The following is a 952,433-nucleotide window of genomic DNA, read 5'->3' as shown; positions in this document are numbered from 1 at the left end:
AGGAGGAAAATAAGGCCTGTAAAAGTTGAAGTCCCCACCTCAAGCAGTTCTCAAGTGTTACTAAAGATGGGAATCACCTGGGAGAGCTTTTAGACGGCCGCCGCCAAGACCACGCCCCATACCTGAGAATCTCGGGACGGGGGTGAGATGCGGCATCAATAATGTTATTTAAAATCCGCAGGTGATTCCAGTGTCCAATCATGTTAGGAAACCCGTGACTTACGGGTGGCTCTCAAACCTAATCACTTGCTTGTTAAAACACTGCAGAGTGGCAGGCCTCCCCACAGTGTTTCGGATTCAGTAGATCCTTGTGGGGGGAGAGAACTTGCATTTTATTTCTGCCAAGTTCCCAGATAATACTAGTGGCTAGAAATCACACTTGGAGCCTTTTCCATTCGAATGTGTGGTCCAGGGTAGGCACAGGCTGTGAGCTCAATGGAAATGCAGAAGCTCAGGCCCTGCCCCAGACCTAATGAATCAAGATCTCCAATTTAACGGAAACCACAGGTGATTCCTATGCACATGAAACGTAGAGAAGAGTGATTTAGAGGATTACATGTAAACGTGCACAGAAAAGTGCCGATAAGCCTGAGCATAGTGGTTCACACCTGTAGTCCCAGCATTTTGGAAGGTCGAGGCGGGAAGATCGCTTAAGCCAAGGAGGTCCAGGCTGCAGAGAGCGGTGATTGCGCCACTGCCCGTCAACCTAGGCGATAGAGGGAAACCCTATCTCAAAAAAATAAAATAAATAAAATAAATAAAAAGCCCAATAAGTGATTGGTGTTTTGTCAGAGTAAAATACATGGTAAAATAGTTTATGGGACTCCCGGATTCATCGCTTTTTTTTCTCTCCTGTTACTCCTTTGCCCTGTAGGGAAAGTAGATCTCTTGAAGTTGCAGAAACATAGTCATTCCCTTTTTTCGTTTCATTTGCTTAGTCAGTACCCTTCATTAGAAGACCCTATTCCACTAAGCAATTCTACGAATTTCCAGAATAATTTCTCACTTCCAAAGTTTAGCCTTCATTTCCTGATTTATCCTACTTGGTATGATCTATCCTTCCTTTACATTTCCACTTTATTGTAACTGCCTTATAGTACTTAAGTTCTCACTTTAATACTTGAGTACAGTACTTAATTTATTTCTCCTGTGAGGGATGGTATATTCCCTCAGAACTCATGCCTTGTTCATCTTTGGCATCCCTTGCAGTACCTAGCACAATACTTCACACGTTGTTGGGGACTCCATGAAGATTGAATAATCCTTGCTTTACGGAAAGAAGGTAGAAAGCTGAGGCAAATGCGCTTCATTTCTATCCGTACTGTGTACGAGAAAAATACATTACGAATCTTTCACAATTATTTGCTTTAATTAACTCCCCATTTCCACTAATATTTAGACCGAAATTTTTATTGAGATTGTGGGATTAAGGAAATAAAATATTGACAGTGAATGTCTTAAATGTCAGCATATCCAATGGGCTGCAAATCTTTAAGAAATAATTGGTCATATAAAAGACACATTAAATAGACTATTAAAGGACACTAATAAAATGTATATTAGTAAAAATTTCAGTATATGTGAATTCAGAATAGTGAGAATGCTCATTTCTCTTTTAAAGAGAATAAAATTAATCCAGGCCATTTATGTATATATTTGTTATACATTTTATCTTACATGGTGTTCTAGAAATTTTAATTTGGAACATTCCTCAGAATGATGATCCTCAAGCTTGTTTCCCCATCTACAGAGCAAAAGGATAAGACAATGTGATATTTAAGGTTCCTTCTATATGTGCTTCCTATGTGCAGATTAAAAAAAAAAACTGAAATGCAAAAATTGAGTAAATTAGCAAAGTCCACTCAAGTCAGTGGAGTAGCAAAGAATTTTAAAATCCACTATCAATAACCCTTTGGCACAGATTGGCTTTGAACTAGGGACATAACTGTACTCAAGTCTTTTTAGCAAAATACAATACAAAAGTTATTCACTTCACGATAAAAGGAATGAAAATTGATGAAGGCAGCAGTTTCCATCATATGTGGAAGAAGTGATTAATGAGTGCTTTATAACAAGAATCTTGTGTTTAACAGAATAAATCATCTTGAATTTAATGACCTGTATTTAATGATGCTAATGGCATGACGTGAGCATAAAGTTACTGCCAAATTATTGCATTATATAATAATATTTTAATGTTCTAAGCCTACATAAAATCCAATGGGTGAAATCACTTTTAAAAGTATTAGTCTGTAGGTTTTCCAGATTTCCCTTATAAGAAAGACCCTATTCTCCTATTCTCATTTTATTATTAAAAGATCTTTTGTCCTGATGTGGTGGCTGATGCTTGTAATCCCAGCTCTTTGGGAGGCCGAGGCAGGTGGATCACTTGAGATCAGGAGTTTGAGACCATCCTGGCCAACATGGTGAAACCTCATCTCCACTAAAAATACGAAAATTAGCTGGGCGTGATGACAGGTGCCTGTAGTCCCAGCTACTCGGGAGGCTGAGGCAGGAGAATCGCCTGAGCCCAGGACGCAAAGGTTGCAGTGAGCCGAGATTGCGCCACTGCACTCCAGCCTGGGCAACAGAGCAGGACTCCATCTCAAAAATAAATAAATCAAATTAAAGATCTTTTTCTTTTCTTCTCTTTCTTTTCTTTTTTCTTTTTTTTTTTTTTTTCGTTTTTGATATAGAGTCTCTCTCTGTCGCCCAGGGTGGAGTGCGATGGTTCTCTTGAGTAGCTGGGACCACAGGCACATGCCACCACGCCTGGCTAATTTTTTGTATTTTCTGTAGATGTGGAGTTTCACCATGTTGCCCAGGTTGGTCTTGAACTCCTGGGCTCAAGCAATCTGCGCACCCCTGCCTTTCAAAGTGCTGGGATGACAGACATGAGTCATCGTGCGTGGATATTATTTAAATACCTTAAATACACAAAAGTTTTCTATTCATTCTAGTTGGGAAAAATTTAGAGACTTATGTAATTTGTTATATCACTATTCCCTAGACAAGATTATACCAAAATCATAATCAAATGAATATGGTTTAGGTTTTTTCCATTTAATTTTAAGCTTTACTCTTTATAGCTTTTTTTAAAATGTAAGGGTCTGCAAGTTTGATATTTACAGGTTTGCATATTTTATTTAAGATAAATAATAAATGCCTCACAAATGTCTAATCCCAGTATGTTTGATGAATTTTTTTAGTGGAGATTTTTACTACGGTGGCTTTCAAATAGCAAATAAAGGATGTGAAATATATAATTTTTAAAGTAATCATTTTGGATGATATAAGAACTTGAGATTTACTATTTAACAACAACCATCTATACTTATATGGTTAGATCGAAGTATTTTTAATGGTGGTAAAATACACATAAAACTTACCATTTTAACCATTTTTAAGTGTACATACATACAGCTCAGTAGTATGAAGTATATTCACATGGTTGTGCAACCAGTTTCCAGAACTTTTTCATTTTGCAAAACTGAAACTCTGCACCCACTAAACAAAAATGCTCCATTCTCTCTCCAGTCCCTGGCAACCACCATTCTACTTTCCATTTTTATGAATTTGACTACTGTAGATACTCATATAAGGAGAATCATACAGTATTTGTCCTTTTGCGGCCATCTTATTTCACTTGGCATTATGTCCTTAAGGTTTATCTGTGTTTGTACTGTGTGTGAGAATTTCCTTCCCTTTTAAGACTGAATAATATTCCACTCTCTGTATATCCAACATATTGCTTATCCATTCATCCGGCCGTGGACACTTGGGTTGCTTCCACATTTTAACTGTTGTAAATATTGTTGCTATGAACATAGGTGTACAAATACCTCCTCGGGACCTCACTTTCAATTCTTTTGGATAATCTACCCAAAAGTAGAATTACTGGATCACATGGTAATTCTATTTTTAATTTTTTGAGGAGCCACCATACTGTTTTCTGAAGTTTACATTCCTACCAACAGGGCACAAGCGTTCCAATTTTTTCATATCCTCCCCAACACTTATTTTCTGTGTGTGTGTGTGTGTGTGTGTGTGTGTGTGTGTGTGTGTGTTTAATAGCAGCTATCCTAATGGGGGTAAGGTGACATCTCATTGTGGTTTTGATTTGCATTTTCCTAATTGGTGAAAGTATTTTGGAAACACAAGTTTTGGAACTCATTTCAGAGCCCATTTCTGAGCTGCTCAAGAGAATAATTTCCATAATTGTATAAATGCAAGATAATTTCCTTTGTTCTCTGTCTATGTTTCACTGAATATACTGCTTAAAAGATTGACTTGGGCCAACAGTATCAGTACCTCTAAAAGAGTAGCTTAAACTAGTAAGAGACTCCATTTTCTTTCTCATAAACCTGGAAATAAGCAGTCCAGAGCTTCTATGGCAGCTAATGGTGTCCAATCGTTTGTGTCTTATCTGCCATCTTTGATGTGTGGGTTTTAATTCATCATCACAGATGGCTTCTGTGTCTCCAGGTATCATTTACATATTCCCAGCAAGCGGAAGGTGAAAGCGCAAGGGCGAAAGACAAAACTTGGGTGTCAATTGAATTGGTTATATTTGGTAAACTTTCCCAGAAGCCCTATCAAATAACTGCCCCTGATGGCCTATTAATTAGTTCTCAACCAGGTCTCTGCCCTATGGTCATTCTTTGCACAACGAGAGGCTGAGAAATGTAATTTTATAGCTGGGCATACTTTCTTCCTCAAGAAAATTAGAGTTCTGTTACTATGGAATTGGGGAGTGAAGTGTGTTATGTAGACCCCTGGCTGTGTTTGCTAAACTCATGTATCCTTTCTACTTTCCACATCTCATTTTGAGGCAATGAGTTGGCCTGGAAACCAGGAATAGTGAAATTCTAGAAGTCAGAGGACAATTTGTAGGACAATATTAGGAAATGGATTGTCTACCATTAGGAAGTATCTTCTAGCCTAATGTAAGTACAATAATATGGGTTTCATTGACTGAAGAAAACAAATGCTAATCATTTGAAAGTCAAATTGCAATAAAAGTGCCTTTATTTCAAAAATACTATAATTCAAATGTAACAAAATATAAAATTTAGGGTTGAATTATTATCTTGAATCTCATATTTGCAGCTGGAAGTGCTAAAAATCACTTTGTCTAAAATTAGTTGTATCAAGTATCATGAGCCAAGAAAATTTACGTCATTTGTGTAATTTTGGTTTAAAAATCCTCTTGACCTAGCAACTGATCTTAATATAATCAAATAACAACTTGTTTCATTTCAAAAGTCAAAATTTGATTATTCTTGCCTAGCTGAAGAAAGACCAGAGAAATTCATTCTTCCCATTTACTTATTCATCTGCTTCCGAGTGCATATTTCAGCTCTAGAATTAAGAAGGGAAGATTCTGGAAAAGAGAGAAAGAAACATGGAAGCACCATATCAAATGGGGAATTTATTTTTTTATTTTATATATTATGTCAGATGGAGATATTGAGGTATAGGCAGAGAAATGGAGAGAAACTGCAACCAAATTTTACAATGTTAGCCGACTTGGTAAACCTTTTTATTTATTTTCATTTTTGTCTCCATTCCACTTTAGACTCAGTATAGTTCTTTATTCTCTTTTTTTCTTCTCATTTCCTTTCTATGAGTCATCTGATATCATTTATTTTTAATTTAGTGTGAATGCATTTCAGAACCTAAACTGGAGTTGCCAGAGTACTATTTGAAAGAGCTGTGTGTTCTCTTCGAAGGTCATTCAGTACTCCCACTTGCAGCTACACTGGAAGAAAGAGGGACCTGGAGCATGACCTAAGAGAGCACAGGTTACTCTGCTTAACAACAGAATCCCGTTTTATCTGTCCTTGTCTTCTACACTCTTTTACTCATAGTTCAAACTTCTTTCCTCACATCAACATCGTTAGCTCAGCGGCCTGGCTTTCTCCTCCCAAGCTGAAGCATCACCCATTACACTAGCCTTTTGGTCTCACACCCCAGATTTTTTTTTTTATTTTCTATTATTTGGCATCTAGAACATCTGGGACTGAACCTTCTAAGGAGACGTGGGCTGCATATGGATGCACTTCTCAGAAACATCCCAGAGGAAGCTACGAAATAGGCAAATAGGAATCAGAGGCTACATATGACTGGGTAAAGAACAAAATGTCCTGAAATTTGACTACTGGGAGCTGGGTTCAGGGCTTAGGTATTTTGGTGCATCATATTAGTATCTTAACATCTGTGAATCTAATAAAGATTAAACTGCAAATGTGGGCACTTCACAGATACTAAAAATCAAACAAAGAGAGGATAAAAACTAAGAACAATTGCACTGATTGAGATGAACTTCTCACTATTTTTTTAATTCCTTGTAAATGCATCACAGTAAGTATATGCAAAACTATATTAAATAAAATAATATATATAAAATGCCTTGTACATGCCAAGTGTATGAAAGGCACTCAAAACTACAAATACAGGACGGGTGTGGTGGCTGTCTGAGAGCACTTTGGGAGGCCAAGGCGAGAGGATTGCTTGAGCCCAGGAGTTCAAGACCAGCCTGGGCAACATAGTGAGACCCCCCCACCTCTACACATAATAATAATAGCAATAATTGGTTGGATGTGGTTGCAAGCACCTGTAGTTCCAGCAACTTGTGAGGCTGAGGTAGGAGAATGGGGTTTATGACCTCACTGAGCTTATGAGGTCAATGCTTGAGTGAGCCGTGATTGCACCACTGAACTTCAGCCTGGGTGACAGAGTGAGACGCTGTTCAAAAAAAAAAGTGCAAATATATAATTAATTGTATATTTTCATACAATTATAGTTATATATGCATTGTATAATAAGCATTTGATGAGATAATAGGTATTTTATATGATTATCTTTAAGGTTCATATTGTTATAACTTTAGTGTCCATGTAGCAGAGTTTTCTATCCATAAATTTTCCAAACTGGTGGGAACACGTTGTTGTGGTTTTTTAAATTAAATCCTACTGATAATTATAAACCATATCTTCATCTAAAATTTATGTTCCAAGTTCCTATAATTCAAAATGTCAGAATAATTTCTGCCATTGATTCTGAAGATGTCTCTTTCCTACCAGTTTCTCGGCTGTTTTGTCTGGATTCATATTTAAGCATTTGGCTTTCATTTTTATCTCTAATTCATCCAGGCTGGAAGAGTTGAACAGTAATACCAGCTGGCATAGAGTTGAGCCTGTATCAGCATATTGATGTTCCTGCATCAGCATATTGATGCTAGTGACACCAAAATGTTTCTCTGTCTCACTAAACTGCCTCACATAGGCATTAAACAAGTGTGGTGACAAAAGAGAGCTGACAGTAATCATCCCCAGAATGGATGAACCATTGCCCATTAGAAGAGAAAATGTTTCACAGTGAGTTGGTGCATTATCACAATGATATGAAACAAATCAATATATCCCAAGTATCAATAATAAATAAAAGTATGTGACATTCTACTAGTAGTTGATGATTAACTGTTGAGACTGTGACACTTTTGGTTCTGAACGTAATTAAAAACAAAAGTCACCATGATAAAGGTGCTCAGAAAAAACTGCAGCTGCTGCTCAATCCTGATGTGAAGAACAACTAGCTAATCTATTATTTTTTAAATTTAATTAACATTTTAGTGAAAGACAAATATATATGCAGAAAAGTTTCCACATCATACCTGTACAGCTCAATGAGTTTTTTACACAGTTATAACATTCGTGTAACCTCTACCAAGCTAAATGAATAGTACATATTGGTAGCACTTCTCTTGCCTCCTAACAGTCGTTACTCACATCTTTCTCCCCAAAGCTAATTCATTAGCTTTCATTCATTCATTCACTAACCAGAGTCCTCACATAATCAATTAATTTGATCCATACTGTGAATCATAATTCTGTGCTACTTTTGAGAGTGGTTTAAAGTGGGGAGTGCACTTCCAGACACATGTGACAGATTATTCTACAGCAATATGAAGAAGCTTGAGTCCCAAAGACCAGCTAAGAGATGATTAAAATAGTGTGGGTAAGACAGGATGAGGAACCAAAAAAGAAACAGCAATAGGATTTGTAAAGAAGAAACAAAAAAGAGCCTGAATAGCCAAAGGAATCCTGAGCAAAAAGAACAAAGCTAGAGGCATCATATTACCTGACTTTAAAATTACCTGATATTACAACGCTGTAGAAACCAAATCAGCATGGCACTGATACAAAAATGGACACTTAGACCAATGGAACAGAACAGAGAACCACGATATAAAGCCACATATGTACAGCCAATTAATCTTTGACAAAGCCAACACAAACTTACATTGGGGAAAGGACACCCACCTTAATAAATGGTGCTGGAAAAACTGGATAGCCACATACAGAAGAATAAAACCGGACCCCTATATCTTACCACATACAAAAATCAACTCAAAATAGATTAAAGACTTAAATGTAAGACCCAAAACTATAAAAATATTAAAAGAAAATAAGCCAGGCAAAATAGGCAAATATCACATGTTCTCACTTATATGTGGGAACTAAAAATTGCAACACGTGGAGACAGAGAGTGAAAAAATAGACAACAGAGACTGGGAAGGGTGAGCAGGGGAAGCAGAAAGGATGAAGAGAAGCAGGTTAAAGGCTACAACATAGTAAGACAAAAGGAATAAATTAAATGTCTGATAGCAGAGTAGGGTGCCTATAATTAACAAAACTGTAAAATCTATTGCACTTGGGTGATGGATACCCTGAATTTCCTAAACTTGATCACTATATGTTATATACATGTAACATATTTTCTCATGTACCCCATAAACTTGCACAAATAAAAAAAATAAAATACATAAAAAGAAGAAACAAACATGCATGTCTGATTTGTGTAGAGCATGAGGGATCCAGGTTGACTTATAGGTTTCTAGCTGTGACAACTACATGGATGTAGTTCCATTCACTGAAAGAATGGAGCAGGTTTTAGGGGTAAAATTGTGAGTTCAGCATTGAACATACTGAGTTTGAGGCACAAGGTGGCATGGAGATGTGTTATTTAAGATATTAGGAAGTCAGAATATAAAATATTTGTTGATTGAATATCTGGGGGAAGAGCTCAGTAAATAAATAAAGGTGTGAGTGGTGGTCCTCAGGACTCTGGCTTGGGCAAGTTGGTGAAGGATGCAGGCATTCACTGAGCTAGGGGAACCAATGAGTTTTGGGCCTAATAAGTTTGAGGCTTCTGTTGGGAGCCATCCAAATAGGAGTAAGTTACAGATAATTGGATATATGAGTCTGGGCTCAAAACATGGATTTTTTGGAGAATATAAAGTAAAATGAGATATTTAAAGGCACTCTGGAAAGCATGGCCTGCTCCAATTATTATTTGCTATTCTTTTTGTTGACTCAGTTTGAAAAAGCCCTGATAGTGATATCCAACTAGTCCATTATTAATTGCTGGAAAAGAAACATCATTTGTGGTTTTGTGGAGGTAAAAGGAGACATCAACACTTTGTCACTGATGACAATGGCATCATGCCAGTCTTAGAAGTCATTTCAGGTAGTGTTCATCAGAAACTATTCACCTAAATTTTAACTGTGAGGCAATTCACTTCTGTAAGAAAGGAATGTTAATTTATTCTTTAAAATTGGTTACTATCAATTGTGGCACTAAAAAATGCTTTTAATTGCATAAATAATTGGTGAGAACTGAGGTATGGAACCAAGGCAAGATAGGAGCGGCACAAACTGAATGATAAACTGGACAAGAGATATCAATGATTCATTCAATCAGTTGTAATGCATATTCATTAGGCACTATGCTAAGTATTGGGGATGCCAAATATAAATATATCTCTTCTTTTGGGGTCCTTATAGATGAATATGGGGACAAATATATGATAAATATCATGAAAAAATATTAATTTTGATAATGAAGATATAAGAAACACCCGATAGCAAAATAGGGGAAAGGAGTACTTAATACTCTCAGTAAGGAATGCTTCACAGATAAAATGTCATGAAATAGGAATTGAGGGATGAGATGAAAATCAACTGGCAGGAAAATTGATGAGACTTCCACTAGCCAAATTTATGATAATTTGAAATAAAAGATGATGGTACTTAATTATAACACATTGAATTAAAAATATGCACAGATCCATAGTAATATTTAAGAAAGAAATAAAGAAAGAAGAGGTAGGGTGCAGTGGTTCATGCCTATAATCTCAGCACTTTGGGAGGCTGAGGTGAGAGGATCTTCTCAGTTTAGAAGTTTTGAGACCAGACTGGGCAACGTGGGAAGACCCTGTCTCTATAAAAAAATTTTGAAATTAGCCAGGCATGGTGGCATGTACATGCAGCCTGAGCTACTCAAGAATCTGAGATAAAAGGAGTCCAGGAGTTTGAGGTGGTAGTGAGCCACTGTACTCCAGCCTGAGTAATAGGGCAAGACCTTGTCTCAAAAAAAAAAAAAAAAAGAAAGAAAGAAAAGAAAGGAAAGAAAGATGCATTTACATAGTGAGTGTGGTTGTATTTAGCTTTTTGTTTATTTGGCACTGCTGTCACACCTGCCCTGTCACATTGTCTAGGTCCTGGATCACTCTATATTTGGGTATAATATGGAGCCACCTCCACTGTGTGCTTGTAGCAGTAGGATATATGATATAGAAAAAGGAATTTATTATGGAAATTGGCTTATGTAACTATGGAGACTGAGAAGTCCTGCAATCTGTAAACTGGAGAACTAGGAAAGACAGTGGTCTAACTCTTAATCTGAAGCAAAGGCTTGATCTACTGGTATAAGTTCTTGTGTGTGAAGGGCTCAGAGAGGGGAGCTCCAGTATCCAAGGCAGAAGAAGGTTGGTGTCTCCACCCAAGAAGAGAGTGTTTTCATCCTTCCTCTGCCTTTTTGTAGTAGCTGGGCGGGCCTTCATGGTATTGGATGATGCCTGCCCACATTGGAGAGAGTGATCTTCCTTACTCAGTCTGTTCATTCAAATGCCAATCTCCTCCAGAAACACCTCCACAAACATACTCAGAAAAAATGTCTTACCAGATACTGTGGCATCCCTTAAACCCCTCAAGTTGATGCATAAAATAAACTATCACAGTGATCTTAAAGGGATACTATCTCAGGAATAAGATAGGGTCCTAGGCAGTCCTTTTCATGCTCATGCTTCCTGTTTTACCAGTCCAGACTCTTGATGCCTCCCTGCTCTCCCTGTCCTGACATCAGAACCTCTTGGACCTTAGACCAGTGTCAATGTTGGCATGTGTGATTATGACAAGGTCATTTTAAGGCCCTCTGAGTTACCTTATATTGTTAGAGAGCATGCCGGACTCCAAATCTGTGTTCATTGTGCTACCATAACGTGCTTAACATATTACCAGAGAGTAATCTCTCTTAACAAACACCTTCAGACTTTCTCTTCTTACTGTAGGAGACAGTTCTTTCCTTAACTTTCTGTAGATGGCTCTCTCATGCCATGTATGAATGGAACCTACATCAGAGTCAAGCAAAAACAAACAGTAACATCATTCTCCACTTGCTGCTATTAAATGCACCACTGAAATTTCTGGGTATAGAATTTTCAGGGAGCTTAGGAAAGATGTTGCTTAAGTTCTAGTATTATATTCAGCTTTAACCAAATTGGGAATGAAGCTCGTACCCCTATTAAAGTCAAATCCTTATGTATTTCCAATGCAGTAAAACAAAACACAAAAACTCACTAATAGCTAAAACCAAACATTATCAGGCAATCAGCATATTTGATTCAGGCTTTTGGAAATACAATAAATCACGCTCTGATTATAGCATTTCAAATTGGTAGACTAAAGAGTCCCTAATGAATTAAATACTTCCTTCTAAAAAACATTGACTCTGTATACAACTTACCATTTTCATGATTTTAGAGAAATTAAGTGACAGTCATTTAATCACTGAATTCATGCGATCACTTATATTGAGCAGAACTACGGTGAACATGTAAAACTTACTTTTCAACAATGCAAATGAACATCTTATATATTTTTTTCCATTAGTTTGAATATGTAAAATTTTCTACTGAGGTGATTTACATGGAGTCATAATTATAAAACGTGGAAGAAACAGCTTTAGAATCAATGCAAAGCATAAAAGGCACACATGAATGGATATGTTTAAAAATCTGCAGCCATAGCTATCACACATATAATTAAAATGGATTTATTGCTTTTGGCTTTGATTTTTTTCTCCCCATTATTAAATAATTATAGGGATCCCTTGAGTTCAATTATAATTACACATATACACATTATAATGTTTCACATATATATACTACATATATAGTCTTTAAAGCTGAACTAACATAATAATATATATGCAAATTTTAATGTATAAAATTCAGGTAATTAAAAATTATTATTCCCTAAACAACATTAACTTACAGATAGTTATGAATCATGGCATTATATGTTAGATATAGATCACAATATATATCTCTGGTAATGTGGATTTATGGTGTATGTGTGAGTTTTTAAAATTTGTTGGCCGGACATGGTGGCTCACATCTCTACTCCCAGCACTTTGGAAGGCTGAGGTGAGTGGATCATGAGGTCAAGAGATGGAGACCATCCCGGCCAACATGGTGAAACCCTGTCTCTACTAAAAATACAAAAATTAGCTGGGCATGGTGGTGCATGCCTATAGTCCCAGCTACTCAGGAGGAGGCTGAAGCAGGAGAATCACTTGAACCCGGGAGGTAGAGGTTGCAGTGAGCTGAGATCATGCTACTGCACTCCAGCCTGAGCGACAAGACTCTGTCTCAAAAAAAAAAAAACAGTTGTTGTGGATCAGCTGATCGTTCTCTGCCCAAGGTCTCCTGCTAAGCAAAATAGCCCTAGATGATTGCATAAGTGTAAGTGGCTACTGTAATATCTCATGACCCTGTTCCCTTGGCCATAGCAGAGACAAGGAATGGGTAGACACCCTGCCCAAGTTTCCCTAATGTATAGACTTGTCAAGGGCCTGAATGGTGATTAGGGTTGAGAGCCTTGCATGAGAGAAGACTTGGCAACTCTTCAGAACAATTATATTCTTGTGGTGATTTTGAATGTGAGACTCAGAAAAAGCTGACCAGTCCATAGTTATAATTATTTTTTAAATATGAAAAGAAAGAAGCTGTAGCATGTTAATAGGGGAATGTTACAACAGAGATTCATAAAATCTTGTTCTCTGAGGTGGTAGCTAGGTAAGCCAATCGCCAGAACTGGTTCTAAACACTTCCAGGTCAATCTCCATTATGGATAAAACTGTATTCACCAAAAAGATATGCTGAAGTTCTAAGCTCTGGTACCTGGTATCATGACCTTATTGGGAAATAGGGCCTTTGCAGATGTAATCAAGTTAAAATGAGGTCATTAGGATAGGCTCTTACCTAGTATGACTGGTGCCCACAATTATAAGGGAGAAGAACACTGTATGAGCCTGTTTTCATGCTGCTGATAAAGACATACCTGAGACTGGGCAATTTACAAAAGAAAGAGGTTTAGCCAGGCGCGGTGGCTCAAGCCTGTAATCTCAGCACTTTGGGAGGCCGAGACGGGTGGATCACGAACTCAGGAGATCGAGACCATCCTGGCTAACACGGTGAAACCCCGTCTCTACTAAAAAATAAAAAATAAAAAAAACTAGCCAGGCCAGGTGGTGGGCGCCTATAGTCCCAGCTACTCGGGAGGCTGAGGCAGGAGAATGGCGTAAACCTGGGAGGCGTAGCTTGCAGTGAGCTGAGATCGCACCACTGCACTCCAGCCTGGGTGACAGAGTGAGACTCCGTCTCAAAAAAAAAAAAAAAAAAAAAAAAAAGAGATTTAATTAGATTTATAGTTCCACATGGCTGGGGAAGCCTCACAATCTTGGTGGAAGGCAAGGAGGAGCAAGTCACATCTTACGTGGTGGCGGTAGGCAAAAAGAGAGCTTGTGCAGGAAAACTCCCCCTTGTAATGACCATTAGATCGCATGAGACTGACTCACTATCATGAAAACAGCATGGGAAAGACCTGCCCCCATGATTCAGTTACCTCCCACCAGGTCCCTCCCACAACACATGGGAATTCAAGATGAGATTTGGGTGGGGACACAGCCAAACCATATCAAACATCATGTGAAAACACAGACCCACCAGAGGAGGATGCCGCATGTCAATGGAGGCAGTGATTGAAGTACTCCAGCTGCAAGCCAAGGAACATCAAGAATTGCCAAAAGCTAGGAAGAGGCAAGGAAGGATTCCTCTCTACAGGTCTCAGGGAGGATGGCCCTACTGACTCCTCGATTCCTGACATCCAGCCTCCAGACCCAGGAGACAAATTTCTGTTGTTTTAGGCCATTCAGTGTTGGTATTTTGTTATGGTGGCCCTCAGGAACAAATATACTTTCGAAGAGTCGGCTCTGCCAAGTTTCCTGTTCTCCCAAGAAGACTGGTTGCCTGACTTCTGGATTCCCATGTGCCTGAGCTTCACATTCTTCTCATTTCTGTGTGCCAGGAAATGAACTGACCCCATGTTCCTTGCAACCAAAATATCAGTATAAATTGGAACCAGGAGTGGGGCTATACACGCCAGAAGCTCACAGGAAATGAAGGACACGTGGAACTGGTTTTGGTGATGAGGCAGAGAAATGGGCAGGGGAATTGCCTTCATGCTTGCAACAAAGTGCTGGTAGCCTGTATTTTGTGGTAATGGAAGAATTAATTAAGCCATAGCCTGTTGTCTGTAGATCCTGAGACAATATACCGACCGAAGCAAGAGTTTCAGGGCTTTTGTATCTCTAAAGATTAGGTCCAAAAGGCCTGTAGGATTGTAGGGTCAGCTAAATTCCTGACAAGTCCATATCTCCATGTTAATTTAGGGCCTAATTGTCAGAGTTTGGAATTGTAATAATAAGAAAACCTGAGAAACAGCAGAGGTTAAGTGAATTGCTCAAGGTCGCACCAATTTTATATATATTTTGCCACAATTAAAACTACTAAAAATTTTAATAAAAGCATTCAGCTATGAGTCAGGCAAAAAAGTTAATTATTTCAACTATAAGAGGATGTATTGAGGATTATACATGTGACTGTTGAAGGTTCAAATTGGAACAAGATTGGTACCAAAGGCCTCATATTCTTTTTCTTTCTTTCTCTCTCTTTTTATTTTTTTTAAACATGGAGACAGGGTCTCACTCTGTTGCCCAGACTGGAGTGCAGTGGTGCAGTCTCAGCTCACTGCATCCTTGACCTCCCAGGCTCAAGCCATCCTCCTGCCTCAGTCTCCTGAGTAGCTGGGACTACAGGAGCACACCTGTAGTCCCAGCTAATTTTTGTATTTTTTGTAGATATGAGGTTTTGCCATGTTCCCCATGCTGTTCTCAAATTCATGAGCTCAAGTGATCCACCTGCCTCAGCCTCCCAAAGTGTTGAGATTACAGGCATGAGCCACCACGCCCAACCTCATATTCTTCACTATTATCTGTTGGACCAGTGAAGGACTTGTCTTTATAGAAGTTTTGCTATTTTATTTTATTTTATTTTATTTTATTTTATTTATTTATTTATTTTTGAGACGGAGTCTCGCTCTGTCGCCCAGGCTGGAGTGCAGTGGCCGGATCTCAGCTCACTGCAAGCTCCGCCTCCCGGGTTCACGCCATTCTCCTGCCTCAGCCTCCCGGGCAGCTGGGACTACAGGCGCCCACCACCACGCCCGGCTAGTTTTTTGTATTTTTTAGTAGAGACGGGGTTTCACCGTGTTAGCCAGGATGGTCTCGATCTCCTGACCTCGTGATCCACCCGTCTCGGCCTCCCAAAGTGCTGGGATTACAGGCTTGAGCCACCGCGCCCGGCCAGTTTTGCTATTTTAATGTGAGTGTTTTGCTAAAATGTCCCACTAGGGAATGGGGCAAAAATTTAGGATAATGTAATCTTTATGATCCTTACAGAATGGTTCAAATGTGGAGAGTGCCTTACTGAATCTAAAACTCTGGAAATATTCATGGCACATGGAGGGGAAATACAGTTATAAAAGATGTAATGGGGTTGGGCGTGGTGGCTTATGCCTATATTCCAGTGCTTTGGGAGGCCAAGGCAGGAGGATCTCTTGAGTCAAATAGTTTGAGGCCAGCCTTAGCAACATGCCAAAACCAGTCTCTACCAAAAAAAAAAAAAAAAAAAATTAGCCAGACGTGGTGGCATATGCCTGTAGTCCCAGCTAAGACTGGAGGACCACTTGAGTTCAGGAGTTCGAAGTTGCGGTGAACTATGATGGTTCCATTACACTCCAGCCCAGGTGACACAGTGAGACCCTGTCTCTAAAAAAATAAGGGGACAGCGATCAAGTACTTGTTTGCTTTTTAAGACTTTGCTGGCAAGAACGCACACAATTCAGCTCTGTAGTATTTACCTCAAATATGCAGTCTCAGGAGAATCTAACTTTTCTAGCGTATATATCCTTGATTCCAGTCCTAATTTTTCAATGGAAACTTCAAAACAAGAGTGGAAATCTTCAGTGTTATCCCATTGTGTTTCTGAATGGTTAAATAAAATTGAACATTAAACCTAAGCCTGCTTCCTGAATGAGGAAAAGGGAAGATAAAGGGTCCTCTGGTCTTCTTTTGGCAGGTTAAAAATTACACCAATCTTTAACCACCCTCTTTTCTCCTTCACACCAAACAAGCCAACAAGCAAGCAAACACAAGTACTTGCCCCAAAAGTTCCTGTGCTGCTTTGAGCATCTTCCAACATTATGCAGAAATTAATTCCACTCCAAATACAAGTTTTTCACATTCACCAAGAAAATGCAAATGTTGGGAGTATGGTAACTGATCAAGGACTGGCAGGAGAGGGGAAGGCAGAGTAGACATTTTCATACATCAACTCTCCTTATCATCTCAACCCGCACTGTGATATAGAGAGGGCTTTCTCCATTTTACAGAGGTGGATGTTTATTCACTCAGTCAAGATTACTCAGCTAGTGCCAGAGACTAGTTTTGTCTGACTCCAAGCTAGGTGTTTTCCCTAGCATATGACCTAGACTCTTATTCTAAGAGACTGTTTGTTCATGCATTAAGTGATTTTTGCTTAAAATTTTCCAGAGCAATCTTATTTTCTTCAGACCTTGCCACAGCTAAGATCGCTTTTCTTAGGTTAGTACATGCACACACTCACATCATAAAGGTGATAAAAGTCAGCTAATTGGTGATTCCCAAGTTTCCTAGGTACCTTTGATATGCTTAATAAGTCAACTTCTGCCAAAGAATGCTTTTTTAGGCATAGCAACTGGATGAGAAATATTTTAAAACAAAGTTGATAACCAACAATGATAAGGCTTCCATTGAAGCTATCTAAATGTTAATATTATATATATACATGTATATAATGCACATTCTTTGAATTTGGAAAACCATATTTCCAAGTGGATGTGTAGATTCTTTAATAAGCTGGTCTTAGAAAAAAAGAATAGACCATTATTTAATTCACAAATATAGTTTAAACTTTACTATTTTAGTTTTACAATTTCCAATTTCTCTTTTGCTTATTAATCAAAAACTGTTCTTTTTCTTGGCTTGGAGGAGATGATGCTAACAAAATGTAATGTAATTGTTTAGAAGTAATTTTCTCCAGAGATCTAGGAAGCTTAAGTAGTTGAGCTTCCTATTACTTTTTGCCCCCTGGGTTTTACATTAGTTCTTCACTGACTTGTCTGTATATTTGTAAGAGTAAACGATTAGGTAGGAGAGGCTCCAGGGGACTGTTCTTGGCAGTAGCAGGTTGCATTTAACTACCTTCTACTTGCATGCACCTGATGATGTTGGTTATTAACAGAGTTTTTAGGAATCAATGACTACAATATCTCTTTGCTTAATAGGTGTATGCAAAGGAAAAAAAAAAAGATGTAATAACACTTACCTGCAGGTGCATTTTATGGTCTTAATCCAAGAAACAGAATTTTGTAGTGTTGTTGACAGCTGTTTTACTTGTTCCATGTTTTCATTGCACAGGTTGAGCCATGAATATTCAAAATATAGTCTGCCTGACTGTGCTACCCATGGGAAAAATCAACAAGAAACGATGTACGTGGTAGAAAGTAATGTCCTGCGAAGGCTATTGGAAATGAAGTGGTAGGAATAAAGCGTAAACAAACCAGAATGACGGTTGATATCATTAGTGGAGGATTTTTGAAAATGAAAACATGTTGAAATGTTGAAGTCATCATATGAATGAATGATGCTTGATACTTTGAGGAACCTGATGACCTCCAGTTCCTCTACATTGTCTTACTGCTCCAGCTGGTATGGCTGAAGATTAAATAAAGTTTTGTGACTAGTTCAGAGAAAAGTGTAAAGCATAAGGTTTTGTATCCTTGCACTACTATCTTTCTAGGAAAGGAGTTTCTTATTTTTCTTACCCTCTCTTTTCCTTATCTTTCTTTCCTTCCTTCCTTCTTTTTCTTTCCCTTCTCTACTTCTTCCTCCTCTCTCTTCTCCTTGTCTTCCTCCTCTTCTTTGTTTGGAAGCAGTGAACTCTTCCTTGCTGCTGGGTGGGGAGAAAAACTGGAGAAATGGAAAGTCAGGTGGCTGTTCATGATAAACAGAAAGGAGACATTCAGAAGGAAAAATCTAGTAGAGGTGTCGGAGGCTAGAGAGGCAATGGCCAGCAGGGGGATAGGAGAGGGAAGAGGAAGGTAGGTTCATGTTGAGGGGTCTGCAGAGGTGTGGAGCTAAATGGTACATGGAACTTCCGAAGGAAAATGGTGGTATAATAAGGATTTTAAGGAAGGGTTGCTATGGGATGCATGGTGTCATTCCTTTATCTGTAATTCCAACCAAATTATTGAGAAGGTCAGATTGTGTATGTGTGTGTGTATGTGTGTGTGTGTGTTACATCAACACGTGGCTGGGCACTAGGTAAGAGAGAGCTGACCCACTGAGACACCCAAAAAAGAAACAGTGTGAAAAAAATATTTTAAAACCGGATTTACTCCCTTTATTGTCTTCTGTAGTCGAATGAGACCACTCACTGCTTCCTGAACCTTGTTGGTCCCTTCTCACCTCCACATCCTTGTGCTTGTACACTCTCAATCTTAGTATCTGCCATCACCTCTGTTCCACTCTGCTGTCAAAATCCTACTAATCTTTCAAAGCTGAAATGCCACCTTTCCCTTAAAGCCTTCTCTGACTTCCTGTCTGGAATTTATTTTCTTTTAATTCCTATTCCTACACTTTGCTTCAACCGCTACCTTGTCTTACAGCCACATGGGTTAGTCTCCCTCTGCTAGAGTGTGGGAGCCCTTCCTAAGCAGGAATCCTGTTCTACTCATTAATGTGTCCCACCCAGACCCTTAGCAGAGGCTGAGTAAACATTAATGGAACATTAATGAAATAATGTGTGCTTGGATCATCAAATACAGTTTTTTAACCTGCATTTTCTCTTATAATTCATGAGTTATTTTTTATAAAACTCTTTTGTAGGTAATATTTACTTTCCATAGTACAACATTGAAAGGCAAACTTGGCAATACATTGTAACAGCCAATATTGTTCTAAAACAAGCAAGATGAAGAAGTAATATAGAATTCCTTTAGAGAATACTATTTACTCATTTATTTATTTTTGAGAGACGGGGTCTCACTCCATCACCCACGGTGAAGTCCAGTGGCATGATCATAGCTCGCCTTGAACTTCTGGGCTCAAGTGATCCTTCCCCCTCAGCCTCCAAAGTAGCAAGGACCATAGGCATGCACCATCAAACCCAGCTAATATTTTTTTTTAAGTTTTTTTAGAGACAGGCTTTTGCTGTGTTGCCCAGACTGGTCACAAACTCCTGCCCTCAAGTGATCCTCCTGCCTTGGCCTCCCAAAGCACTGGGATTACAGTTGAGAATGCTATTTATGATTTCAGTTACTAAATTACAATAGGTACTCTTCTATTTGGAAATGTATTTATAAAATAGAATTGTGTGGAAGTGAAAGACAGCAAAACTGACAATCTGAAGGTGTTTTTTGTTTGTTTGTTTGTTTGTTTGTTTTTGTTTTTTTAATGAATGGAATGGGTCTATTCTGTTTTCTTTGTCTAAAATTTAAAAAAAATTGTCCAATGCTAATTATTCAAGAATCAGTAAATGTAAGTAACCTGAGGTGGTAATTAGAGGTAGTTTACACACTTCCCTTATGAAAAGGATAGATACTTATACCTGTACACATTTCTGTTTTCATATGGTCCCTTTGTCTCCTGGCAAGAGGTAAGAAGAGAAATTCAGATATGAGACACTGCTTGGAGGAAATAATAGGATCCCAAAGAAAATGAATGAACAGCAGCTACATATACTCACATAGTTAATCTCAAAAACATATTGATTAGTGAAAAAGCAAATCACAGAAGAATATATACAGGATAAGTCCCCTTATGTAAAGTTAAAAAGCAGATAAAGCAATATATTGTTGAGAGATGTATGCATAGTGTTAAAACCATAGAGAAATCAGAGAATGTTAACAAAAAGTTCAAGAGGTGAACTTTACACTTCCGGAATGTAGAAGAAAGTATGAAAGGGAAGGGAAATATAGGAGGACATAACAGGGTCCTTCAAAGGTACAGATAACATTTTATTTATTTATTTATTTTTAATTTATTATTATGATGATGATGATTATTTTTTGAGAAGGAGTCTCACTCTGTTGCCCAGACTGGAGTACAGTGCCGTGATCTTGGCTCACTGCAACCTCCGCCTCCTGGGTTCAAACAATTCTCCTGCCTCAGCCTCCCTAGTAGCTGGAACTATAGGTGCGTGCCACCACACCCAGCTAACTTTTTTATTTTTAGTAGAGACAGAGTTTCACCATGTTGGCCAGGCTGGTCTCGAACTCTCGACCTCAGATGATCCGCCTGCCTTGGCCTCTCAAAGTGCTGGGATTATAGGCATGAGTCACTGCACTTGGCCATAATATTTTATTTCTTGAACTGAACTTTGACTTTACATTGGAATCACATGGAGAGTTTTAAAAATTCTGATGCCTGGATCCCAGATTCTGATTTAATTGATCTGCAATGTTGCCTTGATATTAGGAATTTTTAGAGTTCCCAAGATGATTCCATTGCTCATCCAAGGTTGAGAATCTCTGGTTTAGAACAATAAACACCCAAAGACTCACCCTTCCCCATCCATACCAGCTTTTTCCTTGTATGCTTACCTGGAGCAAGCCTTTGATTGTCAGTCAAATCTGAGCCTAGCTCACCTACCTATCTTGAGTCCTATTAATCACATTTTTACCTGTCTGATTCTATCATAAGTCTTTATTCTTAGGAAAGCCTATAGTTACAGTCTAAGTCTCACCTCAAATAAAATTAATAGCAATTACACTCTTGTCCTTGGTCTTAATTCAAACCTAAATACTTTATGCATTCTGCAGTTTACTCAGGGAATTTCTACCCCTCTTACCACTTGGGAACAGGGACCAGGACAGAGCCCAAGCAATGTTTATGCACTTGGGTTTTGAGGGCTCAGGAGTTGGAAAGGAGCAAGGAAAACAGAATATGGACAGTGACTCATGATGAGATTAGCAGCAATCCTGACTCCATCCAGAGTCACCACTGTGATAGTCAATTGTCACTTTCCTGGGGTCACTATTGGGCTGTGGAAACCAGCTCCCAAGAGGTGGCATTTGTAGGTAAGTATGAAGATTTGTGCAAACTTTTAGATTCAGCTATTTTTACTTTGACATACCCCAACAATGAGTCATGAAACACTCATGACATTGCATCCAAGAGGTGTCTAGCCTAGATATCCTCACCTCTGTGGAGGCCCACGAAGCCAGAGGAGACCTCCAGGAAAATACCTTTAGTCAAGCAAAGATGAGTCTATTGCTTGCTGCAGTTAAGAAGATCACACACCATGAGGAACCATAAATTGTCTTGAAAAGAGGGAGTTAGGAGGAGCTTATTTTAAGAATTGTGCTTGTGTTAAATGATTTGGGGGAGGATTCAAAGAAGTAGGGGTCCGGATTGGAATCTGTCAGAACGCAGGCCAATTAGGTGAATGGGTATCTTTTTTTTTTTTTTTTTTTTTTGAGACGGAGTCTCACTCTGTCACCCAGGCTGGAGTGCTGTGGCCGGATCTCAGCTCACTGCAAGCTCTGCCTCCCGGGTTCATGCCATTCTCCTGCCTCAGCCTCCTGGGTAGCTGGGACTACAGGCGCCGCCACCTCGCCCGGCTAGTTTTTTGTAGTTTTTAGTAGAGACGGGGTTTCACCGTGTTAGCCAGGGTGGTCTCGATCTCCTGTCCTTGTGATCCGCCCGTCTCGGCCTCCCAAAGTGCTGGGATTACAGGCTTGAGCCACCATGCCCGGCTGAATGGGTATCTTAATATTTTTTATTTAAGGGGCAGGAGGAATAGAGCAGAGCTAGAGTTGACATTGGAAAGGAAGCAGTTGTCATTCATATTCTTTGGAAGATGTTTGATTGTTTTGTGGTTGCACAGTCTCTTTGTTTTGAACTCTGTTCAAGCAAGTTTATGGAGTGGTCTTTTTTGTTTACTTTGTAATTATGGTGAGTTCTCACCTGATGCTTAAATAATGTGAAGCTGTTTATATTCAACAGGAAAACACTGTGGCATAGCTGGTAGCAACTAGGCCAGCTACTAGCTGACAGTTGTCAGGGCTATGTTCTTCTTTTGAACCAGACAATTTGGAGTCAGGGTAAGGATGACAACAGGGTCAAGGAATGATTACGGATGAGGGATGGGACGGAAGTTAGGAAACATGAGCAGAAAAAGCTAATCTAAACAGGCATAATAGGTCTGCCACATTTCTTCAGCTAGAAAGCCCAATCAATCATTCCAAGAAAGTGTCTGCTCATTCTCTGAAAATTCATTTGTAGGAATGGGCCAAAATACAAACTTTTGTTCTGTATAGCACATTTCTTTCATCCTCCTCTCTTTCTTTTTACTCTGTCCTTCCTTCCATACTCTCATTCATTAATTCAAATCAACCAAGCAACAACTGATCAACCAATATTTTATTATGTACCAGGCACTGTACTAGTGTGTAGTTTCTATTGCAACATAATGAACTACCACAAATGTAATTGCTTAGAAAAACAATCATTTATTAGTTCACAGTTCTGCAGGGCACAAGCCCAGGCATGCCATGGCTGGGCTTTCTGCTTAGGGTCTCACAATGCTAAAATCAAGGTGTCAGCTGGGCTGATTTTCTGTCTGGAGATGCTGAGGAAGAACCTGATTCCAAGTTCATTCAGCTTTTGGCAGAATTCAGTTCCTTGAGGCAGCGTGATTGACGTTCCTGTTTTCTTACCGAATATTGGTCAAGGACTGCTTGCTCTCAGCTCCTAGAGGCTACCGGCAGTCTGCTACCTGGCCCCCACAGACAGTTCACAATATGATTATTGATCTTCTTCCAGGTCAGCATAAGTGTGTCTTTCTCCCATCCAAGTACTGACCAGGCTCAACTCTGCTTAGCTGACAAGATCAGACGGGACTGGTTGCATTCAGGGTGGTACGGCTATACACAGGAGTGTGTCTTTCTAATGTCTTCCCTGCAACCAACTGAAGACAATTTTCTACTTTTAAAGGTCTCATGTGATTCGGTCATGTCTAACCCGGATAATATCCCTTTTGCCCTATAACATAACATAATCACAGTTTCTGTCCATACTCAACAGGATAGGATTATACAAGGGTAAGAGTCATTGGGACTCATCTTGGAATTCTGCCTACCTCAGATCAATACAGATATCAATAATCAATAGTGCTTCCCCACAAAGAGCTCACAGACTTTCATATGAGTCAGCCACTTAAGCATAATTTAAATACACAGTATGGTAATAGAGCTACATAATTGTAGCAAGGTCAAATAAATGGAGGCAATAATTAACTTTACTGGAATGGAGGGATTATGGAAATCTCTATACAGAAGAGAAGCTATTTCAGTTGAGTGGAAGGGCAAGCTGAATCATCAGATGGAGAGGATGGAGAAGAATTTTCCTTATGGAAGGCCGCCAGGAATAGAAAGAGAGTGTGTGTGTGTGTGTGTGTGCGTGAGTGTGTGTGTGTGTTTGGTATGTGGTGGGAAGGTAAGGTGGGAGGCAGGGCCTTTGCCATTGGAGCACAGTAGAGTGAGAAGAGGGAGCTGATAATGTAGACAGATAACATTCAGAGGTAAAGTGGTAGAGCAAGAGCTAGTAAAATAGTCCCAGGGAAGAGTAGTAGTCACAGACCTGGTAGTACTTGTTTTCATTCTCTGCAAGCAAACACTCCTCCATGGGTGGTATGCTTGATTTGGTTAAGTAACCATCATGGGAGGCACATGATCATTTTATCTTGCTCTGCCATTTTGCGCTTTTAGCAAATAGAACTCACAACAAAGACCCAGAAAGACAGATGTTTCAATTTCCTTTCTTCGGGGGAATGAGATGTTTTTGCATTTGCTACATTAGGACAACACCTTAGAGTAAGACACTTAAATGATGTATTATTGCCTTATAAAATCACAAGAACAACATTTAACTAACAATAATTGGGGAGAATTAGCATTAAATGAGCAATTCATGGGAAAGAGTGATAGGTAGACATCTACAGTGCATGGAAGGAAGAAAAATGAAAGAGCAACTGTTTCAAAATGACTTTTTGTGCATAAAGTATACGGAATTTGAGTGTCTGGAGTACAATTAAGAATTAATTAGATAAAAAGCCATGAGCCTCACAATGTGATTTTAAAAACAAATACTAATATTAATTAATTGAATAACAATGAATACGCACTGCTGATGTTATATGTAAGACCTTGACTTGGGTTTGGGTATGAAGATTTGTGGCTACATTAAACTGTGGACTTTAAAAATATTCAGAATATGCTTCTTGATAAAACAGAAAACTAGAGCAATTGTAAGCAGAACTCAAAACTTTGCGAAAATGCTCTCAGGACAATAAGTGTTTACTGCCTGATCCCTTAGAGGAAAAAAAAGAAAAGTAATTATACAGGTTTGGAAGATAAAAAGATTCTGTTTAATAATCATTATAAGGTAGCAAAAAATAATTTTGTTGGGTAGCTAATATGCTTCCATGGCAAGGTGACCAGTCTTTTTGATAAACGAATATGTATATTCACATATATATATATATGTAATGAAATTTTGCTTTCGTGTGGTATAATTCAACAGACATTTCACTAGGAACATTGGTTTAAATGATAGTAAAAGGTCATACTAAAAAGGTTGTTATCAGTAGTAGGAACACATTGAACGATTTGCCAAGCGAGTCAAAGCTCACTTCACCTTAGATAAAATGTAAGCAAGAAGTGTCAAGGTTTTGCAGCTAGGGATATGTTAGCAAGGGAGTTTGTGAAAACTCTTCTGGCAATTTAAAAGGAGGATATATTTACTTCTTTCCATGTTCAAAGAACATTTATGCAGGTGCCTACTAAGTGCAAAGCACTGTGGTAAGTTCCTAAAAAACTGAGGGTCCTATTTAAAGCCTGCTCTTAGAAGGTTCTGGACCATCTGTCTTTCTGTGCTGTTGAAAAGGGCCATCCTAATGGAGCAAAGAACAATTACCTTAAATATCTCTTACAGCCTGCTTTAGACATTTCATTTCTTATGATTAAAAAAATGTATCCACATATATGAAGAGAGAGAGAAAAAACTAAAATTCATGGCCAATGTAGAAAAGAGGAGGATTACATCCTGATTTGTGATATAAAATATTAGGAAAGCAAAAATAGTTTTTACCAAATGTGTTTCTACCTAGGATTTTTTTTCCAAAGGTAATAATTAAACTAAAGTTATCTGTCTTGCTGTAGACAAATTAAAGTGTATTTTTAAAGCTTGCTTTCTTAAAATGCAAGCAAACATTTTGAAGCTCAAAGCCATTTGAAAAACACAAACATTTTACCTTGTTAAGAGAAAGAATAGTCATCTACACTGATTTTCATGCCCAATCCCATATCTGTTTTGCCTCCCACATTAATGACCTTATCATTCACTTAGCTTTCCAAGCTAGCACACTTTGAGTCATTCTCAATTTCTTCCTCTCTCACCCCTTCCTACTTAGTCACTGAATCCTATTGATTCTACCTTTGGAATATTTCTCAAATGTGTACACTTCTGTTCCATTGCTATTCCTTTTGTTTGAGGTCTCATTTCTCTCTTGGACCATGGTAATTGCTTACTTAGTCTTTCACAGATTCTGTCAACAAATATTTATTGAGCACTCATTGCTATTATGTTACCGGTGTTATTAAAACCATCACATTTTAATCTCCTGTCCAGAAATATTAGCATGAGCTCTAGATCCTATATCCAGCTATTTATTTGATATCTCCATTTAGCTGTCTCATTAGCAGTCTAAACCTAGCTCACCTAAAGCAGAACTCAAAATTCACCCTTCCTGCTCCCCACCCTCAACACCTCCTAACATTTTCTCTCTCTTTTTCCCCGTTTTAGTAAATGGAACTGTCAGGCTTCCAGGAACTCAAGAGACACCCCGAGAATCATCTTTGATTCATCCATTGTTCAATCCCTCTTATCCAATCTTTCAGCAAATCCTGTTGATTTGACTTCCAACATCCATCTTGGATCTAATCACTTCTTTCCACCTCTAGATTCAGACTACCTGGTTCATATCTGAGTACTATCACTTACTATGTTACCTTGATTTCAAATGGTTTCAAAATCAGACTTTTCAAAGGGGGGAAAAAATGGCATCATTAAAAAATTCTAAAATGTGCCTTTACTATCAAGAGCCAAAGTATAAGCACAGTGAGGAAAAGTGTGTTCTGACTTAGTCTTTTTACATCTTCCAAACTAGCTTTTTTTTTTGATGGAGGAAAGACAGGAGGATTTCTAGATTCTCAATAGGAGTGGAATTAATGGCTAGGAAAGAGTTTATAGCCTGCAGTTTGGTGTTTGGTCAGCATCTCATAATGATTTATTTATTACTGGCATTTATTTGGTGGGGGCAATGATAGAATTGTCTTGCATTCATGTGACTTGCAAATATTTCCCTACATTCAGAAACTGGATTATCCTTTGATGTATAGTAGGATTTCAAGATAGAAGTTATGTTTTTTGAGATATTTTATGTTATAGGGAAGTATTTTGACCTGACATTTTTTTAAAAGCCTAGCTAATTGGGGAACATTATACTTCCCCAATTTCTTCACTCTAAAAGTCTATATTTTTGTCTGAGTATGTGATTGCTTCAATTAAGGTTTTTCTCTTCTTTTTCTTATATGTCTATTTTTTTTTTGAGACAGAGTCTCACTCTGTGGTCCAAGCTGGAGTACAGTGGTGCAATCTCGGTTCACTGCAAGCTCTGCCTCCCAGGTTCACGCCATTCTCCTGCCTCAGCCTCTCAAGTAGCTGGGACTACAGGCACCCGCCACCACGCCCGGCTAATTTTTTGTATTTTTAGTAGAGATGGGGTTTCATCATGGTCTCAATCTCCTGACCTCATGATCCACCCACCTCGGCCTCCCAAAGTGCTGGGATTACAGGCGTAAGCCACCACTCCCGGCCTTATATGTCTATTTTTAAGTCAGATTTATTCTCACTTATCCTATCACTAAGTTTAATTCTGGTGTCCACAAACACCTCTGCTCTTTTATTTTCTTCTTGAAAGGAATGTCTTCTGCTCTTACTTTTCTTACGTCCAAACTTGAGATAGTTAAAAGACATAAGCATCTGAGAACTTCTTTATGTTGTCTACTGTAGTCAGGTCTCAGCATTTACATGTTGCAATACACAGTGTTTTATTGATTACTTTCTTTTCATGTTTCATTTACATTAGAATTAGAGTATTATGTTAATTTCTGAGAAATTGTGTGTAGGTAGATTCTATTATCTGTGATGCTTAACTTGAGATCATTAAAGGGATTACTTCAAAACATTTGTTCAATAAAAATGAGTGCTCCATCTGATGGGGTTAAACATCATTGGCTTCCATGCTAACAGGCCCTTGGGAAAAGGCCACAGAAGAGCTGAGGTGGCAGACAGAGGTGGCCTCGCAGTTCAGTGAAGGAAGATGTAGAGCATGTGGACATGACAGCCTAGATTCTAACAAGAGAGCAGAAGACCCAGCAGAAATCCAGGCTTGCACCTGGGACCAGGTAGGAATAACTGCACATGGAGGGGGTGAGAGGGACCAGTAGGAAAAGGAAACTCCCCTGCAGACCACAATTCCCTTAGCCAGTATGAAAGTGCTTAGCTCACTGTAGGAGAAGGCAAAGAGGAAGGGGAGGGGAGAAACACAAATTTGACTATTTATTCCAAAGATACAGAGGTTAACTCAGAAGTGGCTGAATTGATGTAAGTTGAATGCTTCTCATTTCTGTCTGTCTCAGGCAATAGAATCTTAAAGGCAAAGTCTCATTTTGTTATTTGAAAATGAAAGAAGTGAAATCTTTCCATATCAGGCTTGCGGACTCACTTCTGTAAATTATTTTCCCCACCATTGCCAGCCTAGCCTAAGTCCCCATCATCTCTTGCCTGGAGAACAACAGTCACTTCCTAACTGATTTCCCTGCTTTCTCTTTTGTCTTTCCTAATCCATTCTTCACGGAACCCAGTGGGCTTTTAGTATGGATCAGTCCTGTCATGTCCTCAATGACTACTTTGCACCCACTATCATAGCTCTGACTCCAAACCTCCCTCTCTGTTGTTTCTCTATCATTTGTCTGTCTGAAGCCCCCTAAACTCTTTTCTGTTCCAGACCTTTGTGCTTATTGTTCTGCTTAGAAAGCTCTTCTCCAGGATGTCTGGCATGGCTGTACCATTCTAATCTTTCAGGACTTAGCCCCTTTGCCTCTATGTAACAACAGTCTTTTCTGACTCTCCAGTGGAAAGGCCTGCCCCATTCCCTCCACCCTGCCATGAATTCTTTGTCATATTGCCCTGCTGTGTCCCCTCGTAGCACTTGTAATTATCTCAGTTGACATTCCTTTTGATGACAACTCTGTCCTTCCAGTTGTTTAGGCCCCAAACTTTGGCATCATCCTTGACTCCTCTCTTCTTCTTTTACCCCACATTCAATCTGTCTGGAAACTCTGACGGCTCTGTCTTGAAAATGCAGGCAATCTGATCTCTTCCGACCACCTCTGCAACTACCCTGTCTTGGTCTGGGCCACCATCAATCTCACCTGATTACTGGAATAGCCATTTAATCAGTTTTCCTGCTTCTGTGTTTTTCCTTTTACAGTTGACTCTCAATAAAACACTCAAAAGGATCCCTTTAAAACTGTCCAAATCTTCCAGTGGCTCCTCATTTCTCAGAGTCAAATTCTCACAATGGCTCACAAGGCCTGACATAACCTTCCTCCCATTGTCTCTCTGACTTCTTCCCTACTGTTTTACCCTGCCGGAATTCAAATTTTTAAGGGTAAAAATTATTGTCTTTATTGTTCATCAGTTTATCCCAAATACCTAAAACTACATGGCATACAGCAAGGGCTCAATATATGTCTTTGAATCGAATGAATGAATCTTGCTTACTTCTTTATAATGTATTTTTCCACTGTTAGACTATAAGCTACATGAGGACGGGATCCTTATTTTTGTTTAATAGCATATCTAAAGCATTCAGAAGAGTATACAGTACATAGTAAATGCTCAACAAGTCCTTTTCAAAGAAATAAAAGAATATCTATTGGGAAAAGGTTAGTGCATCTACTTACCCTATGCTGAGTTAATGAATATATTATACATACAGATGGTTTCCATTCATCCTTATAGGCAACTATCTATGGTGGATGTTATACAATAAGGCAAAGAATGAACTGTTCAGATAAACAGAAGTTTATGGAAAGTGGTATGTAGGGTCATGGTTGCCCCAGTTACAATAATGTAGTGAACCGGAATATATCACAACCAGTATATATCCCAATTCTCTCTGCCATTGGTTCTAAGTATGTGGGCTCTGTCTGCTTAACTTCCTGAGGAAAAAGAAAGCTGTCACTTTGCTGGTTATTTGCAAAACTGCTTACCCCAGAGGCTTTTGTGGGGAGAAAGATTGTTTACAAAACTGAAAAACAGAAGTCATTTCAGTATATAAGAGCACTTTCTATTCTTGTAGGAGAGAGTCATGCTGCCAATGACTTACATTATCTGTTTTATTTTCATCTCTACTGAGGGGCATTCATAGCTCTCTTCCTCTGCACAAACGTACGGGATCCAAAACTATTCTCTGTGATCGTTTGGATTATTAATCTCTCCAGGGTTTCTTCAACATTCTCAAGGCAGTTTCCGGCACCAAAGGGAAAATGGAGAAGTTGAGATGCAATTTTATTTCCCAATTGAACTTGATTAAATGGAGACTGTTCTAATCAAAAGTTTGAATCCTGGGGGAGTGCGATGTTGGTAACAGGTTTGAGAATATTGCAGAAGAACAGGCAGGAAGGATACTAAAGTCAAGGCAGAGAAAGAATCAGGCAAGAAAATAATTGTAGTAAAGCTTATTAAGGCATAAAATTAGGTGAACAAATTGTTTCACAGATAGTGTTAAGCTCATTGCTAGACTGGCAAAGGAAGTGGAAGAAAGCTCTTTGAAAACATTATTTTTATTATTTTAATAATTTGTGTAGGAATCATAGTAGCTGCAATCTGTTAGGGAGAAACAATTGCCAGCTGGTGTCATCGTGGAGTAACTATAGTAGGCTGAATGCAAGTATGTTTTGCCTTTTTACCCAGAGAGCATTCAATTTTAGAAAGTTTCTATTCATTTTTGCCTGAATGTGAGGGCTGCCCTTATAGATAAGGAAGCCTGTTTATTGTGTGATTTAAGAGCTTTGATTAGGTTCACACCAAGTTCCACAACTGTAATAGGGAGACCACACCTGGGACAGACTGTATTTACATGACCAAAGTTACCTATTATTAAAAAATGAATTTTTGAGTACATGCCTGAATTGTCTGTGTAATTGCCTTGATTCTATGCATTGTTTTCCTTGTGGTTACCTCAAGGAAATGGTGTCACTTCAATAGCTATTTTACTGAAAACAAAACGAGATTTTCGGGGATAATGTTCTTTGGAAAGTGTTAAAGGTACACTTATTTATGGAAATACACATTTTCTTAGCAATGTAGCTGCTGTATGTTTGTTGTACATTTTATTTTTACAATTCTCCTAAGTGATTTATTTTAACAATTATACAATCATTTTACGATTGTTATTGTTATTTTTCCCTCTTTCTTGAAACTAATAGACTAAGTGACAAAATACTGCAGGATGTAGAATTGCTCAGCTTTGCCTATAAAGTCAGGAGGAGAGGGAACATAATTTAATTATTCTATTGCAATTCTGTTGTCTCTTCCTGCCTCTTGACTCAAATGGTCTCAAGAGGGGACAGAAGAAATTATGGGCTCTGTTGTTGATGTTTGTTGAACTTCTTCAGTGAATGTATTTTAGGGATGTTAGCGGTTTCTAATTTGGCTTTGCTTTCACCTAAGCTTTCCTTGCTTCAGTTTCCTCATCTCTGAAATGGGATATTATACTTCTCTTATCTCCTTAGAGTGTTGTTCTGAGAAGCAAATGAAATAATGGCTAGGAGAGTGATTTCCACTATACAAATTACCACTAGTATTATGGTTATCCATTTTGGTAGCTAATAAGGTGATGTTTATCCATGTGATATCAAGCAATTTTATAGGAAATGAGAAGCTTCTTCGATAGGGTGATATAAAAAGGTATAATGATGTTTTACTTAGCCAAAGCAGAGGTATGTGTATATGAACCAGACACATTCAGAAAATAATTGTTGGGTTTTATTGGTGTTTGTTTTATCACAATTTCTTGCTGTGGAGTGAGGTGTGATGCCATTAATAGGATTTCAAACTTAGGTGAGAGAAAAAGAAAATATAATCAAAAAAGCTTTAAAGAAGCTGATTCATCTCACCCAACACCTTTTCTGCTAATATAAGCTCCTACATATTAGGAAAGGCACGGGTTGGAGTTGTTTATAGAGTTGAAAACAGGAAAGAAAGCAGAGTAGGGAAGTTTTGTTGAGAAGAATTTCACCTGTCTAAACAATGAAAATAGTATCCTATGGGCAAGCTTTAGCTTCCTTGAAAGAGCTCTGGATCTTCACTGATGGCTGCAGAGGGGACACCCTGATAAATAGATGACATCGGCAGGGTGTCTCGGGAAGAAACAAATGCATGGGTTCACAAAGAGGCCAGATGGCAAGGTGGGCTGCTATGAAATATTATAGCACATCTGTGGAATACCAGGTGGAGCAGACTGCAGCTGGTAGTGTAGCTGGGAGGGACACATTGGCCTGGGCCAGGGAATCACACTGCATCCTCCTCAACTTTAACACATTGCTACTGTCCACTCGGAAAATAGGTCGAGCAGGTCTAGGGAATGTGGTAGGGCAGTTACAACAATTTTAAGGTATATCTTTTCACTATCTGAAAAACAGAAGTTGTTATCGAGCAAAGATTTAGTTCTGGGGTAACACTAAATGCAGTATCTAGATGTTTGAAAAATAAAGTTTCCAAAAACATCTGTATACAAATTAGGGCTTATGAAATATAGGCAAGCATAAGTCTTATCTCCCACCATTGTTGGGAAGGAATAAATCTTGAACATTTAGGAGTTCAACGTCTATTAGTAGAATGATTTTTTTAGGAGGTGACCCCTAAACTTTTTATGTTCTAAGTACTGCATGGTTGAAGGCTGGACTGTCTAGTGCTGAAAGAAAGTGTGTGTTGAATATAGAGCCTGATACACAGTAGGTGCTTAATGGTTAATTGATGCTGGTTGAATACAGTTGTATAGTTGGACGCACCAAGTTTGTTGTTCAGGGAGGACCAGCATAAAACTCGAGCACCAGTTAGAATGTCTTGGGTAGAAATTCACAGCAGTCTGGAGCCACGTTCCCCTGCCGAGAAGGGAGCTGCCAACCCGTGGGAAGTCTGGTCTAGGTGAGTCTTCCCGGGAGTGTGCAGGTGTTATTCCTGCAAATAAGGCCGGCCACTACCAGACGGAGAAGCTGCCCATTTTAAGGTCTGAGATCAGCGCCAGCGACGCTTACCTCGGGGCCTCTTCACGCCCCACCTTTGCCTTTCTGCCAAATCTCTCCTCGCTCCAAGCCGAAGGGATTCCCACCCCCAGCTGCCTCATCCGAGCCCCGCGGAGCAGCGGACTCCTCCCCTGGAAACTCCTCCGGGGCTGGGGAAGGATTCGGCGCATGCTCCGTACCTAGGGCAGGTTTTTGCTGCGGGTAGCAGGGCTCCTGTCACACCGGCTGGCGGGTTGTGGCGGTGCCAGCCTGTGTGTGCGAGTGTGTCTGCGTGCCTGCGCCTGGGCGGACAGCCCGGAGCGGCAGTGCGACTCGCCGGGAGAGGCGTCTCAGCAGAGGCGCCTCGCCCGCTGCCGCTGCGCTGCGGGGGCCGCTCTGCAAACTTGCGGCGAGCGCCGTCAGCCCTCGCGGCTCCAGAGCCCGGCGACCTGCCGGCAAAGGCGCCGGCCGGGGCGGCGGGACCGGGCCGCGCCTTCGCCCTTGGCCGGCGCCCTGGCGAGCCTCATGCAGCTCCAGCGCTCGCGGCCGCAGCTACCCGGCTCCCCGACTGCGCGCTGCAGGTCCAGGACCCGAACCGCGCTCCCCAGCGCCTGAGCGCCCGCAAGCCGCCGGCGGGATGCCGCGCGTCGCCTGAGAGCGCCGCGCCGGGGCGGGAGCAGGGAGCGGGCTGGCCCGGGCGCCCCCGGGAGCGCAGGGCGCCCCACGCCGCAGCCGCAGCCGAGCGCGCCGGCGCCCGCCTCCCCCGCCCTGCTCGCAGGCCCCGGCTCCGCCAGCCCCAAGGGCCGCGGGGCCGCCAGCCAGCCGCACGCCTCGGCGTCAGGGGCATGGAGGAACGGCGGGCTCCGAGCCGCGCCCCGGAGTCCCCGAAACTTCCGAGCGGGCGCCCGTCCGCCCTGCCGCCGCCGCCGCCGCTTCGCCTGACGGCCTGAGAGCGGGACCATGGATGAAAGGTTCAACAAGTGGCTGCTGACGCCGGTGCTCACTCTCCTCTTCGTGGTCATCATGTACCAGTACGTGTCCCCCTCCTGCACCAGCTCCTGCACCAACTTCGGGGAGCAGCCCCGCGCGGGGGAGGCCGGCCCGCCCGCCGTCCTGGGTCCCGCCCGCCGGGCTCAAGCGCCGCCCGAGGAGTGGGAGCGGCGGCCCCAGCTGCCCCCGCCGCCCCGGGGGCCCCCCGAGGGGCGTCGGGGGGCGGCGGCGCCAGAGGAGGAGGACGAGGAGCCCGGAGACCCCGGGGGGGAGGAGGAGGAGGAGGAGGAAGACGAGCCGGACCCCGAGGCCCCAGAGAACGGCTCGCTGCCCCGGTTCGTACCGCGCTTCAACTTCACCCTGAAGGACCTGACCCGCTTTGTGGATTTCAACATCAAAGGGCGCGACGTGATCGTGTTCCTCCACATTCAGAAGACCGGGGGCACCACTTTCGGACGGCACCTGGTGAAGAACATCCGGCTGGAGCAGCCTTGTAGCTGCAAAGCCGGCCAGAAGAAGTGCACCTGCCACCGGCCTGGCAAGAAGGAGACGTGGCTCTTCTCCCGCTTCTCCACCGGCTGGAGCTGCGGGCTGCACGCCGACTGGACGGAGCTCACTAACTGCGTGCCAGCCATCATGGAGAAGAAGGACTGTCCCCGCAACCACAGCCACACCAGGTACTGTCCCCTGGCCCGTCTCTGTTCTTCCCCTCCCACCTCCCATCCCGTCCCCCTTCTTCAGGCCTGACCCAGAGCGACCCCGCGCTCCCTGCCCCTGCCGATGGTTTCCTGGCGTCTTGGGCGGTTGGCGCCGTGGCTTTGGGGAGGGATGAGAGACGTCTGGATAGTGCCCAGGTCCTGAACTCATTCTTCCCCCAGTCCCCACCGCTTCCCGCCACCCCTCTGCCTTCACCCTCTAAGGTGTGCGGAGCCACCGTGTGGATCCTGCCTGGTGCCTATAGCACAGCCTGGCCTCCCTCCCAGTGGACGCTGGAAAAACGCCCTGAAATGGGGAGGGGATCGCAGTCTGGGTTAGACCAGCCTTGCAAAATTGTGAACTTAAGCTTTGGGAGTGCAAACCCAAACCCAGGAAAAGGAAGGGGGAGTAGAGAGGCAGGGCAGAAGTTTTCCAGGTATGGTGAAGCTGGAGACGAATATAATCCCTCTATAAGTGGCTTTTGGGTGGCAGGTCAGGAAACAGTCAATCCTCTTGGTGACACTTTGAAGATACACGTGCAAATTTCTGCTTTACCTCGATAGATAACTCTAATTCTGGAGATGGTCTTTGTTGCCCAGCAGTGCCAGGATTTGGACTCACCTGTCCTCAGAAAGATTTCCATGCTCTTCCTAGGCCATTGCATCAACTTATTCCAAAAGTACCTGTTAAATGCCTACAGGGTGCCTGACAGTGTGCTAGGTGCTAAGTGAGTATAAAGATAAAATAACATCCCTTGTTTTCAGGATGGAATGACATTCTTGATCCCCTGCCTCCTAGCCTTAAAAAACAGTAATACAGTGGAGAATTAGGAAAGTTAAAAATCTTAGTAGCCAATGAAACTGCTTACATTATTAGCATGCTTTGAGAGAGACATGGGCTTAAGAATTTGGTTGAAGGTTCTTTCTGGCCGTTGCAATTTGAAGATTAATCTGACATGCTTGCTCAAGGATGAAAATATTAAAAGCTTGGAACACTAGTTCATTGAAGTTTTTATCTTAAAGGTTTCAAACAATTTGGTATGAGGAAATAGGAATTTAAAAGCTCAAGCTCATTATGTTGATAGCACCGATAGCTTTTGCATTTGACGTTATAGAAAAGCTTCATTTACTGGAAGCTACCCAGATTCTGGAATTCACCACTACTGAAGCGTCTAATTCTACTTCATTTCTCCAAGAATGAGTGAAATTTCATTACGGGATTTTTTACTCTGGCAATTTTTCAAATACTTTCCCTCCTCCCTGCTCCTTTTCCTGTTTCATGCGCATTGGTTAGAATAAGAAACTGGATTTGGAATGAGGGCATTAGGCTCTTCCCTTAGTATATTTTACAGATCCTTTGCTTTTAAATATTTTTAATAGTGTATTACTTTAGATCCTGCCACTCTCTTTTTTTTTTTTTTTTGAGATGGAGTCTTGCTCTGTCACCCAGGCTGGAGTGCTGTGGCCAGATCTCAGCTCACTGCAAGCTCTGCCTCCCGGGTTCCCGCCATTCTCCTGCCTCAGCCTCCCGGGTAGCTGGGACTACAGGCGCCCGCCACCTCGCCCGGCTAGTTTTTGTAGTTTTTAGTAGAGACGGGGTTTCACCGTGTTAGCCAGGATGGTCTCGATCTCCTGACCTCGTGATCCGCCCGTCTCGGCCTCCCAAAGTGCTGGGATTACAGGCTTGAGCCACCGCGCCCGGCCGATCCTGCCACTCTCTTTTAGCTTAAAACAGTTTTTCAGTTAAGTATTACTTCCAAACCTCCTAACACATAACATGATTACTTCAGTGAGACACAATTTCTGCTACATTTCATCCAACCTTGTACTCCGTTTAGATTAATTCCTGATTGACCCCAAAGAGTTTGCTAGACTGCTTCCCAGCTTCCATTTCACTAAAACTGGAGTCTTACTGATTATCACATAGAAAACTCTTCAGTAGGGGCTGGCATTATTTTTGTCCCATGTACTTAAAAGTCTTAGTAAATAGATGAAGATTTTAGAGGACTTAGAGGAGGATGTGGAATCTAAAAATAATTTTTGCTTAGTGATGAATAATGCTACTACAGACCCTGAATAGGTGACAAGCAGTAAGGTCTCACTTCTATAGGAAATACTTAATATCTCTTTATTCTGTGACATAGGAAAACTCCACCGTGACTGTTTAAACATATGATTTCTAGTGTATGATCAAATTATTTTCTTTGTTTAGTAATGGAGCATAAACATGCATTTCTCCCTGAATCACAAGTTAGCAGACAATTAGTCACCCTGTTCTGGTTTCCTTTTCTTTCTTAGAAAAAACATTTTTGGTAGTATCTTGTTTTTACCTCATTTTATAATCCTTCTTTCTTTTCCTTCCCACCCTCTCTGTCTTCCCAGTAATTCTCAATTACTTCCTTGCTCTAGATACTGTAGGAGGGAATAGTTGTGGCATATGTGAAGTGCCCTGCATCACAAGCTATAGGGAAAAAGTTGAAAGGATGTTAACAGTAGCATCTCTCTAGCAGAGAAGATTGAATTAGTTGTCTGTCATTGTAATGTCTGTGTACAGCATTCTACAGTCAACTAGATTAGCCTGGATAATGGAGGGTACATTTTCACAATGCAAAATGGCAGATAATCTATTGGTACATAATGGAAACAAGGTTCTACTTCAAATAGGGCTGACTCTAAGCAAAATTCTTAAGCAGATCTTGTTGATTTCGGTTCCCTAGTCTTTCTGCTTTTGGTCCCCGCCAAGCATCTCCTCCCAATTTCACTCAGAGATCAATGCCCTTATGGATCACATAATGGGTAAGAGTAAGGATTCTGGAATCAGATAAATATGGCTCTTGTACTTACTAGCTGTGTACCCAGGAGTAAGTTACTCTTTCTGAGTCTCAGTTTCTTCACTTTTAAAGTGTAGATAATAATTAGTATGGCCATTATATTATAGGGGTGTTGTGAGAACTAGATGAATCAATGTGTGCAAAATGCTTAGCATAGTATATATGCATCGTATAATATGCTGGCATATCATACTTACTATGTGGATATATAGTAATAGTGCAATATCAGTTGTTAATTGCAATAATAGGTTCCCTATTCAAGGCTTTCTTCCTAAAAAACCATGAGGTCAGTTTGTTAGAGACGCTTTGTATAAATGAGTCACCTTACAGAGATACCATTTTATGATTACTTGTACTAAGCATCCTAGGTTGCAAACTTAAACAATAAGTTGAAAATTATGGACATTTGGTCATCAGTCTTTGTAGGGGAGAAGGTGGGAACAAAGTTGGGGGCACAATATAATTGGATATACATTCCTTTGGTAACACAAAAAACTATCTGGAATGGTGAGAGAGGAGGTGAGAACGTCTAGGACTGAAGGCAGAAGAAGGAAGCCAACTCTGAAGAGAAATACATGGCAAACCTGAAGGGGCCATCATATGGATTATGTGGGCCATGAAGTGGCAGGACCTTGGGCTGCTGGTTTGAATCCAGCACAGAGGTAACTTCTGACCACAGAAACTGGTTGGAATAGGATGATGGCATATCGGAATGACCTCTTTTATCATATCACTGATGGTTTTTTCCCATTATTTTTGTGTTGCTTTTCCCACCATTTACTTTTTTTTTTTTTGGCAGGTTATTCTTTCTCACTCTCTTTATGTTTCCTTCTTTATTACTGTATACCCATTTATCTGCATGTCCAAAGCCTTAAAAGACTCCTTTTTAGCGTTCTTGAGTATGTATAGAATCATAGCACTTTATGGCTAAAAAGGACTGAAGAGAGAATCTAGTCCCACATTTTTCACGGGGGATGTAACCATAAAAAGGTGAAATGACATACCTAACGTTTCTTGAAGGAATTCATGTCTTCATTTTCATAATTTGTATTCAATGTTTTGCTTACTATATATCTTCTGTTTACTATGGAAAGTGTAGTGGAGTGTGCCTTAAGCACCTGCTTACTATGTGCTGGACACTACGATAGTTCTGGGAATTGCGTTTTAAACATTGGCAGCCCTGTGTAGCCTAGGCTTCATTTTTGGTAAGTGAGTATCACTCCCATTCTTAAATAATGATGGAAAGATATTCTATCTGCATCATTTGGTAAGATAGGATGGCAATTTTTCTCTTTTATGACCTGTATTCCATTAGTTTTGTTAGAATAGTTTGAACCCTGTGGACGTTATATTAAACAAGACCTTCTGTGTTGCAGGTTATACAAACCTAACTCAAAACTTATTTCAGCCAGAGGGGAATTATTGGCTAACCCAGTCACACCACAGGAAGGTGGGGGAGAGGTGGTTTCAGGAATGACTGGAATCGGAGATTTGGGATCTTTCTTCCCATACTCCTTTGCATATTGATCTCATTCTGTCAAATTGGCCAATTCCACAAGGTGGGCAAATACTCTTCTTATCTAATAGCTCCACAAGCCGAGAGGGAAGCAGGCCTTCTCTGAGTTTGAGTTTGAAATATTTGGGAATGACTCTGATTAGCCTAGCTTGGAACTTGTGACTATTCTTTCAGTCAGTCATTGTGGCCAGGGAGAGAGATAAGGTTATCTGACTTACCTTGTATCACAGAACCATTTATATGACTGGTGTGTATGTGTGTATGTGTGTTATTAGGAAGAAGAGGAGCTACCATAGATACAGCTCCTGGATGGACCACTGGATTCTGGACAACCCCTCCAACTGTGTAAACTGTAGATGCAAATACATGAGAAATAAATGAACCTTCAGATCTCTCTTTTTTTTTGTATTCCACTTAGGAAAAATTTTAAGTCAAACTGCAACTTGAATTTATTTGCAGCATCTGGAAACCATGTCATATGAGAATTAATTGAAAGAATGTGTAATATTTAATATGGAAATGAGAAAAATAAGGAGAGACATAAAAGCTGCCTTCAAATAGTAAAAGGAATAAGACGTGGAAGGTGAGGGAGACTTGTTCTGTGTTGCTCCAAGGGGTAGAACTAGGATAAGAAGTGATAGGATTTCAACTCAGAGTAAGAAAGAACTTAATAAAATTTATAACTGCCTAAAAAGAGCATGAACTCTTTGGTGCTCACTCTCAGTAAAAACTCTATGAATGTCTGGTTAACTACTGATGTTGTAAAAGGAATTTCTTCTTGGGGAAAGGCTTAGCCTGGATGACCTTTTAAGTTTTGTTAGTTCTAATCTAAGCTGAGTGGAGGGTATCTCCTCTTTCCTACCCTATGCATAGAAAAAAAAAAAAAAGGATTATAAATGAACTAGTCCTCTAGCATTTGTAAATATTTCTACCAAGGAAACTTTTTGTAAAGTCTGATGGTATAGACTGTTTTACACATTCAGGGCCAAAAGCAATAAATGGGTCCTGTGTATTAGGTCGTCTGCTTCTTAATAATAAGTATAAAAAGATAAGATGAGAAAATATAACACAACTTGCCACAAAAACCAGAACCACTTTGAAACATTATCTGGTTATTGCTTTTCCTTTAGACAGCAGGCTAAAATATATAAGGAGGTTACAGAGCTCTGTTTCAGAGACTAGACTATCATGGCCTGAACTGCTTTCTAAAGCATAAGCTGTTTGATGTCTCTTCTAATTAGAATTGTTGAACTGCCAAGAAGGTTAATTTTTACCATAAGGTTTTTGTAGTGAAACTAAAGAGCAGTGTAAAACTAAAGAGATATGAGATTGTTCTGTCTGTAGGCCATATCTACTAATTTGTTCATTATAGGGTCTCCTAAAGTATTGCTCTGCTTCAAACCAACAATATTTGCTATAAATCAATAAGAGGTTAAATTAAACCCTTTCAGTTTTTTAAGTAGTGAAGACATGAATTGGAAGTAGTAAATGGTAATAGATGATTTATGCTTCTGCTTTCTTCTTGATGGTTTTTGGTTGGGTTGATTTTAGAGAAATTGAAATGTTCTCATAATAGAAGTGAGGCCAATTTAGCTGCCAACAATGTAGATTTGCTTAATCTTAGACTGTTATATTATTATTCCCCAAAGCTAATTATTATCATCTCATTTTGACTAAAGACAATCAGAAGCTTATGGCATTTGAAAGTTATTTATGCTTGATAATGAGCTAAACAGTTTAATTGAGACTGGCAAATACTAATGTTATTTTAAGAGTCATGAAGTAAATTATTGGGCCAAGAAATAGGTTCAGTATGAAAACAATTAAATGGAAAATCCAAATTAATATTTTGTAGTAATCACTTATCTTGTTTTTGAGTTCGTTAGATTGTGGATATCATTTATAAATTCCCTGTTGATTTTAATTGGCCAAATTAATATTTTGTAGTAATCACCTATCTTGTTTTTGAGTTTGTTAGATTGTAGATATCATTTATGAATTCCCTGTTGATTTTAATTAGCTAATACAACTTTGTTTAAATTATAGCTGAGCATTCATGTATTGGGAAGAATAGTAAACATTTTCTAACTTGGACAGTGTTATTTGTTTTTATCTTCCTCTGGCAAATACAGTTGCTCAGTAAGACACATGTAAAGTGCCCAGCACAGAGATTAATTTATAGAAGATTCTTAATAAATGTCAGCTTTTAGATTACCTTGAAAAGATATCAGCATAACTTGACAAGATTGTGTTATTTAAAAGATGGAATTATCAAAAGTTTTGTATCATGACTTTGTTATTTCAGGTGCAAATTCTAATTATTAGTGGTTGCCTTCCATAATTAGCAAGATGCCCACTCCCCAGATTCTCTAGAACAGAAGTAAAAGTAAATATGGAGACCAGAGCTTATTGGACTTATTGGACTATTTGAGGAGGTTTATCCTATTAGACTGTATGCCACACATCAGAAATTCATTTGTTTACTGACAGATGTATTTGACTCTTGAAAAGGTTAATGTAATCATTCATTTGTACTTTAGAAAAAAAATCAGCCTAAACTGAGATGTGAACTCTGATGTCGGGTGAGAGGATGAGAGAGGTATTTATTAATATAACCTCTGGTTCATATAGATGCTAGGTTACTACTGGTCAAAGCCAGGTCGCTGAAGGTGATGGTGGTTGGAGATTGTAATATTGGAGAACAATAGAAAGAGATGATGAATTAGGAAAAAGACTTCAAGAGAGATTGGAGGAAAACAATGACAAATTTATCAGCCACTGAAAATCATGTGAGTGCTTGATTTGTGAATGTAATTGGGGTAATGTTTAAAGACATGGGCCCTGGCCAGGCATGGTAGCTCACACCTGTAATCCCAGCACTTTGGGAGGTCAGAAGTAGGTGGGTCTCTTGAGCCCAGGAGTTCGAGACCAGCTTGGGCAACAAAGTGAAACCCAATCTCTAAAAATAAGTTAATTAAAATAAAATAAAATAAAATAAAAGCATGGACTCTGAAGTCAAACTTCCTGGCATCTTAATCTGATTCAGTCACGTTCTCTCATGTGGCCCTGGGTTAAGTCAGTTATCTGCTCTGCACTTCAGTTTCCTTCTCTGGAAACTGTCGGTAAGAAGAGCACTATCTCATGGTGAGCTTAGGACAAAGCCTGACTCATAGTAAGGAAATCATGAAAGAGTTAGCTATTATTGTTTTCTCCTGAGACTCATCACATGCATGTATGTTTGTTGTTATTGTTGTTGTTTTTGAGACCGAGTCTTGCTCTGTCACCCAGGCTGGAGTGCAGTGGCAAGATCTCGGCTCACTGCAACCTCCACCTCCCAGGTTCGAGCAATTCTCCTGCCTCAGCCTCCCCAGTAGCTGGGATTAAAGGCACCCACCACCACGCCCGGCTAGTTTTCATATTTTTAGTGGAGACGGGTTTTCACCATGTTGGCCAGGCTGGTCTTGACCTCCTGACCTCAGGTGATCTGCCCGTCTTGGCCTCCCAAAGTGCTGGGATTACAGGTGTGAGCCACCACACCCCACCACATATATGTTGTTTTTGTGTAAAAATAAAATGATAATTAAACCTGTACCATCTTTTTTGAATTTGGAACTTCTCCTCCTGAATAGTGTAAAAATGAATTTTCAAGCTGTGATGCAAAAACGAAGCCATAAATTATAAAGTCAATGTTAATTCTTAGGATGCTGTGGATATTCACTGGGCACTCAGTCCAAGAATGGAAACTTGCAGTCTTTTCTCCCCCCAGCATATAGTTTTATTTTTTATGGGAAATTAATGAAACAGCAATAAAAATGTTTAAACATATACAATTAAATTCATACATGAAGCAATCCTGCAGTGAAACTGAATTAGTTGCCCGTGGGCACATAAATATTTGTAGTTCATTCCTATTATTAATATCTTGCCATGCTTTTATTGGTAAGTACTATGTCATTTGTTTTCAGAACCTTACATTTGACATTGTGTATTTATGTTTGCTCCTGCTTTCTAGTTTCTTTATAAACATCAAAGGGTATAAATGCTAATCACCTCGATGTCCTTGGTATTTATTTATTAGATTTACAGAGTATTTCTTCCAAATAATTAAAGGCTCTGGATATTTAAGTGTAAACCTGAGAGATGGCATCTGTATTTTGTGGACTCTAGGAACATGGAGATTTTATTTTACTTCAAATGTGAAAACATAGACCTAGAAAGAAGAGCAAATGTGGTTTTAAAGACAGACATGTGTAACTTAATGTGTGTCTGTAAATCTGAAGGTGAGAGCCCCATGATATAGTAAAGAACAAGGTGACATGCCAAGAAAGAGATAACAGACAGTGATCATGTAAAGTGTGAATTGGAAGAATTATAGAAAGGAGGGAGAGAAGAAGAACAAAAACAGTCAGGGTAAACAATGAAATCCTAAAATATCTGAATCAGAAAGAAGGTAATATTGAACATAGAAGACAGAAATTTAACTGGTATGCAATGGTTTGTCTCATTAGTGCAGTTATGGGAAGTAATCCACTATCCAGAAGGCTATCTGATTTGGAGGGTGAGTGTATTTAAGTGCTACTAATGTATATTTATCTACTTATACATTCTTTTTCTGAATCATGCTGCTGTTTTAAAGTATTGGTAGCTTTACAGGTCCTGACAGCAAGCAGAGGCACACTTCAGGATTTCAAAGGAACTAGTTTGAGAGGTAGGAACAGGGATAGGGAAACCAATATTGGACCTCAAGGTACCTTGCAACCAGTAACAAGAGGAAACTGTTAACCCCATTGGATGTGAAGAGGCAAAAGGAGAGAAATGTGTTATCAGTATTCTTTGCCTGCTGGAGGCTGATAGGAGCCCCAGTTTCAGTAGTAGGAGAGAGCAGAAGGAGAAACTTCTGGAGAGGAGGAGTTTGCAGAAAGCAGCCACTGCTAGAGCTATAGAGCAGAGGCCAAGAGAAAGGAGTGGCAGCGCTTTCTCCTCCCACCTGTCCATTTCCTCCTATTGTCTTCCACAGAGTGAATCCACTTAGAAGCTAAAGGGCAAGAGAGCTTGCTGATGCATCCGTGGCCTTCAGCAAGTCAGAGAAAGATGGAAAATGGATTTGGGGTCCGGTGATGGGAGGGATGAAAATAGAGACTAACTTGCACAGTGTCTAAAAAGAGTTGGAAATTTCTTCTAATTCAGTTTATGGATGCCCTGGTTGTGTTCTACAAATGAGACCAAGAACAGATACCCCATATTTTAGTACCTGTACTGCATGTCTTCTGCATGGACCATTAGTCTCCACCTAAAGAATGATGAGTGCAGCAAAGGGCCGCTCTCCAAAGGAACAGTTACCACAGACAAAGTGACTTTTCGCTGAGTATTAAAAATAATGCTAATTTGGGTGTTTGTCATCTTAGTACCCCAGAATCATCTGATAATTGTGACAGATTTCGCCAGTTGTATCTATATTATGATGCACAGTAGACAACACATATTTTATGAATTTGAAGTTATATAACAATATTAGTTAAGGCATGACAAGTAGTTTGCAAAACTGACTGTAGTTTGCAAAAACCTTTTTGAGATGAGACCCTTTCTGCCGCTTAGATTTTCTTCTAAGAGCATTAAAATTCTCTAGAGTAATATTTGCGAGCTTTAAGTCTCTGAAGGTAATAGGTGAGGGAAGAAATACATTGTGTCATGTTTGAAACTATCCTCATATTTTTAGTTTTAATTTTAAAGGACTTTTGAAGCAGTATTTCCGTATTTATTTTTGGAGAATGTGATATGTTGAAAGTACACATGCATGTACCTTTTGGTGCAAAATATTATGAAGAGCTTCTATATTAGATCCTAAAATTATTTACATAAAATTGGTATCTGACAAAACTTGACGCAAGAACCCTCAATTCACTGCTTGAATTCTGAGAGTCAAAGTGCCATCAGCAAAACACTATTCAACATAGATATTTATAGATGACGAAATCCATATCCAATATCCTGTCTGTAGGTAGTATATCTATTGAGATTGGTACATATATGTCACGTTCATGTCTCCCTTCCAGAGGAGGGAATTTTGAGTTGCCGGGAACAATGTCATCCATGGAGAATATACCAACCTGAATCCTCTCTGTCATTGTACCTCCTTACACATAACTGTCTTTTCTCTCCTCTCTCTCTTTCTCTCTTTCTTGTGCACATACACCATGTTATGACATAGCTAGAGTCATCGATGGCCTGTCAACAAAAGGATCATTTTCAGGTCTTTGTCTCTGAGGCCACAAAAAAATTGCGTGAGGAATTGTTTTCTACTGGCTATGAAAGTTATTAGTTCTAAGGAACGTGCACTCTGTTGGTCCGAATTTAAGTCCAGTGAATTTAAAAATCCGGGAGAGGTATCAGAGAAGGTATTTTTTTTCCCCACACAGCTTCCTTGAGTTCCTTATTGTGCCTTCTGTATATTCGACAAAAGAGGTGGACTAATGGATATTTCTATTTGTAATATTTCTATGAATAAACATTTCTGTCACTACTTTTATTGATAAATGTCAAAAGTACTTGTGTCTAAAAACTTCTCACAACATGAAGGAACATATGTACATTGGAAGTGTCCAATTTATTATCAGGTGCATTCTTAATTTAAAAATATTTGCTAGCTGGGCGTGGTGGTGGGGGCCTGTAGTCCCAGTTACTTGAGAGGCTGGGGCAGGAGAATCGCTTGAACCCAGGAGGCAGAGGTTGCAGTGAGCCAATATTGGGCCACTGCACTCCAGCCTGGGTGACAGAATGAGACTGTCTCAAAAAAAAAAAAAAAAAAAGAAAAGAAAAAAAAATTGTGAACTCTCATGGACCATTCTTTGTCTTTTAAATTCAGACTTAGGCCTAAAATACCACTGCAGATAATTTCTTTGCTTTGAAGGTTTTATTCTCCAAGTTCCTTATGTGTGCTATAAAGAATAATTAATGTAATGAAAAAATCAATATTGTGTATAAATTATTTAGGCTTTACTATCATTGTAATTTTCTCTTCAACACCTATTGATTGGCGACAATTCATTGGTTAATTTCTTCCTAATAAGATATTCATTGTATTAGGTCTGTAGTAGTGCTGTCCCTGCACTTTCGCACGCAAGTCATGAATTACTAATGATACATGGAACAAGTTAACTTACTAGTGAGCGGTATGAGATGGAAAACAGGCAAAGGGAGTAATTTGAAGTGCAGTCCTATAGAAACACTGTGTAGGCGGACAACTGCTAATAATTCAGTGAGTGTACTCTTGCAGGATATTAATTTGTACTTTAACATTTTATCGGTATGTGTTTTTTTCTTGGCATATATGTGTTTTCTTTTTAAAACTAATTTTAAAATCCATGATTCTCTTTTTTGAGAAGCGGGGTGGAGGGGCTGGTTTTCCCTAACCGTTTACGGTAGTGCCCCGAAAATGATGGTTATTAAATAATGTTTTGACAGTTGATAACAGAGTTACTTCAGAGTTTAGGAAAAATCTGAGACCTTTATGAAACCTAAAGAGAGATGAGTCCAAGAAGAAATCAAACTACCAAATTCATGGCAAAGAGAACTTGTGCACTGGATAATTAGGCAGAGTGGTATCCAAAAAAGAGCTCTAAATTTGTAATCAGGCAACCAGGGTTTGAATCTGGGCTTCCTCCCTTACTTGTTCACTTATTTATTATATCACTTCCTGCCAACGTATCAGTTTCCTGAGCATGGTGAGTTTGTGGTCTCCTCTGTATCATCAGTGCCTAAAGCAGTGCCTGGTGCATAATGGCTGTCAAACAGATGTTGACTGAATAAATGGAAGAATGAAGCAAGCATAAATAAAGTTATTAATTTATTAGACAATTTGGATAAGAATGTGTGCCCTGTATCCTGTGTTTTGGAGTTGTGGGGTGAGAAAATGACTATGAAGGCACTTCGTAAATTTTACAGTACTGTGCTATACAAATTTAAATTTATATTGACGTAAGGAATGAAAGTTGGATTTTGAAAATGCAATGAATATGTAATTCAGCTTTTATAGAGCATTTCAAAACACTGAAATGACAAAGATGAAGTTGAAAATATTCAAAATACACATTTAGCTCAACAACTTGTTAGAGTAATGAGCAGTTCCTTTTAAAACAGGACATTCTATAAGATAAATGACTTATCTAAGTGCATCAATCTTTCCCTTAGACCATCAGGAAACCTTTTTTCCTCCTAGGGATTTGGCATAGATCAAGGTTTGAAAGTTGTTGTTGTTGTTTTCCATTGCTTTGCGCTTTTGAGAAAATTTAAATTTTGTGTTCATGACGTATATAATAGAGGTAAATTATAGCTACAGGTTAATATGTCCTGAAAGTGACCTGAGATTGTAATTTTTCTTCATTCAAGAAAATGAAAATTTCTGATTTAACTGTTGAATTGTTCTATATGTACTTGGTTTTGCAGTTAATTACAAAGAAAGCAAGAAGTTACTTTAGAATAGAAAATAAAATCTTCCAGAATCTAAAGTTTGCATTGCAATAAGATCTACTGGCAGAATAATATTTGTTTCTTAATGAGCTGGTTTTCATATGTGAAGCCTCGTAGCGATCAACTCCAGGATATGACAGATTTCCATGGCTGGAGATCTAGAATATATGGAACTCCTGGGCTGGGGTAAGTCTTGGAGGAATGTCAGTAAGCTGATAGAAAACCCTAAGATTCACGTTGTGATTTTCACACTTTGACATTTGGGGCCTTGCTGACTCTGAAGGGATTGCCTTTCCTAGGGTTAACTAATTACTTGAGTTAGTAAATGACTCACCTTCCAGCATACTTTTCATATGCAAACCAACCAATCAAGAGCCCACACCAGACAACTGCCTCAGGGCCTGCTGAAATGATTCAAACTGGCCAGTCCTAAACCTGCTTACCCTGTCTCACTGGTTTCTTTCCATGGAAACCACAATAAAGGCTCTTGGCCGTGTTTTCCCCTCTCCCTCTGCTTCCTGACTGACCCCGTGCTTCCCTTTGTGTCCTGGTGTGGTGTGGCTTGCCTCTCATTTCCAGGGATCTCCCAGGGAGCATGAAATCCTTCTTCCTTCATGATGGTTGTTTCTTTGTCTGCTTGTCTTACTGTACCAGACTAAAACAAATCCTGGGTATCCTTAAAACAGTTATCAAGATTGGAAAGAACATAATAATGTACAGGCCAAATAATGTAATTATTTGCCCAGGACAAATAATGTAATTAACCAAAGTCGCAAAGGTGGGGGGAAAAAAGAGAGAAGAAAAAAAAAAAAAAACAAAAAAAAGAAAAGTGCAGAAGCCGGTGATCAGAGTACAGGTGCAAAGTCGAACTGAGACTAGACACAGGATCAGAGTAATTTGTGCTCTCACACCCATGATGAGGATCGTGGATTGGTTTGAGAGATTGGAGTGGGATCAAGTCTCCAAGTCAAATGGTTTTAAGCTGTGGAAGGACATGGAAGGAGGAGGAGGGAGGGAGAGAAGGGAAGGGTTTACAGCTGTGAAACCCAGCAAAACCTGACACAGACAATTCCTTACAATTTAAGTAATGTTATAGACCAGGCACGGTGGCTTACACTTGTAATGCCAGTACTTTGGGAGGCTGAGGTGGGCAGATCACTTGAGGTCAGGAGTTTGAGACCAGCCTGGCCAACATGGTGAAACCCTGTCTCTACTAAAAGTACAAAAATTATCCAGGCATTGTGGTGGGAGCCTGTAGTCCCAGCTAGGTGGAGGCTGAGCCAGGATAATCACTTGAGCCTGGGAGGCGGAAGTTACAGTGAGCTGAAATTGCGCCACTGCACTCCAGCCCTGGTGACAGAGTGAGAATCTGTCTCAAAAATGAAATAAAAATAAGTAATGTTATAAAACATTGAATGGTTGGCAAGAGAGATATAATACTGTTTAATTTTGAAATTATTTTCTTTCTGTTGCTAACTAGATTGATTGGTTCATTCATGCTTATATATAGCCCAATACCAGGCCCTGTGAAGAATACAAATTGAGTAGAGACTTGGTCCTGGCTCGCAAAGAATGAAATCATAGTTATGTACGTCATGGACAAAATGACTTGGAAATATTTACATCACAACATTTAAGTTAATTCCTGGTATTGTAATCAGATTTAAAAAAGTGCTGAAGAAGGCGTTTGCATGAATGAACAAGGCAGGCAATAAAGGGTTCGTATTGACTGAAGTGATGGGGTGATATTGGGTTGGTTGTAGAGCTGTATATAGAGGGCTCTGAAAATATGCTAGACTGAGGAAATTATTTTTGATTCAATATGAAATTTGGAATTACTTTAAACTCTTAAATAGTAGTAGTTGTTAAAGTATTAATACATCCAGTAAATTCTTTGATACTCTTTCCTTCAAGAGGTGAAGCGTCATGCATCCCTTCATGCCCAGTATTGGCTTTAATGACTTGATTCTAATGAATAGAGCACAACCAAAGAGGAGATGAGATGCCCCTTCCGAGTTTAGGTTATAAAAGGACTGTGGCTTTTGTTTCGGTGTACATGTTCTCTGTCTCTTGCTCTCTCGCTCTCCACTTACTCTGGGGAAAACTGTGTTCTCAGCAGCACTATAGAGAAACCTACTTGGCAAGAAGTTGAAACCTCCTTCCAACAGCAGTGTGAGTGAGCTTGGAAAAGGATCCTTCGGCCCCAGTCAGCTCTTTATAGACAGCAGCCTTGTGAGAGACCCTGAGCCAGATATGAACACTAACAAAAATGAAAAAACAAAGTAGGGTGATATTTTTAAGAAGATAAGAGACAGTCTGATCACAGAGCACAGGAAGTATCTCATCTATCTTCTTCCCTTTTTAACCAAAATGAAGGCAGTGTATTTGAGTACAGATACAGGATGGTTGGTGGAATTGATAGTTGAAAGATGAGATCGTTCTAATCTGATTACATCTCTTTTCTCTGTGAAGTACAAAGCAAGGTCATTAGCTGAGAGTCCTGAGGAAAGGGAAGAAATGTCGGAAATTTGAGAAGAGCAGAGATGTGAATAATTATCTTAGAAGTTGGGAAAACACATTTCCTAGGGAAGTAAGTTGTCTGGCAGTACTGAGTTCTGTTTTGAGATCTGTGATTATACATTTGAAATCAGTCCAGTTAGAATGGTTCTGTAATTTTCTTCAGTAACATTTAACTGTTTGGGTAGAGGAAAAATTACACAATTGGGTTTAACCAGCACTGGCGTTTTACCCAGTGAGTAGCAAGGGAGTTATGGATATTTGCAAGGGAGCATTTTAGTGCCAGATCATGTCATTTAGGCTGATTGGGAGATAAGCGAGGATATGAGGGTAGGTGATAGATAATAAGAAAAGTGGTAGGGTCAATATTATATATTAAGGTTGATGATAGTATGGAGGTTGTAGGAGTAGGAGTGCTGGAGAGTTGATATAAGTGTGCTGGACTATAGGAGATAATGGTCAAAGAAAAGGGTGTTTGAAATTGAGATGCTGGAGTGGAGACTATTCCTTGTATGGTCTCTATAAATGGCTGCCTGAGATGGGGCAGTGAGTGATCGTTGGAGCTAAGAAACTGGGAGAATGGTCGGGACAAGGTGTTGGATGGGTTATCCATGAGAATATTCATGTCAAAAATGATGATAAAAGTAGAGTTGGAGAGGAATGTAGAGTTGGACCTCCTGGTGCTGTAGATCAGGAGGTCCACAGTGCTAGCTCCAGGAGTGAAGGGTGACAGTGATATGACATGTGCTCCAGAAGACTGTGGGAATATAATTTTTCTTTCTTCCACGAGTCAGACTTCTAAGCTGTTCAGTATTACAGGACTGTGGGAAGGAAAGGAATAAAGGGCAGAGAAGAGAGCAGAAAATACAAAATAAGAAAGATAGAAAAGAAGTAGCCACAGGAAGTTAAAGAAAGTATTAGAAGAACCTGAATCCTGCTCTGTAGAGAAGGGTAAAAAGCTTCTCATCCTTCAGTATCCCATCAGGTGCATGGGAACTCCAGGAGAGTAAGGAGGTCACAGGGCAACATTCCATGAAAGGTTAAATCTGTGACATCTACTCCTATCTCTATCTCTATCTCTATCTCTATCTCTATCTCTATCTCTATCTCTATCTCTATCTCTATATCTATCTATCTCTGTATCATCTGGATCTTTATCTATATTATATCTATGTTTATATTTAACTCTATCATAGTCAACAAGAAATGGTTAAATTTTGTTCAGCATTCATTCTTTATCGGGGAGAAAGCAGAAGCATGGACAGTATTTGTAAAGTTGGCTATCTAAAGGCATTTTTAAATTTTAATCTTTGGTGAAGGACAGTTTTGTCACAAGCATTGTCAGATACATGAGATTTTCCAGTAGACAGATGACCTCACAGCGAATAGAGCCTGACTATTGGATGTGAGCTGGGCCCTAGTGTCTGGAAACCAACTATGACTCAGCAGATCATATGTCAGTGTGTGAGTGGATAGGTTTCTGGGAAATAGAGGTTTCTTGAGGAGGCAACTCACATTCATAAAAATGGGTTAGACTATTTGAAACCACTTGTGGTTTTGATGAGATGGGCTGGAAGAAGGATACATTAGAGGATAATTATTACAGTTTCCAAAAGGTTATGCATTCCTTATGTGTGCAAGGGAACTCATTCACAGATTGGCCTGTGTGTTGTCTAAAGCTTGATTCTCCACATTTAGAAAGCTACTTACATGTATCAGAATCTGATATCCATTTGTTCTGTTCTGGAGAAGTGTTAGAGAAAGTACAACAAGTTGCAGTGGTGTTAGTGACTTTGAGGTATCAGGGAAGTCAAAGGGGATGAAGGAAAGGCCTAGAAATGAAGATCCAAAAGTGGCCCAAGATAGCTGGGATACAAAGGTGCAGATGGTGAGCTGTGCACCTCCATCAATTGTTTATTAAGTCCTGACATCTAGTGTTCAGTAATATGGCATATCCTGGGCAATGTGAACCACTATCTAAGCTATGATGTGAGCAGGTTGGAAGTGCTGGGTACTGGACTGGGTATTGGAAATAAAAAGGTGAATCAGCTATTGTCTTTTTTCTCAATGAACTTGTAATGGGCAGCCTCCAGTATGCAGTGAGGGATGTGCCGTGGTGTGGGCACAGAGCTGCAAAGCACAGAGGCAGAGCATAGCTGGAGTGGGAGAGGCTTCTGAATTAGTCCATTTTGTGTTGCTGTAAAGGAGTATGTGAGGCTGAATAATTTTAAAGAAGAGACGTTTATTTGGCTCACAGTTCTTTCTGCTGGCTGTATAAGCATGGCACTAGCTTCTGCTTGGCTTCTGGTGAGACCTCAGGAAGCTTACAATTGTGGCAGAAGGCAAAGGGGGAGCAGGCACATCACATGGCAAGAGAGGGAGCAAGAGAAAGAGGAGGAGGTGCCAAGTTCCTTTAAACAACTAGCTCTCTTGTAAACTAACAGAGAGAGACTCACTCGTGACCATGCGGAGGACACCAAGCCATTCATGAGGGACTCATTCCCGTGACCCAGACACCTCCCTCCAGGCCCCACCTTGAACACAGGGGATCACATTTCAACATGAGATTTGGAGGGGACAGATATCCAAACTGTATCAACCTTTTTGGAGGAAATGGTTTAATTATAAAGGGCCATCAGAATTCAGAATAAGGAGTGGTTAATTTTCCTTGAGGGGTATGGTGAAGACTTTAGAAGCAGTAATTCAGGCACTGTGCACAACTTTACCTTTTCAAGGAACTTTTCCCAGATCATTTGCTCACTGTTCTTCCCTCATTTATGTCCTGGTGTGTCTTGATGACATGCTGTTTGCTACACATTGACTAGTCTAAAGATGTAAGTGATTTATTATTAAAAATATTAGAAGTACCATGGTTTATGAAAAATGCTTATTTTAAAAAATAAATTAAAATTCAAGGCCGGGTGCGGTGGCTCAAGCCTGTAATCCCAGCACTTTGGGAGGCCGAGACGGGCGGATCACGAGGTCAGGAGATCGAGACCATCCTGGCTAACCCGGTGAAACCCCGTCTCTACTAAAAAATAAAAAAAAAAAAAATAAGCCGGGTGAGGTGGCGGGCGCCTGTAGTCCCAGCTACTCGGGAAGCTGAGGCAGGAGAATGGCGTGGACCCGGGAGGCGGAGCTTGCAGTGAGCTGAGGTCTGGCCACTGCACTCCAGCCTGGGTGACAGAGCGAGACTCCGTCTCAAAAAAAAAAAAAAAAAAAAAAATTCAAGTTGACCATGCAGGATCACTCCCATGTTCTATAATGCTTTCTTGAGTGAGATACAAAGGGGGTAGATTTACAATGTGTCCTGAAGGAAAAAGGTTGATTACTCCTTTTTAAGCATATATAATTAAGAACAGATGAACAATACTATTCAATTATCATATAACTTAATTACTTCTGAATGTGCATATTAAGGCACATAACCTTCTAAGGCTAACTGCCTACTTCCAAAGACAATTTGAGGAGGACTGCAGAATTAAAATAAGACGGTTAAAAATATGAGTAAAACCAAAACCAATGAAAAGGAACAGAAAAATATGTGTGCCAGATATCTAGGTATAATTCCTTTTGGCAGTTAAAGAGGAACTTAAGCTTTTAATATCTTGGCTGCTAAGGCAAATAACTAAACAGAGAACCCTTGTCACTGGGTTAAATTTGTCTCAGAAAAAAAACATTCCTTTTTTTCTGACCTCTGGAAGGAATTTTTTGCTTAAAGAGACATGCGATGACATCCTGAACAGTGTTTCCACAATAGTTTTGCAGAAGACACAGGAGTATTCTCCAAAGGACTTTTTCACATCCACTGTATGAAACAGAGATTTTGGTATATCAGCAGTAAGCAACTAGAGAATATAATGAAAAGATCTCATTCACTATAGTGACAAAGATATAAAATATGTGGGAATAAGCTTCATTAGGGATGACTGTGACCTACATAAAGAGAACAACAGATTTCATTGGAGATAAACTGAGGCTCGAATGAATAGACAAATGTTTTCTGAATGGAAGAAACCACATTGTAAAAATTTACAATTTATAAATTTAAGAAAAAATTACTAGTCCTTTTTTGACAAAATCATTCTAAAATGTTTTGGAAAAAAATAGGATACCCTCAGTATTCCTGAAGAAGAAAAGTGATGAGGTAGAGTTGGTCCCAGATATAAATCATGTTGGAAACAAAATTAAAACTACATCTCTGGATGCATAGCTCGAAGTATACATAAATAGGACAGAAAGCCCCAGAAATAGATACAATTACATTTATGAATTGAATGTGTGATATAGTAGTCCTTACAGAATGTTAGGGAAAGGAATGCTCATTTAATAACCAGTTTCCCACAGTGTTTAGAAACACAGCAAACTCTTTTAGATCTGTATCACGTAATTCTGTTAACAACCTGTGTCCCACATGAATTCAATAGTTAAAAAAAATAATATAAGCTTTGGGATAATGTAAAATTGGGCATACTTGCGTTCCTTGGAAAAAATGAATGTTTCTAGTGTGTTAAGGGATAAAAGGAAGTACAAGGGAAAACATGAAAGATTTATCTATATTTAAATGGTGAAACAGGCCAGATGCAGTGGCTCACACCTATAGTCCCAGTACTTTGGGAGACTGAGGCGGGCGGAATGCTCTAATCCAGGAGTTTGAGACCAGCTTGGGCAACATGATAAAAACCCATCTCTAAAATATATATATACATATATATATATGTATTTTAGCCCAGCTGGTGGTGTGCACTTGTGGTCCCAGCTACTCAGGAGGCTGAGGTAGGAGAATCTCTTGAGCCCAGGAGTTGGAGGTTGCAGTGAGCTGAGATCACACCACTGCACCGCAGCCTGGGGGACAGAACAAGACTCTGTTTCACCAAACAAACAAATTGTAATGTAATGGGGAGCCCAGCAAGAAGACAGGAGGCAGATGAGAACAGAGGTAGGCTTTATTGGGCTCGCACGTGAGGTTCACTGGTCCTCTAGAAAGAGGGCCCAGGAAGTCGTGCGCGGGGCAGGCATCAGGGGCCTTTTATAGGGTGAGGTAGGTGGAGTCTGTAGGTTTCGGTTTCCTGAGTTAGGTTTCGATATCTGAGGAATGACGTGTCCAGGAGTTTGCGCAGAGCGGGGTGTTTTTGGCGGGCGCGGGCTTTTTTCGCGTGCTAAAAGTCTTAGCAGGAAGTGAAGGGTGGGAAGTCCTAACAAAGGACCTGCCATATCGGGTGATACCACCATGTTGGGTCTAGGTTCCTGCCTCACACAAATAAATAGTGAAACATGTATAGTGAAGACAACATAAATAAAATGAAGAAGAGGAGGATGGGGTGGGGGGTGTCTGTGGGTTTGTGTTGGCAGGAATACCACAGACACACATTCCATGGTAGGATTAGTTGATGTTCCTAGTTTATTTAGTCAGGGATGCAGGGTTTTATTGGAGTGGGGAGGTCACATAGAGCAGGAGCAGATGTGGATTCCAACGGCTCTCTTCTGTCTTGGGGACTTCCGGTTTGGTAAGGGTGTCGGGCTGCTGCAGTGGGCACTGCCCTCATGGTGTTCCTCCAGATCCGAGGAGATCAGGTGATGCTAGACCTCAAGCCTGTTTATGCTCAGGGCTTAAATCACCATCCAAAGATGAGTCACACAAACACGGATTCACTTAAATTTAAGGAGATATTTACAATCATCAAGCTCTCCTGTTCTTGAGCCGAACTCAGCCTCCTCAAGGTCACAGGCTCATCTATGGGGAGAAGCCAGACTCAGAGCCGAGGCCAGGTGTCTCTGAGCAGGAGCTCAGTGGCTTGTTTTCTAGAACTTTGGAAAGCACCCCCCGACCCCACCCACCAAAAACAGATTGAGGAAATGCACACCGAGTATGACAGGAAAGGATTATTGACTTTCTTAAAGGCATTCAAACTGGTAGAAAACACGACATTCTCAATAGATAATTGGGCAAAACTTATGTACAATTTTTTCATTAAGAACCTTAGTAAATAACTAGAAAAATATTAACCTTATCTGTAAGCAATACAAGTAAAATATAAATTAAGAAAATAAGATAGCTTACACTTACTAAATGAATAAACATTAAAAAGCATAGATAGGCCAGGTGTGGTGGCTCACGCCTGTAACCCAGCACTTTGGGAGGCTGAGGCGGGCAGATCACCTGAGGTCCGGAGTTCGAGACCAGCCTGACCAACATGGAGAAACCCCATCTCTACTAAAAAGACAAAATTAGCTGAGTGTGGTGGCGCATGCCTGTAATCCCATCTACTCCAGAGGCTGAGGCAGGAGAATGGCTTGAACCCAGGAGGCAGAGGTTGCTGTGAGCCGAGATTGCGCCATTGCACTCCAGCCTGGGCAACAAGAGTGAAACTGCATCTCAGAAAAAAAAAAAAAAAAAAAAAGCATAGATATAATACTCACTTCTCATAAAATTGTGGTGAAATGGGTTCATTTATAAATTTGGAATCTTCCATTGCTGGTTTTTGGAAAGGAGTCTGACTATACATTGGGAATCAAAAACTTGCCCATGGATGTTTGTACCAGGAATCTCACCTCTGGGAATTTATCCTAAGGAAATAATTCAACAGAAGAAAAGAAAGAAGGTATATGCACTAATATATTCATTTCACCATTATTTATAATGGCCAAAAATTGGAAAAGTGGAACAACTAGGAATTTGGATGGTAGGGGAATGGTTGAACTATGGTACAACAAACTGATGTAATATTATGCCCCCATTAAAATGATGATTATGAAGAGCAGCATATTAGGATATGTTTTAGGCACTGTTAAAGAAGACACAAAATAGTATCATTTAGTGATCAATTTTCTATACTTACGGTCAAGTTCTACAAAGAAACATAATAACATGAAAAAAGTATGAAAATGTGTGTACTTTTAATTTCTTTTCTATTTTCTTTATTAATGTAATAGTTCTTTTTTTTCTTTTCTAGTGATAGGTTTGGTCTATGTCATCCAGGCTGGAGTGCAATTATGTGATCATTGCTCACTGCTGCCTCAAACTCCTGGGCTCAAGTGATCCTTCTGCCTCAGTCACCTGAGTAGCTTGGGCTATAAGGTTGCCACCATGCCTGACTAATTTTTTCATTTTTTGAGGCGATGGGGTATTACTGTGCTGCCCAGGCTGGTCTCGAACTCCTGGCCTCAAGTAATCCTCCTCCCTTGGCCTCCTAAAGCACTGTGATTACAGGGATGAGCCACCGTTCCTGGCCCTTTCTTTTCTTTATTACTATTAAAAGCAGCATGAAGTAGTGGCTAAGATTGTGGATCTTTAGATTTCTGGGTTTGTATCCCAGTTCTGCTACTTACCAGCTGTGTGACTGGGGAAAGTAACTTACCAGTTTTTTGTGTCTCAGTTTGCTCATCTGTGAAACAGGGATAATAATAAGGCGTACCTTATAGAGTTTTGAGGATTACATGAGCTAGTGTTTGTAAAGTGCTTACAAAAGTGTCTGGCATATGTAAAGCACTATGTCAGTATTAGCTATTAGTATAATCTTTTCATGAGATATAGATGGGTGTAAAAACCCCGAAATAAATAAAACGCTGCTCTTGTCACAAAACACCATGCCCCCAGGCCTGGTAAATAGATGTTGACTTCTCATAAATAAGTCTTTGTGTTGGGAGCAAAGCTATTGACACTGGACTGTGACTTCTTTAGTGCAAGGACTCTACCCATTTGTATTAACATGCTGGTTCATGATAGGCAATCAGTTTTTGACTGAATTTCTAGATATGTGACTTTTTGATTATTAGGTTTAATAGTTAGTCTGAGTTTAGGTAACCATTGGTATTGTTCCTCCTTGACCTTGTGCTGACCTTTGGCCCCATGTTCCCGCCTCCATTTCTGTGTGCTTGCTAGTAGATTTATAGGACATGGTTAAGGAGTCATTCTATTGAAGGGGTCAGGAGTTTTTTTCTTGGCACTGACATGGAACCCTGTTGATAGTCTGTTGTCACATTATATTACATTTTTGCATTAGTTGGAGCTCGTATACTTCCAAGTGGCAGAAATCAATCTAACTAGGCCATATTAAAAGTGGTGTTTTTGTTTGTTTGTTTTACTTTAGGTTTCGGGATACATGTGCGGAATGTGCAAGTTTGTTACATAGGTATACGTATACCATGATGGTTTGCTGCACCTATTGACCCATTCTGTAAGTTTCCTCCCCTCACCCCTCTTTCCCCCGAAAGGCCCTGGTATGTGTTGTTCCCCACCCTGTGTCCACGGTTTTCATTGTTCAACTCCCACTTCTGAGGGAGAACATGCGGTGTTTGGTTTTCTGTTCCTGTGTTGATTTGCTGAGGATGATGGCTTCCAGCTTCATCTGTGTACCTGCAAAGGGCATGATCTCATTCCTTTTTGTGATTGCATAGTATTCCATGGTGTGTATGTGTCACATTTTCTTTATCCAGTCTATCATTGGGCATTCGGGTTGATTCCACGACTTTGCTATTGTAAACAGTGCTGCAGTGAACATACACATGCATGTATCTTTATAGTAGAATGATTTATATTCCTTTGGGTGTATACCCAGTAATGAGATTGCTTGGTCAAATGGTATTTTTTTACTATCACCATACTGTCTTCCACAACGGTTGAACTAATTTACATTCCCACCAATAGTGTAAAAGTGTTCCTATTTCTCCACATCCTCATGAGCATCTATTGTTTCTTGACTTTTTAATCATCATTCTGACTGACATGAGATGCTATCTCATTGTGGTTTTGATGTGCATTTCTCTGATGATCAGTGATGTTGAGCTTTTATTCATACATTTGTTGGTCGCATAAATGTCTTCTTTTAAAGTGGTGTTTATTTTTAAGGATGCTGGGGCAACACAGCAGCATCTCTAGAAAACAGACAGTAGAACAACAGGTGACAGGAAGAGTTGTAAGAACCTGGTCAACTTTCGGGAACTCGGCAGCAGGAATTAGCTCTCCTTCAATGACTTGAGTGGATAGTCTCTTCACTTACTGGCTTCTTTTACATGCTATTACCTGAATTGCTTCTCATAGGCCTGATTATATATTTTTGGCAGAGAAATCTGACTGGCCCACCTCACCTTTTTCTGAGGTCCCATGGATTGCCAATCAGCTATAGTCAGGTGTCTGCCCTGACCCAACTGTGGGGTGGGAGTGACGGGAGGGAATATGGTGGTGATGATGTACACATGTGGTCTCCCCAATCAGTAGAGATTTGCCCTGAGGCAGGCTCTTTGAGAAAGAAACAACAGCATGACAGACACCCCCAAAATGTGTTTAATGTGCAGTGCAATCTCCCCTCCCTACTCCATTCCCAACCCATGAGGTTTTCAACAGCAGATAAGCATATTATTCATCCATGAATTCTAAGCAATCAGTGTGGTGTCGGGCATGCAGAAAGTGCTCAATATGCGCTATTGAACTGAACTTTCAGATACCTGATAGTTCACTCATTACAGCAAGTGATAAATTGCAGTAAATTTCCAATGAATGCCTGAACACTGCTATTTTAAACTGTTGATGAGAGAGGAGGGCTAGAGAGAGAGGTGCATGCTATTTTAAACTGTTGATGAGAGAGGAGGGCTATAGAGAGAGGAAGGCTAGAGAGAGAGGTGCACAACAAAACCACTGTTTTGTTGTGATTATGTTGGCACCTGACTTGTGTTCTTACCATTCCATTTATTCAGAGAGGCTCAGGGAAACTCAAGGTAGGTAAAAATATACTTAAGGAGAGATGAGCATTTATATGAAGTGAGGGGAAAAGCCAGGGTTTTGGGTGATACACATTAATTTTGATGTTGAGCTTTATCATTGACTACATATATAAACTTCAGAAAGTCACTAAGCCCTGTGATCTCCAGTTTACTCATCTGTAAAACGAGATAAATAATTTAGCCTAGTTTGTAGGATTGCACATTTAAGATTATGAAATAAAGTTTCTAGCGTGTAGTAGGTATAAGTAATTTAATTCTTTTCCCTTTCACTCTCCTTGCTTTGTACTTCATTAAATGGTTTGAGAGTTATTTTGAATGGAGTCCTAGGAGTCCTTATTTCTGTAGCATGAAAGAGACTATTTTGGTCTGAATATTTCATAAGAGAAGAACTTTCAGGAAAACGCGAACAAGATTAACATTGTAAGATGCCCCCTGTGGTCTAAACACATCAAAATAAGGCAGAAGAATAACAAAAAACATAATAAGTATCACAAAAGGAAAATAACCTTTAAAAACAATAATTGCAAATTTAAAATAAAGAAAGCCAGTTGTAATTGTGAAAGTATTTTAACGCCAAAGAGGAAGAACACATTTTTAGGACCAGGCATTTACATTGGAGGAGGTGGAAAACAAATATCAAGAATGAGAAAGAGATAAGATTGAATGATGATATTCTCTGGAGAAGATAGAAAAGAAAACATAATATCTATAAAAATATGCAGTGATGATGAATGACTGCAGCACATGGAGATGCTGCAGAAATGCCAAAAAATAAGGCAGGCAAGGAGGGGTAGGCTTAGAGCACTGAAGTGAAGCTTTATATTAGTTGTAAACTATAATGTTAAGTGATTGAATTAAAAACATGTAATAGACTGCATGAATCTACAAAATGGATTGTGATAAATCTGTGCATAACAGGGACGTTGTTATGGGTTGAATCATGTCCCCTGCCCCCAAATTTATGTATTGAAGTCCTCACTCATGTGTACCTTAGAATGTGACTTTTTTTTTTTTTTGAGATGGAGTCTTGCTCTGTCACCCAGGCTGGAGTGCAGTGGCTTGATCTTGGCTCACTGTAGCCTCCGCGTCCTGGGTTCACACAATCCTACTGCCTCAGCCTCCTGAGTAGCTGGGATTACAGGTGTGCACCACCATGCCCAGCTAATTTTTGTATTTTTTTTTTTTTTTAGTAGAGATGGGGTTTTACTCTGTTGGCCAGGTTGTTCTTGAACTCCTGACCTCAAGTGATCCTCCCACCTTGGCCTCCTAAAACACTGGAATTACAGGTATAAACCACCACACCCAGCCAGAATGTGACTTTATATGGAGGTAGAACCTTTGAAAAAATAAGTAAGGCTAAATGAGGTCATTGGAGTGGGTCCTAATTCGATATGACTGGTGTCCTTATAAGAAGTAGAGATTAGGATACAGACATACGCAGAAGGAAGATCATGTGAAGACAGAGATAAGGTTGCCATCTACAAGCCAAAAAGGAAGGCTACAGCATGAAACCAGTCATGCCAACATTTTGATCTTGGACTTCTAGCCTCTAGGACTATGAGAGATTAAATTTCTGTTGCTTAAGCTACCAAGTCTGTAGTGCTTTATAATGGCAACCCTAGCAAACTCATACAGATGTCAAAAGAAAATGATGGACACTTTCCATGGAAACCATATGAAGGGAGTAGAAACTTCCTCTGATTTGGAAAATAAGAACTTTTGAAAGGAGAGATAGGAAAAATGTTGAAATGCGTTCTATCAATACTCCTAATTAAGAACATTAAAGATATTTGATGGAGAATTATGAGTGGAAAAAATATAAAGGACAAGATGAATAACTTATGTTACTAAATGCATACAAATGACTGTGTGTTTAGAAAGCCTAAGAAATCAACTTATAGCAATGAGAGTTGAGCACAATTACAGCATATAGGTTAAATCTGTAGTCTTTAGTGCTTCATATACATATAAAATATAAAAATTAATCTCTTATAAATAGTATAAATAGCATTAACTAATTTCAATTAATTTAATGCAGAGTATGAAAGCCATTTAAGGGAATTTAAAATAATAGGAGATGATTTCTTAAAATTGGAAAAAACAGAGTAATGTTTTACTTGAGTGATCTTTCTAAGTATACTGATTATAGTATCTCTTTATTAAGTATAATTTAATATAGATATTGATTTATTTTGTAAATTATAAAGTAAGATTTGATGCTAGATATTGTTTTATTATTAGAGTTCAGGATAGCAAAATTGAGACTCAGGACAAATTTGGGAGGAAAATAGATTTTAAGATGGTCTGAACTACTTAAGGATCGAGATAAATAAAAAATGCCTGATTGTTCAGTGATCAATCATTTTGACCTCCTGATTAAGTGAAATTTGCATTAGATCTATCCCACTTCCTACTATAGAATGTGATCAATCTTGAAGACTGTGAGCCAGAGGGCCTGGAGGCTCCTCTGTCTATTATCTGAGTGTCCTTGGGCAGTTATTTAATACATTTCTGCTCCTCCAGTTTTCACTCTGTACAGTGGAGATGGGGTTGTTGTGTGAGGAATAATGAGTCCTAAAATATTGCCTTACGATTAAAATTACTTTCACAGACTATTTGCATCGTTAAATATAATAGGAAAAAAGAAAAAAAAAAGAAGAAAGGAAACTGTGCTGTACCATAGGGGATTATTCAGGGTGGAACTGTGTCCCCTCTTCCAGAAAATAAGTTGAAGTTCTAACCCCTAGTAATTCAGAATGTGACCTTATTTGGAAATAAGATGGTTGCAGATGTAATTTAGTTAAGCATAGATCATATTAGATTAGGGCAGGCCCCTAATTCAATATAACTGGTGTCCTTCTAAGAAGAGAGAGACACAGGAAGAATGCCCTGTGAGAGGGAAGGCAGAGGTTGGAGTTATGCAGCTGTAAGCCAAGAAATGCTGAAGATTCCCAGCAGCCCTGGAAGCTAGGAAGAGACAAGGAAGGGTTCCCTGCAGGTTGCAGAGGGTCTGGGGCCCTGCTGACACCTTGATTTCAGATTCCTGGTTTCTAGAACTGGGAGACTATATATTTCTGTGGTTTTAAGCTACCCAGTTTGTATTAATAGTACTAGGCAATCCTAGGACACTAATAGAGGGACTGTGCAGCTTTTGCAATAATTTAAAGCATGCTCTTGAATATTTTAAGGCTGTGAAAAACTGCTTACAATATGTTAATAACTGAAAAGCAGATTATGAGACATTCTGTATGCTCTGTCCTATTATCTAAAAAATACCTAAATGTATATATGTATAGTCCTTCAATTTGTATTCTATACATCATAGAGTTAAAACGAGTTTTTTTTCTGATTAGTAGTATTTTGAATTTTATTTCCTTTATTATATTTTTCTGAATTATTCAAATTTTATAAGCAGATACAAATTTATGAAGTTTTTTTGAAGAACAATGTATTTTTCTTGGTTTTGTCTGCTGTGATTTAGGCGTCTATGTCACCTAATAAAAAAACCACAATTATAAACATTTGTTTTTTAATTTAAATTTCTGTGTATGGAGCTTGGCAGAACCATTATCAGCTCTGGCATACAAGAGGCCGAACAGTAACAAATCAGTTAAAATGTATAAAATTGAGGAGGCTGACATATCTAAACGACATGTATTACAAAAGCAGTGGAACGTTATATATTAGGTCTTCACAGGTCAGTCTCATCTGGAGACTGGATAAAGTTTGGGATGAATATAGCAGGTTCTGAAGTGATGGATAGCCATAGGGCCTGGCCTGGGCTGGATAGCAAAAGTGCCTAATTAAACTTGGGCACAAAGGCTTCATTTTCCAAGTCTGAGGCCTAAAGCAGAAACTGTTGGAATGGGTCACAGAGGACTTAAGTTTATTTGCATACCTACCTGAAGAATATTTTAAGTTATTTATAAGTATATTTCCATCCATCCTAAGGTTTTAGAAATGCCTTCCTTTCCCTTTGAGGTTTTAAAAGTATGTAATTTCTGAGTTACTGATTTACTAATACTTCGAATTAAGATATATTTAATTTAGCTGAATTGAGCTATATCTAAGCAAATAGGTTTTCTGGGTTTCTTGGTGCAGTTTATTAGAGGCTCATTAAGGAGCCAAGCAAAGGTAGAGTAAGGCTAGAATGATTGGAGATGCAGGTTACCCTGAGAGGTGCGGAGTAGGGGTATCTGCTGAAAACACCTAGACTTATTGGTATTACTCATTTACAACATATGTTGACATCTTGTGGCCACCCTCCTTCCCTTTGGGCAGGTGGAACTTCTTTGATGCTATCAAACAGTGGAGAAAACAAATGAAGCAGTAGATGGCCACAATTGCTAATATCCCAAACCAGTTCATAACAGCAACCCTAGGAGTGAGCTCAACTCTCCAGTCCAAGGTTTCTTCCTGGTAGCAGTGGTTATAAGTGGGACATTACAGATCATGAAATCTTGGTTTATTTTTATTGGCTATGGTGACTCCATTTGGAGGAGCAGCTGGTCCTGGGCTCCCAGGGTTTTCCAGCTGCTGGACTCCCTGAATCATTTCTCATTTACCACCCGGTGACTCCCGGAAATTCATCCCAATCACGAAGAGAAACTCCCAAGATTACATGTTACTCCATATTGATTACAAATTATTGCTTTATATTCTGTAATTTTTACCCATATACTGGCATTAGCATGAGAAAAGGGTCTCATTACCATGGCAAGGAGCAGTAATGTTTGTGAAACCCATTGCCACAAAAGACTTTATTCCCTTTAGTCATACTCATTTACTGTTTCTTTTGCAATAGCTAAAAAATTTAGAAGCAATTCCTCTGAGCTGGTTAGTGCAAGAAATTTACATGCTAGTACTTCCTTTAATCATCAAAATAACCCTTTCATGTATTATTATTATTATTGCTCTTTTACAGCTGAGGAAATCGAGACACAGAGAAGTAATTTGCCCAAAGTCACAAAGATAGAAAGTAGTGGAACAAGGATTTGATATCAGGAGTTCTGACTCAAAAGCCTGCATGCTTACCTGTATATATTTACTTCTTTCCAACAAAGCTTTGATTCTGTTATCTTCAGTTGTCACAAGACAATATAAAAAGACATGTTCTTCTGGCTGGGCGCGGTGGCTCAAGCCTGTAATCCCAGCACTTTGGGAGGCCGAGACGGGCGGATCACGAGGTCAGGAGATCGAGACCATCCTGGCTAATACGGTGAAACCCCATCTCTACTAAAAAATACAAAAAAAAAAAAAACTAGCCGGGCGAGGTGGCGGGCGCCTGTAGTCCCAGCTACTCGGGAGGCTGAGGCAGGAGAATGGCGTAAACCCGGGAAGCAGAGCTTGCAGTGAGCTGAGATCCGGCCACTGCACTCCAGCCTGGGCTACAGAGTGAGACTCTGCCTCAAAAAAAAAAAAAAAAAAAAAAAAAAAAAAGTTCTTCTAAATCTATTATTATAGAATATTATGCTCATATTTTAATTAACATAATCTTATGATTATACTTTTGCAAACCCCCAACTAAATATATGTATTTTCTGCTTAGCCTAATATATTTCTCTGCTCACATTGTTCTATAGGAGATTACACTGATGCAATGTTAGCTTTCAAATACACTACCAGAAATCACTGAACAGAAAGACACACACAAAATTACGACACTCTAATCACATGCTTGATTAAGTCAATTTAAAACATATAATGAAAATCAAGGGGGAGAAGATACAGTAGGTTAATGCACTTAGGATAGTATACAAGTAGGGGTGACTACACAACCCAAATGCTGGGTTATACAATGCTCATATATCCGTCTCTTTGCTACATCAGCCTTTCAAACTGGGGCTGTGGTTATGAGGATGAGAATGGGGCTTGAGGAAAGGGGCCCTAACAGACAGATGAAAGGCTTCTGGGGGACACACCTGCTCTATCAGAGAAATACAAAGACAAGCACACCTACTAACAACTTTAGTGTGCCAGTTAGATTGCCAAATGGCTTTGGGGTTTATCTGTATTTTTTTTTTTTTTTGCCAGAGAGCATGTAGGGGCAGAACTGAACTGTGTTAGAAAGCTGATTTAAGGATAACAATAGTTGTCAGCCCAGACTGGCATAGTTTTACCTTAGGACTTGGCCTTTTCAAACCTTCCAGTCATCGAGCAATGCTCTTGTTTGTTGCATTATATACCCCATCTATTCTGTCTTCAACATGCCTTATAGGTTGAACTTACTATTCATATTTAACACATTGTGATGTCCCCATGTCTCATAAGCTACTTGTTATGTCTACTTAATAATCCCTATGAATTTTTCCTCTTCTCTTAAGCTGTTAGCTTACTTATTACAAATGCTTAACAATCCTTGAGTTCCATCCATGCCATTTGTTTTGCTTATCTTTTTTTTTTTTTTTTAGAAGAATGCAGTGTTCTTAAATAATGGAGTAAATACATATTATTCAAGTGCAATAGATTTCCTTTCTTATCATCAGCTGATGAGTAAAAAGTATCCAGATTAGGTAGAATTTTAAATTCGCTACTCAAGTGAGGATTGGACAAATGGTATGAATGGGTGGGTTTTTTTTGGTTGAGGTATCAGAAAAGCTTTTGGAAAGGGCAAGTTGGAGCCATTGCTCAGGTTCTTTATACTGGTTAGTTTGATTTCCTTTGTCTTATGTCAACTCATGAGACCCTTCTGTCACTCTTAGAGAGCAACACAAATGTTAAGAATTTTCTCAACTGGTTTCCATTACTGAGGAAAACCATTCCTAGAAGTCTAGTGTCAAATACGACCAGAGTAGACATAAATTCTCTTCCCTTGAAGCAGCCTCTTATAAACTAGGGTTTATTCTCAGAGGAGTTTTAGCTTGATAACTTTTGTGAAAAGGGTAAACCTGTTCCAGCTATGATTGCCTTTATAACTCATCTATACCTTAATTTTCACAATGAGTGGAGGATGCAGGTAAGGGATTTACAGGATGCAAAAATCCTTTTGAAACTTCTTCCAGAAAAGCTACTTTGTTGAGGGTTTGAAATAGTACAGTTAAGAATCCTCTTAGAAATATTATAAAAAAGGACCACCCAGTTGTTACAGAAAATTAAAAATGCAGCGCTTATTGGATTGTTAGTTGTATGCATGGGCAGATTAGGTTTGACCAATAGCATCAGGGTTAAGCCTGTTGATGATCATGCATTTTAGCTCTCATATTTTTTCATATAGGGACTGAATTATCCCAGATATTAAAAAGAAGAGAAAGTAAAATGTTCAGGAGCTTTCCTTAATAGTTTTTAGAATTGGGGCTTATTACTCTCTTGATGGCAATTTCTAGCCTGTTGTTCTACTGAATTGCCAGGAACAGCGATGTTCGATGTGAAGTTATTAACCATCTCAGGAGGGTTATCCTTTAGGACAAGGAGACCACCAGGGACTTGAATGAGAGAACTCATTCCAGGCATTAAAGGTTCTTGTGGACAAAATCATTTAGCCATGCTTCTTCAGTGGATGGGCACCCCCAGTATGCTTCCTTACTCTGGCACTTCTCATTTCTTATTTAATGGAATAGATGTAAAATAAATAACTAAAATAAGAGAAATGAAGGAAAAAATTAAGTAGATATTGTTTTATTCCCATTCAGTAATGGAATGTGTAAACGACTTTGACTTGAAAAGCCCTCTAAACATGTAACAGCAGTGAGGTTGGATGATTCTTTGGTATGGTGTTTGGGGTTAGTGTTGGATTTCTGCTTTTGAGCCCGACACATCTGGGTTACATGCAGAGGGCATAACCAGGTAAAGAATATTTTACTGATCTAATGAGTCATCCACTTTAAGACCTGGTTTAACTAAACAGTTTTCTGACCTCACTACATGTGGCTTGCTACCTGCTATTAAAGATTCTTGCTTTTGATGATACATGTAGACAGTGCAGGTAAGATCGAGTACTGATAAGCAACACAACTTATTAGATGTTTAATGTACGGTATGCTACCAGTGATATGCCACCCCTGAATATAGATTGATAGCTGTAGAGATATGCCATACTCTTGGAGGATATTTTACTATGTGACATTCTGCCATATCTAGAAAAGTAAGAAAAAAGATATTAGAGTAGGATAACTTGAGAAATGATTTTTAGATGTTGAAATATAGTGTGCAGCCAGTGATTTAAAGTAAAGCATTGGCTATTTGGATTGCAATGAAGAATGAGATTTTTGAATATTTATTTCTAATTTATGTTATGCCTACTGCAAGGGTATCTGAGGTGGCATGAAATTAAAACCACCAAATCACCATTAAATCAAAGATGAAGAGTGAGATATAAATAATGAAGCAGGGAGGTGGTTTAAATAGAATATGTAAGGTAGTAATTACAACTGGTGGAAATATTTACTTCCAAGAGTCCTGGAGTCAAGATCCAAATGGAAATGGAATAAGTTAAATAACTTTCCTGGTTTAATAATGAAAAATATACTGGTGTGTGAGGAGAAAACTTTTAACTGGCACAAAATTCTAAGAAGAATTTATTGCATTGATCTTAACTTAAGGCACATTAAGCTTCATAAACCAACCTCATTTCCAGTTCTATCTTACTTATTTAACTTTATTAACCTTATCTCTCTCACTTATTTTAAATTTGTTCTATCATATTATATTTTCATATCTTTGTAAGCCACCAAAATCCTACATAGCATAAGGCACAGTATAAACAAAATATAAATAAGTACCATGATGAGTATGGTCTTCAATTACAGTTTTTATACAATATGCAGAATCATTTAATGGGGTCATTTATAATTGACTCTTGAAAAAGTTTTACAAGTAAAGACAGGTTATTAGAACATTTTAGCCAGTGACCATGGCTATTTAATTTTAATTCCATGAATGCATGTGCTTCCTTTTCTCCTGATGTCTCATAATTACACTTCTCCCAGACCTGTTTGCTGACTTCATATAGACCATTAATCTGTTAGTCCTCTCCTTTTTCCACATCTGCTAGTCAGTCCCTTCTTGACTTCTATTCCTTTCCAACCTAGTAGGGGCCATGTGGTTTATCATCCCAACTACTCTTTCACCAGCATTTCAAACTGTGCTACACTTAGTCTTCCTCCAGCACCCTACTCTGCAAAGTATGGAATCAAGATTGATGCTACAGTTTGCTGCTTCCTCTCCGCATGACCTTAGTCGTTGAACCCTTGTCACAGATGCAGCTAGCTGGGGCTGGCGTCAAGGGTGGTAAAGGAATTTACTAAGACAGTTGTAGGTAAAGAAAGGCAGAGTTATTGGAGAAAGTAAGAAGATACATTGCAAGGGTGCAGCGGGCAGCAGAGCAGAGAAGGGGCTGTCTGCAAAGAGGCAGGGGCTGGAGGGAAGTCTTATAGGGTCATGCTACTGGGGCTCCATGCAGATAAGGTGTGCAGATAGGGTTTTGCTGCTGGGGTTATGTACAGTATTTGGGATCAGGATGTTGGGCCAGCGGGTTGTTTGTGACTGGCTGTCTCTTGGAACAATTGTACTCCCCAATCTGTGATCCCTTCCTCATTGCTGTTTATTTGTCTTATTAGTGCCTCACAACCGTGTTGGAGGAAACCAGGCAAATGTTCAGCCTGTCGCCATGACATCATTGAGGGGTCCTGGCTCATCTGGGCCTCTGTGCCTTCAGTTTTCACCTCTCTTTAGTCTTCTCCTTCACCTCCTTTCCTCTACCCCCCACCTCTCATTCTCAGTAGATGGCCTTTGTTTGTTACTGCATCAAGAAAACTGGGCCTATCAAGGTGATCCCTACTTCTTCTGACTTCTACCTGAAAGTTTAGCTACCGTTTCAGCCATCTTTATTCTGTTTTTTGCAATCAAAGACAATGAAATGTTTGGCACTCGATTTCACACCTGTAAGGGACTGAATGTTTATGTCCCCACAAAATTCCTATGTTGAAGCCCTACCAAACAATGTGATAGTATTAGGAGATGAGGTCATGGGGGTGGAGCCTTATATGCTAATGTTGCCTACTATGCTAATTCCAGTGGATACTTGCCATTCTTCTGTCAGTGGTTCCCAACATTTTTGATACTAGGGATGGGTTTTGTTTTGTTTCCATGGACCAGGAGTGGTTGGAGGTGGGGGGATGGTTTTGGGATGAAACCGCCCCACCTCAAATCATCAGGCATTAGATTCTCATAATGAGCATGTAACCTTGATTTCTTGCATGTGCAGTTCACAATAGGGTTTGTGTTCCTATGAGAACCTAATGCTGCTGCTGATCTGGCAGGAGGCAGCGCTCAGGTAGTATTGCTCGCTTGCCTGCCACTTACCTCCTGCTGTGCTGCCTGGTTCCTAACAGGCCATGGACTGGTACTGGTCTGTGGCCTTGGGGTTGGGGACCCCTGCTCTATGTGATCAATTTCTGGTTGAAGCTGTCTGTTATCAGACTTTCTTGATTCTCCTTTTATCTCTCTCACTGTCGCCTTTTTGGTCTTTCTAAAGTTCTCTTTTGTCCTACCAATGCCCTTTAAATGATGGTGGTTTTTAGATAAACGTCCTTAGTTCTATTCCTACTCTAGGTACTGTCCTTGCAGGATCTCACACATTTTTGTCATTTCATCTGCCCCTTGTGTGCTCATTGGTTGCTTAGGAATCAGAGTGAAGTCATCTAGAGCTGTAACATTCTGGTTATTTGAACTGCTTAAATATTAGAATGTAGAGAAGTAGGAAGAGGTAACAGCTCACATATTCCCAGAGGTTTTGAAATAAGATCCCCAAACCCACTGCAACAGAATCACTTAAATATACATACCCAATCGTATCCCTGAATTTCTGAGTCAGTGTGATTGGGATGGGGCTTGGGAATCTGTATTGTCAAAGGCTTCGCGAATTGCTTCTGTTGCACACTTATCGAGTACTTACTGTATGTTAAGTCCTGTGCTAAGTTAGAAAGCCAATATTTTGTCTTGGAAATTGAAAACCCTTATCTGTTTTCTCTAGTTAATGAGTAAGATTCCTGACTGCAGGATGACCTACAGGGGGGATCAAAACTTTCTTCTAAAAGCAGCTCTGAATGTGCTTATACCTAATAGAGTTGACCTAGTGTTTGGTTCTGTCCTGTGAGGCATAGCAGTGTGGTGGTCCAGAATATTTAGAAGGTAGGGATTTGCCGATTGTTTATCCCATGGATGTCCTCTCATGGACAGTTGCTGACATTGAGCTGTGCTATGTCAGGATGGGCCCAGCGTGGGTTGACTTTAAAGTGCATTCCAAGGTAACTAAGTGGAAGAAGTTGCAAGCTGGGTGTCAGCTGAGGCTCTCCTCCTTAGTTGGCTCCTCAGGAAGGTGCTGAATGGTTTTGCCCCACTTTGGTGCAAAGCTCATCTCTCTTCAAGTTCCCGGGGCCTCCGTTTTCATTTGTTAGTTTACTGGAGATTATGGGGTTCATGCAGGAATTGCATTTGATATCTGCAGCCTCTCTGCATCTCCCAGTTCACCCCTTTCCTGGCTTTTCTGTCTTCTTTCTCTTCCCCCACCATTCACATTCCCTCTCTTCTAAGAGCTAGACACCTTCCCCTCTTTGTTTGATGCAGAGAGCTTGATAATCACCATTTAAAAATGTGAATGTGCCTAGGAGAGCTTTCCCTTCATCCCACGAGGTTAATCAAAGTAGTTTTTTTTCCCCTGTGCTTTTTTTTTTTGAGACGGAGTTTTGCTCTTGTTGTCCAGGCTGGAGTGCAATGGGGCGATCTCAGCTCACTGCAACCTCTGCCTCCTTGGTTCAAGTGATTCTCCTGCTTCAGCCTCCCAAGTAGCTGGGATTACAAGTGCTCACCACACCTGGCTAATTTTTTGTGTTTTTGGTAGAGACGGGGTTTCGCCATGTTGGCCAGGCCCATTTCCCACTCCTGACTTTAGGTGATCCATCTGCTTCAGCCTCTCTCCCAAAGTGCTGGGATTACCGGTGTGAGCCACTGTGCCCAGCTCCCCTTAAGAGCAATTCTGGCAATAAAATTTTCTCTGTCTCATTTTCAAAAATGTCTCCATCAAAGCTGTTTCTTAAACATGAAAATGTTGGTGGTGATATAGGCAACAGTGTGAGTGGTTTATTCTGGCCACGGCTCTGCAGTAAGATCATTTTGTGCTTCTGAGGAAGGGTGCCATGGCAGGTAAACATGCATCCAGGTAACCTGATAACTGTATTAAGGCATAGGAATAAGTTACAGAGGGTGGAACCTGCAGCATAGTTTTGGTTTAGGTAATTTGGGATTGGAGTTTGATTTATTGAAACATCTTCTATTCTGGTTTTTATGGTTCTGGTACAATAAAGTCATTTCATGTCCCTGGGATCTCTGTCTGTTAGTTTGTATGAAACCAAGAATAAGTGGGAACCAAGAATCATAGTGAATTTGGAGCTTATCTTATCTTAAAAAATTAATCTGACTTATCTTGAGTAATAGTAACAGGCTTTTGTGTGATTATTTGAATTGTGTTTCTCCAGATTGATATATTGTCATCCTAATCCCCAGTACCTCAGAGTGTGGCCTTATTTGAAGACAGAGTCTTTTCCAAGTTAAAATGAGGTTATTTTGGGCTGGACCTGAATCCGGTATGACAGGTGACCTTACAAAAAGGGGAAATTTGAGGACAGACTCACACAGAGGGAGATGGGCCTGGAATAAATCATTCCCTCATACCCCTCAGAAGCACCAACTCTGTAGATTGCTTGATTTTGGACTTCTTACCTCCAGAACTGTGAGGTAATAACATATTTCTGTTGACGAAGCCACCTAGTTAGTACTTTGTTATGCCAGCCGTAGGAAACGAATTAGCAAACTAGTACAGTGTACCTCCTTCCTGGTGCAGAATTAGACTAAATAATCCAGCTCTGTATTTAGATAGGGGAAAATAATTGCAAAGAGTTTGAAAGATATCCCCATCAAAAAATGAGAATATGTACTTTGGGGAGAAGGATGCTAACTTTTTGGTATATATATTAATTTATCCTAGGGTTTTCAAACTTTACTTGGTAGGGAATCTTTTTTTGTTTTTTTTTTAAAAGAGTGGTAAGGACACACTAGCAGAATGGCTTTACTTTGGTTGAAAGGGCGTGTGTGTGGTGCTGGGAGGGCATTGGTGGCTGCCACCCTCCCCTGAGGTGTCCTGGAACCTTAACCCTTTAAGAGACAGTGGGAATATTGCTGGCAACTGTTCTGAGTTCACCTAGAAGGAACTGTGCCTGAAGGGTTAATTAGACTCTGCAGGGATCAGGATTTGTTACCATTAAAATGAGTAATATTATCCTATAGGCAAAACGTGATTTCTGGAAAAGAGATTAATTACGTCTGTCATTTGAGATGGTTGACCAGATCCTGTCTGAGGAAGCTTTTAGGATCTAAAAACATGGGGTGAATACCATGGGGAAAAAATAACATACCTAACCAATCATTGTGAATTTGTCTTTCCTTAATTCCCTTTTCTTGAGGTAATGCCAGGAGCACCTATATCCCCAAATCTGCATTCATTATTGGCCCTATTGGTTAAGCCTTGGGCTTTTCAGTCAGCTCTGTAGTACTGCATTAAAAACTGCTTATAAAAGGATTTACATTTAATGAATTTCTGTGCAGCTTTCTCTGAGCTCTTTATCCTATCCTACCTAGTCTGGAACTTCCTCCTTCAATTATTGCTGCATTCAGATTTCAACCTCTTCTTCTCTGATGGTTCATTCCTTGTAAGTTATTAGAAATATCCAAGCCTTACCCATTTTGCCAAACCCTCTGCTGACCCTGCAGCCCTGCTCAGCTACCTGCATTTTCAACGCTATTCCCTCCCACTACCAAGCAGAGTATTTGAGGGCCAGGGAGTGTCAGGGACTGCGTGAGTGTCTGCCGTGGCAAGTGTACTGTTTCTGATCTTTCTAGGCTTTCCTCAGCTCACTGCCCTCAGCTTTCCATTAAAGCTGCCTTGAGATCCTTTGCCAGAAGCTCTAAGTCTTGGAAGGTCAAATCTTCACATCTGCTGCCTTTGTACTGAACTCAAAACGAGTCATTAACTGCATCTAAGAGAACAGTGTATTTTACTTTACTAAAGAACCTCTTCTATTCATTGAATGCTTCCATTTATTCTTTAGAATGTTTTTGTTTATTAGTCTACTTAATGCTTAGGATATTTTTTCTTTTAAAAAAACTAACAAAAATCTTACTGGTTTAAGTTAAAACATCTTATTGAGGTTTACTTTTTAAAAAAAACCTTTTAATTGTATGTATGGTGTACTCATGATGTTTTGAAATAGGTATATTGTGGAATGACTAAATAAATCTAATTAACGTTATGTATTACCATACATGCTTATCTACTTTTCTAGCAATTTTCAAGTATATAATACCTTGTTATTAACTATAGTCACTAAGGTAAGTTTCTTGACCTTATTCCTCCCATCTAACTGAAATTTTGTATCTTTTTTTTTTTTTTTTTTTTTTTTTTTTTAGACGGAGTCTTGCTCTGTCGCCGGGCTGGAGTGCAGTGGCCGGATCTCAGCTCACTGCGAGCTCCGCCGCCCGGGTTTACGCCATTCTCCTGCCTTAGCCTCCCGAGTAGCTGGGACTACAGGCGCCCGTCACCTCGCCCAGCTAGTTTTTTGTATTTTTAGTAGAGACGGGGTTTCACCGTGTTAGCCAGGATGGTCTCGATCTCCTGACCTCGTGATCCGCCCGTCTCGGCCTCCCAAAGTGCTGGGATTACAGGCTTGAGCCACCGCGCCCGGCCATTTTGTATCCTTTGATCAGATCAACATCTCCCTAGTCTCTTCTCCCTCTCCTAACTCCTGCTAACCACCATTCTACTCTTTACTCCGAGTTCAATTTTTTTAGATTCCACATATAAATGAGATCATGTGGTACTTGTCTTTGTGTGCCTGGCTTATTTTATATAACATAATGTCCTCTAGGTTCATCCATGTTTTTGCAAATGACAAGATTTGTTTCCATTTTTCAGACTGAATAGTATTCCAGTATACACACACACACACACACACACACACACACACACACCAAATTTTCTTTTTCCATTCATCTGTTCATCTGTTTATAGACATGTAGGTTAATTCTGTATCTTAGCTATTGTGAATAATTCCGCAATGAACATGAGAGTGCAGATATCTTTTCAATATATTGATTTCCTTTCTTTTGGATATAGACCCAGTAATGGGATTGTGAGATCATATGGTAGTTCTATTTTTTTTTTTTTTTTTTTTTTTTTTTGAGACGGAGTCTCGCTCTGTCACCCGGGCTGGAGTACAGTAGCCGGATCTCAGTTCACTGCAAGCTCCACCTCCCAGGTTTACGCCATTCTCCTGCCTCAGCCTCCCGAGTAGCTGGGACTACAGGCGCCCGCCACCTCGCCCGGCTAGTTTTTTTGTATTTTTTGGTAGAGACGGGGTTTCACCGTGTTCGCCAGGATGGTCTCAATCTCCTGACCTCTTGATCCGCTCGTCTCGGCCTCCCAAAGTGCTGGGATTACAGGCTTGAGCCACCGCGCCCGGCCAGTAGTTCTGTTTTTAATTTTTTCTAAAGTGGCTGAATGTTTGATTTTTCATTTTTTTTTAAGACAGGTCTTGCTCTCTCACCCAGGCTGGAGTGCAGTGGCACACAATCACAGCTCACTACAGTCTCGACCTTACAGGCCCAAGCAGTCTTTCAACTCAGCCTCTTGAGTGGCCGGGACCACAGGCGTATGCCACTACGCCTGTCTAATTTTTGAGTTTTTTTGTAGAGATGAGGTCCCACTATGTTGCTCAGGCTGGTCTCGAATTCCTGGCCTCAAGTGATCCTCCCATCTCAGCCTCCCAAAGTGCTGGGATTACAGGTATGAGCCACTGCACCCCCCAGCTAATGGCTGTTATTAATTTACACTCCCCATCAATAGTGTACAGGCGTCCCTTTTTCTCCACGTTCTCACTAACCCTTGTTATCTTTTGTCTTTTTGTTAATAGCCATTATAACAGGTGTGAGGTAATACCTCATTGTGGCTTTAATTTGCACTTCCCTGATTAGTAGTGTGGACCGTTATTTTATATACATGTTGGCTACTTGTATTTTTTTGAGAAATATCTCTTCAGACATGTTTATTTGCTCATTCTTTTTTTTTTTTTTAATCGGGTTGTTTTCTTGCTATTGCATCTTTTGAGTGCCTTTTATATTTTGGATATTAACTCATTATATCCATGGTTCACAAAATATTTTCTCCCATTCTGTGGATTGTCTCTTCACTTTATTATTTCCTTTGCTGTGAAGCTTTTTAATTAATTAATTAATTAATTAATTATTATTATTTTTTGAGACGGAGTTTCTCTCTTTCGCCCAGGTTGGAGTGCAGTGACCTGATCTCAGCTCACTGCAACCTCTGCCTTCCCGTTTCAAGTGATTCTTCTGCCTCAGCCTCCTAGTAGCTGGGATTACAGGCATGTGCCACCATGCCCAGCTAATTTTTGTGTTTTTTTGCAGAGACGAGGTTTCGCTATATTGGCCAGGCTGGTCTTGAACTCCTGACCTTGTGATCTGCCTGCCTCGGCCTCCCAAAGTGCTAGAATTACAGGCGTGAGCCGCTGTGCCCAGCCTATTATCTTTTTTTTGAGACGGAGTCTCACTCTGTTGTCCAGGCAGGAGTGCAGTGGTGCAATCTCGGCTCACTGGAACCTCTGCCTTCTGGATTCAGACGATTCTCCTGCCATAGCCTCCTGAGTAGCTGGGACTACAGGTGTGCGCCACTGTGACTGGCTGATTTTTGTGTTTTTAGTAGAGTTGGGGTTTCACAATTTTGGCCAGGCTGAACTTGAACTCCTGACCTCAGGTGATTCACCCACCTCAGACTTCCAAAGTGCTGGGATTACAGATATGAGCCACTCTGGCCCTGTGCAGAAGCTTTTTAGTTTGGAGTAATCTCATTTGTCTATTTTTACTTTTGTTGCCTATGCTTTTGTGATCGTGGACCAAAAAAATCATTGTTCAGAGCAACTCTTGGAGCTTTTCTTTTATGTTTTCTTTTAGCAGTTTTACAGTTCCATGTCTTACATTTAAGTCTTTAATCCATTTTGAGTTGATTAAATGGATTAAAACATTTAATCCATTTTGAGTTGATTTTTGTATGATGTGAGGCAAAGGTCCAATTTCATTCTTCTGCATACAGATATCCTGTTTTCCCAGCATCATTTAATGAAGAGACTGTCCTTTCCCCATTGTTTATTTTTGGCATCTTTGTTGAAATCCAGTTGACTGTAAGCACATGGATTTATTTCTGAGCTCTCTGTTCTGTTCCATTGGTCTATGTGTCTGTTTTTATGCCAGCCCCTTGCTGTTTTTATTGCCATTTACTTTTGTTATTCTTTTATTTCTTTATCTTATGAATTTTTAAAAAGTTGAAACTTTTAAATATTTGTCTTATTATAGTTATACTCTTAAATGTGTCAGCTTATGCCTTGATGCATTTTAATGTCTTTTTCTAACACTTTTAATACTTTTTATAGTAATTTTTCACTTGTATTTTTTTTTACCCCCTCTTTTTTGGTGTCATGGTTTTACCTTTATCTTCTTTTCATTTTCTGTATTTAATTATTTTTTATTTTGCTCTTTTTCTGATTTTTATTTTTTACCTATTTCTATTTTAACAGTGTCATAATTTTTTCTTTTTATTTCTAAGTTTTTGGTATCTATTGTATAGGCTTTACTCTTACTAGTTATTTGCATTGTAATATTCAAAACCCTTTCATGTTTATTTGTCTATTTCTTGTCTTCCTGATATATTCCATTTATTATTTCTTAAAATTACAGACACACAGGCATTTTGTTGGTGATGAAAATTGCAAGGACATTCTTGCCTCTGTAGTCTTGGATGTTTTTGTCCTGACCGTCTCTCACAGTTTGCTCTTTTGGATTTGCAGAATCTCTCTCCATATCCCTAGTGTGAATTCCCCAGGTAAAATGAAATAATCATGGATAACCCTAGAATTGCATTATGACACATTTTTGATCCAAGAATGATAATGGTTTTCTTTATGGAAGGGGCATATTTGATATTAGAATTAGAGTTTTTCTTTTCTTGCATCCCATATTGGTCAATTGTGTATTAGACTCTGGACAGTCTCACACCCATTCTGTCTGACACAATCATTGGGACCTGCAGATTTCTCAACACTGTGCCACATTACTGAAAGAACAGGTTGGAGGGGAAGGCTGCCCCTGAGACCTGGCATTGCTGAAGAAAATTCTAAAAGACCATTCTGGAAGGAGGCTGTGTAGTGAGACCACAGCCATACTCCTGAAATCTGTTCTACCTCAGCTTGCTTTGCATGTTGCGTTTGACCTGCCACCCTTCTTAGCAGGTTTATGGGAGACTCCTGGCTGTATTGATCTTCTTCCTTCATTCCCACATTACAAGGGGCACGTGGGTTGCAGTTATCACTATGGACTTTCCTTTCTTTTTCAAAGAAAATACAAGCTTGGACTAATAAAAGTAGAACTCTACTGCTTTCCATTTTGGTAAGACCACACAGGGAATTGTAAGTCTGGTCTGGGACATATACTTTAAAAATAGAATGGTGAGGTAACTTAAAAATCATGCCATATGAGGAACAGTTGAAGGAATATTTAGTCTTATTATAAGAGGAGTTTAAAGAAAATGTGCTTGCTATTGGCGGTATCCCTAGGGCTGTCATGGAAGAGGAGTTTGCTAACTAGGGCAGAACAAGATGTAATGGGTGGAATTTACAGGAATCCAGGTTTGGCTGTGTTTATGGAGAAAAACAATTCAAATGTGAAAACCGTTAAACCGCACAGCCTCCTGCTTCAGAGTGGACCAAGATAGGCTAATACGGCCATTGTTAGGGAGGCATTGTGCTTATGAACTTCAGTAGGGATGGTGCCGGGTTCAAGAGCCAGAGACCCACAGCCAGTGAACTAGGCATAGGGTTTTATTGATGACTTACAGGGATGCTTCAGCGGTAGCAGGACAGAAGAACCACCACCACTTATAAAAAGCATGGAGTTTATATAGCATTTTCACTTAGCACCTCCACCCCCACCAACAACCTACACCTGGCAACCTTCACGTAACCCAAAAGAAAGGGTCTCTCTCCCCCGTGCAGCCTGCAGTCCACTGGTGGGCTCAGATGTTTCTCATAGATAAGGAATGACTCTCCTGGTTGGCCACAATTGGAACTCCCAACACACATTCAGGTGCGTCTGCCATATAGGGTCATTCTGAGGGTGTGCTTAAGGTTAAGTTATCACTGTCAGGTGCATCTACAGTACACAGGTGTGTTTACCCTATAGGAGATTAGAAGGTTCTGTGATTCTTTGAGCTTGTGTTCATTTTACCTCTGGCCTTAAATTGGAATTTTTTAAAACAAAAATTTTATTGTGCATTGTATTACTTTATTCTTGCACTTCTATAAAACAATACTTGAGACTGGGTAATTTATAAAGAAAAGAGGTTTAATTGGCTCATTGGCTTTCACAGGCTGTACGAAAGTGTGGCAGCGTCTGCTTCTGGGGAGGCCTCAGGGAGCTTTTACTCTTTGTGGAAGGCAGAGCAGGAGCAGGCGTCTTACATGGTAGGAGCAGAACCAAGAGAGAGAAGGGGGAGGTGCTGCATGCTTTTAAACAACCAGGTCTTGTGAGAACTCTATCACTATACAGTACCAAGGATGGGGGGATGGTGCTAAACCCTTTATGAGAACACCCCCATGATCCAGTCCCCTCCCACCAGGCCCCACCTCCAACAGTGGGGATTACCGTTTGAGATTTGTTGGGGACAAAAATCCAAACTATATCATGTATATTTAAGGTATACAACATGATGTTATGAGACATATATATATATGTAGTTAAATGGTTGCTATGGTGAAACAACATATACAAATGATTTAATTAGCTTATTTCAAAATAGGGTATTTCCTTTTGCAATGAGCTTCTTCATCTACTTTTATTTATTTTGATAGAGGAAATCCTTTCTCCTCAGCATCATCCTTGGTTATATGCCATCTAGGTGTTGATGGTTTTCCTCATATCCTGTAGACTTTGTGGAGTGAAAGGGTCATGCTAGACAAAAGGTCTGAGCATTGAATTGGAATCATTTTAGAGCTAAACCCTTAGCTTCCTAGAGACTTATTTTATCCTAGTTTTCTTTAATGAAATATAACTAATATATGATGAAATGCACAGTCTCAAATGTATAGCATGTTTTGGCAGTTGTATATACCTTGCAGCTACTTCCTGGATGTTCTTTCATGCCCCCTTTTAATTAATTTCTTCCTCCACCCCCACCCCCATTGAATAACCACTTTCTGACTTCTGTAACCATTGATGAGTTTTGCCTATCCTTAGGCTTCATATGCATGGAATCATACCACATGTACTAATTTGTGTCTGACTTTCTTTAGCCAGCATAATGTTTTAGAGGCTCATCATCTATATTATTTCAGGTATCAATAGTTAGTTTATTTTTATTGCATTTCATGGTATGAATACATCGTTTTTCCATTCTACGCTCTGGAGATTTTGTTTCTTGCTACCTAGAGGAACAATCCTGGACTTATTTTGTTTTTGAGACAGAGTCTCACTCTGTCACCCAGGCTGGAGTGCAGTGGTGCCATCTTAGCTCGCTGCAACCTTTGCCTCCCAGGTTCAAGCAGTTCTTCTGCATCAGCCTCCCGAGTAGCTGGGACTACAGGCATGTGCCACCACGCCCAGCTAATTTTTGTATTTTTAGTAGAGACGGGGTTTCACCATGTTGGCCACACTGATCTTGAATTCCTGACCCGTGATCCACCCACGTTGGCCTCCCAAAGTACTGGGATTACAGGCCTGGCCTTTCTGCAGCTGTGGGCCACCATGTCAGCATTTGACCCTACAAGGCCCATCCCTGCTTCAGGGCTGCCCAGGGGAGCAGGAAAGGAAGTTGCAGGGACAATCCTGAACATTTTTAAAGAACTTTGAATTCTTCAGGCAAGCTTCTTTCTGATCTCATTACTTAATATTGTCATGTTTTTGCATCACTGTGCTTATTTTTATTGAAAGAAACAAGTAAGAAGGTAATTGATGTGCAGTGTAAAATGCTGATAAGTAAGTGTCTAGCTCCTGGAAAGTCTTCAATGAATGTGCGAGCTTTAATGATAGCAATTAATAGTTTACCTGATTTTGCCCCCAAGACTTTTAGACCAGTAGGGTAAAGTGGAATGCTCTGGAAATCTGTGGAAGTTTAGTGAGAGTTTTAGTAAAATGAGTTTCAGCAAATTTAAAAGTAATTTACAAAATCTCTTATGAATTGCACAGGAATTGAAATGTCACTGCCTCAAATTTATGAATAGCTTTACATGTTCAAAGTTATATTCTTTTTGAAATAAAGTAGTGAATTTTATTTGTTACCACTTTATACTAGCTAAAGATTGAAACTAACCTACTATGCAATAATAAGAAAATTGAAAAAACTTCTTTTATCAGCTTTATTGAGGTATGGTTGATATATAATAACAAAGAATATTTACAGTTCATAAAATTTGATACATTTTCACATGTTTCTACCATAAAACCATCACCACAACCAAGATGATGAAGACATCCATCATTTCTAAAAGTTACCTGGTGTCCCTTTAAAATTTTTCTCTCCTGTCCTTTCACCCAATCCCATCAACCACAGATCAGATTTCTGCCAATATGTATTAATTTGCATTTGTAGAGCGTGGTTAAGTGGATATTAAAATAAATTATGGCCTATCTATATTGTGTTAAAATTAAAATAATGCATTTGAAAAATAATTACATGGGAAGTACTTATGTGAGATACAATGTTATGTGGAAAAAATGATATAAAATTATTAATACAGACTGAGTTTAAATTGGCACACACAAAATGCCATTAACATATATAGAACAAAATGAGGGAAACATATTAAAATATGGTTATTTCTGGGTATGCATGATTATAGGTGATTATTTAATTTATACTATTTTATATTTTCTACATTTAGTAAAATCAGAATACATTATTTTATAATCAGAAAAATAGTAAAGCAAGCCTTGAATTAGGTGATCTAAGTATTCAGCAAACATTTTATAATGCATTTCCACTTGGCTGAGGAATTTTCACTTGAAGATTTGAATTGTAAGTAGTCAAGAATGTATTCTCTAAGTGAAAGGAAAAGTTGTGATAAAGAAGCACTGTTTTTTTCTGAAAGTGCTAGAATACTTGGGATATTAATATAAGTGTTCTGAGTAATCATATTATAACTATGATATGTGAAATAATTCCTGCAGTAGCTGACTGCTTAGCCTCCTGGAACTGAACTGAACGCATTATGTGAGCTCTCTTGGTAATGAAGGTCGCAAATCAAAGGAAAGAATACATGAAAAAAGGATTAGAACAAAAAGAGCTAAAGCCATAACTCTACATCCCTGTTATAATGAATCCTATAATTTGATGAATGTAAGCGGGTAAAAAATGACATTTAATGAATTAAGGATGAGCTGATCTTCCCTGTTGTCAGTTGGGAATGAAACCCTTTTCCTGAAATACTGTAAGATTCAGAAAAAAAAAAAAATCCATGTATAAAGTAATTTGTTATATATAAGGAAATTATACTTGTTATGAAATTATAATTCATGGTGAAGTATACATCATGAAGAGGTGAAGAGTAATTTTTCTTCATGAGTTTTGCATAGGACTACAGTATATGAAACATGAACAATGATAACAAAGTTTACATATTTATTTTTACTGACTTCAACAAAATAATATTTGCCCATCTCGTGTTAGCAGGCCTCTAGGAAAAATTTTTTTAAAAAGCAAAGAGTGGTATCTCTGTTCTCAAGACACATAAAGTTTAGTGGATTGTTTGGGTGCAGTACTTGGGCCTAAAACCAAGTATCCACAGTCGACCCTTAAACAACATGGGTTTGAACTGCTTCGTTCTCATTATATGCAGATTGTTTTCAATAAATATATCAGAAAGTTTTTTTGAGATATGGGACAATTTGAAAAAACTCGCAGATGAATCATATAGCCTAGAAATTTCAAAAAATTAAGAAAAAGTTAGATAGGTGATGAATATATAAAATATGCATAGATACCAGTCTATTTTATTATACGCTACCATAAAATATACACAAATTTATTATAAAAAGTTAAAATATATCAAAACATATGCAAACAAACACATACCATACGTGGTGCCACAAATGTAAACAAACATAAAGATGCAGTATTAAATCATAACTGCATGAAATTAACTGTAGTATATATTACTGTAATAACTTTGTAACCACCTTCTTTGACTGTTGCAATGAGCTCAAGTGTTGTGTATGCTTAAAACGCCATGTGACACTAATTCAGTTTACTAGAGAGCTGTTCATCTCTCCGGTAAGTTGCTTGTTGCAGTAAAAAGGGATCTCTCTTGGTTCTGATATATTTTTCATAATATATAGTGCAACACTGTAAACCTTGACTAACACCATGGGACCCAAATGTAATGGCACTAGTGATGCTGGAAGTGGTCTCAAGAAGCAGAGAGATGTCATGACATTACAAGAAAAAGTTTAATTGCTTGATATGTACCATTGACGGAGGTCTGCAGATATGGTTTCCTGCCATTTCAAGATAAATGAATTTTGCTTAAGGACCATTGTAAAAAAAAAAAAAAAGGGGGGGGGGAAATCTGTGAAGCCATTGTTGCAGTTACACCAGAAGGTGAGAAAACCTTGTACTTTTTACAAAATCCTTTTTATCTCATACCAAAAATGCAGCTTTTATGTGGTGCAGGATTACTATAAGAAAGGCATACCTACAGACTCTACTATGATTGAAGAAAAATTGAGATCACTACATAACAACTTAAAGAAAAAGGAAAGTGAAGGATCAAAGCTGGAGAATTTACTATCAGCAAAGGATGGTTTAATAATTTTAGAAAGAGATTTGTCTTAAAAAATGTCAACAGGAGAAGCAAGCTTTTCCTGACAGGTTCCCAGATGCCAGCAAGAAAATCAACAAGGAGAAAGGTTATCTGCCAGAACAGGTTTTTAATGAAGACAAAAGTATCCTATTCTGGACAAAAGAATGTCACAAAAGATATGTATTAGGAAGAGAAGGGATTTAAGACAGGAAAAGACTGGCTGACTCTACTGTTCTGTGCAAATGCAGTTGGGTTTATGATGAGGACTGAATTTATGAAGCTGCTAAGCTCGAAGCCTTGAAGGGAAAAGTTAACACCAGATGGCAGTCTTTTAGTTGTACAACAAGAATGCCTGGACAATAAGAACTTTATTTCAGGATTGGTTCCAAAGATGCTTTATTCCTAAAGTCAGAAAGTATCTTGCCAGTAAAAGACTTTTTTTTTTCTTTTAAGAAACAGGGTCTTGCTCTGTTACCCTGTTGCCCAGGCTGGAGTGCAGTGGCATGATCCTGGCTCACTGCATCCTCAAACTCCTGTGCTCAAGTGATCCTCCCACCTCAGCCTCCCAAGTAGCTGAGACTACAGGTGTGCGCCATCATGCCCACCTAATTTTTGTAAGTTTTTGTAGTAGGTGGTCTTGAACTCCTGGCCTCAAGTGATCCACCTGCCTCAGCCTCTCAAAGTGTTGGGATTAAGATGTGAGCTACCATGCCTGGCCTAGTGACTGTCTTTCAAATTTCTTTTGATATTGGGCGGTACTCCTGGCTACCCAAAATGCATGAGTTCAACACTGAAGGTTCCAAAGTGGTTGACTTGCTCCCATACTCAGTGTCTCTAATTCAGCCTTTAGATCGGGGGTCATAAGGGCCTTTAAGGCTCATTACGCACAGTACTGTATGGAAAGAATTGTCAACACTGTGGAAGAGAACCCTGAGAGAGAGATCATCATGGGAGTCTAGAAAGGTGACATCTTTGAAAATGCCATCATTGTTATAGAATAAAGTTGTAAATGCCATCAAGCCTGAAATCACTAAATTCCTGCTGAAGAAAACTGTGTCCAGATATGCATGACTTTACCAGATTTATGACAGAGCCAATCCAGGAATCATGAAAGTGATTGTGGTCATGGCAAAAAAAAAAAAAAAAAAAAAAAAGTGGCCGGGGGTGGGGTGAATGGTTTCAAGATAGGCGTCATGGAGAAATTCAAGAGCTAATCAAGGGTCAACTGTATTTTGAGCCGGAAGAAATGAATATTTTCAATACTTATTTTCATCCATTAGTATGCTAAAAGGAAATGAAAGTGACAGCATCAATCGATACAGTCATCAATTTCCATTAAAATTAGAGTTGGGGTAATTAACAAAACAAAGCATTCTCTAAAAATATTTGAAGGTAATTATACATTTTTTTCTCACTTATTTTTAGTAGCATTTTCCTTTTGTATTTTTTGGATAGGTCATTCTCCTGGAAAACACTTTTCCCAAAGAACTAACAATTAATTATCTTGCATCTAAGATCCAATATTAGTGAAGTTGAAATGAGACTGGAAAAAGCAGCAGCCTTCCGCGTCGCTGTCGCTGTTGCCTCCGCCACTTCCTCCGCTGTCGTGCGCCCTTCGGAGTCCCGCGCCCCACCATGCCCAACATCGTGCTGTTCAGCGGCAGCTCACATCAGGACCAGTCCCAGCGCGTGGCCGACCGCCTGGGCCTGGAGCTGGGCAAGGTGGTCACCAAGAAGTTCAGCAACCAGGAGACCAGCGTGGAGATGGGTGAAAGTGTGAGAGGGGAAGATGTCTACAACATCCAGAGCGGCTGCAGGGAAATTAACGACAACCTGATGGATGGAGCTCCTCATCATGATCAATGCCTGCAAGATCGCATCATCATCCAGAGTGACTGCCGTGATCCCGTGTTTCCCATATGCCTGACAAGATAAAAAGGACAAGAGTCGTGCCCCAATTTCTGTAAAACTTGTGGCCAATATGCTGTCGGTGGCTGGGGCGGATCACATCGTCACCATGGACCTGTATGCCTCTCGGATACAGGGATTCTTTGATATTCCTGTGGATAATTTGTATGCGGAGCCGGCAGTCCTGCAGTGGATTCGGGAAAACATTGCCGAATGGAAGAACTGTATCATTGTTTCACCTGACGCAGGGGGAGCCAAAAGGGTCACGTCGATCGCAGACAGGCTGAATGTGGAATTTGCTTTGATCCACAAAGAGAGGAAGAAGGTGAATGAAGTGGACCAGATGGTCCTGGTGGGCGACGTGAAGGACCACGTGGGCATCCTCGTGGATGACATGGCTGACACATGCAGCACCGTCTGCCATGCCGCGGACGAACTGCCGTCAGCTGGAGCCACCAAAGTGTATGTTGTCCTTACCCATGGGATCTTCTCTGGACCAGCTGTTTCCGGAGTAAATAATGCTGCCTTTGAGGCTGTTGTCGTCACAAACACAATTCCGCAAGAGGACAAAATGAAACACTGCACCAAGATTCAGGTCACTGACATTTCCATGATCTTGGCTGAAGCAATCCGAAGGGCACACAGTGGGGAATCTGTGTCTTACCTGTTCAGCCATGCCCCGCTATAAATCCGGAATGGGAAGTGTCCAGCAAGCCTACTCTGACTTCTGACTTGTGTTTGTTTTCTGGATTTTTAGCTGTGGGTACTCAGCAATGATAGCATCACTGGCAAAAGCATCAGATCTTTGTATATGCTGAGATTTATTGTTTCTCCTTCTAAAGCTCAAGATCATTTTCTTTCCAGTTTTTGGGGAAATGGTGGTGGTTATTTGGTCTTTAAGTGAACTGTCTTAAATGAGGAACGTTTTTGTCATTTTGACTTTTAACGGGTACATGTGATCTCTTCCTTTGTTCTTTCAGTACTTTGAGGCAACAACTTTCAAGTATATAATTTCATTGTGGAAGTCATAGTTTATATATTTCGAGGTTGCCAAAGGTGACTTCAGATTGAAGCCTTCTGTGTAAATATATATGATAATGCCTATGGACATTTGGGTAAAACCCTGTATAGAATTAATTAGCCTTTTACTTTGGAGTGAACCTTGGAAAATTTATAATTATCATACCATGGATTTTGAATTTTTCTTTTTTTTTGATAACAGTTTCAGATAAACCATCTTGGTTATTGTGCTTAATTTGGACCAAATTTTATTTAGCTTAATATGGACACTGACACATTTTTGGGGGTATACATCAGACATATCAGAGCAGTGTAGTTCTGGATCATTTTTAAAATTACCTCTTCTAAAACATAACTGTCACTTACCTGAAATGCTGCATCCTAAAATTTCAGAATTATATTGAGCAATCGCCAAGGCCTAAAGCCAATTGACTTAAAGGTAATCATTTCAGCTAACATTAAATTTAAAGTCTAAGAAGGTATAGAGCTAGTTTTAAAATAATGATCTCAGATTTTTCAAAAGGATATAGGAAACTGCATTGTCATTCTCTGAATTAAGAATTGATGTTTTTCTATCGTTATTTAGCCCCACCATTGTATTTTAAAGTCCTTCAGAATACTTTTATGAACCAATGAGACTGGACTTAGCCACACACAATGGAAATTCAGACCTTGACTATTTGGTGTTTCCAGTTCACAAAGGTGATGAAGACTGTCTTGGAGCAACTTAATCCCAGAAGTTGTACATTTCTTGCTGCTCCTGGTGTGGAAACTTAAGTGAGACCACCAAATACATTGGCCCTGTCCAATTCTACTGAATGGGGGTGGACTTGGCATTTATCTGGCCAAAAACAGGAGCCAGAGAAATATGAATATACCAAAGTTGTTTAGCCTCCAACTTAAATTACATTAGTCAACTTATAGATATTCATATGATTGCTTTTCTTTTTGGATACTACATCAACTAGATTCCGGCATATATCATTTGCAGTGCTTGTATTGGTTTAAAATATAAAATTTTAAGATCCTCTAACATTGTACTAAAAAATTTCAATAAGATCATTCTGACTGCTTTAAAAAAAAAAAAAAAAGACTGAAAAGAATCTGGTACTGAGTCAGTGACTCCTAAGGCAGATGTCTCAGCTCTCAACCAAAGTATAAATGGATGCTATTATATTCAATACAGTATTAATATGATGTTCACAAGTACATGCATTTTACTTTGTATGATTGGAAGGGAATATATTGTCCTCTAATTTTCCTGTGGCAAAAAGATGTGTGAACTGTGGCTATGGGTAGTTACGATACATGTGAACATCTCTTACCACAGTATTATTATAGAAGCTTAGAAATGTGGTAAACATATATGTCAGAAACAATGGTGTATCATGAAAGTATAATTAGTGCAATTAAATATTTTATCCTTCTTGTGTGCTTATAGCCTATTTTGCTTCATAAATCCTTCCACTTACTAAAGTGAACTCATTTTCAGGGATGTATTAGAAAATAAAAGTACAGTAATAATGATATTTCAGTAATGTCTTTAAAAGAGATATTTCAGAGTTCAAGTGCTGATGCTTTCTGAGAGCTTAATTGTATTTAAAAATAAATGAAATTCTGATGACTTACATCTTTTACCTCCCCCAAACTTTCCCCTAATGTAAATGCTATTTCATATAAAACTCATTAAGCAGAACTTGACATCTTTTAAAATCATTCACTATCATAACATAATGTAATCAGCAAATGTTTTTCACTTCATTTGAAGTGTCTCTGTGGATGAACACAGATCCTATTGATAGCAGCCATCTAATGCCTCACTATCATAGTAAAATGAAGCTAATATCACTAGGAAATAAGATAATGTGCTCTGAAAATCCACAGAGCTCCCCAAAACTTTTTGACAGATCAAAACAAAAACTTTGAGTAAAAATAGTGACACAGAAATGTCTCTTTACCATTTTGTATTTAGGCTGATTATCTGATATATATTCTTGAAGCTACCTTGTCTGTTAAAAAATATATAAACATAATATACTAATACATAAATATAATTTTCTTAAGCAGACAAACATATAAATATATGTTTATATAAATATATAATATATATTTTAAGCAGACAAGGTAGTTTCAAGAAGAACCTTAAGTATTTTTAAGTGGTTTATTGCAAATGATTATAATTGAATTTCTAAATTATTTAAAGTGAGGAGATGTCTAAAAATAATACTGTGATTTAAGTACTTTACCATTTACCAAAAAAAAAAGACTGTCCTAATTAAAAATGAATTATTTTCCCTTTTTAGACACACTTTAAACAAACCATTTAGTTAAGTTCACTCCTGATGGTTTGGGAGCTGGTTACACAGTTTGTAGATAATTCAGGCCCTCTGTTTCTTCCCTTGCTCTGGCTACTGTCTACCTTCTGTTCCTATCAGAGCTTATCAGCATCCTAATGGGGTTGGATGATAGAGGGGGGGCAATGGAAGAAGCAAGTTAGATGAGTGAATGTTTTTCATATTAACATTAGGAAAGTGTTTAGCCCAAGAGCTGTTAGTCAAAATCAGGCTTTCAATGTACTGTTGATTTTAATTTATAGTATGTGTGTTTCTCATTAACTTGGGGGAATCCTAAACTTAATTGAAAATAAAGGCAGCATGATATAGTGAAAAGCTTTGGCATCAGACACAGCGGGGTGCAAAATCTACCTCTGCTGTTGCTTAACCATATGGCTTTGGTAAGAGCTATTTCTTCATCAGTTCAAGGAGGATAAAATATCTGTTTGGCAGAGTTATGAGAATTAATCATTTATGTTAAAAATCTAGTATAGGGCCGGGTGCGGTGGCTCAAGCCTGTAATCCCAGCACTTTGGGAGGCCGAGACGGGCGGATCACGAGGTCGGGAGATCAAGACCATCCTGGCTAACATGGTGAAACCCCGTCTCTACTAAAAATACAAAAAACTAGCCGGGCGACCTGGCGGGCGCCTGTAGTCCCAGCTACTCGGGAGGCTGAGGCAGGAGAATGGCGTGAACCCGGGAGGCGGAGCTTGCAGTGAGCTGGGATCCGGCCACTGCACTCCAGCCTGGGTGACAGAGCGAGACTCCGTCTCAAAAAAAAAAAAAAAAAAAAAAAAAAAAAAAAAAAAAATCTAGTATAGAACATATTTGTAATTTTCACCTGAGTGTGTTTTATAATTTAGTAGAACATAGTTAATATCAGAGGCCAATTCTTTGATTATATTAAGATTACTAAGTATACTGTAAAAAAGTTATTAGAAAAGTCAGCTTCCAAACTTTTGATGCGTAAATGTAATAACTCATTGCTAACATAATTCTATGAAGCTAGCTTCCCAGCACATAGAATAACACTCACCACTTTTATTCAATACATAGGAGATTTCCATCAGAATTAGGAGATAAACCTTAATCCTGAGAGGGTTGAAAGTGGAAATGCTAGAGATCCAAGTTCTTTTTCAGGTTGTGTTCACTATCAAATAGTCATGTATAAAAACACCTCATCTCATGTAGTTTATAGACTAGATGCAATCTTGAAATTGCGTATAAATAAAATTATTTTAAAAAAGAATATTTAAATATATTAGAAAACCCTGATGTTCAAATAAATTAAGAGAAACTTCTGATAGATGCTCCCTAATATGTATTTGGATTTATTCAAGATACAGTTATCAATCATGATATACAGATGATGTCTCTTCTTCTCATTCCTGCCTGACCCTGTTTCCTAGGACTCTTATGTCAGCTTGAAAGAAAAGCAGTTTTATAAATGAATTCATACACAGGTATAATCACTTTGAGAATACATTTCTTGGAAAAATTATTTATTGAGTACTTTATGGTTTCTTTAAAGTTATTTAAAGAAATTCAGAGAACACAGGGGTTAGTACATTTAATAAGGAAACAATTGTATTAGCTAGTGTTGAACTGTCAAATGGAGTTGAACCATGAATCAGGCAGAAGGTGGTATTGACTTGGAGAATTCAGCTGCAAAAGAAGATTGTTATACCATCTATCATCAGCAACACAGGAAAGTTTATTGTACTTTCCAGATAAGGAACTGAGATGCAGAAAGATGAATAAAAGTCAGCAAAGTGATTAAGTATGGTTGAAGGACCTTGTAAAAGTCAAACTTTTCTCAAATTTCTGTAATTCCACACATTTTAATTGAAAACAGAGCAAATATGTATTTTCATTCTTGATGGTGATCAGCAGAGCACATAATAAAGGATTAGCTTAATTAATCATTGTAGTGAGTGTCATTCATAATAAATCCACTTTCATTAATACATTAAGGCTGTGTATCTTTCCTATTTTATCCTGTATTTTTCAGGTTGCCCCAAATCACTCAAATCACAGCTAACTTGCCCTTTGACCAACTTAACTGTCTCTTACAGAGGTTCCCAGGTTTTAGTTGTCACGATAAGAAGTCATAATGACATTGAAGAGTCACTAACCATCTTTCCACAGTAGGTCCTGCATTAAGTTGTTTTGTTCCATATTGTTTCATTATAACATTGTTGAGAAAAAATAAATTGATTCCTGGCTGGGGCCACTGTCTTCTGGGAGTTTGCACGTTTGCATGTTCCCCAACCCCTGGCTGCATGGGTTTTCTCCAAGCACTCTGGTTTCCCTCCACAGCTCAAAGGTGTGCCCACTGGGTGAATTGGCATGTCTGCACAGTCCCAATCTGAGTGAGTGTGAGTGCACACGGTGATGGGATGAGATGGTGTCCTGTCCAGGGCTGGTTCCCAGCTTGCACCCTGAGCTGCAGGGAGAGACTCTGGCCATTTGTCATCCTTAACTGGAATAAACAGTTTGGAGAATGAATGAATGAATGAGTACAAATGATTGCAAAACAAAAATTTGTAACATATACAATAATCATACAAATGCATAACAATAAACAATGCGGTATGAAAGCACTCAGCAAGCCTATGATATGTGTTATTGCTTGTTTTTGAACTGTGTGGTGGTAGGAGGTGCTCCAGACAATTTTCAAGTTGCAAACATTTATTCACTATTTCATCACCACCACTGTGACTGTTGTCACTCACTGATGACCCAAAAATTGTATAATTATCTTCCTTGTCTGTGTTAATCTTTCCTAAATGTATGTATAGCTCACATTTATTTCAGTGTTTAATATTAGAAGTGTTTTGGTTCTTTATTTAGAAGTTTGGTGGTGTTTCTGTGACCATAAACATACCATAGCAACTTAACTCTTGTTTATACAGTAACTAGCCTATGGTAAAATTGGTTTTGTTACACATTGTTTTGCTTAAAGTCACAGTTTACAAGAACCTACTGATCATATTGAGGACTTACTGTTAAGTGCATATTGGACAAAACTATATATTCAATGAGAGATTAAATATATCTCACAGTCAATTAATTCAATGGTGGGAGAGTATATCCTGAACATGGTCAGGCAGAAATACCTGTGAGTAGGGTCTGTGGAGAGAGACAAAAATAGAGACAGAGCAAAAAGGGAGGTGAGATTGTGCTAGTATTTAGCTATTTCTGACTTTTGACCTGTAAACTAGAGCTATTTCTTAAGTGAACACTTCAGTTATTTAAGAAAATGCACTTAAAGATTGATGTTTACACAAAGACTATCAAAGAAGTGGAAACAACAACCTAAAGGTAATGAATTTCAGGAAAGTCAACTTTAGTGATTTAAATATAAGAAAATGACCTGTAAGTGGAAGGACCCATGAAAATTAGGTTATTTCTTAAAGCAACAATACTTACAAGGATGGCAAGAGGATGAAGAGAAAAGGATGAAACCCAGGTAGCTACACAAAGCTTCACATTGGAATTAGAGTAAAGATTAGGAATTAGAGTAAAGATTAGGAATTAGAGTAAGCATTAAACCAGAAATAAGGCATATCAATGATGGCATGAAAAGATAAAACCAGGAAACATATGGTGACTGCAAGGTGAAATATACTAAGGGACAATATATTCTTTATGTATGAGAGGAAAACAAGACTGAGAAAACACATCCTCTTTATTAGATGCAAAGGAGAAGAGGATGGTTCAAAACAAAAAACAAAATTCAGTTGTCTTTAAAGAAAATTTTTGCCTTTATAGTAAAATAATCTCTCATTTAGAAAATGGAATAGGAAACTGTGTGTTTGAAGGACAGGGAAACAAACTAGACTTGGCAGGGAATTTATCAAAGATCATTTAAATAAACAGATCTTGATAACTTTCACATTAGAATGCCAATTATTGATGATTCAGGCTCTCAGGTGCTAAAAATAACACCTTTTTGATGCAGTGGAAAGCGATTCTTGGTGATTTTTCGACTACTATGAACTGTTAGTGCCTGCTTCATTATGCTGTGTGTCAAAGGACACAACATGAAAGTTTATTTTATTTTTTTATTGATTTTTTATTTATTTTTATTTTTATTTTTTGAGATGGAGTCTTGCTCTGTTGCCTGGGCTGGAGTGCAGTGACTGGATCTCAGCTCACTGCAAGCTCCGCCTCCCAGGTTTACGCCATTCTCCTGCCTCAGCCTCCTGAGTAGCTGGGACTACAGGCGTCGGCCACCTCACCTGGCTAGTTTTTTGTATTTTTTGGTAGAGACGGGGTTTCACCGTGTTAGCCAGGATGGTCTCGATCTCCTGACCTCGTGATCTGCCCATCTCGGCCTCCCAAAGTGCTGGGATTACAGGCTTGAGCCACCGTGCCTGGCCGGAAGTTTATTTTTGATTATGAGAGTAGCTCATGATCATTTTTTTCATGCCTTCATTTTTATAGCATTTTTCATTTTTCTTTATGGCCACAATAGTGTGAGCTCCCATTTTCCTGTTTTGGGAGAAAATGCTCACCTCATGTTAAAGTGGCACGCATTCACAATCAGAATTACAGATCTCCCTCAAGTGACAAAAGCCAAGTTGTTTGTCCCAAAGCTGCCAATGACCCAGGGCATCAGAGAAGAGTAAACCAAAAGATGAATTCATGATGCACCATCATCTTATTTTTAAAAAGTAAACATCGTATTTGGATCAATTAAATAAAATATAATGCATATTTTTAAAAAATTGACACAATCCTCCCCTATAATGGCAGTTTAAAAATGTTATGTCTATGACAGAAATATAAGGCACAACTTTCTATTTTGCAACCAAAGGATTTGAAGAACCTGGAAAACTTTCATGAAGAACTATAACAGTCATTCATTAGCAGCTGGATAATGCCTATATTTGGAATTTAATATATATTTTTTTCTTAAGATATCTGAAAATAACTCAATTAATTCTATAGAGAATAAAATGTTATTTGAAGATAACTTGTTATCTGAAGACAACTAGCTTTACTAGCAGTGAAATTGCTAGTGGTGGTGTTATGGCTTCTTTGTTCTCGTAGGTTGGTGAGCGGGATGGAGGGTTACAGCTCTTTTATTCCTATCACCTGCAGCCCAGCGAACTAGAGGGTTACAGCTCTTTTGTTTCTGCCACCTGCAGCTTGGCAAACAGGAGTGTTAACAGCTCCTTTGTTCCGCCTTCTGTCCACAGCTTGGTGAGTTCCAGGTTCTTGTCCCACAACAAGAGGAATAAGGTACGCGGACACTGGAGAGTGAGTGAGGCAGAGAAGAATTTTATTGAGCGACAGAAGGAAAGCTCTCGGTGGCAAGAGGGGACCCTGAAAGCTGGTAGCCCTCTGTGAGGCTGAGTCTGGGCTTTTTATGGGCTTAGAATGGGGTAGTGTGTGCTAATTGGTCCATGAGTGGTCTTGGAAAAAGCACCATTGGTTTGGTTAAGAGACATCATTCAGAGTGAACCAATCATTAGAATGGGTAAGCCAGGGATAGAATTTCTTACTCTGGTCACGGACTTTATCGGGAACTGGCAGCTTGGTTTTCATGCTTTAGACTTTCCTTGGTTTGAAGGTTAGGTTTCACCAGGGACCTGTCCCTGTCTGCGTAGGAATTTGTCTGTCTCCTTTCACTATCAGTAGAATATTGACAGAATATTTACAGTTTTAAAAAATAGTTAAACAGAGATAGATTTCCAGTGAAGGTCTACATTTTACCACAAAGCTTGAGAGGAAGATCTACACCTATTTTTAAAATGATTCTTATATCATTTTTATGACAGTACATCAAGCAGTAATAGCATTGGAAATGAGACTGGATTCCTGTCCCAGTGAGTCCCCTGTGACTTTGAGCAGGATGCCCCAATTTTCTGGTTCTTGTGTTACTCTAGACTAGATGTCCATGAAGGACCCTCTTGGGCCCTCTGATTCTATGCTGTATTTTGAATATGAAGAAAGTTTTTGATAAAGGACCTAAGTAAAAGATCTAAATGTACTAAACTATATAAGTATATATAATGTATAACATATAATGTGAATAAACATATATGTCTATATTCTTAAGGGGAACTTGAGTGAGTAAATGTGGACAGCAAATCTATTACTATTTTCTTTTGGCATGTAGGTTGTTTGAAGACATTTCTAAGAAGATACTTCATAGACAGTGGATATGCTTACCAACAGGAAATTGATGGTGGGACATCCATGTGACATAATTCTAGCCAGTCCACTAAATAAAGACTACCTGGATACAGGCTGGGCACCGTGGCTCATGCCTGTAATCAGGGCACTTTGGGAGGCCAAGGCGGTTCGATCACCTGAGGTCAGGAGTTTGAGATCAGCCTGGCCAACATGGTGAAACCCCGTCCCTACTATAAATACAAAAATTAGCTGGGTGTGGTGACGTGCATGTGTAATCACAACTACTTGGGAAGCTGAGGCAGAAGAATCGTTTGAACCTGGGAGGCGGAGGTTGCAGTGAGCTGAGATCCCGCCGCTACACTCCAGCCTGGGTGACAGAGTAAGACTCCATCTCAAAAAAAAAAAAAAAAAAAAAAAAAGAAAAAAAGAACTATCTGGATACAAAATAGTATAAACAATGCAAGTTCCATTTAAAAAAAATTATACCATGAAGTCTAGATGGATACACACAGTGTCAACAGTGGTTATCCTTTGGTGGAGAGATTATAGTTGATTGTTTTATAAATAGAAAAACATTGCTATAGTAATTTCTCAATGCCACTGTGACAAAGTGCCACACATTGGGTGGCTTAAAGTAACAGAAATTTATTGTCTCACAGTTCTAGTGGTCAGAAGTCCTAAACCAAGGTGTCCGCAGGGCCATGTGCCTCCGAAACGTGCAGGAAAGGATCCTTCCTTGCCTCTTCTAGCGTCTGGTGTTGGCCGGTAATCTTGGATGCTGCTTGGTGTTCAGCGGCAGCACCTCAGTCAGCCTCCACCATCCATGGTAGTCTTCCCTCTGCATGTCTGTGTCTCCACATGGCACCCCTCTTCCCTGCATGTCTCTCTCTTCTTTTGAGGATACTTCTCATAGTGGACTAAGGGCCTGCCCTAATTCAGTATAACCTTGTTTTAACTAATTACATCTGCAAAACCACCTTATTTGCAAGTAAGGTTGCATTCCGAGATACTAGGGGTTAGGACTTCAACGTATCTTTTTGGGGTGGGAGGACACAGTTCACTCCATAGCAATATTCCAGGTTTATCCAATGATCTATGTTGAAAATAATCTGTTCTTGAATACTTTCTTTTCTGTCTCTCAAGATGTAAAGTTACATTGACTCTTCCTTTCCCCTGTATCCACGGAGTCCCACATTATTGAGATTTTCTGGGATACAACATTTCTTAAATATCCCCTTTGCTATTATTGCCATTCCCTGGTTGAGACTGTTTCTAGCTGAGATTCTAAAGTGTATTTCCAATTGGCCCCTTTCCTCTTTTTTTCTTTTTTGAGACGGAGTCTTCCTTGTCGCCCAGGCTGGAGTGCAGTGGCGCGATCTCGGGTCACTGCAAGCTCCGCCTCCCGGGTTTACGCCATTCTCCTGCCTCAGCCTCCGAGTAGCTGAGACTACAGACACCCGCCACTACACCCGGCCAATTTTTTGTATTTTTAGTAGAGATGGGATTTCACCGTGTTAGCCAGGCTGATCTCAATCGCCTGACCTTGTGATCTGCCTGCCTCGGCCTCCCAAAGTGCTGGGATTACAGGCGTGAGCCCCCGCGCCCGGCTCCTCTTTTTTTTAATAACTTCCTATCAGCAGTCTGTTTTATGTGCTTCTATGTGATTTCCTATGCAATCCATTCTATTTCTGAGGTGCGTTTCTAATCTTATTGTTCCCTTTCTCCAAAACCTCCAATGGCTTCTCTGAATGAAATTTCTAAAGCTTACTTCTTTGGCAGTCAAGGTCATCCGTGACTTGACTCTCCTTTTTATTCAGTCTTAGTTCTCGCAATTCTCATACACAAATTCTGTGCTCTAATCTAGCCTGACTGCTTATGATTTTCCAAAGTTGCTGTACACTTTCCTATATCCTTAGTTTAATGCACGCTGTTCGCATTCATTGAAAGACCTTCCCCATTTCCCCTCCCTATTAAACTAGTTACCACTCTTCAGTAGCACCTGAAATACCACCTCCTCCCAGAGCTTTTACCAGTTCCTTCATTTGGATTCTCTCGCCTTTATTTGAACTCCCAGGTGCACACGTGAGCATATGGACACACACACCTACATCTCCGACCCCTAAATTGTAAAGCCCTTGAAGGCAGCATCTGTGTCTTGTCCATCTTAACATTCCCCACAGTGGCCTAGGATGCTGCCTTGAATCTGTGAGCCCTCATTACAGGCGTTGAGTTGTTACTGATTAGAGCACACAAGAGAGTGATGTAGAGTTCAGAAGCATGGGCTCAATCAACAGGAATCAGAGTGCAGATAACCAAATGCGAGAAATGACTTATTAAATCTGCGCAATGCTGGGGATATTTCCCGGGGAAAGAATTCTGCAGCTGCTGTGGGGAATGATACCTTGGCTTTCCTCTAGGGGTGTCTCTTCCCCCTCTGAGCCAGGGTTCTTTTATTTATCCTGCCCCATTTCATCCCCGCTATTTGAAAGGTTAGGTTGTAGCTCCTTTGAAAATGGTTAGAAGATGTGGCCATTGGATCAATTTCCAGGATACATAGTTTATCTGAATCAATCTCATGTTCTGTATGCAAATATCACAAAAGTGAGCAAAGTATTTAACTTGAGAATTTTGTATTATCTGCCTAAATGTCATTTCTTCTATTAAAACTACCAATATGAAAAATTATATTTCAAATTATAGTAAATTACATAGGCTAAACTTTAAAAATGTAATCAGTGATGCCAGCCTTTATTAATGGAAGCATCAGTTGAGGAATTTCCAACCAGAATATATATACTAAATGCACTTGCTAAAATGTCCTTTTCAAAATTTCTTGGAATCGGTATTAGTATACAGTGCAATTACTATAAGGCCAGATGCTTAGCGGTGAGGGACACAGGCCCTGGGTTTTCATTCTACCCCATCGCTAGCTGGTTGGCGTTGCCCAGGTAGGTAGCCATTCCAGACCCACGTTTTCTCAGTTGTAATGTGGGAAAGCTAATACCTACCTCAGAGGTTTGTTATGAGAATAAAATGAGATATTTTATATAAAACACTTAGCACACTATCTGGCACTTAGTGATTTTTCAGTGAAATTAGGTGATTAATATTGTTAATATTAATTATAATATTAATATTAAGTAATATCAGATGATTTGAGATTTAGTGTAAGCATCAGTTTTAGAGTGGCAGACTCATTAGTTTTATTTGCATTCATTGAACTGTTTCAACAGTGCTTTTAAAGGTCAAGGGAGAGATAGGGAATAAGATAATTAATTTATCTTTAATTGGCTGGCACAGTGTATTTAAAGAAGGCTTTTAATTTCAAAAGATAACTGTAATTATAACAGATAGGTAAGTTTTAGGGAAAGTAGAGACTTTTAAAGCCTCCAGATTGTCCCTCAAGTAATGTCAGAACTTAATGGTGAAGTGTTCCTACAATATTTTAATTTTCATCTATTAATGATGGTGATTTCACTATTCAGCTTAGTGTAACATCAGTAAAATGTCAAGGATAATTCTGATATTCTTACTCTGAGTATTAAATAATTTTATGAGTAAAAGAGATCGCTTCTTACAAATCAATAAAAAAGGGTTTAATAGATGAACAGATAAAGATAATGAATAGATGACTCACAAAGGAAAAGTATAAAATAACCATGAGAAATAACCATTCTGTATAATAAGGGAAGTAAAAATTAACACAATGAAGTATGTATTTTTTTTCCTTCAAGCCTATTGTAATAGGAAAACTTTTTAATAAAGAGTCAGGATCTAGTGACATTGATTACTCACCTAGAATACTGGTGGCAGTGAAATTGGTGCAATACTTTTAGAGACAGTTTGGGGATATGAATCAAAAATGACTTAAATATTTATACCTGTAGACCCCGAATTCTGTCTTTGGAAATTAAAGCTAAGAAAATAATGCAAATGTAGAACAATATATTTGCAACAAAGTGTTCATCACAATGTTATTTAAAATTATGCAGACTAGATAGAAGCAATATTAATGCTCACCACTATGGAAATGGTTAAGTTAATCATTCAGTTACATATTGTTCAGTCAATACACGTGTATTACAATACATGTAAGACCATGTACCAACTTGAAAAATGCTTATAGTTGTGTTGAGAAACAGAATATGACATTACGTGTATACCATAATTAAAGTTTTATAAAAATGTGCATGGGAAAAAACCTTAAAAGCCCAAATAATAGTAGTAATTACCTAAGAGAGGTGGTATCATGATTTTATTTCCTCTTTCTACATTCTTTAAATTTTCTTTGCTATAGTTTTCCAACAAAATTATAAATAAAATACCAAAAAAGTAATGCTTTTCTCATTGAGATTTACTTTTGGGCAAATATATTCTTGCCTTGTGGACAAATTTATCTTGGCCTCTGGGGCAAAAGCTGAATGCTTAAATAGGTATTAATTAGCCCTAGATTCAGCACCAGGGAAGGAGGAAGACATCAGAGGTTAATAATACAAGTTTTGATTGGGGTAATTTATACAATGAAAATTCATGTCCATGCTATTCTGGCGAGTTTTCCTTTAAAAAAGGTTAAGGATTTTTGTTTTTTTTAAAGGCTAAGAATGGAAAGCATTTTAAATAATGAAAACCTGATAATAGAAAAAAATATTTCAGTATATACCAAGTACTTCTAGCTTCCATGGCCAATGACTTAAGCAAGATTCATTTATCTTGATCTGCAATTTATCATACTGTTTTTCTGTCAAAGTACATGAAATTTTGGATTGCATTTAATTTTCCAAAGATGTTTCTCTGAGTGAATGGGAAGGAATCATAAACATGTGACATTGTTGGGTAAATAAGTCACAGAGTTATTAAACATTTTTTTTAAGCTCACTGAAGACCTTCTTTTAGCCAAACCCAAAGGCCACTTATTCAGTGACCTTTGAAAGGCTGAGGCATGTGATTTCTCCCTGCTTGAAACATTCTCTACCTTTAGCTTCAAGGAAGCTACACCCTCATGGTTTTCATTCTCGTTCTCTCTTCTCACAATATAGAGTCATCTAACAATCTATAAAATACCTAGCTAATATCTGTTGAGTTTTACTATGTAGTTGGGACAATTTTAAGCACTTTACAGGTATTAATTCAATGAAGAGTCATAGAAGCCCTTTGAGGAAGACAGGGTCATTATCCCCATTCTATAGTCAAGTAAACTGAGACACAACGGAGAGGCAGACTCACTCAAGTCCCTTAGTAAATGGCAGACCTGGGACCGGAACCTCAGCTGTCTGATTTCCTAGCATTGGTGCTACACCATGGCATCCTCCTGCTTCTTACAGTACAGACAAGAAGCACTGAGAATGCTGAAATCCCAGATGTGGTTTAGTAAGGGCAGGCATTCCTAGGAGAAATCCGGACAGTGAAAGGTACGCAGCTGTATGATTAGGTGGCATGATAAAAGGATATGTTTTAGAAGACCTAGAAGGCTAACAGAATTGAACACCACTTCTTACCATCAAATTTCAGAATGGTAGAGCTGCGTTCCTGGTGATATTCTTAGGCAAGATTCCTGCTGACTTAGGGCAGTGTCGGCCACCATGACCATCAAAGGATGCAGCAGGGTTAGTTTTGAGGACATGGGCTTCGTGTGGGGAATACGATTGGTTCATCAGCTCCACTAACTTTGAGACTTTGGGTTTGTTTCTTGACTTCAGGTCCTGAGTTTTGTTTCCTTCTCTGTAAGGATATTACTGCCTCATTTACCACTCATTAAATAACATGATAAATCATACTGGCCATTCATAGCTCATTCAGTAATTACATGAGAAAATATATTAAGATCTTATAGCACAGTGCCTCGCATAAATGCAGGCAGAGTATAGGATTGACATTCTCTTATGGGAATAATGGTGCCTGGCCAGGAACCACATGTCAGTGAGCCGAGGGAGCACCTTCAGGCTTTTCAGTTTTTACCTCAGAAAATTGTTTCAGGTCACTCCAGCACGTGGCAGGGGCTAGCATTTATTATCTGGTAACCTTGGACAATTACAAACTTCTCTGAACTTCCATATATTGATCTGTTAAACAGGGATAATGACATTTACCTTGCAGGGCTCTGATGAGCATTAAAGTCAGATAATAAGGTCTTTAATCGCTAACCTACTTTCTTATTACATTAGTATTTGATGCCATTTAGTAAATGTTACCATTGGAAAAGCCTTTGGCTCTGGTTTCTCCAGTTTTCATTTTTATTGCCATCTTTGGAGCTCAGCTTCTTCTCCCTGTCTTTCAATGGGATAATGAAATTAAGAGATTTTAATTCCCCAAAGTTTAAAAACGAGGAGAGGCTCATCCAAGAAATTATATCCTGGAAAATAAGAAAGCATAAAAAGAATTTTATAAAACAGAATGTCAGCTGGTGGGAAGAGATATTTCTATTGGTTTAGAACGAGGCAAACCTGAGTAGGAATAGACACAGCACTGACATTTCAGAAAGCAATGAAGTATTTGCTCAGGGACCTGTGAGATAATTTGTCATTTTGGACTTTTAAAGGAGGAGTCAAGAAAGCAACAGTAAGCAGTTGGCTGACTTGGGAAACTGGTGTGCTCAAGAGAATCTCTTTTGTTTGTTCAGTGCAGGTAACTTTCAGTGAATAAGAATTGGAGGGTTATATTTTGTGATAACACTTATTTCAGGAAGAAAAAATAGTGTTATATTAATCACCTCTTGAGCTGTTTTTGTGGTTTTATGTAATGAATGATTAGTGTGCAAGAGGACTCAAAAAATGACTTAATATAAGTGTTATTTCGAATGCAGATTCTATATAAACCTTACCAGACAGATGGATTAGCTCAACGAAGTGGGTATCTTTGGAAACGCACTATAAGCTAGAACACGGGGAGGAATGCAACGCAGCCCCTTCCTTCAAGGAACAATGAAGACAGAAACAGAAATGAAGTGGGGCGGGACTGTACACCGTGGGTGCCAGGATGGTATATGCTGCATTACTGGTGTACACGAAGTGATTTGGGAACATCGAGGAGGAAATGAGTGTTCTTAGGAAGATGAGAGAAAGCCTCACAAAGTATGTGACACTTGAGTGGACATCTGAAGGTTAAGAGCGATGTAAAGGAAGGATACCATTGTATACGGGTATCAAGGCTATGGGCCATTTCTGGGGGAGAACTGTGGTGTGGTTAGATGGGTCGTCAGGCTGTGCAGGAGGAGTGCTAAGAGATGAGGCTGTAGAGGGAGATGCGGGAAGGAGGTCAAAATGAGTGGTGGTTTCTGCTGGGAGATGGCATGGATCTAAATTGGGAGCAAAAGGAAGTAGGTTTGAGGAAAGAAAAGCTAATTTGAAGTGGAGCCTCCCAAGGTATATTGGAGAGAGAGAGTAGAGGGAACAACAAGAAAAACGTGGAGAGTAGAGGGAACAACAAAGGCCAAAGAAGGAACCTGCAAATAAGACTGAGAGATATCCTTGCCAACATCGTGAAACCCTGTCTTTACTAAAATACGAAAATTAGCCAGGTGTGGTGGTGCATGCCTGTAGTCCCAGCTACTCGGGAGGCTGAGGTAGGGGAATCGCTTGAACCCGGGAGGCGGAGATTGCAGTGAGCCATGAACGCACCATTGCACTCCAGCCTGGGAGACAGAGCAAGACTCCGTCTCAAATAAATAAATAAATGAGAGAGAGAGAGAGAAGAACAGAGACTTGGAAAACAGTCAGAGGTGTAGTAAGACAGCCGGGAAAGTTTAATATTAGTGAGTCCCAGGGACAGTGTTGGGCCAGGGAGGAGACAACATTAACACAAGCTAGGGAGAGACCAAGTGGAAGGAGAACTGAGAGCCCAGGAACCAGGAGGTTGTTGGTGACATTCCTGAGAGTGATTCCGGAGTGGGGAGAGCAACAGCCAGGGTCCTCTGGGCTGATGAGTGAGCAAGGGGTCTGGGGACAAGGACACATAGGCATAAACTGTCAGCGAATTCTTTCAGCAACAAAGAGAAGAGAAAGAAGGAAAGAGTTTGAGGAAGGGGTTGTGTGTATGTACATGTGATACAGGAGACCCCCTGAATATGTTTGTGTGCTGAGAGCAAAGCCAGGAAGGAGGGAGCAGTTGGGGGTACAGACGGAGGGGAAGGAGTATCCCGAGGAAGTGACAGCGGCTAGCTGGGATAAAGAGCAGGAATAGGAGGGTGAGTTCCTCAAGAAGCAGGACACATTTCCCTCCAAGACAGGAAGGAAAGACACAGGGATCAATGAAGGTGAAAAGGAGGAGAGTGAATCGCAGTGCGCTCTGGTTTTCAATCTCTTGCCTGAGGGAGCAGTAGTAAATAAAAATAGCATTCATTTTATTTTATTCTTTTTTTCCTTGGAGTTATTTAGTCTTGTTCGCTTTTTAAAAGAAATAAAGATACTGTGCTAGTAAACCATTGCAGGTTTGCAGAAACAAATCATTATCCATAGCTGTCACACTTGCCAATCTGGAAACGGCTTTCTTAAGGGAGAGAATTCCGGGTCACATCTTTCCGATGTGTTTCTCATATAATCGACATCTAGACTGAGATCAGAACTGGGGAAGTACTTGAAAGGACTGACTGGTGTTTGTGTCCTACTGGTTATATTGCAATTTGTAATAATAATTTCAGCAGTCATTGACTAAATGTATTACACAAAGCAAAAATGAAATAATATCTTGGTAAGAAGAAAAAGCTGCAGATATTAATATCTAATGTTCACTGTATGAGGTCAAACCATTTGACCAATTTTGAGCTACAAAAAGCAGTTTCATGGAGTTCAATCTGATAATAAGGCTAAAAACATGGGAGTTTCTGAGCAAGCATATCCTTCCAGTGAACACTAATGAGGGGCAGTGTCCGCAGTGGGTAGGAGCCAGAACTGTGGCACCAGAGAGGGCTGGGAACATGTCTCTGCTTGATCTCTGATTAGCTACATGACTTTGGATGTGTGACTTCATCTTGCTGAGCCCCAGTTCTCTCATTTGTAAAATGCAATTATGATAGAATCTATTTCATAATATTTTTATGAAGATGAAATGAGATAATTTGTGCTGTTCTTAGCAACATGCTTGGCACGTAGTAAGTACTCAATAGCTAATAAAGTGAATAATAGCAATAATAACTTAAAATCCATATAGCTATGTGAAGTTTTCATAGGAGCATCTGTTTTTAATAGACAACATTGTAGGTAAGGAAAATGCTGAAAATGGTAGAAATTAATATACACTAAATCTGGTTATGTTTATAGCTTTCTAAAGTCTTTCTGAAGAGGTCGACTTAATATGGTTTCCCTGAGCACCTAGAAATCATTATGCTGTTCTGATGAGTGTATGGCTAAATACTTTGTTTATAATTAGTTGGTTATGTTCTAGAAGCTCTTTGAATTGAGTGAAGGGTTGAAACAACTCTGTGGATTGTTTAAAGGTCAGTTTTATTCATTGTGCTATACTGAGGGTTATTTCCTTTAGGTGAAGAGATCCAAGCTATCCCGTCTTTATATTCCTGACCATGGATGCTACGTACCATGTAGGAGTGTCTAGAGAGGTAGTGATTGATTTTTAAGAAGAGTTGGATGCTGCTACCAAGTTCCTCTCTCGTGACCCTGAGTTCATTTAACTTCCATTTACTCTGGTTTACCTATTAGAAAACGAGAATAACAACAGCCTCCCTTATAGCTGGGGGCTATTCTGAAGACAAATGAGGGAAAATGTGGTGTTTAAGCATTTATTTAGTCAACACACTTTTACTTATTTTCTGCTCCCAGAGGGCGTACAATCTGATGGGGCAGATGGATGCACAGGTACACTATAGGAAGATAAATGCAGTGAAAGATGCTTGCAGGCATGCAATAGAACTCATAGGGCTGGGATGGCCCTGGGGGCTTCTCACACAGGGAAGTGGTACTTGAGGCTGGTACAGGCTCAAAATTTGAAGAGGTAATTCCTGTTTGCTATAATTTAGAGCTATAATACGAAATCCTGGTTTGGCTCTGTACTTCCTTTATTTTGAATTCCTTAATTCCTTGAGTTTAATTTTATAAATACATATTTGCCAAATAGCATTTCTAGGCATTGACACAAGGTTCATCTCTTTTAGAAAAAGTTGTCAAGTGCCTATTATATGCTGAGCATTGTGCTAGGTTCTGCTTGAAATATGGCAAGAAATAATAAATAACTTTTGCCCTTGTTATAACCTAGTTGAGGATTCTAATGCATTAAGGCAGAATGAGATAAGTGCACTAACAGAGATATGGGACCTTATGGAGGCCCAGTTAAAGAAATGTCTATAACATATTGGAAGTTTCATAGGAGAGATGGTAGGAGAGATAGCAGGATAGTGAGTGGGATGTGGAAGTGAAATGAGTAGTGTCAGTGAAGGCGGGAAACATGAAATTGCATAGATTATTTGAGTAGTTGGATGGCTAGAGGGCAGAGTTTGTGAAGAGATGCAGTGAGAAGTAGGTTGGAAAATGAGATGGGACTATATTCTCCACTAAGATTCCTAACCTGGAGTTCTTGTTTCTCTTGGGAATGGAAGAGCTAGGAACATGTTTTACGACTCTTTAGGTAAAAGAATAATACTAAACTCAATAATCAGGCCCTCTCAGTGTGCAGATGAGCGATGTTTAGTTCAAAATTAGTGAAGAAAGCCTATTCTGAAATCTTCCCTTCCCACACAAAACTCAGAGAAATATTTAAAAGGAATGATTATAAAACCAACAAATTCATATCTGTGCTAAAAGAAGAAAGCAAATTGGTTAAGCAGAAGCACATAAGACCACAAGCAAAATTTCTCTCACATAAAATAGGAATTTTTTTTTTTTTTTTTTTTTTTTTTTGAGACGGAGTCTTGCTCTGTCGCCCAGGCTGGAGTGCAGTGGCCGGATCTCAGCTCACTGCAAGCTCCGCCTCCCGGGTTCACGCCATTCTCCTGCCTCAGCCTCCCGAGTAGCTGGGACTACAGGCGCCCGCCAGGTCGCCCGGCTAGTTTTTTGTATTTTTAGTAGAGACGGGGTTTCACCATGTTAGCCAAGATGGTCTTGATCTCCTGACCTCGTGATCCGCCCGTCTCGGCCTCCCAAAGTGCTGGGATTACAGGCTTGAGCCACCGCGCCCGGCCTTTTTTTTTTTTTTTTTTTTTAGGCAGAGTCTCGCTGTGTTGTCCGGGCTGGAGTGCAGCGGCCGGATCTCAGCTCACTGCAAGCTCCGCCTCCCGGGTTCACGCCATTCTCCTGCCTCAGCCTCCCGAGTAGCTGGGACTACAGGCGCCTGCCACCTCGCCCGGCTAGTTTTTGTATTTTTAGTAGAGATGGGGTTTCACCGTGTTAGCCAGGATGGTCTCGATCTCCTGACCTCGTGATCTGCCCGTCTCGGCCTCCCAAAGTGCTGGGATTACAGGCTTGAGCCACTGCGCCCGGCCAAAATAGGAATTTAGTAAGGAATTACAAAGACCTGAGGAAGGCTTCCATCGCGTCCATCATGAAAGAGATCAACATTAGTTATTACACAAGGATTTGCTCCCAAGGAAATAGAATAATATGAAAAAGACTTCAAAATGAAAGTATTTCATATCTTTAGGGTGATAAATGTCTTCACATTTATAAACAAAAACAAATGTTTACAAAATAAGAGTAGACATTTATGAAGAACCTACTTAAAGATTCTGGCTAACATGGTGAAACCCGGTCTCTACTAAAAAATACAAAAACTTAGCCAGGCATGGTGGCAGGCGCCTGTAGTCCCAGCTACTTGGGAGGCTGAGGCAGGAGAATGGTGTGAGCCCGGGAGGTGGAGCTTGCAGTGAGCCGAGATCGCGTCACTGCTCTCCAGCCTGGGCGACAGAGCAAGACTCCGTCTCAAAAAAAAAAAAAAAAAAAAAAAAAAAAAAAAAATCTTGCCAATAAAAAATAAAATTATCAAAACGAAAAACATAGCTAATAGGCTGAATCACAGCCTGGGAACAGCTTAATAGTACATCAGTGATTTGGGAGATCAAGGAATTTTCCCAGAATATAGCGCAGAAATAAAGATATAAAAATATATTTAAAAGAATTTAGGTGACATGGTAGACAGATTCATAAGCTCCAACATCCGTCTAATGAATGAAATGAGAGAGCGGGTGAAAAGAGAGAAAGTAGAATAAGGGGTGTGTAGAAGAAAGAGTTGAATATGTGAGACACTTGGAATACTTGTCAAATGTCTAGATATCGAGTGTGAAAATGGGAGCTGAAGAGGATCCAGAGAGACTAAATAGGTACGTGATAGCGCCACTGAATACGGGAAGAAAAAGAAATTTGTGGACAAAGCATTTATTTGTTTTGGAACCTTTGGGTTTGGAGGTGCTGGAGAAATATCCCTGTGGACATTTTTGTCCAGTACTAGAAACTTTAAGTCTGGAAGCTCAGAAGGGAGGTAGGGAAGAGAAAACACAGAGGCGATACTTGAGGGATATCAAGGGTATGACAGAATGGAAAGTGTGATAAAACGTGCTGTGAAGAATTCTATTTGATATACAATTGTTGTACTATGTGGTTTAACTTTATTAAATCAAAGTCGTCTGTGATGCAACGAGGTCTGCCCCATTAAAAATTTATCACAGTTAAGATGAAAGGCAATACATTTTATGTTATCTGGCAGTTCTTTTTATGTTTTGTGTTTGGATTCTGTAGTTTGGTTTATATTTGATATGTTAATTAACTATTGTGTTTGGTTATTATGAATGTTTTTCCTTGTTAACAGTAATGTGGTTTAGTTTTTTTTTGTTGTTGTTCTACCATCCCCTTCCCAAAATAAATGACTAAATTATGATGGCTACTAAATGATGCACATAAGAGGTTCCCCCAAACAATCTGATAACAACAAATATAACATTTTAGGACCTGACTCCAAACTTCAAACGAGGGGTGGAATGATCATAGCTGTGAATTCTTAAGAAAGGAGGGAAGTTTCTGATTTTAAAGAGTTGTTCTTTTGTGTGTGGAGTAACATGCTGCTTTTACGGGGCAGTGGGTATGTAAGTGCAATATTTTTTTCTGTGTTGTTTCAATGCATTCAGGTGTTTAAGTCTGAGATACTTTTTTTTTTTTTTTTTTTGAGATGGAGTCTCGATCTGTCGCCCAGGCTGGAGTGCAGTGGCGCCATCTTGGCTCACTGCAAGCTCCATCTCCTGGGTTCACGCCATTCTCCTGCCTCAGCCTCCCGAGTATCCGGGACTACAGGTGCCCACCACCATGCCCGGCTAATTTTTTGTATTTTTAGTAGATATGGGGTTTCACTGTGTTAGCCAGGATGGTCTCGATCTCCTGACCTCGAGATCCACCTGACTTGGCCTCCCAAAGTGCTGGGATTACAGGCGTAAGCCACCACGCCCGGCCCCTGAGATACACTTCTTTTAAAAATTAGACCAGCCTACAGTATTTTCCTTGGTGCCTGTACAGGTGGTATGTTGAACTATAGTGCTCTGTTAAGAAAAATGCCATCAATAATGTCATAATAGTATAGTATAATAGTATAGGATTAATTTGTAATGATAGTTATAATGATATTTCATGTATCAATAGCTTAAAAACCCCTTTCCCCACTAGCATGGAAATATATCATTATTAAAGTACTACTGCATGAAATGATGTACTTAGATTATTCTGTTGTGGTAAATTCTTCTCGGCAGAAGTTCTGAATCTGCCAGTGTTGACAGTTCTTTATTCAAAAGTATAGTTGCTAGCAGGGTCTTTTTAGTAGAAGAGGTCAGATACATTACTCATGAGTTCTTAAATATGTATAAAACTGGAGAAACGCTTTATAGTCTTGCTGGCATTCTAAGATACATGATTGGAGTTCTGGGAAACATAGTTCTCAATCTTCACTGATGCCCCAGGAATGATTCCTGGTGCTTTACTGTAGGGGCTGTGGATACCGTTGCAGTGAGGCCTTGTTCCCTGCCCTGGGGAAGAGTCACTTCAAATGGGATTAGGCTTTCTGCTCAAGCTTATTTTGCAAATCCAGAAAGTGCCCGTGATAATTAGCCTACCCATCTGTGTCTTTGTCACATACATGTCAACTGTGTCTCCATGTATATATGTATATAAAGCATTCTTCAAAAAGGGGCATTATCGGGAGAACCCACTCCCCATAGTTAACGTGGGTTATTTTCTTTTCTTTTCTTTTTTTTGAGACGGAGTCTCGCTCTGTCGCCCAGGCTGGAGTGCAGTGGCCGGATCTCAGCTCACTGCAAGCTCCGCCTCCCGGGTTTACGCCATTCTCCTGCCTCAGCCTCCCGAGTAGCTGGGACTACAGGCGCCCGCCATCTCGCCTGGCTAGTTTTTTTGTATTTTTTAGTAGAGACGGGGTTTCACCTTGTAGACCAGGATGGTCTCAATTTCCTGACCTCGTGATCCGCCCGTCTCGGCCTCCCAAAGTGCTGGGATTACAGGCGTGAGCCACCGCGCCCGGCAACGTGGGTTATTTTCTATTTCCTACGTGTCTCGGCTGATTTGAGAAATAAAGGGAGAGAGTCCAAGAGAGAGAAATTTAAAGCCGGGTGTTGGGGGAGACATCACATGTTGGCAGGATCCGTGATGTTCTCCGAGTTGTAAAACCAGCAAGTTTTTATTGGTGATTTTCAAAAGGGGAGGGAATGCACGAATAGGGTGTGGGTCACAGAGATCACATGCTTCACAAGGTAATAAAATATCACAAAGCAAGTGGAGGCAGGGTGAGATCACAGGACCACAGGATGGGGCGAAATTAAAATTGCTAATGAAGTTTTGGGCACGCATTGTCGTTGATAACATCTTATCAGGAGACAGGGTTTGAGAGCAGACAACCTGTCTGACCAAAATTTATTAGGCAGGAATTGTCCTCGTCCTAATAAACCTGGGAGTGCTACAGGAGACCGGGGCTTATTTCATCCCTTCGGCTTCCACTGTAAAAGGCGGCCACCCTCAGGGGGCTGTTCATAGACCTACCCTCAGGGTGCATTCTCTTTCTCAGGGATGTTCCTTGCTGAGAAAGAGAATTCAGCGATATTTCTCCTATTTGCATTTGAAAGAAGAGAAATATGGCTCTGTTCCACCTGCCTCACCAGTACAGTCAGGCTCCAAATCTTAATCTCCCTTGTTCCCTGAAGATTGCTGTTACCCTGTTCTTTTTTCAAGGTGCCCAGATTTCATATTGTTCAAACACACATGCTCTACAAGCAATTTGTGCAGTTAACACAATCATCACAGGGTCCTGAGGTGACATATATCCTCCTCAGTTTACAAAGAAGATGGCGGGATTAAGAGATTAAAGTAAAGACAGGCATAGGAAATCACAAGGGTATTGATTGGGGAAGTGATAAGTGTCCATGAAATCTTCACAATTCATGTTTAGAGATTGCAGTAAAGACAGGTGTAAGAAATTATAAAAGTATTAATTTGGGGAACTAATAAATGTCCATGAAATCTTCACAATTTATGTTCTTCTGCCGCAGCTTCAGTTGATCCCTCTGTTTGGGGTCCCTGACTTCCCGCAATAGGGCAGGCATGCTTTCCAAGGATATCATGCATGGCTAGTGTTAAGGGTTTGCAGTAACATGCTGCTTTCAAGATTCTCAACTTGGCCAAGGAAGGAGGATCACTTGAGGCCAGGAGTTTGAGACCAGTTCGGACAGCATAGTGAGACACCGTCTATACAAAATTAAAAACATAAAAATTAGCCTGGCATGGTGACATGTGTCTGCAGGCCCAGCTACTCTGGAGGCTGAGGTGGGAGTATTGCTTGAGCCCAGGAGTTTGAAGCTGCAGTTTGCTATGATCGCACCACTGCACTCCAGCCTGGGAGACAGAATGAGACCCTGCCAAAAAAAAAAAAAAAAAAAAAAAAAGATGATCAACTTTTACATTTATTTCTTTTTAAAGTTGCCTGAGAAAATATCTGCTCTGCACATTCCTCTCCACCTATCTGAAGTGTTAATGTGGTACCTTTGCCCTAGGATTAGAAACTTTCGGTGCACAGAAGAAAGGGATGATTAGAAATATTGGTTTTAGAGGAGGGCTCCTTTAATGATTAATTAAGGAAACTGAAACCTGTGGGTTTCCTGGCTTTCTGATCTTACATGTATTTCTAATTAGGATGAAGCTGGGCCTTGCAATGTAGATTAATGGTACTGATTTTTTTAAAAATTACAGCTGTGTTTTCCAGGACTAACAAAGTTTAAAAGACACATTACATAAAAACCATGGATACATATTTCATATGGTTTCTTTTTGATTCAGTGGAGTTCTCCAGTAAGATAGTTAAAACCTATTTTATCAAAGTATATCATGAAATATTGATTTCAGTTAAAATCAAGCCTTACCTTATTTGGCTTATAAAATATTTACTATTTCATACCTATTATTAACAAAAAAATTAACTTTAAAACTTATAATGAAAAATTAGGAGTGGCGAATAAAAAATATGTAAGGAGGTACATAATTTTCTTTTCAAAGTTATTTTAGGGGGAATGTGAGCAGAGCGTCTTGAAGAACACCAAACATAAGTCTTTGTAACATCACCTAGGACTGTCTGGAGGCCTCAGTTGCCTCCTTCTTTCTATAGGCTTACCTCTTTCGGTGCAGTACACATGCAACTTCAGAAGCCCCATGGCTTCCCCTGTATTTTCTCTGGGGGTTTTTCCTAGGGGACTTCTGTTGCCCTGGGAAACTCCTTAGTTTATGAAAGGCAGTAACCGAAGGCAGGCTTCTAGGAGACAACTGGTGTGTTCTAGATCTTCTCTTTTGCAGTGCCAAATCCAGAAAGGATGTGTTACTGGTTGAGACTCCTGGTTATGCTGTGGTAACAAGTGATCCTAAAGTCCTAGTGGCTTACAACTGTGGAGATGTAGTAGCTCTTGCTCCTGCTACGTGTGGGCAAATGGGTCAGCTGTGGCTGTGCTTCTGTTGTCATCACTTGTGAAGCTAGGTGGATGGGTCATGTCTGGGAAAGAGACCTGTGGTAGTGGGAAAAGAGACTAAGCAACCTGCAGGCTAGGTCCCAGAGCTTGCAGCTGGCCTGGAAGAGACATATCCCTTCTGCTCACTTTTCATTGATCAGAGCACATATATAGCCAAACCTGTGTCAGTGGGGTGAGGAATACAGTCCTCCCTTAGGAAGGGGTGGTGAATATTGAAAGAGCTAAATTATGGCAGGGTACAACAAAAATTGCATGAGATAAAGTTAAACAATCAAGAAAGGCTTTATTTAAGACTGTTGCCCTCGGGGAGGGAGACCAGAACAGCAGAGTCTGAACTCAACTCTGCTGAAACAAAGGATGGGAGGGTGCAAGAGATTTTTGTTGTTGTTGTTGTTGTTGTTTTTGAGACCGTCTTACTCTGTTGCCCAGGCTGGAGTGCAGTGGTACGATCATAGCTCACTGCAGCCTCAAACTTTTGGGCTCAAGCAGTCCTCCTGCCTCAGCCTCCTGAATATCTAGGGCTACAGGCACATGCCACAGAGAGTTTTTAAGAGCTAGAATGGGGTTGGGATGGAGGTTGGTGTGGGGGAATCATTTGCTAATTTATCTTATCCAAAGGAAAAGTAAACTTTCTCATACTGCTCTGACCCCTTGGTTCCTACTCTAGCCTATCAGCTCACTGATACAGCCTAACCGATTCCTGAGTGTTCAGCCACCAAAACCTCATGGAGAACATTCTCTCTCCTTTAAGCCCTTTGCACGGAATGGGGATGAGTGGATCAGTGTGGCTCTTGAAACCTCTCAGGTCTATTGATTAAGAATTTAGTATAGTGTATAGTGTTTTAATATAGTCTAGATGTTATAATTTGGTTCTTTTTTGCTTTTCTTTTCTTTTTCTGTTTTTGTATCTTTTTTTGTAGAGATGGGGTTTTGCTGTGTTGACCAGGCTGGTCTCAAATTCCTAAACTCAAGTTATCAGCCCACCTTGGCATCCCAAAGTGCTGGGATTACAGGCGTGAGCCACCATACCCTGCCATAACTTAGTTCTTTCAAAGGAGAGGCAAGGGGGCTTATATGGTTTGGCTGTGTCCCCACCCAAATCTCATTGTGAATCCTGGTTCCCATAATCCCCACGTGTTGTGGGAGGGACCCAGTGGGAGGTAATTGAATCATGGGGGTGGTTTCCGCCATGTTGTTCTCATGATAGTGAGTGAGTTCTCTCACTAGGTCTGATCGTTTTTTAAAGGGGCTTTTACCCCTTTTGCTCAGCACTTCTTGCTGCTGCCATGTGAAGAAGGACATGTTTGCTTCCCCTTCCACATGATTGTAAGTTTCCTGAGGCCTCACCAGTCATGCTGAACTGTGAGTCAATTAAACCTTTTTCCTTTATAAATTACCCAGTCCCGGGAATGTCTTTATGAGCAGCATGAGAACAGACTAATAATACAGGGGCAGTCTTTGAAGTTGCAGAGACTAGCGATCAGATCCCTGACACTTACTTCTCTTATTTCCAGTTTTCCAAACAGAAACATGGAGATTTTCATGCATATCTTACAGGGATGTTGGGATAATTCATCATAATGTTTGTGGATACACATTGCTGGCATGCAGTAGGCATGTATAAATGGTAGCCATTATTAAGAAAAATATATCTTTAACTCATCTTTTTTTCCCCTCTACCAGAGTTATTTCTCCACAGCAATCATAATTCCAGTATTTGTTCAGGAAGAAGGACACATATCTATTTTTGAATTAGCTTCTGGGGGCTGCAAAGTGCCATGTGCTCTTGCTTTATCTTTCCTCATCGCCCAGGAATCTCCCGTGCAACTCATCTGCTCTAAGTCAAACAGGGCTGCAAGAGGTTGGATCATGTGCAGAACAGATTGGAGCATTATCTGTCAGGCCGCTGGGTCATTTACTGAGCCGTGGTGCTTTGCAAATATGAAGCATCTTGAGGAAAGGTTTATTAGACAATCTTTACTATGTCCTCACACTAATGCCGCATTAATCATGCTGAATCGTGCAAGTACTCAAGTGTTTCATGAATAGGTGATTAATTAAGAAGTTATATGCAAGTGTCATACAGTATATGAGAATTTTTATGGAAATCATTAACATTTCTATGAAAATTTTTCCTTGAGCCTATTTATAAATGTATGCCTAAAGATGTGGTATCTGTGATATATAAATAAACTCTGTATATGTGTGTGTAAAGTGCTTGATAATGATTAAGATTTTTGTGCTGTGGGCTTACATTATAAAGCTGGAAGCTAATACTGAAAAATTTTCCAAGTGTCATTAAAACTTAGCACCATTTTTTTCAGTTTCAAAGAATCACTGACAAAATTGAACAAATCAGAAAGTTTTATTGGCAGTAATATTATGTTTCTTAAACTCTAGTTGCCTTGGTTACTCTTGGAATATTAAAATAATCTGGGCCTCTAGACGGTGAAAACTAGTCTCTATTTATTTTGGGCCCATGATGGTGCTAATTAACCACTGTCTAGGGCATGCACGGAGGAAATGTATGTGCTGTCAAGAAGGAGGGATGGCTATGGAGCCAGCAGTTTGGGTTTCTGAGCTCCCCAGGAGAATCATTATCTTTAAGACACACGAGTCCTTTCCTGAATGTTTCTGGTACACAAAGGCACATCACTGACCAGTTGTTTAAAATTATTATTTTACTTTTGTTTTATATAGGTTGCCTATACTCCCTTAGAGTAACTTCCAAGATAAAATTACTATTTTTGGTCTAGTGCAGTGACTCATGCCTGTAATCCCAGCACTTTGGATGGCTGGAGTGGGAGGATCCCTTCAGCCTAGGAGTTCAAAAACATCCTGGGCAACACAGGGAGACCCTGTCTCTATAAAAAATTTAAAAATTAGCCAGGGGGTAGTGTGCACCTGTAGTCCCAGCTACTCAGGAGGCGAAGGCAGGAGGATTGCTTGACCCCAGGTAGAGGCGGTAGTGAACCGGGATCATACCACTGCACTCCAGCCTGGGTGACAGAGTGAGACCAAAAAAAAAATTACTATTTCAGAATAGAGAGCAGAGAGCACCTATTGATTCTAATACATGTCTGTTATTTTTACTTTTTAATTTTTTATGATAGACTCGGGGTACATGTGCACATTTGGTACACAAGTATATTGGGTAATGGTGAGGTTTGGGCTTCTACTGCACCCGTCACCCAAATACTGAGCATCGTACCAAACAGATAATTTTTCAACCCTCACCCCATCTCACCCTCCCGTTTTTGTCTTTTCCTAGTTAGAAGATTATTATTATGAGCTGATCTGATTATTGCTCTCCACCTCATCCCCTTTCTCAGAGATAACCAGCGCTGAGAGAGGCATGGTCATGGGGCGTTTCTGAAAAGGTGGTGGTTCTCTCATGATTATTTCTGGCCTTCTGTTGTACCTAGCACTGCGAAGGGCTGCAGCTTTATCCTAGAATCAGCATATCAGAGTTGAAATGAAACTGAAGATTTTGCTGAGCTCAGCCCACCTTTTACAGATTAGGTGACTGAGGGTCAGAGAAATGGGATTTCGACTGGGAGTTTCTCATGACCAGTGTGGCATTTTTTTTTTTTTTTCTCATTCTGGATCAGACTGAGGAATATACTGCGTTTTCCATGTAAACCAGAGTCCCTTATTTAAATAATGCTGCTATAGGAAAACTGTTTGGTAGCACCGGAATGTTAGAAGTTGTCTCGATAGAGTTACAATGCATAGACTCCCAGAGTCGTTTGGAATCACAGAGTGCAAAGGAGCCCTGAGCAAGTATAAAACCCATCACTCTGCCTTCAGGCTCCAGCAGGAGTGTTTTTAATACTGTGCATGCTCGTTGCTGATGTCTTTGCAACCATGAGCCCTTAAAAGGTGTCAGGGAGCCAGGCACCTATAGTCTCAGCTACTCAGGGGGCTGAGGTGGGAGGATCGCATGAGCCCAGGAGTTCTGGGCTGTAGTGTGCTATGCCAGTCGGGTGTCCGCACTAAGTTTAATATCAATAGGGTGACCTTCTGGGAGCAGGGACCACCAGGTTTCCTAAGAAGGGTTGACATGGCCTGGGGCCAAATGGAGCCGATCAAAACTCCTGTGCTGATCAGTAGCAGGATATGCTTGTGAATAGCCACTGCACTCAAGCCTGGACAATGTAGCAAGACCCCGTGTCTTAACAAACAAACAAAAATAAGATAAAAATTTTTAAAAAGGAAGGGGCTACAGATGTGAGGAGAGCATGGCTCAGAAGCAAGGGTATTTGTCTAAATTAGTCTGTTTTGCTTATTTACCATATTAACCAACCCAGTTAGAATTATTGCCTGTCATATTATTGAAGGATGGGAAGAAGAATCAGAACTTGCTTGTGATAAAAATAAACCACTTGTATTTTGTATTTGTATTTTAAAGTGCTCCCATTTGTGTTGTTTCATGACCGTCACATAATCCACACTGATAATGTAAGTGTTTAATTGATCAGCAGTTAATTAATACAATCAAGAGTAAACAACACAAGAGGGGAAGAGGGATTAATGACACTGGGTGCTGTGTAGCTTTCCCATCAGCCACTTATATTCAATCTGCACCACCAGGTGGGGAAGGTATTTATAGCATCTTACAGATAAGGACACCAGGAACCAGGAAAGGCTGATGTCCTTGTTAAGGTGATGCAGTTAATAAGTGGTCATGCTAGGGTTTGAACTTGGGCTGCTGCTGCCAACGGAAGAGAAAACTTTAAATAGAGAATAGCAACTTGATGTCAGAGCAGCACAGCCTACTTACATTCTCTTCCTTTTGCCTAAAAATAAGTCATTTCATGTGATCCTGTTAGTGAGCTCTTCCTGCAGGGGCAACGAGGCAGCCAAGGAATTTTCTAAAGTCTGCAGATCTCCAGAAGTTGAAAAATGGTGGGAGAGAGGGTTTTTTTTTCAAAAGCTAACACCTGGAGAAAAGCCGATGAGTAAGGAAAATCTTAGGACTCAGACTGATAAAGACCTCACTGGAACCGTCATGGGGAACTCATTGCTACAGAGGAGGAAAATGGAGACGAGAAAACAGTGAACCCATTTAAGTGCATTACTGATAGGCACAGGAAGTGGTAGAAATGCTATTATGTTCTGGGAGCCCCAAAACCAAAATGAAAAATTGGAAAATTGATAGCAAGTGAGGCCTTGATGTAGCACAGAAACGTGGTGGAGGAAACTGTATTGAATCTCTGGAAGTAGGAATGCCAGATCAAGGGGTTTATATTATTGAAAACACACATGCGCGTGCGCGCGCACACACACACAGGCCAATGAGATTGTACTGAAATTATTTTAAAAATGTTTGGGAAAGATTTAATCTCAGGTCATGCTGATAAGAGGGACTTTAAGTCTATCCACATACAGATTGGTTAGATACCTTTTTATGAAGAAATGTTGAAGCTATATTTTTGGTGAAGACCACAGAATCCCATAATTTTAGAATCAGCTATGATAGGAAACGCTCAGGTGTCAAATTAAAAGGTGAATATTATTTTAAAAACATGATACCTTAGAACGGTTGAGAACAAAATACCCATGAACATGAAATCCTGAATTTCCATGCATTTCTCTTCAACCGTCTCCTTCCCCCTTCCTTGACCCTTTCTCACCCCTCATCCTTGAATCTGTCCTGCGTGAGTGGTTTCGCAGGTCAAAATGTCTTTTCTTTCTTTGGTGACAGGGAAGCATGGCCCAGTTGCAGGGCTGTCCATATGGAATGGAATTGCCCTCCCAGAGTTTCCTTTGCAGAATTCTTTGATTTGGTGTCCAGGAGGCTTGCTCTCTGGTTATTGGGATATATCTTCTTTGACAATGTTCTTATCCCAGTGGGACCCAGCCAATCTCACACTATATTAGAACTTTGTAGCAAATTATGTTTTGTTTTCTGGTCTTGACATGCAATATTGCGGTTTTTCTGTAACTCCTGTGGCAGAGGTTCTCAGACTTCATCAGTTCATGGAGCCCTGAGTTTCTCAGTAATTTATTTCAACAAATAAATTTAATTGTTCTGCTTATTAAGTAGTTAGGTTCAAAGAACTTAATGAGTAGTTATGTCCTAGCAATTATAGCCATTTGAGAAATTAATAGACACAGATTGAAAGAAAAACTATTTGTATTTAATTCATAAATAACTACAATTAATTACTAAGGGAATATGCTTTCTTGTTGAGCCCTGCACAACTTCACAGACCTCATGTTCTAATAATTATAGCTGTTTGAGAAATTAATAGACATAGATTGAAAGAAAAAGTATTTTTATTTAATTCATAAATAACTACAATTACTCACTAATGAAATATGTGTACTTGTTGAGTCCTGCACAACCTCACAAACTTGGAAATCATATTGGACACCATCAACCTCATTTTTCATTCCACAGTGATCTTCATGTGGATACTTGCCTTTTATCATGTCAACTGCCAAAACCCACCTTTGCAAAGCAATGACATCATCAAAAGGTATGTCATGCAGTCCAATGTTGAAACCATGAACCATTTTGAGGTAGTAACTTCTGCAGTGTCTGTCAGTGGTGCTCTGCTTTCTTCAGAAATTAAAAAGCCCTGTGAGTTCACCATAGCGGCCTAAAGTGAAGAGTTTGAGAATCACTAATGAATCTACTTAGCATTGGGTCCACTTATTACTTTCCTGTTACTTACTCTCAACAGATATACTATTTTGATTTTATAACAAACATTTGCTATTTCTGTGTACTAGGAACATAGTAACACTTTATCAGCGTTTATAAATTATTATTTACAATTGCTATTATAAGTATTTTCAAACCTTCCTTAAAACAGTCACTGTAGATTTCAGTCCACAAGTGGCTCAGGTGTATCTTATTTCTAGTGTTAGAGAAGATCTGATACAGTTAGGGATGAAAAGGAGAAAGAAGAACACAACAAATTCTTTATCTTAATTTCTAAAGGTATTGCTTACATTGTCTTTTAATATTAAGCAAATAGTGAAAAGTATTAATGTAATAGACATAGAAAAATAATAATACTTATCTCTCACTAGGTGCCTGCTTTTTGCCAAAGTGCCAAGAATTTTACATGTTATCTCATTTAAATCCTGTCAGCAGTACTCTTCATTCAAGCATGCATTCAAGAAAATGGATTGAGCAGCTGCTATGTGCCAAGTTTTGTTTTAAGGGATGCAGATAAAGATGTGAACAAAGTAGGTAGAACCCTGTTCTCAAGAAACTTACAATCTAGTGTTAGAGACAGGCAACAAACAAAGAAAATAATAGATATACAGAGTAATTGCTGATAGATATATGTGTGTGATGAAGAAAAATAAATCAGATAAAAGAGAAAGAGAATGATAAATATGTCATTTTAGATAGTCAGGGATGTATCTCTGTAAACTAGGTGTTATTATCCTCATTTTACAGAAGAAGAAACTGAGTCTCCCAGAGATTAAGTGACTTGTTCATGGTAGCACCATTAGCAGAGATCCTTCCTAGGATTCAAGTTGCCCTAACCAAGGAATTGGTGCTACTCAAAAGTCTTGAACTAATTCAATGATAAAATTATTAACATATTTTTCAAAGTGTGTGAATTGATATATCATTGTGTCTGAGCATCTGAGAATTTCTGCCATTAACTCCCATCTATAAAGAACTTGAGAGCTACAGAAAGATCAGTCTCATTTACATATTTACCAAGGAGATAAAACCTACTATAAGAGAGATGGAATCATTGAATACTCAAGCAAACATTGCGTAGTGTAATCGAGTGAAATCATTTCTCTGAGGATAAACAAGACTTGCCTGCTATAGCAGACTTCTTTGAAGAGGCAGAGTCACAGGTTGTTAAAAAAAAAAAAATGGAGTCCAGAGGACAGTAATATTTACTTAGTTCAAGAAGGAGAGATCATTTTCATTTTAATTGGTGCCTAGTAAATAAGAAAAAAAATCAATTGAGGATTGCATTCCAAATTAAGCACCTTAATTTCTCTTTGTGTGTGTGTGTGTGGATAGTAATGTATTTGTATTATTATTATGGTTAGTTACATGGCAAAGAGAGCAAAAGAGTGATGGACAGAAGGAGGCTGAGTTAGCTCCAAGGAGCATGTGTAATCTGTAGGTAAACCATACTTGTCACACTGTGTTTTGGGCATCACAGTAAATTATCACCTGTTAATACTACTTTTGGAAGGCTTTTAACAGACAGGAACAGTTGTCAGTTCCTTGGGAAACAGGTTATAAATGAAAGCATATAAATACCAGCCAATCATCATTTTATTAATTCTCATATTTTATTTCCAATTCAACTATTATGAAAAAATTCTAAGCCTACAGAAAGGCATTGCATAAAGACTATACAGCTTCCCAACCCCAGCTCCACTCCTCAGAGGCAATCACTTCCAGCTTTTTCTGCCTATATGTTTATAATATTCTATATAATGCATTATATGTTTATCCCCTGATTTTTCAACTATAGATAATATCTCTTGAATCCCAGTCATGAAAGAGGAATTTATCCCACAAATCTTTCCCTCTTCCCTCCAGAATTTTTAGATATTTAATTAATTTATTTATTGAGACGGGTCTTACTATGTCACCCAGGTTGGCTTTAAACTCCTGGACCTAAGCAATTCTCCCATTTCAACCTCCCAAGTACCTGGCATTTCAGGTGTGTGCCACCATGCCTGGTATAGTAGATATATTATTTTTGGATCTTTGGTTGGGGTTCCTAACTTTAAATGTATATCTATGTATGACATTTTTAGTTCAGTTACTCATATTATCAGGATTTATATATTTAAATTCTTTTCTAAACTATATTTAAATGCTTAAAAACTGAAAACCAATAAGGAACATTTATAATATTATGATCAAATAAATATTATTTACTGTAGAATCCACTGTATGATTGGACCTTCAGAGAATATAGTCTTACATAAGTGATCTCTTGCTTCTTAATTATAGTCAAAAGATATTTCTCTCTCTCTCTCGAAAAAAAATGTGTATTCCTGAGATCCAAATTTAGGCCATGGCTTTTGGGTACAACTTTCTGTTTCTCCTGGTATTTCTAATAGTATTGCTTTGTGTTTGTAGATATAAGGAAGATAAGCCTTCTTTACCATATCATTAAATCTTCCAGTTTAAAAAATTATGGCTTTTATTAAGTGAAATGTATTCTTGGATTTATTATTTTGGGATTTGCATGCCTGTCATTCTAGAATATTTTCATGACTGCTGAATTAGTCTTACCATTTCTTGGATCCCCTATACTTCCTTTTTTTGAAGTCCTTTGTGTAATTTTCTCATAAGATACATGCCAGTGTTCTTACATTTGTGTAAATGTCTTTATTTCGCCCTCTCATTTAATATTTGATTTGAAATGAAAGTTTGGGTGAGTGGAAATGCAGAGGCTTGAACTGATTTTCCCGGGAGCGTGTGCACTTTCCCATCATCTGATGTTGTTCCTGAGCAGTCTGATACCTGCTCCTTTCCTTTTGTAATGGTTTTTTTTTTTCTTTTGAAGATTTTAAAATATTCTCTTTATCTTTGATATGTGAAGTTTCAAAAGGCTGGGTCAGGTTGGATTTCTGTTTGACACTTGCTGTTTCCTTTCAGTTCAATATCATCAGCCCTGGGAAGTGATTGTTTTTTAAAAAAAATATTTCTGCCTCTTTTTTTTTTTGATCTTTTTTCCTGAAATTCTTATTAGATAGTTGCAGGATCTAGATGGATCCCCCAGATGATGAACTTTTCTCACATACTTTTAACCTTTTTGTGTGTTATCTTATGTTTTGTGTCATTATTTCAACTTAATCTTCTAGCCTTTCTAGTGAATTTGGCTAAAAAATAAATCTAATTTCCCCTCTTGTTCTCTTATCTTACTTCTCACATCTTCAGAGTTGTTTATTCTTGTTTTTGTAGCTGCAGTATCCTCTTGATTCTCTCTGAGGAGACGAATTAGTTTTTAAAATTGTTATTTCTTTTTTTTTTGAGATGGAGACTTGCTCTGTTGTCCAGGCTGGCGTGCAGTGGCACAATCTCAGCTCACTGCAGCCTCCACCTTTTGTGTTCAAGTGATTCTCAATCTCCCGAGTAGCTGGGACTACAGTCGTGCACCACCATGCCTGCCTAATTTTTTGTATTTTTAGTAGATACGGGGTTTGACCATGTTGGCCAGGTTGGTCTTGAACTCCTGACCTCAGGTGATCTGCCTGCCTTGGCCTGCCAAGGTGCTGGGATTATAGGAGTGAGTCACCGTTCCTGGCTGAATATGTTTAAATCTATGATTTTATAATAAAACAAATAACTTTCCTCCACCAAAAAGAAAAAAAAAAAAAACAACCTTTCCTCACACAACTCATGAATTACCTCTGTAAGATACAACATTAATTTTTTGAAAGTTGTTTAATAAAGGAAAAGAACTGAGGTGTGTCATGCTTTTCCTATATAAATAGTACCTAAGGATAATCAAATATTTGATGAGAAGAATTTTATAGAAGTATTCTAGATAATAAATGGAGGAATGATAGAATAAGAATATAATTCTGATGGAACCCTAATGAATCCCTTGTTCTAGGCAGTGATTATCAATGGCTGTTAACTTTGGAAAAAGAAGGAAAGCCAGACCTTAGGTACCTTATAAGAGAAGTACGTACACCATCTTTGAAGTGGTCTTGCCAAAAAAAAAAAAAAAAAAAAAATTGAACCCAAATCAAGTCATGCCAACAAACCTGTCGACGTACGAGAAATATGGACAGTAGTGGAATGTATTGTGACATCAGGAGGTGGCAATCCACAAAATCCAAACTTTGAGAAACTCTATGGGACAAATGGATTTCTTCAACAAATTTAAATTGCAGGGAAGCAAAAAGAGATGGAAAGAAGCAATCGCAACAAAGCAAAAATTGACAATTGAGATCTAATTACACTTAAGAGCTTCTGCACAGCAAAAGAAGCTATCAGCAAACAGACAACCTACAGAATGAGAGAAAATATTTGCAAACTATCCATCTGACAAAGGTCTAATATCCAGCATCTATAAGGAACTTAAACAAATTCACAAGAGAAAAACAAACAAGCCTGTCAAAAAGTGGGCAAAGATACGAGCAGACAGTTCTCAAAAGAAGACATACATGTGGCCAACTAGCATATGAAAAAAGCTCAATATCACTGATCATTAGAGAAATGCAAATCAAAACCACAATGAGATACTGTCTCATGCCAGTCATAATGACTATTATTAAAAAGTCGAAAAACAACAGATGCTGGTGCGATTGTGGAGAAAAAAGGAATGCTTTTACAATGTTGATCGGAGTGCAAATTAGTTTAACCATTGTGGAAAGCAGTATGGCAATTCCTCAAAGAGCTAAAAGCAGAACTACTATTTAACCCAGCAGTCCCATTACTGGGTATATACTCAGATTAATATAAATCATTCTACCCTAGACACATGCACATGAATGTTCATTACAGCACTATTCACAATAGCGAAGACATGGAATGCACCTCAATGCCCATCGATGACAGATTGGATAAGGAAAATGTGGTATGTAATTCACTATGGAATATTATGCCACCATAAAAAAGAATGAGATCATGTCCTTTGAGGGAAATGGATGAAGCTAGAGGCCATTATCCTTAGCAAACTAACGCAGGAACAGAAAACCAAATACTGCATGTTCTCACTTATAGCGGAAGCTAAATGATAAGAACTTATGAACACAAAGAAGGAAACAACAGATATGGGGGTCTACTTGAGTGGGGAGGGTGGGAGGAAGGAGAGGATCAGAAAATATAACTGTTGGGTACTAGGCTTAATACCTGGGTGATGAAATATTAATAGTATGTGCAACAAACCCACATGACACATGTACCCCTGAACCTAAAATAAAAGTTAAAAATAAATAAATAAATAAAATTAAAAAATAAAAAGATACAGAAAGGAAATCTGTAGAGTATAAGAAACCAAGAGACTTATGATGTATGCTCCATGTTTTGGAACCCAATTCAAATAAACACTTTTGTTTTTAAAATGATCATTTATAGGACAATTCAACACTGAGTGATGATATCAAGGAATTTTTGATTTGGGGAGGGCTGCGATTTAGTATTGTGGTTATCATTGCAAAGGGGAGGCCTTATCTTTTAGAGATGTATAACTACATATTTACTGATGGAATGTTATGGTATCTGGGAATTTCTAAACAATTATGTAGATTGAGGAAATAAGTTCAGGTGAAAAGGGCACAAGATTGGCCATGAATTAATACTTTTGAGGCTGAATATTGGATACCTGGGAGTATATTATCCTTTTGAACCTTTTATGTGTTTGGAATATTTTTATAAGTATAAAATAATAAAGAATAAAAAACTAGTTTGGGTTAAAATTGGGTAGCAAGAATGGATTTCTTTGGCGATTCAGTGGGCCGCCTTCTCTGTAATGAGGGCTGACTTTGGGCTGCATGTTGATCGGTGGGGACTTTAAACTGACCAACTTCACTTGAGGGTATTGGAGGTATGCACTGCTTGTTCAAATGTCGAAAGAAGGAGGGCTTCACTTTGGGGGGACCAACTTCTATCCTGGAACAATAAACTGCATTGGTAAATTCTTTGCAGTGTAGATCTCATGCTTCCTCTTGGGGAAAATGTCTTGGTTGTCTGTCTAGCTGTGAGGGTGAGAAGTGTTCTTAAAAAAGCCTCTCTGTAAGTTAGGCTGATTACCATTCTACAGTGCACTGGGGATACTTTCTACCTGAGATCTCTTAGGTTGGCAGATGCCCACGGAATGGCTTTGTCCTTGCTCTTTGGGAGACAGGAATGCTTCTTCATAGGCGGGGAGTAAAGAATAGGGAAGGTTGAAATCGACACCTGGGCACAGATACCACTGCCTCATTGAGCACATATCTGATGAAATTAAAATGAAAGATGGATCTTTCATTTAGATTACTGAAAGTTATTGACCAGGTTTGATATAAAATGTTTTCAAAACCTGAATTATATTGGCATTGGGTCAAATAGAAATGGGGAGATTTACTAACACAAACATTAACATTTACTAAAACAACACAGATGATCTCAGAATTTTAAATAAGTAATCGGGAACCAAGTTTGAACAGTGAACTTTTTAGACTGGGAAATGCCAGACTCCACTAAGTAATAAAATGCTAAAATGGTATAAAGTTGAATGGTGAATATCTCTCAAAATAGTGGGTAGAAAGAGAGTTGAGTGTAAGTGTGCTGTGGCCAAGGTACTTTTAAAAAAATAAATCCACACTATATTTTTAACAGATGGAACCCCATTTAATATGGGTTCTGTTACCACTGTAATAGGACTACATTTCTGAAGGTCACTATTGACCATCAGCTAAAACATCAGCAACTAAACTCTATCCTTTTCAGTCTCTTTGCTGCAAACCAGCATTATTTTTATAATTCCCATTGAAGTTTCTGTTAATGCCATCTTTTCACTCCTTGAGCTCATCACCTTGGAGTCATTCATTTATCTCCTCGTCCACTCACCATGTATTTATCAGTGCCTGGAATTGACCAAGCTCTTTGCTAAGCGCTGGGCCCACTGAGGGAACAAGATAAATGTGGTTCCTGCATTCACAAAGGTGATAGTCTTGCAAAGATCATTCACAGCCTCTTCTTCTCCTTTGGGCCAACATACAGGAGACTACTACTAAGTGAGTCTCTTGTGTATTATCATCTGTTACTTAGCATCTCTAAAACACTACTCACTAGAGTCTGTTTTGGATTGTACTTATGAGTCTATCTTTTCCATTAGATTAGGAGTAACAATCATTTATTATGTAATTCTTTACCACTTTTCATATCTTTATTTATATGTTTTGTATTTCCTGCTATTTTATTTATTTTGAGACAGCGTCTCACTCTGTCAACCAGGCTAGAGTGCAGCGGCACAATCTCGGCTCACTGCAACCTCTGCCTCCCAGGTTCAAACGATTCTCTTACCTCAGCCTCCCGAGTAGCTGGGACTACAGCTGGGCATGTACCACCAAACCTGGCTAACTTTTGTATTTTTTGGTAGAGACGGGGTTTCGCCATGTTGGCCAGGCTGGTCTCAAACTCCTGACCACAAGTGATCTACCCACCTCGGCCTCCCAAAGTGTTGGGATTACAGGCGTGACGCACCACACCCAGCCTGTGTTTCCTGCTTTTAGGATGCAATTGTGTGGTTTCCCAACTATGCAGACACACAAATACACACACACACACACACACACACACACACACACACACACACACCAGCCAACCAACTAAACGCATATGCCTTAGTCTGGGGCCCTAAAACATGACCAGATGCCTAAAGCTACACTTTTGCTCTCTGAGCCTGTAGCTTGATCCCTTCCTTCTTATTAACCAGCTTTTCCTACCAGGAAGAAGGTGAAAATTATGTCTGTCTGTCTTCTCTGGTTCTAGAAATTATTGTTAGAAATCTTCCCCCTCAATTACAAGTTTTTGTTGTTCTTGTTGCTTTCGAAAAGAAAAAAAGTAACTTTTATTCATAAAACTTTAGAGATTTTTGCTAGAAAGACAGCAAAAGAAATAAAGAAGGGCTAATAAATATTTATTAAACTTTTCAACTGTTTTTAATGATATCAAAAGAATCTTGCAAACAGTGAGATTAATTGTTTCATAGAAAATATTTGACATCAAAACAATAAGAGTGATTGAGTACTTGTATGTACCTGGCACTGAGTCAAGTGTTGTATATGGAATAACTTATTTCGTTCTCACAACAATTCTATGGGGCAGGTACCTTTGCTATTTCTATTTTACAGCAGATTAAGACTCTGAGGCTTAAAGCCATTAAATACGTTGTTCATAGCTACCAAGTGGTGAGTCTGAGATTTGAACCAAAGACAATTGTATTAAAGTACAAACATAATCCATCCATCCTTTCCTTCCTCCCCTCCTTCCTTCTCCTTTTTTTCTTTATTAATGTGGATAACTTATAAAGAGGCATAGGGAATAAGAATGTATGACTACATTGGTATGGAGCTATGGAGAGTTAATTTACCACAACATACTTAATTTTTATAAAATAACATTCTGCTTAAGGTAATAATATTAATGTTCTATTATCACACACATTGGTTATTTAGTGAACAGTAGTGGCTGAGTAATTTAAGTTGTTGAATTTTACTCTGCATGTAGTAGAGAAATACTTTATCTTATTATGTAAGTTACTCAATATAATCAAAATTAGTAATTTTATCTTCTAGGATATTTGGTACTAGATTATAAAGATTATTGCTACTCAAAATTCCATGGTGTATTACAGACCTTTTTTGTTCCCCCCAAACTTTCAACTGTGAGAAGCTTCAGAGGCACATTTCCTCAGAAAAGGAGCAATGGGTCTTCGGATGTATACGCATTGATATTTGCTACCATGAGTCATTTACGTTGACATGTTTTAGCTATTGCGTTGTGCTCTTAAAATGTCAAATGCAATTATCGTAGTTAGCAATGACTGGAAAAACTTTCCTCCAAATATTTTCCTGAGGAAAGGAGAGGTTTTTTTTCTGCCTGGTGTGAGCTCGGTAGCCAGCAGTTTCCTGGGTCTCTAGCTGTGCTGCAGGCCTCTCAGGGCCCTGGCCTGGCGGAGTTGCAGATGGTCTGCTTTTCAGAGCTCTTGCTGGGGTCTCTGTCTTAGAGGTGCATAGGAGGCACATTCGACTCGGAGGGCTGATTCTAGTATGGAGGATGCTTGATGCCGTTTCAGAACTCTGTGACTGCCCAACACGCTCCTAAAACAGAATCCACCTTCGTGAGATCTTTTAGATTGAGCATGTTTGGGAGTCGGCTAGAACCCCCGCCCCTTCAAAGCTGTTTCTCTAAACTAAAAAGAGCTTCTTAATTTATATCCACACCTCTGTCCTGGTTTGTTGTGATTTATCTTTTTTTTTTTTCCCACTGCAGGATATTGTAGAATATTTACTTGATGATTTTTACCCAGTAGTTAGCTTTACTTAATAATACCTTAGAGGTTTAGTAATTTCTGACTTTAAAAGCCTATGCACCTACCCTGTTTTGTTTTATCTGCTCCGTAAGTTAGACGAAGAAATTTGTCAGATGAGAAATGACAGCCTCGAAAAAGTTCAGGGACTCATGAAATGACATAACTAGTTGGCAAAGGAATCAGAACATCAGACAGAGTTCGTGACTATTGGTCCACGCCTCTTGAGACTAGACCATGCTGTTCATATAAAGCATTCCCAAAATAGCACTTTCTGTAAAGTCCTCTCTCTGTTACATTAATTTGAGTTTCTGAGACTTTTCCATATTGTCAACCCTTGACTTTTGCTAAAATAATATTGAACCCTGCAATTCATTTTGACTTCTGGGGCACAGTGATTCCAGCAGTTGCTAAAAGTGTGCTGGGCCATAAAGGCGATGTCTTAATGATTTAAGACAAGAATCTTTTATTCCTAAAATAACTCTGCTCACTAATGTGATCAGGGAGCTCAATTTCAGTTTGACAGAGGTTTCAAAATAGAACTTCATGAGGGAAAACTGCAATTAGATATTCATGAGTAATATTCTTAAGTTTGTGAAGTAGAATGTTAATGAAGAGGAGTATTGATTTTATTTTAGTTTAATTATACTACATTTGATGTTGTATCTGCTGCAGATTAAGAATAGCTCTATATTGTCATTACTTTGCCTTTTCTTCTTGTTCAGTCCTGTTATGAATAAAGGCATAGAGTTCTTTGCAATCAGCAGCAGACATAGCATCAAATGTGATATACCTGTTATGAATAAGCAAATAAAATCCTTAACAAAATTCCTTGTACTAATACTTAGTTGCAAAATAATGTCATGGTCTCACCTTCTTATTTCTGAAGCCTCTTCTGAACTAAAGACCTCTGTGAGATTAGGAATCAAGTGAAATAAAATATCAGAAAAATAGATAGCCTAGTCATTCACATCTAAATTATTAGCTTCCTTTTCAAAGTCTTCTGCAATTTCTTTCTTTGTCCAAGTATTTGGAGATTAAGGATTTCCATTTTGTGGACAGCTGTTGTCAGTAGCCTCCTCCTGGGTGAATTAAAGAAGTGATAGAAATTGTTTGAGGGCTGATTCTGGATGGCAGTAGAAACTAACATGGGACATGGCCCTGTTGTTTTTCTGTTACCAAATGTTGTGGATAATAACAATCATTTTGATAACCTCCATTTTCTTGGAAAAATGGCTGAATTGAAAATATAAGCTTGGAAATTACAGAGTGCTATGTTAAAGCTTTTTTTGGGGGGGGATGGAAATCTCATATAAAAGTTGATTTTTCTTCTCCTTTACTGTTATCTAAGAGGTATACCTTCATGTTTGGTAAGAGAGGCTGAACTGAATTGAAACGTTGATTTCCACTAGGGTCCCATACCTGGAGAGACTTAGATGCTCGAGGTGGAAGAAAGTTTGGGATGATCTTCATTTTGTTCAGTGTGCCTTAGGGGAAATTGCTGTGGGTACCCGGAGATGTTTCTCAACTCTTCTTTCCAGTACTTAAGAGTTATAAATTATCCCCCATCCCCTTCTAATTATAACCCTATCATAAAACATCTACTCTTTCCCTTTCAATTTGAGGCCCAGATAGATTTTGTTCTGGGTTCCATTACTCTGTCCATGGCCACATCATAAAAAATATCTCCTTTTAAAGGAAGTTCTTACCTGTGCTACAGTATGGATGAACCTTAAGGACATTCTTTTGAATGAAATAAGCCAGTTACAAAAAGACAGATACCGAAAGATTCCACTTAATTGAGGTACCTGGAATAGTCAAATTCATGGAGACAGAAAATGGTGGTTTCCAGGAGCTGGGGGAAGGGAGAATGGGGAGTTAGTGTTTAATGGGTATGAAGTTGCAGTTTTGCAAGATGAAAAGAGTTCTGGAGATAAATGGTGGTGATGGCTACATGACAATGCAAATGTAGTTAATGCCACTGAATTTTGTATACTTAGAAATGGGTAAGATGGGCTGGGCATGGTGGCTCATGCCTGTCATCCCAGCACTTTGGGAGGCCGAGGTGGGCGGATCATGAGGTCAAGAGATGGAGATCATCCTGGCCAACATGGTGAAACCCCGTCTCTACTAAAAATACAAAAATGAGCTGGACGTGGTGGCACATGCCTGTAGTACCAGCTGCTCGGGAGGCTGAGGAGGGAGAATCACTTGAACCTGGCAGGGGGAGGTTACAATGAGATGAGATTGCACCACTGACCTCCAGCCTGGTGACAGAGCGAGACTCAGTCTCAAAAAAAAAAAAAAAAAGAGAGAGAGAGAAATGGTTAAGATGGTAAGATTTACCTATGTGTATTTTATCACAATTAAAAAATTTTTTTCAAAGTCTTCTTTTGTTATGCTATCAGTTGTACCTGGATTTTTTTCCTCCCCAACTCAATTATCTCACCTTTTCCAATTATTACTTACAAAACATTCACTTAGGTACTCGAATGCAAAATTTGCATCCTTTTCTCTCTTCGCACACATCCAATCCATCCCTGAGTCTTGGCGACTTTACCCCCAGAATGTATCTCTGCTCCATCCGTTGCTCTCAGTCTCCACCACAGTGGCCCTAGGCCATGCCCTTTCCCTTGTGACAATCTCCTGACTGGTCTTCAGTCATGTCCTTTCTAGCTTTTCTCCTGGTTTTCTTTCTGCTTGAAATGTTCTTCCTCCATATTTCACTAGATGGGCCCACTCATCTTTCAGGACTTCCCGTAAAAGTCCTATCTCAAAGAAGGTCTCTCTCACCCTGTGTTTTAACATTTTCTTCCTCCCCTGCCCCCACCCCAGCCTCAGTTAGTCTCAACCTATTTATATTCTATAGCACACTTACCACATTATGTCCTTTTCTTGTTTGATTGATTATTGATTTTCTTCTCCAGGGGAATACAGATTCTACGAGGGTAAGGATCTCATCTTCTTCCCTGCTATCCCCCCAGAGCCCTGGCACAAGGTAGTGAACATGGTAGATATTCAATGAATTGACTGAATGAACAAAAATACATATCTATGTAACTTTTCTCATTTTCACAATTTACAAATAATTTCTCTAAGAGTCTTAGACATACTACAGAATTCATCATGACATTGTAAAAACATGGATCTGAAGAAATTGTGTATTTGTAGTTTGTTCCAAAGGTATTTAAAATATATGATCTTAATAACTCGTAATAAAAATGAGAAATTGTGTGTAAAAGAAACAATCTAGAGTCAGCCATTTACCAATTTGGATGTTACAGAATGCTAAGTTTGTCCATCACATAGCTGTATTGAGTTTTTCTTTGAAATTGAGGTAATAACACTTGTCCCATCTACTTTGGGGTAGTTATAAAGGCTTTGTTTTTCTCCTTATTGTTTGTAGAGTGCTTTAACATTTATAAGATACTTTCTTATTTATGCCTCATAGGAACCAAGTGAAGCAGGTATGACTATCTGCCCTTTAAAGAAGAGAAACTTCATTTCCAACGTCTGAGACCTACCTAGTGAGTGGCAGGGTGAGGCCCCAGCCGAGGTCCATTGGCTGCACACTTGTTATTCTGTCTTCCGCACGATGCTGCCTCCTCACTGTGCTACAACTGAGGGCAGAGACCATTTCAAACATTCTAAAGTGCTATGAAAACACACACTCTTATCATTGTGATTTTTTATCAAGATGAGTTTTTACCTATACAAGTTTACTGCATTTTCTCCTATTATTAATTGTCTAAATGCTCAGCTGACATACAGAAACAGACAAATATATACATTCCACATTATTTTTTTTTCAGTGGCAGTGGTTCAATTCCAAAATTTTATATTTTACTTGAATTTAGAGAGAGAGAAAATAAAGGTACTTGAAGTATTTCAATGTTTGGAATTTCACTCTGTGTTTGCTTGCCTTAGATGATCACGCTTTTGGTAATGGGAGGCCATTTACCATAGGATGTTTGCAATGGGAAACATTTATTCACATGTACGAAGCCTATCTGCTCCTCCCAAATTGGGCAGAGGTGCTAAAAAAAAGTGGAGTAGGTCTAAATAAAGTTATATGCTGTATGTTTATGTGTATGCATGGATCTAAGAGTGTATGTATGGATATATGGATATAAACATACATATGTGCATACATATGTATGTAAAATACATTTATATGCCTATATGTGTATATGCATGTATATGTACAATATAAACATATAATTTTTTTCTCTTGAAAATGAGCAAAATTTTTTCTTAAGACATCACCATTCATATGCATGAAAACAGATGAGGTCTTGCAGAGTGTCTTCCTTTTGTGAAAAATGAAAGAAGAAAGGAGAGATGGCTCAGCGCGCAAAGAATACACGCTCCTGCATCTACAGTTCAGCCTGAGAAAGGTGGAGCTCTTGGGATTTCATTAGCATTTGCCCCACCACGTCTCCTCTACTGGCAGGAATTCTGGAAGAGACCGCATATGATTGAATCCTTCTTTAACCTGCCTCTGGTACCCTTTCTCCTGCTGAGACTTATGGCACAAGTTTAAACTTTGACTTTACATTATTGTGTACTCAGTGTTTGTTCTGTGGATGGGTCTTGAAAGTTTGATGTGATTCAAAGTCATGTGTGGATGCCTTTCTACTAAGGAGACCTTTGTGTGTGGGCGTAAAACACCCCAGGACTTAAAGCCTCATCTAAAGATATTTGAAAATCCAAGTAAATTGTATACATCAGGGTCACCATTTTCTATTATTTTTGACTCTGTGGGCAAATGTGTAGAATGCTTCTCAGAGGGAGCCTACGACATTTTTCCCCTGAATGTTCCTTCATATATCCGTTTCTAATCAGACTCTCTGATAGATAAGCCTCTTTTGCTGTTCTTAGCTCTGTGTGTGAGTACTCATAACTCTCAGCATGGGTTTTTCACCTTTATTCACAATGGGCTGATGGAGCATTTCTTATGTTATTGTCCTTCAGGTGCCACCAGTGATGATGCTAGCCTCGAGGGCGGATGTGATTGAAGAGGCCACTGTATGATTAACAGTTTCTGCGATGTAATTTGCTGTGAAAACTGTTTCTTGGTTTGTGGCCCAGGACTCTCTTAGCTATGATCAGATCTGATTTACGGGGGGCCCAGGCTTTCATTTTCACAATCTGTCCAATACTGTTGCCACGAGTGAGGCATCCTAACACATGTCCTCTGCTTTGGTGGTGGCAGGGCTGCCTCTCAGCATTTTGCAGGTAAAAAGAACACTCTTTGAGTCTGTGCTTCAGCGTGCCTTTGTAAAACTTTTGGTACTTGTCTGAATTCTGTTCACTTTGCAGCAACTGTTGTGATATCATATATCTATCCCACATCTGGTTAAGAACATCTTTACAGCTGAGAATACCACTTCCAAGCTGATCAAATAATTAACAACAGATAGCTGCCATTTACTGAGGACTTGCTAGGTGCCATGCGTCTTACCTATGCTATCGTATTTATTTTGTTGCCAGGAAGTTAAGGCATTATTCTTATTTTACAAATGAGGATATTGAGACCTAGAATATGAAGCACTTTGCCCCAGGTTTCCCAGTTAGTCAGTGCCAGAGCCAGTTCAGAGCCCAGGGCTCTATGACTCCAAAGCCCATGTTTTACTTGATGTGACTGCAGTGCCCCGTGGCTTCATATTAGATTATAGAATAGGTTCTGGCACTTGAATATTGGCCATAGACTGTTAGTGAACTGTGACTCAGTGACACTATGGCCAATTTCCAAGACTCTAAATGTATTATTTATGGCAGATCCTAAACATTCTGACATGTCATGGACTTGACACAACCACCCTTTGATTGGCCGGCCAATACCATGCTGGTGTTCCATTCCATCTGTCCTCTTGCTGACCTGGCTAGCAATTTCTTTGTCTGTCCAGCAGCTGATGGAGAACTCGCTACCCAAGTAGGAGAATTCAGTGGTAACTTCTTTCTCTCCATCGATAATGAATGCCTTTAAGTGAATCTCCTTAAGGGGAGGTTGGTGTCTGTGTTGGTCTTATTCTGGTACTTGTCAAATGTTAGCCAGTCAAGTTCTAATCGTGTTGTTTGTAGAGTGGTGCTGGTTATACACATTATTACGTAGGGTATACTGGTATATAAAGCAGACATATGTTTATTTTCTGGTATGTTCCTCTTCCCCCTCTAGCACCAGGTCATGGGAGTGTTGCCTCTCACCCACATCCCTGGGGTGTCACTTAAATACTATCACAAGTGAGGTTTACTGTAAAGTACTATGTTTCATTTAACAAACATGAGAGAACTTGACATAGTGTGATATCTAGGTGTATTGGTTATAGTTTAGTGAGTATGATGTTTATAGCGATTTTTAGATAAAGTTGAATATTAGTCTTAATTATAATTTATATGTAACATGGGTTTTGTCTCAAAATCAGGCTGGGCATGGAGGCTCATGCTTGTAATCTCAGCACTTTGGTAGGCCAAAGCTGGAGGATCTCTTGAGGCTGGGAGTTCAAGACCAGCCTAAGCAACATAGTGAGACCCGTATCTCTACACAAATAAACAAGCAAAATTAGAGTAAACTTTCTAGAAAAGTAAGTATAATCTTGATCAACTTTCTTAATCTTTTTGAGTCATTTTCCTCATCAGTAAAACGGAGATAATATATATGCTTCCTCACTTAGATATTTATTGTTAATGGAGGGGAACATATAAAAAGTGCCTTGGATGGTGCTTGGCATGTGAGTCCTCAAAATGGCATTTCTCTTTTCTTATAAACTGTGAATCATTGCAAAGTAATTCTTAACCCATTTTCTTTGGATTTTGTTTATCATTATAGTTATTAATGTGTAATTGTTGTTATTATCAGATGATTGCATGGGGATATTTATTGTCCATAATTATGTGAATGAGTATCTAGGTTACTCCTATGCTAGTATAAAAGCTTTTTCCCAATATACTATTTCATATTGAATTTTTGACAGAAATATTTAGATCAATATTGTCACATCATAGAAAATATGTAGCTATGGCTAGCACTAATAAGGTATTAAATCCAGGTGTTTATACTGTTTTATTTGGGGGAATCATTTTAATTAAGCAAGAATGGAAAATGCATTTCAGTTCATTTTTCTTCATCTGTAATTTTCTATAAATAAAATTTCATGGCTTGATTAAATCTATAGGAATTATAAGACTGTAAAAGAAATGAAAATTGATTATTATTTTAATTTTAATGCTCTTTTTTATTTATAGTTTTATTGAGTTTTCTTTCAGAGAAGCTTATGAACTGTAGTCTTAAAAACGTAAAACAGAGTTCATGAGTGAGGGCTGAATACAGGATGGGGAAATAAGTCATGGGGATTGTAACAGAGTCAACAATAGCAGATTCAAATTGAATTACATTTAATAATGAATATAAGTTCCTGTGTTATACAACCATTAATTTTCAGTTGGACACTTATCACTAGGTAAGGTAAAAATGGCATTCTCTTGGCTGGGACGTCCCTCTAGCATGGATCTAAGATGCAGGGCTATCTCTCGACAGTTATTCAACATGGAATTTGTCTGTGAGGTCCTCATCTTGAGGTCTGCACTGTGGTCTTCCCATCCCTGAAGTATTTAATGTCTTCTGGGGGTCCAAAAATCAGTCAACATTGGCTACAGTAATAACTGTCAAATCCCAGTGGCTTACACCAGAAAAAAAATTGCTTCTTGCTCATTACTTGTGGCTGTGGATTGGCTGTGGCTTTTGCCCAGGCTGCGGGATGACTGTGGGTCAGACATTTCTGGACCCTGGACTGAAAGGAGCCACTCCTATCTGGGACCCCTCATTGCAGTGGGCGTGAACCCAAGAGACTAAATCAACTACATGAACAGATTTAAAGCCAGGGCATCATGTTTGCTCACAGGGCTTTGGCTAAAACTAATCACATGGCCAGTTCCACAGGATGGGGGTAAGGCAAGGACAGGAAAGGAGAGTAGATATTTGTGAGCGGTAGTGCAGCCCACCCCACATTGACTCAGATCTTCTGAATCCACCTACGTGTTAGGGAAGAAATAAGATGGTAAAAATTCGTAATATATTGTAAATTCCCTCACCTGGCATTTATTGAACCGTGTAGTATGCTGTAAATGTTAAAAAGATAAATGGCCCACAGTTGATGTCCAATGGAAACTTATATAGTGTTTTATAGGATCATATGTATTTGCAAGTGACTACAACATATCCATCCATTCATTTGTTAATTTGTACAATAAATACTTAGAACCATTTACTGTGTTGCAGGTACTGTTCTAGGTGCCAGGTCCTTTGTGTGCTTATTGGGTCTCTGCCTGGGCATTCTCCTTCAGTCCCCTGGCTTCAGTTACCATCTGTATGGTGGTGACCGAACCCATTCTCGGGCACAGACTCTGTCCTGAGCTGCATATTAACTATCTTCTACATGGATACATGTACTTTTATTGATTTATACCTCTCTAGTACCTCATATTGAAAACAAACTCCTTGTACCTCCCCAAACTACTCTCCCAATGTGGTCCCCACTCACTCATGTAATCAGTTATTCATTCATTCATTCATTCATTCATTCATGGCATTCAACAAACATTTACTGACTCCTAACCCTATGCTAGGTGCTCCTCAAGGTGTTGGAGATAAAACAATGAACAAAACAAGCTTCTTGCTTTCCAAAAGCTTACATTTTGAAGGTAGGGAGACAGCAGAAAGCAGGTACCAAATAACAACGAAACTAAATACAGATAGTGAGAATACTGGGAAATAAAAATAAAATAACAAGTAGGATAGCTAGGGAAGGCCTCTTGAGGAGAGGTGGCATTTCAGTATGGACCTGAATGGAAAGAAGAAACCAGGAATGTGAAGAGCTGGAGAAACTCTACTTCAGGTTCAGGGAACACCTGGTGAAAATGCCAGAAGCTGGGGCATGCTTGAAGAGGGCCAGTGGGGCTGAGTGACACAGGCTAGATGGGATTGGAGATGTGGCCAGGACCTGGACATGATAGGCTGTGAAGGCCGCAATCAATGTGGTCCAAGTGTGATGAAAAGCTGTTCGTGTGACTCCATCATCAAGCCAGGTCATTCTTGGTCCCTGTTTCTTCCTCATTCTTATGTCTAATTAATCTTTGTGACTTTCTGTTTTCCACAAACTTCTCAGTTTTACCCACCTCTCTACATTCCCACCGCTACTTCCTCAGTCCATGCCATCACCATTCATGGCAGCTTCTGACTGGCTTTTCTGCCTCTAGACTTGCCTGCTTCCAACCTAGTCTCTACCTCACTGCCCGAGTGACCTTTCTAAAATGCAACTTTGATCAAGTCCATTCCAGCACAGAGACATTCAGTGCTTCCAATTGCCTTGTGCTCCAACCTCTCTCATCTTTGCTGCACACACGCACAAGAGCACGGTCCCACTATGCTACGGTTCTTGTAGTTCTCGGAATGTATCACAGTCTCTCTCACTTTTATGACTAGGAGTGCTTAGTTTTTGTGCATTCTGTTTCTTCTCCATTCCTGCACCTGGATAACTTCAATTACTCCTTCAAGGCCTCGACGCAAGTAGTGTTTTTCTTCCCTAGCAACCCAGTCTGAGTTAATTACCTCTCTTATGTGCACTTACTGCCTCTTGTGTTGTTCCTTCCTATTTTAGCATCACTCCATATTTTACTCATCTGTCTTTCCCATCACGGTGTGAGCTGTTTGTCTTATTTATTCTCCTATCTGAAAGACCTAACACAGTGCCCTAAAACTAGTGGATGTTTAAAAATTTTTGTCGATTGAATGAATATATACATGTAATTCAAATGACCAAAGATGTGAAGAAAGAGGATTTTTTTCTCTATGGGTAAACCAGTGCGTTGTAAATAAAATGTGCTGTATAAAAGCTAGCTGATTAGGTTAAGTGGGAGGATATAATATAAGCTGTTTCTTGAAACATGAGTAGGGTTAGGCATATGGAAAGAAAAAGAGAGCATCCTTACAAGTCAGAAAGCATAGGCAGCTTAGTGCAGTGGAGAGAACATTGAGCCACACAACACCAGAGTTTGACTCTTGTTACTCACTGCAAGACTTTGGCCAAGTAATTTACCCAGTGCATACTCAGGAGCCAGAGACCTCGGTTCAAATCTGACTCTGGCATTTACTAATTATGGCCTTGGGCAAATTACTAATCCTTGCAGGATTGCTGTGAGGATTAAAGGAGATAACAAAAGTACTTAGAAAAGTGCCTGGCAAATATTATTACTGTTATTATTAGTACTCAAATTCAGATATGAATATTTTCAAGAGATATCATGTTGACCAAATATGATATTTTTTTCTATTATAGTTACTTATTTTACTTTATTTTCCATTCAGTGGGTACATGTGCATATTTATTATGTGGATATATTGCATGCTGGTGGTGATGGACTTCTGGTATACCTATTACCCAAATAGTGGACATTGTATCCAATAGATACTTCTTCAACTTTTGTCCCCCTACCACCCTCCCCCCTTTTGGGGTCCCCCATGTCTATTATTTCCGTCTTTATGTCCATGTGTACCCATTGTTTGCTTCCCCCTTTTAAGTGAGAACTTGTGGTATTTGGTTTTCTGTTTTTCATTCTTTTTTTGGCTGTATATATTCCGTAGGATGTATATACCACATTTTCTTTATCCAGCCAACCATTGGTGGACATTTAGGTTGGTTCCAGGTTGGTTTCATGACTTTGCTGTTGTGAACAGTGCTGCAATGAACATACGTGTACTAGTGTCTTTTTCATATAAAGATTTATTTTCCTTTGGGTAGATACTCGATAATGGGACTACTGGATCGAATATGATATTTTTTAAAAGGCATGATGGATAGTAAATTAGTATAGAAATATACTAAATTAGAATGAGTATAAAGTTGGGAAAAAGTGAAAAATGGTTCAATATAAAGACAGGTTGAAGGAAAGAGTTTTTCTAAGCTCTCTGAGAGGTATTATTGCACTCGAGTCTTCTGAGAGGTCTTGGCATGTCTGTCAGCCTCCTTGATTGCTGCTGTTCCTCTCTCAGCAAATTGCAGAGCTGCCAAGTCCATGACTTCCTTGATGCTAGTCCTATCTCTAACACTTCCTCTCATCCTTCTGATGGCATTGGCTCCAGGTTTCTGTACAAAGCGAGATGGGAGAAATAATCTCTGAAGCTGAAGCTCAGAGATCTCTTTGCTTAGGTTTTAGGTGGCATCTGCTAAATCCACGGGATTTTCCCACCTCTATCTTGTTCCTGAACAAAACCACTCATTTTTTTATTGCTGGAGTAGCATCATCTTCTCAAAGCCAAAAGAAATAGGAAGGAACATGACTTGACAGTTCAATTCCATTCTATCAGCACTTTCAGCTTCCACTGCGTACTTGATTCTGTATTACTTGGGGATGTCATTAAGGTCGTGTAAATAACTAAAATGGGGAAGAAGTGGTTGAGTAAAGGCAAAAGAGGAAAAGAAAAGTGAATGGGGCCTTTGGTGTAGGCTTTCTAAGAGAGCTGTGAAACATGATGGGGTAGGGATTAAAAAAAATACTGAACTCCCAGATGGCGATCAACTGAAACAGGTCAGGACTGTGTTGTGGATATGTCTTAAATGTTTAGGGTGATACTGATTATGGGCACACTCTTTAAAACTGGAGCAGATGTTACAGATTTTAAAAAGAAAACTGAGAGGAGAAAAAGAAAGAGAGAGAGGCTGAAAACAATAATGATCTAGCATATGTCTTAAGAGTTGGCAGTTGCTTTGATAATATTTGAGTATACGTTGCAAGAGTGTGCAGGGCATTTAGAAAGAGGAGTAGTGAAGTTTCTTATGGGATTTCATTAAGCCCCTTTCTAGCCATCTTATTATTTTGTAAATTGAATCAACTCTTTCAGGCCACCAGAGCTAATTAATACTTTGGGTAATCTGCTACTTCATTAACTGGAACTCCTTGAGGAACCCAGGAAGCTTCCAAATGTGCATTCTGGGAATAATTCTGTTGCTTTTCAGTAATAACAACAACAGACATGAGTTATTGGACATTTACAATGGGCTAAGCACTGTGATCTGAGCTTTGTGGAATTCTCTTTTAATCTGCACAATAATCTTGTGAGTAGACATTTTCCCCTGCCCATTCTCAAAGCCCTTGTCTTCCTTATTTGCCGCCATTCCACATATTGCAGCTGTTTTTCTGGCATCCTCGTTTCATTGTATATACGATATTGGGAAACCAGGAGGGCACAAACATCTGCTTGTAGGAAATGCATTGTGTCTGCCTAAACCTGATTGCCAGGAAGCTAAACCAAAGAGCCATATATGAAATAGACAGAATGCATTTGAAGATATTTAGCCCTGGCCTCTGAATTTTTAATATAATCCCTTTAGATGAATTATTGTCAATTATAAATTCAGGGAAATATGGAGGTCTCTGTTTTCTAGACTTATCTTGGTACCCAGAAAATTCATATTTTTAAAAATTAAAAATTTATTTTCTCCCAGCTTTATTGGAGTGTAATTGACAAATAAAATGATATATGTTTAAGATATATGTGATATCTTGATATACATATACACTGTGAGGTGATTACCGTCATCAAACTAATTAACATATCTGCCACCTCACACAGTTACTGTTTTTTGTGTGTGGAGCAGAGGGTATCTTAGCAAATTTCAAGTATACGTTATTACTAATTATAGTTACCATACTGTACATTTGATCTCCAGAACTTATTCATCTTGTAACTGAAAGTTTGTATCCTTTGACCAAATCCACCCCCCACCATCCATCCATTTCACTCACCCCCAAAGCCTCTGGCAACCACCTTTCTACTCTGTTCCTATTAGTTTGACTTCTTTAGACTCACATTGTTATATTTCTCTTATTTCTTTTTATTCCCTTTAGCCTTTCTTATAACAGTTACCTGTCATTTCTATTAGGTAAATTGATCCCATTTCCAAACTTTAATTAACATTTTGTTATTGATTAGACTTAGAGGTCATGTGCTGCTCGTGGAATTAATGTGAATATTATTATTATTATTTTTTTTTTTTTTTTTTTTTTTTTTTTTTTGCATCAAAAAGCTTTATTTCCATTTGGTCCAAGGCTTGTTAGGGTCGTTAAGAAAGCTGCCTAGTGGCTGAAGGGAGAGGCTTAGGCAGAAGCCCTATTATTTTGCAAGGGGCCCTTCAGAAGTCGCTGGGCTCAGAAGGCAAGATCTTAGTCGTGCTTGAGAGTGAGCCTTTCGAAGAGATACTCGCCCAGCCCAGCCTCCGGGCCGGCCAGCCTGTTGAGGTTGGTCAGGTGGTCACCCATCTTTTTGATGAGCTTCACTTCCTCATCTAGGAAGTGAGTCTCCAGGAAGTCACAGAGATGGGGATCCGTGTGGGCAGAACCCAGGGCATGAAGATCCAAAAGGGCCTGATTGAGCTTTTTCTCCAGGGCCATGGCGGCTTTCATGGCATCCGGGGTTTTACCCCACTCATCTTCAGCTGGCTTCTTGACGTCCTGAAAAAGAGCGCGACCGCCACGCTGGTTTTGCATCTTCAGGAGACGCTCGTAGCCCTCGCGCTTCTCCTCGGCCAATTCGCGGAAGAAGTGGCTCACGCCTTCCAGAGCCACATCATCGCGGTCGAAATAGAAGCCCAGAGAGAGGTAGGTGTAGGAGGCCTGCAGGTACAAATTGACCAGGCTGTTGACGGCTGCCTCCACGTCGGTGGAATAATTCTGACGAATCTGGGAGCTCATGGTTGGTCGGCAAGAGGGAGCTAACCACAAAAACGGTGCTGGCAGGTCCCAGAATCAGGAGATGGCCGAGAAGTGGTCCCGGAGGTTGCAAGTGGAGATGAAATCGAAGGGCGCTCGGGGCCTGGAAGAAAGAGTCCCCGGATCTGTTCCGTCCAAACACTGTTGAAGCAAGAAACAGACCCGCAGGACCGCCGAACTGCCGTGAATATTATTTTTAATGGTTATTTTAAAATGCAATTTCATTGATTTCAGATATAAAACCATTACTCCTTTCAAGAGAGCAATATGTTGGGGCGGAAATGATGCTTTCACTGTTACTAGTTCAAGATTTGTCTGCTAGTTTCAAGGATTTTCTTTTTTAAAATGTCAAAACTAAAACGGGAAACAAAAATAACATTAACAGACCCACGTAGGAAATTATATTATTTGAGGATGTCAAATTGGAAGATGGAACATGTTTTTTTGCAGACCTCCCTGCCTCCTGAAAATAGCAATGAATAACAGAGAAAATCTTTAATGCCATCTTTGAGCTTTTGCTTGATGAAAGGAACTACTGTATAGCTTCGAAGGTTTAAAAAAAAAAACACTCTTTGCAGAAATATTTTATCCTTTCTGGAGCGTCTTCTCGTCTCTGCGCCTAAGTGCGGTCCCAGTGGCATGCTTAATCCATCTTCACAGCCCTGCATATCTTCAAGTGTGTGCATAAATTCTGTCAGGAAGGAACTACGACCTCGTCGTGAATAACTGCAAACAACAACTATGTGTGGGACTCTATTGCTTGATGTAAACATGGCCCTGGGTGATCACTCTGCACTTTGTCTTTTAGGGTTATAAGGATGGGAGTGAGCTCCTCACCTTGGTAGCCGACGCCATGCAGTCAGTAGCAAGCATTTGCTGTAGAGCCAGTACCTGAGACGCATTGCTTGGCTATTTCCATCAATCATCATCTATTCTCACTCACTCCAAGTGTTCACAGATGACAGAAAGTAATTCAGAGCCCTTTGTGCCTCAGTTCCCTTGTTTGCCAAACAGGGATATTCTTGTATCTCTCACATAAAGTTATTATGTGAGTAAATGAAGTAAAACACCCAGAGCATCTTGAACAGTATCTGGCATGTAGTAAAATATGCACTCGATAAATGTTAGTTTAAAACATTTTTTTTTCTGCTCTTAAGAGTAGGCTTGAGTTCATAAATCTCAGGAACCAAACGATTTCTTTCTATTTTAGATCTGCTTTTACTTGTGTGCTTTTTCCTCAAGTGTAAGGCATCATTTTGTACTCTTACAGTATGTTCCTGAGAGCACAGATGTGAGTGAAAGTGAAGAGTGATTTAGTATGAAGTGTCGCGCTGGGTCTGCACATCAACTGCTTCCTCTGCCACCGGCTGAGGCAGCCACCACTGGTAGCCCATAGGGTTCCTGGCGTCCACCTTCTACCGTCCTACTCAAATCTGTCTTCTTATCTGGTCTCTGCCATCCTTGTTGCTTCAGTTTCATAGCTGGTCTGACCCTCTTGGCCTCACCTATTTGGATTGTAACCCATGTGTATAGTCTGTTGGGATTTTGACAGACATCTCCTAAGTGTCTCCCCGGAGAATGTCTCCTCTGCTCTCTACTTTTTGAAGGGTTAATCCAACAGGAGGGGAAAGGTACTGTGTTGACAGAAATCCCCACAACACCCTATGCCATGGGTATTGAGTCTTCTTTTGGATAGTTGATACAAAACAGCATAGAGAGAATGAATAACTTCTCAAGGCTATGGGACCGATGAATGCTTTGCTGTGCTTTGAGGAGCATGCTGATAATGACTGTGACTTTGGTAACTGTTATGTAGCTCAGAGCAGGGGCTTCAGAAGACATGGGTGTGCAGTGCTCACCTGCAACATGCTGATGTCACTGGAGGGAGAGCTGTGCTAGGTGGGCAGCAGCAATCAGAGGGACCTTTCTGAAGAGACTCACTAGTGACATAGTTGGCTTCTGTCCTCCTCTTTCTTTGTTATAGGACCCCAGTATTTAGCTACTGATATTGCCATCGGAGGCAGAGAGCTTTATTCAGCTGCAGCTCTGTCCATGGCATCTGCTGATCCACTCACAGCCTTTGTTTTTCAGAGTTAGGAAGTGCCTTTCTTGCTCCAAAATGCAACTTTCTGACCAGTGTTTCTGAACCATCCTGAGGTTTATGTTTCTGGCTCTGTTATTCGTTGTCTGTGTGACCTCCAGATGAATCTATGTGATTCACAGAGGACTGACTGATTGTCAATGACATGACAGGTGATTGAAATGTATTTGATAGATAAATGATAGAAATTTTCTTTAGCTTTTAGGGCTAAAGTACATCTGTATTATTCCGTTTTCACATTGCTGATAAAGATATACCCGAGACTGGGAAGAAAAAGAGGTTTAATTGGACTTACAGTTCCACATGGCTGGGGAGGCCTCAGAATCATAGCAGGGGCAAGAGAAAAGGAGAGAGAAGCAAAAGTGGAAACCCCTGATAAACCCACCAGATCTCGTGAGACTTATTCACTATCACGAGAATAGCACAGGAAAGACTGGCCCCCATGATTCGTTTACCTTCCCCTGGTTCTCTCCCACAACATGTGGGAATTCTGAGAGCTACAATTCAAGTTGAGATTTGAATGGGGACACAGTCAAACCATATCATTCCACCCCTGGTCCCTTCAAATCTCATGTCCTCACATTTCAAAATCAGTCATGCCTTCCCAACAGTCCCCCAAAGTCTTAACTCATTTTGGCATTAATCTAAAAGTCCACAGTCCAAAATCTCATCAGAGACAAGGCAAGTCCCTTCTGCCTATGAGCCTGTAAAATCAAAAGCAAGCTAGCTACTTCCTAGATACAATGGGGGTACAGGTATTAGTTTAATACAGCCTTCTAAATGGGAGAAATTGGCCAAAACAAAGGGGTTACATGGCCCATGCAAGTCCAAAATCCAGTGGGATAGTCAAATTTTAAAGCACCAAAACGATCTCCAGCTTTCATGGACTGGCATTTTGTGTCTGTGACTTTTCCAGGTGCACGGTGCAAAGTGTTGGTGGATCTACCATTCTGGGGACTGGAGGACAGTGGCCCTCTTCTCACAGCTCCACTGGGCAGTGCCCCAGTAGGGACTCTGTGTGAGCGCTCTGACCCCACATTTCTCTTCCACACTGCTCTAACAGAGGTTCTCCATGAGGGCCCCCTCCCTGCAGCAGACTTTTGCCTGGGCATCCAGGCACTTCCATACATCTTCTGAAATCTAGGTGGAGGTTCCCAAACCTCAATTCTTGACTTCTGTGCACCCGCAAGCTCAACAACATATGGAAACTGCCAAGGTTTGGGGCTTACACCTTCTGAAGCCACAGCCTGAGCTATATGTTAGCCCCTTTCAGCATGGCTGGAGTGGATGGGACACAGGGCAGCAAGTACCTAGACTGTACACAGTGCGGGGACCCTGGGCCTGGCCCATGAAACCACTTTTTCCTCCTGGGCCTCTGGGCCTTTAATGAGAGGGGCTGTCATGAAGGTCTCTGACATGGCCTGGAGATATTTTCCCAGTGATCTTGGGGATTAACAATAGGCTCCTTGCTACTTATGCAGATTTCTACAGCTGGCTTGAATTTCTCCCCAGAAAATGGGTTTTTCTTTTCTATCACATAGGCTGCCAATTTTCCAAACTTTTGTGCTCTGCTTCCCTTATAAAACTAAATGCCTTTAACAGTACCCAAGTCATCTCTTGAATGCTTTGCTGCTTAGAAATTTCTTTTGCCAGATACCCTAAATCATCTTCCTCAAGTTCAAAGTTTTACAAATCTCTAGGGCAGGGGCAGAATACCACCAGTCTCTTTGCTGAAACATAACAAGAGTCATCTTTACTGCAGTTCCCAACAAGGTCCTCATCTCCATCTGACACCACCTCAGCCTGGACCTTATTGTCCATATTGCTATCAGCATTTTGGGCAAAGCCATTCAACAAGTCTCTAGGAAGTTCCACACTTTCCCACGTTTTTCTATCTCCTTCTGATCTCTCCAAGCTGTTCCAGCCTCTGCCTGTCTCCCAGCTACAAAGTCACTTCCACATTTTTGGGTATCTTTTCAGCAATGCTCCACTCTCCTGCTACCAATTTACGTCTTAGTCCGTTTTCATGCTGCCGATAAAGACATACCCAAGACTTAGAAGAAAAAGAGGTTTAATTGGATTTGCACTTCCACATAGCTGGGGAAGCCTTAGAATCATGGTGTCGGCAAGAGAAAATGAGAGAGAAGCAAAAGCTGAAATCCCTGATAAACCCATCAGTTCTCGTGAGACTTACTATCATGAGAATAGCGTGGGAAAGACCAGCCTCCGTGATTCATTTACCTCCCACTGGGTCCCTCCCACAACATGTGGGAATTCTGGGAGCTACAATTCAAGTTGAGATTTGAATGGGGACACAACAAAACCATATCAACATCTAAACACTAACAATATATAAATGAATGTGCTTTATGGAGTTAAAATAGGGCTTTCGCATCATGCAATTGTATTCTCCATGTACATTGTGGAACAATTATGGTGAAGGTGAGATTTTGTATATATGATATTAGATTGCTTTACTTTAAAAAGGAGCAACCACAGAGTACGTTTTGACAGTTACCTGTTTATCCCTAGGACTTCAATTATATTAATTTAAAAATTAATTATAAGCTTGCTGGATGAAACTTAGCAGGCTGTTATGTAGCCAAGTGCCTACTCAGCATTAAATTCATTTTAATAACTGAGGATTAGCTATAAAGAAATGAGAACCATTAAATATCTATTGATTTTTTGGGGGTTCTGATTTCTGCATTGCGTCTGTGTATTTCATTTCATTTTTAATTTTAAAAGCTAGACTATTCTTATTCTAAGGCAAAGCCGAGGCTCTGGCAAATTGTAACATACTTTATTTTAAAATTTGACTTGAATTGTAGAAGACAGGCCTACCAAGAAACAACCCATGTACAATTTTATTCATTTTTTGGCTATAGAAAAGCCTAGGAATGCCCCTTAGCCAGTGTCATAGTCAAAGGACATGCAGATTCTGGCTTCATATGTGTGTGTGTGTGTGTGTGTTTTTAATATAGCTTGCTAGCAAGCCAAATGGGAATAAGATTAAAATTAAACTTCCTCAGAGTAGCCACCAGGCTTGGTAGCCGACTTTTAGACTCTTTTTAGGAGCAGAAAAATATTTCTGACACTGAAAATGAATTGTGTCCGTGTTTCAAGTCTCCAAATAGAATGTCTTCAAGAACTATAGGCCATACTTAGTTCTAAACAAACACTTAAAATGAACTTCCTTTACAGTAAAGTATTAGAACTGAAATTTGCAAAGATCATTCAGCTCTGTGCCCCCATGTTTCAAAAAATGTCTGGCATAGTTGGAGGTGGAACTAAAAAGTGGGCTCAACCATTAGAATTCTGATAGTCAACTCTGCAATGGCTGCCCATTTCACTCACAGTAAAATCTCACACCCTGCAATGGTTCTTGAGGCCCACATGATATAACTCCCTTATTTTTTTGAACTTATCCCTTATCACTCTCCCCTACTTTCGTGACTTGAGCATCTTTGCTATTTTGACAGGCCTGGCATTCTCCTGCCTTAGGACTTTGCACTGGCAGTTCTCTCTGCCTGGAAGGCTCCTCTCTTAGGTATCTTACATGGTTAATTCCCTTCAGTCCTCTTTGTGCTCAAATATTGTACTCTCATAAAGTGTACCTTGACTATCCTATCTGAAGTTGCAACTTGGCCATCTTTCCTCTTCTCTCCCCAGACCACGGCATACCTAGTCCTCCTTGCTCTGCTGTAATATTTCATTTGGCACGTTTTATAACTATATTATTTTTTCCCATTTGTTATATCTCTTGGTTTTGGATATCTTCCCCCAAACTACTTGAGGGCAAGAATTTTTGTTTTGCTCACTAATGTATCTCAGGTACCTAGAACAGTAGCTAGCTATACTTATTGAGTGGATGACTACAGAATATACCTTATGTCGTATTCAGAATGCCTCTCATTTCAAATTCCTCTCGCTTTAGCTTTTGTTTAATACATGATCCTACTTTGCCTGTGGACTGTAACCCTCCTAGCCTGATCCCACCATCCCAGTTTTGTGTGTGCTGTAGTGCCACCCTTGTGCCTGTCAGGACAGAGCCCAGGCTAGAAAACTTATGACTGTGAGTGCATGGCAGATGGCCATGGTATTCTGCCTGGTTATCTCTGAGATTAGAGACACAGTTGATAAACGACAGCCTGCCAAGCATCTATTACTACATCCCAGCTGTGCATGGGAGTGGGTGTGCATCCCGCAGACGGCTGTATGCAGATGCACCTGTTTCACTCTGAGCTCTGGCATGTCTCAGAATTTCTGACGATAGGGGCTAAATAGATGGATCGATTTGGGACCTGATTTAAGTGGTGAAATTCCTTGCCTCAAAGGAAGCTTGGCCTGCAAAATGGCATCATCAGAATTTCAGATGAGAGCTGATCTGCTTTCCAATTAGCTTCCATTTCAAATTTCTAAATTCCTTGCATGGAGGAAGCCATCCTAGCTTAGGCCGGTTGGGATAATGATATCTTCCACCCCAGGTTTCTGTGATTAATATTGGTCTTTACTTGTGAAGGCCACAAAAAATTTAACAAAATAGCAACATTAAAAAATTGATATCGGAAGTAAAAATTCATTATTTTTCATGGAGAGTTATGTTTTCTGCCATTGCATGAATGATGCTACATTAAAATTTCATTCCTGTTGAGTTGGATTCCTTCCAGTGCCCAAGGTATATGGCTGTAAGAACCATATAATATGTGGTGTTAGCACTCTTCTTAGAGCGTAAACTTTAAACCTGCATAGAAGGATTCTAAAGAATGAACTGAAGATTCTTTGTATCTCCTGCTTTTATAACATTCAGCAAGTACCATGTGAGAATTATATGAATACATTTTCATGAAATTGATGAGGATGGATATTTAATATTTATTAGGTACTGAGAGTAGCACAGTTTCATTACATTTTTCAATATAAAATAGATTTCCATCTATATAGTCATTGAACTTGTTAGTGTTGCAAATGTAGAAAATACTTGTTTGTATCTTGTATGTGTGTGTGTATATGAAATAGTTTAATTGTGCCAAATATTGGATGCTTGTATCAAAGGAACCGGGCCCTTAAAATTAAGAATTTGCATATTGTGAAATAAAATGAAACATTTAGTCAAAATTAAAATTGTGATGAGTTTGAATATCCAAACCATCTTAATATAGATCTGTTTTAAAATAAGCACTCCAAGATTAACACCTGCATATTGCTGACTACCAACTACCATGATACATTGCAGTGGCTATAAAAAATTATTCTATCCCCTAAATTCTCCTTTTAATGTCTTTTAAAAAATGAATTGATCTGACACCAATGAAACATTTTGTAATGAATCACACCAGATAACTGCATTTTAATGCCTTGATGCCCTGTGAAATAATTAGAGGGGGTAAAGGGGAAATGTATTTTTCTTATTCAGATACTCCTAGCATCCATTTGAAATTTCTGATCAAAGGTTTTAATGCTTTGTAGCTACTATCCCTTTTGCAATTCACTTCCTTTTTATGTGACTGCACTGATTTCATCAAATGCCTGTCTTTATTCCCTGCCCTAATGATCTATAACCATCGACACTCCTGTCCTGTCTCTCAGTGATTTTGCACGTCATCTCTTCCATCCCGCCATGCCATGGCTTCCTGCTCACTGCCCTGTGATCATTTGTGCTTCAGCATCCCTGATGCAACCCCAAGAAGTTGAATTGGAGCAGCTGCTCTCATTCATCTGCAGCTGCTCCTGGCAGGGCTGCCCGAGAAGGCAGACCACTCTGATTTATGTTCCTTTCTTTCCATCATCTTGACTATCCCAAGAGCTCTCAAGGATTTTTCACCTCTCAAAATTTTAGGAACCTATCTCACAGGTTACACAGGGCAATCCTGCTGTGATTCACTGGGGATTTGTCCATTGTGGAAATGACTCAGGTCCACAGAATGGAAAGTCTGGAACCAGTTTCTGAAATTTACCAGTTCTGCTCTTCGTTATCGTAGCTCTGACTTTTTCATTGTGTGATAAACTCCAAGATGAACTTAGGAGGCAAATTTGTTTTAGGTTATGAGAAGGTTCAAGAGACTTATCAATGATAAAGGCCTCTTCCCATTCTTTCAGTTCTTCAACTCATTCACTCATTCACTCACTCCTTCACTCATTTACTCATTCATGTTACTGTCTGCCTGTTACTTATGGCACCAGTGATTTTTCTCCTTATAGAAGTGTGTTGGGCTTCACCTCTCACTTTCCCTTTTAAAAATATAAACCCGGCCCCAGTCCGTTTGGGCTGCTATAGCAGAATACAATAGACTGGGTGGCTTATAAGCAACAAGAATTTATTTCTGGCAGTTCTGGAAGCTGGAAAATTCAGGAAGAAGGTACTAGGTAGATGCAATGTCTGGTGAGGATCCTCTTTCTGGTTTACCGGCTGCTGCCTTCTGTCTGTGTCCTTACACGACAAGAGGGGAGAAAGGAGCGCTCTGGGGTCTCTTTTATCAGGTCACTAATCCCATTCATGAAGGCTTCACTTCTGTGCTCTAATCATACCTCAAAGCCCTCACCTCCAAATAGCATCACATTGGAGATTAGCTTTCAACATATGGATTCTGGGGGGACGTAAACATTCAGTCTATAGCAAACACTGTACTGTTAAACTCTCCTTAACTAGTGTTAATCTGTTTTAAAATTAATTTGCTTCCAGTATCTTCTTTCAACATTTCCAGTTTAGAGCCTCACACCCCCTTCTTACTTGGACTCCTTTCTGTGAGCTGATTGTTCACGTGGGAAGGATGCTAGAAGCCAAATACCATATGCCAAATGCCTTGGATGAAACTTAGAGGGAAACACTGGCAGTGGATTCAATCTTGCACACTTTCCTCGTGAAAGGGAGTTCAAAGTGGGTTCAGATGTAAAGTATCTGGAAAATACAGAAAAGTAAGGAAATACCATTCTGAATTCCATGCTTTTTTGGTATTATATAAAGAAATGAAATGTCAGAGTCACTGTACATCCCTCTACCCTCACAAAGATTACTTCTATTTCGTATTCGTATTTATATATTTATTTTAAAATATCACATATGATTATAAAGCCAAAAAAGGAAGCAAGCTAGCTATTCATTAAAAGGAAACCAGTTGAATATGTTTTCATGCATTCATACTATAAACTTTTATGTGACCACTAAAAAAGCATATATGCATTAAGCTTAAAATCAAGTGTCAGATTAATATGTGTCATAAAATTTAATTTTGGTTAAAATATGTATATATTGGCAAATCATAGAAAAACAGGGGTTGCAATCCTAGTTGCTGACAAAACAGACTTTAAACCAACAAAGATCAAAACAGACAAAGAAGAGCATAATATAATGGTTAAAGTTTCAATTAAGTAAGAAGAGCTAATTATCTCACATAGATATGCACCCAGTATAGGAGCACCCAGATTCATAAAGCAAGTTCTTAGATTTCTACAAAGAGACTTAGACTCCCATATAATAATAGTGGGAGATTTTAATGCCCCACTGACAGTATTAGACAGATCATTGAGACAGAAAATTAAAAAGATATTCAGGACCTGAACTCAGCTCTGGGTCAAGTGGATATATATCTACAGAACTCTCCACCCAAAAACAACAGAATATACATTCTTCTCATTGCCACGTGACATTTACTCTAAAATTGATCACATAATTGGAAATATGTGCACTCCTCGGCAAATGCAAAGGAACTGAAATTATGACAAACAGTCTCTCAGACCACAGTGCAATCAAATTAGAACTCAAGATTAAGAAATTCACTCAAAACCACACAACTACATGGAAATTGAATAATCTGCTCCTAAATGACTCTGGGGTGAATAGTGAAATTAAAGTAGAAATCAAGAATTTATTTGAAACTAATGAGAACAGAGACAACATACCAGAATCTCTGGGATGCAGCTAAAGCAGTGTTAAGAGAGAAATTTATAGCACTGAATGCCCACATCAAAAAGCTAGAAAGATCTTAACAACCTAACATCTCAGTTAAAAGAACTAGAGAACCAAGAGCAAACAAACCCGAAATCTAGCAGAAGACAAGATATAACCAATATCAGAGATATAACCAATATCAAGATATAACCAATATTCTTCAGCTGAACTGAAGGAGATAGAGACACGAAAAACCCTTCAAAAAATAAGCAAATCCAGGAGCTTTTTTTTTTTCTGAAAAAATTAAAAAAATACATAGACCACTAGCTAGACTAATAAAGAAGAAAAGAAAAATCCAATGAACACAATCAGAAATAAGGGGAATATTACCACTGACCCCAAGAAATACAAACAACCATCAGAGATTACTATAAACACCTCTACACACTATATACTAGAAAATATAGAAGAAATGGATAAATTCCTGGACACATACACCCTTCCAAGACTGAACCAGGAAGAAATTGAATCCCTAAATAGACCAGTAACAAATTCTGAAATTGAGACAGTAGTAAATAGCCTACAAACCAAAAAAAGCTCAGGATCACCCAGATTCACAGCTGAATTCTACCAGAGGTACAATGAAGACCTGGGACCATTTCTACTGAAACTATTGCAAACAATTGAAAAGAAGGGACTCCTCCCTAACTCATTCCGTGAGGCTAGCATTATCCTAATACCAAAACTTGGCAGAGATACAACAACAAAAAAGAGAAAACTTCAGGGCAATATCCTTGATGAGCATCGATACAAAAATCTTCAACAAAATACTGACAAACTGAATTCAGCAGCACATCAAAAAGCTTATCCACCATGATAAAGTTGGCTTCATCCCTGGGATGCAAGGTTGGTACAACATACACAAATCATCATATTAATAGAACTAAAGACAAAAACCACATGATTATTTCAATAGATTTGATAAAATTCAACATTCCCTCATGTTAAAAACTCTCGGTAAACTGGGTATTGAAAGAACATACCTCAAAATATTAAGAGCTGTATATGACAAACTCAACAGCCAGTATCATACTGAATAGGCAAAAGCTGGAAGCATTCCCCTTGAAAACTGGCACAAGACAGGGATTCCCTCTCTCACCAGTCCTATTCAACATAGTATTGGAAGTTCTGGCCAGCGTGATCAGGCAAGAGAAAGAAAGAAAGGGTATTCAAATAGGAAGAGAGGAGTCAAATTATCTTTTTTTGCAGATAACATGATTTTATATTTAGAAAACCCCATCATCTCAGCCCAAAAGCCTCTTAAGCTGGTAAGCAACCAGCAAAGTCTCGGGATACAAAATCAGTGTGCAAAAATCTCTAGTATTCCTAACACTAACAATAGGCAAGCAGGGAGCCAAATCATGAGTGTACTTCCATTCACAATTGCTATGAAGAGAATAAAATACTTAAGGATACAGCTAACAAGAGAAGTGAAGAACCTCTTCAAGGAGAACTACAAACCACTGCTCAAAGAAATCAGAGAGGGCACAAACAAATGGAAAAATATTCCATGCTTATGTATAGAAAGAATCAATATTGTGAAAACGGCCATACTGCCCAAAGTAGTTGATAGGTTCAATGCTGTTCTCATTAAACTACCATTGACATTCTTCACAGAATTAGACAAAATGATTTAAAAATTTATGTGGAACCAAAAAAGAGGCCAAATAGCCAAGACAATCCTAAACAAAAAGAACAAAGCTGGAGGCATCACGCTACCCAACTTCAAACTATACTGCAAGGCTACAGTAACCAAAACTATGTTACTGTTACAAGAACAGACACACAGACCAATGGAACAGAATAGAAAACTCAAAAATAAAATCACACATCTACAACCATCTGACCTTCAGCAAACCTGACAAAAACAAGCAATGGGGAAAGGACTTTCTATTTAATAAAAGGTGCTGGGACAACTAACTAGCCATATGCAGACAATTGAAACTGGACCCCTTCCTTATGTCATATACAAAAATTAATGGAATATGGATTAAAGTATTAAATATAAAACCCAGAACTATGAAAATTCTAGAAGAAAATCTAGGAAATATCATTCAGAACATAGGAAGACAACCATTGTGGAAGACATTGTGCTATTCCTCAAAGATGCAGAGGCAGAAATACCATTTGAACCAGCAATGCCATTACTAGGTATATACCCAAAGTAATAGAAATCATTCTGTTGTAAAGATACATGCATATGTATGTTCACAGGCAAATATTTCATGATGTAAAGGCCAAAAGTAATTGCAAGAAAAGCAAAAATTGACAAATGTGATCTAATTAAACTGAAGATCTTCTGTACAGTAAAATAAACTATAATGAGAGTGCACAGACAACCTAAAGAATGGAGAAAATTTTTGCAATCTGTCCATCTAAGAGAAGTCTAATATCCAGAGTCTAAAAGGAACTTAAACAAATTTACAAGAAAAAACCCAAACAACGCTGTTAAAAAGCGGAGAAAGGACATGAACAGACACTTCTCAAAAGAAGACATACATGTGGCCAACAAATATGAAAAAAACTCCACATCACTGTTCATTAGGGAAATGCAAATCAAAACCACCTTGAGATACCATATCATGCCAGTCAGAACAGCTATATTAAAGTCACAAAACAACAGATGCTGGTAAGGTTGCAGAGAAAAAGGAATGCTTTTCCTTTTTCTTGTTGTTCCTTTTCCTTTTTCTTGTTTTCTTGTTGGTGGGAGTGTAAATTAGTTCAACCATTGTGGAAGACATTGTGCTATTCCTCAAAGATGCAGAGGCAGAAATACCATTTGAACCAGCAATGCCATTACTAGGTATATACCCAAAGTAATAGAAATCATTCTGTTGTAAAGATACATGCATATGTATGTTCATTGCAGCACTATTCACAATAGCAAAGACATGGAATCAACCTAAATGCCCATCAATAATAGACTGGATAAAGAAAATGTGGTACATATACACCATAGAATACTATGCAGCCATAAAAAGGAATGAGATCATGTCTTTTACAGGGACATGGATGGAGTTGGAAGCCATTATCTTCAGCAAACTAATGCAACAGAAAACCGGACACCACATATTCTCACCTATAAGTGGGAGCTGAGTGATGAGAATACATGGACACATGGTTGTGGGGAACAACACACACACTGGGGCCTGTAAGTGGGGACCATGGGGGAAGGGATAGCCTCAAGAAGAGCTTATGGATGCTGGGCTTAATGCCTAGGTGATGGGATGATCTATGTAGCAAACCACCATGGCATACATTTACCTATGTAACAAACCTGCACATCCTGCACATGTACACCAGAACTTAAAGTAAAAATTGAAGAAAAAAAATGCATATATTGGTAAATTATAAAAAAGGAATAGATGATATAAACCAAATCATTTCTATAGTTTCATTTATTGCTTTATGTTTTTGAACATTTCAAAAATATATATAACCATTATAATTCTAAAATCATAAGATATTAAAGCACCTCCCACTCCCTCCACATATTTTAAAAAATTTTCCTCCAACACTCAGTCATGATAAATATATTGGTCTTCAACTGACATTTTTTATTTAATGTAGATATTTTTCCATTACAAATTATTCTCTTCATGACTACAAAGGATATATTATATGTATATGTCACACCTTCTTGAGTCTTTCGGTCCTCTCAAAGTGCTGGGATTGCAGGCATGAGCCACCATGCCCAGCCAGTCAGTGTTGCTATCATTTCTATTCTATGTTTATTATTATTATTATTATTATTATTTGAGACAGGATTTCACTCTGTTGCCCAGGCAACAGAGTATGCAGTGGTATGATTTTGGCTCACTCAACCTTCACCTCCTGGGTTCAAGTGTTTCTCCTGCCTCACCCTCCCAAGTAACTGGGATTATAGGCATATGCCACTACGCCCAGCTAATTTTTGTATTTGTTGGTAGAGACGGGGTTTCACCATGTTGACTAGGCTGGTCTCGCACTCCTGACCTCCGGTGATACACCTGCCTCAGCCTCCCAGAGTGCTGAGATTACAGACTTAAGCCTGTAATCCAGTATCATCTCTATGTTTATTATCACAGCTATTATTTATTTAGCTGGTGAAGCAAACTTCCAGCCCTGAGTCTTCTGGAAACCTGACCACTGTTCTTCTGCAGCCAGTCTTGCCTTGCCCACCCACTCTGACTCCAAATCGTGGCCCACAGCACCTCCGGAGTTGCCTCACTGGTATGCACCCCAGTGATAATCCCACAGCTACAATGTTCAGCTTGCACTTTCCTGCTTAGGTAAATAGATGTTTCCTAGGCTTGTTGAATCTTAGCTTAGTGCTTTTGAGGACTGAATTAGTTGCTCCAATTTTCAGAGCACAGAGCTGTGGATTACCTAAATGTCTTTTATAATATGAGAATATCCAAAGCCTTTAAATATGTTGTTTTCTATTATTGTATTAGATATTTTCTTATTCCAAAAATCTTTATTTTCTTCTCTTCTAGGACAAAAAAAAAAAAAAAAAAAAAAAAGACAATAAAGAGGATGCTGTTCTCTCATGGAAGTATGGCACCATAGGTAGTTGTCTTTATATTGTGTTTCTGGGAAACTTAAAATTTTACATTCAGGTTGTACGGAACTCATTGAAATGTCTACACATTACAATGATATACTGCTGCTTTTCTCTCACTTACCCTCTTTTTGTCAAGAAAACACAAAACCTTTTATAGATATTAACTTTCAACAACCCCAGAGAATGAGATAAATGGGAACTGGAAAGAAAGTTACAGAAAGAATAGGCAATTTTCTTGCCATCGTAGAGTATACCAGAAGCAGGCAAGTTCTGTTAATTTCACAGTTTCTCAAACCAGAGTCAATTTGGGTATGCCCCACTAACTTAAACGCTTACATCAAAAGGAGCTTTTGTCTGACTGGTCAATTGCTGCCAGACATATTAATAGGAAAATATCTCTATGGTAAAAATCAAAAGAAAGCTATTTTTGTAGAATTTTTGAAATGTGGTGAGAGAGGAATTGAATTGAAATACCAGCATCAGTTTTAATGCCTGTGTGTGTGTTTTTTTTTTTCGACGCACACAAGAAAACATGAAGTCATTATATACGTTAGGCACATAGTAGGTACTTAATATATATTTCATTGTTTTGAAAATATCCATGAAAACCTATTTTCATTGGGGATTGTTTAAACGTCTTCAGAAGACAAGTATTATTAGTATATGTTGAATTTCAGTGTGTGCCTGTCTCAGCAACGTCTTCCTAAACAATTAGAGAAAATTAGGATAATTCTCAGAATCTTATGTGCTTGTAGATCTTGCACGTGTGTGTTCAAATTATATAAATGTAGTCAATTACATATTTTCAGAGAAAAACAAAATGCATTCCGGGTTGAAAGTGGAAGGCCAGGCACCCTGGCTCATGCCTGTAATCCTAGCACTTTGGGCGGCTGAGGCGGGAGGGTCGCTTGAAGCTAGGAGTTTGAGGTTTGAAGATGGGTCTTAAATGCTAAGTTACTTTCTATTGTTTATATTATTTTATCCTCTTGGCTGGCTGGTACTTTTTCGGGGGGTAAAGTGTGCAAGAATTTGGGGAGCGGGAAGACTAGCCATAGAGGGCACTGAATCATAGATGTTATGTAGGTTTGCTGCTTCAGTGGTTGAAGAATTCTATTATCGTACATGGCAGACTCTACATGTTCAAATAATAGTATTTCATTTTTCATTCCTAGTGACTAGATTAACTATTGAAAATATATTTTCTCTCTCCAGAACCCAAAAAGAGAAGAAATTTTCACCAGCTAAATTTATTAACTTACGACGCTAAAGCAGATGGTATGATAGGAAAATATTGATTTTTCTATACTGACAGAGCAGCTGATAACTTATTTTTGGTTTGACTTAATGTATAAACTGTGAGTTAGGTCAAGGGATTTTTATGCGATTTTGTACTGGCTTATCCTGGACTTTACAAATCCAAATATTGACTTAAAAAACCTGACTTAACCCATTGGGTTTTTATAAGACGGCCCCAGGTTTTCCTTAAAATTTTGGTTCCCTTGTATATGTACTTTTTATAGAGTTTCTATCATGTAGCCATAAAAAGGAAATGATCTGGTATTGGAATGTGCCACTGTGGTGTCCACACTTGTGACCCTTTTTTGTGGTCCCTGTGTTCGTTTGCTCTTTTCTCTGATTTTGCTGGGGATATATTTTTAACTGTTTGTTTTGTCCAGTCTTAAAGATTCCACTTTGTGCTTCTGTGAGGTCTCCTTTGTTCCTACCTGTACTATGACAGCTGAGCTGAACACCAAGGGAAGCAAATTCATGTCTCCTACTCTTTGGCCGGTAGCCAACTGCCTCTGTGCGGGACATTTTTTTTTTTTTTTTTTTTTTTGAGACGGAATCTTGTTCTCTCGCCCAGGCTGGAGTGCAGTGGCGTGGTCGCAGCTCACTCTGTACAGGACATTTTAATGTCAGGGAATGGTGAGCCACACTAACAGTGCCTCTTTATAAAAGGAGAGAAAACTAGGAAAACTCCTGGAGTCAGTGTTGTGTGTGGATGTACCATGTAGGTGTTTAAGGTATGTACATTTAGTCATTTTCAGAGTTAGGAAGAATGCATTAACTTTGCAAATGGGTCCCAAAGGATAAGTTTGGATATTTTGATACTGAAATATTATTACAGATTATGTGCATCCTAGATCTCTAGGTCCTCATTTGACCGGTTACATCTACCTTGGCTAATGGAGTTCTTTACTCTCTGTTTTTATTGTGAAATATTTATACCTATGAGAAAGATTTATACCTATGAGAAATATTTATACCTATAATGTAACAGCACCTACATACCCATTCCCTAGTTTAGGAAATAAAACCTAACAATTACAGTTGAAGGTCTCTGCGGGTCCTCCCAGGTCTCATAACTGGGAAGCAATTACTAACTTGAATTTGGTATGATCAGTTTCTACACGTTTTTATACTTATCCTACATATGCATGCATGTCTAACCAAATACTTTGATTTCATTTTTAGAAACTGTATATAAAAGGTGTCATCATGCATGCTGCCTGATACAATAAGGCTTTGTGTCCCCACCCAAACCTCATCTTGAATAGTAATCTCCATAATGCCTGTAATCTCATTTGGGGGTATGGTGGATGAGGGCTGTTGTTCAAAGGAATTGCAGCTGCTCACATAGCCCCACTAATCCTCCAAGAGGTAGAATCTCATCTCACCTCTGACACTACTTCTCTCTTGGGGAGTAGCCCTGCCCTGGTGGTGTGTTTCCCCTAGACCCCTCGAGTTCTAGTCAATTCATCTCCTTATAATTTTTTAAGATAAAAGCTTTGTTGCTTAACAAGTTCTCATTAACTGTATTAGTCTCTAAGGGTGGGCCACCTGTTCCCCAAACTAGTATTTGAAAGTTTGCTAAATACCGTGGATGTACATTATTTTTAATTTTTAATTTTTGTGGGTACATAGTAGGTGTGTATGGGATGTACATTATTGAGGGCCCAGAATTGGTTGGTAGAAATTTAACTGAGCCTGAAGCAGTGCGCAGGTAACCATATCGTGACCTGAATATCTCTCCAGTTAGCATAAATAGGAAACCTACAGACAGTAGAAATGTCTATCTGTAAATTTTAAAAACAGAAATCAAGCAAAGAAGTTTATTATTTATATAAGTAAATGAAGATGATTACTATAACATTAAGACCAAAATTAAGAATTTGAGATTTAGACCATTCAGATACACCAGAATTCTGAGAAAAAGAGAGACATGCTGCTTGGAATGTGAACTGGGCAGTCACACATCTTTGGTGCCAGCCTCTATGTAGTTCATTTGACAGATTTTACCTGATCCCCACCTTTGCCCTCACACTTCCTCCCCGCTGGGACCCATTTTACCAGAGTGGGAGGGGGGTCGTCAAACCACAGGGATGTTAGAAATGAAGCAAGGTTTTGCCATGGGATGAGGATGGTGATAAAGGCAGCTTTCTTTTCAGGCCCTTTTTCTCTGTGTCATAGCATCTGTGTTACAAAAGCAGCTTCAAAATGTGGACCTGTTTTGTCCAACTGGCAACGCCGCATATCAGCAATGTTCTCGAGGAAGCAGGGACTCCCTCCTTGCAATGTGTCATGTGCCTGTGTATGGTTTTCTGTTCACCCAGTGATTAGTAATTTTTGGCTGTTAATGGGTAACGAGACACAGCTTGGATAGCTTGGAGAGAAAATCGTCGGTCATTCCATTAAATTGAATTCTAGACGTGAAATGCCGATGGCAGTGGGTATATCCAACCAATCATATAAAGAAATGTTGCCTTTCCCAAGTGTTACCGGTCAAAATTATTTCTCGGTGATATAAAACTCTATGTACTCTTCCGTAGTTCTGTGAAAAATGAATATTAAAAAAGACTTAAGGGAAAGCCATAAAGTGGGAGTTTAAATTTTGTTTTTCAGTATAAATGTGAGGTTCTTTTGTAGTTTCAATTTCTTTGTTGTTAAAAAAAAGCTTTTTTCTTTTGAACTTTTTTCTGTTTTTCCCCTTTAAGTTTTTTTATCAAAGTAGTATCGGCTCATTGTAGAAGATTTAGAAATATATGTAGTGCCACATTTAGGATATGGGCTATGGAGTGAGGTTTGAATTTGTGGTGCCTAGCTTTGTGTAGTTGGACAATTTACTTAGCCCTCTCTAATGCTGCATTTTTCATCTTTTTAATGGGGTTAATAAAATCTACACACAGGGTTGTTGTGAAGGTTAACCGAAATGATTACTGCTCTTGACAGTTGGTAGTTGTTGCTGTTATCAACCTATTTATGGGAGGTAATAATGCATAGTAGTGAATAGCATGCTTCCAGAGCTGACCCCCTGGGCTCAAATCCCGTTTCTGCCACTTGCTAGCTGGGTGAACGTGGATAAGTTCTTTAACGTCGGTGTTTCTCAGTTTCCTCATGTATAAAACATTCATAGAATTGTTCTGAGAATTATACGTATTCATGAATGACATAAAATAATACCTACCACATAGTAACTCTTATTGTTGCACAATTTCTGGTCAATCAGTGCTGATGTTCTAGCATATTTTAATGGTTTGCATTGCATATACGTTTTGATTCTACTTTTTCACATAACCACGGTTCTTTCCTATGCTGTAAATAGTCTTTTTGATGACTGCTTAATATTCCACTGAATGGGTGTGTCATAATTCACTGATCCATTGCCTCAATGTTGACTACTAAAAGTTTCTTTCCTTCCTGCTCTCCTTCCACCAACAAATAATATTAGGAGAAATATTCTTGTGCTTACATCCTTGTTAAAAATTCATATTATTTAAGGGTGCAGTTTTAATTTTGACAATACCTTCTATGTACAAAGAAGTGTAAGTAAGAGATGCCTATGACTCAACAACTGGACTAGTGCAAGCTAGAGTTCATCATATATGCTTCAGATCATTCCTTGTCTAAGAACTGTGTCATTGTGGGGTGGGTGGGGGCGGGTGAAGTGGTTTGGGGGTAGACACAATCTGCAAACAGGTGCCCAGAGGAAGCTTGGAGGCTGCTTCCTCTCAGGCCCCTCTCTCCTGCCCTAGAGGGAGCCACCGTTGCTGTTTATTATCCCGGCCAAAGCACAGATCATCCACCATTTCCTATTTTCATTTAGCACACTAAGACAGGCTACAGTTTTCAAAGAGAATTTTACTAAAAATAAAGGGAACACACAAGGGGAAGGAAAAGAAAGCCCGAGAAGCCTAGTCTGCTTTTCTGTTGCTGCGTGCCTCGTTTTCCCTGCTCCTTCCTGTTCCTGAGTTCCCTCTGCAGAGAGAAGTCACTGTGACCCCACTGTGTCTTCTCTCTCTTTCTGTGATCTGCCTGCAACCCCAGGGTGTGGGTCTGGAACCTGCTCATCTGCTTCTTCAATCCAATGACTTGTCCTCACAGCCCTGAGTTGAGGAGTTGGGTATTGGGGAGCCAGACGGAAGTTTCCCAGGGGTCCGGAAAGAAGCAACCTATTTTGAATGTCATATCTATTCTGAAAAACAAGGGGTCTCACAGTAGCATTTATTGAATGACATAATTGTACTAGCTGTTTCTCATATACAATCCAATTTAATTCTTCCCCAACTTGAAGAGAGTGTTTATTTTTCTCATTTAATGGATGAGAAAACTGAATCTCAGAGATTTAAAGTACTGTGCTCAAGGCCCATTTCTTGGCATGGGTATAACCCAGGCTATTTTTACTCATGTAGTCCCCCTCCTTCAGAATGGAAGGGCCACGACATCATACCCAGCGTTTGCATTCGTTCAGGGCATATTGTGTGTGCATTGCTAAGGGCCTTACTTGCGTTACTTACCTCACTTAATCCTCGCAACTTCCTAACGAAGTAGATGTTATTCTCTCTCTCTCTTTCTCTCTCTCTGTCCATCCATCCACTCATCTCTCTGTCTTTAATTTTACAAATGAATAAACGAAGTCACAGAGAGGTTTAATAAATTCTGGCAGGATCTTAAAGTTTAGTCAAGTAGGGCAGGAATTTGAAACTAGTCTAACTTCAAAATCTGTACTGTTAATAACTGTTATACTGCAGAGAAGCAGTATGTATGTTTGTGTGTGTGACTGTATATATGTGTGCATGCGTATGCACATACATGTGTATATATTTATATACATGTATGTGTGATGTGTGTGTTTATGTGTATAGTTAGATACATAGATACATAGATGAATGGGTGCATGGATAGATAGATAATTTCTTTCTCGTCTCATTTACTGCTATATTTCTAGCACATCAAATAATGTCTGGCACACAGTAGTGTTTAATAAGTATTTTCTGAATGCATGAATACATTTTCATGAGTCCAGGTTCCAATAAGAAAGATATGAAAGAGATGATGTCAAAGTAAAATATTTAAAGGAGACTTTAATTATGAAACAACTCCTCTAAATATGCAAGCCAGAAGACCCAAGGATGATTCCGGGACTCAGGAGTGGCATCAGCAATGCTCCTCACCATCTCTGTGTCCCCAGAGAGAAGCGGGTGGCTTCTGAAACCAGAGGAGAGGACCAGTGAATGTCAGGCAAGGTACACAGCAGCTGAGGGGCCCTCAGGGAGGGAGCCAGGCCTCACTCTTCTCTCTCCTTCTGGTTCCCTGCCTGGGCTTCTCAACCACAAAACCTAATGGGAAGTGGGGGGACAAGGGAGCCCCTTGCCGTTGTCCTCATGGGACAGCCTCTGGGGCAGACAGGAGGGTGGAGAAGGGTGGAAAGACCTGGAGGGGCAGGGGAAGACATCTGGCAGCGAATGGCTGTGTGTGCTGATCTCTCTGTTTCCAGGATGTCATGGTTCCTCTGGGAACAAGCCGGTTACCAAGTGTCAGGTTCCCATCACTCACAGCCACGTGGAGAGAAGACAAACATTAGGGCCATGTTTTAAAGCATAAGCCAGTAACTGGCCAGAGATGGAAACTGCCAGGAAGATGCGTGTCTGGCTAAATTGTGAAGGCATGTGCTGAAGGGCTGGGTTCAGGCAGCTCCAGAGCACTCTGCCTTGTGCTAGTGGATGCTGTTTGCTGCTGTCCATCATTCAACAGATGGGCTTTCCTGCTGCTGGACTGAGTCTCTATGTGCACCATCCTTTTTCAATTGAGGCCTGGACTGCTCTTGGCAAGGATCATCTCTGCTATTAGTTTTGTTTTTCTCCCCAGTCCCCAGCCCACACTACTTCTCAGTGGAAGTTTTCAGTTAAGAACCTAGAGCTGTAGCCCATGGTGGAGTGCCTCTTGAGCCTTTTTCTGCCTTCCACAATGATGCCAATGGCTTCCTAAGCCATCCCCTCACAGGACTGCATCTTTTCACACGAAGGTACCCTTGGGACTAGCTGTGACTTCTGCCAGTCCCTGTACATTTTCCCATTGCTGTTCGGCCTAAATTAAGACCCTTGCATACAGGCATGTTCCCAGAGCCACACTAACTCCAATAGCTTGCCTGGCTCACAGATGATCTCACTCCCTTTCACCTTCTTTTCAAAGAAATTTTAATAAGAATTGTGTATAATTATGGCATACAATCTGATATTTTGTAATATATGTACATTGGGGAATTGCTATATCAAGCTAACATATATATAACCTCACCTACTTCTCATTTATTCATGGTGTGAACACTTAACATCCATTCTGTTAGTTATTTGCTTTCACCTTCTGCCTAAAGCTGTCACCTTAAATAATTCCCTTGTTAAATGCTTGGTGTTTTTCTTTCCTTCTGTTTGCCCATTTTCCCTTCCAATATAGTTTTATCATCCTTGTTAAGGAATTTTAGAGGCAGAACGCCATCTAAATAATAACACATTGCTGTAGGTGGTAGAGCTCGCATTTCTTGGCAAGAATAATATTTCGTGGTGATGATTCCCTGTGACTGTATTTTCAACCCTATTATTTCAACATGGCATGTTGATAGAAGTGTGGACGATGGAGAAACAGGCCTGAACTTACATAACCACAGACAGGATTCTTTTTCTTTTTTTTTTTTTTCTGAGACAGAGTCTCGCTTTGTCGCCCAGGCTGGAGTGCAGTGGCGTGATCTTGGCTCACTGCAACCTCTGCCTCCCAGGTTCAAGAGATTCTCCTGCTTCGGCCTCCCGAGTAGCTGGGACTACAGGCGCATGCCACCATGCCCAGCTAATTTTTGTATTTTTAGTAGAGACAGGGTTTCACCATGTTAGCCAGGCTGGTCTCGATCTTTTGACTTCTTGATCCGCCTGCCTTGGCCTCCCAAAGTGTTGGCATTACAGGTGTGAGCCACAGCGCCCAGCCCACAGGCAGGATTCTTAAACTCTAGTGGCATCATTAATTCATTTGCTCATTCAGTCATTCCAAGAACATTCATTGAGTGCCTCCAGTGTACCAGGTGGTGTTTTTAAGCAAATTGGAGATAGACAAAGCAGACTGCACCCTTCTGTCTGGGAGCACATTCCTTTATAAGACGGTGAACATAGTGTCTATCTTGGAGAGTGGTAGGATTTGGCACATAATAGTTGCTTAATAAATCTTATTTGTCATCCTTTCCATGCAGATAATAAATCTGATATTAGATGCATTTGCAAGACTTTTGGAAAAGATCATCTGGAGGGAATATATTTTTGTAAGCTCTTTATAAATAGACAATTTTCAAGCATCATTAAAATTTTAAAATTTCTGATTTGTCTTCTTGGTTTTTGGGTTGTAAAGGAAGGCACTTTTTTCTTAAGGGTGTGAGGTAAAGCAGTTATCTCACAGTCATCTGAAGCCACTTAAAAGCTCTGCCACTTCTGCCACTTAAAAGCTCTAATTAGCAATGACAGAGGTTCTCTCTTTCTCTAAACTGTCAGTTTATTTGAGCTAGCCAGGTTGTTTGTGATGTGATGATCTACTTCATGTGGACACTGTCTTTTTTTTTTTTTTTTTTTTTTGAGGCAGAGTTTCACTCTTGTTGCCCAGGCTGGAGTGCAATGGCACGATCTCGGCTCACTGCAACCTCCGCCTCCCAGGTTCAAGCAATTCTCCTGCCTCAGCCTCCCTAGTAGCTGGGATTATAGGCATGTGCCACCATGCCCAGCTAATTTTGTATTTTTAGTAGAGACGGGGTTTCTCCATGTTGGTCAGGCTGGTCTCGAACTCCCGACCTCAGGTGATCCACCTGCCTCGGCCTCCCAAAGTGCTGGGATTACAGGCGTGAGCCACTGCACCCGGCCTCTCATGTGGACACTGTCTTAAAAAAATTTAAGAAACTTTGTTTTACCTTCTTTCCCTGCTAATAGCTTTATATCTCCTAATAAATCTGTGACATTTTATCTGGCCCAGGGCTTCTATAAATTCACATATTAGATGGCTGAGCCATATGATGTAAATTTTTAAGGCTGTCCCACTGGCTTCATGAATTTAATTCTGTAATTGTTGAAATTAATGTGGTCTGACAATGTCATGATTTTCTCATTTTTTTAATGCCTCAGGATTGAAGCATCCTGTTTTCGGTTACTAAAACCATGACAGTCCACTACAAAACATTAATTGCATTAAGAAATTACTCAATTACTCAATTTGAGTGTTCCTTGTATTTCCTGCTGCAATACTGACTCATAAACTGAGTTTAAAATAATTAAAAATTGAACATCTTAAATATTATACATTTGGGTCAAGTGAATGGACAGGAATAGCTAATAAAGAAGAAAATTTACCTTTTCTAGTGTCTCAAATAGTCCTTCTGCCCTCCCTCCACCATAAAAACAAAAACAAAAGAAAACCTTCTTTTTTAACAGGAAAAATAGGTGCTGCTTTTTGGTTGAGAGACTGCTTTGTGATACTCGTACTTTTGATTCATTAGAAAGCAGTTAGGGTCAGAGAGAGTCTTTTTGGGAAATATCTATTTGTGTGGGGTACACATGACTATTATTCAAACTATTGGTCAAGGAAAAGCAGCACTGATGCTGGAAAGTTGCTGTGTGATCCCTACCCTTCTGTTGTTTTCAATTGTTTATTGTTTCATTGCTTATGGGCTATTCCCACCTATAGAATTCAAGCTAGGGATTCTGATTGTCTTAAATAATGTAGTGTTCAAGACTTGAGAACAATGCTCATGGTAGCTTCCAATAAATATTTTTTGAGTGAGTGTGATCTGATTCTGATTAACTGGAGTGGGATGGGGAGGAGGTAGGATTTGAGGGAACAGATAGATGCAGGTGAATGCTCTAAAGTCCATTCAACAGGCAGCAAACAGTAGAGGTCAGATACAGTACAGGTACCAAGGAGTGATGGGATAAACTGGTGATCCCTAGAGTCTAGCAAGGTAGGAGCTGGCTGCAAAAATCTCATATATTAGAGGGAAGAAGGCTATTGACACGTGACCCCTGGAATTCTAGATAGTCAGAGAGTTTATCAGCAGGTTGTATGATGTAAGCAACATAGAAGATCCATGTACTGGATTACTGGGATAGAAAATAAGACATAGCCTTACATTAGGTCATCTGTCACTTTAGCATGGATGACTGAAAAATATTATATCTTCTCTTTGAAATGGAAAAAAAATCAATCAACCTTAGTTGTAGTAAATTTTCTTTTAAGATGGTGAATTAACTGTTATTTTAAATTTTATAATAGATTTTAGATGGCTGAACTATAAACTGTAGCATGTTGATTTAAAAAGTGTTCCAATTTTGAAATACAGATGATGAAATTGACAGTGTGATTAGATAAAATCAAGGATATTTTTCCTTGGGCAACTGTAAAACATCAATCAAATTCTTTATTTAAAACTTCATAAGACAGTCTAGAGATGTTGAAGTAAATATGACTTCCCTCTTGGCCACTTTATGATGTAACAGGGAATAAATTGATTTTATTTCTTAACAAGGCACAAACCACATAAGACAAAGAATAAATAAAAGCCTTGAAATGGGCTTTAGTAATTTCTAGGCCCTGTAAAATGCTGCAGATGTCTGTGTTGAAAGGTAATGTGCAACATTTCTTGTGGTACGGCATCCACTTTATTTTTCTTGGGCTGAAGATTAATACCACAGGAAATTAAAGAACATAGTTAAGCTCAGAGAAAACTGGAGGCAAAATAGCTGATGCAAGGTCAATATCCAAGCAACGAGGTAACAAGATCAGCGAACGCTGACAGCAGCTTCTAACTTTCTTTAATGAAAATTGCCCACTGAAATAACACCAGGTAAGTGGGCTGGCTTAGTTTTGTTACCTTGTTTCTGGATGATTTCTCCGTAGAGCATTGCTCTTTCTATAGGAGTATGGTATTCAGGCCTAACAATTAGTAATCTCCTTGACAGCTGAATCAGAAATGGAAAAATCAGAAGGAATTTATTTACAGAGAATTATTGTGTCTTCTAGTGAATTTTAAATAAATAGTTTACAACTTAGGACTTCTATGCCTTCTTTGCCATTTTTTTAGATTTCCATCCTTCTCCATTTGAATATTAATTTCTCATTTATCTGGGAGCATGCTTTAGCTCATAGAGTTTCAAGTTAGGACTCTTTTGTGGAGTGGGGATGACTCTTCTTGTAGACTGTATATATATATATATATATATATATATATATATATATATATATTTCAGTGGGGTTAGTGGATATGACCTGGTAAAAGGTGTCAAGTTAGGAGCTTCTGTGGCATTGTTAGATCATGCAACTGCAAAATTGATGATGTTGCTCATTTTGATTTGGAAATGGAATACGACTGCATAATATGCCTTAGTATGGATGGATGTGTTTGTGTGTTAAGTGTCTCTTACTATTGTTAGCCATGCTTGCTTTGGCATACTTGGTTTCATGAAAGAACAAAATCATTTTTTTCAGTTGAATTTTCAGTATTTGTATGTCAGCTGTGTAATCCAATCAGGACAAAAATGGGAGAAATCATGAGTGACATTGGAGCAGGGAAGCAGAGTTGGACAGAAAGGTGAGGCATCTTTATTCTGCAATAGGAAACATGATAGTTGCCATTTAGCAAATGCCCTGATGATGAGGTGGCCTCATATGTACCGGCATGCTTGTTGTGTTGGACAGCCCAGCCCCCAGACTCTGGAACAGCTTGTTCCAATGCCCTTTGCAATGTGGTTGCCCCCACGGTGGCTTGAACGCCTCACTGACACCATTCAGCTAATTTCAGCTTCGGTGTTGGCAGTGTTGATATACACAGAGCATTTTTCTGATGCCCCAGCCTGGGCCTGAACCCAAGAACCTTCTCTAGCATTGACATTCATGGATGGACCAGAGCAATTGCTTTCAGAATAGAATAGCTGTACTTTGTGGTAATACAAAATAACCCCTCGAATGTTGTTTCTGGAATGGATATGGGGGGGAAATTTGTTTCGTTTTGTATTTTTAGGTTATTTCTTTATCTGTGTCTAACTTGGGGGATGGTAGGAGAAGAAAGAAGATTGCCTAGATGTTGTAATAACATATATGCCACAATTTTTGGCTATAACTATGTAACTGACCCTGATAGTTGCTACCATAAAAGGTCAACAGTGCTTTCCTTGGATATCTAGTTGGGGGACTTCAGTCTCCCTCTCTAAGCCACAGGCAGTTTCTTCCAGATGGCAGCTAGTTCTTTATATAATCTCAAGCAAAATATTCCCTTCCCTTCCCTCCCCTCTCCTTCCCTCTCCCTCTTCCCTTCCCTCTCCCTCTTCCCTTCCCTCTTCTTCTTCCCTTCCCTCCCCTCCGCTTTCCTCCTCTTCTCTTCTCTCCTTTTGCACAGTATAAATTCAGTAAATGTATTAGAGCATGACTCAGCCTAATAGCAACCAGCTGTGCATCCTGGAGGCACACATAGCTCCTTTCCATGTTACCGGTGGGTTTTCGAGAGGTTCTAATTTCTGAGTCAGGATATCAGCCTCTGTGGTGCTTTCAGTTATCCTGTGGTTCTTCAGGCTAATGATTGCAAATGAGACCCCAGAGCACCATCACTGTTAGCACTGCTGGTTTGGACAGAGAAGAGTAAAGTCTTGAGGCCTATGCCAAATTCTAACTTGAGAAATTTGAGACTAGCTGTTTGTTTGTCACTATTTTTTTTTTTTTTTTTTTTTTTTTTTGAGACGGAGTCTCGCTCTGTCGCCCAGGCTGGAGTGCGGTGGCCGGATCTCAGCTCACGGCAAGCTCCGCCTCCCGGGTTTATGCCATTCTCCTGCCTCAGCCTCCCGAGTAGCTGGGACTACAGGCGCCCGCCACCTTGCCTGGCTAGCTTTTTTTGTATTTTTTAGTAGAGACGGGGTTTCACCGTGTTAGCCAGGATGGTCTCGAACTCCTGACCTCGTGATCCGCCCGTCTCGGCCTCCCAAAGTGCTGGGATTACAGGCTTGAGCCACCGCGCCCGGCCCACTATTTTTTTTTTTTTAAGTGTCGCTCTGTCTGCTAGGCTGGGGTGCGGTGGTGCCATCACCAGTTTAGGGCAGCCTCAACCTCCTGGGCTCACGTGAACCTCCTGCCTCAGCCTGCAGAGTAGCTGGAACCATAGGCATGCACCACCATGCCTGGCTAACTTTTTAATTTGAGACAGGATCTCATTATGTTGCTCAGGCTGATATTGAACTCCTAGGCTCAAGTGATCCTCCTGCCTTGGCCTCCCAAAGTGCTAGGATTGTAAGCGTGAGCCACCACACCCGGCCTGTATGTCACCTTTTAGAAATTAACAAAACAACCTTGCTTATATATGTTCACGGTATTATGTTCTAGGCAGAATACAAATTGTCTTGTTTTAGGATTAAAGGACACAGAGTTAGAATTAGGCAGTGCTTGACCATCGAAGGTTACAGAGCCACCTAATTGTTTCATGATGCTGTAGACCAGTGATCTTTCTACAGGATTCTTCTGGTAAGAATCTCACATTCTCTAAAAATGAATGTCTGCTTTACCATCCATTACTTTGATTTCTTTTAGGCCATTCTTAAATAATTTGGGCAGACTTTTATGTTTGTTTAAGTGGAGCGTGTTTGCATTGTTACTGGGGGTGCGTTTAATTTTTCCAAAGGGTAATTGAATTATTCTGAAGTTGAATGCATGGTTTATGCACCGCAATATATTAGCTTGTAAGTTGGCAATTGAGAGAGTCCCTAAGAATGAAACATTTCCTTCAAGCGTCATAACTATTTTGGGAGCTTAAAAATGTGAATTTTGATCACAGACATTTTTGTAGATGGCAGACTTAGTTGGTCGCACCTGACAGGTCTACCCATATGCGAAACCATTTGAGAAGTAAATGCGCATCACATCAAGTTTGGCCTAATTAAATTATCTGGTTTAAGTAAGTATGTGGAAATGTTATGCCATTACTATAAGTCTCCTACACTGGGAGGTGCAAACAATGAGTTATATGGTGTTTATTCCTTTTGGAATAAGTCTTCTAATAAACTACCAAATCATTTCCAAAGTCTGCAAGTTGGGAAACATCAGACTTTAATATTTTAAGTCTTGTTTTTTCCCAAAGGGGAACATTTTTGCTGGACATAATCACCTTACTTTGGAATATTTTCCTCACTGCATAGTTAGGATTATTTTAGATAATCAGGTTGAATATGTATGCAGCTCTTTTTCTTTTTGATGGAGGAGGTAGTACTGGAAAAGGGAAGCAACAGATCTAAGTGTTCTTGTACATCCATCCCACCTTGCATCAGACTATGATAGAACGTTTTATTTTAATAACTTTACTTTTCTCTTTTAATAAGTGATACATTTACAAATGGATTCTGGGTTTTTTATTCTGTATTATCTATCTGGCAATTCTATTTACCCAGATTTTTTGGTTTTCATGTCTATACTTTCTGTTTGTGACCAACTAAAATTGATGAAAGTTGAGTATCTCAAGATTTAAGAAAGAATCAAAACTAAATTTCAACTGGGTAAAAAAGGGGGAATGTCAAACAGTGAATCACCTATAGAGAAGTAGCTTATAAGCATGCTACCATTTACATGGAGAGTCCTGGGTAAGAGTATTAGGAAATTTGGTTTATGGTCTTGCCAGTGACTGGCTGATCTTAGTTCAGTGGGTTTTGTTGGGTCTCTGGGCTTCTATTGCCCTCAGTGGTGGTGGGAAAAATCAGGTTTAAGTGAAGACACAACCTCAGGTGTCACTTTAGTGTAGGATGATTGGTTTTGCAGAGGGTCTGACCCTCTCATAAACAGATTTGATATACTAATTTAAATAATTTAGAACACTTAAAAACAATCAACCAATAGATTTATGTACATGTCAAAGAGGAAATACCTTGAAGATGTTTATGATTAAGATAAAGAAATTGGCCGGACACAGTGGTTCATGCCTGTAATCTAAGCACTTTGGGGAGCTAAGGCGAGCATATCACCTAAGGTTGGGAGTTCAAGACCAGCCTGACCAAAATGGAGAAACTCGGTCTCTACTAAAAATAAAAAACTAGCTGGGCATGGTGGCGCATTCCTGTAATCCCAGCTACTCGGGAGGCTGAGACGGGAGAATTGCTTGAACTCGAGAAGTGGAGGTTGCGGTAAGCCAAGATCACGCCATTGCACTCCAGCCCAGGCAGCAAGAGCGAAACTCTGTCTCAAAAATAAATAAAAATAAATAAATAAATAAATAAATAAAAAATGATAAAGAAATTAAGACATTATAATATCTTTTGTTTTGGTAGTGGTTGTATATATTGTTGCTAATCAAAGTATGTGAACCTTCTTCTAACACATACTGTTTAAATGGAACAACACATTCTGCGTTTCAATTTCTGTCTTATACATAGTGTAACATTCCTCTGTTTAAGTAAATAAAATGGCATAGTTATGTTCTTGGGGGCCTTTAAATATAGGATAGACATCTTGTTGTGAATACACATTTATGGCACATACATGGTAAAGTAAAATATTAAACCAAGATATGAAAGAATCTTTTGTCAAGTACAAGGCAAAGTCTTTTAACAATGGTTATTATTGATGAGAGTCAGCTACTCTTAACATTATTCACATTAATTGATTATTCTTTAGACAGTAGCGTCTTGATGCTCCATTGTGACGTTATCTGGCTATTGTGCTGCATAAGTGTTTTTATTGCATTTAAAACTGTGGCCTGTAAAATCCATAGTTGTAAGGATTAGTCCCTTTAATCTTGACACAAGATAGAAATATTTTGGGCCCATCTCTTGGGAAAAATATGCCCTAAAATATTGGTTTTACATGATCCCATATATTGCAGGTTCCATACAAAAGTACAAATGCAGTTTTAAAGTATGGACATTTCTCCCATATCAGATATATTTCTTCTCATGAACAGACTATATTTACTACAAACTTTGGGATAAATATTTACCCATTTTTTGATCTAAAAATAGATACTTAACAACACTTGGGGAGAGCCACGCTAATCAATTTCATCTGGCCTCTAAAACAGGTGTCATTTTGATAAATGGTCCTAATTAAGCTGAGATATCAAGTAGGAAGCCTATTGAGTTAATGCATTGGCATCTATATGGCCATGGTCAGACATGTACAGATGTTATGATGAGGTAAAGACAGCACTTTATTAACTTGGTTAAGTTTCCAAGTTCTGCATCTCCTGTTGTTTGATCAAAGAACCTCTGTACTGTGACACCATTGGCTTTAACTTGCATTTATTCACATGGTAGTAGGAGGCAAAGGTAGCTATGGAAAATTTAGCTCTTTCAGGTCATTTTTTAAATAACTGATTTCTATCCTGCAGTGAGAGACAAATGCATAAAAATGATTAATTAGACAAGAAGCCTCATTGTTTCCAATCTGTGATTCGCATTTTTTTTCTGCACAACATGGGTTTCAACTGCTGGAAACAAAACTCTTTAATGTCTTCTTATATTAATTTCAGTACAGATTTTCCAGGTAGAGTATGTGCAGGAGGACTTCATTGCTTGCTTCTTCATGATTGTTGGTGCAAGATGACACAAGGACCTGACCTTCTCTTTTGAATTCCAGTTGCTTTATGATCTCACAGTATCAGATTATGCCATCAACAATTCTACGGTTGGGTATTCCAAGAGAGGACTTGTAATTTCTCTTTTTAGCTCTACTTATTCATTAAAAAAAAAATTAGTGGGAATGGGAGAGGTATGTTGAGGGCATATTTTAACAATCTCAGAGAACTTAGTTCAGTTGATCTTTATTGGAAGGTTATTACCTCAGCCTTCTATTAAAATATCAAGTAGTAGATATTTCAGGCTTTGTGGGCCATATGTTCTCTGTTGCAGCTACTAAACACTGTTGTTATGATGGGAAACCAGCCATAGACAATACATATGTGAATAGGTATGGCTATATTCCAATACAACATTATTTACAGCTATCAAAATTTGAAATTTCGTATAATTTTCATGTGTCATGAATATATAGTTTTTTTTTTTGAGATGGCGTCTTCCTCTGTCACTCAGGCTGGAGTGCAGTGGCACGATCTTGGCTCACTGCAACCTCTGCCTCCCGGGTTCAAGTGATTCTCCTGCCTCAGCCTCTGAGTGGCCGGGATTACAGGATTACAGCCACCTGCCACCACACCCAGCTAATGTTTGTATTTTCAGTACAGACAGGGTTTCATCATGTTGGCCAGGCTGGTCTCAAATTCCTAATCTCAAGTGATCCGCCTGTCTTGACCTCTCAAAGTGCTGGGATTACAGGTATGGGCCACCATGCCCAGCCTGTCATGAGTATTCTTTATTTTTTTATGCAACCATCTAGAAATATAAAAATGTTCTTAGCCTGTAGCCATACAAATACAGGCAGTGGGCCAGTGTTAGTCCATGGGCTGTGGTTTGCCACCCCTTGTTTTAATGCATTTCTTGAAACTCTGTGCTAAGGAATTAAGCATTGTCTCTGCCTTCAGGGAACTTTTTATTCAGATGGAGAAAAGATCAGCCACATAAAAACAGATCAATGTAATAAAACAGAACATCATTAAAGGCTAAAACCGAAACCATACTAATTCTCTGACCAGACACAGCAGGAGGAAGAGGGACCAGCAGAGGATGAGGTAAGGAGGAAGCATTGCACAGAGGAATGTGGGTATGGGTGTGGATGTGAGGAGAGCAGTGTGGATGGAGAAGCAGAAATCCTAAGGGACATGCAGCTCAGACAACAACAGGCAGAAGATGCTTTTTACATTTAGGAAGGGTTTCAAGTTATCATAAGGAGGCCAAAATGTCACCTATTTCAAGATCTGGTTTTGCTCTTTTGTGTAGCCATCAGAATACCACAAAGTGAAATTAATTATATACTCAATTTGAATGCCATGGTCTATGCTGTAAAACCCAAGAGGGGTACTGATTTTGGTTTTCTCTGATTTTTGGGCCGTATCACTTTGGTGTTGGACAGCACAGGCCATTTCTCATTCCTCCATGTACATTTGGTCCTTCGATAATCACTATTACACCACCTTGTATGAGTTAAGAATTGGACTGGTACATTAATCAACTCATTCTGCTATAATAAAACACCATACTCTGGGTGGCTTAAAAAGCAGGCACTTATCTCTCACAGTTCTAAAGTCTGGGAAGACCAAGCTTAAGGTGCTGGTGGATTTGGTCCTAGTGAGGGCTCTCTTCCTGGCTGGCAGATGACTCCCTTCTCATGGTGTCTTCATGTGATGGAGAGAGAGACAGGAAACACACCCTCTGGTGTCCGATCTTACAAGGGCATTCATGCTATCATGAAGATTCCGTCCTCATGACCTTATCTAACCCTAATTATCTCCCAAAGGCTCTACCTTCAGTTACCATCATATTTGGAGTTAGGGCTTCAACATATAAGTTTGGGGGTCACAAATATTCAGTCCATAACAAATGGATATTGAGGATATAAATAATAAAATAGAACATAATTTCAGCCTTCAGGGGGTTCACGGTCTCAAGGGGAGCCCCCCCACCCCGCTTTAGGCTCTTAGTGTTACAGAGTGATACATGATGAAATAAAGGGCATATTGCAAGGGAGAATTCAGGCAGAAGCACTTAACTCTGCTTGGAAGGTTAGGGCAAGGGAAGAATTCACAGAGGGAAACATTTAGGCTGTGTCTCAAAAGACAAGTAAGAAGTAACCAAGAAGAATATTCTCTACAGTACATGCGGAGTTAGGAAAGCATGGGGTATGTTCAAGGATTGCAAGAAGCTCAGGTTAGAGCATGGGAAGAACATGTTGAATTGGCAAAAGATGAGTCTAAAAGAGCATCAGAGCTTAGGAGTTTGAAAGGTTTTTCATATTAAGGAGTTTAAACTTTATCCTGTGGGTAATGGTGAGTTGTTGAAGGACCCTGAGAAGATTAGTGATATACTCCTTTTTGTCTTTTAGAGCATAGTGTAGAAGATGGATTGGAATAGGCAAAAGGATATGGCAGGGAAACAGGAACCCATCGTTTTGGTCCATGTGAGAAATGATGAAAAGTTAAAAAGGCAGTGAGGCTTGGAATGGAAAGGGTAGAAAACTCTCAGGGTACTGGTTTTGACAACTGTATAGATGATCAACCAGGTCGGGATCACTGGATTGATTTGACGGGAAAGGTAAATTGAGTTTTTGGAGATGCTGAATTTGAGGTTCCAAGTATAACTATTCAGATCCTAGGTGAAATATGGGTCTGGAGATGTAGGCTTGGGAGTCACTCAGCATGAAATTGTAGTCAAAGTCTTGGGAGCTGAGGAAACAGGTCAGGGAGGGTGAGTTGTAGGAGAAGAGGAGGTCCAAGGATGGAATTTGCTGAAGACCAATACCTGGGAGGAGCACAGGAGCAGTATGGAAGCCAAGGGAGGACTGGATGGGAATGGAGGAATTGGAGGCATGAGTGTAGACTTCTTCCACAAAAATGGAACTAAATTGCTTATAGGGACTCAAAGTCAACAGAAGCTTTCTAAAAGATGGGCAGTATCTGAGCATGTTCACAGGCTGAGATGATGGGGCCAGTAAAGATAGATGGGTTCATGATATAGCAGAGAAAGGAGGCAAATCATGGAACAGGGTCCTGAAAATGTTAGGATCCAAATGATTAACTTGGATAGGAATGGAACCCAAGACAAACAGAAATAGGTGAAGATACTTGTGGAAATTGACAAATATAGTGGTTGAGGATTAAGAAGTTAAGGCAACTCTTACCCGGATCTACATCTTGTCTGTATGGGAGGTGGTAAGACCACCTACTCTGGGTAAGGTGGAAAGAGAGGTATGAGGGGTAATGTGGAAGCGGCCAGTTAGGAAAGCAAAGAGGGGCTGCCTCAGTGAAACTCCAGAGTGTGTGCATGTTGAGGGAAGGATTGGAGAAGAAAGCAGGTGGGGCCAGTACAGGGCTCCTCCATCCTTACTGTGCCTATTGATCCTGTGGGAATCTTGCTAACATGCAGATTTTGATTCATTAGGTCTGGGGTGGGGCTTGAAATTCTGAATTTGTCACACTCCCAAGTCCCAAGTGATGCTGATACTATAGTCCTGAATTAGTCCGTTCTCACATTACTATAAAGAAATGCCTGAGAGTGGGTAATTTATAAAGAAAAGAAGTTTAATTGGCTCATGGTACCATAGGCTGTACATGAAAAATGGTTAGGGAGGCCTCAGGAAACTTACAACCATGGCAGAAAGCAAAGGGGAAGCAGGTGTGTCTTACATGGCCAGAGCGGGAGGAAGGCGGGAGGAGAGGTGCTACATACATTTAAACAACCAGATCTCGTGATAATACACTATCATAATAACAGTACCAAAGGGGAAATCCACCCCGTGATGCACTCACTTTCCACCAGGCCCCGCCTTTAACATTGGGATTTACAATTTGACATGAGATTTGGGCAGGGACACAGACCCAAGCCATATCAAGGCCCATGCACAAAAGTTTGAGTAGCACGAAAGTAGGAAATTTTTTTTGGAACTGGCTTGTATACACTCGCTGTATTTACTAAGATTATGTGTTTAATGGAGGGTGGGGTTTATGTGAAGACTGCTGATAGAGTACATAGGAGGGCTAACCTTCTGGCACTGGCCTCGGTCTCTGTACTGACCAGTCATAAAGTGCCAATACAAGCTATCGTTCCCTCTAATGTTGGAAATAAAAATGTTAATGGCATCGATGTGAATGATTGTGTGCTTGTTTCCAGCAGCATTTGTCTGCTTGGGTATAAGAGGGATACACAGAGCCCATTGTTCTGAAGGGTAGCGTGGTAGGAAAGTTGAAGAAATGTGCCACATTGACCAGATTTGGAAAAGAGGTAGAGCACATAGCCTGCAGAGGATGTTAAAGTGCAAGAGTGAGAAAAATGGATTGTTGCGAGATTATGTTCTGAGAGTGTGAATTCAGAGTATAAGATGCTAGAGCAGAGGTAGGTAGCCTGAGATATGACACAGTTCAACAGTGGCTGTCAGTGTGGTTGTTAAGTAGGTGTTGGGATGGATGGCAGGAGTTGAGGATCAGAGAAAGACAAATGTGAAAGCTTCACTGGTTGTGAAAAAGATCATAGGATTGTAATAATAAGGAAAAGGAGGTGTTGGGGATAGTAGAGTCAGAGGTCATGAGCCTCTTAGAAGTGTCCTACAAAGGCAGAAAAGTAACCAGAAGTGGCAGACAAAATATAAACAAGAATGCTTGTGTATTGGGTGTGAGAGAATGTGCAGTCTCTATCAGAGAGGGCTAAAAGGGGAAAATCAGTACCTAGGAAGTGCAGGATCTAAATAGGGTGGTAAAGAGCTCTGAGCATCCTGAGATAAGCTTGGAAAATCACAGATGGGAGTGTCAGGGGGACAGTGGTAATCAGCAAGAGGGTTTCCAGGGAGCCCAGAGACAAGGACTGGAGAGGGATTGGCTGTGGGGGAATCAGGAGGAACTAGGGAAGGGAAGATCAGTAGGAAGATGAACGTGGGAGAAATGATTGGTACCTAAAGATGATGTCCCTTGGGGCTGTGCTCAAAGATAATGAGAAGCCAGAGATATGTTGTTGACTGGTCTAGGGATTCTGGCTGAAAGTTGGGTAAAAATGTTGTTGGGAAAGAAATTAGCAAGCGTGTTCCCAGGATGGATGTGTTGGGTGGTTAGGCCTAGTGTGTTTCATGATGTATGTGGTCTTGGTCAAAGAAGAGGTCTACTTGTTTTATGCATACCAAACAAGAAACCTCTGCAGGTTGAATTTCATACTTTTGGTAAACATGTTAAGGATTCTTTTTGAATGACAGTGCTGAAGAATCTATTGCATGATTGATACATTGTCTTTTTAACAATAAAATATTGATTTTGTGTAAAGAATATGTTTTCCTCTAATTGTAGTCTGGAAATAGTTCTACAAATTGGAAAACAAAAACATTACAATGAAATGAATTTCTAACTTCCTGCCCTAAATGGGACCACTGTTAGGCTAGCAAGAGTAGAATTTCCATCCAGAAAAAGGACTTTTTATTTATTTTTTCTTGAAGTTGTATAAAGTATTATGTGCAAAAGGCTTGTCATGGCTATGGAACAGGTAGAATATTGCAGTGTTGCATCATTGGTTCTTCTTTTTGTTCCTTTAGTTTTGTGTGGTAGCTATTACTGTACCATTGAAAGCAATAGCCAGTGGAAAATGTGGTTTTGAACTTGATGAACATAGAACATTCATTTTATTATAAAGGGTTTGGAATAACTAAGAAATCAATTATAGTTTGAAGCGTTCCAGCAAAATAAGTCTAAAATGGAAAGAGATACAGTGATGAGGGCTGGAAAGGATACATAACAAATGAAAATAAATCCAGTTATGAGGAAGACCGAAAACACAGAAGGAAATTGGGAAAATAATAAAGGAGATAATGAAACACAATAGAAAACAATGAGATGATAGCCATTTGTGTTTACCTGGGAGCTTCACTCAGAAATTAAACTTGATAGGAAGAGGGAATGTGGAGAAGTTGGGCAGCAAGCTGATAATGACTTGGTACCTGAAGTTTAGAGATGTGGTCGGAGCAAGTCTGTCAATAGGAAATAAAATTTATGGAAGAAATTTAAATTTAATTCAGGGCGCTTTTGGGGATTTAGTGTTAAGGATTAACATGGTCAAAATGACAGCAGGAAATAATTTGCATTCAGGATGTAGAATCACAAAGAAGTCAAGGAGAGGCATTTTAGGGGAAAGTAAGTGGTTACATTACTTGCTGTGTGTTGGATGGGACACACCATAGCACATCAACACACCCGGGTTCTGCAGTGGATGCAACTTATAAACAAGACTCTTTCTTTTGGGTCTTTGTTTTTTCATCTGTTAAAAGAAAAAGAAGCCAGGCACAGTGGCTCACGCGTATAATCCCAGCACTTTGGGAGGCTGAGGCAAGCAGATCACCTGAGGTCAGGAGTTTGAGACCAGCCTGGCCAACATGGTGAAAACCCATCTCTACCAAAAATACAAAAATTAGCCGGGCATGGTGGCACATGCCTATAATCCCAGCTACTAGGGAGGCTGAGGCAAGAGAATCGTTTGAACCCAGGAGACGGAGCCTAGGTCATGCCACTGCACTGTAGCCTGGGTGACGGAGCAAGACTCTGTCTCAAAAAAAAAAAAAAATGTATTAGTCTGTTCTCATGCTGCTAATAAAGACATACCCAAGACTGGGTAATCTATAAAGAAAAAGAGATTTAATAGACTCACAGTTCCATATGGCTGGGGAGGCCTCATAATCATGGTGGAAGGCAAAGGAGGAGCAAAGGCATGTCTTACATGGCAACAGGCAAGAGAGAATGTAAAGGGGAACTCCCCTTTATAAAACCATCAGATCTCATGAGACTTACTATCATGAGAACAGCCTGGGAAAGACCCACCCCCATGGTACAATTACCTCTCACCATATCCTTCCAGTGACATGTGGGAATTATGGGAGCTACAATTCAAGATGAGATTTGGGTGGGGACACAACCAAACCATATGAAAAGAATATACCCAAGCTTGGCAAGGTATAAGGGCACTCTTAGATGCTGCTTGTACAAACTTCCTCTGAAGACAGTTGGATAATATGTTTCAAAAACCTTAGAAATTCCCATTTTCTATGACTAAATAATACTATGTCAAATGATTTGTTGTAGATAATAATATCTAAAGATATCTTCAAAGATTTATGCCTAGGGTTGCTCATACAGTATTATGTATAATACTCCAAATTTGGAAACAACTGAGACATATAAAAATAGTAAATTGCATAAATAACTCCCAGCTGATTTATCCAATGTGATACTGTGCATTTATTAAGACCATGTTATAGAAGAGTCTTTAATGTTGTTGGAAAAATATGATATACAGTTAAGGAAAAGAAGTAGTTTCCCATAGTTTGTACAATTTGGGGAAATAATATATATGACTAAATGTATAGATGGGTACTGGATATTTCATTATTATTTATGATTGCTAGTAGAAAAAAAATTATATTAGGGCACTCTATAAATCTAACTCTTAAGAAGTACTCTTGTTGAGCTGCCAGACCACAAGGATTTGAACTAGTCAGAGCAGGCAGTCAATTGATGTTTGAAGTTGGGCTTCCCCACAGCCCTATCAAGCAGAAACTGTTTTTTATCAAAGCGAATGCAGGCTGCTTGATGCCACACATAGAACCTGCAAAGAAGAAGCCACAAACGGGTCCCAGGGGAGTAAGATGGGATCACCATTCCTAGCAAATAAATTCCTATTTCCATCTAAAATGCCAACAAAAAGTTTTCAGTGAAATGTAAAATAAATAAAAAGGGTGTAGCATGGGTTGTTTTTTTCCCTTGTCCTCTATTATCTTTTTAAAGGTTTAGCAATCTCCTCCCCCTACCACCCCTCAAAAACCCCTGAACAGATGTAACACCTTTACCTCCAAATCCTTGTTGTCATCTACTGATATCCTGGTCATCCCTCTTCGTTCATTGAAGATTAGCTCCTGACGCCAAAGTCTTATTTCCCTCCCCAAACCAGATTATTATTTTTAGTGACTGTATTAGTCAGGGTTCTCTAGAGGGACAGAACTAATTGGATACATGTATATATGGAGGTGAGTTCATTAGGAGAATGGGCTCATATGATCACAAGGTGAAGTCCATGATAGGCCATGTGCAAGCTGAGGAGGAAGGAAGCCAGTCCAAGTCCCAAAACCTCAGAAGTAGGGAAGCCAACAGTACAGCCTTCAGCCTGTGGCCAAAGGCCAGAGAGCCCCTGGCAAACCCCTAGTGTAAGTCCAAGAGTCCAAAAGCTGAACAACTTGGAGTCTGATGTTCGAGGGCAGGAAGCATTCAGTACTGGAGAAAGATGATGGACCAAAGACTCAGCAAGTCAGCTTATTTCACCCTCTCCTGCTGCTTTTTCTAGCCATGCTGCCAGCTGACTGGAAGGTACCCACCCAGATTAAGGGTGGGTCTGCCTCTCACAGTCCACTGACTCGGATGTTAACCTCCTCTAGCAACACCCTCACAGATTCACCCAGAAACAATATCTTGCATCCTTCAATCCAATCAAGTTGACACTTAGTATTAGCCATCACAGGTGGCTTTGACACCCATTTACTCATCCAACTCCTGACCTCTTGGTTCCCTTATCTTTTCAAACAATCGCCTTTTCTACTCTCCCCTGCAATACGTTCTACGTTCTCACTGTCCATTCCTCACCTCTGCCACTGCCTCTTCACTTTCCTCCATAGTCAGCTTAACCTCCATAGTTACCCCTGATAACTCCCTTGCTAAAGCCCTCAACTTTTTTACCTTTCTTTTTCTGTTATTTATTTCTAGAAGAACTCTGACGCCATGAATCTGTCATTCACTGTCTCCTTGCCAGCCCTCAAGCGGCTGAATATTCCTAGAGAAGAAATACACAAGAGGTGCCAAGATTTAATTTTAAATGCACGATAAAAAACCTCAAATAGCCAGTCAGCGCCAAACTGCTATCCTACTATACTTCTCCAATAGGCTCAATTTTCTACTTCCTGAAATGGCTCTGTCCTTTCATCTGCTCTCCTCAAATCTTTTTAGACCTCTTCTTCCCACTTCTCTGTCAGCTGATGTATTAGTCCATTCTCATGCTGCTGTGAAGAAATACCCAAGACTGGGTACGTTATAAAGAAAAGAGGTTTAATTGACTCACATTTCCATGTGGCTGGGGAGGCCTCAGGAAACTTACAGTTATGGGGGAAGGCACCTCTTCACAGGGCGGCAGTAGAGAGATTGAGAACCAAGCCAAGGGGGAAGCCCCTTTTAAAACCATCAGATCACATGAGAACTTGCTTAGGAGAATAGCCTGGGGGAACTGCTCCCATGATTCAATTACCTCGCACTGGGTCCCTCCTACAACACATGGGGATTATGGGAGCTACAATTCAAGATGAGATTTGGGTGGGACACAGCCAAATCATATCAGCCAGTGACCTTGCCTCTTAGGCCATTGAGAAGATGGAAGCCAACTGAATGAAGTTCATTTGCTTTTTCCTACCCAAATCTATAAATGCATCTACATCATTCTCCCCTTTTATTACAATAGGGAAAATATCCCTCCTCTTCCTCCTCCTACTCTTCCTTCTCTTCCTCCTTCTATTGCCCTTCCTCTTCCTCCTATCAAAGCCAGTTTTTTTATTTTCCACTGGATTCTATTCCTAATTTTCTGCCTTCTGTGGGACTTCCTTCTCTAACTCGTTTCTTCTCTTTGTATCATTCATCTCTTCCTTGTTACCAGATCAGTGTTTAAAAATAAACCTCAAATAATTGACGCCATATTCCTCCCTAACATCTGCTCCATTCACTGTCTTTAAAAATTTGTCTACATATGCTGTCTCTAATGCTTTACCTCTAATCTTGTTTTTAACCCCAACACTCTGTTGAAACTGTTCTCATCGAGGTCATGAATGAGCTTTGTATGGTTTAACTCAGTGGACACATCATTGTCCTTATTGGTCTTAGGTTTTACTCAGTGCTGGATTTAGTTGACCACTTCCTTCTTGAAAATTTTGCTTTTTAAACTCCAGACCCTCTTGTTTTTCTTCATATCTCACTTGATGACTTTTCATTGTTCTGCCTCAAAATGTTGGTGTTTCTGTCAGCTAAACCTGGGCCTTGTTTTTTAACTCTCCCTATCCCCTATACCTTCTCTCTGATAGATCTTATTCTCTACCTGTGAATCTCCAGTTGCCATCTTGACATCTTCAGTTAATTATCTTATGAGCTTCTCAAACTTAACACATCCAAATGGCACCTTGAATTCCATCCTCCAAACCTGTTTCTCTCTCAGTCTTCCTTATCTCAGTAAAGACTACTACCATGTATCTAGTTGTTTAGGGAAGAACTCTGGGGGGTCATCCTTGCTTGTCCCTTTTACCTCTCACATGCAATTTGTCACCAAAATCTATAGCTTTCCCCTTCTATGTATCTCAAAACTATCTGTCGTAGTACAGACCCTTGCCTACCATCAACATCCTAAGCCAACGCACATCATCTCTTACTTGAACTAACTCTCCCTGCACCTAGTCTTGCCACTTTTCATCCATTTGTCAGCCAAAGTGCTTTCTTTTTGAAGGCAAATCCAATTTTGCCTGTTAGATGAACTATAGGCTCTTTATGATGGCTGACAAGGCTCTTTTGTTGTCATTCCAGCCTCATTTTGTGCCTGTCTGTCTTTTCCAACTGCGACCTCATTCTTAGGTCTTAGATTAAATGCAGCTAATTCAGAGATGCATTCCTCAACCTCGTAATTAAAATGAATCCTTTCTTCATCATTATTCTCTAGCACAGTACCATTTTACTTTTAGTTTTCTTTGCAACGCTTATGGCTTAGGATTGTGCATGTTTGTGTGTTTATTGTATGTTTCCTCTGCAAGGCTGGAAGCCCCAGGAAGTCAGGTTGTTGTCCCCTCCAATCACTGTTTACCCCAGTACCCAGCACAGTGCTTATGCATAGTTGATAGTACGCTTTCAATATATTTATGAAACAAATGAATAGACAAATACTTGCCAAATTTTTATTCTATTTGGTGCCTATGTGAAGAGCAAGGGTAAAAATGATCCAGATTGTAAGATGATTACCATGTGCCTGGGTGACACAGCATAAGTGGTAAGGGTTGGCAGTGCAACATGGGGAAACAGAAAATACAACAGCAAGATTTAGACCTTGAAAAATGACAAAATGATTGTATCTTTTCAAGGATGGGGAAGTAGGGCAGTGATATGGACTAAGAAAGGAATGCTCAGGGTTCAGTATTCTGTTCCTTATATGGGAAACCTTATCCTTACAAAATATCTTCAGGCAACCTGACTCAAAAATAGCATTCATGCAATGGCTTAGAATGGAATACAGAAGAGAAACTACAAAGTAATTAAAGTTGAGAAAGTTTGGGCACCTTTCAGGTCATTAATATCTATATACACCCAGTGAATGCATACCATGGAAATGGTTCATATGAAGGTTAACTATTTACATGACAGATGCTTATTGATTATCTAAGAATTCCCTGGATGATTGTCTTATGCCTTAGAGTGTTAATATGAAAGGCATCCCTTCATCTGGCTCTATAAATGAAATCAGTCATTTAACAGCAGTTGGCTTATCACATTGCACTAGTTTATATGAAAGATGCTATCCATAAAAGCAATTATAATGGGTGGTTTAATAAGGCAAACAGTGTTGGTGAATACGATTCAACTGTATTCTTAGCAAATACAATGCTTTTTGCAAGACACTCATTTGTTTTATTAAAGCCAATTATACATTTGTTTTTGCTAATTTTTACTGTACAAAAGAAATTTGAAATACTTAATAGTCAATTACTGTGAGCATGCAGATAAAAATAATGTTATCACACAAAGAGTTTATATATAAAAGGCAAAGCAGACACAAATATAGTATATGGAAATTTGTCAGAAATTAATAACTTCTATTTTAAGCCTCTTTGGAGCATCTGGGGGAAGGAAATCCTTTAAATCAATGAAATTCCTACCTGAATCCATGTAGGTGACTGATGTGATTCTATCTAAATGGAATACTGGTAAAAGCTACAGTCAGTGTCCACTCAAGAGAGCTGGCTTTTTCCTTAATAGCATCTTTAATGCAATAGAAAAGCAACCTCTTGGTGGTTAGATCTCTATGTTTAGTCACTTTGGAATCTTTGATGCTTTTATAAGTCATTGGAAAAGAAATGCTAAATTTGCCTTCAAGTGATAATGGAGAATTGTGTATTTCAAGCAAATTTGGGGTCAGAGAATGGTGAATATACTGCTAACAAAATTTTGGTTATGAATTAATAAGAAAACTCTTTAACTTGCCACCTATTCATTTATGTAGCACTTACAGCATTTCAGGTTTAGTACTAGGTATACAAAAACAAGATAGATAAGATCCTGGAGTGTAAACTTGATAGTCACAAAGTGAAATGAGACATTAGGTTGCTCCAGTGACATATTATGTGTGCTGTCATTAAGAAATTAAGAGCATCACAGGATAGGGGAGGGGAGTGGATGGGGAAAGTAAGATGTTGATCAAAGGGTACCAAGTTTAAGTTAGACAAGAGAAATAAACTTTAGTGATCTATTGCAAAGAATGGTGGCTATAATATATAATAACATATTGTATATATATTTTTGAAAGTTCCACGGGAGCATTCATTTGCTAAGTTAGGGATGAGAGAAGTCTTTCTGGAGGAAATAAAATTAAACTAAGTCTTTTATTTAAGTAGGAATTGGGTAAAGAGGATAAAGGAAAGAGCCTATATGTAGGTTCTGGAGCCTTTGAAAAATGGAAAAACATCCAGACTGGTGAGAGGTTGGAGTGTAGAGAAAAGTGGCAGAGATGGGTCCAGGAGATGAGCTAAGAAGAGATTGGCAGTGCCCATAAGCCATGATAAAGGAACTTGTACTTTATCCTAAACCTGGGATGCTATTGGAGATTTTAAGGAGAGTCAGGACATGATCCAGTTTTATTTTATCCTTTTAACCTTTCTGGCTACAGTGTGGTTATGCATTCCAGGCAAGGTAGTATGGAGGCTTTTTCTTGGGCAAGGCCAGGGGCGGGAATAGAGGCAAGTGGACAGATTCAGAAAGTTTTTGTGAGTTAGAATGACCAATAGGTAAGTAGATAGTTGGTTCTGAATTGTGGGAGACTCGATTGGCCTGATATATGCCCTGGCATATGAAGGGAGGACCTGCAGCTTATTCCTACTGGCTACATTGCCTCCCTAGGCCCCACACAGAAGCAATAGCATTTATATTTGGAAACTGAATGATCTAAATGAGAGGGTAATAAATCTTTTTGCAACTCAGGTCCTTTCTGTTTTTTTTTTTTTCTTTTCCATAAAATGAAAGAAATGCCTAATAGAACTGTCAGCTGATAGATCATTAAAATAATTTTTGATGCTAGATCACTGTTTGATTTTTGTCATATAACTCAAGAGTTTAAAGAATTGAGTGACATTGCTATAATACAACTCCTTCCATTTCTATCACCTATTTGTGTAAAAAATGTTCTAGGCACTTACATAAAAATGAAAAACAGGAATAAATTCATGTAGAACATTACCTGTTTCTTTCAATAAGTTATGTTATCCATAGACCCATGAAATAATTGAAAAAAAGCATTTAAATTAATAGTTCCATCTAAATTTTGTTTTATGTAATTAATATATATATTTGTCAAAATACAAACTATGTTACATTGGGTTTATCAATTGTATTTAATGCTAATTTAATGAGAACTCAATGCAGAAGAAAAATGCTATCACTTAGAACCTTATGGTCCCAGGAGATTCAATAAAAATTAAATTTACCAACATATATATTTTTTGCAGTATTGGGTGATAAGATAATCAATAAAAGACTTTCAAGCACAAAATGTATTGCACTGGGTTAAAATTTTATTGTAGAAGTAGAACATAATTATGAGTTCAAAGATGAAAAGGAATGATGTAACCTCTTCTCTTCTCTTCTCTTCTCTTCTCTTCTCTTCTCTTCTCTTCTCTTCTCTTCTCTTCTCTTCTCTTCTCTTCTCTTCTCTTCTTTCTTCTCTTTTCTTTTCTGAGATGGAGTCTTGCTCTGTCACCTAGGCTGGAGTACAGTGGCACGATCTGGGCTCACTGCAAGCTCCACCTCCTGGGTTCACGCCATTCTCCTGCCTCAGCCTCCCGAGTAGCTGGGACTACAGACACCCACCACCACTGCCGGCTAATTTTTTGTATTTTTTAGTAGAGACGGGGTTTCACCGTGTTAGCCAGGATGGTCTTGATCTCCTGACCTCGTGATCTGCCTACCTCGGCCTCCCAAAGTGCTGGGATTACAGGCGTAAGCCACTACCGTGCCTGGCCTGATGTACCATTTTCTAATGTTAAAGAAGTGGGTATTCATGTTTTCTTTTTTTTTTTTTTTTTTTGAGATGGAGTGTCACTCTGTTGCCCAGGCTGGAGGGCAGTGGTGCAGTCTCCACTCACTGCATCTCCGCCTCCTGGGTTCAAGCGATTCTCCTGCCTGGGCCTCCGAGTAGCTGGGATAATAAGTGCACACCACCACGCCTGGCTAATTTTTGTATTTTTAGTAGAGGTGGGGCTTCGCCATGTTGATCAGGCTAGTCTTGAACTCCTGACCTCAGGTGATCCACCTGCCTTGGCCTCTCAAAGTTCTGGGATTATAGGCATGAGCCATTGCACCCAGCTTTATTCATGTATTTTTTAACTGGCTGAAGGTGGGAATGCAGTCACTGTGTTGATTTCACATGCTTTAAAACCTTTGCCATGTTTAAAAGAATGAAATAACTGTTATTAAATGTTGTTATCAAGTTTACTATATGTATTCTTTCATTCCTGATGATATCCTATGCAAAGTTATGTGGTAACTTTTGGATGTTAACTTAAAAATGTGAGAGGAGTTTCTCAAAATTATTTTTTGTGGCTAAATGAGTATAAGGTATATACTGGTATACCTTATATAAGGTATAAGGTATACACTGGTATAAGGAGGGAAAGTAGGGTCAAAAATGGAAAGGGTATAGATTAGATCACCACGAGCACCACCATTCAACGGTTCTTCCACCTTCACCGGTGTAACAAGAAGAGGAAGCAAGAGAAGGCTGGCTAGCTGCAGGGTTATTGATTGTGTCTCTATGGGATTGGAGATCTGAGAGTGCAGGAAGTGTGGAAGAGGATGTCCAAAGAGAGGCTGAGGTTTGAACCAGTTGTGAGGCTGAGGTTTGAAGCAGTTGTTGAGGTTGAACAGGAGCATTAACTGATAGTGGAGAAGCCAGTCTTGAGGGTGGCCACTACAAGTTTAGAGTGATATTAATTTGTTTGCTACATGAGTGTCTCCAAACACTTACTGATAGGAAGTTCCTAAAGTCAATGGATAACCATAGGCATTAAGGAAAATACTAGAAGTTACATGATATTAAGGGGACTTGGAGATAATCTGAAGCAGGGATGATAACCTAAGGCCTTCTTTGGGAATGGCAGATAGAATCTCACTTCTTACTTTCCACTGAAGATTTTAGAAACTTGCCTTGTACTTCTCTGTGGTATGTGTTATAGTGAATTTGCTGATAAAGAGCCCTAGAAATAAGGTGAGAAGTTTGGAAAATGGTGCATGCCCCTCTATGGTACCCCAACATCTGACCTCAACCAAAATACCTAAACCCCCAAAAGCACTTGCAGGCCAATCTCCCAGCTGCCCTTGGAATTCAGTGTTCCAGCTCCTATCTAGAACATGACTCTCTCCTAACTCAACCTGTCAGAGTCCTCTGGATCCTTGAAAGCTCATTCCTTCCATGAGTTTTTCAAACTCCATACCAGGACAGTCCAGGAGAAAAAGAATGTAAACCACAAATGTGAGCCACGTATGTAATTTTATGTTAATTTATATTTTATTGTATTATTTACTTATTTTTTATTGAGGTAAGAACACTTAACATGAGATCTACCCTCTTAATTCTTAATACAGTTTTCAGTGTATAATACTTAAAAATTATTATATAGCATTGTTAACTATAGGCACAATATTGTGTAGCAGATCTCTAAAATTTATCTTGTGTAACTAAAATTTATCTTGAGTAACTAAAATTTTATGCCTATTGAACAGCAACTCCATTTCCTCCTCTCAGCAGCCCCTGGCTACTACCATTCTACTCTCTGTTTTTGAGTCTTTTTTTTTTTTAAGATAAGGTCTCACTCTGTCCCCTGGCTATAGTGCAGTGGCACCACCACCTCAGCTCACTTTAGCCTTGACCTCCCAGGCCCAGGTGATCCTCCTGCCTCAGCCTCCTAGGTCGCTGGGACTACAGGTGCACTCCTGGATAATTTTTTATCTTTTTTATAGAGATGGGGTTTTGCCATGTTGCCCAGGCTGGTCTTGAACCACTGGTCCCAAGTGATCTGCCCACCTTGACCTCCTAAAGTGCTGGGATTACAGGCGTGAGCCACTGTGCCCGACCCAAGTCTATTTTAGGTCCTTACATAAGTGGAATCATACAGTATTTGTCCTTCTGTGACTGGCCTATTTCACTTAGCATAATATCTTCCAGGTTCATCCATGGTGTGGTATATGAAAGGATTTCTTTTCTTTTTTAAGGTTGAATCATGAAGATAACAAGTGTTGGTGAGGTTCTGGAGAAACTGGAACTCTTGTTCCCTGTTGGTGGGAATGTAAAATGATACAGCTACTATGGCAAACAGTATAGTGTTTCCTCAAAAATTTAAAAATAGGATTACTATAGAATCCAACAGTCTCACATCTGGATTGCTTCTTTTCAATTCTAAAAAAATTGAAATCAGTATCTCCAAAAGATATCGGCACTCCCATATTCATTGCAGCATTTTTCACGGTAGCCAAGAGATGGAAAGAACCTGAATAACCATCCACAGATAAATAGATAAAGAAAATGTTGTATACACATACCATGTATGTAATTTTAATTTTTCTTATCTTATTTACAAAAAATGAAACAGTTGAACTTAATTTTAATATATTTTAACTCAGTACATCCAAAATATTGCCACTTTAACACATGATCGATACAAAACGAACTGAGATACTTAATATTCTTTCTATTTTGCACTAAGTCTTCAAAATTTAGTGTGAATTTACACATGTAGTACATCTCAATTTGGACTAAACACCTTTCAAGTGCTACTGGTCATATATAGCTAGTGCCTTCCATATTGGACAATGCAAATCTATATGGCAGATATTAGTGCTAAAATTTTATTTTCATTTGCTAGTTGTTTCTTGAGCATTCTTTGTTTTCTTAGCAGACTCTAAGCTTCTTAAGGGCAGGAATCATATTTTTAAACTCCTTTGATATTCTTAAGGTATTCAGCATAATGCCCCGCCTAGTAAGATAGCTTGATACACCATATTCGTTGAATTGTTTTGACGAATAAACTTTTTGTTAAACCACCTTGATAATACTAGTCTGCTGACTAGTCCTTTGGAAACTGGATTGCTCTTTTTGGAACAACAAAGCTGTCAGAGTTGTAAATAATTGACAAGGCTGTTAATAGCTGCTGCGTGTGTAATTAGACAATCATTTAAATTTGTGAGCATCCTGGGGGTGGGACTGCAGTGGCTTTTCAGTTACTTTCAGTCACAACAGCTTTTATTTTAAGTATGAACATCTTTACATGCAAATTAATAGTTCTTTGGAAGGCATTAGATGCTCTTTAAAAAATTATGAGTTTAAATTTTCCCTGGAGTGCTTATCAATTGGTTAATATTATCACACCTATATTTGACTCATCTGACTTACTTATTTTCACCTAGTTTGAAAATAAATTGACTTAGCTATACCAACTAGTCCCTTAGAAACTTTTTCTTTTGGGGGGTGGGGTGTGTGGAAAGTGGGACTGCCTAGATACTGGAAATATCTTTGTCTCCTTCTGATAAACCTTTATGCTGAGAGCCGTGGCCTTCAAGATAAACAAACTAAAAAAGGGCCCCTCGAGAATCTTAATTTGTTCAAATTAAAATGAATGTAGGAGGATAATAAAGCCATTTTTAAAAGCGAGTCTCAACTTTAGCACAGTAGTTTATTCCACTGGGAAAATTACATCACCGTTACATTTGGGTTTAATGAAAAAATAGTGATTATTCAGGTTGTAAGATTGTTTTTCTTTTTTTGGCTTCTACCATTGTGAATACAATATGAATTCAATAGTGCAAATTCTTGAACTGCAACTGAGATTAGAAAATCTCGCAGGTGTACTGAATAGGGAAGAAGGTTGACAAGGCGATCACTTTGTTCTAATGACTTTATGCTAAAGTAAACATACCATGTCAAAACCAGTATTATAATTGAAAGCCTTGTATGCATTTGCAGACCAGAGTTCTTTTGCGTGAAAAGAGAGCTTATTTTTTTTCTGTAATTATGACCACTATATTAAATTGATCAAGGAGGTGTGCTAATTTTCTTCTAATACAATTGATGTTCTGAAAATTAAGGGAATAGGAGATGTCATCATGATGAATCAGAAATGCTTAATCCTGTCACAGTACAAAGCAAACTGAGTTGTCATGCATTCCATCTATTTTGCTATTAATCAATGGGAAAAAATAACTGTTTTCTTCACCTAGTTCTAGGTAATTCACAGACGTGAAGAGGATTATCCAAGCTAGTTTTAAATTTATAACAGAAGAAATAGAACTGAAATTTGACACCTCTGGTGCTAATTATTGAGATATATTCTGCCAGGGATTGAAATCTATGGGTGGCCTATAACAGAAATCTGCCAAATATGATATGTTTCATTCATAGATAATGAACTCTTGTCAGTTTTCCTCAAGGGAAATTTGAATGTATTATATTTTCTCTCTAAGATAGGTGTAGCTGTTTGAAAATAAAATTGTTGTTGCTGCTAATACCTATTAACTTTAAATGTTATTCACATGCCTGTGCTCAGAAGACACAGCATGTACAAAATATTAATTTTAATCTGTTTCAGTCACAGCAAAATTTTACTTCATATCCTACTTGGTTGAATGAGATCAGTAACTGTGGCACTAATTATGTGTCATTACTAAATCATCCCAGATGATTGAAATCAAGTTTCCACTGTTGCTTTGGAATCGACATATGACATTTACAAACAATGGGATTATTCTTGGACTCTCCTTAGAGCTGGTCCCTCTGTCATCATATTGAGTTTGAAACTTACAATGTACACAGAATTCAGAGAATTGACTTACAGAAGAGTACAAGGGGTAGAGCATTAAGACTGCAATCTTACAGTCAACAAAAGTGAGTTGCAGAAGAGTACAAGGGGTATAGCATTAAGATCACTATCTTACCGTCTTCAATGGATGTAACTTAATTATTTTTTCCATCTCAAGTCTTTTGACAATTTAAGGTAATAGCTGTCAATTCGGAGTTTCCTTGGTCAATTCATGGTATCTACTTTCTCATTGGTTCCAGCTAATTTCCAGGGACCTTATAGATGTTGAGACCTGAGGGTTCACTCTGGTCCTCTTTCTAGACCCTATTGGTTGCTCCCTGCAGATTACTGATGCCAAGTTATCCTTGTTCTGATGCTAAGGTCTGCAGGGTCCAGATTGCCCTTAGAGCCATTTCTTTATCCATTAGGTACCCTCTGGGCTTGTCTAGGGTGACCAGACACCCCATGCAAACTATATTAGTCTCTTGGTAGGATTGGAAAACAGGCTAAGAGGCAGCATATTTTTCCCATTTAATCTATTGCTCATGCTAGGTTTTGGGGGTTTTAGATGCAAAAGTCAAGAATTTGCTTATTTGGGTCTACTCTGAAATGGAAGCTCCCAAATGCCTACCTGTTTCCTAGATTTTGAGAATGTGGGAATAGGGGAACACCCTGGGATAATAGCGAGTATAGAGGGGGAAACTACATTAGTCGATATGTTAAATTATTATTTTCTACAAGTGTAAACAAACCAAATAGAGTTTTGGAAATGTGAAAAAAAAGATTAGGGTTAGTCAATCTGAGTAACAGAAAGCTATCTAAAATATTAATGAAATATATTCTGTATTAGATTTAATAATATATTTGTAGATACTTGAATGACTGTTTTGTTGTGGCTTGTAGTGACCTATTAGTTTCTCTCTCTCAGAGGAGAGCCATATCTGTAAAAACCAGATTTAGTCCAGTACTTTAACAATTAGAGATCCATAGCATGAAGACACACAGCCAGTGGAGCCAACCAGGCCTTGAAACCAGATTCTCTTACTCAGATTTCTTTGCTCATTTCCTCCCTCCCTGCCCAAGACTGAGATTATTTTGCAATGGAAGAAAATTAGGTTAGCTATCAGGGTGAACTTTTTGATGCTAATAGGTTGAAACATTGAAATACATTATCGAGGACATTTGCAGTGGTTATTTTAAAAAATGGTTAGGCAGCTACCTTTTCACTCTGGCCTGAGGACAGTCCTGTGGAATCAGGGCTTACTGAAGTTGATTTCTTCACCCTGTTTTTCAGATCACATGATTTTAAGGCAGATACTTCAAAAAAGGTTTATAAATATAGACTTGATTGAAATATTTACCAGAGAAACTGCCCTGGTAGCTTCTCTAAATTCCAGAAATACAGTGTTTGTTTCCTTTTTTGTGTGTGAAAAGAACATCAATCTGCCCTTTGAAGTAAATGTAAGGATTTTCCAAGATGTTTAAAAACAGGAGAGTGAAATTGTCTTCAGATCCCTAGAGAAGATTGGATTGCATACAACTTCAGCTGCTTCCCCACGACAGAATGGATTTCCATTGGGAGAGGATTTATAACTTTATGGACCAGTTAGTGTAAAAGATGTGACAGGCTTCAAAAATAATTTTTCAGTGGGACTATTTCTTGAGAATGGTAATTGATTTCGCTTAGTATCTGCTGCTAAAAACAAACCTAGAAGACTGTGTTGCATTAAATAAAAAAAAAATAGAGCAAAGTATTCGCATTCTTGTCAGGACATGTAGAGAGTTAGATAGATTTTAGAGAGATTATTTTGTATTTCATTACACCCTGGGCTGAGAGAGCTACATTTTGGGAGGCAAATCAGACATTTCCTTTCCCTCTGGTAATATTTAAAATCTTAACTTTCAAGAGAAATCTCTCAGAATAACTTTCCTCTCCCATCCTGGACCCCAGAACACCTCTGCAGTTCTTGGGCCCTTTCCTCTTGGTGGCAACGTGTCTATTGAACAGGTAATTGGCAGAAGAAATTCTTGTTTTAATACAGCCCTGATATGATTTGGCTCTGTGTCCCTACCCAAATCTCATCTCAAATTGTAATCCCCATAATCCCCACGTGTCAAGGGAGGGACCTCGTGGGAGGTGATTGGATCATGGGGGTGGTTTCCCTCATGCTGTTCTCATGATGGTGAATGAATTCTCATGAGATTTGATGGTTTTATAAGTGTTTGGCAAGTTCCTCCTTTGCTCATTCTTCTCTCTTGCCGCCATGTGAAAAAGGTCCTTGCTTCCTCTTTGTCTTCCACCATGATTGTAAGTTTCCTGAGGCCTCCCCCAGCCATGTGGAACTGTGAGTCAATTAAGCCTCTTTCCTTTATAAATTACCCAGTTTGGGGTATTTCTTTAGAGTAGGGTGAAAATGGACTAATACAAGCCCCTTCCTTCCTTTCTCTCTCTTTCTCTTGCTGCCTCTCTTCCTTCCTCCTTCCCTTGCTTTTTGTAGTGGATGGCTTTGAACTGGCATATCAGCATGACAGCATAACAGAGCCTACTTTTAATGTGGCTCTTTTTTGTTAACCTGGAAACCTAATGTACATACTGCATACTGCAGGTTCGTATTTCAGCATACTCGGTTAATTTGAGGGTCGTTATAAATTTTGTGTAATCTTAAGGTTACAGGAATAGGGTTAGTTGCCTTTCCAGTATACCTTCTCACTTGGGTGTCAACTCTATAACAGTAATCCCGTAGACACAGAATTCAAAATTTGGATTCAATTCAGAATTAATATAAGACAAGTAAAGATAATCATCTTATAAATCAGACTTACTTATAGTCTGTTTTCCTTTTAATGTACACGGTGTCCTTCAGTATGTAAACTCTCATTATTCAAATACTTGCCCTAAAGATTTGCAGACACTTTAACCTTAAACTCACTGAATCAAACTCTTACCATAATTAATATACATGCCTGTACCAACAAAAACATTTTGTTGTTGTTCCGATCAGACAAGACCATGTAGTGTGAGTGGGCTGCAGCCTTAAGCCCTCGGCTCAGGTTGTTTTAAAGTGTTTGCATGGCTTCTGTGGCCTTCCCCCATCCTTTTCCTAGAGGGTTTGGTCTTTCCTGTGTCTCAGTTCACTTCTGCCAAGAGCCTGGGAACACTTCTAACTAGTGTCTAATTTCGATAGGATCTTTAGTATCTCTTACATATTATGTTGTTTATTTAAATTGCAGTGCATAATTCCTTGCACATATAAAAGGAAAATGTAATTTCTATTTGATACTGTAAGGAAGGATTCTTTGCGTACTGCATACAAACATACTCTCCAAAGAGTTCATTATGTGTTAAAGGATTAGGTAATTGGTATTTCAAACAACTTAATTTATATAAGTCAGAAATCCTTGCTGGAATTGGATGGCTATGCAGGTGTTTACAACGATTTTATTCATATTTGAGGAAATTGGATAGGTATTTGGATGGGTTGGGAACATATTAATTTTCCCAATTAAAATTATATATGATAAGCTCCTACCACCTGAAAACTGCTATTCAGAGTATTTTTTGAATTTAATTCAGATGAGGAATGCCTGTATTTCTATTCTAAGCAAGCACGTATACAATTTATATAGTAGCCTATGCTAGTCAAGTTATCTCAAAATCTTGTGCATGACAAATTTTCACATCTGCCATCTAGTGTAAATGATGTGGCCACTTTTTCTGTCACCCAGTATGTTTATAACCTTTCATGGATTTCTTGACAGCTCTCTCCATTGCTGGTGCCATTTCCTCCTCCTGTCTTCTGAAAGGTTATTGTCCTCTAGTCTTCTCTTTCCTCTCTTCCCTGAAGACGATTTTTATTCTGATTCCTCTAATATCAGTCTTTGGGGAGACAAAGCTGAATTCTTTATCTCAAACCCTGTTCTCTTTCATATCCTCCTGTTTCCCATTTTCAACTGGTTGCTTTTCTACATTTATGTCCCAGTGCTATTTCAAATATAACATAGTAGGGAGGAAATACATTATCTTAACACTGGGCCCCAGAAATCCCTCTCAGGAGGTGGTGGACTTCGCTTAAGATAATGCATTGCTATTTGCTGCTGCAAACTGAAACCTGAGAAAAAAGATTGACAGAAGATAAGGTGTAAAAAGGAAGCTAAATCATCCTGAATGCATAAGGAACAGAGATTTGAGGCTGGAAGGAAAGGAGAGAAATGGAGTAGGAGGTGAGAAGAGGGAAGATAAGAGAAGTGGCTGAAAAACTGACAGAGAAGTAGAAACAGAGTTGGTACAAAAGGCCAAAGAACTTTGTAAGAACAGGGTAGTTTGCTAGTTGAAATTAGATTGTTTACATTCTTTGCAGTATGAATGACTTCATCTCCCCAGTATAATCTGCTACATATACAGTAGCTTTCTGTAGGCGAATCTTTTTCATGTCATCAAAATCTGGAGATAATGGCAGCATTATTCATAGTTGCCAAGAGATAGAAACAACCCAAAATGTGATATATACACACAATGGAATATTATTCAGCCTTAAAAAGGAATGAAATTCTGATATATGCTACAACATGATGAATTTTGAGGACATTACGCTATGAAGTAAGCCAGATGCAAAATGACAGAAATTTTATTATTCTACTTAGATGAGGTATCTAAAGAAGTCAAATTCATAGAGACAAAAAGTAGATTAGAGTTTATGAGGGTGTTGCACAGGAATGAGGAGGTATCATTTAATGGGTACGAAGTTTAAGTTTGGGTTGATGAAAAATTCTGGAGAAAAATGACAGTGATGTTTGTACAACAGAATGAATGATTTAATGCCACTGAACTGTAACACTTAAAAATAGATAAAATGGGCCGGGCGCGGTGGCTCAAGCCTGTAATCCCAGCACTTTGGGAGGCCGAGACGGGCGGATCACGAGGTCAGGAGATCGAGACCATCCTGGCTAACACGGTGAAACCCCGTCTCTACTAAAAAATACAAAAAAGTAGCCGGGCGAGGTGGCGGGCGCCTGTAGTCCCAGCTACTCGGGAGGCTGAGGCAGGAGAATGGCGTGAACCCGGGAGGCGGAGCTTGCAGTGAGCTGAGATCCAGCCACTGCACCCCAGCCTGGGCGGCAGAGTGAGACTCCGTCTCAAAAAAAAAAAAAAAAAAAAAAAAAAATAGATAAAATGGACCGGGTGTGGTGGCTCACGCCTGTAATCCCAGCACTTTGGGAGGCCGACATGGGCGGATCACAAGGTCAGGAGATCAAGACCATCCTTGCTAACACGGTGAAACCCCATCTCTACTAAAAATACAAAAAAAAAAAAAAAAAAAAAAAAAAAAAAATTAGCTAGGCGTGGTGGCAGGCACCTGTAGTCCCAGCTACTGGGGAGGCGAGGCAGGAGAATGGCATGAACCTGGGAGGTGGAGCTTGCAGTGAGCTGAGATCACACCACTGCACTCCAGCCTGGGTGACTGAGTGAGACTCCGTCTCAAAAAAAAAAAAAAAAAAAAAAAAAAAGATAAAATGGTAAACTTTCTGTTACGAATATTTTACCTCAATAAATAATTTTAAAAATCTGAGATAGAAGCTGTATACCATTTTTCTGGTGTGTTACAGTCTGCACAGGATGAAAAGATAATCCAGAAACTGAATTACTTCAGCAGAGGTAAGGTTCTAGGGCACAGGGAAAACAAACCCCATAAAACCCCCGAAGTGGATTGAATGGTGATCCCCCAAAGGATATGTTTGTCTTCTAACTGCTGGAACCAGGGAGTGGGACTTTATTTGGAGAAAAGGGTCTTTGTAGATGTATAAGTTAAGAATCTGGAGATGAGATCACCCTGCATTACCTGGTGGGCCTTTGATCCAATGACAAGTGTCCTTGTAAGACACAGAAGAGAAGACTTGGAGGAGAAGGCTGTGTGAAGACATATGCAGAGATTGGAGTGATGCCAAGCAATGCTTGCAGTCAACAGAAGCTGGGAAAAGCAGGCAAGAATGCTCCTCTAAGAGCCTTCAGAATAACAGGCCCTGTCAGCACCTTGGTTTCACACTTCCAACCTCCAGATTTGTACCAAGTTTATGGTAATCTGTTACAGAGGGCCTAGGAATATAATACATCCTCCAACTTCTCTCTGTTCTGCAAAATACGACTAGATACCGGGCAGTACATACCTTCTCCACATAATTTGTTGAGAGTTTTTATCCTGAAAGGCTTTTGAATTTTGTCAAATACTTTCTCTGCATGTATTGAGATAATTATATGCTTCTTATCCTTCATTCCATTATTGTGGTGGATCACATTTATTTATTTGTAGAATTGAGCCATCCTTGCATCCCAGGGATAAATCTCACTTGCTGACATTATGGTGTATAATCCTTTTAACATACTGTTGAACTTGGTTTTCTAGCATTTTGTTCTGGATTTCTGCTTCTGTGTTCATAAGGGATATTGACTTGTAATTTTCTTTTCTTGTAGTATCCTCATCTGGCTTTGGTATCAGGAAAATGAGTAAAATGAGCTTGGAAGTTTTCCCTCCTCTTCAATTTCTTTGGAAGTGTTTTAGAGGATAAGTGTTAATTCTTCTTTAAGTCTTCTGTAGAATTTGCCAGTGAAGTCATCTGGTCTCTGACTTTTCCTCTTTGGGAAAGTCTTTAAAAAATTACTGATTTAATCTCTTTACTTGTTATTGATCTGTTTAGATTTTCTGCTTCTTCATGGTTCAGTCTTGGTAGGTTATATGTTTTTAAGAATGTATTCGTTTTGTCTAGGTTATCCAATTTGTTGATGTATAACTGTTAATAGTAATCTCTTATTATCCTTTGTGTTTCTGTGGTAACAATTGTAATGTCTCCTCTTTCATTTATAATTTTATTTATTTGAGTCATCTCTTTTTTTCCCTAGTCTAGCTAAAGGTTTATTGATTTTGTTTATCTTTTTAAAAGACAACTTAGTTTTCTTGATTTTTTTTAAAGTCTCTATTTCATTTACTTCTGCTCTAATGTTTATTGCCTTTTTCCTTCTACTAATGTTGGGCTTTGTTCTTTTTTGTTGAGGTATAACGTTAGATTGTTCACTTGAGATCTGTCTTTGATCTTATCTAGGCCTTTGTTGCTCTAAACTTCCTCGTTAGAACCACTTTTCCTGCATCCCATAAGTTTTGGTATGTTTTATTTTTATTTTCATTTATCTCAAGATATTTCTTGATTTCTCTTTTTATTTTTTCTCTGACCTATTGGTTGAATGTTCAGGAGTATGTTGCTTAATTTCTATATATTTGTGAATTATCCAATTTTCCTCCTGTTACTCTAGTTTCATACCACTGTGTTCAAATAAAAGATACTTGATATAATTTTCATCTTCTTAATATTGTTAAGACTTGTTTTTAATATATAATTTATCCCAGGGAATATTCCACGTGTGCTTGAGAAGAATATATATTCTACTGCTATTGGATGTAATGTTTCGTATATGTCTGGTCGGTCCATTTGGCATATAGTGTTATTCAAGTCTATAATTTTCTTATTAATTTCTTGTCTGGAAAGTGGGCTATTGAGGTCTCCTACTATGATTGTATTGCCGTGTATTTATTTCTTCAGTTATATCTGCTTTATAATATTGAAGTGGTTTGAGGTTGGGTACATGTATGTTTACAATGGATGTATTCTCTTGATGAATTGACCCTATTGCCTTTATGTAATGACCTTCTTTGTTTCTTGTGACAGTTGGATTTGAAGAAGGAGTCACGTCCTCTAGTCTTTACTGATTGGCTTCAGGAGACAAAGATCTTCACCAATGAGCCCACCTGTCAATTCTTGGGCTCTCTTCCACCTTTTTTGTGGATTCCCTCTCTGCATGCCTCCTGTTCCCTCCAGTGGAGCAAGTCTTAGGATTGTTGTGCCTTCTCCAATTTTGCAAAGTCAGGTCTGGTGCTGAGAGCCTCCAATTTATTTAGCCTAGGGCAGTACCTTGAAGTGTTTAAGTGTTCAGGTTTCTCCCAATCCATCAAAGTTGAGCCAGTTGCTCAGATATGCACCTTTTGTTGAGATCCGTGTGCTGTCTGTGGGAGTGATATAGTCTGGATATTTGTCCCTGTGCAAATCTCTTGTTGAAATGTAATCCCCAGTGTTGGAGGCGGGGCCTGTTGGGAGGTGTTTGGGTCATGGGGATGGATCCCTCCTGGCTTGGTGCTGTCCTCGCATTGCTGAGTTTTTGCAAGATCTGGTTGTTGTAAAGTGTTGCACCCCACCCCCAACTCTCCCTTGCTCCTGCTTCACCTTCTGACATGAGTCAAAGCTCCCTGAGGCCTCTCCAGAAGCCAGGCAGATGCTGGTACTATGTTTCCTTTGCAGCCTGCAGAACTATGAGCCGATTAAACCTTTTTTCTTTATATTAAATACATTACCCAGTCTCAGGAATTTCTTGATAACAATGCAAGAACGACCTAATACAAGGAGCTTATGTGAGCCATGCTCAGAGACATGTGAGGTATTGCCCATTGGGACCACACAGGGTGCTGGGGTATGTGCTGGCTGGTTGAGAGGGTTCTCAGGTGAGTCATCCTGTGGGCTTCATGGGTAGGCCTCTTGGTGGAGTTTGTGAGCCAGGTAGTAGAATCTGCAGTTGGCTGTTGAGAACTGTAGGCCAGTGGCTGTGTGCTCCTTTCCCTATGCCTTGCTCCTAGACGTCTCCAGGTGATTCTGCTGTGCTGGCTCCTTCAGTGTTCTAGGTGAGGTGCAACATAAGTGGACCCCCTGGGTCGCATCCTGCAATGCTGGGAAAGTGGGGCTCTCACTTTTCCCCATGGAAGAAATCATGGGCCAAGCGGGCCTTTCAGTACTGAGCTGTGCCACTTTGGAAAGGGATGACATGAGTGAAGTGGCTGCTGTCCTTACTCTCTGCCATACATCCACTCCCAGATTTTTTTGTGTCATTGGTGTGCTGGATACTCAACTAGACTTCAGGGCTCCCACAAAGCATTCTTATCTATGAGTGGTTGTCAAAATCAGTATTTCTCTGGGGAGATGAGAGCTGGGGCCTCATATTCCACCATCTCACTGATGTCATGCCTCAGTTACCTTCTCATTTTTCTTTTCACTCAAACTTCCTTTACCTTCCCCCGGCAGCAGACAGTGGCACTAGTGAATAAATTATTTTCTTTCTAGGTATTAAATAGCTACCATTTATTTACTCATCTGCATCCAGATCAAAATGAATATAGTATTGCTGTTGGTATATGTGTCCATGTCCCTAAGATCATGAGGTTTTCTATGATGGGGCCCCATTAATTTATCTTGTCATTCTTTCTCTCTGAGGCAAGACTTTGCAAAAAGAAGGCATTGTGTACTGAAAAAGATTGACTGTTTTTTCTTTATTGTTTTAATTACCAAAGAAATGTGTGCTTATTACTGAAATTTCAAACATGGCATAAATGTGGAAAGTGAAAAGGGTAAGTATTATCCTTAATTCCAATATTTGGAGTGTAGACTTTCATTTTCTGAATGTGTGTAGGTTACAAATATAACTTTTCCACCGTAGAGAAATACTTTTTCCAGACGGGCGCGGTGGCTCACACTGGTAATCCCAGCACTTTGGGAGTCCGAGGCAGACAGATCACGAGGTCAGGAGTTTGAGACCAGCCTGGCCTCATCTTTAGTAGAGATGAAACCCCATCTCTACTAAAAATACAAAAATTAGCTGGGTGTGGTGTTGCACACCTGTAATCCCAGCTACTCAGAAAGCTGAGGCAGGAGAATTGCTTGAACCCGGGAGGCAGAGGGTGCAGTGAGCTGAGATTGTACCACTGCATTCCAGCCTGGGTGACAGAGTGAGACTCTGTCTCAGAAAAAAAAAAAAAAGAAAATATACATATATGTATGTGTATATATATGTATGTGTGTGTATATATATGTACGTGTATATATATATGTACATGTATATATATACACATATACACATACACACTTTTCCTTTCACACTTGCATAGTGGACATCCCTCCTCATCAGTGCCTGATCATCTACCTTATTTCCCCAAAGCCTGGCCCTTTACAAAGACAATTTGCAGCTAATTTTCACAGTTCCTACTGGAAGAGCTCAGTTGGAATCAGCCAAAGAAAGTGATGTCATTTCAGGTTTCTAAGGTATGAAGATATAGAACAGCTCAAAGGGAAGGAGAGACTCCAGAGAGAAGCTCAGAAACTGTCTAGCTTAGCAAAACCAAAGAAAGTAGACTTTTTGCCTAAAAGGAAAAATTTTGCTTTATAAGAAGGAACTTCAAGTTGTTACAGAAAAGAGAAGGTTACATGTTCTGAAAACCCAAAGAAAAAAGCTGACTAGGGTGATTTTTGACCTTGTGGCTTTCTCCATAGCAGTGAATAGAAAGCCAATATTCTGTGAGAATTATAAGTGGATTTCAGCTGTTTAAAAACCATTTGTAAAATGAATGAGTCAGAGTAAATGGTGAAAGTTAGGTTAGAAAAGACATTCCGCCGGGCGCAGTGGCTCAAGCCTGTAATCCCAGCACTTTGGGAGGCCGAGATGGGCGGATCACGAGGTCAGGAGATCGAGACCATCCTGGCTAACACGGTGAAACCCCGTCTCTACTAAAAATACAAAAAAAAAAAAAAACTAGCCGGGCGAGGTGGCGGGCGCCTGTAGTCCCAGCTACTCCGGAGGCTGAGGCAGGAGAATGGCGTAAAACCCGGGAGGCGGAGCTTGCAGTGAGCTGAGATCGGGCCACTGCACTCCAGCCCGGGCGACAGAGCAAGACTCCGTCTCCAAAAAAAAAAAAAAAAAAAAAAAAAAAGGAAAAGAAAAGACATTCCATTTTTCTTACTTTTGGAAATATGCTTAACATTTTAGATCCTTTTCAAAATTGATTCAACAAGTAATTAGTATCTGTTACCTAGCTGGAACAAGGTTAGGCGTTGGAAACTCAGAGATAAGCATCTCCACCCACAGGGAGTTGATCTTCTAAGTTAGGGCTGTGGGACCTCCCCTGTCTGCTACAGGCTTACTGTGACAGCAAACAGTTTTAATGTCATCCTTTTTTTTTTTGAGACAGAGTTTCACTCTTGTTGCCCAGGCTGGAGTGCAGTGGCGCAATATTGGCTCACCACAACCTCCACCTCCTGGGTTTTCAAGCGATTCTCCTGCCTCAGCCTCCTGAGTAGCCAGTACCATAGGCATGTGCCACCACACCCAACTAATTTTGTATTTTTAGTAGAGATGGGGTTTCTCCATGTTGGTCAAGCTGGTCTCGAACTCTCGACCTCTGGTGATCCGCCCACCTTGGCCTCCCAAAGTGCTGGGATTACAGGCATGAGCCACCGCGCCCAGCCTAATATGTTATCCTATTTTATTGCATGATGTCTTCCTGCAAATAAGAATAGAAGTCATATACAAAAGTTGAGTTTCAGGTTAATAGCAAGAAGTCAAGGAGAGACAATCCCATAGAAGTGAAAACATTATCAAATTTCTAATTATAGCGTCAAGTATATTATATAGGCCTAGGCTTTTATTTCTAAACTTTACAATGTATATATTTGTCTAATACACAAAAAGTACCTTGAGATTTAAAACCATGTGATTTAAATTCATTTACAAAATTTTTTCCCATCTAAAATTCTAGGGCTCTCAACTTCACGGAATTTTAGAAGATAGAAGATATGTATTTTAACATTGGGGAAGGCTTTCTGGTTGTGATTTTTTAGGAGATTCAGCAGGCAATTAGGATGTGGACTTTAATGGAGATTTACCAACTTCTATATAAAACTTGTTCAAAGAGTGTTAAAACTAGCCTTTGTCTTCTCTTCATGAGGAATCTGTAGAAAACTTTATTCATATGAACAGCTTTAGTGATTTCCAAGTTTGTCTTTGTATCTGAATCACTTCAGTGCTTCTCTGATTTTGATTCTGAGTTCACAATTTTACAGATCTCTCCATTTTTGCTACACCTACACCTCAAATTGAAGGCACAATGTTTGACCCTAGTTCTATCATTTTATGTATGTCATTAAATAATTACCATTTCCTTCACAAATAAACTCACCATTGACCAACTCATGTCCCATGAGCTTTTGATATCTTGCTTTTGCCATGCTTAATGATAGCATGCATTTCTTAAAGTATATTAGCACTGACATTAGCATTTTTATTTTTCTGTCTTCTAATCTGCTTCATAGAATAGAAAAGATCAGTGAAATATTCAAATATTTACACAAATGCTATTGTATAGATAGTGGTACTGCCGTCAGGCCATAGTGTATGCCATCAGGTGATATATGGTCACTGCAATTGGTACTAGAAGGAAATGGAGTTTCACCATATAATAAATGAAAGTAAAGGTTATATGAAATGTGAATACCTTGTCACATGTATTGAAACATTCCATCATCTCAAAAGTGTGGCAAGGGTGGGAACTACATGTTTCATTTTATTTCAACAGTGTCTGATTTATTAATTTACTTGATCAGTGCTATAGTAACTTCCAACCCTCAGTTTTATTCTTCCTGAAAGAGGATATTGATTCCTATCTACAGGGTTGTTGTGAAGATTAAATCATGTGCTTACAGGGTTTAGTACAGTTCTGGCTGTGTGGTAGGGAACAGGAAGGCAGCTTCAGCCTCTTCTCAGCCAGCTGGTAGTACATGCCTCGAGAGCAGAGACAACTTTTTCATGCCTCTGCAGGGCTTTGCACAAGTTGTTGCATAGTTAATGAGTATTTTTTTGTTTGTTAGATTTTCCCTGATTAGAATGGTTTAGTAATAGAACTGAAATTTAGATGAACAGTCATAAGGCAAAGGTAGTAAATTTAGAGATCTTTAGATGAGACGTGCATAGTCATCTGCAGAGATAATTCTCTCCTGGATGTATTAAGAGTTACAACCAACCCTTGGTTGTCCATGGTGAGAATTGCAACGTATTTTATCATCCAAACCAGTGTGGTTTTGAGAGTGAAAGAGTGTACTATAAATATTTACATCAGGACAACAGGAGGAATCTGGAATGGTCCCAGGCAACCAGGGATATATGGTCTCTCTATTTGTGGTTGACATGCTTCCTTTGGGATCTGGTTTAACATTTCAGGTGGAGCATTTCTCAAAAGGGCTTCCTGTTTCTGTTGAATTAATATCATAACTGCATTCGAAGGATGAGTGGACTTATTTCTGATGATGGCGTTTCTCAGAAGCGTTAGAGATCCTTCCAAAGGCAGGAGTTTAGCCCCTTCACTGTACTTAATAGTGCCAGTACTTAATGGTACCAGGACCTTGCGATTAATGGGTTTAACAAGAGACTAGAGGATTTTCCTTTCCTAATCCTACTATCTCGGCCTCAGAAGAGTCTTTGCCATCTATCTACTGTGCATCTGCAGGAATAACACCTGTAGTACAGACCTCTATGATTCAAAGTCAAAGATCATTTATAGATTATTTGCATCTTTCCAATTATCCATGCTGATATTCCCATCCAAGGTTGTTATAGGGATTATCATGTTTATCTGAGAGGCAGTCTACCTGGTAGTTTGAACAAAGACTAGTGCCAAACTGTTTGAGTTTGAAACCTTGCTTTACCTACTTATCAATCTTGTGATCCTTGACAAGTTTGTTAATTTTTTCAATTTCTTCATTAGTAATATAAGTATAATAATAGTAGCTACTTTGTAACATTTTTGTTAGGATTAAATGGATTAACATTTATAAAATGCTCATTACAGTGCATGCTACTTAGCAAGAAGCCTATAAGTATTTCTACACAAAAATATAAATAAAGCTTCTACATATAATCAGGTACTGGTGACATTAGGTTTGAAATGCTTGCAGACGTAAAAATGGGAGTAAAGGAAAGAATAAAATAAAAGTGAGTGCTATAGACAGCACAGGGTATTAGAGAGAAGAAGAACAGTAGGAAATATATTCCACAGGATATTTTAAGATAGAAATCTTTGTGTTACAAGAGCTGGTATTTCATTGGGCATAATGAATCCAAAAGACAAACGTAGTTTTTCCTTTGCTTTATTCTTTGAGTGCAATTGAATTTTACAGGGATGCCAGTGCAATTATTTCACTGTTGTTACTATTGTCGTCACTATCATCAATATTTTAATCATTGTCATAAATTATTAAATTCCATTGGACTTGATGGCTGTTCACTTCATGAGTTAAATACAGTGGTCCAGCCTCAGGACTTAGAAGTTCTGAAGTGATAGTTCTTTACTGAAGTCTGGATGAGACCGAAGTGAATTTAGTATGTCTATGGTTGAGTTCTTTAAATGAAACAGGAAAATGGAGACATTCATAGAACTGACAGCACAATATCTGGCAATGACTGCTTCTAAATCCTGGATAACATGGTCTCCGAATCACTTCTACAGGATGATCTGAGCAAGGTCATCTTATTATCTAGTTTCTAGTTCTCATGTCAGATGTTCAAAACAACAACAACAAAAACCCCAAGAAATGTAAACATTAGAAAAACACAAAGAAACAGAGGAAGGCTTTTGGGCTTTGGAATTAGGTAGAATTGTATTAAAATTCTGGCTCTGGGATTAAGTGGATGAGCCTCAATTGTTTGTTGAACTCTCTGAGCTTGTCTGTGAAATGGGATTGGCAGCCTCTCCTAGAGTCAGAGTAAAGATTAAACAAGATCGTGTTTGTCAGAGCGATGGGCACTTAGGATAGGCTCTTTCCTTTTACCTGCCATTCACTAGGCTGTTTCTTGATCATAGAGATCAATGCCTTTTTATTAGTATATCCCCAATATTCAACAGGGTCTGACCTATAGTAGATATTGAATGGATATATATTCATTATCGAATGAATAATGATCCAACTAAGTCTGTTCATTCATCATCCATTAATTATTATATGTCAGTTACTATGCTAAGGACTTGAGAAATAGTGATGAACGTAGCATGATCTCTTCCCTATAGGTGGTTATAGACTAGAAAGAGAATTACATGGTAATGAGTACACTGTAGAGTCTATAGAAGGGACTATGGGTGCACAAATGAGGAAGTGTCTCACTCTAACTGGGAAAAGCTTCACAGAAGAAGAGGTATTTGAGCTAAGTCCACCAAGTAGATATAGAGAGGGGAAGGATATTCTACACAGAGGGAATTACATATGCAGGAAATTAGGGGAAGTAGAGAGCACGTTAACTTACTATAAACTGCGAGCACTTTAGCTTATCTGGAAAGCAGTGTGTGTGTGTGTGTGTGTGTGTGTGTGTGTCTGTGTGTCTGTGTGTGTGTGTACATGGGTGTCCTTGCACTTGTGCACAGGCTGGAGGACCCAGGGTAAAAACTCAGATGGTGGCAAATCATGAAAGGCCTTTCAAGACATGATAAGGTACCTAAACCTTATCTTAACGACATTGGAGCCTGTGGAGGATTTCATGCAAGTACTGACAGGCACAGATGTAGAAAGCTCCCCTGACTGTCACAGGGGATGACTGTGGTCCAGGTGAGAACAAGAGGATGTGGATGCACACAGTGGCTCTGGGAAGAGCAATGGGATAGGTCAAAAATCCTAGGATACAAGAATGACAGGACTTTGGGGCTGATTGGATGTAAAATCTAGAGAAATCCAATCCTGGTTTGAGTTGACTCAGCAGCAGTTCTTCAATATTTGAAGAGCCATGGAAAACATTTTGTATTTTCTTGTGATTTTCTAATTTTACTATAAAGATAGTGTTTTAACATGTGAAAGCCACAGCCCCAACCTGTTATCTTTTAAATTTTTCTTTGGTTCTTTCTACCTTATGTCTTTATACACATTTAACTTTGATCATTAAGTTTTGGATTTTTCTATCCATTTTACCTTCTCCTTTTTCTACCTATTGTTGTTTAACTGGAAAACAAAATAACTATTGATTAGCATCTCTGTCAGAGAAACAGTAGTCACAGATAAAGAGGAGAGGTGAAATTTTTGTTTCTTGTTTATTTGTTCAAATTATTTTTCTATTATAATATAAAGTTTAAACTGTTGGCTGCATTAAACCATGATTTGGGTGTGTAGCAGTATTTTTCATAACATATTATTTTCTTGGTGGTGCCCTCACTGGAGTGATGATTATGTTGTTTCCTTCTGAATTCTGTAGAGACACAAAATGAGTCAATAATCAGAGCCTTCTATTTATTGTATCTTCTTTTGTTGCTACTGCCAAAAATAATGAGAACATCCAATACAACTTCTGAATGTGAATATTCTTCGATATCCTTGCTTGACTAATTTGATCACTACTTTGCAAGGATCCTAGCTTGAATGGCCTTTTAAATATTTTCTTTTTGCTGAGTGCATTTATTTTTTCCCTCCCTTCCTTCCTTCCTTCCTTCCTTCCTTCCTTCCTTCCTTCCTCCCTCCCTCCCTCCCTCCCTCCCTCCCTCCCTCCTTCTCTTCTCTTCTCTTCTCTTCTCTTCTCTTCTCTTCTCTTCTCTTCTCTTCTCTTCTCGGGGATAGAATCTTGCTCTGTTACCCAGGCTAGTATACAGTGGCACAGTCTTGGCTCACAGCAACCTCGGTCTCCCAGGTTCGAGTGATTCTCCTGCTTCAGCCTCCCAATTAGCTGGGACTACAGGCACACACCACCAGACCTAGCTACTTTTTGTATTTCTAGTAAAGATGGGGTTTTGCCATGTTGGCCAGGCTGGTCTCGAACTTCTGGCCTCAAGTGATCTGCCCTCCTTGGCCTCTCAAAGTACTGGGTTTACAGGTGTGAGCCACTGTGCCTGTCCTGGATTTTCTTATAGTTAAGTCTGTTTGCCTCTAATTTTAATCCCCTTTATAATGGGTGACATTCTGGGTTTTCTAGTAAAAGCCAAATAGGATTCTTAAGAACAACAATTCATATATTTGGTCATATTATTTTTTGGGGGGAGACTGTTCAATTTAACAAATTCATTATTTTAAAAAATGTCTTTGAATTGTATCTTAAAAGTTTTATATTTAGTTTTACGGAAATTCATTAGTAAATACCAGTAAGTTTTAATAACATGTAATAGGAACTGATTATTTGTTTAGTGGTTGTAAAGCTAATATAAACAATTTAAAGTCATGAATATATATATATATATATATATATATATATATATATCCCTAAAAAATATATACACATATATATGTGTGAATGATTATATATGTATATATGTATAAACATTATGTAGTAATGATAGGCTTGAAGTGGTTGGGGCTAAAGTTGGATATAGAGAGTACCAATTGAAAAAGGGCATATGGAACCGTGAATGAAAAAGGAAATTGATTGCACACTGCTGCTTTTAAAATGTTAGTAAACATCCTTGATGATATATTTTATTTTCAGTATTACATGTGCGCAAATTCAAGACTGTAGTGGATATGTAGCTGAGGGCCAGGAGATGGCCTGGTGAAGTGGAGAAAACAGAGGAAACTGGTTTTCCTCAGCTCTGGCAGCTGAACGATTTTGCATGAGTCACTCAATCTGTTTAGGCCTACCTTTCTTATATAGAAAGTCAGGAAACTGAAACAGTTGAACTTTAGAGTCTTTAAAATGCTGTTCTCCAAAGTGTGGCAATTGGTGTAAAGACAGAAATATGTAGAGGCTGTGGCTCTGTAGAGAATATGGTCCCTGTTTAATTTTTTAAATTGTTTGGTTTTGGACATTGAAATATGAAGATAAAGGTGTTTTATGGTTCTAGACTAATCCATTTCAGCCTAGTCTGGTCAGTGTGTTTGGAATCTTCAAGAACACAGGTAACCTGAACCAAGGCTCTTATGGAAGAAACCGAGAGAAGGATCAACTGCCTTTGTAGAGGTACAATAAGAACCCTACAGTCATCTTAGAAAGTAAATGTGTATTACCATGACAGTGAGATGATTTATCCCTGTGGTGTTTATCTGGGACGAATGAAGGTTATCACAATGGTGCATCATGACTGTCATTCAAAAATGTCTCAAAAGTAAGATATCAACATCATCACAACTAGATATCTTTATCCCCAGGAAATTAAGAAGGGCCATTTAACTATCTTGACTCTGAATAAATAAGAGTGAGAGAAAAAAATCATTAGCAGGTGGAAAATGTAAAGAAAAATAGAAATAGAAGGTGAACGTTTTCTATGTTTAAAAGACTCTTTAGGGCCCAGGAACCTCTTATCTAGTCTGGAGTTGTTGGTTGAGCTTTAAGACAGAAGCATTTCAGTGGGAAAGTCTGAAATCCATGAAGAGTCTGGGTGGATATTTCTGTCTTCTGTGACGTATGTGTCTGAGGATAGCATGTGTCTTGTTGGGGAAAAATCAAGAAAATTATGACCAAGCCTAGATTGTAATTGTTCCTTTACTAGTACCTTTTAAAGTTTTTGACTTGATGAAATGAAAAATCAGACAGTAAAAAATACAAAAGTAAGATTATCTGTGCACAGTCTTTAAGAGCTACATGGTCAGTTATGTGTCCATCTACCCATTCTGGGTTTACCAGAGCAGAAATTAGTCCTTATCCAGCTAACCTGACTGTTGTACTCATGCATCAACCACAGAGCTGGGAAAGTTCCTTTCTTTTTAGCTTTCAAGAAAGGATATCTCTTAAAAGAACAAGAACTAATCAGAAGTGACATCTGCAATTAAGTCAAAATAGGGCACACGATATTATCAGATATGAATATAGAAAGTTTTTTTATTTTGTGTGACTTCCCTGAATTTATTTATATTATTAAACATGAGTACTTAACTGTGTTTCTTAACTTGTTTTGTACCTCAGACTTATTTGTTCGTCTGTGGTAGCTTATGTATGACCTCTCAGAATAATGTTTAAGTGCATAAAATAAAATACGTAGGATTACAATAGAAACCACATATATTGAAGTATTGTTTTTAAAGTTTTACAAAACAAAAATTTGAAATGGGGTAGATGTTTTAGGTACCATGATTTTGAAGTAATGATGAATATAGTTACTCTTGCAAAATAGCTGTTAAAACCTCATATGATATGAAAATATGTGAATTCTATTGGTGACAGTCACAAGTTTGGCTAAATACTATGGTGACATGTCGCCTATCTTTATAATTCAAGGAAACTTAAATTTCCACTGGAGGCAGAGAAAATAAAGTTTCAATGTAGTTTTCTATCCAAATAAATGGACTCCCTGAGTTCTACTCTTGATCCCTTTGAGAGTTCAAGGAGCCCATGTTGAGAACCATTCACTTTGAAAGTTTTCCCAGTCCATATTCTACAGTTGACTTAACTTTCACAGAAGAAGGGAAAATGCATGTGAGCACCCACGTTAATATAACAAGTGGAAAATAAATGAATCATAATATTTATTTTAATTAGAATACTAGATCATAATTGAAAATAATGATGTGTTTGGGAATACCTCTCCAGACGTAGCTTTCTCCTTAAGATATAAGAATACCAGTATAGTTTGGATGGAAAATTATTCAAGAAACGTGAACAAATTTTCAGAAAATGAGGATATTTTTAGGGCCCATGATACATAGTTCTTAAGTATTTAATGAATCACAAAAGGTTTAGTATAGATTATAGATAGCGGAAGCCAAGATTCAGACATTTATTACCTGGAGTAGACCATTGGCTTACAAAAGACAGATGTGGACAAGAACAGAGCAGCCACTGACTGAACCAGGTCCAGATCTGGATATTTCACTGTGATTTACAGTGTTTTCTTGATTAACAAATCCCTGGGAGGTTTGGGTAGGGGAGGAGACAGTTGTTTTTGACAGTTATTGAGCGGTGAGAGAATTTGCTGTAATGGCAGTCACATGCCTGTTCTCAAAATGGAGCCTCCTGGGTTGTGGGGACCACTCCCTGGCCCACATTCCAGGGCTAGGAGCCCGCCAGGGTGAGGGAGTCACTTCTATACTCCTTCCCACCCCCAGGTGTATAAGAATGTTGGAGAATTAATGGCTTCATCTGGGTGAACATCATGCCTGGAAAACAAACTCATGCCTATGATTTTTTTTTTTTTTCTGTTTTAATCTCACATAATGCAGTTTCTCATAGCAAAGAATACTGTGACTGCATCTTCCACATTTATGCAGGTGTCACTATGCCTCCCTGGACTGGTTATGCAAATACCGGAAGAGGTATTGAAGTGAGGTAATGGATGAGATCTCCAGAATACAGATCACGGAGGGGACTGTGCCTTTTGTTCACGTAGAGCCATTTTTAACTAGGTTTCATTGAAAGGGGCTCCAGAGCCTGTAAAACCAAGTGCCAACTTCTCCCTTGCTGCAGAAAACCCTGATTTCTAGGAAAGTGTTTTGGCTGGCCCTGGCTTGTCCACACTTGGGAGGCGATTCACACAGCCCGTGGACCGTAGCAAATTAGACAGCTTCTATTTCTGGTACTGCCAAATAATGAACAACCTGGTCTCCTTTTAAAGTTGTTCTGTCTATAAAGTGGAGCCTGGCCCTCATGAATGGCTGAAAACAAAGTATCTAATCGACTCTGAGCTTAAACCTATGTAACTTCTATTCAAGCCCTTTTCCCAGTTTTATTTTACAGTGCAGGGAAGTGAACTCTGGGGATCTGGGGAGATGAGAGGTTTTGCAGCTCTCCAAAGCAGTGCAGTGTCACCATGGGTTATTTCTAAAAGGCAAAGGTATGAGGGCTCGGTTTGTACAGTCTTTTTAAAAATTATTTGCCAGTGTTATAAGTTGACATTTCAAAATGCTGAAATTTGAAAATAACTTTTTAAAAGTTCTAATTAAGCAATAATAAGTGGAATTGACATTTTCTACCATTCGCTGAGCAGTTCCCTAGCTAATAACCCCTGTGTATCAAATTCCTAACCCAAAGACATTATATAAATATAGAATGACATTGTGGTACTGGGTAGGAAATTGGGGTCTTAGAGTCCAACCTACTTCCACTCCTTTCTCCATCCCTCTGCAAAGTGCTATTGATGTTACCCTAAAAAGAAAAAAGGAATTACTGTTTCTTGGGAATTTTGAGTTGAAGTCGACTTTCTTTTTTTATTTATTTATTTTTTTGGAGACGCAGTCTCGCTTTGTCGTACAGGCTGGAGTGCAGTGGCGCGATCTCGGCTCACTGCAAGCTCCGCCTCCCGGGTTCGCGCCATTCTCCTGCCTCAGCCTCCGAGTAGCTGGGACTACAGGAGACCGCCACCTCGCCCGGCTAATTTTTTGTATTTTTAGTAGAGACGGAGTTTCACCGTGTTAGCCAGGATGGTCTCGATCTCCTGACCTCGTGATCCGCCCGCCTCGGCCTCCCAAAGTGCTGGGATTATAGGCGTGAGCCACCGCGCCTGGCCGAAATCGACTTTATTTAAGCAATCTTGATTTAATTAATATGCACACCCTTTTTTTTTGTTTTCCAGACAGGGTCTTGCTCTGTCACCCAGGCTAGGTGCGGTGATGTGGTCATGGCTCACTGTAGCCTCAAACTTCTGGCTCAACTGATCCTCCCACCTCAGCCTCACAAGTAGCTGGGACTATAGGCACATAACACCATGCCCAGCTAATTAAAAATTTTCTTTTTTTTTGTAGAGATGGTGTCTCACTATGTTTCCCATTCTGGTCTCAAACTCCTGGACTTAAACAATCCTCCTGCCTTGGCCTCCCAAAGTGACGGGATTATAGGCGTGAGACGCCGTGTTTGATGAGCACAACACTGTTGACTCTGATTCATTTAGCATCCCTTGTAACACTCCAGCTAGTTTTTGTAGTGTGAAAAGTAAAAATTCCTGCTTAGGAATTTAAGAACTATAGGCACATAGGCTGACCCAAAAGAAGGAAAGCTTTAGGATGGAGTAATTTAGGATTATGGTGGAATTGCAGACCTGTGGTGATGTGGGGAAGGGTCAGTGGACAGGACCATGGTGACCTTCCTTCATCTTGCCCAGAATAGAGCCAGTTTACACTTGTTGTCATGGTCTTTTTGTTCTCAGGTTGCTCATTTGGATGATAAAATAGATGGTCACCCTATTTAATTGCCTATGAATTCCATGGTTACTCAAGATATAATGTAAGCAACATTGGAGGTAGAATAAAAATACCTGGCTTCAATTCAAGTCTGTGAGGAATATTGGGCAGTTTGCTTCATTTTTTTGTGGCTTTTTCCTTATCTGTAAGATGGGGATAACCCCTGTAGGGTTAAGTAGAATTCTGTACTACTCCATGCAGTAGGAATTATCATCCCCATCTTATGATGCTCTTGCAGGTTTTTTTTTTTTTTTTTTTTTTTTAATACCCTGCAAGAGCACTATAGCAATGCTTTGCAAGACGTTTTAGTCTAGTCTGAATTTACTGCTAACAATTGGGTCTCTAAGTAGTTGATATGTTGAATCATCTGATGTTTCATGGAAAATACAAGTTGCTAACTCCCCTTCATTGGGTGCCTCAGATCAGAGTGTCATTCACTCTGTTAACCAGTTTTGAGGACCCAAGCTTCTGTTAGAAGAGGTGTGGTCATTCCTGACTCTGATCCTGAGAGGGTTTGGTGCAGGCATTACAATATGCAGAGGTTGGAGAATCATTTGCAAAGGGAATGTGAGGTTGGGTGTAAAGATTCTGAGATCACCTGGGACAGAGGTCTGGGCTGAAGGACAAGAAACAGCAACTTACTTTTTGTTGTTCCCACTTTACACAGTAGATGTGTGTCAATAAATATTTGAAAGTAAAATTTTACATTATTAATTGATTCTCCACTCAAATTTTGCTCGTCTTTTTTCCTAAAAGGGTGGCAGAGTCATTTAATTGACAGAACAAAGGGCTGGGAGACCCAATTTTAGATTTGCACTAATTCCCCTTTTGACTGTGGGTACATCGCTTGAGATTTCTAAAATCCTTTTCACTTTCAAAGATTATGAGTGTTGGATAAAACAAATACACTGTAGCTAATATATTTGACTTTAGATTTTAATGAGTCTTTCATTCATGCAACAAGTGTTTACTGAATGCCTGTTCAATAAATGCCTATATGCCACACACATTCCAGCTACCAATAAATCAGAAGTGAACAAAATAAATATAGTACCTGCCTCCAAGGAATGGTCAGTCTGCGTGTCCTGAACTGTATGTTCTAACCATTTCTGAAAGATTGGTGATAATGGTTTGGCTGTGTGTTTATACCCAAATCTCATCTTGAATTGTAGTTCCCATAATCACCACATGTCATGGGAGGGACCTGGTGGGAGGGACCCAGTGGAAGGCAATTGAATCCTGGGGGTGGGTTTTTTTTGTGTGCTGGTCTTGTGATACTGAATGTCTCACAAGATCTGATGGTTGTATAAAAGGCTAGTTCCCTTGCACATGCTTTCTTGCCTGTCACCATGTAAGATGTGCCTTTGCTCCTCCTTCACCTTTCACCATGATTTTGAGGCCTCCCCAGCCATGTGGAACTGTGAGTCCATTAAACCTCTTTCCTTTATAAATTACCCAGTCTTGGGTATGACCTTATAGCAGCGTGAGAATGGACTAACACAATTGGCATCTCTCATCTTGTACATTAACAGGAAATAGTATTTTAGGTTTCTTCTTCTAATTGTATGTAACCATTTCTAAATCTTTAAATCTAATAAACTTCTGGTTTCAACTTAAGCTATTTTATTTCTCCTTTTCCTCAGTGGGAAGGGAGGAAATCCATTCTCCTATCTTTTTAGGAGTCTTTTATGTTATTAAAAATCTGTGTTAGTCTTTCCAAGGCACTGTGTAAGTAATACATGTAGTTACTTTAAGTTTCATAATGAACTCAACTGTTAGCTTACATCTTAATTTCTTTTACGCTCGTATAAATTGTTTTGTAAATTTTAAAGTCTGACGCTGATTTTATAAGTGCAATATTATAACATTAGCAAGGTGGTTCCTGCTAGGATGAGAAATTGTGTGAAGCTGAAAAGTTAAGAATTTCATGCAGTGGAGAGGACAGGGGAGTAGACAGCAGAAGGGGCAGTTATGTTGTTCCTGCTGGGAGGTTGGTTACCATTGGGCTTATCATATGAGGACCTTGTTGATAGGAAGGACTGAGTCAAATGTGGAACAGATTCTCACCTAAACACTCAGGCCTCTTCTCATTACTTGTAGGCAGCTTCCTTCTTGCTGTATGCTCACCCGACCTCTTCTTTACAGACATACACACACATACACACACACACAGACACACAGACACACACAGACACACACACACACACACACACTCAAGTGCCGAGAGAGAGAGAGAGTAAGCTCTGATGTCTCTTCATCTTTTATAAGGACATCAACCCTATTGGGTGAGGGCTCTACCCTCATGATATCTAATTATAATCACCTCTTTAAATGACCTATACTTAGTATAGTCTTACTGGGGGTTGGGGCTCCAACCTGTGAATTTCAGGGGAACACAATTTAGTCCTGTATTAGTCTGTTCTCACACTGCTAATAAAGACATACCAGAGACTGGATAATTTATAAAGGAAAGAGGTTTAATTGACTCACAGTTCCACAGGGCTGGGGAGGCCTCAGGAAACTTACAATCATGGCAGAAGGGGAAGCAAACATGTCTTTCACATGGCGGCAGCAGGGAGAAGTGCAGAGTGAAGAAGGGGAGAAGCCCTTTACAAAACCATCAGATCTTGTGAGAACTCACTCACTATCATGAGACCAGCATGGAGGTAACCAACCCCATGATTCAATTCCTTCCCACTGGGTTCCTCCCATGACACGTGGGGATTATGGGAACTATAGTTCAAGGTGAGATTTGGGTGGGGACACAGCCAAGCCATATCAAGTCCTTTGCAATATGGCTTAATGTGAGAGCATATATCACATATTTGGTTTGAGAATACAGTATAATGCAACTCTTGCTAAAATTTCATCAGTAATCATGATAACTGTTACTGGATATAGATGTGAGATATTCCCATTATTTATACAACACTGAAAGACACCAACTTGAAACGATTTGATTTAATTATACCATTTATATTTTGTATATTACATCTTGTATTTATATGCAGTATAACTTGACATGAAAAATTTGAAGACACAGACACACACACACACACACACACACACACACACTTTGAAAACCATCCATGAATCACATTCCTTCAAACCTGGGAGCTGAGTAGGTTGACCACAAATAGCATCCATGCTAGCCCGTGAGCTAGCAGCACTGTGGCTGGTAAGCAGAAACATCGGAAATAAAAGTATCCCATGAACCACACTTGACTTTATAGCCTGAAAACATTCCTGAACGATTGTGTAACTGTTGTTATATTGTATTGTTATTTTAATGTTCAGTGCTATTACAATTTATAATTGTTTGTATATACCATAACAATGACTCAGAGTTCATTGAGTGTTAGTGTTGTTAAGCGGGCCCCCAAATCAAGAGCCATGGAATGAAATTAGATATAATAAGTTATGTAAAGGGTCAAAGTTTTATGGGTTATTTATTCATGTGTAATTTTTATGCTATTTGATACACATAAAATGTATATTTAAAAATGAAATCACATGGCAATTGTGCTAGATTTAGGAAGTCTTGGGATGCATCCCCCTGCCTTACAGTTTATTACAATAGAAAAATTAATGTTGAATTATGTGAGTTTTGAAAAATTCAAGGTGTTTATCAACCTATTCCTCACACAATGTGACCACTTCGTGCATACTACAACTAAACATCAATAGCTTGTTAACCTAGATACAAGGTGGGGGAAAGTCATGCTGCTTTCCATGAAACGTGCACTTCTGCCTGTTCAGAATGTACATCTCTGTGATTATTTAAATAATCTGTAATTGATAAATTGTGTCCATTTCCTTGAATTAGCACCAGGATGAAATTGATGTAATAATATCAGGAATACTAGACCCAAAGGAAAGTTGTCTTTTGCTTTGACTGAGTTTTCATGCTAAAGTCAGCTTTCCCCAAAATTATTTGATATGTGAAGCACACCTCCACCCAGAATCGTTAATGTGCAATTTTGCCAGGAAGCAAGAGGATAAGCAAGATGATCTGATGTCCTTTGCAGTCTGATAAATGTAGGTAATTGTTGGCAGTTCATAATGTAGCTATGTTAGATTTTATCTTTTCATTGAGCCCAGCTCCTCTGCTCTAATCAACTATTTTAGCCACTTGGAGAATCAGCTGATAAACTTTGTTGGTCTCTAGCTGTCTGTACACAATCCATTCCCTCCAACAAGACTTACCAGAATGCAGCCAAGGGCAACCAAACTGTCCTTTGGTTAGCCATGAGGGCTCAGACGTACCTGGTTATCTGTCCAATGGTCTAATTCTTTTCCCCAGATTCCGCTCCCAATTTGTCTCTTTATATGCCCATTCCTTGTAAAAGAGGCAGAGACAGCACAGTGTGCTCTGTCTCTTTGCACTTGAGTGTGTGCACACAAAGAAGAGGTCATATGAGCACCCAGTGAGGCGGAGGCTGCCCATGAGCCAAGAGATTGAGGACTCAGAAGGGAACCTACCTTGCTGGCACTTGGATCTTAGTCTCTGAGACACCAGGACTGTGAGAAATAAATTTCTGTTGTTTAAGCTGTCCAGTCTGTGGAATTTTATTATGGCAGCCCAAGCAGACTAATACACCTATTGTTCTTTAAAATGAAATATGTTTATTTCAGTTTTGATTTTTTCTAAGTTGTCATTAGCGATTATACACATTCAATTGTCTCTTTTAATTTGAAACCTGTTATTTTAATGTAATTTGATTTTAAAAGTTGGATTATGAATTTACCTTCATTTCTGAAAATTTGACCATTCATGTTGACTGAGCTTAGTGTTATGAGGATTCATTCAGTCAGTCATTTAGAAATATGCTGAGAGTATAGAAAGAGTTGTGCTGGGCATCTGGCAGGAGAAAGTTAAAGAAGTCATGGCCCCTGTCCTCAACAAAATTGTCTGTTGAGTGACAGGGAAGAGAAATGCACATCTAACAAGACTATAAGGCAGACTGTAGAGACTGGAAAAAAAAGGAAGCTTGAAACAATGAAGCTCAATGTCATACCCTCTCTCTTTGCACTGTGTCTCCATCAGCCTTTCACTTGCTTGCCAGGACCCAGATCTTTCCCTCCTCACAGAGTTCATATATGCTTTTCCTTTTCTGGAATGTTCTTCTCTACCCCTTCACCTAACTAACTTTCAGGACTCAACTCAAGTAATATTTCTTCCAAGTCTTACTTTAGGAAGTTTCCTTGAAATGGCTGGTTATAGCAGAGTCTCTCTGGTCTATGCCATTGAGTAATTAGGTTTCTGGTACTTATCACAATTACCAGTGATAGTTTGATAAATGTTTAACAACTGGCTCTATGGGGGGAAGAAAAGTGCCCTGGTGTGTAGAGTTTGCTGATTTTGGTGGTGTAAAGACTCCCAGCATGGTGATTTCAAGCTGCCAGTGTGATGACATTGAATGTCAAGTTGGGAAGAGAGGCTCAGTAGCAAGCCATTGCGTAGAGTTTACACCATACAGATGCAAATACGTGTGAGAAGAATTCCAAGAGCATAGAAATAGTAAAATAGGAAGCGGTGAGCTTAAAGTTTCTCATATAATTAATTTAAAATTTACATAATTTAAGTTTTAATGTGGCTATTTAATGACTGGGTTGTGCAAAATTCCTGCTAACTTTGCTAGCAGCTCAGACAACCAGTAGGAGCTGGCTCCAGTACATCACTGACAATCACATAGTTACAGGTGGAATCAATTATTCAATGCCTGTATTCCCCATGAGAATGTAAGCTCCTAAAGGCGGGCACTGTTCTTGCCTTGCTGTATCAGTGAGTTTTGGGTCGGGGCAACAGAAGCCACTTAGGTATTCTGAATGGAAAGGGGCTCATACAAGGAACTAGAAACTTACCCTACTTTGGAAGGTCATGGATGCAAGTGTTTGGGAGCAGGTGACATGTAGGAATTTACACAGAAGCTGTCTGAGAGAATCTCCCAATCTCAGTGGGAATTTCCTCTGCTGATCTTAGCAGTTCTAAGGAACTAGACTTCTGTTATGAGTCTCCTTGCAGCTGCTGCCAGAGAAGTCGAAATCCCACATGGACACCTCTCATTGGATAACTCTAACCTGACACCATACAGGATGGGCATCTAAAGACTCGTTTCAGGGCTCTCTGCATTTCCTAGAATCTTTACGAGGGCAGAGATGATACCAAAGGGATGACAGACAATCTGCTTCTTGCTCACTAACATAGCACCAGTACTTAGAATAGTGTCTTGCACATAGGAGGTACTTAGTACATCTTGGTTGAATGATTGAAGCCAAGGTATTTATTTAAAGTCCATAACACAGCCATTATAAAGAGTAATAGCCTTTAAAGCAAAGGAGTTTTTTGGGCATCTCACTAAATCATCCTGACCTAGTACATGTGGCAGTTCAGATAAGTCTGACTTAGGAAAAAGTATTCTGAAAGTTAATGTATAACTTACTTGCTTGGAATTCAAAACATATTTCTGCATAACAACAATGATGTAAATGGTAGTGACGTCTCTAGACTGGTCCATAAAAAGCCATTTCAATCACAACTGTGCCGAAATATAACACTAATAACATAATAGCTCACAACTTTATAAAATATTCTATGAGAGAAAATGCATTTCAAGTCCCAATTCTGGTGCTAGAGCCCCAGTTTTTGCTTTTTCCTCTCTGGCGATGAGTATAGGAATTCCTCCTGCCCAATTCCTGTTTAGAATTTAAGCAAGGGGACTAGAAACTTATTGATGTACTCTCAGTTTTAGTTATAACAGAGGAAGTTAAGTTCTGAGTACTGCAATAGTAGTAGGTGGAAAATTCTGGGTGGGGGAGAAAGTTCCAATAGCTATAATGCAAAAGTAAATTCTATGTAAGGGATATTGCTAGTGTTTTATATTAGGGTTTTTTTGCATTGTGCTTATTTAATTAAAATCAGAGTTTTCTTTGCAATAGACTATAAGCTATACAGTTAAAATTAAATTGGAATAAGCTATATTAAAATTTACATTGAGATATTCTTTAGTAGGTCTTACCAGGTGAGTGAACCATACCTTGGGGATATTAACTCTGGCAGTTCTTAAAGGAATCACTTAGTAAATTACTGCTACAATGAGCCAAAAAATACCCTAAAGAATACTAAGTGCGTGAAGCTTCTGCAGGAGGGATCATGTCTTATTCATTGGGATAAGTTTAACAAACAGGGATACAATGAATGTCAAATGAAATAATGCAGCTTTTTCAAAGAGCTATGTTTAGAAAAGGAATCATACACTAAAATAATAGAATTGAATCTAAAGATCCATGTGGTATTTCATTAGAAAGACTGAGTAAGAATGATAGGAAAATTGGTATACACTTAAGGGGAGCTAGAGTTTCTCAGTCGTTAGTGCTGCTTGCCAAATAATACAAGTTCTTGGCCTTCTGGGTAGGATGGCCCTTCCTGATGCCTCATGATGAGGTGGGGCTCTGACTAGTTCTGACCAATGAATCGTTGATTAAAACAATAATGCTTGTAGATAATTCTTATAGTCCAGTGCATTTAATTGCTAGTGTGAGATGCTAGGACTTTTTTTCCCTCTTGACTATGTTGACTGGCAGAGTTCTAGATCCTGACTGCTTCATCAGCTTGGGTCCCACGTGATGGCTAGGTAGCAAAAATTAGAAATCAGTAGGGTGACCATATAATTTTTCATTCCAACTAGACCACTTTTGAGACTAAGAGGAGGCTGAGACAACAGGTATAAACCAGAACTGTTGTGAGTACACAGGGATATGTAGTCACTTAGAACTGAATCTTTGTTCCTTTAAGCTACTGAGGCTTGGAGTTGTTTGTTGCTGTTGCATAACCTCTTCAGACTGATAACTGAAGTCACTGCCAGAACTGAAGGTGACATTCTCTTTCTGGATTGCCTTTCATTGAGTGTGCAGGTATCGGTTAGGTTTCAAATAACAGAAACTCAACTGAAATTAGTTGAAGCAAAACCAAAGAAGTTAGCAGCACCTGGAGTCTAACAAAGAGTTAAAAAGTAAGACAATGAGAAGGCACAGGAAGAGCTGAGCCTCAGAAACAATGAGTTTGGGAACCAAACCCTGCCAGGCCCTTCTATTCTACCTTCTGTCTCTATTTCTCTCTGTGTGGCTGGCTTCCTTCTTTCCTTCCTTCCTTCCTTCCTTCCTTCCTTCCTTCCTTCCTTCCTTCCTTCCTTCCTTCCTTCCTTCCTTCCTTCCTTCCTACCTCCCTCCCTCCTTCCTTCCATCCATCCCTTTCCCTCCCTCCTCCTCCCCCCTCCCTTTTCCTTCTCTCTCTCTTTCTCTCTTTTCTTTTCTTTATTTGATTTTTTTCTTTCTTTCAGACAGGGTTTTGCTCTGTTCCACAGGCTGTAGTGCAGTGGGATGATCATGGCTTGCTGCAACCACAAACTCCCACTCTTTCTTATTAAGGCCAACTTTCTTGCACAGTGGTATAAAACATGGCCACAAGCAGCTCCTGAATTCTAAAGTTCTGACTGTTTCCATTATCAAAGAAGGACAGACTTACACATGTTCTCTGAATCCAGTTTCAGACCTCCCAGGCAGAGGTTTCTGTTAGGCATAGGCTTGGAAGGATGTCGACCTTTTAACTAATCAGCTGAGGCCAGGAGGTTGAGTCCTGTAGGACCAAGGCAGTTTCCCTAGGAGCTGCATGAGACTAGGGAGAGGAACACCTTGAAGAAGAAGGAGAGAGGGGTGCTAGGAAGACAAAAACCGTAGGTATTTACTCCATGTGTGTCTATGATGTGTGCAGACACCATTAATAAGGTACTTGGGTGGAACTTTTCTTGAGTTATTGCTGGCCTTTGGAAACATGTATAACATTCTTTCCTCTATACTTTCTTTTGTGATTTCTTTTGGATAAAAGTCTCACATTTGGAAACAGCTAGCTGGAAAATGATGAGTTGTGGGGCCAAGGGACTAAGAAAAGCTAACTGACCCACCTGAGCATTGAACCAGAAATGCTGCTCTCCATAGAATTATATTCTAATCGACCAAGTGAAACTGTGGGAACATAAATGATGCAATGACATTGAAAGTGACTTTTTAAAGCTGACTATAAAATTCCATTATCAGTGATTAGCTAATCTAGTCCTTTACACACACACACACACACACAGAGAGAGAGAGAGAGAGAGAGAGAGAGAGAGAGAAGAATTAGATGACATCAACTGAAGTCTGCCTTCAAGGTTAGATTGTGGTACCTATAATTCTGTTGCAGGCTTCAGCATTGGGTTTATTTCCTAGTGCCTCCTCTCCAGCCACACCTGAGCATAATGTGTCACTCATTTTCAGTGTAAATCTGGGGAGTAAAAAAACCTGCTCCCAACAAGATTACCAGCCAAAGTCTCCTACAGCTCTGAAGGTACCAATGATGAAGGGTTGTGTCGTGATGAAAATAATTGCTTTAGTTAGCCATTAAACAGGCTTCAGGGTCAACAAGACGATGGGTTCCTTTCCACGTTTGATTTAGTAGAAGCAGTTAATTATTTTGTTTTTATTATCTTTACCCCCTGCTTTAGAATTATTTACTTAGCACATGGAAGGCAACAGATATTTGTTATTATAAAATCAATTTCATGCCTGACTAGACCATCTCTTCCACCTTTGTCATTACTCTTTGAGCTTTGGGTGTTATCATGGGCTCATTTATGTTTATACAACTAGATGGCAATGGGGCCTACCAATAATTATTTGGGGAATTTGAGTCATACAGCAACTGGCATTGCATTTTCATTCTCATTTTCAGAGAATTTCCATGTATTCATTTTTCCTCATTTCTATAGAAATTTCTAATCAATAGAACAATGTTTCCAAAGTCATAGCATCACAACATTCTTTCTCCAGTTACCTACATGATATTAAGAATGAATTGTGTATCTAGGGTAAAAATGCAATATGAAAAAGAAGTAAAACACACATCCATAAGCTATCGTTTTGGTTTAAAGCATTCTTCTTTGAAATCTTTGTTTCCTCAAGTTGTGTTCCTTTGTTTTCCACAGCTTTTATGCAAGGCTCAAGGTGACAATCAAGACTTTTCTGAAATGTCAGTAGCTGTGAAGTTAAATAATCCAAATGCCAGTACCATTCTTCTTCTTCTCTCTCTCTGTTTTTGTTTTGGTGGTGGTGGTTCTGAATTAATTTCCAAAGTTTACATAAAATTATGCTTGCGAAGCCTCTCCTTGCCTGTTAAGCAGAGCCTGGGTGTAGAGTTGTGGGTATGGGACAGGAGTTAGTAGGCCTGGTTCCATTAGGACCTGCCCTCTGTTCCCATCGTGCCTTGCCTCTCCCATCGTGCCTTACCATTCCCATCATGCCTTGCCATTCTTAGCATGCCTTGATAGCCTCTGACTGCCATTTGTTGCTGGTGTGGAGGTGCCGCCAGTCAGTGCAGTTTCACTAGGAGTCAGAAGTGAATTTGCTATCACACTTGTCTAAGCAGCCCACCATTTTCCCACTAAGGCAGGATTCCTGCCTTGTTCCTCCCTCCAGCCCTGTCTTGTGTTCTGTGGAACTGGACCCAAGACATTACCCTGACTGATACTCAACAGACCAGTTATATGGAGCATATTGCCATTCTCTGATGTCATCACCTAATCTTTCCTTTTGATTGGCTTTGACCTTCATTACCCTGTAAACATTTTTTGAGCAAGTCCCCAAACCTGGCTGGGAGCACTAGCTCAGCTTCTTACTGACTGTGTGATGCTCAGCAAGTTGGAAAAGTTCTGAAACTCAGTTTCTTTATTTTGGAAACAGGACCAGTATAAATAGTCACCTGTATGTAGCTCACAATTGTTCTGAAGATTCAATACAGTAAAGCATGTGAAAGTATCTTGTACATATTGCTATACAGGTTAACTATTTTATTTCATTGGATTTCTATTGAAAAATAAGCTCTACAATCTTTATTAGCTAATCTCTCATAGAAAATTATTTGCTGGTGTTGTAGTTTAATGTTTGGCATAGGTTATGTGGAAGATTCTTAGACTTTTAAGTGTGCCAGAATCATCTGGGGTGATTTATAGAGATGGTTCCATGCCCACAGATTCTGGCTTTAGGTTTACCATAAGGCTCAGGAACCTGCATTTTGAAAAGCACCATATATTAGTTTGCTTTGGCCACGCTACCAAGATACTGCAAGCTGGTGGCTTACACAACAGTCTTGCAGTTCTGGAGGCTAGAACTCCCTCCATGCTCTTGTTGGATAAATACTACCAAGAGAGTAGGTTCACTCACTATTCAGTTCTCTGTCCATGAAATCCTCACAACTGGAAAGAATGAAATGTTTACGTACAGGCCCAATCCTGCTTCAGTCTGGGACAGATTCCACCACTCTTGCCAAATTCCCTATTTGGACATATTCAAGAATAAGTTGTTTTCTTTCTGGAATGCCCTTCCTGTATCTTACTAAATATACTTTTTCCATATTTCAAGTTCCATCCAAGTCCACGTACCCAGTGAAGCATTCCTTGAATAGCACAGTCTACATGGATCTAGCTTACCTCTGACATTATGGTTGAATTTTACCCTCTGTCTTTGTCTTGTATCATTTACTGGATTATAAATTGGTTGCAACCAGAGATTATGTGTTATGTTCTGGTATTTCTCACCACTTCTGTTATAATGTGGAGACCCTAGTAGGTGTACAGTAGATACCACTTTCTTGTTTAACAGCTATTTGAATGCAGATTAGATTAGAGCTGCTGTGCTAAGTAAGAATTTTTGAAAAATATAAGTCAATTTATTTATTCAGAAAGGTGATAGAATTTCCAGATATCCTTGGCAAAGGTTGATGGTTGGGGATATTGTGCTAATTAAGTGGAATATATGCATTCATTGAAATTATAACTATGATAATTATATATCAACATGAAAATGTCACAAATTCTTTTTTAATTTTAAGTGAGGAAAACAACATAAAGTTATATTTATACTACAATTACTGCTATGAAAAAGCATGAATAAAGGCTGGGAGAGAACACAGATGTGAAAATAGTTATATTTGGGTGATAGATTAATGAACAAATTATTTTCTTTTAATGCTACAATACTGCTTTCATGAAAATCAGCGGAAAACATAACAGTGATAACCAGTTTGGATTGTTGTCAGCTATGGGAAAAATACTCAGTTTTGGGGAATGGAAAATGACATGAGTTATATAGAGATTTCAGCAGTCTTCAGTGCATGAGCTAATTCTGATAGCATTGTGCTTTTAAGTTTTAGCTTAAATAATAATGAGGACTCAGCTAATACAGGAGGTATTTTAAAGACATGGCTGACATGGTAACCTGTCTTAGAAGAGCCATCTTGGAAACTTGCTATTTATCTATGCTTATTGTAAGCTCGATATTTCAATTTCCTCCCAGGAGTAGAACTGCCAGTAGGATATCTGAAATTCAAGACCTATGACAATCAATACCTTAAACTTCTTGTACTCAAAATCCACATACAAGCGCTATTTGGGACTGTCTTGTATTTTGTTTGTGTGGCAAGGAACAGTTTCTGGTCTTTACATCATCATGTCCTTTTCCAGCATAATATCCTGTGGGGTTTTCATCAGGGAAGAAAGGCAGCACACCGGAGTAAGATTTTGCTATGATTATCTCATCATCTCTTTTCATTTGCAGTGCCACTGGTAAAACTCTTTTTTAAAGAAGGGTTCAGCAAAATGATTGACACTCGCTAAGTGGCTGATATTGAATAGGAAAAGCCAAGAGCTAATTTGAAGTCTTTATATAATGTTCTTTGTTTAAAAAATTGAAGAGAAAAAATCCAAAATTAGAAGACTAAGAACTAGAGCAGTCTTGCACCATACTGTTTTAATTGGCTGTTACTCATGAGAAGAATCAATAATTTCCTTTGAAGTTTTGTATCAACTGCTTAATTTTGATCAAGTCTTGTAATTAATCAGCTGTGAGTAAAATGAATCAGCTATAATTTTAACCATGTTTTCTTAAAAAATAGCTACAATGATATAAGTAATGGGTTATCTAACCTTATTCAAGGTTTTATAAATGATTTGAGCAGTATTTTAGAGGAACTACAACTTACCAATTAACTCATGAGTTTTGGCAATCACATTTTCAATACCTTTTAAGAACAAATTTATTGAAATGTTAATGTAATTTTGTGTTCTTCAGATATTATACCTGTTTTATTTTAACCATCAAGTAGTAATATAATACCTGCTGAATTTCCAACACTGTGTCAGCCCTCATGGAGGCAGAACAATGAGTGAACAGCAGCCCAGGTTATGGACTTCATCCTCAAAGATCTTACAATATAAATGGAGGAACAGATAATACATGAAACCATCAGAGAATAATTGACTTTCAATGTATCTTTGTAACTGTATATAAATAAAGTAATTTCAGAAAAGGAAGAAAGCTTGAATAGCCAAAGTTCACACAGATGGTGAATGTTGCAAACAGAAGTCAAATCCAGGCAGTCAGAACCCTGAGTTTTTTCCTTTAATCATTATTCTAATGCTGTCTCTCCACATACTTACATTAATGATTGCTCATCATGAGTAATCATTGAATGATTTGTTTACTCATATATTTATTGAACACATAGTATATGCTAGGTATGGTGGATATTTTGGTGAACCAGATATATATGGTCTCTAGCATTGTGGAGTTTATAGTTGAGGGCTAGGAGAATATAAACATTAAACAAATAACTATATAAATTTTAAGTGATACAAAGAGCAAGTTTCAGAGTGTTAGAAGCACTCAACAGGAACATCTAATCTTGTCTGGAAAGGCTAGAAAAACGTTGACTGCAGAAAGAAAACTGCCACGTTAAGAACTAAGAGCTGAGTAGAATTTGTCTAGACCCCAGCCATGGCCATTCTTATTAAAGAATCCTGCTACTTCTGTTAGCTGTTCATCTACTTTCCTACCTGCTCTATTTCCCTTTCTTCTTTCTTACCTTCTTTATCTGAGAACTGCTCTTTTGTCTTTTGCACATCACATAAAAGAGTAGTCATTAGCATTCAGTCAGCATGCTTCTTTAATTCTGTATTGGGAGTAATTTGGCAATGTTTGGAAATTCTCAATTGTGCCTATAGTTTGGTGTTCAGAGGTTTCTTCTCACTGTCACCTCATAAAACTATATATTTTTGCTACTCTCATTTTAATTTTTAAGATTGTTAATATTTTTACAAGATATCTAATCATTTTGTATAAAAAATGGCAAGGGATTACAACTTCCTAAAAGATTTGAATTTTTGCTCCTGTGGCTTCAGCTGTATGTGGACATAGCTTCTGGGTTTGTCAGCCCTTTGCCTTGGTGTCCTCAATCAGTAGGTTGGCAACATATTACACTGGCAGGTTCTTATTGTCTGTCAACATAAAGCTTGCTTTGTGTACAGTATTAGCTCCTGGATGGTTCTGCAAAAGCGATGTGTCACTGAAATTTTCTTTTTTGACAAGTCTCTTACCTGGTGGTTAAGAGCTGTGATGAAATATTTTTTCTTCAAGAAATGAGCCATTTCTTCTTGGCCATATGTTCTAGTCTTTGATGATATATTTGCCAAAAAATTGCCAATGAAACCTTCTTTTTTTCTGTCCATTTAAAAAGAATCTGCCATTTCTCCATTCTACCTTTATTATTTCTATCAGCAAAGCGATGTGTAACTGCAGCCTCTCAGGCATTATATTGTAAACCAATTGAATGATTGCCTTCAACATGAGGGACCCAGTGTAGAGAAAGAAGAGGTGACAAATTCAGGATGTATTCCGTTCAGCAACAAATAAAATAGAAAAGTAGATTTTTACTAAATTGTTTGAACAATCAGAGAGTTCAAACTCCCTGAAGAGAGTATATATTTTGTAATCAATATAATATGAGTTATGTTTTTGTCCCCCTTGTACTACATAACACAAAACCTGCTGGATGTATTTACAGTTGCAGAGAAATCTAGAAGATAGGTCTAGCGTAGCCTGTCTTAAAAGAGCTTTGTGGCCTATGCAAAATTTATGCAGATTTACCTCAATATGGTAGCCATTTTCTGGTGCAATAGTTAATATTGCAACAGAATAAGAAGTACATGTGCCAGAGAGACAAACCACACATATAAAGACACCATATATTTATAAAACAAATGCTCATTTCAATGTAAGATTCGAATCAAAGTAATGACACGAGCTCTTAATTGTAGGTATTGGTTTTTAATATCCTGCTTCTCTTAAGGGCAGCTCTTTTCAGCATACTCCCAGGCAGCAACAGAAATTTGTATTTTTTTTTTTTTTTTTTTTTTTTTTGAGATGGAGTCTCGCTCTGTCGCCAGGCTGGAGTGCAGTGGTGCAACCTCCGCCTCCTGGTTCAAGCGATTCTCCTGCCCTAGCCTCCCAAGTACCTGGGACTACAGGTGCATGCCACCACACCCAGCTGATTTTTGTATTTTTAGTAGAGACGGGGTTTTACCATGTTGGCCAGGATGGTCTCAATCTCTTGACCTTGTGATCTGCCCACCTCAGCCTCCCAAAGTGCTGGGATTACAGGCATGAGCCACTGCGCCCAGCCCAGAAATTTATATCTTTAAGGATAATTGATTGCTTTCAGCTCTGTAAAGAAAATCAGCCAATTTCTCATAAATGTGAGTATTGCTAGCATGAAAGCTAGAAACAACTGTGCATGCTTTTTTTGGTATCAACAGAATAGGTAAAATTGCAGTAAGAATGATTCAGACAACTGTGAGGGTAAAGACCAGTAGTACAGGTAATGTCTCTCCAGCACTACAGTAGAATTTTGAGGTCTATTGTGGAAGTTTTGTCCTGATGGCTTTAAAAATAGCATATTGTCACCAGTCTGAAGTGGCGAACTTGCCTGCATTCAGAAGTATTTATTAGACATCTTAAAATTACTGGAAATGTTTTTATACTGGGACTTGAATTATCGTTCTGGTTCTAGTACTAATTAGTTCTATGGTCATAGGCATATTTCCAAAAAGAGAAAATGAAGGAGTTATATTGGATACTCTTTGACGTTACTTAGACCTGTGAATTCTTTGAGACTCCCCCCATGAAACATTAGGTAATCGCAGTCATCGTATTTTGCATGACTGTCTGTTGTCCTCATGGCAAGATTACATGTACTTAATGCTACAGGAAAAGCTCAAGAGATTTATAATAAGAATTTTTCAGTGGGTCCACTTGGTGACATAGCTGGACTTAAGACTACTGGTTGTGATAATACTTATGTAAAGTTCTATATTTATGTGAATTCTCTGAATTTTGTAAGTCCTGTTGATAGGTTAACCTCTGTTGTATTTTAATCTTCTAAATCTTCTCAGTAACTATTCTAAACTTTTCAAAATGTCTTCACATCTAATGTATCTTCTTTGGTCTGCAAAACAAGCTTGGGAAGAGGGTATGTCATGAGTCCTTTCCTCATGGAAAGGACTTGTTTCCTCATGGAAAGGACTCACGTCATGAGTCCTTTCCATGAGCCCAGTCATGCAAAGATGTGAGAATATTGGAATGGGGGTGGAAGGAGGGGGTGACTCTTCTGGAGTTGGTATCCCATGGAAGAGAGAGAAGTCAGTAGTCAGAAAGTCCAGTCAAAGTCAGTGGCTGGGAGGAGTCCAGCTAGATGTGCGCTGGATCTAGCTGGTCTTTCGCAAGGTGATCTAGGTGGTCTTTCGCAAGCATGATCTTTCGCAAGGTGAAGGTCAACATCCAAGGGGTCAAGGAATAATGAAGTAGGTGCAGAGCAGACAAGATGTTTCAGGAGACACATCCGTGCATATTGAATTCCCGTACAGAGTAGAGGAAGAGCTGGGTATACTCAGTAACCAATGAGGAACGTATGTGGGTCAGTGGGGTAAACGGACTTACCCAAAGTTGTTCTGTTCTCATGCCATGGAATGCCAGGAATTAAACCTACATCTTTTGCCTACAGTATCTCATTAAAATACTTAGTTTATTCTATTTCTAAATACAACATTTAGTTTCTTCTCCACCCTCTCATTGTCAGGATTAGGGTACTCCGAGTATGTTTAATAATATGTAAGCTCTTACATAGAATTTTTACTCTGTCTCATGATGCACTAACCTGAAAGCAAATTTGTGAAACAATATCCTGGTCAGGAGGTGTATCATGAAAACCCGAGGCTGCATATTTGCTTAATAAGGTTGCTTTCCTTGCAAGCAGAGTTTTAGAATTCAGGGTTTACTCAAAGGGCTGTTGTGATCATGAATTTTTAAAATCAGTTATTGTTTAACGTAAAATAGCAAATAAGGAATACAAGCCTGGTTACCTAAGGGCAGCACTGCTGGCTGGAAAACCCATTCACTCCACAGCTGTCCCCAGTTCCAAAAGTCCCTGATGAGGAACCTGGCTGGCATCTCTTGAATGTCTCTCCCTCACTGTGCTCCAAGCATCTGCTATGCCAGACTCATTGTTTGTTTCTGTCATTTCAGAGATGTTGATGATGGTGATGCAGGGTGTTTTTTTTTTTTTTTTTCTTGCAGAAAAATGCAAACAACTGTTTGTTCTGTAGCTTCATTTATTTGTATATTTGTTTGATTATTTGTTACCTTTCCACTTCTAAGTAATAAAGTATTCTTTATTATCCACCTGAATTAAATCATCATTGTTCTTGCTTAGTAACTCTATGAGCTGCTAAGTAAGTCCTTTCCAGTTCTCTATCCCAGCAAAAGCTGTTATTTATGACTGCAAAGATTATTTTCATTCTAATGAGGTTGTTTCCTCATTTTTGAAAATGTTTATCTTGTAATATTTGAATATATAAACTGTATGTAATATCATCCTAACAGGAACACCTGTGAATCCCCCTTTCCTTCAGAAACTGGAACAATTCTGTTGCTTCTATCTTACCCTCCCCGCCTACTTCATCTCTGTGCACCCCTACCCCCGAGGAAATAGTGTCCTCAGTTGCCTTTTAATTCGTAGTTTCATCACCTACACCTGAATGACCAAACCATACACCATTTAGTTTCATTCATTTTGTAATCTCAAAATGGATATGTGTATGTGTATAATTATCTATAATTTGCATTTTTCCAACAAAATTATGTTTCTAAGGCATTTTTGTTACTGCTCCTTATGGGACAGTGCTTTTAAAAGTGCTTTTTAATGTGCATACAGATCACCTTGGGAGCTTGTTAAAACATGGATTCTGACGCAGTTCGTCCATGGCGGGACCTGAGGCTCTGTATTTCCAGCAGGCTCCAGGTCTTGCTCATGCTCTGGCTTGTGCGTCACCCTTTGACTAGCAAGGTTATAGAGGGTACAGATGGTTCACAATGAATAAGTTTTGCCTTACTCTAAAATGGATAGTTTGCTAATGGATAGTTTGCTTATTAAATGCTGGCATACCTTCCTGAAAACATACATTTTTATTCCATTTGTTTCTTTTCCCAAATCTGAACAGAAAGATGGAGATTCTGAAAAGAATCATGGGGCCAGCCCCCTTTGACCTAAGCACAATGGTTAGCAATGCCTTTATTTAAAAGCCGTGGGGTAACAGGGAACCAAATTTTTCCCCGTTGATGTTTTGGTTGTGTATTAGTCAGGGTTCTCTAGAGGGACAGAACTAATAGGATAGATGTATATATAAAGGGGAGTTTATTAATGAGTATTGACCCACACCATCACAAGGTGGGGTCCCACAATAGGCTGTCTGCAAGCTGAGGAGCAAGGAAGCCAGTCCAAGGCCCAAAACCTCAAAAGTAAGGAAGCCGATAGTACAGCCTTCAGTCTGTGGTCAAAAGTCCAAGAGTCCCAAAGCTGAATAACTTGGAGTCTGATGGTGTTCGAGGGCAGGAAGCATCCAGCATGGGAGAAAGATGTAGGCCGGAAGTCTAAGCCAGTCTAGTCTTTCCGTGTTCTTCTGCCTGCTTTTATTCTGGCTGTGCTGGCAGCCGATTAGATGGTGCCCACCCAGATTGAGGGTGGGTCTGCCTTTCCCAGTCCACTGACTCAAATGTTAATCTCCTTTGGCAGCACCCTCACAGACACACTCAGGAACAGTACTTTGCATCCTTCAATCCAATCAAGTTGACTCTCAATATTAACCATCACAGGTTGGATGCTTTTTTCTAAGATTTTTGTAGAGAGGATACTGGTCAGCTTTTTTTTTTTTTTTTTTTTTGGAAAACTGGGATTTTCAGGAAATGAAAATGTACATTGCCTATGCATATATTAATTAATATCTTAGGGCTTTAAGATTGAATGCATATTTTTACTTATTAGTCTTGCACTTCATCACTTCATGATCTTTGGCTCTGGTAAGGTCTTGACAGTGTAAGATAATCAACTGGTAAAAAAGGAACAGGAGGCCCATGTGACAGAACTTCAAGCACCTCTTCAGTGTGATTCAGCTGAAAGATCTACAACTCTGACATGCTGATGATTGATCATCCTTGTGCTCCCCAGCACATAAATTTCAAGGAGCAGCTGACACTTCTGATCATCTCAAAGATATACTATTTAGCAATAATTTAACTTCCAGAGAGACTAAAAGATACTTTTATTTAGTGCTATTTATTCTACTTCTAAATTCATGATACTAAGCTGTGAAACTATAACCATCTTCCATTTTAAGAACAGCCATTCAGCCATTGAGAAGATAGAAAATATGGTCACATATTATATGTGATTTAATAAAGCAGTACAGAATAGGGAATTGGGCTCTTAGATTCTAATAGTTATCTGGCCTTAGTGAGAGAAATTGGTGTTCTGAGGAATAAGTCATGAATTAATTCACACAATATTTACCGTTACTCTAATGATGAATTTGGTAGGCGTGCTGTGGATTGGAGAGCCTGGCCTGTTTGGAGATATAAGAGGCGAAGTTTAACTTAAAGGACAAGGTATCTTTCCATTGCAAGGAAGATAAACCTATCTCAAATTGGTTTAAGCAAAAAGGGGAATTTCTGTGCTCACATAACTGGCAAGTCTTATGGTTCTCTAGCTTCAAGCATGGATAGATCCAGGGTCTTAATCAAGTTATCAGATTGATATCTCTCTCTTTAGCTCTCTTCCTTCTGCCTCTCTTCCTCTCCCTCTCCCTCTCTCCCTCTTTCCCTCTCTCTCTCTTCCACTTTCCCTGCCTCCCTCCTTGCCTCCCTCTTTCTTTCTCTCTCTTTCTTCTGCCTGCCTTTCTCTTCCTCTTTCCCTCCCTCCCTTTCTCTTTCTTTTTCCTGCCTTTCTCTTCCTCTCTCTCTCCCTCTTTTCCTCCCTTACTTTCTCTCTCTCTTCCTTCTTGCCTCACTTCCTCTCCCCTCTCTCTTTCTCTTTCCCTCACTTCCTCCTTCTTTCTCAGTTCTGTTTTCCTTGGTGTTGGCTTCATTCTTCCCCGCGATTGTCCAGGTTGGCAACCTGCAGCTTGAGGCTGACATTGTCTGACAAGTGGCAATCTCAGAGAACAGAGTGAGGCACTTTCTGTGTAGCTTAGGCAATTAGTTCTCCCCTTCTGCTTTATTTTAGCTTCTCTCTCTTTTTCTGCTTTAACAATTTAATTCTTAATCATTTAGTCCTGAAATCCCTCCTGTTTCCTTCCTGAGTTACCCCTCGTTCTCTATAGACCTACATACAGTCTTTGAAAGCTCTGGATGTGCGTGTGGAGAGGGGGGCCTTGTTTAAAATTTTATTGTGTAACATTTAACATCTGTAAACATGTTCATAATACATTAAGTACAAAAACAGATCTCCAGTAGCTGTAGACTACGGCATCCTTCAAAACACAGATGAATAGAGTCTGTAGGTCTATAGGCATGAAGACATACAGATAACGACAAAGATATGCAGTAGGATATTCTCCACAGAGTTAACAGTGGTTATGGCTAAGAAAGCATTAATTTCAAAAATTTAGCTTAGTATTGTTACGTCTTTACTTTGAGGAGTTTGTATTCCCCAGAAATGGCACCTTCACTCTCCTGATGGGAGATATGCTTGTCTGTGCTTGGTTCCGTTACCTCGGGAGCTGAGTTAAGAGGAAGACTGGGGGTTTCAACACTGGGTATGTGGACTTTTACCTAATACTCCTGTTTTCAGGATGGTACAGACACTTACCCTTAGTCATACCTGAGGAGAGGTTGTGTGTGTGTGTGTTTGCGCGCACGTGCATGTATGTTTGTGTGAGTATGCATGCGTGTGAGTGTGTGTGCGTGTGTGTGTCCAGGCTGTGCTGAGCAAAGCAGCAAAACAGATCTGGGAGAGAAACAGAATCCCCCAGCACCCATGGCAGCAATGCCAGGGCAAAGCCTTTCCTCTGGAGGTCCTTAGAAAACAAGGAGATCTTTGTCACCAAGGCACAGTGTAGTAGAAGTTGACTCCAGCAGCTACAGTCCCTGATTCTCAGTTTTCTCATAAAAGTAAATCGGATAAGCTTCTATATAACATCTCAGACATCCCTGTTGAATTCATAATTAAAAATCTAAATGAATTACTTTTTATTAAGGTGTACTTCCAAATGCTTAATATCCGTGAGATAAATCTGATTTACTTCATTTTAAGAAGTCTTATCCATAAAAATATACAGGAAAATCTTATATAATACCTTAAAATATTTTAATATTTGGCAATTTTAAGATCCTTAAGGAGCTTTAGCTTTTTAGAGCTATTTTAAGATCTTTAAAGAACATTATCCACATATAGCTCAATATAAGTCATTACTTACTATCAAGCAACGTGTGGAAAGTAGTTTAGTGAACATTTGAAAATGGAATAATACCTAACATCAAATTTAAAGTAACATTTAATTTTTTTTTAATTTCTCTTTTCATGGAATTTACGGCTCAGTGCTGAAAATAATTACAATATTTTTTATCCCCACTTCATACCGAGATGAATATTTCTACTCTAGTTAATTCTTCATTCTTCTTGCTATTAACTTAGTATGTTAGATGTTGTCATAAAATGGAAATAGCTAATAGGCATTGGGTGTTGTGTTAGTCTTCCTTCTTTAGCTCCTGTTTCTGCCCTCTCTTTCCTTTTTATTCTTTAATTCTATACTTTTTTTAGTGAAAAAATCATAGCAACTAACGTTAGTTGCTATGTGCTAGGCTATCTGCTAAGTGCTTTCCATATCCTAGATGATTTAATTCTCACGGTGATCCTGTGGGGACTGATGGTTATCACCATTTTGCAGATGTGGAGACTGAAGCTTCAAAGTTCAATTAGCAAATGTGAAGCTTTGTATGCTGTATAGCTGTGGTTCTCAAATGTAGTTCCTAGACCAGAAGGCTCAACTTCATTTGGGAACTTGAGAGAAGTGCAAATTGTTGGGACTCATTGCAGATTTACTGATTCAGAAACTTTGAAGGTGAGGCTTGGAAATCTGTTGTAATAAGCCCTAAGGGTGATTTGGATGTATACATAAGTTTGAGAGCCACTGATGTAATTCCTGTCTGAATCTGATCTGAAAATTGTGCTAGAGTGTTGACTTTTCCCTTTGTTATAAATACACACATAAAAATTTGTTATTGTAATTTATGTTACATTTTTAAACCTCTGAACAAATTATTAAAAACTCTTGTGTTTAGATAGATTTCTTATAATATAGTTCATTCTGTTTTTTTTTTTTTTTTTTAATTTGTATTTTGGACTAGATTACTCAAAATGTTACCAGCTAGAATCTGAGAATGCTGTAATATATAGAAAAAAAATAGCTACTATGACCAACTAGGGTTACTGTCTGGGAATATAAGGATGGGTCAGATATCAGGAAATCTATGAATATAATTTACCATATCAACAAATTAAAGGAGAAAAATTCATTACGTTCATTGAAAAAGTGTTTGATAAATGTAGCAGCCATTCCCAATAAAAATTCTAAGCAAAATGGAAATAAAAGGAAAATATTTCAGCATGATAAAGACCATTTACTAAAATAATCAGCAAACATCACCTTAAATACTAAAACCCTAAATCGTTTTCATTGAAAGCTGGATAGAGAAGAAGATGCCTTCTTTTGCTCTTATTATTAGTTTCATTGGTTGAAGTAAATGCAACAAATCAGGAAAATAAAATCATAGATATAAGTATAATTAAAGAAAAAGCAAAGTCAACTTTTTTTTCCTAAAGAGTTTTCTTACATATTTAGAAACCCCAAGAGATGCTGCTAAAAGTGGCTAGAATTGACCATCCTGGCTAACACGGTGAAACCCCGTCTCTACTAAAAAATACAAAAAGCTAGCCGGGCGAGGTGGCTGGCGCCTGTAGTCCCAGCTACTTGGGAGGCTGAGGCAGGAGAATGGCGTAAACCCGGGAGGCGGAGCTTGCAGTGAGCTGAGATCCGGCCACTGCACTCCAGGCCGGGCGACAGAGCGAGACTCCGTCTCAAAAAAAAAAAAAAAATGGCTAGAATTGATGAGGGAACTTTATAAAGAGCCTGGTTATAAGAGAAATATTCAAGCTTTCTTTATACTATCAATAGTCACTTAGAAATGGAAATAGGAAAATTATTCCAGTCATAAAAATGAGAAAAAATTTAAAATACTTGGGTTTAATTTTAACAAGAAAGCTACAGAATTTATAGGAATGAAATTATAAAAAATTATTGAAGAATATAAAACAAGACTTAAACAAATGAAAGAACTAATACTCTATTTGTAATATATAAACTCAATGCCTTTTCATTTAAAAACTCAAGTTATTTTTTGAATTGAATTAAAAAATTCAAGGTTAAGAAAAAAGAACACTCGATAAAAAATTAAAGTATAAAGAACAGAAGAATAAAAAGCCATTTTCTTGCTGGATATCAAAACATACTGTAAACCAACTGTGATGGCAACAGTGTCGTGTGGGAATAGAGCAAAGATAGATTAGTAGACCGGAGTAAGTACCCTGAAACAGATCTCACTATATATGGAAACAATCCATGATAAGGTGACATCTTATTTCACTATGAAAAGAATGATTTAGTTAATAAATAATGCTCACACAACTGGCAATCAAAATAAATGGGTACCATTATTTTATATATATGCAAAATTAATTTCAAGAGAATAAAAGAACTAAATTAAAAAATAAAATTCAAGAGGGAAATTAATCACAACTGTATTAACATGCAGGTTGTGGAGACCTTTCTAACCAAGACAGGAAGTCTAGAAGCTATTAAAGGAAACACTTTCGGCCACCTGAAAGTAAAATATTTGAGTATGGCAGATGCTACAAAGACAATAGACTGGCCATAGCTTGAGAGGATACTTTTGATGTGTGTTTTCCAAGGAAGCAGAATCTGAGGCTGTGATTCAAGGGGTGAAGCTTTATCTGTGAGGTGCAAACCCAGGTTAGCGAGCATGAGGATTAAAGAAAGAGAAGCAAGAGAACATGACGTGTTACTGCTTCTCAAGAAGACACGTAAGACGCAGCAGGTCACTTGGCTGGCGTATTTTCTCCCCATATGACCCTTCTCAAATGAGCTGCAAGGAGGACTTATCTTCTGAGAAGCCTATGGGAAGGGAGGGAGGACAGGGAATTTGTCTGCCTAGCTAGCCCCACTCTGTGTCTTCTTTCCTGTTGGTCATTGCTTGTCCTGTGGGCAGTTAGCTTGCGGAGGGTGTCACTACAGCTCCTTGATGCTCCCCCCGATGCCATTTCCCATGTTCCCCATTGCGATGTTTCATGTTAGTCTAGAAGTGGTCCAGAAACTGAGCATGTGGCTAGGCAGGACAGCATAACAGGGGCCAAAGGGAATGGCCTGACTCATCCAGGGTTCACATCTGGTTGCATCCCTGTGGTGTTCATGGGTTTAATAGGCAGGTAATATGACCCAGGGGATACGAGGAGAGGCAGGAGATTTGTATTCGGTACAATAGCAGAAAGAGATAAAAAGGCCTTTCAAAGAAGTGCAAATCCCAAAAGACACCCTGACAAGGTGAGTGACCGCCTCGGTAGATTTAATATTCAGGGCATGTGCCACAATAACAGGATTGGAGCCAAGAACTGCCCCATGGCTCGGAGGGCTCCTGCTTTTTCTCACATGCATCCTGCTGCCACTGCTCTGGTCAAAGATACCGTCAGCTCTTGCCTGCATTAGGAGGAGGCAGGCTTTACATTGCCTTCCTACCTCTACTCTCTTCCCAGTCTCAGTCTATTCCCAGTATAACAACCAGAGTAATCTCATTAAAATGGAAGTCACAGCACTTCATTCCTTGGCTCAGAACCCACCTATGGCTTCCTATCTCTTTTAGTGAAAAAGCTGAAGTCCTTAAAATGACCTGTAAAAGCTCTATCTGAGGTAGCTGGCTGTCACCTCTCTGATTTCATCTGCTACCACAACCACCATGTGCCTCTTACCTCCAGCTACAACTGACCTCTTTGCTATTCCTCCCATAGGCCAAACATCCTCTACCCCAGGGCCTTTGCACTTGCTGGTAATGCCCTTCCCTGGGCTATCCATTGTCTTATTTTCTTGCTTCCATTCTCACTATTTACTCAGAAGCCACCTTTTCTGTGAAGTCTTTCCTGACCACCCTTTAAATATTCTCAAATTCATCCCTGACATTTTATATTCTTCATATCCTCCCTATTTTTTCTTTTATTTTAGCATTTGCTAATATAACATGCTGTATATTTTACTTACTTATTTTTTTCTATTTTCTGTCTCTCTCATAGAATGTGGCCCCTCTCTGTGTCATCCATTACTTAATCCTTAGGGCCTCATATAGTCTCTGGCGTATAGTAGATGCTCAATAAATATTTGTTAAATGAATAAATGACCAATGAAACAAGAATAAGGCCTAGATTCTGCCAGCCTTGGGCTTGTTTAGTATTGATGACAAGGGTTGGTGGTTGTGTGGAGACAGAGTGAGGCACCCTTGAATTCTCAACATGCCTGGTGCAGTCCATGTTTTGGGAAAGGATAGGAACTGCCATGTTCCTGAATATGAGCTAGGAAACAAGGAAAATCTGCGTGCTAGTGGGGAAAGATGAAGAAATCTTATTGGGAATATAAAATGTCTGATTTGGATTTATTTTGGTAATAAGCTTTTGATTTTAATAAAAAACATTGATGATCCTGACAAGTGAATAAAATAAATGCATTTATTTTTAAAAATTTATTCTCAGAAGACAAACCCTTTTTATTTAATGATATGAAGAGTTATCGAAATATTATTTTGTGCTGTGATGTAGCTTTCTGTTAATGACAAAACTGGAAAAAGAAGTGCTGCTAGCAAAATTAAAACCAAAATGTGATTGATTTTGGAAAGCTTATCTAGGCAGGATTCTATTCCAATGAAATCAATGTAAAATAAGGATCTGATTCACAATGCAGGAAGATCCTAATGATTGTTTTTTGCATAAAAAGCACATTCTTGTTCATACCATGGAGTACTTATTGAGTACATGTGGTTTGTCTCATATGTCAAACTTGTGTTCCACAGAAAGCTATATTACAAGATGCTAAGAGTTATGTTGTAAGTTTTTTTTCTGTGATTAAATATGCTTAGAAAACCTTGACTTCTGAGATGGTAAATATCTAAGAGAGGTTTTGAAATATGTTATGATTCCCATATCATGGAATACTTTTTCTGTAAAACACCTGTTAACATGTGTGAGAATGGTGTTTTATGTAAGTGAATTTAGGATATATTTAGCATAAAATATTAATATGAAGTTTTTAGAAATTTAGAGAAAGTGTGTGTGTGTGTATAAAAGTTTAGAAGGTTTATATTACTTTAAAGTGATAGTTAATTTTGACTTTTCTGATGTTAATTAAGCATCTGTACATGAAATACCATGATAATCTAGTTATTTTATTTTAACAAGGTAGGTTTTGTATTTTAACTTTTATTTCTTTGAGCAGTGGAGTGATTCATCATGGATTTGATGGGGTATGTCTGTTCAAGTGTTTGTTATTAAAAACAGCCATTTATGATGAGCATTTTTTCACGTGTCTGTTGGCTGCATAAATGTCTTCTTTTGAGAAGTGTCTGTTCATATCCTTTGCCCACTTTTTGATGGGGTTGTTTTTTCTTGTAAATTTGTTTGAGTTCTTTGTAGATTCTGGATATTAGCCCTTTGTCAGATGAGTAGTTGCAAAAATTTTTTCCCTTTCTGTAGGTTGCCTGTTCACTCTGATGGTAGTTTTTTTTTGTTGTGCAGAAGCTCTTTAGTTTAATTAGATCCTATTTGTCAATTTTGGCTTTTGTTGCCATTGCTTTTGCTGTTTTAGACGTGAAGTCCTTGCCCATGCCTATGTCCTGAATGGTATTGCCTCAGTTTTCTTCTAGGGCTTTTATGGTTTTAGGTGTAACTTTTAAGTCTTTAATCCATCTTGAATTAATTTTTGTATAAGGTGTAAGGAAGGGATCCAGTTTCCGCTTTCTACATATGGCTAGCCAGTTTTCCCAGCACTATTTATTAAATAGGGAATCCTTTCCCCATTTCTTGTTTTTGTCAGGTTTATCAAAGATCAGATGGTTATAGATGTGTGGTATTATTTCTGAGGGCTCTGTTCTGTTCCATTGGTCTATATCTCTGTTTTGGTACCAGTACCATGCTGTTTTGGTTACTGTAGCCTTGTAGTATAGTTTGAAGTCAGGTAGCATGATGCCTCCAGCTTTGTTCTTTTTGCTTAGGATTGACTTGGCAATGCAGGCTCTTTTTTGGTTCCATCATCACTGGCCATCAGAGAAATGCAAATCTAAACCACAGTGAGATACCATCTCACACCAGTTAGAATGGCGATCATTAAAAAGGAAACAACAGGTACTGGAGAGCATGTGGAGAAATAGGAACACTTTTACACTGTTGGTGGGATTGTAAACTAGTTCAACCATTGTGGAAGACAGTGTGGCGATTCCTCAAGGATCTAGAACTGGAAATACCATTTGACCCAGCCATCCCATTACTGGGTATATACTCAAACGATTATAAATCATGCTGCTATAAAGAAACATGCACACGTATGTTTATTGTGGCACTATTCACAATAGTAAAGACTTGGAACCAACCCAAATGTCCATCAGTGATAGACTGGATTAAGAAAAGGTGGCACATATACACCAAGGAATACTATGCAGCCATAAAAAAGGATGAGTTCATGTCCTTTGCAGGGACATGGATGCAGCTGGAAACCATCATTCCCAGCAAGCTATCGCAAGAACAGAAAACCAAACACCGCATGTTCTCACCTATAGGTGGGAACTGAACAATGAGAACACTTGGACACAGGAAGGGGAACATCACACACCAGGGCCTGTTGTGGGGTGGAGGGAGGGGAGAGGGGTAGCATTAGGAGTTATACCCAGTGTAAATTATGAGTTAATGGGTGCAGCACACCAACATGGCACATGTATACATATGTAACAAAACTGCACGTTGTGCACATGTACCCTAGAACTTAAAGTATAATAAAAAAAATTGCTATAAAAATAAATAAATAAAAACAGCCATTTAAATTAAAAGTACCTTATTAATGTCAAATGGTATTTTGTTCTTCAGGACATTTTGTAATCTATACAAGCAAATGGGTGAATTTTCAAATTCTTAATTTTAGTTACCTTTCTATTAAAAGTATAAAACTATATATCCAGTACTTCAGCTAAGTAAACAGTAAGTAGGTTGACAAATATTTATTGAGCCTGCTACCGTGCCAGGTACTAATAGGCACTGGGGACTGACAGAGATAAGAATTCTGTTCCTAAGGAGAATTCATTATAAGACAGAATTCACCTTGGTGAATAAATAGCAAGATTATTAGAATAACTTTAGTCTGCTTTCTAGTTATTAAATTGAAAAGAAAACAAGTTTTCTGTTTTATTCCATTTCAAACAATTTCACATTTTAGAGTGAAAATTCTAAATAATTTAAAACATTTCTTAGACAAAATATGCCAGACATGAATTGCTGCTTTTATATGCTGTATTATCAGGTGCTAGTTCTAAAGTCATAGATTTAGCTCACAACTAATGAATGATGATTAGTGATGATGAATCCTGTGGCTTCTCTTTAGAAATGGGAGATTGTAGAGATATTAACATATGACACCTCCACCCCCAAATCGAGATTCTATTATTGAATAAAATAGTATAAGTATTTATGAAATAACGGTGCCCTGAAAGAGAGCAATAACAACTTGTAAAATTATTAAACAATATGGTTGAATTAGGAGCATGACCATCTTTTATTTGATATTTCTTCAGAATAAAATAGCAACTCTAATAACAGTTTTTGAAGGTCAGTGCTAGCTACTGATGATGTTTTGCTCCGATACCTCGAGTTTGCCTATAATATTTATGCCTTTTCCTTTGAAGTTCAGAGTAAGGGCCATTAGTGGATTCATCACTTAGTTTGATATATCCAGTTACCCATTGCAGACTGTTCTTCAGAGAGAGAGAGCGCACCATGTTTTCAATACAGTCGTCTTAGATGAACTGACTTCTAGTTGACTCTCATAACAAATTCTCATATGTGTGCATATAGACATATACACATATAATATATGCAGTACACTTGTATGTACATAAACTCACACAGATAAGACATACACACATACATATACACTCCCTCCTCACGTTTGCCAAGAGGGAAGTGTGATTCAGAATCACTAGATTGTCGTTAATTCAGTATTTAATAAGTATTACATATTATTAAAGGAAAAATATGTAATACCATGATTCTCAGATATTCATGTCACAACCAACTCTTAAGCAGTTTATGATTGATTTGTGTATCACCTCAGGAGCATATTGGTAAGAAAATTAAGTGAAAATTGTCCAGAAAGCACCGTCTTCGTGATGCACAAAGGGAGAGGCTGAGATGTCAATGTGTGCAAACTGATAAGCCACATCATCTCATAGGAAATCCCCTAGATTGAGGATTGGGGTGATAGAGGATGTTAGTTGTCCATGTACTTTTCTTACCTTGGCATTTTCAAGAGTCTCACAGTTGCATGGTGGTGGCAGTATCTTTAAATTGTAGTTTAAGATCTGTAGATCCATTGTGGCTTAGGGAGCTGATAATAGGACCATTAATGTCTAGAGGAATGACATTACGTTTCTTGGGTTTTCAAGCTCAGATGGATTTGGTAAAGCTGTTATTGGCATTTTTTCTTCTTGTCTCTAGGCAAGAAAGGAATAATTCTCTCTTATTACACAGAGAGACTTCTATGCGGAGAATTACTTATACACATTATTTACATGTGAATGGTTATTTAGGAAACGGATATTATGATCACTATTTGTTACCAGTACAACATTTAGATTAATTTCAGAGCAATTTCTATATAGGTATCTTGAACACCTTCTGTTGATATTTCAGGTAGTAAGTATATACTTACATTCCTAGTGTATGGTATAAAGAAGTAATTCAGCATGGCTGAAGTTATTACAACATTATTTCTTAGTTCACCAACAATACCTCAAGTTAAAAGAAGAAAGTTTTTCTTTTTCAGTTTTGCAGTCACACTAGCCACATTTTAGGTGCTCCATAACCACATGTGGCCAGTGAGTGGCTCCTTTGCTAGGGGAATGCAAACCTGGGATGTTTCCCAGATTGTAGAAAATTCCACTGGACATCACTCATTTTCTCATCCCAGAGGAGGAGTTAACTTAAATAGAACAATATAGGTTGCTGAAGGAATCTGTGAAATAGTATTCATGTTAGAGTTTTATGTAAAAAGGCCACGATTATAAGTTTACATGCTTATATAAAATAGAATAAACCAGGCTGTTTTTATTATCTCTGACCATTTGTAGGGTAACTTAACTGTTTAGATTCTTTTAAAATATGCTGATATTTTATACTGAATACTTTAGGTAATAAAAACATGGATCTTGGTAATGAATGTGGGTTTTTTTCTGAATGAGGAGAGTGTATTTATATAAATGCAATATAGAATGAACGCATGTGATGGAAACCCTGACTAATCCTTAATAACATTGCTATAATGCTCTGTAATTTAAAATTTCCTTCCTTAGTAGTGTAAATAGAATTAGTTATGTTCAAGGAATCATAGCAAGAAACAAAACCACTGGATTTTTATAGTCAGTTTTTAAAAAAATAGTATGTGGTTCAGACTAGGGCCACGGTAACGATTACAAGAGGATGATCAACAAATGGGCTTTTCTTCCCAACTGTTTCACCAGATGGCCATGGCTAGGTATTTTGTAACTTTTAAACAGGATACATATAATAGAGTGAAAATAATTCCATTGAAACCTTACAGATTTGCTGATAATAATACCTCCATGTTTTCCTTTTTTAGTTTTCAACAGAGATAATGTTTCTTTATTATATAATGGATTATGCTTACCTCTAGCTTTTTTAAAGAAATATATTAAATATCAGAATAGAGAAGCATTTCTTGTTTTTTTCTAAGTGTCATTGTGATTTAGAAGCAGTTGCTGAGGAGAAGCCATGTTAACATAACAACAGTTGATGCAGTTGCAAATCTTTCTGTTTTAAGGTTTTTAAGGGCTGGGGGTTCTCCCCACAGAGCAATCCTGGCTTCAGTACAGATGTTGAGCTCTCTTAAAAAAATAGTGCTGAGTCCGATCCAGGTGTTCCCCCATTGCCCAGCACTTTGATTAACCTTTTATGAAGTATCTGCCCACAGAAATCTGGATTAGTTTGCTCCCGTGTGTCTTATTAAAAGCCTGCCAGGTTTTATTGAACACTGTGTTTATACTTTCTGTTTTCTGGACAGCTTTGGTGTCTGGTAAGTATCAAATGGAAAGCATCAGCATATGCTACGTTAACAAGGATGTCTGATGTTAGCTGCTGACTTGAGTTTGGAGTGGGAAACATCAAGATGTGATGCTCTGATTGTCAGGGAAGAATGACTGTGGTTATACACACAGGAGGGGCATTGGTTTCCCATATGCAAGTACTTAATAGAGGGCCTACTTTGCTTCATTGGGAGACCTGTGCATAGAATTTTCTGCTGTTATCAAATCTTTGAGATATTGTTTCCAAGTGTGTGCCCATTGTCTAGTCTAGTCCTGGGCCCTCAATACAGGAGCCACTAGCCATATATACTATTTACATTTAAATAAAAATTAAACAAAAATTAAAATTCAGTTTTGCAGTCGCACTAGCCACATTTTAAGGGCTCCGCATGTGTCTGGTGGCTCCTGCATTGGGAAATGCAAACCTGGGACATTCCCCCAATTGCAGAAAATTCTACTGGACAGCACTGCCCTGAATTTTAAATACCAGACTGACCTGTACACTACAGAGTTTCTATTTATACTCTACATTTGTAAAAGGATTTCCCCAATGAGCTTGCGGATTCCTTTAAATGGACAGTATTAATATCAAAAGTATCAACTCTTCCCTGGAGGAGCGATCAGCTCCCATTACTTCTAGCTTAACATTGAATCTTTGGGTGAGAGATTAGACTTTGATTTCAGAATGGGTTCTTGGTATAGCTAATGTTTTTTAGATACCTGGGTAACTCACAGGAATAGACTCTTGGGAAAGCGATGGTGGTCTGTAGATTGTGAACGGCAGAACAATGGTGGGAAAAGCCAGCACAAAATTCCTAGTGTTTAGAAAACGCTAACATTTTTCCAGGCTATTTCTTTTTGTATTTTATAAAATTAACAAAATAATTTACTATTTATACAGCTGTTAAGATGACTTTAAATGGATGAGATCCTGATTATGTTACCCTGATATTCATCTTTTGCCTACAGTGAATGAATGGGTTCAGGCATTTTTAAATTTCCCAAGTTATATCTCTTTTATAATATGAAATGTCTTTTCAACTTACATAGTTTAATTCGAATGTTTTACCAGGGACATTTCCACCAATTTTGCTGTATCTTCCCTTCTCTTTATTCTAAATTGATAATACTTTAATTTATTAACACAGTTCCTTGGATACCAACATCTCTTGCCTAGTTTATAGCTTTCACCCACAAACTAGTTTTGGGGTCTCTAGCTTGTCTCCTCTCTGGCCTATTCTCAATACTGTCGCTAGTGTTATCTTGCTAAAATGCACGTTTGATCATGTCCCGAACCAACTAAAACCCTTCTGTTAGACTCCCATGGCTCGCTACGTCACAGACATTGGGTCCCTAGTTACTATGTTTCAAACTACTATTTTTACTGTTTTAAACTATATTTCAAACTATTTTTTTCTTATTTATCTAAAGTATTTCTAATAAATATATGTCTTTATAATGAACTTCTCCCTTTCTGCATAGGTTTCTAGTTTCTCCCCTATCTACTTGTTTTCCGCAATGACCGTTTCACTTTACTGTACACATTGAGGTGGTTTTCTTTCCTCCTTTCTATTGCTACATTTTCACTTATTTTCTTTCTCTGCCACTCTTCTCAGGGAAAGAAATATTGCTTCTCCTCTCAAAGTAATTAAACCAAAGCTGAACTCTTAACCCACCTTTTAAAACCTGTAGTGGTTTCCCTATAGCATGTAGGTTAAAGTGAAAAAGCTCTTTGGTGTTCCAGGAACAGCAGGGTTCTTCCCAAATCTGCTTTGCCAGCATTAGTTCTCACACTGTTCCTTCCCTGAGTGGTCCCTGCAAATGGAATCATTCTCTGTGCCCTTGTTTTGCTTACTTCCTACCTTGCCCGATAATCTTTTTTCTAAATATAGTTCTCCTCTCCCTCATTTGTAATCATTTTTGAGCTTCCAGACAAAAGCTGTGTCCCAGATGAAGGCATTTCTGATTCCCCCAGTGTGCAATGCCCATGTCCTCATCTGCCCTCCTATAACATTTTATTATCACTTCTACTGGCATTCATAAACTCGCCTACTCATAGAGGAGCTTCTTGGTAAAATTTATTGCTAATTCACCTTCTCTTATTCCCTATAATGCCTAGCACACAATCTTGCATATAGTATATGCACCAAAAAATGCATCTTGAATGAATGAATGAGTGGAATAACTTATTTCCAAGCCTGAACACTTTACTAAAAGCTATTTGCAAAACTATGCTTATTTTAAATAAAATTTTCTTAAAAAAAAAAAAAAAAAAAAAAGCCCTGTTGTTTTGGCTCTTCCAAGAATGAATTCTGGCTTAGGATGGGGAAGTTATTAATTTCTTACTTTAACTGGTTAGATATGATGTATTTAAATAATTACTGAAATGCTCCAGTTTACTAGATTTACATATAGAGAGCTGTCTTATTTAATATTAGTAATTTCATGGATTCTTTGTGCTCTGCTTGTATGCTAAGATGTCAGGATTTTCAATAGAAAGGAAATAATTTCAAATTAAGTAAACAGAGGTGTGTATGCACTCAGATAAGCATGATTTGGCATGTGCACACACAAAACACATAGCATGTGATGGGGGAAGGAAATGGTGAATTTGAAAGATGGGAAAAGTAAATGGGCAAAAGGCAAAATCTATAGTTACACATTCTTAGAGGTCTTTCTGGTGAAATAAATAGTATAAAGTAAGTTTTCTCCTTAGGCTCATTGGCGAAGAACACTACTTAGATCAGACACCCGGGTTTGTAATTATTCATTTCATAGAGAATTCTCTGAGGCTGAATGCCTTGCCCTCTTCCTGTGCACATTCTTTGAATCCTGAGACATCTCTAATAGTCTGCTACCTAAATCAAGATAAAGCAGCACCCAAATTGTTCTACAGCAATTGCAAAATTTTTTTATTACTGAACTCCATTTCAACTTTATAGATATTAGTTGACCTGTCACATAGAATGAGGTTATCGTGTTTGACCTCTGTGTCCTCTGCCTATTTTAAGGGCAGAAAGTAACAGCTCAGCAGAAGTGAAGCTGAGTACCTATTCTTTGTCATACAGCTTTACTTCTACCAAATGAAATTTTTATATTGCAGGAAAATAATAAAGATTAGTGATACCTGTTGGAGATAAGGGAAAAGCAATATCCTTTTAAAATTTGTAAGTTCAGTTGTAGTAGAGAAAAATATATTTTGGAATATTTAACTTTTAAGTAAGCTAGAAGTTTAAAAGTACCCTGTTTCAGTAATTGTTTCTGGATCTTTTACGCCAGGGAAATATAAAGTCCAAATGTACTGTTTCTTTGGGCTATTTCTCATGGTGGATTAAACTCCTTAATTTCAGCCCTTAATCCAGGCACAGGGAAATTCAAAGACAAGAGAGTCACTGCTTGCGTAGAATTCGCAATCTATTGGTTGCCGTAACCAAATAAAGCAACAATGAAAATTTGGTGACACAATGTAAGTTTAGAATACAAAACTCTATGGAGGTAGGATTGCATCTGTCTCATTCACTGCTTCGTTCCTGGCATCTAGCACAATGCTTTGCACATGGCAGAAGCTGAATAAATATGTGTTAAATGTGATATGGGATTTTGCAGACAAGGAACTTCTAGATGAGTACTTGATCCAGTTCATAGAGGTCTCCCCACTGGTGCCACCTGAGCAAAGTCTTGAAGGAAATGTAAAAGTCACCATGCATAGAGAAAATGGCCACCAGATGGAATTGACTGTGAAGGGCATTCCAGAACAACAGAACAGAGTGGGAAAAGCACAATAGCATGAGAGAACATGCAATGTTTTTGTTGGATCCAGTGTCAAAAGGAAAGCCTCTAGAGTCAGCAAGTCTAAATTATGAAAGAGCTTGGGGGATAAGTGATACATCTGCACTTTAACATGAAGTCTACCAGGAGTCCATGAAGCATTTAGCAGAGTGGTATACTCAAGTTTGCACTGAAGAAAAAAATTGCTGTGACATTGGTGTTTTCAAGGTAGGTGAGAATGGGATAATCCAGACCAGAAAATTAAAATGTTCCAAATTATGATATGAAAAGGTTGCATTAGTCTATTCTCACACTACTATAAAGAACTACTGGAGACTGGGTAATTTATCTTTAAAAAAGGAGGGTTAATTGACTCACAGCTCCACAGACTACAGGAGGCATGACTGAGGGGGCCTCAGAAAACTTACAGTCATGGCGGAAGAGCAAAGGGGAAGCAGGCATATCTTCACATGGCAGCAAGAGAGAAAGCAAAGGGAAAAGTGCTACACTTTTTTTTATTTTTTGAGACAGAGTCTCACTTTGTCACTCAGAATGAAATGCAGTGGCATGCTCTGGGCTCACTGCAACCTCTGTCTCCCAGGTTCAAGCAATTCTCCTGCCTCAGCCTCCTGAATAGCTGGGATTACAGGTGCACACCACCATGCCTGACTAATTTTTGTATTTTTAGTAGAGACGGGGTTTCACCATCTTGGCCAGGCTGGTCTCAAACTCTTGACCTCAGGTGATCCACCCGCCTTGGCCTCCCAAAGTGCTGGGATTATAAGCGTGAGTCACTGCACCTGGCTGTGCTACACATTTTTAAACATCCAGATCTCCTGACCCACTCAATACCAGGTGAACATCAAGGGGGAAATTCATGGCCATGATCCAGTCGCCTCCCACCAGGTCCCTCCTCCAACACTGGAGATTACAATTAAACCTGAGCTTTGGGTGGTGATACAGAGCCAAACCATATCAGAAGTCTTACTACACAGATAAATTTACAAGAACATTTTATCAGTAGAAGAGAATATTCTTTCTTTCATGAAAAAAAGTTTAGAGAAGATGAATATTTATTAATCATTTATCTGACTTTTAAAAATCAAGTCACTCTACAGGTTTTTCTTTTAATATCAGGAATCAAAGGTAGACTTTATGTCTTTTTATATTAAAATATATAGCTTAATATGTTCATAAAATAATTATGTTTGCTCTGTTAGGTTGCAATTAAAAAAGATAAAAATGTATAGTTTAATTTACTTTGAAAGATGCTTAATAATGGTAACAACTTAATGACCTCATGAGAAATATTTTTAAGAGTGTTAATTGGACAACATTTTGCATAACATCAAAAAATACCAGAAGTACCATTAGAAGGAAGACATTGAAGTCTAGAGTTCTGGAAGAAAGAGGCACTTGCATTATCTATGCAATGATTCTCATCTGTGATTAACTTTCTCTTTCAAATGAAACGATGTTTGACTGACACAGGATGCCTTTAACTATTATGCTGTACAAGAGATGTAAGCTGAGTTAGTCCCTGCGCAAACCAAGATGTATGGTCATCTCTGTAAGCAACCCACATTGCATTGGAAATAATTATAAATATATATTTTGATATATTTGTTCTTCACAATGTTAACTTCTAATCCTCCTCCTGTATACAATTAAACAAAACAAAACATAAAACATTTCACTATAATATTTGCTGATCGTATAGACCTTGGTCTGAAACACTTTGGTAAGAAGAGAGAACAATGGGAAAATAAAGTTTATTGATTATCTTGCACTTAAAGCTGAAGTAATAAGATGAACTAGGAACATTCTTTGAGGCCTATCAGACTGATCCAAATGTTCAGGTTGTAGAGGGGAATGTAAGGGGTAGCAAAGTGCAGTGGGAAGAAAGCTTTGCTCTGTCAGCCAAAGACTTGGGTGCTGGTCCTGAGTCTGTCTCTCTATCTCTGTGACTATGAGATTTTACTTAACCTCTCTGAGCCTCTGGATCTTCCTTGTCTTTCAAATGAAAGCTGAATTGTATGAAATAAATAATTTTCTGGCCGGGTGTGAGGGCTCACGCTTGTAATCCCAGCACTTTGGGAGGCCGAGGTGGGCAGATCACATGATGTCAGGAGTTCATGAGTAGCCTGGCCAACGTAGTGAAATCCCATCTCTACTAAAAATACAAAAACAAACAAACAAAAAAATTAGTTGGGCGTGGTGGCGGGTGCCTGTAATCCCAGCTACTCGGCAGGGAGAATTACTTGAACCCGGGAGGTGCAGGTTGCAGTAAGCCAAAATTGCACCACGGCACTCCAGCCTGGAGACACAGCGAGACTCCATCTACAATAATAATAATAATAATAATTTTCTAAAAGTAAGAAAAATATCTATTATTTTCATTCATGGAAGAGATGCATGTTAAATTGCAATATGATAGCATTAAGCTCATCAAATTGGCATGTATAAAAAAGAACATCACAAGATTGCATGACAGTGGGGGTTATATTAATAGTTTACTGCTGGAGGTGTATCCGTTGAGGAAGCCTCTCAGGAGGGCAACCTGACAATATGTATCAATGACCACAAAATAAAAAAAGTTTCTAAAACTCTATTTGACTACACAACTCTCTTTCTAAGAATTTACCATAAGGAAGTAATCAGATTGTCCTGTAGAGATTTATTTACAAAAAGATCCGTTGTCGAGTTATTTATAGTCGCATAACAATTGGAAAGAAATGCCTAGTATTAAGGGACTGATTAAATAAATTATTACATATGCAGCTGATAACAAAATTTCATAACCTTTTAAAATACCCTTGAAGATTACTTAAGGATAGGGTAAATCTTTATAAAAAGGATAAGTAGGTATTTAAATAGATAAATGGTTATTTATAACTCTTTATCTATTGTTGAATAAATACTTCACAAAATTGTATGTGTAATATGATAATTACTTTGCAAGAAAGTACATGTAGAATATGAAAACTATGACATTTATATACATGAGATTTATATGTAATGACTAGAAGGATAACACCAACGTGTTAACAGTGGTTATCTCTATGTTGTGAGATTAGAGTGAACTTTTGCTTTCTATTTCAAAATTTTCGTCAATAAAATATTGTTTATGTATTCCTCAAAGGATAATAATATACATATGATATATAATATTGAGATATAGTAAGTGTGATAATGATTACGCTTTTTAAAAGTTTGCTAAGCTGGATGATTTATAGTATGCTATCTCTTGTTTTAAGGTTCTGTGTACCTACAATTTTATCCGAGAACAGGAATTGGCATACCATGGCCCTTAGACCTCATCCGGTGTGCTACTTTATTTTGTAAATATAGTTTCATTGGAACACAGCCATGCTCCTTCACTTATATGCTGTTTATGGCTATTTTCATGCTACAGTGGTAGGGTTGAGTGAATGTGATAGAGACTGTATGGTCTGCAAAGTTCTAAAATATTTACTTTCTGGCCCTTTACAGAAAATGTTTTTTGACCCTTATTCTAGAGTGTTGAATCAGAAAGTTCTATCATTTAAAAATGCATGAATTCAGTGAAAATATAGTTTCATATTAATGTTTGACAGAAATGTTGATGCCCAAACTTCTCTAAAGGTCTATACTTTATTTTAATAATTTTGTGCATATTGAATTCGCAGGGCTAAGAAAGGTCAAGATCCAAGTTGACTCTTTTGCTGAAGAATCAGAGAAGCTTAGATCTAGTGAGGACTGCAGAGATTTGGGCTGCTGCCATTCCTCTGTGACCTGACCTTGTGGGCTACAAAATGTTATGTTCAGTCTAGTTTTGCAGGAAGGAGAAGGGGCTAGTGTTGCTTTTTTTTTTTGCAAAACGGTTACTATGCTTTCCAACTGAAGGTGAAATGTTGCATTCATTTAAATAGCAAGTATTTATTGCCTGAGGCATTCTGTAGGGGGCCGTGCTGGGAAGGATGAATGAGGAGTTCCTGTCTTTAAGGAACTCGAAGAAAAAAAATGGAGAGATGAACATTCTGGACAAGGGTAGAATCAAAGGAATACAGGCCTTAATGGCACAGGAAAGATGCCTGAGATCTGAAAAAAATATGATGGTCTATAGGTATCTGGAAAGACGAAGATAAAATATGTGAATAAATCTGTGAAAGAATTGAGTGAGAGTTTTGCATTGATTTTGGCTGTGATTCTTTTTCACTTTGTTTTGTAATTATTTAATCAAATTCACCTGAAATTTAATGACTGGAACAAGGAAGATTTAGCTTAAAAATATGATTTGGGTAGGGCACAGTGGCTCACACCTATAATCCCAGCAGTTTGAGAGGCTGAGATAGGTGTATCACCTGAGGTTGGGAGTTTGAGACCAGTCTGGCCAATATGGCAAAACTCCATCTTTGCTAAAAATACAAAAATGAGCCAGGTGTGGTGGCACGCACCTGTAGTTCCAGCTACTGGGGAGGCTGAGGCAGGAGAATCGCTTGAACCCTGGAGGCAGAGGTTGCAGTGAGCCGAGATTATACCATTGCACTCCAACCTGGGGGTCAGAGAGAGACTCCATCTCAAAAAAAAAAAAAGAAAAGAAAGAAATTTAAAAAATGTGATTTTTACATTTCAAATATTTTAAATTTTGGCATATGTTTTCTACTCATGCACATTCAGTTTTGATTGGCCCTCACATTACTAGGTTAGTCATTGATTATTTCTTGGATTATTTTGAGGATGGAGTTGCATCTCATCCAGAATAGACAGAAAGGGGCACCAGAGTCTTCTGTGCTTCTAAATATTTTCTTCCCAATTCTTTAATTAGACATGTATTTGATTTAAATGCCTTTCTTTGCGTCAAAGATGTGATTAGTCTTAAGAAGTATTAAATTATTTATTATACATTAGTGCCAAGACCTAATCAAGGGACCATCTAATGGAGACGTGCGTTAGTTAATAGGAGTGACTGATGATGGTGGGAAGGTGGAAGTGTGATCATTTTGGAGCTGGGGATGTCTTCCGAGGTCACTGAGAACTCACTGATTGCCTGGGGAAGAGGAGAGAGAATAACATACATAATGTGTAAGGCTTCAAAGCTGAACTACATGAGAATCACCACTAGATGTTTTTCTTTCTTTCTTTTTTTTTTTTTTAGACAGAATCTCTCTCTGTCACCCAGGCTGGAGTTCAGTGGCACGATCTTGGCTTACTGCAACCTCCACCTCCCGGGTTCAAGCAATTCTCCTGCCTCAGCCTCCTGCCTCCTGAGTAGCTGGGACTACAGGCACCCGCCACCATGCACAGCTAATTTTTGTATTTTTAGTAGAGATGGGGTTTCACCATATTGGCCAGGCTGGTCTCGAACTCTTGACCTTGTGATCCACCTGTCTCAGCCTACCAAAATGCAGGGATTACAGGCATGAGTCACTGGATGTTTTTCTAATGATTTTCCTGCTCTGAGCTTTCCATATTTACATCCTTCCACATTTATTTAATCATCAAGAGATCACAGGAATCTAATAATTCTTCTGAAATTGATTCCTGTCTCTAGATTATAGCCATTGTATACCTGGGTCTTATTAGGAATAGAAAGACTAATGGTTTTTTATTTGGAAAAAATTTAGGGGAACACTATTGACAATGATAAACTTGGTTGTCAAATATTATCATTCATAATTGCTTAGTATATTTATAAATATTTCGGAAAAATTCGTATTTATCCCCTAAGTAAATATTTAATTTTACTATACTTCATGAATATTTTAATCTTTATATTCTTTGATAGACAGTAAATTGATAGCAAATTTTTGTTGAAATACAAAGAACATATAAAATGCATCATTTATGGAGTTTTCTAACTTGCCTTATTCTCATCAAGTTTTAGACAGCTCTGTGTTTGCACAAATTATACAATTTATGCTGTAGGATCTGTACAGATTTTACTGTGTAAATATACATATTGCATATAAAATTTCTCTGTATGAAAATGAAAATGTTAATTTTTTACATTATTATATTTACATAAATTATATGTGACTAATTTTAGAATCTAATACTGGGTCTCATGTAAGTCATTAATAGTTTAATATCCTTAATAGTTATACCTAAAAATAATTATTAGTTATTTTTACTGCAATTTACATGTGTCCCACAATCATATACATAGTGTACATATTATACCTTGGGCATACATAGTTGGTTCAAGATGAATTTGTTACTTGCTTTGATATATGTTGTTATCTGTGTCATGGTTTGCTATTCCCCCTTAGTTAATTTTTTTTTTTTTTTTTTGGAGACGGAGTTCACAGTTCATTTCTATTAACATTTATGTACCGGATTTCCTTTTTCTTTTTTTTAGACAGGATCTCACTCTGTCGCGCAGCGCCCGGGCTGGAGTGCAGTGGCATGATCTTGGCTCACTGCAACCTCCGCCTCCCAGGCTTAAGCGATTCTCCCACCTCCAGAGTAGCTGGGATTACAGACTCGCACCATGACACCCAGCTAATTTTTTTTTTGTTTTTAGACGGAGTGTCGTTCTGTCGCCAGGCTGGAGTGCAGTGGTCCGATCTCGGCTTACTGCAACCTCCGCCTCCCAGGCTTAAGCAATTCTCCTGCCTCAGCCTCCCAAGTAGCTGGGACTACAGGTGCGTGCCACCACACCCAGCTAATTTTTGTAGTTTTAGTAGAGGCAGAGCTTTACCATCTTGGCCAGGATAGTCTTGATCTCTTGACCTTGTGATCTGCCTGCCTCGGCCTCCCAAAGTACGCCCAGCTAATTTTTATATTTTAGTAGAGATGGGGTTTCATCATGTTAGCCAGGCTGGTCTCTAACTCCTGTCCTCAAGTGGTCCACCTGCTGTGGCCTCCCAAAGTTCTGGGATTACAGGTGTGAGCCACCGCACCCAGCTACTTAAAATTTATCCAAATTATTTTTGCTTCAGATGACCTGTATGAAGGTGAGTTAGAGTCTGTCCCTTCTAGAGTGACAGTGCTCATAAGTTCTTTATCCTTTCCAGGAGGACCAGAAGAATCCCACTGACTGCTGGGGGAAGGGCTCATCTTTTGAGTCAGTGTCTCTGCTTGTCCTGCGTGCATGGCCTGTGTTCTTGCTTCTGTGTGCACATTGATAGCTTCTTTTTGTGTTCCAGGATTGCTGTCATGAAGTGCTTCACTCAAATAAATTAGCTCTGTATCTTCAAGAGAAAATAGATTTACCTCCCTACAAAACAAAAATTCTAGATGATAAGAAAGCTAGACTTTAACAAATAATTTTCATCATCATCATTTATTCCAAGCAGCTTTTGGAAGTGCGTTACCGGAGCTGATCCTGGATTGGGTGCACAACAGATAGGCAACACTGATTCAAGTAAATACAGTGGAGATGGAGACAGCTGCATCAATGTTAGGATCCAAAATTCATATACCAAATAGATGATTTAATAGCATTATGACCCCCAGGGGAATAATGATATAGGAAAGGGTAGTGGTAGTGTGCCATTAAATTTCTGTTGGTCTTTTACATTCAGTGAGTCTAGGAAGTCACTAAGAAAGAGGAGGGATTTTAAGATGATTCATTGAAAGAAAGTGCACTCTCTAATATCATATCTTGGGTAGCAAATCACTATTTGAGTATTTTTTCCTGCGTTCATAATCTTAGGCAATTATTTGGACACATAGGCATAACGTATCCTCGAAACAGAGCAATAGCCACACATTTCGGCAAACAATGAGAATAATTATTAAATGATTCCTGGAAAAAATGGAAAAAAAGAAACTTACATCACTAGATGAGTAATATCTTAATTGTGGACATTTTGCAACACTATAGACAGTTTTGATTTTTGTAATGCTACTTTTGATAAGTCTTAAAAAACCTGCCAAGGTATGTTTATTAATATAAAACATTAGATATGCTTGAGATGACTTCCGAACCTGTAGTGTTCACTAATTTTTTCTTTTTATTGATTTGTGGTGACATAGGAAATAATTAATTGTATTTTGAGTTATTCAAAAATTCTAGTGATAAGATATCTCCTTAAATGGCCAGTAAATATTATATGAATATTAGTTCATGATACAGAGTGGGATTTATTAAAATGAAATTTATCACCAAGAACTAATTCCTATTTCATACATATATTTTCTTAATATACTTTCTGTGTGCTACTGCAAAGATGCTGTAATTTGCTTTTTGAAATTACAGCTCTCCACGATGAGAGGGAAGCTTGATTTGATTAATTATGCTTACAAGCTGTTAGAGTGGGGGAAAAAGAAAACGGTTTTGACTTTAGTTTTTGCATAATTGCTGCTTTTTGGATTTACATTATTTCCATCAGTTGTTGAGAAATGAACTAATTTATTTTAAAGAGAGATAAGATGAAGAGTCAAGGGGTATCAATACTGAAAAGTAATAACATTTAACTACCGCTTTAATGTGGTGATCAGTAAGATGAAAGTGTCTATTCAAATGATAGTGCCAGACTTCATGGATATTTTTCAATCTATAAGAAAATAGTTATTCTTAGATTTAGAGGATGGATTCCTTACATGATTTTTGTTTTACTTAACTGACGCCATTAGACATTACGTTAAAAGGAACACAATCAACTCCTTATATACTGCTTCACTGAAAGCCTGTGCAATGATCTTCGAGGTTGGCATTCATTATCCTACAAGAAGAGTAACAGATTCATTTCATTTCTTCTTAGTCAAATAATTATAATTAGAGAATATTTACTGCTGATACTGGAACAATGCTTTAAATGTCAGAAAACAAAATATAGGCAACCCAATATCCAAAATCAGGCACCTGAGTTTAAAAATTAGATATAATGGTCATTAAAATAATCAACATGGTTTCCTCTTCTCCGTAATTAATGAGTAGATCTTTGCATCAGGCAGCAGACTTATGTAAAAGACTTTTACGGTGGAGAAGACTTATTTGAATCCGTCTTACTAACTCTGGAAAGGGAGAGGCGAAGGTAATTTCCGAGGGACCATTTTCATTCTTGCTTCTATTTCCATTCCATCCTTATTCCTTTCTTCCTGTACACTCTTAAGTCTGGTATTCGGCAAAAACCCCTCTGAACAGCCATGTTTGGTTAAGATTAGCTTGTTCTTTTCAAGCTCACAGCTTCATAAATATGCATTCTATTCTGGGAAGCAAAGATTCTATCCATGACAATTTGCTGTCTAGTGGTATGCATGATATAGTCTGTTTTAATGGGAAAATTGCATACACATGTTGACTGAAGAGAGTTTTACCGATAGGAAATCAAGAAACTTCCTGGGAAGATTAGGAAAATTAACCTTTGTCTAGCGTCAAGGAGAGAAATTATATTTGGCATATTTCCTCTATATTTGTACAAAATATTTACATAGACTTCAACTGTGGAAAAACAATTTTAAATATTTTCTGAGTGAATGTCATATCAAATACACACTTGGCATAGTTTGCAAATATTTATTTTCCTCAAATTTTATTCTAATATTGTTCTAGGTGATGTACCGGGATCCCGTGGTACTTGCATCTACTCTTAGTGTTTGCCACCTTCTGGTTTTTATTATTTGTTTTACTCGCTTAGCCATACATTTTTGAAGAAGGAGTGGCATTTACTTTAGCATCTGCTTGGTTTCATGCTGAGCATAGCACATAGGCATAGAGAGGGCTCAGTAGGTACTGTCTAATTGAATGGTGATAATCAACCTCAATGATGAGAAAAATGACTTGGTTTCTGACTGTGATAAAAATTTAAATGTAACATTTTAGGAGGATGTGGTAGCTTATTTATTTGAAATATTTCATTGAATTCCGGTCCCAAGTAGTTAGTTTACTTAGTGGAAAAATTTTCACATATAACAAGGCTACTTAAATCAAGTTCTATAGTCTGCTGGGGCCCCATAGATAGGTTTAACATTAATGCAAACTCTGAAATAGTTTGCAAAGTGTTGCATGCATGTGCATTTTTCTGGAGAGAGAATCAAAGCTTTTAATAGATTCTCAAAGAGCTCTGTGACTTAAATAAGATTTAATGACCTGAGTAGTTGTTTTGGCGAAAAGTCCAGATTTTGTCAGTTGTCATATGTTCTCTCTATTCTTATCATTTGAATTAAACTTCGATAAAAATTTAATAAGATCGTATGTTCCTATTCAACACTCTATTCAATTTTTTAAAATTTAAAAACACATCAGTGTAACTATATTGGGAAACTTACATGAGAAGAATATTGTTAGAGAAAATCAATAGCTAATAATGGGGAAAGAAGCTGTAAAACTTATGTATAGTGGATATATAGTTTATAATTCAACACATTTTACATAAATAAAATACATTTATAAATGCATAGAATAAAGACAGGAAAGGTGTCCTTGAATTATGTACAGTGATTGTTCCTGGCTGAGTCTTACAAGATTTTATTTTCTTCTTTTGGCTATTACAATCTGTATTTTAAAATCTACTCTTCAAGAATTTTATATATGTATAGTGAGTAGTGCTCAAAAGTTCTTTCTCTTAGTTGTTCTTTGCATTTTTGTCATGCTGATTGTTTTTCTTCAAGCATTTAAATACAAACACATGCATATACATGTATGTATATAGAATCAGAGAGCAATCTGCTTCAATGACATTAGAATAATTTAAACATTATTGAAATGAAATTTATTTATCATTGTGTTGTGGGACCCTATGCTTCCATGGCCAATAAATCTATCCTTTGCTTAAGAGTCTTGAGTTTGCAGAGGTGGAAGGGTTGTCTCAGCTTTTGGGATACAGGTAGAAACTTTGAGAAATTCTAAAAATGGGCTGGAAAAAAAAAAAAAAACAAGTTAAATCTAACAACCGGTACTGAAAAGAATGGGAGATGCCCATATTATCCATACAATTAGAAAAGACGATGAAGGAGATTTGAGATATGCTCTCTCTCTTTCTATCTCTGTCTCCCTCCCTCCCTCCCTATCCCCCTCCCTTCCCACTCTGTGGCACACATAAAAACATACGTGTACATCACAACATACTGCATCCACGTACTCTTTCATTGTATGTGGCACATTTTTGGGTTCTTCTTCTCCTTTTCAATGCTACCCTTGATATTCATTTAACTACAGTCCACCTTAAAAATGTGTTTTTATTTAGTTGAAAGCTAGGGACTTATTAGCAAATAATGTCTGTTGCTTCCTGCTACACCTGTCCCTTCCCTGTATGTGTTGCATGTGTACCTCTGACCACCCCTGAAACAAAGGCCCTTGAAAATCATGAAATTCAGACTTACATGTGGAAGTTCAAAAATATTTTTACTTCAGGTGCAGATAATTCCAATGAAGCCAAGAGAGCAAATAAGCAAAAAGTACTCTAGTGAATGAATTTGATAACTCGTTTTCTTTTTTAAATGAAGCTATAAAATACTCACCACCATGCCATGTGCCACATTTAGGAAAAAAATCCTGGTATGTGCATAGCCATGTAAGCCATCAGTGAGTCTCATATTCCATTGGTAGGGAACAGTCAGGGAAGATGGATTTGTGGGCTTAGTGAAGAACCTTGGTAATGTTGCTATCCTATTTGTTCTTTCATTTCTATCCTCTCCGCTCACGTGCCACAACCTCTGTAACTGTGGAATGGCGGCATACACACATTTCTTGAATTAACAAAATGCATGAAATTTAAACTTTGGCAATTGGCGGGAGGTTCCTGGACTGGTGAGCACTTTGCAGAAGTCTGAAATGAGAAGGCAAAGGAAGGAGATACAGCTCATTAAAGCAAAGGGGCCACCTGTCCCCTCATTCTTTGATACTCCTACCACAGGTGTTGCCATGAAACATTGGTTTAAAGCAGGTTAAGATGAATGCCCAAATGTTGGCTGGAAAGAATCCATATTCTGTCTTGTTAAAGTAAACTGGATTTCTGCTGAAAAACCTCTTTCTTTTCTACACATATGTCATATATTGGAATTGGATGTAATTCAGACCAAACAGAACATTTTGCAATGTCCTGTTCAGAGTAGTTGATTCAGAGATGGGCACATGAGATCGAAAGAGATTTTCCAAGGGCTGGGTAAATCTAAGGAAGATGTAGGTCTGTAGTTTCTGGCAACTGTTTAGCCACCAAGTAGAACTTGGAAATAAAACCATTGCGGAGGAGAATGAGTTTCAAGAGGGAGAGAGTGTGGGCTCTGGGGACATTGTTTAAGCTTCTAAATAAATCTCTGCTAACTTTCTCATTTTCTTTGGCTAGTAAGTTCATTTCTTTTTTGTTTCATTAATTTTGAGTTGTTTTTGTCATCTAAAACACGAAGATTTCTAACTGATACAATGTCTTCCCCCACCCCGAAATCATACAGATTCTATATTAGCTGCGTGGTAACACAGAGCTCCTTAGTGCCCAATGGTAGCACCGCATAATCTGAACCAACACTGCCTTTTGGCTTCTTTAGATTTTGTTCGGCTTAAGCTTCCAAATTCTTAAATTGTCCACTTAACCCAATAGTATCCAGCCCTTCTTCATTTCTAAGTAATGTCTTAGTTGAACTTCTCAGACTTGGATATGTAGTATTTTCCAATTCACATTATGGCTCCTTATTTGAATTATGAGTTATTTATGTATTTAAAAAATCACCAATAATAATATATTGTTTGAGTTTTCTTCATTATTAGTTTCTAACTTGATTACATTGTGGTCAGTGAATGTGATACGTCTATATTCAACTTTTGTAATATGTACATATTTCACTTTATAATTTTATAATAATAAATTATATAGTTTGTTCATTTTGTTTCAGTTGTTTTAAATCTGTTTTAGTTTCCATTATTGTTCTCTGTCATCAGTTGGTTACTGAAAGATCTCTGTTAAAAATCTCCTTTTATTTTTCAGGTTCCCTTTTATTCTGTCAAATATGGCTTTATTTATTTGGAATTTATGTTATTAGCTGTATATGCATTTAGAATAATTACATCTTCTTGGCCAGGCACAGTGGCTCATGCCTGTAATCCTAGCACTTTAGGAGGCCGAGTCGGGTGGATCGCCTGAGGACAGGAGTTGCAGACCAGCCTGGCCAACATGGTGAAACCCCGTTTTTACTAAATATACAAAAATTAGCTGGGCATAGTGGTGGACGCCTGTAATCCCAGCTACATAGGAGGCTCAGGCATGAGAATCGCTTGAACCTGGGGGGCAGAGGTTGCAGTGAGCTGAGATCACACCACTGCACTCCAGCCTGGGCAACAAGAGTGAGACCCTGTTTCCAAAAAAAAAAAAAAAAAAAACATACACACACACAAAATGAAATTATTACATTTTCTTGGAGGATTGAATGTTTTACTATTATGTAGTTATCCTCTTTTTCAGTAAAAATACTTATGGCCTTAAAATGTATTTGTTAGTATAAATAGCGGTATCATCTTCCTTTTGGGTAGTGTTTGCCTGTAGACTATTTCCATCTAGGTTACTGGAAGCTGGCAAGTGCCTCGAGGTAGCTGCTGGATTGAGAGCCTGCTTCCCATCTTGGATTCTTGCTCTTGCTTTCTATTATTTTAGGATTTCCTTTATTTTCTTATTGTCTTGCAAACTCAGTTGTGCCCTAGAACGGATTTTTAAAAAGAATTGGATGCAACCTTTTTAGGAAGTTTATTTTATCTAGTATCTTATGAGAAGTAAAAAATTCTTCTCCATTTTCTGCCCATTTCAACCCCTATCATGTTTAAAGTTTCCAAAGCTACCTCTTTGGAGAGCTCTTCTGTCAGACAGAATTCATCCCTTGCTCTGGATTTCCCCATATTATTTATGCCTCGATTTAGCACTCATTTCATTTTATCTTAGACAATTCTCATTTGCATATCTTAGGTCATGCAGTTCTTTTCCACTTACTTTCAGTGGTGTCTTCCCTCTTCTTGCCCATTTTCCTAAATGCTATAGATTCGTCCCAAGTCTACTACAAATGTAATGTCCCTCATGATAGCCTCAAATATTTGTTCCTCACTGATGTGTTTCATTTCTGAATTCCTATTACCTTCGTAGCTCTAAGTCACTGAAATAGCACCTCTGGTTCATAAGCTTGCCTTGTTCTCTAATTTTATGATGGTCCAATATAGATACCAGAAAGAAGTTAGTATATTCTTGTTCTGACCCATCCAGGTGCCTGTGTGAGTCTCCTTGACTCTTTAATTGTAGGTGAGATTGACTTGATTGACCATTGCACACTGAGCATTTGCCTAAAATCCTCCCCAAGGCCGGAAGTGGTAGTTCACACCTGTAATCCCAGCACTTTGGGAAACCAAGGCGGGTGGAACACCTGAGGTCAGGAGTTCAACACCAGCCTGGGAAACATGACGAAACCCCATCCGTGGGCATGATGGTGTGCGGCTGTAGTCCTAGGTACTTGGGAGGCCGAGGCAGGAGAATTGCTTGAACCCAGGAGGCAGAGGTCACAGTGAGCCAGGATCTCTCCACTGCACTCCAGCCTGGGTGAGAGTGAGACTCCGTCTAAAAAAAAAATTAATAAAATATTTCCCAAGCTCTTTGGCTTTTCCCAGACTGGAGTACAAGTGTGGTTCTCAAGTTCACCTACATCAACCCAGATATGAAATTCATTATCTTAATTTCGACAAAGATACTCACACACAAGGCAGTTATCTATAATACGCTTTACTAAGATACTGGGAAATTTGTATTCCAGCAATGCAAGGAAATTTAACATTATCATTTTTCACATATTTTCTTAAAAAGTTACTCATCTATCCCATCATCAGAAAGAAGTCAAAAGAGAAATTCTTCATGCCTTTGAAGCCTTTGGATGTAACTCAGCATTGCCAGACTAATACTTATTCTATTCCCAATAGATAAATCAGTCTATATGTCTTTGGAGAGGGTAGATATTTTACATTAAAAAAAATAGACCAACATTGTGAATAATTGCGCACTCATCAACATGGATGAATTTCAAAAACATTGTGGAATGAAAGAAGCTCAGAGGAGAATAAATTCAGAATTATTCCATTCAAATAAAGTGTAAGAACAAGTAAAACTAAACTATTTATTGTTTGAGGTTATGTACGAATGTAATAAAAATAATTTGGGGGCATCTGGGAGTCCTCTGTTTATTGGCCTGGGAGTCAGATGCAAATATTTCATTTTATTACTGATCCTTAAATTGTGCATATACATTTATACATTTTCATATACTTCATATAATTTCAAAATATAATAAATAATAAATTAGGCAACAAAAGCAAAAACAAATAAAATATACTAACATCAAGAAAGCAGAATGTGTCAGAAACTCTTAAATTTCCCAAGTCTAACATTAGATCTGTAGATGAACAGATCTTACCTAAATGTTTTTGACCTTGGGAAAAAATAAAGTACAATTGTTACTAAACAGAAAGTCTTTCTTCATGCTGAATATATCAGCTGTAGAGGAGAAAATCAGTGACTCATAACATACTACACCCAGTGTCTGCACAAAGGATTTAGATTAATTATTCTTGGTTGGTTCAGACATATTTCTCTAAGATCTTGACAACTGATATTGGTTGGTTATGACCCAGGCCATTACAAAGAAACTGAAGAAAGGGACTGTGATCATTTCTGTGAAAATAGAAAAGTTTAAATATAGCCAATTATTATTTACAGTTGCAGAATAAACAAAAATAAACATAACACATTGTTTAAGCTGATAACGAGGGATCTTTACTCAGAGTGTAAGAATCTGCTTTTAAACATTTTATTTATATTTAGAACAATAACTCTGCTACAAGTGTGCATTTAGGTTTTTAGATTAACATAGGATCTACTTTCAGAGATTAAAAATGAAAAAACTAACAATTTTTTCCTATATAGAATGTTCCAAAGCTCATGATAAAATTAAAGCTTTATGTAATACAGAATGCAGTTTCCTCATTTGTATGCATTACTTTATTTTCTTTTTATTCTCACTGTTACCCAATATAACAAATAAAAATGCCATTTTTTTGAAAAAAGGACTGTTTGTGTTAATCATCTGGCTGTATGTATTTTCACAGACTTTGTATCTTTAACCTGAGAGTGTTTGTATTAATATTTCTCAGCATTTTCAATAGCAAGCTTGCTAGTCCTTTGAATAGGTAAAATAGATACTCAAGAGAGATGTGACTTTTTCAGGAAGTCAGTGGGTTTTCTTTATAAGAAGACCAGGTTCCCTTTTTTCCTCTTGTAAGAAAAATGAGAGTTAACACCATTGTGCAGCAAGCCAGATATACCCCAACACTTGGCTTCTCCCCAGAACTTCGAATGCTCACTTCTGGTTGTATTTTTTAAAATATCATTTTTGTGTTGATATTTACAGTTCGTATTGAACACATATTTGGAGTACAGACTCGTGGTTAAGTGCTATTTTGTTTTCATAAACCAGTACTTGTGGACCACTATAGATATATAAGGTATAAGATTATATTTATATATATACACGCATATGCGTATATATGTATACACATAAACATATATACATATACACATGCACTGCATACACCTGTGTGTGTGTGTATGTGTGTGTACAGTGGATGTGTATGACTGTGAGTATGTAAAAGTCTCATTTGAAGCAAGGGTTTCAAAACGAAGAGTCAAATAAAAAGAAAACATAATTTCCCTAAGTTCCAAACTACCCCAGGGTGCTCAGCGCCATTGCCTCCCTGGGTTTTCTCCAAATGCAACTTATTTGTCATGGATTTGGAGGGCCCGTGAAGGTGAAATGCAGCTCTAGCAATGGAGAGGGGATAGCTAGGGAAGGTCTTTGTCCATTCAGCACACACTTCAGGGGAGAAGCCCACTATTCTGAAGTTACCATTTGGCCTCGTCTCCCCTAAATGATGAGAAAATTGCAAGTCACATCCAGTTTGTTAGTTTTATTTCAATTATGATAATTTTAGCTGAAAGCTAAATTAGAGCTTAATTTTAGTCACAGCCAGGAGGAGCAGATGCTACTTTTCTGGCTCCTGGACATTTCTTCTCATATGAACAAACACGCCTACCCCCCTTCTCTTTTCTCCCTACTTTCTGTATCCCATCTAAAGCAACATAGGAAAAAATGGATAGGCATTCTGAAGTCACAAAGAATCACTTTTTATTTATTATTTTGTGTTTGTGCATAAGTGAGTTCTGGTTATTCTGTAAGTGCCTTCCACACCGAAAATAGCATGGTGTTGATGAGAAGATAATTGTATCAAAATAAGCTATTTTATTTATTTTTTAAACTTTCAACTGTTATTTCAGATACTGAGGGTACATGTGCAGGTTTGTTACATGGGTATACTGCACCCAGGTAGTGAGCATCAGACCCAATAGGTAGTTTTTCAACCCATGCTTTCTTTCTTCCTCCTTCCTCTAGTGGTCTGCAGTGTCTATTATTCCTATGTTTATGTCCATGTGCATTAAATATTTAACTCCCATTTCTAAATGAGAATATGCAGTATTTGGTTTTCTGTTCCTGCATTAATTGACTTAGGATTATGGTCTCCAGCTCTTTCCATGTTGCAGCAAAGGACATAACTTCATTCTTTTTATGGCTGTGTAGTATTCCATGATACATATATCATGGAACATATCTATATCTCTATCTATCTATCTATCTATCTATCTATCTATCTATCTATCTATCATGTTTTCTTTATCCAGTCCACTATTGATGGGCACTTAGGTCTTCCATGTCTTTGCTATTGTGAACAGCATGGCAATGAACGTGAGGGCATGTGCCTTTTAGGTGTAATGATCTATTTTCCTTTGGGTATATACTTAGTAACGGCATTGCTGACTTGGATGGTAGCTCTGTTTTAAGTTCTTTGAGAAATCTCCAAACTGCTTTCCATGGTGGCCGAACTAATTTACATTCTTACCAACAGTATATAAACGTCCCCTTTTCTCCACAGCCTTGCCAGAGTCTGTTGTTTTTTGACTTTTTGTAATAGCCATTCTGACTGGTGTGAGACGATATCTCATTGTGATTTTGATTGGCATTTCTCTTATGATTAATTATAATGAGCATTACATATGTTTGTTAGCCACTCATATGTCTTCTTGTAAGATGTGTCTGTTCATGTCATTTGATGGGGGGATTTGTTTTTTGCTTGTTGATTTGTTTTAGTTGCTCGTGGATTCTGGATATTAGATCTTTGTTAGATGCACAGTTTGTGAATGTTTTCTCTCATTGTGTAGGGTGTTTGTTTCCTCTGTTGAGGGTTTGTTTTGCCGTGCAGAGGCTCTTTAGTTTCATTAGGTTCTACTTGTAAATTTTTGTTCTTATTACAATTGCTTTTGGGGACTTGGCCAAACATTATTTTCCAAGGCTGATGTTAAGAAGGGTATTTCCTAGGTTTTCTTCTAGAGTTTTTATAGTTTGAGATCTTACATTTAAATCTTTAATCCATCTTGAGTTACTTTTTGTATATGATGAAAGGTAAAGTTCCAGGGCCGGGCGTGGTGGCTCCTGCCTATAATTCCAGCACTTTGGGAGGCCGAGGCAGGTGGATCACCTGAGGTCAGCAGTCTGAGACCCGGCTGGCCAACATGGCAAAACCCTGTCTCTACTAAAAATACAAAAATTAGCCAGGCATAGTGGCAGCTGCCTATAATCCCAGCTACTTGGGAGGCTGAGGCAGGGAGAATCGCTTGAACCTGGGAAGCAGAGGTTGCAGTGAGCCTAGATCATGCCATTGCAGTCTAGCCCAGGTGACAGAGCTTCTCAAAAAGAAAAAAGAAAAAAAGTAGAAAGGTAAAGTTCTAGTTTCATTCTTCTGTATATGACTAGCCAGCTATCCCAGCACCATTTATTGAATAGGGAATCCTTTCCTTATTACTTGTTTTTGTTGGCCTTGTCAAAGATCAGATGGTTGTAAATGTGTGGCTTTATTTCTGAGCTTTCTATTCTGTTCCATTGATCTATGTGTCTGTTTTTGTACCAGTACCATGCTGTTTTGTTTACTATAACCTTATGGTATAGTTTGAAGTTGGGCAGTGTGCTGCCTCAGATGTTGGTCATCTATTAGGTCCAAGTTCTAACAATGACATTGAAAGAAAAACTAATTTTTGACATACAGATATTCACAAAGGAAAATGTTAATTTTGCCTTAATATCTGTCCTTAGCTTTTAAAAAATAATAGTCTTATTAAGATATAGTTCATCCATTTAAAGTGTACAACTCAGTGGTTTTTAATCTCTTCACAGAGTTGTGCAACCATTACTGTAGTCAATTTTGGAACATTTTCTTCAGTCAAAAAAGAAACCCTGTGCCTGTTAGCAGTTGCTCTGCATTTTTCTCTAACATCCCTTAGTCCCTGGCAATCACCAGTCTACTTTCTGTATCTATGGATTTGCCTATTCTGGACATTTTCAATAAACAGAATTTTTAAAAAGTGGTCTTCTGTAAATGGCTTTAACTTATCACAATATTTAACTTATCACAGTATTTATCACAATGTTTTCAAGGTTCATCCATTCTCTAGCATATATCAGCACTTCATTTTATTGTGGAATAATATTCCTCTGTATGGATAGACCACATTTTGCTTATCCATTCATCAGCTGATGGACATTTGGGTTGTTTGCATGTTTTGGCTCTTAAGAATAATGTTGGCATAAACATTCATGTATGAGTCTTTGTGTGGGCATAGTTTTTAAAATTTCTCTTGGATATATACCTTGGAATCGAATTATTGGGTCATAGGGTAACTCTATATTTAACCCTTTGAAAGACTGCAAGACTTTTCCCCAAAGTGGCTGCACCATTTTCCGTTCCCATCAGCAGTGTGTAAGAGTTCCAATTGCTCCATGTCCTAGGCTTTTAATTGAATTTTTGATGTTGAGCCACACTAGAATAAAATATACTTAGCTGCAACATTACAATGTTAACACTAGAAGCAATATTTAACAAGCTTGTTATGACTTTTGCAGGTGCATTTTAGGATTTCGTATTAAAGCACTTGAGAACAATCTTTCTATAGCTCTTTGCTGGGAGTCAGAAAGTTTTCCAATACTAGAGCTCTCTGAATACTGGGAAAACAAGATTGCTGCCCCAGAAATTGCTTTTCTTTGTTCTCTGTGGACATCAGATACGAGTCTGTGGTTTGGGCTTCTGATGAGTTTGTCCGTACGTGATTCATGGTGGTAAGTTTTTTGGTTTACTCCTCAAATGACTTTTTTTTTTTTTTTTTCCTTTCTGCATGCTGGTGGAAAAGGGAAGATGAAAAACAAACAAAAAGAATCTATCAGAGACCTCCCTGATGCAGTGTCTTGGAGAGTTCATGTATAGCTTCATCTGGAATTCTCCTTTTTTTGTCCTGAAAAGTCACTCTTGTGCACACATGAACACTTTGATCTTCTACACACCGTTTTATTGGCAAGATGCTTGTCTTATATGCTCCGCCTTTGGATTCTGAAATGTTGTTTACTTCTCGTTCACAGCTCCAAGTGCATTTGTGTCTCTTCCTTGACACCAGACTGAACTGTTAGGAGAAGAGATACTGAACCTTCACAGTGCCTTGCATTATATTGTCTCCTATCCCAGAGTTTTCATTGAGATGTGAGAACATTCAGTTCTAATAAGTTTTACTCGCTTTTTACAATTGTATGTAAGCCGTGTTGTTATGGAAATAAACTGTGCCAAGGCATAAATATGTACAGAAAGCTGACAAAGAAACACAGAAGGCTTGAAAATGGGCCTTTCTATCTTTGAGATTGGATTGAGATGACACTCACCACAATGCTGATTTCTACTTTAAGTTTTCTCTACACTGGGGTGTATCTTATTTACTATTATTTGAGATGGCATTTCAGCTGACTTCAACACTGTCAACAGCTGCTAGCCCCAGCATGGCCCAGCAGCTAGTGTGAAGGGTTTGGGGCTGGGCCCAGCATCCCCAAAGTCGGGGAAAAGCAAGAATACTGGGACTCCTATTTCCCACATGAGTGAGACGTTGGGTCAGTCTGTTGACTTCAGTCCTTGGGGAGCCCCACACCCCTCCAGAGACTCCTGCTTCTGTGTCACGGCCCATGATATCAGATCAGATTGGTATGAATTCTGGTCCAGGTCAACTTGGCATTTGTCTCACGCCCTTGCATATTTTATTGTGGATTTCTGACCCCTTCCTGGGGCTGGTGCATGTAGGAAGCATGATTTCCTTGGTCCAGGTGCTATTCTTTGCACAATTATCCCCTTTCATTCCCTCCTGATTATTATGAATAATCAGCAGCCATTTTTTTTTTTACTTAGACACTAGACAGTGAACTCATTTTTTTACACTAGACAGTGAACTCATTTTTTTTAAAAAAAAGAAGTAAGATAAGATTGCTTCTTTCAGCTTATTGAAGACAACAGGATATTTAAAAATGTCCTTCAATCCATCCACTTTGAGTCTCATGCTGTTAGACTAAATCACCTGTGATCCCTCCATGTTGAAGTACCTATCCCCACATCATTCCCCTCAATCCTTGAAGATCTGTTTCACTTTACAGAACTGTCATAATTTCTGGTGATCTCATGATCTTTTCTGTATTCTTGCCCCTCATGTCCTTTATCACCACTCCTTTGCTGATGATTTTTTTTTTCCTCCAGTCTTCCTCAGCTAGTCCAAACTATTTATCATTGTTACTTATCATGTGAACTCCTCTACATGTTAATTTCAAGAATCTCATCCTCTGATCACCATGTCCTAGGTTTCCAACTTATTTTCTCTGTATCATGTTTCCAGTAGTTCTTCATCTTCTCTGGAAACTACAATCCACTGGCTACCTCCTTTTCACTGCCTCTCCCTGTCCTCATTCCTGAACTTCCTCTTCACTCAGCATAAATTCCATAGTTGGTCATTTTAGCTCTTCTCTTGCCCTTTCCCTTGATGTTCCTGCTCCTCTGTCACTTCACTGGACTTTCCCAGCAATGCCTCAGTCCGTGGCAGATTCAACCTTCTGCCTCCTCTGCATCTGTACCCATGCAGATGAATGTGGCTGGGGAAAAAATAGACAACCATGCTGGCAGGTTTCACTTAGAGTTACAGCCATGAATCTCAAATGAGTTTGTACCATGCTTCCCTGGCCCATTCACTCTGCACTCTCCTAGACTATCTCATACTTCCACCCCGAAACTCCCAACAGTTCTCCATCATCATTCTCAGCTGATGACTTTGTTCTGACTTCACTGAAAAAAAAGTGGAAGTCATCAGAACAGAACTTCTGGATTCCCATCATCTCCTCTATCCACTCACATACTCTGCCTTTATAACAGCTACCATAGACAAACGTTTTCCTGTCTATATCAAGCCAATCCCTCAACCTAATTAGTAGTTTCTACCACCCTGTCTGTTCAAGAACATTATTCCAGGATTTTCCTGCTTCCTGACCTGCATAATCCAGTTTCCCTCTCTATTTGGTTATCCATATCTACATTTTAAAAACGCTATTTCTGGCTGGACGCCGTGGCTCATGCCTGTATTTCCAGCACTTTGAGAGGCCGAGGTGGGCGGATCTCTTGAGCTCATGAGTTCGAGACCAGCCTGGGCAACATGGAGAAACTCCATCTCTACAAAACAAAACAAAACAAAACAAAAACAAAAACAAAAACACAAACAAACATTATCCAGGTGTGGTGGTTCACACCTGTAATCCCAGCTACTTGAGAGACTGAGATGGGAGGATGGCTTGAGCCTGGGAGACGAAGGTTGCAGTGAGCCGAGATTGCACCAGTGTACTCCAGCTGGGTGACAGAGCCAGACCTTGTCTCAAAAAATAAAATAAAAATAAAATAAAATTTTAAAATAAAATGCTATTTTTATTTTTAAAATATTTTATTTAAAAATAAAAATATCTGGCCGGGCGCGGTGGCTCAAGCCTGTAATCCCAGCACTTTGGGAGGCCGAGACGGGCGAATCACGAGGTCAGGAGATCGAGACCATCCTGGCTAACACGGTGAAACCCCGTCTCTACTAAAAATACAAAAACTAGCTGGGCGAGGTGGCGGGCGCCTGTAGTCCCAGCTACTCGGGAGGCTGAGGCAGGAGAATGGCGTAAACCTGGGAGGCGGAGCTTGCAGTGAGCTGAGATCTGGCCACTGCACTCCAGTCCGGGCGACAGAGCGAGACTTCGCCTCAAAAAAAAAAAAAAATAAAAAAAATAAAAATAAAAATAAAAATAAAAATATCTAATGCTATTAAAAGAAAATAAACCCTTGCTTAACTCAACATCACTCTCAAGCATCTGTTTTCTCTTAACCACTTTACAACAAAACTCTAAAAAGAATCTACTGTCTCCATTCTACATTTTCCTTTCTTCCATGAAAGGAACCCGCTATAATCAGGCTTTCTTTCCATTTATCACTCCATTGAAACTGCTTTGTCAAGGCCATTAATGGCCTACATGTAACTAAATCAGATGGTCAGTGGTCAGTTCTCTTCTTACCTGCCCGATCTGCAGATTCCACAAAATATCAGTTCCTTCATTTTCAAACACTTTTTTCACTTGATTTCCAGGACACTGTGCTCTCTGGGTGTGCCTCTTACCTCACAGGTGATTCTTCCCAGTCTTCCTCGCTAGTTCCCTTTCACCCCTTCAACCTCCTTGCACTGGTTCATCACAAGATACAGTCCTTGGACCCCTTCTCTACTCCTGCATGCTCATGACTCCAAATAGTATCTATGTTTTACACTTCCAAATCAATACCCCCAGCCTACATATCTTTCCCTCATGATTAATATATCTAACTGCATATATAGTGACACTTCTTTTAGATATCTGATAGATTATCTCAACATAACATCTCCAAAACAACCATCTGAACTTCTCTCCAAATATACTCCTCCCACAGTCTTCCCTATCTTAGTAAATAGAAACTATCCTTTGGGTGTTCAGACTAAAAATGTTGTATTAGCTCTAACCTCTTTCCTTTCTGATACCTCAGACTCAACTGTTAAGCAAGTCCTATAAATCTGTCTTTGAAACCTACCCGGAGGATGACTACTCTTTGTCACCTTCACCACTACCCACAGGTCTTTCTAACTGCCCTCTTGACTTTCACCTTTGCTTTCTTGAACTTTATTCTCAACATGGCAACCACAGCCTCATAGTTCATGGCACTCCTTTGCTCAAGACCTTTTGCTTCCAGCCCATTGACTCCTTGCTATTTGTGGAGCTCACACCCTCACAGGACCTTGGCCCTCCCTATGCCTCCTGCCTGGAGCCCTGGCCCCCATGCCTCCTTCCTGTCTTTAGTCAGCATCATCTCCACTGAAGAACCTATTTAAAGTTGCAATCTGCTGCCTTCTGGTACTTTCTATTTTCCTTCCCTTCTTTATTTTGTGCAACAATTATAACCATCTTACGTGCTATATATTTTACATCTTAATTTGTTTATTTTCTTCCCACCACCAGCAGAATATATACTTCATAAGGGCAGGAATTTTTGTCCATTTCATTCAGTGCCAAGAACAGTGCCTGGCACACTAAGCACTCAATAAATAGTTGTTGTCGCAGGAATACCATGTGGGATTTAAATTGGGCTTTCTTTCTTATTATAACCTACCTCTTCCCACAAAGGATATGAGGTGACAAGACTCCTATAAATGAATCACATTGAGAAGCTGGATGCTTTATTAGTCCCCTGTGCCTCCATGCTGGCTATGAAGATTTGCAGTAATAGAGGGTAGTAAGCTGGAGTCAGAGAGGAAATTGACAGCAACAGTTTTTAGCACTAACAGGCTTCCAGAAGTTACAGAAAACTCCTTTAAACATCTCCAGAAGCTTTACTGAGTGGCTAACTGCTCCACCAACATAACATATCTTTAAGATAGGAGTATAAGGTACTCTTTTTTGGTATATTAAAGAATTCTAAGGAAGAGATTACAAATGCTGTGATCTCCAGCACACCTGGAGAGCATAGTGTCCTGGAAATGAAGTGAAGAAGGTGTTTGAAAATGTAGGAAGTGACACGGTGTGGAATCTGCTGATAGGGCAGGTAAGAGGAAAACTGACCCCTGACCACGTGGTATATTGAAGAATTCAAGGGAAGAGATGACAAATGCTGTGAGAATTCATGATATTTAATTAGTACCTGTTAGGGGTTGAATTGTATTCCTGTCTGCAAAAATATATTGAAATTAGAGCTCCAAGGCCATTGTAAATGTGACCTTATTTGGAAATAGGGTGTTTGTAGATGATCAGATTAAGTTGAGGTCATTGGGGTGGACCTAGTCCAATTTGACTGGTGTCTTTATGAAAATGGGACATTTGGACACAGAGACACATACAGAGGGAAGATGTTGTGAAGCTAAAAAGTGAGAACACCATCTATAAGCCAAGTAATGCCTGGAGCTATCCAGCAGCTAGGGGAGAGGCCTAGAACAAATTGTCCCTCCTAATTCCCAGAAGGAACCAAGACAACTGATACCTTGATCTCAGACTTCTGGTCTCCAGAACTGTGAGACAATCCGTTTAGATTACTTTCGCCACCTAGTTTGGGGTGCTTTGTTATGGCAGCATTACCTGATTGTAGTTTTGTTATTGTATATAGCTTGGGCATAACATTTTAGGCTGACAATTTGTCTAAATCCCAGAGTTTAGATTTTAATTATCTAGAAAAAATTTCCACCTATCACTTACTCACCAGTGAAACCATACTGTATACTGTAACATTCCCAGACATTCAATGAAAAGAAATATTTTTTCCACTTTTTATAAGCATACTTGAGAGGGCTAACTTTACAAATAGAATGAAAGATCATACTGAATTATTTAATGCTCTACTTTTAGAAGTATTTTTGATAAGTATTTCTTTTGAAATGCAGTTATAGAAATGATACTCCTTCAGCGTTTTCTAAGGTAAGGAAATAGTTTTACACACGGTTGACCTTCTGTATTTACAGGTTCTGGAGCCAAGAAATCAATGGCCTCATCTTAATCTGATAATCTGCAAAGACCCTATCTCCAAAACTTGGACCAAAAATATTCTTTAATAAAAAATTAAAAATAATAATACAACAATAAAAAATAATACAAATGAAAAAACACAATAGAACAACTATTTGCATGGCAGTTATATTTTATTGGGTATTGTAAGTAATCTGGAGATGATTTAAAGTATATGGAAGGATGTGCATAGATTATATGCAAATCCTATGCCATTTTCTGTCAAAGACTTGAACATCCAAGGATTTTGATATCCTTGGGAGTTCTGGAACCATCTCTCATGGGTACTGAAGGACAACTGTAATCTTAAACATTTAACATTAATGACTGGGACTATGAATGGAGTCTGGAAAAAAAGGGTTTACTCTTTGAGGGGCTAAAATTGGTCATTTAAATTGATTGAGAAAGTTTTTAAGATATTGTGAAATCCACTTAAATTGACAGACGTTAATGTTAGTAAGAATTGGTTTTGTGTGTTAAAATCATTTCCCTCCTGTATTCATTATGTATCTTAAGATATGGTAATATATACACAGAACTATATTTTAAAAATACTTAATTTAGTTTGACATTATTGTGAGAAAGAAAAGATCTAAGAAGAGATCAGTGGCTTAAAATTCCATAGTGATAATGAACTTGGAGGAAAACTTGTATACTAAGTGAATTATAGTCTAAAGATAGTGGGAAAACTGTACTCAAATAATAATATTGAAAAACATCCAATTTATTCTGCTTATGAAGACATAATTTGAAACATATCTGATGTATTCATTTTTTTCCTGTCTTTTTTTATTCTTCAAATTTTATATCATAGTTTTAAATTTTGTTACACAACAGTTTTGTAGAATACATAAGAGGACTGTAGATTTGGAGGTATATGGCTCTTGCAGACCATGTAAATTTTGGATCTAGAGTTTGGAACTAGAGTTCTAGCTCTAGTTTTGCTTACTAACTGGTAACCTTTGAGAAAATCTTTTTATCTTTTTATTTTCAGCATCTACAAAACTCTAACAGTCTGTTTAATTTGTCTCCTGAAAGTCTTTGTGGAGCCTGACAAAGTTCAGATATGTGGTTCTGTCTCCTGAGAATTAGTCTATGTGGCACCATTTGAAATGTTTCCTTGTTTTAGGTGAACTTCTTGTCTTCCTCTGCTACTGGCTATAGTTTCCTTTAATTGTTAGAGGCCCTCTTTGAACATCTCATTTGATTTTTCAAATCTCAATCTGTGAATCTTGAAGAATGCCACTATGACCGAAGGGATTGTAACTAAACAAAATGAAGGCATTTTACATTTTTTATAGGAATTGCTTAATATCTAAACCATGAACTGACTTGTGTAGTATAGTGTCTACTTATGTGTTCATCAGGAACACGTAGTACAATGTCCCACATGTTTGTATCTCCCCCAGATTCATATGTTGAAACCTAATCACCAATGTGATGGTGTTAGGAGGTGGAGTCTTTTGGAGGTGATTGAGTCATTAGGGCTCAAAGATTCCTCAGAGAGCTAGATCGGCCTTTCCACCAGAACACACAGAGAAGATGCCATCTATGATCCAGAAAGCAGGTCCCGCTTAGACACCAAATTTGCTGGCACCTTGATCTTGGACTTCTCAGCCTCTAAAACTGTGAGAAGTAAGTTTCTGTTGTTTACAAGCTACTCAGCCTTTGAGATTTTGTTACAGCAGTCCGAACGGGCCAAGACATATGCGTAAACATTTATTTGACCACATCTACTTAAAAAAGGAAATAGAAATGCAGGCATGTTGCTGGTCCTTCTTTTGGGCCATAGGCTAATATTGAAAACCATAACTGCATATTATGACATCTAAGTTCAGAATCAAAGCGAGGGAGACTCTTTGCAAAGATTCCATGTCTATAATTCACAGTATAGGATGCAGAGCAATTTCCACCAAATGCTTGTGTTCTTTCCTGGAAGATCATTAACCTAAAGTGATCACTTTTTAGAGAGGATTGCTGTTAGGACTTGTGGTAAAAGTCAGGTGCAAAACCAAGGAAAGGTGACCAGGGCAAGGAAGACAGTTTGGGAGCTGAATCTCTCTTCTCTTTTTGGGGGTCTGCAGTGCTGGTTTGTATGGAGGACTTTGGGAAAGCCTATAGCTTTACCCAGCTGCTGACAAGCTTTTGGAGTAGCAATAGTTCTGGGATTTGCAGGAGAAATACACAGGGGTGGAAGTTCGAGTTATATACAGGGTAGAAGAATGCAGTAAAGCATTATAAACAAATTATGTAAGACGTGGATTTGGGGGTAGGTGCTTTATAAGATTTAAATATTTGTTTGATGGCAGGACACTCCACACTGACACATGGATAGATGAAAGGCAAAATACTTGGTTACTTATAGCTCCAGTTGAAAGAAGGCTTCCAAAGCTTCTAGGCAGGACCAAACAGTGGATTGTATCAAGGGACAGGGTAACAGCAAGCTGGAACTCCAGGGGGAAGCTTATGTATAGCAAGTGGAGTGGAGTTAGGGATGGTTCTCTGTGGGTTGGCTTATTTGAATAATTCTGCAGGTTCTGGGACATAGGGTACATATCTGGTAGCTGGCACCAGGGCCTTTAGGGTGGGTACACAGTGACCCAGAATATGAGAGCTCTATCAGGGAAGTGACTGTAGTGTGAATTAGCTGGGCAGAAAGGGGAGCTGACTGGCTTCTAGCCAGGGCCTCAAAACTGGGTAAAGGCAGCTTACAAAAATTATAGTAGTGATAGAGTTTGAATATATGTTCATGCCAAGTCTCATGTTGAATTGTAATCCCCAGTGTTGGAGGTGGGGCCTGGTGGGAGGTGATTGTATCATGGGGGTGGATCCTCCCGATAATGAGTGAGTTCTTACACAATCTGGTGTGTGGCACCTCTCCCCAACCCAAACTCTCTATCTTGTTCCCCACTTCACCTTCCACCATGAGTGAAAGCTCCCTCATGCCTCCCCAAAAGCAGATGCCAGCATTATACCTCCTGTACAGCCTGCAGAACCATGAGCCATTTAAACCTCTTTTTTTATGAATTACTGCATTGGTCAGTTCTCACACTGCTAATAAAGACATACCCAGGACTAGGTAATTTATAAAGAAAAAGAGATTTAATGAACTCACAATTCCATGTGACTGGGGAGGCCTCACAATCATGGTGGAAGGCAAGGAGGAGCAAGTCACATCTTACATGGTGGCGGGGAAGAGAGAATGAGAGCCTAGCAAAAGGGGTTTCCCCTTATAAAACCATCAGATCTCTTGAGACTTATTCACTACCACAAAAACAGTATGGGGGAACCACCTGCATGATTCAATTATCTCCGACTGGGTCCCTCCCACAACGCTTGGGAATTATGGGAGCTACAATTCAAGATGAGATTTGGGTGGGGACACAGCCAAACCATATCAATTACCTAGCCTCAGGTATTTCTTTACAACAACACAAGAATGGACTAACACGCAGGTATATGTTCTTTATAGTCATTCTTCAATACCTAGTTGATGATGCTTCTCAGCTCTGCCATCAGTTGGTTAATGGCAAAGGAGAGTAGGTGTTCAAAGAACTTTATGAGCTTAGAAAACATCTTCCAAAACTTGTGTACAAATTGGGCTGGGGGCTGGTGGGCATCTTGACCTCTCTTGGAGTCTGAAGATCTTGTTGACATGAGGAGGGTGTGTGTTGTTACTAACTGGGGGTGGCTGGTGCAGGAGGTGTCATGTGTGTCATGTGCCCATCAAAGTCCATCCCCAGAAGCTGGAGAGCCTGGGACCGTGCTAAGGGAAAAGATAGAAACCACATGCAATGTGAGGTGTCCCAGGAACTCTTGCAAATTAGAAGGAGTTGTAAAGTTTCTGGAGTCACCCAGACCGGTTTTTGACCAAGGTAGGCATTCCAAGTGATGGTATATTTACTGACAACACCGTATCGGTCATTCAGTGGTTTGAACTGACCTCAGTGATGAGCAGGGTGGTTTGGGGATCCCTGTGACGTGCTTGACTGCCGGCTTTGCCCACTGAGCAGCACAGTATCTTGTCGTAAGAAAGCTGGCCTCCCTTTCTCATCCCTGTGGCTCTGGTTCTTTGGTACCTCTGTAAATAGGACTCTATTTACTGCCTACACCAATGTCTTTTAGCTATAGCTGGGGTGAATGTTTCCATGGTAATTCTAACTTCTGGAATGAGGAATCTGTGAGGGGGCAGTTTTAGCTGCTATGCATGGCCGCAGTTGACTAAGGTGCCCACCCACAGAGTGTAGTTTTATAAATTAGCTGGAGATTGGTGTAGTCCTCCTCTTTAGAGTTGATTTCCTCCGGCCTTCAGGGTCCTCATTGATAGGATATTAATGGCTTGCATATTTCACTGTTTTCTTTTCTTAAAAGATATATAGAAAACAAAGAAAAAGACTCCTTTTGTGAGTGTCAGGGGTAGAATAAATACTTGGTATCTTCTATATATGAGACTTTCTTTAGATTATCGGTGCCTAGGAAGTATTATAATATACTTAAGTGTTTGACATTTTTAAAATACTGTGAATTCTGGTTAGTTTATCATTATTTTCTTAGTTATTTATGCCTTAAATGTCACAAAATATCACATCCCCAAGCATTTGATAATAAGGTGAGAGTTTTGACTAATTGGAAATGATATAGAGAGAGTATTACATTATTATTCACATTTTCATATTTTTTGTTGAAATACTCCAATTTTCTTATTTTTATCACATTTAAATAGGTGCTTTAAAAAAGGACAACTAGTTCTATAAGACTTTTAACAGAAAAGTAATTCCCTGTCCATCCTCTGCTCCCCAGATTTCCATGCTTCAGAGACAACTACTTTGAACTCTTTGAGCTGCTTCTACTATTTGCCTCCATGTTTCTAATAACATGAGTTTTTCATTTGAGGTATTATCTACTGACTTACTGGTTGTCATGGGCTGAATTATGTCTTTGTTAAAGTCACACATTGAAGCCCTAACCCCCAGTAGTGCAGAATGTGACTGTACTTGGACATTGGGTCTTTGTAGAGTACTTAAGTTAAGATGAGGCCATTAGGGTAGGCCCCAGTCCAGTCTGATTGGTGTCCATATAAGAAGAGGAGATTAGGACACCTATATGTACAGGGGGAAGAGAATATGAAGATACCAGAAGAAGATAGCCATCTACAAGCCAGAGAGAGAGGAAAGGCTTGGAATGAAACCAACCAACCCTGCCCACACCTTGATCTTGGACTTCAGCCTCCAGATCTGTAAGGAAATAAATTTCTGTTGTTTAAGTCACCCAGTCTGTGATATTGATTATAGTAGCCCTAGCAGACTAATACATTGGTATGGAAGAAAGATCATACTTTCGCTTTCTTATACTCTCATATTCTTATCTTGAGTGTACATATACAAACATCTAAATTTATTAAATTATTCTTTGGGGTTGGAATATTATAAAACTATTACTCACAGGTAAGCCAGGAAGCACACTCTGATTAAATAACCTTTTGTTCTTCCCAAAATTAATAACTGTCCCACTTACTATGTGATTAGTTTTCTATGACCAGTTACTACGTCATCCTCAACTCTGACATAAGTATACATCTCTTTTCAACATTTAAAAACAGGAAGTAATTTATCAGTGTTTTTTCTTTTTTTTTGGAATGGAGTCTCACTCTCACTCTGTTGCCCAGGCTGGAGTGCAGTGGCGCGATCTCGGCTCACTGCAAGCTCCATCTCCCGGGTTCACACCATTCTCCTGCCTTAGCCTCCCAATGTAGCTGGGACTACAGGCGCCCGCCACCTCGCCCGGCTAGTTTTTTGTATTTTTTAGTAGAGACGGGGTTTCACCGGGTTAGCCAGGATGGTCTTGATCTCCTGACCTCGTGATCCGCCCGTCTCGGCCTCCCAAAGTGCTGGGATTACAGGCTTGAGCCACCGCGCCCGGCCTTCTTAAGGAAATTTCTTCTGGATTTTGCTGTCAGCTCCATCTTAGAGTCTCCAGTGTCACCCTGAGAAGGGTTTGTGGGATGTGAAATGTTTTATCCCTACAGTTGTTTTCATTGTTTCCAGTTTTCGGCATTGCTGTTAAGATACCTGAGGCCACTCTCACTTCCGACCCTGTGTTGTGACTTCACCTGCACCTTCTCTGCTTGGAACATTATAGTTCTCAGTGCTCTGATATTTCACCGTGATTTACATCAGGGAAGGTATTTCTTCATCTTTATACCTGAGAATTCGGTGGGCTTCCTCATTTAAGAAATTCATCTTCTGGAATCTGAACCATTAAAATAAAATATTTTACTTTTATAATTTCCCCCCCTCTATTTTCTCTGTTTTTTTTTTTTTTTTCTTTCAGGGGCAACTGTTATTTGGAAGTAGGACCTCCTGGATTGATTCCTGAATTTTCTTATAATTTATCCCCTAAAGTCCAACTTTTTAACCCAGTTTCTAGAAGATTTCCTCCTTTATCTTCCAATCCTTTAAGTCATTTTTCCATTTGTGTAATCATATTTTAATTTTAAAAAATTCTTTTTGTTATGGACATCAGAACACTGGTGGCACTTGTTTCCTGAATAATTTATAGCCTCCTTTTTCTATTTTTAGATGTGATACCTTCTTATCTCTCTGAGGATATTTAAAATATAATTTAAAAGATGTTTTTTCTATATTGTCTTTGCTATGTTTAAGTTCTTGTTTCATTTTGACTACTTTGGTCCTCAGATTTTCTAGAGGCTTTTCTCCAATGTTTGGTGGCCTCTGGCTGCAATTGCTGTGTAAGGGTCCTCCGTATCCACACATGGCCCACAGACAGAGACACAGATGAGGATCAAGAGCCTCTTTCCAAGACTGGATAAAGACAGTAGTAACCCACTGTTACTCCCAAATGTGTGACTTCACACAAAGGCTACTGGAAACTCCACAAATGGCCGGTGAGCCACGTTGCTGGAAGATCACCAACTTTCAGATGTGGAGGTGTTTCTCTTGGGTCTCAGTGCACAGGGGAAAGGTGTGTGCTTGGCTGCAGTATTCAGGGAGCTACTAAGGGAAGGGGACCCTGGGGCTCACACTTCTCTCTGCAGATTTTCACTTATCCCTGGTGTACTGTACATCTCTGAGCTCAGAGTCCTTCTCTCTGACTGTCTCCAAGGTAATCTTGCCGTTCTCTGCTGGAGCATGGGAGGGCCAGTCACCTGGCCAAGAAGAGTTAGAGAGAGCATCTGGAGACCTCAGTGCTGCTTTCGACAGACATTACCAATATCTGTCAGTTGTTCATATGCTGCCCTACTTCCAGAGACTCTTGGTGCCTCGAATTCCTGGGGTTTTGGGGTATGGAATCTCTAGCTTCAGGACTTCCTCCTGCCAGCTTTGGTGTCAGCCCTCCCCTCTTGTGTCAGTTATACCAGTCTCTTTGCTTCTGTCTCTCTCCTTCTCTCTCTTTTTAGTTGTAGGGCTGCACCTTTGGTGCCCCTTTCTTGTCGTTTGGTAGGATACAGGAGGCAGCAGCAGTACCCACATTGGTTCTATCCATCAGATTTCTGGAGGAACTACCTTACACTGAAATTCTCTTTCCAAAAAAACAAGGCTCCTTGCTTTTGAGATCTTGAACAGTCGAGGGTAGAAAGTGGTGCTTTCTTTCTGGGTTCAGAAATTGGTGATCATGTTTTTTTTTTTTTTTTTTTTTTTTTACAGGACAGTCAGTTAAACTGCTGCCTGTTGTACATGGGGATATAGATGTTGTGCTTACCAAGGATGGAATACTAGGGAAATAGGGAAAATTTAGGATGTGAAGTGTGCTGCTGCTACATGAAGCCTTTGATGATTCCCTTCAAGAAAGAGAAAAAGACTGAGCCAAGGGTGGTGTGTTTAAACAACAACAATAAAAACACCAAAATGACACACAAGAACAATTAGTTTTGTTAAGAAAACAGAAGTAGGTTGGCAAACTCATTGATGAAGAGCAAAACCTCTTTGTCTAGAGCTTAAAATCGTTGTTGGTTGGTTTAAAAGGCAAATTCTGTCTCTAGAGCAAGCAGACACAGGGAGGTGGATTTTACACAGGAGATAAAATGGGGCCAAAAAAAAAAAAATAGCTTGAGTTATCAGGATCTCTCACATTCTTCTCATGAAGCTTTTCCACCTGCAAGGTGATCAGGCCTGAGGGGAGAAAGTACTTGAGGTGTGCTTCCTTGAGCCTTCCAAGGCTATAGTTTCTAATTGCCTGGGAGCAGAAGCCATTGAAGTGAAAGCCAAGGGCCCAGGAGCCTGTGTCAGGGAGACGAGCCCCCAGTAGCAAAGACTATCAAGGGATCAAATAGACCAGGAGTTTATTAAGCAATTGAAGAACTGTATTGTTCTTCAGCCAGTGGATTATAGCCTTGGCTACCCAGCTCTTCAGACAATCCCCAGGCCTCCCCAGACCACCCCCATCAATTGGGAGTAACAGTGGGTTACTACTGTCTTTATCCAGTCTTGGAAAGAGGCTCTTGATCCTCATCTGTGTCTCTGTCTGTGGGCCATGTGTGGATACGGAGGACAGTGGAAAAGGAAGATGCTCTTGTGGGTGTAACCACAAGACTGTAGAAGGCAGACGATCAAGAAATTATTTCCAGAGGGAGCTGGGGTTGGCAAGTTTGCTGATGAAGAACTAACTCTCCTATTCAGAACAGAGAGTCCTGACTTTTTTGGTCCGGTTGCATAAGGTGAACCAAGAAGCTCTGTGCACTATTTTCTAGACTTTCTCCTTTTCTGAATTACTTTTTTATATTAATTTTTTAAATTGCCACTGTTATTTTTATGGGCTATTATGTATTAAGTATGTTGGAAATTGTTTATCTTTTAGTCACATGTTGCTGAATCATAGGAAATTCTATCTGGACCAAAGAAATGAACAACATGTCACCCAGAGGTCCTGGACTTGGAACCAGTTGCAGGAACTAATACTGTCTGTGAAAACAAAAAGCAACACAATCCAAAAGACACCTTACATGGGAGGGACAGTTGGTGGTTGATTCAGGGCAGTGGGTTTGGAGATAGATGGGCCTTGCTCTGTCATTTACACTGCTCCCTTGAGCACATTAACTTCTCTCAGCTACATTTTCTTCAAATATGAAGGCGGGATGATAATAATCCCTATGTCATAGAGCTGATGTGAAGAGTACAGAAGGCAGCATTTGAGAAGCACTTAGCAGAACGCCTGGCATATAGGGGGCGTATGATCAGTGGTGGCTGTGAGGACCCTGATTCTGATGGTGATCACACTATAGACACAGGTGCAGTGCCACACTAGGTGCTGAGACACTGAAGAACTGGAGGGACATGCTCAGGTTTCCCAAGCATGCCACCAGCACTTCTCCCTGGGTGTCCTTTTGTTTACATGTCTGTTTCTCATGTTAAGCCCTACTCTGCCTTGGGCATTGCCATGTGATTTATAGTGTTCTTGTCTCAGAGATTAACATACTATTCTATATAAGAGATGGTCAGTAAATATTTTTTGAATGAATATCTATTTATCACTAATTCCATCCTTAAACTAATGTTCACCCCAAAAGTCTTCAATTGCCTTAGCTTCCAGTTTACTTTTTAGGGAAATATTGGATGTTTTATTCTCAGACATAATCACTAAACTAACAAAAAAAGTCATTGAAATTCAGTGTTTTCTGGTTGTACATGGAAAAGTCAAGCATTTATTCCCAAGTAGTCTTCTACAGTGTTGGGGGAAGATGGCATACATTTGCTATGGAATAAAAATAATCCATAAAATATTCTTTATTTTATTTAGATCTGTCACAGAATTTGGCCAGTTTTCAAATGGAGAAGAGAAAATGCCATGTATTGCTTTTAAAGGCATTTACAGTGTTTCAAAGTGGTATAAAATATGAATATTGTTATTTTTTACCTCTTCAATATATAGATTAAAACAATCAAATAAAGACTTACTCCAGTTTTTAAAAAATATGTTAAACTTGAGACATACTTTTTGGCTGTTATTGGGAGGGGCTCATATTTCATTTCGGAGAAGGACTAATTTTTCTTCACATTGAGCGACCTTGATCCACGTGAGTCTTAAAAGGAAGCAATTTATAAATATATGTGCATACATATATGTGGACAGTTTTGAACCTATCTGGTGTAGCCCATATATGAATCAATATTTTTTTGTAAATTATATTATGTACAAATTCCTTTTAGTGAAGGGCCCACTCTAACAAATTCCCTATGTTGTGCTTTTCAAACTAGAATATTCTCAGCCTGGGGGTCTACAGGAATGTGCCCACAGGTCTTGCGAGGCCCTAGGGTGAATATGACGTGATATAACTACCTGGAATGTCCACGTAAATGGAAATTTTGTTTTGTAAAGATATGGAGGCGGAGAAATGCAGATTGATGGGCTCTTTTAGGTATTTCTTAGATGGTAATTGAAACATTTTTATAACAAAACATAGGAAATTGGGTAAAAATTCGTATGGACTGTTGAAAAATGGAAACTTTGAGACTATGTCGCGCTTGCTCTAAGTAGGGTTCCCAAACTCTATGGCATGCATTTTCATTCTTCTCTACCACTGGTGTTAAATTTTCAAATAAACTTTACTATAAAGAGTTATTTAGTGTTATAATGTACATATTTAGCAGTGATTTTAAGTGTACATATCTTCGGCGGATGGAGTATATTCTAAGTGAAGTCCCAGATGAATGTCCTGAAATTGAACATATCTGTGTGTACTTTTCTATTTGTTATCTTCTCTCCACCACCGAACCTCCTTTCTCCCCTCCCCACAAAAAACAGTTCATTGTTTTCGTCAGAACCATAAAGGGATCTATGATAAAAATTATGTTAAGAACTCATTGATTTAAATTTTTCTTTAAATTTTGTCATTCACAGTTTGAGGCATCTATGGGCAAATTACTCCTTTTCATATTTGGACATTTATAATTTGAGACCCAATGTCAGTTTGTGTTTCTTTGCATCATATCATTTGTTATATTTATTTGTCTATCATATCTCCTTCCTCTAGACCGAGTTCCATGAAGGGTAAAATACATGACTATTTTATTCAGCTTTAAAGCCTAGGTATCTAATACTATGCCTGGCTCAATCATACGTGTTGGGAGTTGAACTGAATCCCAAAACACATTCATATAATTCCCCTGAAGCATTGCCCTTGTAACCAACAGAACATTCTGTCGCACATTTGTTTGAACTTAAATGAGTGGATTATCATGTTTACTTGCTAATGTCATCCTATCAATTGTGTTTTAGAGTGGGATATTTTGAAGAATAGCTGCTTCTTAACAAGACAGAATCCAGACAGAGCAATAATCTGTCTTTACTCAACCCAGACCTAATATGTTAATTCTGATTTAATTTAATTTTCTTTGGCTCATGGCACTGAAATTTTCAAATGGTTCATTTGGTGCTTAATTATCAGCTAAAAATTTCACCCTGTCTAGAGGGAAGCCATGCTGTGTCAAGTGCAGATCATTTATCTCAGCATATTTCTGCTCTTCTCACTGTTGTTGAGATTTGTGTTATTCAAGAAGAAATGTTTCCATCTGTGACTCATTTGGAGATAATGGATATATTTTAGAAAGTAGGCCGGGCGCGGTGGCTCAAGCCTGTAATCCCAGCACTTTGGGAGGCCGAGACGGGCGGATCACGAGGTCAGGAGATCGAGACCATCCTGGCTAATATGGTGAAACCCCGTCTCTACTAAAAAATACAAAAAGCTAGCCGGGCGAGGTGGCTGGCGCCTGTAGTCCCAGCTGCTGGGGAGGCTGAGGCAGGAGAATGGCGTAAACCCGGGAGGCGGAGCTTGCAGTGAGCTGAGATCCGGCCACTGCACTCCAGCCTGGGCGACAGAGCGAGACTCCGTCTCAAAAAAAAAAAAAAAAAAAAAAAAAAAAGAAAGTATATGTCTTAGCCCTAAGTATTGCAGGGCTAAATGCCATGTCTTGCAACTTCATGTCTGTATTCTGTCCTCAATGTTGTACTGTTTCTCTGTTGTCTTAAGATATCTTGACATAACAGCCAAACTAGCTATGGTGTCATGGATACTTTCCATTCATCAGAAGGGAATTGCATACTAATAGGAGTTTCTGATTCTTCAGCATCAGTGACAACCAGACTCATTAGTCTATGCTTTTTCTGCCAGAGCACATGCTATCTTGCTACCCCTTATCCCTCCTGTATGAGTTTACTGTTGCTGTTGTAACCAAGTACCACAGACTTAATAGTATCAGAGAAAACAGATGCCTTATCTATTGGTCAGAAGTCCAACACTTGCCTCACTCACTGAGCTAAAATCAAGGTGTCAGCAAGTATGCATTCTTTTCTTGAGGCTCAGGGAGAATCCACTTTCTTGCCTTACCCAGCTTCTAGAGCCTGCCCACATTCCTTGGCCTGGGCACCTTTCATCTTCAAAGCAAGTAATAGAAAGTTGAGCCCTTCTCATATTGTGTGACTCTGACCACCTTCTACTTGTAAGGATTCTTGTGATTACTTTGGGTCCACCTGAGAATCCAGACTGATCTCCCTAGCCTGAGGTCAGCTAAATTCCTTAATTCCCCTTTGCTGTGTAACATCACATATTCATAGGTTCTGGAGATGCAACATTGACATATTTGGAAGGAAGTATTATTTTTCTTGCTACACTTCCCATTGTGTTTTTTTCTTTTAACTCTTATACTTTTATTTATCTTTCCACTTCCCTTATTTCTTTCCTGCCACTCCTTAATTACAGTTTTTTTTTTTTTTTTTTTTTGAGATGTAGTCTCGCACTGTCGCCTGGGCTGGGGTGCAGTAGTGTGATCTTGACTCACTGCAACCTCCACCTCCCAGGTTCACGTGATTCTCCTGCCTCAGTCTCCCGAGTAGCTGGGATTATAGATATGCGCCACTATGCCTGGCTAAGGTTTTTGTATTTTTATTAGAGACAGGGTTTCACCATGTTAACCAGGATGGTCTCAATCTCCTGACCTTGTGATCCACCTGCCTCGGCCTCCTAAAGTGCTGAAATTACAGGTGTGAGCCACCACACCGGGCCTAATTATTACAGTATCTTTACTTGTCCCTTTATTATCTTATTTATTTTAACCTTGTTTAACATATACCTATATAGTGTATGTTACAATAGGTGTGTATACGTAGGTGTCAGAATAAGCTCTTAAAAATGTTAACACTTTAATATTCATAAGAACTCTATAAGGTTGTCCTATGAAAGGATCTATTTCTAGGTCCCAGAGAAAATAGTAATTTGTCTAATTATTCAATTATGAATACAATCCTTTCTTATTCATAAATTTTACTTACGACTGAAAGAAACTAATACAACTACAGAAATAACATGTGAGGAAGGAGATGCTTACGTATCTTCTGTGAGATAAGTATAATTGTCTTCATTTCCAAGATTGAGTCTCAAAATGGAGACTTGCCCAAGGCCAGACCGTTGGTAGCTGATAGATAGTTGAAACGCCAAACTTACAATCTTGGTATCATATGATAGTATCTTAACTGATGAATATTTATAGGTTTGATTATGCATTGCTGCTGCTCTTTCTCTTTGCTATTGATTGGTCATTTTGTGAACCTAGTGAGTGGGCATATTGCATTTTGGTATGTGTTTATTAAATTTATCCTCTCTCCTGTGGTGGTTAGTGGTACACACTGACCCTGAACTGTCCTCTATTAGAAAGAAGCGTTTGGGTTGTATTTCACTTCCTTCTTTTGATGTTCCTTTCACGCTGGCTGTTTCTGTTTAATGAAGGTCATTGCTTGTGAACAATGTTGTTGTTCTGGAATAACATCCTAGGAATCACTGTGCTAAGCCTGCTGATTGAGGTATTATGTGACTGCCTGTTTTGCTCATAGATAGATGAGAAATCTTATGACATGATCTTGTAGCTTTCTCTCTTATTATTTGCTTGTCCATGTATAAATAATAACGGAACAGGGAATTCTTTTTCAACTGTGTCAGGATCAGATTTGAATAAAAGTAATAGAGCATGATCATATTTTCTAGTAAGATTATCTTCAGGTTTCATGTGGAAGAAGCATTTGGGTTAGCAATAATCTCCACCCACAGCATTGATTAAGGCAGCATTTGAAAAACATCCTAGAATGAGGGGTGCTAGAGACATTTTGTCCCTGTTTTGTTTTAGAGATACATTTGCATTGAATTAGACAGGCTTCAGGAGGATTCTTCCTTAGAGTGAGCTCATAGTGCCTGTTTTTCATAAGACTATCATCAATCCTTGAGAAGTACAATTGCTTAGAAAACAAAATACAGCCTCTAGCAATTTACCTGAAATATTCTTATTTATATTGTTGTTTCAGGGCTTTGGTATTATCATGCTAGACAGCTTTTTTCTAAAGCGTGTTTGTCTTTGTGACTGGATTAATTTTTAGGTGTGTGTGTGCATATATCCAGTGCCCAGTATTACTTATTAGAACTGTATGAAGATGTTATGTTGCTAATGGATTCCAAAAACCAGTAGATGTGCAAGAATTCTATTTGTCCTGTAGGATCCATTTTCTCCCCACTCATATTTACCATTTACATTTTCTGCTGTTTCCTTCACATGTACTAGGGGACAATGTTGTACCACACTGTGGGTATCCTCTGTGGCATCAATCCCCAACCTATTTGGCACCAGGGACCAGTTTTGTGGAAGACAATCTTTCCACGGATTGGGTTGGGTGGGGAAGGTTTTGGGATGAAACTGTTCTACCTCAGATCATCAGGCATTAGATCAGAGGTGTCCAATATTTTGGCTTCCCTAGACCACATTGGAAGAAGAAAAATTGCCTTGGGCCACACATAAAATACATTAGCATGAATGATATCTAATGAGCTAAAAAATATAATCACCAAAAAATCTCATAATGTTTTAAGAAAATTTATGAATTTGTGTTGGGCCACATTCAAAGCTGTCCTGGGCCGCAGGTGGCCCATGGGCCACAGGTTGGACAAGCTTGCATCAGATTCTCATAAGGAGCCTGCAACCTAGATCCCTAACGTGCAGTTCACAATAGTTTTCACAATCCTGTGGGAATCTAATGCTGCTGCTGATCTGACGGGAGGCGGAGCTCAGGTGGTAATGCACTCTTGCCTGCTGCTCACCTCCTGCTGTGCGGCCCAGTCCCTAACAGGCCGTGGATCAGTACGGTCCACGGCCCAGGTGTTGGGGACCCCTGCTTTATGGAGAGAGTAAAGTATGTCTGATTACTTATCTAGATTAATTCTCTGTTGGAACCAGTTGTGTTTGTGACTGTATTAAATATTACTTAAAATAACAAAGCTGGCCGGGTATGGTGGCTCACGCCTATAATCCCAGCACTTTGGGAGGCCAAGGTGGGTGGATCATGAGATCAGGAGATGGAAACCATCCTGGCTAACATGACGAAACCCCGTTTCTACTACAAATACAAAAAATTAGCCAGGTGTGGTGGTGGGTGCCTGTAGTCCCAGCTACTTGGGAGGCTGAGGCAGGAGAATGGTGTGAACCCGGAAGGTGGAGCTTGCAGTGAGCTGAGATCACGCCACCGCACTCCAGCCTGGGTGACAGAGCAAGACTCCGTCTCAAAAAAATAAATAAATAAAAATAAATAAATAAATAAATAAATAAATAAATAAATAATGAAAAAAAACAAAGCCAAGAAAAACAGGTACTATAATCTTGTGTTTGTATATTCCTGCTAGAGAATTTGAAATGTGCTAAAACTTGGGCATGTTTTACGCTGACTGAGACACACTAACGGTGGCTCGTGAACTGGCCTGTAAGGCAGACTGTCTCGCAGATGGCCCCCAGAGATTCCAGCCCCTGGGATTAATGATCTTGTGTGATCCTTTCCCCTTGAGTGACTTTCTTCTAGTATAGAATATGATAGCATTGAGAGGATGTCACTTCCATGATTAGGTTACGAGAAATCATGACTGCTATCATACTGGCTGACTTTATAGCCTTCTTTGCTTGCATGCTTTGATGAATCAAGCTGTCATGTTGGAGAGGTCCCCATGGCAAAGAATGGAGAGCAGCCTCCAGCCAACAGCCAGTGAGAAGCTGAATCCTGCAAATAATTACATAGGCTTCGTGGGGGTCTTTCCTTGGTTGAGGCTACAGATAAGACTGGAGCTTTAGCTCCCACTTTCATTGCAGCTTGTGAGAGACCCTGAAGCAAAGGACTCAGATAAGCTGTGCCTGGATTCCCGATCCACAGAAACTATGAGATAATAAGCCGGAACTGTTTCAAGCTGCTAAGTTTCGTGGTAATGTGCTACACAGAAATACATAATGGATGCAGCCTGCTTTCCTGAATTTGTCTGCCAAAGCGTCCATTCTGTCATGAAACATATGGAGTGGCCAACGAAAGCATGTTATGGTTGACCATGCATCCCAACCACTTTTGTGCCTCATTCTGGTCTTTTGCTGCCTCTTTTAAGACCCAGTCTTGATGAAATTATCATTGTTTCCTCAGTCATTGTTCAGAAAATTGTATTTCGTGAATGAAACCTGGGTGAAAGTGCCCTTGTGTGCTTATTCCAACATTGCTGTTTGGGGGAATTTTTAAATTTTATACTGCAGGACCACCTAATATTTGAAATATATAGTAAATTCCTTCTTTCTGACTCAACCATGGTTAACATTAATGGAAATTAATGATATAATCAGAAAATATGTTGGGCAGTGATGCCACATTTTTGTTGGCCTTATAATTCAGAGGAACAGAACATACTATACATGGTCTGTGCTTGGGAAAAATTCCACTATATCCTCGGCTGCCTTTTGCCATATCTTTCTTTTCTCAATCACCTATTAGATCCCAGTGAAATAATACCCTCCAGGTACTTACCTGACTTCCCTTCTTCACTCCACCCCTTCCACTATAACTGGGCTGAGTACTGCGCTCTGTGCTTTCATTCCAGAGCACTTCAACTGTAGAGTTGTTGTTTAATTCTTGACATTTCCCAGTAGGCTTCAGGCCAATTAAAGCAAGGAACATAAATCTCTTATTCATCCTATATCTCTAGCACCTAGCACACTCTTTGGCGTAGAGTAAACACTCAGTAAATATTTGGTGAAGAAATATTTTTTGAATAAATTTAAATGTCAACACTATGCAATCAGAGAATTCTTACCAATGGAATCAGAAAAAAATGTGGGAGGAGGTACTTGCCCTAGCAAAGCTACATGGAAAGAAAGAAAGCTAAGGCTTTCTTTTCTGCAGTATTAAAGCAGCACTTGACTGGAAAATTCAAGGATGTCGACTGAGAGAAACTAATATAACTATAGATTCTGCAAGAACGAAGGCCATCTTGGAAGGTGTGACATTCAAAATTCATTAGAGTCAAGTTGAGGACCTTTTATTGCCAATTACTCCTCATCAGGAGGTGTTGGCTATACACATAACACTGAAAGCTGTGGGTTGTGTCATATTTAGAGGGAAGGTGCCTCAGAGTACTTCAGTCTGAAATAGTACTAATCAATGACTAACCATGTAAGATGAAACTTAGCTTTGTGACATAAATGGCAAATATGCTTTCCACAGCATTGTTTTTTCCAAATAACTGTCAAGATTACTGAAACCAACATGTGTACTTGTGTATTCATTGAAAAACTGTTAAATGTTGTGTTGTAAAGGTGCCCTCACAGAGGGACTTAAGCTTGTTTTTACAAGGACTGCAGGCATCTATTTTGCTACTCAGAGAGCTAGCATCCAAGGCAGTTGGAATAGCCCGGCTTCAGAGAGGTCTCAACTCATTTCCCAAGGCACACTTAAAAGGTGTGGGCACATCTTGGAGCAGCCAATCTCTTTTCATCTGCATCTCTTTAGTTCACACACAATCTTGAAGGTTGTACTTTTTGCTCAAGGAGGAGCAAGTGAAGAAAAGCCTGATAACTAACCACGTCCTTAGTCACGTGTGGCAGCTGAGTTTTACTAATCACATCACCAATAAAAGTCAGGGATGTTTTGAGTGCAGACAACCAATAGAGAAAGAAATTCGAAAAGTGTAGGGGTTACAAAATGAAAATTTCGTGCCAATTTGTATCCTGGAACACTGTTTTTGTCTAACTAGTGATACCCTAAATGTGATACTTCCTATAAACAGGAATTTGTAAACCTCAGTGAAAGATTTGATTTCACATGCAATCCGATGTTTGACTCTAATTCTTTTCTGAATTGCAATAATCATAAAGTAGTAGTGCAATTTTCAGTTAACATTTTTGGATTAGTGGAGATTGGTCTGCTAAGTTAAGGTTAAAAAGCAAAAACAACCTGTTCTGAAGTTTTTAGCTTTTCTCCATAATTTCACATAAGCACATCAAGAGTTTCTTTTCTGTAGTATAATTTTGTGTGTTTGTGTGTTCTACATTATATTCTTAAGAAAGCAATTGTGTGGTTCTTTTTTATTTGTTTGTTTTAGAATCATATTGTTCTTTGCTTAAGGTTATTTCTCTCTCTTTCCAAACAATTCTCTCCAAAAGTGCTGCATCACATTTTCAAAAATTGAAATGCAGTGTCACAACACCTTCTGAGAAAGGAAACATCCAGAGATATCATACTTCAGCCTCATGAAGACTGACAGTATAGGGATTCACTTTGCTTCTGAAAGCGTGTTCATGGTATAGCTTAATGCAAGTCTTAGCTTGCCAGTGACGTTTCCTTATAGCATGTTTATCTTTCAAGCTTGTGTTTCTGAACTTTATTGCAACATAAGGCAAAAATTTAAACTGCTTTGTTCATTTCAGTTCAGCAGAATTAAAAGAGGAAGAGAAAAATTTTACAAAGAAAATATGATTGAATTGTTAATGCCATATGACCTCCATATGTTTTGTAAGCAAAGATTAAGGAGTATCTATTCATATAAAAAGCAAATAATGTTGGTGTAAATGTTGACTGGAGTTCTTATCAGGAATACAGGAAATTAACAAAGTATTTATTTCCAAGGAAATCATCTAACTCTGGTTCAGGTGGTATCTGAAGTAAAGATGAAACTCTCTCTTTCATTACAAAGTTGTTGGAACAAATCTTACACTATGCTTCTGAAGGGCATAGCTGGGTATTAGAACAGAGTATTTTGCAGAGTCCTAAGTGCGTAGACTCCAAATCTGCAGAGTTCCAACAATCATGAAATTTCCTTGCTCAGATTGCATAGTCTGCCTTGTTTCTGCTATTATTCATATAAATTCTGTAGCTACATTAAGCCAGGCTACTGAAATTAGTATTGAAATAAATCCAGTTTTCCACGTCTATTGTTTTTCATCATGCTCACAACAGATGTTAAGACTTGAAAGGGTTTGAGTTGAACATATCTGTGGTTCCAAGTTAAGAACAGAAATAGCCAGCCTACATGTTATCGTCATGGTCTGTACTCTTGTAAATCCCATAATGTTTGGTGTGAGATGACTCTGCTAATGTTGCTCAAACCTGCTCATAAATCTGGCGTTGTGATAAGTCACTGAAAAGTCTTGGCATAACATTTGTCTGTAAAGCATAGAAAAGGGTCTTCTCAAGCATAAATATCATTTATATGCAAGATATGTTTCTAGAATTAGAATCTATAAAATGTGGGAGTCTCTAATTCTAATCTTATATGTTCATTTTGCCTGCAGTATAAGGTGCTAGATGTTCTTCTGTTAGACATAGATAAGGAAAAAATTGACACTGAACAACTGTAGGAAATAATGAACCTTTTACTTTACCTAGTTGTTATTTTGGCTTTCTTTCCTCCACATGGATATAATAACGAAATTGAAAATCCTTGGAGGGTGTTTTAACACCTGCTAGTGTATTTCCTTAGTGCAGCACAATGAAGAGACAGGGTTTGCAAGCTTCCAACATTTTTAAAAATCAATTTATCAGTTACAGTGTAGCTTTCTCATTTTCCTGGGTCTCAAAAATGCTCCCCATTGCTTCCTGTCTATCCAGTTTCATTTTGAAAATTGTTTCTTAACTTAAATATTTCAGAAATTGCATTTCTTTTGAAAGTTATTAAAAGGAAAATTATTTGGGAAGACGTTTTTCCCTAAGCAATGTCAAGACATTATTCCCTTTTAATTTTAAACTTTTTCATTGAGAACCATGTTTTTATTTATTTCTGTAGTTCTAATTTCCACTTTCCATGGTTTAGGGAGAGAATTAATTCTTTTGGTTAAAGGTCAAGTAGCATTAAGGATAATAAATGAAAGATAACAAACTGTGACAGCTGCTATCTCTTACATTTTTAGTCATATTATTAAGAACCTGAAAGCAAGGTTTAATTTGCTATAACTTTAAAAATTATTAATATTTTTATCAAAAATGGGAGGTTATGAGGTTATAAAATAAAAATGCTCTCTATTTCAACTTCCCCAAACTGAGGAAGGTGGCAGTCTTTTTTTTTTTTTTGAAACAACGTCTTGCTGTGTTGCCCAGGCTAGAGTGCAGTGGCATGATCATGGCTTACTGTAGCCTTCACCTCCCAGGCTCAGGTGATCAGCCTCCTGAGTAGCTGGGACTGCAGGGGCACACCACCACATCTGGCTAATTTTCCTGTGTTTTGTAGAGACAGGGTTTCTCCATGTTGCCCAGACTGGTCTTGAATTCCTGGAGTCAAGTTATCTGCCCACTTTAACCTCCCAAAGTGCTGGGATTACAGGTATGAGCCACCATGCCTGGTTGGTGACAGTGTTTAACTCAAGAATATTCAGAATAATGGAAGAAATCAAACTGATGAATACTGATGGTCTATAATGTATTCTACCATAATATATTTTTAGAGGTAATATTTATTAGTTCAGCCAGTGAAATTACAAAGGAGAAAGAAATAGCTATAAAATGGAAAATAGAAGGTGAAATTATTATTTGCATATGGTATGATTGCCCATCTGAAAAATGCAAAACAATCAAGTATAGCTTCTAGGAAAAAGAATTTAGCAAGTTGACTGGATATGAAATTAACAGAAAATTAATGGTATTAAATTGATAATATCAGTACAATTTGGAGAATAAAATGGAAGGAAATATAACAGCAACACAAATAATAAGGGAGGTTATGCTAGACCTAGGTGAACAAGATTTAAAATGTCTACTAAATAAAAAAATCTTGAATCAATGGAAAGACAGAAGTTCTACTTAGGCAGAAATATTCAATAATATGAGGAGGTCTGTTCTATGTAAATGAGTCTATAAACTCAATGCCTTTCTAATAAAATTGCCAATAAGAAGGTGTATTTGTTACATATTGTTGTATAACAAATTAACCCAAACTTGATGGTTTAAAACAACAATATATCTTTGTTATTTCACATAGTTTCTGTGTGTCAGGAATTTGTGAGCAGTTTTGTTGGGTGGTTCTGGGTTGGAATCTCTCTTGAGGTTGCAGTCATGCCTGCTATCTTTTGAAGTCTTGATGTGAACTGGAAGATTCATTTCCAAGATGGTTCACCCACATGGTGATGATCGTTGGCAGGAGGTGTCAGTTCCTCCCCTGTGGGCCTCTCCAGAGGCCGCTCAAGTTTCTTTACAGCATGGCAGCTGGCTTCCCCAGAGCACGAGATCCAAGGGACAGGATGCAGTGGAAGCAGAAAGGTCTTGAATGGCCTAACTTTGAATGCCACACATAATCATTTTCATACTATCCTATTGGTTACACAGGTCAGTCCTAGTTAATGTGAGAGGAGACTGCCCAAGGACATGACTTCTAGGAGTCATAGGTCATTAGTGACCATCTTGGAGGCTGCTACCATAGAAGGTTTAGAAATTGGGAAGTCAGTCCCAATGATTATAATAGAAAAACAAATATCTGAGAATAGCCAGAAAATGTTCTAGAAAGAAAAAGCTAACATTTATTAAACACGCAGTCATTACTAGGCATAATTATAAGCATTCTGTACAAATTATATCAGTTATGCCTCCTGACACCTCTGTGAAGTAGTTATTATTATCCCATTGCAGGTGGAAAATGGGGACACAGAGAAATTTAAATAACTTCTCCAAGGTCCCACATTAAGTGGCAGAGCCAGGACTTGAACCCAGGCTGTGTGGCTGTGCAGCACAAATCTTTAACTCTAAGTGGAAAGAGGGTAGAGTGTTTACTAGAGCTAGTGTATTCGTTTTTTTGTTTTTTTGTTTGTTTTGTTTTTTGAGACAGAGTCTTGCTCTGTCAATAGGCTGGAGTGCATTTGTGCGATCTTGGCTCACTGTAACCTCTGCCTTCCAGGTTCATGCGATTCTCCTGCCTCAGCCTCCTGAGTAGCTGGGACTACAGGCGTGCACCACCACACCCAGCTAATTTTTGTGTTTTCAGTAGATACAGGGTTTTACAGTGTTGGCCAGGATGGTCTCAATCTCTTGTGTATTCTTAAATCTACAGTAATGAAGAAGTTCTTCATTACTGAAGATAGTGCTAATAGGGAGACAAATTAATGGAAGTGAATAGGTTCAAGTACTTATGGGAATTTAGTGTAGAATATGGGTGGCCTTTCAGATTAGTGGAAATAGTTTAATGTATGGTATTGTGGCCACCTGGCTAGCCATCTGGGGAAAATTAAGCTAGAGTCAATCATTCTTTATACCAAAATCCCACAAATAAAGAATTAAAATATAAAACTTAACTGAATGAAAGTATTAGAAGAAAATGTTACCAAACTGTTTTTTTTCTAATAAATGGGAAAACTTTCTTTTTGTAACCTGTAAGTCATATAGAAAGATAATGATCAATTTGACTACATGTGGAAAATATATCATAAACAATCAAAAGATAAATAACAAACTAGGGAAAAACATATTCCTTTACTTATGCAACAGCCAAAACTTTGATTTCCTTATGTATAAAGAGTTCTTTTAAAATCATAAAGAAAAGATATTTAATTCAATGACAAATTATAAAGAGATAACTATTGCCAACATATAGAGGATTTATAAACATACAAAAAGTGCTCAATTTCCTATTTAAATAAACTTATGTTCACCTATCACACTGGCATATGGCAGGAATGAAAATTTTGCTAATTCAACAGTGTTATCAAGGGTGTAGGGGAAGAGGTAACTGTCACATACTACTGGCATTATCTCTCAAAATGAAATATTCCTTGATTTTTTGACCCACTAATAGTTACTCTAAATGCACACTATCCCATGTACTTAAAGATATATGTACAGTTAATATTGCATTATTGCTTGAAACAGTAAGAAGTAAGCAAATAACTGAAAATTGTCAACCATATGGAAATAGTTACATAAGTTATGGTAATAACTACACAGTGAAAACCTATGCATATATTTATTAAAGAGAGTTAGCTGACAGAGATATGCTGATATGAAAAATGATGCAAATACGGTTTGGGAGCTAGTAACATGCAGAACACTGGTTGCTATAAAAATCATATTTGTTTAACAATAGCATCAACAAAGGATTCACTTACATTTATTTTTGTACATTTGCAATTTCTGCAAGGAAACTCAGATAAAAACAGATGCTATTGAGAAGTAGGACTGGGGGGTCTTGAGTGGGAAAAAAAAATCTTAATTTCAATCATTATTTTCCATTTTGTACTCTTTTACTTTTTTGGTCATGTATCTGTATTACTTTTGCAATACAAATTAATACCTAATTTAAAAATCTGTGTTGGGGTTTGTTTTTTATGATATATTATATGAAACTCCATGTATCTTCAAATTTATGTCTGGTCCCATGAAGAATTAAATAATGTTACTGCTTATTAGGTGGAAATAACAAATAATAATGTACATGTTACCATTACAACAATGTAAATTGCATAGAGATGACTTAAAATGTAAAAGAAAAGGTAATGTAAGGGTTGTGAGATTCTGTTGAATCTTCAACACAAATTTACTCTCAGCATTAGTAGTTTAATATAAAGTACCCTGAAAATAATGTCCATTAAAATTGAATTAAGGAACTACTTGCTATTAAATATAGAACCATATTGTGTGTCAGCATTTCCAAGTGTATGATTCCAGACTATTCTGATTCAAGCTACCATTATAAGCAATAATTTCCCCAACTACCAAAATTGTATTTCCTATAGAAAATATCAAAATCCACTTAAAATGAAATTCCATTGAATATCTTAAGCAACTAAACAAAAAACTAACCAGCATTAGAATGTGTCCGCCTCCAGGACTTTATATGAAGCAGATATAAATGGTCAAATTCAGATAATTTAAACATCAAAAAATAATAATTATAATTATGGATGAAGGGAAATTAAAGAAAAGGTAAAAGCATGATTGCTTTGATGGATCTGGGCGAAATAAATTTAAAACCTCCTGGAAAGGACTCATCACTCTTGGTGCCATTGAGAACATCCATAATTCATGGGAGGAGGTCAAAATATCCCCTGAACAGGAGTTTGGGAGAAGTTGATTCCAACCCTGATGGCTGAGTTTGAGGAATTCAAGACTTTAGTGGAGAAAGTAAAAGCATGAGTCTATAGTTATTACACACACACACACACACACACACACACACACAGGCATAGATAATGTGGGTTTGGTTCCAGACTGCCACAGTAAAGCAAATAAACAATAAAGTGAGTCACATAAATTTTTGGTTTCCTAGTATATTATTATGTCTAGAAATGTACTTACGTTATTTTAAAAATATTTTAATGCTAAAAAATGATAATTATCATCTGAGCCTTCCATCAGTCATAATTGTTTTGCTGGTGGAAGGTCTTGCCTCAATTTTGATGGCTGCTGACTGATCAGGGTGGTGATTACTGAAGGTTGGGTGACTGTGGTGATTTTTAAAAATAACAATAAAGTTTGCCACATTGATTGACTCTTCCTTTCACAAAATATTTCTCTGTAGCATACAATGCTGTTTGATAGCATTTTTATGCACAGTAGAACTTCTTTCAAAACTGGAGTCAATCTTATCAAACTCCACTGCTGCTTTGTTTATAACTAAGTTTATGTAATATTCTAAATAACTCATTGTCATTACAACAATGTTCAGCATCTTCACCAGGATTAGTTTCCATTTCAAGAAATCACTTTATTTGCTCATCCATGAGAAGCAACTCCTTATCCATTTAAGTTTTATCATGAGATTGCAGCAATTCAGCCACATATTCAGGCTCATATTCAAGAAAACTCATTTCATATGGTATGATATGATATGATATGATATGAACTAATTCTCATATTCAAGAATTATGAGAATTCTCATAATTCTCATATTAGTTCATATGATATGAATTAATTCTCATATTTCTACCCCATCTGTGGTTACTTCCTCCACTGAAGTCTTGAACGCTCCAAAGTCACCCATGAGGATTAGAGCTTCTTCCAAAATCCTGTTCATGTTGATATTTTGAATTCCTTCCATGAATCATAAATGTTTCTTAATGACATGCAGAATGATGAACTCTTTCCAGAAGGTTTAAATTTACTTTGTCCAGATTCATCAGAGGAATCACTATCTATGGTAGCTGTAGCTTTACAAAATATATTTCTTAAATAATGAGACTTGAAAGTAGGTATTACTCCTTGATCTATGGGCTGCAGAATGGATGTTGTGTTAGCAGTAGCAGCATGAAAGCCACATTAATCTCCTTGAACATTTCCACTAGAGCTCTTTGGTGGACTAGGTGCATTGCCAATTAGTAGTAATCATTTGAAATCAATCATTCTTTCTTAGCAGTAGGTCTCAATAATAGGCTTAAAATAATGAGTAAACCATCTGTAAACAGATTTGATGTCATCCATGCTTTTTTGTTCCACTAATAGAGCACAGGTAGAGTAGATTTCACATAATTCTTCAGAGCCCTAGTATTTTCAGATTTGTAAATTAGCATTGGTTTCAGTATAGTCACCAGCTGCATTAGACTCTAACAAGAGAGTCAGCTTATCTTTTGAAGCTTTGAAGCCAGTCATTCACTTCTCTTTAACTATGAAAATCCTAGATGGTATTCTTTTCCAATATAAGGCTGCTTCACCTACATTGAAAATCTAGTGTTTGTATCCACTTTCATCAGTGATCTTAGCTAGATCTTTTGGATAACTTGCTTCAGCTTCTCCAGCAACACTTGCTGCTTCACCTTGAACTTTTATGTTACGGAAATGGCCTCTTTCCTTAAACATGAACTCACCTCTGCTAGCTTCAGACTTTGCTTCTGCAACTTCCTCACTTCTCTCAGCCTTCCTAAAATTGGAGAGAATTAGGGCCTTGTTCTGGATAGGCTTTGGCTTAAGGGAATGTTGTGACTGGTGTGATCTTCTATCCAGATTATTAAAACTTTCTTCATATTAACAATAAAACTGTTTCACTTTTTTGTCAATTGTATGTTTACTGGAGTATCACTTTCAATTTCCTTCCAGAATTTTTCCTTTGTATTCACAGCTTGGCTAAGTGGCGCAAGAGGCCTAGCTTTCTGCCTATCTCGGCTTTCAACATGCCTTCCTCATCACTCACCTTAATCATTTCTAGCTTTGTATTTAAGGTGAGAAATGTGTGACTCTTTCTTTCACTCGAACATTTAGAGGCCATTGTAGGGTTATTAATTGGCCTAAGTTCAATATTGTTGTGTCTCAGGGATTAGAGAGGCCTGAGGAGAGAGAGAAAGCTGGTCAGTGGAGCAGTCAGAACACACATTTTCTGATTAAGTTCACCATCTATTTATTTATTTAAGACAGGTCTTGCTCTGTTGCCCAGGCTGGAGTGCAGTGGTGCAATCATAGGTCACTGTAGTCTTGAACTTCTGGTCTCAAGCGATCCTCCCGCCTAGGCTTTCTGAGTAGCTGGGACTACAGGTTACAGGTTCTCGCTATGTTATCCAGGCTGGTCTCAAACTCCTCACCTGAAGCCATCCTCCTGCTTTGGCCTCTTAAAGTGTTGGGATTACAGACATGAGCCATTGCACCTGGCCAAGTTCAACATCTCCTGTGGGCTTGGTTGTGGCGAGCCAAAACAATTATAATAGTAACAGCAAAGATAGTATCACAGATCACTATAATAAATATAATAATGATGAAAAAGTTTGAAATATTTTGAGAATTGCTAACATGTGACACAGAGACACAAAGTGAGCACGTGTTGTTAGAAAAATGATGCGAATAGATTTATTCAAAGCAGTGTTGCCACAAACCTCCAATTCGTAAAAAACAGTAACATCTGTAAAGTGCAATAAAGTGAAGTGCAATAAAATGAGCTATGCCTGTATGGTACATATATGGAAATCTCTTTTAAAAAATAAAAATGGAAGAATGCTGACTAATAAATGTAGAAGACAAGACAGGTTAGGAAAAGTACAGCGTTGTAATCCAATTTAATAATTGATCAGACAAGGATCGTCAGTGAATACTAAATCTTTTGGAGAAAGGTGATGGGGCACAGGGTGTTCACATGTTCTCATACTATCTCATCACAGGCTGCCTATCTATTACAAAGTGAAAAATGTAGTTTATGTTGTACCTTATCCATGTGATTCTAGGTAGTGGAACAATCTTGTAGTCTATGACTCCGGATTTGATGTAATATCACCTGGGCCATATTCTTGCCAAACATGTTACATCTGGTCTAATCATGAGGAAACAATCAGGCAAATCCAGAAAGGGAGACATTGTGACAGACAGTTGGCCTGGGTTCTTAAAAATATTTAAATTACAAAAATTAGAGGGACCTAAAAACAGAATGCAATGTGTGGAGTTTGGATAGTGGGTTTAAAGTAAAAAGAAAAGAGAGAAAACTATAAATGATATTTGAGGGCTTTGGGAACAACTGGAACAATTTGAATATAAATTGTGTATCAGTTTATATATTGAATTTCTTAGTTGTGATTATGGTTTTGTAGTTATTTAGGAAAATATTTTTATCTTCAAAGATGCATGCTGAAATATTTAGGGGTATTATGCTGTCTGTAACCAACCTTCAAATGATTAAGAAAGGAAGTATATATATAATCTATCTATCTATCTATCTACCTACCTACCTACCTACCTACTTACCTACCTATCTAGAGATGACACAGAGAGAGAGCAAATGTGGCAAAATAATAATTGATTAATCTGAGTAAATGTACACAGATATTTACTGTAATATTCTCTGGGTTTGTAATTTTGCAAAAATGAGAAGAAAAATATTAAATATGGATTAATGACTTGTACTTTTTCCAGTGGATGCTTTAGAAGGTACTTGGTGCTGACTTCGTCATTACTTTCAGGGGGCAATTACAATGTTTAGGGGAGGGTGCTTGAGAAGGAGCTAACTCAGTAAGATGAATGGGATTCTCATTCTTACTAGAAATAAATACATTGTGATTGATCATGCAAATGAATATACTTATAGCAGCCTCAGCTATGATCACTTTTTCATCCTAAAACTTTTTGTATCTTTAATGAGATTGTTTGTACTCCACGATTGACTGGCTGTCAGAGTATTGAACAGCTCATCATAAAAGATGTTTGCTTTTAAAATTATTGAATTGGATTTCTGTGTAGGAATGTGGTAAACTGTCTACTTATATAGGTGGATTAATCAGTACACTTTTAGAAAACCTTGTTTTTTCACTAAAGCTTTTATTTTAACCATTAACAGGCTAACAAAGTGTGGTTCTCATATGAGCAGCTTCGATATCACCTGGGACACTTATTATGGTTTCAGATTAATCAGAACATTGGGAATGGGGCCCAGCAACCTGGTTTTAACAAGATTTCTATTACTGAAATTGATAGATTCTTTCATCGACACATAGGCTTTCAGGAATGGCACCAGTCACTTTGCTGGTCATGTAGGGCCTTGGGGAAGGGAATCAGCATCATGCTGATTCTGAAGTTATTCATACCATTGGTTTGAACATGCTGCAGGCACTGAAAAACTTCAGATTTGGCCCTATAAGGTAGGGTAGGAGAAAATGGATTAATACTTTCAAGGAGAGCAAGTTGCAAAACACTTTTGTCCATTATTAGTTTCCAACAGGAGTTGAAGGGAAGGTTTGGCAGAGGAGAAACTTGCACTGAAGCAGGAGTTGACATGGAGCTGGAGGAACAAGGACATACTCCAGCTACCCCTATTCCACCACTAAGCAGGGCTGAAGGTCCCAGGGGAAGTCAGAGAGGTGACATAGTCTAGGTCATCCACATAGAAAGTGAGGGCACACTTCTGGAGGACAGGGCAGAAATGAAGTGAACAAGATGCTCTGCCAGCTTGGGGTGCTCCTAAGCTGGGAGCAGTGTTGGAGAAAATAGGAACCAGCCCTGTTATTGAAGGATGGGGTGCTGGCACAATCCAACAGCAGCAGGAGACCTTCCTGGGGAGGCTGAAAGAGATTCCACTTTGTAGGGAGGATACGGAAAGACTCAGGGGACCTTCGCATCTGGGCCAAAAGTATAGGCACCCTTTGGATGTTTTATAGGAGCTACTGACAAAAAAATAGGGGAATGTCTTATTCAGTGCTCCATTGTTGGGGGACAGAACAGATGAAATTAATATTGAATCCCTCTAGGGATTGCGAATGATAGACCTTCAAGCTTGTTGTGAAAAAAGAGAAGAGAAGCAAGGCAAATCTTATATTTAGTACAGGCAGGATGGGCCAGGGAAGGGTGCTGAAAAAATTTCAATCACCCACTATCAGAAAGAGCTGCTAATATCCTGTCAGGCTAGACTTTTGTTGATACCAAGGTAGTAGACTTAAGTTGGGGCAACCATCATTATGAACAGCCATGGAGAGGTTAAGAGAGACAGGGGACATTATGGTTGTTTTGAAATTCTCAAGAGATAGAGACTGCCCTGATTTATGTTGTTTTTGTATTATCAAAAAAAAAAAAAAAAAAAAAAAGGTACTGTGCAGTGGCTCATGCCTGTAATCCCAACACTTTGGAAAGCTGAGGTGGGTGGGTCACTTGAGGTCAAGAGTTTGAGACTAGCCAGGCCAACATGGTGAACCCCCCCCGTCTCTACTCTAAATACAATAATTAGTCAGATGTAGTGGTGGGCCCCTGTAGTCCCAGCTACTTGGGAAACTGAGGCAGGAGAATCGCTTGAACTTGGGAGACGGAGGTTGCAGTAAGCTGAGATCTTGCCACTGCACTCCAGCCTGGATGACAGAGCGAGACCCTATCTCAAAAAAAAAAAAAAAAAAAAAAAAAGAAGAAAAGAAAAAAATGCAGGAGGAGGCAAAAGGGCATTTTTCTACCTTATATTTATTAGTGTTTAACCAAGAGACTAAGATATTGGAAACACTATGCAAGAATGTTATATTAGTTAGATAAAAGGGTAAGATTACTAATTGGGCTATTAATAGCTAACAAGTTGATTTTCTCAATTTAGAGGGTATTTTGATACGTATTATTTGAATAAGTATGATTTGTTATACCTGTGAGTAATACAGGCACACTTTTATCCCCATATTGCAAATGAAGTCCAGGCTAACAGTAATTGACATGGCTCATCCATAGAAGACCATGATTTCAATCCAGTCTCTGACTCCTTACTTTGTCACAGTGCTCTGTTGAGCCTATATAAAAAATCTTTTTGACTGTTTTTAAGTGACTTTCTTTATTTTATCTTATTCTGAATAATGTATAATAGAAAAAATATAAGAAGTTTTAAAATACTAATTTAAAAGGCTGTTAGAGAAAGCTAAGATAGTTTCATCTTCTCATGTCTCAGTTTGTATCCTAATTCACATCATTTAAAAGTAGCACTTAACTAGATTCTTCCCATCTGACAGACTCAACTATTTGAAAACAACAAAAGGGTGAGTTATCCATCCCTGGAAGTGCTAAAATAGAGAGCGAGCTGCTTGCTTATTTTGGGATTAGATAATCTTTAAGATCTAACTGCTAAGACTCCATCAGAAGCTGGAAGCAAGTGAAAAACCAATGGGAAAAAACCTACCCAACCAACCAAAGAACAACAAAACCCAGTTTCTCCAACAAAACCCGGTTTCTCCATACAGTTTCTCCATAGTTAAAGTAGATGCTACGGCATCTGGCTGTCTAATTCAACTTACTTGGATCATTAGAGATACCTTCATGTAGCCTTCAGAGTCTTGCTTCTCTTGTTTGAAAAACGTTACAATCTTATTTTTATGATTTTCTAGGTCAGTGGTTCTCAATGTATGACTCTCAGACCAACAGATTTGGGATCACCTGGGAAACTTGTTAAAATGCAAATGAATCAGAAACTCTGGGAATGGGGCCCAGCAACCTGATTGTAACAAGCCCTCCCAGTGATCCTGATGCAGCTGAAGTTTGAGAACTGCAGTGCTAGGGAATAGGTGAGCGGAAGTTGCAAATTAAATTCCGTGGAAGAGTAATAGCAGAAGGAGGCGAGCTAAAAACAAAGAAATTGAGTAAGCCATTCTGGTCAAGGAAGATTTAACGTAGGGATTACCTGTGCAACCCATGTTACTACTGTGATAATGCAGTATGATTTTGTTTTCTAAAAAACAAATAATATTTAATAATGATTTCTAACAAAATATTTTTTAAATTAGAAAAACTGTTCTTATTGAATATAATTTGATTGCAGAAAAGTTTATTTAGCTCTTGGGTTAGAATGTGTTGTATTCATTGGGTTATTTTTAGTTTGTTACTGGTTTTAGATAGGATAGGCCAGACTACTATAACAAATCACCCCAAACACTACAATCTTATCTCTGTTTTATTTAAAGTCCAAGGTAGATATTTTTGAGCAATAGTAGACTCTCCTTTACTCAGTGATTCAGAAACCAGGCTTCTACTTTATGTCTATGTCTATCATCCCTCGTGACTTGCTGTGTGAATCCCACTTGTGGAAGAGAAAGAGAGAGTTGGCGAATCACACTCAATTAAGAAAATGCTCAGCTCATGGATCTCTTTTCAAGAGAGATGAACACATACATGTTCATGCAGAAACCTGCACATGAATTTTCATAGCAGCTTTATTATTACCCAAACCTGGACACAAGCCAGATGCTTTTCAATGGGTTAATAGTTAAACAAACTGATATAGCCACACTATGGAATATCACTCAGTAATCAAAAGCAAGCAACTATTGATATATGGAACAAATCTGATGAATTTCAAAGGCATTATGCTGAATGAAAAAGCCAGTCCTAAAAGATTGCATACTGTGATTCCATTTGATTCTATTCCACATGATTCTATTTATAAGACATTATTGAAATTACAACATTATAGAAATAGAGCATGGATTAGAGGTTGGCACAGGTTAGGGATGGGAGATGGGAGGTAACGATTATACAGATGTAGCATGGGTGACAGAATAGTTCCATGTCTTGATTGGGGCGGCAGTTACACAAAGCTATACATGTGATAAAATTGCATAGGACTACACAGACACACTCACACACACCATACACACACACACACAAGTGCTTGCAGATCTAAATACATTCTATGGATTGTACAAATGTCAATTTTCAGCTTTTAATATTCCATTATATGTATGCAGGATGCCACCAGTAGGAGTGGGTGAAGGGTTTATGGGGTCTTCCTGTACATTTTTTGCAATATCCTGTGAATCTATAGTGATTTCAAAATTTAAAGTTTAAAGCAAAGAAACTGACCCAGAAATGGCACACATCATTTCCTAAGGCTTCATTGACAGGGACGAATTGCATGACCACACATAGCTGCAAAAGTACAGGGGAAATTGGAAGAGGAGAAAGGATTTTGGCAGGCAGCTAACTTTCTCTACCATAACAAAAACCACTAATTTCCCAGTGAAACCCAACTGCTAAATCCAAAGGTATTTATGCCAATCCATACTACATTCTTCTTCATATTCTCCTATAGCCTTATCTTTTATAAACACTTGTATGGTTACATGTATTCAATAGGAGCAATCAGTCTTTTTGGACCATCACCACAAAATACCCATTCATCACAAAGTTCAGAAAAAATGGAAAAGTCAAAAGAGTAAGGTATTTTTTATAATAATACTCCTCAGGTTATAGATGAGAGGAAAAAAAGATGAGAAGGAAAGGGGGAGATCAAAATAAAGTTCCTTCAATTGTATGTATTCTATTCAACAAGTTTTAGGGTTCTATAAATATTATGTAATGAATTTTAATTTTTTTTGGAAATGAATAAAGAGAACACTATTTCTCTCCCTTGTTGGAATTATTTTTAAAAACTAGAAAATAATGAAAAATATAGGCCAGGCACGGTGGCTCAAGCCTGTAATCCCAGCACTTTGGGAGGCCGAGACGGGCAGATCACGAGGTCAGGAGATTGAGACCATCCTGGCTAACACAGTGAAACCCCGTCTCTACTAAAAAAAAATCCAAAAAGTAGCCGGGCGAGGTGGCGGCGCCTGTAGTCCCAGCTACTCGGGAGGTTGAGGCAGGAGAATGGCGTGAACCCGGGAGGCGGAGCTTGCAGTGAGCTGAGATCGGGCCACTGCACTCCAGCCTGGGCGACAGAGCGAGACTCCGTCTCAACAACAACAACAAAAAAATAAAATAAAAATAAAAAAAAAAATAATGAAAAATATAAGAAAAGAAAAATACACCTTTATAAAATAATCTTTTTATGTTTGTTTTGGTAAATATTGGATAAGTTGAATGAGTCTAAAATTGATTTTACTTACCATGCTTGAAGAAAGAAAATAATTTGTAAAAATACTGGAAGCACACCCATTAGATACCTATTACTTAAAAAAAAGGTAAATAATGAGTGTTGGTGAGTATGCAGAAAAATTGGAACACGTGTGCATTGCTGGTGGGAACATAAAATGGTGCAACCACCGTGGAAAACAGTTTGATGATGCCTCAAAAAGTTCAACATAGAACTAGCACATGATCTGGCAAATTCAGGGACTCAAACAGATACTTGTACACCCATGTTCATAGCAGCATTATTGATAATAGCCAAAAGGTGAAAACACTCTAAATGTCCACAACACATGAATGGATAGACAAAGTATGGCACAGCATGTACCTACAATGGACTATTATTCAGCCTTTTATTATAAAGAAATAAAATCTGATGCATGTTGTAACAGGGATGCACCTAGAAAACATTATGCTAGGTAAAACAAGCCAGACACCAAAGAACAAGTATTGTATGATTCCACTATTATGAGGTACTTAGAGTCGTCAAGTTCATAGAGACAAAAAGTAGAATGGAAGTTACAAGGGGCTGGAGGAGGGAGGAGCTGAGAGTGATGGTTTAATGAGTACAGAGTTTCTGTTTGGGATGGTGAACAAGTTCAGGAAATGGATAGTGGTGATGGTTGCATAATGTTGTGAATGTACTTAATGCCACTGAAGTGTACACTTAAAAATAATTAAAATCTCAAATTTTGTGTTATGTATGTTTTACCACAATAAAAATGTAAGAGGAAATAGTATTGGAAGAAAAATATTTTAAGACTTTAAGTCAATGGCTGTTTGTGCTACTTTCACATATTACACAGGATTATGTCAGACCTTTGTCTGAAAGATGAAGGAACAGATTATCTCAATTTATTTTAAAATTCATTCATGGTCTCCCTTCTAGATAGTAAACATTGTCTAATTCAGAATTGCCAAGGGCTGATACAAAATGTTTGTTTTATTTTATTTTAAGTACTTATTTAAAGAGACATACTTCAAACTCTTAGATTCTTCCTTTCCTTCCAATGGGACCCAGTGGGGTTGGACCAGGCGTTCTGTTTTGCTAGGTCAGGTTTAGTCCAAGTTTTAAGTCAGAATGTCCAGGTATGAACTGACAGAAGCCTGGGCAGAGATGTTTTAGATGTAGTTTGCCAGATCTGGGAGGAGGAACGCCCCTCACTGGACTCTCAGATGTTCCTCCCTAACACGCTTATTTTCAGAACGTGAAATGAGGCACTAAATGTGGGGATTCTGGGTGTGGTTTAACTAAAAGCATATGTTTTGTGTTTGTGAATATTCTTATAGTGTTATTTTTCAATTTTCTATGCCAGTCTGCCACACTGGCATTGGCAGGACATGAGGTAGGGGTAAAAAGTATTAGTCTCAATCAACCACATTTAACAAGTATTTATCATATTTTTTCTCTTTTTTTTTCTGCTCCATCCTAGGCACTGGGACGTTATAGGTAAAAGTAAAAGATTAATAACAAGGAGTTGAAAATCATACTCGTTATACTATTCTAGTTATATTCTATGATTCTTCTTTGTGAAAACTCTTGTGCCAACTGTAACACATAGTATGCATTAAGTAAATGTTAATAAAAGTTTTTTCTAACATTGTTATTTGTGACTACCTAAATAGAAAGATTCAAGAGAGGCCATGAGTATGAAGTATGAATATTTTCAAGTTTATCAGACTAGGAACTATATTTTCTTCAGGAAACATAGTCATAATGCATATTAGGGAAATAATATATTTTCCAGGAAAAATGTCGAGATTTTTGTGTTACAATTTCACCACTTACTAGCTAATTCACTTGAGTAAGTCAAAAGCCCTGAACCCAAATTTGCTAATATTTAAAAATAAGAATTATAGTGAGACTACTCCATAAGCTTGTTGTCATATTAAATGACATAAATTACAGAGAAAACCTTAGAAACTTTAAGGCACTTTACAGAGGTATTTATAATGATCATATCTACTTCTGAATTAGTCCTACTCCTTCCCTAGGGAGGTGACTAAAGGATTAGAAGATGCTGAATTTTTTACACACTTGAATATCTTTGAATTATTTTCATATGTATGTAAATTAAATTTTTTCATTTTCTTATAATTTAATATGTATAAGAATCTGGCTGGATGTGGTGGCTCACGCCTGTAATCCCAGCACTCTGGGAGGCTGAGTCAGGTGAATCACCCAAGGTCAGGAGTTCAAGACCAGCCTGGCCAACATGGTGAAACCCTGTCTCCACTAATATAAAAATTAGCCGGGCGTGGTGGCATGCGCCTATGATCCCAGCTACTCGGGAGGCTGAGGCAGGGAGGTTGCAGTGAACCGAGATTGTGCCACTGCACTGCAGCCTGGGTGACATAGCAAGACCTAGTCTTAAATAAATAAATAAATAAATAAATAAATAATATGTGCAAAAATCATCTAGGGATCATGAAAGGCCCTGGAGTTCAAGGCCCGTGCACAGAAATCCTTCTTTAGTGAGTCTAGGCTGGTGGTTCTCAATTTTGGGTGCACATCAGAATCATCTAGGGTGTTTCTAAAAATCCCCGTGTCTAAGATGCACCCCAGAGCCATTACATCAGAATTCTAGAGGTAAGACCCAGGCACAGTACCTCCAGATGATTCTGGTGTGGGTAGCCCAAGAACCATTGCTTTAAAAAAAAAAAAAAAAAAAAAAAAAAAAGTCCCTGATAGGGTTTGGCTGTGTCCACACTCAAATCTCACCTTGAATTGTAATAATCTCCATGTGTCAAGGGTGGGGACAGGTAGAGATAATTGAATCATGGGGACAGTTTTCCCCATAGTGTTCTCATGGAAGTAAATAAGCCTCGCAAGACCTGATGGTTTTATAAATGAGAGTTCCCCTGCACATGCTCTCTTGCCTCCCACCAGGTAAGATGTGCCTTTGTCCCTCCTTTGCCTTCTGCCATGATTGTGAGGCCTCCGTAGCCATGTGGGACTGTGAGTCCATTAAACCTCTTTTTCTTTATAAGTTACCCAGTCTTGGGTATGTCTTTATTATCAGCCTGAGAACAGACTAATATGGTCTCTAAGGAATAAATTGCTAAACTGAGCCATGAATAGTTATGATTTGCATTTTTCTCTTGTATAAAGGAAGATGCCAAAATAGATTAAAAACAATATTTAGCATGGTTTTTGTAAAAGGAAAACTGATATAAGACACATACCTTTATTCTTTATGGTAAAATTTTATATAACCCTGAAATTATATTTCTAGACAATGGTGACATTATAAAAACAATATTGAAAAATGAATGATAAAAAGGATTTGCATTTTAAAATATTTTAATTTCAGAATAATAAGGTTCAAATTATTTTTGCACTGCCTCTTTCAAATCTAATGTCTATGGGTTTTGTTCTCTGTATTTAGTGTGTTTTAACTAAATATTGATCCACAGCTTCCTCAAATCATAGCTGTTGACTATGACATCGGTATACCCTTACTATGCTTTCTTTCCTGGATTCATGCCTAATCTCCTGCTTCGCAGATTGTATTGGCTCTTCCTTGTGTTCTTAGGACAGTTCCACTTCTTAGATGTTAACAATGATGGAAGTGAAAGGGATGTAAATGAGTTAACCTTGAAGCTCTTTGCAAAATGTAAAGAAGAAAAATATGTTACCCATTATTATTGCTGGTGCAAAGAACTCAAGACTATTCTAGACCCCAGTTACATTGAAGCAACAGTGAAGGAAGTAAGCGGGTCTTATTCAACCCAAGTGGAAGAGCTTGTCTTGAGACCCAGTAGGTTTTGTAACCTAATCTATTTGCCAGCTGCCCACTCCTCCCCTTTCTTTCCCTTGGTGACTGTTCTAACTTTACATCCACACTGAGCAGCGTTCTTTCAACAAGTTTCTTTAGATAGCTCAATGGAAATGCATTGCATGATGTTTATGGTTTTTTCCTTTTGTAAATGTACTAAGTCAAAGAAAGAGTGCACAGAGCACAATATTTCACCCCCAAAACTCCAGGACTCCCCACATGTTTTTGCTCAAGGTTCCTTGTGGTTTCTTTGCCTCTACCCCACAGAGCCCAGCATTGCTGGTAACATCCTTTATTGCTTTTCTCAGACCCTGTGACTTTCCCTCTCCCGTTGTTGCATAATATTATTGCATAATAGTTCAGTAACTCTAGGTTCTTATTCTATGCTTGCAGGTTGAAACCTATTACCCATCCGAAAGGAAGGGGCTGGCAGTCATAGGAGCACCCTAGTTGGACTGAAGATAGGATACCTGTAAATTATATAACAAAAGTTTTAGGAACTTGGTAGTAAAAGGAAGGCTGGTTTGTGTCAAAGCATGTTGTATATAAATGCCTATTATATTAAGCTTTACTATATTTGAAGAGGACATATTTTCAATCCAGCTGGTAGACTTGTTCGGTGAAAAAAAGGACTTCTCGCATCATAAGCATGAATCCAGACTCTAGCCAGCAAACCTGATGTTCAGAGCTTTTTAAAAAAAAACATAATTTTCCTCTTCATTTTGAATTACATGGTATAATTCAGTATCTACAGCATAATTCTTCATTTTTAACAGAAGCGTAATACAACTGAGTAAAAATTCGATTTTTGTCAGTTATGTATTTTCTCTCCTTAGTCAACTATCAATTATTTAGAATTTGTCTCTGTTAGAAATCATTCCATCCATTTTTCCTCTTTCTCTTCTTTTTGAGTTTAGACAGAATACTGTGGATTCATAAGGGAAAGGAAAGGAGATTCAGTTGGAGTAAGTTAGTTATGATATTGGAAAAGTTGGGTAATGACTCAAGAGTGGGACTATGGGAACTGCTGACACATGCCGATGTTGATTATAATTAACAATCAAAGTCTTTACAGACTTCCTAATCCCTCTTTCTTCACGTCAAAGTGTAAGGGACATGTTTGTCCCCAGGAAACATTTATCTTACTATCACTGGGGTCTAGGAGAGGCATAAAATTCCATCACAATGTACTCTGTGTTTGGACTGAGGAGGATTAAGTCTGTAAGAGAAAGATGACATCTCACTGGCGTAGTGGGGGTGGGGAGGACGGGTGTGAGAGTTGCGGGGAGGTTGCGTACCCATAACCTTGATGGGATGATATGAGCCCAGTGCATTTCCGTAGGTTCATCCCTGCCTCTAGAGCAAAAACCAAATCCTCCATTAATGGGGCACGCCCTCTTGCAGCATATTAAAGAGAGGGGCAGACACTGCTTGGAGCAAAGCCACCAAGCAGCGACTGGGAGATACTCCTTTGGAACCAACTGCAGGAGAGTATGCAGACGGATACTTGGTTATCGAATCAAAGGATCACCCCCTCTTTCCCCAGTTTTCTGCTTAGTGAAGCAGAATGCAGATGCCTTAAAGGACCCAGTTGCCTTAGGTATTGTTCACAGCTGTCTGATGACACCGTGTAAGTATTATTGGGGATCCCACGATATCACCATGTTTTGAGCTGCCACTGAAATCTTTCCAGGCAAAGCCTAGAGAAAGAAGATGCTGCAAGTGGTATTTTTCATACAAATGTGCAGAACTTCCAGCAAGCCCTGCACGTTTGTTAGCACCTCACTGGCCTCTGTCATCTGAGTAGCAGACGCACAACAAGACTGATGAGCACAAGGATGAGGATGGTGGACACCTCTTCGGGGTGATTTCTTGGGCTTTACTGCACATCAGTCAGTACAAAGTGGAGAAGAAGGTATAAAGCAGGGTGAGTTTTTCCTCCTCTGAAGAAAGAGAGGGAAAAATGGTGAGGCTTTATGTACTATTCACCTGGAGAAAATTTGGAATGCCCTAATCCAGGCCTACGTTTTTACACTCTTAGTAAGCCTTTATTTACATGATAATACTTAATGACACACCAAACCCACCCCTATCACATAGTTAAACCTAGCCCATGACCACTAACAGGAGCTCTTTCAGCTCTCCTAATAACCTCTGGCCTAAATATATGATTCCACTTTTATTCTATAACCCTACTAGCACTAGGGTTATTAACTAATACACTAACAATATATCAATGATGACGTGATATTGTCCGAGAAAGCACGTATCAAGGTCACCATCGGTGACTGTTTTCAGAACTTTTTTAAAGGCTATGTTCTTTCAACCATTTTTTTAAGTTTTAGTAGAAACTGGGTGAAATTCCTGACGGTCTAATTATATTGATGATTTAGTGGATGGCTTGAAGCCTGAATTTTCCACTAATAGAGCAAGTCACTTCTCCCCCAGTTTCCCAACATAAAATAGGAGGCTTGGTCTAAATCAATGATTTGTAACCCTGGCTGCATATTAGGACCATCTGGCAATGGTAAAAGCAAAAACAAAAGAGAATAAACAAACTTATGACTAGTTGTCAGTCCAATAAATTTCGATTTATTCGGTCTCAGGTGGGGTCTAGGCACTGCTCTTTTAAAAAATTCCAATGACCCCAAGTGATTCTAATATATGGCTAGGGTGGAAAACTAGCTGAAGTTATTTTCTGTAGCTGAAGTTATTTTCAGCTGCAGTGTTTCAGAATTGTTTATGTGCAACTTTTCTCTCTCCCTTCAGAACAGTGAAGTTTTTGTCAGTTCATTTGTTGATTCCTTATTTTTCTTTAAAAAATTTCTAATATTTTGTATGCCAACATTTTTATGTAAAAAATTTCTGTAACATATATGTAAGTTATGAAGCATAACAATAATATGGAAACCCATTAACACATTATCTAGCTTAAGAACTAGAGTACCATCACTATTGAACTTCCTGATGTGTTCCTCTAAAAGGTCATGTCTCCAGACCCTCTCAAGGGTAATCAGTGTTATAGATTTTGTCTTCATCACTCCCATTTTAACAAATCCATTATTGGCCAGGCGCAGTGACTCATGCCTGTAATCCCAGCAATTTGGGATGCTGAAGCAGGCAGATCACCTGAGATCAGGAGTTCGAGACCAGCCTGGCCAATATGGCAAAACTCTGTCTCTACTAAAAATACAAAAATTAGCTGGGTGCAGTGTTAGGCTACTCGGGAGGCTGGGGCAGGAGAATCACTTAAACCCCTGGAAGTGGAGGTTGCAGTGAGCCGAGATCACACCATTGCGCTCCAGCCTGGGTGACGGAGCAAGACACTGTATCAAAAAAATACAAATAAAAATGAAAATCGATTATTACTCTATGCCTGTATTACTAAACAATATATTGTTTGGTTTTGCTGGATTTTGAGCATCATATAAATAATATTATGCTTTATGTTATTTTACACAATTAGCTGTTTTTCACTTGAAATTATTTCTGAGTCATTAATGCTATGTAGCTATATTTCATTTTGATCGCTATATAAAATTCAGTTTGTGTGAACATAGCATAATTTGATTGAGTCATCTTGTTAATGGATGTTGGGTTATATGTTACTCTACTCCATATTGTGAACACATGACATTATCAACCTTTAACATTTTTGGCAATCTCATATATATATGAATTGGTATTTCATGGTGGTCTTAATTTGCATTTACCTGATTACTAAATATCTTTTTAGAAATTTTTATAGCTTTCTTGAAGTAAAATTGACAAATAAAAATTGTGTATATTTAAGGTGTACAATGTGATGTTTTGATATACATGTACAATGTGACTTGATTACCACAATCAAGCTAATCAACCTATCCACCTCACATAGTTACGTGTGTGTGTGTGTGTGATGAGACTACTTAAGATCTCTCTTAGCAAATTTCAGGTATACAATACCTAATTTTTAGCTGTAATCTCTATGCTGTACATTAGGTCTCCAAAACTTATTCATCTTATAGCTGCAAGTAAGTACTTTTTAACTAACATCTTTCCATTTCCCCAACTCCCAGCCCCTGGAAACCATTGTTCTGCTCTCTGTTTCTGTAAGTTTGACTTTTTAGATACCACATGTAAGTCAGATCATTCAGTGTTTGTTTTTTGTATCTGGCTTATTTTTAGCATAATATCTGCCAGGTTTATCCATATCGTTGCAAATGGCAGGATTCCCTACTTAGGTTTTTGAAGGATTAGTAGTATTCTATTGCATATATATGTATTCTATCTGTTTATATGCTTATGGGTTTTCTTTATCCATTCCTCTGTTCGTGGACACTTAGGTTGTTTTCATATCTTGGCTGTTGTAAATAATGCTGCAGTAAACATGAGAATGCACTTCTCTTCAAGAGAGTGATCTTATTTCCTCTGGATATGTATCCAGGAGTGGGATTGCTGGATTACATGGTAGTTCTATTTTTAATTTTTTGAAGAACCTCCAAATTGTTTTACATAACGGCTGTATCATTTTCTGTTGCTGCCAACAATATATCAGGGTTACCTCTTCTCCTCATTCTTGTCAGCACTTGTTATCGTTTGACATTTTGATAATAGGCATCCTAGCAGGTATGAAGTGATATCCCATTATGATCTTGATTTGAATTTCTCTGATGACTACTGATGTTGAACATTTTTTGCATACCTGTTGGCCATTTGTATGTTTTCTAAAATGTCTATTTAGTTCCTTTGCCCATTTTATAGTAGGGTTTTTTTTGTTTTCTTACTGTTGAGTATATGAATTCCTTGTATATTTTGGATACTAATTACTTATCAGATATATGGTTTGGAAGTATTTTCTTCTATTCCTTGGGTTCTCTTTTTATTTTGTTGATGGTTTCATATGCTGTATAGGAAATTTTTAGTATGATGTAGTCCCATTTGTTTCTTTTTGCTTTTGTTGCCTGTGTTTTTGGTGTCATATCAAATAAAAAAATTTATTGTCCATACCAATGTCATAGAGCTTTTCTTATGTTTTCTTCTAGGAATTTTATGGATTTAGGTCTTATGTTTAAGCCTTTAATTAATTTTGAGTTGATTTTTGTGTATAGTGTAAGAGAAGGATCCAATTTCATTTTTTTTCATGTGAGATAAAGATCCATTTTTTGTTTTTGCATTTTATCCATATGGGTAGCCAGTTTCCCCAGCAGTATTTATTGAAGAGTTCAGATTATTTTGCTTGATCAGTTCTGCTACTGTGCCCTCTATTGCATTTTACAATTTCGTTCATTGCACTCTTTTAGAATTTGGATTTTTAAAAATTGCTATCTCTTATTGAACTTACCCTTTTGTTCTTAGGTCGAAGAGAAATTTTTTTCTCTTACAGTTTCAGAGACCACAAATTCAAAATCAAGGTGTTGGCAGGACCATGCTCCTTCTGAAGGCTCCAGGGGCAAATCCTTCCATGCCTCTTTCAGCTTCTGTTGGCTCCAGGCCTTCCTTGGCTTGTGGCTGCTGCATCACTTTCATCCCTGCTTCCATCTTCACATGGCCTTCTCTTCTTTCTGTGTCTCTCCTTTGTACGTCTCTTATAAGGACACTTGTCATGGGATTTAAATCCCACTTGGATAATCCAGGATGCTATCATCTTGAGATCCTTGGTTATGTCTGTAAACACCCTTTTTCCAAATAAGGTCACAGTCACATATCCCTGAGCATTAGGGTGTGGACACATCATTTGAGGGCCACCATTCAACTTACTAAAGGCCCTGCCTTCCTGAAATTGAAGTACATGATCTTTAAATATTCCAATATTTGGAGACCATGCATAGTGCTACATAAATTGAATAGGACTATATACGTATTTTTTAAAATGATGTTGTTAAAAAGGATTTTGGTGATGTATCATTTTTATTAAGATAAAAAGAGTGAGGAGTATAAATGTGATTGTTACTTAAGTAATTTAGAAATCTAACAGAATGAAGCTTTCTGAAGCGTAAGCTTTCCATTTTCTGTGTGTCATTACTTGTATTCCCCACCAATTTGAAAATGGGACTGTTAGGATTTGTTTCATGTTGTTAACAAATATGTGACTTAAGGAGATGTAAGAGGACTGTTTTATGTGAAGCTGTGCGTGTTTAAGCAAATTTTTCCTCAAGCATTCTCTGCTTATTTCAATCATGTCTGCTCTCATCAATTTGATTGAAATAAGTGGCTGGGTTTTTCCCGATGTAATCCCAGGGGTATACAAATCGTGGTGTGCCTGACACACAGATATCGACATGAAAAGCACTACTGTGTCCGACTATCACAACTTCCAAGTTGCAATTATCTTATTTTGTCATGATGTGAGTTTAAATCTGCTTTCCTTTTCCCTTTTAGGGTTTTGACCATGCTAATCATACTTTGCATTCGGGGGAACAAAATGATTGTTTTGTAAGAAGCAGCATTATAAACTTATTTGGTCTGGTTTCTTGCCCCCAAAGCAGATAAACACCTTGACTAGACCAGTGTAATCTCTGTCTCTCCAGAAAGAGAGTGCCTGTCTTAATGCTTATTAATCTATTGTACAGTTAACTATCCTGTCAAATGTCTTATATTATTATATTATTGCTTTAATCTTAATAGTATTTTTGTTTGTTTATATTGATTTGGTAATAAAGAACTGAAAAGAGGGTTAAATACATTAGGAAGATAATTCAACCTAATTGACAATCAATAATTGGGACATTTTTATAATACTAATATTTTGAAGTTATTTTTAATGTCTTTTTTATAGTTTTATTTTGTGTCTTTTGCAAACTTCAAGTCTTTTCCAGCTTTACCTATTAATATCTGCTACTTATGGTTATCTTGGCTTGTGGGATTTCCCATTCTCTGTGATTTCATCAGATTTCTCCTTCATGTGGCATTCCTCAAATCTTTGTCCCTGTCTCTTCCTGTAGTTCCAAGCAAGAGCAGATCTTGAGGACCTTCAAGTCATCCCTCCAATGGGCTTGCAGGAACACTCTCTTGTTCTTTTTCATTTCCATCTTCTGCAAAAAGCTTGAGTAGCTTTCTTTAGTCATTAGATGTTTGCCATGGGATAAGGACTAGGAAAATGCCATGAGGGTCTTGAGTGGTATAAAAACCGTAAGTCTGCAGGCATCACAGACAGGTCACTATACATCAGAGAACAAGGAGTTCTGACTTCCCTCCTCTCTGACCCCTCTGTCCCTCCCTTGTGCCTCATGATCAATATCTATAAAACAAGGGGTACAATCCATACATCCCCCTCCAACTCCAAAATTCTATTTTACTATTTTCTTCTAACTCACTAGCTGACCCAGATGCACTGCATTAATTTTACATATCAACTAAGTAACAAGAAGCTTCTACTTTACCATTCATAAGCTTTTCATGCCACACAGGCCCTGTGAGTTTGGCTCCTGCACACCTGTTTAACCATACCGCAGGCCAGTCTCCTCCCTACTCATGTGCTCTAGCCATCCTGGCTTCCATTCTTATCCGTTCACTTAGAAAGCTCTCTCTTGCCTCAGGGTCTCTGCATTTGCTCTTCCCTCTGCTCAGCACACCTTTCTCTGGCCTTTTCTTGCCTTGTTCCTTCTCACTCCGGATTTAGCCAAAACACCACCCTCTCCGTAAGCATTGCCTGATTACTTTGTAAAGACCTGTCCCTTCATCTGTTCCCCTCCAACTCCTAGGTACTTCCCATCGCTCTGAACATTTTCTTTACAGCCTTTAGCATGACCTATGGCAATCCTGCTATCTTGTTTTGTTTTTATTGTCTACCTTCACTCAGCACCCCAGTATATAAATACTTTGAGGACAGGAATCATCTCTGGGTTATTTCTGCTGTATTCCATAGGTGTACAAAAAATACTCATTGAATGAATGACTTCATCTTCCTGAGCCAATTGAATTGTTCTTCTATAAAGCACATTTAATAAATTATCATCATCTCTCTCACAGTCTCTAACTTCAAGCCTGTGACCTGGGTCAGTGTGTATAGCAGGGTGCTTATTTTGGTTCTCAATTATTTGTCTTTATTGCTTATTAATATCTCTCAACAGGCAATAAAAGCCAATTAACATGTGCCACCTAAACTCTAGAAAATTATAATATACTAACTACACTTGACCTTGAATGAAAATGGAATGCTGGTATTTACTTGACGTGGAAAATATATCCATGGACCTAAAAAGTCAAATGTTATTGGTAAAGATTTCCTTTACGAATATTACTGTTTGTGACACTAGCATTTCATTAGGCCCTGGGAAGAAAAAATCTTCTCTTTGTGTATAGATTTTTAAGGATATATTTCAATGATAATGATAATTTAAGCCAGCATTTCTCCCTGGATTTATTTACATTTTATCTTCAGTGTTTTGAGTTCCTGGCATTTTGTTTCTTTAATAATTTTGTTTTTGAGATTTGCAGGTCAAGCAATATGGTAATCATGGCCCCAGAAGCATATGGAACCCCGAATGATCAACATAATCCAGGCTTCCACCAAGTAGGTGGTGTGACTCCAGTCATAAGAGCAGATGGAGTTAAAAAGGGTGGATAATAATATCCTAGGGACTAAGCTAACTGAAGAAAAATAAACTTGCCTTCATGGTTTAACTAAGATACAAGCTTATCTTTTATAGAACAAATGTGCAAATATGCATTTGGGGTTTTCATGAAAAGTGCTTTTGGATTATGAACTACAGATGCTAATCTGTTACTGTAAATCCCATATCATTGTAGGAGACTCCTGGTAAATAGATGAATGCTTGGGAGCCATTGTACTATCTTTCATGTCAAGCAGTCAGACTGCAAAGTGATTCAATTTGGACCTAAGTTTGTTTCTTTAGTGTCACATTCACATGACACTAGTATGTCATATTCTCAAAATGGGTTGCAGTGTCTTGTTAAGAAAAAATTGAATTTCATCAAAACTGTCCAAGGCTGGTAGCATGGCAAGAACCTGACATACCAGGGATTGAATCCTTGATCTACCTTTACCATTATCTATGACATTTATCGACTATGATATTATCTATGACCTTCAGCAAGTTACTTAGTCTTTATGAAGTTTCTCATCTATAAAATGGGAAGAGCAATGCTAATCTCAAGAATTATTGTGAGGGTGTCATGAGAAACCTTGTAAATTCCTAGACTATAGTAAACATTCAGTAAATACTTATTTATTCTGTCTTCTCTGCTCTCCCTTTTCCTAAAACTTTGTCTTTTAAAAGTTAAGGGTGGGCATGGTGGCTCATGCCTGTAATCCCAGCACTTTGGGAGGCAGATGCTGGAGGATTGCTTGAGGCCAGGGGTTCGAGACCAGTCTGGGCAACATAGCAACACCCCTATCTCTACAAAAAAATAATATATATATATATATATATATATATATAAAATTAGGCTGAGTGTGGTAGCTCATGACTGTAATCTGAGCACTTTGGGAGGCTGAGGTGGGAGGATTACTTGAGACCAGGAGTTCAGGACCAGCCTAAGCACTATAGTGAGACCCTGTGTCTACCAAAAAATACAAAAATTAGCTGGCTGTGGTGATGCTGCCCCAGCTACTTGGGAGGCTTAGGTGGGGGGATTGCTTGTGCCTGGTAGTTCAACACTGTAGTGAGCTATGGTCACACCACTGCACTTCAGCCTGGGTGACAGGGAAAGACCCTGTCTCAAACAACAGCAACAACAACAACAACGACAATATTAATAATTAGTAATAATAAAAGTAAGTTGAAGCATTGTTCTTTTTAAGAGAATATAGCTAAATTTTAAATGCGAAAATACACACAAACATATATATAAAATTATTGATGGTAGTTCTCAAGTATTTTTGCTATATTTAATTAGATCTTCTAGACATAGTTATGAGCACTAATAGCAGCAGTTGTACAAAATAAATGAAAGCAGTAGTGTTGAGACTTTTTTCTAATTAAAGAATCAACATTCCTACAGTGGATGTAAACTCTGTAAAATAATGAACCAAATGAGACATTAAGGCACAGACTTAGGATACAGGTACTGACATCTCTGTTGTTTCCATCTGATGTGCCATTTGAGGCAAAACAATATAAGCATTGTTGTCAAAAGAGCAAAATTAAGTGACTGTGATAGAAATGTGACACCGTGGAAGATAGAGAGAAAATCCAGGACAGGTATATAAAATAACTTGTTAAAGGACCAGGACCAGAGCTCATAAAAATTAGAGAAATGTTTTGTTAGCAAAGGACGTGTAAGTCGGGGTAACAGAAAGAGAGGGATACAATAAAATACCTGGCAGGATTTTTCCCTAAGAAATTTCCAAGGGAAGCCTATTTTATTTACTGGGTTTTGATGGAATTGATCGAGCGACGTCATTCATAAAGTTAGTCTTGTTAGTGTCATTTGACAGTTTTAGGGAAGTTTATTTGTCAGTATTGGGGAAGGTTAAAACAAGAATGGGGACCCCAAATCATGTTTTTGCAAGTGAGTGAAGAATGTTATTGAATACTGGACTTCAGGCACCATAGCATCATGCTAACTATGAACCAGGTGCTCTCCCAGGAGACACAACAATGAATGAGATGCTATCCCCACCCTCTTCAGTCCTGCAGTGTCATGAGAGTTATCTGTGGTTTTAGATTCATAGCAGTGAATCTAAAGCAAAGCCCTCACCAAAATGAGACCTTACTCCAGTAGTTTCTGACTTAGCATCGGAAGAGGTGTGAGGGCTTCCATGAGGCTCATAGAGGGCCTTTTCGGGAAACAGTCTTAGAAGAACTCTTCATGCATGTAGGGCCGCTCATCCAACAGGCTACCTCATGATTCCTGGAAACTGTTCTCCCTGGTGACTTCACCTTGCCTGCCTTTATCCATCCCTTCCCAGGGCTATGTCCTGAATCTTACTAGTGTTTTTACTTTTATGTTCATTTATTTCTTCATTTTCCAAAACATTTATTGAACAACTGAGTGGGCCAAACACATTGTGCTTTCTATGAGGGCGCCTTCACTGAGGGGAAAGTGGGGCTCACATCCAGCCCTTGTTGTTGTTCCCCAGTAGTAGGCACAGGGCTGTGTCTGCTCACAGGCAGGGGCATCTTCTCATTTGCCCAGAGGAACTGTTCATTTACCCAGCTGTGTTCAGAGGCATACCTCTACCTAAATAGCGGTGACTTTTCTAATTTTTACAAAAATACTGTATCGATTGGCAATATCCCTGCTGGGTTTCACAAACTTGGTGAATAATCAGAAACTCTCTCAGTTAGTGGCATCTGCAGCTGGTTCAACTCCAAAGCTCGAATCCAGAGAGATGTCCTACTCCTGGTCTCTCCCCCCAAGCTCTTTCTACGGCACTGTGCCTCACTCTCAAATCACTAAGTCTTGTTGATTTAGCCTGTGCATATCGAGCCTCCTAAATGTTTTTGTCTTTTTTTAACCATCCTCTTTTCATTTTCTCCACTGATGGTCTGCTTCAACTGGATTATTTTAACACATTTTCTTGGCAACAGGCTCTTTCACTTGGGATCATTCTGCACATTGCCATAAATCATTTAACAAAAAAAACTTTAAGTTCTGTTTGCTATGGTCTGAATGTTTGTGTCCTCCCAAACTTCGTGCGTTGAAATCCTAATCCCTAAGGTGATGTTATTCAGAGGTGGGGACTTTGGGAGATGATTAGGTCACGAGGGCAGAGCCCTCCCGGATGTGACTAGTGTTCTTCTAAAAGAGGACTGGGAGAGACTCTTGCTTGTGCCCTTCTACGAGGGCACAGTGAGAAGGTGCTATCTATGAACCAGGAAGCGGGGCCTCACTAGACACCGGATCTGACAGCACCTTATCTTGGACTTTCCAATTTCCAGAGCTGTGATAAATAAATTTCTATTGTTTATAAATGACCCAATCTTTGGGTATCTTGTCATAGCAGCTGGAGGGGACTAAGGAATTATTCAAACGGATTTTACATTTTCTGAAGCAGTATTTTTCCATGTGGAGTTGATATAATCCTCAAAGCAGGCAGATCTTTACCCGATAAAAATGCAGATTTCTTAGCCACATTCTGGATCTACTGGTTATAAATTCTGATGTGGGAAGTATAGTGTGGGCTTTAGAATCTGCACTTTGATAACCTCCCTAGGTGATTATTACAGACTTACGTTTGAGAACTGGGTTAAAAATTGCCTACAGTGAGGCTGTGCTTTATCAAATATTTCTTTTTTTTTTTTTTTTTTTTTTGAGGTGGAGTCTCGCTCTGTCACCCAGGCTGGAGTGCAGTGGCCAGATCTCAGCTCACTGCAAGCTCCACCTCCCGGGTTTACGCCATTCTCCTGCCTCAGCCTCCCGAGTAGCTGGGACTACAGGCGCCCACCACCTCGCCCGGCTAGTTTTTTTTTTTTGTATTTTTAGTAGAGACGGGGTTTCACCGTGTTAGCCAGGATGGTCTCGATCTCCTGACCTCGTGATCCGCCCGTCTCGGCCTCCCAAAGTGCTGGGATTACAGGCTTGAGCCACCGTGCCCGGCCGTCAAATATTTCTTTCTAGAAATATTTCTAGAATTGCGGCAACAGCCTAGTGCATAGATGAGCACTTTTTGTTTGAGAAGTGAATCAAGAGGAAAAAAGGAAAACATCTAAAACCAGTTTCTATTAAAGTGATAAGATGTTTGGGGTTTCTGTGAAATCACATAGTTTTATAGCTAAAACTGCTTTGAGAGAAAGGTTGGATTCAACCTTTACTCAGACAGAAATTTTCCTTTCCACATCCTTGATAGGTAGTTATTGAACATTTTAAATATTTTCAGCAAGCAGCTCTCTGCTTTATAGAAAATTCTGTTTCAGTGTTGGTGGTGAACAGTTCAGTTGGTTGACCTTGTGCTTGCATGTGCACATGTGTTTGTGTTCCCAGATGACATATGAATCTTATAACAGATACTAGTTTTAAGTTAGCACTGTTTTTTTTTTTGTTTTTTTTTTTTTTTTTCAAGATGGAGTCTAACTCTTGTCACCCAGGCTGGAGTGCAAAGGTGAGATCTCTACTCACTGCCACCTCCGCCTCCCAGGTTCAAGCGATTCTCCTGCCTCAGCCTCATGAGTAGCTGGGATTACAAGTGCCTGCCACCATGCCTGGCTAATTTTTGTCCTTTTAGTAGAGATGGAGTTTCACCGTGTTAGCCAGGCTCCTCTCGAACTCCGGACCTCAGGTAATCCACCTGCCTCGGCCTCCCAAAGGGCTGGGATTACAGGTGTGAGCTATTGCACCTGGCCTAGCACACTTTGCTAAGATGACAAGTTCTTAAAGATTATTTTCAGGGATCTACTTTATCCGTTTGTATAAAAACTGTAAATTCTTTTCAAAACACATACCAAAATATTCAGAAAAAGTCTAGCCTCTAAATAAAGAAATAGTTTTGGATAAAGTAGCTACTGATAACATGTTTTAAATAAACAATTTCTTTTTTAAAAGTTTTTACTTTTATGTTCATTTGTTTCTTCATATTCCAAAACATTTACTGAATGACTGAGTTAGATTCTGCTCACTCAGAAGTGGCATGGACATAGCTTGAGCTGGACGTATCATTTTGTATCTGTGTTTAGCATAGAAAAAAGAGAGGGCCTAAACAATACTAAGCTATTTTCAAATACTTAATAAAAATTACGACTGCAAATGTTAATAACACGTGAATTGTGTGCTGCTCTTCCTTATCCATGCTTGAGGCAATGGATAACGCTCTTTCACTTTGTACGCTCAGTGGGCACTGCTATTTTCTTTGGTGTTTAGCAGAACTAAAATCAGTAACATTTATAAGACCAACTTTGTATTTCATAAGCTTATATTTTTCAACTCTTTGCACCTGGTGAAGATGGTTTGTAAAATCTATAATATATATCACTCATTCCAAGGCCAGTGTTTCTTTTGGCGATGGGGTTAAGAGTGCAGACTCTAGCTGGTTGCCTAGCTTCTCTGAGCTTCAATCTCATTGTCTGTGAAATGGGAAGAACAATACTGCCTGCCTCACGTGACAGTTGTGAGGCTGAAATGAGCTCAGCACAGAGTCTGATGCTTGCATATTTCTCACTAAGTGCTCACTGTCATTTATGGGGTGGGGATAGCTCTGGAGGTCTGGAGAGCTGTAGCTGTGGAGTCTTAAGGCCTGACTAGGATCGCCTGCTCTGTCATGTACTTACCTTGCATTTTGATTTTTTTTTCCCCATCAATGAAGAAGGGATTCCCGCCGTAGAGTTATGGGGATGGCCTGACACACAAACCAGACACTAGACAGGTGAGATTAAAAGCAGTTTCTTAGTTACAGATTCTCACAGCCTGGAGCAGGAGGACACTGGCCCAGGCAGGGTCATTACACAGGGGCTGCATCAAGGAACATTTTGAACAAGCATGTGCTGTGGGAGGCAGGCTTGGTAGTATCAAGAAGGTACGGTGGCTCATGGCTCCCAAAGGAGGATGTGATTGGCTTGTTTGAATAATTTTGTGGGCTGATAGGGAACAGGAACCTGCTACTCAGGGAGAGGCAGGAGCTGCACTTGGTCCCTGTGATAAGGAGGGTTGTTTTGCTAGAGGACCTTGTCAATGGAGCAGAGTGGGGAGGGCAACTTTTCATTAGGCCATTCAAGGCCTTTTCAATTTTATCAGATGTTAAGGAACCACATAATATTGAACCTTAGTTTCAGGTCTTATACAATACTCTGTGACTGAGAAATTTACTTTCATTTCATTGCAACTTTATTTCTTCCTTTCTAAAAATGATATGGCTTTAAATGAATGGGTCTTATTAACTAGAGTCTTCATAAATATGAAGTGTTATTAGGTAAGCTATTATTGGCTATGATTTGGAAGATATTGATGGTATTCTGGTTATAATGTTCTAGAAAATATATCTTGGTAAAACTCCATTGCATAAGTCAAGGTCATGCTTTCATTCTTACTGAAACGTCCTTCTTTCCATTTTGTTTTTAGAGTCAAGAATTATGTGTCAACATAGAAAATTAATGAGTTTCAGTAAGTTTTGCAATAATATAACAAACATAACTGTCAAACTTAGTCGTATCACTTTGGAAATTGAAGCCCAAGGGGTGTGCACTTCTAGAAAAGTTTGAATATAATAAAATTTACCTTGTAGGTAGTAGATATCAGTTAACGTTTCTTGCTGATTATGCTTCTCATGTAAATATTTGCATCTGAAAATAATATCAAAGTTATGAAGAACTATATTATTAAGATTTCTTCTCTCTTCTTATCTACTTTCCTCACTCTAAGCCTAACTTATAATTTAATTTTTCATTTTTGCTACATTCTATTAATAGCAGTGAATACTTATATCAAAGAGAAAAAATACATATACATATATAAAATATTTTCATTATGTGTTTGTGTGTATGTATGTGTATGTATAATAGCATAAGCTTTCTGAATCTACAGACTAGGTATGAAAGGTTAACAACTTACCCCCACACTGTGGTATACATTTGTATGAGGTGATTTATAGGGACCGAGGTGCTTAATCTAGAAAAATTCCTCAGTTGTATAGAAGCAAGTTTGAGAGGTGAGATGGATGAGGTAAAAGTGGGAGAGAGGCTGGGCATGGTGGCTCACGCCTGTAATCCCAGCACTTTGGGAGGCCAAGGCAGGTGGATCGCTTGAGCTCAGGAGTTCGAGAGCAGCCTGGGCAACAGGGTGAAGAGTTCGAGCCCAGCCTGGGCAACGTGGTGAAACCTCGTCTCTACTAAACACACAAAAAAATTAGCTGGGCGTGGTGGCATGTGCCTATAATCCCAGCCACTTGGGAGGCTGAGGCATGAGAAACTCTTGAACCTGGGAGGCGGAAGTTGCAGATCATGCCACTGTACTCCAGCCTGGGTGACTGAGCAAGACTTGGTCTCAAAAAAGAAAAATAAATGTGGGAGAGAGGGACTCAAGACAATCCAGACTCTAGGGGAGATTATGAGAATCTATCCTGAGGGAAGAAGTTTCTGGAACATTGAACCACACCTGGTGACAGAAGCTGAAGCTGAGGGACAGCAGGGTTTCTAGGTTGTTCACCAACTAATCCTGCTTTTGCTTAGGCCTTGACCGTTTGTGCACAGCCTTCTAAGTGTGAACCATGAAAAGCTCAAATCCTAGGGGCCAAACAGTTCTGCAAGGGGACCCCCCCCCAAAGTGGGGAGGACATAGAGGAAGGGGATCAGTTTTCCAGTGGCCAAGAGAGGGAAGCACAGGGTGGTGGGGAGCAGCAGGTTGACCTCAGGGTGAATGCTGATGGACAGATGGGGTCCGAGGTTAGGTCAGAGGTCGGGATGAGGCCCAGGTTTGGGGGAGCCCCGAAGTAGACAAATACAGCCTAAGAGAGCTTCAGCAAGCTGGGGCAGAGTTCCATCCTCCAGAGAGGCCTGAGAAGAGACACTAAAGGAAATGGCAGATGGCGGCACACTACAGTGTGGGAGCTGCACTTGAATGGCTCCCAGGGGTGCTTGGAGCACATGGGGGCACCTCTTGAGGACTGCCTGAGATACCAGGGGCAGAAACAAACCAGGAAAAGTGGAGGCTACCCAAGATCCTGAAGTTGTATTTGTGGAAAAGAACCTCTGACAGAGCCATGGGGGGTCTATTAATGTAACTTCATTTGCAGTTAGAGTGAGGTGTCCTTGGTCTTTCAGACTCTGACTACATATAAAATCACATTTATTTTATTATATTTTATTTTTGTTCTTTTTATTCTTATTTAAAATGGCATAGATTTTAATTTGCAAATGATAGTAACTCTGAGTTCTGACCTTACTTGCGGCAAATCTTATTTTGTCCTTCTGTTGTATCCAAGAATGTCAAGTATGGTTACTGAAAACAAAAAGTTAGTGCCCATTAGTCTTGTCTTCCACTAATTCCAGGTAGTTGGAAGTATTGCTTTGTTTGCCAATGAGAATTTTTTTCTATTGCTAATTCATGTCCCTTGCTGTGGCTGTGGGTGGAAATGTTCCTTTGTTGCCCTGGAGTTAGGTTTAGACAGAGGTGTGCCTCTTGTTTATGGTGAATTTTGTCTCAAGGTCCTCTCCAAGTTGGCCTGAGTCAGGGCTAACTCAACAGGGTTCAGTAGCATAGAACTCAGGCTTTGTGTTCTCAATACCTTCCATCCCAGAAGACTCCTCAGAAGCAAATTTCCAACAACCTCAACCTTTACTTACCAAAACTATGGGTAAGGGACAAAGTGATTGCATCCACTTACTACCCAAGCTCAGATTCTAGTTAACAATCTTGTTGTATACTGCAAAGATAAAGTGTTGAGGACTTGCTTCAGACTTGTATGATTAAAAAACACTCTTAAAAGGGTTCTTGGCCAAGTGTGGTGACTCACGCCTGTAATCCCAGCACTTTGGGAGGCAGAGGCAGGCAGATCACCTGAGGTCTGGAGTTCAAGACCAACCTGACCAACATGGAGAAACCCCATCTCTACTAAAAATACAAAATTAGCTGAATGTGGTGGCACATGCCTGTAATCCCAGCTACTCAGGAGGGTGAGGCAGGAGAATCACTTGAACCCGGGAGGCAGAGGTTGCAGTGAGCCAAGAGCGTGCCATTGCACTCCAGCTTGGGCAACAAGCGCAGAACTCCATCTCAAAAAAAAAAAAAAAAAAAAAGGTTTTTTTCAAGATTAAAATAAGTTTTTCAAGTGGAGAAGTTCTAGCTCCAAAGAAAGAATATAAGTGAATATTTGTCAAAATACACTTCACTGCCTTTTAAAAAATAAAGCCTCCCTCTGCAGCTATTATTTCATATCTATAAGACCTCAGTAACATTCCTCTGTGCTAACTCATTCATATTGCAACACAGCATTAGTTATAGGAACATGTTAAAATCGCACTGGACTTTGGTAGTAATTCCAGATCTTCCCCAGCCTGTTACTTCTCCGAAAAGGTAGGTAAGTCCCTCACTGGCCTGAAAGTCAGAAGACTCTGGGATAGGCTAGTGGATGTGGACCACTCTTGAGCTGCGTGACCACAGAAAAGTTACCTGCTCACTACAGATATTTACAGAATTCAGAGGTTTGGACAATGAGCATCAAAATGTATTCTTTCACACTTTTTGTCTATCTCTTAAGCATTCTTAATATGTAAATGTAGATAATGCTCTCATTAGTCATTGGATTATATTCTATATTGAAGTAAAATTGATTCTAATGGCAGTTATAGTAATAATAAGAATTCTTTTTTGAGTGCTTACTATTTTAGGTACTGTAATTTGCATGAATTATCTTATTTCATTAAGGTGTGCATTAAGTATACATTACTATATCCATTTGATAGAAGTTAAGTAACTTGTCCCAGTCATTTATCCAGTAGGTAGCAGATCCCAGTTTTAAATCTAGGCCTGGGGTCTTACTATGTATATGCAGTGCATGCAGAAAAACACACAAACCAAAGCTCCAGCATGATTTAGCTATAAAATCATGTTAGGCTTGCATCTGCGAGTAAGAAACTGAAATCTAAACCAAGAAATGAGGTCATAAAAGAGGAGACCAGGAATAAATTGTGTAGAAAATAAAAATAAAAAGATCCATAAGAGAAAACATTTTGGAAATTTGCTTTATAGTGACCCAAATTGACCATCTGCCCTCAGGGACAAAGCAACAAGATTGATTTGCGTAAATAAATATTGACATGACAGGAAGTCAGACACATGAATTATGTGAGTAAGTGTATCTATTGTATTTTAAACAAAGCAGCACCAAAAGCAATCTGGGAAGAAAACTGTTGCAGCAGAATGGGGAGACTCCATTCTGCCGATATACTTTCACTTCTAAAGTTATGTGCAGAATGATGCCTTTGCCCCAAGCCGATGCTCCTTCCAGATTTTTCCATTTCCCTCAGCCTGACACGTTGGACATCTCACAGACTTTTTTTTTTGTGTTCTTTTCCATCCAGCTTTATTAGGGAATAATTGACCAATAAAAGTTGTATATTGTTTTTTAAATTTTAAAGATGGTAAATTTTATATATATGTTTTACTTCAATAAAAAATTGGCCGGGCACGGTGCCTCACACCTGTAATCTCAGCACTTTGGGAGGCAGAGGTGGGTGGATCACGAGGTCAAGAGATCAAGACCATCCTGGCCAACATGGTGAAACCCTGTCTCTACTAAAAATACAAAAAATTAGTTGGGCGTGGTGGGGCATGCCTATAATCCCAGCTACTCGGGAGGCTGAAGCAGGAGAATCACTTGAATCTGGGAGGCAGAGGTTGCAGTGAGCCGAGATCACACCACTGCACTCCAGCCTGGTGACAGAGCGAGTGCGAGACTCCATCTCTAAATAAATAAATAAATAAATAAATAAATAAATAAATAAATAAAAGAATTGCACATTATTATCTATAGTCACCATGCTGTATATTAGATGCCTAGAATTTATCTCTCTCTCTCTCTTTTTTTTTTTTTTTGGAAACAAAGTCTTACTCTGTTGTCCAGGCTGGACTGCATTGGCATGACCATGGCTCATTGCGGCCTCGTCCTCCCAGGCTCAGGTGATCCTTGTGCTTCAGGCTTCTGGGTACCTGGGACCATGGCAGCTCTTTTTTTTTTTTCTTTTAGAGATGAGCTTTCACCATGTTGACCAAGCTGGTCTCGAATTTCTGGACTCAAGCCATCCTCCCATTGTGGTCTCCCAAAGTGCTGGGATTACATGCATGAGTCACTGTGCCTGACCTATTTATCTTATAAGCTGAAAATTTGTACTCTTTGACCAGCATGTCCCATTTACCCCAACCCATGGCCCCTGGAATCTACCATTCTACTCCCTATTTTATGAGTTAATGTTTTTTAGGTCGCACATATAAGTGAGATCATATAGTATTTGTCTTTCTGTGTCTGGCTTATTTCATTTAGCATATGTCTGCCAGGTTCATCAAATGGCAAGATTTTTTTATTATGGCTGAATAATCTTACACACACACACACACACACACACACACACACACTTCTTTATTCATCCACGAACAGACACTTATGTTGTTTCCATATCTTAGGTATTGTAAATAATACTGCAATGAACATCTCAGTGCATCAGTGTCATTTTTGACCTCCTTCTGTTCTTTGAACTCTCTTTATTATGATTTTTTAAAAAAAATTCTTAGGTAGTTACTGCACACTAACATACAATCAGAGAGACACAGTCAATGTTATCCTGAAGGCTGCTGTTTATTGGAATTACTTGTGGCAGGGGCTTTGGATCCCAGGAGAAAGATCCTAGCCGGAATGTGGTTGTTCTTGCTTTGGTTGAACTCTGGTGGAATTGGGAGAGACGATGAGGACTGCCTTGAGGTTTCATGGGGAGCTAGTGAGGGAAATAATCTTAGATGAATTCATGTAAGCAATCCATCTACAACCTATATTCCCTATTGATCCTTGGGTCTATTCTTGCCTTTCCATTTTTTCTGCTCCTATAGAGCTCAAGCTTTCATTATGCTCCCTTTGGTTATTATGAGAGACTCTTCTAATTGGTCTTCAAAGTATTACCGAAACACCAGGTTTGGTCCAGGTCCTGCTCCTTGCTGCACAGAAAACCAATCACTGAGACAACAATTATTGCCAAGGAAGAAGAATTTAATTGGGTGCTGCAGCCGAGGAGATGGGAGATCAGTCTCAAATCCATCTCCTTTATCAACTAAAATTAGGAGTTTATATAGTAGAGAAGAAATGTAATAATTTGTAAGAAAATAGGAACTAGAAAGGGATAAGAAAACAGTCATGATGAATGAGGGGTCTGGCAAATCATTGTCTGGATGTGTTGATCTAGTGAGTTTCAGTTCTTTATATATATATAGTTTTTTTGTTTGTTTGTTTGTTTGTTTGTTTTTGAGAGGCCTGAGAATGCAGATAAAACCAATGTAAGTTTCAAGCTTTAAGACCACAAGGGTCAGTTTCTATGCTTATCAAAAAAACTGTCTATGGGACTACTGAGTCAGTTTCAAAAACATTCCTTTTTCTAGTGCTTTTTGCCTAGTATAACCATATTTGTTTTCCTGGTGTATGAAGTCATTGTTTTACTGTTAAGCCAAAGACTATCGAGTAGTCAGTATCTCTATTGTTTTTCCAAGTCTAGGTCAAGTCCTTCATTTTATAATTCAAAGATCTCCATCAGTTGTTGATTCCTTCCCTATTCAGACACCTGTGCATCAGTCTTATCATTTCTCAGTACTATCCGCCACTGAATCTAGTCCCATCTGACTCATTATTTCTCTTCCACAACTATTTATTTCATTTTTACTCACAAAAGCCACATTTGGTTTATCTCTTTGTGGGTGTGTGTTTATATATAGAACTGTTTTTTTTTTTTTTTTTCTGGAGCCATTTCAAACAAGTTGCAGACATGATCCATCACCCCTAAATACTAAATGCTTCAGTTGTATCTCTCTGGAAAACAAAGACATTCTCCTACGCAACCATAATGTCATTGTCACACTCAAGAATTAAACACTGGAGCAGTAGTATTGTTTAAGATGCAGTTTATATGCACATTTATCCAATTAAAAAAATAACCTTGCTGTTTTTCTTCATTCCGGGATATAATCAAGGAAATGCATTTCATTAAGTTGTTATGTCTCTTTTGTAGCCTTTAATCTAGAATACCCTGCATAATGTTTTGTGTTTGGAGACATTCATATTTTTGAAGAGCACATGTGAAGCTTTTTATAGAATGTCCCTCTATTTAGATTTGGATTTTTCTAATGATATTAAAAACTAGCCCAATTGTTCCATAGAATCAATGTTTATGGTTTCTTTTGAATAAACACAGAAAGAAATTGACCCTCCCATTCTTAAAACTTGAGAAAGTTGCATTTGTCTTATATGAGTTCTTTTCTTAGGAAGCTGACCATCAGGACTTCAGAAAGTATCAAGAAACTGAAACTCACCAGATTACTGCATCTGGATAATGAAATGCCAGAGCCCTCACACCTCATGACTACCTAATGGCAACTTGCTTCCTGTTGAACAACTCCTCTTGCTTACCCCTCCCTAATTCCTGTGTTCCCACACATGGTTACGTTCTTCCCTGCTATAAAAATGCCTAATTTTAATCAACTGAGGGGACAGATTTGAAACTGATCAGGTAGCTGCAGTACCCAATTAAAGCCTTCTTTCCTGGCAACACTTGTTGTCTCAGTGATTGGCTTTCTGTGTGGCAAGTAACAAGACCTAGACCAAACCTCTGGTGTTTGGTAACAGTTTCCTCATGATTATATTCAAGTTAAGCATTTTAGCAAAAACACTACATAGATGATACTGATTTATTTTTTCACCCTTTCTTTTCTTATATTGCTCTGTTGCTTGAATGACCTCTCCCTTCCATTTTGTTATCACAATTCCCTTCAGTTAAATTTGGAAAATTATTATGTGATCCTTGCACTGTGCCAGGTGATCTGCATAAAGAAAGCAGAAAATTCTCCTTTGGGGATAGCCCCATGGCATCCAAAGAATCTTCTCTAATGAATCCTTCTTACTTTGGTCCTGTCTTTTCTGAATTTCTATGGCACTATCTTTTACAAACTGCAATCTTACTTTGGTTGCTAATGTTCAGCCTTATAAAATGATATACTTTTTAAAATATGAAGTTTCATGTCCACTAAGATTCTAAGTTCCCTGAAGATATATGTATTTTTTTTTACTGTTTTTTTGTTTGTTTGTTTGTTGTAGCACCCAACACTGTGCTAGATCAAAAGCAAATGCTTAAAAACAGTTAAGAATGGATTTTGTTTTTGTAATGCCTTCTTTGCTTCTTTTTCAAATGAAGGTAATTGTTGAAAGCCTTCTGCAATGAAAAGGAGCCATGATATAGTTAACATATTAATACATAGCTTTGGGATGCATTATATGACTTTTGAAAAATCATCCTTTTATGTCATCCTTATTATGTTTGCCTAAGACCATAATAGATTTGTGTTCCCTGAGTAAAAACTTGAACAATGTGGAAAGATAATTAGGAGTGTGGCAAATGATTCTGATTTTTAAGTTAACATGGAATGATCTTCAGAGTAAATAATCCACACCTGCAAAATTAATCATTTAAATCCTTTCTCTATTTACTGGATTAGACAGTTGAGCCACAATATTATTCTGCACAGGAATAATTCTTCTTGTGGAGCTATTTGTCATCCGTCTGTGTATGGTGGTTAAAACATTTTCTTTTCTTTTGGAAATAAAAGGTAGTTCAGAATGCAGAGAATTATAATATAGCCAAATATGGAGATGGAACAGAATCCAGTGGAGAAGCTGGTGTTTTATAAAGGGCTTTTAAATTCATTATTCTATACTGGGGAAAAATGTGTTTACAGTCATGAACCAACTGAATTACTCCAAATATCATCTTCCCCATGCAGAATCAAAGCTTTCCTTTATCATTATTTGCTTATTTACTTATCCATTTATTTATTTATTTGGGATTAACCAAGGTCCAGAATATTTGCATGATGATCTTACAGGGGGTTCTGTAAATTCTCTCTTTTCTGCTACGTTGTGCTTCAGGGGCCATTTGCAAGTGACTGTGCCAGGTTCCTTGATTGCCAGCCATCTGGTGTAGGTTTCGCCTCAGAGTGTTAGGGCCGTAGAGCCACAGCAGTGGATTTACCACCAATTCTGATATAAAACAACTATTTGGACAACTTTGATGGCCTTTAAACTGTCAACTACCCTCTGGTTTGCCTGGACTTCCATAGATTCATCTGTGGTTTGTTCTCTGGAAAATAAATGTCAAGGTATTTAAACATATACTTTTGGTCACATCCAAATTAGTGTGTATTTCATTTGCATTTAAAGAGCTTAATCATGGAGCAATTGTGAACGAATTCTATATGGATATCCAGAATGAATCAAAACAACCATACTGAGTCATTTGAGTAATGAGTTAGATATGGTTCTAAGAGCTGTGAGTCCATGAATTATAATTAAAAGAATTTAATGTTCGCAAGGATGGTGTGTTGTATAGTTTCTGAAGGATTGTCATTACATTTATGCCTAATAAATATATTCTTCATGAATATGCTAAGGCAATATTAATGTGCTGAACTAGATGGGGTTATAAGGAATAATTAATTGAAATGATTTCATAGGCTTCTGCAAACAAAGCAGGTTGTGTAAACAATCCTTCAAATTAGAATGGGCCCATAGGCCTAGAGCTGAAGAAGTATATGAATATATCTACAATTTCTGACAATAAGAAAGGAAAAAATGTTATTTTTTCTGTACTTTTTAAAAGTTCCTGGGATTTCCTACCGGATATGGTTTGGCTCAGTGACCCCATCCAAATCTCACCTTGAATTGTAATTCCCCATAATCCTTAAGTATCAAGGGTGGGACCAGGTGGAGGTAATTGAATCATGGGGGTGGTTTCCTCCATGCTGTTGTCATGATAATGAGTGAGTCTCAGGAGACCTGATGGTTTTATAAGTGTCTGGCATTTCCCCCTGCTGGCACTCACTCCTTCCTGAAGGGCCTGCTTCTCCTTTGCCTTCCATCATGATTGTAAGTTTTCTGAGACCTCCCCAGCCCTTTAGAACTGTGAGTCAATTAAACCTTTTTCCTTTATCAATTACCCAGTCTCGGGTATTTCTTCATAGCACTGTGAGAATGGACATACACTACTTTTGGCTACATCCTTAACCTAACATAGCTGGAAAAACATTGTAGAAATCTTATGAATTGGTTAAATATTTGATAAACTCATTGGAAATATGGCCAAATGTACAGAGATGGAAAATTAAACCATAGTTTAAAAGTATAGACATATAGCATAAACAAGTCTAGATATCTCATGTAAGACATGATGACGGTGGTTAACAAATTTGTACTGGACTGAGAATTTTTGTTAAATAAGATTTTAGCTGTCCTTGTCATAAAAAAGTAACTGTGTGAAATGACAGATATGTTAATTTGCTTCACTATAGTAACCATTTTACTATGTGTATGTACCACACAACATCATGTTGTAAACCTCAAATATGTACAATAAAATTTATTTTAAAAATAAAACTCATAGGTTGGAAATAAATATGCATATCAAGTTGATATAAATGATTGCTAATGATTTTAAAATCATTTATACCCCCTGCTCCAGGGAGTATAAATAGGAATATTTTTCTCTGTATCAAACACACTGACCTAACATTTTAAAATGGTAGGCAAGCATTTATCTAGAAAGGTAAGTAGTGAATTTCAGTCTCCCTAAATATCATCTCCTCTACCAAAAGGCACTATGTATGAAAATATGAGTATGTAATATATAAGCTCTTAGAACATGAGCACAAAGGATAAAAGACTATTAGAAATTAAAGGGATCTTAAAAACCATTTAGCTGAAACCCTTGATTTTATAGATGAGGAAACTAAGGACTAAATAACTGAAGGGATCTCCTTAAGATTTTAACAGAAACAGAATCAAGATTGGAACTCTGGTTTCCCATATCCAAGGCTGTTGTTTTTTCCACATTCCAGGAGAAAGTGGAAAATTAAAATTTAAAACAATTTTATGTTTACTGAGGCCCAACTCAGCAAGGAGGCCGATAAGAGGTCTCCAAAAACTTGAAATGTCACTTTTGAACTTGTCTTGTAATTTCTTTTTTTTAGTTATTTCTCTTTCCCTCTCTTTTTTTTTTTTTTTTTTGTAGTATATATGACAGTATCTCTTTGGGGCTAAATTATTATTTTTTCTTTGCCATTTTACTTTCAGTGAGATTAGAAAATATCTTTAGTATTGATACAAACTATCCTTTTATTTAAAATTATCTGTAATTTCTGTATCATTCAAAATATTGTATAGGCTATATAATTCAGTCCCATAGTGTGAATTCAACGATCCTCTTCCATTGGAAGCACTCAATCTACATATAATAATGTTAAAAATATTAGACTGCTAAATGTGCTGCTATGATCTGAATGTTTTTCTCCCTCCACCAAATTCATGTGTAGAAATCTAATCACCAATGTGATGGGGCTTTGGGGCGCTAATTAATCCCCCCATATAAAAGGCCTCCGAGTGCTGCTTTGTCTCCTTCTGCCACGTGAGGATACGGTGAGAAGAGGCTTTTTATGAACGAGGAAGCAGCCCCTCACCAAACAGTATGTCTGCCAGTTCCTTGGTCTTAGACTTCCGAGCTTCCAGAACTGTGAGAAATAAATTTTTGTTGTTAATAAGCTATGCATTTTTACGGGATTTTGTTATAGCAGCCAGAGCAGATGAAGACAGACATATATAATATCCTGAGATCATTCTTCCAGTCTTCAACAGATTTTTCCCCTTCTCTTACCTGCAACACTCAATCTGCACCAAATCCTGTTATTTTTTACCTGTTAAGTATCTACCAACAAGTGCCCCCTTCCTTACCCTTTCTGGGCAGCTGTGCTAATCCAGGCTGTATCACCTCTGGGTAGACGGTTGCTGCAGCCTCTTAACTGACCACCAGTTTCTGTCCTCTTTGGTCAGTCTCATACAGTTCAGGTTTCTTTATATCACCAATTATTTTTCTAAATTTCCAATCACTCCATAGCTTAAAAACTGTCATTGTTTCCCATCATCGAGATGCTAAAGCCCTAGTTCCACTGCAGCCACATATAATGTTCTTCCCTTCTTTAAACCCGTGTTTCTATCTTTTCTACCAGTCTGATCCCTGATCCTTAACATTCTAGCCATAGCATACATCTCTACTTATGTGATCTTCTGGACTTCCTCTTCTAATTCCTACTTTTCCTCCATCCCAGCGAGTCTGGCAAATACCTTTATCTTCAAGATGCACTTAATTTTCTATGTCACTTGATGGCATTGCATTCTCATTTGTTACATTTTACTCTCAGTACTTGTAAGTTTAGAGACGTATTGTTTTTGTTTTTGCTGTTTTTGGCTGTGTGTTCCCATTACTTTTTGCTTTGTGGAACCCAAATATAGTGGATCCTCATTATTCAGATTCCACATTTGAAAATGTGTCCTGCATACTAAGATTTATTTGAAACCCCAAAATCAGTACTCATGTACTTTGATAGTCATTTGAGGAATGGCGAACAATTGGAGTTGTGGGATATGCATGTTCTCAGCTGGGGTCAAACAAAGCAACAGACACTCTGCCTCCTTATTTCAGCTCTCATAATATAGATGTTATTTTTGTGCTCTGTATTAGCCCATTTGCACACCGCTGACAGACATACCTGAGACTGGGTGGGAAAAAAAGGGTTTAATGAACTTACAGTTCCACATGGCTGGGGAGGCCTCACAATCATGGTGGAAGGCAAGGAGGAGCAAGTCACGTGTTACGTGGATGGCAGCAGGCAAAGACAGGAGCGCTTGTGCAGGGAAACTGCCATTTTTGAAACCATCAGATCTCGTAAAACCCACTCACTATCACAAGAACAGCATAGGAAAGACCTGCACCCATGATTCAATCACCTCCCACCAGGTTCCTTCCATGACACATGGGAATTGTGGGAATTATAATTCAAGATGAGATTTGGATGGGAACACAGCCAAACATATCATGGTCTATTTTCACATTTTTGTGCTTTTTGTTGGTGATTTTGGTGTTTAAAATAGCTCCCAAACATCATGCTGAAGTGCTGTCTAGCATTCGTCGGTGTAAGGTTTTGTGCAGAAAATACACCTGTTTTAGAGTAGCTTCATTTGTTACCTAATGCCAGGGGTTTGGTCTAGGCTCTGTTGCTTGTGTCACAGAAAGCCAATTACTGAAACAACAAATATTGTCAGGGAAGAAAGTTTTACTTGGGTCTTGCAGCTGAGGAAATGGGAGATCAGTCACAGATCCATCTCTCTGACTCAAATTAGTGCTTTCTGTAGCAAGGAAGAAATGTAATTGTGTGTGGGAAAACAGGAGTTACGGATGGGTAGGAAAGAGGAGTGTAGTCAACAGGAAGTAGGTGGCTGGTTAGGCAGTCATGAGGGGTCTGGTGTCTCATTGTCCAGATGCAGTAATCTAGTAAGTTTCAGTTTCTTTATATTGTCTAGGAGGCCTGGTCATTGGTTTCTTGAGAAAGAAACTCAGATAACACAAATGTAATTTAAAAAAATTTAATACTGGGAGGGATCAATTTTTATGTTTATTCAAAGAAGCCATAAACATCAATTTCATAGGACAGTGGGGCTGATTTCACATTCAGGCATGAGTTACAGTGTTGCTGGTCATGATTTCAGTGCTAATGAATCAAGAAGAATATATATTAAATAAGGTATCTTTGAACAGAGACAGACATTAAGGTATGTATTGATTAGTTGATGAAAATGTTATGAGCAGAGGTTTATAGGAACTTAATCCTGTATTTCTCCTTGGAGCAATGATTCCATATTTGCTTATTTCATGTTTGCAGTAACTTTAATAGAGCAAAATTATTGCAGATAATGAACATTGACTGTAAATATTAGGTGGAAGGACAGATTAATAAATGAGATGTATCCATAGCTCCCCTTTCGTTCCCCAAGTTTAATGATTTATGAGTGTCAGAGTTTCATTCCAACAACCTCAATGAGAAAACCCATTGAAAGTTGAAACTCCTTCTTTGAAATAATTCTAGTTGTTCTACCTTTTCTCAGGTTAAGTAACTAGACGCACCTGCGCATTAGCATCATGTGTGGGAATAGGAGGGAACCAGGCTTTGAAGACTTGGTTGCAGCCTTGGCTTTCTCTCTGAGCTCTTACGAAAATTATTCTCTGAGATTGTTTAATCAGTTTTAAAATGGTTGTGAATAGCATCTGCCCTGTCTATGTCACTGACTTGCCAAGAGGAATGAAGAAAGACTGAAATGACAGATGTGAATTGTGTCTGTAACTGGAAAGATGTTGAGCAAATGTTTAGATATATTATTACAATGCATTTGCAGTATTCCTTGAGTGAATAAGGCCCACTCTTTGCTGTCACAACTGCTTTTCCAACTCTGTCCATTCCCTTCCCTTCTCCATGCCCTTTCTGACACTTTTATTAACACCTCTACCTAGAAGAAAGACTATTAAGCCTTTTGTATGTGGTCTTTAACAGTTTGCTTCAGCACATACCTGTGAGCTGACTGCCTTCCAAATTTCCAGTGGACTCTACTATCATTTTATCCTTTGACCTGGTCACACCAAACAAGACAAGACTAATTGATTAATTAATTTATTCATTCAATAATTATTGAGCATCTCTTTTGTACCAGTAATTATGGACAGTGATGGAAATGCAATGATAAGTAGGGAGAGGATGAGGCCTCTCTCCTAATAGAGCTTCCAGGCAACTGGGGTGGGGTAATTAGCCACAATAATAAAACACAGCACATGAAAAAGAGAACATGACCCCATCAACACTTGGAACAAAGACAACTGACCCAGAGGGTTGGTTTGAAGGAAGTGATGGCAGCCTGAAAAAGTGACACATGATCGGATGTCCAAAGAATTAGTTGGAGCTAAGTTGGTGAATGAAGTTGAAATGGGGTTAGGAGAGAGCTTTGAGTATACCAAATGGGTGCACAGTCTGTGCAAAGGCCCTGTGGCAAGATGGAGAGTGGCACATTTAAAGAACTGAAAATAATTGGCATGGCTGAAGAGCAGTAAGCATTGGGAGACTGATAGGAGAAAGGCTGGAAGTATAGGAGGAAGCAGACCCCTCAGGGCCTCAAAGGCCACATTGATGGTTTGATCAATATCCTGGGAGCTGTGGCAGGCTATTCAGGGGTTTTAAACATAGGGTTTACATTAGCATATTGTCATTCTGAAAGGATCATGGGGTGATATGGTTTGGCTCTGTCCCCACCCAGCTCTCACCTTGAATTGTAGCTCCCATAATTCCCACGTGTTGTGGGAGGAACCTGGTGGGAGATGTTTGAATCATGGGGACAGTTTCTCCCATACTGTTCTCATGATAGTAACTACGTCTCATGAGATCTGATGGTTTTGTAAGGGGAAGCCCCTTTCACTTGGCTCTCATTCTCTCTTGCCTGCCGCCATGTAAGACGTGCCTTTCACCTTCCATCATGATTGTGAAGCTTCCCCAGCCATGTGGAAGTATGAGTCCATTAAACCTCTTTTTCTTCATAAATGATCCAGTCTCAGGCATGTCTTTATCAGCAGCATGAAAAAAAGACTAATACACTAGGCTTTCTATGTGACGAATGGATTGTAGAGAGGTGGGAGCAGCCCAGAGGAGACCTAGGGAGACCTTAGGTAGCTAGCTGTTATAATCATCCAGGAAACTATTAAATGTGTGACAATTTGATGTACAATTTATAATAACTTAAAAATTGCATGGTTTAAATAAAGTTTCTTCTCTTTCATTTTATAGCCTGAGTCCTTTCTTAGTAATTATTATCTTCATACTGATGCTATACATTTTGAAATAATGCCTATAGACAAGCGTATATTTTTGGCAATACTTGGAGAACATAAAAAGGTTGCTTGCTTGCCAATAAAAATCTTGATGATTTTACTTTTTAAAGAAGGGAAAGGTAAGCACTTAAGAATTTAAACTTTGCAGAATTGCTCCTTGACTGCATTTAGTTGTGATTGTAAGTATGCAGAGTTTCTGTTTTGGAAAAATAACTCAGCCGGCAGAGGCTGTGACAAGGAAAGGAGATGGGCTTGTTTAAAGACAGCAAGAATAAAGTCTCCTGTCATTCCTTATAAAATATTAGCTGTGAACTTACAAGTTAGAAGTAAAGCTGGAGGGGTGGGGTGAGGAAACTGAGCCACCCAGAATTTAACTACCCCAGTATTTGTTCTTAGTGGATAAGGCTACTGGGTTAGCATCCAGATGCTACTGATCATTTTTAGCTCATGATGCCAGAAAATGGTTCAATAATGAAAGTAATTTTGGCGAAGAGTGTTCTTAGCCATGTGTCTTATGAAATTTTTGATAGGGTATAATTTTAAATGACCAGGCAAATATATAGAAACCAAAATAGGCTTTTTTTCAGTATTCTCAATCTTGGCAGATGGTAGCCTTTGTGTTCTCTTAGCTTTCTCTCTAGTATCTGTGCCGAGGAAGCAGGGTAAACCAGATGTCTGGTTGGAGCTGAGGACCTTTTACCTGTTGAACTTTTCCACAGCTATGCCTGTGGCCCTTACTGCCTACTGAGAGGAGTGCTTTAGTCAGAGACACACTCACTCACCCAGCTTCCCTCATTTTTTTTTTTTTTAGGATGGAATGGCCATAGCTGGTAATCAAGTGTTTAGCAGTGTTTAAGGCACTAGCACGTCTTGAGATAGGGATAAAGGGTGACTTTTTAGACTCCAGCAAGGTATCAAGTTTTTCCTCCCATCCTCACTCCTGTCCTGCATTCGTTTTGACTCTTTGGACAGGGTAGAGGCTCTTTAATCTTTTGTCGTCTCAGTTTTAGGTCAGTATGGTTTCATTTTTTGTAAAGCAATACCTAACATTCGATAAATTAACTTTAGAGATTTAAGGGGTGGCTTGCCGCTCCACACCTGTGGGCGTTTCTCGTTAGGTGGAACGAGAGACTTGAGAAAAGAAATGAGACACAGAGACAAAGTATAGAGAAAGAAAAATGGGCCCAGGGGACGGGCGCTCAGCATACAGAGGACCCACGCCAGCAGCGGTCTCTGAGTTCCCTCAGTATTTATTAATCATTATCTTTACCATCTTAGAAAAAGAGAAGTGGCAGGATAATAGGATCATCCTAGGGAGAAGGTCAGCAGTAAGACTTACGAATAAAGATCTCCGTGACATAAGTTTAAGGAAAAGTGCTGTGCCTTGATATGCATATGCAAACATCTCCATAAACCTTTTTAGTGCATAAAGAGCAGCATTGCGCTAGCAAGTCCCACCTTTCGCCCTAAGGCAGTTTTCTCCTTTCTTAGTAAACAGAACATACATTCGGGTTTGTTCCATTGCCCAGGGTCGGGCAGGAGACAGATGCTTTTCTCTATCTCAACTGCCAAGAGGCCTTCTTTCCTCTTATACTAGTCCTCCTCAGCACAGACCCTTCACGGGTGTCAGGCTGGGGGACGATCGGGTCTTTCCTTTCCCACGAGGCCATATTTCAGACTATCTCATGGGGAGAAACCTTGGACAATACCTAGTTTTCCTAGGCAGAGGTCCCTGGGTACTTGAGATTAAGAGAATGGTGATGACTTTTCACAAGCATACTACCTTCAGGCACTTGTTTAACAAAGCACACCCTGCACAGCCCAAAATCCTTTAAACCTTGAGTCACTACAGCACATGTCTCTTGCAAGGACAAGGTTGGGGGTAGGATCACAGATTAACAGCATCTCAAATACAGAACAAAATGGAGTCTCTTATGTCTACTTCTTTCTATATAGACACAGTAACAGTCTGATCTCTCTTTCTTTTCCCCACAAGAGATGATATGGAGCGTATCTGGTAGAAATATTATTTGTATAAAACTGTGTAATCCTCTTTGTGCGGAACTTGAAGAAAGGCATGAGTATAGCATATTAGCAATAATCTTTGCAATAAAGAGCTTAGAGTGGGATCCTATTGTTGGAATTCGTACCCTGCCTTATGGTACATTGTCTAGTACGATGATACAGAATGGTGTAAGAACACTACAAATTCAATCTCATTTTTGTACAGAGTAAAGCTTGGATCTTTTAAAGAAAAAAATGTCCCTCAAAGGTGACAGGATTATAGTAGCAAATACTTAGAATCATTTAGTTTTAGGTACTGTGTGAAACTAATGGATATTTTTAATATTTTATTTTATTAACTGTAGGAAAAACATTAAGTGGTGAGGGTGGCTAAAATGTTGAAATAATTGCCACCTTTACCTGTTTACACCATGAATATCTTTCTATTAAGGCTTCATTTGTTCATCTATTGCTTTGTCATCTTCTCAAAAGAAAAGCTTCTGGCTAATGCACTTATATTATTTGGAAGATTTCTGTTTGCTCCAGAGGGTATTGGAAAGATTCTATTCCTTTCTCCAGCACTGAGCTGAAAGATAAATTATCTTTTGTAATGATAATAATATTGTAAAAATTTTTATAGTACTACTGGAGAATGACAAAGAGGGTATTTATTAGCATTACAGCATCCCTGTGAAGTGTCTAGCAACTGAGATTGTTCCTATTTTGTAATAAAACAAACTAGTTAAGTCACATTTATCTTTAATAGCAGACTAAACTCTAGTCTTAATTCTAAGTAGGTGCTCCAGCACTAAGTCTGCTGTTATAGTAAGAATATGTCCTTCTTTTCTTCCCCCACCCCTGCTGCCTTCTCAACTCTCTTCCCTGCTACCAACCCCACTGCATCCATCTGTTTTTTTCCTCCAAGTATGTGAAACGCCTGCCAGCACATTCAGAGATGGCTTTGAATGCTGACTTAGATAATGGTGGACTTAGTAATTCTCATTTCATGTGCTCCGCCCCAATGTGCCTGTTCTCATGGCTGTCCTGTCATTGCACTTATCTAAACTATTTTGGGGGGTTTGTCTGGACCCCTGTCCACTCCCAGTTTCAGTGGAATTAAATCCTTGAGGACAGAATTTTAAAAATATTTATGATACTTATTTACTTTTATGTACTTGGTTGTATGCACACTGCCTTGGGCATAGAAGGCACCAGGTGGATTTTTAGTAAAAGAGGGGTATAGGGGATAGAAGGAGGGAGAGAAGAGGAAAGGAAGGAAGAATGCAGAAAAAAAGAAAAATAGGGAAGAGGTAAGAAAGGGTGGAAGAATGAAATAATCTTCCACTTATTATTTATGAGGAAGTTTGTCTGAGCCTATCTGTAAAATGGGGAAAATGACACCTGCCTCCTATGTTTAATCAGGAATTACTGACTGGACACGGTGGCTTATTCCTGTAATCCCAGCACTTTGGGAGGCAGAGCTGGCAGGATCACTTGAGATTAGGAGTTCGAGATCAGCCTGGCCAACATGGAGAAACCCTGTCTCTACTAAAAATTCAAAAATTAGCTGAGTGTACTAGGGGACACCTGTAATCCCAACTACTCTGGAGGCTGAGGCAGGAGAATCGCTTGAGCCCAGGAGGCAGAGGTTGCAGTGACCTGAGATCACACCACTACACTCCAGCCTGGGTGCCAGGGGGAGACTCCATTAAAAAAAAAAAAAAAGGAATTACCTCAGATAGCATTTATAGGATATCTGGTATCATTAATTCGTTCTTTCCAATTCTTCCCTTTGAAAAATTGTATCTTTCTAGAAGTTTTCCAAATTAATCCTGCCCAGCCCAGTTTAGAAATTCAAGGCCTTGGCATATAGATATATAGGTTATAATACATTAAGCTGAATTTTAATGTTTCCTTGATGTCTTCCTTTTTGATCTTTTCACTTGGGCTATGTGGTGTGCAGAGCCACCTTTTCCCATCTCCTGATCGGTGACATACCATTGACAGCTTGAAACTGGCCATGGAAATTGACAAACATCCCCATCCCCATCAGTTGTTAAACACTTACCAGCACAGCACTGCTTGTGTCCCTCCTGCCTGCACTACAGGTGGCCCTTGGGCAAAGGCAATGGGCGTCCTATTAGCAAATATCCCCTTAGGACAAGGCAGCACTTACAAATGGTGACAACATTGATTTGCCTAAAAACAAAAATGAAAAACAAGTACATGGCAAAGGTAAAGCCAAGGAATTGAAGTAGATAAATATAATCACCCTTAGTCTTAGAAACAACTGCCTTTTGGCTGGGTGTGGTGGCACACGACTGTAATCCCTGCGCTTTGGGAGGCCGAGGTGGGTGGAGTCACTTGAGGTCAGGAGTTCGAGATCAGCCTGGCTAACATAGTAAAACCCTGTCTCTACTAAAAATACAAAAATTAGCTGGGTGTGATAGTGGGCGCCTGTAATCCCAGCTACTAAGGAGCCTGAGGCAGGAGAATCGCTTGAACCCAGGAGGCAGAGGTTGCAATGAGCAGAGATTGCCCCACTGCACTCCAGCCTGAGCAACAGAGCAAGACTGTCTCAAACAAAACAAAACAAAACAAAAACAAAAACTGCATTTTTAGACTAAATAATTTACAATATGGGTATTTACTTTTAAAGTGTGTCATAGACGTATTAAGTATGACTTAGCATTTATAATGTCCCATAATGTTATTACTGTATTATTAAATATTTCTGAAGACATATTTTCCCTTTGATCCACTCATTCTTTGTGTAATCCATGTTTGTCTATCTTAATACTTTACATTTTCACAAAGGTTAACTCAAACATTCTCTTCAAGCATATAAATGCCCACTTCTTTGACTCATCAATATGAATTGTTAAAAAGCTCTTACGTTTCAATTTATTTGTGGACAAGAACTTTATTGCTTCTCCTACAGAAAGATCAATGGAATATTTATTTTTCTTTCTGGCTTCCAGGTCCTTTTCACCAGAGAAGGTAGTAGGCTGATTTACTGAAGAATCCTGAAAATCTCTTGCCAGAAAAAAAAAAAAACAACAACAACGCATAAAGAGCCATTAAGTTCACTTCCCTTCCTGTACTTTCATATGTATAGTTCTTTAGAATTTACACAGAACTTACGACAGAACAGCAATGATACGGCTTAGTAAGCACTTACAGTGTGTGAAGAGCTTTACACATCTCATTCTCATTTCATTTTCACAACAACCTTAAGAGGTATCTAAACCAGGTACCACTATCTTCTCCATTTTACAGATGAGGAAACTGAGGCTTAAGACTATAATGATTTGCTGAGTAATCTAGTTACTAGGCTTCCAAATGTAGTAGACATTTCTTTTGCTGCTGTATAGGAATATGAGGTTAGGGTTCTTATCAAGTTCTGCTTCTTTGTAGTTGTGTGACCTTGTGCAAGCCACTTAACCTATCTTTGCATCATGTTTTATACTCTAAGATGAGGATAATAACCCTATCTTATAGGATCACTGTGACTGTTAAATATAATAACATGTGTGCAAAGCCCACTGCATAGGAAGTGCTGAACACATGCTGCTTTCTACTATGTTTCTTGTCATGGCAACTATTATAAGAAAGTTTTCCAATAGCATCCTGCCCTATCTCATTTTAGTTCTTAATTATCTGTTGTATTTTATTTTTATTTATTTTTTCGAGACAGAATATTGCTGTGTCACCCAGGCTGGAGTACAGTGGCATGATCTCAGCTCACTGCAACCTCCGCCTCCTGGGTTCAAGTGATTCTCCTGCCTCAGCCTCCCAAGTAGCTGGGATTACAGGGACCCGCCACCATGCTCAGCTAATTTTTGTATTTTTAGTAGAGATGGGGTTTTGCCATGTTGGCTGGTCTTGAACTCCTGACCTTAAGTGACTCCACCCGCCTCGGCCTCCCAAAATGCTGGGATTACAGGAGTGAGCCACCAAGTCCAGCCCCATCTGTTGCATTTTAAAAAGTTGACTGAAAGAAGTTAGGTTGCTATCTTAATGCAATTGTTTTACCTTTCACATTGTGGGAACAGACGCTAAGGTAACTCCAATGAGTCAGGCCCTGGTGTGATCCACTACCCTCAAGCAGGAGGCAGAGCTCGTGACTTGCTTCCAGCTGATATAAAATGGCAAAGGAGAGATGCTCTGTCCCTCCTGTGGATGTGCTATGCTGTATAAGACTTTGTCTTAGCAGTTGCTGGCCCTGAAGGCTGCCTCTAGGGCAGTTCTGGGAAGGGTGGCCCCTACATGGCATCCAGCAACTAGACAGAGACCTCAGGAACTGCATGTTGCCAACAACCACATGAGTTTGGTTGAGGTCCCCCAGCTCAGAACAGAATGCACCTTGGTTGACACCTTTTGAGACCCTGGGCACAGGAACCAGCTATGCTGGGCTCAGACTCCTGACTCATAGAAACTGCCAGATAATACATGTGTGTTGTTACACGCCACTAAATTTGTGGTAATTATGCAGCAGTAGATAACTAATATACACATCAAGTCAAGTTTCTGAATACTTTTCTGATTTTGACCAACTTTTGCCAATTAGTGTTAGACATTAAGCTATGTCTTTAATTTGTAATCAGAGCAAAATAAAATTAGTTTTTAATTTTTTTATTTTTTTTCTTTTGAGACAGAGTCTCGCTCTGTCGCCCAGGCTAGAGTGCAGTGGCCGGATCTCAGCTCACTGCAAGCTCCGCCTCCCAGGTTTACACCATTCTCCTGCCTCAGCCTCCCGAGTAGCTGGGACTACAGGCGCCCGCCACCTCGCCCGGATAGTTTTTTGTATTTTTTAGTAGAGACGGGGTTTCACCGTGTTAGCCAGGATGGTCTCGATCTCCTGACCTCGTGATCCGCCCGTCTCAGCCTCCCAAAGTGCTGGGATTACAGGCTTGAGCCACCGTACCCGGCAAGTTTTTAATTTTTTAAAAAGGGTTATTTGTAGTTTTTAATCATGGCATGTGAAACTACAGAGATAAAAAAGACCCATTTAGACTCAAAGAGACCTTAGAATTAGCCTAACGTTTTTATTTTATAGATGAGAAAATTTAATCACATACAACTTTTCTGTAACAGGGTTTAGATTAATAGCAAGATTACTTACTGTTCACACTTCTTTATACTACATTGCATAGCGTCTATGCATTTTGGAATCTTCACTGAGATTTTTATATCATCATCCTGAAAGATGGCCTTAATTTATATAAATATTCTTTATATTGTTTATTTCTAGAAGTGAGGAAATGCCCAGAGTTACTTTGTACAAATACAAATACAATATTTGAATGTTTGGTCTGTGCCAGAGGGCTGCCCATCATAGAATATCACTGGCCATTGCTAGATCTGTGGTTGGCCTGGAGATGTCCAAGGGTCTTGCATGTCCACTGGCTGGTGCCATCGGTCATGCTGTCCCTCTTCTTACAGGCTATCAATAGATGAGTTCTGACTTACAACTGAAAGACCTAAGTTTAATAAGTTTATTTGTGTATTTACTGTAGGATGCAATATTAGTTGTCACTGACTATGCCTGTATTATAAGTAATAACTATACTCCTTGCTATCAAAGTCTTTTCCTCAGTGATCTGGTCTAATTTACTACATCAGTCCTGGGACCCTCTGCTCCAGAACCCAAACATTTTTTTCAGGGGAGACTGATCTTATCATTTTCACCTCTAGGTTTTGTTCACACAACTCACGAAAAGTTTGAGTCCTGTTTTTCATTCAGAGAGGGAAGCTCAGGTCTCTCACCTTTTCAGTGGGAGCCACCTCTGCTCATCTCAATATACTGGAAATGCTGCCTTCAATTCAGTAGTGCTGAAATCACACACACACACACACACACACGCAGACAGACATATACGCAGACACACATATACACACAGACACATACACACAGCCTCACATACACGCAGACACACACAGATACACACACACACATACACACACAGGTACACACACACACACACACACACACACACACACACACACACACACACACACACACGTTCTTGACTCCTGAATAGGCTGGGAATTCCTTCAGAGTGGGGAAGAGTGTCACATACCAATTTTTATACCCCATAATATCTAGTAATGTGCCTTGATAGGTATTAATTTGAGGTTTGTTAACTGATTAATGAATTAATTGGTTAGTGTGGATAAGGAAGTGGTAATGGATATAATTAGAGAGGGGATAACAGGAACTTATCAGTGTTGATGGAAACTGGGGAGTTGGTAATGGCTGTAATTAGAGACCTTCGAACAGGAGCATATCAGAAAAGGGATATTGATGGGAAGATGAGGCCAGAGGAGCGGAGTGATGAAAGAGAAGGTATTGGGACTGAAGGGCTGAAGGAATATCCCACCAATGGCACAGGGCTTTGTGGTTTGGGAATTTGTCTCCGACAAACCTGAGAGCAGTAAAATACACGGTGGTTTGCACACAATTTGTTCCTTTCGTCATATTTTAGTCACTTTAACATCCTCCAGTTATACTCTACCAAGATTTCCGGGCATTTTCTTTTCCTCCTCTGAAGAGTATTCTACCTCCTGGTTTCCAGACTCAGTGTGTTAATTTCTAATATAGGAGATAGAAATGGACAGTATAAACAGTTACAGTCTAAAAATCTTTATTTCAAGCATACCTATCAGGAATGAAAACAGGAAAATTTGAATACGAAACTACCACTAATTTAAAATACATTGATTATTCAAGGTCTATTTTCAGCTGCCTAGGGAAGACATCAAAGTAATTAAAATGATGTGGAGACTGGGAAGGTGCAGAAGGAGGCTGGACCTTCCTTCTGTTGGGAGTCTTTAAACAGAACAGTTTCCTTGCCTTTTGTACCTTACAGCCTTTTCCCCCCAATTGAAAAGACCAATCTTTGTTACTATTGAACATCATTCTATTTTTAACTCTGACTCACAGGGGTCATTTGAACCCGTGTCCAGCCCTCTACACCCTTCAAGTTGATGTCAATACAAACTTAATACACATGCTTTGTTTTCTCATCGTCCAAGACACTATTCAAAATGTCATTTGTATCAGGTCCTGAAATGGATGGACCTTAACAGACAGACAACTCTCTCAGAGCTATGCCCACCTGTCCTGCCTCTACAGGCAGACAGCATCTGAATGTGCCCAGTGAATCTTGGTAGCACTGTCCTTTCTCAGTTTTGTATAGTTTTATTTATTGTTACAATTGTCACAAGTATACATATTCATGAATCAAAAATACTTTATAAGGACTGTTATTTATTTATTTATTTATTTTGAGACCAAGTCTTGCTCTGTCTCCCAGGCTGGAGTATAGTGGTGCGATCTTGGCACACTGCAACCTCCACCTCCCGGGCTCAAGCCATTCTCCTGCCTCAGCCTCCCAAGTATGTACCACCAAATCCAGCTAATTTTTATATTTTTAGTAGAGGTGGGGTTTCACCATGCTGGCCAGGCTGGTCTTGAACTCCTGACGTTGAGTAACCAGCCCTCCCCGGCCTCCCAAAGTGCTGGGATCACAGGTGTGAATCACCACACCCAGCAGGTGTTATTTTTCATTTAACCTCATGTAATATTAATTTGTAGCTTGTGAACTAAACAGCTCATCAATCCAAATTATGAACTACTTAGGACTCTTTGTCTTTTGTTGTTGTTTGTTTTTGAGATGTGTCTCGCTATGTTGCCCAGGATGGTTTCCAACTCCTATGCTCAAGAAATTCTCCCGTCTCAGCATCCCAAGTAGCTGAGATTACACACAGCTCAGTCTCTCAAGTAGCTGAGATTACAGGCATGCACTACTGCACTCAGTTCTATTTAGGACCCTTTAAGGTTGATGTAAGATATGTTGAATTTATTAACTATCTATGTAAGGCATGGATGGACGTATAAACTATGAGACCTTAAGTCAAGTTGTTTAGCCCCTCAGATTCTCATCTATAAAGTGGAGATAACAATAACATTTACCTCATAAAATTGTAATGAGGATTAAGTTGAATAATATGTGAACTTAGAACAGTCATTTATATAATGAATGCTATGTAAGTTTTTAACTATTATTATTAAGTGCTTTGGAATGGTTAAAAATAAGGCTGATTAGTTTTAGGTCTGTATTTAGTTGTGGTATAATTTAAAGTGCGCAGCTTGAGGACTTTTCACAGCTATATACATCTATGTACGCCACACCTCAATCAAGAAATAGAACATTTGCATTACCTCAAAAAGTTCCTCCTGCCCCTTTGGAGTCAATACCCTGTCCCCAGAGAAAACCATTTTTCTTATTTATATCACCAAAGATTTCTTCTCCCTGCTATAGAGCTTCAGATGAATGGAATCATAAAGTGGATGCTCTTTTGTGTCGTGCTTTTATTTGAAAATCTATTTTTGACATTCACCCATATGGTTGTAAGCATCAGTAGTTCAATCCTTTCCATTGCTGAGTGGTGTTCCATTATGTGAATATACGATTTGTTTATCCATTCTCCCATTGACGAACATGCAGATTGTTTCCAGTTGGGGCTTTTATGAAGAAAATTGCAATATATATTTTTATATACACCATTTTGAGGATATATGTTTCCTTTCGCTTGGGTAACACCTAGGAGTAGAATCACTGGCATGTAGGATAGCTTTGAAAGAAACACTGTCACAGTTTTCAAAATGGTTTTAACATTTTATATTCTCACCAGTAATGTATGAGATTCCCAGTTATTTTATGTTCTCCCTCATCCCAGTCTTTGTAACTTTAGTCATTCTAGTGGGCATGAAGAGGATCTCATCATTGTTTTCATTTCCATTTCCCTGTTAACTAAAGATGTACTTCTTTTTATGTGCTTATTGCCCTGCAAACATCTTTGTTTGTGAAGTGTTGGTTCGTCTTTTGCTAATTTTTAATTGATTCATTTTTATTATTGATTATTTTTATGTGATGGGTACTTACATAACGATGAAGTTATTTATGTATGTACAGCCCATTTATGACATATGATTCCATTTGTCAATGGAAGGAAGCCACTGCCAAAATGGTTAACGTGTCCTCAAATAGACTCAGTAAAGTACCAGTACCTTGGTTTCAGAGTTTTACACCACAGTCAGAGCCAGAGCAGGTGTTGCTGCCATCTGAGAGTGATCATCATTTGCAGATGCTGCATATGGTATCTCCAGTAACTCAGATCCCACATTATGTAGTTCTGAACATTTTTACACTTTTGTGACTTAATCATTTCCTTCCTATACTCGTTTTAATTTGTCTCTTCAGGGAGGAAAAAAAAAATCCCCGTGAGAATAATTAGCTTTTATGAATTGGTTATTTGAAGCAACTATTTGTTTCCCTAGGTGGAGGAGAGCAGCTGTTTTTTTTGTGGGGGACAACTTGGGGGAAGGCTTCATCTTCTATGTACAACAATATAGCTGTGAAATTTCAATGCTTTCATTAGCGTATATCAGGGTCATTACAGTAGTGACAGCTAAGACATGTTAATACATACTTAGAAAATGTGTTTGTTAATGATTCTCAGGCAAAGACTGTGACAGAGCTGCCCCTAATTCCATAAACATAAGGCATATTAATCCCTTTACTTGACAGGTGCTTAAATGGGCAGATTGGATGAGTAATTGGGTTGTTCTCCTAATCCTTAGCTTTGAATATAAATGAGAAATGTCTCCATATTTTTATTTGTCTTTAGTAACGTCTTCTAATTGGTTTATTTTAAAATGAACTGTTTCTGTAGAATAGTGATTTCTTTTAGCATCTGTTCATGTGAGAGGAGTGGCAATTATAAAACATTTATAAAAGTCCATACCTTTTAACACTCAACCATTTTTCCAAATCCCATGTAAAAGACTGGGGAAGTTATCCCCCAGTTAATTCATTTTAAATCACATTTTATTTTTGGAGGAAAAAAACTCCACTATTCCCTAGGAATAAGATGGGATTTCTTTGGAGGATGTTCAGTGCCTTATATCCCCCTAGGACACAATTTAGTGCAATACTGTATGACCCAAAGTTGTTAAGGTAGTTGCCTAAAGAGCCTAATGTATTCTCAAGAGGCAGCTCCTGTCCTGGAAAGACCTGGCTGAATATTCCTCTCTACCTGATGACAGTGAGCAAAATTACTTAACGTTTTAAAGAGTGGGCTGACATATTTCTGAACCTTTTGTTGCAGACTCTCACCTGCCATTGTGATGAAGGATTAGGGGAAAATATTAGAGTGAGAGTCATGGCAGGTTATCAGCAGCAGGAAAACGGACTAATACAGCAGGGGATCACCAGAGTAGCCAAAGTTTGCATGTGTATTTTTTCTTTTCCTCAAGTTTAGAGTTAGTTCTATATTTTATGTCCATATATGCTATCATTTGTACAGATATTTGAGAACTTAGTTCAAACAGACATGTAAATTTTTCATTTATTAGCCTATTTAATATTAACAAATGTTAATTTGTGGCAAGTTGAACAGTATGAATATATTGCTACATATGGAAATATGATATTTCCATGTTTGGTCATGATGGATGGGAAGGCCTGGAAGGAAAGGTCCTTATCTGTTCATTTTTGTATCTTCTACATCTAACGCCCTGTCTTATTTCTCATAGGTACACAAGGAGTATCAGTGAATGGAATAAAATCAGATTCAGGAGCTTTCTATCTGACATGGGTATTGAATAATGATCTTTCTTGATAGAGTGCTACAAACGCTTTTTCTTAAATATTAAGCACGTCCTATATTTTCTACCTTTTGTACTGATATAAAATTCCCTTCTTTTGCAAAAAGATTGCCTATGGCATAGCAGAGCAAGAATCTTTCGAATGATTGTTTCCTTGGTGCAAAAGACCTGCCAGTGCAAAAAGGGACAGGTTTGTGAGAACAGTAGATTTCAGAGGATTGTTTACGTTTCCTTGCAAGTGCCTTTGGTGTGGTCTTTGGTTTCTTTTTAGGGAGTCATTCAAATTCATAAACTTTCAGAGGTAAGTTCTGAGCCAATTTGCTCCCCTACCCTCTCCCACAAGAAAGGGAAATTCAGAGATTTGGAAAGTTGGAACAATAGGAAATAAAATTTTCACCTTTGTCCAATGAGACTTTGGAGAATGCTTTTTATTCTATTTCACTTTTCAGCTGTGTGATTAATGTAGTTTCCTTGAAGTTTGTGATCTTTTTATGCTAGGTAACACAACTGTTTAAGGATCTGGAATACTAATGAAATTAAACTGTTGTATTCATTTTGGATTAGTTTGGTTTAGTTACAGTCTCAGCATTTTCTAATCAGTTTTATATTTTTATTCAGACATTATTCTGCTATCACACACAGATAATTATGACAGCTCCTTAATTATGAAAACAATGTAAAAGCATTCAACTAACACTTTGAGGAGAATATAAGACTTATACTGTAATTCTTAGGCTCAGTGATATCGATTTCTTTGTTCTCAAATACTAGTGAGTACAACCATTACCTATTTTTGTGGGTTTTACTTAGTGTCATATAATTACAGTACTTGCTTTGTTTTCGTGGCTGTGAAAATACCAGTGCTATCCATTAGTTATAAACTAGAACACTGAAGTGCTGTGTGTATATTCATCTTGCATTGGAACTTTGGAATTAGCAGAATGTTTTAGCTATCATTTGCATTTCACAACCAGGGAACTGTTCAACTTAGACAGATCTAACAGCAAGGTAGGAATTGCGCTATATTTATTCTCAATTTTTCTTGGAATGGCTTGATTTCTAAAAGTGCAGTTAGTGTTTCTTTTTAGGTAACAAGAATTGTAAAATGCAAAAGAGCAACAGTGGCAACTCATTGAAGCACAGGGTGGCTTAAATAGGGGTGGGGAGAATGCAGATCTTTAGTTAGATGGAGGTTTATATCAGGTATTTTATCTTCTGTCAGAAGTTACACTAAGGAGATTTTGATTTGACGCAGTTCATATGTGTCAGACAGAAATGTATAGGAAGTCCCCCGTGTTCTCTTTCCATAATGACCCATTCGATCAACTTTTATTAAACTTTTTTTTTTGTAGACAAGATACATATACAACTGTACATTTGGAATATAATTTTATGTTTTTAATGGACATTGCATCCTGATAGTCATTCTGCAATTCAGCTTCTAGATATTTGTATTAACATCCTATAATGCAGTGATTTATAAAAAGTTATATCATTTTATTGGATTTGACTTTAAATCCAGGGAATATCTTTGAAATGAATGTATTTGTTAATATTAAAACTTAATGCAATAATCTGTTAATGTTGAAACTTCAATTATTCTTTGTGAAATTTTAAGTTCAAAAGGGAAGAACTATTTATAAAGTTTCTATCAGTTTGATCTTACAAAATATAAACCATAATTCATCTCTTCAGTGGTCAGTGATTCTTACATCCTTATATACTTCTTCAGGCAGTACAGTGTATTGGTTAAGACCTTAAACTTGGCTCTTGGATAGACTGGGATCATATCTGTGCTCAGCCGTTTACTTCCTGTTTAACTTTACTAAGTCTTGGTTCTTTCACTGGTGAAACGGGGATAATAATAGTATCTACCTTATAGAGTTGTGATGATTAAATGGTCAAGACTATGTGATATGCCTAATATTGGGTGCATATTAGGGGCTCAATGGGTGTTCACCTGGTTAGATATGTTGTGTTCACATTGATACTTTCTTAAATGTGTCCCTCAGTGAAGTGCTAATTATTTAAATCAGTAGATAAGATTTTGATAACCTAGCAAGATCAAAGCACTGTGCTGGGTGCCGTGGGACATATAAAGCAGAATATGAAATTGTCCTTGTCCCTGAAGAATTTACATTACAATTATAGATCGGGAAATAAGACTTGAATATTTGAAACATTTGAGAATAATTTTAAGTTAAATAACAAGGGAAATGCTAAAAGAAAAGGATAGAAAAAGATTGTTAAGTAAGTGATGGGAATAATAAGAATCTTAGAAGTGAAATAAAATGTCAAGGCTCAGGATTCGGGGAGGATTTGGTTACAACTCCAAAATTCCATATTGATAATATTCAGGATTTTTAGCATTATTATTATTATTATTTTGAGACAGAGTCTTGCTCTGTTGCCAGGCAGGAGTGCAGTGGCACGATCTCCGCTCACTGCAACCTCCGCCCCTAAGTTCAAGCGATTCTCCTGCCTCAGCCTCCTGAATTTTTGTACTTTTTTTTTTTTTTTTTTTTTTTTTTGAGACGGAGTCTCGCTCTGTCGCCCAGGCTAGAGTGCAGTGGCCGGATCTCAGCACACTGCAAGCTCCGCCTCCCGGGTTTACGCCATTCTCCTGCCTCAGCCTCCCGAGTAGCTGGGACTACAGGCGCCGGCCACCTCGCCCGGCTAGTTTTTTGTATTTTTTAGTAGAGACGGGGTTTCACCGTGTTAGCCAGGATGGTCTCGATCTCCTGACCTTGTGATCCACCCGTCTCGGCCTCCCAAAGTGCTGGGATTACAGGCTTGAGCCACCGCGCTCGGCCAATTTTTGTACTTTTAGTAGAGATGGGGTTTCATCATGTTGGCCAGGATGGTCTCAATCTCTTGATCTCGTGATCCACCCACTCGGCCTCCCAAAGTGCTGGGATTACAAGTGTGAGCCACCACGCCTGGCCAGCATTATTTTTAATGCTGATAATGGAAAGTATGATCCATTCCCCTCCCCCAATATTCACATTTCAAAGTAGACAGTCTGTTAGTATAGTGTAACATATGAGTCCAGTGGCAATGGTTCACAAAAAACGAATGAAAAATATTCTCCAAACTGGAGCACATTGCACAGATATGTAGCTAAAATATAAGCTGCAACATGGTAGCTTTACTTAACTAACCTATAATACACGATAATAGAAGATGAGCATCATTTGCATGTACTTGTTATCGAATAGGCAGTGTGTTTGCCAGGAATACAAAGAGAAAGAAGATGTAGCTCTGATCCTGAGGAGGAGATAGTCAGATGGGGGTGAGTGACAGGTAGGCATACAGATGAACACAGAAGCAAGACAAAACTATGCTAATCAGGTCAAGCGTGGTAGCTCATACCTGTAATCCTAGCACTTTGGGAGACCAAGGCGGGCAGATCACCTGAAGTCAGGAGTTCGAGACTAGCTTGGCCAACATAGTGAATACAAAAATACAAAAATTAGCCAGGCATGATGGTGGGGCCTATAATCCCAGTTACTCAGGAGGCTGAGGCAGGGAGAACCACTTGAACCCGGGAGGCGGAGGTTGCAGTGAGCTGAGATGGTGCCACTGCACTCCAGCTTGGGTGACAGAGTGAGACTCTGTCTCAAAAAAAAAAAAAAAAAAAAAAAAGAAAGAAAATACAGTAATTGAACATTGTGCGAATGTTCTGGGAGCCCAGAGGAATGTGCCGTTTGAGTTATTAGAAATGAATAGAAACACCCAAGGGATTCTGAGTAAACAGTAATAACCTCTAATGGAGAATCTAGGGAAGACTTCATGAAAGAGAAGGTATTTGGCTGGATATTGAAGGGAGATTATCAGCAAATTCCCCAAATGTGTGATATTTGTCCATATCTGGCATGTGCAGGATCAAATTTGTATGAGAATCCTGGACAAAATAGTAGTATGCTACTCCATGCTGATAGCCAGCAGCTCTGTGTCCAGGCATATAGCACAGGTTAATGAGTATTTGGCCGAATAAAAAATATTTCATTTATATTGTGCACAGCAGAAGCAAGCAGGGATTACAGAAGTTCTATATAATGCTATTTTTCATTTATCTTCTTATTCTCTACAATACCTTGCACATGGTAGGGGCTGAAATATTTGTTAAACTTATGACTCCTGGGTGGGAAGAGTGTTGATAATGAGGCCTATGTTGGAAGTAAATATGCAAGAGTTTTCCCACGGCTGATGTGTCTGGCTGTGTGCTAAGTTTCAAAATGTGTTTGTCATTGTGGTGCTGGCAGAAGATATCAGTCAATACAATAAATAAATAGGAACTTCTATTTATCAAGTGCTTCTAACTTTCCAGGTGCTATGATAAGCATCTCATATGAATCATCTCAAATCTTAAAGCAGTCTGCAAGCAGATCTATCTATTTTGCAGATAATGGAATTAGACACCAAGAAGTGAACTGACTAATTTAAGGACACAAAATCAGTAAGGCCTGAAAATGAGCTACAAACAGGAAGCCCCTAAAAAGATCTGTTACACCACATAAAGCATCTTATGAAATGTGGTCTTAAAAGCAAGCTCGAAAAGAAAGATTTAGTCAATAAGTGAGACTGAAGTAAATTTTAATGGGAAAAAAGTTACATTCCTACCTCAAGCAGTATGCCAATATAAATGCCAGGTGGATTACAGAGTTAAATAAAATAAAAAGAAATAATAAAAGTACTATAAAGTTAATATTTTCCTCACATTCATATGGAGAAAGATGTTCTATATATAAAATCATGAAAGGAAAAACAATGAAAATAATGATAGTTTTGACTCCATAAATATTTACAGCTTCCATAAAGCAAAAGAATGAAAACAGCATGCACAAAGTTGAAAAGCAAGTGGCAAACTCTGTAGGACACTTAGACAATACACATCAAAAGGTTAAGATCCATGATATAATGTTATATAATAATATAATAATGAAGTTTTTATAAATCAATTGGAAAAATACAAATTATGTAATTAAAATAGGCAGGAGAAATGAACAAGCAATTTTCCAGGAAGTACAATTGACAACAAGCATGTATAGCCTCACTGATAGTCAAAGAAATAAGAAGTAAAGCCATAATGAGATATCTTATATTATCTATCAAACTGATATGAATTAAAAAAAAAATACTTTGTCCTGGCGAGACATTATGAAAACACCACCACCACTCTAATATACTGTTTGGGTATTTGTTATAGTGCTATCCCCAACAGTGAAACATTGAAAAAAATTAAATGTCTGTAATAGGGTAGTATACAAATATGGTTTGTTAATCATAATTATTGTTAGCCAAATTATTCCAGTTGCATCCAATGTAATATTATTTAACCATATTTAAATATGATATTTAATGATACAGAAAGCACCTAGTAGCATTGTTTTAAATAGACAACACTTATGCAGAGAATACCACTTTGTCAAAATTGGAATACAGATAAATAACAAGACTGAAAGCAAATACATCTAAATGCCAATCATGGTGTCTAACTCTAGTTACATTATGGAAGGTATATTTTCCAAATTCCCTACACTTTAGAAGTGATAAAATAAAAATCTTTGAAAATAATGAGAGAATGCTTTGCTACACAGATTGAAATTATATGTTAACCCTGGAGCTCATAGCCAGGAATGAGGATGGTAAATTTCCAGGTTAAAGTTCTTTGACCTCACTGTCACAGCCCCACAAACCATTATTGGTGGGATTTGGGTGAGAAAAGCAACCAAGTGAAGACCACCTATGGTTCAAGTTATTTTGGGACAGTCAGAATACATATTTAAAATGATTTATGGGTTGAAGATTTAGATCAATTTTAGGATTTAATGAATAAAAGACAAACATTTTATTTGGAGAGGAAAAGAATACCTCTCAGCCACCTCCACAGTCCCCCATTCCATCATGATGGCTTCTGAGTGATCTTGACCAGCGAGGAAGCTGCTTCTCCAGGCCCCACACTGGCAGCCTGGGAACAGGCGGCTGCAGAGGAGAGAGAGCAACGAACCACACGGAGGAGCCAGAGAGTTCTCATGGGAAATATTTTGGGGCTTACATAGGCTGAAATGAGGAGAACATCCTAAGCAAAGGAAAGACATTTACAAAGGTTGAGATGGGTGAGATAACATGGCAAATTCTGGTAATACAAACATTTTGGTGGGAGTAGAGCCAAATGAGGTTTTGGGAAATAGTACTAGATGAGGCAAAGAAGTGAACAAGGTCCAATTCCTGTGTTGAGCCGAGACTTCATTTTGCAAGACATGGGAACCAAAATAGGCCTGTAGGATAGGCGTGGCACACTCAGATTTGTGTTTTAGAAAGACCATCCATTATCAAGATAGAGAACAGATTGGTGGGAAACCTGATTAGAGGCAGGGCAGTTAGTTAGATATTGCAGACATTCAGATGAGACATAATAAAGACCTGAACAAAGGAAGTGGCAATGAGGGATGGACAGAAGATGGATCTGAAATATAAAAGGGTGGTAGGAACAGCAGAACTAAATGATAGATGAATAGGGGAGTGAGTGATGTGAAGAAATCTATAATGACTTGAAGTTTCAGGGTTGAGTCACCAGGGGAATGAGGAAGCACTTGATGCAAACAGGACGTTAGAAGGAGAAGCAGATTAGGAAAAAGAGGAAGGTGCTGTGCCTGGTATTTCTTTTCTTTTCTTTCTTTCTTTCTTTTTTTTTTTTAGACGGATTCTTTGTCTGTAGCTAGACTGGAGCGAAATGTTGCGATCTTGGCTCACTGCAACCTCCGCCTCCTGGGTTCAAGCGATTCTCCTGCCTCAGCCTCCCAAGTAGCTGGGACTACAGGCACGTACCACCACACCCAGCTAATTTTTGTATTTTTAGTAGAGATGGGGTTTTACCATGTTGGCCAGGATGGTCTTGATCTCTTGACCTTGTGATCTGCCTGCCTTCAGCCTCCCAAAGTGCTGGGATTACAGGTGTGAGCCACTGTGCCTGGCCGTGCCTGGTATTCCTAAGAGAAGTCCAGCAGAGGACTGAAGCTGTCTTTGGGGCCCGGGAAGATGATCAAGATCAGAGATAAAGATTCTAAGTCAAGGGTGGGAAGGAGAACAATTCTAGGGAGAGTTTTTGTAAAGAAAAGAGGATGGGATGACATAATTCTGAGAAACATTGCCATTTGGATACCATGATCCATCTTATTCTTAATCCATTAGAACAAGATGGATTAAGAAGATTCTTGGGTAGAAATTGTCAGGCACAGTGGACAGAGAGCTAAGAGAAGAATCAAGAGTATGTGCTGTTATAAAGCCAGAAGAGAGATCATTTCCACCTGAGAGAGTGTCAAAACCACAGAGAAGATCAGTGAGGAAAGTATTGAATGGTTTCTGTTGGATCTCTTTCTTCCAGTACTTGGTAGGCACTCAGTAGAAACATCTGCAACTCCATTTGAAATGAAAAGGTTTTAGGGGGGCGGAGCAAGATGGCCGAATAGGAACAACTCCAGTCTCCAACTCCCAGCGCGAGCGACACAGAAGACCGGTGATTTCTGCATTTTCAACTGAGGTACTGGGGTCATCTCACTAGGGAGTGCCGGACAATCGGTGCTGGTCAGCTGCTGCAGCCTGACCAGCGAGAGCTGAAGCAGGGCGAGGCATCGCCTCACCTGGAAGCGCAAGGGGGAAGGGGATCCGTTTTCCTAGCCAGGGGAACTGAGACACACAACACCTGGAAAATCGGGTAACTCCCACCCCAATACTGCGCTGTAAGCATACAGGCATTCCAGGAGAATATATCCCACACCTGGCCGGGAGGGTCCCACGCCCACGAAGCCTCCCTCACTGCTAACACAGCAGTCTGCCGCGATCTATCCGCAAGGCAGCAGCGAGGCTGGGGGAGGGGCGCCCGCCATTGCTGAGGCTTAAGTAGGTAAACAAAGCCGCTGGGAAGCTCGAACTGGGTGGAGCTCACAGCAGCTCAAGGAAGCCTGCCTGTCTCTGTAGTCTCCACCTCTGGGGACAGCGCACAGCTGAAGACCAACAGGGGAAGTAGCGGGAGCCGGTGCAGACGCGAACGACTCTGTCTGACAGCTTTGGGGAGAGCCGTGGATCTCCCAACGCGGAGGTTGAGATCTGAGAACGGACAGACTGCCTGCTCAGGTGTGTCCCTGACCCCTGAGTAGCCTAGCTGGGAGAAATCCCCCACTAGGGGCAGTCTGACACCCCACACCTCACAGGGTGGAGTACACCCCTGAGAGGACACTTCCAAAGGAAGAATCAGACAGGTACACTCGCTGTTCAGCAATATTCTATCTTCGGCAACCTCTGCTGCTGATACCCAGGCAAACAGGGTCTGGAGTGGACCTCAAGCAATCTCCAACAGACCAACAGAGAGTCCTTCTGACTGTCAGAAGGAAAACTATCAAACAGGAAGGACACCTATACCAAAACCCCATCAGTTCGTCACCACCATCAAAGACCAGAGACAGATAAAACCACAAAGATGGGGAAGAAGCAGGGCAGAAAAGCTGGAAATTCAAAAAATAAGAGCGCATCTCCCCCTGCAAAGGAGCGCAGCCCATCTCCAGCAACGGATCAAAGCTGGTCAGAGAATGACTTGGACGAGAGGAGAGAAGAAGGCTTCAGTCCATCAAACTTATCAGAGCTAAAGGAGGAATTACGTACCCAGCGCAAAGAAACTAAAAATCTTGAAAAAAGAGTGGAAGAATTGACAGCTAGACTCATTAATGCAGAGAAGATCATAAACGAAATGACAGAGATGAAAACCATGACACGAGAAATACGTGACAAATGCACAAGCTTCAGTAACCGACTCGATCAACTGGAAGAAAGAGTATCAGCGATTGAAGATCAAATGAATGAAATGAAGCGAGAAGAGAAACCAAAAGAAAAAAGAAGAAAAAGAAATGAGCAAAACCTGCAAGAAGTATGGGATTACGTAAAAAGACCAAATCTACGTCTGATTGGGGTGCCTGAAAGTGAGGGGGAAAATGGAACCAAGTTGGAAAACACTCTTCAGGATATCATCCAGGAGAACTTCCCCAACCTAGTAGGGCAGGCCAACATTCAAATTCAGGAAATACAGAGAACGCCACAAAGATACTCCTCCAGAAGAGCAACTCCAAGACACATAATTGCCAGATTCACCAAAGTTGAAATGAAGGAAAAAATCTTAAGGGCAGCCAGAGAGAAAGGTCGGGTCACCCACAAAGGGAAGCCCATCAGACTAACAGCAGATCTCTCGGCAGAAACTCTACAAGCCAGAAGAGAGTGGGGGCCAATATTCAACGTTCTTAAAGAAAAGAATTTTAAACCCAGAATTTCATATCCAGCCAAACTAAGTTTCATAAGTGAAGGAGAAATAAAATCCTTTACAGATAAGCAAATGCTTAGAGATTTTGTCACCACCAGGCCTGCCTTACAAGAGACCCTGAAGGAAGCACTAAACATGGAAAGGAACAACCGGTACCAGCCATCGCAAAAACTTGGCAAAATGTAAAGACCATCGAGGCTAGGAAGAAACTGCATCAACTAACGAGCAAAATAACCAGTTAATATCATAATGGCAGGATCAAGTTCACACATAACAATATTAACCTTAAATGTTAATGGACTAAATGCTCCAATTAAAAGACACAGACTGGCAAACTGGATAAAGAGTCAAGACCCATCAGTCTGCTGTATTCAGGAGACCCATCTCACATGCAGAGACATACATAGGCTCAAAATAAAGGGATGGAGGAAGATCTACCAAGCAAATGGAGAACAAAAAAAAGCAGGGGTTGCAATCCTAGTCTCTGATAAAACAGACTTTAAACCATCAAAGATCAAAAGAGACAAAGAAGGCCATTACATAATGGTAAAGGGATCAATTCAACAGGAAGAGCTAACTCTCCTAAATATATATGCACCCAATACAGGAGCACCCAGATTCATAAAGCAAGTCCTTAGAGACTTACAAAGAGACTTAGACTCCCATACAATAATAATGGGAGACTTCAACACTCCGCTGTCAACATTAGACAGATCAACGAGACAGAAAGTTAACAAGGATATCCAGGAATTGAACTCATCTCTGCACCAAGCGGACCTAATAGACATCTATAGAACTCTCCACCCCAAATCAACAGAATATACATTCTTCTCAGCACCACATCGCACTTATTCCAAAATTGACCACATAATTGGAAGTAAAGTACTCCTCAGCAAATGTAAAAGAACAGAAATTATAACAAACTGTCTCTCAGACCACAGTGCAATCAAACTAGAACTCAGGACTAAGAAACTCAATCAAAACCGCTCAACTACATGGAAACTGAACAACCTGCTCCTGAATGACTACTGGGTACATAACGAAATGAAAGCGGAAATAAAGATGTTCTTTGAAACCAATGAGAACAAAGATACAACATACCAGAATCTCTGGGACACATTTAAAGCAGTGTGTAGAGGGAAATTTATAGCACTAAATGCCCACAAGAGAAAGCAGGAAAGATCTAAAATTGACACTCTAACATCACAATTAAAAGAACTAGAGAGGCAAGAGCAATCACATTCAAAAGCTAGCAGAAGGCAAGAAATAACTAAGATCAGAGCAGAACTGAAGGAGATAGAGACACAAAAAACCCTCCAAAAAATCAATGAATCCAGGAGTTGGTTTTTTGAAAAGATCAACAAAATTGACAGACCGCTAGCAAGGCTAATAAAGAAAAAAAGAGAGAGGAATCAAATAGATGCAATAAAAAATGATAAAGGGGATATCACCACTGACCCCACAGAAATACAAACTACCATCAGAGAATACTATAAACGCCTCTACGCAAATCAACTAGAAAATCTAGAAGAAATGGATAATTTCCTGGACACTTACACTCTCCCAAGGCTAAACCAGGAAGAAGTTGAATCCCTGAATAGACCAATAGCAGGCTCTGAAATTGAGGCAACAATTAATAGCCTACCCACCAAAAGAAGTCCAGGACCAGATGGATTCACAGCTGAATTCTACCAGAGGTACAAGGAGGAGCTGGTACCATTCCTTCTGAAACTATTCCAATCAATAGAAAAAGAGGGAATCCTCCCTAACTCATTTTATGAGGCCAACATCATCCTGATACCAAAGCCTGGCAGAGACACAACAAAAAAAGAGAATTTTAGACCAATATCCCTGATGAACATTGATGCAAAAATCCTCAATAAAATACTGGCAAACCGGATTCAGCAGCACATCAAAAAGCTTATCCACCATGATCAAGTGGGCTTCATCCCTGGGATGCAAGGCTGGTTCAACATTCGCAAATCAATAAACGTAATCCAGCATATAAACAGAACCAAAGACAAGAACCACATGATTGTCTCAATAGATGCAGAAAAGGCTTTTGACAAAATTCAACAGCCCTTCATGCTAAAAACGCTCAATAAATTCGGTATTGATGGAACGTACCTCAAAATAATAAGAGCTATTTATGACAAACCCACAGCTAATATCATACTGAATGGGCAAAAACTGGAAAAATTCCCTTTGAAAACTGGCACAAGACAGGGATGCCCTCTCTCACCACTCCTATTCAACATAGTGTTGGAAGTTCTGGCTAGGGCAATCAGGCAAGAGAAAGAAATCAAGGGTATCCAGTTAGGAAAAGAAGAAGTCAAATTGTCCCTGTTTGCAGATGACATGATTGTATATTTAGAAAACCCCATCGTCTCAGCCCAAAATCTCCTTAAGCTGATAAGCAACTTCAGCAAAGTCTCAGGATACAAAATTAATGTGCAAAAATCACAAGCATTCTTATACACCAGCAACAGACAAGCAGAGAGCCAAATCAGGAATGAACTTCCATTCACAATTGCTTCAAAGAGAATAAAATACCTAGGAATCCAGCTTACAAGGGATGTAAAGGACCTCTTCAAGGAGAACTACAAACCACTGCTCAGTGAAATCAAAGAGGACACAAACAAATGGAAGAACATACCATGCTCATGGATAGGAAGAATCAATATCGTGAAAATGGCCATACTCCCCAAGGTTATTTATAGATTCAATGCCATCCCCATCAAGCTACCAATGAGTTTCTTCACAGAATTGGAAAAAACTGCTTTAAAGTTCATATGGAACCAAAAAAGAGCCCGCATTGCCAAGACAATCCTAAGTCAAAAGGACAAAGCTGGAGGCGTCACGCTACCTGACTTCAAACTATACTACAAGGCTACAGTAACCAAAACAGCATGGTACTGGTACCAAAACAGAGATATAGACCAATGGAACAGAACAGAGTCCTCAGAAATAATACCGCACATCTACAGCCATCTGATCTTTGACAAACCTGAGAGAAACAAGAAATGGGGAAAGGATTCCCTATTTAATAAATGGTGCTGGGAAAATTGGCTAGCCATAAGTAGAAAGCTGAAACTGGATCCTTTCCTTACCCCTTATACGAAGATTAATTCAAGATGGATTAGAGACTTAAATGTTAGACCTAATACCATAAAAACCCTAGAAGAAAATCTAGGTAGTACCATTCAGGACATAGGCATGGGCAAGGACTTCATGTCTAAAACACCAAAAGCAACGGCAGCAAAAGCCAAAATTGACAAATGGGATCTAATTAAACTAAAGAGCTTTTGCACAGCAAAAGAAACTACCATCAGAGTGAACAGGCAACCTACAGAATGGGAGAAAATTTTTGCAACCTACTCATCTGACAAAGGGCTAATATCCAGAATCTACAAAGAACTCAAACAAATATACGAGAAAAAAACAAACAACCCCATCAAAAAGTGGGGAAAGGATATGAACAGACATTTCTCAAAAGAAGATATTCATACAGCCAACAGACACATGAAAAAATGCTCATCATCACTGGCCATCAGAGAAATGCAAATCAAAACCACAATGAGATACCATCTCACACCAGTTAGAATGGCAATCATTAAGAAGTCAGGAAACAACAGGTGTTGGAGAGGATGTGGAGAAATAGGAACACTTTTACACTGTTGGTGGGATTGTAAACTAGTTCAACCATTATGGAAAACAGTATGGCAATTCCTCAAGGATCTAGAACTAGATGTACCATATGACCCAGCCATCCCACTACTGGGTATATACCCAAAGGATTATAAATTAGTCTACTACAAAGACACATGTACACGTATGTTTATTGCGGCACTATTCACAATAGCAAAGACTTGGAATCAACCCAAATGTCCATCTGTGACAGACTGGATTAAGAAAATGTGGCACATATACACCATGGAATACTATGCAGCCATAAAAAAGGATGAGTTTGCGTCCTTTGTAGGGACATGGATGCAGCTGGAAACCATCATTCTTAGCAAACTATCACAAGAAGAGAAAACCAAACACCGCATGTTCTCACTCATAGGTGGGAACTGAACAATGAGATCACTTGGACTCGGGAAGGGGAACATCACACACTGGGGTCTATCATGGGGAGGGGGGAGGGGGGAGGAGGGAGGGATTGCATTGGGGAGTTATACATGATATAAATGATGAATTGATGGGTGCTGACGAGTAGATGGGTGCAGCACACCAACATGGCATAAGTATACATATGTAACAAACCTGCACGTTATGCACATGTACCCTAGAACTTAAAGTATAATTAAAAAAAAAAAAAAAAAAAAAAAAAAGAAAAAAAAAAAAAAAAAAAAAAAAAAAAAAAAAAAAAAAAAAAAAAAAAAAAGAAATGAAAAGGTTTTAAAGGAAATAAATTCCATTCAAACCCACATATTTCCATGTTAGAATACATGTTTGCATATACAGTATGTTATATATACGTTTATATGTATAAAAACATATATAAACCTTAGGCATAGTGAGTAATCAATATTTATTGAATGAACAATTGAAGTAAGAGAAAGAAGAAAGAATGCAATGTAAAGAGACCTTTGTGTAGTGTCCCTTCTTTCCACTTTTTCCCAAATCCCCTTCTTCCTCTTTTACTTTCTGTCGACTCCCAAGAGTAAAAATGGACTGCCTTTGTTTCAGGCCTGAGAACATGCCCATCAAGCACCATAGACACCTGCTCTGTGAGCACACGCTTACTTGAATTGCCTTTCTGAAGGGACGCTTTCTGTATTTCACTCTCATTATCACATGACGTTGTTCTTTTAAGTGGATTTAGAGATAGCAGCTTCAGACTTGATAATGTTTCATCTTACCATGAGTATTATTCATTGATTAGATAGACTGTTTCTTAAGTTTGTGAGTAATAGTACCTTGAACACTTCAAATAATCTGCAGATAAAGGGAATGGGTATGAAACAGTATAAAATTTAACAGACTAAAGCAAATTATTTTATCTTTAGAATGAGCAGAAAATAACTAGTACAGTTTTGGAATGAAGATATTTCAGTAAAGGTATGGTCAGAAAAGAAATTGGGGGTAGAAGAAATAGAAAACCAATGCAAATCAGTTAAGAATTTTCAAATGATTAATTTTGCAAAATATTAAGCTTGAGAATTTATAGAGGATACTGCAGCAAAACAATTTTTAGAAGAAGTCTTCACTATTCAGTTTCAACAGCATTCAGGTATTCACTACATGTTTTGTTTTACTTGTCAGCTCCGTCTTGAATTTGCTTATAATAGCTACGGTTGTGAGAAAAACATATTTGATGGACATTTAAGGCTTGAATGGCTATCATGTGATAATGATTATGATTTGTGTTTTGGATCTAAGTCTATCTCTGAATTTACAAACATCATCAGTCTAGAAGCTGATGACACCTAACATAATTGTCCTGTAAATACCTTTGATTACTGCTGCTATTTAGCATTTGACCTCAAAATCCGTGATAGAATTCCTTTCTTCCTATAGTTTTTGGTGAGATGATAAATAGATTGTTAGTGCTTAGGTTTCAATTCTGAATGCATTTCATGTTTGCAATTATGTTAAACACAAGCAACAAAGTGCTACATAAATTAAACTGGGCAATAGCCAAATTCCTTTCAGAAATGGCAAAGTCAAAAATGAGAGAAAGCCTTTCAATGTTCTTTTAAACCCACATGGTGAGTTTTGCTGACTTTGTTACAGTTCTGAAGTTCTCAACTAATGGCCTTGGTTAGTGACGCCTTTAAGAAATAGGGTATTTTGATAGTGTGTATTAAGGAGATCTATTTTAAAAGAATAAAAATTTCACCTAGGCCAGGCCTTCAGAGAGAAAATTCATTTCATTGTGATTTACTATGTGCTAAATAAAGCAATTAAGAAATGATTTTATTCATATTATTCCTCAGCCAATTAGAATAATTGAATTTTAGAGTTTGAAAGGTTCTTAATATCATTAGTCTGATCTTTTAATTTGTATATGCAAAATATGAGGTCCAAAGAGGTATATTTACCCAAAGCCAAATATTAGCTAGGTTTGTATGATATCAACTTCAACCCAAATTTCTTAATTCAAAACAGAGTTTTGCTCTTGTTACCCAGGCTGGAGTGCAGTGGTACGATCTCGGCTCACTGCAACTTCTGCCTCCTGGGTTCAAGTGATTCTCCTGCCTCAGCCTCCTGAGTAGCTGGGATTACAGGCGCTTGCCACCATACCTGGCTAATTCTGTATTTTAGTAGAGACAGAGTTTTACCATGTTGGCCAGGCTGGTTTGGAACTCCTGACCTCAGGTGATATGCCCACCTTGGCCTCCCAAAGTGCTGGGATTACAGGTGTAAGCCACCACTCCCAGCCTTGATTCATGTTCTAATACTCTTTCTAAACATAGTGTGACATCTTGCTGAATAAATATGGGCTTTTTTCATTTTGTACAAAATTTACTATTTCAGAGTCAAAAATGGCATATTTTATAAGAAAGGATGGAGCCTTTCTCAGAACTCTTGATATTTGAGCAAGAAATTAAACCCCCCTTCAAAAAAATAAGATTATTTAAAAATAATTCAACATGTTTTATTTTTCTTACTTAGCTCCTATAGTTATATTGATTACTCGGAAATGTAGCTTTAAAAATAGGATATTTGACACATAACCGAGAAAATGCATGCTTGGACATTACTGCCTTGCAGTTATGGTTCTTTGGGGAATGGGGTGACCTGTTCAACCATTTTGAATCTTCTCACAGTGTAACATTAATGAGAAAATTACAGTTCCTGAGGGAAGTTGTCTGGGAACATGATGTTCTGTACAGAGGGGGTGGGAATCTGAGGAGAGGGAGGGAGGTAGAGTCATCTTACTCCTTTGCCGGTGAAATCGCAGGAATCCGTGAGGAGCCCCAAGTCATGCTGATAAAAGAGACACAGCATAGTACAACTCTAAAGCCTCTCACAGCCCAGTGATGCGCTTCCATTATCTTCTTGCTAAGCCATGACAATTTTCATTGCCTTTGGAAGAAAAAAAAATAAAGTGCTCTTTTTTATTTGGATTGAAGGGCACACCATTCTGAATGCTGTTTTTGCTGGTTCTGCTTAATGAAGCAGCTTAGGCACCTCATGACTGGGATAGCCGGAGATGGGGGAAATAAGACCAGGTTGCGTAGCTGTCTAGATGTGCACATTGGCACGGAAGACCTTTGATTGGCTTTAGAAAATAATGGCTGATGTTTTCTGTGGATCTTGCAAGAAAATCTTACTGGGAAAAAAAGGGGGACATATTTCATTTATGCCACTTCCTTCTGTTACTGGCAGCCCTGAAAATGATCTGGAACAGGTGGCCATACCAATAAGCAAAGAATGTATTTTATAGCCTGTCATACTCCACTTATCTTATTTTGATGAAGATATATAAAGGGAGGATCATGTTTGTACTTGATCTTGTGTTCGGAATCTGTAAAGCACTAACAAAATAAGAGGTACAATTTCTCTTCGGTAAGTTAGTTGACTATTAAAACTGAGAATAATTTTCTTGCAATTTCACAGAACCGTTTTTCATTGGTGGCAGTCATCATTTGGGGCAGGAAAAGGAGAAGCAGTCTATCAAAAACAGATAAAGAAAAGCCACACCACAGCCTGCTGTTTCTGCTATTTTGGATGATCGAGCTTGTGCACAAATGAAATCATGACAGGTTCATTTATATGAAATGGCCATTGCTGATCTCCTTGCCAGAAACTAGATTGCTTTTTTATTTAGGAGATTTTCAGAGCAGTCCTTAGCTTTTTTAGTTAGTGGCAAAATGGCAACTGGCCAAACTGCTTCTTCTCATCCAGTTGGTGTTGCCAATATCTTGGGATGCATGCATTAAAATATATTTGCAGTCAATTGAAAAAAATATTTTTCATTTTAAGTGTCTTAATTACTTGCAGACTTGGAATGGGTAATATCCCATTAGTCTAATACTAAGATTCATACCTGGAATGGTATAAATTTTGCAATCACTAAGCATAGGGTTGGGATTAAAAGCAACAACAAAAACAACCTATGGATACTTTTGTATTTAATGGCATTTGCTATTATTGATCATCTCTGGAATGCTGAAAGCATTTTTGTTTGCTGGTTGTTCAGGCTAAATTTACTGAACAACTGAACTCAGTAAATTGATTGATTGGAGAACATAAAGGTATTAGGTAGTTACAAAGAAGAATCCTTTTTAGAACTGTAAACTAGGTAAGTGTATTATTATTATTATTATTATTTTATTTTTTGAAAGCTCTTTCACCAATTTCCACTGTCCCTTCAAGGGCTTGCCTGCTTGCTTATCAGCAGAGGCATGGGGTAATTTTTTTTTTTTTTTTGAGACAGAGTCTTGCTCTGTCGCCCAGGCTGGAGTGCAGTGGCGTGATCTCGGCTCACTGCAAGCTCTGCTTCTCGGGTTCACGCCATTCTCCTGCCTTAGCCTCCTGAGTAGCTGGGACTACAGGTGCCCGCCACCACACCCGGCTAATTTTTTGTATTTTTGTTTGAGACGGGGTTTCACCATGTTAGCCAGGATGGTCTTGATCTCCAGACCTCATTATCCTCCCGCCTCTGCCTCCCAAAGTGCTGAGATTACAGGCGTGAGCCCCTTGCCCATCCAGCATGGGGTCACTTTTATGCTGCCAGCACACGTTCAGAAATTCTTAGCAAGGGACATTGGAAGAATTATTATCGGATAAGTGGACATGCTTTGGGATTTTATTTTGCAGTTTGCTTCTCTTCTTTTTTCTTGGAGGTACCAGCTGTTGGTGTGTTTAGTGAACCAATAAATTGATTCATTTACCAAATGCTATGTACAAGGTACCTGTGCAAGGAGCTGGAGGTTTAGAGCAAAACAAAGATTCCTGCCCTCATGAGCTTAGGTTCTAATGCAACACTCTTCTTCCTTGCCCTATTCTTCTTCATAGCCAGCTGAGAAAGAGAGAGGAGTTAAACAATGATGATAAAAACATCAAGTTTTACCACTGATTAAGCTGATTAGAGAATGTTACTGTCAATGTAGCACCACATAGGGGTTTGCTAATTAATCTTTTACTTCTTTACTAGACTTGGATGTCTATGAGAGGTACAGCCAGATCTGTTTTGTTTACCATTATCTATACAGGGCCCAGCATGGTGAAAAACAATAGCATATATATGTGTGTGTGTGTATGTGTACATATATATACATGTATATATGTAAATAAACATTTAACTATATATACATATACCTATATAGTTATATATATGTATGTGTATAGCCAATTTCGCACACACACACACATAATAGTCTACATTATTCATGGTAACTATGTTCTGTAAAGTTGCTGTGAAAGCTGAATTAATGAGTACTAATTGCTTTTAGAGGAAATACAGGTTTAGGTTCCTACAAGCCTCCAGTCACAGTATTTTCATCAATGAATCATTATATATCCTTGTTTTATGTGTGTTTCTGCTGAATAACACACATGGACATTTCCACTTGTGTTTATTCACAAATGTATTGTTAATTCATTAACACTGCCATGACATTATAACTCATGTCTGAACAAAACTCATCTGACACATGTATTTTCTTCATAAGGCACATCCCAGCCTTCTTGTGCTTAGACTACCAGGCAACCTGTCAGCATGGTGCTTGAGACCACTTTAGATAGTGAGATCACCAACAAAAAGCACAGAAATGCAAAACACATGGCACTAAATAGACCATGAAAAGAACGCTTGCAGCATGAGAGCTGAAACGAGAGGGTGGAGAGTAGCCTTGTTCCACCTCTGTTGGGAACAGCTCAAATTATTTGCCACATTGAGCATGCAGTATGAATGACCACAACAGTTCTCTGAATATTGACTTTGGCATTATGAACAAATTTTAGCAAGTAGGCGATTTTACAGATACAAAATCTGCAAATTGAGGATTGAATGTATATATGATATGTGTTAAATTGTGCCTTCTGTCTTGCTCAATGAGTTCTGAGCTTTGTCTTTGGATGAGTCGCAATCCAAAGCCTGGAAATGGCATTTTTGGCTTCAAGCAGGGAAGCAAGATAAGCCCCTGTCTCCTTAAGTGGGAGCTCAGCAATCTGACCTCCTCTTTCTTCCTTTTCTGCCTATAACCTGGTAGGTGCTATAAGAGATGCAAATGATTTAATGCTTCAATCAACCACCATGCCTTGTAACTGGTCATGTCCCAGGTGCTGCAAATACTGAGCTGGAGAGGAAATGTTGGAAGAGAGGAGGCCAGCAGTAACAGTGTGCAAAAACAAGAAAACAAGCTGTTTGAGCTCTACCAGGCGGTAGCAGGGCCACGCTTTCTGTTTTGTGCCAGGTTCTTGCTTCTCGGCTCTAACTCCAGGCTTCACTGAGTCATTCCACACTTCAGAAACCTGCTGACCTTAGCTTCCTCAAGATCAAACTCTTCCCAGCCAACTGGCTGTCCTTTCAAGGCAGGAGGGATCTGACCCATGTCTGCATCTTTGGAAGTCTAAAGCTCAGCACCAGGGGCATGAAACGCCCTGATAAATGCCTTCTTGATTGATTAACTGTCTTGAGGCTTTTTACAGATTCTAAGTCAGACTTTTTTTCCCAGTGTCAATTGAATAGGCGGATGCCTAAAATGCCTTTATTGCGGAGAAAAGCCTTTCATTCTGTAATTATAGAGGCAAGGAAAAGATCATAAAAATATTCAGTTGTAACAATTTAGTGTGAATGCTTTTCAGTTAAAATGTAATTAGTCAACAAATGTAAATCACTAATTATGAGTTCCTTTTCCGTTTTAATGTGAAACCATCCTTCAAGACTCTGTCGCAGGAAGAGACCTTAATACTGAAGCTGCATAAAAGTGTAGGGGGGAAATAGAATGGCCATTTACGGAACAAAACAAAAGAGAAAATGTGACCATTTTGCATCTGATTGAGCCTAGACAGAGAAAAGATGGGTTATAATGTGTGGTATTTGCAAAGGCATAAGCTCTGCTTAACATGATATTTTGATGATAGCTAGATAAATGGAGGTAGATAGATGGATAGATAGACAGAGAGAGAGGTAAGCAGATAAAATTGTAGAAAAGAGTATATTTGTTTTGTTTTCTAGGGCTGCCAAAACAAAGTACCACAAACTGGGTGGCCTAAAACAACAGTTTATTATCTATAGTTCTGGAGGCTAGAAGTTCAAAGTCAAGGTGTCATAGGCCATGCTTCCTCCAAAACCTGTAGTGAGAAGCTTTCCTTGACTCTTCTAGCTTCTGGTGTTTTGCTGGTAGTCTTTGGCCTTCTTTGGCTGTGGGTTCATCACACCAGTCTCTGCTTCCATCATACATGGTCATCTTCTCCTTGTGTGTCTATGTCCACATGGCATTTCCTTCCTCCTATGAGGACACCAGTTGTGTTGCTTAAGGCCCCCTCCAATGATCTCATCTTAAATTGATTGCATCTGCAAAGACTCTATTTCCAAATAAGGCCATATTCACAAGTACTAAGGGATAGGGCTTCCACACGTCTTTTGAGGGGACACAATTGAACCCCATAACGAAGAAGTTATGCTATCATTCATAAAAATCCTGTATATAAGTTTGGGGTACAACCTCATAGTCACAGCTTAGGTTTCCTTTGGACTGCTTCCCTTCCTCCCGCAGGTTTTCCTTAAGTTTTCCAGTGAACAGCAGCAAACAACTCAGTTGGTGTCTGCCTGTGCTGACACTCTGTGCTCTAACCAGCTTCATTCTGACTGGGCAGGCGGAAAGAGTGCTGAGAGTCCCTGATGAGTACCTGGGTTTATATGAGGGGATTATGGTACATCTTTGAAGAAAAAAAAGTCAAATGTTGGTGTTTGGAAGGGCTTCTGTGTTACACCTGCTTTTCTGGAGATCCTTATGCATCCTCCTCTTCTTTATTCGCCTCACTCTCCCCCCATCCTTTCTGTGGTCCTGTTTCTTTGTCAGATTCATGATATACTTGCTGAATGTACTATAACATGTCACTTCGACTTGGTGGATGAGGAATTTTTATTTGAAAAATTCATTTTGCTTATTTTGCTAGTTTGGTCAATCCTTGGGGGAATATCTAACTTTAGAGCAACAAATACACATTTTAAATATTGAAACATAGCTGATAATCGATGGTCAAATATATAATAGTATCAGGTTTATAACTGTTTCATCAGAGTGCCCATGTTTGTCCTTTTTACATCATCTTTTGTTACATACATTGATACGATGAGCAGTTCCTCAACCTCTAGACCAGAAATGCTGTATCAATGGATATTTGGTGCATTTTAGTTACAAGCATGATTTCATTTGGTTTTGAAACATTTCTGCATAGACAAGGAATAGTATAGTTATTTTTACATTGCCTGAATGGAGTGAAATAAAGAAAGTGTGAAGCATTTGCTGAGTTCATGTGGTTGGTGAATGAGAATATCTTCTAAACCATGGTTTCCTTAGCTCCAGTTTGACCCTTTTTCCTACTCCATTACCACCTTTCATGCAGTTGAACCTTTGTTTTTCTTTTACTGTTATGAAAATGCAGCCACAAATAATTTACTCTCTGTGATGCTTTATTGAGAGTTCCTGACCAATATTAGACCCCAGTTATGATGCCTCCTCTGGAGGTTACTTACAGGTAGAAATCAGAGTTGCATATTAAAGCTAATAACAAATGTTAACATCAATATTAACAAATGATAAATATTCAATATTTATCATTGAATTATTAAAATATCTTTGTTTGGGCTATTGTACAAAAAGTCTCTTTGTATGGTTCACTGTAAAAATAGGATTTCTTTAGTACCATAGTTAAAAAAGAAGAGAAATTCGTAAATTATTTTGTCACCAATTCATTAATGACTTCCTCTCTTCCCGTGGAGAAATTTAGTTATTGTCAATGCCCCAAATCTTCAGGGAACGGAAAAGATCTGCAGTCCTTTACAATCTGCTGAAATTGCTTTGCAAATCTGATTATAGTATTCACTTACTTAGAATATTTCAATAACTTTCATTTTACTCAGTGTAAAAATCAAGTTCCTCCTGAGCATGGTACATAAGTCTTTTATGATCTGACCTCTGCAATACTCAAATGACATGTAGTCACCTGAATGTGCCATTTTTCTTCTCACCTTGGCTTATGGTGTTGCTTCTGCCTAGAGGCCCTACGTGCTTGATTTGCCCAATGACCTGCATTCATCTCTGAGGTTCTATCTTAGTAATCACTAGTAAAGCTGTTCCTAACTCACCAAGAAGAATTCAATGCCTTCCGTCTCCATGTTTCCATAGTATTTTGAAAACGACTCTGGTAAAACAGTACACATATTGTTTGTTTGCATATCTATTTTCCGTGCTACACTGTGAGCTCTTTGAGGTCAAGAACACTGTCTTTTCATCTTTACATGTCCAGTTTGTAAATTTAGATATTTGGCACGTAGATAAGTAAATGTTTATTGAAAGAATGCATGTTTTCATGCCTTGGCTCATTTTCTCCACAATTCAGCTTTTTCATATCTTTACATAATTTGTTTTATCATTCATGAAATAATTATCACCTCCTTCTGAATATATTGCACGTTTCATGCTTCTCTGAATAACACTGATTCATTTTAACACTATTTATCTTAGAAGTCTTTTTGTAATTAAAACAAAATTACAGCACAGTGTTAAGATATACTTTTTGTCATGCACTCTCAGCCAGTAAGAGCGATGGCAGTCTGTCCTGGCCAGACTGCTTAGCACATCGCATTGCAAACTCTCAGGCAGTGAGCCACTGAGCTATTCCGAGTTGAGTGGATTCTGCAACACGTGTAGTTTGGTCTTCGGTGGCCTCTCTCTTTGTCATATATTTTATATTTTGGTGAGCAGTTCTGAAAAACAGGAGAATCCTTTTGATGTTGTAATGTGAGTTTTATGGCAGCTTCAGAGTTCTCCAAATGATGTTCTAGAAAATAGAAGACAATATTTATCAGGAAACTAGGACTTGGTAGAAGATCCTTGACGTTAGGCATGGCACATATGTTTCACTACAGACTGGGCAGGGTGTTCAACAGTTAAGAATAATGTCTGGAAGAAATATTGCAGAAGGTGTGTCAGAATTTCAAGAGATTTTGAGAAAGTTGAACGAGCAATTGACACTATGTGATACGTCTCCATGGGCATGATAATTTGATGACTTCATGTCATGTGAATTGCATTAGAACTAATTCTGTTAGAGCTCCTGTTTGTAGGAATGCACCCATTCACCCATCATTCCCCACTCTTCTCCTGTAAATGAGGTATGTATATACTTGTGGAATTAAATGCAAGGTAATCAAGCACTGGATAGGAAGGAATCAAGAAACTAGCCAAAGGCAATAATGAAAAATAGATTCTCCCGTTTATTTTTTACTTTTAAAATAAGTTTTCTCCTTTTGACTTGCTTTCTTAAGCATCAAGTCCTACCACCTAGCTTATGTAATACTATCAAAACATCACAAGTAATGTGCTTTTAAATATGGACATTAAAGGAAGCCTAAATATTCTATGGTAAGAGTACTAAAATGAAATAGATATATAATTTAAATTAAAATTATCAATGGGGAATAGAACACATGCAAAAGTCTTTCTTTTTTTCTTATTTTTCAGGAGCTCATATATTTCTATCAAGGTTTTCCAGGTTTTCAGAAAGTAGTCATCCAGACAAAATCCATGAAGCTACAAACTCTTTTCTCCTTAAGAATGAGGGTCCCCTCCTCATTCTAATTTGGGTATTTTACTTTAAATCAAAATGCCCATTCATTCATGAGCTTTCACTCAATCACTCAGATTCATGCATTCATTCCAAATGTATTTAGATAATTCCCATGATGTGCTTAGCACTGTTCTGGGTCTTGGGTCCTGGGTCCAAAAAAGTTTCTTTCCTTGGTAATCTTATTTTTTAGTGGAGAAGACAGGAAATGACAAAATAAAGGTAGATGCTGTCAGGTAGTAACAAGCATGGTGAAAAATAATGAAGTGAGTAGATTGGCTGGAGAGTGTGCTGGGGTCGGGTGGAGTGAAGGTGACTGAGATGGGGTGGACAGTCAAGACCTCTGAAGAAGTGACATTTGGGTACCTGGAAAAAATGAGTGCTAGCCATTTGGATTTCTTCAGGAAGAGCATTCCAAGCAGAAGGAAGAGTAGGTGCAAAGTCTCTGTGGAAGGAGCCCGCCCCACAAGTTTGAGAACCAGCCAGGAGGCCAGTGTGGCTGGAGCAGAATGGAGGCTATACTTTGTTGACCGCTGTAAGGATTTCTGTCTTATTCTGCCTGTGATGGTACACTTCAGGAGAGTAACTCCTCTAACATAGGTTTTAGAGGGATCAGTCTGGCTACTTGTTGAAAATAGACTAGACGGGGTGACGAACATGGAAGTAAGGTCAATTAGGAGGTCACTGCCATATTCTACGTAACTACATAACATGACTTGCGTGTTTTCAACTTGTTTCATTCCCCAAACATGCCATTGTATCTTGGCAGCAACAATCCAAATTATCCACATGCATTAAATATTCTAAGCCCGTTATTCCAATTTTACACTTCATAAAGACTGGATTCAAAACTACCTAAGGGACTATTCATATTCATATTACAAGTGTATGTTTCCCATAAAGCATCATCTTTCTCTAGCTAGTTCAGTAATATGAAATCCAATTACAATGACCATATTTATTAGAGATAAGTTTTTTTCCCACAGTTGACATCACAAGACAAACGAATTCCAGAACCATGGAATATTTCCAATCAAAATGAATATGTCTTTATTCATATTCACTTTTATTTTAATGAAACTTAAGTCCAGCCAATTCCTGTTGAATCATTACACCTGTAAATGATTTCAATGAATGTTTCCAAACACAAAACACAATTACATAAATTTAAAAGATTATAAAGCCTGATGTCATTTGCGAGTATTTCATTTAGAAATATTATATACATTACATGGGCACACCATTTGTTTTTGACAAACATCCTTTTACATGATGATCTTACACTAAACCCTGAAGTGACATCTTAGTCCCTTTGAGTTGCTGTGACAAAATGCCATCAACTGGATAGCATACAAATGATAGACATTTATTTCTCACAGTTTGGGAGGCTGGGAAGTCCAAAATGGAGGTGCTGACAGACTCAGTGTCTGCTAACAGCGCACTTCCTGGTTCATAGATGGTGACTTTTTCTGTGTCCTTATATGGCAAAAGGGGTGAGGGAGTTTTCTCCAGCCTCTTTTATAAGGGCACTGGTCCCATTCATGAGGGATCTGCCCTCGTGACCTAATTATCTTCAAATACCATTACACTGCACATTAGGACTTAACATATGAATTTGGAGAGGACATAAACATTCAGTCCATTGATCACATAATCAAATAAACATAATTCATGCTGGTATATAAGATTGGTGGCCCTCATTTTTTTTCCATTGAGCAATATTCAAGATAGGTGCCACCAACCTACTATACACATCAAAATAATGTACAAATGGGATGTGTAATTCTGGAATATTATTGTGGATGAATATTGTAGCAGATTTTTGGGGGGATAAAGAGAGAGAAGTTGTGGTTGGCTGATACGATCTATCTATCAGGAGAGGGGTACGTATGAGTACCGGCCCTAGTGAGAGACTACCTACCTGGGTGAGAGCCCACATTCTGCCTTCTATATGCATGTAACTGTAGGCAAATGACTTGTCGAAGCCTCTTCTCTGTTAAATGGGAATGAGCATGGTACCAGCCTCTTAGATCATTGTGAGGATTAGATAGCTAAAATGTTTAAAGTGCTAGCACAGCAAGCATGGCAAACACTAAATAAGTGTGAGCTTTTATTATTATATCCTGCAGTTGGCTGCCTAAAGCCTTGAAGAGCTCTGCTCTTATTTTTTTTGAATTAAATGTCCTAAAGAAATTTCTCTTTGGCATATATGAGAAGATCTGCCAAGTCCGTAAATTTGGCTTTTCAAAGATAAAATGTTAGTGCAACAAAGAAGTTCATACACAGGCTTCATTACTAAAACTTTTAGACAACTAAGTATTAGTTGCATGTCGTTCTTATAAATTGCTCTTATTTTCCTGAGTTTCCTTTCTTATTTGTAAAAAAAAAAAAAAAATGAAAAATCAATATTTGCATCTTTAAATCATGGATATGCCAAATAGTTAATTACAAACCTTCTCTGTGTGTGTATGTGTATATGTGTGTGCAAATACAGTGAGAGACCCCTAACCCTACTCCTTCCCATAGCCCTGCACAGACACCTCAGGCAGGACAGTAAAGAACCATTTTTTACTAACCCCAGACTGTCAGCTAAATTGCAGGTACAATTTGGTGTCCAGGCCGATTACCAGAATGATTTTTTGAGGGGAGATACATATCACAAATGGTGGCTTCCAGGGCTTTTCAATAGGTTAAATATTAGAAAACACAGCTTTTCCCTATAAGTAGGTGAATTTCTTTCATTTATGCATGAGCCCTTACTGAGCATGCTCTGTTACTCACACACGTCTGCTTGGTGCTGTGGATGTTTCAAAGGATAGAGAAAAACAAGTCAGTGTCCTCCGAGAACCCGAAGAGAGATGAAGGAGATCTTCATATGGAAACACAAAATAGGAAATAGCCACTTGTGTAGGTCAAATATTGGTTAGTCCGTGATTCAACCTAAATTATATTTTTAAAAAGGGTAAAATTAAAAAAAAAAAAATGGCAACCTTGCTGTGAGACCCAGTAGTAAAGAGGGGAGGAAATGTGCTTCAGGCAGGGGTCTCTTCAACCTGTCACAGCTGTGTAATTATGTAAAGCTAATAAGCTTCATAACCTCATTTCAGGGTTACTGTTGTTCGCACTGCCTCGATTTGTGTTTTTTGAATCCAGCTCGTAAACCCTATAATTAGGAAGAAGCATCGAAGTGCCTACTTACACACTTTTTATTTGTTTTCTAAGGTTGTAATTGTCTATAAGTGCTTGCATGGCTGACAGTTCAGCAAACAGAATGGTTTCCAAATACTCTCATTGCAGCTTTCTTGATGTTTCTTTCTGTTTCATTCCTCACCTTGAAGCAATTCAGTTTTTCCCAGCTTTAATTCCACTCAAAAGTAGGAAAATGTTTATTTTCAATTAGCGTCTTACATAGCTTGATGGTTTCCCTTTGCCATTTTAAAGAGACCAGAGGAAATTAAAATCCGAGACAGTAAGTCATTTGACTTTTTTTTAGTAAAATGATTGCTACTTTCTTCTCTTTATTGGAAGGTTTTGAGATTTATCTCTGGAGTCAACTGCTTCTATGTTCCTGGTGCTCTATGCAGTTAGCTGATGAGAGTTCTTCTGAAGTTGGCCCCTGTTCTCCATGTGTCTTTTAAAGAATTTCTTTTGCTTGTTTCCTTAAATAATATGTTGCACAAGTTGAATTTAATTGATTTTGATGATACATGCTTACTCCTGAATAAATGATAAATATGACTGCCTGTCTTTTGCAAAGGTTTTAGTTCTGTTCTGTATAACATTAACATTGATAAACTAGTAGAGTTGTTGTTCTCTACACATATGAAATATCTGGGGATAATGTTAAAATTCTGAGGTCCAATCAAATCCTGAAATTATTACAGCAGAATTGGGGGTAGGATTTGAGCCTCAGGAATTTTTAAAGCTTCCGAGGTGATTCCAATATTTGGCTAAGAATGAAATCCACAGTTAGAATGGATATACTTACGTGAAAGTATAGTTGGTGGGGACATATAAATTCACACTTAACCAGGAGAACAAACATGGTGCACTGGAATTAAATGGAGCTGGGTCTGAATTACAGTCTATCACTTGTTATGTGACCTTGGACGAATCACTGAAATATGTTTGAGCTTCTGTTTCATCAGATGTCACATTTTATAAGTGGCAGTGCTATTGTGGGGATTAAATAAGATAGTACCTGTCAAATACTCAGTATCAGTAGATCTCAATGAAGGTTAGCTTCTTTCTCCCCTCCTTTTTTAATATAGAGTTTATTTCAGGGAATACTTCACAATGATGAAAATATGTGATTTTTCTCCACTGGCGGTGTTTTATTAGTTCATTTATTATTTGATTTTTATATTATTATTCATCGTATGTGTTACTTTTATAATACATTATTTATATTATGATACATTATTTTAATTTTGAAATAAATTTAGAATTACAAAAATATTGCAAAGATAGAAGTGAGATTTTTTGTATACCCTCTACTCAGCTTTCCCTAATATTGCACATCTTGCATAATTATAGGACCTTTATTAAAACTAAGAAATCTACATTGGTACAATGCTGTGAACTAAAGTATAAACTTTGTTTAGATTTCACCAGGGCTCCATAAAAGTCATTTGTCTGTTCCAGGATCGAATCCAGGATTCCACATTGCATTTAGTTCTTATGTTTCCTTAGACTCCTGCCATCTGTGGCAATACAGATGTGGCAATACAGATGTGGAGACTGGAGGTCTGAAATCAGGGTGTCAGCAGGGTTGGTTTCTTTTGAGGTCTCTCTCCTTGTAAATGTCCATCTTCTCATGGTGTATTTCTATGGGCTTACCTTCTGTGTGTGTGTCTGTGTCCTAACCTCCTCTTCTCGAAAGGACACCAGTCATTGGATCAGGGCCCACCCCAATGACCTCATTTACTCTAGTTACCTCTTTAAAGACCCCATCTTCAAATAAAGTCAGGTACAAGGAGATAGGACTTCAATATATGAATTTGGGGGTGGCAATTCAGCCCATTCCAGGTGCTTATCGAGTAAGAACATAGAATGAAACAGAACAGGCAAAGGAGTTGACCGGGAATGCAAGTGCTCTGCAGTGCTCCTTAGAAATAGAAGCAGCTTCTTGGCAAATTGGAGAAACCATCACAGCAAACATAATGAAGCTCGATGAGGACAAAAATGCTCAATGGGAGAACCAAGCTGCTTAAGCAGTAAATAGAAGATGGTAGAAGAGCATGATGGGGATGGGTAGGAATGGTCCTTGTAGTTATAAATGACTATAAGAAAATCACGTGCTCGTATTGCAGCTGCAAAAGTAAACGTGCTATGGTGATGCTGCAAGATATTTAAAGGCACAGAAAATTTTTTAAAGAAACATTGAAAAGGGCTTATTCAGCCAAAAGAAGAAATTGCCGATAGGGGATTTAATTATCTTTGAGTACTGTATGTGCAGGAGCTGTTAAATCAAGGACAGTGACCAGCTGTTTCGCAACTTTACAAGAACAGATTTTAAGTAAACAGGCTTAAGTGGCAATGAATGAGATTCAGATTAGAATAGAATAACAATTTCCTGATAGAAACAGTGGTTAAATACCAGAAAGGTTACCAATAGAAGCAGCCTGATATTATACAACGAACATTGGATTAACGTTAGATATATCTGTTTTAAATGCCAACTTACTATTCTGCTGCATGATCTTAGACAAAGAACTTAGCCCTCATGAAAACACTAACAGTCTCATTTTTGGGGGAGCTAACTAAGCTACTATGTGTAATTTTGGTAGATTTACTAATGTAAATTTAGAAGATTTAGAACAGAGCTTGCTGCACAATAATTGTTAGTTTGATCAATGGCTACTTTCTTCCCTGTATAAGTTCATTCCCTAGACATGTCTAAAGAGTGCAGTATGCTTTGCTGAACCTGAGCTGGTGTATATTTGGTATTGTTTGAAGTCCAGAAAAATGATGTTTTCAGCCCTTTAGCTGTAAGACTTTACATTTCCTATCACAAAGTGGTTTTTAGGCTTAAATTCCTAACCCTCTAAGAATTCAGGTAAAGCAGATAGTCTGTAGGTTCAATACAAAATTATAGGGAATAGGAAAACTCTTTTTTTGCTGTCAGAATAATGCAGGCTCTTGTGTTTGGGAAACAGCATGAATTATTTGACAAATCATAGTTTATAAAATTCAGCTATGGTTACCCATTGTGTGTTACTGGATTACACAGAAATATGTTTCTATTGTAGATTTAAACCCCTTAACAAATAATAAACGCTGACAGAAAGGCATGATAAAATATAGGGGCTCATTCATAGAATCTAAATTGACGGTGATCACTACGCTTTCACAATTTGATTTAATGTACCTGCTGTGTGTTCATCCTCTGAGACAACATTGCAGCTAGTGTCTTAGCATAGCTGTGGATGCTACAGGCTTTGAGTTCTAATTTGGGGTATTACCCTTTTTTAGTTTGAGGAAATCTCACAGTCTTTCAATTTTCTATCTATGAAATTAAAATGAACCTAATTCCTGGCTTCATTGGAGTTATTTATTTTAAGTGTAATGCCTACATCTCGTAGGTTTCACCAGCTTGGGGAATACAAATGATGTTACATTTAGCAGTCAAATTCAAAGTCGGCAGTGTTTGTCTGGCAAGCTGTAGTAGGTGAACGCCCTCCCTCCTGGATTCTTCAGGGTTACCTACATTATCTAATACCTTTCCAGGATGGTGTCTCCATGAACTTACGATGCTACCCTGGGCACTGTCTGGCCCTCCATTCCACTTCAGAGAGCTGACCTCGAGCTCTCCTGGGGTGAGGCCCGCACTGTTGCCATGAGCCAAGCCTCTATCCCAAGTGTCTAAGTTGGCCCCTGGGTTGCTGCTGTTGTACCACTGCCCACTGTGCTAGTCTCAGAAGGCCCTGCTCTTTACCACCTGGACTTCCAGCCATTCCCTACAGTCTGAGCTCCAAAGTGGCCCAGAGGAAGGGCACCCCTGAGGCCAACTTCCCATTGACCACTAGTGCCAGTTTCCTCAAAGGTGAAGGTCAGTTCAGCCACTCCCTTCGGAAGCTGCTGCTCTGCTCAGCTGTGTCACGGGAGCCCCACTTGACCTCAGGGTCTCTTTTGCCAGCGTCCTCCTGTTTCCATGTTTCAGAGGCATATTTTCTCTCCACTTATGTCTACCTCTTGAGATAGATTCTTTGGGTCCAGGCCTAAGAAAACAACATTCAGCCTGGTGCAGTGGCTCATGTCTGTAGGCCCAGCTACCCTGCGGCCAAGGTGGGGGATTCGCTAGAGGACAGGAGTTCGAGACCAGCCTGGGCAGTATAACAAGAGGCCCATCTCCAGAAAACAGTATAGCAGGGTGTGGTGGCACGTGCCTGTAGCCCTAGCTACTCAGGAGGCTAAGGCAGGAGGATTACTTGAGTCTAGGATTTGGAGTTTGCAGTGAGCCGAGATTGCTTCACCGTGCTCCAGCCTGGGAGACAGAGTGAGACCTTGTCTCTAAAACAAAAAACAAACAAACAAACAACAACAACAACAACAACAACAAATAAACCAAAATCAAAACCAACCAACCAAACAAACAAAAAAAAGGAAATTAAAGAAAACAACATCAAGAGAGGGAAAGGGCTTCTCTCTTTCCACTTTAGTTCCCTCCTCCAAATCTCATTGTCAGTCTCTCCAGAGTGATTGACAATGGGAATGTCCAATCCCTTTAGATCTTGCTTTCCAAGGGTGTGGTTTTAACCTTGCCCTCCCAAGGCCTGTTACTAAAGCTCTCCCTCATATCTTCTCCTTCTGAATTACACAAATAAAGGATAGGCCCTTTAATTGAGGCATTTCTTAGCATCTGTGAATTTCATTTTTACATAATGCCGTGTGTTAGACTTCTGCTGGACAGTCCAGATTGGGCTCTGTCAAGCTAGTCCAACTCCTTTTCAAAGATCTTCCACGTTCTTTATGCTCTCGGGCTCTGCTTACCTGAGCAGACAGCTTGAATAAAACAAATAGTTGCTCACAAGAACAAGCAATGGTTGGCAATCACTATTTGTCCAATTAGACGTCTGTGCTTGGTGATGCAACCCTTGCCTACTACATAGATCATCTCTTGCAGGGCAACTTAGTTCCTCAAAGCCCCAGCTCCTCAAATCCCCAGCTCCTGAAACTTTCCACTGTACAATCTATTATCTGTTTTCTATAGTCATAACTCAGTGTTCTATACCTGTGTCTTTCCCAGAACAAAGGCATGGTCAGCACTAAAGGTACATTCTGCTTACTCCATGTCATTCCCTCATAGCTCCGTCTTTGAAATGAGTGGTCCTCTCCTGCTTTTAAGATTTCAGGTTCAGATCTCTCCAACCAGAAGTGGGTGTTATTCTGGCCCTTTCCCAGAACAAAGTATGGAAGTAGAAACTTCCATTTCTATTTGCCTTTTTTCCTTTACTTTTGGAATTAAAATATTTGCCAAAGTGATGCCTTATCCCTACCTTGGACCAGCTAAGGTGCTCTCTTATGTAGAAATTAATAGTTTCAAAAAGCCCTTCAAAACTATGGCCAATGACCCCTGTAGAAATATGCAAATTATGTCAGTGGTACAAATTACATTTACTATATATTTTACATTGCTTTCCTAATACTGAGAAACTTCATCTTATTATATTTAATGGTGTATGTCATCAGATCTTTACCAAATAATGAGAAATTTTAATTCTCTTATCCCTTTTTTCTTTTCTTTTAAATAATATCTTTTCTAGTATATTGCTAATCAAGGCAACAAACATTTTATTGAAACTTGGTTCATTGGCCAAAAGGGGTCCCATATTACTGGAGTTATTTACTGTTTTGTGGCATTTGTATTTTTCTCTGAATTTAGAAGTTTATTTGTAATGCAGTAATATAATAACCAGACTTACTCTGAAAAAGTTAATGGAGCTAGAAAATAAAAGTTTCACAGGCCTCAATCAGGATGAAATCATCACCTTCTTATACTACATGTTCTTTAGCAAAAGGTCAGCAAACTCATCTTCATTTTTATAAAACGTGGGCAGGAATGAGGAGAAAGTGAGAGGACAAAAATGAGAGAATCAAAATTACTTATAATTATATCTCTATGGGCCGGGCGCGGTGGCTCAAGCCTGTAATCCCAGCACTTTGGGAGGCCGAGACGGGCGGATCATGAGGTCAGGAGATCAAGACCATCCTGGCTAATACGGTGAAACCCCGTCTCTACTAAAAAATACAAAAAAATAGCCGGGCGACGAGGCGGGCGCCTGTAGTCCCAGCTACTCGGGAGGCTGAGACAGGAGAATGGCGTGAACCCGGGAGGCGGAGCTTGCAGTGAGCTGAGAGCCGGCCACTGCACTCCAGCCTGGGCGGCAGAGCAAGACTCCGTCTCAAAAAAAAAAAAAAAAAAAAAAAAAAAAAAAAAAAAAAAAAAAAAAAAAAAAAAAATTATATCTCTATGAAGTAATAATAACTTTATTATCATGTTGCATATGTGGCTTGACATTCTAAATGAGCTGCATGAAATTAGTACCAATAAAACCATAAAGACAATTACTGGCAAATGTATAAAATAAAAGGTCTTTAAGCTCTTTTTAAAATATTGAAAGTCGTAAGAGAAGAGTGCATGGTAATTTTCCCTCTCGTCTTCGACTTTAAATCCTGGTCAGGCCTATTTGGCTAATAATAGTAAGAAAAATGAAGCTGGGAATACTAGCTAAAGCCACAAACCAAATTTGTTCTTTTAAAAAATTGTTTTTCTCTCACTCTGTGTGCTTTGTTTTTTGTTTGAGATCTGATAATTGAATGATAATAAAATTCTCAGTTCTGATAAGAAACATTCAATAACAAGGTTGTACTTACGTATTCTAGTCCCTCGGCTGAGCAAGGTGGCTTTTTTAGGCGGGGGAGAAGATAGAGGTAGCTCAGTTTGAATGAGGTCATTGGGGTGAGCCCTAATCCAAAAAAGACAGGTATCCCTGTAAGAAGAGGAAATTTGAATACAGGAATTGATATGGTTTGGCTGTGTCCCCACCCAAATCTCACCTTGAATTGTAATAATCCCCATGTGTCAAGGGTGAGGCCAGGTGGAGATAATTGAATCCTGGGGCTGGTTTCCCCCATACCGTTCATATGGGAGTGAATACGTTTCAGGAGATCTGATGGTTTTATACATGAGAGTTCTCCTGCACTTTTACCTGCGACTGTGTAAGATGTGCCTTTGCTTCTCCTTCACCTTCCATCATGATTGTGAGGCTTCCCTAGCCACGTGGAACTGTGAGTCTATTAAATCTCTTTCCTGGCCGGGTGTGGTGGCTCACACCTGCAATTCTAGCACTTTGGGATGTTGAAGCTGGAGGATCACCTGAGGTCTGGAGTTCAAGACCAGCCTGGCCAACATGGTGAGACCCCATCTCTACTAAAAATACAAAAATTAGCCAGGCCTGGTGGCAGGCACCTGTAATCCCGACTACTTGGGAGGCTGAGACAGGAGAATCGCTTGAACCCAGGAGGCGGAGGTTGCAGTAAGCCGAGGTCATGCCATTGCACTCCAGCCTGGGTGACAAGGGTGAAACTCTGTCTCAGAAACAAAAACAAAAACAAAAGCAAAACCTCTTTCCTTTATAAACTACCCAGTCTTGGGTATGTCTTTATGTAGCATGAGAACAGACTAATACAGGGGTGTACAGAGTTAAGACCATGAGAAGAAGCAGGAAGAAGATAGTAATCTGTAAGCCACGTGGAGGGCTCAGAAGAAACCACCCTGCCTACTCCATATCTTGATCTCAGACTTCTAGCCTCCAAATTGTGAAAAATTTTATAGATTTTTGTTGTTTTAGGTGTTCAGCCTTTGTTATGGAAGCCCTCACAGACTAACAGTATACCCCCAGGTTGTAATATTAGTATTGTAATATTAACTTGATGTGTATTATTCTCCTAGGACTTTTCTTCTTATCTTGCTACTATAATATTAACCTGGGGTATAACACACTCTCCAGGTTATTTTCTTCTTATTTTGCTGTTCATCAATGCTAATTATCACAATGGTGGCCCAACTCCTTTCCTTCCTTGACTGGTGGCTGCCTTGGCCCTGGGCTTTGTTGTCTAGTCAGATGGCTCTCTACAGCCCCCTTGCCCTTTACCTGCACAACTGATTGGCCTCCAAATACAGTCCAGGTTCACCCAAAGTTGGAGACCAGCTCTGAAGGGCACCAAGACGTATTTCAGAGAGGTCTGTATTACAGCCCTTTCTTGGTGCTGGTGCCCTGGTTCTTCTCTTACCAGGCCTTGACCTCATGAGCTCTGCCAAGATCCAGGCTTCTCTCCCCAAGCTGCCCACCCTTCTTCCTGAGCTTTTCTGGGTGGTCTCATACCTAGAGGAGATTATCTTTACCTTGATTGCTTTTATGAGAACTAAACATTCTGTATCTTTTATGTTATTATCATTTTCTGATTTGTACACTAATACTTTTGTTCATTTTTATCCCCCTGCAAGATTATTAATCCCTTGACTAATTATAAATTATAAAAAAGGCTTATTGAAAGAATTTAGAATTAATGCCTTTTTTCTTGATCAAGTAATACCTGGTTGCACCTATAATGGAGTTGTTTGTCTTGATGGACAAAACCATTTTTGTCTGCCTAACTTTAATTTTTTTTTTCCTTTCTCTCTGGGTAAATTTGCAATCCTACTCCCTACCCTCAACCCCAGTCCATCTTATTTTCTCTTTTCCCAAGGGTGACAATATTTAGTGCTAAAAAGTTCCTTGAAGCACTCTGGAAATTTTAAAAGTGAAAATTCAAGTTGCAGTTACCAATGACATTTCCTTGATGATTAAAAATCAAACAAACCTGCGTTATTGGTCAAATTGTTTCCTTCTCCCAACTTCATATGTTGAAGCCCTTACCCCCAGTATCTCAAAATATGACTATATTTGAAGATAGAGTCTTTGAAGATGCAATTAAATTAGAGTAAGGCTATTAGGGTGAGTCCTAATCCAACCTGACTAGTGTCCTTTATAAGAAGAAGAAATTTCGTCATGTAAAAAGGATACACGGTGTGCACGGTCACAGAGAAAAGGCCATGTGAGGATATAGCAAGAAGGTGGCTGTCTGCAAGCAAGAAGAAGAGCCCTCACCAAGAACTGTATGGGCTGGCACCTTGTTCTTAGACTTCCAGCCTTCAAAACTGTCAGAAAATAAATTTCTGTTGTTTAAGCCACCCAGTCCATGGTATTTTGTTATGGCAGCCCTAGCAAACTAATATAACCCCTGTAGCAAAAGTGAACATTCAAATACGTTTATTGGTAAAGTTCTAGGTGGAGGGCATTAAAAGCAGAAAAAGGGCCTCCATGTTTTTTTTTTTTCTATTGTTCTTTTAACCCTTCTTGCTTTCCTCACAAATTCAATGGGGGAGCATATTTTAGGACAGTGTTCTAGAAGGCTGTACTAGCTACCAAATATGTTGTGAGTGTTCCTCACACAACCCAAGTCACCGTGTGGTCTGTTTTCTCTTTGTTCCTGTGCTAAACTCCTCTAAGTTTTGATCTTTGAGTTCTGCATTTACCAGCTCAAGATGCCTCCCTGTTTTTCATGGGCATCCAGATTAGACCCATTCTCTAGCATGACCTTGTTAATTTTCTCTCCTTCCAGATCTCCCTGGCCACCCATTCTGCACTGATGTCTTTCTTAGTCATCCTCAGTCCCTTGTTGCTCATGATATTAATTGCTGAGTATCATCAGCTACTTTGTTTCATTATTCAGGCTCTTCAGTGTTCCTCTTCTTTGAGTCTTATTTGCTTTGAAGATTTTACATTTTATGAAGGCAAGGAAAATACTATCACTTCTTTCTCATTTCCAGTCTCCTCCCCACCTTTCTGCCACATCTTTCTCCCAGCAGGGCTAGTGTATCACTGAACACATGAGGATGCGTAATTATTGAATTAAATTCAGAGAATCTGATGACTCATTCTTCATGACGATATGGGGTAAAAACAAGGGATCAGAAACAGAGCTGATGTTCAGAAATGAAGGGGACATTTGAATACAAAGGTAGATTATTATTTTAGGTTGAGGCATTGCCTTTTCTTATTCAGTATCTTTCTTGCTGTAGTCAGTTCATAACATGCTAGGGAAAAGAGAACTGCTATTGACAGTTCAATACATCTGATGAAAAGGCACTTAAATTATTTTAGGGGAACTTTTGTTTTCTCAGTAACCCAACTGGAGATACTCTTCATGTTAAAAAGTATGAGGATTGGTCTCTTTTCTAATTTTTCTTTCTTGCTTGTGTAAATTCACAATAAATTCCTTTGACAGTCAGAGGCACAGACAAATGTTATTGGAAATCTCCAACCTGTATTCGGAAGGAGTAACGCTCTTAAGAGTGAACTCGCTGGGGGACACTCTGTTATGATGTCATGACTTCTTACTCTTTACAAATGTCAGCAACATTCATCTTTAAGAGTTTCACTGCTCTAAACATATATATTTCTTGCTACTTGTTCATTCATTCAATATAAACACCACTGTATCCAGGGACTGATGCCTGTTTTCAGTTCAGATTGATCCTTGTGTCTTAATACACAGTATTCACTGTGTCATAATTTGATGACCTTTCTTCTTCATGTTTGGTATATAAACCAAGAGCATTTGAAGGTTTATTACATGCACAAATTTTAACCATATTCTGATGCAAATCTTAGATTCTGACTTAGTGTTTCATCATACTGCATACTCTTATGTGAAATTCTTATTTTACAGATAAGGTCCAGAAAGGTGCAATGACTTATTCAAGGTCACACACAAGGTTAGGGATGGAAGCAGAAGCCATATCCGGAGCTCCTAACTTCTAGTCTGGTGTTCCGTTCTATCTCTCTCTACTTGGCTCTTGTTTGATCCACTGTAGCTCATCACAGAATAGCTACTTTGGGCACTCCATTGTTATTCACATTTCTGAGTCAGAGGAGTTGGCTTACTGTGACTACCACTTCATTCAAAATATACTGAGTTTACTCAGAGACCTCACAATTAATTGTTCCTGACCAATAATGCCTGAAGATGACGCTAATGAAACTTCTTAAATATCTTGAGAAATTATCTATAAGCCCAGGTAGTCCAGAATTCTGAGATCTTTTCTGATTTAAAATATTATAGTTATGGCTGGGCACACTAGCTCATGCCTGTAATCCTAGCACTGTGGGAGGCCGAGGTGGGTGGATCACTTGAGGCCAGGAGTTTGAGGCCAGCCTAGCCAACATGGGGAAAACCCATCTGTACTAAAAATACAAAAAAATTAGCTGGGCATGGTGGCCGGCACCTGTAGTCCAGCTACTCAAGGGGCTGAGGCAGGAGAATTGCTGGAACTCAGGAGGCGGAGGCTACAGTGAACCAAGATTGTACCACTGCACTCCAGCCTGGGCGATAGCGCAAGAATCAGTCTCAAAAAAAAAAAAAAAAAGATGGTTATATGTGGCCACTAGAGATCTTCAATTAGATCTTATATTTGAGTGTGGGCCACATTTTTTGGTGGAAAGAACAGTGGAATAGGAAGCAGAACACTATGGTTCTAGTCCTAGCTCTATCACCAGTTGGTCCTGGTCCTCTTTATCTATTAGAAACATGTAATAACTCCATTGAAGGCTGTTAAGATCTCCATCCAGATAATATGTGTATTTCTAAAAGTATAAAAATGTAAGATAGTAATTTTAGACTGGTTGTGGTAATCTCTTAAATTATAGCAAGATGGTTCCGTTTGTCACGTAGAAATAAAATGCTAACTGTAATTCCAAGGGACATATGTTTAGCGGTTTTTTTCAAAGCAATTCAAATAAATTAATTGTAAATCACAGTGAGGAGACAGCATGTGTAGAGGGTGAGAATACAGATTCTGGAACCTGATTGTGTGTCGTTTATTTCACGGCTCTGGCACTTAGCAGCTGTGTGACCACGGGCAAGTTACTCTTCCTACCTGTGCCTCAGTTTCCTATAAACTGTGAATAATAAGAATCCTGCCTCTGTAGGGTTGTGTGAGAACTGACAGAATTAAGATATGTTAAATGTTTGGAATGATGTCTGACTCAGAATAGGTGTGAATGTGACTGTTAATGCTAAAGCAGTACATGTCTAGAGGCTAGGGTTGTGTGGTTAACCAGAGTTTTAGCTGCCAAAACAAGAATAGAAGATTGTGAATAGAAGATTCTGCAAACGAGAGGATTCTAATTATGTGATAAATTCAAGTCAGGCAGGCTGGATAATTTTGGGTAGTCACTGGTCAATTTTCTCTTTTGCTTTAGATGGGTAGACAAAACCAGACAGAAATAGAATTCTTTTCTAAGTATGGTGAATTGGCACCATTTCTAAAAGGACTGGGCTTATTTATTGATATGTTGATAGAGTGATATGCCCCATTTATACCAGTCAGTATTCTTTGGGCAGATCTTGCCTATTTGTGTGTGTGTGTATGTGGGTTTTTTTTTTTTTTTTTTTTTTTTTTTTTTTCCTGTTAAGGCGAAACTTGAAGTTAATTTTCCCTCATATAGAAACAAAGAGGGTTGGCTGGGTGCAGTGGCTCATGCCTGTAATCCCAGCACTTTGGGAGACCAAGGAAGGCAGATCACTTGAGGTCAGGAGTTCGAGACCAGACTAGCCAACATGGTGAAACCACATCTCTACTAAAAATACAAAAATTAGCCAGGCATAGTGGCGCACGCCTATAGTCCCAGCTGCTTGGGTGGCTGAGGCATAAGAATCACTTGAACGCAGGAGGCAGAGATTGCAGTGAGTAGAGGTTGTGCCACTGCTCTCCAGTCTGGGTAACCGAGAGAGATTCTGTCAAAAAAACGAAAAGAAAGAAAGAAAGAAACAAGGTTTTCTTAGTTCAAGATGGCTTGCATATGCTTTTATCTCCTCTTATTCTTGAGAATTTATTAATACCACACTGAAGAAATATAACTGGTATCATCACATAAAAGTGAAGAGAAGGGAACAATGGGATTCTAGAAATTTTTGGATGATATAAAATGGAAGAGTATGGATAATTATTCAGAGCAGCAGAGACTACAGTGGTTTGACTTAAGGAATCCCAGCAAGACTATAAGAAATAGTCTTGAGACTATAAAAAAACAAAATGCTTGACAGTGAGAAATGCAGAGGAATAATTAATCCCTTTACTCCCTACCTTTTCTCCAGCATTTATTGCTAAGTTGATTTAAAAATAGGTGGAGGACTATGATGGACTGAATGTTTCTGTCTCTTCCAATTCCTATGTTGAAACCCTAATCCCATGGGATGGTATTTGGAGGTGGGAACTTTGGATAATGATTAGGTCATGAAGGTGGAGCCCTATTGGGATTAGTAGCCTTATGAGGCCAGAGAGAGCTAGCTGGCTCTCCCTCCACCATATGCAGATTCAACATGAAGACTGCTGTCCGTAAACCAGGAAGAGGGCCTTCACCAAGCACCTGACCATGCTGGCACCCTAGTCTTAGATTTCCAGCCTCTAGAACTGTGACAGATAAATGCTTGTTATGTCTAAGCCTCCCAGTATATGGTATTCTATTATAGTGGCCCAAACTAAGATAAAGACTTGAAAACATTTGAATGTACTTGTTTTTTTTGATAAGTGGGGGACAGGGGAGCATCAAGAAAACAAATGGCAGGGATGGTGCCACAGAGCAAAACTCTCCACCCAGCAGTACTTGAGGAGCCATTGGCACAATGATGGCTCCTCACTGGCTCACCCTAAAGTCGAATTGACCTGTTGACAAGCCTCACCCATGAACATAGAGACACAATTATTATTATGAATGAACACTGTAAAGAAGCCCAAGATAGCTGAGGAAAGTCTTCAGCATTACAGAGAAAGAGCTACAAAAACATGGAAAAAACTAATCTTAAAGGAAGCAGGTGATTCAGAGTTCAGAAAGCGCAGAAAATAAAAAAGTTATAATTGGTCTCCTAAGAGAGATGTGAGATATTACATCCATAAAACAGGAGCATGATTCTGTAAAAGTGAATAATCAGAGAATAAAGAAGAGCTTCTAAAGGTAAAAAATATTACTACTGATATACAAAATACAATAGAAGATTTGGAAGTTAAATTTTTAAGATATTTGTGAGAATGTAGCATAAAAAGACAAGAGACCAGAAACAAGAGAAAAAGATAAGACACAGAAATCAATCCATAAATGTTCAATGTTCAACTGGTAGGAATTGTAGAAATTAATAAGTGAGAAAATCAATGGGAATAAATTTGTAATCATATAAGAAAATTTTCCAGAGTTAAAAATTGTCACAAATTTTCACATTGAAAAGACAGTGGGCTGATCAGAATGATAATAAATTTTTTTTTTTTTTTCAGAGTCTCACTCTGTCTCCCAGGCTGAAGTACAGTGGAGTGACCATGGCTCATTGCAGCCTTGACCTCGTAGGTTCAGGTGATCCTTCCACCTCAGCCTCCCAAGTAGCTGGGACTACAGCTGTGTACAACCATACCCCACTAATTTTTTGTAAGGACGGAGTTTCACCGTGTTGCCCAGGCAGGTCTCGAACTCCTGGGCTCAGGTAATCCATCCATCTTGGCTTCCCAAAGTGTTGGAATTCCAAGCATGAGCCACTACCCCTGGCTGAAAATATCATTTTGAATCTTTAGAACACAAAGGTTAAATGAAGAGAATTAAGCTTATTAACTAAGAGAAAAAAAAAAGATACACTTTTTCCCTGACTGTGCATCAGCACACAGGATCCTAGAAAGCAATTGAACACTGACTTCCATCTCTGAAAGAATTCTCAGCCAAGAATTCTATGTCCTGGTAAATTATCAATCAGCAAACCAGAATAAAGTCATTTTCAGTTATGCACTCTTTCTTAGGAAGTCACTTGAACATGCATAGCAGAAAAAAATGAGGATGAGAATTTAAAAAATGAACTTATGAGCTTCAAATAGCAGTGCATCCAAGGGAGAAGCAAAGCCGCAGGATGACATTTCTGTGGCACACCTAGGGAGACCAGATGGGAGAGAAGAAGAGAGGACTTCAGAAAGTAGAGTTCTGGGAAAACAGTGAGTTCAATGTGATAAAAAGTGCAATTGGAAGTTAAAAAAAAAAAAAAAGTCTGAGAACATGATAAAGGAATTGAACATAAGGAAAAAACAAACCAAATAACCCCCTGAAATTCTAGGAATAACAAACAGCTTTACAAGAAAAATCTTGGTGCACGTATGAATATCCTAAATTACATTAGGAGACTGGTCAACTTTAAGAAAGTGGAAAAAATTTCAATCCATAGAAAGAATGAAGAAGAAATTGAGCAATATAAGGTAAAAAATGGATAATTCTCCCAACAAAGACAGAGAAAGGAAAAATATACAGGAAAATATTATTTTCAAAAAAGCAGACGAAAATGTAGCCTAATTTTGTTCAATATTTAAAAAAGGAATCATAACAGAAAATTTAAAAAAGCAGACTAAAATGTAAAATCATTTAAAATGTAAGATCATTTAACAAATGACTTTTTTGTGAAAAAAATTTACGTTTTACACATGTAAAATCATTTTAAAAAAGCAGACTAAAATGTAGCCTAATTTTGATCACTATGTAAAAGAAGGGATCATAACACAAATTCCTATGTAAAATGACATTATTTACTCACTTATGTATTGTCTCTTCATTACTAGAAGGTAAGCACTATGTTGGCCTTGTACCCCGCTCTATTCCCAGCATGTAGAAGAGTGTCTGAGCCTGAGTAGTTCTACCTGGTAAATATTTGTGGCTTGAATGGAGAAGTAAATGGTTTCCCTGTAGTTATGGCAAAGTAAGTACTTGTTATTCATTTTCACCCTTTTGGAATCGACCTGTAGGCAAAGACTTAGTTCTAGTTATGGGGCAGATACTGTCCTAGGTCTTGATGTTGTCGGTCCTGATACTGTAAAATTAATCATCACAGATTGCACTTACATAGTGTGAACCATGATCCTGATACTGCTGTACATATTCACGTACACAAATTTACTTAACTGTAAAATTAATCATCACAGATTGCACTTACATAGTGTGAACCACGATCCTGATACTGCTGTACATATTCATGTACACAAATTCACTTAACCTTCACTATGAACTACTTACATTATTATTATTCCCATATTACAGCTTTCTATAACAGCCGAGAAAAGCTGAGAGATGGCAGGGACAAGGACCAGTGGAGAAAAGTATAGAGTGTGAAGCAGGCAACTCTTCTTTTATTGTAGATCCTTATGGGCTACTTTCTTTTAAATCATGGGCATGTGTACTTTGATAAAAATTTGAAAATAAATTCTCAAATGTGGCAGGCACATGGGGCTGTGGTGTATAAAGGCAAGCGCCATACAAAGTGACACAGTAAGACCTTATGGCTTCTTGGGAATTACCAGGAGTCTGTTTCACTTGGCATGTAGGTTTCAAGGCACTAACTGGGTGTTGTGGAATGGACCCTGATGTGAGAACAAAAGGGAAATTTCATTATGATGATTTCCCACTAATGCACATTACATGTTAATTAACATTTACTGAAACAGTGAGGTCTTAGTCTTGTTTCTATAAGTTGAACAAAATTTGAGTATTGCGAACAGCCTAATAATTTAATCAATCTTAATTTCTTAATGCTAGGATATTAAAATTTTTATTTTTCTATTGTAACACCAATGGGATTGTGCATAAACAATATTTTATTCTATGCTTTCTGGGTTCAATATGATACAAAATGATAGGGTTTCTTATGTAGGAATATATTTAGTAGAGAGTTCACCTTTTTTTTTTTTTTTTTTTTTTTTTGAGACAGAGTCTCGCTCTGTCGCCCAGGCTGGAGTGCAGTGGCTGGATCTCAGCTCACTGCAAGCTCCGCCTCCCGGGTTTAAGCCATTCTCCTGCCTCAGCCTCCCGAGTAGCTGGGGCTACAGGCGCCCGCCACCTCGCCCGGCTGGTTTTTTTTTTTGTATTTTTTAGTAGAGACGAGGTTTCACCGTGTTAGCCAGGAGGGTCTCGATCTCCTGACCTCGTGATCCACCCGTCTCGGCCTCCCAAAGTGCTGGGATTACAGGCTTGAGCCACCGCGCCCGGCCGAGAGTTCACCTTTTTATGAGCAGTAAAAGGACTTCAACATGATAAAGAATACAATTATATGGTATATAAAATAGATATTGTTACTATGCTATTTATATATGTGATTTCTCTCAGGATGGTGATGTGAAACCAAAGGATTCATCTGGTAGTTTCTTACAGACTGAATGGATGGCATTGGCTGAAACAGCACTTTTACAGCTTTCTGTTTTTTCACTTTCCAACTGCGCTTGAATCTCGTAGACATACTCTTTGAAGATCAGGAGATTTAGAGCATACTATGCTCTGTCTAAATAAAAGCATAATGTAAGTGGAAGGAGAAATTGTTTTAAAAAATGGGGGTATCAAATGTAGTGAATGACCTCAGTATATTTAGGGGTCGATTGTAGAGTCAGAAATGAATTACCCTGCATTAGAGATGCTGGATGGTACAATAGGTTGTGGAAATTGGAAAGAAATAGGTAAAAATAATAGGTCAAACCTATTACATTGGCCTTTCTTGAGTGTAATTTTGTGCTGGAAAGCATTGAACCAGATATTACCCTGTGTTTACTGAAGAAGAAAACATTGAAGCTATTACGTTTTTTATGAAATAAAACAATCAGTTGAGCAAAAACTGTGTCAGGAGATGCTTGGCATGGGTGTTTGTATCCAGGGTGTATGACAGCTAAATGAGTTTTGTTCATTTACATTTACTATTTCTACTTAAAAAGTAATTTGAAGTCTTATAGATAATGAATATATTGTTAAACCCAGAATGCCTCCTTTTAAATAATAACTAAAGCCTATTAGTATGGAAGCAATATTTATTAAACACTCAACATTAACCCCATGAGAGTACACTATATATTTTCTTTCATACCACTTTGGCAAAAATAATAGTAATTTAAAAATTACAGTGTTATGGCTGGATGTGGTGACTCACACCTGTAATCCCAACACTTTGGGAGGCCGAGGCAGGCAGAACACTTGAGGCCAGGAGTTCGAGACCAGCTTAGCCAATATGGTGAAATCCCCGTCTCTACTAAAAATACAAAAAAATAGCCAGGCGTGGTGGTACACACCTGTAATTCCAGCAACTTGGGAAGCTGAGGCATAAGAATCACTTGGACCCAGGGGGGAAAAAAATATGCCGGGCGCAGTGGCTCACGCCTGTAATCCCAGCACTTTGGGAGGCCAAGGTGGGTGGAGCATGAGATCAGGTGATCGAGACCATCCTGGCTAACACGGTGAAACCCCGTCTCTACTAAAAATACAAAAAAAATAGCGGGGCGTGGTGGCGGGCGCCTGTAGTCCCTGCTGCTGGCGAGGCTGAGGCAGGAGACTGGCGTGAACCCAGGAGGCGGAGCTTGCAGTGAGCCGAGATGGCGCGCACTCCAGCCTGGCTGACTGAGCAAGACTCCAGCTCAAAAAAAAAAAAAAAAAAAAAAAAAGTTGTTTTTCAAGTAAAAAATATTTTATTTATGGAATTTATGTAAGTTGGATATCAGTCTCAATCTCTATACTTTTATAAAAAAATGATTTCCAAAGTAAGTTAAATTTTTTTCAGGCATTTTTTTTTTTAGACCAGTAAACTGAGGCTAAATTTAATTAGCAGCATCTTACTATGCATATTGACATACCCAACAGTAACACCTTCCTATATGCATGCTATTCTCTGATCTCTCCTACTTAACGAAGAAAGAACTCTTTATATGTGACAAGACTGGTGCAGGGTAACAAGTGGGAGTATTTTTCCCCTCTCACAATGATAAGGGAAGATACTTGGTAGGGTCTCTGGCGTGACCTCCCTCTTCACAGTTATTGTTCGGCACTCCCGACAACTTTGAACTGGATGTCACTATTCTTATTCTGGAGGTTTCTTTTTTTACTGAATTCTTATGCAACTTTGGCAGTGGAAAAGAATAAGCGTGTTGATGGGTCCAGGAGAGCAGTGCGTGAGATCCACTGGCTAAAAGTGGAATTGTGGAGTGTTCTCAATGAACTTTTTATTCACAGAGACAGCCAATGCTGGTGTGGCCATCAGAGCACACTGGGACTACGCCCTTATTCTATAGCTATGTAAAGAAACTGAGTTCCAGAAAGGCAAGCAGTTCGCCCTCAAAATGTGGCCCTTCTGAATTCCTTAGGTCAGATAGTGAGTCTATTATCTACTTCCTTCTCTGGCCAGAAACCAGGAAGCACACTCATTTCCACACCTCTTTTTCTCGAGGTGTGCCTTCAAGTCCTTTTTTCTTCTACCTTTTTAATCTCCAACTTATCCATTTTTTAGCTAGAGCCCTCAATTTCTGAATTATTCCAATATCACATATTACCCTGCATGCTGTCCTGTGTTCTGTTGACTGGGATTTCCGTGGCTCTTAGATGAGCACCCTCAGCAACGCACCAACTTCTATCTTCTTGTTACTCCTGCTCAACAAGTTAAGCAGCTGAACGACTTCTGGAAGCAAAGCTCACTGGCATAATAAGGTCATCCGCTTTCATGCATTCTCTCCATCCATAACTGTCCAAAGTCAGTGCTTCCTCACCCCCTCCTCTTCCGCTTCTCATCCCCGTTGAGACCTCATCCTGAGCTCCCAGAAGACCTGCACTTGTGTACTCCTCTCTCCAGACCCTTGTATTTTCTTCATTTCCATCTTATTGTTATAGGAGTTACTAAGAAATTATTTTAGGCAGATAGAGAGGAAAAGGGGTCCTGCGGAAGTTTTTGTTTCTTTTAAAGCAGCTCCAGAAACATTTCTTGTCTAGCAGGAAAGCCACCTTTGACGTGCAAATGCTGGCTGTTAGAAACTGGGTCCACCCAAACATGGCGATTCCCGCTGCCTTCTTCTTGCCCTTGGCACATGGCTGCCCCCACATACCCCCACAGGCATAGAACATCATGGCACCCTGTATTTCCATATTGCAAGAGTTGGGTGGGAGGGCCAGTTTTTTCAAGGGCTCGGTGAATGACATGCCTGGTCAAACCAATCCCTTGAGCCCTATGCAAATCAGACCACCTCCTCCTATAACTGGCTGGTTTCCACCCTGCAGTAGGAGTTTCCTCTCTGGGTTTTGGAGCCCCGCCTCCGTCTGTCTCTGTAGAGGGAGCTTCTTCCTTCTGTCTTCTCCCTTCTTTCTTGCCTATTAAACTTTCCGCTCCTTAAAACCATTCCATGTGTGTCTGTGTTGTTTTATCAAAACTGATGCGAAGACCAAGAAGCCTGGTGTTCCTCCATTCATCAGAGCTGTGTCATTATTACAGTCTGAGGAGATGGTGCTCTTCTTCCTAAACATAGAGCCAACTTTTATCCTTGTGGAGGCTTCACCTAATTGTCCATAGTACAGTTATTGCACCTGGTTGAAGCCAGAGCTATGACCCATCTCAAATCTTCTTATGTTTAGTTCTGGTCTACAAATTTGAGCATATGCAACTTATTTTTTCTCTTGGCACAAAGTTTCTTGGTTACCTTTAAAAATTGGCCCACTAAACATATATTTTACTGTCTTAAATTCTATGCTGTTTATATACACCTGCTTAATTGTGCCTATTCCTTAAAATTTAGTCAACCATTGTCATCATCCTTATATAGGCCACCAGAATGTCTCTCTCTCATGTATGATCATGTTTTCCCCTTGTTTAAAATTACTCTATGGTTTTTAAAGTACTTACAGCTAAATACCAAACCAAATGCACCGCATGCTCATCTCAGTCTACTTCTGGCCAAACTTTCAGTCCTCATTTCTCACTGCTCCCCTGAACACAGCTTGCTTCTGGGTATTTCCAATGTTTACTACAGTGCAAGGCACCTAATAAATACTCAAAATAATGGTGATATCCGCCCTAAGCCATTTATGCTTCTAATACATCATGTTCTCTTTGCCCCTGTACATTTTTCCCTTGTCTAATACCCCTGCAATTTCTCTTCCTCCTCATCCGCTTGACTGTCTAGGCTGAACTCCAGAGGGCCTCCCCTGGGGACCCCTCCTACCTCATGTCTCTCTAACAAAGTGTCCTTCTGTATTCCCGCATCTCTTCTGTAGCACTTAGTTTGTGTTGAAATTGTTTGCCTGTCTGCATTAGACCATGACAGTATTTGTTTAGTTCATCTTTGTATGTCATGCCCTGCACGTTAGCAGCCACAGAATGTGCATATATTTTTGGATGGGGTATAGTTTTTATTTTCATTTTTTTCTCACCTTTGGCATAAGTTGGTGTAATCTAGAAGTCTTTTCTTTAGAGACAGGGTCTCAGTTTGTGGCCCACCTGGAGTGCACTGGTGTGATCATTGCTCACTGCTGCCTCGACTTCCTGGGTTCAAGGAGTCCTCCTGCCTCAGCTTCCTGAGTAGCTGAGACTACAGGCACGTGCCACCATACCCGGCTAATTTTTTAATTTTTTATTAAGACCAGATCTCACCATCTTTCCCAAGCTGGTCTCAAACTCCTGGGCTCAAGCTATCCTCCCTTCTTGGCCTCCCAAAGTGCTGAAATTACAGGCTTAAGCCACTGTGCCTGGCATAATCTGGAAGTCTTTAGAATGACCATGCTTACTATGAACTCTTATCCAAAAAAGATCCTCTCTCCCCTTCCACCCCAGGATGATACTGCCAAGGCGCTCCTTCCGACATCTACATGCCAGTCTGGGAGAAATAAAATTTATCCCTCTGCTACCAGCCTGATGATTACACTTCTTGCAGAGTTCTATAAGGGAGGATACTTCTCATGATTCAGGCCTTTGTCTGTCTTAGTCTACTCCTGGACAATGGCTTCATTGTTACCAAATAAAGCTTCCAAGCGGATCTCTTTGTAGGGTAGGCCCATGTTAAATCTCAAATAATCAAATAAATTTATCCTCACGAGACCATACCTCCATATATATATTCCCATATGTATATACATGCATACATAAATGTACATATTCACATATATGTGTATAACTCTATATGTAATCAGTGTATATATTTAAATGTTCAGAACACTGTAACAATATAGATGTTCATTATTATAGAGAATGCAAGTAGTAGGCTATCTAGCTTTTTATTACAAGAGACTTACTTCTTGGAAACAGTTTCTAGATATATTGAGCATTGTTGGATGACTTTTGTTGCCCTTCTCCATTATGAAAATGATGATAGAATTTAAAAGTTAGAATTTCTATGAGATGAGAGGTATTGTGCATTACGTTATATTGCTTGCTAAAACTCTAATTTGACTTATGAAAACTACAGATAAAACATGTACCCTGGATTTTAAGAAAACACATCAAAGAGCAGCCTCAGGTTGGACAGTAATTTTTATTTTGGTCCTTTCCCCATATTTATGCCTTATGTTCCAAAGACCCAACTAGTTGTTACATGTGGAACTTGCCCTGCTGACCTCAAACAAATGTTTTGCTCAATGGTAGGTCAGTGAATCTGGAAACATGCTCTCTGAGAGATGGGTAGTTCTTATAAATGAGTTGGCTTGAACAAAGTCATTTTTCAGGGGGATATACAATTGGCTTTTTATCATAGTTTTATGACCCTATTTGATAGACTGTTACTTTCTTTATTCCCACTGGTATTTGCCATAGGAACTTTTATGATTTGTTTTGAGACTTATTTAAAAACATGTCTATTCATCTGAACAGAACATTGATGTTTGTGAAAAATCTCACCGTAGTTGACTTTTTATAGAATTATTGTGAGATCTGTTTATTTTTAGATAAAGATGTCTTTAAACATTTTGTGTTGAATACAGACCCCTGCTTTCCTATCTCTGTGTTTTTTTTCTAGCTGGGATTTCAATGATTATTGAATATTTTTTCCATACCCTGGAGACAGGCCATCTCTCTTTCATTCTTCAGTACAAATATTTATCAGTTTCACAAGAAGTTGAGATGATTGTCTTCAGCATATAAATTGCCTCAGAGGTTTCTGGCTAACTTGTCTATAGAAACTGTGCCTATGATTAATAAGCAATTATGTTGTAACAATATTTTCTTTGCTGAGAAAAAGGCAGTAACTGTCCCTGCTCATTATGAAATAGATGTGGCCAAAAGTGCAGTTGTAGCCCGTCATAGAACATTTGGCATCTCTGCTAAAGAGGTGAAATTATGATACTAGAAAAACAGTCTGGGTGGGTCTCAAATATGCTGGTGTTAGACACACACTCGGCTGTGGCTTGTGAAGTCCTAATGGGAGCCCTTCAAACCCCTATGTTAAGGCCTCAGGTGGAATCAGTTTTTGCCATGTCAGAAGACCAACCAATATTACAGAAGCAGATTTAGTCTCTCATGAAAGCAGCTAGACCTAAGCTAGTTTATTTCTAACTTTTTCCATGTTTCATAGAATAGTATTACTTCATTAAAAATCATGTGTAATAGTATTACACATTAAAAATGTAATGTGTAATGTAATTTAATGTGTAATAGTATTACACATTAAAAATAACCCAGTGTTAGGGGGACAAAGGATGGGTAGATGGTAGTCACATCACCTATTTTTCTACTATTGGAATAAATAAACCCAATGATGTTGATATAGATAACATAATTTTATCCTTAAGAAAAGCCAAAATATATTTTTATTTTGAATTTCCAGTATTGGCAAGACTGGTTTTGCATCTTTTTGTTTCAGTTTCACTCTAGTCTAAAGGTTAAGGCATAGTCATATTATCCAATCTTGAGTGTTCATACCAAATCTAGAAAATGTAAAATGCTTTATCTTAGCTTTCCAAGCAAGGGTATTAATTTAATTCAGACGCTGCACTTCAGGATTTTAGCTAAATATTGAAGTTTGAATTCTCTGCTCAAGCCTCATTAGTAGTGATTAGGTAACACAAATGCCTCTCTGATTTATGCATGTCTAAAAATGATTAGGAAAAGCCGTCTTGTGCAGAGTTGATTGTTTTTATGTACAGTTTTGTCCTTCTAGGCCATCTTCTTCAAACACTGTAATCAAATTGGCTACCTTTGGGATATAGCACTGGCAGACTGCTTGTGCTCTGCAAATTAACATTATAGATATGGTTCTAGAAATTGAGAAGATAGATATTTTTGTGATCATGAGAGGTTGGGATTAAATGTACAGAAAAGCAAATTTATACTAGGAGGTTTTTCCTTTTTTTAAGATACTATAAATTTCTAAATGAATTCCTGACATTTGGAAATGTTTTGATCGTCCTTCATTTGTATAAAGCTTTATGTGTAGCAGCCTCATTGACTTGTTTTTGTTTAGTCTGGTTTTTATGTGATCGTTTTTACCTCTGTTGAATTGGCGAAAAATAACTTAACATTTTACCAAGGCTTTATCTGGCACAAGAAAACTCTGAATCCAGCCAGGAATTTTTCTGTGGCCTAATTTTCACATTGCAATGAACATAAAATTTGCATCTTGTTTTATTTTTCACTCTCTTTACTGGTATTTGTGTAATGCAGAATTAAATGTCGTGGAGCATTAACTAACCAAGGAGAACATAACCCTCAGCACATCTATATAGTAAACCTGTTAAATTCATAGAGATTCAGAACTTGAGTGTAAATAGCTATCTTCTGGACCAATATTGAGTTTGTGCTCCAAACAAATGACACCACTGAGCAGCAGGAACTCAAGTGTTGAAGGAAACATTTTTCTTACTCCGAGAAATTACAAAGTTCTCCTTTTTTCCCTTAAAAGATTGACAAAAATCCATTGACATGAAAATAATTTAGCTTGCTTTTAACATTTTGGAGGCAGACTGCAAATTAATATATGCAATCACAAATAGGATTTTCAATGTCATTCAAATTTGCTTTTCAAAAATGTGAATTTTAAGAAAGTTGTATTAGCTTTCTGATTTTTTTTCAATTACCAACGGTTCTATCAAGAATCACAAAAGTCTTGTGTCTTAAAGTAATATACATTTTTCTAATATACGATTAAGGGAACTGTTAGATTATTTAGGGAAATATGGCTGCTCCCAGGTTTTGGAGAATTTCTTTTATGCCTGGCTATTAATTTTCTTTTGGCACCTATTGTATGTTTTTTTTATTTCCATACCCTGGAGTATGAAATTCCTCTGTTTTCTAAGAGATTCCTCTATGTTTTTTATTCCCCCCGCCAGGGTGGGTTAGAGAATCCATAGGAATTTTCTACCCTACTACCTAGGAGGAATTGCATGATGAAATTTTACCCTACTTGCAAACTAACAGGTTACCCTGCCATAGTTTTATGGGATGCTGGCAAGAGACATGAGATCCTTGGGTCAGAGACTCAGGGCATGACAAGTGCACACAAGGATTTGTGACACAGCTAAGGACCCCTGAGTATAAAAAAAGCCAAATATTTTATTATGGACCATGCGTAAACCTGACCAACCATTGCCCTGGAGGAAAATGCTCTTTAAAAAAAAAAAAAAAAAAAAAAAAAAAGACTTAGAGAGTACGAGTACATTCTTGTTACATGGATATATTGTGCAGTGATAAAGTCTGGGCTTTTACAGTAACCACATACAAATAGGGTAAATTGTATTCAATAAGTAATTTCTTATCCCTTCACCCCTCTCCAACTCTCTCAACTTTTGGAGTCTCCAATGACTATTATTCCACTTTGTATGTCCATGTGTACACATTGTTTGCTATAAAAAAGGAAGATACTATCTTTATCTTCTAAGACTGTTTGTCATACAAACACCCTTGAAAGATTAGACCAGCACGGAAGCTGCTGTAAGATGTGCAGAAACACTATGGAGAACCATCTCTCAACAGCCAAGTGAAAATAACCAGGCCCTGCCTCAGTATGCCTTTCCTCAGGTAGTACACCCATGGTGTCCTTTCAGTAGCATTGAAAGAAGCAGAAGACGGGTTCTAGGGTAGAATTATTATTGAATCTATAAGCCATTTTGTTAGCTACTGGTTACCTTGCTCATTCAGAAAGGCTCAAAGTCACCATATGCCTGGAAATCAAATGGACAGGAAGACTAGGATTACATCACAGCACTGCTTAGTACATAACACCCCTTCTTTTCTCTCACTCTGAATAATCTGAACATTTTAAATATTTCTTCGCTAACTCTTGATGGCAGTATTGAAGAGAGTCAAGTTGGATCAAAACATGGATATGGAAAAGAGTGTCTTAAGGAGAACTACACTTCCCTTTCTGGGTCTTCTCCCTTTATCTTATCCTCCTTATCTTGCCCTGTTGGTCATCATTGGAAGGAATTGTGTAAGATTCTCGAAAGAAGTTGACGCAAAAGGGGAAGAATCTCTCCCTTCTCCCTCTACCATTCCCCCACCCCTAGCTTACCCTTGGCCTTCTGAGTCCAGGGTTTCCACTGTCTCAACGTTGGCCCTGTGGGCAGTAGATGTTGTCAAGATTGAATATGTTGCGCTGGGCCTTTTCACGGAGCCTGTGGATTAAGGGTCTGGAATTTAGTGCATGTATTGGGAACTGAATGTGCCTCAGCTCTGGGCCATCAGTGAAATCATAGTGGGGTCTGTGCTGATGCGGACCGGCCATGGGGGAGTAGGAGTTGAGACCTTTGCTTTTTCAATGTGAGTATGAGAATGACTATGTGTAATAGCAATCGTTGATTTTGGGGATAATTTAATAAAAAATGTAGTACTATGAAAATTTGATTTTGCTGTGTAAACCTAACATTAATTGAAGTCATTTATGTGAACGACTTAGCATTTATCTCTAATTACCATGCAGCACAATGATTATTCATAATACTAACTATGTGTCAGATCAATGTTTTTAAGTTGCATTGATTATAACACTAAAATCTGCTCATGTGTGATGCTATCTTCACTTGGACGGGCGTTTCCTAAAGGAGCAGAGCTTTCTACTTACAACTTAAAACATTTAGTTTTTTTTAATGGATGGAGAGACTCATTTGCATTAGAAAAGTAAGATTTGCAGTCTGTTTGACTGTGAGTCACTGTAGACAGTAGAACCCTCAGATCATGAGGACGGTGGTTAGGAATAGGAGCACTGACATTTTAAGACTTTGAGTCTAAAAACTGATTATCTGGTTCACTTCTTGTTTTATTTTTGCCACTTCTGTTATTACCAGGGAATAATATTATGGAACCCTAAAAAAAAAAATATGCCTTTATGCCAGCCAAGCAGAAGAGTATACAATATCTTTGATATGCTGAAATAAATTGAAGTTAAATGAATTACTGTGTCTGGGAGGGTGAGTGATGTAAATTCCTAACCTTTTCCGCTTTCTGGATCAGGACTCAGCTTCTATATTTTTGTCTGTCCATCTGACTACTAATTTTACCAGTGTGTATTAACCAAGATCATTTTGCATTAGAGTTTACTGATTTGGCATGATGTTAAAATGTAGTAAAATTAAGCAAGGACTCTTAAGAGGAAAGTAGATCCCACTAAGTATTAGTTGCAGAAAATCATGTTTTCACCACTACAAGGGTTTGTTGTTGTTGTTGTTGTTTTTAGACAGCATCTCACTCTGTCCTCCAGGCTGGAGTGCAGTGGTATGATCAAGGCTCACTGCAGCCTCCTGGGCTCAAGCCATCCTCCCACCTCAGCATCCTGAGTAACTGGGATTACAGGCATGTACCACTATGCCTGGCTACATTTTTTTTTTTTTCTATTTTTTGTGGAAACAGGGTCTCACTTTGTTTCTTAGGCTGGTCTTAAATTCCTGGGCTCAAGTGATCTGCCTGCCTTGGCCTCCCAAAGTGCTTGGATTACAGGCATGAGCCACCACACCCAGCCTACAAAGGGGTAATTGAGTATCAGTCTCTCTATCACTTATTGATTATCTACTCTGTGGTCTATATATTTGTGTCTCCAGCCACTAACTGACAGATAAAACAAAATTAAAGGCAATTAGGCAAAAATTTAAACAATAAGGCTTGAACTTGAACAAGTGGCTACATTTAGTACTTTGAGTATAGTTTTGAAATAAAAGTTTGATGGTTAAATAATTTAGAATTTTGCCTTTATTGTAAACCAGTGTGAACTATTTATTCATATTCAGGTTGTTAGCTAAAGACTTTACAACAGTTTCAAACTGTTTGATGCTGAGCCTATAGAAACAGAAAGCTTATGTTTTTGTGAAATAGAAGTAGCCAGGCCAGTGGAATTACTGTGGAAAAATGACCAAATGCCTTTCAAAAGCTGATGGTTAAACCTAGGCCTCTTGAGTTGAGTACTCACAATTTCTTAAGTTGTTCCTGGCAGAGTGATGAAGCTATGCTATCCTTTGTGAAGAGTCAATTTCATTGAGTGCCTTTTATTATGTGTATGTTTAGTTGGACAATGGAATTATAAAAACTCAGCTCTTCTGGGTAAATTTTTAAAAGGACAAACGTATTTTTTGTCTTTTTATTTAGTTGTAGTAGAATGACTACAGTAGGTATTCCAGGAATAGAATTACTGTATAATCAGTGTTTTCACTACTTTGTTATAATTTCTGATGTGTAATACTGAAGAAAACTCGATTGATTTAGCTGTATAATCTGCATCTTGACCCTTTGTGAGAAATCATTTCTGCTGTGTAAAACTGAAGAAGAGTAGATTAATCAGAACACGCATTATCTATTTATAATCCATTTTCAGATGAGACAGAGTGGTCTCAGTTTATCTGGATTTGAATATCCAGCAGCCCTCTACCCCAATTACATGAATTACTGACATGCAAATGCATTTTCCTAAGTTGTAAGTAAATACATTTTTCTTAGGGATAAGTTATACAATATTTAATCTTATTTATACATTCTGCTAATATTTATTATGTATATCTGTTACACACGCCCTTCAAATATCAGCCCTGATGGCCTTAGATTTTAAGTCCCTAGAGGACAGTTTCACTTCTACTTTATTATGAAGTTAGTTGAGAAAGCGATCTCATATTGGGGCTTTCAGAAACATGTTTCTCCCCAGTGATGGTGGTATTTATGCTGAGATTTTCTTGCTCTAATCTTCTTTTTCCAATAATTTAATTTATGTGGAATTTATAAAACTTTACTTACATTTACACCTAATTCGTTTAAATAAGTCATGGATTTTACGGGGTGTAGCCTTGATGTTAAATATTTTTTTCTTTCTCCGATTAAGTATTTGTGGCTATCTAGAGTTCTTCTTTGGAAAATATAGTCATTATACATATTTAAAATGCATATTTATAAGATAAATTAATCTTTCTGAACTTTTACTGTAGCAATCCTTAGTATGTGCAAATGACTTTAAATTTCTAGAATTTTAATTGTAATATTTTAATTCAGTAGTAAAATAATAGGTAAAAGTTATTGATCTATATGACTTCAAGTTCTATCAGTTTTAGGGAGGCTGATCACAATTAGCTGAATGACCCTGATTAGAATCCCTGCCTTATATTGTTTTTACTCTGAAGTATATTTCAGTGGACAAACACTTATTCTTTTAATAGAAAATTTATGTTATTTGAATGTAGCTAGATTGACATTTACCTTTAAAATACTTAATGGAAGCAGTTTGCTTAAGTTGTAGAAATGCTTAATGTCCCAAACCTTAAGATGCCAGGATGGACTACTTTAAGATAACCCCAACCTCAAACAATATACAATTATTCATCTTAACTCTCAACTTCTGGCTTCTCAGGTGGGAGAAAGAGAAAAATTGTTATTTGCTTGGTGACAATGTGGCAGTTACATAAATGTGATGCGCAAAGTGAACACATAAATAGTATTTCAGAAACAGAAAATCATCTGAGTCCCTGTTGATTATTGTATAGGTACTAGACATTTTAATGGAATTGCTTCTTAATTACCGAACTCTCCTTGATAGGCATGAAAAAAAATTGGATTGGACAGTATTGATTCCAAGCACTTCTGTTCCTCTTTAGGGAAATTCTGAGCTGGCAAAACACATACAGATGGGCAGACAAGACTGCTTAGTTTGCCCTCTGCTGAATTTGATCAATAGGAACCTATTTCTGTATCAAGGAGAAGTGGCTCTGTTAATTTGGACCTGGAAATCTCATCATTAGATACTCTTGAGTAAGAAGATTTAAAATATTTTACTTAAGATATAAATTGCATGTAGACATTTTTTTCCCCAAGAAAACTTGTTTTCCTTTTTCTTCTTTTTTTACAATCATGTCACCTGTTTCATTGAGTTTTTTTCTTTTTTCCTCAATAAGAAGGCTAAGAGTCTATACTACTGGGTTCGGTAGCTAGTGGATAAGCCTCCTATTCTACTAGATAACTTTTTTCTTGCCAGTAGTATTGCATATAGTTTTAGGCACCGAGGAGGAAATAGGATTAACAAAAAATAAGACCCAATTTGCCTACTAACATGTAGTATCTTTTCTTCTATCATTACCCAGGTAAACGCAATTCCTGCTTTGTATTCTGTATTCTCATACTGTGGTCTTACCTTCATTCATTCCAAAAGCATTTACTGAGTCCTGTGCTCGACGGTAATGGTTGAAAACCTCGATTCAAGAGTATACTGGATATTAGGAATGCCAAATTATGTTTTTTGTGTTTTAAGCATTTATTCGTGTAATTATATTGCTAGTTAAAAAAAAAAAAGAGAGAGATGAAGTATATGGACTAGTTGTACTACGTCTGATTTGTGATGCTTCCATCTTATTACAAAATATCCAGAGAAGTTTTTCTTAGATATTTTCTGCTCAGTTCTTTTAATGGAGCCATTTCTCTCTTTGAGTTCAGACTCACTCAAAAGGGTCAGAAGTAATGACAAAGGTACAAAGCCTTAGCAAGCAGCTGCATTTCATAGTCAAGGTGCTCTGGTTCTGATTTGACTTTCTTTTTTAACATTTGGAATAGGTTCTAAGGGACTGTCCTGCCTACTTCATCTGTTACATTTGTTAAGTTCTCAAGACAAAAAAAAAAAAGAAAGAAAGAAAAGATAAGAGTGATCTTTGAATTGCAGTTTCAGATTTGAAATTCCTAGATCATATGTCCATTTTTTGCTATATGTTTTCTGAGGGAGCTGGGACATTATTAAAACCACCTGGGAATTGGAGACTGCAGGAGACGCTGATAAAAATGAAGAGGTTTGTAAGAAAGAGGTGATGTGGCTGGGCGTGGTGGCTCATGCCTATAATCCCAGCACTTTGGGAGGCCAAGGAGGGTAGGAGGTGGATCATCTGAGGTCAGGAGTTCGAGACCAGCCTGGCGAACATGGTGAAACCCCGTCCATACTAAAAATACAAAAATTAACTGCGCATGGTGGCAGGTGCCTGTAATCCCAGCTACTTGGGAGGCTGAAGCAGGAGAATTGCTTGAACTCTGGAAGTGGAGGTTGCTGTGAGCCGAGATTGTCACTGCTGTCTGACCTGGGCAACAGAGCAAGACTGTCTCAAAAAAAAAAAAAAAAAAAAAAGAGGTGATATGAAAAACAGTGGAGCATTTACAATTTGTAATTTATCCTGGCAAGAGAGACAATGGGATGTGGTAGTAGGTACTTCCTGAGGATATAATTAATACTTATTTGATGTTTACTATTTTTATCATAAATAAGGAAGAAAAAATAAATACATATCTATAGAAGTTCTCAAGGAAAGGAAGAAAAAATGCTTTGTCTTGTTCTGAACCTGAGATATCACTGACTTCAAAAAAGGACTATCAGGATCATCATGGACTTGCTTCTCATGAGATCATCTTGGTTATCATATTAGAAAAGAAAAAAAAAACTGAAAGTCACACTAATTTCAGAATAGAGTATAACACAATATGGAAAAATACCGAGTATATCCGAAAATATAGGCACCCTTCTTAGTAGGTCAGTTAATATCTCTGCTATGCATGCAGTTTTGAAAAGAAGATAGACTCTGATAATTCTACTGTTGCTGTGTTGCAGTATGTTAATTCCTACATATTCATTTGGATAAAAATGTGATTGTAATTTTTCTTTTACATTTCAACAGTTCTTGGTACGATTGCATACATGTTCCTTTCTCAGCTCTAGGTACACACATTAGCTATGACTCCATCCCAAGAATGATGCCCTCCAAGTTGTAAAGAGATTGATCAGTGTTCACATTTGCTTTTGTACCTTTAAAATGATAAATTGAGTAATGGGGTAATCAAGATCTACTTTAATTAGCTGGATATGGTGTGTGCATATATTTGTAGACCGCCTTTTAAAATTCAGTGTTTGAAAGTTGTAGGAGTGATGTGAAGTTTGACCTGAGAAACATTTTGAAAGGTTATTTGCTTGATTCTCCTTGTGAGTGTAATGATGATTAATGAGCAAATCGGTTTACTTCAAATACATTTGAGTAGCTAAATTTGCTATATTGCAGTCATTAAAGGCAGGCGTTTTATTAGAATCTTATACTTGAAGCTCAATATAGAGCGAAAATATACACAACATAATAGGCAAAACACAATTTCCATGAAACAGTGTTATTTTTCGCAGAATGAAACCATTTTTCTATGTGTTTCTAACCCCACCGCTGTGCCATTATTAGTACTTGGGAGCAAAAAGTAAACCCAGAATCAGAGAGGAAAGTCTAGCTTCAGACTGTAAGATAGTACTGGGAATTTAGCAAATTAAACAAGTTTATGCTGTGAAAGTAATTTATCTGCTTGAAATTCTTCTACTTATTTAAGTTGTCGATGATTTTATATGTAGGAGAAAAATTATTTTAGTTTGGTAACTAAGCTTTATCTTGGAATTGTTTCCTTCTCAGAGTTCATATATTTTCTGTAAGATTCAGTAATGTTTGGTACATATATTTAGTTTATCTTCTTTGAGCCATCAGGTTTTGGAAGTATCATGGTGTTTTCAAAGACAGCTGGGTTAATTCAGCTGTTGGCCTGGTCTACACACCTTTTAAGACTAGATGCAGTCAGTTATGATAGATACATTTGTTTTTCTTCAGAGAAATACATGTGCATTGGTATTGATTTTTGATATTTTTATACTTAATAGTAAACTGTGGGAGGCCATTACTTCAAATAACAGTGGCTTTAAGAATTAGACAGCTCAGATGACTCTGAATTCTATTTGTAGGCAGTTTCCAGTTAAGGAGATAGGTCTGGCAGTGTGCCCACTCGACACAGACCTATTTGACTTCTCTCTCTTTCAATGGTGAGGTTCAGAGCATATTGTCAGGAAGTATAACTTATGTTCAAACAATGCATGGGAGCTGGACATCTATTGCCAAAAACAAGCTGCCTGGGGGCAGAAATGAAAAAAAAAGCATCATAAGTGCTATGGAACAACTGACTGTAGGCTTTTAATTATCTGCGATTTACAAAATGGGAGATACACCCAATTAAATGACAGTAAATTTACTTTGCTGCGGAATTCAATAATTTACATCTTGGTTTCCCTGCATTGCATTAATTACTGATTTGGTAGCAGATAAAAAAGCATCTGGTTGAAATTTAACCTACATATATTCAAATCAACTATAGAGATGGATTTATCTGTGTATTTATTTACTCATTTATTCAGTATTCTTATGTGCCAGACGCCGGGAATGAGAAGATATATACACAGCTTCATATCCTTCAAAAACTGACAGTTAGGCAGAAGTGATTGACATTTAAGTAAAAATTATAACGTATTATAAGAAGAAAAACAACAAAATATGTTTAATGCAATTGCGGTATTCATTTGTTCATTTAACAATATTACCTGAGCCTCTACTGCATGCCAGAGACACAGTGGTGAGCTGAGGTAGACATGGTCCTAGAAATAAAGACAGGTCTTCTTAGAAGAGCACAGCCACTAGGACAGCTATTTCTGGTAGTATAAAAGCCCATCTGATTAAAATAACCAAAGACCGGCGAAAATATATTTTAAAAATCTTTTAAACTGCATTGCTGAACGAACACAAAAAGGTTGAATCTGAAGAGGCCAAAACTTACAAGCTGGAATTCTGCAAGGTGGATAAGCTCCACAGTTGGCTTTCACCCTGAGCTTTTCTGACAAATCCACAAAACCTTGAACTTTCACATCTGTGCCAAGTGACTCCACCAGGTACTTGGGGAACAGGTAATCTATACTCCCTCTGAAAAGGAGGAAGGGACAGCAATCCCAAATGCATTACATGGGGCAAGCACAACCTTGTTACAAAAACCTGATAAGGAGATTAGAAAATAATAAAAATTAAAGTCTGCTTTCTTCATGAATGGGGATATGGATATCTAATAAAAGTTGTAAGCGCATGAAATCCAGATACATCTAAGAAAGAGAGTGTATAATGATCAAGTTGTGTTATCTCAAGAATGTGTTAAATTGATTTAAATTAGGAAATTGATTACTGTATCACACAAAACACATTAAAGGATTTTTTGAAAACTTTTGTTTTTCAGACAGGTCTGACAGGGTCTGACTCTGCTGCCCAGGTTGGAGTGCAGTGGCGTGATCTGCAGCCTTAAACTCCTGGGCTCAAGCGATCTTCCCACCTCACCCTCCCAAGAAGCTAGGACAACAAGTGTGTGCCACCGTGCCAGACTAGTTTTTAAAGTTTTTGGCAGAGATGGGGTCTTGCTGTGTTGCCTAGGCTGGTCTCAAACTCCTGGCCTCAAGTGATCCTCCTACCTCAGCCTCCCAAAGTGTTGGGTTTACAGGTGTGAACCACTGTGCTCAGCCTAAAAACTTTCCATAGATTGACAAAAAAAGAATTTGAAGAACATCAGCATTTATTTATGACTTGAATAATTGGTAGCAAACTAGGTGTATAATGAAACTTTATTAGTCTGACAAAAGGGATCTATACAAAACCTACAATAAGCATACACCTACTGGTGAAATATTGAAAGCATTCTTTTTTAAGATCAAGAACGAGATAAGAAAGCCCACTGTCGCAGTTCCTTGTTTTTATTATAGTGGAGATTTCAGCCAATACAATATGACAAAGAAAAAGAATGACTGGAGGAAGAAGCAAAACTGTCATTGTTTAAAGGTTATTGATGAAGAAAACTCAAAATGATTTACAAATGTATTGCTAGAATTAAGAAGGCAGTTTAGCAAATTACTGGATATAAAATCAATCAATGTATGTATCTGTGTATGTATGTATGTATGTATGTATGTATGTATGTATCTATCTATCTATCTATCTATCTATCTATCTATCTATCTATCTATCTATCTATCTAAATGAGTTGCATTTCTAGATGCTAGCACCAAGAACATGGTGTAGCAATATAAATAAAGTAACAAGAAATAAATCTGACAAAAGTTTTGTAATAACCGTCTTTCCATTTAGATAATGTATGAGGTTAGGCAAATAGAACTAGGGAACAGTTATAGATTATAAATTTGATTTAAAAAAAATTAAAGAAAACCAAAATGAATGGAGAGCTATATCATATTCCTAGCCAGGAAGACATTAACTTTTCCCAAGTTGATTTACAGATTCAATGCCAATTTAACCTCAATGGAGTTGTGTGAATTTTGTAACTAGATGAACTGTTTTATAAAAGATTTATTTGCAAAAGGAAAGTGCAGAGAATACCCAAGACACCCATGAGGAAGATGAAGGTAAGACAACCCCTTTCAAATACAGACTTATTTAAATCTCTATTCCAGCTTAGACACTGTAGGGAGTTAGAACTAGAACCATGGAGTGAAATGTAGAGCACGCCAAGAACTCAGGCAAATATTACAACTTAATTTATAGAAACACCATTGTAGAACAGAGGTAAATGTAAATGTTGCTAGGACAAATAATTAATCATATGATAAGAGTGAAATTGGGTGCCTGCCTCCATACCAGGAGTAAATTACAAGTAATTAAAAATTTAGAAGTGAAAGAGAAAACTATAAAATGTTTAGAGGAAAATATAGGATTACGTTTTTATGACCACAGGGTAGAAAAAGATTTCTTGAACAAGACACAAATAATACAAGACACAAAAGAGCAAACCATTTAGTAAGGATTTAACTTGACCACATTAAAACTAAGATATTGTTTATCAAAAGACAATGTAAACAGAAAAGACAAGCCACAAACTGGCAACACATACAGCTGGGAAATAACTAGTATGCAGATTACACAAAAGAACTTCCTCAAATCAGTAAGAAAAAGGCAATTCAATAGGAAAATAGAAAATAAACACAAGGAAAAAGGAACATAAATGACTCACAACATGTGACAAGATGTGAAATAGCATTATTAGTCAAGGAAAGAATTGAAAGCAAAGTGAAATACCTTTACCATCCACTAAAGCTATCAAACTAAAACATGTTGTGAGGTTTTGCCAGTGGTGGAGAACCCACATTCACTTTTGGATTTCTGAAGAAATTTAAATATTCATATACTACCATTGAAACTGTCCCACTAGTCCCATAGACCGGGTGTTGTTGTTTTTTTTTTTTTTGCTTTTTTTGTTTGATAAACATAGAAATTGACCCTTCTGGTTTTAAAGCTTGAAACTTGTTTGTTTTATCTTAGTTGCCTCCTCAGGAAAGGACTCTTGGGCCTCAAAAAAAAAAAAAAAAAAAAAACCAAAACAATCAAAGATCTGAAACTCTCCAGATCATGCATCTAGACAATGAGATGCCAAACCCCTCATTCATCATGATTGCTTCCTTACCCCCCTACCCAGTTCCTGTTTTTTTACACATTGTTACATTTGTTCCTGGCTAGATAAACTCCTAATTTTAGTCATTCAGGGAGATGAATTTGAGGCTGATCTCCCATCTCCTTGGCTGCAGCACCCAAATAAAGCCATCTTCCTTGGCAACAATCATTGTCTCAGCCACTGACTTTCTGTGTGACAAGCAGCAGGACCTAGACTGAACCCCTGTTGTTTCAGTAATACGATGACTTAAAATACCACTTTTCAATGTGTGTGCTAGAAAAATACATAACTCTACAAAAATATTGCATCACAGTTAGTAATTGCTAAAAAGTGGAAACAAACTTACTTACATAAGTAAAAATAGAACATATAAGTAAGTAGTTATATATAATGGAAGAAGAGGTAACTGATTTTCTAGGAATCGTGATGCATTTAAGAAGTAGTCTTAGTAGAATTTGATCACCTACTGGAAGGTAGGTAATGTAAGATGACAGGAGTAGAATGATTTTCAGGTTCTGAGTTGGGCAATTAATGTGAATAGTGGTGCCATCAATCATAACAGTTTTTCGAATCCAATCATTGATATATTTATTTTAAATTATAAAGGCAGGGTAGCCAGAGAAGCTTCTTATATTTTGGTTAATTTTAACACAGCACATAGTTTTCCACAGTGTCTATAGCAAATTCATTATCTACTATATTGGCAAGATGCTTCATGTGTGTGTGTGTGTGTGTGTGCGTGTTGCGTGTGTGCATGCACACGAGGAACTTTAATGGCGAAGCTGATACAAAGAGATGCTCCAACTCAGTAGTTTTAAGTAGGCATACTCACCATGTGGGCAAAAACTAGGAAGTTTGATAACACCAATGATTAGGTTGTAGATGGGGATGCTTATCCACTTTTGTTGGGAATATTGGTATATCTACTCTGGAAAACACTTTGGTATCACTTAATACACTTGACCCTGCACGTAATTCATGAAGCCAGCAACTGAATTACTAAGTGGAATCCTGAGAGAACTTTTGCATATTTGTACCAGGAAACATTCAAACAAATACTCTTAGCAGAAGAATATGGAAACAACAGCCCAAATGTCCATTGATCGTAGAATCAAGAAATACATGGGGGAATACTATACAGTAATGAAAAGAACTGAAATACAGTTTGAGACTTCCCACGGATAAATCTTGCACAGGCACAAGGAGGAATGAAAAGAAGCAAGCCTCCAGTCATACATAGTATACCGTTTCATTACATAAAGTTACAAAACACAACTTTAAATACATTACTTAAGGATGCAACCCACAGGTGGCAAAACAGATGTTAGACTCAGGGAGAGAGAGAGGATGAGGATATGCTTAGGAAAATATGGTGCGATTATGATTGGAGCAAAAAAAAGAGTCTGAGGTAAGGTACACTTTTCTGCTTTTGAACCTGGGTGGTGCTTACATAGGTGTTCACTTGGTTATGCTTCTTTAAAATGTTCTTATGTTCTGTATACATTGTGATCTATATATTATGATCAGTGTCTCAATAAATCTAAAAATGAAGCAATAAACCAAAATATTAACAATACTCTCTATAAGCCATAGAATTAAAGATAATTTTAAATTTTTAAAGATTTCTTTTTGGTGTCTAAATTTTCCAAATAAAAATGTTAATCTAAAAGGAATGACACATTTTCTTTCATTTTTTTAATGTGTGTGTGTGGGGGGGGGTGGTAAGAACACTTAAAATCTACTATCTTGTCCGGCACAGTGGCTCGTGCCTGAAATCCCAGCACTTTAGGAGGCTGAGGCGGACAAATCATGAGGTCAGGAGTTCGAGATCAGCCTGACCAACATGGTGAAACCCTGTCTCTACTAAAATTACAAAAATTAGCCAGGCGTGGTGGCGCACGGCTGTAGCTACTCAGGAGGCTGAGGCAGGGGAATCGCTTGAACCTGGGAGGCGGAGGTTGCAGTGAGCCAAGATCACGCCACTGCACTCCAGCCTGGGCCACAGTGAGACTCGGTCTCACAAAAAAAAAAAAAAAAAAAAAAAAAAAAAAAACAACAACAACAAAAAAAACTACTATCTTAGCAAATTTCAAGTGTACAATTCAATTATTGTATTGTTAACTACAGTCACCATGTTGTACATTAGATCTGTAGAACTTACTCATCTTGCATCACTGGAACTTTGTATCTTTTGACAAACATCTCTCCGTTGCCCCCTCCATCTACCCGCTGTCCCACCCCTTCAATTTTCTGCTTCTCTGAGTTTGGCTCCTTTGGTTCCACATATTACTGAAATCATGCATTATTTGTCTTTCCATGTCTGACTTATTTCACCTGGTATAATGTTCCTCAGGTTCATCCATGTAGTCACAAATGTCAGGATTATTTCTTTTTTAAATCGAAGAAAAAAAGAGAACGAGAAATAAAGGAAATGGTAACGATGGGAGGTGATGACTATGTTGTTAAGTAGCTTGATTGTGGTAATCATTTCACAGTACCTGCGTGTTTCAAACCATGAAGTTGGACACCTTAAATATATGCAATTCTGTTTGTCAATTATACTTTAATAGAGCTAAAAAAATGACAGCCACCATGCTATTATTTTTAAGTTGGAAGTCTCCTGTAATGAGAAGTGTATATGTGTCCCATAAGAAAACTCTCTGGTCACGGTAGAAGATAGTGGGTACCCCTGAGTAGAATCTGATTTTTCTATGCTTAGCAGGGATGTTAGGGTTAAAAGTTAGAAAATTATACAGTGTTACTGAAGCCAAAGTAGCACAAGAAGTTGCTCTCCTTTGTTTCAATCATTTCATCTTCCCCCCTGTATCTTTGATATGTTCTTTCTGACTCCCACTGCAATGTATATATAAACTTCCCTTCTGTCTCTGAGTCGGCTGTGCTTGCTCCAATTCAACATATCACATATACTGTTTCCAACCTGGTTTTTTTCCTAGAAGTTTCAAAGTTTGATTATATTTCCCAACTCTCGTGTGTTGTATTTGCCTAGTTCTATGGGAAGCTATCTCTCAAGCGTCACCATTCAATGTGATAAGAAGGAGAAAGAAGGCAGGACTGTCATCTTAGCACTTGGCACCGTCCTCTGCTTAAATCTGTCCTGAGTCCTGTTTCTCTTTAATTAGTCTCGTAGGAAAAGAGGAGCAAGATCATGCTGCCAAATGGGATATTTTTGAAATTCTCATTATTCTTTTATAATTGTGCCCCTGGTCATTTTGAATCTTTAGTAGAGTTTCTAATGAAAACCAGATGCTAGAAAAGATTTAATGTGTTGAGCACCTACCATGTACAAGGCTTGCTTACGTTCCTGAATGTACAAGGCCTGGCTTGTTTCCTCAAGGAACCTGTCATCTAAAGGAACCCATATCTGTGCTAATAATAATAATTAATAGTAATAAGTGATGATAACCACAACATTAATATAGCATTTCCTGTATGATAACCATTCTTCACATATTAACCCACCTAATGCTTATAACAGTTCTATCATATGCGTGCCATTTGTCACCATTTTGCAGATGAGTAGATTGAGAAGAAGAAGGAAAATCGTGTGCCCAAAGTCCTATAACTACGACATGGTACACTGAGAATTTAAAAACCAGGCAGCCAACTCTTGACCCACTGTTTATACCCAGTACATACGTGGCATTCACATTCAGTGTGAAATAAAGCAGAGTACAGGGTTGGTGCAAGAGCTGGGTATGGACTGAGAACAGCACTAGTCAGTATCAGCATTGTAGCTGAAACGCAGGAATTCAACTAACTTCATTAAACCCCTAATCCTGGGGGGATGTATTCAGTCCTGTGTTTCTTTACGCTGACATCTAAGGACTGTGTTTTCCTAATGATTACAACTTCTGTTTTCTTTAAACATACCTTATTGTTGACTTTTTCAAGCAGCGATTTGCATTTTAGAATGCCAGAAATTGCTGCACATGTTCCCAGATAAGAACTTTAAGCCTTAAGTTGAAGAAAATGACAAATCAGGCTTAGAAATAAATGTACAAATATATATGGCATGATGAGCTAGGCATCCTGAATGGGCATTTTTTCCTCATAAATTATAAGAAGTCTCAGAAAGGAAGAAATTGGGTGTCTTTAAATGGAAGTGAATTTGAATAAGAGCACAGAAATGGAACTGATAGAACGTTTATTTGGTTATATGATCATTTAATTGAATTACTTTGTGTGGCCATTTGAATTTTATTTAACATTTAACAGGACATACACACACACACACACTCTCCATAATATTATCAATTCCATCTTTTTCTGCAAGGAAAATGAGGAAGCTAAAAGTAAAAGACATGCTATTTCAGGGCTGTGTTTGAATTATAGTTCCCACTGCGAGTTTAAGTCCACCCAACATGCGCCCACTAAGAGCAGAATGTTATCATCATAAACAACAAGAAAAATCTACTATGCGTATCCTATAGAGCCTTGTTTACAGAGCCTGTGGAAGCTATAATTTAGGATTTTTGACATTTTTAAGAAGTGAAATCTCTACTTTGGATCTTTTGGCATTAAACATAAAATATAACAACTCACAAGAAGATATGCCTTCACTGTGCTTCTCTTTTTGGCAAAACCTGAAAAAGGCCATTTTCGATGACTTTTCCATATTTATCTCCTTTAAGGAAGCTAATAAATAATTTCAGCACCACTGTTTTCCTCTTGTTTATTCATATCTGTTTTCTAAAGAAAAAAATATTTTGCTAATGGAAGAAACAAAACAAAATATTTGTTCCATGCTGTGTCTTTCTTTTGAGGAGGGCCAGTGTGGTAAGGAAGTTTTTTTCTCCCTCATAAAATTGTTTACAGGAAACAGTGGGAGAGAACTAAAGAATAACAGTTTTTCTTTAGCCACTGGAGGTGGTCTGGATGGAGTCTTCAATTCCCATGCATGTTTTGTAATGCAGATTTCTTTGAAAATGGTCTTGCCAGTGCACCTTAAATACATTTTAGAATTATCTTACCATGAAATTAGTTTTCTCCGTCATTGGCTTAGTTGAATCCCTCCCCCAACTTTTTTTTTTTTTTTTTTTTTTTTTTTTTTGATCAATGCTGGGACATTAAAAATAAAGCCGTGGCTGCACATGCTATTTTTGGAAGTTCCTATTGAAATTCCATCCTTCAGCAGACCAGTGTGCTTTGAGCAGCAGGTCTTTATCACAGTGCTAGATGGTATCCAGCTCCTCCACCTTTCACCCTGAGGCTTAATTCTCCACTTTCCATCCTTGCCTTTGGCCTGTATTTCTATGGTAATTAACCATAAATAGAGCAAAGAAGGAGTTTCAGGAGCAAAAGTAGCCCAGAACTTGGTTGACATTGAATGAGCCATTTTAAAAATTACTGAGTCAAACAGCAACTCATGGTTCAGAGATCATGCTAGGAAACTAGCTGATGTTGATGATATTTGTAGAGGTGATGGTGGACGTAAAAATAGAGATAGTTGTGGTGATGGTGAGGGTGGTGGTGGTGATGGTGATGGCAATGGTGGTGATGGTAATGGTGATGTGGATAGTAATTAATAATGGTAGTAGTGGCAAGGTTATGGCAGTGCCTTAAAAGCATCCCAGTTAAGGGTCTGGGAAATGTGACTGGTACAACACTTTTACCAAAATTTCTGTGCTCTGGTCATTTTACAACAGATAGTTTGCTTTTCATGCTAATGTTTTTCTGTCTCTAAAAACACTATTAATTTTAAGAAGAAAGTCTTGATCAAATATTCTACATACATATAGAAAATTCTTCCAAACCAACAAAACAAAATTTCAAATTGTTTGTTTGATATACATTGAGTACCTTGGAAAATGAGAGTTGTAAAAGAAAACCAACCCTGTAATATAGTAGTGCTAAAAATCTCCCCATATTCACTTTTCCCCTTGTTGTTATACCTTAGAGGATTGTCTTGGTGTCATTGCTGGTTGGCACACATTTTTTTCATTCCACACTTTGAAATATGAATCTATTACAAAAGGATCATGTTGGTGAGGCACTGGGAATGAATAAGTTAGAAACAGTAATTCGTTTTTAAGCGTTCCCTTTAAGGATGGCGAAGGATTTTCCCCTCCCCCAAATATTAAATAATTTCCTCTCAAGCAGTTGGTTTATAGGAAGAGCAGTTTAGTTTAAATTTGCATATTCTGAATGGACTGTCTTTATCTTCTTGACACATTATTTCCCAATTTCATTGTACTGTCCCTTCTGTTGATCATCTCCCACAAAAGAAACCTTCTTCAAGATATGTCATTCTGTGTCTCATATCTGGAATGGGAAGCCCTTCCCACTTAAACAAACAAAACTCCCATTGTCATCCTGTGTATACCCCCCGACTTAGAACCTTGCCTCTTCCGTAGTCGCGCATCTTGAAAATGTAAGAGTTGTCTACGTTTGTTTCTGTTTTCCCACTCACCTCTTCAGCCCACTGCATTCTTGCCTCTGTCCTCACCACTCCACTAACATTTCTCTCAATATTGGCCATTTCCCTTTTTTGCTCAGTTGCGAGGCTATTTCTCAGACATTTTCCTTCCCTCCTGGATGGTATGTGACCCTGTTCCTTACACTCTTTTTGGCAAACTGTTTATCTGGCCACCTCCAATGTACCATTTAGGTTTCAGCCTAACTATCGGTTCCTCCAAGAGGACATTGTGGAGGCCTCCAAGTCTGGGAAAGAAATAGCCTGTGTATTCTTTTTTTCATAACCCAGGAACTGTTAAAAAATTTTTATTTATTTGTCTGACCTGTTTGCTTTATATCCCTGATGCCTAGCCCATGTATGACACAAAGTAGGCATATATTTTCCTCCAGTTTCTTTTGGATTCCAGTAACAGAACCTTCCTCCAGCATAAGCAAAAGGAGAATTTATTATGATGACTTAGAATTACATCTTGGGTCAAGCAACAGAAAGTACTGCTGGGGCATAGGGGGACTGAGAATAGGAAGAGACAGCTGTAGGAACCAAGACCATTTATCTTGGATGTCCTCTGCCTTCAGGGGCCAAATAACTACTAGCTTCTGCTTCTTTCTGTGTTTTGGCCCATTTTTTTTCCTTCTATATACCAGCTTTCCTCCTTCTCAGCATCCCTTTCCCTATTCTGAGTTGATACATCCTCAGCTCCAGTCCTCTATGCTGGGGGAGCAGAGACAAGTGGTAGAAACGTGGCTTCTGGGGTTGCACCCTGAGGGTGTGAAGGTGTCATGGGCTGCTCACAGGATGGGGATCATGAGCTGAATAGGCACTCAGTGTGCATCTATTTCAATGCTTGCTTAAAAATCCAATGAATGATTGAGCAGCTGTCTTCCAGGATTCTGTCATTTTCATAAGCCATCTAAACTCTCTAAAGACGGATATTCCTCATTTACAAGAAAGTGAGTTTATCCAGGATAGCTTCAATACTCCTCTACACTTTCCTTATTGACACAATGAGATATATTGTTCTTATCAAAAGAGCTCATAGTCCTTATGGATTCTGAGTTGACCATCACCTTATTTTGGTTTAAGAAGCAGGGGTTGGAGGGTGGGGAATGGACTCAGTGCTTGTATTAGTCAGCAATTGCTGTAATATAAGGCAGAATAAGAAGCAATATTCCAGATCTCAGGGACTTATAACAACATGCATCTACTTTTCTTGCTCATGGGTATGTAGGAGCTGAGGTTTGGCTCATTTTGGCTGAGGTTGGTTGGGTTTGGTGCTTCTTCAAGGACCGAAACTGAAGAGGCAGAGGCTACCTGGGGCTTATTCTTCTAGGGCAGCAGCCTTCATGGAAACATGGGCTGCTTCTAAAGGCCTGGGCTCAGAAATAGCACCTGTCACTACCATCCACATACTATTGTTTAAGGCCAGGGACAGGGCCAAGCTAAATGTCGGTGAGATGTATACTTCATCTTCTCTATTCTATTGCAAGTTCCTGTGGCAGTGGGAGGAGTAAGAATTGGGAACAAGAACCCAATCTACTAGAATGCTAAAATGGCTTACATGATTTCAATGACTTTTTAGTTTTCAAAGTGAAGTTCAAATTCTTTAAGGATGCTAGGTGGCCAGGTGTGCAGCTGCAACTGGGTGATCTCTTCAGCCTCATTTCTTTTTCATTTGCCCTAATATGTGTACAATTTAGCTCAAGCCAAGTTGGATCTCTGTTGAGCATAGCATATCTTGCATGCTGTTTTTTCTGACTCCTCTTTGGCCTTCTTTATTTAGCTAACTCTTATTTTACCTTTAAAACTGAGGTCAAGAAATGACCTCTTCCTGGAAGCCCTCCATGATTCCATGAAACATACATCAGTGCCCTCCTCTGTGCTTCTTGGCACCTTGTGCTTGTCTCTAGCATTGTACTTACTGTTTTGTGCTGTGTCATTGCTTCGGCCATCTGTCCCTTCAAGTAGAATTGAACATTCCTCAAAGGCTATAGCAATACCTCAGTTAATTTAGTGTCCTTAGAATCCAACACAGCACCTGGCACTTAGTAGTTATCCAGTCAACGTTTGTGAAGGAAAGAAGAATGAGAAGATGAAAAGGTGGGAGGAAGGAAGGGAGAGAGAGAGGAAAGAAAGAGGAAGAAAAGGGTGGTGATTGGTTACGTGTAAGACAGTTCATTCACTGGAAATTTATTAATTATTTATTCATTATTATTCATTCACAGTAAACTTCTGCTTGGAATATCTTATTTCTGTAGTTATGAGGTGGTAGCCCTTAATTAGTATACCATTGTTGGCTTGATTTTGTAAGCATTATTTTTTCATCTAGAGAATCCATATATTTAGCATGACAAGCATATACTCAGACCCTAAAAGTCACTTTCCAAAGCCAAATGCATGCTCTTCCCCACTTCCTTGTAAATATTTCAAGGCTACTACCTTGCCTAGCAGTGTCTGCCTGAACATGGGCAGTTTTAATTACACAGGGAGCACTCTTGCCCTGCCATTGACAGACACATAGTTAAAGGCTTAGCCTGGAGTACCCCTAGTAGAATGCTAATAAGGAAATGGGGACTTAGTTGTTATTAGGTTATTTTCTTATTGGAAAAACTGAGGGTGATGAATGTAGCCAGGACTGAGCTCCTCCATATTCCAGACATGTATCAAAAAGAGTTTATCTTTATCTGAGCTCTCGTGCCAACCTTCTTAGAGCAAGTGACTGCATGACACATCACGGTAAATAACTTCTTAAAAAAGTATATGCTGGCTTGTTTTAGAATGCATGTGCTGTTTAAAAATAGGTAGGGAGTTTGACACACACCTGATTGCCTCTGAGATGAAATCCGAAGTGTCTGGCATCGCCACCTCTTCTGGGGCAGGTTTCTCGTCATCTCACCTCTTGTCTCCAGCTGCTCAGGCGGCAGCTAGGTCTACAGAGGCGGCGTCCAATTACTCAGAATATCTGCCCCTGCTCTTGGCAGGGACTTACACTTCCTGGCTTTTGCAGATGATGGATGGCACTTTTTGTAAAATGAGATGCCTCTGGAATAGGAAGGTCGAGTCGAGAAAAGGGTAGGTCTTGATTCCCACAGGACAGAGTAACTGAGAAGGTGGCTGGCCAAAGTCAAGAGGCCACTGAGCACAGGCTGTAGAGAGATTTCATCAGAAACCAGTGAGGACAGTGTTGCTTGGGAACACATTTGCTACTGTGTACTCTTAAGTGAGAAACCATAGTTGTTTTTTTGTTTAATGTGAATTTCTTTCTAGTCTATTGTTTTCACCTGGTAGAATGGGAAGGGCCTGGCCAAATGTGGTGAGCGTTCCTGTGTTGTCACGTGGCTTTCCTGGGAACCACAAAAGGAGTGGAACGTTGCAGAGACTGCTGTCAGCCTACAATGAGCAGTGAAAATCAATGAGAGGAAAATGGCCCATTTTTGCTTCATTGATTTTTGCTGGTCAATGGATCCTCTTCATTTTATGTACCCCCCTCCTTCTATTTTTTTTCCTCTGTTGGACACATCTTAATGTTACTGCTCTGCATTAAGCACAATACTGAGAGTGACAGTTTCTTTAATCACACGGAGTTGTGAGTGATGGCAATGTGTCAGATTTGGAGAGGAGCACAGTGAGATGAGACTGAAGCTTGGGGAAGGATGACGATGGTATATTAGCATTGAGTAGGTTAGCTTAGGGACTGGTGTGACTGTGTTCAGACGGATAGGAAATGTTTAAAAATAAAACAGGAAGGATGACAGATCCCTTAGATGAAGAGCAAATGTAGGGCCCTGGGAAGACAGTAGTGCTAACTCTGTGTGGGTCCAATCACAGAATTTAAGAGGGATCTTTGCATTATACAATCATTACCGCATCAGTGTTTTTGTGAGAATGCAAAGAAAATATAGCATTTGCTATACAGTAATAAGAGTTTAATGTAATACGCTAAGAATTTCGAGTGATTTTCTTGTATTCAGTCACCTCACTAGGTAGAAGAATAATCGGCTCCAATGAAGAGAAATCAGAAGTCCGGAAAAAACAACCTCTCTGGAATGTTTGCCCCAGGGAGGCTTGTTCAACTTAATAGGAAAAGAAATGAATAGAATATTCTCATCTGTATCTAGACTAGTTTTAATTATCTTTTTCAAATAATCTTTGGATTGCTCTTTCTATATCAAATTTTCAGATAAGAAACTAAGGCACAGGACATTTAAAAAATTGCATAAGATCAAATAGAAACTGAGTGCAGTGCTGAGAGGAGAACGCAAAACCTCTTTTGTCTATGGATTGGCTATTGAAGCACGTTACCTTATGGGGAAAGAGTTGACAGTAATTGGGATTTCCCCAGTAGAAAATGCAAAGTTCAAAGCTAAGTGCAACTCTATTCTCTCACCAGTGAGGCTACTTTTTTTTTTTTTTTTTTTTTGTCCCTAAATAGACCTTTTAATGTATATTTTGCTTTTGGGAATTCCTGCTCTGATTCCCCACACAAACAGTCCTGAACATTTTTAGGTTGAGAACGTATTGCATTCTCTGAGCTATTCTACTCTTCAGTTTTCTACCTTTCTGGTTTTGGATCAAGAAGATGGACCATGACTTAGAAGCCTGCTCCGTGGTTTAAGCTATGCCTTGGAACAGGACAGTTCGTGCTCCTGTTGCTTTGGGCACATTAAACGGGGATGACAGGAAGCTGATAGCAGCTATTAGAATAGGTTCCAGGAATGCACGTTTTCCTGAAGGCTTTGGGCACTAATACAAGCATAATGGTTTAGCTGCTTGATAATAAATATATAATGTGTCCTTCAAGCTAGTTTTCACAAGTTTTCTTTTATTTCCCTGGAAACGTCTGGATGCCCCTTGACTATCAGCAGTCTGTTAAGGCATGTGTCAGCAAAAGCTATTTGGCCAGAATACAGCTCTGAGAAGATAGCTACATTACCCAGCAACTGGTATTACCAAAAAAAAAAAAAAAAAAGAAAGAAAATTATCCTCAATTGTACTGAATTTAATTTTTCTAGTGATATGTACTGGTTAATTAAGGCTTTAAGTCATTCAACAATGGTCACAGGTTAAAAAAGAAAATCAGTTGAAATCATTCTAAGTTTGTGCATTGGTAAACCTGATGAGTCACCATAGTAAGCCAAACAGACCTCTATGGCCATATGCCAGAATGAGGAATTTGCAAATTGAAATGGAGCTCATGATAATTGGATTAACCTCATCCAAGAACCCTCACTTGGCTGAAAGGAGGAAGAGCAGGAAGAATCATGAAAACAAATAAACAAACCGAAAAACCATGCTGATCCCTCAGCTCTCATATTCAGACTGCTTTAGAAGAGCGTAGGCTCACCTGCTGAGACGCCTTGGAGGCTGGTAAATTTTCACTTGAAGAGAACAACAATGACCTGAAAATAAGAGGTAGCTACATTTCTGTTAAGAGGGATGAGTGGTACATTCTCATAGCTGGTGAAAGGTGTTAAATTTAAGGAATTATCTGAAATGGACATGATAAGAAGAAGCTATCTTCATCTTTGCTGGAGTCTTAACACTCCAAAAACACTCCTTAACACTCCGGATAATTAGGTTAATTTTCTTTAACAGATGCTAGGGGTCTTTAGACACGCACAATGGATGGATTGCTAATGGAGACAGAGAGACAGAGAACTAGGCTTGAATGATTCCTTCAGACAGTTTTATTTTTTCTTTTCTCTGCTTTTCTTTTTCTTTTTCTTTTTTTTTTTTTTTTTCGAGATGGAGTCTTCTTCTGTCACCCAGGCTGGAGTGCAATGGTGTGATTTTGGCTCACTGCAACCTCCGCCTCCCAGGTTCAAGCGATTCTCCTGCCTCAGCCTCCAGAGTAGCTGGGTCTATAGGTGCCTGCCACTATGCCTGGCTAATTTTTGTATTTTCAGTAGAGACGGGGTTTCATCTTGTTAGCCAGGATGGTCTTGATCTCCTAACCTTGTGATCGGCTCACCTTGGCCTGCCAAAGTGCTGGGATTACAGGCGTGAGCCACCGCGCCCGGCCGAGACAGTTTTCTACCTGCAGTGACATTAGATCTTGTGACTGTCGCTGGTGTTGCCCACTTGGATGGGATCTATTTGGGGGGTAGTGCCTTGAATCATAGAAAAGGACATATGTTTGTGCTGTTAATGATGGGAAACCAATTCCCAGGGAAAAAGCCGTTATAAAAAGCTGGTGGAGTGGAGCTGAGATGACAACACCTTGATTTGATGGTATCTTTGATTTCTCCTAAATAATTCAGAATATTTTACACAGATGAAGGGTTGAAATAAATTGTAAGGAGGAATTTCCTGAAAGTCAAGGCTATTTAATATTGGACATGAGTTACTGAGAAAGGTTACTCTTCAGCTTCTTATGTATAATGTTTTAAAAATCAACTCCTTTTAGTAAAACCTTGGCTTTGGAGCATTTCTTTGCATTTTCCTCATGAGGACCCAGAGGCTGAGTTTGAAGTTCCCCCCATTCCTCCCTCTCCCCATCACCTAAATTACACTCTACCTAGCACTGGCTGTAAGATGATAAACCTTTGGAGTTCCTGATCAGAATTCTCTCCACTATCCTGTTGCCTCATTTAGTTTAGGCAGCGTGTCTTTTGAGCTAGGAGACTGGGATAATGGAGGAAGAGAAGGATGTGAATGGAATTTTCCTTTTAGTCATCAAACTCCTTGAGGAATGAAAACAGCAAGTAACAAAAAAAACTAAAAATTACTATATTCTTCAATAGGTGACAATGGCTATGCTTTGTTGACACTGATGAGATTTTTATTTTCAAGAAATAAATGTGTTTATGTATTTGTAGGCTTAGGTCTTTAGCGTAAGAGAACTGACATCCATGCCTGTCCTACACCTTTGGTTCAATCAAAGAAGTTACTATGTTTTATGATTAACTAGCAAGTCTCATATATACTCAGAACAAAATACTGTGTTACTGGCCAGGCGCGGTGGCCTCACGCCTGTAATCCCAGTGCTTTGGAAGAGCGAGGCAGGCGCATCACTTGAGATCAGGAGTTCAAGACCAGCCTGGCCAACATGGCGAAACCCCGTCTCTACTAAAAATACAAAAATCTGCCGGGTTTGGTGGTAGGCACCTGTAATCCCAGCTACTTGGGAGGCTAAGGCAGGAGAATCTCTTAAAGCCGGAGGCAGAGGTTGCAGTGAGCCGAGATCACACCACTGCTTCAGTCCAGCCTGGGTGACAGCGTGAGACTCCATCTCAAAATAATAATAATAATAATTATAATAATGTATTGTATTACCAATGTGCTACATACTTCACACACACACACACACACACACACACACACACACACACACACACACAGAAGTCCAAAGCTAATCCAAACCAAACAAAAACCTCTTTTTGCCTAGGTATCAATAAAACCAAAGTATCAAGAAGAGAAGGGGAACATTTCCCTTTGAGAAATTTTATTGGAATTAAATATGGTTAGTAGTTTGTAACTAATTAATATTTGCTCAGAGAGAAAAAATAGGACCCAACTCAGTGCCCCAGACCTACGATGGTGGGAGCTCAATCGATATGTGTTGAATTAATGACTGATGTGAACATTTGAAGACCTGAAATTAAGACCTAGTATTTTAAGTGAGGATAGCTTGCTCAGTTTTATTTGTGTTCATTCACTGCCTGCTTCTTTTTGGCCAGAGATAGGAAAGTGAAAATGTGTAGAGAAGGGTTTAAAGGATGGTAAGAGAAGAGAACATGGAGAAGGCAGGCAGTCATCGCCGGAGTCCTAAGCGGCAAAAAAGGAAGAAATGTCAGAGTGGCTTAAAACTTAATGTAAATAGTAAAATAGAAAGGATGAGGATGACAGAAGCAGCTGACACGGGGGTTAAGTAAGAGTCCATTATCCCCCGTAGAGTTCCATAGTCTCATCTTTAGTCTAATTGTTTACTTTCTTCCTGCTTGAAATGAAATCTGATCTCACTTCCAGGCGTTTCCATTGCTGCCATCAAGCCAGTTTTTATATGATCAATAATAATAATAACAAGAATACTATTAGACTTACCATTTATATTTAGCATTTGCTTTGTGCCTCTCACTCAGTGCCTGTTTTATGTTCACAACTCTAATTTTTACAACTCCATCATGGAGATGCTATGATTTGCAACTCTATCATGGATATATATACAATTACTACCATTTTACAAGTGGAGGTTTGGGGGCTAAGAAGAATTAAGTTGCTTGCCTAGGGTCACACAGTTTCCAAGTGGTAGAAGAAGAATGTAAAGACAGATTGATTAGACTCTTAAATCCTTTCTCTTTCCTTCTGCTCGATACCTTTGGAATAACTAAGAAGGGAAACCAGGAGAGAGGCACATTAGATCCAGACTTTCTCTTTCTTTCACTTCTCCGTTTCACAAATACCTGCTGGGTCTCCCACGTGCTGGGCCCTAAGAATGGAGTCATGACTAGAAAATAGTGTCTGTGTCAAGGAGCTCTCCCTCTAGCAGAGGAGTGTCAAGGGGACAGGTGATTCTATATCCTGACCTTTAGCAGGAGTGAGCAGAGGTTGACACTGGAGCACTCAATTCAGCCTTAAGAAGTCAGGAAAGGAGGGGTTTGTCTAAACAGGTTCCTAAGGAATTAGCCTAGAGAAAGGTCAGCGGGTGGACAAAAATGTTCCAGGAAGATGGAACAGTGAGGCTATATAATGGTAGTTCCGGAGAAATCAGGTATTTCTAGGACTGAAGCATAGAGAGTGGAAGGTCAGGAGATGCACATGGAGAAGAAAACGATTAGGAGGCCCTTGAAGGCCATGGAAGGAGTTTCCATTTTTTCCTTGAAGCAATGGGGAATCATTGAATGATTTTAGGTAAAGAAGTAAAAGGCTCAGGTTTGAACTTCAGAATGATGACTCTGGCTGTACGGGAAAATGGATTAGAATGGATTGAGAGGCAGGGAGATCTGTCCCGTCAATACAGGTGAGAGGAAATGGTAACCTGATTTAAGGTAGTGACAATGGTTAGCATTGGATAGATCTGAGAAATATTGATGAGGTGGAATTAAGAGAACTTGGTGATTAATAATATGAACAAGCAGATGGTATCAGTAAGATTAAACTAAGTTACACTGCTATAAAGGCATGACCCACATCTCTGTAGCTTAACAAAAGCTTATTTTTTTCTTACGCAGAGTCTATTGTAGGTCTAGGTAACTCTTTTGGGCAATCGTCCGACATGCTTAGCAATGCAGTTGCTTCAGCCTGTATTACCTTCATCTTAATAGAACTCCTCAGCAAACACCATGCCAGTGAGAGACAATGGCTGGGGAATTGGGATGAGCTTTTCACCTTAGCCCAGAAGTGACCCACTATATTTTGCTCCCATCTCCTTGGTTAGAACTAGTGGGCCCACCCAGTGACAGGAACGATGAGCAGTGCAGTTTTTGGTGTGCTCAGGAGTGGGAAACATTCCAGATACTGGAAAACACTAGTATTGTCTACCACAAGGACTAGGAAGCTCTCCATTCATTTATTCATTTATTTAAGATGGAGTTTCACTCTTATCACCCAGGCTGGAGTGCAGTGGCATGATTTCAGCTCACTGCAACCTCTGCGTTCTGGGTTCAAGCGATTCTTCTGCCTCAGTCTCCCGAGTAGCTGGGATTACAGGTGCCCGCCACCACACCAGGCTAATTTTCGTATTTTTAGTAGAGACGGGTTTCAACATGTCGGCCAGGCTGGTCTTGAACTCCTGACCTCAGGTGTTCTGCTCACCTCGACCTCCCAAACAGCTGGGATTACAGGCATGAGCCACTGCACCGGGCCTCCACTTTAAAAATTTAAGAATGTGTATGTGCATTTAAGTGTGACTCTGTGTGTGGGTGTGTAGAGAAGGGAGTAGAGTTTGTGTGCAGCATCACTGGACTTAATTTTCCAAGCTCAAGGCTGCTGATTCATGAGATGGGGAAGGTATACATGGCCTAGTACCTTTCATGAATTTGGCCACTTTGTTGTGAAAACAGCACCAATGATATCAGAGTGTCTCTTTGCACATCACTGTGTTCTACAGGCTTCTCTCCACTGTGCTACTCGCTGATCCCCACTTCTGCCTACCTTCTGCCATCTTGGTGTTATGTTTCCCTTTAAAAGTGGTTTGCATGGAAGTTTACTGCAATACTGGGAAGTGACTCCCCAGCAATCCACAGTCTTTGTGTGGACTATCCTACATTGTGGATTCATCTGAGTGTGGCCTTAGTGTACTCTGGAGCTCACAGTGCGCAGGTACTGAAGAAATGTTTACAGCTACTTAAAAATAGTGGAGTACTAAAGAGAAACTAAATGCTTTGGACACCTTTTGCTTAGACTCATTCTAAACCATAAATGGTAAATCATAAAGACTGATTAATCGCAAAAATATTTTCTCTATCTAAAAGACTTTATTTCCTATTTCATAGCCTGGGATCTGGGGTTTTGATAGAGAATGAGAATTTCTTGATATTCTCTGCATAATAATTTTCGAGATCTGAATTAACTCCCAAGTACCTCATGCCCATCTCTGTCCTTTGACTTAATTGCCTCACCAATTAAGTCAAACTGAGATGAACTGTCTAAAATCAAAGAGCACGTGACCTAGAACTCTTGTCAAGGCTGTTGAGAAAAACATGTGATAGAAAGTGAGAATTTTTAAAAAATGTGTTTATTAATTTAAAAAAGCAATCAGAAGTCACAAACAAGAGCTCTGTTCCCTGCTTTTCCTCCTGTGTAAGTGAACAGGGAAAGAGTGTGTTCCTTTTAGGGGGGATCTGGGGTCCATTTTTCTCCAGAGTAAGCCTGTAGTAAGTTTTCAGTACATGAATTAAGAGTAGAAAAACAAGACTTAATCAAGTGCTGCATTGCCAGTTGAGGATTTGTTCTTCTCCAGAAGCAGCTCTGCTTAACCCCCGGACTGGTAATAACACTAGTAGCTACACATACTCACTCTCCACCAACCTCAAGACTTGGCATTTCTCTGTTGCCTTCCCCAGATGCCTTCTGCAGTCAGAAAACTCATGCAGTGCCGTCCTGCCCCTCTGCTCTCCAGCTCAGGGACTTTGGGCAACTTGCAGCCTCTCTAAGCCTCAGGTGATCAGCTAAAAAGGAAGAAGCAGGGTGGTGATCCTTACCTGTCTGTCTCGCAGGCTTGCTGCGAGGTGGGATAACATCATGTGTGCCAAGTGCTTTGGAAACTGGAAAACGCTCAGAGCTCCAAAGGAAAACTAATTATTTTTCAAAATTCTCTTTCTCTGGCCAGGCTCTCACCTCTCTCACCTTTGTTTCTTTCTTCCTGTCTTTGTTCTCTCTGTGTCCTACTCACCTCTGTCCTCTTCCCAGCGTGCTCACTTCCTTGTTCTTAGATCTCCACCTTCTGTGCTTCATTAACTCCAAAAATAAAAGAATAAAAATGGGGGGAAAGTCCTTTACTATTGCTGAAAGTTTCAGCAAAAAGCTCTCTTGTCTTTCTCCGTGCTTATCCTCAGGTATGTTATTCACAGTGTCTCACAGACTGGATGGCTTATAAACATTCTTATTAATAATAACCCAGAGAGTTACCTATTTCTACACCAGCGATGATATTTACTAGTTACCTATGACACTGATCTTCAGGGTTCTTCCTCCTGGGGCAAATGCATGCTCATTATTTTGGTCTGTCAATCTGCTTTCTTTACCATAGCTCCCAGTGGAGGCTGAATGAGAGACTGGTTATGATACAGAGATCATTAGCTTTCAAATCTGGCTCCTTGAAACCAAATAGAATGTATTTTCTGCTCATATGACAATAATTTTTTCATCTCTTTAGATTCACATTTATTGTTTTCTTTCTTTTTTTTTCTCTCCATAAAACGTAGCTTGGAGGTAGCCTTGTCTGTCCTATAGGGATTAACTTTTTATTTGGTCTCCTCTGTAGTGTTGTTAGAAGCCCATAATAATCAAATGACTTGATTAAGGTCATTTCCTGGGCTGAGGCAGCTGAATCCATCTAGGCCCTGACCGGCTTTCAAAATGACTTTCCATCAATTCCATCCAGCAATTGTCTTTCGTCATCTCAAGTTCAGTCAAACATTAAATATAAAGAAGTGGATAAGATAGAAATCTATGGAAGGGTGCAAAACTAAAAAGGCAGATTACTCTGCATGAGTATGTTTCACTTTTAGTTGTTCCTAGCAGATCCTAGGAAATAATTGTTAAACGGAAAAAAATTTAAAGGTATGCCCATGCCTTTAGTGATTACTTTTTCTGACTTCTTTGATGCATCCCCACAAATGTGCATTTTCTTCCTAATGTGACTTTTAGCATGTCATACACTAAAAGTAGTTCTTAATCCACCCACTGATTTGATAGTAAGCAGTGTTTATTGAGTACTTACCTTGAGCCAGATACTAGGTGCTGAGGATGAATGACATGAATGCAAAAGCAGATATGGTTATCATCCTCATGAGCTTACAGTCATTAGTGGGAATATCACATTCATGAAAGTATAAAAGTAAACAGAGTTAACTTCCTATGGAAAGGAATATGGCTTGATGATTTGACGAATGCATTTAACTATGGGAATGGTCAGATTTTGAGTGTATGAGAGTCAGGAAAGTGGTACTAGAGATCTGAAAGTTGAAAAGTGAGCAGGGTTCCCCACATGAAAGGTGGCGCTTATGAGGTGAATATTCCACTAAGAGGGAACAGGAGGTGCAAAAGCCCATTGGTGGGAAGAACCAGAATCTTTGATGAACTGAAACGAGGAGAGTGTGTTTGGAGCTTAAAGAACAAGAGGGCAGTGATTTGGGATGGGGCAGGAGAGGTACACCGAACAGGGCACCGAGGCCATATAAACAATCCCTGCAAGGTCATGTGAAGTAACTAAAGCATTTTAATTAAATATTGTAACATGATTAGACTTTTATTTGAAAAGAGATGTTTGGCTTTATTTTGAAAGAATAAAGAGTGCTTTCAGAATTAGGAAACTGAGAAATTTGAACTATGGAATCTGTGGCTCACTGTCACATTACTTATCACATTATATTACTAGGCATCTTTGTGAGTTATGTTTCTTACTTAAGAGATGAGCATCTTTGACAGGGGAATTTCCTTTTGGTTATGAATTATCATACCCTATGGTCTCCAGCCTAATTATCAAGGAAGTCATTATGGTTAGTGTTCAGAATGGCTCACAAGCAGTCATCATCAAACCCAAGGTCATCTAGGTTTTCTCTTGTGTTATCTTCTAGAGTTTTAAAGTTTTGCACTTCACATTTAGGTCTGTATTCCATTTTGAGTTAATTTTTGTGAACAGGATGAGGTCTGTGTCTAGATTCAGTTTCTCACACGAGGATGTCCAGTTGTTTCACTACTGTTTGTTGAAAAGACTATCTTTCCTTCATGTATTGTCTTTGCTCCTTTGTCAAAGATCAGTTGACTATATTTATATGGATCTATTTCTGAGTTCCATGTTCCATTTCATTGATTTGTCTATTCTTTTGCCAGTACTACACTATCGATTACTGTAGCTTTTTTTCACCTTTATTGAGGAAAAAATAAGTAGGAATTGTATATGTTTAAAGTGTAAAACTTAATGTTTTAATATATGTGTATATTGTGAAATGATCATTGCAATCAAGCTGATTAACATATCCATCACCTTACTCTCCTTCCTTCCTTCCTTCCTTCCTTCCTTCCTTCCTTCCTTCCTTCCTTCCTTCCTTCCTTCCTTCCTTCCTTCCTTCCTTCCTTCCTTCCTTTCTTCCTTCCTTCCTATGTGCTGAGAACACATAGTCAATGTGTGCACATTGTTAATGTAAGTCATATTCAGTGTTTTAATGTTAGTAAATTTCAAGTATATAATACAGTATTGTTAACTATATTCACTATGCAGCACATTAGATCACCAGAATTTATCCATCTTGCATAATTGAAACTTTGTATCCTTTGACCAACATCTCTCCATTTATCCTTCCCCTGCCACCAACTACCATTGTACTCTTTGCTTCTGCAAGTTTGACTATTTTAAATTTCACATGTAAGTGAGATCATGCAGTATTTGTCTTTCTGCGTCTGGCTTATTTCACTTAGCAAAATGTCCTCCAGATTCATTTATGGTGTGGCCATTGGCAGGATTTCCTTTTTCTTAAGGCTGAATAATATTCCAATGTGTACAAATACTACATTTTCTTTATCCATTCATCCATTGATGGACACTTAGGTTGTTTCCGTATCTTGACTATTGTAAATAATGCTGCAATGAACATGGGAATGCAGATGTCTCTACCATACTGATTTCATTTCCTTTGGATATATGTGAGATTGCTGGGTCATATGTTAATTCTGTTTTAATTGTTTGAGGCACCTCCATATTGTTTTTCACAATGGCTGTACCAGTTTGCATTCCTACCAACAGTGTACAAGAATTTCCTTTTCTCCACATGCTTACCAGCAGGTTTTATTTTTGTCTTTTTGATAATAGCCATTTTTACAGATGTGAGGTGATCTCTTTGTATTTTGATCTGGGTCTTTTTCTTATCCATATAAACCTTAGAATCAGTTTATCAATATCCACAAAATAACTTGCTGGGATTTTGGTTGGGATAGCACTGTATTTCAAGCTGGGAAGAACTGACATCTTTATAATATTGAGTCTTCCTATCCATGAACATGGAATATGTTTTTATTTATGTATTTCTTCTTGAGTTTCTTTCATAGGAGCTTTGTAGTCTTCCTCATATAGATATTGTACATATTTTATTAGACTTATACAAAAATATTTTGGTTTCTTTTAGGGTGCTAAGGTAAATAGTATTGTGTTTTCAAGGTCAAATTCCACTTGTTTCATGCTAGTGTTAGGAAAACAATTGACTATTGTATATTAATCTTGTGTCCTGCAACCTTGCTGTAATTGTTTACAAGTTTCAGGAGTTTTTTGTCAAATCTTTAGAATTTTCAACATAGATAATCATCTGTGAACTAAAGCAGTTTTATTTCTTCCTTCCTAACCAGTACACATTTTATTTGTTTTCATGTTACTGTATTAGCTAATACTTACAGTATAAGGTTGAAAAGGAGTGGTGAGAGGGAACATAATTATCATGTTCCTGAAATTAGTGGGAAAACTTCAGGTTTTCACCATTAACTATGATGTTCGCGATAGAATTCTTATAGATATTCTTTAATGAAATGGATGGATGGAGGGAAATATATGAATGAACATCAGTTCTACTGACATGACATGTATGGAGTTGTTTTGGTGTAGCTCACGTAGGCTACAATACTTCATAGCCTTCAAATTCTTTTTTTTTTTTTTTTTTTTTTGAAACAGAGTCTCGCTCTGTCGCCCAGGCTGGAGTGCAGTGGACGGATCTCAGCTCACTGCAAGCTCCGCCTCCCGGGTTTACGCCATTCTCCTGCCTCAGCCTCCCGAGTAGCTGGGACTACAGGCGCCCACCACCTCGCCCAGCTAGTTTTTTTTTGTATTTTTTTTAGTAGAGACGGGGTTTCACCGGGTTAGCCAGGATAGTCTCGATCTCCTGACCTCGTGATCCGCCCGTCTCGGCCTCCCAAAGTGCTGGGATTACATGCAGCCTTCAAATTCTTTTTAGAAATATATCAGTTTCTGTAATCCCAGCACTTTGGGAGGCCGAGACGGGCGGATCACGAGGTCAGGAGATCGAGACCATCTTGGCGAACACGGTGAAACTTCGTCTCTACTAAAAAATACAAAAAAATAGCCGGGCGAGGTGGCGGGCGCCTGTGGTCCCAGCTACTCAGGAGGCTGAGGCGGGAGAATGGCGAGAACCCGGGAGGTGGAGCTTGCAGTGAGCTGAGATCCCGGCCACCGCACTCCAGCCTGGGCCACAGAGCAAGACTCCGTCTCAAAAAAAAAAAAAAAAGAAAAAAAAAAAAAGAAATATATCAGTTTCTTTCTTAACACTCTATAGAGTAGGAGCTCTTGGATTATAGATAGATTGGAGATACAGCATGATTAATATCAGTGACAGGGGAGCCTGAAATGAGAACAGCCTTGATGTGACCTATGATACCCTCACCTGAAAAGGCAGTAAATTGAGATGACTAGCGTTATTCAGTAGCAAAAATGCCCTTGAGTCAGATTTCATCAATAGAAAAAATGTTCAGTTTAGGGAGTGCACATTCTGGCAAAAGTTGTATAAAGGGATAGGCTGACTGGGAACTCTAAGAGATAAAACATTATTTGGAAAGTTTCCATGTAAGGTAAATAAAGCTAAGATTGGACTCTGTTCAGTTATCAATTACCATCAAAGACCGTTTATATTTGGCTGATCATCTCTTGGGAAGTATCTCACATCCACTGCAGTTGTGTTTTGTTTGTTTTTACAGAAGTTTAAAAAGGAAATCTGACTTGTTTTGTGTATTTTTTGGTTCCTTTTCTTCCCAAAGGAAAATAAAATGATTATAAATATGAAAAAAATAAGAAAACTCTAATAGCGCAATATTACTTTTGAAGGACAAGGCAGGACCCTCTTGCTTGTTTTGAAAGGTAAAATTTCAGGGGGACATTTGAGATTTTCAGAGCGCATGTTGAGTTGATGTTGGCTTAGGTCGGTCTGTGTACCTTATTTCCTTAGAGGCTTTATAGACAATTGCTAAAAAAAGTCTTCGAAAATGCATCCCACTTAAATTAAATTTCTAAATGTGACATTCCTGGAAAGTAAAAAACTTGAATTTCAACAGGGACTAATATTTATTGATGATGCTGGCATCAGGATTGCTTTTTGGTAATCTCAGGTTCATAACTAACTGATGGTCTCCAGTTTTACCCATTTATATTTCCACATTCATGTAGAATATTATACGTTCAAGGACAAAGGCCATGTTTGGTATCTATATGCCATGTCTTCTAGAATTGGCTCTTAATATATTTTAGAGGTGTGATCAATATTTAAACAAAGTAGAGGAAATAATTAGACCCTGAGTCACATTCAGACCATTCATATTTGGCTTATCATCCCTTTTTAACATGAATTTGGATGTGACTTACAGGTTCCTGCAACTGAATGTGGCACATTGATAATGTAATGCATACTTGGTGTTTTCTCTATTGCTGAATTACCTTCAAAATGTAAGACTGGTTACGTACATGTATCAGTGTGAATGGAAACAGCTGTGTACCACCTGAGACTGTCTAGTGTGGGTGGTCAACCACATCACATACAAATTAACTGAAATTTACTTGTCAGGAAAAAAAAATTATTTAACTCTGCAAACTCAGACAATCAGAAGCTTTCTGTATAGAATGTTTTCTTTGCAAACTGTTTCATTTTTATTGTTAACCTGTGCCTTATATTTACCCAAAATGATTTTTCTTTCTTTTTTCTCCCCCTTTGGCTTCCTCTTTGGATGTGTATGCACCCCATGAACTTGGCTTCTTCTCTCCTGTATAACAGGTAAGAAAGGGCAATTTTGCTATTTATATTTTCTCCTGTGTTCCAGTTATAGCTGGCCAGAAACATTCCTTATCTGCTCCATTGCTGTGCTTTAATAGGCTGAGAATATGCCCTTAAACTTGGAAACCAGTACCTCTTACGATGCCTCTAAGATGAAAGCTTTAAATTAATAATGATACATACTATACAGTGTTATTTAAATCATGCAATGGTGTTTGTATTATATATCAAGGCATTTTAGTAAGAGTGATGTGTTCCTGCAAGTTAGACTGTAAATTGGTTCATCATTCTCTGTTGGCTTATGTCGTAACTTCTGATTGTCCATGGACAATGCTGGCTTATGTTTTCAAAAGCTGAGCTTCTTTTGTTTTCTAGTTTGTTCTCCCTAAAGTGGTTGGCTATTTATGAAGATTAGGAAAATGCACTTGGTGGGTAGAACTGGGCCATGATATCTTTTGTCAGTCAAATTATCTTGTACATCGTGATTAATCACTGCCATCTGTGTGATAGTTTTTCTTTTTAAAGTGGAAGATGCATGTAATTAAAATAATATTCTTGGTTACTTTGAATGCTTCTACTTCATTCTTCCATTCCATATATTCAATCTCACTTTCTGTACCTGTGAATATATTTCCTATCACTCACCACTAAATTTTGAGATCCTTAAAAAGCATTTTTTCTACTTCTTGGGGAAAACAGATATAAAAAATTGTCAAGAATGTACAGACCGTGGTATGACATGTTTCACACAGACCGTGGTATGACATGTTTCACACAGTGTGTGTGATCCTTGGGGATGTGTGCTTCATTTACTGAAGAGGAAGATTAATAATACATGTGACACTCGGAAATATTTGTGAGAAAAAATAAATAATATTGTAATGGGCGTGTTAACTAAATTATTCTTTTAGAGTCTATAAAATACATCTTTATATTACTGACATTAAAAGAAATAGCATTTTTGCCTCTATTAGTTTTTGTCCCTCTAAAAGCCTTTAAGGTTATAATTTAACATTATATTTTTTAGCTTTTACCAAGGCTTCTTATAGCAAAATAATTACTTATAGAACAAACTCCAGTTAGTAAATGGCTCTTCATGTTAATTAGTGGCTCTGAATCCGTGAAGACACACAATAAATTCACAAGAATTTGTGGCAGGAATATTTTTCTGTATATACAAACACACACACATATACACAGTTTTTTTCTAAAATTAGTAAAAAATAAAAACGTGTCTATTTTTGACTGCCAACCGGCAAACTTAGAGTTAAATTTTATGCTTAACTAGAGTAACTATCTCACCTTAGTTCCTAGCGAAATATTTTGTTTCCAATCTTTTTTCATGTTTTCTTTAAAAATTAATTATTTTTAATGGCACTGCTTATATGTGTTGTCACAGCGTGTCTCTTTCTTTAGGCAAGGCTGTAAATGGTAAATAATATGAATATGGATCATAATAAGAGCTAACATTTTTTAAGAGTTTCCTAAGTGCCAGGCACTGGAGTAAGCATTTTCCATTTATTAAGTTGTTTAAATCATATACTCATGCATACGCACACACTCTTATACTTCTTATATATTTGGAGCAGATTTTGTTGACATTTAGGGGAAAGAGTATATTTATATCATAGCATATCAGATAGCACTATTCTTAAAATGTCTTCTTCCACCTAGCTCAGCCAGTCTTCTTTCTCTTTTCTCTTCTCACTTCTGCCCCCTTCCTTCTTATGTGCAAAAATAAATTTCATTCTATTTTCTTATGTAGAGCAAATTAGCTCCATCCATCCCTTCTACTCATACTTAGCTCTGAGCCTTCCTTTGCGTATTACAGAAACCCAGAGATGCATTAAATAGCCTCATATGGGGACAAATACATTAAATTCCTGAGAGTTAGTTTTTTCAGTTTTATAGGCAATAATTATAAGCAATGGTACTAGTTCTTGGAATTATATTCTTTAAAATATTTTTGGATTTCGCAGCAGCTGAGCTTAATTCGATAGGAAAGCATCCATAATTAGTTCAGACCCAGAGCCTTAATTCTAGAACTGTTTATGTTTATGGTGTTTAGCAGAATAAGGACATCTGACATGTGTTTTTATGGTAGTAATTTCCTAAAGAAGAAAGTAGAACATGTGCACACTAACCTAAATGAACTGGTCATGGGGAGTAAGGTGTTCAACTATAAACAAGCATTTTCAGTGTATTTTTAAGGTTCACAAATAAAAATAAATGTGCAGGACAGAATTTTAGGGACATTAAAATGATTAACATGCAACAGTACTACAATGCTAAAAGATTTATGAGATGACTATTTTGCATTGACCAGACTAAGAATGCATTTAAAACATTAATATGTGTATTACAGTGCTGAAAATGCTTAGGACATTTAAATGACATGGTTACAGACTCTGTCTTTCCAAGTACTAAACAATTGCATTTCATGGTTCTGATGTCACTTGAGAGGCATATTTTTTTGAATCGCCTGTATCATCTGGCCTATAAATAGAACTCCCCAGAATATCTACAAAGTGGTGATGCATTAAATATAGGGCTTTTCACAGCATTTGCAGGGTAGTAGGCAAACTTGTTGATAACCCCATGCTCTGTTTCTATTATTGTATTAACACAGGCTATGCTGCTTCACATCTTAGAGCGTATTGTGCTACTTGTTGTCCCAGCAATCAATATTGAGTCACATCTGGATAGCTGGAGCAAACTACCTACGGTGAACCATGCAAGGACCTTTTCTGCTGCCATGTGTTTAGGATATGGTTGTGTGTGACTTGAGACTGCTTGGGAGCCATTCTGAACATTTTCATAATGACTTCCTCCATAATCGGTCTGGGAGACCATAGGGTATATGATAGTTCTTAACATGATTTGCCTTCTTGAACTAGTTCTAAAGAAGACCCATGTTGATCTGAGTCTCATACTTTAGCTAATTAAGTTCAAGGGAAACACCATTTATTTGAGGGAATTATCTCATTATTTTTTGCTAACCAAACACATTTTGAAACGCATTAAAAAAAGACAAGTGACCACTGCTGAAAGCTGTTCCCAAAGCCATATGCATACCATCTGGTATTTCTTCCCACGGCCACTGTTTCAGTATTCTGTGGCAGGTCGGAGGGAATCAGGGACACATTTCATACTGCCATGAATAAAAGAGCAGGGAAAGTGAGGACATACTTTGTTTTCAAGGGGAAGAAAATAATTTTCTTAATATAAAGTTATTGGTAACTTTATAATTGTAGTACTAATGTGCAAAAAAAAAAAAAAAAAAAAAAAAAATGCCCAGAACAGTGTAGACTCATGATTATGGGACTTTGAGAGGAGTGTGGTGAAAATAGAGGTTCCCAGCTGTCTGCTGCTGAATGGGACATCTTTGGTAAATGAATTATCTGCCACCACCCACCTGCGTTCCCAACTTGCATGCTCATAGATATATGGGACCACCGGGGCATTTCTGGTGATGAATTATACCTTAGCTATTAGCAATATTTCCTACTGGTCAGTCCATATACACATGGCCTCTTCCAGTCTCTGTCACATACTAAACCCTTCATGAAGCGTAAGTCATGCTGCCTGTATGAATTTCGGTCTCATTTTCAGATCTCTCAATTCCAGCCACTTTTGCTGATAGATGTGCCTCGGAGATCTCCCAGACAACTTTTTCACTTATTATCTTCCACCCAGAGAATGAATGAAGGAGATAGATCTAGTCTCAACCCAAATTTTGTTACTAGAGCTTCAAGTCCACTACTTAGCCCACTTAGTGGTTGTTTTCTGGCCCCCACAATGAGAATGGCTACCTTAATGACTATCCTTCTCAATGGCGTATTCGTGTTACAGAGGATAAAACCCCCTGACTTATCTCTTCCTCTGTTGCCTATGGATTGATTGTAAGTAGGTAAGGTTGCTTTTGTTGTGCCAGGTACTATGAGCACGTCTCACAATTCACAGATGCTGCCATTTGGTTGGTTAATCCACATTCTCCCTGGGGCTGGGTTCATTCTCTCTGCTTTTGCTGCTAAATTCACCCATTCTGCAGACAGTGACACTCTTTCTACAGTAACTAAAAAGACTCTCAGTTCTCTCAGTCAACTTTGGAAAGGTTAGCGTCTTATGTTACTTCAAAATTTGTTCTGGTAAGGAACATCTACCAGTTTTTTGGGGGCTAGGCATAGGGCTGTTGTATAATACCACTCTGTGTTGTAAGCACATCATCCTCCCTCACCCTGACCTGGTCCTATAGTAGGGAGCATATCTTTCACATCCCCCTTAGTCATTTGAGTACTTTGCCTTGCCAGGCATCCTATCTCTCTTTCCCCTTCCTTGCAGAAATGTCCTGGTGTCTACGGATAGACAATCAGTCCCAAAGTATCGTCACCGTTTCTAAGAGGGCAATTTTATTTTTGAAGAATGGCCTCTACTGAGACCCTAATACATATTTGAGGGTATCTATCTGAGTTTGAACTCCTCCAGGACTTTTAAACTCAAATTAAAATTGATTTGAGTCTTCTTATATATTAACAGGAAATACAGTAGCTTCCTTTTGGGATCTTTCCTCTCTTAAAATTTCCTTGAAACCTGAGGGCTTGCTCACTCCAAATGGGGGTTGAGAGGTCTTAATTTCTGTTATAAGGGAAGAGAGACTGAATTCTCATCAGTTTGCAAATGCTGTTGCTTGTTTGCTGCTGCCAAGTTGGGTGGCTGTTGACAAAATCATGCTCTCTGCTCCGACAGATGCCGCTAATTCACATCTTCACACTGGCCAAGGGCACTCTGCCAATGTTGACTTCTGAGCGAGAACAACTTTAATTTCTCAGAGCCATGCTCAGAAAATGTTTCCCTTCACTTGACTTCCCAAGGTCATGTTTCTTGCTGTTTAGCTCATTTAGTCCTTTTTCAGAACCAGATCCACTGTTCCCTGTCTGTTCCTGAAGACATACACCTAGAGGTTGGGTAGCTTTTTGTTGTTGTTAAACACAAAAAAAGATCTGACTATACCCATTTCCCAGACAGTTCATCATTTGGAGGGAGGTTACCTGAATGATTCCAGGAGGCTTTATAATCATCCTTCTCAAGGTTTTCCTCAAAGATTTCAAAGAAATACTCTAAGATCTCTCTCAATAAAGCATTTAAAAAAAAATCACAAGCTAAATTGCCAATAGAGCATTTTGCTACACATATATATCTAAATAATGATGATCATTTAGGTTTTAGGATGTTTTACAGGGTTTAAAGTGGCTCATTATTGCATTCATTTTTTACAGCCATTCTGTCTGCAAGATCAATGTTATCATCTTTCTTAGTGACAGTTTGGGTACTTTTGGTTCAGAATGATATCGAACTCATCTGTTAAAATGAATTAGTATTTCCCCCTTGACCTTAATATATGATTAGGAAAAAGTTGATCTCTCGATGTATAAACTGAACTACATATTCTCACAATAGCAAAATATTAAATGTGTTGTAGTTTTTCTTTGCCAAAAAGCTATGAAAAAAGGATAAAGTTTTCTCTTTCTTATATTTTTATGGTTATGTCTTTTTAACTTCAAATAAAACAGACTGGAGATCAGAGTAGGGAATGATAGAGAGAGACAGGTATAGAAGGTTGTGAGAAAAAAATGCTATGATTTATTAAAGGAAAAGTATCAATATTTCACATTTTAAAACAAATATAAGGACTATTATGAAAATTTTTGCAGAATGGCTAAGTGAATTACCTCGGATCTCATGCCTGGTCATTATTTAAAAGCCATTAGTTCAGAGTCGTAACTCAAACATAATTCCCTTAATCTCTGATCTTGTCTTTCTACTATGTCAATGGTTCTTAGTGGTCGTGATGCATCAGAATAAGCCCTGGAGCTTGCTACAATTACAGATGCCTAGAACCACCATGTAGCTACTAAATCACAGCCACTAAAGGGAGGGTCCAGGAATGTGTACTTTCATTAAGCTCCAATAGAAAATTTGAAACATCCAGTTTCAAAACACACACACACACACACACACACACGCACACACACACGAGGTAAGAGATAAGAAAAAGATAAAATATGCGTTTCAGCATGTCTTCTATATACATATGCTGGCTCAACCCCATTAGTGTGGGATATTAATAAACAGGTGATGGGATAAAACTGACTGCTATATTGTTCCTGGTTCTACTTATCTGTGTTTTGGCATCACTAGTATTGTTGGGAGATCTTCCTTTGAATCTCTCCTTGATACATGCTTAAGGAAATGTAGCAATATGAAGAATACTTGGGAATGTTTTTGCCCTTGGGACAAACCTACTTTCGTGACACACAGTAGTGTGCCTAATTGCACTGTCCCAATCCTCTGCTTTCTCAGCTTTTCACCTTGTTTCTTTCCCTCCTCTACCTCCCCAGTGGCTTTTCCTCTCTTCGTCTGTCTTGACATCTTTTGTCCTCCTCCTACCTGATACTGTACTCTTCTGTTTTCCAGAATCACTCTGAGGAAGGTTTTGTTTTGTTTTTTACACAGCCCATTTATAACACCTAGTTCTTTTATCAAATGCATTGAAGAATTTATTGCTACAGAATTTGTTCATGAAAAGAGAACTGTTCTCTTTCAATACTAGCATAGAGGATGCCATGTCATGAGGATTTTTATTTCTAGGGTCATTGTTGCTTGTAAGAAATATCCCTCTCCTTTTGTTTTTACTTTTATTTTTTGGCTACTTAGCAGTTTTCTTGTTACCAATATTTTATAATAGACTTCATTAAGTGAAAACACCTTTCCTTCATCATTACCCCCTTAGAATTCTAACAGTGCTTTAAACACTGAGAGCTGGTGGTTTTCCATGTTAAGTGGAAAGAGTTGATGAGGAAAATCGCCACAGAGTAAGTGGGGAGATTGTTCTTGTTTGGTTGATGGCTTCTTTTAGTGATTTCTTCAGTCCTGGTCAAGCTAAGGTTAAGAGCTTAATGAAAAGAGCATATTGCCTCTTTATTTAAAGAGCCATTTAATGAAGATTCTAATATCATTCTGGCCTAGGGCAAGGGGAGTGTAATTGATATGACTTCATAGAGCCACAAATTGTTAGTTGTGTAAACGTGTGGCCAAGGCCCAACTCTCAGTATTTTTGAATGCATCCCTTTGCAAATCACTAATACTAGATTTGCAAAACTTCACACTGTGAGCAAAGTGTCTTTTTTTTTTTTTTTTTTTTAAATATTCATTAAGGTTTGGATGTATTCTCTCGTACCCACTCCCCTTATGAGCAGGGCATTAGTTCCTCTCCCTCTTCCGCATAAGGCCCCACGCAAGGCAGGCGTGGGCAGCACGCTTTGGCACTTCCTTGGCTGTCATCTCCACCCCCGAACCCCGTGTTAATTGGGCCTTGCAAGGGCAATGGGCAGAGGCAAAAGGCAAAAGGGCTTCTAAGTGGGACGTGGCCCCAGGCCTGTCTTGCTGTTTGGGCCACATTGGAGGAAGCAGGGTGAGAAGAGAGGGCAGTCAGTCAAGGAGCACTGGCCACAGTCAAGGGCACTCCAAAACCAGGAACTGCGCTCCAATCCCATTCCACCCAACACCTTTTTCATCCCATTCCTAAATGCTCCACCCCTGATTACAGTGGCCACATTTTATCCCTGATATTCATTTTATTATTGAATTGGGCATTCTTCTTGGGGATGGAGTGAGGAATGTGGGGAGAGAAGGTCTGAAGTCCCTAGAAAATATTCTGTGGAACTCTGGAAGATTGCTGCCAAGAAGGCCACCATCAATGCCTTCCCGCTTTCTACACTCATGCTGCTTGACCATGAAGAGGGACATCTGTATTCCCTCTCCCTGAATGGGCCAGTCTTCTGACTGGCTCTGACCACTGGAATGTGGCAAAAGTGACATTCTAGGTCTTCCTTCCTCTTGGAAGCCAGCTACCAAATAAGAGATCTGACCACCTGAAACCTCCATGCCTCATCTTGCCTCATGGAGAGGCCATGTGGAAAGAGATACGCCTGCTTCCACCTTTCTACCCAACTTTTCCAACCATTCCAGGTGAGATGCCAGACATGCCAATGAAGAAGCCATCTCAGACATTCCTACCCCAGAAGACACTATGTGGAGTAGAAAATGCACAGCTCAGCTGAGCTCAACTCTGGCTGCAGAATCACAAGGAGAACACATTTGCTGTTTTTTTTTTTTAAGCCATTAAGCTTTAGGGTGACTTATTACACAGCAACAGACAATTGAAATAGGGGCTGATACCTGTGATAGCTTGAATAAACTTAGGCCTATAGAGGTCCTGGTCTGTGGGGATGGAAAGAAAGCCAAGACCAGACATAACCATCATTTAGAAGACTAACGCACATGTAGGGATACTTCATGGGGGTTGTGTGCTGCCCCAGTGGTGGTGCTTAAAGGTGCGTAATTTGGACTTAACCTTGTCTGGTGGGAATACCCAAGCTGGTCTGATCTGGCAGGTGGGACAAGACAGCAAGGAGTAGCCATCACTAGTCCAGGACAGGTGGCAGGGTGGCAAGGGTTATTTCGGGCACTGAGGGACGATCTCTAGTCCAAATGAAAACATGGAGAATGAATCCGGGAAACACATCAGAGGACAGGAAAGGGGAGCCAGTGTTAGATATGTGTGTGCTCTGAGCCCACCCGTGGATCAATCTCATGCCCCACCGTCTAGTGGGTATAGGACTACTATTGTTACTACCTGCAATGGTGAGTTCTGACCCATGAACTGAAAAGGTTGGTCCTGCAGACTCATGAGCACCCCAAGGAATGTGGAGTACAAATAGTGAGGTATTCCAGATTGTTGGATAGTTATTACCATCTTTCAATCACTCCCTGAGACCCATCTAATCAGTGGCTTATTAATTTACAGTACTTCCTATGTATGGGCCAAATCGATCCATTTTTATGCACCCTCACAATAACCTCATCATGGTCTGAGTAGCCACATTTTGTGGAGTAGACATTTGCAGCAGCCTTCTAACTCCTTCCCAGCCCCCTTGCTCAGACATCTCTAATTCATTCACCACAAGGCCCTCAAAGTGATCCTTTGAAAATAAAGTCTGATTGTGTCAGTCATGTTCTGCTTCAGCCCTTGTGATGGTTTCCCATTGCCCTTAGGTTAATATTGTAAAATTATGAGTGAGGCTTCAGAGCTGGTTAAAATCTGTCTTCTGCATCCTTCTCCAGCCCTATATCATGTTGCTTCCTCTAATGGCTTTAGGCTCAGACTTCCTGACCTTCTTAAAATGCCTAGAAAACACCGTGCTGTCACTATAGGGAAAATTTCCCCTTTGCCCTCTGAAGGGTTAGTAAAAATCAAGGGATAGAAGGCAGATTAATAGGAGAAAAGATGTACAAATTCACCAACATGCGTGGGAGAGACTCACAGGATGACTGCCCCACCATGCAATGGAATACAGATGGTTGTATATCCTTCTTCTTAGGGGAAAGGAAGATGGGGGGAGTGTGAATGCTTTTAGGTGGGTAGAAAATTATTTTGGGGGGAATTCAGGGGGCTTGAAGAACACACAATGTCCTCGGACAAGGTCTGTTGGGCTCACAGAGCAGACAATGGTTTGTGACAACAGAGTTTGTCTTTCTTCCTGCAATATGAGTTCATTTAGTGGTAACCCAGGGAAGAGACCAGAGGCAATTGTTTTCTTCTTTGTTGAGCCCAAACTTTAGGCAGTTAAGGAAACTTCAGAAAACAGCTTCATCCCCTGCTTTGGAGGGACAGAGGATTGAGAGACAGGACGTGGGGCAGCAGGAGGTCAGAAAGACCTAGGCTGCTTCTTCAGTAAAGCATGTCAAGGCACCATCTTTTGGGGTATCAATTTCTGAGTCCCAGCAGCACTTGCCTCTGGGCCTCTTTAGGATGGCTCCTTGTCTTTTAAATCCCAGTTTAAATGTCCCCTCCTGATTGAAGCCTTCCTTTTCTACCCATAGTGACCACTCAGCTCTTACTATATCACCTGCTTTCAATTTTCTGTATAGAATTTTTCACTGATGATATCTTTCTTATGAGTTCATTGTTAATTTTATTCCCAGAAGATCTAGACAGGTTAGTTCCTGTGACATGTCTTCCCCTAGAAAGGTATAGTCACCCTTTGTAGTGTCACTGTTCTTTTAGTTACTTACTCAACTTGTGTCCTTTATAATAAAATGTGAAATTCAAAAGGGCAGTGATCACACCTTCTTGTTCAGCCAGTGTCCCCAGTTCTTATTTGATTTGTTTGGTTTAAGCTGAATTAAATCTTTTCCCTGTCATACTTCTCCTAACTTGTGATTGGGAATATTGAGTGGCACTTAGAACAGACTGAGTCATCCAGATACAACAGAATGTGTTAAATAAGATTTCTCATCTTTCAGATTCTTATGAATTTTCTATCATTCAGGTCAGTGTGGAACATTCGTGACAAAGGGAATTAAACTGGAAAGACTGTTCACATATTTCTTTTCTTTTCTTTTTTTTTTTTTTTGAGAGTCTCAGTCTGTTGCCCAGGGTGGAGTGCAGTGGCTCGATCTCTCCTTACTGCAACCTCCACCTCTCAGGCTCAAGCGATTCTCCTGCCTCAGCCTCCCCAGTAGCTGGGATTACAAGTGGCCACCACCATGCCCAGCTAATTTTTGTTTCACCATGTTAGCCAGGCTGGTCTCAGACTCCTGACATCAGGTGATCTGCTCACCTCGGCCTCCCAAAGTGCTGGGATTACAGGGGTGAGCCACTGCGCCCAGCCCTGTTCACACATTTCTTCAACAAGTGATCACTGAGCACATACTACATATCAGGTATTGTTTGGGGTCATGAGGATACAGATGTGAACAAAAGAGTGATGAATCCCTACCCTGGAGGAGCTTACATTCTAGAAGAGGGAGACCTTGGTTGTTTACTGAAGTTATTCAGTGAGTTTAAAGGCAAAGGAGAAAAATAATGTGGGGCTAGGGTGATGGGGAGATAAGAACAGCTATTTCAGGTGGAATACTCAGGGTAAGGCCACAGGGAGAAAGCGACATTTGAGCAAAGATGTGTTGGAGTTGAGGGCAGGAACCCTGTGGCTTTCTGGGGCGATCACTTTCTTGGCAGCATGAATAGCCTGTGTAAGACCCTGTGGCATGAATGTGCCTGACCTGTGCAGTGAGGCCAGTGTGGCTGGAACTGAGTGGGTAAAGGAGAAGCAGAGGGAGATGAAGCCCGAGTGTGGGTGGGAGGGTGTGTTGCATCATGCTGGGCCTGGGCATCCAGGCTGAACGCACTGGGGAGCCATTGGTCTGCTTGAACAGAAAAGCAGCATGATCTGACATCAATGTTTTGTTTTTTGAAATTACAGCTTTATTCAGGTATTATTTGCATATCGTAAAATCTGTGACTTTGAAGTATATAACTCAGTGGGTTTTAGTATATCTGCAGTGGCGCAACATCCCTGCTGATTTCAGAACATTTTCATCACCCCAGAAAGGAGCCATATACCTGTTAGCGGTCAGTCTTCACTCTTCTTTGCCTCCTTCTTCTGGCAACCACCAATCGACTTTCTGCCTCTATGGATTTGCCAATTCTGGACATCTCATATAAATGGAATTATATAATCTGTGGTCCTTTGTGACTGGCTTCTTTCACTTAGCATAATGTCTTCAAGGCTCATCCATGTTGTAGCAGGTGTCAGCACTCCATTTCTTTTTATTGCTGAGTGATAGTCTTTGGTAAGGATATACCACAGTTTGTTTATTCATTCATCAGTAGTTGAACACTTATTTGTATCGTTTCTACCTTCTGGCTGTTATAAATAATGCTGCTATAAACATTCATGTACAAGTTTCTATATGGATATATTATAATTTTTCTTGGGTATATACCTGTGAGCAGAATGACCTCTGTTACCATTTCATCTGCTATACTGAGACTAGACTGAAGGTAGCCAAAGGTATACATGGGGCAACCAAGTTAGTAAGCTATTGCAGTAATCCAGATGGGAGAACAGGGTGGCTGCAGGATACACTGCTTTTGACCTGCTGGAAGCCCTAGGACATAACTGAGCCGTGGACCTCCAGTGATAGTCACTCTCTTCTGCTCAGGATGAGTTCTGTCACAACACATCGACAAGTCCGCCTCCCATCCTGGGAATGGTGTAAAAACCCACATTTAATAAATTATCACTCTGTGACATGTATTTTCTAGAGAGAGTTTTTATTCATAGACGTATCAATACTGCCCCAGATTAACATGAAATCTATTAAAATGTAATGCTCTAATAATATTAGAACTATAAAAATAACTGTAGTTGGCTTGCAAAGAGTAAATGTGTGGCCCTGTTATTTAAGTGCTTTCACTAATTGTAGACATCCTAAACTGTGAGACAGATTACAATTGATAATGCAGTTTGGCAATCTCAAGCTTGCTCTTTCTCTCTTTTGTAGAGTGAAAGCTTGGGTGGAAGGAATTGCAAGAGGAGATGGGTAGGATTAGAAAAATAGTACAGCCCACCTATCTACTGACTATACTGACTATAAAATGCCTTTTTTTTTTTTTTTTTTTTTTTTTTTTTGAGACAGAGTCTCGCTCTGTCACCCAGGCTGGAGTGTAGTGGCGCGATCTCTGCTCACTGCAAGCTCTGCCTCCTCCCAGGTTCACGCCATTCTCTTGCCTCAGCCTCCCAAATAGCTGGGACTACAGGCATGTGCCACCACGCCCAGCTAATTTTTGTATTTTTAGTAGAGACAGGTTTTCACCGTGTTGGCCAGGATGGTCTCAATCTCTTGACCTCGTGATCTGCCCACCTCGGCCTCCCAAAGTGCTGGGATTACAGGTGTGAGCCACTGCGCCCAGCCTATAAAATGCCTTTTGATGGAGGTGAGAGTCTAAAAGAGGAAGCAAGAAAGATCTTAGAACCCACATCTATCAAGCTGCTGATGCGTCTGGCTGATGAGATTAGTCATTAGTGTGTTGTGCCTATGCTGCTGTTTGGAACCTAATGGTCTGTTTGCTCAGCAGAAGGGTGTCAATTCTTGGAGCACCCATAGCACATAAAATTGGTTTCTAAATAAGGGAAAGTGGAGTAAAATGTGTTGAGTGCCCACTTCTGTAATATACTTTTTCACGTTCAACTTCATTACATCCTCTGAGCAGATGTTGTGCTTAAGAGAATGAATCCTGGAGCCAAACTCCCTGTGTTCAAATTCTGGCTCATGCCACATATGAGTTGCTGTCCTTGGGCAAATTATGTAACTGTGCTGTGTCCTGTGCCCTCACCTGTGAATGGAGATAATAGTAACCTATTTCATAGGGCCGTTGTGAGGATCCATCAATTAAAAGCATTTAGAACAGAGCCAGGCCCTTAGCAAGTGCTCCAGGAACCAATATTTGTACAAAGTTTTGCCACAAAACCTGGGTTCCTTTCTTTTACCCTGAACGCTGCCTCTTCCCAAAACGAGACCAACAAATTGCATATGAGCTACTGATTTTCTAATTTACCTACTACATTTCCGATCTGCTAAAAATTCCTGATGAATGTAGGAACCAGAAATCCTATAAAACTTCAAATGAATCCAGTTCAATTTGTTGGTCATTTAGGGCTTTAGCAAACTTGTGAACTTGTCCTTTGACATATATATGCCACAAAACTTTTGTTAGCGAGCATGCAATTGTAATGCTGAATGAAGCAAATTTCACAGACAATGAGTCTTAATTCATGTTGCTCCTCCACTCTGACTTTCAGTCTATCAGTTTCTTCTCTCTTTAGACCTATAACCAAACACATGGGGCATAAATTGTGACTGTTTGTTAAGGCCTTGTATGACAGGTAGATCTAACTTTTCACCTTTAAGAAAGGATGGCATAATAACTAACAATGTTCTAGTGACCCTCAGGTACTCTAACCTTACTGTGTAGGTGGCACTGTTCAGTTGGCTTACTGTTCCTGACCAGATTGGAGATTTATCTTAGGTGATATCTGAAATACCAGTTTCTGGTATCTGGTAGTTTCATGATCTGGACACCTAGCAGGCAATCAGCAAGTACTAACTCACTGATTTGATTTTTATAGCTTTCTGGTTAGTAAAGCACCAGCATGTTGCTAGCCTGTGCCTGTGTCTATAAGTCTCTTCACGTACTTTTTTTTTTTTTTTTCGTCTGGAAGTTTCAGACACTTTAAATGGGACAGATCACAAGTTCTGATATGGATAGGGAAGTGGGTCAAAGTACTCCTGTCATTTTCTCACAAATGAGCTTTTTTGCTACAGTTATTTAAAGAATGTATTTATTATCAAGCAGGGACAAAGAAGACACAACCTCTGTGGAAATTTGATGAAGACCCATTCTCTTAGGTGCTATAATCATGACCTTTCAAGGAAGATTCACTGGAGTCAGATATACAATATCCCAAAGGAAGGATTCCGTAGAAGTTTGTGTAGGTGGCTGTATGCAACTGGCGGTCTTCTAATGCCCGTGTCTGGAACGGGAACATGCACCATCTCTCGTGGTGCAGGTAGGTTATAGGCATCAGTAGTTCTTATACTTTGTTTATTCAAGGGTGTGAGTGTAACTTACCTATATAAAATATTTTAGCCAAGCCATATATCTTGAATACCAATGAGAACCCAATTCCAACATCCTTAGTGTGGAAGAACAAACCATGAATTTGACCAAGGAAAACCTAACAGAATCTTCTCTATAGGGTGGTCACACTGATGTGAGCTTCCATCTGTCAAGGGGGAATTCCTGATCAGGTCAATTGACTACAAGTGGAGTGTAACTTCAATCAATCGTACACAGCAGATTCACTGTCTGTGCTGACTAAAAAGAGTTTTTCTTCTTAAATGAAAATTTAGTGAGCATCATTTTGTGCCTATGTGGGTTTTTTGTGTGTGAAGATCTGAATTCCTCCTGTATTATCGCTTGTTTCCTAAATGCATATACTAAAAGAAATAGAGAAAATTTGGGAAACAGCAGCTTCTCCTATTCCTCCTCCTTCTCCTTCCTCTTCTTTTTTGTTACATGCACACCAAACCCTCCTAGAACGTTCACAATAGAGTGAATCAACACCTGTTTGGAACTACCCATTGGTGAGCAACTCCCATGTGAGGCCTAGGTCAGGACAGTATCTGTACTGGCCTGGTGTTTAGCTATGAAGATGACATGAATTCACAGAAAACAATTAGAGAGCAACACACTAGAGTATTTCATTAACAAGGAAAGGATAGGAGAGTGTAAATGATACAGAAGACATCAGGGGAAGATCATCATGACATGCCATATTCCTGGAACAGCTCTTGGAGGCGGTGGGCCTTGTAGGAAGAGTGGGATTTATTACTGAAGGAACACAGGAAGGCATTCCAGCCTAGTGGGATAGGGGTCCTTATGGGGGAGAATGAGCATGATGTCTTCCAGAACATCAAAGAAACTAGCCTGAGTGGGGTGGAGGTAGTTTGGACTGAAAATAATAGCTCACATTCACTGAACGCTTCTTTTCTGCCATGCCATGTGCTAACTACTTTAAGTCTATGAACACATTGAATTCCTTCAAAAACCATGTTGTCTTAGTCTGCTTGGGCAGCCATAGCAAAACACCATAGACTGGTGTGCTTAAACAACAAACATTTATTTCTCACAGTTCTGGTGGCTGGGAAGTCTGAGATCAAGGCATGGGGAGATTGAATGTCCCATGAGGGGTCCTCTTCCTGGCTTGCAGATAGTTGCCTTCTTGTTGTGGCCTCACAAGGTGAAGGCTTAGAAAGAAGCAAGCTCTCTCCTGTTTCTTCTTATAAGGAGACTAATCCCATCCATGGGGGCTCCACCCTCATGACTGAATTTCCTCCAAGAGGCCCTGTCTCCAAATACCATCACAGTGGAGTTTAGGGGTACAACATGTACCTTTTTTCAGGGACACAAACATTCAGTTCATAGCACTTAGGAAGTAGTTGCTACTGTTGTTCCCGGAGTACGGAAGATAAACTAAGCCATGGCAAAGTTACGTAGCTTGGCCAAAGGTCACATAGCTGATGAAAGGTTGGATTTGAGCCCAGGCAGCCTGACTCCAAACAGTACAACTCTCACATCCATGACTGCTATGCTATTTTGCCTCCCTAGTGGCCAGTGGCTGTGGTAGCTGATGTATTGTGAACAAGGATAAGTTGCTGGAAATCTTGGAAAATGCAGATATTTGAAGGAGATTCTGAAAAGGTGTTAGCAACTGCTTAGCAATGAATGTTACTGGTAGGGTTCAGTGAGGTTTAGGATGTAGACAGGAAAAGGAGACATCGAGTAACAGACAGTCGGAAATAGGCAGGCACAAAAAGAAAGTAATAAAATAAAATAAATAAAAGAGAGAGGAAGAGGGAGAGAAATCAGCTATGGTACACAATGATGGGGTAGCACAAACCTACTCCTTGGTGACATTTGGTGGCATCCTTGCTCTTTGATGCTTTGACTTAGTCCCAAGGGACCTGACATAATTAAACATGATCTTCTCTTCCCCCTCTTTAGAAAATAAGGCTCATTACATTATCAGCATGTTGTGATATAAGACAAGTTAAGAGACGTTCAGTTGTGATAGGATGCCTTATAAAAATATGTAAAATGTTGTTACATAATTCTTATGTAACAGACGTAAAGTAATACTATAATTTCAAGATGTAACTGCTAAATGTAAAAATAAAATTTAAGATAATAAATGACCAAAGATAATAAATGACCTGTCACTTTTGGAAACTATTACCCTAGATGAGAAAACACTGACCCAAAATACTGTGTTACACACTCAAGTGTTGATTTTTGTGGCATCCTTTCTGTGAGGGTGTAAATAATGGCTTATCCAACATAATGGAAACATTTCCAGAATTTTCTAAACGATCTCCCAAAGCAGTTGAAAATGGCTTTAATGTGGAACAAATTTATTCCTTTGTAATTGCTGCTTTCCATCCTGTGCAATCATATGGGGGAATTCCCAAAAGACTGGCAGGCTGCGGTTGAAATCCATCAAAACATGCAAGAAAATAGGAATAGGCAGGCTTCCACTAAATTTCAAAAGCACTAATGAGAACAGCACGTGAGTCATGAAAGGGAGCCCCACATCGAATGTTCTCCCCACATTCCTCCCAGCACTGAGCCCTGGGAGGAGCTCTCCATTTGAGAAATATTTCTGAGGATTCTCAATGTATAACTCAGGCTGAGACGGAATATTTGAGTGTTTCCCAGTTTGTGCCTGGGTTTGTCCAACTTACACATGACTTTTGAACTCATACCTCCCTGTAGCTCTCTCTGTCACCTAGAGAATTACTGACATATGCAAAGTACTCAGCAAACACTTGGGTTGAAATGAATTGAGGAAAACACATTTGCAGGAATTATTTACTTGTCTTCATTTGTTCTAAAAATACGTTGCACATCACGACAACTTACACATGGGTAGACTTCTAGTTCCTTGATGAAGGAATCTATTGAAGCCCTTTAAAAATCCCTTTCATAAGCACACAGAGAAAAGATATACACCACTTCTTTATGCTCAATAAAAACTGTATGTCACGTCAAAAATAGAACTAAGATAATGGTGGAAAGTGGTTCCATGCATACCTTTTCTGCAAAGGGCTTTTTTTGTTTGTTTGTTTGTTTGTTTGTTTTTGCTGTACCAGTGCTTTTAATTGGATATTGTTTTAAATTTAAAAGCTGCTGGTTCAGGCTGTTTCTGATATTAATGGTTCTGAATTTCACTTTGCCACTGTGTCTCTGAGACGCTGCACAAAGAATCGATACTTCTGTTTCTTTACCTGCTATGCCATTGTGTGACCTTGAGGAAGTTTCTTATTCTTTTTAGGTCTCAGTTTACCCACCTCTAATAAGGACCTAAATAATGCAGGGATTTTTTGAATAAGATTTGAATAATAGATGTCTGAAAAAGCTTTTAGATTTAGAATTTGAAACCGCTGTATAGTTGGCAGTGATAATAATAGTAATAGCTTGGATTAACAGAGAACTTTTCTTCCAATAACTCTTACTACTTTTACATTATTTTTCCATTTGTCCTCAAAATGCTCTTAGTAGGTAAGGATGAGACAGTCTCAGGTTCCTCGTTTTACAGATGAAAAAAATGAAACAAGATGCTGGAATGAGTACTTATTTTCAAAAAAATTTCTGATTCCAGGACTATTTCCTGATTTTAAAATGGGAAAAGTATTTTCACCATGTATTATAAACGAGTGGGGAAACATCCCATGAAGGCTGCCTCTGCAAGTTGTAGCTGCCATTAATTCATCTCTTAAATAGGACAAGAAACCGTCTTTTGCAGTTATTGCTTATTTTCCTATTGAATGTTGCCCTTCCATGTAGATGGTGATTATTGTTTCAGTGCTCAATGCAGTCAGTGAATGGAGAGAGAGATCCATGTTATTTCTGCTCCCGTGAAACTGATTACATTGGCATAGTCCTGGATAAGCACTTATAAGGTACGTACAAATATCATTATGCTGCCATACAGGTTATCCGTATGCTGGCATTATGGTTTTCAGATGGCTTCCACCTGTAGCACTGTGTAACTGAAAACCAATCACTCCTCTCCCGAGAACATCACAATTCCTGCTGCTGAAATGGAAATTGACAGGAGGAGTTAGATACAGCTGTACCTGATCGTCAAGGGATAAATTATTTTGTGTAATTTTTAGAGCCTTGCTAAGACCTAATGGAATGAACATGTTGTTTTCCACACCCGTGGGTATGGATAGTTCTTACAAATATTGTGTGCTTGGATTTAAAGTCGTGTGAGATTGTCAGTCTGTTGACAATGAGAAAAATTAATTTGAACTGCTGATAAGGAAGGGAAACATACACAATGAATTAAATTTAATAGACTGAAAAAAATTGGTTTCTTCTTACTATTTCCATGTGGGAATATGTCAGACTTCATTTAACTCAAATAACTGCAGATATCAAGGACAGCCACACTGCAGCCTCTTTTGGAGAATTCTGCGTGGCAATTCGGTGCATCCACTATGGACACTATTTTGGTCAAACTTACCTTTTAACGTGAAATGGAATGATGTATGTCCTGAGCAGAAAACAGAGTATTTGGCTGTCAGTGACAAATCAGACTTTGTTTCTTTTCACTATCCTTTGTGGTTTTACCTTTTCAGTAATGAACAATGGAGTAAGGCTAGACCCTGATTTGGATCTCTTTCTGAGATCCTAAGAAGAGAGCTCTGATCTCTGGAAGAGGAGGTAGGGTTTTGCAACTAGAATCTCACTCAGAATAGCATTTTTGCTTTCACTTTTCTGCAATTAATATAAGGCCCTGGAAAATGATGGGCAGAGATAGCGTGTTGCTTTTTTTCTATATCTCTGCTTACTTTTATAGCCTAACAGCTAGTGAGAACGGCTCCAGTCACTGCTACCATGTCCTTGCTATTTTCCTTCATTTTATTAACAATAATAATGTTATTATCTCTGTAAAAAGGCTACATGCATCTTAAACATTCAAACAATTAAAAAAGACAAGGAAAGTGAACATCCTATTCAGGTAGAATCATCATTATTATTTGGTGAGCATCATTCCAGAAAAATTAAATCGAAATAACTTTAAAGAATGTATTATACCATACACATGATTTTAAGATTAACTATTCAGTTGAATTTTACTTGAAGTTAACAAAAGAAGCTGACAGAACCTAGCACAATTGAAATTCAGGTAGGTACTTTACCAAAAATATTGGAACCTGAAAGTGTCTAAGGTTAAAAATAAGAGTGATGAAGAGCTTTAAGAGTTGAAATTACAATGCTTGTTATACCTACATGTTTGAAATTTAGACTATACCTATTGACTCTCTGCTGTGAAAGATGAGAAAATAGCACATTTGTACCCTTTGATACCCACCACTCACTATTTTTATTAGTTACATGATTATGTTTTATGTTATCATGGCTTATAACACTCAAATTTTGCAGGGTAACATTAATCCCCACGGTTTCATAATTGCTATTGGATATTTAAATTAATAGACTGCTGAACTCAAGTCTTTCTACTATAAGTTTTCTACTTGTAGTTTTCATTTTTTTGCCTTTATTTATTCCATAATTGGCTGGATCTGTTCGGTAACCATCCCCCTACACCCTGATCCTCCACAACCCCTAGCATAATTTTCTTTTTTCTACAATAGCTTTTGGGGCAGTAGTGGTTTTTTGTTACACGGATGAATTATATAGTGGTGAATTCTGAGATTTTAGGGCACCCATCACCTGAATAGTGTACATCGTACCTAATGTGTAGTTGTTTTTTTTTTTAATCCCTGAGCCCCTTCCAATCCTCCTCTTTCTGAATCTCTAAAGTCTATTATATCACTCTGTATGCCTTTGTGTACTCATAGCTTAGCTCTCACTTATAAGTGAGAACATATGGCTTTTAGTTTTTCACTCCTGTATTACTTCACTTAGAATAATGGCCTTCAGCTCCATCTAAGTTGCTACAAAAGACATTATTTTGTTCTTTTGATGACTGAGTAGTATTTCATGGTCTATATATACCACATTTTCTTTATTCACACATTAGTTGGTGGATACTTAGGTTAGTTCCATATCTTTACAATTGTGGATGTGCTGCTATAAACATACGTGTGCAAGTGTCTTTTTCATATAATGACTCCTTTTCCTTTGAGTAGATACTTAGTAGTGGGATGGCTGGATCAAATGGTAGATCTACTTTTAATTATTTAAGGAATCTCCACACAGTTTTCCATAGAGGCTGTACTAATTTACATTCCTACCAGTAGTATATAAGCATTCCCTTCTCCCTGCATCCAGGGCAACATCTCTTGTTTTTTGAACTTTTTAATAATGGTCATTCTTGCAGGAGTAAAGTGGTATCTGATTGTGATTTTAATTTGCATTTCCCTGATGATTAGTGATGTTGAGAATTTTTTCATATGGTTATTGGCCATTTGTACATCTTCTTTTGAGAAATGTCTATTCAAGTTCTTTGCCCACTTTTTCGTGGAATTATTTGTTTTTATTGCTGATTTGTTTGAGTTCCTTGTAGATTCTGGATACTAGTCCTTTGTTGGATATGTAGTTTGCAAATATTTTCTCCCATTCTGTGTGCTGTCTGTTTATTATTTATTTTGCTCTATGGAAGCTTCTTAGTTTAATTAGGTCCCATTATTTTTCTTTTTGTTGCATTTGCTTTTGGGGTCTTAGTCATAAATTATTTGCCTAAACCAATGTCTAGAAGAGTTTTTCCAATGTTGTCTAATAGGATTTTTATAGTTTCACGTCTTATATTTAAATCTTTGATCCATCTTGAGTTGAGTTTTGTATAAGGTGAAAGATAGGGATCCAGTTTCATTATTCTACATGTTGCTTCCAATTATCCCAGCACCATTTATTAAATAGGGCATCCATGCCCCAATTTATGTTTTTGTATGCTTTGTCAAAGATCAGCTGGCTGTGTGTGTTTGGCTTTGTTTCTGGGTTCTCTATTCTGTTTCACTGGTGTATGTGACTACTTTTATACCAGTGACGTGCTGTTTTAGTAACTGTAACCCTGTAGTATAATTTGAAATCTGGTGATGTTATGCTTCCAGATTTGTTCTTTTTCCTTAGGATTGCTTTGGATATTTCGGCTCTTCTTTGGTTCCATATGACTTTAGGATTGTTTTTTCCAATTCTGTGAAAAATTATCTTGGTATTTTGACAGGAATTACATTGAATCTGTAGATTGCTTTGGGCAGTATGGTCATTTTTACACTGTTGATTCTCCCAATCCATGAGCATGGCGTGTGTTGCCATTTGTTTGTGTCATCTATGATTTATTTCCACAGTGTTTTGTGGTTCTCCTTGTAGAGATCTTTCGCCTCCTTAGTTAAGTGTATTCCTGGTATTTTATTTTATTTTATTTTATTTTATTTTATTTGCAGATGTTGTAAAAGGAATTGAGTCCTTGAACCCATTCACAGCTTCGTCATTGATGCATAGCAGTGCTACTGATTTGTGTACATTGATTTTATAACCAGAGACTTTGATGAATTTGTTTATCAAACCTAGGAGTCTTCTGGAGGAGTCTTTAGGATTTTCTGGGTGTACAATCATATCATATGTGAACAGTGATAACTTGACTTCTTTTCCAATTTGGATGCCTTTTATTTCTTTCTCTTGCCTAATTGCTCTGGCTAGGACTTCCAGAACTGTGTTGAATAGGAGTGGTGAAAGTAGGCATCCTTATCCAGTTGCCACCCTACAGCCTGGTGCTGGGGAATGTCTGCAAGGAATCCGGTGATGTGACCTGTCTTTAAGTTTCCCCGCCATGGGTAGCAGCAGCTCTAATGGGGGTGGCAGAGGAATGATGCCCGCTCTGTGAGATTTCTTGGTGATTGATAGCCTTAGTGTGTTGGCTTTCTTGAATACCCAGCATAATTTTCAACCTTGGTTCTAGAGAATGGATTGTTCCTACTCCTTAGTTCATGTGACACAATCCCTCCTTTAAAAAAATTTATTATTAGCATTATTTTATTAATGTTGTTATTATTAATTCTATTTTATTCCCTAATGTCATTCTCCTTACATAACCCCACAGATAAGCATTCTAAAGTGTTTAATGTATATCTCATGCATTTGATGAGTTTTTGCTTTCTTGTAAAACATGTAGTGTTGTTTTTTTACGTAAGTGACACTGTGGTAAGGCCTCATTCAATTTTCCCTCTACATGATATTTATAGCTTTTACTTATGTTTCTGCATATATGATCAAGTTTGTTGCTTTTACCACCGCATAGTATTCTGTATAATTTGTTGTCCAAAATGGGATGCTTTGGAAACTGAAAAGGGCCTGTTGATAATTACACCAGGACGATAGTCTAGATGTAAGTTGGGATTGAGTCAGCACACTGAGATGTATGGTCACCTTATCCACCTTTTCTACATGTTTTATATTTTCAGCACTGTGTTCTTGGATACCTGGATTGTGTTAAACACTCTGCCATCACTGACCATGCTGAGATGGACATGCTTACAGATATGAAACTGAGTGAAAATATTTTTAGGAATTTATGCCTAGAGGTTGCCAGGTCAGAGTTGTACAATGTGATTGACTTTACTAATAGCTACTTTATGCTCCAGGATGACTACAGCTGTGTAAGCTTTATCATCCGTGCAGGAGGATTCCCATATCCTCATCCTTCCAATAGCCCACAGTAGGTAGCAGTCTAGTTTTTCACAACCTGATGGTTTTAAAGTAATGACTCAATGTTATTTTAACTTGAATTTCTCTAAGAACTAATGAATTAGAGCTTGCTAACTTTTGAGTTTCTTCCTTCATTGAATTGCCTGCATGTATACTTAGCCCATTTTTAAAATTTGATTTCTTGTTCTTGTTTGTTTGATTTTGATTTGTGGGCATTCAAGATATGATTCCCTTGTTGGTGTTAGATTGTGAGCATCTCCCAGTCTATCATTTTTGTTTGTCTGTTAACTTTGCACTTGGTGTCCTTAGGTCAACAGAGTTTTTAATTTAATCAAATCCATCAATGTTGGTTTATGTCTGTGCCTTGAGGCTTACGTTTAAAAGTCCTTATGCATTCCTGGTTTATGACAATCTTTTCCATCATTTTACATTTAATTTCTTTGTTTTAATTCTCACACTTGGATTTGAAATCTACTTTTATGTACTCTGTTGGACAGGAATTCATTTTTACTTTTATCCAGATAATGAGCCCATTTCCCCAATATTATTTGCTAGACAGACTAATATTTCTCAATTGGTTTAAGGTACCAACTTTATATATATATATATATATATATATATATATATATATATATATAATATTGATTATATTGATTCTTATAGTATGGGCAGATCTTTTGCTACAGAAGGAGTGATAGTATTGCTCAAATATATATATATTTATATATATGTACAAAATTATATCTAAAAACTCCTTTCAACTATATATCTCTCTCTATAGAAAGATATATAATTATATATAGAGAGAGATTATTTCTTTCTCTTGCCTAATTGCTCTGGCTAGGACTTCCAGAACTGTGTTGAATAGGAGTGGTGAAATTAGGCATCCTTGCCTCATTGCCACTCTCCACCTGATGCTGGATAATGTCTGCAAGAACATTCTCTATATAATTTCATCTTGAGACTCCTTTTCTTACCCCAGTACCATATTGTATTTGTTACTATGACTCTGCTATAGTCTAAAAATACCTCTTAGGGCAAGCACCCTTTCTGCTTTTCTTTCACAATATTGAACTAACTGTTCTTGCAACTTTTATTGAAATTTTCAAATAAGTTTTAGGATGAGTTTATCAAAATTCTCCAAGAATCCATTTGGAACTCTTGACTGTGGCTCTACTGAATTTTATATTGACTAATGAATAATTAACTACTCCTTAATATCCAGTGTTCCCATTGAAGTGTATGAACTATCCATCTGTTGTGGTTTTTTTTTTTTTTCTTTGATTCTTCAGTGGGTTTAAAATTTTTCTATTATACATTAGGGAATCAAGAATTATTTTTAACTTACTACACCTTTATAAATTTGTTGCTATTATGAGTGGTTTATTAGTTATATTTTCTAGTAGTTCATTGTTGTAGAAAAATGTCATTGTTCTTATAAGTTTATCTTATACCTGTCAACCTCACAGAACCCTCTTATTAATTCCAGTGGTTTATCTATTGATTTTTTTTTTTTTTTTTTTTTTTTTTTTGAGACGGAGTCTCGCTCTGTCACCCAAGCTGGAGTGCAGTGGCCGGATCTCAGCTCACTGCAAGCTCCGCCTCCCGGGTTCACGCCATTCTCCTGCCTCAGCCTCCCGAGTAGCTGGGACTACAGGCGCCCGCCACCTCGCCCGGCTAGTTTTATGTATTTTTTAGTAGAGACGGGGTTTCACCGTGTTAGCCAGGATGGTCTCGATCTCCTGACCTCGTGATCCACCCGTCTCGGCCTCCCAAAGTGCTGGGATTACAGGCTTGAGCCACCGCGCCCGGCCTATCTATTGATTTTATTGGTTTTTCTCTGTGGGCAATTATATCATCCATAAATAATAAAGGTTGTTTTTTCTTCCTCTCTCTTTTCTGGTCTGTAGCCTCGTTTTGTTGTTGTTGTTGATTGTTATAGTATGGGCAGATCTTTCACTACAGAAGAAGTGATAGTATTGCTCAAAAGTTTTAAGGACAGCATCATAGATGTTGTCCTTGTTTCTTATATGCTTGAGAATTTATTTCTGTTACACCAGTTGGATGATTCTAAAGTTACTGGAAAAAAAATATTTTCCTTGAAATTCTATGGACTTCTGCACTATCACATAGCTGTGTGTGTAGCTTTGGATCAATCTGAGATCAAACTGTATTTTTCTCTTTTTAAATGCCTTTCTTCCCCCTCCCCCCTTTACTGGATGTCTGTGTTATCTCTCTCCTTATCCTTGAAGTTCAGTGACTTTCCACAATATATTTCGGCCTTGATCTTTCCGTGTATTTTTTTTTCCGGGGCAAGATCTAAAGATTCCAGCCTTTATTTTAGGAAAGTTTTTCTATCTTGTCTTTGAACACTTTTTAAAAATTTATTCTTTCCCCTGTTCTCTGCTTTCGGAATACCAATAGTACTCATTTGGGGTTTTCTTTTCTTTTTATGTCTGTAAGCGTTGCCATAATCATTTAAACAACTTTGCTAATTTCCATTTTGTTTCATATAATTTTCACCATGATACTGACATTTTTAATGTATACTAGTTCTAGTTTTTGTAAGTGTGTATTTATCTTTCCCTTCCACTTCTTGCCTGAGCTCTGCCAGGTTACTTTTTATTTCTTTACATTGTCTTAAATTTCTTTGAACTCTTATATCTTTTCTTTAGAATCATCATACTGTCTATAATTTATTTGAGACAACAGAGAACTGCAGTCATGCATTACTTAAAGATAGAGATACTTTCTGAGAAATGCATTGTCAGTTGATTTCATTATGCACCATCATAGAGTGTACTTACACAAACTAAGGTAAGAGAATTTTTTAAGTAGGGTGATGATAGAAGTGGTTCAGTACGAGGCCATCTTTGAGCAGAGGCCTACATTGTTGAGATGCAATGAGAACGAGTCCTGTGACTATTGAAGGAAAGTTTCCAAGCAGAGAGGAGGCCCTGAGACAGGAATGTTCTAGAAGTGTGTGAGGAAGAATAAGGAGTGTGGTGTAGTTGTAGTGGTGTGGGAGAGGAGAGTTAGGAGATATGCAGTTGGAGGGTGGGCAGGAGCCTGACCATGAGCTTTGAGGGGTGTCAGTGCGATGGGAAGCAGTAGGGATGGCAGTAGGGAAGTCACATGATGTGGCTGATTTTTCAAATGGTCACTGTGGATGTAGTATTGAGAGTAGAGGAACAAGGGCAGAAGAGGGGGACAGAGAGATGAATAGGAATCAATTGTCATAACCCTGATACCAGCGTGCAGTAGGTTGATGGGAGTAAAGCGAGTGAGAATTTCCTGGATTTGGGCTTTATACTGAAGGTGCAGCTAGCAGGATTTGGTGATTAATTCCACACGAGATATAAAGTTTGAAAAGAGTTCAATGTCAACGTTTTTCTTGTTCTGATAATTGGGATGAATGGAGATGCCATTTTCTACAAGTGGCTGCTGTGGACTGCATTGGGTCCCCACTCCCTAAATTCATGTGAAAACCCTAACCTCCAATGTGATGGTATTTGGAGATGGGGCTTTTAGGATGTAATTAAGGTCGAATGGGGTCATAAGGGTGGGCCCTAATCTGATAGTATTAGTGGCCTTAGAAGAAGAGGAGGTCATGTGAGCACACACCGAGAAGGCGGCTGCCGACACGCCAAGAGAAGAAAGGAGGCCTCAGAGGCAAGGTAGCTTGCTGGCACCTCCATCTTGGACTTCCAACCTCCAGAACTGTGTCCAGAACCTCCAGAACCTCCAGAAATGTCTCTTGTTTTAGCTGTCAGTCTGGGGTATTTGTTATGGCAGCTTGAGCAGACTAATCCAATAACCCCGAGTAAGGTGCCTTTTATTTATTCACTTTTGTGATCTTGAAGAGGAGTTATTAATCAAAGTGTTTGACTCTTGACAAGTTAAATTTAAGATGCTCTTAGGCATGCAAATGACTGGTAGCAAGCAGTTCAGGGAATAAGTACTAACAAAGATGAAAGTAAGCTAATAGTAATTTCTAATAAAAACTTAGATTAGTATTTGAAAGTCAGAGCCACCTCAAGGCAACAATGATTATGCACTAAAACCAACGTGTCTTTTCTGAAATTGTCAAGAATTTGATCTATCCCTATGTGCACCTTTGCCTGGAAAGTGGAAGACTTGCAGTTGATTGGCAGCTGCACACACCTTCCCTAGAGTCCACATTAACTTTAGGAATAATATAACATTAGTTTGTGAATGCCAAATATTGGTAAACTTGAATAAACCGTGAACATGCAGCTCTAATAAAAATTAAAATCAGTGGGGTTCCTTGTTATTCCTTTATAAGAATTGAAGACAGCAATTATTATTGATTGAATGAGTCCACACTACACTAGGAGACTTTCCAAGTCCAAATTGTGGGGATTGGACCATGATTTGAAGCACTCAGTTAGCAAGCTCCTTGCTAATAGTAGGCATGAGGGGATGGCCTTGTTCACATTTTAGTAGAGTTGCTTCTGCTTTATTCTTTCCAAACATGCAGAGCACATTCATGTTTTATGCATTTACATATGCTAGGAAGCCTTTTCCCTGCTCTGCCTTTGCACACTCTTACTCATCTTTCTCCTTTCATCTTACATGCTGCCTCCTCTGATACGCTTGGCTGCAGCCCCACCCAAATCTCATCTTGAATTGTAATCCCCATAATCCTCATGTGTTGAGGGAAGGATCTGGTGGGAGGTGAGATGTGATGGTTTTATAAGTGTTTGACAGTTCCTCCTTCACATGCTCTCTCTCACTTGCTGCCATGTAAGACATGCCTCTTCCCCTTCTGCCATGGTTGTAAGTTTCCTGAGGCCTCCCCAGCCATGCAGCACTGTGAGTTAATTAAACAAACTTCCTTTCTTTATAAATTACCCAGCCTTAGGTATGTCTTTATAATAGTATATAGTCTAAGATACTTTATAGCAGTGTATAGTATAGTCTAAGATACTGAATATAGATATTCAGACTCCCTAAAGTAGACAGGGGCTCTTTATGCCATAGACACATACTGAAATTCTGTGCAGAGTTCCATTTTACCAGTTCTTTTGTTGCATTGTTATTCTAGTACACTCTATTGTTTGTCTAGATGATGATGATGAAGACACTAACAGTGCTTCTTCTTTTTTTTTTTTTTTTTTTTTTGAGACAGAGTCTTGGTTTGTCAGCCAGGCTAGAGTGCAGTGGGGTGATCTCAGCTCAATGCAACCTCTGCCTCCTTGGTTGAAGCGATTCTCCAGCTTCAACCTCCCTAGTACCTGGGACTACAGGCACGCACCACCACACCTAGCTTTTTTTTTTTTTTTTTTTTGGTATTTTTAGTAGAGTTGAGGTTTCACCATGTTGGCCAGGCTAGTCTTAAACTCCTGACCTTAAGTGATCTGCCCCAACCCCCACCCCCCTAGCTGGGATTACGAGCGTAATCCACCATGCCCAGCCAGCATTTATATCATACTTACTTTGTGGCTGACAAAGGCCCTGTTAACTTATACCTCTCATCTCTATATTCACACATATATTGAGTACTTAATAGGTAGTCAATAATTATCAATTAAACAGTTACATGTTGAGTAGTATTCTTCTGGATTGTCACAGAAAGTAGCAAAACACTGTCCCTTTCTCATATATTTTGTTGAAATATATATGCTATCAAATTATTATTTTTAAATAAATATTTAATTTACATCTCCAGTTTTCTTTCTATGCATAGCGTAAAACAGCAGAAGAACTCTTATTGGTTCAGAGTGATCATTTGCATTAGAATTTCAATGAACACATTTAAAAGAATTGCATTTACCCTAGTCTTGGTGGACTGACAACTTAAATAGTTTTCAAAATTTTTAGATGTTAGCCTCAGCTATTGCCACAACAATGTAGTGTGACAAATGACCCCAAAGTCTAGTGGCATACACAATAGGCATTTTTCTCACACACAGGCCTGTGAATCTGGGGTTCAGCCATCAGGTCCTGGTTCAGTTGGTTTTGGTTCAGAACCATGGTGAGGTTCAGGTCTGCTCTGTATACTTCTTATTCTTCTGAGACCAGTGGGACACATGGGCAGGCTCTTTTTAAGGCAGTGGTTGAAAGCTCCCAGAGGGGCAAGAGGCTTTGCTTAGAACTGGAGTATTCATCACTTTCACCTACATTCCATTGGCTGAAGAAAATCATGTGGCCAGGCCAGGCCCAGTGGCTCATGCCTATAATCCCAGCACTTTGGGAAGCCAAGGTGGGAGGATCACTTGAACTCAGGAGTTTGAGACCAATCTGGGTACCTTAGGGAAACCCCTGTTCCTATTAAAAAAAAAAAAAAAAAAAAAAAAAAAAAAAGCCAGGTGTGGTGGCATGCACTTGTGGTCCCAGCTACTACTCAGAAGGCTGAGGTGGGAGAATCACTTGGATCTGGAAGGTTGAGGCTGCAGTGAGCTGTGATTGTGCTGCTGCATTCCAGCACAGGCGACAGAACAAGACCCCATGTCAAACAACAGTAACAACAAAATCATATGGCCAGCCTAACAATAGTGGAGCCAAGAAAGGTAGGCTTCCCAGGGAGATTAGGGGAGAGGGCAGGCACGGGGAACAATGATTCAATCTACCACATTGGTCTTTTATATTTTCCTTAACATAGAAACTTGGATAACTGTAGTAGCCCATGCACCTTTCTTTCTTATTTTTAGGTGTCAGCTACATTTTCCTTTTTTTCTTAACTTTTATTTTAGGCTTGAGGTACATGTGCAGGTTTGCTACACAGGTAAACTTGTGCCACAGTGGTTTGTTATACAGATTATTTAATCACTCAGGTACTAAGCCTAGTACCAAATAGTTATTTTTTTCTGCTCTTCTCCCTCCTGCCACCTTCCACTCTCAAGTAGCCCCCAGTGTCTGTTGTTCTCTTCTTTGTGTCCATGAGTTCTCATCATTTAGCTCCCTCTTATAAGTGAAAACGTGCAGTATTGGGTATATTCCCAGAGGAATATAAATCATTCTACCATAAAGACACAAGCACACAAATATTCACTGCAGCACTATTTACTACAGCAATGACACGGAATCAACCTCAATGTCCATCAGTGACAGACTAGAGAAAGAAAATGTGGTACATATACACCATGGAATACTGTGGAAACATAAAAAAGAATGAGATTGTGTCTTTTGCAGGAACATGGATGGAGCTGGGGGTCTATGATCCTAGCAAACTGACACAGGAATAGAAAGCCATGCACCTTTCTTAAAGGCACTCTTTTCTCTGACTGGGTTTCCTTGAAATGCTTCCTTTCCCCTGTAGGAGACACCATCTCCTAATCAGATTTTTATTAAAATAAAAGCAATGAGATCCAGAACATTCTTAATTTCTTTCTGATTAATACAAATGAAATATTAATAAAATATGTCTTATCTGTGGTAATGGGCATGATTGCAAACTAATTCTTATTCCCTTTTTTATGGGAAGCAGTTGGAATAGTATGAGTTAATTTAGTTTGAGCAACTAAAAGAAGTATGTTTAATCTCTGTAATATCTTCTATATATTATGTAGCAACTTCAAAATTGTTTACAAAAAATATCACAAAAGATATTATCTTGTGTACCAAACTATCATCTTTTTTCACTACCTGCCAGGTAGTAAAAAGAAATTCTGTAAACATTCTGTCTTATTATCTTCTTGATTATGAGTAAAATTTCTTAAAACTAGTAACATAGTCATTTCTAATCATTATCAAGTGTTATGTACTATACATAATTATATGTGCTATACTTTATTTTTATAGGTTCAGAGAGTGCATTTGCAGGTTTTTAAAGCTGTAAACACTAGAATTTCTGGATTAAGACAGCAATAATTTAATTATCCACCTATATTGTGTTCCTATTAAAAGTAGTGATCAGATGAAAAGGAAATGTCTGAAAGCATTTTGTAACTTCTAATTTATTAGGGAACATTTTATAATGCCTGTCCTTCATTCAAAGTCATTTTGCAGTTTCTGAGTTGTCTTCTGAAGCAACATTCATGCTAAAATCATTTTACTTATTTCTAAAAACTACAGGTTTCTATTTTCTATCCTTTCTATGTACAAGCTCTTAGAAAACATTTATTTTCACATTTTGACTGAAATGACTTTAGAATAGTTAGAGAGTTTATGATCCAAATATGTGCTTTCTATTTTACCAGTTTTTATTGGTAAGTTGTCTAAAATGATAAAACACTTGTTTAAAAGCTATTTACTTGGCGCAGAGTTCATTCTCTTTGCTTTCAGAAGATATGTTCTTAGGGGCAGGGCAGAGAAAAGCCTGGGGAATCCCCTGGGTCTACAGCAAGGTTAATGCTGCCTTTGAGTCACTTTGTTAATGACTGGTGGTCTCAGTTCTGATTGACTCCAACATTTTCCTAATTGCCTGCTGGGATTGATATCGTGTTTCATAGTCTGTCCCCTAGAGAAGAGCCATGGCTTCACTCAATGACCTATGCACTTTTCCTAAATTATATAACAGAGATTGGCTATTTTGAGGTGAAGTCTTGTTTTACTTTGAATGACTGTATCTAAACTGAACTTATGTGTGTTAACCTACCACTGGGGAAAAGAGGAACAAAGAGATGGATGTTTCTGAGCATGGTTCAACCAGTGGACATTTCTTGGGTTCCAACGATAAGGCTGGTAGTGAGCTGGCCACTGTAGAGTATATAAAAATAAGAAAATAATTTTACTTATTTTCTGCCCTTGGTTCTGCCCTTGGGCAGTTAAAACTTATTTGGGGAGACCTTTATTTGCCCATTCATAGCTTGGGAGGCAATATGGTGCACAAACTTTGGAATCAGGACAAATGAGTTTATATCTTACCTATGTGAGTTATCAGTTGTGATACTTAAAGGGAATTACTTAACTTTTCTGTGACTCAGTATAAAGAGGGCAAAATGATACCACTTATCCCATAAAGTTGTTCCAAAATGAAGTTCCTGGTTCTGCTGGTAGTTACCTCCATAATGCTAAATTACAGGTATATATACTTAGGTCTTGATTTGGAAAATGTAGATGTTACTTTTGGACCCTTCAATATGAAAAATGAAGCATTATTTTATTTTTCCTCAGCCTTTCTTTCCTCTGTGTCTCTAAACTGATGGTTGTCTTTATTATATTTAGTAATTATATTGGTTACCTTTTGACAAACTATTTGAACCTCTCTACTCCTTGTTACATCAAGTTCAGAGAATATTTTGTCACACGGTGAGCCAGTTTTCCCAAGACCATTTATTGAAGAGGGAATCTTTTCCCCATTGCTTGTGTATGTCAGGTTTGTCAAAGATCAGTTGGTGGTAGATGTGTGATGTTATTTTTGAGGCCTCCGTTCTCTTCCATTGGTCTACATATCTGTTTTGGTACCAGTACCATGCTGTTTTGGTTACTGTAGCCTTGTAGTGTAGTTAGAAGTCAGGTAGCATGATGCCTCCAGCTTTGTTCTTCCTGCCCAGGATTGTCTTGGCTGTGTGGGCTCTGTTTTGGTTCCATATGAAGTTTAAAGTACTTTTTTCCAATTCCGTGAAGAAAGTCAGTGGTAGCTTGATGGGGATAGCATTGAATCTATAAATTACTTTGGGCAGTAAGGCCATTTTCATAATATTGATTCTTCCTATCCATAAGCACGGGATGTTTTTCCATTTGTTTGTGTCCTCTCTTACTTCCTTGAGCAGTGGTTTGTAGTTCTCCTTAAAGAGGTCCTTCACATCCCTTGTAAGTTGTATTCCTAGGTATTTTATTCTCTCAGTAGCAATTGTGAATGTAGCAATTTAGCTCTTTGTTTGTCTGTTATTAGTGTATAAGAATGCTCGTGATTTTTGCACGTTGATTTTATATCCTGAGACTTTGCTGAAGTCGCTTATCAGCTTGAGGAGATTTTGGGCTAAGATGATGGGGTTTTCTAAATATACAATCATGTCATCTGTAAACAGAGACAATTGACTTTCTCTCTTCCTATTTGAATATCCTTTATTGCTTTCTCTTGCCTCATTGCTCTGGCCAGAACTTCCAATACTATTTTGAATAGGAGTGATGAGAGAGGGCATCCTTGTCTTGTGCCGGTTTTCAAAGGGAATGCTTTCAGTTTTTGCCCATTCAGTATGATATTGACTGTGGGTTTGTCATATATAACTCTTATTATTTTGAGATATGTTCCATCGATAACTAGTTTATTGAGTGTTTTTGGCATGAAAGCCTGTTGAATTTTGTCAAAATAGATGCCTTTTCTGCATCTATTGAGATAATCATGTGGTTTTTTCGTTGGTTCTGTTGATGTGATGAATTATGTTTATTGGTTTGCATATGTTGAACCAGCTTTGCATCCCAGGGATGAAGCCAACTTGATTGTGGTGGATAAGCTTTTTGATGTGCTGCTGGGTTCGGTTTGCCAGTATTTTATTGAAGATTTTCGCATCGATGTTCATCAGGGATATTGGTCTAAAATTCTCTCTTTTTTTGTTGTGTCTCTGCCAGGCTTTGGTATCAGGATGATGCTGGCCTCATAAAATGAGTTAGGTAGGATTTTCTCTTTTTCTATTGATTGGAATAGTTTCAGAGGAATGGTACCATCTCCTCTTTGTACCTCTGGTAGAATTCGGCTGTCAATCCGTCTGGTCCTGGATTTTTTTTGGTTGGTAGGCTATTAATTATTGCCTCAATTTCAGAACCTGTTATTGGTCTATTCAGAGAATCAACTTCTTCCTGGTCTAGTCTTGGAGGGTGTATGTGTCCAGGAATTTATACATTTCTTCTAGATTTTCTAGTTTATTTTCATAGAGGTGTTTATAGTATTCTCTGATGGTAGTTTGTATTTCTGTGGGGTTGGTGGTGATATCCCCTTTATTATTTTTTATTGCATCTATTTGATTCTTCTCTCTTCTTTATTAGTCTAGCTAGCAGTCTATCTATTTTGTTGATCTTTTCAAAAAACCATCTCCTGGATTCATTGATTTTTTGAAGGGTTTTCTGTGTCTCTGTCTCCTTCAGTTCTGCTCTAATCTTATTATTTCTTGTCTTCTGCTAGCTTCTGAATGTGTTTGCTCTTGCTTCTCTAGTTCTTTTAATTGTGATGTTAGGGTGTCGACTTTAGATCTCTCCTGCTTTCTCTTGTGGGCATTTAGTGCTATAAATTTTCCTCTACACACACCTTTAAATGTGTCCCAGAGATTCTGGTATGTTGTATCTTTGTTCTCATTGGTTTCAAAGAACATCTTTATTTCTGCCTTCATTTTGTTATTTGCCCAGTAGTCATTCAGGAGCAGGTTGTTCAGTTTCCATATAGTTGTGTGGTTTTGAGTGAGTTTCTTAATCCTGAGTTCTAATTTGATTGCACTATGGTCTGAGCGACAGTTTGTTGTGATTTCTGTTCTTTTACATTTGCTGAGGAGTGTTTTACTTCCAATTATGTGGTCAATTTTAGAATAAGTGTGATGTGGTGCTCAGAAGAATGTATATTCTGTTGATTTGGGGTGGGGAGTTCTGTAGATGTCTATTAGGTCTGCTTGGTCCAGAGCTGAGTTCTGGATATCCTTGTTAATTTTCTGTCTCATTGATCTGTCTAATGCTGACAGTGGGGTGTTAAAGTCTCCCATTATTATTATGTTGGAATCTGAGTCTCTTTGTAGGTCTCTAAAAACTTGCTTTATGAATCTGGGTGCTTCTGTATTGGGTGCGTAGGTATTTAGGACAGTTAGCTCTTCCTGTTGAATTGATCCCTTTACCATTATGTAATAACCTTCTTTGTCTCTTTTGACCTCTGTTGCTTTAAAGTCTGTTTTATCAGAGTCAGGATTGCAACCCCTGCTTTTGTGTGTGTGTGTGTGTGTTCTTTCCATTTGCTTCATAGATCTTCCTCCATCCCTTTATTTTGAGCCTATGTGTATCTTTGCACATGAGATGGGTCCCCTGAATACAGCACACCAGTGGGTCTTGACTCTATCCAATTGGCCAGTCTGTGTCTTTTAATTGGGGCATTTAGCCCATTTACATTTAAGGCTAATATTGTTATGTGTGAATTTGATCCTGTCATTATGATGTTAGCTGGTTATTTCGCTAGTTAGTTGACGCAGTTTCTTCATAGCATCGATGGTCTTTACAATTTGGTATGTTTTTGCCGAGGCTGGTACCTGTTGTTCCTTTCCATGTTTAGTGCTTCCTTCAGAAGCTCTTGTAAGGCAGACCTGGTGATGACAAAATCTCTCATCATTTGCTTGTCTGTAAAGGATTTTATTTCTCCGTCACTTATGAAGCTTAGTTTGGCTGGATGTGAAGTTCTGGGTTGAAAATTCTTTTCTTTGAGAATGTTGAATATTGGCCCACACTCTCTTCTGGCTTGTAGGGTTTCTGCCAAGAGGGATCCACTGCTAGTCTGATGAGCTTTCCTTTGTGAGTAACCCAACCTTTCTCTCTCACTGCCCTTTGCATTTTTTCCTTCATTTCAACCTTGGCAAATCTAACAGTTATGTGTCGTGGGGTTGCTCTTCTCAAGGAGTATCTTTATGGTGTTCTCTGTATTTCCTGAATTTGAATATTGACCTGCCTTGTGAGGCTGGCGAAGTTCTCCTGGATAATATCCTGAAGAGTGTTTTCTAACTTGGTTCCCATTCTCCCTGTCACTTTCAGGTACACCATTCAAACATAGATTTGATTTTTTCACATAGTCCAATATTTGTTGGGGTTTTTATTCATTTCCTTTTCTCTTTTTTTCTCTTATTTTGTCTTCTTTCTTTATTTCATTAATTTGATCTTCAGTCACTGATATCCTTTCTTCCACTTGATCGAATTGGCTATTGAAGCTTGTTTATGCTTCACAAAGTTCTTGTACTATGTTTTTCAGCTCCATCAGGTCATTTAAGTTCTTCTCTACCCTCGTTATTCTAGATAGCCATTCATCTAACCTTTTTTCAAGGTTTTTAGCTTCCTTGCAATGGGTTACAACATGCTCCTTTAGCTCAGAGAAGTTTATTATCGACCTTCTGAAGCCTACTTCTGTCAACTCGTCAAACTCATTCTCCATCCAGTTTTGTTCCCTTGCTGGTGAGGAGTTGTGTTCCTTTGGAGGTGAAGAGGCATTCTGGTTTTTGGAATTTTCAGCCTTTCTGCTCTGGTTTCCCTGTCTTTGTGATTTTATCTACCTTTGGTCTTTGATGTTGGTGACCTATGGATAGGGTTTTGGAGTGGATATCCTTCTTGTTGATGTCGATGCTATTCCTTTCTGTTTGTTAGTTTTCCTTCTAACAGGCCCCTCAGCTGCAGGTCTGTTGGAGTTTGCCAGAGGTTCACTCCAGACCCTCTTTGCCTGGGTATCACCAGCAGAGAATGCAGAACAGCAAATATTGCTGCCTGATCCTTCCTCTGGAAGCTTCGTCCCAGAAGAGCACCCACCTGTCTGTTGGCCCCTATTGGGAGGTGTCTCCCAGTCAGGCTACACAGGGGTCAGGGACCCATTTGAGGAGGCAGTCTGTCCATTGTTGGAACTTGAATGCTGTCCTGGGAGAACCACTGCTCTCTTCACAGCTGTCAGGCAGGGACATTTAAGTCCCTGGAGAAGCTGCCTTTGTTCAGATATGCCCTGCCCCCAGAGGTGGAATCTAGAGAGGCAGTAGGCCTTGCTGAGCTGCGGTGGGCTCCACCCAGTTCGAGCTTCCCTGCTGCTTTGTTACACTGTGAGCATAGAACCACCTGCTCAAGCCTCAGCAGTGGTGGACGCCCTCCCCCCACCAAGCTCCAGCAACCCAGGTCGATCTCAGACTGCCGCGCTAACAGTGAACAAAGCTCCATGGGCAGGGGACCTGCTGAGCCAGGCACATCAGGGAATCTCCTGGTCTGTCGGTTGTGAAGATTGTGGGGAAAGTGCAGTATTTGGGCAGCAGTATACTGTTCCTCCAGGTACAGTCACTCAGGGCTTCCCTTGGCTAGGAAAGGGAAATCCCCAGACCCTTTGTGCTTCCCAGGTGAGGCAACGCCCCGTCCTGCTTCGGCTTGCCCTCTGTGGGCTGCCCTCACTGTCCATCCTGTCCCAGTGAGATGAACCTACCTCAGATGGAAGTGCAGAAATCATCCATCTTCTGCGTCTATCTCACTGGGAGCTGTTGACTGGAGCTGTTCCTATTTGACCATCTTGGAAAATGGCTCCCTATTTGTATAAATTTAAAGGGTACAAGTGAAGTTTTGTCACACAGATATATTGAATAATGGTGAAGTCTAGGTTTTTATTGTAATTATCATCTGAATAAATTTTTAAATTTATGTTTTCTGAATTACGTTTTCTCTCATATCAATTAAATTGAAAATGTTTGGATATGAAATAGACTGACACCTTGACCTTCAACCTCTCTCCTCACACTAGTTATCCACAGGCAAATTGCTTAATTTCTATTTAAAAGTAGATGGGGGTGGTTACTTCATTTATTTTGCCTAGAGGTGAATTCTGAGCTGCTCATCATTGGCAACTGCTAGAATAAAGATGGGAGGTTAGAAACTGGTATATTTCTATAGCCACCCATTTCATTTTCTGTTTCTCTCTCCTCCCCTCCTAGTTACCAGGGGACTCTGAATTTTCAGGTTGCTCTGGTGCTTCTCCAGGAAGATTGACTGTTACCTCTATAGCCAACAGGTTATAGTAGCTACTGACAATATAATGCAGCAGGAACTGTGGACATTTTCCTGATGTTTTAGTGTTACACACACACACACATACACACACCACTCAAATTTAGGTCTTTATCTGTTTTGCTATAATTTATTTCAGATGACTTCAAATCCATGACTTTGAAAGATCTTCAAATGAAATTATTTTACCACCTAGTTAGAATGCTTTGGTCTCATTATCAAGTTTTTTTTAATAGTGTACCTCTTAGGAATGAACATGATGAGAATCAGTAAATAACAAATCTAAACATACTAATTCACTTGTTCTACAGCTACTTACTGTGTAAACTGTGATGTGGGCATTGTGTTAGGCTCTGGTGACAAAACAATTAAAAACACTGTTTCTGACCTCAAGAACTTTGTACTTTAGTCAGCAAGATATGCAAGTAAAACCGCAATTGTAATACTGTGTATGCATACCGTTTAGGCATTCCCAGGACGTTGTATAAATACAAGCATTATTATAAAAACCGAGTGAAGAGGAAAGGTTTTCAGTAGGTTACTGAGTTGAATTTGGAGGAGTTTTGGAGTTAGCCAGGAAAAGAGAAGACATATAGTCTGGGCAGATGGAGTGCCTTAGTTAAAGGTACAGAGATTTCTAATTTTGGAAACTACAGCTTGCTCAGTATGTTAAAGGTGTATTATGCATATGGGAAGATGAAGATGCAGGTGGGTAAAGATCCAGGGAGGACACAGATCCCAACCACAGTGAACCTATGTGATGCATCGCTGACGAGCTTGGAATTTACCCCGAGGATGAGGTGAACCAGTGAAGGATTTCAAGTAAGTGAGTAGCATGATCAGAATTACATTTTAGAAAGGTCACTCTAGGTGCTGTGTGGAGACTTAGAATTATTTCCTCTAATCAGTGTGATGCTGTGGGGGATTTATTTTATTTCTGCTGCGATCCAGCAGTGTTAGTTAAGGGCTAGGCTGTCTGCTCACCTCCTTGTTCTAATCCTCTCCAAATAAGGAGGTATCAGTGAAGATTCTCAGTAAATTGGCAACTCACCTTTTTTTCCCTAGTATCATTTCTAGGGGTTGGATTGGGAGTGGTTAGAAGTGTGAAGCTATGACGGAATGTTCTGCTTTAATCATGGCCACCATTTTAGTAAAACTTAAGGTATTAAGTTGGACTCTTTTCTTATTTAGTTGCTTCTGATAATTATTGTTTTTGTTATTACTAGCTACTGTTCATTATTTTTTCTTCATCTCATTAGGTATGGGAGAAAGCAAATGCTGTGATCTAGTTTATTCCCCATCTGGTTAAATTGTGCTTTCCAGGACAATAGCCACTAGTCACAAATGGCTGCTGAACAGTTGAAATGTAGCTAATCTGAATGGAGATATTCTGTAAATGCAAAATATACACTGATTTCAAAGATTTAGTAAGAAAGATAAGAAAGTATAGCATTGCAATAATTTTATAGTGAATACATATTGAAATTATATATTATTTTAGGTATATTGAATAAAGATAGCTTTTTAAATCATTCCACTTTTTTTTATTTTTTTAAGAAACGGTGTCTTGCTGGGTCACCCAGGCTGGATGCAGTGGCACAATAGCGGCTCACTGCAGCCTCAAATTCCTGGGCTCAACTGATCCTCCCAACTCAGCTTTGTAAGCTGTTGGGATTACAGGTGTGAGCCATCACGCTGGGCTCACATATTTTTACTGAACTACACTGACTTAGGAAACTCTCCTTTATTCATTTAAAAATAGCATATCAACAGTGTTTAAGGGATTTTTTAAAAGTAAGTTAATCTATTCATATAATAAGTATGTATTGAGTACCATGTTAGAACTGTGGTGGCAAATAAAACAAAGTCTTAGCTCTCATGGAGCTTAATATTTGAGTGCAGGAAGCAGACAATTAACAAATAAGCCAATAAATACATAATGTAATTCTAGTTAGTGGCGAGTGGTATGGAGAAAGTAGAGCCGAGTATGAGAATTTCCTGAGGTTCTACTGGGAAAGACAGAGCCTCTTGTAGATAAGTGAGTCAGATAAAGTATCTCGGAGGAGATATCCCTTGAACAGAAACTACAAGTGATGAGGAGGGGCAATCTAGGTAAACTTCACAGGTGAGAGGATCACCAGCAGAGGGAACTGCAAATGTGGAGTCCCTGAGGCAGGCACAAGATCAGTGTGTTTGAAAAAAAGTGCTTGTGGCTGGAGCAGAGGGAGGCAGGAGAGTGGCAGCAGATGCCGTGGCTAAGTAGGTAGCATTGTTCTCAAAGTATAGCTCACAGACCCCTGGAGATCCCAAGACTGTCAGGGGTGTCTTCAGAGTCAAAGCTATTTTAGTGTGTTAATATTTGCACTGATGATGGAAGCCATGGGGAAGCCCTAGTGCCTTTCAAGGTGGGGACACTAAACTCTTCTAGTCCCTGTATTCTCATTGCCATTTGGGACCAGCACACATAATGCCAGGTTCACTTAAGAGCGACCTTGGTAAGGCAGTGAAATTTTTAATTACATTAAATCTTGAACTGTGAGTACACATCTTTTTAGCATTCTTTTTAATGAGATGAGAAGTACATGCTAAATACTTCTGCTGCATACTCAGATAAAATGGTTATCCTAAGGAAAAGCACCGTAGCGATTGAATTGTAAGTTTTACTTGCAGTGTTTTTCATGGAACGCTGTTTTTACTTGAAACAATATCTTACAAATTAGTTATTCAGACTCGGGTATTTAGCAAGCATTTTCTCAAAAATGAACTTATCACTTCAAAAGTGAGCCTATTCACTTTGAGGGAAACAAATGACATTATTTGTTGCTAATGATAAAATTTGAGCTTTCAAGAGAATATTAGAACTTTTTGGAAAACTTGTGTCAACCTCCATGAGCTGCTTGACAGGGGCCCAATACTGATGAAATTGTTGGTGCAATTAATAAATATGTTTTTGATATTATGTAATAAAATGTGCCAACATTTAAAAGTTCTGCATAACTCAATGAACCTATAGTTTCCAATGTTCAATACATAATATCAAAAATCATCTCTGGGTAAAAGATTCATTTAAAGTTGAAGACAGAACAATGTATTTTACTGTAACACTATACAAAAGGTTCATTCATAAAGCTTCAGATTCCACATTGCAAATAACTCTGAAGACATTACCACTTACATGTTGTACCAAAGAAAAATATCTCCAATTATCTGAAAATAAGATATCCCTGACTTTTCGAACATATTTGTCAGAACTAGATTTTCTTTATATCCTTCAATGAAAATAACATATTAAAATGGATTAAATGCAGAAGCAGATAGGGTAATCCAGCTGTCTTTTCTTAGGCCAGACAGTAAAAAGATTTGCAAAATATAAAACAATGGCACTCTTTTCAGATTTGGGGAGGAAGCTAATATAATATTTTTTCATATAAATATGTTCTTACCATGGAATATATTTACTGTTGCCGTTTGTAAACAAATTAGTAAACTAATGTTTCTAATATTTCTCATTTTAAATTTCAAATACAGTAGATATCAGCAGACATAACCTACATAAACAAAAGCTTTTTGGGTTCTTCAATAATTGTCAGGAATTTAAAGAGTCCCTGAAGCCAAATTGAGAACTGCTGATCTAGAGTTAGAAATTTGGATTGTATTCTAAGTATAATGGAATGGCATAGGTAGAATTTAAGCATTCTATGACAACATCTAATTTATATATAAAGTATTACTGTAGCTACTGAAGACGAGGGTGTTTCATAAGAGGGGCTGTATGGAGGCCAGTTAGGATGCTCAAATTAAGAGACGAAGTCTTGAATCAGGGTAGTCATGATAGATGTAGTAAGAATGCATTGGATTCATATATATTAATATTTACAAGGTAGAACCTGAAATGTACTGATGATTCATATGTCTATAATATTTTACCTCATTTTTATTTATCCATATGCCTTTCTACCTTTTGATCATATGCATACATGAATTTATGTAATTGCAACGATAGTTCTCTTACATTTTATGTTCTTCATTATTTCATTGTCTTTGTGTTATAAACTTTTTAACATGTGGAGGCTTGATCTTCATAACCATTATTCTCAAGTTTGCCTATTACTGTATAAACCAAATGTGCCATAATTCATTTATGATTTTTGCTTATTTAACATTTAGGTGATTTTAAAAAATATTATAGATAAATCACATTGTATTTATCTGCATTTATAATGGCTTTGTTCTATCGAATTGTTTTCTTAGTATAAATTTAGATAGGATCACCCTCATCTTTTATTATACAAGAGCAAACTGTCTATTTTAAACAATGCTCACTTCTCCTCTCCATTATTCTAGAGGTTGCTGGTAATAAGGCCAGCGTGTCCAAATTTTAGTTGTCTCAATACCATGAGGAATAACATGAATCCAAGAACATGGAGGGTAAGAGACAGAAATTAGACTTGGGGCTGATCTTCAAGTCCTATGGTTACATTGGAGACAGTCTCTGATGAGCACTGAATGATGCTCTGAAGATGAGGCATTTATAGGCAGAAAAAGAATGACCAAAATCATTGCACTTAGAATATGGTTGATGGACCAACTGCATAGGATTTCATTAAGAAAATATGATGGACTTGTTGTTTTTGTTTGTTTTGCAAATAAAGTTTGGGAGTAAGGACTTGGAGCACTGCCCATCTGACTTCCTCTTTTCAGCTCCCAAAGTACCTTTTAAGATTCCTAGGGATTAATGGAACATAATTTGAAATCCCATGATCTGGATAGTGAATGCAGTCACCCAACTCACATGTAGTGCCTACCTTCTCTGTACCAGATTTGCAGTAGGTTCTGGGAAGATAAGATAAACAACCCCTTACTTGAAAGATGACCCAAATAGAAGCCTCAGAACTTCATCTTAATTCTTCCTTTACACAGATATTCCTTAACTGATCAGTTTCTGTTTCCTTTTCCTTTTTCTTTTTCTTTTTCTTCTTCTTTTTTTTTTTTTTTTTTTTTTTTTTTTTTTGGAAACAGAGATTCACTTTGTTGCCCAGGCTTGAGTGAAGTAGACCAATCATAGCTCACTACAGCCTGGACCTCCTGGGCTCAAGTGATCCTCCCACCTCGGACTGAGATTATAGGCATGAGCCACCATGCCTGGCCTAACTCACCAGTTTCTAAAACCATTCCTTCTATTTCTGATACATCTTTCAAATCTATTCCCTCCATTCTGTTTCCAGCAACAGTTTGGTCCTTATCATCAATCACTTGGATTATTACTGAACTGCCCTGCCTATGGTGTTTTCTTATTGATCATTTATCCTCAGACTGTTGTCAGTCACCCACTACCCTCTTGAGACACAAATTTTAATGTGTATTAGAATCACCTGGCTTCTTGTCAAATTGCAGATTTTGATTTAGTGTATCTGATGATTCCACATTTCTGACAAGTTTCACGTGAGTTCTGTGCAGTTGGTCCATTGATAACACTCTGAGTAGCAATGATTTAGATCATTCTTTATTGTTTCTAAGCACCTCATCTTCACAGCATCATTCAATGCTGATCAGAGAATATCTCTAATATCTTCAATATATTCTAACCATATCTCTTTCCACTTTCTCTTTCCACCCACCCTCCTTTCTGCCTTCATCATTATGCTAATAATTCTCCTAATAAACAATGAATTTATTTGTAATAAAGTAAAAGTTTGCAAACCCCTCTTTCCCTCCATTTTGCCCCATAGCCAGGCTCTGAGAGATCCAAATTCTCCTGATTTGGTGACAAATTAATATTTGCAAAAACGAGAAGTTCCTTGGATTAAACCATATTTTACAGATGTTCATTCATTGTTTTCACACATACTGTGGAAGATTTTATTTATTTCCAAGTAGTTACTGTAAGATCATTACAAGCTCAAAGTTTAGCACAGTGTTCTGAGAATGTTCTCTCTTTGTATTGGCTGGATACTGGTTAGCATAAATTTCAATTCATGATAATTATAATAAGCCTTGAGCTGCTTCCTCTATTTATTGCTCTCTGGTGCAGGTCAGCAGGGCAGAGAGGGTGGTCTGTGACCCATTAATGCTTTTGCAGCCATTACCATCCGTCTGGTAGGACAGAGTCATTGGCTGGTCTATGGTCATCTCCGCAGCAAGCAATTTGACAATTCCAGCTTCCTTGATGGTGTAAATATTTAGGCAACAAAATACTTTAAGTAAGGAAACTAGCACAGTTGTCTGAGGTCACACAAGCTGAAAAGAAAACTTATACAGAGGGACTCAATCCAAGGGATGTTCCGCACTCAGAGGAGTGTTGCAGGGATTCCATCCTCCTGCACACACATACAGTAAGAAAGCAGTGTGCGGTTAGGTTTCAAAGGTGTACTCGACTGGGCATTACCAAGTCTGACTCTCCTTGTTCTGAATCCTACTAGTTTTGTGAACTTGAGCAAATTCCCAGAGATCTATGAAATTCATTTCCTCACCCATGAAACGGAGGTTTTATTTGCCTTACCTGACTACCGGGGGTGTTATGAAGGCCAAATGAGACAATGACAATCATAACAGCAACCATCACCACTATTCCTTATCTCATAGAATTACATTTTTTTGTTGTAAAAGCCACTAAAAACTGAGTAGCTGATATGTGGCAGTCATCACTGTTGAGGCAATGTATATAATAAGTAATTCCTGCTGCCTCTCTCCTGAGTCTTTTCACCTTTGAGAAATAAACCCAATGGTCTCTGATATCAGTTTTATCACAGACAAAGCTGGAGGAAGAAAACAACTTGGATTTGAGGACCATCTGAGATTCCTTCTCTTTCTCTCCTAAATAGAACATACCTACCTCCCAAAGCCAATGGGCTAGACAAGTAACAGCAGGCCATTGGTCACCAGAGCCCTACCTGGTCCCCAGCAGGGGAAAGACCCATCCCAGGCTGGATCCAGAGTACAGTCAGGCCTCAGTATGCTGTCACCCTTTCCTGGGAAACTAGGAAAGACTGGCTCAGGAAGACTGAGAACTGGGGTCCCCTATACTTCTGAAAGGGGAATTCTTTTTTGATGGGGAATAATGGGCAACTAAACAGAGGGAAAAATCATTTATTCCATGTGTACATTATTCTGTTTAATCCCTGCAACTGTACTTTGATATACAGATGATTTTCCCAGTGAGAAGTACAAGGCTTAGCATGTTTTAGAAACTTGCTCAAGTTCTTTCAGCTAGTTTGTATATGCAAATGTGTTGCACACTCTCAACTCTTTAGTAATAATGAAACATTTGAGGTCTGGGGTTTTATCAGGAAAAATATTTGCTAACTTTGGGGCTGGTTCACAAGGAGTAGGTTCAAAAGGAGAATGTTGATAGAAGCCCAAGATGTTCTAAGCAGGGCTCAAAGAAGGTGAGAAAATGCTTGACCTGAACTTCAGGAAGTAAAAAATTACTGAAAGCACAGAGATCTGAGTTTGAGAATGAGGCTGCAGGAGAAAATTTGTGCCAGGCTAACAAAGAGAACCTTTCCTAATAGTACTAGGAACCCAGTTGTCTACCTAAATCACTGAACAAAAGAAGATGGTTGACCTGAACTTCAGGAAGTCAAAAATTTACTGAAAGCATGGAGGTCTGAATGAGGCTACAGGAGAAAATTTGTGCCAGGATAACAAAGAGGACCTTTCCTAATAGTACTAGGGACCTGATTGTCTACTTAAACCGCTGATGGAACAAAAGAGGGTGGGAGGGGAACAAGCGTAGACAATCATATTCTCAGCCACTTACTTTTGCTTGCCTGATGAGACCAGGCTCTTTCCAGTGTTTCTCTAAAGTGGAAGCTGTTTCCAGGAGGTGGTCTGCACACATCATTTCTAGGCAGGAGGTTAAAAGCTCTAACATAAGATGCATACTTAATGTGATTTTCTGCTTCATTCTCCTTTAAAGATAAACTGGGGAAGCTAAAGTGTCAATGTTTGTAGCTTCATTCTCTGTTGTAATTGGATGATATTGCTTGCATTTGAAATGGGAGCCAAGCGAAGTGAGACTAAAAACTTCTTAAATGGTGCTTTGATTCTTCAGGGGAGTAGAGACACAGAGACTGATGAGTTATTTGGACCCTCCTAAGAAAAACCCCCAACGTTGTCAAGCCCTCCACGTTTATTTACTTAAAAACAAGCTTCTCATTCCTCAGAGTTTCAGAAATGATCCTGCATGTTACCGACAAATAATAATTTAATGGACAGCCTGATTAGACGGCCACAATGAATTAGCTATCGGCCTGACAGCCGTGCAAGCATTATGTTCTGTATCTGTTTACTCAGCACTAGGTGAAATACAGAAGTCTATTGAAAATCAGATTTCCATGCTGCTTTGTCAAAGCAAATTTAATCACAGCCAGAACATGTGGCATCCATCATTTCCACTTCAGAAGACATCAACAGGGGCAGATCAGCAACAAGGAGCCGGGCTGCCATGGCTGTCCTCCACTCACATGAAAATTAAATTTAACTATAGATCCTTGATAAATGAGGCCGCGGAAGCCATCAAACATGATGACTAAGTGATCGGTATTAAAGTCATCCCCAGAGGCCTCCAACTGGAAAGGAGCACAGTCTCATTTGATCCGGCCTTGAGGTATTTGCAGGCATTCACACCTCTGCTATGGACAGATAAATATGGGCTTTAGCATACTGCCCCAGGGGGTCCAGAGATTATTTTTCTGGAACTCTTTACTTGGTTTTTGCTTTTCCAGAAGTTTCTATGAGAGCTGTCATAGTCACTTGCCCTATCCATCCTTTGCTTTCTCATCATTCATTCTCCCCATCAGGCATTGCTTCTCTAGCCCCCAAATGACTCTTGGATCTCAGCTGTTTTTAAAATGTTTCTTCTCTAGCATCACACATTATTCCTCCCTCAGACTCCAAGTTAGGGGGAAATAAGACCACAGATGCAGTTTTGTGGACTGCCAAGACAGTGAGCTGTTTGAGGGCAGGGACCATTTTGTTGATTTATTTTTTAGCCCTAGAGCCTATAGCATATGACACATAGGCCGGGCTGGATTCCTATATGTCGAAGGAATGGGTGAGCAAATAAATGGATGCTCATGGAACTCAGTGGAATGTTCTAATCATAGGATTTAGAGCCGTCTCTTTCCTAATGTAATCCAGATATATATACTGGCTGTATTGTTAAATATCTACAGGATAATTATGTATACCTACTTCTTTGAAATTCAGTTTTGATGACTAATCAAACTGACTTTTATATGTCTCAGTTTTAAATGGTGCATTTAATCCTATCTGTCCCGTGTGGTTGTTAGGGGGTCTAAATGCAACAATTTAGACCTTGATACATATGCATGGAGATCTGGTTCTTTATCAGGGAATCACATATAAAAGTGAATAATTAATATAATGGGGGATGAAAGGCTGGGAAATGAGATAACAGGTAGCAGATGAGGGAATATGAGTAAGGGACAAACATAATGTATCTTCTAGAAGAAGAATCAGTGGGTTTGGGTGACTCTTCTGTGTTTATTGCCAGACAGTGAGAAGCACATTGCTGTTGAGAAGCAAAGTCCCTTTCCTAACACCAGCAAGAGGGAAGGCAGGATGAGTTCACCTCCCTCCAAACTGATTGACTTGCTGGAATAATTTAAAGTGTTACTAATTGAGAATAACTCTACAGTGTGAAAGCACTGTGCACGTGGAGTTATATTTATACCTCCTTCTTTTTAACCTCATCAAATGCCAATTTAACAACTTATAGTCAATAATCAAGCACATTTTAACTCCCCTGGAAAAATTATAATATGCCCTTAAGTGTACCCTCATGCTTAAATTTTCAATGTGAAGCATTCAAAGGGAGTTTGGACTGAATACTGTCTACCTTCTCAGCAGATGTACATGAACATTTTTTGAAGTTGTTATAAAAATTGTTAAAGCCTTTTCCTGGTATCTCTTGGAAACACTTAGAAGCTTTGGCAGAAATCGTTGTCTTTGGTCTAATCACATATTTCCAAAGGCAGTTTACAAAACATGTTATTTTGCTATTTACTAATTATATTTATTTGATACAGCAATCACTTAATAGCCTCTGGCTGCATTTTCAAATAGTATTGAAAAAGCTCCCGCTGTTACACTTATAATTTATTATAGACAACATAAAAATAAGATGCTCTCCCTCCGTGTGCATAACACACATAGGGATGCTTAGAGAAAAACTCTGTACAGATCCAGAATTATCAAATATAAAGGGCAGTTTTAGCTGGGAGCATTCATTTATTTGTAGACAGCTGGAGATTGTGGCTTTTCTCTATCTGTGGTTGGGGAGAGGAGAGGCAAAGTCATGCCTGGGATACTGGCTTTAGTTGACCAAGAAAGGTGGAAAACTGTGCCCTCAAGGGACAGATTTGTGCTTGCCATCCTCTACCACTTTTCAGGATAATCTGAAACAGCCAGGTAGAATGTGGTCCTCAGGGAGCTCAAAGAGCGTATGACTAGTAATGCTTTCTCCAGAGATATTTATGCAAAAATAGACTGTCTTATGCAGAAACCACCAAAGTTGTGTGGTTTCAGTAGTATGCCAACAGCCCACTTTTTTGGGGGGGTTGGAAATCTTCCGCCTACCTATACAGGTGGTCCATTTTAGCCTCTTCTCATTTGAATAGTCATTCTTTAAACATCTATCAGGCACCTGCCTTGTATAAGATGTAAGAATCCTCTGCAAAGCCCATATTCTGATAATTAGAATAAAGCGCTTCTCTCTTGCTTCCTGTATTAGCCTGTTTTCATGCTCCTGATAAAGACATACCTAAGATTGGGTATTTATAAAGAAAAAGAGGTTTAATGGACTCACAATTCCATGTGGCTGGAGAGGCCTCACAATCATGGTGGAAGGCGAAAGGCACATCTTACATGGAAGCAGGCAAGAGAGAATGAGAACTAAGAGAAAGAGGAAACCCCTAATAAAACCGTCAGATCTTGTGAGACTTAACTGCCATGAGAACAGTATAGGGGAAACCACCCCCATGATTCAGTTATCTCCCACGCGTCCCTCTCACAGCATGTAGGAATTATGGGAGCTACAGTTCAAGATGAGATTTGGGTGGAGACACAGCCAAACCATATCACCTCCTAAACCTGAGGAAGACTCTATAACGGGGGTCATAACAGAAAAGTGGTTTTCACTCCTAGTTGCAATTAATTCCATGTTAATCCCCTATTAGGCATTGATTTCTCTGTGCTTCTTCTGCCCATTCAAATCATTTATTCTATTTCTTATGTGCATTCATTTCTTTCCCTAAAGCTTCTAAGATTGTAAAGGTCTCTAAGGATAGGGGACATGTTTCATGCATCCTTATATCATTGACTTACCTAATGACTGAAAGTAGGGTGTTATTCTCAGTTCAATGTTAAATACAATATGACATTAAAAAATCAGTTTATCCTGGATCAATTAATTTCATTAATGTGTCTTAAAAAGCAATGACACTAATCAATAAACCAATGCTAGGACTGATAGATTTTTGATGGTAAGTTGAGTGTCAGAAGTGTCTGTTTTATAAATGAGAGTGGGAGAGAGTCTACCTCTGTTTGCAAAGGCATAGGGTAAAAGAGAGATTCGTGATGGTAGGATATGCTGGTGGACAGTGATGGTTTCAAAGGGGAAAAAGGATACCAGAAGAAGAGGTGGGCATGAGATAAAGTCACTCTTCCCTTCAATCTTACAGTTCTGCCCAATGCCTGGCATATCTTGAAGGTTATGCTTCACATACAATGTATGCAAATAAACCAGAGACTGATGCAACTGTACTGCTTATGCTGTGTACTTCCAAATAGGAGGAACAAAACACGAATTAGAGCCTGAGATTCCTTGTCCTGCATATTAGCAAAGCATTTTAAAGGAACGTCACTACATGCTCCGAATAAATAATGTGATTCATGCAGAAAGAGATGCTATTTTATTGTGCTAGTAGAATATGTTAATAATTTATGCAGTAAATCCAATCATACTTTGAGAGAATAAATGATGATGGCTATGCCTTTCTCTTGCCTTATATATTAATTATAGAGATCTAGTGCCTTAGAAATTTACTACAATTTGAAAGAGGAAAATAGTTTTAAGATATTATGATATATCCTAGTGAAACATTTGAGCACATGAAAATTTATTTATTTATTTTTGAGACAGGGCCTCACTCTGTCACCCAGACTGGAGTGCAGTGGCACAATCTTGGCTCACTGCAACCTCCGCCTCCTGGGTTCAGGTGATTCTTGTGCCTTGGCTTCCTGAGTAGCTGGGACTGCAGGCACATGCCACCATGCCCAGCTAATTTTTTAATTTTTGATAGAGATGGGGTTTCGCCATGTTGGCCAGGCTAGTCTCGAACTCCTGGCCTCAAGTGATCCACCTGTCTCGGCCTTCCAAAGTGCTAGGATTACAGGCATAAGTCACCATGCCTGGCTGAGCACGTGAAAATTGATTTCAGAAGTATCTATATCACATAGAAAATTCAAGATAAATTGGGAAAAATCTTATCTAAAAATATTTGCAACTTTTGCTTTTTCGGTGGAATTTATACCAGTTCCACTCTTTCTTGGTAAGGGTAGGTTACAAAAGACTCGGGTCAGAGATTATTCTGCATTTCCAATTGTCTATTAATGCTATTTGGGTAGATCCCTTGTTCTGTGTTTTTCACATGATCTCAACATTTTTCTTCTGCTCCAATATCTGTATGGGCTGTGCGATTATCCAGGCGTTGGAGTGGCTTACTCTTCCAGGGTTTCTCAGGGAAGTATTTTCTTTTTTTTTTTTCTTTTTTTTTTTTTGAGACGGAGTCTCGCTCTGTCGCCCAGGCTGGAGTGCAGTGGCCAGATCTCAGCTCACTGCAAGCTCTGCCTCCCGGGTTCACGCCATTCTCCTGCCTCAGCCTCCCGAACAGCTGGGACTACAGGCGCCCGCCACCTCGCCCGGCTAGTTTTTTTTTTTTTGGATTTTTTAGTAGAGACGGGGTTTCACCGTGTTCGCCAGGATGGTCTCGATCTCCTGACCTCGTGATCCGCCCGTCTCGGCCTCCCAAAGTGCTGGGATTACAGGCTTGAGCCACCGCGCCCGGCCTCAGGGAAGTATTTTCAACTGAGAATTATGTCCAGTGAATCTGGAAAAAAGTGGCCAACAGAGTAGGTGCTTTATACTTTGGCCATACTGGTTGGAAATAGGAACACAGAGAAAATAGGGAAAGTATAAACTTAGAAAACACTTTCTGTCAGTTTATGTTCTCTCCTAGCATTCATTGTTTCACTAGTGTTCTCTGTAAACCTTAATCTGAGCTCGAATGTGTCTCCATCCTGTGACTACGACTACAAAATTTAACCCAATGAAAGCATTTGCACAACTCAGTTTGAACATTCTTTTTTTTTTTTTTTTTTTTTTTTGAGACGCAGTCTCGCCCTGTCACCCAGGCTGGAGTGCAATGGCGAGATCTCCACTCACTGCAACCCCTGCCTCACGGGTTCAAGTGATTTTTCTGCCTCAGCCTCCCAAGTAGCTGGGATTACAGGCACCTGCCACCATGCCTGGCTAATCTTTTGTATTTTTAGTAGAGACAGAGTTTCATTGTGTTGGCGAGGCTGGTCTTAAACCCCTGACCTCATGATCCACCCTCCTCAGCCTCCCAAAGTGCTGGGGTTACACACGTGAGCCTGGGCACTCATTTTTAAGTCTCTTTATTTTTCAGTAGTTCTTCATTATTTTTCCACCATTTTAATTTATTCCTGGAATTGAAAAGAGAAACCTTCTGATGGATAATTGGCTGCTCATTAACAGGTGTTGAGTTCCCCCAGCGAACCACCCCTAGGTTCAGAAAGCCACGGTGGCTTCCTTTTGTATTTGGACACATCCACTTGTTCTACCAGTTCCCCGTTAATATCTTCAACTACTCCCTTATGGCCCATGCAATAAATGTGCCTGGTATTTTCCTGTAGCCTAGGGACTAAACATTCTCCATATGAGAATCTCCTTTATTCCTTCATGCTCAGAGTCTTCCTGATGAGTGACAACAGCAGAATTTTGGGCATAGGCCATTAACAGGCCTGGCAAGTGGGTAGTGGCTGCTGGCTAAAACCCCATCTCTACAGAGAACTCTTTCATAGTGACACACCATTGAAAACTCACTTGGAGATTACCAGATAAAGTTTTGAACTTCTCCTGGAGGTTGGGTCTTGCTGCATGGTGAGCACTGCTCTGCACCCTACTAACCCACCTAACTGTTTGGCAAGTTCAGCCTGATTGCATTTCTGCCCCAGTCACTTCCTAATAAATGTTGTATATTTATTTCTTGTAAGCCACTTTCCAAGACAAATTTTACCTTTCCCTGAATGCCCATTCTAAGGTTTTTATAGCACTCAGGTATAAAACTTAATTAAAATGCCCACATATTTATCATAAGCTTGTGAATATATTTGTCTTTTTCTGGCTTAACTTGTCCCTTCACTTACATTGGATCCATTTTATCTGCAAAATTATAAGCATGTGAATAGTAGAAAACATTTAGGGATGTCTTCCAACCCTCCTCCCATCCACTCCAATAGGCCACTCCCTCCTTAGGCAAAGGAGCCTTGATCAGCCTTGTTTAGATTTGGTTAATGGACTCTTCACTGAGGATAATGTCTTAACTTGATATTTTAAGCCTTGCCATTAATTACTAACATGCTCTTGTAACTTAATGCCAGTTCCTTCACTTCACTCTGCAAACCATTTTTGTTCTAAAATAAATTTCATAAAGGAATCACTTCTCTTTGCTCAGCTTCAGACGTCTAAATTAGCCCTAGGCATTCCTATTTATTTCTGGTTCTGAGGACTTTCTGGAATTAGATCTGATACAGAGTCCTCCACAGGGAGCTGGCAGCTGGCAGCACCAGGATGGATAATGCTCTGAAAGAGTGTAGAGTCAGAGTGACCTCAGGAACACATTAATCTCCATCTATGCAGAGATATATGTCAGACTTATTCCTGAGAGCTCTGATATACAGAGCCCAAAAATCTTAGAGCTGGGGAGGACACTAGAGGCCATTTATTTTATTTATTAATTTATTTTTACTTATTTATTTTTTTGAGACAGTCTCGCTGTCTCCCTCAGGCTAGAGTGCAATGGCAGGATCTCGGCTCACTGCAACCTCCGCCTTCCAGGTTCAAGTGATTCTCCTGCCTCAGCCTCCCAAGTAGCTGGGATCACAGGCACCCACCACCACGCCTGGCTAATTGTTTGTATTTTTAGTAGAGACGGGGTTTCACCATGTTGGCCAGACTGGTCTTGACCTCCTGACCTCAAATGATCCACCCACCTTGGCCTTCCAGAGTGCTGGGATTACAGGTGTGAGCCACTGTGCCCAGCCCTGTTTAGATCAAGTCTGACATTTTACCCACGAGATTGAGGCCCAGAAAGAAGTGACTTGCTGGAGTTGTAGAGCCAATTAGTACAAAAAACAGTATTAGAACCCAGGTCTTCTGGTTCCTGAAAATGTACAGGGATTTGGGTATTTAAGAGTTTCAGTTCTTCCTGCTGATTTTAGGGCTTAACACATTAAGGAGACCTGAGAGTTAACTAGCAAAATTGAAATCACTATAATAAATTAACAATGTATATAGTGCCTGGGAGCTATGATTACAGGTGGTATAAAAATGCCAAATGTAATGAGAATGATAACTTTACTGAGACGCTTCTAAAAATGGGATGATATGATGTCTGCCCAGGGCCAAATGGGAGGTGCTTCCCCCAACCAGCTGATACTCTGTGACTTCGTGGAGTATATAGGAACGTTTGCCCAGTATGCCATGGCTTGCAACTGTGATGCCCAAAACATAACATTATCTTCATCATTCCCAAATTATTTATAAGAGTGATTTTCCTGGTAGACTGCAACTGATTGTATCATTTGATTTAGAAGCAGTTCCACAATTTACCAGTTGCTTTTCTTATGTCAATTGAAATAGAACAGTATGGGAGTAAAGTTTAACATAGTGTACAGTTTCTGGGAGTTTTGTGTTTGCTTTCTTTCTTACCATTATTGAATCAAAACACTTTTACCTCCTGTGGATTAGTTATGCATATCTACAGATCTGAAACCTTTTGATTCAAAAATCCCTAGGGACAGAAAGCCTCTGGGATACTTAACAAATTGTGTTTGAACAATTACATAAGAAAGAGACAGTCCCTGGCTCATTAAGAACAACACATGACCAGTTACTTCCTTATATTTGTAGCATTACTGGTCTGGCAGATGAAGGGAAAAACCATTACCCATAGATAGAATTTAGCTTTATTCACTGAGATAGCCAGCAGCTTTCTCCCAATATGGATATGCTCCTGGTAGGTAGGGAGAAATTGGGCAGTATGATAATAGAGTCAGATGGGCTCCTGTCACTAAATTATCTGTATGCAAAATATTAGTTTCATGTCACCCTAAAAGATATCTGCAGTCCCACTGGTATTTTTATGGAATTACGTAAATACATCATCTAACAAAGTAACAGCCTCCCACTCTTTCAAGGGTCCACCTTTTCTGGCCTATTTGGGAAGGAGGAACTTGTTCTCATATTACTCCTAATGCAATCAAGAAGATTCAGTTCACTCCGTGACCATTCTGACACCTGCCAGCCACAGCCCCCTATATTTGTTGTATCTTCTTGTTCATGAACTTCAGCAAACTGGTAAGTGTGGGAGTGACTGCATTCACCTCCACCACTCTACCCTTTTGCTGCTTACGTGACCTCCACTCAAGATCATTCAAGTATGTCCTATGGGGAAGAGGACCACAACGGTCAATCTCTAGTAGGTATTTTCTCAGGGACATAGTCTAGGTCCTTGCTCTGCCACTTTCAAGTTCTGCCCCATCTCAGTCCATCTGTAGCCAAATGTGGTAACCGAGCACTTCTCTGTGCAGTGTTCTAGATGCTGGGACAATGAGAGGAGATATGATGGTGGTTCCTGCTCAAAAGGAGATTTACATTCTGATGGTAGGAGAGACACAATTAAAAATAATCAGATAAACAAGATTCTTTCAGAAACCAACAAGAGCTCTGAGGAAAAAACAGTATTCATTCGTCACATACCATATCCCTATCTTTACATATCTGTGCATATCTGTTGTTTGGCTCCCCTTAGGGATTGCCACCACCACAAACAGAAAGGAATTTATTTATCTTCCCATCTCCTGTACAGATTATGGAGGATGCAGCAGCTCCCAGCAGTGCATTTCTCACTACTAGATTTGTTCACTACTAGATTTGTTCAGTCTAGAATAATTTCCTGCGGTACTTCAGTCATCCTCCTCCCCCAGGTCTGATTGGGTCGAGGTTTCTCTGTCATCGTGTGGTGCAGGTTGTCTGCTCATCTTGGTTGTCATCCACTGGGTGATCACTGTATCCAAATAGACACCCAGCCCCAAGAGTAATTCTCAGAGCAGTCAGAAGACACATTGAGAAAAAGAAGCACAATCTTCACAGATGCCCCTGCCCACACCAAGGAAACCACTTAACAACTTCATGAGTCTTCTTGACTGGCAGGTGTTTGCTCTTTACACTGCAATCTTCAGGGATATAAAAGATAGAACTATTTCAGGCCTGCCTTCTCCCTGTGGGTCATCTCTTGGCTATACTAAGGTTGAGCAGAAACTTTGCTATTCATATTTTTCCCTGTTAAATCTGAAGCCAAGCCAATTTCTTGACCTGGGCATTCTCCTTTCATCTTTATTTGAAGGAAATCAGTTTCAGGACCCATTCCTCTCTCCTAGTAACATTCCAGGAATGTGTGGCCCATTCCTCTCTCCTAGTAACATTCCAGGAATGTGTGGCCCATTCCTCTCTCCTAGTGACATTCCAGGAATGTGTGGCCGATTGTGCCTCAGTTACATAGGAAACATATTTATCAGTTTTGGGCATGATACAAACTATGAAGGATGGCAAATTTGTTTTACAGCATGTCTTCATATGACCTATTAAAAATGTTGAATACACGAGGCCGAAAATAGATGACAGAATCAAATTTATTTTTCTTAATAGGATGGAATGATATGTTTCAACCATATATATATATATATATATATATATATATTGAATTCTAAACCTTATCGGCCCTAGTTCAGGGTGAGGGAGATCAGGTGTGACTTGACAGTAGCTGATCTGAAAAGACCCTAAGGGCATCAGTGGACCATGAGCTCACCCTACATCCACAGAATGGCATAGCAACAAAAAGGGCAAGTGCCTAGAACCAGGGACGATATATTCCCATTGACATCTGCACTGATAAACTCCAATCTGGAATACTGTGTCTAATTTGGGGACTAACTCACTGACAGGGATACTTATAAATGAGAGAGCATTCAAAGTGTGTTGGCTCCAGTGGAAGGGCATCTGAAAACTATATAGTATAATGAACTGTTTCTGGAACTGAGGAATTTAATACAGAAAGAGAAGACTCATGGTAGACATCAGTTTCTTCCAATATTTACATGGCTAGTGTGTGGAAGAATGAGTTGGTGGAAACCATGTTGTACAAGACAATTGACGGCAGATGGATAGGAATTTCAAACTGGAACAGTCCAACAGTGGAACAAGCTATTTAACAAAAAAGTGAGCACTTTGTCACTGAAAATGATCAGGTTGGGGCTTGAACAGATCTGTAAAATGTAAATCATTATTACCTTCATTTTATGCAAGTTATTATTACGATCTTTGTGACAACTCTTTTTAGTCTTCCTTTTTGACCCACAATATGGAAAAATCCAAAGTATGAATATTTTTCAGTGTTGACCCTCTCATCTTCCTCCTCTCTTATTTGTGCATAAAGTTTTCATCACCTTCCAAAGTACCGTCCTCTCTGGTGAATGCCTGATGGAGCATGGTAAGTGGTAAATTACTATGGCCTGGAAGGCTCAGTAACTACCAGGAAACGACTTGGGCACTGGAGAAAATCTGGCTCATTATATTATTTTAAAATGAGCCTTATTAAGAAATTCGCAAATGTATTGCTTTAAAATGAAACTTGCGCTACAAGAAATACTTGAAAATTATACAAATAAAGAACTCCTTTCAAAATTAGTATTCTAGAGGGAATCAGATGAGTGTTTATTAACTAAAAAAACAGAAAATGTGCTCCTTGCCTGGTGAATATATAATAGAAATGTGTTAGAACATCGCTGTATAATGCTTTCTAAGTCTTGCTGGCATTGTTTATGCAGCCTGTGTCAGCCATGAGGAAGTCATGGTGGGTTCTGTGTAGGACTAAAATTCGTTTGTCTTCTGAGTCAGTGTTTGCTTACATTTCTGCTACTTATCTGGATCGTAAGTTTGATAACTCAGCTTATTGTGCTCATGTTATCCACATAAAAATGGAGTAATTATTTCCATTTGCCTCATCAAACCATTGTGAGCAGACTTTTCAGCTGAACATAGTAAAGAGAAATTAAATGACATCTTTCTACAACCAACACTGGCATAATTTGCTATTTTGCACTGCCTTCATAGGCAAGACTATGCTTTTGAAAAACCTAGGAAATATTTTAGAGTTGATCTCAAATTATACTAAAGGCCACCTCGATGATCATGGGCAGAAGAACAGTGGTGTAACTCAGTGCTCTACTTCTGATGGAGATCAGACTTAAGCTTAGTAAGTATAGTTTGTGCTGAACTTTTGTTTCTACCATAACTTCAGAAGAAAGAACCAAATCTCTATAAGGAGATAATGTATCCTATTGTCTTTCAGGTGATTCTTTGAAATGTTAATTAGTTTCAAAATCTGTTTATTACCTGTGTTCTTATTGCCATTGTAAAGATATATCAGTTCTTTAGTTTTCATCTGTATTCCTAAGGAATTTAAAAACAGAGGTTCCAAGTAGGAAAATCCAATAGCTACTTTGAGAGCCAGTGATACCATCCACAGATATTAAGAACAGGTAGAACGTTAGCTGGGAAACAGGAAGTAGAAAAAGCAGTCCACAAATGTCTGCTGAACTCTACCTTCTGAACAAACAGGCCGTGTCTGTCTTATTTATGTTTCTATCTCCAGGCTCTAGCACAGTACCTGGCACATAGTAGGCACTCAAGAAGTATTTGTTGAATTTGCAATAAATCATAAATGGAAGGGTGAATTAGAAATGGAATGGCCTTACAGTATGGTCTCTGAGTTTATTATTCAAGTTATTTAGTAACATGGTGATTTACATTCCACATTGTAACCTTGCTTAATAATATTAATGTCCTTTTAGCATAGATAGTAGGTCTCAAGCTGGGCTTCATCTGAAACTCAAAAATCTCAATGCCCCAGGCCGCCCCCTCAGACCAATTCAAGCAGAACCTTTAGGAGTGGAACCTGGATAACAGAATTATTTAGGGCCCTTTAGAAAATTCTAGAGAACCATTACAGGGGGGTGTGTGAGGGGTGTGTGTGTGTTCACACGTGTGTGTAAAACATAATTTAAGCTCCATATTACGAGTTTCACTTGATACTACTTCGTTCCTTTGGCAAGGGCAGGGATTGAGGGTCTAAGGGGGAGAACTTGCACCAGACTATAGAAAATGCATAAATATGTATGGTGGAGTTGGTGCTATAAATCATTTCACTATTAATTATGCCATGGCCTGTTTTTATGTTCACTCTTCTTTATAAATGAGATGAAATAGCTTTACAATGTGCCTAACATCGTTTTAAAATGCCACATAAATTCACTCCTGTTTTTATGGGGTTGAAAAATTTTAACACAAAAATAATTTGCCTAGCTTGAAGAATTTGCATAAAACCATCGTAGGGGTGTGTTAAAAATTACTGTTCTTCCTTTTAATGTAAGAGCGCAAGACAGGATGGAGGATAGATTTCATTCTTATGGTGCCCCAGGTGAATCTCACATTTGCATATTAAAGATTCAATTTAAAATAAACTCCCAAGTCACAAGGGGCATTTACCCTAGAATGCATATTTCATCATCAGCCTAGGGCCATGCAAGGAAAACTCCTAGAGGGACAGCAGAGTCCACAGTTGTTCTAGCTATGCACCTCTTGTGTTTACCTTTACAAATGTTAGCAGGAGAATATGGTCTGGGTAGCCCACCCCTAATGCCAGAAAGAAAATGGTAAATTATAGAGACAAAATGGTATAGCAGTTTGACTTCTCAAGGTCTTGTGATTCCATTATCCCTGGCCACAGTTGGGCTGTCTTATGCGAGTAAGTTGGTGAAAGCTAACACGTGCTATTGGAAGTGAGGAGATACTGGGAATAGCTTCTCTCTTAGGGAACAATAAATATTACCTAAAAGAAATGAGCTCTGGAAAGAACAATTAGAAGGTGCAGGGCATGTGTGCAAGTTAAGACAGGCTTGGGTTTGGCTTAGGTAGCTGTTGATTTCAGGACATCAACTTGGTACCAAAATTAACTCCAGGCAATCCATCAACAATTCTAGCATTTCTTTTCTCTTTTTTGGGTTTGCCTAGCACCTCAGTCTAGTATTTCCTTATTCACTAAATGACGCAGAGACTAACCCTACCATCAATAATATCTTTCATTAGTGCTAAATGAGCAGTACTACGTTAATTTGATATTTATTAATTTCTTAATGTTTATTTTAATACTTCAATGTGATAGAATAGCTTTCCCTTAGGTTAACTTTAGTGGTTTTCTTGTTTATAAAGTTAAAGGCTTACAAAGAAAAAGAGAGAAAGAGAAAGGGAATTCAGCTTAGGTATTTCTGCAGAACATTTAAATTAATTCTACTCCTTATATAGTGTCACTGCTTTATCTGCCACCTTGATTGTTTTTACCTCATCTTCGTTTGTGGCATAAGCTGTTTGGAGTTTGGCCAGCGTATCTATATGAGTAATGTGTTTACTGCTGCGATGGGGGAAGGCTCCAGTTTTAGTGCTTAGCATGGCTTGGTCTGTAGTTTGTTCTTGGCTTAAATGACTTACAGTACATGGGGTGTTTTAAGGCCCGATAGTCTTTTTTTTTTTTTTTTAATCCTAGAGATTTGCTTGAAAGATGAAGCTGTCACAGAGGCACCCAAGGAAGTCATGACAATTCTCCTTCACTGTGCAGCTTTATTTAGGAGAAATGCAGAAAAGTACAGAAGTTGCAAGAGTGTAATGTTTACAGAAAAACAAACCTAATCTTTTTACATTTTGTTCAATGATTTTGTTTTGTTTGAAGTGTTGCTTCTCCTGTGCCCCCCGCCCCCTGCCCACCGCCTCTCACCTCCTTGGCCAACCTAACTTTTAACCCAAAACATTTTCCAGTTCTTTTTGATTGAAAATTGGGTTCATACAGGGGAACTCCATCTTCCTCACATGATGACCAAACCTACACCTCCAGACTCTTCCTCCTTCAGTAGGTTACACATCACATCCAGACACGCCTTGCTTACCACATCCCCACCCTGACTCGGAGACATCCAGGGACATGGACATCTGTAGGAGTCAGTCCTACGGCACCAATTTTGCTTTCCCATCTTCTTTCACACCATATCCTTGTAAGAGCTCTGCTCATGTAAACTGGCTTATCCATTGTCACCCCAAACTGTCTTCTACTATCTCAACTTTGCCTGTTTTCCAATACTATTTCCTCTTCATTATTGCTTTCTGTATTAGTCAAGATTCTCCAGAGAAACAGAACTAATAGGAGGTATGGATTCAAGCGCACATGTATGAATGTATGAATCTATCTATCTATGTATCTGTCTACCTATGTATCTGTCTGTCTATCTATCTATCTATCTATCTATCTATCTATCTATCTATCTATCTATCATCTATCATCAAATAAAGAATTGGCTTGTGTGCAAAATCTGCAGAGCCAACCTCCTAGTTGAAGTCTGCAGGTCATGGACTGCTGCAGAACCAGAAACAGCCAATATTCTAGTTTGAAGGTCATCAGGTCAGACAGGAGAATTGTCCATTATTTGGGAGAGCATCAGCCTTTTGTTCTACGTAGACTTTCAGCTCACCCACGTTAGGGAGGGCTATCTGCCTTACTCGGTCTATAGATTTAAATGCTAATCTCATTCAAAAACACTCTTTTGAAAGTTTTCAGAATCATGTTTGACTAACTATCTGGACACTCCATGACCCAGTCAAATTGATACATACAATCAACCCTCACACTCTCCTTATAAACACTTGAAGCCAGTTATGGTTACTCCCCTAGAGACAAAGTTCTTCAACCTAAACCTCTCAGGCCTTCAGCCATTCTTCATACAGTGTAGTTTGAGGTACATTAGCACCCTTGTTGCCCTTTCTCCTCACCTCCTCACAGTTTTATCCCAAAGCAGGGTGCTGGTTTTACTCCTCCAGTTCTCCAAGACTAACCAGACCTCCCTTGTTTTTTTGGTTTTATTCTTTTGAGGCACTCAATAAAAATGATTCCTGGATGTATGTGCAGAATAAAGAACTTCTGTAGCCTCTAGGACCCACCGTTTATGTTTGGTTGAATGCAAGTGTTCGTCTATTTGTGTTTTTCGAATAGATAGTCTATCAGACTGGGAAGAAATGGTGACATGAGGTTTGGAGTTTTTGAAGCTGGCTTTACCAGAGAACAGTAGATTGGAATATTAAATCCTCATTAGGTCAAGGGACAGCTGTGGCTCTGATTTGATTCCAGGCTTGAATAGAAATTGTTAAATTGTTTTTCTAGAAGTAATCAAAAATACTAATATTTAAAATGAAAGCTCTTTGATTTTATAAAGTATAGTCAAAGGTTATCTGTCCTTTGATTAAATCATTGTAAAATATGAACTTCAGCCCAATAATAATTTTTCACTTAGTTTACTTTCAGAGGCACTGTTTTTACTCAGGTAACAGTTTATGAGAAGGCCTGAGAACAATTCTGATGGTGTCTGTAGCACCTTCATAGCTGTACCAATATGTTCATGGTCTTTCAGCTTGCCGTATTTCCATGCTTTGGCTCATTCTATTTATTCTGTCTGGAACACCCTCTCATGCCTGCCCAGTTGAGACACCCTCTTATTTACAGTGCTGCAGCTCAATGGCGTCTACTCTGAAAGGTCTTCTCTGACTTCAGTGGGCCAACCTTGTCATTCCTTCCTGGCAATGATGCACCATGTACATTTTTTTTCATCTCACTTGTCACATTGTATGTTCTGTATTTCCACATCTGCCTTTCTGCAACAACAGTGCCTTTAAAAGCATCACACATTAATACATACTTGTTACTATTATGCTTCTCATATTAGCGATTCAATGGTGAGCATTATGGATGTGGTCTGTCAGCGTTTGGTTGTATGTCCCCTCCAAATTGCATGTCATGTGACCTTTAATGTTGCAGATGGGGCCTAGTGGGAGATGTTCAGGTCATGGAGGCGGATCCCTCATGAGTGGTTTTGTGCTGTCCTCCTGGTGATGAGTGAGTTCTCACTCTATCAGTTCACGAGAGCTGGTTGTTTAAAAGAGCCTGGAACCCCTTTCCTTCTCTCTTGCTCCCTCTCTTGCCATGTGACATGCCTGCTCCTCCTCCACCTTTCACCATCAGTAAGAGCTTCCTGAGGCCTCACCAGAGGCTGTGCAGATGCTGGTGCTGTGTCTGTTCAGTCTGCAGAACTGTGAGCCAAATAAAGGTTTTTCCTTATAAATTACCCAGTCATAGGCATTCCTTTATTGTAATGCAAAACAGACTAACACATGCTCCCAGACTTGTGAACCTTCAAGCCTAATGTGGACCGAAGCCATGCCATCTTTGTCACCAGTACTTATTAGATCAACAAATAAAAATGGATTTCTGCAGTAGACTCCTGAAATATAGGGACAATATTTTATGTTTTTTTTTTTTTTTTGGTTTTTGTTTGTATACTCAAAACTTGGCATAATTATGTGTTGAGTGAAGGGAGGAATGATTAATTTAAGTAATTTTATTGTTGACTTTCAGTTTTAGATGAGCAAGTAACTTTTCAGAAAAACCTCATTTAAATGTTTATGTTAATTTCTTTTCATAAATGCTGTTTTGAAGCTGATAATTTTAGGGGTAATGAAAATTCAAAAGTCAGGTCATCTCCCAGGGAGAGTGAGTAGGAATGATATGACACTTTTACTAGCATGAGATATTTAGACCATTCTAATCATAGTTTCAGTAATTATAAAATTATTAACATCAACTGTCAGTTATCTTTAGACTTCAAAGGTAGAATTTAACCTTTAACTCTGTCCAAATCTGTCATGTAAACAACCTAAATTAACTACCCTTTGAGACCAAAAATTAATATCTTACAAGGGTTTTCTGAGAGTATGCTGATTCTTTGAAGTTTCCTGAAAACCAAATTCAAATTTGAGACAATTAAATGTTAATAAATTTCTAGTGATCAGAGAGACAAATACAAGGAAGATTAATATTCTTTCTCCATGGTTTGGAGACAGGCTCTCAAAGTGATCAAATAAAATGTTACCTTTGAAAGTGACACCTTACGTTACAGTGCCTGGATGTCCTTCTATAGTTAAGGAACAGACAGAGTGTTTTTCTTCTTTCTGAGCACTGAGATGGGTGCAAGAGTTGGTGAGCTCCCTTGAGGAGGTCATAGTAAGAATGAAAATGTATGTATTCATTCAGCAAGTTTTTATTGAGAAACTGTCATTGGCAGACATTGTATTCAACACTGGGATTATAGACAAGAAAAGCATGGATCTTGTCCTGTGGAGCTTACTCTTGGCGGGGCAGGGGGATAAAAACCACAAATACACAGAAAAATAAACACAAAGTAATTAACAAATAAAGACACTGTCATTCACTCCAGAGAGCATTGTATTTCACAATTCACGTTTTGACCTAATTTTAGGAAGGGATTTAGCCAGAGCCTTGAGTTGGGGATTTAACTGTAAATGTTTACTCAGGATGCAAAGTTTGCACAGAGCCTCAGAACCACAGCCATCTCGCCTACTGCTCAGCACACATCGCCACCCGCCGGAGCACACTTTCTCACTTGAGGAAATAAGGCTAATGTGGGAATCATTGAGCTCAGCTCTGTGCCAGCTCTGTATTGACCTTGTATGTTCAGCTCTGTAATTTTAAGACTTCATAAATATAAAAATACTTACTTTTTATCTTCAGTTTGGCTTTAATTTCTCTTCTCTGGGAGAACTGTAAACCTGCCAACTTTAAAGTTAGTTGATCTATTTATTCTGAGCTATAGGAATACAGAATAAGTCAGCTGTTATTTTTTTAAAAGTTAGAGCAATCTTAACTGATATCCTAGGGAAAAAGTTTATTGCGTGCATTAAAAATGGAATTTGGTTTATTTCCATGGTTTTGGAGCAATTCAGTGTGCACGTATTTATTGCTTAGATGCATGCTATTACACCTATTACAGAAGTACAGAGGCTTAGGATGATATTTTTAATGTCCTTCCTCTTAAAAATGTTTAACTTTTCTGAAGCTCTTTTGTATTTTTCTGACAACAGCCTCATAGGATCATCTGAGGACAGGCCTCATTGTCTTGCATCCTGATTAATAAGATCAACACAGGGATAGCTATTATGGACAGCAGCTGACCCCAACTACTCTGAAGGTGACACACTGTTTGTTCTGGGTGTTTCTGGGTTCTCTGCAGCCGGCCTTCTGCAGGTGGTCACATCTGTGGTCAGAGCCAGGTCAGCTAGAGTGGAAGGGTCAGAGGGTAAGGGTTCAGGGTACTAATTGAGACTTTCCCACCTGGGGGCTATGGGCACTGTGGATGTCATCTTGCTGCCTACTCTTGATGCAAGTCTTGTGGGACTGCCAACGCTGGACATCCAGGCCAGCAAGAGCTGGCACAGGGAGAGCTTCCTAGTAAGGAGTAATAGGGGCATCTGGACAAGTGGTGGAGCTTGGGAGCGGTTTCATAGGAGGCAGGCATTTGGCATCAAGGGTTGCTTCAGCAGGTAGGGGACACCTAGCTTAGGTTCAAAGGTGAGAGTACATACTGGAGGAGGTATGAGGATGGTACTGAGAAGCATAAACCGAAATCCAAAGTTCAGAGGACAGGGGGAAGGGGATTACTAAGGCAGAACCTCAGCATAAAGCAAAGGAATCCAGCTACCAGAGCTGGAGTGCAGGCAGAAGAAGAGAGAAGTCCAGTTATAATGGCTGAAATTGTAGCAAATGCTCTTGGAGTCTTACAGGGGTTTGAGTTGTTTACCTGCAGGGAGAGGAGTGAGGCAGGGGCAGAGAAAGGACACATCTGACCCTAAGGATCAGCAAGTCCTCCCTGGGGTGTGGGACCTTGGAGTGACTGGAGATAGTGCACCTTGCGAAGCTCGGTGTTTTTTGAAGGAGTCTATGTAATTCCCCACATGCACAGTGTGTTTCCTTATCTTTTCTCAGTTCTACATTGTGGTCCTTCTATTCCTGGCTTACAGCTGCTTCCTAGGGATTCAAATGCCCATTGCTCAATATTCAGCATATGCTTACTGAGCACCTACTATGTGCTCATAGTAGTTACAGTGTGCATTAAGTTACATTCTCTGAGGGCTCCAGTGGTCAATGAGTCAGAGTCCGCATCTTCAAGGTGTGGACACTATGGTGCTGAGGTATGAAAAGGATGTGAATAAGCCCAAGTCGAGATGCTAAGTGGTGGAGGGGATATGAGTGGTCCGGAAGACCACAGCTGTCTAGAGGCAGAAAGATAGGGCTCCAGGAGTGTTTGTGGAAGGTTTCTTAGAGGAACCCTTCCTTGAGTTGAACCTTGGAGATTGGCTTTCAGTAGGTATACAGCAAGGAATAAGGCGGAGGAAAGAGCAGGTGTGGAGATAGGAAAGCATTCTCTTGGCATTTAGGACAAGGAGACAAGGTTGGAACTGAAATGTAGCACTGCACAGATGTGCCCACATTTGGTAGAGCCTAAGGGTCAGATTAATTCCACTAAATTACATGGAAACTTCAGGTGGTAGTTCCAGAGCTTTCTTGAATATTTTATGCAAGACTAATACAATGAAGGAGGTGCTTAGTTTTACACAGGGTGAATTAAATGGACACTTAAGGAAGAAAAGCATGTCAGAACACATATGCAATTGTGAGAGCATCATGAAGTGCTGTGATGGTAACAACTTGATGAGGGAAAGAAAGGAATCAAAGATGGCTGTTGTTTTGAATCCAGCTGACTCAGAGACTACTGGTACAATAAATCACATTAGGGAAGTCTGTGTGCGTGGGTGAGTGTGTGTGTGCGCGCACGCGTGTGTGTGAGGTAATGAATGCAGAAGAGTGAAGTACAAATAGAAGGTTGATTAAGCAAGCTAGCTAGAAATAGATGTGAACATGTTCAGGCAATTAGAATGTGGTGCCACAGCTCAGGGGTTGTGTTAGGGACTGAGACAGAAGAGAGGTCAGAACCTTGGCTTTCATATTCATATAAGGCACAAAAGGAAAACAAGGAGCAGGAGAGAGAAACAGAGACACAATCATTCAGAATAGATGACAGTCAGGAAAGTGCGTTACCAAATCAAGAGGTGAGAGTTTCATGGAGAAGATATCATATCTTGTTGCTGTATAATAATTAAAACTTATCTATCTATCTCTATGTAAAAATGGTATTATACATAGGACAGAAGTCACCAAAGAGTATCATATTTAATCAAGTGCATACATCCATTAATATCCATTTTCAGAATGTAAACAGCTTAAAATAAAAGCTGACAGAAGTCCCCTGTATCTGCTATAAAAAAGCCAATGTTCACTGTTTCAATAACTTTTTATTTTGCTTCTCTGCTGAAGAATCTGGGCACAATCTCCTTATCTGTGGACCATCGGGTCAAAGAAGGAACTGGTAACATTGCACAAAATCCCATTTTCATCTGCCACTGAGCATCGGAGCTCCTCCTCTGTGTCAGCAGCCCACACCTTCCTCCAGGCATGGAGCCCAGGGCCATAGTGCAGTCTCCTGTTGGTATTTCCCCTCATGAGCTTGGAAAAGACAATTTGGTACTTACTGTAGTGTGGGGATTGAAAATTTCTATATGGCCAGGTGCAGTGGCTCATGCCTATAGTCTCAGCACTTTGGGAGGCCAAAGCAGTTGGATCACTTGAGCTCAGAAAGAGCTCAAGTGATCTATGTCTCCACAAAACATAGAAAAATTAATCTGGGTGTGTGTTGTACACCTGTAGTTCCAGATACTTGGGAGGCTGAGGTGGGAGAATTGCTTGAGCCCAGGAAGTTGAGGCTGCAGTGAGCTGTGGTCATGCCACTGCACTCCAGTCTGGGTAACAGAGTGAGACCCTGTCTCAATACATACATACATACACACATACATACATACATACACACGTGGTTCTATAATCTGCAGAGTAAAGTGGGATGCTGTATGCTTGAAAATTGCTGAGAGTAGATTTTTTTCTCAACACAAAACATTGATAAGTAAGTGAGATAATGTGTATGTTAATTAGTTTGATTTAGCTATTTCACAATGTATACATTTTCAAAACATCATGTTGTACATTATAAATATATACATTTTTTATTTCTCTATTAACACAATACAAAGCATTAGACCTAATGATTCAGGACAGGTGGTCAAATGGTTCATGGTAGGGAATAGTGGGCTTGGTCCATATTTTCAAGCAATCATTTGCCTTAAATTTCAAGTTAAATATGGTATTTTTAACGAACACTATAAGATTAAGATATGAGAGCTTACTAAGGCTTAATGATGGAAAACGTACAGCTGCAATGTATTTGACGTTATCAGGGCTTGTCTACAACATGCTCTTGGTGTTAGCAAACATGGTTTATTTATATTATGTATGAATTACTTGGGTATAGATGTAAATATCACCTCTATATTTAGACTCTCATATTGGGTTCTGCCTAGAGCTCTATGAACAACTTTGTTATTAGAAAATTTATGATCTGTAATTTGTAGACATGTCAAAAAATATACCAAAATGAATTAATAAAGACACTTTAAACAGATGGTTCTTAAAAAAAAAAAAAAAACAAACTTCTATATGGAATACAGTATACTGAACTGAAGCAAGATGTGGAAGACAATACATTCTTGTCTGAAAATCTTCGCAGATGTCAATGACAATAAATGCTAGACAGAGACAATAAATTCTGGACTTTTTAGCAGGAAAATTGCTTGGAACAATTTATTTCCCCAGAATCTCAACCACCTTAAGTTAGCATCATAGATCATTGTGTCTTGATCTCCTGTGCATATGAACTAAGGAGAAATGGAAAGTTTCAGGAAGAGTCTGAAGGTCAAGGTGGCCCTAAGCTTTAGCTTCTTGAATCTAAACCACTCTTATTACGGTAAAATGAATTTTTGATCAACCGACTATTGACCATGTGTCCTTCCTAAGGCTACTTTTAAATTTGGAGAGAGGTACAGCATGGCTTTCCTTGGTGTTAGAATAGGAGGGGCCTGGTTGTTCATAAAATATTGGAATAGCCTTAGGTTTTCATGCTTCTGTATTTATGCAACTTAAAAGAAGAAACCCCAGCTGGACTTGGAGGAAAGAGATTTAGATTTTAGTGCTAGTTGTGTGGTACTAACTAGTATAGAACTAGGTCATTTACATTATGGTCCTTATATTTGTAACTTTAAAATAAAGTTATTTTGCAGCATAAGCAATATTTTATTTAGGTTTTACACCCATTCTTAGAAACTCATTCTTGGAAATTGGTATCTAAACCAACATCTTTAAATTTGTTTGAAGCTTTGACCAGAACTCATGATGTTTACATTTGTCAAGTGGAATTACCCCTTGACCATTAAAAAAGAAATCCTGTTTGGATGTACTTTTGAGCTGATTAGAAAAATTATTTGATTTGAAAAGATGAATGCATTTTAATACTGGTTGACGAGGCTTGTTTGGACTATGCAATACAGGTGAGGCAGTTTTTATTCTGATTTTGATTCCCACTCTTTTGTGTGTATTCCCAACCATCCACTTCTGTGAGAAGAGCAAACAATAGGAACTGTAGCCCAAGCACGGGTGAGTCATTACTCATAATAATGTCAGAAAAGCAGTTTCGAGTGCTACAAGTGACATTAATGCTATATAATCATGGCTCAGGATATTTCGGCTGCCCTCATTTTTGTCGGCAGCAGCAGCTACAGCAAAGTGCCATTGTTGGGTATGCTGCAAAGAGAAGGCCCTCTATCTGATGTCAGTTCCAATTTTTTGAAACACTTAATCCACATGATTTATAGGCCATCTTTAAAGTTCAGATGTATTCACCAACTGTGAGCTTCTAAAAACAGCCAGTCTAGCTGTTCATAAGTAATATTTGCTACTGAAATCCAGATTCAACAGATGTGTATCAAGTACTGGATATTTTCACATGTATAGGCTCATTGTACCCTTGCAAGTACCTGTGAGGTGGGTCTTGTATCAATTTTCATAAATGAAGGTGTACTAACAAAGGTTAAATGTCTCATCTGAGCTCATACGACTAACAATGGCGCAACCAGGTCTGAACTGTTACCAGCAGGAGCTGATGCCGAAGGGCTCCACCTCTTAGGTTCCGACGCCTGTGCAGCCACTGATTGATGAGCTGAAATGGTGGTCTTATGAGTAAGGAGAGAAAAGAATATCCAAAGAAAAAATATGAAAGACCCCACACCAATGAGAAAACCCAGCAAACTCAGACCTTCCTGATCTTTCAGTGAAAGGACAGTCCTCACATGCCCAAGGTTTGGACTGGATCGCTGGGAAAATTTGTGACTTTCAGCCTCTCAACCTAAGTGATCCTTCAACAATCTTTGCAAATACATGAAGAATAAGGATATCTACATTGAGGTCTCATCATCCCAAGCTCTTAGTGAACTGCTGCCTGGGGCTAGGTATGTCCATGGTACCCTTGGGTAGTTTATGCCTTCAGGACAGACATCCTCTATCATGATAACAGTATTTTCAGTACCCACTCAATCTCTCTGCTGCCTTCGACTCCTAGCTTAGACCAGGAGCAGAATAAAAAGTGGTAAGAGCATGGACTTTGGAGTCAGACAGTTAAGGTTGTCACTGACTGGCTGTGTTTTTAGGCAAGATAGTTAACGTCTCTGTCCCTCAATTTACTTTTCTGTAAAATGACAGTAACAATAATAGCTATCTCACAGGGTTAGCAGGAGGGGTAAATAAGTATATAAATTCTCTATTTGCTTTGGGTTGTCCAATTATCATCAATAGGCTGATAAGTGTGTATGTGTAGTTATCGTTTTTTCTTTAAATTCTTCTTTTTGATTCTCTTTAGCCTTTACCTACTTGCTTTTTTATCTCTAGCTTCTCCTCAATGCTCTTTAAATTCTTATTTTATAAAATAAGTGTGTCATCCAAACATACTTTTCCAACAACCCATTCTTTGGGGAAAAAAAGTACAGTTATAGCTTTAATTATCACCTAGGTTTTGATAATGCTCAAATTGAGATGCATTTTAAACAGGTGGCTTTTGAGAATGTACCGTGTGCCAAGTTCTGGGAGAATGTCTCTTACATGTATTTTATTGATTTCTCTCAAATGCAAGCATATACTATTATTTTGACATTAAAGAAGAGAAAGTGAAGTCTCAGAGAGATTTACTAACTTGCCCTAAGTCTCACAGCAGGTAGATAACAGTTATCACTGCTGGCTGCCTGCTGAGCTATAAAAGGTTCATTTTTCACAAACCATTTACAGATTCATTTACAAAGCATGTAATAATGTTCTGAAGAATTTGGGCAGTGTGGCAAGTGTCGTTAAGAGGAAACTTGTAACTTAAAAAAGATAACAGAGCTCAGGGTCAGTTGTAAGCCTTGTTGGAATTTTTTTTTTGTTTTCTTTGTAGCAATTTAGGGTCTCTTGTCTCAGGCTAGTCACATAACCATTTCACACCTCATTTTAAGAATGAGAATCATAACGTCGATGTGAGCTTTTTAAAATAGTATGGATAAGAAAAGTGTTTGTAAATCTCCAGTCATTATAGAAATGTAAATTTTATTACTCTTATTTTTTAAACTTATAGAATTCTACTTGTAATCTCACACACAGATTGGTGAATATTAATTAACTGTTGGGCAAGATTCATTCTGAATGCCTGATATAATTTTGGCCAACAAAAGTTGGAGAATGGAGCGCTTTTTTTAAAAAATCGTATTTCGACTTCAGAAGGAAGCTCTGCTAGCATCAACTGAATTTTGGAGCCATTTTAACCAATTCTAAGTCAGAATCTATATAATCTATCTATCTATCTATCTATCTATCTATCTATCTATCTATCTGTCTGTCTGTCTGTCTATCCATCCATCCATCTATTTATTTATTGAGACAGAATCTCATTCTGTCACCCAAGCTGGAGTGTGGTGGTGTGATCTCAGCTTACTGCAACCTCTGCCTCCCAAATTCAGGTGATTCTCATGTGTCAGCCTCCCTGGTAGCTGGGACTATAGACACCCCCCACCACACCTGGATAATTTTTTCATTTTTAGTAAAGATGAGGTTTCACTATGTTGGCCAGACTGGTGTCGAACTCCTGGCCTCAACTGATCCGCCCACCTTGGCCTCCCAAAGTGCTAGGATTATGAGTGTAATCCAGTATGCCCGGACAGTCAATTAAACTTTATCAGTCAATAAAGCTACATATCATCCTAATCTCTCTCTTTCCCAGCCTAGTTTATTCCACTGATATCTAGCTGGTATTTGGAGATTCCATTCTAATGAAGCTAAAACACGTGAAGGTATGTGTAGATTATATCTTTGGTTCATTTAATGGGCTGGGAAAAAGGGGTGTAGCTGTCTCTTTAATCAAGCAGACCTCAGGCTGTTTCAATGAGAATAACCCAGGTGCTGATCACCTTAATGACAACACTATTTTAAAAAGCATTTTAAACACATTATACTGTAGATTATTCTTTTTTTTTTTTTCCTTAATGGAGCTGTCCTTGAAGGACCATTATGCCATTCCTTTCAGATGTTTAATAAAGCAAAAGATTATAATGATCATGCTTGAGAATAGGTTTTGTGCAGCTGGGAATTGCAATATAGCAATCTTTGATCAAATCATCAAGATGCTAAAATGTATTTTTAGTGGAGTGGTGATGGGGGCTTTATTAAATTGGTTTAATCAGTATTACCTATGACCATTCATACAATTATATTTTTAATTATTGTCATCCTAATCAAAACACATGTATTTATGGCTCCTTTGTGCATATTCCTAATTTGAGATCTATAAGAATTTCATCTCAGGCCATCTACAGGCTTATAGTTGGCAACAACCCTGAAGCTATGTAAGCAACTAAATGAAGTATGGGTACGTTATTCATTGTAGAAAGTGCTAGTGTGGGGCTTTGTGTGTGGGCCCCCTGAATGGGCTTGTTTGGGTTCAAAGATGTACATTGTGTTTATTAGTGGCCATGTGTTAGGCATGTAACTCAATTACCTATGATAATAATGTTATCTTATGAGAATTAAATGAGAGATAGTTTATTATATGTAAACTCTTAGTATCAAGCTTTTAGCAAGTGTTCAGTAAATGGTAGCTCTTTAAAAATAATACACTATACCTCACAATAAGAGGAGCCATGTATGACAAACCCATAGCCAACATTATACTGAACAGGGAAAAACTGGAAGCATTCCCCTTGAGAACTGGAACATTACAAGGATGCCCACTCTCACCGTTCCTATTCAACACAGTACTATAAGTTCTTGCCAGAGCAATCAGGCAAGAGAAAGAAGTAAAAATGGATCCAAATAGGAAAAGAAGAAGTCAAACTATCTCTCTTCACTGATGATATGATTCTATACATAGAAAACCCTGAAGAATCTGCCAAAGGCTCCTGGAACTGATAAACAATTTCAGTAAAGTTTCAGGATACAAAATCAATGTACAAAAAAATCAGTAACATTACTATACACCAATGATGAACCAAGCTAAGAGCCAAATCAAGAACGCAATGCCATTTACAATAGCTGCAAAATATAGGAATAGCTAGGAATACATCTAACCAAGGAGGTGAAAGATTTCTACAAGATCTCTACATGGAGAATTACCAAACACTGATGAAAGAAATCATAGATGTCCCAAACAAATGAGAAAACATTTCATGTCATGGATTGGAAGAACCAATAATATTATCAAAATGGCTATACTGTCCAAAACAATCTACAGATTCAACACTATTTCTATCAAGCTACCCATGCCATTTTTCACAGAACTAGAAAAAAACTATTCTAAATTCATATGGAACCAAACAAGACTGAAGCAATCCTAAGCAAAAAAACAAAGCCAGAGGCATCACATTACCTGACATCAAACTATGCCATAAGGCTACAGTAAACAAAACAGCATGGTACTGGTATAAAAACAGACATATAGACCAATGGAACAGAATAGAAAACCCAGAAATAAACCTACACACCCACAGCCATCTGATCTTCGATAAAGTCAACAAAACAAGCAATGGAGAAAGGACGTTCTATTGAATAAACGATGCTGAGATAGCTGGCTAGCCATATGCAGAAGAATGAAACTGAACCCCTGCCTATCACAGTATACAAAAATTAACTCAAGATGGAGTAAAGATTCAAATGTAAGACTTCAAGCTATAAGAATCCTAGAAGAAAGCCTAGGAAACACCATTCTGGAAATGGATCTTGGGAGTAATTTATGACTACGTGCTCAAGAGCAATTTCAATAAAAACAAAAAATGACAAGTCGGACGTAATTAAACTAAAGAGCTTCTGCACAGCAAAAGAAATTATCAACAGAGTAAACAGGCACCCTATAGAATGGGGAAAATAAAAACATGGAGAAACTATGCATCTGTCAAAGTCTAATATTCAAAAACTATAAGAAATTTAAACAAGCAAAAACCAAATTACCTCATTAAAAAATGAGCAAAAGACATGAACAGAAACTTCTCAAAAGAAGACATGCAAGCAGCTAGCAAACATATGAAAAAAATGCTCATCATCACTAATCATCAGATAAATGCAAATTAAAACCACAATGAGATACCATCTCCCATCAGTCAGAATGTCTGTTACTAAAAAGTAAAAAAATAACAGATGCTTGTGGAGAAAAGAGAATACTTACATAGTGTTGGTGGAAATGTAAATTAGTTCAGTCACTGTGAAAAACAGTTTGGAGACTTGTCAAATAAATTAAAACAGAGCTACCATTTGACCCAGCAATCCCATTGCTGGGTATATATCCAAAAGAAAAGAAGTCATTCTGCCAAAAAGACATATGCGTGAGTATGTTCATTGGAACATTATTCACAATAGCAAAGACATGGAATCAACTGAGGTGCCCCTCAATGGTGGATAGATAAACAAAATGCGGTGCATATACAACATGGGATAGTACACAGCCAAAAAGGGATGAAATCATGTTCTTTGCCACAACATGGATGCAGCTGGTGGCCATTATCCTAAGCAAATTAACACAGAATCAGAAAACCAAATATGTCATGTTCTCACTTATAAGTGGGAGCTAAACAATAGGTAGTCATGCCATAAAGATGGCAACAATAGACACTAAAGACTACTTGGTGGAGAAGGGGGACAAGTTTTGAAAAACTATTGGGTACTATGCTCAGTACCTGGGTCACAGGATCATTCATACCCCAAACCTCAGCATCACACAGTATACCCACATAATAAACCTGCACATATAACCCCTGAAGCCAAAATAAAAGTTGAAAAAATAATAATATGCCAAGCATCAGAGACAATATTAATAATAATTAATAATTTTAAACTGTTTATCACATTGCTCTTGACTGTTCAGATGTTTAAAATCTAGAGCCAAAGGACTGACAAAGCAAGTTGAATCTTTTTTTTTTTTCAGAATCATAACATTGAAAGAAAATCATTTCTAGCAACTGAGTTCCAGTAAAATAATCAACGGTGTTTCGTCACATACATGCGACGTGCAGGAGGAAGGTTTGCCTGGGATCGGCGTCTGTCACCCAGAAGTCAGGATCTAGGAGCCCTCCATGGAAGAGTCAGGGATGTTAGACTAGCTCTGAAAGCATCTCTGGAAGAGGTGCTTGCTTTGTGGCTCATAGAAGGTCAGGACAGGAGAGAAAGAAAGCAGCAAATGCTGAGATGAGGGATCCAGGTGGAAACTGTCAGGTTTCTGAGGGCTGGCTAAGAAAGAGAAGGCTGCTCCCTGAAAGTAGGCCTACACTGAGGAATGGAGCCAGTCAGCAGAAATAGGAAAAAAAAGTTCAAGGCTGGAAAGCCAGTTAGCAATTCAACCTATACTGTATTTTCTTTTGACCCCAAGTTAATTTTTCTAATAAATCAAACCTTCTAATCATCTTACGTAGATATTTTAATAAAAAGAATCCATGGCATAGGTTGGCTGTCGCTTAGGCCAGGCTGGATTTCCATCACATTGTCTCAGACCCTCTTCCTGGTTAAATGGTGAACCTATTACACTTCAGTATATCATATCATAAAGGAGAGAAATAAACTTAAAAAGAAATCAAACCCCAGGTATCATAAATGGTAACAGAGTAAATCAAACCCCGAGTTTCATAGGTGGTAACAGAGTAGCAGGATTTGTTTTTCTTTGACAGTTCTTATTATTTTTTGGTCTCTGCTCCTTTAGAATGAAGACTCATTTATCTTTTATTTCTGAAAGTTAAGAGAAAGCTGCTCTATCTTTAGATATTTACTTTTATGCTTGAAAAAGTCTTGCAGCAGTGGAAGATCAACATTTCAAGTTACTGTGAGGAAAAATCCCAAGTATATAAGAAAGAGAAAGAAAAGGCTGGCCACAGTGGGGCAGGCCTTACTGGCAAAAGCTGTAATGGGTGACACAGGGAGCCTGGGATTGTCCTGCAGAATCAGGTCACTCTATAAGGTTAAGTGACTTGCTAATGGCCACGTTGTGGAAGGCATGCCTGATGTCAAAGTTCATCACCTTTCTTGATGATACAATCTCTATGTTGATAGGTTTTTGGAAGACAAATGAGCCCAATCAGCCTGTCATGCACACCTTCTTACCCACTTTCATCTTACTGTCTTAGCACCAAGCCTGAGGCTCATGCCATATGGATCTGGTCAGCCTGTCTGCAAATACCTTCTAGACTTTTCTCCCGCTTCTATTTGTTGCCTTGCAGATGACAGGAAATCATATAATTGGTCACAGCCCCTTCAGGTATAAATGATAATGATACATATCTACTTTATGACCTTACTCATTTTGAGTCCCCCTAAATAAGACAAATAAACTACTTTGTTGTTCCTTGCAATTGAAAATGAAGTAACAAGTTCAGCAAGTGGTGCCAGCTGCATTTTGAAAGTTTCCACAGAGCATGAGTAATTAGGCAAATTAGCACAGTACTTCTGGCTGATGCATTTTGTAGAACTTTTCTTCTACCTATTCAGGAACTCTTTGCTTGGGAAAAACCCAGACTGCATGCAGTTATGTGTTTTTAAGTGGAGATAGCACATACTTGCAACTCTTTTGTCTTTTAAAATTACTTGACACTATTTTTTCCCCTTTGTGGTGATCTGCTATAATCTGTCTTGGAAAGTACTTTTAAAATATCAAAGATGAAGTTCTATTTCCTTCACAGATCATTGGATGCTTTGCCTTAGCACCTTGCATAATGAATGTCTCATTGGCACACTGCTTAAGCATCATGTAGTCACAAAACCTGAAGAAATTCCCTATTTCGCTAGGAGTGACTCTTAAAACCATAGCAATATATACATGAAAATACAAAGGAAAAAAAGCACAAGGTCATACAAGAATTAATGTGGGATCCTTTCTCCACGAAATGACCTGGGCAAATCTAAAACAAAGAGCTCCTTAATTAAATTAGCAGAAATGGCACATGATCTCACTACGCTTGTTCTTCCCTCATCTCTAGTTTTAAACAAGATATTTCTCATGTCCCTAAATAAGTACACAATTGACCACTGGAGTAGTCCTCAAATAGAGGAATACTGGAATAAACAGAAAACCCAAGTAATTTAAAATACTCATAGTAACCAAATTTCCTACTAAATCCATGAGACAGTATCTATTTTCCTTGTGCGTTTGCAGAATAAAAGCATTCGCTTTCACCTGTGTCTGTGATGAGAGAAGAAATTAGAAGTGCTATGGCAGGTGGAACGCTTGAGGAACAAGATCAGAGACCATGGTGACATTACAGCTGCAGCTACAGTACATAAACTTGCGTATGTGAGAGTGAGGAAGATCTCAAACATGGAGAGCTCAGGACTTCTGCTTGACAGTGAATTGGCCACACACATGCTATCTCTCTCCCCTTCTAAAACCCTTCTCAAATGAGAGTAAAGGAATTAATGGGGCGTTAACCCACAGGAACCTAGATAACAGGAGAGGAGGCAATAGCTGAGAAGACACTTGAACAAACTTTGGAAGAAATTGAGTGGAGAAGTGGTAGTTATTTTAGCCGAGAAGTACATATTTAAACTTATATAAAGTAACAGAAGGGGATACTTAACGAGGAGTGATCCAGTTTGCCCCACAGACTTGCTTGAAATGTTCACCATTTAGATCCTTAGATCCCAAAATAGGTAGGGTAAAGGACAGGACAGGTATCCCAAGTGCCCTTTCTCACCCATAGCAGCCATGTTAGTATCATTTTCCCACTCCATGGTGGTGATTGGAAATGGTATATTCTCTGAAAAGTTTGAAACCAAGAGGCCCCAGTTTAAAGGATACTAAATGCAGAAGGTGGCATGGGAGAGATGACACTAAAAGGGGATATAAATGAACCTTTAAAATCTGAATTAAAGGACCTCAGCTCTTAGTATACCAGAGACCAGGTGTGTTTACTATTCAGGAGCTCAGAGAAACAAATTCAGTGGCTCCAAAAGAGAGACTTAAAGGTTCTAAAATCTGTGGGTATCCTAAAGAAAAGCCTGGCTTACAGTCTGATCACTTCAAGCTGAGCAGTCAACAAGCCCTGTCAATGTACAGAATAAGCTTCCCCCAACCACCCCAGTAAACTTTCTTAAGCCTCAGCCTTAAATGTGAATTCACAGACAAGGATTATCAGACATCTGAGAAGAGCATCCTCCATGAAATAATGAAAACAAATCAGAAAATATAAATGCAGAGGAAACAGAGACATAATCAGGATCAGAATAAAAGGTACCCCATGCAGGCGTATTCATGCATATAATAAGTATTCTCATAGAGGTAAAGCGTTGTATCTGTGAAGTAAGAACTGGATGCTATAAAAAAGAACAGTCGAGAAAAAAGAAAGAATTCTTTGGATTTAAATATATGCTACTTGAAAAAAACATTTCAATGGAATGAGAGAGAAAATTAAAGAAATTTCCCAGCAAAAAGACAAAGGGTAATAGGAGGACAAAATTAGTAATATTAGAAATACAGAAAGCTAGTGTTCAGTTGATAGGAGTTGCAGAGAGAATAGAGAGACTGAAAGATAATGATCACATAAACGGATAATTTTTTTAGAACTGAAGGAATACACCTCCTTTGAAAAGACTATGAATGAAAACCTTCCAGAATGAGGTAACATTACTTTCAATTTATAATTCTTTCAGCTTCTCTTTTTCTGGGAACAAAGACCCAGAAAAGCTCTTTTTCAAGCAAAAGAGTAAACATAAGACACTTTGTTCAGGACTCAAATATTTGACTCTAGTAAACACTCTTTAAAAAAGGCTATTAAAGGATATTCTTCAGTAAATAAGGTTATTCTTGAAAGAGGAAAATATAAAACCGAAGAAAAGACCCAACACAGGCAAAGGGCAACGGGAAGTCCCAATGTGACAACTGTGTAATCTATTAACTCTTGTAAGAGAAAAAGTTGAACCAAAAAACTACATAATTATAGGATAGTACTTAGCTGTGGTGTAAACAGTAGTCATAATAATGTAAACACTGATCATTGACCTAAGCCAAATTTATGACAAACCATATTGAGAAGATGGGGAGGGAAGGAAAGTGTTGTCACTGAGTTAAAGGCTCAACCCCACGCATGTCAAAAACTGACCAATTAAAAAATAACATTATAAACATATCATTTGGAAATCTAGGGACTAATAACAGAGGAAATAACTCTTAAATATATCCAATTTTTCCTCGGGAATTAAGGGTTTCCGAAAAAAAACCAGGAATTTCTCATCAAAGGGCTCTTTAATTTTACAAACAAAAATAACTATGTTCCATAAGCAAAAACTTGGAAAGACTGAAAAAATGTACATAGAGTTTATTAGAGGTATAGATAGATGGATATGTCTTATTAATGATACCATTGTTTAGTATCGCTTTCCATTTTCCCTTTTTTCTTTTACGGCTTCTTTCATCTTCTCTCTTCTTTTTTTCTTCTCCTCTTTTTTCTTCTTCTTCACCTACAGTTCTTCCTCCTCCCCACACCCACAAGTCTTAAATTAAAAATCCCACTAAGTACTGAGCAAAAATTGTTTTTCAGATTTATTTTTTAAAAACCCACTCATAATCACATCCCTGTAACATTCCAGAGCTTTAAGCATATATAGAAAATAATGAGTTGCCAGAGAGGGGGTGGTGGAGGTGGAAGGAGATCACTTTTTTGAAGGTGTGCAAACTTGATTGGCATCAGACTTCCCATCAGCAACATTGGACACAAAAATAACATGAAAATATATGAGGGGAAGTAACTTTGAACCAAAAATTCTGTATGCATCACTCTATTATATAATGAGTAATGATAAAATACAGGCATTTCTAGGTATTGGAGGATCAGAAAATTTTTTACCCACACATCCTCTTTCAAAGAAGAGTCATCTTAAGACACAAAAACACAAATCATTAGGGGAAAGATTGTTAACAAATATGACTCCATAAAAATAAAAAACATGATAAAAGTCACTAAAAATAAAGCTGGAAGAATATATTTGGGACATGTTTCATGAATACATACATAATATCTAACATGTATGAAACACTTATAGAGTCAATATGAAATAGAAAATATCCCAACAGAAAAATGAACAATCAGAACAAATGAGCATTTTTTTCTGAAGTAGAAAGGCTTATCATGGCCTACAAACAGATAAGAAATTGTCAGAGCTTAATCTGAGAGTCAGGGAAGCACATAAGAAAATATGGGATGCCGTTTCTCACCCAACAGATTGGTGAAAGTTAGAATTTCTTATATCATGTAATTATGGGCATATAGTGCCCATATACAACTGCTGGGAATTTGTATAGCCATTTTGGAACGTAATTTGGCAGCATTTATGAAAATGAAAAATGTGCAGTCTTATGACCTCAGAGTTCCACTACCAGGTTCCAACACAAACTGCTACCCATAAGCTCAGTAGGGACATACATGGGTATTCCTTACAGCCTTGTTAGAAGTATGAAAGATAGTGACATGGTTAGCTACTCTGTGATATATTCATACTTCAGTGTATTCAGGAAATACCATCATTTGGCTCTCTGAATCTTTTTTTGAGACAGAGTCTTGCTCTGTCACCCAGGCTGCAGTGCAATGGCACAATCTCGGCTCACTGCAACCTCTGCCTCTTGGGTTCAAGCAATTCTCCTGCCTCAGCCTCCTGAATAGCTGGGATTACAGGCACTCACCACCACGGCTTGCTAATTTTTGTATTTTTAGTAGAGACAGGATTTCACCATGTTGGTCAGGCTGGTCTTGAACTCCTGACCTCATGATCTGCCCGCCTCAGCCTCCCAAAGTGCTGGGATTACAGGTGTGAGCCACCGCACCCGGCTGGCTCTCTGAATCTTTACATTCAAGTGCCTATATATTATTATTTCAATTTCATCATATATTTCATGTTCAGACCATAATGAACATAATGAAATATTTATCATTTAGAAAACAGGTCATATCTGAGAACACAGGTTTGGGAATGGATTATACATACCATATGCCACATATTTTAATCTATAGTAGCTATGGTCATGTTTTGATGGTATACTCTGTCCTGCTGAAAATTTTATTCTGGATATCTCAAATAACAATTGGTTGCAATCTTAAGTGAATTCTGCATTGCTGAGCTTTAATTACTTCAAGAATAAGCTAAGTGTGGCCTGTGATAATAAATTCTTTTCCAAAATCATCTGTAAGTGTGGAACTTATATACATGGCATTTTTTCTGTTGCATACGTGGGAATGAGGTAACACTATCTAACCATATCTGAGATTCAGCTAGGACTTGGTTATCTTCATGGAAAGAATGTTTCTGTGTTGCTTTATGGCTGTAAAACAGATATACTTTATTTTCTGAACTAATCATGATCTCATAGTGAAAACTGAATGCATTTTACTTTATTCTTCTTTTCATTGTGTCACTAATAGTTCCTGGCATCATACTGGACTCCTACAAGACGTTCAATGGCTACTTGCCAAATTACCTGGATAATGTGACAGAAAGAAGTTACTGGCCTGAGCTCTTGGCTGTTAACTTCAAGTAGAATGACACCTTCACAGGAAATGTGACACTGTGGGTCTGGTCTTGATATTCTCCATTGTATCCTTGGAATTAGGCCAACCACCTTGCCGTAAGTCTGAAAAGGAGACTGATGCCAAGGATAGCAGAGCAGAGAGATGGAAAGATCCCGGGTCCTTAGTCCTATCATTGATCCAGCCCTCAGCCCATGAGTTTTCTCCATATCCTATTATATGGGAAAATACTTTCCCATGAGGTTAAACTTTCTATTACTTGAGGCTGGCTGGAAGGATAACAACTGGTGAAAATGTAAAAAAAAAAAAAAAAAAAAAAAAAAGACTTGCAGCTATTAAATATGTTAAAAATTGAAAATCTTTTTTTTCTTTTTCGTAACACCCACATTTTCCTCTGAGTAAGTGGTAAGATCTGGGAAGACAAATAAAATAAACCTTAGAAATAGAAATGGTTGAATACTCAAGTTGAAAGGAAATAAAGACCAATTTGTCTAGCCCATTTATTTAAATAGGGAATGTGGGGTGCAGAGAAATGTAAACCCTGCTCAGGATCAGTCAGCAAGTTTAGGGCATTTCAGGGTTAGATCTCATGGCTGTGTTGGCCACTTCGTACTGTCTCTCTACGGGTTTGTCAAAAAGAATATTCAATGGAAAGAGGAGACTGAGACCTCAAACAGCTACCATTTCTGTGTGTTCATCAATGCCTGCTCACCTAAAACTTCACAGGATCCTTTAAAACTGCATCATTAACTTGAAGGGATGTATAAAACTGAGGCATTATTATTTTATGTGTCATTTTATAGGAATATACAATGTCAACACTTCCAGTGTTGTTTATAAATAATTAATAATTATAGGCACATTAGGGAGTTGAGGATTTTTTAAGCGATAAATGTGTCTGGTTTGGTTTATATCCTTTCTGATTAATGCACAACCTATGATACTTGTTCATTTCATCCTGATTTAATTGTGAAATGTTACAGTCTTAATTTGGGGCCTATATTTTTATACCATACAGTTTCTTTGCTCATACCTCTTTGCCAACTTAATGTTTAATATCATTTGTATTCCCACACCTCTGAATATTAAGCCACAGAAAGGTTTTTCAGTAATATAAATTATAGTTTCCATCAGAAGTGCTGGTGGAATTAATATCCCAGATTAATGTGACATTGAAATCTAAGTGTGTTGCACATTAAAAGGATAAACAAAGCTGCAGGCACTCTGGTTTGCAGCCTAAATTATAGGTCAGGGAGAGACTTTGGGTCTACACATGATGTTAAAAGAGTTTTCATCATACACAAATCTATGCACCCCTTGCCTCCTGACTGACCATTGGCCACTCCCACTGTGGTTCATTCTAGAAGCATTTATAGAACATCTACTTTATACCCAACAGGAGGCAAGATGTGGAAAGCATGTTGGCAGGGGTAAAAAGTAAAGTATAGGTGACCAAAGAGTAGAAGAAATATGACAAGGAATAACACAGTGACTCTGCCCGTGAGGAATGTATAGTCTAATGCGTGAGCTAGCTAGTCAAGTAATTATGACACATTATAATAAGTACTATAGTAATGGTTTGACCAAAGTAGTATTGAATATAGAGGAGGGTATGGTTGCTTGAGGCTTCTCTGAGGATGTAACATGTAAGCTGGATCTTTAAATATGAGCAAAATTCTGTGTGTGAACGAGAGAAGGAAGGATGGGAGTGTTTGGGGCCAGAAAAGATTATTCATAGTAGTAATAATGTTAAGAAAGTTATTGGTGAAGCATCTGTGAGAATGTAGTTCAGGAGGTCTAGGGTAGAGATGTGCATGGTGAGAAATTAAGCTGAAAAATCTAGATGATAAAAGACCAATGGAACAATTCAAGGAATGTTCACTTAATCTGTTCACAGCATGATTTATAGTTCAAGGCTTCTTTCTTCCTCTCCAGGCATGTTGGTCAACTCTGCTTGTTGATCAGTTGTTAGTTGGTCTGTTCATCATAATCTGCTATGGCCAGACCATCATGCATGTGCATGCAAATCAGTGGAACAGGTTGGCCTTTCGTCGTATAGAAAGGATAAAAGGCTACATTTTGCTGCTAGGTAACTTCAAACTGAGCCCTATTTAAGATTGCATCTATGTCAATATAAATAAGGTCAATAATAAACTTAATATCAGCAAGCAAACAGGTATAAAATAAGGTGAAATGGACTCTACTCTTGAGCAATAAATGCATGTTTATCTGTGTCAGGTTCCTCTTTATTAATAAGTTAACAGCATAAAGACTTTTCCTTATCATGCATATGTTTCTCTGTAACAAATTAATCTCCAAGATTCTTTTGGAGTCTCTGCTATCCTTGCCAAAGCTGATCTTGCAGTAATTGTTGCTTGAGAAGAGAAGATTACCCTTGAGTCTAGGTCTTAGTCATGTTAATTGTAGATAAGGAGCTATCATTTTTCCTTGACATTAGAATGGCTTAGGGATATTTGACTCAGTTTCCTTTACAAATTAAACCTAGTGTTCAGGAAAAAGAGTCAAAGATAGTTTGTATATTTATGCCTACCTCATAACAACAAGGATTCACATGTACTGATCCATGAAATGCTGAAAACAACACACTGAAAGGACATCCAGAGTCCCTGAAATCCAGCAAGTTTAAGTCCCCATTGCACATACGTGTACCATGCACCATGTACTTTAAGGTCAGAGTACTCATAAAGTCATAGAAATAGAGACCTTGGCAATGCAAAATGACATTAGAGCTCATCTAGCCTAAGCCAGAAGACTGTGCTCCATCCTAGCAAGCCTTGTAGAGGAGTGGAAGGGTGCAAAGCAGAGAATCAGAAAACCTGGGTTCTAGGCTTGAGAATTTAATTTCTGCTATTAATAGATCTTGGGTATATCCCTTAGCCTCTATTTGTCCTCACCACACAGAGATATGTTGGGACACAAACTAGAAAATACTTATGGACTCTCTATGAGTAGTGAAAATGAATTATTATTACTATCATTATCACTGCTTATAGTAGGAAGAGCATTATTGCTATGAGACTTTCTGATCATTTAGGTAGAACTAGACTATATTTTACCTCTCTACTCTCTGTAGAGAAAAGTTTGGCATGCCAAGTTTGAAATAAATGAGATTCAATAGCACATTTTTAATGTGCTAAAATATTTTGAAATGCTTTCCAGTGCCATTTGCATGTAAACAATTTGCTAATTACAGATAAATTATTCAGTTATTAAAATAGGCCCTACAGTATATATATCTGGCAGTATTTTAGTCGTTGCGTTTTCTTATTTTACTTCAAAATAATTGATTTGTATTTCTTCAAAGTATTTTATTGTAGACTTTTTTTTTTTTTTGCCAATTGACTTGTCCTCACTTCATACTCCATTCCTCCTGAATATTCTGAATCAATAAATCTTTAATGAATTAGTTCATCTAATGGTTGAAACAACTTTTAACTCTAAAGCCTGAACTGTTGGTGCTGCCTGGATCTCTGCCTGCAGTGAGCCATTGCATTCAAGACGCAAGGGCAATATTCTAACACAGTGACTGTTCATCTTCCAAGATGCATATTGGAAAAATGTCCCAGTGAACTATACCTTATCCATTCTAATTGCAAGAAGCAATGATAGGCACATTGTATAACACTGAATAATCCCCAAATCATTCATGTATATCAGATTTCAGAGTCTGGTGTTTGCATTTATATTTCATATGATAGTTATCCTATTCAATGAACAATTCATTTTCATTGTTACAATGAATCCTCACCCTCACTCAAAGACATGGTGCAGAGAAAAGAACCTAGACTAAGTCAATTCTAATCCCATTTCTACTAATGATTAGGTGTGTAACATTGAGCAAGCTGCCTCACCTCTCCGGACCTACCTTGCTGGTAGACATTAAGATCAGGTTAAAAATTAGAAAGTCTTAGAGTTCTTTTCTCATTTCTATTTCCTACGCAATATCTCCCTGTCTACTCTTAATGAAAATAGTGTTTTATATTCCTGACCAAAGTAGCTTTTATTTTTTCTTTTAACTTTTATTTTAGGTTAAGAGGTACATATGCCTTTTTATGCTCTCTCAAAACTTTTGGACCTGTGGGCCTACTTTTCTCAGGAGCTCACAGCCAGATGCATGGCTCCAATGAAGCAGGAAGCAGAGGCAGAGCACGAGAGGTCCTGTCCCTGCAAGAGCATCTGGGCCAAGAGAAAAGATACAGGAAGAAGGAATGGAATTGGAAGGAAGAAGTCTCATTTCAGAAACAAAATAGCTGCCCTCCTCTGTTGTAGCTGTTCCTCTGGCAATACAAACTTTCTGATTTCAGGGTCCACAGCATTCTAGAACTTGAGCACCCAATCAGGACAGGGAAAATATATCATGTTCCTCCACTGGATCCCAAGTTGACAGCAGGCTGTTGTTGGAGCAAGAAGCCCAAATTATCTGGAAGTGAAACACACAGTCACGAGAACAAGTCCACAGCCGTCCCTGGCCCTAGGTCAGGACCTCTTCAAAACTGCCAGCATGTAGACAGCAGCAGCAGATAGGGGAGTGTGTTGGATTTAACTCTGGGACCTGGAAGCTCTCCCATCACATGAATGAATCCAGCGTCAGGAGCACTGAGCCCTCTGCCCCAGTCTAATGGAACGGCAGCTCCACAAAGCATCTGGAGGTGACTGCACAGATGTGCTGCTATTGCTTTACTGAACTCTACTGTCAGCTCTATGGCTTTCCACAGCCACAACTTCCTAGATTCACCAATGACCCCTGTCTGTTCTTTGTGACATGGAAGACAGGGAGTGACAAGTGGCTTCATGGCTGCATTGGGACCTTCTCAGCCATGAATCTTTATTCAGGACTCAGGGTATACATGTTAGCCATTGCGTTTAAGGACAGCTGATTTTCCCTCCAATCTGAGAGGAGCTGCCTAAGCTTTTCTGCTCTGTCTCCCTCCATACTAACTTTGAGGATGCTAGTGATTACCTGGACTGGGAGATAGGGGTCCATGGAATTTAAATTGAATTCATTAATGAAAAAGGCATCAAATGTACAGCCTCATTTTCACCTGAGGTTGCTAAGGAACAAGACTGGAGTCAGATCCAAACAATAGAGTCCACGCTCAGGAAAGGTAGCTTTAAGGATCCAATTACCAGCGAATTCAGGAAAATGGTCAAACTCACCAGGTACTAAAGTGAGAAGGTGACAATCAGTTTTGCAGAATACTTCTGCAAAACTGCTTCTCGACAGCACTGTTTCCAGAACCATACTCTTCATGCCCCACCCCCTACAATCATTACTCCTGACACACGGCTGCATGACCAGCCCCACTCCCCCGTGGGCACCAATGGCTGTGACATCACTGGACCAGGTACCTCCTCTTCCTGGTCCAGTTACTTCTATTACGGGACCATTTTCAGCTTCTGTTGCCAAGTCTGCCTCCCCTTAACTGAGGGGTGGTGGGTTACACTGAATGAAACAGAACTTGAGGGGCCCAAGCCTTATCTCAGCCTTCCCTCTGTATGAGGTTCTGGTGGACTGGGGCTCCTCCCTGACTAGTGGGAATTACTGTGTGGCTTCAGAAGAGCCTTGTCTGGTATTTGCCACATGGGTGTTGGCCACACTCTGAAGCTGGAATTGATGATCCACGAAGGTGGAACACACACACACAAACCTGCAGCTGCCCCAGATCAAGTAGGTGTATTCCCCTGGCAGTCTGGGCAATGGAGACCAACACGAAACAGTTTTAGGTTGTTTCAAATTCCTGTTTTTAGACTTCCAGTTTATTGCATACCAAGAGTTGAATACAACCCTGATGATACGTTAGTGGATGCCACATTAGGGTTGAATGTGGGGATTACGAGTTCTTCAAGGCTTCTAGACAGAGACCCACATCAACATCAGAAGCCTTTTGGATGGCGCTGTAGATCTCATTGCTCAGTAAACCATGGATATTTTCATTTTCGTCCCACTCTCAGTTGGGTTTTCTGGCACATTTCCTGCACTGAGCCTTCTGATTACTGAACAGACCTCCATGGTGTAGCCTGCTGAGGAACGGAATGAAGATACCCAGGGGAAGGTGTGAGGTCACCACTGCACGCAGGCATGAAAGGAGAGGCCTCCTCCCTACCACTCGTCTACCTCACTCTCCTACTGGCAGCAGTGCCTGTAGTTGGACCTATGTTCTTAGAAACATAGATGGGCAAACAAGCAGTTGATTTAGGCTTTAGGAGGACACACCGTAGGAGAGAATGCAGGGTCTCTGAGCTGGTTTTCTTTTCAGGCAGACATCCTGAGGGACCAGTAAGCAGGGGAGTCCCTTTTTCTAGTTTGCCTGTAGAAATAGGAAGACTGTTGATATTCTAGTCCTTTTAGCACTTTACAACATAGCTGTGTAATTTCACAAGGCAGATCTTTAGCTTGCCTAACAGGTTTGGAATCTTCACCCCACCTGGGCAAATTTCCAAATAGCTTGTTTTAATCTAGGCCATTCCAACTTTCCTGTGATGTATTTCCCCTTTTTATTGTTGCTGATTTCCATATTTCTGTCAGCAAGTTTTCTTCTCCCCTGGCTTGTTCTTCACTTGTTTGGTGGCAAAGTTCATAGAACTAGGGAATTTGGAAGATGCTTTGAAAACATTGTCACAAAGGCACTGCTAAACGATGCGCAGAAGTGGCCAGTGGGAAGAAGGGATCCCAAGGCCCTGACACTGGTTTTCAACATCTCAGAAAACTCTTCAAGTGGATTGGGTGCCAAGCCAGTGAACACAATGTTTTGATTTAATTATTTTAAAAAGTTGATGTGGTGATGGTGTGGCTTCCCGAAATGGGCAGATATTCAAGTCAAAAGAGCTTTTGCATTTTCTCCTCTGAGGAATGGGGGAGAGGGAGCAGAGGCCCATGTGAGAAAGAACACATGTAATGTTCTAGACATCACTGTCAAGTTTCTGGAAAGGAACAGGCGAGGGTGTGTTGGTTTGCTTGGCACTGTCCTGTGCTGCTCGAGAGGACCTGGGATGTGCAAGGGAAATATGGTGACAGGGTGCCCAGGCCGCGGCCCCCTCACTGCTGTGCTGGGCAGCCTGCCATGTTTCCCTTGACAATGTAAATGAAGATGAAGGGATTGTTTTTATGACTTCCTGCTGCTGAGAATAAATGTCTTGTTAAAAACAGATGGGGCAACAGTTACTCTTAGGAGTCATGGATTGATGTCAGGGTGATCAGCTCTGGACTAAGCCACCCACCTCCAATTTGAAGAATTGTCTAGGGCTACACTCATTACTATGCAAGTGTTCTAGGTCAAAAGTTGTGTTTAATTTCAAAGAATAAAGCAAAAAATTAGTGCTAAACTTTCACCCTTAAGCATGCACGCTTAGTGATATTGGCCACAAAAGAATTTACAGTGCCATGCTCCTTATGCTGATTTTTTTCTTGTAGAAATGTTGGGCCAGGTGCAGTGTCTCATGCCTGTAATCCCAGCACTTTGGGAGGCCAAGACAGGCAGATCACCTGAGGTCAGGAGTTGGAGACCAGCCTGGACAACATTGTGACACTCCCATCTCCTCTAAAAATATAAAAAATTAGCCAGGCATGGTGACATGCGCCTGTAATCCCAGCTACTTGGGAGCCTGAGGCAGGAGAATTGCTTGAACCCAGGAGGCAGAGGTTGCAGTGAGCTGAGATTGCACCACTACACTCCAGTCTGGGCAACAGAATGAGACTCCATCTCAAAAAAAAAAAAAAAAAAAGAAAAAGAAAAAAAAGAAAAAAGAAAGAATTGTTGCTCTATTTGCTCTATTTATCTTTCCCAATGTATAGATATTTTTTCTTTTATTTGTTTTCTTATTATACTTTAAGTTCTGGGATACATATGCAGAACATACAGGTTTGTTACATAGGTATACACATGCCATGGTGGTTTGCTATACCATCAATACGTCATCCACATTAGGTACTTCTCCTAATGTTATCTTTCTCTGGCCCCCAACCCCTGAGAGGCCCCAGTGTGTGATGTTCTCCTCCCTGTGTCCATGTGTTCTCATTGTTTAACTCCCACTTATGAGTGAGAATATGCAATGTTTGGTTTTCTGTTCCTGTGTTAGTTTGCTGAGAATGATGGCTTCCAGCTTCATCCATGTCCCTGCAAAGGACATGAACTCATCCTTTTTATGGCTGCATAGTATTCCATGGTGTATATGTGCCACATTTTCTTTACCCAGTCTATCATTGATGGGGATTTGGGTTTGTTCCAAGTCTTTGCTATTATGAATAATGCTTCAATAAACCTATGTGTGCATGTGTCTTTATAGTAGAATGATTTATAATCCTTTGGGTATATATATCCAGTAATGGGATTGCTGGGTCAAATGGTATTTCTGGTTCTAGATCCTCGAGGAATCACCTATCCATCTGACAAAGGGCTAATATCCAGTATCTACAAGGAACTTAAACAAATTTACATAAAAAAACAAACAACTTCATCAAAACGTAGGCAAAGGATATGAACAGACACTTCTCAAAGAAGACATTTATGTGGCCAACAAACATATGAAAAAAAGCTCATCATCACTGGTCATTAGAGAAATGCAAATCAAAACCACAATGAGATACCATTTCATGCCAATTAGACTGGCAATCATTAAAAAGTCAGGAAACAACAGATGCTGGAGAGGATGTGGAGAAATAACGCTTTTACACTGTTGGTGGGAGAGTAAATTAGTTCAACCATTGTGGAAGACTGTATAGATCTTTTTTATTTCATTTTATTGACCATGGAGTAGGATACCTAGTATTTAAGAAAATGAATAGAAAATTTAAAACGCCAAGTAGTGGTGAAAGAAATTCAGTGCCCAGTAATCGGGCTGGTTAAGTGCAGCACCACACCAAAGTGGACTCTAGTTTTTGGAGTGAAGAAGCCTTCCTCCCTACATTCCCTCATCCTCCCACACAAGTCCAGCAATGGAAATGCTTCAGTTCCTCTTGCCTTATCAAGAGGAGTCAACCAAGGAAAACTATCTGGCTCCATGAGGAATGAACACTGTCAGTATCCATCCTGAATGGGGCCTAGTCGGGAAGCACTTCCTAGTCTGGAAGTGTATGGTCAAGGTTGCCTCATAAAAATGTGTGACTGGTGGGTCTCAGGAAAAATGCCAAGTCTGGGTCATCCACGTGGCAGTTTTCCATGTGGAGATGCAGCTCCGAGCGGAAACTGAATTGCCTTCCACACACTTGACCAAGGCACTGATGAAGGTGCCTGCTACCCGCGGTGTAAGTGGTGGATTTAAAGAAAAGGGAATATTTTCTGCTGTTTCCTTTGTTCTTGGGCTGCTCAAGCTGGAGAGTAGGTAGCCACTGTTTTGTTTTATTTACTTATTTATTTATTTATTAGACAGGGTCTCACTCTGTCACGTAGGCTATAGTGCAATGGTGTGATCTCAGCTCACCGCAACCTCTGCTTTCTGGGTTCGAGCGATTCTCCCACCTCAGCCTCCCAGGTAGCTGGGATTGCAGGCGCACGCCACCCCCCTGGCTAATTTTTTTGTTTTTAGTAGAGATGGCTTTTCACTATGTTGACCAGGCTGGTCTTGAATTCCTGACCTCAAGTCATGAACCACCAGGCCCAGCCAGTAGCCACTGTTTTCAAGGAACTAGCCCAAATTCTCTGGCTTGGTTTGGAGTTTGTTTCATACCTAGCCTTTGGAGTGAGAACTTTTGGTCTGGAAACTTGGCTTGTCTCATAATAACCCGTAGCTAGGACATTCTCTGTAATCATGAATTGTCCTTGTTTTACATCAAAAGAGTGTGTCTTTGATGGCTAGAGTTTGCACGATTAAATTATTTCCACTGTGAGATTCTTAAACGTTTTGCTTCATCATATTAAAATAACTCATATTAGAGGTCCTTTCAACATGAAAGCTTTGTAGGTGAGATAGTATATATATTTTACTGTTTATAATAAAAATCATCAATACAAAATAAGTCCTGGGTTTTAATTTTAATGTTTTTTACAAAATCTGTTTTCCATGATGTGTTGACAGCTATAATTTCACTAACTGTTGATGTTATTTTCTGTAGGGATTCTGGAGCCTAGGGAGCTATGTGGTTTTTTTCATTTTCACCTTTAATACCCTGAAGCAAGAGACTATATGACCTTCAGTGCAAAGACTTCAGACCAATTCTTTGTATTACACTTGGTTGCCTCTGAGCTATATAACTCCTGAGTGCAAATCAACAAACTCTTTAGTTAAGTATTGTAGAGAATAAATCATAATGGACTAAAAAAACTTTTTAGATCCTGGAGGACTGTGAAGCTGCCACACCAGTCCGTGGATTGCCTACTTACACAAGAGAAAAATAAACTTACGTTGTGTTAAAAAAAAGAAAAAAAAAAACAAACAAACTTTGTAGAATTGATAGAATATTTGGCTTAGCCTTTCATTTAAACAAGAAAAGAAGTCAACGAGTCAATGCTAAGCAAGATATCATCAGGGCAAAAACATCAATTGAGCTAATTCAAGAAATACCAATATTTTTTCTACCCAGGAAGCCTAAGTTCTAGCCCTTTCTCTGCCATAGACAAATTAAGTGACCTTGGGTGAGTCACTGTTTGGGGTTGCTCTGATGGTATTTCTAGAGTGACAGAGGTTATGGACACTCACTGTGATCCCTTGTGAGTGCTACTGGTATGATATAGTATGATTCTATGCAAATAATCTGACATAAGGAAGTCATGTGCTGGATAATGAACAATATAATCTCCCTCTTAGATAATTGAATGCTGTTATCTTATATTTGAGTTGATAATTAATTTTTCACCTTTTCTTCAACTTTTATTTACTATATAATAACTTAAGATTTAAACTAATCAGCAACTGGTATCCTTATATAAATATTTTTCTCCAAAATTCCTCCAAACTGCCTTCTAAGAGTCAATGTGACTGAGGAATTTTTTTTTCTTATTCATTAATGAATAAGCATCTTCCAAGCCCCCACCCAGATATAGATATATATATATATATATATATATATATATATATATATATATATATGAAGAATGTAATCAATAGCATTCAGTTTCACATAGCATATTAACATGAGCCTTTCCTGGAAGATTTCTGTATAACATTATCGTTTACACCTTCACTAGCCAACTTTGTAATGGAAGCAGCTAAGTCACGTATGTTTGCTACTTTGGTCAACACTTTGATTTTTTTTTTTTTTTTTGCAAAATGGTTGTACCTTATAGATGAGTTCTCAGCAGTAAGCCCATTTAAAATTTTTTATGCCTCATGATCCTGACAACACATCAAGAGGAGCTGATTTAGGAAAACACAGATTGTTTGCTAATCCCTACCGTGAGTGACTTTCTTACTAATTATTTTTTGACTTTGAACCTTTTAAAAATTTTCTTTGAAGGTAATTATTGTGTGGAAAGATTTTTTTGATTAAGCAAATATTGACTTTAGAACCTGTCTTTAAATCATATTCTTTTTTCAGTGCATGACTAAAATAAATTCCTTAAAATATTGCTTTCTATGTACTCATTTATGTAGATTTTGGTGTTTACTTACATAGAAGCTATTTCTTAGAATTCAGGCTTCTCATCTATTCCCTTATGTTTTAATAGATACATACAAAGGCACAGAATGCTTGATTTCTTTATTTCAAGCCTTTAACATTTAAATAATCAGCCTTTCTAAAATGATTGAAAATTGGATCTCTGAGTTTTAATAATCTCATAAGAAGTAAGAACAAAATAATGGAAGTTTTAGTTTTTATTGGTCATAGAATCAAATTTATCTGTAGAATAAAATAAGAGAATGGTTTAATAGAGGGGCTCCATCAAATTACTTTAAACGGAAACTTTAAAAGAACTTGCTTAATTTCTTGCTTAAAAGAACTTGCTTAAAAGAACTTGCTTTTTTTTTTATTAGTTGATTACAGGAAAAATTACAAGTTTCAAACCATACTAGTATACCATTTGAAAAAGGAATAGATTCAAGCCCATTTTCCTCTTTGTATGCCGAATAGATTGCAGGATAGTAATTTCATGCAACAACTATTTTTTTTTTTCTTCTGAGACGGAGTCTCACTCTGTATCCCAGGCTGTAGTGCAGTGGCACAATCTCGGCTCACTGCAACCTCTGCCTCCCGATTCAAGCGATTCTCCTGCCTCAGCCTGCAGAGTAGCTGAGACTACAGATGCATGTCACCACACCTGGCTAATTTTTTGTCTTTTTTGTTTTTTTGTTTTTTTAGTAGAGACAGGGTTTTGCCATGTTAGCCAGGTTCGCTCAATCTCCTGACCTCATGATCTGCTTGCCTCGGCCTCCCAAAGCGCTGGAATTACAGATGTGAGCCACCGTGCCCGGCCAACAACTACTTTTGAGTCCTTTTTTGGATGGTCAGCACTGCTGGAAGAAGTAGCACCAGAAGGCTTTTGTCCTCAGGAAGCTGACACAGTAGTCTTGGTGAGATAAGTACCCAGCAACACCTCCAGAATGTATGCATGTTAGCTCTCAAAAGCAAAACAAGGTAATGAACAATGTTGGTACAAAAGCAGTTTTAGAAAGTAAGTAAAAATAATCTGGATTGAGAAAGAGAAAATATGGATTCATGTCCTCATGGCTACTGGAGGTGGGGGAAGAAAGACCAAGCCAAGGGGAGCAGGCAATAAAAGGAGCTTTTTGAGGATATAGACCTCACTGACAGTTTGTACTGAAGTGGGGAACAGGAAGAGATCTCCAGTGCTGGCTGGAAAGGCATTTGAGTGGAATCCAATTCTAGTCATAAGACCAGATTCCAGCCAAGACACCTAAGCAAGTGAGGACTTGTACAGTCTGTCTAAAGAGAACATTTTCTATTCAACTCCAGCTGTTGTAGCCATGAGCAAATGCAGATCTGGTGTGTCTAGATCTTCAGATTTTTCAAGACATCCAGACTCATAGATTTTAAAGAAAATGCTCTTAATTTTAAACATTGACTCCTTTTTAAAAACCACTGCATGAACCAAATTAAAGACGTCTGCTGTCATGATACAGCCTAAAAAGACCGGTTTGCAATTCTGCACAATCTTGAGAACCACTGGAAGATTTAAACATGAGAATGACATAATGCTAACAGGGAAAGAGAGAGAGGATCTGGTAGTCATGTGAGAAATTAGCAGGAATCAGATCTACACAAAAGTGGACCTGTGGAAACTAGATCTGAGGGTGTAATTTAAAAGAAATGTCCAAAGAAGTGACAGAATTTGCAAAGTTTATTAGTTCATATATGAAAATAAAATTCATGGAAAGAAGCCCATCCCAAGATCTTGGACTTGAGATTCCAGGATGATGGGGACAGAAAATGGAAAGTTGAGGACTTAGGGGACAATGAGAACCATTTCTTAAATATGTTCCAGTTTTCATTGAGATACTGGAGGCATATCCTGAAGCAAGTTAGAGATTTTGAACTAATAAGTGGGAGATGTAAATTTCAGAATTGATTAGGTGCTTATCTGATCTCCTGTATAAACAATATATATTTGTACATATTTCCTCTTCTACATATAGAAATCATTTATCATTCATTTTTGAACTTGGGCAATGTAGCAGATTGACTCGTTTTCCAAATACGTTCATCCTCTATTTACATATGCATATATTTATCCATTCAGGCATGCATAGTATTGCCAGATTTTGTAAATAAAATGCAGGAAGCCCAGTTAAATTTTGATTTTAGATAAACTACAAATAATTTTTTGTATAAGTATGTTCCAAATACTGCATGGGATATTTTATACCAAATATTGTTCATTGTTCATCTGAAATCAAAATTTAACTAGGATTCTATGTTTTATCTGTGGCCTCTCCATGCATGAAGGCTTCCAGGTTATCAATTTATTTCTCTAGGACCCCAGCCATAGTCTTCTTACTTGCCCCTTTGTTTCCACCTTTGCCCCTCTATCTGCCATTTTCCATTCAACAGGCAGGGTGATTTTTAAAACTCTATTTATGTCATCTCCTTGCTTAAAACGTTTTAATGGCTTCACTTTCTTTTTTTTCTTTTTCTTTTTCTTTTTTTTTTGTTTTGAGACAGAATCTTGCTCTGTCACCCAGGCTGGTGTGCAATGGCGCCATCTCGGCTCACTGCAACCTCCGCCTCCCAAGTTCAAGCAATTCTCCTGCCTCAGCCTCCTGAGTAGCTGAGATTACAGGCATACGCCACCATGCCCGGCTAACTTTTGTATTTTTAGTAGAGACGGGGTTTCACCATGTTGATCAGGCTGATCTCAATTTCCTGACCTCGTGATCTGCCCGCCTCGGCCTCCCAAAGTGCTGGGATTACAGGCGTGAGTGCCCGACCAATGGCTTCACTTTCTACTAAGAATAAAATTCCAACATCTTACCATGATTTTGATCATCTAGTCCATGCTTTCTGCCCAGCCTCATTTTGAATATGCTTTTCTCCACCATACTGATTAAGTTTAGCTCCTTTACCCTTCTTAATTTTTTTCAAACCATTCAAACTGGTTTGTACCCTAGGGCTTTTGCACTTGGTGTGCTCTTTGCTTGGAATGCTGCTTCTCCCAGATTTTGTTCGTACGGCTCTTTATCATCAGTTAAGTCTTAACTCCAATGAGACCTCCTTAGAGAGGCCTCCCCTGGTCACTCTTATCTAAAGATGAGTTTCTCAACCTCTACACTATTGAGATTTTGGATTGTCTAATTCTTTGTGGTTGGCTGTCCTGTGCATTGTGAGATGCTTAGCATCCCTAGCCTCTGTAAACTAGATGCCTTGTTAGTGACAATAAAAAATGTCTTTAGGTATCACCAAATGGCCTCAGGGACAAAATAATCCCGGTTGAGAATCGCTAAAGCAAACGGCCCCCTTCCATTTTATTTCTATTACACTATTATATTTACCTAACTTCACAGCACTTATGACTATCTGCGTTCATTCTATTTGCATTTGTTACTTGTTCAACATCTTTTTGTTTGTTTGTTTGTTTTTGTTTTTTTGAGACAGAGTTTCGCTCTTATTGCCCAGGCTGGAGTGCAGTGACACAATCTTGATCTCGGCTCACTACAACCTTCACCTCCTGAGTTCAAGAGATTCTCCTGCCTCACCCTCCCAAGTAGCTGGGATTACAGGCATGTGCCATCACCCCCAGCTAATTTTTGTATTTTTAGTAGAGATGGGGTTGCACCATGTTGGCCAGGCTGGCCTCGAACTCCTGAGCTCAGGTGATTCGCCCAACTCAGCCTCCCAAAGAGATGGGATTACAGGTGTAAGCCACCATGCCTGGCCTCAACATCTCTTTTTATCCCTCACTAGAAGTGAAACTTAATATGTGGAAGATTTGGTCTGTTTTATTCACCAGTTTATCCAAATTTTCTAGGACCATGCCTGGCACATAGAGGTGCTCAATAAACATTTATTGAATGCATGCCAAATAACCTAATATTGACAAGCTAACATGTCCCAGGTACTATTAGGCTTAGGTGGCATAACAATGAATAAGACATTATCCGTGGTCTCTTGTCTTGGTATCTTATACAGAAGAGCAGCCTTGAGCTCCTGGAGAAATGTAATAAAAATTACAGGCCCTACAGGCTACTGACACCTTTTATAAGGTCCAGGGAGGCTAACCATGATACAGTGCATGAGTCAGTCCCACACAACAAAGAATTTTTCTGCCCCCAAAAGAACATTGTGCCTGAGAGAAACACTGGCTGAGCCATTGAGGGTTCACTTGCAGAGCTGGGAATACCATCACTGGGCACAGACCACATGGTGTAGAACTGGGGAAGGGAATTTCACAAATGAAATTTAGGGTACTCTTAGCAGAGAACAGTCAAATACTTGGAGGAAACAATGCATGTCTTTTACAATGGGATAACTGTATCAATGGAAAGTTACTGAGGACTTTCTTTGAATATGGAGCTTAAATGATTGCATGGAAAAATATTTATTTAGACCATATTTGTTGTACTATATTACTAATTAACGTATTAACTGTGATTCAATATAATTGCTATTAATAATAACATAAATTTCTGGACTATATTTGGCACTATTTTAAAGGATTTTTTTCTTTCTTTTATAGGGTTTAGTTATATTTTAATGTAAACTTAAAAAAAGTAAAAGTCTGTCATACCTGCTAAGAAGTTCACAAATCATAAGTATGCAATTCAATAGATTTAAAAAATTTTTTAATTGACAGAAAAATTATATGCATTTACTGAGAACAATGTGATATTTTCAGGTATACATACATTGGTAAAATGACTAAGTAACTAATTAACATATCCATTATCTTACATAGCTATTAGTTTATATCCACTCTTCTAGCATTTTTCAATAATATAATATATAATTAACTCTAGTCACCATGCTGTATAGTAGACCTCTTGAAGTTATTCCTATCTCACTGAAATTGTGTATCCTTTGACCAGCATCTCTCCTCCTTCCCTAATCTCCCCAGTCCCTGGTAAACACCATTCCCTACTCTCTATTTATGTGAGATCAACCTTTTTGGTTCCACGTATAAGTGAGATCATGCGGTGTTTGTATTGCTGTGCTTTGCTTATTTTACTTAATGTCCTCCAAATTCATCCATGCTGTAGCAAATGGCAGGGTTTGCATATATTTTATGGTTGAATAGTATTCCATTGTGTGTATATACCACATTTTCTTTGTCCATTCATCCACTGCTGGACACTTAGTTGACTCCATACTGTGACTTTTGTGAATAATGCTCCAATAAATATGAATACTGATTTAATTATCTTTGGATATATACCTAGTAGTGGGATTCCTGAATCATATGGTAATTCCATTAAGTTTTTTTCATAATGGATATACTAATTACATTCCCATCAACAGTATACAAGAGTTTATTTTTTCCCACATCCTTGCTAGTATTTTGTCTTGCTAGTTTCTTTTGTCTTTTTGATAACAGTCATTATCTTGTTAGGACTTTTGCTAGTATTAGTATCTTGCTAGTACTTTTGCTAGTATCTTTTGTCATTTTGATAATATAATAGTCATTCTAACTGGAGTAAAAAGATATCTTATTATGGCTTTGATTTAAATTTCCCTGATTAGTGACATTCAGCATATTTACTATAGTTCTTGGCTATTTCAATGTATTTTTTTTCCAGATGATGTCTAGCTCTGTTGCCCAGGCTAGAGTGCAGTAGTGCAATCTTGGCTCACTGCAACCTCCACCTCCCAGATTCAAGCTATTCTCCTACTTCAGCCTCCCGAGTAGCTGGGACTACAGGCACACACCACCGTGCCTGGCTAATTTTTGTATTTTTAGTAGAGACAGGTTTTCACCATGTTGGCCAGGCTGGTCTCAAACTCTTGATTTCAAGTGATCAGCCCACCTCAGCCTCCCACAGTGCTGTGATTACAGGCATTAGCCACCATGCCTGGCCTTGAATGTCTTCTTTTGAGAAATGTCTATTTAGACCTTTTGTCCACTTTTTAAGCAGATTGTTTTCTTATTATTCAGTTGTTTGGGTTCCTTATACATTTTGGATACTAATCCATTGTCAGACATATAGTTTGCAAATACTTTCTCCCCTTCTGTGGCCTGTCTCTTCACATGATTGTTTTCTTTGCTGTTCAAAAGCTTTTTAGTTTGATGTAATCCCATTGGTCTATTCTTGCTTTTGTTGTCTGTGCTTTTGGGGTCATATTTAAAAAGTCATTGCCCAGACCAATGTCATAGAACTTTTCTCCTAATATTCTTCTAATAGTTTCATGTCTTCCAATGAAATCTTCAATCCATTTTGAGTTGATTTTTATATATAGTATGTGATAAGGGTCTAATATCATTTTTCTATATGTAATTGTCTGTTTTTTAATTTCACCGCTATTTATTAAGGAGACTTTCCTTTTCCCATTGTGTGTTCTTGGAACCTTTGTTGAAGGTCAGTTAACTGTAAATGTGTGGATTTATTCCTGGGTTCTCTCTTCTGTTCCATTAGTCTGTGTCTGTTTTTATACCAATACCATGACATTTTTGTTCTTGTAGCTTTGTAGTATATTTTCAAGTCAGGTACTATGATGCCTCCAGCTTTATTTATTTATTTATGGAGTTTTTGCTCAACATTTCTTTGGTTATTCCGGTTTTTTTGTAGGTTGCACATACATTTTAGGATTTTTTTTCTATTTTTGTGAAGAATGTCTTTGATATTTTGATAGGAATTGCATTGAATTTGTAGATTGTTTTGGGGACTGTTTTAGTCCATTTTGTATTGCTCCAACGGAATACCAGAGACTGAGTAATTTATAAAGAAAATAGGTTTCTTTAGCTCATTCTTCTGCAGACAGGGAAGTTCAAGGTTGGGCAACTGCATCTAGCAAAGGCTTCATACTGCATCATTACAAGGTGGGTGGCATCACCTGGCAGGGGCACGTGCAAGAGTAACTGGAAGCATGCCAGGATGAGACCAAATCCAACAGGTGGCTCCACTTTATAACAACCTACTCTTGTGGTAACTTATCTAGTCTTGCAAGAGTGATAACTCATACTTTCCTGAGAGATGGCATTACTCCCTTAATGAGGGTGGATCCTTCATGATCCAAAGGCCTATTAAGGTCCCACTACCTCTCAGTACTGTTACATTGGGAACCAAGCTTCAACATGTATTTTGGTGGGGACAAATTATGTTTAAACAATAGCAAGTTGTATGGACAATTTAATAATATTAATTTTTCTGAGCTATGAATACAGGATATCTTTCCATGTATTTGTACTATCTTCAATTTCTTTCATCAATGTTTTACAGTTTTCAGTATGGAGATATTTTACCTGCTTGGTTAAATTTATTTCTAATTGTTTTATGTTTTGATGCTATTTTGAATGGAATTATTTTCTTGATTTCTTTTTCAGATAGTTTGCTCTTAGTCAATAGAAAGTGTTTATTTTTATATGCTGATTTTATATCCTACAACCTTACTGAATTTGCTTATTATTTCTAACAGTTTGTATGTGTGTCGTGTGTGTGTAGAGTCTTTGCAAACAGGAACAATTTACCTTTTTTTTTTTTCCAGTTTAGACACTTTTTTTTTCTTGTTTAATTGCTCTAGCTAGCTAGAATGTCCAGTACTATGTTGAATAGAGTGAGCAGAGTGAGCCTCCTTGTCTTGCTCTGAATCTTTGAGTAAAAGCTTTCAAAGTGTTCCTATTGAGTATAATGTTAGTTTTGGGTTTGTCATCTATGGCCTATATTGTATCGAGGTACATTTTTTCCATATCTAATCTGTTGAGAATTTGTGTCATGAAAGGATATTGAATTTTGTCAAATGCTTTTTCTGCATCTGTTGAAGTGATTATATGGATTTTGCCCTACATTCCGTCAATGTGATGTGTCACATTTGCTGATTTACATAAGTTGAATCATCCTTGCATCTCTGGGATGAATTTCATTTGATCATGGTGAATGATCTTTTAAATATGCTGTTGAATTCAGTTTGCTAGTATTTTGTTGATAATTCTTGCATCTGTATTCATCAGGTATATTGGTCTGAATTTTTCTTTTTTGTAATATGTTTATGTTTAGTATCAGGGTGATGCTGGCTTTATAATTTTTTTAAAAAGTGTTTCCTGCAGGCTGGGCCTGGTGGCTCACGCCTGTAATTCTAGGACTTTGGGGGGCCGAGGCAAGTGGATTGCTTGATCCCAGGAGTTTGAGACCAGCCTGGCCAACATAGCAAAACTCTGTCTCCACTAAAAATACAAAGAATTGGCCGGGCATGGTGGCATACGCCTATAGTCCCAGCTACTCCAGAGGCTGAGGCAGGAGAATCACTTGAATCTGGGAGGCGGAGCTTGCAGTGAGCCAAGATCGCACCACTGCACTCCAGCCTGGACAACAGAATGAGACTCCATCTCAAAAAAATAAAAATAAAACAATAAAATAAAATAATAAAATAAAAATTTTAAAAAGCTTTTCCTTCTGTTAAATGTTTGGAAGAGTTTGAAAAGAATTGTTTTTAGTTCTTCATTAAATGTTTGATAAAAGTCAGCAGTAAAGCCACCAGGTCCTGGGCTTTTTGTTGATTAGAGATTTTTTTTTATTACTGATTCAATCTCCTTATTCATTTTTGATCTGTTTAAATTTTCTATTTATTCATAATTCAGTCTGAGTAGGTTGTACACATCAAGGAAATTATGCATTTCTTTTAGATTATCCAATTTCTTCTGTATAATTGTTCATAAAAGTCTCTTATGATCGTTTCATTTCTGTTGTGTCAGTAATGTCTCCTTTGTAATTTCCAATTTATTTGGATCTTCTTTCTTTTTTCTTATTACAGTTAAACTTTTTATCTATTTTGTTTATATTTTCAGAAAAACAAATTTTAGTTTTGTTAGTCTTTTAAATTGTTTTTCTTGACTCTTATTTATTTCTGTTCGGATCTTTATTATTTTCTTCCTTCTTATAAACTTTGGCTTACTTTTTGCATTTTTGCCTAATTTCTTGCAGCCTTAGATTATTTTAGACCTTTCTGTTTTTTTGATATGGGTGTGTAGTGCTATAAACATCACTCATAGAATTGTTTTTTCTGTATCATATAGATTTTGACATGTTGTGTTTCCATTTCCATTTATCTCAAGAAGGATTTTATTCTTTATTTTTAATTTTTTTATTTTTAATTTTTGTGGATACATAGTAAGCGTATATATTTATGGGTTACATGAGATATTTTGATATGGCATGCAAAGCTTAATAATCACATCAGTGTGATGGGGTATCCAGCATCTCAAGCATTTATCCCTTGTGTTACAAACAATCCAATTATATACTTTTAATTATTTTCAAATATATAATTAAATTACTTTTGACTATAGTCACCCTGTTGTGTTAGCCAATACTAGGTCTTATTCATTCTTTCTGTATATATGTTTTTAACCCATTAAGCATCCCCACTTTCCCTCCCACCGTACCGTTTCTAACTTCTGGAAACAATTCTGCTATCTCCGTGAAATCAATTATTTTAATTTTTATCTCCTACAAATAAATTATAAGATGTGAAGTTTGTCTTTCTGTGCCTAGTTTATTTTCACTTAACATAATAATCTCCAGTTCCATCCATGTTGTTGCAGATCACAGGATCTCATTTTTTATGGCTGAATAATACTCCATTTGGTATATGTTCCATGTTTTCTTTATTCATTCATCTGTTGATGGACACTTGGGTTGCTTACAAATCTTGGCTAATGTGAATACAATAGTGCTACAATAAACACGAGAGTGCAGATGTCTCTTTGATGTACTGATTTCCTTTCTTTTGGGTTTATACCTAATAGTGGGAATGGTGGATGGTATAGTAGCTCTATTTTTAGTTTTTTGAGGAACCTCCAAACTGTTTTTCATAGTGGTTGTACTAATTTACATTCCCATCAACTGTGTATGAGGATTCCCTTTTCTCAATATTTTCACCTGCATTTGTTATTGCCTGACTTTTGGATGAAAGCACTTTTAATTGGGGGGAGATGACATTTCATTGTAGTTTTGATTTGCATTTCTCTGATAATCAGTGACATTTAGCATATTTTCATATACTTTTTTCCATTTATATGTCTTCTTTTGAGAAATGTCTATTCAGATCTTCTGGCCATTTTTAAATTGGATTATTAGATTTTTTTTTCTTGTAGAGTTGTTTGAACTCCTTTTATATTCCAGTTATTAATTCATTATTAGATGGGTAGTCGGCAAATATTTTCTCCCATGCTTTGGGTTGTTGCTTCACTTCATTAATTGTTGATTATTGCTGTGCTGTGCATAAGCTTTTTAACTTGATGTGATTCCATTTGTCCATTTTTGCTTTGGTTGCCTATACTTGTGGGTTATTACTCAAGAAATCTTTACCTAGTCAAATGCCCTGGAGAGTTTCCCGAATGTTTTCTTTTTAGCAGTTTCATAGTTTGAAGTCTCATATTTAAGTCTTTAATCCATTTTGATTTTATTTTTGTATATGGCAAGAGAAAGGGGCCTAGTTTCATTCTTCTGCATGTGGATATCCAGTTTATCAAGTACCATTTATTGAAGAGACTATCTTTTCTCCGGTGTATGTTTTTGGTACCTTTGTCAAAAATGAGTTTTTGTAGGTGTATGGATTTGTTTCTGGGTTCTCTATTTTGTTCCTTTGGTCTAGTAGTCTTTGTTTTGTTTTGTTTTTTGCCAATACCATGCCTTTTTAGTTGCTATAGCTCTGTAGTATAATTTGAAGACAGATAAGGTGATTCTTCTAGTTTTAGTATTTTTGCTCAGCATAGCTTTGACTATTCTGAGTCTTTTGTGGTTCCACATAAATTTTAGGACTTTTTTTTCTATTTCTGTGAAGAACATCACTGGTATTTTGATAGGGATTGCATTGAATCTGTAGATTGATTTGGGTAGCGTGTACATTTTAACGATATTTAGTGTTCTTCCAATCTACGAACATGGAATATATTTCCATTTTTGGTGTCCTCTTCAATTTTTTTTATCAGTGTTTTATAGTTTTCACTGAAGAGATCTTTCACTTTTTTGGTTAAGTTAAATTCTAGGTATTTAATTTTATGTGCAGCTATTGTAAATGGGATTACTTTTTAATTTCTTTTTCAGATTGTTCACTGTTAGCATATCAAAATGATACTGATTATATTATATGTTGATTTTGTATCCTGCAACTTTACTGAATTTATCAATTCTATCTTTTTTTTATTTAAATCCTTAGGGTTTTCCAAATATAGGATCATTTTGTCTGCACAGAAGGACAGTTTGACTTCTTCCTTTCCAAATTGGATGCCCTTTGTATCTTTCTCTTATCTGGTTGCTCTAGCTAGGACTTCCAATACTATATGTAGTAACGGTAGAAAAGGGGGCATCCTTTTTGTGTTCCTGATCTTAGAAAAAAGGCTTTTAGTTTTCCTCCATTCAGTATGATGCCAGCTATGGGTCTGTCATGTAAGGTATTTATTATGTTGAGGTATGTTACTTCTATACCCAGTTTTTTGAGGGTTTTTATTATGAAGGAATATTGAAATTTACCAAATGCTTTTTTAGCATCAGTTGAAATCATCAGATGGTTTTGTACTTCATTCTGTTGGTATAAGATATCACATTAACTGATGGGTAAATGTTGTAGCATCTTTGCATCCCTAAGATAAATCCCATTTAATCATGATGAATAGTCTTTTTAATATGTTATTGAATTTGGTTTGCTAGTATTTTGTTGAGAATTTTTGCATCCATATTCATCAAGGATAATAGCCTATAGTTTTTTTTCCTTGATGTGTCTTTGACTTTGGTATAAAGGTAATACTATCTCATAACCCATTATTTTAAGCTGATAACAACTAAACACTGTTTGCATAAACAAATAAACAAGCAAAAAAAAGCTAACAAAACCTCTATGCCTTAACTTCATCCCTTGTCTTGCTTTTTAACTTTGTGTTATTTCTATTTATATTAATATCTTATTGTACTATGTCTGTCTTTAAAAAGTTGTTGTAGTTATTTTTGGTTGGTTCATTGTTTAGTCTTTCTACTTAAGCAAAGAATAGTTTACACACCACAATTACAGTGTTATGATATTCTGTGTTTCTCTGTGTACTACTATTACCAGTGAGTTTTGTAATTTCAGATGATTTCTTTTGACTCATTAACATCCTTAACTTTAAGACTGAAATACTCCCTTTAGCATTTCTTGTAGGACAAGTCTGGTGATGACTAAATTCCTCAGCATTTTATTTATTTATTTATTTAGTTTGAGAAAGTCTTTATTTCTCCTTCATGTTTGAAGGATAATTTCACTGGATATACTATTTTAGGGTACAAGTTGATTTTTTTTCCCTTAAGCACTTTAAAAATATCATGCCACTCTCTCCTAGCCTGTCAGGGTTGCACTAAAAAGTCTGTTTCTAGATATATTGGAGCTCCACTGTCTGTTATTTGTTAATTTTCTCTTGCTGCCTTTAGGACCCTTTCTCTATACTTGACCTTTGGGAGTGTGATTATTAAATGCTTTAAGGTAGTCTTCTTTGGGTTAAATCTTCTTGGTGTTCTATAATCTTCTTGTACTTGGATATTGATATATTTCTCTAGGATTGGGAAGTTCTCTGTTATTATTCCTTTGAGTAAACTTTTTACCCCTACCTCTTTTTCTACCTCTCTTTAAGGCCAATAACTCTTAGATTTGCCCTTTTTAGGACATTTTCTAAATTCTGTAAGTATGCTTCATTGTTTTTATTCTTTTTTCTTATTTGTGTCCTTTGACTGTGTATTTTCTTTCTTTTCTTTTCTTCCTTTTTTTTTTTTTTTTTTTTTTTTTTTTTTTTTTTTTGAGATAGAGTCTTGCTCTGTTGCCCAGGCTGGAGTGCAGTGGTGTGATCTTGGCTCACTGCAACCTCTGCCTCCCAGATTCAAGTGATTCTCCTGCCTCAGCCTCCTGAGTATCTGGGATTATAGGCACACACGACCACGCCCAGTTAATTTTTTTTTTTTTTTTTGTATTTTTAGTAGAGATGGAGTCTCACACTGTTGACCAGGCTGGTCTTGAACTCCTGACCTCAAGTGATCCACCCACCTCAGTCTCATAAAGTGCTGGGATTACAGGCATGAGCCACCATGCCCAGCTGACTGTGTTTTTTCAAATAACCTGTCTTCAAGCTCACTAATTCTTTCTTCTACTTGATCAATTCTACTATTAAAAGACTGATGCATTCTTCAGTATGCCCACTTCACTTTTCAGCTCCATAATTTCTACTTGATTCTTTTTACTTTTTTCAATCCTTTCTTAAATTTATCTGATAAAATAATTCATTTCTTCTCAGATTTATTTTGAATTTTTTTACTTTTTGAGGTACATATATATTTATAATATCCTCTTGCTGAATTGACTCCTTTATCATTATGTAGTGAATTTCTTTGTCTCTTTTTGCGGACTTAAATTCTATTTTATCTGATATATGCATAGCTATTCCAGTCCTCATTTGGCTTCCATTTGGATGGAATATCTTTTTCCATCCTTTCACCTTTAGTCTATGCTTGTGTATACTTACTAGTGAAGTGAGTCTCCTGTAGGCAGTTTATAATTGGGTCTTTTTTTGTTTTTGTTTTTTTTTTGTTTTGAGATGGAGTTTCACTCTTGTTGCCCAGGCTGGAGTGCAATGGTGCAATCTCAGCTCACCACAACCTCTGCCTCCCAGGTTTAAGCAATTCTCCTGCCTCAGCCTCCTGAGTTAGCTAGGATTACAGGCACGTTTCCCCATGCCAGGCTAATTTTGTATTTTTAGTAGAGACAGGGTTTCTTCATGTTGGCCAGGCTGGTCTTGAACTCCTGACCTCAGGTGATCCACCCGCCTTGGCCTCCCAAAGTGCTGGGATTATGGGCGTGAGCCACTGCACCTGGCCAGAGTCCTTTTTTTTTTTTTTTTAGAGAGACTATAATATATTAACATTCAAGAGAGCATTCATATGTGAGGACTTACTACTGCCATTTCATTCACTGTTTTCTCATTGTTTTGTAGATTTTCTTTTCTTTCTCTCTTTCTGTCTTCCTTTGTGACTAGGTGATTTTCTCTAGTGGTACAGTTTGATTCCTTGCTTTTTATTTTATGTGTATCTACTATAGACCTTTGCTATATAATTACCATGAGACTTAGAAAATATATCTTCTAGCTATAAAAGATTATTCTAAACTGATGAGAATTTTGATCACACTCTGACACACACACGTGTACACACACATAAGATATGCTTTTACACCACTCCGTTTTCCCACATTTTGAATTTTTAATGTCACGATTTGTATTGTTTTGTATTTTATATCATGTAACAAATTATTAGAGCTATATTTATTTTCAATAGTTTTGTCTTTTAACCTTTGTGCTAAAGGTATAGTGATTTACACACCACCATTATAATATTAGAATATTCTGAATTTCATTGTGTACTTACTTTTACCAGTAAGTTTTATACTTTCAGGTATTTTTGCATTACTCATTATCATTTTTTTCTTTCAATTTTAAGATAGCATTTCTTCTAAGACGTTTCTGGTACTGATGAACTTCCCTAGTATTTGCTTGCCTGGGAAAGTTTTTATATCTAATTCCATTCTGAAGGAGAGCCTTATGGCTACAGAATATTTGATTGGTAGTTTTTCTTTTTTTCTCTTTAGAACTTTGTTGTTTTGGTTTTGTTTTGTTTTGTTTTTTAGACAAGGTCTCACTCTGTCACCCAGGCTGGAGGGCAGTGGCACAATCATACCTCACTGCAGCATCAACCTCATGGGCTCAAGTGATCCCCCAGCTGCAGCCTCCTCAGTGGCTGAAACTACAGACATGCACCACCATGCCTGGCTAATTTTTGTAGAGATGGAGTCTTGCTATGTTGCCAAGGCTGATCTCAAACTCCTGGCCTCAAGCAATACTCCTGTCTTGGCCTTGCTAAGTGCTAGGATCCTTCAGAACTTTGAATTTATCATCCCATTTCTCATGACCTGTAAGATTTCTCCTCAGAAGTTTGCTGCTAGGTGTATTAGATGTATTAGAACTCTTTTATATGTTTTTTTTTTTTTCTCTTACTGCTTTCAGGAATTTCTCTCTCTCTCTCTTTTTTTTTTTTTATTTTGACAGTACGATTAAAGTATGTCTTAGGGTAGTCTTATTTGGTTTGAATCTGATTGGTGACCTTCAGCCTGGATATTTACATCTTCCAGGTTTGGAAAGTTTTCTGCTATTAGTTTTTTAGATAAGCTTTATAGCCCTTTATCTTTCTATTCTCCCTCTTACATTTTTATGACTTGAATATTTGCTTTTTAAATGTTGTTTCTTGAATCCTTTCTTCCTTTTCTTTCTTTTTTATTTTTCTTCTTCTGACTATGGTTTTTCAAATAACCAGTATTCAAGTACACAGGTACTTTTTCTCCATGATCAATTCTGCTGTGATGTTCTCTATTGCATTTTTCATTTCTTTTATATTTTTTTCAGCTCTAGGATTTCCGTTTGATGTTTTTAAAAAAATTCCAAGCTCTCTATTCAATTTCTTATTCTTATCATTTATTGTTTCCCTGTTTTGAATTAAAACAATTTTTTTTTATTTCAATGGCTTTGGAGATATAAGTGGTTTTTGATTACATGGATGAATTGTATATTGCCGAGGTTAGGGCTTTTAGTATACCTGTCAACCAAATAGTGTACATTGTACTCAATGGGTCATTTTTCATCCTTTGCTCACCTTCCACCCTCTCCCCTTGTGAATCTCCAGCATTTATTATATCACTCTGTATGTCTTTCGATATCCATGGCTTAGCTCTCATTTATACATAAGAACTTATGGTATTTGGATTTCCATTTCTGTGTTACTTCACCTAGGATAATGGCCTCCAGCTCCATCCAAGTTGCTGTGAAGACATTATTTTGTTTTTTTTAATGGCTCAGTAATATTCTGTGGTGTGTGTATATACATGCTGTGTGTATATTACATTTTCATTATTAACTCATCAGTTGATGAGCACTTAGGTTGATACAGTATCTTTGAAATTGTGAATTGTACTGTAATAAACATATGCAGGCAGGTGCCTTTTTGATATAATGACTTCTTTTTCTTTAGGTAGATACCCAGGAGTGCGATTGTTGGATCAAATGGTGTATCTACTTTTAGTTCCTTGAGAAATGTCCGTACTGGTTTCCATATAGGGTGTGCTAATTTACGTCACCAGCAGCAGTGTATAAGCTTTCCCTTTTCGCTACATCCATGTCAACATCTGTCATTTTTTGAATTTTAATAATGGCCATTCTGTTATTATTAAAAAGTCAAAAAACAACAGATGCTGGCAAGGTTGTGGAGAAAAAGCAACATTTGTACACTGTTGGTTGGAGTGTAAATTTGTTCAATTATTGTGGAAGACAGTGTGGTGATTCCCCAAAGTCCTGAAGACAGAAATACCATTCAACCTAGCAATCCCATTACTAAATGTATGCCCAAAGGAATGTAAATTTTTCTGCTGTAAAGACACACACTTGCATATGTTCATTGCAGTACTATTTATAATAGCAAAGACATAGATTCAACCTAAATGCCCCTTAATGATAGCCTAGATAAATAAAATGTGGCACATGTACACCACGTAATATTACGCAGCCATAGAAAACAAACAAAAAACTGAGAGCATATTCTTTGCAGGGACATGGATAGAGCTGGAGACCATTATCCTTAGCAAACTAATGCAGGAAAAGAAAAGGAAATGCCACATGTTCTCACTTTTAAATGTGAACTAAATGATGAGAACACATGGACACACAGAGGGGAACAAACATACACTGAAGCCTATTGGAGGATGCAGGGTAGGAGGAGGGAGAAGATCATGAAAAATAACTAATGCATACTAGGCTTAATACCTGGGTGATTACATAATCTGTTTAACAAACCCCATGACACAAGTTTACCTATGTAACAAACCTGCACATGTACCCCTGAACGTAAAATAGAAGTTAAAGAAAAAAGAAAAGGTCATTCTGGCTAGGTGAGGTAGTATCTTATTGTGGTTTTAATTTGCATTTTCCTGATGATTCGTGACATTGAGCATTTTTCATATTTTTTTGCCATTTGTATAGTTGCTTTTGAGAAAAACATGAACAGATATGTCTGTTCATGTTATTTCCATACATTTTCATGAGGTTATTTAATTTTTTTTCTCAATGATTTGAGTTTTTTGTAGATTCTGGATATTATTTCTTTCTCAAGTATATAGTTTGCAAATATTTTCTCCCATTCTGTAGGGTGTCTGTTTACTCTGTGGATTATTTCTTTTCCTGTGCTTTTCAGTTTGGCTATATCCTATTTATTTATTTTCACGTTTGTTATTGGAGTCTTAAGTTACAATTTTTTTGCATGGGCCAATATCCAGAATATTTTTTCCTAAGTTTTCTTCTAGAATTTTTATGATTTAAGATCTTAGATGTAAGTCTTTATTCCATCTTGAGTTAATTTTTGTATATGGTGACAAATAAGGATCCAGTTTTATCCTTTGGCATGTGGCTATTTAATTTTCCCAACACCATTCACTGAATAGAAAGTCCTTTCCCCAGTGTAGGTTTTTGTCTGCTTTGTCAAAGATTAGTTCGTTGTATTTACCTTTATTTCTCTGTGTCTGTCCTGTTCCATTGGTCTGTGTGTCTGCTTTTATACCAGTGCCATGTTGTTTTCATTACCATAACCTTGTATTGTAATTTGAAGTTAGATAATGTGATGCCTCTAGATTTGTTCTCTTTTCTTAGGATTGCTTTGGCTATTAGAGCTGTGTTTTGGTTCTATATAAATTTCAGGATTGTTTTTCTAATTCTGTGAAAAATGATCTATCTGGGTATTTTGTTAGGAATTACATTGAAACTGTAGGTTGCTTTGGGCAGAATGGTCATTTTCATAATATTGATTCTTCCAACCCATGAGCATGGAATATTTTCCAATTTGTGCCATCTATGATTTCTTTCATCAGTATTTTGTATTTCTCCTTAGTGATCTTTTACCTTCTTGGTTAAATATATTCTTCGGTATTTTATTTTTTATTTTTTGTAGCTATTGTAAAAGGGTTTGATTTCTTGATTTGATTTTCATCTTGGCATTGTTGGTGTATAACAGTACTACTGATCTGTGTACATTGATTTGTAACCTGAGACATTACTGAGTTCATTCATGAAATCAAGGAGTCTTTTGGAAGAGTCTTTGGGTCTTTCTAAGTATAAGGTCATATTGTCAGCAAACAGATAGTCTGACTTCTTCTTTTCCAACTTGAATGTCCTTTATTTCTTCCTACTGCCCAATTGCTCAGGCTAGGACTTCCAGAGCTATGTTGTGTAGAAGTGATGAGTGTGGGCATCCTTGTGTTGCTCCAGTTCTTAGGGGCAATGCTTTCAAGTTCTCCCAATTCAGTATGATATGAGCTTTGGATTTGTCTTATATGGTTTTTATTATTGTGAAATATGTTCCTTCTATTCCTAATTTTTGAAGGTTTCTATCATAAAGGAATGCTGGATTTTGTCAATTTTTTTCTGCATCTATTGAGATGATCATATGGTTTTGGTTTTAATCCTGTTTATGTGTTCAGATTTATTGACTTGTGTATGTTGAACCATCCCTGCATCCCTGGGATGAAACCTACTTAATCCTGGTGAATTGTCTTTTTGATACGCTGTTGGATTCAGTTTGCTAGTATTTTTTTGAGGATTTTTCCATCAATGTTCATCATGGATTGGATATTGGTCTGTAGTTTTTTCTCTTTCTTTCTTTTTGTCCATTTCTGGATTGTGCATCATGGTGATACTAACTTTGTGGAATAGTTTTAGTATGAATTGTATCAATTCCTCTTTGAATATCTGGTAGAGTTGACTGTGAATCTTCTCTGGTCCTGGGCTTTTTCTTGTTGGGAGATTTTTTAAATTACTTATTCATTCTCACTGCTTGTTATTGGTCTGTTCAAAATTTCTATCTCTTCCTGATTTAAGCTTGGAAGATTGCATCTTCCTAGGAATTTATCTATTTTCTCTAGATTCCCTAGTGTGCATTTATATGAGTTATTCATAGTAGTCTCAAATGATCTTTTGCATGTGGTATCAATTGTGATGTCTTCATTTTAATTTCTAATTGTGCTCTGAGTCTTCTCTCCTGTTTTTCTTGGTTAATTTAAGTAGTGGTATATCAATTTTCTTTATCTTTCCAAATAATCAACTTTTTGTTTCATTGGTCCTTTGTATTTTTTTTTCAATTTTGTTTACTGCTGGTCTCATCTTTGTTGTTTATTTTCTTCTATTTGCTTTGGGTTTGCTTTGCACTTGTTTCTGTAGTTCCTTGAGGTGTGATGTTATGTTGTAAGTTTGTGATCTTACTGTCCTTTTGATGAAGCATTAGCATTATAAATTTGCCTCTTAATATTGCTTTCACTGTATCCCAGAGATTTGACAACTTGTTTCACTATTGTCATTCATTTTGAAAAAATTGTTTAATTTCAATCCTGATTTCATTGTTGACCCAGAGAGTATTCAGGATCTGATTATTTAATTTCCATGTATTTATATACTTTTGTGAGTTCCTCTTGGAATTGATTTCTAATTTTGGGCCAGTGTTGTCTGAGAAGATACTTGATAAAATTTTGATTTTTAAAAATTTATTGAGACTTGTTTTCTGGTTTATCATATGGTCTATGTTGGAAAATGCCCCAAGTGCTGATGAGAACAATGTGTATTCTGCAGTTTTGGGATAGAATTTTCTGTAAATGTCTGTTAGGGCCATTTGTTCTAGATTCCAGTTTAAAGCCATTATTTCTTCGTTGGCTTTCTGTCTTAATGCTGTCAGTAGAGTGTCTAATGATGTTAGTAAAGTGTTGAACTCCCCCACTATTATTGTGTTGCTATCTCTTTTTGTAAATTTAGTGGTATTTGTTTTATGAATTTGGGAGCTCTGGAGTTAGTTACATAAATATTTATGATTGCTATATCTTCTTATTGAATTGATTCATTATTATTATATAATGACCTTCTTTGTCTTTGTTTACTGTGTTGTTTTAAAGTCTGTTTTTTCTGATATAGGAGTAGCTATTCCTACTCCCTTTTGGTTTTCATTGTGTGGAATATTTTTTCCCACCTTTTGACCTTGAGTTTACATGAATCTTTACAAGTTAATTGGGTCCCTTGAAGACAGCATATATTTGGTGTGCTTTTTAAATTCGTTATGCCGATCTGTAGCTTTTAAGTGGGGCATTTAGACCATTTACATTTAATGTTAATATTGATATATAAGGTTCTGTTCCTGTCATAATGATGGTTATTATCTAGTTGCTTTGTTTTTTTTCATTGTATTACTATTTTGTAAGCCCTGTGAGTTTTATGCTTTCAAGTGTTTTTATACTTGATGGTGTGTAATGACCTTGTTTCTATATTTAGAACTCCTTTTAGCATTTCTTATCAGGCTACTCTAGTGGTGACAAGTTCCCTCAGCATTTGTCTGGGAAATGCTTTGTTTCTCGTTCATTTGTGAAATTTAGTTTTGCCACATTGAAAATTCTTGACTGACAGTTATTCTTTTTGAAGACACTAAAGATAGGATCCCAACCACTTCTGGCTTGGAAGATTTCACTAAGAAGTGTACTATTGGTCTCACAGGTTTTTCCTGTAAGTTATCCAATGCTTTTGTCTCATTACTCTTAGAATTATTTTTTCCATGTCAACTTTAGATAGCCTGATGATTATATGGTTTGGTGATGTCCTTTTTGCAATGAATCTCCCAGGAGTTCTTTGAGCTTCTTGTATTTGGATATCTAAATCTCTAGCAAGACAAAGAAAGTTTTCCTCAATTATTCCCTCAAATCATTTTTTTCAAACTTTTAACTTTTTCTTCTCCCCCAGGAATAGATTCCCATAGCTGTTGGAGACTTTGTTCATTTCTTTTTAATCTTTTTTGTTTGATTGATTGGGTTAATTTATAAGCTTTGTCTTTATTCTTTCTTCTACTTGGTTTAGTCTATTGTTAAAACTTTCCACTGTATTTTGTAATCCCCAAACTGTGTTTATAATTTCCCAAAGTTCTGTTTATATTCTCTTTTACATATATATCTTTAATGTTTTTTATTCATATCCTGAATTATTTAATTTCTTTATGTTGGTTTTAACTTTTTCTTGGATCTCATTGAGCAAATTACTAATATGCATTTTGGATACTTTGTCTGATTTGATTTTGATTTGAATCCACTGCTGGAGAGTTAGTATAATCTTTTGGGGGTGTCGTAGAACTCTTTTTTTTCGTATTATAAGAATTATTTTTCTGGTTCCTTCTCATTTTGGTAGGCTATTTCTTCTTTTGAATTTAGTTTTGATTCAACTGGATTTTTAAAAAGTTCCTTTTGAGGTTGTGACTTTAGTATGTATAGTTTATGGTCACCTAGTTGTGGATCTGGGTGCTTTCCATGGCAAAGACTCTGTATAAGTTCCTTGTTTACGGAGAATCTTTGACTTTCTCAGATTCTGGTTATAGCAGTGATGTGCTGGGTGTGTGAGCAGGTTCACTGTCTCCTGTGGAGCCAGAATGGCCGAGGTCTCATGAAGTATATTCATTCAGCAGTGGTGTGCAGTTTTAAATTTTTTCCCAGTGTTTTTTAAACTGAGTTGAACAGATCAGCCTCCACCCAAGTAGGAGGTGCCCACAGGTAAAAACCAGCTGTGGCTGAAGCAGGTGGACATATGCAATACCCTAGTGGTGGGCAGAAGTCCTGTTTCCCTCATTTCACAGAATCTGTATCTTTTTTGTTGTTGTTGTTGTTGTACTTAACTGAGCTTCCTTAAAACAGTTCTTTTTAAATTCTTTATCAGGCAGTGTATCCATCTCTATTTCTTTGTGGCCAGTTGCTGGCATCTTATTTTTGTTCATTTGGTGATATTATGTTTTCCTGATTGTTCTTGATCTTTTGTTATCATGATGTCTGTATATTTTTAATAATAGGTACTTATTTCATTCTTCACACACTGATTTTGGCTAGGAAATCTCTGTAGCCAGCACAGTTCTGTGACACACAAGATGTCTGAGGCCTTCTATAGCAGGTGTGGTACTTGGGCAGGTCAGAAGCCTCGGCGCTGCAGCAGCTAGTGCAGCACTACCAGAAGCCTGTGTTAGATGTGGCCAGTGCTGCTCTGGGGCACACCAGATGCCCAGAGCTGCTGAGGGCTTTCTGGCGTACTGGCCCACTAAAGTTGTCCCAGCAGTCGTGTGGCTCAGAGATCAAGTTTGCCACGCTATCCTGAAGCCTGATGCTGCATGGTCTCTCCTTATGCCACAGTGGATCTAGAACAGCTGTATGTGAGTACTATCTTGGATTATGGGGTTGTGGGGGTTCTGCCTCGTGCTGGATTTTACTGTACCAGGCCCAGTGTTGGAGTCCAAGGTAAAGTCCTCTGCTCAGCTCTCTCTGTTTTCTTCAAGTGGACAGTATCTCTCTTTGCAGTGTACTACCTGGGTTTGAAAGAGGGATGACACGTTTAATGTAAAATTGTCCTTCCTACCCTCTTGAATGTGTCTTTTCTTGTTGTCATGCTATAGCCAGGAACTATGCTGTATCACCTGGCTTTTTTAGCTTTTGTGAAAGTATTTTTGTGCATGGATAATTATTAATGTTGATGTTTTCATGCGGGAGAGATTACTAGAGCATCTTACTCTGCCATTTTGCTCTGGCCTTCTCCACAATGCATTTTCACAATGGGACTCTACCCACGTAACAGCCACCTACCTATATTAGGATAAAGAGCATGGCCAGACACTCAACAGCCCCTTTTTGTCCCACATTTTTTCTACCTTTCCCCTAAATCAACCACGATGCCGATTTCTGTTGAAGTTTATATAAATTGAATTATACAGTATTTGTTCTTGTCTTTGCCTTCTTTTGCTCAACTTTATGTTTGTGATGTTCACCTATGTTGTTTTTCTTGTGGTAGTTCATTCATTTTCATTGCCTGTATTATACCATTGTATAAATACATCACAATGTATTTCTTGATTATATCTGGGTTATTTTTTGTATGAGTCTCTATAAATGCTCATATCCATAAACTTTGTAGGCATATGTATTCTTTTCTGTGGGGTGTATACCTAAAAGTGGAATTGCTGGAGCCATAGAGTATGTGTATGTTTAGTTGCAATAGATTCTGCTGAACAGTTTTCCAGAATGATTGATTCAATTTACTTGCATGAGAAGTAAATTGCTCTGTATAGAAGAGAATATTTTTAATGCAATAACTTATACAATCATGTTATGATGAAAACAAGAAAAGTGTTGGTTTAAGAGAGACTGGGACTAGTTTGTAATAATTTAATGTATGCTTGGCATACTTCACAGTTTATAACAAAGCTGATCCCTTTATTATGTGAAATTTTACCCATGTGACTACGTGAACCTACTTCAGATCAGATAATGGTAGCAAGGATCTACTGAGGCTAGGAAATTTAAATTATCTACAGAATACTGGGGATATGGGAATAACTTACTCTGTAAGTGTATAGTGTTCCTTTAACTAAATCATAAAAATCATTGCTATTTTATATGAAAAGTTTATGAGGTCACATGAATGCTTGCTTACTGTGCATATGGAAAGAGCTGTGCATTTCAAGTTAAATATGGGAGCAGTTCTGGCTGTAAAGAAGTAGTTTAAGAAATCAAGAAAACTATAAATGGCCATCTGCTCTATTCTCCATTTTTATTTGCTGAATTAACCCAGTGCAATATTTTAATGAATAATGGGTTGGTATTCCATCTGCTCATTAATTTTTTCACACTATAGAATAATCCATCATTTTTACTGAGTGGAAACAATTTTCTACTTTGTAAAAATATTTTTAAAAATACAGTCAGTGGGTATAATTCAAATTTCCATTAATTTCAAGTGTATTTTGGAAATGGAGGTGCTGAGAACATCTTTAGGGTCCGAGTGCTAGAAGAAGAATTTCAGATCTTTGAGATGACAATGCATATTGGTTGATGTATATCTTTATTTTATCAGATACATTTGTTTTGGCTTATTTTGAAATAACCAGAAAAGAACCTTTCTCTGTATGATCAAAGGTTGCAGAGATGTAAATGGCATCAATGATAATATAACACTTTGTTAAGAAGAGTATAATGATTAGTTCTTTAACAATAATGTAAAATATATGCCATTATCAGAATTGAGCTTATAGTATTCTAATTCTGATTCAGTGCCATGAATCTGAAACAAGTTGAGCATATTAGTGTGTGTGCACATGCACATCTTCACACATTTAAATAAAAATTTCATTTAAGTGTATTTTTACTTTGTTTCTTTTTTATTGCCTCTGTCTTTTTTTTTCCTCTTAAGTTGGCATGGCACATTATATGATTTCGGGCCATTTAAGGTTCACGTGTCCAGGAGCAGATGTCTATTTAATGGCATCTTTAATGCCTGCTGTGCCACTTCCACAGGTAGATTCTCTGAAATAGAATTTGACCAGAGGGTTCAGACATTTGGAGACCTGATTGGTGTAGTGAGAAGTGAAAAAGAAAGGAGGAAGGGGCTTTAAAATATTTCAGTATTGATGATTTCTAAGATTTCTACATCATTTACCAAATGTTTTCTCTTCTGGTGGTTTTCCAGCTCAATCAGTTCTAAATAATTTATCAACAGATTTTGCAAAGGCTCCACTCCAGTTCTTATCATTTCTGGGACCTCAGGGTATTCTTACCTATCAGTGGAGATATACTATTCCTTTTAAAGATAGGGGGTATGTTGTGCAGAAAGAATGAATAATAAGTAAAAATATTCCTATGTATTATAGGAGCCTATAATATATATTATTTTGAAAGAATGCCTACATGCCGAAAATCATGACTTAATGCACTAGTCATCATGCCTAATACAGGTAAACCACCTTAGAGGCACACACTTTAATCCCATCAGGTTTTATTTATATCTTTTTTTCTGTTGGAGTAGGTGAATTAAAGCCATAACTATTTATTTACTTCATAGAGCTTTCTATTAACTATTACATACTTATATGTCCTAAGTCTCTTGGTCCCCACACATTGTTCATATGATCACCAATCCATTTTTCTCCATTTTGGTAACCAGTGTCTAGTATAATCAGGACTATTCCATCCCAATATGTAAAGTAAATGATATATTGCCTACTTTTTCAAGAAAAGTTTCCATTAAAACTTATAGAGCAAGCAAAAAAGAAACTCAGAAAAGTTAAATGACTCATTTAATTTCAAATGGCTCAATGTAAAAAAAAACAACAATTTCTGTTTGGTGATCTTATTTACAGCAAAGGAAACTATTAACAGAGTAAACAGGCAACTTACAGAGTCAGAGAAAATATTCACAAGCTGTGCATCCAACAAAGGACTAGTATCTGCAATCTGTAAGGAATTTAAACAAATCAACAAGCAAAAAAAAAAAAAATTTTAAAATGGGCAAAAGACAGGGACAGATACTTCTTACAAGAAGACATACAAGCAGCCAACACACATGAAAAAATGCTCATCATCACTTGTCATCAGATACATGCAAATCAAAGCCACAATGAGATACCATCTCATACCACTCAGGATGGCTATTATTAACAAGTCAAAAAATAACAGATGCTGGTGAGGGATACTTAAACACTGTTGGGAATGTAAATTAGTTCAACCACTGTGGAAAGCAGTTTGGAGACTTCTTAAAGAACTTAAAACACAACTATCATTGGACCCAGCAGTCCCATTACTGGGTATGTACCCAGTGGAAAATAAATAGCTCTACCAAAAAGACACATGCACTCGTATGTTATTTGAAGCACTTTCCACAATAACAAAGATGTCGAATCAACTTAAATGCCCATCAGTGGTGGACTTGATAGAGAAAATGTGGTACATAATCCACTATGGAATACTATGCAGCCATTAAAAAAGAATGAAATCATGTCATTGACAGCAACATGAATACAACTGGAGGCCATTATCTGAAGCAAATTAACACAGGAACAGAAAACCAAATAGTGTATGTTCTCACTTACAAGTGAAAACTAAACATTAAATACACATGGACATAGAGATGGAAGCAATAGATACTAGAGACTGCTGGAGGAGGGTGACATGGAGGGAGGGAGGGAGGGCTGAGGGACTGCCTATTGGGGTGCTGTACTCAATGCCTGAGTGACAGGATCATCCATACCCCGTACCTCAGTGAAACACAGTGTTTCCAAATGACAGATCTGCTCATGTATCTCCTAAATCTAAAATAAAAGTTGAAATCATTAAAAAAAGAACAGAAATAAGAGAAAAAGAAATTAAGCCTAACTACAAGGAAGACAAGAATGAATACATATAACAGATAAATATGTTAAAAGAAATGAAGATGAAATAAGAGGAAAAATTTAAAACTCAAAAATAAAGCAATAAAAAAGATTCAAGAGAAAATGACAAATGTTGAAGACAAGAAAAAATATTGAATATATGCATAGCAGGAATCCGTGTGGAAGAAAGTTGGAAGCAAGAAAACAGAACAAACACTAAAATGCAAATTCAAAAATCTTTTCTAACTAAAATGTGAAACTGCCTACCGAAAGAGTGTATCACATCCCTAAGAATATTGACTTAGAATTGTGAACACCAAAACACTGTGATAAAGTTACTGGGCTTCAAAGAAAAATAAAAAATCATTTGGCTATGTAAACAAAAGCGAAAAAATGACTTACAATGGAAAGAAAATTAGATAATTGCCACACCTTTCAGCATCAATGCTTTATACCAAAAGAAAATGAAGAAACATATGTAAGATACTCAAGGGAAAAACACACAAGACATGGATTTTATTTCCAGAAAATACAGCCTTCTAATGTCCAGCAAAGGACACAAGAAAACTGTCCCCAATATGTAAGAACTTGGATCCTATACGCACTTCCTGAGGAATTTAATTAGAGAACAGGCTTGAGACAAGCAGAATAACTAGAGAGACATCATAAGGACTAGTGGAGAACATTAAATAAGTAGTTACTTATAGAGCTTAAAGTAAATGGGGCAGAAAAGGCGAGGGTATGTGATGGCCATATGAACTGAGAGGACAGACAGTGTAAGCACTTTACAAATGGGAGGAGAATGGAAAAGTAAACCTGTGTTTTAATGTTTTCACTAATCATATTGGTGGAGGTATTACTGTTAGGTTCTGAGACTATTATATATGTAATATGGAAAAAACTAATGAATAATTATGGGATAGTCTGAGTGTAACATCCCGTGTCCTTGAGAACCAGATTTTTGGTTTTGAAGAAAGTAGGTAGCAGTGTGCTAGAGAAAAAATTAAGTTAAGTCAGGAATTTGAATCTGAATGTGAATCATCAAAGTGAGTAACCTCAAGAGAAATTTTATTTTCAAATGTGTACTTCCCAGTTCTGTGCACTGAAAAAGTCTAGAAACACTGATACGGACTAAAAAGTGGGCTCGGAAAGTCTTGTAACAGTAGCTATCAAGGAAGCTTTCAGAGACTGTTAGACCCATGTTAAAACTTACCAACTGAATTTGAGCTTCAATAATGATAGTTGCAGTAGATTGAAGCCCATCAAATATGTTAAAATCTTTGAGTTCATAATGATATTTAAAAACAACAAAAGAATTATTCATCTTTGGAAGATAATAGGAAATCAAATCATTATATTGAAAATTAGTCAATAAAGGAGAAATATATAAACATTTATTCTGACTTTCCTAAATGAACTATACCACTAAGTATCTAAATAGTAGATGTGGGAATGTTTCTTTAGAAAAGTAATTTCAACTAATAAATGAAAAATGAATGATAGAATGTTGCCGTTTTGCAATTCCCAATGAATGAATATGGGCATTTAGCACGAACAGCTGCTAAGATCAAATAACAGAGATGACCGGATATTACGTGCCTCCTATAATCCTGCCAAATGCCACTGATAGTCATGACAAAAGATTAAACTTGAGTCTGATGCTCTGGATCATCTGCATCAGTCTCTGGATCCAGCTGCAAATTGCAGAAGGCTATCGAGAGGACAAAGGAACATGCTGAACTGCACTTTCAAAAGGATGTGTTCTGTAAAATCTGGATTCTAGAAAACTCTATAGGTCAGATTGTCTGGGTTTTCCCAAAGATAAATTGCAGGGAAGTGGCAGATGTGGAGGAGGACCCTGTAGATTAAAAGCGACTTATCCTATATCGGGTTTTTAAAAATGAGCAAAACTAGAGTAATTAGAGACAGATATTGGAGTGATAAAGCTATTTTTAAAACACAATTGAAGTTAGGTATTGTAAAAATGAGGAGAATGATGCTTTTGGTGAGGGGTATGGAGTTGTGAATGGAATGGGGTTTCTGGAATGTGCAGTAAAGTTCTATTTCCTGACTTAAGTGGTATCACTGATAATAATTCATTAAGCCATACATCTTTTGTGTGTGTGTGTGTGTATATATATATATAGATAGATATAGATATCTATAAAGATATATATTTTTTATTTTAAAATAAAAAGAATTTTTAAATTTTTGTTTGGTAGAATATAAATATAAAAGCTACTAGACAGCACCAAATTATAAAGAGAGATTTTCTCTGCTGGTTATACCTTGGAAGATTTTGATATGTTTTTCCTTTTTTTAAATTCTTGTAAAATTTAGTTTTGAAGCAGGCTGTGGATGTCTTTGGAAACCTGCATTCGGAGAGATGACACTGTAAAGGGTTTCCAGGGACTACAAAGCATAGAAAGCTGAAGACAAGCCATTGTAAACCGAGGCATGTATCTGATATGTATCTTATTGACGAGTAAACCTGTGTCAATCAAGGCACAAAACCTGTGACAATCATGTCAGTCAAGGCAGTGCTAGGACTAGACCTCAGTCGATGCTGTCTCCCAGCTTGTGCCAGATGATGCATTTGTAGCCCTCTCAGCTAGAGTTATGTATCTGCAAGATCATAGGAACATTTTCTTCAATTATGAAGCATGGATGTAATAGGGGAAAATTGTTATATTCTATGAAAAATTACCTGTATTTTTAATGAAAATAATTCCATTAAAACATACTTCAACTGAAAATATATTAAGCTTTTATGCTTCTGATAATATTTGATGATGGAAAATGAACTAGCAAGGGCAATGTCGCCTTCTCCTTAAATCTTCAGGAAAGCATACATGATAGGAACCAACTTCCTTTCTCTTTAACGGAACAATTAGGTAAACTTCATAAGAACAGCTATTATGCTTGTCTTCTTCGTTGCAGTATCCCTAGTGACAACACAATACATGGCACACAAGCACATGGGAGGGAGGATCTCAGAAAACAGATTCAAACATAGAGGCATGACTCTGTGAATGGCTTCTGGCATTAAGTAGCCTGGGTTCAAATCCCAGCTCTTAGAGTTAATGGCTTCTGTAGCATTGGAGAAGTTACTTAATCACTCCAAGCTTCAATTTATGCATTTCTTTTTTTTTTTTTTTTTTATTATACTTTAAGTTCTAGGGTACATGTGCATAACGTGCAGGTTTGTTACATATGTATACTTATGCCATGTTGGTGTGCTGCACCCATCAACTCGTCAGCACCCATCAATTCATCATTTATATCTTGTATAACTCCCCAATGCAAGCCCTCCCTCCTCCCCCCTCCCCCCTCCCCATGATAGGCCCCAGTGCGTGATGTTCCCCTTCCCGAGTCCAAGTGATCTCATTGTTCAGTTCCCACCTATGAGTGAGAACATGCGGTGTTTGGTTTTCTCTTCTTGTGATAGTTTGCTAAGAATGATGGTTTCCAGCTGCATCCATGTCCCTACAAAGGACGCAAACTCATCCTTTTTTATGGCTGCATAGTATTCCATGGTGTATATGTGCCACATTTTCTTAATCCAGTCTGTCACAGATGGACATTTGGGTTGATTCCAAGTCTTTGCTATTGTGAATAGTGCCGCAATAAACATACGTGTGCATGTGTCTTTGTAGTAGACTAATTTATAATCCTTTGGGTATATACCCAGTAGTGGGATGGCTGGGTCATATGGTACATCTAGTTCTAGATCCTTGAGGAATTGCCATACTGGGGAATCAAATAGATGCAATAAAAAATGATAAAGGGGATATCACCACTGACCCCACAGAAATACAAACTACCATCAGAGAATACTATAAACGCCTCTACGCAAATCAACTAGAAAATCTAGAAGAAATGGATAATTTCCTGGACACTTACACTCTCCCAAGGCTAAACCAGGAAGAAGTTGAATCCCTGAATAGACCAATAGCAGGCTCTGAAATTGAGGCAACAATTAATAGCCTACCCACCAAAAAAAGTCCAGGACCAGATGGATTCACAGCTGAATTCTACCAGAGGTACAAGGAGGAGCTGGTACCATTCCTTCTGAAACTATTCCAATCAATAGAAAAAGAGGGAATCCTCCCTAACTCATTTTATGAGGCCAACATCATCCTGATACCAAAGCCTGGCAGAGACACAACAAAAAAAGAGAATTTTAGACCAATATCCCTGATGAACATTGATGCAAAAATCCTCAATAAAATACTGGCAAACCGGATTCAGCAGCACATCAAAAAGCTTATCCACCATGATCAAGTGGGCTTCATCCCTGGGATGCAAGGCTGGTTCAACATTCGCAAATCAATAAACGTAATCCAGCATATAAACAGAACCAAAGACAAGAACCACATGATTGTCTCAATAGATGCAGAAAAGGCTTTTGACAAAATTCAACAGCCCTTCATGCTAAAAACGCTCAATAAATTCGGTATTGATGGAACGTACCTCAAAATAATAAGAGCTATTTATGACAAACCCACAGCTAATATCATACTGAATGGGCAAAAACTGGAAAAATTCCCTTTGAAAACTGGCACACGACAGGGATGCCCTCTCTCACCACTCCTATTCAACATAGTGTTGGAAATTTATGCATTTCAAGGTAGAATAAGCTACCTTCTGGGTTATTGTGAAAAATTAAGATTTTATACATAAAATATTCAGTTCCATGCCTGGCAGAGTTTGTGTTCAATAAATGGTAACTATTTCTTATAATACATTCTGTTCCAGCTAGAATTATTTATTCATTTTTAAGCAAAAATTTGGGATAAGAAATGAGGCTTATGCCTAAATATAAAAATTCCTAGAGGATTTCTTAGGACATTACTGATTTTCAGTGCCCCTATTATGATTTCTTCTAATCAGCACCCAGAAGTATCAGGAACTGGTGTTATTCCCCTGTATAATAAATTGATAGCTAACTTTTAAATTTACATTGGCTTCTTTCTTTGTTCCTTCCTTTTTTGCCATGTATACCTTGGTGTCCAGAAAGAAGGAATAGCACCAATAGCTTGAAATCCATCAGACAGTAAAGTATATTTATCAAGATTCATAAAGAATGTTTGATTATACTATTTGTTCCAATGAAAAGGCTTGTGTTGATTATCATGTTAATTAGAATACCTTCTCTACTGAAATGTTCTGTACAATTGATGTTTTACTTCCTCATGTCTCATATCATATAATTTGTAGTTTTCCGAAATGGAAGAGACAGATAGTACCAAATCTTTGCTTTACAGCCCATTCCCCAGAGAAGTCTGTAGCGGTGCTGAAAAAAAATGAAAAAAAAAAAAAAAAAAAAAAACCCACAACTTCAGGCATATTGCTTGAAAGATATACTGGTATATCATAGAAATGTTTTTTAACCTTATCATGAAAAGCTCAAGGGTATTACCTATATGATCAGCCAAAGAAATGTATCAGGCTTAAAAACAAGCAAAGACCAGAGACATCAAATCTCCTTTTCAGTGTTACCTTTCTTTCTTTTTATTTCTTTCCTTTTTCCTTTTGTTTTGTTTATTTGCTTCTACAATTTACCTATCAACATTTTAAAAATGAGGGCAATTAAAAAGACATTTATTTGATGAAATAAAAATAAATACAGTTATAAAGTTAACATTTAAAGAGAATATTTGGAGAGATTAAGTAGTAGTTTTTATATCAAATAATAATTTTAATAGAAACAAATATTTTATTTCAACAAATGTATGAATGCCAATTTAATGCAAGCAGTGTGCTAGGAACTAGGATCCCACTGATAGAAACAAGATATGACCTCTACCTTCAAAGAGCTTCCAGTCTATTCTAGAAGAAATGAGAAAATGAACAACTATGTAAAATAATTAAGTTAAAATGAAATGTGTGTGACAAGAATACAAAGCCCAAAACCTCTGCTATGAAGTATCAGAGAAGTCCCCATCAGAGATTTGGGATTCTGAGTTATCACTGAAGGACTGAATAGCCTTTGCTCAGGCATACAGGAAGAGAAAATGCATTCCAGGAAAATGAATGTCATGAAAAACTCATCAAATTATGAAGATTCAGGGACTAGCAATGGGTCAAGCTTGGCTGAGGCAGAGTGAGCATAGACAGAAGGGTGGAGACAAGACTGGGGTCAACAGGAAGCATCTTGAACAGAACATCCAGGAAACTGGACTTTACAAAGTAAGCAGGGGTCATGGAGTGTTTCTGAGGAGGAAATGATCTGGCCTGGGTCAGGAAAGTAACAGATGCCATTTGCAAGAATGGACTCCAGAAGCAACAACACGGAGGCTGTTAGACAGTTAGGAGGCTGTCTTGTCCACCTAAGAGATAGTGGGGACTTGAGTTAGAGTGGTCTAAGATGGGGATAAAAGGAGAGGGAGAACTCAGGAATGTACGACTGCTAGGGGAGATATGCTGGGCAAATAATGGGAGAAATAATTATTGGAAGATGTCTTCTAGTTTAAGTGATTAGGAAGATGTTACTGACGCCATGAACTGAAACAGGAAACACAGGGTGAAGTGCCTGCTTAGGCCCTGAGAGCAGCAGTTGATTCTCTTGGCCACACCCTTTCTTCACATTTTTCACTTGGCTTCCCAGACCCCTACTCTTTCTTGGTTTCCCCCCAACCCCGTTGGCCCCTCTTTATTAGGGTCATTTATTGTAGCTTCTGTGTCTTCCTCACCTCTGCTTGTTGGTGTGTTCCAAGGCTGAGTAATTGACCCTCCTAACTTATGTGTCCACACTCATTTCCCAATTTCATGGCTCATAAAGTTATTTCCAGATATAACAAATTTAACTCTAGCTCCAAGCTTTTCATTCTAATCCCAGACTCATACATTCAACTGCTTACTGGGCATCTAATAAATGTCTGAAACTTAAAATGCTCACAAATGAATTTGTGATCACTACTTCAAGCGTGATTTTTTCCTAGTTTGCATATCTCATTTGATACCAACTACATTGCTCAAATTCTTAGAGTCATCTGGGCTCCTGTCTCTCACACAGCAGCTGTAGAGCCCCTTTTAAAACATCTATCTAATAAAATTGCCCTTCCATTCTAAATTCTTCAGTGGTTTCTCATCCCACTCAGAGTGCAGGGTACAGTCTTTATGATGATGTCTGAGGCCTTGTGTGATCTGTTCCTATGTTACACTCTAACCCGGCTTCCTTCCACCCCACTTCTCCCTGGCTTTGTTTCATGGGGGCAAGTCAGTCTCCCCTGGTTCCTTCAACATTCCGAGCAACCTTCTTCCTCAGAACCTTTTCACAGGTCTATCCCTCTTCCTGTAATCTTCTTCCAAAAGAAAGTTGCAGACCTCCGCCTCCACTGATTCAGGTCTCTGCTCAAAAGTCCCTTTATCAGGGAGACCATCTTGAATAAAATAGCAATAAACGACCTCTACCCTCCATTCCCTTGCCTTGCTTACTTTCTTCACATTTATCACCACTTGACCTATTATACAGGTGTATAGGTTGGTCTCTTTCTGGTAGAATTTAAGCATCTTGAAGTTTTATTTATCAGATATCTATGTCAGGCAGACTTGTAAGAACTTTACAAATGTTAAGTCATTTAATATTCATAACCACTTATGCCATAGGTGGTAACATTTCCATTTTATAGATGGAAAATTGAAGCACAGAGAGGTTAAATAAATTACTTAAGATTTCACAGCTCATTTGTGGTAGGCCTGGGACTCAAACTTAAGCAGTCTGGCTGCTTCACCACCACAAGTTTTGCTTTTGAGAACAGGGACCTACTTTTGTTCACTGCTCTGCTACTTGCCTGGCACTGAGAATGTGACCTGGCTCTGTGTGTAATGAATACGTCAACTTTGGATATATTAATTTGAAGTGTTTGTACAGTATCTCTTTCCCATGTTCAGAAATCAATACAAATAGAATGATAAAAATTCAAAGTTTGTTTTAATTCAATCACTATGTACTATTGCTTGTAAGAATATCATTTAAGTTTTTTTAAGCTTTCTGCATTTTAAAATCTGTCTACATGATTCCATTTTCTATTAAAACACTGCTATTGTAAACTCAGCAGTAAATACTAAATATTAAATACTTGACTGCTTTCTTATGGTCATGGGCTGAGTCTAGCAAATTAATCAAAAGAGGGCTTGTCTGTAAAATTTCTTCCTTTTAATTGCACTGCGGGAAATAGTCAATAAAATATTTGATGAGGAATGTTAGCTAAATCAAACTGAGTAAGCCTCTATTGATCACAACAGGTGCCAAGCATGGTGCCCTGCAGTGAACATAAAGACCTGTAAGGTATCCCTCCATCTGAGGAGTTCACAGTCCGGAAGACAGACTAGTAAACAGATACAAAAGTTATTACTGGGCTGGGCGCGGTGGTTCACGCCTGTAATCCCAGCACTTTGGGAGGCCAAGGCGGGCGGATCACGAAGTATGAGATCGAGACCATCCTGGCTAACACGGTGAAACCCCGTCTCTACTAAAAATACAAAAAGCCGGGCGTGGTGGCGGGCGCCTGTAGTTCCAGCTACTGGGGAGGCTGAGGCGGGAGAATGGCGAGAACCCGGGAGGCGGAGCTTGCAGTGAGCGTAGATTGTGGCCACTGCACTCCAGCCTGGGTGACAGAGCGAGACTCCCTCTCAAAAAACAAGAAAAAAAAAAAAGTTATTACCGGAGAGCAGCAGAAACTTCTCCTGGGAGAAGTGGGTAAGGAGGGAAAGGTGACAGGAAAGCTTTGGTGGAGAGGATGTTGGGTGTCCTAAGAGGTGAGTATTTGCAAAACCAACTTAGGGTTAGGAGCAAAATAGAGCCAAGGGTGTTGGTGTGGATGGTGGGTTGAAGGCCTTCCAGACGAAGGGTAAAGCATGAATAATAGAAACAGTTTATGTTGTGAATCTTTGTATGAGTTGATCTTTCATAAGGAAAAATTTCTATTAATTTGTGAAAGTCCAATTTATTACTAGCTCAGTAAATTCTATGAGGCTGTTGAAGGATCAGAACTACCTATATATATATATAAAGATTGCTGACAGGAAATAAAAATAATGTGCTATTTTATAGGCATTTAAAAATGTATTTTATTATAATTATGAAAATGTAAAATGATGGTTTTATTTCACTTCTTTCTGTTAGAATTGACGTTTTGCCACAGTTTCAGAAAGTAACCAAATTTCTACAAATGCTGGTTAATTTTTTACTGAATTTTAGGTTTGTTTTCATCTCAAATACATTTTTATAGTAAGACTATTCTTAACATTTATTTATAATATATCTTTTAAAATGTATCCAATCAGTTTTTCTGAGGGTACAGTTTGGCATAGATATTTTGTGGGATTCCATACATTTTTTACAAGATATCTTGGCATTTTTAAAGAAAATTTTATATAACAACTCATCTTAGGTTTTATGATTTTGAATATTTCTTATATTAGTATTACATTGGTACAAAAGTAATTGTGGTTTTTGCTATTAATGGAATGGCAAAACCTTCAATTACTGTTGCACCTTGCACCAAACTGTAACATGCTTTATAACTTATAAAGACTATTGCCTCAAAAGTTTACTTTACCTATATTGCTTCAGTTGACCCTAGCAATAGTTCTGTGAATTAGACAAAAGATAGCTAGTTCAGAATTCCATGTACACATCCCTGAATCTCTTTTTACTCACCCTTCAAATGACGGGATCTGATGAGTTCATCTAGCTGTTGAGAGCATGTAATTGCAGAAAAGGTGTCAGGGCACCATGCAAGATTGTTGATCAGATGACATGGTGAGAGCAATGTCGATGGATGGTGGGTCATGTGACCAGGGTTTCAATCAATCTTGGCCCACTCATCACCTGGATGTAGACCCTGTATATATCTCTAGACTTCCCTGAGTCTCAATAAATCATAACTGAACATGAGTTGGAAGGGAAGAGACAAAATCATCTACAAGGTCCCTCTCTTCTAATTTAAAGTTCTGAAACTTGATGTGAACTCAAAAGTAAATGAAGCAGAATAAACACAACCATTAGAAGAATCTGTTAGAAGGTTCTAATGAAGCATGAAGGTTTTTCAGACCTTGTAACACAAAGTGTGTATGGACATGTTATCCTAGGCATTCTACAAATAGGCAGCATCTCTTCACACGGAATGTACCCAAGGTTGTTTTCATATCCACACTGGTACCTTTTGTTATATGTGACCTGAGTTTACTCTGGGAAAGCAGTTACTCCATTGAAGTGGTCTACTTCTAGAAGTAATTTTTTATTTTTCTTAATTATAGCAAATGAAACTTTCCTACTAACAATTTAGAGAAGACATCAAAATAATCACTTTCAAATATTGCAGATTAATGGAAACAAAGTTTACACTGGCTAGGAAAAGTGTTTGTCTTGTTTCTGGTTAGATAGTATTTCCGCAACCATCTGCCTGTGAAATGTGGAGTGAAAAACTTACAGAAGTCATTTTTAGAAAGCAAAAATGACATTGTATATTGATATTCCAGATCATATATTTATTTTCTCATGTTATCTCTTACATATGAAGGCACCTGTATCCCATGGTAATGGTCAGTCAGGAATTCATTATTTTCTTATTCACTAATCCATAAACTAGACAATTGACTGGAAATCAGTGCTAAGATTTATTGTCACCAGTGGTACATTTTCTAAGGAAAAGCAGAACTTTCTTTTACATCATCTTGGATTAAAGACTACATTTTATCAACAGTTTTTTAGAAATTTCCTTTTCTGGAAATCTGTGTTCCTATTTGGAAAAATTCTTAATACCTTCTCATTATCAGCACTGCCACCAGTCTTCACCTTTGTAATAATTCCTAGATAGATGCCAAGGCACACAAACCCAACCTATGTACCCCTGCTCCCAGAAGTAGAAAATATTCTAGGGGGCGGAGCAAGATGGCCAAATAGGAACAGCTCCAGTCTCCAACTCCCAGGGCAAGCGACACAGAAGACCGGTGATTTCTGCATTTTCAACTGAGGTACTGGGGTCATCTCACTAGGGAGTGCCAGACAATCGGTGCTGGTCAGCTACTGCAGCCTGACCAGTGAGAGCTGAAGCAGGGCGAGGCATCGCCTCACCTGGGAAGCGCAAGGGGGAAGGGAATCCCTTTTCCTAGCCAGGGGAACTGAGACACACAACACCTGGAAAATCGGGTAACTCCCAACCCAATACTGCACTTTAAGCAAACGGGCACACCAGGAGAATATATCCCACACCTGGCCGGGAGGGTCCCACGCCCACGGAGCCTCCCTCATTGCTAACACAGCAGTCTGTGGTGATCTAACCGCAAGGCAGCAGCGAGGCTGGGGGAGGGCGCCCACCATTGCTGAGGCTTAAGTAGGTAAACAAAGCCGCTGGGAAGCTCGAACAGGGAGGAGCTCACAGCAGCTCAAGGAAACCTGCCTGTCTCTGTAGACTCCACCTCTGGGGACAGGGCACAGCTAAACAACAACAGGGGAAGCAGCAGAGGCCTGTGCAGACGCAAACGACTCTGTCTGACAGCTTTGAAGAGAGCAGTGGATCTCCCAACACGGAGGTTGAGATCTGAGAACGGACAGACTGCCTGCTCAAGTGGGTCCCTGACCCCTGAGTAGCCTAACTGGGAGACATCCCCCACTAGGGGCAGTCTGACACCCCACACCTCACAGGGTGGAGTACACCCCTGAGAGGAAGCTTCCAAAGTAAGAATCAGACAGGTACACTCGCTGTTCAGCAATATTCTCTCTTCTGCAACCTCTGCTGCTGATACCCAGGCAAACAGGGTCTGGAGTGGACCTCAAGCAATCTCCAACAGACCTGCAGCTGAGGGTCCTGACTGTCAGAAGGAAAACTATCAAACAGGAAGGACACCTATACCAAAACCCCATCAGTACATCACCATCATCAAAGACCAGAGACAGATAAAACCACAAAGATGGGGAAAAAGCAGGGTAGAAAAGCTGGAAATTCAAAAAATAAGAGCGCATCTCCCCCTGCAAAGGAGCGCAGCCCATCGCCAGCAACGGATCAAAGCTGGTCAGAGAATGACTTTGATGAGATGAGAGAAGAAGGCTTCAGTCCATCAAACTTCTCAGAGCTAAAGGAGGAATTACGTACCCAGTGCAAAGAAACTAAAAATCTTGAAAAAAGAGTGGAAGAATTGACAGCTAGACTAATTAATGCAGAGAAGGTCATAAACAAACTGACAGAGATGAAAACCATGACACGAGAAATACGTGACAAATGCACAAGCTTCAGTAACCGACTCGATCAACTGGAAGAAAGAGTATCAGCGATTGAGGATCAAATGAATGAAATGAAGTGAGAAGAGAAACCAAAAGAAAAAAGAAGAAAAAGAAATGAATCAGACCAAGTCTGATTGGAGTGCCTGAAAGTGAGGGGGAAAATGGAACCAAGTTGGAAAACACTCTTCAGGATATCATCCAGGAGAACTTCCCCAACCTAGTAGGGCAGGCCAACATTCAAATTCAGGAAATACAGAGAACGCCACAAAGATACTCCTCCAGAAGAGCAACTCCAAGACACATAATTGCCAGATTCACCAAAGGTGAAATGAAGGAAAAAATGTTAACGGCAGCCAGAGAGAAAGGTCGGGTTACCCACAAAGGGAAGCCCATCAGACTAACAGCAGATCTCTTGGCAGAAACTCTACAAGCCAGAAGAGAGTGGGGGCCAATATTCAACGTTCTTAAAGAATTTTCAACCCAGAATTTCATATCCAGCCAGACTAAGTTTCATAAGTGAAGGAGAAATAAAATCCTTTACAGATAAGCAAATGCTTAGAGATTTTGTCACCACCAGGTCTGCCTTACAAGAGACCCTGAAGGAAGCCCTAAACATGGAAAGGAACAACCACTACCAGCCATTGCCAAAAACATGCCAAAATGTAAAGACCATCGAGGCTAGGAAGAAACTGCATCAACTAATGAGCAAAATAACCAGTTAATATCATAATGGCAGGATCAAGTTCACACATAACAATATTAACCTTAAATGTTAATGGACTACATGCTCCAATTAAAAGACACAGACTGGCAAACTGGATAAAGAGTCAAGACCCATCAGTCTGCTGTATTCAGGAGACCCATCTCACATGCAGAGACATACATAGGCTCAAAATAAAGGGATGGAGGAAGATCTACCAAGCAAATGGAGAACAAAAAAAAAAGCAGGGGTTGCAATCCTAGTCTCTGATAAAACAGACTTTAAACCATCAAAGATCAAAAGAGACAAAGAAGGCCATTACATAATGGTAAATTGATGAGTTCAACAGGAAGAGCTAACTATCCTAAATATATATGCACCCAATACAGGAGCACCCAGATTCATCAAGCAAGTCCTTAGAGACTTACAAAGAGACTTAGACTCCCTACAGTAATAATGGGAGACTTCAACACTCCACTGTCAACATTAGACAGATCAACGAGACAGAAAGTTAACAAGGATATCCAGGAATTGAACTCATCTCTGAACCAAGCAGACCTAATAGACATCTATAGAACTCTCCACCCCAAATCAACAGAATATACATTCTTCTCAGCACCACATCACACTTATTCCAAAACTGACCACATAATTGGAAGTAAAGCACTCCTCAGCAAATGTAAAAGAACAGAAATTATAACAAACTGTCTCTCAGACCACAGTGCAATCAAACTAGAACTCAGGACTAAGAAACTCAATCAAAACTGCTCAACTACATGGAAACTGAACAACCTGCTCCTGAATGACTACTGGGTACATAACGAAATGAAAGCAGAAATAAAGATGTTCTTTGAAACCAATGAGAACAAAGATTCAACATACCAGAATCTCTGGGACACATTTAAAGCAGTGTGTAGAGGGAAATTTATAGCACTAAATGCCCACAAGAGAAAGCAGGAAAGATCTAAAATTGACACTCTAACATCACAATTAAAAGAACTAGAGAGGCAAGAGCAAACACATTCAAAAGCTAGCAGAAGGCAAGAAATAACTAAGATCAGAGCAGAACTGAAGGAGATAGAGACACAAAAAACCCTCCAAAAAATCAATGAATCCAGGAGTTGGTTTTTTGAAAAGATCAACAAAATTGACAGACCGCTAGCAAGACTAATAAAGAAGAAAAGAGAGAGGAATCAAATAGATGCAATAAAAAATGATAAAGGGGATATCACCACCGACCCCACAGAAATACAAACTACCATCAGAGAATACTATAAACATCTCTACGCAAACCAACTAGAAAATCTAGAAGAAATGGATAATTTCCTGGACACTTACACTCTCCCAAGACTAAACCAGGAAGAAGTTGAATCCCTGAATAGACCAATAGCAGGCTCTGAAATTGAGGCAACAATTAATAGCCTACTCACCAAAAGAAGTCCAGGACCAGATGGATTCACAGCTGAATTCTACCAGAGGTACAAGGAGGAGCTGGTACCATTCCTTCTGAAACTATTCCAATCAATAGAAAAAGAGGGAATCCTCCCTAACTCATTTTATGAGGCCAGCATCATCCTGATACCAAAGCCTGGCAGAGACACAACAAAAAAAGAGAATTTTAGACCAATATCCCTGATGAACATTGATGCAAAAATCCTCAATAAAATACTGGCAAACCGGATTCAGCAGCACATCAAAAAGCTTATCCACCATGATCAAGCGGGCTTCATCCCTGGGATGCAAGGCTGGTTCAACATTCGCAAATCAATAAACGTAATCCAGTATATAAACAGAACCAAAGACAAGAACCACATGATTATCTCAATAGATGCAGAAAAGGCTTTTGACAAAATTCAACAGCCCTTCATGCTAAAAACGCTCAATAAATTCGGTATTGATGGAACGTACCTCAAAATAATAAGAGCTATTTATGACAAACCCACAGCCAATATCATACTGAATGGGCAAAAACTGGAAAAATTCCCTTTGAAAACTGGCACAAGACAGGGATGCCCTCTCTCACCACTCCTATTCAACATAGTGTTGGAAGTTCTGGCTAGGGCAATCAGGCAAGAGAAAGAAATCAAGGGTATTCAGTTAGGAAAAGAAGAAGTTAAATTGTCCCTGTTTGCAGATGACATGATTGTATATTTAGAAAACCCCATCGTCTCAGCCCAAAATCTCCTTAAGCTGATAAGCAACTTCAGCAAAGTCTCAGGATACAAAATTAATGTGCAAAAATCACAAGCATTCTTATACACCAGTAACAGACAAGCAGAGAGCCAAATCAGGAATGAACTTCCATTCACAATTGCTTCAAAGAGAATAAAATACCTAGGAATCCAACTTACAAGGGATGTAAAGGACCTCTTCAAGGAGAACTACAAACCACTGCTCAGTGAAATAAAAGAGGACACAAACAAATGGAAGAACATACCATGCTCATGGATAGGAGAATCAATATCGTGAAAATGGCCATACTGCCCAAGGTTATTTATAGATTCAATGCCATCCCCATCAAGCTACCAATGAGTTTCTTCACAGAATTGGAAAAAACTGCTTTAAAGTTCATATGGAACCAAAAAAGAGCCCGCATTGCCAAGACAATCCTAAGTCAAAAGGACAAAGCTGGAGGCGTCACGCTAACTGACTTCAAACTATACTACAAGGCTACAGTAACCAAAACAGCATGGTACTGGTACCAAAACAGAGATATAGACCAATGGAACAGAACAGAGTCCTCAGAAATAATACCGCACATCTACAGCCATCTGATCTTTGACAAACCTGAGCGAAACAAGAAATGGGGAAAGGATTCCCTATTTAATAAATGGTGCTGGGAAAATTGGCTAGCCGTAAGTAGAAAGCTGAAACTGGATCCTTTCCTTACTCCTTATACAAGATTAATTCAAGATGGATTAGAGACTTAAATGTTAGACCTAATACCATAAAAACCCTAGGAGAAAATCTAGGTAGTACCATTCAGGACATAGGCATGGGCAAGGACTTCATGTCTAAAACACCAAAAGCAACAGCAGCAAAAGCCAAAATTGACAAATGGGATCTAATTAAACTAAAGAGCTTCTGCACAGCAAAAGAAACTACCATCAGAGTGAACAGGCAACCTACAGAATGGGAGAAAATTTTTGCAATCTACTCATCTGACAAAGGGCTAATATCCAGAATCTACAAAGAACTCAAACAAATATACGAGAAAAAAACAACCCCATCAAAAAGTGGGCAAAGGATATGAACAGACATTTCTCAAAAGAAGACATTCATACAGCCAACAGACACATGAAAAAATGCTCATCATCACTGGCCATCAGAGAAATGCAAATTAAAACCACAATGAGATACCATCTCACACCAGTTAGAACGGCAATCATTAAAAAATCAGGAAACAACAGGTGTTGGAGAGGATGTGGAGAAATAGGAACACTTTTACACTGTTGGTGGGATTGTAAACTAGTTCAACCATTATGGAAAACAGTATGGCAATTCCTCAAGGATCTAGAACTAAATGTACCATATGATCCAGCCATCCCACTTCTGGGTATATACCCAAAGGATTATAAATTATTCTACTACAAAGACACATGCACACGTATGTTTATTGCGGCACTATTCACAATAGCAAAGACTTGGAATCAACCCAAATGTCCATCTGTGACAGACTGGATTAAGAAAATGTGGCACATATACACCATGGAATACTATGCAGCCATAAAAAAGGATGAGTTTGCGTCCTTTGTAGGGACATGGATGCAGATGGAAACCATCCTTCTTAGCAAACTATCACAAGAAGAGAAAACCAAACACCGCATGTTCTCACTCATAGGTGGGAACTGAACAATGAGATCACCTGGACTCGGGAAGGGGAACATCACACACTGGTGCCTATCATGCGGAGGGGGGAGGGGGGAGGGATTGCATTGGGGAGTTATTCATGATATAAATGATGAATTGATGGGTGCTGACGAGTTGATGGGTGCAGCACACCAACATGGCACAAGTATACATATGTAACAAACCTGCACGTTATGCACATGTACCCTAGAACTTAAAGTATAATAAAAATAAATAAATAAATAACAAAAAAAAGGCAAAAAAAAAAAAAAAGGAAAATATTCTAACCAGGGCCCATATTTTTAGAATTTCATAGAAATTAGTCTGTTTTACAATGCTAAGATTGCTGCATGAGAACACTGGATCTCTGACCCTCCATTTCTATAGATTACATAGAACTATTAGAAAAAATAGCTTCATGAACCCAAAGCTCAAATTATTATTTTATGTCTCTGAAGTAACTTATTAGACTGTTGTAATGATTCTATTTCCTTTCTTCAGGTAGACAAAGTTGGCTAATTCTTTGAAGGCTGGATCAGTTATATTTGTGTTTCCTTTGCACCTGGTAGTTGTCAGTAAATTTCTATTGAGTAAACCAAGGGCCTCATAGGCTTCCAGCAAAGGACAAATACGCAAGATGCTTATTAAAGAATAATTCATAAGATAATAGTGGCTAAAAGGTCATCTCTTCTTTCCATAAATGTGTTCAAGAAACAGAGTTCAGAGTGAACTGAAGCCTTCCGAACTTTAATATACCTAGTGCTGGAATCTTCAACTAATTTATAGATATGACTTTTGTAGTGTGTCATGGAGATAATTTATCTACAATCATTTCACTGGCATCACTGAATAGCTATTCTGTAATAAAATTCCATCATTATGATATTGAATCAGACTTAAATACAGAATGTAAGTTGTACTCTATTGTAAAATACATTTAAATACCTTGATTAAACCTTACTAACTCGATTTCAAATGACATTTCATTCCTTTAGTCTCTCAGTTTTTGTCCCTTACATGGTAAATCCATTTTCTTGACTTCTCAGTGTATTCATTGATTCTATTTTTCTATTAGTTACTTAAAAATTAGGATATTTATGTCGGTTATGTTAACTACAGTTACTTAATAGTTTTAAACTGTGCAATAGTGAAGCTAGTTCAAATATATTTCCTCATGGTTGAATTGCATTTTAAGAGTCAGTCAGTACTTCCCTCATAATCTTTCACTAATGTTTGTTCCTTCCTCAGCATCTTTTGGATTCCAGCTGTTGCTAATCCAGTCCAAGGCTTTCATGAAGGGTTAGAGTTTAGCTCCAATTTAGCTGAGCCGGCAAAAGGAAATCTGAAATATACTTACTGTGGTCTCACTCGAGGTGAACAAGAGACAAACAAGATGCTATAATTAACTCAGTTTCTGTAGGTCAGTGGTTGTCAAGGGTTGGTCCCAAAGCAGCAGTATCAATCAACATCATCTGGGAAATTCTCAAACCAACTAAAGCAACTAGAGCCACAGACTGAGAAACTCTGGAGGTGGAGCCCAGATATCTGGTTTCACAAGCCCTCCAGGTGATCCTCAGCATGCTCAACTTTCAGTCCCACTGCTTTAGGTCTTCTCTTAAGATGAAGTATTCCCCAGGGATTAAAACAACCAAGAGTAACATCCCATCTTAGGAAAGTCCAGGTAACACAACCCAAATCTCAATTTAAGTTAAATCTCAATTTAACTTAAACTGAAACTCAATAGTATGCTTGGGTTTCCATGTCAGACAAACTTGAGCTTGCGCTCCAATGAACAGACTCTTACCTCACTCATCTTGGGCAACCGCTGTGAGCCTCAGGTTCTTTTGTTTGTTTGTTTTAAGACATGGGGTTTCACTCTGTTGCCCAGGCTGGAGTGCGGTAGTGCAATCATGGCTCACTGCAAGCTGGAACTCCTGGGCTCAAGTAATCCTTTCTCACAGCCTCCTGAGTGGCTGGAACTACAGGTGTGCACCACCACACCTGGATAATTTAAAACGTTTTTTGTAAAGGCAAGGTCTTTCTATGTTACCCAGGCTAGTCTTGAACTTCTGGGCTCAGAAGTTCCAGCCTTGGCCTCCCAAAGTCTAGAGATCACACGTAGGAACCATCATGCCCTGGCTGGTTCTTTATTTTCAGAGTAATTTTGACCTTTCTGGGCATTGTGAGGATAAGGAATGATATATGAGAAACAAGAACCAGGGTTGCTTTTATCACGTCACTAACAAGGCATAGGCATTGGCGCCCTCATTTGCGTAGGTTCCTTCTAAATAATAATATGCTTGGGTCTAATTTTATATTTGAAGTTTATACTCTCTTAACTTACGGAGGCGTCTCAATTTGTATTGGTTTCAGGCCCCATAGAATCTGGAGGCATTTCTGGCGTGGTACAATGCCTAACACATGGAAGAGGATTGACAAGTGTTAGTTATTTTGATATTGAGTCTATTCACTCTTTCTGCCACCTTTTGTCATTTACATTCAAGCCTTGAACTGTATACTAGAACAACTTACCAGCATAGCACATAGGCATATGATGGACCCATAGTACACATTTATGGATGACCATGTCATTGAACTCTATTTAGGAAATAAAACTTGAGTGCCGAGGGAGTTAATCTCTCACAAAACAAGAGCCTGCATGCTTCTCAGATCAGGCAAAGATTCTAGCCTTTTCATTTACATTTAGTAAATATTTGGCAAGCAAAGTATACGGAGAGAGTTTTTTTCTTTTTTTTTTTTAAGGCAAAAATCTTTTTAAGCCAATGTGAAGTTGCTTAAGATTCAAATGATAGTTCTTCTCTAAAAGTCAAATTGTATTCTTTGCCCTCTCTTTGACAATGATTATAGTAATTGAACAGAATATAGTCTTCTCCATTGAAGTGTATGAATGTAGACACTTAAGGTTATATTTTCAAAGAAGCATGAATAGACTTAGCCATGTGTCTCCTGTTAATACCAATGGTGTCGTGCAAGGAAGTGCTTTTGGTCATTGGATTGAAAACGTACTCCATGACATTAAATGCAGTATCCTTTAGTATCATCAATTATCCAATTTTTCTATGACTTCTTTTCAATTAATTTTGTTCTAGAATGTAGAGTTATCTGACTTTTTTCTGGTTTAATGATAGTAGTGCTTGCATTTTTAGTATTTATCAAGTGCTGACTGGATCTTTTTGGTTGAAAAGTTGGTTAGGGAAATTACTGTCAAGCTCACTCACCACCATAGTAACCAAATTTTAATACCTTCTCGGGATACAGACATTTATGTAATCTAACTCTGTGGCACTGAGGTGCAGTGTATGTAGTGTATTTATGATTGAACAGAAAGTTTCAAACAGCAGCCTGTGAAATTGGATTTTAGATGTAATGTACCATAAATAAGTGCTATAAAGATTGCCTTTAATGCTATAAATCAGATTTTATTAGTTTCAGCTATCTCATTCTGGTTATTGTATTACCCACAAAATCAGAGGAAATCAAAGAGCTGGAATATTTTTTATTTTAATATCCCATATTCTACAATAATGGCACATGCACCTTACAGCTTCCTTTTTGGGTAGGTTGGACAAGGTTGACAGGTGGCAGGCCCCAGCAACATATCAGTGGCAGTGTCGGTGTAAACAATGAAACTTTGGGGCTTGAAACAGTTTAAGATTTCCTGTCTGTGAAACCTACAAGGTAGGTGAATTGGCAGATCCCTTCCCCGTCTGAGAAGCTGGTTGTCATGTTCTTCATGCTAAGCTGACACCTTTAGAGATTGGCAGGTGATGTGTGCTGTGCATCTTCTGGAAAGTTTATAGACTTTGGTGATGAGGCTGTCTATCCATTGAAGATGGGGATGCCCATGCATGACTTACCCAAGTTATTTAAAGCACCCAAAACTGTTGCTACAAAAGAAAGTTGTCTACTTAAGCAATTTCCCAATATTTGATTTACAACCAATGTTTCTGCACCCCTCCCTAACACTTTGATGGTTTTCTACTAAGTACGGTTTAGTCCAGAAAATTGACTGTTTTTTAAAAATGCTTGGGAAAGCTTACAAATGGAGTGTTAGAGCCCAAGAGGCTACAGTAATCTAAAAATGAACTAGTTAGGTCCAGAGCAGTATTCAGGCTATTTAATGTGCAGTTTGTGCTTGTGTGTGGTTTTCCTCAATGTGTACTTAGACAAGTATCCTGGGTTCAAGACACAGTGAAGCACCTACCCAGGCCTTGAACATCTGACTTTCATTTCATTGGTCAAGGTTGAAGCCTTAGTGTAAGCTGAAGAAGCCAAGAGGACAAATGGGATTTCTTGAACAGAGGTCATCAGTGACATACATCCTCATTACGCTTCACTTTTTGATTATTTTATTTTTACTGTGGCATTATGCCAGATATGTTCTCATTAGTTCTCGCACCTGTAAAATAACCATATTTAGCAATCAGAGAAGATATTGAAATCTTGTGTTTTATCTTGGTTAAAAAGAAATCTAATTCCACAAATGCTTCAGTGATCTTTAACCTGCTGCCTGCTGGAAATATAAGCCATATATACCGTCCTTGTTATGTCTGAGTTCAGCAGTTAATATTAAAAAAAAAAAAAAGGAAATCTTGATGCCACCTTTAGTGGCTACAAACTAAGCTGGCAGAACTAGGGCGATTATGCTGATTGGGGCTTGACATTTATGACAGCCAGTTCACTGCTGAAAATACAGCCAAGGAGCTCAGTCCTAGACCTGGGAGGCAGCTGGATCCCAGGGTGTGCTTTGGCACTTGTTTTAGGCTGTGCTCAATTTCCTGGGAGCCCCAAGGGCTGCCTGCATTGAAGAAGGATCTGTTGCTGTCTAGAAGTGCAAGTGCAGCTGCAAGCGGGAGCAAGGGGGCTCTTTTCTTTAAACACTGCGACTCTTGTTCCGTGTTCTTAATGGGGCATGAGGGAACCTTGATATGGTTTGACTGTGTGTACTCACCCAAATCGTATCTTGAATTATAACCCGAATTGTAATCCTCAGGTGTCGAGGGAGGGAACTGGTGGGAGGTGATTGGATCACGGGGCAGTTTCTCCCATACCGTTCTCGTGATAGTGAGGGAATTCTCACGAGATCTCATGGTTTTAAAAATGACAGTTTTTTCCTGCGGTCTCTGTTCCCTCCTGCCACCTTGTGAAGAAGGTGCCTGCTTAGCCCTTCACCTTCTGCCATGGTTTCCTGAGGCGTCCCAGCCATGTGGAACTGTGAGTCAATTAAACCTCCTTTCTTTATAAATTACCCAGTCTCAGGTGGTATTCTTTACAGTAGTGTGAAAACAGGCTAATACAAACCTCTTTCCCTTTCTCTCCAAGACTGACCTTCTTCAAGGTGCTATTACCAACCCAAACCCTCCGGATTGATTTAGTTTCAGACTAATTGTTCTAATTTGTATACCTGCGTTGTCCCTCTCTATATGACTTTCTTTAGACAAATGCTGAAAAAAATAAATTGATGTCTTGGTTTGTTTAATTTGCCATACCTCATCTCCTGTCGTAGCCTAATCAGCCAAGATCACCAGAAATGAATTTTTACTCAGCAAAGTCAGGTTTATTGCACCATTGCAATGAGGGAGATCACGCACCAGGGGAATTGTGAGGTGTCTCACCAAACAAAGGAAAAGATAGAGGTTACTATAGAATTCTGAGGGATAATGGAGTTCAGGTGAAACTTAAATAAAGCAGTATTTGGATAGGCTTAAAGCAAAGCAGAGCTGTGTGCAAAGGTTTAACATCAACTTTTGGACTGTGAAGTGGATCTAAGGTCCTGTTTCCTTGGAAACTAGACAGTTAAGATAAATGTAGAATGTTGTGTCCAGAAACCCCTTATTTGGAGGTCTGCACCTGGATTTGAAATTGTGGCTGATTTCTGTGTCAAAGTGATTTAAATCCTCTAGGCAAGAATGGGATGTTTCATTTTTACTGATACAATTCCCCCCCCCAAAAAAAAAAACTCAAAGGTTTTGATAGGTTATGATTTTAGACAACAAAGTATCTTGAGTAAAAAAGCAATAGTCACCGATAAAAGGGGATTATTACGACACTTTATAGCTGTAGTGACTACTTGGGAGAAATATCATTTCCTGTTAAATTGTCAGCTGGCTTTATTTGAATCTATTATTCCAGTTTGTTAATGGCCAGGTGTATTTTTTTACTTCCTCGGTCTAATTTTTACTTTTTTACTCTCCATATCATTTAGAACAGTTAGTTTGTAAAGAAAAATACTCGACATAAATGGGATTAAATGGTTAAGAAAATGTGTGGGCTAAAAACAGAAAAGTCAAGGAATAGAAAGGGTTTCAGGCAAGATTTGATCAAGCAGCTTTTAAAACAATTACTATAAATGTCTTATTTCTGTCTCTGCCCATGGCTTTCTGTACTGTCTACTTTTCCCACATCTTAAATATGGCTTCTTTTAAAACTCACGATGATGAAGTTTTTGCCTTTGTTTCTATCATAACTCTGTTCTTTCATTAATTCATGTTTTTCTCAGTCTTAAAGTATCAATCTTTTAGTTCATTCATTCTGTCTTCATATGGGTCTTATTTAGCTGTTTAATCTGTCTCTTGTATTTTGTATTTTAATTACTTCCTTTCTAGACATTCCAGGTGGTTATTTTCAAGTCTGCCTGGCTTTATAATATCACTCATGCTTTTTACACAATTTCAATCTCCTTTTTATGTCCTCAATCATTTTAAGTATATGTAGTTTTTATTCTGTATCTCATAATTCTATTATCTGAAATCCTTAGGACCTATTATGTTATTTATCTGTATAAATAGTGAATTTAGTGAATTTTTTTCATTTTATTTGGTAATTTTCCATCATAAACTTATTTTCTTTTTACTTAGTGTTGTCCTATACAGCTTAGGTGTAAGCATTAGGGTGGTGGTGCAGGTGGAGGGCAGGAATCCCAGGAGTATTACCGGTCAAGAATCAGGGTAAAGATTCAGACCATGAGATGAGTCTATGTGACAGCGTATCTGTTAAGTATGTATTCTCAAGGAAATGTTGATTTACCCAGACTCTGGTATATCTCCCTGTGCTGGGGGGGCACTGGGCAGGGACAGATCCTCATTTTTATTCATCATTTTTTAAAGGATTAGGCTTTAACCTTTGCCTACGAACCCAGTTATAGCTTTCTAACTTTTTGCAGGCAGCATTGGCCTGTCTTGGACTTTAATTGAAAGGTGTCTCTCTGGGCATCACAGAGGTAGCTCCCGCAGCTTCTAAGGGCAGGGATATGTGGCCAGTCTTGTTCGTGTTCAACCAACAAGGTGAGCGTCTAAGTAGCTCTTTCAGAAAACCTAGGAGATATTTGTCCCCCTCCTGCCCCACTTTCTTGTATCTCATTGGTTTACGTTTCATTAACTGTTTTGAACTAAACATTGGGAAACTAAATGATTGGGAAAAGCGGATTGTTAAACCAGTCGGAGCCCACCTCACTTGTTGAGAGTGGTGTTACCTTCCCCAGTGGTATACAGGATGCCTGGGTGAGAGATGGAAATCCAAATGGAAAGTGGAACACTGATGCCAAGAAAGCAGGGCTAATGTAGCCAATGTCACACATTTACCCACTGCATTACACATACTTTAATTTAGTTCAATTCAACAAGCATTTATTTAGTGCCTGTTTTTTCCATGATAGGAAACAGCCCTGAACTTAAGATTGCATAATTATATTCCTTACTAAGAAAGATCTTGCTTCCACTAAGTATCTACCTTTTGTCAAATATCGCTTGGTATATGAAATGCTACCTAAAAGTTGGCTTTTTTGTGATATGGTATTATTGGTGAAATATCTTTTATTTTTTATTGGGAAACAAACAAAACATAAAATATGTATTATACATACATGTGTTTTTGTGTACATAAATACATGTATAGGTATATGTGTATATATATTTCATAAATAATAATAATAAAGTGAAAATCTGTATGCCATTACAGCTTAAGTAATAATGCAATACCAATAGCTTAAAAACCCTCTCTACCTGACCACAGAATTTTTACTTCCTTCAAAGGTAACACTTCTGATTTTTGTATTATTGATACCTTTGGGTTTCGTTATTCCTCCACATACATATGTAATCATAAACCATACTTTTTTAAAAATTTTGCCTAGATTTGGATTTCATATAAATGGAAGAATAGAGTTTATTTTTCTAACTCACTTTTTTTTTTTCAATTTTTATTTTGGATTCAGGGGGTACATGTGCAGGTTTATCACAAGGGTATATTGTATAATGCCGAGGTTTAGGGTGTGATTGGACTGGTCACCCAGATAGTAAGCGTAGTACCCAATAGCTAGTTTTGCAGCCCTGGCTCCCATCCCTCCCTCCCCACTCGTCACCATTGTGTATTGTTCCATCTTTGTATCCATGTATACCCAATGTTTAGTTCCCACTTATAAGTGAGACATGTGGTATCTGGTTTTCTGTTTTCGTGTCTGACTCGCTTTTGTTTGCTCAGTTTTGTTTTTCAGATTCACCCATGATGGTGCGTGTAGCTGGTGTATTAATCTTGCACACAACCATAAAACATACCATTGAATGAATTTAACACAATTTTTGATTTATTCTATTGTTAATTTTTGTTCAGTTTCGTTTATTAAATAGCGGGTCTGTAGACATTTTTGAGCCAGTATTTTGGTGCATGTAATGCAGGGCAGATGCATGGCTTCATTCACTCAGGAAAGAATTCAAGAGCAAGCAGGCAGTAGAAGAAAGCAGCTTTACTGAAGTGACACTGCCACAGCTCAGGGACTGCTTCTTGTGGAGCAGGGCTAGCCCACAGGCAGTGCACAGGGAGTAGCAACCTATAGGCTGTTGGCTTCCTGCATTGATACCCACTTTTAATTACAAGTGAATTAAGGGGAAATTTATTCAGAAATCTCTAGAAAATGGGCAATAACTTCCTGGTGTTGCTATGGCATTTGTAAACTCTCATGGCACTCATGGGAATGTCTTATGCTGATGGGCAGCAAGGCTAACTAAAGGTTGCTTTTGGCACCACTTGCTGACTTGGGCTGGTTTCCCAACTGTTTCGGGAAACAAGTCCTTCCAGTCTCCTACCTCACATGTGTCCAGAAGTTTCTTTGAGTATGTATCAAGCAATAGACTTGCTGGGCTCTAAGTCATTTACATGTCCAACTTTACAAGGCATAACAAGTTGGTTGCCAAAACAACTATCAATTTACATTCCTGACAGTCTTATATGAAAGTTTCTATAGCTCCATACTGTTTCCAACACTCAATTTTTAATCATTTTGTCAATTAACACTTATTAATTAGGTATTAGATCAAATTACATTTTAGATTATTATATTTTAATTAAATTTTCCTAATTACTAATAAAATTGAACATAGTTTCTTGTGTTTGTAAGCCTTTTTGTATATGTTAGTTTGTGAAATGCTTACTTGTGACTTTTGTCCATTTTTGTTCTTATTAAATGTTTAGTGCTTTATATATTTTGGGTTCTAATTTTTGGCACATATATGAGTTGCAAAGAACTCGCCCCAATTTCTGTTAGTCTTTTTGCTCTCTTTATGCTTGTCTTTGTAAAGAGAAATTCTTAATTTTAGCATAGTCCAGGTTGTCAGTATGTTCTTTTGTATTTTGCTATTTTTCTATATTGTCTACATATATTTCTGTGCAACAGTTGTATAAAAATATTCTCCTATATTGTCTTTTAATATGCCTAAATTTGATTTTTGTATATGATAAGGTATGCAATCTAATTTTATTTTTTAGCATGGAAAACTCATTATCCAGTAATGTTTATTGAAAAATCCACCCTTTCTCCACAGCTTTGCAACCAACTCTGTCAATTATTAGTTTTCACGCATGCGTGGTTTTGTTGTAAAGCTCTCAGTTTTGCTTCATTGGTTTCTTTAAATGTACTTAAACAAGAATTTTACTGTCTTCTCATATAACACAATAATAATCATAATGTTGATATATGGTGGGACAAGTATTCTATTTTATTTTGTTATTCAATTGTATCTTGGCTGTTCTTGATCGTTTACTATTCCGTGTAAAATTCGGAACCTATTTGTCTATAGAAAAATTTGGGATGAACTGTTATTTTCATAATATTGGATCTTTCTGTTCATGAACTTAACATTTCTATCAAATTTTTGGTTTTTGTAGACTGTACTGTTCTGTGTAAAATTAGTAAGTGTTGCATATCATTGGTTAAATTTATTTCTCAGTACTAAACATTGTTTGGTGCTATTCTACATAGTATTTTTTAAAAAAAAAATACAAATCTTATTGTTACTGGCATATGGAAATGCAAATAATTTTGAATACTCATTTTGTATCTAACAGTTTTGCTAAAATCTCATACATTGTAAGACTTTATCAGTAACTTTGTTTTGTATGCTGTGAATACACTCATATCATTTACAAATGAGGATAGTATTGTTTTTCCACTCTGGTTCCTGTATTTGTATTTTCTTACCATAGGCAGGGATCTCTCATCCAGTGTTTTTAAAAGAAAAAGTAATACAAGTCATCCTTGTCCTGTTCTGACCTCCAAGTTAATGGTTACAAAATATATTTATTGCATATGTTTTTATAAAGCCCCTCTCAAAAGTGAAGGTGTTTCTTGCTATTAACTTTGCTAACATATATGTTTTGGTTTGATTTAATCATAAATGTGTGTTGAATTTTAATCAATGTTTTTGTGCATTTGCGTAAACGATCAAGTTTTTCTCCTTTTATCTTTTGAAATGATAAGTTAGAGTAATCAGTTTTCCAACACTCTTGTATTCATGAAGTGAAGACAACTTGGCTATGGTGAACATCTTTTTAATACCATGATTTAATACCATGATAGATTTTATTTGCAAATGTTTGGTTTAGGAATTTGGGGACTTCTATACATCCATGATTTGTATTAGTCTATTATTTTATTATCTCATACTTGCCTCTATTTTACTGTTTGTTTTAAGGTTATGTTACTCTCATAAAAATGTTAGAGTATGTGTTTTTCTGTTCTCTGAAGTAGTTTGTGTATGCCTAGTATTTTTTATTTCTTGAATATTTATTGTAAAAGTAAGACTCTCTGTAAAGTTATTCAGGCCTGCTAATTTTTCTTTGTGAAAATACTTTAAACTATGGATATACTGGTACTAAATATAGTATTTATGTTCTCTCATTTTTCTTGAGCCAGGTTTGATAAGTTGTATGTTCTAAAAATGTATCCATTTCATCTATGATTTCAAGTGTATTAGCATAAATGTGTTTATAATATCCTTTTATTATCTTTTAAATCTTCTGCATCTGAAGTTATATCTTCTTTTTCATCTCAATTATTGTTTATTTGTATAATCTCTGTCTTTTTCTAAATTAATATTATCAATTATTTGCCCATTTTGTTTTCAGAGAAATAACTTTTGACATTTTAATTTTTTCTATGGTATATTTGTTTTCCAATTTTTTATTCTCTTTGTGAATGTGTTTATTTAATGTGCTTTATTTGGGTTTATTCCATTTTTCTTTTTCTAACTTTTTAAGTTTGATGCTTAATTGATTAATTTGACAGTTTTCATCTTTTTAATGTATGCATATAAGCTTTAAATTTCTCTCAGTATTTACTAACTTAATCCCACAAGTTTTAATATGCAATATTTTAATGATCATTCAGCAATTCATTTTAAGATTTTCAGTTATGATTTCCTCTATGATCTATGTTTTTCAGAAGCATGTGAGTTTTTTTAATTCCAAATATATAATTCTTTTTCTAGGTATCTTTTTTGCTTTTTATTTTTAACTTCTTCATGTTGATGGAGTATGGCCTACATGATACCAATCTTTTGAAATATATTGAGACTTATTTTATGGCCTCTTCTGGACAAATTTTATAAATAGTTCATAAATTCTTAAAGAGGAGGAGGCTATATTCTAAAATCATTTCGTCTGTTTAAATCGAATTGATGCTGTCCAAACCTTTATCTACTTACTGGCTTTATTTGCTCAATCTGTCAATTTTTGAGAGATTGCATTTAAAGTTCCCAATATGTTGGTAAATTTGTCGACTTCTCCCTATGTACCTGTAATTTTTCAAAGCATAGAATTCAAAGCCACATTATTACATTTTATATAATTCTAAAATCACTATGTCTAACTGGTTAAGTAAACTTTTTATCATGTTTTTTCCTCCTTAGAGTCTATTCTTTTTGTGATATTTTGGTTAACATTTGTTTGGTGTGACTCTTTTTATCCTTTTATGTCCTTATATCTTCAGAATGTGTGTGTGTGTGTGTGTGTGTTGTTTAAGATATATGTGTATATTTGCATATGTACGTACACGTGAATGAAATGTGAATCTGTATATGTGTGTGTGTCTACTCTAATAATCTCTTTAAGTTACTGCATAGGTTATTTCACTGGAATTTTATTTTACCTTCGGCTCTTGTTCATTTGCTGTCATGTCTTGTTTTTAAATTTTGTCTCATTTTTGGCCTCCTTTGGAATTTCATCTGTGTACTTGTTTTTGAAGTTTATTTTCTGTGCTTATTTTTTTAGCGTTTACTGTGGATATGCTAACATGCATAATTAGCACAGTTTAAAATTAGTCCTAAACTTACTCTCATTCCCAACTGTTACAAAGACACTAGAATGTTTTCATTTTAATCACTCCCCTCTCAACTTGTATACTATTATTGTCCACATATTATGTTTCATCTTTTTATAATCCTCAGAAATTAAACTGTCTTATACATCAGCGTTTCTTTGTATTTATCATATATGTGCCAATATCTTTGCTCAGAATCCAATCTTACATTTCAGGCCTTTCATCTTGACTAAATTTTTTCCTCCAGAAGCATATCCTTTAGAATTTCATGTGGGGAGAGTCTGTATGTAATGAACACTCATAGGTTTGCTTTTCTGATAATGTCTTTATTTTGCCTTTGTTCTTGAACATTAGTATTGTGGGTATGGGATCCTAGGGTCACAGTCATGGATGCGTTCTCTCAATGCATTGCACACTGCCTTCTGGCCTCTATTGTGTTGAGAAATCAGTCATCAGTGTAATTGTTCTTTTGCAAGTGATATTTATTTTATTCTCTGCTTCCTTTAAATATCTGTTCTTTATTTTCAATGTTATATACTTTCATTATCAATATTTCTAGGTGTGGATTTCTTTTTATGTAGTTACCTTGGAAGTCATTGAGCTTTTTGTATCTGAGGTCTATTGTCTTTCAAAATTGTTGAAAAATGTTTTTCAACGATTTATTAACATTTGCTAAGAGTAATGGTTAATTTTCTACCAATTTTTTTCATTAGCTCCCCTTGAAATATCATGTGGAGGGCTTCAAACTTTCTCAGTCTAGCTTCTCTGTATCTTTTTCACTCTTTTCTATTTTCAATATTTTTTTCTCTGAGTTGATTACTTCAGGTTCATTAATTCTTCAGCTATGTTGAATTTACTGTTAATGTATCCTACTGAATTTTAAATGTTATTTAAAAACATTTAATACATTCACATATTATTTTAAAACTTAGTTTGTTACAACATTATTTTTTTTCATATTTTCAAGACTTTCTTGGAGCATGTGAAACATAATTCTTTTATATTATGAGTCCTATGTACTTAACATATGAAGTATTTGTAAGCCATTCTGACGTCTCTCATTCTTGTTGTGCTGTTTCTGTGTGTTGTGGTTTTTAAATTGTAGTTTCCTTGTTTTTATTAGAATGACCTTGAGAACCATTTGATCTACGGCTTGATGTTGAGTTCCTCGAGAGAGTATTTCCCAGGACCACTGGATACACATTTAATTATTCGCTATGCTTGGGATTTTCCAATTCATACAAAAAGTATGAATGTGGGTCATAAATTCCTTATTCCCCACAGTGATTAGCATAACTACTAGTTCTGATTTACTTTCTCTTTATACTAATGGCAAGTGCCCTCACACTCCTTTCCTCCAGGTGTTTATCATTTACTCTTCCACTTTGGGGTCTCAGCTTTCTATAGGGTTCTATTAAGTTCTTCACTTTGAGCAGACCTGGCTCTTATCTCTTCCTCCTATACCCTGACAAGCCACCCAAACAGAGAGTCAGGGTCACAGGATTTGCCTAATATTCTCAGTACATCTGAGGCTTTGATTCTGGCTTGTCTTTCTGGAGTTTGGCTTTCACTTTATTTGGGGGTTTCAATTCATTTTGGATTGCTTTTTTTCTCATCAGTTTAGAGATTGCTTTTAAAACATATCTCTTTTAAATTATTACATTTTATCTTTTGGAAGGTTTTGATGGGAAGTTATTGGGAAAATTCACTTTTAGAAATGGGAATTCCTTTCTCTGTTGTCTTTTTGTGTAGTGTCTGTTGGAATAAGGATGTAATTAAAAATTATTTTGAGTCTTACATTTTTTAGAAGTACAGCTTATTATAATCAGAAATCAATGGGTTTCAGTACTCAGATGTTAAATAACGGCAGAAACATGCTCAATGTATAAGAACAAATGCGTATGAGACATTGTTGCTCATTTCTTATGAGGAAATAAAGGTCTTCAGAACTAGACAGTAGTCAAATGAGCTGAAAAGGTACTGGTGATATTTCAGGGAGGCGCCTTGGTTTCAAGCACAGGGTTGGCATACACAGAACAGCTCGTCTTTTCCCAAGGACTTCCCAGCATTTCAGAGTGGTTTTATTCTAGCATAGTTTATGCACCCTTTCTCCCCTTTGTGCCTTGATATTGTCTGTCAATTCTCTTCTGTTTCTAAAAATAAATATTTAGCAGCCTATGGCACTGTTTAGATCAAAGGGCATAGAAATTATAAATTTTTTATCGTGAAATGCCAGCTATAAATGGTATAAATTTTGTTCTCAAAAGATTGTTAACAGAAGACACTGACTTTGTCCAATAGTTTTCAAATTTAATCAGGTAAACAAGAAATTTTTAAGAATAAACAATGTACTTTGTGTGGAAAAATAAATAGCTACTCATTTTTTTGTTTTTGTCCTCTGTACCAATCCTTATGACCAGTCATTCTATATGAAGATTCTATTATCATTAAGGACTGATTCTCAGCCCCAGTCTGTATCATCTCACAGTTATCTACTGATATCCCAGACATGTTGCAAAATTCCCAAAGTGCGATTAACCTCAGTACATTATGGCTGTATGTCGTATTTCTTAAACATCAACTCAAGGTTTTCTCCAAATAATATTGCAAAATTCTCAAAATCCCAATTAATTTCAATTCACTTTGGTAGGGATGTCACATATTCCTTAAACACTTTCAGTAATGAGAGGTTGTCAGAATCAGTATTGTGAGGTTTGTGAAAACTGCCTTGAAATGGAAATAAGAGACTCAATGCCAAAGCAGAGTGGAAAGAGCCACCATTTGGCAAGCCTGATGCAGATGTGTCTGGAAATCTGCAAGGGTGATTGGGCTGTTCCATTGATTGGACTTGCTATGGTTTGAATGTTGGTGTCTCATCCCAAATTCATGTTGAAACTTAGTGGCCAATGCTTCAATATTAAGAGGAGAAGCCTTTAGGAGGCAATCAGGCCTCCTAAATGAGAGCGCCACCCTCATGGGTGACATAAATGCCTTATAAAAGGACTTAGGGGAATGACTTTGCCCCTTCCATCTCTTCTGCCCTGTGAGGATGCAGCATTCATCCCTTTAGCCCCTTCTGTGCTTGTTTCCACTAAATGAGGATGCAGCAAGAAGGTACTTGTGAAACATCAAATGCTGGTGCCTCAATCTGGGACTTCCCACGTCCAGAACTGTCAGAAATAAATTTCTGTGCTTTTTTTCATACTCATTTTAGAGCATTTTGTTACAGCAGCAAGAACTGACTAAGACAGCACCTAATGGAGAGTTCCTTTAATTCAAGAATATCAACTGGTGAATAGTTGTTTTGGGGGCTCCTGGATATCAGCTAATATCTTTTGATTTCTGATTATCAAAACATGGTTCACTTTCTGCAGTTCAATCTTTTTTTTTTTTTTTTTTTTTTTTTTTTTTTTTTTTTTTTTGAGACGGAGTCTCGCTCTGTCGCCCGGGCTGGAGTGCAGTGGCCGGATCTCAGCTCACTGCAAGCTCCGCCTCCCGGGTTTACGCCATTCTCCTGCCTCAGCCTCCCAAGTAGCTGGGACTACAGGCGCCCGCCACCTCGCCCGGCTAGTTTTTTGTATTTTTTAGTAGAGACGGGGTTTCACCATGTTAGCCAGGATGGTCTCGATCTCCTGACCTCGTGATCCGCCCGTCTTGGCCTCCCAAAGTGCTGGGATTACAGGCTTGAGCCACCGCGCCCGGCCAGTTCAATCTTTTTAAATACTGTTGCAGAGAGGTTCCAAAGCATCCACCCTTTGATACACGGGGAATTTAAGCTACCATTAAGCGTTTAAATGTATGCTCTCAGTGAAAGAAGATGGGATCACTGGTTTTGACTTTTAGCTATGGCCTGCTGAGCTCTGAGAACAGTATATGACATAAACAGGATTCCAGTCTTTAGTAACTTCCATACTAAAAGTGAGTCACGGTTGTGCGCCAATACCATTTCTTTTCATTGTTAGCATCAGCAATGGAACTTTGATAGTTTAGGCTGTACACAACACGCATGATTAAGGACAACATTACCTCTGGCCAGATGGGGCATCATCTGAGTACACCAGACAACATATTAGTAGATGTAAGAATCTGGGAATATGTGAATGCGATGTGTATGTTAACAGTGAAATCACTCAGGTCATTTATTTGTGTTTCTCCTCTCACTGTGCTGAAAGCCACACTTGTAATCAGAACCTCTTATAATTTTTTTTCTGTTTTTTCATCTTGCTTTCCTGTCACTCTTCTAACACTGGAAGTAGCAGAATTGGCAGTGTGCCTCACCCCTGCAGTGAGTGAAAACATGAGGAGTGATGCCAGTTCCATTCCATAAATCGGCACGGGTGTGCACGTCAGCAGGGACAGTGTTCCTTAGACTTACACATGGAAAGGCAGGAACATAAAGGGAAGGCAAATGCACAAACACAACAGGGAAAGCAGAAACGAAGAGCAACTGCAGAAAGCAAAATAAGTCTCAGCTTGTTTTGGGAACACACAGCACACAGTTCTGCCTGTGAAAGAATAAAATTTTTAGTCACAGAAAGATGAGTTGGGGACTGAGATATTTCTTGAGCACTGATTAAGTGAATGCAGTAGAAAACTCTATAAAAATTTTAGTGGAAGAAAATTTTGAAGTCTATTAGTCTGTTATTTCAATTATAAGATAAGAGAATTAAGACCCAGAGGCATAATGGACTCAGCTGTAGGCACTGAGCACAGTGAAGGAATTGGTACTAAAATTCTGACCTTGTAGAGGTTTGGTAATAAGTCTTGATGTTTCCAATGTTCGTCAGTATTCTTGTTGGCCACCTGTTACCTCAAATATACATGTAAATGTGGAAGTTGATGTTATGGATTGAATATTTGTGTTCACCACTCACCCTAGAGTCATATGTTGATGTCTGATTCCCAATGTGACATTTGGAGGTGGGGCCTTTGGGAAGTGATTAGGTCATGAGGATGAGGTTCTCATGAATAGGATTAGTGCTCTTAATAAGCAGACTCCAGAGAGCTCTCTAACTCTCTTTCTGCTCTGTGAGGATATGAGGAGGAAGCCGTCTGCAGCCTGGCAGAGGGCCCTCACCAGAACCCAGCCATGCTGGCTCCCTGAGCTGGGACTTCCACCCGCAAGAACTGTGAGAAACAGATGTCTGTTGTTTTTAAGCCACCTCATCTATGATCTTTTGTTATAGCAGCCGAACTGAGCAATGGGTCCTACTTGTGACAAGTGAGAAGAGAGCATGTCCCTGGCTTCTACATTTGCACCCCAGTGCTTACCACATCTGTCATTGCCGATAATGCACAGCAAGGAGATGTGGAGAAGTCAGTATGAAAAAGCTCACATCGGAATGGCTTGTTTTGTGTCACCAGTACTAAATAAGGACTTGTAAGTGTAGAGGTTTGTGTTCCTTTGAAACTCAACCTTTGTCCAACAAATAAAGCCCCACTCTTCACATCCTAAGGTGACAGGGTCAGAGAAGAGTTAGTCTCCTTCATTCATTCATTTATATATTTAGCAAACACTCAGTATGAGTGTCTTTGCTACTAGAAGCGTTTTTGAAGACTTGCTTATTACCAAAAAGATTAGATATTACTCTACACTGGCTTCACTCTACCGCAATGTGGCATTAACACTCTTTCCTGCCTTTTCTGTGAAAATCTTTGCTACTGAGCCTCCGGGAACTCTCATCCTGTCTCACATGTATGTCTCTGAAATGTATTCTCATCATTTGCAGAGGTGCCTGCTTCCCAGCTCACCCACTAAGTGGTGTCTGTTCCCAGAGATTCTCGACTACTGCTTCTCTCTTTCAATGAGTTATCCATGGAAAATTTCATCTACTCCCAAGGATTGTTTCTACTCCTATAAATTTGAGTCATGAGGTTTAATCTTAATCTCTGACTCTTCACTGAGTTTCAGACTCACATATCCTAAGGCCCAGGGAGTACTTCAACCACTCACTTCCCATGTCTAACCAAGGACAATGTCGTTCCCATTCTGCCTGTTCTTGATGTGGCATTTCTTGCATCACCTTACTCTCAGTCCTAATTAACACTGCCCTAATAAAGGCTCCCATGGTCTCTCATCAAGATTATTAAAATTGCTTCTCAGTTGGGTTCCCTGTTTTCAGTCTTGCACAAATAAAAGTTACTCCCTTTTATATGTTCCCAGTTCAAACTATTAAAAACACAGATATGAGTCTGTTTCTCTTAGGATTAAACTCTTTCAATGTTCATCTTTTTCATAAGATGTAAGTTTTTGTTTTTTTCTTAAGTGCTTGTTTGCCTGGACATTGCCTACCTCTCAAGTCCTGATGTCCTGCTGGTCCCAGCCTAGCCCTTGAAATTTGCAGGGTAAACTGCTTGGAAGTTCCTGCTCATTTCTGCTATTCCATGCCCTTCTACCTTAGCTTATGCCGCTGCCCCTGCCTGGAACCCACTCCCCTCTTCACTAACTCTTGACTTAATGCCTATTTCTTTATCAGGACTTAGTTCTGACAGTCTTCTCCCAATAGTCTTCCTGACTGCACCACCAGGGGTTACAAACCCATCTTGCTGTGTTCCCTTTAGCACCCTGGGCATAGCTGTATGTAACCTCCAATCACACTGTATACATATATTATGCTTATGCATCTGTGTTCTGACTAGAGTCTATGTTTGCCAAGAGAAAAAGTATGCAACCTCATCTTCTCCATTAAGGAGTTGCAGTACTCCATACAGAATAGGTAGACGACAAGTGTTTCTTGACCTGAACTGCTAGACCCCTTGCTATATGCCAGAAATTGAGTGATAAACACTGTATTGGCCCTGCCTCTGGGAGCCTACACTGGATGTTGGAGACATATGTACCTGGTAACTTTTAACCCTACATGAACATGATATATGCTACTTCACACAGGGTATAGAAAGCACCAACTCAGCCTGTGGGAAGAAAGCAGGAGAAAGGATCAGAAAATTCTACTCCTCAAATAATGTAAACCGTCAGCTCTTTTCTTCACTTACCCTCTTCTGTACTTGACTTCATCAATTAAAGAAACACAATCCCTTAAAAACCTGACTGCAGAGGCACAGATTACTTCATCAACAATTTGATGAAATCCAGAGCTTTCTCTGGGAGCCATTTCTTTCATCTGGCTTCTGCAAGTGTTTAAGCCAAAAAGTGAGGGTACATTTGCGTTTGCCAGGGACTTGCAAAATGTGCTTCTGACTGGCAAAGCACAAAAAGCTTTAAAAAGTGAGGAAATCATACAGCAAGCACTGCCATCTGATAATAGCAAACAGGCTCACATTTGTACAGAAATTCATAGAAAGGCACTTACTAAATAGTATGTGGCTGATAAGAGAACTAAATAGTGCTATTGCCAAACATCACTTTTATGTCTGCACTTCATACCTACCGACTTTGGATGAAGTTGCCCACACAGAGCTGAGGGGAGAATTTGGCTCCAAGTGTGTAATTTGGCCATGGCTGTAGCTCTGACTATAGAGAAAAGAGCAGCATGACATTGAAAGTAGGGTCTGGACAATTCAACTGATTTCTCGTCCTATCTCACAGGCTCCCTTGGGTCTAGAGCACAACATGAATCATTTTATTTACTCTTGGTGCTTTGTGGTACCAGAGTTAACAGCAGCCCAGCTCCGAAAGGAAGCTTGACATGTTTTTCCAGGAGTCCCTATTGCTAGAAACTCAGAATGGAATTGACATAAATCTAATGAAATAAAAGCACTCTCTTCCCCTCCCTAGAATCACAGAAAGCAGTGGCATTTGGTAAATTGTGTTTTAAATGAGTTGACGAGGGCAGGAGTTCAGTAGAAGCTAGTTATGAATTTATATATATTTGGAGATTTCTGCTTATTCCTTTCCATTCTGCTGCTTGAAGATAAATCATATTCAGCTTTAGGGAGTTTAATTTAAATATCATGCATGTACACCTTGAGGATTCCTTTTTAAAAAGGAAAAAAGAGAAGTTTTAGAACCACAGGTTATAAACAAAAATAAAATTTAAATTTTAAAAAAAGAATACAAGTGTTTTCCTTTATTTCATCCTAGAAATTATTAATAGAGGAAGAAAAAACTTAGGGATGTTAATATATATTATTTATGCACTTAAAATTTACTGGTGCTTGATGAATTCAAAGATCATTATATAACTCTGTGTTAATTTGAACTTTGTTAGTTGGAGAGAGGCCCAGCTGAGACTACCTTTATGCAAGATAGGAAAAAATATTTACCTTACCACACTGGTATGATAAACAATATTGGGAGCAGAAGTGGAAATGTGTCTATGTAAGGAGCATTTATTTGTTAAGCACCTGATATTTTGTGCTCTACACTGTGTGGGTACAGAAAGATTTCATGCTATCAGGATGTTAGAGTTGAGAAAAATACAGCACACATATGTAGTTGAGAGATTAATTTTGAGGTCTTGGCAAAGTTATTTAATCTCTCTTATGTTTCGTTTTTTCATTTGGAAAATGGAGATACTTACCTCAAAAGCTTCTTCTGCTGACAAATTGAGATACCATCATGGCTGAGACGTAACAAATAGTTCATTCCACTAGCTTGTATTAGTATTAAGGCAAGAGATGAACAAGGCAGGTGACAGATGATGATTAAGAACAAGGCCTTAGAAGTTACATGGTGAATGGCTCAACAAATATTTATTGAATACTCTCTAGGTACCAGGAATTTATTAGATGCTGTACATTCATGATGAACAAAAATGGAGGAAAAGAGTAAACAAGTAAAAAAAAAAACAACCAATAATACATACTTTCTTCCTTTCCAAATGGTAATGCCTTCTTGCAGAGTTGTTCTTTTTATTTAAAGCCCACGTTAAAATTTTGTCTTTGTTTTGCTTCCACATGGTGTTTCCATGGTGCCTAAGAAGTGTTCCTTGTAATGGATTGATTCAGATACACTCCTCTGGTTTAGAAGCCACTTAGGGTTGTTGAGGGAGATGGTCAGTTATAGCATTCTTATCTCTTGGGTGATAGCTCTTTTCATTTCTGGAGAAAACACCTAGACATCATGAAGAAACACTTGTAGCTTATTTATTCCTTAGTATGACCAACCACCTTGATTCTCCCTGGACGGAGAGGATTCTCGCTACTTGGAACTTTTAGTGTCAATCCTGGGAAAGTCTCAGGCAAACCATGATGAGTTGCTCACACTACTTATCTTACCTACTTACCTATCTTCAGTACCAGAAATATATAATTCCACACTGTAAAAAGTTCTATGAAATAAGAGAGTAGGATGCTATGAGATAGAATTACAGTAGGGACCTTTTATATATTGGGTGGAAAATATCTCAAATGAGGTAATATTTAAATTGAGAACTCAGACATTAAAAGGAATTTAAGTTTTGCCTACACATTTGCTTCTTATTAATTGGTTAATCTTAGGCAAGTTACACACCCTCTCTACTGCAATTTCTTCATCTGTAATAAGTAGATTGATATGGCTTGGCTGTGTCTCCACCCAGATGTCATCTTGAACTATAGTTCCTATAATCTCCACATGTCATGGGAGGGACCAGGTGGAGGTAATTGAATCGTGGGGCAGTTACCCGTATGCTGCTGTTCTTGTGACAGTGAGTTCTCATGAGATCTGATGGTTTTATAAGGGGGCTTTTTTCCCCTTTTGCTTGGCACTTCTCCTTCCTACCATTATTTGAAGAAGGACATGTTTGCTTCCCCTTCCACTATGATTGTAAGTTTCCTGAGGCTTCCCCAGCCCTGTGGAACTATGAATCAATTAAACCTCTTTTTTTAAAATAAATTACTCAGTCTTGGGTATGTTCTTATAGCAGTATGAGAACAGATGAATACATGGATAATCATCGTGTGAATAAGATACACTAAGAACTTAAAAGATTTCCCAACCATTGAGTTTTAATTCATTCAGTTTTAGCAATATGCATTTAAAATCATTGAGACTTGTTTTATGGCCTAACATATGGTCTATGTGGAGAGTGTGCCATGTGCACTTGAGAAGAACATGTAGTCGTCTGTTGAGGGGAGTCTTCAACAGATTTCTGTTAGGTCCAGTTGGTTTGTAGAGTTGTTCAAGATTTCTGTTTTATCTATTATTGAAAGTGGGTTATTAAAGTTCCTGACTATTGTTGTTAGAATTTCTGTTTCTCCCTTAAATTTTGAGTTTTTGTTACATGTATTTTGAGACTCTTGTTAGGTGCATATATGTTTAAAATTGCTATAATTTCTAATGAATTGGACACTTTTATCAGTATAAAATGTCCTTACTTGTTTCTAGTAATGATTTTTCTTTTATAGTCCATTTTGTGTGATGTTAGTATAACCACCCAAGTTCTATTTTTGTTGCTGTTTGCATGATACATATCATTGTGTACTTTTACTTCCAACCTATTTGTGTCTTTCAAAGTGTGTCTCTTTTAAAAGCATGTAATGGGGTTATATTTTTAAATCCATTCTTCTAATATCTGCCTCTTAAAAAATAATAATACATCTATTAAACTTTTAAATGTAAACTCAAAAGAGATTTTTTAAAAAAATATTTTAAACTTTTATTTTAGATTCAAGGGATACATGTGCAGTTTTGTTATTTGGATATATTGTGTGATGCTGAGGTTTGGGGTATAATTGATCCTGTCACCCAGGTACTGAGTATAGTACCCAATAGTTACTTTATCAACCCTTCTTCCCCTTCTATCCTCCCACAACAATAGTCTTTAGTTTCTATTGTAGCCGTCTTTATGTCTTTGAATTCCCATTGTTACACTCTCTATTATAAATGAGAACATGTGGTATTTGGTATTTAGTTTCCTGTTCCTGTGTTAATTTGATTAGGATAACGGCCGCCAGCTGCATTCATGTTGCTGCAAAGGACATGATTTCATTCATTTCTTATGGCTGTGTAGTTTTAGTATTCCATGATGTAAATGTACCACATTTTCTTTATCCAGCCCACTGTTGATTGCATCTAGGTTGATTCCATGTCTGCTATTTTGCATAGTGCTGCAGTGAACATACACATGCATGTGTCCTTTTGGTAGAATGATTTATTTTGGGTGTGGGGGGGTATATACTCAGTAATGGGATTGCTGGGTACAATGGGAGTTGTGTTTTAAGTTCTTTGAGAAATTTCCAAACTGCTTTCCACAGTGGCTGAACTAATTTGCATTCCCATCAACAGCATATTAGTGTTCCCTTTTCTCTGTAGCCTCACCAGCATGTTATTTTTTGATTTTTTAATGATAGCCATTCTGATTGGTGTGAGATAGTATCTTCTTGTGGTTTTGGTTTGCATTTCTCTGATGATTAGTGATGATGAGCATTTCTTCATGTTTGTTGACTGCTTGTATGTCTTCTTTTACGAAGTGTTTGCTCATGTCTTTTGTCCATTTTTAATGGAGCTATTTGGTTTTTGCTTGCTCAACTATTTGAGTTCCTTATAGATTCTGGATATTAGACCTCTGTCAGATGCATAGTTTGTGAATATTTTTTCCCATTCTATAGGGTGTCTGTTTATTATAGTTTATTTTGCTGTGCAGCTCTTTAATTTAATTAGGTCCCACTGTCAAATTTTGGTTTTGTTGCAATTGCTTTGAGGATTTAGTCATAAATTCTTTCCCAAGGCCCATGGCCAGAATGGTGTTTCCTAGTTTTTCTTCTAGGATTCTTATAGTTCGAGGTCTTACATGAAAATTTTTCATTCATTTTGAGTAACCTTCTGTATATGATTATAGGTAGGGGCCCAGTTTTACTTTTCTGCATATAGCTAGCCAGCTATCCCAGCACCATTTAAGGAATAGAGAGTCTTTGTTGCTTTTTTTATTGACTTTGTTGAAGATTTAGATGGGTATAGGTGTGTAATTTTATTTCTAGATTCTCTGTTCTGTTCCAGTAGTCTGTGTGTCTGTTTTTATACTGGTACCATGATGTTTTGGTTACTGCAGCCTTACAGTATAGTTTGAAGTCAGGTAATGTGATGCCTCTGGCTTTGTTTTGCTTAGGATTGCTTTGGCTATTCAGGCTCCTTTTTGGTTCTATATGAATTTTAGAATAGTTTTTTTCCTAGTTATGTGTGAAATAATCTGGGTAGCTCGGTAAGATAGCACTGATTCTGTACACTGCTTTGGGCAGTATGACAAATGGATTTCCATTTGTTTGTACCATTTATGATTTTATTACATCAGTGTTTTAAATTTCTTTTTGCAGAGATCTTTCACCTCTTTGGTTAGATGTATTCCTAGGTACTTTTTGTTGTTATTGCTTTTGTAATCGGGATTGTGTTCTTGTTTTGGCTCTCAGCTTGAACTGTATTGCTGTGTAGAAATGCTACTGATTTTTGGACATTGATTTTTTAATACTGATTTTTTGTACTGGAGTTATTTATCAGAGCCAGGAGCCTTCTGGTGGAATCTTTAGGGTTTTATAGATACAGAATCATATCATCCATGAAGAAATCTCTGCCTCTTAATTGAAACATTCACCCCATTTATATTTAATGTAATTACTGATAAGGTGGGATTTACATATGCCATTTTGCTATTTTTTTTCAACTGTTATCCACTGCTTCAGGTCATAGTTGAAATTTAAGCAATTGCTTCTGATTTGTGTGTGTGTGTGCACAAAAAGGTTTTTTAAAAAGGCTTTTTAAAGCCTTTTTGTGAAAGCTCATTGGGTGAGCTTTTTGTGAAGTTCACTGGGTGAGCTTCACATCAGGTCAAGTACCAACAGCCCTGTGAGTGGAGTCTTCCAGGGAAACATTAGATAGGCCAAATGATGAATAATTATCTGGAAATAGGGCTTTGAAGGGGTTCTTACCCTATTTTACTCCCTCCAAATGGCTTCCCAGGCTGCTGGTGTTAATTATGATTGTGGCCTGTTGGTTTTTAAGGTTACCTCAGAAATGAGGGAGGAGGTGGATGGGAATAGGGCAAGTTAAAATAGCGTACAATGTACTTTTCTTAATAAAATTTAGCTTTTTTTAGAAAAAATAAATGTTCTCTGAATTGCTGCAAGCCTTTGGGTTAATGACTGGAGTTATAAAAAAGTTGATTTTGACTTTTTTTTTTTTTTTTTTGCCAATATTCTCATTGCTTTTATGAAAGAGAATCTTTTTGGATGTCCTTACCAGCATTTTCCACTGATGCCACTTCTCACTATTGAAAGACTCAGTAAATGATGTTTGTTTATTGTTATCAATTCACTACCCAACCTCATGAGATGAACATTATTATCATCATATTTCATATGATAGTGAAGCACAAGAGAAGAAAAATACTTTCTATCTTCCACCTCCTTTTACTGCACTTTTCCCATTTCAGGTGCCAGTGAAGCTTCTTATTAATATCCATTTTCAGGAAAAGGTTTGACATTCATCAATTATGTCATATATATTTGGGGTCATATGTTACTTCTCCCAGGAAAATGTGTACTGAGTCAAAACATGTTCCTATTCTCTGAAAGGTATATGAAGCCTCAATGAGAAAAATGAAATTATGGTTTAAGGCAAGGAAGCCCTTGAAATGTCTGAAATAGTATTATATGAGCAGTAAACCTTAGTCTTGTTAGTGGGCTTAGTTTGGAGTTCACCATTGCCCATGGGCATGGAGATCTGCCAGGGCTCATGTGAGATGATTAGGGCACTGCCTCAGGGGTGCAAAGTGCAGAGAATAGAAGCAGCCTAGGAACTGGTTAGCATTCTTGGTGGAATGTGGTGAGGACTGGCTTCATAACATGCAATCTGTGACTCAAGATAGGATATGAAAATTAATACCAGAAACCCATAGTTGTACCTTAGGATCAGAATTGTCATAAGAGCATATTACTCAAGAAAACAAAATTGTCAGACCCTCTCGTTGGCTTCTTGATATGGTAAATAGACAAACCATGCTTCAAAAAAGAAAGCTCTGGTACTCCAAAAGAAAGCTCTATGGATCTTTCTGCAGGAATAGCATGCTTCCATAAATAAATATTTTAAGGATGATCTCAAAGAAAATTTTTTCTTAGGTGGGAGAAATATTCTGCTTTATAAACTAGATCAGTCTTTTACTAGAAATACTAACTGTTTTAATTCAAATATGTGTGCTCAGGTCACTAGATATGTACCATGAAGAGATTCAGAGGCCTGATGACTTTTTTTAAATAAATATATTACCTAATAGGGTTACTGGCATCAGAACATGGGTTAACCCTGTAGTGCTTCTCACTTCTGGTAAATGTTCTCACAATGCTTTTAAGAGAAGGATTGCAAAGATGGAAAGTTTATCATATACCCACGATCTTGGGTATATACTAAAGCCAGTTGTGTTCTTGGTGTCTTCTCTGTTTTTTGTTTGTTTTCTTTTGTTTCAGGAGGAGCAAGAGCAAAAACCTGATGTTAATCTGGTTTACTTTTAGCCACATAGACCCACTGGATCACATGACTTCAGAAATAATTTTATAAATGAATACATTAAGTACCAGAGAGTCTGAGTAACTGTCTAATGAGATCTGTAAGAGTCATAGCACTGGACTTTAACCCTATACCTATGATTCCTTTTGTCTAGTATCTGTTCCATGTCCCTGTTCTAATTCATATATTCCACCAAGGTAAAATATAATATTGATTTGAGAGAGCCTGAACATGCATGGAAATCTCCATAAGTGTGTTTGACCTTATTATAAGCACTTTGGCTAGAGGATTCATACTGTGTGAAAAAAAAATCAGACATACTATATCTTAAAACAGGGCTCATACTGTGTGCTGCTCTCTATTAAATATGTTTGATTTTTTTCCAGCACACAGTATGAACACTGTCTTAAGATATAGCTTGTATTGAACTATACCATTTTAGTCTATAATAAACTTAGGAATGATGGCTCATCTTAAATGGTTGTTTTGAAGTTAGCTCTGATTCAGGCAAGATAATTTGGACTCTATTTATCAGCTTAAAGGGGAGGAAATGCCATGGAAATTGCTAAGGGAAGTTCTGGGTTTGCTGTACTGAAAATAGTTTATAAACAATTTGGTAGTGTGTTTCCCCTCAAGTTCTGTTTACACAATGGTCTACTTGGGACTAGGAGATCTTTCAGATTTCTGAATCTATAATTTTCAATTTTCAAAAGAGTTGTTACTAATAGCCAAGATGAAATTCAATCGATTCAGAAAGACCATTTCCTAACAGATAAAACTTAGAATTTTCAAGTGTACAAAGGAAGAAACAGAAGGACCAGTAATAGAAGCCTCCTCCATTTAGAGGGTTAAAAAATAAATAATATTGCCATGCTATGCATTGTGATTATGAACTGCTGAATTGGCGTTTACGGTGACAAGAGTCTCCAATTTATTGGATGCATGTCATTGGAATTTGCCCTTTCTTTTTACGTGTCTTTCCATGATGAATGCCAGTGCTGGCAAATGAAGAGCTCTTACCCTTTTCATACTTTGCTGGATGCTGGTGAACTTGCCAACTGATGCTTCTATAATTTTTGCTTCAAGGTCACCTGAGTGAACAGAGTCATCCAAACAAGGTCACTGACTATGTTGAATGTGAATCATTCTTTCTTGAAACGAAAAGTCACAGAAAAATTAGGACACCAGGATATAATTACTATAAGATGGAAAATGGATTAAGAGAATATTTTGTTATAAAATGTAATTCATTTAAAATAAAAAGTGATAAATAGTGCTTGGACAACTAAGGTCATTGGTCTGCTCTCAGTAATTCGATTAAGGGAATCTGAAAGTGATAAGTGCATGGTAGCTGGGAGCTGTAAAAGCACTGGACTGTTAATAATTTGAGACTTTCTCATCCCTTTATGCCGATGAAAGTGGATCAATTATGTGAACGTTCAGGTCTCCGTATTGTTCTCATTTCACATATGGGTCCTGAGGGAGATTGCATAAGGACCCCAAACTGTGAGACAGAGCTGTGTCTTTTAAAAGAAGTTCACTCTCTTCAACTGGATTTTCAATCGGAGAAAAATTTAGTAACTGACTTTTCCCCCTTTTTCAAGTCACAATTTCAACTGGGAGCAGAGAACTCCTTAGATTCAGAGACTCTTCTAAGATCTAGGGCGAACATTCAACTACAATTTTAGAAGACATTTAGCATTTATTATAGCAAGCTAGGAGTAGCTGAGCTTCCCTAAGAGTGCAGGCCCAGTGAACATGTGTGTTAGATGTTTGCTACTTTTTCCACAATAATTCTTAGACTTAGATGGCTTTCTTTGCACTATCCAGCAGACAATGGGGGTGGAATCTAAATTTAATTCAGCCCAAAGCAAATCTGCTGCTAGTATTAATACTTTGCAAATGAAAAAAAAATCAGAATACTTAATTTGACAATTACAAATACATTTATGAGAATAATGAGACTGTTTTGGATAATTCTAGAAATATGATTACCATTTGTATGCTGTAACCCAAATCTAAATAGAACTGTTAAAAAAGTGATATCACATGTCTGGTTATCCACAGCGTGACTTGCATCTAAATAAATGAGAATTAATCATGCTCTTTTATTTTATTCTTCTTCAACAAAGTTGCACAAAGAAAAAGCAAATTGTCTAGATGCACCCATCCTTTCCTAATGCCCTTTTTTCAGTATTAGTCAGTGTAACAGTCTGTTTGACTGTTTAAGTGCCTTGTACCAAATGTCAGCTGGCTTAAAAAAACAAACAAAAAATTTTGTATTAGCAAGTCTGGGAAACCACATTGACCATTCAGAAAATCACATGGTGTAAGTGTTGGAGTATACAGATATCATAATAACTTTTTGTTAACGGAAAGCTGAAAGTTCATAAAAATTATGCTTAAAAACTTGAATCTGACATCCTTTTATAGATATGATGAAGAAGTTGTACCCATTCTCTGAAAGGCTAAACATTTTTTATCTGAATCTGGTACACTTTCATTTCCCAAGAAAACGTAGAAAAAAGAAAATAAGAGATACTTTGCAACAGTAGCAAAATGATCATAGCTTGAGAAACCATTCTGGAATTTAGCTTCTTACCTTTTTTTCTTCATTCGGAAATCTTCTGAACTCTTTAATATGGACCTACATCTTACCTTTGGTTTTCTTTTTATTATCATATATATCATATATATCTTTTTATTATCATATATCCTTGGGAGATTTTACCCTTTCCCTTGGCTTTACCCCTCATTAGAAATGATTTCTCAAAATATATTTCATAAGTTTAGTGTTGATCTTTGTACACTATGTATCCAGTAGTGACTAAATGCAGTGACTTCAAGTTGGTAGCTCAAAATTGGCCATGATAGAGTATTATACCAGAGAAATTGGCAAATGCTACAAATTACACTCCCCTCCCTGGGGTTGGTTGTTAAATATTCACCAGCACAACACTAGCTGTCACCTGAATTTTGTAGTTACACCTCAAATATAACATGCCTAAAATAGAACTTGTTCGTCTGACCAACCATCTCTCACCACACTCAGATTTTCTCTTATTCCTCTTGGGATGTTAGTGTTATTCTACCCAATCTCTTGAGTGCCTCTGGACCCAGTCCTTGGTCCTATTCTTTTCTCTGACAGATCTATGCCTACTTACTTGGTAATTTCGTCTTGTCTCATGAGTTTACCTTCAGTTCATATACTGAGCACTTTCCAGTTTCTTTTTTTTTATTATTTTATTTTAACTTCCAGGATACATGTGCAGGATGTGCAGGTTTGTTACCTATGGTGGTTTGCTGTACCTGTCAACCCATCACCCAGGTATTAAGCACTGCATGCATTAGCTATTTATATTGATGCACTCCCTCTCCCATGCCCTCACAACAGGCCCCAGTCTGCAGTGTTCCCCTCCCTGTGTCCATGTGTTCTCATTGTTCAGTTCCTACTTATAAGTGAGATCATGTGGTATTTGGTTTTCTGTTCCCGTGTTAGTTTGCTAAGGATAATGACTTGCAGCTCCATCCAGGTCCCTGCAAAGGACACGATCTCATTCCTTTTTATGGCTGCATAGTACTTCCCAGTGTATATGTACCACATTTTCTTTACCCAGTCTATCATTGATGAGCATTTGGGTTGATTCCATGTCTTTGCTATTGTGAATTGGAGCACTTTCCACTATCTATATTGATCTCAGACCTCTCTGCAGACCCCTATATTTGATCGCCTATTTAATATTGACACTTGGACATCTTGAGCTCAACATGTGATCATCTGGACTCCTGATTTTCCCCAGATTTGCCCCACCCACAGTCTTTTCTATCTCACTTTATGGCAATTCCATCTACAATAGTCTGCTCTCACGGTGCTAATAAAGACATACCTGAGACTGGGTAATTTATCAAGGAAAGAGGTTTAATTGACTCACAGTTCACCATGGCTTAGGAGACCTCAGGAAACTTACAATCGTGGCAGAAGGGGAAGCAAACATGTCCTTCTTCACATGGTGGCAGCAAGGAGAAGTACAGAGTGAAGAGTGGGGAAGCCCATTATAAAACCATCAGATCTCGTGAAAACTAACTCACCATCACGAGAACCCCATGATTCAGTTATCTCCACCTGGTCCCTCCCATGACACATGGGGATTATGGGAACTACAATTCAAGTTGATATTTGGGTAGGGACACAGCCAATCACCATCTCTTTAGTTGTTCAGAAAGAAACAAAGAAAACCTTTGAATTTTCCTTGACTCCTCTCTCTGTTCCATGCTTCACATCCAAATTGTTCAGGAGGAAATCCTGTTGCTTCTACCATCAAGATACCCCTTGATTCTGTTCACTTCTTCCACCTTTATTACTGTATCCTAGTGGGACCCTCATCATCTCCCACTTGGATTCTGGTAGAAGCTCCTCAGGAGTCTCCCATTTTTTATGCTTGCCCCTTTACAGTTTTTCCTCAATGTACACTGAAAGTAAAATTCTTAAAAATATAGATGAGATAATGTCACTTCCTGACTTGAATCCTCCAGTGCCTCTCATTTCACTCAGTGTAAAAGCCAAAGTCCTTACTATGGCCTGTGAAATACTGTAGATTTTGCTGTGATCTTATTTCCTGTCATACTCCTTCTTGCTTACTCTGCAGTAGCTATGCTGGCTTTCTTGCTCTTTGCTGAACTTCACAAGCTCCTGTTAGTTATTCTTTCTACCCAGGATGCTCTTCCTTAAAGACTCACTTGGCTAATTCCCCTGCTTCTGTCAACCCTCTGCATGTTTCTCCCTTTCCTAGTAAGGCAGACCCCGACAACTCTATTCAGTATGGCATCCTGTTCCCACTTCTCTCAATGCTGATCCCCCATACCCTGCTCTACTTTTTTCATAACATTTTACATCTTCAAACATACTATATAATTTATACATATGTCATATCTATTGTTTACCATGTATATCCCATCTAGCTATTAAGCTGCACAGAACAGGAATGCCAATCCTTTTGTTCTCTGGTTTATATCAAGCATGAAGAGCCGTGACTGGCACCTAGCAGATACTATAAATATCTAAGAATGAATGATCTCCTTTTAAAGGCAGTTCATCCTTGACTTTCATTTCTGTCTTGTATCTACTCTATATCGAAGTCATTCCTCTTCTACATTCTTTCTTCATGGGTCACTTCTGAGGGACTCAAGGAGTAAGGTACATTCTGAACAAATGAGTCACTTTTGGGGTTTTTCTCTAGAAGCTGAGGCTGGGATAAGGGATATGTTTATCTGAAACAACCAAGAACAGAAAGAGCACAAGAATGAGTACTGAATGTCAAATTGAGGAAGTAGAACTTGATTTAAGTTCAAGAGGCATATGGAAACTTAAAACAGGCAGCAGGGTGGAAGATTGAAATATAAGAATGATGTGGGTGAATGCGTGGGGAACTGAGTGAGTGTGAAGTTCACACAATGGCCACAGGTAGGCCTGAAAGTCTTGTGGTCTATATGTATTGTCTTGGAAAGTTCTGCTGTGTGTGGGTGGATAAGTCTGGTAAAACTATATAATACAAGTAGATAGTTCATACTGCCTTCCATTCATTCTGTCCATTAAATTTCTATACTATTGTCTAAGTCCCTTTTAACTTTAGTCTGTGATACTACATCACAGAAATAGCCTGTTCTTTCTGACACCCCCTCTCTAATCCATTCTTTATCTGAATACTAGGTTCATCTTCCAGATCTTAGTGTTGACTTGTCATTATTTCCTTTCCAAATCCTTTAATACCTCCCTGTTGGCTACTGGAAAAAGTCCTGACGTCTTAGTCTAGAATTCAAAGTTTAATTCTAACCTATATTTTGAAAATTCTTTCCTTCCAATTTTTCTATCATCAATTATTTATTCAACAAATATTTATTGAGCTCCTACTATATGCCAGGAAATAAGCAAGTGTTTGTTATCTTAATCCATTCCTTAAATCAACATTATATGTTCTTATCTCTACTCCTTTCCTAATATTATCCTCTTTTTCTGGGATGTTCTTTTTCACCCACTTCTGACTAAAGAAACTGTATTTATCTTTCAGGAGTTAGTTAAAATGCCTTCTGTCCAGCATGATAATCTGTGACCCTTACCAGTGATTGCTTCATCCTCAAATCTAGACTCAGTGTGGCACCTACACCAAAATCTTGCCTCCTCTGATATCCCCAGCTTGGCTCCCTTATGCACCCTGCTCTCCAGGTGTATGAATCAAGTGGCCATCCATGAGCATGCTGTACCCTCCTCATCACATGCCATCACTCATATTTCCCTATTGGCTTGCAGAACTCTGATTCCTTCTCCAGCTGTTAAAATGACTGAAAAGCATCTCCTTCAAGTAACATTTTCCTATGTCCTTCCCACCTTGGACCACATCATAAAACTCCCTCATTCCTCCAGTGCCCCTCAGCATCTGTTTGTATCTAATCAGGACACTTGCTTCATATTACTTCGTTTATTATTTACATGCCTTGTCTTGCTGAAACAAGGTTCATTTGGACTCCAGAACCATGTTCTAACCTTGGTTCTTTATCCCCACAGTACATGGTCCAATTCTTTATTAATAGAAAACTCTTCAGTTAGTATATGTGTAATGAATGGAAGTATTCAGATTTGGCTCCATATGTTACAGTCATGACACATACCAGACATATAGAGTATTAATACCTGGTATTTAGTCTCAGGCATATATATATATGACAAATTTGTATATATATATACTTGTATTAAACTTCTATTATATATAATACAGTTGTATAATACAGTTTATGTATACACACATCTGTCTATAAAATAAACTTTATTGTCTCTACTACATATCTGATATATATATATCACACATGTATGTCCATCTCTGTATTAAATAATACTGTATTAAAACTCTACCATTATATATAATTTCTATAGCTATATATATATACACATACATAAACACACATCTGTGTGCATACTAGTGTATACATACACACATATGAATGTGTTTGTATAGGTATACATATATATATATTTGCTATGCAGTCCCTTCCCTTTCCTCTCCCCTTTTTTCTTTTCCTTTCTTTCATTTCTTTCCTCCCTGCCTTCCTTCCTCACTACTTCTGTTCGTTCTTTATTTCCCTCATGTCCTTCCCTCCACTCCTTCTTCCTTCTGTTTGCCTGCCTCTTGCTTTCTCATTTGTAATCTTTAACATATGACTGTGCTTGATGTACTTGGTACATACAATAAAAGGTGTTGGTATTTAAAATAATCATCATCACCTTGTACTGAATTGTTGATATACAGCCCTATGATTAGAAAGCACCTCATCTGTTTGTTCTTGATTGCACAGTGCATCAGAACAAATTGTTTTGTATGTCTCTATGAAAGGGAGATTGGATTCAGCAACCCAGGTATTTGGCAGTCTGTGATGTGAGTTATGCCTCTAGTCTTTGAGGACCTCTGTAGGGTAAAGGGTTCTGAAAACATTGCTGAAGTTAGCAATAGGGTTCATAATTACTCTCAGATTTTAAAAGGTGGTACTGGGTCTTCAACCTCATATTTAGTAGCTCTTTAGATATACTGTAAAATAAGCAGCACTCACAGAGAAAAGTGGAGAAAAGTTTTTATGTTATCACAAAATTCAAATCACACCATAATAGTCATCAATAAATTGATGACCCAACTCTGATGGTTAACTGTTTGATCCCCAAGAAAATAGAAATGATATTTTAAAAAAATGTTTTGTTTAATGTCACTGCTATTTGGGGACTCGTTTTTGATAAACCTCTTTTCTGAAGTGGATGCAGAAAAAGTAGAGGAATTTCACTGTATTATTCAGCCCAGTCTTGAACCAAGAGGGACTTTCCGAGGATTGGAAAACCTTAACAGTTGGTTCACAGCATGTGTTTGGTTCTATATATATATATATTTTATACTTTAAGTTCTGGGACACATGTGCAGAACGTGTAGGTTTGTTACATTGCTATACATGTGCTATGGTGGTTTGTTGCACTCATCAACCCGTCATCCACATTAGGTATTTCTACTAATGCCATCCCTCCCCTAGCCCCCCACCCACTGATAGGCCCTGGTGTGTGTTGTTCTGCTCCTTATGTCCATGTGTTCTCATTGTTCAACTCCCACTTATGAGTGAGAACATGTGGTGTTTGGTTTTCTGTTCTTGTGATAGTTTGCTGAGAATGATGGTTTCCAGCTTCATCCATGTCCCTGCAAAGGACGTGAACTCATCCTTTTTTATGGCTACATAGTATTCCATGGTGTATGTGTGCCACATTTTCTTTATCCAGTATATCATTGATGGGCATTTGGGTTGGTTCTAAGTTTTTGTTATTGTAAACAGTACTGAAAAACATACCTGTGCATGTGTCTTTATAGTAGAATGATTTATAATCCTTTGGGTATGGAACCAGTAGTGGGATTGCTGGGTCAAATGGTATTTCTGGTTCTAGATCCTTAAGGAATTGCCACACTGTCTACCACATGGTTGAACTAATTTACACTCCCAACAGTGTAGAAATGTTCTTATTTCTCCACATCCTCTCCAGCATCTGTTGTTTCCTGAATTTTTAATGGTCACCATTCTAACTGGTGTGAGATGGTATCTCATTGTGGTTTTGATTTGCATTTCTCTAATGACCAGTGGTGATGAGCTTTTTTTCATATGTTTGTTGGCCACATAAATGTCCTCTTTTGAGAAGTGTCTCTTCATATCCTTCACTCGCTTTTTAATGGGGTTGTTTTTTACTTGTAAATTTGTTTAAGTTCCTTGTAAATTCTGGCTGTTAGCCCTTTGTCAGATGGATAGATTGCAAAAGTTTTCTGCCATTGTATAGGTTACCTGTTCACTCTGATAATAGTTTCTTTTGCTGTGCAGAAGCTCTTTAGTTTAATTAGATCCCATTTGTCAATTTTGGCTTTTGTTGCCATTGCTTTTGGTGTTTCAGTTATGAAGTCTTTGTCCATGCCTATGTCCTGAATGGTATTGCCTAGGTTTTCTTCTAGAGTTTTTATGGTTTTAGGTCTTACATTTAAGTCTTTAATCCATCTTGAGTTAATTTTTGCATAAGGTGTAAGGAAGCGGTCAGTTTCTGTTTTCTGCATATGGCTATCCAGTTTTCCCAACACCATTTATTAAATAGGGAATCCTTTCCCTATTGCTTGTTTTTGTCAGGTTTGTCAAAACTCAGATGGTTGTAGATGTGTGGCATTATTTCTGAGGCCTCTGTTCTGTTCCTATGGTCTATGTCTCTGTTTTGGTACCAGTACCATGCTGTTTTGGTTACTGTAGCTTTGTAGTATAGTTTGAGGTCAGGTAGCGTGATGCCTCTAGCTTTGTTCTTGTGTTTGATTCTCATCTTCCGTTCTGTGCCAAAGAAACACAGGCTGAATATGAGAAAATGTATGAAATATTTTTAATTTTTTTAAACTACTGATTATAAAAAATAAATACCCTGACTGAAACAAAAGATGTCTGTAGTGAAGCAGACTCTCTCTGGCTCATTTTTAATCATCAGTTTAAGAACACACACCATATCTGTATTATTTTTACACATTCTAGATGTGCCTACTTCTTAAGTCATCACTATTAGAAAAGTGCCTGGAGTTAATGTGTCTGAGGTGGTTATTTATCTTGACAAGGGCAGCGCCAATTTTTCCCCTGAAGAGTTTACGTTATGAGATTTTGCAGAAGGAACTTCTTGGCTGTGTTGGCTGGCTCACCAGCAATTTTCCTTATTTTTAAGCTGTTTATAAGTGAAGGAAAAAGATCACCTGAGCCCTTAGGGCATTGTTAAGTTTATTTTTTCTCTCTGCCAATATCTGTCAGGGGAGAGCAAAATGGGCATCTTAGTTCCTTATTTTATGCTTTTCAACTCAACCGAACTTCTCAATCTAACACACTCATGATGACAAGGACTAGAGTGATGGTGAACCCCTGACAGTCACCTGTCAACTTTCCTTAAGGAGAGTAAATCAGGGGACATTTCTGATGTGTTAGAAGTGTGCTTCAGAGTCTAGTTCAATGGGGATTACCAAAGTGTTGGAATGCAAAAGATTACTGCATATTTCCAGGAAGGGGAATGCAATAGAAAAATTATCATCCTTTTGAACTTTTACTCAAAACTTGTGAATGGAGTTGTCAAATGGAGGATTGCTGATTATCGTTTAGGTCTTTTCATTTGTATCTATCCTAAAATAGTTACGGTCTTCTTGGAAGCCTGTGTAACATAACTCATTCTTCTATTTATAAGATTTTTTGAAGCCTCTGATATATCTATAATGAGCCATCTCTAGGAAATAAAAATTCTGATTTTTTGTTGACAAAAATCACTACTGTTCAGTGCTGAGGAAAAGCGTACTGTGGATAAAGAATGAAACGAAGTCACCAAATTCCTGCTGATCTTGTCCCTTCCATACTGACAGGTATATATTTTGTTTCTGGGAATTGGGTGAGATTGGCTGGGAAAGGAGAGACAGGTAACACTATTGCAGAGAGAAGAGCTCTTTCTCCTAATCTTACTTACTTGTCAATCTTCTATCAAACTTCTCAGGGTTCCACTTCTTTCTGAAAGGAGATTGTGCATCTCAAGAACGAAGGCTGGGTGTAATTCATGATAGTAAAAGATGTCACTCAGTTTCATTGTTATTATGATTACCAAAATTATAATTCAGTGTATGTGCTTGACAAGAAGAAGTTAGATAATGTATAAAACATACCAATTGATATAATGCCCTCAAGAGCTTCCAATTTAGACTAACATTTCTGTGCCTTCGTTCATCACCTAAGAGAATTACAAAGATTATCTTTGGACTACCTTTGAGGAAGCATTATCAAAAATAACTAATGCGGTATTTGTAAAATACAAGCAAAATAAATTAGAGCAATGAGTCTATATTCCAGGTCTAAAGTTATATGCTGAATTGAGCAGACGAGAACACTAAAGCAATTTAATAATTTGCTCTCCAATAATGCTGTCCATCCATGATTTCGCAGATGATTTACAAGTTATGTATCTTTATGAGATTCCAGTTATGTCACATACCCTTTTTTCCGTTAGGGGAGGCTTATTTTATTTCTGTCACAAATCAAAAGTTCAGATCTAGAAGTTGTTAAATAATAAACTCATGTTCCAAAAGATACGACAGAAATCCATTGTTGGAACTAATTCTGACCACATTTCAAACTTCTGCTCACTTTCAAAGTAGAATAAAGGCCAGGAAACTAAAGAGATGATGGAAAAAAAATATATTGGTATGGAAGAAATATGTTTAGTGCCAAGGCTTTGTGCTCAAGACCAGGGTCACAGTGAACTTTTCTGCCTCTGGACAGCGCGGCTCTGAGCTCTTCTGTAGTGGAATGGAGGAAGGAGTGGCAAAAATGATGGCATAGGAATCTTGGTGGAACCCTTCAATGAATTGGCTATTCTGAGAAACCAAGGCTGATGCTCCTGAGCTCCAAGCTTTAGGCCAGTTCTAAACCTTACATTTCATAGCAAACTGACTGGATTGACGAAATTATATACAAAATGATCTTATGCTTGCTCTAAAGCCATATTTGGAATGTGTCACGGTCAGATGCAGTTTGTTAAAACCTGAATGTGTTATGGCCAGATGGATTACTCTGGCTTTTCTGGTGTGTGTGGGTGTGGGTGTGGGTGTGTGTGCAAGCATGCGTGTGAGAGAGAGAATAAGAATGTACATGTACACATGTATCTTACCCTGCCACACCTAGGATGTGCCTCAAATGGCAAAGCAGGAAATAATCAAAGGTAGAACCCAACCATCCCTAATATTTATTCAGCACAAACAGAGATGTATTCTTTCCTGATTTTTATTTATTGCAAAGCAAAATTATCAAAATAACGAGGAGAACTTTTAAAAAGAAAAAAGATATTGTCTTACCAACCTAGAACTCATTCACCTTTAAGATGCTTTAAGGCCAGAAACAGTGGCTCACATCTATAACCTCAGCACTTTAGGAGGCTGCGGTGGGAAGATCACTTGAGCCCAAGAGTTTGAGACCAGGCTGGGCAATGTAGGGAGATGGCACATGCCTGTGGTCCTAGCTACTTGGGAAGCTGAAGTGGGAGGATAGCTTGAACCTGGGAGGTCAAAGATACAGTGAGCTGAGATCATTTCACTGCACTCCAGCCTGAGCAACAGAGCAAGATCTTTCTCAAAACAAACAAACAAACAAATGCTTTAAGATCAGAACACAATGTCCTGTCAATTATTGTTTCAAATGAAAAGTTTTAGGTTTAAAATGCTTTGCTGTGAGTGATCATGGTCTACACATGCCATTGGTGGCTTTTTCAGAAGAACTTTTATAAAGAATCCTTGACTGTGGACATGCTAATACCGGAAATACCCAGTGAAATCTTACAGAATCTTACATGGCAGCAGACATGGAGAAACAGATGAAGGGAGAGGGGATGGAAGATTGTTCCAAAACTTGTTTTATCCAGTGGAAATTCAGTGTTTGAAATTACCACCCAGACAATTATGAAGAATAAGGCAGCACACCATAGCTAGCAGCTGAAGTCAGGCTTCAGTCCTCCCATAACAGTTATGAGACATTGATCATGACGATGCACAATGAAACTGAAGTAACACTTGACTTGGCAGTTAATGTAACTGTCACATCAAAATCTAGAACAATTCTGGCATTCCAGAAAGTTCTGTTGCACCTCTTCCCCATGGAGATGATTTTTGATTTCTGCCATGATTTGTTTGTTTTCCCTGTTCTTAATGTTGACATAAATGGAATCATATCATCTGAACTTTTGTGTGTCTGGATTCTCAACATAATGTCTGTGAGATTTATTCACATTGTTACATATATTGTTAGCTTGTTAATTTTTTTTATTGCTATATGCTCTTCTGTTGTATGCCACAATTTATCCCTCTTCCTCCTCCTCTTCTTCTTCTTCTTCCTTTTTCCTTCTTCCTTCTTCCTTCTTCCTTCTTTTTTTTTTCTTTTTGGGATGATGTCTTGCTCTGTTGCCCAAGCTGAAGTGCAGTAGCACGATCTCGGCTCACTGCAACCTCCGTCTCCTGGGTTTAAGTGATTCTTCTGCCTCAGCCTCCCGGGTAGCTGGGACTACAGGCATGCACCTCCACACCTGGCTAAATTTTTTTTGTATTTTTAGTAGAAACAGGGTTTCACCATGTTGGTCAGGATGGTCTCGAACTCCTGATCTCAGGTGGTCCGCCTGCCTTGGCCTCCTAAAGTGCTGGGATTGCAGGCGTGAGCCACCACGCCCGGCCTTATCTTTTTTCTATTGATCATTATTTGGGTTGTGTCCAGTTTCTGGATGTTATGAATAAGGCTGTTATGAATGTTTTTGTATGGCAGTTATATGAAGTGCTGGGATTGCAGGCGTGAGCCACCATGCCCGGCCTTATCTTTCTTCTATTGATCATTATTTGGGTTGTTTCCAGTTTCTGGATGTTATGAATAAGGCTGTTATGAATGTTTTTGTATGGCAGTTATATGAACTCTTTTATTTATTTATTTATTTATTATTTTTTAAGATGGAGTTTCACTTTTGTTGCTGAGGCTGGAGTGCAATGGCATGATCTTGGCTCACTGCAACCTCTGCCTCCTGGATTCAAGCAGTTCTCATGCCTCAGCCTCCCAAGTAACTGGGATTATAGGCATGCACCACCACACGTGGCTAATTTTTTTTGTATTTTTAGTAGAGATGGAGTTTCACCATATTGATCAGGCTGGTCTCAAACTCCTGACCTCAATTGATCCACCACCTCTGACTCCCAAAGTGCTGGGATTACAGGCATGAGCCTCTGTGCCTAGCCTATATGAACTCTTTTACCTCGGCTATATGCTTAGCAGTGTTGATTGCTGTATCATGGAGGAAAAATATATATAGCTTAAGTAGAAAATGACAGTTCTATGAAGTTAATGCAATAGTTTATTCTTCCTTTAGCAAGGTATGAATGGTCCAGTTACTCTGCATTATTGCCAACAAGTGGCATTGTCAGCTTTTTGGATTTAGTTATTCTATAGAGAATGTAATGGTTTGGGGTGGTTAATTTAATTTGCATTTCACTGATGATTGATGACATTAATATTTGCTGATTTGTCCATTAGATATTTTCTGTTGCAGAGTGTCTTTAAATCTTTTGTTCAATTTTAAAAATAGTTTCATTTGCCTTTTTCTTATTAGGTTATGGGAAATCTTGAGATAGCCTATATATAAGCTCTTTGTTAGATATGTGTGTTATGATTATTAATATCTTCTCTCTTGATTTTTTTTCAGTCCCCTCATGGTATATTTTAATAAATTACTTCTTAAATTTAAAATTTATCACTTTTCTTTATTGCATTTTTTTGCTCCATTAATGAAGAAATAGATTTCTGTCCTAAGGTATGAAGATATATGTTTTCTACTATAATAGTTTTTATTGTTTTTCTTCAAATTTTGATTCATCATCCATTTCACATTAATTTTTAAAATATGGTATGAAATAATGGGGCAATGTTCATTTTTTTTGTCTCATATAGGTATCTAATTGCTCCAGAACCATTTATGGAAAATAAATTCCTTTTCTACTGAATTTTAGAGGCAACTTTGTCACAAATCAACTGATTACATGTGTGTACATCTATTTCTGGACTATCTCTTCTGTTGATACATAAACAGAAAAGTTTATATATTGATTAAAAGTTACAAAAGATGTATTTTGTAACTTTTTCCCACTTTCTACATTAGGGTTATATTTTCATGACAATAAACATTCAACATAATGCCACTTTTAATTGATAGATGGGATTTGACTTATAGATGCACTAATATTTACTTAATCCTTTAAGGCTTGTGAACTCAATGATTAAATTTGTTTTTTTATTAAGTACACTGAATCATAATGCACCCTCATTTCAAACCAAAGCTGTAGGAATAACAAGACAATTAAATTTTTAATGAAGAAAACCTCTATTGTATAGTGTGAAATGCATTAATACAGTATCAGAAGAACTGAATTTCTATCAAGATTCTACCACTTACTAAATGTACAGAATAATTCTCAGCTATAATTTCAGTACAATAACACCTGCCTCCCAGGACTATTTTAAAAATAAAACATATTAAAGGGCACGGGAGCACTTTGAAAATTACAAAGTATTATACAAAACATTTTTTGTTACAAATAAATAGTAGAAGTTTGACAAACGTAAAATCATATTAGCCAGTATTTATTCATACACAATGAGGAAAGGATAGTCTTTTCAACAAATGGTGTTTGGAAAACTGCATATTCTTGTGGAAAAGAGTGGAATTTGACCCTTATCTTATACCATATATAAAAATCAACTCAAAATAGATTAAGGACTTAAACTTAAGATCTAAATCTGTAAAACTCCTAAAAGGAAACATAGGGTGAAAGCTCTGTGACATTGGACTTGGCAATGCTTTTTGCTTCATAAAACAATAACTATAATATTAATATAACTCAAAGAATTATATTAATATCAAACAAGAACCTTAAGATAATAAATATTAGAAACCATGATGGTTAATATTAAGTGGCAAGTTGATTGGATTGAAGGATGCCAAGTATTGTTTCTGGGTGCATCTTGGTATTTCTGGGAGTTTCCAGAAGAGACTGACATTTGAGTCAGTGGAATGGGAGAGGAAGACCCACCCTCAGGGAGACCCACCCACAATGTGGCTGCCAGTGTGGCTAGAACAAGCAGGTAGAAGAAGTGGGAAGAAGGTGGAAGAAGCAGACTTGCTGAGTTTTCCGGCCTTCATCTTTCTCTTGTGTTGGGTATTTCCTGCCCTCGAACCCCAAGTTCTTTGGCTTCTGGGCTCATGGACTTATACTAGTGGTTTTTCTGGGGATCTTGGACCTTTGGTCACAGACTGAAGGCTGCACTGTTGGCTTCCCTACTTTTGAGGTTTCGGGACTCAAACTGAGCCACTACTGGCTTCCTTGCTCCTCAACTTGCAGATGGCCTATCATGGGATTTTGATTTTGATTATCTGTCTCGAAGATCTACCTAGTGCTGTTGGTGGTGTGCTGAAGTCCCCCACCATTATTGTATTTTGGTTCATCTCCTTTCTTAGGTCTAGTAGCATCTTGGTTTTTGAATGTGGGTGCTTTAGTATTGGGTGTATATATTTTGATGATTGTTACATCTTCTTGTTGAATTCATTCCTTTATTGTCTTTTTTTTTTTTTTAACAGTTATTGATTTAAAGTTTGTCTTATCTGATGTAAGTGTAGCTACTCCTGCTTGGTTTTCTTTTTCCAACATTTTACTTTGAGTCTGTGAATGTCTTTACCCATTAGGTAGGTTTCTTTTTTCTTTTTTTTTTTTTTAAGAGGGAGTCTCACTCTGTCGCGCAGGCTGGAGTGCAGTGGCCGGATCTCAGCTCACTGCAAGCTCCGCCTCCCGGGTTCACGCCATTCTCCTGCCTCAGCCTCCCGAGTAGCTGGGACTATAGGCGCCCGCCACCTCGCCCGGCTAGTTTTTTGTATTTTTTAGTAGAGACAGGGTTTCACCGTGTTAGTCAGGATGGTCTCGATCTCCTGACCTCGTGATCCGCCCGTCTCGGCCTCCCAAAGTGCTGGGATTACAGGGTTGAGCCACCGCGCCCGGCCTAGGTAGGTTTCTTGAAGGCAGTATATGGTAGAATCTCAGTTTTTAAATTTATTCTGCCAGTCTACATCTTTTAAGTAGAGCATTAGTTCATTTATCTTCATGGGTAATATTTACATGTGAGGTTTTGTTTCTGTCATGATATTAATTGTTAGTTGCTTCATAGTCATAAATGTGTGTTTGCTCTATAAGACCTGTGAGATTTTTACTTTCATGTGTTTTTATGATAGTGAGTTTTGCCCATTCTTTCCCATGTTTAGAATGCCTATAGCATTCCTTGTAGGTCCAGTCTATGGGTGATGAATTCCCTTAGTGTTTGCTTGTCTGGGAAAGACTTTATTTATCTTTTATTTTTGAAGCTTAGTTTAGCAGGATACAAATTATTGTCTGGCAGTTCTTTTCTTCAGGAATATTGAAAATAGGATGCCAATTCCTTCTGGCTTCTAAATTTTCTGCTAAGAAGTCTACTTTTATGACTGGTGGTATTTCCTTTATAGATAATTTGATGCTTCTTCTCTCTTGCTGATTTTAGGATTTTTTCCTTTACGTTGACTTTGAATAGCCTGATAACTGTATGCCTTGGTGATGTTCATCTTGCAAACTATCTTTCAGGTGCTCTGAGTCTCTTGTGTGTGGATGTCTACGTCTCTAGCAAGCCTAGGGACATTTTCCTGAATTATTTCCTCAAATAGGCTTTCCAAACTTTTTACTTTTTCTTCTTCTGTCTCAGGAATGCCCATGACTCATTGGTTTCATCACTTTACATACCTAAAATTTCTTTTTTTTTTTTTTTTTTTTTTTGAGACGGAGTCTCACTCTGTCGCCGGGGCTGGAGTGCAGTGGCCGGATCTCAGCTCACTGCAAGCTCCGCCTCCCAGGTTCACGCCATTCTCCTGCCTCAGCCTCCCGAGTAGCTGGGACTACAGGCACCCGCCACCTCGCCCGGATAGTTTTTTGTATTTTTTAGTAGAGACGGGGTTTCACAGTGTTAGCCAGGATGGTCTCGATCTCCTGACCTCATGATCCGCCCGTCTCGGCCTCCCAAAGTGCTGGGATTACAGGCTTGAGTCACCGCGCCCGGCCTACATACCTAAAATTTCTTGATGCCTTTGTTCATTTTTTTATTATTCCATTTCTGTCTGACTGGGTTAATTCAAAAGACCTGTCTTCAAGCTTGAAATTTCTTCTTCTGCTTGGTCTAATCTATTGTTGAAGCTTTAGAGTCTATCTTTTAACTTCTTCAGTGAATTTTTCCTTTCCAGAAGTTCTGTTTGATATTTTTTAATCTATATCTCTTTTTTCATATCATGTTTGTGTGTGTATGTGTGTTTGTGTGTGTGTGTGTGTGTGTTGGTTTTCATCTTTCTCTTGGATCTCATTGAACCTCCTTAAAATCTATATTTTGAATTTTTAATTTGTCATTTCAACATTATTATTTTGGTTAGGATCCATTGCTAGAGCACCATTGTGATACAATGGGAGTGTCACAACACTCAATCCTTTAACGGTGCCAGAGTTCTTTTGTTGGTCCTTTCTTATCTGGGGAACCTATCACTTCTTAATTTTGAATTTTCTTTGCTTTGGATGGGATGTTTTCTTTCCTCTTGAGGGTGTGACTTTATGTTGGTAAGGGTCTTTGCTTGTCTGTCAGCAAGTTTTGTATTGGGTTGTGCAGTTCAACCTCCAGACCAGTAGTTGATGCTTATGGGTAATAGCCAGCAATGGTAGAAGCAGATGGGTATGTGCTTGATTTTTGTTTGTTGGGAGGTGCTCTCTGTTCTTTCAGGTAGTGGGCTGGTCTGTGGGATGCCTGCTGCCCTAAGTTTCCTGTTTAGCTGGGAGAGGGAACAAAGCTGGGAAAAGCTGGACCACCAAGCTCACCCACAAATACCCCAGTGATGAGTACAGGCACCAGCCCTGACAGAGGTGGCTGGGGCAGCTCCTGGTGAAATGAGCTGAGGCCACTGCAGAGGTCAAGGAGGCTGCACCAGCTTCATGCCCTGGACAGATGGGGATGTGATCTGTTTCCTTATCACACCCCTGTCCCAGGGATCCTGACTCTCAGTTTAAACTGTTATTTATCTCCAGGCCACAATGTAGCTGAGAGCTGTGCAAAACTTCTGTCCCACAGTTCTCCATGGGAAATTTGAGTAAGAATATTTTACCAAAGAAATCATGCAACTGGCTAATAAGTACATAATAAAGTACAAAAGATCATGAGTCATTAGGGAATGCAAATTAAAGCCACAATTAGGTGCCATTATATATCCATAAGAATGGCTAAAATCAAATAGATGGAAGACATAGAGTATAGGTAATAACATGGAGAAACTGAAACTATCATCCATTTTTAATGGGAATTTACAATGCTACATCTACTTTGGAAAACATTTTGGCAGTTTCCTAACAAGTTAAATATAATTGTACCACACAACCCTGTTCCCACTTCTAGGAATTAACACAAGAGAATAGAAATATATGTTTGCACAAAGAATTGCATGTGGATTTTCACAACAGCATTATTAATATAGTCCAATTCAAATGTCCATCAATTTCAAAATGTGATATATCCATTTAATTAAATGCTGTTTGGCAGTAAAAACAAGAAAATACTGATATGTAATACAGAATGAGTGAACCACAAAATATTATCCTAAGTGAAAGAAGCCACACAAAATGAACAAATCTCTATATTGTATGATTCCATTTATATAAGATATCCATAAAAGGCATATTTATGGAGATGGCAGATTAGTGGTTGCCTGGGCTTGAAAGTTGAAGCAGAATTGAGTGCAAACAGGTTTAAGGGAATATTTTTTTGAGTACTAAAAATGGTCTAAAATTGCTTTGTGGTGATGGTTGCTAACTCTATAAATTTATTGAGAATCATGTAGTTCTACATATGCAATAGGCAAATTTTGTGATGTTACATAAAAATTATACATTAATCAAGTTGCATAAAAAGGAAATCTCAGCTTTCTCATCTGTAAAGATGGGATATATACAACGTAGTGTGTGTGTGTGTGTGTGATTGTGTGTGTGTACCCATGCATGCTGTGTATATGTAAGAAATAAGATAATTCATAGAAACAGCTTTACAAAGTGCTTGATAGTAACAGTGAGTCAATGATTCACTATTTGTCATTATTGCCATTATTATCTTCGTCATCATGATCATCATTGTAATCTTTATATTGGGTTTAACCATATGTCATTTCATCACCCGGACCCCAGTTGCTGTGCTGTACTGTGCAATAGAAAATACTATCCAAGCCAATATAGATCAAAAACATTGAAACTTCATAGTCTCTAACTTTAGCTGAATATTATCGCTTCCTGGGAGCCCCGTGTCTCTCATTTCTACCTTCTCTAATACTCTACACTCAGGTCTTAAAAACCCCATCTTCCTCCTCTCACTCACTCTGCCATGTGAATTCCATCTCCTACTTTACAGAGAATGTAATATATGTGAGGGGATCTCTTTTGCAAATAATTCCTACATCTACAACTATCCTTCCATCTTCTTCCCTAACATAGTATCAGAACTGTTTCTCTTCCTTTTCTTGGGCAGTTCTTACTTCCATGCCCTGATCAAGTTCTCTGACTTTCCCAGGGACTTAACCCCATCTCTTATAATAACTCCATTATATTTTAAATTTGTCTGTTTCTTCTTTTTCTTCTTTAGCATTCTCTCATTAATAAGCAAAGCCAGGCCAAGTGTGGTGGCTCATGCCTGTAAACCCAGAATTTTGGGAGGCCAAGACAGGAGGATTGCTTGAGTTCAAGAGTCCAAGACCAGCCTGGGCAACATGGTGAAACCCCATCTCTACAAAAAATACAAAAATTAGCTGGGCATGGTGGTATATGCCTGTAGTCCCAACTACTCAGGAGGCTGAGCTGGGAGGATGGATTGAGCCTGGGAGGTCAAAGCTGCAGTGAGCTATGATCATGCCACTGCATTCCAGCCTGGGCAATAGAGACCCTGTCTCAAAAAGATAAAATAAATAAATAAACAAGGCCAAAAAGAAGCATTTGCCAACCCAAAGCTGCTTTATTCTTCATTTAGTCATTCATGCATTCATTGACATACAAGATACATTTCAATTGAATGCCTATATTGTGCCACATACCTTGCTATGGAGCTGGAGACATCATGGTGAGTAAGAGAGAAATAGGCCTTGTTATCATGATACTTACAGTCTAGTAGTTAAAGAGTACTAAAAATAGGACAATAATTAATTTTCATCACGCATAAGTACACCAAAGAAAAAATGTCAGAATGCTAAGAGAACATAAAATAGAAGCATTACGGACAGTTCACTGAAAAAATTATATTTAAGTAAATTTTGAAGGATGAATAGGGTTTAGAAAGCAGTTGGAGATTTAGGGTAGAAGAGTGGGAAAAGAATTTCTAGCACAGGGGCAAAAATGTGCAAATATCTTGAGGCTAAACATTTGAAAATAGCTTGGGTTTTGGAATAAACAGGCCTGATTTGAATCGCAGCTCTGCCACTGGCTTTGTAGCATGGTGTGATCATGAGCATTAAGTAATAGAACCCATCTGAAGATCGTAGAGTACAACAGGCTCTTATTATCCTACAGGAATAATTTAATACTTTAAGTCTTGTTATTACTCGTGATAGCTCTAGTTATTATTACCTCAAGGTTTAAATGTGAAGTCAGAAACTCACAGGACTTGACTGGCCCAAGGACACAGACTAGTAAGTGTTGAGACAGATTTAAACTAAGCCTTTTTGAGTAAACTGTGTTACCGTGATATGAGTACATAGTAAGTTCTTGTATTAGTCCATTCTCACCCTGCTAATAAAGACATACCCGAGACTGGGTAATTTATAGAGGAAAAAGGTTTAATTGACTCACTGTACAGCATGACTGGGGAAGCTCAGGAAAGTTACAATAATGGAGGAACGGAAAGCAAACATGTCCTCCTTCACCTGGTGACAGGAGGAGAAGTGCCGAGCAAAAGGGGAAAAAGCCCGTTAGAAAACCATCAGATCTCATGAGAACTCACTCACTATCACAGGAACAGCAGCATGGGGGTAAGCCCCACCAGGATTCAATTACTTTCCACCGGGTCCCTCTGATGACATGTGGGGACTATAGGAACTACAATTCAAGATGAGATTTTGGTGCAGTCACAGACAAACTGTATTAGTGTTCAATATTATTTTTCTTTTCTTCTATCCCTTTATTATTCTCTTCCCTTTTATCTGATAAGCCTGTCATCAGTTCATAAAAATGCATCACATTCATGCTGTTTTTCCTCGTATAACTTTCTTTTCAATATTATTAGATTAAGATTATACTATCATACTATATTATGGTTAATTTTTCAATGGCTGAAAATATTTTAATTTTCTCTTTACAGTTGCTCTTGCTTGATACTACATTTAGCATATTACAGCAACATGTTGAACTTCGGCTTCCTTATTTCTAACATAAACGATTTGAACCATATAAGTATCATCATTTCCGCCTCTAACAGGTTGTGAATGTACATTTCTGGATTTTCTGTGTGACCTCATTTTCAAAATTTCACTTCTTTATAAAATAGTTGCATTTTATGCTTTCATGAAAATAAGTAAATGAAAATAACTCATACAGGTATCGCACCTTGTTTTCAAGATATGCAATTTATATATAGGAGAGTGAGTCTAGTTTGGCTACTATTTTATGTAACATTTTACATTAATGTATTTTAATTGTATGATGTCATCCATGATGAACTATGCCAGTAAATTTGCCCATTTTTTATTATGTAGGATGTCATTTAGTCATGGAATCAAAAATATCTTTCTCATGTTAAGATACAGTCTTTCAAGCCAAGCTAAATACCAAATGTCCCACTTGTATTTCTTTATTTATGATACTCATAAAATAGTATGACTACAGATTCTACATAGAGTGATTTATATTTTGCTAATGCAAAATTCTATAAATCATATTGAATATGAATTAAAACTACATTTGTAAGGCAATATTAAAACAGAGAAATAGACAGCAGAAAGTAGCAAACAACTTCAGATAGATTTTCTATTCTCTTTATTTCTAAGTTGTAACGAAATCTTCTGAAAGGGTCAGTATCCAATTAAACTCTTGCATTAAACGTTGAATACAGAATCAGTTGCTTCTTTACAGAAAACATGCCTTCTGGAAACTTCTATAATGCATGTCAAGTTATAGGATAAAAAAAGCCCATTTGTTATCCTAGTTCAGAAATAATTGCTTGCCATTAGGTTGGTGAGAACGTAAATTTTACTCATTTCTGTCAGCTAGCTTATCAACTTCCTAAACTCCATCTCCATCTGCCCCTCCAGTGACAAGCTGAATATCATTTAGCCTTCCACCAAAATGATAATGACTCATAAATGTAAATTTCACTGAAATCACACGTGTGGAAACATTAACTAATTTTTTTTTTTTTTTTAGAAATAGACAAATCTGATGGGTTGATCTTTGTTCAGCAATGTTATATATAAAAAATCTCCCCAAACTCATTTGCTATTCTTGTTAAAATGCTGTAAACATTATTGACTTTTTCCTTTTTCGCAAGAATTATACATGCACTTGGCTGTCAGGCCTTAGACATAACGGTGTCACAGACGGGGTACTTAACTATGCCTCCCTCTAGGATGGGGGAAAGAGGTGTAGAAAAAGCCACCTGCATGTGCCCTTGTGCCAGAATTCTTGTCTCTAAGCCCAGAAGCTACATTTTAGCAATACAGTCTATGACTCCTGGGAAAATCTTTAATAAAAACAACTATTTCCAAAGCACCTACTGTTTTTGTTTTTCTCCCTCTAACATTCACCAAGTCCTTACTATCTGCCAAGCTTAGTTTTAAGTAAAGTACATGAGTTAAGTCATTTTAATCTTCACAACAGCTCTTTGCAACAGATACTGTTATAAAGCCCATTTTGTAGATGAGAAAACTGAGGCACAAAGAGATCTCTCTCTCTCTCTCTCTCTCTCTCTCTCTCTCTCACTCACCCACGCGCGCGCGCACACACACACACACAAACCCTTCCCCCCTCCCCCCCCCCAGAGAGAGCTGGTGAAGAGTGAAGCCAGGATTTGAACCCTGGCAATCTGGTCTGGTGGAGCTACTCTCTTACACACAATATGTTTTATATTTTAATGCATTATCTTATTCAGTCATGAGAAAAACCTAAACAGGCAGGATGAGAAAACTGACACTGAGAAAGGTTAGACAATATTCACAAGGGCACACAACTAATGCAACTAATAAGTGGTAAAGTAATGTCTGTTTCCTGACATAATAAGACCCTCTGGCTCACCTGCCCATACCCTGTGAGGCAGCTCCCTTCTGCTAGGGGACAAGGCAGGAAAACCTCACAGAGCTGCTGTTGCTAATGCATTCTATCCCATTCCTGGCAAAATCTTATTGGAGACAGAAGAACTGGCGTGTGCATATTCACTGCTGTGTCACCCCGGTTCTGGGGAAAGAAGAAGATAAGAGAGGGAGCTGAGCACAGTAGTGCCAACCTTTATTTTATTTTATTTTATTTTATTTTATTTTTTATATCGGGTACATTTGTTATTATGCACATTCAATCTATTCATCTAGATATTTCAAAAAAAAAAGGCAACAGTTTTTCTATAAAGATAGGAAATCCTTGCACATTAGTCTTACATTTACCCTTGAGGATAAGAATTCCTGCTGATAAGAAGGGAGCTATAAAATATGGATACTATGTCTCAAGTATTTAAGGATAAAGCGATAAACATGCAGATGGAGCCGTTAATGAACATTAATTGCTTTAAATTAGGTTTTATTGTGCAGTGGGTAAATTGGAAAGTACACATTTGCATTGGTAATAGAAAATTAATTTAAATGCTTCAGGAAGCAAAATATCACCTGATGTGCTAAAAACCTGTTATTTGTGGTAGACCTAAAAGGAAACTTGAAGGGTACTATGTATTCAAATAAAATAAAATACACTATGCTGGAGGCACACATATTTATGAGAATCTTCTTAGGTATAAACCCTATATGGGTATTGAGTTTGCCTAAAGGTCCAGATGGTGACTGGTTTAATGTTACATGTTTACCGCACTGTGTTGCCAGAGAGTGGTGGTACTGTAGTGCACTGTAAAACTAAATCTAGGAATTAGATGGGCCCTCAGGAGGTAATTGGATCTCTCCTTCTCCCTCCAGGAAAGATATGTCTTGAAATCTTCCAGGACAGATTGTTGCCTACCCAAGTGTTGGAAGCATTTGGAAGGAAAATGTTGCTGTACCTTTCTCAATAGCCCATTTTTCTAGCCAGAACCCATCTGAGCTCACATTGAGGAAGCCTTCCTTTAAGTCTCTTAAACAATGGTTTAAACTCATATATTCCTATTTCATTTCTAAAGAGTTGGTAACCAGGGCATATGCATGATTTGGTGGGTCTTCAACTTTCCTACTCCTGGATGGAAGTAAACTTTTTTCTTCTCTTTAGTAATTTTTCTTTTAATTTTATCTTCTTACCATTGTTTTGCTCTGAATCCTGTTGTAAAAGAGATAGTATTCTAAAATAATAAAAATTATCTAATAAGAGAACTACGTAATAAAGACCCTCTGTCCTAAGGCTAAAAGTGGTAGGAAATTGTCATTGTAGTTGTTACATTGACTTAGTTGTGCAGCTGTTTCTTAAGACAGAGGAGAACAGGAGTGGGTTTTGAGGAAGAAGAGGAAATTAAGGCTTAAGTAGCGTAAAATACACTGGTGTGGAGTTCAGGAGACAAGTAGGGGCTATAAATTTAAATTTGAGGACCACAAGTTTTTGGATAATTTTTAAAGCCATGAAATTGGATAAGATGACCTACGGAGTAAATTTTAAAAAGTGAAGTTAATATAAAAAGTGCCTCAGGGCACTTTGACATTTAGAAGTCTGAAAGGAGGGACAACTCAGTAAAGAAGACTAAGAAGGGGCAAGGTCAGAGATAAAAAAGAAAAATTAGAAGCATGTGGTGTCCTGGAAACCACATAAAGAAAATGTTTTAAGAAGATGGGAGTGGCTAGCTGTGTTTAATGCTGCTTAGAGGTTGAGGTTGAGTGAGAGGAGGTTCTCATTGGCCTTGGCAAAAGCATTTTTAGTAGGTAATAGGGACGAAAGTCTGTTTGAGGTAGATTCAAGAGAGAATGGCAGATGAAAAGCAGAGCTAGTGAATATAGACACCTTTCAGGGAGTTCAATATAAAGAGGAACAGAGAACAGGATGAGAACAGAGGGGAACGTGAGATCAAGAGTAATTTTTTTTTTTAAAGGCATGAGATCTTATAGCAAGGATGTATACTAGTGGGAATAATTCAGTAGAAAAGAGAAATGGTGATGCTGGAGAGAAAGAAAGTTCCAGGGAGAGGATGGAATACAAAACACAAGAGTGGTATTAATCCTAGATTCGTCCAGGGAGAGTTCATCTTTGGTTATTGGATGGAAGTCAGGTTGTATGAGTACAGATGAAGGTAAGCTTAGAGATTTAATCAAATCAAATATTGAACTGTTCTTTTTATATTTTTGAATTAAATTTTGATTTTCTAGAATGAAATATTTTCTTATACTTTAAAACAAAACATTGGCCCTTGGAAGAGGACCTGTCCTACCAAATGGACAATGACTGCCAACAGAGATGGAAAATGTTTTGTGTCTGTGCAGCCAGGGGTCCTGAAAGTGCTTTCTGCTGGGCAGACATAGCTGTGCTTCCTGGGGGCCTACTGCTGATATTCCCCTCTGGTTGCTCCTTGACCATGCCTCTCATACCTGGGATCAGGTCTCCAGTGCAACCAAGGGCAGGCTATGAACTTTAGCAGCTTTAGGGATAGGCTTTACTTTACTGAACACTTCAGGGTGATGAAAGTACACCACTGGAGAGTAACTTACAAATATGACTAGAAGGGACCCCCTCAGCCTAAACCTGACCTCAAGAGAATTTTTGCTGCAGCAGCTGCTTTCCTGCTTCCACACAGGTTGGAGCCAGCTAGCTCTCCTCATTGTTAGGAATGTTCCAAGTGTTGTCAGAGCTTTGTGTACAGGCTCGGATGCCTTTACCCCGCCCTCCCAAATTCTTTTGAACCCAAATCAGAAGGAAATCTCTTCTCCCCTACATGTTTCAAAGATGGCTCATTTCCTATACCAGTATTTATCCTCTTCCCAGTGTGATTGGGAGTGACAATTCCCTTCAACTGAAGCTATGGCCAACTAACTACAAGGATGTATCCTGGATCCAAGTCCAGGATTGCCCTATGGTAGGACAGTTACCATAAATCAGTTACCAAGTATATTCATATGCTAGGGCTGCTGTAACCAAACACCACAGACTGGATGACTTAAATAACAGACATGTATCTTCTCACAGCTTTGGAGGCTAGAAACTCAAGATCAGGGTATTAGCAAAGTAGTTTTAAAAGTTAGAATATTGCATGACATGATGAAATCAATACTCTTCTGCCCCACCAGCTCCATCTGCAATATTTGCTCCCTAAGTGTAGCCACATTCAAATATTTATTCTTCTGTCATTTATTCCCACATTTCTAAATACCATGCTCACATTGCTATTAATTTTCATGATAAATATTCTACATCGGCTCCATAGTATGGAATATGAAGATTTTGCTCTCTTGTGTCCTCTTATACACAATTCCTGTCCACCCCCAATACAGATGTATTACCAAATAATTAGTCAATATTTACTTTATTATTACTATGTATTGTCCACAGCTGATCCACAAGGACATCATATTTCCTTTCTTGTACTATATATTGTTGTAGGTAGAGCTGAAAATTGCTTTGTTACTTTGCTTAAATTTTGTGCCTGTCACTAATTCATCCCTAAACATTCTAGCAATATTTCAAACTCCTGTCAGTATGGTCAAACACAGAAGGTCATCTCAAGAGCCAAGTGTTTCCTTGGCAACCCCTCTCCGGCAGCCCTCCATTTCCAACCTCAGCTGTGGACTTCGAGATTATTTTATAGTGATATCCTGGAACGTTCCTTCAGATTCGTCCTTTGAAGTCTGTTCATTGCTTGTCTATGTTGCATCCCCCACTTCCTGGATCTCAATCTTTCTTTCTTGGCTGACTTCTTCATTTCAATGGGGGCACATACTCCAACAGCTTCCTGAGAAAGAGTGCATGAGGGATAACTGTTTGAAGACTTTGAATATCTGAATATGACTTTAGTTTACGCTTGTACATAACTGATAATTCACTTACCTGATAATTCACAATTATGGATGTTAAATCATATTCCCTGAGAATTGTAAAGGCACTCTTCTATCTTCTATCTTTTAGTGTTTGTAATGAGAGTCTTGGTTCAGTTTTGACTTTTGACCTTATGATGGTGTATTCATTTCCTCTGATTGTTGTAACAAATGACAACATCCTGGGTGGTTTAAAGCAACAGAAATTTGTTGTCTCATAGTTCTGGAGGCCATAGCCTGAAATTAGCAACACTGGGCTGAAATCAAGATGTCAATAGGGCTATGCTCCTTCCAGAGGTTCTAGGGGAGAACACTCTCCTTTCTTTTTCCAGTTTTAGGTAGTTGCCAGCCTTCCTGTGCTGGTGGCCATATCAGGTCAGTCTTCAAGGCCAGCATCTTTAAGTCTCTCTGCTAAACCTTCACATCACTTTCTCCACTGTATGTGTTAAATCTTTTTTGCCTCTCTCATAAGGAGGCTTATGATAGCTCTTAGGGTCTGCCTGATAATCCAGGATAATCTCCTCATTTTGTGATTCTTAATTGCATTTGCAAAGATCCTTTTCCCAATTAAGATAACATTTACAGGTTCTAGAAATTTAGAACTACCTTTATCTTCAGGTAGCTATTATTCAGTCATATATAGGAAGTAAACTGGTATTTCATTGCTTTTAGCTGTTAGAATCTCTTCTCTCTGAAATTTCAAAATGATGTTTAGTCTTTGTCAATCATTTTGTTTTGTAGGCAATTAGAAGGCAATTTAATCTAGAAATTTATGTTCTTTATTTCAGGGGTATTTTCTTTATTGATTTTTGAACTTCAGTCTCCTGTATTTTTCCTGTTCTCTTTTTAAAGAATTCCTCTAGTCAGTTGTTGTTTTTCCTGGGTTCTCCTAGGTGGATTCCCTAATTCACTGAAATCTTCTATTGTGTTTTCTGTTTCTTGAACTTTTTGTTCCAGTTTCGGAGATATTTCTTCAATTTATCTCTTCTAACCCTTCTGCCGATATTTTGCATTTTTGATATTAAAATGTTATTATCTAATTTAGTGTTCTTATGCCATCCAATTCTTGTTTCACAACCATAGTATTTTTTCATTTCTTAGGAATGATTATTTAAATTAGATTTTGAACTTTCTGTATCGTCTCCTTTTTTCCAAGTACTTTAAAAAAATATTTTGGGACGGTTCCAAGAGGGCTGAATAGGAACAGCTCCAGTCTGCAGCTCCCAGCGTGAGCGACACAGAAGACGGGTGATTTCTGCATTTCCAATTGAGGTACCGGGTTCATCTCACTGGGGCTTGTCAGACAGTGGGTGCAGGACAGTGGGTGCAGTGCATCGAGTGTGAGCTGAAGTAGGGCAAGGCATTGCCTCACCCGGGAAGTGCAAGGGGTGAGGGAATTCCTTTTCCTAGCAAGCGAAGATGTGACAGATGGCACCTGGAAAATCAGGTCACTCCCACCCTAATACTGCGCTTTTCCAATGGTCACCAGGAGATTATATCCCACACCTGGCTCAGAGGGTCCCACACCCATGGAGCCTCATTCATTGCTAGCACAGCAGTCTGAGATTGAATTGCAAGGCCATTGCTGAGGCTTGAGTAGGTAAACAGAGCAGCTGGGAAGCTCAAACTGGGTGGAGCCCACCGCAGCTCAAGGAGGCCTGCCTGCCTCTGTAGACTCCACCTCTGGGGGCAGAGCATAGCCAAAGAAAAGGCAGCAGAAACCTCTGCAGACTTAAATGTCCCTGTCTGACAGCTTTCAAGAGAGTAGTGGTTCTCCCAGCACGGAGTTTGAGATCTGAGAACTGACAGACTGCATCCTCAAGTGGGTCCCTGACCCCCCAAGTAGCCTGACTGGAAGGCACCCTCCAGTAGAGGCAGACTGACACCTCACACGACCAGGTACCCCTCTGAGACGAAACTTCCAGAGGAACGATCAGGCAGCAACGTTGCTGTTCAGCAATATTCGCTGTTCTGCAGCCTCCACTGCTGATACCCAGGCAAACAGGGTTTGGAGTGGACCTCCAGCAAACTCCAACAGACCTACAGCTGGGGGTCCTGACTGTTAGAATGAAAACTAACAAACAGGACGTCCACACCAAAACCCCATCTGTACATCACCATCATCAAAGACCAAAGGTAGATAAAACCACAAAAATGGGGAAAAAAACAGAGCAGAAAAGCTGAAAATTCTAAAAATCAGAGCACCTCTCGCCCTCCAAAGGAATGCAACTCCTTGCCAGCAATAGAACAAAGCTGGGTGGAGAATGACTTTGACGAGTTGAGAGAAGAAGGCTTCAGACGATAAAACTTCTCTGAGCTAGAGGAGGAAGTTCGGACCCATTGCAAAGAAACTAAAAACCTTGAAAAAATATTAGATGAATGGCTAACTAGAATAACCAGTGTAGAAAAGTCCTTCAGTGACCTGATGGAGCTGAAAACCATGGCATGAGAACTATGTGACGAATGCACAAGCTTCAGTAGCTGATTCGATCAACTTGAAGAAAGGGAATCAGTGATTGAAGATCAAATGAATGAAATGAAACGAGAAGAGAAGTTTAGAGAAAAAAGAGTAAAAAGAAATGAACAAAACCTCCAAGAAATATGGCACTATGTGAAAAGACCAAATCTACATCTGATTGGTGCACCTGAAAGTGACAGGAGAATGGAACCAAGTTGGAAAACACTCTGCAGGATATTATCCAGGAAACCTTCCCCAACCTAGTGAGGCAGGCCAACATTCAACTTCAGGAAATACAGAGAATGCCACAAAGATACTCCTCGAGAAGAGCAACTCCAAGACACATAATTGTCAGAATGACCAAAGTTGAAATGAAGGAAAAAATGTTAAGGGCAGCCAGAGAGAAACGTCAGGTTACCCACAAAGGGAAGCCCATCAGACTAACAGGAGATCTCTCAGCAGAAACTCTACAAGCCGGAAGAGAGTGGCCAATATTCAACATTCTTAAAGAAAAGAATTTTCAATCCAGAATTTCATATCCAGCCAAACTAAGCTGCATAAGTGAAGGAGAAATAAAATCATTTACAGACAAGTAAATGTTGAGAGATTTTGTCACCACCAGACCTTCCCTACAAGAGCTCCTGAAGGAAACACTAAACATGGAAAGGAACAACCGGTACCAGCCACTGCAAAAACAGGCCAAATTGTAAAGATCATTGATGCTAGGAAGAAACTACATCAACTAATGGGCAAAATAACCAGCGAACATCATAATGACAGGATCAAATTCACATATAACAATATTAACCTTAAATGTCAATGGGCTAAATGCTCCAATTAAAAGACACAGACTGGCAAAGTGGATAAAGAGTCAAGACCCATCAGTGTGCTGTATTCAGGAGACTCATCTCACATGCAGAGACACACATAGGCTCAAAATAAAGGGATGGAGGAAGATTTACCAAGCAAATGGAAAACAAAAAAAGGCAGGGGTTGCAATACTAGTCTCTGATAAAACAGAATTTAAACCAACAAAGATCAAAAGAGACAAAGAAGGCCATTACATAATGGTAAAGGGATCAATTCAACAAGAAGAGCTAACTATCCTAAATATATATGCACCCAATACAGGAGCACCCAGATTCATCAAGCAAGTCCTTAGAGACCTACAAAGAGACTTAGACTACCACACAATAATAATGGGGGACATTAATACCCCACTGTCAACATTAGACAGATCAATGAGACAGAAAGTTAACAAGGATAGCCAGGAATTGAACTCAGCTCTGCACCAAGCAGACCTAATAGACATCTACAGAACTCTCCACCCCAAATCAACAGAATATACATTCTTCTCAGCATCACATCGCACTTATTCCAAAACTGACCACATAATTGGAAGTAAAGCACTCCTCAGCAAATGTAAAAGAACAGAAATTATAACAAACAGTCTCTGAGACCACAGTGCAATCAAACTAGAACTCAGGATTAAGAAACTCAAAACCATTCAACTACATGGAAACGGAACAACCTGCTCCTGAATGACTACTGGGTATATAATGAAGTGAAGGCAGAAATAAAGATGTTCTTTGAAACAATGAGAACAAAGAAACAACATACCAGAATCTCTGGGACACATTTAAAGCAGTGTGTAGAGGGAAATTTATAGCACTAAATGCCCAAAAGAGAAAGCAGGAAAGATCCAAAATTGACACCCTAACATCACAATTAAAAGAACTAGAGAAGCAAGAGCAAATGCATTAAAAATCTAGCAGAAGACAAGAAATAACTAAGATCAGAGCAGAACTGAAAGAAAGAGAGACACAAAAAAACCTTCAAAAAATCAATGAATCCAGGAGCTGGTTTTTAGAAAAGATCAACAAAATTGATAGACTGCTAGCAAGACTAATGAAGAAGAAAAGAGAGAAGAATCAAATAGATACAATAAAAAATGATAAAGGGGATATCACCACCAATCCCACAGAAATACAAGTTACCATCAGAGAATACTATAAACACCTCTACACAAATAAAGTAGAAATTCTAGAAGAAATGGATAAATTCCTGGACACATACACCCTCCCAAGACTAAACCAGGAAGAAGCTGAATCTCTGAATAGACCAATAGCAGTCTCTGAAATTGAGGCAATAATTAATAGCCTACCAACCAAAAAAAGTCCAGGACCAGATGGATTCACAGCTGAATTCTACCAGGGGTACAAGGAGGAGCTGGTACCATTCCTTCTGAAACTATTCCAATCAATAGAAAAAGAGAGAATCCTCCCTAACTGATTTTATGAGACCAGCATCATCCTGATACCAATCCCTGGCAGAGATACAACAAAAAAGAATTTTAGACCAATATCCCTGATGAACATCGATGTGAAAATCTTCAATAAAATACTGGCAAACCAAATCCAGCAGCACATCAAAAAGCTTATCCACCATGATCAAGTGGGCTTCATCCCTGAGATGCAAGACTGGTTCAACATATGCAAATCAATAAACGTAATCCATCACATAAACAGAACCAAAGACAAAAACCACATGATTATCTCAATAGATGCAGAAAACGCCTTTGATAAAATTCAACAGCCCTTCATGCTAAAAACTCTCAATAAATTAGGTATTGATGGGACATATCTCAAAATAATAAGAGCTATTTATGACAAACCCACAGCCAATATCATACTGAATGGGCAAAAACTGGAAGCATTCCCTTTGAAAACTGGCACAAGACAGGGATGCCCTCTCTCATCACTCCTATTCGACATAATGTTGGAAGTTCTGGCCAGGGCAATCAGGCAGGAGAAAGAAATAAAGGGTATTCAGTTAAGAAAAGAGGAAGTCAAATTGTCCCTGTTTGCAGATGACATGATTGTATATCTAGAAAACCCCATCGTCTCAGCCCAAAATCTCCTTAAGCTGATAAGCAACTTCAGCAAAGTCTCAGGATACAAAATCAATATGCAAAAATCACAGACATTCTTATACACCAATAACAGACAAACAGAGAGGCAAATCATGAGTGAACTCCCATTCACAGTAGATTCAAAGAGGATAAAATACCTAAGAATCCAAATTACAAGGGATGTGAAGGGCGTCTTCAAGGAGAACTACAAACCACTGCTCAGTGAAATAAAAGAGGACACAAACAAACGGAAAAACATTCCATGCTCATGGATAGGAATAATCAATGTCGTGAAAATGGCCATACTGCCCAAGGTAATTTATAGATTCAGTGCCACCCACATCAAGCTACCAATGACTTTCTTCACAGAATTGGAAAAAACTGCTTTAAAGTTCATATGGAACCAAAAAAGAGCCTGCATTGCCAAGTCAATCCTAAGCCAAAAGAACAAAGCTGGAGGCATCATGCTATCTGACTCAAACTATACCACAAGGCTACAATAACCAAAACAGCATGGTACTGGTACCAAAACAGACATATAGACTAATGGAACAGAACAGAGCCCTCATAAATAATACCACAAATCTACAACCATCTGATCTTTGATAAACCTGAGAAAAACAAGAAATGAGGAAAGGATTCCCTATTTAATAAATGGTGCTGGGAAAACTAGCCATATGTAGAAAGCTGAAAGTAGATCCCTTCCTTACCCCTTATACAAAAATTAATTCAAGATGGATTAAAGACTTAAATGTTAGACCTACAACCATAAAAACCCTAGAAGAAAACCTAGGCAATACCATTCAGGACATAGGCATGGGCAAGGACTTCATGTCTAAAACACCAAAAGCAATGGCAACAAAAGCTAAAATTGACAAATGGGGTCTAATTAAACTAAAGAGCTTCTGCACAGCAAAAGAAACTACCATCAGAGTGAACAGGCAACCTACAGAATGGGAAAAAATTTTTGCAATCTTCTCATCTGACAAAGGGCTAATATCCAGAATCTGCAAAGAACTCAAACAAATTTACAAGAAAAAAACAGACAACCCCATCAAAAGGTGGGCAAAGGATATGAACAGACACTTCTCAAAAGAAGACATTTATACAGCCAACAGACACATGAAAAAATGCTCATCATCACTCGCCATCAGAGAAATGCAAATCAAAACCACTATGAGATACCATCTCACACCAGTTAGAATGGCAATCATTAAAAAGTCAGGAAACAACAGGTGCTGGAGAGGATGTGGAGAAACAGGAACACTTTTACACTGTTGATGGGACTGTAAACTAGTTCAACCATTGTGGAAGGCAATGTGGCGATTCCTCAAGGATCTAGAACTAGAAATACCATGGGACCCAGCCATCCCATTACTGGGTATATACTCAAAGGATTATAAATCATGCTGCTATAAAGACACAGGTATGTTTATTGCAGCACTATTCACGATAGTAAAGACTTGGAACCAACCTAAATGTCCATCAGTGATAGACTGGATTAAGGAAATGTGGCACATATACACCATGGAATACTATGCAGCCACAAAAAAAGATGAGTTCATGTCCTTTGTAGGGACATGGATGCAGCTGGAAACTATCATTCTCAGCAAACTATCGCAAGGACAAAAAACCAAATACCACATGTTCTCACTCATAGGTGGGAATTGGACAATGAGAATAGTTGGATGCAGGAAGGAGAAGATCACACACTGGGGCCTGTTGTGGGGTGGGGGAGGCGGGAGGGATAGCATTAGGAGATATACCTAATGTATATGACGAGTTAATTGGTGCAGCACACCAACATGGCACATGTATACATATGTAACAAACCTGCACGTTGTGCACATGTACCCTAGAACTTAAAGTAAAAATAAATAAATAAATAAATTTTTGTTTTCCCCTCTCTCTTTCATTTGAGAAGATTACTTCAAATGTCTGGATGTTTGCTCATATTTCATGATGAGGTGATAAAAACTTAAAAGCCAATCACAATGTGAGTAAGCATTTTTGCTGGGTGACATGGTTTGGATTTGTATCCCTACCCAACTCATGTCGAATTGTAATCCCCATTGGTGGAGGAGAATGGGAGGTGATTGCATCATGGACGTGGCTTCCCCTTGCTGTTTTCATGATAGTGAGTGAGTTCTCATGAGATTTGGTTGTTTGTGGAAGCTTCTCCTTCCCTTTCTTTCCCCTGCTCCCGCCATGTAAGACGGGCCTGTTTCCCCTTCACCTTCCACCGTGATTTTGTGTTTCCTGAGGCCTCCCAAGCCATGCTTCCTGTACAGCCTGTGGAACTGTGAGCCAATTAAACCTCTTTTCTTTATAAATTGCCTAGTCCCAGGTGGTTCTTTATAACAATGCAAGAACAGACTAATACACTGTGTAACCTCCAAAGGTCAATTTCTCTAGTCTTTTTTGTTTGTTTGTTTCATATAGGTGGTCCTTCTCAGGGAGGAATCCTCCAGGCTTCTCCTGGGGGTGTGAGCCAGGCTACCAGCACTCTGGGAACAGAACGAAGTTAAGGGGCTAGGATTCTCCTTCATGAGCTGACTCTCAAACATTGTTCACCTATTAGACATTTCCTCCATGGCCCTCACATGGACTCGTTGTTGTTGAGTTCACCTCACTGATTCATTCTCAGCAGAAAGTAAACATCCCTTCTTCAGCTAGGGGATGCTGGAGACACATAGAACCTCCATTTCTGAGCCTTTTTGTGATTCTGCAGTGCTCCGCTGCTCACTTCTTCATCTAGCCCTATCTCTGATCCTCCTCCCATGCGTCATACACTTATATTTCAGGTCTGATTTCAAAAATTGTGTTGATGTCTGTTACTTGCTCTGGTCTCCTCTTTCATTCTCAAGAGAAAGATTTTTGTGAGTTTATGCCCTTTTCATCCCTTAACAGTTCTCTGTCATGTTTCAGGAGAAGAAGAGATAAATGCATGAATTTAACTTACTATGTTTAACATTAGTCAGAAATAACAGTAAATGCAGCAGATCATCCATTCCAGCTTTTGCTGTGCTGTGCTCAGTCTAAGTTCAGGCCTGCAAACCTTTACTGCAGGAGTCCAGTCTCCACTCCTGATCTTTGAAAAGCTAATGTTTGGATAAGAATGCGAACAGAAACAAAACATAACATACATGCACAAATACATCCACTCTCCCAGTGTAAATTATAATTTTAAGTATAAATTTAATTATAAAATTTAGATCGCCCCAAATCTCTATCTAAACCCAGATTTAGAGAAAATCAAGAGCTACATTTTCTAATTTTGAGATGAATATATATATGGCATATGTATAGTTACATGTGAACATATAGATATACATGTATATGTCACATTTAAATATATATATTTATTTATATGTCACATTTATTTATATATGTCACATTTGTTTATATATGTGTGTGTCACTCAATTTCCAATATAAAAAGATACTTATTTTTATTTCGTTCAGAAGAAAGAGCATTTGGGCTATTTCATTGAGTGTAGGGCTTCCTCAAGAAAAAAATGGGTGGGAATATTCTCATATCTGTGGAATGACAATGTCCTACTGGAGGGTTGTCTCCCAAAGGCAAATTGAATTTTACCTTTGGAATCTTCTGCTATTTGGAATAACTTTTTCCAGTTTCAAAACAATGTAAGACCCTTTGCATACTGAGTTATATGACAACGTTTTAAGAAAATGTGTAAGGCAGGAAAGATTATTGTAAGGGGAAAATGAGGATTGGAGTTGGATTTGGGAATCAACCTGAAGCAGCTTGAAGCACTCACCTCTCTAGTTTTCACGTGGTCTCTCCCTGTGCTGTCACTTATTTCTGTATGCCTCCATCCCCCTTTTGATTTTGACTGTCAGCCTACCGTATCCACCAGTAGGATTCCTGGAGTGAGCCAGTCTGTTTGGGTAGCTCCGGATCATTGTCTGATTGGGCAGTGATCTGTGCTCCTGGCCACCCTATAGGGTCAGTCAGCCTAGAGATGCGTTCCCCTCAGGTCACTTGATCATCCTTGGTCCAGTAAGATCCACCTGTGCACAGGCAGCCCAGAACTGCTTCTTGGAACAGGGTCCCTATTAGTTTGCTAGGGCTGTCATAACAAACCTCCACAGACCAGGTGGCTTAAGCAACAGAAAATCATTTTCTCACAATTCTGGAGGCTGGGAGTTTGAGATTGATGTGTCAACAGGGTAGATTTTTTATGAGGCCCCTCTCCTTGGTGTGTAGATGGCCTTTGTTCCCTATATCTTTACATGACGTCTTATCTCTGTGAGTCTAGGTCTGAATTTCCTCTTCTTATAATGAGATACTGGAGGTGAAGACTTCATTATATGAATTTTGGAAAGACATTATGTAACCCCTAAGAGACTCTATATGGGCAGAGCCACTTGAACCAGTATTCGAATCTCAGGGTACAAACACCATCATTGACACACCCAGTGCAACGTTCACCTCCATTACAGGTCCAATAAAGAAACATATATTTACTGAATTAAATGAAATTAAATTATTTGAGATATGAGCCACTTATATCAATTGTAGGTAGGACCAGGCTCAATAAATTTCCCAAATTGTTTAATGATTCACATTCCATCCCAAGAGAAATGGATAACATTTCTTTTCTTGAAGTCCTTATTCCTGGGTTGTAGTAGTCTACCTCAAGGCTTTTGAGGTCTAAGTCATAATTTTCTAAATTATTTATGAACATGTTCCTCAGAAACAACCAGGAAAAGTTGACAAATCTTATGAAGTCAAGATAAATGACACCTTCTTCTCTCTTTCATCTGTAAGATCCATTACTCTGTCAAAGGACTCATTCAGATGGCTGTGATTTGTTCCTCAAAAAGTTATTTTGCTTCTTCTAGCATCCTCTCCTTGGGTGTGGTAATCAGCAGGTTTGGAGCTTAGTCAGAAAATCTCACCAAGTGAACTAAAAACAGGAGAGTCAAGGTCATAGTAAGTAGAGAAAAGTTGGCTTTTTAATTTGTCTTTTTTCAAATACTACATCAAGATGTGTGCAGCAAATCTTGTGGTAGAGCAAGGGTCATCTCTATGAGTGGTTGGGAAAATTTTCAGATTAAGAAAAATTAATTGCTTCATCAGTTGGAACTTAGGTTACATTATATGGGGGTAAAGTCCAAGAACGTGTATGTTGTCTTTTAATCAAAATTTTCTGTATTTAATTGGGTTGTTTGGGTTTGTTTGCATTTTGATAGGATAGTTTTTCTACCAATAAAGATGAAATAAAATTTGAGATTAAAATACCATTAAAAAAGGAGTTACACTAGACAGATTTATGTCAATTACATTCTGATTGGCTTTGCATCCGTCTACTTTTTGCCAGCAGATATGGTATCTGACTAGATTGAAAGCCCTTCTGTGAATAGGATATGAGTAGGCTAGTCTTCCTACAATGGTCATATGTATTTCTTGGCACTTAAAATTTCATTTAGGGATGTATATATGTATACACTCACATATATATATACACATACATATGTTATATATGCATATATGTGTGTGTATGTGTGTGTATGTGGATGTTTATATACACACATCTCACACATTTTTTATTCAAGAAAAATTAAAGTGAAAGAAAATATTATATATCATTTTTTTCTTCATTAAGCTATATTTCTTGCTTGAAAGATTGACTTTCAGGATATTATTAGCAATGCTGTACCCATGTCGCTCTGCACTCAATTCTTATATTTATCTTATGACATTGCATAGTAAATATTTGATTACATCTCTTTCTCTCCTCTAGAATTTGTGTCATCCTAGGCTCAAATAAATCTTATTTAAGATTTAAGTGAATATTGTACTTGGCTAAAATGTTTACTTATTTATTGTTTCATACTGTGTTGTTTAATTTAGAGAAATATTTTTAGAGCTTGGGCCTGTAATATTTGTCAGTACCATTTTTAATACAAATGTTCTTAGTCCATTTCGTGCTGCTGCAACAGAACACTGCAGACTGGGTAATTTATAATCAATAGAAATGTATTGACTCATGATTCTGGAGGTTGGGAAGTCCAAGATCAAGAGACTGGGCACCTGGTGAGGGTCATCTTGATGCATTATTCCCTGACAGAAGGTGGAAGAGCAAAGAGAAGGTAAGCATAAAAGCAAGAGAGGAATGAACTGGCTTTTAAAATATAAATATAATAAACTCAGTCTTATGATAACAAACACACTACTGCAATAGCGGCATTAATCCATTCATGAACATGGAGTCTTCATGGTCTATCCACCTCTCATTAGGCCACACCTGCCAACAATATTGTTTTGGGGATTAAGTTTCCAGCATATGCTTTTTAGGGGACACATTCAAACCAAGGCAATTAGTATAGCATGATGGCTAGTATTTAAAACAGAATAAAGACCAGGCACAGTGGCTCATGCCTGTAATCCCAGCATTTTGGGAGGGCGAGGCAGGTGGATCATGAGGTCAGGAGTTCAAGACCAGCCTGGCCAAGATAGTGAAACCCCATCTCTACTAAAAGTACAAAAAAAAATTAGCCAGGTGTGGTGGCGGGTGCCTGCAATCCCAGCTACTCGGGAGGCTGAGGCAGAGAATTGCTTGAACCCAGGAGGCAGAGGTTGCAGTGAGCCAAGATCGTGCCACTGTACTCCAGCCTGGGCGACAGAGTGACAGAGTGAGACTCTATCTAAAAACAAAACAAAACAATGACAACAAAAAACAGTATAAAAGCAGGATTGGCCTTCTTTACTCAAAAGCAATGTGAAGAATTGACAATAATATAGAGTTTCTTAGATATAGATTCTGATTAACCTCATTATTTGTATAGCTACTAATTACCACCATATCCATTTCATTATTTATTTATTTTTCTTTTCAATCCAACTATTGATATAGCCCTTAAAGTATGAGGAATATCTCACAGAGAACAAAGACAGCAGAATTTCAGACAGATGCTTTTGTTATTTACAAAACAGTGCATTAAAATGTCAACCCCGACCTCACCCTGGGTGTGGAGATGATAGGAAAATTACACGTATTTCCTGAGGTGGTCATAGAAGAAATAAGTCACTCCTGTAGGAACCAAGGGAATTAGTGCCTTGGCTCTGCTCACTGAGTCACCACACCCTCACCTATCTGGCTTGCCTCGGCAAAATTCTACTATGCTTCTTATTTCAGTTCCACATGGCAATACAGTCTTCAGGTACCAACATGTTTCCTTATAAGGTGGTTTAGGTAGGGCCAACACTTATCTCTGGGTTCCAAGAATCAATAGCATTTATAGAATGCTAACATCCTAGTGTCCTAACATAACAGCTAAAGTGCACTGATGTCTGAACTAGTTAATTAATTAACAATATGAGACTTGAGTATCTCCTTTAAAATCTCTGAGCAGGCTTCTTTAAAGCCCACTGCCATATCCCTGTTTGCCTCACCCCAAGAGACTGAGACCAGGCATTACTAACCACCCCAGCCCCCTGCAGCTATACATCTTCTTCATGTAAAGTGGTAACATGGAAACATTCACACTAGCATATTTGGATCCTTTCATTTACTCTCCTGTTCCTCATCCTTCACCACCACCCATGCTTTAAACCTCAGCCCCAAAGTAATTGCCCAAGGCAGAGCCAAAGACAGTTTATCCTTAGCAAGCCCCTGCAGCTGCTTTCTGGTCTTTTTGATGTGCTTCCCTTTTGTTTTAGTAGGAGGAACTCACTTGAATGCTGCTCTTCCCTGGCTTCCTGCCCCTGTAGCCACCTTCTTTCCCAGAAGTACCTGCTGGTTACTGTGGCAACGGTGTTGCACGCAGCAGATTGTTCTTTGAGGTATGCATCACACATTCATTCTCAAACATTTAAGGATCTGGTTATGTGCTGGGATCCAACCATGGGACCAAAGGGTCCAAGAGACTTGGCCCTGGTCTTAAGAGCATTAGTCTGGCAAGGGACCTCGGGCATCATAAGAAATAGGGGTACCAAGACCACAAAGATCCTGTTTCAAGCCTAGGAGCAGAGGTAGTAGCAACATGGGAAAGGAAGGCAAAGGGGGGAAGTGGAAGGCCACTCTGGAATGTAAAGAAAGGGACCCTGAGCCCCATACCATTCCATCCATTCAAGACAGGTTTGGTGCCTGCATGATGCCAGTGTCTATGGATGAGAGCTGGCTGCTATGAAAGACCTTGAGCCCATCCCAGCACCTCTCTTTGGGGGACAACTCACACAAACAGTCTGCCACACAGTCCTTGGCCTCTCAATCATTTTCTGCACTTCTTGATGGCATCTAGGAGCCTAGCCTTGTCACACCACCATGTCATCACCACCTGGTCAGCAATCCCTTGACTCAACCCAAAAAGATGTTGCAGTGCAGCCCAGTCCTGCAATATAGATATGTGGAACCTGGCAATCTCCCTGCATATTTGTAAGCCCTGTGAGATCCCCAGACTGCTCTGAGGGAGAGTAAAGAGGATGAATTTAAACTAAGTGTCCTTTGAGGCTGGGTGCTCAGGCACTCATGTACCTGTACCCTGGAGGACCCTTTAGTGCATTCCAATCTGGGGTTAGAGGGAAGAGGGCACTTTCATCACACAAGTATGGTAAACTAGATTTCAACAGAGGTGTGAACAGTGTACTAGCACAACTGAGGGAAGTTTGGAAACCATCATACTCCTAAGAGGTTAGATCACAGTTCTTGGTTATGTGGGCTGCCATGGACCAACTTGTGAAAAAGACTGGCACGAGGGGCTAACCTGCCATCTTGATATAAACATCTTCCCTTCCAGCCATGGACATGTTTTTCTTCCCACTTCAGGAATATTTAAATGTCCAGGAAATTATATACTTCATAAAAAGTCAATTCTGGAATCCAGGCTTGGTGGAAAACATTGGGGAGGCACTAGGAGCATGTGGGTGGGTGAGAAAGAGCATGAAGACTTTGGAGCCACATAAACATCTGGGAATGCTGGCTTCACCACTGACTCGTTATGGGACACTGGACAAATTATAAGTTTTCAGGCCTTCAGTTTTAAAATCTGTAAAATGGGGCAAAACTACTTAGCATCATAAGTCGTTTTTTCCTAAAATCCTCAAAACGTGCCATATAGAGATTTGTTTTCTTTGCCTAGTTGAAATCGTGGACTGTGCTTATGGGGGTTCTCCACAGTTTTTGCTCGAAGAGGAAGAGTGCTTGATCACATTTTGTTTGCATTGGTTTGATACGTAAACATCGGAAATAACTACAAAACTATGCTTTACGTTGATCATGATAAGAATACTTTGTTAGATAAGTCCTTATGAAGCTTGTTTGCAACCAATCACCTTTGTCAAATCTGGGAAATTGGTGTAGACTGTTATTTCTCTCCCATCTGCTACATTCAAATGCTTATCAATACCTTCTCTCCATTCCAGTTTCCTCAGTTATAGGCTCTTATAATCTCTTAGCTTATGTCTCTTCATTCCCACTGTAAACCATTTTCTACCCTCCTGCTACTGTACTTACTTTCCCAAAAAGCAAACTGATCCTATCACTCACTTCATTACATCTTTCATCGGACTTTCTGTCCTCAATTGACAAGGATGGGCATGCAAGGTCCTTCATTAACCTAGACTGCTTTTTAATGAAATAATTATAAAATGTATTTTCTTAGCAACAGATTGTTTCTTCAAAGAAAATCTGATTTAAAGCCTCCTATGGCAAATGAATAAAACTGGGCTGCTTTGCTTAAGCTCTGGAGTGGAAATCTGGAGCTCAACACAGTCTCTTCCATTACTCTCACCTCCCCATTTTCCCTGCAGCAAGTCTACATAGCCCAATTTTTAAACCACTAAGTCTGGATTTGCTAAACTTATGGCCATTTATTGAACAGTGCTTGTTCTCTCATGCCTCATCTAGAAATCTTGTTTTGCCCTTTCTTTTTTATACCATCTGTGTGAAAAATACTTCCTCACCGCTTAGTATTCTGTTCAAGTGTTACCCCCAGTGCAAAGTCTGTGCTGACTGCCTGGGCAAAGTCATGGGTCTATTTCATGTGATTGTTTGGCTATACTGTTATCTGTTCCACAGACTGAGCTGCTGGAAGCCAAGGAAATGTATTATTTATCTTGGCGCCTGGACCATAGTGAATATATCATAGATATGGAGGGAGCTAATCAAACACAATTCATAAACTTACTAATTATTTTTCTTCTCTCAAATATTAACTAGTACTCAGGTCTCAGTCTGGATGTTGAGGATGTCTGTCCATATTCAGACCTATATATATTTATAAATGTGTATATGCTTTGGCAGCCACAAATACATACCGAACTCATTGAAATAATGTTTGTGGATAAATATTTAGGGGGCATAATAATTATTTAAGGCATACAGTCTCCATATCTTTTATTTTCTCTTTATATTCACCAAGCTCTGTAAAATACTGCCTCCTGAAGCTAAATGTTTTATTGCTCATCTATGTTTAGTTCATCTTTTGTTCCTATGCAGTTATATTTAAAGATTTGTAGAAACACAATGATTGCTTGATACGTGCAGAATTATCAGAGGAGCTCCGGCTGTAAACTGGACAAATGTAAGATAATGATTTTGACTCCAAAGGCCACCGGTGAGTCTTAGGAAACTGAACGCAGTGGACTATGCCATAGATCCTAGAGCTGCAGTACCTGGATTATAGGCCTGATACAAAAGAGACTTCATAATAGCACATTTTTTTCATTAAGCTAAAGTGCTTAAGATGAATTCATGGTGGAAACCTCATTAAAGGCCAATAAAGAAAGAAGCTCTTGTATTGATATTTTTAAATAAATGATGGGTTTATTTCTTTTGTCTTGATCATGATGCAACCTTGCATCAGTTGATGGATTTTTCCCATGTCTTTTGTTAGTACCAAGTGAAAATAATTCCAGAAAAGCATCTTATTAGTGTCACCTGAAAAAGAAAATCGTTGACACATTTTCAGAAGCAACTTTATATGCTCCCATTCATTTTTATAAACAATAAATTATTAATTACGTTTAGGTATTTTACGGGAGACTTTTTCTTTTTCTATACAACACCCTACGTGCATTGAATGGAAGGTATTTCATGAAGGTTTGTTTGATGCAACAGAATTATGATAAGGATTATTTGCATTACTTTTCCTAGTCTCTGCCTTGTGTATTTAAAGTATCTGCTTATCCTTCTTAATATTGACAGTATGTTAGAGATGGGTGTGTATAATATATCGTTTATGATATTTAAATGTCAAATGCTCCTTCATCTAGCTAGAGTCCAGCTATATATAACTGCTCCCATTAAATCTGTCTTATCTGTGCCTCAGTTAGAAATGTCAATTAAAGGAGGAATCTAATCTCATTAGAAAAGCTCAGTGACAGTGCCATGATATTCACATTTATCTGTCAAATTGTGTCTCTTCCCACATTTTGATGTTTTAATTAAACCTTGATGTGCCTTTAGCAGAATTTTTACTGATTAGAGACCATTCTCTAAAGCAGTCTCTCCTTTTTATTGTATGTTTAATACATTGTAAGAGCATGCATGCTAGCAGGTATTATTTAATCATTGGTTTAATACATTTATAATTTATTTATTTTTGGCACTTCGTCTCAGGCAAGTGCTAGCCAAAGCACTGTGGAAACAGAACTGGTAGCCATTCATACCAATAGATTTTAGTTTATTTGGCTAAGAAATTGCATTGTTGTAAAATGATCATCAGTTCTGGGAGAATAGTGTCTCATCATATGTTTACTTTCTATTGATGTTAATAAACTCTTGCTTACATTTTTCTGCAGGAGGGAAAAACATAAGTTATGATAATAACAAAACTAAACAAATCCTTAGTCACATAGCATAATAGAAGACAATTATTTCTATCTTTGGTTTAATAAACTTTGTGTTAAGACAGTTACAAACCACAGAGTTAGAATCTGAAAACAATTAAATATGAGTAGATGGATTTGGAGGGTAGAGTTTGTTTTTAACAGAAGTAGGCATTTCTATGCCAAATTATTCTTAATACTTTTCTAATTGAAATGATCTTCGTATATGGGGAAAGCTGAAAGGTTAAGCATTAAGTCACTTTCTACAAGTCCTTTAATATTTACTTACCTAGAAATTGTTCAGCAGTTATAGTTTAGGGGAAAGAAGTTTTGGGTAGCAGAGACAAACACTGATTTCACACATATATGCACTGCCCCAATAACTAAACTATTTTGCTCAGAGTGAAAGCATTCTATATTTTCTACCATATATAATTTCTAGGAATCTGAATGAAATAATGTGTCTTGTCTCTCGATCTCTCTTTTTAAATTTTTTTCTTAATGTACCTCTTCATTGGTTTTCCTATATGCATGTTCCAAAAGTTGATCTGTTTTAAACCATGTTTCCACATCTAGAGGCATGCTGTTCTAGGGAAATGGGAGATGTCTAATTTTTGAACAACTTTAAATAGCTAAACATTAGCATTAATATTTGACACCATCCAACAGTTCTGAAATGAAGTCTTCACTTGTAGTCAGAAATATAAGTGGAATCAGGGCTAGACAACTTGTGTGTATAATTTTAGAGGCTTCTCCAAAACTCAAGCCTAAGAATAAATTTCTCTGTATGCACATATTGGTAAGGGGTGAGAAGCAGGCCAGCTGATCCTGGAAATAGATTCCATGGCAAAGGTAGCCTGTTGTTTGACAGAGGGCCAAACTTTGAATGACTCTGGGATCTGAAGTATTCCCATTGTGTTGTCATCCTTTCACTTAATATCCTTTCACATTCTTGCTACTTGAACTGACAGCCCTAACCTGTTATCACTGGGTAGTGCAGCTCCGTGACATAAAATGTGCAGCTAATTACAATGCACTTCACAGTGGCATATGACAGCAAGGATGCTAGAAGAAGACCCATCCAAGCAAGAAGCTGCTAGATGCATTTAAGAGCTGCTTCCCAGGACAGTGACAGTAGAAAACTGCTCTGTGTTTATGTGTATGTAATACATACATAATGCATAGAATGCATATATGTGTATGTATGTATACACACACAACACAAACATATTTGTACAGCATTGATAATTTTGTTCTTTAGCTTGCGGCAAAGATATATAAGTAAAAAAAAAAAAAATCAATACATAAATTGAGTATTCAGCACACAGAAAACAGAAGTGACCTATTTGGCAGGGGCTGGTTCTCTTAATCTGACGGTCTTCTATTTTTAACTGATAAGTATCATTTAGCTATTATTCTCTCTGCCATGATTTCAAAACAAACCAGTGAAAAGCGATATTTCAGGTTAAACTAATCATTTTGGCACTACATAGACCAGATATTGATTATTTTGCTTAAGTCAAGAGGATTTATGTACAGATAGCTTATTCATCTCATTACCTCATTTGGGGTTTCTTGTCATATAAAATATAGAAATACAACTACTGGATGTGGAAGGAGTACTAACTTTTAAATATTTGGCAAAGATACATGAAATGTCAAAGTCTGTATTGTATTTTGTTGCTTCATTCAAGTTTATATCATAAGCACATATTTGTGGTTCTGATCAGCCATCTATATGGTGGGTTTCATGCCACCAGGATGTAGTATTTGTGTTAGATACTACATAGAAAATGAACATGATGTCATGAGCTAACGCACTGACACAGTTATCATATAGTGACTGTGCACACATCTGAGGCATCACGCAGTTAGGTGTGTAATGTGTATGCACAATGTCCACCCATCTGACAGCGCACCTCTTCCATGATGGGACTAATGGAAAAAGAAGTAGAATTATACCTCAAGGAGATAAAATATATTCTCTTAAACACAGACACACAATGGGAAAAGAACAGCTACTGCATCTCATTCCAGTTTTCCTTCATTGACCCAGAGTAGTTTCCCAAAACTTCCAAGGAGCCAAGAAATCTGATCCACGTGCCTGTCATGCCACTTGCATTCCCTGACAGATCATAAGGGCCAGAAAGTAATTCAGAGAGTGAGATGTTCAAAGTGCATTTTAGGTGCTCACTTAATGACAGTGACAGACAAAATCACAGGTATATAGCTTTGGGGTTATCTTTTAAAACGGAAAATAATTTCATTTTTAGAGTGTACAACTTTACTCACCTAAGTTATTACTTTCCCACTGGAAACGTAACCCATCATTAAATTTTCATCCAAGGAGGAAGGCGTTTGCCTGCAGTTACACACAACTCATCATCACACTTTCTCATTACCATACACGTCTCCTCCAATTCAGGTCTCATTTTCCTTAGAAACACAGCTTGAAAAGCTTCCTCTTCGCCTATTTATTCAAGCAAATGATGACCTTTCAAGCCAAGAAAATAACTATCACAAGTGAAAAGGTGTTTTTATTGATGTGGAGACCAGATTGTAGCTTATTGCACAGCAATGTATTTATCCCCCCAACTCAATAATTATAGTATATTACCTGTGTAAACAGTGCTGAAATGGTATTTAGTACAACTCAGAGGTCAAAGCCATCTAAAAAAGTGTCTTGAATTTTTATTTCCATTGAATGCAAGGTAACTGAAACTATTCCATAGCTTCAATATTCTATCTTGTGCTGGCTAAGCACATCTGAGAAGCTTTGATCATCATTTCTTTATTGTTGTTTTTGTTGTTGTTTGATTTTAGTACATCTAATATTTATATTACTGAGACACTGAAGGCACAAAATAGCTCCTCTATCAAGAAGTTTATGACAGTGGGGCTATCTGTCATGCAACTAAATATTAAAATAGAAAGGTTTACTGACGAAGCAAGTACTCTTAAGGTCAAGAAAAGTTACAATGTCATATATTTGTATCAGGCCCCTAATCAAGTTTGTAACATTCTAGCTATGGGGCTTCATTTCCCTGTTGTGGAAGGAGACTTAGAAGATAACAGTACATAACATTGGTGTGAGGGATGGGATTCATAGCCATAGGTTACAGGTTACATACACTTTATTACACATCTGTTATCTATAGTTACTTTTCATGCTATTGCTCATTATGTAGTCCAAGACATGTTATAGTCAGATATAAAAAAAGTAAAATATATAGTTACTTTTCATGCTATTACTCATTATGTAGTCCAATACATGTTATAATCAGATATATTAAAATGTGGGTTTTGGTATTTAATACTCAGTGGAGATAAAAGCACAATTTAATTTATGCGTGCTTCCTACCCTCTTTCCTCAGGGCCTCTTTTCTCCTTTTAGTTAAAGAAACACTGAGCAAATACCAAATATATACTGAAAAAGCAAGAAGTGCTTTTTTTTTTTTTTACAAATATGGTGGCAAAATGTTCATTTTGTGAATATTTTCATTATAACAAATATACAAAATAATTCTGTTAAAAATTATCTGTATGGTGAGACAAATTTTCACCTTCTAGCCCCAGTGAATAAATTGTCTTATTCATAATAGAATATTCGTGTGCTTTCAAGGCAGGCTATTAAAAGTTTTTTGTGGTGGAAACTTCTGGGTTTGGGATGAGTTTTCGTGCTATAACACATGGTGTGTTCTTTTTTGTGTGTGCGATTTGGTCACAGTTGGCTGAAAGTCAATTACTTTGAATTTGGGCAACTTATGTTTGTAACACATCTAGACAGGGTGAATTTAAAGAATGACTACAATATGCAGAATGTCTGTAAACATGCTCACAGTTGAGCTCACTTTGGTATTTTAGATTTGTAGGAAATGAAGGGCAGAAATGATTACATATTTCCAACTCACATATAAGCAAATCTCTGAAAAATATGAAGCATTTTCTGTCTCTAAAATGATCTAGTAGTGTGCATGTCAATCTGAGATGCAGTACACACTACGATCTGAAAGTATCTAAATGTTATTGTGGATAAGGGCAGGTGTGGTGGTTGGTGGCATTGGGAATAAAGTAGTAAAAGTTGAAGGGGATTGTCAAGGATTGAGACTCTCCATCTTTTTAGGCATGTGGACAATAGATGGAGAAGAAAAAGCCAATGAGACCGACTGACTGACACTGTAATTTCTCACGAAACACTGGCTAAAACAATGAATGAGACAGTCAAACACTGCATTAGTCCCCATTTGCATAATCTTGATAAATCTATGAATGGATTTGACTATCTCTGGCTCCAAATTTGTCAATGAATGCCTTTCAAACCTCCTGCTGGTGGTACTAAGCTAGGCCAAAGGAGCGTGACTGAATGCTGTGCTTCTATGAATTTGTTTTATATTTTAAATGGATTTTGATAGTGGGATTTATGTGGCTTCGTCAAGCTGAGCTGGTGGCGTGAAGAGGCGGGATTGGTTTAGTCTGGATCCAAAGAATGCAAGATGCAGGGTACTTTCTTCCTTCTGCTTTTAATTGCTGCCTGCACCTTTGCAGGTCTTCTGAAGGATAGTGCTGAAGGAATAATGGAGAAGAGATGCTCACTTGATATAGAGCTTTATTCTAACCCCATCAACTGTCAAATTAACAACCTCTAAATTTAAGAGTGTTTTCGTTAATGAGTTTTTCTTGAACTTATGAATCTGTCAGTTGTGTATGAACTCCCTCTCCTTTAAGGTGACCTATTTAGCATGATGAAATATATTTATAATCTTCATTAAATAAGCTGCTCATCATCATGCAAAGGGCCCCACTTGATATCCCTGGCCTATGTCCTTCATCTACCCACTGTGGACATACACTGTGCTTTGCCAATCCTCATTTACTCAAGTTTTCTCTCTCTCAGCATCCTCCTCACTACTGTGTGTTTGAATCCTGCTTATGCTTAAAATCCAGTTGAAATCCTGTACTCCTAGGGGTCTTTTTGATCACCTCCATCTAAACAGGCACCATCTGTGGAGTACCTATTATTTGGGCCTTGTGCTAGGGGCTTGTATTTGCCAGTGTAGTGGATATTGATTCACACTTTATAGTCTGATTGTGTTCTGCTGTTTATCAGTTGTGTGACTGGGGCAAGTTATTTAACTTACCTTATTTTCCTCTTCTGTAAAATGAATGTAATCAAAGTACAGCCTTCAAAGGAGTGTTCTTAGGCTTACATAAAAATGAAATATATAAGGGTTACCACTGTACAGAGTCAGCATCTAGAAAGTTATTACTACTCCCAAGACTCGTTAGGGTCCTGGAAGGCAGGTACTAGTAACTTCTTTACAGCTAGTCAGTTAAAGGAACTGGAATTTAAATCCAAATGTTGGGGACAATAAAATCCAGGCTCTTTTCTATTTTCCATATCTTTCCCTCATCTGAATTTAAGATACTGATCTGCAGAAAATTTAACATTTATGATAAACTATATTCTGGTATAGTTTATGCAGATGCCCTATAACCCCAAGTACATTGCCAGTTGACAAAAGAGCAGGCATAATGGATTATACTTAATAAGAGGGTCCCCCAAAATGTGTTAATTGGTTGCTTAGTCATCAGGGTCACCCACTGTATTCGTAGTTTTACTTTCTTTTTTGTTTTGGTGATTGTGTGGTGATTGGCATATGGAAATAAGAATACCTGCTTTATAAACATCAAGAAAATGCAGCACAAGTTGTGGTCTATTTTTAGAGAGAGATAGATATGAAGAAAAGAGAGCAGCTGCTCCCTTGGCTATTCTTTCTTTCTTTATTGTCCAGAAGTTTGTCAATGGATGCTTGTCAAGAAATAGAATTTTAACTTCGGAGGATGTGGGCCACAGGCACCTCTTTTTTTTTTTTTTTTTTTTTTTTATACTATGCAGTGTCCAGTTTTGATTTTGCATTAACATTGATAACTTAGCTATATGATAGACTGAAGATTCACAGCAGAAGGGGGTAAAACAAGTAGGAAAAATTGGCCTGTTTTGAAGAAGGCACTAGGTGTCCTTTTAATGATTGTGTTTTAAATTGCAAGGAAGAAAAAGCTTTGATAGATGCTGGAACAGAAATCTCTTCTTAAAGACTGGACATTGCTAGGTCATAGATTTGAGATGCTGGACTCCTTCCTTAACTCCTTACAAGGGGTTTTTATACCATCCCATTCCCACAACATTAGTTTAATAGCATGAATGAATCCTTGAATGAAATGAAATAGAAGCTTAAAGGAAAATATTACCATTTAAAATATACTGGATAGAGAATTGATGGACTCCAAACCTTAGGCAAAATACAAGAATACTAGAACATTTGGTTTGATTACTCAGGTTATAATTTATATGCAGACATAATAGACAGTGTGTGACTTACTATTCAAAATGTAATCAAGTCATCTTTGATAGATTGGTATTTTGAGTTTTCATAACAAAAGCTTTTCTAGACACTATTGCATGACTGTCTTCTGATTTGGTATTTGAAACCAGATAATGGGATATCTTATAAACACACATAGACTTCTCTAGTATGTGTCCCAGAACCTTCGTGGATCATCTGAAATAAAATCGTCTCCTGGGCATGGAAGGAATAAATGCTGAGGAAGTACTCTTGACTCTAGCATCTTGCAATATTTACCTCCATTTGCCTGGACAGAGATTACCCTTCAAGTGCTGTAATTGGACTTGAAATTGGTGAAGGACTTCTGAAATTGGTGAAATGCATTTTTTGATCACTTTTCAAAAATGCCTCTGTGCAGTGATCATTACTCTGCATGGAAACTACCTAGGGGTAGGGAAATAAAATGCATTACAAACACATAAGAAGGTCCTATCACTTGTGAAATGAACACATGTAGTAGATATAAGGAAATAATCTGAATATGACTTGTATTCTTCTCATTGTCACTGTTCAGCTATGATTGTTTTTAAATTTTTCCATCTCTAAGTTGAGAATGAATGCCTACCTAATAAATTATTTATAGAGAAACATAAAATGTCAAGTGTCTAGCACAGTCCTTGGCACACAGCAGGCCCCCAATACTTTCCAATTCCCTTTCCATCCCATAGAGAATCCATCACACTGGTCAACTATTACTGTGTCTACACAATGGCCAATATTATATCAGAAAGTAATAAATCAAAACACATGACTAGTAGCCTTTAATGGATCTGCTTCATTTCACATCTCAGCAAAATGTTTATTTCAAATTAATGTGTCCTGACATAAGGAGGGGATGTGTTCAGCCAAAATATTTAATTTGCAGCTGCTTCATGATTGGTAAGTTGTCACAGGGCCATGTGTAAATGATTGCTCTGGTGACAGGCTACTGAATATAAGGGATTTAAACTGGGATGTTAAATATAAGATGGCAGTCAGCTTCCATATGTCCCTAGCCTCACTCATTTGAACTCCATAGTCTTTAAAGTGTTGAGCACTTGCAGGAACCCTGTTGTCTTTTTTCTTAGCACTGGTAGTCATATATAAAGAACTGAAAGATGGGACAATCAGTTGGAATTTAAACAAAGATTATAATTTAGGTTTTTGACTTTGTAAGAAGACAATATTGGCCCAACACATTTTGAGAGTTTGCTAGCCAGCTCAGAAAACTCTGCTCAGTTCTTTTTCTTTATTTTATTTTATTTTATTTTATTTTATTTTATTTTATTTTATTTTATTTTATTTTATTTTTCTTTCTTTTCTCTTCCTCTTTTTCTTTTCCCCTTACTTTTCTTCCCTTCTCTTCCTTTCCCTCTTTCCTTTTCTTTCTTTCTTTTTTTTTCTTTGTCCTATGTCTTTGGAACAACCTGAACACTCACTCAGCAGAGAAAAGATGTCAAAGATAAATAGCAAATTTGGATGTGTAACCTAGAGAAATTAACTCTTACATGAGTGCTTGCTCTTAGCTAGCTCTTAATCAAGGCACTCTTTAATTTCATTTAACTCTAACACCAGTTGATTACCATCAGGTAGGTGTTAATATTCCTACTCTACAGTAGAAGAAAACAGTGATAGAAAGTAAACAATGCATGTTCAAGGTCATACAACCTACAAGTGAGAGAAACAGCATTCAAATCTGAGCACAAGCCTAAATACAGTATATGGTACTTATACTCCAGCTTTCATAACTAAATCATGTTTATTATGACTCAGAGAAAGACTACTCTTAGAATATTGAAGATTGATCATTTGATACGTTGGCAAGAGTGAAATTTTTAGAGTCATTCAAACAAATATTTCTAGGAAAGAAATAATTTCTTCATTTCTGCAAAATTATGTAGCCTTGGAGGCCGTGACATAGTACAGTTGTCCATCGGTATCTGTGGGGGATCGGTTTCAGGATCTTCCTCGGATACCAAAAGCCATTAATATTCAAGTCCCTAATACACATCCTCCCATATACTTTAAATCATCTCTAGATTCCTTATATTACCTAATACAGTGTAACACTATGTAGATAGTTGTTATATTATTTAAGGAATAAAAACAAGAAAAAAAGTCTGTACATGTTCACTACAGAAACTTTTTTCCAGATATTTTGTATCAATGGTTGGTTGAATCCACGAATGTGGATGGAGCCCACTGAGAACCAACTGTTTATTCAAGGACACTTGCCACTATTATATTCCCAAATCTGTTGGGAACTTTAATCACAGCTTCCTTTCAGGGCACTTGTGCAAAGCCTGAAGATGAAAATAATTAAACTACATTAAAATTCCATACTGAACAATTCAGCAGCATCTATTTTTATGTGAATATTAATAATGTTTCATGGGATAGCAGATGTTCATTTTTCATTTCTTTTTTCTGGAATAGCTTTTATTGTTCACATTTGTAAACAAAAATGTATATTTTGCATTCCCTTATTAATTTTGATCTATTAATTCTTTTGTGATTTATTTTTGTCTTGCATTCAGAATTATGCAAATCCAGTTGCTACTATCAAAACTTACTATGTAGGAGAAAATCTGTTGTTGTTAGATTGGTGCTTTTTCTAATGCACTATTCGAGGGACATTGTGCAGTCTATATTTTACCAAGCTCATATTGTAAATTTTGCTTTCAAAGGACATTTGTTGCTAACTGATGGTTCCCATTTGAGAACTTAAGTCTCACATTCAGGCACAATAGCCTCCAAGGGTTGATGTCCATCTACAATCCCAATTCATACTTTCATTTTAGTCCTCTAAAATAATACTCACCCTTCTTCTATTAACTCACTTTTAGGTAGATAAGGCTACCTTCTCTACAGGTGATGGGTAAAAAAGCTGTTTGTCCTGTTTCACCTGTTTTTAATAAAAACATAGAAACAGATCCCAAGCTCATCATTGAATATGGAACAACCTTCTCTAATGTCTGATAGAAATAACTTTGCTATGTGATTATTTTTTGATTTGGCCAGATTCTTTTCCTTTTTTTTTTTTTTTTTTTTGATGGTGTTTCTTCACTTTTGTTGCCCAGACTGGAGTGCAGTGGTGCAACCTTGGCTCACTGCAACCTCTACCTCCCAGGTTCAAGAGATTCTCTTGCCTCAGCCTCCCAAATAGCTGGGATTATAGACATGCACCACCACGCCCGGCTATTTTTGTATTTTTAGTAGAGATGGGGTTTCACCATGTTGGTCAGGCTGGTCTTGAACTCCTGATCTCAAGTGATCCATCTGTCTCAGCCTCCCAAAGTGCTGGAATTACAGGCATGAGCCACCATGCCCAGCCGGCCAGATTCTTTAGGATTGCATTATAGTTATTGTGTAATCCAAATTGTTTCAGCTATTTATTCTCATGGTAAAATGATGATTGACTGTAAGCAGAACCTAGGAGGAATTAGGCAGAGTCAGTGTGATACCATCCTTTACAAAAGTTCAAGCCAGGATGGAACACGTTAATAGTAACATTCTCAATCTCTGAATATCTTTTATTTGGGAAGTAAAGAGACAGAAACAGAGACTTTTCTTTAAACTAAAGTTACATGGGTCCACATTTAACCCTTAATTCATATTTGCTGCTGTTCTTAGCAATTGTTTATAACTTACAGACCTAAAACTCCAAAGGCAGCTGAGCTTGAGCAGTCATTTCCTTCTTATATTTACAGGAAGTTATATCCTTTTTTCCTGTCTATAGTTTTATTTCTCTTTTTTAACTTTTATTTTAAATTCAGGGGTACATGTGCAGATTCATTATATAGGTAAACTTGTGTCATGGGGGTTTTCTGCACGGATTATTTAGTCACCCAAGTATTAAGCCTACTACCTATTACTTATTTTCCTGATCCTTTCCCTTCTCCCACCCTCCATCCTCTGAAAGGCCCCAGTGTGTGTTGTTCCCCTGTCCTTGTGTTCTCATTAGTTAGCTCCCACTTATAAGTGAGAACATGTAGTATTTGGTTTTCTGTTCCTGCATTATGTAGCTAAGGATAATGGCCTCCAGCTGCATCCATGTTCCTGCAAAGGACAAGATCTCATTCTTTTTTATAGCGACATAGTATTCCATGGTGTGTATGTACCACATTTTCTTTATCCAGTCTACCATTGATGGGCGTTTAGGTTGATTCCATGTCTTTGCTATTGTCAAGAGTGCTGAAATGAATATACGCATGCATGTGTCTTTATGATAGGTTGATTTATGTATTTATAGAGATAGAATGATTTATATTCCTTTGGGTATATACCCAGTAATAGAATTGCTGGTTCAAATAGTAGTTCTGTTTTTAGGTCTTTGAAGAACTGCCACACTGTTTTCCACAATGGTTGAACTAATTTACACCCCACCAACAGTGTGTAAGTGTTCCTATTTCTCCACAAATTCACCAACACCTGTTATTTTTTGACTTTTTAATAATAGCCATTCTGATTGGCGTGAAATGGTATCTCATTGTGGCTTTGATTTGCATTTCTCTAATGATCAGTGATGTTGAGCTTTTTTTCATATGCTTTTTGGCCATGTGTATGTCTTCTTTTGAAATCATAGTTTTAAGTTTTATGAGGGAAAAAACAACACAAACTTGATGTATCAAAACAAGGGTGTATGCATGTGCACACCCACACTGATTTTTACAACGACACAGACACCTAGAAACTCAGGGTCAAAACTGTCTTTGAAAAACTTTTGGTCAAAAGTCCCAGCTGTTTGATGCTTGCTAGCATATCAGCTAAGTGTTTGAACATGCCTAGTGATGAGAAAGCCCATTTCATGTAGGGATGCTTTTGTAGTTTTTTTAAAAAAATATTTTTTATTTAATGTCCTTCCTTATGTTGGTCAGAAAAAAAAAAAAAAAAAGCCAACTATCTCTTTAGATTCTGCTCATTGGTCCTAGTTTACTTCTTTGAGGCAAAATATTGAAGGTGGCTTTCATGTAACCCCTGAGTCTTCTCTAAATCAATCATCCCACTGAACATAAGACATCTTCTAATTCTGTCCTTTGTGATGGACAGTCTCCTTTGAAGGTGTTGCAGTTGCCTTTGCCCTTCTGAATGTCTGATAGCTCTTCTCACATCTTACAGATGGCCGTGAGAAATAGGCATACAATTCCTGGAGAACAATTTGGCAATATATAACAAAAGATTTTAGAAAGTACCTGCCCTTTTTATTGTTTTTGTCTCGTTCTTTCTCCCAGACTGGAGTGCAGTGGCACAGTCATGATCATAGCTCACTGCAGCCTCGAATTCCTGGGATCAAGCAATCCGCCCACCTCAGGCTCCTGAGTAGATGGGACTCCAGGCACATACCACCACCCTCAGCTGTATATTTTTTTTTTTTTCTTTTAGAGATGGAGTCTCACTATGATCCCCCAGGCTGGTCTTGATCTCCTGGCCTCAAGTGATCCTCCCACCTCAGCCTCCCAAAGTGCTAGGATTACAGGTGTGAACCACCATGCCCAGCCAGTATGTACCCTTTGATATAGCAATTTCTCTTATAAAATTTAGCATAAAAAATGTTGAGAAGTATAAGGTTCGTATACAGTGATGTTCAACCGAACATTAACCATATTAACAGTAGTAATGAAAATTTGGGGGAAAATATCCAAAAATAAGGAGTTAAAGAATCAGGCCTTCTGGCTCCAAGTGTTAAACTAAGAATATCTGTTCATATCTTCTTCCTTTATAATAACTTATTAAAATTTAGTAGTATAAATCCGTAAGCAGTAAGGAACACTACATAGGGAGAAGAGTCTCTCAGTGGATGAGAGAGTTCAATAAATTTCTTGATGTATCAGTGAAGGTCCTACCAAAGAAATTGTAGGAGATTTGTATTAAGAAATGTATTTTAAGGAATTTGCTTACTTGACTGTGGGGCTGGCTAGACAGATATGAAATCCATAGGCCAGGCTGTCAGAAGGGCCGGCTGGAACTTTCTGACATGGGCTGCATTTGCAGTCCCCAGGTAGATGTCTTCTTTCTCAAGTGTGTCTTGGCTCTGCCCTATGGTCTTGCAGCTGAGTGAGACATACCCAGATTATCAAGGATAGTCTCCCTTATTTAAAGTCACTAATTACGGGCTTTAATCTTATCTACAAAATACCTTCACAGTAACTGCTAAATTAGTGTTGATTGAATAACTGGGAACTATGGCCTGGCCAAGTTGACACTTAAGACTGACCATCACACTACAAAATGTAACATGAATGGAAGTATGTGCACTGATGAACTGGAGAGAAAGAATTCCGAACATATGTAATACACTGACCAGCAACAGCAGAGGAAGGGGCTGACCGGCCTGGCAGAACCCCAGGAACAGTGTTCAGGAGGGACTGGGAGGTCAGACTGAAAAGTGTGTTTACGGGAGGTCTGTTGGTCTCCTCACGTATTTCTTTCTCTTGTTCTTGCACAACAGCACACAAACGACCTTTATACCTGAGCAAAAAATGGAAAACTTTTCTCTAAGAAAGCAGAACTAACACCTGGAAAGAATTAGGACAGCTAACATGGGTTTTGACAGGCAAGAGTAAAGCCTGCCTTATTTGGCATTTAGAAGGGGTCCCAAGCCTGACAGGAACTCAAGACCTGCTCTCACCAAACCAAAAAATAGTGAATGAATGTAGTCCACACATATAGACATGCCTCTCAGGCAGCCTGTTTTCTCATTCTTAAATATAAATGGGCAATCAGAATTTTCAGACATTTGAGGAGGAATGCAGCACTTAAAAAAAGAGCGCAGTGGAATAAATATCTCAGAAAATTTAGGAAACAGAGATCACTTATAATAACTATAACTATTATATTCAGGGAGATTTGAGAAGATAATACGTTCATAAAACAGAAAAAGATGCCATGAACAAGACAGACAAAAATGTACCCATGGAAATTTTATATATATGTGTGTGTGTGTGTGTGTGTGTGTGTGTATAAAATGTATATGTGTGTGTATATGTGTGTATATATATGTATATATTATGTATATTTGTATGTTCACACATAAAATATATAAATGTGTGTGTGAATCTTTTTAAATGAGCAGATTGCGTGGACAAAGAGGAAAATATATTCCAAAAATAGTAAAAATCTAACAATTGGAAAATAGATAAAATGTTAGACATTGGGACCAATCCATGTACCCTAACATATGGCAATTAAAAGTTTCACCAAAAGAGAAAATCTAGAAGGAGAGAATAGAAAAGAGATGATGCAATAAACTTTTTAGAACCGAAGAGGACAAGATCTTTCCAATTAAAAATTCCTGTGAAGTGCTGAATAAGAAAACACCTGTAAACACCTGTAAGGAATAAGAAAACACCTACAGCTAGATATTGCAAAATTTCAGACCACCAGAAACTTTTAAAAATCCTAAAAATGTCCAGATAGAAAATGTTAACAAAAGTGCAGCTCATCTTTGAAGGAGGTAATAATCAGCAACAATATATCAAAAACCGGTTTCAAGCCAATCTCATAACCTCTATGACTTTTTCGATAAAATATTAGTAAAATTATTTCATTACTTTGTCAAAGTTAAGTTATAGGTTAAACTCTGTATATCTTAATGGCCCATCCAGCTCAATTAGGCCTTCAAGATGTGGTACAATGATTAAATGCCTTTTGAAGACAATGGTACAATGCCTTTTTGAAGACAATGGTACAATGCCTTTAAACTACAAGTGTAAGGGAAAATTGTTTTCTATTGGTTAATGGTTATTTTTGGGTGGCAAAGTGACCACTTATTTCATTTATCTCTGAAGTGTTTTCATATTATTCTCTACTATTTTCCAGAGAAGGATGTAATATGTTTTTATACTTTTAAAAGTGTGATATGCAGAAGCAAACACAAAATACCACATATTGCCAAATCAGTGCTAAATAGTGCACTTTATTACACAACACCTTTAAAATACTTCATTTCTACTGAGTGATAAACGAAGACTGTATTAGCCTTCTTGGTGACAATAGCTTTCCTGAATCCTAATGAATTTATTGACAGTCTGGACCTGTAAACTATTTTTCATCAGTGTATCCCTTAGACATCTCTCCTGTATTAGTCTGTTTCACACTGCTGATAAAGACAAACCTGAGACTGGGCAGTTTACAAAGAAAAAGAGATTTAATAGACTCGCCGCCATGTCACATGGCGGAAGGCAAAAGGCACATCTTACATGGCAGCAGGCAAGAGAGAATGAGACCCAAGTGAAAAGGGAAACCCCTTTTAAAACCATCAGATCCCATGAGATTTATTCACCACCACGAGAACAGCATGGGGGAAACCGCCCCCATGATTCAGTTGTCTCCCACCAGCTCCCTCTCACAACACCTGGGAATTATGGGAGCTACAATTCAAGATGAGATTTGGGTGGGAACACAGCCAAACCATATCATCTCCCTTGCTCAGGACCTGAGCATTTCTTTCCTGTTTGCTTGTTTGTAGTTATGTCAAAAACTGTACATTATTCCTTTTAAATTATTTTTATTTGAACAACCATCATGTATGTTGTTGAAATTTTTGTGGATGAGTTTTATCTCATATAAGAAACCTAAACTAATATATCTGTGAGTCTTCATGCTAAAATAAGTTGAGTCCTTTGCTTGTCACACTGTGTCTGGGTCTGTGTAGGAAAGGAGGAAAAATTATCCACTGTAAGGAGAAATAGAATTTAATTCCTTCTGGCTCCAAAGAGACTGCTTATCACACTGGAAAAGGTCATTTGCAAAATTGTTTCCTTCTGGCTGAAAATAGATGGCACACTTCCCCTAAGTGAATGATTCACTCTTATCTCTTTGGACTTAATCCTTAGGCTGGATAATGACTTAATGAGTATAAACTCCTTACTCATGTCAGGCAAGGGCACTGGGACATCCGGGTCTCATTTACTTCATCGGAAGCAACATCCCAGCTAGTGAGGACTTACCTCATAGAATAAAGGTCACAATTTAAGGGTGAAGAGTTTATTCACAGACTTGTTTCGATCAGCATAGTAAGGAGAACAATTATTTTAGCTGATTTTAGGAGGAAAAAACACGTTGGATAATCATCAGTGGTTTTAAATAGTTGGATTGATCTATCAATCAAAATTACCATCTAACAAAAGAAGTACTATACTTACCAAAGTCACAACATTTCTATCATGACGACTGGTGCAGTGTATGATTAAAACCCGCCTTTCACTTTGTTTTCATTTCATCTAAGGCACTACGTGCAATTTGAGACAGGTGAAATGTTAATTACTGGTCTGATGATGCAGAGAATGACTAATGGAATAATGTGGTAGCTCACTGAGATTCTATATTATGTATAGACAAATCCTAATTATGGTGTTTAAGAATAAAATTAGAAGAGGCTGGGTTTTAAATAGCTATTGGGAGTGGTTAAATATACACGCTAAACTTCCCTTCATTTTTTTTCTCTCGGGTGTAGAAATAAAATTCAATATTGTGGAGTTCACAAAGCTGGGAAGGAAAGTCAGTCAAAATGTAATACTTAGAGCACTTTGCTTTATACTGGGCACTTTGTGGTCTTAAAAAGGAGTTCCTATGACAAAATTGTTTCTAATTTAATGAGGGAGATGAGAAAGAATAACTGACCTATAAGCATGGCCAGGCACGGAGGCTCACACCTGTAGTCCCAGCACTTTGGGAGACTGAGGCAAGCAGATTTCTTGAGCTCAGGAGTCTGAGACCAGCCTGGGCAACATGATGAGACCCATCTCTACAAAAAAGTACAAAAATTAGCCAAGCATGGAGGCATGAATCTGTGGACCCAGCTACTCAGGAGGCTGAAGTGGGAGGATCACTCAAACCCAGGAAGTGGAGGCTGCAGTGAGCTGACATCACGCCACTGCACTGCAGCCTAGAGGACAGAGTGAGACCAAAACTCACAAAGAAATGGCCTGTGAACAAAGGGAGCTGAGGGAAACATGATATAGCACGTACAACAGATGTAAGGACAGAAGCTGCGTACAGGTGAGCACTGGAATCCACTGGCAGATGGGCTGAGAGATGACGTGAAAAGGGAGATGATGAGATGGACCATATCGATGGAGTTACATATCTCGATGAAGTCAATTAGAGGCAACATTGGGTTTTGGTTTCATTTTAGTTGTGGGAAAAAAAATCACAGATATAGAAGGAGAGGATTAAAGAGGATGTAGTCCACTCCTCTTACATCAAAAGCTGTCTGGAGCCCTCCCAGTAGGACAATCCAAAAGGAATCTGCTTTATCTTTAGGGATTTCCCTGCCTTTATTTATAGTTTCTGGGGCCTTTCACACAAACCATTCTGGCAGTTCAGTGTCCAGACTGGCTGGCCCTTTGGGGACAATCTTTCTATGTAGTACCGTTGTCATTTTTTAAAAGAAAATACTGTCAGTTAGTGTGTAAGTGAGCCAAATCAATAACATTAGCTGATAACACATATTCCTGCCATGCTTTCAAGATCTAATCTTGAACCTACCAGGGTACAATGAAGATCACCCACTTTTTTCTTGTTGGCACTACCTTGGGTATCAGCACAGCTGTATAAAGCCTGCTGACTGCTTCTCTATTGCAAACCTACAAAGTGAATTGCTTGCATGTACAGAAGAAATGAAACTTTGGAAGGTACGCTCTTTTAATTTCAGAAAGCATCCAAGAAAAACAAAACTAAGCCCACTGGATTTAAACCTCTTTACGGAGGTCTTAAATATCTCACATGAAATACTGTTAGTATTTAAGTTCACAAGGCATATTAGCTGGACACGAGCAAAAGGGGTGAGGGATGAAGAGGGTAGGTGACCTGGGAAAATAAATTAAGCTTCAATTTCCAAAGCAGGAATGATGCACTTGGAAGTGTTTATGAACTATTGAAGTTAAAAAGCATACAGTGTTGTTATTGTTGTTATTTTATGCTCTTTAACTTTGGGCTAGCCCATTCAACTACCCTAAGACTTCTTTCTTTGCCTGATAAAGTGATGGAATTATAGAATCTCCAAGGCCAGGCTTCTTGCAGGTCTAAACTATTCATGTATATTAGACACATTTACTCCAGGAATTCCTTACATTAACTTCAAAATCAAATCCTACTACTAGGCAGAAGAACACTGTTATCAGTAAGAGCATTTGCTCCCAAGTAGCAAACCTGGTGTATCTATGAGGTAGCTTCCACTAAAGACTAACTTCTCTAAATGATCTATTGACATCAGTATTGCTCATCATTGATGCTTTTACACAGCTTGCTTAAGAACTGTATTTAACAAATAGCACTGAGAATTTTTAGTGTTAACCTGAGAAGCAGTTCTGCTCATCTGCATTTGTTAAGGTTGTGAGAAGAGGAAGCAACCTATAATTTACTGGTGCATCCTAATTAAAAAAGGAGAATGAAAATAATGTTGTGCTCTCATCAGACGCACTTAGCCTGATTGGGCACTTGGTTTTTGTGCAGCATAAAATTGCTGCAAATACTTTCATATGTCTAAAGTGGGGATAACAAAGAAAATGCAATAAATTCACCAGCATGAGTGTTACCACTACTTACTGACAATTGCTCCGTTATGTCCTATTTGCTGGATTTGCTGGGATTATTTATTTCACTGCTGGGGCATTTTACAAAGGATGCTAGATAGTTTCTGTTTTAAAGGAGCTTGGCTTAAGCATGTTGATATGTATCATGATATAGTCCTTACCCTCAAAATAGTCTGATATGGTTTGGCTCTGTGTCCCTATTCAAATTTCATCTCAAATTGCAATCCCCATTGATCAAGGGAGGGACCTGGTAGGAGGTAATTGGATCATGGGGGCAGTTTTCCCCATGCTGTTCTCATGCTAGTGAGTGAGTTCTCACAAGTTCTGATGGTTTAAAAGTGTATGGCTTTCCCTCTCTCTACCCCCACAAGCTGCCATGTAAGACACGCCTTGCTTCCCCTTTGCCTCCCACCATGATTGTAAGTTTCCTGAGGCCTCCCAAGCCATGTAGAACTGTGAGTCAAACCTCTTTCCTTATAAATTGCCGGTCCACAGGCAGTTCTTTATAGAAGCATGAAAATGAACTAATACATAGTCCCAAGTAAGCACTTCCTAATTAACTCCAAGTATCTCAGTTAGTTCCATAATTTGCCCCAAAGAAAATAGAAATCGATGGGTTATAATATCAGCACAGAGTGGCTGTGTCTCTGGCTAACTTTAAGAAGATCAGATTAGGCCGGGCGCGGTGGCTCAAGCCTGTAATCCCAGCACTTTGGGAGGCCGAGACGGGCGGATCATGAGGTCAGGAGATCGAGACCATCCTGGCTAATACGATGAAACCCCGTCTCTACTAAAAAATACAAAAAACTAGCCGGGCGACGAGGCGGGCGCCTGTAGTCCCAGCTACTCGGGAGGCTGAGACAGGAGAATGGCGTGAACCCGGGAGGCGGAGCTTGCAGTGAGCTGAGAGCCGGCCCCTGCACTCCAGCCTGGGCGGCAGAGCAAGACTCCGTCTCAAAAAAAAAAAAAAGAAGAAGAAGATCAGATGAAATTCTGCACGTGATATTCCTATAGTGTCTGTCTGCTGTTTCTAGAATAAGTCCCAACCTGGAAGTTTTTGGTTCTCCACATACAATGTGGAACTGGTCTGGATAGCATACAGGACTCGTTTCTGAATTATTCTGCCCTAAACACCCTTATCAAGAAAAAATATTAATAATAAGGTCAGTCAAATAGATGTGGATGCCTCAAGTAGGAAGGTAATTATAGATTAATAAATTATGATTTGATGAGGAACAAAGATCAGAAATCAAGATGGTTGAATGTATATAGAAGCAGTATGTCTAAAATTCAGTATTAGAATTAAGGTGTTGCTCTTGAGTTTGGTACCCTGAGACATGGGCTGCAGAGAAGCCTGAGGAAGAAGCCAGATGCAGGTCCTCTGAAGAGCTGATCTCATGGGGCTTAGCAGAGAGGAAGCCAGGTATGAGGGAATGGGATGAAAACTATAAAAACTGAAACACCGGCTCACAGTGAGACTGAGTCAGAGGACTCCAAGAGAAAGAAATTCCTCCAAATTCCTAAATGTCTGAGCACACAATTATAATTCCTAGGTAACGTGAGGTTTCTGTCAGGGATGGGGAGGGAGCTGTTAAGGGTCCAAGTTGCCTGGGATTCCATAGGGGTGCTATCTGGCCTCTTTTCAGAAACTAAGCAATATCATTTTGTTAAGAGACTTTATTAGGATATTTTAAAAAATAAACTGTATTCTTTAGAGCAGTTTTAGGTTCACAGCAAAACTGAACAGAAAGTGCAGACAGGTCCCATATACTCCTGCCCTCCTGTATATGTATAGCCTCCCTCACTGTTGACATCTAGCATCACAGCAATACATTTGCTACAACTGATGAGCCTACTTTGGTATGTCATTATCATGCAAAGTCCATCATTTACATTCAGGCTCTCTCTTGATGTTGGACATTCTGTGGGTTTGGACCAATGTATAATGATTGGCATCCACCATTATTGTATCATTCATAATACTTTCACTACCTTAAAAATTCTCTTTGTTTTGCCTATTCATTTTTCCTTCCTCTCCAATCTCTTGGGACTCTTAAAACTGCATATGGACAGAAATAAGGATAACTTTGAGAAGGGTAAAATGACAAGAGTCAGGTTAACTCTTCTGTCAAAGTGATTTTTATTCAAATTCTCCAGGTGATGTTATTCATGGGATACTGTGCATTTTGGTATATTTCTGTTCCTGGGAGCATTGGAAATCAGAAATTACATATGGGTGTTGCAAAAAGATACTGAGCCTCAGGGGACCATCCCAGCCTCTCAGTGTCCCTGTTCCTCCCTTGCACTCAGATGTTGATGGTCCTTCTATGGGCGCATATGGGAAACTCGAAGGTGGGTTACTTCCAGCTCAAGCTTCACCATCCTCTCCCTGCTTCTCATCCTCAAGGGGCTGCTTTGTGCATTCCTTCCCAAAGCAAGTCCTTGCCCATGGCATGGGAGGAACCTCACAGGCAAGCACAAAGCATCCTCTTCCATCAGGCTCACCAGAGCAGGAGCTGGTGTCTTCATGGCAGCATGCTCAGGCTCCATCCACCCACCCCACTGGCCTCTGCACACAGGCATAGATGACTCTAGTCTCATTGAATCTCCAGCTGTGTGTTCCATCACTAAATTTTTGCTGATTTTACCCAAGGGAAGGTAACAGGGACAAACAACTCTCACTGGCTCTCACCTTCTTTTCCTTCTAGATACCTAACTATTCTCCACTTTTAGTAGAGGATTTCTCAAGTCTAGGCTCATCTGAGCATCCTTCCTTTTGGAATAATTCATTGGTTTCTTTCCTCACCATACTAGCCACAAAACATAATCTTAAGTTGTCTTTTTACTCTTCATAAGAAAGGAAACCACTTACAACTGTTTCTCTTATTTTTTAAAATACATCTGTCCCCAAAGAGCAGAAAGGAAATGTGCATGTTCCTCTTCCCCTAGGACCACATCTGCCTTAAGAAATGAACATCAGTTCCTGGACGCTGTGTTTGGGATTCTGTGTTACACCCAGAGATGGACCAAGAAGGAGGCAGCGTTGTTAGTAGCCTGAGTCTCAAAACAAACAAAATCTCTAGAAACTAAAACATCACTGGAAATATAACAGCAAGAAAAATTATATATATTATATATATTATACTACATATACTATATATTATATAATATACATTATAATATATAATATATGCTATATATACACTTATATATGCTATATACTATATATTATATATAATATAGTGTATATATACACACACACACATATATATAATCAGGGAAAGTAGTATTTGGTTTAAGATGAATAAGTGATGAGTTACTAGGTATGTTATTGAGGTTCCCAAGAGGTGGGCTTTTACAACAATCATTGGTCAAGTTAATATCTTCTCATGACAGTGGGTCCTTTTAGTTGCAGAGCTTTTGTTTTGCTGAGAGGGTACCTATGAGTTTGAGAGAGCAGAGTTTCCCAGGACAAGAAAAGACTGACCGACCATTGACCCCAACAATCCATCGTCCCCCGCTTTCCCTTCTGCAACATTCTGCCTCTTCCACGTAGACATATTTTTTAAAAAACAATATTTAAAGACAGCTACATTAGAGGAGTGACAAGTTATTAACCTGCTCAGGAGGCTCACATGACTGAGTCTCGTTCTGATTGTACTAATAGATAAGATTCTTTCTCATTCCAACCCTTGCCATTTTTGAGCTTGGGGAGAGGTTGAGATCTTGCCTTAACAGCAGTACTCAAAGCTGGCTTTGCATTAGAATAATCTGAGTAGCTTTCAAAAAAAGGAAATATATATGTTTCTTTCCAGTGTGAAATCAGACTAATACATACATGTGCAAACACACACAGCTACAATTTCTTTGAGTTTAGGAAATGTGTCTTATTCATCTTTGCATTCTGGAGGCTTGGATTGGCTAAATTGGCTATGAATTGAATTGTTGTGTCCTCCCAGAACGTGTATGTTTAAACTCTAACCCCATTGTGATGGTATTTGGAGGTGAGGGCTTTCAGAGGACTTAGGCCACAAAAGTGGAGTCAATTAGTGGGACAAACGCCTTTATAAGAGAAAATGAGAGAAAGATGATTTATCTCTCCTCCATGTGAGAATATGGCAAGAAAGTGGCTGTCTATAAATTGGAAAGAGACCTTGCACCAAGAACCCGACCATGCTGGCATGCTGATCTCAGACTTGTAGCCTTCATAGCTATGAGAAATAAATGTTGCTTCAGCCACCCAGGCAATCATAGTATGTTACAGCAGCCCAAGCTGTCTACAACAGTGAGCAATCAGTAATCTGTATCAGTATCTCTGTATTAGTATCTCTAGAGGTCCATAAACCTGAATTTTAAAGCCTACCCATTTCATTGTGATGCATTTAGCCAGGCCTGACTCCAAGAACCTACATGGGAGAACCACTGAGGCAAACATTGTGGCAGTGTGCATATTGAGTGTGCTTCCTTCTGGCTTCTGTATATGTGCACTGGGAGTCAGGCACCTTTGACATTTTCTCCTTTGCAGTCTGTATGCTTAGCTCCTATAAAGATGCCCTGACAATCCTAGTTTTCATGTACATGTAGAAAGAATGGAAGATGAATCAGGGATTAGTTTATTTCACTCTCCTCTTTCTTTTTCCATAGACAGCCAAGCTTAGCATGCAGTGTAAAACAAAGGAAAAGTGTTCAAGCCAGTCGTCTGAATGAGAAGTTAATAGTGAACCATTTCAGGCCCTCTATTGACCATTAATGATCTAAGTGAAGAACTGGAGTTAGTGAGGTTTGCTGATGGCATAATCAGCGTCAGTCAGTAAGAGTTGCAAAGGAATAAGGGCTTTCCAGATAGGCTTTAAAGTTAGGAAATCTAATAAAATAACTTCTAAGGATATTGGATTTGTGAACCTTTCAGCCATTCTGCAGAAAAGCACTAAGTGCTGGTGTCATGAGTTCAAGAAAACAGCCGCCAGAAATCATTATGGAACTCTGGTTTACATGTTCGCAACTTCGTGGTGTGTTTGTGGAAAATGAATAAACAATGCACTTAGAAGCCACTTTACCCTTTTCCATAATTATATGAGTACAGTTAATGACTTTGGATTAGGGTTTCTGAAAAACATGAGATCATATAAAAATCTGGACCTTCTATCTAGAGCATATAAGATGGAATTCTTAATATTAACATTCTTTTTTTCCAAAGCATGTCCAACGTGAGAATACCCTAATCTCTTTCTCTGGCCTCTGTCAGGCCAATCGTCTTACAGAGGGAGGTCAGAAAAATATTGATGCATAAAATCAATAATATTCAATTTGTTTAGCACGTCCTACACTTATTTTCTTGTCACCTGTGCTACTGTCCTCTCTCTTTCCCTCCTCATAGAGCCTCTGTCCTCTCCATACACATCGGCCAGGTATATACATAACTAAGCAGCTTTCATGCACAGCCTGAAACCTAATTCACTTCAGGGAAATGAGAATCCACAGAGGAAGAATCTCCCAGGGATCCTGGCCAGGCTACACCAACTGAGATGGGAGAGTTCAGTTGTTCTTTTCAACTCATCTGGGGAGCAGTTAGTTCTCTGGTATGGCAAATTATGGAGAAGGCCTATCAGTGAGGGACAAAGGAATGGAAAGGCGATGTTACAACATAGATGCTGTTCAGTTGTTAATGGATGGAAGAAAGGATAGGAGAAAAAATAAAGGCTGGATGCCCCTGTCCCTACCCTATTCCAAAACATTGTCTCTTCTTTTCCTCTATCTCTGTTTTACTTTATTTCTCATACTCAACATGTGATATGGTTTGGCTCTGTGTCCCCAACCAAATCTCATCTCAAATTATAATCCCCACAATCCCCATGTGTTGAGGGAGAAACCTGGTAGGAGGTGATTGGCTCATCGGGGCAGTTGCTCCTATGCTGTCTTGTGGTAGTGAGTGAGTTCTCACAAGATCTGATGGTTTTATAAGGGGCTCTTCTCTCTTCATTCGTGCTCTCTCTTGCCTCCTTGTGAAGAAGGTCCCTGCTTCCCTTTCACTTTCTGCCATGATTGTAAGTTTCCTGAGGCCGCCTCAGCCTTGCAGAACTGAGTCAATTACACTTCTTTTGTTTATAAATTACCCAGTCTCAGGCATTTCTTTATAGCAGTGTCAAAACAGACGAATATAACATGTAAACACACACACACGACTACAGTTTCTTTGAGTTTAGGAAATGTGTCTTATTCATCTTTGCATCCTGGAGGCTGACCCAATGGTAAGTGCTATGGATTGAGTTTTTGTGTCCTCCCAGAACTCTTATGTTTAACCCCTATTGTGATGGTATTTGGAGGTAAGGGCTTTTGGAGGACTTAGGCCACAAAAGTGGAGTCTTCATGAATGGGATAAACACCCTCATAAGAAGAAACAAGAGAGAGATGATTTCTCTCTCCTCCATGTGAGGATAGAGCAAGAAAGTGGCTGTCTATAAATCAGAAAGAGGCCTCGCACCAAGAACCCGACCATGCCGGTGCCCTGATCTCAGACTTGTAGCCTTTATAACTATGAGAAATAAACGTTGCTTCAGCCACCCAGGCTGTGGTAGTTTGTTACAGCAGCCCAAGATGACTACAAGAGTGAACAATCAGTAAATGTCAAATAGATTGCTTAAGGTCAAGCATTTTAAGATGTACTTTTTAATTTGAATATCCACAGGAAGTGGTAAATTGAAACAGAAAACCCCATCTTTCTTATGATTGCCTTTTGGTAGCTTGGAGAAGATGTAAAGAAACCCATGCGCAATTCAAACAAGGGCTCTAAGTGGCAGAGCTGTATTTGAATCTGCATCCTCTGTCCATGTCCTTAACTGCAACTCTTTGCTGTTTCTCAGTCGCCTGGGGAGGAAAGGTAGGTAAGGTAGATGACAAATTTCTGCTGCACAGTAATCACTTGGTTGTATTACTGTTGCAGTGACTATTATTCTAATTTCCCTACTATATATCATTAGGCTACTAAATGTGTAACTCAGGATTTCGAAAATGGGCAAAAAAGACAGCCAAAGAAAATAGGATGAAGTAGTAAGCAGTGTCATCTGGGAATAAATTTAGAAATAAAAGATAAAGCAGGACCTAGGCTGCACTGGCCACACTCATTTGGGGGCCTGACTCAGCAGAGCTTTGCCTGCAGGCAGCTGGTGCTGGGTCACCCCTGCACCCCACACCCACCAGGGAGGCTTCCTGAGCACAGCCCATCCAGAACTGACTGCTTCACGGCCCAGAGACTAAAGTGAAAAAACTAGGCTACATCAGGCCTTGGCCTTTCTCAGGTGAACACAAATAACAGTAGGCATTTTCTCTGCAGGTAAATGCACACGATAGGCAAATAGCACGTTACTTTTCTTATTCAATAAACGTTTGTTAAATACCTACTTCAGCCATCTCTCAGCATGAAGAGAAGCAGGCTGATTGCGCTGTCGTGGGTCCCCTAGTGCACAGGCCTGAATACTGCGGGAGGACCCGCGTCATCACTTCCACCCACTGAATAGGTGCTGCCTCCCAGGCCACCTCCTGCCCCTCACAAATTCAAGCCGAGAGGCCCCTGTGGAGGCACACTGTTGCTCATGGCCTGGTGATCAGGAAGTTATCTGTGAGCAGAGAGTTGTGAGGATTCTGGATGAGAGATCCATCTACCTCTGCCCTAGGAAAACAGGTCTAAATTAACTATCCCTGTTATTTAAGAAGAAATGGGAGCTGTCTCAGAATGGACATAGCAAGTTGGAACTGGATGAATCATGTTGATATTAGAATAGCATATTTCTCTCAGATTTCTTGATGATTCTATGCCTCAACTGGTCTTCCAACAAAAAGCACCCCTTGTCCTATGTCTTTTTTTGCCCCTTGCCTCCAAAATGAGGCAAGCAACCTGTGTTTCTTCCTTGGTTCTTGCATCTTTCTTAGCCCTGTATCTGTACCAGGCAGTAACCTCAGCCTGACTCGTCTCCCCCTTGGTTGGCCACACCTCAGCCTATAACCTCTGACCTGCCCAAACTGAATAACTCAGCTTCTCAATTTCTCAGAACCTGGCCAGCCAGAACACCCAACAGTCATAGAACTATTTGGAGAAAATAAAGGAACTGAACTAAGTGCTCTAATGATGTGTAACGTATAACTTCCTAAATATATTCATAATTTATTTATAAAGTAATACTATAGTAATAAAATAATAAGAAGGACTAAATAACATTTTAGCATCTAGATGCATTTTTATTGGGAAATATATAAATTTACTAAGTAATTTTCTGTGTGAAAATAGCATATAGACGATTGTGATACAATGGCCGCCATCTTTGCCTGTCTTCAATCCCTTTTGCTTTTGTCACTTCCTGTCCTTCTGTGAACCTCTTAGTTTCCTCTTTGCATTCATATATTTTTTTCTCCTAGTTTTTAAGGATGTCTCTTTATCAAACCACCATCCAAAGCATCAATTAAGCACCTGCATATCCATAGGATTTTTTTCAGGGGCTGCCTTCCCACATAGTTTCTATTTATATCATTTATTGTCTCATTTCTGACTTTCCACATGTTTCCCAGTGTATTTTGTGTCACACTCTCCCTGTGGATTATTCTTTATGGGTCCATGTTTGTTTATATTTCTACATTGTGGTTTTATAATCCAGATTGTGACCAACCTGAATTATTGTATAATCTCTGGTATGTTTTGCATAAAGAATGACATTTAATATGGTTGCAATAAGTTGAGTAGATCAGTTAGTATTCTACTTGTGAAGTTAAGATTTCTTATAATGATTCTCCGCCACAGTGGAATATAAAATATATGTATTGTGTTGAACTCCATTTTCCTGGGATAACAGATGCTTTTCTCTAATATATGGTGTATTTGTCAGTGATTCATAAGCCAAGTGTGGTTTGATTTCATTTCTTATCTATTGAATGAACCAGTCCTGATGTTTCTTCACTTCATTCAGTGACCTGTGGATTAGGGATTATGTGAAGGCTGCCTAGGTTCATGAAGAATGGTTGAATCAAATGGAGGTGAGTGGCAGAGGGAATTAGGACATGAACAGCAACGTAAGAGACACAAATTCATCTCTCTTGATGTCCAGATCTCTACAGATACTTCCCAATGCTTGTAAGCATTTGGAATACCAGTAAAAGAGGAAGAGATATCAGTTGATGACTTGGAGCTATGGAATGAGTTTCATGGTGATACAATTTATTAGACTGGAATTTCATATGAACACAGTGAGATGTGAGGCTCATTGAAGCAAAAGCATAGGGTCTCTATTATTTCAGGTGGGGGTTCAGAGATATTGTGTGGCCAAATAACAAGATAATAAACTCACCACCAGCACTGCACTTTAATGCTTTGGGAGCACCAAATAGCAGTTTCTCCTGGGCAAGAAGAGTTGGCCTGCCATCCAAATCAATCAAGGTGACTCCATTTCATATGTCAATAGGCGACTGTCAGATGGTTTCTGAAGGTCTGCTGTGGTTTCCTGACACTCTTCAGCCCAGAAAGGCTTTCCAAGAATCTGATGCAAATTCTGGTCTAAGGCTCCCTCCCCACACACGCAGTTCATTTAAAGGACTCAGTAGGTGTGATTTTATTCTTTCATTCAAACAATGCAATGGAAGTGTAAGTGGTTCTAAAGGGAGAAAAGAACAGAAATAGAAACCAAGGCCTGTGCAAACTGAATCAAATGGGATTTTTAAAAACAGTAAAGCTTCAAAGATTATTTTCAGAAGAAATTGTCTTCAAAATGACTCCTACTGAGTAACATAAAATGAAAATCCATTTGAGGATATAAAAAGGATGCACCAGCTTTCCTTCTTTGGTACCACAACTTTACTATTGTGAAATGTCATCTTTTTCTGTGCTAAATTTTCTTGGCCTTTTTTGGGTGTTGATGTTAATGGGATATTTTCAAAATTCCACATCTGTCCCAAGCTACAAAGAAGCATTTATAACCATAAGCTTGTAGGACTGCTAGTTACAGGAGTTTTAAATATGGACTCTAAATATTCTACATCTTTCAAAACCATTGATTGCCATTGATCAAACAGAACTAAACTGCTTTTGAAGCTCTTTGGATTCCTTGCATAAATACATATTGAAGGACTGTTTTAAATGTCCATTAGATCTTAGCATTTCTCTTTGGAACCATTACCATTTATCATATGACTGTAAATATAGATTCAGAGATGTTTAAAACACACATTATTTACCTGGCAAGGCTTAATGGCTCCAAAAAATGCATTAAAGCCCATTTTTAACTCTTCTCCAAGAATAGATTCTGAACACCTCCCATATATGAATTGTATTTTATACCAATGGAGGAGATTATGCTACTGAGTAATTTACCCAATATTTTAAATAAAATATATTTTCAAGGCATGTGCATTCAACAGTTTTGTGACTATTTGTAAAAGTAATTTGCTTCGAGTAGGGCTTTGGTAGAAGCAGCCAGACATGATTTTACTAGAGCATTTTTTTTCTCATAAAGCCTCAAAAGAGAAATATATTCTTTACCTTTAGAGTGAAAAATTATGATTTTCCATTTTTATTAGTTTTTTTTAAGTAAATACACATATATGGTTAACATGAATATTTCAGAAGACTTGATAATAAAAAATAAATAATTACTGGAGCAGAACAAAGAGCCTAGCAATCTCTTTCACATTTATGGAAATTTGGTATGGCAGGAGTAGCATGTAAACCAGTAGAGGAAAAATTGACTGTTCAATAAATGTTGCTGAGATAATTGGTTATCCATAAGGTTAAAATAAGACCCTTCCCTTATACTATGTCAAAAATAGCTCCCATATGGGTTAAACAATTAAATGTGAACATGAAAAAGTTTAACATTTTTAGAGGAAACATTTTAGAGGAAAATATCAGAATGTTTTATTACCTTCAGGTAGGAAGAGATTTCTTTTCTTTTTTTTTTTTTTTTTTTTTTGAGACGGAGTCTCGCTCTGTCGCCGGGGCTGGAGTGCAGTGGCCGGATCTCAGTTCACTGCAAGCTCCGCCTCCCGGGTTCACGCCATTCTCCTGCCTCAGCCTCTCGAGTAGCTGGGACTACAGGCGCCTGCCACCTCGCCCGGCTAGTTTTTTGTATTTTTTAGCAGAGACGGGGTTTCACAGTGTTAGCCAGGATGGTCTCGATCTCCTGACCTCGTGATCCGCCCGTCTCGGCCTCCCAAAGTGCTGGGATTACAGGCTTGAGCCACCACGCCCGGCGGGAGAGATTTCTAAAGGTACAAAATATCCAAAACTTAAAAGAAAACATTGATAAATTTGAGTATATTAAAATGTATAACATCCATATAAAATATATACAAAGTAGAAAGACAGCCTAGAAAACATTTGTAATGTATGTCACAACAGATTAGTGTGATATAGATAACTTCTACATATTTATTACAAAAAAAAAAAAACACAATTGAAAAAATGGGCCAAGGGTAAAGAGTAGGAGAAGCATAAGAGAGGAAACCCAAATGTCTGATAAACACATGAAAAGGTGCTGCAGATCAAGTAAAGGGAAAATGAAGCAAAGCAATGTCATTTTTACCTTCCCAAGTTTCCAAAATTAAAGTTTTAGGATGCCAAGAGTTGGAAAGATTTGAAGCAACAGGAACACTCATGTGTTGCTGGTAGGAATTTTAATTGGTATCATTAGTTTAGAGATTAATTTGGCATGATACACTAAAGTTGAAGGTGTGCATTCCCTACTCTCTAGCAACTCACTGCTAGCTACATAGCCTAGAGCAATGCTTGCACATGTATATTGATACATAAGTAGATGTATATTATTTTTTTAAAAAGGGTCTTGGTTTGTCATCTAGACTGGAATGCAGTGGTGAGATCATAGCTCACTGCAACCCCGAACTCCTGGGCTCAAGTGGTCCTCCTGCCCTAACCTCCTGAGTCGATGGGACTACAGCTGCACACCACCATGCCCAGTTAATTTAATTTGTTTTCTTTTTTTTTGTAGAGACAGGGTCTTACTCTTTTGCCCAGGCTGGTCTTAAACTCCTGGTTTCAAGCATTCTTCCCACTGTGGCCTCCTAAAAGCACTGGAATTATGGGTGTAAGTGACCACACCTGGCCCCAGGATATTTATGATTATTTATAATAGTGAAGATGTGCAAACAGCCCAACTGTGCATTAATGGAAGGATTAGTGAATATATTGTAATCACACATACTATATTAAATAACAAAAACAAAAATGCTGAATGAAGAAGTAGGGCTATATGTATCATGATGGAAAAATCTTCAACAAATAGTATTGAAGGAAAAATTGGCAAACTAGTTATTTAAAGTAAAAAAAATACTATGTATTTTATGGATTTATGCCTATGAAGAAAAAAAAACATTCTAATGAATGAAGAACCAATGTCAAGCTAGACATTAACCCTGGGAAACGTGGGTAGACAATGGAGTAGAGAAGTGCATTTGGTTCTTTAATTATGTTTTACTATTTTTAGTTAAAAAAAGCTCTAAAAACTTTGTAAATTAGAAAAACTAGAATATGGCAAAATATCTAAAATTTGATAAATTTGGGATGTACTTGGATACTTATTATGTTATCTATGTGTTTTTGAATTCTTGAAATATTTCTGATTTAAACTTTACAAAACACAGTGGTCTCCTTAGACTTTCTTTCATGTTTTGTACCACTTCCCAAAGGCAACCATTATTAATCACCCTTAGGTTTCTTCTAGTAGTTACTGCTTTATCTCTAGTTAAGCCAAATATTCCACTAATTGAAACATTATTTCCCATAATGAAAGTTATTAATTGTGCTCAAATACACCACTTTCTACCTTCCCCCAGCAATTTATAAGTATAGTTATATCAAGATTTTCAGTTCCTTTATTGGTTCATATATAGTTTTAAGAAACATGTTATATCTAAATCTTAATTTCTAATTCCATGAATTATAGATAGTATTTATTGCTGCTCTCCTGGAGACGCTTTACTGTTTTCCTTCTCTTCCATCTCTGAGACTTTTTCTTTTATAATTTTACATCATTCAGATTGATAATATCTACATTCTATTCCATAATCTTCTGTGCCTTTTCTCTGTGGTACACTAAAAGATTAAAATTAATAAAGACTCTTTGTAGTATTGTTATTATTTTAAGTGATTTAAAACACATTCAAACAGCAAATTATAGTTTTATTATTTTTCCCATATTTGTTTTTACAATTCCTGGAAATTTTAATTACCCTTATTTCTTGAATTACCTACCATTATTATTTTCTCAAAATTTTCAAATGTCCCATAACATCAAATATTCCATTGAGGGACTAAAATGATTAGGAAAGATTTTTGTAAAGTGGAAATTAATCCAAACAGATAACTGAATCACTTACTAGACATCTAAAGCCTAGAAGAAGTAAACTACTGAAAAGCATAACCCATCATTGTTAAATGACAAATAATTTTTAAATATTTGGCTTTATATTAAACGGTTGTTTCTTGAAGGAATAGCAACCAAGAGTGCAACTTAAATTCCATTTCTAGAAATAACCGGGAGGGTATATTTGATCTAGACTCACCACCAAATAATGACATGTCACTAAGTAATTGTAACTCTCTAATACAATAATTAATGAAAAATGCTGACAGCAATATTTATCTATCATCTATTTGCCTATCATTTATGATCTATCATCTATGATCTATCTATAATCTATCAATCATCTATCATCTATCATTTCTGTATTATCTATCCATCCATCCATCAGTGTAATCTAGATATCTTTCCATCTAAATATATGCCTATCTCTAGCTATTTTATTTCTGTTCTTGTTCCAGAAAGCACACAAAGTGGTTTTCAGACTTTTAAAAGACAGCATATAGTAACCATAAAGTGAAAAAGAAAATAAGAACAATGATAAAGATAGCAAATTCTCTTGACTCCTCCATTAGTGTAGGTAAGTAGGCCAAGTGTAAGACCAAGCATGAGCTAGGAAGGTAATGAAGTAACACCAGACTGTAATGGAAGAACTCCTAGTATCACTTTCCTTCATTCAGGAGGGACTGACAGTCGGGTCCAGCAGCTAACGAGACCTATGAAATGTGGAGCTTAGAGGGGAAATTGCACAGAAACGGGGCAGCACAAGAACATATAGCCCTTTGTGTCTGGGATGTCAGTAAACATCCAGGAGTAATTTGTGAGCAGAGAACACTGCTCCGTTTTTGAACCCATAAATCTGAAAGGGATGTAGTCAAGAAAGAGAAAGAAAGTATAGTTTTATAGAGTAGGGACACTTGGGTGGCAGATCATATGATTCGGCTATCCACTCGCATGAAGTAAATCTACAATGCATTCCAGTGGGTGAGTGTTTAGGTAGGCAGATGGGTGGCCCATTGGCTCTTCTAGAATTGATAAATTATACTCTTAGAGGGAATGAGTTCTGAGAAGAATAAAAGTGTCTGACCCCAAGCAAATGTGAAACGCCATATTTACTGTCTTTTTCCAGTTTATTGTCTTCCTAATGCTTTTTGAGAATATATCACACACTACGTACTTTCACATAAAGGACTGCACTGAATCCTCATGCTAACCCTGCAAGCGTGTTTCCTTATTTTTATTTGCAGAGGGGTAAAGAAGAAAGAAATAAGTAAATGAAAAGATAGCATAGTTATTAGTTACTAAGTACTGTGCCAGGTACCATTCCTATTTAATTTTGTTTATTCCTCACAACTCCATGAGGTAGGCCTCATTTCCTTAATTTTACAATGAAGAAATCAAATCTCAGAAATGAGACAGAACTCTCCTGGTGTCAAGGTGGAAATGGTGAACATGAACTTAAGCCTGGTATGTGTCCCCCACAGCTTACCTCATGGAAGGGAATTCTGCACAAGGATCCCATCAGGTGCTTTAGCAGTTGCATGTGTGTGTGGGGAAATTTCATTTTTAATGCATCAGTTGTCTATATATCTAAAATAAAATATACTCAGAGATGTGATAGTCCACATTTTCATGCATTGGGGACCATTACATTTGACTTTCCCTGACCTGCAAAATAAAATTGTCACAAACCTGCTTTACCCCCACTCTCCCTGTCTCAGACTTCACTCCATAATCCTTGACACCTCCCTCTTCCCCAGCCTTCCACAGCCAATGGATCCCACAATCGTGGAGATGTCCTAAATGCCCCAGTCCGGGTCAGCATCCCACCTAACATTTGCAAAGCAGTCTGTAGTACTTATTGCAGTGATTATTAAATAATCATATGTGTAATTAATTTTGTTTATGTCTAGTCTCCCCCACAAGATTTAAATTCCATGAGGGTAGCAAACAGTTTCTCACCACGTATTTCTGGCGGTGACCTATTAAATCTATAAATAAATGCCAGGTTAAATCATTTTTGTGCAGGCCTCAGATCAAAGCTTTCCTTCCATCTCTTTTTAATTGAAGAGTATCTTGAGATTATAGGACATGCTGTCATGCTGTTAAGGGACTGTTACCAACTGTGACTCCTTTTCAGCATGAATCAAGATATTTTTTCTATGGGATGGAACCAACAACAAAAAGGGCAAAAAATAAATTGGATGCTGACCTCTGTCACTACCAATTTCTAATTTAGGGGTCCACCAAAATAGTCATATTGTTTGGTGATTGACTATAAAAAATAAAGATTATAAAATTGAACTTATGACCTACACCTAACTTCATAAAATACCACTTTAGTCTGTTTTATATAAAGTGAGAGGTCATGAATAATTGAATAATGATTGATACAACTCCCAAAAAATGCTACTGGGCACAGAAGAGACCCTCATTAAAATATGTTAAGTGGCAGAATGAATTTAAAAACTAAAGAATGAATGAATGCCTATATCTGGTAAATGCCTGCATTGGCCATTGTGACTACTATTTTCCACTTTATTCATCAGCTATGTCTGTGCATCCTTTCTCTTTCACTTTGTAGTAAAAAGCTTTAGTAAAGGTGTACCTTTATAAAGATGCTTGTTCCTTTAGAGAGTCCACGCATATACCATTCAAATTTCTTTACACAATCTTTGAAATGGCACCTAAGAAGTTCCTATTTCGGCCGGTCATGGTGGCTGACACCTGTAATCCCAGCACTTTGGGAGGCCGAGGCAGGCAGATCACAAGATCAGGAGATCAAGACCATCCTGGCTAACACGGTTAAACCTCATCTCTACTAAAAATACAAAAAATTAGCAGGGCATGGTGGTGGGCACCTGTAGTCCCAGCTACTCAGGAGACTGAGGCAGAAGAATTGCTTGAACCTGGGAGGCAGAGGTTGCAGTGAGCCGAGATCATGCCACTGCACATGCCTGTGTGACAGAGCGAGACTTCATCTCAAAAAAACAAAACAAAAAGCAAAAAAAGAACCTCCTACTTCAAGAAGCCAGAAAACTGTGAGACCAGTGTTTATTCTTGGTTTAAAAGACAGCAGAAAGAGCAAGAGAGCCTGTTTGATTTCATGCTTTTTTTCCCTGTAATGTTTGTGTTTTGACTTTTAAAATTATTAGAATTTTCATAAATATTTGAACCCTGTGAAAATAATCTCATGAGCATTCTTTTTCTAGGTCTATAAAGCAATTACAAGCTTGAAAGTGCCTATTTTATTGTAATAAAAAGGAGAGTATTGGTGATATGTGGTTTGTGCTTTATTAAAGCCAGCTTGCTGAGACTTTAAAATGAGTAATTGCCAGCATAATTACTGTTTTACATTATGTGATCTGCACTCAGCTTTTTCGTGAATCAGAAGTCTTTCCACAGGTTTATGATGCTGTTGCTCCCAGGACTAAAGAAAATCTAGTTAAGTAATTTAGCACCTCTACCATTACCTATAACTGCGAAGCTCCCTTTTGCTAAACTGGCCTGGAGCTTCTTTGAGTTGAGCCCAGAATAAAAATACCCACACACACCCTTGACTGCCTTGAGAGCCCTGTCTCCCTAATGTGCTCATTTCTTCCTGTCTCTTCTTTCTCTCCTGTCCGCTGAAGGGCTCACGCCTTCACAGGCAGCTGCATTTATCCTTAAAGGGGATGCTGTCTCACTCTCACTGACAAGGGGCTAACAAATTGCAGGGTGCATATATCATGGGCCTCCAGACACCAAAGCATCAGTTATGTCTCATCTTTGTTTCCCCAATCCTTCTCTCTCTTGCCTTCCTTTTTACATCCCGAGACACTGAAGGCAGTAATTAAATACGTCACTCTGCCTCCTATAAATGCCTGCAATTATATAGGTTCTAAGACCTGGTTATCACTCATCATGCACTGCCTTCTAAAGAATTTGGTTTGTTTGTGTAGTTTTATCTTATAACATAGATTATAAGCTCTACAAGACCATGATCATCTTCCTCTTTTGTCTTACTTATAGTAACTTGGATACAGCAGGTGGTAACTAAGAATGGAAGGGAGAGACTAACCCTACAGGATGCCTCTTTCCTGGTCTGAATTAGCCCCTGAAAACCCCAGAGAAGGAAGAACACCTGAGACTTATATTCATTCTCCCACCATCCTTGGGTTTGGCACTAGCTTTATTTTGCTTTTGAGGCTTATGGGGGTCAGAAAAAAAAAATGAAGAGAGAGTCTTTCAGTGACATGCTTGTGGTCTTCTATTTCCTCTCTAACTTATTTTTAAGTGAGCCAGCATAGCTGGTTAGCTATAGTTATCATCACTGAGTAGGCTCCTGATAACGCGTTTTGTTACCATTTCACCATCCTTTGCTTTTATGCTCATCTCAAAATAGACGCAACATGTACTGCGAAAGGAAATTTCTTCTATTGATGCCAAGCAATATGGAAATAAGATTTTCCTCTTCTGGTTATAATCCTTGTATCTTGATAGGCCTCTGGCTCCTAAGATGATGACACAGATATGTTTTGCAGTATTTTGAAGTTCGCTACTCACTTAGGAAGTCGTGTTTTATGTCTTTCCTATCCCATGTTTAAGGGTGTCATTAAAAGAACAATTCACATTAGCATATCATCCTGTTCTCTCTTCCTTGCATATCTTTATAAGAACTCAATGAAATACTATATAATGGTAAACACTGCAAGAAACCGAAGAAAAATCATATAATTTATAGAAAGACTTATGGTGAGCAGATAGCAGGGACCTAGAAACTGTGAATTAGCAAGCAGCCTCTGCAGCAAAGTTTGAAATTCTTCAAAACCCTCTCCTGCTGGCTGTCTCTGTACTGAGCCTAATGATAATTCCTCTTATTATTGAAGAGCAAGGTGTTTATATGTTTTTATGGTGCATATCACCTGAGCATGAGGTGCTTAGATATATAATTTTAGAACAAGACACAGCATTTTTATATCTTTACCTACTTAATGACCTCATATTTGCCTCTGCTCTGGTGAGCCAGTGATTTGTGTTTCACTTAGGAGTCTTCAGGGATTTACCACACATACAGTGTTGTCTCTGAGGGAGATTTTTCTATGACCAAATTGAACTGGGTTAATTAGAATGTTTGCATAAATAATAATATTTCTCTAATAATAATACTGTCTAAGAAATTTATATTCAAGGAATATTTACAGACACATCATTTTCGTGGAAGAAAATGCACCTCAGGTATTGACTTACTGAGTTAATGTCAAACGAGCCAATCTGGCCATGGACTAATAATAATAATGTATTCTATACTTACAGATTTCTCAGGCCATCCCCAACACTTTCATAGATATTACCTTATTTGATTTTCAACAGTAGAAAGATTGTTATACAATCTACATTATCTTATCTAAACACATCGGGCCAGATATGTTTCTTAAACAAAAGTTTCAGACTGTTTAAAATAGCATTGTGCATTGGCCATATATTACATGGCACCCAGGGCTTGTCTGGCACTTCCTGGAGCCAAGCTCATTAAAATTACTGCGGTGAAACTTACGAATAGCTAAACAAAATAATTTAAGTAATAAATATAAAAGGTCTTACTTCACTTTAAATCAGGTTTTGACAATCAATGATTTAGGGAAAAAAAGAGGGGGAGTTCAGAGATTGGGGATTTAACATTTAAGTAAGAGATGGTTACCCTGTATGAAATACAGATGGCCGGTTGCAGTGGCTCATGCCTGTAATCCCAGCATTTTGGGAGGTCAGATGGGTGGATCACCTGAGGTCAGGGGTTCGAGACCAGGCTGACAAACATGGTGAAACCTCGTCTCTACTAAAAATACAAAAACTAGACAGGCGTGGTGGTGGGTGCCTGTAATTGCAGCTACTTGGCAGCTGAGGCAAGAGAATCACTTGAACCTGGGAGGCAGATGTTGCAGTGAGCCAAGATTGTGCCACTGCACTCCAGCCTGGGCAACAGAGCGAGATTCTGTGTAGAAAAAAAAAAAGAAATACATGTTAAAATTCCAGGTTTTCACTGGCAAAGCCAAAAATATTCCATAGCATATTGCATCTCAATTTCTTGTTGTAAAAATAGTCTCACAAATTTGTCAGTGCACTGTCCTGTTTTTTATAAAGTCTTTAATCATTCCGCTTGAGTCTCCTGCTTCTTTTTTGAATTCACATTTATGCTTTTCTCAAGAAACTTTCCCCTGGGGTCATGACTCTTATATTTTCTATTTTCAACTGTGAAAAGAACACATGGATCTTCGCTTTGGATCCAGACAGATCTAGATTTTAATACGACTGAGGCTTTCAATAACTTACTTGAACTCTGGGAACCTCATTTTATTCACCTCTACAATTGGAATAATAATATCTATCTTGTAGTTTTTATGTGAAGGTTAAAATATATATGTTGGCTGGGTGTGGTGGGTTATGCCTGTAATCCCAGAACTTTGGGAGGCCAAGGCAGGCAGATTGCTTGATCTCAGGAGTTCAAGACTAGTCTCAGTGACGTGGCAAAATCCTGTCTCTACAAAAATACAAAAATTAGCTGGGCATGGTGGCGTGCACCTGTAGTCCCAGCTACTCGGGAAGCAGAGGTGGGAAGATTGCTTGAGCCCAAGAGGTTGAGGCTGCAGTGTGCCATGATCATACCATTCCACTCCCTCCTGGTCAATAGAGCAAGACCCTGTCTCAACAAATATACGTGTTTATGTGTGTGTGTGTGTGTGTATGTGTACAAGATACAACAGTGCAAGGAGTTGGTAGCAAAGATTGCTCATTGTGTATCCAATGTCTCTGTTATTCTCTTCTCTCTTGATGGCAGAACCTTAATTTTAGCTGGTGCATGGGGACATCTCCCAGCCTTCCTTGCAGCTGTGTATGGTCATGACACGATGTTATGGCCAATGAAATGAAAGCAGAAGTTCTGGGTGGCACCATCCAGGAGACCGTAGGAAACAGTGGGCATGTACCTTTTGTTATTTCTGTTTTTCCTTCCTCTACCCTGGGATCCCCATAAGGTTCTCCAGCAGAAACCCCTGGACTGTGATGAAGAACCTCACCCTACGCATGATGGAGTGATGAGCAGAACAAACCTGGGTGGCTCCTGATGACTCTACGGAGCTGACCTCCCAGCCCTGCACTGCCTATGCCTGGTTTCTTGCATATAAGAGAGAAACAAAAGTCCATCTTCTTAAGCCACTGTTATTTAGAGGTGTCCGGTGCCTACAGCTGAACCTAATTCTAACTGATAAAACTTGCAGTAAATGTTTCTTGCTTCTCATAATCTGCTTTTCATTAGTACCTTTAAATTCTCTTTGCAGCTCTCCTGAACCTTCCAGTCTGGGTTTACTGGGTAATTACTTTGTCACATTCACAGCCCAGCCGTGGATAACCTCCCGGTCCTCTCCCCTGGCAAGTGCCTTCTTTCCTTCTACCCTTCAACATGATTTTGGTTTAACCAGCAGTTTGTAATGTACGGCATTTTACATGACATTTCTGTTTTATCCCACTTTCATCTCCTGCAGACTCTTAAAGATCTTTTTGATGGTCTCATCTTAAATTCCTTTAATTCCTATTTTATGATTATAGAACTCTTTTGATGTTTCATTGTGAAATACTTTACCAAGCTTCCTCTCTTCCAACTTCTTCATCCTATCTTTTCTTTCCTGTTATTCTTTTCTTTAGTCTCCTTTTTCATTTTACAAAAAGTTTTCTCTTTATTGCTTTATTTCCCTCTTGGGATCATATTCTTCTTCCCAGCAGGCTCCTCAGCTTCAGAAGTGAAGCTCATATATCTTTCACAACACTCTGGAGAGATTAAAGCCAATAAAACGTAATGTGCACATTATATTAACAGTTATGAACACTTAAAACACACAAAACAGTAGCATATATTGTATGGGTACACTAAAATGTAGAAAAAGTTTTTAAAATGCACTGAGCAGATAGAGATCAGCTTTAGATAGAGATCAGTGGTAATTACATATGTGGAGACAAGGAGTGAACTGGGTAAGGCAGGGATTCTGTAGTTATGGCTCTCACTTTTTAAGCGGTGTTCTTAAGGTGTAAGTGACACACAATAACAAGGCATTTTGAAAATGTACAATTTCATAAATGTTGACATATGTGTGCATCATGAAGTCATCACTACAATCAAGATACTGAACAGATCCATCCGTCAGCCCAGAACTTCTCTTTGTGCCCTTTTGTGATTTCTTCTGTTGGCTCCCCACTTCCATCCTTATCCAGAAAACACTCATCTGCTTTCTGTGACTATAGATTGGTGTTCATTTTGGAGACTGTTACAGAATGAAATTATAAAATATATACTATCGAGGTTTTTTTGCTCTAGCTTCTTTCCCTCAGCATAATTATTTTGAGATTCATCTACATTTTGTATACATCAATAGTTCATTTATTTTTATTGCAGAGTAGTAGTTCATTGTATAGAGATACCATTATTTGTTTATCTATTTACCTACTGGTGGATAATTTGGTTGTTCTCAATCTTGGGATATTATAAATAAAGCTGCTAGGAACATTTTTATCCAAGCCCTGCATGAACACACATTTTATTTCTCTTGAATAAATACCTAGGGATGGAATGACTGGATCATATAGTAGGCATATGTTTAACTTTTTCAGAAACTGCCAAATGGTCTTCCAAAGTGGCTGTAACATTTTATATTCCAACCAGCAGCATATGAGAGTTCCATTGCAGAGTAATTACTACAATTACTCCGCATTGTCCCCAACACTTGGTATTGGGGATGTGAAGTATCTAAGAGATGTTTAGCAGTATCTGATTGTGCTTTTAATTTGCATTTTCCTAATGACTACTAATGTAGAGTATTTTTATGAACTTATTTGCTCTTCGCATATCTCTTTAGTAGAGTATCTCTTCAAATGTTTTGTCTTTTTTGTTATTCATTTTTAATTATTCAGTTTTGAGAGTTTTTTACATATTTTAGATACAAATCTTTTGTCAGATATGGGATTTGCTAACATTTTTTCCATAATATTTGGCTTGCCATTTAATTCCCTTAGCAGTGTCTTGAAGAGCAGAATTTTAAAATTTTGAGTAAGTGAAGTTAATCATATTTTTCTTTTATGGATTGTAATTTTGGTGTCATATCTATGAAATCATCACCTAACCCAAGGACACAAAGATTTTCTCCTGTGGTTTTTTCTACGTTTTGAGTTTTAGCTTTTACTTTTAGAATTATGATCCATTTCAAGTTAATTTTTGTATAGGTACAAAATGTAGATAGAAGTTCATTTATTTACTTATTTATTTAGTATTTGTTTATTTTTGCATAGGGATATCCAATTGTTCTAGCACATTTTGTTGAGAACACAGTTCTTCACTGAATTTGTGTGTGTGTGTGTGTGTGTGTGTGTGTGTGTGTGTGTGTGTGTGTGTATAAATCTATCTATCGAGAAAAGAGAGAATGTCAGGAGTCTATTCTGTTCTCTTAATATATTTTTCCATCTTCGCAAACACCTCATTGTCTTGTCTTCATGCTTTATGATATGTCTTTTTTAAATTTAAAAAATTTTTTTAGACGTAGTCTCGCTCTGTCACCCAGGGTGGAGTGCAGTGGTGCGATCTCAGCTCACTGCAACCTCCACCTCCTGGGTTCAAGTGAGTCTCCAGCTTCAGGCTCCTGAGTAGCTGGGATTACAGGCGCTCACCACTGCGCCCAGCTAATTTTTGTATTTTTAGTAGAGACGGGGTTTCGCCATCTTGGCCAGGCTAGTCTCTAACTCCTGACCTCGTGATCCACCCGCCTCGGCCTCCCGAAGTCCTGGGATTACAGGCGTGAGCCACCGCGCCCGGCCTGTGACATGTTTTTAATTCAGATATATTAATCTGTCGATTTTGATGTTTTTAATCCAAGGTAGGTTTGGCTATTGTAGATCTATAGCATTTCCATATAAATTTTAGAATATCTTTACAACTTCTACAAAAGCTCTTGCTGGGATTTTGATTGGAATAGTGTTACCTATAAGTAATTTAGGGAGAATTGAAATTATAACAAGATTGATTCTTCCTATCTATGGATATGGTATAATTTTCCATTTAGTTTTTCTCATTTATATTTTGTTATTTTCAGTGTACAGGACTTAATATGGCTTTCGTAGGACTGATGCCCAAGTATTTCATATTTTTGATATTGTGAATTAGTCTGCTTTTACATTTCAAATTCCTAGTTTTTGTTGCTAATATATGGCTAGTAATGAGTTTTTAAACATTGATCTTTATTATATAACCTTGCTAAACTAAATTATCTTTGTAGCTTTTCTTGTATAATTCGTTGGCTTTTCTACATAAACAATAATGTTTTCTGTGAGGAAAAACAACTTTATTTCTTCTTTCCTATGTGTCAAACCATATTGCCCTCTAGTAAAATTTTCTATATACCTTCTTTTAATTATTTTTGGAAGATATTTTTATTGGTTGTAGCCACTTTTTTTTCTTTCAGTACTTTAAGCTTGTTGCTCCATTGTCTTCTCATTTACATTATTCACAGTGAGAATCTGTTATCCTTCTATGTGGATTCATGTGCTTTCTTTGCTACTCTGTGTGATATTAGGCAAGTTATCTAACTATTCTTAGATCCCTTTGTCATCTATTTAAGTTTTTTACCCACGTCTTTGGTTAAAGTCTATCTTTCTATCAGTTTGAAAGGAAAAGGATCAATTTCTGTCTGGTTTAATATTCTTTACTCAGCACCTAATATTATCTGTCAGAAAAAGAATGTGAACTTAATAAATGGATTTAGATACACTTGCCTTCAAGCTTAAAAGATCTTGAGGAGATCTTGGTTTTTTCATCTGTAAAGTAGGCATAATAAAGGTACCTATATTATGGGCTTGCTGTGAATAATAAAGGATCACAGACACGAAAAATATTCATCATAGTACCTGGCACGTAGAAATACTCAATATGCATTTATTCTTCGGATAGTCAATATGCATTAGTTCTTATGATGGTCACTATTACTATCATTATCATTAACATTTCAAACTTCACTACACTAGGTCAACTCACCATCGCTTCTCATTTAGATCGTTACAGTGGCCTTGCATCCCTTTTCTCCTACAATCTGTTCTCTACTCCAAAGCTAAAAGTGCTTATTGTAAAATAAAAATTGTAATCATATTGTTCTCAGCTTATACTCTTTTAACAGCCAAAATAAAAAATAAAATATAAAATATAAAAACTCTCAGGAAGGAGCCAGAATAACACGTTAGCTTAAAAACTACTTGGTAATCTATTCTTTGTCTCCTTTACCACATACCTCATGGTTTGGCAACTTTTTCTCACTACAATTCCATTCAATCATACCCAATTATTAAATCTTAATAAATCACTTTTTATTTCTCTTTTCCCAAAGAGTTATGCTTTCTTTCACCTCTCAGCCTCTTCCCATGCTATTTCTTTCTGGAACACCTGCATCATCTGCATTATTCATTTGGCTAATTTCTATACAACTTTCAAATTTTAGTTCCACTGCCATTTCCCCAGGAATCTCCCCAGCTGCCTAAGTCTAATTTAGGCATCGTTTGATAAATTTTATACAACCCTTTTAGTCCTCATCATAACTCTGGTTAGGCTAATTGTAATTCTCTCTTTTCTTATCTATCTATTCCACTGGCTTTAAACTTTTTGAATGCAAGAGCAATGCCCACCTACCCCACTGCTTGGCAAAATGTACCTTCTCAAAAAAATACTTGTTGGATAAATGAGTAAAATGAAGTAGGAAAAACAAATACATAAATACTGAAAATAAATATGAAATAAATAAGTAAAGTACAATTTTATTATTGTATATGTTCAGAGGTAAGAGGGATTACTTCCAGTTGGTGGTACTCTAAAAATATTTAATGAATAAATAAAGAAGCGCAATATTATATTCATTCACCTAACTTATGTGAGACTCACGTGTAGAATTCAGGATTCAGGTCTTATAGATTAGGGCAGTTTCCATGGTATCATTCTGTCTCCCTAAAATATGGATGAGACAGAGAGATACTCTAGAGTTGAGATTAAACATAATTCAGGGGACACTTTAAATATTTGTAAGAAATGTTTTTTGTAACATTTAATAACGTCTGTTCCTGAACATTGTCTTCTACCCACTCACTGCTTGAGTAATTTTCTAGATGTTGCATGGTACAAAATATGAATAGAATAGTGAGTCCTTTTCAGAATTATAAGGTCAATGATCTAGCATCCTTTTTTGTTGCATTCTCTTTGTATGAGAAGCTCAAATGTAGAAAGGCATTATCTTGGAACCCAGTGAATGTGGTACCTTCCCACAATCGTGATTTTAATCAATCATCCCTGTTCTGACACATGAAACATAATCATGTTCAAGGGAGAGCCACAATTGTTTTTTTTTTCCTGGGTTGCATTAAAAGAAGTGCTTTCTACCATTCAATTTCCAACCAAACTGTAAGACAGAGTGTTTGTGATGATAGAGGTTACCTTCCTCCTTCGTTAGGTGTAGGTCGGAAAGAGAGAGAGTGAAAGAGCCAGAAGTTTGCTTCGTATCATATTGTGAGTTTTCATCTTTAGGTGAATGATATGTGCCCAACCAAGCACTGTGAATACCTCATGTAAGATTGCATAGGGTGTGCTAGAGGAGTAAGAACTGAAGCCTTCTTTCATTGTCTAACCCAAGAACAAACTTAGACAACGAATATAGCATTTTTGACAGAGAACAAAAAAAAGAATAGAGTTCTAGTTGCACTGGCCAATGACGGTGCCCACTGGTGGGGTGGGAGTGTGGGGGAAGGTTGTTTTTCCTTTATGGTATTAAATAGAATGGCCAGTCTGGGCTAGAATCCAACCTCTGCACTCTGAACACAGAACCTTCGCTGACTTCAAAAAGTAGTGCATAGCTATCCTTGTATCATCCCAGCCTTGATGTGAATGCAAAGAGTCTACCTTCAAAGGATCAGAGAGAAAGCATGGGCCATCCTATACCCTCAACTAAAAGCAGGACGATGGAGCAAAACCTGGGTGCCAAGAGATTACTTAATTCAGTAATATCTTCCAATAGCGACTTCATTATTTTTTTCTTTTTGAGATGGAGTCTCGTGCTGTTACCCAAGCTGGAGTGCTATGGCCGGATCATGGCTCACTGCAGCCTCTGCCTCCTGGGTTCAAGCGATTCTTCTGCCTCAACCTCCCAAGTACCTGGGATTACAGGCCCATGCCACCATGCCCAGCTAATATTTTTTGTGTTTTTTTTTTTTTTAGTGGAACCAGAGTTTTGCCATGTTGGCCAGGCTGGTCTCAAACTCCTGGCCTCAAGTGACACCCCCGCTTTGACCTCCCAATGTACTGGGGTTCCAGGCGTGAGCCACCACGCCAGGCCCCAGTATCAACTTCTGTTTTAGTATTTATTTGAGGCTGTTAAAAATGACCTATACTTTCTATACCCAAAACACCACAAAATATTATTAGTTCATTTGGATAGCAGTTGGCTTTCCGGTTACCTCTTCATTTTCTGTGTACATAACACTTTGCTCTCTTTGGATTTTTTTGTTTTACTGACTTCTCTCACCTTTGATACATCCTCAATCCAATTAACATTTATTTTATTTTTCAAATTTTTATCCTGTATGTAGAATACAATGGTTTTTAACATGAGATTTCATGCAATTATATCTTTTCTGTATGTGTAACCTTCATTTCTTGCTGTTATTATCCTTTACACATAATATTATCTCTCTGTTTTCACTGGTGAGCTTGACAATTCCCTATTTAGTATCATTTGGAAATTTCATTAACGCAGGTCTTTTTCCAGATTGTTAATAAAGTTGCAGCTCAAACTGAATCTGACATTTATTCCCATGGCTCCCTTCTGGTCATCTTCTTGCAGCTCAACATATTGCCCTTCATTATAGGGTTTTTTTTAATTTTTTTTTTTTTTTTTGCCAGTCACTTTTAAATCCTCCAGATATTTCTAATTTAGCCATTTAAAATAAATTTTGTCATTGGTGTTTCAGAATCTCGTAGAGTGCCTTGCAAGTGAAAAGCACTAGATAAGCACTAATAGAGTTAATTGGGTCACCAGGTCAGCCATTAGTTTTATTCAGTTGTATTTGCCTCTCCCATTCCTACCCTCCCCCACAAAAAAGCTTTTTGTGTGTGACACCTTTTTTTTGACAGATGAAGGTGTGTGTATTTATCATGTACAATGTGATATATATTTTTTGAGACAGGGTCTTACCCTGTTGCCCAGGCTGGAGTACAGAGGCACAATCATGGCACACTGCTGCCTTGACCTCCCAGGCTCAAGCAAACCTTCCAGCATCTCCCCAAAGTCTCCTCTTCCTCTAATGACCCCAGTCTCTGGTAACCACCATTCAACTATTTCCATGAGATCAACTTTTTCATATTCCATATGAATGAAGTCGTGTGGTATTTGTCCTTCTGTGCCTGGTTTATTTATGTTATTCAGTTAACATGATGTCCTTCAGGTTCATCCATTTTGTCGCAGATGATGGGATTTCCTTCTTTTTATGGCTGAATAGTATCCCATTGTGTATATATGCCACGTTTTCTTTATCCATTTATCTATTCATAGATACTTAGGTTGATTCTATATCTTGGCTCTTGTGAATAATACTGCAGTAAACATAGGGGTCCAGATGTCTCTTTGATATATTGATTTCATTTCCTTTGTAAATATGTATACCCAGTAGTGCAGTTGCTGGATCATATGATAGTTCAATTTTTAGTTTGTTTTGTTTTGTTTTTTTGTTTGGAGATGGGTCTTGCTCTGTCTCCCAGGCTGGAGTGCAATGGTGTGATCACTGATTACTGCAACCTTTCTCCTGACTCAGGCAATCCTCTTGTCTCAGACTCCCTGGTAGCTGGGACTACAAGCATGCACCACCACACCCAGCTAAATGTTTTTATTTTTTTAGAGATAGGGTCTCGCTCTATTTTCCAAGCTCATCTTAAACTCCTGGGCTCAAGCAATCCTCCTGGCTCTTTCTCCCAAAGTGCTAGAATTACAGGCATAAGCCACCACACAGAACCTATTTTTAGTTTTTTGAAAAACTTCCATACTGCTTTTCATAATGGCCATATTAATTTACATTCCCACCAACAGTGTGCAAGGCCTCTCTTTACCCACATCCTTGCTAACACTTGTTATCTTTTATGTTTTTGAAAATATCCATTCTAACTGGAGTGAGATATCTCCTTGTGCTTTTGATTTGCATTTCCCTGATGATTCATGAAACTAAACATTTTTTCATATACCTCTTGGTCATTTGTATGTCTTCTTTTGAGAAATATCTATTCAGGCCTTTTTTAAATTTTTAAATCAGGTTATTTCCTTGCTATTGAGTTGAGTTGTTTATATTTTCTTCTAGTAGTTTCATAGTTTCAAGTCTTACATTTAAGTCTTCAGCCCATTTTGAGTTTATTTTTGTATATGGTGTGATATAAGGGTCTAAATTTATTATTCTGCATGTGAATATCTAGTTTCCTCAACACCATTTGTTGGAGTCTGTCTTTTCCTCATTGTTCATTCTTGGTGCCTTTGTTGAAAACAGTTTCTGGGCTCTCTATTCCGTTCCATTAGTCTGTGTGTCTTTTTTTTTTATGACAGTACCACCCTGTTTGGGTTCCTATAGCTTTTCAGTATATTTTGAAGTATGGTAGTGTGATGCCTCCAGCTTTGTTCATTTTGCTCAAGATCATTTGGCCATTCAGGGTATTTTGTGGTTTCATACAACTTTTGTAATTGTTTATTTCTATTTCTGTGAAGAATGTAACTGGCATTTTGATAGTTATCAAATTTTGCATTTCATCTATAAATTGATTTGAGGAGCATGGACATGTTAACAATAGTATTTTTTACAGACCGTGAGCATGGGATATCTTTCCATTTATTTGTGACTTCTCCAATTTCTTTCATCAGCGTTTTATAGTTTTCAGTGTAGAGATCTTTCACCTTGTTTGTGAAATTTATTCCAAAGTAGTTTTTGTAGTTACTGTAAATGGGCTAGTTTTCTTCATGTCTTTTGCAGATAGTTTGCTGTTAGTGTATAGAAACACTATTAATTTTTGTATGTTGATTTTATATCCTGCAACTTTACTGAATTTATTATTTCTAGCAGCATTTTGGTGGAACCTTTAGAGTTTCCTATATAAGATATGTTGCCTGCAAACAGGGACAGTTTAACTTCTTTCTTTCCAATTTGGATGCCTTTTATTTATTTCCCTTGGCTACTGCTCTGACTAGAACTTCCAGTACAATGTTGGATAGGAGTGGTGAGAGTGGGCATTCTGAGCTTATTCTGGATCATAGAGAAAAAGCTTTCAAGTTTTCCCCATTGAATATGATGTTAGTCGCGGTTTGTCATCTATGGCCTTTATTGTGTTGAGGTGTATTCCTTCAATATGTAATTTGTTGCGAGTTTTTATCATAAAAGAATGTCGAATTTTGCCAAATGTTTTTCTATATCTGCCAAATGTTTTTCTATATAAGTTTTGTTTTTCATTCTGCTATAAGTTTTGTGCATGTCATGGATAATGTAATGAGCTGGTAAAACTCTTGGCATACCATGAGCTCTGGACTTACTCCTGCCCCATTTCCCCAATCACAGAAGATAGTTCTGTCCCATTGTTTAAGAGAGACCTTTGATTGGCTTCCTCTTTTTCTCTTCCACATCTAATCAACATATAGTCCCGTTGCCCCTTTCTCCAGAATACCTCAATTCCTCTCACTGTCACCACAGCCTTGCCCCTAGATGACTGCTACAGACTTTAAATTTTTCTGTTTCAATTCAGCCTACCTCCAGTTCACTGCCTAGAGCAGCCAGATTAAATGTACACATCAGATCCTGGCCATTTCATTGCTTATACCTTGCAGGGATTTCTAACTGCCCTTGAAATAAAATCCAATCTCTTATTTACTTATAAAGTGGCCACTTCACTCAGACCCCGAGCTCCATGAAGACAGGAACCAGATCTATCGCTTCAGTGCACGCTGGCAGTGTGCAGCAAATTGCCTGACACCCAGGAAGTACTCACAAGTAAGTGCTGCACAAACGAAATACTCTACACCAGTTGCTACAAGGAATAAAGAAAAATCATTCACTCCTAGTTTGGTCATAGACTTTCATCCTAGGTCAGTATTTTAAAATAAATTGTTTAAAGATGACTAGCAGTGAGGTATGGTAAAACTATGACTTCTCCTACATTAGTCCCACCTTCGTTATCCAGACTTTGACATTTAATAATCATTGAGTATTCAAGAATGGAGTTCTTATAGATTAAAGTAACTATTTGTTAGAGAGGAGAGAACTGAAATTAAAATGGAGAATCCTTTGAGGAACATTACATTCAAATCATTAGAATTTCATATAGATGTAATTGCTCCCTCAGAAATAGATTAAATATACACAGCATTTTAAATGACATTTTTACATTGTTAAAGCACAGTTGATTATAAATTATGAGTCTTTTAAACCAGGCATGCTTCCTCTCCATCAATCAGTGTTATCATGGCCATATCTTTAATAAAATTATTTGCTAATGCAAAACTGAAATGAGCAATGCCTGAAGCAGCATTAACACAGAATGATCAAGTGACAGCATACCCACCATTTTATTCTTTCGCCAGATCAGTGTCTGGAGAAATTTGTTTTCCTTCTTTCACACCCACAAGTGTGGCTTCTGCTAATGGGTACTTTTTTTTTTCAGATGAGGAGTCATGAATACCTTTAAGCTTTGAGGTGCTAATCATTAGCAGTTAACAAGCATCTTCTAGAACAAACTCTGACATTCTCCCCAAAAGCTGAAGGTTGAGATGCTGCAGGGCTATTCTGGATGCTGGATTTTGACATTTATACTCATTCAAATTAAGAACATAGTGTATTAAGTTGACAAAGAAAGTAAAGTCATTAGACTTTCAGTTGAACAATGCAGTAGACTGCTCAGCTTGGGTGCATTAACCAAAATAGTCTAATGTGCTATTTACCTGCACATTTTTAAAAAAGATTCTGGGTTGATATATGATGGAAATCATCTAAAGAAAAAAAAAGGAACACACAGAATTTCCAAGGACAAAATTATTTTTATTTTATAAACCTAAGAAGAGTTGATGTGTTTCGCATGGGAAGTCTGGGAGGGGGGATATGGGAAAGAATGATGCATGTTCAGAAATACTGGGAATCACATTGGAAAGTTATCAGAATGGAAACATGTCAATATCAATCATAGGTTACCTATATCTTTTATCAATGTAAGTATTCACTATAAAGGAGGGCTTAACATATATAAGGGAGATTATTAAGCATTAAAACTTACTAAAAACATAGGAAGGATATTGGTATATTGGATCAGAAAACAGAGTGCCATATCCTAAGGAACAAACAATGAAGAGACCCAAGATCTTCATTTCTGCAATTTAAGAGTTGGCCCTGTCTACCTTTCCTTATGTTTCCTGAGTTCTTTGCACTAAATCAATGGAAACTGTGCTTTTTTTTTTTTTATCATATACTAAGCAATTAAAAATGAGTAAAATCAGTAGAAATGGAGCTAAGACTAAATGTATCTATCATGTAAAAAAGTTAAAGCTGTTTAAACTCACCTAAGGGAAAGAGTCCCAGGCAACACAAAACTCACCTGTAGGCTGCAGAAAAGGAAGACTCCTGAAACCAAGTGGTAGCGTATACACTATAGAACACTATGCAGTCATGAAAAAGAAATGAGATCACATTCTTTGCAGGGAAATGAATGGAGCTGGAGGTCATTATCCTCAGCAAACTAGCATAGGAACAGAAAACCAAATATGGCATGTTCTCACTTATAAGTAGGAGCTAAATGATGAGAGCACATCGACACACAGAGGGGAACAGCACACACTGAGGCCTATCAGAGGGTGGAAAGTGGGAGGAGAAAGAGGATCAGGAAAAATAACAAATGGATACTAGGCTTAATACCTGGGTGATGAAATAGTGTGTACAACAAACCCCCATGACGCATGTTTACCTATGTAACACACCCACACATCCTGCACATGTACCCCTGAACTTAAAAGTTAAAAAAACAAGTGACCAAAAAAAAGAAGAAGTCACAGGATGGGCAAAGACACCCCAAACGAAGGCAAATGCAAATATTAATAAAGTATTGACAACATTGTTGATATCAGATGAATTTGATTCCAGGGCAAATTTAGACAAAGAATAGCAGTTAGCAGTTTATAAGGATAAGAGTGCAGTTCTAACAGTGGAGTATCTAATCACCAAATCACATAGTATCAAAAATCATTATAAACATCATCATAAATACAAGGCAATATTAGAGACTTTAAACTATTTATTATAGTCATCAATATACCCAATGTACAAAACATAACTAAGTGTATAGAAAACCTAAATAACAGAATTAACAAGGTACATTTAATTCATGTAAGTGTTTGTGTATAGATACAGATAGATATAGATGTATTAGACTCTTTACCCCCAAGAGAATAAGAACATTTGCAAAAATTAATACACTGGCCATACATAAAACTTCAGCAAGTTCACCAAGGCTAAAATAGGACCAAAAACATTCTTTGATCAAATTCAATGAAAATAGAAATTGCAAAATATAATTATATGGAAACAGTGAAAAGCACAGCTATGTGGAAATTTTCAAAAATTCTTTTAAACAAACATGGAGACAATAAGAAAATCAAAACCCAAACTGTAATACATTCAGAAGAGACTGATGAAAGCGTGGTATGTCAGAACCTATAACTTACATCTGAAGTCAGGTTCGAGATCATAGCACTAAATAATTCACTAACAAAAATTAAACTTCTAACTAAGAAAAACAAAATAATTAGGAGGATAAAAACAGATTTTAATTATTTAGAAAATAGAAAAATTATACAGCTAATCAGTAAACCCAAAAACTGATTAACAGGAAAAAAAGAGGGCAAATTATTAGCTAATTTAAACAGATAAAGAGAGAAAGAAAAACTTATAAAAATTCACAATAAATACAAATGCAGTGGAAATTAAAAGAATCATGAGACGATTTTGCTCAGTTTTATACAAACGTAATAAAGAACATGAATGAATGAAGGGGATGAATTTATAAAGAAACAGAAACAGAATATGGAAAATCTATACAGACACATTTCTATAAAAGATTATTTTCAAAGCACAAGCTATTGAAATGTTAAATCACAGAAAACTCGTGCTGTTCAAACTGTTTCAGATTATGTAAAAACTAAGAAAGTTTCTATGTTATTTTAATAAAGCTATCGTCTCTAGGCGAGAATTTATTTTCTTGCCTTTCCAGGTTCTAGAGACCTTCACTTTTGGCTCTGACCCCCTCCCATCTTCAAGCCAGCAGTTACATTGTTCTGACCTGGCTTTCTGGTATTCTTCTCTTTGCATCTCCTTCTCTTTCTTTCCTGCCTCCCTTCTTCACTTATAAGAACCTTGTGATTACATTAGGTCTACCACGTAATCCAAGATAATGTCCCCATTTTAAGATCCTTACATTATTCACAAAGTCCTTTTGGCGCTATAAGGTAATATAGTCACAGGTTCTGTGGGTTAGGATGTGAGCAGTTTTGGGAGGCCATTATTCTGCCTCCTACACTATATTACCAAAGATAATATATTTGGTCACACCCTATGGATCAACAGGCATTCTCAGACATCACTGAAGGCTGATGTAGGATTTCTGCATGGCCATTTGGATTATCCATAAGATAACAATTCCACTCTTGGGAATTTCTCTTTCACATTCACCCACACATGCTAAGGATGATTGTATGTACCAGGATATTGACTGAAGTAACGTCAAAGAATGTCGATTCTTTGAGCTGGTTAAAGAAGTTCTGATAAAATGGAATATACTGCCATCAACGAAGCTGTTCTCTTTGTATTCAAATGGAAAAACATCGCCAGGATGCAGATCATGTCTCATTGTTTATGAGAGGAATTTTTTAAAAATTTTTAAGCATTGTAACATCTCTGAAATCAGGATGTATATTTCAAATAATGGCCTATTATGGTTTAAATAGCAGAACATTTTTTCCTTTGGTAGTGGCAAAATAGTAATGGTGTGTCCTGTGGTCAGCGAGAATGTAAATGTGACGAAATACTGAAATTAAGTGAAAAAAGTTGAGTTTAGTGTGTAGCAATGTATCATATGTGCAACAAAATAAATATACTTAAACCCAGTTACATTTTCCTCTTAATGAGATCATTTACTATCAGCATTCAAACTACCTTTTTATGTCTCTCATGTAAAAAAAATCTCTTGTTCATATTTCACCCCTGTTATTACTCCTTTTCTTGACTCTCTTTTACAGAAAAACACCTCAAAAGAATTAGTCCATATTTAATTTCTCTACTTTCTCCTGTACTTCCTACTCCTAAATCCATTCTCATTTGTTGTTGTTCCATCAAAACTCTTCTCGTCGATATGACCAATAACCTTGATCTTGATAAATCATTTAGCAGCATTAGATGCAACTGTCATGCCTTGTTGCTGTATTTTTCTTCCTTTGGCTTTCAGGACACTGCACACATTCTTTTTTTTTTGATCCCCTTTCTACTCCTTCTTAGTCTCTTTGCTTTTTCTTCCATCTCTTTTACTACCAAGTGTTAGAGAATCCCAGGGCTCCATTTTTCACACCCCTTCTCTTCTCTGTCGACATTTGCTTGTGTGTGAGTGTGTGTGTGTTGGAGTGGGGGATTCTCCTCCAATTTCACAGACTCAAATATCACCTCTTTGCCTTTGACTCTCAAGTGTTTATCTTCAGCTCAAACCCATTCCCTAACTTTATACTAGTACAGCCAACTGTCTACTCAGCATTTCCTACTTGATATCTACAAGCCTCCCAATCTTAGGATATCAGATACTGAGATGCTCACTTTCCCCCAAAATGTCTACCCCTTCAGTCTTTTCCTTCACAGGGAATGGCCACTTCTTTTAGTTGTTGTGGCTAAAATCCTTAGAGTCACTCTTGACTCCTGACTTCATCTCACAGCCCACATCCAAGCCATGGTCTATTCTTGTTGATGCTGCCTGTCCAGTACATCCAGATTTGGAACATTTCTCACCATGATGGTTCCACATCAATCTTCATCTTTTGACCATATAATTGCAATGCTCTTTTTAATGGTCACCCCACTCCTCTTCAGGCTATTCTCAACAAAGCATCCAATGCAGCCCACCAGAATGTAAGTTAGATCATGTCGCTCCTTGCTCAAAACCCTTCAATGACTTCCTATATATTTTTTTCAGAATGAAAGCCAACTTCATCACCATGGCAAATCCTAGCCTTATGTGGTCCAGTGTGGACCTCGACCTTTCTGGATCCTCTTTCCCAATAGCCACAGGGCTCACTTATACTTCCCCTTCAAGTCTGCACAAATGTCACTGTGTCCATGACACGCTTTCTGACCACTGTAAAATTTTGCCACCTATTTCTTCACCCTCCCAAGACTCCCTACCTACATTCTCTGTTTGATTTTTTCCTCCATAGTAACAATCATCTCCTAATAGATTATAAAATAGCATATTTATCTTACTCATTGCCTGCCTCCCCACACCAGAATGTACTCTCCTTCAAGGTACATGATACTGACTCTTGTTCACTGTCATATGTCCCGAATTCAATGCCTGACACATATAGAGTGCTCAATAAATACTTGTTGAAAAGGCTATTGGTTCCTCGTATGTGCATGGCATAATTCTGGAAGGATTCATGAAAGAATGAACACAGAGGCTCCTCTCTGGAGAGGAACTGGATTTCTGGGGGACAAATGAGGAAGGGAAACATACCATTTATTTTATACATTTTTAATCTTCATATTGTATGCTTGTGTTACATATTTAAAACAATCAAATTCAATTTTTACAAACAAATGTAAAATATGCGGGAAAGACTAAAATTGCAACTATAAGTTGGGATGGAGTAACAGCTTTTGAACCAAGAGTATGAAGCCTTCCGTGCCTATTTGGGTTTGTTAATCACTCTCTTTGCTGCAGACAGGGTTTTCTGCTAGTGATATGGTAATTTAATATGTTAGTAAGGGGATAATTGGTGGTATTCTCCATCACTGGTTTATTTTTTCTCGTGCCATTGCTTTACTTCTTAAGAGAATTCATGGAAAAGTCGTGTTCAGGAAGGTAGTGCTCCTCAGATCAAAGTCAAATTAGTGCTTCAGCCTCAAGAACAAGATTTCATCTCCTCTTCTAAGGGGGAGACAGAAGTCAGCCTGAGACTGGCAGATGGATAACAAATGGACCACAAATGGACCAACTCAGAGTCTCTGGCAGCAAGGCTGAGGCAGAAACAATGTTTGATTAAACAAGTTCCAGATAGCAGCACGTAATTGTGGGAGGTTAGAAGTAGCAGTTACGATATTGCTAAGCAAAGGCACTTTGTTAGCATTAATCATTTTCCCCTTCAACTGAAATATAAACCCACAAGGGGAAAAATCCATTCTTTATTATTTCTCAAAGTAACTTTCTGTCTGGAAAACAACTTACTACCACCAGAAATGTCTTCTTTTAGAAAAGTGTACGATTGGCTGCCATTTGACATTACATGGCATTATTAAAGTCTTGAAATTCTCATAATGTGCACTCTTTTTGTTCTTGCCACTGAGCAACATTTTCACAGTCCCAAAGATTCCCTTGCTATTTTACCTAGCCTAATCTATTTCAAAAGCTTCTCAGCCAGAGATGATTTCGAAAGAATCAGGTTCTTGGTACAACTTTATAGGATTAAATGTGTCAGACTAATGTAAAGATCAAATGTAATCATGGTTATTATTATTTTGATTAGCTTTTCTGTTCTGCACACCACACTTCCAAGACCTTGTCAACTAATACCTAAACTTCTGGTTTATAGCTTCCTTTGTAGAATTCATATCCCTTTGTTCTAGTGCAGCTACCTACTTCAATGTGGCAAACATTTATAAAGAACCACTGTGTGCAGAGTTGCCAGGACAGACCATCCAAATGTAATCATGCTTAGTCTTCATCTGAGGGAGATTGCTTGATAAAAATACAAATCCCAAGATCTCCCCACTGACCAGCAAGCTTTACCCCGTGACTTTAATACACCCTAAGGTTTGAGAATTGCCGAGTAAGAGGATGGAAAACAAATCGAAGAAAATATATTAATTCCTTTGAAATATACAATGTCATCAGCTAACACATTCCTTACAAATGAAGCAGTTTGGTTTTATTAACAAGCAAATATGTCAATAGCATGAGCACTCCACAAAAGTCTGCTCATTGAACACATGGATGGATAGATGGATGAATTCCACACAGACTGAATACGGGGGTCTGATGACCACACTGCTCCATTCCCTTTTCCCATTCATGCTACTCTGACTGCCTTCTATGTGATTTGTTGGTTTCCCGAGGTTAACAAAACATCCCCTGTCCCTGCAAGCCAGATTAGTCTTTGTTATCTTTAAAGTTATATGAGCAACCTGAGAGTGTGTGAAAGCAGTAGTTATGACAATTGTAAAAATGTACAAAGTGCTTCATTTCCTTTGAATGAATCCCACTTAATGTAAGTGGCTATGAAATAAACTAAAGAATGAAAACAGTGTTCATCACACCCAGGTTAGTGGCAGGAGGCAGGGGAGTGGCATATAAAAATTTGAATACAAAAATATGGCAGAAAAGGAGGAAAAAAATAGATAAAAGCAGAACAAATAGGAACAAATAAAATAAGATGATTAGAAGTAATTCCAAATATATCCATAATCTCAATAGATAGATGACCAAAATGTGACTTTAATACAGAGATATTCTTTTGAATAAAAGAAAACTAAAATTCAGCTATATTCTGTTTATAAGTGATACACATGAATTGACACCCCTAAAACATACAGACTGGAGATGGTTGAAAGTGAAAGGATGAAAAAAGATATGCCAGGCAAATGTTAAAAATAAATGTACTTTTGGTTGAGGCCACTACAGTCATGTTATTTGCTACCTGTCACTCTAAAATTTCCAACTCATGCACATCTTAAAAGAACAAGAGCACACAATTAAATACCACAATTTCAGGTGGATGATATTTCAACTGCATATTCAGACTTGTTTTAAATTCTGAGATAATTTTGTCCTAGCAAAATGCCAATTTCTAAGTATATTTCTATAAAATAGAGTCCTATTTCTATGATTAGGGATATTAATTTCATTTTCTTATTAAAATGCTGCAGATGAAGACACATTTTATATGAAACAAGTTTCAGTAGGAAATTGCATCCTATCAGTTTTTGCTATAGCTCGTGAATGTGAATATCATGATGCTACAATCTAAGTCCAGTAAAAAAATCTGAATGTAGGGAATTCTGAGAACTAACAACATCCTTAATAAAACCCAGTTCAGATTGTCAGTATTGGGGTGGAGAGAATCTTCTCTGGAAGTGGAGAGTGTCCACTCTAACCTTTTTCCTGTCCTCCTCGGATAATAGAGAAACATGGCTGATTTTTTGTAATGGTTATACTTATTTTTCATGTAGCAACAGTAAGGAATATGAGCTCTGCAAAAAGATCATGCGTCATCTCCAACCTTGGATGATCAGGTCCAGTTTCTATTAATAGCAGGGAAGGTGTGGGGTTCCTTATGGTTGAACCAGTGATTAATTTATGCTGTTTCAGATCATTCTTTGCTGTGTGTTATTCATCAGGAGTTTCTTAAAAGAAAGTCATTCAATGTGGAAAATTGAGTTTGGAAAACATTGAGGGGTCCAAATTTGTGCTAAAAGAATGTGAAGGATATTGAACAGTCACTCGGGCAATCCCAGTATTGACTTGCTGTGGCCTCATAGGCAGTCCTTGAACTGCTCATTTGTATTGGGAAGGAAAGCCTCTAAGATGACCCAGCTTTCCCTGGAGAACATGGTCATTAAGCTTCCTCTATTCTTCTCTTCTAGGAGCGCTGCATACTGTGAGTGAAATCCCATAATGACAGTAGAAATCTTACTTAGTGAATAACTGGTCTTTCTATTAGTTTTTGAAGTGAGGAAATGGGGGCACGTTTCTTTCTAGTTTTGCTGAAGCTCTGAGTCCTTGTGGTGTGTGAAATAAAACCGAAACACAGCTTGTGGTCTTTTCTTTCCTAGTTTGACAATGAGGGTGTTGTGAATTGTGAGATTTCAAGAGGGCTCTGTTGTAATATACATTTAGGGTAGGGTCTAATTTTTGAAGATTTATCAATCTGGTGCTTGAAGAGGCATATCACAGGAAATGTTTTGTACCTTACAACTCTTTTTCCTGGCTATGATTTACTGGGGCATGGTACTATAAATCATGCTTTTTGACTCCCCTTTCTTTTTCTGAAATAAGTGACTCACTTCTGTAGGGACAAGCTTGTGCTTTTTCTCTTTTTCTTCTCTTTTTGAATTTTCACTGAAACCCTTATTTTAATCAGCCTCAAACCTATGCATGTGATTTTTTTATTTTAATTCTCATGTAAAGAATATTTCTATAAGTCACATCTCATCTAGTAAATGCAAGAAGTTAAACATGTAAAACATGTAAGTTTTTCATAAAATGCATAGACTCCAAGATACAAGCTACATTATTACTGAAAAACATGTTATAAATGAAATTTTGTCTTATTTTTATTTTTTCTCTCTTTCCATAAGGAGTGTAATTTTCACCGGGCTAGGAAAATATGAATGCAAATTACAAGTCAGTTTGCATGCAATGTTTATTTTTTAAAGCCAAACTTCTAGAAAACCATAAAGAAAATAATCATATTTTTTACAACACTGCAGGTAAACAACAAGCATATTTAGAAACTAAGAGATTTTAAAGTGAACATCAGGGTAAATCAATAACTCCCACATAGAGGGAAGAAATGATTTTCTATTCAGGATCTCAAACAAACTAACACTATATTAATGGTTGAATGAACAGGCTTTCCATTTGCACTTGCATGAGGGGGAGGTTAAGGATTGGCAGTTGCTCATATAAATCAAGTCTGGTAAGAACCGTATGAATAACTGTTTGACATTTTCAGTTGGAAAGGAGCAGCTTGTCTTCAGTTCTGAGAAGCCTTCCCCTTGTGACAATCATCTTTTTCCTCTTTTGATGAACCAGATTTTTAATACCAACTTTGCATAAGCAAATGCACTGCAGTCATGAGGACAGAGCTTTCTGCGGTGGCAGAGTAGCCAAGATGAAAGGGGAAAATGTGACCAGATTTGCCCATCAAAATCAAATCTATTGCTTGTGTATTTGCCTGGGCAAATGTTAAAATGGGCAAAGAGCCCATTTTTGCCTGGGTTCTTTCTACATACTTGGGCTGTGTTTCACAATTCTCAAGTCCAAAGGAACAAAGGGAAAGTGGTGATCTATAAATCAGATTGCTTTCTACCTTTTGTCAGTTTCACAGAGGAATATAGTTTCTTACTGATCAAATACCTTACATAGCAATCCCATGTTGAACAACTACTAACCCAACATTTCCTTCTGAAGACCTACTAAATGTCCAGAAATTTGTACGATTCATATCCAGGAAAAGACATGTTGCCTCTTGAGTACAAAGATCACCCAAGACACCTGAGTTCTGCTCCAATCTCTACCACTGCTCCTGCCATCCATGCAGCCACCTAACCTCTTGACCTTTGCAAAAATGAGAAAATTTACATAAGTATTTTCTAATGCACCTTCTAGATCAAACACCATAGCCTCAATTATTTTAAGCTATCCTCAATTTGAACCTACTTCCCAAACTCTGGAGGAATTAGGTGGAAATCAAAAGGCAAAAGAGAACAGATAAAGTGCAAAACAATGGTAGTGACAAAAGGTGTTAGGATGTCAGGCAGTGCCCAGCCATATGGTTGTAAAAGTGATGACCTCTCATCTGGTGTAGACAAATACAATTCCATGTCCGTTTAAAAGAAATTAATCAGATCTTCAGGAGCTATGTGTGAAAGCATAGCTGGAGCCATTTCCATTTCTGCAATGTACCAGAAGTCCCGAGAGTAACCTTGAGAGAGTCACCATGCCCCCAGTGAAATTGGTTTGGTCATGGAGGAAAAGGATAAAACCAGACCTTTTTGTAAAGGGCAAAGAATTTCCAGGATGGGTCAATTACAGTTAATGCAAATTCAATACCTCAGAATTCATTTCAATGCATTAGATTAGTTGGGTCTCTGGCTTGACTCACACTGACTCACGCTGGAGGTGGTTTGATACGCACTCCTAGAGCTTTCTGCTTTGATTCCAATATTACTCTTCTAGGCAACTTCCCGCTGGCCTTGCCCTGCAAACAAACTTCCTCTTGAACCCGCTTCTATCTTCTTGACATTGTTCCTGGAATCCTTGCTTTCATCTTCAGGCTTTCCCATCACTGCAGAAATACAAAGCCCAGGCAGTGTGTTGTAGCATGTATAGTAGCAGTTTCTGATTGGTTTTTCTAATAAGCATAAGTTGTCTAGTTTTTTTTTGAAAAGGGATACCCCATAAATATCAGGACTACACCCAAGAAATGCATTTGATTTGTTGTAAGTACAAAAGCTTCCATTTGAATATTATCCAGCCCAACTCCCAATTTAAAAAGAGTGTATTTTTTTTGCCAGGATTAAGGAAAAGGTAAGGGACTAATCCAGGCACTTTTATATAGTTGTGTATCTAACCTTCTTAATAACCTTTAACATTTTTAATATAATTCCAGTTTTGCATTGAAGAATTGAAAGCTTAAAAAGGTTAAGTAACATATCCAAGGTCATAGACTTAACATATGGGAGAATTGGAATAAAACACCTGCCCCCTAAATTCTATTACTTTTACCAGGCTATCTCTTTTAACAAGTACATAAAATAACAGTTATATTCATTTCTCCCCAAATTCTAAAGATGCAAAAAAAACTATAGTAATTGAAATTTATAAACAAGGAATATAGAATGTGCTAACCATATTGTTAGCTAGTTCAGATTAGCCAGTTCAATGCTTTGGGTAGAATAAAGAAAAGTGTAGGTGCTTCCCATATGAGATAGAAATTCCATTTTTTACATTTTAAGAATAACATGATTTTGACTTCTATATTGATCCCACATGAAATCATGAAGCATAATTATAAATGTTTGATTCATGAATATTAATAATCATTTTTAAGTTAAAGATATAACATTTGAACATTTCCTCTGTAATTGTTATTTTGAAAATTCTATTTTTAGGTCAAGATATCACCTGGAACTCTAATCTAATTAATGGTATTACATCTTTTGGTTTCTAAAGTGATTTTAGGAATACACCTATATGGGAGTCATCAATAGCCCTGAAAAATCTGACCTCATTGATAAAAAGTAAATCGCTAGTGAGCATCACTTAAAGCTGGAAGTTTCTTATGCCATTGATTCTTGCCATGGTACTAATAGATATTTTTGGTTTGATGTCAGTTGTTTGTGAGGGAATTATAATAATATTTTTCAAAAAGCTTTGCTTTGACTTCCATTATACTGCGAGACTATTTTTTTTTCCCAACCTCCCTACCATCTGTCTTGATTCTACATTGGAAAGTCTCCCAGATATTCCATCCAGAAGGGCTAAGTGAAATCAATATGGCAACAGCAGATTGCTGATGCATTCCAGCTTTTAAGTGGGATGTTGTTATGATTAACAGTGGCCCAGCTCTTTACCTCTCTATTATCCCATTGCCATCTCAGAACACTTCAGTCGCTCATCAAATTCAATTAATTCTATATGCTTCCTAACAAATGCAGCATAAGGCTGAAATAAATATGAAGAAAAAAAGATCAATTATATTTAGCTTTTGGCGGGATTGGAATGATATGGTTTTCCTTTTTGTCTATTTTGGTTAAAGACTGATCAATATATAAGAAGACCATGTGTTTTAAAATAGGTGCTATGAAAATCATTACAAGATCTATTCTTTTATGTGCCATATGCTTAGCTAGAGATTGTATAGAAAACTTGAGATGTTAAAAGTATTACTACCCCAAATAAGAAAGAATCTTCTAAACACTTTATGGCTAGTTTTATCTGTATAGTTAATGTGATTTTCTTTATAACCAATAAACTTTATATCTCATTATATTATGCAGTGTGTGGCTGTTGATTTTTCATAATCTAGCTACTAATAAATATGTATATATACACATATATATATAACTAATAAAAGTCAGGATATTATTAGGAGAAACAATTTTGTAGTGAAGCAGTTCTGGATAATGAGAAGGATCTCACTGTGACCATGGAAATGAGTGATTGAAGCAGCCTGAAGTTCAGGGGAACTAGAGACAGTGTGCTCAAAACATGATGCTAGGGTGTTCCATATACAAAAAGCTCTCAGGACTGGGGTAGCTATTAGGAAGATAAATTCAGGAGGCATTTTATTGCAAGTGTCAGGAATTCTAATTAATGCAAAAATCAAGTTATTTGGCTTTTATAAGTAAGAAGGCTGTAGGTCTATCTCACTTCACATGTGATGTAGGACATTTTTCTCTTCCATCTCTCCTATTGACTTGTCTCTTTCACTTTTGTGTTTACTTCATTCTTTGTTGTTACAAAACAAGTACTCCCCATAGGGCATGGAAGAAGCTCATGGCATCCCAGATTTCTACCATCCAGGTCATCAGAGTATAAACAGGACTTGTGTCTTTCAAAGCCCACATACAAGTCCCAGGATGAGATTCTCTGTACCTCTGCTTGGATCCTGTGCCCTCCGCTGGACCAGTCACTGGATGGAGAAACAGAGATCCTATGCTTGCTAGACAAGGCTTAGGTCAGGCTTGTCTATCCCTGTAATCCAAGATGTGGAGTGTTATGAAAAGAGGAGGAATCAGGGGGAAAACCTTCTAAGACAGTTGAAGAAGGAGACCACAAGCCTGGAGCAAAAGTCCTCAGTTAATATGGAGGAAAGTTTTTGGTCCCAGCTAATGAGTTAACCGTGGCTAATCTTACACAGGACCAGTCTAACTTATTCAGTTGTACAGTATTTAGCTAGTCAGAACTATGCTGGTTTGCAAATATCTCAAATGCAATCTTTGTTACCCTCCTTGTATACGTTTCCATAAATGTTTTGCCTCGTCTCACCCACTACAATGTGAATGTTCAAGCTTCATTGAGTGACTATGTCTCACTCAATGAGGTGTCACTTGAGTGCTTGAAGTCCCTTGAGTCACTAAATGAGTGACTTGCCTACTCTTCCGCCTGGCTTGTAGTAGACCCTCAAAAATGTTTGTGAAGTAAATGATAATAATTATACTCCTTCCTACTTTTATAGCGCAACTGGTAGAGTCTGGTTGTCACTAAATGCTCTGTATCGGTACAAATTCTTGCCTTCATTTGAGTTGGCACTTGATAATATCCTACAAATTTCTGGTCTCTCCTAACCCCTGCCCTTCCTATTATACTTTAGGAAATCAATGTCTCAGTTAAATACTTTTAGCTCCTCCGATTTACCCTCACTGCCCTCCTTCCATTTTTTCTCTACTCTGTTAATTTCTCGCTGAACTAAAATTAACAGTTGATTCCACAGTTATTTGGGGAGTTATTAAAACTATCTAAAATGAGCAACTTTCAGGTATTTGAGTATTTCCCCCAGTATCACTGCAAATATGCTCTGTCTTCAGCACAAATACGTTATTTTTTTTTTATTTTGCCGTAAAGCAATAATTGCAACAGAATACTTTGTGCCTAATAAAATACTATCATTAAAGATAAGTCAAGATATTTTTCACATTTTAAGTGAAAAAAGTGTAATATGTACCCTCTGTCTTATTTATGTATCATTATATATGTAATTACACATACCTCTCTATAGGCATATATATAGTTTGGATTATACATATATACTCAATTTGTCAGTAAATATATAGATTAATTTTGCTAATATTTTATTTCGGATTCTTGCATTTAATTCATAGAAGAGAGTAATTTTTGGATCGGATGTGTGTGTTCATGAGTGTTCACCTAGCCCAACTTTGGAGCCAATGTTATATGAGTATTGTAGAATGAGTATGAAACCTTCTATTTTTTTCTAATCTCCAGAAGAGTTTAAGTCAGATAAATACTTTTTATTGTCTTGTTTTTTTGCTGTTGACTTACACAATTATGTGGGTTGGTAGTCTAAATTAGAGCTAAACATTCAACAAATTTTAATTTCTTCTATGGTCATTCATCTGCTGAAGTATTTTAAATCTTTTTGAGTCAATGCGGATAATTTGTATTATCATTGAAAATTGCCCTTTCCTGCATATCTTTAAATGTATTTGTATACGATTATGCATAGTATTCTCTTACAGTTATTCAAATCATGTCTGTATGTATATAATATTACTTTTCTAATATTATTATTTATATTTGTCATCTGATTTGTCAATTACCTAATCCATGGGCATAAGAATGAATCACACTTAAAATTCTTGGCTCTGAGTATACTATTTGAGAATTAAATTGAAGAAGATACAGTTTTGTGTAAAGAGTTTAGTAACTACAGAGATCTTGAACACACATTTCCATTTATCAATGTTATCAGTTTAACAAGAAGACAAGTGAAATAATCAAAAGTTCCAAATCCCCTTATTTACATATTTAAGTTACCCTGGCACCATAAAAGAGATATGGTAGCAGTTACCAAGCATTGTCAGGCTGGCATTTGGTAAAAAACCTCACAAAGTGATAGTTACATGACCCAGGAAAAACCACCATCCTTTGGATATGCTGCTTAGGTTTGCACAAGCCCCAGGGAAAACCAGGGATTGTAAGAAACGTGATATTCTATGGTGGCAACCTTCAGTGACACTGAACTGGTGGTCATGACCTTGGTCCTGTCCCAGACCTCTCCTTCCTCACTGGGTGAAGGAGACAAGCCACATCTCTTCTTCAGTGTGCCTCTGTCTTTGAAGTGAAGTGAAGATAAAGGCGTATGCCATATACCTCCTGATAACTCTTTCATTAATCAAACAGGAGGAGTGTTACTGTGAATTAGACAATTGTTTTAAATGCTTTGTATATGTGTATTTATGTGTATATGTATGTGCCTTTGGCCAAAAAAAAATCTGTTTCAAAGGAAGAAATGCTCCAAGGTCCTTAGACTCATACATAAGTCTGAACCCTATGCCTTCTGTTGTGAGGAAACGATTAACCATGTAGACATTCAAGAAAGACTGGAAACGTTGTCCAATAGGTAGGAGACCAGCCATGACATGTCAAACTGAAATATCATTAGCTTCCCTTGAAAATTCTGTTGACCTAAGTTAAAATGTAAGTGAAGGTTTCAAAATATAAAAAAGAAACATGTCAATAGTATTTTAGTTTCAAAATGAAAAAAGCTTATTTTTTGTGCTTATAAAAATTACAGTCTAATTGAAACACTTTCATACAATATAGAGAATACAGAATTAAAATTGCTTATTTTCTTCCATACAAAGAGAATCAATATCTGGCTAGTACTCTTTTCAGACATCTATCTATGTTTGTTTTATCTACATATTTGTATTAAGAGAATCACACTCTTTTTTTTACCCTCATATGTTTTGAATATTTATTAAAACAGTATTTAAAATAAAATAGAGATATGCTTACTGATGTGACTTGAAGGGTGCTCCTCCTCCCAAAATATGTCCATTTGGAACTTGTGACTATGACCTTATTTGGAAATAAGGTCATTTCAGAGGTAATTAAGTTAAAGACATTGAAATGAGATCATTCAGGACTATCTGGATAAGCCCTGTAATTCCAATTTTGTCATTATAGGATAAAGGCAGAAAAAACTAGAGAGACCCAGAGAAGAGGGTGGGGTAAAGATGGAGGCAGAGATTGGAGTGATGCAGCCACGAGCCCAGAAATCCTGAGAGCCACCAGAAACTGGAAGGGGAGGGACAGAATCTCACTTAGAGCCTTTGGAGGGAGCACAAACTCAATACCATCTTTATTTTAGACTTCTGGCCTTCAGAACTGGGAGGGAATAAATTTCTGTTGTTTTAAGCCACCAAGTTTGCAGTAATTTGTTATGGCAGTCCTAGAAAACCAATATAGACACATAGGAATTTATATAAATGAATACATTTTTAAATAAAGCCTGGATTCCTAATGTGTTCCAAGAAGGCAGGCATGTAACTAATTATAGTTAATGCAATGTTGCTCTTTGATATTCTGTTTAAGGGAAAAAAGGCTCTATTTTCAGGGGCTTGTGTGTATGTGTGTGTGTCTGTATATGTGTACATATACATATATAGATATGTGTGTATGTGTATATACATACACACACATATGTACACACACATAGGTATTTATATTGCATAACATAGCCTTCTCCTTCTTTAAAAAAGTTTACATATATAAAATCATATGAAAGTTATACAAATAATTTAAAAACTAAGACTCACAAACTGCTAAAGTTAAGAATGGGATTATTACTAATACTGATGAAGCTCCTTGTATGGTCTCCCACATGCCCCTGTATATCCTTCCAATGTAACTACTCTAACTTTTAAAAATCATTTCTTGTTTTATAAAAGTTTTAAAAATGCATATTTTTCCTGAAATACTATACTGCTTTTTTTTCGAGTTTATATAACGGTATCACAATCCTTGTAGTCATTTCAGATATACGGGTATCATTCAGCAAAGTTTCTAACATTTGTCCATGTGCTACATTCGTTTGTGTATCTGTTTTTCTATTGATGGATACTGGAGACATTTGTAGCATTGCTAGTACTTGCCGTTTACAATCATACTTGAGCACACATCACCGTGTAATGGACTTGCACATTCTCGGGGTGTGCACATGTTCAGGTGTACAAAGTAATGTCAAATTGCTTTGCAAAGTTTAAACACACCCACCAGCAGTGTTGGAACGCTTTCTGTTGCTCCATGTTCTCTCCAAAACTTGATGGTGAAAGATGTTTTTATTTTTGCCAATCTAGTGAGTATAAAATAGAATCTCATTTTGATCTTGCTTTGCATTTCCCTAACTACTAGCTGAGTTGAGTGCTGTAAAATAAGTTTTTAGAGCATTTGAACATCCCACTATGTGAAATACCTATTCTTGTCTTCTGTTCATTTTTCTACAGAATCATTTGTCTTTTTTTCTATTGGCATTTAGGATTTCTGGACATATTCTAGATACCTTGTCAGTTATATATGTTGTAAATATTTTCCCCTAGTTTGGAGTTTGTCTTCCACTCTTTATATTTCTTGATGGTAAAAGTTTATATTTTAATGTGGTATAATATATCTATTAATTCTTTTATGTTTTGTTTGTGTCTTTTAAAAATTCTTTCCAAATTCTTAAGATATAAGGATATTTCCCCTATATTTTTAAAAACTTTAAAATTGCCTTTCATATTTAACACATATAGAATTTCTTTTTTGTGAATGGTGTGAGGTAGGGTTCAAATATCATTTCCCCCACATATCACTGAACAGTTGTCCTAGAGCATGTTTTTGAAGAGGCATCTCTTTTCCCAGAAATTTATGTTGCCAGCCACCTCATAAATCAACTGGCCTCTCTGTTCAAGTTCATTGGTGTTTTTATCTATCCTTGTAATAATACAACAATGTTTTAATTGCTGCAGCATTGCATTGGTATTGTAAGGCAAGTTCTCACAAACTATTTATCTTTTTCTGTAGTATTTGCCTTGTTGCCCTTTTATATACATTTTAGAATTATTTGGGCAAGATTCTTAAAAACAAAACAACCCTCATGAAATTGGAATCTTTTAATACATTTGGAGAGAATTATACCTTTTTTCACTATGCTAGTGAACCCTCCTACCCCTGAACATGTTACATCTCTTCACATAGTTATGACTTCTTTGATGTTATTCAGTAAAGTTGTAAATTATATCCATAATAATCTACATCTTTTATTAAATTTTTAGATACTGTATATTTTTGCGGTTATTTTAAATGTTATCTGTTTGTTAAGTATACCTTCTTTATTGTTATTGATGGTGTAAAATTTAAATGTTTGATCTTATTTTTAACCAAATTGCTAAACTCTCTTATTAATTCTAATAATATCTCTGTTAATTATTTTGGGTCTTCTGTATAGATAATTATAACTTCTGTAGAAAGTGACTGTTTGGTTGTTTTTTCTGTTCCAGTGTTCATAATTTTAAATTTATTGTCTGCATGTAACTGCACAAGCAAGGATCTCTAATGCAACTTCGCTAGAAGCAGATAGTGGACGTGATTCTCTTGCGTCTGACTTTAAAGTGATTAACCTTACTTTTAGGTATTACATTGTACTGTTAGGATTTTTTTTTTTTTTAAGACTGAGTCTCGCTCTATTGCCCATGCTGGAGTGAAGTGGCATGATCTTGGCTCACTGCAACCTGCGCCTCCTGGGTTCAAGCGATTCTCCTGCCTCAGCCTCTCGATTACCTGGGATTACAGACACCCACTACCAGGCCTGGCTAATTTTTGTATTTTTAGTAGAGACAGGGTTTCACCATGTTGGCCAGGCTGATGTCGAACTCCTGACCTCAAGTGATCCACCTGCCTCGGCCTCCCTAAGTGCTGGGATTACAGGCGTGAGCCACCGCGCCCGGCAAAAATGTTTTTTTGACCCAGGTTTTTGGAGCATTCCTTTTCTGAAATCAAATATTCCCTTTTTATTTCTACCTTACTATGATATGTATCATGAGTAAATTAATTTTATTATTGGCCTGTCTTCATCAATCGAGAAGATTTATTTTTTTTCTCCTCTTATTTGTTAATATGGTGAATTGTATTAAACACGTCTTCTGCCAAATTCCTTTTGTAATTTTGGCATGAACTAGGTTTGATCATATATAATGCTATATGGTCATATGTTTTTCAAACATTACAGTTTATGTTTACTGATATTTTGTTTAGGATATTCTATGCCCTTGGAAGAGCTCAAACTCTAATTATCCCTTCTTACACAGGGCTTGTATACTTCAGTACCAAAGATATAACTACATAAAGGAATATGGGCGACATCCCTCTTTTTCTATCCCACTTTTGTTTAACTGAAAATATCTTTATTTAAAAGAAAAGTTATGAGAGAAAAGTTCAGTGGCTCTATAGTACTAGGTTGACAGTTTTAATTCTCAGCACATTGAAGATATTATTCTATGTTCTTCTGGATTTCAGTGTTTCAAAGAAACTTGATGACTCTTAGTCTAATTGTTTTACCTTGTAGAAGATCTGTATATCCCTTTTCTTTTTGATATCTTCTCCTTTCTTTGAGATTGTTTAATTTCACTAAAGTATGTCTAAATATGGATTTCTTAACATTTATATTTCTCTTTATATAATATCAACATTACATATTACATTGTAGGTGTAATGTACATATATATCATATATAATAATAACATGCAATCTCCATGTCTAAATGTGTAATTTGTTTTTCCTGATAATTTTTTCTTATGTTGGTATATTTCCTTCTTACTTTCTTAATTTTTTTTTGATTACACTGTTAGAACTGTGAGATGCACAGATCTTAAGTATATAATTTGTCAATCTTTGATAAAGTTATGTATCTGTGAACTGACCTCCAACTTAATATATACATTTTCTTCACCCCAGAAAGTTTTTTTGGTACTCATTTCTGGTCAATTTCCCCACCTGTAGATAAGCCAGTCTTGATTTTGATCACCATAAATTAGTTTTATCTATTCATGAACATAATCTAAATCAAATTAGATCATCTACACACTTTTGTGTCTACCTTATTTTTTCATAAATATATCTGAAACTCATTCATGCAGCTGCATGTATCAGTGGTTCAGTTTATTTGTTTATTTATTTATTTAGAGACAGAGTCTCACTCTGTCGCCCAGGCTGAAGTGCAATGGCATGGTCTCAGCTCACTGCAACCTGCACTTTCTTTGTTCAAGTGATTCTTCTGCCTCAGCTTCCCAAGTAGCTGAGATTACAGGCACCAGCCACCACGCCCAGCTAATTTTTGTATTTTTAGTAGAGATGGAGTTTCACCACGTTGACCAGGCTGGTCTTGAACTCCTGACGTCGTGATCCACCCACTTCGGCCTCCCAAAGTGCTGGTATTACGGGATTATAGGCATGAGCCACCACACCCAGCCAGTATTTCAGTTTTTTATGCTGCTGAGGTGTATTCCTTTGTACAAATGTAAGCCAGCTTTTAAAAATCTATTTTCCTATTAATAGACTTCTGGGTTTTTACCATTTCTTTCCTATTATGAATAAAGCTGCTCTGAACATTGATGTATGTAATTTTTGACATATATTTTCATTTCCCATTAGCTAATACCTAGGAGTGGAATTGCAGTGTCGTACAGTAGGTGAATATTCAACTTGATAAGAAATCAATAGTTTTCTTAAGTAGATGTACCAGTTCAGACTCCCAACTGTGTGTGTACTGTTTGCTTCACATTCTTGCCACCCTGGGGGTTATTCGTTTTTAATTTTAGCCATTGTAGTAAGTGTGGAATGTTACCTCACTTTAGTTTCAGCTTACACTTCCCTGTTTTTGAGTGGTGTGGAACACATTTTTATTTTTATTCACCATGTGTATGTCTTCTCTTTTTGGCCAATTGAGTATCTTCTCTTGTGACGTTCAAGTCTTTCCCCCATTATTAATCAGGAAAACAATATTAATTGTTTTCTTTTTTGTTAAGGATTTAGAAAAGTTATTTGTATATTCTGCATACAAATCCTTTGTCAAATATATACATTGTGAATATTTTCTCCCAGTCTGTGGCTTGCGTTTTCATCTTAATGTTTCATTTTAGTGAGCAGAAAATTTTAATTTAGATGAAATTGAACTTATTTTATTTTATACTTAGTGTCTCTTGAATATACTCTAAGAAATTTTTGCATAATTAGGGTTGAGGGAATATTCTCCTACACTTCCTTCTAGATACAATATAGTTGTAGTTTGATGTATCCTTTATGCATTTTAGAATCAGCTTGTTAATTTCTACCAACAAAATAAAAGCTTGCTGATATTTTGCTTGGGATTTTATTTAATCGATGGATCAATTTGAACATACTGGATCTTAACAAAAGAAAGTCTTATTCAATGCATAAGCATAGTGTATAATATTTAAAATTTGTCCCAGTATAGTTGTATTGTTTTTATTATGGAAGGTTTCCGTACATTTGGTTAAGTTTATTTCTAAACATTTTATTTTGTTTGTTATTGTGAAATAGTTGTAAATTTCATTTTGCACTTGCTTGCTGCATATGTGTCTATCTATCTGTCAATCTAATTGAAATTTGCAAATTGTCCTATCTTCTGAGACATTGCTAAGTGTACATTGTATTCATTTTCTATACTGCATAACAAATCACTACAGTTCAGTGGCTTAAAACAACACACATTTCTATTCTTACAGTTTATGTGGGTTGCAGACCATGCAGTTTAGCTAGGGCTTCTGCTTAGTGTCTCCCAAGGTGACAATTAAGGTCTTGACTGGAACTGTGCTCTCATCTAGAGGCACACCTGGGGAAGGATCTGCTCCTCTGTTTTCAGGGTTGATAGTGGCATTCCTTTCCTTTTGGCTATAGAATTCATATAATCTTGCTTCTTTAAATCCAGCAATGAAAAGAAAGACTCCACAGTGAGTCTATATAACATAATGTAATCATAGAAATGGCACCCTTCACCAGTCATATAATGTAATGTAGTCAAGGGTGGCATCCCAAATCTTTGACGTATTCTATTGGCTGGAAGCAAGCCAGGGAGTTGGCCCGTAGGAATAGTGAATTACATAAGGATGTGAACACCAGGAGGTACAAATCATAAGTGCCACTCAAAGTCTGTCTACCACATACATTATTTCTAGTAGAGGTCTGTAGATTACATTGGCAGGCTGTCTGAAAATAAAGATGATTTTACTTCTCCCTTTTCAATATCTGAGGTTTTTAAAAAATATACTTTTACTTACGTTGTTGTACTGGCTTGCACCTCTAGTAAAATATTGAATAAAATTGCTATGATCTGTCTTGATCTTAGGGTAAAAGATTTCAATATTCTGTCACCAAATATGCTGGTAACAGTAGGGTTTTTGTAAATACGCATTATCTGATTGATGTTTCTTTCTATTGTAAGTTCGCTGAGAGTTTTTAAATGATGACAGAGTATTCAATTTTGTTATTTTTTCCTGCATTTATTGAGATGCTCATGTAATTTTTCTCCTTTAGTTAATGAATATAGTGAATTACACTGATTGATTTTCAACTGTTAAACCAATCTTCCATTGCCTGGACAAACCACGTTTCTTCATGATGCATTATCTTTTTAATACATTATGAATTTAGTGTGCAAATATTTTGTGTGCATTGAGGTTCTTGAAAAATATTGGTTTGAATTTTTCTTTTTTGAAATGTCTGTCAGATTTTGGTGATAAAGCTATGTTGGTCTCATAACATGTATAGAGGTGTACATATTTTCTCTATTTTCTAAACATATAAATTGGTATTTCTACCTTAAATTATAGAATGACCAGTTAATCTACCTGAGACAGAAGTTTTCTTTATGGAGACGTTTTTTATTATGAATTTAATTCCTTTAATATATGTATATTTTAGCTTTTCATTTTTTCTATTTTTCTTGTGCCAATTTTGAAAAGGTGTATTTTTAAGAAGTTTGTCTATTTCATCTAAGTTGTCAATTATTTTACAATGAAGTTGTTCCTTTTAAAATCTTCTCCATACTGAATCTATTTATCTATTTAGTCTATCATTTATAAGTTGTGCTTTCTCTCTTTTTCCATGATTGATGCTGCTAGAGGTTTATGATTTTTTTAAAAGCATATTTCAAAGAACCACATTTTAGCTTAGTTAATTCCATCTGTTAATCTTGTTTCTATTTTGCCGAGTTCTGGCCTTTATTATTTTTTCCTCCTTCTTTCGGTTTATTTTGTTTTTCTTGTTCTGTTCACTTTAGGTGAATAGAATAGAGTAGGAAACATATCATTGTTATTAAATATTAGTATACCTTTCCCTCTAAAAACTATTTTAGCTTTATCCCACAAATTTTGATGTTGGTATTATTATTCAGTTACAAATATTATCTAACTTCCTTTGTAATTTTTTTGACCCATGAATTATTGAGATCAGCAAAATTTAATTTCCAGATACTTGGGGATTTTTGAGATATCTTATTGTCATTGACTTCTTTTTTTTTGAAACGGAGTCTCGCTCTGTCGCCCGGGCTGGAGTACAGTGGCTGGATCTTGGCTCACTGCAAGCTCCGCCTCCTGGGTTAACGCCATTCTCCTGCCTCAGCCTCCCCAGTAGCTGGGACTACAGGCGCCCGCCACCTCGCCCGGCTAGTTTTTTTGTATTTTTTAGTAGAGACGGGGTTTCACCGGGTTAGCCAGGATGGTCTCGATCTCCTGACCTCATGATCCGCCCGTCTCGGCCTCCCAAAGTGCTGGGATTACAGGCTTGAGCCACCACGCCCGGCCGTCATTGACTTCTAATTCCTCTGTGGTGACAGGTATTCTGTCAAATTTCCATTTTTCTTAATTTATTGAGACTTATGATACAACATATCAATCTTGGTGAACTTTTCATTTTGCACTTGAAACAAATGTGCGTTCCAACTGCTGTTGTTGGATGTAGCATTCTATAAATACCATTTTGGTTTGCCTTTTTTCTCTCTAGTTGTTTAATCAATTACTGAGAAAAAGATGTTACAATTTTCTATTATCCTGAATTTCTCTATTTTTCCCTTTAGATTTCTCAGTTCTTGCTTATATTTTGAATCTGTATTATCAGATTTCACACATTTTTATTGTTATGTATTCCTAAAGAATCAACCTTTTTGTTATAAAATGACTCTCTTTATTTCTTGTCTTGAAGTTTATTTTGTCTTACATTGATATATTACTACCTTTCTTATATTTACATTTTACATGGTAAATCACTTTCCCTTTTTAAATTTTTAATCCATCTGTGACTTAAACTTAAATTATGTCTCTCATATAAGATAACATAGGATTGGGCCCTACATTTTTACCCAGTTGGAAAATTGCTGCCTTTTAATTGTAGTGTTTAGTCAATTTATTTTTAATATAATTATTATTTTATCAAGTTTTAGTCCACCATTTTGTAGTCGATTCATTCAATCAGTTTTCTGTTTCTCCTTTCTTGCTTTCTTTTGGGTTAACAAAACATTTTCAAAATTTTAGTTTTATCTAATGGCTTTTCATGTATACCTTTTGTGTGTTTTATGTATATATTATATTTACACTAGAGATTATAAGTACAATAAACGTATTACAATCTACTTAGAGTCAGTTTCACTACTTCATATAAAACAAGAGAATGTGCCACAACACAATTCATACCCCCATTCTTTGTGTTATTGTTGTGATATATTTTAAATCTACATATGTTGTTAACCCCACAATATAATGCTATAATTTATAAATTATAAGTATATAATTTAGAACTGTAAGTGGCTTTTTAAATAAATGAACTGTTTGGTAATTTGGGGTTGTTAGCTCATATTTGATTGAATTTAATGTTTGAGAATTCTTAGAGTGCAAATTTGGAACATTTCCTTCAGAGAAGATCTGAATGCATTTCTAAGAGCTACTGAGTGTTACCAACCATGGATGTGAAGGGGCTATCCTAATAATTGATTGTTAGCTTCAATTACTCCTTATTCCATAATTTAATCTCCTGATCTCAGTTCTATTATTAGAGCCCCAAGCAACTCCAGCTTTAGTGTTTTGCCTTCAGCCCACCTTTCAGAACTTAGGACATGTTTTTTTGCTGTTGTTGTTCATCATTTAAAGATTCATCTTGTTTTCTTAAAAATTCAGCAATGATTGTATGATATATCTGCAATCCAATTGTAATGTAATGGGAGAGCCTTCAGATTATTTAGTCTATTGTATTTCTAGAAGGAAAATTCTCTATCTTCTTTAAAGTAAAACTCTTTAAATTTTTTTTGTTTTATATTGCATTACCATGGGAGCATTTTTAAATTATAAGGATCTAAAGTTAGAAATAAAAGCCTCCCTTCCTCAATCTTCAGATACAAGCATGTATAGAATTTTTATCTTCTTTTGATTATGATTTTTAATTCTATACCGTTACTTATAGTTCTTGATTTATTGACTTCATATGGAATTATGAACTCCCTGCTATGAGAGTTGAGAAACTTACCACTCATATTTTCGCTCCATTTTACTTCTGCCTACCAACTTAGGTACATGATTGTGCATTGTCCAACCTTATAACATTTACATTGTTCTGCAAAAGTAAATATGTTATGCTTTGTATAAAGGTAATTTTAAAATTTAAATATTATTTTAAAATCTGCATTTACAGTATTAGTGAATGTAAGTATTAGGCTTACATAGCAAATTTTATTCACTGCAGTACCAAGAAGTATGTGAACTGATAGTGAAAATAGATAATATAATCATATATCTTTACATCCTTAAATCATGTATCACATGTCAATAAATTGCTAGAAGGAGAATCATCCAAACATCTCAGACTAATGGATCTTCTGTTGTTATTTTCTAAGTTTAAATTCCATATTGCTCAATTATTTTATTTTTTGCATTTCTCATCAAGAAGTATTTTCTGCTTTTTTTTTTTTTTTAGCATAGGAAGCATTGGTAGTAAAATTAGCAAGTTTTTGTGCTTCTAAACGGGTGTATTTTCTTTGTAGTCACATCTCATTTATAGATTGGATGGGTGGATAATTTTATATTAAAATTCATTGTTTCTGTACTCTTGGAAATCATGACTCTGTTATCTTTCAGCATCCAATGCTCTTGCTAAAAAGACTAATGTTAATCTTCTCATCTTTCTTTGTAAGCAACCTAGTTCTGTCTCTGGAAACGTTTAGCATTTTCTCTGTATATATGAAGTGTTGAATTTTTTTCCCTTTTTTTTTTTTTTTTTTTTTTGAGACAGGTTCTCACTGTGTTGCCTAGGCTGGAATGTAGTGACACAATCTCAGCTCACTGCAGCCTGGACCTCCCTATGAAGTGCTGACAATTCTTTTATCAAGGAGCATAGTTGGGGTCCAATGGTCCAGCTGTTTCATCAGCAGTTATATAATTAACTATCCCGATGATTTTCTCTCCAGTCCACTCCTATTCTTCTCTTTTGATTTGTAATTTTATAATTTCATTGGGTTTTGGTGGCTCCTTTGGATGAGATAGTTCTCATCTTTGTTGTTGGGTTACATATCTCCTACCTTTGTTTTTTTTCATTAATATTATTCCATATTTTTTCAAGTAAGTAAATATATAAACATCTAGGCATCTACCACCCAGAATAAGCAACTGTTTTAATTTATTTCAGGTAATTACTTTTTTTAATAAAATAGATGAAATCGAAGGCTGGTGTGTGCCCTTCCCAATCTAATCTTCCTCCTCTCCAGAGGCCATCATCACTCATGTAAATTAGGTTTGCATCCATCTAGTTCATATCTTCATAATTTTATTTCGTATATTCCCATAAACAATATGTAGTATTGTTTTGAGAATATTCATTTACATAAGTATTATATTCTGAATGGAACACACATAATTTTTCAAATTGCTTGTTTTTACACAGTTCCATCTATTGACACACACACGTACACATATTTACCGCATTCATTTTAGGCCATTTTATTCTGACTTTGAGAGGAAAAAGATGTACACTGCTCTGTTTTGAACTCTGAGCCTAATTAAAAAATAAGAATTGTTTAAACATGAAATGAATGAGTGTAGTATTATGGTATATAGTTATATAGACACATAGTTATATAGACACATATATACATACAGCTATATATTTACTACATTTATTTTTATGTTTATGTGTAAAATATATATATACATGCATATATATATGTTTAAACTAATGAGATTAGAACTTATGTTGCTTGCAATTAAAATCTGTAGATATTTAGATACCTACCATCAAGCCACAGTTGGGGAGTTCTTTAAAAATGCTCTAAATATTGGCTGCACGGTGGCTCATGCCTGTAATCCCAGCATTTTGGGAGGCCCAGGCGGGCAGATCATCTGAGGTCGGAGGTTCATGACCAGCCTGGCCAACATGGTGAAACCCCATCTCTACTAAAAATATAAAAAATTAGCTGGGCATGGTGGTGGGTGCCTGTAATCCCAGCTATTTGGAAGGCTGAGGCAAGAGAATTACTTGAACCCAGGAGACGGAGGTTGCAGTGAGCCGACGCGGTGCCACTGCACTCCAGCCTAGGTGACAGGGTGAGATCCATCTCAAAAAACAAAACAAAAAAATGCTCTAAATATGGAGTGTGTTGGGACCCAAACCGTTAACATTTCCTACTGCATTTCCTCAGCGATGGAAGGTGATGGCTCCAGTTGTATTGATATACTGATCTCTCTTGTGGGTTGGTTCTGTGTAGACTCCACCTGGAGTCTTATTCTCTGATCTTCAGGTGTCCTTGCCACACTGTGAATAAAATTAACAAAAGGTTGTTCATTGGGTGAAGGGCTCTTTTCAAGACTGCTTCTTTATGGGAGAGAGAATAAGGTATATTTATTTGATGTCCAGCCTATTCTTTAACCACTCAAGTCACTGACTTTAGATAATTAGCAGTTACTAAATTTATCTTGAGGCTGACAGGTCTTCCTTACGTGTCCTTATTCCCTCCACTGACCTTTCTCTTCTTCATTGGTCTACTTGCCTCTTTCTGTTCTTTTAGTCTGTCTTCTCTCCATTTTTATTCCTTAAATTTCAGGAGCAATACAATGACATGCAAAAGAGAGACTAGGACCAAGTTTCTATCCTAATATGGTCCTTGTTCAAAAGGTGATTTAGTTCTTCTTTAGAAACATCATTCACATATATGGGATGATGTGGCATGTTGCCTGTTTAGATTCTTTGGAGATAAAGTCTGAGTCAGGAAGAGGGTGTGAGGAAGCAACTCTGAGAAAGAAAAATGTGGCCTACTAAAAAGTTTTCAGGCCAGTTAATTTTACAAAGGTTTTTTAAACATTAGATGTAAGTATATATATGAATATTTAATAGAAATATGTTTAATAGAAACATATTTATATATTTAATATATTTCTATGTAATATAAATAATTAATGTATCAGTATAATAGATTTAATATAAATGTTTAATATGAATATATTTATATAACTAGCCGGGAGTCATGGCACACGCCTCTAATTCCAGCTACTTGGGAGGCTGAGGCATGAGAATCACTTGAACCTGGGAGGCAGAGGTTGCAAGGAGCCAAGATGGTGCCACTGCACTCCAGCCTGGGCAACAGAGTGAGACTCTGTCTCAAAAAAAAATTATGTAATATATATTTATATAACAGATTTAATGAATTTTATGTATTTAATAATATACAATATATATTTAATATATTAAATTTATTTATTTATAAAATGAGGCAGCATTACCTAACTACATTAAGTTCAAATCCTGGCTTCACTATTAGGAGCTCAATGACTTGGAAAATATTCTTACCTCCTTTTGCTTTAGTTTCCTCTTGTATAAATTGTAATGGTGCCTACCTCATAATGTTGCTGATTAAATGAGTTAATTTGTGTACAGTGCTAAGAATATTGCCGAATATATAGTAAATCATATATGAAACATCTTTACTAGATAAAATAAAAAATAAATACACAGGAAAAAAATTGGACAAAATGTAAGAGACAAATCATATTGCAACAATCTGTTTTTCAAGCATAATTACTCTTGGGTAAGTGTGAAGTTAGAAACTAAGCAGATTTTCAAAGGAAAATGTGGTGTGCAGAAAAATAGTAGAAATGAAAATATTACAATGGCTTTCCATTATACCCACCAAATCACAGTCATTTGTAGCTTAATTTAAAATGGTTCATAGTGTTCTTAATTTAACATTTACTCACATTCACGTCTTTAGATTCTAAGGATTTCTTTACATAGTCATGCTTCTCCTTTAAATAAAGTCTTTTCTATTGAGTACATGAACAATGCTAATTTTAACTCCAATTGTTGTATTTCCAAAGAAGCTTTAGAAAGTGTTAAGCTGGACTGTTTTCAAAGAACAGTTCTATAACAAGAAACTAGACTGTAGTTTGAAAGCGATTGGTCTTATTAACTAGAGAGGGAAGCATGGTCTGATAGAAAAGGAAAAAACGGGACAAGGTGATGATTATATCTTACACTTTCATCTTAGGCTTCTCAAAGCACCTGAAACCAAGCCTCATTATCATTTCTTTAAATAGATGAAGCAAGTGAGATAGTGAGTTAAGCGTGCTTCTCAAGGTCACACTGTAACTTGCTAACATAGCGATAAAAATCCAATATACTTGATTAGCGTCGCTGCCCCACTCATCCTCTTGGCATCGATTAGATACAGAAAGTAGATGGGCAGGATGGTCTTCGAAGTCTTTCCAGCCATGCCATCTTGCTCAGTGGCCCCTTTTTATTAATCGTTGATTGCGCCGAGGAAACCTTTCCTTCACACTTTCTGTGCAGGCAGGATCCTTGCTTGTTGAGAGGTGAGAATGACATATCTGTTCCTCTGCGATCCTTTTGTGCCACTTCGGCTCTTTCTCATCTTTTCAACTCTCTGGGAAGAATTTAATTCCACGGGGTGTTTTTGCTTTTTATGGGTCTTTGTTCCATTGATCACTTTCCCCTTGGAATGTCTGTTGCATTTGTGGTTGGTTTCAGAAGGCTTTGTGGATTTCATTAATTGTGAATGACTTTTGTCTTCTTAATTATCTTGAGTTGAATTCATTGGCCATGTCTTTAAGCCTAGTTACCCATTGGCCATGGAAGCCTATTGAAATTGAAATGGAAAGTAACTAAAATTAAAAATTCAGTTGCACTTGCCATATTTCAAGCACTCAGTAGCCACACATTGTCTGTGTCACCTTTAGTCTCCTCTCCCTAGAGGGGAAGAATTGGATTAGATGAATGTAAGATTTCTCTGTTCACAAAACTACTGTTTTGTGATTTTTCCAGGGACTTTTCTTGGGTTTGGACTGCTACCTTGAGTTCAGTTCTTGGAAGTTTCTGAGAACAGAGATGTGCACATTTTCTCTCTCTCTCTCTCCATCCAACATAGTGTACCTCTCTTATATTCACCTTGCATGTTGGAACTAAGTGCTTGACAAAGAATATGGTAATGTATTCAACAAAAGTTTTGTGTACTAAATATAGACTGAGTTTTAAAGAGCATTTTTTTTTCTTTTACGAGTGTTGGCAGGTGTTTTACTATGAAACAGGTCTCAGAAAGAGATGAGGACATGTTCTATTTTGAGATAAAAGCTTTATCTGAGATGTAGAAATGACACTGTAATAAATGCCATTACAGTTAATGAAATCAGGATAGCAGTTGATTTTTATTTGATTGAGGCAAATTCTTCCAAATTTTCATGTACAAATTTTGAGCATAAACTGGCAGTACAACCTATTGTCAATCAGAGCCACTAAGTTGGTCTAAGCTCCATTTCCTTATGTAGCCCTGGGTTGTGAGAAAAAAGCACAAGAAAAATAGCTGTTAAAATTGTAGAGACTAGAATTTACCTTGTCCTTACCATTACTTACATGAAAGGACAGCAATTAATTATCCCATGAAAAACATTTCTAAAGCTTAGTTTACAAACTAGAACAAATGATTTTTAATATTCTGTAATGCAGAATTTCTGTTTATACCTTGAAAAGTAAATGTGACAGTGTGGTGTTAATCATCTTAAAAAGGGAAATTTTAAAACCCTGACTGAGGCAAATTTCCCAAGCCCTGATTATATGTGCTAATTGTCTTTTGCTTGTTGTTTCAGTTCCTTAGCTAGGAAGATTCTTAGCTGTGTCTATTTGCCCCCTATTTTCTTCAGGCAGAAATTCCCTTAGGGTGACTTGCCTGACAAAATCATTAAGTAGACGTTTTATGAGCCTAGGTGGGATAACATTTGGAGATGACTGATTACATGATTGCTGCTAATTGTTTGTGGGACTTGGAAAGTCTCTAATATCTTTAAGGGGAATCCTTTCACTTGTAATCCATCAAAAGAATTGCGGTTTTCTCTGAGGGTAAGCTTCCTTTGGGGTGTCACAGAGAAATATTTCTGAGGCAACCTTGCACCAGCTTCAGTCTTTTTATTTTCTGATGAAAATAATACCCTCTTTGTCACCAAAATGCAATTTATAACTACCAGGCCATCCCCAGCCATGATGTTTGCCCTTCAACAAGATTATCTGGGACCTCTTCTGGTTACGTGCACGAAATTATAGACAGTATTAACTTTGTCCCATTAGTACCCCACTGATCTAAAAGAATTGATAAACTTCACAAACAGGCTCATTCTGAGTGTAGCTTGCTTTTGAACAGAGCTAATTTATGAGTAAATTGCCTTAAGCAAGTTCAACTTTAGTGTATTTTTATGCAAAGTATAATTATTACTCTGTATATTCAGCCTATTCATCAAAGGCTTTGAGATAGTTTAATAAGTTATAGTTAATGAATAACCATTAACTGTGAGACTACAGTGACTCCATTGTGCCTGGAATCCCCAGCCCACATCAAAATCCTATCCATGATCTTTGTGTTTTATATCTACAACAGGACAATACTAGTAACATAGCAAGTATTCAACAGCTATTTCCAATAATTCATTAAACAAACATTCACCAAATACCTTCTATCTGTAACACAATGTGGCTAACTTAGTCACTGTGGAATTATACACTGATACACAAGCACATATGTGTACATACACATGCATATACACATGCACCCACCCTTCAGGTTTAAGAAAAGGAAGGTCATCTATGTCTCAATCAAAGCTCTACCTACCTTGTTCTCATTACTACTGGTTTGGAAAAGTGTGTGATACTGGAGTTACGAAACAATGGCTTTGGCATGTATGTGTTGTGTATGGTAGTGAGAATTGCGAAAACATTAAAAATCTTCCTCATTTGTAACCTGTTATACATGTTGTACACAGCTTCCATGGTAATTTCATAAACTCTTGAATTGCAACCCTGAAATAAAACTGATTTGTGGATGCTGTGGCAAATACAGATTTTGACAACATTACTGTTCATTGGAGGCCTGAGCGTTGTTTGATGATAAGTAGTAGCTGATGCTATGTGGAAGGGATAAGGATGAAGAAATTAGACTGGGGACTGAAGAATGCGGACTGTGGTGCAAAGCCTGCATAGTTCCTATGTAGTCCAAATCTGCATCAACCCAGAAATTAATTATTACGTGGGTAAGAAATTGTACACGGAGCTGAAAGTGAAAAAGACAGGTGTCAAAACAACTCTATCAAATAGATCCTCCTCAACCAAGCCTAGTTAAGAACCTGGGTCCTTGGAAGGAGCTAATATTGCAATCCAGTAACTTCCTTGTTCTGCCTCCTTTGGAAGCCATTATACTTTTGCTTTCCTGTGTAAGCTAGAAATGGGCCAGGAACTGGAAAGAAAAACATCTCTGAGGTCATACCACCTTGTTTTCTTTTCTCTCGTCTCATTCAGACACAGTGGAGTCTTAAGACTCAAGCTCTTTTCAAGGGCCTGAAAAGAAGAATGCTTTCATTATTTTTCCAATCACTAGCTCCAACCTCCTCCTCTCTTTGTTTACCTCGCTGATGCTTGAAAGGTAGGTCACACTTGCTTAGCATGCAGACACCACTTTTAACTGCCTTTGAAGCAACAGATTAAGGAAAAAGGAAATGAATACTGTATATGCAAAAGGGAGAATGCTTAGCGTCACTCCCTCAGCTAGTTGACCGTGCAGAAAAGTAATTGCCAACAGTGATTTGGGGCCTGCATTTTTCAGGCAGTACATTTAAGTACATGCATGAGCCTTTCTCCACAAATGATCACAAACTCTGACTCTGTCACTTTTGTATTCTTATCTAGCTTTTTCTTCCTTTCTCCTCAGACACAGTTGTTAGGGTAAAGAATTTTAACATGAATACTCAAACTCCATTTCTTGTGCTCTAACTGAAGTGTGATTAAACTTAGAATAGAATGCATTCCTTCCCGCCACGTAAACTGCAATGAAGGAGGGGAAACCGACTCTTCACACCACTTTACTTGTTTGGATCCCATGAGCGTGCCCTTCATAGAAAGCGATAGCCAGCTCTTCAGTTAGCGTGCAAACGATGCCATCGATCCCGTGAGCCATTTAGATGGAATCTAAAAGGCCATGTTCATGCCATTTAGTCTGCTTGCTTATACCTACTTTATTCACAGCACAATATCGAGTTGTCCCCTTGAGTCAAGAAAAACTCTAGACCCATACTTCAGAAACGTTACCGAGCAGAAAACATCTCCTGCACAGTTTGTAAACACAGATTCCTGGGCTGGACCCCAGAATGTAGCAGGTTGACAACAGGAAAGACCTGATCATTGTTCCATCTCTTACAAACTCTGGGAGGATTCTGATGTTGCTGGTCCATGACCCATTTGGGGTAACACTGCTCCTGTCTGAATGACCCACATTGAAACCCCCCACAACCAGGTACCTAAAACAATGCACATGTGCACGCATGTGCCCCCCCACCCCCACGCATACACACACGCACTCTGCTTTTATTTAAGGCAGGGATTTGGTAGGTTCATTTCAACAGGGCAGTAACACTTATCTTCTTTACAAGACATCTCAGCTGCCTTTAAGGAAATAGCAGAGAGAGTTAGAGAGCCATTAGGATAGACCATTGAGAACATTCCTGACTTTAAAACCCCAAACAAAGGAGAAGCCGTTAATGCAGACATACATTCTGTGTCTGCTAGGAACAGAGTATTGCTGACACATTGTTTTAGAAGGACCATTTTAAACCTCTAATCAATTGGTAATTATTAATATTTATTACTGCTGTGATGAAACCCTCAACATATATTTACTTTCTAAAGGTTGGTAATAAAAGCAGATAAACTGATAAACAATTACTCTTTTGGGGGACTTTACCCTGTTTAATTTGTTTCTCATTCCTAACTCTGTGTGTGTGTGTGTGTGTGTGTGTGTGTGTGTGTGTGTGTGTGTGTGTGTGTATGTGTGTGTATTCTAGTTTTGCTATGAGGAAGAACTGAATTAATACCCGTACTCTAATTTGTTTCTCATTCCTAACTCTCTGTGTGTGTGTGTGTGTGTGTGTGTGTGTGTGCGCGCGCGCATATGTATTCTAGTTTTGCTATGAGGAAGAAGTAATACCCGTACTCTACTCTGTTCTTATTTTGGAGCCATACAATTACATCATTAAGTTAATTATGCCAGCAATTTAAAATAATCTGGTTATTTGGGAATAGTTATTCAGAATGAATTGCTCCTTAATGCCTCTACACATGGACTGGTTTGATGGGAGAGCAAGAAGTCTGTAGGTCAGTGCAATATTTCTTTCTGCATTTTGCTGTCAGTGGCTTTCACTCTTGCCCTTGAAAGGCTCAGAAGTACTGGATAAACCACATTATACCAGTCCTTATCTTTGTTATGGGTATTAGGGACAGATATTCTCATTAACTCGCAGCTTGTGAATTATGGGCCAGCCATTTACTGTATAGAATAATAAATTGTCCAGAACTATGTGTGCACAGTTACTGGCTCTGAACGTTGGCTTTCCTGCCCAATGCAGTCTAGTTATTTGTAGAAGCCAGTCTGGAGCTCCAGTGGATGAATTTATTAATTGAAAATGGATCCTGATTATGTTTTTTGCCATTTACCAATTCTCAATTTCTCTTGAGCATAATTTTAATGCTGGCATATTCTGTTTTTTTAAATGATCAGAAACTTAAACAAATATATATCAGAACCAACATTTTCATGTTCTTCTTACATGCCTGCTTTTTGGAACCAAGAGATTCTTAATTGAATATTATATTTACTTGACATGAATAGTGGTTTTATAAGGCAAAATTTTGCTTATGGCAATATATGGTAAATTATAATGCAAAGCAAAGTGTGCTTGATTTTCTCAGTGGAGAGGAAATAGAAGGATATTAGGGGAAAAAAAACTAGTAGATTCTATGGCACAGTGAGCATTCAATAAATAGGTATTGAATTAGAGATTGACTAATTATTGGATAGTAACCACCAGAATTCAATAGAAGCATTTGAAACAGTGCTCATTTTCATCAAACTTGAGTTGGATTCTAAGATCTGTGGCCACCCTTTATGGGTCTTCTCTGCCACTGTGCAGGTTGCCCCATCGAGGGTGGTTTTAATGAGGTTGTACGTGCATAATCAGCTATTGTCTCTGAAAGGAGGGTGTCACCATTGTAAGGCAGTTAGTCCATTGGCACAATGGCTCTCTTGGATCAGCAAATAAACTGATGTATGGAAACCAAGAGCCCTCTTTTAAAAGAATACAGGGAAACCAGATGAGCATTCTAATCCTGTAATCACTCTACCGTTCACAGAAGTATAAAATAAGCCGACCAAAAATGGCTGAGGGGGTAGAGGAGGAGAAACCTAATGATTCCAGCTCAGAATGGAGAAAGCATATGTACATTTAGGAGTGTTGTAATAAACAAATGTGCATTATTTCCTCTTTCAAGGTGCCAAGCCTTCCAAGATTTTGGCAGCTTTGTCCTGTGACACAGCAGGCATTCCATTCTCTCCCAGGCAGTTAGAGCAGATCCTGACGTGACTGCTTTTGATACTCATAATCACAACCTGACAGAAAAAACTCCTGAATACATTAGGCATCAACCTGAAGACAGACTCCTAGGAGGTACAAAGAAAGATAAAAGGTGTAAAAGATAAGATATGTTTTTGCAGAGGAGGCCATCTTCCCCCTGTTTCCTTGACAAGGATGAGCAGGGATGATGAAATACTATGAAATACGAGTTGATGTGGTATAATCATGACCGAGTTTATGTTTCTGGTGCTGTGTTGTATTTTTGTTCTTTCATATTTGGTAAAGTCTTTATTTTTTAATTCCACAACATTTCAGCTTTGCTAAGGGATAGCAAAGGAAGCTCTCTGGGTTTGTGATGGGGCCAGGGTTTTATATGGGAAATAGAATGCATCTGGCAGCTGAGACGTTGGTGCCGGCCCTGGAAATCAAAGTGAGACATGCAAAAAAGGGGAAGTGAAACTTGCAGAGCTATCAGAGTTGGGGCTACTTAGACCAGGTGCCTGGGGCCTCCTGCTCATTCCCAGTCTGGAGATGCGTCTTCCAGAAGCAAAGGGGCTTGCCTTATTTCAATAGAGGTTTTAATATGCCTCATTCCACTGCATCCCAAGACCAGGGATGATAGATTCCAGTGCTATTCTCTAAGCCAACTCAGTTAAAGAAAAGCAAAGAGAGCAAGGTTATATTGAGCAAAGGCAGAAGATGGGCCCCAGAATAAAAAAGCCAAGTTTTTGTTGGGCCATGATTATCAAATACTCAGAATATTGTAATAGGAATATATTTACAATAAATAGCAAGAAATCAAAGATCATGTTGGACTTATCTATTGAAAAACTTATTCTAAAGGCAATGGTATGAGGAAACAAACGGATATTTATTAAGCACCATCTGTGAGCAATGGGGCTGGGAGCATTCTCTGAACAATGATGAAGAGATGTTAAGAAATCCACCCAAGTTATGTAGGTACATCAGTGTTTATAAGTGGGTATGTAATAAGCCTTCAATAAAAAGAACGTTTCTGCAAGCTATTGTAATACTGGCTAAAACATGGTCCTTACTCTCGTGTAGTATTGATTGTCATCTTGAGAAGTTTTGAATTTTTTTTGGGAATGGAAGAAGTTTGAAATTTTCTCTGTCGGAAATCCTGGAGTGGCTGGCAAGATAGCCAAATAGGAATAGCTCTAGTCCGCAGCTCCCAGCGAGATCAACACAGAAGGCGGGTGATTTCTGCATTTCCCACTGAGGTACCCAATTCATCTCACTGGGAATGGTTAGACAGTGGGTGCCACCCACAGAGGGTGAACTGAAGCAGGGGAGGGGGGTGTTGCCTCACCCAGGAAGTGCAAGAGGTGGGGGAACTCCCTCCCCTAGCCAAGGGAAGCCGTGAGGGACTGTGCCATGAGGAATGGTGCATTCAGGTCCAGAAACTACGCTTTTACCATGGTCTTTGCACCCCACAGACCAAGAGATTCCCTTGGGTGCTTATGCCACCAGGGCCCTGGGTTTCAAGAACAAAACCGGGTAGCTGTTTGGGCGGATGCCAAGCTAGCTGCAGGGTTTTTTTCATACCCCAGTAGCGCCTGGAATGCCAGCGAGACAGAACCGTTCACTCCGCTGGAAAAGGGGCTGAAGCCAGGGAGCCAAGTGGTCTATCTCAGTGGGTCCCACCCCACTACAGAGCCCTGCAAGCTGAAATCCACTGGCTTGAAATTCTCACTGCCAGCACAGCAGTCTGAAGTCAACCTGGGACACTCGAGCTTGGTGCGGGGAGAGGCGTCTGCCGTTACTGAGGCTTGAGTAAGCGGTTTTCCCCTCACAGTGTAAACAAAGCCACTGGGAAGTTCCAACTGGGTGGGGCCCACAGCAGCACCTCAAAGCCGCTGTAGCCAGACTGCCTCTCTAGATTCCTCCTCTCTGGGCAGGGCATCTCTGAAAGAAAGGCAGCTGCCCAGTCAAGGGCTTATAGATAAAACTCCCACCTCCCTGGGACGGAGCACCTGGGGGAAGGGGCAGCTGTGGGCGCAGCTTCAGCAGACTTAAACGTTTCTGCCTGCCAGTTCTGCACAGAGCAGCAGATCTCCCAGCACAGTGTTCGAACTCTGCTAAGGCACAAACTGCCTTCTCAAGTGGGTCCCTGACCCCTGTGTCTCCTGACTGGGAGATACCTCCCAGCAGGGGTTGACAGATATCTCATACAGGAGAGTTCCAGCTGGCATCTGGCGGATGCCCCTCTGGGATGAAGCTTCCAGAAGAAGGAACAGGCAGCAATGTTTGCTCTTCTACAGCTTCTGCTGGTGATACCCAAGCAAACAGGGTCTAGAGTGGACCTCCAGCAAACTCCAGCCAACCTGCAGAAGAGGGGCTTGACTGTTAGAAGGAAAACTAACAAACAGAAAGGAATAGCATCAACATCATTAAAAAGCATGTCCACACTAAAACCCCATTCAAAGATCACCAACATCAAAGACCAAAGGTAGATAAATCCATGAAGATGAGGAAAAACCGGTGCAAAAAGTTTGAAAATTCCAAAAACCAAAATTCCACTTTTCCTCCAAAGGATCACAACTCCTCTCCAGCAAGAGAAGAAAACTGGACAGAGAATGAATTTGACAAATTGACAGAAGTAGGCTTCAAAAGGTGGGTAATAACAAACTCCTCCGAGCTGAAGGAGCATGTTTTAACCCAATGCAAGGAAGTTAGAACCTTGAAAAAACGTTAGAGGAATTGCTAACTAGAATAACCAGTTCAGAGAAGAACATAAATGACCTGATGGAACTGAAAAACACAGCACGAGAACTTCATGAAGCATACACAAGTATCAATAGCTGAATTGATCAGGCGGCAGGAAGGATATCAGAGATTGAAAATCAACTTAATGAAATAAAGCATGAAGACAAGATTAGAGGAAAAAAATGAAAAGGAATGAATAAAGCCTCTAAGAAATATGGGACTATGTGAAAAGACCAAACCTACATTTGATTGGGGTACCTGAAAGTGACAGGGAGAATGGAACCAAGTTGGAAAACACTCTTCAGGATATTATCCAGGAGAACTTCCCCAACCTAGAAAGACAGGCCAACATTCAAATTCAGGAAATACAGAGAACACTATAAAGATATTCCTCAAGAAGAGCAACCCCAAAAGATATAATTGTCAGATTCCCCAAGGTTGAAATGAAGGAAAAAAATGTTAAGGGCAGCCAGAGGGAAAGGTTGGGTTACCCACAAAGGGAAGCCCATTAGACTAACAGTGGATCTGTCTCTGCAGAAACCCTACAAGCCAGAAGAGAGTGGGGGCCAATATTCAACATTCTTAAAGAAAATAATTTTCAACCCAGAATTTCAGATCCCGCCAAACTAAGCTTCACAAGCGAAGGAGAAATAAAATAGTTTACAGAGAAGCAAATAACGATTTTGTCATCGCCAAGCATGCCTTATAAGAGCTCCTGAAGGAAGAACTAAATATGGAAAGGAAAAACAGGTACCAGCCACTGCAAAAACATACCAAATGGTAAAGACCATCGACACGATGAGGAAACTGCATCAACTAACGGGTAAAATATCTGACTAGCATCATAATGACACGATTGAATTCACACATAACAATATTGACCCTAAATGTAAACAGGTTAAATGCCTCAAGTAAAAGACACAGACTGGCAAATTGGATAGTCAGGACACATTGGTGTCTGTATTCAGAAGACCCATCTCACGTGCAAAGACACACATAGGCTGAAAATAAAGGGATGGAGGAAGATTTACCAGGCACGTGGAAAGAAAAAATAAATAAATAAATATAATTTTTAAAAAACAGGGGTTGCAATCCTAGTCTCTGTTGAAACAGACTTTAAACCAACAAAGGTCAAAAAAAAAAAAAAACAAAGAAGGGCATTATATAATGGTAAAGGGATCAATGCAACAAGAAAGACTATCCTAAATATATATATGCACCCAATACAGGAGCACCCAGATTCGTAAAGCAAGTTCTTGCATCACTACAAAAAGACTTAGACTCCCACACAATAATAGTGGGAAATCTTAACACCTCACTGTCAATATTAGACAGATCAAAGAGACATAAAATTAACAAGAATATTCAGGAGTTGAACTCAGCTCTGAACCAAGTAAACCTAATAGACATCTACAGAACTCTTCACCCCGTATCAGATGAGTATACATTATTCTCAGCACCACATCGCAATTATTCTAAAATTGACCATGTAATTGGAAGTAAAATACTCCTCAGCAAGTGCAAAAGAATGGAAATCATAACAAATAGTCTCTTGAACCACAGTGCAATCAAATTAGAACTCAGGATTAAGAAACTCACTCAAAACTGCACAACTACATGGAAACTGAACTACCTGCTCCTAAATGACTACGGGGTAAATAATGAAATGAAGGCAGAAATAAATAAGTTATTTGAAACCAATGAGAACAAAGACACAACATACCAGAATCTCTGGGATGCAGCTAAAGCAGTGTCTAGAGGGAATGTTATAGCACTAAATGCCCACAGGAGAAAGCAGAAAGATAAAAAAATCAACACCCTAACATCACAATTAAAAGAACTAGAGAAACAAAGGCAAACAAATTCAAAAGCTAGCAGAAGATAAGAAATAACAAAGATCAGAGCAGAACTGAAGGAGATAGAGACATGAAAAACCCTTCCAAAAATCAACGAATCCAGGAGCTGGTTCTTAGCAAAGATTAATAAAATAGGTAGACTGCTAGCCATGCTAATAAAAAAGAAAAGAGAGAAGAATCAAAGAGACACAATAAAAAATGATAAAAGGGATATTACCCTGATCCCACAGAAATACAAACTACCAGCAGAGAATACTATAAACACCTCTACACAAATAAACTACAACATCTAGAAGAAAGTGATAAATTCCTGGACACACACACCCTCGCAAGACTAAACCAGGAAGAAGTCAAATCCCTGAATAGAGCAATAACAAGTTCTGAATTGAGGCAGTAATTAATAGACTACCAACCAAAAAAAGCCCAGGACCAGATGGATTCACAGCCAAATTCTACCAGACGTACAAAGAGGAGCTGGTACCATTCCTTCTGAAACTGTTCCAAATAATAGAAACAGAGGGACTCCTCCCTAACTCATTTTATGAGACCAGCATCATCCTGATACCAAAACCTGGCAGAGTCACAACAAAAAAAGAAAACTACAGGCCAATATCCCTGATGAGCATCGATGCAAAAATCCTCAATAAAATACTGGCAAACCAAATCCAGCAGCACATCAAAAAGCTTATCCACCACAATCAAGTTGGCTTCATCCCTGGGGTGCAAGGCTGATTCAAGATACACAAATCAATAAATGTAATCCATCACATAAACAGAACCAATGACAAAAACCACATGATTATCTCAATAGATGCAGAAAGTGCCTTCAATAAAATTCAACACCCCTTCATGCTAAAAACACTCAATAAACTAGGTACTGATGGAACGTATCTCAAAACAATAAGGGTTATTTATGACAAAGTCATAGCCAATAGCATACTGAATGGGCAAAAGCTGGAAGCTTTCCCTCTGAAAACCGGCACAAGACAAGGATGCCCTCTCTCACCACTCCTATTCAACATAGTTTTGGAAGCTCTGGCCAGGGCAATCAGGTAAGAGAAAGAAAGAAAGGGTATTCAAATAGGAAGAGAGGAAGAGAGGAAGTCAAATTGTCTCTGTTTGCAGATGACTTGATTGTATATATAGAAAACTGCATCCTCTCAGCCCAAAATCTCCTTAAGCTGATAGGCAACCTCAGCAAAGTCTCAGTATACAAAATCAGTGTGCAAAAATCACAAGCATTCCTATACACCAATAACAGTCAAACACAGAGCCAAATCATGAGTGAACTCCCATTCACAATCGCTACAAAGAGAATAAAATGTCTAGGAGTACAACTTACAGGGGATGTGAAGGACCTCTTCTAGGAAAACTACAAACCACTGCTCAAGGAAATAAGAGAGGACACAAACAAATGGAAAAACATTCCATGTTCATGGATAGGAATAATCAATATCATGAAAATGGCCATACTGCCCAAAGTAATTTATAGATTCAATGCTCTCCCCATCAAGCTACCACTGACTTTCTTCACATTATTGGAAAAGATTACTTTAAATTTCATTTGGAACCAAAAAAAAGAGCTCATATAGCCAAGACAGTCCTAAGCAAAAAGAACAAAGCTGGAGGCATTATGCTACCTGACTTCAAACTATACTTTAAGGTTACAGTAATCAAAACAGCATGGTGCTGGGACCAAAACAGATATATAGACCAATGGAACAGAACAGAGGCCTCAGAAATAATGCCACACATCTACAACTATATGATCTTAGGCAAACCTGACCAAAACGAACAATGGGGAAAGGATTCCCTGTTTATTATGGTGTTGGGAAAACTGGATAGCCATAGGCAGAAAACTGAAATTCGACCCCTTCCTCACACATTGTTCAAAAATTATCTCAAGATGGATTAAAGACTTAAACGTAAGACCTAAAACCATAAAATCCCTAGAAGAAAACCTGGGCAATACCATTCAGGTCATAGGCATGGACAGAGACTTCATGACTAAAACACCAAAGGCAACGGCAACAAAAGCCAGAATTGACTAATGGATCTAATTAAACTAAAGAGCTTCTGCACAGCAAAATAAACTATCATCAGAGTGAACAGGCAACCTACAGAATGGGAGAAAATTTTTGCAATCTATCCATCTGACAAAGGGTTAATATCTAGAATCTGCAATGAACTGAAACAAATTTACAAAAAAAAAGCAAACAACCCCATCAAAAAGTGATTGAAGGATATGAATAGACACTTCTCAAAAGAAGACGTTTATGTGGGCAACAAACATATGAAAAAAAACTCATCATCACTGGTCATTAGAAAAATGCAAGTCAAAACCACAATGGGATACCATCACACACCAATTAGAATGGTGATCATTAAAATGTCAGGAAACAACAGATGCTGGAGAGGATGTGGAGAAATAGGAACCCTTTTACACTGTTGGTGGGAGAGTAAATTAGTTCAACCATTGTGGAAGACAGTGTGGTGATTCGTCAAGGATCTAGAACCAGAAATAACATTTGACCCAGCAATCCTAGTACTGGGTATCTACCCAAAGGATTATACATCATTCTGCTATAAAGACACAGGCACACCTATGTTTATTGCAGCACTGTTCACGATAGCAAAGACTTGAAACCAACCCAAATGCCCATCAATTATAGACTGGATAAAGAAAATGTGGCACATATACATCATGGAATACTATGCAGCCATAAAAAAGGATGAGTTCATGTCCTTTGCAGGGACATGGAGGCATCTGGAAACCATCACTCTCAGCAAACTAACAGAGAAAAAGAAAACCAAACACTGCATGTTCTCACTCATAAGTGGGAATTGAGCGATGAGAACACATGGACACAGGGAAGGGAACATCACACACTGGGGCCTATTGATGGGTGATGGGCTAGGAGAGGGATAGCATTAGGAGAAATACCTAATGTAGATGAGGGATTGATGGGTTCAGCAAACTACCATGGCACATGTATACCTGTGCAGCAAACTACCATGGCGCATGTATACCTATGTAACAAACCTGCACAGTCTGCACATGTATTCCAGAACTTAAAGTATCAATAATAAGAAGAAGAATTCCTTCTGTGGGAACGGAAACAGAATTTACTCCATAGGAATTTCTTCTATGGGAATGGTCTGTTATTGAAATGTTTTGAGATGCTCAACAACTATGTGAGAGCTACATTGAAAAGGATCCTTGTGAATATAGTGCAAAAAATGCATTTGAGTTTGGAGGTCGAGTGGAGGGAAGACCATGAATTGAGGGATGTGGTCATTTTGTGGATGAGTAGCTAGCAGGACATATGTACCAAGATGAATGTGATAGTTGTTGGAAATGCAGTGTCTAAAAAAAGATTCAAGGTGAAAACGTAGAGTTGAGGAGTGCTTCACGTGCTGTGCAAAAGTGAACATGAGGTCAGACCAGTGAACATGGTGAGACAACTCATAGCTCTTTGGCTTTGGGGCTTGTCCCAAGATTAAGCATATATATTTACTTAAAAAAACAAACAAAAACAAAACAAAAGCAAAAACACTGTTCTTATTTATAATGCCTATATCTTTGGATGCATTTGCATCTGTGTGACTACCTCACAAAGATCACATTTCAAGTTAACAGACTGGAAAGAAGTCAAGATAGGTCATAACCTATAGCCAGATTGGAATGCTGTTAGCGGAATGTACTGCTGAATGGCATGATATTTTAAAAAGCCTTGGCTTGATCCTGTCAGTGTGAGTAGAACATAGAACTAGGACGAGGTAATTAGAAGGCAGAGTGAGCAGAGGGCATGGAAGAGATGGATCTCAGTGGCAGGCCTGGAACACAGTTCCTAAGGCAAAGCTCAGAACCGGATTTGTAAATAGAACTGGGAGAGAGGGGAAATACCAAAGGAAAAAGTGAACAGGTATCGGAGACTCCGAAGCTGTGAGGGAAAACGGAAAGTAGAGGTGAAGGATCCATGCAGAGAGACTGATAGCACCTATAGAAAGCAGTACTAAGCCTTTTGATGTTATGCCAAGAGTCTTCCTCAGCTTAGGTTAGTCGTGGTTTTCATGTATTAATAGGAACCAGCAGCCTTAGCTGGTCAGCCCAAGTCTTATAAAAAGAGATAAATAGGAGGCAAGGAGATGGACAAGGCGGTTCTTGACATATTCACTCCAGGTAAGACCTCCATTTCCTCGGGTAGGGAAGAAGTAATTTCCCTAACATTTTCCCCATTTTCTCCCTTAGTCTAGCACTGTGGTTCTTAACCTTTGGATTGGGGGCATTTTGAGAATCAAGTGAATGCTAGAGACCCACTCTCCAGACTACTGCAAAGACTCATGTACCCTCAAATATTTCCTATAATTATATGGGTTCACAGACTTCTCTCAGACCTCTGGCTGAGAACACTAGTACAGGATAAGAAGTCAGCTCTCTCTGGAGCACCTTCTAGCTGCTGTTGAGGGTAAGTTAAAGTCTCTGCCTCCTTCTTATTTGTGTATAGCAGGCAGAAGATGCAGTGGAATTGAGCTAGTGTCCTCATCTCTCCAGTGTTCCTAGCTGCGCATGTGTCTATGGACTAGCTGGTCTGGCAGAAGGACATTCTTACTGGGAAGTGTGAGGAAGGATAAGATTGCAGCCCAATCAAACAGCAGCAGCAGCGACACCAATGACAGCTGCCAAGCATCTCAGGCCTATTAAGAGCCAGCCACTAGATTATATACCTTGCTGCATAAACATTATTACACCCAATTTACTGATGTGGAAACTGAGCCTAGAGTAGTCCATTTTAATGCATCCAGAGGCAGATAGCTATGTCTGTCTAACTATGAAGATGCTCGTTCTTCTATCTCTACAATTCCCCCATTTTCCTTGTGGAGATACTCTCTTCTTCCTGATCTTTACAGAGCAAAAATTAATCTTCACGTTTTGGCATTTTCCTATTCCATGTTAGCTGCCAAGCTAAATAGGGCTGCCACTGGCCCATAAAGTGCCTCTGTGTGAATTAGGGAAAGGCACTACATGTCTTCCAGGTGGACGCAGCCCTAAGCCAGGGCACACGGTTGGGTGAGCAGAGCATGAGCTGGCTTTCAGTCCCCTCGCACCCTTTGGACAGATGCCCTTGTGAAGTGAACAACATGCCCAACTCTACATAGCAGGCTTGAGCCAAATTCTTGAAAATGCTATCACAGTTGAAGAGCCAACAACGAAGCTTTGTTCTCAGGAAAAGCTGTCGTGTATTCCTGACAGTTCCTCACTGATCTTGATATTCAGTAGCTGTATCTTCTTAAACAAATTGCTCTGGAAGTTTACTCTTTTGAAAAGGCATGTACTATGAAAATGGAAAGATAAAACTCTCAACAGGAAACCAGGGCAGATCATAACTCTGCTGCAGTTCAGCAAATGAAAATATATCAATAATGAGATGAAGCCCAATTCAAAACAACTTATGTTGTCTTTGGGCCTCAAAAATAATCTCTTTCCCATTATTAAGGAAAACGTGAATCTTTTTTTCATTTCTTATAAATCCAAATCTTGTTTCCAAGAGATGATCATGTTTAGCTAAAATTGCTTCCACTTAGCTATTACAGTGGAATAACAAATACGTTATTGTTGGTGTTTATTGGCATTCTTATTAGTCGGTTGTCAAACCTTGAAGGAAAAATCAGGGGCTGAAACCCTGAAAGAGTAATCTTATTTTCATAAATATGTTCCCCCCAAATTTTATCATGCCTGACATCCACTTAGCTTTAATATAAACTCTGAAATCTGTTAGGAAAACAAATAGAAATTCTAACGCATATTTTGTGATATATTCACATCTGAAATTATTGTGAACTTTCATGTTTGTATCAACTGCACTGGTGTTTTCCAGAGTCTGATGATTTCCTTCAGAGAACATAATCAATTTACCAATCTAGCCCTGCGGCTGCCCCCAATTTCCTCTGTTTATATATGTTCATCTTAAAGCAAAGAAGGCTGCTGAATTATTTAAGAAACTGAAGGAGGTAAAAATCATCCCAGAGTTAAGGATTACCAGTATTCTCCTTGTTCTCCAAAATAGTTGCCATGAACACATCAGACCGGTGCTAAGTAAGATAACTTTTCTGTGTTCCTGTTCGGGTTTGGTTTGGACTCTTTCCTTGCATGGGGGGTGGCAATGTGGGCTGCTAGGTGGTCTCTTGCCCGCTCTGAGATTGTAAACATACTATGGGGGATTTGGAATTCGGGAGGCTTTATTAAACAAGGATTTGGACTAGAAATGGACAGCTTGTGATACAGGGAAATGGAGCTGGTGGATTCAGTTGGCAAATGTGATGCTCTTTCATGATCTTAGTGCTGTCCCATTTATTTTGCCCTTAAGTTCCCTGTGCCCAGCTTTTTCATTACTTATCCTTGCCGTGAGATAAAATTATCCATAGTAAGATTGCAGGTTGCCTACACAAGGAAAAGTTTGATTTTACATAGTCCTTTAACTCTACCAGTGAGCAGAAAGGACGGAGAACCTTTCTGCCCGTCCAGCATGCCTGTTTTAAGGCTCATCTGACATTCACTTAAAATCACTCATTCTAAGCAGAAAGAGAAAAAGCCTCCTCCTCCCAGAAATACCTCAAGTGGGAAATGCTGGGTCTCTATTATCATGAGAGGGAAAGAAAATGAGCAGCCATTATCTATGGCAAGAAAGATGAACTGTGAGAGGCCAGAAATTCTCATCTGTAAGAACAAGCAGAGGCACTGGACCTGAAATAATTCACAAATAAGTTGAGTAAATTATTCTGAACAATGTGATTAAATGAGGGCAAAATAGAGCACATTATTTGTTCAAGGAACAAAGAGTCTTAGGAACCAAGCATCTTAGGAAGATTCATGAATATGACACAAAAATGTAAAAACAGAATTATGGAACTGGCTGAACCCTGACTGTCTCAATGCACGAAGGATGTATGTTAGGGCCATTTCTTTCTTAGGAATACAACAACTATGACTAATCTTTGAGCTCCTGAACTGGGCTGATTTGTCCCCATATTGCGTTATGACTGCTTTTCTTACTTCTCAATCTATTAGGGCATTTGACAGCCTACAAACTAAACATCAAGAGGCTGGCTGAATTTTTTCATTTTTATCCAGTGTTTTAGTGTTTCATAACTGCAGAAATCTCTGCTACTTTCTTACCTTGTCTTAATTTTAGTTATTGCTTTAAGTTTCATATTCAAAACAGTTTTTGTTTTTCTCTTAAGAAATTGTGAATCCTGAAACTGATTACTACGGTCCTCTCCCCTCCTCAACTATGGGGCATTAGAAAAATAAAGCTTTTTTTTTTTTTTTTTTTTTTTTTTTTTTTCTGTCTTATGTAAGGAGGAAAATGTCTTCCAGGGGCTTGGTCATTGACACCCTCATTTATGGACAGGATGGAGCCACTGCAGGTTTGTCAGGCAATTTGAGACAATATAAACCATTTCCTTTTACTGTGGGCTGAGCAATGCAATTTTCAACCATGAGAACTCTTGAATAGGAAGATAAGATGTGATTCAACAGAGCCTGGAAGTGATGTGATCTTGCCTCGTAAGATCACATGAAAGCTGTTATTGATTAGCTTGAAAAGAGAGTGCCTTAAAACCATTATATTTGGTGTGTCATTGATCTTCAGAAATTCTCACTGTGCTGCACCCTAGCACTTCTCAATGAGTTTAATAACAATACCCTGAAGAAAGAAATATTCAGTAGAAAGAGCAGAGAGGACATGAGGTCCTGGAGGCCTCTCTTGATCTTCATATTTTTGAGCTCTCCCAGCTGTAGCTCTTTGATTCATCACTATTGGGAGACTGGAGGTTGAGGCTGAAATTCACTTCTTGCTGAGAAAAAAAAAAAGAAACTTTGATATAAATAAATAAGTTGCGTGTTTATTTGTATCAATATCTGATTTATCTCCTTATGAGAATCTGGGAAGAGATTAATGAGAGTAACAAAACCCCTTGAGAAATAAATATGACCTACTTGACTGACCTATCTGGCTGAAAGACTGTGCCTCCAGAAGTGGGGTTGGCAGATGTAGCAATGAAGGGAGGAAGGAGAAAGAATTGCAACCTGCTCATCAGGAATTGAGTTCTTGAGCTTTATAACTTGTTTTATTTTTGTATTTTTATTTTTCTTAGCTGAGAGGTAGAGAGCTGGATAAAGTAACATATGCTAATATATATTATTATACACAAGCACACACACATATGATGTTGTGGGACAGTTTTAGAATAGTGTTAAACAAGAGCATGATAATGTCATCATTATTGTTTGTGAACAGATAAAATGAGTTGGATTTGCTTAGAAATCAGTGGAGAATAGATTTCTATTTCAAACAACTAATTAGCTAAAAATATTGTTCAAAATGCATTTTATGGCTCTTATATATTATCCTCAAGGAACTATAAATTAGATGCCTCAAATTGAACATGCAGACAAAACCGTGTAAACTCACTGGATTACTTAGACTTGACTCTCTAATTCTTTTGTACCTTCTGTCAAGCCCTTCCTCAATGAAGTAATAGAAACAATGTTACACAAAATGAAACCCTAAAATGTTCCTCAAAAAAAAAAAAAAAATATATATATATATATATATATATATATATAACAGGGATTAAATGCTTTTAATGTAAAATTCACTATTCAAAAAAGTTTCTCAGGCTGGGCATGGTGGCTCACTCCTGCGATCCCAGCACTTTGGAAGGCCAAGGTGAACAGATCACTTGTGGTCAGGAGTTCAAGACCAGCCTGGCCAACAGGGTGAAACCCTGTCTCTATAAAAAATACAAAAAGTTAGCTGCGCATGGTGGCGTGCACTATAATCCCAGCTACTAGAGAGACTGAGGTGAGAGAATCCCTTGAACCTGGGAGGCAGAGGTTGTAGTGAGCTGAGATCACGCCCCTGTACTCCAACCTGGGCAACAGAGTGAGACCCTGTCTCAAAAATAATAATAATAATAATAAATAAGTTTCTCTTTTCAATTTTGATGATGTGACTCCAAAAAGAGCCTCCTGGCAATTTGTTAGTGACAGAGGCAGTGTGCTAGAGAGATGGATGCTCACCTATGTTGGTGAGAAAGGGTGTGCCTTTGACGAACATGGCTTTATTAGAATCACGGAATGTAGAGCAGTAATGGGTCTCAAAAATAATGAAATCTTTGGCAAATGAAGAAATAACTCAGATCAGTCAAAATCACACTTTAGAGTGCTGCAAAACTGAGCTACATGAAATTGGTTCAACCTGATTCTACTGGTCGTGATCTCCCAAAATAGCCATTTCACGTGGTTCAACCAAATAGAATCTGAGCTGCCTGTCATCTGGTCCACTGTCACAAGTGGGCAAAAGATAGCAGAAACCAGAGACTTTGATTGTGCCTTGTTCTTGAGTACCTGCCAAGATTCTCCTTCCAAGGTCAGACAGATAAGCACAGCATGGACTGGAACAACAACAACAACAAAACACCAAAATGAGGGACTCATGCAAACAGGAAAGCAACAAGAGACATGCATATACACACAAAAGAGGCAAAGAGATACATTAAAGAAAGGAAGCCCATATTTTATTGAGTACCTACTATGGAACCTGCATAATTCTGGATATACACATATACATAAAATTCTCACAGAAATATTGCGCTGTAAGTAGTGTCTTCACTTGTCATATGCAGAACCTGAAATTCAGAGTTAAAAGCACTTTCTAAAGATTGATAATATAAACCAGATCATGGCTGCTCCTTTGCTTAAAGAAACAAACAATGATAACAACAAAAACCTATGGCTTTCCATTGCCCTTAAAATCAACTAAACTTTGTGCCATAGCCTAGGAGGCTCTGCAGGGTGTGACTACTTCACCTCTCTCCTTTCCGCCCCTTACAGAGCTGCAGCCACATTGCCTCTTCTTTTGTTCCTGGAACACACTGGACCCTTTCTTACCTCCGTCCCCTTCCACTTGCTGCTCCCTGCAACAGAACACTCTTTCGCCAGCCGTTTGTGTGGTTGGTATCCTTCAGATCTCAAATGTCCCATTCTTCTCAGACCCTCTAACTAAAGCAGCACCTACCCCATTCTGCTCCAGCTCCATGTTCATCTCCCTGTTCATTTTCTTGGTAGCACTTACCATAGTCTATAATTACCTTTATTTATCTACTCTAGTGCTATCTGCTTAGTGTCTGTTTCCCTCATGAAATTTAAATTCCTTCATGTCAAACCATCTGTTTTATTTATCTTTCTGTCCCCAGATCCTGGCACATACCTGGCACATAGTAAGTGTACAGTAAATATTAACTAATAAATTTGTATGTTTTGGGGCAAAAATTTAAATTCAGGCTTACCCCTAAATCATGTATTTCTTCCACTAAATTATAAGGATCTCCTATTGTTGGTTACACAGATCAACAGTTACATGCAGAGGCAAAACACATTTGCTCAAATAAAAGTTACGTACTTGCATGGGAAGATATTATAAATTTAGGATAATTACACATAAAATTATCCTTAATTTTATGAAAAGTCTTTTTTAAGAAAAAGGCTCAATTTTTAAATTATTTTTAAATTTACATATAGTCAAATTGACCTTTTGTGGTGTACAATTCTATGGGTTTTAGCACATGTATGTATGGATTCTTGCAACAACTTCCACCATCAAGACACAGAACACTTCCATAACTCCCAAAATTTCCCTCATGCTACCGTTTTTTAATCAAACGTTTCCATCATGCCAATTCTTGGTAACCACTGATCTGTTCTCCATTACTATAGTTTGTCTTTTCAGAATGTCCTAAATTTGGAATCACATAATATGAATCCATTTGAGATGACCTTTTTTCACATAGCGTATTTCCCTTGAAATATCTGATACACAGTTGTCTGTATATCTTAATTGTTCTGTGTTATTAATGAGCAATATTCCATTGGATGGATGTCCCACAGTTTGTTTATCTGTTCACCTGATGGGGGAGATTTGGATTGTTTCCAGTTTTTAACAATTATGGGCTGAGTAGCTATAAAGATTTGTGAACAAGTTTCAGTGTGAACATAAGTTTTCATTTCTCTGGGGTAGATACCTAGGAGTAGGACGACTGGGTCATGTCATTCCTACCACAGCAGTGGTAAATATATGTTTAGCTTATTAAGAAAATGCCGAAGTATTTTTCAGAGTGGAAGTTTTTATTCCTATCAGCAATATATGAAAATTACAGTTGTTTCCCATCCCTCCCAGCATTTGTCATTATCTTTTATGCATGCATGCATGTTTATAAACGTATGTATATATATATATTTACTTTAGCCATTCTAATAGATGTATAGTAGTATATTATGGTGGTTTCAGTTTGCATTTCCTTAATGGGTAGTAATGTTGAGAATATGTTATATGCTTGTTTTCATCTGTATATCTTCTTTACTGAAATGTCTGTTCAAATATTTTGCACATTTCTAATTAAGTTGTCATTGCATTTTAAGAGTTCTTTATGTATTTTGTAATCACCTCTTTGAATGATATGTGATTTGCAAATATTTTCTCCCAGACTGTAGCTTGTCAGTTCTTCCTCTTGACAGTGTTATTCTCAGAGCAAAATGTTCCATTTTGATAAGGTCCAGTGTATCGATATTTTTCTTATGATATTCTTATGTTTTTGGTGTCACATGTAAGGACTCTCAGCCTAACTCAAAGTCAGGAAGGTTTTCACTTGTTTCCTTCTGTAAATTTCTAGTTTTACATTTCATATTTAGTTTGATGATCCATTTTTTTTAGTTAATTTTTATATAAGGAGTCAGGTTTAGGTCAAGTTTTATTTTTTGATCCGTGAATGTGCAATTACTTCCAACACCATTTGTTGAAGACACTATCATTCCTCCATTTAATTGATTTTTCACCTTTGTCAAAAATCAGTTGAACATACTTGTGCAGATCTATTTCTGGGTTCTATGTTATGTTCCATTTCTATCCCTTTGCCAAAACCACATAGTCTTGGTTACTATAGCTTACAGTAAGCCTTAAAATCAGATAATGTGAGTCTTTCAACATAAATATCTTTCCAAATTGTTTTTGCTATGCTTTTTTGCCTCTCTAGTTAAATTTTAGTGGCAACTTACCTATGTCTACGAGACGTCCTCCTGAGATTTTGATTGGTATTTCACTAAATTTGTACATCAACTTGGGAAGAATTGGTGTATTCACTACATTGAATTGGTATCTCAATTTATGGGTATCTTAACTATATCTTAACTGTATCTTACCTACAGTGACATATATTGATATATCATGGTCATCTATCTATGAACATGATCTATCAGGCCAGTTATTAATTCTTTGATTGCTTTCATCAGCCTGTAGTTTTTAGTATGCAGTTTTGCCACTCTTTATGGAGTGTTCTACAAATGGGAATTAGATCCATTGGTTCATGATGTTTTCAGTTCTACATCCCTGCTTATTTTCTGTTTACTTGTTACAGTTGTAAATGAGGGAAACATATTGAATTGTGACTTGCCTGTTTTTTCTTTCAGTTATATCCATTTCTGCTTCATGGTTTTTGAAGTTCTATTGTTAGGTGCATACACATTTAGGATTATTATGAGTCCTTGGTGAATTGATCCTCTTATTATCATGTAATTTCCTTTTTTATCCACAATAATTTTCTTGGTCTAGAAGTCTACTTTGCCTGAAATTAATATAACAACTCCAGCTTTCTTTTGATTAGTATTTGCATGAGTAACATTTTTTATCCTTTTACTTTTAAATTACTTATGCCATTATATTTAATGTAGTTTTTTTATAGGTAGCATATAATCGGATCTTGTATTCTGTCAATCTTTCTCTTCTAATTGGTGTGTAGACTATTTCCATTTCATTATTGGTATGCTTGGTTTTAGGCCTACCATTTTATGTGTTTTTTCCTTGCTTGTTCCCTTTGTTTTTAATTCTTTTCTTTATCCGCTCTCTGCTAGATTACTTGAATATTTTTTGTTATTCCATTTAAGTTTCTCTCTCAATTTTTAAATATTTCTCTTTGTGTTGAGTTTCAGTGTTTGTCTAGGGATTATAATATACATACTTAACTTTTTATAGTCTACTTAGACTTAATATTTTATTACTTTAAGTGAAATATGGGAATTTTATCAATATAGAGGTCCTTTGGCCCTTTCCCCTTTATTTTGTAGTCTTCATATGTATTACATCTACACACATTGAAACCCCAGTCCAACAATGTTACAATTTTTGCTTTCAGTTATCATTGAAATGGATATTAGATCCATTGGTTGATGGCTCAACCAATCATTCATATTTAAAGAATAACATGAGAAAAATAGTCCATCATATTAACCAGGTATCTACCATTTCTGTTGCTCTTCCTTCATTCCTGAAGTTCCAAGTTTCCCACTCATATCATTTTGTTTTTATTTAAATAACTTTTTTATTTTACAGCAGGTTTGCCAATAATGTATTCTCCTAGGTTCCATTCTTCTGAGAATGTCTTTATTTCACCTTTATTCCTGACGTTTATTTTTTATGATGTAGACTTCTGATTGAGGGTTCTTTTCTTTCAACATTTAAAAAATGTTGTTGCATTGCCTCCTGGCCTCTGTGGTTTATGATTAAAAAAAAAAAAAAAACCCCGCCGTTTGAATCATTCTTCCTTATGTATGTAATACAATACTTTCATCAGGTTGATTTTAAGATTTTTTTCTTTGCTCTTAGTTTTTAGCAGTTTGATTATAATGTGTCTGGGTTGGAATTTTTTTTTTCCGTTTATCTTGCTTGGGATTTATGAGCTTCTTAAATCTGTAAGTTTGTTTCCTATCAAATTCAAGATGCTTTGAATCATTATTTCTTCAAATAATTTTTCTGCACCATGGTTTTTCCTTTCATTTTCGGATTCTAATAACTCAAATACTTGTTGGTATTTTCCTGTGAGTCCACAAGGCACTGTTTTTCTCAATCTCTCCATTTTTTCTTAGATTGCATACTTACTATTGATCTACACGTAAGTTTACTAACTTCATTTTGCCATCTGCACTCTGCTATTGAGTCTATCAGGTGAGTTTTATTTTCTTAGGTTCTTATGTTTTTCAGTTTTAAACTTTTTTTCTCCCAATCTGCTGCTAAAACACACACCTGAACACACACACACTCCTCTTATATACTATAAGCAGCACTTACAGTCATTGTTGGAAATGATCAAAAACATAATTATGAAGTCCCAAGAACTCACTCAATGGGGATAACACATAAAATTAGGAAGTCATAAAAACTAACTCAAGTTTCAAATATTTATTGAGTCCCTACTGCATGTTAAGTAACATGCTATATGAAATATATAGACTGTTGAAAATGAGAGAAAAACTGAACATTAGAAGTCCAAAAATATTCTAACTTAAGATTCAGATTCAACCAATATTTTTTAAGTTTCTACTGCATGTTGAGTATTATGCCAAGTATTCACACAAATATGATTTTCCATTTATTTATTTATTTCAAAATCTTTTCTGTCCAAATAGAACTTCAGAAGACATTCTGTTAAACTTTGGTGGTTTTCAATACTATCTATGCATAAGAATTTTTTGAGGCCATCATGAAATACACATTCTCGGATCCTGTGCAGGAAAGTTTGCATAATATGTCTTGATAGCAATCACTTTCACAGGTGATTCTAACATTCAAATGCCCAGCCTTGATTCATAGTGACTTCGGCTGCCTCATGAATTAATTCCCTCACAAAAGTCTGATAAATGTTTACCTAAACATTTAAACATTTCCCTTGGATGTACCACCTCCTATATGTGTAATAAAATCTCTTTAGTGGTACAAGAGAACATATGCGCTTTAATTTTCTAAATTGTTAGTCTTGAATTAGTGTTTCTAGAGATCTTTTTCTCCCTGTGACCCCCACTGATATTAGACACAGTTTGGGGGAATCTTCTTTTTCCTTTAGCCCTTAGTGACTATTTCTAGGACCACATCCTCAAGTTTTGCAATGTGAAATATATTCTACTGAGGTTGAGAGATGACTCCCTCATACAGCAGCGCTAATTTTTCAAATTATTGAATCTGAACAAGCCCCTATTACATTGGGAAGCTTCTATTTCCTGTGCTAATTTTCACCATCCTCTAAGTTCTGACCATCGGATCTTTTAGTGTTTGCGTGCTAATTTTCTATTCTTCATGGTCAATATTAAACAATTAATATAAGTACCTATTAGGTACAGGGTGAGACATGGAAAGTACAAGTTGTGTGACCTCCACCTTCCTGTCCTGTGGCCACAGCAGATATTATTTGTTGACTGTCCCTGGTCCCTCTGAGCCCAGATGTAGCCTCAGATTCCTCCTAGACACAGGGGGCAAGGCACCCATAAAAAAAACATCAAACTTGACAAATGGGATGAAGTTTATTTACCATAAATATACCAGTCTATAAAAAGTAATAATGTGTGTTATTTGGGAAAAGAACACCCTTTGTCATTCTCATGTGAGAAACCCTATGGCCAGGTATTATAGAACAAGACAGGATACCTTTACCTTGAAAATACAACACTGGTCACCTCTTCCTTTGTCTGCCCTTCTCATTTATCTGCTTGGATTTCAGTTTGTGCTGTCCCACAGTAATGCCATGTGTTTTAGATCTTTAACATTCTGTCCCTGATAACTGTTTTCAATTAATCATGACTTCCTGTAAGTCTTTGTTAAGAGTTTGCCCATCTACTTTTGATTAATATAATAGTTTTATGAGGCAAACTAATATAGTTATTATTTACTGGTGTCTGTATATATTTTGTATATAAATAGTATATACACAAAGATACCATACCATATATATGGTAACATATACATTGCATTATATATGAATGTGTTCATACATATATACATATACTTTTATATACATACATACGTGAGTATATATATTAAACACATGCACACATATTACTCTAGGTCTAAAATGAAAAATGATTGTCATTTCACTACAAGTTCAAAGAAATGGAAAAATTAAAAATCATCTATTGTGGACAAAAGAGATTGTTTTCTGAGCACTTTGTGGTCTTTGTGAAAAGAGGTTGCCCGTGGTTTCACAGCAAGATTGAAACTAATGTTCAGTGGTAGAGTTACACACATGAGCTGAAGAATGGAAATATACTTTGATTCTGAATTGGAAATGACGGTTCTGATGGCTTCTTGGGAGCTCACAGCCCTAGCACGTCTTGACATTTTGAAAGAAACGAAATTTTGAGTTGACAGTGTGACGCCCCCTCTGGTGCTTCTCAGAACACTTCCTATTTTTGTCACCATAGTCTTCAACTTCTCTGTGGTTGCCCTTGGAAATTGCTGGTCTCCCTAGCTCTCTGGCCATCTATTGCTTATAAGAGCCTGTAAAATAGTCTTTCACTTGGCTTCAGGCATTAACCTAAAGGCCAGGACATTGCCTTTAGTCCATATGGGTGCAGATTGCCAGTTGGGATGACATTTTAGAGCCTGTGTTTTGGCCTGGACAGAGAGGTCTCTGGTCCATGTTCACTTTTCCAGAAAGAAGGAGGACTATCGACCTTGAGGATAAAATATTTCAGGGGCAGTAGGGGAAGCTTTTCCTATCTAATTGAGCACAGAGCTTTGTTTATCTCGAGAGATTTTGCAAAGTGGCATCCTTGCAGTTTGACTCGAAAATTTTGATTCTGCATTATCATGCCTCCTGTAATGAGAAACTTGTGGTGGCATATGTTTATTAATCTTAGTTAAAAGATACCTGCCCAGATGGTTTATACCTGGGAAACATTCGCAGTCATCAATCTTTCTCTAATCAGCAAGTTTTGCCTTCCCTCTCGGCACCACACCAATTTGTTGAGATGACTAACAGTTGCTTCTCTTTGGTCATGTGTGGTCCATGCTTTGTAAGTTAGAAGGATGGGGGAAAATGAAACAAATTGCTTAGCCGTGAGGAGTGAGTGACCTTGCGTCTCACCAGCACACCCTCGTAGCCCTTGACCTTTTAGTTGAGAGGATTCATTTCACGTTATTCTTTCCCTTATAGTCTCAAAGTCCTGGTAATGAGGTGCCCTCTCTGTATCCTCTCACTCCGACAGGCTGTACTGAGAAGAGCAGCTGCACACAGCAGGATTCTAATCACCACTTTGCAAGGGCTAGGACTGACAAGGCAATAGAAGTGGGTGCTGTTTTTTGATTGGAGAGGTTCTCATCACCATTCAAGCATCCATTACCATTGCTTTCTGGAAACCCCCGGGTACCTTTTGCTTGCCACAGAGGCTAGATGTCTGTAAACAGAAACATTATTCTGGAGTGAAATTAGCCAAGGTATTAAATTGATAAACGTGATGGCAAGCAGATCTGGTAGGTGGGAGGCAGAGAATAAGCAGAAATCATCTGTGAAATACAAAACAGCCCAGCCTGTTAGAGAAGGAGGGTTGGGGAGTAGTGGGTCTGCCCATGGTAACACGTTATTTCTCTGCATCCCATTATGTCAAAAGGAGATTTACTGTATTTTTACCTCAATGTTTCCTGCCAGCTTTCGGGTCGGAGGACTGCAGTGTGTAACCTGATAATTTAAACAACCGTCATTAGACAATGCACATTTGATGTCTAATTAAATCTCTTATACCACAGGATCACAACCACATATTGTCATCCTGGGATCTTTAGAGTCTGCTCCATCCCGGAAAACAAAAATGTATACAATCAATTCTCAGAAGGCTACAGAGCTTGGGATTTATTTCCACTCCAATGCTCTGAGACCTATATGCTAGTTTTAAGTAATCCCTCAGGAGGAAATCAGGGTATGATTCTAAGAATTATCTCCCTTACAAAATACTGTTTAAAGATAATAATGCATTTTATTTTAGTTTTCTCATCATCACCCAAATACATTCTTATCGATTGACTACTGTGACAGGCTAAGGAGAAATGAAATCATGGAGCAAGATTTTGGCATGTATATACCTGACTACTTTTGCTTCTACTGATTTTCCATTTATGAGACCTTTTGTATTCTCAAATGCCAAGTTTTCTTTTTCTGAAAAATCCAGACACTTTAGTGTCACCCTTCATGTGTCAATTCATTTTTCAATTCCTGATCACAGATTAAACAGTAAAACTTTAAGACACTCACTTTCTATGTGAAAATCTAAAACTCTGAACTTGTAAGTATATGCAAAACACATCTGATAAATATTCCTCTGTGCAGGTTAGAATTTTAGGAAACTATGTAATAAAAGACAGGATCTGACTTGAGAAATTTGCAGTCTTTAAAAAATAGACATGTGTTAACAATGAAGATTCTTTTCAATATTTAGATTTCCTAAATATCTGTGGCCAAGTTTTTAAAACATGGATTTTAAAATATCTCTACATAATTTCTGTGCTCTAGAAACAAAAGTAAATCTTCTATTTGATGAATTACTTTACCTGCAAATAAGATATTTGGCCAAGTGTGTATTTTTTTTCTCCCTCAATTTTTGGGCTGATAATTGGACTTATATTCTTGAATTCTAGTGTTGACTTCTGACATGAACTTGAAAGATGAAGAAGGGAAACAGGTTACATTGTGTCAGGTTTGGAACACTATACCATCCTCTGAAAAAAATGAACCAGGATAAAGCATGTTGTTTCAGCCCACAATTCTTGATTTGATGTATAAGGTCATCAGATGAAACATGAAGTAGAGATGGGCTTTCTAACCAGCTGTGTATTTCCGTTCCAGCTGACTGACAGCACAAAGAAAATGTGTCAGTCATGAATATTAAGTTTCTTTCTAGCATTTTTCTTCCAGATGGAAGCAACATGCACATTGTAGCAATGCTTCTTCCAGCTGATGAGTTTTCTTATTTATATTTTTGGCAAAGCATATTGATTTTCATCTGTGACTTCTACCTTAGTACCCTACTGTCTGGTTTAAAAATATGTTCAGCTTAGTTTAAAAAAAATAGCTCACTTCCTAAAAAATTTACTTACATCTAAGTCATTCAAGCACAGCCTTTTTAATATTTCAAACCTTTCACTCTTTTTTTAAAATCTTCTTTACTGTCTTTCAAAGTACACATTTATAAACATACCTTTATAAGTGACTGGTAACATTATTACCCAGACTTATTATCACAATACTATAATAATATTAATCAATTTTAATGTTAAAATCTTCTATTTTTAATCTTGTCATTGTGCCAGGTGCTTGAAATATGCTTGATATTTATTACTACTATTAATTTCTCTGACAAGTCTCTGAGTTAAACATGATTATTTTCATCATATGGATGAGAGGACTAAAGACAAAAGAGGTTATGTAACTTTCCCAAGGCCATGTAGCTCATCAGTGACAGAAGCAGGATTTGGAAGCCAGTCCTTTTGAATCTCAACCTCATTCTCTTAAATGCTAAGCTATCAACATTCTATTACATTGGTGATTCTATTAGTCATTAATAGCTGCCTTACATTTTTCAAACAAAAATGCAACAGGAATATAACTGTAAAATTATGTTGAAAGATTGTACTCTTACTCATTCCAATTTCCCAAATTATTTCCAGGCTGACCCCCGGAGGGCCCAAAGAGAATCCTATCTAAAGTGATGGGTGTTATGCTGGGAGACCAGTTTCCACTGAAGAGCTTTCTTCCCTACTTTTATCCCCATAGCAACAAGCATCTATCTGATTTCTCCTTTGCAATTTCTGCCAAGTGGCAAGGAACTGAACTTCGTAGAGAGGCTGCTGCTGGTTTGAGATGAAGCCAAGTGGCCCAGCACAATGACAATCACTGTGAATGTCCAGTGTGGCCTTGGTTTCCTGATATATCTGTTGACAGGAAACAGATTTTTGGAGATCTTTGGAAGGAAAAAGGCAATGAAAGCCCAAACTACCATCATCATAGTCCTTGATGTCACCATTAGCATTGATAGAAGATCTGTTTCCAATATGTCTGTTACCTTTCAGAAGCATTATGATTCACGGGTTTTAAGCAGCATCTAATTTATGCAGCATTTATGCAGGCTTTGGTTTGTCTAAATCAATCACTGAAAATGAAATCTTGCCTTTTGATGTGTTGCTGGCCCTTATTTGAATGGGGAAAGGGAAACTTCACATTTGAACATTTCAAGCCCCATCATATTTTCCTTTTCCACATGACAGCAATAAACAGATCTTGGGAAAACCTGACACAAAGGAAATTTTAAAAATGAACCATACTGTCATTTCTTCTGAATGATATGGCAAATAAACCAGTAATTCAAAGGATCACTGAACATGTAGACTTCTAAAGCAAGAGAGCAGCTCAGACTAGTGGTAGGAGGAAGCACTGTTCAACTAAATGAATTTTCAAAGGTTAACTTTTTAAAGAAAACTCATATTTTTGGAGTGTTGGTGATGATTGGCTGAGAGAAAATTTAATAGAGTGAAAAGACATGGGCTTTGATGATGGAGAAATAATCTCAGACACTTTATAATTATGAGACCTTGGACACATTATTTAAATTCACCAAGTTTTGGTTACCTTAATAATCATACAGAAGTAAAAACTAGCAGCTTGCAGGTTTATTGTCAAAAATAGGATTAGGCCATGTGAAAATACCAAGAAATGCCGTGTTATATAACAGTTATTCAAGAAGCTGGCTACTGCTGTTTTACGCTCATTGTATTTCCTAATAAGTCATGGTGTTATTACTTGTCTATGAGGAGAGTTGATAGAGTGGATGAGCATTTATTTGGTAGGGGACTATCGATCAGGCAATAATGCAGTGAATATCATCTGTGAATCCTCTGCATATGAGGGTGTGTCTTTATGAATCTGAGGACACCGACGACCACTTGCCAGTGCACAAATCAATAGGCTGAGGACATCTGCCACCTTTCAAAGCCCTCATGTTTTAAAAAATCCATTTATGAGATGGAGCGGGTTGGCCCTCCAAGGGAAGACACTCAGAGAAAGAGATCCAGTTGGATGATCCTTTTAATTACGTTTATCGACCCTTCAACTGGAGTCACCCAGTTCCCAGACAAGGATACACAAGGGAGATTTTAGGCTGCACTTTTAATGGAAGTGAAATGCTGCAGGGTAAAGCAGAGAGCACAGATGTTTGCAAAGCCACGAGATCTGGAGCTACACTGATACAGGCACCATCTGATGGCCAGACTGTCCCAGTAAACGGGGTCCTGCTCAGAGTTCTGATCTAAGCAGTTCATTGCAAAACTGGCAAGCTGTAAACCCCCGGAGTAACTCCAGCTGAGATGAAAACAAAGGCAGAAAGAATAAATAATTTGGTTAATTGAGTTTGAATGATAGAATTGCAATAAGGGACCAATAAAAGGTGCAATAAGAAGGATGTTTAAAAATTCTAATAAACCTTGAAGAAATAGTGATCTTGGAGCTCTGCAAACCACAACAATGGCAAAGCTATGAAATCATACCACATTAACTGCAAATCTGTTTGAGAATCAGGTTATGGGAAACAGAGAAATTAATGGTTCTTTTTTAAAAATCTGTTTCTATGACTTCAATTATTTTACAGTTACCTTTAAAGGGGATTATGTAGAAAAAACAAACTTTTCCTCCACTCTCACCCCATAGCAATCAACACAGAAGATTTTTGTGCCCTCTAGTTACCAAGCAGTGTGTGAGGATTCTCCCCATCCACAAGAAAGCCCTCAATTCTGCAGTGGACACTAGCTGAGTGTCCTTCAATTCAATTCACTCCTGACACCATCTACCTGAAGATAGCATCAGATTCCACGGGATGAGGGCTGAGTCCCCACGACTGCCTACTACACCACACTTCTGATGCAATTTACAAGCCCCCATACCACACTTCTGATGCAATTCACAAGCCCACAGGTTGGTTTACCTGTGCTTCTGACTGACTATGAATAAGAGTTCCCATAACCCCTTCTTTAGGTTCAATTAATTTGTTAGAGCAGCTCACAGACCTCAGAGAAACATTTACCCTCACTGGCTTATGATGATGGATATAAACAAAAGGATACAGATGAAGAGATGTAAGGCATATGGGAAGGGGCATGGAGTTACCATCCCTTCCCCAGGTGTGCCACCCTCCAGGAACCTCCTTGTCTTCAGCTATCCCAAAGTTCCCCAAACACTGTCTTTTGGCGGTTTTATGGAAGCTTCATTACGTGGACCCAATTGATGAAACCAATCAACTCAACCTCTTTTCTCCTTAGAGACTGGGGAATGGGCTGAAAGTCCCAACCCTCTGATCCTACCTTTGTCTTTTGGGTGACCAGCTCCCATCCTGAAGCTTCCTAAGGGCTTCCAGCCAACAGTCAAATCATTAGTGTTCAGAAAGACACTTACCACTTTGAAGAGTCCAGGGATTTTAGGAGTTGTGCGGTAGGAGACTGGGATGAAGACCAAATAGATATTTCACAACATCATAGGGATCCTATAGTTACTATGCACTTTGTCACCATTTAGCTGTCATATGTGACTTTGAGGAAGGTCACTTAATTTTTCTGTGCTTCAGTGTCCTCGTCTATAAAATGAGGATAATAATGCCTACCTTGTACAGTTAGGGTAAGGATAAAAGATTATACACACGTCTGTGTGTATGTTTGTTTGTCTGCATGTGTGTGTAATCTGCTAGGGTTGCCATAACAAAATACCACAGATTTTATGAGCTAAACAACAGAAATTTATGTTCTTACCATTCTGGAGGCTAGAATTCTGAGATCAAGGTCTCAGAAGGTTTGTATTCTTCTGAGACCTCTCTTCTTTGCTTGCAAATGGCCACTTTCTCACTGTGTCTTCACGTGGTCTTTTTCTGTGCATACATACCCCAGTGTCTCTGTGTCCAGATTGCCTTCTAATAAGAATACAAGTCAGATTAGATGAGGGCCCACCCTAACATCCTTATTTTAGCTTAATCGCCTCTGTGAAGGCCTGTCCATAGCTAAATACAGTCACATTCTGAATTACTGGGTATTAGGACTTCGACTTACGAATTTTTTAAAACTGTGTTTGAACACATTATGGGCTGAATTGTGGTTTTCATCCTAGTTATGAACTGGTTTTGGTCTTTATCCCAGTCTCCTAGTATACAATACAACTCCCAAAACCCTGGACTCTTCAAAGTGGTGTATTTTTGTATACATATATATATGGAAGAAGAGAGAGAGAGTTCAGAATTACAGCCCCCTGGTAAAGATCCACAAGCAATAGCCCTTGTCACTCTTGGACGTTACGACTATTGTTGTTGTCATATAATTTGATTTTCACATCAAATATATAAGATGCAAAATATTATTACAATAATTTTATTTATAGGTAGGGAGAATGAAATGCAGAGAAAGCAAAATGTTTGCTCGATATTATGTGGCATGTGTCAGTTATACAGCTGGACTTTCACCTCATTTCTTCTGACCCCCATTTTTTTTTTTTTTGAGCATATTGTGCTGCCACCAAGTATTCGTACAATGATTAGAGAATTGATTTTCCTGTTAAATTCATGACTGTCCTGTCCCAGAGCATTTATACTACATCTATTCCAAAGAAGTTGTTCATTGGAGCAGTGCAGTGTCAGAACAATTAGAGTATCAGAGACAAATTCCACTCTCCTTTCTCAGAATTCTGTGCTTTTATCCCAAGGTCAAAACTTTGAAATCTGGGGCAAGGTAAAAAATGTGTAAGACTTTTCCATTTCTGGGAAATTCTTTATCTTTTAAAATATATATATATTCAGAATGGAAACCCATTAGTACAAATCTACTTATCTTCCCATCACCAAATCCACCCACGTACCTGCATCTGTCTCCACCCTCCTTACTGGTTATCTTGTTATAATGAATAAAGTCCCCCAGATCCTACAGAAGCCAGATATCTCACCACTAGCTCCCCTTCTCAAGAACTTTATTCCACCATCACTTCCCTTCTCTCTGCTCCATCAATTTCTCCCTCTTTTGTGCATCATTGACATTAGTATATAGACACGTTTCATCGTCTCTTATCTTAAAAGAAAAGAAGAAAAACACCTTTGGTGGCCCTCTAGTTACTGCCCTATTTCTATTTATCCTGTCCTAGTAAAACATAAAAAGTGCCATTGTCCCCAATTTCTCAGCCCTCCTTTAATTCTCAACCCAATCCAATCATGTTTTCATCTCATGGCTCCCTAGAAATCCTTAGATTCTCTTCCTTGTTCTTATGTCATTTCGTCTTTTAGCAGCATCTGACGCAGTTGTCCACTCCCTCCATCCTTCGTGAGTGCTTCTCTTCTTGGTTTCTCGGTCAGCACATTCAGTGTGTTCTTCTCCCACTTACATCAAGGCTGCTCCATCTCTGTGTCCTTGTTTGACTCTCCTCTGACAATCTCTGGCAATCCCCAAGGATGCAAAACATTGAGTTCCTTTCGGATTCGAGGTTCCGAAAGTGTCTTCCCTCAGATTCCATGTTCCTAAGAGATCAGATAAAAATACTTTTATTTTTGCTCTTAATTCTGGATTAGGTGTTTAAAAATGACTTTAAGTCCTATACACAGATGCTGTCCAATATACCATGTGTCTTTCTAGGTTTATTTATCCTGCTGCTTGAATGGTGTTAATTTTCTCACTTGATTTGTTTTCCTATTGAAAACAGCTGTCAGGGTTGCCTTTATGTATATGTGTGTGTGTGTTTGTATTTTAGATATTATCACTGAGAGTCTACACTTTGAAAACGTTCTGTTACATAATCTCATGAACTGCCCTTATGAGATAGTGGCTGTTGTCCCTTGAGGGACAGAAACTTGAGGCTTAAAGAGTTGAAGTGTCTTATTCAAGCTCAGGCAGTCCCCAACAGAGTCAGGATCCAAATCCACTCCTGTCCCTCTTGGTGGTGCTCTACATAAACGTGCAATCTTACATTTCACATTTCTGGAGCAAACTGGGACTGGGGAAGGACATGGCCATTTCTTTGGGATTTGTGAGAATGTCTTGGCAGCAAACAACAGAGAACTCAGTTCAACTGGAATAAATCATAATGGGATTTATCATCTCACATGAACAGAACTCCAGAGGGATGTCACAGCAAGATCAGTAGCTCAAGAATGTAAGAATTCAGGTTCTATTTTGCTGTCCTGTGTGTTGGCTTCCTCTAACGGCTGTTTCTCCCCATCATTGCCAGATGGTTGAAGTAGTTACGGAAGTACTCCAAAATACATTATCCAGCAATGGAAGAGGAAGGAGTTCTGACTTAAGAAAATTATCAGGGAGGAAAACTCACAGAAGCCCCCCAGTCGACATTCTCTTACATCTCATTGACAAAACTGGCTACCTACACACCTGTAAACCAGCCCTTTACAGCAATGGACCCATTGTTAATGGCCTAGACCTATCAGGATTTACCTGAGTCATGGAAAGCTGGAAACCAGAAGAAAATCAGGGCTGGGTCAGAATGAAAGAAAGCAAAGTGACTATTAAACCAAGAGGGTCGCGGCCGGGCGCGGTGGCTCAAGCCTGTAATCCCAGCACTTTGGGAGGCCGAGACGGGCGGATCATGAGGTCAGGAGATCGAGACCATCCTGGCTAATACAGTGAAACCCCTTCTCTACTAAAAAATACAAAAAACTAGCCGGGCGACGAGGCGGGCGCCTGTAGTCCCAGCTACTCGGGAGGCTGAGACAGGAGAATGGCGTGAACCCGGGAGGCGGAGCTTGCAGTGAGCTGAGAGCCGGCCACTGTACTCCAGCCTGGGCAGCAGAGCAAGACTCCGTCTCAAAAAAAAAAAAAAAAAAAAAAAAACCAAGAGGGTCTACTCCATCTCTCAAGGAATAATTCAGGCATGATATCTGTGTCTGCAAATTTGTGTTTGTGCATGCTTCATTTTAAAGTTTTTTTCTCTTTTAACAAAAACTCACTTTGTGAGGAAAAGCTTTTCAGCTGTTCTTCGTACATACTCTTTTTCCAACAGTCTTATTAGCTACTATGTTGGCAAAAGCCTTAAATTGAACATGCATCCTGTGATACCAGGAATGCTTAATTATCCATCATTTGGTCTGTGACTGCTCTGTGTAAAACGTCCAGTTCTTCAAGATGTACTGGGATGCTCAGGGATTAAACACATTCCCAAACCATTCAGGAACTTGGGCAATTATAAAGTTTTCTCCTTAGAAACAAGTTGCCCAAGCTTTATAATCTCTGATCATAACCAACAAGTTGAACATCTTTCAGTAAATTCCCCTTGGATTCCCCGTGACCCAGATGCCCTGTGCTGGTCTCACTTTACTCTTATTTGTGGATTCACATTTTCAAATACTTTTCCCATGCTCTTTCCTATGGCTCTAAAATAAACCATATTTTCAAGTGGTATTTTAAAGTCTTACCGTAAAAGTACCTTACCGATCTGCATATTCAGTTATGCTGCAGATCACATCTTGTCCAAGTTCACACATCAGTACATAACCTCCCTCATCTCCAATAACGAGGAAATAGATAATTATTTTACCCTGACTCTTTATTTTACTTTATGACAATCACTCTCACAACCAAAAGACTTTCAAATGATGAATTCCAATCTTTTCCCAACTGCTCTGGTTGTCGGAGTTACCCATGGGATACAATTAATAGCACCATTACCTCATTCCCCCAGTGGAGGCTGCACAAGTGTTTGTTGATGCCAGTATTGCATGTCAAAATTGTCCAGCCTATTTCAAGTCCTCTTAGCATCTACCACCTATAGTTGTTAATTTTTGAGGATTTAATAAAGTGCAAAATAACAACACTTCTCATCTTTGCAGAGTTGACAATTAACTAATTAGCCCATTAACTCATTTAGCCAGATTTGTACCAGTAAGTTAAGGGCTTTGGGAGGTATATTAATCCTTTAAGGCCACTAGAGCAACATTTGCAGCTAATGGGCCCATATTCCTAACTTACTACCAGGAAGGGACTAGGGTATTGTTAGGAGATAGAAACCATTAATCCTCACTGTACCCAGAGGGGCAGGTGAGAATGACTTTGCACAAATTGTTGAGAAAATGTGTTTTGTTTTGTTTTTCTCTTTTAAGACCAAAAAGAGACTCTGAGTTAAAGCCACCTTAGAACTCAGTATGTCCTGGCAAACAGCCCTATATTCAAATTGGAAATCTTGCCAGAATGTATTTGTTTACCTGTTGATAGTTTTAGATCCAGTGCTGAGAGTGGGGAGGCAAGAGGTTTTGTCTTGGGGCCTGGGTGATTCTAGCATCTGGAGTCTTTGACAGCAGGAAGGGAAAATTGTGATTTTGCTTGTGTTCCATCATGTACTTAAATAAACACTTAGTAATGTGGAATACACATCTAGATGGGTGTGTGTTGGGGAGGGGAGGGATTATGCAAAAAAGATATTTCTAACACAGTTTGTGCTCTGCAGAACCAGACAGACGTGGAATTAAGGTGGGTCCTGCCCTCAACAGCCTGCAGCTTATCTGAAGGAAAAGTCTTTAGGACCCATCTCTCCTTCTGACTCCAGTTGGACTTGGGCAGGGATCTGCGGGTAGCATCTAAAACATGAGCTTATAAACCTGTACACCAGGGCAGTGGAGCAGTCACTTGTGTTAGCATTCTACATGGGGTTTTCAGCCCTGTTTTGCTAAAAAAGTTTAAAAAATAAAAATATAAAGAGGCATGGAGTCAAGTGACCAAATCCTGTAAGTCCAGAAATGGGAACGGCTAGTGGTAGTGATGGAAGGGTGTGCAGCTAAACTTGTTGGAACAGAGAAAAGCCAATCTCTATCGAGAAATGTGGTATAGATGTCATCCCCAAATGTCCTTTATGGGGCTTCTGAGGCCACATGGTATAAAGAGGAGGAGGGAGGTGCCTGGAATGGTGAAGGGCATGGCCGGGAGCTTACCAACACATTTATAAAGTTTTCTGATTACACATGCTGAGCCATAAATCCTTAAGGGCTCTGTGTCTGGCTGCTCCCTTTTCTTACCTGACAGATTAATCACAGTTACTATTGGGAATAAAGAGAAATTGACTTTTTCTTTCCTTAAAAGTAATATTAAAATTCCTGCTTATATAGGTTCACCATGCAATACTTAGGTTACCTACAAAACTCGCAAAGAATCATTTTTTTTTTTCAGCTATTGTGATGTGTTCCCAGGGTCCTTCTTTCCTTCAAGGCAGTTTCTGTACCAAATCAGAAGGAACGCTTTCATTTCAACAATAAGTAGCGTGGAATGTGGGAGAAACCACATCAAACTCTTCAATGGGACCATGTAAAAATTCAGCAAAAGAGAAACTTCAGTGGACTTCTAGACAAAAAAGGCTGAGAGCTATGATTTAGAACACAGGAATTGTTCCTGCTTTGCTTTCAGTACAAGTCATTTCAAATCTCTGTGACCCATCTTTCTCCTTTGAAAATGAACATACATATGTATTTGTGTATTAATAACTCTCCTTGTTTCACAAAGGTTGTAAACCTATATCTAAAAGTGTGACAAGAATGACCTCAGAAATATGTAAATGAGAAAATTGGTCAAAAAATAAAATGAAACTAAGGTTATTTTGGACATACATAAAGTAATTTCACTTGGTAGAGATGGCCATGAATGTGCTTTGGATCTTTCCAATGATAGCTGCCAAGAGGGTAATATGATTTGGCTCTATGTCCCCACCCAAATCTCATCTTGAATTGCAATCCCCACTTGTCGGGGCAAGGGCCTGGTGGGAGGTGATTGAGTCACGGAGATGGACTTCTTCCTTGCTGTTCTTGTGATAGTGAGTTGCCACAAGATCTGGTTGTTTGAAAGTGTGTGGCACTTCCCGCTTCACTCATTCTCTCTGTCTCCTTCCACCATGTAAGATGTACCCTGCTTCTCCTTCCCCTTCCACCACGATTGTAAGTTTCCTGAGGTCTCCCCAGCCATGTGGAACTGTGAGTCAATTAAACCTCTTTTCTTTATAAATCACCCAGTCTCAGGTAGTTCTTTATAATGGACTAATACAGTGATTACAGTGATGATGACAACAACGACAGTCATGATGAGACAAATAACCAGTGCTTATGGTTTACTATGTGCCAAGCACTGTGCTAAGTAAGCATATTGTTGTTGTTAATGCACGATATCCCGTCTTGAACCCTGTGAGCTAGGTACTTTATTGTTTCCATCTTTCAAGTGAAGAAACCAAGACTTGGCCATATAATTAACATAAACAGATTTTTCAAAGGAAATAGAATATGGAGCTTGATAGTTCTCCATGGATCACCAACAGAGGTCACAATGCAATTTAGTGACCAATATCCCCCAAAATATTTTTATGGTGAAACTAACTGAGTTAGACAGCATTAGAAATGCATCAAGTTGTTACTTTACATTGATATCCAAGTGAAGTTCAGTCACCAAAAAAACTGTTAGAAACTACCCAGCTTTGTTTCATGAATGCAGGACTCTAATGCTCTGGCTTAACCCAAAGATGTATTTTAGGGTATCCGGAGGCATGGATAGTGCTATTCTCCAATCAATCTTCCTCATATTCTATTTCAGGGTTTTCATTAAGTATTTATGCACCCTAACAAATCCTGGAATTGCAGGTATCAATATCACTTGTCAAGCATAGCACATAGCTAGAGGTGGGATTGATTCTCTCCTATAAATGTGGTGGAAACTAGGACAAATAAGCAAACAGGTCATTGTAACTTCACCCAGAGAATATCCTTGGGCAGGTGCAAAACATTCCTAAATGGTTTCCAAGCCCCAGAATAATGTATAATCAAAGATCAATTAATGCATATATTCGTGCTCTCATAGAAATTTTATTGGGCTTGTGCCAGGTATTAGAGGGATAATGGACCCAGCCCTTGTCATCACCGAACATATGACCTAGTAATAGATACTGATAATTAAATAAGTGATTAAAATAAAGCACAGTAGAACCATGATAGGATAGCTTTTTGGCTGCTGGGAACATGTGGAAGTGTGTCTCCTTCCTTGTGGGGACAGGTGAGAAAAGGCTTTCCTAAGAAAACGTCATTTAAGTACAAATTAGAAGTAATAATATTAGGATCTAGTCAAGTTATTGTCACAATAATCTGCTTGGGAGAAAAGCATATTAATGCAAATACTACAAAATATTTACCTGGATCGCTAATAAAAATAATCAAATCAGCACCAGTAAAGCACCCACTGACTCTTCAATATTTCTGGTAGTTGCTTTGTAAAGTGAAGCCTTAGTTAACTGAAAGGGTTGATGCACATCTAGAGCAAATTATGAATCAGTTTAATGTTGACTATTCAACTGCAGGTGAGATTCATACATTCTCAGATTTTGACAGATTCTGGAATGTCCAAGCTGTTTGTAAGCTGATATATGCCAAGTCTGTATCTTCGCCTGGGACAACCGCCTGTTAGATCCCCTCTTTTATGGCCTTCCTCCCAGGAAGACATGTCATAGAAGATAAGAGCAAGGCTTCTGGATCAGAAATATTCTGGGTTCAAAGTCTTCCTCTCCTCCTACTTAGCTGTGAGACTTTGGCCAAGTGACTTAAATTCTCTATGGCTTAATTTCTAAGCCTCTGGAAAGTGGAAATGACAATTTTAATCACCTGGTGAGAATCACTTCTGAAGAATAAGGAAGCCGAAGCCCTGAAGCAATGAACACCATGCCTGTGCAAATGCCCAGAAAGATGGTGTTTGCTGTTGTGACAATTACATCACAAACCAAACTCTGTCTTCCCCATCTTTCCTCCTGAATGCCTAATTGAGTCACTGTCCTCCTGTTGCGGGTTCAATACTGTCCCCTAAAAATTCATATCTTGAATTTCTAGCCTCCTCAAAATAAGTACCTCAAAATATGGTCTTATTTGGAAATACAATTGTTGCAGGTAATAAGTTAAGGTTATACCAGAGTAGGGTGTGCCCCCTACTCCAGTATAACTGGTGCCTTTATGAAAAGGGGAAATGTGGACACAGACATGCACACAGGGAGAATGCCATGTGAAATGAAGGCAGAGATTGAGAAGATGCAACTACAAGCCAAGAAACACCAACAATTGCCAGCAAAATGCCAGAAGTTAGGAGGGAGGCCTTTATAAAACAAACAACTAAGGAAAGAGTATTTGAGATGATTGTCATAAGAATTTAACTGAATAAACCAGGAGATGAAAGCAGTGTGCAGTGAGCATCTGTATCAGTGGCACAGAATGAAAGTGTAGTGTTATAGATGTGAGACTTTAACTGTAATTTTAAAAGGTAAGCAATGCCTAGATATGCTATTAAACACCTATTACACACTCTTAACTGTGGTAGATCAGGTGAGTGACTTCCAAAAGGATACAATGTCTTGTCTCAGGGGACATCAGACATACATATGTAAAATAATAACTTGGAATTTATTTTGACCGGACAATGCCAAAAATAATGGAAGAGAAAGCGAGTCCTAAGACAAAGAAAAAGAGACCACTGCCATAGAGAGGAGCCTTGGTCGGAAAAGCAATAGAGAATGTATTTGAGCCCAACCTTTAGTATGGATAAGATATGAAAAAGTATTTTTGTCAGTCATGAGTGCTGTTCACCAATATTTTTTGTCTCATTCCAGCCACTAGTAGAATTGCACATCCTGACCCCATTGTGGCTGGGTGGGACCATGTGATTAGTTTCAGGAGCGTGAAAGCGGTAGGTGTCACTTCCAGATCAAAGCATTTAATGGCCAATGTGAATCTCTCCACAGTTCTCTTTATCCTCTGGCATGGCAGCCAGCAATGTTCGAATTGGCTGTTTTCATTGCTTAACTCTGTAGCATGGTTCAAATTGGCTGTTTTATTGTTTAACTCTGTAACATGGAAGACGAGGCTAGCCCCATGCTTGCTTTGGATAGACACATGACTTGAACGTAAAATAAGTCTTTGTTGTTTTTTGTCATGGAGAGTTAGGGGCCGTTTAGTTACTGAAGATAACCCAGCCTCTTCTGACAGATCCAGCACTTGTAGAAAACGCAGAAGTGGAAGCATGGATTTGGGAATGTAGAAGTCCCAAGTGGGTAAATACTTTGGAAAGCATACTTTCAGAAAAAGAAGTAGATTCTGAAAAAGAGATGGGGGGAGCCCAGATTGCAGGGAATTTCACATGTCGGATTAAGAAGTGGGAACTTTTTACAGGAGGCTATTATTGGTTTTGAGGAGGGTAGATGAGAGAAGTTAATTTGATGGTTAATAGGAAGGAAATGGTCCTTGGGAATTAAAGAGGAGGACAGGGATGAAAAGAGCCCAGCCAGGCTACAGCAGGATGCAGATGGAAAGTAAAGAGACAAGAAGTTTTCCTGAAATGATGGCATTATCCTCCATCAAACCACCAAACAGAGCAAAACAAAATGCATGCCACTCTGGGGGAGGATTTATAGATTCACTCCTAACCATTTGAGTGATTGGCTTAATATTTTAGATTCAAGGAAAAAGCTCTGAGTCCTTGGATTTCACGTTCATCATGTTTGAGTTATGGTTCTTGTTAGCCCTGTAATAATGTATTCTTTTTTTTAAAGTGAAGCCTAGTAATAAAATCTTTATTGTAAACCAGTGCTAACATGACTCTCCCTAACTAAGAATTATGTTGGTGGATTTAAGCAACCCCAGAAAAGATTCAGGCTAGGGATTTAGAAAGACAAGTTTGGTGATCCTTATGGATCAACGTTATAGGGGGATTTCCTTAAAATATGCAATTTTGTATCCTGCCTTGTCTTTTACTTGTAGATTTGGAACTAATGGTTTTCAATGTTTATTTATTTAAGAATTTATTTAAGAATGGTCAGGCGACATATTACCAAACGCAGAGCCCTCAGGTCCACTGCAGAGGGATTCTGATTCAGCAAGGCTGGTGGATGAGGGCCAGGAGCTTTCACGTGAAGAAGGAGCTCAGGCGATGCTGTACAGAGGAGTAGCAGAGCAGCAGACCACACTTGGAGGGTCACTGCAATGACTCTGAGCTCCCAGACTCCGCCATGAGCTCTGGGCAGGCAGAGGTGTGTTTTATTTATCTTGGTATCACAGGCGCTTAATTCCTCTGCATAGGAGGCAGAACTGTATATGGCTGCTTTGCAGTCAGCCAGACAGACCTGGATTTCCTCGCTGGCTGTAACTTACTAGCTCTGTGACAAGAGCTTTAACCTCTTTGGTTCCTTGAAAGGTGAAGATAATGACACCTTCCTCCCTGAGGCTTATGGGGCTCACATGAGGTTATGTTTCCACAGAGCTTGGCACAGGGCCTGGGGCCTGGGATTTGGAGTGAATTACTGGTACTGGTATGATGGTGAGATAGCTGGTACACAGAATGCTAGCACCAGGGTACAGGACTAAGGAAAAAAGTGCCAAATAGGAATCAAAGTTCTGCTGGATTAAGGGCTGAAACAGTATCCAGTACCCTCTGATGCTAAAGCCAGGTAAAGGGTGATCTAGAGGATGTGGTTTAGACCCGGAGGCCACCGTGAGGCACCCCAGCCTCCCGGGCAGCCTGAGAGAAGTAAGTACAGGGTAGTCCCACTGTGACGACTTGTTTTGAAGGGTTAGTGACCTTTCCTATCAGGAAACCTTGCTCTATTTTGTCCTGGACTTTAACCAACATTATTAGAAGTTTCTTCTCTTTCCTGCAGAAAGGGAGGGAGATGAAGGGGTAGAAGACAGAAGAAGGAAGCAGACCTTCCCCACCATCTGGAGAACCTGCCCCCGATGGTTAACCTAGGTTCTTTTCTATTTCCCTAAGCATCTCAGCTGGTTTGAGAAATGAAAGAGCACAAGAGAGAAAAATTTTAAAGCTGGGTGTCCGGGGGAGACATCACACATTGGCAGGTTCCATGATGCTCCCTGAGCCATAAAACCAGCAAGTTTTTGTTAGCGATTTTCAAAAGGGGAGGGAGTGTATGAATAGGGTGTGGGTCACAGAGATCACATACTTCACAAGGTAATAAAATATGACAAAGCAAATGGAGGCAGGGCAAGATCATGGGAGCACAGGATGGGGCAAAATTAAAATTGCTTATGAAGTTTCGGGCACGCATTGTCATTGATAACATCTTACCAGGAGACAGGGTTTGAGAGCAGACAACCTGTCTGACCAAAATTTATTAGGCAGGAATTTCCTTGTCCTAATAAGCCTGGGAGCTCCGCAGGAGACCGGGGCTTATTTCATCCCTTTGGCTTTGACCGTAAAAGGCGGCCGCCTCAAGGGGGTCATTCATAGGCCTACCCTCAGGGTGCATTCTCTTTCTCAGGGATGTTCCTTGCTGAGAAAAAGAATTCTGCGATATTTCTCCTATTTGCTTTTGAAAGAAGAGAAATATGGCTCTGTTCCGTCTGGCTCACCAGCAGTCAGACTCCAAGTCTTATCTCCCTTGTTCCCTGAAGATTGCTGTTATCCTGTTTGTTTTTCAAGGTGCCCAGATTTCATATTGTTCAAACACACATGCTCTACAAACAATTTGTGCAGTTAACACAATCATCACAGGGTCCTGAGGTGACATTCATCCTCCTCGGCTTACAAAGATGACGGGATTAAGAGATTAAAGACAGGCATAGGAAAACACAAGGGTATTGATTGGGGAAGTGATAAGTGTCCATGAAATCTTCACAATTTATGTTCAGAGATAGAAGTAAAGACAGGCATAAGAAATTATAAAAGTATCAATTTGGGGAACTAATAAATGTCCGTGAAATCTTCACAATTTATGTTCTTCTGCCAGGGCTTTAGCCGGTCCCTCCATTCGGGGTCCCTGACTTCCCACAACACCCCACCCTAAACCAGGCACATCGGAAGTGTTCCATAAATGGCATCTGTTGGGCTGTGATTATGTACTATTAGACCATGAACTCTGTGAATGTTGAGAACCGCTGACCTTTGCTTAATGCTTACTCTATGATAGGCTCTGTGCAAATTCTCCATATTGTGTCTCAGTGAATCCTCACAGGAAAACCCTGGAGGTTGGTACTATTTTTAGCACCATTTAGACATGAAGGAAGTAAAGTTCCAGAAAGGTTAAAGAATTTGTTCAAGTAAGTGGTGTCAAAGCTTGGCTTCTGTCTAATGAGCAAGTATTAGAATGATGTTAAAAATGGATTTCATGGATTTCTAGTTAAGTAGAAAATAGAGGGAAAGCATGATTTGCCCTGAGTTTGGGGTCTTTGCCGCCATCTGAGAGCTTGCATGTGTGTTAAGGGGTGAGGGGATCTGCTTTGCCTTTGCAGAATGGCAAACTATCCACGAAACACAAGACGAACAACACAAACAAAGCCCAAGACCTTAGGCAATTTTTCTTTTACTTGTGTTAGTCAAAAATAAGAAATTACAATTCAAGCTTTTCTGTAGTCTTAATTGTAGGCCTCTGAGCTGTGAACAATACACCAAGTACTAATGATAGAAACCACCCAAAAACAAATTCTCTAGAGATCCTCCCCCAACTCCAATGGATTTGATAAGGAAATGATGTTCCGTAGGAAGCAGCAGCAAGCCCCTAGACAGTTGAATCTTTTTCTTGTTAATGAAGTAAAATGAACGTTTTTACTGATGTAAAACCAACATCAGAAATGAAAAGCCATTCTTGTTACTTACCTCAGGGCTGCAAAGGAAATATCCACTTCGCATGTTGGCTAAGAAGTGATAAGATACTGTTAGAAGCCCGTGCCACCTTGCCTTGGCAGAGAGGACCAGGAAGAAATGGTCCTATTTTTAAAGGGCTTTTCAACTTCTGATATGATTTGGGCCCTGTTCCTAAATCATCTTTGAATCAGAATAGCAATTCTTTTTCACCCACTTGGCTGGAATGTTAAAGAATCTTTGGAGAATGTTCAGTGAATGTCTTGAGCTTTATGTAAATAGGAAAAGTGCAGTTATTTGAGAAAAGAATATCAAAGAAGAACTTAATATTATTCCATTTTGCTATAGTGGGAAGCAAATGCATTTATTACAAAGTGTAAAAAAGCAGAATTATTTCATAGAATAGCGCATCCAGTGGCTGCAACATAGTAGTATTTAAGTATCTGTTGAATGAATTAATGAATAAAAAACATATAAATAGGAGACCTCATTAAATACAAATTAGAAAGTTGAGCACATATAATAAATAACCATTTGTACCTACTATTGTAATTTAGTCCTCTACCACCAAAAGAAAGCATTGTTTAATATGTGAAGAACATTAAGGCTAAAATTAAAAGATGAAAGCATGAGAGAATTAGCAGTATCTGGGTCTCAAGCCCAAGTCTCGGCTAAGCTACCAAACTCAATTTCTATTAGATTGGGAAGAATATGCTTAGAACAGACTTAGGCAATGGGGAGATCTTGGCCAAAGAATGGATGTGCTTAGGGTGTGAGGCTGGGGTGGTAACGTTAGAATCAGAGCCTGAGGGATGTCGGGGGGTTGGGGTGAGATATATTCTTCACTACACTTTCTATGAACTGTGAGGACTTCATTCCTATTCAAGGTCACCTTTGACTCTGACATCCTAAGTAGAGTGGCATCCCAACCTTGCCGTAGCTAAAGAACTCAGCCCTTTTTCCTCCACTGCCCCAATCTGCCACCCACACAAGATGTTTATTTGTATAGAAAACTTTACTGATGTCTTGGACTGGCAGAATCACACAGAAATCGATTTAAAAAATTAATACTAGTCATCTCTGTTCTTCAAATGTTCAACAACTCCACCACCAAAAGCTTCTTGCTGTCCAGTATTTCCCCATATGCCTTTGCCTTTCTCTTTCTTGAAGCCTTTCTTTCCTTTCTACTTCCTATTATTCCAAATTCAAGTTAGCTTCTTCTAGAAAATATTTGAGCCCTTGCTTTAATCCACTCCAGCCCCTCCATGCTAAGAATGGAGCATCTTCTATATAAAAACACACCAATGTCGACATGTTACTGAGCAAAACCAGTCCTCTTGAAAAGAGCTCTAAAGTTGATTCTTAAAATAACCTTCCAACATTTTTTTCCTCCTCACTAGCACAAAAAGACAATGATGATCTACACAGAACGGCAGTTTGCCTAACAATTATTAGCTTGCTAGCAGTTACATTTTCTTCTTCAAGCTTTGAGATCTTTGTTACTCCACCTCTTAAGTGAAACTGTTCCCATTATAAAGTTGTCAACCCATTATGGCATCTTTTCCCTTTTTGGATATGAGGAATTATTTTTCTATTTAAAAATGAACACACACACACCCCTTTGGCTTTGGTGTTGGGCCTATCTTTGGGAACTGGAAACACATCTTTGATACCCAACTTAGGATTTGCTGAAAAGCTCCATGGTTTCAGTGACTCTTGGTTGTTTGAACCTGGGGGAGTCTGGTGTAGGGTTGTCAGCTTCCTATCATGAGAGCGTCTGAGGACGGAGACTCAGGATGGCAGGGCCTACTTCCTGCTATGCTCTCCTCTGATCACAGTACCTGTGGGATCAGCACTGTCTGCCCTCTAATCCTATCTCTCATCTGGCAGACGAACTGTATTTAAAGTGCTTGCTTTTGAGACAGTTGGGTATCAAGATCAATTTTGCAATTTACTTTCAGAAGGATAGCAGCCTAAGTACAGGTTTACCAAGCCCACAGCTATCTTAGAATCTGACAAAAAGGAGTAAAAGCAAAAATAGGACAGAAAATGTTAAAAACACAGAAAAATAGTCTGGTATAAAGTCTGTATTCAATTTTAGGAGAATCTGCCCCCACAAAATGTTACTTGGACTGAATGGAAGGGTATCAAAGGGCCTCAACATGCAGCTCTTCTTCCTGAGGATACAATCCATCTGCATACCCCACCACTAACATTGTCACTAAAGAACAAGGAATGAGACCCTGGACGACAGCCTCCCCACTGAGATTCTGCTCTACTCCTGCTTCTGATATGTAGGAGCCCAACATGTATTTGTTACTTAGTGAATAAAAGCTTTATGTCTTTCTCTATCACACAGCAATATATTGACTCTCCACTATGGAAAATGAGGAAATTCTTGCATCTTTACTTCCCTTGACAACCCCTCAGCTTACTCTATGCCCAGCGTCTACTGGCCTTATCCTCACGCTGTAAGGCTTTTGAACATCTGGCCTTCAATGTAGCATAGACTTTTGAACTTGTTCTCTAGGATGAATCTAAAAATAAAAAAGCCAATAAACAACATACATAATGTGACCCTATAAATACTCACAAATGATGTGATTGAACTCACAAACAAAGGAATGGACACAGGTTCCTCTAACCCATGCCAAGGTCAAACGAATTCTGCTTTCTTACATTTCTAGACCTTAAAAGAATGCCACGTTTTAGTTTGCATCACAGATGGCTGTAACTTTCTCTTTCAGCTTTTTGTTTCCTCTGGGAGTTGCTAATTGCCTTTTATCTTATAGAGCGAATTCTATGACTCTTTCATTATTATTATTTAAAATATTCAACTCGTGAATTCTGGTATCTGTTGAAAGGGAAACAATTTCCTCTTGTGTATGTTTCCTTAAAAATATCTGAATTGTCATCCTTGTAAATCTTTTCCTTGCAGACTGTGTTAAGTCCAGGGTCTTAGATCCCATTGCTTTTTTATGAATTCCTTCTTATTTATATAGGGATGCTTTTTCAAATACAGTCCTTTTTAGCACAGAGTGCAAAGAAAGCAAATATTCTGATTGTATTACTATTTTTTATTTTACTTATACATGTAATTGATAATTTGGCTAAGTATAAAATTCAATGTTTAAAATCATTTTCCCTCAAAAGTTTGAAGCTTCTGATTCATTATTTCTAGTCTTCAGAATTCTGATGAGAAAATTGTGGTGAACTGATTTTTATTCCATGTATCTAATCTCTTTTCAGGTTCTTCCTCTCTGAAAGCATTTGGATCTTCTCTTTATCTTTGGGGTTCTAACATTTCATTCAGACCCCTTAAATTCATTCAGGCCTTTTCAATTTCAATGCACAATTTTTCAGACTTAGGAAGTAGTCTAATTTTACTTTTATTATTTTTTCTCTTTTGGTTCTTTGTTTCTCTTTGCTCTCTATTGGGGATTTTTTTCAAGATGGATATTGGACATACAGATTCCATCTCCTTGTCTTTTACATTAATTTCTCATAGTTTGCATGTCTTTCCCCTACCCTTTCATATCTGACAAGTTGCTTGGTCTGTACCATTTGTCTTACCTATTGGTTTATTTTCAGGCTCATCATGTATGAGTATAAATTAGTTTCTAAGAACTTCTTGTTCTTTTTTCTCCTGTTCTGTTGTGGTTTAATAGATGACATAATGGATAGTCATCAGGATAATCATAATAATATTTTTAAAGTTGTCTTGTGTTTCTCAAATATTTGGTATTCTTGATAGTCCATTTATATTTATTGAAAAAGACTCAGTTTATTAATGTGTGCAGCTAGTGCAGGTCTCTTCTTTCATTACGTTCATCTCTCTCTCCAATAAAGATACACCTTGTTTTTGTTTCCTGTGGCCACAGTGACAAAAGTACCACTAACTGGATGGCTTCAACAGCAGTTTATTCTCTCATAGTTCTGTAATCTGGAAGTCCAAGATCAAGGTGTCAGCAGGGTTGATTTCCTCTGAGGGTGAGAGACACTGTGCCAGGCCTCTCCTTTATCTTCTGGAAGCCCCAGCTATTTTTTGCCTTGTAGATGGTGTTCTCTGTGACTTCATGTTGTCTTCACTCTACATGTATCTGTCTCTTAGTCCACATTTCACCTCTTTATGAGCACACCAGTCATACTGGATCAGGGTGCACTCTAATGACCTCATCTTAACCTGATTATCGCTAAGACCCTATTTCCAAGAAAGGTCATATTCCCAAGTATGGGGCGGTGGGGTAGTGGTTAGGACTTCCACATCTTTTTTTGGGAAGGGGCACAATTCAACCCGTAACATCTCTCAATGGGAGATCAATGATGGATTTTGTGTTGATTAGTAAAAATCAGCAGTTGGGCTGGTCAGTTCTTCACTGAGAAAGACTTGTCTTCTGAAGCCTCACCCCTAACTAACCCCACCCATCATAGCAGATCATTAATCATTTAATTTCTTTAGAGAGCAGTTCTCGTATTTTTTAGTAGAGACGGTGTTTCACCGTATTAGCCAGGATGGTCTCGATCTCCTGACCTCATGATCCGCCCATCTTGGCCTCCCAAAGTGCTGGGATTACAGGCTTGAGCCACCGCGCGCCGAGATCCAGCCACTGCACTCCAGCCCGGGCAACAGAGCGAGACTCCGTCTCAAAAAAAAAAAAAGAGCAGTTCTCTGGTAAAATACTATTGTGATCAGATGCACTACAAAAGGGGAAGGATGGTACAGGAAGGGTCCACTTATTTTCTTTAAAACATCAACCTTTGCCTTCTGCTTAAAGGAGAGGAATTCCTTCTCTTTATAATTTTAAGTTATTTAAGATTTTAAGGTCAAAATGTATTTTAAAGAAATGTACTTAAACTTGACTAGATATGCTCTGTCTAAAGCCGCAATCCCCCATGAGCTGCTAAGAATCTGGAGGTTTCTACCTGTGAAATGCCTGCCCATCTCCTTCAGGGGTCTGCCTAAATCCTAGCTACCCTTAGGAGAGGCAGGGCTCTGAATGGGAATTGAGCAGAGGGTCCTTGTCTGTACATACAAGCCCTAGACTAAATTTAAATCCCCCGGTCGTGGCTGCAGTGCTCTAAAAAGGAAGGCCCCACATATCCCGATGGTGCTTGAATGACAGCAATGCTCTAGATAGATGCTGGAAAGCACGAAGGTGACTTGCAAAGTGATTAAGAGGAAGGTTTTCAATGGAAGGGTTTAATGGAAGACCAGACCTGAAAACAACAAAACAGGGCTCTTCCTAAAATTCTAGAAGTCACCTTTTGAAATTCTAAAGAGAAATGACTGAGTCTAATTAAGAGGGGCTACTGCTCTTTAAACTGGGAATGAAATTTGAGGGTACCAGTGACTCTAAAAGTCCTAAGCCGACAGTCTATGCAGTTTACATCAAGGTTTGGTTCATGTTGTACTGGGGGCATTTGCCAAGCAACGTAGGATTTCACAACAGAGGAATTTGCTGTCCCAGAATATGTCTCTTGGGAGCCTGAGTGAGAACACTGGCCTTCCTGAGCCAGGGATTTGTTTAACAACAATGATTTCTAATTTCAACAACCAAAATGAATGTGGAAGCATGATGCGTGAAGACCCTGATTATGAGGGACAATTGTGCTGCTCCCTGACCCCTCTTCAGAAGAGCCAGCTGTCCAGGGGAAAGGTATCACATCCCCCACATGCCACAAAAGTGCTCCTGCCCAATGGCAGACCTATGCTCACCTTTCTTTGGGATGATTTTCTCATTAGCTTAGAGAAAAGGCAGTTGTCAAAAAGCCATTTCGCATCAACGCACCAAGGGGCTTTCTGAGTTTGTGCAAAGATTATCTGGGTATTTTAACTACTCTAATAGAATGTTTTTGGGGCATTTCTGTTCCTCCATTTTCCCTTTGGTAAGGGTGCTAGGTGGTATTCTCTCTTCTGCTGGAGATGAGATTCCCATCTGTCCTTATTCTCTGCCCAAGTGTGGTATGAGATTCTGCCCCTATCTACTGGCTTGAACAGAAAATTAAAATGCCCTCTTGAATTCCAAGTGCCTTTTGTGGTGCAGGCTGTAAACACCATCAGAACCATCAGGCTCTCAGCATGAGTTGAATACCTCCAGAACTAATGGCTGTCGCAACTTCCCGCCACCTCCAGAAAGGGTCATTGCGTTTTAACTGCTGTGTCACCCTCCATGGCTGTTTGGGGGGTGCACGATGTAGGAGGAGGAGGCAGACAGCCTTTAAAATCCATCGGAGGTCAATGTATTCCATTATATACACAGTGCTTCACATTCAGTTTTAACCTTTGGTGAAATTTGCAGTGTTGGGATTTTTTATGCTAGAGCGGACGCAGGAAATCACAGGTGCAACTAATTTCAGCTTTGACTTACAATCACTGTGGACCCCTTGAATTTTTATATGAAATTCTCTCTTTAACTTGAATGTAAAGTGTCAGAAGTCTGTAGCTTGTCTCTGTAATATACATTAATAGGTAATATTGATTTGTGGAAATTAATTACTAGAAAAACAGCTCTCAGCACTTAACTAGTGTTTGGGAAGATTCGAGAGCCCCCTTGTGGCTGTAATCTTCCTTAACTGAAAATCGATCAAAAGCTTTTAGCTGGTTTGTTGTTTTTTGTTGATGGGTCTTCCCCTCCCCCCTTTTTCTTTTGGTTACAGTTATTTGGTAGCTTTATATATATGCTTCAAATTGTTTTTCATTTAGATTAGCATCAGTATAGCACGTCATTTCAAGAAAAGACACAGAGATAGTAGCAGATGTCAGGAACAGGTGACCTTTTTTTCAAATGCTTATCACCAAGAGAAATAATCAACACAAAAGGGCTTATTTAGGGAAGTTCCCTAAGCAGGGAACTTACAGTTGTATCATTCTGTTGCTTAAGGGATGCACCCCCTCCCAACACACCATTTTAATCATGTATTGATTGCACAAATGAAAAAGCCACCTCTCGTAGCCCTAAGCTACATTTACTTTGAAAGTCTTAAAGATTATTTTCTCAGATTTACATATAGCAGCAAAAAGTGGGATAGTGTCCTCATTTGAGTTGTTTTAAAATCTCTAAGAGATGAATGTTGAAAGCTATTACCTCTCGAAGCTTCAATCATGCCTGCAGAAAAATTTTTGCAACTTAAGGTCAATGCTCCACACTTGATTTGATGAAGGGAACACCCAAGGCAAAGTTTAGACAGAACGAATTGATTTTTTTCTGGGAGACTTAAATTATCATGCATATATTTTTCTAAATGTCTGTCATTGCTTTATTAATTAAGCAGAATCACAGCTTCAGAGTCACTGCAGCTGAAAGACCCCATTGAATATCCATGTGCTAAGCTGGGCTTCTGGAAGAAACTCATGCTAATTATCGTGAATAAGTGGATTTTGAAGAGAACTTGATCGCTCTGCATTATTTCCAACATAATTTGGTTTTCCCTAGATTAGTTTGTGCAGTGACACTGGCATCTAGTCACAAATGAGTTACTAGCCCTGCCTGTTGTTCCTAGCCTGGAGAAAAATATCGTGGATGGGAGCTGAAGAAGAAAAAGAGAAGCAAAAATGAAAGAGAAAAGCCCTGGTGTCTGGGCCTGGATAAAATATATGAAAGTTAAAGATGGTATCTGTTTCCTATTTTGTCTTCAGTGCACAGGTGCAATTAGCAAAAATCTTAGTTGCACCACTTGGTTGGGAGTGAGAGAGGAGACTAGTGCACAGGTAATGCTAGCCAAGGTGAAGTGTTTTGCTCTTTAGGAGCTGTGGAAAATTCCAAGCTCCCACACTATCCTTCTTGGTCTTTTTTTGATATAGAGCTTTTACAGTGTGCAAGTTCCTTTCAGAATTTACATAAAAGTCTACAAGGGTTATATCAAAAGAACTCCGATTCCATATTGAATAAACTCCCACTAGCCAAACATTGGATACATTGAGGATCAGTAAGGATCATGACTACAATGTATTGAAACTTCTTAAGTATATTTAGATTCATGAGCTTATGGAATACTAAAACAAACAAACAGCAATAAAAATCCCCTTTGGGGGAGACTGTAAGAAAGCAAGCCACTATTTTGAAAACTGGTAAGTAAAATGTATCAAACGTTCATTTGCCTTTCCTGTGTGAACTCTACCTCAGGATGCCAAATAGTTGATAAGGGAAAGTTTCTTTTTATAGAGGCATTCCAGCTAATAAAATGAAAAAAGAAATGACAGAATAAGACTTTCACCATTTTACAACCGCTTTCTGGATGAACATCAGTGGCCACTGCCATCAGATAAAGAGAGACCCCCAGACTTTATGCACCTCCAGACTGAAGTCTGGAACGCTCCCTACTTAGAAATGAGTGTATTATTTAAGAATAATTCTTCCACAATCAAAAAACATACCAGAAGGCATATCCGTATTCTGGCATTTCTGGCTCATTCTCCTGGGTCTCCTTTTTCACTTGATTTCAAAGAAAAAAAAATGAGCTAATATCAGTGAAACCTCCCAACATGTAGAATAAAGCATTAATTTTGCGTTTTCTTTCTAATTCTTAACTATGAGCAAAATAAGACAGTGTTGGGTAGTCAATTGATGACTCAGGACCTTAAGGTCGGGCCACACAGTGTACCATGATATCCTAAGCACCTCACATAGTGTTTCTCATGAGATACAGAACCAATACATGTATTAAAACAAACAAAATGAGCACAAGAGTTGAAGAAAGAAAAAAGAGAAGTCCCAGCTCTACTGCTTTTTACTTGTTTACCTTAAGAAAATCCTTGGATATGGCCGGGCACAGTGGTTCACATCTGTAATCCCAGCACTTTGGGAGGCTAAGGCTGGTGGATCAGAGATCAGGAGTTCAAGACCAGCCTATCCAACATGGTGAAACCCCCATCTCTACTAAAAATACAAAAATTAGCCAGGCATGGTGGCAGACACCTATAATCCCAGGTATTTGGGAGGCTGAGACAGGTGAATCACTTGAACCTGGAAGGCAGAGGTTGCAGAGAGCTGAGATCATGCCACGGCACTCCAGCCTGGGCAATAGAATGAGACTCTGTCTCAAAAAAAGAAAAAAAGAAAAATCCTTGGATATCTCTGAGCATCAGTTTTCTCATCTGTAAAAGTGGACGAAGAATCTTTCCTTTGCTGTCTTTGATACAATATTGTAGTAAGGATCAAATGAAATAATGGATGAGGAAAGTAGTTTGAAAACTTAAAAAATGTTAGGCAAATAAAAATTTGCTTTAGGTTGTGTTTTTAAATATTCATTAACACATCTTGTTTAATATTTGAAATTTCACTCTGTTTGGACAGTTTACGAGGCTCTAATAATCATGGAGAAGCGAGAACGTTGAAGTGCGGAGTGTGTATGTAAAGTGTATGTAAATGGTGTGGATCTGCTAGGTATCAGCTACTGCTGGGCCCTTTGTATTCATTATCTTATTCAACAATTCCCACAACCCTATGAAGTCAGTACTGATGCTTTAGCTGTTTAGATGAGGAAACTAAGGCTCCCAGAGGTCCTGTAAGCTAACCAAGTCACACTGAAATTGAGGTGGGTTTAACGTTGGAACTCGAATCTGTCTGACTTCAAACCTATTTTCTTTTCACTCTGTATAAAGTGAAGTTCCCAACACTCTTGAAATTATGCACTAATGCTTTGTCCAAATGAGTACAGTTGGACTCGTACTTTTCTTAAATCTTTTCTTGAATACAGGCTTTGGGACAGCCAACTTCAGGATTCAGCAACCTTCTCTGAACGCTTTTCTGAGTCTTGATAGCATTGTATTCAAGAAAGATCCATTTTAAGGCCAGAAAGAGCATTATGGCATGGAATGAGCTTTGGCTTTGTTTTGATTCTCTTGCATAGCTATTTTCAGCCTTTATTGTTCTGAGATTACTACAGCTTTTGGCTTCTAGATTCTTTAGGTGTGTTAAAAATGAATGCAACTGCAGTAATTTCCCCTTGTCTCTAATGCCCCTTCCTCAAATGTAAATCTATTACAGCTTTGTGGGTGTGCTGGGCTCAGGAAAATTGTTTCTATAGCTGCTTCTAAGCTGTACATATTCAGACCATCCTCTGGATCCATGCACTCCTGTGCTAAAGTAGAACGGAAGCCCTCTGTTCCTCCTGCTTCCTGTCCATCCCTGGCCTTGCAAGATGCTGCTTCTCTCCCATCTCCTGCTGCCTCCCTGCAGGTAGACACAAATCCCTCACCTTGTGATGTTCATTTTGCATCCAAAGATTTGAGTTCCACAAAGCCTAGGCCACTGCATCATTAAGTCATAAACTGAACCTCCAGGGCAGCCTGATTTTTGCAAGATGATGGAAGAAACTGCCAAAACTATTATCACTCTGTGAATTACAGACATCATCTAAATGTAGTACATGCCTCAAAAGTTTGTTTTGGTAACTAAAGTGGTGAACACAGGCACAGCACTTAGAAATGTGCTTGGACATAGTATAGATTCAGTAAATGCTGGCCACTATTATTGTTACTCATATCAATTTTTCATTGCGTGTGGAACATTCCATATGTTGAGTTAACATTCCTCTTAATCATTATCAAGGATATGACCTTGGAGGCAGTCTTTGTTTGAGACTTGGGAAGGAATGGAAACAAATTGGAATCTCACAAGTATTTTTGTTTAATACGCCAAAATGGTTACCCACTCCTGATAGCAGAGTGAACAAAAAATTCTAAAACAGAAGAATCCTTCGTACAACAGAATGGCAAAATCTAGACAGAGGGGATTTAAAAAAAATTACTGTGATGTTTTTGGAAAATATGCATCAGAGCTGTCAAAGATACATTCTAAATATTGGCACACATGCCTTGCTCTTAAATATTCTGATTTACTTCTTTTCCTGTCCAAATTGGCTGGCGCTGAGCAACTACAACGGAGACACCTCATGGCTTCTACCTGTGTAATTCTCACATTCCCTAAAAGCAGTGCCCGAGAAATTAGCTAAGACGAGAGCATGGCTGAGCACGGAAGGCCTGATAACACAATCTGAGTGTACTATCTGGTGTTCTGCTTTGCCCGGCTGGGATTAGAGCTGCGAGTGAGACTGAATTGGGCCTTATCTCACTCCAGGGCGGCTCTAGGCTTCAGGTGGATACCCGCATGCATAAACCACAGCTTTGCAGAGCGCCTTGAGACATCCTCATGCCCAAATCCCAGTGATGCAGTGCAAAGCAGGGCGCCTCTGAACCAAATAATCACAGAAGTCCCTGAATAATGCATGAGAGCAGGACCCTCCCTGGCACATTTGAAACTGTACTGGGAGGAACTGTACTCAACAAGATAGCAAAAACAAGCCCCTGGAACATGCATTCCCTGAAATTTATTCTTGCAGCAGCCACTTGGGGGAAAGTGAAAGCAAATGTGACAACCACCCGAAAATCGTGGCATTTTAGTGAGTTCGATGCTCACAGGTTTTCTGTCAATATAACGCAGCGACGTGACAAGATTTGAAATTTCCTCCTATTGATAAATACCATCTCTCCCTCTAGGGAAGCAGCGGGTTGACTGATCATCATTAAGAAATGACCTGTATCATCAAGAAGCCTCTTCTTTGATGCTTTTGTTTGGTTGGTTTTGTATAATATGTGGCTTCCCATAATTGAAGTTAGCTGACACTCAGCCATTGCATACAAACTACATCTCCAGAGGTCGTTTCTTTTTTTTTTTTTTTTTCAGAGGTCATTTCTTTGAGGACTAGTACGGAATATAATCGGGTGAGGGACCTCCATCTTTCTGATCCAGATGTTGGCTTTAATGTAGCTGCAGTGCTGATGAGTGGGATTTGATTCCACAAATGTTTAGTCTAATTTGACATTCCAGCTGTTCATTAAATGGAAAATAAACAATCTCTTTGGAAAGTTGTTTCCCCAACATCATGTCACAAACTCTAACCAGATTGTCCTGGAATGGCAGTCTCAGACCAAGATTTGACTCAGAGCACCTTCCTGTTCCAGCACCCTCTTGGCTCCCAGGCAGCCAGCTCCCTGTGCCCCATGATGTCAGGCCTCATGGAATAGTCAAGTCCTCTCTGGCTTTGACTGTACCTGGATACTATTGGCAAAAACCATCTTGAGGCATTTTGACAGTGAAACAGGAGGAGTTCTCTTGACTCAGGAATTCTACTCCTAGGAACTTATTCTCTGCACAAATATTCATGGCTTAGAATGTTCATCAGATTCTTGTTTAAAATAAACCCCCAAAATAGAATGTCCCTAGTTGTCCCAAACTGGAGATTGGCCAAACAAATTATGACACATCTATAAATGGAATATTATGCTCTTCTGGAAGGACATTGTATTCTTATGAAAGAATATTAAATAAAATGGAAAAGCATTCACCCTGTCTTTTTAAGTTAAAAACATGTTATAAATATGTTGTGCAGTATGAATTCAAAATGTAAACATATTTATAACTTTAAATAATAATCAAATATATATATATATATATATTTAACTGTGCCTATGTATGAGTAAAGTGATTATAGGTAATTTTTATTTTCTTCTTCTTCTTCTTCTTTTTTTTTTTTTTTTTTTTTTTTTTTTGAGATGGAGTCTCGCTCTGTCGTCCAGTCCAGGCTGGAGTGCAGTGGCGTGATCTCGGCTCACTGCAACCTCCGCCTCCCATATTCAAGCAATTCTCCTACCTCAGCCTCCCACTTACTTAGTGGGATTACAGTTGCATGCCGGCTAATTTTTGTATTTTTAGTAGAGATAGGGTTTCACCATGCTGGCCAGACTGGTTTTGAACTGACCTCAAGTGATCCTGCCACCTCAGTCTCCCAAAGTGCTGGGATTACAGGTGCAAGCCACAGCGCCTGGTCTATTTTCTTCCTTTTTACTGTTCTACAGTTCCCACACATTCCATAATGGTAACACATTATTGCATATCTAAGTGAGGGAAATAATAATTAAAAAAAAAAAAACAAGAACAGCTAAATCTAAACTATTCTTCCTTTAAAGTTATCAGGTGTGTGAGGAAAGCCACCCGAGCCTCTCCCCTCCTGAGGGAAGCCCTGTGGGCCCTCCCATCCCCTTGTCTTACCTATTGAAGAGAGTCAAGATCCATGGGTAGTAAGCAAATTAAAAATGCCTGAGCCCAAAGGGTCTGGCTGCCTTCTAAGTCAGCATGAGGGAGAAGGTAATGGCATCTTGGAGGGAGCAGCGCCTGTCTCCAGCACCCTCTTGGCTCCCAAGCAGTCATGCTCCCTGTGCCCCAAGATGTCAGGCCTCATGGAAGAGTCAAGTCCTCTCCGGCTTTGACTGTGCCTGGATACTATTGGCAAAAACCATATTGAGGCATTTTTGACAGGGGAACAGGAGGGATTGTCTTGACTCAGGAGTTTTACTCCTAGGAATTTATTCTCTGCACAAAGGAAAAAAGCATGCGGCGCATGGCTTCTTTGTGAGGTAAGATGACCACATGCACGCATCTCCATTTCCTCTTCCTCACGTTGCGGACACCCTCGAAACCAATCGCTCTGACACACACCACTGTCAGCTTCCTATAGCTCTTTATTATGATACTTCACAATTCTAGTCTCCAACTTCCCATTGCCTTAGAACATCATTCTTAAATTCCTTAATTTGTTCTCAAGGCTTGAATTGAAGGCCTTTTCATAGCTATGTCAAAGGGCAGTCTGATTGCTAAGCCTTAACTGCCACAATATCCCTATCAAATACTGTGCAGGGCAGACAATACTCTAGTGAGATAATGAAGAATGAGTGGCTCGTGATGAGTGTGCAGCAACAGAGAGCCAAGAAATTAATTCCATTCTGAACATTTGGAAACTGACTCCTGCACACAGCACAGCAGGGCAGAGGGAGCTAAGCTTCCTTTTTTTTTTTTTTTTTTTTGAGACGGAGTCTTGCTCTGTCCCCCGGGCTGGAGTGCAGTGGCCAGATCTCAGCTCACTGCAAGCTCCGCCTCCCGGGTTCACGCCATTCTCCTGCCTCAGCCTCCCGAGTAGCTGGGACTACAGGCGCCCACCACCTCGCCCGGCTAGTTTTTTGTATTTTTTAGTAGAGACGGGGTTTCACCGTGTTAGCCGGGATGGTCTCGATCTCCTGACCTCGTGATCCGCCCGTCTCGGCCTCCCAAAGTGCTGGGATTACAGGCTTGAGCCACCGCGCCCGGCCTCCTTTTTTTTTTAAATGCACACATCAGCTTATGTTTAAGATGTGCTGGTCACCTGTGCACGCTCTATGGAGAGGATCAAGATCCTCACAAGATCTAGGAATCTGGGGCTGATAAATGTTATATATTTATTCACTCCACAAACATTCAACAACTGAACACCCAGGATATATAAGGTCATGCATTATACGTCCTGGGGAATCAAAGGTGAGTCAGGCAAAGTTCCCTCTCTAAAGCCTGTACAAGTAACGCTGGTCACCAGAATAAAGATTATGCATGAGGAGATCTCTGGTTTCGCAGGGCAATGGGGGAGAAATCCCTTCCACGGAGGACGTGAGAGCAGGCTGGGTGGAGGAGTTCCTACCTGATCTGGTTTTTATGAATGCATAAAACTGTGGAGTGTGGCGCTATTAATTTGCTGCTTTGTTTTATGAGGGTTAAGCTGGTGGTGGAAGGAATCTATTTACTAAACTGTTGTGAACCTAGCATTTTGAAGTTCTTTGAAGTGTGTTCTCATTGGACAGGCAAGTCATAGCCTCATAAACATGAGTTTCTTTTAATCACCACCAGCAAAGTGATTCCAGGGACTTATACTCCTCATTCTACCATTTGGATGAAGATACTAACTCTGCCTCTTATCTACTGCAGTATTGAAAAGGAAGGATTTGCTAGAAGGAAAGAAAGAAACAGAGAAGAGAAAAAAGTAGTATAGAGAAAGCTGACAACAGAAAGCAGGGGAGAGCAGCAGCAGCAGGCGGGTGCACGGCACTTCCTTAATCTGTCCTGGATTCTCTCTCTTCAACACCCACAGTTCTGGGATTGTCCCTGCCGGTCTCTTACCATGGCTGCTGAATGTTTCCTGTTTCTCTACTTTAGGTAGAGATGTTTAATACTGTTTAATACTTTAATACTATTGCTGAATAAGTCTTTCTAAATTAACACTTTCAATTTCAGCCATTCACAATCCCATTCAGAGCCTATGGCAATTGGGTCTCAACATCCTGCTTCAGTCTATGCCCTCCTTCCATTCATTCATTAATTCATTCATTCATTAAATGAACATTTAGTGAAATGCACAACATGAGCTTCCTGGTCAAGTCAGAGTACTCTGCTCTAGGTACATTCATGAAGAGCTCTCTTAAATATTCTTTAAATCCTGACCTCTGTAACTTGCTAATGAATGCATTTTTCTACTCTACCACACCTGTGCAGTAAGACTTGAGGGCATTTTCTTCTTTTCTTTTTTTTATGTTCTCAACATTTCCTGAAGCAGCTCCTTACACATAGCAAACCCTCAATAAGCATGTGTTAATTAAATGACTTGCTAATTAAAGAAGGGAACAAATTATACAATAAACTGCTCAGTGAAACATAGGTTCTTGAAACAGTAAGGAAGAAAACCAGTAAGTTTAATTTTAAAAATAGATAAATAAACCTCATTGTTACTAATTACTTGTCGTATAAAATATTCTCCTTTTTGCAGTGAGTCTGTGTTGACTGTTTCATTCCATATCACTGACCATCACAATCAAATGACAAGTGCATTAGAAGATTATATATCTTTTTACTCCTTGCACACATTTTAGGCATTTTTAAAACTATCAGTTTAGTTTTAGGAGAGGAAAGAAAGGCATATTTATCAAAGGCAATATTAGACTTAGTTATTAAAATATACTTATTTCATGTAATGATAATGTTCTTTTACATAGCAATTATTTATTGAATATCTGCTGTGAGTAGGTTTTGTGGTAGGTGCTGGGACTTTTGCTAGGGATCTGAGGCCTAAAGTAGGGTTATCAAAAAGGACTTTAGAGGGTAGACATGACCAAGACTGTTACATTTAAGTTAAAAGTGCTGTAAGTGATGCAGTAAACTCTATAGGCTGGAAAGACAAGGAAGATGGATGTGGGCCTTGAACTGGTCCAGGGAAGATAAGCAGGATACCAAAAAGCAAAGAAAGGGAAAGGCTTTCAAAGTGAGGAAGGCAGTCATACCTTTGTATTGTATTTAGGATTTTGTAACGTGATCACCTTACAGCAGAACAAGATACTAAAAGTGGTTTGAAACTAGTTATGGAAATGTGTGTGTTCCATTTGGTGGAACTTCAGTAAGCCTTGATGGCCCATATTATAATTATCAATTAAAATGATTATTGACTTAACTTCATTCCCTAATCTTTCTCAGCATACAAGTATTTGCCATCATAACCCTCATAGCCACAGAACAGCAGTTCTAAAGAGCTCCAATTGCTTTACAGACATTCTTAAATGAATTCACCCAAGCCCTCAATGAAGCAGGTGACAAACAGCAGATCTGCTGACAGGATGCTGTCACCATGGCAGACAAAGCGATCTGTCTGAGGGACTGTTCTGGCCCAGGGAGATTGGTGTAACATTCTCTTAAGTTGGTAGTTAGCATTTCTTTCACTTTACCAGAATCAGTGGGTGCCCAAGATCTCCTTGGGGACATGGAATATTAGCCTTTGAGTCCCTAGTGCCTAGTTCCAATGTTTGGCAAATAGATGGGGCTTAATTAAAGTTTGGAGAATTAAAGAATGAATGAACAGATAGATTGAAGGTGGGGGCATAGAGTTTGCTTATTTATCGTTTCACTATGTGGGAAGAGCTTAGGTTAACTATAAGGGAAAATATACAAACAAGTGATACTGTCTATGCATAGGAGATTGAATTAAATGGAACAGAAGGTTCTCTGCATTGTGGCCACGCAGCTCTCAGGTGCTACCCGTTCTTCCTCTCTAGTCTTCATTTTACCCACTTAAAAATGATTTGGAGTTCTACCAACCAAGGGGGTCAACTTGAAACTAACTCCGCTCTGACATCAAAACATAGAAACGACCTAGTGGAACGCTTTTATTGATGAAGTATAAAGTCATCCTATCTTATGGATCTGAATCTGAGTGGCTAAAAGTCACAGGATTAATAATGACATGCCGTATGATATTCAACTACGGTAATGTAGTTGACATCGAACTCCATTGTGCTGTTGAACAAGTAAGACCTAAAAAATAAAGTTGGAGATTTCAGTAGTACTGGATCCTTTAAGTACTTTCATTAGAGACTGAACTGGGAGTTATGCGAGCAGGGGAAAATGAGTTAGGGAGGAGATTCATGAAATCAAAGCAAAGCTTGTCAACAATGAAAGTTAGGCGTGTGGCCTGGAGACAGACATCATTTCATCAATGACTTGTGTAGTTTTCTATCTGAAAGTATATAAGCAAGCAAAAAGAGAGAAAAAATTGATATGGGAAAAATGATTTCATTAATCACATTTTCAGTTTTTTTTTTCTTCAGTTAGTTGAGTGTTCTTTAACCCTATTGGTTTCAACCCTATTGGTTTCAACCCTATTGGTTTCAACCCTATTGGTTTATCATTTATTATTGAGTTCTTCAACCCTATTGGTTTATTATTACTTCTAACTTTCTATGTAGTCTGCTCTGCAGAATGGAAACAAACAAAATGTACATGAGAATATGTCTGTCTAAAGTGATTTCCAGATGCTTTTAGCCACTCAGATTCAGAACCAGAAGATAGGATGATTGATACTTCATCAATAAATATGTTCCACTAGGAAATTTCTATGTTTTGATGTCAGAGCAGAGGTAGTTTCAAGTTGACTCCTTTGGCTGATAGAACTCCAAGACATTTAGGACTTATTTTACTCATGTAAATATCATGCTACAATTCGGCTAGTCAATGTTTGATGCAATGTTAAACTGCATAAAGTTAAATTTGAAACCAAAGCCATTTTAAGCCTAAACCAGTTTCAGTCAGATTTAAGATTATGTGGAATAAAGATTTCCAGTGGAGTGATGGTACTGGAAGGTCTGTGGCCAATTTTCTTAACTGAGACAAAAGCCTGAAACATGAACAAGTCCCAACATAGGACTAAAGCAGGATTAATAATGACACGCCATATGATATTCAACTATAGTAATATCCACTCTGAGCACAACTTTATCATCAGTATTTCCTCTTGGAGCCCAGAAGCTGTGTCAGTCACTTTCTGCTTGCCATACTGACCTTTTGGGAAAATTGTCATTCTGTCACAGTGAAAGACAACAGAGTCATGGAAAATGGTGATTGGCAAAAGCAAGAGCTCAGACTGGTCTGCCCTTGGCAGTTTCAATAAATTTCACCTCCTGATTTAAAGGAAAGTGAATGTTACTTAAAGATTTTGAAGTTTCTTTAGCACATTTCAAAACTTCCTGACTTACCCTAGTGGTAAGGCTAGACAGTCAAGATAACAGAATATAGAAAATGTAGTTTTAAATATTGTAGCTTATCAATTCATTTTAAAAAGCAGAATAACGTTGTACCATTACATTTCTCATTTTTAAAAAAGTTGCTTTTAGTTGGTGTGTATTTTTTAAAAATTCATTTTACCTTGGGCAAGTAAAACACATACTAGGTTGAGTTTTTTCCTACACAATAGGAGGTTTTCCTTCTTATAACATAGTGACGATTTTTTTAGTATATCAGACCAGATTAATTCAAGTTCTATAACTTACTACGAATATAACCTTGGGCAGCTTATTTTATCTCCCCAAATCCTTAGATTATTCAACATTAAGTGGAATAAAAATAAATCATAATATGCACACATCTCATAGGATTCTGGAATGGGTTAGACTGTTACTTAGCGCCATGCCTGGCACTTTACAAGTTTGCTATGTCAAGGGTCTTGGGCACCAGACTATAGGTAAAGCATTTGACATCCAAGTGTTTCAGTCAGTTTATCTAAATAAAAAATTTGCTGTTACAATTGAAAACAAAATTAGAAAACTTTTGCCCCAAGATCTTGAAACAGTGGTTTTTTTCTACATGGTATAGGAAGTGATCAGTTAGTGTTGAATGAATAAAGTATCTCCTTTAAATCTAAGTCTTCAACAATTTATTCTTTGCCTCTGTAATTATTAGGCATCTCTAGAGACTGAGTTCCCTTTCTTGGGAATTAGGAATGTGTTCTTTTCCATTGATTTAGCTTCTCTATTGAGCTTCTTATTCTCTCTGTTGACTCTTAGTTCCCACACACACTCAGAATATTGCATCATTTTCTTTTTCCTTTTCTTTCTTAACCATTCCTTTGAAATCAATGCTAAAATTTTCTTACCAAAGCCAATTTTCAGAGTGTGGTGGCAAAGCAGTTCTCTTCTGCTTTGAACCTGTCTTGATGTGATAACATCAACTTTTAACTAAGAAGTGGAAGTGAATGTTTTGAGAAGAAGTGGGGAAGAGCAAATTCCCAACTGCTGCAACTTTTTTTTCAATTTTTCTTTTTTTTTTTTTTTGAACTTTTAAGTGCAGCAGTACATGTGCAGATTTGTTACATAGGTAAATTTGTATCATGGGTGTTTGTTGTACAGATTATTTCATCACCCAGGTATTAAGCCTAGTACCCATTAGTTATTTTTCCTGATCCTCTCCCTCCTCCCACCTTCCACCTTCTGATAGGCCCCAGTGTGTGTTATTCCCCTCTATGTGTCCATGTGTTCTCATCATTTAGCTCCCACTGATAAGTGAGAACATGCAGTATTTGGTTTTCTGTTCTTGTGTTAGTTTGCTAAGGATAATGTCCTCCAACTCTATCCATGTCCCTGTAAAGGACATGATCTCATTCTTTTTTATGGATGCATAGTATTCCATGGTGTATATATACCACATTTTCTTTATCCAGTCGATCATTGATGAGCATTTAGGTTGATTCCATGTCTTTGCTATCATGAAGAGTGTTGCAGGGAACATACATGTGCATGTGTCTTTATAATAGAACAATTTATATTCCTTTGGCTTTATACCCAGTAATGAGATTGCTGGATCAAATGATAGTTCTGTCTTTAGGTCTTTGAGGAATCAGACATCCTTTGATTTAAATATACAGAAAGTCTCTGATTTATGAGGGCTTGGCTTGCTATTTTTAAACTTTACAATAATGGGAATGCCATAGGCATTCAGTAGAAACCATACTTTGAGTACCCATACAAGCATTCCGTTTTTTTCACTTTCATTAAGATATTTAATAAACATATGAAATATTCAACACTTTTTTATAAAACGGGCTTTATGTTAGATAAATATGCCCAATTGTTGGCTAATGCAAGTGTTCCAAGCACGTTTAAGTTTGGCTAGGCTAAGCTATGATGTTTGGTAGGTTAGGTGTACTCAATGCACTTTCAACTTAGGGCGTTTTCAAATAACAATAAGTTTATTGAAATGTAACCCCATCATAACTCAAGGAGTATCTATAGTCAGGCACACCACCATTTATCTTTAAGTACAAATGCATGCCCTAACAACATATAGGAGTGATACAGGGGAGGAATATCTACAACTGCTGCCTTTGCTAACACAGATATTTGGAAAACTATGACAATGCAGTGGTAATCAAAAGTCATTCCTCAACAGACTCCTACTGTCAATCTATCTATCTTATATATCTGTGTATCTATATATGTGTATTTATTTTATCATCAAGTTTCTTTGAAGAGCAGACACTGAGTTGAATCAAGAAAAATGACCTAGTTTTTTTCAGCCCTCTGGACACCAGGTTGAGGACAGGCATGCTGGGTAATACTGCTTTCCACTGAGTACATGCTAGGTCACATTGAGGCCTACCTGGCAGCACCAGTTGCGGTTTCTGGGCTCTTTATTGCACCAAGACATTTGTACAGGTGTCAGCGCAGGCCTGGTGTTCTTTTCGGAATATTGCAGGGCTAATTTTTTCTCCCTAGGGGAGCTCTGAGTTACTATGATCTACCCTATATTTCTGGAGTTGTCCCCCCTCAAGGAGCCAAGGACTGAACTAAAATTGAATTGGAATCAGACTGGCTTGTGCTAAAGGGCAAAAGGCTGCAATGGGATGTGAGAATTGGAAGACAGCTTGGGGGCCTGCTTCGTAATGGGGTCCTTTCTATGACTTCTGTGACAAATGGACTTCCAGACTCTGCCGGAAAGATGGGGTTGGGGTGGGCAGCTAATTCCATTGGTAGGCTTCTCAAATAATGGAAATGATGGTCCTTATTTTAAACCAGTATTTACTTTCTTCTAATGCCTGCTGTTTCTCTTTGATTTCTCAACTTCTCCATCTCTCTTCCTGCCTCTTAGTACTTCCCTTGTCCTTTTAAACCACAGATATCCTGATCACTATGTGATTCTTCTAAAGAGAACCATTTAATAATGGGTCTCTTTTCAGTAATCCATTAGGTGGAATTAGATAAGATCTGTGATTGTAATAACCACAGAACCTCAACACTAATAGGTGGTGAACACATAGAAATTACAATTTAAATACCAATATGATGTACAGGAAAGCATGGGAGCTTTGAAATCAAATAGGCCTAACTTAGACTTGCTCCAGTTTCACTTTTCTGAACCTCTGTGGCTTCAGCTTTTATTTTAAAAAGTAACGATAAAACCCATTTTACAAAATTGTCTTGAGGATCATCTGTGCAAGCATCCATAAAGCATGTAGCACAGTTCCTAACACATTGTAGGTGCCCAGTAAATACTAGTCTCCACACCCAACCCATCCTTCCTCAACCCACCTACCTCATAATCCCAAGTAGCAGTATAAAGAGATTAAGGAGGCCAGCAGGCATGCTGGCTCACGCCTGTAATCCCAGCACTTTGGGAGGCCAAGGCGGGTGGATCACTTGAGGTCAGGAGTTCAAGACTAGCCCGGCCAACATGATGAAACCCCATCTCTATTAAAAATACAAAAATGAGCTGGGTGTGGTGGCAGATGCCTGTAATCCCAGCTATTCAGGAGGCTGAGGCAGGAGAATCGCTTGAACCCGGGAGGCAGAGGTTGCGGTGAGCCAAGATTGTGCCACTGCACTCCAGCCTGGGTGAAGGAGCGAGACTCCCTCTCAGAAAAAAAGAAAAAAAAATGAGATTAAGGAGAATACAGGTTCAGACTTGTCCTTTCTAATCCCATGTCCTTGGATAAATCACTTCACCTCCTTCATGTAACCCTATCATATGGAACCGCATCTACCACAAAGGTTTGCTGTAAGAATCAAATGAAATAGCAGATGGGTAATAACTTAAAAATCATAGTATTTTCTCTAAATGTAAGGTATTGTTATCGCCAGTAGTAATTTATCAGTGAATAATTGCTGAACGAATGAATGAATGAACTATCTATTCTTTCCACCTCATGCATCCCCACACGGAGCAAGGAGGAAAAGCCCAACAAACTCAGCATTGAAAACTGGTACATACATCTTTATAGAAACATATGCACACGCATCAATAGGCATAAATGCAGGCAGGTACTCTCACGTGAACATCTGGCAAAAGAGTCCCTTGACTCAATGCTGATGTAAAATTGTAGAAATTTAGATCCCTCCTGTTAGAGTTGTCAACTACTGATGCTCTTCCTCTAATTTCTTCTAGGAATTTCTATTACATCACAATGTTACGGGATCCAGTGTCACGTTACCTGAGCGAGTGGAAACACGTCCAGAGAGGGGCCACGTGGAAAACCTCTCTTCATATGTGTGATGGAAGAAGCCCCACCCCAGATGAGCTGCCTACCTGCTACCCTGGGGATGACTGGTCTGGGGTCAGCTTGCGGGAGTTTATGGATTGCAGCTACAACCTGGCTAACAATCGCCAGGTGCGCATGCTGGCTGACCTCAGCCTGGTGGGCTGCTACAACTTGACTTTCATGAACGAGAGTGAAAGAAACACCATCTTATTGCAGAGTGCAAAGAACAACCTGAAGAACATGGCCTTCTTTGGGCTCACTGAGTTCCAGAGGAAGACACAGTTTCTCTTTGAGAGAACATTCAACCTCAAGTTCATCTCCCCCTTCACGCAGTTCAACATCACGCGGGCTTCTAACGTGGAGATCAATGAGGGCGCCCGCCAACGCATTGAGGAGCTAAACTTCCTGGACATGCAGCTTTACGAGTATGCAAAAGATCTCTTCCAGCAGCGCTACCACCACACAAAGCAGCTAGAGCACCAGAGGGACCGCCAGAAGCGGCGGGAGGAGCGGAGGCTGCAACGGGAGCACAGGGACCACCAGTGGCCCAAAGAGGATGGGGCTGCAGAGGGGACTGTCACCGAGGACTACAACAGCCAAGTGGTGAGATGGTGACCCCCTGCCCTCTCCTCTCTCAGGATGGGGAGGATGAGCAGGCACATTGACCTTCTGTTGAGTTACCTTGGAGAAGCTGGGCCATGAGGACATCTGGCTGTGTGTGCTTGATTTGGACATCTGCTTCCTTCTTTGTCTTCATTTTTATCCAGCTGGAGATTATCTGTCTTGTTCTTTTTTTCTTTTCTTGACATTTTGCAATTGGTGATATTAAGTAGGGTAGGAGTGCATCCCATATAGACTGTTTTAGAAGGCCCAGGAGAGCCACACTGAAAAAGGAGACAGTTCCTGTGATCTCCTTTGCAGGAGCATAGAATAGTTTGGGTACCAGAAACCCACAGAGGCACACATGAAAAGCCAAATTATGGCTTGGATGTTCTGCTGAAACTGGTCTATGTCATACTGTCTCCCATTATGAGAATATCAGTCTGTATAAAGAGAGAGAAAGAGAAAAACATTTCAGCCCTTAGATGAGGTCTTACACCAACCCCCACTTGGCTGTTAGCTGTCATCTTTGAACTCTATTTGAATGTGACTTAAATCACAAGTAACGTGTTTTGTTGTTGCAGTTGTTTTGAAACAAAATTATCCTATTATTGACCATTGCTAGAGAGCCACATCCTACAAAATCCTGACACCACAACCTTAAGCCATGCCTTTCCTTCCATCTTTTAGGGAATGCGGAGTGGATCCAGAATAGAGGAGGTTGTAGCCCCTGAGAAATCAACATTAGTAGGAGCATTTAAGAGAAAACTTGCTTATTTGCTAATGCCTAAAGGGATCTCACTTTACCAACTGTTACTTTCAATGTGAGGAACGAATGATAAATTAAGAGAAAAATATATCAGGAAGATCAATATACTCCTAACATTTCTAAACTGGTCACATAACCTTAGATTTTAAAAGAATATTTCAGGGTTTAACCTTTTTGGAGAAGTTATGTTCTTTAATGGGGTACTACCAGTCTTAAAATTTTGCCACCACAGAAAGATGTTTTTAAAAGCTTGGCCCAAAGAATAGGAACTTAGCTAGCATGTATACAAAATATATTTGAGGTTACTAAATGAATAAAAACTCTGAATTAGGCCAGGAGACATGAAACACCATTCATGGGATGGTTATCACAGAAGTTTAGACAGACTCTGCCTCTCAGCATCTTGAATATCTCCAGCCTGATCACTGTTTTCTTCCCACACGATCTTTACCTGTTGTTAGACTGTGGCCACAGCCAGTAAATGAGGCCAGAGTGTCTAAAACTGGACAAGAAATGTGCTGCAGTGCCGAGTTCTTATTTTCACCTTTTCATAATCCCAACTACAGTAACAAGAAGTTTATAGAATAATAAGGGGATATGTATGAAAGAAGGAAGAGAAAGCCTTTGTCTAGCATTTATTAGGAGGATCAGAGTGAGTGGGAAGTTTTACAACGGATTGATCTGATCAATCCCTTCAAGGAGCTGAAGGCAAAATGTGTGAAACCCCTAAATCAGATTGAAAAGCCTATTTCATTGATATCCAACATGTTTGATGTTTAAGCTAGCTTTACCTAAGCCACTTGTTAGCCTCCAGAATACTCTCTCTGGGGTTGTGAGTCAATCAGTCCACAAGCATTCATGGAGTGCCTACCTGCACAGAGGGAAGTCCAGCAGCTCCACCAGATAGAGAGTTGGAGATGCCTCTCTCATTGTGCTTGGCTTTATCTGGGGTGCAAGGGAAGGCATTATCGGGTGGCTCCCTTGCTCCAGGAACTGAGGGAGGCCCTTTTCATACCTTAAATATATTCTGCACGACGAATGGATATTGTTAGTCTCCATTTCATAGATGAGAAAAGTGAAGCCCACAGAAAATAAGTAGCTCCTCCACGGGTTGTAAGCTAGGTCTAGCTGACTAAAAAGGTCAAGTTCTCTTTACTCCATCACCATATCCATATGGAATAAGGGCTTGTCCTACCTAAAGCTTCCTGCCAATAATGCAAGCCAGCTGCAATTTCCCAGAAGCATTTGTCTCTAACCCATGTGGGTAGCCCGACCATGACAGCACCATGCTAACATTGACCCAAAGCCATGCTGCCTTGGGTCAGTCCAGCCCCCTCCACATCACTGAGCCATCAATGAGCTGACAGATCACCGACTTTTTAGGCAGCTGTGTTTTTTAAGCCATATACAAGGGTGAGTTAAAAGGGGCCAAGTAAATATTGCTTGTTAGTTGGTAGAGATTAGGCTCACAAAATATTTCTCCATTTCCAATGATTTGTTCCTAAGGTAAGAAGGGAAGGAGGATTGCAGCTGGGATTAATGAGCAGCTCTCTCTCTAGCTTCTCATCTCATTGTTAGGATCTAATTTTCTGCCTAGAATAGCAGGACTGCAAATTATCCTTCTGCCTGCCTCTGTGACACACACACACACACACACACACACACACACACAAACAATCCAGTGTTTTGTCATGTGGAAAATCAAAACAAGTTAGAAAGCATTCGGATTGTTTCTTTTAAACTCACTTTAAAGTTTTGGCAAGGAATTCATGCATAACTGAGACTTGGAGGCAGCCCCTGCTCACTTCACACTGTTCCTTAGGCACCTCGGGATTGGTATCAAAGGCTTTCACTGCCTTCTGCTGAAGGCACGATGTATGGGGCTCCACTTGAGACCAGGTATCAGGATGTTCAGAGGGAGCCTGCTCTTTATGTTGGCCCCAGGCCAGTGCTGAGCAAATTAAAAAGACTAACATGGGTTTCCTCCCTCATTTCATTTCATTCTAAAGCTGAAAACTTGTCATACCCATGGGTCCTATGTTGATAGAAATGGAGAGGTAGGGAGGCAGTTTATTCTCCAAAAATTGACTGCCCACTTCCATGCTGAGTGATGCTCAGGGAAGTGATGCCAGCAGAATGCATCTGGGCGTAAGGATCCATGGAAGTCAGGAGCATTAAACCCCAAACCAAATCAACTCCAGATAAGTGTCAAAAGCCCAAGAAAAGACAAAAAAAAAAAAAAAACAATCCCCAGGGGTTCTGTAACCCAATTGACTCCTACAGTTCTTTCCCTTCTCTTGGCAGCTCCAGTACCCAGATTGGAGATTAGGATGAGACGTCTTTGTGTTTATGTGTGTGTGTGTGTGTGTCTGTGTGTTGTTAAGGACTAAGATACACATTTATGCTGTCTCCTTCTAACTTTCAGGCAGCCTGCTCTTGGAAACTGGAGGAAACTGCCCTGATAATTATTAGAATACTCATAAATAATTGGCAACATTAACAATCAGTGTTAGACAACAGTGAGGCATGTCATGTGTTTTTATTAAAAATGATAAAGACGTGTTTCTTCTCATCTAAAGGAGGTAACTTTGTCATAATTAGTTTGATTAAAAGTTTGAAGTATGAGGGCTCTTTGTTATGCCTTTAAGGTAAGTTTTTTAAAAATCTGAGTAGAGAAAGTACTAATATTGGCAAGAAAGTCCCCAAGATAGACCCAGCAAGGAGATAAGAATAGATCATTAAAAAATAAATATAAATGGATTGGATAGAATTCACATTCAGCTGATTTAAAACAGAAATTCAAAATAGTGACTTAACATGGAAGCTATTTCTCTCTTACTTAAAGGCAAACTGGTTTGACAGTTCTGGTGTGTGACGTTACCAGACACCTAGGCTCTCTCCTGTTGCTCTGTCATCCTAATGTGCTGCATCCACCTCATGGACAAAGATGGCTGCCATGGCTCCTGCCATCACGTTTACGTTTAAGGTAGTAGAGAGGAAGTGGAGGGAAGTTGCACATATTGCTTCCAGTCACATCTCATGGGTTAAAACCTAGACATTTGCCACATCTAGCTGCAAAGAAGGCTAGGGAATATCTTTATTATTGTCATGTGCCTTGATAAGCATGGGGGTTCTGTTATTAAAGAAAAAATGTGAAACAATGTGGAAATTAATACTGATAAAGACGATCAGTATCTGATACAAAAGGGAACCAAACAATATTTCAAGTGCTTTTTAATGTCACTTACTTCATCATATGTTTTGTGAAATATAAGACTAAAATTCATCACTTTGTGTAGCATTTAATGGTTTTCAAAACATTTTTGCATGTGCTGTCTCATTTGGTCCTCATTACATTCTTCTGTGCTAAATAGGACCTCTATTCATTATGCCACTTGCTAGTTTGGGATGGAGAGTAGGAGATGTTGAAAGATTTCCCAACGACTCTAATTTATAAGCAATAAAGTTGCTTAGAGCCCAGCCTTTTGACTTCATAGCCTTTCCTACTATTTTATGCAGCTCAGCATCAGTATTGGGATTGGGAACTGCAGGAAAATGAAATCTAAATCTTTATTGATTTATATCCTTCCTTACCTTTTTTGACATGGAAAATGCCAAAGACGCTGGTCAAGTTTACTCTCAGCTTCCTACCTCCAGTGAGGGGACCTCTTACTAGGAATGAAATATCCAAGAGATGGGCGGTGTTGCAGGGGAGACCAAAACTCAGAGGAAGCATTCAAAGACTTCTAGCTGGGTGTCTACTCCATCCAACTCAAAACCTATTCAATATGAAGGCCAAGGGAATGTGCTCACAACTCCTTACTAAGGGAAATCAATATAAACCCTCCTCAAAACAACAACAACAACAAAAACTCCCTTTTCTATGTCTTCTTCCCCAGGCTCTTGGTACTTTTTCAGCAACATACTGCTTTCATTCTTAAAGGTTTCATTGGCTGTTAAATGAGTCCCTTTGCATACTCACTGGAGAGAGGAAATGCTTTAAGTTGTCCTAGCATAAAATCTGCAAACAGAGAGTTTATCTGATTCCTTATCAAGCATGATCTGTATCTGAGGTCCTGTATAATGGGATCATTTAGAGACGGGGGTTAGGGAGAGTAGGAGTAACTCTAGAGGAAATTGTGGCTTCTAAAAGGAGGCACATCTTTCCAAGGTGGAAAGTTGATGAATTAAATATATGCCATGCAATACTGAAAAATAGAAAAATGACTAAGATACAGTTTCTGTCCTCTAGAACTAGGGCATCCTGGAAACATATGGACTATGATTCTTTTAGCCATTTGAAAGAAATGAGTGAAGAGGATCTTGAGACAGGACCAGAGCTTTGAAATGGTTGTAGGGACTGAAAGCTGAGTTGGAAGGATCAGATCAAAGAGAAAGCTGGGTTGGACTTACACAAGAATACCCTGATCTGATCGCAGCTGTGACTCCAAGGTTTTCCTTTCCCATAGTTGCTGTGACTCCACTGGTCACCAGAGCAACTGCGTGTCTTCAGGCTGGGTATTAGGGCTGGCTGGGTCTGATGAGTCTACCCATTTTGTGCCATCTGAGGAGCATGCGAGGGTTCTTTCCCCAAGGCACATTCGGCCTGCCTTCCTCTCCCCTTCTACTATCTCCACTGGATATAAGCCAATGCCTGTTCTCTTCTCACCACATTCACCTGGACACACATCTGAACTAATTCCTGGAGACTTCAAATTAGCCCTTCTGAGCAAGTGGGCAGGTTGTGAAACCTGTGTGTTTTGTAGCCTAATGAATTGATGGAACGCACATGAACCCATCTTCATAGCATGTGAAAGAACCAACCTGCCTGGCAGAGGTGTAGAGATTTCCAGAGGACTGGCCTAGCTATAAACACCAGCAACATCTGCAACACAAAAGCCTTTGAACTTCTAGGCAAGGACTCACGCTAACCTAGCAGTATTCCAGATTGAGAACGCAGATGGACAGGTGTCTCTTGAGCCTGTGTTCCAAGATGTCTGTGGAAAGGATTGCAGCTGTCATCCTTTGGCACACTTAGTGGAACCTCTGTGAGCTACACGTTCTGCTGCATTACGGGAACTCATCAAAGGGCCAGACTGACATCTTGCCAGAAAAACCAGTGTTTTGAGGAGCAAAAGTTTTGTGTACTTCAGTAATTGTCACATTTGTCTTCCACCTCCTTAACATTTATTTGTTAATCATATGATCATTTTTTTCACTTTCCTTTGTTTCTTTCTCAGAAGTGCTTCTGGGGCTTTGATTGCATTATTTCTCTTTTAATGTATCATTTCAGTGTTGGAAAGAAAAATCTGGATCTTTATGTGGTGACCCATTTTAGATGTAAAGATAGTTATTCAATAGATATAGTAAATTATTTCTCTTAAGAGATATTTCCTTTTATTTCTGTACAATAATATGTATGAACTCAGTTACTAGGGGACTGTATTGTGACATTATCAACCTTTATTGCTATTTAAAAATGATAGTTTGTAGAACTGAGGATTTCCATTGATGTGAAGCACAATTTAATGAATAAGTTAAAATATTAAACTGTTGTGATGTCAAGAGCAATTGTTTTCCCCTGTGTTTTTGTCAGAGACTTTTGCAAAATGAGCAAAGTCGCTAAAACACTTTAAGGGATTTATGGAAATGGATCCATAGGATCAGCTTTGTCAAACTCGGGAAATCCATGCTTTGGATGCAAATGTGGTTATTGGATGTGAAACATGAAAAGCCATGAAAGACAAAGAAAATATGGATTGAAACAATGTAGAGCCTCTGAGGCCAGAGAGGATTTTATAAACTCTCAAAAACATAAGCTTCAAAAACGATGGTTCTCAGTAACTCTCCCCCTCGCTGCCCACCCTAGCACATTGAAATCCACTGTGAAATGTGAAAAAGCCTCCTGGAGATGAAGTGATGAGGTACAGATTTGAGAAACAGTAGTGGGAGAGAACGAGGGATTGGAGCAAAGGATCTGGGAATTCAGTCTAAAAGAAAGAAAGAGATAAGGAAGGAAAAGGGGAGGGGGAAGGGGAAGAGAGAAAACAGCGGAAGAAAATCACGAGCACTAACATGGGCCTCTCCACAGGGTTAAAGTGTATTTCTCCAATGTGAGATTTTATTTTTAAATAACCAGTTCCTGTAATATAAACAAAGAAGGAGAAATTTCTAGTAGAGGAAAAAGCTCATTCATTCAAAAATTTCTTGAACAATGCAACTTACTTGATATGATTTGGCTGTGTCTCCACCCAAATCTCATCTTGAATTGCAGTTTCCATAAGCCCCACATGTTGTGGGAGAGACCAGGTGGAGATAATTGAACTATGGGGACCGTTTCCTCCATCCTGTTCTCATAATAATGAGTTAGTTCTCACGAGATCCAATGGTTTTATAAGGGGCTTTTCCCCAGCTTCATTCTGCACTTCTCCTTGCTGCCACCACATGAAGAAGGATATGTTTGCTTCCCCTTCCACTGAACTGTGAGTCAATTAAACCTCTTTCCTTTATAAATTACCCAGGGTTGCGTATGTCTTTAGTAGCAGCGTGAGAACAGACTAATACATTATTTTTTGTTCTGTGGAAGTAGGAATTGTGGATTCCTTTCTTGCTTATGAGTGAGATTTGTAACCTTAGAAAAATGTCACCTGACCATGTCCCTCTATCTAGTAGGAATCATAAGCAATGGAACTTGACTTTAGAATCACGTAGTAGCCACAGGAAAAGCTCCAAAAGACAGTGAAAGTCAAACACACACAAACGTGGCATGCATGTGCATGCACAGGCACACACACACACACACACGGCACACATACACATGCACACGCACATGTGCACATACAGCGTGAAAGAGTTTGGGGGCTTCTGTCTTCCAAGAAAAACCTCAGATAAGAGAAGTACCTAGGAATCCTAAGGTTCACTTCTTTTCCCATTCACCTTGGAAATAGTGTTGAAAATAAGATTGACAAAACGTTGAAAATATTATTAAAAATCTACTCTCAGTGTAATTTGCTTTTACTTTCACAGATCAGTTTTCATATAAAATATAAATTTGCAAATTAATGGAGTATAAAATAATCCAACATATTTTTGTTTCATATAACATTAATTTTTTGTGATTGGAAAGTAATACTTCATCTTAGATAATATGGAAAATACTAGGTAGTTTAAAATTCATACATTATAGAGCCAAATTCTGAAATTATTTTGATCAATCTCCTTCCATACTTTTTATGCATTAGCAATTACGATACAATTTTAAATAACCAATATTTTTAGGAAATTGGAATCTATTATCTATGCAGTAGAAACACATATATTAATATCTGAATAACTATTCTTTTAAAACGTAATTTTAATAGCTGCATGTAATTTTGCCATTCCCATATTTTTGGTCATTTTGGTCATTTTCAATTTTTCCACTAATAAAAATAACACTGAAATTAATATATTTGTACCTAAGCAGTATCTATGTAGAAGTCTCTAAGCCTGTTTGAGATAGGACAGTGGACCACTTTGTTGTATCATCCCAACAATCTGGAAAGAAAAAAATATTCAAGATTGTCAAAATTGCCTAGAAGCAGCTAAATGAATTGTGAACAAAAAATGTCATCTACATAATCAAAGAAAATTATATGTATCTCTCTAGAACCACCTCACCTGGCCTAGGACTCAGGTGTTCATTCTTCAAGATGTTGGGAGTGTTGGCTGCTGACCGACAGCTCTCAGCTGAGTCTCTCTTGAGGACTTGCCCTTAGTTAGAGAGAGACACTTCTGCCAAGGTCATGCCGTCTTTGGAGCCATCTAATGATATTGCTGTGGAGGTGGAGGCCAGGGCTTTTAACTAGAGACAACTCTGAAGGATCTTAGCTCCAAAGTTCCCTGTAGGATCAGCTGAGGACTTTGTTTCAAAGCACCTCAATTCACCATTTCCCTCTCCCCACTCTGGTTCCTTTGCTCCCCACAATGTATTCCCAACCAGTTTTCCACACAGACATCTCCATCACAGACTGTGCTTTCCAGGACACTAGACCACGAACTTGCCAAAGAACCCCAGGTTGTCACCTCCGTAGCCTTCTGCCTGAGCTACTTCCGTGTCTGGGTACCTGGAGTTTTGCGCTCCTCTCTTTTGAGCTCAGCTATGTTTTTTAACCCATTTTGGCTTATTTTTTCCAATAGTTCTACCTGTTTAAAGCTGAAAGAGGAATCTGTGTTAGCTCAGTTGGTCAACTTAATGGAATCAGTCTGCTCTTAACTTCAAAATTTTCCTTTAAGTCTGTGTTTCTATTGTTTTTTTCATTTTTCAACTTTTCATCACATCCTTCCTATTTTGAGGCCCTAGATTTTCCTGATTAACTTTCATTCCTTTTCTACTTTGGGGAACTTTTCTCTCTGTTTGCTCATCTCTTCCATAAACCTTCCTGTTCATATTCATTCCCTTTAATAGTGTTTTTGTTTCCTATTTGTGCTTATAGTTTACCTCTTTACTTCTTACTTTTAGTTCTCATTTTTAATTTTATGCTTCTGGTTGTATTTTTCATCTTGATTTTCTTTGCTTTTTAATTTATTGCTTTCAAACTTTAATTTTATTGGTCTGGTTTTTATCTTTTTTAAGAAAATCAATTTAATCTCTCTCAATGCCTATCTTTCATTTTTATTGATAGTTTATACTCACTTCTCCATCAAAGTTTATTTTAATTTCTCATTGCTGTTTGTAGCTGTTCCTTTCATTTTTTGAAACAACCTGTTTTATTTCTATTATTTTTAACTAACAGATAATGCTCAGATAATTTCATCTACAAAATTTTTACTTTTTGAAATACATTGAGGTTCCTTTGGGGTTTTGTGTGTGATCAATTCTTATAACAATTTCATGGATACCTAAAATGAATATTGTCTTTTCAAATTATATATATATAAAAGACATATATATAAAGTATATATAAGTATATATAATATATAAGTGTATATAATATATATTTATATATACAGTATATATAAGTATATATAATATATATTTGTATATAAAGTATATATAAGTACATATATATTTATATTTAAAGTATATATATCAGTACATATATAAAAAATATTATAGTAAGTATATGTAATAATATAAAAGTCTATAAAAGTAAATCTAATATATATTATAAAGTATATATGTCTATAATATCTATTTATATAGTATATATGAATATCTAAATATCTATTATATATAAAGTATATAAAGCATAATAATATATACAGTATATAAAAGTCTATATAATATATATTTTTATATAAAGTATATATAAGTATATATAATATATATTTATATGTAACAGTTTGAATTATATATTCCTGTTTATATAAACAGATATATATGCATAAAATCATTTAATTTATCAGAGACAATGTGTACAAAAATCTCCCTCTATAATTGTGTTTTTATCAATTCATAACAGTTTTTAGCTTATATATTTTGGGGATTTGTTATTTAGTGTTCATGACTTTCATATTCTTCATTGATAAGGCTACCATTCTCAATAAAAATGACCTTTTTGGTCAGGCCACGGTGGCTCACACCTGTAATCCCAGCACTTTGGGAGGCCGAGGAGGGCGGATCACGAGGTCAGGAGATCGAGACCATCCTGGCCAACATGGTGAAACCCCATCTCTAGTAAAAATACAAAAGTCAGCTGAATGTGGTGGCACGTGCCTGTGGTCGCAGCTACTCAGGAGACTGAGTCAGGAGAATCACTGGGAACCCGGGAGGCAGAGGTTGCAGTGAGCCGAGGTCCCTCCACTGCACTCCAGCCTGGTGACAGAATGAGACTCCGTCTCAAAAAAAAAAAAAAAAAAAGAAAAAGAAAAAATGACCTTTTTGTGTCATTTAATACCTTTTGCTTTAAATCATTCTCTTGTTTTTGTGTTATTATAACATTTTGTAATTGATGAGTCATGTGTAGTTTAACTTTTCTTCACATAATCTAAATCTGTTTATTTGAGAATTGTTATAATTTATAGATTACTGTCTTCTGTTTTCTTCTTTTACGATTTTTACTATTTATGCTTCTCTGTTTTGTTTGCTCTTATGATAGGGCTATCATTTCTTTGAATCGGTGTTAGGAATGCAACCACATTCATTTGACTTTATGTAATTTGAAGATATTCACATTTATATGCTTCCCTTTTTCTACTTTCAAGTATTTGTTTTAATTATCTGGATAAAAATTCTGGGTTAGAAATAAGATGAGACTATAGATTCATAGTGTTGTTGCTGCTATACTATTATTATACTTAGTATGGTAACTATATTGAAAGACGTGGGGAAATTATACAAACTGAAAACTCTCATCCTGATCTGAAAATACTGAGTTACTTTCAAAGTCAAGCCCCACAGTTCTGGGTAATGCTTGCATGTATCTGATCATTTAAATTATTCAAACAGTTGTTGCATGTGGAATAAGAAGACATGAAGATAAAGAGGAAATTAGAATCTCATAAATTAGTGTTTAAAAGCTATGGGGACAGCTTGCTTTCACAGTGTCATCAGTTCCTTGAATAATATGTTTGTTCAGAGAAAAGAAAAGGAATGAAAATTTTATCAGAACTACAGAAATGCAACTGTTTTCAGGTTTAATTTATGACTAGCTAAGCCCATCATAACATACACAGTGGAGAGGAGGAAGGAAGTGACCTTCTGTAGTAGATAGCGTGATATTCTCTTAGTTTGAGAATATAGCTTTTAAATATCTCCATGTAAGAACACTGGCAATTTTAATATTACAGTAAGAGTTATTGAATAAATGTAACACAAGGAATTTTTTCTGGAAAGGAAAGATAGTGCCTTCACAAATCCATGGTGCTCGCTTTATCTGGGGCACAGCCAGGTGCTAATGTTCGCCCCTGCTTGTCTCCATCCCTACAGGTGTTAGACTACAAGCAGTCATTAAATCCTTGCAAATTAGGGCATCACTCCCAGGAGCCCTGCCAGGAAGCCTGCCAGTTAAGGTTTAAGCAAAAGCATATATATTACTGTTCTTCTAAGAAGCCACTGCTTGTGGTTAGTATTCACTTGTGCAGCTGTGAGTCACTGCCATGAATCTCCTGCCACTCCCATCCTGCTCTCCATGAGTAGGTAGAAGCAGAAGCACACACAATATGTTAGCCCAGTCACCACTGATGAGCCATGATCTTCCACTAACAGCCTCATTTTCTTTGCTATCTAGGAAATACAGCTGTCTCTAGATGAGATCCTCACATTTAGAAAAGGTACTCAATACATTCAGCATCGCACCATGAAGTTGCACATCTTGGTGTTATTACCAGTTTTACTAAAGGTCATAAATTTCATTAATTTTCAACAGTCCTCAAACTCAGACTACCCAGGTTTATTTCCCCCATAATGATCTCCATGACTTGATAGAGCATCAGTAGGGAATCTACAGTATCTTCACAACTTTCTAAATCTAGAACCCAGAATGATAATAATTTAAGTCTTTTCACTCTTTCTATCTTTTTATGATACCTTTTGCTTTCCATTCTAAAAATTTTCACTAAACATTTTCTATGAGCCAAACACAAAACTAGATGCTAAATTAAAAGAATAGGGTCATTTTGACCCAAACACTGTTTTTATCATCTCTTTAGCACTCACAAACCAAGTGTCAGAAGAATCTAGAAAAGATTATTCCTTATCCCTCACAATAACCTTAGAGAAACTCTCCACCCCCAACCATCTGTACCTGCACACTCCACCTTTCTTGTCCCCTGTACACAACTTATTCTAAATCAGTATTTTACTTTGTGCCCAGATGCTCTCAGCCTGGACAGTCTTCCCTCGTCCTTGTGCCATAATCCAGAATCACAGACCCAGCTCTACCTCACTGCATGCCCAGCTCAACATCCGGGCATCCAGCTCAGCACAAGCTTGGATTCCTGATAGCCTGTGATTAAAGGTCGGGGCATCCTTGACTCTCTTTGATCCTGTACTCCAGACTTTAGATCCTTAAAGTCAGGGACACCTTTTGTCTGTTCACTATTGTTCAATAATTCTGAGCCTGGCACATAGTAGGTACTCTCAGTACAGAGTATCTACTATATCTACTATGGCATATATATATGTACCATAGTGTGTGTGCATGTGTGTGTATATATATATATATATAGAGAGAGAGAGAGAGAGATATGTGTGTGTGTTGGAATTATCAGCATCATGATGTGATGCTGAACATATTGAGTACCTTTTCTATATACATTGGATGAGAAAATTAGTAGGTAAAAGAATCAATGAGAGAATGAATCCAATATGTCTTCTTAGGCAAGCTAAGCAAATCCCACAGTGTATTCAGTGACCTGTATTCTGATGAGTCCCAAATAGACAGTGTTCTCTAGGTCCCTAGTTTTAGTGAATTTGTGAACACTTGCACCTAAATGTCTTTCACCCACCCCTTCAATTCAACTTAACCAACATGAAACTCATTATCTGCTCTTTTGCCATTGAAAAAAAAATTGTTCTTTCTTTTATATTCCCTTATAACTCCCAAATGAGTCATGACCTGTACAACTCATGGGGTCACACAAGGTAGAATCCCTACTCACCCTAACTCCTCTTACCCATCTTCATAACACCGTCTCTAAAGTCTGTCTCCTACTCTCCATTCCCACAACCACCAATCCAGTTTAGAATTTTATCCTATCTCATCCTGTTTTCCAATAGGAACTTTTAAGACTTATTTTAATCTTCACGGAAATACCAGAAGGCATTATCTTTCTTTCTAATTAGAAAATTGAGTATCAGAGAAAGTAAATCATAACCACCTAATGGTTCCATAGTTGATAAATATTGGAATTAGAATTTGAAGTCAGTTTTGCTTCAACCTAAAGCCCAAGTTCTACTAGGCAATGATTGTTCTTCAAGCCTCCAAAGCCTTTCCTCTCAGCTCAACTTACCGTTTCAAAGACCTGCTCATGTCACTTCTGTGGTCAACCTTCTTATTGGTAACAGCTGACCTTATGATCAAGTAAATACTCTGCAGCATAGCAATTAGGACACACCAACTTATACCCTGTCCCCAAACCATGTCATCTTGCTCTCTCTGAAATCTGACCTATGTTCTAGTACACAGAATATTTGGAGAATTCCCCCAAATGTTCTGGGAGAAAAATGCCTCAGGGGATCATTGGGTGGGTGAGGGTGGAGTTGATTAAGAAGATGAGGGAAGAAGAAAAAGGACAGCAGAGACCTGGACAACCCTCAGGGGGGTGGGCCTCTGATAGCTGAGTAGGCATCTGTGGTTCTACCTCCAGTGCAGAAGGAAGAGCAGAGACGAGGAAGGGATACTGAGAGAGAATTCTTTGACGAGCTATGCACTCTAGAATCATAATAGCTGAGAACAGTCCAACCTGACATTCAGATACCATTGCAATAATGAAGTCACACGCTATAGGCAGGAGACTATGTCTGTAAGGACATTTCTGACTCTTCTAATGCAAAGTTTTTGTGTGCCTGTTATAACAAGGAGGGACCCACTGGGGAAATTCTGTCCTACTTTTACTGCATAGCTGTCTTTGGAAAGAGAACCTAAGTATGTATTGTCATCCCAGAAAAAACAAAAAACAAAAAAATTTCAGCCATCTGCCAAAATTACTGAGGTTGGTGACAAAGAAGAAGACATCTGATTATGTTTAGTATAATTTTAATATTTCTATTTTTAATTATTTGAGGACATGTAATCCTAACATACTATTTGGTAAACCAGACGTTTTTAGTTTGTATTTCCCACTGATAATACTATTCTTGATTCTTTTACCTAGATAAGTGGGAGCTTATCATGAAGCAATATATTTTAGTTTGAATTTGGCCTTTTAGTTTCTTTCTCTATATTAGGACTCACTATCTCATTAGCATGTGGTTCCTGGGCTGTCTATGGATTTCTTTGATGAAAACCTCAAGGTAAATTGGTTTGCTTTACCTCCTGAGATGGTAATTTAGATAGACAAGAAGAATCAGAGTCCTGAACACTCTCATTGGCCTTTCATGGTCACATCTTCCCGTAAACAATCAAACAGGTAACAGTGGCAGATTAACTCCTTGCTTGCAAAAAGAAATCCATTCTAGACTGGGGATCAGCTCAGCTCTCACTTCAGCTTTGCCATCAACTCCTAGAGTGCCTCATCACGAAGCACCAACATATTTTCAGGATCAAAAACAGGTATTCCAGCAGAAGCCCTGGCCTGCTGCCCATTCCACTCTTTCCCACTCCCCACTCCATCTCTTGAGGAAGGGGGATGGTCTTAAGTCTGTGGACACCTCAGGCCAGAGGTGCAAGCTGTGGCCAACCCTCCCATCAAACACTTACCCATTGGATGGACTCCCCAACCCAGGCCAGGATGTGTGGTAGCGCTCCTCACACGGGGGCACCAGGTGCAGGGGTCTGACCCGCAGACCCTGACCCAGCGACAGATGAATGACGTACACTGACACACAGATATTCTGCTTTGCCAGTCCAGCTGAGTGTCTGAGCTACTTACAGACTCCAGCAGAGTCCTGTAAACAGCTGCGACTGTGGCCCCGACCAGCTAGTGAGACTCGCATTTATTGGTAAAGATTAATTGATAAAGGCTTGAATCAACATCACTAGAGGGTAATTGACATTGTGGACTTCCTGAGTAGAAAGCACTTAAGCACCCACAGTACATCAAAGATTAGTCTTAAGACCACATGAGTAAACAAACTAGCTAGATAACTTCCCCACATTCCCTTGTTACTACTCTAATTTATTTAGCTAAAGATCAGGTTGCCTTCAACCATATATATTATCAAAGTTATGCAAACTCTCAGGCCTTCCAAGAGGGTTTGTGGCTATCATAACTGATACTTCTCCTACCAGCCTAACTGAACCCCAACAAGGAAGGATCTTGGGAAGAGATTTGTGCAGGTCCTATAGGCTGTGGGGAGGTTGTTTGGGGCTGATAATTTTGGGGTCCTCAGTACCTGGAACATGGAATAGAATGGGGGAGGGCCACAGGCTTCAGGGGACACATCTATCCTGGCCCCACAGTTTGTTTTCCCCACGAGGAGGTGCACAGCTGGAGGAAGACCGTGGGGGCTGTGTTTGCTGGGGTCCCAGGGTTAGTGTTCATGCTCAGCCCCTCTGGGCCTCAATGCTGGTAGGAACTGACAGCATGCCTGGCCCAGATGTCGCAGGCAAGCACTAGTAAGAGACTATTTGAGAGGTGGAAGAGGGAGTTGATTGTCTAGTTGTGATAATTTCCTTAGCCAATCATAGGACATACCTGAAGTTATCTCAAAAGAGATTAAGTCCTTTGGGTATTCAAATGCAGAGAATCCCTAAGAATCACATTAAAATATGAATGTCCACAACCCCTGTTCTCTTCGTCTCTGTATTTCCAGGCTCTGGAAATGTAACCTATAAATAAATATTAGATGAATGTAATTGAATGAAAATTCCTGAATCAGGCCATGTCTTAAGGTCTTCTCAGGTAACATCTGAACAGATCCTCTCCTCCCATGACAGTTGGCTAGGAGGGAAGGAGGCACTGGAATGGAGGCAAGCCTATGTGAACTCTCATGGAGGAGGCTGCTGCTTCAGATTTTGTTGCACAACTACCCTAGAAATAAATCAACCTTTCCTAAGCCTCTGCATAGTGGGCAGAGGGCTTAGGCAAAGTGGGAGGGGACAGCCCTTAGGGTGACACTTTGCCTGTATAATCACATGGGTTGTCTGTTAGAAGCACGACTCCCAGAGAGGTCAGCATGTTCCTTTGTGGCCTTTCAACACTTTGTAGGCAAGTCAGGGCCCAACATAAGCCATTGGTTATTTTAGGGATGTGGAAACATTGACGTGCTCTGCTCCTTCCTGCCCTGCAGTATCTGCTGTGGTTTCAGATCTAGCCATCCTCTTTCACAGTACATTTCATGCAGAACTTGCCTCAAATTTTCCTGGCAATACGAGGAATATGAAGTCTACTTAAATAAGTAAATATCTGATGTATGTTTGTATTGAACAGGTTCCATGAACTGCAAAAAGATATTTTGCATTATTACCTTTTGGGTTTTGTGAACAAGTTTGTTTTCTAGAATGAAGTTGCAGAGTGTACTGCAAATATAAATGGAGAAGTCAGTTCCTTTATTTGAGGCCCCTGACCATCTTCCGTTGTCACCATGGAGATGCCATATCTGCTGTTCCTAGGGGAAAACATGGCCCTTTATCATTATCAAGTTATATGATCCTCTTTTCTTTTCAGCAGACACACAAGCATACACATATGACATTTTAATGCCTTCTTATTGAAGACCATAAGCCTTTGCGTGTAGCTTTGAACCATCCTGTCACTTGGAACATTGGTTTACAGAAGTGGAAACACAGCTCATATAGCTTCTTCTTTTGCTAATTTTTTTTTTTTTTTTTTTTTTTTTTTTTTTTTTTTTTTTTGAGACGGAGTCTCACTCTGCCGCCCAGGCTGGAGTGCAGTGGCCGGATCTCGGCTCACTGCAAGCTCCGCCTCCTGGGTTTACGCCATTCTCCTGCCTCAGCCTCCCGAGTAGCTGGGACTACAGGCGCCCGCCACCTCGCCCGGCTAGTTTTTTGTATTTTTTAGTAGAGACGGGGTTTCACCGTGTTAGCCAGGATGGTCTCGATCTCCTGACCTCGTGATCCACCCGTCTCGGCCTCCCAAAGTGCTGGGATTACAGGCTTGAGCCACCGCCCCCGGCCTCCTTTTGCTAATATTTTAACCTATGGTCCAAGATCTAAACATACGGTATTGATGTCCAAACGACATCACCTTCCAAATAGTCTCCTCCGGAGCAAACACTATTGTGAATGTCCTTCTTGTGTCTCTGCTGCCATCATAGGGCGAGAAATCAGGGCCACAGATTTCCATCTTTATCCACCTCCATCTTCATCTACAATCTCTTCCCAGGCTGACTAGATCACCAAAAGACTCCACTTGTGTCTACAGCACCGAGTAGTTGAGACAAAGAGCGATGGGGTTGATGGTAGACTGTGTGACTGTTCACTGAAGTCCCTGTGCCTCCCTTGGGAAGGGTTATAGGTTACCCTTCCCTGCCCCATCAGACTCAGGCAGGGCCAATGAAATGTGACTGGAGAGAAATGTTGTCACTTCTAGGCAGATGTTTTAAGAGAAAGCACGTGCTTGAGCATGCTTGACTTAGCTCTGCCCAGCAGCCAGCGATGCTCTGAGGAGTGGCTGAGATTTCCCTAGGACAGCGGGAGGGAGAAATACACCTTTGTTGCTTTAAGCCGCTGAGATTTCCACAGCCTAGTTTGAATCATACAGAGTCAAGCATTAGTTATTTTCAGAATGGAAAATACATTCCAACTTTGGTTCAAAATACCTGGCTTCTAGTTCTGCCTCTTCCTAGAAGGGAGATATTAGCCAAGGTGTTTAAACTTTGTGAGTCTCTGCCCAGCCTATCAATCTCACAAGGTCATTGAACAAAATGAGATAACAAGATGCTTCTGCTTTACAAATATACTGGCCAGAGTATTAGCACTAGCGAGAGTTTCTGAAAACCAGAAAGAGCAAGAATTCGTGTTCTTTCACTCCTGAGTCCTCCAAGGGCTTCTTTTCCCTCCCTTGTTCTAGGCAATGAAGGAGAGTGCTGTCCAACTTAGATGTGACAACTGGGGACCTGTCGAGGCTTGATGATAGGAAGGTGACAAAGAAAGAGAAAGAATGGCTTCTGTCCTCAGGAGGCTGGCCCCTATAAGAAATAGCACAAAATATTCAAGAAACTTGTTCAGGACACTTTCAATAGACACTTTTTCTTTTCTTTTTTTTTTTTAATGCCAATATCTTTATTAACATATTTCTGTTCTACTTCTCAATGTAGTCATTATACAGACATTTATTTAATTTGACTTTAGATACTTTGTATTTTCTATTAGCCTATATATATTACTATTTCTTTTTTTTTGTTTTTTGTTTTTTTTTATTATACTTTAAGTTCTAGGGTACATGTGCATAACGTGCAGGTTTGTTACATATGTATACTTATGCCATGTTGGTGTGCTGCACCCATCAACTAGTCAGCACCCATCAATTCATCATTTATATCATGTATAACTCCCCAATGCAATCCCTCCCTCCTCCCCCCTCCCCATGATAGGCCCCAGTGTGTGATGTTCCCCTTCCCGAGTCCAAGTGATCTCATTGTTCAGTTCCCACCTATGAGTGAGAACATGCGGTGTTTGGTTTTCTGTTCTTTTGATAGTTTGCTAAGAATGATGGTTTCCAGCTGCATCCATGTCCCTACAAAGGACGCAAACTCATCCTTTTTTATGGCTGCATAGTATTCCATGGTGTATATGTGCCACATTTTCTTAAACCAGTCTGTCACAGATGGACATTTGGGTTGATTCCAAGTCTTTGCTATTGTGAATAGTGCCGCAATAAACATACATGTGCATGTGTCTTTGTAGTAGAATAATTTATAATCCTTTGGGTATATACCCAGTAGTGGGACATATGGTACATCTAGTTCTAGATCCTTGAGGAATTGCCATACTGTTTTCCATAATGGTTGAACTAGTTTACAATCCCACCAACAGTGTAAAAGTGTTCCTATTTCTCCACATCCTCTCCAACACCTGTTGTTTCCTGACTTCTTAATGATTGCCATTCTAACTGGTGTGAGATGGTATCTCATTGTGGTTTTGATTTGCATTTCTCTGATGGCGAGTGATGATGAGCATTTTTTCATGTGTCTGTTGGCTGTATGAATGTCTTCTTTTGAGAAATGTCTGTTCATAACCTTTGCCCACTTTTTGATGGGGTTGTTTGTTTTTTTTCTTGTAAACTTGTTTGAGTTCTTTGTAGGTTCTGGATATTAGCCCCTTGTCAGATGAGAAGATTGCAAAAATGTTCTCCCATTCTGTAGGTTGCCTGTTCACTCTGATGGTAGTTTCTTTTGCTGTGCAGAAGCTCTTTAGTTTAATTAGATCCCATTTGTCAATTTTGGCTTTTGCTGCCGTTGCTTTTGGTGTTTTAGACATGAAGTCCTTGCCCATGCCTATGTCCTGGATGGTACTACCTAGGTTTTCTTCTAGGGTTTTTATGGTACTAGGTCTAACATTTAAGTCTCTAATCCATCTTGAATTAATTTTCATATAAGGAGTAAGGAAAGGATCCAGTTTCAGCTTTCTACTTATGGCTAGCCAATTTTCTCAGCACCATTTATTAAATAGGGAATCGTTTCCCCATTTCTTGTTTCTCTCAGGTTTGTCAAAGATCAGATGGCTGTAGATGTGTGGTATTATTTCTGAGGACTCTGTTCTGTTCCATTGGTCTCTCTCTCTGTTTTGGTACCAGTACCATGCTGTTTTGGTTACTGTAGCCTTGTAGTATAGTTTGAAGTCAGGTAGCGTGATGCCTCCAGCTTTGTTCTTTTGACTTAGGATTGTCTTGGCAATGCGGGCTCTTTTTTGGTTCCATATGAACTTTAAAGCAGTTTTTTCCAATTCTGTGAAGAAACTCATTGGTAGCTTGATGGGGATGGCATTGAATCTATAAATAACCTTGGGCAGTATGGCCATTTTCACGATATTGATTCTTCCTATCCATGAGCATGGTATGTTCTTCCATTTGTTTGTGTCCTCTTTGATTTCACTGAGCAGTGGTTTGTAGTTCTCCTTGAAGAGGTCCTTTACATCCCTTGTAAGCTGGATTCCTAGGTATTTTATTCTCTTTGAAGCAATTGTGAATGGAAGTTCATTCCTGATTTGGCTCTCTGCTTGTCTGTTACTAGTGCATAAGAATGCTTGTGATTTTTGCACATTAATTTTGTATCCTGAGACTTTGCTGAAGTTGCTTATCAGCTTAAGGAGATTTTGGGCTGAGACAATGGGGTTTTCTAAATATACAATCATGTCATCTGCAAACAGGGACAATTTGACTTCTTCTTTTCCTAACTGGATACCCTTGATTTCTTTCTCTTGCCTGATTGCCCTAGCCAGAACTTCCAACACTATGTTGAATAGGAGTGGTGAGAGAGGGCATCCCTGTCTTGTGCCAGTTTTCAAAGGGAATTTTTCCAGTTTTTGCCCATTCAGTATGATATTAGCTGTGGGTTTGTCATAAATAGCTCTTATTATTTTGAGGTACGTTCCATCAATACCGAATTTATTGAGCGTTTTTAGCATGAAGGGCTGTTGAATTTTGTCAAAAGCCTTTTCTGCATCTATTGAGATAATCATGTGGTTCTTGTCTTTGGTTCTGTTTATATGCTGGATTACGTTTATTGATTTGCGTATGTTGAACCAGCCTTGCATCCCAGGGATGAAGCCCACTTGATCATGGTGGATAAGCTTTTTGATGTGCTGCTGAATCCGGTTTGCCAGTATTTTATTGAGAATTTTTGCATCGATGTTCATCAGGGATATTGGTCTAAAATTCTCTTTTTTTGTTGTGTCTCTGCCAGGCTTTGGTATCAGGATGATGTTGGCCTCATAAAATGAGTTAGGGAGGATTCCCTCTTTTTCTATTGATTGGAATAGTTTCAGAAGGAGTGGTACCAGCTCCTCCTTGTACCTCTGGTAGAATTCAGCTGTGAATCCATCTGGTCCTGGACTTTTTTTGGTGGGTAGGCTATTAATTGTTGCCTCAATTTCAGAGCCTGCTATTGGTCTATTCAGGGATTCAACTTCTTCCTGGTTTAGCCTTGGGAGAGTGTAAGTGTCCAGGAAATTATCCATTTCTTCTAGATTTTCTAGTTGATTTGCATAGAGATGTTTATAGTATTCTCTGATGGTTGTTTGTATTTCTGTGGGGTCAGTGGTGATATCCCCTTTATCATTTTTTATTGCATCTATTTGATTCCTCTCTCTTTTCTTCTTTATTAGCCTTGCTAGCGGTCTGTCAATTTTGTTGATCTTTTCAAAAAACCAACTCCTGGATTCATTGATTTTTTGGAGGGTTTTTTGTGTCTCTATCTCCTTCAGTTCTGCTCTGATCTTAGTTATTTCTTGCCTTCTGCTAGCTTTTGAATGTGTTTGCTCTTGCCTCTCTAGTTCTTTTAATTGTGACGTTAGAGTGGCCATTTTAGATCTTTCCTGCTTTCTCTTGTGGGCATTTAGTGCTATAAATTTCCCTCTACACACTGCTTTAAATGTGTCCCAGAGATTCTGGTATGTTGTATCTTTGTTCTCATTGGTTTCAAAGAACATCTTTATTTCTGCTTTCATTTCATTATGTACCCAGTAGTCATTCAGGAGCAGGTTGTTCAGTTTCCATGTAGTTGAGCGGTTTTGATTGAGTTTCTTAGTCCTGAGTTCTAGTTTGATTGCACTGTGGTCTGAGAGACAGTTTGTTATAATTTCTGTTCTTGTACATTTGCTGAGGAGTGCTTTACTTCCAATTATGTGGTCAATTTTGGAATAAGTGCGATGTGGTGCTGAGAAGAATGTATATTCTGTTGATTTGGGGTGGAGAGTTCTATAGATGTCTATTAGGTCTGCTTGCTGCAGAGATGAGTTCAATTCCTGGATATCCTTGTTAACTTTCTGTCTCGTTGATCTGTCTAATGTTGACAGTGGAGTGTTGAAGTCTCCCATTATTATTGTGTGGGAGTCTAAGTCTCTTTGTAAGTCTCTAAGGACTTGCTTGATGAATCTGGGTGCTCCTGTATTGGGTGCATATATATTTAGGATAGTTAGCTCTTCCTGTTGAATTGATCCCTTTACCATTATGTAATGGCCTTCTTTGTCTCTTTTGATCTTTGATGGTTTAAAGTCTGTTTTATCAGAGACTAGGATTGCAACCCCTGCTTTTTTTTGTTCTCCATTTGCTTGGTAGATCTTCCTCCATCCCTTTATTTTGAGCCTATGTATGTCTCTGCATGTGAGATGGGTCTCCTGAATACAGCAGACTGATGGGTCTTGATTCTTTATCCAGTTTGCCAGTCTGTGTCTTTTAATTGGAGCATTTAGTCCATTTACATTTAAGGTTAATATTGTTATGTGTGAACTTGATCCTGCCATTATGATAATAACTGGTTATTTTGCTCGTTAGTTGATGCAGTTTCTTCCTAGCCTCGATGGTCTTTACATTTTGGCATGTTTTTGCAATGGCTGGTACCAGTTGTTCCTTTCCATGTTTAGGGCTTCCTTCAGGGTCTCTTGTAAGGCAGGCCTGGTGTTGACAAAATCTCTAAGCATTTGCTTATCTGTAAAGGATTTTATTTCTCCTTCACTTATGAAACTTAGTTTGGCTAGATATGAAATTCTGGGTTTAAAATTCTTTTCTTTAAGAACGTTGTATATTGGCCCCCACTCTCTTCTGGCTTGTAGAGTTTCTGCCGAGAGATCTGCTGTTAGTCTGATGGGCTTCCCTTTGTGGGTAACCCGACCTTTCTCTCTGGCTGCCCTTAAGATTTTTTCCTTCATTTCAACTTTGGTGAATCTGGCAATTATGTGTCTTGGAGTTGCTCTTCTCGAGGAGTATCTTTGTGGCGTTCTCTGTATTTCCTGAATTTGAATGTTGGCCTGCCCTACTAGGTTGGGGAAGTTCTCCTGGATGATATCCTGAAGAGTGTTTTCCAACTTGGTTCCATTTTCCCCCTCACTTTCAGGCACCCCAATCAGACATAGATTTGGTCTTTTTACATAATCCCATACTTCTTGCAGGCTTTGTTCATTTCTTTTTCTTCTTTTTTCTTTTGGTTTCTCTTCTCGCTTCATTTCATTCATTTGATCTTCAATCGCTGATACTCTTTCTTCCAGTTGATCGAGTCGGTTACTGAAGCTTGTGCATTTGTCACATATTTCTCGTGTCATGGTTTTCATCTCTGTCATTTCGTTTATGATCTTCTCTGCATTAATTAATCTAGCTGTCAATTCTTCCACTCTTTTTTCAAGATTTTTAGTTTCTTTGCACTGGGTACGTAATTCCTCCTTTAGCTCTGAGAAATTTGATGGACTGAAGCCTTCTTCTCTCATCTCGTCAAAGTCATTCTCTGACCAGCTTTGATCCGTTGCTGGCGATGGGCTGCGCTCCTTTGCAGGGGGAGATGCACTCTTATTTTTTGAATTTCCAGCTTTTCTGCCCTGCTTCTTCCCCATCTTTGTGGTTTTATCTGCCTCTGGTCTTTGATGATGGTGACGTACTGATGGGGTTTTGGTATAGGTGTCCTTCCTGTTTGATAGTTTTCCTTCTGACAGTCAGAAGGACTGTCTGTTGGTCTGTTGGAGATTGCTTGAGGTCCACTCCAGACCCTGTTTGCCTGGGTATCAGCAGCAGAGGTTGCCGAAGATAGAATATTGCTGAACAGCGAGTGTACCTGTCTGATTCTTCCTTTGGAAGCTTCCTCTCAGGGGTGTACTCCACCCTGTGAGGTGTGGGGTGTCAGACTGCCCCTAGTGGGGGATTTCTCCCAGCTAGGCTACTCAGGGGTCAGGGACCCACCTGAGCAGGCAGTCTGTCCATTCTCAGATCTCAACCTCTGCGTTGGGAGATCCAACTCCCCAAAGCTGTCAGACAGAGTCGTTCGCGTCTGCACCGGCCCCCGCTGCTTCCCCTGTTGGTCTTCAGCTGTGTGCTGTCCCCAGAGGTGGAGTCTACAGAGACAGGCAGGCTTCCTTGAGCTGCTGTGAGCTCCACGCAGTTCGAGCTTCCCAGCGGCTTTGTTTACCTACTTAAGCCTCAGCAATGGTGGGCGCCCCTCCCCCAGCCTCGCTGCTGCCTTGCGGATAGATCGCCGCAGACTGCTGTGTTAGCAGTGAGGGAGGCTCCGTGGGCGTGGGACCCTCCCGGCCAGGTGTGGGATATATTCTCCTGGTGTGCCTGTTTGCTTAAAGCGCCGTATTGGGGTGGGAGTTACCCGATTTTCCAGGTGTTGTGTGTCTCAGTTCCCCTGGCTAGGAAAACGGATTCCCTTCCCCCTTGCGCTTCCAGGTGAGGCTATGCCTCGCCCTGCTTCAGCTCTCGCTGGTCAGGCTGCAGCAGCTGACCAGCACTGATTGTCTGGCACTCCCTAGTGAGATGACCCCAGTACCTCAGTTGAAAATGCAGAAATCACGGGTCCTCTGTGTCACTCGCGCTGGGAGTTGGAGACTGGAGCTGTTCCTATTCGGCCATCTTGCTCCGCCCCCCTTCAATAGACACTTTTTCAATGGTGGGGGCAAAGTGGAGATGACAGAATGCTGACTCACAGCCTGCAGCAGCCTCCAGGGAAACCAACCCATTCTCTATGGTGACCTGGCCAGGAATTCAACCTACTGTCTATCCCCTGTGAAGGGTGGGTTGCATGAGAGATGACAGAGAGGGATCACACCTATCAAGGCAGTTTGTTGGGACAGAAGGAGAGGAAAGGTGCCAGTTTTAACCATGTCCTCTCTCTCTCTCTCTCTCTCTCTCTCTCTCTCTCTCTCTCTCTCTCTCTCTCTCTCACACACACACACACACACACACACACACACAGCACTTGTTGAGGTCATTGTCATTTTCTTTATGTTTCTCAATGAGAACCCAGAGGCTTAAATGCTGGCCTGTGTTTTTCAAAGCCTGTGCTCTGCAGCCAGCCACCCTCCTGCCTTCCTGGGGACTGCTTTGAGTGGCACTTCCTATCATATGTGGACCTGCAAGTGCCAATGGCATATTCCATTAAAGCTTGTGCCCTCTCTCCTTCCCTCCCAAATTAGGTGGTTAAATTTTCTCTTCACAGGGTGGGCCTTTGGCAGTTTCCGCTGCCTGCAAGGCCTAATTGAGCAGGAGTCTCCCGGGGGCTCCGCGCTGCTATTTCCTGATGAGCAAGGGGAGCAGGGAGCCTGGAATGTGACCACTCTCATTAATGAGGGACCCCCCGTTTGTCATTCATCTTATCGCATCATCACTATTTTAATTAACCATCTTTGCCATTGGGCCTGCAAGTAATTGTTCTCTGCATTGTTCAAACCACTAGGATGGATATTTTCAAGGTGCAGGGTTTCCCCTCCATCACCCATTACTAATTAAAGCAGGAGAAGCTTTTTTAACTTTCTGCAGAAGGCCTACATGTCAGGTAGGATGCGACCCTCATTAGCACGGGGAAGATTACAAGCCCTGCTGTTATTATCCAGGCTCCAGGCCCCCTTCTGAAAGTCACCACTTGCTAAGAGGGAGTGTTGATCTGATGTAGATGTTTGACCTACAGAGCAAAGGTAAAAGATAATTTTTTATTCTGGCAACAGGATGAGATGGCATTTACCTTCCTATGTGCCGGGTAATTTTCTAGTTAAGCAGCAGGTAAAAAGAAAAGGGAAAAAAAAAAAAAAAAAAAAAAAAACCTCCAAAGTCTGACTGTGAAAAAGGTTATATTAAAAGGAATCCAGTAAAGAAAGTTATACTGCAACTCAGGATTGTGAAGATAAAGATTCTACTGGGAGTGGTTCTAGACAGAAGGCTTTGGTGATACGAGTTCACTGAAATGCTGGCTGTAGAGATAAACATGACAGAAAGAAAAGCAAAGTAGATGAAAAACTGTATAAAGTGTGTTATAGAAATGGCTTGACAAAACTGTTTCCAGATCCAGTGAAAGGAAAACCAGGTGTGGTTGAAACAAGCAATTTGAATGGAACTGATGACTGGTCATTGTTCCAAATCTCTGAAGCAAAGTATGGCCGAACCATCCTTGTGATATTCACCAATGATCTATCTATGAGGCTGTGCAAAAAGCAGCAGGTTCTCCTAATCCTTCTGTGACTGGGGTCTCTTAAGTCCATTTGTGGGACTATCCCTGATTTAGTTCAGGACCCCATTTCTTCAAAGTTATTCTTCCTTCTGAGAGACTGACTACAGGAACAGACAAGGGCTAGACCATATATCTAGTCAGAACTCTGACCCACAACCTGCAGCAATCTGTCCAGGAAACCAAACCATTCTCTCTGGAAACCAGGCCAGGAATCCAGCCTACTGTCCGGAAGTCAATTGTGTGAAAGACCACCGTCTCTACTAAAGATCCAGGAAGCTGAATGATAGCCCCTCTATTGATCAGCTTCAAATGGCCAGGACATGATTAATCTTCTACATTTCCCTGATTTGTGTCCCCACTTCCAACTTAGGACCAGCCAAAGAATTCAAATATGCCCCCTGATATGGTTTGGCTATGTCTCCACTCGAATCTCATCTTGGATTGTGGCTCCCACAATTCCCACGTGTTGTGAGAGGGACCCAGTGGGAGGTGGTCGAGTCACGGGGGCAGGTCTTTCCCATGCTGTTTTCATGATGATGAATGAGTCTCACAAGATCTGATGGTTTTATAAAGGGGAGCTTCCCTGCACAAGCTCCCTTCTCTTGTCTGCCACCATGTGAGATGTGCCTTTCACATTCTGCCATGATGGTGAGGCCTCCCCAGCCATGTGGAATTGTGAGTTCATTAAACCTTTTTCTTTTGTAAATTTCCCAGTGTGAGGTATGTCTTCGTCAGCAGTGCGAAAATGGACTAACACACCCCCTAAGCAATCACATGGCTGACATGCTCCTAGTTGGCCGCCCCGGCTTCCCCAGGCCAATGGCCTCTGACCAGGGCACACCTGAAGCCATCCCTGGTGTCTGCTATAAAGCTGTCCCACTCCTCTGCCTGCCTTTGAGTCTCTGCCAGACACCAGTGATGGTGGCCGGCTCCCTTGCTACACAGCAAGCTCCAGATAAATTGCCTTTGCTTTTCAAATTTGGTTGGTCATTGTTTCCACACTTTTCTATCTTCTGCTCCAATGCTTCTTGGAGTCTATTTTTTAAATTTTCTTCTATGTCAGGGTCACATGTCTAACAACTTCTTATTTTCATTATGTAAGACCCTTTGTTTCTTTTCCAGGGAAACCATCCCAGGTTATCCCAGGTCAATTGGTGCATTAGTTATCTATTGTGAAAGAAATTACTCCAAATCTCAGCAGCTTAATATGACACCCATTTTATTATCGTATAGTTTCCATGGGTTAGGAATCTGGCCATGGCTAAGCTGGGTGCCTCTGTCCCCAGTCTCTCTCAAGGCTGTAATCAAAGTCTCTCCAGGGGTTGTATTTATCTCAAAGCTCACGTGGGGCAAGATCTGCCTCCAAGTTCACTCAGTGGTTGTCGGAGGGCTGTATTTTCTCATGGGTTGCTGGTCTCAAGGCCTCAGTTTCTCCTGGGTTCTTGGCCAAGCCACTCCTGGTTTCTTGCTACATAAGCCTGTCTACAGGGCAGCTCACAGCATGGCATCTGGCTTCACAGAAGTGGGCATTAGAATGAGAAAGTGTCAGCGAGATGGAAGTCACAATCTTTTATGATCTAATCTCAGAGGTGACATCTCATTCCTTTGGCCATATTCTGTTCATTAGAAGCAGATCATCAAATCCAGCCAACAGTCAAGGGGAAAGTATCACACAAGAGCATGAAGACCATGAGGCAGGATCATTGGGACACATTTTAGAACACCCCCTGCTACAATGAGCCAGGGAGTATGTGGCCTGCTCTCTTTTCAAGCCTGTCTGTGTTTTCTCTGTGCACAAAACTCCCTCTTATTCTTTAGCTGGTCCCTCCTACCCACTCCTCCCAAAACGTACCAGCAAAATCTTCCTCTTTTCCCCCTTGAGTAAACATCATAAACATCAAAGGGCTCTTCTTTTTTCAGTTATTTTAGATCTACGTTCTCACTTTCCCGTTACCATAGAGTGGCCATAATTGTTTCTTTAACTCCAGGGAGATTATTTTCCTTGTGGCCTCTGGCAACAGAGTCCTGGGCAAAAGTGTGGGTTTGCCTTTCTTTCTCAGTGAACTCAGATCACCAAATACTTTGCAGTTCTACCTAGAATCCTACTTTATACTATTGGAATGATCACGTGGGTCAAGAGATGTACAAGCTCATGACTGTATTAAGGTTGCCAAAATTAAGGATGCCACTGCTTTCTGAGCTAGAGTGGTGTTGATTCTTGTAATTGCATTAAGAGGGGAATTTCAATATTTAGATATGATATATAGTTTTCAGCTCACAAACACAGGTAACATTGATGGATGTTCTGAACTGATCAGGACTCCAGAACTGGTGTAGCAAAATGACAAGGTGGACACAAAGGCAATTTGCCTTTTGCCTCCAGCCAACAGTCATGCCACTGTTGAGTGACAAGGGGGAATTCTTCCCACAAGCTGAGGGGATGTCCTGATCTTTTAAAATAACCTTCCCTGGGGCAGAGATTGCTGCCCACAATGAAATTTATTAATAACCTCCCCATGCTTTAATCCTATAAGGCCCATGGCAAATTTCCATTAGATGTTTCTTCCGATTCAATTGGGAAACAAGGGACAAATCTCTATATGCAAATTAAGGAGACAAACTTCCTAAACAAAGGAACTTCAAAGAAAGAATATGTATATATTATTCATTTGTCTCCGGTGCAAATCTATAGACATCGGGAAGGGGATTGACTTTGGCCTACCTCAATCATGAAAACATTTATAATATTAATAACCTCTGATTCTATAAGCATAATGGAGGGTAAATGCCATGTGGCTTTGCTAGGGAGTTTGAAACCCATTTAGGAATTTTTCTGAGGATCTCTATAACATGCTTTAAGAATGCAAAGACAGGCCAGGCACAGTGGCTCATACCTGTAATCCCAGAACTTTGGGAGGCCGAGGCAGGTGGATCATCTGAGGTCAGGAGTTCGAGACCAGCCTGGCCAACATGGTGAAACCCCGTCTCTACTAAAAATACAAAAAAATTAGTCGAGCCTGATGGCAGGCGCCTGTAATCCCAGCTACTTGGGAGGCGGAGGCAGGAGAATCACTTGAACCCGGGAGGCAGAGGTTGCAGTGAGCCGAGATCGCACCACTGCACTCCAGCCTGGGCGACAGGGTGAAACTCTGTCTCCAAAACAAAACAAAACAAAAATGCAAAAACAATTTGAGTGTGTTTATCACACTTATTGAGGCAAAGAAAAAATTCACAGATAATACAGCCTGCTTCTAGTGTATGGCCATTTCTATTTCGAGGAGACTGGGTGACTTCTCACATCCCACAATATCCCTTCCACCCATCCTCGATATTCAATGTTCATTCCTGCTGGACTATTTTATCTCTAAGCATTTACTAAGCTACTAAGCTCTACTGGTGTTCAAATTTGGAGATACGAGGACTATAAATTGCAGATATCGTTATCCTTGGCAAGATCTGGAAAGCTCATTTTAAAATTAGCTTGCAATATCCAAAATCGTTAGCTGTCACTACAACTTCCTAGCTATACCCTGCTTCCCAAATGGCAGAGTTAAATTGCTCATTCTTTTAGTGATTCTTCCTCCAAAGACCATAGACATCTCAACAAGCCCAAACCAAATTCATCCTCTCTCCTACCATGAATCTCACTCCCCTTCTCTTTCCATCGTGGCTTGATTACACCAAACATGTAATTTGTCACCAAATACTGCAGTTTGTTTTTCCATGCTTCTCTCACCATGATTATTTTTGTGGAACTTACAGACTCAGCCTTGGTCAGCCTTCCCTATCTCTTTCCTGTCTTGTTATCCGAGCCTCTACCTACCCTCCATCTTCTCCTCTGAAATTAGAGGGAATTCACAAAATGATAGGTCAGGTAATGTCACTGCAATTTTCTGTTACAGTTTCCAGAATGAGGTTCAAGATCTTTATCTTCTCTTTTTCTCTCACGCCCATAGTCAAACCTTTTAACCTATCCCAAAGTACATCAAGAATTCTACCATTTTGTACCACCTCCACTGCTTCCGTCCCGGTCAAGTCACTATCATTTCATGCCTGGATCATTGCAGTAGCCTCCTCTTTGTTTTCACATCCTCTGCCTTGGCCCTTATAGGACAATCCCATCACAGCAGACAGAGTGACACATTTTTTTTTTTCATTTTTTTATTATACTTTAAGTTCTAGGGTACATGTGCATAACGTGCAGGTTTGTTACATATGTATATTTGTGCCCTGTTGGTGTGCTGCACCCATCAACTCGTCAGCACCCATCAATTCATCATTTATATCATGTATAACTCCCCAATGCAATCCCTCCCCCCTCCCCCCTCCCCATGATAGGCCCCAGTGTGTGATGTTCCCCTTCCCGAGTCCAAGTGATCTCATTGTTCAGTTCCCACCTATGAGTGAGAACATGCGGTGTTTGGTTTTCTCTTCTTGTGATAGTTTGCTAAGAATGATGGTTTCCAGCTGCATCCATGTCCCTACAAAGGACGCAAACTCATCCTTTTTTATGGCTGCATAGTATTCCATGGTGTATATGTGCCACATTTTCTTAATCCAGTCTGTCACAGATGGACATTTGGGTTGATTCCAAGTCTTTGCTATTGTGAATAGTGCTGCAATAAACATACGTGTGCATGAGAGTGACACATTTTTAAACATCAGATCATGTCACACCTCTACTTAAAACACTCTAGTGGTTTCCCTTCTCACTCAGAATAAAAGCCTAAAATCCATGAAATTGGCCAATCACAATCAGTCCCCTTTCCTTCTTGCCTGTCACCTTGCTAACCTCATCTCCTACCACCCTCCCCTCCAATCCCACTTCATCACAGTCATATTGGCCTCCTCTCTCTTTCTCAGACACACCAGGTAGACTCTACTCTCAGGGCCCTGACATTTGCTTTTCCCTCTGTCTGAAACATTCTTCCCCCAGATGGCTCCCTCCCTCACCATATATATATATGTGTGTGTATATATATACACATTGCATTTATTATCATCTGACCTATCATATATTTTATTTGTCTTGTTCATTTTCTCACCCCGTAAAATGTAAACTCACAAGGAAATAAATTTTTTAAAATGAGTTTATAATGGTTAAATGTTCAGAACACAAGCCACTGTGTGGCACCCAGCAGGTACTTGATATCTACTTGTTGAATGAATTAATAAGGTGGGCAAGGACATTGAAAACCTACCTCAGCAGATCACTACTCACCCTCCTCATCACAGATTTATGTTCTTATCATGCTTTATCATTTGCCTTTCTTCCAAAGAATTATAATTAAAATATGTGTACACATACATGTATCTATAATTTTATTTGTTCATGTTTTTCTGTTTTCTCTGTAATGTGCCCCAGTAGAGAAACTCCTGTTCATCCTTCAAAACCCATCTCATAAGTCACTCTCTTGCTATATGTCCCCCAGCCTCTTTCTTTCAGCCAGTTACTTGCTCCCTAATCTCCCTCATCAGAATTCTTTGTACCAACCTCTATTACAATATTATCTAACATTAATACAGAGATTGTTTAGCTGTTTGTCTCTCCCTGCTTCTTCATCTTTGTGACTGCCACAGTACTCAGCCAAAGAGCTAAAGGCTATCAATACAATGGGTATAGTGCAAAGATAGAATGCAATAAACATTTGTTGCATTCTCCATTGCATTGAATAAGGGGAAGAGGACTTCTGAGGTTGTTTCTTACACTCTGAGTATAGCCAAAAGAACCCAACACAGTGCCAGGCAAGTAAATAATACATTCCAGAAGTACTTGTAGAATGCTTCATCGAGTGTTTCCCAAACATGCCTGGGTATAAAATGCTACCCAGAAACTTGTAAAAAATACAGATTTCTAGGATATGATCCCTACATACAAAATCAGAATCTCCAGGGGGAAAATCCAGCAAAGCTATGTTATTAACAAGTATCACAAAGGAATCTTATGACCAAGAAAGTTTGGGGAACCCCTGGATAAACCCACTGCAACTAAGGTGGGAGCTTGAAGCACATATGAACTGACTTTTATTTACTTTTACTTGAGGTTAAATATGGGTGAAAAGTTTTCAGCCTTGACTCCTTCCTTAAAAATTCTAGACCAGTGCTCTGAGCCGGTTGGAGCTGAAGCACAGAGGAGCAAAGAACCCTGGGGTTTCCTGAATGCTTTCTCAAGAATCACGAGTTAACTTTCAGAGACGTGTCTTCTGTTGGCCTCGGTTCACCCATCTGTAAAATGAATATGTTGCCACCTCCTCACAAGGGTATTGGAAAGTTTAATTATATTTTGAAATTCTTTGCATCTGTCAAAGAGTAAAGACATGCAAAGTCTAATTAGGAGCGATGAGTTAGTATTCTTGGGTTATCATGCTGTTAATGTCATGTCTGCATTTAAACTCATGGATTACAGAGCCCCTTGGTTTTCATTTTGAATCACTCCCATATCCCCTTGTGTATCGGGACCCTGCTGCAGACCCCTTCTTAAGCCAAGGTGCCATTTGTTAGGCTGTCGTTTTTGGAACTCTTGTAGGTCAGCACAATACCAGCCCTTAATCAAGCTGGGCTCCAATCTAGCTCCTGACACTTGAGCAAACTCAGCCTCAGTTACCTCATTTGCAAAACGGAACAATATTTACTCCAAAGGCCCATACGGAGAATAAGAGAATATAAATTAAGTAAACAGTAATTGCTTTTAAAAGAAAAGGAATGTTTAGAAACCAAAGATTGAGTACTGGGAGAAAAATATTTACTGCCAAGAAAAGAACCCAGTGCAGTACAGAGTCTATGTTCCTGTAGACATGGGATCTGGGAGAGGAGAAAGTGGGTAGATCTTTGAAAGCCAAAATACGCTGAAGTATCTCTTCCCATATTAGGAAAAGAAAGACCCTGAGTATTGCCTGTGCAGGGTCGGGTGGGTATCTGGGCTGGTTACTGCACTCAGTAGCTGGAAATGGTTGTGAATGTGCAGCTCCCATTTCGAGATCTTGGCATTCAGCTCACCTCTGCTGCATATGTGATGTGCTTGAGGTAGGATTTGTCTTGCAATGACTAGATGCCTAGTTTGGGGTTTATGAATACAATAATGCTGATTATTAATAATATTAAACATAACATTTTGTTCTCCTTGTATCTTTTCACCTTCCTCTTAGGCATCTTTTCCAGCTACTGTTCATCACCTTTTAGACTGTCCTTATCTGTCATTACCCCTCAGATCTTCTGAGTATCAGAATTAAACTCCATTTTCAGGAGTCGATATTATGTCTCTATTTTCAGGATCCAAGGCCCAGCTGACTAGTCAGAGAAATTTGCTAAACGAATGGCCTAATAGGCAGGGTCGCTTCTATGGACTTCAGTAATGTCCTCTTAGTGATTTTCCAAAACAAATGTGCAGGTTAGCTGGTAGACTGCAAGATAAATAAAGGAAGGAGGATATTTGGGGATGAACAATCTTTTGTCAGCTATCCAACCACTCCTCCTAGGGAGCAGCATATCTGCCCTGTGCAGTACGAGTGAGATGCTTGTATTAGCCAGGGTTCCTTAGAAAAACAGAACCAAAAGAGAATAAGAGAGAGACAGAGAAATATTTTAAGAATTGGCTCATATAACCTTGGGGGCTGGCTGGCTGGCTGAAATCTGTAGGGTAGGTTGGAAAGCTGGAGACTCACGTAAGAGTTGCTGCTGCAGCCTTCAGTCTGAAATCCGAAGGGCAACAGGCTGGGAACACAGGAAGGGTTTCTAGGTTGCAGTCTTAGAATGAATCTGTCTCTCCTCTTAAGGCTTCCAACGGATTGGATGAAACCACCCACATTATGGAGGGTAATCTGTTTTACTCAAAGTCTGCTCATTTGAATGTTCAGCAAATCTAAAAAATACCTTCATAGGAACACCTGGATTGACACTTGACCAAACAACGGTGCACCATAGCCTAGACAAGTCGACACATACAATTACCCATCACAATTTTCAACTTCATTCTTATGCTGCTGCCCTTCTGCAACAGAAGAGACCAGTTGCTATCCCTTCTTCTTCTCAGTTTGCCAGCTTCTGCTTTTCTATCAAGGCAGAGTGTGACAGGAAGAGCAAGCATACCGACAAACAGAGGAAGCAGGAGTAAGGGGCACCATAACATTTACGCAAAGCTACTGTTGTTTCCATAAGCATACCAAGTCACTTTTTAAAATATTAAAATATACGCTTGCTTTAAACCTTTGGATTTGGTTAACTCAATGTCTCCTGTCACCCCCAACTTCAATTCTTTACACTTAGGACAAAAGCTGGAGACACTGTGGATACTTCCTCCAGGGAAGGGAGAAAATAATTTTTGAAGTGTGGCAAAGGATAAAAAATGGAATCCAGATGAAATGCATGCAGATTTTGGCACACAGCAAAAGTAGCGCTTGCTAAGCATCTTGCCCAACAACTGATTAGCTATGGTTCCACCCAGCCTGAAGAAGTGCAATTCTCTTATCTTCTTGGGCCAGCTGGCTCCTGGTATTCTCCAGGCAATAGATCAGAGAGAACTGTTTCCAGCTCCCGGCTTCCAAACAGCAACCCAATGGCCTCCCTGCCTTCTCACTGCCTGGCTGGTTCTGCTTATTTCCACAGCCAGTTTCCAACATGGGCCATACAGATGCTCCTACACTTACCACAGTGTTATGTCCTAATAAACCCATCATATGTGGAAAATACTAGAAGTAAAAAATGCATTTAATACAGATGACCCTTGAGCAACATGGGTTTGAACTGTCCAAGTCCATTTATACTGTGTTTTTAAAATATAAGTTGTACCAAGTGTGCCTGCCTCTCCTGCCTCCCATTCCACCTCCTCTACCTCTTCTGCCTCAGTCACCTCTGAGACAGCAAGACCAACTCCCCCTTTTCCTCTTCTTCAGCACACTCAACATGAAGTTGATGAGGAGGAAGACCTTTATGATGATCCACTTCCACATAATGAACAGTAAATATATTTTCTCTTCCTTATGATTTTAGATTTTCTTAATATTTTCTTTTCTCTAGCTTATGTTATTGGGCAAACACAGTATATAATACATATAATATACAAAATATGTATTAATTGTTTGTTGTTGGTCAGGTCAATAGTAGGCTATCAGTAGTTAAGTTTTTTGGGGAGTCAAAAGTTATATATGTGGATTTTGGGCTGCATGAGGGGTCAGCCCCCCTAACTCCCACATTATTCAATGGTTAACTATATACCTTACCTACCAAACATCATCACTTAGCCTAGCCTACCTTAAACATGCTTAAAACACACTTACCTTAGCTTAGAGTTGGACAAAATCATCTAACATAAGGCCTATTTGATAATAAAGCATGGAATATCTCACATACCACATATCACTAGCCTGGGAAAAGATCAAAATTCAAAGTGCCGTGTGAAAATGGTAATGGTTTTGTAACATATAAAGTTAAAAGAAAAGTAGAGCCACTGTAAGTTGGTGACTGTCTGTATTGAAATAATTGCTTGTGTGAGTGGCTGCGGGTGTCAACCCCATTTTGCAGATGGAAATGTGAAGCAGTTGTTGAGGTGCTCTTCAATGACAGGGTCAGAAGCAGAATCCACAATAGCTGGTTTCTCTGTTGATTAATGAATCAGGGCAGGTTGCTACTCAGTTAGAGCTAAACTAAATTCAAGTTTTATAACATCCAGACAATAACCAGCAATAACTGCACTGGGCTATTTTCTGGCTGTCTGGAGGTAAATGGTGGTGATGATGATGATGATGATGATACCACTTATGGAGCTTCTATTCTGTGGTGTGCACAAACTAGCTCATTAAACCTGCCAAGCTAGGAATTTTCATCCACTTTAGCAAATTAGGAAACTGAAGCCCATGCTTCACTCTCTAAGCACGAGTAACAGAGCATAGGTTCAGACTCTGGTGTGATGACCCACTCTCCTAAGATGCTAAGATCTGAATGTGTGGTTCCCTTAGGAACACTGACTTAATTGCTTTAGAATCTGTGATGTGTACAAATTATATCCATATATCCATTAGGAAAATAGAGGTTGATTTACCTGATTTTGAATTTATCAAATTAAAAATTGATTTCATGAGATCTTAGATTTCAAACTTGAGGAATTTTCAAGCTAGAGTTTGGATCAGTATTAATACAGATGAAATGTAATATTACACATTGGCTTCATTATATAGAGAAAATACCTAAGCCTAAGAAAAAGGTAGGGATGCCAGAATTTCACAGAAATTTGTTCCATCATTGAATATAGAAGATGCTGAAGTTGGAAAACTTATGCAAATAAGTAATAAACAAGATGGAAATAACAATGGCCAGAAAGTTTGCTCTTATTGTTTAAGGCACTGTAATACCTAGTACTGTATGTCATGAAATTAACCACCATCTTTTGTCTTTCCTCACAGAAGTGCTAATTTTTATTATTTTTATTAATGCTTCTCATTTACTGTGAGACTTTTTCCTGTGAAAACCCCCATTCAACTTCTTTTGAGAGTTCCCATAGGAAAACAGATTTCTTTTAACAAATAAATTGCCTTGGAATTGTCTTTGCAGGAATGCATGTGCTCTGTTAAGTGATGGATACTGAGATATCTTGGTGGGCTCAGAAATTAATTTCCTTTAAGTTTCATGGCCTTGCACACTGGGTCCCACAGTTGATTGCTACTCATATATCACTCTCTCCAATTATGAACACTGCTTGAGAAAAACTGGCTGGAGGAAACATAAAAGTAGATCAATCATAATATTTATACCTCCTGGGAAGAAATCCATTCTAGTTTCCTGGGCCACAAATACAGTGTTAAATTAACTTTCCTTTAATTTGTCAAATGCAAGGCATTTTTGCATTTATTCATTCAGCAAGTATTTATTGAGTGCCTACTACATACCAGATACTGTTGAAGTGGCCAGAGACAGAAGTAAGCAAATCAAACTCTTCAAAAATTCCTGTCTTCATAGAACGTAACTTCTAGTGGCACATGTGTGTGTGTGTACACACACACACACACACACAGAGTTTAGTTTAGATGTAAATAGATAATAACCACATGCTAACACTTGAGGGGTTAAATTGGTTACTTGGCAAAATTATTCCTTAGCTTTCAGAGCCTTCTTTTTTTTTTTTTCTTTGAGATGGAGTCTAACTCTATCACCCAGGCAGTAGTGCAGTGGCACAATCAGCTTACTGCAACCTCTGCCTCCTGGGTTCGATTCTCCTGCCTTAGCTTCCTGAGTAACTGAGACTACAGGCACGTGCCATCATGCCCAGCTAATTTTTGTATTTTTAGTGGAATGTAGTTTCACCATGTTGGCCAGGCTGATCTCAAACTCCTGACCTCAAGTGATCCACTTGTCTCAGCCTCCCAAAGAACTGAGATTACAGGTGTGAGCCACCACACCTGGCCTCATAGCCTTAACAATTTTAATAGCAAGGTATAACATGTTAATAGAGAAGTACACAAGTTGTAAGTGTATGGCTCAATGAATTTTCAAAACAACACATCTTTGTAGACATCACACATTTTAGTTAATTATTACCAGGCTCCCCCTTTTGCCCTTGCTAGTCTAGTAACCTCTTTCCCCACAGATAACCACCATCCTAACTTCTATCATCATTAATTAGTATGTTTTTAACTTTATAGAAATTTAGTCATATATCAATACTTGTTTTTTACATGTCTGGCTTATTGCATTTAATCTTTTTTGAGATTTCCCTGTATTGTTTTGTGTAACAATCATTTGCTCATTTTTTTGTTGCGTATCATAAACTATCATAATGTATTCATTTATTAACCTATTAGAATTTGGATTGTTTCCAGTTTGGGATCATTAATAATAATACTAACATGAACATTCTTTTACCTGCATCTGGGGGTATATATCTGTGGAATAAAAGTCTACAAGTGAAATTGTTTTGTTACAGAGTGAGCACAGGTTCAGTTTCAGTCAATACCGCCAAATGCTTTCTCTTTTACACTCTGATCAATTGTGTATAAGGGTTCTATTTCCTATACATCCTCACCAACACTTAGTGTTTTGCACCTTTTTAATTTTAGCCATCCTGGTTGGCTATATGAGGAATTTTCACTTGGTTAACATGTAAATTTCTCTGGTGACTACTAATGTTGTACACCTTTTTATGTTGGGCACTAGGATATTATCTTTTGTAAAGTGTCTCTTCAAATCTTTCATCCAATTTCTATTGTATTCTCTGATATTTCCTTGTTGAGTTGCAGGGATTCTTTTTAGATTCTGGATAAGAAGTCCTTTAGTATTACAACTATCTTTTTTTCACTATGCAGCTTGCATTTTCCTCTCAATTTGTGTTCATCAACAGGAATTCTTACTTTTAAAGTATGGTAGCCCAGTTTTTCAGTGTTCTTTTTCTGTGGTTAGTAATTTTTGTGCCTTGCTTCAAAATTGTTTTGCCTTACCATGGCCCTGAAGATCTTTTTTCATTTTCCTTTAGAAGATGTATTACTATTTACATCTACAATTTACCTGAAATTAGTATTTGTATGTAACATTAGTATAAGTGAAGAGGCGTTGTTTCCTACATTGGTATTTTGTGTTGATGTTTGAGGGAAATGAAATAGATAACCAGGAAATGCAACTAAAAATCATATTGAATGATGAAAATCGCGAACACTTTGTGTAGCTCTTGTTTGCTCCCTATACACATCTCACATATGCAATTCATGTCATATACTATGACTTAAATAATGTTACCGTGTTTCCCATTTTACAGATTAAAAAACTAGGGTTCAGAGAAGTCAAATAATTTGCCCAGGTTCATACAGCTAGTTACTGGCAAAGCCAACATTTGAACTCAGTCATTCTGGCTCTGGAACTAGGCTACTCAATATATCGTACATTGTTTATGGTTCATTATAAGTGGGGTTGCAGTGCCTAAATTTGGACAGCCTGTTCACACAATGCAAATTATATTACTTTAGAGAAATCAAATTTTTAAAATGTGTAGCTGCAGGATTTTAGTTGTGTTTTTCTTTTCACCACTCTCTCATTTTGCCCTGATTTTTGTACCTCTGCTTACATTTCAGGCAGACAGAACTACGCTGGGAGCAGTTTTTCTTTAATTTTTAAAGGGTGTGTTGCTACCTTAGTTTCAAGTACACTGGGAATGCTAAACATGAAGCATTTAGGTCTACTTTTCCATTATATACCTTTCCTTTAGCAGTTGCTGCAATTTTACCAGAAAAGCACAGTTTCATTTCAACTTTACTTGTTTCTGTGGCTTGAAGCCAGCCCTTTAAAATCAATTTTGCTTGCCCTTGACTCTAGTGGTTGAATTTCTACTTGATTTCTATTTCTTATTCTTTCTTTCTTTTATAACAATCCTGGCTTCCATTCAAAATGGGAGGAGAAGTGAGCTTGCTCGTTTGGCTACTGATACCACCAGCAGATTGTAAGGTGACAGCCCACTGCATTGACTCAAGACCTGTACAAAGTCTATCTGGAGTCACCAGTGGCCACCGGCTTGTGTGTGGAGCTGGGGTAACCTTCCTCAATTGCAACACACACCTCCACCATTAATCCAAGAGAAATGGCCAAGGAATAGTATGAGATTTCGGGTTTTTAGATGAAATGCATCTGCACGGTGAGATGGAATCAACAGGCAAACCTGTAGGGAAGGTGCAATTGGTCTTTCTCAGGCAATTCATTAGCCTGCCTCATGTGACAATGATGCAAATGTTTGGGACAACCATATTGTATTACACAGCTCTAATTAGGCTCCAAATCAATAGCCCATATGACTAAACAGTTTATAAATAGAACTTTAGATGTAGAAGGCACAAGCACAAAGCTTAAGTCAGGAATGAATGAGTTTGGTTTAATTAAAAGTTATTTGAGGTGATACTGAGGGGTTTGCTCAGGCACCTAGGGAGGCAACTGTTAGTACTAACTTGGAAGCACAAATTTCAAAATGCAATTGTGCTGCTGGAATGAAATCTCTATACTAAGTGGCAGCTGCAACATTTTCCATTGCCATTGGCTATACATAAGGGTTCCAATGTCTCCACATCCTCTCCAATATGTATTGCTTTCTGGATTTTTCATTGCATCCATCCTAATGGATGCAAAGTGGTAGCACATTGTGATTTTGATTTGCATTTCCTTAATGACAAATTATGTCTGGTATCTTTTCATGTGCTTGTTGACCATTTGAACAATATTTGGAAAATGTCTACTCAAGTCCTTTGCCCATTTTTTAACTGGGTTGTTTATCTTTTCCTGGTAAGTTGTAAGAGTTTTTATTTACATTATTTGATACACTAGACTCTTAGCAAATATATGACTTGCAAATATTTTCCCCATTGTGTAGGTTGTCTTTTCACTTTCTTGATAATAATCTTTGCTGGTCACAAATTTTAATTTTGATAAAGTCCAACTTTTTTTTGTTTTGCTTCTTATGCTTTTGGTATCATATAAAAAAAAATCAATTGCCAAATCCAAGATCAAAAGACATACCCCTATGTTTTTGTCTAAGTGTTTTATGATTTTAGCTCTATATGTAGACTGTTGATCTATTTTGAATTTATTTTTTAATGTTGTGTAAAGTAGGAATTCATTTGCTTCTGGATATTTGGTTGTCCCAGCACCACTTGTTGACAAGACTATGCTTTCTCCATTGAATGATCTTGGCATCCTTGTCAAAACCAACTGGCCAAAAACGTATGAGATTATTTCTGTACTCTTGATTCTCACACCTCTCTTTTTATAAAACTTTCATGATGAATATTTCAGCCACAGTAAGTTTCATTTCTTTTTCATTTCTGTTGATTACTAGACTTTTGGGAGATTTTCAGGACCTGTAATGGCACCTTCATTTTTCTTCCCTCATTCACTAAAGAATTTCTTGGTCTCTTTTCTACTGGTACTACCGAATAAGACAGTGTATTAACCCATTCTCATGCAGCAATGAAGAAATATCTGAGACTGGGCAATTTGTAATGGAAGAAGTTTAACTGACTCACAGTTCTGCATGGCTGGGAAGGCCTCAGGGAACTTAAAATCGTGGCAGAAGGGGAATGAAACACATCCTTCTTCGCAAAGCAGCAGGAGAGAGAAGTGCTGAGCAAAGGGGGAAAGCCCCTTATAAAACCATCAGATCTCGTGAGAACTCACTCACTATCATGAGAACAGCATGAGGGTAACTGCCCCTATGATTCAATTACCTCCCACCTGGTCCCTCCCACAACATATGGGGATTATGGAAGCTATAATTAAGATGAAATTTGGATGGGGACACAGTCAAACCCACCCAACTAGTAACTCCTGAGGACTGAAAAAAAAAAAAAAAAAACATTGTGAATAGTTTTCAATAGTAAATGTGGCCATTGGCCATTGTACTGATGTAGCACTCATAGTGTAACGTCCAGATGAATGGATTCTCTTGCATGCTCTTCCATTTTTTCTCTTGAGTTCTCTTGAAAAGTAGCCATTTATTGGAAGTAGGATTATTTTACCTTAAATTTTACCTTAAAGCTCCTTTTCTTGTTTTATAGGAATAAAAACAAGGTTTTATTGTTATGAGTTGTCACTTCTATAGCTTTCCTTTTAAATTTCCTCCACCTGCGAGATTCTGTGCCTTGCTCCACATTTGTAGTTTCCTGGACCACGCTCTATGACTGATTATTTACCTGTTGAAACATTTACATTGACTCTTTGAGACCACAGCTGCTTCTGGCAGAATTACTGTTTAGCCCCAGTGGGCCAGTATCTGAACTTTTCCAATTGAAAAGGTCAGGTAGTTATGGGGACTGACAATTTTTAATTTTGTAGCCTCTGTGGAAAGCTAGATGGGGCAGACTTAAAGAAATAAATTAGTGTGAGCTGGCCAGGAAATCCACTGAAAATGACCCTGGGAGGAAAGAAGAGGCAATTTAACTTGAACGAGCAAACAGGGGTACTGGGTGCTCCTATGACAGTGTCAAGCTGTGTCATCATGTGGACTGGAGGAGGTTTGAGTTATTAATCCCTTAAATCTCCTGTAGGCCTTGTCCAGTTAAGAACACTTAGCCAAGGTTCAGTCAGTTTATTCTGATCCAAAGAAGATTATTTACTGATTTATGATGCCTCAGAAATATTACTGTTGGAATGTCAGTATAGCCAAAATAGTCCTTCTAAATGTCTTGACCACAAAGAGGCATTTGTTGGAATTTTGTCTTTGATCTGAAGCCCCTTCCTTCTACTACTATGAAGGAGAGAAACATGCCCATGCCATCTCCTAAGATGCTGGGACAGTGTTGGTCACTGCAGTTCTTGAATTGTTGCTGTGGGCAATGGGAAGAGAATTCAAGGCACCGTGCTCTCTGAGGAGTGAGAAGAAGTCCTCTCTCAAATCAGACATTTCCTGCAAAACTTGGGGAAAAGATAGATTGTTTTTGCACTCCCTGCATTTGTCTCTCCGGATTCATATGGAAAATTATAGAGAAGGAACTTTGTTAAATAAGTGTTGCAGAGAAGTCACAGAACACTCAAACAAGTGTTTCTAATGTACTGTTTCCAGACTCAAATTAAGAAATATGGGTCTGGAAAATGGCTTGTAGTATTTCTTTACCTTCCTTTTATTTAACTCTTTATAAAATTAGGCTCTCCCACTGCATCGTTCTGCTCTAATGAAGCTGCTCTCTCAAAGCTCCCACGCTGGTTTGATCTTTTCTTGAGTCACCTTGAGCTTCCCATCCCTTACCTATTCATTCCTGAAACACTTGCCTCCTTTGAGCTCCAAAACCTCAATCTCTTCTGCTTCTCCTCTTACTTCTGTGATTGCTCACTCTCAGTCCTTCAACGGTTTCTTGTCTTTTGAACCTGAAGCTATATTTCCTAGAAATTTCTGACCTTCACCTTCTCATCTTCTCATTCTGCATGTGATATCTGTGTGACTCCCTCTCTGCCCATGGCCTTAGTTATCACTATATCCTTGTACCTTTCAAATATATATCCTGGTACCTTTCAAATATACAGATCTCACCTGCCTACCAAACTCCAAGCACATTTACTGCTGCCTTCTGGACACCTCCACAGGTCTTCCCTGTGAAATATTCACATGAGTGTATCTACAGCATAACTTTCTGAAATCTATAGAAAACATTTTTATTGTCTATATCTTACGTTGGTTAAAAGTCTTCGACTATATTACTACCTTCTATACCCTAAGTTATATAGTTAGGCTTTGTGTCCTCACCCAAATCTCATCTTGAATTGTAATTCCCATAATCCCCACATGTCAAGGGAGAGACCAGGTGGAGGTAACTGAATCATGGCTGTTTTCATGATACTGAGTAAATTCTTATGAGATCTGATGGTTTTATAAGGGGCTTTTCCCCCTTGGCTCAGCACTTCTCCTTCTTGCCACCTTGTGAAGAAGATCCCTTGCTTCCCCTTTGCCTTCTGCCTTGATTGTAAGCTTCCTGAGGCCTCCCCCCACCCATGCTGAATTGTGGGTCAATGAAACCTCCTTTCTTTATAAATTACCCAGTCTTGGGCAGTTTTTTTTTTTTTTTTTTTTGAGACGGAGTCTCGCTCTGTCGCCCAGGCTGGAGTGCAGTGGCCGGATCTCAGCTCCTCAGCTCACTGCAAGCTCCGCCTCCCGTGTTTATGCCATTCTCCTGCCTCAGCCTCCCAAGTAGCTGGGACTACAGGCACCCACCACCTCGCCCGGCTAGATTTTTGTATTTTTTTGGTAGAGATGGGGTTTCACTGTGTTAGCCAGGATGGTCTCGATCTCCTGACCTCGTGATCCACCCGTCTCGGCCTCCCAAAGTGCTGGGATTACAGGCTTGAGCCACCAAGCCCGGCTGGCAGTTCTTTATAGCAGTAGGAAAATGGACTAATACACCAAGTTTAAACATCCTATACATATTTGTATGTATGTATTTATTTATTTATTTATGTATTTATTTATTTATTTTTATTTTTTTATTATACTTTAAGTTTTACGGTACATGTGCATAACGTGCAGGTTTGTTACATGTGTATACTTGTGCTATGTTGGTGTGCTGCACCCATCAACTCGTCAGCACCCATCAATTCGTCATTTATATCAGGTATAACTCCCAATGCAATCCCTCCCCCCTCCCCGCTCCCCATGATAGGCCCCAGTGTGTGATGTTCCCCTTCCCGAGTCCAAGTGATCTCATTGTTCAGTTCCCACCTATGAGTGAGAACATGCGGTGTTTGGTTTTCTCTTCTTGTGATAGTTTGCTAAGAATGATGGTTTCCAGCTGCATCCATGTCCCTACAAAGGACGCAAACTCATCCTTTTTTATGACTGCATAATATTCCATGGTGTATATGTGCCACATTTTCTTAATCCAGTCTGTCACAGATGGACATTTGGGTTGATTCCAAGTCTTTGCTATTGTGAATAGTGCCGCAATAAACATACATGTGCATGTGTCTTTATAGCAGCATGATTTATAATCCTTTGGGTATATACCCAGTAGTGGGATGGCTGGGTCATATGGTACATCTAGTTCTAGATCCTTGAGGAATGGCCATACTGTTTTCCATAATGGTTGAACTAGTTTACAATCGCACCAACAGTGTAAAAGTGTTCCTATTTCTCCACATGCTCTCCAGCACCTGTTGTTTCCTGACTTTTAAATGATTGCCATTCTAACTGGTGTGAGATGGTATCTCATTGTGGTTTTGATTTGCATTTCTCTGATGGCCAGTGATGATGAGCATTTTTTCATGTGTCTCTTGGCTGTATGAATGTCTTCTTTTGAGAAATGTCTGTTCATATCAAATACATTCATATATTGCCTATCTATGCCTAGTGTCATTGCTCCATTTAAGGCCACACAATCTAATAGTCTTCTGACTCATAGCCTATAAGTACTATGAGGGTGGGAATATTTATCCATTTTTTTCAGCATTTACTTCTAGCACATTGTAGACAACTTATAAATTAACTGTTAAGAGAATAAGCAAATTACATTCCTAGATTCTCTTTCCTTTAATTCATTCTACACAACTCTCAGAATTAACTAAAATAAATACATAATCACTTTATCATTTGTCCAGAACCTTTAAGTGATCACCTCTCATTTACTACAGAATAAAGACCACCATATCTGATTGTAACACTCAAGACCTTTCAAGAATGGCCCTAATTTACTCCTGAGGACTCACTTTCTACCACAATCTGCAGCGCCCTACTCACTGGATAGATTAGATTATTCCTATGTCTTTGATGGCATGGATGTTCTCATCTTTTCAACTTTAATGTTTCTGATCTCTCTACCAGAAATACCCTTCCCTCCTTTTTATCTGAAATGGTAGGATCTTTTGTCTATAGTCCTCTGAGTGGTCAAGATTTTAAAAATTAAGAACTAGGAACAGATAAATAAAATTAATATATTAAGACTTTAGAATATAATTAGGTATTAGGATGAGATCAAAAAAGCTGCCATTCTGAATCTCCCTCTTTAAAAATGACTCTTCTTGCTTACTTCACCCTTAAGACTCAAAGTTCCCTCAGACTCACCTCCAATAACCCAACTGCAGAAACTAAAGGGAGAGGGAATAGAGTGACTCACAACCACCTCTAAGGATTCTAAGATGAAGGAGGAATTGTGAGGAAGGACAAGCAAGGGATTGGTGGAACTCAAGACTCTGAGGAATGTGAGGGGTTAAAGCAAGTAGAGTTCAAGGTGGGGCCTCAAAAGAGAGAGTCTTACAGAGACTCGCAGAATGAGGGAAAGTCCATATGCTGATAGAGACACCAGGGTAGTGGGGGCAGTGAGACCCTGGGTTGGGTGGGCACAGAAGTGAGAGTGTTTGCAAGGCTCCCTGCCAGTCTCCTACCCTTGCTCTGTTTTGCACAGTGGCTTTCCACTATCGAGAACCAACAGCAAAGTACTTCATCTTTCTGTGGGGGTGTGTGTAGTGTGCCCGTGTACTGTGCAAAGGAGAACAGGTCACCCCCTCAACCACCATAAGTTACCTACAGTCACTCAAGAGTGCTCCACGGGGATGACAACTAAAGAGAGCAAGGCAGGGTTTCACCCACCCAGATAACCTGAAAAAACGATTTCACTGACTGCTCCCAAAAGCCCTCACCTCTAGCCCCCACAAAACAAAGCCTGGTGACTTAGTTTCATGGTTATCAATTTCCTTCTCACACTTCATCAAGTATTACCTCCCCAGAGAGAATTAGTTCTATCCTCAGGTCCTGGCCATCTTTCTTGGGTCTCTCCGTTCTCCTCAACTAGATCCTGAGTTTGTGAAGAGCATAGTTTTTGACTCTACCTCAAGATCCTTCAGAGTTTCACTCAGGGTCTGGTGCCTTGTGGCCACTCAATAAATATTATTGACTTGGCTTTTACGGATGCTGTCACTGAGGCCCAAAGCAATTAAATGGCTTTTCCAGGGCTCTGCAACTAGTTAGTGGCTGAGCCAGGACGGGGTGGCAGCTCCTTCTTTCAGAGGGAAAGCTCACTGTTGGCAGTCTAAAAATTTTCGGTTATTTGCATATATTTACTTAGAAAGGAATTATAGACTGTGCTCAGTGCTTATTCTTGTTAACCATGTTATAATCTAAAGTAGTAGTTTTCAAATGGAGGTGGCATCATGCAGTGAGGGCAAACACAGGCTTCAAAATCAGGCAGACCTTCTGATTAGATGCTAACAGGCAAGTTCTTTAACTGCTGAGATCACTTTGTTCACCCATGAAAAGAGGATACTTGTGTTCACAGCCCAGAGCTTCTGTAGGGTTAAGCATGCTAGGAGGAGGTCTACCAGTTAGCTGTTCTTCAAGTATATCATTTGGGCAACAACTATACCAATTACTTTTTCACTTTATTTTTGTAATATGAAAATTCACTGAAAAGGAGACAAAAAATCACAGCAAATTACAAATTATAAAAGCTAAAAATTACCTCAAATGTTATAAAATCCAGTATACTAATACCTTGAAATACCTCTATAATAACATTTTTTAAGTATTTTAGCTACATACTTAAAAATTATTTTTATTGTGGTAAATGAATATAATAAAATCTGCCGTTGTAACCATCTTTAATTGTATAATTCAGTGGAATTCAGTGCATTTATGATGTTGTGCAACCATCACCACTAGCTGTTTCCACAATAGAGCCTGGGAGAGCTCTTCACTTAAAACACGACGGGAAGGACACCACCTGGAGTTGTGCAGCGCCAAGGCCCAGAACTTGCTACCCTCTTTCACGTCCAAGCTTTGGCACAACTTTTCCATCTGCCAGAAGTGCCCTAATTCAAACCCTTCTGCTGTTCCTACTCACTTCTCAGTCCCAGCCCAGGTAGACGTTTGAAGCCCTTATGGAATCCCCCCGGATTAGACTGAGTGCCCTTCCTCTGTGCTCCTACTCCACACTTACTCAGTTGTAGTGATTTCCACACTATTTTGCTTCCATTGATCTTTCTATCCTTCTAGACTCTGAGCCCCTCCAGAGCAAGAACTGTGTTTTATCAACCATGATTCCCTCATTCTAATGATTGGCTAGTGGGTTATTCTACAAATATCTGATGAATAAGTGAATGGAATAGCCAATCACCTACCAGTTTTTAATTTAAATGTATTATTTCCCTCAAATTCATTAATTCATTCATCCTTTCAACAAATATTTATTAAGCATCTTCTGTATGAGCCAAGCACTGATTTTAGATTACAGCAGAGAATAAGAAACAAAAGTCACCAATCTTCTGGACTTTATACTGTAGCTGGGAAGTGAGAGAACGTGTAGAGAAGCAGAAAATAAACAAATAAGTAAAATATATAGCATGCTTAACAGATCCATAGGTGATAATATTTGCTTTAAATATGCAAATACAGCTCTGCAAGGAAATATTAAGATGAAGGGGTAGAGGGAGAAAAAGTGTTGGTATGCATAGTCCTGTGGTAGAGAGTTTGACTTTGGGGGAAGGTTGTCAGAATGGGAGATCGAGGACATTGGGAGAGTACTGGGTACCTCCCTAAGGATGGGGGAGAGGAAGTCTAGGGAAGTGAAAAAGGCAGAAAAGAGGGAGAAAACTGAAGCCAATCAGTATTACCAAAGTTTGCTCTAGGTTTAAGATTGGGTAGGGGGAAGAAACAGGGGTGAAAGACATGTTGGGAGAGGACTATGGGATACTTAAAGGGCATCCAAGAAATTAGGCAGAAGATGCTTCCTGGAAGATGCTATCCCATGATACTTCTAACCTCTTCCTTTCCAACTGTAGAAAAAAATATATGCAATATAATTTTTTAATTGTTAAGAGTCACTATGTGGGAGTACAGCCTTCTATGAGATGTGGCATCTCTAACCCTAGAAATAGTCCTTTAACTTGAACTGTAGAATTAAAATAACTTATGTCAGAATAATCACTTTTAGAGAGCCTTACAGGAGAGTCTGTAGGTAGTTTGGAAACAGAGTAGTGTTTTTCATCTCTCCCTTCCCAGGCTCCAGCACAGAGCCTGGATGAAGTGGCCAACAGGGACAAGAAAAGCCCAGAAAGAGGAGAAAAGTTCAGCAGGACTTCTACTGGAAATACCTTGCCTCCACATTTTTCTTTGATACTTGAGACTTTTACTTTCAAATTATTATAACATTTTTCTCATTATAAAGTAACACATTTCATTTATATATGGAATGCTTGAAAAATAGGGAAAGCATGTAACACATTTCTTCAGGTCATGCAACCTGAAAGCCTATTAACAATAAATCATATTTTGCTGAATTTTTTATCCTCCTTAATGCAAGTCCTCAAATCCCTGAACAGTTATTGTTCTCTCCTGTCCCTCTTACTTCTAGACTGTGTTGAAAATCTATATTAGGCAGAGTTCTTCAGAGAAAAGGACTAATTATATATATAAAAGAAGGAATTCACTGGCATGACTATGGAGAGTAAGAAGTCCCACAGTCTGCCATTGTCAGATGGTGATCCAGGAAAGCTTGTGGTGTAATTCCAGTTCAAGACAGAAAGCCTGAGAAATAGTGGACCCAGTGGCATAAATCTTTGTAAAGGGGCGAGAAAAGATGAATATTCCAGCCCAGGTAGGCAAGCAGGAAGAAAAAGGGGCGAATTCCTCCTTCATCTGCCATTTCATTTTATTTTGGCCCTCAGTGGATTGAAGAATGCCCCCCTACACCGGAAGAGCAATCTACTTTACTGAGTCCACTTGCTCAAATGTTATTCTCATTCAGAAATACCCCCACGGGCACTCCCAGAAACAATCTGGGCACCCCATGGCCCAGTCACATTGACACGTAAAATTGACTCTCACAGAATCCCAAAGAGCGAGAGTCATGGACCCATGTTCCTAATAGCTTAGGCCATTGTTTGTGGCATTTGGCCCATACCCTTTCCACAGCTATGGTCACCCTCAATTGTGTCAGCTGCCTACAAAACTGAGTGATGGGATGGGGCTCTTCTTTAAATGACCACTCAGAGCCCCACTCCCTCCGCCTCCCCAAACACCCCAAGCCCCCGCTAAGAAATTGGAGCTCTGGAACCCTTTGGTAGCCAAAAGACCCTTGATGCAATTCAATCTCTGACTAGTTTCATGCAGAAATGTGGAGACCAGCATTCTCCCCCTACAACCAGCCATATGTTCTTACTGAGGCAATAGGGCACTAGAAAAGAACTTCTTGTCTTCTGACTGTGGCTCCCATCACCCTTGGCCTAAGCTCCTTGCCAAAGGACAGGTCTTCAGAATATGTTTGCTGCCTCTTTAGCGCCTGAGCTCTGGGATTTTCCCATAAGAAAATTTATCTGACTCTTAACTTGCCCACCACCATTATCCAAATGCTTGTGTCTCCCCAAATACATGTTAAAACCTAATCACCAATGCAACGGAATTAGGAGGTGGCAAGTGATTAGGTCATGAGGGAAGAACCCTCATGAATGAGATTAATGTCTTTGTAAATGTGGCCCTAGAGAGCTGCCTTGCCCTTTCTACCATGTGAAGAGACAGCAAGAAGGCATCATCCATGAATCAGAAAGCAAGCTCTCAGCAGACATTGAATCTGCCAGCATTTGTAATCCTGCAGTTCCTAGACTTCAGGAATTAAATTTCAGCTATTTATAAGCTACCCAGTGTTGTTATAGCAGTCTGAATGGACTAAGACCACCCCATACCCCACCACCGCAGCCCACCCTACTATGCACAAACATCTCCAAATCCCAACAGCGGGTTCATTACAGGCTAGAGCTGGACCCTTGCTACAAATACAAAGAAAGCAATTGACATATAATTAAATCAAATTCAGAGATTGCCATTATTAACCTTTTAATGTTTTTCTTACCTTCTGGTGTTTCATTGCATATTTACTACAAAGTTGGGACTGTGTACGATATGAATTTAATATACAGCTCTTTTAAAAAACTTAGGGCTGGGCGTGGTGGCTCACGTCAGTAATCTCAGCACTTTGGGAGGCCGAGGCAGGCAGACCATGAGGTCAGGAGTTTGAGACCAGCCTGGCCAACATGATAAAACCTCGTCTCTACTAAAAATACAAAAATTAGCCGCGCGTGTTGGCATGCTCCTGTAATCCCAGTTACTTGGGAGGCTGAGGCAGGAGAATCACTTGAACCTGGGAGGCAGAGGTTGCAGTGAGCCTAGATAGCGCCACTGCACTTCAGCCTGGGTGACAGAGTGAGACCTCGTCTTGGGGGAAAAACACACACACACACACACACACACAACAACAACAACAACAACAACAACAACAACTTAGGCACAGAATATTGAATGCGTCATGTCTTTGGTTGTAGAATACTTAATCATTGATCATCGATGTAAGCAAGGCTCTTTTCTATTATACTTTTAAATACAATAAAGTAACAATAACAACTACCATTATTTCTCTCTGACAAAGGTACTTCCCTAATAATTTTGATATATGACATGTGTTGCACTGATATAAATTGTTTTTGATATATGCAATATATTGCATTCCTTTATGTATGTGTTCTTTAATATTCGTTTTTCCTAAAGTCTCATTCTGTCCTTCCCTTTTTTCCACTGAAAACTATGTTTTCATATTTATTGATGTGTGCACCATATAGTTTTTGTCATTATATAGTATACATTTACCACATTTTGCTTATTAATTCCTCCAGTGTTGACCATGTGGGTTATTCTGACTTCTCCTTGCACAGTCATTGTCATGACAGACATCTCTTATGTGTCCTCATAAGGGCCTGTGGAAGAGTGTCTCTGCGATATATATCCATGTATGCAATTAGTAAGCCATGGGACCTTGACTATCCTAAGTACTACCATATTGCTTTCCAGTGTTATTCAAGTCTCCATCTTCCTACTTTATTATAGACCCCTTGTATCATAAGCTCTTTGAATTTTTTGCTATTATGGTACCTATAAATCAGTATCTCATTTTTATTTTTATTCATATTTTTCTGACTGCTCTGGAATTCTGACATCTTTTCATAGAATTGCCAACCTCTGAGGCTTCTTCTTCTGAGAAATATACATTCATAGATTTGCTCACTTATCCTATTTTTGCACTTAATGTTATCTCTTGAATAATTTCTCATAATATCCATGAACATTATAATGCATTTAAAATATTCCATAATATACCATATATAGTTTAGCCATTGCTCTTTTATTAGGCCTTTGTGTGGTTTCCAATTTTGGCTAACTCTGATAAACATCCCTGTGCATACATTCTTGTCTACAAGCATGCTTATTTCTTTTTGACTGTGTCTTGGAAGAATGACTGATTCAAAGGACATGAAACAATTTAAGTCACTTAGTACATACTGCCAAATTGCTTCCCTGAAAGGCTTCCATTACATTACAGTCTCATTAAGAGTGTATACGAGTACTTATCTTGCCATATACTCATATTTTCCAAATCATCACCAACCTGAGACATGAAAACCTCTAGTTCATTTGTGCTTAAATTGCTCACTAGTGACACTTGAACCTATTTAACATAGATTAGTGGTTTGTATTTCTTCTTTTGTAAATTATATCCTAGGTTCTCTAGGCTGTTTGTGCTACATTGTTGATTTGCAAGAGCTCTTTACGTAAATAGTATTTATTCATATTGCTTTCCGTATCTGTGGCATAAGGTGATAGTTCTAATACTTGAGAAGATGGCAGTTGTTTGGAGCCTGTCTTTTGTGGGTGGCTAAGAACAGTGGGTTGTAAGAATGCCACTAGATGTCTGCAAAAGCAAGATAAGTAGCTGGAAGCAGTGGAGGAGTTTCAGGTAACACTCCTGCAGTAAAATAATTGTAGATGAGCTGCAAAGTCTCTACCAGAAGAGCCGACTATTGCCTCTCAGCAGAGAGGTGCCAAGAATCCCCTCTGCTCCACATCTTAGCTCATTGCTTCATCTTACTCCTGTTCATACTTGACTGCATTAGGAACCTCTCATTGACTACGGAAAGCCCAAGGCCTTGGAGGGAAAGCAGGAATGATGATGAGTATTTGATATATTCAAACTTTAAGACAAAGGCTGTAGGCAAACGCAGTGTTTTCTTAATATCTGTTTTTAATGAGAGTTACAGATAATTCCATTTTATGTAGTTTCCAAATCAGATCTATTGTACCATAAACCTATTTATAATTATCAAGCAGCTAAGAGCACAGCACACCTTGTTCTCTGCTGTGTCAAATTTTGCTGAAAGCCAGTACATTCACCTCCAGAGGAGTCTTGAAAATATGTCAACAGTGCTCCTGTTTGCACTTAAGGTTGGACATGTGTAAGGCTAATCGTAGAACAATGTAACTGTCATGCTGCAAGGGCCACTGAAATCCCACCTGTCTCTGCTTCACTTCAGGGATTTTTGTCCCCATTCTCCTGAGAGAGAAAAGTAGTCATTTAGCCAATAACTGTTCGCTAAGTGGCTGCAGAATAGTTGTGCTAAATAGTGCTTGACACTTGATTTGTCTACAAACCTTCAGCTGGGCAAATGTCTGCCCAGTCCCAAGCCCCTCTTTCTTGGATACCAGGTGCAGAACCTACACACAAGTCTCTGGAAACTTTTAAAGGTTGGATGTTTCCTATAGGGCAATCAAAAGTAATTTTCACTACTGTGTACACGTCTTTATGTGTTCCAGAGGGAAGATGTTCGTATGCCTTGAAAAGCTGGATGAAATACTATCTCGTTTCTATGAGCCTGATACACTCTGATCATGCTACTTTTATGTCATGGATTCAATTTCCTTATCCAATTACTGCATGTCCTTATAGGTGTCCATAGAGGGGGGAGGGTGCTTTTTTTTCTTTTTTCTTTTCCTTGTTTCTCTAAGAAAGAAAGGTATGCCTTTCTTACTACAAGCCTACAATAACCAAAACAGCATGGTACTGGTACCAAAACAGATATATAGACCAGTGGAATGGAATAGAGGCTTCAGAAATAACACTACACATCTACAACTATCTGATCTTTGACAAACCTGACAGAAACAAGCAATGGGGAAAGGCTTTCCGGTTTAATAAATGGTGTTGGGAAAACTGGCTAGCCATGTGCAGAAAACTGAAACTGGACCCCTTCCTTACATACTTTTAAATTGTAAAGGAACTTTATTTAAATGGTAAATTATAAAGGTACAAATTAAAGGTACAATTTACAATTTAAATTAAATTGTACAATTAAATTGTAAAGGTACAATTTACTTATAATGAAATGCACAGATTTTAAATGTAGTTTAAAGTGTTTTGACAAATGCATACATCTGTGTAACTATCACTCCAGTCAAGATCTAGAATATTTCTATCACCCTGTCATCTTCATGCTCGTTCTAGTCAATTCATCTTAGTCCCTGCCACCTTATTTTCTGTAACTATATTTTAGTTTTGAATGTTATAGAACTTCATAGAAATAGAATTACTCAGCAAGAATTCTTTTGTACCTTGTTTCTTTAGCTCAATAAAATGCTTTGAGAATTAATCTATGTTGTTGTATCAACATTTCATTATTATTGTTATTATTGTATTTACATTAAAATACCAGTTTGTTTATCCATTAAATTGTTGATAGGCATTTGGGTTGTTTCTAGGTTTTGCTTTTTATGTCATTTTATGGACATATATTTTATCAGGACATAAAAAGCATTAACTGTAAATAGAAAGACTGATAAGTAGGACTACTTTAAAAGTAAGAATTTCTGTTTATCCAAAGGCATACTAAGACAGGGAAAGGCAAATTGCTGAGTGACAGAAGATAGCTGCAATACTATAACCAGAATATACAAGTAATTCCTACAACTCATTTCATTTATTTTAAGTAAACATCTAGTAGTATAATTCCTCTGCCTTAGGTTAAGATACATTTGCTTATATTTAGAAAAATGAATAAAACTACTGAACCGTTCTCCCAAGTATTTGTACTGTTTTGCAGTCAGCACTGTATGAAAGTCCATGCTCCACCTCTTGGCCAACATTTGGTATTATCATCTTGAATTTTAACCATTCTAGTGAGTATAAAGTAGTTTCTTACTTTGGTCTTAATTTGCATTTTCCTGATAACTAAAGTGTTGAGCACCTTTTCATTTGCGTACTGGCTATTCATATGTCTTCTTTTTTTATATAAAATGGCATCTTCTTTATTTTGCATAGATTAATTTCAGAACAAAATTTTTAAAACCCCACAATACACAACATCCAATCCTGTTGTCAAATTAGGGAGGAAATGGGGCTTGATGCCCTTGTTTCCTGCCCTAGATACAAGGATGGGAGAGAAAAAACACTAGGCATCATCGGAGTGAGGCAGATGGGACAGGGCCACTCAAGGCTGTGGTGGGAGCCCTGAGAACACTACACAGAGCGCACAAGGTTTCCAAGTGTGAACTCCTGATCTATTCTTTCCATGTGAGACACAACCTCATTGCCTTCAAACGGGAGGATCTCATCAGGAACAGTAGCAGTGGGTTCCTCTGCTGTCGCTTCATCTTCATTGATACCTAGGCCTAGCTTGATCATGCAGTAGATGTAGTTGGAGTGGGTCTGTGGATCCTCAAGGAAGAAGTCAGAAGAGCAGCTTGGTTTCCAACAGCAGCACTACCCAGTCCTTGACAGCCTTGTCATTCTTGTCCGCCTCAGCCTTCTGCCACAGCGTCTCCACAATGGGGTGCTCACGGTGATCACCAGGTGCCCTTTGGCCATCAGGTAACCATCATAGAGGTGTCCCAAAGTGCCTGGGCTTTCACAATCTGCTCCATAATGGCTGTCAAGCCATAGATGCTGGTCACAATGCAGCAGGTGAAGACTCAAGCCTATTGGAAGCTGTCACCTTCTCAACCTTCTTATCCAAGATTATTTTCATGAACTTGCAGAGGTTCTCAAGCTTTACCTTGCACTCTTCCATTTTCTTCTTCTCCTCCTCACCTTCAGGTAGCTCCAGACCCTCCTTGGTAACTGAGACGAGGCCCTTCCCATTAAACTCCTTGAGCTGCTGCATGCAGTACTTATCAGTGGGGTTGGTATCATACACTACCTTAAAGCCCCACTTCTGTACTCACTGCACAAAAGCAGAGCTGGCCACCTGTTCGTTGCTCTCATCAGTGATGTAGTAGGTATATCCTTCATAAAACAAAGACATATTCTGACAGAGATGTCATCCCTTCTCCAGACTGGGAGGTGTGAAAGTGCAGCAGCTCAGACAGGTGTTGCCAGTTAGGGGAGTCCTTGAGGATTCCAAACTTTAGATTTTTAGAGAATACCTCATAGAATTTCTTGTAATTCTCTTTGTCTTCTGCCAACTCAGAGAAGAGCTCAAGGTACTACTTAACAATGTTTTCGTGAATGACTTTCAAGATTTTGCTCTGCTGGAGCATTTCTCAAATGTTCGGGGCAGATCCTCAGAGTCAACTGTACCATGGATAAAGTTGAGATCCTCTGGTATCAGCTCATCACAGCTGTGCACGATGAACACATGAAGGATGTGGAGTTTGATGGTGTCTTTATTCTTATTATTCTCAAAGAAGTCAAAAGGAGCCTGACTAGGGATGAATAGCAATGCCCTGAATTCCAACTGACCTTCTATAGAGAAGTGCTTGACTGCCAAGTGGTCTTCCCAGTCATTAGTGTGGCTATTACGGAATTCTCCATACTTCTCCTGGATGATGTAATCATGGTGTCTTGTCCAAATAGGCTTGGTCTTGTTTAGCTCTTCCTGATCAATGTATTTCTCTCTGATCTTCTTGGTTTTCTTTTTCTTATCCTTACCACTGTCATCCTCCTCCTTTGAACCCACATTTTCAATCTTGGGCTTTTCTTCATTATCTTTATCCTTCTATTATTTCTTGCCTTTCTCTTCCCCTGCCTCATCATCACTGATTTCCTTCTCTCTTTCCTTCCTCAGATAGAGGGTGATGGGTTAGCCTATGAACTGTGAGTGCTTTTTCACTGCATCTTTGACTCATCTCTCTTCTAAGTACTCTGTCTGGTTTTCTTTAAGGTGGAGGATCATTTTGGTACCCCTGCCATGGTCAGCACATACAGTGAAGGAACCCCCACCAGAGGACTCCCAGGCTCACTGTTCATCATCGTTGTACTTTGTGATCACAACCACTTTCTCTGCCACCACATAGGCAGAATGAAAGCCAACACCAAACTGACAATCATGGAGATGTCTGCACCAGCCTGAAGAGCCTCCATAAATCCTTTAGTATCAGACTTGGCAATGGTTCCCAAAGTATTTATGAAATCAGCTTTGTCATGCCAATGCCTGTGTCCACCAAAGTCAGGGTGCATTCCTGAGGGTTGGGCATGATGTCAATTTTCAGCTCTTTACCACTGTCCAACTTGTAAGTGTCTGCCAGGCCCTCATAGAGAACCATGTGCAAGGCATGAGAAACTTTAGAAATCAACTCTTGAAGGAAAATCTGCTTGTTGGAATAGAAGATACTGATAATAAGAGACCTGAGTTAGGCAATTTCTGTCTGAAAGGCAAAAGTCTCCACCTCCTCCTCTTCATGGTGCACTTCCTCAGGCATTTTGAAAAGAAAAGCCTTACAAGTACTAGAGAGCAAGGTGGGTTGGGACTGTCCCACACGCATGGGGCACCAGGCTGTGCAACAGTGACTTGGAGCCCATATGTCTTCCTTTGAATTGAATTGTCTATTCAAGTCTTTTGTACATTTTTCAAAATGAGGTTATTGTCTTTTTATTATTGAGTTTTAAGAGTTTCCTAACATACTCTGGATAAAAGTCATTTGTCAGATATTTGTGTTACAAATGTGTTGTGTTTTGCTATTTTCTTAATTTTGTCTTTTGTTGAGCACGCACTCATACACATACATAGAGTGGAATACTGTAAAGTCTTAAAAACAAGAAAATGCTGTCATTTACAGCAACATGGATGGAACTGGAGGACATTATGCTGAGAGAAATAAACCCGGAACCAAAAGACAAATACTGTATTATCCCATTTGTATGCAGAATCTAAAAAAGTCAATCTGGTAGAAACAGAGTAGAAAGGTGGTTACAAAAGGCTGGGGGAAGGGAGAGAGATGGGGAATGGGAAAATGTTGATCAAAGGATACAAAATTTCAGTTAGACTGGAGGAATAAGTTTTAGTGATCTATTGCACTGCATAGTGGCCACAGTTAATAATGTATTGTATATGTCAAAATTGCTAAAAGAATTGATTTTTTTCTCACCACAAAAAGAAAGATAATTTGGCACTATGGTATGAAAACCCCAAAAATGATGTGTTGAAAACTTGATTCCCAGTGAAGCAGTGTTACGAGGTGAGGCCTAATGGGAGACATTTAGGTCATGAGGGTTCCACCCTCACAAATGAATTGATGCCTATTGTAAAAGGGCTTGAAGCTGCAAGTTCAGTCTCTTGCTCTCTCTTCTGCCATAAGATAGGCAGCAAGAAGGCCTTTCCCAGATGCCAACCCATCAATCTTGAATTTTCCAGCCTCCAGAACCATGAGCCAATACATTTTCATCATAAATTAACTTCCCTCAGGTATTCTGTTACAGCCCCACAAAACAAATTGAGACAGTTGGTGAGGTAATTAGCTTCACTGAATCTTTCTACAATATATACATAGAGCAAAACATCATGTTATACTTATACACAATTATTAATTGTCAAGTAAAATTTCAAAAAAATTTTTAAAGTATGTTGTTCAGTGTCCTAATAATTGGTGAAATTCCCCTTCTCTTTCTGTTATTGATTAATAATTTAATTCTGTTATAGTCATATAATATTTTATATTACTTGACTCTTATGGATCTTATTAAATTTACTTTGAGTTCATTTATAGACTAGCAACAACCTACATTGGTAAATATTCTACAGGTGCTAAAAAAATGTCAATTCTGCTGCTAGTGGGTAGAATTTTTCATAAACATCAATTAGGTCAAGTTTGTTAATTGTGTTCTTCAGGTCTTACATAGCCTTACTGATTTTCTGCATACATTTTCTATCAATTATTGGGAGAAGAATATGGAAATTTCCTGTATGATTTTAGATGTATTTATTTCCCTTTTTATTTATAACAGTTTGCTTCATGTATTTTGAAGCTTTTGTTTTGTTTTGTTTTTGAGATGGAGTCTTGCTCTGTCACCCAGGCTGGAGTGCAGTGGCACGGTCTCGGCTCATTGCAACCTCCACTTCCCAGGTTCAAGTGACTCTCCTGCCTTAGCCTCCCAGGTATCTGGGTCTATAGGTATGTGCCACCATGTCTGGCTAATTTTTGCATATTTAGTAGAGACAGAGTTTCACCATGTTGGCCAGGCTGGTCTCAAACTCCTGACTTCAAGTGATCTGCCTGCCTCACCCTCCCAAAGTGCTGGGATTACAGGTATTAGCCACCACACCCACCCTATTTTGAGGTTTTGTTATTAGGTACATAAGATTTTATATTATTGTTGACAGACAATTGTCCATGGGTTACTTGCATATCTATAGGTTTTCTGAACAAAACCAAGGCATTAACAGTCTGAGCTCTTTCACATTGTGATTATTTTACCTTTTTTGTTGTAAAATAGTTTTGCTGGGTATAAAATTATATGTTTATAATTTTCCTCTTTCAGTAGTTAAAAGATGTTGCTCTCCTACTTTTCCCTTATATTACTTCTGATGCTGCTGCCATTCTTAGCTTTGTTCCTGTGTATATATATTCTTTCTTCCCTGCTGACTGCTTAAATTTTTCCCACTAAAAATATTATTATCATATTATATTAGTCCATTTTCATACTGCTATGAAGAAATACCTGGGACTGGGTAATTTATAAAGAAAAAGAAGTTTAATGAAATCACAGTTCCACATGGCTAGGGAGGCCTTAAAATCATGATGGAAGGTGAATGAGGAACAAAGGCATATCTTACATGGCAGCAGGCAAGAGAGCTTGTGCAGGGGAGCTGCCCTTTATAAAAGCATCAGATCTTGTGAGACTTAGTCACCATCACAAGAAGAGCACAGGAAAAACCCACCCCCATGATCCAATTACCTCCCACTGGATCCCTCCCATGACACGTAGAGATTATGAGAGCTACAATTCAAGATGAGATTTGGGTGGGGACACAGCCAAACCATATCATTCTATGTCTAGCCCCTCCCAGATCTCATGTCTTCACATTTCAAAACCAATCCTGCCTCCCAAACAGTCCCCCAAAGTCTTAACTCATTTCAGCATTAACTCCAAAGTCCACAGTCCAACGTCTCATCTAAGACAAGGCAAGCCCCTTCCATCTATGAGCCTGTAAAATCAAAAGCAAGTTAATTACTTCCTACAAATAATGGTGGTACAAGAATTGGGTTAATATAACTGTTCCAAATGGGAGAAATTGGCTGAAATAAAGGGGCTACAGTCCCCATGCAAGTCTGAAATCTGGCAGGGCAGTCAAATCTTAAAGCTTTAAAATGATCTCCTTTGACTCCATGTCTGACATCCAGGTCATGCTGATGCAAGATGTGGGTTCCCACGGTCTTGGACAGCTTCTCCCCTGTGGCTTTGCAGGGTACAACTGTCCTCTCTGCTGCCTTCACAAGCTGGCATTAAGTGTCTGTGGCTTTTCCAGGCACATGGTGCAAGCTGTCAGTGGATCTACCATTCTGGAAGGATGGTGGCCCTCTTCTCACAGCTCCAGTCGGCAGTGTCCCAGCAGTGATTCTGTGTAGGGGCTCCCACCCCACATTTTCCTTCCACATTGCCCTAGCAGAGATTCTCCATGAGGGATCTGCCCCTGCAGCACACCCTTGCCTGGACATCCAGGCATTTCTGTACATCCTCTGAAATCTAGGCAGAGGTTCCTAAACCTTAATTCTTGACTTCTGTGCACCCACAGTCACAATAACACATGTAAGCTGCCAAGGCCTGGAGTTTGCACCCTCTAAAGCAATGGCCTGAGCTCTACATTGGCCCCCTGTAGCCACAGCTGGGATTCAGAGTACCAAGTCTCAAGACTGCACGAAGCAGCAAAGCCCTGGGCCTGGCCCACAAAACCATTTTTTTTCCTCCTAGGCCTCCAGGCCTGTGATGGAAGGGGCTGCCATGAAGACTTCTGATGTGTTCTGGAGACACTTTCCCCATTGCCTTGGCAATTAACATTTGGCTCCTGGTTACTTAAGCAAATTTCTGCAGCTAGCTTGAATTTGTCCTCAAAAAATAGGTTTTTCTTTTCTGTTGCATCATCAGCCTGCATATTCTCTGAAGGTTTATGCCTGCTTCCTCTTGAACACTTTACCACTTAGAAATTTCTTCTGCCAGATATCCTAAATCATCCCTCTCAAGTTCAAAGTTCTACAGATCTCAAGGACAGGGGCAAAATGCTGCCAGTCTCTTTGTTAAAGCATAACAAGAGTCATCTTTGCTCCAGTTCCCAACAAGTTCCTCATCTTCATCTGACACCACCTCAACTGGGACTTTATTGTCCATATCACCATCAGCATTTGGGTCAAAGCCATTCAACAAGTCTCTAGGAAGTTCCAAAGTTTCCCACATCTTCCTCTCTTCTTCTGAGCCCGCCAAACTGTTCCAGCCTCTGCCTATTACCCAGTTCCAAAGTCACTTCCACATTTTTGGGTATCTTTACAGCAGTGCCCCATTACTTGGTACCAATTTATTGTATTAGTCCATTTTCACATTTCTATGAAGAAATACCCAAGACTGGGTAATTTATTTTTTAAAAAGAGGTTTAATGGACTCCAGTTCCACATGGCTAGGGAGGGTAACAATCATGGTGGAAGGCAAAAGAGGAGAAAAGGCACATCTTACATGACGGCAGGCAAGAGAGCATTTGCAGGGGAATTGTCCTTTATAAAATCATCAGATCTTGTGAGACTTACTCACTATCATGAGACCAGCATGGGAAAATAATGCCCCCATGATTCGATTACCTCCCACCCAGTTTTTCCCATGACATGTGGGGATTATGGTGAAGCAGCATCATTCATCTGGGTGATACCTAAGTTTTGTTGACTCTCACCAAGGAAATCAAAGATGTGGACACACAAGGAGTAAAGTTAAGAGCAGAGGTTTAATAGGTGAAAGAAAGAGAGAAGCTCTCTGCACAGAGAGGGATCCCAGAGAAAATGGGTTGCTGCTTCCTCAATGAAATATAGAAGGTTTTATAGATGAGCTTGAGGAGGCAGTGTCTGATTTATGTAGGGCACAAAAGATTGGCCAGACCAGGTGTGCCATTTGTATAGTGCGTGAAGAAGCTGGCCGCCCCACCCTAATCTTTTATTATGCAGATGGGTTCTCTACTAGTCTGGCACCATGTTGCCTGTTCCTTTGCTGTACACATGGTGACAAAGAAAAGGGAAGATGGAGCTTCCGTGTTGAACATACCTGGCTTCCAGGTAACCCTTTTCTTTTCGCACAGCTGCTGGCATTCACCCATGCAAGCTTCCAGCTTGCTTATCTATGTCTGCAGCTCGAGTTTTCAGACTGCTGTTTGTTAGAAAAAGAAACGATTTGGGGGCTGCCTTCTGTTAAAAGAGAAGCCTTGCTGAGGACTGCTTTACCCTCACTATCTGCCTAAGGAATTTCTAGCTCCTGTATCAATGGGAGCTACAATTCAAAATGAGATTTGGGTGGGGACACAGCCAAACCATATCAGCTATACCCTGATGTAATTTTCTTCATGTTTCTTTTACTTGGAATTTATTACGTTTCTTGGAAAATGTTGGGCCATTATTTCTTCAAATATTGATTTTCCTCTTAACCCCTTCTTCTAGAACATCAATTTCTTGTGTTAGGCTACGAAAAACTGTTCCAAAACTCACAAATACTGTTCTTTTTGGTTTGGGTTGGTTTTTTGTTTTGTTTTGTTTTTGTTTTTGTCTTTTTTTCCTCTGTGTTGGATTTCAGATTATTATTATTGCTGTGTTTTCAAGTTCACTAATCTTTTCCTCTGTAGGTAGAATCTGTTATTAATTCCCTTCATGTATTTTTTGGTCTCAAATATTGTTGTTTTCATCAGTATAACTTCAATTTGGATCTTCTACATATATATTCCAAAAGTCTGTTTATCATGTGCAAGTTTTCGTCTACCTTTTTGAGCCTATTGTTTATATTTATATCATTCTTTACTAATATTATTATTGATGTCTGCGTTAGTTATCTAGGGCTGCCATAGCAAAGTCCACAACATGAGCTTAAACCAGATAAATGTATTATCTTACAGTTTGAGAAGCCAGTATGAAACCAAGATGTTGGCAGAGTGGGCTCTTTTTGAGGATTATGAGGGAAGGATCAATTCCAAGCCTCTCTCTTTGGCTTGTAACTGGTAATCTTCTTTCTGTGTCTCTTCACATCATCTTCCCTTATACATAATTTTCTCTGTGTCCAAATGTATCCTTTTTTAAAGGACACCAGTGATATTGGTTTAGGAGCTACCCTAAACCTCATGTTAACTTAGCTAATTACTTTTGCAATTACTCTATTTCCAAATAAGATCCCATTCTGAGTATTGCAATTTAGGACCTCAACATACAAATTTGGTGGGGCGGGGGATACAATTCAATGCATACAATATTATTTCTGCATGGCTTCTGCTGTTTTATTTTTTCTGCTCATTATGGGTTGAATTTCCTATTTTTTGAATGCCTGTTTATTTTTGTTTGGATGTCAGATGCTGTGAAATGTACATTCATTATGGTTTGCTAGAGAATTTTGTATTCTTTTAAATATTTTTGGTCTTTGTTCACAGACACACTTAAATTACTTGGAAACAATTTGATCTTTTTCATGTTTGTTTTCAAGCGGTGTGAGCTGGGTCCAGAACAATTTTTAGTCTGGTTCTTCTTTACCCCATTACTGTGACAATATCCTTCCGAGGATTGTACTTGATGTTCCACGGGTGAGGAGGCATTTCAACTCTGGCTGGTGCAATCATTGAGGATGATTCTGTCAGATCCTTCCTGCTATTTTTTCTGGGCCTGATGTAGTTTCCTGACATGCATGCACTGATCAGTACAGAGCTGAAAATTCAAAGGGATCTTGCCATGGATGTCTGGAGCCTCTCTATGTAGTTCTCTCCTCTCCATTCCTCTTCTCTGTGAGTTCTAGTCACCTTGGGCCCCCTAGATTTTGTCTTCTCAACTTGGGTATATTGCTGAGCCTCTTCCTGCATTGCACCCTGTAAATGCCTTTAAGGCACCAAGCTGGGGCAAGTTTGGGGCTCATTTTGTTTCTTGTCCTTGTCTATGCTTCCCATTGTCAAATATCTGAAAGAAAAAACAAAACAAAACAACTCATCTATTTTGTCCATTTTTTTAAGTGGGAACATTAATTTGATCCTCTATGTCCTTCTGGCTAAAGTAGTCTTCAAATTTGATCTTTTTATTTTCATTTAATGCCTATTTATTGAGCTGCTACTATGTGTCAGGCACTGTTCTAAATGCAGGGAAATGCATCAGTAAACAAGAGCTGATCATAATCCCAAAGAGTGTATAATGTGGGAAACCAAACACTAAGAAACAAATATATAAGTGAACTGTCAGATGGAATTGTGTGCTAAGAAGCAAAAAAAGGCAAAAAAGGCAAACAGAGTGCTAATGCTGAGAGAGGATTGTAATTTAAAATAAAGTGGACAGGGAAGATGCTGCAGGAAAGCAATCATTACAGCAAAGACGTGGAGGAGGCAAATTAGCAAGGCATGGAGATGTTTGGGAAAAATGCTTCCGTTTAGGGGAATAGGAATTGCAGAAGCCCTGAGGCAGGAGCATGCCAGGAGTGCTTCAAGAAAAACAAAGAAGCCAGCGTGGCTAGAATTGAGTGACTGAGGAAGGAGGGAGGGGAAGTGAGGTCAGAGTGGTCATGGCTGGGGATGGAGAGGCTGATCTTGTACGATGTTGAAGGCCATTATAAGCATTTTGGTTTTTATTTTGAATTATACAGAGGAGTAAAATGCTTTCACTTTTGTTCGGCAGGATCTCCTTAGCTATTATGTTAAGAACAGAAAGTCAAAGTGCAAGGGCAGATGTCAAGAGACCTTGGAATAATCTAGGCAAGAAATTCTGGTGATTGGAGACAAAAGGGGTAGCTGAAGAGGTAGTGAAAACCAGCTAGATTTTGGATCTATTCTGATGGTTGACAGGATTTGCTATTAATAAGTTTTAGGCTTAAGAAATGCCTCCTCCTCCGTTCAATAAAGGTTCAATATTACCTTGTAATACTACAAATAGAAGAACTAGAAGTTCATGCTCTTAATGCTATTTTATTATGCTAGGCCAAACCCTGTGGGAGAGTCTAGAGGCTTCCTTCAGAGACAGTGACAGAAGCAGCCTTTAATGTGCTTCTCCTAGCAGTATAAATCTGCCATTGACTTCATTTTTATTACACACAGATCCCAATAAGTCTGTTTTGTAGTGCTTTTGACTACCTGAAACAGTAGGAAGACTATTTTTTAATCAATGTGCAAATGAAGAGGAGTTTATATTTTCTTCCAAATCTGACCTTGAATATTCTTTTTTTTTTTTTTTTTTTTTTTTTTTTTTTGAGACGGAGTCTTGCTCTGTCGCCCGGGCTGGAGCGCAGTGGCCGGATCAGCTCACTGTAAGCTCCGCCTCCCAGGTTCACGCCATTCTCCTGCCTCAGCCTCCCAAGTAGCTGGGACTACAGGCGCCCGCCACCTCGCTCGGCTAGTTTTTTGTATTTTTAGTAGAGACGGGGTTTCATTGTGTTGGCCAGGATGGTCTCGATCTCCTGACCTCGTGATCCGCCCGTCTCGGCCTCCCAAAGTGCTGGGATTACAGGCTTGAGCCACCGCACCCGGCCTGACCTTGAATATTCTTTACAAACACCTAGGTGGTATTTTGAAACTGTCAACAAAATGAGTTCTTAAAAGTTATCCACGTATTTAAGCATTTGGGAGCTTTTCTGATTCTTTTTTTAGCTTATCTTTATTTGATTATATTTGTTTGGGGTTTCAAAATGTACCGCCTCCAGTTTTGCTGTTTAAGTCAAATACAGCTTGCTTTAATAATATCTCTGAAGGCTTGATCATTTATTCATTTATTTATTCATTTCATTTATTCATTCATTAAACAGACATTTATGGAGGGATGTGGTGGCTCCCATCTATAATCCCAGCACTTTGGGAGGCTGAGTGGGACTATAGCCTGCACCCAGGAGTTTAAGACCAGCTCGGGCAACAAAGTGAGACCCTGTCTCTACAAAAAATTTTAAAAATTAGCTGCGTGTGGTAGTGCATGCCTGTAGACCCAGCAACTTGGGAGGCTAAGGTGAGGGGATTGCTTGAGCCCAGGAGTTCAAAGCTGCAGTGAGCTATGGTGACATTGCTCTCTAGCCTGGGCAACACAGTGTCTCTAAAAACAAAACAAAATAGACATTTATTGAACAACTACTACATATCAGCCTCTGTGCTGTGCAGTGAGAGATAAACTATTTCTTAACTACACATTGCAAATTCCTAGTCCTCAAGGAATATGTTAATACATATAGAGTATATATATAATATACGATGTGATAAAAGTTAGGGAAGTTAGTAGTAACCTGCTGGCATAGGAAAATTTAGGAGTACTTTTTATGGCAGTTTTGGGGATATGAGTTTTCCAATTGGAGGGTTGGTAGTACAGGATAGAAGAGTGAAGAATGGACATTCCTGTGACAGCAATGTGCATAGAGGCTGTGGGGTGAGGGAAATCATGATGTACTGGGGACCTGCAAGAGCTTCGGAATGGTTGGAGCTCTCCATTAGACTACGGAGCAGGGCTACTAAGGAGTCAAGCATAGGACAGATTATCAGAAAGGTTGCTCTGACTGCAGTGTGGACAACGCATCATAGGATGGCAAGATCAGAGACAGGGAGACCTGTTAGGAGGCTGCTGCAGTTGTCTGGGAGAAGGATGCTTATAGCCTGAAATAAGCTACTGCCAGGAGGAGAATTAGAGACTTTCAAAAGATGAGAGAGTTCAAATAATCAGTGTAATTGGATGTGTTTGTGGGAAAGAAAAAGGTAAATAAAAATCCATGCTTTCTGACTGAGACACAAGGTAAAATAACAGTGCCATTGAGATACTGGGCATAGATGGTGAAATAGATTTTGATGACCTGTGATGAATTCAGTTTGGAACAAGTTGAGTTTAAGCTGTCTGTGGATATCCATCTGAGGATGTCCACTGGTTTTATTCACATAGGTCTGGACCTCAGGAGAGACATCCTAGCTTGAAATATATTTGAGGGTAAGAGCATACAGATAGTCATTAGAGTTTTGAGGGTGGACGACATCACGGAAGAGGAGAGTCTGGAGGATTGAAGATGGGCCTCTGACATTTTAAAGGATTCACAAAGAAAGAGGAACCAGCAAAGGAGACTGTGATGTAGCAGCCCGGAGGTAAAAAGAAAATCGTGGTATGAGAATGGAACTGCCCAAGGGGTTCTTGCTGCCTGCTGCACAAATAAAGACCACAACATTGCAGTAAAGAAAGTTTAAATGACATGAGGCCAGCCATGTCACAGGGGAGACAGAGTTAGTACTCAAAGCAATCCCCCTTAAGTCCTGTCTTTTTCAAAGGCAATTTGGGGAAGGGAGTGAGAGTGATCACGTAATGGGTGTTTGCTGCTAACTGGTTGTGTTGGAGATGAAAACATAGGGAGTCAAAGCTGTTCACCTGAATTGCTCCTGGGTGTGACCACAAGGGCAAGGTTGGGGAGTCCACATGGAGCCATCAGGTACAGGTGGAGCCAGGGATGTCAGACATGCAAAAAAAAAAAAAAAAAAATTCCTGAAAAGATATCTCAAAAGGCCAATCTACCATAGTGGTGTTATCTGCAGGAATATCTTGTGACAGGTCCACAAAACTTAGCAGAATCAGGCTCCTCTCTTCCCTGTAGCCTGGTGGCCTTCATTAGCTTTGCGAAGATGGTTGATGGCTGAGTTTTAGAGAAGGGTTATTATCATTTAAACCATCATCTAAATGTCTTCCAAAGTTAACTTGGCCCAAAGGCCCAAGAATAATCAAGGGAAAGGCAAGATGAACATGGGATAGATCAGATCTGTTTTACTGCCATCATTTTCTTATTGTTAAAATTTTTGCAAAGTCTGTTTCAAGGGCAATGCGAAGGTGTGGAATCTGAGACAGGTAAGGACTTCCAGAAGTTGGGATAAGTCAACAGTGTTAAATTGTGATGAAGACTCGGGTAAGAGGAAGCCTGTAGAGCCATTGCATCTAGCAAAAACAAAGTCATCCACCTGTTCTTAATAATAGTAATGTGAATGAAGTAAGGAGCAAGGAGGCCATGTTATAGTGAATTGAGTAAACAGGCTATAAGCAAGTGGAGACAGCTGATGTATACTGCAAAGGAAAAGAGAGCACAGAGCCTAAGCTCACATGGGATGTGAGGCTCATGAAAGCCTCTGTTGTTGCAGAGGTTTCTTGAGGTGGGAGAAAGGTGACCTTGGTTAAGTGCTGATTAGAATGAGTTGTATGAAAGGAACAACTGTAGTTGTTGAGAAGCAAGGAGGTGCCTGATTAAATAGGGTTTCTGCGGTAGCAACAATGGTCAGATGCCAGAACATCTGTGCAGGGAGTAGCCACACCTAAAAGGAAATGTACTTTTGAAAAGATCAGGCATGGGTTAAAGGTGGATACTTATTGTGGATTGAACTGTGTCTCCTCCAAATTCACGTATTGAAATCCTAGTGCCTACTGCCTCAGAGTGTGACCTTATTTGGAAGTAAGGTCATTGCAGATGTAATTGTTAAGATGAGGTCATACTGAAGTAAGGTAAGTCCCTAATCCAATATGTTTGATATCCTTATAAAAAGAAGAGGACAGACATGGTGGCTCATACTCATAACCCCAGCACTTTGGGAGGCCAATGGGGGGGCAGATCTCTTGAGGACAGGAGTTCAAGACCAGCCTGGCCAACATGGCAAAACCCCATCTCTACTAAAAATACAGGAATTAACTGGGCATGGTGGTGCATGCCTGTAGTCCCAGCTACTTAGGAGGCTGAAGCAGGAGAATCACTTGAACCCAGGAGGCAGAGGTTGCAGTGAGCTGAGATCATGGCACTGCACTACAGCCTAGGTGACAGGGCGAGACTCTTGTCTCAAAAAATAAAATAAAACAATATAAAAGGGGAGGCCCGTGTGGTGTCTTATGCTTATAATCCTAGCACTTTGGGATGCCAAAGTAGGTGAATTGCTTGAATCATGAGTTTGAGACCAGCCTGAGCAACATGGCAAAACCCCATCTCTACAACATACTATATATATGTGTGTGTGTGTATGTGTGTGTGTGTGTGTGTGTGTGTGTGTGTGTCCAGGTGTGGTGGTGCATGCCTGTAGTCCCAGCTACACAGGAAGCTGAGATGGGAGAATCTCTTGAGCCCTGGGGAGGTCGAGGATGCAGTGAGCCATGACTGTACCACAGTACTCCAACCTGAACAACAGAGCAAGACCTTGTCTCAAAAAAAATTTTTTTTAACAGTAGGGGGTGGGAATTTGGACACTAACATGCACACATAGAGAGAAAGCCATGTGGTGAAGGCAGAGATCAGGAGATGTAACAGAAGGTGAAAAAAAAAAAAAAGCCAAAGATTGACAGAAAACTACCTAGGAGAGACATGGGACAAATTTTCCAAGACAACCTGCAGAAGGAACTGACTCTTGGTTTGAAACTTTTAGCCTCCAGCACCGTGAGAGGGTAAGTTACTGTTGTCTAAGCCCCCAGTTCACACTTTGTTATGGCAGCCCTAGTAAACTAACTTGGTGCCAGTGAAATTAAGTTTGCCTGTTGAATGACAGAAAGTCAAGGGAGTACTGACCTGCCGCTTTTACTTTCATTAAGAACTTGGACCCAGTGTTATTTCTGGGGAGTCTTTGAGGAAGGTGGCTTGGGACACTTGGAGATAAGTGGAGAAGACTTGAAATAACCATTCTGAACAATGGAAGATAGCATTCTAAAAGGAACTGTAAGAATGTTGGGCGGTATTGAGGGTCCAGTTGAGTTTGGACCTCAGAAATTTACTGTGTGTGTGTGTGTGTGTGTGTGTGTGTGTGTGTGTGTGTGTGTGTTGGAGGGTTTTTTTTATTTTTTTATTTTTTATTATTATTATACTTTAAGTTCTAGGGTACATGTTGATAACGTGCAGGTTTGTTACATATGTATACTTGTGCCATGTTGGTGTGCTGCACCTATCAACTCGTCAGCACCCATCAACTCGTCATTTACATCAGGTATAACTCCCAATGCAATCCCTCCCCGCTCCCCCCTCCCCTTGATAGGCCCCGGTGTGTGATATTCCCCTTCCCGAGTCCAAGTGATCTCATTGTTCAGTTCCCACCTATGAGTGAGAACATGCGGTGTTTGGTTTTCTCTTCTTGTGATAGTTTGCTAAGAATGATGGTTTCCAGCTGCATCCATGTCCCTACAAAGGACGCAAACTCATCTTTTCTTATGGCTGCATAGTATTCCATGGTGTATATGTGCCACGTTTTCTTAATCCAGTCTGTCACTGATGGACATTTGGGTTGGTTTCAAGTCTTTGCTATTGTGAATAGTGCCGCAATAAACATACGTGTGCATGTGTCTTTATAGCAGCATGATTTATAATCCTTTGGGTATATACCCAGTAGTGGGATGGCTGGGTCATATGGTATATCTAGTTCTAGATCCTTGAGGAATGGCCATACTGTTTTCCATAATGGTTGAACTAGTTTACAATCGCACCAACAGTGTAAAAGTGTTCCTATTTCTCCACATCCTCTCCAGCACCTGTTGTTTCCTGACTTTTAAATGATTGCCATTCTAACTGGTGTGAGATGGTATCTCATTGTGGTTTTGATTTGCATTTCTCTGATGGCGAGTGATGATGAGCATTTTTTCATGTGTCTGTTGGCTGTATGAATGTCTTCTTTTGAGAAATGTCTGTTCATAACCTTTGCCCACTTTTTGATGGGGTTGTTTGTTTTTTTTCTTGTAAACTTGTTTGAGTTCTTTGTAGGTTCTGGATATTAGCCCCTTGTCAGATGAGAAGATTGCAAAAATGTTCTCCCATTCTGTAGGTTGCCTGTTCACTCTGATGGTAGTTTCTTTTGCTGTGCAGAAGCTCTTTAGTTTAATTAGATCCCATTTGTCAATTTTGGCTTTTGCTGCCGTTGCTTTTGGTGTTTTAGACATGAAGTCCTTGCCCATGCCTATGTCCTGGATGGTACTACCTAGGTTTTCTTCTAGGGTTTTTATGGTACTAGGTCTAACATTTAAGTCTCTAATCCATCTTGAATTAATTTTCATATAAGGAGTAAGGAAAGGATCCAGTTTCAGCTTTCTACTTATGGCTAGCCAATTTTCTCAGCACCATTTATTAAATAGGGAATCGTTTCCCCATTTCTTGTTTCTCTCAGGTTTGTCAAAGATCAGATGGCTGTAGATGTGTGGTATTATTTCTGAGGACTCTGTTCTGTTCCATTGGTCTCTCTCTCTGTTTTGGTACCAGTACCATGCTGTTTTGGTTACTGTAGCCTTGTAGTATAGTTTGAAGTCAGGTAGCGTGACGCCTCCAGCTTTGTTCTTTTGACTTAGGATTGTCTTGGCAATGCGGGCTCTTTTTTGGTTCCATATGAACTTTAAAGCAGTTTTTTTCCAATTCTGTGAAGAAAGTCATTGGTAGCTTGATGGGGATGGCATTGAATCTATAAATAACCTTGGGCAGTATGGCCATTTTCACGATATTGATTCTTCCTATCCATGAGCATGGTATGTTCTTCCATTTGTTTGTGTCCTCTTTTATTTCACTGAGTAGTGGTTTGTAGTTCTCCTTGAAGAGGTCCTTTACATCCCTTGTAAGTTGGATTCCTAGGTATTTTATTCTCTTTGAAGCAATTGTGAATGGAAGTTCATTCCTGATTTGGCTCTCTGTTTGTCTGTTACTGGTGTATAAGAATGCTTGTGATTTTTGCACATTAATTTTGTATCCTGAGACTTTGCTGAAGTTGCTTATCAGCTTAAGGAGATTTTGGGCTGAGACGATGGGGTTTTCTAAATATACAATCATGTCATCTGCAAACAGGGACAATTTGACTTCTTCTTTTCCTAACTGGATACCCTTGATTTCTTTCTCTTGCCTGATTGCCCTAGCCAGAACTTCCAACACTATGTCGAATAGGAGGGGTGAGAGAGGGCATCCCTGTTGTGCCAGTTTTCAAAGGGAATTTTTCCAGTTTTTGCCCATTCAGTATGATATTGGCTATGGGTTTGTCATAAATAGCTCTTATTATTTTGAGGTACGTTCCATCAATACCGAATTTATTGAGCGTTTTTAGCATGAAGGGCTGTTGAATTTTGTCAAAGGCCTTTTCTGCATCTATTGAGATAATCATGTGGTTCTTGTCTTTGGTTCTGTTTATATGCTGGATTACATTTATTGATTTGTGAATGTTGAACCAGCCTTGCATCCCAGGGATGAAGCCCACTTGATCATGGTGGATAAGCTTTTTGATGTGCTGCTGAATCCGGTTTGCCAGTATTTTATTGAGGATTTTTGCATCGATGTTCATCAGGGATATTGGTCTAAAATTCTCTTTTTTTGTTGTGTCTCTGCCAGGCTTTGGTATCAGGATGATGTTGGCCTCATAAAATGAGTTAGGGAGGATTCCCTCTTTTTCTATTGATTGGAATAGTTTCAGAAGGAATGGTACCAGCTCCTCCTTGTACCTCTGGTAGAATTCAGCTGTGAATCCATCTGGTCCTGGACTTTTTTTGGTTGGTAGGCTATTAATTATTGCCTCAATTTCAGAGCCTGCTATTGGTCTATTCAGGGATTCAACTTCTTCCTGGTTTAGTCTTGGGAGAGTGTAAGTGTCCAGGAAATTATCCATTTCTTCTAGATTTTCTAGTTGATTTGCGTAGAGGTGTTTGTAGTATTCTCTGATGGTAGTTTGTATTTCTGTGGGGTCGGTGGTGATATCTCCTTTATCATTTTTTATTGTGTCTATTTGATTCTTCTCTCTTTTCTTCTTTATTAGTCTTGCTAGCGGTCTGTCAATTTTGTTGATCTTTTCAAAAAACCAACTCCTGGATTCATTGATTTTTTGGAGGGTTTTTTGTGTCTCTATCTCCTTCAGTTTGGCTCTGATCTTAGTTATTTCTTGCCTTCTGCTAGCTTTTGAATGTGTTTGCTCTTGCTTCTCTAGTTCTTTTAATTGTGATGTTAGAGTGTCCATTTTAGATCTTTCCAGCTTTCTCTTGTGGGCATTTAGTGCTATAAATTTCCCTCTACACACTGCTTTAAATGTGTCCCAGAGATTCTGGTATGTTGTATCTTTGTTCTCATTGGTTTCAAAGAACATCTTTATTTCTGCCTTCATTTCATTATGTACCCAGTAGTCATTCAGGAGCAGGTTGTTCAGTTTCCATGTAGTTGAGCGGTTTTGATTGAGTTTCTTAGTCCTGAGTTCTAGTCTGATTGCACTGTGGTCTGAGAGACAGTTTGTTATAATTTCTGTTCTTGTACATTTGCTGAGGAGTGCTCTACTTCCAATTATGTGGTCAATTTTGGAATAAGTGTGATGTGGTGCTGAGAAGAATGTATATTCTGTTGATTTGGGGTGGAGAGTTCTATAGATGTCTATTAGGTCTGCTTGCTGCAAAGCTGAGCTCAATTCCTGGATATCCTTGTTAACTTTCTGTCTCGTTGATTTGTCTAATGTTGACAGTGGGGTGTTGAAGTCTCCCATTATTATTGTATGGGAGTCTAAGTCTCTTTGTAAGTCTCTAAGGACTTGCTTGATGAATCTGGGTGCTCCTGTATTGGGTGCATATATATTTAGGATAGTTAGCTCTTCCTGTTGAATTGATCCCTTTACCATTATGTAATGGCCTTCTTTGTCTCTTTTGATCTTTGATGGTTTAAAGTCTGTTTTATCAGAGACAAGGATTGCAACCCCTGCTTTTTTTTGTTCTCCATTTGCTTGGTAGATCTTCCTCCATCCCTTTATTTTGAGCCTATGTATGTCTCTGCATGTGAGATGGGTCTCCTGAATACAGCAGACTGATGGGTCTTGATTCTTTATCCAGTTTGCCAGTCTGTGTCTTTTAATTGGAGCATTTAGTCCATTTACATTTAAGGTTAATATTGTTATGTGTGAACTTGATCCTGCCATTATGATAATAACTGGTTATTTTGCTCATTAGTTGATGCAGTTTCTTCCTAGCCTCGATGGTCTTTACATTTTGGCATGTTTTTGCAATGGCTAGCAGTGGTTGTTCCTTTCCATGTTTAGTGCTTCCTTCAGGGTCTCTTGTAAGGCAGGCCTGGTGGTGACAAAATCTCTAAGCATTTGCTTATCTGTAAAGGATTTTATTTCTCCTTCACTTATGAAACTTAGTTTGGCTAGATATGAAATTCTGGGTTTAAAATTCTTTTCTTTAAAATGTTGAATATTGGCCCCCACTCTCTTCTGGCTTGGAGAGTTTCTGCCGAGAGATCTGCTGTTAGTCTGATGGGTTTCCCTTTGTGGGTAACCCGACCTTTCTCTCTGGCTGCCCTTAAGATTTTTTCCTTCATTTCAACTTTGGTGAATCTGGCAATTATGTGTCTTGGAGTTGCTCTTCTGGAGGAGTATCTTTGTGGCGTTCTCTGTATTTCCTGAATTTGAATGTTGGCCTGCCCTACTAGGTTGGGGAAGTTCTCCTGGATGATATCCTGAAGAGTGTTTTCCAACTTGGTTCCATTTTCCCCCTCACTTTCAGGCACCCCAATCAGACGTAGATTTGGTCTTTTTACATAATCCCATACTTCTTGCAGGCTTTGTTCATTTCTTTTTCTTCTTTTTTCTTTTGGTTTCTCTTCTCGCTTCATTTCATTCATTTGATCCTCAATCGCTGATACTTTCTTCCAGTTGATCGAGTCAGTTACTGAAGCTTGTGCATTTGTCACATATTTCTCGTGTCATGGTTTTCATCTCTGCCATTTCGTTTATGACCTTCTCTGCCGTAATTATTCTAGCTATCAATTCTTCCACTCTTTTTTCAAGATTTTTAGTTTCTTTGCACTGGGTACGTAATTCCTCCTTTAGCTCTGAGAAGTTTGATGGACTGAAGCCTTCTTCTCTCATCTCATCAAAGTCATTCTCCATCCAGCTTTGATCCGTTGCTGGCAATGAGCTGCGCTCCTTTGCAGGGGGAGATGCGCTCTTATTTTTTGAATTTCCAGCTTTTCTGCCCTGCTTTTTCCCTATCTTTGTGGTTTTATCTGCCTCTGGTCGTTGATGATGGTGACGTACTGATGGGGTTTTGGTGTAGGTGTCCTTCCTGTTTGATAGTTTTCCTTCTAACAGTCAGGACCCTCAGCTGTACGTCTGTTGGAGATTGCTTGAGGTCCACTCCAGACCCTGTTTGCCTGGGTATCAGCAGCAGAGGCTGCAGAAGATAGAATATTGCTGAACAGCGAGTGTACCTGTCTGATTCTTACTTTGGAAGCTTCCTCTCAGGGGTGTACTCCACCGTGTGAGGTGTGGGGTGTCAGACTGCCCCTAGTGGGGGATGTCTCCCAGTTAGGCTACTCAGGGGTCAGGGACCCACTTGAGCAGGCAGTCTGTCCCTTCTCAGATCTCAACCTCCGTGCGGGGAGATCCACTGCTCTCGTCAAAGCTGTCAGACAGAGTCGTTTGCGTCTGCAGAGGTTTTTCCTGCTTTTGTTGTTGTTGTTGTTGTTGTTGTTTAGCTGTGCCCTGAATTGGTGAATCTGGCAATTATGTGTCTTGGAGTTGCTCTTCTCGAGGAGTATCTTTGTAGCATTCTCTGTATTTCCTGAATTTGAATGTTGGCCTGCCCTACTAGGTTGGGGAAGTTCTCCTGGATGATATCCTTAAGAGTATTTTCCAACTTGGTTCCATTTTCCCCCTCACTTTCAGGGCTGCTCAGGTGGGTCCCTGAGCCCTGAGTAGCCTAACTGGGAGACATCCCCCACTAGGGGCAGACTGACACCCCACACCTCAAACGGTGGAGTAAACCCAGAGGTGGAGTCTACAGAGACAGGCAGGCTTCCTTGAGCTGCTGTGAGCTCCACCCAGTTCGAGCTTCCCAGTGGTTTTGTTTACCTACTTAAGCCTCAGCAATGGCAGGCGCCCCTCCCCCAGCCTTGCTGCTGCCTTGCAGTTAGATCGCAGACTGCTGTGCTAGCAACAAGGAAGGCTCCGTGAGCGTGGGACCCTCCTGGCCAGGTGTGGGATATAATCTCCTGGTGTGCCCATTTGCTTAAAGCACAGTATTGGGGTGGGAGTTACCCGATTTTCCAGGTGTTGTGTGTCTCAGTTCCCCTGGCTAGAAAAAGGGATTCCCTTCCCCCTTGCGCTTCCCAGGTGAGGCAATGCCTCACCCTGCTTCAGCTCTCCCTGGTCGGGCTGCAGCAGCTGACCAGCACCGATTGTCCGGCACTCCCTAGTGAGATGAACCCAGTACCTCAGTTGAAAATGCAGAAATCACCGGTCTTCTGTGTCGCTCGCGTTGGGAGTTGGAGACTGGAGCTGTTCCTATTCAGCCATCTTGCTCCGCCCCTCCGGAGGTTTTGTTTTTTAAAGAGTTCTTCCAGTGGCCCTCCATAGTCCAGTGTGATTATTCTGGGAATATATTTTCCACCACTGAAGTCACAGACAACTATCTTTTTCTGCCTGCCTTAGTTTCCCTAGACCTAGTCCTTAGCAAAGGTACAAAGTTATAAACTATTTTATTTGTAGGGAAGGTCATTACAATTATTCAGCAGGCTCTTTGCCAATGTACCTCTCACATTCTTCCACCACCAAGAACTAATCCCTGGGGTTTAGCTTATAAAATCCATGACTAAAAAATATTTTTGTCTTTCATCATCAGCTTTCTCACAGATTTGGTGGCTCTGAAGTGTACTCTGGAGCTGAAATGTCTCCTTAAGGCATTTTTCTTCATCCTTAAGTTCAAGGATGCCTTAAGAGGCTTGTTTTCTCTTGCCATGAATACGAATCAAGCCACAGCAGGGTCTGTAACTAACCAGTACTAAGGAAATAAAATAACATGGTTAATGTCGGAAAATTTTCCATTGCAAACCTCACAAGGGTACATTTTTTTTCACACAAAGCATCCATTTCTTAAGGTAAAATACAGCAACGGATGTGAATCACATGAAACTAATGTGAAATACAACAGAAAAATAAGACTTTGATGTTTATGAAATTTGTATTATTCCCATCGCTAAATAAGCCAGTTTTAATTTTAGATTCCATCCTCTGAGTAAGCAGCAAAGTTCAAAGCCCGCCAAAAAAAAAGTGATGAGTTTTTCAGATGTATTGCAGGAGAATTGTAGCTGCTAGGTAATGTTTATTAGGGAAATGGAGGAAAAGGCTGGAGCCTTGGGCACCTTCAGAAAGAAAACAAAGAGGAGTAATGCAGAGCAAGGCAAAAGCGACAGTGTCTGATGGTTTGTGCTGACCTCAGAGGATCATATGGAATGCTGTTAACAACATTCCTGTGAGTGCCCTCCCCACACTGAAGAAGTCAGCAACCAAAGCACTGACAGCAGGGTCTGGCTGCCCAAGGCTCCAGGGGCTCTTTAATGGGAGAAGCTATCCAATTAGAGGGTATTTAGGGATAGATCCACATTCTAACTAACTCCAACCCCAGTGGAAGTAGGTCCAACCCTGCAGCAGGATTTACTTGCATCCGCTGTGTGTAAAATGTTTTCTTTTAGCGGGAAAGGGGAGCATTCTGGATTCTCATTCTTTATCCATGACCCTGCATGCTCATATATACACCTCAAACTCTAAGCATCCATCTTATTCACACCACTCTCTCAAAACTCTAATTTGATCATAATAATAAGTCTGCAATGTCATTCAGAGATAGTTTAATCCATCCCCTCCCATTCCACCCTCTCCCTCCATACACATAATTATCACCACTACTACCATCATTATTTTATAGAAAACAAAATAAAAACTGAAGCCCAGGATTTAAATAACTTGACCACATGGCTTATTGCTGACAAAACTAATATTAAACCTATATATTTTGATTCTGTATTCATAGATCTTTCTACAACACCATGCAAAATGATTCAGAGACTGGAGATCAGTGATCAGCAAGAAGGATCCACTGGAACAGGCTCAGTAAACTCTGATGTTACAGAAACAGCTCTGATCTCTATGTCGCTTGTATAATGGTCTCTTCCAATCTAGGCTAAACTTTTCCATAAGCAGGTATTTGAGAAGATGGATTTCATTTTATCCACACTGCATAATTTATTTCAAAATTCTTTCTTATATTGAATTTTATTTAATCCTTACTACAAACCTGTGAGAAAGAGAAGTTTGGTATGATTTGGTGTTATGAGCTCCAATTTAGAGATGAGGAAAATGAAGCGCAGAGAAAAGTGGTAGGCCCAAGTTCACAAGGTTTATAATTAGTAGGACTGAGATTGGATCCCATCATTTACTGGCTTCTAGCCCAATATTTTCCCACTACTCAACAGATACTCATTAAATTCTTACTATTTATCAGGGCCAACACCAGGGGTGGAGGCATTAGGGATCTAGCTAGGAGATGTCTGATTTCAAAGATTTAGGAAACCTGGCAGGAAATCAAATAAGTAAACAAATGAATTATATTCAGGAAAAAGAGAAATATTTACTTGTGTCCACCAAATAAGTCTTTTAGTTACTCTGAGCCTTTATTTCCTCATCTGCAATAATAATTTCTTTCAGGGTTATTTAGAATATATGCAACGTAGAATATATGCAAATTATGATAAAATAATAGTCAAATTTTGAATATGTAAAAATTTCATTTTCATACCTACAATATTGTAAAGAAGCTCTGAAGCTCCGAGAGCAGGAACAAGATGCTTACATTTGAGGGCAGTGAGTGAGAGAGTTCCAGGCAAAATTGCTCTGACAAAACAGAAATTCTGCTTCACTGAACTTACAAGAACCAACTTCCCACTGATTCATACAATACCCTGTTAGCCCCTGTAATCTTTAGGGGTAGGGACCGAAGCCTGTAGGGTGCCCCCACACAGTATAATAGATCTTGGAGAAATCTATTCTGACTTGAAATTTGCTCACATGCTGAATGAATAAGAATACATTGCTTACTTTCTCTGATTCTGAGCCCTGGAGGGATAGAAAAGCATAATTATCCCAATAAATAACATAGTATTATAAGTCAATAATGGGATGGCACCTTCCTGGCAGCTGGACTGTAATCGTGTGAATTCAGACCTTGAATTTGCCAAGGTGCTCGTTACTGCAGGGTTACCGTGGGCTTATTACATTCTTTTGGTCTGGAACATGGCTGTTTCCGCAGCTGAGTTCGTTAGGTAAACAGTTGGTGTAATTGATAGTGTGAATACCACTTCATTTCCTGCTGCTCTAAGAGAGTTTGCTTTGAGGTAGAAGAAAATGACCCATTCTGCTACTGTGAGTTCTGGCTAGTTTTCCTCAAGGAGCATACTTTACGCTGAGTGTTTGCAAATTGTCTTCTTTGCTTTAAGAGAGAGGACCATGGGAGGGGCCCTATCAGTCACTCTCTTATGGTGGGGTGGGGCTTCCGAGGTCACATCTCACTTGGCTATCAACAGTTTGACAGAGAACTTCCCGGACCTTCCTGGAAAGCTGTGGCAATGCCAGAATAGATCAGTAGGTCGATCAGGAAGAAGAAAGATGATAAGCATTTTTACTGCTGTCAGCCCAAGACTGAGATTTCTGAATGTGGACAAAGGGTCGTCCTGTTTCATGGGGCTTAAAACACATTCGATTAAGGAAAAATTGAGTTTCTTTTTGGGAAAAAGAAAGGGATATAAAATTCTACTGGATGGGAAGAAATACTTTAATTTGTAAATTAATTTATGCATTCAAAGCAATTTCAATAAAAATCTCCAAACGGCTTGTTTAGCTTGACAGAATTATTCCACATCATGTCCAAAGATGTATGATAAAATACTCAAATTTTGAATAATTTAAATAAGACATGACTTTCACTTGCAGAAAATAAAATATACTACCAAGTGACAGTTGTTAAACAATGTATTTCTGGAACTAAAATAGACAAACTTATCACCAGAAATGAATGATTCCAAATGAAAAGAGACCCAAATTCACAGGGGAATACAGTGCAAATAACATTACTTGACATCAGAAATTACTATTTTGTTTTGCCTTCTTGGATATCGGGATTGGGAGGAACAGCAGCATGATTGGGATAATGATATCAGTGGGTAACTAATATTTATCATAAACCATTTAACAGCACAGAATGCCTGGAGGAGACTTAGGAATTGATGTTTTTTCTTTTTAGCGGAGTGAATGTGGGCATTTTTAAGAATGATACTAAAAGCAACTTACATAAATGGAAAGATTATTTGATCTACAAAAATAAATGGAAATGTGAGTTTCAGTTTTGAAAATAATTTAAAATTGTATGTTAACCTGGGAAAAATATTTGTAACATATATTATAAAAGATTCCTAGTATGCAAAGAGCCTAACAGAACAATCAGGAAAATATAATTTTCCTTCTCAGGAAAAGATAAAAAATTCAATTTTTAAAATGGGCAAAGGAACTGAAGAGAAAGTTCACAATAAAATGCATAAAAGCACAAATATTCACACGAACAATTGGTTTAACTTCACAAAGTAATAAAAAAGAAAACAAGAATGACATGATTTTTGCTTATCACATTGACAAGCATAAAACACACTTTTAGTAATCATTGTTGAGGAAGTAGCAAAATGCACAGCTGATAGAAGTATAAACTGATAATGCATTTATGGGTGGCAATAAGCTGGGAATTTAGAAAATGTTTATGCTTTTTAATCCAGCAAGTTCCCTGCTTGGCATTTCTCCTGTCCAGACTATCATAGATAATCACAAAGATTTATGTGTTAGTAAATTTTTTTTGACTTGGAATAAATTTTTTTGACTTGGAATAGACTTGAAATATATTTTTTTATTATTATTATACTTTAAGTTCTAGGGTACATGTGCACAATGTGCAGGTTTGTTACATATGTATACATGTGCCATGTTGGTGTGCTGCACCCATTAACTCGTCATTTACATTAGGTATATCTCCCCTAGCCCCCTACCCCACGACAGGCCCCACTGTGTGATGTTCCCCTTCCTGTGTCCAAGTGATCTCATTGTTCAATTCCCACCTATGAGTGAGAACATGCAGTGTTTGGTTCTCTGTTCTTGCGATAGTTTGCTGAGAATGATGGTTTCCAGCTGCATCCATGTCCCTACAAAGGACATTAACTCATCCTTTTTTATGGCTGCATAGTATTCCATGGTGTATATGTGCCGCATTTTCTTGATCCAGTCTGTTACTGATGGACATTTGGGTTGGTAAAGTCTTTGCTATTGTGAATAGTGCTGCAATAAATATATGTCTGCATGTGTCTTTATAGCAGCATGATTTATAATTCTTTGGGTATATCCCCAGTAATGGGATGGCTGGGTCAAATGGTATTTCTAGTTCTAGATCCTTGAGGAATTGCCACACTGTCTTCCACAATGGTTGAACTAGTTTAAGGTCCCACCAACAGTGTAAAGTGTTCCTATTTCTCCACATCCTCTCCAGCACCTGTTGTTTCCTGACTTTTTAATGATCACCATTCTAACTGGTGTCAGATAGTATCTCATTGTGGTTTTGATTTGCATTTCTCTGATGGCCAGTGATGATGAGCATTTTTTCATGTGTCTGTTGGCTGCATAAACGTGTTCTTTTGAGAAGTGTCTGTTCATATCCGTCACTCACTTTTTGGTGGGATTGTTTGTTGTTTTCTTGTAAATTTGTTTGAGTTCTTTGTAGGTTCTAGATATTGTCCCTTTGTCAGATGAGTGGATTGCAAAAATTTTCTCCCATTCTGTAGGTTGCCTGTTCACTCTGATGGTAGTTTCTTTTGCTGTGCAGAAGCTCTTTAGTTTAATTAGATCCCATTTCTCAATTTTGGCTTTTGTTGCCATTGCTTTTGGTGTTTTAGACATGAAGTCCTTGCCCATGCCTATGTCCTGAATGACATTTCCTAGGTTTTCTTCTAGGGTTTTTATGGTTTTAGGTCTAACATTTAAGTCTGTAATCCATCTTGAACTAAGTTTTGTATAAGGTATCAGGAAGGGATCCAGTTTCAGCTTTCTACATATGGCTAGCCAGTTTTCCCAGCACCATTTATTAAATAGGGAATACTTTCCCCATTTCTTGTGTTTATCAGGTTTGTCAAAGATCAGATGCTTGTAGATGTGTGGTATTATTTCTGAGGGCTCTGTTCTGTTCCATTGGTCTATATCTCTGTTTTGGTACCAGTACCATGCTGTTTTGGTTACTGTAGCCTTGTAGTATGGTTTGAAGTCAGGTAGCATGATGCCTCCAGCTTTGTTCTTTTGGCTTAGGATTGTCTTGGCAATGTGGGCTCTTTTTTGGTTCCATATGACCTTTAAAGTAGTCTTTTCCAATTCTGTAAAGAAAGTCATTGGTAGCTTAATGGGGATGGCATTGATCTATAAATTACCTTGGGCAGTATGGCCATTTTCACGATATTGATTCTTCCTATCCAGTAGCATGGAATATTCTTCCATTTGTTTGTGTCCTGTTTTATTTCATTAAGCAGTGTATGTGTTAGTAATTTAAGCACAATGTTCATAATTTAGAAACAATAAAAAAAGGTTTCTCAACATTGCACTGGTGGGGTAGTACAATGTAATGCAAGGAAAACCAGGCGACTATTATAAAGTACAGAATAGAAGTATGTGTAATAATATGGAAAATATGCTTTAGTAAATTACCTGAAAAAAGTTACCTAAAAAAAATTACAATGATTTTCTCTTGGAAGTGAAATTACTGTGATTTTTTTTCCTTTTATACTTTCTTGCACTTTCAAAAATTTCAACAGTGAACATTTAATGCATTTAAAATGTATAAACCATGATGTCCTGTTATATTTGCTTTCTAGATAACTAGTATAGAAAAATTCAAAGTGTATTACAGTCAGAGGCTGAAGTGACCATCTACCTATTCCATTGCAGTGGTGGTGGTGATTTGCGCTTGCCCCAGGTGGTTTTTGCTAGTCCCCAGGACTACAGGGTAATTCAGGTAGAGAACATTCCAATTGCAGCTGCTAGGGTGGACCTATGATCTCGACCTGGATCATTAGAACATCTCTTCTCCTAGCCAAATGATTGCATCATAAATAGGCAAGGGACATATGCCAGCTCATTGGGTCCCATTGGACTAATCCCAGAATTTTGCTTGGGTGACCAGAAAGTAGGTGTTCTCTTTCTTATTTAACTGGACTTAGAGCTGTGAAGTGTCTTCAACTGTCACTGAAATAAATCTTTCCAAAAACAAGGCCAAGAAGGAAAGACAGAAAGCAGAGGGATGGGGAGATAATCAATCCCCATGACATCACCTAAGTCTTTGGATCAATTCACACCTGAAACTCAACTGACTCCTCCCTGCAACAACAACAACAACACCGGAAACAAAATGAAACAACAACAACAAAAACAATGTTTCGGTAAGAGAGAAAAAACAAAAAGCAATCCTTTTAACCACTTTAGGCTGGTTTGGGGTTGGTGTCTATTATTTGCAAATGAGAGATATAATCAACACAGAATTCAAAGAGCTTGCAATTGATCACTCAAAAATAAACCAGGAAAAAATTTAAGGATTAGGATAAGGTGTTCAAAGTGAGAACAGTTCACCTTTACCACCTACCTCTCCCAAGCTGAAACATCCAGCCAAGCTGGACTGACGTCAATAGGCTTGCCAGGATCTACTACCTCCATTTAACTAGTTCTAGTAATATAAATAAGGGACATTCACCAAAAATTGTAAGAGACCTCCAAATCTTCCTGCAACACTGATTGAAAAGCACCCACATCCTTCAGATAAATTCTGCAGTGGCATGGGTCTACAGGCTTGTTGAAAATCTTTAACTAGCAATGTTTCTTGTGAAGCATACATGCAGCCTAGACCAGTGTTTCTAAATGTCAATGTATTACTAAGGTTCCACCAAGAAAGCAAAACCACCACGAGTAATATGGAGTAAGGGGGTTTATTAGAGGTATTGGAACTCTTAGAACTACGGAATGAGTGGGAAAGTAGTGTTGGAGAATTAGAGAAAAGTCACTAACAAACCTCCCTTCCTGAAGCTTTGACATGCAATGTTCATCGGTGAGGACCACCTGGAGCTTCCAGGGAAATCTTAGAAGCCAGTGGGAATGAGAAGGGGTGACAGTGAAGTCTATGGAAGGCTACTGCCTCTGTATCTGGAGGCGGGCTGAGAGTACCTGTGACGGAAAGGACGACACTTTTGTCTTTCCTGCAAAAGAAGAGCTGGATGTAGAGTGGGAGAGAACTAAGAAAGACTGGAACTCAGGGGACTACATTTGTATATCTCATGGCAGCTATGGAGACCCTTGGAGAACAAAGGGTGCTGTTTCACTTCTGCCTTATAAATCTCACGGAGATTTCTCTTTTGACCAATTCTAATTTGAGGCCTTACAGCAAGGAGACCCTGGGAAATGTAGTTCCAGCTTGCCAAGGTGACACTTATAAAACCAGCATAGACTTGGATACAATCCACCTGGACATATATTCACATGCGGATTCTGATTCATCAGCTCTGCAGGGAAGAGGGGGACAGGGAAGGCTGAAATTCGGCACTTTGAGTAACTTGGTCCTTTTGATGAAAGGAAAAATAAAAGCACATTAATGAGCATCAGAACAAGTGAGGAAGCTATTGCCGGCTTCATTTTCTTTTCTTTCAGAAATAATAAATACCACTTAAGCATCCCTCATGAGAAAGTAGAAAATTGGCTCATTTGTGATGAACAAAGGGCAATTTTAAAAATTCTTAAACTTTTGCTTAGTACTACATTAAAAGAGACTATGGCAACCACTCCTCTCTACTTGAGACTGAATATTTGGACTTATCTTTGATCCAAACGACCCTTTACCACCTGGCATTACATCAGTTTTGTTGTAGCGTGCTTGTTTCCATCTTTTCTCCCTTGGTCGAAAGCAACAAGACCAAATGCAGAAACCTACTGTTAGCAGTGAAAAGAGATTTTTTTCAAGTATGCATTTCATCAACTTGCTTCTTTGTGAGAAGCTGCCCTAGATTTTGATTTGTGGAGTTCATGACCAAGTGACAAATTTGGGCACAGAGATCACATTATATAAGAGATGAGTTATCTGAGTACTAAGCACATGTAAATAGCATTTATATATTTAATGATCATTTTATTCTATGGCAATTTTGCATTAAATATTCAGAAATAATGTTCTCTTTACTCATGTAAAAGCCTTTTCTCAAGTGCATTATTATTAGTCTGGAAAAAGAAACTCTATTATGCCATTATGTGGCATGTGATGGCATTTAAGCCTCATTTCTATGTCAGTCACCTGGAAGTCCTCCTCTCTGCCAGCCTTATGAGGTCACCTTTTACTGCAATAGCAAGGTGAAATGGCTGGAGCTCCACTCTCATGTGACGAGGAAACCCCATTCCCAGTTTCTCCATCCTCCACCTGCCGTAGAGCCAAAGACTTTCAAGGGCTTTTAATTCTTCTCATCTCTTTTTGTTCCCTTGTTATATTTCAGTGTTATTCTTAATTTCCCCTGAAGTTTACATTTTGTGACTATTCCTTTCACTTCACCCCATTACCAACCCACAGAATACTGACTCTTTTTGGTTTTGTTTTGCTTTGTCTTCAAAACCCAATTCATGAAAGCCACTTGTGATTAGAAAGATTTCTACTGACTAAGTTGGTGTACAAGTGAGGCTAGAGATAACAGTACAGCTAAGCACAGCAGATAACTTTAGATAGAGCATTGGACCACCATACTCTACAGTGAGTTTCTGTGTCACAGGTTTCTCTCCCCTAGGCCCAACAGCCTTCACCGTGGTCTACAGCTTTCCCTGTAGTATCTGCTTTTACCTCCACTATCCCGCAGAGCATCTCATCCACCACGATCATTTCCTGAAACTCTACAGTGTCCTCCACTTTACCAGGCAGAGTGGCGGGGCTGTCTCTGGTGACCCCTGCTTAACTAGGTCATGCCTGAGTACTTCCTAACTCTGGCCAGAATGACCCATCAAGACGTCTCGCTACACACACACAAATGTTCCTCATCTCAGTAGGAAGGACTCTTGCTACAACTGATACGTCATCAATGCAGTCAGTCCTTGAGCAACACAAGCTTGTACAGGTCCACTTATATGTGGGTTTTGTTCTGTTTCTGCCACTCCTGAGATACCAAGACCATCCTTCCTCTTCCTCCTCCTCCTCCTCCTCCTCCTGAGCCTCCTCAATGTGAAGACAAGGATGAAGACCTTTGTGACGATCCGCTTCTTCTTAAGGAATAGTAAATATATTTTCTTTCCTCTCATTATTTTCTTAATTATATTTTCTTTTGTCTAGCATACTTTACTATAGGAATAAAGGATATACTACATAGCACATATAAAATATATGTTAACCAACGATTTATGTGATGAGGAAGACTTTTGGTCAATAGTCGGTTATTAGTAGTTAAATTTCGGGAGTCAAACGTTATAATTTTTTTACCGTGTAGGGGTCGGTGCCACTAACCTCTGCATTATTCAAGGATAAATTGCAATCGTTTTGTTTGTTTCTCTATTACATTCTTCTCTCAGCAAAACCTTTCTCTCTCTCTCTCTCTCTTTTTCAGTGACAGAGTCTCACTCTGTCACCCAGGCTGGAGTGCAGTGGTGTGATCATGGCTCACTGCAAACTCCGCCTCCCAGGTTCACACAATTCTCCTGCCTCAGCCTCATGAGTAGCTGGGATTACAGGCATGCACCACGATGCCCGGCAACTTTTTGTATTTTTAGTAGAGATGGGGTTTCACCTTGTTTGCCAGGCTGGTCTCGAACTCAGACCTCAGGTGATCCAACTGCTTTGGCCTCCAAGAGTGCCGGGATTACAGGTGTGAGCCACCACACCTGCCCTCTCATCAAAACCTTTGCATCCCCTGCAAGGGCATCTACCCCTTAAATTTGCACCCCAAGAGATGTGTGGGAGTTCAGGAAAGACAGAAAGACATTATTTTCTGAGAAAACCTGAATTGTTCAAGTTGATCCCCAAAAGAAGATGGTTTACAACAACACACCTGCATCATTTATATGTTGTACACCATCAGCAGTGCATTTAAGCATCACTATGAAGTGAGTTTCTCACACTCTCCATGCAAGATCTCTACTATTACAGCTCTTATTTTCTTCTTCTTTCTTAGGGAACCTCATTTCACAGAGTGGGAGTTACTAGCAGGCTTTCTGTGAGGGAAGCATAGGTGTTCAGCATCCCCTTGGTGGCAGGGCTCAGAGACAAGAGCGCTCCTCATTCCGAGGCTGGCAGGCTCTTTCTCTATAGGAAGCTTTCCCACCAACACCCCCATTCAGAGCAGGGCAATTCTCCTTCTATTTTGGGCACTCTGTGTAGCCAGCATTCCTCATCAGAGCTCTGCATGCTCTTTCCATACCCAGGGCCCTTACCACCAGGCTCTGGGACAATGCTGAGTTCCCAAAACCTGGGTGGCTTGGTTTCCATTCTTCTGTACCATTTTCTATTCCAAACAGACTCTGGGTTCCTAAGTACAAAAGAATGAGCTGCAGCTGTTCTGTTCATGGCCATTTGCCTTAGAGTTGCAGCAGAGTGGACAGCACCGGAGTGGAGGTCAAGATTGGCATAACGTCTTAGTGTCAGGGACACAATCTCACTGCTGAATCTCACCTGCAGCGACTTCCACTTCCTGTGGCTGCTTTGGACTTTCAGTGCTGATCCTGCTGTTCTAGATTTTTCCTAAGGACAGCCAATTCTGCTCTCAAATGTCTTTATCCTAATTTAACTTACCTGGCAAGAATATTTCAAGAATGCCTATAAATCTCTTGTGCCATTCCAGTTCATTTTATTTCAAAGGGTTTCCCAATAAAATAGTCTCAGAAATCCTTTGTTCTGCTATATATTTGACAGCCCCTCTATACATTCCTTTGCAGTAATCACTCTAGTATGTGTATCCCTCAGTGGTTTTTCTCCTTACATTTGGTCAGAGTAAAAATTTGTACCTGTAAATGCTGACTATATTTCATCCTAAAAACATTTGTGGGCTGGAAGGCAGAAATCTCATGGCACTGAGGTATTTGAAGTTCTATGCCCAAGATCTCAGGATAGAGGCTCCTCGCTTTTCTATCTCAGAGATGTGTCAGTGTTGTCACAGATGCTTGGTGTATTTCTTTCCATGTTTCAACATCCTCTTCTCCAATTTCTACCTCTCTTAAGACAATCCCCAGCTTGGGGTTGTATGCAGTCTATATTAACTGGGCTAGGCCACTAGGAATCCAGTCTGAAACCTTCTATTTTCAGAAAGTGATCGCTTTTCTTCTGTAAGAAATTCTGTCGACCTGAAAGGATTTGCTCGTTAGCTTTCTTCCTTGCAATTTAATTGGGCTGTGTGTGTTCTCAACAGAACATTCTCTGCAAAGTTGGAAGACCAATTTCAGAGAAGTTTTCAAGTGTCCGTGTCAGGGTTGAGACTAAGGTGAGAAAATGAGGTCCTTGCTCAGGAGCGAAATAGAAGAGAACACCAAACATTACACTAATCAAGGGAAATGGTGTGTTTGATAAACACTATTTAATGCAATACATGAAACAATCAAAATGAATGCAGAAATCCATGGTGAACATGATACCAAAGTTTTACATAAAGGCAGGGTCAATATTACTGGTGTTTCTTTGTGCCTCAGGCCCCTGTGTGGCTAAGCACATCTTGGGGATGGATCCTGACTTTATTTAAAATGTTAATATTTTGTTGAAGATGAATATTTTGCTTTGATTTGATTTTTAAAATACTGCATTACATATTTATCTTGTTTTGGCAGCCAAGGTAAGTATGACACTCATCTAGCCCCAGTCTCGGCTCTGATTGATTTTGCTTTTGGGTGATAACTTGGGGGCCAGCACAGCTCAGGCCCTGGCTAGTTGGACTGCGGGACGTTATGGGGGAGTACTGAGACCTTAAGGTTTGAGAATAATGGCAAGGCATTGTAAAACAATGAAGCAAAACAGAAAACTTACCATCGGACATTGTGGTTTGCATGAGACTTTTCTCACTTCATGGTCCTCCACATATTGCTAAGCTTTTGTGTTCTTCTTCCCCATCATAGATACTTTGGTAGCTATCTTTCCTTGAAGAAAATAGCAAATTAACGAATTTGTTTAATCAAAATGTGTTATTTCCCACGAAGGAATTAGAAATCCAGTTTTTAAGCAAGTATTTTTCTTACTATGGCATCTTTTTTTTTTTGAGGTGGAGTCTTGCTCTATCGCCCAGACTGGAGTGTGCAGTGGCATGATCTCGGCTCACTACAACCTCCACCTCCCGGGTTCAAGCGATTCTCCTGCCTCAGCTTGCTCAGTCCCAAGTAGCTGGGACTACAGGTGCCCACCACCATGCCTAGCTAGTTTTTGTATTTTTAGTAGAGACAGAGTATCACTATGTTGGCCAGGCTGGTCTTGAACTGCTGACCTTGTGATCCTCCTGGCTATGGCACTTTTTTTAGCAAAAGTTTGTGCCTGTCCACTAGTGGCAGGCACTGGTAATACAAAGATAAATAAAACTTGCTTCTGGCCTGGAGGCAGTGATACTGTCTCCATGGTCCTCAATCAGGCCGTGCCAAAGTCTGTCCCCTAGACTGAACATAGCTGAGTGTCTGAAGGTCGTGCCTGGCGTCTATATTGTAGTCGGGTTCCCAGTTGATTCTGACTCACAGCAAGAACTGAACGTTGCTGTGTTAGCTGATGAGCAAACACAAATAATTGTCAAAGAAGACAATGCGCTCTGACAAAAAGCCAAGTGGAATCGAAACAAAGTGGAAGTAAGGATTAGTTCTGCCTGGGGTTGGGAAGGTTTTTACAGAGGTTGCAACACTTGAGTGAGACCTTGAAAGATGAAAAGATATCGCTAAGCCACCCATTATACTCTGGACACTAAAGAAGTGTTCGTTTAGCTTTGACAGAGCAAGGTGACTGCATGAGTCGGGACCTGAAATTACCTACAGCTTGCTCAGCAGAACACTGGGCATGCAGAATGCCCGTGTGTGTGTGTATATGTGTGTAGTGTGTGTGTGTGTGCATATTGGAGGGAGATGCTGAGATGTGATTCTGCGGTCTGATGTATCTTTAAAAGGCTGCATATTTATTTCCCTTTTGGGAGATACAAGTTCTATATTAGCATACTGAAGACTCTAAGACAAGGGTCTCCAAACCCTGGGCTGTGGACCAGCCCTGATCCATGGCCTGTTAGGAACCGGGCCACACAACAGGAGCTGAGCAATGGGCAAGCAAGCTTTACCACCTGAGCTCTGTCTCCAGTCAGATCACCGGCTGTATTAGATTTTCATAGAAGCATAAAACCTCTTGTGAACTGCATATGCAAGGGATCTAGGTTGCACACTCCTTATAAGACTAATGCCTGATGATCTGAGGTGGAACAGTTTCATCCCAAAACCATCCCACTGGACCTCCTCACCGGGCTGTGGAAAAATTGTCTTCCACAAAATGGAATCCACCAATGGTCCCTGGTGCCATAAAGATTGGGGACCACTCCTCTAAGGAACCCTATAGTGACAACTTTGACACCAAATGTGTATAACATTCATTTGATCCAAATCTCTTTTTGTTTTACTTTCTTTTGTTTTCACTGAATGCCTTAATGTTTTAGACCTAACTAGTGTCCTATGAAACACACTTAGAAAATATTGGCAGAGACTAGAAATTCCCAATTGCTTCTCCGCAGAACAGCTGTTTCAAAATTAGACTACACGGTAACCACAATAGGAAAAATAACAACAAGAAAGATCATCTAAACTTCCATCGGCACTGCTGACAGTTTAGTTTTGCTTTCCATTCCTTTCTCTTCCTGGTTCTTATAAACAACTTTAAAACGTGTAATCAAAACATAAATGATAGTTTATGTTCTTGTTTTCTCACTATCATTTAACTGCAAATCTCTTTTCTTACTATTTCATGGTTTTAATAATTTTTACCAATAAAATTTTTCATAATTTATATACCATCCCCCTTTGTGTGACTCTAAGGTCAATCCCAATGGTTCTGCAATTATAAATAATTTTGCAGCCAAAAAACAGGCAAAATCATATCTTCCCTTTAGAGTTATTTCCTTAGAATAAATCCCAAATGTATGATAACTCAGTTATGGGATCCAAACACCTTTATGCTGATGGAAATATTTGGTCTTGATGGAATTAATGCATTTGTATCTCTGGAGTGAAGTTAAGAAATGGATGAGATTCTCAAAAGCTGTCAAGCCATCTCTTACATGATTTACCTGTTGAAATCAGATTTCCTAGTGGGCAGATGCAAAATACAGAAAGAGTCCTCTTACTTAGAGAGAACAGAGCCTTTCCAATACCATTTATTTAACTATTGAGTCTATAGAGATAGAAAAGCTGTATATTTGAATCTCCATAATTCTTAAACACCCTGCCAACCTCTGTCCTTGCTTTCTCCTGGTGTCCCTAACCCCAGGAACCATTTATTTCTGGCATTGAGGCACTTAGATGTTACTACCCACTCTCCAAATCTAGAACTGGAGATAAATGCCAATTTAGGATGTATCTTTTAAATAGAGGACTGCCTGTGGTTGAAAAGCTTTAGCATCTCATCTCTGTAGCTGCAGAATTTTAGATCTTAGTACCCAAAAGAAGAACCAAAACCAGGAAAAAAAAATTGTATTTTCTTGTTAAAATTCAATCTGAACAGAGTATGGGTACATGACTATGAGTACAATTAAACTTTAAGTTTCAGCTGTCAATGAGAAAGTTTGCAAAAGCAATGATAATTCCAAGGGGGCTTTCTGACCCTCTGGAGCAGATGAAAGTAAAGCACCATAGCTTATAATTCTGGAACTGAGCAGAAGGCTCAACAAACAGTCTACACTTCCCTCACTCTGGAATGCTGATTTTCTATAGTCTGAATAAAAGTATTGAAGGAGCTATGAGCTCAGAGCTCAGGCTTTGCCCACTGGCTTAGTGACAGTGATTTTGTACTCCTTCCATGTAAGGAGTTGGTGATAACATGGTTCTTTCCTGAAGCTTCTGGTTCAATCAGAATTTTCGAAGCAAGATAAACCTTGAACATGGGCCACTAGAGCATCTCAACACATATGGCCACAGAGGGGTTACTGAAGTAGAAGAGTATTGATCATGTTTATTCCAGGAATTTTAAGACACCCTTATAGTCTTATGGGTTTTTGTCCTGGTGTGTTTGTTGTTTATCCTTCTATCCTATCTTTTGACTGAAATGATGCTACTAAAAAGAAAAAAAAAATATTGCATGAACTAAGGTAGAAAGTGAGGAATAAACTTTAAAGGCAGTATTTTGAGGAGAATAAAGTTTAAAAAATTATTGAATATATGCTATTTGCAAAACACTGAATAGAACAATAACAACAAAACAAAGCTGGAAAATGGAAGAAGAAATACAAACACATTTTATAGTCAAGCTATAACATACAACATCTAACTAAAAAAGCATTTTAAAAATGAAAAGCGTTACATTTACCTTCCCTCTTGCAGTGGGAATGTAAATTAGCACAGCTACCATAGAAAACAGTGTGGATGTTCCTCAGAAGAACTAAGAATACCAAATGATCCAACAATTCCTTTTCCAAGTACTATCAAAAAGAAAGGAAATCAGCATATCAAAGAGGTACCTGCATTCTCATGTTTATTGTAGTACTATTCACAACAGCCAAGATATGGAATCAATCTAAGTGCCTATTAGTGGAAAAATGGATGATGAAAATGTGGTACATATATACAATGGAGTACTATTCAGCCATAAAAAATAATGAAATCCAGTCATTTGCAGCAACATGGAAGGAACTGGAGGACATTATGTTAAGCAAAAAAAGCCAGACAGAGAAAGACAAATGTCGCACATTCTCAGTCATATGTGGGACCAGAAAAGTGGATCTCATAAAGTAGATTGTTGGGGTACGTTCCCACCAACAGTGAATGAGGGTTCCTCTTTCTCCACATGCTCGCCAGATTGCCTGTCTTTTTTTATAAAAATCCATTTTAACTAGTGTGATCATTAGTGATGTTGAATATTTTTTCCTATGCCTGTTAGTCATTTGTATGCCTTCTTCTGAGAAATGTCTAGTCAGATCTTTTGCCCATTTTTTAGTAAAATTATTGTTTTTTTTGCTATCGTTTGAGTGTTAGATGAATAGTTAGCAAATATTTTCTCCCATTCGGTGAATTGTCTCTTCACTTGAATGATTGTGTCCTCTGTTGTATAGAAGACTGTTAGCTTGATATAATCTCATTTGTCTATTTTTGCTTTTGTTGCCTGTGTTTTTGAGGTCATACACAAAAATTCTTTGTCCAGGCCAACATTCTGAAGCATTTCCCCAATTTTTTATTCTGGTAGTTTCACAGTTTCAGGTCTTAGATTTAAATCTTTAATCTATGTTTATTTTATTTGTATCTATGGTGAGAGGGGTCTAGTTTCATTCATCTGCATATGATTATCCAGTTTATCCAGCACCGTTTATTGAAGAGACTGTCTTTTCCTATTATACATTCTTGGTACCTTTGTCAAAAACAGGTTGGCTAAAAACGCATGGATTTGTATCTAGGTTCTCTATTCTATTCCATTGACCTATGTATTTGTTTTTATGCCAGTACCACACTGATTTTGTTACTATTGCTTTGTATTACATTTTGAAGTCAGGCTGTGTTGTGCATCTAGCTTTGAAGTCTTTCATATTTCCATATAAATTTTAGGATTGTTTTTTTCTGTATCTGTGAAGAATGACAGTGGAATTTTGGTAGAAGTTGCATTGAATCTTTAGATTGCTTTGGGTAGGTAGTATTGTAATTTTAACAATCTTAACTCTTCCAATTTATAGGTATAAAATATCTTTCCACGTTTTTATGTCCTCTTCAATTTCTTTCATCAGTGTTTTTTATTTTTATGCTTTACCTTATACAGATCTTTCACATCTTTGGTTATATTGATTCCTAAGTACTTTATATTCTTTGTAACTATTGTTAATGGGATTGCTTTCTTGATTTCTTTTTCAGGTTGTATTCTGTTGGTGTATGTAAATGTTACCGATTTTTGCATGCTGATTTTGTATTGTGCAACTTTACTGTTTTTTTTTTTTATTAGTTCTTTTTTTTATTAGTTCTAATGATAGTTGGGTGGAGTCTTTAGGTTTTTCTAGGTATAAGATCATGTCATCTGCAAACAAGGCTAATTTGACTTATTTTCCAATTTGGATGCCTTTTATTTCTTTCTCTTGCATAATTGTTCTGACCAGAGGACATCTGGTGTTCTGTTGAATAAAAGTGGTGGAGGTGGGCATCTTTGTCTTTTTCCAGGTCTTAGAGGAAAGGTTTTCATTTGCTCTTCATTCAGCATAATGTTGGCTTTGGATTTGTCATATAGGCCTTTATTAATATTACTGTTATTATGATTTTTCTCATCCAGGTTCCAGAATAAATATATAGGCTTTTATTATTTTGAGATATGTTTCTTCTATACTCAGTTTGTTGAGGGTTTTATTCGTGAAGGAATGCTGAATTTAATCAAATGTTTTTTCAGCATTTGTTAAACTAATCATAGGTGTTTTATTCTTGGTTCTGTTAATGTGATGTATCATGTTTATTATTTGTATATGTTGAACCATCCTTGCACCCTGGGATGAATCCCACCTGATCCTGATGAATGATCTTATTAATGTGTTGTCAAATTCAATGTGCTAGTAGTATTTTGTCGATAATTTTTGCATCTATATTCATCAGTGATTTGGCCTGTAGTTTCTTTTTTGTTGCGTTCTTACCTGGTTTTGGTATTAGGGTAATGCTGGCTTCATAGAATGAGTTTGGAAGTATTCCATTCTCTTCAATCTTTTTTGAAGAGTTTGCATTGAACTGGCATTAGTTCTTTTTGAAATGTGAAGTGAAGTCATCAGGTCCCAGGTTTTTCTTTGAAGGGAGACTTCTTCTTATAGCTTTGATCTCATTACTCGTTATTGATTTGTTGAAGCTTTCTACTTCTTCATAGTCCAACTTTGGTAGGTTTTATGTGTCCACGAATTTTTGCATTTCTTTCAGGTTTTCAGTTTGTTGATGTATAGTTGTTCATAGTAGTCTCTAATGATTCTTTGTATTTTTGTGGTCTCAGTTATGGATTTCTGTTATGTCTCCTTTTTTGTTTCTGATTTTATTTATTTGGGTCTTCTCTCTTTTTTTTCTTAGTCTAGCTAAAGGTTTGTCAATTTTGCTTATCTTTTCATAAAAGCAATGTTTTGTTTCATTGATCAAAACATGTATTGGGTCTTTTCAGTCTCAATTTCATTTATTTCTGCTATTATTTTTATGATTTCTTTCTACTAATTTTGGGTTTGGTTTATTCTTGCTTTTCTAACTCCTTGAGGTACATCATCAGGTTGTTTATTTGAAGTATTTCTACTTTTTTGAGGTAGGCATTTATTGGCATAAACATCACCTGTACTATGGCTTTTGTTGTATTTGCTATCATATATTTCCCTGTTAATTTGTTTCAAGAGATTTTTAATTTTTTTTCTTAATTTCTTCATGGACCCATTGGTCACTGAAGACTGCGTTGTTTAATTTCCATGTGTTTGTGAAGTTTCTGAGGTTTCTCTTATTATTGATTTCTAGTTTTATTATATTGTGGTCAGAAAAGATACTTGATGTGATTTCTACATATAACAATGTGTTCAGACTTGTTTTGTGGGCTAAACTATAGTTTATTCTGAAGAATGTTCCATGTACTGATAAAAAGAAAGTATATTCTACAGCATTTGGGTGAAATGTTCTGTAAATGTCAGGCCTATTAGGTGTAATGTATAGTTTAACTTCAATGTTTCTTTGTTGATTTGCTATCTGGATGATCTGTTCTTTACTGAGAGTGGAATGTTAAAGTCCCCTACTGTTATTGCATTGCAGTCTATCTCTTCCTTTAGATGCATTAATGTTTGCTTTATTTACTTATGTACTCTAGTGTTGGGTACATAGATATTTATAATTATTATATCCTCTTGCTGAATTGACCCCTTTATCATTAAATAGTGACCTTCTTAAATCTTTGACTTGTAGTGTACTTTATCTAATATAAGTATAGCTGGTCCTGATCTTTTTTTGTTTTCACTTGTATGGAATATCTTTTTCAACTCCTTCACTTTCAGTCTATACATGTCTTTATAGGTGAAGTGGTTTCTTGTAAGCAGCGTATAGTTTGGTCTTTTTTCTTTATCCAGCCACTCTGTGTGTTTTCATTGGATAATTCAGTTCATTTATATTTAGTGTTATTATCGATAAGTAAGAACTGAATACTACCATTTTGTTGCTTGTTTTCTGTTTGTTTTATAACTCCTTTATTCCTTTCTTACTGTCTTCATTTGTGCTTAAGTGAAGACAGTAGCATGTTTTCTCTGGTAGTATGTTTTAATTTGTTGCTTATTATTTTCAGTGTATCTATTATAGATTTTTGCATTGAGGTTAACATGAGGATTACAAAAAAAATCTTACAGATATAATAAGTAATTTTGAAGAGATAACAACTTATTTTAGATCACACAAAAAAGAATAGAAACAAGCAAATAAAGAAAAAACTAAAAAAAAGATCCTACACTTTAACTCCATCCCCCCTCCAATTTTTACTTTTATTTTTAATTTTTTCACTCTGATTTGGCATCTCCTCTAGCTAAGTTGCAGAACAGAGTTTCTAGGGCTGGGAATGGTAATCCCACCTCCCATCATTGTCTTTGGTTGTCATCCAAAATATTTCTCCCCTCAGGCACTGATGATGTCTCCTTTGGGTTAAACCAGGGACAGGATCTCCTGCCAGGAACCCAAGATCGTGGGGAAGCTGATTGTCCACCTTGATCTCACTTTTTTCAGTGTAGAAACCCGTGAGTCAGGGGGAAATTTTCCGTGTGTTTAGTGCCAAACTGATTGTGGGGCGGGGTGTTGCAGATACTGAAGTCTGAGTCTTTTGCTGTCTACTCAGAGTTTTTTTTTACATCTCTGTGGCCCTGGTAGTTGCTTCATCCTCATTTTTGAGTTCTGGGATATCTCAGTGCTGTAGATTTGTTTTCTATTTTCTGTGGAGGAGAGTGAGGCCCGCTTGTTTGGATGCCACCAGTTTGGAACCAGAAACTGAACAATAATGTATTGCATATTTCAAAATGTCTAAAAAATTAGAATTTACATATTCTCACCACAAAAATATTGATAAGTATGTGAGATGATGGATATGTTAATTAGCTTGATTTAGCCATTCCACAATGTATACAAACATCCCATATAAAAATATCACATTGCATCCCAAAAATATATACAATTATTATTTGTTGATTAAAAACAAAGTTTAAAAAAAATCTATGTACTTACTAAGACATGGAGGCAAAAAATAAATAAATTCCACTCTCCCCCAGTAATACTGTATTGAAAAGGAGAATTGCCCCTCTAAGTGCATTTCCAGTTAGGTGAATTTCAGGCAGGGGGGTTAGTCTATTGAGATGAAATGGCTTTCCTGGTAACTTGCCAAACAAGTGAGGAGAATTATTTACTACTGTCCTCTGGGGACTCTACAAATGAGAGCCATTGAACTTGAGAACTAGGAGGAATCTTTGAGGTTTTGTTATTCATCTTCTTTATTTTATAGCTGAGAATAATGAAGCCCAAGAGGAAAACCCAATCACAGAAAACTGTTTGGTGGCAGAAGCAAGGAAAAATCTGTTTCTCTACCTCCCTCTAATGCTCTCTTTCAATGCCATCTCCACTTCAAGACCTCAAAGCTTTTTCTTACTATACTCTGGCATCCCTTGCCTTCCCCCACATCCCCAGAAAAATGTTCTCACAGAACCTTATATTTGGAAAGGGATTTACATATCACAAAATGTAATTATTCTTCTAGAAAATGATTTCAAATTATATCCTGAAAAGGTGAAAAGATGGTCATGTATAACTCTTTGTGTTTTGTTGGTTTGGTAGAGAACAGTAGCTACCAAAAATGATTGCAGTAGATAAGCGGTGGCTACTAATCTACAGTCCCGCTACCAGAACTCCAGCAGACCTACAGAAGAGAGGCCTGACTGTTAGAAGGAAAACTAGGCCGGGCGCGGTGGCTCAAGCCTGTAATCCCAGCACTTTGGGAGGCCGAGACGGGCGGATCACGAGGTCAGGAGATCGAGACCATCCTGGCTAACACGGTGAAACCCCGTCTCTACTAAAAATACAAAAACTAGCCGGGCGAAGTGGCGGGCGCCTGTAGTCCCAGCTACTCGGGAGGCTGAGGCAGGAGAATGGCGTAAACTCGGGAGGCGGAGCTTGCAGTGAGCTGAGATCTGGCCACTGCACTCCAGTCCGGGCGACAGAGCGAGACTCCGCCTCAAAAAAAAAAAAAAAAAAAAAAAAAAAAAAAAAGAAGGAAAACTAATAAACAGAAAGCAATAGCATCAACATCAACAAAAAGGATGACCACTCAAGAACCCCATCCCAAGGTCACCATCATCAAAGACGAAAAGTAAACAAATCCATGAAAATGAGGAAAAGCCAGCACAGAAAGGCTGAAAATTCCAGAAACCAGAATGCCTCTTCTCCATCAGAGAATCACAACTCTTCACCAGCAAGGGAACAAAACTGGATGGAGAACGAATTTGATGAATTAACAGAAGTAGGCTTCATAAGGTGGGTAATAACAAGCTCCTCCGAGCTGAAGGAGCATGTTCTAATCCAATGCAAGGAGGCTAAGAACCTTGATAAAAGGTTACAGGAACTGCTAACTAGAATAACCGGTTTAGAGAAGAACATAAATGACCTGATGGAACTGAAAAACACAGCACAAGAACTTCGTGAAGCATACACAATTATCAATAGCCAAATCGATCAAGTGGAAGAAAGGATATCAGAGATTGAAGATGGACTTAATGAAATAAAGCATGAAGACAAGATTAGAGAAAAAAGAATGAGAAGGAACAAACAAAGCCTCCAAAAAATATGGGACTATGTGAAAAGACCAAACCTACATTTGATTGGTTTACTTGAAAGTGACAGGGAGAATGGAACCACGTTGGAAAACACACTTCAGGATATTATCCAGGTAAACTTCCCCAATCTAGCAAGACATGCCAACATTCAAATTCAGGAAATATCGAGAACACCACAAAGATACTCCATGAGAAGAGCAACCCCAAGACACTTAAACGTGAAATTCGTGAAGGTTGAAATGAAGGAAAAAATGTTAAGGGCAGCCAGAAAGAAAGGTCGGGTTACCCACAAAAAGAAGCCCATCAGACTAACAGTGGATTTCTCTGCAGAAACCCTACAAACCAGAAGAAAGTGGGGACCAACTTTCTACATTCTTAAAGAAAAGAATTTTCAACCCAGAATTTCATATCCAGTCAAACTAAGATTAATATGTGAAGGAGAAATAAAATCCCTTACAGACAAGTAAATGATGAGGGATTTTGTCACCACCAGGCCTGCCCTACAAGAGCTCCTGAAGGAAGTATTAAATATGGAAAGGAAAAACTGGTACCAGCCACTGCAAAAACATATCAAAATGTCAAGGCCATTGATGCTATGAAGAAACTGCATCAAGTAATGTGCAAAATAACCAGCTAGCATCATAATGACAGGACCAAATTCACACATAACAATATTAACCTTAAATGTAAATGGGCTAAATGCCCCAATTAAAAGACACAGACTGGCAAATTGGGTAAAGAGTCAAGGCCCATCAGTGTGCTATATTCAGGAGACCATCTCACATGCAAAGACACACATAGGCTCAAAATAAAGGTATGGAGGTAGATTTACCAAGCAAATGGAAAGCTAGAAAAAGCAGGGGTTGCAATACTAGCCTCTGATAAAACACTTTAAACCAACAAAGATCAAAGAAGACAAAGGGCATTACATAATGGTAAAGGGATAATGCAACAAGAAGAGCTAACTAGGCCGGGCGCGGTGGCTCAAGCCTGTAATCCCAGCACTTTGGGAGGCCGAGACGGGCGGATCACGAGGTCAGGAGATCGAGACCATCCTGGCTAACACGGTGAAAACCCGTCTCTACTAAAAATGCAAAAACTAGCCGGGCGAGGTGGCGGGCGCCTGTAGTCCCAGCTACTCGGGAGGCTGAGGCAGGAGAATGGCGTAAACCCGGGAGGCGGAGCTTGCAGTGAGCTGAGATCTGGCCACTGCACTCCAGCCCGGGCGACAGAGCGAGACTCCGCCTCAAAAAAAAAAAAAAAGAGCTAACTATCCTCAATATATATGCACCCAATACAGGAGCACCCAGATTCACAAAGCAAGTTTTTAGAGACCTACAAAGAGATTTAGACTCCCACACAATAATAGTGGGATACTTTAACACCCCACTGTCAATATTAGACAGATTAACGAGACATAAAATTAACAAGGATATTCAGGACTTGAACTCAGCTCTGGACCAAATGGACCTAATAGACATCTACAGAACTCTCCACCCCAAATCAGCAGAATATATATTCTTCTCAGCACCACATCAAACTTATTCTAAAATTGACCACATAATTGGATGTAAAACACTCCTCAGCAAATGCAAAAGAATGAAAATCATAATAAACAGTCTCTCAGACCACAGGGCAATCAAATTAGAACTCAGGATTAAGAAACTCACTCAAAACCTCACAACTACATGGAAACTGAACAACCTGCTCCTGAATAACTACGGGGTAAATAACAACTTAAATAAATTTAAATAAATAACTTCTTTGAAACCAATGAGAACAAAGACACAATGTACCAAAGTCTCTGGGACACAGCTAAAGCAGTGTTTAGAGGGAAATTCATAGCACTAAATGCCCACAGGAGAAAGCAGGAAAGATCGAAAATGAACACCCTAACATCACAATTAAAATAACTAGAGAAGCAAGAGCAAACAAATTCAAAAGCTAGCAGAAGATAAGAAATAGTTTCTAAGATCAGAGCAGAACAGAAGGAGATAGAGACATGAAAAACACTTCAAAAAATCAATGAATCCAGTAGCTGGTTTTTTGAAAAGATTAATAAATTAGATAGATCACAAACCAGACTAATGAAGAAAAGAGAGAAGAATCTAATATACACAATAAAAAATGATAAAGGGGATTTCACCACTGATCCCATGGAAATTCAAACTACCATCAGAGAATACTATAAACACCTCTATGCAAATAAACTACAAAATCTAGAAGAAATAGATAAATTCCTGGACATATACACCCTCCCAAGACTAAACCAGGAAGAAGTCAAATCCCTGAATAGACCAATAACAAGTTCTGAAATTGAGGCAGTAATTAATAGCCTACCAACCAGGGCGAGATGGATTCACAGCCAAATTCTAACAAAGGTACAAAAGGGAGCTAGTACCATTCATTCTGAAACTACTCCAAACAGTAGAAAAAGAGGGAATCCTCCCTAATTCATTTTATGAGACCAGCATCATCCTAATACCAAAACCTGGCAGAGACACAACAAAAAAAGAAAATTTCAGGCCAACATTCCTGATGAATATCAATGCAAAAATTCTCAATAGAATACTGGCAAACCAAATCCAGCAGCACATTAAAAAGCTTATCCACCATGAGCAAGTCAGCTTCATCACTGGGATGCAAGGCTGGCTCAACATGCACAAATCAATGAACATAATCCATCACATAAACAGAACCAATGATAAAAACCACATAATTATCTCAGTAGATGCAGAAAAGGCCTTGGATATAATTCAACACCCCTTCACACTAAAAACACTCAATAAACCAGGTATTGCTGGAATGTATCTCAAAATAATAAGAGCTATTTATGACAAACCCATAGCCAGTATCATACTGAATGGGCAAAAGCTGGAAGCATTCCCTCTGAAAATCAGCACAAGACAAGGATGCCCTCTCTCACCACTCCTATTCAACATAGTTTTGGAAGTTCTGGCCAGGGCAATCAGTCAAGAGAAAGAAATAAAGGGTATTCAGATAGGCAGAGAGAAAGTCAAATTTTCTCTGTTTGCAGATGACATGATTGTATACTTAGAAAACCCCATCGTCTCAGCCCAAAAACTCCTTAGGCTGATAAGTAACTTTAGCAAAGTCTCAGGATACAAAATCAAAGTGCAAAAATCACAAGCATTCCTATACACCAATAATAGATAAACAGAGAGCCAAATCATGAGTGAACTCCCATTCACAATTGCTACAAAGAGAGTAAAATACCTAGGAATACAACTTATAAAGGACTTAAAGGACTTCTTCAAGGAGAACTACAAGAGACAGTAATTAATAGCCTACCAGCCAGGGCCAGATGCTCAAGGAAATAAGAGAGGACACAAACAAATGGAAAAACATTCCATGCTCATGGATAGGAAGAGCCAATATAGTGAATATAGCCATACTGCCCATAGATTCAATGCTATTCCCATCAAGCTACTACTGACCTTCTTCATAGAATTAGAAAAAAACTACTTTACTTTACATACTTCATATGGAGCCAAGAAAGAGTCCATATCAATCCTAAGCAAAAAGAACAAAGCTGGAGGCATCATGCTAACTGACTTCAAATTATACTATAGGGCTACAATAATCAAAACAGCATGGAATTGGTACCAAAACAGATATATAAACCAATGGAACAGAACAGAGTCCTCAGAAATAACACCACACATCTACAACCATCTGATTTTCAACAAACCTGACAAAAACAAGCAATGGGGAAAGGATTCCTGATTTAATAAATGGTGTTGGGAAAACTGGATAGCCATATGCAGAAAACAGAAACTGGGCCCCTTCCTTACACCTTATATAAAAATTAACTCCAAATGGATTAAAGACTTAAATGTAAAACCTAAAGCCCTAAAAACCCTAGAAGAAAACCTAGGCAATACCATTCAGGACATAGATATGGGCAAAGAGTTCATGACAGAAACACCAAAAGCAATGGTAACAAAAGCCAAAATAGACAAATGGGATCTAATTAAACTAAAGAGCTTCTGCACAGCAAAAGAAATTATCATCAGAGTTGAACAGGCAACCCATAGAATGGGAGAAAATTTTTGCAATCTATCCATCTGACAAAGGGCTAACATCAAGAATCAACAAGGAACTTAAACAAATTTACAAGAAAAAACAACCCCATCAAAAAGTGACTGAAGGATATGAACAGACACTTCTCAAAAGAACACATTTATGCAACTAAAAACATATGAAAAAAAGCTCATCATCACTGGTCATTATAGAAATGCAAATCAAAACCACAATAAGATGCCATTTCACACCAGTTAGAATGTTGATCATTAAAAAGTCAGGAAACAACAGATGCTGGAGAGGATGTGGAGAAATAGGAATACTTTTACACTCTCGGTGGGAGTATAAATTAGTTCAACCATTGTGGAAGACAATGTGGTGATTCCTTAAGGGTCTAGAACTAGAAATACCATTTGACCCAGCAATCCTATTACTGGTATATACCCAAAGAATTATAAATCATTCTACTATAAAGACACATGCACACATATGTTTATTGCAGCAGCACTATTGACAATAGCAAAGACTTGGAACCAACCCAAATGCCCATCAATGACAGACTGGATAAAGAAAATGTGGCACATATACACCATGGAATACTATGCAGCCATAAAAAAAGAATGCGTTCATGTTATTTTCAGGGACATGGATGAAGCTGGAAACCATCATTCTCAGCAAACTAACACAGGAACAGAAAAAACACCACATGTTCTCACTCATAAGTGAGAGCTGAACAATGAGAACATATGGGTACAGAGAGGGGAACATCACACAGTGGGCCCTGTTAGGGGGTTGGGGGCTAGGGGAGGGATAGCATTAGGAGAAATACCTAATGTAGATGACGGGTTGATGGGTGCAGCAAACCACCATGGCACATGTATACCTATGTAACAAACTTGCACGTTCTGCACATGTATCCTAGAACTTAAAGCATAGTAATAATAAAATAACAAAAGAAAGAAAAAGAAAACCTTGAATTTTACCAATGAGACCACACTTCTAACAGTCCTCATACTAGTCAACAGAGCAGTATTTCTTACCAATAAAAAACCATTTCTGACATTCATTATACAAATTAACACGGCGTAGGTTGATGGAAATTTGTCTACTGGAAATATATATAGTAGCTGCCTCTGAAATGTGTCATTTTCCAATGTAATGCCATCTGATTTCCCCTGGATCATGCACTCTTGAGTAAAACAATCCATTGCATTTAAGCTGTACTTCAGCAGCGCATTCAGAAGCTTTCATTCTCTAAGATGAAGTACTTAAGGTATATTTTGGATTTTGTGACAAAGAAGAATATCCTGACCTTGAGTCAAGCCTCCTCAACTCCATTCTTCTAGGCCATGCCTTGTTCCATTCTTTTGTTTCCATAATGGCTGAACACTTCTTACTAGTTTACCTTGGTCAATGGTTTCTTTTCCTAAGGTCAGAGCATGGCCTCCCTTAGAACACAATCCTAGAAAAGTCATATTCAAGCTCGTAGATATTTTACCAAATTGGTAATTTACCACTAGGAAATAACATAGGCTTTTAGGAAATGGGATGTTACAGTTGCTGCACTTTTATTAAGCAGCTAATTATTTTCATCATGGTCCATGTCAGCAACTTTTCGCTTGTAATATAGAACCATAAGCAGGCAAAATAGCAAAAGCAGAATACAGTGGCCACAGTCTAAAAGGTCTAAAAGGAACTGGCTACATCATTAGAGTCCAAGTGGTCCCTTATCTATTTCCACATGAGTATCAAATTATAGCCCAATGTCCTTGGACTTCGACCTGCCATGCTGAAGCAAGTATCTCTACTGTAGACTAACTGATATTGAATTATACAACTTGAGATTTACTCCTGCAACTTAAACTCTTACCATGTCTTGAAATGTAAATGCCCCCAAAGAATAGTATTTGATATTAAGCAATAGACCAGTGGGGAGTTAGATTTTATGGAGGATGGGGATTTGGACAGAGATCTGTCCCTTTGCCCTTCAAATCAAACTTTGTATTTACCTATTTCTTCTGCTTGCTTGTAAGATTTGCATTGATAAGAAACAGAACTAAATCCTCTTACTCTGACACATCCAAATAACCTTGTGATAAGAGATCAAAAGGAGTTCAGGTGGATTTGTACTCCACATGTATAATATTTGCCTTGTCTGATTTGTCATTTTGTGCAAACATTGGCTGTTACTTTTATGGCTAGTAGAAGGGCTGAAGCCAAAGCTCTGGCAGAGAGTAAATAAGATATTCCACAGTGACGAAAGAAGACATTAAAAGCTCATAAGGAAGAGAACTGCTGCATGTGGAGCCCATTCTTGTGATTTACAGCATTAATGCTCGTTGCTCACAGCCCCTCCCTGTCATTGGAAGCTGACCCTTCTTGAAATGGAAAAATCGTGATAGTTTTACCAGCCTTATTTGGGATTTGTTGTGTGTGAAAGTGTGCATTTGAAAGAAAGACGCCTGGGAAAATGGCATTTCTGAATCACTGTGCTCAGCAGTTTTTCTGCGCATGCCCCCATGCCCCTTGCCTTATAGGTATCCACAGGCAGAGCCTGGGGGATTGGAAGGACCAACTCAGATGACTCACCCAGATTCAGACTCTATGCCATGCTTACTCCACAACTGCCGTGTAACAGACCTACCCACTCTCCGTAATCTGCCCTGGGGCTCTACCTTGTTTTGTCTTACCATTAAGTTTAAGCGTGGGAGGGGTCCCTCCTCCCCATCCTGCAGAAGTCCAAGGGATTCTGGAAATGTGCATGTGTGGTCAGGGCATTTGGGCGCTCTGTGGGAGAAGGTAACAATTTCAATAGTAGCTGACACATATAACGATGCTCCAGGCTCTATGTTAGGAAATTTCCATGTATGGATTCCTTTATTCGTACAATAATCCCACAAGGTATACACAATTTTAGAAGAGGAAACAGAACATAGATGGGCAAAGCTAGGAACTAAGTGGTAGAGAGAAGATTCAAACCCATGTAGTCTGGCTTCAGAGTCTGCAGAGAACCAAAGGCTGATGGCATTGGTAGCCTGTTGCCTTCCCCTGCAAAGCCAGCTGCTATATCTTAGTGCAATGCTTAGTTAGGTACAGTGGGGTGAGTTACTGGTGAGGACTGACTCAGAAATTCTTCAAACTTGAGCAAGGCCCCTGCAGCTTTTGGGGCAGTAGTAGCCCCAAGTGGGGACCACTTTTCTATCTGGAGGGCAAGTTTCCTATCACTCCTTCTCACTTTAGGCTTCCCACCCTCTCCCCTGTCATCATTTAATATTAAAACCCTTATTTCCCTTTCCAGGTCTCATAAATGGGACAGGAGAAAAAGCCCCTGATGGCCATCAGCTGGGGTGGCACTCACCGGCATCCCTCAGGGTTTCCTTGTTGAGCATAATCACTCTCACAGACCATCACCTTCAGACAAGGTAATAAAGCAAGATGAAACCAAGGCCAGTTGGTGACCACGTCAGAACACAGACAAAGACAGGGTGGCTGTGCAAACCACAGGAAATGACCAAGCATCTCCCTTTCTTTGTTTTTGTTTGTTTGAGACACAGTCTCACTCTGTCGCCCAGGCTGGAGTGCAGTGGCGGGATCTTGGCTCACTGCAACATCTGCCTCCTGGGTTCAAGTGATTCTTATTCCTCAGCCTCCCAAATAGCTGAGATTACAGGCGTGTACCACCACGCCCAGCTAAATTTTTGTATTTTTAGTAGAGACGGGCTTTTACCATGTTGGCCAGGCTGCTCTGAAACTCTTGACCTCAGGTGATCTGCCTGCCTTGGCCTCCCGAAGTGCTGAGATTAGAGGTGTGAGCCCCCACACCTGGCCACCCCTCTCTTAGGGAACTTGTGTGACTGCCTCTTCTTTATCAATTAAAGCTTTAACCTCTTTCCATTTTTCCTGCTTCTAGATAAAATTCATTAAGGTACCCAATCATAGATTACCCCTGCTTTCTGACAATGCCTTATCCAGAACATATCCCTGCTTCCTGGAATTCTCCCAAAAAGCACCTTGCAGAAACTCAGATCCTGTTTTTTTCTGTTTGTTTTTTTTATTTTATTTTACTTTTTAAAAAGCCCTATTAAAACCTTCTCGGGGTGGCCCACAGTTCCCAGGGTGTGTGATCTTTGTTGCTGCAGTGAACATGGATTAATCCAACTTTGCATACAGTTGCATTCCTGGTGAAACAAAACAAAACGAAACAAAAAACCTTGCATGAAGAGCCTCAACAGCCATTAAAACTAAAACCTACGTCACTTGGAAGAAAAAGTACATCCATTTATGAAAACAAGATACCCAGTTCCCACTTCTCTGAGGGCTGGGGTGGTCAGTCTGCAGAAACAGAGCTGCAGGGGCTCCCCTTCCTGGAGGGGAGAGAAAAGTTGTCTCTGATTTATGTTTTGCCCTAGAGATGGTCACCCCAATCACTCATCCACCATCCATTACAATGAGGTACTTGAATTCTATGCAGTATGAAGAAGCCCAAAAGCAAGTTAAATTTTCAAAAGTGGAATATTAACATCCCTGCTGTTGCCGTCTGGAAGCACTGAGGTCTGAACTGCTCATTCACATATATCTAAGCTGCATAGAAATACTGATTAAATCCAGTGTCCCCCTCTGTTCCATTGCCCCTGTTTAGTTGCTTACTTTAGTTGGGAAACTCGTCCCCTCTCTCCTAAATTATTATAATAATTTCCTACCTACTCTCCATCTATTCAGCCATAATACCCTCCAAGTAAGCTCCCTGATTTGGTCCAAGAGATTTTTCTGAAGCAGTTAGGTTGCCCATGTTGCTCTATTGACTAAAACCTTTCATGGGTGACTGTCCTTTCTGCCTTCAGGCAAAACCCCAAAAGCAGAATCAGAAGTGCTTCCCAGGCTGCAACCCAATCACCTTTCCAGGTGTACCTCTCAGATTTATCCTAGCACAATTCAAGTCTTCAAATAGTCCTTTTTGAAAAAATGCTGCTTGCCAGTTGTATTCATCAGGGTTCTTTAGAGGGACAGAACTAATATGGTTCATTAGTTTGTTAAGTATTAACTAGCATTAGGTAGTTTATTAAGTATTAACTCACAGTATCACAAGGTCCCACAATAAGCCGTCTGCAAGCTGAGGAGCGAGGAGTGAGGAAAGCCAGTCCAAGTCCCAAAACTGAAGAACTAGGAGCCTGATGTTTGAGGGCAGGAAGCATCCAGCACGGGAGAAAGATGGAGGCTGGGTGGCTAGGCCCGTCTAACCTCTTCACATTTAGATGGTGCCCACACAACTTAAGAGTGGGTCTGCCTTTCCCAGCCCACTGACTCAAATGTTAATCTCTTTAGGCAACACCCTCACAGACACACCCAGGATTAATACTTTGTATCCTTCAACCCAATCAAGTTGACACTCAGTATTAACCATCACACCAATGTACATGTGGTTGCTGCCATTTAAACTGTCCCCAGCTTTGCCTCTCTCTGAAGAAAACCTTCTTCTTACTGGTACTGCTACTTGGTTCAGGTAACGACCATCAGCTGGTCCACACCAAAAACTCATGGGAAACCAAGGCAAGAGTCCAAACAGGCCTCCATTCCGCTTAAAACTTTCAATATTAGAAGTCATAAATTATGATAACAATCTATTACATAGAACATGTTTTGTCACCCTATCTGAATATATGTATTTCTTTCTATAAACAAAATAGATACATAGCTATAGTAGGTATATGACTGAAAATCAGCAAAATACCAAAGTAACTGAATTTTATTATCGTGCAAGCCTGTACACTCTGTGAATGAACCAGCAATATTTAGATTAGTAATAAACTAGAGACAATAAAGAACTCATAATTTTTTCATGAAATCTATTTTTCTTGTGTTTCAGCAAAATTTGCTAATTGTGCAGTTTTAATTAATATTTTCACATAATGAGCATTCTAGTTTGTAAGTAATTTTCCAAGTAATTAAAAATTAAATTAATTGCAGTAAAGTCTTTAAAGTTTGAATATATTTTATTGAAATGCAATTTAAATAGATATAAAAATTAAAAACATCATTTTTGTATCTTTTCAGTTATTTTTCCTTTGAAATACTCAGAATGACTATTAAAACTAAAAGATAAAAATAGAATTATAATTAATATATACCAAATATCTTTAAATAAAGCTAAAATTTTAGAATACTTTAAAAATCAATAACGTAAGTATGAACATATTTTTAAGATAAAATTTAAGATCCTATTTAAACTAGTATCAAAAGTTCTCCTAGTTGTCCATATGAAGAATAAGCATTGCCCCTCATGCATATTACATCTAGGCATAATTTATACAAATTTAACAGTAATATGAATTGTTAGTGCTTCAAAATGTCCCTCAGCCACTCGTGTGCAACTGCTGAAATATCTCATGAATTCTTGAGTATCTGCGGAACCACAAATTGGAACACCTAGAGACACAAAAAGATGAACACTTGGCACTAGTCAGAGAAAAAAACCCACTTTGTTATTCAAGAATATTGTACTCATGCTCTTTGAAAGGAAAGATTAGCATGTTCATTCTCTCTGACTTGGCAGCAGAACAACCCACATGGCTTCCAGAGGACCCATAGGGCAAACCATGGAGAAGCATTTTCCCCAGGGCCTGCACAGTTGCAGTCTCCAAAACAGGTGTTTACCGTTAGGTCACTGTGCCCACCCTGAGCACTGGATCCTGAGTGATAGCTGGTAATTTCAATTCAATTAACTTTTATCATGTTATATAAAATGTAGGGCCCTATCACCCATGTCTAACAGGGGTACTGGTGATCAGGTGAGGCAAAAATTATCCTCTAAATTATGCCAGATATTGTCTCCAGTTGAAGAGGGATTTTAATTTGTTTGTTTGTTTATTTATTTTGAGACAGAGCCTTGCTCCATCACCCAGGCTGGAGTGTAGTGGTGTGATCTCAGCTCGCTACAACCTCCATCTCCTGGGTTTAACCAATTCTCCTGCCTCAGCCTCCTGAGTAGCTGGGATTACAGGCACCTGCCACCATGCCCGGCTAATTTTTGTATTTTTAGTAGAGATGGGGTTTCACCATTTTGGCTAGGCTGGTCTCGAACTTCTGACCTCATGTGATCCACCTGCCTTGGCCTCTCAAAGTGCTGGGATTACAGGCACGAGCCACCCTGCCTGGCCAGGATTTTTATTTTGATAGGAAGAATCACCTGTGTAGCATTTCTGAGGTAAATGCAAGGCAAAAAGGTAGGCATCCATTTTCATGTGGTAAGGTTATAATAGAACATTTTGTGGGTTGGCAAATTTGCCTCTCTGAGACCTGTTTGAAACACGAATCTGGAATTGGTATGAACCAAGTTGCCTAAAAACTTCAGGCTTTCTGGGCCTGGCGCGGTGGCTCATGCCTGTAATCCCAGCAATTTGGGAAGCCGAGGCGGGTGGATCACCTGAGGTTGGGAGTTCAAGACCAACCTGACCAACCTGACCAACATGGAGAAACCCTGTCTCTACTAAAAATACAAAATTAGCCAGACATAATGGCACATGCCTGTAATCCCAGCTACTGGGGAGGCTGAGGCAGGAGAATCACTAGAACCCGGGAGGCAGAGGTTGCTGTGAGCCGAGACTGCGCCATTACACTCCAGCCTGGGCGACAAGAGCGAAACTCTGTCTCAAAAAAAAAAAAAAAAAAAATTAACCTTCAGGCTTTCTGGAAGGAAAAAAGACTGAAACCTCACTCCCTGCTCACTGAAATTGAAAGTTTGAATGACTTGTGAGAGTGGATTCTGGTGCCTCTAAGCAAGGTGTGCCCGCTATAAAAGACATCAACAACCCCGCTTCTCTCCAGGAAGAAATCATTGAAAAGAAAGGAGGATCAGGCCTAGCCAACCTCAACACAAACCTCTCAGGGGGTTTGGGAAGAGGGGTGGCTTTAACCCAGGTTGGCATCTGACTCTAGAATTCCTCTGAACACAGTCGCCCTGATCCAGACAGGGGCCCTGCTACAGTTGTACACTGAGATCTACACCACGAAGTCTTTTGGTCAAATCATTCTGGGGCTGCAGGTGATTGGACTTTCCAGGACTCTCTCTCTTCCTAACATAACATTTGGAAGCAGTATTGTCTTCTTTGGACAGAGTAGGCCCCCCAAATTCTTAGCAACAGAACTAGGAATTGAGGAGACACTAAATATTTTGCTAAGAAGGGCAAATGGTCTTGAGTGAGTCGTTGCACAAACCAAAAGGAAGTGGCTGTATTTGTTTTCCACACTGGTATAGTGACAGACATGACTTACATTTCCATTCAACCACGTATGTAGTAAGCATTTAGAACATCTTTTGTTTTCAGGAAGTTTAAGCTGGTGAGGGCAAACACGATCAGGAGTGTCAGGTTTTGCAGAGGGGAGTTAGATATTTAGACTTTCCTTTTTTAAAGTATCTCCATCTAGATTTATAAATTGTACCTAACATTTTTAAAGCATTTGACAAAGTTCTTTGTAAGTATAAACCAAGTGATGTGATACAGTATGAGGAGTGTCATGATAGAAGTAAACACAGACAACCAGTGAGGACAGAGGAGGGGAGCCTTTGCTGGTGTAGAGAGGCCAGGGAAAGCTCCCTACTTAAAGCGATGCTTTTGCAGAGCCCAATAGTTACTAGCCAGGCATGTGGCCTTAAAGGCATTCCAGGTAAGGGAAGCCACTCCCACAGGTAAAGGAAAAGAGGTCAGGTCCCTTGAGAGAAATTCCCATAGACCAGTTTGACTTTCTTGAGAAAATTTCCAAAGCCTCAGGCTGTGTTAATCTAGTTTTGCTTTTGAGAAGCATGTGGCATATGTGTAGGTACATTGTTCTTGGGTTATTTTCTGTGTGTGTGTCTCTGCATTAGAAAGAATGTTCTAGAGCATTCCTGAAAGCATTTGTGATGCTGAGAATAGGGCTTCAGCGTCAGAGAGACCTGGCACTGCCATTTATTTACCATGCCACTCAGGCAGGTGTCTGGAGGCACACAGCAGGTGCCCAAAACCATTTTTGAATGAATAAAGTCATTTGACTCCTTTGAACTTTAGTTTTCTAATGTGTAGAATAGGAATAATGCCTAGGTGCCAGCAGGGACACCAGTGAGGGACTAATGGAATCATCTAGATAATTAATGATGGTGGCTTGGATTCAGGTGGGGGCATTAGAAATGGAGAGAAGCAGATTGATTCAGGGTGTTTTCCAGAAGAATTGCTTTCAGAACCTTCCAATGAATTAGATGTGAGGAAGAAAATAAAGAAAATGGGAAGAACTTGGTCTTGTTCTTAACCCTTAGTTCCAAGAATCACTTACTGATATGAGAAAGACAGGGACATATGTTGCTGAGTGAAGGTCTTAGGTAATCAGTTGCATGTGAGAGTCTGGCATTTAAAAGAGCTGGATATTTGCAACTGTGAGACTTATTTCAGTCTAAATGACATTTAAATGGGACTTGTGGAACTACCTAGGAAGAGTAGAGATTGGGAAGAGAAGGGGCACCAGGTCATGTCCCTGTGGACATTCCAACATTTCAGTGTCATGAAGAAGCAAGACACAGCAAGAGTCAAAAAAAAAAAAAAAGAGAAAGAAAGAAAGAAAAAGAAAGAAAGAAAGAAAGAAAGAAAGAAAGAAAGAAAGAAAGAAAGAAAGAAAGAAAGAAAGAAACTGAGAAAGAGTAACTGTGAAGGCATGGCCACAGCAAGTGATAGAAAAACCAGGAGAGGGTGCTATCGCAGAAGCCAAGGAGAAAGAGTGTTTCAAGAGGGAATTAATGTCCACCTGCATCAAATGCTGCTGAGAAATCAGGTAATACAAAATATTTTGCCTTATTTTGCAAAGTGACGGTCATTGGGAACTTCAGTGAGCAGTTTTAATGGAACACTAGTGTGTAGGGAAGACAGAAATTCTACTAAACTTTCCATGATGTTTGCTTGAAGAGGGTTAAGCAGGGTAATGGATTTGTAGCTATGGGATAATGTATCAAGGGAGTTTCTTGAAGTTCTGTTTTGTATTGTATTAAAGATTGAGGACACTTTTGTTTTGCATTGGACTGAGTTGGAACAAAGAGGGAGCTGGTGATGCAGGAGAGAGAAGGGGCACTTACATGAGTGGAGTTCTCGGGAAGGAGGGAAAGGATGGTGAATATGTGGTTGATAGAAGCAGAGAGAGTTTATTCACTGCAGATGAAGGGAAAGCAAAAAGATTAGGTTCACGTTTTGTGTGTTGGTTAATTTAGTGGAGGCAAGGAGAAGGACTTCTCATTTGATAGCTTCCAGTTCGTCTCAGAACTTTAAGCCAAGGTTTTCTGTTGACAGTGAGAGGGTAAAGGGGAAACAAGAAATTTGAGTCAAGAGAGCAATGTATCAAAAGGTCATTTTAGAGAATGAGAAACAGACTCTACCAGGGATCCATAATATGATTAGCAAGAAGTATTGAAACATCTGAACCTGTATTAAAGTGAGATAAACATAAAACTGTGTGCTTTGCTAAATGAATGTGTGGCTGCTCAGCTGCAGGAATGGAATAAGTATTTCATTTTTCCAGTGTTCGTCTTGCCCAGGCTGGTTCAGAGGAGCAAGAGAATTAAAGGTGTTTACAAAGAAAAGGAGAACATGAGCGCGGTAATAGTAAGGCTGAATCAATGTCTGATAAATGGATGGATGATGTAGGACCGTGAAAAATTCAAAGTGAAACCAAGTGTCATTATTGAGTTACTTATCCTCTAAATAAATTTTTCTGTAGTTGCTATTGAATGTGGGTAATCTACATCCTGTTGCCTGAAGCTTGAAGTTCTCATCTGCCCCCTCTCAGTATGTACTTGTGAAAGATGCAGACCTCATCTGAGTTGAAGTAACCAAGGAGACCGAAATAAGTGATTCCTGCAGAAAGCTTGAGTGACATTTTCAGAGATGCAATCCCTGCTTTTTCTTAAGATGGCTATGTACGTTGTAGGTTGGAGGGTCAGAAGTCTGATTATGGAAACATCTTGGAGGTAGAGTGGTGTATGGGAGTAGGCAATGAGAGTGGTAAGAAGACAAAATGTAGAGAAGGAATCAGAATGGGTTATCACCTTCTTTTGTTTTTCCCACTGTATGTGTCCCCAAGGAAGCCCCTCAGCTGCTCCTTTCCTTGTCCCCATGACCCACAGATAGTGGCTGAACCACAGCTCTCTCTTTCTGATAACACTCTTTGGTGTGAAACAGGTAAGACTCCAGATTCCTGTTTATTCTAAAAATCTTGAATGGCCTTCTGTAATCATTACATCTTATTACTCTCATTTGATTGTTTTGTTTCCTTTCCCCATTAGATATTTTCTAACCACTCTTCTGCAGACAGGATATTCCCAAATGAACACAGCAAGCACACAGGCATCTGTGTCTCTTTTCAGAAGTATCACAAGTGAAAGGAGGATGCCCATTGCCTGGGGCCCTTTTTATTCCACTTAGCCTGACTATTGAACTGGCAAGTGCAGGTAACAGCTTTCTCACAGAGTCTCTGAGCACCGTGACTGTAATGACAGCTGTGGTTGGAGGGCCCAAAACTGCTGCACAAATACATTTGCTGTTTCTGAGGAAATAGTATATGAATTGGGTTTTTTGAGTGTTGGAAAGAGAAGGCTAAAAGGTGCTTTAATTTATTATTTTCAAGTATATGACAGGATGGGGTATTTTTCCTCCTAAGGAGAATGAAAGCTTTTAATGCCTACAATGAAATATGAAGTAATAAACTTAAAGCAGACAACCTTTCCATTGGTGTGACAAAGCGGCTCCCAACTGCCATGCCTGTGGAAACACTCAAACGTGCTATTGAGCAGATTTGCTGGTGTCGCTCTTGGATATAGTAAAAGTGTGCTTAATAAACGTAGTTTTTCCCCTTTCTGAGTACTCTGTTAATGTTTTTCTCAGTGCCCCTTTCCAAGTGCACTTAATATTTTGGGCAACATGAAGCTAGAATTTGCGTGTCTGCTCCTCTTGGAATACATGCCCACCTCTGCCCATCCAGTATGACCTACTTTCCATCTCTTAGGAGAGGAAGAGAGGTGGAACCTGTATTTATTAAACACCTGCCATGCACCATGACCTACAGATGAGAAAACTGAGATTCAGAGACATGAAGTCATCCGCTCATGGCCTCTAGCCAGCCTGACTCAAATGCAAGCATCATCCAATCTGCAGCTGCACATTTCTAAAGCCTTTATAATTCACAGCCTCTCGTTTTGCAGAGACTCTCTCTGCCTGGCCTATTTGTTCCAGCTTCCTGGCAGCTTTATTTAGGTGATAATAGAAGAATCTTGCTGCTTTTTGAGGTGATAATCCAAGTCCTATGTGGATAACTATTATTTTAGGTTGAGTGGTTTATCCCCTTGATAAAAAGAGATAGATTATTGTTCTGAAAACCCAAAGTCTTCCTCTTATTCTTGCATTAGATAAAGAAACTTACATATTTACTTTTAGCAGAGGCCTCAAAGCTGAGATGAGCAGACCCTCTGCCAGCAGAAGCCAGGTATCAGAAATGCGCTTCCTTCTCTGTTGGCTGAGATTTGAGGAAGTCACCTGCAATTTTAGGGATTTTCACCTTATTCCTTTTATTTGTACTTTTAAAGGGGTTATAGGGTGAGCAACTGTCCCATTTTTCCTCGGGACTGTCCTGGTGTTAACCCTGAAAGTCCTGCATCCCAGAAAACCCTTCAGTTCTGGGCAAACCAGGATGATTAGCAACCCTGCTTCAAACCTCAGCTGGAAGAAATGATAAAAAGACAAAGTGGACAGTTGAGTGGGAACTAAAACAGAAGTTTGTTAAAAAATAATTTACTGTCTCGAGGCATTGCAGCCACTTTCATGTTTTTCTGGTGACGGAGTGGGGTCTTTTAGGAAAACAACCTAAAAATCCATAACTGGGGACTGGCTAAGTAAAATTTGAATGCTCAATCACTGGAATATTATGCTGCCTTAAAATTTAAGAGGGTAGATGTATACATGACCATACTGAATAATTTCCAAGATTGGAACAAAAATAATCATGTATAAATATTTTGCACATGCAATTTATGGAAAGGTACTATATCAATTTTCTCTTGCTGTATAACAATGTCACCTCAAACCTAGTGCTTATAACAATGCATACTTATCTCCCAGTTTCTTTGGGTCAGGGATCTGGGCATGGCTTTGTCGGATTCTCTGCAAGGCTACCATCAAGGTGGTGGCTGGGGCTGTGTTCTCATTTGGAGTTTTGACTGGAGAAGGAGCTACTTTTTCAAACCCATGTGGTTGCTGGCAGAATCCAGTACCTGTGGTTGTAGGACTGAGTGATTTCCTCTATCAGCAATGTCTGTCCGTGGGAGGCCGCTCTTGCCTTCTACCAGCTGCCCACAGTTTCTTGTCACATGAAGTTTCCAGCATGCCATTTGCTTCCTCAAAGTCAGCAAGCAAGCAAGAAGCTCAAGCAAGATAGCACTACAGTCTTCATAACATAGTCACATCATCACACAATCGTCATCACATATAACCCGCCGCCTTTCCTGTGTTCTCTTGGTCGGAAGCGAGTCATAGGTCCTGCGCTCTTCAAGGGATGGGAGAGCTCAAGGGTGGGAAACCAGAAGTTGGGGGTCATTGGGCCACCGTAAAGGTCTATCTGCTACAGTGTTTAAGAAACTGGCAGCAGCACCTGCCTCTAAAGAGAGGGCCCAGAGCACAGAGTGGGCAGAGACTTGCTTTCATTATTTTTCACACATTAATTTTGGTTTTCTTTGCCAAGTGCATTCATTACATTTTTTGTTAAAACAAAACACACACCAAAAAACAAAACAACAAAACAAAAAACCTCCAGACAAACACATTTCACCAATTACTTAAGAAAATAAAAGACGAGGGACACAGCCTTTTTCCCCTGGGTAAATGCCATCATATCCCTTTAACTCCAGCATTATATGTGCTTAGCACCAGCATCTGGCCAACGCTGACATATGACTTCACCTATATATCAAATTCAAGGAGTGTTTTATGACAACTTTAAGACCTTGTAAAGAAATGCTATTGTATCTTAGCCAGGCACAGTGGCTCATGCCTGTAATCCCAGCACTTTGGGAGGCCAAGGCAAGTGGATCATTTGAGGTCAGGAGTTCAAGACCAGCCTGGCAAACATGGTGAAACCCTGTCTTTACAAAATACAAAAAAAATTAGCTGAGCATGGTGGCCTGCACCTGTAATCCCAGCTACTCTGGAGGCTAAGGCAGGAGAATCACTTGAACCCCAGACGCAAGGGTTGCAGTGAGCTGAGATCGCACCACTACACTCCAGCCTGGGCAACAGAGCAAGACTCAGTTTCAAAAAAAAAAAAAAAAAAATGGTATTGTATCTCTTAAAGACTTTGTTATGGCGTATTCAGTTGTTTGGAAAGGTTACACTGTGTAAAGTGGTCCATTCAGTATTAAAGAGTAAACCAGAATAATGCCATTCATGGTATAGATGAGGAGACAACAAGCATGCTGATGTTTGCTCACAGGGATGTACTAAGAAGCTGCCTGGGAAGCAAACAGCTCTGAGATCTCTAAACCCCCAGCACGGTCCATGGACCAGCAACATTGCCATCACCTTGGAGCTTGTTAGAGAGGCAGAATTTCTATTCGCATGCTAGATTTACTGAATCAGAATTTGCATTTTTAGAAAGTTCAAATGCACGTTAAAGGTTGAGAAGTTTTCTTCTAAACGACCCCATACTACTCTGTAGAGTACAATACAGACCCAGAAAAACTCACCCACGTTTTCACAGTAAATATCCACACAAGAATGCTTATTGCAGTATTGTTTATAAGAGCCCCCCCCCAAAAAAAATCCTGGAAAAATAAAACTAATTGATCATCTGTAGGGGACTAAAAAGTAAACTACAGTGTATTTACCAAAGGAACACGATAAGAAGTTAAAATTAAGCTACAGCTACGTATATCACAGATATATAGATAAATTAACATGTGGATAAATTTCATAAAGATAATATTTAGCTCAAGAAAAAGGAATAAACAAAAACCCAAGTTGCAAGAAGGAATATACAATACAATACCATTTATGTAAAGGTCAAAGATGTGGTGTATGGAGGCATACATAAGTAGTGAAATAAGCATGAAAAATGACAAATGCCAAGTTCAAGACAGAGGTTTCACCTGAGATGAGGAAAAGGGGAATGAGAAAAGATAAACAGAACATTTTCAGTGTATATTTTTCATGCTAGATGGAAGATACATAGAGGTTTATTATATTTTCTCTACCTTTTTTATATACTAAAAATATTTCACAATTTATAAAAGTACAGCTTTTCTAGATGATGCCAAATTTTCCTTCAAAATACACATATAGATGTGTGACCTCACAAGCAGTGAGTCCTTACCCAGTCTCAGGTGGTCAGACTTCTAATTTTTGGCCGATCTGCTGAGCAGGTGAGAAATGGCATCATATTGCTGCTTTAATCTTCCTTTCTCTCTTTTATCAGGGAGGTTGAACATGCCCTTACGCGCTTATTGACCATCAACCTTCCTCTTCAAGGAATTGAATTTCACACCCCTTGTGCGTTTTTTCTGTTTATTTGCTTTTCCTTGTTGTTTTGTAGGAAACACTAATTAAGAGCACAGGGAATTCAAGCTGATGTCCTTTTTCTGTTTAAGTTGCAAGTAGGATCTCTCTTAAACCAGACAGAGCAAAGGCTAATGGAAGATGTCCAGATACAAACTGGGTCACATCTTAGGTTTATCACTGCAACCATACACTTAACATTTGTGTTCATTACTGTTAAATGCATTACTATTAATGCATTATTATTAAATGCACGGCTCTCAAAAAGTAAGGTCAACCCTAAAAATCAAAGAAGCAAAAAATGTTCCTGTATGAAGTTAATATCTTATGGGGTCTTCAAGTTGATGTCACTCTTCTTGCATTAAAAAGTATAAAAACAATCAATTAAACAACTAAATGCATGGGATTAGCAACTCTACATGTTTCTCCATGTTAACATTGTATTACCATGCAGAGCTTCACAATTGTATTCACTTTTGCTGACATTTTAGGGGGAAAAAAACAACAAAATAAATTAGCAAAAAATGTTGAGATTTTCCCAATCAGCTGTAATTTGTGTTAGTCCTGTGTGTGTGTGGGTGTGAGTAAGCATGTATGTGGTCTTTAAGAAAATGACAATCTCTGGAAATTACTTAATGGAAGAAATTTCTTTTTGTATTTGATCCTTCTATAGGTGTCACTGTTTATATCTTAAAAGAAAGACACATTTTCTTATTTAAACTAGGAGGAATCAATTTCTTCAGAATGCTGAGAAATCTGTATGCTAAACAATTAAGGAATGTCATTTATGTGGTAGATGTTCCTCAGCATAATTTTGGTAGCAGCCCAAAAAGAGCTTCAGTTCCATTTATCATGGGAAAGGTAACGTTGCCTTGGTGAATGAGACACTTATTGCTTTAAGTAAAAATGGGCCTTTTCTCAGCCCCATAGTGTCAATGGGAATTTTAAGCATTACAAAACAGAAATTTCATAGACATGTGTTATAATGCTTAAGTTTGAAGTTTAACCCTATTTCCAGGGACTGGCTGTATTGCTCTAAGATTTCAGATATACTTAAACTCCTCAAGGATTCAGTCATTTGCTCAGTGATTCTCAACCTTTCTGTGCTCCCCCAGCTCTCAATGTGCCCCTCAGTTACGATTCAGCCCACATCCCTGCATTGAGCCTGACATTAGGAAATGGAGGAATTGCACAGGCACAGTGACCACCACCAGGCAATGCCAAACTGAGCAGGGCAGGCAGCAACAGCATGTCAAGGACACTGTCTTAGACTGGCCAGGCAAATGGAAGATTAGCAGAAATCCCATCTGCCCAAGATAAACTTTTGCATAACAAACAGTGCCAAGATACTGGGGCCATGGAAGGTCTGTAAAACAGGATCTGTCGTATGTTGAACCAGCCTTGCATCCCAGGGATGAAGCCCACTTGATCATGGTGGATAAGCTTTTTGATGTGCTGCTGGATTCGGTTTGCCAGTATTTTATTGAGGATTTTTGCATCGATGTTCATCAGGGATATTGGTCTAAAATTCTCTTTTTTTGTTGTGTCTCTGCCAGGCTTTGGTATCAGGATGATGTTGGCCTCATAAAATGAGTTCGGGAGGATTCCCTCTTTTTCTATTAATTGGAATAGCATTAGGAGATATACCTAATGTAAATGACGAGTTAATGGGTGCAGCACACCAACATGGCACATGTATACATATGTAACAAACCTGCATGTTGTGCACATGTATCCTAGAACTTAAAACATAATAAGAAAATCAATCAAACAAACAAAAACCAGGATCTGTCTGAGCATTCAAGGAAAAGGGATTCTTAGGAATGACCATGAGTTCACCTAACTCCCTTCATCAACTTCTTTTCCCAGCTCTGTTTGGAAATTAGTGATTGAGAGTGAAGCCCACCACTTCTGGGCCCATGCAGTTGTGTGTTGTAGATCCATTGGCTGTGTGTGAGCAGGAGCAGATGGGGTCAACCAGTGCTATGAAGCAAACAAGAACAAAGGAGAAACTTACAGAGTAAGAAATTGAGGCGGCTCTGGGACATGAAAGAGCTTGCCCACAAATCTCATGGCTAGTTGGGGCATAGCAGAGATTACATCTGAGGTATGACTCTCAAGCAATTATAAGTATCTAATATGGCATAATACGAAGACTAACTCTCCCTCCCATCTCAGAGTGACAGCATCTTATTACCACACTTCTTGGCTGAATCTTAAGACTTCCAGCTCTCTCTCCCACCCCCGGTTCACCCTGTCTCTCTCCACTCCTGTTTCTAGCTGCTCATCTATACTTTCTGGCCACCCTGTCACTAGCTCACCTTGCTTCCCAAGCTGGTCTGGGGACTGCTGTGCTCCAAAATGTGAACACACACAGCCCTTCTTCTCCCTCATCTCTCTCGTTTCTCCAAACACTGACTGCAAACACATAGTCAGGTCATGAAAGCACCAAACTTTGTCTGAAGGATTTAACACAATATCAGTGCTTGACAAAAAACAGAAGGTAAAGTAAAATAATGTTAACAAATGTAGGTTTGATGGAAAGACACTGTGTTTGTGTTTGACAACTTATAATTGGGTGTCAGACCTCACTGGCCTGACAGTTCATTTGCTGCTTCTTGCTGCAGGGAATATCATAATGATCTTTGTCCTCCACGGGTCCCAGCTCGCTACCATGTAGCTGATCTCTCCAGAGACCTTTCTCTCTATATTACCACCTCTCTTCTCTGAGTTCAGCCTTCCTCAAATTCTCTTTTCTTCTTGAGCTGCTAAGAGAAAACAGAAATTTCTTATTATTTAATTTGTACAATAATTTTGCTTTCTTGTCTCTATCTTCCCACTTTAGACTACCCTTAGGCCTCACCTGTTATCACCAAAAATGTCATTCACATATTTTCTGTAAAAAAAAAAAATAAAAAATTAAAGTCTCTACAATTTGTAATACAAAAACAATTCCTTCTTGTTCTTGCATTACAAATTTTAAATTCCTTTAAAATTACAGTGTTTTTATGACTTTACATGTATTAGATTAGAAATCTCAGAATAATTATATTAACATTTCCTCCAACAATTACTGAAAACAGTTTAAGTGATTTTTTGCAGGGATTTTTTTTTCCCTGGGGTATATCCCACTGGGGTTACACAATCATTTATGTTTTTTAAAATCACTTAGAACAACTTTTCTCTGTGTGGTTTTGTCACCAAATGGATAAATAGGTAAGGTCATTTATGGAATTTTACTTTCAATTCTAACTAATTCCTTTTTAATTTATTTAAATTTTTTAATAGACAATTTACAAGTTTCTAAAGTAAAATCTGCAATGTGTGGTATGCACCCTTTTTCTCCTCTTGTTCCTCTCAAATCAATCTGGACCTGGCATTCATAATGGTCTTTGCAAAATGCAGATCCTGGGACCCTTCCTCCTTCCTGCTTGCCAACATTCACTCGCTGCTCCAAACACTTTAGCATGGTCAACTGGGCTGTGCGTGAGCAGGCCCTTACCTCCCTCTCCAGCTCCTTCTCCATTCTTACTCTTGATGCTCCAATTAAAACTGAATTCAGTCAGAGGCTTGAAAGTATCAGGCCTTTCTTTTGCTTGAGCTTTTGCCAATTTCACTCCCTTTGTCTGAAGCACTCCCATTGCTCACATACTGTGTGGTTTCACCCGCTTTGTTCCTTTTGTTCAGGCATACGGTTGTGGCTAATCTGCCTTATGAAACAGGAACCGCCCCTTCTTGAAGGCCCAAGCTCTCTGCCTCACACTGGGAGAAGATCCTCTCCACATGCAGAGAACCTTTATAATAATCAAGGAAATATGTTATTTGAGCAACAAATGTACAGGTGTCTGCCTGTACTCCATGGTGCCAGCTGTAGCCGCTCCAGAAGGATTCTCTGTGGATCAAGGTCCTCTTCCACACACCCATGACACTCCACGTACATGACATTCAACACACTGTCATATACATGCCTGCTAATGTGTCTGCATCCTGCACTGAAATGTATACTTTGCGAGGAGAGAGACTTTGTCTATTTGATTCACCATTTTATCCTCAGAAAGAAAACCTTGTCTGACTCTAGGGCCTCCACCACCCTGCATAGGGTGAGCAGCCGAGCGCTCTTCTGCAGTCTACACACTGCACAGTCACACACAGCAGCCCTGCCTGGCATAAAGTATTTTCTTATTAAATATCTATCGAAGTAATTAATCCTTGACTTTGACCTGTACTTCCTAATGGCTTTATTGCTGATCCTCTTTTTCTTTTTAAATTTTATTTTCGGCGTTTTGAGCATTCTTTAAACATGAATTTCTCTGAAGAAGATTGCACTACCATTTTTCAAAACAAAGACATTGAGGCTTGCAGTGTGACTTCATTCCATAAGCCACACACCCCACCCCTCTGCACCAAGATGCCCACCTGATCCACCAACAATGACATGGCTTTTTTTTTTTTTTTTTTTTTTTTTTTTGAGACGGAGTCTCTCTCTGTAGCCCAGGCTGGAGTGCAATGGTGCGAGCTCAGCTCACTGCAAGCTCCGCCTCCCAGGTTCACACCATTCTCCTGCCTCAGCCTCCCGAGCATCTGGGACTACAGGCGCCCGCCACCACGCCTGGCTAATTTTTTGTATTTTTAGTAGAGACAGGGATTCACTGTGCTAGCCAGGATGGTCTTGATCTCTGGACCTTGTGATCCACCCTCCTCGGCATCCCAAAGTGCTGAGATAGCACTTTTTATTTGAAAGCTGGCTTCTTCTATATTCAGTTCTTCGAAGGAATAGTAGGTGGTACAGGAGAGGATGCAGCTGGAACCATTACTGTTTGTTCTGCAGAGACAGCAGGCCCTGTACTTCGCCTGTTTCAAAGCTTGGGAGAATTTGGAAGCAGAAAGTTCACAATCGCTACTTTGTGGTTTTACCCTCATTATTCCTTTTGTACACACATATGGTTGCAGCTAATCTGCCTTGTGGAACAGGACCCACCCCTTCTCCTTGAATGCCCAAGCAGTCTGCCTCACACTGCAAGAAGACCCTCTCCACATGAAAAGAATCTTCAGAATAATCAAGGAAATACATCATTTGAGCACCAAGCCTCCTTTCCTCCACATTGTTAACAGAATTGTCAAAATACCACTTTTGTTGTAATTAAGGTTCTTCAAAATATGAAGATATTCATGGAGAATGCTTCCTCCCACGTTCCATGACAACAGAGCTGTGTGCTACAATGAGAGCCTGATGCCCCCTTTACAACCTGCATTCTAAAGACAGGGCAGCTACTCTGTCAGGCCCTGGTTGGGCGCTTTTTAGTCCCCTCTAAAAGTCTTCAAAATTGGAAATATTGCACTGATAAAGTATTTTTAGAACTGTGCTTTGTGTTTTTCTGCTTAAACAACAGGGAGAACACATGTAAGTGGTATAGGAGGAGGATCTGGACATAGATCTATCTCCTCTTCAAGCATTCTTTCCAAGTCCCCTTGTTTTGCTTCCTGAAATATTTATATGAGCAAATACCTCAATTTATCATAAGGAAAGTCTGGGATGACATAGTCAAATACACTCATCCATAAAAGACGATAAAAACTCGCAATGGATACTGAGGTGGCCAACTGCCGTTCAACGTTTACATCTGTTAACAGCAACAAGTAAATACTGGTGAAATCGGTTTTTTTCTTTCACTTCAAGAACTGGGCAAGTACATCGTCATGGAAATAATTCTCTGAAGAGCAGATTTAAAGATTTGTGTTGGGAAAGACTAAAGGTGACTCTTTCTCAGGTCCCTAAAGCAGGGGCAGAGCTCTTAGGCTGTCCAAAAAATTCACTTATTTTTTCTTCTGCATTTAACAGTTTTACAACCACACTTTTAAAAAAGCATTTAACGTGATTTATCTGAAATTATTTTTCTATCAGTTTTATATGTTTCTATCTTTTCATAGGCTTATTTTTTATCTTTTTAAATGAGTTTTAATTTTTAATGAACAAATGATGTTTGCCTCACTAGAGTGTAAGCTCTATGGGGAAAAACCTTTCTCCACTATATTCTCAGCAACAAATACATAGCAGAACATCAATAAATATTTGTTAAATAAATAACTTTTCAGAACCACCTCCTATGAGTAGTAATATCATTAAAATAAAAGTGTTTACTGGATTCTTACTCTACGATTGATACATTCTGAGGATTTTACATGGATTCTTTCATGCAGTGCTCACAAAACTCTACAAGATAGGGATGGTTATTATAGTTTTACCAGATGAGAAAATAGAGGACCAGAGAAAAACAGGTATGAGACAAGTTACAGACAGGAACCGGCAGACTAGTCTGCAACCAAAGGCAATTTAACTCCAGGATCAGTTAAACCATTACCCTCTACTGCCTTTGAGGTTGGAGACACAAGGAAGGAAAGTAATCAATATGACAAAAAAAAAGAGTCCATCCCAGAATACTCCAGGGTTTGATTATATTTATATAGGTAGCCCTCACTGTATATGATTCCACTTTGCGTGAATTTCAGTCATCATGGTTTAGTTGAATAATGTCAGTGCCCCAACAACTTAGGTGTGTTGTTGTTGTTGTTGTTGTTGTTGTTGTTGTTTTGTTTGAGACAGAGTCTCACTCTGTCCTCCTGGAGTGCAGTGGCATGATCTCAGCTCACTGCAACCTCTGCCTCTTGGGTCCAAGTGATTGTCCTGCCTCAACCTCCTGAGTAACTGGGAGTATAGGCATGCACCACCATGCCTGGCTAATTTTTGGATTTTTGGTAGAGACATAGTTCCACCATGTTGGCCAGGCTGGCCTTGAATTCTTGACCTTAAGTGATCCACCCGCCTCGGCCTCCCAAAGTGCTGGGATTATAGGTGTGAGCCACTGTACCCACCCAACATCTTCATTTAAATTTTAGTTCCCATGGTAGATTGTGAATAATGGCATGAAGTACACATTTTGCTGCAAACTCTTCACTCCTTAAATCACTTTGTAAATAACAGATGTACATCGTGATCAGTAACCAACCTGACCACTTCTTTCATAGTGTACTGGTGATTGGTCGCTGTTGCATTTGTTATTTGTTCAGTTTCCGCGCAGACAACAAAGCATGTAGTTGTGTTGCTTCTTTGTCTCCCAGCGATAGACCCATGTGACATTTTATAAAAATAGGCAATCAAGACAGGGAATTGGCCAACAAAGCTGTCCAACAAAAAATGAAAATTGATAGCATTGGATGTGAAATTCAAATCAAACATAAATGGATTCATAGAAGCAATAGCCAGCCATAGGAATGTTGATGCTGCTGCCATTGAGAGACTCAGCATGCAGCCAGAGGAGCTTAGTGAAGGTGAGCTTATCAACCTAAATAGGGAAATGGTTGTGAAGAAAAAAATGAAGATGTCATAGAGGAAGTGAAGCTGGTAAGAACTTCACATTAAAGGAATTCTCAGAGACACTTCAAGACATTGAAGACACAAAGAATACAATGCTGCAAGCTAATCCAAATTTAGAAAGGAGTATGACAATTGGATGAAGCACTGAAAAGAGGCTGGCTCCATGTTGTAAGTTTTATGATGAGAAGAAGCTAAGCACTGCCTATTCTCTCTTTTTCTATGGAAATTAACTTTTATTTCTATAACATATAAAAGGTATAATTAGGACTTAGATAAAACCAATAATCTGCACACGTAAACAAGAATTATGTGAAATTAGGTTATTTATATATCTGTTTAAACCAGAGGGAGGAGGAGGAACAGGATGAGGTCCAGTAGGCCCACCATTAAGTTCTCCTTAGCTTCTGTGTTCAGTGAAGGTAGCTTGCCAGGCAGTGCCCCAGGATGACAGTGTGGGAAAGGGGAGTGGGGACTGGGGGAGGAGTGATGGTGAGGAGTTGTGAGGCTTCTGGGCACAGCTGTGCCGGAGGCACTTGAGGGGAAGCATGCCTGAGATAGAAGCAGTCTTGTCCACACCCAGCAGGTGGGACTTATCAGTGGGGGATGAGCCAAGGATCTTTGCAGCTCCCAGATGGCACTCCTTAACATGCTTATCTAATGTGGTGCAGGAGTAGGCAGAGATGAGAGGTCAGTCCACAGAAGGGAAATCGAAGGGAGCAGCCGCCACAGGTGCCTTGCCCAATGCTGGCAGTTATGTGCACAAGGGCTGTGGCTGAACGGTGCTGACAGCAGAGCTCACAGAACTCCTGCATTTCAAGTTTCAGATACATTCTGGGAAGGGCGAACTGGTCTATGAGTCACATAATACACAGAGGGGTGCCGATAATCCAAAAAACTTAGCAAAACACCTTTCGTGCCCATGATCCAGGCTTCAGGGAGCCAAGAAGAAAGCCCAAAGGCCTGCCTAGGCCTGCAGGGCTCACGTCCACTGGGAATCCTTCCCAAAGCCTCTCCTGACACTTGTTTTTTGTTTGTTTGTTTGGTTTTTGGTTTTTGGTTTTTTTGAGACAAAGTCTCGCTCTGCCCAGACTGGAGTGCAGTGGCGCGATCTCGCCTCACTACAACCTCCGCTACCCGGGTTCCAGAGATTCTCGTGTCCAACCCTGTGAGTAGCTGGGATTACAGGCGCGCGCTACTGAACCAGTGAATTTTTGTACTGTAGAGCTGGGACTTCACCACGTTGGCCAGGCTGGTCTCGACCTCCTGGCCTCAAACCATCCGCCCGACTCTGCCTCCCAAAATGCTGGGATTACAGGCGTGGGCCACCGCACCCGGGCCATAGTTTTGTTCTGCCATCTTGAGAACAAGCTGTCGTAGTTATTTCGTGGCTGAAATGGGATCTGCTCATGATTCACCGTCATTCCGGGAATGATCACAAACATTTTCCTAGGACCTTCGGATCCCACTTCATCTGTTTCACAGGAGACGACAGCTAGCTCCTGCCGTGTGTGAGCCTTCCCTACCAGACCCCGGCCATCATGGGGCAGACACCTTGGTCATAAACTGTAAACTTGGTTCCCTGAGGTTGGATCTAAGTTTGTCAGTATAACTTTCTCCTTCACGAGATAAATCAGTTGGATCAGTGAAGACAGTTGGATGATTTGCTCTTTTTCCGCTTTCTAGCTGTAAGAAGAAATGTCTTCTGATTTTCTTCTTTTCCCAAGTATATACAGTAAGTGGAGCAGGGGCCCCAATCCATTCCTTTTTTTAATCCTTGATTATATGACATCTTACTGTGACACTTTAAGGGAAGGACTATACGTAAAAGTCCTCCAGGCCCTCCACTTCTCCCAGCCGGTTATGCGGCGGTTGGGCTGCAAAATCGAAAACGGAAGGGAAGTCCTCCAGGTCCTCCACTTCTCCCAGCTCGTTATCGGCGGGTTGGGCAGCAGCACCGGAAACGGAAGCAGCTGCATCTGTGGTCGAGTGCAGGCTGGATACTGAATTGGGTCTTCCTGTTTCTGAATATGGAGCCTGGGATCTTATTTTCTTTCCTTCTTCTTCTTCACTATCACTCTCCTCATCAAAGTTCAGACTGAGATACTATTGTTTTTGGAAAAATCTTCTGAAGATCTGGCTTGGAAGCAGTATCCGAGGTGTCTTCCCCATCAACACTCTCTTCGGTATTTTCTCCCAGAACAAGGGAGCTGACTGGAAGAACATGAAATTTGGTTTCCAAATCTTGAACATCTGGCTTCAGGACAGCAGCCGGGCCATATTGCCATAAAGACGACAGTGCTGTGGGAGTAAGGGAATCCACCAAAGGAGTGCGCTCCTCATTGGCCTTTGGCTTCATCCAACTTAGCCTGGCTTCTGGATTTGGCTGCACCATGAATGGCTGAAGGTGCTTTTTTCTCTGCTCCTTCTTGAATAGTGCTTTCTGATTATCCAGCACCAGCTGTTAAAGTTTCATCGTCTCATCATGAAAGACCCTGTCCCCACTGGAACCAAGCTGGCAGCACCAGGCGTCCGTGCCCACCACTGTTTAAGTGGCAACCATGTCCCCACTCCTAGCTGCCCGTGGCTCTAAACTACTCTTAAGAGCTTGTTGGCCGGGCGTGGTGGCTTACGCCTGTAATCCCATCACTTAGGGAGGCCGAAGCAGGCGGATCAGGAGGTCAAGAGATCGAGATCATCCTGGCCAACGTCGTGAAACCCCGTCTCTACTGAAAATACAAAAATTAACTGGGCATGGTGGTGTGCGCCTGTAGTCACAGCTACTCAGGAGGCTGAGGCAGGAGAATCGCTTGAACCCAGGAGGCAGAGGTTGCAGTGAGTTGAAATCATGCTATTGCACTCCAGCCTAGCGACAGAATGAGACTCCATCTAAAAAATAAAAGAAAGAAAAAAAAAATAGCATGTTTGGAGAGTCTAGCAGGGGAGCGCAGCTACTCCTATACCCTTGATCGAAGACTGGTCCTCTTCTCTGGGGGATGGACGTCCTCTTCCATGGAGTGCACACTTATTGAGGGACACACATAAAGCGGTGAGGGAAGAAGAGCACACACGCCTAGCTAGCCGGGTCGCCGAATCAACCCTGGCGATCAATAGAGTAACAGACATCTCAGCCAGATCGCTCTCATATCCTAAAGCACTCTTAATAAATTTTTTACAAATAATGAAATACTTTCATCCTCAGTGTTTGTTTTCTAGTACACTAAATATTAATTTTACTATTTTCATCGTTTTTAGTACATTTACAAACTCGACAAGAGTAATGTTTTCACAAAAAATGTTTAAAGGTTACAGAAAGAATTTTCACATTGACTATTAAAACCATTTTGCATGGTTTCAGCTTACATCTGCAAAGTAGGGACAACTAGTATTCAAAAGAACTTCATGAGTAAATAGTAAACGTCTTTGAACTATGAACCACAAGTTTAGATGTTCAAAGTATTGCTATCTTCTTGCAATATGTGTCAAGGGAAAGGCTTTAAGAGTCTAGCTAGCTTACAAGCCCCATGGGAAAAGCTGATTCCATGAGAACAGGAAGGTGTAAGGGGAAAAGGGCTGGCTTTTGAGAAGCACGAATCTGAATTATATATTGGCTTATCAATTCTATAGTCTTGAGCACTCATTCAGTAGCTGAGACTTTTGTCTCAAATTTAGAGTAATACAGTTTTTGCAGGATAGTTCCGTGTATGAGAAAAAATATGCAGGCGTGTGTATACATGTGATGTGGCAGAGATCACTTCAAAGGGCAGCCTGCTGTTTTGGATGACTGTGGACATCCCCATGGAGGGCATGGCCAGGTCTGCATGATTAAGGTGAGGCCAATAGCTGGGGCTAGCTATGTGGCATCTTGGATTTTCTAATAAAAATTTTAAATATTCCAGAAAAGATTTGCAAACTCTGCAGTTTCTTTTCACATATACTTGTTTCTCTGATTCCACATTCATAGAAAACCTACCTTAGCTTCTCTGTTTCTCTTTTTGTTTGAGTACAGTACAAAGAGAATCAAATTTTAATAACTACTATTATGTGTTTACATATAATGAGGCTATTTCCGTGTTCGCACAGATGGTCTCAAATAACTAAATGTCATTACAACTAGTTCTCATAAATATGGAGCTTCTCTACTAGTTTCTTTGATCTCTAGCAATAAAATATTGTTATTTTGATATTCATTTTTGTAATAAACTTTTATACTATGCTGGAAATTTGCTAGAAATGTAAATTGGTTATGTTTCTTTTGTAGGAGAGTCAGAAGAAGAGTTTTTTTTTTTTTTTTTTACATTGAGCATGCTCCTGCCTGGAGTCTGCATAAATATATTTGGGTTGGTGGTTTGTTAGCTGGGATCTGAAAGACAGTTGAGGGATGCCAGAGTTGTCCTTGGAAAGAGTCTTGGCTTCTGCTTGTCTCTCCAGCTTGAATCTTACTACTTCTCCACACATTTTCCTCTAAACACCCTGAGTTAGGGGTCTATTTTCCTGAAGCTCTTGTTTTTCCTCATCTCTGTACCTTAAAATAATGTAATAGTACAAGAAAGAGATGTGACGGACCCAACTCAGGTAGTGCCAGAGTAGATGAAGAGCAGGTCTCATTGGGAAAGAAGTTAATGAACCAGATCCAAGTGCCCTGGATCCACATGTAAATTCCTTACCAACATAAGAAGACCTATTGATATCTGCCCCTGTATGCAACTGCCTATCATTTTCTCCAACCAGCCATAGGAACCGTGAACTTTAAGCACCCTCTACCCCCTGTAATCTGCCACTTGTTCTATATTCACCTTTACCTGGTCTATTAGCCTAATACAATTTTCTTCCCAATTTTGCCTCCTTTAGTTCCCAGAGAAAACTTATTGCTTTATCTGACTCCGGTGGATTGAGTATTTGTGCCCCACCCCTCCAAATTCGTATGTTAAAGACTAATGCTCAGTGTGGTAGTATTTGAGGGGGGAACTTTTGGAAGGTAATTGTGTCATGAGAATGGAGCCCTCATGAATGGGATTAGTGTCCTTATATAAGACAAGAGAGATGATCTCCCTCTTGACTATGTGAGGATACAGCAAGAAGCAGCCATCTACAAACTAGGAAGAGAGCCCTCACCAGACACAGGCTCTGCTGGCACCGTGGTCTTGGAAATCCTGGCCTCCAAAACTGTGAAAAATATAATTTGTTGTTTAACGCACACAGTCTATGTTTGTTTGTTTGTTTGTTTTTTCATTATAGCAGCCCAAATTGACTAAGACACTGACCTCCCTTAGTAGAATTAAGCACTTTTGCCAGTTGTTCAAAAAGTCCCTTAAGTATACTTCTGCTAAGATATAATATGTATAAAATATAACATATATATTATTTTGTTGTTGGCATCAGAGTTACTGTTATGGAAATAACTGTTTTTATTTAAGAAAACAACACTGAAAAACTGAAGTTAACAAAAAGTAAGGCCTCAGAGGGATGAGTTAGTAGGAACACAGAGTTAGATTAAAGAACTGTGTCCCCAGAAAGTCAGTATGGAGCTGGGAGAAGAGAGAAGAGAGAGAAGTTGGTAGCAAGCTGAAGATATATAAAGAACATGGGGGAAATTACCAGAAGGTAGAAATTGCCGGAATCATTGAGAGACTTAAGAAGAGAGAAATCTAATATTCAGCTTAATGTCTTCTCCCATATCGTTATGAGACAAAATCCTCTCATGCCATTACTCCAACTTATCCCCAGTGAAAGTCCACTTCCCATGGTGGCATCAAGAGAGTGGAATTTTGGGGTGTAAAGGAGAAAGATCTGTAGCCTGTGTTTCAGTTGCCGTCAAGACAGAGAAAAAGGGACAGGGATCAAATAAAACACATAGTAGAGAAAAAGAATTCTAAAGACAGAGGGTCACCATGTCGACAAGGAAATTTAGAAAAAGAAATCTTTCCTTCATTCCAGATCCCTGCCTCTACTCCCCACTATGAACCACATACAGTGCCAGTAATTTTCCCACCTGTAAATTTAGAGGGATAAACTAGATGGTCCCTCAGGGCCCCTTATGCTTTAATATTCTATGAATCTATAAAGCTTTGCACTGAACTAGAGGAAAATGATAAAAGTTGTATCCTATTGTAGAAAAATGTTTGGTGATATGAATTAACTTGATTAGGCACAGGAGATGATATAAATAATGACAGTCATTTAACATCTAAGTAAGAAAAAGGAAAAATTAAGAGAAGTATTCTCAGGGCACCCAAAAATGGCTTGTTTAGATTCTTCTGGCAGCTTTGTAGCATCTGTTCTAAAAATTATGATGTGTTTTGAAATTACTACCTGAGTGCATATACAATGTGTGTCAGACATTTATGTAATTATGTTCTTTAAAAAAAATAGTTCCAGTATCTGTTGGATACAAACATGCTGATATAAGCAAAAATCAATTCCCCATTCTCTCCAAACCTGGCAATTTAAAGATAGTTAACATAGGCTGTCAGGTAACAATTAATAATAAAGGATTGATCCAATCAATTGATTGAAATGCAATTATGTGGAAGGAAAATACTAAATTATTTCTATTTATCCACCAGAAGCAATTATCTGATTGTGTTTAAGTAACTCCAGTTACAAAAAGCTACTATTTGGAAGAAGAGGAGTAAATGTGTTGGTTAGGTCTACCCATATAAATGCTGGAAGGTCTGTCTGTTTTGCAATGGAGAGACTAACGGAAGGAGGGAGGGGAAACTGTTGAAATTTCTAAAATGAGCAGATATTGATGTGACTAAGTCAATTTTCCATTAGTCATTTATTAACTTGATGCATACAGAACTAGCGGCATACTGTGCAAAGTTCTGGCTCCAATGCTTATTGTTTGTATGATCTTAGTTACTTAGCACACACACATATGTGTGTATTACTTTGGTTAGAAAATTTTGTCAAAAGAAGGGAATTAGAGAAGGTATTAATTATGTAAGAAATAAGCAAGTGTTCTTTGTTGTAATATTGGGAAGAAAATTGAAGGATTTAGAGGCAATACAACATAATTGTAGAACGGGTATAGGCACCCTGGGAACAAGAAAGGACATGCTATGTATTTATTGCCTACTATATTCCAGATATTGGAATAGGCCCATTACCTGTGGCAACTCATAGAAACTGTCTAACATTCTAAGTAGTTATTATTATATCCATCTTACAAGTAAAGGGATTGAGGGCTCAGGGATGTCAAGTTAATTAGCTAAGATCACAGAGCTGGCAAATGGGTAAGTCATGATCAGGCTCAAGCCTGTAGACAACAAACTTACAGCCTTTGCACTGCTGCATGGCACTTCTGTCATGATTAGGTATGGAGCTTGTAGCCACTAAGACTAGATATCTGAAGCAGCATTTCTTAAACTTTTGGGTCTCAGGACTATTTTACATTCATAAAAAAAGTATTGAGGACTTAAAAGAGCTTTGTTTAATGTGACTAATATTATCACTGCATAGCATTTTAGAAATTAAAATGGAAAAGAATTCAAATTATTATTTTAAAATAAGAATTATAAACCCATTACGCAGTGGCACAAATAATATATATTTATAAAAAATAAGACTTACCAAAGCAATAAATACTAGTTAGAAGAGTGGCATTGTTTTACAGTTTTTGCAAACCTCCTTAATGTTTGCCTTACTAGAGGATAGATGGACTCTAATTCAGTAATTTGGATATGTTGTTTTAGTTGAAATACATGGGAAAAAAAGGAGTATATTTTGGAGTCATTTCAGATAATTCTGGACATTCTTCTTTGATACAACACCAAAACTCAACACATGGTAATTTCTTAAAGATTAGTTGCAATGTGGAATATCTGAAATGTTTCATGTCTTTAAGTTAAAATTTTTGCCTATCTTCATTTGGAATAGATCTTTATCCTTGTTTGACATTTTATTCTTATGCAATATTCATTTGGAACCTATTGGTTTATTAAGTTAAACAGTTTCCTAATATTGACACATTTCATTATTCAATGCAAACAAAATAACATTTGCTAATATTACCCCAAATCTCATCAAAAAAGCCTTTAAAAGTTGGGAAGCTGTCAAACTCGTGAGACAGATATAAATTTTCCGTAATTCTCATTTTCACATGAAAGCTTGAACTCTATTACTGGAAACAAATGTTGTCAGTTGTGCTCCCTGAAAGGACAGGTGCATTTTGTTGATTTTCCAAAACTCTTGGCCAAATGCAGAAGTCTGAAAATCACAGTTTGTTTATTAGTCACTCTTTCAAAAGGAAATAATGTTCCATGAAAAAAGCAGCTAGTTCGGCATGCAACTCAAGTAATTGCACAAGTGCATTTGCACAAGACAGCTATGGATTGAAGAATACAGAAATGCTTTATACATACTCCCCATTTTGTCACACACAACCTTAAAAGCATGTTCATTTCAGAATCTAGATGTTTTAAGAATTAATAATAAATTTTACTGCTTCATTAGGAACATTTTGAGTGAGACTGAAATATTCCTTTTTTGCTGTAAGTATGTGGAGGTGAAGAAAGTGATGACTATTAGCACAGCTTGATACCAATGCCTTGGTTTGTGCTATGGGACCAGCAGTTAGACTCACCATTACATTTGCATCAGCAGGGTCAATGATAAACAGTGAGAAGAACAAAACACATTTTTAGTAGTATTACAAAAGTAGCTTTGACATCTTGGAATCCTCAAAAGAATCCAGAGGACCTTCAGAGATATGCAGATCACACTTCGAAAGCCAGGGTCTAAAGGATTATCTTAATGATTACATGATTTAAAAATGTCAAACTGATGCTCAGATAAATTTGCTAAGCAAAAGCCTTAAATGTGTATGATTTAATTAAATAGAAAACCTATGTTTTACAGCATTTAACGTTTGCAGGGAGTATAAGAGTAGGCAAATTATGTCAATGCACACAGAGACACATAGATCCTCCCTCAACCTTTTTTTGGTTTAGGAGCTTCTTAGGTTGGATCAAAGTCATGGAACTTTAAATTATTATTATTATTATTATTATTATTATTATTATTATTATTTGAGCTGGAGTCTTGCTCTGTCTCCCAAGCTAGAGTGCAGTGGCAAGATCTCAACTCACTGCAACCTCCACCTCTCATGTTGAAGTGATTCTCGTGCCTCAGCCTCCCAAGTAGTTGAGACTACAGGCATGTGCCATCACGCCAGGCTAATTTTTGAATTTTTTTTAGTAGAGACAGGGTTTCACCGTGTTGGCCAGGCTGGTCTTGAACTCCTGACCTCAATTGATCCTCCCACCTCAGCCTCCCAAGGTACTGGGATTGCAGGCGTGAGCCACCATGCCCAGCATATGTTCTATTTTAAAATGATTAATGGGAGGAAAACTTACCTTCAGAGAAAGACCCAGCAGTTTGTCACATCAGCCCTGTTAAAGTTTCTGAACTTCTTGGTGAAAGTAAATTTTATACAATCCTTCAGTATTAGGAAAGGTCTACAAAAGGAAGAGGAAAAAGTGGGAATGACGGGGAGAAAATAAAGGAGGAGATGAGGTGTTGAGTAGGTGACACAGTGGTTGAACTTGCCTTCTTTACATTACTCCAAACAACTCCTTCCAGGTGATGAGAATCTGCAAAATTGTGGAGGATTCCCTTTTACCATGATGTATTAGTAAGTTCTCTTATTGCTATAAAGAAATACCTAAGACAGGGTAATTTATAAAGAGAAAAGGTTTCATTGGCTCACAGTTTCACAGGTTGTACAGGAAGCATGGCAGCATCAGCTTGACTTGCAGGGAGGCCTCAGGAACCTTACAATGGTGGCAGAAGGCAAAGGGAGAGTGGCACTTCACATGACTGGAGCAGGAGGAAGAAAGAGAATGAGGAGGTGCTTCACACCAGATCTCATGACAACTTACTGTTGTGATGACAGCACCAACAGAATGTGTTAAGTAATGAGAAATCACCCTGATGATCCAATCACCTCCCAACAGGCCCCACCTCTGACATTGGAGATTACAGTTCAACATGAGATTTGGGTGGGGGCACAGATATAAATCATATCACATGGATTTCCATTTAGCATTGTCATAAATAGATTTGTTTCCTTAAAATTAAATATTTGAGGTACTACTATATATTTTAAAATACACAATCTGGATGGTAATGTGTACAGATAACAAGAAGCCAGCATCGATTTAATGTTCACCATATATGGGTCATACTTCTTAAACTGAGCAGAGATCCAAGTCAGCTGGGCTGAGACACCTGAACTACATGGGTTTATAGATTTCTACATTTTACTCATACAACAATAAGTACTAAGAAAACTTGCGAACAAAGCATTTTTATTTTGTAGAAAAGCAGCTTAACCGATGGTTAAAACTGTAGCCCCTGAAACAGACTTGCTTGAGTTTCAGCTCCACTTCCACCATTTACTATATATGTGACCTTGGGTGAGTCCTGTAATCTCCCTGTGGTTCAATTCAGTTCCTTCTATGATATGGATATCAAGATAATAATTTCTAATTCATAGAGTTATTATAAGGGTTAAATGAGTGAATATATGGGAAGTGCTTACAAGCAAGCACTACAAGGAGTTTGTTCTCATTGTCATCAACATCATAATCAGTATCATCATTATATGGTTTAGCAGCTTTTCTCACTTTTTAAATAAAATGTCTCCACTGTAGTAAACTCCAAGCGAAGTAGTGAATTAAGCACACATACCGCTTTTTAGAAGGAAACTTAATCCTTGTGAATTCTGCTTACTTGAGATCCCTCTGTCATTCAAGGGGATTTTACATGAGTTTTCATAGGATTCTTTGATCTATTGCTGAAGATGAGCGTTCCATTCAAAAGCTTCCAATTGCACTTCATCCACGTTCCTATTCTCAAAGACAACATAACAGCAGTTTCCATGTTGAAATTTTTTTCCACATGCACTCAATTAGAATGGGGTATCTCCTTTAGTTCAGTTTTCATTTTTATTTGTTTTTCTAATCTTCCACAAGCTCTATTTACCAAATAACCCACAAGATTTTCTTTTTTACTCTTTTTTCACAATTTCTCTCCTGACTTCCATTCTTTGTGCAGATTTGAAACTAATGATTGTCAGTTGGAATAAACAAAACTTCCCTAAGCATCTCCTTTTCAACCCACATACTCTGCTCCATTCTTTACTAGGCAAGTGCAGCCTCAGGGTAGGTGATTTTTGCTTTATGCATCAATGCTTATTTGAGTTAGCTTGGAGCTCACAGGGATTTTGGTTATTTGGAGATATTTTGTACCTCAGCACACAGAAGGAATATTGTTGGCAAGGGAAGTTGTGGAATGACCTAGAAATTCCTTTTTGTCATGAAGCAGGACCCTAAAGCTGAAAAGCATTTCTTCATGCTGGAGAGAAAGACACACGGAGACACAAAATGAACATCACCACCAATAACAACTGCCTGTGTCAATGCAAACAAGATCCAGAAATCAACCAGTTGAAGAATTAACTAGCCACACAGTCATTACCTTATATCGCAACAAGCTCAGGGCAAATTAGGATTCCTAAAACAGGATCCTGCTTGTCCCAAATGAAATCTCCATACACTATATTCCACCATCTCTTTTGGTTTAGGGTTCCCTTAGAATCTTTTCTAAGCAGAGTAAATTAGGAAGGTGTTGTTTTTCTAACATGCAGTCTTTAATAGACACTACATTTCTTTTTACAAAGGACTCTTACGGATGGAAAATTTTTTGAGACAGTTATCTGTGGGTTAAGTGAATTATAAGGTAGGTTAGGAACTGCACCTCATCGGTGAAAAAAAAATTATACACATTACTAATTTTGCCAGTTTGGTTCATATTCATTGGAAGACTCATATTTTATAGAAAGAGATTGTATAAACAACCCATCCTCATGTTGCCTTTCGCAGCAATTAATATATTTGACTAAGAAGGCATTTCAAGCTTTCCATTCTTTGAGGCACTTTTATTTCTAATAAGGTTCTCTGCCCTCTAGTGGTTGTTTTGTTTGTGGCATTGGTGTCAAGGTAACGTACGATTAGAAAGCAAAATTTTGCCTAAGGATTTTTAAAGGAGTGGTTGTGCCCTCAATTTAACATTTAAAGTGGTTTCTGGAGGGCCATTATGATGCCAAGGGATTCTAGGATGACTTTACCTCATGTTGCACAAAGATAGGTGTAAACCTCTACTTTATTTTTCAACCTACTTCTCTGTGCTGGGGAATCTGTTTCATTGAGGCTACATATTACAGTTTGTTATAATAATTCATTATTTCTATTTGAAAGTTAAAAGAGAAGAGTTTATGTATGGCCTTAAATTCTGGCTGCTGGAGCAAAGGTTTAAAATTCAGTCCTCCGAAAAGAGGAAAATGAGTCCCCTCAATTTTGAAGGCTAGAGGTACATCCATATGGTGTTTTGTGGGACCCATCTTCCCGTCTTCAAGTCCGAGGAACTCTGTGGGAATCTGGTCATACTCATGCTTGGGCTTTGAAAAAGCCAAGGTGATTTGGAAAATATGTTCTGAGATGTAACAGCTGCGGCTGCATGATCAAAGGCAGATTTATTTTGGCACAGCTGCCAGGCCCTCGTTGTGCCTTCTGTAAATTTTAATTCCTAGTAATTATTGGAAGTGACACCAACTCTTGTTAATTAACCCCTTTGACACAAACAGAAGGTGTGCTTCCTCCAGAGGAAGAGATCATGGTGTGGCTCTCTCACCCCCTTATTCATCAGCCCTCGGAAGATTAAGATGATCGGGTGGATTGGTTTGGAACTGCTATTTCATATTAATCTAAGAAGCTATGCTATCCATCACTTATATGATGATAGGAGAAAGAAACAGTTCTAAATAGGCAACTAGAATGAAGAAGAGATATCAAGTGTTACAGAATATGCCCAGTGCGGTTACAGCATGACTTCAGATCACCTTTTCTACAATTCTTATGTCATATTCTCAAAAGATTATTGTTTTAAATATTTATATTGTGGAATAAATTATATATGTGTTATGTGTATGTGTGTGCATAGTTTAAAAGAATAATGAGAAAATAAATACCCTTGTACCCACTGCCTTTATGAGGTAATGCCAAACTGTTTTCCAAATTGATGTGTAAATGTTCTTTCCTAACAGCTCTGTAAAAAGAGTTTACTGCACCTCACTGCCTCAGCAATACTTTGTATTATCCAGATTTTAAATATGTACCAACCTGATAGACATGAAATGGCGGTTCTCTGTTGCTGAATCTTGCGTGTCCCTGAATTCTAATGAGTTTAAGCAACTTTTCATGTATCTATCGATCTATTTTTACCTATAGTTTCTACTGAACCATTTGTCTTTTTATTCATTTGTAAAAGTCCTTTATATCTCCTAGATATGTAAGGTCAGGGGTTTATATTGCAAATATCTTCTCCTGGTTTGAGACTTGTCTTTTTGCTCTCCTTATGCTATATTTTGATGAATAGAAGTTCTTAATGCTTTCATGGAGTTGAATTTATCAATAATTTGTTTGTGGTTTATGCTGTTGATGGCTTGTTTAAAAAATCCTTTTTCCTCTAGATTCTTAAAATAGTGTCCTATGCCATCTAAAGTGTTACTGCACTCTTTTGTATCTGTGGTAAAGCAGGCTAACTGTCCACCAAGTGCTTGTGCCCCTTCTCTTCAGAAGACAGAATTGTCAGGAAGAAGCTGCTCAGTCAGTGATTGGTTAACCCTTGTTTGCATCTAGATGGGATCACGTGACCAGTTCTTGTTAATGGAATGCGAGTAGATGTGATGTTGTGCTTATATAAGAAGTGCATAAATTCTCTCCTTCCCCATCCACAAAGATGCAAATACTCTGGGATCCTAGGATCTGATGAAGCCACAAGTGGAAGGAACCTAGATGCTTGAATGACTATGTGTGGGTAAATAGCCCACTACTATAAACTGAATGTTTGTGTTCCTCCGAAATTTATATTTTAAATCCTAACTCTCAATACGATGGTATTAAGAAGTGGGGCCTTTGGAAAGTGATTAGGTCATGAGGGCAGGGTCCTTTTGAATGGGATTAGTGCCCTGATAAAAGAGACCCCAGAAAGAACAGAGAGAAGATAACTTTCTATGAACTAAGAAGCAGGTCTTCACCAGAACTCGACCATGCTGGCACCCTGATCCCAGACTTCCAGTCTCCAAAACTGTGAGAAATAAATTTCTGTTATTCATAAGCCATCTATTCCATGGTAGTTTGTTGCAGCAACCTTACCTAAGACACCTGCCAACCAGGAACACCCACATTCAGCAGCCACTTGAGCCAAAAAAACAAGGATTTCTTTTGTGTTAGCCACTACATTTTTGGCTATTTTATTTCATCATGTAGTATTATCCTAACCAATGTAGAAATTGGTATCTGCAAGTGAAAGGCTACCTTAACAAATTCTAAAATATGTGGCATTGACATAGTGGATGGGTGATAGAAAGCAAGGAAAAAGATAAAGCAAGACAGAAATATGGAGAGCTCTGTTATGCAGTAACATAAAATGGTGCCTACTGTAATTTTGAAAGCAGATCAAATGCCTCATAGATATGTAGCTCTGCAGGAAGTAGTTGCAAAGAGCTAAAAATGTTACTATGTGTTGGTTTCTACTCACTCTTATCTCAAGTTATATAAAGAAAAAGATGAGTCCAAGCAAGAAGTGGTTGTCTTGAGAGCAGAGATAGAAAGGAGTGGAGAAAGTCCAGAAATTTAGAGGTTCAAGGATTGGCAAAGCTATTTCTGTACCCTAAACCATGATTTAAAAATTAGAATGAAAAATACTTAGAGCAAGAAAGACTCATTAGGAATTCTCAGTTACACAAAAGGATTAGGCCTTGTGACAAAGATCAAATTAAGGTTATTTCTTTCCAACTCAAGGTTATTTTATGAGATGGCCTCAAGGTATCTGCCATTACATTAAGAAAGCCAATGGTGGGATACAGGGAGCAAAAAGCAAAGACATAAATCGAACTGAGAATTATGTCGAGGGAAGAATGAATGTAGTTATTCATACATGGGATTTACTGAAATTGAATAGATGAGAAGTCTACCGTGTCCCTGGGAATTATATTGTTGAATAAACTACAATCTGGCTTTAAAATGTCTGTGATTATAAAACAGTCCTCATGCCTCCAAACGGGCCCCAGCAGCAAGAAGTTGGCCTTGAACATCCAGCCCTCTCAAGGAGGGCAGACCCCTCAAAGCTCATTTCAGATGGGGTCTGAGGCAGCGGGGCTCTCCACATGTAGTCCCCAGGCCAGCAGCATCACAATCAATCAGGAAAATGTTGGAAATGCTCATTACCCAGACTTACTGAGTGAGAAACTCTAGGGATGGGACCCAGCCATGTGTGCTGTAAGCCCTCCAGGTGATTCCGATGCTTGCTGAAAGCTTGAAACTGCCTTAGAGGAGAAAAAAATAAGAATCTCTGAGAGAGTGGAGAAGTGTGGAAAGGAAGTTTCTCCTAGAAAACAGACTTAAGTCTCATGAAGGAACTTCCTCTGTAGCCAGGCAAAGGAGTCTTCCTAATGCCTATATGGCAGGATTTTGAAATTCATTTGATTATTGTCTCCTATTTTTTTCTTTCTTTTCTGAAGGATATTTTATATTGCAGTTATCTTTAATCTGCATTTTCTTTATGCTTTGAGGTTGGGGACAGTGGCCACATAATTTGTCTTTTAGTCCCTAAATAGCCATATAATAATATCTACAACTGGACCAACGAAGAGAACAGGGACCAGTGATTGCCATTGGAACAGAAGAAGAGGGTGATGAAAAAGAAGCATCTGAGGTGCTGGGCAGTGGAGGAGCCAAAAGTTGAAAGGAGTTTAGGTCCCTGAATCATTGTGTGGACAAAGCTACCTTCTGACCAGGAACACCTACACTGATTTAGAAAAACTAATAATAAATTTTTATTGTGTTGAGACACCAAAATGTTAGAGTTTATATTCTTATCAGTACTATGTGGTACCATTTAGGTTATCAATCCTCTGAGAATTAATTGTGTAAAAGCTGTGATATGGGAATCTATATTTCCATATGAATGGTCAGCCCTTCCAGCACTATTTCTTGTTAAGCAATTCTTTCCACACATACCTGCAGTGACTACTCTATCATAAATCAAATTTCCAAATCCATGAGGATCTGCTCCTAGGCTTTCTATTACCTCACAATGTTTAGTTTTCATAACCCCATACCAACACTGCACAGCTGTAAATTCACATAACTTTGTAGTAGAGCTTGATTGCCTCCACCTAATTATGTTCTTCGACATTTCTTGGCTATTTCTGTCTTTTACAACTTTTGTATTTTTTTCTGCCTTTCAGCCTTATATACTTTTGCCATTTCAATTTCTGGGCAGTATAGAGTAATAGGCATAGATCCTGAAAACTACAAAAAAGTTTCTGAAAGAAATTAAAGAATGCCTGAATAAATGGAAAGATATACCATGTTTGTGAGTCAGAAGACTAAATATTGCTAGAGTACTGTTCCTTCTCACTTGACCTGTTGGTTAAATGCAATCTCAGCCAAAATGTCAGCACATTCTTTGGAGAAATTAACAAAATGATTCTAATATGTATATGGAGAGCCAAAGGACATAGACTATTCAAAACAAATTATAAAGAGAACAAAGCTGGAAGATGTTAAGTAATTTCATGATTTACCATAAGGCTACAGTAGTGAGTGAGATGTTAGACTAAAAATAGATATATTAAACAATAGAACAGAATAGACAGTTAATAAATAAATAAATAGACTCTTATAGACCATTAATTTTTCACAAAAATGACTAGGTAATTCAGTGAGAAACAAATAATGTAAATTGTTGTGGTAACAATTTGATATCCATATGCCAGATAAGGGCCTTTGACACTTAACTCACACCATGCAAAAAATCAACCTGAAATCAATAATTAAATGTAAGGGCTGATTAAATATAATTAAATGTAAAAGCTAAAACTGTAAGATTTCTAGAAGAAAACAGTGGAAAATATTTGTGACCATTGACTAGGCAAAGAGATTTCTTATAGGAAACAAAAAGCACAAACTGTACTATCAATTGAACTTTATCAAAATTAAAACCTTTTGCTCTTTAAAAGACACTTTTTAGACCAATGAAATATCAAGTCACAAACTGGGAGGAAATATTTGCAAAGTATATATCTAATGAAAGACATATCCATAATATATAAAGAATACTTATGATTCAATAATAAAAGACAGATAACCCATTTATAATCAGACAAACTTTACAAAAGAAGATATGCAAATTACCAAAGTGCACATAAAAAAGATGCAGCGTTTTTAGTCATCAGGTAAATGCAAATTACCACAACCTGCTATCACCACACACCCACTGGAATGGCAACATTAAAAAAAAAATTACCGTACCACCTGCTGGCAAGTGAATGAAACAACTAGAATGCTTATTCATCGCTGTTGAGAATGGAATATTGCACAGCTACTTTGGAAAACAGTTTGGCAGCTTCTAATAAAACTAAACACACCTTTATCATATGAACCAGCAATTTTATCTCTAGTTATTTACCCTACGGAAAAATATATATTCACATACAGATTTGTACTCAAATATTTATAGAAGATTTGTGTATAACAGCCAAAAAGCGGAAACTACCTGTTTCCTTAATATGGTGAAATGTATAAATAAATTCAGTTATTTCTGCACAAATGGAATACTAATCATCAATCAAAAGGAAAGAATTACTGACACAGCAAAAAAAAATTGACAAATCTCTAAAGCTTTATGCTAAGTAGAAGTTCAAAAACAAGATGGCACAGTGTATCATTATAGGAAATTTTACAAAATGAAGAGAGCAGATCAGAGATCCTTAGGGGCTGGATGTGAGGGAAGAGAACTGACAGAAAAAGAGAACATCGAACTTTTTAGAGTGATAAAAAATGTTCTATATCATGATTGTGGTGCTGACTACACGGCTGTGTATATTTTTCAAAACACAATTAATGGTACATTTAAAGTTGATCGATTTTATTGTATGTAAATTATACCAAAGCAAAACTAACTTTTTAGCTAATTAATTTGTTGTCTTTCTTCAACCAAAACAGAGCTCTTCAAGCTCTTCCTGTAATGGGCCAGATAGGCTTTGTGGTTCATATATTATCTGTTGCGGGTATACGAGTCTGTAGTTATAGCCGCAAAATAGATGATGTGTAAGGAAATAAAACATCATCGATGGACAGTTAAATTTAAATTTTGTGTAATTTTCATGTGTCAAAAATATTCTTTTGATTATTTCCCAACCATTTAAAAGCGAAAAAATCATTTAGCTCTGGGCCATATAAAAACAGAGAGTAAACTAGATTGGGTTAATGGGCCACAGTTTGCTGACCCCAAGATAGGGAATTCTGTACAGCATTGAATAGAAATAACAATAGTGAACATCATCATTTTGTTTCTGATATTAAGGAGAGGCTGTTGATGATTTACAATTAAGTATTAGATTTATTAGAGGTTCCTTGGTGGATAGGTAGGCCAAGGAGGTTCTTTTCTATTTCTAGTTTGCTAAGAGTTTGTATCAAATGTATATGTTGAATTTATTAATCTTTTCCTATTTGTTGAGAAGCTTATATTGTCTTCTTGTTTAGTTCATGAATAAGGTGAATTACATAAACTGATTTTAACATTTAACCAATCTTACATTCCTGAAATTAAAAACTCAGTTTACTTATGTTGTATTGTTTTCTGCTAAAAATGTATTATTGATTTAGTTTTGCTTTTTTTCTTTTTTAGGACTTTTTACATCAGTGCCTAAGAATGAATTTAACTTGTAAGTTTTTCTTCCTTCTACTGTTCTTTTCCTAGATTTTGTTAAAAGCTAGCTTATTATCCATGTTTCCATTCATAATATTTTATGGAAAACTGAAATTTGACTCTTTTTGAATATTTGATAGAAGTCACTTGCATGTTCATACAGATTTAGTGTTTCTTAACTGGAATATCTGAAATTTCTAATACTATTTCTTTCATCCTTACAGTTCTGTTCCATTTTCTTAATTTATTCATAAGTTAGTAAGTTGTTTTAAATGTGTCTAAAATCTACAGACAAAAATCTACCAATGTGTCTATACTCTTTATTTGTCTCTTTAAAAGAGCATACGTTATACTACTTTTGGTATAGTCTGAAAGTCTTTATTTTTTTAACTGAAATATTTAGTGTTTTTACATTTATTGTGATTACTGACATATTTGTATTTATTCTTCTATCTTATTTTATGGCTTCTGTTTGTCTCTTGTGTTTCTGTTTCCCTCCTCTTTCTTGATTTCATTTGGGTTAATTGATATTTATTTATTCATTCATTTATGTATTTATTCATCTTTTAAAACTCTCAGGTAAACAGAATTAGGTTAATAATACTCCTTGGTTCATGACAGATTCTCATCACTGGTCTAAGCAAAGTCTTCCTTTGCCTAATTTATTGGTTTGCTTGTTTATTAAGACAATAAACACTTGTTATCTAATAACCCAATTAAAGATAAATAATATTGACACTAACTTACCCATGTCCTCTGTGCTACTCCTCCTATGCTCTCTTTTTCTTGTTCCATATTTTCCTTCCATTGCCTTCGATTTTAAATTCTTTAAATTTATTTTTGAGATATTTTTTCTTGATGTTCTCACACTGAAATTTAACACAGCCAAAGTTAGTCAATGTGTCTACTCGCTTCCCAAATGCAAAGATCTTGCTGTATTAATTACAGTATCACTTCTCCCAAAGTGCTAATAGTATTATAGCAGTTATTAAGAAATTGTTTTGGGCAGATACAGAGTTTAAGGGGTCCTTGGTAAGGTTTTTTTTTTTCTTTTAAAGCAGCTCCAGAAATGTTTCTTGTCTAGCAGAAAAGTGGCTTGAAAGGCCGGGCCAGCAAGCTTTAATATGCAAATACCAGCCATTAGAATCTGGGTCCATCCAATATGACAATTATCGCCCTCTTCTCCTTCTCACCCTGTGTACTAAGCATCATGGCCACCCCCAGATAACCTCACTTTGCAGGACATCATGGCTTCCTGCTTATTAAAAGGCAAGGGTGGCAGGGCCAGTTTTTTTGTGGGCTATGTGAATGACATACCTAGTCAAACCAATCCCCTGGGCCTATGCAAATCAGACATCACTTCCTCCAGCCTCCTAGCATAACTGTTTTCCACCGCTCTTGGGGTTTCCTGTGTCAGTCTGTAGCCCATTTCCCTGTGTCTCTGTACGGGCAGCGTCTTTCATCTTTTTTGCCTATTAAACTCTCCACTCCTTAAAACCACCCCACGTGTGTCGGTGTCATTTTATCTAAACCACCACGAGGCAAAGGACCCTGGTATTCCTCCAGTCATCAGAGCCATATCATTTTAGTGCATTGAGTGGGAAACCAAGGTACGGCGTGGTAAGTATGGGAGTGAGCTTAAAATCTGTTCTATCATTCTGAGGTGATCTTAGCCTCTATTTTAAAATCAAATCGAATCAATCAATGGGCATCCATCAGCTGGTTAAATAGGCTTATCATGCCTGCTGTTCTGAAGACACAGATGACAGACTTGTTGGTGAGAACATGGAGAACCCCCGAATACCCACAGGTCATCAGGAATGTTGGCCATGTTTTGAATCAGTTTCCTTCTGTGCGAAGACCTCGCCATGGCTGGGAAAAGTTCTGAGGCAACTGAGAATTTCTGGCCAGGGCACACCCTGGCATTACTCAAAGGCCTCTGGACCAAACTCAGCCTCCAACAGCACGTTTCGGGTGTTGGAAGAGAATCCCCAGCTATCCTGTACAAAAACTCTCCTTTTTCCTATCTGTAGTCTCTTACTCTGTGTGTGTGTCAAATGTGTGGGAATTTAGTAACCGGGAGAGTAGCTCAGGAATGCTGTTCCAATTTTCTGTTCCCCTCACCCACAATCTCTCTCTCTCTCTCTCTCTCTCTCCCCGCCCCCCCACCCCCCTACCCTTCCTCTGGTGAGCACATAGTATTTGTAAGTCAACATCGCTACCTACTGGAAATAGAAATTCTCTTCATGAGGCAATTTTTTTTTTTTTTTTTTTTTTTTTTTTTTACGGTAACATGAGCTTCCTTGTGCACCACTGGAAATCAGGCTCTAAGCCTCTTCCATGAATGGGAAAATTCTGCTCTCAACAGTTAGGAGTTAAATGTCTTCCATAGCCAAATTTGAGTCTCAGTATTGTCCCATCAGCAGGAAAATGGCCATTAGGTTCCTGCGTTCCTTTAAGGCACCTATTCTGTCTCCGATTAAGACAGTACTTAACTAGTAAGGGGATTTTAAGTCCAGAAGTTAACTGGAACCATTTTTCTAAGGGTAAACGCTTTAGCATGGGCCATAACAGCAGGATATGGAGTTCAATCTAGTATGCCTTGCCATTAAAGGGGACTTGTCCAATTATACAGTTTTTCCTGAGATCCATTTTATTTTTAGGGAGGCACACAGATCACACAAGTCTAGGAGGTCGAAGGGAAATAATAGACAGAGGACTAGGACTACCTGAGTAAGCGTGACTAGGTCTCAAAAGTCTAGTTCCTCTGGTGCCATGGCTTAGAGGATCACACCTACAGTCATGGGCAGCACATTTAACAGGGTGCCAGGACCCAGGAATAATTGGAGGGACGCCCCCACTGTTTTCTTCTCCAACCTGGGTAACATACAGAAAGCAAGGAGACTAAAAGGACACTTTTATTCTCACTTCTCTTTCTAGATGGGTAACAGATTGTCTTCAGCATGCCCTCTCCTGGAGTGTATTTGAAAGCAAAGCACTGGGACTCCTTCAACTCTGAGACTTTGAAGAAAAAACCCTTCATATTTTATTGCACAAGGACATGTCCTTCTTACCATCTTGGGGACAGACAAACGTGGCCTGTTGGGGGAAGCCTTGGTTTTAATATTATCCAACAGTTGGATCTTTCCGGCAGGCAGAAGGGCAAATGGATTGAGGTCCCCTATGTGCAGACTGTCTTTGCCCTGTGAGACAACCCAGACCTTTACAAGCTCTGTACAATCAACCCAGTTCTTTTAGCAGCTATGGCAGGCAAGCCAACAGGGAATAGTTCCCCAGAGCTGAAGGAGGTTCCAGAGGAGAAATCTAAGACAGATATTGAATGTCACAATCTTTCCAGTCCCCCTCCAATTGTACCATCAGCCACTCCAGCTCCGTTATCTCCAGTATAGGCTGCTCTCTCCACTTCACTCTTAGCTCTGCAGGAAATACCCAATGGGACATAGTATGGGAGCACTTTTAACTGCATAACTAACTCCTCTCAGGAGAACACTCTTCCCCCAGTGCCAAAGAACACTCTACTCACACCCTCAGGCTGGGAAAAGTTGACTGAGTAATGCCTCCCTCTGCTTAAACAGCAGTGAGAAAGGGCCATATTTGGGAGATCTCAGATATTGTAACATCACACTTGTAACTGGTGATAGTTCAAAGATGTCGGGGAGGAGAGTGCAACAAGGGTGATCTAAAAGGATCAGAAGGCCTAGTGGGGAGCTTTCAGAATCTAATCTTTCCTTCTGGTTGGAAGTCCCGACGGGAGTAGCATGCTCTAAGTAACCACCTTGACTATAATGTAAAGAATAACACATGGACCTTTCCAAACATACCCCCTCATGGAATTCCAGACCCATGTATTATGTTTGCTAATAGTAGCTGCTTACAGATCTGTGGGCAAACTGGAAACATCTGGACTGATAGCCCTTGCCACAAGGGTCATCTGAGATATTGGCCAGGGCATATTATGTCTCTAATTCTTCAAAACTCCATTTGTCAGGTGGACAAATTTCTTAATAACTCCTATATTTCCCCCTGAGAAGATGTCATCCTAACTACTGTTAGGGGGCTTTGGGCCACAACTCTTTCTGGCTACTTCCTGCTGCAAAGGAGCGTTGAGTGGGAAGGGAAGAGCAGCTAGGGCTCCTCTTGGGGTCCGTCTAAGGGTCCTTGGCAGAATGTCATGTCCATAGGTGGTTCTGTTTGCAGCACTTCTTCTCACTTGGCATGTCAAATTCCAAATGGCATTGTAAATGACTATCCTAAATATGGATGTCCTGATCCCAAGGATGCCCCTATTACATGTAAAGAAGGGAAACTTCTAAGATATGAGAAAAATCTGCTGGTGTCTCTCACAAGGCACAACTTAGGATCATCCCTACAAGGAATGGGGCTACATATATATACACACACACACATACACATATACATATATAGTGTGTGTGTGTGTATGTGTGCGTGTGTGTGTGTGTGTGGCTCCTGGACACCTAATCCTACCAAGGGATTGGAAGGGAACCTGTACTATAGTAGCAGTAGTTTCCCACTTACTATTTTTAAATTCTACTGAGATGGCAGCATCATTTGGGGATATCCCTAACTTAGACTGTTTTCTAGAAACTACAGTATCTCAAATATGCTGGACAAAGAGCACTATCATTTCTATACCCTAATATGTAGATTTAACTGAAAGGGCAGACTGGGGAGGGCATGCATATGACAATCCCATCTTAGAAAAGCCATGGATGGAAAATTCCATAGCCAGAGGTCTATTCCAGTTTACAGGCATCCCTTTACTTGAAAGATCAGTACTTAATATCTCTATTATGATGCAATGAGGATGGAAGGCAACTGTAGGTGCCACAGAGGCACCACAACAATCTATAGACTCCTTAGCCTCAGTAGTAGTACGAAATAGATGGGCCTAAGATGTCCTTACAGCTGAAGTAGGAGGTACCTGTGCACTTTTAAATTAAATGTACTGCTTCTGGATTAACACCTCTAGTAAAGTAAAGGAAAATCTACAGGTACTCAAAGATCAAATCAACATTATTGACAGGCTAAGAGAAAATGCATCAAATCAAAATTATTGACAGGCTAAGAGAAAATGCAGCCTTCAGCCCTGAGTGGCTACAAACCCTGTTTAATGAATTCCAGTCTTCTTTATGGAATTGGTTAGCTCTTTTATTAAACCCCCTCTTGCTTGTATGCCTTGCATTAATATTCGGACCTTGTATACTCAATACTATAACTCGAATTGTTTCCTCTTGTCTAGAAGCAATCAAACGCCAAATGGTGCCGCAAACAGAACCACCTATGGACATGACATTCTGCCAGGGACCCTTAGATGGACCCCAGGAGGAGCCCTAACTACTCTTCCCTTCCCACTCAACGCTCCTTTGCAGCAGGAAGTAGCCAGAAAGAGTTGTGGCCCAAAGCTCCCTAACAGTAGTGAGGATGACATCTTCTCAGGGGGAAATATTATAGGAGTTATTAAGAAATTATTTTAGGCAGATAGAATGGATAAGAGGTCATTGGAAAGGTTTTATTTCTTTTAAAGCGGCTCCAAAAACATTTCTTGTCTAGCAGAAAGGGTCAGTCAGCAAGCTTTGATATGCAAATGCTGGCCATGAGAAACTGGGTTCATCCAGTATGGTGATTCCCTCCCTCTTCTCCTTGTCACCCCATCTGCCGAGAGTCATAGCCACTCCCAGACAACCCTGCATGTGCAGGACATCATGGTGCCCCGCATTTGCATATTAAAAGGCTAGGGTGGGAGGGCCAGTTTTTTGCAGGCTATGTGAATGACATACCTGGTCAAACCAATCCCCTGTGCCCTGTGCAAATCAGACATTGCCTCCTCCAGCCTCCTAATACAGTTGACTGTTTGCTGCGGCACTCAGGGTTTCCTCTCTTGGCTTAGAGTCCCCCTCTTCTATCTCTGTACCAGAGAGCTTCTTTCTTCTTTCTTGCCTATTAAACTCTCTGCTCCTTAAAACCACTCCACTTGTGTCTGTGTCATTTTATCTAAATCAGCATGAGGCAAAGGACCTGGTGTTTCTTCAGTCATCAGAGCCGTATCAATAGTTCTCAGTGTTTAGGTTTTGCCTTGTTTCTTAAAGCCACAAACTAGACATTATAATTATTGTTTTACACAGTCAATTTTGTTTAGCTTTACCTAGATCATTATGTTAGGAGTAGAAGGTATCTGCGTTACCTGGCAGCAAATCCGTACGTGTGTACAACAACCCACAATTCTTGACTCCTCAGAAGAAAGAATTCAACTGAGGGGCATAAGGCAGAAAAGAAAACTGAGGCAAGCATCAGAGCAGGAGTTATTAAATAGCTTATTTAAAGGAGTTTATTAAAAGGCTTTAGAGCAGGAAAGAAAGGAAAGTACACTTGGAGGAGACTCAGGAGGGAAACTTGAAGGGCAAATGCAATGCTTAACCTTGATCTTAAGACTTCATGTTCTGGCCCATCTGTGGCTTCTTGTGCCCCTTTTCCATGATGCTTCCCTTAGGATGGGCTGCCTGCATGCACAGTGCCCTCTTTATGCTTGGTGAGCATGCACACTGTGTTGAGGAAGTGTTTTTCTCTGGGAAGTTGCCTCTCCCTGGTGCCTGTGTTCAATTAACACTTTAGTGTGACAGCTGTTTGGGAAATCAGAAGACTGTCTCTCCCTGGTGCTAGCTGCCAAGTTATCATTTTTAGAGAGGCAATATGATAACTGCTGAACCAAAAACTGATGATCACCTGACATTCCTGGTGGGTGACTAGGGGGAGCCCTCTTCTGGCCCACTTATGACTGTCTGACTACCTGTAACAATTACAACCATCTCTGCACTCATTATTTCTTCTTGTCTCTAAGACTATCCATTTGACATGATTGTCCTTCTTCCTGCAGTGCGTTCCCTAGAATTTTCTTTTGTGGAGACCTTTCAGTGGTGAACATTTTATCTCTTCTTTACCTCTAAAGGTCATCATTTCCCCTTTATTTTCAAAAGCTACTTTTTCTAGATATGGAATTCTAGGTAAACAAGTATTTTCTTTCAACACACTAAAGGTATTATTTCACTTTTTTAAATCCATGTCCCTGCAAATGACACTTTTTTATGACTTGTATTTTTGTGATTATGACTTATATTTTGCAATATTGCTACCATGAGGGCAGAAATGAAGGAGGGAGGGGTGAGAAGGAGGAAGAAAGGAATGAAAGAAAAAAGGGAAGGGAAGGGAAGCGAAGGGAAGGGAAAGGAAGGGAAGGGAAAGGAAGGGAAGGGAAGGGAAGGGAAGGGAAGGGAAGGGAAGGGAAGGGAAGGGAAGGGAAGGGAAAGGAAAGTGGAGAAAGAAATAACAACACATAATCTGTATCTAATCTAACCTCTAGCTTTACCTTCCAAGTTACTGCAAATATGCAGGTTGGAGGAACGTGATAAATAACAAAATGGAATTAAAACAGCCAGACCTGCAATGTGAAAAATTCCACAGGACAAATGACTTCACTTGATTTCTTCAGCAAAGAAATGGCAATTAATAAAGAAAAGGTGAGCTCTTCTAGATTAAAATAAATTTAAGAGTCTTATCAACCAAATGCAATGCATGGAGCTTCCTCTGATCCTGATTTGAAGAAAAAAAAAACTGTATAAATATACTTTGGGGGAAAACAGGGGTAATGAAACATGGATTAGTATTAGATATATTGAGGAATCAGTTATTATTTTGTTTTGGTTTTGTATGTTTTGAAAGAAATCTGTGTTGAAGCATTGATAGGTAAAATTGTATCTTGTCTAGAATTTGCTTTTAAATATTCTAGCAAAAAAGATGTGAGATGAGAGAGATAAAACCTGAAGGGTGGGATGTTGGCTATTGATGAAATTAAGATATGGGTCATTTGGTTCCTTTTTAAATTTTGTGACTATTTGAACATGTCCACAATAAAGAGTTACAAATAACGCAAGGGATTACCGTGTCTCAGAAGTCTGGAATCGGTTTTTCTGGCTTCCCCATATGCAGGTGCAGTGAGCCTGACTTGCACTTTCAGTTCTCATACAGCAAGCAGACCTGAGTAGCTCTGCCCTGGTGGATGCAGTCAGAGCTCTGCTTTTTCGTTCTCATTCTGTCTTTCTCTGCCTGGGCCTGGTTGTATGCAGCAAGGTCACACAGGTCCCATTGTAGCCTGGGAAATATCATCAATCCCTTTTTTTGGCCTCAGTTCAAAACTGCCTCCTTCAGCACAAATAACCCAGAACTCTTAACTTTGTAAAATAAAACTGACCCTTTGAATTAAATGTAGCTTGGATCTCTGTGATTCTGTTCTATCGGCAGTACCCTAGAGGGCAGACCAACCCACAGCTGTGGGAACAAGATTAGGTAACAGAACGACAGAAAAACTTAATCAAGGGGGAGGCATTTTTCGGATAATGGAAAATTATGCACGCTCCCAAGCTAAGGTCAATTATCCAGGGTAATAAAAATGTTAAAAATGTGAGAAAGTGAGATTAAGTGTTGGAGCAAGGTCCCTAAAA

At 38.7% G+C, this 952,433-nt stretch overlaps 2 protein-coding genes, 2 long non-coding RNA genes and 3 pseudogenes across 4 annotated transcripts; 4 read left to right on the top strand and 3 right to left on the bottom strand.

Annotated features, from left to right (window-relative positions):
- The first annotated feature begins 33,922 nt into the window (after window positions 1–33,922).
- HS6ST3 (heparan sulfate 6-O-sulfotransferase 3) lies at window positions 33,923–805,547 on the top strand. The gene is made up of 2 exons (XM_030921924.1): window positions 33,923–34,648; window positions 798,518–805,547. The coding sequence occupies exons 1-2, from the start codon at window positions 33,942–33,944 to the stop codon at window positions 799,224–799,226; spliced, it is 1,416 nt and encodes a 471-aa protein (XP_030777784.1). The 5' UTR covers window positions 33,923–33,941; the 3' UTR covers window positions 799,227–805,547.
- LOC104658811 lies at window positions 85,220–86,218 on the top strand (annotated as a pseudogene).
- Window positions 140,986–141,890, bottom strand: LOC104658812 (ferritin light chain). The gene has a single exon (XM_030921925.1). The coding sequence runs from the start codon at window positions 141,689–141,691 to the stop codon at window positions 141,164–141,166; it is 528 nt and encodes a 175-aa protein (XP_030777785.1). The 5' UTR covers window positions 141,692–141,890; the 3' UTR covers window positions 140,986–141,163.
- Window positions 156,237–174,249, top strand: LOC115894532. The gene is made up of 3 exons (XR_004054630.1): window positions 156,237–156,309; window positions 157,517–157,579; window positions 174,102–174,249. It is a non-coding gene; the product is annotated as an uncharacterized LOC115894532 (long non-coding RNA).
- LOC104658814 lies at window positions 528,539–529,776 on the top strand (annotated as a pseudogene).
- Window positions 805,548–854,442: 48,895 nt separating the features above from the next.
- On the bottom strand, window positions 854,443–856,622 carry LOC104681011 (annotated as a pseudogene).
- Window positions 856,623–919,994: 63,372 nt separating this feature from the next.
- Window positions 919,995–951,986, bottom strand: LOC104681005. The gene is made up of 3 exons (XR_750529.2): window positions 951,874–951,986; window positions 934,479–934,580; window positions 919,995–920,515 (listed from the first exon to the last, which is right to left on the bottom strand). It is a non-coding gene; the product is annotated as an uncharacterized LOC104681005 (long non-coding RNA).
- Between the last annotated feature and the right edge of the window lie 447 nt (window positions 951,987–952,433).

This window comes from Rhinopithecus roxellana, chromosome 18, assembly GCF_007565055.1.
Source record: "Rhinopithecus roxellana isolate Shanxi Qingling chromosome 18, ASM756505v1, whole genome shotgun sequence".
Lineage (NCBI taxonomy): Eukaryota > Metazoa > Chordata > Mammalia > Primates > Cercopithecidae > Rhinopithecus > Rhinopithecus roxellana.
This window is presented reverse-complemented; position numbering and strand designations above follow the sequence as displayed.

Coding starts and splice junctions, on each gene's coding strand:
- HS6ST3 (XM_030921924.1), top strand. CDS start 33,942: ATGGATGAAAGGTTCAACAAGTGGCTGCTGACGCCGGTGCTCACTCTC. Junction 34,649..798,517: donor CGCAACCACAGCCACACCAG/GTACTGTCCCCT, acceptor AATTTCTTCTAG/GAATTTCTATTACATCACAA.
- LOC104658812 (XM_030921925.1), bottom strand. CDS start 141,691: ATGAGCTCCCAGATTCGTCAGAATTATTCCACCGACGTGGAGGCAGCC.